The 831,360-nt window shown below is 44.9% G+C and overlaps 2 protein-coding genes and 1 pseudogene across 7 annotated transcripts; 2 read left to right on the forward strand and 1 right to left on the reverse strand.

Moving 5' to 3' along the window:
- The first annotated feature begins 83,731 nt into the window (after positions 1–83,731).
- On the forward strand, positions 83,732–108,453 carry CBR4 (carbonyl reductase 4). Of its 2 annotated transcripts, none has more exons than XM_073644136.1 (6): positions 83,732–83,886; positions 94,002–94,143; positions 95,494–95,653; positions 98,161–98,297; positions 99,837–99,971; positions 107,786–108,453. In XM_073644136.1, the coding sequence occupies exons 2-6, from the start codon at positions 94,002–94,004 to the stop codon at positions 107,962–107,964; spliced, it is 753 nt and encodes a 250-aa protein (XP_073500237.1). In that variant the 5' UTR covers positions 83,732–83,886; the 3' UTR covers positions 107,965–108,453. The 2 variants fall into 2 exon arrangements, with proteins under 2 accessions (XP_073500237.1, XP_073500246.1); XM_073644145.1 differs by having other exon boundaries at positions 95,536–95,653.
- Positions 108,454–120,090: 11,637 nt separating this feature from the next.
- On the reverse strand, positions 120,091–662,928 carry PALLD (palladin, cytoskeletal associated protein). Of its 5 annotated transcripts, XM_073644159.1 has the most exons (21): positions 662,792–662,928; positions 661,219–662,209; positions 416,607–416,785; positions 395,630–395,696; positions 389,510–389,615; positions 389,323–389,400; positions 383,647–383,788; positions 372,556–372,579; positions 333,390–333,509; positions 331,019–331,358; positions 175,248–175,934; positions 171,216–171,351; positions 170,353–170,454; positions 165,905–166,126; positions 158,482–158,631; positions 154,088–154,185; positions 153,108–153,240; positions 144,761–144,968; positions 136,597–136,762; positions 123,914–124,047; positions 120,091–123,297 (listed from the first exon to the last, which is right to left on the reverse strand). In XM_073644159.1, the coding sequence occupies exons 2-21, from the start codon at positions 662,193–662,195 to the stop codon at positions 123,134–123,136; spliced, it is 4,233 nt and encodes a 1,410-aa protein (XP_073500260.1). In that variant the 5' UTR covers positions 662,196–662,209; positions 662,792–662,928; the 3' UTR covers positions 120,091–123,133. The 5 variants fall into 5 exon arrangements, with proteins under 5 accessions (XP_073500260.1, XP_073500269.1, XP_073500277.1 ...); XM_073644168.1 differs by lacking the exons at positions 661,219–662,209; positions 662,792–662,928 and adding an exon at positions 520,998–521,121; XM_073644176.1 differs by lacking the exons at positions 331,019–331,358; positions 333,390–333,509; positions 372,556–372,579; ... (5 more) ...; positions 661,219–662,209; positions 662,792–662,928 and adding exons at positions 241,521–241,620; positions 246,469–246,597.
- Positions 662,929–669,148: 6,220 nt separating this feature from the next.
- On the forward strand, positions 669,149–701,303 carry LOC141163855 (elongin-A-like; annotated as a pseudogene).
- The last annotated feature ends 130,057 nt before the right edge of the window (positions 701,304–831,360 follow it).

An 831,360-nucleotide genomic window follows, 5' to 3' on the forward strand; every position in this document is an offset into this window, starting at 1 on the left:
TAGGTGCGTTTTCCAATGACACAAACGCTCAAAAAGTGATCACCTATCCTGTAGAGCCCATGGATAGGTGATAACTTGTTTTAACCAAAGAAGCCCTTTAATGCAAACATGTACATCCCAGTTATAGTGTCGCACAGTAGATGTGCAGAAGCCGCCAGTCAATGCTCCACTATAACAGGGATAGCGGATAACAGATATTTGCATATTGCTGTAGGTGGGCCCCTAGAGTTAATTCCCCCTGTGGGCCCCAGACACCCCAGTCCGACCCTGAAGGAAGGGATTACTTGATTATGATAAATAGTATACTAGCTGTGTGAGATACCCCCTTCTTTTTGCCAATAGGGCTCTGTGGGATAAACCAATAGAGTACAGTACCTCTAGTGTGTTTTTTTCACAATAATATGTATGTTGGTCCGCTTTTTAAAGAGATTTTTATGATTAAAGGTTTTTCATTCTGAGGTTACATGTTAGCCATGTAGAAATAAAAAAAAATCTCCATCTTCTCCATTCTGACAGTCTAATTTTTTGACAAACCCATTGACATATTGTTTTGGTATTTTTGTTTCCTGTCCTAAAATGTATATGTTTTTCTGATATTTTGTATCCATAAATGAAACCTCTTTTGCTTGCATGTAAACAGGAGAAACCGAGGTTTAATAAAATCCTTTCTAACTGATATGGACAGTAAATCTTTATTTTATTCAGTTTCCATCTTTACTCTGGTATTGTACTTAGCTTTTCCTTGGTCAATAAAGCTGTGAAATTCTTGTGTCCTTTTACCTCCAGCTGTGCGCGAGTTCATTCCAGTGGGGGCAACTGACAAACTCCGAGACATACAACCCTAACAAACACTTCAGATGGAGAATAGGAGAAGCTCGGAGAGTAACGCTTTGTGCACATTTGTTTTTCCTTGAAGAGAAGAAATTAAGTAGAAAAGACAGGCTGCCAAACATCTGTGGTCACTATAAGAAAGGCAGCTCAAAAAAAGAGAACAGTCAAATTATGCAGCCGTGTAATATGACAGAGGTTGATGCTGCCATCCTCAGCAATGTGACTGTGAGGGTGGCATTTAAGTGGGTAACAACATATAACTGGGTAAGGGCATTATGTTTTATAAGAGCCCAGCATGTAAGCCAAAAACTGCAGCTGGGATATAATACTAAGGATTCAAACCCCTAATGCTCAGCCTTACTTAAGAGCGTCCTCCATTTCCAAGTCAAGGGAAGAGATACTGGTCCAGTCCATGCATCGAGACAAGTAGTTCAATGATTAGTGAATTGAATGTAGAATGTAAGCCCGCAAGGGCAGGGTCCTCTTCCCTCTGCACCAGTCTATCATTGTTAGTTCATTTACTGTAAGTGATATCTGTATTTTGTATGCAACCCCTTCTTATGTACAGCACCATGGAATCAATGGCGCTATATAAATAAATAATAATAATATTAAAATTGGGTTGCAGGGACTGTGTGCCTTTACGACTGTCTATAACCATCCGGCAGTCCTCATTTTACTTTGTACTGACGCTCTAAAATGTCAATACAGTGTATGCAGCTTGCAGGAGATTATAGTGTTGGGGAGGCAGAGAGCCGGCTATCAGACACAGCCAGACTCCGTACAGAGAAGATAAACATAGTCCATTATCATGTTTAGCTTTTCCATCTTTGTATACATAGCACTGAACCTGCATTGAGTGTTACAGAACAGGAAGCTCTGCTAGGTAGGCGGCGGGGAGCCGGCTCTCAACATGATCTCTGCAGTAATGCTCTATCGACAGAGCAGAGCGGAACAGAAGGAACTGCTCTGTTGACTTGACATCACAGAAAGATCATCGCACAGCAGAACAGGCAGGTAGTTTGTGACACCCCAGGGGTCTGGTTGCCACAGTGACAGAGATGTTATGTCTGAGAGCAGGTGGGAGGTCCTTTGGTCAGGGATCCTGTGAATGCCACACCTCCTGCCCAGTCTTGGGAGGGGAAGAACTTCCCCTATATAAACCCGGGGCTGAAGCAGGGTTAGGAGTCCAGGAGAGTAGAGACAAGAGACAGTCATAGGAAGAAACAGCTGGAGCTCAGTGGGAGCAATACTACTACGAGTCAGGGGCTGGCAGCTGCAGAGCTCGCCCTGACTGAGGAGCTTTCTTACCGGACCCGGCGTCCGAGGCTGTGGGGACTAACTCTTACCCAGCAGCAGAAGCCGACCGGCAGGGGATTTCAGGTCCTGAGGCCCAGAAACCCGAAGGCACGGTCACACGTGTGGGACCAGCACCGCCATCGTGGAGCGGAAGCCAATAGAAGGCCCCGAGTCACCGGCCATACGGGTGAGCACCACACGGTACACTCAGGGACGTGGGCTACTTATATCCGCTTCTAGCAAGGTAGCCAGAAGAGTACAGTCAGTTTGGGAGGCCTACAACTCCGCCTGGCCAGGGAAGATCCCATCTGCTCAAGGACTGACCAGGCCCCGTTCGCTAGCAAGTACTCCGGGAGGGTCTATCGTTGTTACCAGTAAAGACCCTGAATTACACCGCACCGTCTCTGAGTGGTTCCTGCTACCCCCATCTTCCACGTCGGCTGCCCTGAGGCCATACCCCTCCCGTTGGGGGTTATACTATCACGCTGCACAATTCTACACCGGCCTCAGCAGTCTGCCCTGCAGCGGCAGCTCCATAGCTGCAAATCAACGGGTGGCGTAGTCGACACTCAAATAACATCTATCAAGACTGCCACACACTGAGTCTGACCCCCTGGGCACGGACCGGGTCCCCGCCACTCGGAGACTACAACCCTCATCTGATCCGGTTCCGGGTAAGCCCCCGTGCGCGAGACGCTGCACGACACAGCAGGCCCAGGGGTGCGTCAACTTTGGCGTAGTCGGCAGGATTTCGTGCCCGCAACCACCGGGTACTGCGTGCCTGAAAAGCAAAGACTGTTCAAACTTACCAGTGGTGAGGTTTCCCGCCATCCGGCGCCATCTTCTGCCTTCTTCCCGCCATCCGCGAAGTTTTCCCGCCATCCGGCGCCATCTTTGGCCTTCTTCCCGCCATCCGTGGAGTTTTCCCGCCATTGGACGCCATCTTGAGGACGCCGCGCGGGAAGAAGAGGGGCGTGGACTTCGAAAGCGCGCGAGAACTGAAGCCCCGCCTCACGTCCGGACGTTGCGTAAGGTCCTGGAAGGAGTCCAGCAGACGCCGACGTCACCAGAGCGCGACGGAAGGTCCTCAACCCTGACGATCTACTGCGGAGCTGCGGCCTACGGAACAGGATCATCGCAAGGTAGGCCACGGTCCACTAGGGGGGAGGAAGATGTCGGATACGGAGGAGAGCTTCACTGCCTCAACCCCCGCCAGCGCCACCGCTGCTGCAGTTATGCCCTTCACCATGCCCTATATCCCGGGAGCAGCTTGGCTACCCCAGTACTCAGGGGAGTCACATACCCTGCATGACTTTAGAGAAAAGCTGGATAGCCTCTTCCAGGTGTACCCCCTCACAGAAGAGCAAAAAGTGAGCATCCTGGTGGCCCAACTAACTGGGGCAGCTAAAAGGGAAGTAAAATCCTGGCCACCTGGGAGGAAGACTGTCGCAGGGATACTAACCCGGCTGAAGGATACCTTTGATACCCGCACCTCAGCCGAGATTAAGCTTAGATTCTACGGGTGCAAGCAGCGAGCGCATGAGAGTATAAGGGACTATGCACTAAACCTACAAGAGGCCCTGAGGGCCATTAAGCAGACCGACCCTGATGGAGTGGGAAACGAGGACAGGCTGTTGACTGAACAATTTATAGAGGGACTGTATTGTAATGCCCACCGAACCCAGTTGCGGGCGATGGCCTTACAGGATCCCCATCTGGGCTTTGCACAGTTCAAGGACAGAGCCATCCGGGTGCTCCGAGAACCGGCACCGGATGGCGTTATGACCCACAGGCGCCCAGCTATTACTTACCACCAGGAGGCGGCGCCCTTGTCGGCAGGGCCTGTGGGAGCTGATGCGCAGGCTTTGGACAATGACCCGGCTCCAGACCTACACCATCAGGTCCAAGAGCTAGCTAAGAGCGTTGCTGCGCTAACCCGAACTGTGCAGTCTTTACAGGTTTCCACCCCAGGGAAGATCCAGCTGGCATCCGGACCGGAGGACATCCCGTGGCGTCGACCAAGGAGGACCCCACCGGCCAGAGGAAGACCCAGTGACCGATACAGCGAGGACGGACGACCCATCTGCCGCCGCTGCAATCAACCCGGACATATGGCAAGGTACTGTTCTTTAAACGGGCACAACCTGGGGTAGAGGGCCAACCCCCAGGAAAAAGATCACCAGGCCCATCGAACTGGCGCGACAGATATGTGGGAGGACGTCCAGTCTTGCCGGTGGTACTGGATGGCATTCCCATGAGTGCCCTACTGGACACCGGGTCGCAGGTCACCACCATCCCGTACGTGCTCTTTAAGCAGTACTGGAATGACTCGGATATTACCCGCTACCCTGACGACGACTTGAGTATCATCGCCAGCAATGGCCAGCCCGTGCCACAGATCCGATTTAAAGTGGTGACCATCAAAATCGGTAGAGTCGAACTGGCAGCACAGGGACTGATCATTGTAGATATTGACAAACATGAGAGTCACCCAAAAATAACTCTAGGAACTAATGTAATTGAAAATTGTCTTGCAGAGGTGATTTTCCTTTTACAGCAGGTTGCCAAGAACGCCAGCTCCGGCGAGCAGCGGGTGCTCCAGAAAGAGATCCGGGCACTGATGCGACGGCAACAGGTGGAACTCTCCGGCGGTGAGATTGGTAGCGTAAGAATGTGTGACCCTTTTCCTATTGCCATGCCCCCAAAAAGTGAAATGATGATTTGGTGCCGGGCAGCTATTGGTCTGAGAGGTAGGGATTACCAGGCAATGGTAGAACCAGTTTACTCAGACAGTAGGCCCACCATTTTGACAGCACGGGGGGTGGTTGATGTACGCCATGGGAGGGTGCCCGTTCGCATAATAAATATCGGGGAGAGGGAAGTGTACCTGCCCCGGTATGCCATGCTAGCCAAATTATATACCATTAACCAAAATTCTATACAATCTGTGGAACCCTTGCCTCCATCTCACCCGGAGGAAGGTAACGGCTCTAAGAAAAACATGGAGGACTGGTGTCAGCAACTACATCTGGGTACTGACTCCACTCCCTCACACCAGAAACAAGGAGTCTATCGGGTGGTTCAGGAGTACGAGAGAGTGTTCAGTAAACACCCGTTAGACTTCGGGCGAGTCAAGGGGGTAGAACACCACATCCCCACGGGAGACCATCCTCCTATAAAAGAGAGGTATCGACCCGTACCCCCTGCCCACTACCAACACGCCAAGGGGATGCTTAGAGACATGAAGGAGGCTGGGGTGATCAGGGATAGCTGTAGCCCCTGGGCAGCTCCACTAGTCTTAGTCAGAAAAAAAAGACAACACCATGAGGATGTGTGTAGATTACCAGAAAATCAACCGTATCACACACAAGGATGCGTACCCCTTACCAAGGATAGAGGAGTCATTGGCTGCTTTAAGATCTGCTAACTTCTTCTCTACCTTGGATCTCACTAGCGGGTACTGGCAGGTTCCTGTAGCAGAGGCGGACCGGGAGAAGACCGCATTCACCACCCCGATGGGACTTAGCGAGTTCACCTGCATGCCGTTCGGACTCTGCAACGCACCAGGAACCTTCCAACGACTAATGGAGTGTTGTCTGGGCCACAGAAACTTCGAGACGGTCTTGTTGTACCTGGACGATGTCATCGTATATTCCAAGACGTATGAGGACCACCTGAAACACCTGGCGGAAGTGTTCGAAGCTCTGGCGAGTTACGGCCTAAAGGTGAAACCCTCCAAGTGTCACCTCCTGAAACCAAAGGTGCAGTACCTGGGACACGTGGTGAGCGCTGACGGAGTGGCTCCCGACCCTGATAAGATCACCGCAATTAAGGAATGGCCAAGCCCCTCCAGCGTAAAAGAAGTGCGGCAGTTCCTCGGGTTGGTAGGCTACTACCGAAGGTTTATTCCCGGTTTCACCAAAAAGGCAGCACCTATGCAGGACCTCCTGATAGGCCAGTCCCGGAAGGCCAAGAACCAGAAGCCGCCCTTCAAATGGGAGGAGTTGGAAGAAGAGTCCTTCCGCCAGCTGAAGATGGCCCTCACGGGGGACGAAATCCTGGCGTACCCGGATTATAGCCAGCCCTTTATCCTCTACACCGACGCCAGTAACATCGGGCTAGGAGCCGTACTGTCCCAGATCCAGCAGGGGAAGGAACGAGTAATCGCCTACGCCAGCCGAAAACTGCGACCCACCGAAAGGAACCCCGAGAATTACAGCTCATTTAAGCTAGAGTTCCTGGCCGTAGTATGGGCAGTCACCGAGCGCTTTAAGCATTACCTCGCTTCTTCCCGGTTCACCGTGTACACGGATAACAACCCGTTGACACACCTGGACACGGCAAGACTCGGTGCCCTGGAGCAGAGGTGGATGGCCCGTCTGTCCAACTACGAGTTCACAATCAAATACCGGGCCGGACGCTCCAATACCAACGCGGATGCCCTGTCCAGGATGCCCAACCTGCCGGACGAAGGAGAAGATCCGGAGGGACTGGAAGAAGTTGAACTCCCTGCGTTCCACCGTCATGGGACTATCCAGTATTCCCACCGGGTAAGGAGTAAGCAGGCTGCTACGTTGAACCCCTTACCTCACTACAACTGGGCGGAAACGCAAGACAGCGACCCTGCCGTCCGACTGGTGAAGGAGATGCTGACTCGCCCGGAGGCTTGCCTTGAACCAGACGCTCCGGAGGAAGCCAAACAACTATGGGCAGAGAAGAGTCGACTGTTCCTTTACAAGGGGAAGTTGTGCCGCAGAATGGTTAACTCCCGGACGCATGAACTACTCTGGCAAGTAGTGGTGCCACGAAGAGACGCAGCCATGGTGATGGAGGCATACCACGACGGAGCTGGACACTTCGGGTGGAAGAAGCTGGAGTTCCTGTTGCGCGAGCGATTCCACTGGGTAGGCATGAGGGGAACCATTGAGAAGTGGTGCAGAGACTGTGGCCCGTGCAACCTGAGAAGGAAGGACCGTGCCAGCCAGAAGACTCCCCTGCAGTCCATCGTCACCCGGCAACCGTTGGAACTGGTAGCCTTGGATCATGTAAAACTGACCCCAAGCAGAAGTGGCTACGTCTACGCGTTAACCATCGTGGATCATTACTCCCGGTTCTTGGTTGTCGTCCCCGTCAAGGACTTAACGGCTCAAACAGCAGCTAGAGCCTTCCAGCAGCACTTTTGCCGTCCACACGGGTACCCGGACCAAGTGCTGACGGACCAGGGACCTGCCTTTGAAGCGGAGGTCTTCCAGGAATTCTGCAATCTGTATGGCTGCCGGAAGATAAGGACGACACCCTACCATCCGCAAACTAATGGACTTTGTGAGAAAATGAACCAGGTGGTAATGGATCTTTTAAAAACGTTGCCCCTGGAAGAACGCAGTCTGTGGCCTGAGAAGTTGCCCGATCTGGTGGACCTATACAACCACATCCCGGTAGGTTCCACCAACTGTACCCCGGCTTACCTAATGAGGGCAAGACCTGGTAAGTTACCTGTTGACCTGGAAATGGGAGTCCTGACACCCGAGGACACTTCACCAGAAACAGACTGGGACACAGAGAGGCAGCAGCAGTACCGGAGAGTACAGGAGAGCGTGGAGCGAAGTCTCTGTCAGGCTAGGGAAAGACAAGAGAAAACTTACAACCAGTATGCTCCCGCTGTTCCCCTGGTACCCGGAGAGCAGGTCTTGAAGAGGAAGAGACGGCTCCACAAGTTGGACGACCAGTGGGAAAAGGACCCGTACACCGTACTGCCCTCAAGCCACGAGAACCCGAAGGTTTGTACCATCAGTAAAGACGGAGGGGAAACCACAGCCATTGTATCCCGGGACCACCTGAAGAAGTGTCCCGAACAACTGAGGAACCCTGAAGAGGAACAAGAAGACCATCGACCCGTAGAGGAAAGGGAAGATATGGTTAGTACTGTGCTCGGGGACTTCCCTCGGTCTTGGACTCAAGTCAATGGTGCAGTTGTGGTACCCGTACTCACCTTCCTCCAACCAGCATCCCAAGCACCTACAGAGCAACAGGTAGAGCTGGAAGAACAGCCGGTCCAGGAGGCAGAAGACCCCACACCCGCAGACCAGGAGGATCAACCCTCTGCTTGCAGTGAGCCTGCCATATCCCTAGTGAGCCAAAGAGCCGGTAGACAGCTGCCCAGTTTACCCTTGACAGCTCCTACACCCTGTAGTTCAGGGCTAGGCAGTCAGCTCCGTAGGTCCACTAGGGCCACTAGAGGCCAGTTACCCGCACGGTGGAGGATTTGAAGTGTATAAATTGTTTTATTTATGTTTACCTGTGTATTGTTGCTTGTGTATAATTTTGTGTTTCTAGTTATTTGTAGGAGTCCTTGGTGGATTTACCGGGAATCCTTGTACATAGTTGGAGCGTAACCCAGGACGGACTAAAGACTGTTAAGGACTCGGGGTAGGACAAACCCCTACCTGGTTACGTCTCCCTGTTTTGGTGAAATGGACACCTTGCTTTTCTTCAAAGACTGCACCCGGTTACGGACATGCCGTAACCATCTTTATATGTTTTTCTTATTGTATTATTATTGTTTTTATCTTGTTATGTTTTTCTAAAATATGTTTAGTCCCGGAGTACTAAATTTCACTAGGGGGGAATGTGACACCCCAGGGGTCTGGTTGCCACAGTGACAGAGATGTTATGTCTGAGAGCAGGTGGGAGGTCCTTTGGTCAGGGATACTGTGCATGCCACACCTCCTGCCCAGTCTTGGGAGGGGAAGAACTTCCCCTATATAAACCCGGGGCTGAAGCAGGGTTAGGAGTCCAGGAGAGTAGAGACAAGAGACAGTCATAGGAAGAAACAGCTGGAGCTCAGTGGGAGCAATACTACTACGAGTCAGGGGCTGGCAGCTGCAGAGCTCGCCCTGACTGAGGAGCTTTCTTACCGGACCCGGCGTCCGAGGCTGTGGGGACTAACTCTTACCCAGCAGCAGAAGCCGACCGGCAGGGGATTTCAGGTCCTCAGGCCCAGAAACCCGAAGGCACGGTCACACGTGTGGGACCAGCACCGCCATCGTGGAGCGGAAGCCAATAGAAGGCCCCGAGTCACCACACGGTACACTCAGGGACGTGGGCTACTAATATCCGCTTCTAGCAAGGTAGCCAGAAGAGTACAGTCAGTTTGGGAGGCCTCCAACTCCGCCTGGCCAGGGGAGATCCCATCTGCTCAAGGACTGACCAGGCCCCGTTCGCTAGCAAGTACTCCGGGAGGGTCTATCGTTGTTACCAGTAAAGACCCTGAATTACACCGCACCGTCTCTGAGTGGTTCCTGCTACCCCCATCTTCCACGTCGGCTGCCCTGAGGCCATACCCCTCCCGTTGGGGGTTATACTATCACGCTGCACAATTCTACACCGGCCTCAGCAGTCTGCCCTGCAGCGGCAGCTCCATAGCTGCAAATCAACGGGTGGCGTAGTCGACACTCAAATAACATCTATCAAGACTGCCACACACTGAGTCTGACCCCCTGGGCACGGACCGGGTCCCCACCACTCGGAGACTACAACCCTCATCTGATCCGGTTCCGGGTAAGCCCCCGTGCGCGAGACGCTGCGCGACACAGCAGGCCCAGGGGCGCGTCAACTTAGCAACTTGCCAACCTCTGACAGCGGCATTTACATGACATGTGCGCTGCTGTTTGTGCTTACCGACTCCCATCAGCGCCCTGTGAGGCAACTGCCCTCATCACCACCATCATGGTATTCCTCTGAAGTGAAGTTATACTGTATGCCGAGCGTCAAAGGAGACCGAGATTTACACTTTATGCTGCAATACTGTAGTATTGCAGTATATAATATAAGCAACGGGACGATCAAAGGTTCAAGTTCCCTAAGGGGACTGAAAAATAAAAAAAAGTTTAATTATTAAAAATATAAAAAAATTATAAAAGTTCACCCCCTTTTTCTACACTGAAAATAAAGAAATTAAGAAAATAAACATATTTGCCGCATTCATAAAAGTCCAATCTATCAAAATATGAAATTAATTAACCCGATCAGTAAACGATATAAAAAAATCAAAACACCAGAAATATGTTTTATTTTTGCCTCTGATCCTCTCTAAAAAGTGCAATAAAAATAGATCACAATGTTATCAATAAAACTGTCAGCTTCTCACGCAAAAAACAAACCCCCCAACCAGCTCAATAGATGTGGAAAAAAAAAAGGTCTGGGTCTCAGTAAATTGCGGCACAACCCCCCCCCCCCTTCCCAATTTTCTACACTTAAAGGAGTTGTTTCACAAACAAAGTAAATTTTAATTAATAGACATTGTAGTAATAAGTTACACAATTGGATGCGTTAAAATAATGTTGCTGTCTCGAAATAATCTGATAAATGTGCCCCTGCTGGGTACTGTGTAATGACTGTGTCTGACCGTGCAGGAAGTGGTCTGATCATACCACAGCTCCTGGGCAGAGACAGACATTACAGCATGGAATATTCTTTCTGTGAGGTAAAACAAGTTTTTAAACAGGCAGGGAAATGTTTTACCTCACAGAAATAATCAGCTGTGATCCCGTGCTGTAATGTCTGTATACTCTTGAGTTCTCGTCTGCCCAGGAGATGTGGTTTGTGCAGACCAGGGTCGGCTCCAGGTTTTCGTGGGCCCCAGGCGAAACAGTCCCAGTGGGCTTCTTCAACATGATACGTGATGCACAGATATGGCAGAGAAATATAGGTATAGTACAAGGCCAAAGATATCACTTACTTCTTACATTACATGAGTGATATTTATTGTAAATTCTAGAATAGCTCAGAAACCGGCAAATCCTCACAGTGCACAGTGCAGACCGGACAGTATAGTCCTCCATACAGTATTATGGGCACCACATAGTTCTCCATACAGTATTATGGGCACCACACAGTCCTCCATACAGTATTATGGGCACCACATAGTCCTCCCTACAGTATTATGGGCACCACATAGTCCTCCATACAGTATTATGGGCACCACATAGTCCTCCATACAGTATTATGGGCACCACATAGTCCTCCATACAGTATTATGGGCACCACATAGTCCTCCATACAGTATTATGGACAACACATAGTCCTCCATACAGTATTATGGACACCACATAGTCCTCCATACAGTATTATGGGCACAACATAGTCCTCCATACAGTATTATGGGCAACCACATAGTCCTACATACAGTATTGTGAGCACCACATAGTCCTCCATACTGTATTATGGCCACCACATAGTCCTCCATATAGTATTATGGGCACCACATAGTCCTCCATACAGTATTATGGGTACCACATAGTCCTCCATACAGTATTATGGACACCACATAGTCCTCCATACAGTATTATGGGCACCACATAGTCCTCCATACAGTATTATGGACACCACATAGTCCTCCATACAGTATTATGAGCACCACATAATCCTCCATACAGTATTATGGACACCACATAGTCCTCCATACAGTATTATGGGCACCACATAGTCCTCTATACAGTATTATGGACACCACATAGTCCTCCATACAGTATTATGGGCACCACATAGTCCTCCATATAGTATTATGGGCACCACATAGTCCTCCATACAGTATTATGGACACCACATAGTCCTCCATACAGTATTATGGGCACCACATAGTCCTCTATATAGTATTATGGACATCACATAGTCCTCCATACAGTATTATGGGCACCACATAGTCCTCCATATAGTATTATGGGCACCACATAGTCCTCCATACAGTATTATGGACACCACATAGTCCTCCATACAGTATTATGGGCACCACATAGTCCTCCATACAGTATTATGCACACCACATAGTCCTCCATACAGTATTATGGGCACCACATAGTCCTCCATACAGTATTATGGGCACCACATAGTCCTCCATACAGTATTATGGGCACCACATAGTCCTCCATATAGTATTATGGGCACCACATAGTCCTCCATACAGTATTATGGGCACCACATAGTCCTCCATACAGTATTATGGGCACCACATAGTCCTCCATACAGTATTATGGGCACCACATAGTCCTCCAAACAGTATTATGGGCACCACATAGTCCTCCATACAGTATAATGGGGACCATATAATGCTCCATTCAGAATAATGGACCCATATAATGCTCCATACAGAATAATGGACCTCATATAATGCTCCATACAGTATATTGGACCCCATATAATGCTCCACACAGAATAATGGACCACATATATTGCTTCATACAGTATAATGGGCCCCATATAATGCGCCATACAGAATAATGGACCCCATATAATGCTCCATACAGAATATTGGACCCCATATAATGCTCCACACAGAATAATGGACCACATATATTGCTTCATACAGAATAATGGGCCCCATATAATGTTCCATGCAGAATAATGGGCCCCATATAATGCTCCATACAGAATAATGCACCCCATTTAATGCTTCATATACAATGGGCCCCATATAATGCTCCATATAGAATGGGCCCCATATAATGCTCCATACAGAATAATGTGTCCCATATATTGCTCCATACAGAATAATAGGCCCCATATAAGCTCCATACAGAATAATGGGCCCCATATATTGCTCCATACAGAATAATGGGCCCCATCTAAGCTCCATACAGAATAATGGGCCCCATATAATGCTCCATACAGAATAATAGGCCCCATATTTTGCTCCATACAGAATAATGGCCCCATATAATGCTCCATATAGAATGGGCCCCATATAATGCTCCATACAGAATAATGTGCCCCATATATTGCTCCGTACAGAATAACGGGCCCCATAAAAGCTCCATACAGAATAATGGGCTCCATATGAGCTCCATACAGAATAATGGGCCCCATATAATGCTCCATACAGTATAATAGGCCCCATATTTTGCTCCATACAGATTAATGGCCCCATATAATGCTTGATATAGAATGGGCCCCATATAATGCTCCTTAGAGAACAATGGGCCCCATATATAGCTCCATACATTAAAGAAAAAAAATAAAATACTCACCTCTCCTCCCTGGCCGCTGCTCCGGACTCCTCAGCGTCTTTTGACACTGTGACTGCTCAGCACAGAGGGCGCGCTGTAGTGACCTCATTGCGCTTTCTGCCCTGACACGTCACAGTGGCGGAAGACGCTGGAGCCGGAACTGCGGTGGAACAGGGAGAGGCAAGTCTAAAAAGTGTCGGGGCCATGACGACAGCGGGGGGCCCTGAGCAAAGCGGGCACTTGGCTCTCCCGACTTACAGGCCCCATAGCGTGCCGGGATCCACGACGACGAGTGGGCCCCCCGGCTTGCTCAGGGCCCCGGCACTTGTCCGGGTGCTGACTCCGGCCCTGGCGCAGACCATGTTCCTGCACATACAGGTGCTTCTCACAAAATTAGAATATCATCAAAATATTAATTTATTTCAGTTCTTCAAAACAAAAAGTGAAACTCATATATTATATTGAGTCATTACAAACAGAGTGCTCTATTTCAAGTGTTTATTTCTGTTAATGTCTTACAGCCAATGAAAACACAAAAGTCACTATCTCAGTAAATTAGAATAATTAACAAAAAACGCCTGCGAAAGCTTCCTAAACGTTTAATAAAGTCCCTTAGTCTGTTTCAGTAGGCTCCACAATCATGGGGAAGACTGCTGACTTGACAGATGTCCACGAGGCAGTCATTGACACATTCCACAAGGAGGGTAAGAAATAAAAGGTCATTGCTAAAGAAGCTGGCTGTTCACAAGTGCTGTATCCAAGCATATTAATGGAAAGTTGAGTGGAAGGAAAAAGTGTGGTAGAAAAAGGTGCACAAGCAACCAGGATAACCGCTGCCTTGAAAGGATTGTTAAGAAAAGGCCATTGAAAAATTTGGGGGAGATTCACAAGGAGTGGACTGCTGCTGGAGTCACTGCTTCAAGAGGCACCACACACAGATGTATCTGTGGCACCCCAGGGGTCTGGTTGCCACAGTGGTAGAAATACCATGTCTGAGAGCGAGCATGAGTTTTCCTGGTCAGGAGCATTATTGCATGCCACACCTCCTGCCCCAGTCCAGGGAGGGGAGGAACCTACCCTTTATAAACTGGATCTGGGGCGGGGTTAGAGAAGTCTAGTTCCAGAGAAGGGACAGAGGAGCAGCAAGGAGCTCTGTAGGAGCCAGGAGCTGAATAACAGGGACTGGAGCAGAGCTCATCCTGGCAGTAGACGCAGAGAACCGGACACCGGAGTCCGAGGCTGTGGGGATATCTACATCCAGCAGCAGAAACCACCTGGCAGGGGATTTCAGGTCCTCTGGCCATAGAAAGCCCGGAGGCTCAGTCACCCGCAAGGGACCGGCACCGCCATCGAGGAGCGGAAGGCACCAAAGGCCCCAAGTCACCAGCCATACGGGTGAGCACCACACGGTACACTCAGGGACGTGGGCTACTACACGACTACAGCAGGGTAGCCAAGAAGAGTGCAGTCAGACGGGAAGGCCTATACCTCCACCTTTCCAGGGGGACTCTTGTTCGCTCGCAGACTGACCAGGCCTCTAATGTTAGCCAGTACTCCCGGCAGGGCCTTCTTCATTACCAACAGTAAAGACCCTGAACTGCACTGCACGGACTCTGAGTCATTTCTGCTGCGCCCACGCAACAAAACCCTCACCATCTACAGACGCTGCCCTGAGGCTATACTCCTCCCGTGGGGAGTTATACTACCCTCTGCTGCGCACACAATATTTGCCTCAGCGGTCTGCCCCGCAGCGGCGGTTCTCAGTGACCGCAATCCACGGGTGGCGTAGTCGGACATTTAAATATTACAAATCCAAAGAAACAGATCCGCCACTGGTTTGACCACCCTGAGCCACCTGACCGGGTCGCCGCCACGGAGACTACAACCCCCAGTATTACACAGAGACCCGGCTCCGGGTATTCCCCTACACACACGGCCCAGGGGGGCGCGTCATATGCAAGACATGGGCTACAAGTGTCGCATTCCTTGTGTCAAGCCACTCATGACCAATAGACAACGCCAGAAGCGTCTTACCTAGGCCAAGGAGAAAAAGACATGGACTGTTGCTCAGTGGTCCAAGGTGTTGTTTTCAGATGAAATTAAATTTTGCATTTCATTTGGAAATCAAGGTCCCAGAGTCTGGAGGAAGAGTGGAGAGGCCACAATCCAAGCTGCTTGAGGTCTAGTGTGAAGTTTCCACAATCAGTGATGGTTTGGGGAGCCATGTCATCTGCTGGTGTAAGTCCCTGTGTTTTATCAAGACCAAAGTCAGCGCAGCCATCTATCAGGAAATTTTAGAGCACTTCATGCTTCCCTCGGCCGACAAGCTTTTTGGAGATGGAAATGTCATTCTCCAGCAGCACTTGGCCCCTGTCCACACTGCCAAAAGTACCAATACCTGGTTTAAAAACAACAGTATCACTGTGCTTGATTGGCCCGCAACCTCGCCTGACCTTAACCCCATAGAGAATCTATGGAGTATTGTCAAGAGGAAGATGAGACACCAGACCCAACAATGCAGATGAGCTGAAGGCTGCTATCAAAGCAACCTGGGCTTCCATAACACCTCAGCAGTGCCACAGGCTGATCGCCTCCATGCCACGCCGCATTGATGCAGTAATTGATGCAAAAGGAGCCCCGACCAAGTATTGAGTGCATTTACTGAACGTACATTTCAGTAGGCCAACATTTCAGATTTTAAAAACATTTTTCAAACTATTGTTATAAAGTATTCTAATTTACTGAGATTATGACTTGTGTTTTCATTGGCTGTAAGCCATAATCATCAACATTAACAGAAATAAACACTTGAAATAGATCACTCTATTTGTAATGACTCTATATAATATAGGAGATTCACTTTTTGTATTGAAGAACTGAAATAAATACAATTTTTGAGGATATTCTAATTTAGTGAGAAGCACTTGTATTTTTTTAACACATCCAATTGTGAAACATATTTTGATTCAAAGATTTATTGTTTAAAGTATCCATTGTACATGGGACAGCCAATTTAAATAAAATAATAAAATATACATATTTGTTTGATATCACCTTAATTGTGCTGAACTGGACAATCATGATTCACAATAACTTTTAACACAGAAGGTACGTCGTAAAAAAAAAGACCATGGCAAAATTGCATTTTTTTCCTAATTTCACCACATTTTGAATTTTTTTTCTTCAGTACATTGAATGGTAAAATGAATGGCTTCATTCAAAGCTACAACTAGTCTCGCAAAAAAAACCTCATACATCTATGTGAACCATAAAATAAAAAAGCTATGACTCTTGGAAAAAGGGAGGATAAAAAAGGGAAAAAATTGGATGTGCAGGTAATGGGTTAAAGAATTTATAGTGGAGGACAGAACAGGACAAGGGGGACAGATGGAGATGTAACATAATAATGTGAACAAACTGCCTATGTTGTTCTGGAGACACATAAATAAAGAAAACCCATATGGCCTTAGTAAATGGATGATTGATACTGGTATTAGGAAATCCAATTTTTAGGATAAAATGTATTGAAATAAAAAAACACCCAAAACAATGCATAAGTGTACCGGGTATAAGACATTACATGATGGAGTCTATTTCAAAATAAAACTCTTACAATCGATTCCTCTCTCTTGCCATTAATATTTCAGCACATTTTTCACTTGACATTTTAATTGCAGTTTAATTCCATAAACTATGTATCGCGATAATATAAACGCAGAGTTTCTTCCTCCCTACAAAGGCAATAAGGTAATGAAGTGAATTCTCTGAAGCACCCCATGCTGTCTGACTGTTCTTTAACAGGCGTTTTCTCTCATTTAATAGTAAATCTGGAGCCAAAATAATGACACCCATTACATGTTATGGGACAGCATATGGGTCAGGGCCAATTATTCTGCAATTTCTGCTTTCATTAAGAGCAAATGCACAGATGGGTTATTTCATTGTTTCATTTCATTCTATGTAACTTAGTTCATTCCCAGCACTAATAAATTTGCCATCCATCTGGCCTGTCCTGGGAGGGCCCCCGGCCAAATAGCCTCCTTTATTTCTCCGTCTATTTGGTGTATAACCATAAGCCTCATCTGGTCGAATTAACCTTTGTGTGATACTAAACATCATGCATTTCTCATTTCCCAAGAAATGAAGCATATATAAACAGTCGCTGTTGGCGTTAGGTCTTCAAGGTCCAAAAGTTAGTAATTGGCATTTTGTAAAGACTTAAGTCCAAAAAGTAGACCGCTGTGTGTATTAAAGGCCATCTCCATCTCCATACTGCTTTTATTGGGCTGTGGAGCTAGAGGAAGCCTCCAAGTGTTATCGTGAATGAAAATAAAGCTTTGCGCTAAGTGTCTGACATACACCAGGGAGATTTTGGTGCCGGTTGTGGTAGTCGCTAACATCTCTGGTGTTTTCTTTTATTGTTCTCGACTGTTTCTCATGAACTGAAGCTCAGTGCAGTTAATCAATTGCTTTCGGTATGGTTGAATGATCTTTTTCACAGATTCACTTCTGGCCCAATGGTTGTCCTCACTTGCTTAGGAAATAGGAGGTAGCAGCAGTGTCTACCCTTACATCACAAAACACCAGTATCATCATGGCCCAGGGCTCAAAATGGTGAGAATAAAACTTTATGGATTTGTTTTTTTTAGTAGTGATGTCACAGTTCAGAAAGTTAAAGCACAGTGATGGCATAGCAGATATAATAAATACAGAATTATACTTACAGCCCATAGTGATGTCATAGTACAGAGATAATGAACAAAGTGATCACAGACAGTACACAGATAATTATCCCTGTGAACACATAGGAAATAGTGAACACAGTGATGTCATGGTATGGGAATAATGTCCAGTCATGAAATAAAACATAAGGTCAAAGAAGAAGAGTAATAAACATAGTGATATCACAGCTAACGTCTATGATCCATAGTGATGTCATAGCACAGGGAAAATAGGTACAGCATTATAGCACAAGGATAAGTCGTATATTGATGTCACAATACAGAGGGAATGCACACAGTAATGTCATAGTACAGGGGCCATGCACATTAGTTGTCGGATGAATGATTGTTCGGCACATGGTTATATCTGCTGACTCCATACACAGAAGCACTAGCCTCGGATGGTATCCAGAGAGGATAAAATGATTGGCCGCTGAAATTCATGGGGCCAGATTCTTTTCTCTTCCAATATTGCAGTGGCATGTAAACGTTTGGGCACCCCTGGTCAAAATTACTGTTACTGTGAACAACTAAGCAAGTTGGAGATGAAATGATCTCTAAAAGGCCTAAAGTGAAAGATAACACATTTCATTTGTATTTTAGGCAAAAAAATATATATTTACATCATTTGCATTTTAACCCCTTAGTGACTGAGCCAATTTTGACCTTAATGACCAGGCCAATTTTTTGAAATTTGACCAGTGTCAATTTATGAGGTAATAACTCAGGAACGCTTCAATGGATCCCAGTGATTCTTAAATTGTTTGTTTGTGACATATTGTATTTCATAATAGTGGTAACATTTGTTTATTTGTAAAAATATCGGAAATTGGGAGAAAATTTTTAAAATTTTGCAATTTTCAAACTTTTAATTCTTATGCCTTTAAACAAAATAGTTAATAAATAACATTTCCCACATGTCTACTTTACATCTCCATCATTTTTAAAACATATGTTTTTTGTTAGGAAGTTATAAGGGTTAAAAGTTGACCAGCGATTTCTCATTTTTCCAACAAAATTTACAAAACCATTTTTTTAGGGACCACATCACATTTGAAGTGACTTTGAGGGGTCTTTATGACAGAAAATACCTAAAAGTGACACCATTTTAAAAACTGCACCTCTCAAAGTCCTCAAAACCGCATTCAAGAAGTTTATTAACCCTTCAGGTGCTTCACAGGAACTAAAGCAATGTGGAAGGGTAAAAATGAACAGTTTACTTTTTTTTCACAAAAAGTTTTGACCTTTGGATTTGGGAGCGCAGAATTTACTAGATTTTATTTCAGCGGGTGGGAGCCATGTTGCTTTTCCAGAGTCTTTGTTCTACCAGTTATGTGGTATTTCCAGTGACAGATGATGGACCTGAGGGGGGGCTTGTTTTGAGGGGGATAAATTAGGGTTTTTATTGGTAACATTTTGTGGTACATAATATTTTTCGATCGCTTCCAGAATAAGGCTGGGATCACATTCTTGCATTCTACACTGAGCACTTAGGTTGGGGTTTCCATGTAAATCCCACAAAAACGCAATACAGACAAAACCCCCAACGGGACCATCCACCATAATGAGGCAGATGGAGACACTTTGGAGTCCGTTTGACGTCTGCTTTGGTGGTCTCCATCTTTTTAGGCGTGCACAGATCTGTGGTGACACTTGTGCGCTAAAAAGACAACTAAAATGATGGGACACCGCCGGAATAGAGACCAGTCCAAAGTGACTCCATCTGTTCATAAGTGAGTGGTTCCGTCAGGAGTTTTGTCTGAATCGCGGTTTTGAGGAATTTACACAGAAACCCCAATGTAAGCGCTCAGTGGAGAGCACAGGGTAAATGTGAGCCAAGCCTTGCTTTGATTTTTGGGAGGTAATATGAACAAATAGACAGCAGTACAAGAATAGTTTTTATTTATATTTTTGCGTGGTTCACCGTGCGGTATAAGCGATAAGGCGGATTCTTCTTCAGGTCGGTGCGATTACAGTGATACCAGATTTATATTGCTTTTTTTTAGGTTTTGCTGCTATTACACAGTAAAAATGCTTTTTTATAAAAAGTAGTTTTTTTTCGTCGCCTTATTCTGAGAGCGATAACTTTAATTTTTTTTTGGCGAACAGGGCTGTATAAGGGCTTATTCTTTGCAGGATGAGTTGCAGATTTTTTTGGTACCTTTTTGAGGCACATAGTAATTTTTGATCGCTTTTTATTCAGATTTTTCAAACACACAATGAACAAAAAACAGCAGATATTGATTTTATATTTTGCACCATTCACCATGAGGTAAAAGTGATAAGAGAGATTTGTCTTTCGGGTTGTTACGATTGCACCGATACTGGATGTTTTAGTGTTTTTTATGCTTTGCTATTTTTATACACTAAAAACAATACTTTCCAAAAATGAATTTGTTTTTTGCATCACCATATTCTTAGATCTGGAACTTTTTTATTTTTTTGCCGAACGAACCATATTAAAGCTTGTTTTTTGCGGGACGGTTTGGCGTTTTCATCTGTACAATTTTTCTTTTACATATGACTTTCTTGATCGCTTTTTAATCACTTTTGTGAGTCAGTATGATGAAAAGCATAATTTTTGGCGTGTTTTTTATTATTTTTTTTTTACAGAATAAATAACATGGCAATTTTATAGAATGGGTTGGTATGGATGCGGCAATACCAATTATGTGTACGCTTTTTTATTTTATTTTTGTTTTATCACAAACGCTGCATCTCGTGTAGCACAACGAATTTTAGTGATTTCTGTACACATTTTTTTGTGTTTTTTTCCTTTTTTTACATATTTTATTTAACTTTTTTTTACTTTTTCACTAAGTCCCACTGTAGGACATGTATAATTTTTATTTTGATCACTGGTCTCATACACTGAAGTACTCGTGTATAGCTGGATCTCACAGGCTACTGTACCCTGAGGTCATCCCATGACTTCAGGGTACCATTGTAATCATCGAGACCCGCGATTCTCATTGCGGGGGGTCTGATGGTTAGAAAGGGGGTCTTGTGACTCCCTTGCAACAACTTAAATACCGCTGTCATTATTGGGTTATGGGGTTAATCAGCCCAGATTGGCATCAAAATTGGCTGGGGCCGATACAGCTGACTCCCGCGGGAATTTCAGTTGCGGGGCGGTGCTACGTTATTATTCCTCAGTGCCCTTTAAAAGTGATGCTGAGGAATAAGGACCATTAATGAACGCCGTTAAAAGGCGTATCATTTTTGCAAAAAGGAAAATGGGCCGAAGCAAAAGTTTGTGTGAAAATATCATATAATCCCTTAAAAATTACATTTTTAATATAGAAGTATTAAAAACACCAATAACCCGTGTATTACTTAAAAAATGTGTCTATAAGATACATGATGCAAAGCCAGACACCATCAGATACCTGTAATGCCCTATTTCGAACACCTATTACTGATGCTACCTGTAAAGATCTGAGGTTGTGGGTTGTAAGTAATCACCTAGGCAGGTTAACGATGCAACAATATTTTATTGATCACAGCCATGGTAATAAAGCAATTCCAGGTAAATGGCCAAAATACAGTTCTCTCAGTCCTCAATTTCCCAATATGGGTTCAGTAGTTCCACTGGCTTTGTATAAGGCCATACTCACTGTTTCCCAACTTTTGGTTGGCCCACAGATTTCGTATCTCCAGCCAGTATAGTCTGTAGCCCCAGTCCATGATCCTCTAGACAGCAGATAAAACGATGAAAGCACAGGTATCCAGTAGCAGCAGTGCTTTTAAGAAAGTTTAAATCCAAACAACATAATCCATAATGGTAATGTGGCGCCCCGAGGGTTCGGTTGCCACAGGGGTATTGCACCTTAACCAGAGGTGTGATATTCCACTCCCAGGTAAGGATGGAGTGTGGACCAGGGCTCAGTTAGCTGCATACATACACACACTCACCCCATTTCCGGGGGACAGCTCGACGGTGCTCCCATATAATTGCAGGCACAACTGACCATGTCCCTGGCTGAAGTGGGGAGGGGGGAGAGAACCCAGTGATGTAGGAGCAGTAGGGGACGGTTTCTGGAGCACAGGAAGGAGCTCATTGGGTGCAGGTCACCTGAGCTCAAACACAGAGAAGAAGATAAAAAGGTGGGGGCCATCTTAGGAGAGAGCTAAGTTCAGTTCAGTTCAGTTCAGTGGTCTGTGAGAAGAGAAGGCAGGGAGCAGAGCTGCTGCATGGGCTCTGCTCCCTAGCACAGAGGCCGGAGCCTGAGGGAAGAGAGAAGAAGGAGAAGGAAGGAAAGAGGACAGACAGAGGAGTAGAAAGGCTCCAGAAACAAGAAGGCAGAAGGGACCCTAAGAGAGCAGAACGGACAGCAACAGTTGCAAACCCGCGTTATATTGGGTGAAGGGTCAGGCCGCAGAAGGTTACCGGATTCACAAGTTGGTGGAGGTAAATCATCCCTTAGCCAAGAACAGGAGGTCGTGATCATTTATTGGTGCGACTCCTTGCTACACCCGCTAGGAAGGCACCACATAGGGTCAGGGAAACCGGCGCCAAGTTTTACCAGAGAAGGCCCGAGGCAGCTGGACAGAAGCGTGGTCACTGGTGGGGCACGAGAGGCCAGAGAAAGGATAGAAGGGGGTCCTGTGCCATACTCCTGAATTGCCTGGGGGTTGACCGAGCCCCTCACCTGGTGGACGCAGCATGGCTCAGGCAGTCCTTGCCGACGGAAGTGACTTGGATAACAACTGTGAGTAAAAGGCCTGAACTGCACCATTGGACTCTGTGTGATTTATGCTGCGCCTGCACCATCACCCCCAGCATCCACCTACATTGCCCTGAGGCTACACTCTTCCCGTGGGGAGTTATCCTATCCCTGTGCTGCACACCAACATCAGCCTCGGCGGTCTGCCTTGCAGCGGCGGTCATCCCTGACCGCGGTCCACGGGTGGCGTGGTCGGACATTCAAAACACTGATAAACAGACAGCCACAATTTGGTCTGACCACCCTGAGCCACGGGACCGGGTTGCCACTACTACCCCCATTAGCACCGTACACAAGAAGACCCGGTTCCGGGTACCCCACGGCCCAGGGGGCGAGTCAGTAACATGTTTATCCATCCATCCTTCCAAGTCCACAATCTCCATCCTCTTCCTTCAATCCTTCCACACAACTCTAACTAAAACATGTCTGTCCTTTCTTTCACTGGGATCAGTCCCCTTCCAGGTCAGAAGTGATCACCCTCCACCTTAAGCATTTACTGTTAGCTAAAAACAATGAAGAATATTCTAGTAGCCTTCATCTGAGACTGCATATAAGACCCCCTGTGGTGACAGCTCCACTGTGTCTACAATCTACACACACAAAATGAGATTATTGGCTGTTGGAACAATGGTTAGATACTCCTGAGATACAGATATCCTGAGATACAGATTAGTGGAATGCTGGACATTTTACAAGTGAATCTAGTGCACATACTGACAAGTTAGCAGAACTATATAAAACATAAGAAGTAAATCACTAATAAAACACAATAATAATATTGACAAAAAATGGTGGTCCGTTGCTGGAAAAGTATCATAGTCTTTAGTAAGTGGGCAGCTCCTCACACTACCTACCAGCAGAGGACGCACCCTAAGATACGAGATTTGGCACCCCCGCTCAATGGTGGCTCTCCCTTGCTCATCCTGTTATCACCCTTTCACTATATCAAGATAGGTATAGATCAATAGTGAAATAGGGAAGCAAAAGTTTGAGCACCCTGCATGGTTACTGCCTAGTAGCACCCCCTTTTGAAAGTATCACTGCTTGTAAACGCTTTTTGTAGCCAGACAAGAGTCTTTCAATTCTTGTTTGAGGGATTTTCATCCATTCTTCCTTGGAAAATTCTTCCAGTTCTGTGAGATTCCTGAGTCATCTTGCACGCACAGCTATTTTGAGGTCTAATCACAGATTTTCAATGATGTTCAGATGAGGGGACTATGAGGGCCATTGCAAAACCTTCAGCTTGCGCCTTGTGAGGTAGTCTATTGTGGATTTTGCCATGTTTTTAGGATCATTATCTAATTTTAGAAGCCTTCCTTTTTTCAACTTCAGCTTTCTAACAGATGGTGTTATGTTTGCATCAAGAATTTGTTGAAATTTAATTGAATCCATTTTTCCCTCTACCCATTAAATGTTCCCTGTGCCATTGGCTGCAACATAACCCCAAGCATGATTTATCCACCCCCATGCTTACTGGTTGGAGAGATGTTGTTTTCCTGAAATTCTATGCCAGTTTTTCTCCACACATATCTTTGATCATTGTGGCCAAAGAGTTCTATTTTAACCTGATCAGTCAACAGGACTTTTTTCTAAAATGCATCAGGCTTGTTTAGATGTTCTTTTGCATACTTCTGACGCTGAATTTTAAGGTGAGGACGCAGGAGAGGTTTTCTTCTGATGAGTCTTCCATGCAGGTTTTCTTGTGAAGGTCTTTTGCAGTGAAGTGGGTGTTCTGATTTGCCTCTCTAGCAATCCTACGAGCAGCTCTCACTGAAATTTTGCTTGGTCTTTCAGACTTTATCTTTACCTCCAATGTTCCACTTAACTGCCATTTTTTAATTACATTTCGAAAGGAGGAAAGGGCAACTTGAAAATGCTTTGCTATCTTCTTATAGCCTTCTCCTGCTTTGTGGGTCTCCAGCATTTTCATTTTCAGAGTACTAGGCAGCTGCTTAGAAGAACCCATGGCTACTGTTTTTTGGCACAAGGTTAGGAGGAGGCTGGGTTTTTATAAAGCTGGGAAATTTGCATCACCTGGCCTTTCCTAACAATGATAGTGAACAAGCCATAACCCTAACAGGTTAATTAAGGTCTGAAACCTTGGTCAAAGTTATCTGAGCACACAAATCTCCAAGGGTGCCCAAACTTTTGCATCAGCCCATTTTCCTTTTTGTAATCTTTAAAATGTAAAAGATGAAAATATATATATATATTTGCCTAAAATACAAAGAAAATGTGTCATTTTTAACTTTAGGCCTTTCAGAAATCATTTCATCTTCAAGTTGCTTAATGTTCACAATAACAGTAATTTTGACCTGGGGTGCCCAAACTTTTACGTGCCACTGTATCTGTTGCAATACTCTTTATGTCGTGGAGTGACCATTTGACTCCCTATAAGTCTAGGGTTTAGGTATAATTACAACATCTGCAATATCAATACTTAACCCTCTGGGTAAAATTTAAAGGGGTTATCCACTATTTGGACAACCTTTTTGTCAATGCTGTATTCCCCAGTGTAAATTTGAAAGATATTCACATACTGCACCTGCATCATTTTAGTGGTCAGTATTTAAGAAGGAGTTGTCAAATTAGTGGATAATGCCTTTAAGCATGATGTATAATCGGCAAGCAACATGGTGACTCAGTGTTTAGTAATGTTGCTTCAGAGAACTGGGATTCTGGCTTTAAATCAGATCAATGTCTTCAGCATGGAGATTGTGAGCTCCACCTCTGTGAGGACATTTAGGTTTCCTCCCACAGAAAAGAAAATCCAAGCTTATATACTAAAAAGGTTATCTCATGGTTATTCTTCAGGAGTGCACCACTCCTCCGCCACCCAGCCTCCTCTGCCTCCCAGCTTGTTTACTGGCAATGGAGGGGGGGAAGGTGATGAGCTCCTGAAGATTGACTGTTTGGCAAGCATCATGATTGATCTGCTGGCCCTAACAGTGCACCTTTCAAAGTTGCTAGGAAGATCAGCTTTGTTTCTGCAACATGGGAGAAGTGTAGGGGCGCTTAGGCTGGCTGGATCCAGAGTAGAGCATGCAAGATGTATAATACAAGCAAGTGCTCCTTGCAGTGCTGCTACCAGGAATTTCAGGGCCCCATATTGGCAAAATTTTTGGGCCCCCTTGAGACTCTGCCCAGGCTCCACCCCAACTCCGCCTCCATCCCTCACACCTTCTACAGTCCCACCGCCCACTCTTGGAAAAACTCCACTTCTGCACCACGTCCTCACCTATCACACATTATCAGTTTCCAGTGAACACAAGATCACACACATAGGCATCAGCTTTTGTTTTGGCCAAAAGATTTTTAAAGCCGCCACCACGATAAGGTAGACTCTTCTGGGCAGGCCCTACTCTAATCTATTAAAAATTTCTTAAAATATCCAATACTCTTTTTAGGTATATTTCTATTTATTTTTCTTTAAGGGAATGTGTCATATACATTTTTTAAAATGACCAATAATACCACATACAAGGATCAAATACCACCACACCATGACCAGACCACATATTACCACCACATTGTCACTGAATAATACCAAATACAAGGGACACGTACCGCCACACCATGACTGGATCACATATTACCACCAAATAGTGACCTAATACTACAATACCGACCATTAATAAAAAACCACAATGCTAACATTACCATAAGTGCCATTATACACGGGAGCTCTGTACATGGTATACAGTGTATAATGTATATGTACAGGTAATACAGTGATTACCAGTGACATTATACACAGGAGCTCTGTATATAGTGTACAGGTAATACAGTGATCACCAGAGTCGTTATGCACAGGAGCTCTGTATATAGTGTCAGTGTACAGGTAATACAGTGATCACCAGTGACATTATACACAGGAGATTTGTATATAGTGTACAGGTAATACAGTGATCACCAGTGACATTATACACAGGAGCCCTGTACATAGTATATAGTGTATAGTGTCAGTGTACAGATAACACACTGACTCACCGGTGACGTCTCTAGGTGAAGTCCTTCATCTTCGCTTTTCTCCTTCATCCAGCACAGACCGCCATCACTTCTTCCAGCCAGGACTCGTCTCTGCATAAAATAACACACAGTTATCTAGAGCACATTCCCCAACTTTTACATTACACAGCAGAATACAGACGTGCACCCACCATTAATATATAATTAGTCATTATGCAACCCACCATTCCAAATATAAATTGTAATCCACCACTGTGCCCCCATTAACTGTAAATAGCCACTTCCCCACCTAATAAATATATAAATTAATTAGAACCTGTAGTCTTTCCCCCAATTCCAGCATCCTCAAATCCTCAACGCCCCTACACTATACCTCTTGCTCCCCCAATTCATTATATTTACATGCACCCTCTGCCCCAATTCATTATGTCATGTCCGTGCTCTCCCCACCCCCTATTCATCATTTACTCTCCCCAACTCTCAATTCATCATGTGCTATCCCCACCCCCTTACTCCCAATTCATCATGTGCTCTCCCCACCCCCTACTCCCAATTCACCATTTGCTCTCCCCACCCCCAATTCACCATTTGCTCTTCCCACCCTCTACTCCCAATTTTCCATGTGCTCTCCCCACCCTCCACTCCCAATTCTCCATGTGCTCTCCCTACCCTCCACTCCCAATTCTCCATGTTCTCTCCCCACCCTCCAATCCCAAGTCTCCATGTGCTCTCCCCACCCTCCACTCCCAAATCTCCATGTGCTCACCCCCCACTCCCAATTCTCCATGTGCTCACTCCCCCACTCCCAATCCTCTATGCCTCTTCCCACCCTCTACTCCCAATCCTCCATGTGCTCACTCCCCCACTTCCAATTCTCCATGTGCTCATTCTCCGCCCACTCCCAATTCTCCATGTGCTCTCCCCACCCTCCACTCCCAAGTCTCCATGTGCTCTCCCCACCATCCACTCCCAAATCTCCATGTGCTCTCCCCCCCATTCCCAATTCTCCATGTGCTCACTACCCCACTCCCAATCCTCTATGCCTCTTCCCACCCTCCACTCCCAATCCTCCATGCGCTCAACCCCCCACTTCCAATTCTCCATGTGCTCATCCTCCCCCCACTCCCAATTCTCCATGTGCTCATCCTCCCCCCACTCCCAATTCTCCATGTGCTCATCCTCCCCCCACTCCCAATTCTCCATGTGCTCATCCTCCCCACACTCCCAATTCTCCATGTGCTCATCCCCTCACACTCCCAATTCTTCATGTGCTCATCCCCCCACTTCCAATTCTCCATGTGCTCATCCTCCCCCACTCCCAATTCTCCATGTGCTCATCCTCCCCCCACTCCCAATTCTCCATATGCTCATCCTCCCCCCACTCCCAATTCTCCATATGCTCATCCTCCCCCCACTCCCAATTCTCCATGTGCTCATCCTCCCCCACTCCCAATTCTCCATGTGCTCATCCTCCCCACACTCCCAATTCTCCATGTGCTCATCCTCCCCCCACTCCCAATTCTCCATGTGCTCATCCTCCCCACACTCCCAATTCTCCATGTGCTCATCCCCCCACACTCCCAATTCTTCATGTGCTCATCCTCCCCCCACTCCCAATTCTCCATATGCTCATCCTCCCCCCACTCCCAATTCTCCATATGCTCATCCTCCCCCCACTCCCAATTCTCCATGTGCTCATCCTCCCCCACTCCCAATTCTCCATGTGCTCATCCTCCCCCCACTCCCAATTCTCCATGTGCTCATCCTCCCCCCACTCCCAATTCTCCATGTGCTCATCCTCCCCACACTCCCAATTCTCCATGTGCTCATCCCCCCACACTCCCAATTCTCCATGTGCTCATCCTCCCCCACTCCCAATTCTCCATGTGCTCATCCTCCCCCCACTCCCAATTCTCCATGTGCTCATCCTCCCCCCACTCCCAATTCTCCATATGCTCATCCTCCCCCCACTCCCAATTCTCCATATGCTCATCCTCCCCCCACTCCCAATTCTCCATGTGCTCATCCTCCCCCACTCCCAATTCTCCATGTGCTCATCCTCCCCCCACTCCCAATTCTCCATGTGCTCATCCTCCCCCACTCCCAATTCTCCATGTGCTCATCCTCCCCCCACTCCCAATTCTCCATATGCTCATCCTCCCCCCACTCCCAATTCTCCATGTGCTCATCCTCCCCCACTCCCAATTCTCCATATGCTCATCCTCCCCCCACTCCCAATTCTCCATGTGCTCATCCTCCCCCACTCCCAATTCTCCATATGCTCATCCTCCCCACACTCCCAATTCTCCATGTGCTCATCCCCCCACACTCCCAATTCTCCATGTGCTCATCACCCCACTCCTCCATGTGCTCATCCCCCCCAAACTCCCAATTCTCCATGTGCTCATCCCCCCCACACTCCCAATTCTCCATGTGCTCATCACCCCACTCCTCCATGTGCTCACTCCCCCACTCCCAATCTTCTATGTCTCTTCCCACCCTTCACTCCCAATTCTCCATGTGTTCACCCCCTCTCCCAATCCTCCATGTGCTCACCCCCCCCACTTCCAATTCTCCATGTGCTCATCCTCCCCCCACTCCCAATTCTCCATGAGCTCATCCCCCCACTCCTAATTCTTCATGTGCTCATCCTCCCGCACCCATTTAATTAATTCTATTAAAAAAAATAAAGTTGTCATACTTACCTCACCTCTCATACAATCCCTGCAGCAGTCGGCAGCATCCTGGCGCTCCTAGGGTCCCTGCGCCGAGGAGAAGTACGCCGCCGGGTTCTCCTGACTTCTGGTCAGGTGACAGCGTGTACACGCTTTCACCTGACCAGAAGTCAGGAGAAGTATGAGGGAGCTTCACTATATAAATCACTTCTGCATGGATTTATATAGTGTGACCAAGTTGTCAAGCACTTTCCAAGTGATGCTAAAATCGCTTGTAAAGTGCTTGACAACCCGCATGCGGAAATGCATGTGAAAAACGCTTCACTTCTGCTTGTCCCTGGCAGGAAAAATGCATGTAAAATCCGCATGTACAATCCGCATGCGTTTTTCTGCCAGGGAGATGCAGAAACGCTCAGGAAAAATCTGGAGCGTTTCTGCATCGTGGGCACATAACCTTAGAGGCCACAAAAGATTTGAGATAGGGGTGTAGATTCACCTTCCAGCAGTACACCAACCATAAACATACTGCCAGAGCTGCAATGGAATGGTTTAGATCAATGCATATTCATGTGTGTGAATGGCCTAGTCAAAGTCCAGACCTAAATCCCATTCAGAATCTGTGGCAAGACTTGAAAATTGTAATAAATAAGTAATAACTTGCGCTAGATCCCGGCGATAAAGTAAGAGAGGATACTGATGGTATATATAGAGAAATAAAATTTCTTTATTATTTGAAGGCTAAAAAATAGAATAAAATGCATTCTTTAAAATACGTTATTGAAATACATTCTTTAAAATGCACGTAGGGGTTTGAAGGAAATACAATCCCTGGCCAGCATGGGCGTTATGGTACTGTAGGAGGAGTGGGTATATTCCTTTGGTAATTATACTTGGTTTCACCAGTGGATGATGGGTCCTACGTGGTATTTCTTCCCTGGTAGGAAGGAAGAGTGGATTAAAGTCAAGTTTTGGAGTGAGTGGCACTGGTACATGGAGGAACTGACATATATTACCTGGTGGTGAAGGGTGAAGAGCGAAGGAAGGTCCCGTGAAATAATGGACTATATTGGTACTCCATCTTCTAGATAACCATCACTCAAGACAATCAGGTTGGTATCAATTGGGTTTATGTGTGTTGTCTCTGTAGTTCAATAAATTACCTGTTAGGGTTATCCTGGAGCAGGTAGGTGGACCTCCTGGTTTTGATGGAGTGTGGTCGACCAGTTACTGGAAGGTCCTGGAGGGTCCTATTGGGGGTTGTGCCTTCTCCTAGGGGTACACTTGATCGTTGTTGTGGTCAATCTAGGTAAGCAAAAAGCCCCCAAATTTGTGGAGGTGGATAGAATGTATGGGTTTATAATATTTATTTAATATTATGTTTTGGTAAATTGTAAATTATTATTTATTTTCTTATTTATATTTTTCAAATATTTAGAAACCCATGTATCATTTGCTTTACATTTCACGAATACTTGCTACTTTATGTTGATATGTAGGAGAATGGAACATAGGAAGCAAAATGTTGCCAAGCCGTGCGGCCTCCAGACTTGAACAAAACCCTGCGTAACTATTCTCAAGGAGAAGAGTTACAGAAGGGACAGAATTAGGCAGTACCCTGGATCAGGTGACAGTGACAAAACCAGCCTTCGATATAAAAGATCAGCGCGCCAAAACGGGAGATTTGGCGCCAAGAGAGGTGGCAGATGCTCTCGCTGCAGCTCCAGCAGACGCGATAGTAGGCCGCAGCGGTGGGTATCAGTCAGAACCCAGACAATGACGGTCAAGCACCGAAGACCCGAACTACGCCGGTCAAGGTCCCTGACCAAGACAATGCCGGTCAACAGTCTATGACCAACACCCACTGATACGGACCGAGGAGACGCTTGTTGACGGTCAAGCACCAAAGAGGCCCTAAGAACACCCGACCAGAGACTCCAGCCTGGGCAAGTGATCGAAGGAGACATGTGAGATGGGTTGTCACTTCCAGCACGATATCGGGCGCAGGCAGTGGGAGGGCTGCGGACCGGACGAGGTCCGGCTGGTGCTAGAGCAGCCCAGAGAGCGTTGACAGACTTTGTAAGGAAGACGTGCGGCTAGCAAGAGAGAGCAGGGGCCCTAGTCAAAGCCCAGGAAGCTACAGCAATTTCTAAAGATTGTTCTCACCCCTCCCCCATTAGAACTTGTTTGGGCTATAGACTTGGAGCTGATTTAGGAGTTCTGCATCGTGTACTAACCCAAATACTTCTGTTATATAATTGCTTGTCAAATACTCTGTAAATATTGTTCTTTTGTGATTTGTCAATTTCAGTATGTCTGCTCCCATTTCATACTGTTAATCTAAAAAATAAATTGTTGTTTCCACTTGGTGCCTCCGCTGTTGCATCTAGTTACCTGATTTACAGGTATAGCACATAAAGTCCCAATAAAATAAATTTCATTTAAGTTTGTGGGTGTAACGTGAAAAAATGTAGAATTGTTCAAGGGGTATGAATACTTTTTCAAGGCACTTTAAGTGATGGCAACCTATGTATAGCACTGCGACATAGCTTGTCATTTCTGGTCCTTCCTAAATTACTGTTCTTTTGTACTATGTTTAATAATGCAAATTAAAAGGAATCCTTAAGATGGACCCGCACCTATAAGTTATTGATGGTCTAACTTCCCATAGACCTCAGCTGAGTGAAAGGGCTATGACGTGATACTGATGATTCCATCTAAAAATGTTCTATTAATTTTACACCTTTGCAAAATTCCTCTCAATATGTTGAATTTATTATGTATGTATATATATATATATATATATATATATATATATTCTCCATCTGTATTTAGCTATAGAAAATATATAGACAGTAAATAAAACTTCTTAACTTCTTTACATTTATTTCTTCCACACTTATAAATGAACTTCTTGGTTAATATGTCACATGATGGGCCTGTAACATGAGCAGGGCTGTAGGTGATGGCAGTGTATTAGCACAGAACATTTTAGCCGGTAGCGGAGCCCGGACACCTGGGGAGTGTCACTTTGATGTCTCTATAAGTAACAGCACTGAGCTGCATTGTTTCTGTACTGTATGCAGGCTCGTGGCGTCTGTGCCGTGCACCTGTTATACCCACGGTGGTTCTGCTCTTGGCTATAGAGTTTACAAGTCATTTTATTATGCACAAGTGACCCGATCTGAGCTTAGATATGAGGGAGTTATATATCCCAAAGTGTTCTGTATTCACCCTCCTCAGATTTACAGCATTAATACAAGGGAGGCTTATTCCTGCAGAGAGTCTGTATATTATGTGGTAGGTATAACAGGAGTGAAGAGACTTGGCTCGCTTTCCTTGTATGCAGAACGCTCTATAATCTGATCTAATATGTTATTTCAGTAGTACCTCGGGTATAAATACTGAAGAGGGTACAATTGTTAAAGGGGACCAGTTACTTGCTCAAAAATTGAAGTTAAATAGCTTGTAAACAATCCTTATCTCCCCTGATTCTGTCTCGCTTTTCCGTTTTGTGTTGGGTCACTCTGTTGCAGAGATATTCACATTTGTTGTTTTTGGAGCGCACTATGTGAACTGCAGGTCAACTGGGCGATTCTTCAGAGTCTTCTCTAGGGGCGTGTGCTTTCTCCCCTCCCTCCCAGATGCAGCCAATCACAGCTGTGAAGCTGTTCTTACAGTCTAAAATGCTGCCGAGCTGTGATTGACATTATCTGGGAGGGAGGGGTGACAACGCAAGCAGAGAAGATGCTGAAGAAATGCCTAGTTAGTCTATAAGTAGAGATTTCACATAGTGCGCACCAAAAGCAACAAATGTGAATATCTCTGCAATGGAGTGACACAGCGCAAAACAGAAAAGTGTAGCAGGATCAGAGAAGCGCAGGGATTTTTAAAAGGTATTTATCTAATTTTTTTTAGCTAATTTTAGTTGTATTATGACATGACTGCAACCTTTCTATAACAAACTACTAAGTGAATTGGTCAGTTCGATATTCCAGAATGGTGAAAAACCTTTACTGTATTGTTGTTTCCATAAAGGAAGCTACGATGGCGGATATATTGTGTGGCGAACCTCACTGACTCATAATGCGGTACATCCACGTACCATGGAGGATTCTGTATGGGGTTTGCCATTGGAGAGCCTTGAACACAAATGTCTATAAACTGTCAGGACTGAAGAAAAATAAATTGACAAGGCATCACCCTGAGAAAAGCAAAAGTTTGGCCTAGTTCATTTTATCATTGGACTAGTTCTTCAATGAGCAGAGTAAATGATGTTGTATGCTGTGTGATTAGGAGTCTCTGCTCCGGTGTTTGTTACAATTGCTTTCTCCACACAGTTCTGCTTTATTATCATCTGAATACTGACAAGCTGGAGTGTACTTGGGCTCGATTTCAACCAAGACAACACCTGCACAGAGACTATCAGTTATGAGAAAAACATAAAAGTGACTTTTCTTAATTTAATCAAGAGAATACAGCAGCACACTGTATACGCAAAGATGTATGCAAACATCCTACATATGAAATGTAGACTGGATTACTGCTACATAGAATATACTCATGAAATAAAGGTATTTAGCACACTAATTAGCCAATTCATGAGAGCCCACCAGCCATGATAATGTATACCTTTCTTTGATGAGACCCTAAATCTAATATTCATGAAACATGTCTCTTGTGGCCTAAAAGCTTACATATTTAAGGGATAAGTAAGATTCAGAAAAATCTCACAGAAAAAGAAATGGCCTTACTAACACCGGATCAGATTACCAATGCACTAATAGGAGGCAGCAGACCCCCATGATAAAGGCGGGGGCAGAACAGGTGCAAAATACTGATGAAGCAGCCAGTCACAAACCTACCAATTCATGGAGAAGGTGGTTGGCTAGTATAAAAAATGTACACAAATAATGCTTGTATAAGGCGTCAGTCACACAGATGTAGCGTCTGGCTTACAGCCTATTGATGATGCCCATACTATTAGATCAGGCGGGCTGCCCAGCACTATATAATTGCACCCCACAAGTACAGACAACCCAATTCACCCAACCATAGGTAAGATCCAGCACAAGTTAAAAACAACTTTAGGCTGATGGGAATAGTGATCAATCATATAGGGAGGTAGTAACCACCTCCACTAGTAAAATACAATGAAATAAAGCTGAACAACACCTCGGAACAGAATAAAGCAAGTGTGAACAGGTGCAAGTATGACTGCATAATATACAAACCAAAGCATACAGTAGGGCAATGTAAGCACCAAGTTGTATGAAATTAAGACAACATTGCTGCTATTTCAGAGCAATGTCATGTCAGATGATTTCCCTCAGTATTAGGGCTTGTTCACATGACTGTAATTTTGGTTGGAGTGCTGTCCATGAAAAAAAAAAACCAGGTTGAGCTCAGACCAAGGTTATTCAATGGGGCAGAGCAGATGAGCAAATTTTTTCACTGTCCAAATCTGCATTTGAAAAAAAATCACAGCATCCACTAACTTGTTCTATAAATCGGATGAGACTCGCCCAGTCAGGTCTATGCGTGCACAAAAATGATTGGATGCCGTACGAAACCAAAGTACAGCATCCGTACTGGATACATGGCAATTCTGTAACACAGTAAACTGTAAATGGTCCTGTAAATGATTAATAGCTGCTGCTGTAAAAAAAAAAAATAGATTGCACACAGAAGACAAGTGAGAAAAACATCATCTGAGTTTCCTGGATGAAACTCAAACTAGTTTTTATACGGTCATGTGAATCTGGTCTTACAGCAATGCAGCTTTTACTTTCATTTTAGCAGAGTAAATGCTAAATCTGGAGAGATTTTCTTCTCTGTGTGATACCAAATATAACAGGGGAACCTTGAGTACTGCAGAAATTCTTTTGTAACCTTGGCCAGATCTGTGCCTTGCCACAATTCTGTCTCTGAGCTCCTTGGGCAGTTCCTTTGAGCTCATGATTCTCTTTTGGTCTGACATGCACTGTGAGCTGTGAGGTCTTATATAGACAGGTGTGTGCCTTTCCAAATCAAGTCCTATCAGTTTAATTAAACACAGCTGGACTCCAGTGAAGGAGTAGAACCATCTCAAGGAGGATCACAAGGAAATGGACAGCATGTGACTTAAATATGAGTGTCTGAGCAAAGGGTCTGAATACTTATGACCATGTGATATTTCAGCTTTTCTTTTTTAATAAATTTGCAAAAATTTCTACATTTCATTTTTTTTTCAATCAAGATAGGGTGCACAGTGTACTTTAATGAGAAAAAAATGAACTTTTTAGAATTTACCAAATGGCTGCAATGAAACAAAGAGTGAAAAATTTAAAGGGGTCTCAATACTTTCCTTACCCACTGTAGCATTTGAACGGTAAAGTAGTGCTCAGATCTGGCAGGAGTTGTCCTGCTTCACCATTTTGTCAGCTCAGCAGCAATACAATACAATGGGAGAATTGATTTACCTATTTGTCTTGTATATTTACCAAAAGAGAATCACAAATATGGTGATTAAAATCAACAGTGCATTCCAATGGGCAACTAATCAGGGAAAATTTACCTCACCTCTTCATAGATGTCAAAACTTACTTAATTACAGAAAATCGGTATTTATTAGAGATAGAGATACATGTGCACTGTCACCTTTTCCACCATGGGTGATTGTACGTAGCGTTGGAACTTGGTCTCCTGATGAATTCTGCTCATCTCTGGGGGAAACGCGTCGAGACTTTTTGAGACCTATGGACTGACTCTTTGCATTCTCAAAGCTTGGGGAATCATGCTTAGAGATAAGTCTATTTTCTTATTTACCTTGTTGTGCTATGACATTTTCTATCATCTATTAGCACAGTTATAGGGACATTTTAAAGACAGCCTTCGTAGAGTGGGGGCACCATTATTGTTACCTATTAGGGTGCCAACCTCCACGGTTAGGTAGGGGTCAGTTCTATTAGGGTCTTGTTAGGTTTATTTTAGCAACACCCAGGACCATATTCTGTTACACTGCACTGCCTTATTTGGATGTTTTTTGTTTTCCCCTATTCAAGCTCATTTTTATAATCATATGGTAACAGCACCTTAGTGGTCATACTTTAGTGTTACTTCCTACTTGGGAGGATTATCCAAGTTCAATTCCTACAATTATATATATACAGTATATATATATATATATATATATATATATATATATATTGTGATTTTTTTCTTTATTTGATTTATTTTTAATAAATGAAATACAATTTGGAAATTTAATATAAGGAGGTTGGTTTGCTCAAGATACAATTTGATGATATGTCTTCCATTCAGTCCGCCAGTCTGTCTATGGGCCTCACCCGCCTGCTTACCTGGAAGCACCTGCCTGTTACCTGTCAGCCTACCTGGAGGCTCCTGCCCGTCACTTGCCGTGACCACCTGACAGCCTACCTGGAGGACCCTGCCTGTCACTTGTCGTGACCACCTGTCTGCCTACCTGGAGGCTCCTGCCCGTCACTTGCCGTGACCACCTGACAGCCTACCTGGAGGCCCCTGCCTGTCACTTGCCGTGACCACCTGTCTGCCTACCTGGAGGCTCCTGCCCTTCACTTGCCTTGACCACGTGACAGCCTACCTAGAGGCTCCCGCCTATCACCTGCTGTCTCTGCCAGTTCATCTACCCGGACCTCTCGTCAGCCTGACTGCTGTGCCCATCTGCAGTATCGGTCAGTCTCAGCCATCTGACCCGTGGGAGTCACCTGCTCCCTTACAAGGTCGTCCCCAGAGTAGCACCTGGTCCCTCAGCTCGGTCCCTCCCAGGTCACGGAGTTGTTAGCCGCCGTACGACCTGGGTCAGTCCGAGTTCATACTTAGTTACACCCCTCTGGGTCCCTCCTTGCACCGCAGCACAGAGGTTCCACCATCCGGATCCGTAACAGTTTGCTCGGGCCATGGAACCCGGTGGCCCCCAAGCTCCCTCGCTCTTTGACCTGTACCAGGAGGTTTCTCGTCAGAGATCCCAACAGGAAACCATCCTGAACTTCCTGCGGAGTGTCAACTCCCGCCTGGACACACTGCCTGTTCCAACTGTATCCGCTTCGAGTCGTGCGACTCCCGCTCCGGCAGCGCCGCTGCCCACCAATACCACGACATCCAAGCCAGGTCCCCGGCTTTCTGCACCTCCTCGTTTTGGAGGCGACCCCGCTCTAGCTCGGGGTTTCATAAACCAGTACACCCTGCACTTTGAACTTTTGGCACATCAGTTTCCCTCCGACCGGGCCAAGGTGGCGTTCATCATGTCTCACCTCACTGGGGAAGCACTGGCATGGCTTAATCCCCTGTGGGAGAGAGGGGATCCCCTGGTGTCCGATCTATCATCTTTCCTCGCTGCTTTCCGGAAAGTCATCGATGAACCAGGACGAAAATCCTCTTCAGCCTCCTCTCTGCTACGTCTCCGCCAAGGGAGTCTCACCGTGGGCCAATATGCCATACGGTTCCATACCCTCGCTTCTGAGCTTGCCTGGGACAACGAGGCTCTGGTGTCCGTCTTCTGGGAGGGTCTTTCCGGTCGGACTAAGGACGAGTTAACCGGTCGGGACATTCCTACCACCCTGGATGACTTGGTGTCACTAGCTACCCAGATTGACATCCGTTTCCAAGAATGTACCAAAGACACTACCCGGGAGAGAAGATTTCCTCGCCTTGCTCCTACTTTCCAGAGACCTGTCTCTCAATTATCAACTCCCCGGGCACACTCGCCCGAACCTATGCAGGTCGACCAGACCAAGATGGTCAAATCTCGCCAAGAGTCACGCCGAGCCGAGGGGAGCTGTATCTATTGTGGCAGTAAGGAGCACTTCATCCGTTCCTGCCCGGTGAAGCCGGGAAACGCCAGTGTCTAGGACCGCTCGGAGAGGTCGTCCTAGACAAAAGTAAATCCTCTCCTTCCCTGACTTTGTCTGTCTCCATCTCCTAGGGAGAGAACCGCTACTTTGAAATTGCACACCTGGATTCTGGAGCTGCTGGGAATCTCATATCCCAGTCCCTGGTAGAGAAATATCACATTCCCACCAAACCTCTGGCTGAACCATTGGCAGTCGCCTCCGTGGATGGAAGACTCCTTCCAGTGACCATCCTGCTCGTCACAGAACCTATAACCCTGCAGGTGGGAATGCTGCACTCTGAGAGGATCTCCTTCCAGGTGCTTTCCGGTCTCTCTCACTCCCTATTGCTAGGTCTACCCTGGCTTCAGAGACATGAACCCGTGCTGAACTGGCAATCCGGTGAAGTTCTCCGTTGGGGGCAGAATTGCCATAAGACTTGCCTGGTCCCGGTCCGCCCGGTTCGTCCGCCTCTCACCCCGGCTAATCTACCCGGTTTGCCGGCACCTTACTGGCCCTATGCAGATGTCTTCGACAAAAAGGAAGCAGAGACACTGCCACCTCATAGGCCATATGATTGCCCGATCGATCTGGTACCCGGTGCCACTCCACCCTGTGGGCGTATTTACCCGTTGTCATCGGCCGAAACCTGGGCCATGTCGGAATATATTAAGGAAAACCTGGCTAGGGGATTCATCCAGAAATCTACCTCCCCGGCTGGAGCCGGATACTTCTTCGTCAAGAAGAAAGATGGTTCCCTACGCCCCTGTATAGACTATCGAGGACTCAACCAAATCACGGTCAAAAACAAATACCCCCTGCCACTCATCTCCGAGTTATTTGACCGCCTTAAGGGCGCTAGGATCTTTTCAAAGCTGGATTTACGTGGGGCGCATAACCTGGTCCGGATCCGTCAAGGAGACGAGTGGAAGACGGCATTCAATACCCGGGACGGTCACTATGAATACCGTGTAATGCCCTTCGGTCTCTGCAACGCTCCCGACGTCTTCCAAGAATTAGTCAATGACATCTCCCGTGATCTTCTATATTCCTGCGTGGGGGGTGTACCTGGATGACATCTTGGTCTTCTCTCCGGACCTTCCCACACACCGGAGGGATGTTCGTCAGGTCCTGCTTAGGCTCAGGCAGAATCACCTCTATGCCAAATTTGAGAAGTGCCTCTTTGAACAGACCTCCCTTCCGTTCTTGGGTTATATTATCTTCCAGACAGGTCTACGAATGGACCCCGAGAAGCTCTCTGCCGTCTTAAAATGGCCCCGTCCGGAGGGGTTGAAGGCGATTCAGCGATTCTTGGGCTTCGCCAACTACTACCGTCTCTTCATCCCGCACTTCTCTTCTCGGACTGCTCCCATCTCTGCGCTCACTCATAAGGGAGCAAATCCCAAGGTATGGCCGCCCGAAGCCGAGGAGGCCTTCCTTTCCTTAAAGTAAGCCTTCTCCTCTGCCCCAGTGCTGCACCGTCCGGACTACAACAAACAGTTCTTCCTGGAGGTTGATGCTTCCTCCTCCGGAGCCGGAACGGTGCTCACCCAAAAATCGTCATCTGGGAGAATGGTAACCTGCGGCTTCTTCTCCAAACTCTTCTCCTCGTCGGAGCGCAACTACTCCATAGGAGACCGAGAACTGCTAGCCATCAAATTGGCGCTGGGGGAGTGGCGTTACCTGCTTGAAGGGGCTCTATACCCAGTGATCATCTATACTGATCACAAAAACCTTGCATATCTCCAGAATGCCCAAAGACTCAATCCGCGTCAGGCCCGGTGGTCTTTGTTCTTCGCTCGCTTCGACTTTATCCTACATTTCCGCCCGGCGGACAAGAATGTTAAAGCGGACGCCTTGTCCCGATCCTTCCTGTCCTAGGATCTAGAGGAGGAGCCTACGCACATCATTGACCCCTCCAAAGTGATGAGTATGGCCCCCTTAGATCTGACTCGTCTCCCACCCGGTAAGACGTTTGTAGCAGTTCCTGAGCGGGAGAAGATTCTTCACTGGGGTCATTCATCTAAACTAGCCGGCCATGCCGGTCAGAAGAAAACTTTCCTGCTCATTTCTCGGCATTACTGGTGGCCCACCCTGCGCAAGGATGTGGTAGACTTCGTCTCGGCCTGTTCATCTTGTGCCCATAACAAAGTTCCCAGACATCTTCCAGCCGGTCACCTCCTGCCTCTTCCCGTACCTGCTGCCCCTTTGCAACACATTGCTATGGACTTTATTACAGAGCTCTCTGTTTCTACCGGCTGTACAGTCATTTGGGTGGTCGCCGACCGCTTTTCTAAAATGGCCCACTTCATCCCTCTGCCTGGTCTCCCGTCTACATCGGAGCTGGCTAAGGACTTCATCCTTCACATCTTCCGTCTCCATGGCCTACCCCTCCACATTGTGTCGGATCGAGGAGTTCAATTCACCTCACGCTTCTGGAGAGCTACGTGTAAGCTGCTGGATGTCACCCTGGATTTCTCCTCCGATTACCATCCACAGTCCAATGGCCAAGTGGAGCGTATCAACCAGATCCTTGCCAGCTACCTCCGGCACTTTGTTAATGCTCACTATACCGATTGGGTGGACCTCCTACCATGGACTGAATTCTCCTACAACAACCATGAGAGCGAATCAACTTCCAAGTTCCTGTTTGTAGTCTATGGTCAACATCCCCGGATTCCGTTTCCCGTCTCCGCTTCTGTGGACAACCCTGCCGCGGAGTCTCTGGTCAGCAAATTTTCCACCATTTGGGAGAATACTAGGTCCGCACTTCTTCAGTCCTCCGAGCGGATGAAGAGATATGCTGACAAGAGACGTCTGGATCCGCCTCAATTCCATCCGGGAGACAAGGTTTGGCTCTCCTCCAAACATGTTCGGCACAAAATACCCTCCTACAAGTTGGGTTCTCGGTTCATCAGTCCATTTGAAGTCCTCAAACAAATCAACCCAGTGGCCTACAAGCTAAAACTCCCGGCCACCTTACGGATTCCCAACTCCTTCCACGTATCTCTCCTCAAACCAGTTGTGTTTAATTCTTTTTCCAAAAATCCAGGTACTCCCCCTGCTCCGGTTTCCGCTGAGGACGTTTCTGAGGTAGAGAACATTCTGGCCACCAAGAGGGAAAGAGGAAAAATTTTTATTCTGGTGGATTGGAAGGGGTTTGGCCCAGAGGAGAGAACTTGGGAACTCAGGGAGAACATTCATGCCCCGCTTCTTCTTGAAAAATTTCTTTCTGGCCTAAAAAAGAGGGGGCGTAAAGGGGGGGGGGGTACTGTAGCATCAGCGTCTCTGCCCTCTGCCAGGCAGAGACGCCGTCCCTCTCGCCGCCGCGCTCCCTGCCCGGCGTCCTCCAGCGCTCCTCTTCCTGCTTCTGCTGCCGGCGCGCGCAGCTTCCCGGGCACTGTGCTTAGGGCGCATGCGCACTCCCTCCCTCTTAAAGGGGCCGCGCGTGCCGCCCTAAGGAGTCCCCGGCCAATTGCCGGAGGTCCTCCCATATATTAGGCACCTCCTCCAATATGGAGGTGCCTGAGCAATAGTTGTAGCACAGTGTTCTAACCTCTGCTTCAGCCCTCAGGTCCCGCTGCTAGCCTGACTACTAGTCCTGCCCGCCAGCCTGACTATCAGTCCTGTCCGCCAGCCTTACTACTCTCCTGCCCGACAGTCTGTCTTCCATTCAGTCCGCCAGTCTGTCTATGGGCCTCACCCGCCTGCTTACCTGGAAGCACCTGCCTGTTACCTGTCAGCCTACCTGGAGGCTCCTGCCCGTCACTTGCCGTGACCACCTGACAGCCTACCTGGAGGCTCCTGCCCATCACTTGCCGTGACCACCTGACAGCCTACTTGGAGGCCCCTGCCTGTCACTTGCCGTGACCACCTATTTGCCTACCTGAAGGCTCCTGCCTGTCACTTGCCGTGACCACCTCAATTGCAAAAAGAACTTTGGCACTCCATACATGAATATACAAGAAATATTGTATCTAGACCAATGTCACTTTGAAAATTGAAGTTTTTTTGCGCATAATTTGGCCAATTTATGTATGCCCATCAACCACGATAAGGTCACCTTCGTATGATGGGAAACTACGCTACGCTACCACTAGATATGCCGCTCTTGGGCTGTAAGCCTGTATGGACAATATGTCTTTGCTTGGGCTTTTAACCTACATGTGTCCCTCCCATTCAGTCACAGGTGGTTTTAACTAGCCCTACCAGCCCATACATTGTAGGTTAAAAGCCCAAGCAGAGACATATATTTCTTGTATATTCATGTATGGAGTGCCGAAGTTCTTTTTGCAATTGAGATGACTTTTTTCTTCAGAGCACCCGAATAGACCAGTGAGCGACCCCTCTCTTTTTTTCTTGCCGTGACCACCTGTCTGCCTACCTGGAGGCTCCTACCCGTCACTTGCCGTGACCACCTGACAGCCTACCTAGAGGCTTCCGCCTGTCGCCTGCTGTCTCTGCCAGTTTATCTACCCGGACCTCTCTTCAGCCTGCCTGCTGTGCCCATCTGCAGTATCGGTCAGTCTCAGCCATCTGACCCGTGGGAGTCAACTGCTCGCTTACAAGGTCGTCCCCAGAGTAGCACCTAGTCCCTCTGCTCGGTCCCTCCCAGGTCACGGAGTCGTTAGCCGCCGTACGACCTGGGTCGGTCCGAGTTGATACTTAGTTACGCCCCTCGGGGTCCCTCCTTACACCGCAGCACAGAGGTTCCACCATCCGGATCCGTAACTGTTAGAACCCTCCTGTTTGTTTTTGTTTCTATCTTGTGTTTTGCGGTCACGTGACCATCTGCCTATATATTCCAGCTCCGCCCTTCTGGCTTTGCTGGACTTCAGTATTGTTTTGACTGTGTCTCTAACCAGGTGCTTTTGTGCCTATCTCTCTCTAGTTTGCTTGGTCCTCTGGACCTCTAGTACTTTTTGTCAGTTTATCTTTTGCTCTGCAACAACTTCTGTTAGGAGGTGTCCCATTTTTGTCCCAGTCCTTAGTTCCTTTAGGGACCCCTCCCTTTCTCTATAGGTCTCCGTTCAGACTAGCCGAGGACGAAGGCGGGTCTGTTCACAAGGAACAGGTAGCCCGCTACAACGTAGGGGCTCAGCTTAGTCTTACTGTAGGGACAGCTCTCCCCATCTTTCCTTAGGCTATGTTGCAGATCATAACAGTAAGTCCAGCCCAAACAAAAACTTTAAGGAAAGAAATCTGGGGATCAGTATGGTTTCTGTTCAAGATTTGGCTCAACGCCTGCAGGGATTGTCTCTGGAGATGTCCGAGCTCCGGCAACACGTGAGTAGCTGCTCTGAAGCGCATTTTGTGGAACCCAAGGTAGGACTGCCTGATAATTTTTATGGTAAACAACTAGATTTTTTTCCTTTAAAAATGTTTGTTTATTATATTTTCGTTTGAGACCAAGGTCCTCTGGGAATGAATCACAGCTCATTGGGTTTATCATGTCACTTTTGCGCAAGGAACCACAGGGGTGGGCCTTTTCTCTCCAACCTAATGATCCGTGTTTTAGGTCAGTGGAGGATTTTTTTTCTGCTATGGGTCTATTGTATGATGATCCTGATCGAGTCTCATCTGCTGAGAAAGAACTGAGGCGTTTGAATCAGGGGTCAGGTGATGTTGAAAATTATTGTACACACTTCAGAAGGTGGTCCTCAGAAATGAAATGGAATGATTCAGCGTTAAAATGTTTTTTTCTTGCTGGCCTAAGTGAAAGGGTTAAGGATCTGCTTCTTGCATTCCCTGCACCTGAGACCTTGCAGGAAGCCATGCAATTAGCTATATGTGTGGACAGGAGACTGCGTGCCAGGGTTAATGATGAAAAAATTCCTGCAATGGCAGCTCCTAGTCCCCAGAGGGTCCGCTCGGACGGCGGAGAACCAATGGAGGTTGAGGCGATGTCACTCCGCTCTCAGGAAAGAGACCGCAGGTTTTCCAAGGGATTGTGTTTTTATTGTGGTAAAACTGACCATTTGATTAAGAACTGTGAGTTTCGTTTAAGTAAAGAAAAAAAAAAGGTCAGTTACGCCCGTATTGCTTGTTTGAGCTCTAAGGGAGTATTTATTTCAGGGAGTACCTCATTGCAGGAAGATTTGATTGAATTTCGGGTATTTGTGGATTGTGGTTCAACACTTAATGTGATTGATAAGGGATTTTTGGAAAAACTTAAATTGGAATCCAAACCCTTGTCATCACCTATTTCTGTGATTGCAATTGATAACACTCCTTTGAAATGTATTACTCACAAGGTTGCGGCATTTCTCCTCACTATCAATGGTATTCACCAAGAAATTTTGGACTTGGTGGTATTAAATAATTTACCCTCTCCAGTCGTTTTAGGTTTGCCTTGGTTAAAACTGCACAATCCTTTACTGGACTGGTCTGCTAATGAGATTAAATCTTGGAGTCCTAAGTGCTATGATAAATGTTGTAATGGTCGCATTACGGCTGTGGAAAAAGGGGAATTACCTGTAACTATTCAGGATTTTTGGAAGGTTTTTTCAGAGGAGGAGTCGCAAGTTTTACCTCCTCACAGGGACTATGATTGCACCATTGAGTTTGTTCCTGGAGCTACTCTTCCCAAGAGTCGCTTATTTAATCTGACTATCCCTGAGAGAAAGGCCTTGGAGGAATACATACAGACGAGCTTGGCTGCTGGTCACATTAGACCTTCTAAGTCGCCTGTGGCCGTTGGATTTTTCTTTGTTAAAAAAAAGGACAGGGGTTTACGTCCATGTCTGGACTTTTGCAAAATTAATAAGATTACCGTACGCAATTCCTACCCATTGCCGTTAATTCCTGACTTGTTTAACCAGTTAGTGGGGGCCAAGTGGTTCTCTAAAATTGATCTCCGGGGGGCATACAATTTGTTACGAATGAAGGAGGGTGATGAATGGAAAACTGCTTTTAACACTCCGGTAGGTCATTTTGAGAATCTGGTGATGCCTTTTGGTCTTACCAATGCACCCGCGTTTTTTCAGAACCTTATTAATGACATCCTGAGACCTTTGATTGGTAAGAATGTGGTTGTGTATTTCGATGACATTCTGATTTATTCACCAGATCTGGAGTCCCATTGGCAGAGTGTACGTGACGTGTTGCAGTTATTGAGTGATAATTCACTTTTTGCTAAGCTGGAGAAATGTGAGTTCACTGTGCAGAGAATTTGTTTTTTGGGCTACATTATCTCCAGCGAGGGCTTTGAGATGGACCCGGTGAAGGTTCAGGCTGTGCAGAAATGGCCTAGGCCTATTGGTTTGAAATCAATACAGAGATTTTTGGGTTTCGCCAATTATTACAGGAAATTCATTAAGAATTTTTCTATAATTGTTAAGCCGCTGACCGATCTCACCAGGAAAGGTGCGAATACGGTCCAGTGGACTACTGAGGCCATTGAAGCTTTTGTGTATCTCAAGGAGAGGTTCAGTTCTGCCCCTATCCTTATGCAGCCTGATGAGACCAAGCCTTTTTTGGTCAAGGTCGATGCTTCTTCGGTGGGGGTCGGTGCAGTTTTGTCTCAGGAGAACAAGGATGGAGTACATCACATCCCTGTGCTTTTTTTTAGAAAAAATTTTCAGAAACCGAACTTAATTATGATGTTGGTAATCAGGAATTGCTGGCTATTAAACTCGAGTTTGAACACTGGCATCATTTTTTGGAAGGCGCTAGATTTCCTATTTAGGTTTTCACAGATCATAAGAATTTGATCTATCTGGATGCTGCCAAACGCTTGAATGCCCGTCAAGCTAGGTGGGCACTTTTTTTTTCTCGGTTTAATTTTTCTGTTACTTATATCCCTGGTACTAAGAATGTTAAAACCGATGCTTTATCTCGCAGATTTTCTCCCATGGTTGGTACCGAGGAGGAGGAGAGCATTTTACAGGAAGGAGTTGTGATAGCAGCATTGGACTCCGTTTTGGAAGATGGGATTCTGAAAGCCCAAGAGGATGCCCCATCTAACACTCCCCATGGGAGGTTGTTTGTGCCTAGACCCTTTAGGAGAGATTTGTTTGTGGAGTATCATGAGTCTCGGTTGGCTGGTCATCCAGGAATTTCTGAGACTAAGAGACTTATCAGTCGCAGTTTTTGGTGGCCTGGGTGGCAGAAGGAAGTCATTAAGTGGGTGCGTCAATGTACGGTGTGTGCTAGGTCAAAGGCTTCACATACCCCTGCTGCGGGGTTGCTTTGCCCTCTGGAGGTTCCTAGTGCGCCTTGGACGCATCTGGCAATGGATTTTATTACTGACCTTCCTGTGTCCGAGGGTTTCACTGTGATCTGGGTGGTCGTGGACCGTTTTAGCAAGATGTGTCATTTGGTTCCATTCATTAAGCTACCCTGCGCTAAGACACTCGCTAAGGCGTTTGTTAAGGAAATTGTCAGGCTCCATGGCGTTCCCACCGACATTGTTTCTGATAGGGGACCTCAGTTTGTGGCTCGCTTTTGGCGTGCTTTTTGTGACAGGTTGGGAGTCCATTTGTAATTTTCATCTGGGTATCATCCTGAGTCTAATGGACAGACAGAAAGAAAGAACCAGGATGTTGAACAGTTTTTGCGTTGTTTCGTGGCAGACAATCAAGAGGGGTGGTCTGAGTTTCTGCCACTCGCAGAATTTGCTCTTAACAACCATACATCCTCCTCTGCTGGGTGTTCTCCTTTTTTTTGTTGTACTGGGAGACATCCGTCTTTTGGTTCGTTCTCCAAATTGGGGTCGGCGGTGCCGGAGGAGGAGAATTTTTCCGGTGATTTGGAGAGAGTTTGGACTAATGTACGTTGTAATCTTCAAGAGGATAACAAAAAGTCCAAGATGTATTTTAACAGGAAACGTAAAGAGGTTTTGTTTACTGTGGGTGACATGGTTTGGTTGTCCTCAAAGAATCTGCGGTTGAGGATTCCCTCTAAAAAATTGGGTCCGAAGTTTGTGGGGCCATTTAAGGTGCTTCAGGTGGTGAACCAGTCTGCTGTTAGGTTGGAGGTCCCCACCTCCTGGAAGATTAATCCTGTGTTTTATGTGTCCTTGTTGAAAAAGGCTGATGTATCGGATAGGGATGCCACTGTCACAGTTCCTCCGGTGGTGGAAGACGGCGAATATGAAATTTCTCGTGTCCTAAATTCCAGAGGGCATAGAGGGAGATTGCAGTATCTAGTCGCTTGGAAAGGTTTCGGTCCCGAGGATAACTCCTGGGTAAGGGCGGATGATGTCTCTGTCCCTAGACTTGTCAGAGCTTTCCACAGGAGATTTCCGGATAGGCCTGGGCCTGGAGGATCCGGAGGATCCTCATAAAAGAGGGGGTACTGTTAGAACCCTCCTGTTTGTTTTTGTTTCTATCTTGTGTTTTGCGGTCACGTGACCATCTGCCTATATATTCCAGCTCCGCCCTTCTGACTTTGCTGGACTTCAGTGTTGTTTTGACTGTCTCTCTAACCAGGTGCTTTTGTGCCTAGCTCTCTCTAGTTTTCTTGGTCCTCTGGACCTCTAGTACTTTTTGTCAGTTTATCTTTTGCTCTGCAACAACTTCTGTTAGGAGGTGTCCCATTTTTGTCCCAGTCCTTAGTTCCTTTAGGGACCCCTCCCTTTCTCTATAGGTCTCCGTTCAGACTAGCCAAGGACGAAGGCGGGTCTGTTCACAAGGAACAGGTAGCCCGCTACAACGTAGGGGCTCAGCTTAGTCTTACTGTAGGGACAGCTCTCCCCATCTTTCCTTAGCCTATGTTGCAGATCATAACAGTAACAATTATAATAAGATGCATTCTGCAATTAAGATAAATGAAAAGGATACAGCTGCTTCTAATGAGTTAATCTGCAAGAGGAGGACATAGCCACATGTAAAGGGTCTTTCCGCAAAAGAAGGAATTAGCTGCCTGTAAAAGGATAACCTGAAGATCTCACTGCATTCTGTATACAGACAGCCGCAACAAACTGAGGACAAGCCTCTGATAGGATTTAGATCAGCTGCAGTTTCTAACCTCCTCCTGCTGTTCCATAATAAACAGGAATACATCTTAGATCTCTTCTTACAATATTACATCCAGTATGAAGTAAGGTAACAGCACAGATCTCCTCTCTTTCCATGTTGCATACTCACAGTCTCTCATACAGTGGCTTCGCTCAGTTCCGTGGCAGATTTCAGCAATGTCTCTCTTATCAAGCTTTGTGGTTTTGTTTGCTTGCAATGGTTGTTTTAGCACCAGGAGCATATCATTGCTGGGACACAGCAGCATGTGCATGCTAGTCTGACATGCCCCCTCCTGTGATAGGCATCTCACTGTCTATGGACATTGTATATACATAGCCTAGTGTGGACGGGGTTAGCTGATGTGTGGGCGGGGTTAGCTTTCTCAGCTCTGCTTCATGCTAAATCTAAAAGCTCTGATTGTGTCAGAACTGCTGCACCCAGTAATCTAAGTGATACATCGTAGGATTCAGCTTCTCTTTGCCTACATCAGGCAGGTCTCAGAGGAAGCAAAAACCTGCTGCCAGATTCCCTTTAAGTGTCCACTAAGTATCTTTTATGTACATGTATAATATGGAATGGAAATTTCATTCAGTGATATAGCATACAGGATGTGAATTGTGGCTTAATCTGTCAGGGGTTCATACCCCTCTCCTGATTGAAATAAACATTTACACTTGGTCGACATGACTGAGTGTTTATCAGGAAGGGGAAGGAGATACTCACTGTGTCTGTATCTAGTATGACTGTCTGATAGCATACCGATCACTCGGGGTGGACATAGACAGAAGAGAGCCCCTGTATAAGAACAATATATAGACCCTTTGCAGTCCAATAGCTCATCATAATGCACAATTCTACCTGCTTTCCAAGGTGGTAGAGACCCCCTTACAACTTGAGGCCTTGTGCGGCTGCACAGGTTGCACCAATCGGGTTTCCACCCCTGCCACTCACCACAATACTCAGTCATTGTCTGATGCCAGGAATGTGTGCATTGCAGATCTTGGCAGTCTTTATGGTGCCTCCTGGAGAGAATTGAAGATGGCAGTGCTTATATAAAAACATGTATGCAAATACACTAAACATGGTTTTAAATGTGGCTTTAAAGTGTCACGTTTGTAATTCAAATGTGACATATTTTATAAATTAACGTGATCTGTTCCGTATGCTAGAGATGAACGAGTAACGGCCGGTACATCTACTAATACAATCGTTTACAATCTTGATATGATGGGAAGCCATTGCACATAAAATGAGAAAAAATGCATTTGCATAGAATAAATTGTGCCTGAAATGGTGGAAATCTAATCACATAGCCAAAAACTACAGTTCTAGAGTAAGAAAATCTTAGTCATCGGCTATTCAGGTGCAATTATTTAAGATACTCTACCCTAATTTTCAGAAAAAAACTAAATAGTGTAAATGGCTGCCGTATTTCTTATTGCAATAAAAGCTTATATAGCTCCACTTTTATAGCCTCTAAATAAAAACCTCAGAAAGAATACACATTAAGTATTTAACGAAGAAAACTAAAACATCCTACAGACTCGACAGAGTTTATAAAATACTAATGCGGCTGAGAAAACACTTCTGCATACAGTGGGGTGAAAAAGTGTTTGCCCCCTTCCTGATTTCTTATTCTTTTGCATGTTTGTCACACTTAAATGTTTCAGATCACAAAGCAAATTAAAATATTAGACAAAGATAACACAAGTAAACACAAAATGCAGTCTTTAAATGAAGGTCTTTATTATTAAAGGGGATATCCGAGGCTTTAAAAAAAAATGGATTTCTTTTTCCTTTAATAAAGACCTTCATTTAGTGTTTACTTGTGTTATCTTTGTCTAATATGTAAATTTATTTTGTGATCTGAAACATTTAAGTGTGACAAAAATGCAAAAGAATAAGAAATCAGGAAGGCGGCAAACAACTTTTTCACACCACTGTAGATCCATCTAAGCAGGCAGGTAAGGTGCAGGTATTACGCCATGTCAGGGACAACACCGGCAGGACCATACAATATCCCACCGATGCCACCAATTTGTCAGGGACAACACTGGCAGGACCATACAATATCCCGCCACTGCCACCAACTGTCAGGGACGACACCGGCAGGACCATACAATATCCCACCGCTGCCATTACTTTGTTAGGTACATCAGCGATTCGACACACAGACGATCCCGATTACTCACTATGTAGCTATCGGCAAGCGAGCAGTGAGTGTATGGCATTCACACCTCCGAATTCCAGCGCATGGAATATGTGTGTATGCCCCTGTACGATCACTGCCAGCTTCATGATAGCCCAATTACGATTATTCGCTGCCACCACCGATCAGTTTTAAAATATAATACAGGCCTGATTGGACGCCTGATTTGTGGTAGCGTATATGGCTTCGGGGGAGGAAGGATTACAAAACAGAAGAAACCGAACTATTAAATTTTATATTTAATCCAAAAGGGAGGCAGTGTTTATGAAAAACATACAAAGATTTTACAAAGGGGGACAATACAATACAGAATATACTGTTACACAAAATAAAAAGGGATTAACAAAAGAAACTTACTAGACAGATAGCACAGACGATTCAGTTTAGCTGGAGGGGAGGCGCTCCAATGGACCGTTATTGAACGGGACACATGCTTATAGAATATATACGTCCCGGCATGAGTATAGATCAATCTTGAGCTGGATCTTTTATGCCGAAGGGGGAACCTGCCCTCACGTGGGCTCGGCTGCACCATTCATGTTTATATTAAAATCTCTAACTTCTGCGATAACTTCTCGCTGGTTGATCGCAGAAATTAGCAAGTGACGCCATATTTTTTATTGCAAATTTACCTTTCTTTAGAGACTAGACATGACATAACTGCCATTGGTTATCTCTGCCCTCTGGTGTTACAGCTCACCTGTAGGGCTCTCAGGTAAGGAGAAATATGCATATTGTTCCTTAGCTAGAACCTCTGCTAAAAATGTGGGTCCCAACTGGTGAGCAAAAGGAGTTTGCAAATGAAGATGACCCTGCTATTGTAAGAAGTGTGATAGAATTTCTTTGATGCTTAATGAGCGGTTTCTTCTTTATCCAGGTGTCTACTCATCACAGGCCTGTTCTACTAAGGGGTACATTCGTATGGTAATGAGTTTGCCACCTCTGGCCTGTACACTGCTAATTTGCATAGAAGCAGCTGGTTAGAGTGTTAGAGGGGGGAAGAGGGGCTTGGAGGGAGAGAGAAATTCTTAATATTTTCTATGACACGTCACATGAAGCACTTGGCAACATATCTAATAAAGTATTGTTGTTGGCACATGTAATTTACCCCCACAGATAAACTACATACATGCACAGGTTTGGAGTATGTTTTGAGAAGAATTACTTGACAATCAGATAATTACTTGACACAGGGTTGTTGCGAGGGTCTGAAAAGATCAGGGGTACAAGTCCCAATATTCTCCCCCACTACTTAAAATATTATTTCATACATACATAGTTATCATTTACCCACTATACCAGGATTAAATATTAGCTACATACTTTTCTAAACAAAACAAACGATACAAAGACCATTATTACCAATAACATCAGTATAGAAGGCCAGTATAAAACCACGTCACCAGTATCGGTCTCATTACCACTACAGGGAATAAATAATATTACCAAACTTCTATAGCACAAAACACATAGTGCAAAGACAAATACTAGCAAAATATCACAATATACCGAAAAATATAACCAATGTTACAGAATTACTGCATTCTACCACAAAACTGATTCTAATGGTAGATAGTGGTTCCGCTGACCATATAAGATATTATATAGTTATATATCGCTATACAGTGATATGCAATGAATCACGTGTCGCTCTTAAGGTTGCAGTCATTCATTTTTCTCATCTTCTCCATCTGGCCCAGACCACCATGATGACTTTTTTCAGCCACAACATTTCCAGCATCATTTCACTTATCCACAACATACACAAACTCCCAATCCTGCTGCTACCCCTTATTCTGTGCCTGCTGCTTCCCCATTTGACCATGACTGCACTTGTTGTGTTATGCAGTGATCCCAATACTTCGAAAATTGTGTAATTATTATAATTACCCCCCCCAAAAGAGAGCTACACAGACAGTGTGTCTGAAAACTGTGCAATATAGATAGTGCCCACCGAACGAATATTGCCAAACAGATAGTAATAATCAACCTCAAATGATGTCCCAACTATTGCACCCTAAAGAGTAAAAGTCTGGGGCATGTTCTTTGGTGTAGTGATGCCACTGACTTTACAGACGGACTGTCAGAAAGGAGAAGGTGGAGAAACTTTTTTTTTTATTTCTCCAGGTATGAGAAAATCTGATGACACTTGGACCACTCTTTGATCAAAATAATCGGTCGGTTTTTCTCGTATGAAAGAAAAACGGACGTCTGAATGAGGCCTGAGTCAGAGCAGATAGTATAATGATAAAGTTATTAATAAAGGACCCTCAATGTAAATTGACAGATAATCATAGTTTTGTTTCATAGTACCAATAGGTTTGTGATTTGCTTTTCACTACAGTGAAAGTAGTAGTCATAAAATGTTAAAGGAATATTTCCATCTTAAACATGTATAGCATATCCACAGGATATTCCATTAATATACAGTATATGTGGTTCACCAATTGGATCTGCATCTATCTGAAGAACAGAGCCCTGATATATGACATATGCTGCTGCCAGGGGAGAGGTGGTCAGAATTCTAATTAATTTGTATTGCCCCCTCTTCACTAATAGCAGCACTGGGCAAGGATCGTTTTTGGGGTAGATGCAGATTCCATTGGTGGGACATGCATCCAACATGCTGGAAATATCCCTTTCACACTTGGATGTATGTTTGTATGGATATTTATATATACTCCCTAATATTGAAATTGCAGCACCAAAATGGAAAAGTCATGGAATTATGGAAATCACAGGATGGACAGACATATTAAGGTTATACAAAATATACAAAAAGGGTCACAAAATTATCAAAACATCTTGATTTATTCAGTATAGACAATGAGTGCCACACACAGAAATCCCTGCTCTTACATGTCTTGGCATGCTATCAATGAGGTTGTTGATGGTTGTCTGAGGAATGTTCTGCCATGCTGAATGCACTCAGGGACACAAATCATCAAGATCTGTTGCTGTCATTTACTGGGAATGAAGAGTAGAGGGTCTGGCTACCGAACAATACAATGTACCACCTCACACTATAATCCTAGAAATAGAACCAGTGTGACGTTCCATAGTCAAGGCCTCTTAATGGCCCCCATTACTAACCCCATAGTGAAGGTAAAATGTAAAATAAATACACCCACACCGTGAATAAAATATTTTATTTGAAATAAACACAGACACTTAATATTCTAAATTAAACCATACTTACCATCACGCCCATTCCACCTGAAGCCAATGTCACCAGCAAGAAAAGTAAAATAATAAATCAACCTCATCTTTACGTTTCCGACGTGAGGAACATCCATGTGTCCCGCGACGGCTCCAGCTCTGCTACATCTAGATGGCAGGCTGGATCGTAGCTGGACGTGACCACCCAGCCTGCCATCCTGCAGAGACACTGAGGAGCACAAGCATGCGTGACTAAGTGACTTGCTGTGACGGCATCAAGATGAGCTGAGTTCATGTCACATGAACTCAGTTCACCTCATTGACGTCAGCGATAGCGTGGGAAAATACTCACTGCGCATGCGCTGACGTCATTTGCCGGCACGGCGAGCCACTGAGGAGCGCAAGCATGCTTGCGCTCCTCAGTGTCTCTGCAGGATGGCAGGCTGGATCGTAGCTGGACACAATCATCCAGCCTGCCTAGATGTAGCAGACCTGGAACCGTCGCGGGACACATGGATGTTCCTCACGTCGGAAAGGTAAGGATGAGGTTGCTTTTTACTTTTCTTGCAGGTGACATTGGCTTCAGCTGGAATGGGCGTGATGGTAAGTATGGTTTAATTTAGAACATTAAAGGGTGTCTGTGTTTATTTCAAATAAAATATTTTATTCATTGTGTGGGTGTCTTTATTTTACATATCACTTCCACTATGGGGTTAGTAATGGGGGCGTCTTATAAATGCCTCTCCATTACTAACCTGGGCTTGATGTCAGCTGGCATTATAAGCTGACATCAACCCCAGTCCTATAACCTCACTTGCCACCATCACAGGGCAATGGGTAGAGCGAGGCTAAGTGCCAGAATTGGCGCATCCTATGGATGCAACATTTCTGGGGTGACTGAGGGCTCCTGTTTCTAGCCTTGGAGGGGGCCAATATTCATGGCACCTTCTTAGGCTATTAATATCAGCCCCCAGCTGTCTGCATAACCTTTGCTAGCTGTTAAAATAAGGGGACCCCACATCTTTTTTTGGGGGGGGGTCCCCCATTTTAATAGCCAGTAAAGGCTAAGTATTCAGCTGAGGGCTGATATTAGTAGCCTGGGAAGCTCCGTCGGTATTACCCCCTTCCGAGGCTTCAAACATCTGCCCCAGCCGTCTGCTTAACCTCTGCTAGACTATAAAATTACAGGGGACCCCATGCCAATTTTTTTTTAAATAAAATTTTTATTTTAACAATAAATGACAAGTACAGTAACCAGCAATGTGACTGTACTAATTATGTATGTGACTGACATCTTTCTATCTATCTATTCTATGTGTGTTGTTCTATTCTTTCTATTCTAAATTGTCGAGTACTGCTGTGATTTTACAGTCACTGGCTGATGAATTGCCGGCTTTTAAAGAGACGGTGCGTGAAAATCGGACGGCACTCACATGGTCTGAGTGCTGTGCGATTTTTTTCACACACCCATTGACTTGTATTGGCGAGTCTCATCCGAGATACGTGCCAAATCGATGCATTCTGCGATTTTTTTTCTCAGTCCGATTTCAGCTGAGAAAAAAAAAATTGCAGATGAGATTTCACTCATTGATTAACATTGGTCCGAGTGCAATCCGATTTTTTAATCGGATTGCACTCGTCCATTTTTCTCGCAAGTGAGTATGAGCCCTTAGGTATACTAACAGCTCGGCGATATATTGATTTACTCCTGAAACCAGTGGTGCGGCCATTTCTCCAAAGTGTTCCAAGAGCTGTTTTTCAACATGACAATGCTAAGCCACTTGTTGCTCGTTCTACTGTGAGCATTATGAACGGCCTTAACGTGCTGCCATAGCCTGCAGCGTCTCCAGACTTGTCTCCCATCTAGCACAACCGCGACATTATTGGTTGGCAATTATAAATGGAGCTGTCAGTAGTGGATCTTGCCCAAGTGCATTTAGTGTGGCAGAACATTCCTCAGACAACCATTAATAACATGACAAGATGTGCAAGTGATTTTTTTTTATGCACATGGTGCTCATACTCAATACTGAATAAATTGAGATTTTTTGAAAATATTGTTTCCATTTTTTCATCATTTCTATATTATTATCAGGTCTATCCATCCTGTGATTTGCATAACTCTACAACTTTTCCTTCTTGGTGTTGAAATTTCAATGTTGAAAGAGTGTATATTTGGGGAAATATTCTTTATCGTTTTGGATTACACTCCGTAAACTTTGAACTGCTTCAACCAGTTAGGCAGCATCGGAAAATTGTAAAGGTTTTCTTCAGACATATAAAAATGAACAGATCTACGGTTTTAAGTACTTGATTTGAAACATTTTGTGCAAAATTGTGTTTATGAGGTAACTAAAGCTAGTTCAACCAAGGAAAACGGAATATTATAGCACAGATGTGATTAATTCTGCACCATTAATCACATCTGCCCTCAGGGACGGAAATTAACTGCACACAGAATGGGAAACATAATTACATAATTAAAGAAATTGTCAGATATATCATCTTGTTCCCTTAATTAGGATACAAAGGAAAGCAACAGAACAAATGGTAAACCGGACCGGGAACCATCTCCCATGTCTTGTCTCTTTTGTTCAGTTTTTCCATAAATGAACCATGTAACGTAAGGCAATTATCCATAGATATGAAAGAACTCACAAACAGCACATTGTTGGCAGCGGTCCCTGCTTCTCATTGAAACATTATTTTATAACTTTTATAAAAGCGTATATTACATGACTGTAAGTGATACATGTAAGTAAACAAGCTGGACTTACTTGCCTTTTATTCCAACGCTTTCTTTTAATTATTGAAAAAACGTGAATTTTAGATCATGCCAGCAAGTTTTACATGAGGTTTTTATTACATAAAACTTTGTGTTCTTCAAAACAGTAGGTAATTCCACTCTATAACAGTCTCTACAGCTGCCTATAAGCACAGTATAGTACAAGGATCAGCAGCCTCCAGCATTACAGCTGCAGTGAAACTACACTCAACATGCCCTGGCAGCCGCAGGAGAGCGTCAGGTTGGTATAAATTGTCAAAAAATGAACCAGCGTATAAGTTATATGCACTGTTGCTTTTACTTATTTACTTACAGCAGGGTATATGTTGATTTTGTTTCTGTCTTAGGTTTTGGCCAATGTGAACATGCTCCTATTTTGCATGCATACCAACTTATACTCTAGTTATTTTTTTTCCGGTTAAATTTGAGGTTTCTGCAGGTGAGGTTGTGGCCTACCTTTCTTTGAGCTGGACATAATGTTTATAATATATATGAGAGAAAGCAGTATGTAATGACAGGGATCACCAAATAAAAATAAATGATTTATTAACAAAACAAGCCAAGCAAGACATTTTAAAAGCAATTTGAAAAGCATAAATAGTTATCAAGGTGTACAAGACCACAACATTATAAAGTTTTTGGTCAAATCCTTAAGTCTGTTAGATGTCAAAAGTTAGATCATCAAGCCAATAACAATTCGCCCACAGGATTTGCATATATATATAATAGCACAAATAGAAATATATTTAGTAGGCAAAAATTCAGTATAATCATGCAATATCAATAAGCTTCATATGCAGGAGCAAGGACATATAATATGGAAAAAATTCAAATACGTTACACAAGTATATGCCAGGTGCAAACATGCAAAAAATAAAGTGCATGTGAAATATTTATACATAAATATAGACAACATTAAGCATACTAAATAACAACCTGCAAGAAAAGTCCCATATAGAAATGACATATACTGCTGGCACAAATAACATAAATATAGATGGAACAGGAGAAAAGATATTAAGACTGTTGGTGACCTGTAAGGATAAACAGACAAGGATAAAGTGACCCCGACCCATTATGTTTATATAGCTTCCCATTTGCAAGGTATCCATATTCGGGACCCGGTCATCAGGGCTGTGCAGTTGGTAAGCCAAACCTCCGACTCCTCAATTTCATTCCACGATTCCACAGCACTGGAGGAGGAGCCTCACTACTGAGCGTGTAAAGTGCAGCACAGATTCATCTCACTACTGAGCGTGTAAAGTGCAGCACAGATTCAGCTCAACTAAAGCCTAAATGCTTAGATCAGGAATAGAACAGACATTTATAGGACATTTCATAACTTTCCCAAATTCTTATGAAAAAAATATTCAGCATTGTACTACTAAACCCAATTTATTATATATTTTAAGAGTTGGAGTCTGTCTATTTTATACCGACTCCAACTCCACCAACATGGACACTGACTTAAACTCAAAGGCAGCACTGCCGGTCATGCTTGGCTTTTATTCACATTGATGTCACTTTGACACATGGTAAGGTTTTAATACTAGAGGTAAGGTCTATCCATATTTGGGTGCACCTTGACGCTGGTGAGATGGCTTTTACAAATTTTTTTTTGTTATCAAAAACGGTGTTTACTAAGTACCCTATGTTATTTATATGCACTATTGCTTTTACTTACAGTATGGTATATGTTCATTTTGTTTCTGTCTTCGGTTTTGCTCTTATGTAACATAACTCAAGATACTTATTTTTATCTATTTTGAAATTGCACAAAATGCAACATTAACCTGGTAGGATAAAAGTAAAAGGCAGGTATTAATAACCTTGCCCGAATGCAACCCAATATGCATAGTAATCATATACCAAAGTTATAAACAACGTAAGGTACCACATAAAACAAGATGTGAATTTCTGAAAGTTTGTAAATAAACTGTTAATGCCCACAACAGGAATGCATATTACAATAAGAGGGAAAGGAAAACCAGCTATGTCAGCAGATTGATAGACACCAATCTAGTGGTGCATGTGTTTCAACAGTATAAAGGAAAGGGGCAATGATAGAATATAACTATTTATCCAGATTGTACATGCAATACTGATTTTTCATGGACAAAACCCAATAGAACCAAAAAAATTGTAGACATACCAAAAGCACAAAACATAGATAATATAATGAAAGGGTGAGTGAATGTCATCTAAGACGTAAATGAAGTAATTACTAAAATGTGAGTATAAAATAAAATAACATAGAATATGTGTATAATGAAACTAATACAACCCCTGGCAAAAATTATGGAATCACCGGGCTCGGAGGATGTTCATTCAGTTGTTTAACGTTGTTGAAAAAAAGCAGATCACAGACATGGCACAAAACTAAAGTCATTTCAAATGGCAACTTTAGGGCTTTAAGAAACACTAAAAGAAATGAAGATTAAAAATGTGGTACTCAGTAAGGGTAATTTTTTTCAGACCAAGCAGAGGGAAAAAATTATGGAATCACTCAATTCTGAGGAAAAAATTATGGAATCATGAAAAACAATCACACAAAAGAACACTCCAATACATCACTAGTATTTTGTTGCACCACCTCTGGCTTTAATAACAGCTTGCAGTCTCTGAGGCATGGACTTAATGAGTGACAAACAGTACTCTTCATCAATCTGGCTCCAACTTTCTCTGATTGCTGTTGCCAGATCAGCTTTTCAGGTTGGAGCCTTGTCATGGACCATTTTCTTCAACTTCCACCAAAGATTTTCAATTGGATTGAGATCCGGACTATTTGAAGGCCATGACATTGACCTTATGTGTCTTCTTTCAAGGAATGTTTTCACAGTTTTTTGCTCTATGGCAGGATGCATTATCATCTTGAAAAATGATGTCATCATCATCAAACATCCTTTCAACTGATGGGATAAGAAAACTGTCCAAAATATCAATGTAAACTTGGGCATTTATTGAAGATGGAATGACAGCCATCTCCCAGTGCCCTTTACCTGACATGCAGCCCCATATCATCAATGAATGTGGAAATTTGCATGTTCTCTTCATGTAGTCATCTTTATAAATCTCATTGGAACGGCACCAAACAAAAGTTCCAGCATCATCATCTTGCAGATTCGCGATTCAACACTGAATATGACTTTCATCCAGTCATCCACAGTCCACGATTGCTTTCCTTAGCCCATTGTAACCTTGTTTTTTTCTGTTTAGGTGTTAATGATGGCTTATGTTTAGCTTTCCTGTATGTAAATCCCATTTCCTTTAGGCTATTTCTTACAGTTTGGTCACAGACATTGACTCCAGTTTCCTCCCTTTCGTTCCTCATTTGTTTTGTTGTACATTTCCTGTTTTGGAGATATATTGCTTTAAGTTTCCTGTCTTGACGCTTTGATGTCTTCCTTGGTCTACTAGTATGTTTGCCTTTAACAACCTTCCCATGTTGTTTGTATTTGGTCCAGATTTTAGACACAGCTGACTGTGAACAACTAACATCTTTTGCAACATTGCGTGATGATTTACCTTCTTTTAAGAGTTTGATAATCCTCTCCTTTGTTTCAATTGACATCTTTGTGTTGGAGCCATGATTCATGTCAGTCCACTTGGTGCAACAGCTCTCCAAGGTGTGATCACTCCTGTTTAGATGCAGACTAACGAGCAGATCTAATTTGATGCAGGTGTTAGTTTTGGAAATGAAAATTTACAGGGTGATTGCATAATTTTTTCCTCAGAATTGAGTGATTCCATAATTTTTTCCCTCTGCTTGGTCAGAAAAAAATTACCCTTACTGAGTACCACATTTTTAATATTCATTTCTTTTAGTGTTTCTTAAAGACCTAAAGTTGCCATTTGAAATGACTTTAGTTTTGTGCCATGTCTGTGATCTGCTTTTTTTCAACAACATTAAACCACTGAATGAACATCCTCCGAGCCTGGTGATTCCATAATTTTTGCCAGGGGTTGTAGTGTAGGACTAAGAAGGTGAACAAATCGCCTATATAAATATGTGAAGAAAACATAATAAAGTTTAAAAAAATAAAAAAACACAATTCTAAAGATCATCTTGATTCCTTAATAAATCCTATCTGAAGTCATATGTAAAAAGGTCCAAAAGTGATATTATGCAAGAATAATGAGATATCCATTTTCCAATTACTTACTTACTGTCTTTAAATCCAAAAACAATCATATGTGAAGAATCTCAGAAAGATGTCCAACATGAATGAATCCCAAGATAATATGAGATAAATAACATCCAATTAGTCCCCAGGCATGTAATGAAAGAGTAAGCAGCGACCAACAGTGATCACATCCAGGGGAACGATGAAAGAGACATCGGAATGCTCAGTTACAATATATAGAGAGAGTAAAATCAATAACAGGAATCCTGAAAATATAAAGATCATATTAAGACAGATATCCAACCATGAGAAAATAATCCCTAGAAATGAAAAGAAATCACACTAAGAAAAAAAGTAACTGGAAGAGAGTATGTCCAAAGAGCAACCCATGAACATCTCAATAAGAGAAAAAAGGAGAATAGAGAAGCACACTAACATAAATTGGTAGGAAGAGAGTGTGTCTGAAAGGACCAAACTCAGGAAGACCCCAATAGAGAAAGAAGAAGTGTCGTGATGAGACTTAGCCCAAAAATCCTGTGAAAAGCAAATCCTCATTCAAACCCCGTGGAGAAATAGTATCCAGATTAAAGTTCCATTTGGATTCAAGACAAAGGAGCTTTTTTCGAAAATTTCCACCCCCTAATATTAGGAAAAAGCTTCTCAAGACCCACTACTTGAATATCAGTGGGCTTACCCTGATGGTGTTATAAGAAAGTGAGAAGCAAGTGAGGTAAGTAGCTTACCTTTACGTTGGTCAATTGCAGCTAGATTGTTCGTAGAGATGCTTTTGAATGCGCTTTCTTAGTTCCTGTGTAGTTTGGCCTATGTTGATTTTTCTACAGGGACAAACAATCGCATAAATCACATACTCTGGTCTGCAATTCATATACGAAGACAACCTGAAAGATTTAGAATTAAGCAGATGAATAAGAGTATGCTCAATCTGATGCATATAGTGGTAGCTGCTGCAATTACCACAGGTGAAAGATCTCCGAAGAGTGATTCCCCGATGCAGTCTGATTGTTTTTAAAATGGTTACTGGTTAAGCGATCATGTAGGTTTGGTGCTCCTGGCCATCAAGAGTGGACGATCCCCAATCAGGGAAGCAACTTTGGTGTCAATCTGCAAGATTTTCCAATGATTAATAAGGATTTTAAATATGACCAAACATTGCTTGTTATAGCCAGTGATAAATCTTGGCTGTTGATCAAATAGCCCTTACACAGCCTGGAGGTGTGTTTGGGGTCATTGTCTTGTTGAAAAATAAAGGATGGTCCAACTAAACGCAAACCAGATGGAATAGCATGCCGCTGCAAGATGCTGTGGTAGCCATGCTGGTTCAGTATGCCTTCAATTTTGAATAAATCCCCAACAGTGTCACCAGCAAAGCACCCCCACACCATCACACCTCCTCCTCCATGCTTCACGGTGGGAACCAGGCATGTAGAGTTCATCCGTTCACCTTTTCTGCGTCGCACAAAGACACGGTGGTTGGAACCAAAGATTTCACATTTGGACTCATCAGACTAAAGCACAGATTTCCACTGGTCTAATGTCCATTCCTTCTGTTCTTTAGCCCAAACAAGTCTCTTCTGCTTGTTGCTTGTCCTTAGCAGTGGTTTCCTAGCAGCTATTTTACCATGAAGGTCTGCTGCACAAAGTCTCATCTTAACAGTTGTTGAAGAGATGTGTCTGCTGCTTGAACTCTGTGTGGCACTGACCTGGTCTCTAATCTGAGCTGCTGTTAACCTGCGATTTCTGAGGCTGGTGACTCGGATAAACTTATCCTCAGAAGCAGAGGTGACTCTTGGTCTTACTTTCCTGGGGCGGTCCTCATGTGAGCCAGTTTCTTTGCAGTGCTTGATGGATTTTGCAACTGCACTTGGGGACACTTTCAAAGTTTTCCCAATTTTTCACATTGACTGACCTTCATTTCTTAAAGTAATGATGGCCACTCATTTTTCTTTACTTAGCTGCTTTTTTCTTGCCATAATACAAATTCTAACAGTCTATTCAGTAGGACTATCAGCTGTGTATCCACCTGACTTCTGCACAACACAACTGATGGTCCCAACCCCATTTATATGGCAAGAAATCCCACTTATTAAACCTGACAGGGCACACCTGTGAAGTGAAAACCATTTCCGGTGACTACCTCTTGAAGCTCATCAAGAGAATGCCAAGAGTGTGCAAAGCAGTCATCAAAGCAAAAGGTGGCTACTTTGAAGAACCTAGAATATAAGACATATTTTCAGTTGTTTCACACTTTTTTGTTAAGTATATAATTCCACGTGTCAACTCATAGTTTTGATGCCTTCAGTGTGAATGTACAATTTTCATAGTCATGAAAATACAGAAAAATCTTTAAATGAGAAGGTGTGTACAAACTTTTGGTCTGTACTGTAGACGTTGAGAGAATTACAATTCAAGGAGGAAAGAAATATCAGACAGTCCTCTGGAGTACCACGCCAGAGAAAGAATACATCATCTATAAAGCGTAACCATCCTAGGACATGATTTTTGAAAGAATCTGAAGGATAGACAATGGTGGAGTTCCACCATCCCAAAAAAAGTTTTGCAAACGAAGGCTTGCAACCAGAAACCTGCTGAAAGAAAGCTCTGTCAAAAACAAAATAATTGTGTTGTAACACAAAATCAAGCAAGTCGATCAAAAATGAATCAAGCATTCTATCCGAATGTGGTTGAAGATCCAAAAAATGAGTAACAGCCCGCATTCCATCAAATGTGCAATGTTACAATGATTTTACATCACATGTAACCAAAAGGCAAGTTAAAGACCAATTGATGTAAAAAGAAATCTAAATAGGAACTTGGCTTTTCACAAAGAGTCCCATTGCTGGAAATGCTGGTTTATATGCACCATAAGCGGGTTGACCACTACTTGCACAACCCCTTCTCAATCCATATGTTTCTCCTTTATAAAATACACTTATACTCACCTCCGATGTTGGCACTGTTCCAGCAGTGTAAGCACTGTCTCTCCCGGCGATCGTGTTACGGTGTTATGTCACGTGGTCTCTGCTGCCAATCAGAGACCCCTTCACTCTCCCAGCATCACATACATCTGAAGGAAGAGAGAAGGCAGCAGCGCTTACTTCCTACGGACGTAAGCAACTTGTCCGAAGGCAGGAAGAGTGAAGCAGCCATTGATTGGCCATAGGGTTCGCTTGGAACAGTGTTGGCACTGGAGGGGAGTATAAGTGTTGTTATTTAAAAAAAAAAGGAAACATACGGATTGAGAAGGGGTTGTCCAAGTAGTGGACAACCCCTTTAAAGCAATTGAATATTTTGAGAGACTTTATGTTTTAGGTTATATGCTCCATATTTTTCCTGAGCATTTCTGCATCTCCCTGGCAGAAAAAAACGCATGCGGATTTTACATGCGATTACCAGTCATTTAGGACAACATTGGATCATTCAGAGATCCTCACTGAACTTCTGGAGTGAGTTTGCTGCACTGAAAGTAAAGGGGCCGAATAATATTGCATGCGCCACTCTTCAGTTTTTAATTTTTTAAAAAAAGTTTAAAATACCCAATAAATTTCGTTCCATTTCACGATTGAGTCCCACTTGTTGTTGATTCTTCCCCCAAAAATTAGAATTTTATATCTTTATGTTTGAAGCCAGAAATGTGGCAAAAGGTAGAAAAGTTCAAGGGGGCCAAATACTTTCACAAGGCACTGAATATTGCTTATGTGCACTTGCGACATTGCAAAATAATGCAGGAGAATAAGGTCATAATGTGACTCACATGATGTTTGACTGAGACAAGCAGGTCACTAAAAAGTCGGAACCACTTTTTTTGCAATTTTCAACCTTTTGTGTTGCAATGAGATTACCCAATTCCTGCACCCCACCGACATGGCATTGAAGCCATTAGCGTATTCAAGACATCTTGAGGGATCTTGCTCCATTCCATTCGCTATCTGCAAACAATTCATCTTTATTGCTATGGGTACTGGCCCCAACTCGTCGCCCTAATTCATCCCAAAGGTGCTCTATAGGGTTTAAATCAGGTGATTGGCTTGGCCTCTGCAACAGGCAAACATTTTTCTTTGCTATCCAATTTTTTACTAAATTGGATGTGTGCTTATGATCATTGTCTTGCTAGAATTTCCATTCCCTGTCTACTTTGGTTTTACCATGTGGCTGCATTACATTAGACCAATCTGTCTCTTTCTATTGGCTGTGTTCTTTGGCAAACTCAAGTCGGACCTTCCGGTTCTTTGCAGAGATGAAAGGCTTCTTGACTGGAACTCATGCATTCAACCCTGCTGTTTTTAGCTGCCACACCACAGTTTGGCGACTCACTTTGACCCCATATTTTTTGTTAATTTCGTGTGAAATCTGTACAGCACTTTTATGGACATCAGATACTGACTTTTTCTTAATATTGTGATCATCTTTGGAGGAAGTTTTCCGTGGTCGTCCACTTCTAGGTTTGTCAGCTGTTCCATAACCTTCTTTTTCTTTCTTTAATATACGTGACCCCTGACTCTGAGAACAGTTGAATTCCATAGTTTCCTCTTTTTGGCTTTTGCCTGACTTCACTCTCGGAATAATAAGCTTCCTGACATCTGGTGATAAATTTGGCTTTGTCTTTACCATGTGTTAATCTAAAAACACACACATAAAAAAAAAAAAATTTAGGCAAAATTTGACTACCCATGGTAAAATATTCAAAACATTTGTCCCAGCAAATGTTGAAAACAAATACATAAAGGGATAAAACAATGCCAAACACAATTTTCGTCCTTATAGCTAACAACCATTGGCTTCCGGTTTACTAAAATCACCAGGAAAATGGCATCATAACAACCAAACAGAAGTAATAACATTTTAAAAAAAATGTAAAACTTTTGGTCGTCACTGTAGGTGATAACTTAATAGATGGGTGTGGTTCCAATCACTGGGACCCACAGAAGAGGACACTTTTATCCTTTGTTACAATGGAGCAGTAGTGTGCTTGCCCGACCGCCTCTACATTCATTCCAAGCGCGTTATTTTCTAAGGCTATGTTCCCACAATGAGCTTTCGGTGCATTTTTGATGTTGCGGAATTTCTGCACCCATTATTTAAATTAGGTTACTTGTGTTTTTTCATTACGTTTCTGTGTGCGTTTAATATGCAGTTTTTATCACATTTTTGATGCTGCATTTTTTCTCTCGTTAGTGTGTCATGCTGTAAATAAAGCTGCTTTGTTTTTTATACTTCCTGTTTTTTTGCTTTGACAAAACATTATTGGCATACTTAGGTGTGGATTACATGCGTATTTTAATGCATTTCCTCTGTGGAAACACACTAAAAACACACTTGCAAGGATTTTCCGCACCTAATGCAAGTCTATGGGGAAAATCCGCTCAGAAAACTCAGCGTACCTGCAAGAGAAATGGACATGTTGCGGATTTGAAAAATGTACTGCAGGTCAATTTACGCAGCTTTAAAATGAAGCACAGTGAGCATGAGATTCCTATAAATCCCATCTAATTTGTTGGAACTGTAAGACGATGCGTTTTTGAGGCAGCAAAAACACGCAGCGTCAAGACACACCAAAAGCTCATAGACGGATTGTAGCCTTATAGAAATAAAGGAAGCGATGGAGGGACCTGCACATTGCTGCCCCAAAAGCAATGGACAAAAGCACCTTGTTCTGACAACTGGTGCTGATCCCTGAGCGTAGATCCCCACTGATCTGTAAGCTATCATCCATCTAGTGGATGGGTGATAACTTATCTTCACTGGACAACACCTTTAAATCATGAAAATAAGTAGCCATAGAATATTCCATCACTATACGGACTGAGTATTTTTTCCCACTTGTATAAAGCTGCAGAATAGCAGACACAATTCACAACATACAGGACTTTTCAGTTCTGTAAAGTTTTTAATTTGGTCACAATTGCATTCTTCTGTGCCATAGTTAATATACCATTGTCAACGTTATTATGCTCAAAGCATTAGCTGAAATCATCTCACAGAGCCAGTCAGCTGAGTGCTGACATGTAAAGATGGCCTATCTTCTGTTGGATCACTCAACAGAGTCCTACACTGCATCTGGAAGTGATATTAGGAGCTGTGCATATCAGGAGCTTCATGAAATGGCTTTCCATGGTCAAACAACTGCATACAAGCCTGAGATCACCAGGCACAAAGCCAATCAACAGCTGGAGTGATGAGGGCACACCGCTACGGGACTCGGGGAAAACATGTTGTCAGGAGTGAAAAATCACATGTCCATATCTGGCAATCTGATAGATGAATCTTAGCTTGGCGGATGCCTACTGGAAATTTAGTATCGGAGGCATAATGGTGTAGAACTGTTCCACAGGGATTAGGCTAAACCTCTTATCTTCACTAGAAATTCTACAGCATACAAAGAAATTGTAGATATTTGTAAGTTTCCAACTCTGTGGCAACAACTTGGGTGCCCCAGCAAAAAGGCACATAAAAATATGGAGCGCTCAGGTTCGTGTGGAGGAACTTTAGTGACTGCACAAATACCCGAGCACAATCTAACAATTTTGGGATGAATTAGAACACTGTGAGACAGATCTTCCTTTCCAACATCAGTGTCAGATCTTACAAATGCTCCTTTGGCTGGATTTGCCACATTCCCGCAGACTTCTTATTTTTTACATTAGATGTACAGTGAGTGTCGGAAAGTATTCAGACCCCTTTAAATTTTTCACTCTTTGTTTCATTGCAGCCATTTGGTAAATTCTAAAAAGTTAATTTTTCTTTCTCATTAAATTACACTCTGCGCCCCATCTTGACTGAAAAAAAACAGAAATGTAGAAAGTTTTGCAAATTTATTAAAAAAGAAAAACTGAAATATCACATGGTCATAAGTATTCAGACCCTTTGCTCAGTATTGAGTAGAAGCACCCTTTTGAGCTAGTACAGCCATGAATCTTCTTGGGAACGATGCAACAAGTTTTTCACACCTGGATTTGAGGATCCTCTGCCATTCTCTCCAGTTCCGTCAGGTTGGATGGTGAACATTGGTGGACAGCCATTTTCACGTCTCTCCAGAGATGCTCAATTGGGTTTAGGTCAGGACTCTGGCTGGGCCAGTCAAGAATGGTCACAGAGTTGTTCTGAAGCCACTCCTTTGTTATTTTAGCGGTGTGCTTAGGGTCATTGCAGGGGCGGACCTACCGCACATGCAGCCCGTTCATTGAACGGGGGCCTCGAGGAAGAGGGGGCCCCTCCAGCCTCCAGCAGGGCCGCCATCAGGGCATGACTGTCCTGACTCCAGTATGGGGCCCGGCCGGTCTGGGCCCCCTCGGAGCCCCGTTGGGGCCCCCCTCTTGTGTGTGTCCTCATGGGGCCCCGCAGGGCCGGCGTCAGCTCCCGGCACACCCGGGCAAATGCCGGGGCCCTGAGCAGGCGGGGGGGCCCTCACCGTTGGGCACCCCGCGCGCTATGGGACCCATGAGCAGAGGAGAGCGGTGTCAGCGCCCGCTCCCCCCCGCTTGCTCAGGGCCCTGGCACCCGGCACAATACTTACCCCTCCCCGTGCCTCCGCAGCAGCTCCTGACGTCTCAGGTCAGAGGGCGCGGTGACGTCTTTACACCGCGCTCTCTCCTGAGCAGTCACAGTGCAGAGCGGGATGAGGCCGGCGACGCTGGAGTCCAGAGCAGCGGCAGCAGGTGAGACGTGAGGTGAGTATTTGATTTTCTTTTATTGTATGGAGGCCTGTGGCAGTATAAGGGAGGGGGGTGAGGTGGGGGTGTGTGACATCTTGTATGGGGCATTATAAGAGAGGGGGGTGTGTGTGACATCCTGCATGGGGCATTATAAGGGAGGGGGTGTGTGTGACATCCTGCATGGGGCATTATAAGGAAGGGGGTGTGTGTGTCATCCTGCATGGGGCATTATAAGGGGGGTGACATCCTATATGGGGGGGGAACAGCCTGCATGGGGCATTATGTGGGGGGAACAGCCTGCGTGGGGCATTATGTGGGGGGAACAGCCTGTGTGGGGCATTATGTGTGGGGAACAGCCTGCATGGAGCGTTATATGGGGGCCAGTATTCTGTATGGAGCGTTATATGGGGGTCAGTATCCTGCATGGAGCGTTATATGGGGGCCAGTATTCTGTATGGAGCGTTATAAGGGGGCCAGTATTCCGTATGGAGCGTTATATGGGGGCCAGTATTCTGTATGGAGCATTATATGGGGGCCAGTATCCTGTATGGAGCGTTATATGGGGGCCAGTATTCTGTATAGAGCGTTATATGGGGGCCAGTATTCTGTATTGAGCATTATATGGGGGCCAGTATCCTGTATGGAGCGTTATATGGGGACCAGTATCCTGTATGGAGCATTTTATGGGGGCCAATATTCTGTATGGAGCATTTTATGGGGGCCAGTCTCCTGTATGGAGCATTTTATGGGGGCCAGTATACTGTGTGGAGCGATTCGCTGGTTTCTGAGCTATTGTGGAATTTACAATAGATAACACTCATGTAATGTAAGAAGTGAAATCTTTGCATTGTACTATATATATATTTCTCTTCGGTATCTGTGCATCATGAATCGTGGTATGTGTTAAACGGGCCCACTGAGACTCTTTCGCCCGGGGCCCACAAAAACCTGGAACCGGCCCTGGGCCCGCGGCCCCATGCTGAGCGCTAAGTGCCGGGACATCTCAGCGCTGCTTTCCTCTGTGTAGTAGTGCAGCGCTGCTGCGGCAGCGCCTTCATGATTCCCCTGACTTCCGGTCATGTGACGGCGCCGTCACATGGCTGGAAGTCAGGAGAACCTGGTGGCAGCGACGTGGACGAGCGCCAGGATTCTGCAGGGATCGCATGGGGGTAAGTATAACAAGTTTTATTTTTTAAAAATACAATTAATTAACTAGGAGTGGGGGGAATCAGAGATGCACGGGGGGATGAGAGATGCACGGGGGGGATGAGAGATGCATGGGGGGGTGAGATGCACGGGGGGGTGAGATGCACGGGGGGGATGAGAGCTGCACATGGGGGGGATGAGAGATGCACGGGGGGATGAGAGATGCACGGGGGGGATGAGATGCACATGGGGGGATGAGAGATGCACGGGGGGGATGAGAGCCGCACATGGGGGGGATGAGAGATGCACATGGGGTGGTGAGAGATGCACATGGGGGGGTTATGTTTACATAACTTTGTTGCCCTATGAGGGGCAGGGGGGGCCCAAAAAATTCTTGCACAGGGGCCCACTACAGTCTGTGTCCGCCCCTGGATCATTGACTTGCTGGAAGGTGAAACTTTGGCCAAGTCTGAGGTCCAGAGCACTCTGGAAGAGGTTTTCATCCAGGATATCTCTGTTCTTGGCCGCATTCATGTTTCCTTCCATTGCAACAAGTCGTCCTGTCCCATCAGCTGAAAAACACCCCCAATAGCATGATGCTGAAACCACGTTTCACTATTGGGATTGTATTGGGCAGGTGATGAGCAGTGCCTGGTTTTCTCCACATACAGTGGTGGCCAAAAGTATTGGCACCCCTGCAATTCTGTCAGATAATACTCAGTTTCTTCCTGAAAATGATTGCAATCACAAATTCTTTGGTCTTATTATCTTCATTTAATTTGCTTGCAAGGAAAAAACACAAAAGAGAATGAAGCAAAAATCAAATCATTGATCATTTCACACAAAACTCCAAAAATGGGCCAGACAAAAGTATTGGCACCCTCAGCCTAATACTTGGTTGCACAACCTTTAGCCAAAATAACTGCGAACAACCGCTTCCAGTAACCATCAATGAGTTTCTTACAATGCTCTGCTGGAATTGTAGACCATTCTTCTTTGGCAAACTGCTCCAGGTCCCTGATATTTGAAGGGTGCCTTCTCCAAACTGCCATTTTGAGATCTCACCACAGGTGTTCTATGGGATTCAGGTCTGGACTCATTGCTGGCCACCTTAGAAGTCTCCAGTGCTTTCTCTCAAACCATTTTATAGTGCTTTTGGAAGTGTGCTATGGGTCATTGTCCTGCTGGAAGACCCATGACCTCGGAGGGAGACCCAGCTTTCTCACACTGGGCCCTACATTATGCTGCAAAATTTGTTGATAGTCTTCAGACTTCATAATGCCATAATGCTTCAAGCAGTCCAGTGCCAGAGGCAGCAAAGCAACCCCAAAACATCAGGGAACCTCCGCCATGTTTGACTGTAGGGACCGTGTTCTTTTCTTTGAATGCCTCTTTTTTTTTCCTGTACACTCTATGTTGATGCTTTTTCCCAAAAAGCTCTACTTTTGTCTCATCTGACCAGAGAACATTCTTCCAAAACGTTTTAGGCTTTCTCAGGTAAGTTTTGGCAAACTCCAGCCTGGCTTTTTTATGTCTCGGGGTAAGAAGTGGGGTCTTCCTGGGTATCCTACCATACAGTCCCTTTTCATTCAGAAGCCGACGGATAGTACGGGTTGACACTGTTGTACCCTCGGACTGCAGGGCAGCTTGAACTTGTTTGGATGTTAGTCGAGGTTCTTTATCCACCATCCGCACAATCTTGCGTTGAAATCTCTCGTCAATTTTTCTTTCCCATCCACATCTAGGGAGGTTAGCCACAGTGCCATGGGCTTTAAACTTCTTGATGACACTGCGCACGGAAGACACAGGAACATTCAGGTCTTTGGAGATGGACTTGTGTAACATACCTGGCGGCGCCCTTGCATGGTGGTCCATCTCCCACTGTGCAAGAGCGCGCACTTGATCTCCAGTCCAGAATGTCTCTCTGGCTTCCCTCCATGCTGTCTGTTTGTGTCTGTTTCTGCTGCTTAAGGGCGGCGCCCGATCACTTCCTGCTTTTTGTACCTGCTGTGGGTCACACCCCTTGTGCGTCCTCAGCCTATTGCTGTCTGTCACCTGGTATATAACCCAGCTGCTCCAATCAATCCCTGCCTGAGCATTGTGTTTCATTCAGTGTGTGCTTGCACTCTGAAGGTGCCAGGTCCCGTTCTGTGTTTCTCTTGTCTGCCTATCCTGGAGGCTGTATTTCCAGGCCTGTCTGAACACGCTCCTAGCCTGTTCCTCCCGCCTTCTAGGGGCCGATTACCTAGACCCGCTCCTGTATCTTGTCTGTCCTGTCTGAACACGCTCCTAGCCTGTTCCTCCCGCCTTCTAGGGGCCGATTACCTAGACCCGCTCCTGTATCTTGTCTGCCCTGTCTGAACACGCTCCTAGCCTGTTCCTCCCGCCTTCTAGGGGCCGATTACCTAGACCCGCTCCTGTATCTTGTCTGTCCTGTCTGAACACGTTCCTAGCCTGTTCCTCCCGCCTTCTAGGGGCCGATTACCTAGACCCGCTCCTGTATCTTGTCTGTCCTGTCTGAACACGCTCCTTGCCTGTTCGTCCCGCCTCTCTGGGGGCCGTATTCCCAGACCCGCTCCTGTATCCCGCTGCAGTGTCGGTCTCTTCCGTACACTCAGTTCCAGTCTGAACTCTCTCCTATCCTTTACCTGTTTTGCCTCTATGTCCGTTCCTTTCCTTTTTCTGCAGAGTCTGAACTCGTAAGTAACTCCTGCTTGTTGTCTCTGTACTCCCGTTTGTGAGTTTGTGGTCCACTCGCTACTTCACTGCAAGTACCCTGTGGGTATCTGGTTCTGCCTTTCCCTTCCTGTCTGTTCCGTGTGAACAGAGCCCTGTCTCGTCCTGCTCTGCTCTTGCTCACCGCTCCAGGCGGTCTCGTCCTGCTCTGCTCTTGCTCACCGCTCCTGGCGGTCTCGTCCTGCTCTGCTCTTGCTCACCGCTCCAGGCGGTCTCGTCCTGCTCTGCTCTTGCTCACCGCTGCAGGCGGTCTCGTCCTGCTCTGCTCTTGCTCACCGCTCCAGGCGGTCTCGTCCTGCTCTGCTCTTGCTCACCGCTCCAGGCGGTCTCGTCCTGCTCTGCTCTTGCTCACCGTTCCAGGCGGTCTCGTCCTGCTCTGCTCTTGCTCACCGCTCCAGGCGGTCTCGTCCTGCTCTGCTCTTGCTCACCGCTCCAGGCGGTCTCGTTCTGCTCTGCTCTTGCTCACCGCTCCTGGCGGTCTCGTCCTGCTCTGCTCTTGCTCACCGCTCCAGGCGGTCTCGTCCTGCTCTGCTCTTGCTCACCGCTCCAGGCGGTCTCGTCCTGCTCTGCTCTTGCTCACCGCTCCAGGCGGTCTCGTCCTGCTCTGTTCTTGCTCACCGTTCCAGGCGGTCTCGTCCTGCTCTGCTCTTGCTCACCGCTCCAGGCGGTCTCGTCCTGCTCTGCTCTTGCTCACCGCTCCAGGCGGTCTCGTCCTGCTCTGCTCTTGCTCACCGCTCCAGGCGGTCTCGTCCTGCTCTGCTCTTGCTCACCGCTCCAGGCGGTCTCGTCCTGCTCACCGCTCCTGGCGGTCTCGTCCTGCTCTGCTCTTGCTCACCGCTCCAGGCGGTCTCGTCCTGCTCTGCTCTTGCTCACCGCTCCAGGCGGTCTCGTCCTGCTCTGCTCTTGCTCACCACTCCAGGCGGTCTCGTCCTGCTCTGCTCTTGCTCACCGCTCCAGGCGGTCTCGTCCTGCTCTGCTCTTGCTCACCGCTCCAGGCGGTCTCGTCCTGCTCTGCCCTTGCTCACCGCTCCAGGCGGTCTCGTCCTGCTCTGCCCTTGCTCACCGCTCCAGGCGGCCTCGTCCTGCTCTGCTCTTGCTCACCGCTCCAAGCGGTCTCGTCCTGCCCTGCTCTCGCTCACCTCTCTGGGCGGCCTCACTCTGCTGTGTTTGTCCGCCACATCTGTGGTTCTGTTCCTGGGTCCCAGTGTGTACTGGGTCCTATCCCGCCTGTGTTCCTACCTGCTAGTGCCTTCCTGTCTGCACTCTAGCCGTGCTTGCCTGTACCCCCCTGCCTGCATACCCACCTGCCTGCATACCAGTCGTGCCTGCCTATTCCCACCAGTCTGTGTGCCAGCCTAGCCAGTCTGTTCCTGTATTCCCCTGTGTGGGTCAACAGCCGTGTCCGGGGTCTGTCCTGGAGTAGCACCGGTCCCTCTGCTCGGTTCCTCCTTGGTGCACTGGCGTCGTATGCCGTCGTGCGACCCTGGTCGGATCGGGTGAATACCTAGTTACGCCCCTCCAGGCATTCACTCTCCGGCACGGTCCAGTGGAATCACACGCACACGCCGCTCAGCCCGGGCGTGTGCATTACAACTTGCAGCCTTGAGATTGCTCATGCTTCCTCACAATTTGGTTTCTCAAGTCCTCAGACAGTTCTTTGGTCTTCTTTCTTTTCTCCATGCTCAATGTGGTACACACAAGGACACAGGACAGAGGTTGAGTCAACTTTAATCCATGTTAACTGGCTGCAAGTGTAATTTAGTTATTGCCAACACCTGTTAGGTGCCACAGATAAGTTACAGGTGCTGTTAATTACACGAATTAGAGAAGCATCACATGATTTTTCAAACAGTGCCAATAGTTTTGTCCACCCCCTTTTTTAGGTTTGGTGTGGAATTGTATCCAATTTGGCTTTAGGACAATTCTTTTTGTGTTTTTTCATTGAAGACAAATTAAATGAAGATAATAATACCAAAGAATTTGTGATTGCAATCATTTTCAGGAAGAAACTGAGTATTATCTGACAGAATTGCAGGGGTGCCAATACTTTTGGCCACCACTGTATACCACTTACAATTATCACCAAAAAGTTCTATCTTCGTCTCATCAGACCAGAGAATCTTATTTCTCATAGTCTGGGAGTACTTCGTATGCTTTTGAGCAAACTCTATGCGGGCTTTCATATGTCTTGCTGTTACGCTCGCGCCCGGACTGACTGGCGCCCCTCCAGGAGTGCCTGGAGGGGAATAACTAAGTATCAACCCGGTCCGACCAAGGTCGCAAGGCGGCTCAGTCGACTCCGTGAACCAGGGAGGAACCGAGCAGAGGGACCAAGTGCTACTCCAGGTCAGACCCCGGTCACAGCTGTTGACCCACACCGGGGAATGCAGGAACAGGCAGGTTAAGCTGGCATATAGACAGGTGGGTACTGGCAAGCACGGCTGGTATGCAGACAGGTGGGCACTGGCAGGCACGGCTGACATGCAGAGAGGCGGGTACTGGCAGGTAGGAACGTAGGCAGGATAGGGACCAGTACAGACTGGGATACAGGAACGGAGCCGCAGGTGCGGTAGACAAGCAGAGCAAAGCAACACCCGCTGATGCGGTGAACAAGCAGAGCAAAGCAAAACCGCAGATGCGGTGAACAAGCAAAGCAGAGCAAAACCGCAGGTGCAGTGAACAAGCAGAGCAACGCAAAACCCGCAGATGCGGTAGACAGGACAGGGCTCTGTTCACATGGAACAGACTGGAAAACACAAGAAGATAGCTGGAACACAAGAGATAGATACGGAGGCAGGGAAACAGAAAAAGCAGAACCAGATACACACATGGTACTTACAATGAAGTAGCGAGTGGACACAAAACTCACAAACAGAAGTACAGAGACAACGAGTTGGAGTTAGGTGCAGGTTCAGACACTGCAGGAAAAGGGAAGGTACGGACATAGAGACAAACAGGTAACGGGCTAGGACACTGTTCAGACAGAAACTGAACCGGGAACAAGATGCAGGAACGAACCTGGGAACTGAGCCCCCAGGGTGGCGGGAACAGACTAGAAGTCAGAGGTACAGGTAGCTGCCCTGGGTACTCAGCCCCCAGGGTGGCGGAAACAGACTAGAGTCAGGACAGGACCTGGCAACTCACAGTTGCACAGAACACACTGTAAGGAAGTGTTGCTCAGACCCCTCCTACTGGGTGGAGGGGGTTTAAGTATCCAGTGACTCACAGCAATAGGCTGGGGACGCATTAGGGCTGTGCACACAGTAGCTATAAGAAACAGGCAGAAACCGAGCCGACGCCCTAAGCAATCAGACAAGAGACATGGACACAGCAGGTACTGGAGCAAAGAGTGCAGCATGGACTGACAGGTAAGATTGCGGTCTTGCATGGTGGGAGGTGGTGCACCATGCAAGCACACCGCCAGGGATGTTACACTTGCACTGAGGAGAGGCTGCCGTCGGGCCACTCTGCCAAAAAGGCCCGACTGGTGGAGAGCTGCAGTGATAATTGACTTTGTGGAACTTTCTCCCATCTCCCTACTGCATCTCTGGAGCTCAGCCACAGTGATCTTGGGGTTCTTCTTTTCTTCTCTCACCAAGGCGCTTCTCCCACGATTGCTCAGTTTGGCTGGACGGCAAGGTCTAGGAAGACTTCTGGTGGTCCCAAACTTCTTACATTTAAGGATTATGGAGGCCACTGTGCTCTTAGGAATCTTGAGTAATGCAGAAATTCTTTTGTGACCTTGGCTAGATCTGTGCCTTGCCACAATTCTGTCTCTGAGCCCCTTGGGCAGTTCCTTTGAGCTCATGATTCTCATTTGGCCTACATGCACTGTGAGCTGTGAGGTCTTATATAGACAGGTGTGTGCCTTTCCAAATCAAGTCCTATCAGTTTAATTCAACACAGCTGGACTCCAAAGTAGGAGTAGAACCATCTCAAGGAGGATCACAAGGAAATGGACAGCATGTGACTTAAATATGAGTGTCTGAGCAAAGGGTCTGAATACTTATGAGCATGTGATATTTCAGTTTTTCTTTTTTAATAAATTTGCAAAAATTTCTATATTTTTTTCAGTCAAGATGAGTTGCAGAGTGTACATTACTGGGAAAAAAATTAACTTTTTAGAATTTACCAAATGGCTGCAATGAAACAAAGACTGAAAAGTTTAAAGGGGTCTGAATACTTTCTGTACTCACTGTACGTGACCCAACTGCTCCTACGTACACATGGTATGTTTTTCAACTAACAAATACTACCCCCCACTCTTATTTATGACCTTGTTTACTTGGCCCTTGAATACCCTGCACCCACTGTATATCGATCTAAACCACCAATTTCGATGAGATCTCAGGACGCGCTCGATGACAGATGCCTGGAGGACACAATTGGGCAGTTGGATTTCAACTTGAGTAGACAGATTTCCAATTCCACCATACATTAGTCATAATGGCCATCTTCTTTAAGAATATCACCCCCTGGAAGATCACTCTGAGTGGCCTTCTCATAACAGTTTTCATTCTACTCCAAAATTGTGTTTAAAGACTTCACAGAAGTGCGAATATTTGCAAAAAAAAAACATGTGCTAAAGGAAACCCAACTCCATAATAAACACTTAAATGCTTTTGTAATGGTGTGTACAACAATCTCATACAAGTGTGATAGTCAGATAACTACAGTACTGACCAAAAGTTTGGACACACCTTCTCATTTAAAGATTTTTCTGTATTTTCATTACTATGAAAATTGTACATTCACACTGAAGGCATCAAATCTATGAATTAACACATGTGGAATTATATACTTAACAAAAAAGTGTGAAACAACTGAAAATATGTCTTATATTCTAGGTTCTTCAAAGTAGCCACCTTTTGCTTTGATGACTGCTTTGCACACTCTTGATGAGCTTCAAGAGGTAGTCACCAGAAATGGTTTTCACTTCACAGGTGTGCCCTGTCAGGTTTAATAAGTGGGATTTCTTGCCTTATAAATGGGGTTGGGACCATCAGTTGTGTTGTGCAGAAGTCTGGTGGATACACAGCTGATAGTCCTACTGAATAGACTGTTAGAATTTGTATTATGGCAAGAAAAAAGCAGCTAAGTAAAGAAAAACTAGTGGCCATCATTACTTTAAGAAATGAAGGTCAGTCAGTGCGAAAAATTGGGAAAACTTTGAATGTGTCCCCAAGTGCAGTTGCAAAAACCATCAAGCGCTACAAAGAAACTGGCTCACATGAGGACCGCCCCAGGAAAGGAAGACCTAGAGTCACCTCTGCTTCTGAGAATAAGTTTATCCGAGTCACCAGCCTCAGAAATCGCAGGTTAACAGCAGCTCAGATTAGACGCCAGGTCAATGCCACACAGAGTTCTAGCAGCAGACACATCTCTTCAACAACTGTTAAGAGGAGACTTTGTGCAGCAGACCTTCATGGTAAAATAGCTGCTAGGAAACCACTGCTAAGGACAGGCAACAAGCAGGAGAGACTTGTTTGGGCTAAAGAACACAAGGAATGGACATTAGACCAGTGGAAATCTGTGCTTTGGTCTGATGAGTCCAAATGTGAGATTTTTGGTTCCAACCACCATGTCTTTGTGCGACGCAGAAAAGGTGAACGAATGGACTCTACATGCCTGGTTCCCACTGTGAAGCATGGAGGAGGAGGTGTGATGGTGTGGGGGTGCTTTGCTGGTGACACTGTTGGGGATTTATTCAAAATTGAAGGCATACTGAACCAGCATGGCTACCACAGCATCTTGCAGCGGCATGCTATTCCATCCGGTTTGCGTTTAGTTGGACCATCATTTATTTTTCAACAGGACAAAGACCCCAAACACACCTCCAGGCTGTGTAAGGGCTATTTGACCAAGGAGGAGAGTGATGGGGTGCTATGCCAGATGACCTGGCCTCCACAGTCACCAGACCTGAACCCAATCGAGATGGTTTGGGGTGAGCTGGACCGCAGAGTGAAGGCAAAAGGGCCAACAATCCTTCAAGATTGTTGGAAGACCATTTCCAGTGACTACCTCTTGAAGCTCATTAAGAGAACGCCAAGAGTGTGCAAAGCAGTCATCAAAGCAAAAGGAGGTTACTTTGAAGAACCTAGAATAGAAGACATATTTTCAGTTGTTTCACACTTTTTTGTTAAGTATATAAATCCACATGTGTTAATTCATAGTTTTGATGCCTTCAGTGTGAATGTACAATTTTCAAAGTCATGAAAATACAGAAAAATCTTTAAATGAGAAGGTGTGTCCAAACTTTTGGACTGTACTGTACATCATTTTGGCCATTTAGTGTACACATCATACTGCAACTAAGACTATTCAGTTGGACTAATGAAACAGCTGTCATGACCTTATACAAATCTAAAATTCTTAGTCTCACAGAATAATTTCTAAATATTTTTGCTTTAAACCAGTCAAGATTTTCACAATAGCTAATAGTGACATCTAGTGGTGGTTTACGTGACATGCAGGACAGACACAGCGAAATGCATTACACACCAACGTGCTGAACTAACGTTCATAGAGCCCACAGTAATGAACTGTGATAATCCTAATCTGTACAGTATGGTACACTATAGTATGTAGTATAAACTGCATGAATAGTAAGCAGATCTGTGTAAAACAGCAAAGCGTAGGAACGGATTCTCATAGGCATTTCATCCTGATGAAGAGCATCATGTGCATTAGAAGTGGCGGTTGTAGCTTTCTCCTTCTGTTAAAAATAAGTCTGTGAAAGAAACAGATACTTTCTCATGGACTATATGCTGCTGATGTCTTTTATTACAAAAGCAATGTCTCGACTATAAGGTCTGGAAAGGGGAGAGTGGGGTGATCGGGATTTGATTTTGGTTTAAAGGGAACCTGTCACCAGAAAAAACACTATTAACCTGCAGATTTGAGTTTGATCCAAGTTATCTTAGTGTGTTCCGATTCTCTCTTATGATGAACTGTAGCACACTGCCAGGAGAAGATGGAGAACAAAATGTCTTCATCTCCCCTATTGTCTGAGCTGGCAGAAATTGGACTGCACTCGGATGTCATCAGAGTGCTGTCATATGTTCTTGATGCACCCATAAAACTGTATGGGTGCGCATGCTCCGATATGCAGAACCACTCACAGCGTGCTGCCTTTTTTTTTCTCATGCAGAATAGGTATGGAAAAAAAGCCGCTGATCAGCACAGCCACATAGAGTAACATTGATCCAAGTGCTATTCGATGAATCATTGAATAACACTTGTCCCATGAATATGCTCGCGTGAGCGAGCCCTAATTGTGTGCTCTTTCCCAGTAAGCAGAGCCCACTCTAACCAGTGGTGCAGGTAGTCGGGGTGCAGGGCAGACACTCAACTGTTTAATGACCACGGTCATTTTATAACGACTCTTTCTAGTTTTATAACAAATCTTTCTAGGGGCTGGGGCTCCGGCATTTCCACAAGCTGATGCTAAAAGGGTTGCCAGATTTCGAGCAATAACTGCATCACATTACACCAGGCCTACTAATCAAGAGTAGTGATGAGCGAGTATGTTTTGTTAACCCTTTCGCCGAGTATGCTCGGGCCAAGCACCAAGTAGTTACAGCTGCTAGGTGTTATGTTTGAATCACTCCCGCGTGCATGATTTGCGACTGTTTGACAGCTTTAATACATGTGAGGAATGTCTATTTCTTACACATTCCTCCCATGTATTAAAGCTGTCAAACCATCGCAAATCATGCACGCGGGAGTGATTCAAACATAACACCGAGCAGCTGTAACTTCTCGGTGCTCGGCCCGAGCATACTCGGCGAAAGGATTAGCAAAACATACTCGCTCATCACTAATCAAGAGGCTATGAGGAGATTTGCATCCCACTGATGGCAGTAGACCAGGCAAGCCATTAAGATGCCCATGAGTTGGGGGGGGGGGGGTTCGCAGGCGGGGCTGCCCCTTCTCTGCCCACCATCTGGAATACAAAGTGTATGTGCATCTTCAGGAAGATTTTACAGTTGAATACAATGGTGGACGCCATTGTGACCTACATGTAGCATCGTTCAACCTGTGCATCTGAGTCTCAGCGGCAAAAGCCACAGATCTGTTATTCCTTTAAGTAACTGCTGCGGTGTGCGGTTTGTAGCTTCAGCAGAGCCTGTTGCTGCTTCACTGAGGCAGTGCTGTACAGCTTCCAGCTGATGTGGACGACGTGCTCTGCGATAACAAATCGGAGATGGAGGATGAGGAGGAGCAGGAGGGGGTGAAGGAACTGGTGTAGGAAACCCTGACAGAAGTAGGTCCAGAAATCCTCTGCATCGGGAGCACATGTGCTGTGACTCGGCCCCAACCTCCACAATGTTCACCCAATGTGCCATCAGGGAAATGCAAAGTCCCTGGCCACAAGCGTTTGCCCACGTGTTGGTCGTTAAGTGGACAATCCCAGTAACCGCGTTAGTAAGGGCATGGGTGATGTTCCTGGACACGTGCTGGTACAAGGTGGGGACGCCACACTGGAAGAAATAGTGGCGGCTGGGGATCGAGCACTGAGGACCGGCTACTGCAGTGTCACCAAGTCTAAACTGCAACATTTCCACGGCAAGCAGCCTGGAAGTGTGCGCATTTAGCGTTTGGGCCTGTGGGTGGCTGGGAACTCTCTCTTTCGATCCAAGGCCTGGGGTAGGGACAGCCGAATGCTGTGCTGGGAGGAGTTTTTGTCAGTGCCTGATGATGGTGCCTCAGAATGTGCAAGGACAGGTGCAGGGCGGGAGGCATCTGCGCCAGTGTCATGGACAGCGGATTGGGAAGCACCTAGCACAGGGGAAGAGGATCCAGGTGTTCGACGACATGTGCCTAATCATGCTGGTGGTGGTTAGACTCTTAGTGGTCAGGCACCTGCTGATCTTGGCATGGCACAGGTTGCAAATGTTCATTTTTTTTAATCTCAATAACTCTTTGACGGAGAAATTCACGAGTGTCGGTGATCTGGAACAGTTGCCCGCCTTCTCTCTATGGTCACACCACTGCCTCTTCTGGTGCTGCTGATCCTTCCTCTGTATGCCAACTTCCCAGGTTGGTCACTGTCTGAGCAAATGCTGCAGACCCCCAATCTGAGCCATGAGGGAAACCCAGAGACTGCGGCCTGTCTGAGCAAACTGTTCATTCCACCCAACTCCACGCAGGGAATTCGGCTGGGTGCGGTCCTGCCCCTGCGGAAACAACGTCCCCACTGCTTTATGTAATAGCAATGGCCACTATGGTGAAACGTTAACCCTATCACATCTGCCCCTCCCGCCCACAGACCTATTTAGTTTTACATTCCATGTATGTTCCTGTAGGTCCAAAGCCAGTCTATGTACAGCAGACCCTACACAGGGAACAGTCAAGAATCCAGTATCTCAGGACAAACCCCACAGCTCGCACCTCCACCCTCAAAGAGGCTCTGCTCCCCACCACACAGGGGTGCTTCTCCTCCTCCTTTGCCCCAATACACAGCGGTGCTTTATCTCCTCCCTTACCCCATACACAGCGGCGCTTCTCCTTCTCCTTTGCCCCATACACAGCGGTGCTAATTTTCCTGCTTTGCCCCATACACAACGGCGCTAATCCTCCTCCTTTGCCCCATACACAGCGGCGCTTCTTCTACTCCCTTGCCCCATACACAGCGGCGCTTCTCCTCCTCCTTTGCCCCATACACGGCAGCGCTTCTTCTCCTTTGACCCATACACAGCGGCGCTTCTTCTCCTCCTTTGCCCCATACACAGCGGCGCTTCTTCTCCTCCTTTGCCCCATACACAGCGGCGCTTCTTCTCCTCCTTTGCCCCATACACAGCGGCGCTTCTTCGCCTCTTTTGTCCCATACACAGCGGCGCTTCTTCTCCTCTTTTGCGCCATACACAGCGGCGCTCCTTCTCCTCCTTTGCCTCATACACAGCGGCGCTCCTTCTCCTCCTTTGCCTCATACACAGCGGCGCTTCTTCTCCTCCTTTGCCTCATACACAGCGGCGCTTCTTCTCCTCCTTTGCCTCATACACAGCGGCGCTTCTTCTCCTCTTTTGCCCCATACACAGCAGCGCTTCTCCTTTTTTGCCCCATACACAGCGGCGCTTCTTCTCCTCTTTTGCCTCATACACAGCGGCGCTTCCTCTCCTCCTTTGCCTCATACACAGCGGCGCTTCTCCTCTTTTGCCCCATACACAGCGGCGCTTCTTCTCCTCCTTTGCCTCATACACAGCGGCGCTTCTTCTCCTCCTTTGCCTCATACACAGCGGCGCTTCTTCTCTTTTGCCTCATACACAGCGGCGCTTCTTCTCCTCCTTTGCCTCATACACAGCGGCGCTTCTCCTCCTTTGCCTCATACACAGCGGTGCTTCTCCTCCTCCTTTGCCCCATACACAGCGGCGCTTCTTCTCCTCTTTTGCCCCATACACAGCGGCGCTTCTCCTCTTTTTCCCCATACACAGCGGCGCTTCTTCTTCTCTTTTGCCTCATACACAGCGGCGCTTCCTCTCCTCCTTTGCCCCATACACAGCGGCGCTTCTCCTCTTTTGCCCCATACACAGCGGCGCTTCTCCTCCTCCTTTGCCCCATACACAGCGGCGCTTCTTCTCCTCCTTTGCCTCATACACAGCGGTGCTTCTCCTCCTCCTTTGCCCCATACACAGCGGCGCTTCTTCTCCTCCTTTGCCTCATACACAGCGGCGCTTCTTCTCCTCTTTTGCCCCATACACAGCGGCGCTTCTTCTCCTCTTTTGCCCCATACACAGCGGCGCTTCTCCTCTTTTGCCCCATACACAGCGGCGCTTCTTCTCCTCTTTTGCCTCATACACAGCGGCGCTTCTTCTCCACCTTTGCCTCATACACAGCGGTGCTTCTCCTCCACCTTTGCCTCATACACAGCGGTGCTTCTCCTCCTCCTTTGTCCCATACACAGCGGTGCTTCTCCTCCTCCTTTGTCCCATACACAGCGGTGCTTCTCCTCCTCCTTTGTCCCATACACAGCGGCGCTTCTCCTCCTCCTTTGCCCCATACACAGCGGCGCTTCTTCTCCTCCTTTGCCTCATACACAGCGGCGCTTCTTCTCCTCCTTTGCCTCATACACAGCGGTGCTTCTCCTCCTCCTTTGCCCCATACACAGCGGCGCTTCTCCTCCTTTGCCTCATACACAGCGGCGCTTCTTCTCCTCTTTTGCCCCATACACAGCGGCGCTTCTCCTCTTTTGCCCCATACACAGCGGCGCTTCTTCTCCTCTTTTGCCTCATACACAGCGGCGCTTCTTCTCCACCTTTGCCTCATACACAGCGGTGCTTCTCCTCCTCCTTTGTCCCATACACAGCGGTGCTTCTCCTCCTCCTTTGTCCCATACACAGCGGTGCTTCTCCTCCTCCTTTGTCCCATACACAGCGGCGCTTCTCCTCCTCCTTTGTCCCATACACAGCGGCGCTTCTCCTCCTCCTTTGCCCCATACACAGCGGTGCTTCTCCTCCTCCTTTGTCCCATACACAGCGGTGCTTCTCCTCCTCCTTTGTCCCATACACAGCGGTGCTTCTCCTCCTCCTTTGTCCCATACACAGCGGTGCTTCTCCTCCTCCTTTGTCCCATACACAGCGGTGCTTCTCCTCCTCCTTTGTCCCATACACAGCGGTGCTTCTCCTCCTCCTTTGTCCCATACACAGCGGTGCTTCTCCTCCTCCTTTGTCCCATACACAGCGGTGCTTCTCCTCCTCCTTTGTCCCATACACAGCGGCGCTTCTCCTCCTCCTTTGTCCCATACACAGCGGCGCTTCTCCTCCTCCTTTGTCCCATACACAGCGGCGGTTCTTCTCCTCTTTTACCCCTCTCAGTGGCGCTTCTCCACAACCCCTCCCTCACCAGCGCTGCTCCTCTGCCCTCCTCCCACAGCGGCGCTGAGAGAACTGTGCGCAATCAGACTCTATAGAGGCGAGCGGGAGGTCAGGTGACGAGCCTAGATCACATGACTCTAAGATCCTCACCCCCATGTAGGCGGAGCTCCACGCTGGACCCTCCCACACTGTGCAGTGAGTGCCCGCGGGGAGAACGGTACGTGCCGCAGTGTCTGTATGACGAGCCAGGGCAAGAGCCGGAAATAACCGCAGCCTCCTGCTTTCAGTGTGCATATGGCTCCTCCACTACCGTGTTGCACCATGACTCCCAGCAGGCCTGGATGTCATTTCTACCTGTACAGGAAGTGACACTAGCCACATTGTGTGTCACTACTGCACCGACTATGGATCAGACTGCCTAGAAGTGTACACTGTGGCGTCATACCAACCTTATACAGGTGGTCGTAAGAGCGGACCGTTCACCGTGAAAGTGCCAGAGATTCTGGGGGCTCAGCAGTGATTGGAGCTGGCTCTGATCTCTGCAGGTAGAGGCGGTGCTGTCTGTACACACAGCTGGTGCCTGTTCTGGTAGCTGTCACCTCTGGCACTGGCCCCGTACGCCGTGCCCCCCATATACCTTAGCCCCGTACACCTTGCCCCGTATACCCTAGCCCCACCCCATACACCTTGCCCCGTACACCCTAGCCCCATATACCTTGCCTCCATACACCTTACCTCCGTACACCCTGCCTCCGTACACCCTAGCCCCATACACCTTGCCTCCATACACCTTACCTCCGTACACACTAGCCCCATACACCTTACCTCCATACACCTTACCTCCGTACACACTAGCCCCATACACCTTACCTCCGTACACCCTGCCTCGGTACAGCCTAGCCCAATGCACCTTGCCTCCGTACACCCTGCCCCCGTACACCCTAGCCCCATACACCTTACCTCCATAAACCCTGCCCCCTTACACCCTAGCCCCATACACCTTGCCTCCATACACCTTACCTCCGTACACCCTAGCCCCATACACCTTACCTCCGTACACCCTGCCTCCGTACAGCCTAGCCCAATGCACCTTGCCTCCATACACCCTGCCCCCGTACACCCTAGCCCCATACACCTTGCCTCCATACACTCTACTCCTGTATATCCTAGCCATGTATACCCTGCCCCCCATACACCCTGCTTATGAACTACTATTATAAGCTGGGGAGGAAAGCTCTTAAGGGGAACCTGTCAGCAGACTGTAGTACCCCCCCCCCCCCCACTGATCTAATCTGTTTTGGGTCACTTTAATTCAGATTAATAATGTACGGTTATTTTTTCTATTGTTTTTTCCAGTCCTGAGTAGTTACTTTTCAATTTTTTGTGTAAAAGAACTGCAATTATAGGGGGCTTGGTCTGCACCCACAGCACTCTAGCCTCTCTCCCTGTTCCCCGCTGTTCTCCAGTCACTGAATGACAGGTCACTCTTGTCTGAGGACCATGCCTCACCAGCCGGAGGTCTCGCTCAGGCGCTGTCATTCCCTGGGGCAGCACAGTCATGTACTGATGTGATGACATTTTGTCATCGGACTATTGATCTCCGCAGGCACCGCCCCAAGGAAGGATGGCGCCTGTGTGAGCTCTCCAGCAGGTGAGGCAGGGCCCTCAGACAAGGGTGACTGCACATCGTCCAGACAGCTATCGGTGCGGGGCCAAACTCTTTGCACTTGTGGCTCATTTGCATAAAGATTGGAAAAGCGATTACTCGGGAATGGAATAAAGGACTGAAAAACCAAAAGTACGGAATTAATCAGCATGACAGCTACCTTACAGCACAGATTGGATTAGTTGGGGGTACCAAAACATGCTGAGAGCTTCCCATTAAATGGGACAGAGCTGCAATACCCATCCATTGTGGCTACTACTAAATGTACGGAGCAGTAGGCAATGACGGGGGCACGGCGATGTAACGGGCACAGCACTTTCAAGCAGCTGTTTGTTTTTTTTTATGTAAAAAAAAGGCACAATTTATTTTAAAATCCCTTAATGACCAGAAACTTTTGTTCCTAAAATACTCTTTAGCAATTTTGTGTACATAATGGTTTGACAGCCCTGAAGCCAAATTCACATACAGTCATGGCCAAAAGTATTGGCACCCTTGAAATTGTTCCAGAAAATGAAGTATTTCTTTCAGAAAATTATTGCAATTACACATGATTTGTTATACACATGTTAATACCCTTTGTTTGTATTGGGACAACACAAAAAAACACAGGGGAAAAAAGACAAATTTGACATAATTTCACACAAAACCTCCAAAATGGGTAGGATGAAATTGTTGCCACTTTTCAGGAATTGGGGGTAAACAACTTTATTTCAAGCATGTGATGCTCGTTCAAACTCACCAGTGGCAATTAACAGGTGTGGGCAATATGAAAATCACACCTGAAACCAGATAAAAAGGGGAGAAGTTGACTCAATCTTTGCATTGTGTATCTGTGTGTGCCACACTAAGCATGGAGAACAGAAAGAGGAAAAGAGAACTGTCTGAGGACTTAAGAACCAAAATTGTTGAACAATATTAACAATCTCAAGGTTACAAGTCCATCTATAGAGATCTTGATGTTCCATTGTCCACGGTGCACAACATGATCGAGAGGTTTACAACTCATGGTACTGTAGCTAATCTCCTTGGATGTGGATGTCAAAGAAAAATTGATGAAAGGTTGCAACGTAGGATAGTCCAGATGTTGGATAAGCAGCCACAATCAAGGTCCAAAGGCTGTCCTGCAGGCTCAGGGTGCAGCAATATCAGCGCAAACTATTCGTCGACATTTAAATGAAATGAAACGCTATGGCAGGAGACACAGGAGGACCCCACTGCTGACACAGACAGATGAGACCAAGATAGAGCTTTTTGGTAAAGCACATCATTCTACTGTTTACCAAAAACGAAATGAGGCCTAAAAAGAAAAGAACACGGTGGAATATGGTGGAGGTTTGAAGATGTTTTGGGGTTGTTTTGCTGCTTCTGGCCCTGGGTGCCTTGACTGTGTGCAAGGCATCATGAAATCTGAAGATTACGAATGGATTTTGTGTCGCAATGTTTGCCCAGTGTCAGAAAGCTGGGTTTGCCTCCTAGGTCATGAGTTTTCCAGCAGGACAATGACCCCAAACATACTTCAAGAAGCCCCCAGAAATGGATGGAAACAAAGCGCTGGAGAGTACTGAGTGGCCAGAAATGAGTCCGGATCTAAATCCCATTGAACATCTGTGGAGAGATCGTAAAGTGATTGATTACAGTTATTTACTCCAAAGGATGTGCAACCAAATATTAAGCTGAGGGTGCCATCAATTTTGTCTGGCCCATTTTTGGGGTTTTGTGTGAAATTGTGTCCAATTTACCTTTTTTTTTTTTTTCTCCTGAATTTTTTGTGTTGTCCCAATACACACAAAGGAACTAAATGTGTATAATATACCATGTGTAATTGCAATAATGTTCTGGGAGAAATACCGTACTTCATTTTCTGGATCAATTTAAAGGGTGCCAACACTTTTGGCCATGACTGTATCCATGAAACAGACTGTGCTGGGATTGCAATATCAGGTGGGAGCGGTGGGTCTCCAGGACCTGACTGGCTTCTGGCCATATACAACCCCTGGCAAAAATTATGGAATTGCCGGGCTTGGAGGATGTTCATTCAGTTGTTTAATGTTGTTGAAAAAAAAACAGATCACAGACATGGCACAAAACTAAAGTAATTTCAAATAGCAACTTTAGGGCTTTAAGAAACACTAAAAGAAATCAAGATTAAAAATGTGGTACTCCGTAAGGGTAATTTTTTTTCAGACCAAGCAGAGGGAAAAAATTATGGAATCACTCAATTCTGAGGAAAAAATTATGGAATCATAAAAAACAAACACACAAAAGAACACTCTAATACATCACTAGTATTTTGTTGCACCACCTCTGGCTTTAATAACAGCTTGCAGTCTCTGAGGCATGGACTTAATGAGTGACAAACAGTACTCTTCATCAATCTGGCTCCAACTTTCTCTGATTGCTGTTTCCAGATCAGCTTTGCAGGTTGGAGCCTTGTCATGGACCATTTTCTTCAACTTCCACCAAAAATTTTCAATTGGATTGAGATTCGGACTATTTGCAGGCCATGACATTGACCTTATGTGTCTTCTTTCAAGGAATGTTTTCACAGTTTTTGCTCTGTGGCAGGATGCATTATCATCTTGAAAAATGATGTCATCATCCCCAAACTTCCTTTCAATTGATGGGATAAGAAAACTGTCCAAAATATCAATGTAAACTTGGGCATTTATTGAAGACTAGATGGTGGCCCGATTCTAACGCATCGGGTATTCTAGAATATGTATGCGGCCGACTGGGAGCAATCAGCAGAGCGTTGTTTAAATGTGGCGCCAAAATCGGTGATTGGTCGCGGCCGGGACCAATCAGCAGAGTGGTGTTTAAATGTTTAAATTTGGCGCCAATATCACTGATTGGTCGTGGCCTGCGGCCGTGACCAATCAGCGAGCTGTGTTAGTGAGGACCGGTGAGCGTGTTTAAATTTGGCGCCAAAATGGCTGATTGGTCGGGCCGGCGGCCGCGACCAATCAGCGAACCATATTAGTGAGGACCGGGGAGCGGCGCTGCCTGTGCGGGTACTTCCGCTGCGAGCAGCCGGGAGATGACCGGCTGCTTGCAGCAGAAGTATCCCGACCAGCGGCGCCGCTCCCCGGTCCTCCCTTCACACTTGCCGTTGGGAGATTAGCGGCCCTAGCCGCTGATCTCCCGACGGTAGCCGCATGGAGGTCAGCGGCGCCGCCGGTCGGGGTACTTCTGCTGCGAGCAGCCGGGAGATGACCGGCTAGCGCCGGTCATCTCCCGGCTGCATCGCCGTTGACCTCTGTGCAGAGCAGTGTTTAAATTTGGCGCCAATCAGCAGAGCGGTGTTTAAATTTGGCGCCAATATCGCTGATTGGTCGCGGCCGGCGGCCGCGACCAATCAGCGAACCGTATTAGTGAGGACCGGGGAGCCGCGCTGCCTGTGCTGGTACTTCCGCTGCGAGCAGCCGGGAGATGACCGGCTGCTTGCAGCAGAAGTATCCCGACCAGCGGCGCCGCTCCCCGGTCCTCCCTTCACACGTGCCGTTGGGAGATTAGCGGCCCTAGCCGCTGATCTCCCGACGGTAGCCGCATGGAGGTCAGCGGCGCCGCCGGTCGGGGTACTTCTGCTGCGAGCAGCCGGGAGATGATCGTGCGGCAGATGAGCCGCTAACGGCCGCCATCTTTTTCTGAAATCCCGCGTCGCTGATTGGCCGCGGCCGGACCAATCAGCGACGGGGGATTTCCTGGACAGAAGGACAGACAGATGGGATAAGACGATTATATATATTAGATGTAATGACAGCCATCTCCCCAGTGCCTTTACCTGACATGCAGCCCCATATCATCAATGACTGTGGAAATTTGCATGTTCTCTTCATGCAGTCATCTTTATAAATCTCATTGGAACGGCACCAAACAAAAGTTCCAGCATCATCACCTTGCCCAATGCAAATTCGCGATTCATCACTGAATATGACTTTCATCCAGTCTTCCACAGTCCGCGATTGCTTTTCCTTTGCCCATTGTAACCTTGTTTTTTTCTGTTTAGGTGTTAATGATGGCTTATGTTTAGCTTTTCTGTATGTAAATCCCATTTCCTTTAGGCAGTTTCTTACAGTTCGGTCACAGTCATTGACTCCAGTTTCCTCCCATTCATTCCTCATTTGTTTTGTTGTGCATTTCCTGTTTTGGAGACATATTGCTTTAAGTTTCCGGTCTTGACTCTTTGATGTCTTCCTTGGTCTACCAGTATGTTTGCCTTTAACAACCTTCCCCATGTTGTTTGTATTTGGTCCAGATTTTAGACACAGCTGACTGTGAACAACCAACATCTTTTGCAACATTGCGTGATGATTTACCTTCTTTTAAGAGTTTGATAATCCTCTCCTTTGTTTCAATTGACATCGCTTGTGTTGGAGCCATGATTCATGTCAGTCCACTTGGTGCAACAGTTCTCCAAGGTGTGATCACTCCTTTTTAGATGCAGACTAACGGGCAGATCTAATTTGATGCAGATGTTAGTTTTGGAAATGAAAATTTACAGGGTGATTCCATAATTTTTTCCTCAGAATTGAGTGATTCCATAATTTTTTCCCTCTGCTTGGTCTGAAAAAAATTACCCTTACTGAGTACCACATTTTTAATCTTGATTTCTTTTAGTTCTTCTTGAAGCCCTAAAGTTGCCATTTGAAATGACTTTAGTTTTGTGCCATGTCTGTGATCTGTTTTTTTCTCAACAACATTAAACAACTGAATGAACATCCTCCGAGCCCGGTGATTCCATAATTTCTGGCAGGGGTTGTATAAGGCAGTTAGCTCAGGTCAGGCATCCCAGAGGTCAGGCTGTATTTTCATTCCCTTTTTATTTATTTTTTTTGTTTTAATAGGGATTATGTGTACAAAAAGCAAAACAAACAACAAAAAAAACTTTTTTAAACGGAACTTGTCGCCTTCAAAAATTATATTTATCTGCAGGTATAGTGATAATCTGCAGGTAAGTGGTGCAAAACCTACAAAAGACAAAAAATATATCTCATACCCTAGCATCATTATATATAAATGTAAAGCAAAGTTGCATATTAAATATAGGGTACTTAGTGAACTATTTTTGATCAAAAAAAGTATACAAGCCGTCCCACCAGCGACAAGGTGACCCTAAATTGGGACGGTACCTACACTGTCTATATTAAAAACCTTACTGTATATCAAAGTTGAAGTAATGCATATAAAAGGGTAGACAAATAGGACCGGGTCCCAACTTCAGACCAACTAGGCCCGTGGTAAGCTACATATATACTAATCAGCTCAACAAAGGGGATGCCACACCCTTAATTTGCACAGAATGCAAACAAGACAAAAAACCAAGCAATGTGAACTGAGGTCTAAGATGGTACACATGCAAGAAATAGGAGCATGTTCACACTAGCAAAAAGAAGCAAAACCTACAAAAGACAAAAAATATATCTCATACCCTAGCATCATTATATATAAATGTAAAGCAAAGTTGCATATTAAATATAGGGTACTTAGTGAACTATTTTTGATAAAAATAAAGTATACAAGCCGTCCCACCAGCGACAAGGTGACCCTAAATTGGGACGGTCCTACACTGTCTATATTAAAAACCTTACTGTATATCAAAGTTGAAGTAATGCATATAAAAGGGTAGACAAATAGGACCGGGTCCCAACTTCAGACCACCTAAGCCCGTGGTAAGCTACATATATACTAATCAGCTCAACAAAGGGGATGCCACACCCTTAATTTGCACAGAATGCAAACAAGACAATATATATCATATTTGGCTGGTTTGCGGAGTTTACCACACACACACACACACACACACACACACACACACACACACACGTCAGTCCAGATGCGGGGGGAGTAATAACAGCTCCATCACTGTGTAGTGAGCTGCTCCCTGCATGATGACTGGAAGCGAGCGGCTGCAGGGAGAATATAACTTCAAATTTAATTTTCTCCCTGTAGACGCCCTTTTCTGACAAAAATGTCTGAAAAAGTCCTCAGAAAACGCCTGACAAGCTCTTTCTTTTCGTTTATATTGTAGAAAAACATTGCTGTTCACATCCAAGCATATTCTACATGCGAACAGTAAAAAGAAGCGAGTACCATTCTTTAGGCGTGCCCCGCTATGAAGTCGCTCCATACTTTACAGTAGAAGTCAGTGGGAAGCCTACACAAACGGCGGGTGTTTCCGTGTTTTATAAGCTGTTTTTGGGACGTCTTTGCCTATTGGAACATTCCCTAAGGCTGTTATTTCAGGCCCGGAGACCATGGAGGGGCTTGGCATTGCGGATGTAATATTGGGATTCTTGTTGGTACTTCTTAAAGGGATCCTCACACTTGATTCAAGGCCCCGAAACAACCATCATGCACTTATGAGGTTTAGCTTTCATGAACATGCCTTGCCAAAATGAGCCATTTTGGAATTGGGTAGTCCTTGAACCAATAAACTACCTGAGACCAGGATTTTAATAAAGAAATGTCAGTGTGTGTGACCTGCACAGATGAGGCCGAGGACTTTGCAGCACGCTTTACTGCTCTGGACTAAGTCCCTGGGCTCATCTCCACTAATTATTAGTTCTTTTTCTAGATAAAGCCAAAACTGACATTTTAACAAAGCTACACCCCAGCTGTGATTTGCCATGCTGGTTGTTTAGTGGCCCCAATTCTAAGGACATGTTCCCTTTAAATCTTCCATACACATCGAGTTTGTACTCACATCAGTTCAGCAGTTTGAGTATACAGTGCCTACAAGTAGTATTCAACCCCCTGCAGATTTAGCTGGTTTGATAAGATGCAAATAAGTTAGAGCCTTCAAACTGCAAACGAGAGTAGGTTTTATGAACAGAAGCATAAATCTTACAAACCAAAAAGTTATGTTGCTCAGTTGAATTTTATTAAATTTTAAACATAAAAGTGTGGGTCAATTATTATACAACCCCTATGTTTAATATTTTGTGGAATAACCCTTGTTTGCAATTACAGCTAATAATCGTCTTTTATAAGACCTGATCAGGCCGGCACAGGTCTGTGGAGTTATCTTGGCCCACTCCTCCATGCAGATCTTCTCCAAGTTATCTAGGTTCTTTGGGTGTCTCATGTGGACTTTATTCTTGAGCTCCTTCCACAAGTTTTCAATTGGGTTAAGGTCAGGAGACTGACTAGGCCACTCCAGCACCTTGACTTTTTCCCTCTTGAACCAGGCCTTGGTTTTCTTGGCTGTGTGCTTTGGGTCGTTGTCTTGTTGGAAGATGAAATTACGACCCATCTTAAGATCCTTGATGGAGGAGTGGAGGTTCTTGGCCAAAATCTCCAGGTAGGCCGTGCTATCCATCTTCCCATGGATGCGGACCAGATGGCCAGGCCCCTTGGCTGAGAAACAGCCCCACAGCATGATGCTGCCACCACCATGCTTGACTGTAGGGATGGTATTCTTGGGGTCGTATGCAGTGCCATCCAGTCTCCAAACGTCACGTGTGTGGTTGGCACCAAAGATCTCGATCTTGGTCTCATCAGACCATAGAACCTTGAACCAGTCTGTCTCAGAGTCCTCCAAGTGATCATGAGCAAACTGTAGACGAGCCTTGACATGACGCTTTGAAAGTAAAGGTACCATACAGGCTCGTCTGGAACGGAGACCATTGCGGTGGAGTACGTTACTTATGGTATTGACTGAAACCAATGTCCCCACTGCCATGAGATCTTCCCGGAGCTCCTTCCTTGTTGTCCTTGGGTTAGCCTTGACTCTTCGGACAAGCCTGGCCTCGGCACGGGAGGACACTTTCAAAGGCTATCCAGGCCGTGGAAGGCTAACAGTAGTTCCATAAGCCTTCCACTTACGGATGATGCTCCCAACAGTGGAGACAGGTAGGCCCAACTCCTTGGAAAGGGTTTTGTACCCCTTGCCAGCCTTGTGACCCTCCATGATCTTGTCTCTGATGGCCTTGGAATGCTCCTTTGTCTTTCCCATGTTGACCATGTCTGAGTGCTGTTCACAAGTTTGGGGAGGGTCTTAAATAGTCAGAAAAGGCTGGCAAAAGAGATCTTTAATCCACACATGTGAAGCTCATTATTCTTGGTGCCTGAACTACTTCTTAATACTTTAGGGGGACCAAACAGAATTCTTGTGGTTTGAGGGGTTGAATAATAAATGACACTCTGAATTAACTTTTAACGTTTTAAAAAAAAAAAAAAAAAATTTGCTGCAGTGCATTTCCCACTTCCAGGCTGATCTACAGTACAAATGTCACAATGCCAAGTTAATTCCGCATGTGTCAACCAGCTAAATCTGCAGGGGGTTGAATACTACTTGTAGGCACTGTATATCTAATATCTATTCCTGACTGCTTCTGTTTTTGCTGATGAATGAGGTTTGGCTTATAGGAGACAGAATGGACAAAATTGAATTCCCTATGGCTGTGCTCCCTGGCGCCATCGACAGACTGGTGGCATCTGTATTGTGGGAATGGAGGGAGGCAAAGGCTTCTTTTATCGTTTTTATGTTATTTTATGTAAATTGGTGCATGGCCTGGAGTAGATGAAATATTAATAAATGTTTGAGGATGGCAGGAACATCTGTGACACATTACCCGGTGCACAACGATCTGCACAGACCTTTGGTGCCATGCGCTCAGCGGTGTACGAGCTGGCATTGCATTCATTTACCTTCTTTGTATTTGTAGATGAGTAAAATCTGTGCCGTATTCGGGGGATCCAGAGGGATTGGAAAAGCTGTGGCCAAGTTGTTAGTTCAGAGAGATTATAGGGTCGTTGTAATATCGAGGAATCTGGATGTAGCCAAAGCCACCACCGAGGAGATTGGAGGTTAGTATCTGGAGGTAATGTTCATCCAGAGCAGGGCCAGTGTTATGGCCTGGAAAAGAAGACTATATTCATTTGTCCATTTATTTTTAAGCTAAACAAATGGAAATAAATTATATTGATCATCAGAGTGAGGGTGATCACACACAGCACCTTAGGGAGAATTCTGATTTTAATTATATTATAAGATATGGCTTTACATGCGTAAAGAATAGGATATATAAGGCTTAAAGGGAACCCACCTTGGAAAATACTGCTTACTTGCAGATATAGGGTTTTTCTGCAGATAAATAGTGTTAAAATGCTGCTTGGCCAAATTACTGAAAGTGAAGCTGCTGGGAGAAAATGAATTAATTTCCTCCCTGGATCTGCTGATTGGCAGCTTTCTGTACATAGATGCACTGCAGGGCCAGCTGTCAGTCACAGTGCGGGGGCATGCTTAGAGCTGCTGCTCACTGTGTAGTTTGCAGTGCTGTGAGAGATGACTGTAACCGCTCTCTGCATCTCCCCCGTGACTGAAAGCCGGCAGCTCCAGGGAGGAAATAAGTGCACTTTGTCTCAGTAGCCACACTTTCAGTTAGGTGGCTCAAGGGAGAAGGCGGCTGTGTATGCTGTGAAACGTGCGTCGGGGTCAACCACCCTGCCCCTTGTGTTGCTTTTTTCGCCCATAGCCTTTACTACCGGTAAGACCATCACAGGATTAACTAGCCTACTCATATGAAAACTGTATATGGACGTTTCAGATACATTTACATTGGCATTTGTTAACGTTGGTGATTGTTTATATGCCCTACCTGTGCTGCACTTTATAGTTCTATTTGCAGCCCATTATGACATTTTTTACTAGGGATCCGTTTTTGAGTCGTGGACTAATTTGCTGCACACTTGTTGCCATCAGCTGCAATTGTTTGTTGTCTATATGAAATTTTTGCATTTATAAATAAATTATGTACGTTGTAGCCATTATAACTCCATTGTCTCATTCTATATACTGTAATGCTATTTACCTGCAGATTAACTCTATAATTGCAGGTAAATAGTGTTTTTTCTGAGATGACGGCTTCCCTTTAATGCCGTGATGCATCTGCTGTCCGTCATATCACTTGATACAGCCCCTATATCATAATAAATAGCCCTTACAGAAGCTGATGGTGCTGGTTTCTGGGTTGATCACTGCACAAAATATAGAATTGGAAATCTTTCAGACAACATAGGTATTTCTGTAGTGACTAGCCTGCTAATAATGCAGTTCTCTATATAGATTGTGTAGGGCCAAGCCCATGGCCGGGGGCGGTATAATGGCAGTGCAGGCTGTATTTAACTTTATGTGAATTGTACGTGGTGTCTACACAGTCATCTGGTGCGTGGAACAGGCGTGTACCTTTTGCCACACAGGTCACCTGGCTCTAGGCTGTGATGTCGCCAAGGAACAAGACGTTCAGCGCACATTTCAAGAGATTGTAAAGAATGTTGGCAATGTTAACTATCTGGTCAACGCAGCCGGAATCAATAGGTAAGCAATCTTTTAAATATGCAGTATATGACTCCCAAACAATGGCTCAGAAAGATTAAATGGGCTGTCCGGGCACTTTGATGACATATCCTTAGGTCATCAGTATCAGAGCTGATGTGGTCCAACAACCAGGACCCCCCAACAATCAGCTGTCGTTGGCTCCGGCTGCATATGCTGTCCAGCTCTGTTCATTGTTCACATCCGGTCCCAATGTCTGCTGATCGGTGGGGTGCCAGGGGTCGTTCCCCAACCTATCTGACATTAATGAACTATGCTAAGCATAGGTTATCAATAGTTTATATACAGACAGCTACTTTAAGTAGTACTATTAAAGGCCATGTTCCCACATAGTGTAAGTGATATGGGTTTCTTTGTGCAGAAAATCTGCAGCATTTAACAGTTCAGTCAAAGTGATGTGATTTCATGAGAGCCCATGTTCACTGTAGGGGTAACGACACTGCCTTTTTACTGCATTTTTTCTTTATACTTCTATGGGGAGCTTGAAAAAGGCATGAACAAAACAAAGTTGCATCATCAAGTGCAGAATCCCACCGTTTCTGCTTTACAGAAACACATTATTAAAAAAAGCTTCAAATCTGCACCAAAAATGCATAAAAGGAAAGACACATAAAGATAACAAAGCAAGAATGCAATGATCACAGCAGATTACTATTGTGTATTGGTGCAGTGGGAAATAAGGTAGTGTTTGTGCAGGTGGGAACATGCTGATAGTAATCATCACACTAAAATGGGTGGGGGGAGTACTTAGGTGGGGTATTAGCATCATTAATGATATAGTAATATGAAGACGTTAACATTAATTTGTTTTTATTCTCTATCTTGCCATAATCTGGAAGCGTTCCTGTTATACACAGCTGTATGCACCTTATATTATTGGACAATAAAAAATGTTTGATTAAATAAAGTTACAAATACTAAAAATGCCTTTTTTTCTCAGAGGTTCCATGTTTCCTCCTGAGATCACCAGCCATGTACACATGGCAGCAGTTATGGAGACTTTGGATTTCAGTCACATTTTTTAAGTTCTGCTAGCTGAATGAAACCTAGATTATAAGTGGAAGGAACATTAATTTAAAGGGCCAGTGATAACGCAATGACTGGCACTACATGAGAACTGAAGAGTTATCATAGGGACACGGGCTTCGATTTCCTTCCTACAGATCTCCTGTCATTTTAGCCTTTGAGGGTTTGAAATCTAGTTGCTTTCTTGTCCACTACATAGACAGATTGTGAAGTGTCTTTGTGGCCATAGCACAGGACAGGAGCGGTGCATATAACATCCGATGCAGGACCTCATGTGCACGGTACCTCCTCTTGCTCATAATTATGTTATATTAATGGATTCTAATGCTGGTATATTGTAGCCAGGCCACATACACATTGCATTACATATTATCCTTCATAGGGGATGATAGAAGTCCCATGCTACTTGCTTGTCAGTTACCTGCAATTTATATTTCCTTCCTTACAGGCAACCTGTCAGCTGATTCACGCTGCTCAAACCGCAGGCAGCATGAATCTCAGCCTGGCCGCATGATTGCAGCCACGTATATTATTCTCTGACACACTGCAGTAGCCAGAGATGAGGCTAGTCCGGCTGTGCCTCCGGCCGGCTCTTCACTGCGCTGCTTGAGTTGATTGACAGGTCTCTCCTGTGTGTGTAGATAGGTAGAGACCTGTCCATTACCTGTAGCGGCACTGCTGGCCGGGGGCAGAGCCGGACTAGTCTGGTCTACCCCTAGGTTGCACTGCCGGATCCTTGCAGTATATTCTCTGAAATGCTGGAGCATGAATCAGGTGACAGGTTACCTTTAATTTGGGATTTTAAAGTTAAGAAAAATTTTAACTGTCAATTATTTAGATAACTAACATCACTATCATTGGTGACAAATCCAGTCCTGCGAGCAAAGCCCATATTTTGTCTTCTATTCATCTAACATAAATCTTCAGTTGTGACTGTAAAATTTGTTGCAGTTCTACTACTCCACCACTTAGGGGAGCCAGAGCCCAATACATTGATATTGGGGCTACATGTCTGCAATACGTGCCACTATGAAGACCTAAAGTCGCTCTTTACATGGCTGGGATGCCTTCATATAACAAGGCTTATATTTTTACATATTTAAGTTACAGTACATTTTGATTCTCCAGAATAAATATTTTTTATTTGGGATTGTATGACTTGGGTTGTCCAGTACTGTAACAAGGACTTTTGGGTTGGATTCACGACTTTCGTGCCTTTTCTTGATCAAAAGCTAGTTGAGGAAGAAAAGGTACAATAGAGTTATAATAATTATTAATTTCTGGAAAATGGCTCCAGAAACTGTGCATGTAATCTTGTATTGCCATTTACACATCTGATGACCCAATGCTAATCTGGTGTTTATTTTTTTTTGCTTTTGCATTTTGGCCATACATATTGTAGACTATTGAGGAATCCTGGATGAACACTTATTCTGCTCTATCCTGTGTCCTTTCCATTGCAGAGATGCGTTATTATTAAGGACTAAGACAGAAGACATACTATCTCAAATATCCATTAACCTGATAGGATCGATGTACACATGTAAGGCGGCCCTGAGGGGTATGGTGCAGCAGCACGGTGGAGCCATTGTCAACATCGGTAATGATTGTAACAGGCAGTGGATACAAGTATATCCCCGCTCACTGCCATGTATAAAGGCTGATAATCCAGCAATTTGGTTTATTTTGTGAATTCGTTATATAAGTAAATATTTTTAGCTAATGTGTATACCCAGGGCTGTGGAGTCAGTAAGCCAAACCACCGACTCCTCAATTTCCCTGACTCCACAGCACTGGTAGGAGAAGCCTCACTACTGAGCGTGTACATAAAGTGCAGCACAGATTCAGCTCAACTAAAAGCCGAGATCCTTAGATCAGGAACAGAACAGACATTTCTAGGACATTTCATAACTTTCCCAAACTTTTATGAAAACATCCTGCATTGTACTACTGAACCCAAATTATTATATATTTTAGGAGTATTTTATACCAACTCGATGACTCCGACTCCACCCTCACAGCACTGGTAGGAGAAGCCTCACTACTGAGCGTGTACATAAAGTGCAGCACAGATTCATCTCACTGCCTCACTACTGAGCGTGTACATAAAGTGCAGCACAGATTCATCTCACTGCCTCACTACTGAGCGTGTACATAAAGTGCAGCACAGATTCATCTCACTGCCTCACTACTGAGCTTGTACATAAAGTGCAGCACAGATTCATCTCACTGCCTCACTACTGAGCATGTACATAAAGTGCACCACAGATTCATCTCACTGCCTCACTACTGAGCTTGTACATAAAGTGCAGCACAGATTTATCTCACTGCCTCACTACTGAGCTTGTACATAAAGTGCAGCACAGATTTATCTCACTGCCTCACTACTGAGCATGTACATAAAGTGCAGCACAGATTTATCTCACTGCCTCACTACTGAGCATGTACATAAAGTGCAGCACAGATTTATCTCACTGCCTCACTACTGAGCGTGTACATAAAGTGCAGCACAGATTCATCTCACTGCCTCACTACTGAGCGTGTACATAAAGTGCAGCACAGATTCATCTCAACTAAAAGCCGAGATCTTTAGATCAGGAACAAAACAGACATTTATAGGACATTTCATCACTTGGCCAAATTCTTAGGAGAAAATGTACAGCACATCCTGCATTGCACTACTGTACCCAATTTATTATATATTTTAGGAGTTAGAGTTGGTTTATTTTATACAGACACCGACTCAGACTCCACGACTCCGACTTCACAGCCTTGCATATACCCTAACTATAAGCACTCCTCATTTCCTCCATTCTTCAGCCAATATTAGATTGGTCAACCACAATCACCTAGAAATAAAAAATCTGTTCGGCCTCACTGATACTCATTTTGTTATGTGATACAATCAGCAAATAAGATCTGTTTCTATTGAAAACTGTGTTTTTCCCTATGAGTCAGGCAGATCCCTAAAGCTTAGTAATATTACTGTGTATGTTTGACATTCAGGAAAATGGGACGTCTGGTGGTACCTTCACTGACAGACGCCCCCATGATCCCTTCACATGGTTCTATGGACATATTCTTCTGTCACTGTGTCTGGGCTGAGGGTAAATGTCACCCTTCTTCTCTATGACTGCAGGAAGTATTGTGGGCCACAAAGGGAATGCTGGGCAGAGTGTTTACAGCGCCAGTAAGGAGGGCTTGGTGGGGTTTTCCAAGTCACTCGCTAAAGAAGTTGGAAGGAAAAACGTTTGCGTTAACATGGTCGCCCCCGGTAAGATTTTGTGAGAACCTTTCTATAATGATTGCTGTGTTTTGTCTAGCAACCTGGCTTCACCCATGTGTTCAAAGGGGCATATTTGGGTCGTAATATTGTTGGAGCTCAGAGCCGCTGAGCTCATTGATACGGTATCAGCCGCAAAGACTCAGCCCAATTGAATAACATTGGTGTCAGCTTCATAAGACAGGTGCACTTACAATAAAAATGCATGTCAGAATGGCTTTATAAGCCTTTACAAGCATTTAGAAACATCCTGTCTACATGTACTGCGCTGTATGGAGCGTGCTTAGATGCTGAGCCTGCTTCATACAGCACAGGTGTCTGCTGTATTCCACAGCCGGCACCGAAGTGTAACTGATGTGATGGGCACTATCTCACGTCTGCTGCATTTAACAGGCTTCAACCTATGGGTTGTCTATTCTGATCGCCATCAGTCTCTCGTGGGATACGACTGCACGGTATCAATGCACCATGCCAGCCAAAACCCTGCTGAAGACCCTCGGTGTTTGGCATGTTAAACTTTCTATAAAGCATGGCCTGTGGAGCACGTAGATAATTGCCTTAAGATGAATAGTGAAATGAAATGAGAGAATTGTTTTTTTGGTCTTTGCACTCTCCCCAAAAAAATGCACTAAAAAGCGTCATATCTGCTCCAAAATGGTATAATACAAAAGTCAGCTCAACACTAAAAACAAGCCCTCGCAGCTCAATAGATGGAAGAATAAAAACAATTACAGATAATGGAAATTTTTTTTTTATAGTTTTAATTTATTTTACACATTAGAACTTAGAAAAACCCAAACCTTAAGGCGCACCTGTCAGCAGGATTGTTCTCAGTAAACTACATACACTGTCAGGTGGGCAACATTACACTGATTAATATGATACCTTTGTTGATGAAATCGGTCCTGTGGTTCTTGTGCAATCTTTACTTTCAGTTTGGAGATAATGATACGCTCGTGCTTCGGGGCAGCCTGTGGGGGGCGCTCTCTCTGGTGCTCTGCTTACATATTCACCTGTATGCTCTTATGACAGCTCACTGTGCCTTCACTGACCTGCTCCTATTTTACATAATGCATCTAGTAGTGCGGAGCTAGGTAAAATAGGAGGCAGGTCAGTGAAGGCACAGTGACCTGCCATAAGAGCATACAGGTGAAGAAGTAAGCAGCGCACCAGATAGAAGCATGAGCATATCATTATCTCCAAACTTAAAGTAAAGATTACACAAGAACCAAAGGACCGATGTAATCAACCAAGGTATCATTTTAATCAGTGTAATGTCGCCCACCTGACAGTGTATGTAGGTTACTGAGCACCATTCTGCTGACAGGTGCACTTAAAGTTTGGTATCACCATGGTTGTACTGACCTGATTGTCATTTTTACTGCACAATGAAAGTTGCAAAAACAAAACCCCCAAAACAATGGCGGCATTGTGTTCTTTTCACTGTTTCACTGAACTTGAAATTTTGTTCTCTATTTCTCAATGTATTATATGGTAAAATGAGTGGTGTCATTCAAAACAACAACTCAAACCACAAAAAAAAGAAACCCTCAAAATAAAGTTATGGCTTTTAGAAGAAGGGGAGGAAAAAAATGAATTCCTAAAAGTGTAAAAATAAAAAAAAAATTGTCTGATCCTTAAGGGTCTAAATCATTTCCTAAAAAATCGCAGAAAAAATAGAATAAACAATATATACATATTTTTGGATACCATTATATCAACAGAAAAATTATCCCTTTAAAAATTATAACTTTTTTTAGATAGACTCATTAAAAACACCCAAATAACACAACAAAACTATACATATAGGGGCTACTAGAGTGTCCCTACAAAAAAAACAATAGGGTATGAAGGGGAAAGAACGCCTACATTATCCCTGTAAGACCCTAATACATAGTTTCCCTACTTGAACCGCGGTGGTTGGCACGCTAAAACTGGATATTTGGGCCCTAGCTCAACATAAGCTAAGCTCTATTATTCCGTTATAAGACACCTAAATGCTAGAAAAGGCAAAATAGCAATGAATAAATTCTTAGCCTATTGATAATGTTATGGGAATAACAAACAGCACAGCGTATGATATATAATCATAGATAGAATATATGTCCATAATGGAGCATATTGTTACAATACCATGTTACTGCCTCCACAGGTTTCCACCGTGAGGTGCCAACCTCTGCAGCTCAGGTGGAGGCAACTAAGTATTAGGGTCTTACGGGGATACTGTAGGTGCCCTTTCCCCTTCCTACCCTACAGTTATTTGAGGGGATCCTCTTGTTCCCCCTCTTCATATGTACAGTGGGTACGGAAAGTATTCAGACCCCTTTAAATTTTTCACTCTTTGTTTCTTTGCAGCCATTTGGTAAATTCTAAAAAGTTCATTTTTTTCTCATTAAAGTACACTCTGCGCCCCATCTTGACTGAAAAAAAAAACAGAAATGTAGAAATTGTTGCAAATTTATTAAAAAAGAAAAACTGAAATATCACATGGTCATAAGTATTCAGACCCTTTGCTCAGTATTGAGTCGAAGCACCCTTTTGAGCTAGTACAGCCATGAGTCTTCTTGGGAATGATGCAACAAGTTTTTCACACCTGGATTAGGGGATCCTCTGCCATTCTTCCTTGCAGATCCTCTCCAGTTCCATCAGGTTGGATGGCGAACGTTGGTGGACAGCCATTTTCAGATCTCTTCAGAGATGCTCAATTGGGTTTAGGTCAGGGTTCTGGCTGGGCCAGTCAAGAATGGTCACAGAGTTTTTTGAAGCCACTCCTTTGTTATTTTAGCTGTGTGCTTAAGGTCATTGTCTTGTTGGAAGGTGAACCTTCGGCCAAGTCTGAGGTCCAGAGCACTCTGGAAGAGGTTTTCATCCAGGATATCTCTGTACTTGGCCGCATTCATGTTTCCTTCCATTGCAACCAATCGTCCTGTCCCTGCAGCTGAAAAACACCCCCATAGCATGATGCTGCCACCACCATGTTTCACTGTTGGGATTGTATTGGGCAGGTGATGAACAGTGCCTTGTTTTCTCTACACATACCACTTAGAATTATCACCAAAAAGTTCTATCTTCGTCTCATCAGACCAGAGAATCTTCATTCTCATAGTCTGGGAGTCCTTCATATGTTTTTGAGCAAACTCTATGCAGGCTTTCATATGTCTTGCACTGAGGAGAGGCTTTCTTCGGATCACTCTGCCGTAAAGGCCCGACTGGTGGAGGGCTGCAGTGATAGTTGACTTTGTGGAACTTTCTCCCATCTCCCTACTGCATCTCTGGAGCTCAGCCACAGTGGTCTTGGGGTTCTTCTTTACTTCTCTCACCAAGCTCTTCTCCCACGATTGCTCAGTTTGGCTGGATGGCCAGGTCTAGGAAGACTTCTAGTGGTCCCAAACTTCTTCCATTTAAGGATTATGGAGGCCACTGTGCTCTTAGGAACCTTGAGTAATGCAGAAATTCTTTTGTAACCTTGGCCAGATCTGTGCCTTGCCACAATTCTGTCTCTGAGCTCCTTGGGCAGTTCCTTTGAGCTCATGATTCTCATTTGGTCTGACATGCACTGTGAGCTGTGAGGTCTTATATAGACAGGTGTGTGCCTTTCCAAATCAAGTCCTATCAGTTTAATTAAACACAGCTGGACTCCAGTGAAGGAGTAGAACCATCTCAAGGAGGGTCACAAGGAAATGGACAGCATGTGACTCAGTGTCTGAGCAAAGGGTCTGAATACTTATGACCATGTGATATTTCAGTTTTTCTTTAATAAATTTGCAAACATTTCTACATTTCTGTTTTTTTCAGCCAAGATGGGGCGCAGAGTGTACTTTAATGAGAAAAAAAATTAACTATTTAGAATTTACCAAATGGCTGCAATGAAACAGAGTGAAAAATTTAAAGGGGTCTGAGTACTTTCCACACCCACTGTATAGTTTTGTGTTATTTGGATGTTTTAATGAGTCTATGATTTAGTAATTTTTGTTTTGCGCTAAACTTTTTCCTGGCTAATAATAAAATGAGCATATTTGAGTCTTCCTAGAGCTAATTTTAATATCAGGCTGGAAAATTTTTAATTGATGTTCAGTGTAAGCACACTAGCATCACCAGGTCTGAAAGATCTACAGTATATAACATTTGTATTGTAAAATCTGCTGATTGTTTGTGCTGATGTATAAATATACATAGACAATCAGAAATGCAGTTTGGGGCTAGTATTAGTATGAAATCCCATGGGTAGTGAGTGGTTTCTCTTTTTAGTACTATGCTGGTAACATGCGTGTCTTTGTCATCTAAAACTGCACGTACTCACTAGGTAGATGCTGGTAGGACCTACTGATAATGTAAAGTATGGTCTCCTTCTGTCCTCTGTCAGTAGATGACATGGAAAATGAGGATTGGTCATGTTATGTTGCACGTCTGTTCCTTGGTGATAATCGACTGCCAGAATTGTCTTGTTCCCCTTTCTCTTAGAAGATAAGTATTTAAAGAGTAACTAAACTTTCATTTTTAAATTGATGAGTCTTTGCAATGTGATAAATCTCGGTAATATACCGTATTTTTCGGACCATAAGACGCACTTTTTTCCCCCAAAATTTGGAAGGAAAATGGGGGGTGCGTCTTATGGTCCGAATCTTACTTTACCGGTGGTGGTGGAGCGGGGATCGCAGGGTCCTCCAGCGGCGGCAGAGGTGAGATGCGGCTGGAGCCGGGGCCTGTACCTGTGCTGGTGTCGGGTGGTGAAGCAGAGGAGCCGGGGCCTGTGCCGGGCTGTGAGTGGCGTCCGGCGGTGAGGCAGAGGAGCTGGGGCCTCTGCCGAGCTGTGAGCGGTGTCCGACGTTGCGGGCAGAGCAGTGTGTGCGGCTTCTGGTGGCCGCGACCATCTTCCCGAGGCCGTGATCCACGGGAAGATGGCCGCCGGAGCTGGCGCATGCGCCGACCCGGTGCTCCGGCGGCCATTTTCCTGTAGATAACAGCCTCAGGAAGATGGCCGCACTGCCGGACACCGCTCACAGCCCGGCAGAGGCCCCGTCTCCTCTGCTTCCCCGCCGGACGCCACTCACAGGTCCAGGCCCCAGGCCCGTCCACAGGCCCCAGGTAAGTCCACAGGCCCTAGGCCAGTCCACAGGCCCCAACCAGACACCAGAATCTCACCTCTTCCGCCGGGTTCCTGAGGTAGGGAGCGGAGGGACCTGCGATCCTGCTACACCATCACCGCAACTCACAGCTGCTGGAGCACCGGCTTCATGTATCCAGGGTCCGCAGCATTCCTCCACTTCCGCCGGGCCGGTTTCCTGAAGGACCCTGCATCCTGCTCCACTACCCCCCAGGTAAGATACCTAATCAGACTATAAGATGGACCCCATCTTATAAAAAATTTTTTTTTTCTATTTTCCACCCCAAAATTTGCGTCTTATGGTCCGGTGCTTCTTATAGTCCAAAAAATACGGTAGTTCATTACCTTATTTTTCTATTGTCTCTGAAACATCATGCTGAAAGAGCTGTTTTTACTGTTCTTTGTTACGGGTCCGGGTGGTGGAACCTCTGTGCCGAGGTGCAAGGTGGGAACCAGAGGGGCATGACTAAGTATCCACCCGAACCGACCCTGGTCGTACGGCAGCTAACGACACAGTGACCAGGGAGGATCCGGGCTGAGGGACCAGGTGCTACTCTGGGGACGACCTTGTAAGAGAGCAGGTGGCTCCCACGGGTCAGAGGGCTGGGACTGAACGGTATGGCGGATGGACACGGCAAGCAGGCGGAAGTCTCTGGTAGCTGACAGGTGGTCACAGTTCGAGAAAGCAGGGCAAGTAGCAGTCCTTAGGTTTACCAGGAAGGTGGTCACAGCAAGTGACGGCAGGGTCTCCAGGTAAGCAGGCGGGAAACAGGCGGGTGCTCCCAGGTGAGCGGGCAGACAGATGAGGCAGGTAACTGGTGGGCGCTCCCAGGTGAGCGGTCTGATGGACAAAGCAGATAACAGGCGGGTGCTCCCAGGTGAGCGGTCTGACGGACACAGCAGATAACAGGCGGGTGCTCCCAGATGAGCGGACTGACAGCCAAGGCAGGTAACAGGCAGGTAACAGGTGAGCGCTCCACGTGAGCAGGCTGGCAGGCTAGGCAGGTAACGGGCAGATAACAGGCTGGCAGGCAGGACGAAGAGTCAGACTAGCAGCGGGACCTGAGGGCTGAAGCAAAGATCAGACACAGTGCAAACAACTTTGCTCGGGCACCTCCATTTTGGAGGAGGTGCCTTATATATGGGAGGTCCTCCGGCATTTGGCCGGGGACTCCTTAGGACGGCGCGCGCGCGCGCCCTATGCACACTGCCGGGGAAGGAGCGCGCGCCGGCAGCAGCGGGGAGAGAAGCGCTGGAGGACGCTGCGCCAGGAACGGGGAGGTGAGAGGGACGGCGTCTCTGCCTAGCAAGGGGCAGAGACGCCGATGCTACATTCTTGTTCATGTTCTTTTAGAAGCTGCTTTGAACTGCTGCTCTAGCACCAATTCCTACTCAAATACTATTTACAAACAGCGTATAAGTTGTAGCATTCTGGCAGCATAGAACAATAGGTTAAAAATGCAAAAATTTGTCCCAATCCATTAAAAACATAGTGTGCACCTATATCATAGCATCTCTTACACGCATCAAGCCTTGTTGGGTCTTTTAATCATACCTATTTTCACTTGTTTTTCTGTGGTGCTGGAATACTCCAAATTATATAATATAATTATCTCACCTGGAACCGGCAATGACTCCCATGTTTCCGTGCACCTGACCAACTAGCAGCCCTCCTGAAGCAACTACATGACAACAGCAGCGATAAATTGATAAAATAATTTTTTTTTCTCGTTTTGTTGTTTACTATTACATATACTGTCCCTGTGTGAGCTTCTTGGCTGCCCCATGCTGAAACGGTGAGCCTATTTGTGACTAGTATTTGAGTAGGAATGCTGGCTAGAGCGGCAGCTCAAAGCAGCTTCTAAATGAGCACGAACTAGACAGTTAATACAGTACTATCAGCATTATGTTTGAGAGAGAAGGAAGCAAAATAATGTAATAGAATATATTACAAAGGTTCATAACGTTACAAATGACAAAGTTGCACTCTGTAATGCTATAGCATACTAACATGAAATATATGAAATTGGAATTGCATTACTGCTCTAGAAAATAGGAAAAAAATGAAGATACTTAGCGCATAAATTGGCCAATTCATGTCTGCCCAGCAGCCAACGACAAGACAATCCTCTGCTGGGAACCTACCTAATGTGTTTCCTCTACTGGGCTGACAGCCTACAATAAGGTTATTTTCTAGAGCAGTAATGCAATTCCAATTTCATATATTTCATGTTTGCATGCTCTAGCGTTATGGATTGCTACTTTATTTGTTAGTTCTATATGGAGGTGGCTACTCTTAGTATGCACCTGTTCACATCTGGTCTCTGCTTGGAAGTGACGGTCAGTCTTTGATATTCAGAACTTTACAAAGACTGATAATATAATAAAATAATATAAATAATTAAAAAAAAAAAGTTTAGTTATTCTTTCAGCATGAAGTTATACATAGGTTTGTAGTTAGGACCACTGCAGTCCATATAAACATACAATGATCTGCAGGCAGGTGACTCCTGCTTTCTGGTGATTTTCACTGGAACTGTAATGCGCCAGGAGATGGGTACATGGGCTGTGTGGCAGTTTCACAGAGTGATGCTTTTGTTTTTTGGCAGCATTGCAGATGGCAGGGTAACACTACCACTACATTACTGTGCCTCCTGTCATTGTGGAGTGGTCATTTACTTGTGCCTTCAATTCCCTCTAGGATTTATCCACACGGACATGACCTCAGGTGTAGAAGAGACCTCTGTGGATCAGAATATTCCGCTGGGCAGATTTGGAGAGGCGGAGGACGTCGCACAGGCTGTCACTTTCTTGCTCCGTTCTCCATACATTACTGGTCACGTCTTAGTGGTGGATGGAGGGTTACAACTACAGATTTAAGCTGTCTGATTGTTTCTTCCAGAAGTGATTTAGAAGATACTCAAGAAATTTACTTTATATCAGACTTCAGTGTATGCCCAGCGGCACATTATTAGATAAGACTTCTGTACAGATCATCCCATCGGTGTAGGACTAAACCTAAGACGCTTCTTGAGCTATGCTACTGAACTGGACTTTGCCCTACGTAGCAGCGACTTGTACAGATTTTCGGCCTTGCCGTGTCTATTAGTAAGCCTATCATGCACTATATGTGTTACATATTGGCACCTTCCTGATAGTGAGTTAGCCACAATACTACAACGCTGTGATCTTGTATCCGTCCAGCTGACACAGTCTGTGGAATCTCAACCAGCAGTTTGTGAGTACTACGTACACCCATCCTATTATGACATTACAGCAATTATCTGATGAAGGCCTGTGTAGGACCGAAACGTCATTAGCTGCTTCTCCGCACTGACCTAATTGTAAATAAATTCACATTTATTGCCACGCATCCTTCTGAGTGCAATAATTTACTATTAGGTCACGGCCCCACTATCAGTATTTGGTCAGTATTTTTCTCTGGAGTGGGTGATAAATGCAGAATTGGTGACTTGTTTCTATTATACCTTTTCTCTGATTGTTCCTCACCTGGTTTTGGCTCCCACTCCTGAGAAAAAATACTGACCGAATACTGATAGAGGGGTCGTGACCTTACTATTATTCACGGATTGGAACCCTACTCGGGCACCTCACCTCCCCCTGCAGGAGAGCTTTATAATGAAATTCCTATGTTACCGGTTTGGTCAATTTCACTTTACCGTTATTGGAGGAAAAGCCTAAAATGATGACGGCGGCCTTGTGGACTGTAAGACGTCGCCATGTGATGCAGTGCATCCTCCCATATTCTTGTATGGATTGCTGTGCAGTAAATATGTTATAGTGATGATGACATGGTCCCATGTGTATATAATCCATTGGTAATTAATTCCAGATTATTAATCTGTAGCCAGGGGAGATTGTATCTCACTTGTTACAATTAAAGCTGCCTTCATTTGCTTAGCATCATGTATGAGACCCTAGTGCCTGTGTATAGTGACATATGTAATGATTGTTGGAGAGAAGAATACGTGATGATCCTGGGAATGGTGGCATAAGATCAGTTCATCTATCATTTTTTCTTTAGCGCAGCTGCCGCTTTGTTACATATGCAGAACGCGGTCCTCTGTTCTTCAGGGCACGGAGTACAAAGTTACATAAATGAATGAATACTGACGATTGTATCACCTGGGAGAAGGACCAGTCCAGGATTTGGAGATGTGAGGCTGCACGAGGTCCTGTACCTATAACTGTGCAGCCTTATGGCTTTGTACATACAAGGAATGTAGGACAAGATGTGTTTGGAACAACCATGTCAGCTATTAAACTAGTAGGAGAGATGATGAGTGGGATTCACATTTTAGCTTCTGTTTCTACAGTTGTTGCAAGAAGTATTGGAAGGAAGTTCTTTGTTTTATGTTTATTTCTAGTTTCTTGTACCATTTTGGCCCCTCTGATGCTACAAAAGGTGGAAGATGCCTGCACCCTCGGGGTAAGTTCACACGTTTAGGAGTTGACTGAGCGATCTGATGTGTACGTATTTGCAGGAGGATCCACAGGAGAAATCAAAGGCTGTTGCTCGGATTTCCATAAAATATAATGTGTCAATGTAAAAAAAAACCTGAAAGCACAAACCTGACGGCAAACGCTAACATCTGAAAAAGGCCTGTGTACATATCTTGAAGTTTAATACTTTCAAAGACACAAAGAACAAACTTCTGCTCAATTCCATTGGTTAGATCTAACTTGCCATCATGCACATTATTTTGCCATTTACTTGTATCAAGAATATTGCAGCTGCATAAAAATCACAAAGTAGTCACTTAGAGAAAAACTGCAGCGTCTAGTCTTTAACCTATTCTTGTGACTTCAGGCTTAAAAGGACCTTTTCCTGCTAAAATGTCACAAAACATCATGGTGTTGAAGGTAGACATAAGACCAGCAACCTATAACCTAACCTTTTTATCCAAAGGAATGAAAACACCCCATGAGGCAGAGGCTAATTGCCACACATTAGGGGAAAAATTCCTTCCCGACTTTACATACAGCAATCGGACTAGTTCCCTGGATCAACGTCCCATCACAGAATCTAGTGCCCATAACCTGTACATTTTTCATGAAATGAAGAGAGGCATCCAGGCCCTTCTTGAACTTTTTTTTTTTTTTTAAAGGGAACCTGTCACGTCCTAGTTGCTATGTACACTGCCCCCATTGCTTTGTTAGTGATGCAGTGTGCATCACTAACCTCCGGCAAGGTTGCGTCGATCGGAGGTGATTTTTTTGTGCTCCTCACTTTAGCCACTGCGATCTAGACGCTTCACTGCTGAGGAGACTAGATCAGAGTTGCTGGAGTGAGGGTCTCAAAAAATTGCCTCCAATGTAATCAGTTCAGCACTGACACCACTAGATTCCAGGATCCTCATACTCACTGCCAGGGCCGGCTCTGGGTTTTTCTGGACCCCGGGCGAAAGAGTCTCAGTGGGCCCCTTTAACACATACCACGATTCATGATGCACAGATACAGCAGAGAAATATAAATATACATAGTACAATGCAAAGATTTCACTTCTTACATTACATGAGATATCTATTGTAAATTCCACAATAGCTCAGAAACCGGTGAATCGCTCCGCACAGTATACTGGCCCCCATAAAATGCTCCATACGGAATACTGGCCCCCATATAACGCTCCGTACAGAATACTGGCCCCCATATAACGCTCCGTACAGAATACTGGCCCCCCCATATAACGCTCCGTACAGGATACTGGCCCCCATATAACGCTCCGTACAGAATACTGGCCCTCCCATATAACGCTCCGTACAGGATACTGGCCCCCATATAACGCTCCGTACAGGATACTGGCCCCCATATAACGCTCCGTACAGGATACTGGCCCCCCATATAACGCAACGTACAGAATACTGGCCCCCATATAACGCTCCGTACAGGATACTGGTCCCCTTATAAAGCTCCATACAGGATACTGGCCCCCATAAAATGCTATATACAGGAGCTGCGCGATGGGGACGAGATTCGCCCCCAGTTACGCTAACTTGTTTATGGGGGTGTTTGAGTCTGTCTTCATCGCGCAGTCCCCCTCTGCAGCTGGACATGTTCTCCTCTACAAGCGTTTCATTGATGATCTCTTCTTTTTGTGGTCAGGGACTAAAGAGGAGGCATCTATGTTTGTGGAAGAATTAAATTTGAATACATGGGGTCTTACCTTTACAGCAACTGTGTCAGAAACAGCCCTCCATTATGTGGACCTTTTGGTGCGGGTTGACCCGTCGGGGAGGTTGTCCACGTCTACCCATTTTAAACAGGTTGATGTTAACAGCTACCTTTGCTTTGACAGTGGACACCTCCCTAGATGGGTCAGAAACGTACCATATGGCCAATACTGGAGGATCAGAAAAAACTGCACTAATAATACTGATTTTGCCCTGGAGGCCAAAATCCTCAACAAACGGTTCAGGCAAAAAGGATATCCACGGAAATTACTGAGTGATGCCTTTCAGAAATGTAGAGCATTATCTCAAGAGTCCTGTATCAAAAAACTCCAGCTCCGTTCCCAAGACAGTATTGTTAAGAGCATGACTTCGGCCAGTGATAAAAACCCTGATGACGCTACTGAGTTGAGTAACTGGAGCCTGGTGACTACTTATAACCAGTCTCACAGGAACATCCAGAAGTTACTAGACAAATTCTGGTTTATCCTTAAGAGCGATCCGGTCCTCTCTAGGCACCTTCCTGATAAACCAAGGGTGGTGTTCAGAAGGGGTAAGAACCTCCGCAATATGGTGGCTCCTAGCAATACGCTATGTGAATCCTCTCCAACCCAATCTACCAGCATGGGCAATTCGATCAGTGGTTGTTTCTCTTGTGGGTCCCCAAAATGCATGTGTTGCCAGAGCATCTTTAGTGGTTCAAAGACTTTCTCCTCGAATACCACTGGCAAAACATATACCATTAGACAATTTTTAATCTGTCACTCCATGTTCGTGGTATATCTTCTTGAATGTACGTGCGGCCTACAATACGTAGGCCGTACAATACAGGCCATGCATGCACGGATGAATAAGCATAGGTCTAATATTCGTAGTGGTTTCCTTCTACATAGCGTTTCTAAACATTTTTCTGTGGCGCATAATAAGGATCCTACTGACTTAAGGCTTAAAATTATTGATCAGATTGCTGAAACCACGACTGACCGCTTGGGTCGTTTAATTAATCGTGAGAGTTATTGGATTTTTAGATTGGGCACTCTGTCCCCTGAGGGCCTTAATTTAACAATTGAGAATGCGATTCATTAACCCTATTTCTCTCTTGGTTCTTATTCATGCATTACTAGTTTTTATTTTTTTTTAATTAATTTTATATTTTATTCATAATCCCTGCTTTTAGTACATCATGACATTATTGGGTATACTGTGGCATCTTTTATCCTCCCTTTTAACCTGCTGATCTAATGTAGTATTTATATTCATATTTATATGATATTCATTTCTTTTACTTACCTTTTTTTTATTTTTTTTTTAAACTTCCTGTTTTGTATTTCCTGTGTTGTCATAATTGTTAGTGTCCGTTGATTGGTGCACCTACCCTATATAATGGTTGCTCTTTCATTTGCTCTCTAATCTACCTGAGGAAGATAGCGTCTGCTATCGAAACGCGTCGTGGCGTTAGAGAGCGTACTAAACAATAAAAGGTTTGTGTGTTATAACCTAATCCACTGTCTAGTTGTTCTAGCGCTTCACTAACACCGCAGAATTCCTTCTTTCTTGATTCCATACGGAATACTGGCCCCGATATAATGCTCCATACGAAATACTGGCCCCCATATAACGCTCCGTACAGAATACTGGCCCCCCCATATAACGCTCCGTACAGGATACTGGCCCCCCATATAACGCTCCGTACAGGATACTGGCCCCCCATATAACGCTCCGTACAGGATACTGGCCCCCATATAACCCTCCGTACAGGATACTTGCCCCCATATAACGCAACGTACAGAATACTGGCCCCCATATAACGCTCCGTACAGGATACTGGTCCCCTTATAAAGCTCCATACAGGATACTGGCCCCCATAAAATGCTATATACAGGATACTGGCCCCCATATAATGCTCCATGTAGGCTGTTCCCCCCACATAATGCCCTATTCAGGCTGTCCCCCCCCCCCCCCTTATAATGTCCTATTCAGGCTGCCCCCCCCTTATAATGTCCTATTCAGGCTGTTCCCCCCCTTATAATGCCGCATGCAGGATGTCACCCCCCCTCTTTATAATGCCCCATGCAGGATGTCACCCCCCCCCCTATAATGCCCCATAGTAACATAGTTTGTAAAGCCGAATAAAGACTTGCGTCCATCAAGTTCGACCTGTTAGTTCTGTAATTGCTAAAGTTGATCCAGAGGAGGGCAAAAACCCCAAATGATTTAGCCAATCTTCACCTGAGGAAAAATTCCCTCCCGACTCTGAAACCAGCAGTCAGAATAAATCCCTGTATCAACCTACTATTTTATTTTATTTTTAAGTATATGCTGAAATCTGCCTGGTATCTAGAAATGCATCCAGTCCCCGCTTGAACTGGTGTAGTGAATCCGACATTACCGTCTCCTCACTCAGTGAATTCCATATTCTCACTGCTCTTACCGTAAAGAACCCCTTCCTATGCTGGTGCTGAAACCTTTTCTCTTCTAGTCTTAGTGAATGCCCTCTTGTTACCGTAATATCCCTCCTTTTGAACAAATCCCGGGCAAGATCTCTATACTGTCCCCTAACATATTTGTACACATTTATTATGTCCCCCCTCAACCTTCTCTTTTCCAGGCTGAATAGTTCTAGTTTTGCCAACCTCTCTGGGTATTGCAGTCCCTCCATTCCCTTTATTAATTTTGTTGCCCTCCTTTGTACCTTTTCAAGCTCATTTATATCCTTTCTATATATTGGGGCCCATAACTGAGCACAGTATTCCAATTGTGGTCTGACCAGTGCTTTGTACAGTGGAAGAACAATGTTCTCATCCTTTGCAGCTATACCTCTTCTGATACATCCCATTACCCTGTTTGCCCTTACAGCAGCGGCCTGACTTTGGGCACTCCAATTTAGTTTGCTATCAATCAAGATGCCCAAGTCCTTCTCCATCTCTGAATTCCCCAATGATTTCCCATTCAGTGAGTACTGGTGACTTCCATTTTTCCTTCCCATATGTATGACCTTACATTTCTCCTCGTTAAACCTCATTTGCCATTTAATGCTCCACCTACCCAGCTTATCCAAATCCCTCTGTAGGTCTGCACTGTCCTCTTTTGTATTAATTGTTTTACATAACTTTGTGTCATCTGCAAATATTGATATTTTACTATTTATCCCGTTGACTATGTCGTTAATAAAGATATTAAATAACATTGGGCCTAGTACAGACCCCTGTGGTACCCCACTAGTGACGCTTACCCAATCTGAGTATATTCCATTTATAACCACCCTCTGCCTTCTATCCCTTAGCCAGTTAGCTACCCACTTGCAGACATTTTCCCCCAGCCCCATCATTCTCATTTTGTATACCAACCTATTATGTGGCACGCTATCGAACGCTTTTGAGAAGTCGAGATACACGACATCCACTGGTTCCCCCTGATCTACTCGAGAGCTAACCTCCTCGTAGAAGTCAATCAGGTTTGTTTGGCAGGAGCGATTCCTCATGAATCCATGTTGGTTCGGGATTAAAAGATTATTAGCATCAAGATGCTCCGTAATTGCCTCTTTAATGAAGCTTTCAAAAATTTTGCCCACAACGGACGTCAGACTCACCGGCCGATAGTTTCCGGCGTCACTTTTCGCTCCCTTTTTGAATATTGGCACTACATTCGCCTGTCGCCAATCAAGTGGCACAGACCCAGTCTCAACAGAGTCCTTAAATATAAGATATAACGGTCTGTCTATCACATTACTTAGTTCCCTTAGTACCCGTGGGTGTATGCCATCAGGTCCTGGTGATTTGTTTATTTTAATGTTACTGAGGCGTTTCTGTACCCCAGCTTGGGTTAGATTAGTCATACTTAGTGGAGGATTAAGTTTGTCACTTCTCATTTCTCCTGTTAGTTCGATTTCCTTTGTGAAAGTTGTCGAAAAAAAATTATTTAATAGATTAGCTTTATCCTCATCTTTCTCTATGATTTTGCCTTCCTCACTTTTTATCGGTCCAATATTATCCGATTTAATCCTTTTACTATTTATATACGTAAAGAACAGTTTGGGATTTGATCTACTTTCCCTAGCAATACGTCTCTCTGTTTCCTCCTACGCTATTTTTATTTGTTTTTTACAGGTTCTCGTTTTTTCCTTGTAACACATTAGTGCCTCCTTACTGTTTTCCTGTTTTAATCTCTTGAATGCCTCTTTTTTGCTATTTAACGCCCCTTTTACGTTTTTGTTCAACCATATTGGTTTCCTCTTATTTCTGGCCCTTTTATTCCCATACGGTATATACCTCTCGCACTGAGTATTCAGAATTCTTTTGAAGGTTTCCCATTTACTATTCGTATTCCTTTGATTAAGAACTTTGTCCCAGTCAATAAGTTGAAGGCTTTCTTTCAGCTGATCAAACTTCGCCCTCCTAAAGTTTAATGTTTTTGTTGTTCCCTTATTGATAACCCTACTGAAGGGCATTTTGAAGTCGATAGCGACCATAATATTATTACCTAGGTGCCCCCCTATCTGTACCTCAGTTATTCTATCAGGCCTATTAGTCAATATTAAGTCCAACACGGCCTTCCCTCTCGTTGGTTCCTGCACTAGTTGGGAGAGATAATTATCCTTAATATTTGTCAAGAACCTTTTTCCTTTCTGAGATCTACAGGTTTCTGTTTCCCAGTCAATATCCGGGTAGTTGAAATCCCCCATTACAATCACTTCATTATGTTTTGCTACTTTGTCTATTTGTCCTAATAGCAGATTCTCATTCTCCTCTGTTATATTTGGTGGCTTATAGCAGACCCCCAGTAATATTTTATTATTATTTTTAGTTCCCTCTATCTCTACCCACATGGACTCGACCCCCTCTTCTCCCTCTCCTATATCTTCCCTTAGTCTGGGTTTTAGACATGACTTTACATATAAGCAGACTCCTCCGCCTTTCCCCTGTTTCCGGTCCCTTCTAAATAAACTATAATCTAATAAATTTACCGCCCAGTCGTAGCTATCGTCTAGCCAAGTCTCTGTTATACCTACGATGTCATACCTCTCCTCCGATATAAGCGCCTGCAGCTCATCCGCCTTATTGGTCAGGCTTCTTGCGTTGGTCAGCATGCAAGATAAAACTTTGGGGTTATTTAGCATCCTATTCTTCTCTAACGATCTAACTGTACTATCCCCACCCCCCTCTCCACCCTCATTATATTCACTTCTCCCCTTCCCCCTTGCTTGTCTCACATCCCACCTATTTCCTTGGTTCCCCCCCCCCGTCTCTAGTTTAAAAACTCCTCCAACCTATTAGCCATCTTCTTCCCCAGCACCGCTGCACCCTCCCCATTGAGGTGCAGCCCGTCCCTACGGTAGAGCCTGTAGCCGACCGCGAAGTCGGCCCAGTTCTCCATGAACCCAAACCCTTCTGCCTTGCACCAACTCTTTAGCCACTTATTCACCTCCCTAACTTCCCGTTGGCGCTCCTGTGTGGCTCGCGGGATTGGTAGTATTTCTGAGAAAACTACCTTGGAGGTCCTTGCCCTAAGCTTCCTACCTAGGTCCCTGAAATCATTTTTAAGGATGCAGGATGTCACACCCCCTCTTTATAATGCCCCATGCAGGATGTCACCCCTCCCCCCCATATAATGCCCCATGCCTCCATACATTAAAAAAATAAATCAAATACTCACCTCACTCCTCCTCACCTGCTGCCGCTGCTCAGGTCCGTACTCCAGCGTCGCCGACGTCTTCCCGCTCTGCACTGGCTGTGATGGCTCAGGGGAGGGCGCGGTGGAAAGACGTCACCGCACCCTCTGACCTGAGAAGTCACAGGGAGCGCACAGCAGCGATCTGCGGAGGGCACGGGGAGAGATAAGTATCCGGCTGCCGGGGTCCTGAGAAAGCGGGGGAGAAGAGTGGGCACTGGCACTGCTTTCCTCCGCCCATAGCCCGGCGGGGTGCCCGACCGCGAGTGGGCCCCCCCGCCTGGTCAGGGCCCCGGCACTTGCCCGGGTGCTGACGCCGGCCCTGCTCACTGCTGTCTAGTTGCCTCTACTAGCTTTTTAATGTTTTTCTTATGCTTTTTTTTATGCAATTGCTCATGTTTTACACGTCAAAAATGATTTTGTTACACTGTTATATATTTTATGGATTTGGGCAAAATTCTTTTTTCTCCTGATTAATGAAACTTACATTTTTATCGTCGCTTTATGTAATATAAAAAATTACCCTTATCGCTGATTGTTCAGTTTTGCCACAATGTGACTCTTCCCATTTGTCCACAGTCCTGTCTGCAGCACTGACATTGTGAAGAGTGGGCGGAGCTCCGCGGGAGAGGTGTAAAAGAGCGCCCCCGACAGTCACCATAATGTGCAACACAGAAGTGACAAATTATTACAGGAATGTCTAAGGTCACTGGAGAACACTGCTGGTAATATAAACACATATACGGGCATGTCCAGGGTCACTGGAGAACACTACTGTTATCATTTACGCCACTTTTGTGCTGTACATTCTGATGATTCTGTCGGCAGCGCTCCGTCACTGGCCGAGACTTGTGGACATACAGGAAAATTTGAATTCTATCAAAACTGAACAATCATAGCTATGTGTAATTTTTCATATTACAAAAAACGATAATAAAAAAAGTCTATCAATTTAAAAAAAAATTCACGAAGTGGGCGAGCTTTCTCCCTCTCACCCTTCATTAAAGGGGATATCCGGGACTTTATGAAAAACAAAAAATGTGCCTAATCACTAACAGGCAAGTAATTGCTACTTGCCTGCCTGTTGTGCCCGGCGGCATTCTTCCCCGGCACAGACCGGTCCTGTCGGGGATTCAGCTGCCTCTGCTGACGGGGCAGAGGGTGATGTCCGACTCATTCTGATAGACAGCCTTCTCCCCCAGTTAGACAGTGGGAATCCAGCTGTCAATCAGAATGACGTTGTTAGTCTCGCCCTCTCAACACATTGGAGCGGAAAAGAAGCCTCCGCTCTGTCGACGTGACGTCAGCAGAGGAGCTGAACGACAGGAACGGATATCCCCTTTAATGAAGGGTGAACGGGAGAAAGCTCGGCCACTTTGTGAATTTTTTTTAATTAATAAAGTGAGTTTTTATTATCGTTTTCTGTAATATGAACAATTACACATTGCTCTGATTGTTCAGTTTTGATAGAATTAAAATTTTCCTGTATGTCCACAAGTCTCAGCCAGTGACGGAGCGCAGCCGACAGAATCATCAGAATGTACAGCACAAAAGTGGCGTAAATGATAACAGCAGTGTTCTCCAGTGACCTTAGACATTCCTGTAATAATTTGTCACTTCTGTGTTGCACATTATGGTGACTGTCGGGGGCGCTCTTTTACGCCTCTCCCGCGGAGCTCCGCCCACTCTTCACAATGTCAGTGCAGCAGACAGGACTGTGGACAAATGGGAAGAGTCACATTCTGGCAAAACTGAACAATCAGCAATAAGGGGAATTTTTTATAATTACATAAAGCGACAATAAAAATGCAAGTTTCATCAGGAAAAAAAAAGCATTTTGCCCAAATCCATAAAATATATAACAGTGTAAAAAAATCATTTTTGACTTGTGATGTTTGCTCCATTAAAAACATGAGCAATTGCATAAAAATGCATAAGAAAAACAATAAAAAGCCAGAAGAGGAGACTAGACAGCAGTGAGTATGAGGAATCTGGAATCAACTCCGATCTAGTGGTGTCAGTGCTGAACTGTCTACAGCGGAGGGGATTACTGAGACCCTCACTCCAGCAACTCCGATCTAGTGTCCTCAGCAGTGAAGCGTCCAGATCGGAAGCTAAAGTGAGGAGCACAAAAAATCTCCTCCGATCTAGATGCAACCTTACCGGCAGCAATATTCAAATACATGGGCAGTGCCAGCAGTAACTGAATGAGAGAATCACACCCCTATGACTGAATACGAGCCGGTAGGACAAAGTGTATATAAGGTTATAAAATCATTAAACTACCACCGATTTTAATGAAAACGCTTGCTAGTGATGCACATTGCATCACTAACAAAGCAATGGGGGCAGTGTACATAGCAACTAGGACATGACAGGTTCCCTTTAAGTGAATCAACCATTACACCATCATGTGGCAGAGTTCTATAGTCTTAATGCTCTTACAGTAAAGAAACTGTATCTATGATTAAACCTTCTTTCTTCTAGATGTAGACGATGTCACCTTTCGTTCCGTTGCAGGCCTAGATGTAAAATGATCATTAGAAAGATCTCAGTACCGTCTCTTCATATATATTACATTGTAATAATTCCAAGCATACATAAAATCAATCCACAGGGGGACTGGAATACATCTGTGCAAATTTGTGAAAAACCGAAAACCCATCCACATTGATGAACATTAAATTAAAAAACAAACACACAGGTGAAGGCATGTAAAAACACAAAAATAGAGAAAAAAACCACAAGGCACAGATGAGCCCTGTGTATTGCCTTTTTATCTCCAGAGCTTGTCTGGTTGGATTTATGTGCCTATTAGCAAGAAGGGTAACTGAAGCCTTATGAGGGAATTGTTTTGGTGTTTGTGATGAGAACTAGCAAAGTTAAAAAGTCAGTTTGGAGACCACGTCTTCCATCCAGGAGGAATGCGTTTACACTTGGATTTCCTGTGTAATCTTAATATATGGACAGCAGTCTGCGACCAAGTCTCCGGCTGCAAAAATAGCTACTGATGTTGGCACCTAAAATACCAGATTCGGAGAAGGTCTGTGCACAGGATAATAATAGTAAGAAGAGCTGCTGACGGCTGTCATCTGCACCTGACATTCTCAATCACATAGAAATCAGTGCAAAAATAACCTCCGCAGGATGTTCTGAAGAAACAATCTTTATTGAAATCCTTGCATAGCAATTATCATAAAAACCTTACCCCACAAAAGTACACTTGATCTGGTTATTAAACAGACGTTGCTAAACTTCAAATTGTCTAGGCTCATAACATGGCCCATACACACCGATGGAGGCGTTCTCTATAAATACAGGTACATGGTGGCGGCATAACAACACAAGCGATTCCTAAATAACGAGTCACATTAACAGAGGAGTCTGGCAGGTGATACAAAAAAATTAGTCTTTTTATGAAAGCAATGTAACCCGTGCCATTGGCATGTGCTGACGTAACGGGTGGGTGGCGTGCATGAGGGCGGTTTATTTTGTCCTGATCTTCCTCACCTTAGTGATAACAGTATTGGCATCCATTGGTTCTGCAAGTGAACACCTTGGAAGACATGGGCATATGTATGGTGTATATGAAATACAGCCTATTAAAACAGCACCAAAACCGTACAGTGCTGTCATATTACACGAGAGAAAGGAAGAAAACAAAAAATCCCCTAAAGATCTGTATAAAAAAGCCACTAACGCACCTACAGTAATACATAGTGTGAGTTATATATGTGTGTGTAAAAAAGATACATGTGGAGTATAGCTGAGATACATAGATATATGTGCTTCTTACGCGGTACAGTGTTGTTTTCTTGCTTTCTCCCTTAGCTAAGTACTCTTGTACCATTAATATTAACAGGTTAACAGGCAGTTTGTTTTCTGTTGAAATGAAGGTGATATGGCAACATATATTGCTAAAGGAACAACATTTACCCCCCCAATACTTGTCAGTGCTGTTATCAGGGATCTGATGGATTTCGACATTTTCACTTATCAGCGGTTCACACTGTGATGCTAATTACATGTCATAAAATGCTTACTCCTGTCATTTCTTCATAGTCACATAGCCCTTCGTGTCCCTGGATTGCTCAGTCCTTTCATTACCATGGATGCAGTCCCTGAAATACTGCTGAAGGCACGCTGGCATGAAATCTCCCATTAGTCAGATTATACGTAAATATGCCTGGATATCAGCAGGACAAATACGAGGAGCATGGCCTTAACTTGGCACAATATGCCACAAACAGAGAATAAAGGGCAGGCATTCATCAAGTGGTACGTCATATAAATGGGCAGTGCTGTATGAATACTGAGAGGTAGCTAGCCAGCAGATGGCTGTAATCTGCTCGCTCTCTGTAAACTTGCAGGGTGACTTCTCCCCGCTCACTCGTGCTGCCATATTAAGCCTTTGGTGTTCACTACAACAAGAAAGCCCTATAAATCTGCTCCAGCTTTCATTTAGAGGTCTCGTGGTGAAATGGCCCCTTTCCGGCCTGTGCTGAGTTTAGATAGCTGTACAATTTAAATTTTACTGTTGGCATGGCTGAAATGTCTTTACACAATGTCTGGTCTGAAGTGTTGCCCTCCATCTACACAGGCTCTAGTCTGAAGTGTAACCCTCCATCTACACAGGCTCTAGTCTGAAGTGTAACCCTCCATCTACACAGGCTCTAGTCTGAAGTGTAACCCTCCATCTACACAGGCTCTAGTCTGAAGTGTAACCCTCCATCTACACAGGTTCTAGTCTGAAATGTAGCCCTCCATCTACACAGGCTCTAGTCTGAAGTGTAACCCTCCATCTACACAGTCTCTAGTCTGAAGTGTAACCCTCCATCTACACAGGCTCTAGTTTGAAGTGTAACCCTCCATCTACACAGGCTCTAGTCTGAAGTGTAACCCTCCATCTACACAGGCTCTAGTCTGAAATGTAGCCCTCCATCTACACAGGCTCTAGTCTGAAGTGTAACCCTCCATCTACACAGTCTCTAGTCTGAAGTGTAACCCTCCATCTACACAGGCTCTAGTTTGAAGTGTAACCCTCCATCTACACAGTCTCTAGTCTGAAGTGTAACCCTCCATCTACACAGTCTCTAGTCTGAAATGTAGCCCTCCATCTACACAGGCTCTAGTCTGAAATGTAGCCCTCCATCTCCACACAGACTCAGTACATCCCTCTCATTTTCCATACGATGGCAGTATATCCAGTTTGGGTTTCATGCTTCTGATATCAGCAGCCGATTTACTCTGAGGGACACACCAGACTTGTGCTCATTAACCAGCATTCCCTGAATGATAAAACTCCCCAACTTGTCATTTTCACCTTCATTAATCATCAACTACATGCCTTTCAAATGTTCTGCTTGCTTACACTGAGTGTACAAGTCACTGACCACTCTGCTGACCTTGTAATCTGAAGGTCACCTCTCTCCGGGACAACCCTACCACTCATGAACATCATTCTTCTAGAGGGCATTGTCTTACAGATAATTTACTGCAGGTTTTGTATGTGAAAATGTAGCGGGTCACCCTGAAAGTATCTGAACGCTATGATAATAATGAGTATTAAGAAGTAAATTACAATAGGGGCTTATAATTGGTGGATTGCACTGAGGGTGTGCAAGCAGAGAAGCACAGAAAGGGTGTGATACGTTTGATGTTCTGCTCCAAGTCCATAGCCAGCTACGTCCGCAGTCATCCCCGCTTGTCTCGCTGACGTGATTACCTCCCGATGTCCAATGTTAATAATCATAAGAGCTACAATGGTACACATAGAAGCATTTTGACACTCTTGAAGCAATATAGCATTACCTTGACAGCCTATTTTTTTGCAATTGACAAACATACTGTGGGTGTCTGTGGCACTCCAACATAAAACATGGCACACTATCGTCCTACACCAGTCTTCTCAGACATAAGGCACAAGCAAGCAGAATAACAAGAGATCCTTTCAAAGAGCAGAAGAGTGAGTGATGCTTATGTGCATAAATACACAAGGTTTATCATCCCTGCTATCCTATGCTCAAGACTGCTTACATATACGGCTAATATGCAGTTTAACATGTCTTTATCAGGTTAGCTGAAGGCAGGCGTGTCTGACTTGTTACATGATGCGAGACTGCTGCCACATGACAGCCGTAGCTCCCAATGGCTTCCTCTTATGGCTGCTACAGAAAGTTCCCACATGTCCCATCTACAGGTCTTCGCTCTCCACCAGTGCCGGCTGCAGGTGCACTGTGTTTGCTTCTGGCATAAAAGCAGCTTTGATGTCCAGCCCTTGGTCAGAAAGAGCTGCATATCGACTAGCAGATGGACGTACTTTCCTTGTTTTGGGAGTGTGTGATTGTTGCCACTGAGCTGTGGAGACACATGGAGCAGGTGAGTTAAGTGACACAGAGGTGTACAGTACTGATGATGATAGTGCAGGTCACTTGCCTAATGTACGTAGGTGTATGTTTACAAAGTGCAATTTCTTCTGCATTTTTCCATGGTTTGTTGATGGGATTCGTTACAATCTCATCATTACTGCAGTGCTGTAATACGCTGCTGATTTTCTGCTCACAAATGCAGGCGTAAAATCCTCAGCATATCCAACACATGCAAACCTACCTTTATGGGCAGCCCAACTAAAATTACATTCTTCAGTCTCAAATGATATTCCCATGACACCAGTGTTACGCACAGAGTGTTTTGTCGTAACTGGGCACAATGAAGGGCCTGTGGCATGGCTCCATAAATGTAAGCCCTTATAGGCAGGGGGCATTTGTTTTAGGAGAGCAAGTGAATGGTTTTTGATTTGTTGCAACCATTTTTAGCACTTTTCTAGGATGTATATCAGTCCCTCTATCTGCATTCATAATTCTAGCGACGCTGCACTGTTCAGATTACTATTTGTAGAGAAAACAATTAAAGGGCATTACATTCTGGAAAATGGCAGATGTCATTAGCTCAGGGGATATGACATGATACTTACTGTGTATATCAAGCCTTGCAGTACAAGATACAATGCCAGCCTCGTTCTTTGCTGATACAGTGTACCATCCAGCATCCTCTTTGGTGGTTCCTTGAATCAGTAGGCAGAGGTAACCATAGTTATCTTGATGCATGCTGGGAAAAGAAAAACTACAATTATTTTCTGATGTCACTAATGAGGTGATGATGATTTAGCCTGCATTTAGGAACCCATGTACATGACAGTAATGGCTTACTTATTTCCAGTCTCACATATCATTAAGGGTAAACTGCAGATGTGTCAGGTATAATCACACACAGCTCTGCAGTGAGAGGAATCTGCAGATGTGTCAGGTATAATCACACACAGCTCTGCAGTGAGAGGAATCTGCAGATGTGTCAGGTATAATCACACACAGCTCTGCAGTGAGAGGAATCTGCAGATGTGTCAGGTATAATCACACACAGCTCTGCAGTGAGAGGAACCTGCAGATGTGTCAGGTATAATCACACACAGCTCTGCAGTGAGAGGAATCTGCAGATGTGTCAGGTATAATCACACACAGCTCTGCAGTGAGAGGAACCTGCAGATGTGTCAGGTATAATCACACACAGCTCTGCAGTGAGAGGAGCCTGCAGATGTGTCAGGTATAATCACACACAGCTCTGCAGTGAGAGGAATCTGCAGATGTGTCAGGTATAATCACACACAGCTCTGCAGTGAGAGGAACCTGCAGATGTGTCAGGTATAATCACACACAGCTCTGCAGTGAGAGGAACCTGCAGATGTGTCAGGTATAATCACACACAGCTCTGCAGTGAGAGGAATCTGCAGATGTGTCAGGTATAATCACACACAGCTCTGCAGTGAGAGGAACCTGCAGATGTGTCAGGTATAATCACACACAGATCTGCAGTGAGAGGAACCTGCAGATGTGTCAGGTATAATCACACACAGCTCTGCAGTGAGAGGAACCTGCAGATGTGTCAGGTATAATCACACACAGCTCTGCAGTGAGAGGAGCCTGCAGATGTGTCAGGTATAATCACACACAGCTCTGCAGTGAGAGGAACCTGCAGATGTGTCAGGTATAATCACACAGCTCTGCAGTGAGAGGAACCTGCAGATGTGTCAGGTATAATCACACACAGCTCTGCAGTGAGAGGAACCTGCAGATGTGTTAGGTATAATCACACACAGATCTGCAGTGAGAGGAATCTGCAGATGTGTCAGGTATAATCACACACAGCTCTGCAGTGAGAGGAACCTGAAGATGTGTCAGGTATAATCACACACAGCTCTGCAGTGAGAGGACCTGCAGATGTGTCAAGTGTAATCACACACAGCTCTGCAGTGAGAGGAACCTGCAGATGTGTCAAGTGTAATCACACACAACTCTGCAGTGAGAGGAACCTGCAGATGTGTCAGGTATAATCACACACAGCTCTGCAGTGAGAGGAACCAGCAGATGTGTCAGGTATAATCACACACAGCTCTGCAGTGAGAGGAACCTGCAGATGTGTCAGGTGTAATCACACACAGCTCTGCAGTGAGAGGAACCTGTAGATGTGTCAGGTATAATCACACACAGCTCTGCAGTGAGAGGAGCCTGCAGATGTGACAGGTATAATCACACACAGCTCTGCAGTGAGAGGAATCTGCAGATGTGTCAGGTATAATCACACACAGCTCTGCAGTGAGAGGAACCTGCAGATGTGTCAGGTGTAATCACACACAGCTCTGCAGTGAGAGGAACCTGTAGATGTGTCAGGTATAATCACACACAGCTCTGCAGTGAGAGGAGCCTGCAGATGTGACAGGTATAATCACACACAGCTCTGCAGTGAGAGGAATCTGCAGATGTGTCAGGTATAATCACACACAGCTCTGCAGTGAGAGGAACCTGCAGATGTGTCAGGTGTAATCACACACAGCTCTGCAGTGAGAGGAACCTGCAGATGTGTCAGGTGTAATCACACACAGCTCTGCAGAGAGGAACCTGCAGATGTGTCAGGTGTAATCACACACAGCTCTGCAGTGAGAGGAGCCTGCAGATGTGTCAGGTATAATCACACACAGCTCTGCAGTGAGAGGAGCCTGCAGATGTGTCAGGTATAATCACACACAGCTCTGCAGTGAGAGGAACCTGCAGATGTGTCAGGTGTAATCACACACAGCTCTGCAGTGAGAGGAACCTGCAGATGTGTCAGGTGTAATCACACACAGCTCTGCAGAGAGGAACCTGCAGATGTGTCAGGTGTAATCACACACAGCTCTGCAGTGAGAGGAGCCTGCAGATGTGTCAGGTATAATCACACACAGCTCTGCAGTGAGAGGAGCCTGCAGATGTGTCAGGTATAATCACACACAGCTCTGCAGTGAGAGGAGGCTGCAGATGTGTCAGGTATAATCACACACAGATCTGCAGTGAGATGAGGAGAGCAGGCATTACATGTCTCACACTGGTAATGGCCCCTTTTATTAAAAATAATCCCTGGAGGCAGATCGTCATGCAGATCACTGTCCGGCCCATAGTCCTGAGCAGCTCATTTACATAAGATTTCCCTGGAATAATACATCAGATCACAGATATTACATTATCATTATATTTAGCTTCCTATTACTACATGCCGTATAGACGGCTTAGAGCTGATTCTACTGATAGATTTCCTTTAAAAGTCAGACTATACACAGTTAATGATGATTCTCCTGGACTTGCTATAGACTGATCACTAGGATAATTTCATAGCTCTCTGATGTCACCTTGAGGTAGGAGCTTTACAACAAAGCATATTTTACTAATATGAAAATACATTGCATAAGTGATAGATATTGCTCTCTGACAACTGATCACCAGGCACTTCATTGAAAATTCTGTATGAGTTGCAGAATTGCTTACATTACATCACTGTGAATTCACATACTATCAGATTCTTATCTTATTAACAGAGCATGCTTTACTAATATGAATTCCATTACTTTACCATGTAACCTTTATAGTAGATTCACACATAATGACTGAAACTGAACAATCTATTCCATACATCCAAGTATGATTGTCTCTGTAGCATGTACATGGATTTCTACACAATAAGTTATAGGTGACAGACTGTCCCAAAAATTTCTGCAACAAATTTGCGACTTGAGAATGTAACCATAAATATTGCCTTTGAGCTCTGGTTACCCACTGGACCCTTAAAGGGGTTGTTTGGGACTTTTACATTGATGGCCTATCCTCAGGATAGGTCATCAATATCTGATCTGTGGGGGTGCAATACACAGCACCTCCACTGATCAACTGTTCCCTAGCCGGCGGCAGAAGTGCTCAGTTGTAGAGCTGCACAGCTCCATCAACTGCATAGTGGCCACATCCAGGTACTGTAAATTGCCCCCTGTTGATTCAAATAGGGGGCAGGTGTGCAGCACCCGGATGCAGCCACTATGCAGTGCAGTTGACGGAGCAGTGCTGTGCAACAGAAAGTGTAATAGAACACTTTCAGTTAGCACTTGGAACAACTGATCGACATGTGTGCTGGTCACTATTGACAGACTGCAGCAGTGAACGGTTACCTAAGCAAACAAGCAAGAAAATTAAAGGGGTTATCCACTACTAGGACAACCGCTTCTTAAACTAAATGTTCGGCCCCTATAAAATAAACAAACCTATACTCTCCTCCCGTGCCGATGCTGTTCAAGCGGTTTCGACACTCGCGGTCCTGGGGCTGTGATGCAGTTTAATGACACGTAATGCCTGGCGGCCAATCAGCTCTGGCGTCGCTGTCCCAGCCTCCTGTTGAAATGAACATGAAGAGGAAGTGCGGGATCAGCTGCCGCCTGGACTTCTGCTTCATGTTCAGTTCGTTTGAAGGCGGGGTCAGTGCGCTAGCGCTGACTGGGCGCCGGGCACCACGTGTCATTCCATCGCATCACAGCCCCAGGACCGCGAGTGTTGACACCGCTGGAACAGCATCGGCACGGGAGGCGAGTATAGGTTTGTTTATTTTATAGGGGCCGAACATTTAGTTTATGAAGGGATTGTCCTAGTAGTGGACAAGCCTTTAAAAATGCATTCTTGAAAACAGAGAGGATATTTAATAACAAGTGCATTGCAAAGTTGCTTGTTTTACAAGCACTTTGTAATTTTACCTATTTAAAATGTTGAGAGAACCTCTTTAATTAATGTCCCCCATAGATTTCCTGCTCTGCCTCCCTCGACCTGTACATAATGCTGAGAGCTGTCTGATCTATTGTATTTTAGCTGATTTCTCTTACATTTGGGATAAGGGAATGATCTGAGACTTAGAAGACAGCTCTCCCCATTACCAGTGCAGAGTGCATGCAGGAAGTCATAGTGCTGCTTCAGCCAATGTCAGCAGAGTAGGAAGTGTTGTCAGAAGAAGGCCTTTCCCCTGGTGGAGATTGCCAAGGCGACTTGCAGGCCATGCAATGACTCTCTAGGATTTTAACAGTCATTTTACATTTTCATTTCATAAATCAATAGTGCACGTGAAAATAAGCAACTTTGTATTATATCTTATCAGAGAAATCTGCTGCTTTCTCTGCCAGAATTGATCAATCATTATCAAAATTCTCAATTCTGAGGTAAAATCTGTTTTCAATGAGGACTTTCCCATTACTGAGATAGGAGATGGCAGCTGCTACTGATGAGATTCTATATAGACGAGGGAGGGAGGAGCCAGGGGTAGAGCTCCACCCTCCTCCTCTCCCTAGTATCTACAGTACATAGGAGATGGCGGCTGCTACTGATAAGATGCTATGTACTGTGGATAGGAGGGTGGAGCTCTGCCTCTGGCTCCTCCCTCGTGTATATAGGAGATGAGAGCTGCTACTGATAAGATGCTATGTACTGTAGATAGGAGGGAGAGGAGGAGGGTGGAGCTCTGCCTCTGGCTCCTCCCGCGTGTATATAGGAGATGAGAGCTGCTACTGATAAGATGCTATGTACTGTAGATAGGAGGGAGAGGAGGAGGGTGGAGCACTGCCTCTGGCTCCTCCCTCGTGTATATAGGAGATGAGAGCTGCTACTGATAAGATGCTATGTACTGTAGATAGGAGGGAGAGGAGGAGGGTGGAGCTCTGCCTCTGGCTCCTCCCTCGTGTATATAGGAGATGAGAGCTGCTACTGATAAGATGCTATGTACTGTAGATAGGAGGGAGAGGAGGAGGGTGGAGCTCTGCCTCTGGCTCCTCCCTCGTGTATATAGGAGATGAGAGCTGCTACTGATAAGATGCTATGTACTGTAGATACTAGGGAGAGGAGGAGGGTGGAGCTCTGCCTCTGGCTCCTCCCTCGTGTATATAGGAGATGAGAGCTGCTACTGATAAGATGCTATGTACTGTAGATAGGAGGGAGAGGAGGAGGGTGGAGCTCTGCCTCTGGCTCCTCCCTCGTGTATATAGGAGATGAGAGCTGCTACTGATAAGATGCTATGTACTGTAGATAGGAGGGAGAGGAGGAGGGTGGAGCTCTGGCTCTGGCTCCTCCCTCGTGTATATAGAGGATGAGAGCTGCTACTGATAAGATGTTATGTACTGTAGATAGGAGGGAGAGGAGGAGGGTGGAGCTCTGCCTCTGGCTCCTCCCTCGTGTATATAGAGGATGAGAGCTGCTACTGATAAGATGTTATGTACTGTGGATAGGAGGGAGAGGAGGAGGGAGGAGCTCTGCCTCTGGCTCCTCCCTCGTGTATATAGGAGATGAGAGCTGCTACTGATAAGATGCTATGTACTGTAGATAGGAGGGAGAGGAGGAGGGTGGAGCTCTGCCTCTGGCTCCTCCCTCGTGTATATAGGAGATGAGAGCTGCTACTGATAAGATGCTATGTACTGTAGATAGGAGGGAGAGGAGGAGGGTGGAGCTCTGCCTCTGGCTCCTCCCTCCCTCGTGTATATAGAGGATGAGAGCTGCTACTGATAAGATGCTATGTACTGTAGATAGGAGGGAGAGGAGGAGGGTGGAGCTCTGCCTCTGGCTCCTCCCTCGTGTATATAGGAGATGAGAGCTGCTACTGATAAGATGCTATGTACTGTAGATAGGAGGGAGAGGAGGAGGGTGGAGCTCTGCCTCTGGCTCCTCCCTCCCTCGTGTATATAGAGGATGAGAGCTGCTACTGATAAGATGCTATGTACTGTAGATAGGAGGGAGAGGAGGAGGGTGGAGCTCTGCCTCTGGCTCCTCCCTCGTGTATATAGAGGATGAGAGCTGCTACTGATAAGATGCTATGTACTGTAGATAGGAGAGAGAGGAGGAGGGTGGAGCTCTGCCTCTGGCTCCTCCCTCGTGTATATAGGAGATGAGAGCTGCTACTGATAAGATGCTATGTACTGTAGATAGGAGGGAGAGGAGGAGGGTGGAGCTCTGCCTCTGGCTCCTCCCTCGTGTATATAGGAGATGAGAGCTGCTACTGATAAGATGCTATGTACTGTAGATAGGAGGGAGAGGAGGAGGGTGGAGCTCTGCCTCTGGCTCCTCCCTCCCTCGTGTATATAGAGGATGAGAGCTGCTACTGATAAGATGCTATGTACTGTAGATAGGAGGGAGAGGAGGAGGGTGGAGCTCTGCTTCTGGCTCCTCCCTCCCTCGTGTATATAGAGGATGAGAGCTGCTACTGATAAGATGCTATGTACTGTAGATAGGAGGGAGAGGAGGAGGGTGGAGCTCTGCCTCTGGCTCCTCCCTCGTGTATATAGGAGATGAGAGCTGCTACTGATAAGATGTTATGTACTGTAGATAGGAGGGAGAGGAGGAGGGTGGAGCTCTGCTTCTGGCTCCTCCCTCCCTCGTGTATATAGAGGATGAGAGCTGCTACTGATAAGATGCTATGTACTGTAGATAGGAGGGAGAGGAGGAGGGTGGAGCTCTGCCTCTGGCTCCTCCCTCGTGTATATAGGAGATGAGAGCTGCTACTGATAAGATGCTATGTACTGTAGATAGGAGGGAGAGGAGGAGGGTGGAGCTCTGCCTCTGGCTCCTCCCTCGTGTATATAGAGGATGAGAGCTGCTACTGATAAGATGCTATGTACTGTAGATAGGAGAGAGAGGAGGAGGGTGGAGCTCTGCCTCTGGCTCCTCCCTCGTGTATATAGGAGATGAGAGCTGCTACTGATAAGATGTTATGTACTGTAGATAGGAGGGAGAGGAGGAGGGTGGAGCTCTGCTTCTGGCTCCTCCCTCCCTCGTGTATATAGAGGATGAGAGCTGCTACTGATAAGATGTTATGTACTGTAGATAGGAGGGAGAGGAGGAGGGTGGAGCTCTGCTTCTGGCTCCTCCCTCCCTCGTGTATATAGAGGATGAGAGCTGCTACTGATAAGATGCTATGTACTGTAGATAGGAGGGAGAGGAGGAGGGAGGAGCTCTACCCCTGGCTCCTCCCTCGTGTATATAGGAGATGAGAGCTGCTACTGATAAGATGCTATGTACTGTGGATAGGAGGGAGAGGAGGAGGGTGGAGCTCTGCCTCTGGCTCCTCCCTCGTGTATATAGAGGATGAGAGCTGCTACTGATAAGATGTTATGTACTGTGGATAGGAGGGAGAGGAGGAGGGAGGAGCTCTGCCTCTGGCTCCTCCCTCGTGTATATAGGAGATGAGAGCTGCTACTGATAAGATGCTATGTACTGTAGATAGGAGGGAGAGGAGGAGGGTGGAGCTCTGCCTCTGGCTCCTCCCTCGTGTATATAGGAGATGAGAGCTGCTACTGATAAGATGCTATGTACTGTAGATAGGAGGGAGAGGAGGAGGGTGGAGCTGTGCCTCTGGCTCCTCCCTCGTGTATATAGGAGATGAGAGCTGCTACTGATAAGATGCTATGTACTGTAGATACTAGGGAGAGGAGGAGGGTGGAGCTCTGGCTCCTCCCTCGTGTATATAGAGGATGAGAGCTGCTACTGATAAGATGTTATGTACTGTAGATAGGAGGGAGAGGAGGAGGGTGGAGCTCTGCCTCTGGCTCCTCCCTCGTGTATATAGGAGATGAGAGCTGCTACTGATAAGATGCTATGTACTGTAGATAGGAGGAGGGTGGAGGAGGGTGGAGCTCTGCCTCTGGCTCCTCCCTCGTGTATATAGAGGATGAGAGCTGCTACTGATAAGATGTTATGTACTGTGGATAGGAGGGAGAGGAGGAGGGAGGAGCTCTGCCTCTGGCTCCTCCCTCGTGTATATAGGAGATGAGAGCTGCTACTGATAAGATGCTATGTACTGTAGATAGGAGGGAGAGGAGGAGGGTGGAGCTCTGCCTCTGGCTCCTCCCTCGTGTATATAGGAGATGAGAGCTGCTACTGATAAGATGCTATGTACTGTAGATAGGAGGGAGAGGAGGAGGGTGGAGCTCTGCCTCTGGCTCCTCCCTCGTGTATATAGGAGATGAGAGCTGCTACTGATAAGATGCTATGTACTGTAGATAGGAGAGAGAGGAGGAGGGTGGAGCTCTGCCTCTGGCTCCTCCCTCGTGTATATAGGAGATGAGAGCTGCTACTGATAAGATGCTATGTACTGTAGATAGGAGAGAGAGGAGGAGGGTGGAGCTCTGCCTCTGGCTCCTCCCTCGTGTATATAGGAGATGAGAGCTGCTACTGATAAGATGTTATGTACTGTAGATAGGAGGGAGAGGAGGAGGGTGGAGCTCTGGCTCCTCCCTCCCTCGTGTATATAGGAGATGAGAGCTGCTACTGATAAGATGCTATGTACTGTAGATAGGAGGGAGAGGAGGAGGGTGGAGCTCTGCCTCTGGCTCCTCCCTCGTGTATATAGGAGATGAGAGCTGCTACTGATAAGATGTTATGTACTGTAGATAGGAGGGAGAGGAGGAGGGTGGAGCTCTGGCTCCTCCCTCCCTCGTGTATATAGGAGATGAGAGCTGCTACTGATAAGATGCTATGTACTGTGGATAGGAGGGAGAGGAGGAGGGTGGAGCTCTGCCTCTGGCTCCTCCCTCGTGTATATAGAGGATGAGAGCTGCTACTGATAAGATGTTATGTACTGTGGATAGGAGGGAGAGGAGGGAGGAGCTCTACCTCTGGCTCCTCCCTCGTGTATATAGAGGATGAGAGCTGCTACTGATAAGATGTTATGTACTGTAGATAGGAGGGAGAGGAGGAGGGTGGAGCTCTGCCTCTGGCTCCTCCCTCGTGTATATAGGAGATGAGAGCTGCTACTGATAAGATGCTATGTACTGTAGATAGGAGGGAGAGGAGGAGGGTGGAGCTCTGCCTCTGGCTCCTCCCTCCCTCGTGTATATAGGAGATGAGAGCTGCTACTGATAAGATGCTATGTACTGTAGATAGGAGGGAGAGGAGGAGGGTGGAGCTCTGCCTCTGGCTCCTCCCTCCCTCGTGTATATAGGAGATGAGAGCTGCTACTGATAAGATGCTATGTACTGTAGATAGGAGGGAGAGGAGGAGGGTGGAGCTCTGCCTCTGGCTCCTCCCTCGTGTATATAGGAGATGAGAGCTGCTACTGATAAGATGCTATGTACTGTAGATAGGAGGGAGAGGAGGAGGGTGGAGCTGTGCCTCTGGCTCCTCCCTCGTGTATATAGGAGATGAGAGCTGCTACTGATAAGATGCTATGTACTGTAGATACTAGGGAGAGGAGGAGGGTGGAGCTCTGGCTCTGGCTCCTCCCTCGTGTATATAGAGGATGAGAGCTGCTACTGATAAGATGTTATGTACTGTAGATAGGAGGGAGAGGAGGAGGGTGGAGCTCTGCCTCTGGCTCCTCCCTCCCTCGTGTATATAGGAGATGAGAGCTGCTACTGATAAGATGCTATGTACTGTAGATACTAGGGAGAGGAGGAGGGTGGAGCTCTGCCTCTGGCTCCTCCCTCCCTCGTGTATATAGAGGATGAGAGCTGCTACTGATAAGATGCTATGTACTGTAGATAGGAGGGAGAGGAGGAGGGTGGAGCTCTGCCTCTGGCTCCTCCCTCGTGTATATAGAGGATGAGAGCTGCTACTGATAAGATGTTATGTACTGTGGATAGGAGGGAGAGGAGGAGGGAGGAGCTCTGCCTCTGGCTCCTCCCTCGTGTATATAGGAGATGAGAGCTGCTACTGATAAGATGCTATGTACTGTGGATAGGAGGGAGAGGAGGAGGGTGGAGCTCTGCCTCTGGCTCCTCCCTCGTGTATATAGGAGATGAGAGCTGCTACTGATAAGATGCTATGTACTGTAGTTACTAGGGAGAGGAGGAGGGTGGAGCTCTGCCTCTGGCTCCTCCCTCGTGTATATAGGAGATGAGAGCTGCTACTGATAAGATGCTATGTACTGTAGATAGGAGGGAGAGGAGGAGGGTGGAGCTCTGCCTCTGGCTCCTCCCTCGTGTATATAGGAGATGAGAGCTGCTACTGATAAGATGCTATGTACTGTAGATAGGAGGGAGAGGAGGAGGGTGGAGCTCTGCCTCTGGCTCCTCCCTCGTGTATATAGGAGATGAGAGCTGCTACTGATAAGATGCTATGTACTGTAGATAGGAGGGAGAGGAGGAGGGTGGAGCTCTGCCCCTGGCTCCTCCCTCCCTCGTGTATATAGGAGATGAGAGCTGCTACTGATAAGATGCTATGTACTGTGGATAGGAGGGAGAGGAGGAGGGTGGAGCTCTGGCTCCTCCCTCCCTCGTGTATATAGGAGATGAGAGCTGCTACTGATAAGATGCTATGTACTGTAGATAGGAGGGAGAGGAGGAGGGTGGAGCTCTGCCTCTGGCTCCTCCCTCCCTCGTGTATATAGGAGATGAGAGCTGCTACTGATAAGATGCTATGTACTGTAGATAGGAGGAGGGTGGAGCTCTGCCTCTGGCTCCTCCCTCGTGTATATAGGAGATGAGAGCTGCTACTGATAAGATGCTATGTACTGTAGATAGGAGGGAGAGGAGGAGGGTGGAGCTCTGCCTCTGGCTCCTCCCTCCCTCGTGTATATAGGAGATGAGAGCTGCTACTGATAAGATGCTGTGTACTGTAGATAGGAGGGTGGAGCTCTGCCTCTGGCTCCTCCCTCGTGTATATAGGAGATGAGAGCTGCTACTGATAAGATGCTATGTACTGTAGATAGGAGGGAGAGGAGGAGGGTGGAGCTCTGCCTCTGGCTCCTCCCTCCCTTGTGTATATAGGAGATGAGAGCTGCTACTGATAAGATGCTATGTACTGTAGATAGGAGGGAGAGGAGGAGGGTGGAGCTCTGCCTCTGGCTCCTCCCTCCCTCGTGTATATAGGAGATGAGAGCTGCTACTGATAAGATGCTATGTACTGTAGATAGGAGGAGGGTGGAGCTCTGCCTCTGGCTCCTCCCTCCCTCGTGTATATAGGAGATGAGAGCTGCTACTGATAAGATGTTATGTACTGTGGATAGGAGGGAGAGGAGGAGGGTGGAGCTCTGCCTCTGGCTCCTCCCTCGTGTATATAGAGGATGAGAGCTGCTACTGATAAGATGCTATGTACTGTAGATAGGAGGGAGAGGAGGAGGGAGGAGCTCTGCCTCTGGCTCCTCCCTCGTGTATATAGGAGATGAGAGCTGCTACTGATAAGATGCTATGTACTGTAGATAGGAGGGAGAGGAGGAGGGTGGAGCTCTGCCTCTGGCTCCTCCCTCGTGTATATAGGAGATGAGAGCTGCTACTGATAAGATGCTATGTACTGTAGATAGGAGGGAGAGGAGGAGGGTGGAGCTCTACCTCTGGCTCCTCCCTCCCTCGTGTATATAGGAGATGAGAGCTGCTACTGATAAGATGTTATGTACTGTAGATAGGAGGGAGAGGAGGAGGGTGGAGCTCTGCCTCTGGCTCCTCCCTCCTGTATATAGGAGATGAGAGCTGCTACTGATAAGATGCTATGTACTGTAGATACTAGGGAGAGGAGGAGGGTGGAGCTCTGCCTCTGGCTCCTCCCTCGTGTATATAGGAGATGAGAGCTGCTACTGATAAGATGCTATGTACTGTGGATAGGAGGGAGAGGAGGAGGGTGGAGCTCTACCCCTGGCTCCTCCCTCCCTCGTGTATATAGGAGATGAGAGCTGCTACTGATAAGATGTTATGTACTGTAGATACTAGGGAGAGGAGGAGGGTGGAGCTCTACCCCTGGCTCCTCCCTCCCTCGTCTATATAGAATCTCATCAGTAGCAGCTGCCATCTCCTATCTCAGTAATGGGAAAGTTTTCACTGAATACAGATTTTACCTCAGAATTGAGAATTTTGATAATGACTGATTAATTTGGTCAGAGAAAGCAGCAGATTTCTCTGATAAGATATAATACAAAGTTGCTTATTTTCATGTGACTATTGATTTATGAAATAAAAATTAAAAAATGATAGATACTCTTTAAATTGCTTCTTCAGAAAGGAAGCGGACCGCAACTCTGATGCCGCCTTTTGGAGGTAGCAATCCTAAAAGTCAAAATCGACCCTTTAATGAGCCTTGACACAAACACTGCCATATAATATATTACTAATTAGAGTTAAAAAATGTTGCTAACATGATAAAAAAAAAAAAAAATCGTAGTGGGTAGTCCCAGTCACACTTAACACTGCCTGACGTTGCTTGATCTTGGAGCACCAGACCCATGTCCTGATTTTGTTTGTATTTCAGGCTTTCCAAGACCATAACATGGATCTTGACCAGTCTGCAGTTCAGGAGTAGGAAAGCCCTGTAACATTTTATTTTTAGAGCAATTTATTAAAGCTATAACAACCTGACTCGGTCTGTGTTGTACGTCAGGGAATCATTTTCTTTCTTCCAGAATATTTGTGGTGGGGGCATTCCAGACACTCGGCACTCTAGTCTCACTGGGTATCCTTCAGCCACACCTGTGTTTTGGAGCTTTTCTATGAACACTGGTGGTTTGTGGGCATCACGCGCTGTTGGAGGTAAAAGATACACAGTTATTATAAATCCAAATATCAACCTCTATGAAAGGTGCGTCACATCCAGGTTCATTTGATAAAATAAAGAAGATCCAAGTTGCAAATTTTCAGGTGCAAAAAAATGTTCTCTTGTTATTGAATAGGTCCTACTCAAAAAGACTGTTTTTGTACACGTATCTTAAAGGGGTTGTCCGGTCCAAATCGAGTGTGACTACAGACTTATGAATTCCCCCAATGCATGCACTGTGTGCTGAGGGGTTCGCAAGTTTCTGAGTCGGGAACGCAGGGTATGCATGAGTTATACACACTCCGGACAGAGCCCATCCGGTGGGCGCAGCCTTGCTCCATACACATGTATGGAGCAAGGCCGCACCCACTGGACGTGCTCTGGCCTGGAGTATGTACAATGCATACGTACCCATCGGTCCCGGCTCAGAAACTGGCGAATCACCGCAAGGCACAATGCCTGCGCTGGAGGGATTCTTAAGTCTGCAGTCACCCACAGTGACTGAAGACTCATCGATTTGGACTGGACAACCCCTTTAATGAAGGCAGTGCTGGAGTAAGATGCATCTAATTCCCTGTAAATGAACTAGGTGCACCAATCAGGGACTGGAGTACATCTCTCACAGAATTTATGCCAGTAAAGTGGCGTAAATTTTGTTGAATTTCCTGGAATCCTGTCCAAGGTCCGTCCACTTTGGAAACTTCAAGATTCACAAAATTTTTACAACATTTCAAGATGTTTTACTCCTAAAAACTTGCAAAACACCTTGTTGCTAACAGTTTGTTGGGATTAAAACAAAAAAGGGTAAAGTCAAACTCAATATTAACCCCTTTCCGACGCGAGACTGATCTATACATCCCTGTGGCCTGGTCATTAACGTGCAAACAGCCTTCGGAGGTAAAGGGGTTACATGTAGTTCAAGCAAAGGAAATAGGTTTTTGACTACTATGAGAGACAATTACCTTTCACAACTGGTTCAGGACCCAACAAGAAGGGGGGCACTGCTAGACCTAATATTAACCAATAGGCCAGACCGCATATCAAATATACGAGTTGGGGGTCACTTGGGTAATAGTGATCACAAAATAATACGTTTTCATGTAACCTTTAATAAGATGTGTAGTAGAGGGGTTACAAGGACACTAAACTTCAGGAAGGCAAATTTCCAACGGTTAAGAGATGATCTTAGTGCAATAAACTGGGACGATATCCTGAGACATAAAGCTACACAAAGCAAATGGGAGACATTTATTAACATCCTGAATAGGACCTGTGCACAATATATACCCTTTGGGAATAAACATGCTAGAAATAGGAGGAAACCACTATGGCTAAATAGAGCTGTAAGGGGCGCAATAAGTGACAAAAAGAAAGCATTTAGAGAACTAAAGCTAGTAGGTAGTGATGAGGCATTAAATATATATAGAAAATTAAATAAATTATGTAAAAAACAAATCAAGGCAGCAAAGATTGAGGCAGAGAGAATCATTGCCAGAGAAAGTAAAAATAACGCCCAAAATATTCTTTAACTACACAAATAGTAAAAAACTAAAAAATTATAGTGTTGGCCCCCTTAAAAATAGTCTGGGTGGATGAGGATGAGGAAAAAGCCAATATGCTAAATGATTTTTTTTCAACCGTATTTACACAAGAAAATCGCATGACAGAAAACATGATTAGTGATAACAAAAATTCTCCAGTAAATGTCAGTTGCTTAACCCAGCAGGAAGTACGGCGGCGTCTAAAAATCACTAAAGCTGACAAATCCCCTGGCCCGGATGGGATACACCCGCGAGTACTGCAGGAATTAAGTAAAGTCATAGATAGACCATTATTTTTAATCTTTAAAGATTCCATAATAACAGGGTCTGTACCACAGGACTGGCGTATAGCAAATGTGGTGCCAATATTCAAAAAGGGGACAAAAACTGAACTTGGAAATTATAGGCCAGTAAGCTTACCCTCTACTGTGGGTAAAATCCTGGAGGGTTTCCTAAGAGATGCTATACTAGAGTATCTGAAGAAGAATAACCTCATGACCCAATATCAACATGGGTTTACGAGGGACCGCTCCTATCAAACTAATCTGATCAGTTTTTATGAGGAGGCAAGTTCTGGACTGGACCAAGGAAATGCAGTGGATGTTGTGTATATGGACTTTTCAATACGGTTCCACACAAAAGGTTGATACATAAAATGAGAACAATGGTGATAGGGGAAAATATATGTATGTGGGTTAAGAATTGGCTCAGTGATAGGAAACAAAGGGTGGTTATTAATGGAAAACACTCAGACTGGGTCTCCGTTAACAGTGGGGTACCACAGGGGTCAGTATTGGGCCCCCTTCTTTTTAACATATTTATTAATGACCTTGTAGGGGGCATACAGAGTAATATTTCAATATTTGCAGATGACACTAAACTCTGCAGGGTAATCAATACAGAGGAGGACAATTTTATATTACAGGAGGATCTATGTAAACTAGAAGCTTGGGCTGATAAATGGCAAATGAGCTTTAATGGGGATAAATGTAAGGTAATGTACTTGGGCAGAGGAAATAAAATGTATAATTATATGCTTAATTGTAAAACACTGGCAAAACTAACTGAAAAAGACCTGGGTGTATTGGGGGACGACAAGCTCACGTTTAGTGGCCAGTGTCAGGCTGCTGCTGAAAAGGCAAATAAAATAATGGGATGCATTAAAAGAGGCATAGATGCTCATGAGAAGAACATAGTTTTACCTCTATACAAGTCACTAGTGCGACCACACTTAGAATATTGTGTACAGTTCTGGTCTCAGGTGTATAAGAAAGACATAGCTGAACTAGAGAGGGTGCAGAGAAGAGCGACCAAGGTTATTAGAGGACTGGGGGGTCTGCAATGCCAAGACAGGTTATTACACTTGGGGTTATTTACTGTGGAAAAACGAAGGCTTAGGGGTGATCTTATTACTATGTACAAGTATATGAGGGGACAGTACAAAGACCTTTCTACTGATCTTTTTACTCTGAGGCCTGAGACGGGGACAAGGGGGCATCTTCTACGTCTGGAGGAAAGAAGGTTTAATCATAATCACAGACGGGGATTCTTTACTGTAAGAGCAGTGAGACTATGGAACTCTCTGCTGCATGATGTTGTAATGAGTGATTCACTGTTAAAATTTAAGAAGGGCATGGATGCCTTTCTTGAAAAGTATAATATTACAGGTTATATATACTAGATTCCTTGATAGGGCGTTGATCCAGGGAACTAGTCTGATTGTCGTATGGAGTCGGGAAGGAATTTTTTTCCCCAATGTGGAGCTTAGTGTTTGCCACATGGTTTTTTTTTTGCCTTCCTCTGGATCAACATGTTAGGCTATGGGTTGAACTAGATGGACTTAGTCTTCCTTCAACCTTAAAAACTATAGTATAAACACATTAATATTAAAATGTGTTGCTCATCAATAATCAGTTCCATCTGTTTCATTAATGCATTAGCTGAATAGAAGATACACAGCTCATCAGTTCATAAAAAGTTCACTTGCGCTATTTACACACCCAGAATGGTTCCAGCACGGCTGCCTGTCACTGCTCTTCAGATGTACATTAACAATGATATGTGGTTAGGATGATCATACACCCCAAACACATGGACACTTCTTATAGGGTTTTTTCCACAAAGTTAATTTTAAAGTTGATTTTAATCAATAGATCTTGGAATAATAATAATTTCCACAATTGGATGTGTTTAAATAAAATGTTCCTGTGCTGAGATAATCTTATACATGTGCCCCTGATGTGTACTGTCTTGATGAGATGTTGTGTTGGAATGGAGGCTCCTGATTCATTAAGTGGCACACGCCTCTTAAGGCTGTGTGCCCATGATGCGTTTTTTAAGCGTTTCCGCAGCGGCAAAAACGCTGCAGAAACGCTTAAAAAACGCATGGTAGAAGGCCAGCCATGTTCCCCAATGATAATCCGCATGTGCTGTGCACATGCTGCGGAAATTTCCGCTGCAGATTATCATTGCGGAAAAAAACACAGCACTACCAATTATTTTGCGGAAGTGCTGCGTTTTCGCCGCCATTGACTGGCATTAGAACGCGCCAATTCCGCAAGACTGCATCTGTACTCGCATAATTGGCGCGTTCTAATGTGCGGATGGTACCCGGGTGTGGAGGACAGGAGACTCTCCTCCACACCCAGGTACCATTAAAAGCTGTAAAAAAAGAATAAAATAAAAAATAAAGATTATATTCACCTTCCGACGGCCCCCGGACTTCTTCTCTGTGCTTGCAGACAGATCGCGCAGGACTGAAGGACCTGCGGTGACGTCAAGGTCATGTGACGGCAGGTCCTTCAGTACAGGGCACCGCGATCTGCCGGCAGCCAGCACAGGAGCGCAGCAAGACAGCGGGGGTCATCGGAGGGTAAGTATAGGTTTATTTTTTTATTCTTAACCATTCTCTCGGGTCACACTATATAAATCCATGCCGGTTGCATGGATTTATATAGTGTGACCTAGTTGTCAAGCACTTTTCCAAGTGATGCTAAAATCTCTTGGAAAGCGCTTGACACCCGCATGCGGAAATGCATGTGAAGAACGCTTCATTTCCGCATGTCCCTGGCAGGAAAAACGCATGTACAATCCGCATGTACAATCCACATGTGTTTTTTTCTGCCAGGGAGATGCAGAAACGCTCAGGAAAAAATCCTGAGCATTTCTGCATCGTGGGCACATAGCCTAAAGGGGTTGTCTGGTCTAAAACGACATGTCTGCAGTCACTCTATGTGACTGCAGACTTGTGAATCCTCACAGTGCATGCAATGTGCGCTGTGAGGATTCTCCGGTGTCCGTGCTGGGATGGAAAGAATGCGATCTGGATATTCCTGGTCAGAAGCCGAGTAGACCGATTCTGGAGCACCCAATGCAAGTGTATTGCGTGATGCCAGAAACAGTCTAGTCGGATTCTGGACGGGAATATGCATATCACATACTTGCGGCCACGTGACTGCAGTTCTCAGCGCAGAGACGGGAGAATTCTCACAGCGCATAGTGTGTGCGACGTGAGGATTCACAAGTCTGCAGCCACATAGAGTAACTGCAGACTTGTCGTTTTAGACCGGACAACCCCTTTAATGAATCAGGCAATGCTGTGTGCGCCTCCCCATAGATCTTACTGTAGCCTCATGATTTTGCTGCCGTCACGCTCCCGTCCCTCCTGAGCTCCGCACACTTTATTGAAGCTGGGGAGAGAACAAACACATCAAAAGTCACATCATTTTGCACAATTTTGCTTTTGCACAAAAAAATGTGACTTTTTGACAGATTTTTAGCGAACAAAGCTTTAAAAACGCTTTGATGAATCGCACCCAAGTCCCTATTATTTGAATTGCTCATTTACTAAGAGGAATAAATTCACAGCACCACAAATGAAGCAACAGAATGCAGACTTCTGTATATATGGAGCTTGTATTCTGTCTGCAGAGCATCTGATAGTGATTGTCATTTATGCCCATGGGCGTATGAAAAATTGTCCATTTCTCATTCAGAAAAAAAAGGCCAATTGAGAAAGATTGTCATCTGTATTCTATCTGTATGCCATCCGTGTGTCCGTTTTTTTACATCTGTGTGGCATCTGTATTTATACATTAACAATTTTAAAGAATTACAAGAACAAATACAAATACACTTTCCTATGTTCTGAATTGCATGCTAAGTGGAGGCCATTGATATAATGTGAACACAGCCATAGGTAGGTAGGTTAATAGTCTGCAAAATTGTCCGGCAACAAACTAGTTAATTCCCTGTGCAGATTCAACACACTGAAAATGCTAAACCTTACAAAGAAATATTCTAAACAACTGGACGCTGTGCCAAGGACTACTACAAACACATGACAACGAGACGGAGTGCAATACTTTCCAGATTGTATATAGAGTTTACTTAGCCAAAAAAGGTCCTGAGGTGCAGCGCTGCACGAGGAGCGCTCTACGGAGACCCGTCATCCTACATCCGGCTGCATTTTTCATGTAACTTTCAACCTTAAACCAAATGCACTAAAATAGCTGTGAATTTAACAGATGATGCCAAAAGTACTAACGGGAGTCCCCGATCTCTACCTCGGCCTCGAAGATAGAAAACAGCTCTGCTCCATGCCACGCTCACTATGGTAATAGTGTGAACACGGACACTGACTCACATGGAGACCTCCCTCGATACTATGACTCTGGATTTATTGCTGGCATGGCCCTGGGTAATGAGGCCACTTCTACTCCTGAAGCAAATAACCTTTTGTTTTTTTACCCATGACGTAAGTAAGAGAGGTACAGTACACTATTCATTGGTGCAACAAAATTTGACAGAAATCTGGACAATATCTTTGGTGAAAACCATAAAATCTGAAGTGCATGTTGTTTTATATCTGGTGCCAGCTTTAGAAAAGTCGATAATCTGGTGCCAAACGTAACACCAAAGCTTTTGCAGAGTTACTCACTGTTAGGGCTCATGCACATGACATTTCTCAGATGAGTGCTGTGAAGACCTGGGGTCTTCCGTGGGCGTAATACTACTCCGACAACACAAGGTTGGGTAAAACAGTGTGGCAATACTTTATTGAACCACAAAACAGGCAATAAACATGTAAAACAGTCCCAGCAAAGACCCAAGATGGTACAAACATTACACAGTCTCACCCTTCTGCTCTGCCCGCCTGAGATAGAACAACTGCGACTTTGGGATTTCTAGGGCCAACTACCTCAAACAGTGGCCCCCCGCTTCTGGCGGGCCCCCCACAGAGAGGAAGTAGCGGCAAGTTTAGGAAGCTAGCAGTCCATTGAGGTACAAGGCCAGGAGACCCGAGAGTCCCACCCTGGCCTCTCCGAGAGTTTCCATGGATCCAGATGACCGGTGGGTCCCAATCTGGCTTCTCCGAAGGTCTCCATGGGTTCCAGGCAACCGGTGGGTCCCTCCTGGCAACCCCAAACAACATATCCATGGGGTCAGGTGACTTCTTCATCCCAACCTGGTCTCCCCAAAATTATCCATGGTCTCTCTGATGGTCAATGGAGCAGATCCGTATCTTTCCAGTCAGGGCCGTACCCTTAGGCTAGAATCATGTAAAATTCAAATTTGTGTCTCTTTGGACACCATGCTATCCATCTACTTTCCTTAAGGATGTATCTCATTCTCCTTGTAAAGTTTTTCTGATCCTCCTTGATTCTTTCTGCAGCACTACAGACATCCCTATTTATATTTACATCTGTGTAAGGTCATCAGTCACAGGTTGGGGTTAGGGAGGGCATTACTCACATGGCTCAGCTCTCATTGTTTGAGCTAATCTATTTACACAGTTGGTATCACAGGGGCTATTGTAAATAAACTTTCAGCTGACTTAGTATAATATGTAATTAGCATAGTAACAAACAACATTGTTCATCTAACCAAGAGGAGACAGCAATCAGGGTTATACAAATGCTGGTCCATCCTTTAGAAATACACAAACATATACAAGTCAATTTAAACACAATAGTGTATTTCTCTTGACTTAACTAATCTATTCGTCTGGCTTATTAAGATTTTAAGCTGTATCGTCACATGTGCTATCCATGGTTTTCACAGATCGAACTCGTCCCTATGTTCTCTGGCGCTGTGCACATGTTATATTCTTCTCTCGGATCGAGTGATCCACAGGAAAATTTGGAGACATATTTGATTTTGATCCAAGTGTTCCCTTTCGGCAATGGAAGTCTACAGATCCTTGAAAAAAAAAGTGGACCGCACTTGGATAACAAAACTGAAAAGTTGGAGAATTTTTTTATTTTTCCCTCCAAGTCTTAGAAAAATTGATGCCACTCTGATTAGAATAATGGGACCGTTTTTCTCGAATGTGGAAGAAACAGTTGTGTGACCCTACCCTTACTAGCAAATATCATCAAGGACAACTCCATGTACTACAGAATTACTGACAAGGGCTAAAGCTTTAAGCGTTACTGTACTTACCAGCAACTATGAGCTCCAAGCTGAAGGAATTCTGGCCAGCACGATTAGAGGCCACACAAGTATATATTCCTGCATCCCTGGTGGTCACCGGCTCAATGATCAGGGAGTGCACTCCATTCTCACGCACCAACATTTTGTGAGAGTTGTCTGGGCGGACAGGCCTTCCATTCAATTGCCAACTCAGGTCAGGAGTAGGTAGTCCACTCACCTGGTTTATACAGAACACATATAACGTTACAAATCATTCAATGGTTTATAGAATAAGTTATCAGAATAATAGTATAGCTATAATATGTAATGTATTGTCACATCAAAGCAATGTATGTACTTAAAATGGGAAAGCTCTTCACAGGATGATAGGAGAGCACTGGGTCATGGAAAAATGGTAGTGACTTTTTTTGAAGAACGTGGCTTATTGAAATGTTAATTTGGACCCCCAGGACATGCATCTGTTTCAACCATATATACCCATCGCTTCACAGCCAAAACAAAGATTGCACGTAGATTGAAGTCATATGACTTTACCATTCTCTTTTATTAGAGTATGACACAAGGAAAAGTAAGTCATGTCCATTAATTTGGGTCTGTCACTGTCTACCTGCCATCCCAGCCAGAAAACTGCAAAATGTTCTGCTGCTCCTCTAGATTCCTCCTTGCATTGATTGGCATTATTTATTTTTATTAAAGGGAACCTGTCATTTGATTTATGCACCACAGGCAACAAGAATCAGAATCTGGGTGCAGCATTGTAGATTTTTCTGTGAACATATAGTTATAAGATCAAGCTTGGGACCACCATGAGATAAGACTATTCCGGGTTCTTCCAACACTACTCATACTGAGAGAGCTATCAATCACATGGAGCGGTGCTGGAAAAAGCTGGCAGGGGGCAGCATTGGACCAGTCTCGTCTCTGAATATGTGGCCGGTGGCCATAGGGAAACAATATTTTGTATGAAATGCTGGAGAATTTCAGAGAAAAATATATGTAACAGCAATGGTGCAGCCAGGCTCCAATTCATGCTGCTTGTGGTTTGGGCAGCATGAATCAACTGACAGGCTCTGTTTAACCGTGGGTCTTCCGTCCCTTACCCAAAAACAGGGTAATAGCCAAAAATCACTGTCTGACCATGTGAAAAGGCTGAAAACTGAGAAAACTTGTCTGGAGCTGCCTTTTTCAGTTCAGTTTCTGCTGCTCATGAGTGTCTGTACTTTTCCCCCAGAGGTGTCAGACAGTGCCTTAAGGCCCCCCATACACCGATGAGTTTGATCAACAGTCTAATGTGGATTTGGGCCCAAGACTCTCCTCTTACATATGATTTCAGGGGAGAGAACGATCTGGTATGTCTGATTTTGGACCGCCAATCCTTTGTTTTTAAGAGATAAGCTGCTGACAGATGTCTGGCAGTGGCTCTCTCATGGAGAATATAGGAGTGCTCAGCTGTGTATGGCAAAGTTGGGCAAGATAGCTGCTAGCCATCTAACGTGTCTGGGGGGCTTTATTCTTCTTTCATTGCTGAGAGCTAATGGACTCTTGCTTGAACTAAGCATGCATGTGTATGGAGAGGTTGGGAGGAATAGCCAATTAAGTGTGCATGGTCACTTTTAGGCCAGCAGTGGTGCGCACCTTCTGTCCTTATCTAATAGTATTTGCTGCCTCAACCTCACAGGCTGGTTATCCAGGTTACATTCCTGCTACATTGTGTATGAAGCCTCATGTACTAGCACTACAAATATACCGCAATATAGTTTATTTTTATAGTTACCCTCAAGCTCTTAGTACAGACAGGCATCATAAACATCCCATACAGCACGAGATGTCAGTGAAGCATGAGGTCAAAATCTGATTGTTGCCATGTGTTAAAGAATTAGCCACAGATCTGTCATTCATCAAGTTGTCAGATTACCAGATGTCCATCAAGTGCCCCAGCATATGCCTGCCCCGTATGCCTGCCCCACACTGGATCCGAGTCGCCTACGGAGGGATTACTATTGGACCTGCTACTCCTTAAATCTCAATACAGGACTGGGCTTTCTGTATTTAAGGAGTATGCGACATAGTTAAGGCATAAAAGATGCAGCAATTTTATTTTTTTAGGTCTTCATTTCAAAAGCCATAACTTTTTAGTTTTCCATCGATATATGTGTGAGGGTTCCCATTTTTGGCAAGCTGAGTTATTTGTTAATGGCACCATATTGAGGTACATATAATAAATAACACTTCTTTTTGGGAGGTACATTTTATATACATTGCAATTCTGCCAGTGTTTTTAAAATGTTTGTTATGACATTGACCGTGCAGTATAAATGACATGTTATCTTTATTCTGCTGGCTGTTATGACTACAACGATACAACATTTATACAGTTGTGCTATGTTTTTTACTATTAATAATAAAATACTTTTCTAAAAATACTTTATAATTTGTTGTTGAAGATTTATGATGGCTTGCTCATTGTGTAAGGACTGGTAGTTTTCACTGGTAGCATTTTGGGGTACAGATAAGAATTAAAAATGCTGAAAAAGTTATCTGAGAGCCGAGATTAACAAAAAACAGCAACTCTGCCATTGTATGATGCCTGTCCATGTAACACTGCTAGACTGCTCATGAAGCCCTGCCAGTGGATCACGTACTGGGGCAGTTGATAGGTCTTATAGTAAACCACCTGCATGAAGCAATCATTTCATAGGGTACTGATAAAACAGGAGGAGGGCAATGATCGTGCAGAGGGAGGCAGCTTCCTCTATAAAACCACTAAGGTTTTGCAGATGTTATTGACCTTGGCATTAAAGGGAATCTGTCAGCAGTGTTTTGCTATGTAATCTGACAGCAGCACGATGTAGGTACAGGGAGCCTGATTCCAGCGATGTATCACTTAGTTTCCTGGGTGCACAGTTTTCTTTGCTGCAGATCTAGCAGAGCTCAGCATGCTGAAGCCTGTATAACTTCACCGATTAGCAGCTTTCTATCAATATACTGTACAATGTAGACAGAAAGCTGCCAAGCAGTGATGGAGCGGGGTTACAGAAGGCAGGTGATTGGAGGCACAAGGCAGCAAGTCCTGTAGTATCAATCTTCTACTGATAAAATACAGAATGTATTGAAACAGCAACACACAGCTCAGTCAGTGACACATGGCTGGAATCAGGGTCTCTGCTCCTACTTCATGGTGCTCTGATGGATTACAATAAAAAAAACCTGGTGACAGACTCCATTTAAAGGTGTAACACAGTCAGACTTGGTCATCTCCAATTAGGAAAGCGGGGTGGCGGCTGTATAACACAGCTTGCTCCAGCAAGTGATGGCATTGCTCCTGTGCCTGCACCACCACTGCACTGAGTGGTTTGTAGGCATGACAAGTGGGAGGTGTTAAAAAGCGGGAAGGGGCGAGCCCTAACTGGTTTACGCAAAAATAGATAAAAATTTATTTATTTATTTTACTCTCTTATACAGCGCCATTAAAACCACAGCGCTTTAAAGACATTATTGGCTAATGCACACAATGTCCTGATCTGCTGAAGACTATCTGTTTTCATATAGACGCTTTGAAAAAATATAATGTATGTAATAAAGGATTTTTATAACAATGTAGTCAATTCTACCAGATGTTTGTTGTGTAATTTGTTTTTGGTCATTTGAGATTTTTTTTAATGCAAAATGTGAAGTGAACTCCCACAAATGACCAATAAGAAGACTTGGGCATGTCCCCTCTTGTTACTTAATGAATTTGAAAACCATAAAGAAGAATGAGAACTGTGTCAGAGACACTTAGATGATTACCTATGTCACGGTGACATCTTCCCAGCTCCCCCAGGCTTCTATGGGATTAGTATTCTCTCTGGGTTGGAGCGGCACTAACATTTTACAGCTCTTCTGTACTTTCTCTGCAGGCGGCAGGGGACTGTAACTGCTTCTATACAGCCTACTGAGGATGAAATGCAGCCCAGAAATAACTGTACAGATTTAAGCGGCTTTAAGTGACAAAGGACAATACCGGCTAATTTGTCCTCAGCACGGTCTAGATCTATTACTTGATCGGTGGCTATAAGTAGTATAAACTTTTCTCAAGTTTCCTTTCCCATGGGAAGGTTTTGAGAGGCAGGAAGAGATGTGGAACAATTCTCTCTTTGAAGCATTACTTCACTACACATGTGCCAATAATCTCTAAATTGCATTCCCCCAATGCTTAACTTTCTAAAGTCCTGCTACATGGTATGAACTGCTTTGAACCATCTGATGACATGTGCAATCGGTACTGGTTTAGTTTGCCGGCAAGTAATAGTCACCGATTGTGCACACTGCAGTTGGGAAACACATGAATGCACATTGCTTCAGCTCAACTAGAACGGAGAGTCTGTATATACAGTAATAAGCTGAAGGGTGTACAGGTATAATAATGGCTGACCCTGGAATACATGTCCAAGTCAAGACCACCAGAGAAATATATGCTTAGATGTTAAAAGGGTTGGTAAAAGTCTGCCAACAGCCATGAAGTATTATAGGGCAGTTATTTAAATAAATGGCTGTCCTCGCGTTACATAGTCCACCAGAATAAGAGCAATCCTACAGAGCCATTCTCCGGGCTCATGGTGGAGGTCCCGCGTGTATGACACCCCTTTAGGAGGTTTGTATGACCAAACAGAGCGAGTAAACAGGTTGTCTTCATGAGACAGCCCCTATGGGACTCCTATAATGCCATAGGTGTGCATTAATACTTGAGGGTTCTGGAGATGTTACAGTGGTCATATACAGTGCCGTTCAAAAGTTTGGACACACCTGTTCAGATAATGTTTCTTCTTCTACTTATTGGAATGTACATCATGAAGGAACACATACGCAAACAGGGAGTAAAGAAACATGTATAAAACAAATCAGAATATGTGATACACCTTAGATTCCTCAAAGTACCCCCCTTTACACTATGATGACTGCTTTACAAACCTTTGGTATTTTTCAAGCAGTTTCATAAGGTAGCCACCTGAAATGGCGTCTAGTAAACAGGCATGTCTCATCAAAAGTTCATTTGTGGAATCGCCAGAAAGCATTTGTGACCATCAGGTGTCTATTGCAGAGGCAAAGTTGATACACAGCTCCATACAGTGCTGAGCCATATTCCACAAATGTTCTAAGCCAGAATATAGCAAGAAGCACTCAACTAAGTAAAGAGACATATCAGTGCATCATTAGAGATGATGGTCAGCCAGTTCAGAAAATTGCTATAACCTTGAAGGTATCCTCAGGTGCAGCCATGAAAATCATCAATTGCTATGATGAAACTGAGTCTTAGGCCAAGGCCCCACTATCAGTATTTGGTCAGTATTCGGTCAGTATTTTTTCTCAGGAGTGGGAGCCAAAACCAGGTGAGGAACAATCAGAGAAAAGGTATAATAGAAGCAAGTCACCAATTCTGCATTTATCACCCACTCCTGGTTTTGGCTCCCACTCCTGAGAAAAAATACTGACCAAATACTGATAGTGGGGCTGTGGCCTTAGAACCACCCCAGGAAAGGCAGACCAGGAATTACCTCTGCTTCAGGGAGTAGGTTCATCAGAGTAGGCAGCTTCAAAAACCGAAAACTGACAATACCTCAGATAAGAGCCCTCATAAACAATGCATAGACATCAAGTAGCCGACACATCTGAACATCAACTGAGAGAGGAGACGGCAAGAAGCAGGCCTTAATGTTTGAATTGATGCAAAGAAGCCCATACTGAGAACCACAAACATGAAGAAAAGACTTATTTGAAGAGACTTGCTTTATTCCAAATTTAAGACACTTTTACTCAGCATGGCTACCACAGCATTCTGCAAGAACATGCCGCCCATCTGGTTTGCATTTTTTGGGACCATCATTTGTGTTGCAAAAGGACTATAACCAAAACACACCTCTATTCTATATAACACCTATGTGACCAAAAAAGAAGGGGGTGGAGAACTGTGTCAAATAATATGACCTCCACAATCACCCGACATCATCCCAATTGAGATGGTTTGGGATGGGTTGGACCAAAAAGTGAAGGCAAAGGAGCCAACAAGTGCTCAGCACCTATGGGAACTCATTCAAAACTAATGGAAAGCCATTCCAGGTAACTACCTAATGGAGCTGCTTGAGAGAATACCAAATGGGTGTAAAACTCTCAGAGTAAATTGTGAGTACTTTGAAAAATCTAAAGTTTAAAACATATTCTGGTTTATGTTACTTGTTTCTTTACTCTTTCTTTCCGTATGTGCTCCTTCCTGGTTTTGCTGCCTTCAGTCTGAATCAACAATGTGTACATTCCATTGCATGAACAGATGTGTCCAAACTATTGATCAGTATTGTAACTTGTGCTGCTTATGTGATTAATATAAAAACAATATTAGTAAAAACTGCAGTAAGTAAATAGTAGTAGTACATATAAATAAAATGGGGTACTTAGTTAACACTATTAAGCCTAAAAGCCATCCCACTGCAACAAGGTGTACCCATTAATATGGTTTCTAATTCATGGTGGGATGGCTTTTATGTTTTTTTGATCAAGATAGTCACAACTAAGTACCCAATGTTATTTACATGTACTATTACTATTTACTTTCTGCAAGGTATTTGCTCATTGTTTTTTTTTCTAGGTTCTGTCTGTTAGGCTGCGTGCCCACGATGCGTTTTTCATGCGGAATTTCCGCAGCGGAAACGCATCAAAAACGCTTGGTAATCCGCACCCCATGGTCCCCAATGGCATTCCGCAATGTCAATGCACATGCTGCGGATTTTTCCGCAGCGTTTCTGCAGCGCTCATAAATCCGCAGCATGTTCATTAATTTTGCGGAAGCGCCGCCATTGACTTGCATTGAGACGCATAGAATCTGTGTCTGTACATTTGTACACGCGGATAATATGCGTTTCAATGTGCGGATGGTACCCAGTTCTGGAGGAGAGGAGACTCTCATCCAGACCTGGGTACCATTCTACCTGTGAAAAAAAGAATAAAATAACAAATAAAGTTTAGATTCACCTTTCCGACGGCTTCTCTCTGCATGCCGGCATCGCTGAAGGACCTTCGGTGACGTCACAGTCATGTGACCGCAGGCCCTTCACCGCTGTGTCTCGCGATATGCCGGCAGCCGGGAACCAGACAGGAACGAGCGCTGCAGCCACACCGGGGCCTCGGGGGTGAGTATAGCTTTATTTTAAGCATTGTTTTACGGTGACACTATATAAATCCATGCCGGTTGCATGGATTTATATAGTGTGACCTAGTTGTCAAGCACTTTCCAAGTGATGCTATCGCCTGGAAAGCGCTTGTCAATCTGCATGCGGAAACGCATGTGAATCCGCATGTGGATCCACATGTATTCTGCAGGAAAAACGCATGTACAATCTGCATGCGTTTTTTCTGCCAGGGAGATGCAGAAATGCTGCAGAAATTTTCTGCTTCATTTCTGCATCGTGGGCACATAGTCTTAATAGCCACAGTGTGAATATGCACCTACACATTGCACTCAATAATAGGTGTGCAGGCTCATTTTTTTCTATTTGGTTCATGTAATTAATATGACAGATAATTTCATCTAAGACAAAATATCAATGTTAAATTGTGTTACATGCTACAGGTGTCATGTAAGAACACAGAATCTGCTAAAAGTATTATAATTTGTGTTGAGCAAAATGATTTACAGGACCCTGGTTCAGCGGCCACATCAGTAATCCACTGTAAATCTTGCATTGCAGCCCCCTTTTCTAATTTGTAGGCCCTGCAGCATCATTACATTGCAACGCACGGGGACAAACTGGTCACAAGTGTCCTGGAGTGCAGCACATAGTAGGAGGTTCGTAGTGCTCTGGTCCGGTGGCCACAGACTAAATGGCTGCTGGACAAGGGTTTTGTAAAACCTTTTGCTCATCCTTCATTTAAACGTCTGCATATTGGATACAATTTCTATTAATGTCTACTATGATATATTTTCCTATGCCTTTTAACAAATGATTTACATTTCTAAGGAGAACAGCATTGGCTTTCAGACTCTGGGTAATGCTCAGCAGTACTAGGCAGGGCTGTGGAGTCAGTAAGCCAAACCTCCGACTCCCTCATACACGGCTCAGGTTTAAGTGATAAATTTACTGTAGCACAGATTCATCTCAGCTAAAAGTCTAGACCCTTAGATCAGGAATAGGACAGACATTTATAGGACATTTCATAACTTTCCCAAATTCTTATGAAAAAATATTCCTCACAAACTGCATTGAACTACTGTACCCAATTTATTATATATTTTAGGAGTTGGAGTTGGTCCATTTTATACCAACTGCACCAAAATGGGCTCCAACTCCACAGCCCTGGTGCTAGGGTAGTGCGAGTGACTCATTACCTTACAATCCATCCTACAAAGCTTTCCTTCTTGGACAATGAGATCTCCAGGAGCCTGCAAGAAATGAGGACGGAAAAATCTCTCTTGGATTGGTTCGTTTTCATCACCGCTATCTCTTGACCGAGACCGGGGTCTAAAATAAAAAATAAATTAAAAAAAGTTAAATTGTTTCCTTCCACAGAAATGTGCATTTACAATCCAAGTAACTAGACAATGATGCAATCAGCCAGAAATGCCGGGTGGCCAAAAGTCTCTGAGTATGCATAAAAATATTCCAGGATATTGTTTCAAAGTCTTGTGGTAAGACACCATATAAATAATTGGTGATCTATACCACGTGCAGCGTCTACACATCATGCGTGAGTAATGTCTAATGCTGTATAACATAGCGGAAAAATCTGATCGTAAATACTAAGAGAAAGTTCTAATATTCCATGCAAATAAAGTTGTCCAATCAGTCATTCATTTTACATCTTCTAACATATTCTGGCAAGTTAAAATAAAGGTTTTGGAATTGCAGGGCAGCAAGGGAAAACCGAGTCCGGGTTCCTAGAGCTAATGTCTGATAATGGGAACTGCTCACAGTTCTAAGCCCTCTCCTACATTTGCAGAAGATAGTAGACTGGCGAATGATCGTTTGGCCAACCACCATCTCTCCACACTCCGGCATACACATGAATGCTAGACGAGCGTTCCAGCCTTCTCTATGAGGGCTGGGTCCAGGAGAACAGAAGGTTCAGCCACTGAAATTCAGCAAGCCAGATCCTTCTCATCTGTTGGGGAGAGTCATGAGCCCCCATAAGCATTAGATTGTCGGCCAATATTGGCAGGATCGGCTAACTTTAGTCTAATGTGTATGGGGGGGCTTAAGGCTTTATAATTGGCATGGATGTGCAATTTAGACAGTAAAAAAAAATAGTATATTTATATGTATTGTGTATCCTTATTATTTGCAGCAACAGGTTTCATATAAAATATACCTTCTAACGTGGGGCTGAGATGTGGGTGTGCGGGGGGTACTCCTTCCTCTCTGGTTCACAGCCTGCACCATCAGCCTCCCAGTGCAGCTTACTCTGCCCTGTAAATAGGAGAAACTAATTTATAATCTGCTGGAAAAAAAATATTCTATGGACAAAAAAAAGATAAAGTAAAACTTGAATGCAGTCCTAGATAAGACAATGTCTCTTCAACAACTAGAGAAATGTGGACAAAGGATAAAAGGGAACCTGTCATGTTGAAAATGGTATCTGATCTGCAGGTAGGATGTTATGGAGCCGGAGGAGCTGATCAGGTTGATTTACATTTTTGCGTAAAAAGTTTCAGTAAAACTTGAATTTTATTCATTTGAGTCGCATGTGCATGAGTCCAGTGGGTGGTTTGATCAGTGACTGACAGGTATGACTGTGCATGGAGAGATAGCTGTCAGTCACTAGTAAGACCGCCACTAGCTTCACTGAATCTTTTCCCACAACCCTATACATCATCCTGCTCGGCTTCTCCTTCACCATATCCTGCTGTCCACAGATCGGACTGCTTATACAACGTAACAGGTTCTCTTTAAGAATTGAACACCATCGTTGACTTTTCTTACAAGCTGGAGAATCTCCTTGTCAGACTGCCCTGTACACCCATTGTCTCCTGGCTGCATGGCCTGATGAATAAACGGGGGTACCACATGGGGCGGCGTATTACACAAAGGGTGCCTCTTTCGCTCCATATATGTAGAATAAGACATGTTGTCCCGTCATAGTATAATCACATCTGGGATACACTGCAGCATTCAGACCTGATAAAAAATCAGTCACATAATAGGCTTACTATGTACCAGGAGAGTTAAAGCCCCTCTACGTGTGCAGGCACTCTGCCCACAATGCGCCCTGATCAGTATGGATGTCGCTCCTTGCTCATTACACTTCCATTTACATGCAGCGGACATCTGCATGTACAATCATTACGGGGCAAATGATCATTACTATGCTCGTCTGCCTCCATAGAGATTGCATGTTCTTGATGAACTGATCAGCAATAATCCATATAAAATGGCAGATTTATGATGCCAAACATACTGCCATAGACTGACAATGACATGATACGTCGGTATGTTATTTTTACAAGAAAAAATATGTAATCCAAAACGCACAGAGGCTGCATGGCACCAGCTACCATGACCTACTATGGCTGGTTTCTGTTTTTCTTCCTTTTAAATATAATTAAATCTATGACAGGGCAGATGTTAACACAACGGAAAGCATAAATCTTAGTGCAGCTTTAAAGCATTCTCTATTCCAGTCCAATTTTATTCATTTTGTACAAGTACTCATTCTTCTGGTCTTTCATTTCTAGAAGCATTGCTCTAGTAAGGAATATGGACTGCCTATATACAGTAACATGCTGCAGGTGTGGTCATCTATAGGTAAGAAAGGTAAGGAGCAAGGATCTTATACACCCATTATTGTATACACAAGTCAGATTATATAATACAGATATCGCTGCACATTCTGCACTGTAAGAACCGCATGATTTTTAGATCTCGGAGGCAGAGACGGTCCCTAGTGCCGGAGAAACCAAAATAGGTCAACTTGAGTTGACCCCTCTTAAATCCTTGAAATAAAAGTGGAAAAAAAAGCAGCAGACCTCCGGACCGCCAGGACTGTAACCTAGCAGCATCGGAAACACAACACAGATCTCATGTTTGGATTCTCTTCTGCGGCAATGACCAGAGTTTATTTCCTCAGCATATAATCCTTTTTGTGTCTCGTACGGACTAAGCAGGCACAGATTTCACTTCAGCTGATCTGTAAGAATATGTTCCCATCTCTCTTCTCTGCAGTCTTATGTCACAGAGGAATCATTTCTTTTAGATTTTTGTTAAGGAAGTCTGTGACTAAAGCCCCCGTCTCACATAGCGAGATCGCTAGCGAGATCGTTGCTGTGTCGCGGTTTTGGTGACGTAACAGCGACCTCACCAGCGATGTCGCTATCTGTGACACTTTGCAACGATCAGGCCCCTGCTGTGAGGTCGCTGATCGCTGCAAAGTGTCCTGGACCATTTTTTGGTCGTTGCCCTCCCGCTGGTCAGCACACATCGCTGTGTGTGACCAGCGGGAGCAGCGATCAGGCTGGTAACTATGGTAAACATCGGGTTACTAGGGGCACACCACACCTAGTAACCCGTTGTTTATTATGGTTACGAGCCTGCTAAAGTGAGCGGTAACCTCCCGCTCACCATAGCAGAGTGGTAACCATGATAAACAACGGGTTACTAGGAGCGCATGTGCCCCTAGTAACCCGATGTTTACCATAGTTACCAGCCTGCTCCTGCTTCAGCAGGCTGGTAACCAGGAGCAGGACATCGTGGAAAGATTCTTTCCACGATGTCGTTGCTCCCCTGATCGTTGGTGAGCCTGCCTGTTTGACAGCTCACCAGCGACCACATAGCGATGCAGCAACGATCCCTGACACGTCGTATCGTTGTCGGGATCGTTGCAGCGTCGCTAAGTGTGACGGGGCCTTAAGAGCTTAAGTAAATGTGAGTCCAAGATTTGGGATTCACATTCAAGTGTTCCAGAAGACGAAGAAGAAAGAATGTAAGAGCAGAATCAGACTGCACATTCACAGCATCCAGGCCCTATAGATACCAATATACGTACGATACTGATTCAGGGCCAGCATGGGGGATTACTCCTTCCACTACGTTGTAACAATAGCATAAAGCTAATTACTGTATCATTTCTGCTATTATGTGCTTCTTATTTTTCTGTTAAGGCGCTCATACACATTATACTAACGATGCCTGAACCCACCAATTTTTGGCAGGACTGACCAAACATCTAATGTGTATGGGAGTGTCATGGCTGTCACCTGATGGTTAATATGTTGGATAGCAACACACACATTCCTTTGTTTTCGCTGGAAATAAGTTTCCAACTCTTTCTGCTAATAACACATGCACACTCAGGTGAACTGAGCATGCACATGTCTGGGACATGGAAGGAAGTATGTGTTGCAGATTTCAGCAGACTCATTCAGCACTCAGATTATAGGAGAATTAACGGTTTCACTTGGGCAACTATTATATTCATGATCACAACATGAAGGATCACAGCAAGAGAACGGTCACAATACAGCGCCATCTGCTGTCTGCTCAATACAGTATCTCCAGCATAAGCCTGAAGTATTTTTGTGTATGGGGCTAAGAACTAACAGGCAGGTAGTTACCAACTACCCGCCTGTTCTGCATGGGGGGGCGATCTCTGACAGCTCAACTGGCAATTCGCCAGCTTCATTTCACCTCTCAAGAGCAGCACCGTCAGTCTGCTCTGTCGATGGGGCGTCACTGCAGGCATCCTGCTGATTGACAGTTGGGTCCCCGAAGTTTTCCAGCGAGAATACGGCTGCCAATCAGCATGACATTGTCAGAGACAAGAGAGCAGAGCGGAAGAGAAGCAGCTGTTCTGCCAACACGACGTCAGCAGAAGCTCCTGAATCGCCAGCAGGAGGGTCTGTGTCCGCTCTGAGACAGCTGCAGGCAGATAGCTAGCAATTACCTGCCTGAAAGTTCTTGGCCCCATAAGCAACAATAATAAATGTCCCAGATAATGACCTATATTATTGACTCCACAGAGTATTTACCGGAAAGTCCTGGACAACCTCTTTAACAAGGGACTGATCAAGATGTATTTATTAAAGGTAAAACTACTACTTTATCATTGCAAATTATACTTAAACAGGACCTGTCACCAGATCAATGTGGCCACTTTGTGCTCTAATTTGATTCCTGCTTCTCCCCTCAGTAGTCGTTTTTTACTTCTTTAAATCAAAGGATATTGGCTTTTTTTTAGAGCTTATTTTTATAGTCTTTACTAAGTGGGTGTAGCTCACACAGTAATTATGCAGAGCGGCCTAAAGACAAGTCCCCAGAAAATTCTGTGAGCGGCCCCCCTTTGGTAAAGACCATAAAACTTAGCACTAAATAATAACTTCCATATCTTTGGAACTGTATGGCAGATTTGAAAGAATAAAAAAGTGGAATATTCAGGGGAGCAGCGGGAATAACATAGGAGCAAAAGCTGGCTAGTTTTGACCTGGTAACGGAATCTCTTTAGACGTCCACATAAGTATCATTTGAGAATAAAAAAAAGCATAACTAATTAATTCATGCTAAAGTTTATCCCTAATGAGAGAATGCAAATCATCAACCCCATTAGTATACTGGGTATCGGGCAATCACCTGCTAGAATGACGTTACACACAATGTATGAAACAAACATCAGCAACCACACCCCTAGGTGGAAGCTATGACTTGCTGCGGTTACATTGGCAATTGATGAAGATGAGTTCATGTCTGAATGTGAGATGTGACTGGTAACCATACCTGTGGGTTGGCAGCCATGATGGTATAGTTTCCGTCATCATCCAGGGAGGAGGCGGACGTATGAAGGGAGCAGGTCCCATCAGGTTCTCTCTGGATCCTGTAGTGTTCACTTCTTTTTGAGATTTGTTTACCATCTTTGAACCAATAGATCTGTGGATGCAGAGAATAGAAGTGTGAGCTTGTCACTGGAGGGCAAAAGGCGGGTATCAGTGCCAGCATACACAGACATGGCAGCTGGAGGTGTGGCAGCTGCTCATTTACTCCTTTATTGTCAGACATATCAAACAAATGAGCGAAGGGATCCAAAAGCTATTTTAAACATAAAGAATAATGGATTTAAGCACTGCCAAGAATGATAATCTCTAAAGGTTACAAGACCTCCTCAATTAGTGGGCACATGATGCATTCCACCCAATGCCAGAGAGTGCTCACCATCTAGATTATTGGGTCTCCTGACATTATTTAATGGGGGCAGAACCTGGTCTACAAGGCGTTACGATATGGAGGTGACAGATGCCAGTCCAGTCTGTAGATATCGACAAAGATATTCTCCAGGTTATATAAAAAAGCCTTGAAGCATAGGTGTGACAGCAGCATTGATAAGGAGTACCAGAAGTTTCCATCCTGCTGGTCATGTCCTACTACTGTTGCTTTATAAAGACGATGAATCATGTAATTGGACGCAGATGAAAGCACAATAAATCCGGCATCGTCCGTACTTAGCTGTACCTTCCAGGCCCCTGGCTGGATGAGAACAGCGCTCACGCATTGTGCTTGGTGTACAGGACGTTCCAAGCTTTACAACATCAGGACACCAGTAATAGCTTGTAGCAAACATAAAGGTCTCTTCCTTTGTTGTTAGAGAGAATCTGTCACCAGGTTTTTGCTACCTAATTGGAGAGCAGTATAATGTGGAGACAGATACCATGTGGCACTTACTGGGCTACTTGCTGAACTTGTGGTAAAATCACTGTTTTATCAGCAGGAAATTATCACTAAAGGACTAGTAAACCCGCAGTGAGGTGATCCTCCATATTCATGAGCGCTATATAATCCCACCTCATCACTGATTGTCAGCTTTGTGCCTATGCACAGCGTACACAGAAAGCGACCAATCAGTGGTAGGGGAAGGAATATAAAGAGCTCAGCATTCAGCGAGCTGGAAGATCTGCAGAAGAGAAAACAGTGATTTTGTCAAAACTGCAGCAAGCAGCCCAGTAAATGATACATGGCTGGAATCAGGGTCTCTGCCTCTTCATCATGCTGCTCTCAGATGAGGTAGCAAAACCCTGCTGAGAGATTCCCTTTAAGAGTCGCTTTCAGAATTGTTATAAAAATGCTGTAGTTATGCGGGAACTGAACTGCATTAAAATAAATTATAGTTCTTATATTGATCATGTGGTCGTTTCATATATACTGGCTTCATGTGTACTCTGCTGAAGGTTACTTTCTGAAGATCAATTATTCTCCCTGTGCTCACATACCATCAAGGGAAAACCATGAAAATGTACAACAGTCTCACAGTCTTACTTGTGAGATAAAGTCTTTTGATCTCACACTTCAATTCCTCTTCTTCCTCCTGCCGGTATAACGAGTGGCCAGTCTGATGTCTGGTTTTGTCCTGGTAGAAACAGATTTCCTGCTATCGAAGTATCTGCATTTCTAAACTTCTGACAGACTGTAACCAAGACCTTTACAGATCTACAGACCTAGCAACAATTGGATTATTATTTATAATCGATGCCCTATTAGCATATATGGGTGTTGTAACAGAGGGTTTCCTGTACAGGACCCAGTTTATTAGCCATAACAAATATCAGCTCTGTAGAAATGAGCAAAAAGATTTGTGCCGTCCTGGCCGACTGTCCAGTCCAGTCATTTAAAGCAGCCCAACTTGGCAATCTTCACTTCTGGATCCGGCATCCTGTGCAGCTCTGATGGTTACTAGGCTGACAAGGAAGAGAGGACGGGACGTCGGGGAAATGTAAACTCTACCGCTCTGGAAATGTCTGTCTGGCATTGGTTTCCCCTAAAAAAAAAGTGGATTCTAGAAGTAGCTGCAAAATGATGCATAAACTGCGAGGAGACAACCCTTAATCAATTCTGCACAAACTAAATGATCTTTCTCTTCTGGACAAACAGCGCCAGTATTGGCTATGGCCGAACCCGGTATTGCACCTCAATCACTAATCACTTTATTGGGGAATGCCAATGGACAAGATTGGAGCTAGTGTAATCAGCTTAAAAGAGGTTTTATCTACATACTGCCGCCACAATTGCAAGGATTTTGCAACAATTTCAGAAAACTGCACCAAAACGAATCTGTAAAATAAATCCTTATGGCCACGTCGTGTGAACACAGTCTAAGGAGGGGAATCACATGGGCTGTAGCCGGCAATGGCACAGAATTACGGCTGTTTTTACAAGGTATTTACATAGTTTCTCAGATTTAATATGAGATGATGTAAAAGTGGGGATGTATGTAATCACATTAATTATATACCGGCCTTTTTATATGCTTAAAAAACGCTTTCATTAGGCTTCTTTAAGCCACATCAGACATGTCCGAACCCTGCGTGGATGCTAATCGTTTACTGCTGGAATGTGCGGCGTATTGTCTAATAAACAGGTTGCTACGATACTGTTGCTGTGTCTGTAAAGTGTACTAATGCTGCAATCCGCCAACCCTAATAATTTTCCCAAGGATAAGAAATATCCCTTTATGACTTTCATTGATCTCAAGTTTCTGAAGTGTAATGTGGAGAGAGGAGAAGAAAGATCCCATTCACTGCAAGTAAAAAAGTCTGTGAGGACTCAATAATGGGCGTCTTTTTCTCGCACACAGCCGACTGCACTGCTATTCTAGGATGGAACATTAAACATTTATTAAGGAGTATGGCCAATATGTCTTCCAAATACAACATGGACTGCAAATTACCAAAACTAATCCTACAGAAAAATATAATTAAAATGTACAAATTTTTCCTGGTAGAAAACAAATTGAATCCTTCATTTCTATAAAGTTGGGCTTATTGTTAAGTTTTGTCTGTTAGCCAAATAATGCAATACTTCGTATTAGTTCCTGGGTGTATGCGACAGGTTCGCTTTTGTTGTGGTACATACTTCCAGGCATTGAGGTATTCATCTGTGGTACGTGAGTGTACACTGCATTTATTGTCTGGGGAAAATCCTGGACATGTTAGATATGCATTCCTCTCTGTAATTAATCTATTAATATTTCCAGGTAAGCTGACAATGCGCTCTGATGTCCTCTCACTAAATAAAAGCTCCAAATAAAAAAAACTGACTGCACAAATAAAATATCAGTACAGAATAAAATAGTCACATAGACATAACTCCAAGTAAAATGGCCTATGGCAGATCTCGGCAAACTGCAGCCAGCAGGCAACATCCGGCCCTCCAACTATTCCAGTCCGACTCTCGGACAGTCCGACAGTCGTCCTCATTATAAGACAAGCAGCACTTACCTACAGATGACACCATTGTAGCCAATCACAAAGCTTGATGACTACTGAGCCCAGCGATTGGTTGCAGCGGTCACGTGCTGTTGTTGGGACATTTTCGCTATAGTCCTATCAACAAAAACCTCTGTGGAACAGCTTACAGGCGGTGTTTCGGTAGGCAAGTGCTGCTTGGTGTGTTATATTAAAGTAGATCCAGCCTGGAGGACAATTTTCTATAAAACTGGACAAGCCACTTAAATACAGTGTTATAAATCATGTTCTGGCCACTGAGGATGTACCACTCGCTGTCCAAGCCTGTATGCACTGTCATTTCCAGAAGGTCATATTGCGTAGTGCATCTGGTACACAGATAACACTACAATAAAAAAAGCACACACTGTAAAATAACTTCCTACACCTTCCCTAAACCTCCTCGGGTTTAACACCCTTTAAATCAAAACCATATCTATAGATAGATATATAATGTATACGAGAGGCTGCTTGATAGAACACAGATGTAGCAGACTAGGTCTTCTATGCGGTTAGCACACTCGCTGTGATGAGGAGGCTTATCTGGGGAAGACATGGCCCTTAAGAAAGACAAAGCAATTTAAGAGAACACAAAGGCCTGCAAGCCAAGAGATAAACAGTAATAAGCAGATGAAACTAATTATAATGATCAGTATATACTGTGGGGTGAGGCAATTGTCAGTAACCACAGAAAACTCTAAGTAATGTGCAATGTTAAAGGAAACTTGTCACCTACAGAAATGGTATCTCCCTGCAGATATAGGGTTAATCTGCTGGTAAATAGTGTATAGCCGGCATACAAGAGAACTGGCTAAAGGGAGAAAATGAAGATGTTTTGCCGCAGCAGCCACTCGCTTCTAGTAATCTTAATGGTGCAGGTAGCGCAAGGTCACAGTCACCGCTAACTAAGAGGCTGTCAGTCAAGTGCCAGGGAGTGATCACAGCGCTCTGCTATACAAACACTCGCTGCAAACGGACGCTGCAGAGAAGGCTGTCAATCTAAGTGCTGGGGAGTGATAACAGCGCGCTCGCTGTACAAACACTCGCTGCACACGGACGCTGCAGAGAAGGCTGTCAATCTAAGTGCTGGGGAGTGATAACAGCGCGCTCGCTGTACAAACACTCGCTGCACACGGACGCTGCAGAGAAGGCTGTCAATCTAAGTGCTGGGGAGTGATCACAACGCTCTGCTATACAAACACTCGCAGCAAACGGACGCTGCAGAGAAGGCTGTCAATCTAAGTGCTGGGGAGTGATAACAGCGCGCTCGCTGTACAAACACTCGCTGCACACGGACGCTGCAGAGAAGGCTGTCAATCTAAGTGCTGGGGAGTGATCACAACGCTCTGCTATACAAACACTCGCAGCAAACGGACGCTGCAGAGAAGGCTGTCAATCTAAGTGCTGGGGAGTGATAACAGCGCGCTCGCTGTACAAACACTCGCTGCACACGGACGCTGCAGAGAAGGCTGTCAATCTAAGTGCTGGGGAGTGATCACAACGCTCTGCTATACAAACACTCGCAGCAAACGGACGCTGCAGAGAAGGCTGTCAATCTAAGTGCTGGGGAGTGATAACAGCGCGCTCGCTGTACAAACACTCGCTGCACACGGACGCTGCAGAGAAGGCTGTCAATCTAAGTGCTGGGGAGTGATCACAACGCTCTGCTATACAAACACTCGCTGCAAACGGACGCTGCAGAGAAGGCTGTCAATATAAGTGCTGGGGAGTGATAACAGCGCGCTCGCTATACAAACACTTGCTGCACACGGACACTGCAGAGAAGGCTGTCAATCTAAGTGCTGGGGAGTGATAACAGCGCGCTCGCTGTACAAACACTCGCACACGGACACTGCAGAGAAGGCTGTCAATCTAAGTGCTGGGGAGTGATAACAGCGCTGTGCTATACAAACACTCGCTGCACACGGACGCTGCAGAGAAGGCTGTCAATCTAAGTGCTGGGGAGTGATAACAGCGCGCTCGCTGTACAAACACTCGCTGCACACGGACGCTGCAGAGAAGGCTGTCAATCTAAGTGCTGGGGAGTGATAACAGCGCGCTCGCTGTACAAACACTCGCTGCACATGGACGCTGCAGAGAAGGCTGTCAATCTAAGTGCTGGGGAGTGATCACAACGCTCTGCTATACAAACACTCGCTGCAAACGGACGCTGCAGAGAAGGCTGTCAATATAAGTGCTGGGGAGTGATAACAGCGCGCTCGCTATACAAACACTTGCTGCACACGGACACTGCAGAGAAGGCTGTCAATCTAAGTGCTGGGGAGTGATAACAGCGCGCTCGCTGTACAAACACTCGCACACGGACACTGCAGAGAAGGCTGTCAATCTAAGTGCTGGGGAGTGATAACAGCGCTGTGCTATACAAACACTCGCTGCACACGGACGCTGCAGAGAAGGCTGTCAATCTAAGTGCTGGGGAGTGATAACAGCGCGCTCGCTGTACAAACACTCGCTGCACACGGACGCTGCAGAGAAGGCTGTCAATCTAAGTGCTGGGGAGTGATAACAGCGCGCTCGCTGTACAAACACTCGCTGCACACGGACGCTGCAGAGAAGGCTGTCAATCTAAGTGCTGGGGAGTGATAACAGCGCGCTCGCTGTACAATGAGTGGTGACTGTTACACCAACCGTCACTGCCCCGATGACTGAAAGCAAGAAGCTGCAAAGGAGAATATGACTTCATTTTCGCCCTGAAGCTACTGCTCCAGTTAGCTGACTACACAGGATTTAAATGATATTTACCTGACGATAAAGTCTATGGGTCTATAGGGTTAAACGAGTACATACTCTATCCATGAAAACCATGACTAGAATGTGTACATGATTCTCAGATGTCTGAATAAGGCCTTAGCCACCAATCGTGGTTACTGCTATAGTTCTCCAAAGGGTTTGTTCAGTTGCTGTGGGTATCATCTCTTTTTACCTATATTACCTATCCATGTCTAAAGCCAAATTCCAAATTCTGCTGGTTTCCGGTTACTACAGAGTAGGACCCTGATGAAGTTCAGATGACAGGTAAACATTTCTCTTGGTAATAAATGTATTATTATTACCAGATAAGCTTCAAATGCACACAAAAAAATACCAGAGCAGAAAGAACTCGTCATATACACAATACTCCCAGCGAATGTATCTCACAACGAATATAAACCAATAAAAAGTGCATAAAGAGATTCTTCGCCTTTATAAAAAATGTCCCAGACTTGATCTACTTTACAATCAGAGAAGGACTTCTCTACTGATGCAACAGGCACTCCAGCACCACCTCTCCACTGCTCCTCCAAGGTCTTTTATGACAGAGTGCCATACATGCTGCCAGTTCACGCACCAGGACATACCATGATGCTACAGGAACCACACAGTTTCCGCAGATTGGTGTAATAGTACGTCACTGTGATAGTACAATTATGTCCCACCTGATCAGGAATAGCTACCACCCCATCTAATGGCTCTGATCCTATAACCCCTTAGATGCTGCGGTCAACATTACAGCCTCTAAGTGGTTTAATTTCTCACCACAGTCAAACAGCCCCAATCAACATGATCATGGGTTGCTGTCACTCCATCAGCTGACCCCCCCTATCAATATGATCTCAGGGTGCTGGTTGGTTTCGATGGCAGCTGGGGGGTTTAACAACACCCAATCAGCATTACACTGACAGACATATTACATTGAAATGCAGAAGTTGTTTCTTTCCTTACCCTTTCCCCTGAGAAAAATGTTTTTTATTTAAATTTCAATACATTTTATGTATCCTGTGTCTTTGTCTAAGGGCAACCAGCACAACTTTTATGGGATATTTAGATATGAGTGGAGGTAACTACATGAAACGTAACATCGGTAAAAGAGAATAATGAAGTAAGCAGTGTCCCACCACCTTTTACAGAGATTCGAGTGAATTCCTTACCTTTGGCTTTGGATTGCCGGTGACCATGCAGGTGAAGGTAGCGGACATCCCTTCAAATATCTTGTAATGCTTCAATTTAGCCTCAAACTGAGGAGGAGCGCTGTCCTCAGCAAAGTCTTCTCCATGTTCCACGTCATCATCCGATTCCTCAACAGCGGACCTCTCGAGACGATATTCGATCTCGCTGATAAGTCTCTGCTCGAAGCTGGACACTTTGTATTCCTGCCAGATTGGAAGAAAAGGTTTACTTAATAAGCCTGCAAGTATTAGATGTTGCTTCTGCTTCATATTCCTGGTAACGGCCTAAAGTAAAAGAACGTTTAGACTAAAAATGGAGCTTCAATCACACTGGACTCAGCTTCACCACAAAGTAGCCCCTCATTGGGAAAATAGACCACCGGGGCTTTTTATTACATCCAGCACTGCAATCCACACGAGAAATATCCTGCCGGCGTCTAATAAAAAGAGTGGTAGATTTTAGTCTGACCAAAGGAAACAACAAAGATACATTTCTGACACTCACATTTGGTCGTCACACCTTAAGGATGATGTGTTATCTCGGGGGAGATGGATGAAGGGAAATCTTAGTCTGTGAGTACAGTCTGTGTATTTATTGGCCTGTAAATGTCACTGGGAAAAACAATGTGGTAGTGTTATGTCAGCCCGGGAGACCGAGGCCATCCCATAAGGTTTCATAGGATAACTGGATCTGATGGCTGCTCTCCAGGCCCCTACATTACGGGTAGTTTTACATTTAGGCTCTTTTTTGGTGTCAGTTCTCCTTGCAGCAGAGTAAAGTAATGTACAGCAGACCAACGCGGAGAGTCGTAATGACTGAGGGTAGGAGGTGGCGCGGGGGCATAAATAATATTGCTCTACCTTCCTGAAGCAGAACATGTAGCATTTCATTTTTTTTGGTACTGAATTAGAAATGGATGATGATTCATTCCATCCGTAATAATTATGTCATGCTGATAAATATACACTAATTAGATAGGGGGATACTCTGAAAAAATATTCTGCAAGGATATGTGGATGCTAGAAAAAAGTATCTCTTAGTCGGTATGCCTCAAACATTAGCACAATGACAAGACATACAGATGTGTCCATTAGTGATGAGCGAGTGTGCTTGTTTAACCCTTTAACTGAGCATGTTCGAGTGCTTACCGAGTATCTTCAGCGTGCTCGTATATTATGTTTGAGTTCTTACGTCTGAATGCTTTACGGCTGTTAGACAACCTCAACACATGCAGAGATTGCTTGTTTGTTAGGGAATCCTCACATGTCTGGAGGCTGTCTAACAGCCATAAATCATGCAGACGCAGGGACTCGAACATAATATACAAGCACACCGAAGCTACTCGGTAAGCACCCGAGCATGCTCAGTTAAAGGGTTAAAAGAGCACGTTCGCTCATCACTAGTGTCCATCCTTACCGTTTACTGAATTCTATGTAGGACTCCAGTTTTACAATGCAATACAATATCATGCCATGCTACAAACACCCCGACGGGCTGCAGAGTACATCACAACCATGGGGTTGGCCACATATGGACACGAAGAGCATGGAGCATAGGCACCTCGTGACAGAGTTTTTTAAGGCTGCTCATCTTGTGCCACTCATCTTGGGTGCGTTGAGCCAAGAGAAAAGGTAAGAAAAGGCAAAACTGTAAATATTTGTCTTTACCGTCAAACTAAGGGAGTCCCTGCCCATCACCCTGTTGTAGGGCTAACTGCGATATTAATTCACAGACAGCATATGGCAGAATTTCCATGCTTAGAGCTGGGCTACCCAATAGAGGCCACGTCGGTACCACGGCTAAAAGACGGAAGCCCTGCAAACCCCCTGCTACCTGTTGAAATCCCCGCACTTCTTATGACTTGTAGGTCATCGTTGTGGCGTGATGCACTTATGATGTCGTGCTGGGCCTGCTAATCAGGAGAGGCCCTCGTAGGACGGCACGTAAAAGGCATTTCGCAGTGCTCCCATCGGCAGCCAAGGAATACAGACGTGGTTGCTGGTCCTACAAATCCATTCGCTCATTTCTTCTACCCAGAGCACAAATGTCACTAGCTTCCCATATTTTACCAGACAAGAATAGCACTGTCCGTCTACATTTTGCTTATGCACATAATGGAGGTATAAGACTATGTACATAACCGTACAATGTTTTTAAAAAGACAAACTTATAAAAATAACAGTATAATAAGGAGGTAACATGGAATGTCTACTTTTCGGTGAGGAATGCCAGGTATTTACTGTGTTTATTGTTGCCAGTAGTATTTATATCATGCGGCATTCCCCTAGACTTTCTATTACTGCGGAATTTTTCTTTGGGGAAATGATCACACTCCACATGGCTACCTGGGGATGACTCCGCGCAGACACACAAAACCAGTTCATGTATGGACACCATTAAAGGTTGAGTCAATACAGGTGGATTTTAGCTGGTGCCGCACTCAAAGGCGTTTAGTGAAACTAAACAAAACAGTGGCGTCATGCAAATAAAACGTTTTATAGCATGCGTGACGGGCACATCGTGAACACTGATGCCTTCTTCACACACAGGTTTTAATTCAGTTTCCAGTGATGTAATTAACCATTTTCTTACCAAAATACAGGTTACACAAAATAATACAGTCATTGGCAATCTCACGACATCATATGTTAAAACAGCCAAAATCAACACAATGTAGAGTGTTTAGTGAGAGTAAGAATCCGTGTAAGTGCAGAGATGAAAGACAGGGGGATAGTAACCTTCTGCAAGTCAAGAGGGCTCTCTACAGAAGCATCAAGAGAGGAAACAGAAGAAACTTCCTGCAAAGGTAGAAAACAAGGTGAAAGCTGATAGAATGGAACTGGTTACTGCATCGCCACATGCCCTTCTCCTATTGTGGTGTGGGACTTTTCTTAGAAACCAATAAACCTAAAAGTTTTAGATGTAGACTACCAATCTGGCATGAGTTCTGAGTTCTATGCCTTTTCCCTGAACCCTATCATCTGTCAGGGTCAACTAGCACATACACATTGGATTGTTAAGCGATCCTCTATAAAAAGAAGCAGGATCTGTATTCTTCTTGCCATATAATCAATAGTGGTGCAGAAGATTACACTTGAAGAGGTTGTCCAGTACTTTTATATTGATGGCTTATCCTTAGATACATCATCAATATCAGATGGGTAGGGGTGTGACACCTCACAACCCTGCCTATCAGCTCTTCCTGGTGCCAACGGCAGCCGGATGTGATCAGTTACGTATCGGACGAGCACAACCCCGTTACCTGTACAATGGACACAGCGAGTTATTGCAGATCCAGCTCTATTCATTCATACATGAGCAAGCTGTGCAGCTCTGCAACTGATCACATCTGGCCACTGTCGGCACCGAAACAGCGGATAGGCAGGGGTGACTGGTTGTCAGTCCCCCACCAATCTGATATTGATGACCTATCCGAAGCATAAGCCATGAATGCAAAAGCACTGGAATACTCCTTTAAAGCTGAGGATATACTCGCTCATATTATATATCTATTTCAGCAAGCATTCAAGCTGTGTTAAATGCAGGCTATGTTAAAATAAAAGTAAATTAAAAGGGGTTGTTAAGGTCTAATTTTTTTTTCTAAAATCAGACCAATGTACATGACATTATAAGTGACGTCACAAACATGGGCAGGCTGATATGCAGTTGCGCATGGTGTATGCATAGTACATACAGTGTGCATGCACTCTCAGCCTGTCCGTGCATGTGGCAATACTTAAGATGAGAAGTAATTTCTGGCGTAAAGCCCCAGCAGGGAAAATAATTTTCATGATGGCACATAAAGGTACCAAGAAGAGCAGATCCATGAGAAAATATAGATATATATTAGAAAAATACATCACATTGAGATAAAAAGTTAAAAACAATACAAAAAAACCCTTAGTCCTGAACAACCTCTTTAATGCCGGTGTATGTCCTCTTTAGAGATACAAAATGCACACTATATAAAACCTAAAGGCAATGCGACTCCTACATAATTATGGGGTTTTCTTCTGTAATAAGGCCGAGCACATGCACAAAGGTAATGTCTAAGGCTATAAAATGCATATTATGGATGAGCCGCTGACATGTAGCCCTTCTGTACTCAATAATGGAAAATGACGGAGCCATAACTTACTTCCGAAAATTCTAAATACATCTTTACCTCTATTACTTCATTAACTAAGCAGTGACGTTGCTAAGTGGCTGCTTACTCATAGACTGTTATTTCCGTGACATTTATTGATTTCAAATGTCCTTGAAATATCAGTTTCCTGTTAATTATTCTTCCGCGCACACGGTCACTTTCCACTTGGGACACAGGGAAGGCTGCCTTCATATATGCCCAGTAGCCCTTCAGCTAAAATGTGTGTCCTTCCTACAGGGGCAGTCACTGATCAGATTAGGAGAAAGAGATATTAATGTGTACCTGTGAATTGAAGTCATCTTCTGGCTCCTGGAGGTTAAAAACTGTTGCTGCATTGTCAGCGCCAAGCAGTCGTCGGGCCATTTTCTCCTCATATGTCAATTTCTTAGGAGAGATACCAAGAAAGTAGATTAACAAATCCTATTCACATAAGTGCGAATGGGAAACAGCAAAATCAACTGTTGTGGCCCATAGAGGGTCCCACGTAGGGGACTTCCAGCTGTAATGTTTACTTTACCTAACAGGGCATTCGACAGATGTGCTGTTGTCTTTAGGAGTCACTCGTGATGGTCATTATCTAACCAAAATGGGCAGCACTAAATTATATGCTGCAAGATCACTGCCAACTCTCAATCTCAGTGGTTTGAAGGCACTAAGATGTCATTCTACTTAAAGGGGTTCTCTAACATATGATATGGATGACTGACCCTTGGGATAGGTCATCACTATCATATCAATGAGGGTCCAGCACCCAGCACATACACCGATTAGCTGTTAATAGCTGTGGCAGACGTTGTATAAAAACACTGAACAGACTCAGCAGCTCTATTCAATGTGTAGCATTCATTGTGGGGTACAGCAGATCAGCTCCTACTCTCTGGAATAGGAGATGTTCTGCAGTGCTCGGCAGCAGACGTTACACATTGAATGGAGATTGAACAGAGCTACACTGCCTATGTTTTTATCCGGCCGCCACCAAAACTGCTAGCAGCTGATCGGTGATGGTTTCAAATTCCCCCCAATCTAATACTGATGACCTATCATAAGGGTAGGTCATCAATATCAAATGCAAGAAGAACCCCTTTAAGTGTCCTAAAACTGCAATGGAAAGGCAGGAGGTAGGAGGACATCCTACATAACAGTACCGGTTGCCCGTTGTTTAGGAGTTCCTCTTTGAAGCGGAGTTTTCTCTCCAGATCTTGAATGACTGCATCTTTTGTTCCCTGAATCTCCTCGTCAGATGCTATACGGGCAGTCCGGCCAGCCTTCTTTGGAAAGCCACTAACAGAGGAAACAGAGAATATGGCAGTAGTCACTTACACTATTCATCCAGCAGAGTCACATACATAACATTATTACTGGTTTTGTGCAGGGATGTGTGTGTAGATTGGGGGTGGGAGACAAATGACATGTTGACAGCGTCTTTGGCCTGATGCTAATTTCATAAAAATAGACAAAAGTCTGGGAAAAATTGGTCGCAGTTAGCTAAATATGAGGTATAATACATTGAGCTACAGAGCTCTCTGGACAGGTCTGTTTTAGTAGATACATAATATAGCAATCCCGAATCTGTGTTTTTCATTGTTATTACTCCTGAAAATGTATGACTAAATTGATAGCTGGGTGCTGCCATTACCCTTTTCAAAGTGGTGTGTCCCTATACAGTCTGACACTTGTCAGCGTCAGACTGTGTAGGAAACAACCACAACTTCCAACTCCCAGTACAAATTTAAGGTGAGTCTGACACCCCCCAAACCCAAATAAGCTAAGTACACAGTTTTATAGGGGATTTAGTCTCTATATAAAGCATATCCTTGCCTATAGCGCCCAAAAAACACGGTTTAATCAAAATGCAAACTAGGGTACTTGATGCACTCATGGAATGGCTCAATGCTCGGTGCACCATTCTGCCCCCAAAATTAGCACCCTATATCATTCTTGATTGACAGCACTTGCTTGCTTGCCTAGAGTGAGCATAGTCTGAACAGACTCCTCCTATGTGTGCGCACACTGACAGTTCAGGAGCCAGTGCAGGCGCACCAAGTGTCAGTGCACATAAGTGGCTGCTCGCTACGCCAATACACTTGGGAGAGGAGCGAGCATCCGTAGCAGTAGTAGTCTAAATGCGCACATGGTGGTTCCTGAACTGTCGAGTGTGCTCGCGCAAGTAGGAGGATGCTGTTCAGGCATCGCTTGCTGTCAATCAAGATATACTGAGCTTGGGCCACTGCAAGTGTGCACCCAGCACCAAAATTTGCATACTGATTAACCAGCACTTTGTGCAGCCTAAAAGGCAAAAATGAATAATAACACTAAAGCTATGATTTTTATGGGGGATACATCCCCTATAAGACTGAGTACTAAGCTTAAATTGTGTTTTGGAGGGGTGACAGACCCTTTAAAGATGGAATTAAACTATTTAAAATGACACATTTCTAGTTCCTGAACCCTGAACTGGTCACACAGCAATGCATCCATACAAATACTAGAATTGCAACCTTCACAATAGTAAATTCTAAAAATAAACATTTGCAATATTTTTCCACTACTAATATTCATGGCTCTGACTGGAGAGGATACAAATCCAGCTTCCCTAAGGGAAATAATGGAAAATTGAATCATGTCCAATCTTGAATAGATCGTGCCTGTGAGATATTAGATACTGATAAAAGATTATGGGTAGGCGCCAAGCGCAGCGTATAAAATGATTACCGTATATCCACTATTTACATTAGAGGCTGGATTGCAGCACCTTGGTTAGGACATCACATGTGATGCTGACTATCAGGGCAGCGGGAATTACTGGAACCAAATCCAGATTGCTCTCAATACCCACTGGAAATTCCTTGCTGGTTACACACTAATAGTGATGTTTCCACTTTTAATTTAATCTTTTTTTTTAAAACTATCCAACTTTTTCATAACTTTTATGGATCTGGATCAGTAAATACATGCTCAGTCAGTCAATACGATTATAATGTAGAATGATTATGCTTTAATGGGGTCCCCATCTTAGCAAGTTATTAACTATCCTCCATTTACTGTCTACAGCAGAGGTGGGCAATTAGTTCTTCCAAGGGGCCACGTGAGAGACCGTTACTGTTGTGAGGGGGGAACCGACTGGCCAAGCTTAATTCTGCTCATTATTACGTTTTATCACTTAATATTGAGCAGAATTAAGTATGCTGACTCACTGCTATTGCGAATACGTTTGAATACACCTTATTGTAACATGTATTCGCATCAGCAGCAACTAATCAAACCATACAAAATGTACTTATTTTTGAAAACTCTACAAAAGCTGTAAATCATAGCACTCCTGTTATTCAGCACGAAGTATAAGTCTGGATGTACCTTGATCAACAGCTCCACCTACACAGTATGATGCCCCCACACAGTATGTTGACCCCACATCCTCCCTAACACAGTGATTCCTCCACAAACAATATGATGCCCACCACACACAGCTCCCTACAAACCGTATGATGGATCCCACACCCACACAGTTGATGACTCCACAGTCCCCCACACCCACACAGTATGATGACCCCACAGTCCCCCAACACAGTGCAATTCCCCCACAAACAATATGATGCCCCCCACACACAGCTCCCTACAAATAGTAGGATTGACCCCACACACACAGCCACCCCAAACACATGGTATGATGGTCCAACAGCTCCTTTCACACAGAATGATGGTACCGAAGCCTTCCCCCCAAATACTGACAAAATAAAAATCTTCACCTAGCCCCATTCCCATGATGCTCTGCTCTGTATACTGTGTTAACTGAGGATCTGCCCAGCAGGTGTGAACTAGTGACATTATCATGGCTGCTGTGCTGAGACTCAGATGTGCAGGTTGAAGGGAGGAAGAAAGAACTGATGGCTTCCTATTCCACTTTTGTATTTAACAGTGTCCGTATCCCAGAGGTGCCAGGCGGGAGCGGCGGCTCAGTGGTACAGTGCGCCACTGTATCCGTCCCTTTGGTTGTCCCAGTTCGTGGGCAAGATAGGAACAACCAAAAAGCTGGATTTGGCTCACCGGCTGCACTGGTCTGGAATATTGTATTAATGGAGATAAAAAATAAAAAAAATGTGCAACAGCACTCCCCTAAGTTTTTAACGGCAGAAAAAAATAGTCTCCATTAAGTCTCCTTTGTTTTAAACTAGGGGATTGCTGGGTTTAAGAAAATGACTTTTAATCTACCTGGTTAACGGTGCAGCAAGCTGCCTCCTAGATAAAATTGTCTTGCATTGAAGCCTTTCACCAAAATTATCATCCTACATACAATGTGTCGCATGCACTTGGCTTTTTGCATTGTAGCATTCTTGGCAAAATTATATAAACCACATAGTAACTTCAGTACCAACAGTATATTAAGCCGTTCTTTCATGTGATGTGACTATTGCCTACCTTTTACACAAATGTCACTCTAGCTTTGTAGAGCAACATGTATACCTTTGGACATTTTTTTACTTAAATCCCTGTATTTTTTGGCTAAACATCACGTTTAGACGTTCTACAGCCTTTGTGCATCACGGTACATAGCAGACTGAGAAAGGATTTAACAGTGAAATCTGAAGCAGAGTTTCTAATTTATCTTCTCTTGAACCATCTTCTAAGCTTATTTATGACTAACAAAAAGTTAAAAGTTTATTTATAAATCAGTTCAGGGGATAATCCAGAAGAAAAGACATAAGAGTAACAATCCCTACTGTCAAGACAAACTTTAATGATGAATTTCATGGTTTCTCAATCTGATATGTACTGTGATCCTTAGAGGCTGTAGAAGTCAAATGTTCCAAAGTTTTTGATGAAACTTTATTACAAAAGAAATGAGAAGTATAAAAACATATGCATTTAAGGAAAATGTCCATGCAGTTTGTAAATCATTTAACAAATCATTCAGCAAAATAGTGTGATAGTGATAGTCATGGTCACCTAGAAAAATAGGCGTCTTTGTTAATAAAACCCCAGACAACAGGAATTTTATGAAGATAAAGCACATTCATGGTACAATTATTTTGACAACTAAGATAGTTTTCATCATGTAATTTAAGTAAATGTGTATGTTATAATAATGATTTCTGCTATAATAAATTCAATAGTTTTAAAATGTTATTATAATTATTTATACACATGACAAGGAGAGTTATGGTACAGTATAAACTTACGGTGGCATTACGCCTTTTGGAAGACCAAGCTCATTGAATGAGACAGGTGATGGCTGGGATGGCAGCATGGAACTAAGGAAGGCTGCAGGGTTGTAGCCAGAGTTAGATCCTCTTGTAGTTGGAGAAAGAGATGGACTGTAGGATGGTGATTGGGCAGAAACTGGAAGTGGAGGAGGTGGTGGAGGAAGAGGAAATTGATCTTGACTACTATAGTTTGCAGTAGGACTCATCACAGGAGGTGGAGGAGGTGGTGGCGATGATGATGTTGGAGACCAAAATGCTTCCGGTTCTGGATAAAATGGTTGAGAGAATGGTGGCACTGGAGCTCTACCAAACTGTTTTTGAGGTGCTGATGTTGGAGAAGGCAGGCTGGAGGTAGAGGATCCAGAAGATGGTGTCACAAAGCCTGGGGTGGAACTCATGTTCTGAGCAGCAATAAACTGTTTAGGACGAGCGTAGTTAAAAGAGCTTGCTGGTTGCATCGCCGGAGAACTGTGAGAGTTCAGAACGCTCATTTGTGCCGGTGAAGGGATAAACTGACTGGCCTCGAGCTCCTGGATGGAGGGTGGAGGAGGGAAAGAAGGTGAAGGTGGCGTACTCTGCTGAAGACTTGCTTGTTGTTTCACGGCAGCAGATTCTTTTTCTTTAAGTATTTGATTCTGTAGTTGCAGTAATGTCTGAGAATCCCTGGGTAAATGAGAAGAAAAAAATATGAGCAGGGCAATAGTATGTATGGCATTCGAGCAGTGGAGAACTGAAGTCACAGAAGGAATGCTGCACTATTCATATTCAACTTAACCTTGATCGTAAATTTCTCCTACATGAAACGAAAAGGTAGTTAGAAATTCCTGCTTGATTCAGGGCTGAAGCCAGTGATAGTAAGACAGATAAGATATAGATGTGGTGAACATGTGTCATCTCTCCTGAATCAAGAATGGACAAATCCCAGAAGCCAAGTAGTGAGCGCAGGAACCTCGACATTCAGTGCCAGGTCTGAAAATGAGAACATTATTTCATTTTCTCCTTTGACTGCACTGTCCACGTCATATTGTTGTACTTTATAACATCACTGATTATTAGTTTCATTATGGACTATTATGGAACCTGCAGCAATATGGGAAGTACATGTGGGTACAATAAAGCTAAAAAATAAAAATAGGAGGTTCACAGAGAACATTTTATGTCGAAGTATATAGCCCAGAAATGTAAACCCACTAAACAGTAATTATGGGGATTAATAGTTTTTCCAATGATACTATAAAATGGCCATGCTATTATTACAAATTATAGGCCAAATAATATGAGAAGTCCAGAGTATTATTTATGGTTATAAACATTAATATATAATTATCTGAAGCCATTCACCATACTTTACTAATGAAAGAAGGAGCTCACTGATACATTTTGACTTAAGAGCATGGAAAAAAGCTTTGGAGAAACTACATGATTATTTCATAATCACCAGATAACCAATACGTGTTATTAAACAAAAAGTGGAGATGGGCAATTGGGGAATTTTAAACCCCGTAAAGTTGACCTTAAAAACGCTTACAGATGTTTGGTTATAGCAAGGAAAGCTTTGAGAATTTTTTATTTTAGGAAATATATATTGTAGTCAGCATCGGACTGCTGTGCATTGGGCCCACCAGAGAAAATCATTCCTGGGACCCACTATGTAGCTACATAGAAATAGTACAAGCCCACCAATTGTGTGGTAAAACATGGTAATACTGTGCTCTAACATAAAAACACAATGGTTCACATTTATCAAAAAAGGAGTAATTTGAGCCAAATCTTGTGTATTCACTTCAACTCCATTATTCCATATTTATCATATTTCGTCTCGAATGATAATGGTGCAAATTATTTAAGCATGGTAGCAAACGTCTCGATGTTAAAAAAAAAAAAAAAAAGAGCTGACATCCAGTGTGTCAAATGTTGCATAGTTAAATAATTTTTTTTACAAATTGAAACTTTTTATGCATGTAGAAAAGGTTCTAATATAAATGCATTTGTTCCGTGCCTTTTTTAAGACAGCCAGTGCCGATAAGGGCGCTCCTCTCTCCCCATGCACATACATAAAATCAATTCAAAATATTAATCCCTTGACACAGATGAAAGAACAATGCCAGTACGTCCACAGCAGGGTCCGCATGTGTGGAGTTGGCTCAGGAGTGGAGCCCGCTTCACACGCAGCATATAACCAGTGTGTTATACAGCGTGCATGTGCCTGTATGGTTACCATGCAGCTGTGCGCCCCCATCTTGATACTCTTGTGACATCCAGCATAGGCTGGATTCATACGAGATCATTATTCCACTCTATACTGCAATACTGTTATATTAAAACATACAAAATAAGCAGGGGGTAATGATCGTGGTCATAGAGGGTGCAACCAGACCCATGCTGGAGCCTGACCCACCAAAACCAATTTCACCTGGATGTGCGTCCTCTGATGTACATTCTGTTGAAATGTATTGTGATGCAGAGACCCGCCGGCTCCCTGCACTGCAATGCGCGCTGCCGGACAATCAGAGGCTTGCAGCAGATGTCGGCTCGCCAATGATGGGTTGCACATGGCAGTGGCGTCGTGCGCTGCCCTTGGCTGCCCACAGAAGTCAGCTCCCGGCTGGGGGAACATTATACCAGGGTGGAGGACATTATACCAGGATGGCGGAAGACTGATCCGATCAGCTGGCATCTCATCACCGCTGAGCCTGTAGCTGTAGTCTGTAGACAGCTGACAGTGCCAGCACCCACTGGAGGATCCTCTGGTGGGCCAATCCGACTATATATTATATATATATATATATATATATATATACACATACAGTACAGACTTTTTTGTATTTTCATGACTATGAAAATTGTACATTCACAGTGAAGGCATCAAAACTATGAATTAACACATGTGAAATTATATACTTAACAAAAAAGTGTGAAACCACTGAAAATATGTCTTATATTCTAGGTTCTTCAAAGTAGCCACCTTTTGCTTTGATATATATATATATTAGTGTCCCTATATTTATATTTCTTTTCAGTGGTAGAAGAATAAGTAGTTTTGGATGATTACTAAAGTTCCTTCATGTCTGCGCCGTTGCATCCAAATAACCTGTTCACAAAATCAAAGTATATCATTGGGTGGGAAGGGGTTAAACAGGCAGTTTTGATGACATCACAAAGCACATAGACATCATAGAGATCATGTGACATCACAATTGGTATAGAATGTACAGAGTGTAACACCTGAGCCATCTTGTTTCATTAGAGCCCGACAGCTTGAAGGGAACAAGTCCAGGTAGGGAACTCTTCACTTAGGACCTCACTCCTACATTGTATAGATGGGGGGCTAGTAGTGGGATTCAGAACCGCATCATTCACCTGAAAATGTCAGCAGAAAGCGCTGGATCCTGTGTCCTGTGCTGTGATTGTTCTAATGATTCTGTGATTTAAAAAAATGTTATTGACCAGATTCTAAGGAAAATCTGCACATTTGGATGCTTTAGTAAGGCAGTGTGAGCCCGGCCTACAGGGGTTACCAATGTGGAGAACCCCTTCCCTAAATGAGGACTTGCTGGTCGATCAACTGATCATCTGTCAGAGGTCTTGAAGACCCCCCTCAGCAATCGGCTGGTTTTTCCCTCTATCACACCCATGTGCTCTAATAAAAGCATATACAAAGGGGTGGGCCAGTTGAGACCACTCTATTTGGCTCCATATTTGGGTAGCTTTGCCATTAATGTCAGAACGTAGCGTTTTCATAACATGAATGTAATTGCAGACTGCTACCAGTCTCCATTGTCAGGAGTGACCGGGAACTGACGGTTTATGGTGATCAGGAATCGCAGTATGGAGTCCTGTGTTTTCCTTTTGTTCATAGAGTAATAGGTGATGAGGATTAGGATAAAAGGGTGGAAATATTTAGGCTATAAAGTGCGTCATGACTCCATTAAAAATGAAGCTGGTGGTTATTTGCAGCCTGTGATTTTGTTGTTTTAATTCAACTCTATCTTGATGTTGGAAACACGATACATAACACAGCAGTGGCAGTTATTATGACATCACCGGACACATGACATCATAGATATCACATGACATCACAATTGGTACAGAATGCATACAGTTCTAATCCTGAACCATCTTGTGTCCCAGAGGCAGCAGCTTGAGGAAGACAAGTCCAGGTAGGCAGCTCTTCACTGAACACTAAGGCCCCATTCACACCATGTGTAGCTGTGGGATGTTTGTGGTGAGGTTTAGAACTGCACCATTTACCCCTAAAAAATCTAAGGAAACATCTGAGCGACGTGTTCTCTCTCGTGTATCAGGATGATTCCTTATATAGGACCTATCATTGAATCCTCTTTTTTGTAATGATAGGTGTTATGTCTCATCTAGTTGAGATGAGCAGCTGTAATGAAGCACGGACAGATGACGGTGGCGCAGCAGGACGGCCGAGCAGGAACAATGGAGAACGCAGTAGCTTGATGGCAGCAGGAGGACCAGACCTGGGACCACAGGATATCATCAGCAGAATTGAGGCACCGGCAACTGGAGTAATAGAGTTACAGACTCTGATCAGACTTTGATCAGAGCGGCATCAGTTTTTCTCAGAAGTGGAGAGGAGAAAAAGGAGGTTTCTCACGTTCTCCCTTCTGTCAGTTGTTGAAAATCGGACCACACTCAGATGTCATCAAAGTGCGGTCCAATTTTTTCACAGACCCACAGACTTGCATTGCCATTACCATTACCATATTTTGCAGACTATAAGAAGCACCCCAAATTTTGGGGTGGAATATAATTTTTTTTAAATAAAATGGTGGTGCCTCTTATAGTCTCTTTAACAGTAGGTTACAGGGGGGCGGCGGTGGTGGAGCGGGTTTCACAGGAGGCAGGGTCGCTGCTTCAGGGGGCTGGCGGTGGCAGGATGCTGCGGGCCCTGGGCTCTCAAAAGGTGTCGGCACCGGTGAACAGAGTCCCCTTTCCTACTGATTGCCCTGCAGTGGGCTTTGGGAAAATGGCCGCTGGAAGCAGCACATGCGCAGATTGAGATCTCGGGAGATGCAAGCACCGCCTCCAGCGCCCATTTTCCCAAAGCCCATTGCAGGGCAATCAATAAGAAAAGGGACTCTGCTCACCGGCGCCGACATTTTATAAGAGCCCAGGGCCCGCCAACACCGGCCTACTGTGACCCTGCTCCACCGCACACACACCCAGTAAGCTACATCCGGATATTGTATATTAGATTGCAAGCTCCTAGGACAGGGTGTGCATTATCCTGCATGCCCTCAGGAGCAGCCTGTATATTGTATATTAGATTGTAAGCTCCTAGGACAGGGTGTGCATTATTCTGCATGCCCTCAGGAGCAGCCTATATATTATATATTAGATTGTAAGCTCCTAGGTCAGGGTGTACATTATTCTGTTGCCCTCAGGAGCAGCCTGTATATTGTATGTTAGATTGTAAACTCCTAGGTCAGGGTGTACATTATTCTACATGCCCTCAGGAGCAGCCTGTATATTATATATTAGATTGTAAGCTCCTAGGACAGGGTGTACATTATTCTACATGCTCTCAGGAACAGTCTGTATATTATATGTTAGATTGTAAGCTCCTAGGACAGAGTGTACATTATTCTCCATGCCCTCAGGAGCAGTCTGTATATTATATATTAGATTGTAAGCTCCTAGGACAGGGTGTACATTATTCTACATGCTCTCAGGAACAGTCTGTATATTACATGTTAGATTGCAATCTCCTAGAAGCAGGGTGTGCATTATTCTGCATGCCCTCAGGAGCAGTCTGAATATTACAGATTAGATTGTAAACTCCTAGGTCAGGGTGTACATTATTCTACATGCTCTCAGGAACAGTCTGTATATTATATGTTAGATTGTAAGCTCCTAGGACAGGGTGTACATTATTCTCCATGCCCTCAGGAGCAGCCTGTATATTATATATTAGATTGTAAGCTCCTAGGACAGGGTGTGCATTATTCTGCATGCTCTCAGGAGCAGCTTGTATATTGTATATTAGATTGTAAGCTCCAAGGACAGGGTGTGCATTATTCTGCATACTCTCAGGAGCAGTCTGTATATTGTATATTAGATTGTAGGCTCCTAGGACAGGGTGTGCATTATTCAGCATGCCCTCAGGAGCAGCCTGTATATTGTATATTAGATTGTAAGCTCCTAGGACAGGGTGTGCATTATTCTGCATGCCCTCAGGAGCAGTCTGTATATTGTATATTAGAGTGTAAGCTCCTAGGACAGGGTGTGCATTATTCTGCATGCTCTCAGGAGCAGCCTGTATATTGTATATTAGCTTGTAAGCTCCTAGGACAGGGTGTGCATTATTCTGCATGCCCTCAGGAGCAGTCTGTGTATTCTATATTAGATTGTAAGCTCCTAGGACAGAGTGTGCATTATTCTGCATGCCCTCAGGAGCAGTCTGTATATTGTATATTAGAGTGTAAGCTCCTAGGACAGGGTGTGCATTATTCTGCATGCTCTCAGGAGCAGCCTGTATGTTGTATATTAGATTGTAAGCTCCAAGGACAGGGTGCGCATTATTCTGCATGCTCTCAGGAGCAGTCTGTATACTGTATATTAGATTGTAAGCTCCTAGGACAGGGTGTGCATTATTCTGCATGCCCTCAGGAGCAGCCTGTATATTAGATTGAAAGCTCCTAGGACAGGGTGTGCATTATTCTGCATGCTCTCAGGAGCAGTCTGTATACTGTATATTAGATTGTAAGCTCCTAGGACAGGGTGTGCATTATTCTGCATGCCCTCAGGAGCAGTCTGTGTATTCTATATTAGATTGTAAGCTCCTAGGACAGGGTGTGCATTATTCAGCATGCCCTCAGGAGCAGCCTGTATATTGTATATTAGATTGTAAGCTCCTAGGACAGGGTGTGCATTATCCTGCATGCTCTCTGGAGCAGTCTGTATATTGTATATTAGATTGTAAGCTCCTAGGACAGGGTGTGCATTATTCTGCATGCCCTCAGGAGCAGCCTATATATTATATATTAGATTGTAAGCTCCTAGGTCAGGGTGTACATTATTCTGTTGCCCTCAGGAGCAGCCTGTATATTGTATGTTAGATTGTAAGCTCCTAGGACAGGGTGTACATTATTCTCCATGCCCTCAGGAGCAGTCTGTATATTATATATTAGATTGTAAGCTCCTAGGACAGGGTGTACATTATTCTACATGCTCTCAGGAACAGTCTGTATATTATATGTTAGATTGTAAGCTCCTAGGACAGAGTGTACATTATTCTCCATGCCCTCAGGAGCAGTCTGTATATTATATATTAGATTGTAAGCTCCTAGGACAGGGTGTACATTATTCTACATGCTCTCAGGAACAGTCTGTATATTACATGTTAGATTGCAATCTCCTAGAAGCAGGGTGTGCATTATTCTGCATGCCCTCAGGAGCAGTCTGAATATTACAGATTAGATTGTAAACTCCTAGGTCAGGGTGTACATTATTCTACATGCTCTCAGGAACAGTCTGTATATTATATGTTAGATTGTAAGCTCCTAGGACAGGGTGTACATTATTCTCCATGCCCTCAGGAGCAGCCTGTATATTATATATTAGATTGTAAGCTCCTAGGACAGGGTGTGCATTATTCTGCATGCTCTCAGGAGCAGCTTGTATATTGTATATTAGATTGTAAGCTCCAAGGACAGGGTGTGCATTATTCTGCATACTCTCAGGAGCAGTCTGTATATTGTATATTAGATTGTAGGCTCCTAGGACAGGGTGTGCATTATTCAGCATGCCCTCAGGAGCAGCCTGTATATTGTATATTAGATTGTAAGCTCCTAGGACAGGGTGTGCATTATTCTGCATGCCCTCAGGAGCAGCCTGTATATTATATATTAGATTGTAAGCTCCTAGGACAGGGTGTGCATTATTCTGCATGCTCTCAGGAGCAGCCTGTATATTGTATATTAGATTGTAAGCTCCAAGGACAGGGTGCGCATTATTCTGCATGCTCTCAGGAGCAGCTTGTATATTGTATATTAGATTGTAAGCTCCAAGGACAGAGTGTGCATTATTCTGCATGCCCTCAGGAGCAGTCTGTATATTGTATATTAGAGTGTAAGCTCCTAGGACAGGGTGTGCATTATTCTGCATGCTCTCAGGAGCAGCCTGTATATTGTATATTAGATTGTAAGCTCCAAGGACAGGGTGCGCATTATTCTGCATGCTCTCAGGAGCAGTCTGTATACTGTATATTAGATTGTAAGCTCCTAGGACAGGGTGTGCATTATTCTGCATGCCCTCAGGAGCAGCCTGTATATTAGATTGAAAGCTCCTAGGACAGGGTGTGCATTATTCTGCATGCTCTCAGGAGCAGTCTGTATACTGTATATTAGATTGTAAGCTCCTAGGACAGGGTGTGCATTATTCTGCATGCCCTCAGGAGCAGTCTGTGTATTCTATATTAGATTGTAAGCTCCTAGGACAGGGTGTGCATTATTCAGCATGCCCTCAGGAGCAGCCTGTATATTGTATATTAGATTGTAAGCTCCTAGGACAGGGTGTGCATTATCCTGCATGCTCTCTGGAGCAGTCTGTATATTGTATATTAGATTGTAAGCTCCTAGGACAGGGTGTGCATTATTCTGCATGCCCTCAGGAGCAGCCTATATATTATATATTAGATTGTAAGCTCCTAGGTCAGGGTGTACATTATTCTGTTGCCCTCAGGAGCAGCCTGTATATTGTATGTTAGATTGTAAGCTCCTAGGACAGGGTGTACATTATTCTCCATGCCCTCAGGAGCAGTCTGTATATTATATATTAGATTGTAAGCTCCTAGGACAGGGTGTACATTATTCTACATGCTCTCAGGAGCAGTCTGTATATTATATATTAGATTGTAAGCTCCTAGGACAGGGTGTGCATTATTCTGCATGCTCTCAGGAGCAGCTTGTATATTGTATATTAGATTGTAAGCTCCAAGGACAGGGTGCGCATTATTCTGCATGCTCTCAGGAGCAGTCTGTATATTGTATATTAGATTGTAGGCTCCTAGGACAGGGTGTGCATTATTCAGCATGCCCTCAGGAGCAGCCTGTATATTGTATATTAGATTGTAAGCTCCTAGGACAGGGTGTGCATTATCCTGCATGCTCTCAGGAGCAGTCTGTATATTGTATATTAGATTGTAAGCTCCTAGGAAAGGGTGTGCATTATTCTGCATGCCCTCAGGAGCAGTCTGTGTATTCTATATTAGATTGTAAGCTCCTAGGACAGGGTGTGCATTATTCTACATGCCCTCAGGAGCAGTCTGTATACTGTATATTAGATTGTAAGCTCCAAGGACAGGGTGTGCATTATTCTGCATGCTCTCAGCAGCAGTCTGTATATTGTATATTAGATTGTAAGCTCCTAGGACAGGGTGTGCATTATTCAGCATGCCCTCAGGAGCAGTCTGTATATTGTATATTAGATTGTAGGCTCCTAGGACAGGGTGTGCATTATTCAGCATGCCCTCAGGAGCAGCCTGTATATTGTATATTAGATTGTAAGCTCCTAGGACAGGGTGTGCATTATCCTGCATGCTCTCAGGAGCAGTCTGTATATTGTATATTAGATTGTAAGCTCCTAGGACAGGGTGTGCATTATTCTGCATGCCCTCAGGAGCAGCCTATATATTATATATTAGATTGTAAGCTCCTAGGTCAGGGTGTACATTATTCTGTTGCCCTCAGGAGCAGCCTGTATATTGTATGTTAGATTGTAAACTCCTAGGTCAGGGTGTACATTATTCTACATGCTCTCAGGAACAGTCTGTATATTATATGTTAGATTGTAAGCTCCTAGGACAGGGTGTACATTATTCTCCATGCCCTCAGGAGCAGTCTGTATATTATATATTAGATTGTAAGCTCCTAGGACAGGGTGTACATTATTCTACATGCTCTCAGGAACAGTCTGTATATTAGATGTTAGATTGCAATCTCCTAGAAGCAGGGTGTGCATTATTCTGCATGCCCTCAGGAGCAGCCTGTATATTATATATTAGATTGTAATCTCCTAGGACAGGGTGTGCATTATTCTGCATGCTCTCAGGAGCAGCTTGTATATTGTATATTAGATTGTAAGCTCCAAGGACAGGGTGTGCATTATTCTGCATGCTCTCAGGAGCAGTCTGTATATTGTATATTAGATTGTAGGCTCCTAGGACAGGGTGTGCATTATTCAGCATGCCCTCAGGAGCAGCCTGTATATTGTATATTAGATTGTAAGCTCCTAGGACAGGGTGTGCATTATCCTGCATGCTCTCAGGAGCAGTCTGTATATTGTATATTAGATTGTAAGCTCCTAGGAAAGGGTGTGCATTATTCTGCATGCCCTCAGGAGCAGCCTGTATATTATATATTAGATTGTAAGCTCCTAGGACAGGGTGTGCATTATTCTGCATGCTCTCAGGAGCAGCCTGTATATTGTATATTAGATTGTAAGCTCCAAGGACAGGGTGCGCATTATTCTGCATGCTCTCAGGAGCAGCTTGTATATTGTATATTAGATTGTAAGCTCCAAGGACAGGGTGTGCATTATTCTGCATGCTCTCAGGAGCAGTCTGTATATTGTATATTAGATTGTAAGCTCCTAGGACAGGGTGTGCATTATTCTGCATGCCCTCAGGAGCAGTCTGTATATTAGATTGAAAGCTCCTAGGACAGGGTGTGCATTATTCTGCATGCTCTCAGGAGCAGTCTGTATACTGTATATTAGATTGTAAGCTCCTAGGACAGGGTGTGCATTATTCTGCATGCCCTCAGGAGCAGCCTATATATTATATATTAGATTGTAAGCTCCTAGGTCAGGGTGTACATTATTCTGTTGCCCTCAGGAGCAGCCTGTATATTGTATGTTAGATTGTAAACTCCTAGGTCAGGGTGTACATTATTCTACATGCCCTCAGGAGCAGCCTGTATATTATATATTAGATTGTAAGCTCCTAGGACAGGGTGTACATTATTCTACATGCTCTCAGGAACAGTCTGTATATTATATGTTAGATTGTAAGCTCCTAGGACAGAGTGTACATTATTCTCCATGCCCTCAGGAGCAGTCTGTATATTATATATTAGATTGTAAGCTCCTAGGACAGGGTGTACATTATTCTACATGCTCTCAGGAACAGTCTGTATATTACATGTTAGATTGCAATCTCCTAGAAGCAGGGTGTGCATTATTCTGCATGCCCTCAGGAGCAGTCTGAATATTACAGATTAGATTGTAAACTCCTAGGTCAGGGTGTACATTATTCTACATGCTCTCAGGAACAGTCTGTATATTATATGTTAGATTGTAAGCTCCTAGGACAGGGTGTACATTATTCTCCATGCCCTCAGGAGCAGCCTGTATATTATATATTAGATTGTAAGCTCCTAGGACAGGGTGTGCATTATTCTGCATGCTCTCAGGAGCAGCTTGTATATTGTATATTAGATTGTAAGCTCCGAGGACAGGGTGTGCATTATTCTGCATACTCTCAGGAGCAGTCTGTATATTGTATATTAGATTGTAGGCTCCTAGGACAGGGTGTGCATTATTCAGCATGCCCTCAGGAGCAGCCTGTATATTGTATATTAGATTGTAAGCTCCTAGGACAGGGTGTGCATTATTCTGCATGCCCTCAGGAGCAGCCTGTATATTATATATTAGATTGTAAGCTCCTAGGACAGGGTGTGCATTATTCTGCATGCTCTCAGGAGCAGCCTGTATATTGTATATTAGATTGTAAGCTCCAAGGACAGGGTGCGCATTATTCTGCATGCTCTCAGGAGCAGCTTGTATATTGTATATTAGATTGTAAGCTCCAAGGACAGAGTGTGCATTATTCTGCATGCCCTCAGGAGCAGTCTGTATATTGTATATTAGAGTGTAAGCTCCTAGGACAGGGTGTGCATTATTCTGCATGCTCTCAGGAGCAGCCTGTATATTGTATATTAGATTGTAAGCTCCTAGGACAGGGTGTGCATTATTCTGCATGCCCTCAGGAGCAGTCTGTGTATTCTATATTAGATTGTAAGCTCCTAGGACAGAGTGTGCATTATTCTGCATGCCCTCAGGAGCAGTCTGTATATTGTATATTAGAGTGTAAGCTCCTAGGACAGGGTGTGCATTATTCTGCATGCTCTCAGGAGCAGCCTGTATGTTGTATATTAGATTGTAAGCTCCAAGGACAGGGTGCGCATTATTCTGCATGCTCTCAGGAGCAGTCTGTATACTGTATATTAGATTGTAAGCTCCTAGGACAGGGTGTGCATTATTCTGCATGCCCTCAGGAGCAGCCTGTATATTAGATTGAAAGCTCCTAGGACAGGGTGTGCATTATTCTGCATGCTCTCAGGAGCAGTCTGTATACTGTATATTAGATTGTAAGCTCCTAGGACAGGGTGTGCATTATTCTGCATGCCCTCAGGAGCAGTCTGTGTATTCTATATTAGATTGTAAGCTCCTAGGACAGGGTGTGCATTATTCAGCATGCCCTCAGGAGCAGCCTGTATATTGTATATTAGATTGTAAGCTCCTAGGACAGGGTGTGCATTATCCTGCATGCTCTCTGGAGCAGTCTGTATATTGTATATTAGATTGTAAGCTCCTAGGACAGGGTGTGCATTATTCTGCATGCCCTCAGGAGCAGCCTATATATTATATATTAGATTGTAAGCTCCTAGGTCAGGGTGTACATTATTCTGTTGCCCTCAGGAGCAGCCTGTATATTGTATGTTAGATTGTAAGCTCCTAGGACAGGGTGTACATTATTCTCCATGCCCTCAGGAGCAGTCTGTATATTATATATTAGATTGTAAGCTCCTAGGACAGGGTGTACATTATTCTACATGCTCTCAGGAACAGTCTGTATATTATATGTTAGATTGTAAGCTCCTAGGACAGAGTGTACATTATTCTCCATGCCCTCAGGAGCAGTCTGTATATTATATATTAGATTGTAAGCTCCTAGGACAGGGTGTACATTATTCTACATGCTCTCAGGAACAGTCTGTATATTACATGTTAGATTGCAATCTCCTAGAAGCAGGGTGTGCATTATTCTGCATGCCCTCAGGAGCAGTCTGAATATTACAGATTAGATTGTAAACTCCTAGGTCAGGGTGTACATTATTCTACATGCTCTCAGGAACAGTCTGTATATTATATGTTAGATTGTAAGCTCCTAGGACAGGGTGTACATTATTCTCCATGCCCTCAGGAGCAGCCTGTATATTATATATTAGATTGTAAGCTCCTAGGACAGGGTGTGCATTATTCTGCATGCTCTCAGGAGCAGCTTGTATATTGTATATTAGATTGTAAGCTCCAAGGACAGGGTGTGCATTATTCTGCATACTCTCAGGAGCAGTCTGTATATTGTATATTAGATTGTAGGCTCCTAGGACAGGGTGTGCATTATTCAGCATGCCCTCAGGAGCAGCCTGTATATTGTATATTAGATTGTAAGCTCCTAGGACAGGGTGTGCATTATTCTGCATGCCCTCAGGAGCAGCCTGTATATTATATATTAGATTGTAAGCTCCTAGGACAGGGTGTGCATTATTCTGCATGCTCTCAGGAGCAGCCTGTATATTGTATATTAGATTGTAAGCTCCAAGGACAGGGTGCGCATTATTCTGCATGCTCTCAGGAGCAGCTTGTATATTGTATATTAGATTGTAAGCTCCAAGGACAGAGTGTGCATTATTCTGCATGCCCTCAGGAGCAGTCTGTATATTGTATATTAGAGTGTAAGCTCCTAGGACAGGGTGTGCATTATTCTGCATGCTCTCAGGAGCAGCCTGTATATTGTATATTAGATTGTAAGCTCCAAGGACAGGGTGCGCATTATTCTGCATGCTCTCAGGAGCAGTCTGTATACTGTATATTAGATTGTAAGCTCCTAGGACAGGGTGTGCATTATTCTGCATGCCCTCAGGAGCAGCCTGTATATTAGATTGAAAGCTCCTAGGACAGGGTGTGCATTATTCTGCATGCTCTCAGGAGCAGTCTGTATACTGTATATTAGATTGTAAGCTCCTAGGACAGGGTGTGCATTATTCTGCATGCCCTCAGGAGCAGTCTGTGTATTCTATATTAGATTGTAAGCTCCTAGGACAGGGTGTGCATTATTCAGCATGCCCTCAGGAGCAGCCTGTATATTGTATATTAGATTGTAAGCTCCTAGGACAGGGTGTGCATTATCCTGCATGCTCTCTGGAGCAGTCTGTATATTGTATATTAGATTGTAAGCTCCTAGGACAGGGTGTGCATTATTCTGCATGCCCTCAGGAGCAGCCTATATATTATATATTAGATTGTAAGCTCCTAGGTCAGGGTGTACATTATTCTGTTGCCCTCAGGAGCAGCCTGTATATTGTATGTTAGATTGTAAGCTCCTAGGACAGGGTGTACATTATTCTCCATGCCCTCAGGAGCAGTCTGTATATTATATATTAGATTGTAAGCTCCTAGGACAGGGTGTACATTATTCTACATGCTCTCAGGAACAGTCTGTATATTATATGTTAGATTGCAATCTCCTAGAAGCAGGGTGTGCATTATTCTGCATGCCCTCAGGAGCAGTCTGAATATTACAGATTAGATTGTAAACTCCTAGAAGCAGGGTGTACATTATTCGGCATGCCCTCAGGAGCAGCCTGTATATTATATATTAGATTGTAAGCTCCTAGGACAGGGTGTGCATTATTCTGCATGCTCTCAGGAGCAGCTTGTATATTGTATATTAGATTGTAAGCTCCAAGGACAGGGTGCGCATTATTCTGCATGCTCTCAGGAGCAGTCTGTATATTGTATATTAGATTGTAGGCTCCTAGGACAGGGTGTGCATTATTCAGCATGCCCTCAGGAGCAGCCTGTATATTGTATATTAGATTGTAAGCTCCTAGGACAGGGTGTGCATTATCCTGCATGCTCTCAGGAGCAGTCTGTATATTGTATATTAGATTGTAAGCTCCTAGGAAAGGGTGTGCATTATTCTGCATGCCCTCAGGAGCAGTCTGTGTATTCTATATTAGATTGTAAGCTCCTAGGACAGGGTGTGCATTATTCTACATGCCCTCAGGAGCAGTCTGTATACTGTATATTAGATTGTAAGCTCCAAGGACAGGGTGTGCATTATTCTGCATGCTCTCAGGAGCAGTCTGTATATTGTATATTAGATTGTAAGCTCCTAGGACAGGGTGTGCATTATTCAGCATGCCCTCAGGAGCAGTCTGTATATTGTATATTAGATTGTAGGCTCCTAGGACAGGGTGTGCATTATTCAGCATGCCCTCAGGAGCAGCCTGTATATTGTATATTAGATTGTAAGCTCCTAGGACAGGGTGTGCATTATCCTGCATGCTCTCAGGAGCAGTCTGTATATTGTATATTAGATTGTAAGCTCCTAGGACAGGGTGTGCATTATTCTGCATGCCCTCAGGAGCAGCCTATATATTATATATTAGATTGTAAGCTCCTAGGTCAGGGTGTACATTATTCTGTTGCCCTCAGGAGCAGCCTGTATATTGTATGTTAGATTGTAAACTCCTAGGTCAGGGTGTACATTATTCTACATGCTCTCAGGAACAGTCTGTATATTATATGTTAGATTGTAAGCTCCTAGGACAGGGTGTACATTATTCTCCATGCCCTCAGGAGCAGTCTGTATATTATATATTAGATTGTAAGCTCCTAGGACAGGGTGTACATTATTCTACATGCTCTCAGGAACAGTCTGTATATTAGATGTTAGATTGCAATCTCCTAGAAGCAGGGTGTGCATTATTCTGCATGCCCTCAGGAGCAGCCTGTATATTATATATTAGATTGTAATCTCCTAGGACAGGGTGTGCATTATTCTGCATGCTCTCAGGAGCAGCTTGTATATTGTATATTAGATTGTAAGCTCCAAGGACAGGGTGTGCATTATTCTGCATGCTCTCAGGAGCAGTCTGTATATTGTATATTAGATTGTAGGCTCCTAGGACAGGGTGTGCATTATTCAGCATGCCCTCAGGAGCAGCCTGTATATTGTATATTAGATTGTAAGCTCCTAGGACAGGGTGTGCATTATCCTGCATGCTCTCAGGAGCAGTCTGTATATTGTATATTAGATTGTAAGCTCCTAGGAAAGGGTGTGCATTATTCTGCATGCCCTCAGGAGCAGCCTGTATATTATATATTAGATTGTAAGCTCCTAGGACAGGGTGTGCATTATTCTGCATGCTCTCAGGAGCAGCCTGTATATTGTATATTAGATTGTAAGCTCCAAGGACAGGGTGCGCATTATTCTGCATGCTCTCAGGAGCAGCTTGTATATTGTATATTAGATTGTAAGCTCCAAGGACAGGGTGTGCATTATTCTGCATGCTCTCAGGAGCAGTCTGTATATTAGATTGAAAGCTCCTAGGACAGGGTGTGCATTATTCTGCATGCTCTCAGGAGCAGTCTGTATACTGTATATTAGATTGTAAGCTCCTAGGACAGGGTGTGCATTATTCTGCATGCCCTCAGGAGCAGCCTATATATTATATATTAGATTGTAAGCTCCTAGGTCAGGGTGTACATTATTCTGTTGCCCTCAGGAGCAGCCTGTATATTGTATGTTAGATTGTAAACTCCTAGGTCAGGGTGTACATTATTCTACATGCCCTCAGGAGCAGCCTGTATATTATATATTAGATTGTAAGCTCCTAGGACAGGGTGTACATTATTCTACATGCTCTCAGGAACAGTCTGTATATTATATGTTAGATTGTAAGCTCCTAGGACAGAGTGTACATTATTCTCCATGCCCTCAGGAGCAGTCTGTATATTATATATTAGATTGTAAGCTCCTAGGACAGGGTGTACATTATTCTACATGCTCTCAGGAACAGTCTGTATATTACATGTTAGATTGCAATCTCCTAGAAGCAGGGTGTGCATTATTCTGCATGCCCTCAGGAGCAGTCTGAATATTACAGATTAGATTGTAAACTCCTAGGTCAGGGTGTACATTATTCTACATGCTCTCAGGAACAGTCTGTATATTATATGTTAGATTGTAAGCTCCTAGGACAGGGTGTACATTATTCTCCATGCCCTCAGGAGCAGCCTGTATATTATATATTAGATTGTAAGCTCCTAGGACAGGGTGTGCATTATTCTGCATGCTCTCAGGAGCAGCTTGTATATTGTATATTAGATTGTAAGCTCCGAGGACAGGGTGTGCATTATTCTGCATACTCTCAGGAGCAGTCTGTATATTGTATATTAGATTGTAGGCTCCTAGGACAGGGTGTGCATTATTCAGCATGCCCTCAGGAGCAGCCTGTATATTGTATATTAGATTGTAAGCTCCTAGGACAGGGTGTGCATTATTCTGCATGCCCTCAGGAGCAGCCTGTATATTATATATTAGATTGTAAGCTCCTAGGACAGGGTGTGCATTATTCTGCATGCTCTCAGGAGCAGCCTGTATATTGTATATTAGATTGTAAGCTCCAAGGACAGGGTGCGCATTATTCTGCATGCTCTCAGGAGCAGCTTGTATATTGTATATTAGATTGTAAGCTCCAAGGACAGAGTGTGCATTATTCTGCATGCCCTCAGGAGCAGTCTGTATATTGTATATTAGAGTGTAAGCTCCTAGGACAGGGTGTGCATTATTCTGCATGCTCTCAGGAGCAGCCTGTATATTGTATATTAGATTGTAAGCTCCAAGGACAGGGTGCGCATTATTCTGCATGCTCTCAGGAGCAGTCTGTATACTGTATATTAGATTGTAAGCTCCTAGGACAGGGTGTGCATTATTCTGCATGCCCTCAGGAGCAGCCTGTATATTAGATTGAAAGCTCCTAGGACAGGGTGTGCATTATTCTGCATGCTCTCAGGAGCAGTCTGTATACTGTATATTAGATTGTAAGCTCCTAGGACAGGGTGTGCATTATTCTGCATGCCCTCAGGAGCAGTCTGTGTATTCTATATTAGATTGTAAGCTCCTAGGACAGGGTGTGCATTATTCAGCATGCCCTCAGGAGCAGCCTGTATATTGTATATTAGATTGTAAGCTCCTAGGACAGGGTGTGCATTATCCTGCATGCTCTCTGGAGCAGTCTGTATATTGTATATTAGATTGTAAGCTCCTAGGACAGGGTGTGCATTATTCTGCATGCCCTCAGGAGCAGCCTATATATTATATATTAGATTGTAAGCTCCTAGGTCAGGGTGTACATTATTCTGTTGCCCTCAGGAGCAGCCTGTATATTGTATGTTAGATTGTAAGCTCCTAGGACAGGGTGTACATTATTCTCCATGCCCTCAGGAGCAGTCTGTATATTATATATTAGATTGTAAGCTCCTAGGACAGGGTGTACATTATTCTACATGCTCTCAGGAACAGTCTGTATATTATATGTTAGATTGTAAGCTCCTAGGACAGAGTGTACATTATTCTCCATGCCCTCAGGAGCAGTCTGTATATTATATATTAGATTGTAAGCTCCTAGGACAGGGTGTACATTATTCTACATGCTCTCAGGAACAGTCTGTATATTACATGTTAGATTGCAATCTCCTAGAAGCAGGGTGTGCATTATTCTGCATGCCCTCAGGAGCAGTCTGAATATTACAGATTAGATTGTAAACTCCTAGGTCAGGGTGTACATTATTCTACATGCTCTCAGGAACAGTCTGTATATTATATGTTAGATTGTAAGCTCCTAGGACAGGGTGTACATTATTCTCCATGCCCTCAGGAGCAGCCTGTATATTATATATTAGATTGTAAGCTCCTAGGACAGGGTGTGCATTATTCTGCATGCTCTCAGGAGCAGCTTGTATATTGTATATTAGATTGTAAGCTCCAAGGACAGGGTGTGCATTATTCTGCATACTCTCAGGAGCAGTCTGTATATTGTATATTAGATTGTAGGCTCCTAGGACAGGGTGTGCATTATTCAGCATGCCCTCAGGAGCAGCCTGTATATTGTATATTAGATTGTAAGCTCCTAGGACAGGGTGTGCATTATTCTGCATGCCCTCAGGAGCAGCCTGTATATTATATATTAGATTGTAAGCTCCTAGGACAGGGTGTGCATTATTCTGCATGCTCTCAGGAGCAGCCTGTATATTGTATATTAGATTGTAAGCTCCAAGGACAGGGTGCGCATTATTCTGCATGCTCTCAGGAGCAGCTTGTATATTGTATATTAGATTGTAAGCTCCAAGGACAGAGTGTGCATTATTCTGCATGCCCTCAGGAGCAGTCTGTATATTGTATATTAGAGTGTAAGCTCCTAGGACAGGGTGTGCATTATTCTGCATGCTCTCAGGAGCAGCCTGTATATTGTATATTAGATTGTAAGCTCCAAGGACAGGGTGCGCATTATTCTGCATGCTCTCAGGAGCAGTCTGTATACTGTATATTAGATTGTAAGCTCCTAGGACAGGGTGTGCATTATTCTGCATGCCCTCAGGAGCAGTCTGTGTATTCTATATTAGATTGTAAGCTCCTAGGACAGAGTGTGCATTATTCTGCATGCCCTCAGGAGCAGTCTGTATATTGTATATTAGAGTGTAAGCTCCTAGGACAGGGTGTGCATTATTCTGCATGCTCTCAGGAGCAGCCTGTATATTGTATATTAGATTGTAAGCTCCAAGGACAGGGTGCGCATTATTCTGCATGCTCTCAGGAGCAGTCTGTATACTGTATATTAGATTGTAAGCTCCTAGGACAGGGTGTGCATTATTCTGCATGCCCTCAGGAGCAGCCTGTATATTAGATTGAAAGCTCCTAGGACAGGGTGTGCATTATTCTGCATGCTCTCAGGAGCAGTCTGTATACTGTATATTAGATTGTAAGCTCCTAGGACAGGGTGTGCATTATTCTGCATGCCCTCAGGAGCAGTCTGTGTATTCTATATTAGATTGTAAGCTCCTAGGACAGGGTGTGCATTATTCAGCATGCCCTCAGGAGCAGCCTGTATATTGTATATTAGATTGTAAGCTCCTAGGACAGGGTGTGCATTATCCTGCATGCTCTCTGGAGCAGTCTGTATATTGTATATTAGATTGTAAGCTCCTAGGACAGGGTGTGCATTATTCTGCATGCCCTCAGGAGCAGCCTATATATTATATATTAGATTGTAAGCTCCTAGGTCAGGGTGTACATTATTCTGTTGCCCTCAGGAGCAGCCTGTATATTGTATGTTAGATTGTAAGCTCCTAGGACAGGGTGTACATTATTCTCCATGCCCTCAGGAGCAGTCTGTATATTATATATTAGATTGTAAGCTCCTAGGACAGGGTGTACATTATTCTACATGCTCTCAGGAACAGTCTGTATATTATATGTTAGATTGTAAGCTCCTAGGACAGAGTGTACATTATTCTCCATGCCCTCAGGAGCAGTCTGTATATTATATATTAGATTGTAAGCTCCTAGGACAGGGTGTACATTATTCTACATGCTCTCAGGAACAGTCTGTATATTACATGTTAGATTGCAATCTCCTAGAAGCAGGGTGTGCATTATTCTGCATGCCCTCAGGAGCAGTCTCAATATTACAGATTAGATTGTAAACTCCTAGGTCAGGGTGTACATTATTCTACATGCTCTCAGGAACAGTCTGTATATTATATGTTAGATTGTAAGCTCCTAGGACAGGGTGTACATTATTCTCCATGCCCTCAGGAGCAGCCTGTATATTATATATTAGATTGTAAGCTCCTAGGACAGGGTGTGCATTATTCTGCATGCTCTCAGGAGCAGCTTGTATATTGTATATTAGATTGTAAGCTCCAAGGACAGGGTGTGCATTATTCTGCATACTCTCAGGAGCAGTCTGTATATTGTATATTAGATTGTAGGCTCCTAGGACAGGGTGTGCATTATTCAGCATGCCCTCAGGAGCAGCCTGTATATTGTATATTAGATTGTAAGCTCCTAGGACAGGGTGTGCATTATTCTGCATGCCCTCAGGAGCAGCCTGTATATTATATATTAGATTGTAAGCTCCTAGGACAGGGTGTGCATTATTCTGCATGCTCTCAGGAGCAGCCTGTATATTGTATATTAGATTGTAAGCTCCAAGGACAGGGTGCGCATTATTCTGCATGCTCTCAGGAGCAGCTTGTATATTGTATATTAGATTGTAAGCTCCAAGGACAGAGTGTGCATTATTCTGCATGCCCTCAGGAGCAGTCTGTATATTGTATATTAGAGTGTAAGCTCCTAGGACAGGGTGTGCATTATTCTGCATGCTCTCAGGAGCAGCCTGTATATTGTATATTAGATTGTAAGCTCCAAGGACAGGGTGCGCATTATTCTGCATGCTCTCAGGAGCAGTCTGTATACTGTATATTAGATTGTAAGCTCCTAGGACAGGGTGTGCATTATTCTGCATGCCCTCAGGAGCAGCCTGTATATTAGATTGAAAGCTCCTAGGACAGGGTGTGCATTATTCTGCATGCTCTCAGGAGCAGTCTGTATACTGTATATTAGATTGTAAGCTCCTAGGACAGGGTGTGCATTATTCTGCATGCCCTCAGGAGCAGTCTGTGTATTCTATATTAGATTGTAAGCTCCTAGGACAGGGTGTGCATTATTCAGCATGCCCTCAGGAGCAGCCTGTATATTGTATATTAGATTGTAAGCTCCTAGGACAGGGTGTGCATTATCCTGCATGCTCTCTGGAGCAGTCTGTATATTGTATATTAGATTGTAAGCTCCTAGGACAGGGTGTGCATTATTCTGCATGCCCTCAGGAGCAGCCTATATATTATATATTAGATTGTAAGCTCCTAGGTCAGGGTGTACATTATTCTGTTGCCCTCAGGAGCAGCCTGTATATTGTATGTTAGATTGTAAGCTCCTAGGACAGGGTGTACATTATTCTCCATGCCCTCAGGAGCAGTCTGTATATTATATATTAGATTGTAAGCTCCTAGGACAGGGTGTACATTATTCTACATGCTCTCAGGAACAGTCTGTATATTATATGTTAGATTGCAATCTCCTAGAAGCAGGGTGTGCATTATTCTGCATGCCCTCAGGAGCAGTCTGAATATTACAGATTAGATTGTAAACTCCTAGAAGCAGGGTGTACATTATTCGGCATGCCCTCAGGAGCAGCCTGTATATTATATATTAGATTGTAAGCTCCTAGGACAGGGTGTGCATTATTCTGCATGCTCTCAGGAGCAGCTTGTATATTGTATATTAGATTGTAAGCTCCAAGGACAGGGTGCGCATTATTCTGCATGCTCTCAGGAGCAGTCTGTATATTGTATATTAGATTGTAGGCTCCTAGGACAGGGTGTGCATTATTCAGCATGCCCTCAGGAGCAGCCTGTATATTGTATATTAGATTGTAAGCTCCTAGGACAGGGTGTGCATTATCCTGCATGCTCTCAGGAGCAGTCTGTATATTGTATATTAGATTGTAAGCTCCTAGGAAAGGGTGTGCATTATTCTGCATGCCCTCAGGAGCAGTCTGTGTATTCTATATTAGATTGTAAGCTCCTAGGACAGGGTGTGCATTATTCTACATGCCCTCAGGAGCAGTCTGTATACTGTATATTAGATTGTAAGCTCCAAGGACAGGGTGTGCATTATTCTGCATGCTCTCAGGAGCAGTCTGTATATTGTATATTAGATTGTAAGCTCCTAGGACAGGGTGTGCATTATTCAGCATGCCCTCAGGAGCAGTCTGTATATTGTATATTAGATTGTAGGCTCCTAGGACAGGGTGTGCATTATTCAGCATGCCCTCAGGAGCAGCCTGTATATTGTATATTAGTATGTAAGCTCCTAGGACAGGGTGTGCATTATCCTGCATGCTCTCAGGAGCAGTCTGTATATTGTATATTAGATTGTAAGCTCCTAGGACAGGGTGTGCATTATTCTGCATGCCCTCAGGAGCAGCCTATATATTATATATTAGATTGTAAGCTCCTAGGTCAGGGTGTACATTATTCTGTTGCCCTCAGGAGCAGCCTGTATATTGTATGTTAGATTGTAAACTCCTAGGTCAGGGTGTACATTATTCTACATGCTCTCAGGAACAGTCTGTATATTATATGTTAGATTGTAAGCTCCTAGGACAGGGTGTACATTATTCTCCATGCCCTCAGGAGCAGTCTGTATATTATATATTAGATTGTAAGCTCCTAGGACAGGGTGTACATTATTCTACATGCTCTCAGGAACAGTCTGTATATTAGATGTTAGATTGCAATCTCCTAGAAGCAGGGTGTGCATTATTCTGCATGCCCTCAGGAGCAGCCTGTATATTATATATTAGATTGTAATCTCCTAGGACAGGGTGTGCATTATTCTGCATGCTCTCAGGAGCAGCTTGTATATTGTATATTAGATTGTAAGCTCCAAGGACAGGGTGTGCATTATTCTGCATGCTCTCAGGAGCAGTCTGTATATTGTATATTAGATTGTAGGCTCCTAGGACAGGGTGTGCATTATTCAGCATGCCCTCAGGAGCAGCCTGTATATTGTATATTAGATTGTAAGCTCCTAGGACAGGGTGTGCATTATCCTGCATGCTCTCAGGAGCAGTCTGTATATTGTATATTAGATTGTAAGCTCCTAGGAAAGGGTGTGCATTATTCTGCATGCCCTCAGGAGCAGCCTGTATATTATATATTAGATTGTAAGCTCCTAGGACAGGGTGTGCATTATTCTGCATGCTCTCAGGAGCAGCCTGTATATTGTATATTAGATTGTAAGCTCCAAGGACAGGGTGCGCATTATTCTGCATGCTCTCAGGAGCAGCTTGTATATTGTATATTAGATTGTAAGCTCCAAGGACAGGGTGTGCATTATTCTGCATGCTCTCAGGAGCAGTCTGTATATTGTATATTAGATTGTAAGCTCCTAGGACAGGGTGTGCATTATTCTGCATGCCCTCAGGAGCAGTCTGTATATTAGATTGAAAGCTCCTAGGACAGGGTGTGCATTATTCTGCATGCTCTCAGGAGCAGTCTGTATACTGTATATTAGATTGTAAGCTCCTAGGACAGGGTGTGCATTATTCTGCATGCCCTCAAGAGCAGTCTGTGTATTCTATATTAGATTGTAAGCTCCTAGGACAGGGTGTGCATTATTCTGCATGCCCTCAGGAGCAGTCTGTATACTGTATATTAGATTGTAAGCTCCAAGGACAGGGTGTGCATTATTCTGCATGCTCTCAGGAGCAGTCTGTATATTGTATATTAGATTGTAAGCTCCTAGGACAGGGTGTGCATTATTCAGCATGCCCTCAGGAGCAGTCTGTATATTGTATATTAGATTGTAAGCTCCTAGGACAGAGTGTGCATTATTCTGCATGCTCTCAGGAGCAGCCTGTATATTGTATATTAGATTGTAAGCTCCAAGGACAGGGTGCGCATTATTCTGCATGCTCTCAGGAGCAGCTTGTATATTGTATATTAGATTGTAAGCTCCAAGGACAGGGTGTGCATTATTCTGCATGCCCTCAGGAGCAGTCTGTATACTGTATATTAGATTGTAAGCTCCAAGGACAGGGTGTGCATTATTCTGCATGCTCTCAGGAGCAGTCTGTATATTGTATATTAGATTGTAAGCTCCTAGGACAGGGTGTGCATTATTCTGCATGCCCTCAGGAGCAGACTGTATATTAGATTGAAAGCTCCTAGGACAGGGTGTGCATTATTCTGCATGCTCTCAGGAGCAGTCTGTATACTGTATAATTAGATTGTAAGCTCCTAGGACAGGGTGTGCATTATTCTGCATGCCCTCAGGAGCAGTCTGTATACTGTATATTAGATTGTAAGCTCCAAGGACAGGGTGTGCATTATTCTGCATGCCCGCAGGAGCAGCCTGTATATTATATATTAGATTGTAAGCTCCTAGGACAGGGTGTGCATTATTCTGCATGCCCGCAGGAGCAGCCTGTATATTATATATTAGATTGTAAGCTCCTAGGACAGGGTGTGCATTATTCTGTATGCTCTCAGGAGCAGTCTGTATATTGTATATTAGATTGTAAGCTCCTAGGACAGGGTGTGCATTATTCAGCATGCCCTCAGGAGCAGCCTGTATATTGTATATTAGATTGTAAGCTCCTAGGACAGGGTGTGCATTATCCTGCATGCTCTCAGGAGCAGTCTGTATATTGTATATTAGATTGTAAGCTCCTAGGAAAGGGTGTGCATTATTCTGCATACCCTCAGGAGCAGTCTGTATATTAGATTGTAAGCTCCTAGGAGCAGGGTGTGCATTATTTTGCATGCTCTCAGGAGCAGTCTGTATATTGTATATTAGATTGTAAGCTCCTAGGACAGGGTGTGCATTATTCTGCATGCCCGCAGGAGCAGCCTGTATATTATATATTAGATTGTAAGCTCCTAGGACAGGGTGTGCATTATTCTGCATGCCCGCAGGAGCAGCCTGTATATTATATATTAGATTGTAAGCTCCTAGGACAGGGTGTGCATTATTCTGTATGCTCTCAGGAGCAGTCTGTATATTGTATATTAGATTGTAAGCTCCTAGGACAGGGTGTGCATTATTCAGCATGCCCTCAGGAGCAGCCTGTATATTGTATATTAGATTGTAAGCTCCTAGGACAGGGTGTGCATTATCCTGCATGCTCTCAGGAGCAGTCTGTATATTGTATATTAGATTGTAAGCTCCTAGGAAAGGGTGTGCATTATTCTGCATACCCTCAGGAGCAGTCTGTATATTATATATTAGATTGTAAGCTCCTAGGACAGAGTGTGCATTATTCTGCATGCTCTCAGGAGCAGCCTGTATATTGTATATTAAATTGTAAGCTCCAAGGACAGGGTGCGCATTATTCTGCATGCTCTCAGGAGCAGCTTGTATATTGTATATTAGATTGTAAGCTCCAAGGACAGGGTGTGCATTATTCTGCATGCCCTCAGGAGCAGTCTGTATACTGTATATTAGATTGTAAGCTCCAAGGACAGGGTGTGCATTATTCTGCATGCTCTCAGGAGCAGTCTGTATATTGTATATTAGATTGTAAGCTCCTAGGACAGGGTGTGCATTATTCTGCATGCCCTCAGGAGCAGTCTGTATATTAGATTGAAAGCTCCTAGGACAGGGTGTGCATTATTCTGCATGCTCTCAGGAGCAGTCTGTATACTGTATATTAGATTGTAAGCTCCAAGGACAGGGTGTGCATTATTCTGCATGCTCTCAGGAGCAGTCTGTATATTGTATATTAGATTGTAAGCTCCTAGGACAGGCTGTGCATTATTCTGCATGCCCTCAGGAGCAGTCTGTGTATTATATATTAGATTGTAAGCTCCTAGGACAGGGGGTGCATTATTCTGCATGCCCTCAGGAGCAGTCTGTATATTGTATATTAGATTGTAAGCTCCTAGGACAGGGTGTGCATTATTCTGCATGCCCTCAGGAGCAGTCTGCATATTGTATATTAGATTGTAAGCTCCAAGGACAGGGTGTACATTATTCTGCATGCCCTCAGGAGCAGCCTGCATATTATATATTAGATTATAAGCTCCTAGGACGGGGTGTGCATTATTCTGCATGCTCTCAGGAGCAGTCTGTATATTGTATATTAGATTGTAAGCTCCAAGGACAGGGTGTACATTATTCTGCATGCCCTCAGGAGCAGCCTGCATATTATATATTAGATTGTAAGCTCCTAGGACGGGGTGTGCATTATTCTGCATGCTCTCAGGAGCAGCCTGTATATTGTATATTAGATTGTAAGCTCCAAGGACAGGGTGCGCATTATTCTGCATGCTCTCAGGAGCAGTCTGTATATTAGATTGAAAGCTCCTAGGACAGGGTGTGCATTATTCTGCATGCTCTCAGGAGCAGTCTGTATACTGTATATTAAATTGTAAGCTCCAAGGACAGGGTGTGCATTATTCTGCATGCTCTCAGGAGCAGTCTGTATATTGTATATTAGATTGTAAGCTCCTAGGACAGGGTGTGCATTATTCTGCATGCTCTCAGGAGCAGTCTGTGTATTATATATTAGATTGTGCATTATTCTGTATGCCCTCAGGAGCAGTCTGTATTTTGTATATTAGATTGTAGGCTCCTAGGACAGGGTGTACATTATTCTACATGCCCTCAGGAGCAGTCTGTATACTGTATATTAGATTGTAAGCTCCAATGACAGGGTGTGCATTATTCTGCATGCTCTCAGGAGCAGTCTGTATATTGTATATTAGATTGTAAGCTCCTAGGACAGGGTGTGCATTATTCTGCATGCCCTCAGGAGCAGTCTGTATATTAGATTTTAAGCTCCTAGGACAGGGTGTGAATTATTCTGCATGCCCGCAGGAGCAGCCTGTATATTATATATTAGATTGTAAGCTCCTAGGACAGGGTGTGCATTATTCTGCATGCCCGCAGGAGCAGCCTGTATATTATATATTAGATTGTAAGCTCCTAGGACAGGGTGTGCATTATTCGGCATGCCCTCAGGAGCAGTTTGTATATTATATATTAGATTGTAAGCTCCTAGGACAGGGTGTGCATTATTCTGTATGCTCTCAGGAGCAGTCTGTATATTGTATATTAGATTGTAAGCTCCTAGGACAGGGTGTGCATTATTCTGCATGCCCGCAGGAGCAGCCTGTATATTATATATTAGATTGTAAGCTCCTAGGACAGGGTGTGCATTATTCTGTATGCCCTCAGGAGCAGTCTGTATATTGTATATTAGATTGTAGGCTCCTAGGATAGGGTGTGCATTATTCTGTATGCTCTCAGGAGCAGTCTGTATATTGTATATTAGCTTGTAAGCTCCTAGGACAGGGTGTGCATTATTCAGCATGCCCTCAGGAGCAGCCTGTATATTGTATATTAGATTGTAAGCTCCTAGGACAGGGTGTGCATTATCCTGCATGCTCTCAGGAGCAGTCTGTATATTGTATATTAGATTGTAAGCTCCTAGGAAAGGGTGTGCATTATTCTGCATGCCCTCAGGAGCAGCCTGTATACTGTATATTAGATTGTAAGCTCCTAGGACAGGGTGTGCATTATTCTGCATGCTCTCAGGAGCAGTCTGTATATTGTATATTAGATTGTAAGCTCCTAGGACAGGGTGTGCATTATTCTGCATGCCCTCAGGAGCAGTCTGTTTATTAGATTGAAAGCTCCTAGGACAGGGTGTGCATTATTCTGCATGCCCTCAGGAGCAGTCTGTGTATTATATATTAGATTGTAAGCTCCTAGGACAGGGTGTGCATTATTCTGCATGCCCTCAGGAGCAGTCTGTATATTGTATATTAGATTGTAAGCTCCTAGGACAGGGTGTGCATTATTCTACATGCCCTGAGGAGCAGTCTGCATATTGTATATTAGATTGTAAGCTCCAAGGACAGGGTGTGCATTATTCTGCATGCTCTCAGGAGCAGTCTGTATATTGTATATTAGATTGTAAGCTCCTAGGACAGGGTGTGCATTATTCTGCATGCCCTCAGGAGCAGCCTGTATATTGTATATTAGATTGTAAGCTCCTAGGAGCAGGGTGTGCATTATTCTGCATGCCCTCAGGAGCAGTCTGCATATTGTATATTAGATTGTAAGCTCCAAGGACAGGGTGTGCATTATTCTGCATGCTCTCAGGAGCAGTCTGTATATTGTATATTAGATTGTAAGCTCCTAGGACAGGGTGTGCATTATTCTGCATGCCCTCAGGAGCAGCCTGTATATTGTATATTAGATTGTAAGCTCCTAGGAGCAGGGTGTGCATTATTTTGCATGCTCTCAGGAGCAGTCTGTATATTGTATATTAGATTGTAAGCTCCTAGGACAGGGTGTGCATTATTCTGCATGCCCGCAGGAGCAGCCTGTCTATTATATATTAGATTGTAAGCTCCTAGGACAGGGTGTGCATTATTCTGTATGCCCTCAGGAGCAGTTTGTATATTGTATATTAGATTGTAAGCTCCTAGGACAGGGTGTGCATTATTCTGCATGCCCTCAGGAGCAGCCTGTATGTTGTATATTAGATTGTAAGCTCCTAGGACAGGGTGTGCATTATTCTGCATGCCCTCAGGAGCAGTCTGTATATTATATATTAGATTGTAAACTCCTAGGAGAGGGTGTACATTATTCTGCATGCCCTCAGGAGCAGTCTGTATATTATATATTAGATTGTAAGCTCCTAGGATAGGGTGTGCATTATTCTGCATGCCCTCAGGAGCAGCCTGTATATTATATATTAGTTTGTAACCTCCTAGGACAGGGTGTGCATTATTCTGCATGCCCTCAGGAGCAGTCTGTATATTGTATATTAGATTGTAACCTCCTAGGACAGGGTGTGCATTATTCTGCATGCCCTCAGGAGCAGCCTGTATATTATATATTAGATTGTAAGCTCCTAGGACAGGGTGTGCATTATTCTGCATGCCCTCAGGAGCAGCCTGTATATTATATATTAGATTGTAAGGTCCTAGGACAGGGTGTGCATTATTCTGCATGCCCGCAGGAGCAGCCTGTATATTATATATTAGATTGTAAGCTCCTAGGACAGGGTGTGCATTATTCTGCATGCCCTCAGGAGCAGTCTGTATATTGTATATTAGATTGTAGGCTCCTAGGATAGGGTGTGCATTATTCTGTATGCTCTCAGGAGCAGTCTGTATATTGTATATTAGATTGTAAGCTCCTAGGACAGGGTGTGCATTATTCAGCATGCCCTCAGGAGCAGCCTGTATATTGTATATTAGATTGTAAGCTCCTAGGACAGGGTGTGCATTATCCTGCATGCTCTCAGGAGCAGTCTGTATATTGTATATTAGATTATAAGCTCCTAGGAAAGGGTGTGCATTATTCTGCATGCCCTCAGGAGCAGCCTGTATACTGTATATTAGATTGTAAGCTCCTAGGACAGGGTGTGCATTATTCTGCATGCTCTCAGGAGCAGTCTGTATATTGTATATTAGATTGTAAGCTCCTAGGACAGGGTGTGCATTATTCTGCATGCCCTCAGGAGCAGTCTGTATATTAGATTGAAAGCTCCTAGGACAGGGTGTGCATTATTCTGCATGCTCTCAGGAGCAGTCTGTATACTGTATATTAGATTGTAAGCTCCAAGGACAGGGTGTGCATTATTCTGCATGCTCTCAGGAGCAGTCTGTATATTGTATATTAGATTGTAAGCTCCTAGGACAGGGTGTGCATTATTCTGCATGCCCTCAGGAGCAGTCTGTGTATTATATATTAGATTGTAAGCTCCTAGGACAGGGTGTGCATTATTCTGCATGCCCTCAGGAGCAGTCTGTATATTGTATATTAGATTGTAAGCTCCAAGGACAGGGTGTGCATTATTCTGCATGCTCTCAGGAGCAGTCTGTATATTGTATATTAGATTGTAAGCTCCTAGGACAGGGTGTGCATTATTCTGCATGCCCTCAGGAGCAGCCTGTATATTGTATATTAGATTGTAAGCTCCTAGGAGCAGGGTGTGCATTATTTTGCATGCTCTCAGGAGCAGTCTGTATATTGTATATTAGATTGTAAGCTCCTAGGACAGGGTGTGCATTATTCTGCATGCCCGCAGGAGCAGCCTGTATATTATATATTAGATTGTAAGCTCCTAGGACAGGGTGTGCATTATTCTGTATGCCCTCAGGAGCAGTTTGTATATTGTATATTAGATTGTAAGCTCCTAGGACAGGGTGTGCATTATTCTGCATGCCCTCAGGAGCAGCCTGTATATTGTATATTAGATTGTAAGCTCCTAGGACAGGGTGTGCATTATTCTGCATGCCCTCAGGAGCAGTCTGTATATTATATATTAGATTGTAAACTCCTAGGAGAGGGTGTACATTATTCTGCATGCCCTCAGGAGCAGTCTGTATATTATATATTAGATTGTAAGCTCCTAGGATAGGGTGTGCATTATTCTGCATGCCCTCAGGAGCAGTCTGTATATTATATATTAGATTGTAAGCTCCTAGGACAGGGTGTGCATTATTCTGCATGCCCTCAGGAGCAGTCTGTATATTGTATATTAGATTGTAACCTCCTAGGACAGGGTGTGCATTATTCTGCATGCTCTCAGGAGCAGTCTGTATATTATATATTATATTGCAAGCTCCTAGGACAGGGTGTATATTATTCTGTATGCCCTCAGGAGCAGCCTGTATATTATATATTAGATTGTAACCTCCTAGGACAGGGTGTGCATTATTCTGCATGCCCTCAGGAGCAGTCTGTATATTATATATTAGATTGTAAGCTCCTAGGACAGGGTGTGCATTATTCTGCATGCCCTCAGGAGCAGTCTGTATATTGTATATTAGATTGTAAGCTCCTAGTACAGGGTGTGCATTATTCTGCATGTCCTCAGGAGCAGTCTGTACATTGCATATTAGATTGTAAGCTCCTAGGACAGGGTGTGCATTATTCTGCATGCCCTCAGGAGCAGTCTGTATATTATATATTAGATTGTAAACTCCTAGGAGAGGGTGTACATTATTCTGCAAGCCCTCAGGAGCAGCCTGTATATTATATATTAGATTTTAAGCTCCTAGGACAGGGTGTGCATTATTCTGCAAGCCCTCAGGAGCAGTCTGTATATTATATATTATATTGTAAGCTCCTAGGACAGGGTGAGCATTATTCTGCATGCCCTCAGGAGCAGCCTGCATATTAGATTGTAAGCTCCTAGGACAGGGTGTGCATTATTCTGCATGCCCTCAGGAGCAGCCTGTATATTAGATTGTAAGCTCCTCTTTTGCAGGGTGTATTTCTCTTTTCCTTCCCAGGGTCGGCTCTCCTGAGCTTATAATACATGCAGATTTACAGCAATATGCAGCAGGACAGACGTGATCCAGGGAAATATCCGATCGCCACCACTGGGGTCAGGAAGGAATTTTTTCCCCCCCTGAGGCAGAACTCTGGGGGGTTTCTTCGCCTTCCTCTGGATCTTTGGGTCCAGTGTCTCTCAGCCGGTCCTCAATGACCATGGCCAGTTCTGTGGTCTCTATGGGGCCCGACCTGAGAGTCATTGTGATCATGGTTTAATTTCTTAAAGGGCCAGTAATATTTTTATTACAATGTTGCTTATTGCTATTCCAATAAAGCATAAAAAGAAAAGAAACAGAAGTGTCATGTGAGGTTTTTTTTTTTTTGTTGTTTTTTTTTACACAGTTACAATGATGGGAGTGATCATTACTAGCCTCAATATTCCACAGGTAGAACCAGGAATTATGGGGGGGGCATTTACAGACGGCAGAACACATATATCTCTACCCATTGTGGTATCATAATGTCAGCTCCTGTCCCAAGTTACATTACAAGTGTTATGGGGGTCGATCTCTGTGATGGGGGCAGGGCACTAAAATAGTGTATGTCCTACATAACAAACTACCTGATAGAAGACAGAAGACCGGGATACAGAGCCGCCGAATAAAAGACACAACCAGTGTCGGACTGGGGTGCGAAGGGCCCACCAGTAACCAACTCCAGGGCCCCACTTTCAGCTCCATGCAAATGTGACATTATCATCAATCACAAATGTATATAACAATGAACTGGGTAGATTGTTACATGAATAAGATGCCGCCTTTGTCTGTACATAGTGATTCAAGTATATTGTGGCAAGTACTGCTCATATAAGAGGGTGGTGGCCCACCGGAGGATTCTCCTGTTCTCCTGTGGACCAGTCCAAGCCTGATTGTAGATGAACATGGTTGGTCATCATTTCAGGCCGTTCTCATGTTTAATAGTTATCTGCTTGCTTTCAGGTGGTCAGTGGTAATGATGTTAATGGTCTGCTCTGAAAGTAATGTCAGGGCCAGTGCCATCTAGTTCTGCATCTAATTGCTAAGCATGTACACATGAGCAATCTGAAATAATGAACGAGAAATAATTATCTGCTGTCTATTATTCAGTCTTTCATCCTATATACAGAAAGCCACACTATGAATGGAATTAAGATCTCTCTAAAGATCCGGTATTAGTCACATCATCTGATTAAATATTGTGCAAGCAGAAAGAAGTCCACTTTCCATTAACATTCCTCACAGTGGTCGTGAGGTCTGATAACAAACACATGCGTTTCTTACAGTATAAACCAGCTCCAGACTGGGTGATAACATTGGCATGTTCAGATCTAGAGGTATCAATCAGAACCTCGGCTCCTTCCAAGAAAACTCCTCTAGATGTGAGGGAATTAATAAATAATACATGAGGAGCCAGGGAGAAGCAGCATGCATTCAGCAAAGCCCAAGGAGAAACATTCACACAAGTCCTGAGGTCTGATAATAAACATGTGAGTTTCTTACAATATAAACCAGCTCCAGACTGGGTGATAATATTGCTTAGTACGTATCTGTAGGTGTTAACCCCTTAGTGACGGAGCCAATTATGTCCTTAATGACCAAGCCGAATTTTAAAATTCTGACCACTGTCACTTTATGAGGTAATAACCCTGGAACTCTTAAACGGACCCCACTGATTCTGAGACGGTTTTTTCGTGACATATTGTACTTCATGATAGTTGTAAAATTTCTTCGATATGACTTGCGTTTATTTGTGAAAAAAAAATACGGAAATTTGGCAAAAATTTTGAAAACTTAGCAATTTTCAAACTTTTAATTTTTATCCCCTTAAATCAGAGAGATATGTCACACAAAATAGTTAATAAATAACATTTCCCACATGTCTAATTTACATCAGACAATTTTTGCAACAATTTTTTTTGGGTTAGAAAGTTATGTTAAAAATTGACCAGTGATTTCTCATTTTTTCAACAAAATTTTACAAAACCATTTTTTTTTTTTTAAGAGACCATCACATTTGAAGTGATTTTTAGGGGTCTATATGACAGAAAATACCCAAAAGTGACACCATTCTAAAAACTGCACCCCTCAAGGTGCTCAAAACCACATTCAAGAAGTTTATTAACCCTTCACGTGCTTCAAGGAACTGAAGCAACGTGGAAGGAAAAAATGAACATTTAACTTTTTTCACACAAATTTTACTTCAGACCCCAAATTTTTATTTTCGTGAGGATAACAAGAGAAAATGGAACACCCCATACCCCATATGTTTGGATAAATAGCAGGGCTTGGAAGGGAAGGTGCACCATTTGACTTTTTGAATGCAAAATTGGCTGGAATCTAGAGTGGACGCTATTTCGCAATTTGGAGAGCCCCTAATGCGCCTAAACAGTGGAAACCCCCCATAAGTGACACCATTTTGGAAACTATCCTCCTCAAGGATTTTAACAAGGGGTATAGTGAGTATTTTCAGCCCAGAGGTACAACACAGAATTTGATAACATTAGGTCGTCATACTTAATATCTTGTCATTAGTGTTGAGCGCAAGTGCTCGCTACTTGAGTTTGGATTGGTTGCTTGGGTATGCACCGAATATCGCTGGTGCTTGAGTGAGATGCTTGAGTCCCCAACCCCACATGTTTTGCGGCTATTAGACTCCCAAAAAAAAAACATGCAGGGATTGCCCGTGTATGGCAGCCAATTCCTGCGTGTTATTTTTTGCAGTATAACAGCCGCAAAACATGTGGGGTGGGTTCTCGAGCATGTCACTTGAGCACCCGCGATACTCTGTGCATAACTGAGCACCCGATGCAAGCTTAAGTAGAGAGCCCTAGTCGTCATATCGTCATCATTTTTTTTTTCTTTACTTTTGAAAAAATCCCAACTCTCACACAACCCTAACTCCAACCCTCACAGAACCTTAACCCTAACACAACCCTAACCCTCACACAACCCTAACCCATATGCAAACCCAAACCCATATGCAAACCCAAACCCATACGCAAACCCAAACCCTAACACAACCCTAACCCTACCCCTAATCCTAACCCTACCCCTAATCCTAACCCTACCCCTAATCCTAACCCTACCCCTAATCCTAACCCTACCCCTAATCCTAACCCTAACCCATTCCTAACCCTAACCCATTCCTAACCCTAACCCATACCCGATCCTAACCCTAACCCAATCCTAACCCTAACCCAATCCTAACCATAAACCAATCCTAACCATAACCCAATCCTAACCATAACCCAATCCTAACCATAACCCAATCCTAACCATAACCCAATCCTAACCATAACCCAATCCTAACCATAACCCAATCCTAACCCTACTCCTAATACAACCCTAACTCCAATCCCTAACTGCTAAGAATGGAGAAAAAAAAACTAACTAAGGAGGTGACAAAGGTGTATTCATTATTTTTTCTTTTGATCACTGTGATAAACCCTATCACAGTGATCAAAAGGAACCAATACAGAAAATTCCTTATTGTTGCCGGGTACCGGCTGGCAGATCTCGGGGGGCGCACTGTGCATGCGCCTTTTTTTTTTTTACAGGAAGGTGACGGAGGGCCGGGGAAACAGATCAGGCGATCCGGGGGATGGCAGAGGGACATGTATATCGTGTTAGAGGAGAGAGAGAAATCATTGTAACTGCGGGCATAGACCCCGGACAATTTCTGACTCTGGGGGGTGCTACACTGTTACCCTTAAATGCCGCCGTGAAAATGCGTTACAGCGGTCGCTAAGGGGTTAATCATATTCCTGCTCCCCCAAAGAAAACATCTCTATTTGAAGGAAGGATTCTTAATAAATAATATGAGGAACCATGGTGAAACAGCATGCATTCAGTATAGCCCAAGGAGAAACATCTACTTGACGAGCCACACATAAAGATGAGTGAATCGTTCGGATGCTAGTAGAACTCATGCTAAATCTTAGAAAATGTGCTGGACTACAACAATTTAGGATTCAAGCAATTTGCTATTTGAGTCATACAAATTTCCAAAAGAAATGTCCACCACCATTTTACACAAAGCAGGGGATTGCATTACTATGGCTTCCATAATATCTTGCAGTTATCACATCACGGTGTATAGCACAATCAATCAGGAAGGACTATCATAGACTGTAGAAAAGCAGAAGCTGGGAATGGAGCGGCCATTTATAGTGAAACTGAATAGTGAGAGGACGTCACAGCTCACAGCATAACAGTATAGATATGGAGAGAAAGCCTTAAAACACTGAATAAACAGTATAGAGTGTGACAGGAAAGCAATGATAAATAGCTACCATCTCTGGGTTTTTTCCCCGATATCACATTATTTGTTGAGGTTACCCCAATGGAGCGCTGCTTCAACTTTCTTTGCTTATTAAAAAAAAACTTCTGAATTTCTTTCAATGAGGGTTTACACTCTTAGCCAAAGTAAAATTGTCGGTACAATAAGATAAAATGGCAAAGAAAAAAAAGGCTAAGATTTTTTTATTTTTAAAGTTTCCATATGTTATGTATGAGGTGAACTTTATGCATGGGCGAAGAAAAATCTGGCATGCCTGATCCTTTTCTTCTCAAAGCAGATCAGAGGTGTCTGGCAGTGGCTTATTCACATACCACATTCACACTAGGCTGAGCCCAGCATGTATGGGTATGGGAGGGTGGAAAGGAATAGTTGTTGGCCAAAAACTCGATAACTTTATAGGGTTTATGGCTGCCTTTACTCTAGCTCCTGAAATCTACCACAAATGCCCACCTTGTTCTATACATGTCAATTTTTGGATAAAAAACAGCTCTGAAATATTCGGACCTGATGAGAAGACACAATTTTTCTTGTCCCAAACTAGTAGCCTATCGGGGAAAATAATATTGGGGCCCGCCACCCATCCCTTCAATAGTTATATAAAGCCAGACAAGGCACACAGATCATTTGCACACAGATGATTGTTGTGTCATGAGGTGACATCTAAATATGAGGTACCTGGGCAATACTGGGAATTCATTTACCATATACTGTACACAATTAATCCTGCAAACACCTCTGGAAGGTGGACACTGAGTGACTGCATCTGTCCTCACTAATCCTGTAAGTATACTTACCAGTAATTCATAGTAATCCTATCATCGTAGTGTATGAGTTATGCAATCGGCCTGAAGAATTTTTGACAAGAGGTCTTCTGTGCTGGATACTGAGGCATTTGAGCAATACCATAATTTAAACCATACCCTCCGCAGCAGATAAATGGGTGATATGCGTTCTGCTACACAGCCTACAAATCAGCATTGATTCCTGCCATGGCCGGTGATGTACAGTGTACCAAGTACCTATGAGCTTTGTACATACATCATACTTGTTGATAGTTTTCCCCAGTCGGCCTCTCACTTTTTAAAGTTGAACTCCAGCGTTTGCTTGCCTTAGCAATATTGGATATGGTACTTACAGAGAAGGGTCTAACTGCAAGTAATGGAGACATACACTCATCTCCCCGAACAGAGGCACAGCCTAAAAAGGCAGTCTGGTGTGTCTTTGCTTTGGGAGTCCAAGGCTTTATCAGCAGATGAACAAGCCACTGAACTAATGTCAGTTTTCCTCTTTATCTGTCCACAGGAAATTAGGGTAATGTCTGTTTAAAAGGAATCAGCTGTTCACTTGTGGGATGACAGATATGATTCAGGGCTACTCTGCAGCTGATAGGGACAGTTCAGCAGCCTCTATGTGGAGGGCATATGTCATCTATAATCTGAATTACTGGATTATTGGCAGCACTTTGACAATTAGAAGCTGGAATGACACATGATGACACAGTTTACAAGCTGATGACATCGTTTCCTTTATGTCTCTGCAGTGTATTGTAACAAATGCTTTATCAGCACAGAAAGAGACTCACTCTGAAGCACAAATGTAGAATTACACTTAAAAGCAGCTGTTGGCTGAAGGATCATTTGGCCATGAGCTATGGTCTCTGGCCACCCCATAGACATGCACATTGTGATCAGCTAATCCTACATCGTATTTCACAAAAAGGAAAAGGATCAGAGGCCGTCAAATATCTCTGGTGATGCTTATGTTCATTGGCAACGAAGGTTTGCAATTACTAAAATCCAACTTGACACTTTTTTCACTGGATAAGAGATGTTGTGAGAAAGATAGTCCCTATACATATAGGACTGTCAGCAGCTATCATTGAAATCAGCAAAATTTTTAAACTTGGCACCCTACCATGAATCTTATGATGATGTAAGCAATTCTGTAATTCATAAAGGAAGAATAATGCAATCTATTTTAACAGAAAATGTTAAATGTTATTCTCAGCACTGATCTTCTGTAGCGCACAGCTCCGAGGTCTCGCTGCTTCCGGCTAGCTGTGGATGGTGCCCTCCTGACTGACATTTCAGACCAGTGGCATCACTGCATCATTTATCCGCCCTGTATACTATCCGAAACTGTAAGCAGAGACAGATTTGCCTCTACATTATCGGAGGAGAGCAGAGGCATCGAAGCTGGAGAGATCCAGAGATCCGGACAGCTCAGAACAGTGCTTACAAGCTCTATCGGAAAGAGCTCTAATGTAAACAGCTTGCGCCGTACCTAGGACACCGACCAGCTCTGACAGACTGAAGCAATGGCCGGTGACATTGGCAATGAATAGTTAGCAATTAAGTTTCTTGTTTTATAATAACCCAAGAAATTAGGAATAAATGTGAGGGTTTTGATTGGGACATCACTGGGAGTAGTCACATTACGCATTTCACTAACTATAAATCCAACTTTTCTTGTTTCTGAATAGTTACAGGAAAACTAGGTGATTTTGGCTTCCTGACTAACATCTCAATAGCCCAATAAGCCTATGCATTTGCAATCCTAGTTCTGAAACCATCATCTAGAAATATTCTAAAATGTCTATTATAATTAGACTTTAAGAGCTATAGAAAACCTATAAAATGCCTTATAAAACAGTATATGGCATACTTCGGGTTAGTATAAATTATGGGGACTAAGTTACAAATTTCATATGGACACACAAGAATGAGGCATCAGAGGTAGAAGCACAGGACACAAGGGACCTGCCGGGATTGGGAGAAACCACTACAATGAATTCCAGTGCTCAGAAATGTTCATGTTATTTGTATCAGCAGTTTTGTGCTATAACTTTCCAGATGTAGAGGGGCTTGTGGCTGATTTATAACTGTGAGGTCCCCCCTTACTTTTCGTTCTTCCAGTTTTCACTAACAAGGCTCATGGGTATACAGCCGGCTGTTGGACTGCATACTTTTGTGGTTTTGTACATGAGGAAAATGCTTCTGTATATGAGATATTTTTATGCTTCAGCATTAACCAGAATAGCGAAAAATAAAAATGAAATAAATACTACAGGGGCCACATAGAAAATCATATAGTACCGTTCTGGGAACAATGATGTGGCTAATCAGGGAACTGTGTGCTAAGGCGAAACATTTTAAAGTAAGGCCCATAATGAAACATATGCTCGCCATTTTACAATCGGTATAGATTAGTGTTGTTTTACTTATTTCCTACTGGTTCGGAGTGAACCCGTATTATAGTCCGGAGCTGTAGTCACAATTCTGTTGGTTGCTACTGGAATCATTCATGTTGGTGCCTTTATAATGTGTAAATTATGTAAAATCATAGCTTAGAATAGTATGAAGTGTTTATGGGAAAGCAATAAATGTTTATTTCCATTAATAGAAATGATCAACTATCCAAAAGATAGAGGATAACTTTTGGTTGGTGGGTGTCCGACTACTTCGACTATGACCAATCCTTATAAATGCCCAGTTGGCCACTGCTATTCCTGTAAATGGGACTGCTGGAGAGAGTACACCGCTCTCCTTTTTCCATCAGTCCCATAGAGAATGAATAGAGCGGGGGATGCATGCACCTCTACATTACAATGGGGCATTTTGGAGGCAGTGATAACTTTTAAAGATGGAAATTTCCCTTCAATCCCATATTATAACCTAGAGCAGTGTTCCCCAACTCCAGTCCTCATGAGCCACCAACAGATCAGATTTTAAGGATTTCCTTAGTATTGCCTGTGCAGGTGATGGAATTATCACCTGGGCAATACTAAGGAAATCCTGAAAACATGACCTGTTGGTGGGTCCTGAGGACTGGGGTTGAGGAACACTGACCTTAGAACATGCAGGTGTTCCTAGCCGATGACCTTGTGCTTCATGGCGGCTATAGTATGCTGAATACACCATGTATGTCTCACCTAAGGAGGCCTTGCTGGTGAGCGTTGTGGGGTAAACTCACCAGCGAGTGTCTTTATATCATGATTTATAATCACACAGATTTATAATTTAAAAGAGGAGTGAAAGCATTGTAACAAGTTACTGCATAGTTCCCTGATGGACATAAATAACGCTGTGCTTTTCCCAGTCTCATTGGCTACAGGGACAACTCTACTGTGTTTTCTGGGAATAAATATTATTCTTCAGATTAAAACATCTGTTTTCAGTTTGTACAAACAGCTATTTCGGAAAGATTGAAGAAACGTACAAATAGCTAGAAAGCAACTACGTGATGATTTCTCCAGTGCGGCGCTGATGGCCAGCGACTCGGCTCCATTCTGACCAAACAAAGACTAAACACCCCCAAACACAACAAACTAAAGCTGGGGAGGCCGATACCGGCAGGACTGGTCAAGCATCCGGTGTGTGGGGGTCTCACGGCTCTCCCTGACAGATGAGGATTGGGCAGTTTGATTGTCAACACCAGATCATTTTATTCTCCCTGTTGATAAGTCGCGAACAGGGGTCTCTGCCAGTGAATTTCTCCTCTTCCACAATTGAAAACACACGGGATATCGGCTGAGTGTTCACGTGTATGGGAGAATCAAGGAAGGTACCCGTTTGACCGAGAGCTATCTCACGTGTATAGGCAAGAGATAAAGATCTGAAAGGGATATGTGACCATTTACATGCAGCTCATCTGTATAGAGCAGCGCCTTACACAACTATGCCATGAATCTCATAGAAACCACTATAAAGTTGGATCAGCTCTTAATCGGCTCTGTAATTTAGGACCCTTGCATATAAACAAGGAAAGTCACTTTCTAACATCCAAATACTGACTGGCACATCCAAAACAAGAAATAGGTGTGTACAGGTGCTTACTAGGAGCAGCTACCTCCATACAACTGAATCATGGTCTATTTTTCCTGGTGAGGAGTGGGTTTATAACGATAACACTATTATTGAGCTTCACAATTGGATTTACTCCAGTAAGATAACTGGCGTCCTATAAAATTGGTCCCATGTGTGTTTGAGATAGAGAATTTATACCATGAGCCCCATTATGGTCAATGACTGTTGTAGGGATTGATGGTCTCAACACCATGACATACATTCGCACTTTATAATCAGTACAGTTACCCCAATAGAGCTATACACCAGCCTTGGGGGGCTGTATACATACTGATCTTGCCATGTCACCTATTTATAAAGAATATAATTCATATCTATTGATTAAAAAAAGTTAAATTATGAGAATCTCTCTCATATTTATAGCATTAGTTCTGCATCTTATACAAGACTTGTCTGTCAACATGCAGGAAGTCTAAACTGTACAAAAAAGTCACCACAACGTGCCATATGGAGCTAAGAAGAGCAGAAATAGAGCAGAGCTTGACAATGACATTTAGTCTTCCTAACAACACATACAGACACAAAACACAGTACCCAAGTGATTACATCCTAGCAGAGCGAGCCACCCATAAATCTTCACATGCCGAACATCTGTCACACTGCGGCCGCACAATTACAGCTCACAGAGGCAAATGTCACTGGTCTGAAACATAATCAGAAAGTTTCATGGGAACCTGAAGACTCCGAGATTAAAGGCTACGCTCACATTCTTAGGTAGAATACCTGAATGTCAATGTTCCTCACAGCACGCCCAACCGAAAAGTATTATCCTCCGCAATGTAATTAAAAAGTCTGAAGAAACCAAATATGTGAATGCGCAAAGCTTCAAGTGGGAGGACGATTCTGCTCCTTTCAACAGACTACTGCAGAGGTAATCATGGAAGAATGCTAGAGAGGTTATAATTATATCACAGGTTAATACATGATCTAACTATGCACCAGGGTACATTAACCCGTAACAGCCATGTGCCTAATACTAGAGATAACGCCACATGTCCCACTCTGTCTTTCCACTTTTCATATATACAATCATTTATCATTGACTATTTTAGCACAGGAATGTTTATTTTGCTGACCCATGATAGATTCACATTATCAAATATAATTGTACATTTTTGTATAAATTTGTGTGGGAATTTTAAAATTTTTTCATTGAAAATTGCCTCTTCTGAGTAAGAGGACTTGAACTCTAGCGCCACCTATTGGAAGTAGCAATCCTAAAAGTCAATATCAACTATTTAACGAGCCTTGCCACATGACTTAGGATAAAAGTCAAACCAAACTCTCAATGTTTCTGGGTGTTGCCCCTCCTAAGTGCAAAGCATGACATCTGATTTGGCTGAATGAGATAAAGATAAAAAGCATCACATTCAGATTATGAACCATCCGTATCAAAGAAGACAGCATCCCATCAGAACTTCACTGGTTCAGACAGTTTCACATAGTGCAATATTATAAGTCTACTGGTCAGCAGTGTGCAGTGGGAGATTGCTTGCCTGAGGGCTGCGAAGTGACCTACACGGTTTAGACCTGTTGCATAGTGAACTGAATGGAAATGATAAAAGGGTCTGATTAAGGAAGGGCTATTAAGAATAGGGTCAGGTGTAAATGTGACTCCATCCAGGTTAACTGCCTCAAGTTGAGTCCAGTGAGTTACACCAAGTTATTATTGTACAGTGCTAAGTGTCGGAAAGCTATGAAGACAACAATGTACTGTGGCCTATATGAAGTCAACATTGCCTGACATTACCTAGAGGTATCAACCACTGAGGACTCTCAATTTTTAATATTTTTCTGTGCACTAGCTAACACGGTACACAGATGAATGTTACCTTAAGTCAAGAAAAATACAACTGTTGATAGTATTATATATTCTATTATATTTGAGTATTCTGCATCAACTGGAGTAAAAAGCAACGGATGAGCACAATACTGTGTATTGCAACCATCAAGTTCTGTGCCCAAAAGCGTGAACTGAGAGTACTAAGGCTGTTCTGTTAACACTGAAAGAAGAGAAGAAAAATTAAGTCTTCTGTTTAACTAATGCTCTGTTTACATGGACAGAACCAGGGCACTAAATGACCATTGACAGGTAAACAATGGGTCGTTAAATAGACTGTTTACACAGGCAGATCTGTAATAGATAGCTCAGTGCACATAGGCGCCATGGATCTCAGCAGTTAAGAGTCCTGCTTATACAGTACGATGCACCGCCAGAAAGATGATCTTTTGCGCTGCATGAGAATGCTCGTTCACGATAATTTTTCTGTGTAAATGGAGTTTAATTTTGTTCTGGGAATATGTATTTATATTGAAACCCTCAACAACAACCTTGTAAGCAGTGCTGTGATCACAAATGACACAGGAGTCATGAATGGCTACTGATCGCTAGATAGAATGTGTACAATCGAGAAAGTTATCCACCCTACCATGGTTGCATTAATGTGTGAGAAACCATAGATACCTACACTAATCAGCCACAACATATAAACCACTGCTAAAGTAAAGTGAACAAAATATCTCACAATAATAGCATTTATTAAGGACAGCAGGTGAATAGTCAGTTTTTGAAGTTAACGTTTTTGAAGCAGAAAAATTGGGGAAGTGTAAGGCTATGTGCCCACGATGCAGAAATGCTGCATATTTTTCCGCTTCTCCCTGGCAGGAAAAACGCATGCGGATTTTACATGCGTTTTTCCTGCCAGGTAGAAGCGTTTGTCAAGCGTTTTTTGCATGCATTTCTGCATGCGGGTTATCAAGCGCTTTTCCAAGCGATTTTAGCATCAGTCGGAAAGTGCTTGACAACTTGGTCACACTATATAAATCCATGCAACCGGCATGGATTTATATAGTGTGACCAAGTAATAGTTAAAAAATAAGAATAAGAATGGTAAAAAATAAAGATTATACTTACCTTTCGATAGCCCCCTGTGTTTTCTCTGCTGCGTCCGGTGTCTTGTATCGGTCGCGGTGGTGTGAAAGGACCTGCCATGACGACATTTAGTCATGTGACAGGTCACGCGACCGCCGATGTCAGCGGTCGCGTGACTTGTCACATGACAATGACGTCATGGCAGGTCCTTTCACACCACCGCGACCCATACCACAGACTAGACGCATCGCTGATGAGACTGGGGGCCATCAGAAGGTAAATATAATCTTTATTTTTTATTTTTAATTATTTTTTTAACAGGTTCTATGGTACCTGTGTCTTGAGGAGAGTCACCTCTTCTCCAAACCCGGGTACCATCTGCACATTGAACCGTATGATATCCGCAGGGGCACATGTGCTCACACGGATAATATGCGGCTCAATGCAAGTCAATGTCGGCAATTACGCTGCGTGTCCGCAAAATTAATGGACATGCTGAGTATTTTTCCACAATGACAATCCGCAGCGGAAATTTCCGCAGCATGTGCACAGCACAAGCGGATTATCATTGGGGACCATGGGGCACGTATTACCAAGCGTTTTTTTAAGCGTTTTCGCTGCGGAAATTCAGAGGCAAAAACGTTTGAAAAACGCATAGTGGACACACAGTCTAAGTATCTGAGGGACTTTGACAAGCGTCAGATTGTGATGGTTAGATGACTGTGACAAAGGATCTCCAAAACGTCAGTTCTTGTGTGGTGTTCCCAAAATGAGGGCATGACAATGAGATCAGGGTGTTTACTTGGCCTTCAAATATTCAATTCAGTTGATTATCTGTGGATTTTGGTAGGAAAAAGATCTAATCCATGGAGGCCCCACCTCAAAATTTACAGAACTTAAAGTATTTGCCATGTTCGAATTGGTGCCAGAAGATACCACGGGTCACTTTCGCAGTTCTTGTGAAGTCCATGCCTCCATAGATATAGAAGATTGGATGCAAGAGGGGTGATTAAAAACCATAATATTGCCTGATATTGTGTATTGTAATGACTGATTTGAGTTAATGGCTAGTGTCTAGAATATTAAGAAAAGGTTTTTAAAAAAACAAAAACTTTTAATCTGCTATAAATCACACAAATTGGTCAAGTTGGTCGATTGGTTAAATTGGTCAAGATAGTCAATTGGACAAACTGAAACATACATTATTGGGTGTAAATGCTCTATTGCTTGAAGGGCACACCACCGATGAAACATAATCATTATTTCCATTCCATATAAACCTGAGCTCGCCTTCCTATATATATCCAGCACTGAACCGTTGCGAGGCATTTTCCACTGGTATGTGGCTATATAAACACTAGGAGCGCTGAGGTTCTGGCAGGAGTCCACCGCTGTTACATCACTCTCCCTTATTAGGGAAACTTGCTGAAATCTGACAACTTGTTCTAAACAATCACGGTTAAGGATTACAATATTAACAAAGGAAACCGGTAACAATCACTTAAGCACCTCTAACCAGGCTAATGACAATGATCGTGGACATGTCTGTAAAACGTATTAACCCCTTATACTGCATAGATTTGAAATTGTCCATTCAGCCCTGAAATGAAGAACCACAAAAATGCAGTGACATTCTCTTAGCTATATCGCCTGTGAGACAGTTCAACAATAGTGTGCTTATGAAGGAATATAATTGCTCTTTTGGTGCCAATTTAATTCATTCAGTACAGTTCACGCTGATTGTTTCCAACAAAAGTAAATGTCAGGAATGATGTGTCAAATGTAAGCCTGGAATACATTGTATTTCAGATTACAGACAGATGGTGCACCGGGGAACCAGAAACCGGTACCCTATAGTACAGAGCATCCCTTTATAATACAGCACCCCCAAAGTCTCTATACAAGGCATAACATTAGGGAGCTAGTAGGCGAGTGTGTTTTTTTTATGTTAGGACCACCATGTGCCCATTTTTACACAAAATAAAAAGTAATGGATAACTTAAGATATATCACAATAAGACTTTGTGGACCCAAAAAGGCGACTGTTCTACATTAAGGATGTTCCGAAAAAGCAGATTCCTTCCCGAGCACTTCCAGAAACATAGAATATTTTTGATGCCACTTACTAAACTCATGTAAGACAATTTCTTGACCCAGGTAAGCTGTATAAAATGTCAAGTTCAAGTATCTTATTCCTGGTCAATTTTATAATATCGTCCGCTTACTATACTTATTTATTCTCAATCCAGGAACATTTATAAAACGTCAGATTCAAGTACATAATACTTGGCCATTTTCATATTACCCGCTTCCAATGCTTATTCTGTATAGGTTTAAACCTGGTCAGGGGTGTATGTATCTGTAGATTCTCCTGTGCTTGCATTTCTTTGCTACCACCATCCAAAATAATCAACTATGTCAATTGGCTTTTTCTACAATTGCCTCTACTGTATATCTGAGATGATATTGTCTGGTGTGTCCTCTCTACTCGATTTTTAAGGACATTTATGACAAAGTACATTTCTTTTTTAACATTATAACAAGTGACACAGTTTAGAGATTTGCATCAGAAGTCAAAGATCTATCAGATATTTCACATGACAAGAGTCAAGACCGGGGTCAGATCTCCGGAAACACAAGCAAACAATTAGAAGGAGAATTCCAGGAATGATGACCTTACAATCAAACCAGCAAAATATGTCACATCTGTTCAAGGGTCTTGGGGCCAATGACATTTTCTGAACATATGCCACATGTTATATGTACCCAGTGACACACCGTATACATTCTGTTCTCTCTCTTCCAGGTATCAACTTATCTCAGTAAATATATATTGTAGCTTTTCTAATTATTTTAGGAGTTCCTCAAATGTTTTTTTGCAAGCTTTAAAATGATCAACCAGTTTTCTGCACGTCAGTAATTTTCTGAGTTTGGTACATGTAGTTGCAGCTGTACTATTATTATTATTATTATTTATTGTTATAGCGCCATTTATTCCATAGCGCTTTACATGTGAAGGAGCATCACACAGGAAAATATTTACTATCATCCATTTCCAAAACCAATTGGAGCTAAAATCATCTAAATATTTGTCTATAGGACACCATTATCATGGCGATTAAATGGTGAATTAAAGCTCACAAAGTGAGCCCCTTCATACATACATGCATGCATAAGTTATATCCTGCTTAGGGCACACGGTCATCATAAATGCTGCTCTTTTATTGTGGCTCCCAGTATAGCAGGTGTAATTACATTGTCTGACACGGCTTCCCACTGGGGCAGGCTATCTAGAAAACATAGATCTGGAGGATTTCAAAATATCTCACATTAATATTTATTAAAAGTTACAAAATAATAATCATACCCCAAAAAACAATTCAAAAGGAAGGGATGGGGGAAAGGAGTTTATGATACCCGGCACAATAGCCACAATCAAATATCCATTAGTATGATATAGGGCAGCAAGGGCAGGACGTGATGGGGGGAGGGAAGAAATCAAACCCTATACAAATACCCTACCTAACTGCAGAGGTTGTCACCCTAAATCAAATGCAATATTGGGGGCCCCGCTCAAAGTCGTTTTACCCTAGGAGACCCTAAAAAGGCCCTATACCACCATACCGTATCTCCCCCAACAGGGGAGGACAGCGTTTATATCCATGTGGGAATAACAAATAATTCACACATAAAAACACACCATAACTGCCTACCGTTTGTAGTGATTATATTCAATAGATGCCAATAAAGTGCTATAGTGCTAAGAAACAATGTAGAAACCCTATAAATGTAGTGGGGGGGATGTAAATCAATCCAAATCCCACAACTCTACACAAAAGTTCATAAAGTGAATAAGGTGCAAGGAAGGAACCCGACGTAGCTACCATATCACCGTGACCTCGACGCGTTTCTCCATCAGAATACTGGTTCATCAGCTGGTATGTAACTAGTGTTCCATTCTGGAAGGTGTGTTAGGGTAATGTCCCAAGGATATCAGCATGTCTTCCCACTGGGACACCAGCTGGTCATGAGAGGTTGCCTTTATAACACCACCCCTTTAAGTGCAAGCCGACTTTGTGCTTTAATAAATTAATCTATTTCATTTGTAATGGTGGGATGAAGAAGTGACTCTAGATCTTACGGGATAGTTACACAATTACAGAAGACAGAAGCAAGCTCATTTTCTCCTGGGATTTGTCCAGCCCCATATATAATAATAATGTAATGTCTGAAAGATAAAAGTTTCTGTTTTTTTAATCATTTATGTATTTAATGATACATTGTCCACGCATATCTATATTTATATATATTGGACCACACACATCGTGTTGAGCTTTCCTGCATAACAATATCATCATGTCATTATAAGCGGAGGAAATGCAACTGTTGATAATAGCTACAATGGAAACTATTCAGTATGTCACCTCTTCCATGCTGTCAGTTGTTACATGAAATGCTGAATGAGCGATTTAATGTGCACTTACATTTCAGTACCGAGCCTAAAAAATATGTTCTACTTTTCAGATCATTGACCATAAGTATTTTATTATTGTCAGATGATGGAGCACGACAGGCCTAACCTAAGTAATAAATGGGGAAATACATGGATGTTCACACAAAGGTTGTCAGCTCTAACAATTTGTGTAATCAGATCAGACATAGTGGTATCATGCTATTTATTACATGTTATGGGGGCAATTTATTTAGACTGCCATTTCATACTTTTTAAGCGGCATAATGCTGGAGTTGGTCACACCAAATTTATTAAGCAGGCATATATTTTCTAAGAGGGTTTTCCAACAGTGTAATAAAAAATTTCGCTCATCATGTAATTCAAACGACAGCCAATACAAGTCATGTCTCAGGACAGGATGCAATCTGAAGAAACAACTCCTGAGACGTGTCTCAAGTGACAGAGGAGCTGTATTGTAAGATTACATGCTGGAGCTGCCAGAGAAGGGCTGTGAAAGGAGAAAAAATAAATATTCTCTTAGACTAACTAAACACAAAGATTTTTTTTCTCCAGCCACAGTCCTCCTTGTGCAGTTAGCAGAGTAGATTTTTTTCTTCTCCTGTCACACGCACATCTCCGCAGATCCAGTATTGTCTGCTTATGATACAGCTCCTCTAACAGTTGAGACACAGGTTTTTTGGAGTTATGTTTCTTTAGACAGCTGCTGATCCTGACACGTGACTATGTCAGGCTGCCATTAGAATTACATGATGGAGGCCATTTTATTACATTTTTGGAGAACACCTTTAACGTCTTGAGAATTTAGCAGACAGTAAATCATTAGTGGTTTGAGAAGAGTGATTGGACCAGAAGTAAGATTGTAGCCCGACAAATGAGAGATGAGAAGACAGTGTAATGTGCGCGTAGTCTATGTATTTACAGGCAAAAGGGAGTAACAAAATGTGAGAAGGCCAGAAAGCTTCTTTAATCAAGGGTGTGATATTTGCATACTTAAAAGAAAAAAGGGAAGATGTCCGTAGTTCGTGATAGGCTGAAGAGGTGGGCTCTGGTTGAAAAACACGGTAGAAAGGTATGGGATAAGTGGGATTGGGTACGGTCAAGTGGACAAAAAGATTAGGTGGGATTTGAAAACTAGGGCAGACCTTTCATTGGTAATGTATTACAAGCAAGTTATGAGGGGTAAGTGCTGGGCAGTTGTGTAAAGGTGTTTTGGCATCTGTGTGTTGAGGGGTTTGTATATATTTTAAGGCTCTTGTTTAAACCTTTTATTTTTCTGGTCAGTGAGAAGGACAAGACCATAGGACTGGTTCCTCCTTCCTTCTTTGCTTTGTGGTGTCTATGAAAAAGAAAATCCAACATATTCACATTGCTATGGGAGTTCCAACTCAAAGTTATCTGTACTCCTTTTCATCTTTGGAGGTCCCATTATAGAAACTGCCTTTATATTATGTTATTATTAGTGATGAGAGAGCATGCTCGCCACTGCTCGGTACTCGCCCGAGCATCTCAGTACTCGAGATGCTCGGAGCTCGCCGAGTACTTTCAAGATGCTCGGGTGGGAGCTCGGGTCCCCGTCCTGCATGTTTGGCGCTATTTAAAGCACCAATCATGCAGGGATTGTCTGCCACTCACTGTAATGTCACAGCCATGGTGGTTGTGGCATTACAGTGATAGCCCAAATCGATGGGAACAGTGCTCACAGTGAAACATGAAAAGCCGGCAATTCAGCAGCAGCATACACCGGTACCCGACAATTTATAACAGAAAGAATAGAGCTTCACACATAGATTAGATAGATATTATATATGTGACTGACATGTTTCTAAGTACAGTGATAGTGTTGATTACTGTACTTGTCATTTAGTGTTAAAATAAAGGATTTATTAAAAAAAAAATTGGCGTGGGGTTCCCCGTAATTTTAGTCTCTAGTGGAGGTTAAGCAGACGGCTGCGGCAGATGTTTGAAGCCTGGGAAGAGGGTAATACCCACGGAGCTTCACAGGCTACTAATATCAGCTGAACACCTAGCCTTTACTAGATATTAAAATGGGGTTCCCCCCCAAAAAAATGCCGTGGGGGTCCCCCCTATTTTAATAGCTAGCAAAGGATAGGCAGATAGCTGTGGGCTGATATTAATAGCCCAGGAAGGGTACCATGAATATTGGCCCCCTCCCAGGCTAGAAACACCAGCCGTCAGCCGCCCCAGAAATGGCGCATCCATAGGATGCGCCAATTCTGGCACTTAGCCTCCCTCTTCCCACTGCCCTTTAGCGGTGGCAGTGGGGTAATAGGGCTGGGATTGATGTCAGCTTATAATGCCAGCTGACATCAAGCCCAGGTTAGTAATGGAGAGGCGTCTATAAGACACCCCCATTACTAACCCCATAGTCAAAGTTTAAAAAAAAAAACACAAACACCCAGAATAAAGTCATTTAATTGAAATAAACACACAATTTTTTAATGTTCTAAATTAAACCATACTTACCATCACGCCCATTCCAGCTGAAGCCAATGTCTTCTGCAATAAAAGTAAAATAATTAAGCAACCTCATCCTTACCTTTCCATCGTTCCCAGGACGGCTCCAGCTCTGCTACATTCACATGACAGGCTGGATCGCAGCCGAAAGCTGCCATCCAGCTTGCCATGCCGCAGACACTTAGAAGCGCAGGCATGCTTGAGCTCCTCAGTGTCTGGCTGTGACGGCATCCAGATGAGCCGAGTTCATGTCCAATGAACTCAGCTCACCTCAAGCACGTCACTGACAGCGTGGGAGAATTCTCCTGCGCTCAGCGCTTGAGCAGAATTCTCCCACGCTGGGATGGCATTGAGATGACCGGCTGGATCACAGCTGAGCGCTGCCATCCAGCATGCCATCCTTCATAGGCACTGCAGAGCGCAGGCATGCTTGTGCTCTGCAGTGTCTCTGAAGAATGACAAGCTGGATGGCAGCGCTCAGCTGCGATCCAGCCTGTCATCAGAATGCCATCCCAGCGTGGGAGAATTCTCCTACTCAAGCGCTGAGCACAGGAGAATTCTCCCACGCTATCAGTGACGTGCATGAGATGAGCTGAGTTCATTGGACATGAACTTGGCTCATCTGGATGCCGTCACAGCCAGACACTGAGGAGCTCAAGCATGCCTGCGCTTCTCAGTGTCTGCGGCATGGCAAGCTGGATGGCAGCTTTCGGCTGCGATCCAGCTTGTCATGTGAATGTAGCAGAGCTGGAGCCGTCCTGGGAACGATGGAAAGGTAAGGATGAGGTTGCTTTATTATTTTACTTTTATTGCAGAAGACATTGGCTTCAGCTGGAATGGGCGTGATGGTAAGTATGGTTTAATTTAGAACATTAAAAAATTGTGTGTTTATTTCAATTAAATGACTTTATTCTAGGTGTTTGTGGTTTTTTTTTTTAACTTTGACTATGGGGTTAGTAATGGGGGTGTCTTATAGACGCCTCTCCATTACTAACCTGGGCTTGATGTCAGCTGGCATTATAAGCTGACAGCAACCCCAGCCCTATTACCCCACTGCCACCGCTAAAGGGCAGTGGGAAGAGCGAGGCTAAGTGCCAGAATTGGCGCATCCTATGGATGCGCCATTTCTGGGGCGGCTGACGGCTGGTGTTTCTAGCCTGGGAGGGGGCCAATATTCATAGCACCCTTCCTGGGCTATTAATATCAGCCCCCAGCTGTCTGCCTAGCCTTTGCTAGCTAATAAAATAGGGGGGACCCCACATCATTTTTTTGGGGGGTCCCCCATTTTAATAGCTAGTAAAGGCTAGGTATTCAGCTGGGGGCTGATATTAGTAGCCTGGGAAGCTCCGTGGGTATTACCCCCTTCCCAGGCTTCAAACATCTGCCCCAGCCGTCTGCTTAACCTCCGCTAGAGACTAAAATTACGGGGAACCCCACGCCAATTTTTTTTTTTAATAAATCCTTTATTTTAACACTAAATGACAAGTACAGTAATCAACACTATCACTGTACTTATTATATATGTGACTGACATGTTTCTATCTATCTAATCTATGTGTGATGCTCTATTCTTTCTGTTCTAAATTGTCGGGTACCGATGTATGCCGCTGATGAATTGTCGGCTTTTTTAAAGAGACGGGTGCATGAAAATCGGAGGGCACTAGTGTGTTCCAATTGCCCTGCTATGTATGCACCCTCCTATATACCCTGCCTGCCTGTCTGCCTATATATTCTGCCTGCCTGACGTTTAATTGAGCACTGTTCCCATCGATTTGGGCAATTTTTGAACTTCTGCAGACCGCCGGGGGGCACTGCCAGAAAAATGCTCGAGTTTCCCATAGACTTACATTGGGCTCATTGCTCGGGTCGAGCACCAGAGTATTCCAATGTGCTCGACCCGAGCTTCGAGCACCCGAGCATTTTAGTGCTCGCTCATCACTAGTTATTATGTTCCCGGATTTAATTTATTTTTTTAAAATTTTGTATACTGAGTGTTTCTTTTGTTATCATGTACTTATAAACATTTTATACATAAGCATTGGACAAAGCAGAGTTAGTAGAATGGGGAGCAGAAGAAAATGACAAGTTCTCTGACATTTCTACTCTATTCTTCGTGAAATAACAAACTGGAGTATTTTTTATTTAGAACCACTCTGTTGTTCCTTCTTGAATTGTATGACTTAAAGGGAACCTGTTGCATCCAGTCACGCTATTTACATGCTGGTATAGGAGGTAATTTGCAGGTAAATAGCCTGTATATCCTATTTAGCCAACTTACTGGAGCAGCGGCTACAGGAAAAAAATGAAGTTGTATTCTCCCTCTAGCCGCTCGCTTCCAGTCATTAGGGCGGTGCAAGCAGCTGCTCTAGTCATCGCTTACTATACAGTGAGCTGCGGCTGTTCTCACTCCTCGCCACTTTGATTGACAGCCTGCTCTGCACAGTATAGTGACCGGTGACTAACCACTCTCTGCACCGCCCCCAAGACTGGAAAACAACGTCATGGAAATTATACATTTAAACGCTATTTACCTGCAGATTAACCCTATATTTGCAGATAAATAACATTTCTGGACGTGACAGGTTCCCTAAAATAAACAACAGGCTTTTACCATACTGTCCAATCAGGCCTAGACTATGTAGTGACATACCCCTTTGACAAGAGGAAAGGTAAAACTTGGTTGTCAACATATTCATAAAAAATCAGGAGGAATAACGAATGAATGGCACTGAGCAGAAAATGACAAAAACTCTAGAATTATTTTTACACGGGGAAAGCACGCATTTACTAAAACGGACATATCCACAGAAAGGACAGGTCCTCTTGAAAGAAACAGATTTTAGATGCTCCAGATGTTTAGTGGGAATCACTGTCCTATATACCACAGAGAAATCCATCTATCTGTAAAGTTTATTGGGTGCATATTTTATCTCATGCAAAAGGTAACAGGGATGATGACCTACAAGCTGTCAGCTACACTAATCCAATTCAGCGGAGGGAAAGTGACAGGTCTTTTCAGGATCTGCTACATTTCATATTTCACCCAGCACGTCTCTCAGATAAGCAGTTTATAAAGCATCCATAATTAGACATTTCTGGGGTAAAATGCCGATAGCCCAAGATAAGCCTGACATCAACGGATGGGAATTTCAAAGTTTAGAGTTAGCAGCTCTTCCCCAAAATCAGAATGCAGAAGCCTAGTGATCTCCTAATGCACACGTTTTCTCCACACGCCTCTCCGAGTGAAGATGATTGCCTCTTTTCACTCTTCAAGTCTTTTCTAAGATCATCTGTGGACCAAAGGCCAAGTAAAACCACACAGCTAAAGAGCAGGAAGTATTAAGATGCAGCTTTAATGACAGATAATGATGGGTCATTACTTAAATATCTTCTTTGCAAAACTTGTGTTTATTTTTACTTTCCTTTATTCCCTTTTAAGGGATGAACTCTACAAGTAACATGTGTTGCAAGAAAAGCCAGAGACGTGTGCCAGAATCATGTTACATCTCATGAAATGTTCTTTGTCAACTGCAAGTTTCATTCTCTATTAAATATTAGAAACTTTAGTAGCTCTTCAATGCAAAGTAACGTCCAATTCCTGAGATATGACTTATTCATCGGAAGCATGGTCTTCTAAAATGATTTAGAAATACTGAGTGAGCTCATTCCTGTTGATCATTTGTTCCATTCTCATCTTGCGGGGAAGATGCATTTAAAAAATATCAACCCTAAAGTACTAAGTAATCAGCCCTCATGGGCTCCATGAACGTGGCAAAGCCGGTACGGTGGCCCATGGAGTCCCTACATCTGTGTCTTATGGTTCCATAAGGTGTCCGAAGTGCACAATTACTGCTCTGTACTACGGCGATTGGATGTAACATGCCTTAGTGGGTGATCAATGCTTCAGCCGACAGCCATCTCCGCTGTTTCTACCATAGACCAGAGTGCTCGTTCGATAGGGCGATCCTGTGTTCTCTATGAGAAAGCTTAAGACAGACATCTATGCCGGTGGCTTATATCTGGTAGGACAAAGCGAATCAGTGAGTGCGACCAACATTAGTCTAATATGTATGGAGGCCATGGAAAGAAGAAATGTGCCCACACTGACAACTTCTGTGTCTCTATACTGACTTCTTTATCCACCAGACCAATAGTAGCCAAAAGGGTACCGGGTGCCCACATATCCAAAAGACATATGGTAATGACGGCGGTTTGACACTGGCAGGCCCTTCAACAGTTCCTACGTTCAACCCGTTAAAGCACCTGCCAGAGCGAAACGGCCCTCGTCCTCCGTGGTGCGATCTCCCTCCTTGCTGCTGATTGTAAATGTTGTAAATAAAGACTTGGAATTTTTAAAAGACCGGTGAGTGCCACTTTTCCTCTTCTCATTGCCATAATATGTATGGAGGCTTTAGGGCCAATTTACACTGGTCAATAATTGGGAACAAGCATTCCTAAGAACGTTTGTTTCCCAATATTCAACCTGTCTAAACAGCAATTCCTTGACTAACAAACACCATATAATCTGATGGGCAGCCACTTAGTAGCCTGTTAAGACATGCTGACAACACTTCCATGTGCACAGAACAATTATTAATACGATTGTGCTGTACACATAGAATATCATGTGCTGCCGAGAAGAATGTGCTGCTGAAAAGGATGATTTTACGCATTCTTAATCATTTCACTTGATGAACAAGTGTTTTGCTCATTTGTCGAGCGATTGCTGGCTTGTTCAGACAGGTTGACATTCGTGTTTTGTTTCTGATTATTGTCCAGTGGAAATGTCTTGTTATCCCCTCTATGTCACCCATTTTAGGAGACATGGGCTGGTTACCCTTTTTCTTTCTTGCTAACATATAACTAATGTCCAACATTCATTAAAAAGAGCAAATCTCCACCTTTCCATTCTGCCCACACTAAGTACAGAGACTGCCATCTGTATATGATACACGCCTTTGTATTTGGTGAATTATATAAATAAAAAAAGATTATTATAATGCACACAGTCAAAATAGAACTAAATAGAATATATTACTGGTAATTTATTTTGTTCTTGATACACTAATATGTTCCAATATGTGATAATAATACAAGCACGTCAGACAAGTTAAAGGCTTACCTGTGTTATTTTCCTGAAATTAATCTATAAAAAAATCTGACATCAACAATCTTAAAATTAGCAATTATAGTTCATCTGAGTAAGAGTTCCCTCATTCAAAAATACAAAGGGTGTGGGGATGAAGAAATACTCACTCGCTCAAGGTGTTAGATGACACAATTGGCCCCGATGATCATTTTAATTATATCGTTACCTCACCCTTGTTTTTCTAATTTGTTCCAAGCAAAGAAAGTGGATAGTTAATAATTTTAGATAGTTGTTATCTGTCAACCAGCAATTCTCACAAGTCACAACCCTTCCAGTAACACACAAACTCTGATTATATTTATTTAGTAACAACTTTGGAAAGTATACTTAAATGTGTGAAATAAAAACTTTATTAGAATTGATTGACTTTGCATTGATAAGAAGATCAACTTTTAGTCTTTAAGAAAATTAGGTTGCAATTGCCAACTGGGTGGTCCCAAGCCAAGCTAGTGTCTGTGGTCACTAAACCCTCCCCAACACCTCCCCATTGTACCAACTGGTGGTGCCATCACTGCACGATGTCAATGTGCCTGGCATTGAAACTAAACACCATTGAGAAGGTGAAGACAGATGGGTCGCTAAGCTTTCCTAGGCAGGGAATCAATTATGAGCCATAAAACAACTACATGAAGGCTAAACACAGGAAATCATGAAAGTTTTGAGCCTCTTTAGCCTATCGATGATGGCAATGAATGGCAATAACAGAAAAAAAGACATGTTATGCAGGGGAAGGAATGGCAATGGAGGCTTCAGTGCAGGTCAGAGGGAAGTTGCTGTGATGTGTGCTTCTCCCAAGAGCAGCATGAGAGTTCACTGACTAATTGCCGGAGAGGGGTCTCTCGGTGACATTGAAGGAAAATAGAGAGCAGAGTGCATGTAGGTGGGGTGTATGTGATCCAGCTAATTACACAGTGGTCCTGCTAGTCCTCATTGGGTGATACGTTGAGAAGGTCCGGTTGAGCACCTTCTGTGCCAGGAGGAGCAAATCCTCTCCCAGGATACATGCTCTGCAGGCGGCTCTACACTTGCCTGTTTTCACTGAGGTCACGTTAGCTTCCCAAGCTTTCCATTCAATACAGGCCTGTAACTCATGGCCTTCCATTGTTATAAAATATGTATTCTTTTGCTAGATACAGTGGGATGGAATAACGTTGTCTCCTGTGCTATTAATTGTTTTAGCCTCAGCCTGGTGAATGAAGCCTATGGACATGTTTCGCTGGTACATCAGGAGCATCCCAGCATACACAGATAAAAACATGATGTGAACAGTCCTTATTTGTTTGATCTAAGTGGCTGGAACTTTCCATATCCATCTAGTCTCTTGGGAGAAAAGACTTCACTATACAGTGACATTGATATGGACAATAGGGAGCATTACTGGTTATAATAATAATAATCTTTATTTTTACATAGCGCTATCATATTCTGCAGCGCTTTACATAAATTATCATTGCTGTCCCCAATGGGGCTCACAAACTAGATTCCCTATCAGTATGTCTTTGGAGTGTGGGAGGAAACCGGAGAACCTGGAGGAAACCCACAAACTCCTTGCAGATGTTGTCCTTGGTGGGATATGAACCCAGGACCCCAGCGCTGCAAGGCTGCAGTGCTAACCACTGAGCCACCGTGCTGCCCAACGGTATGGTGTCTCCCCACACGTTTTATAACCACAACCATCTAGTAATATCGGCAGTATGACGCCTTGTAGTCTAGTGAACAAGTAGTAGGCATTCTTCACAGAATAACAGGCCGCGTTGTCTTATGTCAACGTAACAAATGGTCACCAATCTATTATTACAAGGTAATAATGGCACAAAATATCCTAACTGAGAAGCCTGAGAGCGACCAGGAGGTTGTGCACCGAGCAAACAAGGCCATCTGAGGTAACAGCCAGGATGCACTGTTGTGGCAGGATTAAGGGATCATTCCTTTTCAATAAGTGTTTCTTTCTCTTTAAAACGGCTTAAGTAACAACCACAGGTATGTGGCAGCATATAATGACAAAGTATTGGTTTATACTTACATATGCCTGTAATTAAAGGGCATATAATGTTCTTACCCTGAACACAAAGGAAGGCTGAGTGACGACCACGGTCTGATTCATGCCTCTGTATTTATATGGATGATGTGGTAAGCCCCAGCAAATCTTTTTACATTCTTAATCTAAAATAACTCTCCATGCCATGATTTTTCAGGTGAAGTAACCAAGTTAGTCAAAGTGGATGCAAATCGGCACATGTTCATCCCATGGACCCAGCACTGCACAGAAGGGCGACTATGAAACTCGCGCACATGGCTATATAACCTCTGAAGCACTCACAGACTTTTATGGGGCTCAACTGTCCCTTCACATGGCCCGATTTTATATGGAGATATGCGTAGAACACATTGTGTCATGGTTCATTAGGCACCATATCACAATAATAATCACTCTTAGGGCTCGGCGTACATGACCGATGATATCGGACAAGTGCAATCAGTGGACTTTACGGATAGCACTCATACCCATATTATTCTACGGGGCTCTGCAAAAAATAATGTCCGATTTTGATCCGAGTGCCTCATCAAAATCAGCAGTGCAAATCTATGGGTCCATGAAAAACATCGGGCTCTATTTTCATGGAGAATGGTGTAGAAACTTTTTTCTCTCCACCTCTAAGAAAAATGAATGCCACTCTGATCAAACTGATCAGAATAATTGGACATATTTTCTTGGATGGAGAGAAAACAGTTGTGTGCATGGACCCTTAGTCTGATAGGTACGGGTCTGAGATGTAGGACCTGCATCGATCTCAAGAAAGGGGCTCTATCTCACACCACTGTGAATGTAGATTATTCTCTATTCATTTTTATTGGAGCTTTGAAAACACCTCTCAATTCACAGCAGAAGAAGACAGGACTCCATTCTCCACATATAAAATTGACCCTTCCTATTAAAATTGTAAAAAATGCTACACAAGCAGCTATTAGTTCTAATTCTAAAAAAGCGAGGACAATATAGCTGTCACAGAGATCATCATCCAGCTTTATCACGGCCATAGATAATATTAGATTCTTACTGATTCACAACACTATGTACAGCAGTACCGGATAAGAGCGCTATAAGCCTGGGACTTGGAAAGACGGTATTGACACCAGGGACTGTCAAGTGTCTCTTGCTGTAACAATGATTGAGCCCGAATAAAAACAAGAAATCCAGTTCATCAAGCAGACTAGCTTAAAAGGGCACAATGCTGAACAAATCTCTAATGTGAGAGCCATAAAAGGTAGCTGTGCGCGCTGCAGAAATGTCACCGGTGTCCATGGAGCAATATCCCAGTTATAAACTGTCAAAATAAGAGAAGGTTAAAGGGCCAGGAAAGCGGAATTAGTAATATGTTTATATGAAAACTCCCCAACACACACGTCTGCTCCAGCAATATCTATAGAAACTCTACATGGTGGTTTCCAAACCATAGGTAATGAGATATTCTGCTGTGCAGCATCCACAAGCCAAGATGCACCTCATGCAGGATTTTCTTCATTAGACCCACGGCCTCTATCCTCACAGACTCTAGTTATAAAGGGAACTCGTACGCTACACTCAGCCACCATGTACATCATGGCTGTGCTGCCTTTTTCATATTTTTTTTACTTACTTTTTGAGATCAAACATGCAGGGTTCACATAATTTTGTAAAGGGGTTTTCCAGTTTTATGATGCTGATTCTTAAGGCCTCCAAACACAAACTTATGTCGGCCGAACCCGCAGATAACAATGGGTTTGGGAAGATGTCGATCAGTCATGTTTTCCCAGAGATAAGCCGTCAGATGACATGTAAGCGAGCAGCAGTCTCATACAGAACACAGGAGCGATCGGCGAAGATGCCTCTAGGATGAACAATTGGCCAAAGCATCATTGGGCCGACAGCCCATTCGGCCTTATGGGGGACTTTAGGCTAGGTCATCCATATCAGATCTATGTGGATCCAATACTTACAGATCACCTGAATGGGAGTTGAGCTGCAATTTTCGACAACAGCAGCTATACATTAAATAGACTTGTGCGAGCTCATATTGCTGTTTTCATTTGGTCACCTTCAGAGCTGAAATCGGGTGTTCGATGCTGGGTGTTGGACACCACCTATTTTATACTGGTAACTTATCCTAAGAAGATAAATTAAGGGCAGAGTGGGCTGCCCTCCCATAGAGTATTGTGTAGGTTGTGGTGAGTACTAGTTCCTATGGAGCTGACCATTTCGCCCTAATCAGAATGTAACGGGTAAGGGAAGGAACAAAAACATCATTAGTTTCTTATGTTCATTACTCACACCGCAATAGGTACAGGAGTGTATAGCTACGTTTCCTGTAGGACACTCTTCATCATATGCATTAAATTTGGCCAGTGGCCATACATTAGGATCCAGGTTCGGGATGGGCTTCCCCAGAAGGCAAAACCAGGAAACACTCTGGTATATCCCACATGTGGGTGTGAATCATGGACATGATAGACTAATATTAAATCGTGCTTGAAGCATTCTTCTGTGCCAGTTGGTGTGCAGTTCTTCACTTTACCCACTTTATCCTAAGATATCACCACATCAGTGTTTACATTTTTGCCATTTTGTAGAGTTTCTTGATTCGGTGGCATGCAGCATGTTCTGAGTATGGCTTTTTTTCTCACCGACTTCTCTATAGGACTTCCAAAACTAATAAATGTTTAAAATGTTACATACTCAAAATGCCACCAAAAATGCTTGAAAAGTCATAAAAACACAAAGAAGTCATGGTGATTTAAACAAAGCTTTAAAAATGCTGCAATACAAGTGTGTCAGAGGCCCTACATCAATGAGAGCAGATTATGTAGGAAAAGCTGTTTGCTGTGACAGAAGCCTGCACTCACACATCTGTATGGAATGTCCTGAGTATCGGACAGCACATGGACACATTAAGCAGAATGGATCTCTTCAGACATCTAGTAAAATCAGGGATCCGAAAATGAGATCCGGAAAACTCAAAGCATATCAGATATTGAGGATCAGAATAGGGCATATTCAATGGGCAGTAAATCGGCCTGCACACCAACATGTGAATGCAGCCTAAGGTACAATAATTGAAATGCTGTGTGTCCTGCCTAAATCTATGGTAAGATCAAACGCTTTCTGAGTTTATCCACATATCTTTGGCTGTTTACGATCATTTTCTCTTACTATCGATCCATGCCAGGCTGTTAGATCACTCCCAAGTTGCCCTATGATTTTCTTCAGACTTGCCCTTACCTTTACACCTTTATAACATTTTATCACTTCTAAAAACCCACTTTCCCAACTGTATTACTGATCTCCCCCCCATCCTAACTATTCACTACACAGTTACATTACTTCTTCCCTACCTTTTAGAACTACTCCATCATCATGAAAACTATACATTTTGTAAAGTCCACCCCTCCACCCCCCATGTCCTGCTTTTTTTAATGTCGTGTCCCCTAATATGAAGCAGAGAGCATCGCAAAATAAACTACATAGTAACAATAGTAACAATAAGAAGCTCCAGCTAAGCCTCCGTTTACAGATGTCGTTCAACGATAAAGTTTTAAGTTCAACCCATGAGTTTACATGTAACAATAATCTTATATTTCTCCATAGGACCTTTCGGATCAGTTCTTTCCTGTTCTTGTCTCCTCTACTATCGATAGTTATATGAGGGGATATAAAGCGCAAAATCCAAATAAGCTATTCCTGCTCATGTCTATCGTAGACAATGATTTGGAGACTAAATATAATGATTTTACATGATGATTGCCACAAGTAAAAGGCATTTAAGACGAGGAGAACGAGTCAAGTCCAGTCATTGTCTTGGAATGTCACAAATATCTGAGCAGTGACCCAGGACAATAGGACACGGCCACTTTCCTGCGTCTTCAAGTACGCTGTAAACATCTCGACTATGTTGTGTCTACGGAATAAAGTGATGAATATCATTAGCTGTACCATTAAAAGAGTGATGACGCTTCTCATTATGCTGACTGGTGATTAAGTCCCAAGGGACTTACCGCATTTCTGTCAGAAGGAAATTCCTAGATTTTTATTTACTTTTGTATTCTCGAAAACTGAAAATATTCCTTAAGTAATTGCTGCAACCTTCAACAATTTTGTATAGTATAGATTCCAATCATGAAAGATCAGACTTTGCTGGACATACACGAGTCATGAAAAGCTGATCATGACGTGAAGGAACAGCTAGCTCAAAGCAAAGCAACCCAAGAAAGAGAAATGCTATCCATGTAAGTGGTAAATTTTCACTCATATTATTTACAAAAATTAATAGATAAGTATTGGGAAATACATGTTCGAGATAATAAGACACATACAGGTTTAGCTGAAGAAATATAGGAAAAAAGCTTGTGTTTTGCACTATATTCAAAGATCTCAATTTTTTTCTCTAAAGGGTCCCATACAGATTAGATTATAGTCGTCAGAACTCTGTCAATTTCTGTAGTGTCGGCCGACCATCTAATGTGTATGGAGGTCTCCCGACTCTCCTAGACAGTTAGTGTCGGGGGAGAGAACGGTCAGACAGTTAAAATTCAACTACCCCAACCTTTTGTTAACATATTGCATGAGACCCTGGCAGCGGCTTACTCTGTTCTTATAGAGCAGGGTTCCCCAACTCCAGTCCTCAAGGCCCACCAACAGGTCATGTTTTCAGGATTTCCTTAGTATTGCACAGGTGATAATTCCATCATCAGCACAGGCAATAGTTACATCACCTGTGCAATACTAAGGAAATCCTGAAAACATGACCTGTTGGTGGGCCTTGAGGACTGGAGTTGGGGAACCCTGTTATAGAGAACGCATGAACACTTAACCGAGTGTTCACATATCTGGGAGAGATTGGCCAACAATTATCTAAAACAAAATGAGCAAATTTAGTGTACTCGCACTGTCCTCATACCTGGCTTTCACTAGATGTTGAAGTGTATGAGCATAGCCCTAATCTGATGGAAACTTTAATTAGAGGGTACCTGGCATTTGTGCAACGGGACACACTGGACTATTAGGCTGCGAGCCCACGAACAGTAATAGCAGCGTTTTGGATGCCTCTCACCTGCGCTGCATTTAAAACACTGCCTTGTACAGTACAAGCACAGTGGATGTGATTTATAGAAATCCCATGCCCACTGTGCTTCTACTTGATGCCGCGTAAACTCACCGGCGGCGCGGCCTTACGAGGCGCAGCATGTCAATTTCTGTTGAAGACTGAGAAAAACCTCGGCCAGGAAAACAAAAAACGTTTAGGCCTACAAGGCATTCTTCAGTGTAATCCGACCGCTTATGAAGATCAGTGAAACCGGGGGATGGGCTGGACTCTATGTTTCAAAGGTGAAAGGTCAGTAAGACCTGTGTCACCTGCCAATACCGTGTGGGGCTCGAACGCAGTGTCCACTGCTGGTTCCAGTGTCTGCCCTCAGGGACATAGAGGGACATAGAGTCCAGCCCATCCCCCGGTTTCACTGATCTTCATAAGCGGTCGGATTACACTGATGAAAGCCATGTAGGCCGAAACGTTTGTTTTTTTTCACTAGTTCATATAGGCAGCAAGAATCTCTCTTATTATTAACAACATATCTTTATTTATTGTGTCATTCTACTACGCACTTCGAGCTGGGAACCAAGTCAGCCACGATAATGTCAGACATTGGTGTGTTTGTTTCTGAAGAAGAGTTTGTTCAAAGCTTAAAGAATATTAAATAAGATACCTTCTTAATAAGAGAAATTCTTAATTTACTACATAAGTGAAAGTCACAAAGACCTTATGCCTAGACAATATGGAGCCAAGGTGACTTATTGTATTGCCACAAAGTATTATAGGAATATTCTCCCCTAGATGCAAAGTGTCTAATGGAGCAATGCAAGTTTCACTCCATTTAAAAATAATAGAAAAAACATCTATATTGCTCTTATAGTGGATCCCATATTGACCCAGGACAGTGAAGCCCAATAGGTGTGGCATTATAGATTCATTCAACTCAGACCTGGCAGCTTGTGAGCATGAGCCTTAGGGCTCATACCCATATGTGTGAAAAAAAACGTTCCGATATCTGGACCGAAAAATCGGGCAAGTGTCATGCGATTTTCATGAGAGGACAATGTGATTTTTCACACCTAGCATCCGTATGCAATGCGTTTTTTTCTCTTCAACTATTATTCTACAATCATTTACAGGACCATTTACAGTGCTCTATGATACAGAATTGTAAAGCATCCGTAAAAATCGGATGACATACGGATGGTCCATATGCCATCCGTTTTTTTTCTCGCACCCATTGATTTGCATTGGCGAGTCTCATCCTCATTTCTCAGTCAGATTTCAGCTGAGAAAAAAAATCACAGATGAGCTGTAACTCATAGAATAACATTGGTCAGCGTGCAATCTGATTTTTTATTGGATTGCACGCATCCGTTTTTCTCTCAAATGAGTATGTACCCTTAGGCTATGTGCCCACAATGCAGAAATGCTCCGGATTTTTCCTGTGCGTTTCTGCATCTCCCTGGCAGAAAAAAAAGCATGTGGATTGTACATGCGGATTGTACATGCGTTTTCCTGCCAGGGACAAGCGTATGTCCCGCGTTTTTCACATGCGATTTCGCATGCGGGTTGTCAAGCACTTTTCCAAGCGATTTTGAGCATCACTTGGAAAAGTGCTTGACAACTTGGTCACACTATATAAATCCATGCAACCGACATGGATTTATATAGTGTGACCAAGTTACAGTTAAAAAGAATGGCAAAAAATAAAAAATAAACATTATACTCAACTTCTGATGGCCCCCGGTCTCCTTATCCGATGCGTCCGGTGTGTTGGGCGGCTCGCGGTGATCTAAAAGGACCTTCCATGACGTCATTTAGTCATGTGACAGGTCACGCGACCGCTAATGTCGGCGGTCGCGTGACCTGTCACATGACTAAATGACGTCATGGAATGTCCTTTTAGACCATCGCGAGCTGCCGGGAAGCCAGGACACATCGTACAGGAGACCGGGGGCCATCAAAAGGTGAATATAATGTTTATTTTTTGTTTTAAAATCTTTTTTTTTTTTTAACAGGTACTATAGTACCCGAGTCTGGAGGAGAGTCTCCTCTTCTCCAGACCCGGGTACCATCCGCACATTGAATCGCTTAATATCCGCATGTGCACATTGTAGTCATGCGGATATTAAGCGATTCAATGCAAGTAAATGGCGGCAAAAACGCTGCACTTACGCAAAATAATTGGTAGTGCTGCGGATTTTTCCGCAATGCTAATCCGCAGCGGAAATTTCCGCAGCATGTGCACAGCACATGCGGATTATCATTGGGGAACATTGCAGACCTACTAACAAGCGTTTTTTAAGCGTTTCTGCAGTGGAATTGCCAGTGCGGAAACGCTTAAAAAACGCATCGTGGGCATGCAGCATTAGTCTATGTTCACACATGTTGGGTTTTTCAGCGTCACAAATCTGCAGCAAAACCTAATCTCTGGCAGGAAATAAGTTGCGTTAAAAATGCAGGTTTTTCTGTGTTTTTTTCAGCTTTTTTTCCACTGTCCTTCTGTCTCTATTTACGCATGTGCATAAAGTTCTTTGAAAAAAAAAGAACCCCATTCTATTTTGCCATCAAAAACGCTGATGCAAATTTTGGTGCGTTTCTTCAGCATTATTTTCACAACCCATTACTTCCTATGGGTAAAAAAACGCTGAAAGAAGTGACATGCTCTATTTTCCAAAAATCCAACCAAGCCACAAACTACGCAACAAAAAACCCCATGATGTGTGGACAGAGAATTCTGGTTTCCCATAGACACTGCTGATACTGCAAAAAGCAGCTGAAAATTTGCATAAAAATCTGCAGCAAAAAACGCTGAAAAACCCAACATGTGTGAACATAGCCTTAAAAGTGAGAAACTACAGTGCATGATATCAGCAGGTTAGCATTGATCTGCTTTACAGGGGAAAAAAAGTCAAGTTTATTTGTAACAGGAGTCTGGTATGGTGGTGACACACAGCATGATGGCCTAGGAACCAAGCAATGACCTGGCTAATCAGGAGGAGGCTAATCTGTAGAATGTGATAGTCTGGACAGAGTGTGAGAGTCATCACACTGCATACACAATCATTATGTCATCAGTTTTGTGTCTGCATTGCTTGCACACTATGTGAGTCACAGGCGGTGACTACCTCCATAATACAACATCTGAAGAAGTGGAACAATGTAGATCCACAACACAACACTGAATAGTCTGAGACCCGTTGGACTAATCTGCACAAATGTTTTGAGAGCGTCTATAGTAAGAAACAGTTGGGTTAGGCATTACCAGAACAATGTCACCGTAGTGACAAGCTTATTTATGTCCAAGGCTTTAAAAAACAGGGAAACGCCAACTGCAGCCATCGGAGTCTCCAGGATGCCTGCTCCTGTTTATCGGGCTTGCTCACCGCATTCATTGACCACTATTAGGAAGGGATTACAGAGGATCTGTCACCAGAGTTTACAATACAAACTATATGCATTTTTAAATAGTTGTTTTATACCTGATGGGGCTGGTGTATATGCTTTAAAAATTCATGTCTGAATGGTTGTATAATACTTTGTGAAAGTTTTCCCGACTAATATTAAAATGAGTGCTTTATGAGAAAATGCTCATTTTCATTTGAACAACCATTCTGACATGGATTTTCAAACTTGGTACACCAACCTCATCAGGTCTAAGAAATATATTGCATAATGTAGGGAGATACCATTGTAAAACAGATCTGCTTTTAAAGAAGTATATAGTACAAAGTGGTTAAGGTCCATGTAAGTGAATAACATTGATTATCTCATTACAATGGTAACTGGGGTGGGATAGAATAGGCAGCAATGAATAGGGAATTCTACAATTTGGAAACAGGAAAAATGGGTTAAAGGAAGTATCTAAGCAGTTTTCACAACGGACAGGGTCATGGGTACCCAGGCTAAGTAATGCACTTGTGCAACAATACCACTCATTAAATTAAAGGACTGAAGGTAGCGTCTGCTAATGCCAAATACCACGACACCAAAAACGTCTGGTAGAGTCCAAGACTTGGTGAGTCGGAGACGTTTGACAGAACAATTGGGGCCTATACAATATCAGGCAGTTGGTTTTAGGGTTTATGCAGATGACCGTATTTTTGAGCCGAGTGTGATTTGACAAAACATCAGATCGCCCTCGGACCAATGTTATTCTATGGGATCATGCACATGTCCAAATTTTTTCCTTGACAGTCTGTCTGACATCCAAAAGCAGTCCAATTTCCACAGACAGACTGACAATGGAGAAGATGGAGAGTTTTTTTCCTCCATCTTCTCCACATCAAAGGTCATGGATAATGAGAGTAGACATGGTTCTAACCTTAAGGCTAGAGATTGGAAAAACAATCTGTAAGACTCCGGTCCATCGGCCAGGTCAGTAATTTGTGATCACTGGACGGTAGGCCTAAAAGTCTCCTTACCTCATGGAGTTCTCTACTCACCAACGCATGAGCGGCTCTGACTTAGCAAGTACTACAACTACAACCTACAGCTTACATCCATTCCACTAAGCTTCAGTTTAGCAATAAGCTGCACAGATATGACACACTACTGTCCACATAACTAGAAACAAATACAATCAGAAAGCCTTCACTGACAGCACATTTCCTGCAACCCCCACCCCCAATTAAATACGGTACCCCTTAAAGTCATGGTTCAGGTATAAGCCCCTAGTTTAGCATGCTGTCTAAGCATATGCTGGTCTCCTTCCAAAATCCAACCCTTCAAGTCTTCTCTCCAAGTTTCTGTAAACACATCATTAGAAGGCCGTCTCCTTCATTTTCCTTCCCAGCGTTCCTTAAGAATACATTCCTTCTGCCAGGAAACTTTCAGTATTTTTGTCTGCAAAACCCAATTTTAAACAAATGTTCCTAGCCACAGCGTGAACCTGAGCTGCCCCAGGCCATCTCCAGTCTGGGAGCCTCTAAGCAGCTATGACCCAGCTCAGGGGGCAGAGCCGGGCACCTGATATTGTGCCAGCTTATCGCCATAACAGGCTCCTTACTGCATGCCTGTGAGTATCCTGCCGGCTACATCCTACAATCACAAGCCTGTAGCATGGTCACTACATTGTCCAGTAGGTACAATGGATCTATCTACAGGATTGCCGTATACAACCCATAGTGACAAGCTGTAAGCAATATACCTATGTAGAAGACATAATACCTCATACTTACTAGGCAGACATCATATCCTACATGATCCCGACAATATGGACTACTTGTGCTTCTATTGACCCACATGGGTTTCTCTGAATGTCAGATGCTGTACAGAATTCATTAGCTATCAGAACTACGGAGTTAGTTAGTTAATGCCTGATATATTCAGATATACATTGACCTATAACAATCAGGTCTGCAAACACCATGTCCAGTCCTCTCTCACACCTGTAGCTGATGGGATCTGCGCTGGGAACTCCACTGTCATCTATGGTGCAGGAGCTGTCAGGAAAGCACTCTATCTGCAGCGCCTCTTCGGGGATAAAGTATTGCAGGCCGTAAAGTCATGCATTGTCTTAAAGGAGTTGCTCAATTCCTTGGGGACATTTTTTTTTTTTACTTAAAGAAGTTGTCCACTACTTTTTCATTGATGCCCTATCCGTAGGGCATCAATGTTTGATCGGCTGGGGTCCCACACCCGGCACCCCCGCCAATCAGCTACTATCGGTGCCGCCGGTACTTGCTTGCAGTGCTTGGCCGTCTAGCTGTAGTGGCCGCTGCAGGGTACTACACAACCGCTTCCAATTGAATTGAATTGAATAGGAGGCGGATGTGCAATACCCCTCGGAGGCCACTACAGCTAGACGGCAAGCAAGCACTTCCAACCGGCGGCCGCCGCCGCAGGCACCGATAACGGCTGATCGGCGGGGGTGCCGGATAGGGCATCAATGAAAAAGTTGTGGACAATTTCTTTAAGTGCATGTGAACATTTTTGCATTTGGGTGTCTGCAAAATTTTGCAGAGTTTTGCTTTTTCTTTCTCTTTGTTTCCTTGCATTTAACTTCGATGTGGTAATAAATCAGCTGAGAGGAGGTCGGAAAGACAGATAAAAGAGTTACCAATTCTCCTGTCAGACCGCTACTACCAGCTCACTGATGGATTCTCAGATAAATCATTCAGCAGCCAGCAAAACAGAGAATGTAGACGGCAAATCGGTTTCACTGAAAGGTTTGCAGGAATTGTAGCAAAGATTTTAGTAATAATATATGTAATTAAGTAATAAAAAAAAAGTTCCAAAATGTGTTGTTGTTGTGTGTGTGTAGAGTCCTGGCTGTGGTGCCGAGTGTGGGGACAGTGGCCAGTCCTGGCTGTGGTGCCGAGTGTGAGGACAGTGGCCAGTCCTGGCTGTGGTGCCGAGTGTGAGGACAGTGGCCAGTCCTGGCTGTGGTGCCGAGTGTGAGGACAGTGGCCAGTCCTGGCTGTGGTGCCGAGTATGGGGACAGTGGCCAGTCCTGGCTGTGGTGCCGAGTGTGAGGACAGTGGCCAGTCCTGGCTGTGGTGCCGAGTGTGAGGACAGTGGCCAGTCCTGGCTGTGGTGCCGAGTGTGAGGACAGTGGCCAGTCCTGGCTGTGGTGCCGAGTGTGAGGACAGTGGCCAGTCCTGGCTGTGGTGCCGAGTGTGAGGACAGTGGCCAGTCCTGGCTGTGGTGCCGAGTGTGAGGACAGTGGCCAGTCCTGGCTGTGGTGCCGAGTGTGAGGACAGTGGCCAGTCCTGGCTGTGGTGCCGAGTGTGAGGACAGTGGCCAGTCCTGGCTGTGGTGCCGAGTGTGGGGACAGTGGCCAGTCCTGGCTGTGGTGCCGAGTGTGAGAACAGTGGCCAGTCCTGGCTGTGGTGCCGAGTGTGAGGACAGTGGCCAGTCCTGGCTGTGGTGCCGAGTGTGAGGACAGTGGCCAGTCCTGGCTGTGGTGCCGAGTGTGAGGACAGTGGCCAGTCCTGGCTGTGGTGCCGAGTGTGAGGACAGTGGCCAGTCCTGGCTGTGGTGCCGAGTGTGAGGACAGTGGCCAGTCCTGGCTGTGGTGCCGAGTATGGGGACAGTGGCCAGTCCTGGCTGTGGTGCCGAGTGTGAGGACAGTGGCCAGTCCTGGCTGTGGTGCCGAGTGTGAGGACAGTGGCCAGTCCTGGCTGTGGTGCCGAGTGTGAGGACAGTGGCCAGTCCTGGCTGTGGTGCCGAGTGTGAGGACAGTGGCCAGTCCTGGCTGTGGTGCCGAGTGTGAGGACAGTGGCCAGTCCTGGCTGTGGTGCCGAGTGTGAGGACAGTGGCCAGTCCTGGCTGTGGTGCCGAGTGTGAGGACAGTGGCCAGTCCTGGCTGTGGTGCCGAGTGTGAGGACAGTGGCCAGTCCTGGCTGTGGTGCCGAGTGTGAGGACAGTGGCCAGTCCTGGCTGTGGTGCCGAGTGTGAGGACAGTGGCCAGTCCTGGCTGTGGTGCCGAGTGTGGGGACAGTGGCCAGTCCTGGCTGTGGTGCCGAGTGTGAGGACAGTGGCCAGTCCTGGCTGTGGTGCCGAGTGTGAGGACAGTGGCCAGTCCTGGCTGTGGTGCCGAGTGTGAGGACAGTGGCCAGTCCTGGCTGTGGTGCCGAGTGTGAGGACAGTGGCCAGTCCTGGCTGTGGTGCCGAGTGTGAGGACAGTGGCCAGTCCTGGCTGTGGTGCCGAGTGTGAGGACAGTGGCCAGTCCTGGCTGTGGTGCCGAGTGTGAGGACAGTGGCCAGTCCTGGCTGTGGTGCCGAGTGTGAGGACAGTGGCCAGTCCTGGCTGTGGTGCCGAGTGTGAGGACAGTGGCCAGTCCTGGCTGTGGTGCCGAGTGTGAGGACAGTGGCCAGTCCTGGCTGTGGTGCCGAGTGTGAGGACAGTGGCCAGTCCTGGCTGTGGTGCCGAGTGTGAGGACAGTGGCCAGTCCTGGCTGTGGTGCCGAGTGTGAGGACAGTGGCCAGTCCTGGCTGTGGTGCCGAGTGTGAGGACAGTGGCCAGTCCTGGCTGTGGTGCAGAGTGTGAGGACAGTGGCCAGTCCTGGCTGTGGTGCCGAGTGTGAGGACAGTGGCCAGTCCTGGCTGTGGTGCCGAGTGTGAGGACAGTGGCCAGTCCTGGCTGTGGTGCCGAGTGTGAGGACAGTGGCCAGTCCTGGCTGTGGTGCCGAGTGTGAGGACAGTGGCCAGTCCTGGCTGTGGTGCCGAGTGTGAGGACAGTGGCCAGTCCTGGCTGCAGTTCCTCTTACCTCCCTGGTGTGCGGCTCCGGCAGCAGGTAAGGACAGTCCAGCTCAGAGGAGCAAGAGAAGCAGCTTCATGACTCGGAGGTTCTCCAGAAAGAAGCCGAGTCCAGCTGCACTTTCAGAATAAGAGTCCTCCCCCTGCCTGTGTGTAACAGAAGGCGTAACTGCTCTACATGCCGGCCCGGCTGCTGCTGCTCCCAGCACATTTCCCGGGCACCAGCACAGCTGTCTGGAGTGCGGCTCAGCACTGCTTATACATAGTGTGTGGCAGCCTGCTCTAATACCCTACACTGTCTCCTCAGCCTGCTCTAATACCCCCACACTGTCTTCTCAGCCTGCTATAATACCCCTGCAGCGTCTCCTCAGCCTGCTCTAATACCCCTGCAGCGTCTCCTCAGCCTGCTCTAATACCCCTGCAGCGTCTCCTCAGCCTGCTCTAATACCCCTGCAGCGTCTCCTCAGCCTGCTATAATACCCTGCAGCGTCTCCTCAGCCTGCTCTAATACCCCTGCAGCGTCTCCTCAGCCTGCTATAATACCCCTGCAGCGTCCCCTCAGCCTGCTCTAATACCCCTGCAGCGTCTCCTCAGCCTGCTCTAATACCCCTGCAGCGTCTCCTCAGCCTGCTCTAATACCCCTGCAGCGTCTCCTCAGCCTGCTATAATACCCTGCAGCGTCTCCTCAGCCTGCTATCATACCCCTGCAGCGTCTCCTCAGCCTGCTCTAATACCCCTGCAGCGTCTCCTCAGCCTGCTCTAATACCCCTGCAGCGTCTCCTCAGCCTGCTCTAATACCCCTGCAGCGTCTCCTCAGCCTGCTCTAATACCCTACACTGTCTCCTCAGCCTGCTCTAATACCCCCACACTGTCTCCTCAGCCTGCTCTAATACTCTACACTGTCTTCTCAGCCTGCTATAATACCCCTGCAGCGTCTCCTCAGCCTGATATAATACCCTGCAGCGTCTCCTCAGCCTGCTATCATACCCCTGCAGCGTCTCCTCAGCCTGCTCTAATACCCCTGCAGCGTCTCCTCAGCCTGCTCTAATACCCCTGCAGCGTCTCCTCAGCCTGCTCTAATACCCCTGCAGCGTCTCCTCAGCCTGCTCTAATACCCCTGCAGCGTCCCCTCAGCCTGCTCTAATACCCCTGCAGCGTCTTCTCAGCCTGCTATAATACCCCTGCAGCGTCTCCTCAGCCTGCTCTAATACCCCTGCAGCGTCTCCTCAGCCTGCTCTAATACCCCTGCAGCGTCTCCTCAGCCTGCTCTAATACCCCTGCAGCGTCTCCTCAGCCTGCTATAATACCCTGCAGCGTCTCCTCAGCCTGCTCTAATACCCCTGCAGCGTCTCCTCAGCCTGCTATAATACCCCTGCAGCGTCCCCTCAGCCTGCTCTAATACCCCTGCAGCGTCTCCTCAGCCTGCTCTAATACCCCTGCAGCGTCTCCTCAGCCTGCTCTAATACCCCTGCAGCGTCTCCTCAGCCTGCTATAATACCCTGCAGCGTCTCCTCAGCCTGCTATCATACCCCTGCAGCGTCTCCTCAGCCTGCTCTAATACCCCTGCAGCGTCTCCTCAGCCTGCTCTAATACCCCTGCAGCGTCTCCTCAGCCTGCTCTAATACCCTACACTGTCTCCTCAGCCTGCTCTAATACCCCCACACTGTCTCCTCAGCCTGCTCTAATACTCTACACTGTCTTCTCAGCCTGCTATAATACCCCTGCAGCGTCTCCTCAGCCTGATATAATACCCTGCAGCGTCTCCTCAGCCTGCTATCATACCCCTGCAGCGTCTCCTCAGCCTGCTCTAATACCCCTGCAGCGTCTCCTCAGCCTGCTCTAATACCCCTGCAGCGTCTCCTCAGCCTGCTCTAATACCCCTGCAGCGTCTCCTCAGCCTGCTCTAATACCCCTGCAGCGTCTCCTCAGCCTGCTCTAATACCCTACACTGTCTCCTCAGCCTGCTCTAATACCCCCACACTGTCTTCTCAGCCTGCTCTAATACCCCTGCAGCGTCTCCTCAGCCTGCTCTAATACCCCTGCAGCGTCTCCTCAGCCTGCTCTAATACCCCTGCAGCGTCTCCTCAGCCTGCTCTAATACCCCTGCAGCGTCTCCTCAGCCTGCTCTAATACCCCTGCAGCGTCTCCTCAGCCTGCTCTAATACCCCTGCAGCGTCTCCTCAGCCTGCTCTAATACCCCTGCAGCGTCTCCTCAGCCTGCTCTAATACCCCTGCAGCGTCTCCTCAGCCTGCTCTAATACCCCTGCAGCGTCCCCTCAGCCTGCTCTAATACCCCCGCAGTGTCTCCTCAGCCTGCTATAATACCCCCGCAGCGTCCCCTCAGCCTGCTCTAATACACCTGCAGCGTCTCCTCAGCCTGCTCTAATACCCCTGCAGCGTCTCCTCAGCCTGCTCTAATACCCCCGCAGCGTCCCCTCAGCCTGCTCTAATACCCCCGCACTGTCTCCTCAGCCTGCTCTAATACCCCCGCACTGTCTCCTCAGCCTGCTATAATACCCCCACACTGTCTCCTCAGCCTGCTCTAATACCCTCACACTGTCTCCTCAGCCTGCTCTAATACCCCCACAGTCTCCTCAGCCTGCTCTAATTCCCCCACACTGTCTCCTCAGCCTGCTCTAATAACCCCACACTGTCTCCTCAGCCTGCTCTAATACCCCCACACTGTCTCCTCAGCCTGCTCCAATACCCCCGCACTGTCTCCTCAGCCTGCTCTAATACCCCTGCAGTGTCCCCTCAGCCTGCTCTAATACCCCTGCAGCGTCTCCTCAGCCTGCTCTAATACCCCTGCACTGTCTCCTCAGCCTGCTATAATACCCTGCAGCGTCTCCTCAGCCTGCTCTAATACCCTGCAGCGTCTCCTCAGCCTGCTCTAATACCCGTGCACTGTCTCATCAACTTGCTCTAATACCCCTGCAGTGTTTCCTCAGCCTGCTCTAATACCCCTGGCACTGTCGCATCAGCCTGCTCCAATACTCCTGCAGCGTCTCCTTAGCCTCCTCTAATACCCCTGGCACTGTCGCCTCAGCCTTCTCTAATACCCCTGCAGCGTCTCCTCAGCCTGCTCTAATACCCCTGCAGCGTCTCCTCAGCCTGCTCTAATACCCCTGCAGCGTCTCCTCAGCCTGCTCTAATACCCCTGCAGCGTCTCCTCAGCCTGCTCTAATACCCCTGTACTTTTTGATGCTTCCCCCTTCTGTCATGTTGTACATATATTTGTGTTTTTCCAGCTGTTTATTAATTCCTGGTTATGGGAGAGCTGGGGGACATTAGCCATCATTACTTCTGAAATGGTTTTTAACAACTTCATCCATGTTCACATAGCCATCAGCTATTTTTCCCGTAAAAAGTGATGGACACTATGTCAGGATCTAGTGGATCCCATTATAAGCCAGTGAGGTCCATCAGTCATTACTGGTCGTACTAAGCGATGTGACTTACATTATAACTGGAGACCAGAACACAGGAAAGTAAACTCTGCCAGTTATGTAGCAAGTAGTGTTGAGCGATACCTTCCGATATCAGGAAATATCGTATCGGATTGGATCGGGCCGATACCCAAAAAGTATCGGATATCGCCGATTCCGATACCGGAAACCAATGCAAGTCAATGGGACACAAATATCGGAATGAAAATAAACCCTTTCTTTCCTTGTAGGTTAATTCTACATGAAGGAAAACAACTAAGAATAATGTAGAATGACATGAAAAGCCGGCAATTCAGCAGCGGCATACACCGGTACCCGACAATTTACAACAGAAAGAATAGAGCTTCACACATAGATTAGATAGATAGAAACATGTCAGTCACATATATATGAAGTACAGTGACAGTGTTGCTTACTGTACTTGTCATTTAGTGTAAAGGATTTATTAAAAAAAATATTAGTGTTTTCATGCACCGTCTCTTTAAAAAAGCCGGCCGGCAATTCAGCAGCGGTACCCGACAATTTATAACAGACAGAATAGAGCTTCACACATATATTAGATAGATATATATGTGGCTGACATGTTTCTAAGAAGTACAGTGACAGTGTTGCTTACTGTACTTGTCATTTAGTGTAAAGGATTTATCTAAAAAAATAATAGTGTTTTCATGCACCGTCTCTTTAAGAAAGCCGGCCGGCAATTCAGCATCTGTACCCGACAATTTAGAATAGAAAGAATAGAGAATCACACATAGATTAGATAGATAGAAACATGTCAGTCACATAAATATGAAGTACAGGGACAGTGTTGCTTACTGTACTTATCATTTAGTGTAAAGGATTTATTAAAAAAAATATTAGTGTTTTCATGCACCGTCTCTTTAAAAAAGCCGGCCGGCAATTCAGCAGCGGTACCCGACAATTTATAACAGACAGAATAGAGCTTCACACATAGATTAGATAGATAGAAACATGTCAGTCACATATATATGAAGTACAGTGACAGTGTTGCTTACTATACTTGTCATTTAGTGTAAAGGATTTATTTAAAAAAATAATAGTGTTTTCATGCACCGTCTCTTTAAGAAAGCCGGCCGGCAATTCAGCATCTGTACCCGACAATTTAGAATAGAAAGAATAGAGAATCACACATAGATTAGATAGATAGAAACATGTCAGTCACATATATATGAAGTACAGTGACAGTGTTGATTACTGTACTTGTCATTTAGTGTTAAAATAAAGGATTTATTTAAAAAAAAATTGGCGTGGGGTTCCCCTTAATTTTAGGCTCTAGCGGAGGTTAAGCAGACAGCTGGGGCAAATGTTTGAAGCCTGGGAAGGGGGTAATACCCACGGAGCTTCCCAGGCTACTAATATCAGCCCCCAGCTGAATACCTAGCCTTTACTAGCTATTAAAATGGGGGAACCCCCCCCAAAAAAATAACGTGGGGTCCCCCCTAATTTAATAGCTAGCACAGGCTAGGCAGACAGCTGGGGGCTGATATTAATAGCCCAGGAAGGGTGCCATGAATATTGGCCCCCTCCCAGGCTAGAAACACCAGCCGTCAGCCGCCCCAGAAATGGCGCATCCATAGGATGCGCCAATTCTGGCACTTAGCCTCGCTCTTCCACGCTGCCCTGGTGCGGTGGCAGGGGGTAATAGGGTTGGGGTTGATGTCAGCTTATAATGCCAGCTGACATCAAGCCCAGGTTAGTAATGGAGAGGCGTCTATAAGACACCCCCATTACTAACCCCATAGTCAAAGTTAAAAGAAAACACAAACACCCAGAATAAAGTCCTTTAATTGAAATAAAGACACAATTCTTTATAGTTCTAAATTAAACCATACTTACCACCACGCCCATTCCAGCTGAAGCCAACGATCTCCTGCAATAAAAGTAAAATAATAAAGCAACCTCATCCTTACCTTTCCATGGTTCCCACGACAGCTTCAGCTCTGCTACATCGAGATGACAGGCTGAACCGCAGCAGAACGCTGCCATCCAGCCTGTCATCCCGCAGACACTGAGAAGCGCAGGCATGCTTGCGCTCCTCAGTGTCTCTCTGTGACGTCATCCAGATGAGCCGAGTTCATGTCCAATGAACTCAGCTCACCTCATGCACGTCACTGACAGCGTGGGAAAATTCTCCTGCACTCAGCGCTTCAGCGTGAGAATTCTCCCACGCTGTCAGTGATATACATGAGGTGAGGTCATGTCCAATGAACTCAGCTCACCTCATGCACGTCACTGACAGCGTGGGAAAATTCTCACGCTGAAGTGCTGAGTGCAGGAGAATTTTCCCACGCTGTCAGTGACGTACATGAGGTGAGCTGAGTTCATTGGACATGACCTCGGCTCATCTGGATGCCGTCACAGCCAGACACTGAGGAGTGGAAGTATGCCTGCGCTTCTCAGTGTCTCCGGGATGACAGGATGGATGGCAGCGTTCTGCTGCGGTCCAGCCTGTCATCTCGATGTAGCAGAGCTGAAGCTGTCCTGGGAACCATGGAAAGGTAAGGATGAGGTTGCTTTATTATTTTACTTTTATTGCAGGAGATCGTTGGCTTCAGCTGGAATGGGTGTGACTGTAAGTATGGTTTAATTTAGAACAATAAAGAATTGTGTCTTTATTTCAATTAAAGGACTTTTTTCTGGGTGTTTGTGTTTTTTTTAAATACTTTACTAGAAATTCATGGTGGTCATGTCTAATATTGGCGTGACCCCATGAATTTCGGGCTTAGGGACAGCTGATAATGCCAAGCTGGCGTTAACCCCTTTATTACCCAGTGAGCCACCGCACCAGGGCCCTGGATGAGTTGGGTACAGCGCCAGAAGATGGCGCTTCTATGAACGCGCCATTTTCCGGGGCGGCTGCGGACTGCAATTTGCAGCGGGTGGGGCCCAGAAAGCTTGGGCCTCCCTGCGCTGCGGATTCCAGCCCCCAGCTGACTTGTTGTACCTGGCTGGACACAAAAATAGGGCGAAGCCCTACGTATTTTTTTTTTAAATTATTTCATGAAATTCATGGAATAATTAAGAAAAAAAGGGCTTCCCTATATTGTTGTGTCCGGCTAGGTACAAATAGGCAGCTGGTGGTTGGGGGCAGCCCGTTCCTGCCTGCTGTACCTGACTGGACACAAATATAGGGCGAAGCCCCACATAATTTTTTTTTAATTATTTCATGAATTTCCTGAAATAATTAAAAAAAAATTGACGTGGGGCTTTGCACTATATTTGGGTCCAGCCAGGTACAGCAGGCAGGAACGGGCTGCCCCCAACCACCAGCTGCCTATTTGTACCTGGTTGGACACAACAATATAGGGAAGCCCTTTTTTTCTTAATTATTCCATGAATTTCATGAAATAATTAAAAAAAAAAAAACGTGGAGCTTCTCCCTATTTTTGTGTCCAGCCAGGTACAACTAGGCAGCTGGGGGATGGAATCTGCAGCGCAGGGAGGCCCAAGCTTTCTGCCCCCCGCTGAAAATTGCAGTCCGCAGCCGCCCCGGAAAATGGCGCGTTCATAGAAGCTGGATGCTGTACCTGGCTGGCATACAAAAATATGGCGAAGCCCACGTCAAAAGTTTTGGGAAAAATTAATTAAAAAATAAATAATAATTTAGGGACTGCATCTTTATTAACTCCTCAAATGTCATTTAGTGTTAAAATAATGGATTTATTTAAAAAAAAATGGCGTGGGATCCCCCATAATTTTAGTCTCTAGCGGAGTTTAAGCAGACGGCTGGGGCAGATGTTTGAAGCCTGGGAAGGGGGTAAAACCCACGGAGCTTCCCAGGCTACTAATATCAGCCCCCAGCTGAATACTTAGCCTTTACTAGCTATTAAAATGGGGGACCCCCCCCAAAAAAATGACGTGGGGTCCCCCCTATTTTAATAGCTAGCAAAGGCTAGGCAGACAGCTGGGGGCTGATATTAATAGCCCAGGAAGGGTGCCATGAATATTGGCCCCCTCCCAGGCTAGAAACACCAGTCGTCAGCCGCCCCAGAAATGGCGCATCCATAGGATGCGCCAACTCTGGCACTTAGCCTCGCTTTTCCACGCTGCCCTGGTGCGGTGGCAGGGGGTAATAGTGGTGGGGTTCATGTCAGCGCCAGCTGCCATGAAGCTCAGGTTAGTAATGATGGGCGTCTATAAGACACCCCCATTACTAACCTACAAAGTGTTAAAAAGAAAAAACACACTACACCCAGAAAAAAATAATTTATTTGAAATAAAACACACAATTTTATTTAATTCTTAGTTTACTAAAAATAATAGTTACCTGTCCACGTTCCTGCGCTGATCTCCCATGCACAGCTGTCACATCTGGAGATGGTGACAGCTGTGCATGGCTGCTGTAAGCTCACGCTGCCGGGAACACGTCCGCTCCCGGCAGCGGGAGCCACTGACTGAGGTCACCGGAGTGCATTCAGGCAGCGCAGCTCCGGAGACCTCCTTTACGGCACTGCTGTACCGTGGGAATTTCTCACGATACAGCAGGGCCGTAAAGGAGCTAACCGGAGCAGCGCTGCCTGAACTCCGGTGAACCCTTACGGCCCCGTCATTCTAGCGGCGGCAGCGGTTCAGAGCGGTCACATTCCATGTGGCTGCTCTGAACTGGAGATCTTCGTGGGACACTCGTGGACTACTACGGAGGGGTAAAGATAAGGTTGTGGTTTATTATTTTATATTTTATTACAGGAGATCGATGGCTTCGGGGAATTAGGTGTCTTGGTGAGTATAGGTGTAGTTTTTTATTTTTTACTTTATTTTAGGTGGCGATCGGCGGGGACAGGTAATGTATGAACTAATTTCTTTTAGGTAACCACTGGCCACCAATGACATGTATTTAAAATTTATTGGGGACACAGTAGGGCAATTTAAATAGCAGGATCAGTCTGATGGGAACTACTGCTCCCATCGAGCTGATCCTGCTGGCAGGAGTGGACGGGGGACAGACATAGGCCGATGGGAGTAGTAGTGTCACATCGGCCTATGTCTGCCTGCACGCACACACCCGCACACACACCGCACACACCCGCACACATCGCACAGACACCGCGCACACCCGCACAAACATCGCGCACACCCGCACAAACATCGCGCACACACCCCGCACACACACTAATCATGACGGTCTGATCGTCTGGGAGGTGAGGCTGACCTGTGCGGCCGTGGGAAAGTTCATGTGAGTTCATGCAGTCAAGCATGAACCCTCTGAGGGCACCGCGGCTAATTCAAATGAACAGCTGATCGGCATCAGCTGATACCTCAGCTGTTCATTTGAAATAACCGGCGGGAAAGCGCAGCACAGAACGGGAAAGCCGGCGGTGAAGTCTTTTCACTGCCGGCTTCCCCGCCCGGGTCCTTCACTCCCCGCTCCTTGGAGCTGCGCTCCCCGCCCGGTCCTAACTTACGATCGGGATGGGAGGTGGCGAGGGGAGCGGAGGATCGGGGTCGGAGGCTGCGGGGAAGCAGTATGGGGCTGTGTGATTGTTTAAAAGCCGGCGGCTTTTTACCGCGCGCCGGCTTTTAAACAATCAGGAGAATTCTCCCCCGCTGGGATGGCATTCTGATGACAGGCTGGATCGCGCTGCCATCCAACTGGTCATCCTTCACAGACACTGCAGAGCGCAGGCATTATGGGAACTTCCGATTCCGGTATCCGATATTGTAAAAGTATCGGAATTAAGTATCGGAATTCCGATACCGCGAATATCGGCCGATACCCGATATTGCAGTATCGGAATGCTCAACACTAGTAGCAAGGCCACACAGCTCCAGCTACACAGCTACAGAACCAGTCACATTCACTTCTCAGCAGTCTGGGAGAGCAGTAACTATGTATAACATATATAGGTTATTTGGCAGAAGCGATACATGATTTTTAAAATTGCTTAAAAGTAATTGTTCTTGGCAGCACATGAATCTGTGGTGAGAACAATGACAGTCTATGCGTACAGCACAGTGTATTACTGATCGTTCAGTGCACATGGGCAGTGCGGTTGCCCTCTTTAGGGCTCACGCAGATGAGTGTATATATCAGACATGTGCTATCTGATTTTTAAATCGGACAACACACTGACACATGTTATTCAATAGGGCTGTTAAAATGAATGATTTTTTTCTTGGTAGGAGTGTCCGTGAGAAAATAAAAACAATCGCATCACAAACTACTTTCATCTAAGTCTCAGATGAAGCTCACACATTCAAGTCTATGAGTTCGAGAAAAAAAAAATTGGACCCCACACGGACCATCCGAGTGGCATCTAATATTTCCGGATAGATTTCTATTATAAACCTAGGAAACTGTATGTGATCATGTACGTATTTTAATGTAGGTGTGTGAAAACGGAGCACACACAGAAGTAAAATAAACGGACACACGGATGGCACATGTATGAAAATTAGAAAAAAATTGTCTGAGATTTCTGGATGAAACTCGGAAGATTTTTCACCCGCTGGTCGCACCCTTAAACAGACTATTTAAAGACCGCCAAACAGCTTCTAGGTCGCGGATCAGCGGTCGTTTAGCAGCTGCCATTGACCAGTAAATGCACCCCAAGACCTTTCTGGCAGTATGCAGCCACAGATGGGGATATCACTCCCCTATATTTACAGGTGAATTTGGGGAATTTAGGAGAAGATACAGCATTAATAAATTATCAGCAGTCTGGTGGGAGTTTGAAGTATCCTGTATACAACAATTTACTAGATTGTTACTAACAGGACGCCATTAATCATTCACAGCAGGGAAGCCGGGGGAATTTCCAGGCATCGGTCCTGCAGAATACTGACAGTGATACAGCTCTGCCTGTTACTACCCGACGCCCCACAGCTAAAGGAAGGGCCACTAATGATACCATGATATTAGAGAGCTGCTAAGCATGTAATAGGACGCAGTGACGCACTACATATAAGTGGCAGCCGTGGTCATTCATACAGTGAGCAGGAGCGAAGAAATAGATTTGGGTTTTAAGAAGCCTGAAGAGCTGGAATTGGTTTGATATGTGATGCTCTTCCAGAAATACTGTAGAGAATGGTACGAGAACCAGACAGGACTATCCACAAACTACATCTACCATCCAAATCCAAAGGTCTGCCCTCCAAACCCTACTCCAATTTGGGGCAGTTCTGTGGGCGATCTTATTGCCTGCAACTGATTTTTGTTGATGAGGCTTTCTAACGTGTGGTCGGCCTTATGTCCTGTGACAGGACAGGCGCACCATAAAGGAGACCTGCATTCAGGTTAATGATGTCTTGTCTGAGAACAGCATAAAGTAGAGACAGAGGCCCCCAGACCAGCTTTGTCTTATTAATGCATGTCCTGAAATAGTTCTTATAACATCAAGTATTCATGAGCACTCCCCTTATAGGGAGAAACGTCAGTAGGGGGAACCACAGCTCATACATGTCAAGGGGTCTGGAGCGCCGCTTGTACATAATGGGGAGGACTCCAGCGCTCAGCAAATTCCGCAGAATATAAACTCAGATTTTATGGAAACTACTTTAAAGCATGGCGACAGATTCCCTTGAAGGCTGATATTTGAGGGCTCTTCCTCACCCCATACTTCCCGATGTTGGGGGACCGGTCTACATCAGCGCTCTCGATACAGCTGAATTTCCTGTACAGGTTACATAGGAGTGAGACTGAGAATGGCTCAGGATCTGTCTTTATGAAAACTCCCATAATGTTGGTCAGTAAGTAATTGCCCGGCTCCTATGACACAAAGGTTCATGTGAAACTATAGTAAAAGACAATTTATTATTATTAGAAGAGAATCTGTCATCATTTCCCTATAGTAGTAAAATCACCCTCCTACTGATAGATAAAAATAGAAATGTACTCCATGTCCCATTACAACATTTACATGGCTTCAATAACCAGTGAGTTCTGCAGAAACGCATGGCAGTGTGGTAGGGGGTGCTCAATGACATGAGTGGGTGTCACCGTCATACATTTATGTATTACTTGTATCAGTCATAGTGCACGTTACACAATAAGACAACACATACAAACTTATGATGAGCTGTCAGTGTTTGATCTCGTGAGCTCACTGAAGGGCTCACAGCACTGCTGTGAGTCTAGAGGGTAAGCTTTAGTGCCAGGCACAGCCAATCACGTGGTTGCACTATGGTACCTACTGTATGTATAGAATACAAGAGACCTGGCGCTTGAACCCATAACCCCCGATAATGCTGCAGCACATGTCAAGGGGGCTTTAATGAAAATTTTATTTGCAGAATGTCTCACCAATAGTGTTGAGCATTCCGATACTGAAATATCGGGTATCGGCCTATATTCGCGGTATCGGAATTCCGATACTTAATTCCGATACTTTTACAATATCGAATACCGGAATCGGAAGTTCCCATAATGCCTGCGCTCGGCAGTGTCTCTGAAGGATGACAAGCTGGATGGCAGCGCTCAGCTGCGATCCAGCCTGTCATCAGAATGCCATCCCAGAATTCTCCTGATTGTTTAAAAGCCGGCGGGCGGTAAAAAGCCGCCGGCTTTTAAACAATCACACAGCCCCATACTGCTTCCTCGCAGCCTCCCACCCCGATCCTCCGCTCCCCTCGCCACCTCCCATCCCGATGGTAAGTTAGGACTGGGGAACGGGGAGCGCAGCACCAAGGAGCGGGGAGCGAAGGACCAGGACGGGGAAGCCGGCAGTGAAAAGACTTTACCGCCGGCTTTCCCGTTCTGTGCCGCGCTTTCCCGCCGGTTATTTCAAATGAACAGCTGAGGTATCAGGTGATGCCGATCAGCTGTTCATTTGAAGTAGCCGCGGTGCCCTCAGAGGGTTCATGTGAGTTCATGCTTCACTGCATGAACTCACATGAACTTTCCCACGGCCGCACAGGTCAGCCTCACCTCCCAGACGATCAGACCCATCAGGATTGGTGTGTGCGCAGTGTGTGCGGTGTCTGTGCGATGTCTGCGGGTGTGTGCGTGCAGGCAGACATAGGCCGATGTGACACTACTACTCCCATCGGCCTATGTCTGTCCCCCGTCCACTCGTGCCAGCAGGATCAGCTTGATGGGAGCAGTAGTTCCCATCAGCCTGATCCTGCTATTTAAACTGCCCCATGTGTTATTTTTGCCCCTATACGTGTTTTTTTAGGCCCCCATATATATTTGTTTTTGGTCCCCAATAAATTTTAAATACATTTCATTGGTGGCCAGTGGTTACCTAAAATAAATTAGTTCATACATTACCTGTCCCCGCCGATCGCCACCTAAAATAAAGTAAAAAATAAAAAACTACACCTATACTCACCTAGACACCTAATTCCCCGAAGCCATCGATCTCCTGTAATAAAATATAAAATAATAAACCACAACCTTATCTTTACCCCTCCGTAATAGTCCACGAGTGTCCCACGAAGATCTCCAGTTTAGAGCAGCCACATAGGATGTGACCGCTCTGAACCGCTGCCGCCGCTAGAATGACAGCATAAGCGGGTTCGCCGAAGTTCAGGCAGCGCTGCTCCGGTTAGCTCCTTTACGGCCCTGCTGTACCGTGAGAAATTCCCACGGTACAGCAGTGCCGTAAAGTAGGTCTCCGGACCTGCGCTGACTGAATGCACTCCGGTGACCTCAGTCAGTGGCTCCCGCTGCCGGGAGCGGACGTGTTCCCGGCAGCGTGAGCTTACAGCAGCCATGCACAGCTGTCACCATCTCCAGATGTGACAGCTGCGCATGGGAGATCAGCGCAGGAACGTGGACAGGTAACTATTTTTTTTTAGTAAACTAAGAATTAAATAAAATGGTGTGTTTTATTTCAAATAAATTATTTTTTTCTGGGTGTAGTGTGTGTTTTTTCTTTTTAACACTTTGTAGGTTAGTAATGGGGGTGTCTTATAGACACCCATCATTACTAACCTGGGCTTCATGGCAGCTGGCGCTGACATGAACCCCACCACTATTACCCTCTGCCACTGCACCAGGGCAGCGTGGAAGAGCGAGGCTAAGTGCCAGAATTGGCACATCCTATGGATGCGCCATTTCTGGGGCGGCTGACGGCTGGTGTTTCTAGCCTGGGAGGGGGCCAATATTCATGGCACCCTTCCTGGGCTATTAATATCAGCCCCCAGCTGTCTGCCTAGCCTTTGCTAGCTATTAAAAAAGGAGGGACCCCACGTCATTTTTTGGGGGGAGTCCCCCATTTTAATAGCTAGTAAAGGCTAGGTATTCAGCTGGGGGCTGATATTAGTAGCCTGGGAAGCTCCGTGGGTATTACCCTCTTCCCAGGCTTCAAACATCTGCCCCAGCTGTCTGCTTAACCTCCGCTAGAGACTAAAATTACGGGGAACCCCATGGCAATTTTTTTTTTAATAAATCCTTTATTTTAACACTAAATGACAAGTACAGTAACCAACACTATCACTGTACTTATTATATATGTGACTGACATGTTTCTATCTATCTAATCTATGTGTGATGCTCTATCTTTCTGTTATAAATTGTCGGGTACCGCGGCTGAATTGCCGGCCGGCTTTTTTAAAGAGACGGTGCATGAAAACACTAATATTTTTTTAAATAAATCATTTACACTAAATGACAAGTACAGTAATCAACACTATCACTGTACTTATTATATATGTGACTGACATGTTTCTATCTATCTAATCTATGTGTGAAGCTCTATTCTTTCTGTTCTAAATTGTCGGGTACCGTTATATGCCGCTGCTGAATTGCCGGCTTTTCATGTTTCACTGTGAGCACTGTTCCCATCGATTTGGGCAATCACTGTAATGCCACAACCACCTCCCCCAATACATTCTACATTATTGTTAGTTGTTTTCCTTCATGTAGAATTAACCTACAAGGAAAGAAAGGGTTTATTTTCATTCCGATATTTGTGTCCCATTGACTTGCATTGGTTTCCGGTATCGGAATCGGTGATATCCGATACCTTTTGGGTATCGGGCCGATCCAATCCGATCCGATATTTCCTGATATCGGAAGGTATCGCTCAACACTACTCACCAATATAAGGCCGAGATTGGTTCCACATGTCGCATCGATCAATCTATCCATATTAAACAACAAACACCAGAAACGCTGCCCATTATAGTTACGCCCTCACTCCTAAGTCTTTAGATACCTTCAAAACTGGGCCGAACAGCCTAAAAGAGTGTGCACTTGTTTATAATGCTACAAATCAACCTGGACGTTGTGGTCACTAATTGAGGACTCATGGCCATGTAATTCATGACTGCATTGAGCAAGAAGTGCTTTTTGTAGCAGAGTTACAAGCAATGGTCTTCCCTGTAATAGGGCATATGGACAGGGGTTGTATTAATCAGATAACCACGGCCATATTTAATTAGTCTGTGGAGACAACTGATGGTAGGCTAGGATTGGTCATAATTTTGGGTTACAAGTTAGAGTTGTGTGGTAGTTGCTTTTCCTTCTCCTCGTACTGAATGACATGCACTGCTAGCTCTGCCAAATGTGCACAGTCATAAGAACATGGCTGTCAGCCGAATGATCACTCCGCTGACCACAATCCTATTTGTATGGCCAGCTGTGTATAATAATACTGTGAGATAAAACACAATGCAGATAATAGTTAAATACTCACAACACAAGAGTCTGTAATACATGATTTGATATGTTTTGGAAAGAAATATTTTTTCCATTAATCATACTGAACCCCTACAAGACCCTTTAATAATTGAAGGTAACAGGACACTTTATACGGGAGCAATTGTTGTATTGAGAACATTCTGTTCCCTTCTTCTTTTAGAAATGCACACAAATTAGAAATGGAAAACTCCAGGGTCTCGAGTGTCATGTATTTAGTTACAGATCAGTATATTTTGCTGCTATCAAGAATTGTAATATTTTCCATTTGCAATATTTACTGGTTGAAAAGGTAAGGCTTTGTTCACATCATCTTGTTTTTTCCGTCATTCAAGAGAATGCCAACCTCCGGTGATGACGTCTTGTCCCATGTGACTGGTGCAGCAATCACAGAGACTGGCAGAGCACCAAGCAAGGAAGCCATGCGGAGGTGAGTATAGTCCGTTTCATATTTTAGCTACAGAAACAAAGCTTCAGACAACCTGGCGACAAATCCACAAGATTGGCTGTGGTTTACCTCTACTAATAACTGCTGCTTTCTGATAGGACATTGATATTTTCAGCTTCGTTTTGTTGGTCATTTTTTGCAAAAATGAAAACAAAGTACAGACATATTGTTTGCCTCCTTGGAATTAGCTTTTTCGTAAGAAGAGCAAAATTTCCATACTTTAGCTGCTCTTTTTCTTATTTGCTTGTATATGGCCAGTTTTACAATTTGGGTGAAAATTCACTGATTTGCATTAGGGAAATACCAGTCCATGCCTTTCAAACTCTTGAAATAGACATTTAGGCACAGCAGTGTCCTCCTTTTCTGTGTGTATCGTCTTTCATTTATCGTTCTTAAATTAGTACAACAATTCTTAAAGGGCATCTGTCCGTAGGATCCATCCCCCTAAGCCACGAATATGGGCATGTAGGTCATATAAAAGTTGAATGAAATGATACCTTGATATCTGCGATCTGATGTCTTATTCCAGAGAAAACCATATTTTTCTTATATGCAAATGAGCTGTTCAGGGCTATGGGCCAGACACTGATCTGCATGAGAATCTGCCTCCAGAGATTATTTTAAATGAAATGGGGCATTACCATTGTGAGACATGTAATGACTGATAGTCTGCTCTCATAATCACAGCCAGCTCCGCGGTGAGATCATAAATCATACAAAACAGCAGAAGTTAACTTTTTCTGATTACAAACAGATTTGCACTGCAGGTGTCCTCTCACAGTGCTTCAGCTTCCATCTCACAGGCAGTCAAGTGTGAGGGAGGGGCAGTACAGCAGAGATGACAGCACTGCAGATGTGTTTGCAATGGGACAAGGTTTGACTCTACAGTACTGTGTTGGTTATAATCAAACACAGCTCTGCAGCAGAGCGGACAGCACTGAAAGGACTAACTGCAAATGTGTTTGTAATGAGACAAAAGTTCACTTTTGCTGCATTGTGTTGGTTCCGATCTCATGCAGATCATTGTCTGGCTCATAGATCTTAACAGCTTATTTGCAAATAAGAAAAATGTGGATTTATTTGGAATAAGACATTGGATTTCAGATATCAAGGTGTCATTTTATTCAGTTCCTATGACCTGCATGACCATAAAGACGATTCAGGAGGGTTGATCCTACTGACAGATTTTCTTTAAGACCTAAACAGGAGTGTCTTCCGATGAGAAGGGTGGAAGAAAATCGACATGCAAGTTCACTGCAGTTAGCTAAAGTAGTAGAAAGGCAAAGTCATGCAAGTAAATTTTCACATTCACATAAAATAGACTTTTTTTCATAAGTTTGCTGGTCCATTTTTTATCTGTTCTTGGTCTGTTTATTTGTACCATCTGTATGTCGTCCATCTTTCTTGTTGGAGGTTTCCCAAGCTTCTTCTAGTAACTAGTCTTTGAAAACCAGACCACGAGGATGCCAACCATGTACTGTTTTTCACTGACCTATTTCACATAAACGGGTGAGATGTGTCTGCAAAATGGACCAGACTAGAACGGTCTAATTTTTTATGCAGACCACAAAGCGGACACGTGATTAGACCTACAGAATATAATGTCTCTGCATGCTGTCAGTAAAAAATTAAAAGCCCACGAACAAAACACTGATGAGACAAATTTCACTATTCTAGGATCAATGAGGTCTGCAACATGTGAATGGGTGAATGACAAAGCGATACTTAACTCCAGAAGAGATTGCATACAAATCCTAGATGTACTACAAAGTTAGGAGGGAGGTTTGAGAAGATTCACACATTCAATAACCTGATATGTCATGCTTTGTGCAGAGTTCATCATCTGCTTTTAGTCCATTACTCAGCAATGACCTAACATGCGAGGGGTCTCTCTGTGGTGTAGTCACAGATGATCCGGAGCCAAAGAGTGAGCTTTTTTTAGCTCCATACAGTCATACACAGGAAAGGGTAGGAGATCTTATTTCCATGACATCAAGTGGTCACTGAAGGGCAAATTAAAAATGGTAACTATTCAGTTATTTGGGCCGATAGTGGCAGTTTTCAGGGAATTTTTATAATTAGAATATTAAAATCACCCCTGTAGGTTTGCACCCTAGTTCTGTATCTCCGTCAGCGTACATTCTAAGCCAAATGTTTCCTTATCTTACCAGGAAAACATTTAGGGGAGGGAGGATTCATCATGTACTTTATGCCAGATTTCTGAAATATAGATGACATCGGACGGAGCTGATTAGGCATGACACATGGTGCCCAACAGAATCACTAGAATGTGAGCTGGAAAGTGGTGCAGGAAATGGCGCACAGGAGAGCAGAATTCAGATTCTAGTAGACGGCAGCCCCAAAAGATGCAACAAGTTCACTATGGGTCGGCCAGTCCACCTCATTCCAGCGAACTGTCTGAAACGTCAGTCTTTAATGAATTTCCCTTCTAAATTGTAAGCTAATTTTATCACTGACAAGCTGCAAAAGATTTTTTGTATTATAAGATGTAGAAAATCTTTATATTATGGCGTGATATAATAAAAGAACAACCTCTTATTTTAGCTAAGCCCCCCCTCCAAAAAAAAACCAACAAATACTTTTTGCATTGGTCATTGCTGGCTTACCTCTAATGTTTACAAGAACGATGCTTGATTGACAGCTCTGTGCTCAAGTGCTATTAAGTCATGAATGTAGCACTTGATAAGTATATGTGCCTCTTGAACGCAGAAGTGTAACTTGAAATTCCAGGTCCTAATGCAAAATCTGTAAAAGGGCCCCCATCTCCCAAGTGTAATTTATACTACTGGTTTCTTGGCAGAAGGGTCTTTGGTCTCCCACAGGCACTAGGTGTGATGGCCACCTCTGCATATTTATGCTTAGGACCCATTTCCATTGAAATGTTCCATATTGTATAGCAAGTCCTGTTAAAGCCTTTGCCAGCTATGTATTATATGCTTTTTTCCGAGACCTCAAAGTATGAGCCATGCTTTGCCACTCTCGGCTCTGGATATTACTGTAACTTACAGTCCTAAGTGGGGACCCCCTGTGTGACATACTGTACGTAAGCCCTAATGGGACATAAGGAGGTGATGACAGTCTTGAATCGACAACCCTTTATTATTTGCTCTCTAAGTACGCACTATATCTTCAATAAATTGCTTTAAACTGTAAGCTTTTCTTAACGGGGATACCCAAGATTAACTGTACTGGTACCACCCTTGTGCCTGTAAACTATGCTGATGTTAAACAAGATTTCTTTATCTTGCTGCCAGATATTCCTCCTTCTTTCAACATTGCCAACACCCATTGTTATTTACCCTGCACTTCTGTATGTGTGCACTGTGTGTGTGCACTGTGTGTGTACTGTGTGTGCACTGTGTGTGTGCTGTGTGTACTGTGTGTCCGCGCTGAATGCTGCCCAGTAGTGACTCGCTTTCAGTCTTGTATCTAGTAGATCAGTAGGTCAGTTCCCATTCCGAATGCTACACAAGTCTACAGATTATGAGAATGTAATATTACATCACTATTGGAAGTCCTAATGTTTGTGTTTCAAAAGGAGGTTGTATAAGAAAAGTCATAGCCACCAAGTGTCTGGTTTTAGTCGTTATCAAACAACAGTGTTTTCCCCATAGAGCTTTTTCGTAAGTAGTGTTTTTGATGTGTTTTTTTGTGTGTGCAGAGAAACACGCAGTGTCTTACAGTAATGTCTCATTCACACAGTGCGTTTTTTCCTTGCGTTTACATGTGTTGTGTGTTTTTTTTTTTTTTAAATACAGTATGTCAATTCATGTCAGCATTTTTACTGCAGTTTTTTCCCACTGAGATCAAAATGGCTTAGCACAATAAAAACAAGTAGAAAAAGGTCATCAAAAGCGCACATAACTTCCACTGCGGTTTTCTGGCCGTAGCCTGGATTTTTCATGTTGAAAACGAAGCTTCAAAAAAAGCTATAAGTGACCGTACCCCATAGGTGTGTGCTGTGTGGGAAGATGCTAAAAATTGTGCAAACAACAACATAAGCTAACTTCACTATAATAACTAAAGAAAAAATGATATTGCCACTTGGCAATAGAAATGCTAGAGAAAGAAATGTAAAATGTTTCCTAATTGACCTCTACAAAAATTATTGTAATGTATGAAGTAATGATGCGATCAAATACACAGAGGGACAAAATTAATAACTTGGACAAAGTGGCGGGCCAACTTTGATATTTATTAATTATTAACATTAATCTCGATGGAAAATAAGGGGTGGGGAGGGGGAAAAATGGTTTAGGGAAATACTGCAGGAGAGGTTAGGGTTGTGGGGATGTATACAAAGGGTGTGGTGACTCTCAAATTGAAGGAAATATAGGGAAGTCGTATGTATTCAGCACTGAAACAATAATATTCAAAGAGACAAGATGGCAGGGAGTGACCAAGAAGGGTAAAATCTCAATTCATAGGGAAAGGATAACAATGTACAAAAAAAAACAAAAAACAAAATAGAGAATACATGACCAAACAGAGCAATAAAATAAATCATGTCGTTAGTGTATGGCTCAATAGCATACCTGTGCCCAGCTTATGGAGGAGATAGAGGGTAGTAGGTGCTATGAGCACGGACATATACGGGAGAGAACGTTTTTTCTACGCTTCAAAGATCCCACACTACGGTGCAGTACCCCGTGCCCCTCTCTTGCCAGAATAGGCTATCTCTACACCTCCAGAGCCAGTGTCACTCGTTGTCAGTAGCCCACTCCACACTAGATGCCTACGGGAATTGCAGCTCCATTTAATGCCATTGCAGGTACTCACAGTCAATGAGGAATGCCCTCTATATAAGTCACATGGGCCAGTGTGTGTCTCTGTGACTTCTTTGCTGTCTCTGTACTCCGGCTGTATAGATGTTAGTAGTTTTCTTTAGCACTGCTTTGAATGCTGATCTGGACTGTCAGTCGCTGCACACTCTCCACTTGTGGCCTGTAGCTACGCAACACTTCTTATTACTTCAGTAGCTCAATCATAAACTAACAGGAACTAGCTTCCTGTACAAAAAGCCCATATAACTCCCCCCTACCTGGGCTGGCATTAAATATTAACCTTATCCTAGGCCATTGAGCTGCTTGTAGACTAAAGACTGTAAAATCACACAACTATGTCACATAAAACTAGTTATGGACAATCCGGCTCTTTTCGGCAATCCAGCTCACTTGGCTCCGCTGACAAAAAAGAGCAGGCTCTTTTGGATCCTAAATGAATCCCTATTAAATGTGTTCGCCCTGGATGAGCATATATTTAAGAAAACATTAACACGTCCGAAACCCCGCCCACTTGCAGACAGCCAATTAAATTGATGAGTGCGTGGGGTTTGGTTGGGGTGGCCAGGTTTTGTCCACCAAACACTTGAATTTTACACCCAGTGAGAGCCATTAAGAGAATTCAATGGCTCTCACTGGGGTTTCAGCTCCCGTCGCTCACAGCAGGGAGCCGGCTCTTTGCCCCTATCGTCGACTTAGCCGGCGCAACTGCACTGGGGCCCGGCGGTGCAGTGGGGCCCTAGCCAGGTGGTTAATTTGGAGGGCAATCTGGCCTGCTTCTTGGAGCCCCAGGCCAGATTGCCCTCATCATATGCGGCGGGCAGGGAGTGATGCCTCCAGCTCCGCTGCGGACAGGAGGAAAATGACAGCAGAGCTGGAGGGATCAGTCCTCACCTCTGCTTCCTGCCCAGCACTTCCTCTCTGACACAGGCCCGCGCTGCTTGATGACGTCATCATGAAGCGCGCGCCTGGGTCAGAGCGAAAGTTTCTGGCAACGAGGAGGATGCTGCTGCAAGGGAGGGCTGAGAGGTAAGTTGTGTTTTTTTATTTTTTTTTTTATACTGAAACGCTAGGGAGGTGGAGGAGAGAAATTATGGGGCTGGGGAGAGCAATGGTGGCGATGGGGAGAGCAATGGTGGGGATGGGGAGAGCAATGATGGAGATGGGGAGAGCAATGACGGGGGTGGTGGGAGAACAATGACGGGGGTGCTTGGAAAAGAGCAATGATGGGGAAGGGAGAGCAATGATGAGGATGGTGGGGATGGGGAGAGCAATGAGAGGGGTTGCTGGGAGAGAGCATTGATGGGGGTTTCACTTTGCTTGTACTGTAAAGCCTTGTATATTTTCCGTGTGCACATAACCTTACAGTTAATTGGGGAGAGTCACAGAGACTGAATAATTTATATTATTGGCTGGTGGAGATTATAGTTGATGGGGGGCACAGTGCTGCTTATCACTTTATATTTTGATTACTAAGTGGCTAATAGTATATTAATGGGGGGTACATATGTATTCAGGGATGCAGTGCGAGGGAGACACATGTATGTATACAATATATGTGACCTTGTTATTTTCTAGGCTGGAGATCATCGTGACAAGACGAGTCGTGGCTGGGAGATATCGACATGAAGGTCTGACCAGAAGGAGGAGAAGCAGCAGAAACCGACTCTGATCAGATGAGACGTCAGCCAGGATGTAAATATTATTCTGTATCTGCACTGTGTGACTTGGAGTGATAATGTTATCTGTAAAATCCCTTAGGCTGCATTCTCACATTTGTGTGAAATGTCCGTGTGCTGCCAGATTTTTTTAATGGGATGGCCACGGACTCGTGTGAAAGGATCTATAAAACTCTACATCCATGAAAATCACGGATCTGAGAATGAGATCTGTGAGGGTCAGAGAATGTCATGTTCTGATCCGATTTTGAGGATCAGAATAGGACATGCTCAATGCGTCTGTAAAAGCGGGCAGCACACAGACACTGCACACAGATGCAGGAATGTAGCCTTATTATGTATAGAACAGTCACTGTGTATATAGTGTACTCACTTATGTATAGCACCATCCTTAGTTATATAGTTTCATCTTTTATTATGTATAACACCCTCCTTTGTTAAGTACCATCCTCTAGCTTTTTATGGTGCCGTCTCTTATTACATAGCTTCCTCTGTTGTTATGTACAGTGCTGTCCCTTACATAGCGCATTCTTGTTATTTCTGTCAGTCACATCACGATCTTTTATTACATGGTAGTCTCTTGTTAGATATAAAAGGACTACTGATGGAGCAGCCAGTGACCAGAAGACCATGCATTATATACAGTACAGACCAAAAGTTTGGACACACCTTCTCATTTAAACATTTTTCTGTATTTTCATGACTGTGAAAATTGTACATTCACACTGAAGGCATCAAAACTATGAATTAACACATGTGGAATTATATACTTAACAAAAAAGTGTGAAACAACTGAAAATATGTCTTATATTCTAGATTCTTCAAAGTAGCCACCTTTTCCTTTGATGACTGCTTTGCACACTCTTGGCATTCTTTGATGAGCTTCAAGAGGTAGTCACCGGAAATGGTCTTCCAACAATCTTGAAGGAGTTCCCAGAGATGCTTAGCACTTGTTGGCCCTTTTGCCTTCACTCTGCGGTCCAGCTCACCCCAAATAATCTCGATTGGGTTCAGGTCTGGTGACTGTGGAGGCCAGGTCATCTGGCGTAGCACCCCATCACTCTCATTCTTGGTCAAATAGCCCTTACACAGCCTGGAGGTGTGTTTGGGGGTCATTGTCCTGTTGAAAAATAAATGATGGTCCAACTAAACGTAAACCGGATGGAATAGCATGCCGCTGCAAGATGCTGTGGTAGCCATGCTGGTTCAGTATGCCTTCAATTTTGAATAAATCCCCAACAGTGTCACCAGCAAAGCACCCCCACACCATCACACCTCCTCCTCCATGCTTCACGGTGGGAACCAGGCATGTAGAGTCCATCCGTTCACCTTTTCTGCGTCGCACAAAGACACGGTGGTTGGAACCAAAGATCTCAAATTTGGACTCATCAGACCAAAGCACAGATTTCCACTGGTCTAATGTCCATTCCTTGTGTTCTTTAGCCCAAACAAGTCTCTTCTGCTTTTTGCCTGTCCTTAGCAGTGGTTTCCTAGCAGCTATTTTACCATGAAGGCCTGCTGCACAAAGTCTTCTCTTAACAGTTGTTGTAGAGACGTGTCTGCTGCTAGAACTCTGTGTGGCATTGACCTGGTCTCTAATCTGAGCTGCTGTTAACCTGCGATTTCTGAGGCTGGTGACTCGGATAAACTTATCCTCAGAAACAGAGGTGACTCTTGGTCTTCCTTTCCTGGGGCGGTCCTCATGTGAGCCAGTTTCTTTGTAGCACTTGATGGTTTTTGCAACTGCACTTGGGGACACTTTCAAAGTTTGCCCAATTTTTCGGACTGTCTGACCTTCATTTCTTAAAGTAATGTTGGCCACTCGTTTTTCTTTACTTAGCTGCTTTTTTCTTGCCATAATACAAATTCTAACAGTCTATTCAGTAGGACTATCAGCTGTGTATCCACCAGACTTCTGCACAACACAACTGATGGTCCCAACCCCATTTATAAGGCAAGAAATCCCACCTTCTTAAACCTGACAGGGCACACCTGTGAAGTGAAAGCCATTTCCGGTGACTACCTCTTGAGGCTCATCAAGAGAATGCCAAGAGTGTGCAAAAGCAGTCATCAAAGCAAAAGGTGGCTACTTTGAAGAACCTAGAATATAAGACATATTTTCAGTTGTTTCACACTTTTTTGTTAAGTATATAATTCCACATGTGTTAATTTATAGTTTTGATTCCTTCAGTGTGAATGTACAATTTTCATAGTCATTAAAATAAAGAAAAATCTTTAAATGAGAAGGTGTGTCCAAACTTTTGGTCTGTACTGTATCTAACAAGACAGGATGGTATGTAATAAAGACAGGGCGCTATATTATCTGATATGTAAATGTGGCGCCCCTGAGGGTTCGACCGCCACAGGGATGCTGCACTTCTTTAATGGAGTGTGGTGTTCCTCCTCTGAGGTAAGAACGGTGCAATGGTCAGGACCCCACCTCCACATCCAACACCACACTTCTCCCACCAGAGGGGGCTAGTAGGCACTAATGTGCTGCCCCTACTGGAAATTGGGAGACTGGGGAACCAAGAGATAGGGGGAACCAATTAGTGGGTGAGGGTGGAGGACTCACATTTAGTGACACTCAATATTTTATATTTAATAAACAGCCATCTTGGCTCATGGTTCTTTGATTGTGATCTCCCTCCCTGAACGTGGCTTCTGGGAGAACCTGCAGCGGATGGGGACACGGCCCTCGTACCCTGGCCTTGGGTCGAGGGGCAGGTTGTAGATAACGTATGTCTCAACCCGGTCAAGGACCATGACCAAGAAGGCCCGGAGCTTGAGAGTGTAGCTCCACCGCATAAGGACCCCAGGGGGATGCAGACGGAGCGGTATACGCCACCTGTCCTCGCTATTCTGGCCCAGCCAGGGGGATTCCGGCTGCAAGAGGGTACCGGCCCCCGACACCTGACCTTGCAACTCTACGTCCTGGTCAGGGAAGCCCGGTAGGCCCAGAGGATCCCACCGGGTAACGGAAGGAGCGGAGCTGCCACCTGTACCCTTTTTCTGAGCGAAGTCCAGCGGGAGACCCGGCCTATCTACACACACACAGACAGGAAAGGACTCGGTCTGAAGTCTAGGAACACTCTGGTGCGGGGTCCTGATTAAACACTTGCATTACTCGGAGGCTGTCGGACCCCCGTCCCTGGTGACCGCAGAACTCCGCGAGGAGCAGGGAGAAGCCTTGCAGCTGTATTCTCCACCGTGAGTAAAAAAACCCTGGAAGTCGACCTATGGCCTCCGGACTCTTTATTGTGCACTACACCGCACCACTTAGCACCGAACCTCCTACACTACAACCCCCGTCATCCCTGTCGCTGCCCCGAGGCCTTGCTCCGCCTGTGGGGAGTAGTAACGACTTTGGCTGCCACAACACCCCACCTCGGAGGACTGCAGCAGCGCTGGTGGCCTTCACCAGGTACCACAGGTGGCATAGTCGATAGCAAACCACTCAACCCTGATAGCCCACTACATCCCTTTTTTTAATGTGACGGCCCTGGGAACGGAGCGGGTCAAGGCCGCGGCTGCACTCCATAAGAAACATGGGACCCGGCTCCGAGTAATCCCCCATCTTCCCAGGGTTAGGGCTGTGAGCGTCACATAAGTACATATGCTGTACATAACGAGAGAGCACTGTGTAATAAGGGACAGCAATATACATAATAAACGAGGCTATGTAAGAGGTATATATGTGTGTGTGGCTATATATGCATCTGTAGCTTTGTTGCCATAAAAAGTGGGGGGCCCAGACACATTTCTTGCTCAGGGGCCCCAAGCAGTCAGTGTCCGCCCCTGTTCAGTTCGTTTGCTTACTATATAAAACACAGCAAATCCATACATTAGAGAAGTCTTCAGAGAAGATGTTCGGATGACTTCACCTTTACAGGCTCATGCAGTCTACATCAGAAAAGCCGCTGAGCCCAGTGATTAGTTGCAGTGGTTACAAGTGACGTAGATGTGACGTCCCAGCAGCAGCGGAGAGGCATAACTGGACCCAGGGAGGGTAAGCAAACTCTAAAGTTTGTTATTTTATACATCTCTCAGCCCATGGAGTTAAATTTAAAAACAGGACAAAAGATAAAAGTTAAAACAGGAAAACCCCTTTAATATTAGCCCTTCATGTAAATGGTTAGTTTGTGTGTGCTTGGAAAATAATAAGAAGTGTCTGTGAATGTTAGCCATGTTGTATGCTACCAGTAATACACAGAAAAGAAGTCTGTGTTGGTATATTGCATGTGGATCTCACCATCTCTCATCATATATAGAAAGTAATATTAGGGGCAGACAGACGCACAGTATGGGCCCATAGGGGTCAATGTAGCCTGTAATACAGCCGTATGAATGACACTGAATATAAAGATTAGTGCATCTTACATGTATGCAGGGATGGGAGACCTGTAGAGTGAACAAGGTGGTCATCTCCTGCAGGTCAGAGGGCACTGATGGGACTATTAACCTCCTCCCCGGCATTATCGCCGCTGCAGCCTTACTCGCCATATTACAGAATAGTCAACTTTACAAGACAAGGCATCAGACTTAAGGGCTTAAGGTAAAAGAACAAACATGTTTTGTACAGACGGAGAGGATAAAACCAGCAGAGATCAGAAGACGGGTGTTTTTCTTTTTCTGTTTACTCTCAAGGCTGGAAAGAAATCCCTGAGTTACACAAGCATTGCCTGCTCTAGCTTTCTTAAAATCCCCCAAAATAACTTGTATTCTGAAAATCCTGCACTCACAATTCCTTATTTGGTTGCTGTTCTGTGTGTGCCTGGAAGGTTTGGATAGGCCGATCCTCCCCTTTCAGCTGCTATCCCACATCTCTCCATAGACACACACACAAGCAGCGGTCACCCTGACTCCATAGCCAATCACACCAGAACTTATGTCCATGTAAGGAGCACCTTTCCTTTCATAAATCCCTCAGCCTACAGGGATCTCTGCGTGTTTGGAAAGTATCCCTGCCTGTGCAAAGCTGAAGCAAGCAGCCTTCCCAGTCTGGGGAAATTCACATTTCCGCACGCCTTCTAGGTTTGCTTTTTTCAAGCTGGAGCACTTTTCTAGACAGTGCAGCGCACAGTACAATCGGTCACGTCACTATTGCTTCTTTTCCACTGCATACAACGTCTGCCTACTGCATGGCTTTAGCTTTCTGGCTTTATTATATTCTTTGAGCATCTATAAATAACAAGGTCCCATCATTGGGTGGAGGTCCACGGCTTTCAGAATAACTCACGAGCTCCATGCAATGTAAGTGACGCGCCCCTGGGCCTGTGTCGCGCTGCGTTGCGCACGCGGGAGCTTACCCGGAGCCGGATCTCTTGAGGGTTGTAGTCTCGTGGCGGCGACCCGGTCCGTGCCCAGGGAGTCAAACTGAGCGGCGATGTACTAGCAGTAGATGGTTGGTGACTACGCCACCCGTTGAATGCAGCTATGGAGCTGCCGCTGCAGGGCAGACCGCTGAGGCCGGTGGAAGGATGGTGCAGCGTGGATGGTATAACCCCCAACGGGAGGGGTATGGCCTCAGGGCAGCCGACGTGGATGATGGGGGTAGCAGGAACCACTCAGAGACGGTGCGGTGTAGTTCAGGGTCTTTACTGGTGACAAAGATAGACCCTCCCGGAGTACTTGCTAGTGATAGGGGCCTGGTCAGTCCTTGAGCAGATGGGATCTCCCCTGGCCAGGCGGAGTTGTAGGCCTTCCCAACTAACTGTACTCTTCTGGCTACCTTGCTAGAGGCGGGAATAAGTAGCCCACGTCCCTGAGTGTACCGTGTGGTGCTCACCCGTATGGCCGGTGACTCGGGGCCTTCTAATGGCTTCCGCTCCACGATGGCGGTGCTGGTCCCACGCGTGTGACCGTGCCTTCGGGCTTCTGGGCCAGAGGACCTGAAATCCTCTGCCGGACGGTTTCTGCTGCTGGGTAGGAGTTAGTCCCCACAGCCTCGGACTCCGGGTCCGGTAAGAAATCTTCTCAGTCAGGGCGAGCTCTGCAGCTGCCAGCCCCTGACTCGTTGTAACACTGCTCCCCACAGAGCTCCTGATGTTTCTTGCTATGCTGCTTCTCTTCTCTACTCTTGTTCTGTCTTCTTTCTCCCTAACCCTGCCTCAGCCCCGGGTTTATATAGGGGAAGTCCTTCCCCTCCCAAGACTGGGCAGGAGGTGTGGCATGCACAGGATCCCTGACCAAAGGACCTCCCACCTGCTCTCAGACGTAATATCTCTATCACTGTGGCAACCAGACCCCTGGGGTGTCACATTCCCCCCTAGTGAAATTTAGTACTCCGGGACTAAACATATTATTTTTTTTTAGAAAAACATAACAAGGTATAACAATAACAATACATTAAGAAAAACACATAAGATGGTTACGGCGTGTCCGCAACCGGGTGCAGTTTTGAAAAGCAAGGTGTCCATTTCACCAAAACAGGGTAGGGGCCTGTCCTGCCCCGAGTCCTTAACAGTCTTTAGACCATCCTGGGTTACGCTCCAACTATGTACAAGGATTCCCGGTAAATCCACCAAGGACTCCTAAAAAGAACTAGAAACACAAAATTATACACAAGCAACTATAAACAAGTAAACATATAAGATAGCTTAAACATTTAGATCCTCCAACGTGCGGGTAGCTGGCCTCTAGTGGCCCTAGTGGACCTACGGAGCTGACTGTCTGGCCCTGAACTACAGGGTGTAGGAGCTGTCAAGGGTAAACTGGGCAGCTGTCTATGGGCCCTCTGGCTCACTAGGGGTATGGCAGGCTCACTATAAGCAGAGGGTTGATTTTCCGGGTCTGCTTGTGTAGAGTCTTCTGCCTCCTGGACCGGCTGTTCTTCCAGCTCTACCGGTTGCTCCGTAGGTTCTTGGGATGATGGTTGGAGGAAGGTGAGTACGGGTACCACAACTGCACCATTGACTTGAGTCCAAGACCGAGGGAAGTCCCCGAGCACGGTACTAACCATATCTTCCCTTTCCTCTACGGGTCGATGGTCTTCTTGTTCCTCTTCAGGGTTCCTCAGTTGTTCGGGACACTTCTTCAGGTGGTCCCGGGATACAATGGCTGTGGTTTCCCCTCCGTCTTTACTGATGGTACAGACCTTTGGGTTTTCGTGGCTTGAGGGCAGTACGGTGTACGGGTCCTTCTCCCACTGGTCCCAACTTGTGGAGCCGTCTCTTCCTCTTCAAGACCTGCTCTCCGGGTACCAGGGGAACAGCGGGAGCATACTGGTTGTAAGTTTTCTCTGGTCTTTCCCTAGCCTGACAGAGACTTCGCTCCACGCTCTCCTGTACTCTCCGGTACTGCTGCTGCCTCTCTGTGTCCCAGTCTGTTTCTGGTGAAGTGTCCTCGGGTGTCAGGACTCCCATTTCCAGGTCAACAGGTAACTTACCAGGTCTTGCCCTCATTAGATAAGCCGGGGTACAGTTGGTGGAACCTACCGGGATGTGGTTGTATAGGTCCACCAGATCGGGCAACTTCTCAGGCCACAGACTGCGTTCTTCCAGGGGCAACGTTTTTAGAAGATCCATTACCACCTGGTTCATTTTCTCACAAAGTCCATTAGTTTGCGGATGGTAGGGTGTCGTCCTTATCTTCCGGCAGCCATACAGATTGCAGAATTCCTGGAAGACCTCCGCTTCAAAGGCAGGTCCCTGGTCCGTCAGCACTTGGTCCGGGTACCCGTGTGGACGGCAAAAGTGCTGCTGGAAGGCTCTAGCTGCTGTTTGAGCCGTTAAGTCCTTGACGGGGACGACAACCAGAAACCGGGAGTAATGATCCACGATGGTTAACGCGTAGACGTAGCCACTTCTGCTTGGGGTCAGTTTTACATGATCCAAGGCTACCAGTTCCAACGGTTGCCGGGTGACGATGGACTGCAGGGGAGTCTTCTGGCTGGCACGGTCCTTCCTTCTCAGGTTGCACGGGCCACAGTCTCTGCACCACTTCTCGATGGTTCCCCTCATGCTTACCCAGTGGAACCGCTCGCGCAGCAGGAACTCCAGCTTCTTCCACCCGAAGTGTCCAGCTCCGTCGTGGTATGCCTCCATCACCATGGCTGCGTCTCTTCGTGGCACCACTACTTGCCAGAGTAATTCATGCGTCCGGGAGTTAACCATTCTGCGGCACAACTTCCCTTTGTAAAGGAACAGTCGACTCTTCTCTGCCCATAGTTGTTTGGCTTCCTCCGGAGCGTCTGGTTCAAGGCGGGCCTCCGGCCGAGTCAGCATCTCCTTCACCAGTCGGACGGCAGGGTCGCTGTCTTGCGTTTCCGCCCAGTTGTAGTGAGGTAAGGGGTTCAACGTAGCAGCCTGCTTACTCCTTACCCGGTGGGAATACTGGATAGTCCCATGACGGTGGAACGCAGGGAGTTCAATTTCTTCCAGTCCCTCCGGATCTTCTCCTTCGTCCGGCAGGTTGGGCATCCTGGACAGGGCGTCCGCGTTAGTATTGGAGCGCCCTGCCCGGTATTTGATTATGAACTCGTAGTTGGACAGACGGGCCATCCACCTCTGCTCCAGGGCACCGAGTCTTGCCGTGTCCAGGTGTGTCAACGGGTTGTTATCCGTGTACACGGTGAACCGGGAAGAAGCAAGGTAATGCTTAAAGCGCTCAGTGACTGCCCATACCACGGCCAGGAACTCTAGCTTAAATGAGCTATAATTCTCGGGGTTCCTTTCGGTGGGTCGCAGTTTTCGGCTGGCGTAGGCGATTACTCGTTCTTTCCCCTGCTGGATCTGGGACAGTACGGCTCCTAGCCCGATGTTACTGGCGTCGGTGTAGAGGATGAAGGGCTGGCTATAATCCGGGTACGCCAAGATTTCATCCCCCGTGAGGGCCATCTTCAGCTGGCGGAAGGACTCTTCTTCTAGCTCTTCCCATTTGAAGGGCGGCTTCTGGTTCTTGGCCTTCCGGGACTGGCCTATCAGGAGGTCCTGCATAGGCGCTGCCTTTTTGGTGAAACCGGGAATAAACCTTCGGTAGTAGCCTACCCACCCGAGGAACTGCCGCACTTCTTTTACGCTGGAGGGGCTTGGCCATCCCTTAATTGCGGTGATCTTATCGGGGTCGGGAGCCACTCCGTCAGCGCTCCCCACGTGTCCCAGGTACTGCACCTTTGGTTTCAGGAGGTGACACTTGGAGGGTTTCACCTTTAGGCCGTAACTCGCCAGAGCTTCGAACACCTCCGCCAGGTGTTTCAGGTGGTCCTCATAAGTTTTGGAGTATACGATGACATCGTCCAGGTACAACAGGACCGTCTCGAAGTTTCTGTGGCCCAGACAGCACTCCATTAATCGTTGGAAGGTTCCTGGGGCGTTGCAGAGTCCGAACGGCATGCAGGTGAACTCGCTAAGTCCCATCGGGGTGGTGAATGCGGTCTTCTCCCGGTCCGCCTCTGCTACAGGAACCTGCCAGTACCCGCTAGTGAGATCCAAGGTAGAGAAGAAGTTAGCAGACCTTAAAGCAGCCAATGACTCCTCTATCCTTGGTAAGGGGTACGCATCCTTGTGTGTGATACGGTTGATTTTCCGGTAATCTACACACATCCTCATGGTGTTGTCTTTCTTTTTGACTAAAACTAGCGGGGCTGCCCAGGGGCTACAGCTATCCCGGATTACCCCAGCCTCCTTCATGTCTCTAAGCATCCCCTTGGCGTGTTGGTAATGTGCAGGGGGTACGGGTCGATACCTCTCTTTTATGGGAGGATGATCTCCCGTGGGGATGCGGTGTTCTACCCCCTTGACTCGCCCGAAGTCTAACGGGTGTTTACTAAACACTCTCTCATACTCTTGAACCACCCGGTAGACTCCCTGTTTCTGGTGGGAGGGAGTGGAGTCAGTTCCCAAGTGTAGTTGCTGACACCAATCCTCCATTACTTTCTTAGAGCCGTTACCTTCCTCCGGGTGAGATGGAGGCAAGGGTTCCACAGACTGTATAGAGTTTTGGTTGATGGTATATAATTTGGCTAGCGTGGCATACCGGGGCAGGTACACTTCCCTCTCCCCGATATTGATTATGCGAACGGGCACCCTCCCATGGCGTACATTGACCACCCCCCGTGCTGTCAAAATGGTGGGCCTACTGTCTGAGTAAACTGGTTCTACCATTGCCTGGTAATCTCTACCTCTCAGACCAATAGCTGCCCGGCACCAAATCATCATTTCACTTTTTGGGGGCATGGCAATAGGGAAAGGGTCACACATTCTTACGCTACCAATCTCACCGCCGGAGAGTTCCACCTGTTGCCGTCGCATCAGTGCCCGGATCTCTTTCTGGAGCACTCGCTGCTCGCCGGAGCTGGCGTTCTTGGCAACCTGCTGTAAAAGGAAAATCACCTCTGCAAGACAATTTTCAATTACATTAGTTCCTAGAGTTATTTTTGGGTGGCTCTCATGTTTGTCAATGTCTACAATGATCAGTCCCTGTGCTGCCAGTTCGACTCTACCGATTTTGATGGTCACCTCTTTAAATCCGATCTGTGGCACGGGCTGGCCATTGCTGGCGATGATACTCAAGTCGTCGTCAGGGTAGCGGGTAATATCCGAGTCATTCCAGTACTGCTTAAAGAGCACGTACGGGATGGTGGTGACCTGTGACCCGGTGTCCAGTAGGGCACTCATGGGAATGCCATCCAGTACCACAGGCAAGACTGGACGTCCTCCCACATATCTGTCGCGCCAGTTCGATGGGCCTGGTGATCTTTTTCCTGGGGGTTGGCCCTCTACCCCAGGTTGTGCCCGTTTAAAGAACAGTACCTTTCCATATGTCCGGGTTGATTGCAGCGGCGGCAGATGGGTCGTCCGTCCTCGCTGTATCGGTCACTGGGTCTTCCTCTGGCCGGTGGGGTCCTCCTTGGTCGACGCCACGGGATGTCCTCCGGTCCGGATGCCAGCTGGATCTTCCCTGGGGTGGAAACCTGTAAAGACTGCACAGTTCGGGTTAGCGCAGCAACGCTCTTAGCTAGCTCTTGGACCTGATGGCGTAGGTCTGGAGCCGGGTCATTGTCCAAAGCCTGCGCATCAGCTCCCACAGGCCCTGCCGACAAGGGCGCCGCCTCCTGGTGGTAAGTGATAGCTGGGCGCCTGTGGGTCACAACGCCACCCGGTGCCGGTTCTCGGAGCACCCGGATGGCTCTGTCCTTGAACTGTGCAAAGTCCAGATGGGGATCCTGTAAGGCCATTGCCCGCAACTGGGTTCGGTGGGCATTGCAATATAAACCCTCTATAAATTGTTCAGTCAACAGCCTGTCCTCGTTTCCCACCCCATCAGGGTCGGTCTGCTTTATGGCCCTCAGGGCCTCTTGTAGGTTTAGTGCATAGTCCCTTATACTCTCATGCGCTCGCTGCTTGCACCCGTAGAATCTAAGCTTAATCTCGGCTGAGGTGCGGGTATCAAAGGTGTCCTTCAGCCGGGTTAGTATCCCTGCGACAGTCTTCCTCCCAGGTGGCCAGGATTTTACTTCCCTTTTGGCTGCCCCAGTTAGTTGGGCCACCAGGATGCTCACTTTTTGCTCTTCTGTGAGGGGGTACACCTGGAAGAGGCTATCCAGCTTTTCTCTAAAGTCATGCAGGGTATGTGACTCCCCTGAGTACTGGGGTAGCCAAGCTGCTCCCGGGATATAGGGCATGGTGAAGGGCATAACTGCAGCAGCGGTGGCGCTGGCGGGGGTTGAGGCAGTGAAGCTCTCCTCCGTATCCGACATCTTCCTCCCCCCTAGTGGACCGTGGCCTACCTTGCGATGATCCTGTTCCGTAGGCCGCGGCTCCGCAGTGGATCGTCAGGGTTGAGGACCTTCCGTCGCGCTCCGGTGACGTCGGCGTCTGCTGGGCTCCTTCCAGGACCTTACGCAACGTCCGGACGTGAGGCGGGGCTTCAGTTCTCGCGCGCTTTCGGAGTCCACGCCCCTCTTCTTCCCGCGCGGCGTCCTCAAGATGGCGTCCAATGGCGGGAAAACTCCACGGATGGCGGGAAGAAGGTCAAAGATGGCGCCGGATGGCGGGAAAACTTTGCGGATGGCGGGAAGCCTCCACGGATAGCGGGAATCTTCACCACTGGTAAGTTTGAACAGTCTTTGCTTTTCAGGCACGCAGTACCCGGTGGTTGCGGGCACGAAATCCTGCCGACTACGCCAAAGTTGACGCGCCCCTGGGCCTGTGTCGCGCTGCGTTGCGCACGCGGGAGCTTACCCGGAGCCGGATCTCTTGAGGGTTGTAGTCTCGTGGCGGCGACCCGGTCCGTGCCCAGGGAGTCAAACTGAGCGGCGATGTACTAGCAGTAGATGGTTGGTGACTACGCCACCCGTTGAATGCAGCTATGGAGCTGCCGCTGCAGGGCAGACCGCTGAGGCCGGTGGAAGGATGGTGCAGCGTGGATGGTATAACCCCCAACGGGAGGGGTATGGCCTCAGGGCAGCCGACGTGGATGATGGGGGTAGCAGGAACCACTCAGAGACGGTGCGGTGTAGTTCAGGGTCTTTACTGGTGACAAAGATAGACCCTCCCGGAGTACTTGCTAGTGATAGGGGCCTGGTCAGTCCTTGAGCAGATGGGATCTCCCCTGGCCAGGCGGAGTTGTAGGCCTTCCCAACTAACTGTACTCTTCTGGCTACCTTGCTAGAGGCGGGAATAAGTAGCCCACGTCCCTGAGTGTACCGTGTGGTGCTCACCCGTATGGCCGGTGACTCGGGGCCTTCTAATGGCTTCCGCTCCACGATGGCGGTGCTGGTCCCACGCGTGTGACCGTGCCTTCGGGCTTCTGGGCCAGAGGACCTGAAATCCTCTGCCGGACGGTTTCTGCTGCTGGGTAGGAGTTAGTCCCCACAGCCTCGGACTCCGGGTCCGGTAAGAAATCTTCTCAGTCAGGGCGAGCTCTGCAGCTGCCAGCCCCTGACTCGTTGTAACACTGCTCCCCACAGAGCTCCTGATGTTTCTTGCTATGCTGCTTCTCTTCTCTACTCTTGTTCTGTCTTCTTTCTCCCTAACCCTGCCTCAGCCCCGGGTTTATATAGGGGAAGTCCTTCCCCTCCCAAGACTGGGCAGGAGGTGTGGCATGCACAGGATCCCTGACCAAGGGACCTCCCACCTGCTCTCAGACGTAATATCTCTATCACTGTGGCAACCAGACCCCTGGGGTGTCACATTAGCAGCAATTGGGTGCCATACTAATCTAAAAAATAAAGAATAGAAAGCATAGCTGCAGATTGAGACAAAGGTGGGATACCTTAATGACTGTGCCTTAGGGCTCGTGCACATGGCCATATTTTCGGTCCGAGTGAAATCCCATAAAACATCAGATCACGCTTGGACCAATGTTATTCTATTGGGCCATGCACATGTCAGATTTTTTCCTTCGATACAGCTGGCCCGAGGAAAAAAAAAAAAAAAAAAGCGAACGCTGCATGCCCGAGTTTTATCCAATATTCGGATCGCACTCGCCCATCCAAGTCAGAGTCCACAGAAACCATCGGACTGCACTTGGATGACATCTTCTGAGTGCAGTCCGATTTTCACGGACTGGCAGAATGGAGAGAGAATCGGATCACTCTGATCAAATTCTTATAAAAGAATGTGATTTGCATAAATCGACCGGATTCTCTCAGATAAGAGAATACACAGTCTTCTGTGCATGCACTTAAGATGGGGTCAAACCACCTTATTTTTTCTCATCCGAGAGAATCGGGACCATTATGCTAATTACACTCTGATCAGAGTTTCATCAGAGTTTGATCACAGTGTGATCCGATTTTCTTCTCGTTTGTGGAGAAGATGGAACAAAAATGTCTCCATTCTGTCAGTCCGTAATGTCATCCGAGTGAGGTCTGATGCTTTCCACAAACTTATTGACTTGCATGGCCAAGTACCATCCGAATATCGGATGCAAATCGTGCATGATGCGATTTTGTCCTCAGACAGACTTTGTCGGAGGAAAAAAATCAGACATGAGCACAGTATCATAGAATAACACTGGTCCAAGTGTGGTCCACTGTTTTATCAGATCACACTCCAGCCGAAAATAAAGTCGTCTGCACAAGCCCTTACAGTATGTTGTACATGCCAGCTTCACCGCTGACGTCACTGATTAGCTGCAGCGTTCATGTGCACATGGTCAACCAAACATTAATGCAGGACAAGTCAATAAGACAAGGGGACCAACGACACTCTAGAGTGACAAGGGATTTTCCAGTTATTTTTTACAAATCCGTAGACAATAGGGCTCGGGCACTGCTCTCTGCTCACACTGCATGGATATTTGTGTATAACTACTTCAGATATCTGTATAAGATGGCCCGGATGGTGCTCACCACAGAAAAAGTCCATTTAACTATAGGGAAACAGATGGGGCATTTGCAACCAAGCAGAAAATATAATCCTTTAAGTTTCGCATTGTAACCAAGTTTCATCTGAGCCATCACAAGAGAATCATATTCACTATGTTATTTTTTATTTCACAAAATTCCCAGCCATAAATTATGAAAAAAATCCTAGACAGTCCTCTCGATACAGTTTGTGTTTTCATGATTGAAATTGAAAATATTTCTCATAAGTAGATTCAATACAGAGAAGTGCTAAACTTTGCCCCCAGGCACCAGAATCCGAGATAGGCCCATGTTCACAGTACAGATTAGCTAAAATATACAGAAATGCAAAATCAGAATGGTGACAAAAAGAGCGATAAATGGGTTTGTGACTTCTAGCTTCCATACCAATGCCAAGAACAAGTTGCTCCAAGTGCAGATAGGTAGTTGTTATACGTTGCCAGGTGAATGAGCAGTACCTCATTTTCTCTCAGGGTAGGGTGTCTTGGTGGTGCCATTGCATGTGGCCATAGACCTTACTGTTACCACAGACTCGTGCTCATTGACCACTACAAGTTGGTTTTGTTTTGGCCGCAAGTGGCAGCTGCTCTGTGGGTTCCTACTCCTGATCATTTGTATGTGATTATTGTGCGAGCATAGCCACCTGTCTGCCCTTGGGGACTTCATAGACTGGTCATTATAGTGAAATAATTTCTCTCCCTCACTCCTTTAAGTGCGCTTCACCTTGACTTACAGTCATATAATCACACCATCTTACTGTGGAGCATTTTCTGATTTTTATGTAGCGTTTGGAGCAAAATCTCCTCGAAAAATCCTCATCAAAAACTATGTGAATTACCCTAAACAGGGTTCATTTTGCAATATTTGGATTAATTGGCATTTACTTCCCATATGTTAAAGTAAAAGTTTCTCCAGGAATTGTGTAGACAGAATGGTCACCAATGTACGAGGGGCGTTCATTAAAAATTTGCCCTGACTCACTTCTATTTATCACAGGACGCTGAAACTTCACAAGTGTAATGATATAAGTCTCTATAGGTTACGTGCCGATTTGCAACTCGGAACTGATAACAGTCTTAATTTTACAGGTGCTGAAGTGGTGTGATGTTTGATAATGGACCCAGTGGAATACTGAGCAGTCATCAAATTCCTTTACTTGAAAGGCCGCACACCAAAGGAGACATTCGATGAGATGAAAGAGGTTTATGGTGATGATTCCCCATCATATGATGTAGTCAAGAACTGGCATCGTCAATTGAAATGTGGTCGGACTTCCGTGCAAACAGCTCCAATTCCAGGGCGACCCCACTCTGCTATTGATGAACACACCAGCCAGCAAGTGGAGGTCACCATTTTGGAAAATCGCCGCGTAACCATTTGCCACCTAGCCCAAAATGTCAAGATGTTGGGTCCATGGGAAAAATCATTCAAGACTATCTTCACATGCATAAGGTATCCGCTCGCTGGATTCCCCGGCTGCTCACACCTTTCCAGAAGCAGGAACAAGTTGAATGCTCTCAGACTCTATTGACGATGTGCCATGTAAACCAGGAGGACTTTTTCAACAGACTGATCACACAGGATCAAAGCTGGGTCCATCACTATGATCCTGAGACTAACTTCCAGTCGATCCAATGGAAGCATCATGACTCACCGCTTCCAAAGAAGGCACATGCCCAACCCTTGGCAGGCAAGGTCATGCTCACAGTATTTTGGGACCAGCACTGGAGGGAGGCCATCAAAACCAAGAGATGTGGCATGTTCACCAAAGGTATCCGCCTTCTGCAAGACAATGCACCATTTCACAACTCACATGTTGCCCAAATAGAAGAATGCTCCTGTGGCTTTGAAATTCTATCGCATCTCCCTTATTCACCCGACCTCGCACTTCCACCTCTTTCCAAAAATGAAGTTATTTTTGAAGGGCAAGCATTTTCCAGATGATGAGACTCTGATTTCCAAAGTCACAACGTGGCTTTTGGAGCAACCTGTCGACTTCTACAAGCGAGGTGTTTACAGTTGCTTAAAGAGATGGGAGAAGTGTGTGTCCCTAGGTGGCGCCTATGTGGAAAAGGACTAATAACTGTGCAAGTTTCATTGCTCTCAGTCCACAGGAAGTGGGTCAGGGGAAATCTTTAATGAACTTCCCTCATAATCCTACATTGTACACACCTACCAAGTTGCCAGGTTAAAGGTTAGGTTCCAATGATCCAAAGCTTACAAAAGCACAGAAGTATGTTTCACATGCCTGAAAAGGGAGGAAGAACGTCACATGTATCTGTGATCACAAACCTCAAATTTCATTACACCTATTTCTGTAAATTAAGCCTCAGTATCTCCCCCACTTGTTGAATGCCGAGCACTTTTCTTTGTGGTTTCTACGTAAATCTATTCAGTACATGACCAACAATAGGAATCTGGGGCTTTCAGTATACAAGAGGGTGTCACGTGATATGTAATCTGGTAATGATAGATTTCCTCCGTCCTCAGAATGTGGGTATCTATCATTGTGATCTGACAGACGTGAAAAAGGCTTGTTGTCAGCTCTATGGGCACACCGCTCTGTATGAATTCCATTTCTGCTCTTACACCTCATTCTGAGGGAACGGCAAAAAATAGTAGTTACCTAACAGAAGAAGACATTTTCTCTGTATTTAGCTACTGGAGTTTTCATGCAATAACTTTCTTGACTGCAAAGATTATCAAAAGGTTTGTGCTCGGCCTGGAGACCTCTCAGGAGAATGCAGTCCAATGGTAAGTGGTATTGTAGTTTGTACGGTATTACTCATTAGAGTACGGTATTACGGTATTACTCATTGTCTGGAATTAGAAAATTATTGATTGTATATTCACTGATATACTTTTTAATCCTCATCAATGTGGTTGCAGAATAAAAATCTTTCCCATTGTGTATGATATGCAATAGCTTTGAACTTGTCTGATTTCATGTACCCAATATCATCCCCGATTCTGTCACTTGTACCTCTGACTGTTAGAACCCTCCTGTTTGTTTTTTCTATCTTGTGTTTTGCGGTCACGTGACCATCTGCCTTTATATTCCAGCTCCGCCCTTCTGGCTGTGCTGGACTTCAGTGTTTGACTGTTTCTCTAGCCTTGTGCTTGGGTGCCTTTCTCTGTTAGTTCGCTTGGTCCTTCTGGGACCTCTAGTACCTTTTTGTCAGTTTGTCTTTTTGTGTTCTGCAACAACTTCTCTGTTTAGGAGGTGTCCCATTTTTGTCCCAGTCCTTAGTTCTTTTAGGGACCCCTCCCTTAATGCTATAGGTCTTCGTTCAGACTAGCTGAGGACTAAGGCGGGTCTGTTCGCTAGGAACAGGCAGCCCGCTACATCGTAGGGATTCAGCTTAGTCTTACTGTAGGGACAGCTTTCCCCTATCTTTCCTTAGTACATGTTGCCGATCATAACACTGACTATGCATCGGCCATGACAAAGTATGGGGGTACTTAGCTCTAAAATGAGCAGACAGCCCCATTCAAGCATGTTACCGACAGAGGGACATCTGACCACATTTAATACAATAAAGTATATTAGTACTTAAAAACATATTCCATTTTATACACTATGGAAAATATTTTTTCTGACAGACTACCAGAATTCGGGGATGTGTCACTTGTCAAAGTGCGTGCTGTAGTTTACTAACTGTGAAGGATTAATCACAAAGACATTAACTAAGCACCTCGCTGTCTATGGACTTTGTATACAGAGTCTGGTGTGGGCGGAGTTAGCTTTCTCAGCTCTGCTTCATTCTAAATCTAAAAGCTCTGATTGTGTGAGAACGGCTGCACCCAGTAATCTAAGTGATACATCGTTGGATTCAGCTTCTCTTTACCTACATTATGTTGCTCTCAGATGAGGTAGCAAAAACCTGCTGATAGATTCCCTTTAATTACAAATATTATTTCAGAGAAAAAGAACATATAGTGAATATTGTAAATTAGCCTATGTACTAAAATAATTATAAAAACAGCCATAGATAACCTACTAGTAGTAATGTATGGGCAACTTGGTGCACACTAAAATATGATAAAAATTGCAATGCTTGAAAAAGTTGTTACTTAAAAAAAAAAACCTTTCCTGGATGGCATGTCTTCATTTTGTATACTTGCTGATGCTCAAAATGAAGAGAAATGAATTTCAATTGCAAACTCAATGCAGCATTAGGCTGAATGGGTGGCCTAACCTCAGATATTTCGACTTGACCCTGTAACCCCCTTTAAATCACTGTTTAGATCTGGTAAACAATTTTCTTTTTAAGTCAGGCTTCAAAAGTTATAAGATTCCATGGAGGTAATAAGTTCTTATTGGCTAAACATTGAAACCACAGACAATGAGAAATATGTCATGTGTTATAGTGAGAATGGAGCACCAAAAACTCCAAAGCAAGAGCACATTGTGTGTGGGATATTTCATCTTTTAACCCGTGAAAGATGATTTCACAGGGGCAGTATGCAGGTTTTGAGTGAAATTCCAGTAATTGTTACAGATGTCCCAGAGACTCTTGCACGCTAGATAAGAAGATAGGAACAAATACAAAGAATGATGACACCTGGTTATAAACTTTGGCTTTCACACAGTTGGGAGTCATACACATGAGTAATTTAGTAAAGAGTCACTACAAACATTACTCACTTCACAGTGATGATCTATAGATGATACTACATTGTAAGTACATAGAATCATAGAATGGTAGAGTTGGAAGGGACCTCCTGGGTCATCTGGTCCAACCCCCTGCTCAAAGCAGGATTCACTAAATCATCTCAGACAGATGTCTGTCCAGCCTCTGTTTGAAGACGTCCATTGAAGGGGAACTCACCACCTCTCGTGGTAGCCTGTTCCACTCATTAATCACCCTAACTGTCAAAAAGTTTTTTCTAATATCTAATCTGTGTCTCCTCCCATTTAGTTTCATCCCATTGTAAGTTAGATCTATAAGAAAAAATTACATTTAGTTCATAGCCAAATTTACTTCTACTAGCCAAACTGAAGATTTGCATGGGTAGACGACATGTTTCTTAAAGGGAATCTGTCAGTAGGATCAACCTTCCAAAGCTGTCTATATGGGCAGATATCAAGGTTAAATTAAATGAAACCTTGATATCTGCAATCTGATGTTTATTGTAAAGAAATCCACGTTTTTCTTACATGCAAATTATCATTTAAAGGGGTTGTCTGGGTTTAAAGTGACTGTAGACTTGAACCCTATGTGACTGCAGACTTGAGACTCCTCACAGAATGCAAACTGCGCACTGTGAGGATTCTCCAGTGTGGGCGCTGAGAGGTTGACCCCAAGTATGCGATTTGCATACTTGTGGTCAAATGACTGGTCACTCCCTGCACCACAGCACAGGAGAACCCTCACAGTGCGCGAGCTGTGAGGATTCACACAGCTGTGAGGATTCTACACAGAGCTTAGAAGGATGCAGCTAGTCCGTTTTTAATCACGTGATGTCACAGACCTAATGAAAAAGGAAAGTATTAGCTGGGTAGAAAGGCAAAATGAGCAATTGTAAGTACACAGTGCTATATAATATGGTGACTGCATTATAGTAAGAGGATAAAAACTGATGGGAGTGCTTCTTTAGGCCACGTTCACACATTTAGTATTTGGTTACGATTTCACATCAGTATTTTTAAGTCAACACAAGGAGTGAATGATAAATACAGAAGTGGTGACGTGTTTCTATTATACATTTCCTCTGATTGTTCCACTCCTGGTTTTGGCTTACAAATACTGATGCAAAATACTGACCAAATACTGAAGGTGTGAACGAGGCCTTAAATTGCGTTTTGGGGATGGCTGACTCCCATTAATGTCTTGGTTTTTTAAGGTGTTTAAAGGGTTTGTATGGTTTTAATAAGCCATTATGGTTAGGAAGGGGTCAACTAACAAAAAATTTACAAGGTTTCCCATTGCCCGGATTAATTGTGATTTGTTCAGAAACCTCAGCAGCAAATGTTCAGATATGGAACTACAAATATAGAAAAATACTTGTACATGTTCATAAATCCTTTCAATACAGCTTGGGAACAGCTAGGAACAAGCATGACATATAGCACAAACTGTGGTTAAAGACTTTTCAACTGCAATTTATACATGTAAGATAAATCAGGACCCACATTCTGTATGAGATTGTAGCACTGAGATTGCATCTACATCTACAGATAAACCACTAGGAGAGAGAACATTTCCATATGCCAAGTAGTATTACATTTCTCCTTGAATCTCCATCTGGAAAAGTATTAGGCTGACCCAGACCACAGACATGTTTCCATATGTATCATGACAGAATCTTCACCATTGTTGCATCTGTTGCGGCGAGTTACATAAAACAATGTCTTGTGGGCAGAGAATTTATCTATTTAATAGTCCAAGTGTACAAGTCATAAGCGGGAGCTACTATTCTAAGTAAGAGAATACTAAAGTTGTGTTGGTGTGGCTTCAATGAGATCATCCTTGTTCAGTATTAATGGATTTTTCAAACCACAGAATTAAAAGAAATGATTTCACCCTGCTTAATTGATACATTTTAGCATTCATCACAGGCTACCTTCATATCCTAGTGCTGTTTTTTTTCACTCGGACAGCACACCGACCTACAGAGTTTCATTAAGGCACACACACATCAATTTTAAACGGCTCTGTGTCTCCGGTCTGTGAAACTCAGAACACGTCCTGTTGTCATCCGATTTGGGGATCAGACTTCTTGGATTAAACCAGGAAGACACACTTTGTACTTTAGAGTGTCTTCCAAGTTTCATCCATTTTAACTAATACACAGTTACGTTTTTAAAGAGGTTATCCACTACTTGGACAAATCTCAATCTGTATGTTTCCCCCTTATGGAAATAACACCTATTCTCACATCTAGTGTCGGCGGTGTTCAAAGGGGTTCTGGCACTTGCTCTCCCATGGATCGAGTGACATCATGTCTCGCAATCCCTGCAGCCAATTAGCACCTGCTTCATTCTCCCTGAATTTGAAAGTGTTATAAACATCTGGATGGAGTGAAAGAGCAACAGCTCTCACTTCCTCTAGATCACGTGTCAAAATCTGGCCCACAGGGTGATTATATTTGGCCTACGACACCAGAACCACAACCCCTATGTGGGGCCATTATTCTGTATGGAGGATTTTGTGGGGCCCATTATACTATATGGAGGACTATGTGGGGCCCTTTATACTGTATGGAAAGCTATGTGGGGCCATTATACTGTTTGGAGGACTATGTGGGGCCCATTATTTTGTATGGAGGACTGTGTGGGACCCATTATCCTGTATACTGGTTGGCCCGCGGCTTTGTCCAAGTTTTTCATTTTGGCCCTCTGTGTTTTGCACCCTGCTGTAGATGTATGTGATTTGTCAGAAGGATGGGAGAGTGAAGCCATCAGTGATTGGATGCATAATGTCATTCAATCTCCAGGAGAGCCAGTGCCAACATCGCTGGAAAGGGGGAAGAATAAGTGTTATTATTTCACTGACGGCAAACATACAGATTGGGAAGGGGCTGTCAGAGTAGTGGACAATCACTTTAAGAGTCAATGGAAAAAAAAAAGTTCAGACAGTCTACCTACTTCAGTAAAAAAAAAAATGGATGAGAAAAAAAACTGATGCATCAGTGAATGTATCTGCAAAAATCAGATGCTATATTGTTGAACTTGTGGGACAAGGCCATTAATGTTTGATAAGGGGTCTGACCTCCAAGACACCCGATATTTTCTATAGTACCAAGGCACAGCCAGCCGTAGGTAGTTTCGATTTAACTCTGGAAGCTAATCCAGACATGGTCTGAACATATCACTGCCACTAACCAGGGAAAGATGCAAGAGAGAGTATACAGACATGACAGAAGCTGCTTTCTGTGAGGTAAAACAGTTGCAGTGAAATATTTTACCCCACAGAAAGAATCATCCGCAATCCCCTGCTGTCCTGTCTGTATACTCTTTTGCTTCCTCCCCTGCCCAGGAGCTGTGGTATGATCAGATCTTGTTCCTGTACAGTCAGACACAGCCATTACACAGTACACAGCAGGGGCACATTTATAAGATTATCTCAGCACAGGAACTTTTTGTTTTCAACACAACCAATTATGGAACGGATTATTATACCAAGATCTATTGATTAAAATGTACTTTGTTTGTGGGAAAACTCCGTTAACAGAATAAATGAGGCCTGGTGATTCCATAGATTTTTATTATAGAGGATTGCTTATAATTTTGCTCGTCAATACACTTAAACTGTCTCCAAACCTGTTTTCTTAAAATATGAATGTAATATTAATGGGATCAGACAAACCTTAATAACACAATATGCTATTAAAGCCTTGCTAATAATAACACGGCCATTCTTTTTAGGTCATCCAGGAGTGTGCTCTATGAAGGTCTTGGTGCATGACACAATTACTTATTACAGTGGACGGGAAATCATAATGGAAATTTACAGGGTGCCCTCATCGCTATTTTCCATTAAAACAAATGTTTTTTCCTTTGGCTCACTTTACCAGGAGAACAATAATCCCCTGGATCTGAGCCACAGAAGAGAGAATATATCCTCCAAAGGGATCATAAACATCAGGTTTATAAATGTACAGCCTAACAATAGATAGGCACAATGCCAGCTACATGATAATTCAGAGTTTATGACATGTGTCCAGAACAGAAAGTAGGTTTCTGGATTCGTTACTATCAAAATATATTCTTTTACAGACATCAAAAGTTCCCTCAATTAAAGGGTTTTTATTTGCTTTATGGAATAACTATGTGGTTACAGTACTACTTTTTCAAGTGGGAAATGTAGACTAGCGGTTAACACAACGCCTATGAATTGAGAAAGAATTAAGAATTTAGCCCAATGTGACTTAGAAAAAATGATCTACAGAGGAAATTGTAATGAGAGACCAACCCTAATGGGTCATGTGAAGTTATTAAACATAGTTCCCCTCTCTAGGGGACACCAGCAGTCTCTTTGAATCTGTGGGTGGTCATTGATTATAATGCCAATCTATTAATATGATTGTAGACAGGTACTGTACATTAAAAACACGAAAAAAGAAGAATTCTGAGAAAAGGTCAAAAAATATACGGATGAAGGGACACATTGTTGAATTAAAAATAACCTTTATTGCTAAATATCGGGCATGTGGTGTCACAGAAGGCGCTCACAAAAAAATATATGAAAGTATATAGCATAATAATATAATAAAAAACAGCATAAATCCACCAAGAATAATATGACGAAGTGCAACCTGCTAGCAGCAAGGAGACCTTCGTTTGGTCCGAAATGCGCATTGGGGTTTCGGTGCCACGCTTAACAACCCACATCTATACTAGTATGTCATTTTAGAATGATACTACGAACTAGCACTTATGACTGACATCTATAATCTGACTAGCGACATTTTATTTTTAATAACCAGCCAAGGGTAAGCAGACAGCTGTGAGCTGGTCTTATTATGCTGGAAAGAAGCCAATATCCATGGACCTTCCCTGCTTATTAATATCAGCCCCCAGATGTCTGCTTTACCATTGTTGCTTATTAAAAATGGGGGTACCCCAAAAAAATGGGTTGGGGTCCCCCCTATTTTTAAAAACCATCTAAGGCAAAGCATACAGCTGGGGGCTGATTTGAATAGGCTGGGAAGGTCCATGGATAGTGTCTCCTTCTCAGCCTAATAGGACCAGCCTTCAGAAGCTCCTGAAATGGCGCATCCATTAGATGCGCCAATTCTGGTGCTTAGCCTCAGCTTTCCATGATTATTACCCTAATAAAAAGACACACACACAGGAAAGAAAAAGTTTATTTGAATAAAGACTCCGCCACACATTGCCTTATTTACCCATTTATTATTAAAAAATAATCACAGCAGCTCCGACGTAATCCATTGTGGTTCCCACGATGTCCAACGATTCTCCTGCAACCTATGGAGCGTCATTCTGAGTATATGGGTTTGTCTTTGTTACTTCTATTATTATATGGACCCAGAAGATAAAACGCATGGTAACGTGTAATATCAGAAATGTTTCTAATTGCTGTAGTTAACCAGTTTCATCTCCTTCAATATAATCTAATTTCCAATACAGTGTACGTGCCTGCTTCATCCCTACAGGTGGGGCTATACATGTATGCAATTTAAGGATGAGGGCAGGGCACCACTCTCGATATTAAAAGGGTGGAACAATGAAAATAAGGATATAGGCAAGCAAATTGCTTAGATAACATATTATCCAATTTTTTAAAGAGTTTTAACATCAGGAAATGTGTAAAAAATAACGCCCCATGTCTGCATATTTCTGAATAATAAAATTTGTTCTCTGCTGATTGAGGAAATAAGCTGCAAATTGTTTTGACAACTAGACACAATACAAGCCAAATAATTATTTTACCACTTACTTCTAAAGGGAAAATTATAATCTGATTTGCACATTGACTGCGGGATCCTTGAAAGCTTAGGCATTCTGCCAGGTACCTCACCTTGGAACTATACATATCTACAGCTTTAGGTATTTTCATCTTGTAAGCCCATAAAGCTCAAGAAACTTGATTAGGTAATAAAAAAGCTTTAAAGTAATGCCCACGTACAATTTTTTCAAGGGTCCCCAACCAAAAAAAGTCTTCAGACAATGCACACACTAATGAACAAGTTCACACTTTGCATGAACACACTGGACTTTGGGGAGACATATCTGTTCTCTTCAGTGAAGCCTTTCAGAAACGTATTCCTTATGGCAGCCACATAGTAACCCTTATGTTAGTTAACAGAATAATTACTCAGTTCCTCAAGACCTGATCATCTAAGAATTGAAGTAGCAATATCCAATATTCCACCACCTCCTCTATCTTTACACTCATGGGTGTCCAGAAGACTTAGGCTATGTGCCCACGATGCAGAAATGCTCCGGATTTTTCCTGAGCGTTTCTGCATCTCCCTAGCAGAAAAAACGCATGCGGATTTTACATGTGTTTTTTCTGCCAGGGACAAGCGTTTGTCACATGTTTTGCACATGCGATTTCGCATGCGGGTTGACAAGCGCTTTCCAAGCGATTTTAGCATCACTTGGAAAGTGCTTGACAACTTGGTCACACTATATAAATCCATGCAACCGGCATGGATTTTATATAGTGTGACCAAGTTAGTTAAAAAAAAAAGAATAAAAATTGTAAAAAACAAACAAAAACAAAACATTATACTCACCTTCCGATGGCCCCCGGTCTCCTTATCCGATGTGTCCGGTCTCCCCATCCTATGCGTCCGGTCTCCCCGATGTCTCGCGGTGGTGTACAAGGACCTTCCATGAAGTCATTTAGTCATGTGACAGGTCACGCGACCGCCGATGTCAGCGGTCGAGTGACCCGTCACATGACTAAATGACGTCATGGAAGGTCCTTTTAGACCATCGTAAGCCGCCGGGGAGCCAGGACGCATCACTAAGAAGACCGGGGGTCATCAGAAAGTGAGTATAATGTATATTTTTTATTTTAAATTCTTTTTTTTTTTTTTTACTATGGTACCCGGTCTGGATGAGAGTCTCCTCTTCTCCAGACCCGGGTACCATCCACACATTGAATCCCTTAATATCCGCATGTGCACATGTAGTCATGTGGATATTAAGCAATTCAATGCAAGTCAATGGCGGCGAAAATGGCACGATTACGCAAAATAATTGGTAGTGCTGCGGATTTTTCCGCAATGATAATCCGCAGCGGAAATTTCCGCAGCATGTGCATAGCACATGCGGATTATCATTGGGGAAAATTGCAGACCTTCTACCAAGCGTTTTTTAAGTGTTTCTGCAGCGGAATTGCCGCTGCGGAAACGCTTAAAAAACGCATAGTGGGCACACAGCCTTAGGTTTGAGCTGTCTGGAGCAGTTGTCACCCTGCCTTAGCCAACTCTGTGCCCTTAAAGTGGACTGGTTATTAATGTTATTTACTCTTAGCTCTGCAGGGTCAATGAATATATATATTTATTTACCGAGCCTCGTCAATTTTAATCAAGAGAAGAATTTCACCAGTGACCACGGTTTCTGCATGTCAAAACCATGCATAAAGATAAGGAAATCCAATGTTAGGACCTCACTCGGCTTCATTGTAAAATAACCAGATAAGGATTATGTAAAAGATTTCTTTTAGAGCGGTAGTTGAGATTACACTGTGTTCCAAATTATTATGCAAATAATATTTTCTCAGATTTTCCCAAATTACCTATATGAATTGCAGTCATTGTAATTTTCCAGTCAAATAACTATTAGAATACAATTGAAAGGTTTTTGTACAAACTGCCTATGATAACAGTATATTTTTAAAAACATAAAAAACTCAAACTGCACTCAAAATGCATGTTCCAAATTATTATGCACAGCAGAGTTTTCAACCTTTTCATTTTAATAAAGAACAAAAAAATGGTCATTTTTGAAATTATAAGCATTAGCAGGTTATTACAAACTGAAATCAAACAGTTTTCAACTCAAAACTTTATTCTAGGTGATGTTACATTTGCACATAGGACCCCTTGTTCGAAAGGAGCTTCTGAACTCTCTCATTCATTGAATTTGTCAGGTTTTGGATGGTTTTTGCTTCAATTGTTTTGCATGAGGACAGAATACCCTCCCAGAGATGTTGCTTAGATGTGAACTGCCTCCCGCCATTATAGACACTCCTTTTGATGATGCTCCAGAGGTTCTCAATGGGGTTGAGGTCAGGGGAGCATGGGTGCCACACCATAAGTTTGTCCCCCTTTATGTCCATCTATACTGACCTCCATCAGGTTGCAAACTGAATATAATTTTTTGTCTGCATCTAGCTCTGAAAAAATATTTGGCCTTCTAGCAGTGTGTGGGACTTGTTCTATTAGTCCATCTATACTGACCTCCATCAGGTTGCAAATTAAAAATAATTTTTTGTCTGCATCTAGCTCTGAAAAAATATTTGGCCTTCTAGCAGTGTGTGGGACTTGTTCTATTAGTCCATCTATACTGACCTCCATCAGGTTGCAAACTGAATATAATTTTTTTCTGCATCTACCTCTGAAAAAATATTTGGGCTTCTAGCTGTGTGTGGGACTTGTAATATTAGTCCATCTATACTGACCTCCATCAGGTTGCAAACTGAATATAATTTTTATCTGCATCTAGCTCTTAAAAAATATTTGGCCTTCTAGCAGTGTGTGGGACTTTCTCTATTAGTCCATCTATACTGACCTCCATCAGGTTGCAAATTAAAAATAATTTTTATCTGCATCTAGCTCTGAAAAAATATTTGGCCTTCTAGCTGTGTGTGGGACTTGTTCTATTAGTCCATCTATACTGACCTCCATCAGGTTGCAAATTAAAAATAATTTTTTGTCTGCATCTAGCTCTGAAAAAATATTTGGCCTTCTAGCAGTGTGTGGGACTTTCTCTATTAGTCCATCTATACTGGCCTCCATCAGGTTGCAAACTGAATATTTTTTTTTTCTGCATCTACCTCTGAAAAAATATTTGGGCTTCTAGCTGTGTGTAGGACTTGTTCTATTAGTCCATCTATACTGACCTCCATCAGGTTGCAAATTGAATATAATTTTTTTCTGCAGCTAACCCAGCCAATAGTTTTGGCCTAATACCACAGTTTGGCCACTCAGCTTTGCTCGGTTCCCATCCATTGTTTTTTTGTGCAAACAACTCCAGAGTTGTGAATTAGTTAACCACCAAAATGAGTGGAAAAAGGCCTGCTGCTGGTGGAAAAGGGAATAGGCGTGTTGGGAGGGGGAAAAAAGGTTGTGTCCGTGGGGTAGGTGTTAAAGCAACAGTAACATCTGCAGAAGAAAGATCATCTTCCAGCCAAACTAAAATGTCTACTTCTTTTAGCGGACAATGTGATAAGATCCCTTTCTTACGGACACACAACAATCGCTACAAATTCCAGATGAGGCACAAAAACAGCAGGTGCTTCAACGGATATCAAGTGCTCCTTTAAGTGGGCTCTCCTCCACATCAACTTCAACATCACAAATACTCCAGTCCTCAAAGGTGTCACCCCAATCGCACTTGCTTCCTCACAGCTCCCAAATCTCCAGCTGCCCGTCTGAGTATGAGGTAGAACAGATGGTTGAGTCTGCAGAGCTGTTTACTCATACTATAGCCTGGGAATCAGAGGTCGACTCCAGCGCTTCTGTGAATCCAGACGAGGAAATGATCTGCACTGATGCCCAGAATCTTTATGAGTCGGATCCAGGACCAGACGCAGAAGGTTCTGACCATAATGTAGACCCTCATTCCCAAACTGTAACTCCTGTTGGTGGAGACAATGAGGAAGACGATGATAAGACTCAAATACCTGATTGGAGCGACAACTTTAGTTTTTTGTCAGGGCAGGAACAGGTTGGCTCTGAGGACGACGGGTGTGATAACGCACAGGGTGATGATGATGAGGTTGGAGATCCCACTTACTGTCAACCCACAGTCAGCCAAGAGATGAGGTCAGCAGAGGAGGTGGAGGAAGATGCTAGTGACGACGAGGTCAGGTTGCGCCTTCCTGGACAGAGACGTAGTACTGGAAGCACGTCAACAACTGCATCCTCAAACACAACTCTGCCGCTCACAACAAGTCGTGGTGGCTCTTCAGGTCGCATGGGTGCTAAGCCTTGCATAGCCTGGGCATTTTTTCAGATCGATAAAGATGACCCAACTCGTGTTATCTGTAACATTTGTCAGCAAAAGCTAAGTAGAGGCCAAAAAATACATAGTTTGAGTACTTCATGCATGAACCGGCACATGGACATGAAGCATAAGTTGCAGTGGGAAGCTCAGTGTGCTACAATGCGGCCTAGCCGGCCGGGCCAACCACCGTCTGCCATATCTTGTGCATCCGCGGCCTCTTCATCCTCTGTGACTGGGGGGACAGCAGTCACACCTGTTTTGGGGCGCAGACCTGCCACCTCTTTACCCGCAACAGCCAGCGTGATTGGCAGGTCATCATTTTCTTTGGAGGTGGTAACACCAGCTGGTGTTGAGCGCTGTCCGACATCGATAGCACCACCTTTGGATCAAGGCAACCTAACATGTCCGCCTGCATCTTCCTCACAGACCGGCAGTTTGCCGGGGACACCCTTATCAACCCCGTCTAAGCACAATAGCCAGCCCTCGGTCCCTCAGATGTGGACAAGTAAAAGACCATTTCCTCCTAGCCATGAGAAAGCTAAGAGGTTGAATTTCACCATCTGCAAGCTCTTGGCTACAGAAATGCTGCCTTTCCGCCTGGTGGACACAGAGGATTTTCGAGACCTTATGTCCATCGCAGTGCCCCAGTACCAGATGCCCAGTCGGCACTCCTTCTCAAAGAAAGGTGTGCTTGCGCTCCACCAGCATGTCGCACACAACATCACTGCTTCTTTGAGAAACTCTGTGTGTGACAGGGTGCATTTCACCACAGACACTTGGACGAGTAGGCATGGACAGGGGCGTTACATGTCGCTGACTGGGCACTGGGTAACTATGGTGACAGCAGGACAAGGGGCTGCTGTCCAAGTCTTGCCGTCCCCACGAGTTGTGCGTCAATCCTCTATGTCAAAGTTCCTCCACTGCTTCTGCCTCCTCAACCTCCTCTCGGTCTTCCACCTGCACCCAAAGCCTGTCTGGTCATGCCACAAGCTTTCTAACTGCGCAGAAGGGATCCTGCACACCTCCTTACTATGCTGGCAGTAGGGCTCAACGTCATCAGGCGGTTTTTACTTTGAAATGTCTGGGAAATGTGAGTCACACAGCTGAGGAGTTGTGGTCAGCTCTGGAGAACCAATTTCATGAATGGTTGTCTCCACTGGACCTGAAACCAGGGAAGGCCGTGTGCGACAATGCTGCAAACCTGGGTGCGGCCCTTCGCCGGGGCAATGTCACACACGTGCCTTGTCTGGCTCACGTGTTGAACCTGGTTGTCCAGCAATTTTTAGCCCACTATCCCAGACTAGATGGCCTTCTGCAGAGGGCACGGTCGCTGTGTGCTCACTTCTGCCGTTCGCATCCCGCAGCTCAGCGACTTACATCTCTACAGAAGTCGTTGGGCCTGCCACTTCACCGGCTAAAATGCGATGTGCCTACCCGGTGGAATTCAACTCTGCACATGTTGCAGCGACTGTGGCAGCACCGACAAGCCCTGGTGCAATACGTTCTGACGTATAGCCTGGGCCAACGAGATCCAGAGGTGGGGCAAATCACGCTGGAGGAGTGGTCTCAGATCAGGGACCTATGCACCCTTCTGCACAGTTTTGAAATGGCGACGAAGATGTTTAGTGCTGACGATGCCATTATCAGCATGACTATTCCGGTGATTTACATGCTGGAGCACATGTTAAACAGAATTCGGAGTCAGGTGGTGGCACAAGAGGAGGTGGAGGAAGTAGAGGAGGAGGAGTTGTATGCGGAAGGGCTAACATCTGCAAGGTCCAGACGGTCGGCAGCACCAAGGCGGCAGGCATGTGAGGGTGGGGGAGATGGTTTTACCAGGGCGCATGGTAGCAGCCAAACTAGTGAGGAAGGTGCAGGAGCCCAGGAAGAAGTGGAGGACGAACTGATGGAAGACTCATCAGATGAGGGAGACCTTGATCACATTTCTGTTGTGCGAGGTTGGGGGGAGAGGACAGAGGAAGGAAGCATGATTGTTACCTCGCCACCAACACAACAGGGACTTTGTGCTCCTGGATGCGCAACACACATGAGTGCCTTCTTGCTGCACTACCTGCAACATGACCCTCGAATTGTGAGAATTAGAAATAATCCTGACTACTGGGTTGCCACACTGTTAGATCCCCGGTACAAAAGTAAATTTGCAGAAATTATTCCTGCCATAGAAAGGGATGCACGCATGCAGGAGTATCAGCAGAGACTGTTGCAGAATCTTACATGTGCTTTTCCACAAAACAGCAGTGGTGCACGTAGCGAATCTCACAGTTCCAACTTGCCAACCGTGGGACCGTCAAGTGTTCAGCACTCAAACCGTAACAGAACCACAGTATCTGCTGGTAACATCAATTTTGCGGAATCATTTCACCACTTTTTTAGCCCATCCTTTGCAAGGCCACAGGAGACAAGAAGTCTGACACATAGTCAACGCCTAGAGACGATGGTACAGGAGTATCTCCAAGTAAACACTGAAGCCATGACTGTGTCACTGGACCCTTGCTCTTTTTGGGCTTCCAATCTGGATAAATGGCCGGAGCTAGCCACTTACGCCTTGGAGATCTTGTCATGCCCTGCAGCCAGCATTCTGTCTGAACGTGTGTTCAGCGCTGCTGGTGGTGTGCTGACAGATAAGCGCACGCGGCTCTCCACTGATAATGTAGACAGACTCACGTTCATAAAGATGAACAAATCATGGATCCGAAACGACTTTTCTACCCCTGTGTCATCCTGGGGAGAGTAAAAGCTTGATGATTGGTTAAAATCACCCTACCAACCGTTTTAAGCTTTCAAATTACTAATCATGTTTATCTGTATCTTGGCTGGAAAATAATTTGGGCTTTGTAGCAGTGTGCAGCACTGATTCTATTAGGCCATCTATAATAAGCTCCACCAGATTTAAAATTACTAATCATGTTTATCTGTATCTTGACTGGAAAATAATTTGGGCTTTGTAGCAGTGTGCAGCACTGATCCTATTAGGCCATCTATACTAAAGCTCCACCAGATTTAAAATTAATAATAATTTTTTAGCAGCATCTAGCCCGGAAAATAAGTGCCTTCTTGCTGCACTACGTGCAACATGACCCTCATATTGTCAGAATTCGAAGTAATCATGACTACTGGGTTTCCACACTCTTAGATCCCCCAAACTTTTCAATCAACCTTTTCATTTTAATAAAGACCAAAAAAATGGTCATTTTTCAAATTATAAGCATTAGCAGGTTATTAGAAACTGAAATCAAACAGTTTTCAACTCAAAACTTTATTCTAGGTGATGTTACATTTTCACATAGGACCCCTTGTTCGAAAGGAGCTTCTGAACTCTCTCGTCCATTGAATTTGTCAGGTTTTGGATGGTTTCTGCTTCAATTGTTTTGCATGAGGACAGAATACCCTCCCAGAGATGTTGCTTAGATGTGAACTGCCTCCCGCCGTCATAGACACTCCTTTTGATGATGCTCCAGAGGTTCTGAATGGGGTAGAGGTCAGGGGAGCATGGGGGTCACACCATAAGTTTGTCCCCTTTTATGCCCATATCAGCCAGAGATGCAGATGTTTTATGTGCAGCATGAGATGGTGCATTATCATGCAAAAAAATGATCTTGCTGTGAAATACACGGTTCTTCTTCTTGAACCATGGCAGGAAGTGCTGTTTGAGAAAATCCACATACATTATGGAGTTCATCTTTAGCGCCTTCAGGGATCCTAAAGGGGCCGACAATCTCTCTCCCCATGATTCCAGCCCAAAACATTACTCCACCTCCTCCTTGTTGGCGCTGTAGCCGTGTTTGCGTGGGGTGTCCATCAACAAGCCATCCTCCACTCCATCCATCTGGACCATCGAGCGCTGCACGGCACTCATCCGTGAACAAAACAGTTTTGAAATCAGTCTTCATGTAATGTTTGGCCCACTGGAGCCGTTTCTGCTTGTGTGAAGTGGATAGAGGAGGTCGACAGGATGGCGTATGCACAGCTGCAAACCTCTGAAGGACCCTGCATCTTGATGTTCGGGGGACGTTGGAGGCACCAGTAGCTTCAAAAACTTGTCTGCTGCTATGACAAGGCTTTTTTGCCGCTGGTCTTTTAACCTGACGTAATTGCCTGTAGGAAAGAGTCCTCAATTTGCCCTTATCAGCACGCACACGTGTGTACTGTGAATCAGCTACATACTTCTTGATTGCCAAGACACTTCATCCTGATCATCGCACAATGTTGATTGTAGTCATGCCTTGACCTAAACACTCCACAATTCGTTGCTTCTCAGCAGCCGACACATCCTTTTTCTTTCCCATTTTGGCAGAAAATGTAGGCTGCTTAATAATGTGAGACAGCCTTCTTAAGTAGTCTTGCCTTTCATTGGACACACCTGCCAAACTAATTAGCACAGGTGTCTGCAATTGCTTACAGTGATATAAAGAGCCCTGACACACATCACCATCAATGAGTTTAACTGACAAACAAATTCTTCCCTTATCACTCCTAAACACTTTTTGCATAATAATTTGGAACACAGTGTACATGTGCTTTTCCACAAAACACCAGTGGTTCACGTAGTGAATCTTACAGTTCTAACTTGCCAACCGTGGTCTGTATGGAGTTGTTCAATAAAGGGCCCAAAATTAAGATAACATAGATGGGAGAGGTCTCTATGAATAGGAATTCCTAAGTATTTGATACCCTGTGAGGGCCAGGCAAAGGGAAAGTTGGACTGGATGGAATCCTATATGGATTTGGGGAGGGAGACATCGAGGGCCTCAGACTTCGCTGCATTGATTTTAAAATTTGACCATGTAACAAAGTGATCTATTTCAGCCATAACAGCATGGATGGATATATGTGATTGAGTGATATATACTAGGACATCATCAGCAAATAGAGAGCACTTGTACTCGGTGCCTCCCACCTCAATCCACCTAATATTGGGGTTATGGCGAATTGATGAGAGCAGGTGCTCCGTCACTAGGATGTATAAGAGAGGGGACAGAGGACATCCCTGCCTTGTCCCATTGGTGATTGTGAAAGGTGATGAAAATGTTCTGATACCCCCCCTGGGCCTTGGGACACCCGGAGCCGGACCCTTTTTGGTGGATGCTGGTGGTTGTAGTCTTCGTGGCGGCGACCCGGTTCCGTGGCTCAGGGTGGTCAAACCAGTGGCGGAACTATTTATGTGGTTTTGATGTTTAAATGTCCGACTACGCCACCCGTGGATTGCGGTCAGAGTGAACCGCCGCTGCAGGGCAGACCGCTGAGGCTGGTGTTGTGGGTGCAGCAGAGCGTAGCATAACTCCCCACAGGAGGAGTATAGCCTCAGGGCAGTGTATGCGGAGGATGGGGGTGATGGTGCAGGGCAGCAGCAGTAACGACATGGAGTCAGTGATGCAGTCCAGGGCCTTTACTCACAGTTCTTATTATCCAGACCACGTCTGCAGGTAACGGCTGCCCACGTCGTACTGTGCTCACCAGGTGAGGGGCTCAGACAACTCCCAGATAACTTTGGAGCGCTTCACAGGACCCCCTTTGTGTGTCCTTTGTCTGGCCTTTCTTACCAACCCTTCTGTCCGGCTGCCTCGGGCCTCCTCTTGGTAAACTTGGCGCCAGTTTCCCTGACCCTATGTGGTGCCTTCCTAGCGGGTGTAGCGAGGGGCTGCGCCACATAAAATGTCACAGCCTCCGGTTTCTAGCTGAGGGTCGTTTCCTGCCTCCACTAGTTTCGGGGACCGGTCTCCCCCTTTGGCCTGACCCCTCCACGCAGGTGGATTCGGGCGTGCGGTGGCGACTCGCCCGTCCGCACCCCTGGGATCCCTTCGTTCCTCGTTCCTAGAGCCTTCTCCGCTCCTCTTCCTTCCTTCTCCCTCTTCCAGGCCTGGGCCTCTGTTACTAGGCCCGCCTCCGGAGCAGAGCTCATGCAGAGCCCCTGCTCCCTGCCACTTCTGCTCAGACTTCTCTGCACTGAACTAAGATGGTGCCCACCTTTTATACTCCCTTCTCAATGCACCCAGGAACTGCTTCCTCCCTGCTCCTGCACTACAGGGTTCCCCTTCCTCAGTGTTCCCTCCCCCCACTCCAGCCAGGGACAGGGACTGTCGTGCCCATCTCAGAGGCATATTGGTCGCCCTGCCCCACGGCAATGTGGTGTAATGCATGCAGGTGTCGGGTCCTGATCCACACTCCATCCTTATCTGAGAGTGAGATATCACACCTCTGGGTGAGGTGCAATACCTCTGTAGCAACCGAGCCCTCCGGGTGCTACAGTTCCATTTATCTTGAGCCTAGGTGACGTATTGTGATACAGGGCCGTGATTTTGGCTAAAAAAGGGTCCCCTAGACCCCTACCCCAAGCTTTTTAAGAGAATCATATATGGCGTGCCAGGAGACTCTATGGAATGCTTTCTCAGCATCCAACGAGAGTATCTAATTACAAATTTATAACTGCATCTAGCCCAGGAAATACTTTGTGCCTAGTAGCAGTGTCTGCTAGTCAGCGGATTATCCCGGCTGTTAAGCAAGCTACACCACCTGTAGTTTGGACACTTAATTTTTTCAAAGGAAATGCTTCGGGACCACGGGATACTCAGTGAAGAGCATCAGGAGGCACCATAAGGCATAGGGGCTGGGACTGGCAGTAGGATGCCTTGCGGTGGACAGCCGAGCTCGATCCTTATAAAAGCTTTTTAACTGCGTCAGCTTTAGTGGACGCTACTGGAGCTGGAATTACGCGGCTGCTGGCATGAGACTTGCCCTCCAATAGATCCTTGTAAATGGATTTAAAGTGTATTCATTCAAATTAGAGAGACAATTTAAATGAAAAAGCTTAGAGCTGCCTCCACCACAGGGGGGCTCGCTCGACCCACCAGCGGACAGGCACCAGTATTGGGAGAGGGGGGCTGGCCGTCAGGGTTCACTGCGGCTCTGGCACAAACCCGGCGACACGGAGGTGGCACGGGCAGGAGCGGACTGAACGTGTCGGCTTCTCACTTTTTGGATTTTAGAAGGGCATGACATGCCTATATCTGTGTCTCCCCCTCCTTTTACTCCTCCACCTCTTTTCTTTTCGCATGACTATATGTACTTGTCACTTTTCCATGTGTTAGTTGTGTCTTCTGAGCAGTTTGTCAGCTTTTGGACACCTTTGAAGGTGTTTTCTATGTGTTTATGTGTTTTTGTTTGCCTGCCATTGGTTTTAACGGTGTTCGTAGGTGTTCGACGAACAGTTCGACGAACAGTTCGGCGAACACACGGGTGTTCGACGAACCGAACTCGAACACTACGGGGGTGGCTCAACACTAACTTGGAGTACATAGATCAATGTCAGAATGGTTGTATAATATTGATATTATTGAATTTAAAAGTAGCATTTTATGAGTCTACCTAGATAGTGAGAGATCTCATTAGTCCAAGTGTATTCAGTCTCTGTCCACACAGCCTGACTGACAGCTGCGGCTTGTACAGAGCAGTGTTACATCTCAGCAGGGACACTGAGGAGCAGTCAATCAGGCTAGATGGATGGAGATTGGGATTATACTATAAAAGAAAAAAAAAAATAAATAGGATTCTAAAGATACTCAGCCATGGGTTTGCAAAATAAATACATCAGCCTCATCAGATTATAATAATGTATACAGTTTGTATTTGGGTATCTGGTGAACAGATCCGCTCTAAGCAAATTGGGCTGAGCCTTAAAACCAAGTGCATCCCATCGACAAATTTGTCACCGTTTTTGGAAAAAAAGGCTATCTTTTATGTAGAAAGACAACTGAACAAGGAGAGCCTCCCACAATGGCATCGCCTATACTCTTTCAAAACACCATGCGACAAGTGCAATCTCTGAACTGGGATGATTCATCACTCCAGTTAATGGGCCTGTCCTTACGCGGAATTCCTGCAGTGAACCTTCTCCTAATTACTGTTTCTAGAGGAAATCACTTCCATCGGTTACATTAAATATCTTCTGGAGCCAAATGACAGGTGAGGAGGTTAATTCTACAACATTCATAGTCCAAGAATGATCTCTATGTGGGCTAGACAACATCAGAAGTATAGTGAGGGAACACCCTGGAATTTTGGAGGGGCAGTATGCTATCAAAAACAGTTTTAATCAGGAAAATCAAACAATAGATCATAGAGAATCTGAAAGCCAAGAAGAGCTTCCGAGAGGAGAGAATTTAGAGCAGTCCTTTCCCTGTCCTCGTCTGCAGAACATGTGCTATAAGCAAAGGATTACCAAGGCAACTAAACACAGCACTTGCCAATTTGTTCCCGTACAAGCCTATAAAAGGGGTGTATTGAAGCATATTACATACATTAAAGACCTGTAAGTACTGAGACAAGTGCTGTGCCTGTCCCTGATGACAAACTGTATGTTTTTAAGTGTCTGCTGTCTTATATGACACTTCAGTGAGTATTTAGATGAGGATTTACTGACATACAGAGATATAGGCCACATGTCAGTCGAAAGATCACTAAGGCTGGAACTTTTTGAACATCACAGCTAAAGGTCAGTGATTAGTTTTCAGCATGCAAATGTCATAAGTAATGTTTTTTTCTATTAGCTAGGGCTTTGTATCTTTGAGGTTTAGACTAGTTACTCATATTAGCCATTAGGTTTTTCATAAGTAAGTGAGAAAGAAAAAACATAGCAGCCAAGTCAGTTACACTGTGTGCAGAATTATTAGGCAAGTCAGTATTTGGACCATATCATAATTTTTAATGCAGATTTTCCAACTCCAAGCTGTATAACTTTGAATGCTTATTGGATGTGTGTGACTCCTGAAGCCCTACCCTGGGAGATGGGGGACTCGGAGCCGGGTCCTGATGTTGTAGATGGGGTGCAGCCGTGGCCCGGACCCACTCCGTGCCCAGGGCCATCGCACTAAAAATGATGGTATGGGCTTATCCGGGTTGAGTGGCTGATCTTGACTACGCCACCTGTGGCACCTGGTGAAGGCCACCAGCGCTGCTGTAGTCCGCTGATGCATGGTGTTATCGCAGCCATGGTTAGTACTACTTCCCACAGGCGGAGCAAGGCCTCAGGGCAGAGGGACAGGATGGAGGGGGTTGTAGTCCAGGAGGTCTGGTGCTGCATAGTGCGGTGTAGTGCAGAATAAAGAGTCCGGAGGCCATAGGGGTTAACTTCCAGGGCTTTTACTCACGATGGAGATAGCAGTAGGAAGGCGTCTCCCTGCTCCTCACGGAGTTCTGCGGCTGCGGTCACCAGAGACGGGGGGGGGGGGGGGCTCCGACAACCAGTGTTCAATCAGGACCCCGCACCAGAGTGTTCCTAGACTTCAGACCAGATCCTTTCCTGTCTGTGTGTGTAAATAGGCCGGGTCTCCCTCTGAACTTCTCTCAGAAACAGGGTACGGGTGGCAGCTCCGCTCCTTCTGTTACCCGGTGGGATCCTCAGGGCCTACCGGGCTTCCCTGACCAGGACGTAGAGTAGCAAGGTCGGGTGTCAGGGGCCGGTACCCCTCTTGCAGCCGGAATCCCTCTGAATAGATCAGGTTGGCGAGGACAGGTGGCGTATACCGCTCCGTCTGCATCCTCCCTGGGATCCATTTGCGTTGGAGCTACACTCCTAAGCTCCGGGCCTTCTTGGTCATGGTCCTTGACCGGGCTGAGACATTCATTATCTGCAACCTGCCCCTCGACCCAAGGCCAGGGCACGAGGGCCGTGCCTCCATCCTCTGCAGGTCCACACAGGATCCACGCTCAGGGAGGGAGATCACGATCAAAGAACCATCAAAAGACCAAGAACCAAGATGGCTGAGTATTAAATATGAAATTTAAAGTGTCACTAAAATGTGAGTCCTCCACCCTCACCCACTAATTGGTTCCCCTATCTCTTGGTTCCCCAGTCTCCCGACTTCCAGTAGGGGCAGCACCTAGTGCCTTCTCGCCCCCTCTGGTGGGAGAAGTGTGGTGTTGGATGTGGAAGTGGGGTCCTGACCATCACACTGTTCTTACCTCAGAGGAGGAACACTATACTCCATTAGAGAAGTGCAGCATCCCTGTGGCAGTCGAACCCCCAGGGGCGCCACAGATGAAGCAGATCATGTGATGTATATTTGTGTAATGATGAAGGGTGAGGCCTAAGGATATTAACACCCTTTATCGTGATGTGCAGAATTATTGGGCAGCTTGTTCTCCTCAGGCAAAATGGACCAAAAAAAAGATTAAACTGACTGTGAAATGTAAAAAATTATTACAAGTCTCAGATGGATGTAGCACTCTTGAAATTGGGACGTTATCACAGAACCATCAAAAGTTTTGTGACAAATAGTCAACAGGGTCACAAAAAAAAACTCACAATAATTGCCAAAGATTTGAGAAGAATCAAACCTACAGCGACAAGGAAGCCATTATTCTCCAGGGCTGTCATATTCCAAGAACAGCAGCCTCGCTGGAGGCCCAGAAGTACAAGGTATTCAGTGCTCAGAGACACGGCTAAGGTAAGGAGGCTGGAATCCGACCACCACGGAACACAGAAGAAGTGGAAACGTCAAGACTAGGACAAGAAATATTGGAAGACAGAATTTTAAAAGGTTTTATGGACTGGTGAGATGAGAGCGACTCTTGACAAACCGGATGGATGGGTCCATGGCTGGATCAGTAACGGGCACAGAACTCCACTTTGGCTCAGATGCCAAGGTGGAGGTGGGATACTGCTTTGGGCTGGTATTGTTAAAAATGAGCTAGTTTGACCTTTTCGGGTTGAAAATGGACTCAAAATCAACTTCCAACCCTACTGCCAGTTTTCAGAAGACACTTTTGGCAAGAAGATACATGAAAGTGTCTGCATCTTTCAAGTAAACCACGATTTTATGCTGGACAATGCTCCATTACATGCAAAGTCTCCATTGCTCGGCTGCCAGTAGAGGCCTTAGAGATGAAAGAATAATGACATGGCCCCTTCCTCACCGGCCTTTTTCAACAAAGGCATCCAGGCACTCAGCATCTTCAGAGCCGCGCTTCTGTAGCACCATCACATGGGAGATGAAGCATTACACGGTTTACCTTTGGAAGAACGAGTGCAAGGCTGAGTATTTTATCGGAGAGCACTTGGACCAATGTTATACTATGGAGCAGTGTAGATCTGTGATTGTTTTCTCATGCTGATTCGCAGCATGCTGACAGTGCATCAGATCACACGTGCCCCCTGACAAAGGACTGTCGTCCGAAACGCACGTCGGGTTGTGCATCGCGCAATTGCGGACCACCCAGGTAACCCATATGCTTCATGTAGTGATTTCTGTCTATATGGATCACTATATACTCAGATGTTATATTTCATTAGACTCTCTTTGTATAGTTTTCTAGGTCTAATGGAGTCCATGGCGACACAATTTACATAGCACACATGGGTGTCCCCTTACACTTCCTGTATGTCCATGCTTTCTGACTATTTTATAACATGTATGCTATACGTATATAGTGTGGGACTTATATATGTTTTATATGTTTGGCATGCAGTTTCATTTATTGCATATGGTCCTGTTTGGTCTCATGGTTTGTTGATTTATCCATCGCATATTGTGCGAGCACTTCTCTGTTTGTAGCACCACTTTAACCCAACATGTAATAAAGTTATTTGATCTAAATATATGCGGTATTTGACACATGGACCCTAGGTTCGGTTTTTTCTCTCTTGTACCCATACAAGTCTATTCAGTAATAACAAAACATTTCCATCAAACAGTAAATGATACAATTCTGGCGCTCACGTCTTCACAATGAGAGAATCATATACTGTAGTAATGCATAAAAACAGCAAGACGATTTCCCCTATGAATATTCCATTATGGTTGTGGAGAGCTAGATAAAAAAGCATCATCACTGCACCCCTGTACCACTGCCTGACCGTAAATGAGGAAACGCACAATGAGAAATGTCACAATGCAATAAATAGACCTGCTGATCTCAATTCTATGTCTGTCCTGCCACCTTCAGGCAGCAGCACGGAGAGAATACAGTGATAAATCACTCGCTGCATGAAGAACAGATATATGGTGTATCCTTCTACAAAGCCAAGCTGGCACAGTGCTGGCATTACATACTACTGTAGTTGCTGTAAGTGATGTAGTATTTTACCAACCACTCGGGAAGCTGTTAACATTTCCCCGCAGCATCACAGGGCTATTATCTGATTACATTTATTATATTAAAACTAATGTAATTACCAATATAAATTTTTTAAATTGACTCATACACTGTGCCAATATTGTGTTGCCTTCATAGGTATCCTAAATTATAAGCCTATAATACTCTGTCTTTTTAGATTTTTCTGCTATACTTTCCTTGCTATCAAAAATTCCAGTACCCTGATGCCGACCTGCTTGATCCTAGTGTGAAGTCGCTGTGAGATGGGTTACAGATCTCAGGGTTACTTCCTATGAAGACTACTGTATTTACTGTGTTATTTTAATTAGACCCTGGCACTATTTCCTACAAGGCCTCATATGGACATGGGGCCACGTGAAAACAATCAGAGAAAAGGTATAATAGAAACAGGTGCACCAATTCTGTATTTATCACCCACTCCTGGTTTTGGCTCCCACTCCTGAGAAAAAATACTGACCAAATACTGATAGTGGGGCCGTGGCCTAAGAGCAAGAACAGTATTTGGTCCCTTTGCATTCCAATAGCTTATCATACTGCACCTCCGTTATGTGTCTGTGACAGCAGCGGATTGCTGCTTTGGAGGTAGCAGTTGGCCCCCGATGCGGCTGCACAGGTTGTACTGATGATATGTCAGCAGGGCCGGCCCGAGAGATTACGGCGCCCTAGGCGAAACTATTTTGTTGCGCCCCTACTATTCTTGGCAGTAGATGAAAACTTGGGATATAAATTTAGGAGCAAAATAAACCACAACAACAATGATTAATTAACTCTCTCCTAACTCTTTAATCTTCTGAGAAGCTGTATAGGACAAATATATACAAAGTAATCAATAACACAAAACAAAAACGACCATAGGTAATTAAAATTTTTGTTTCCTTGCCTTTTTTTTTGAAAAGGATGACACTAAGTCACCGAGATTAATTTGTTTAGCAACTTCAGATTCTATCGAAATTGTTGCCAACCCAACCAACCTCTCTTGCGTCATATTTGCCCTTAAATATGTTTTAATTAGCTTTAGTTTTGAGAAGCTTCTCTCTCCTGAGGCCACGGACACAGGCAGAGTCAAAAGAATTCTTAGAGCCACCACCAGGTTGGGGACACTTTCTTTCAAGTCAGATTTAAGCAAAAGTTCAAGAACGTCTTTTGGTGATGAATCTTCTGGAACACGTCTTGACATTGCCTGCAGTTCACCACATAGCTCTATGGCATCAATGTCTTTTACTTCGTTGTGTGTAAGAGACTTTTCCAGAGCTTTACACTTATCCAGAACAAATTTGCTTGGTTTTCCCTCAAGTGAACGGATGTGGTACAAAAATCCAAATTTCAATTCCATTTCTTTCAGCTGAGTGAACCGCTCATCAACTGAATTTATAGGAGTATCTAAGATCGCAAAGTAAAAGTTAATTTTGAAACTCTGTTTCCCATCTCTTATGGGCTCATCTTTCCCTTCATAAGAGAACTGTCTGTTTTTTTTCTTTAAACGTTTTGGTGCAGAACTTGACTCAAAATTAGCTGGTATGCCAAGCTCTTCTGCGATTTCCCTCGCTTCAACTAACAGCTTCTCAAACTCTTCATCGCTTCTTAATGATTGCAGATATTTCTTTGTTTTGTCAAGGTGTTGAGAAGCAGCAGCTAAATCGAATTCTTGTGACTGAAGTAACTTACTTGTCAAATTTATTTCGTACAAAATGTTGAACCATACTAGAACAGATGTAACAAAAGAAAAGGTTCCAACTTGTTTAGCAAGACCTTGAGCTTCTAGCCGGGAGACATTTCCAGAGCTTCCTGTGAGACTAATATTTTCTGCTATGTCCATTAGAGCATCATGGACTTCGCTCAATTGGTAACGGAGGGGAGCCAGAGCATCAATTCTACTTTCCCACCTTGTTTCGCTTAGAGGTTTTAGAGTCAGAGATGGCAAATGACGCACGAGTACTTCCCAACGCTGAGTTGACGAAGAGAAAAATACGTAGAGATTTTGAACTAACAGGAAAAAAGTTGTCGCTCCAAAACAACATTTAGCGGCATCGTTGACGACTAAGTTTAGAGAATGGGAGCTGCAAGGCAAAAAGAATGCATGTGGGTTTGTGTCCAAAATTCGTCTTTGTAGTCCAATGTTTTTTCCCTTCATGTTGCTCCCATTGTCGTAGCCTTGCCCTCGTAAGTTGTCCACAGAGAGCGACAGTTCTTCAAATTTGTTCAAGACAGCGGCTGTCAAACCACCTCCAGTTGTATCAGAAACAGGAATGAATCCCAAGAAGTGCTCTTTAATTTCAAACTTTTTGTCTTCTGATGTGGAAACAAACCGAACAATGATAGTCATTTGTTCAACATGAGACGCGTCAGAAGTACAATCCAGCACTACAGAAAAGTATTTTGCAGTTTTGACATCGTCAAGAATCTTTTCCTGAATACCATTACTTAGCAGTTGAATCATCTCATTCTGTATTGTTTTTCCCAAATAATGTGCATGAATCTCTTTGTCCCGGATTTTCCAAATGTGCTCACACATGACGGGATCGAACATAGCCAAATACTCCACAAATTTCAAAAAGTTCCCATTATTAGATGCAAACAATGCATCATTTGATCCACGGAACGCTAAGTTTTGCGTACCTAGTACCCTCACTAGAGCTATCAACCTTTCTAAAATTTGATGCCAGTATTTTTCTTGCTCTTCAATTTTGCGTAAGTGTTCTTCGTCAATGGTCTTGTTCATCTTAAGTCTATTTTCGAGTTCCTTCCATTTTTGAAAGCTAATCATGTGATCTTTGCTTTTTTCGTGGCTGGCTAAAATAGCAGATATGTTTTTCCAGTCATTTACACCATCAGTACCTAAGGCTGAGCGTTTGATGATTCCTAGTTGAAGTGATGAGTCTGGAAACAACGTGCAGCAAAAACACGTTAGAATACGTTAGCCAATTGCGTTCAAGACTTTCACCATTGTCAAGACGACGTTTATAGTGAACACAAGAAAATTTTCTACGATTAGTGTCCAAAGGAAAATCGAAATCTTTAACTTGTGTGGGGCAGAGTTTTACTACATCTAGGCGTAAGTCATCATTGATTACAGTCCACGTAGCGGGATCGTCCGAATAGTCTTTGTGTAGTATTTCTATAGATGTACCAGCCTCCATGTCAGTACTGGTACTTTGATCAGATCTACCACCAGATATTGATGGTTGTAGGTCACTATTTTCAGCATGAGAAACAAATTCTATTTCCACATTCGATATTTCCGAGGCAACAGAAGCCTGTTGTTCCAACGTTTGGAATTCCGCGTCTTCATTTCTATTGCTTAGATATTTTAAAAATGACCCTTTGATTTTTGAAAGTGATTTCTCCTCCTCAGCTTTTCTTTTACGGTTCTGAAACCCCTAAAGTTTTTTCTTCTTATCAGCCATGACTCGTTACAACACACAGCATTTACCTAAAAGTTAACGCGCCAATTAAAATTGTTAACTGAACATTATATAATACGATTTTACTTTTAAGACAAAAAACACAAATTTCTTTAACAATTTCCAATGTTTCCAATATTTTTGAAAATCAAAACAATATACCTACCTCGCAGCGCCTAACACTTTAGAACCTAGGCCAAAAATTTACTAAAAACCTCCTATTTTCTATTTGCATTCATGAAACCTCATGGAACAATGAATCTAATGAATATACAAAATAACAGCAATGGCTCACATGATAAAGCATGCAAACAGTAGAGACATACCTCGAAAATATTATAATCGCGCGCGCCGATATGCAAAAAACGTAGATACTATCTCCCTTGCCTTAGCTGGCCTGACTGGCAGTCCAGGCAGTCTACGCCAATGCGTCAAAACAGACTCCTTCCACTAGCCGCATCGACTGCTGATGACATCTATCAATATAATCGCCAACTAGTACCTAAAGTCCATATTACGTATAAATAGGCCATATGGTACACCTACCTTTTAAGTATACGTATTTTTTTCTCTCGGGCGCCCCCTTAGTGTAGTGTGTGCATTTTTGGTTGTTTGCTTTGCTTTGCCAACATTTGAAAACTTAGGAGCAAAATAAACGCGCGGGATCAAACACCTGTCAGCAGACGATGCAAACGACTCACGTCCGTAGTTTAGCGCCTCCTTTCCGTGCGTAAATTGAAGCTCAACGGTTTTTCTTTTAAATTTATGGTAAAAAAAATTTATGTACACTTTTCTTTCCATCCCTAAAACTTTTTGCCTTTTGAAAAGATTTTTTATAATTTTTTCTATTTTTCTCTGGCGCCCCCTTAGGGTCGGCGCCCTAGGCGGCCGCCTAGTTCGCCTATACGTTCGGGCCGGCCCTGTATGTCAGCTCCTAGCGCCACAATATAAATGAGATCCCAACACAGCAAAGTATCCTAGAGCCTAAAGGCTACCACATACCAGTGGTGGTATATTTACCTTATTGTGGTTGTTCAGTGCCATCCACCAATGCAATTAGTGTCTTGGAGAGGAAGGGGGGTGGCAGAGATTTGGGCAGTGCTTATATAGAACAACAAAATGCTAGATGCCTTTTTAAATTTGCCTCAGTGCAGGTTATAGTGTAAACTTGGTTTCTAATCTGATTTTGTATATCATGTTCTTGTGACCTGTATCTGTCCCTGACAGCCACCCTGATTACTGCTTTTATGTCAAATCTTTGCTGGACCCTGGATTGCCCGACTACCCTTCTGTACCATACCAACTCCATCTCCATACATCTCCATGTAGAAACTTGATGGACTTTATTAGCACATATTCCTTGAGTACTTAAAGGGAATCTATCACCATGATTTCAAGCTCCAAACTATTTATATGTGAATTTAGTTGTTTCAAAGACAAGTCTAGAAATACCTTTACATGGTCAGTACATTCCTCCTTTACTGAGAGATCAGCATTTGAATTGATATGCAAATGAGGCGGAAGATCTATTGCAGATCTGAAACCTCTGTCACTCCAGCTCTATTCCCCACCCGCTGCCATCTCCTCCTGCTTGACTGATGGCTCCTTTGCTTTAAGTTACTGCATAGAGGCCGTCAGTCAAGAAAGAGGAGGTGGCACTGGGCAGTGAACAGAGCTGGAGTGACAGAGGCTTCAGATCTACCAAAGCCATTTGTACATCAATTTGAATGATGATTTCTCAGTGACAGAGGAACGGACTGGCCAAGTAAATGTATTGCTGGACTCTTCTTTGAAAGCGATACGTGCATAAATAGTCTGGGGTGTGAAATTCTGCTGACAGATTCTCTTTAATTAGCCTTATTTCCATTGTAAACCTTAGCAATTATAGTTTCCTATTTTTTGGGTCTGCTAAGAGCAAGTTTGAGGTACCAAAAAGTCTTGGGGCTAGCTGACTACCCTGACTATAGCAAGTAGGTAGTGATGAGGCATTAAATAAATACAGAAAATTAAATAAATTATGTAAAAACCAAATCAAGGCAGCAAAGATTGAGACAGAGAGAATCATTGCCAGAGAAATTAAAAATAATCCCAAAATATTCTTTAACTACATAAATAGTAAAAAACTAAAAAATTATAGTGTTGGCCCCTTTAAAAATAGTCTGGGTGAAATGGTGGATGAGGATGAGGAAAAAGCCAATATGCTAAATGATTTTTTTTCAACCGTATTTACACAAGAAAATCGCATGACAGAAAACATGATTAGTGATAACAAAAATTCTCCAGTAAATGTCAGTTGCTTAACCCAGCAGGAAGTACGGCGGCGTCTAAAAATCACTAAAGTTGACAAATCCCCGGGCCCGGATGGGATACACCCGCGAGTACTGCAGGAATTAAGTAAAGTCATAGATAGACCATTATTTTTAATCTTTAAAGATTCCATAATAACAGGGTCTGTACCACAGGACTGGCGTATAGCAAATGTGGTGCCAATATTCAAAAAGGGGACAAAAACTGAACTTGGAAATTATAGGCCAGTAAGCTTACCCTCTACTGTGGGTAAAATCCTGGAGGGTTTCCTAAGAGATGCTATACTAGAGTATCTGAAGAAGAATAACCTCATGACCCAATATCAACATGGGTTTACGAGGGACCGTTCCTATCAAACTAATCTGATCAGCTTTTATGAGGAGGCAAGTTCTGGACTGGACCAAGGAAATGCAGTGGATGTTGTGTATATGGACTTTTCAAAAGCTTTTGATACGGTTCCACACAAAAGGTTGATACATAAAATGAGAACAATGGGGATAGGGGAAAATATATGTAAGTGGGTTAAGAACTGGCTCAGTGATAGGAAACAAAGGGTGGTTATTAATGGAACACACTCAGATTGGGTCACAGTTAACAGTGGGGTACCACAGGGGTCGGTATTGGGCCCGCTTCTTTTTAACATATTTATTAATGACCTTGTAGGGGGCATACAGAGTAGTATTTCAATATTTGCAGATGACACTAAACTCTGTAGGGTAATCAATACAGAGGAGGACAATTTTATATTACAGGAGGATCTATGTAAACTAGAAGCTTGGGCTGATAAATGGCATATGAGCTTTAATGGGGATAAATGTAAGGTAATGCACTTGGGCAGAGGAAATAAAATGTATAATTATATGCTTAATTGTAAAACACTGGGCAAAACTGTAACTGAAAAAGACCTGGGTGTATTGGTGGACGACAAGCTCACGTTTGGTGGCCAGTGTCAAGCTGCTGCTGCAAAGGCAAATAAAATAATGGGATGCATTAAAAGAGGAATAGATGCTCATGAGGATAATATAATTTTACCTCTATACAAGTCACTAGTGCGACCACACTTAGAATATTGTGTACAGTTCTGGTCTCCGGTGTATAAGAAAGACATAGCTGAACTAGAGCGGGTGTAGAGAAGAGCGACCAAGGTTATTAGAGGACTGGGGGGTCTGCAATGCCAAGACAGGTTATTACACTTGGGGTTATTTACTGTGGAAAAACGAAGGCTTAGGGGTGATCTTATTACTATGTACAAGTATATGAGGGGACAGTACAAAGACCTTTCTACTGATCTTTTTACTCTGAGGCCTGAGACGGGGACAAGGGGGCATCTTCTACGTCTGGAGGAAAGAAGGTTTAATCATAATCACAGACGCGGATTCTTTACTGTAAGAGCAGTGAGACTATGGAACTCTCTGCTGCATGATGTTGTAATGAGTGATTCACTACTAACATTTAAGAAGGGCATGGATGCCTTTCTTGAAAAGTATAATATTACAGGTTATATATACTAGATTCCTTGATAGGGCGTTGATCCAGGGAACTAGTCTGATTGTCGTATGGAGTCGGGAAGGAATTTTTTTCCCCAATGTGGAGCTTGGTGTTTGCCACATGGGTTTTTTTTTGCCTTCCTCTGGATCAACATGTTAAGCTATGGGTTGAACTAGAAGGACTTAGTTTTTAAGGTTTAAGGAAGACTATGTTACTATGTTACTATAAATGACCTTAGTGCTATATCTGCAGTGTGACACCCAGTGGGTTTTTATGCATATTATTGAATGGGTAAAAAATGCAGCAAAGACGCTTAAAGAATCAACATACTCCAGTTTAAAAAAAAAACGCATCATAGCTAAAAAAATGATTTTAGTGATCTCATTTATTTTGCTGCTACTATAAAACATTGCATTATTTCTACACAAAAAAGCCACAGAAAAAAGGCAGCAAAAATGCTAAGTATGAACAAGCCCTTATACGATGATATAAAAAAAAAGCCAAGTCCAGAGAAGACTCTAGTAGGATGGCCAACAAATATCTTCTTAAATATGTGAAGTACTATATGTCCTCGTAGTTGATCTGAAAATTTGGTCAATTAGATTTTTTTATGATTTTTTAGTGTTTTCATCCAACTCTGGTCTTGGATAAGAGTAAAATGTCAAACTCTTACCATCTGGAGTTTAATTTGTGTTACTTTCATTTGTGTATCGTCTGCTGAAGTATAAAACTAAACTGACGTGAAATCAGGCAGAGACTATACATAATCAAACCCACGTTGCTGCTATTGGCATGTGCATCACAAAGGATATTTGCTTCAAGATATTATTTTACTCTGAGAAGATTTGAATGATTCTGAAGGATTGATGCTAATTAAACAACAAAGCAAGATGGAAAACACATGCTGTGCAAAATGGTAACCAGATTGGAGTGGCAGGTACTGTAGAGCGGTGTCTCCCATTATTTGCTGAAATACTGTAAATCTTAGATACATCGACCCAGATACAGCCTGTGAAATAAGTATTGAGCACATCACCAATTTTCTAAGTAAATATATTTCTGAAAGGTGCTATTGACATGAAATTCTCACCAGATGTCAGTAACAACCCATCCAGTCCACACAGGCAAAGAAATCAAACCTTAGATATCTATAAAGTTATGCATAATATTGAGAAATGACACCTAAAAAAGTATTGAACACAAAAAAAGAGAGGTCAAAAAGCCATGGAAAGTCATAACACCAGCTGAAATCTTTCAGTAATTAGAAAGCAATTCTGCCACTTAGTGAAAATATCAGCAGGTTCAACTGATGGCCAATAAAAGGTGTCTCATTACTAAGGTGCCACACAAGAAACATCTCATGATGGGTAAACATTGAGCTGTCTCAAGACCTTCACAACCTTATTGTTGCAAAACATACTGATGGCATTGGTTACAGAAGAATTTCTAAACTACTGAAGGTCCCAGTGAGCACTGTTGGGGCCATAATCCGGAAGTGGAAAGAATATAATTTCACCATAATCCAGCCACGACCAGGTGCTCCCCGCAAGATTTCAAACAGAGGAGTGAAAAAAAATTATCCGAAGAGTTGTCCAAGAGCCAAGGACCACCTGTGGAGAGCTACAGAAAGATCTACAGCAAGAAAATGATCCCAAACACACAGCCAAGGAAACCCTCAATTGGTTTCAGAGAAAGAAAATAAAGCTCCTAGAATGGCCAAGCCAATCACCTGACCTGAATCCAATAGAAAATTTATGGATGGAGCTAAAAGGTCAGAGTTCAGAGAAGGAGCCCAAGGAAACTTCAGGGTTTGAAGAGAGTTTGTGTGGAAGAATGGGCAAAAATCACACATGAGCAATGCATGTGACTAGTTTCTCCATACAGGAGGCAACTTGAAGCTGTCATCACCAACAAAGGCAAAATACAAAATATGAAGTATTAAATAAATTTCAGTAAGCGTGTTCAATACTTTTTCCTTGTGTCATATCTCATTATTACACATAACTTATGGACATCCATGGTTTGATTTCTTTGCCCATTTAAATTGGGGACCTATTCAATACTTATTTTCCTGTATATTCTACTGCAGCATTAAAGGACACGTGATGCTCTACGTGAATGTACAAGAGAATTGCACTTACAGAAGTTTTTAAACCTGCCCATATTCTTCAACATATCTAATGGCATAATTGAGCACTTTCTGCCTTGGGTTGAAGACACCAGGGAATTAAGGTTTCTAACACTTCAGAAAATTGCTGTAAATGGTCTATATGGCAGGTGTCTGCTGCAATGCTGTACTCGACATGACTACTACAGGCAACCAATATGCTCTTACAAGGGTTATTATCTAGCTTTGCTAGATTTGTGAGCATCAGATTGATCATCAGAAGATGGGGTAGAGTCAGACGGCTGCATAAATCAGACCAAGATTGGAACGCATTTCTGCATTGTGGGCACATCGTCTTACATTAATTGTATGGCTTAATATTGAGCACACGTAGCCATCTACACACAGCAGGAGGCCGCACGTAGCCATCTATACACAGCGGGAGGCCGCACGTAGCCATCTATACACAGCGGGAGGCCGCACTGCACCATCTATACACAGCGGGAGGCCGCACTGCGCCATCTATACACAGCGGGAGGCCGCACAACGCCATCTATACACAGCGGGAGGCCGCACAACGCCATCTATACACAGCGGGAGGCCGCACTGCGCCATCTATACACAGCGGGAGGCCGCACTGCGCCATCTATACACAGCGGGAGGCCGCACTGCGCCATCTATACACAGCGGGAGGCCGCACGTAGCCATCTATACACAGCGGGAGGCCGCACGTAGCCATCTATACACAGCGGGAGGCCGCACGTAGCCATCTATACACAGCAGGAGGCCGCACTGTGCCATCTATACACAGCAGGAGGCCGCACGTCGCCATCTATACACAGTGGGAGGCCGCAAGCAGTCACGCACACACACAAACATATACTGACATATACATACACGCATAAACACATTTGAAACACAAAAATACATATAAACAGACATCACACAATGATATCTGCCTGCACACACACACATTCACTCAATCACACACACACACACTCACCATCCCCCGGCTCGGCTCTAGTCGTCCAGCTCCTCTCCGGTGCAGCAGTGCAGCGCGCACTGCGTGACGTCACACTAGCAGACATGGCCATGTCTCCTAGCAGTGACGCGGCCGGGCCAGCACACAGGGAAGTTAACAGGTGCAGTGCTGGCCCGGCCGAAGAAGCAGCGGCCGTGCGCCGCTGCTGGGGGGAGCGGTCCAGGGGTCCCCCGCCTCTTACTGCCGGTATGTGCCGCACATATTATAATGAGGGCAATCTGGCCATGGACCCCCCCGAAGCCCCGGGCCCCCTGGTGGTAGCCCAGATTGCCCTCATTATAATCCGCCTATGATCCTGATCGTGGTCCGATGTAAATGGCCTTCTGACTACGCCCACAGATAGATAGATTGTACTGCTTCTTTTGATTTGATGTATATTATTGTATACTTGTCCAGACATTAGAGTCTGAACTTGCACTTTATTGGATGAAAAAGCAGGATAGGAAATTTCTGCGCTTTCCGGAATATGGCACAAATGTTGGTAATAGAATTGTAGGTTTATTGTCAACGCGTCTCAGAGTCCACTGACTCCTTCCTCAGGACAACCATACATTTGTTGTCCTGAGGAAGGAGTCAGAGGACTGAAACGCGTTGACAATAAACCTACAATTAACATTTGTGCCGTATTCCGGAGAGCGCAGAAATACTTCCTATCCTGCTAATTAAATCTACTGTTTTCTTGGAAGCTGCTGCATCTGGTATTCAGGCCCTGTAAGTGTCGTGTCTCACACAACCACGCAAGGTGAATGGTCCTGCTTATAAATACAAACCCCTTTCAACTTGGATAAGACCCTATTGCGCTCTTGCATTTCTTTACACTTTATTGGATTGGAACTACTGTACATTTGATATGATCGATAGCCATAAAATATATATATATATAAAATGCTAAATAGAGAGCACACAGTCTCTTGGACATATACCCAAACTGTCCAGCAAAATTTAGTAAGAAGGAGATCACACTCAACATTACGCTTTTATTACAGAACCTTTCTTGGCTTGAGAAAGGTTCTGTAATGGAAGCAAAATGTTGCCACATGGGCTAATAAAAAGTCCATATTTTTGCAGTTTGTTGAAGTGCTATCTCCTTTATCTCATGATAGACAGACGAAGAGGGAGCACTAAAATCATCTGTTTATCCATATGTGTGAAAAACATCTTATTCTATTTCATAGAATATTTGTAGGGTGTAGCCACTTTGTTAAAGCACCACTCCATCGTTTTTGTTTTCACCACTAGAGTGCCGTTTTGAATGTAAGCACCCTTCCCCCAGTCATATACTCACCCCCCGCTTCTTCACCATTTTTGACTGCTGCTCCGGTCCCGCGGCGCCATCTTGTAACAGTAGCTTCTGACTAGCCGTAACTTAGAAGCTACGTCAAAAGCTCTCAATGCAAGTATATGAGAGCCAGAACGAAGCCAGAACGAGACTCTCATAGACTTGTATTAAAAAGTGACCTCAGGGCAGCTCCATGAAACACTGGAGTAGCCGGCAGGTCTCTTTTCGCCAGAGACCGAAGGGAGAGTCTTCGAAAACAAATAAAAATGCCGGAAGGGGAGTATCAGACAGGGGGCAGGGGACTTACATTTAAAGCACCACTCCAGAGGTGCAATAAAAAAAAAAACACTGGAATGGTGCTTTAACTTAAAAATTGGAGAAAACTGTACTCCTAGTGATCAATCGATTGATAATTTCTATATAAATTTATAATCAAAAATGACCAAATAGAATAAATAAACTACATTTGCTTGTGTTTGTTTAGCTCATTGTGCAAATTGAAATTCATTACAGATTATCAACACATGAATGAGATTACAGTAAGCAAGCCACTAAATTAAGATTGGTTTCAGATGGGGGTTTAGCATAAAATGGAAGCAGATCTCATTTATTCACCATCTATCTGTACCACTTTTGATTGCCTGCTGTGATTTGGCAGAGCTTTATGACATGTACAGGATTTTGTTACAAGCTTTTACCCATACGGTTTTGCAGAATTATCATCAGTTTTAGCTGCATACAAAGCGTGATGAAGGTAGGTATCCCTCTCCATTCCCCCAAAACTTATCATTGCTACAATAGAGCTGAGCAATCCATGACACTTGTATCTAAAAATACAGTTGTGCTCAAAAGTTTACATACCCCGGCAGAATTTTTCCTGTCTTGGCCTTGTTTCAGAGAATATGAATGATAACAAAAACATTTTTTCTCCACTCATGGTTATTGGTTGAATGAAGCCATTTATTGTCAAACTACTGTGTTTTCTATTTTTAAATCTTATTGACAACCAAAAACATCCAAATGACCCTGATCAAAAGTTCACATACCCCAGTTTTTAATACCGTGTATTTCCCCCTCTAACATCAATGACAGCTTGAAGTCTTTTGTGGTAGTTGTGGATGAGGTTCTTTATTTTCTCAGATGGTAAAGCTGCCCATTCTTCTTGACAAAAAGCCTCCAGTTCCTGTAAATTCCTGGGTTGTCTAGCATGAACTGCGCGCCTGAGATCTCCTCAGAGTGGCTCAATGATATTGAGGTCAGGAGACTGAGATGGTGTAACATACCTGGCGGCGTTCTTGCATAGGGCACCATCTCCCACTATGCAAGATCGCAAACTTGATCATCAGTCCAGTCTGCTAGCCTGGCTTCTTTCCATGCTGTCTGCTTGCCTCTGTTCTGTCTCCTTAGGGCGGCGGCCCGGTCACTTCCTGTTTCTTGTAGCTGCTGTGGGCACACCCCTAATGCGTCCTCAGCCTATTGCTGTCAGTCACTAGATATTTAAACCAGCTTCACCTGGAAGCTGATGCCTGAGCAACGCTTTCATTCAGTGTGCCCCTTGACTCTGAATGTGCCAGGTCCTGTTCTGTTCTTGTCTGTTTCTGCCACTCTGGGGACTGTATTCCCAGACTGGCTCCTGTATCTCTTTCAGTAGCAGTTCCTGTCTGAACTGTATCCTAGCCTGTTCGTTCCGCCTTCTAGGGGCCGCATACCTAGATCTGTTATCTGTGTTTTCTTGCCTGTCTGTCCACCTTCCTGGAGGCTGTATTTCCAGGCCAGTCTGAACACGCTCCTAGCGTGTTCGTCCCGCCTTCTAGGGGCCGCATACCTAGACCTGTTTGTGTTTTCTTGCCTGTCTGTCCGCCTTCCTGGAGGCTGTAATTCCAGGCCAGTCTGAACACGCTCCTAGCCTATTCGTTCCGCCTTTTCTGGGGGCCGCATACCCAGACTCGCTCCTGTATCTTGCTGCAGTGTCAGTTTCTGTCTGAACACTCTCCTAGCCTGTTTCCTGTTTTTCTCTATGTCCGTACCTTCCCTTTTTCTGCAGAGTCTGAACCTGCACCTAACTCCTACTCGTTGTCGCTGTACTTCCGTTTGTGAGTTTAGAGTCCACTCGCTACTTCATTGCAAGTATCTTGTGTGTATCTGGTTCTGCCTTTCCCTTCCAGTCTGTTCCGTGTGAACAGAGCCCTGTCCCCTCTGCTCTGCCTTTGCTCACCGCTCCGGCGGTTCTTGCATGCTCTGCCTTGCTCATTGCTCCGGCGGTTCTTGCCTGCTCTGCCTTGCTCACCGCTCCAGCGGTTCTTGCCTGCTCTGCCTTGCTCACCGCTCCGGCGGTTCTTGCCTGCTCTGCCTTTGCTCACCACTCCAGGCAGTCTCGCCCTGTTCTGCTCTTGCTCACCGCTCCGGCGGCCTCGCCCTGCTCTTGTTCACCGCTCCGGCGGTCTCGCTCTGCTCTGCTTGTCTACCGCATCTGCGGTTCTGTTCATGAGTCCCAGTCTGTACTGGACCTTATCCAGTCTGTGCTCCAACCTGCTAGTGCCTCCCTGTCGGCACTCCAGCCGTGCCTGCCAGTACTCCCTGCTTGCATACCAGTCGTGCTTACCAGTGCCCGCCTGTCTGCATACCTGCCGTGCCTGCCTATACCCACCAGTCAGTGTGCCAGCCTAACCTGCCTTGCTCACCGCTCTGGCGGTTCTTGCCCGCTCTGCCTTGCTCACCGCTCCGGCGGTTTCTGCCCGCTCTGCCTTGCTCACCGCTCCGGCGGTTTTTCTCTGCCCTGCCTTGCTCACCGCTCCGGCGGTTTCTCTCTGCTGTGCCTTGCTCACCACTCCGGCGGTTTCTCTCTGCTCTGCCTTGCTCACCGCTCCGGCGGTTCCTGCCTGCTCTGCCTTGCTCACCGCTTCGCCGGTTCTTGCCTGCTCTGCCTTGCTCACCACTCCAGGCGGTCTCGTTCTGCCCTGCCTTTGCTCACCGCTCCAGGCAGTCTCGCTCTGCCCTGCCTTTGCTCACCGCTAAAGGCGGTCTCGTTCTGCTCTACCTTTGCTCACCGCTCCAGGCGGTCTCGCTCTGCTCTGCCTTTGCTCACCGCTCTGGCGGTTCTGGCCTGCTCTGCCTTGCTCACCGCTCCGGCGGTTCTTGCCGCTCTGCCTTGCTCACCGCTCCGGCGGTTTCTGCCCGCTCTGCCTTGCTCACCGCTCCGGCGGTTTCTCTCTGCCCTGCCTTGCTCACCGCTCCGGCGGTTTCTCTCTGCTCTGCCTTGCTCACCGCTCCGGCGGTTTCTGCCTGCTCTGCCTTGCTCACCGCTCCGGCGGTTCTTGCCTGCTCTGCCTTGCTCACCGCTTCAGGCGGTCTCGTTCTGCCCTGCGTTTGCTCACCGCTCCAGGCGGTCTCGTTCTGCTCTGCCTTTGCTCACCGCTCCAAGCGGTCTCACTCTGCTCTGCCTTTGCTCACCGCTCCAAGCGGTCTCGTTCTGCTCTGCCTTTGCTCACCGCTCCAAGCGGTCTCACTCTGCTCTGCCTTTGCTCACCGCTCCAAGCGGTCTCGCTCTGCTCTGCCTTTGCTTACCGCTCCAGGCGGTCTCGCTCTGCTCTGCCTTTGCTTACCGCTCCAGGCGGTCTTGCTCTGCTCTGCCTTTGCTCGCCGCTCCAGGCGGTCTCGCTCTGCTCTGCCTTTGCTCGCCGCTCCAGGCGGTCTCGCTCTGCTCTGCCTTTGCTCGCCGCTCCAGGCGGTCTCGCTCTGCTCTGCCTTTGCTCGCCGCTCCAGGCGGTCCCGCTCTGCCCTGCCTTTGCTCACCACTCCAGGCAGTCTCGCCCTGTTCTGCTCTTGCTCACCGCTCCGGCGGCCTCGCCCTGCTCTGCTCTTGTTCACCGCTCTGGCGGTCTCGCTCTGCTCTGCTTGTCTACCGGTTCTGTTCATGAGTCCCAGTCTGTACTGGACCTTATCCAGTCTGTGCTCCAACCTGCTAGTGCCTCCCTGTCGGCACTCCAGCCGTGCCTGCCAGTACTCCCTGCCTGCATACCAGTCGTGCTTACCAGTGCCCGCCTGTCTGCATACCTGCCGTGCCTGCCTATACCCACCAGTCAGTGTGCCAGCCTAACCTGCCTGTTCCTGTATTCTCCGGTGTGGGTCAACAGCCGTGTCCGGGGTCTGACCTGGAGTAGCACCTGGTCCCTCTGCTCGGTTCCTCCCTGGTGCACTGGCGTCGTTAGCCGTCGTGCAACCTTGGTCGGATCGGGTAGATACTTAGTTACGCCCCTCCAGGCACTCTCCGGTTCATGGTCCAGTGGGATCACTAAACATGCACACGCCAGTCAGTCCGAGCGTGTGCATAACAGATGGCCACTCCAGAACCTTCACTTTGTTCTGCTGCAGCCAATGACAGGTCGACTTGGCCTTGTGTCTTGGATCGTTGTCATGTTGGAACGTCCAAGTACGTCCCATGCGCAGCTTCCGGGCTGATGAGTGCAAATTTGCTTCCAGTATTTGCTGATAACGTGCTGCATTCATCTTTCCTTCAACTTTTACCAAGTTTCCTGTGCCTTTGTACCTCACACATCCCCAAAACATCAGTGATCCACCTCCGTTCTTTACTGTAGGAATGGTGTTCCTTTCATCATAGGCCTTGTTGACCTCTCTCCAAATGTAACGTTTATGTTTGTGGCCAGATAGTTCAATTTTGGTCTCATAACTCCAAATTACCTTGTTCCAGAAGTTTTGAGGCTGGTCTCTGTGCTGTTTGGCGCATTGTAGGCAAGATACTTTGTGGCATATGTGCAGTAATGGCTTTCTTCTGGCGACTCGACCATGCAGCCCATTTTTCTTCAAGTGCATCTTGAAACAGCCACACCACTAGTTTTCAGAGAGTCCTGAATTTCAGCTGATGTTATTTGTGGGTTTTTCTGTGCATCCTGAACAATTTTCCTGGCAGTTGTGGCCGAAATGTTTGTTTGTCTACCTGACCGTGGTTTGGTTTTTACAGAGCCCCTGATTTTCCATTTGTTAATCACAGTTTGAACGCTGCTAACTGGCATTATCAATTCCTTGGATTTTTTTTGTATCCCTTTCCTGTGTTATACAGTTCAACTACCTTTTCCCATAGATCCATTGATAATTCTTTTGCTTTCCCCATGACTCACAATCCAGAAACGTCAGTGGCTGGATGAAAGATGCAAGAGTCTGTCTGGATCCCAGAAACTCACTCAGCTTTTATGCACACACACTGATTACAAGCAAACAGGTCGCAGGTGAGGATGTTACCTTTAGTAGCTATTCAAACCCATTTGTGTCAAATTTTGTGCATGTTATCAGGCCAAAATCACCAGGGTATGTGAACTTTTTTTGATCAGGGTCATTTGGATGTTTTTGGTTGTCATTAACATTTAAAAAGAGAAAACACAGTAGTTTGAGACAATAAATGGCTCCACCCAGTCAACAACCATGAGTGGAGAAAAAGTTTTTTTGTTATCATTCATATTCTCTGAAACAAGGCCAGGGTATGTAAACTTTTGAGCACAACTCTACATTCACAGGATGACTGCTGGACACGGCACGCCATACCACACCTCGACTGCTACAGAACCTTTTTCACCTATCACGGGCCTTTTTTCCTATGATGGATGTGTGGAAAAAAAAACTAAAATAGGTGTTTAATACATAAGCAATATCTTGAACATTAAACTTTTATGACATATCTTACGGATGTCAAATATAATTTGTTGAAATATCCTTTAAAGGATCTACATAAGTTTTGGGATATTTCATATAGTACATTGTCCCAACTGCTGCAGAACATCTACAAACCCTTGCACGGTTTTAGATCTGTGGGCTGCTTCATGCCAGTTGGAGACTGACATGAATGTTCTTTTTGCGCCTCAAAAAAAAGGTTGTTTTGTGAATTGTGAAAAAAAGTTGTTTTTGTGAATCAGTCACAATTCACAAAACAATGCTTCTGTTGTGCGTATTGAAGATATAAAGAAAGAGGCTGAAATAGCAAATGCCCTGATCATATACAGGCAGTTATACATCTCTAGCCTCCTGCAAATAAGTGATCTCTACATTGTGTAAACCTGTCAAGTATCGGGTGCCATGCCTGGTGCCGCTGAGTTTGTGATTTGCATGGTGTAGGACTAATGGTCCCATATAGTCAGTAGAAATATTTAGCTGCCTGTTTTCAACCTTATCAATTTATAAACTAAATATTTATAGTCAATTGATTGATGTAAGTGAGGACATAACACATTCTTCTCATTTTACAACTTGATTCCAATCTGCAATATACACAAGTTCATTAGTACTATCACAAGTCTTCTCGGATTCAAATTACTTCAATCTGCAGAGTTTCTTCCAGAAACAAAAAATTAATTCATGGAAACACAAATGATAACTGTTACAAGCTGCAAATTGCAGGGAGCGTAATGTTATTTTCTGTTTATTTGGTAGTTATGTCAATCACATAAACTAGAGGAAATCATGTAGGCACGTACACTGTGGCCATAGCAGGACCCTTCCAATCATCGTGAATTAGGCGGCCTAACACGAATACACACAAACTATAGTCATGCGACAACTAAAATTAGATGAGACAACTGGTGCACAAGACAATTAACTATATACTATCCAAAAGATTGTAAAGGAAAAACAATTGTCTTAGAAATTGTGCATTGTTTCCCCATTAATTTTTATTGGAGTATAAAAAATCTCAAGCTCCAGCAGAACAAGAGTTTTTCCCAACTCACTTGTTATTAAAGGGGTTTCCCCCTTTCAGAAAACTTTCCTTTGTAGTCTGCAGTAGCTATAAAAACCCTGGAGGGTCCAGGTCACCACCACTGCCTGGTTGTTATTGTTTGTCTGCAGCGGTGCCATCATGTCAACATGGCTCTGTGTAGATGGTACAAGACACTGAGCTCATTGATTGTCTACAGAACCAACGTCATGTCAACAGAGCTGCAGCCAAACAGCAGATAACATTCCGCGATGGAGAACTAGTGCCGTGTGTTTGTTTTTAGCGCTACCGCAAGCTATGAAGGAAAGTTTTCTGAAAGGGAACCCCTTTAAGAGTAACAGAGGAGCAGCTGTTGCATCAGTTGCATTAGAGAAGCAACGTCTGAGCATCTTGATGCTTCATTAAAGCTACCTTTCTTCTCTGACTAAACATCAGATGTGAGAAAATGGCTGGCTTACCTATTCAAATTAGAAGTAAGTCAGAAACCCCCTCTACACACAGGCTGAAGATCATGAAGGCAGCATACTCCAGACATGAAGAATATTGGTAAACTGCATAGCGTACAATTTTAAGCTTACTTATGTACAATTTTTATTACTGGCCAACACTTTTAGGTCAGGATCATGCTTATATAGTACTCTGTGCCAAGCACTACATAGGGTATGTCGGAATCCCTGAAAAACTGTATAAGGACCAGAACCCAGACATGAGCCCTGATGGAGTGAGAATTTGACTCCAGGAATTATTTTAAATGAAAGAGGGTGTTACCAGTGTGAGACTCAGACTCAGAGAGCAGACTGTCGGTCGTTACATGTCTCACACTGGTATCGCCCCATTCATTTACAATAATCTCTGGAGGCAGAGTCTCATGCAGATCAGTGTCCGGCCCATAGTCCTGAACAGCTCATTTATATATAAGAAAAACATGGATTTCTCTGGAATAAGACTTCGGATCACAGATATCGAGGTGTCATTTTATTTAGCTTCCTATTACCACCATGCCCATATAGACGGCTAGGAGGGATGACCTTACTGACACATTCCCTTTAATATTCCCACAAAGATCTTTGCCCTCAATCCTATTATAGTAAGTGAATAAGTAGACGCGGCGGATCCATAAGCAGTCATCAGGTCAGGTAATACTTCGGCGGTATGGAAAGCATGGACAATAGTTCCTTAAGAGTAAGCACATTCTTCTTTAAAAACATCAGAATTTGTATTCTTGTATAATTAGCCAAGTCTGGGATGATGTATCCTAAGCCTTCAAGTTTGTCCGTTTTATTGGCAGCTATTTTGGCTTGAGGTTTAGCAGTGTGGTTAGAAATAAGACCTGGACTGATCCTTCTATGGTCTCCTCATGTACAATGTGATTTATATCACAGCCTGAGTAATGTCTGTGTTTCAAGAAGAACAACGCAACCACAAAGATTGTTCCACATAATACAAATATTCACCCCGAGAAGTGTAATAAACGTATAAAAACAATGTATAAAAAGCAAGTGAAATATAATATAGATGGACGCTGAAGAACCCAAAACGGTGTACACTGCAGGAGGAGCTAACCTTAGAAGTTTTGTACAGGTACAAGGTAGCAACTTCAGGGCAGTCAACAGTCTGTACATTCCTGGACAATGAAAAATAGGGCCCTTTTTCCACTGTGAGTAAATTCAAAATTGATGCTTCTCTGATTTTTTTTAGAAAACTGAAGAAGCTTGTGCAGTTTATTGTGATTAAAATTATTTTATAGTAAATGCTATTTATATCCGAGCTGTAGAAGTGTATTGGTCCACAAAAGGGACCAGCATAACGCTGGATAAGTGAGTATTTAGTAATATTGGACATTTTAATATCCAAAAAATGTTGTAGACCACAAATGTTCTGGTAGGTTTTTCCAGGAACATCACTTGATTTATACTTATCCCCAGTCCTGATTAAAAGAATTCTGCATTTACCCCATATGCACCATTAGATCCAACATTCGACTCTTCCAATTTACTTTTTACGATTACTCTACAACTTTATACACAATTGTTTAAAGGGACCCTGTTACTCTAGTGTAAATGAGAAGGGTGAAGCCCTCCATACACAAGAGATAGCTGTTGGCCAAATGCTTGTTCCACCAACATCTATCTTACTCGAGTCCTCCATACACCAGAATGTGTAGCACAGCCAGACCACCCATGTTCTGTTTGAGAGAACCACTACCAGACTCCACTTATCACTTGGAGAACAAAAGGATCGGCCATTGGAAATCCAAAGTGTTAGATCCTTCTTTTCCCCTACATCATTTGTCAGGATATTATCATAAATATTAGACTGTCAGCCAATCTTGCTGATATCAGAGGGTCTGGATGATGTTCAGCTGATGTGTAAGGGGGCATTATAATGCAGTGGGAAGATGAAGTTATATACATGCTATGTGCTGCCTGGCTCTGGTCATCTGGCCAGAGTTTCAGAAATGAACAGTGACAGCTGAAATCACACTCACTGTTCCTTGATTGACAGCCCGCTCTGTGTGTGAATGAACTAAGCGGGACATCAAACCATCAAACAAAGAACAGTATGTGTGATTACAGCAGAAGGGCACTGACTACAGCCATGACAGTTCAGTGCTGAACTCCACCCAGATGGCTTTGGAGCTACTCAAACCTCTCTCATTTACACAATTATTAACTTGAAAGGGTATTTTTACACCTTATACTATCATGGCATTTGTTAAATAGAGCAAATTCCCATGATAGATTCCTTTTAATATCTAGGATTTTATGACAATACAATACAAGTAGGCACAATAACATACAATTATAAAATAAAGTTGCTCACAGTCATAAAGCCATTAATATGGATTTACCAACATTTTGCAAATTTTTGTCATTAATTTTCAATTTATGAACTCTAATTTGATGAGAACTATAATTCATTTGTTGTTTTGGTTGTTTTTATTGCTAATTTTTTCTCAAGGTTCATAAACTTGGAAACTATCATGTCTAATCAAAATCTGCTAAAGTACTAGTATTCCATTTTTACCTGGTTACACAGTAAGAGGTTATAGGTATCTCTCACAGTCACCAACTCTAATCTAATGCATCATGGTTCATCAATAAACTAAGGCATTTAATGATGGAAAATACATGGTAGTACTCACAGTTTAGGCTTGGAAGGCACAGGTGGTGGTTCTTTGGTCGGGGAAGCCAGTGTAGTAGGAGATATGGCTGTATAGTACTTGCTCTCTTGATTCCCGTTTACACCATTATTACTGTGAACACCGTTACTTTTCCGCTCCAGGGTATTAAGTTGCAGATGACTTCTTTCCACATTAGGCTTGGAGTCTGGATGACTGGGCTGAATACACTCCAATGTTTTCTTTGATGACATTTCAAGGCCACTACTTTTAGCTGCTGTTGGAGAAGAGAATGGATGTTTCTGGAAATCATAACCACTAATCTCTCCACTTGACACATCACTTCTGGTCCGCTCATTATTTGCTATGAACAAGAGAAAAGAGTTTGTAAAAGTAAAAAAAATGATTCACCTTGAAATAACATGGAAGTACTCCAGAACGTCTGCTAGTGTTCCAGTAATAAAATAATATCAAATGTATATTCAGAAAAAGGAAATCTCTGGTGTAATCTGTCCATTTATCATTGGAAAGGCTGGTAAATCTGCAGGCTGGTTATTTTCATTCTTTAAGATACAATCATATTGTTCCAGATGCAAAGCTGTGGTACTACATTGTTCATGGTAATAGATTTACTATGTATGTCATTTGGAACTAGCAAGATTACCAACCTTAAGGTTTCCCGTGGTAGCCAGACTCATCATAGCTGGTATATATTGTGCATGCCGATTGGTATAAAAAAATAATCAGCTCATCATGCAAAAAAAATAATAATCTGTCACACTGCACAATCAATTGAAAAATGAAAATGGTACGGGTCTTGGAAGATGGTGACAATGCAAAATTTTATTTTACAAATAACTGATTTTTTTTTAACACTTAATTAAAAAAAGAAAAAAAAACAATGCAAATTTGGTATTGATGTAATCATACTGACCAGGAGAATCATTATTGGGAGTAATCTTTTACTGGAGAATGTACATCTTAAAGGAGTTGTGCAGTACTTTATATTACCCCTCCAATGTATCCCCCGGGGTCCCCTAAGGATTTTTGTAATTAGCTTACGTTGCTGATAATGCCTGTGAGTGGCGCTATCACTGGCCGCTAACAGGCATCACGCATCACGTGACCCCCGGCTGCAGCCGGGGCTGACATCCGCTGATGTCACGACAAGTGCTGGCAACAGCCGGGGGTCTTTGTTTTCCGCGTTCCAGGTGGATGCCAGGCTGTGGGCGGGGTTACCCCCCGCGTCACATCTGGCTTCCACCGCGCGCTCTCCCTGTCCTCATTCATTGGGAAAGCGAGCGGTGGATGCTGGGTGTGACGCGGGGGGTAACCCCGCCCACAACCAAGCAGCTACCGCGGGGACCCCAGTGCTGAGTCACGCTCATAGGCATTATCAGCAATGTAAGGTAATTACAAAAAGTCTTAGGGGCCCCGGGGGGGATACATTGGGGGGGGGGGGGTAATATAAAGTACTGGACAACTTCTTTAAATACAAACCCCCCCCAAAACCTATAGCGGTATTGCATTTTTATTCACTGCACAATTTTTTCCCATCTTTCAGTAAATTAGATGGTAAAATGAATGGTGTCATTCAAAACTATAACTCATCCTGAAAAATTAAGCCCTTATATGGCTATATATACTGAAAACTAAAAAAACTTATGACTTTTGGAAGAAGGGGGGATAAACCAAAAGAGTAAAAACCCTGGCTACGGAGACAAGGGATTAATGGTTAATATTGACTTCTAGGATTTCTGCTTCCAATATTAGTGGCACTCCAGTCCTGTTCTCTTTCTCTTGGTGAGGCCATGTGTATGCATGTATATTGTGTGAATCAGGGCTACTCCATTGTCCTCCGGGGACACGGCTGATGTTAGGGACTATATTCTGTGTACAGCACTGCATAATAAATGACATTTACATAAAATGAGTAATAAGATAACATTTTTCCCAGTTCCAATCTTCACAAAATAATTTAGAATGACTTGTAGATAATAAATTATGCATCTTAGGGAATAGCTCAGCCTAGGGAAGATGGCTTGGACGGGCAGAAGATGGATCACCATGGCTGCTAAAGAATGTGATACTGATAGTAAAACAAACCCAGAAAGTATGTGACTCCCCCAGACTTTACATTACCAAATCTGTCAAGTATTTTCCTTGGCTTTAGATACCTTCCTAATTATTTTGCCACTGGTCAGAAAAAAAAATTAGTTCTCTTTTTTATCTTAAAAAGAAACACATTAGGAAAAAAATCAAGTTTTAGAGAATTCACACGGTATGACACAATGCAATATATAGTAAAATCAGAATAATGTCGCCAAAGTCTTCAGTGTGGCCATAATTCTGCGTTCCTGTCTGTGGATCAGTATAGACTGTTATAACAACATACCAGCGAGCACTGTCAGCTGTGCGCTGCAGGTCACAGAGCCATAGTCATTGCTTGCTGTGCACGTGAACACACCAGCGTCTTCTGGGAACGTCTCTGCAATCACCAGTGTACAGATCTCCTCTGGAAAATACAAAAAGCACATGTTACTTCAAATCTCTTGCACCAGTTACTACCTTGGGATTGCTGTGAGGACTTCGATCACTTTACACAAAGCTTGCACTCTAATACATGTCAGTCAGACTAGATTGGAAATTCATTGTACCATTTACATATGACACAATCACTTATACATTTCAGGGTTAGCCAGCTGCAATTCCCATTAATAACACCCCCTTTTTTACGATTTTGCACTTTATTTCTTCTTTGAATTACTTTTCTGGCAAACAGATTCCAAACAGTCCTATAAATAATTTGACTTCCATTATATACTCATTTCCCCCATTATATACAGCAAACAGGCTCGACCTGCTTTTTCCACTGTTCATTATTCAGAATGAGTCAGCCTTGTAACCACCGACTTTATTGATAGATTGCCATTTTATGCCCAGCAGTACTCACTCAGCGGACCTTAATAATGTCTATACCCCATAATAACAATACAGGTACAAGACATTTGCAGTTCTTGAAGTCTATGTGTAGTATGTACTGTAATCTATTTGTTTCCAGCCCATATGTTTCTACCCAAGAAAGAATAGTCTCTACACAACTACAGTCAAGTCAGACAATATCTCCCTTTCACATAGCAGATTTCCATGTTATTAAACTGTGGCAGAAGTGTTAAGGTCAAGATGTGGCATCACTTACTGCTGGCTGATCCATGCCCGCAATGAGCCAGTCTCTGATCCAAGCCCGCAATGAGCCAGTCTCTGATTCAAGCCCGCAATGAGCCAGTCTCTGATCCATGCCCGCAATGAGCCAGTCTCTGATCCATGCCCGCAATGAGCCAGTCTCTGATCCAAGCCAGCCTCTGATCCACGCCCTCAATGAGCCAGCCTCTGATCCACGCCCGCAATGAGCCAGTCTCTGATCCACGCCCGCAATGAGCCAGTCTCTGATCCACGCCCGCAATGAGCCAGTCTCTGATCCACGCCCGCAATGAGCCAGTCTCTGATCCACGCCCGCAATGAGCCAGTCTCTGATCCACGCCCGCAATGAGCCAGTCTCTGATCCACGCCCGCAATGAGCCAGTCTCTGATCCACGCCCGCAATGAGCCAGTCTCTGATCCACGCCCGCAATGAGCCAGTCTCTGATCCACGCCCGCAATGAGCCAGTCTCTGATCCACGCCCGCAATGAGCCAGTCTCTGATCCACGCCCGCAATGAGCCAGTCTCTGATCCACGCCCGCAATGAGCCAGTCTCTGATCCACGCCCGCAATGAGCCAGTCTCTGATCCAAGCCCGCAATGAGCCAGTCTCTGATCCAAGCCAGCCTCTGATCCACGCCCTCAATGAGCCAGTCTCTGATCCAAGCCCGCAATGAGCCAGTCTCTGATCCGAGCCAGTCTCCGATCCACGCCCGCAATGAGCCAGTCTCCGATCCACGCCCGCAATGAGTCAGTCTCCGATCCACGCCCGCAATGAGCCAGTCTCCGATCCACGCCCGCAATGAGCCAGTCTCCGATCCACGCCCGCAATGAGCCAGTCTCCGATCCACGCCCGCAATGAGCCAGTCTCCGATCCACGCCCGCAATGAGCCAGTCTCCGATCCACGCCCGCAATGAGCCAGTCTCCGATCCACGCCCGCAATGAGCCAGTCTCCGATCCACGCCCGCAATGAGCCAGTCTCCGATCCACGCCCGCAATGAGCCAGTCTCCGATCCACGCCCGCAATGAGCCAGTCTCCGATCCACGCCCGCAATGAGCCAGTCTCCGATCCACGCCCGCAATGAGCCAGTCTCCGATCCACGCCCGCAATGAGCCAGTCTCCGATCCACGCCCGCAATGAGCCAGTCTCCGATCCACGCCCGCAATGAGCCAGTCTCCGATCCACGCCCGCAATGAGCCAGTCTCCGATCCACGCCCGCAATGAGCCAGTCTCCGATCCACGCCCGCAATGAGCCAGTCTCCGATCCACGCCCGCAATGAGCCAGTCTCCGATCCACGCCCGCAATGAGCCAGTCTCCGATCCACGCCCGCAATGAGCCAGTCTCCGATCCACGCCCGCAATGAGCCAGTCTCCGATCCACGCCCGCAATGAGCCAGTCTCCGATCCACGCCCGCAATGAGCCAGTCTCCGATCCACGCCCGCAATGAGCCAGTCTCCGATCCACGCCCGCAATGAGCCAGTCTCCGATCCACGCCCGCAATGAGCCAGTCTCCGATCCACGCCCGCAATGAGCCAGTCTCCGATCCACGCCCGCAATGAGCCAGTCTCCGATCCACGCCCGCAATGAGCCAGTCTCCGATCCACGCCCGCAATGAGCCAGTCTCCGATCCACGCCCGCAATGAGCCAGTCTCCGATCCACGCCCGCAATGAGCCAGTCTCTGATCCAAGCCCGCAATGAGCCAGACTCTGATCCAAGCCCGCAATGAGCCAGTCTCTGATCCAAGCCCGCAATGAGCCAGACTCTGATCCAAGCCCGCAATGAGCCAGTCTCTGATCCAAGCCCGCAATGAGCCAGTCTCTGATCCATGCCCGCAATGAGCCAGTCTCTGATCCATGCCCGCAATGAGCCAGTCTCTGATCCATGCCCGCAATGAGCCAGTCTCTGATCCATGCCCGCAATGAGCCAGTCTCTGATCCAAGCCCGCAATGAGCCAGTCTCTGATCCAAGCCCGCAATGAGCCAGTCTCTGATCCAAGCCAGCCTCTGATCCATGCCCGCAATGAGTCAATGAGTCTGTGATCCAAACAATATGATGGTCTATGCAGAGCACAATCCAAGATAAGAAGAAGAGCAGCGGTGCCTAGTCAGGATCTCACTACAATATATATTACAATACCTAAACAAGGAGTACAAGTTTTTGCAATATTGAGAGCATTCTGTATATAGATGGCATCATGGTTTCACAGGGGTTAGCAATACTGGCCATACCGATTTCTTCTGTTCATGGTATCATCTCATATCCTGATCTGATAATGATTTTAAAAGGAGACTATTATTGGATTTCATAATTATTTACATTGTGGGACTCGAAAAAGTCCCCAATTATGGCTTTAGAAAATATAGCATATATCTACAGTTGTTCAAGGCTGAATTCAAACATCCATTTATCACGGTCCGGCTAGGTCCGGCTATGAGTCTCCTGACTCCAAATGACAGCTTCATAGGAATATATGAGACTGTCAAGTTTGGGGCCAGTCTGTGCGTTACGATCCATACTGAGACCTTGGTACATGGATGTCTGAATTCGATCTAAGGGTGCAGAAGTCAAGAAGGGCTGCTACATAAACCTCCCTTTGACCTCATGCTGACCATAAAGGCCCCGTCACACTAAGTGACGCTACTGCGATCCTGACAACGATACGACCTGTCAGGGATCGTTGCTACCCAGCGGGACCTCAACAATCAAAGAAATGTCCAGACCATTCCGACACGACCAGCGATCTCACAGCAGGGGCCTGGTCGCTGGTAAGTGTCAAACGTAGCAAGATAGCTGCTGAGGTCGCTGTTGTGTCACAAAACTTGTGACTCAGCAGCGATCTCGCTAGCGATCTCGCTTATTGTGACGGGGACTTAAGGCCTAGTACTACAGAGTATTTTATGTAGCATATTACTACAGAGCTGATATGGTATCTCTAATCCTAGCCTAAAGCCCCCGTCTCACATAGCGAGATCGCTGCTGTGTCACGGTTTTGTGTGACACTTTGCAGCGATCAGGCCCCTGCTGTGAGGTCGCTGATCGCTGCAAAGTGTTCTGGACCATTTTTTGGTCGTTGCCCTCCCGCTGGTCAGCACACATCGCTGTGTGTGACCAGCGGGAGCAGCGATAAGGCTGGTAACCATGATAAACATCGGGTTACTAGGGGCACACGCGCACCTAGTAACCCGTTGTTTATCATGGTTACAAGGCTGCTAAAGTGAGCGGTAACCTCCCGCTCACTGTAGCAGAGTGGTAACCATGATAAACAACGGGTTACTAGGTGCGCGTGTGCCCCTAGTAACCCGATGTTTACCATGGTTACCAGCCTGCTCCTGCTTCAGCAGGCTGGTAACAAGGAGCAGGACATCGTGGAAAGATTCTTTCCATGATGTCGCTGCTCCCCTGATCGTTGGTGAGCCTGCCTGTTTGACAGCTCACCAGCGACCACATAGTGACGCAGCAACGATCCCTGACAGGTCGTATCGTTGTCGGGATCGTTGCAGGGTCGCTAAGTGTGACGGGGCCTTAAGTGTCTATAGCTACACCCTGCCTGCACCTCAAATAACGATCGATTGTTCAGCCAATTGTTTCACCAGCAGCTATCTCTGACTTGTCTTTCATGCACAAGAGCGCTCGCTTCGGCTTATTTAGACAAGCTGATAATTGGCGACGAGCAGTCTAGTGAACACTAGTTTCCGGCTCATCGAAGTCAACCTTTAATGATCTATAGATTGATCAAAGATCCCCAACTGTTGTAAAATTGTACAATGATCAAAACATCAGCAATCTTCTTTTTTTTTATTGCATCGTTTATACTGATCTAAAAATTATCATTTTTGGCAGCACATTCCCTTATGTAAACGACATGTCTATCACGATACAATTTTTGTACCATATAATCCGACATACTATGTTTTACCAAATACTATATAAAGCTCTGTCTTCCAAGTTTGATGTGTCTACATTAATTGGTTATTCCTAAGATAGTAAGTTGTCTCCTATCCATTGCATAGAGGAGAACTTACTGAACAATATATGTCTGACAGCTGGGATCGGGCCTCTGGAATTGGGCGCTGCAGAGCCTTGTCTTGAATTCAACGGCGATGTGCATGCTCGACCTCCACTCCACTAATTGCCAGTGGGACTGCTGGAGAAAGTCAAGTACAACACTCAGCTATTTCCAACAGTCCCATAGAGAATACATGGAGTGGGGCATGCACATCACCATTACATTCTAGACAAGGCTCTATAGAGTTTTAGATGCTCATTCTCACAATTACCAGGGGGTCCCAGTAGCCCTGACCCCCATTGTTCAGCAACTTATCCCCTATGTTATGGATAGAAGATAACTTGGCAATAATCCCTTAATAAAAAAAAAAAAGCTCTTGTAATCCAAAATTTTGCACAGTAGCTGGCCATACATTACACATGTTAGTAATTGTGGGTAAGAAGCATTGATCAATAAGCAGAAGATAAGAGTCCCCATGAAAGAGGCTTCTCTTAACAGTGCAATTATCTACTTTAGATTAGATCAGTTGTCTGACAAGCCAAGTCCTGGGGCCATACAAGGTTGTCATTAAATATAGCACAGCCTTTAATTTAGAATCTGAACTTTTGTGTTACTAGGGGAAAGTAATTGCAATTGTCTAAAAGTAGTAGATATGGTTTAATCATTATAATAAAGTTCTTCCCAGATTATCTAATAAAACCACTTTTCTTTGTGCATGTCACTAAGAAGACAATACTCTGCAGAAATCGGATAGGTCCTGCTTCTAGACAGCTGAGTAATGGCTAAAAGCAGCCACAGCTGGCCAATGATTCATGTATTTTTCCCCTACAAACTCTGCTCTGAATACTTCAATCAGCATTGTGTCAAAAGAAGCATAAAGGAGAACAGATCAGGTAATATGACAACGCGGGATGTTAGCCTTAAACAACTGGACTGTTTATTAAGTCACAGAACAGTCAGCGATACGGTGCGATTTCCGTCTAGACAGAACGAGTGGAGAATACATTAGCCAGAGGAGAAAATGCTGCTGTTACATGGGATCCCCGGGCCCTATGTATGTGCGGGCGTGTAGGGACGCTTCCAAGGAAAGCGTAGTAAACTATGAGTTACCGTCTGTGAGAAAGTCACTCCCCAAGGCAACAATAACACGACTTTATGAATGAGCTACAAACGTTTGCCGTATGACACATACGTGTTCTTGAGTAGTGCGAAAAAAATGTATGATCTTGTGTATAAATCATTCTTATCCAAGTACATCCATTGTCAGGAATCTATACGAGTTTTATCCTGAAATATTAATATCAGTTTATGCATCGTCTGTTATACTATTTAATAATATTGTTGTTTTTTTTATATTATTTAACTTGTTTTTATGCTATACTTTTCCATACTTTATACTTCTATATCTCCGAATAATAATTATTTGTGGATTTGGTAGATTATAGAAAGAAAAATTATCTTTTTGACAAAAATAAAACTGGAAAACACAAAAGGACAAAGATTTGATTGTGCTTGTTAATTTGTGACAAGTTTGCTATGAATGATCGCTAATTCACTAGTACTATTAGAAGTGGACAATCCTGTAAAATAAATCAAAAGATGAATGAATGTGGCCTCTATAATGATAAATTACCAGCTTTTTTGATAAAATCACTATTAGTTCTAGTGCAGGTGACCGTATAAATCGGACAAGTGCAATCCGATTAATTAAAAAGGGGGATTGCACTCGGATCAATGTTATTCAATGAGTCAGTGCAGATGAAAGTATTTTTACTGAGACCTAATCGCTGCGAAACAAAAATACCAGCATGCTAAATTTTACTCTGTAAATTGGCTGAAACTCATCCATTCAAGTCTATGAGTATGAAAAAAAGTACTAAGTCTATAAAAGTACTATAAAGTCTATAAAAGTATAAGTATAGTATAAAGTATAGAATAAGTAGTATAAGTGTACTTATATAGTGGACCCAGGGAACTATAGGCCGGTGAGTCTGACTTCTATACCAGGAAAGATCTTTAAACAAATTATTAAACAACATGTATGTAAGTACATGGATAAGAATGAAGTGATTAACCAGAGTCAGCATGGGTTTGTAACTAACAAGTCATGTCAGACTAACTTAATTTCCTTCTATGACAGAATCACTGACTGGGTGGATCAGGGAAATGCTGTAGTTATAGTATATCTGGACTTCAGCAAAGCATTTGACAAAGTATCTCACACCATCCTTATTGAAAAAATGACCAAGTATGCAATGGACCAGGCAACTGTTAGGTGGATTCATAACTGGCTTAGTGATCGGACTCAAAGGGTGGTTGTAAATGGCTTCACATCCAGCTGGATGAATGTCTCAAGTGGGGTACCACAGGGCTCTGTCCTGGGACCTGTATTGTTCAACATCTTCATCAATGATTTAGATGAAGGAATTGAGGGTAAACTGATTAAATTTGCTGATGACACAAAGCTAGGAGGGATAGCTAATACTAGAGAAGAGAGAGAGTGGATTCAAAAAGACCTAAATAAACTGGAGCAGTGGGCAGCAACCAACAGAATGTTTTTTAACAGGGAAAAATGCAAAGTACTACATCTGGGCAATAAAAATGAAAAAAGCATATACAGAATGGGAGGAATAGAGCTAAGCAACAGTACATGTGAAAAAGACTTAGGTATACTAATAGATCATAGACTGAACATGAGTCAACAGTGTGATGCAGCAGCAAAAAAGGCAAATACAATTCTGGGATGTATTAACAGAAGCATACAGTCTAGATCACGTGAAGTCATTATCGGTCTTTACTCCTCTTTGGTCAGACCTCATCTGGAATACTGTGTACAGTTTTGGGCACCACATTTTAAAAAAGACATAGACAAACTGGAACAAGTTCAGAGAAGAGCGACCAGAATGGTGACTGGTCTGCAAACCATGTCCTATGAGGAACGGTTGCAGGATTTGGGAATGTTTAGCTTGAAAAAAGAAGACTGAGAGGAGACTTAATAGCTGTCTACAAATATCTCAAGGGCTGTCACATTGTAGAAGGATCATCTTTATTCTCATTTTCACAAGGAAAGACTAGAAGCAATGGGATGAAACTAAATGGGAGGAGACACAGATTAGATATTAGAAAAAACTTTTTGACAGTTAGGGTGATTAATGAGTGGAACAGGCTGCCACGAGAGGTGGTGAGTTCCCCTTCAATGGACGTCTTCAAACAGAGGCTGGACAGACATCTGTCTGAGATGATTTAGTGAATCCTGCTTTGAGCAGGGGGTTGGACCAGATGACCCAGGAGGTCCCTTCCAAATCTACCATTCTATGATTCTATGATATAGTATAAATATAATATATATAGTAGTAGTATAATATATATAGTATTAGTAGTAGTATAATATATATAGTACAAGTATAGTATAAAGTACTATAAAGTCTATAAAAGTACTAAGTCTAGAAAAGTAAGTATAAGTCTGAGTATGAAAAAAAAACAAAAACAAAAAAAAACGGATGCCACAGTAAAGCATCTGATTTTTACGGATACATTGCAACTCTGTATCAGGAAGTTGTAAATGGTGTTGTAAAATTTTAATAAATGCACACAGACGACAAGTGAGAAAAAAAACAAAAAACTGTCCCACTTTTCGGGATGAAAAGCAGACAGAATTTTTATACGGTCGTGTGACCCCAGCCTTATTGTCCAATTTATCTGCCCTTGTAGTCGCTGATAAGATATTTTACAAAGTTACTTATTTTCAGGTGTACTATTGATTTATGAAATAAAAATTAAAACGACGGTTACTCTTTAAAATTTTTTTTTTTATTTCTATGTAAAAATGACTTGCCGTTCATATTTTCAGGCTTTTGAACTTCTTTTAAAACGCTTCAATTTTAAATGTTAAAAGTTTAAAATAGGTAACACTTTTCAGTTTTTTTCCGCTAGGAAGATGGTCAATACCTTGCAATAAAAATCAATGTGAAGGGGGAAAAAATAACAAAAAAAACCTGGGTTTGAAGAATACACCACAGACAAAACAACAAAAAAATGCTGACAGAAAAAAACCCATCAAAAACACCTCCACTCGGGAAAGAACCAAAAAATGCTAATAAGGATGCTTCAGGTTTCTAAAACACTAGATAAATGGAACGATTCTAGAGACATCTTCTCCTTTAAAAATGTCCCTTTTTGATCACCAAAAAAAAAGTTGCAATATGAGCATACCCTTTCAGAAAAAAATTCACATTTAGCTTTGACACAAAGGGGTTCTTCAAGAAGTTCAATATGTGTCATCACATATTTCAGGCTGTATCCTGTACTTGGCATGCATTAGAATGAGTTGCAACTAGTGTTGAGCATTCCGATACTGTAATATCGGGTATCGGCCGATATTCGCGGTATCGGAATTCCGATACTTAATTCCGATACTTTTACAATATCGGATACCGGAATCGGAAGTTCCCATAATGCCTGCGCTCTGTAGTGTCTGTGAAGAATGACAAGTTGGATGGCAGCGCGATCCAGCCTGTCATCAGAATGCCATCCCAGCGGGGGAGAATTCTCCTGATTGTTTAAAAGCCGGCGGGCGGTATAAAGCCGCCGGCTTTTAAACAATCACACAGCCCCATACTGCTTCCCCGCAGCCTCCCACCCCGATCCTCCGCTCCCCTCGCCACCTCCCATCCCGATCGTAAGTTAGGACCGGACGGGGAGCGCAGCTCCAAGGAGCGGGGAGTGAAGGACCCGGGCGGGGAAGCCGGCAGTGAAAAGACTTCACCGCCGGCTTTCCCGTTCTGTGCTGCGCTTTCCCACCGGTTATTTCAAATGAACAGCTGAGGTATCAGGTGATGCCGATCAGCTGTTCATTTGAAGTCGCCGCGTTGCCCTCAGAGGGTTCATGTGAGTTCATGCTTGACTGCATGAACTCACATGAACTTTCCCACGGCCGCACAGGTCAGCCTCACCTCCCAGACCCGTCATGATTAGTGTGTGTGCGGGGTGTGTGTGCGGGGTGTGTGCGCGATGTTTGTGCGGGTGTGCGCGGTGTCTGTGCGATGTGTGCGGGGTGTGTGTGCGGGGTGTGTGTGCGGGGTGTGTGTGCGGGGTGTGTGTGCGATGTGTGCGGGTGTGTGCGGTGTGTGTGCTTGCAGGCAGACATAGGCCGATGTGACACTACTACTCCCATCGGCCTATGTCTGTCCCCCGTCCACTCCTGCCAGCAGGATCAGCTCGATGGGAGCAGTAGTTCCCATCAGACTGATCCTGCTATTTAAATTGCCCTACTGTGTCCCCAATAAATGTTAAATACATGTCATTGGTGGCCAGTGGTTACCTAAAAGAAATTAGTTCATACATTACCTGTCCCCGCCGATCGCCACCTAAAATAAAGTAAAAAATAAAAAACTACACCTATACTCACCAAGACACCTAATTCCCCGAAGCCATCGATCTCCTGTAATAAAATATAAAATAATAAACCACAACCTTATCCTTACCCCTCCGTAGTAGTCCACGAGTGTCCCACGAAGATCTCCAGTTCAGAGCAGCCACATAGAATGTGACCGCTCTGAACCGCTGCCGCCGCTAGAATGACAGCATAAGCGGGTTCACCGGAGTTCAGGCAGCGCTGCTCCGGTTAGCTGCTTTACGGCCCTGCTGTATAGTGAGAAATTCCCACGGTACAGCAGTGCCGTAAAGGAGGTCTCCGGAGCTGCGCTGACTGAATGCACTCCGGTGACCTCAGTCAGTGGCTCCCGCTGCCGGGAGCGGACGTGTTCCCGGCAGCGTGAGCTTACAGCAGCCATGCACAGCTGTCACCATCTCCAGATGTGACAGCTGTGCATGGGAGATCAGCGCAGGAACGTGGACAGGTAACTATTATTTTTAGTAAACTAAGAATTAAATAAAATTGTGTGTTTTATTTCAAATAAATTATTTTTTTCTGGGTGTAGTGTGTGTTTTTTCTTTTTAACACTTTGTAGGTTAGTAATGGGGGTGTCTTATAGACGCCCATCATTACTAACCTGGGCTTCATGGCAGCTGGCGCTGACATGAACCCCACCACTATTACCCCCTGCCACCGCACCAGGGCAGCGTGGAAGAGCGAGGCTAAGTGCCAGAGTTGGCGCATCCTATGGATGCGCCATTTCTGGGGCGGCTGACGACTGGTGTTTCTAGCCTGGGAGGGGGCCAATATTCATGGCACCCTTCCTGGGCTATTAATATCAGCCCCCAGCTGTCTGCCTAGCCTTTGCTAGCTATTAAAATAGGGGGGACCCCACGTCATTTTTTTGGGGGGGGTCCCCCATTTTAATAGCTAGTAAAGGCTAGGTATTCAGCTGGGGGCTGATATTAGTAGCCTGGGAAGCTCCGTGGGTTTTACCCCCTTCCCAGGCTTCAAACATCTGCCCCAGCCGTCTGCTTAACCTCCGCTAGAGACTAAAATTATGGGGGATCCCACGCCATTTTTTTTTTAAATAAATCCATTATTTTAACACTAAATGACATTTGAGGAGTTAATAAAGATGCAGTCGCTAAATTATTATTTATTTTTTAATTAATTTTTCCCAAAACTTTTGACGTGGGCTTCGCCATATTTTTGTATGCCAGCCAGGTACAGCATCCAGCTTCTATGAACGCGCCATTTTCCGGGGCGGCTGCGGACTGCAATTTTCAGCGGGGGGCAGAAAGCTTGGGCCTACCTGCGCTGCAGATTCCATCCCCCAGCTGCCTAGTTGTACCTGGCTGGACACAAAAATAGGGAGAAGCTCCACGTTTTTTTTTTTTTTAATTATTTCATGAAATTCATGGAATAATTAAGAAAAAAAGGGCTTCCCTATAATGTTGTGTCCAACCAGGTACAAATAGGCAGCTGGTGGTTGGGGGCAGCCCGTTCCTGCCTGCTGTACCTGGCTGGACCCAAATATAGTGCAAAGCCCCACGTCAATTTTTTTTAAATCATTTCAGGAAATTCATGAAATAATTAAAAAAAAATATGTGGGACTTCGCCCTATATTTGTGTCCAGTCAGGTACAGCAGGCAGGAACGGGCTGCCCCCAACCACCAGCTGCCTATTTGTACCTAGCCGGACACAACAATATAGGGAAGCCCTTTTTTTCTTAATTATTCCATGAATTTCATGAAATAATTAAAAAAAAAAATACGTGGGGCTTCGCCCTATTTTTGTGTCCAGCCAGGTACAACAAGGCAGCTGGGGGCTGGAATCCGCAGCGCAGGGAGGCCCAAGCTTTCTGGGCCCCACCCGCTGCACATTGCAGTCCGCAGCCGCCCCGGAAAATGGCGCGTTCATAGAAGCGCCAAATTCTGGCGCTGTACCCAACTCATTCAGGGCCCTGGTGCGGTGGCTCACTGGGTAATAAAGGGGTTAAGGCCAGCTTGGCATTATCAGCTGGCCCTAAGCCCGAAATTCATGGGGTCACGCCAATATTAGACATGACCACCATGAATTTCTAGTAAAGTATTTAAAAAAAACACAAACACCCAGAAAAAAGTCCTTTAATTGAAATAAAGACACAATTCTTTATTGTTCTAAATTAAACCATACTTACAGTCACGCCCATTCCAGCTGAAGCCAACGATCTCCTGCAATAAAAGTAAAATAATAAAGCAACCTCATCCTTACCTTTCCATGGTTCCCAGGACAGCTTCAGCTCTGCTACATCGAGATGACAGGCTGGACCGCAGCAGAACGCTGCCATCCAGCCTGTCATCCCGCAGACACTGAGAAGCGCAGGCATGCTTGCGCTCCTCAGTGTCTCGCTGTGACGGCATCCAGATGAGCGGAGGTCATGTCCAATGAACTCAGCTCACCTCATGCACGTCACTGACAGCGTGGGAAAATTCTCCTGCACTCAGCGCTTCAGCGTGAGAATTTTCCCACGCTGTCAGTGACGTGCATGAGGTGCGCCGAGTTCATTGGACATGACCTCACCTCATGCACGTCACTGACAGCGTGGGAAAATTCTCACGCTGAAGCGCTGAGTGCAGGAGAATTCTCCCACGCTGTCAGTGACGTACATGAGGTGAGCCGAGTTCATTGTCGGCTCATCTGGATGCCGTCACAGCCAGACACTGAGGAGTGGAAGTATGCCTGCGCTTCTCAGTGTCTGCGGGATGACAGGCTGGATGGCAGCGTTCTGCTGCGGTCCAGCCTGTCATCTCGATGTAGCAGAGCTGGAGCCGTCGTGGGAGCCATGGAAAGGTAAGGATGAGGTTGGTTTATTATTTTTCTTTTATTGCAGGAGATCGTTGGCTTCAGCTGGAATGGGCGTGATGGTAAGTATGGTTTAATTTAGAACAATAAAGAATTGTGTGTTTATTTCAATTAAAGGACTTTTTTCTGGGTGTTTGTGTTTTTTTTAAATACTTTACTAGAAATTCATGGTGGTCATGTCTAATATTGGCGTGACCCCATGAATTTCGGGCTTAGGGCCAGCTGATAATGCCAAGCTGGCCTTAACCCCTTTATTACCCAGTGAGCCACCGCACCAGGGCCCTGGATGAGTTGGGTACAGCGCCAGAAGATGGCGCTTCTATGAACGCGCCATTTTCCGGGGCGGCTGCGGACTGCAATTTGCAGCGGGTGGGGCCCAGAAAGCTTGGGCCTCCCTGCGCTGCAGATTCCAGCCCCCAGCTGCCTAGTTGTACCTGGCTGGACACAAAAATAGGGCGAAGCTCCACGTTTTTTTTTTTAAATTCATGAAATTCATGGAATAATTAAGAAAAAAAGGGCTTCCCTAAATTGTTGTGTCCAACCAGGTACAAATAGGCAGCTGGTGGTTGGGGGCAGCCCGTTCCTGCCTGCTGTACCTGACTGGACACAAATATAGGGCGAAGCCCCACATCAATTTTTTTTAATTATTTCATGAATTTCCTGAAATGATTTAAAAAAAATTGACATGGGGCTTCGCACTATATTTGTGTCCAGCCAGGTACAGCAGGCAGGAACGGGCTGCCCCCAACCACCAGCTGCCTATTTGTACCTGGTTGGACACAACAATATAGGGAAGCCCTTTTTTTCTTAATTATTCCATGAATTTCATGATATAATTTAAAAAAAAAAATGCGTGGGGCTTCGCCCTATTTTTGTGTCCAGCCAGATACAACTATGCAGCTGGGGGCTGGAATCCGCAGCGCAGGGAGGCCCAAGCTTTCTGGGCCACCCTCGCTGCAAATTGCAGTCCGCAGCCGCCCCAGAAAATGGCGCGTTCATAGAAGCGCCATCTTCTGGCGCTGTACCCAACTCATCCAGGGCCCTGGTGCGGTGGCTCACTGGGTAATAAAGGGGTTAAGGCCAGCTTGGCATTATCAGCTGGCCCTAAGCCCGAAATTCATGGGGTCACGCCAATATTAGACATGACCACCATGAATTTCTAGTAAAGTATTTAAAAAAACACAACACCCAGAAAAAAGTCCTTTAATTGAAATAAACACACAATTCTTTATTGTTCTAAATTAAACCATACTTACCATCACGCCCATTCCAGCTGAAGCCAACGATCTCCTGCAATAAAAGTAAAATAATAAAGCAACATCATCCTTACCTTTCCATGGCTCCCACGACAGCTTCAGCTCTGCTACATCGAGATGACAGGCTGGACCGCAGCAGAACGCTGCCATCCATCCTGTCATCCCGCAGACACTGAGAAGCGCAGGCATACTTCCACTCCTCAGTGTCTGGCTGTGACGGCATCCAGATGAGCCGAGGTCATGTCCAATGAACTCAGCTCACCTCATGTACGTCACTGACAGCGTGGGAAAATTCTCCTGCACTCAGCACTTCAGCGTGAGAATTTTCCCACGCTGTCAGTGACGTGCATGAGGTGAGCTGAGTTCATTGGACATGAACTCGGCTCATCTGGATGACGTCACAGAGAGACACTGAGGAGCGCAAGCATGCCTGCGCTTCTCAGTGTCTGCGGGATGACAGGCTGGATGGCAGCGTTCTGCTGCGGTCCAGCCTGTCATCTCGATGTAGCAGAGCTGAAGCTGTCGTGGGAACCATGGAAAGGTAAGGATGAGGTTGCTTTATTATTTTACTTATATTGCAGGAGATCGTTGGCTTCAGCTGGAATGGGCGTGATGGTAAGTATGGTTTAATTTAGAACAATAAAGGATTGTGTCTTTATTTCAATTAAAGGACTTTATTCTGGGTGTTTTTTTTTTTCTTTAACTTTGACTATGGGGTTAGTAATGGGGGTGTCTTATAGACGCCTCTCCATTACTAACCTGGGCTTGATGTCAGCTGGCATTATAAGCTGACATCAACCCCAACCCTATTACCCCCTGCCACCGCACCAGGGCAGCGTGGAAGAGCGAGGCTAAGTGCCAGAATTGGCGCATCCTATGGATGCGCCATTTCTGGGGCGGCTGACGGCTGGTGTTTCTAGCCTGGGAGGGGGCCAATATTCATGGCACCCTTCCTGGGCTATTAATATCAGCCCCCAGCTGTCTGCCTAGCCTGTGCTAGCTATTAAATTAGAGGGGACCCCACGTTATTTTTTTTGGGGGGTTCCCCCATTTTAATAGCTAGTAAAGGCTAGGTATTCAGCTGGGGGCTGATATTAGTAGCCTGGGAAGCTCCGTGGGTATTACCCCCTTCCCAGGCTTCAAACATTTGCCCCAGCTGTCTGCTTAACCTCCGCTAGAGCCTAAAATTAAGGGGAACCCCACGCCAATTTTTTTTTAAATAAATCCTTTATTTTAACACTAAATGACAAGTACAGTAATCAACACTATCACTGTACTTCATATATATGTGACTGACATGTTTCTATCTATCTAATCTATGTGTGATTCTCTATTCTTTCTATTCTAAATTGTCGGGTACAGATGCTGAATTGCCGGCCGGCTTTCTTAAAGAGACGGTGCATGAAAACACTATCATTTTTTTAAATAAATCCTTTACACTAAATGACAAGTACAGTAAGCAACACTGTCACTGTACTTCATATATATGTGACTGACATGTTTCTATCTATCTAATCTATGTGTGATGCTCTATTCTTTCTGTTGTAAATTGTCGGGTACCGGTGAATGCCGCTGCTGAATTGCCGGCTTTTCATGTCATTCTACATTATTCTTAGTTGTTTTACTTCATGTAGAATTAACCTACAAGGAAAGAAAGGGTTTATTTTCATTCCGATATTTGTGTCCCATTGACTTGCATTGGTTTCCGGTATCGGAATCGGCGATATCCGATACTTTTTGGGTATCGGCCCGATCCAATCCGATACGATATTTCCTGATATCGGAAGGTATCGCTCAACACTAGTTGCAACTCAAAAAAACACTGCTCAAGACAGATGTCTCTAAGCGACATTGGAGGAAGTTCTTTTCATGCTGAGGAGTAGCATTGTGTTCCAATATAAGGGATCTGCTCACTCAGCCTAACAGGTTTGTAACTGGACATGGAGCGGGACTCCACTCTTCATCCCTGCTCCTTGCCCAGTTGTAAACCTGTCGGGCTGAATGAGAAGATCAGTCATGGTCATTTATGATGCTGCTCTTCAGCCTGAAGGGGACTTGCTCTTACATCGCTCAGGGACATCTGGATTGAGCAGTGTCACTTCAGGCTGCAATAAGTCATAATGCGTGCCTAGGATGGGTTGCATCCTGAAATATGTGGTGGGGACCATTTTGGACATCTTCATGGCTTTACATCAGCTATGTTATAGTTACACAGTTTATGATTTCACTGATGAAAAAAGTTGAGGTGTGGCACCCCAGGAGTCCGGTTGCCACAGTGGCATTGCCTCCCTCACAAGGGGTGATGTCATGCCTGGAAGTAAGGAGGGGTCCCCTAATCAGGTTTTGCTAGCATGCAACACTTTCCTGGCTCCAGACCAGCAAGGGGAGCTCCTCCCCTTAGCAACTGGGATCTGGAGGCGGGGTTAGCAAGAGTTAGTGAGAGGAGTTGAATTCAGGAGAGCGAAGAGGAAAGACCAGGGGAGTGGAGCTGCACGGCAGTTCACCCCAGAGAGGAGCGCAGAAGAACCGGACACCGGAGTCCGAGGTTGTGGGGCACTGAAGGCCCAGCAGCAGAAACCGGAGGGCAGGAGACTGCAGGTCTCCTGGCCCCATCAGACGCCCGGAGGCTCAGCACCACCACGTGGGAGCGACACTCCAGGAAGGCACAAGCTGCCTGCCATACGGGTGAGCACAAAGACGTTTTACTCAGGGATGAGGGCCGCAGCATAGCTATACGCAGCAGGGCCAAAGAGGTAGCGCAGAAGGGAAGGCTTACAACTCCACCTGGCTAGGTGGATCCCCCAACTTGCTTCCAGGCCACCCGGACCTCTACTACCAGCTAGTACCCGTGCCCCGGTCTGCCTAACCACCGTAAGTAAAAATAAGAGGAAACCACCATTAAGTTGTGGACTGATTATTAACTGCGCCATCCTCTGCACTACACCATAACAGCAACGTCTATACTGCCCTGGAGCTAAGCTCTACCTGTGGAGAGCTAAACCAACTCGGCTGCATTACCAACAGCTCCAGAGGACCTGCTCCGCAGCGGCGGCTCCCTTTAGCCGCATACCACAGGTGGCGTCACGAACTGTATATAAGAACTTTAATTCCCCTGTAAATATCCCCTTTTTACTGACCGCCCTGGGTCACGGACCAGGTCACCGCCACTGTGACATCTCCCCTAGCAACGAACGGCCCGGCACCGAGTACCCCACGGCCCAGGGGGCGCGTCAGAGGTATCACATGTGACAGTGAAATGACAGGCTAAAGAAAAGCTTGTAAAAAAGCTTTTAGTGAGGAAAGTAAATAAATAATAGTCTTGGTCAGTGACTATGCTATTATTGAAAAGAGGACATAATAGAAATTGGTAATAGCCTTTAACTTATCAGTCCACAAATCGCTCTGATTAATATCGACACAATGGCTCATTTACTAATAGGTTGCTTAGGATCAATAGCAAAGAGACATTGCTGTCAACACCTAAAGGTTCTCATAATGGCATGTGAATCATCAATACATCATCCAATTGCATTACCGGGATTCAGTGAAGCAGCATATAATATGGGTGCTTGGCCTGAGAGGTCAAAATGCCAGGTTATTTCAGTCTGACCACCCACATGAAAATCCTAGAAAAACAGCCATACTGTTGATTGAAATGATGGGTTGGGAATCAGCCCATGTGTAGCCTACTCATTCTATGTTGGGCAGAATAAACTGAGGATTTCTAAGGACAGTCAAAATATCTCTGCACAATGTTAGCCAGTAGATAGAAAAAAATTACAATTAAGAGTCCTCAGGGGTTGATGCCTTGTAAAGACTAACTAAAAAGGTGACAGCAAATAGCAAACTTTTGAGAGGTCCCTTAATCAAGTTTGGTTTAAAGGGAGCTTGGATCAGTCTGGCTCCATAATTTTAGGAAACTATGTTTTAGGACTCGTTCAGACTAGTGTATTATACAGACATGTGCGCAGTGGACTGCACAGAGAGCACAGCCACCCATTATAATTACTGTGTCAGTGCACAACCCATTTTCCAAAAGGACCTATAATCTGTTTGGAAAAAAATCTCAGCATGCACTACTTTGGTCTGATTTAAAGACCAGACTAGCGCATGTAAATAGCAAGAAGCTCCTGTGCAGGCGAGCACATGGAGCCGAACAGGGAGGAAAATGTGGACGTGACCGGCCCGGGTTAAGTACATTTAAATGTCAGCTGGGGACAATGACGCTCATGTGACTAATCCAAGAGGCGGTTCCCCAAGGCTTTTCCCTTTCTTTCAAGGGGAGTTGAGTGACAAAAGTCTCTTGGACCAGTCACACGAGCGCAATGGTCCCTGGCTGGCTTGTGTGACAATTTCTTTGAAATGCAGCAGCAATTCAGAGTAAAAACGACCTGCCTAAAATTATGACGCTAGACTTTAATTCATGCTGCTTGGCTGAAGTGACTGAACTGGACCGCCTGTGGTTCACTCATCATGAATAATCTGTCAGGTCCACTTTGACAGAAAATCTGAAGAGTCACCCAATTACAGTTATATGAAAAAGTTTGGGCACCCCTATTAATCTTAAGCTTAATGTTTTATAAAAATTGGTGCTTTTGCAACAGCTATTTCAGTGTGATATATGTAATAACTGTTGGACACAGTAATGTTTCTGCCTTGAAATGAGGTTTATTGTACTAACAGAAAATGTGCAATCTGCATTCAAACAAAATTTGACAGGTGCATAAGTATGAGCACCCTTATCATTTTCTTGTTTTAAATAATCCTACCTACTTTTTACTGACTTACTAAAGCACTTTTTTTGGTTTTGTAACCTCATTGAGCTTTGAACTTCATAGCCATTACTGTGTCCAACAGTTATTACATATATCAAACTGAAATAGCTGTTGCAAAAACACCAATTTTAAGAAAACATTAAGCTTAAGATTAATAGGGGTGCCCAAACTTTTTCATATAACTGTATATACATGTCTTTTTGTATATAAAGCGGTCTCACTTTGGATATTACACTAAGTAGTCTCAAAAGCTTGCTACTTGTCATCACATTTTTAGTTAGTTAATAATCAACAGGTGAGGACTACAAATTTTATTTATGCATTTTTTTAAATAAAAGTAATACATTTCAAACATAGTTTTATGTTTCAGTTTGAATTTGTCAATCTGCTGAATTCCATCATGGTCTGGATTTAGATCTTATTTGGTAACGTGAAAACACCATTAATGTGGGATCCTTCTATAATAGTACCAAATTATAAATAAAAAATATTTAGATACATTATATATGTGTAACGCATGTATGTGATTATATATTTATTTATATATATATATATATATATATATATATATATACACACACAGTACAGACCAAAAGTTTGGACACACCTTCTCATTTAAAGATTTTTCTGTATTTTCATGACTTTGAAAATTGTACATTCACACTGAAGGCACCAAAACTATGAATTAACACATGTGGAATTATATACTTAACAAGAAAGTGTGAAACAACTGAAAATATGTCTTATATTCTAGGTTCTTCAAAGTAGCCACCTTTTGCTTTGATGACTGCTTTGCACACTCTTGGCATTCTCTTGATGAGCTTCAAGAGGTAGTCACCGGAAATGGTTTTCACTTCACAGGTGTGCCCTGTCAGGTTTAATAAGTGGGATTTCTTGCCTTATAAATGGGGTTTGGACCATCAGTTGTGTTTGTGCAGAAGTCTGGTGGATACACAGCTGATAGTCCTACTGAATAGACTGATAGAATTTGTATTATGGCAAGAAAAAAGCAGCTAAGTAAAGAAAAACGAGTGGCCATCATTACTTTAAGAAATGAAGGTCAGTCAGTGCGAAAAAATGGGAAAACTTTGAAAGTGTCCCCAAGTGCAGTTGCAAAAACCATCAAGCGCTACAAAGAAACTGGGTCACATGAGGACCGCACCAGGAAAGGAAGACCAAGAGTCACCTCTGCTTCTGAGGATAAGTTTATCTGAGTCACCAGCCTCAGAAATCGCAGGTTAACAGCAGCTCAGATTAGAGACCAGGTCAATGCCACACAGAGTTCTAGCAGCAGACACATCTCTACAACAACTGTTAAGAGGAGACTTTGTGCAGCAGGCCTTCATGGTAAAATAGCTGTTTGGAAACCACTGCTAAGGACAGGCAACAAGCAGAAGAGACTTGTTTGGGCTAAAGAACACAAGGAATGGACATTAGACCAGTGGAAATCTGTGCTTTGGTCTGATGAGTCCAAATTTGAGATATTTGGTTCCAACCACCGTGTCTTTGTGCAACGCAGAAAAGGTGAACGGATGGACTCTACATGCCTGGTTCCCACCGTGAAGCATGGAGGAGGAGGTGTGATGGTGTGGGGGTGCTTTGCTGGTGACACTGTTGGGGATTTATTCAAAATTGAAGACATACTGAACCAGCATGGCTACCACAGCATCTTGCAGCGGCATGCCATTCCATCCGGTTTGTGTTTAGTTGGACCATCATTTATTTTTCAACAGGACAATGACCCCAAACACACCTCCAGGCTGTGTAAGGGCTATTTGACCAAGAAGGAGAGTGATGGGGTGCTACGCCAGATGACCTGGCCTCCACAGTCACCAGACCTGAACCCAATCGAGATGGTTTGGGGTGAGCTGGACCGCAGAGTGAAGGCAAAAGGACCAACAAGTGCTAAGCATCTCTGGGAACTCCTTCAAGATTGTTGGAAGACCATTTCCAGTGACTACCTCTTGAAGCTCATCAAGAGAATGCCAAGAGTGTGCAAAGCAGTCATCAAAGCAAAAGGTGGCTACTTTGAAGAACCTAGAATATAAGACATATTTTCAGTTGTTTCACACTTTTTTTGTTAAGTATATAATTCCACATGTGTTAATTCATAGTTTCGATGCCTTCAGTGTGAATGTACAATTTTCAGTCATGAAAATACAGAAAAGTCTTTAAATTAGAAGGCGTGTCCAAACTTTTGGTCTGTACTGTATATATATATATATATATATATATATATAGATAGATAGATAGATAGATAGATAGATAGAGACACAGTGGGGAAAATAAGTATTTGATATACTGCTGATTTCGCAAGTTTTCCCACCTAGAAAGAATGGAGAGGTCTGTAATTTTTATCGTAGGTACACTTCACCCAGAAAATCACATTGTATGATTTTTACATAATTAATTTGCATTTTATTGTATGAAATAAGTATTTGATACAATAGGAATACAGAAACCTTTGTTTGCAATTACAGAGGTCAGACGTTTCCTGTAGTTCACTGCAGCGGGGATTTTGGCCACTGCTCCATACAGATCTTTCTGGTTTTGGGGCTGTCGCTGGACAACATTGAGTTTCAGCTCCCTCCAAAGATTTTCTATTGGGTTCAGGTCTGGAGACTGGTTAGGCCACGCCAGGACCTTGAAATGCTTCTTTTGGCGCCACTCCTTAGTTGTCCTTGGCTGTGTGTTTTGGGTCATTATCATATTGGAAGGCCCAGCCACAACCCATCTTCAATGATCTTACTGAGAGAAGGAAGTTGTTGGCCAAAATCTTGCGATACATGACCCCATCCTCCCTTCAATACGGTGCAGTCATCCTGACCCCTTTGCAGAAAAGCACCCCTAAAGTATAATGTTTCCCTCACCAAGTTTCATGGATGGAACAGAGTTCTTGGGGTTGTACTCATCCTTCTTCCTCCAAACACGGCGAGTGGCGTTGATACCAAAAAGTTATATTTTGGTCTCATCTGACCACATGACCTTCTCCCATGTCTCCTCTGGATCATCCAGATGTTCATTGGCAAACTTCAAACGGGCCTGGACATATGCTGGCATGAGCAGGGGGACCTTGCGTGCCCTGCAGGATTTCAATCCATGACGGTGTAATGTGTTACTAACGGTAATGTTTGAGACTGTGGTCCTAGCTCTCTTCAGCTCATTGACCAGGTCCTCCCGTGTAGTTCTGGGTTGATTCCTGACCTTTCTCAGAATCATCCTTACCCTACGAGGTAAGATATTGCATGGAGCCCCAGACCGAGGAAGATTGACAATCATCTTGTATTTCTTTCATTGTCTAATAATTGTGCAAAGAGTTGTTGCCTTCTCACCAAACTTCTTGTCTATTGTCCTGTAGCCCATCCCAGCCTTGTGCAGGTCTACAATTTTTTTCCCTGGTGTCCTTAGACAGCTGTTTGGTCTTGGCCATGGTGGAGAGGTTGGAGTGTGATTGAGTGTGCGGACAGGTGTCTTTTATACAGGTAATGAGTAGAGATGAGCGGTATTCGACTCAAACTGTTCGCCAATCTCAAATTCGAGCTGTTTTGGGCGGTGTTCGAGCTGTTCGGCGAACACGAACAATTTGAAAAAAATTTGGCTGATCAAGGTTATGTTTGATAACTGTTCGTGCACCAAAATCATAACTGGATTTTTTTCTCAGTAATGCTGAAAATTAATGTTAATACGCAGTTTGAGTGTACAGCGGGGCGGGGGGAGGGGTAGGGGATGGATCTCTGCAGGAATAATGAAGATCTCCATTTTTTTTTCTCTTTCCCGCATTTACAGTGGGGAGGTGCAATCTGTCAGCCTATCAGCAGCGCACACACGGAGCGAACTGCTTTTTTTCACACAAGCAAGGGCATGTGTCATTGGCAGTGTGTCACATGTCCTTGCCCTATAAGACCCAGCCATTTTCCCCGTCGCCACCATTTTCTCACTGCTGCAGCTGCGTGTTAGACGGCACCGCTATTGCTGTGTGCGCTATACTTTCAGTGTTAATTTCAAGCCAATTTTCGCACAAATCTACAGATAGCTTGGGAGTAGGGAATAGTTGTGATTGCAGTCCTTTTGAGGACTAGGTTACATCAGTTCCTATCACTTTTTGCCAGGCAGGTCTGTGCCAGTGCTGTGCAAGTTTTGTTCACAGCATTTGGCTAAGGCTATGTGCCCACGTTGCGGACCTGAAGCATATTTTTTTCGCTTCTCCCTGGCGGGAAAATCGCATGCGGATATTACATGCGGTTTTCCCGCCAGGTAGAAGCGTTTGTGAGGCGTCTTTGCATGCATTTCCGCATGCGGGTTATCAAGCACTTCTCCAAGCATCACTTGGAAAAGTGCTTGACAACTTGTTCAGAATGGTAAAAATTAAAAAAATAAACTTTATACTCACCTTCCGATGCATTCTCTGCCCCGTCCGGAGTCTTGAGCGGCTCACGCTGTTGTGTGCAGGACCTGCGGTGACGTCATTGAGTCATGTGGTGGGTCACATGACTCAATGACGTGGCAGGTCCTTCAGACAACAGCGCGACGGAGGGAAAACATCAGAAGATAAGTATAAACCTTATTTTATTCTTTTTTTCCTTTTTCTTTGGTACCCAGGTCTGGATGAGAGTCTCCTCTCCTCCAGACCTGGGTACCATCCGCACATTGATTCCGCTGCGCTTCCGCAAAATTAATGAACATGCTGCGGATTTTTGACCGCAGCATATATGCTGCGGAAAAATCCGCAGCATGGGCATTGACATTGCGGAATGCCATTGGGGACCATGGGGTGCGGATATACATGCGTTTTTCAAGCGTTTACGCTGCGGAAATTCCGCAGCATATACGCTTGAAAAACGCTACGTGGGCACACAGCCTAAATCTAGCAAAGCAAATCCTTTTTGGCCTCTTTCAGTGTGTGTTAGTCAGTGGAGTAGCCTATCTGTTTTGCAAGCTACACCACCTGTGTATAGAATACAATTTTTTTTTACTGCACCTAGTTAAGTAAAACCTTTTGGGCATAGCATCATTCTATTAGTCCATCTATACTAACCTCCACCAGGTTGCAAATTCAAAATAATTTTTATCTGCATCTAGCTCTGAAAAAATATTTGGGCTTGGGCTTGTAGCAGTGTGTGGGACTTGTTCTATTAGTCCATCTATACTAACCTCCACCAGGTTGCAAATTCAAAATCATTTTTATCTGCATCTAACCCAGCCAATACTTTTGGGCTAATACCACAGTTTGGCCACTCAGCTCTGCTCGGTTCCCATCCATTGTTTTTTGTGCTCCACTGCTTCTGCCTCCTCAACCTCTTCTTGGTCCTCCAGCTGCACCCAAAGCCTGTCTGGTCATGCCACAAGCTTTCTAACTGCGCAGAAGGGATCCTGCACACCTCCTTACTATGCTGGCAGCAGGGCTCAACGTCATCAGGCGGTTTTTACTTTGAAATGTCTGGGAAATGTGAGTCACACAGCTGAGGAGTTGTGGTCAGCTCTGGAGAACCAGTTTCATGAATGGTTGTCTCCACTGGACCTGAAACCAGGGAAGGCCGTGTGCGACAATGCTGCAAATCTGGGTGCGGCCCTTCGCCGGGGCAATGTCACACACGTGCCTTGTATGGCCCACGTGTTGAACCTGGTTGTCCAGCAATTTTTAGCCCACTATCCCGGACTAGATGGCCTTCTGCAGAGGGCACGGTCGCTGTGTGCTAACTTCCGCCGTTCGCATCACGCAGCTCAGCGACTTGCATCTCTACAGAAGTCGTTGGGCCTGCCACTTCACTGGCTAAAATGCGATGTGCCTACCAGGTGGAATTCAACTCTGCACATGTTGCAGCGACTGTGGCAGCACCTACTAGCCCTGGTGCAATACGTTCTGACGTATAGCCTGGGCCAACGAGATCCAGAGGTGGGGCAAATCACGCTGGAGGAGTGGTCTCAGATCAGGGACCTATGCACCCTTCTGTACAGTTTTGAAATGGCGACGAAGATGTTTAGTGCTGACGATGCCATTATCAGCATGACTATTCCGGTGATTTACATGCTGGAGCACATGTTAATCAGAATTCAGAGTCAGGTGGTGGCACAAGAGGAGGTGGAGGAAGTAGAGGAGGAGGAGTTGTATGCGGAAGGGCTAACATCTGCAAGGTCCAGACGGTTGGCAGCACCAAGGCGGCAGGCATGTGAGGGTGGGGGAGATGGTTTTACCAGGGCGCATGGTAGCAGCCAAACTAGTGAGGAAGGTGCAGGAGCCCAGGAAGAAGTGGAGGACGAACTGATGGAAGACTCATCAGATGAGGGAGACCTTGATCACATTTCTGTTGTGCGAGGTTGGGGGGAGAGGGCAGAGGAAGGAAGCATGATTGCTACCTTGCCACCAACACAACAGGGACTTGGTGCTCCTGGATGCGCAAGACACATGAGTGCCTTCTTGCTGCACTACCTGCAACATGACCCTCGAATTGTGAGAATTAGAAATAATCCTGACTACTGGGTTTCCACACTGTTAGATCCCCGGTACAAAAGTAAATTTGCAGAAATTATTCCTGCCATAGAAAGAGATGCACGCATGCAGGAGTATCAGCAGAGACTGTTGCAGAACCTTACATGTGCTTTTCCCCAAAACACTAGTGGTGCACGTATTGAATCTCACAGTTCCAACTTGCCAACCGTGGTACCGTCGAGTGTTCAGCACTCAAAACGTAACAGAAGCACAGTATCTGCTGGTGACATCAATTTTGCTGAATCATTTCACCACTTTTTTAGCCCATCCTTTGCAAGGCCACAGGAGACAAGAAGTCTGACACATAGGCAACGCCTAGAGACGATGGTACAGGAGTATCTCCAAGTAAACATTGAAGCCATGACTGTGTCACTGGACCCTTGCTCTTTTTGGGCTTCCAATCTGGATAAATGGCCGGAGCTAGCCACTTACGCCTTGGAGATCTTGTCATGCCCCGCAGCTAGCGTTCTGTCTGAACGTGTGTTCAGCGCTGCTGGTGGTGTGCTGACAGATAAGCGCACGCTGCTCTCCACTGATAATGTAGACAGACTCATGTTCATAAAGATGAACAAATCATGGATCCGAAACGACTTTTCTACCCCTGTAACATCCTGGGGAGAGTAAAAGCTTGATGATTTGTTGAAATCACCTCACCAACCGTTTTAAGGTTTCAAATTACTAATCATGTTTATCTGTATCTTGGCTGGAAAATAATTTGGGCCTTGAAGCAGTGTGCAGTACTGATTCTATTAGGCCATCTATACTAAACACCAGATTTAAAATTACTAATCATGTTTATCTGTATCTTAGCTGGAAAATAATTTGGGCCTTGTAGCAGTTTGCAGTACTGATTCTATTAGGCCATCTATACTAAACTCCACCAGCTTTCAAATTAATAATAATTTTTAGCTGCATCTAGCCCGGAAAATAATTTTGGGGCTCCTAGATGCGCAAGACACATGAGTGCCTTCTTGCTGCACTACCTGCAACATGACCTTCAGATTGTCAGAATTCGAAATAATCCTGACTACTGGGTTGCCACACTCTTAGATCCCCCACACTCTTCGATCAACCTTTTCATTTTAATAAAGAACAAAAAAATGGTCATTTTTGAAATTATAAGCATTAGCAGGTTATTACAAACTGAAATCAAACAGTTTTCAACTCAAAACTTTATTCTAGGTGATGTTACATTTGCACATAGGACCCCTTGTTCGAAAGGAGCTTCTGAACTCTCTCGTCCATTGAATTTGTCAGGTTTTGGATGGTTTCTGCTTTAATTGTTTTTCATGAGGACAGAATACCCTCCCAGAGCTGTTGTTTAGATGTGAACTGCCTCCCGCCATCATAGACACTCCTTTTGATGATGCTCCAGAGGTTCTCAATGGAGTTGAGGTCAGGGGAGCATGGGGGTCACACCATAAGTTTGTCCCCTTTTATGCCCATAGCAGCCAGAGATGCAGATGTGTTATGTGCAGCATGAGATGGTGCATTATCATGCATGAAAATGATCTTGCTGCGGAATACACGGTTCTTCTTCTTGAACCATGGCAGGAAGTGCTGTTTGAGAAACTCCACATACATTATGGAGTTCATCTTTACCCCTTCAGGGATCCTAAAGGGGCCGACAATCTCTCTCCCCATGATTCCAGCCCAAAACATTACTCCACCCCCTCCTTGTTGGCGCCGTAGCCGTGTTTGCATGGGGTGTCCATCAACCAGCCATCCTCCACTCCATCCATCTGGACCATCGAGCGTTGCACGGCACTCATCGGTGAACAAAACAGTTTTGAAATCAGTCTTCATGTATTGTTTGGCCAACTGGAGCCGTTTCTGCTTGTGTGAAGTGGATAGAGGAGGTCGACAGGATGGCTTACGCACAGCTGCAAACCTCTGAAGGACCCTGCATCTTGTTGTTCGGGGGACGTTGGAGGCACCAGCAGCTTCAAAAACTTGTCTGCTGCTATGACCAGGCTTTTTTGCCCCTGCTCTTTTAACCTGACGTAATTGCCTGTAGGAAAGAGTCCTCAATTTTCCCTTATCAGCACGCACACGTGTGTACTGTGAATCAGCTACATACTTCTTGATTTTGCGATGATCAGGATAAAGTGTCTTGGCAATGTTGATTGTAGTCATGCCTTGACCTAAACACTCCACAATTTGTTGCTTCTCAGCAGCCGACACATCCTTTTTCTTTCCCATTTTGGCAGAAAATGTAGGCTGCTTAATAATGTGGGACAGCCTTCTTAAGTAGTCTTGCCTTTCACTGGACACACCTGCCAAACTAATTAGCACAGGTGTCTGCAATTGCTTACAGTGATATAAAGAGCCGTGACACACATCACCATCAATGAGTTTAACTGACAAACAAACAAATTCTTACCTTATCACTCCTAAACACTTTTTGCATAATAATTTGGAACACGGTGTACATGTGCTTTTCCACAAAACACCAGTGGTTCACGTAGTGAATCTTACAGTTCTAACTTGCCAACCGTGGTCTGTATGGAGTTGTTCAATAAAGGGCCCAAAATTAAGATAACATAGACGGGAGAGGTCTCTATGAATACGAATTCCTAAGTATTTGATACCCTGTGAGGGCCAGGCAAAGGGAAAGTTGGACAGGATGGAATCCTGTATGGATTTGGGGAGGGAGACATCGAGGGCCTCAGACTTCGCTGCATTGATTTTAAAATTTGACCATGTAACAAAGTGATCTATTTCAGCCATAACAGCAGGGATGGATATATGTGATTGAGTGATATATACTAGGACATCATCAGCAAATGCAGAGCACTTGTACTCGGTGCCTCCCACTTCAGTCCACCTAATATTGGGGTTATGGCGAATTGATGAGAGCAGGTGCTCCATCACTAGGATGTATAAGAGAGGGGACAGAGGACATCCCTGCCTTGTCCCATTGGTGATTATGAAAGGTGATGAAAATGTTCCATTTATCTTCAGCCTAGGTGACGTATTACGATACAGGGCCGTGATTTAGCCTATAAAAGGGTCCCCTAGACCCCTACCCCAAGCTTTTTAAGAGAATAATATATGGCGTGCCAGGAGACTCTATGGAATGCTTTCTCAGCATCCAACGAGAGTATCTAATTACAAATTTTTAACTGCATCTAGCCCAGGAAATACTTTGTGCCTAGTAGCAGTGTCTGCTAGTCAGCGGATTATCCCAGCTGTTAAGCAAGCTACACCACCTGTAGTTTGGACACTTAATTTTTTCAAAGGAAATGCTTCGGGCCCCCGGGACACTCAGTGAAGAGCATCGGGTCGGACGCCTTGCGGTGGACCGCCAAGCTCGATCATTATAAAAGCTTTTTAACTGCAGCAGCTTTAGTGGACGCTACTGGAGCTTGAATTACCGTGGCTGCTGGCATGAGACTTGCCCTACAATAGATCCTTGTAAAAGGATTTAAAGTGTACTCATTCAAATTAGAGAGACAATTTAAATTAAAAAGATTAGACCTGCCTCCACCGCAGGGGGGCTCGCTCGACCCACCAGCGGACAGGCACCAGTATTGGGAGAGGGGGGCTGGCCGTCAGCGTCCACTGCAGCTCTGGCACAAACCCGGCGACACGGAGGTCGCACGGGCAGGAACGGACTGGCAGTGTTGGCTTCGCACTTTTTTGGTTTTAGAAGGGCATGACATGCCTATATCTGTGTCTCCCCCTCCTTTTACTCCTCCACCTCTTTTCTTTTCGCATGACTATATGTACTTGTCACTTTTCCATGTGTTAGTTGTGTCTTCTGAGCAGTTTGTCAGCTTTTGGACACCTTTGAAGGTGTTTTCTATGTGTTTCTATGTGTTTTTGTTTGCCTGCCATTGGTTTTAACGGTGTTCGAAGCTGTTCGACGAACAGTTCGACGAACATACGGGTGTTCGACGAACCGAACCGAACTCGAACACTACGGGGGTGGCTCAACACTAGTAATGAGTTCAAACAGGTACAATTAATACAGGTAATGAGTGCAGAATAGGAGGGCTTCTTAAAGAAAAACTAATAGGTCTGTGAGAGGCAGAATTCTTACTGGTTGGCAGGTGATCAAATACTTATTTCATGCAATAAAATGCAATTGTATGATTTTTACATAATTAAATGTGATTTTCTGGATTTTATTTTTAGATTCCGTCCCTCACAGTTTAAGTGTAGCTACAATGAAAATTACAGACCTCTCCATTCTTTGTAGGTGGGGAAACTTGCAAAATCAGCAGACTATCAAATACTTATTCTCCTCACTGTGTGTGTGTACAGTAATATATATTTTATATATATACACATACATACATACATACATACACACACACACACGTGCTAGCTGCATCAATGTGAATATTTTGAAGGATTTACTTAGAATTTAAGAGCCTATGTTCAATTCTTGATCTCATTATTTTATTACTATTGTTTGTCATAGCAAGAATGGCATAACTAGTGACTCGTTTAGGTGAGCCAATCATCAGACGAGCTTCCTTAGTAGAGATGAGCGGTGTTCGACTAGAACTGTTTGCCAATCTCAAATTCGAGCTGTTTTGGGCTGTGTTCGAGTTGTTCGACGAACCCGAACGATTTGCAAAAAATTCGGCTGTTCGAGGTTATGTTCGATAACTGTTCGTGCACCAAAAGTGTGTCCTGCATGTCTGGTGCTATTTAGAGCACCAATCATGCAGGGATTGTCTGCCACTCACTGTAATGCCACAGCCATGGTGGTTGTGGCATTACAGTGATTGCCCAAATCGATGGGAACTGTGCTCACAGTGAAACACGAAAAGCCGGCAATTCAGCAGCGGCATACACCGGTACCCGACAATTTAGAACCGAAAGAATAGAGCTTCACACATAGATTAGATAGATATAAACATGTCAGCCACATATATACGAAGTACAGTGAAAGTGCTGCTTACTGTACTTGTCATTTAGCGTAAAGGATTTATCAAAAAAAATAATAGTGTTTTCATGCACCGTCTCTTTAAAAAAGCCGGCCGGCAATTCAGCATCTGTACCCAACAATTTAGAATAGAAGGAATAGAGAATCACACATAGATTAGATAGATAGAAACATGTCAGTCACATATATATGAAGTACAGTGACAGTGTTGCTTACTGTACTTGTCATTTAGTGTAAAGGATTTATTAAAAAAAATAATAGTGTTTTCATGCACCGTCTCTTTAAAAAAGCCGGCCGGCAATTCAGCATCTGTACCCGACAATTTATAACAGACAGAATAGAGCTTCACACATAGATTAGATAGATAGAAACATGTCAGTCACATATATATGAAGTACAGTGATAGTGTTGGTTACTGTACTTGTCATTTAGTATTAAAATAAAGGATTTATTATTAAAAAAATTGGCGTGGGGTTCCCCTTAATTTTAGGCTCTAGCGGAGGTTAAGCAGACAGCTGGGGCAGATGTTTGAAGCCTGGGAAGGGGGTAATACCCACGGAGCTTCCCAGGCTACTAATATCAGCCCCCAGCTGAATACATAGCCTTTACTAGCTATTAAAATGGGGGACCCCCCCAAAAAAATGACGTGGGGTCCCCCCTAATTTAATAGCTAGCAAAGGCTAGGCAGACAGCTGGGGGCTGATATTAATAGCCCAGGAAGGGAGCCATGAATATTGGCCCCCTCCCAGGCTAGAAACACCAGCCGTCAGCCGCCCCAGAAATGGCGCATTCATAGGATGCGCCAATTCTGGCACTTAGCCTCGCTCTTCCACGCTGCCCTGGTGCGGTGGCAGGGGGTAATAGGGCTGGGGTTGATGTCAGCTTATAATGCCAGCTGACATCAAGCCCAGGTTAGTAATGGAGAGGCGTCTATAAGACACCCCCATTACTAACCCCATAGTCAAAGTTAAAAAAAACACAAACACCCAGAATAAAGTCCTTTAATTGAAATAAAGACACAATTCTTTATTGTTCTAAATTAAACCATACTTACCGTCACGCCCATTCCAGCTGAAGCCAACGATCTCCTGTAATAAAAATAAAATAATAAAGCAACCTCATCCTTACCTTTCCATGGTTCCCACGACAGCTTCAGCTCTGCTACATCGAGATGACAGGCTGGACCGCAGCAGAACGCCGCCATCCAGCCTGTCATCCCGGCCGGCTTTTTTAAAGAAAGCGTCTTCTGAGCAGTTTGTCAGCTTTTGGACACCTTTGAAGGTGTTTTCTATGTGTTTCTATGTGTTTTTGTTTGCCTGCCATTGGTTTTAACGGTGTTCGACGGTGCTCTAAGGTGTTCGACGAACAGTTCCTCGAACATCCCGGTGTTCGACGAACCGAACCGAACCCGAACACTACGGGGGTGGCTCAACACTATTCCTTAGGAACACTTGCTCACCATATCACAACATTTTTGTGTTGGGTGCGATGTTTTTTGTAGAAGCATATTAATCAAAATTCTTGCCAGCACATAGTCTGTATAAACAGGAGATGTGCTGCTGATAACATGACAGTGTATGTGGACAGAACAAATGTATTAGTGATCATTTTGTCTCCATCATTGTTTTGTTAGCCTGTCTAAACAGGTCACTCAACGACTGCAGATAGCCTTGTGTATAATCGATAGGCGGTCATTTAAAGAAGTTGTCTGGTCTTCTGATGAAAATCTGCAGTCACTATTACATGTTGTCAGGATTCTCCAGTGTTGACGGCAAGAACGGGCAGTCATGTGACCACAAGAATGCCATTTGCATTCATGTGACTGCCCGCTCTCGCCGGTGATACCAGAGAATCCTGAGAGCATGCACTCAGTAAGGATTCAGAAGTCTGCAATCACATGGAATGACTGCAGACTTTCATAAGAAGACCGGTGTAAATACTTGTATATCCAAAAATGACAAAAGTATTGGAGTGATATATATTTTCTAGTTAGCCAATAAAGGTATCACTCCGAGAATACTTTTTTCATTTTTGGGCATAAAAGTATTTACATACATTTTTCTGGCTAACATGGTACTGAAGCGCCCCGAGGGTTAGGTCGCTACAGAGGTATTGCATCTCACCCAGAGGTGTGATATCTCACTTCCAGGTAAGGATGGAGTGTGGCTCAGGACCCTAACACCCACATGCACTACACCACATTTCCGGGGGGCAGGGCGACAATGCTCCCAAGAGTGAGCACAACTGCCCCTGTCCCTGGCTGGAGTGGGGGGAGGGAACACCTAGAAAGGGGGAACCCGGTAGTGTGTGGGTGGGGAGTGTAGATCCAGGGTGCACTGGAAGGAGGAGTATATAAGGTGGGCACCATCTTGGAGTCAGGGAGAGAAGAGGGAGAAGAGAGAGAAGAAGACTGGGAGCAGGGGCTCTGTACGGGCTCTAGGGAGGCCAAGTCTCAAGGCCTGAGCCTAGAGAAGAGCTGCTGAGTTCAGTCAGAGAGGAGAGGAACGGAGAAGGCTCCAGGAGTGGAGTGAAGGGACCCCAGGGGTGCGGACCGGCCAGTCGCCACCGTACGCCCGCCGCTACCAGAGTAGGGGGGTCAGGCCAAGAAAAGGAACCGGATCCCTCATCTAGTGGAGGAGAGCAACTACCCTCAGCTAGTAACCGAAGGCCGTGGCATTGCACGTGTTATGGCCCCTCACTACACCCGTTAGGAAGGCACCATATAGGGCCCAGGAACATACGTTTGCCCGCCAAGGCCCGAGGCAGCTGGACAGAAACGTGGTCAATTGTGGGGTACGACGGGCCAGAGAAAGGACACACGAAGGGGGTCCTGAAAAGCATTCCAAAAGGTACCTGGGAGTTGGCCGAGCCCCTTACCTGGTGAGCACAGTACGACATGGGCAGCCATTACCTGCTGAAGTGGCTTGGAGTGTAAAACTGTGAGTAAAGACCCTGGACTGCATTACTGGACTCTGAGTCATTACTGTTGCTCCCACGCACCATCACCCCCACCATCTGCACTCACTGCCCTGAGACTATACTCCTCCCATGGGGAGTTATACTACCCTCTGCTGCGCACACAACATCAGCCTCAGTGGTCTGCCCCGCAGCGGCGGTTCTCAGTGACCGCAATCCACGGGTGGCGTAGTCGGACATTTCAACATTAAAAACCAAATAAACAGATCCGCCACTGGTTTGACCACCCTGAGCCACGGGACCGGGTCGCCGCCACAGAGACTACAACCCCTAGCATTACACAGAGACCCGGCTCCGGGTATTCCCCCACTCACGGCCCAGGGGGCGCGTCAACTTTGGCGTAGTCGGCAGGATTCGAAACCAACCCGTTATCATCGGGTATTGTGTGCCTAGAGACTGTTTCACTGTATTGAATGTGGCGCCCGCCCCAGAAGAACGGGCGCCATTATGTGTGCACCAAAAGACAACAAGAATCCACCTCCCATCGTGGGCCAGGTCCCAGAATGGCGCCAAAGACGGAGCCCACTCCCAACGGCCATGAGTGCGGCTGTAGAGATGTCCATCAACGTGGGGGGGCTGCCCCTGAGAGTGATTGCCAGCAGGTTGCCCTGGGACCACCCCAAACAGGGGCGGAAGGGAAAGAAAACCGAAGGGCAGGGTGTGGTTTGGATCAGTCTTGGCAGACCACACCCAGAGATGGCGAGGAGCGCCAGCCCCAGTACCCTTACCAGTGGCCTGCTGCAGGTCGAAGCGGCTCCGTGCAGCCTCGCGGAGCTGATGGCCCAGCTCCCCGGAGAGGACCCTGAATTCCTCCGGGCTGGGCTGGAGGATTTGGACCGGAGGATGGTTCAGGCGTAGCGGGAGGCCATTGCGGGGTGGAAAGAGGAAATGGACCGGCGGGTCGCGACCCGGCAGCAAGTGGCGCTGCCAGCACCCGACAGCGAGCCTGCCCCTGAGGATAGAGAGAGACCACCGGGGGCTGAGAGCAGCGCTGCAATGGGAGCATGTAAGGGGGACGCCCCTGCTACAAGCCCTGACGCCACTAGCCTGCCCCTGGACCCCGTCGCGGAGCCGATCGCCCCGGGAATCACTGCACCTCCTCCGCTCCCGCCGCCTACACCTAGGCCCCAAGCCCCGCCCCTTGATCCCGGGTGCGGCCGGAAGCAGCCCGCTCCAAGCCAGGTCGCAAGGCCTGAAGCCCCCCAGGCGCCTTCCACTAACTAGTGCCCCCAGTCCCAACATTACCACCCCTGGGCACGGACTTGTACAGCCAAATTACCGGTCATGATGGAGAGCCGGTCCCCCTACTGCGCGGATGGGTTAGCCCTTGCCACCGGAGGGACCTGTCCACGGAGGCCAGAGCCCCGCTTCCTCTGCTCCGCAGCCAATCACCATCCTCCAGCTCCCGGATGAAGAGGTCCAAATTGAGTGGGAACAGACCGGGGAGGACCTGATGGGGTTCTCGCAAGAGACGCTGGCGGACGCAGCCCGCAGGCGAGAATTCTGCCGCCGGGAGATGGCGCAGCTTGAAAAGGAGAGGCAGGCGCAGCGCCAAAAACAGGAGCAGCTACAGGCCCGGAGCGCGGAGGAAAAGACCCGGGCCCGCCGAGACCCCCAGGCTGTACGCGGTCCCAAAGTCACCGGGATTGTGATCAGGTTCCACCAGGAGAAGGGGTGGGGGTTCATTCGGGACCAGACGACGAACACAGACATCTTTGTCAAGCGGAGGGATGTGGAGAGTCGCCTGCCCGAGGGTCACCCGAAACGGGATCTGTTCCCGGGGGGATCAGGTGTCATACACCCGACATCGAGGCCTGCGGGGGTGGTACGCCCTCAATGTTCAGCGGGTAGAAGAACAGCGCTACCCTGAATCCTGCTGCACGGAGGACCCGGACGGGTCTGAAGAATTTAATGAGCAGGAACGTCCACAAGGGGGACACCGCTACTAGAGAGCAGCAGCACGAACTGTACGTATATAGTTACCCGTCAGGGTAGAAGAAAAAGAGTTTCAAGTTATGCCCGTTTGGGGATTATAAAAAGTTCACCCGGTTCGGGATTGTTGTGCGTTTATTTGTTAAAAGTTACCCGAAAAGGGTCCGTGAACTATCCGGCTGAGGACTGGGAGCAGCCAACCCTTTCTATCCGGCTGAGGACTGGGAGCAGCCAACCCTTGTAAATAGTTGCATTTCTTAACGTGCCCCCTATTGGTTTTATAAACTCCTACCTCAATAGATACCGAAAGGTGTTTGAAAGTTTGCACTTAGTAAAATTGCACCTTGCTGGGTGACATGTACACCTGGTCGTGGCAAGGACTGTGGCCTGTTAAAGAGACTTCGCCGTTGAAATGTTGCCGATAATGTTTCATATTTTCTACTTAAAAATGTTTTATATGTGTATATTGAAAGTTATATCAAGGAAGGAGTAACCGTAAATGAAAGGAATGTTGTATATGTTGATAAAAAGAGAAAAGTTTTATGACAAGTAACGTTAAAAAAAACAAAAAAAACCCAAAACTTTAAATTCTGCATGTCTTGAAATCAATTGTCTTTTGCTCTGTTCCAGCCCGCGGACGTGCTGTGATTTACCAGGGGGGAATGTAGCGCCCCGAGGGTTCGGTCGCTACAGAGGTATTGCATCTCACCCAGAGGTGTGATATCTCACTTCCAGGTAAGGATGGAGTGTGGCTCAGGACCCTAACACCCACATGCACTACACCACATTTCCGGGGGGCAGGGCGACAATGCTCCCAAGAGTGAGCACAACTGCCCCTGTCCCTGGCTGGAGTGGGGGGAGGGAACACCTAGAAAGGGGGAACCCGGTAGTGTGTGGGTGGGGAGAGTAGATCCAGGGTGCACTGGAAGGAGGAGTATATAAGGTGGGCACCATCTTGGAGTCAGGGAGAGAAGAGGGAGAAGAGAGAGACAAAGACTGGGAGCAGGGGCTCTGTACAGGCTCTAGGGAGGCCAAGTCTCAAGGCCTGAGCCTAGAGAAGAGAAGAGCTGCTGAGTTCAGTCAGAGAGGAGAGGAACGGAGAAGGCTCCAGGAGTGGAGTGAAGGGACCCCAGGGGTGCGGACCGGCCAGTCGCCACCGTACGCCCGCCGCTACCAGAGTAGGGGGGTCAGGCCAAGAAAGGGAACCGGATCCCTCATCTAGTGGAGGAGAGCAACTACCCTCAGCTAGTAACCGGAGGCCATGGCATTGCACGTGTTACGGCCCCTCACTACACCCGTTAGGAAGGCACCATATAGGGCCCAGGGAAAGGACACACGAAGGGGGTCATGAAAAGCATTCCAAAGTGCCTGGGAGTTGGCCGAGCCCCTCACCTGGTGAGCACAGTATGACGTGGGCAGCCATTAGCTGCAGAAGTGGCTTGGAGTGTAAAACTGTGAGTAAAGACCCTGGACTGCATCACTGGACTCACTCATTACTGTTGCTCCCGCGCACCATCACCCCCACCATCTGCACTCACTGCCCTGAGGCTATACTCCTCCCGTGGGGAATTATACTACCCTCTGCTGCGCACACAACATCAGCCTCAGCGGTCTGCCCCGCAGCGGCGGTTCTCAGTGACCGCAATCCATGGGTGGCGTAGTCGAACATTTCAACATTAAAAACCAAATAAACAGATCTGCCACTGGTTTGACCACCCTGAGCCACGGGACCGGGTCGCCGCCACGGAGACTACAACCCCTAGCATTACACAGAGACCCGGCTCCGGGTATACCCCCACACACGGCCCAGGGGGCGCGTCAGTGCCACAATATAACTTTGTATTGTACATCATTAGAAGATCAGATAACTCCATTAAGACCTTGATCAGCCAGTCTAAATAAGACATTTGATCAGACTTCTAACGTCTAGGTTACATTCCCCTTATCCTACAAGCATGCAGACAATGAAATGTTCTAGTAAAGTAGGATACAGTTATGTATAAAATAATATAAATCTATTAATGTATAAGGTGGAAATCCATCTGTAAGGAGTTTGTACGTTCTCGGTTTTAGGAGTTTAGTCTAGGTCAGGTATGTCAAACTTAAACACAGAGGGCCAAAATGAAAAACTTGGACAAAGTAATGGGCCAACCAGTATACAGTATATTGGGCATCACATAGTCCTCCATACAGAGTAATGGGCCCCACATAATCCTCCATACAGAATAATAGGCCCCACATAGTCCTCCATACAGAATAATAGGCCCCACATAGTCCTCCATACAGAATAATAGGCCCCACATAGTCCTCCATACAGAATAATAGGCCCCACATAGTCCTCCATACAGAATAATAGGCCCCACATAGTCCTCCATACAGAATAATAGGCCCCACATAGTCCTCCATACAGAATAATAGGCCCCACATAGTCCTCCATACAGAATAATAGGCCCCACATAGTCCTCCATACAGAATAATAGGCCCCACATAGTCCTCCATACAGAATAATAGGCCCCACATAGTCCTCCTACAGTATAATGAGCCCCACATATTCCTCTATACAGAATAATGGGCCCCACATAGTCCTCCATACAGAATAATAGGCCCCACATAGTCCTCCTACAGTATAATGAGCCCCACATATTCCTCTATACAGAATAATGGGCCCCACATAGTCCTCCATACAGAATAATGGGCCCCACATAGTCCTCCATACAGAATAATGGGCCCCACATAGTCCTCCATACAGAATAATGGCCCCACATAGTCCTCCATACAGAATAATGGGCACCACATAGTCCTCCATACAGAATAATAGGCCCCACATAGTCCTCCATACAGAATAATAGGCCCCACATAGTCCTCCATACAGAATAATAGGCCCCACATAGTCCTCCATACAGAATAATAGGCCCCACATAGTCCTCCATACAGAATAATAGGCCCCACAGTCCTCCATACAGAATAATAGGCCCCACATAGTCCTCCATACAGAATAATAGGCCCCACATAGTCCTCCATACAGAATAATAGGCCCCACATAGTCCTCCATACAGAATAATAGGCCCCACATAGTCCTCCATACAGAATAATAGGCCCCACATAGTCCTCCATACAGAATAATAGGCCCCACATAGTCCTCCTACAGTATAATGAGCCCCACATATTCCTCTATACAGAATAATGGGCCCCACATAGTCCTCCATACAGAATAATGGGCCCCACATAGTCCTCCATACAGAATAATGGCCCCACATAGTCCTCCATACAGAATAATAGGCCCCACATAGTCCTCCATACAGAATAATAGGCCCCACATAGTCCTCCTACAGTATAATGAGCCCCACATAGTCCTCTATACAGAATAATGGGCCCCACACAGTCCTCCATACAGAATAATAGGCCCCACATAGTCCTCCATACAGAATAATGGCCCCACATAGTCCTCCATACAGTATAATGGGCACCACATAGTCCTCCATACAGAATAATGGGCACCACATAGGGGTGGTGGTTCTGGTGTCGGGGGCCAAATATAACCACCCTGCGGGCCAGATTTGGCCCACGGGCCGGAGTTTGACACGTGTGGTGTAGGTGCTCCAGTTGATTTGTTTCCTATGAAATTAGCCCCTGTGTGTATCTGAGAAATTGAATTTACATTTTGAGCCCCATTAATAATGGGGAATGATTTGGGCCATGAGTCATGACATTCTGTATACGGCAAAGACGATTAAGTTGGAGCTATGTAAGCAAATGGATTAGTAAATTATACAAAATATTGTAATATGGTCCTAATATTCACTTACCTGGTTCAGATGCGCAGCGTGGTTCTGTGGGATGGAAATAAAAAATAAATGATGATATAGAAGTTACAGAAGTACCCATTATTCTAAACAGTAATTAAATTATGTGACTTTGCTACGATATAGAAATTTATAGTAAATACAAAAAGGAGAAGAAAAACAAACACACAAAATTTGGAAATTTGGAGCCTAGGGTCAATGATGATTTATTGTTTATAAATAAAGTGTTTCTAGGAAAATCAAAAACCTTCATCAGATATACAAAAGACAATCATGTGTTTTTCTGGAAAAAAAAAGTGATATTACGTATAGACAATAAATCATCAATGACCCTAAGCGAAGGAGCCTGGGATTTTTTTTTTCTTTTTGGCTTTGTTATAGATGATACAACGCCTCTGATCTTTAGGTGGTCCCAACAAGACACCTGCTGCGGGTCATTTCCAAGTTCTACCGAGCCACTAGAGTTGTGACTTTCACAACAACACAAGGCGAGAACCTACTTTTGCTTGGTCCAATAGTATCACTAGTCGTACATTACTACTCTATATGTGCTCTGCTTTTTCTTTCAACTGTTCTGGTGCTGATACAGAAGTAAATGTCATGGTGAAAATTCCTATTGCAAAAACTGCCACATAGGAAATTTCCCTTTCTAGACATCAATACAGATGTAGCATTTTAAACTTAACACACAACACATTAATGATAACATGTTACAGTTTTCTGTATAAACATATCTTTCTGTAAGTGGACACAACACGGAACAAGTTAAAGAAGCACTCCTCCCATCAAAGTTTTTATCCTCTTAATATATGGCATTCATCATATTATATAGCACTGTGCACTTACAATTGCTCATTTTACCTCTCTACCCAGCTAATTCTTCTTTTATATATTAGGTCTATAACATCACGTGATTACTAACTGACTAGCTGAATACTTCTAAGCTCTATGTAGAAACAGGAGGTCAATTTTCCCTGTACGAGTCATAATCACTGCAAAAGTATATGGCAGGGTGGAGGAGGGAGCAACTGGGTCGGGAGCTGAAGAAGACTTTGCAGTGATGTAAAATTGTAGTTCTAATGATGACTCATGTAGGGAAAAATAGACTTCCCGTTTCTACATAGAGCTTTGAAGGATTCAGCTATTCTGGGTAGAAGAGCAAAATGAGCAATTGTAAGTACACCGTGCTATATAATAATATAATATGATGATTGCAATATGTTAAGAGATACAAACTTTGATGGGAGAGCTTTTTTAATGAACAAGCTAGATGTCAAGGTACACTTTTCTGTATGAGGATAACTTGTAACATAGTGGTACATGCGCCATAGTAAGAAACGGTACATCTGTGCCATTTCTAATACTCCCTACTAATAGTAATTGTGGAGAAGCTTTGCAGTTAGCAGGTGGAGGGCATATGTAGAAGGGGACACATCCAGTAGCATATCTAATATACACAGAGAATATACTCCTAAAGCGTGCCTATAAAAACAAACGGTTAACTACTTTCCTGTCTGCTTGCAAGAGACCTGTAATACAATGTGTAACCTCCCAACCTCTCCAGGAGCAAAAAGATTAGAGAGGAGAACAATGAGGACTTGATGAGTTTGTTCTTCCAGAGTACTTATACAGGATAATAATGTGTGAATGGAAATGATATATGAAGTCCCTGGGGACAACGAGAGCTGAGCACTTTCCTGTTTCAGAAGCAACCGTACAATTCGAAAAAATTACAAACTTAGAGAAACTCCGTAGTCTACAAGCAAATAATCATCTAGAAATAAAAAGTGAAAGAAAACAAAAATACAAAGTTACCTAAAGGGTTAGTCCAGTCTCTGCCTTTCAAGGCCAAAATTGGAATAACTACTTCCAGGTCCAGGTCGCCAGAGGTCAGTTTATGACAACAGCTGAGCGCAGCAGAGCTGGGCTGTTTGCATAATTCCCGCAGAAATTGTTGGAAGTTACGAAAAAAGCACAGCAAACTGAGGTACTCTGTCGGCATAACTCCCAAGTTGCAGAAATAGCATAGCTCCCATTCATTTCTATGGTTGTCAGAGTGTAGTGCAACAGCACTTGGTCGTTTTTGTAACCCTGCCTATGGTGGTCGGCACCTGAAACAGTTATTCCCATCTCGGACATGAAAGACATATGGAAATAACCATGTACTGGTTTCATTAAATTAATGTTTTGTCAAAAGTAGATCCCGTGTGATACGGATTGGGCAGGACTCAGCTACTGGGACCACTATCCATCCAATTATTAGCACATATTTGGGTACTAGCTCCCCATTCATTGGGGAATACACAGTAGCAGTCATTCGCCATCAAAATCATGGGAATTTTGGGGCTGTTGAGTGCTCTTTGTTGTTAAATGGTCTCTGTACTTTTAGACCACTAAATTGTATTATAAAATAATGAACTAAATGGGCAATCCGCACAGTACTTTAACAAGTATGTTGTTTTACCCTGACAAATCAAAGTGCCGGTAACTACATGTACTTAGTATATGCCAAAAAGACTCACAAGAACAGAGAGCGGCCTGATTCTCATCTCCTGCTCTATCAGTCAGGCTACATACAGGCAGAACAGATAGACATGCTTTCAGTTCAGGACAGGCAAGTGACTGGTCAATGACAGGCACAATGCATGTTAGGAATGGAGGGGAAGGAAGTTCCAGTACATATGATGCTGTCGAAGTCTTAATGAATAGCAACTGTGGCACCCCAGGGGTCTGGTTTTCCACAGTAATGTAATGTTATGTCTGAGAGCAGGTGGGAGGTCCTTTGGTCAGGGATCCTGTGCATGCCACACCTCCTGCCCAGTCTTGGGAGGGGAAGAACTTCCCCTGTATAAACCCGGGGCTGAGGCAGGGAGAGTGAGACAAGGAGAGTGGAGACAAGAAGCAGCATAGGAAACAGCAGAGTTCCAAGGAGTCAGGGGCTGGCAGCTGCAGCGCTCGCCCTGACTAAGAAGATTCTTTACCGGACCCGGAGTCCGAGGCTGTGGGGACTAACTTCTACCCAGCAGCAGAATCCGTCAGGCAGGGGATTTCAGGTCCTCTGGCCCAGAAGCCCGAAGGCACGGTCACACGCGTGGGACCAGCACCGCCATCGTGGAGCGGAAGCCATTAGAAGGCCCCGAGTCACCGGCCATACGGGTGAGCACCACACGGTACACTCAGGGACGTGGGCTACTTACATCAGCTTCTAGCAAGGTAGCCAGAAGAGTACAGTCAGTTTGTGAGGCCTACAACTACGCCTGGCCAGGGGAGATCCCATCTGCTCAAAGACTGACCAGGCCCCGTTTGCTAGCAAGTACTCCGGGAGGGTCTATCGTTGTTACCAGTAAAGACCCTGAACTACACCGTACCGTCTCTGAGTGGTTCCTGCTACCCCCATCATCCACGTCGGCTGCCCTGAGGCCATACCCCTCCCGTTGGGGGTTATACTATCACGCTGCACAATCCTACCACCGGCCTCAGCGGTCTGCCCTGCAGCAGCAGCTCCCTGGCTGCACTCAACGGGTGGCGTAGTCATCAACTATTTACTACTAATAGACTGCCGTCTAGTTTGACTCCCTGGGCACGGACCGGGTCACCGCCACGAGACTACAACCCTCTACTGATCCGGCTCCGGGTAGGCTCCCGCATGCGCAACGCAGCGCGACACAGGCCCAGGGGCGCGTCAACTTTGGCGTAGTCGGCAGGATCTCGTGCCCGCAACCACCGGGTACTGCGTGCCTGAAAAGCAAAGACTGTTCAAACTTACCAGTGGTGAAGATTCCCGCTATCCGTGGAGGTTTCCCGCCATCCGGCGCCATCTTCTACCTTCTTCCCGCCATCGGTGAAGTTTCCCGCCATCCGGCGCCATCTTCGGCCTTCTTCCCGCCATCCGTGGAGTTTTCCCGCCGTTGGACGCCATCTTGGGGACGCCGCGCGGGAAGAAGAGGGGCGTGGACTCTGAAAGCGCGCGAGAACTGAAGCCCCGCCTCACGTCCGGACGTTGCGTAAGGTCCTGGAAGGAGCCCAGCAGACGCCGACGTCACAGGAGCGCGACGGAAGGTCCTCAACCCTGACGATCCACTGCGGAGCCGCGGCCTACGGAAGAGGATCATCGCAAGGTAGGCCACGGTCCACTAGGGGGGAGGAAGATGTCGGATACGGAGGAGAGCTTCACTGCCCCAACCCCCGCCAGCGCTACCGCTGCTGCAGTTATGCCCTTCACCATGCCCTATATCCCGGGAGCAGCCTGGCTACCCCAGTACTCAGGGGAGTCACATACCCTGCATGACTTTAGAGAAAAGCTGGATAGCCTCTTCCAGGTGTACCCCCTCACAGAAGAGCAAAAAGTGAGCATCCTGGTGGCCCAACTAACCGGGGCAGCCAAAAGGGAAGTAAAATCCTGGCCACCTGGGAGGAAGACTGTCGCAGGGATACTAACCCGGCTGAAGGACACCTTTGATACCCGCACCTCAGCCGAGATTAAGCTTAGATTCTACGGGTGCAAGCAGCGAGCGCATGAGAGTATAAGGGACTATGCACTAAACCTACAAGAGGCCCTGAGGGCCATAAAGCAGACCGACCCTGATGGGGTGGGAAACGAGGACAGGCTGTTGACTGAACAATTTATAGAGGGTTTATATTGCAATGCCCACCGAACCCAGTTGCGGGCAATGGCCTTACAGGATCCCCATCTGGACTTTGCACAGTTCAAGGACAGAGCCATCCGGGTGCTCCGAGAACCGGCACCAGGTGGCGTTGTGACCCACAGACGCCCCACTACCACTTACTACCAGGAGGCGGCGCCCTTGTCAGCAGGGCCTGTGGGAGCTGATGCGCAGGCTTTGGACAATGACCCGGCTCCAGACCTACACCATCAGGTCCGAGAGCTAGCTAAGAGCGTTGCTGCGCTAACCCGAACTGTGCAGTCTTTACAGGTTTCCACCCCAGGGAAGATCCAGCTGGCATCCGGACCGGAGGACATCCCGTGGCGTCGACCAAGGAGGACCCCACCGGCCAGAGGAAGACCCAGTGACCGATACAGCGAGGACGGACGACCCATCTGCCGCCGCTGCAATCAACCCGGACATATGGAAAGGTACTGTTCTTTAAACGGGCACAACCTGGGGTAGAGGGCCAACCCCCAGGAAAAAGATCACCAGGCCCATCGAACTGGCGCGACAGATATGTGGGAGGACGTCCAGTCTTGCCTGTGGTACTGGATGGCATTCCCATGAGTGCCCTACTGGATACCGGGTCACAGGTCACCACCATCCCGTACGTGCTCTTCAAGCAGTACTGGAATGACTCGGATATTACCCACTACCCTGACGACGACTTGAGTATCATCGCCAGCAATGGCCAGCCCGTGCCACAGATCGGATTTAAGGAGGTGGCCCTCAAAATCGGTAGAGTCGAACTGGCCGCACAGGGACTGATCATTGTAGATATTGATAAACATGAGAGTCACCCAAAAATAACTCTAGGAACTAACGTAATTGAAAATTGTCTTGCAGAGGTGATTTTCCTTTTACAGCAGGTTGCCAAGAACGCCAGCTCCGGCGAGCAGCGGGTGCTCCAGAAAGAGATCCGGGCACTGATGCAACGGCAACAAGTGGAACTCTCCGGCGGTGAGATTGGTAGCGTAAGAATGTGTGACCCTTTTCCTATTGCCATGCCCCCAAAAAGTGAAATGATGATTTGGTGCCGGGCAGCTATTGGTCTGAGAGGAAGAGATTACCAGGCAATGGTAGAACCAGTTTACTCAGACAGTAGGCCCACCATTTTGACAGCACGGGGGGTGGTCAATGTACGCCATGGGAGGGTGCCCATTCGCATAATAAATATCGGGGAGAGGGAAGTGTACCTGCCCCGGTATGCCACGCTAGCCAAATTATATACCACTAATCAAAATTCTATACAATCTGTGGAACCCTTGCCTCCATCTCACCCGGAGGAAGGTAACGGCTCTAAGAAAGACATGGAGGACTGGTGTCAGCAACTACATTTGGGTACTGATTCCACTCCCTCACATCAGAAACAAGGAGTCTATCGGGTGGTTCAAGAGTATGAGAGAGTGTTTAGTAAACACCCGTTAGACTTCGGGCGAGTCAAGGGGGTAGAACACCGCATCCCCACGGGAGATCATCCTCCCATAAAAGAGAGGTATCGACCCGTACCCCCTGCACATTACCAACACGCCAAGGGGATGCTTAGAGACATGAAGGAGGCTGGGGTAATCCGGGATAGCTGTAGCCCCTGGGCAGCCCCACTAGTTTTAGTCAAAAAGAAAGACAACACCATGAGGATGTGTGTAGATTACCGGAAAATCAACCGTATCACACACAAGGATGCGTACCCCTTACCAAGGATAGAGGAGTCATTGGCTGCTTTAAGATCTGCTAACTTCTTCTCTACCTTGGATCTCACTAGCGGGTACTGGCAGGTTCCTGTAGCAGAGGCGGACCGGGAGAAGACCGCATTCACCACCCCGATGGGACTTAGCGAGTTCACCTGCATGCCGTTCGGACTCTGCAACGCCCCAGGAACCTTCCAACGATTAATGGAGTGCTGTCTGGGCCACAGAAACTTCGAGACGGTCCTGTTGTACCTGGACGATGTCATCGTATACTCCAAAACTTATGAGGACCACCTGAAACACCTGGCGGAGGTGTTCGAAGCTCTGGCGAGTTACGGCCTAAAGGTGAAACCCTCCAAGTGTCACCTCCTGAAACCAAAGGTGCAATACCTGGGACACGTGGTGAGCGCTGACGGAGTGGCTCCCGACCCCGATAAGATCACCGCAATTAAGGGATGGCCAAGCCCCTCCAGCGTAAAAGAAGTGCGGCAGTTCCTAGGGTTGGTAGGCTACTACCGAAGGTTTATTCCCGGTTTCACCAAAAAGGCAGCGCCTATGCAGGACCTCCTGATAGGCCAGTCCCGGAAGGCCAAGAACCAGAAGCCGCCCTTCAAATGGGAAGAGCTAGAAGAAGAGTCCTTCCGCCAGCTGAAGATGGCCCTCACGGGGGATGAAATCTTGGCGTACCCAGACTATAGCCAGCCCTTCATCCTCTACACCGACGCCAGTAACATCGGGCTAGGAGCCGTACTATCCCAGATTCAGCAGGGGAGAGAACGAGTGATCTCCTATGCCAGCCGAAAACTGCGACCCACCGAAAGGAACCCCGAGAATTACAGCTCATTTAAGCTAGAGTTCCTGGCCGTGGTATGGGCAGTCACCGAGCGCTTTAGACATTACCTCGCTTCTTCCCGGTTCACCGTATACACGGATAACAACCCGTTGATACACCTGGACACGGCAAGACTCGGTGCCCTGGAGCAGAGGTGGATGGCCCGTCTGTCCAACTACGAGTTCACAATCAAATACCGGGCAGGACGCTCCAATACTAACGCGGATGCCCTGTCCAGGATGCCCAACCTGCCGGACGAAGGAGAAGATCCGGAGGGACTGGAAGAAGTTGAACTCCCTGCGTTCCACCGTCATGGGACTATCCAGTATTCCCACCGGGTAAGGGGTAAACAGGCTGCTACGTTGAACCCCTTACCCCACTACAACTGGGCGGAAACGCAAGACAGCGACCCTGCCGTCCGACTGGTGAAGGAGATGCTGACTCGGCCGGAGGCTCGACTTGAACCAGACGCTCCGGAGGAAGCCAAACAACTATGGGCGGAGAAGAGTCGACTATTCCTTTACAAGGGGAAGTTGTGCCGCAGAATGGTCAACTCCCGGACGCATGAACTACTCTGGCAAGTAGTGGTGCCACGAAGAGACGCAGCCATGGTGATGGAGGCATACCACGACGGAGCTGGACACTTCGGGTGGAAAAAGCTGGAGTTCCTGCTGCGCGAGCGGTTCCACTGGGTAGGCATGAGGGGAACCATCGAGAAGTGGTGCAGAGACTGTGGCCCGTGCAATCTGAGAAGGAAGGGCCGGGCCAGCCAGAAGACTCCCCTGCAGTCCATCGTCACCCGGCAACCGTTGGAACTGGTAGCCTTGGATCATGTAAAACTGACCCCAAGCAGAAGTGGCTACGTCTACGCGTTAACCATCGTGGATCATTACTCCCGGTTCTTGGTTGTCGTCCCCGTCAAGGACTTAACGGCTCAAACAGCAGCTAGAGCCTTCCAGCAGCACTTCTGCCGTCCACACGGGTACCCGGACCAAGTGCTGACGGACCAGGGACCTGCCTTTGAAGCGGAGGTCTTCCAGGAATTCTGCAATCTGTATGGCTGCCGGAAGATAAGGACGACACCATACCATCCGCAAACTAATGGACTTTGTGAAAAAATGAACCAGGTGGTAATGGATCTGCTAAAAACATTGCCCCTGGAAGAACGCAGTCTGTGGCCTGAGAAGTTGCCCGATCTGGTGGACCTATACAACCACATCCCGGTAGGTTCCACCAACTGTACCCCGGCTTACCTAATGAGGGCGAGACCTGGTAAGTTACCTGTTGACCTGGAAATGGGAGTCCTGACACCTGAGGACACTTCACCAGAAACAGACTGGGACACAGAGAGGCAGCAGCAGTACCGGAGAGTACAAGAGAGCGTGGAGCGAAGTCTCTGTCAGGCTAGGGAAAGACAAGAGAAGACTTACAACCAGTATGCTCCCGCTGTTCCCCTGGTACCCGGAGAGCAGGTCTTGAAGAGGAAAAGACGGCTCCACAAGTTGGATGACCAGTGGGAGGAGGACCCGTACACCGTACTGCCCTCAAGCCACGAGAACCCGAAGGTCTGTACCATCAGTAAAGACGGAGGGGAAACCACAGCCATTGTATCCCGGGACCACCTGAAGAAGTGTCCCGAACAACTGAGGAACCCTGAAGAGGAACAAGAAGACCATCGACCCGTGGAAGAAAGGGAAGATATGGTTAGTACCGTGCTCGGGGACTTCCCTCAGTCTTGGACTCAAGTCAATGGTGCAGTTGTGGTACCCGTACTCACCTTCCTCCAACCATCATCCCAAGAACCTACGGAGCAACGGGTAGAGCTGGAAGAACAGCCGGTCCAGGAGGCAGAAGACTCCACACAAGCAGAACAGGAGAATCAACCCTCTGCTTATAGTGAGCCTGCCGTACCCCTAGTGAGACAAAGAGCCGGTAGACAGCTGCCCAGTTTACCCTTGACAGCTCCTACACCCTGTAGTTCAGGGCCAGACAGTCAGCTCCGTAGGTCCACTCGGGCCACTAGAGGCCAGTTACCCGCACGCTGGAGAATTTAAAGTGTATAAATTGTTTTATTTATGTTTTTCTGTGTATTGTTGCTTGTGAATAATTTTGTGTTTCCAGTTGTTTTTAGGAAACCTTGGTGGATTTACCGGGAATCCTTGTATATAGTTGGAGCGTAACCCAGGATGGACTAGAGACTGTTAAGGACTCGGGGTAGGACAGACCCCTACCTGGTTACGTCTCCCTGTGTTGGTGAAATGGACACCTTGCTTCTTTCAGAGACTGCACCCGGTTGCGGACACGCCGTAACCATCTTTATATGTTTTCTTATTGTATTATTAATGTTTTTTTTTTTGCCTTGTTATGTTTTTCTAAATGTGTTTAGTCCCGGAGTACTAAATTTCACTAGGGGGGAATGTGGCACCCCAGGGGTCTGGTTTTCCACAGTAATGTAATGTTATGTCTGAGAGCAGGTGGGAGGTCCTTTGGTCAGGGATCCTGTGCATGCCACACCTCCTGCCCAGTCTTGGGAGGGGAAGAACTTCCCCTGTATAAACCCGGGGCTGAGGCAGGGAGAGTGAGACAAGGAGAGTGGAGACAAGAAGCAGCATAGGAAACAGCAGAGTTCCAAGGAGTCAGGGGCTGGCAGCTGCAGCGCTCGCCCTGACTAAGAAGATTCTTTACCGGACCCGGAGTCCGAGGCTGTGGGGACTAACTTCTACCCAGCAGCAGAATCCGTCAGGCAGGGGATTTCAGGTCCTCTGGCCCAGAAGCCCGAAGGCACGGTCACACGCGTGGGACCAGCACCGCCATCGTGGAGCGGAAGCCATTAGAAGGCCCCGAGTCACCGGCCATACGGGTGAGCACCACACGGTACACTCAGGGACGTGGGCTACTTACATCAGCTTCTAGCAAGGTAGCCAGAAGAGTACAGTCAGTTTGTGAGGCCTACAACTACGCCTGGCCAGGGGAGATCCCATCTGCTCAAAGACTGACCAGGCCCCGTTTGCTAGCAAGTACTCCGGGAGGGTCTATCGTTGTTACCAGTAAAGACCCTGAACTACACCGTACCGTCTCTGAGTGGTTCCTGCTACCCCCATCATCCACGTCGGCTGCCCTGAGGCCATACCCCTCCCGTTGGGGGTTATACTATCACGCTGCACAATCCTACCACCGGCCTCAGCGGTCTGCCCTGCAGCAGCAGCTCCCTGGCTGCACTCAACGGGTGGCGTAGTCATCAACTATTTACTACTAATAGACTGCCGTCTAGTTTGACTCCCTGGGCACGGACCGGGTCACCGCCACGAGACTACAACCCTCTACTGATCCGGCTCCGGGTAGGCTCCCGCATGCGCAACGCAGCGCGACACAGGCCCAGGGGCGCGTCACAACTACCCACTGAAAAAGAGGTATATAGCAAGTTACAGGCCATGAGAATCAGGACAGTCCCAGGAAATATTAGACTGATATTTTTATTTGTAGAGGATGGGTGCAGCAAGACTGTGCATTTATTCTGATTTTGTGTGAACGGGACAGGTATTGTACACATACAGTATTCCTGTAGGAATGCACATAATTAGTGTTAACTTTTCACTGCGTTATTTTATTAAATATACAAGTTATGATACGATACTCCTGTTGATTTTTTTTTCAATATTTCGCAATATTGGCTAGTTTGAAATGTCTTTTCATAGCGACATTACTAGGACAGCAACTTAAATTTTTGTGGAAACATGCCAAATGCATAAAGTATATAATTGTGTACTGCCAATCAGTTCCATAGACTGCAGAATCCCACACAACCAAGGGTAATCAGGCATGTGCTCCATATTCTGCTAATATGTATCTTTATGTACAGTTGCGCTGTTTTATTACTATAGTTATTTAGAGAATGCCTTAGCCTTACTTTTCTGAAGTATCCTGAAGTCAGGAGAGTCCTGGATTTCTGCCCCTTGTCTAAACCATTTGACATTAACAGGCGGCGTGCCCTTTACCCTGCTCTCCAGGACCACAACTTGACCTTCAGATGATGTCAGACTCTGGAGCTCCTGAGAAAAAGAGTAGATGTCAAACAAGGCAATCTGGTGTCATTACTTTCCTGAACAGCTTCAGGGTCTGCTCCGTCCATGGAGTCAGAGGTCAAACTTCTCACAATAGTGCAGTATTATGTATATGGTTCTCTGTAGTCTTCTGTATGGATCAGGAGAGGAAGAAAAACCACATGAAGGTTTTGAACTCAAGCGTGTAAATAAATCAAGGACTATGTAACACTATATCGTTAAACAAATAGTGAGAAAGGTATCAAAGTTATATGATCTACATACTATTATACACGTCAAGCATACCATAGCCAGACAATTAATGAGGCAACTCGCTTCCCACTGGAAGGATAAAATAGAACTTTTCCATAAAATCAAAAGCACATGTTCTCATGTACAGTACATTAGCTTAAAGTCATATTACACTTAAAGGGAATGGGTCAGCAGTATTTCTTGACCCCCCCTAGCTCTTTCAAGCACAAGTCCGGGAATAACCTTACATGGTCAGTCCATTTTTTTATTACTGAGAAATCAGTATTGGAATTGATATGCAAATGGGGCTTAAGGAATATGGTAGATGTGAAGCCTCTGTCACTCCAGCTCTATTCTCCACCCAGCGCGGTTCATCCTGCTTGACTGACATCTCTTTTGCTTTAAGTCGCACAGCATACAGGCTGTCAGTCAAGCAGGAAAAGGCAGAGCTGGGCGGGGAATAGAGCTGGAGTGACAGAGGCTTCAGATCTGCAGTAGCCCTTTAGCTGCATTTGCATATCAATTCAAAGGCTGATTTCTCAGTAATGGAGGAACAGACTGGCCATGTAAAGGTATTGCTAGAAATCTTTGAAAGAGCTACATACGCATTTCAGAAGTTTGGTGGGTGAAATTGTGCTGGCAGATTCCCTTTAACCTTATCTACTAGTAAGGACTAGGACAGAAGCTGCATGAGTTCACTTGTGGCAGCCAATGAAGGAGTTACACATGTGATGATTCAACATTTACAAGAATTCCTCGCCAAATAAATCACCTTTATGGCAATTATAAAAGTAGTGATTGTAATGATCCAGCAAAAAGTTTTATGGTCTAATAAGACCTGAATACCAAGCAGCATGTCTAGCACAAATGAGGCACTGGACGGCATCCAGCTAACACTATGCATGTCGTCAAAGCAAGTGGTGTTAGCATTATGTTTTAGAAAAATGCTTCTCAGAAACAGGAACTGGCCATCTTATTAGGCCTGATGATGCACGTTACAGACAAGAATTGGACGAAAACCTGACAAACGCTGCCAAAATCCTCAATCAGGACAGGAAATTTCCTTTCATCAAGCAAATGAGTCAAAGCATGCTGCGAGAGTAATGCTGATGTACAGCAAAACAAAGACAATACTTGTCCTTGAGAGTCCTGACCTTAATTTGCTCAAAAACTGGTGTCAAGATTATTTCAATTACTATAAACCATTTTACTATTTGGATTCTATGCCATATAAAGTTCTATAATTGGTGGGAAAGAAGGGACGGGCTTGGGGCTATACAATCAACTCAAATTACATTTTTACTAAAGTTTACTGCTTTCCCTGTTGGTCTGCAGGGTAACCAGCGATTCCTCTATACAGTTTTGTCCTTCTATCCTTACAAGAATAATACAATAAGAGCAATCTATATACATGTATTTTATGGAAAGTTTTCTACTGTATGGAAAGTTACATAGCAAAATGTGACTATGCTTCTCTCAACTAACACCAGCTGCAGCTCCAAGTAAATCAGCACATCAAAAGTTACTCATTATTTTTGTCCTGTATTTCTTTTGCATTGTCCCACTTCACTTTCCTCTATTAGGATCTATAGCATTGCTTCGAAAACTATGAGGCAAGCTTTTCTGGCATGGTTTGGGGCTAGAGTCTGATAGGGGAGACTATATGCTGATCTTTCCAGATGCAGAAGGTTTTCTCCTATTGTGGCAAAGGTTGCTGCATTTAATTTTTGCACAAAAATGTGTGACTTTTTGTAATTTTAGATTGCTCTTGTGACTTTTGAAATTTTGGTTAAAAAGTAGGCAAATAGCTGGGCAAATAGGTGCAAGCCAGAATTATGAATTGCAACTTTTTAGAAAGTTTCAAAAAAACATTGTTAGGCTATGTTTCCACATATTGTGTTTTTTTTCAGTCAGAAATCTGCAGCGAAACTGATCTCTGGCAGGAAATCAGCTGCGTCAAAAACACAGGTTTTGCTGTGTTTTTTGCTGCGTTTTTGATGCATTTTTTCACTGTCCTTCTGTCCCAATTTATGCATGTACATAATGTTTTGTGAAAAAAAGAGATCCCCATTCTATTTTGCCTTCAAAAACGCTGAAGCATTTTTAGTGCTTTTTTCAGCGTTTTTTTCACCACCCATTACTTCCTATGGGTGAAAAAACGCTGACAGAAGTGACATGCTCTATTTTCCAGAAACCAAACCAAGGCACAAAATACAAAAAAAACAAAAAAAAACAACATGTGTGAACAGAGAATTCTGGTTTCTCATAGACTGCAAAAAGCAGCTGAAAATTTGCATAAAAAAATCTGCAGCAAAACACAACGTGTCTGCACATAGCCTAACTCTCAATCCAGTGGGGGGAGGGTGGGGGTGAAGTAAAAACTGGAGAAACAGCTCTAGACAGAAGAGTCATCTCTTAAGCCCCCGTCTCACATAGCGAGATCGCTGCTGTGTCACGGTTTTGGTGACGCAACAGTGACCTCACCAGCGATGTCGCTATGTGTGACACTTTGCAACGATCAGGCCCCTGCTGTGAGGCCGCTGATCGCTGCAAAGTGTCCTGGACCATTTTTTGGTCGTTGCTCTCCCGCTGGTCAGCACACATCGCTGTGTGTGACCAGCGGGAGCAGCGATCAGGCTGGTAACTATGGTAAACATCGGGTTACTAGGGGCACACGCGCACCTAGTAACCCATTGTTTATCATGGTTACGAGCCTGCTAAAGTGAGCGGTAACCTCCCGCTCACTGTAGCAGAGTGGTAACCATGATAAACAACGGGTTACTAGGTGCGCGTGTGCCCCTAGTAACCCGATGTTTACCATAGTTACCAGCCTGCTCCTGCTTCAGCAGGCTGGTAACCAGGAGCAGGACATCGTGGAAAGATTCTTTCCACGATGTCGCTGCTCCCCTGATCGTTGGTGAGCCTGCCTGTTTGACAGCTCACCAGCGACCACATAGCGACGCAGCAACGATCCCTGACAGGTCATATCGTTGTCAGGATCGTTGCAGCGTCGCTAAGTGTGACGGGGCCTTTAGGCTATGTGCCCACGATGCAGAAATGCTCAGGATTTTTTCCTGAGCGTTTCTGCATCTCCCTAGCAGAAAAAACGCATGCGGATTGTACATGCGTTTTCCTGCCAGGGACATGCGGAAATGGAGCATTATTCACTGACATTTCTGCATGTGGATTGACAAGCGCTTTCCAAGCGATTTTAGCATCACTTGGAAAGTGCTTGTGACAACTAGGTCACACTATATAAATCCATGCAAACGGCATGGATTTATATAGTGTGACCCGAGAGAGTGGTAAAAATAAATGTATACTTACCCTCCGATGGCCCCCAGTGTCCTGCTTTACACTCCGTTCTCCCTTGCCGACAGTGGTGGACTGAAAGACCTGCCGACGTCAGCGTCGCGTGACCCGTCACATGACTCTGACGTCAGCGCAGGTCCTTCAATCCACTGCAAAGTGCCGGGAAGCAAGTAGGAGCGCAGCGCGGGCCGCCAGAAGGTAAGTATACATTTATTTTTTATTTTATTCTTTTTTTACAGATTTTTTAATGGTACCTGGGTGTGGATGAGACTCTCCTCTCCTCTACACCCGGGTACTATCCGCACATTAGAACGCTTGGATTACACATCTACATATACAGTGATGCGTAATCCATGCGGTCTAATGCAAGTCAATGGCGGCAAAAACGCAGCGCTTCCGCAAAATAATTGGTAGTGCTGCGTTTTTTTCCCCAATGATAATCCGCAGCGGAAATTTCCGCAGCATGAGCACAGCACATGCGGGTTATCATTGGGGAACATGGCCGGCCTTCTACCATGCGTTTTTAATGCGTTTCTGCAGCTGCAAAAGCGCTGCAGAAAAGCATTAAAAACGCATTGTGGGCACACAGCCTAAGGCTATATTCACACGTTGCATTTTTTCTGCAGCCAAAATCTGCTCTCTTGGCAGTAAAGAAGCTGCTTACAAAAAGTAGGTTTTGCTGCATATTTGCTGCTTTTCAAGTACATTTGTCTCGTGCATGCTGATAAAGTTTAGTGCCCCCCCAAAAAACACATGATGCAACTTCCTGAGTTTCCCACACTAAACGCAGCAAAAACTGATTCCTGCATTTTTTGCTACTTTTTTTGCACTTACTCATCGCTTTCTTTGGTTAAAAAAACGCTGAAAGAAATGACATCCTGCAGTTTTCAAAAATGCAGCAGTTTTCCAATTCAGTCAGGAAAAAAACAACAATGTGTGCATGAGATTTCTGAAATCTCACAGCCTTTGCTGGTACTGTAAAATGCAGCTTAAAATTTGTATAAAAAAAATCATCAAAAAAAAAAATCAGCAAAAAAAAACTAACAAAAATGCAACGTGTGAACATAGCCTAAAGATGTGCCAAATTTATGAAACATTTGGTGACACTGATCAATTTGACAAAAATAACAGCGATGTTACCACAAGCAATACGGACTATATTCCCCCTATGATAAATCCCACCTTATAGTTTATCTATATGAAATAACTGCATGGTTTAACTCATACATTGTCTGAGCTCCAGTTATTCTACATCAATTAAGTCAAGAAATCAGGTATGTTCTTGTAGAAAGTGAACAGGATTTAACTACGTAATTAAAAATGGAAAATGAAAAAACAAAAACACTTGTGTCACTGTGGTTGAAAAATTTAACCATACCCAATGATGTATGCGGGGCCCTGTCTTTGGCCCTGCCTCATTATTTGGCGTTACTTACACATTACACCGAGATTAGACTGAGACCATTAGGCTATGTGCCCACGTTGCGGAAATGAAGCGGAAAATTTCTGCTTCATTTCCGCATGTCCTCTCCCGGATAAACGCATGCGGAATTCCGCTCGCGTTTATCGTGCGTTTTCGACATGCGGAATTGCCTTGCGTTTTTTATTGCATTGCAAAGGCAATTCCGCTTGCGGAAACGCAAAATTAATTGACATGCTGCGGATTTTTGCGCGCATCAAAAACGCTGCGGAAAAATCCGCAGCATGGGCATAGGACTTGCGGATTCCCCTTGGGGACCATGGGGGGCGGATTACCTAGCGTTTCACAAGCGTTTATGCTGCGGAAATTCCGCAGCATATACGCTGGTAAAACGCTACGTGGGCACATACCCTTAGGGAATGTTGCAGAAGCCAGTGGATCCTAGGAGCCAATTGTGCCATTGCTATTGCCATATGTGTGTATCATCTGACAAAAAGCAAAGCAACATAGGCCAAGCAAATAAATATACAAAGAGCAATAGTAAATCACAAATCCATACCTTCGTAAAGGAAGGAGGAGAGAATGTCTGGTAACCGGGCCCGTCCTGTCGATACAGATAAGAAGTAGGGCTCTGGACCTGGGAGTGGATGGGAAACGATTAGTAGCTCTGTATAGATTGTATAGTCCATAACAATGCATTATAAACTAAAGCAATCATTATGTATCATTATGTGTAAGTTACTTACCTGCTGAACAGGAATAGATATCGGTTGCATAATTGCTGTGGTTATCCCACATTTTGGTGACGATGGTCCTATGGTCAGTGAAACAGAGGTGGTCTTCTTTTGAGCCCTGGAAGAGTGAAGCAGACTTATGTTTGCACAACTGGAATTATAATATATTGGTATCATGTAGGCAGTAGCTATAAGTGCTGCAATCACAAGAACATTAGAGATTAAAGCAGCCTATTAAATGGAATTTAACAGTAGGATCAACCCTCCAGAGCTTATTTTAAATGAAATGTGGCATTACCAGTGTGATGTGTAATGACCGCTCTCCTGATCTCACGGCAGAGCTGTGTGTGATTATACCTGACACATCTGCAGGCTCCTCTCACTGCAGAGCTGTGTGTGATTATACCTGACACATCTGCAGGTTCCTCTCACTGCAGAGCTGTGTGTGATTATACCTGACACATCTGCAGGTTCCTCTCACTGCAGAGCTGTGTGTGATTATACCTGACACATCTGCAGGCTCCTCTCACTGCAGAGCTGTGTGTGATTATACCTGACACATCTGCAGGCTCCTCTCACTGCACAGCTGTGTGTGATTATACCTGACACATCTGCAGATTCCTCTCACTGCAGAACTGTGTGTGATTATACCTGACACATCTGCAGGTTCCTCTCACTGCAGAGCTGTGTGTGATTATACCTGACACATCTGCAGGTTCCTCTCACTGCAGAGCTGTGTGTGATTATACCTGACACATCTGCAGGTTCCTCTCACTGCAGAGCTGTGTGTGATTATACCTGACACATCTGCAGGCTCCTCTCACTGCAGAGCTGTGTGTGATTATACCTGACACATCTGCAGGCTCCTCTCACTGCAGAGCTGTGTGTGATTATACCTGACACATCTGCAGGCTCCTTTCATTGCAGAGCTGTGTGTTATTATACCTGACACATCTGCAGGCTCCTCTCACTGCACAGCGGTGTGTGATTATACCTGACACATCTGCAGATTCCTCTCACTGCAGAACTGTGTGTGATTATACCTGACACATCTGCAGGCTCCTCTCACTGCAGAGCTGTGTGTGATTATATCTGACACATCTGCAGGTTCCTCTCACTGCAGAGCTGTGTGTGATTATACCTGACACATCTGCAGGTTCCTCTCACTGCAGAGCTGTGTGTGATTATACCTGACACATCTGCAGGCTCCTCTCACTGCAGAGCTGTGTGTGATTATACCTGACACATCTGCAGGCTCCTCTCATTGCAGAGCTGTGTGTTATTATACCTGACACATCTGCAGGCTCCTCTCACTGCAGAGCTGTGTGTGATTATACCTGACACATCTGCAGGCTCCTCTCACTGCAGAGCTGTGTGTGATTATACCGGACACATCTGCAGGTTCCTCTCACTGCAGAGCTGTGTGTGATTATACCTGACACATCTGCTGGTTCCTCTCACTGCAGAGCTGTGTGTGATTATACCGGACACATCTGCAGGCTCCTCTCACTGCAGAGCTGTGGGTGATTATACCTGACACATCTGCAGGTTCCTTTCAGCTTCCATCTCACAGGCAGACAGGGCTATAACACAGCAGAGCTGTGAGAACTGCAGCAAATGTGTTTCTAAGGAGACAAAGTTCAATTCTACTGTTCTGTGCTAGTTACATGTCCCTAATTGTCAGTGGCATAACTAGAGTTCAATGGCCCCCAGTGTAAAATTTGAACCTTGGTCCCCAATAATGTATGGGCTCTAGTAGAGTTCTAAATTCAATAAGGACATATGTGTTGCCTCCCCTCCCCCATTATGTAGTAACGTCCCCCATCCTGGACCCATTCCTGAAATATATGTCCCTTATCCTGGGCCCCATCCTGGTATATATGTCCCCCATCATGGTGCATATGTCACTCATCCTGGTATATACGTCTCCCATTCTGGGTCCATCCTGGTACATATGTCCCGCTGTTCTTTAACGCATAAAATAAATTAAATTATTCTACTCACCTTCCTCCATTTCCATATAGCACGGTGTCCTCTTCTGCAGCCAGCAGCTGACTTTAGCATGCAAACAACTGGCAGCACATGACGTCACTGCAATGCGCCGCTCATGTTGCCGCACGCCGATGTCATCTGCCGGCCTCTGATTGGCCAGCAGCTTGTATTGTTGTGCAGGGACCCAGTTGAATATGTGTCCTTATGCAGATCAGTACATAGTCAGCACTCCGTAGTCCTCGTTAGTAATAGTGGTGCACGTGGAGAGATTACAAGTAAAATGAAAAAATCCCGGCACTCACGTGTATTCGATCAGTTCATTTATTCCACATGTAGGAAAACTACAACAAGACTGTTGTAGTTTTCCTACATGTGGAATAAATGAACTGATCGAATACACGTGAGTGCCGGGATTTTTTCATTTTACTTATGCAGATCAGTGACCGGCCCATAGTTCTTAACAGCTCATTTATATATTCAGAAAATTTAGATTACACTGGAATAAAACATCGGATCACAGGTATCAAGGTGTCATTTTATTCAGCTTCCTATGACCTACATGCCCATATAGATGGCTTAGGAGAGTTGTTCCTACAGACAGATTCCCTTTAAAGAAGCACTCCCTCAAAAACTTTTTATTGGAGGGAGGTTCAGTCAATAAAAAGTTTGGAGGGGGTACTTCTTTAATGATGTATTGCGTCGAAGATGAATGGGTGGAGTGCTGCAACACGATAGTCACAGAAATGTATGATTATGAGGGAAACCTGAATCTTGGACAACCGAGTCATTGAGCCAACGGCAATGTGCCGTGTCAGCTTGGAAATCCCTATAAAAGTAAGCTCAGGGCCGTATAGGGGACCTTGCTCTAAGAGGCCAAAATATCTGCTGGACAATTTTGAAAAAAATATTCCCGTTGTTCATATGCAAATGAGGTCGTCCAAAGCGCCGTGGGCAGATCTGCGTGTCCAGAGCAGCCTTCTTCCCCTGCTGCATTACTTGACAGTGCTGAGATAGCAAGTGAAACTGCGAAGTGGGCAGAGCTTCTACCAGAAGGGGCGTAGCTGAGCACAAACGGAAAAATTTATCAGCATTTTCACCACACGTCCTTGCCCGGAGACATTTCTCAAGTAGGCGCACAGCATCTGAAAGATGTGCCATAGTCATTAAGAGCTGCATGCCTATTAATGAGGTTAGCAAATCTTACCCTAGCGCTCCCTTCTTCAAGAATGGAATACAAAGCATCAGTCTTGATGAATCTGGCCAAAATGTCAGCAGAAATACAGGTGCATGTCACAAAATTAGAATATCATCAAAAAGTAAAATTTATTTCAGTTCTTCAATACAAAAAGTGAAACTCAATTATATATATCACTCTGTTTGTAATGACTATCTCAAGTGTTTATTTCTGGTAATGTTGATGATTATGGCTTACAGCCAATGAAAACACAAAAGTCATTATCTCTGTAAATTAGAATAATAAACAAAAAACACCTGCAAAGGCTTCCTAAGTAGTTAAAAAGGTCCCTTAGTCTGTTTCAGTAGGCTCCAGTGAAGACTGCTGACTTGACAGATGTCCAGAAGGCAGTCATTGACACACTCCACAAGGAGGGTAAGCCACAAAAGGTCATTGCTAAAGAAGCTGATTGTTCAGAGTGCTGTATCCAAGCATATTAATGGAAAGTTGAATGAAAGGAAAAAGTGTGGCAGCAAAAGGTGCACAAGCAACCGGGATAACCACAGCCTTGAAAGGATTGTTAAGAAAACGTCATTCAAAAATTTGGGGGAGATTCACAAGGAGTGGACTGCTGCTGGAGTCATTGCTTCAAGAGCCACCACACACAGACGTATCCAGGACATGGGCTACAAGTGTCGCATTCCTTGTGTCAAGCCACTCATGACCAATAGACAACGCCAAAAGCGTCTTACCTGGACCAAGGAGAAAAAGTCCTGGACTGTTGCTCAGTGGTCCAAGGTGTTGTTTTCAGATGAAAGTAAATTTTGCATTTCATTTGGAAATCAAGGTCCCAGAGTCTGAAGGAAGAGTGGAGAGGCCACAATCCAAGCTGCTTGAGGTCTAGTGTGAAGTTTCCACAATCAGTGATGGTTTGGGGAGCCATGTCATCTGCTGGTGTAGGTCCACTGTGTTTTATCAAGACAAAAGTCAGCGCAGCCGTCTACCAGGAAATTTTAGAGCACTTCATGCTTCCCTCTGCCGACAAGCTTTTTGGAGATGGAAATTTCATTCTCCAGCAGGACTTGGCACCTGTCCACACTGCCAAAAGTACCAATACCTGGTTTAAAAACAACAGTATCACTGTGCTTGATTGGCCAGCAAACTCGCCTGACCTTAACCCCATAGAGAATCTATGGAGTATTGTCAAGAGGAAGATGAGACACCAGACCCAACAATGCAGATGAGCTGAAGGCTGCTATCAAAGCAATCTGGGCTTCCATAACACCTCAGCAGTGCCACAGGCTGATTGCCTCCATGCCACGCCGCATTGATGCAAAAGGAGTCCCGACCAAGTATTGAGGGCATTTACTGAACATACATTTCAGTAGGCCAACATTTCAGATTTTAAAAGCATTTTTTTCAAGCTGTTATAAAGTATTCTAATTTACTGAGATAATGACTTTTGAGTATTCATTGGATGTAAGCCATAATCATCAACATTAACAGAAATAAACACTTGAAACAGATCACTCTGTTTGTAATGACTCTATATAATATATGAGTTTCACTTTTTGTATTGAAGAACTGAAATAAATACAATTTTTGAGGATATTCTAACTTAGTGAGAAGCACTTGTATGTAATTTCCGACAACACAAACGCATTTATCATACACTATATAATTTTATGATTTAATAGTGAACCCTGTCCTGAAGGAGCTTCACAACCTAATGTGACTTCACATTACAACACAAGTAATAAAATGTGTGAAATGTGTGCAGCACTCATGTATTTTATCACCTCCTCATTCATTGAGGGCCGCACATGGACATTCCTGATAAAGGATTCTCTATCCACATTCTCACACTGAGAAGAGACCTCCGTCAATGACAGGCTGGTGATTAATCTCCTGACAGGAACACGGCCGCTCCTGCTCGACATCCACTATTGAAGTTTCCGAATATGTCTGACTGTAGACACCTGAATCATCACTGCTCTGCGTCTGATATTTACTTGGTCATAGGACTCTCCATTGAGAGACAGACCGCCCCGGGCTGGAAGAAAGATGGTCACACCTGAGTCTGAAAGCCGGTCTATTCACAATATGCTATGCTCGTGGCAGGATGTTTAACTATTTTAATGCCAGAGACCTACTGTAGGTGACAAATCTTTAGGATGGGCCATACAAAATGAACTATAGTTCATTAGTTTGATAAACTTTGTCCTTAAAGGGGTATCTTCAAGTCTGGAGGTTATCCCCTACCCTTAGGATAGAGGATAACTTCCACATTGCAGGGGATCCAACTGTTAGAACCCCCACCAGTCCCAAGAACCGGGTGTAGATTATGTGCAGTGCTGAAGATAGCCGAGCGCTGCTCTCCGCTGGTCTTCAGCACTCCAATAAGAATGAATGGAGCTGCACTGCACATGATTGACCTCAGCTCCATTCACACAAGGCTCTTCAGATTGGTAGGGCTTCAGCAGTCAGACCCCCAACTATTGGAAAGTTGTCCTCTATTCCATTGATAAGAGAGAAGTTCCAGACTTGAGAATACCCTTTAATGGCAAAATATGTATACCAGTGCCATCAACTCCAAATTTTGAAAAAAATGGATGTGTCAGCTTGATATGCTGCCCTAAGTAAAAGCAGCATATAACAGCTACAACATATTTCATGCTGTTTGGATACTAGGACAAGACACAGTTTGGTGTATGTATTAGGGGTGCACTTTTCCCCACCCCTACGTTCCTCACGGCAGTGATGTACGATCATCTGTGTGCACATAGTAACCTGCCAATCACTATGCATGGGGTTGGGAGGAGTTCCCATCATAAATACATCGGACTGCTGCTGAAAGAATACACTGGGCATGACGCAGTAACTTTTTGTATGAAGTGCTAGAGGCAAAAACTGCAAAAATTCTAAAATAGATTTTTTTTGCTGTTGGAGACAAATAGTGTACTCACTGCGGCATTGCTGCTTGCTTTGAATTGAAAGAAAAGCTTTCACTTTCCGAGTCTGAAGAACTGGCCCCTGAAACAAAAGTAGAAAACCTTATCAGTAATTGGAATGCTGAACACACAAAATGTAAGTGTATTCGAATCAGAAGTTTGAAATATAAGCAATGTCTATATAAGTAATAATTTTTCGGACTGACTGACCTTCATTTCTTAAAGTAATGATGGCCACTCGTTTTTCTTTACTTAGCTGCTTTTTTCTTGCCATAATACAAATTCTAACAGTCTATTCAATAGGACTATCAGCTGTGTATCCACCTGATTTCTGCACAAACACAACTAATGGTCCAAACCCCATTTATAAGGCAAGAAATCCCACTTATTAAACCTGACAGGGCACACCTGTGAAGTGAAAACCATTTCCGGTGACTACCTCTTGAAGCTCATCAAGAGAATGCCAAGAGTGTGCAAAGCAGTCATCAAAGCAAAAGGTGGCTACTTTGAAGAACCTAGAATATAAGACATTTTCAGTTGTTTCACACTTTTTTGTTAAGTATATAATTCCACATGTGTTAATTCATAGTTTTGATGCCTTCAGTGTGAATGTACAATTTTCAAAGTCATGAAAATACAGAAAAATCTTTAAATGAGAAGGTGTGTCCAAACTTTTGGTCTGTACTGTATATATATATATATATATATATATATATATATATATATATTTTTTTTTTTTTTTCGGCTCTTTAATTCCCTACAGATCGGTAGGTCTCAGGCATGAGTTCAGTGCGCTTCCGAGTGGTCTTTTGAACGATCGAAAAGGGTCTCTGAATTCTCAATGATCTGTGAGGAATTAGAACTTAAAAAAAAAAAATCTAAAAACATTTTCAAAAGTTTACTTACTCATTGTATGGATACATTAAAGCGGCCCTCCATCCCCCAACCTACTAAGGCCTTATTCACACGTCCGTGTTGAATGTACTGTTCTATCATTTTTTTCACGGATAGAACACATACCCATTATAGTCTATGGTGCTAGTCACATATCCATGTTTTTCACAAATGGTGTTGATGCAAAACTCAGACACTTCCTTTTTGGAAGTGCATTGAGGTGAAGGGTACATTGCTGGAAAAGGAAGAAAAAAAAAAAAAAACTCTTTAAATCTCTTAGTTTGCGAGTGTGAACGAGCTGCGTGTGTCCGGAGCGTAAGTGCGAACGAAAGTAAGTGTGTGACTTGTTTTTCAGTGACTTTGGATTCAGGGAGTTTGGAAGGGAGGACTTAGGACTGAATTGCTGACTGTATTTCATTCTTTCTTTACTTTTTACTTAATTAATCCACCTGACCTACTTATCTGATTCCCCCGTCCATACTTGATACTTAACTGATCCCCCGCCGATATCTAATTGATACACTTGCACATCCCTAATTGATCCCCGTCCATACACCTACATATAAATAATTGTGTTTTGTACTTGTATATATATACTGACTGTATCCCCATATTTAGAATGACGTCCATTTTGGCCGCAGCCGTGCAGTGTACATCTTGCGCAATGTATGCATTCCGTGAGCAACCGCTCGAGGATCCATACTGCTGCGAGAGATGTGAGCATATCGTGCACTTGGAAGCCCAAATTCTGGATCTAAGTGCTCAGATAGCGGTACTGAGGAGCATCGACAACATGGAACGGAGTTTGCTGCTCACCGAGCAGACACTCAATGGGTCAATACTGGGGGTGGAGCATAGAGGGGAAGTGCAGGCTGAACAGGCAGGGAGCTGGATAACAGTTAGGAGGGATAGAGGGAAGAAGTATAGGAAGGCTGGTTCAGAACCGGCATTATTGGAGCACGACAGATCCTCTGACCGCCGGGGGAGTGTATGCTCCAGTAATGAGGGGGAGGGGGGAAGTGTAGGGCAGGCAAGACAGGTTCTGGTAGTGGGTGACTCTATTATTAGGGGGACAGACAGGGCAATCTGTCACAAAGACCGGGATCGCCGAACGGTGTGCTGCCTCCCTGGCGCTCGAGTCCGGCACATCGCGGATCGGGTTGACAGGTTACTGGGTGGGGCTGGCGAAGACCCAGCGGTCATGGTCCACATCGGCACCAATGACAAAGTGAGTGGTAGATGGAGGGTCCTTAAAAATGATTTCAGGGACCTAGGTAGGAAGCTTAGGGCAAGGACCTCTAAGGTCGTTTTCTCAGAAATACTACCAATCCCGCGAGCCACACAGGAGCGCCAACGGGAAGTTAGGGAGGTGAATAAGTGGCTAAAGAGTTGGTGCAAGGCAGAAGGGTTTGGGTTCATGGAGAACTGGGCCGACTTCGCGGTCGGCTACAGGCTCTACCGTAGGGACGGGCTGCAGCTCAATGGGGAGGGTGCAGCGGTGCTGGGGAAGAAGATGGCTAATAGGTTGGAGGAGTTTTTAAACTAGAGATGGGGGGGGAAACCAAGGAAATAGGTGGGATGTGAGGCAAGCAAGGGGGAAGGGGAGAAGTGAATATAATGAGGGTGGAGAGGGGGGTGGGGATAGTACAGTTAGATCGTTAGAGAAGAATAGGATGCTAAATAACCCCAAAGTTTTATCTTGCATGCTGACCAACGCAAGAAGCCTGACCAATAAGGCGGATGAGCTGCAGGCGCTTATATCGGAGGAGAGGTATGACATCGTAGGTATAACAGAGACTTGGCTAGACGATAGCTACGACTGGGCGGTAAATTTATTAGATTATAGTTTATTTAGAAGGGACCGGAAACAGGGGAAAGGCGGAGGAGTCTGCTTATATGTAAAGTCATGTCTAAAACCCAGACTAAGGGAAGATATAGGAGAGGGAGAAGAGGGGGTCGAGTCCATGTGGGTAGAGATAGAGGGAACTAAAAATAATAATAAAATATTACTGGGGGTCTGCTATAAGCCACCAAATATAACAGAGGAGAATGAGAATCTGCTATTAGGACAAATAGACAAAGTAGCAAAACATAATGAAGTGATTGTAATGGGGGATTTCAACTACCCGGATATTGACTGGGAAACAGAAACCTGTAGATCTCAGAAAGGAAAAAGGTTCTTGACAAATATTAAGGATAATTATCTCTCCCAACTAGTGCAGGAACCAACGAGAGGGAAGGCCGTGTTGGACTTAATATTGACTAATAGGCCTGATAGAATAACTGAGGTACAGATAGGGGGGCACCTAGGTAATAGCGACCTTAATATTATCGACTTCAAAATGCCCTTCAGTAGGGTTATCAATAAGGGAACAACAAAAACAAACTTTAGGAGGGTGAAGTTTGATCAGCTGAAAGAAAGCCTTCAACTTATTGACTGGGACAAAGTTCTTAATCAAAGGAATACGAATAGTAAATGGGAAACCTTCAAAAGAATTCTGAATACTCAGTGCGAGAGGTATATAACGTATGGGAATAAAAGGGCCAGAAATAAGAGGAAACCAATATGGTTGAACAAGAACGTAAAAGGGGCGTTAAATAGCAAAAAAGAGGCATTCAAGAGATTAAAACAGGAAAACAGTAAGGAGGCACTAATGTGTTACAAGGAAAAAACGAGAACCTGTAAAAAACAAATAAAAATAGCGAAGGAGGAAACAGAGAGACGTATTGCTAGGGAAAGTAGATCAAATCCCAAACTGTTCTTTACGTACATAAATAGTAAAAGGATTAAATCGGATAATATTGGACCGATAAAAAGTGAGGAAGGCAAAATCATAGAGAAAGATGAGGATAAAGCTAATCTATTAAATAATTTTTTTTCGACAACTTTCACAAAGGAAATCGAACTAACAGGAGAAATGAGAAGTGACAAACTTAATCCTCCACTAAGTATGACAAATCTAACCCAAGCTGGGGTACAGAAACGCCTCAGTAACATTAAAATAAACAAATCACCAGGACCTGATGGCATACACCCACGGGTACTAAGGGAACTAAGTAATGTGATAGACAGACCGTTATATCTTATATTTAAGGACTCTGTTGAGACTGGGTCTGTGCCACTTGATTGGCGACAGGCGAATGTAGTGCCAATATTCAAAAAGGGAGCGAAAAGTGACGCCGGAAACTATCGGCCGGTGAGTCTGACGTCCGTTGTGGGCAAAATTTTTGAAAGCTTCATTAAAGAGGCAATTACGGAGCATCTTGATGCTAATAATCTTTTAATCCCGAACCAACATGGATTCATGAGGAATCGCTCCTGCCAAACAAACCTGATTGACTTCTACGAGGAGGTTAGCTCTCGAGTAGATCAGGGGGAACCAGTGGATGTCGTGTATCTCGACTTCTCAAAAGCGTTCGATAGCGTGCCACATAATAGGTTGGTATACAAAATGAGAATGATGGGGCTGGGGGAAAATGTCTGCAAGTGGGTAGCTAACTGGCTAAAGGATAGAAGGCAGAGGGTGGTTATAAATGGAATATACTCAGATTGGGTAAGCGTCACTAGTGGGGTACCACAGGGGTCTGTACTAGGCCCAATGTTATTTAATATCTTTATTAACGACATAGTCAACGGGATAAATAGTAAAATATCAAAATTTGCAGATGACACAAAGTTATGCAAAACAATTAATACAAAAGAGGACAGTGCAGACCTACAGAGGGATTTGGATAAGCTGGGTAGGTGGAGCATTAAATGGCAAATGAGGTTTAACGAGGAGAAATGTAAGGTCATACATATGGGAAGGAAAAATGGAAGTCACCAGTACTCACTGAATGGGAAATCATTGGGGAATTCAGAGATGGAGAAGGACTTGGGCATCTTGATTGATAGCAAACTAAATTGGAGTGCCCAAAGTCAGGCCGCTGCAGTAAGGGCAAACAGGGTAATGGGATGTATCAGAAGAGGTATAGCTGCAAAGGATGAGAACATTGTTCTTCCACTGTACAAAGCACTGGTCAGACCACACTTGGAATACTGTGCTCAGTTATGGGCCCCAATATATAGAAAGGATATAAATGAGCTTGAAAAGGTACAAAGGAGGGCAACAAAATTAATAAAGGGAATAGAGGGACTGCAATACCCAGAGAGGTTGGCAAAACTAGAACTATTCAGCCTGGAAAAGAGAAGGTTGAGGGGGGACATAATAAATGTGTACAAATATGTTAGGGGACAGTATAGAGATCTTGCCCGGGATTTGTTCAAAAGGAGGGATATTACGGTAACAAGAGGGCATTCACTAAGACTAGAAGAGAAAAGGTTTCAGCACCAGCATAGGTAGGGGTTCTTTACGTTAAGAGCAGTGAGAATATGGAATTCACTGAGTGAGGAGACGGTAATGTCGGATTCACTACACCAGTTCAAGCGGGGACTGGATGCATTTCTAGATACCAGGCAGATTTCAGCATATACTTAAAAATAAAATAAAATAGTAGGTTGATGCAGGGATTTATTCTGACTGCTGGTTTCAGAGTCGGGAGGGAATTTTTCCTCAGGTGAAGATTGGCCAAATCATTTGGGGTTTTTGCCCTCCTCTGGATCAACTTTAGCAATTACAGAACTAACAGGTCGAACTTGATGGACGCAAGTCTTTATTCGGCTTTACAAACTATGTTACTATGTCCATTTTTTTCTGGTATCAGTAATAAAAAGTTCCAATACGAGTCTATGAAAAACACGTACAGCACACGGATGGCATCAGTGTACAATCTGAGTGCTGTTTGTATTTAACATTGGAAAGGATAGGAGAAGCTTTGTAATTTACCACAAAGTATGTGTGGCATGTTCCTGAACTTCTTAATAGTGGTTAAAGGAGTTTCCCAAGATACTAAGATATCCTCATTGTGGAGTGTCCAACCTCTGGACCACCTAGAGATCCTGAAGATAGGGTCCTGCAAAGCCCTGTCTCAATGAAGCAGAGGTTAAGTGACGCGCCCCTGGGCCTACTTGGTGTAGCGTTGCGCACGCGGGGACTACCCGGAGCCGGGCCTGTTGGGGGTAGTAGTCTTGTGGCGGTGACCCGGTCTGTGCCCAGGGAGTCAAACTGTGTGGCTGAGTAGTAGCAGTAGATGTTGGACGACTACGCCACCCGTTGAATGCAGCTATGGAGCTGCCGCTGCAGGGCAGACCGCTGAGGCCGGTGGTACGATGGTGCAGCGTAGATGGTATAACCCCCAAGGGGAGGGGTATGGCCTCAGGGCAGCCGACGTGGATGATGGGGGTAGCAGGAATCACTCAGAGACGATGCGGTGTAGTTCAGGGTCTTTACTGGTGACAAAGATAGACCCTCCCGGAGTACTGGCTAGCGATCGGGGCCTGGTCAGTCTTTGAGCAGATGGGATTTCCCCTGGCCAGGCGGAGTTGTAGGCCTCCCCAACTAATTGTACTCTTCTGGCTACCTTGCTAGAGGCGGGTAAAAGTAGCCCACGTCCCTGAGTGTACCGTGTGGTGCTCACCCGTATGGCCGGTGACTCGGGGCCTTCTAGTGGCTTCCGCTCCACGATGGCGGTGCTGGTCCCACGCGTGTGACCGTGCCTTCGGGTTTCTTGGCCAGAGGACCTGAAATCCCCTGCCGGTCGGTTTCTGCTGCTGGGTAAGGATTAGTCCCCACAGCCTCGGACTCTGGGTCCGGTGATAATTCTTCAATCAGGGCGAGCTCTACAGCTGCCAGCCCCTGATTCTTTGTAGCACTGCTCCCACTGAGCTCCTGATCTTTCTTTCCTAAAGCTGCTCCTCTTCTTAACTCACTAACCCTGCCTCAGCCCCAGTTTTATATAGGGGAAGTTCTTCCCCTCCCAGGACTGGGCAGGAGGTGTGGCATGCATAGGATTCCTGACCAAGAGACCTCCCACCTGCTCTCAGACGTAATATCTCTAGTACTGTGGCAACCAGACCCCTGGGGTGTCACATTCCCCCCTAGTGAAATTTAGTACTCCGGGACTAAACATATTTTTGTAACATACAAATTACAAACAGAAACAAAGTAATAAGGAAAAACATTAGGACGGTCACGGCGTGTCCGCAACCGGGTGCAGTTTTTCAAGAAAACAAGGGTGTCCATTTCACCAAAACAGGGAGACGTAACCAGGTAGGGGTCTGTCCTGCCCCGAGTCCTTATCAGTCTTTTAGTCCATCCTGGGTTACGCTACAACTATATGCAAAAAGGATTCCCGGTAAATCCACCAAAGACTCCTACAAATAACTAGAAACACAAAATTATACACGAGCAACAATAAACAGGTAAACATTAATTAAATAGCTTGAACATTTAGATCCTCCACCGTACGGGCAACTGGCCTCTAGTGACCCTAGTGGACCTACGGAGCTGGCTGACTGGTCCTGAGCTACAGGGTATAGGAGCTGTCAAGGGTAAACTGGGCAGCCGTCTACGGACTCTTTGGCTCACTAGGGGTATGGCAGGCTCACTATAAGCAGAGGGTTGATTCTCCTGGTCTGCTTGTGTGGGGTCTTCTGCCTCCTGGACCGGCTGTTCTTCCAGCTCTACCTGTGTCTCCGGAGGCACTTGGGATGCTGGTTGGAGGAACGTGAGGACGGGTACCACAACAGCACCATTGACTTGAGTCCAAGACCGGGGGAAGTCTCCGAGCACAGTACTAACCATATCTTCCCTTTCCTCTACGGGTCGAGGGTCTTCTTGTTCCTCTTCAGGGTTCCGTAACTGTTCAGGACACTTCTTCAGGTGATCCCGGGATACAATGGCTGTGGTTTCCCCTCCGTCTTTACTGATTGTACAGATCTTTGGGTTGTCGTGGCTTGAGGGCAGTACGGTGTACGGGTCCTTCTCCCACTGGTCGTCCAACTTGTGGAGCCGTCTTTTCCTCTTCAAGACCTGCTCTCCGGGCACCAGGGGAACAGCGGGAGCATACTGGTTGTAAGTTTTCTCTTGTCTTTCCCTAGCTTGACAGAGACTTCGCTCCACGCTCTCCTGTACTTTCCGGTACTGCTGCTGCCTCTCTGTGTCCCAGTCTGCTTCTGGTGAAGTGTCCTCGGGTGTCAGGACTCCCATCTCCAGATCAACAGGAAGCTTACCAGGTCTTGCCCTCATTAGGTAAGCCGGGGTACAGTTGGTGGAACCTACAGGGATGTGGTTGTATAGGTCCACCAGGTCGGGCAGCTTTTCAGGCCACAGACTACGTTCTTCCAGGGGCAATGTTTTCAGAAGATCTATCACCACCTGGTTCATTTTCTCACAAAGTCCATTAGTTTGCGGGTGATAGGGTGTTGTTCTAATCTTCCGGCAGCCATACAGGGTGCAGAACTCCTGGAAGACTTCCGCTTCAAAGGCAGGCCCCTGGTCCGTCAGCACCTGCTCCGGGTATCCGTGCGGACGGCAGAAGTGCTGCTGGAAGGCTCTAGCTGCTGTTCGAGCTGTTAAGTCCTTGACGGGGACGACAACCAAGAACCGGGAGTAGTGATCCACGATGGTTAATGCGTAGACGTAGCCACTTCTGCTTGGGGTCAGTTTTACATGATCCAAGGCTACCAGTTCCAATGGCTGTCTGGTGATGATGGACTGCAGGGGAGTCTTCTGGCTGGCACGGTCCCTCCTTCTTAGGTTGCATGGGCCACAGTCTCTGCACCACCTCTCGATGGTTCCTCTCATGCCTACCCAATGGAACCGCCCGCGCAGCAGGAACTCCAGCTTCTTCCATCCGAAGTGCCCAGCTCCGTCGTGGTATGCCTCCTTCACCATAGCTGCGTCTCTTCTTGGCACCACTACTTGCCAGATTAGCTCATGCGTCCGGGAGTTAACCATTCTGCGGCACAACTTCCCCTTGTAAAGGAACAGTCGACTCTTCTCAGCCCACAGTTGCTTGGCTTCCTCCGGAGCGTCTGGGTCAAGGCGTGCATCTGGCCGAGTCAGCATCTCCTTTACCAGTCGGACGGCAGGGTCACTGTCTTGCATCTCCGCCCAGTTGTAATGAGGTAATGGGTTGAACGTAGCGGATTGCTTACTCCTTACACGGTGGGAATACTGGATAGTCCCATGACGGAGGAACGCGGGGAGTTCAACTTCTTCCAGTTCCTCTGAATCTTCCCCTACGTCCGGTAGGTTCGGCATCCTGGACAGGGCGTCCGCGTTGGTATTGGAGCGTCCTGCCCGGTATTTGATTGTAAACTCATAGTTGGACAAGCGGGCCATCCATCTCTGCTCTAGGGCACAGAGTCTTGCAGTGTCCAGGTGTGTCAACGGGTTGTTATCCGTGTACACGGTGAACCGGGAAGCAGCGAGGTAGTGCTTAAAGCGTTCGGTGACTGCCCACACCACTGCCAGGAACTCTAGCTTAAATGAGCTGTAATTCTCAGGGTTTCTTTCGGTGGGTCGCAGTTTTCGGCTGGCGTAAGCAATTACCCGTTCCTTCCCCTGCTGGATCTGGGACAGTACGGCTCCTAGCCCGATGTTACTGGCGTCGGTGTAGAGGATAAAGGGCTGGCTATAATCAGGGTACGCCAGGATTTCATCCCCCGTGAGGGCCATCTTCAGCTGGTGGAAGGACTCTTCTTCCAGCTTCTCCCATCTGAAGGGTGGCTTCTGGTTCTTGGCCTTCCTGGACTGGCCTATCAGGAGGTCCTGCATAGGAGCTGCCTTTTTGGTGAAACCGGGAATGAACCTTCGGTAGTAGCCTACCAACCCGAGGAACTGCCTCACTTCCTTTACGCTGGAGGGGCTTGGCCATTCCTTAATTGTGGTGATCTTATCAGGGTCGGGAGCCACTCCGTCAGCACTCACCACGTGTCCCAGGTACTGCACCTTTGGCTTCAGGAGGTGACACTTGGAGGGTTTCACCTTTAGGCCGTAACTTGCCAGAGCTTCGAACACTTCCGCCAGGTGTTTCAGGTGGTCCTCGTAGGTCTTGGAATAGACGATGACATCGTCCAGGTATAACAGGACCGTCTCAAAGTTTCGGTGTCCCAGACAGCATTCCATCAATCGCTTGAAGGTTCCTGGTGCGTTGCAGAGTCCGAACGGCATGCAGGTAAACTCGCTAAGTCCCATCGGGGTGGTGAATGCGGTCTTCTCCCGGTCCGCCTCTGCTACAGGAACCTGCCAGTACCCGCTAGTGAGATCCAAGGTGGAGAAGAAGTTAGCAGATTTTAAAGCAGCCAAAGACTCCTCTATTCTTGGTAAGGGGTACGCATCTTTGTGTGTGATACGGTTAATTTTCCGGTAATCTACACACATTCTCATGGTGTTGTCTTTCTTTTTGACCAAGACTAGTGGAGCTGCCCAGGGGCTACAGCTATCCCTGATTACCCCAGCCTCCTTCATGTCTCTAAGCATCCCCTTGGCGTGTTGGTAGTGTGCAGGGGGTACGGGTCGATACCTCTCTTTTATGGGAGGATGGTCTCCCGTGGGGATGTGGTGTTCTACCCCCTTGACTCGCCCGAAGTCTAACGGGTGTTTACTAAACACTCTCTCGTACTCTCGAACCACCCGGTAGACTCCCTGTTTCTGGTGGGAGGGAGTGGAGTCAGTACCCAAATGTAGTTGCTGACACCAATCCTCCATTATTTTCGTAGAGCCGTTACCTTCCTCCGGGTGAGATGGAGGCAAGGGTTCCACAGACTGTATAGAATTTTGGTTGATAGTATATAATTTGGCTAGCGTAGCATACCGGGGCAGGTATACTTCCCTTTTCCCGATATTTATTATACGAACGGGCACCCTCCCATGGCGTACATCAACTACCCCCCGGGCTGTCAAAATGGTGGGCCTACTGTCTGAGTAGACTGGCTCTACCATGGCCTGGTAATCTCTACCTCTCAGACCAATAGCTGCCCGGCACCAAATCATCATTTCACTTTTCGGGGGTATGGCAATAGGGAAAGGGTCACACATTCTTATGCTACCAATCTCACCGCCGGAGAGTTCCACTTGTTGCCGTCGCATCAGTGCCCGGATCTCTTTCTGGAGCACTCGCTGCTGGCCGGAGCTGGCGTTCTTGGCAACCTGCTGTAAAATGAAAATCACCTCTGCAAGACAATTTTCAATCACATTAGTTCCTAGAGTTATCTTTGGGTGACTCTCGCGCTTGTCAATGTCTACAATGATCAATCCCTGTGCTGCCAGTTCGACTCTACCGATTTTAATGGTCATTTCTTTAAATCCGATCTGCGGTACGGGTTGACCATTGCTGGCAATGATACTCAAGTCGTCGTCAGGGTAGCGGGTTATATCCGAGTCATTCCAGTACTGCTTGAAGAGCACGTACGGGATGGTGGTGACCTGTGACCCGGTGTCCAGTAGGGCACTCATGGGAATGCCATCCAGTACCACAGGCAAGACTGGACGTCCTCCCACATATTTGTCGCGCCAGTTCGATGGGCCTGGTGATCTTTTTCCTGGGGGTTGGCCCTCTACCCCAGGTTGTGCCAGTTTAAAGGACAGTACCTTGCCATATGTCCGGGTTGATTGCAGCGGCGGCAGATAGGTTGTCCGTCCTCGTTGTATCGGTCGCTGGGTCTTCCTCTGGCCAGTGGGGTCCTCCTTGGTCGACGCCACGGGATGTCCTCCAGTCCGGATGCCAGCTGGATCTTCCCTAGAGTGGAAACCTGTAAAGACTGCACAGTTCGGGTTAGCGCAGCAACGCTTTTAGCTAGCTCTTGGACCTGATGGTGCAGGTCCGGAGCCGGGTCATTGTTCAAAGCTTGCGCATCAGCCCCCACAGGCCCTGCCGACAAGGGCGCCGCCTCCTGGTGGTAAGTGATAGCTGGGCGCCTGTGGGTCACAACGCCACCCGGTGCCGGTTCTCGGAGCACCCGGATGGCTCTGTCCTTGAACTGTGCAAAGTCCAGATGAGGATCCTGTAAGGCTATGGCCCGCAACTGGGTTCGGTGGACATTGCAATATAGTCCCTCTATAAATTGCTCGGTCAACAGCCTGTCCTCGTTTCCCACGCTGTCAGGGTCGGTCTGCTTAATGGCTCTCAAGGCCTCTTGTAGGTTTAGTGCATAGTCCCTTATACTCTCATGTGCTCGCTGCTTGCACCCATAGAATCTAAGCTTAATCTAGGCTGAGGTGCGGGTATCAAAGGTGTCCCTCAGCCGGGTTAGTATCCCTGCGACAGTCCTCCTCCCAGGTGGCCAGGACTTTACCTCCCTTTGGGCTGCCCCGGTTAGTTGGGCCACCAGGATGCTCACTTTTTGCTCTTCTGTGAGGGGGTACACCTGGAAGAGGCTATCCAGCTTTTCTTTAAAGTCATTCAGGGTATGTGACTCCCCTGAGTACTGGGGTAGCCAGGCTGCTCCCGGGATATAGGGCATGGTGAAAGGCATGACTGCAGCAGCGGTGGCGCTGGCGTGGGTTGAGGCAGTGAAGCTCTCCTCCGTATCCGACATCTTTCTCCCCCCCTAGTGGACCGTGGCCTACCTTGCGATGATCCTCTTCCGTAGGCCGCGGCTCCGCAGTGGATCGTCAGGGTTGAGGACCTTCCGTCGCGCTCCTGTGACGTCCAGGACCTTACGCAACGTCCTGACGTGAGGCGGGGCTTCAGTTCTCGCGCGCTTTCAGAGTCCACGCCCCTCTTCTTCCCGCGCGGCGTCTTCAAGATGGCGTCCAACGGCGTGAAAACTCCACGGATGGCGGGAAGAAGGCAGAAGATGGCGCCGGATGGCGGGAAAACTTCGCGGATGGCGGGAAGAAGGTAGAAGATGGCGCCGGATGGCGGGAATCTTCACCACTGGTAAGTTTGAACAGTTTTTTTTTTTTTCAGGCACGCAGTACCCGGTGGTTGCGGGCACGAGATCCTGCCGACTACGCCAAAAGTTGACGTGCCCCTGGGCCTACTTGGTGTAGCGTTGCGCACGCGGGGACTACCCGGAGCCGGGCCTGTTGGGGGTAGTAGTCTTGTGGCGGTGACCCGGTCCGTGCCCAGGGAGTCAAACTGTGTGGCTGAGTAGTAGCAGTAGATGTTGGACGACTACGCCACCCGTTGAATGCAGCTATGGAGCTGCCGCTGCAGGGCAGACCGCTGAGGCCGGTGGTACGATGATGCAGCGTAGATGGTATAACCCCCAACGGGAGGGGTATGGCCTCAGGGCAGCCGACGTGGATGATGGGGGTAGCAGGAATCACTCAGAGACAATGCGGTGTAGTTCAGGGTCTTTACTGGTGACAAAGATAGACCCTCCCGGAGTACTGGCTAGCGATCGGGGCCTGGTCAGTCTTTGAGCAGATGGGATTTCCCCTGGCCAGGCGGAGTTGTAGGCCTCCCCAACTAATTGTACTCTTCTGGCTACCTTGCTAGAGGCGGGTAAAAGTAGCCCACGTCCCTGAGTGTACCGTGTGGTGCTCACCCGTATGGCCTGTGACTCGGGGCCTTCTAGTGGCTTCCGCTCCATGATGGCGGTGCTGGTCCCACGCGTGTGACCGTGCCTTCGGGTTTCTTGGCCAGAGGACCTGAAATCCCCTGCCGGTCGGTTTCTGCTGCTGGGTAAGGATTAGTTCCCACAGCCTCGGACTCCGGGTCCGGTGATAATTCTTCAATCAGGGCGAGCTCTACAGCTGCCAGCCCCTGATTCTTTGTAGCACTGCTCCCACTGAGCTCCTGATCTTTCTTTCCTAAAGCTGCTCCTCTTCTTAACTCACTAACCCTGCCTCAGCCCCAGTTTTATATAGGGGAAGTTCTTCCCCTCCCAGGACTGGGCAGGAGGTGTGGCATGCATAGGATTCCTGACCAAGAGACCTCCCACCTGCTCTCAGACGTAATATCTCTATTACTGTGGCAACCAGACCCCTGGGGTGTCACATAAGCAGGTGTGCAAGTCACTGCATACACTGTCTATAGGGCAGCTGGATATAGTGTTTGTCCTTTACCAGCAGTCCTATATCCAAGGAATGGAGAGGGGAACAATGCTCGACCTTTGATTTAGTCAGGGCTCTGCAGAACCCCATCTTTCTCTAACTCTGCCCCTTTTGGCGGAGCAGATAGAAATCGGCATTAAAGGGCCAAAATTCAAACTTTTTACGCAACCCCAAGTTGTGCAAAAAATGTGACTTTGCCAAGCAATTTAAGCCAGAATTTTGGCAAAACTGTTTTGATGAATTGGGGGTACAGACCCTGTTTCCAATGATGTGCCACTTATTGGGCTGCTCGCTGTAGTTTTGATAAAAAAAAAATAAATCACTGTTTTATCAGCAGAAGATTATCACGGGAGGACTAATAAACCTGCTGCCACTTAGTCCTCCATATTTATGAGCTTTGTAGAACTCCACACCTACCACTGATTGTTAGCTTTCTGTCTATGCAGTGTACAGAAAGCCGCTGATCGGTGGTGTGGGTGGGGTTATACAGAGCTCAGCAGTCAGAGAACTGCTAGATCTGCAGCAGATGAAAAAATATTTTCTTAAGTCTGCAGCAAGCACAGCCAAGTAAGTGATACACGGCTTGAACCAGGGTCTTCTACATCATGCTGGTCTCAGAAGGGGTAGCAAAAACCTGCTAACAGATTCCCTTTAATAGATAACATGGAGAGAGCTTGCGTTATTTGCTACCACAGAGAACAGGCTCTGCCCAGTGTGTAATGGCACAAAGATATCATACATGTCTATAGTTATGATAAAGTGGAAGGAAATCAGACCACGTAGGTTATTTTTTTTTTTCAACAGAAGAACATACTTTAAATTCAGAAGTCTTGTGGCCTCCTGGTACAAGAGAGCATTGCATTGTGGGAGCTCAGATGACATTTCTAAAATCAACTGAGGTGTTAGAACACATAATTGACAGCGGAGTAGACAGGAGAGGAGACAGACAGAAGATCAAGAGCAATTTATGGGCCCTTTGTAGTCCAGTAGCTCAGAATAATGCACAATTCCACCTGCTTTGGAGGTATAAGTGCGCCCTTCACCGCTTGTCTATTTCCAATGGCAACCAACATTAGAAAAATCTATGTAGATGAACGGACAACATAAAATTGTCGAAAAAGCTTTCAAGTAGTTAGAAAAGGATCAATTTGAAGATTACAGTTCTTGTAGTGTGAACTATGGTAAGACAGCATAACATTGCATTACGTCGCCAAATCAGTGACTTGTCAAACCTCTAATGATAATCCTTTTTAATAACTCCGTCACTGACATCCACGAGAAACATATTGTTAACAAGCAGAGTTCCAGGAATTTGTAGGTATTTTACCTAGGTTGGTAATTACTAAAGTTATTAAAAAAAAAACACAGGTTCGTTTAGTTCCCCTCTTGTTTAGTTTATTACTAATGTTGGTATTATCGCAGAAAACAATGGAGAGTTGCAGATTTTTTCATAAATCAATTCAGATATTGCTACTGCAACAGTAACAACCAATGTGCCAAAGGATGTAGTTCTCAATTTTGCATGAAAAATAATAATATATTATGAGAGCTGAGAATAATACGTTTTAGTAAAAACTTGTATTACATGTGAAAAAAAATATTCTTAGTCATCCTTTCTATCAAGTCTGCATTGTTCTGTTCCTCCTGAGTGTTATTTCCCCTTATTAAAGATTATTTTTGCCATACAATCTGGCACTGATGGCATAGGTTCAGATTGTGCTGGGACACCCCTCAAATTGGTAACGCCTCGTTGTCAATTTATTCATAAATGTCTTGGAGTAATAACAGAGGAACGGCTCCAGAGCGGTTATTTCATTTAGTGAACAATTATATAATGGACATGTCCGAGGGTTGATAGGTCCTCTTTAAATGGGTATGGGCTGCAATACCAGAGACAAGCTCTAAACCAGGGGTCTCAAACTCAGCTGGGCATATGGGCCGCACACGGAAAAACATTTAATTTGGGGGGCCGCATTATTTGCATGACAAAGTGACATTTTTAGTGATACCATTTTATTTTCTATACGCCTTTTTAACTGGTCATCTTGCAGACATGGTCTCCCCTCCAGGTCCCCCCATCTTGCAGACATGGTCTCCCCTCCAGGTCCCCCCATCTTGCAGACATGGTCTCCCCTCCAGGTCCCCCCATCTTGCAGACATGGTCTCCCCTCCAGGTCCCCCCATCTTGCAGACATGGTCTCCCCTCCAGGTCCCCCCATCTTGCAGACATGGTCTCCCCTCCAGGTCCCCCCATCTTGCAGACATGGTCTCCCCTCCAGGTCCCCCCATCTTGCAGACATGGTCTCCCCTCCAGGTCCCCCCATCTTGCAGACATGGTCTCCCCTCCAGGTCCCCCCATCTTGCAGACATGGTCTCCCCTCCAGGTCCCCCCATCTTGCAGACATGGTCTCCCCTCCAGGTCCCCCCATCTTGCAGACATGGTCTCCCCTCCAGGTCCCCCCATCTTGCAGACATGGTCTCCCCTCCAGGTCCCCCCATCTTGCAGACATGGTCTCCCCTCCAGGTCCCCCCATCTTGCAGACATGGTCTCCCCTCCAGGTCCCCCCATCTTGCAGACATGGTCTCCCCTCCAGGTCCCCCCATCTTGCAGACATGGTCTCCCCTCCAGGTCCCCCCATCTTGCAGACATGGTCTCCTGTTCCAGGTCCCCCCATCTTGCAGACATGGTCTCCTGTTCCAGGTCCCCCCATCTTGCAGACATGGTCTCCTGTTCCAGGTCCCCCCATCTTGCAGACATGGTCTCCCCTCCAGGTCCCCCCATCTTGCAGACATGGTCTCCCCTCCAGGTCCCCCCATCTTGCAGACATGGTCTCCCCTCCAGGTCCCCCCATCTTGCAGACATGGTCTCCCCTCCAGGTCCCCCCATCTTGCAGACATGGTCTCCCCTCCAGGTCCCCCCATCTTGCAGACATGGTCTCCCCTCCAGGTCCCCCCATCTTGCAGACATGGTCTCCCCTCCAGGTCCCCCCATCTTGCAGACATGGTCTCCCCTCCAGGTCCCCCCATCTTGCAGACATGGTCTCCCCTCCAGGTCCCCCCATCTTGCAGACATGGTCTCCCCTCCAGGTCCCCCCATCTTGCAGACATGGTCTCCTGTTCCAGGTCCCCCCATCTTGCAGACATGGTCTCCTGTTCCAGGTCCCCCCATCTTGCAGACATGGTCACCCCTCCAGGTCCCCCCATCTTGCAGACATGGTCTCCTGTCCAGGTCCCCCCATCTTGCAGACATGGTCTCCTGTCCAGGTCCCCCCATCTTGCAGACATGGTCTCCTGTCCAGGTCCCCCCATCTTGCAGACATGGTCTCCTGTCCAGGTCCCCCCATCTTGTAGACATGGTCTCCCCTCCAGGTCCCCCCATCTTGCAGACATGGTCTCCTGTCCAGGTCCCCCCATCTTGCAGACATGGTCTCCCCTCCAGGTTCCCCCATCTTGCAGACATGGTCTCCCCTCCAGGTCCCCCATATTGCAGACATGGTCTCCCATCCAGGTCCCCCATATTGCAGACATGGTCTCCCATCCAGGTCCCCCATATTGCAGACATGGTCTCCCATCCAGGTCCCCCATATTGCAGACATGGTCCCCCATCCAGGTCCCCCATATTGCAGACATGGTCCCCCATATTGCAGAAATGGTCCCCCATATTGCAGACATGGTCTCCCATCCAGGTCCCCCATATTGCAGATGTGGTACCCCAGGGGTCTGGTTACCACAGTAATAGAAATATTACGTCTGAATGCAAGTGGGAGGTTTCCTGGTCAGGAGCCCTTAAGCATGCAACACCTCCTGCCCAGTCCTGGGAGGGGAGGAATCTGCCCTTATAAACTGGGTCTGGGGCGGGGTTAGGTTAGACAGTGAGAGCCTGGAATTAGTTCCAGACACAGGGAAAGTAACAGCTAGGAGCTCTGTAGGAGCAGGAGCTGAAGACCAGGGGCTGGAGCTAAGCAGAGCTCGCCCTGGCAGAAGAATCTAAGAACCGGACACCGGAGTCCGAGGCTGCAAGGATCTTTAAGTCCAGCAGCAGAAACCAGCCGGCAGGGGATTCCAGGTCCTCTGGCCATAGAAGCCCGGAGGCTCAGTCACGAGCAAGGGACCAGCACCGCCATCGAGGAGCGGAGGCTATCAGAAGGCCCCAAGTCACCAGCCATACGGGTGAGCACTACACGGTACACTCAGGGACGTGGGCTACTTCCACTCGCTTACAGCAAGGTAGCCAGGAAGAGTGCAGATAGACGGGGAGGCCTACAACTCCACCTGGCCAGGGGAACTCCTATTTGCTCACAGACTGACCAGGCCTCTTATGCTAGCCAGTACTCCCGGGAGGGTCTGCCTTATTATCATCAGTAAAGACCCTGAACTGCATTGCAAAGACTCTGAGTCGTTCCTGCTGCGCTCGTGCACCATCACTCCCATCATCCACACTCACTGCCCTGAGGCTATACTCCTCCCGTGGGGAGTCATCCCATTCTCTGCTGTGCATACAACATCAGCCTCAGCGGTCTGCCTCGCAGCGGCGGTACCCCCTGACCGCAATCCACGGGTGGCGTAGTCGGACAATTAACCTAAAACCTATAAAAGACTGCCACTGGTTTGACCACCCTGAGCCACGGGACCGGGTCGCCACTACTACTCCCAGCGTTGCCCTGAAGTCCGGTCCCAGGTGCCCCACAGCCCAGGGGGCGCGTCACAGACATGGTCCCCCATCCTGGTCCTTATCTTGCAGACATGTCCCCCATCCAGGTCCACCCCTATACTGCGCACAGGGTCCCCGTCCCCCCCCCATACTGCGCACAGGATCCCTGCCCCCCCATACTGCACACAGGGTCCCCCCCCATACAGCGCACAGGGTCCCCCCCATACAGCGCACAGGGTCCCCCCCCCATACTGCGCACAGGGTCCCCGTCCCCCCCATACTGCGCTCAGGGTCCCCGCCCCCCCCCATACTGCGCTCAGTGTCCCCGTCCCCCCCAATACTGCGCACAGGGTCCCTGTCCCCCCCAATACTGCGCACAGGGTCCCCCCCCAATACTGCGCACAGGGTCCCCGTCCCCCCCAATACTGCGCACAGGGTCCCCGTCCCCCCCAATACTGCGCACAGGGTACCCGTCCCCCCCAATACTGCGCACAGGCTCCCCGTCCCCCCCATACTGCGCTCAGGCTCCCCGTCCCCCTCATACTGTGCTCAGGGTCCCCGTCCCCCCATACAGCCCTCAGGGTCCCCGTCCCCCCATACAGCGCTCAGGGTCCCCGTCCCCCCATACAGCGCTCAGGGTCCCCTGTGCTGTATTTCACATGACAGAGAAAAAAAAAAAAAAAGATTCTCACCTGTCCTCCGTTCCCTCGGCGTCCTTTCTGCACATGTGGCCCGCAGGCACAGACCCCATAACGATCACGGCTCTCTCTAGCAGCCGCTGACATCAGCGCTGTAGTGCAGTGTATTGCCGCGCAGAGACCGGCTCTCTGCACAGCAATACCAGTGTCAGCCGCCGGCCTATCAGAGGCCAGCAGCTGACTTCTGAGCATGGCAGTGACGTCATACGCCGCTGCGCTGGGACGCAGATGTCAGCTGCTGGCCTCTGATAGGCCGGCGGCTGACACTGGTATTGCTGTGCAGAGAGCCGGTCTCTGCGCGGCAATACACTGCACTACAGCGCTGATGTCGGCGGCTGCTGGAGAGAGCCGCGGTCGTTACGGGGTCTATGTGCCTGCGGGCCGCATGAAGCAGCCGGAGGGGCCGCATGCGGGCCGCGTGTTTGAGACCCCTGCTCTAAACAATTGTGATACAACAAAACCTTTTTCTAATTTCAATCAACCTTTAAATATGGAACTAAAGCTGCTTTAACACATCCTTTTCCATTTTTACATCTGAAGTAAATTGTTGGAAAATTTTTATCCATTGATGCTGAACAATAGGTCATCTAAAAACATACGTATTAAAAACAGATCAAAAACTGATTGAGAACAAGTTTCTTCATTTTTCCATCTATGCCCATAGACTTGAATCACTAGGTTTTGGAGATGCGGATAGGACATACACTGAATTAAATGGAAAAAACACATGGATCCATCGAACAAACAAAAAAACCCTGAGTTTTTAAACCATACTGCACACGGATCAGAAAAAAGTGGTGTAAAGGGAACCGGTCATGTAAAATAACGCTATTAACCAGCAGATATGGGGTTAATCTGCAGTTTAATAGCGTTCTGACACTGTGTGGCGCTGGCACCAAGAGCCCTGCTGCCGGGAAGATGCAGCGTTTGGCTTCAAGTCATAAAGATGGCGTCTATGTATAGAGAGCGGTGGCTGTAACCATGCCCCCTGGCACTGAGTGACTGACAGCCGGCTAAGAATTAGATTCAGCTGTCAGTCAGTGCCGGGGGCAAATTTACAGCCACTGTTCTCTATACAGAGTGGTGACTGAAACCGTGCTGGCGCCAACCCGTGACTAGAAACCAAACACTTCTGGGGGAAATAAAGTTAACTTCCCCCTGGCAGAGGGGCTCTCAGTGCCAGCCCCACACAGTGTCAGAATGCTATTAACCTGCAGATTAACAGTGTTATTTTACATGACAGTTCTCCTTTAAGACAGACATTTACATTTTTGGAATACAAGTACAAAAAAATTACTTCTTGATAGTAAGTTTCATGCAGGCTAAATGGGTATTGTTTGCAAGTGTTAAAGTTAAGTAATAAAATGTGTTCAGTCCTAATTGATAACCAAGTTCTGGTCATTTTCTCAGCGATTGGTGGCTCAGTGGTTAGCACTGAAGCCTTGCAGCGCTGGGGTCCTGGATTCAAATCCCACCAGTGATAACATCTGCAAGGAGTTGGTGCGTTCTCCCCATGTTTGCGTCGGTTTCCTCTGGGTATTTTGGCTTCCTTCCGCACGCCAAACATATACTGATAGGGAACGTATATTGTGAGCCACAATGGGATAAGGTCTGTAGAATATGATAATGCTACATATGATGACGATGCTACATAAGCAAGCATAATAATGCCTTTCTAATAAATTACTTCTGTTGTGTTCTGACTCAAGACTGCAAACTTACATTGGGGTAGATGTAAATGACTATAATCTATTATATAATAATTAGAGAATAAGAGGTGAGAGAGGAAAATAAATAATATTAGCAATTTGCAGAGTTGAATTGAAATAAAAAAAGGGAATTTTGACAAAATTTCACTTTACCTTCAACAAAAACTTCTGCAGAAGACGTATCAGATCCAAGGGAATTCGATGCCACACAAGAATAGCGCCCCGTGTCCTCCTCAAAGGCTTCAGCAATGACCAGCACGTGGAGGCCGTCACCCTCAGAGGAGATGATAATGTCCGGCGAGTTATGCAGCTCTCTTCCTTCACAGAACCACCTGGAGACACAAAAACATCCCAGATATTTAAACTGGTCGGGATGGGAGGAGGGAGAGGGATGGGTAGAGGCGAACAGTAGTGAGAGTCATATCAGAAATAGGCAGTCTATGACAGATCGGCCATGAGTCACTGAAGAGATTGATCAATAAGTATGGGAATGAAGAAGAAGAACAGCTCGCTGCATAATACTTGGAAGCCAGTGAGAAACCTTTATATACAAGATAATGTGTTTGTAAATCTGTGAATGAGCAAAGGCAGATTAATGAGCTGTAGGGTATAGTATCTTCTGGGATGATTTACATGTCTAGACTCCAGATACAAAGGCGCGTTTTCTGCATGACCTTCTAGATGATAGGCAGCCTTGGCCGAAAAACTAAAAACACATGCTGGGACTTGTAGTTATGACACAGCTGGAGACTCTCAATAGCCATGACTGCTCTCTGATAATAAAATGCAATGTCCTAATCTTCAATTGCCTCCACAGGAATGGATGATCTCCCCAATATCACTGTAATGTCAACGTAATGAGGGAATTGTTCATATTGTGTCCATCCTCAATGGTCAGAAAATATCATTACAGAAACAGACTACAAACGGCTGGAAGCCTGATCCCAATATTATATTTTATATTATCAGTCATTAATAATCTCGAAAAAATCAGGCACAGAGGACATTGTGGTGAACCGAAAATAGATATAATGCAGCCATCTTCTGCTCCATTGAAATGCATGTTGAATACACACTGTCCAAGCGTAGCACTCCTTGATCCTGGCCAGCAGCTCCTTAAGACACAAGTGCAAGAGCTGCTACTTATTTCCATTCTGCAGTTATAAAAAATCATCTAGTTTATAGAAATGGAAAAAAATGCTGAATCTACTTCTATACAAAGATTCTTTAACCCCTTCCACCCCGGGCGATTTTTCCGTTTTCATTATTTCCTCCCCTTCTTCCAAGAGCCATAAACTTTTATTTTCCAGCCATATGGCCAAATGAGGGCTTGTTTTTTGCTGGACAAGTTGTACTTTTGAATGACACCCTCCATTCTGCCACATAGTGTATTGAAAAAGGGGAAAAAAATTCCACGTGCGGTAAAATTGCAAATAAAAAGTGCAATTCCACAATAGTTTTTTTGGGGGGGGTTTTATTTACCATGTTCTCTGTATGCTAAAACTGAGGGCTTATTTTGCGTGCCCTGAGGTGACATTTTTACCTATACCATTTTGGGCTAGATACACTGTTTTGACTGCCTTTTATTGCAATGTTGCAATTCTGGTGTTACGATTTTTTTTCCTATTACATTGTTTGCAGATCAGATTAATTTATTTTATATATATATAGATCGGCCATTTAGCACTGCTATGTATAGCAAATATCACAATCTCCTATGAACACCGTCTACAGGAGGATCGTGGTCTTCAGCAGACCATCAACTCTCATGGCAACCCATCGGCGCCCTGCGATCAATGACGTGCTTCCTGTCTGTGTTTAATGCCATTGTCAGTGATTGACAGCACCATTTATCTGGTTAACAGATGCAGGTGGATCTCAGACCCACCCAACGCTGGTAGAGACACTTGATGGCTGATTAAATCGGCCATCAAGTGAGGGGAAAGATGTGGGCTTGGCGTCTGAGCCTGCATCAAAGGAAGGGACATGGCTGATGACGCAAATATACATCATCGGTTGAAAGGGTTAAAGTAGGAAGGGTAATAGTAGATTGGTAAAGTCCCTAAAAACTATGGCAATGTAGTAATATTAGAGAACACTGTAATAGGTTAGGGCTTGTACACGCGACCGTATTTTCCATGGAAAAAAAAAAAATTCCACTTTTCTGGATGGAACTGAACAATTTTATATGGCGTAACGTGTTGTGTGAACCTGCCATTATAGAAGTGGTTAATTGTCGGCCAAACTATTCCTAGACCCTATGTGTATGATTAGCTTTAAAGGGAACCTGTCAGCGTTTTGTGTCTTCAAGTATGGACGTAGTGGTATGACTGTATAGGCGTTTGTTTCAAAATAAAAATAATACCTTTTTTTGTAGACTTCCAACAGATATCCAGAAAAGAATCCATATGCAAATCAGGCTGAAAGTGCACAAGGAAGGGGGGCAAGAAAGGGAGGTGGAGTGCTTCCCTTGTTTACATGCTTGAAAGAAGCAGTCCAAATAATGTACATTGCCACAGCCCCATTGCACTTACAGCCTAATTTGCATATGGCTTCTAGGCTAGATTTCTGAAAACTGGCTTGCTATGAAAAAGTCAGGTGACAGGTTCCTTTGTAATGACCTCTACAAAGCCCAATATACATTCCCTTTGTCTCTGATTCAGTTAGTTGTGGTGGTTTTATTTTATTAACCAAAGTTGGACCTAAAACATTTGTTTGCAATGCCCTGATGCGGAGATCGCAATCACACACTTGAGTTACTACATATTCTATTGCTAAACAATGCAATGATTTCTTAGCTGGGGCCAGTAATGAAGAGCAGTGATTTCACTAGTGGCATATTACTAATAAGAAACCCAGTGCTCTGGATAAAAACACAACAATAAGGCCAGGGACCCAAGTATGTTCATCTGAGAGAATCGGGCCGATTATGGTGGGATCAGATTCTCTCAGATGAGAAGATGGAAAAAAAGTTTTTTCCCATCTTCATTCTATATGTGAAAATCGGAACTGCACTATGCAGATCCATGCAGCAAATTTTTCCTCAGACCGCCTTGGTCCGTGGAGAAATTTGACGTGTGAATGCCCCCATAGCATGTTTTGTCAGATCGCACTCGGACCCAAAATACGGTCATCTGCACCTGCCCGAATGGTAGGCGCACACAACTGTTTTCTCTCCGTCCGAGGAGAATGGTCCAATTATTCTGATCGGATTGGCATCACTTTTTCTCAGAGCTGGAGAGAAGTAGAGGGAAAAAAGAAATCATTTATCCACTTCCAACACTCGGATCATAATCAGACAATTCTCCATTTTTTTCCCTTAGACTACGATCGGAGAAGTGCACAGTCCTATAGAATATCATGGGTATGAGTGCTGTCTGTGAAAACCATGGATAGTACTTGCACAAGATGATTGGTGGTGTGCACGGGCCCTGACACTAATATATGTGACTCTTGGACGGTACTGGTTCTACTTATGGAGACCTAGCTTACACTGTACATTGGGAGCTGTAACATTCCTCTAAGCCCCGTTCATCAGATGGAGGACAAAAGTGTAAATATGGTAAGGCTTGTTTAATAGCGGTCCAATAGTCTGCACAACCTCTTCTTACTATTCCTCTGTCCTATATAATATTTCAGGCTTATAAATCTATCATGCTCTTCAGTCTATTCCTCCATCAGGTTACTGTATGTACTTTACACCATTTGTATATGCTTTAGAAAAGCTGACAGATGTCACAAAATCTCACAGATAAAAAGAAACACTTTTGGATATATTATATTTTCAATGAAAAAAAGTTTCCGTATGAAAGGTTAATTGCTGAAATAATTAGAACTACAGTATACTCATCAACATCGACATTACAACACCAAGAAGGAAAAGTTATGGAAATCACAGGAGGGATAGACATGTTAGTGATATATAAATGATGAAAACATGGAATACAAAAGTTTTAAAACATCTCAATTTATGCAGTATTGAGAATGAGCACCATGTGCAGAAATACATGCAAGTCCAAGTCTTGTTGTGCCATCAATGTGGTCATTAATGGTTGTGTGAGGAACGTTCTGCCACGCCGCTGGCAAATATTTTGTTATTGCTATCAAATTATGTCCCAGACATGCTCGATGGGAGACAAGTCCGGAGCCCCTGCAGGCCATGGCAGCACGTTTGGCCGTGTCGGCAGCTCACAGTAGCACAAGCAACATGCGGCCTGGCATTGTTGTGTTAAATAATAGCTCCTGGGATACTTTGTAAAAATATCTGTACCACTGCACATCATTGCATCCAAGACAAAAACAAGACTCATCGCTGAAGAGACTAGTCCTCCATCCCATCTTTCCTTGCCCTCTTGCTCTGTACCGTGATAGCCTTTGAGACTTTTTTTTTTTTTTTTTACAGTCCAGATCTGTGCTCTGAGCTACAACTTCCCCCTGTCACGGCTCATAGTGCAAGCGGTGGCCGGCAGCCTGATATTGTACTGCTGTCAGGCTACTGAGCTGTGCATATGATGGAGACTCTCCAGTGGAGAAAACAGCTTGGTAGACTGGGATTGATAGTACTATACCATGCTGCTGACCTGAGTTCAGAGCACAGCAGAGAAGTCATCACGCTGCAGTGTTCTGAGCACTGCTACATCAGTGTAAACCTCATTCAGACATCCCTGCATCACAGACAAGGAGAATTACACTGACATAGCAGAGCAGCGCATCTAATCCCAGAACGTGATACAGCCCGTAGAGCAGCGCATCTAATCCCAGAACGTGATACAGCCCGTAGAGCAGCGCATCTAATCCCAGAACGTGATACAGCCCGTAGAGCAGCGCATCTAATCCCAGAAGGAGATACAGCCCGTAGAGCAGCGCATCTAATCCCAGAAGGAGATACAGCCCGTAGAGCAGCGCATCTAATCCCAGAAGGAGATACAGCCCGTAGAGCAGCGCATCTAATCCCAGAAGGAGATACAGCCCGTAGAGCAGCGCATCTAATCCCAGAAGGAGATACAGCCCGTAGAGCAGCGCATCTAATCCCAGAAGGAGATACAGCCCGTAGAGCAGCGCATCTAATCCCAGAAGGAGATACAGCCCGTAGAGCAGCGCATCTAATCCCAGAAGGAGATACAGCCCGTAGAGCAGCGCATCTAATCCCAGAAGGAGATACAGCCCGTAGAGCAGCGCATCTAATCCCAGAAGGAGATACAGCCCGTAGAGCAGCGCATCTAATCCCAGAACGAGATACAGCCCGTAGAGCAGCGCATCTAATCCCAGAACGAGATACAGCCCATAGAGCAGCGCATCTAATCCCAGAACGAGATACAGCCCGTAGAGCAGCGCATCTAATCCCAGAACGAGATACAGCCCATAGAGCAGCGCATCTAATCCCAGAACGAGATACAGCCCATAGAGCAGCGCATCTAATCCCAGAACGAGATACAGCCCGTAGAGCAGCGCATCTAATCCCAGAACGTGATACAGCCCGTAGAACAGCGCATCTAATTCCAGAACGAGATACAGCCCGTAGAGCAGCGCATCTAATCCCAGAACGAGATACAGCCCATAGAGCAGCGCATCTAATCCCAGAACGAGATACAGCCCGTAGAGCAGCGCATCTAATCCCAGAACGAGATACAGCCAGTAGAGCAGCGCATCTAATCCCAGAACGAGATACAGCCCGTAGAGCAGCGCATCTAATCCCAGAACGTGATACAGCCCACAGAGCCGCTTATCTAACCCCAGCGTGTGACACGTCAAGCAGCATCAACTAACAGATTTGGCGCTGCCAACCGTCCTTCATGACAATTTCCACATCTCAATATCCCATTACAGTCACCAACAAATGGTCTCTGCAGTGTGATCCTAAACTTCATTTATCCTTTTGCAAACACCCAGAAGGTCAGAGGAGGAGTGACATCACACAGGTGAGCAGATCCCACCCACATTTGCTGCAGTCATAAAGCAAGCCAGCAGTACACTAGTTTTTCATGGCAAATTACAGCAGCCGCTCCCATACATTTTAAAAGTGTAAAATGTGAAAACTTTTTATATGGGAACCAGTCATATTAAAATAAAAAAATAGTGAAATCACTATTAACCTGTCACGGGTGTGTTGCCACGAAGATCGTCACGAGTACACAGCCTGACTTCTCGCAGCTGACTTGTTGGTGCTTTGTGTTTCTCGGCAGTGAGGGAGTTAATTCTCTCTCTCTCTCTCTCTGGGCTAGATGAGGTCCAGCCTCGCCCAGCTGCAATCAATACTTCTGTAGTGAGACTCCTTCATATACCTGCTGGTCTGTCTGGGAGGTGTCGGTGAAAGCATTTCATTCAGACTGACAGAGCGGATCGTGGTGTTTGGAGTTGCTGAGATAAGTGTATTTGGAAGTGTTTTTTCCCTTTCCTCGCTTTATCATTTATCTCCTTTCCCGTTGGTTTTCCCTCTGTTGTAGTTGAGAAGTTGTTTGTATGCAAGGTGGTTTTGGTTTTTCCCTTGTACTGTCTCGTTCGTCTAAATACTGTGTTTGGGCATATTATTTCTTGTTCCCTTTGGTTGTGATCGGGGTCCTTCTCAGGACTAGATTACTGAGGTGCAGGGATCTTCAGGAGGTAGGGGTTACGCTGGCGGCCTGGACCTCTGTACCTTTAACAGTACCTCCAGGTTGAGGGATTAGTCAGGGCCCCAGCTTAGGGTCAGCTTAGGCCCCCTACCTCCAGTATACAGAGACAGCGTGACATTTTCACCGACCCACTTAGTTTTTCTCCAGCTACTATGGATCCAGTAGCCGGTCTAGCTCGGCAATTGCAGAGTTTGTCCATGGAGCTGGCGGACGTTAGGTCCAAGGTTTGGCATCCTCAGGAGCAAGCCGGACCAGAACCTAAAGTAGCTCTCCCTGATAGGTTCACTGGGGGGCGGGACAAGTTTTTTGTTTTCCGGGAGGCATGTAAATTGTACTTTCGGCTGCGGCCTCGGTCATCGGGGAGTGAAGAACAAAGGGTGGGAATTGTCATCTCGCTCCTACAAGGGGACCCACAATCTTGGGCGTTCTCTCTTCCCCCGGGTTCCCCGGCTCTCCAGTCAGTGGATAGGTTTTTCGCTGCCCTGGGACTCGTATATGATGACCCAGATCGGATCTCCCTTGCTGAGTCTAAGTTACGTAGGATCCAGCAGGGAGATCGTCCGGCGGAGGAATTCTGTTCGGAGTTCCGTAGGTGGGCCACGGACACCCAATGGAATGACCCGGCTCTTAGGAGCCAGTTTTGTCATGGTTTATCCGACAAATTACAGGATGTGTTGGCACAGTATGACTCTCCCGTGTCTCTGGAAGCCGCTATGGCCCTCGCTATTCGCGTGGACAGACGGCTTCGGGAGAGGTGCGGGATAACTCTACCCCCTGTGATGACTCCACCTCCTACAAGGTCCCCTCATATGGTGGTTCCCCTGGTCAGTCCAGAGGAGCCTATGCAATTAGGAGGGACATCATTTCGGGGGAGGGGACCGGTGGTGCGCCATAAGGCAGGAAGGTGTTTCTTCTGCGGGAGAAAGGGACATTTTATTGGGGGGTGTCCATCCCGTCCCTTGCAGAGTGAAGAGTCGTCGGAAAACTGTTGATCCCAGGTTGTGTGGTGGACGGCAATCTGGGAGTAGGTATTTCGTCCCTAGGTTCGTCTCAGTTTCTCGTACCGGCGGAGGTGGTGGTGGGTACGAGAACTGAGAGGATATCTGTTCTTCTGGATAGTGGGGCCGGGGCTAATCTGGTTGATGCTCGGTTTGCCCGGGTTCAAGGTATGCGGTTGAGTGAGTTGGCTAAACCCATCCCCATATTCTCGATCGATGCCAGGCCTCTCGGGCAGGGAAGTTTTTTGCAAGTTGTGCATGACGTAAAACTTCAAGTGGGGGCAATACATAAAGAACTGTTGTCTTGCTACGTGTTGGAGGGTCTTCCCACTCCTATTGTGTTGGGCCTTCCTTGGTTAGCTAAGCATAACCCGGTTATTAATTGGCAAACCAGGGAGATAAGCCAATGGAGTAAATTCTGTAATAAAAACTGCATGAACACGGTCATTGGTGCGGTTACTCCTTGGGTCTTACCTCCATTTCTGGCGGACTTTGAGGATGTATTCTCGGAGAAAGGGTGTCAGGAACTACCTCCTCATCGCGTGTATGACTGTTCTGTAAAACTGCTCCCTGAGGCCAAGTTACCTAAAGCTAGGTTGTATAACCTTTCTGGTCCTGAGAGGCAGGCCATGAAGGATTATATCTCAGAAAGTCTGGCTAAGGGGCATATTAGACCTTCATCTTCACCGGTGGCTGCGGGGTTCTTCTTTGTTAAGAAGAAAGATGGAGGCCTACGCCCTTGCCTGGATTTCCGTGAACTTAATCGGATTACGGTCCGAGATCCGTATCCGCTCCCACTTATTCCCGATCTCTTTAATCAGATCGTGGGCGCCAAATGGTTTTCTAAGTTGGATCTCAGGGGGGCGTACAATCTGATTAGGATGAAGGAGGGGGATGAGTGGAAGACGGCGTTTAACACTCCGGAGGGGCATTATGAGAACCTTGTCATGCCATTCGGTCTGACTAATGCCCCGGCGGTGTTCCAACACTTTGTTAATGACATTTTTCGCCGCTTGGTGGGACAGTTTGTTGTCATATATCTGGATGATATCCTAATTTACTCGCCGGATCTGGTGTCTCATCAGGAGCACGTTAGGCAGGTGTTACAGATCTTGCGGGATAATAAACTGTATGCCAAGTGGGAAAAGTGTGTGTTCGCCGTACAGGAACTCCAGTTTTTAGGCTTCCTGGTTTCAGCGTCCGGTTTTCGTATGGACCCTGGGAAAGTGCGGGCAGTTCTTGAGTGGGATCGGCCAGAGAATCTTAAGGCACTACAACGTTTCCTGGGGTTTGCTAATTATTACCGGAAGTTCATTCGTAATTTCTCGTCCATGGTTAAGCCTCTCACTGACATGACTAAAAAGGGGACGGATTTTTCTAGGTGGTCTGACAAGGCTTGTCAAGCATTCTCCTCTTTGAAAAAATGTTTTGCCTCGGCGCCCATACTCATTCAACCTGATGCGTCTCAGCCATTCATTGTAGAGGTAGACGCTTCCGAGGTAGGGGTGGGAGCAGTATTGTCACAGGGTTCGTCCCCTGGTAAGTGGCATCCGTGCGCCTTTTTCTCTAAAAAATTGTCGTCCGCTGAGAGGAATTACGATGTCGGCAATAGGGAACTCTTGGCCATTAAGTTAGCTTTTGAGGAGTGGCGCCATTTTCTGGAGGGGGCTGTTCATCCGGTCACCGTCATCACCGATCACAAGAACCTGCTATATCTGGAGTCCGCGAAACGTCTGAATCCCAGACAAGCTAGGTGGTCATTGTTTTTTACCAGGTTTAATTTTGTCGTTACATATCGTCCTGGGTCAAAAAATGTAAAGGCGGATGCCTTATCTCGTAGTTTCCCGGGGGCCGGGAATACGGACGACCCGATTCCTATCCTTCAGGAGGGGGTGGTGGTTTCGGCAGTATGCTCTGAGCTGGAGGAGGAGGTATTGGAGGCTCAGGGGGACGCCCCTGTTGGACCTCCAGGGAGATTGTTTGTTCCAGATCAGTTGCGACAAAAGGTGATCGAGGCACACCATAACTCAGTTTTTGCAGGACACCCGGGGAGTAAAGCTACTGTGGATCTCCTCTCGCGTCGGTTTTGGTGGCCTAATTTACATAAGGAGGTGGTAACTTTTGTCGCGTCCTGTGGGGTTTGTGCGCGCTCTAAGACCTCACATACCCGTCCGTCTGGGGCCCTCTTACCTTTGAAGATCCCGGAGCGTCCTTGGACTCATCTGTCTATGGACTTTATTACGGACCTCCCTCCGTCTTCGGGTAAAACGGTCATTCTCGTTGTAGTGGACAGGTTCAGCAAGATGGCACATTTTATCGCTCTTCCGGCTCTCCCTAATGCTAAAACTCTTGCGCAGGTGTTCATTGGGGAGATTGTGAGGCTTCACGGGGTACCCTCCGAGGTGGTGTCTGATCGGGGGTCTCAGTTTGTGTCTAAGTTCTGGAAGGCGTTTTGTGCACGGCGGGGGATGCAGTTGTCATTCTCATCGGCTTTTCATCCTCAGACCAATGGTCAGACGGAACGTATGAACCAGAGCTTGGAGACATATCTCCGGTGTTTTGTGTCAGAGAACCAGGAGGACTGGGCTTCTTTCTTACCTCTGGCAGAGTTTGCTCTTAATAATAGGCGGAGCGAGTCCACTGGTAAGTCCCCGTTTTTTGGGGCATATGGTTTTCACCCCCAGTTTTGTACTTTCAGTGGGGGGGGCTCTTCGGGGGTTCCTGAGGAGGAACGATTTTCCTCATCACTCGCTTCAGTATGGAGAGGGGTGCTGAAGAATCTGAATACTATGGGGAACCGATACAAACGTATGGCTGATAGGAGGAGAGTGTCTGGTCCGGACCTAAGTGTGAACGATCGGGTATGGTTGTCTACCAGGAATATAAAACTTAAGGTTCCCTCCTGGAAACTGGGTCCCAGGTTCATCGGGCCGTACAGAATCAGTTCTATTATTAATCCGGTGGCATTCCGTCTTGACCTCCCCCCTACGTTTAAAATTCACAACGTGTTTCACAGATCATTGCTTAAGAGGTATGTGGCGCCGGTGGTACCGTCACTTTTACCTCCCCCTCCAGTGGTTGTCAATGGTAACTTGGAGTTCCAGGTATCGAGGGTCATTGATTCACGCTTTAATCGCCGGTCCCTTCAGTACCTGGTTCATTGGAAGGGGTATGGTCCTGAGGAGAGGATGTGGGTTCCTGCGTCGGATATTAACGCAGACCGATTAGTTCGGGCCTTCCACACGACTCACCCGGATAAACCTGGCCCTGAGGGTCCGGAGGCCCCTCGTAGAAGGGGGGGTACTGTCACGGGTGTGTTGCCACGAAGATCGTCACGAGTACACAGCCTGACTTCTCGCAGCTGACTTGTTGGTGCTTTGTGTTTCTCGGCAGTGAGGGAGTTAATTCTCTCTCTCTCTCTCTCTGGGCTAGATGAGGTCCAGCCTCGCCCAGCTGCAATCAATACTTCTGTAGTGAGACTCCTTCATATACCTGCTGGTCTGTCTGGGAGGTGTCGGTGAAAGCATTTCATTCAGACTGACAGAGCGGATCGTGGTGTTTGGAGTTGCTGAGATAAGTGTATTTGGAAGTGTTTTTTCCCTTTCCTCGCTTTATCATTTATCTCCTTTCCCGTTGGTTTTCCCTCTGTTGTAGTTGAGAAGTTGTTTGTATGCAAGGTGGTTTTGGTTTTTCCCTTGTACTGTCTCGTTCGTCTAAATACTGTGTTTGGGCATATTATTTCTTGTTCCCTTTGGTTGTGATCGGGGTCCTTCTCAGGACTAGATTACTGAGGTGCAGGGATCTTCAGGAGGTAGGGGTTACGCTGGCGGCCTGGACCTCTGTACCTTTAACAGTACCTCCAGGTTGAGGGATTAGTCAGGGCCCCAGCTTAGGGTCAGCTTAGGCCCCCTACCTCCAGTATACAGAGACAGCGTGACATAACCCGCATATATGGGGCATTTATATCCTGCAAATATAGAAAAAATATGAAGTGTTAAGTATTAATGTCCTATTTTTTTGTTGTATAAAATATAAAAACCATTTTCCTTAAAAGGAACCTAACATGTTTATCTGCTGGAATCTCCTTTTCTCCACCCATAATGGATGTTCAATGGTCCATTGTAAGGTCCTTCTAAGGAATAAATCATGTGCCAGTCCTTTGTATTGACCCCCATATGTATTTATGGCCAAAATGCGCAAACTTGCAACCCACGTCAAGGGTCCTTCATTGTCTTACAAGTTCCTACAGGAAGATCAAAATTCACTGAAAAGGACACAAAATTCAAAAACCATCACAGAAAAAAGGCCGCCTTACTTACCCACACCAGGTTACAATACAAATGCACTGCAGCCCCTATAATGAAGGCGGGGACAGCACAAGTGCAGAATACTGATGAAACAACTGCTCACACACCTACCAGTCATGGAGGGAGTGACTGACATGGGTTGCGAGTTTGTGTATTTTAGCCAAAATATCAACCAATTCCTCCTATATTTTATACATTTTTCTAATTATTGCACATTTTTCTGCAGGGTTCAACCAGGCCCTTTAGTGTTGGCTGGTAAGTTGGGGTGTCTGTCTTGTGGGGTGCACTTAGTAGTGCTGGTCAGCCCATCTGATCTAATAGTATGGGAGTCATTAATGGGCTGTAAGCTAGACACTGTGCAACACATGTACCTGTGCGACTGGTGCCCTATAAAAGCCTTATCTCTAATCATTTATAATACTAGGTAACTACTCCCTCCATGAATTGGTAGATGTGTGATTGGTTGCTCCTCAGTGTTTTGCACCTGTGCTGCCCCCGCCTGTTATCACTGGGTCTGCTGCACCCTGTAGTGCTTCGGTATTATGACCTGGTGTTCGTAAGTAAGGCGGCCTTTTATCTGTGATGTGTTGTGAATTCCATGGCCTTTTTTGGTGAATTGCATTTGCACCAGCGACACCTGCTGCCTCCTCGATCTGCAGAACCTTACAGCTTGTCCTTCTGGGTGTTGCAATTTCAATGCTCAGTGTATATTAGGCTGTGGATATTCGCTTAGACAACAAAAATATACACCAATATTCTATTAATAGGTGAGCAGATACATGTGGTTTCAGCATTCATAAGGTAACATATATTGTTTAATATTTTTTCTGCTTGGCATGGCGGTACATTCATTATTTTATCTTTGTCATTTTCCTTTTGAAGAGTTTGCTAATAAGATCACAGCGAATACAGATAGATCATTCTCAGTAATCAATCACTGGTTTGAGACACCTCCAAGAATCACAGACTCCATGCCAGAACATCACAGACTGGTTGAGCGAGAACAGAGAGGATCAGACACTTGTAGTGTGAACAGAGCGCTCTCTGGTATCATCTCCTTCATATGCAATTGAGTGGCAGGGGCTGATTAATTTTTCACTTTATTTTAGAATTCACAAACCGTATTTTGTGTCGTACAATTGTGATACGTTATTTATGGCATAGTATATGACGCGCCCCCTGGGCCAGTGCTGTTAGGGATACCCGGAGCCGGATCAGATGGGGGTTGTAGTCTCCGAGTGGCTGTGACCCGGTCCGTGCCCAGGGTGTCAAGCTCAGTGTGTGGCAGTCCTTATGATGTTACTAGATGTTCTTTTGTGTCGACTACGCCACCCGTTGAATTGCGGTCAATACGGCCGCCGCTGCAGCAGGGTCCGCTGAGGCTGGTGATGTATGTGCAGCTCAGGTAGTATAACCCCCAACGGGAGGGGTATAGCCTCAGGGGGTCAGTTGCAGAGGATGGGGGTTGTGGTGGTGCAGCGGGGATGGAAATGAGACTCAGAGTCGGGCTGTGCAGTTCAGGGTTTGTTTACTTACTGCAGTTGTTCTGGTCACTCCGGCCTTGAGTGACCACCCGAGCCGTGCTGCGTCCACCAGGTCCTGGACTCGGCCAACCCCCAGGTGATTCTGAAGCGTGGTCCTGAGCTCCCTTTCTGTCTTGTCCTCTTCTCTGGCCTTCCCCACCAGGGATCCACCTATGTCCGGCTCCCTCGGGCCTCTTGGTGGTAAACCCTTGTCTCTGGGTTCCCTGACCCTATTCCTGGTCTGCCTTCCGGGTGGATTTAGTGGGTGATCGTGGCAGATCGATCCTGCCCACGACCTCCGGTTCCTGGCTAAGGTGTGCTGTAGCCTCTGCCAGCTTGGGATCCGGTACCCTGTTGCCAACTCTTCACCCTCTGGTCTAATTTGGGCTCTTGGAGTTCCTTCTGTCTCCCCCTCTGGGTCTTTCTTTCTCCTCTCTCTCTCTCTTGGCCTTGGAGCTGCTCTTCTCCTCTGCTCTGACAGACTGACCTCACTCTGCAAAAGACTGACCCTGATCTCAGATGGTGCCCACCTTATATACTCCCTCTATGTGTGAGCTCAGGTGACCAGCACCCAATGAGCTCCTAACTTTACCCAGGCTGCTCCCCCTATCTGCCCCTACACTACTGGGATGTTCCACCCCCCTCCCACTCCAGCCAGGAACAGACACTGTCGTACCTGCACATTTCTCTAGTGGGAGTACCATCGGTCTGTTCCCCGGAAATGGGATGTGTGTAGTGCATGCAGCTAACTGAGCTCAGTTCCACACTCCATCCTTACCCGGGAGTGGAATATCACACCTCTGGGTTGAGGTGCAATACCCCTGTAGCAGCCGAATCCTCAGGGTGCTACATTCCCCCCTGGTAAATCACAGCACGTCCTCGGGCTGTAAGATATAAACATCCACAAACATACATTTTTTTTCATAAAACATAAACATATAAAACATATAAAACATCATCAGCAGCAATAAACTTTTCATATAAACATTCTTGTTTCTGGTTCCTCTGGTCACGGTGCAACTTGTGACCGGGTAAAGTGCGACAGTCTCTTGTAGTAAAAACAACAGTTTCCTATAAAACCAGTAGGGGGCGCTTTAGGAAGCGCAACTATATACAAGGGGATATATGGCCGCTCTCAGTCCTCGGCCAGGTATTAGGGAGGATTGACCGCTCTCAGTCCTCGGTCAGTGGGAATAGGGACACACGGGGTTAACAGTTCACTCTTGGCTGGTCCCAACGGGGACTATATTTTAACTAGAACAGTTCTTATACCCTGACGGGTAACTTTGTACAGTCTCTCTCTACCGTACTTCAACGACGGCGTCCTCCTGCTCCTTCTTTAGATTCTTCAGACCCGTCCGGGTCCTCTTGCTCCTCCTCACACCGCAGCTCCTCCTCCGTCAGGCGATGCACATGGAGGGCGTAGGGTCCTTTGGCACACTTGTGCCGGGTGAAGGTGACCTCGTCCCCTACGTACAGGTCACGACCTCTGTGTCCCTCCGGCAGATGGCTTTCTACGTCTCTGCGAGTTACAAAGACGTCGCCGGGGGTATGATGGTCTCTGATAAAGCCCCATCCGTGCTGCATATTGAACTTTATCACAGTCCCGGTGGAAGGGGGACCATGTGCTGCACGGGGATTCCTCCTGGTCCGGCTCTTCTGCTCCGCGCTCCTTATCTGCGCTTGCTGTTCCCGGACCCGCCTCTCTCTCCGCTCCCTCTCGAAGACCTCGAGCTGCTGCCGGCAGCACTCTGCACGCTCTGCTGCGGCCGCCCGAGTCTCCTGAGTGAACCCCATGAGGTCTTCTCCGGTGGGGTCCCACTCGAACTGTGCCTCCTCCAGCGGGGGCGAGGTCTTCTTTACGGGCTTCGGAGCCGGAATCAGGGGCTCGCACATGGGCCTTGCTCTCTGGAGTTCCAGCTGAATGTACTCCTGGGGCCAGATGAAGGGCTGCCCATCCGGGCACGTATGCTGGGCGAATAGATCTTCACCCAGGTGCGGCACTCTAGATGTTGAGGGCGCGTTGATGGTAGTGGCGCCCGGGTCGACCAGGCCTTGCGACCAGGCTTGGGGCACCCTAAAGGCAAAGGGCACCGTAAGAACGGCGGCGCCCGTGGTTACTCGGCCCTGCGGCCAGGCCGGTGGCTCCGCGGAGGTAGGGGGCGCTGTTGGTATTGCGGCGCCCGGAGGTACTAGGCCTTGCGACCAGGCCGGTGGTATTTCCTGCTTTGCCACGCTCGAGGTCGAGGCGTGTGACGTCACAGGGGTCGCGGCCGCGGTTTCCGGTTGAGGCCTAGTCGGCGGCGGTGACGATGCAGCGACGGGCACGGCAGGGGGAATTTCGGGCTCTGCGACGGGGAGCTGGGGCAGGCACGCGGTTTCCCGGCTCGGGGTAGAGACGCTCCCTTCTCGGCGCCGTCTCCTGCCTTCGTTCCTCCTGCGCCATCCTCAGAGGCGGTCTGTCTCCTCGTCTCGGGTGGCGTGCTCCGCTGACGGGTGCCGGTCTGCTGGGCCATCTCTCGGCTCCACTCCGCCAACGTCTCCCGCTGCACCCGGGCCATCCTCCGTGCGAGGCCCTCCAGCGCGGTCTGTGCACACTCCCGGTCTCGGGGGAGCTGTGCTAGGATCTCCAGCAGGCCTTCTGGAGTGGCGACCTGCGACAGGCTCCTGACCACTGGGTCGGTGCTGCCTGACTCTCCCTCCATCTCCGGGTAGGCTCTCTCTGGACTCTCTTTCAGACGTCTTGTCTCCGGGTGCGCTCTCTCCAGACTCCTCCAGGCTGCACCCATCTTCGTTCTCTTGTTCTGTCTCCGCCCACATCGAGGGTGGTCCCGGGGCAACTTCAGTTCCAGGGGCAGTTCTCTCACGCTGATGGACACTTCCAGCATCACAGTCTCTGTTGGTGGGCGCGGTTTCCGCTTTTGGCGCCATTCTTCGACCTGGCCCACGATGGGAGGTGGCCTTTTGCCACCCTCTGGCACGCCCATAATGGCGTCCGCTCTTCCAAGGCGGGAAATCTTCGGAAATGGCGGGAATCGTCTCCCAGTGGCGGGAAACTCCATGGATGGCGGGAAAAAGCTGCAAATGGCGGACAACCGGCGGGAAACGACCTGTGATGGGGCCCGATGGCGGGGACCCTCCGGAACCGGCAGGAGACTTCTTTTTAAGGTAACGATGAACTTTTCTTCAGGCACGCAGTACCCGGTTGTTGCGGGCACGTTATCCTGCCGACTACGCCAAAGTTGACGCGCCCCCTGGGCCAGTGCTGTTAGGGATACCCGGAGCCGGATCAGATGGGGGTTGTAGTCTCCGAGTGGCTGTGACCCGGTCCGTGCCCAGGGTGTCAAGCTCAGTGTGTGGCAGTCCTTATGATGTTACTAGATGTTCTTTTGTGTCGACTACGCCACCCGTTGAATTGCGGTCAATACGGCCGCCGCTGCAGCAGGGTCCGCTGAGGCTGGTGATGTATGTGCAGCTCAGGTAGTATAACCCCCAACGGGAGGGGTATAGCCTCAGGGGGTCAGTTGCAGAGGATGGGGGTTGTGGTGGTGCAGCGGGGATGGAAATGAGACTCAGAGTCGGGCTGTGCAGTTCAGGGTTTGTTTACTTACTGCAGTTGTTCTGGTCACTCCGGCCTTGAGTGACCACCCGAGCCGTGCTGCGTCCACCAGGTCCTGGACTCGGCCAACCCCCAGGTGATTCTGGAGTGTGGTCCTGAGCTCCCTTTCTGTCTTGTCCTCTTCTCTGGCCTTCCCCACCAGGGATCCACCTATGTCCGGCTCCCTCGGGCCTCTTGGTGGTAAACCCTTGTCTCTGGGTTCCCTGACCCTATTCCTGGTCTGCCTTCCGGGTGGATTTAGTGGGTGATCGTGGCAGATCGATCCTGCCCACGACCTCCGGTTCCTGGCTAAGGTGTGCTGTAGCCTCTGCCAGCTTGGGATCCGGTACCCTGTTGCCAACTCTTCACCCTCTGGTCTAATTTGGGCTCTTGGAGTTCCTTCTGTCTCCCCCTCTGGGTCTTTCTTTCTCCTCTCTCTCTCTCTTGGCCTTGGAGCTGCTCTGACAGACTGACCTCACTCTGCAAAAGACTGACCCTGATCTCAGATGGTGCCCACCTTATATACTCCCTCTATGTGTGAGCTCAGGTGACCAGCACCCAATGAGCTCCTAACTTTACCCAGGCTGCTCCCCCTATCTGCCCCTACACTACTGGGATGTTCCACCCCCCTCCCACTCCAGCCAGGAACAGACACTGTCGTACCTGCACATTTCTCTAGTGGGAGTACCATCGGTCTGTTCCCCGGAAATGGGATGTGTGTAGTGCATGCAGCTAACTGAGCTCAGTTCCACACTCCATCCTTACCCGGGAGTGGAATATCACACCTCTGGGTTGAGGTGCAATACCCCTGTAGCAGCCGAATCCTCAGGGTGCTACATATACGCTTGTCCAAATAAGAATTACGATAATGTCAGGATAAAGCTTTAGGGGGTGCAGAGGGTATTGAGGGGTCTTGCGGGCCACATGTATTCTCTCTATTCTGTGTTCGTAATCTTTCTGTTTGATCGTGAGTTTATAACCTCTGCACTACAGCATCACTAAAGGGGTGTCCAACTAAATACATGTATCACCTATTCACAGCTAGGTAATAAATATATAATCACTGGGGTCTGACCACAAGGACCACCACCGAACTTGAGATCAGGGTTCCTGTCAAAGAGTGATACTGCGAATGTGTGTTTAATTGTCACAGCACAGGGATAAGAAACCCAGAGTGACACCACTGTGGGCCTGTGACACCACTGTGGGCCTGTGACACATAACAGAATAATTGGCTAAACCCAGTGGAATTGCCAGGATCAGCCAACCACCTATATGTATGCCAGGTTACCCCTTATCCCTCCCCTCAATAGGTAAGGTTGAAGGAGAGGACGACTCGGCGAGGTGAATTTCAGCACCCAGTCCTTCAGTTCTCTCAGGAAATAAGCCATCTCCACAGGTGTCTTGTGCTCACCTATTTTCATACAGGACACATGCAGTAGTGGTAGAGAGGCTAGTTGTTTTTTAAAGGGTGAGTCCACCTTTAGGTCATGTTCACATGTTCAGTATTTTACCTCAGTATTTGTAAGCCAAAACCAGGAGTGGAACAATCAGAGGAAAAGTATAATAGAAACACGTCACCACTTCTGTATTTATCACCCATTCCTGGTTTTGACTTACAAATACCAATGTAAATACTGACGTGTGAATGAGGCCTTAAGCCCCCGTCTCACATAGCGAGATCGCTAGCGAGATCGCTGCTGTGTCACGGTTTTGGTGACGCAACAGCGACCTCACCAGCGATGTCGCTGTGTGTGACACTTTGCAGCGATCAGGCCCCTGCTGTGAGGTCGCTGATCGCTGCAAAGTGTCCTGGACCATTTTTTGGTCGTTGCTCTCCCGTTGGTCAGCACACATCGCTGTGTGTGACCAGCGGGAGCAGCGATCAGGCTGGTAACTATGGTAAACATCTGGTTACTAGGGGCACACGCGCACCTAGTAACCCGTTGTTTATCATGGTTACAAGCCTGCTAAAGTGAGCGGTAACCTCCCGCTCACTGTAGCAGAGTGGTAACCATGATAAACAACGGGTTACTAGGTGCGCGTGTGCCCCTAGTAACCCGATGTTTACCATAGTTACCAGCCTGCTCCTGCTTCAGCAGGCTGGTAACCAGGAGCAGGACATCGTGGAAAGATTCTTTCCACGATGTCGCTGCTCCCCTGATCGTTGGTGAGCCTGCCTGTTTGACAGCTCACCAGCGACCACATAGTGACGCAGCAACGATCCCTGACACGTCGTATCATTGTCGGGATCATTGCAGCGTCTCTAAGTGTGACGGGGCCTTTAGTCGCAGGTTGTGACATTACTGTTTACTGTGCTTGTTCTGTGGCATCACTGTGTGCATTGTCCATGTTATGACATTACTGTATGCAATAACCCTTTCCTATGACTTGGCAGTTTTTATTTTCCTTGTGCTGTGACATCACTATGTTTATAATCAATGTTCACCATTGTAGGCATTGTTCCCATACTGTGACATTACACCATGCAATTACACTTTATCAGGACTTCATAATGTTAATCAATATATTGTGACCTCTCTATATTGTTTTTATGCTTTTACTTCACTTTCTCCGCACTCCAATATGGCATCATGTGTATTTCAGCTTTTCTTCTTCTGCCTAGTGAGATCTCCTAGCATTGCTCCAACCGCAGCGTTACTTACATTAATTATACTATTTATCTTCTATTCTCTCCCTTTAGTCAGATGAAGGTCCAGATTGTGGACTGAAACGTTGTGCATATGTCTTATTTTGGATTGCATTAAGAACAATAGCTTGAATAGACTGAAGTGACGAGTTCTTTACCCTCAATCTACAGAGTGGAACCACTCAGGCACCCATGGAAAAGCAGGAGTGTCCTATAACCAGCACAATTTATTCCACTTTTGTCATTATTTGTGTATTGTGAAATCGCTGATTACTATATGTATATTGTGATTTTTATGAGATTATTCCTGTGCTGTGACATCACTCTGTCTGTGGGGGCTCAATGGTTCCTCTGCCACATAAATAGATACAAGTACTATAAACTGCATAAGAAGGTGGAGAGCCAGGATCCCTACCACCAGGATTCATTACTAAATCATTAATAGCATCCTATTAAGAAAGCCTCACATTGCAGTAGTCTATGTAGGAAGATAACATGAAACCCACCATAAGACTTTACACAAGCGAGGCATCTTGGGTTTGATTGCAAAGCACAACTTCCTAAATCCTTTAATCCCCACAAATCATGAACACCATCATATAGTGCAGAAATGCTATACGCACCTACAACTTAAATCTGTTATACCTACGTCTCACAGTGTGTTGCAATTTGAGAGATGACATGAGCCAGATTGATACTGTATTGCACTCGCGCGGAGGATTGTCTACAACTTCAGCAAACTATCAGATGTACAAAGTATTAGGTCTGCACGTAAAATGTTTGTATTCACTGACAGCCAGGGAAACTGAAGATAAAGTTACTATTACGCATATACAGTAGATATTTGATCAATTTCTGTCTGGACCAATCAATTTCAATAGGCACATGTAATGCAAGAAACCGATCTAAAGCCCCCCATACACCTTAAATTGATGTTGACTAAATGATTCGGATGATTGTCCTTCCGGCAGCTATTTCAGCCATTTCTTACATACACAGGAGCGTTTTTGTGTTCTTAGTCTTTGGCAATGGCTTATCTCAGGGAGAACAAAAGGATTGTAAGTTCAAAAATAGGATACACCGGATCCTTAAGTCTCCTGACAATCATCTGTATGGGGCCCCCATGAATATCAGACCCTAGGTCAAATCCTACAATATCAGTGGGTTCAGCCGATGTTAGTCCAATAAGTATGTGCTCACCGTGTGTATATGAAAAAAAAAAAAAGAATCTGCCAAATCACAATGGTTATTATAGCATCTGAAGAATATCTGAAAGACAAATCTAAGGAAGTGTTTACACTTGTTGACTTTTGGCGTTAAATGACTGCTGATCCTCTACCTGGATGCTGATCGATGGTCGTTTATTGGCTTCTTTAGACCGGCCGACCGCACTTCCCATATGCACAGAGCGATCATTAATAGATTGTTTTGTGGCCTAAAATAATATTGTTCTCGGCAGCACATGGCCAGTTTAAACAGGATGATGTGCTTCTGAGTATGATGGTTTTTAAGCAAGCGTATTGCTTATTCTTCAAGTAACTGCTAGCCTGTTTGCACTGCCCGACTTATCAGGAAATTCCTAGGAATGCTCGTTCACAATCGGCCAGTATATAGGAACCCTAATGTAGGGAACAAAGTGTTTTAGTTTTACGATATTGATAATAAGAATGGATTTTATCCTAACAAAATATCTGTTAAGGAAATTGGAATGATTTGGCGGTTTACTATCTGTAAGATGGATCTGATTGTTCAGAAATCTGTGTCATCAGAAAATGACTTATTGATTAAATCAGGTTTTTGTGTTTACGTGTATTTGTTAAAATATCTTTGGCTTTTTTTTATGTCATGATCTGTATTAAAGGGAACCTGTCACCTATGGCCACCACCTTTCAGCCCCATGTGACAGCATTCTATAATACTGTACATATGACTCCAATTCGCCCTGCAAGGCAAAAAAATACCTTTTTATTATGCTCCCCTACGGGGGCAATCTGATGGGCGTTGCTGGTCTTGGTCAGGTGCCTCCTCTCTTCTTGCGATGATATTCTTCTTCTGTGCTTTGTGTGGATGACGCGTCCTATGTCATCCACAAAGTGTCCCCCTTCGAGCTTCAACGCAGGCGTACTTCTCTCTACCCAGCAAAATACTGTTCTGCTCATGCGCCAATAAAGTTCAAAAGAGCACCAGCGCATGCGCATTACAGTAATTTACTCTGCCCTCAGCAGGTCAGGGAGAAGTGCACCTGCGCAGAAGAGTGAAGGGAAACACTGTTTGAATGACGTAGGATGCATTATCCACATGGAGCACAGAAGGATGATGGCATCGCAAGAGGAAAGGAGGCGCCGGACCAAGACCAGCGAGACCGGACTGCCCCGTAGGTGAGTGTAATAAAAAGTTATTGTGTTTTTTTTCCTTGCAGGGCAAATTGGAGTCATATGTACAGTATTATAGAATGCTGTCATATGAGGCTGAAAGGTGGTGGCCATAGGTTATATTGGAAAAAAATAGTGACAGGTTCCCTTTAAAACTAAAATGAGTAATTTTGAAATTTTTCACTGGCCACTCCGGATTTTTTAGACTTATGGGATCCGACTAATAAAAGCATTGACACCAGAATTCTAGCGTAAAAGCTTTGTAAACTCACAAAATGTAGGCGCAACTTGGAAAATTTGACTTTTGGCATTTTCACGCCATTTTATCCCAGCTCTGCCAAAATGGAAGGAGGACAGGGGTGCAGCGAGATTCCACAGCTCGTTTAATTCATGACAAGCTGTGGTGTTCTCTACACCAGAAATCTCACTCCGGTACCTGACTGTAGTAAGATTTTTGGCATGGCGCATGGAGACGCACGCCACTCGTCAGGCGTTCCAGATTAATCAAGAAGTGCAGGTTGAATCAGGAGCGTGTGACTACAGCATGGCCCTTCATCAAGACTGAGGTGAACAACATAGGTCTTGATGAATTGTGTCCATCCTTCTTGCCGTATCAAAGTTTTCAGAAGGCTCATTATCATCAGAGACAGGATTACAATGACTAGTAACACCTCTATACACAGCTGTAAACCCAGGAATTATCAATCACAATTGGCAATGTCACATCAGACCTTAACCCCTCACTTCACAATGACCTTTCTACATGCTCATTAAATGATCGAATGCAAAAGATAAGGTTTGTCTTTTCACTGCAGCTAATGTACTTGTACATTTCCCAAAAACAACAGGAAGTTAGTTTAAAATATCTCCAGTGGCCAGTGTAAAAAATTGCTTTATTTCTAATTTTTATTTTTACTACAGATTGATATGGAAAGAAAAACCATTGCCAATATTTATTTTAAAAATACATTTAACAAAAAAACCTGATCTAAACAATAGGTAATAATTTTCTGATGACGCACTCCTCTTCAGATTTCTAGGAATGTTGTTGCTCAAAGTTCAGAACTGCAGAAACACAGAAAGATAATGTTTGGCGTATGTAGCTGAAGTGTCAGCTGCTGAGCGCTGCTTGGGCCTTTGCTGGGATTTCCTGCATTGAGGGGGTGTTAGAGAGCTGCTGCATCCACAGTCTGGGTAGATAATGGCTCACGTATCTATTACATGCACCGTACATTATAAAAATACTAGAGAAATTACAAGTAAACATAATTTTTAGTGATTAGATATGGACTGATGGCTGTTAATCAGTGAATACTAATAAATAAAATAAATTACATTTGGAGAATTGCTGGTGAGGAAAGTCAGCTTGGCACAAACTTGTGTGCCCTATGTTGTTTTATAAGGGCAAATGGTGCGACTAACACTAAATTCTAAGCTACACTCCTGGTGACTAAAGAATAATGTAATTTATAATTAACCACTAAATTGTTCAGTAAATTAAATATAAGCTATTTTAGGATAATCGAAAAAGAAGTGCTAGTTGTGGGCTTCTGCGAAATGTCCAGGGGATCTGAACTTAGCAGCAAGACTGTAGATACGACCAAGAAAAATAGACGGTGAAGCCGGGGCTTGTAGTGAAACACTTTTCAGCTACTGGAAGTTCACGTTGTGTCCCAGGTGAGGCCTTGGAAGCTCACAGACTCCGGATATATAACTTACTGTTTTTGGACAATGTGATATTACTGGATAATACAGATATGGATTTCATAGGGGCTTAATGATAAACTATAAAGACCACAGTATGTTCAGAGCACCGAAGCTTTCAAATATACTTGGACAATACCCAACTATACTACTGTGTATACCAGAAGGGCTTCATTTGGCTAACATACTGCATACACTAATATATATATATATATATATACACACCAGAAAGCAGCATATAAAGTGGATTTTATTCACACAGATACATGGGATGTTTCATGCTTGAGAAAGGCTTCAAATTAGAAGTGGAAACATCTCTTGTATCTGTGTGAATAAAGTTGACTTTTCCCATTGATTTCCATTGGAGTGCTGCTTCCTATCTATATTTTCTACATTTGGAGTCTCATGCAGGCTGGTCTCATGCAGAAGTATTGCCCCCACAACATTAGGACTGTGCTACTTTTCCTTATTTAGTGTGTGTGTATATGTTTCATGATTGATCTGTATAACTGTATTTACACATTTCGCAGGTTAGGACTTTATGAAAAGGGTTGACCACTTTGGATAATCCCTACTTGTTAGAAGGGTCCTTTGACAATAAGCTGATTTGTTTTCGGATCGAAAGTCGTTTAGTGCTGTTGTTCTGTCCGTGTAAACGGATAATTACTGATGTAAGTGTTCAGTCTCCCAGCATCACCACCAGAAAGAATTCTGCCATTGAATGTGTGGTTGTGTAATGAAGGACTAGGCAAGATAGGTCACCTGTGCAAGATGTACGTTGTAACTGTTCGCGTCAACACGTTGTAACTGTTCTGGTCAAAAAAAATGAGGATCCAGAACAGAGTATCAAATAGTATACCTATTATTTCTTAATCGAGAGATTAAAAATTAATCTAGTCTCTATGGTTATTTTTAAAATGTGGTCTGCAAGAAAACCTCAGATGCGTCCTAGAATGTGAAATTCTTGGTCTGTAGGCGCAAGAATATACAGTAAATCCCATTCAACTTTATTTCCCCAATGAAACAAACAAGACATATTTATAGGTAGTTCAGAGGTACCAGTCACGCCACGCACTGTAATCCTGTGGTCACAAAGGTTTTTTTGCATTTTTATGAAGTGTATCTTTTCCAAAGCTCTTGCAAAACTATTCCTATCCATTTCTATGGAACATTTTCTGCTGTTCATATGGGGAATTTTTTAAGTGTTATTATTTTTCCAAGAGCGGTTTTGGAAAAAACAAACACCATGTTGGAAAAAAAAGTTCAAGTCACTTCTCTGAAGCAGATCTTGATGGAATCTGCTCCGGACTAAGACTAGGAACTGTCAAATCCAAAGGCAGCATAAAATAATAATAATAAAAAAAGCAAATAGAGTCTTTTTACTGAGTTTTCAGAGTAGAAACTGAGCAGAACCTCTCTTTTTTGTTTTTTTTTTAAGGGTTTTTGAGGCAGATTTGGAGTTTCTGCTTCAAAGCCTCCTAAAAATACTCTGTGCGCACATACACTTAGGGTGTTTTCAACACTGAGTATTTTGAGTTTTTGGCACAAACTCTCCAAAGACTTCCTCAAAATCTCCAAAAACTTTAATTCTCTGCTCCAAAAACTCAGCAAAAAGACTAAGCATGAACACACGTTAAGAAAAAATTTTCTTTAAAAACGTTACAAAACTTTTTTAGGGAAAGAAAAACTTTCTTGAAAACTTCCAAAATAACAGCATTTTGTGAGATTTCCTGTTTTGAAAAACATTGTCTTTGCCTCAAAAGACTCTGTGTGAACTTAGCCGAAGCGTTTCAGGTGAGTTTTTTTTTTTTTTTCCTAAAGCTTTCTTTGCAACCTTTAAGAACACTCCTTTTTGGGGGAGTTTTTGAAGAAGTTTTTCCTAAAGCGGTTGTGCTCACACTGTGTCTTTTTGCTACGTTTTTGGAGTGGAAACTCTCCAAAATCCTACTCAAACACTTACCATAAAGACTCAGTGTGCTCAGACATGACCTTCCAGAGTCTTTTTTTTTTTTTTTTCCTAAAGCATTTTTTCAGCCTTTGATTTAACAAAACTTAGATTGCAGTAAATTCCATCAGGATTTGCTTCTGGATCAAAAAAAAAAAGACAAACTTCTCATATGAACAGCAAACTGGATTGCCATAGAAATGAATGGAGAGAGTTTTAGAAGCATTTTTGTAGTGTTTTTGGGGAAGATTTTGCATAAAAAAAATTCAAATAGTACATAGCCTTACAGATCTTACATTGGAGTCTTAAGTGTCCCCTCTGCTAACATCTGCGAGTTCAGTTCTCTTCTAGGTGTGTCACAACACGATATGGACAGTCATAATAATTCTTTGGCAACAATAAGGTGTGAAGTCAATAGGTCCTCGTGAAACTGTATATTTTAGGGCAGCTGACACGGAAACTGTTGAAGGATTTATACTGCACACTGTAATGATTATCACTGATGGGATTTACAATTTGACATACCAGTGTAAGACAGGTAGTGGCCTGCTGAATACTCCTTTTTACTTCATTAGAAATAACATGTAAAAAGTTAACAGCCACTGTGCGTATCTTCTGTAAAGCTCATTAAATGTAATGTTTGTCTCGTATTTCCACAGCAGAAAAAAACCCTTTTTTTTATGTAAAAGGATACTACACAGGATAAAAGAATATTTTGTAGTGACGGCGTACAAGCCTAAGCTTGCTTGTTATACCGGGCAAATTTTATGTCTGCCATGATGACTTTTTAAAATAACTTGGAATTTGTCTACAGAACATATGGAATGATCCTCCACCGTATCACATAACAAATTCTTCAATTTGAAACCTACAGAGCTGAGGAGGAAGGCAAGCCAGACGGTACACCCCAGAACGGACTGTAGTGGTGGGGGAAGCAATCTGACCTGCTTGTTTCTCTTCATATTTAAAGCACACCTGCTACTTACAGACATTTTTTTTAACTTTATAGGTTACTGGGTAGTAGGTGTCAGACTGGGCTGCCAAGGGCCCACCAATATCCAACTTCAGGACCCCACTTTTCAGCTTCATGCAAATGTGACATTATCCTTAATCAATCACAAATGTATATAACAATGGACTGGGTAGATTGTTACATGAATAAGATGCTGCCTTTGTCTGTACATAGTGATTCAATGTATTGTGCCAAGTACTGCTCATATAAGAGGGTGGTGGCCCACCGGAGGATTCTCCTGTTCTCCGGTGGGCCAGTCCAAGCCTGGTAGTATCCAACACCAATGAATACAAAAGCTTCCTCTATTAATACATTCTATTTTCCAAAACTGGTGCAAAAGAAAGATGGAGGGGTTTCCCATAGCAAATCCGATTAATTTTTTCATTTTCAATATAGTTGAGACTGCAAGTTACCAGTCACATGTAGGACAAAAGGACGTATTTTTGGTATGTTTGCCCAATAATGTCTTAGGGTAGATTGCCATTCAAATATGTCCTTGCGTATCTTTCCACTCAGGGTATGGGCACATGATGTCTTTTTCAGATGGATTCCTGTTGAAATACACCTGAAAAGGCACTCAAAAGACCGACCATATGTATTTCTATGTAAAAACAACTTGCTGTTCACATGTTCAGGCTTTTCAGCGTTTTTTGTTTTTTTTTAACCGCTTCAGGTTTAAAAAAAAACACCAAGCAGCTAAAAGTTGTGACGTGACAATTCTTCAGGCGTCTTCGCTCTATACTTTACAATAGAAGTCAATGGCAAGGCTCAATACACGTCGGGGCGGGGGGTTTTTGAAAATTTTTCTGGAATGTTTGCTTCAGAACCTGCTAGCCGTTTCTTCATTGTTGAATGTGAGGAAAAAAAAGACTAGAAAATAGCAGTATAAAAGACGACCAAAGGAAAAGATAGAAAAACGTTCGAAAAAAAAAATGTTGTCTGTCAAAAATGACAAGCTCTTTTTTTTTTTTTTTTTTGGACTGTAGCATGAGCCCATCAACTAATCCTCACAATGTTCTTTGAAGAATGTTAAGACCCGGACCTTCAGGAGGGGAATGTATGGCATTATTATGTATTGTTTTCCTCTCCTGAAAGGGTTAATGTGGCTGGAATGGTTTCCCGCCATGCTGGGGATTGGTTCAGGTAGCCAGCCTGTCAGTGAGGTGTCGCAGGGGGAAGACTACTTCTTCCCTATGCGACAGCTGCTGATAGGGTCCTAATATTTATTAAACATTGGTGGTGCAGGGTATTAAAGATGGCAGCGCCTGAGGAGAGTGTCAGTCCTCAGACGCTGCTCATCTAGTGCTGCTGCCGCCGCCGTGCCTGTGTCACCATGGACGCCCTGATGGAGGAGCTGCGCCGCAAGATGGGGGAGGAAGGTGCCCTGTCGTGGATCCGTCGATGCCTGGACCAGGATGAGGGAGATGTGCTCGGACCGAGTGCCGCCGCAGACTGAACGGAGAACAGGAAGCACTGGAGGAGCGCATCACCGATGCTGAGCCGGAAGCCCTGATGACGTCATCCGGCGGCGCAGTCCTGCGCGCCGGAGCCAGGAGGAGGAGAGTGGTAAACTCTCCATCCCCAGTGAGGATGCACGGGACACCAGGGAGGAGGCGAGGACGCAGGGGTGCCGCTGATGTCACCCCCCACACACAAGGACCAAGCTGTCCTCAGTTGACCACCAGCTGGAGGAAGCCGTTGCTGGTCCTGAGGCTGACGGTCCGCAAGCTGGAGAGCCCGCAGAGAACGAGGTTTTCAGGCGTGAGGACAGTCAGGACGGGTCGCCTGAGGGCGGTGAGTATAGCCATCATGATACACACTACACTCTGGAACAGTTGTCACATGTATTGTCCTCATTGAGGGACTTATTACAGCCCCCTGCTGTGCCTTCTAGGCTAGTCTGTCCTCCAGGGCCCCGGGTGTAGCTGAGGTATGGAAGCACTTAGACCAGGGCCTGAGGGGGCGAGAGGGGGAAGCAGGAATCCATGTTAACTCCTGTAGCTTCAGGGGTAAAAGGGGGAGGGGAGGATTGTTATAAGGAAGCGTTAGTATGCACTGTCTCCCCTCTGGGTTATCACTTACCCATAACAGTAAAAAAAAAAAATTGGTGTAATGAATATTTGGATATCTTGTCTTTGCTGCCAGCTTCTAAGGACTTTTTGTCCCGGCTGGAGAAAGACGATGATAGACGCAGACCGATTCCACGGTCTTTTAATAATTGGCTGCAAGCCTTTTGTATTTATGCCAGTGTTATGGGTGAGAGGTTTCCCAGCAAGTGTTCAGGGCTTTTCCAACATGTGGAAATAGTATTGTAAGCATACAAACATTTTGGTAATCTGAGCTGGTATTTCTATGATGAGAATTTTAGACAGAAACTATCGGTATACCCATCCCTTAGATGGGGGGGGTTAAGGATGTGGGTTTGTGGCTGAACCTTATGTTGCCCTCCAAACCTGCTAATGTTCAGCGCCAAATACCAGCTCAAACTACAATGAGGAAAGGTACTTGCTTCGCTTTCAATGAAACACAGTGTAAATGGCCCAACACCTGCAAATGCAAACACGAGTGCTCCTTTTGTGGAGAGAGCCAGCGCTTACTAACTAATGGTTTTACGGAGGGTTTCTATATTCCCCAATTCCTGGGGGAAGGCTGCATATGGGTGAATAATTTAAAATCTGTGGATCTACACCCAGAAGTGGTAGAAAAGAAATTAAGTAAAGAAATAGTGGAAGGGAGAATAGCGGGCCCCTTTAGGGTGCGTCCGTTTCAGAATTTTCGTTTATCACCTCTGGGTGTAGTCCCTAAGAAGGAGCCAAATTAGTTTAGGCTTATTCACCACTTATCATATCCTTACGGGTCTTCTTTAAATGACAGCATTGACAATAGCGTTATTTCTGTTAGCTACACATCATTTGATACGGCAGTGGAAATAGTTAAAAGTTTTGGGCCTGGGGCTTTAATAGCCAAGGCCGACATAGAATCTGCCTTTAGGCTGCTGCCTATACACCCTAGTGGGTTTAATTCTCCTGGTTTTCAGTTTAATGGTTCTTTCTATGTAGATAAATGCCTGCCTATGGGTTCAGTATCATGTTTTTTATTTTGAGGCGTTTGCTTCATTTATGGAGTGGGTGACAGCAGTCAAGTCCATGAAGGGCGGTATAGCGCACTACTTGGACGATTTTCTTTTTGTAGGCCCAGCTGATTCTGATGTTTGTAGTGAGCTGTTAGCTATCTTTCAATCAATTTGTATCCCGCTAGCTAGAGGGAAAACTATTCATCCGGTTAGTTGTATTGAATATTTAGGTATTGTAGTAGATACAGTTAGGGGTGAGTGTCGATTACCTTTAGTTAAAATTGACCATTGCTTTCTTCTTACTGAACAATGTTAGCAATGCATTCCTACATTTGTCAAAGAGGTTGAGTCTGTGTTGGGTTTGTTAGCCTTTGCGTCTAGTTATGCCTATGGGTAGAGTTTTCAGTAGACGATTGTCCGCGCACATTGCAGGAGTTGGGAACCCGCAGTTTCATGTGCGCATAACCAAGGAGGTCAAGGAAGATTTAGAAGTCTGGTTAGATTTTTTGCAGTATTTTAATGGCCTATCAATTTGGCGGTCTGCCTTTGTTGCTGAGGTTGAATTGGAGTGGTATATGGATGTAAATTCTTCCTTAGGTTTTGGTGTCTATCTGGGTGGTAAGTGGTGTGCAGAGAAATGGCACCCTGCCTGGTTAAAAAATTGGCGTTTTAAATAATATAATTTTGTTAGAAGTTTTTCCCATTTTGGTGTCAATAGCGATTTGGGGAGAGCAGTTGTCTAATAGGAATATTCTCATTCATTCCAGTAGGAAAGGAGTAGTTCTTGCTGTGAATTGCTTGTCAAGTAAATGTAAATTAGTAGCTAGACTGCTCAGGCATTTAGTTCTGTTGGGTCTCAAAAGGAACATTTGGCTGAAGGCGGTAGAAGTTGATAATAAATTCTCATTTACAGTTCTCAGATTTCTTCAGGCTCGCACCCCTCGCTCAACGGATAGGAGAGGATTCTCCAGGATATTTGTGGGGAATAATCTGGGCCTAATAATGGAATTGTTGCAAAGGTCACTAGCGGGTTCAACCTGGAACGGTTACCTGGCGGCTTGGGAGCTGTGGTCAGAATTCTGTGCGGGTGACAGGTTGAGAGCTGACAGGTGTTCGGAGCAGGCTGCTTTAACTTTTGTGTTGACATGTATTGATAAAGGGTTTGCATATTCAACAATAGCAAAAAATTTATCCGGTATTTCTTTCTTTCTTAAAATTCTGGGTCAGCATCCAATTAATGATTATTTTTAATTAAGCAGGTATGGAAGGTGCCCGATTTCCCCAACTATGCTAAGAAATCTGTGTGAAGTGGCATTTACTTGTTGTTATAATGAATTTAAGGCTATTTTATTTTCCACAGCAGCAGTTTTAATGTTTTTTAGGGCTCTTCGTATAGGTGAGCTGTTATCCAGAAGTAAGACGGGCACGGAAGGATTGTCATGGCAGCACGTGAAGTTGGAAAGAAAATCATTAATGCTTTTTATAGCTAGGTCAAAGACAGATCAGTCCGGTAAAGGTTGTGGTATTCATTTAAAATGTTTTTCTGATGCAGCTATCAGTCCAGTCTGCAGGGTGAAGAGCTACTTGGATATGTGACACCTCAAAGCCTCCTGTAAGCCCCTTACCCTGGGAGAGGGGGGACTCGGAGTCGGGTCCTGTGATGGAGAGATGGGGTGCAGCCGTGGCCCGGACTCGCTCAGTGTCCAGGGCTGTCACATTAAAAAGGATGGTATGGGCTTATCCGGGTTGAGTGGCTGATTACGACTACGCCACCTGTGGCACCTGGTGAAATTCACCAGCGCCGCTGCAGTCCGCTGAGGCATGGTGTTATGGCAGCCGTAGTTGTTACTACTCCCCACAGGCAGAGCAAGGCCTCAGGGCAGAGGGACAGGATGATGGGGGTAGTAGTAGAGGAGACCTGGTGCTGCGTAGTGCAGAATAAAGAGTCCGGAGGCCATAGGGGTGAACTTCCAAGGCTTTACTCACGAAAGAGATGGCAGTAGGAAGGCGGCTCCCTGCTCCTCGCGGGATTCTGCGGTCACCAGAGACGAAGGAGGTCCAACAACCTCTGAGTAAGTCCAGTGTTAAATCAGGACCCTGCACCAGAGTGTTCCTAGACTTCAGACCGGGTCCTTTCCTGTCTGTGTGTGTGTGTGTGGATAGGCTGGGTCTCCCTCTGAACTTCACTCAGGAAAAGGGTACGGGTGGCAGCGCCATTCCTTCCGTTACCCGGTGGGATCCTCGGGGCCTACCGGGCTTTCCCGAACAGGACGTAGAGTAGCAAGGTCAGGTGTCGGGGGGCTGGTACCCCTCTTGCAGCCGGACTCCCTCTGAATATATCAGGTGGCGAGGACAGGTGGCGTACACCGCTCCGTCTGTATCCTCCCTGGGATCCATTTGCTGTGGAGCTACACTCCTGAGCTTCGGGCCTTCTTGGTCACGGTCCTTGACCGGGTTGAGACGTTCGTTGTCTGCAACCTGCCCCTCGACCCAAGGCTAAGGTACGAGGGCCGTGTCTCCGTCCTCTGCAGGCCCACACAGGATCCACGCTCAGGGAGGGAGATCACAATACCAAAGACGACCAAAAAACCAAGATGGCTGTGTATTAAATATGAAATTTAAAGTGTCACTAAAATGTGAGTCCTCCACCCTCACCCACTAGATGGTTCCCCTATCTCTTGGTTCCCCAGTCTCCAGGTAACCAGGAGGGCAGCACCTAGTGCATTCTAGCCCCCTCTGGTGGAAGAAGTGTGGTGTTGGATGTGAAGGAAGGGTCCTGACCATCGCACTGTTCTTACCTCAGAGGAGGAACACTACACTCCATTAGAGAAGTGCAGCATCCCTGTGGCGGTCGAACCCTCAGGGGCGCCACTGATATTCGCCCGGCAAATGGAGAGAAGTTCCTGCTTCTTCGGTCTGGTGAGCCTCTGACGCAATTCCAGTTTAGGAGTATTCTTAAAAAGTGTTTGTCGGTGATGCAGTTGGGAGATAGATATTTTTCTACTCATTCCTTTAGGATTGGTGCTGCGACAGAGGCCGCCAGATTGGGATTGAGTGAGGAAGTCATTAAGAGATTGGGAAGGTGGGATTCGAAATGTTATAAATTGTACATTAGGAGATAATTAACACTATTGTTTTTTCTGTTGTAGTTTTTCTAGGTGTCACAGTCTGGATTTTATCCATTCATTTATCCGATGGGCTGAATGGAGGGCACAACAGCGCTGCTACGGGCCAAATTTATCATTGTCTTCGGATAAAGTGAGAATTTTTTGGTTTGGAATTAGTGGACAAAGATGGGACGGTCTTTTGGATCAAGTGACCCTAATGGGTATTCGAGCTCCGGCCCCTGACATCATTATCGTACACCTAGGAGGAAACAACATTGGAAAGTTGGGCACTATTGACCTGTTATTCCAGATGAAGAAGAGTTTGTTAGAGTTAAAAAAGTCATTTTATAATGTTAAGATTATATTTTCTGGGGTTATTTCTAGGCTTTTGTGGGTTAGGTCAGCGGAACTGAAGTTTTGTGAGAAAATACATAAAAGGTTAAACAGGTCTTTGAGTAAATTCATGCCACTAATTGGTGGGTTTTCATTTAGACACGTGGATTTGGAAGGAGGATTGCCAGGCCTTTTTCAGATTGATTGTGTTCACCTATTTGATGTAGGTCTTGATATATTCAACCTAAATTTACAAGCAATGGTTGTTAGCCCTTGGTGGGGCAGGGCCATGCGTGTCTTTTTAGTCACGATGGCCGTTTGGGGTTAGTCGTTCAGGAGACTGAATGGACACCAGGTTGGTAAGGTAAATGGGTTTGAGCTTATGGCTAAGCTGTGGTGTTATAAGAGTTTTATTAAAGTTATGGTTTTTTAAGTATAAGAAATTTTAATAAAGGCCGTGGCCATAAATTTTTCCAACCAAATCTGTGTATGTCATGTTTACTGAGTCTGGTAAATAATAGGTTTTTTGAAAGTAGGTTAATATGCAGTATAATGCCATGTCTCATCTGTTTATTAGTGTGCCTTCTGATTATTGATAGAACGCTCTACTTGGTGGCCTCCCCAATTAAGATGTGAGTGCTGCTAGGTTATAGGCCTCCATACACATTAAACCTAAAGCTGACAGAACGTTCTGATATCTGCATGATCAGCCGACATCCTCCATCTTTGAGGTCAATGCTCTGTCTTCATCATCCCAGATATTGGGAGCGCTGTGGAAAGTCTGTTGACTGCTGTCTGCCAGATAGACACAGCACAGTCATCATTGGTGACGGTCTATCCCACACCAATGGAAACGGACATTTTGGGAATGGAAACGGGGAAAAGATCTCAGCGATGGAGGTAACAGTAGCAGAAAGCAGGAAACTTGGTATACTGATATTTAATATGGGGGTGTAGGGATATAAGCTCCACCTTGCAAAGCAAGAATGCTTAAAAGCATCACTCCAGTGTTTTTTATTTTGTTTTTTTATTTCAGTGCTGCAGTGGTGCTACTCTGTTTAGTGGACAGTGTGACCGTGCGCATACACGTAGCATGCACACCAACTTATATTCCAGTTCATCTCTAGGTTTTTGTTTCAGGTTTTTGCACTCAGTGCATGCAAGGGCATGGACAGCTGGACATTACGTTTATATAGCTCCCCATGGCTGGGTGTCCATTTGTCGGGGTCTCGGTCCTGCTCAGCCTTTGTTCACGTTTACGTAATTTGACATACAGTATCGTAAGTTTTTAATATTAGAGGTTAGGAATAGGGTCACCTTGACGCGGTGGGGATGTCTTTTACGTTCTTTTGATCAAAATTATGTTAACTATTACCTTATGTTATTTTCACGCACTATTGCTATTTATTTAGTACAGGGTATTTGTTCATTTTGTTTTTATCTTTTTAGGTTTAGCGGTGCTACTAATGTAAGACCCTGCACATAATATTATACTCACCACTCGCCGTCTTCAGCTCTTCCCGGATTGTTCTGGTCCCGCACAGCCATCTTGTGACTGCAGCTTCTGACTGACCAGAAGTCAGAAGTAACGGTCATAAGTTCTCATTGCAAGTCTACGAGAACCAGAATGAAGCTCTCATAGACTTGCATTGAAAAGTGACCTCCGGCTTGCTCTATGAAACACACTAGTGATCTGGAAGGTCACAACTTGCTGGAGACTGACCAAAGTAGAGCGAATAAAAGATGAAGATGGCGGCTGGTAAGTATGAGAGTAGGGAAAGGGAACTTACATTAGTAGCACCACTCCACACAACTCAGTGTAAGTCTATGAGAGCCAGAATGAAACCCTCAAAGACTTTCATTGAGAGCTAGTGACTGTTACTTCTGACTTATGGTCAGTCACAAGATGGCAGCACATGTTACCGGAGCGGTGCCGGAAAGAGCTGAAGACGGCGAGGGGTGAGTATGATATTAGGTGCAGGGTCTTGAACTTACATCAGTGGCACAACTCCAGCGCTGAAATAAAACAAAATGCTGGAGTGGTGCTTTAAAAAAATAGAAGTGCTGATAGTTCTTAGTACTCTATAGAAAGATAAATATGTATAAAATATTGAATTATTTAATAGTAGTAGTGTAGTATTGAGTATTTGTTTGAAATTTTCCTTCACATAACCAGTTCTGAGCACGTATTTCTCGCTAGATATGTCCTTAGGATCATATTCTCTGTAATGCTATTACAACTTTTGACTATAGTACTTCTAATGAGTGCTAAGTAGCAATTTCCAATCGTTTTCTCTTCATTTACTACATGGTTGTCATTAGTGAACTAATAGCTTTTATACTCTCAGCAATCCACAGCCATAGTCCAAACATAAAAGAGATCCCGACTGTATTTTGTTTGACCTGCTCTGATTGCATAAGAAGTTGTCAATCACTGGCAAGTCTTTGAAGCACAAAAGATCAAAGGAGACTCTTATTAAAATCATGATTCACTGGGATGGGATTGTCCTCCGCAAGCTGTAATAGACATAAGCCGGGAATGATTCATTATTTATGCTGAGTTGCGACTGGCTCTCGCTCCATCAAACTTAGCACTCGTAGGTAATATACACTGCTCAAAAAAATAAAGGGAACACGTAAACAACACAATGTAACTCCAAGTCAATAACACTTCTGCGAAATCTACCTGTCCAGTTATGAAGCAACACTGATTGTGAATCAATTTCTCCTGCTGTTGTGCAAATGGAACAGACAACTGGTTGAAATGATAGGCAATTATCAAGTGGTTCTGCAGGTGGTGACCACAGACCATTTCTCTGTTCTCATCCTTTTTGGCTGTTGTTTTGGCCACTTTTTCATTTTTCCATTGCTCTCACCCCTAGAGGTTCAGTAGCATGAGGTGGTGTCTACAGTATAACCCACAGAAGTTGCTCAGGTAGTGCATTTCATCCAGGATGGCACATCAGTGCGAGCTGTGGCATGAAGGGTAGCTGTGTCTGTCAGCGTAGTGTCCAGAGCATGGAGCAGATACCAGGAGATGTGGAGGGAGCCATAGGAGGGCAACAACCCAGCAGCAGGTCAGTTACCTCCTCCTTTGTGCAAGGAGGAACAGGAGGAGCACTGCCAGAGCTCTGCAAAATGACCTCCAGCAGACCACAAATGTGCATGTGTCTGCACAAACGGTTAGAAAGCGACGCCATGAGGGTGGTATGAGTGCCCGACGTCCACAGATGGGGGTTGTGCTCACAGCCCAACACCGTGCAGGATGCTTGGCATTTGCCACAGAACACCAGGATTGGCAAAGTCGCCACTGGCGCCCTGTGCTCTTCACAGATGAAAGCAGGCTCACACTGAGCACATGTGACAGACGTGACAGAGTCTGGAGACGCCGTGGAGAGCAATCTGCTGCCTGCAACATCCTACATGAGCAGTTTGGCAGTGGGTCAGTAATGGTGTGGGGTGGCATTTCTTTGGAGGGCCGCACAGCTCTCCATGTGCTCGCCAGAGGTAGCCTGACTGCCATTAGGTACCGAGATGAAATCCTCAGACCCCTTGTGAGACCATATGCTGGTGCGGTTGCCCCTGGGTTCCTCCTAATGCAGGACAATGCCAGACCTCATGTGGCTGGAGTGTGTCAGCAGTTCCTGCAAGATGAAGGCAGTGAAGCTATGAACTGGCCCACCCATTCCCCAGACCTGAATCCGATTGAGCACATCTGGGACATCATGTCTCGCTCCATCCACCAACGTCACGTTGCACCACAGACTGTCCAGGAGTTGGCGGATGCTTTATTCCAGGTCTGGGAGGCGATCCCACAGGAGACCATCCGCAACCTCATCAGGAGCATGCCCAGGCGTTGTAGGGAGGTCATACAGGCACGTGGAAGCCACACACAATACTGAGCCTCATTTTGACTTGTTTTAAGGACATTACATCAAAGTTGGATCCGCCTGTAGTGTGTTTTTCCACTTTAATTTTGGAGGTGACTCCAAATCCAGGCCTCCATTGGTTAATAAATTTGATTTCCATTGATGATTTTTGTGTAATTTTGTTGTCAGCACATTCAACTTTGTACAGAACAAAGTATTCAATGAGAATATTTCATTCATGCAGACAGGGCTGACTCCAGGTTTTTCTGGGCCCCGGGCGAAAGAGTCTCAGTGGGCCCTTTTAACACATACACGATTCATGATGCACAGATACGGCGGAGAAATATATATATATATATATATAGTACACAGGGCCCAGCCTGCCACCTCATCCTTCATATATGCAGACATGCGCACGCACACACGGTACGCAGACACGCGCGCGCGCACAAACGGTACGCAGACGCGCGCGCACACACGGTACGCAGACGCGCGCGCACACACGGTACGCAGACACGCGCGCGCACACGGTACGCAGACGCGCGCGCACACACGGTACGCAGACGCGCACACACGGTACGCAGACATGCACACACGGTACGCAGACATGCACACATACAGACAAACACATATTTTTACACAAATTCTTAAAGACATATATAAAACAGACAAATATATATACACAGTCATACACACTGACATTCACATACATGCACTCACACAGACCCATTACAAGTATTTTTAATATGGGGATTGGGGAAGCCTCACTCACCTGTCCCCTGTCCAGTGTCCTGTCCAGCAGCTCCTCAGGTATGGGGCAGTGCAGGGCCCACGGCGTGTCACAGACTTCATGGCCCTGGACCATCAGAGGGGCCCACTTGCGGTCGGGTCCGGGCCGCTCCCCCCCCCATCTGTGCAGGACCTCCGCTCCGACGGTGTTTGATGGCACTCCCCCAGACATGGCTGCGCGGCTGTGTCTGCTAGTAATGACGCGGCAGGGGCGACACACAAGCAAAATTAAAGGTGCAGTGCCGTCGACCCTGCCGTGTCATTACTAGCAGACACAGCCTGACAGCGCGCGGCCATTTCTGGGACTGGGGGAGTGCCGGCAATCAAGCAGCGCCTGCGTCACTGAACAGGTGCCGAAGATGCGGCCAGGGCCCCGACAGTGAGTGGGCGGGCGGGCGGGTGTGTGAGCCCGGGCCCGACAGTGAGTGGGCGGGCGGGCGGGTGTGTGAGCCCGGCCCCGACAGTGAGTGGGCGGGCGGGCGGGTGTGTGAGCCCGGCCACGACAGTGAGTGGACGGGCGGGCGGGTATGTGAGCCCGGCCCCGACAGTGAGTGGGCGGGCGGACGGGTGTGTGAGCCCGACCCCGACAGTGAGTGGGCGGGCGGGCGGGTGTGTGAGCCCGGCCCCGACAGTGAGTGGACGGGCGGGCGGGTGTGCGAGCCCGGCCCCGACAGTGAGTGAGTGAGTGGGCGGGCGGGTGTGTGGGCCGGGCCCCGACAGTGAGTGGGCGGCTGGGCCCCTCTGATTTTCCAGGGCCCCGGCACTTGCCCGGGTACGCCGGGTGCTGACGCCGGCCCTGCATGCAGATCTAGGATGTGTTATTTGAGTGTTCCCTTTATTTTTTTGAGCAGTGTATAAGGATAGTGCATAATGTAGCCTTCACACATTATAGAAACATGGGAGTAGATCAGCAAGTTATACATATTTCCATATGTAATAAAATATAAGCCTTTGAGTTGCTAAATACTAGAGATGAGTAAAAAAAATTGAAATGATCCTGGTCCGGTGTCCAGCTCATTCCACTGAGGTGTGAATAGGTTACTTGGATGCAACAGCGCAGACAATGAGGAGCCAGTGGTACTTAACCAACACTATTTATTTAAAGGGGTTTTCCCATGAACTAAAGTTGATTTTTATCTATAGATCTTGGAATAATAATAATTTCCACAATTGGATGTATTTAATTTTTTTTTCCTGCGCTAAGATAATCTTATAAATGTGCCCCTGCTGTGTGATGGCTGTGTCTGACCGTGCAGGAACATGGTCTGATCATACCACAACTCCTGGGCAGAGGGGGAAGCAAGAGAGTATACAGACAGGACAGCAGGGGATCACAGCTGCTTCTTTCTTTGATGTAAAACATTTTTTTAAAAGCACCCAGTGAAATGCTTTATCTCACAAAAAGAATCAGCTGTGATCTTGTTCTGTAATGTCTGTATACTCTTATCCTTCCTCCCCTGCCCAGGAGCTGTGGTATGATCAGACCATGTTCCTGTACGGTCAGACACAGCCATTACACAGTACACAGCAGGGGCACATTTATAAGATTATCTCAACACAGGAACATTTTATTCAAACACATCCAATTGTGGAAATTATTATTATTATTCCAAGATCTATTGATTAAAATCAATTTATGTTCTTGGGAAAACCCTAACACAGAAATATATGTACATACAAGTAAGCACTAAATTATGGGTAACAGTAGCAAGGTCAATACAGTATGTTGTGACACTATCAGAACACAGCGATGCGACTAAATACAATATCTACATGACGTTTTACTATATACACTGTTCTTAATGTTCTTATTATCTAGCAGTTAAGCTGAGACATAAAGGCATTAATAGTTGTTTAACGGGCGTCACTCTCAGTACTAGGCCTGTCCCTGCTTTAGTCTCTGTAAGCTCCTCTGATCGTTACACTGTCCCTAGCGGGGGTCACCGGTATTTTCCGCTTGGCCCGCAAGTCCCAGATTTACAAGTCACTGGATATACAGTATGCTTGTTGCACTGGCCATCTCCGTTTCCTGAAGTACAGCCAATACCCTGTACCATACGTCTACGTTGGAAGTAGTGCCCCCCAGGAACGGTCCCGTGCTACAGCCGGATCGTCTCCCAAGCGTGGTTCGGATCTAGTCATGGTCTTTTACTGGTGCTGCTTACGGTCTTTTACTGGCGCTGCTTACAGTCTTTTACTGGCGCGGCTTATGGTTCTTCCTCACAGCTCAGGCCTTCTCCAGCATCTGACCGCTCTTGTACCCTCCTGTGCCAATGGTGGCTGTAAGCCCACTTAGCAGCCATGCGACCTGTCTGGTACAGGTTCTGGCGCCAACTTCTCCCTTCTCAGCTCAGCCAGGCCTTTTATAATTAGCCACTGCGACACAGGTGTCACCTGACCCAGCTTCAATCTCTTCCCCGGGAACATGTGTGACACCCCAGGGGTCTGGTTGCCACAGTGATAGAGATATTACGTCTGAGAGCAGGTGGGAGGTCCTTTGGTCAGGGATCCTGTGCATGCCACACCTCCTGCCCAGTCTTGGGAGGGGAAGGACTTCCCCTATATAAACCCGGGGCTGAAGCAGGGTTAGGAGTCAAGGAGAGTAGAGACAAGAAACAGTCATAGGAAGAAACAGCTGGAGCTCAGTGGGAGCAATACTACTACGAGTCAGGGGCTGGCAGCTGCAGAGCTCGCCCTGACTGAGAAGCTTTCTTACCGGACCCGGCGTCCGAGGCTGTGGGGACTAACTCTTACCCAGCAGCAGAAGCCGACCGGCAGGGGATTTCAGGTCCTCAGGCCCAGAAACCCGAAGGCACGGTCACACGTGTGGGACCAGCACCGCCATCGTGGAGCGGAAGCCAATAGAAGGCCCCGAGTCACCGGCCATACGGGTGAGCACCACACAGTACACTCAGGGACATGGGCTACTTATACCCGCTTCTAGCAAGATAGCCAGAAGAGTACAGTCAGTTTGGGAGGCCTACAACTCCGCCTGGCCAGGGGAGATCCCATCTGCTCAAGGACTGACCAGGCCCCAATCGCTAGCCAGTACTCCGGGAGGGTCTATCTTTGTCACCAGTAAAGACCCTGAATTACACCGCACCGTCTCAGAGTGGTTCCTGCTACCCCCATCTTCCACGTCGGCTGCCCTGAGGCCATACCCCTCCCGTTGGGGGTTATACTATCACGCTGCACAATTCTACACCGACCTCAGCAGTCTGCCCTGCAGCGGCAGCTCCATAGCTGCAAATCAACGGGTGGCGTAGTCGACACTCAAATAACATCTATCAAGACTGCCACACACTGAGTCTGACTCCCTGGGCACGGACCGGGTCCCCGCCACTCGGAGACTACAACCCTCATCTGATCCGGTTCCGGGTAAGCCCCCGTGCGCGAGACGCTGCGCGACACAGCAGGCCCAGGGGCGCGTCAACTTTGGCGTAGTCGGCAGGATTTCGTGCCCGCAACCACCGGGTACTGCGTGCCTGAAAAGCAAAGACTGTTCAAACTTACCAGTGGTGAGGTTTCCCGCCATCCGGCGCCATCTTCTGCCTTCTTCCCGCCATCCGCGAAGTTTTCCCGCCATCCGGCGCCATCTTCGGCCTTCTTCCCGCCATCCGTGGAGTTTTCCCGCCGTTGGACGCCATCTTGAGGACGCCGCGCGGGAAGAAGAGGGGCGTGGACTTCGAAAGCGCGCGAGAACTGAAGCCCCGCCTCACGTCCGGACGTTGCGTAAGGTCCTGGAAGGAGCCCAGCAGACGCCGACGTCACCGGAGCGCGACGGAAGGTCCTCAACCCTGACGATCTACTGCGGAGCCGCGGCCTACGGAACAGGATCATCGCAAGGTAGGCCACGGTCCACTAGGGGGGAGGAAGATGTCGGATACGGAGGAGAGCTTCACTGCCTCAACCCCCGCCAGCGCCACCGCTGCTGCAGTTATGCCCTTCACCATGCCCTATATCCCGGGAGCCGCTTGGCTACCCCAGTACTCAGGGGAGTCACATACCCTGCATGACTTTAGAGAAAAGCTGGATAGCCTTTTCCAGGTGTACCCCCTCACAGAAGAGCAAAAAGTGAGCATCCTGGTGGCCCAACTAACCGGGGCAGCCAAAAGGGAAGTAAAATCCTGGCCACCTGGGAGGAAGACTGTCGCAGGGATACTAACCCGGCTGAAGGATACCTTTGATACCCGCACCTCAGCCGAGATTAAGCTTAGATTCTACGGGTGCAAGCAGCGAGCGCATGAGAGTATAAGGGACTATGCACTAAACCTACAAGAGGCCCTGAGGGCCATTAAGCAGACCGACCCTGATGGAGTGGGAAACGAGGACAGACTGTTGACCGAACAATTTATAGAGGGACTGTATTGTAATGCCCACCGAACTCAGTTGCGGGCGATGGCCTTACAGGATCCCCATCTGGGCTTTGCACAGTTCAAGGACAGAGCCATCCGGGTGCTCCGAGAACCGGCACCGGGTGGTGTTATGACCCACAGGCGCCCAGCTATTACTTACCACCAGGAGGCGGCGCCCTTGTCGGCAGGGCCTGTGGGAGCTGATGCGCAGGGTTTGGACAATGACCCGGCTCCAGACCTACACCATCAGGTCCAAGAGCTAGCTAAGAGCGTTGCTGCGCTAACCCGAACTGTTCAGTCTTTACAGGTTTCCACCCCAGGGGAGATCCAGCTGGCATCCGGACCGGAGGACATCCCGTGGCGTCGACCAAGGAGGACCCCACCGGCCAGAGGAAGACCCAGTGACCGATACAGCGAGGACGGACGACCCATCTGCCGCCGCTGCAATCAACCCGGACATATGGCAAGGTACTGTTCTTTAAACGGGCACAACCTGGGGTAGAGGGCCAACCCCCAGGAAAAAGATCACCAGGCCCATCGAACTGGCGCGGCAGATATGTGGGAGGACGTCCAGTCTTGCCTGTGGTACTGGATGGCATTCCCATGATTGCCCTACTGGACACCGGGTCACAGGTCACCACCATCCCGTACGTGCTCTTTAAGCAGTACTGGAATGACTGGGATATTACCCGCTACCCTGACGACGACTTGAGTATCATCGCCAGCAATGGCCAGCCCGTGCCACAGATCGGATTTAAAGAGGTGACCATCAAAATCGGTAGAGTCGAACTGGCAGCACAGGGACTGATCATTGTAGATATTGACAAACATGAGAGTCACCCAAAAATAACTCTAGGAGCTAATGTAATTGAAAATTGTCTTGCAGAGGTGATTTTCCTTTTACAGCAGGTTGCCAAGAACGCCAGCTCCGGCAAGCAGCGGGTGCTCCAGAAAGAGATCCGGGCACTGATGCGACGGCAACAGGTGGAACTCTCCGGCGGTGAGATTGGTAGCGTAAGAATGTGTGACCCTTTTCCTATTGCCATGCCCCCAAAAAGTGAAATGATGATTTGGTGCCGGGCAGCTATTGGTCTGAGAGGTAGGGATTACCAGGCAATGGTAGAACCAGTTTACTCGGACAGTAGGCCCACCATTTTGACAGCACGGGGGGTGGTTGATGTACGCCATGGGAGGGTGCCCGTTCGCATAATAAATATCGGGGAGAGGGAAGTGTATCTGCCCCGGTATGCCACGCTAGCTAAATTATATACCATTAACCAAAATTCTATACAATCTGTGGAACCCTTGCCTCCATCTCACCCGGAGGAAGGTAACGGCTCTAAGAAAAACATGGAGGACTGGTGTCAGCAACTACATCTGGGTACTGACTCCACTCCCGCACACCAGAAACAAGGAGTCTATCGGGTGGTTCAAGAGTACGAGAGAGTGTTCAGTAAACACCCGTTAGACTTCGGGCGAGTCAAGGGGGTAGAACACCACATCCCCACGGGAGACCATCCTCCTATAAAAGAGAGGTATCGACCCGTACCCCCTGCCCACTACCAACACGCCAAGGGGATGCTTAGAGACATGAAGGAGGCTGGGGTGATCAGGGATAGCTGTAGCCCCTGGGCAGCTCCACTGGTCTTAGTCAGAAAAAAAGACAACACCATGAGGATGTGTGTAGATTACCGGAAAATCAACCGTATCACACACAAGGATGCGTACCCCTTACCAAGGATAGAGGAGTCATTGGCTGCTTTAAGATCTGCTAACTTCTTCTCTACCTTGGATCTCACTAGCGGGTACTGGCAGGTTCCTGTAGCAGAGGCGGACCGGGAGAAGACCGCATTCACCACCCCGATGGGACTTAGCGAGTTCACCTGCATGCCGTTCGGACTCTGCAACGCACCAGGAACCTTCCAACGACTAATGGAGTGTTGTCTGGGCCACAGAAACTTCGAGACGGTCTTGTTGTACCTGGACGATGTCATCGTATATTCCAAGACGTATGAGGACCACCTGAAACACCTGGCGGAAGTGTTCGAAGCTCTGGCGAGTTACGGCCTAAAGGTGAAACCCTCCAAGTGTCACCTCCTGAAACCAAAGGTGCAGTACCTGGGACACGTGGTGAGCGCTGACGGAGTGGCTCCCGACCCTGATAAGATCACCGCAATTAAGGAATGGCCAAGCCCCTCCAGCATAAAAGAAGTGCGGCAGTTCCTCGGGTTGGTAGGCTACTACCGAAGGTTTATTCCCGGTTTCACCAAAAAGGCAGCACCTATGCAGGACCTCCTGATAGGCCAGTCCCGGAAGGCCAAGAACCAGAAGCCGCCCTTCAAATGGGAGGAGCTGGAAGAAGAGTCCTTCCGCCAGCTGAAGATGGCCCTCACGGGGGACGAAATCCTGGCGTACCCGGATTATAGCCAGCCCTTTATCCTCTACACCGACGCCAGTAACATCGGGCTAGGAGCCGTACTGTCCCAGATCCAGCAGGGGAAGGAACGAGTAATCGCCTACGCCAGCCGAAAACTGCGACCCACCGAAAGGAACCCCGAGAATTACAGCTCATTTAAGCTAGAGTTCCTGGCCGTAGTATGGGCAGTCACCGAGCGCTTTAAGCATTACCTCGCTTCTTCCCGGTTCACCGTGTACACGGATAACAACCCGTTGACACACCTGGACACGGCAAGACTCGGTGCCCTGGAGCAGAGGTGGATGGCCCGTCTGTCCAACTACGAGTTCACAATCAAATACCGGGCCGGACGCTCCAATACCAATGCGGATGCCCTGTCCAGGATGCCCAACCTGCCGGACGAAGGAGAAGATCCGGAGGGACTGGAAGAAGTTGAACTCCCTGCGTTCCACCGTCATGGGACTATCCAGTATTCCCACCGGGTAAGGAGTAAGCAGGCTGCTACGTTGAACCCCTTACCTCACTACAACTGGGCGGAAACGCAAGACAGCGACCCTGCCGTCCGACTGGTGAAGGAGATGCTGACTCGCTCGGAGGCTTGCCTTGAACCAGACGCTCCGGAGGAAGCCAAACAACTATGGGCAGAGAAGAGTCGACTGTTCCTTTACAAGGGGAAGTTGTGCCGCAGAATGGTTAACTCCCGGACGCATGAACTACTCTGGCAAGTAGTGGTGCCACGAAGAGACGCAGCCATGGTGATGGAGGCATACCACGACGGAGCTGGACACTTCGGGTGGAAGAAGCTGGAGTTCCTGCTGCGCGAGCGATTCCACTGGGTAGGCATGAGGGGAACCATTGAGAAGTGGTGCAGAGACTGTGGCCCGTGCAACCTGAGAAGGAAGGACCGTGCCAGCCGGAAGACTCCCCTGCAGTCCATTGTCACCCGGCAACCATTGGAACTGGTAGCCTTGGATCATGTAAAACTGACCCCAAGCAGAAGTGGCTACGTCTACGCGTTAACCATCGTGGATCATTACTCCCGGTTCTTGGTTGTCGTCCCCGTCAAGGACTTAACGGCTCAAACAGCAGCTAGAGCCTTCCAGCAGCACTTTTGCCGTCCACACGGGTACCCGGACCAAGTGCTGACGGACCAGGGACCTGCCTTTGAAGCGGAGGTCTTCCAGGAATTCTGCAATCTGTATGGCTGCCGGAAGATAAGGACGACACCCTACCATCCGCAAACTAATGGACTTTGTGAGAAAATGAACCAGGTGGTAATGGATCTTTTAAAAACGTTGCCCCTGGAAGAACGCAGTCTGTGGCCTGAGAAGTTGCCCGATCTGGTGGACCTATACAACCACATCCCGGTAGGTTCCACCAACTGTACCCCGGCTTACCTAATGAGGGCAAGACCTGGTAAGTTACCTGTTGACCTGGAAATGGGAGTCCTGACACCCGAGGACACTTCACCAGAAACAGACTGGGACACGGAGAGGCAGCAGCAGTATCGGAGAGTACAGGAGAGCGTGGAGCGAAGTCTCTGTCAGGCTAGGGAAAGACAAGAGAAAACTTACAACCAGTATGCTCCCGCTGTTCCCCTGGTACCCGGAGAGCAGGTCTTGAAGAGGAAGAGACGGCTCCACAAGTTGGACGACCAGTGGGAAAAGGACCCGTACACCGTACTGCCCTCAAGCCACGAGAACCCGAAGGTTTGTACCATCAGTAAAGACGGAGGGGAAACCACAGCTATTGTATCCCGGGACCACCTGAAGAAGTGTCCCGAACAACTGAGGAACCCTGAAGAGGAACAAGAAGACCATCGACCCGTAGAGGAAAGGGAAGATATGGTTAGTACTGTGCTCGGGGACTTCCCTCGGTCTTGGACTCAAGTCAATGGTGCAGTTGTGGTACCCGTACTCACCTTCCTCCAACCAGCATCCCAAGCACCTACGGAGCAACAGGTAGAGCTGGAAGAACAGCCGGTCCAGGAGGCAGAAGACCCCACACCCGCAGACCAGGAGGATCAACCCTCTGCTTGCAGTGAGCCTGCCATATCCCTAGTGAGCCAAAGAGCCGGTAGACAGCTGCCCAGTTTACCCTTGACAGCTCCTACACCCTGTAGTTCAGGGCTAGGCAGTCAGCTCCGTAGGTCCACTAGGGCCACTAGAGGCCAGTTACCCGCACGCTGGAGGATTTGAAGTGTATAAATTGTTTTATTTATGTTTACCTGTGTATTGTTGCTTGTGTATAATTTTGTGTTTCTAGTTATTTGTAGGAGTCCTTGGTGGATTTACCGGGAATCCTTGTACATAGTTGGAGCGTAACCCAGGACGGACTAAAGACTGTTAAGGACTCGGGGTAGGACAAACCCCTACCTGGTTACGTCTCCCTGTTTTGGTGAAATGGACACCTTGCTTTTCTTCAAAGACTGCACCCGGTTGCGGACACGCCGTAACCATCTTATGTGTTTTTCTTATTGTATTGTTATTGTTATACCTTGTTATGTTTTTCTAAAAATATGTTTAGTCCCGGAGTACTAAATTTCACTAGGGGGGAATGTGACACCCCAGGGGTCTGGTTGCCACAGTGATAGAGATATTACGTCTGAGAGCAGGTGGGAGGTCCTTTGGTCAGGGATCCTGTGCATGCCACACCTCCTGCCCAGTCTTGGGAGGGGAAGGACTTCCCCTATATAAACCCGGGGCTGAAGCAGGGTTAGGAGTCAAGGAGAGTAGAGACAAGAAACAGTCATAGGAAGAAACAGCTGGAGCTCAGTGGGAGCAATACTACTACGAGTCAGGGGCTGGCAGCTGCAGAGCTCGCCCTGACTGAGAAGCTTTCTTACCGGACCCGGCGTCCGAGGCTGTGGGGACTAACTCTTACCCAGCAGCAGAAGCCGACCGGCAGGGGATTTCAGGTCCTCAGGCCCAGAAACCCGAAGGCACGGTCACACGTGTGGGACCAGCACCGCCATCGTGGAGCGGAAGCCAATAGAAGGCCCCGAGTCACCGGCCATACGGGTGAGCACCACACAGTACACTCAGGGACATGGGCTACTTATACCCGCTTCTAGCAAGATAGCCAGAAGAGTACAGTCAGTTTGGGAGGCCTACAACTCCGCCTGGCCAGGGGAGATCCCATCTGCTCAAGGACTGACCAGGCCCCAATCGCTAGCCAGTACTCCGGGAGGGTCTATCTTTGTCACCAGTAAAGACCCTGAATTACACCGCACCGTCTCAGAGTGGTTCCTGCTACCCCCATCTTCCACGTCGGCTGCCCTGAGGCCATACCCCTCCCGTTGGGGGTTATACTATCACGCTGCACAATTCTACACCGACCTCAGCAGTCTGCCCTGCAGCGGCAGCTCCATAGCTGCAAATCAACGGGTGGCGTAGTCGACACTCAAATAACATCTATCAAGACTGCCACACACTGAGTCTGACTCCCTGGGCACGGACCGGGTCCCCGCCACTCGGAGACTACAACCCTCATCTGATCCGGTTCCGGGTAAGCCCCCGTGCGCGAGACGCTGCGCGACACAGCAGGCCCAGGGGCGCGTCAACTTTGGCGTAGTCGGCAGGATTTCGTGCCCGCAACCACCGGGTACTGCGTGCCTGAAAAGCAAAGACTGTTCAAACTTACCAGTGGTGAGGTTTCCCGCCATCCGGCGCCATCTTCTGCCTTCTTCCCGCCATCCGCGAAGTTTTCCCGCCATCCGGCGCCATCTTCGGCCTTCTTCCCGCCATCCGTGGAGTTTTCCCGCCGTTGGACGCCATCTTGAGGACGCCGCGCGGGAAGAAGAGGGGCGTGGACTTCGAAAGCGCGCGAGAACTGAAGCCCCGCCTCACGTCCGGACGTTGCGTAAGGTCCTGGAAGGAGCCCAGCAGACGCCGACGTCACCGGAGCGCGACGGAAGGTCCTCAACCCTGACGATCTACTGCGGAGCCGCGGCCTACGGAACAGGATCATCGCAAGGTAGGCCACGGTCCACTAGGGGGGAGGAAGATGTCGGATACGGAGGAGAGCTTCACTGCCTCAACCCCCGCCAGCGCCACCGCTGCTGCAGTTATGCCCTTCACCATGCCCTATATCCCGGGAGCCGCTTGGCTACCCCAGTACTCAGGGGAGTCACATACCCTGCATGACTTTAGAGAAAAGCTGGATAGCCTTTTCCAGGTGTACCCCCTCACAGAAGAGCAAAAAGTGAGCATCCTGGTGGCCCAACTAACCGGGGCAGCCAAAAGGGAAGTAAAATCCTGGCCACCTGGGAGGAAGACTGTCGCAGGGATACTAACCCGGCTGAAGGATACCTTTGATACCCGCACCTCAGCCGAGATTAAGCTTAGATTCTACGGGTGCAAGCAGCGAGCGCATGAGAGTATAAGGGACTATGCACTAAACCTACAAGAGGCCCTGAGGGCCATTAAGCAGACCGACCCTGATGGAGTGGGAAACGAGGACAGACTGTTGACCGAACAATTTATAGAGGGACTGTATTGTAATGCCCACCGAACTCAGTTGCGGGCGATGGCCTTACAGGATCCCCATCTGGGCTTTGCACAGTTCAAGGACAGAGCCATCCGGGTGCTCCGAGAACCGGCACCGGGTGGTGTTATGACCCACAGGCGCCCAGCTATTACTTACCACCAGGAGGCGGCGCCCTTGTCGGCAGGGCCTGTGGGAGCTGATGCGCAGGGTTTGGACAATGACCCGGCTCCAGACCTACACCATCAGGTCCAAGAGCTAGCTAAGAGCGTTGCTGCGCTAACCCGAACTGTTCAGTCTTTACAGGTTTCCACCCCAGGGGAGATCCAGCTGGCATCCGGACCGGAGGACATCCCGTGGCGTCGACCAAGGAGGACCCCACCGGCCAGAGGAAGACCCAGTGACCGATACAGCGAGGACGGACGACCCATCTGCCGCCGCTGCAATCAACCCGGACATATGGCAAGGTACTGTTCTTTAAACGGGCACAACCTGGGGTAGAGGGCCAACCCCCAGGAAAAAGATCACCAGGCCCATCGAACTGGCGCGGCAGATATGTGGGAGGACGTCCAGTCTTGCCTGTGGTACTGGATGGCATTCCCATGATTGCCCTACTGGACACCGGGTCACAGGTCACCACCATCCCGTACGTGCTCTTTAAGCAGTACTGGAATGACTGGGATATTACCCGCTACCCTGACGACGACTTGAGTATCATCGCCAGCAATGGCCAGCCCGTGCCACAGATCGGATTTAAAGAGGTGACCATCAAAATCGGTAGAGTCGAACTGGCAGCACAGGGACTGATCATTGTAGATATTGACAAACATGAGAGTCACCCAAAAATAACTCTAGGAGCTAATGTAATTGAAAATTGTCTTGCAGAGGTGATTTTCCTTTTACAGCAGGTTGCCAAGAACGCCAGCTCCGGCGAGCAGCGGGTGCTCCAGAAAGAGATCCGGGCACTGATGCGACGGTAACAGGTGGAACTCTCCGGCGGTGAGATTGGTAGCGTAAGAATGTGTGACCCTTTTCCTATTGCCATGCCCCCAAAAAGTGAAATGATGATTTGGTGCCGGGCAGCTATTGGTCTGAGAGGTAGGGATTACCAGGCAATGGTAGAACCAGTTTACTCGGACAGTAGGCCCACCATTTTGACAGCACGGGGGGTGGTTGATGTACGCCATGGGAGGGTGCCCGTTCGCATAATAAATATCGGGGAGAGGGAAGTGTATCTGCCCCGGTATGCCACGCTAGCTAAATTATATACCATTAACCAAAATTCTATACAATCTGTGGAACCCTTGCCTCCATCTCACCCGGAGGAAGGTAACGGCTCTAAGAAAAACATGGAGGACTGGTGTCAGCAACTACATCTGGGTACTGACTCCACTCCCGCACACCAGAAACAAGGAGTCTATCGGGTGGTTCAAGAGTACGAGAGAGTGTTCAGTAAACACCCGTTAGACTTCGGGCGAGTCAAGGGGGTAGAACACCACATCCCCACGGGAGACCATCCTCCTATAAAAGAGAGGTATCGACCCGTACCCCCTGCCCACTACCAACACGCCAAGGGGATGCTTAGAGACATGAAGGAGGCTGGGGTGATCAGGGATAGCTGTAGCCCCTGGGCAGCTCCACTGGTCTTAGTCAGAAAAAAAGACAACACCATGAGGATGTGTGTAGATTACCGGAAAATCAACCGTATCACACACAAGGATGCGTACCCCTTACCAAGGATAGAGGAGTCATTGGCTGCTTTAAGATCTGCTAACTTCTTCTCTACCTTGGATCTCACTAGCGGGTACTGGCAGGTTCCTGTAGCAGAGGCGGACCGGGAGAAGACCGCATTCACCACCCCGATGGGACTTAGCGAGTTCACCTGCATGCCGTTCGGACTCTGCAACGCACCAGGAACCTTCCAACGACTAATGGAGTGTTGTCTGGGCCACAGAAACTTCGAGACGGTCTTGTTGTACCTGGACGATGTCATCGTATATTCCAAGACGTATGAGGACCACCTGAAACACCTGGCGGAAGTGTTCGAAGCTCTGGCGAGTTACGGCCTAAAGGTGAAACCCTCCAAGTGTCACCTCCTGAAACCAAAGGTGCAGTACCTGGGACACGTGGTGAGCGCTGACGGAGTGGCTCCCGACCCTGATAAGATCACCGCAATTAAGGAATGGCCAAGCCCCTCCAGCATAAAAGAAGTGCGGCAGTTCCTCGGGTTGGTAGGCTACTACCGAAGGTTTATTCCCGGTTTCACCAAAAAGGCAGCACCTATGCAGGACCTCCTGATAGGCCAGTCCCGGAAGGCCAAGAACCAGAAGCCGCCCTTCAAATGGGAGGAGCTGGAAGAAGAGTCCTTCCGCCAGCTGAAGATGGCCCTCACGGGGGACGAAATCCTGGCGTACCCGGATTATAGCCAGCCCTTTATCCTCTACACCGACGCCAGTAACATCGGGCTAGGAGCCGTACTGTCCCAGATCCAGCAGGGGAAGGAACGAGTAATCGCCTACGCCAGCCGAAAACTGCGACCCACCGAAAGGAACCCCGAGAATTACAGCTCATTTAAGCTAGAGTTCCTGGCCGTAGTATGGGCAGTCACCGAGCGCTTTAAGCATTACCTCGCTTCTTCCCGGTTCACCGTGTACACGGATAACAACCCGTTGACACACCTGGACACGGCAAGACTCGGTGCCCTGGAGCAGAGGTGGATGGCCCGTCTGTCCAACTACGAGTTCACAATCAAATACCGGGCCGGACGCTCCAATACCAATGCGGATGCCCTGTCCAGGATGCCCAACCTGCCGGACGAAGGAGAAGATCCGGAGGGACTGGAAGAAGTTGAACTCCCTGCGTTCCACCGTCATGGGACTATCCAGTATTCCCACCGGGTAAGGAGTAAGCAGGCTGCTACGTTGAACCCCTTACCTCACTACAACTGGGCGGAAACGCAAGACAGCGACCCTGCCGTCCGACTGGTGAAGGAGATGCTGACTCGCCCGGAGGCTTGCCTTGAACCAGACGCTCCGGAGGAAGCCAAACAACTATGGGCAGAGAAGAGTCGACTGTTCCTTTACAAGGGGAAGTTGTGCCGCAGAATGGTTAACTCCCGGACGCATGAACTACTCTGGCAAGTAGTGGTGCCACGAAGAGACGCAGCCATGGTGATGGAGGCATACCACGACGGAGCTGGACACTTCGGGTGGAAGAAGCTGGAGTTCCTGCTGCGCGAGCGATTCCACTGGGTAGGCATGAGGGGAACCATTGAGAAGTGGTGCAGAGACTGTGGCCCGTGCAACCTGAGAAGGAAGGACCGTGCCAGCCGGAAGACTCCCCTGCAGTCCATTGTCACCCGGCAACCATTGGAACTGGTAGCCTTGGATCATGTAAAACTGACCCCAAGCAGAAGTGGCTACGTCTACGCGTTAACCATCGTGGATCATTACTCCCGGTTCTTGGTTGTCGTCCCCGTCAAGGACTTAACGGCTCAAACAGCAGCTAGAGCCTTCCAGCAGCACTTTTGCCGTCCACACGGGTACCCGGACCAAGTGCTGACGGACCAGGGACCTGCCTTTGAAGCGGAGGTCTTCCAGGAATTCTGCAATCTGTATGGCTGCCGGAAGATAAGGACGACACCCTACCATCCGCAAACTAATGGACTTTGTGAGAAAATGAACCAGGTGGTAATGGATCTTTTAAAAACGTTGCCCCTGGAAGAACGCAGTCTGTGGCCTGAGAAGTTGCCCGATCTGGTGGACCTATACAACCACATCCCGGTAGGTTCCACCAACTGTACCCCGGCTTACCTAATGAGGGCAAGACCTGGTAAGTTACCTGTTGACCTGGAAATGGGAGTCCTGACACCCGAGGACACTTCACCAGAAACAGACTGGGACACGGAGAGGCAGCAGCAGTATCGGAGAGTACAGGAGAGCGTGGAGCGAAGTCTCTGTCAGGCTAGGGAAAGACAAGAGAAAACTTACAACCAGTATGCTCCCGCTGTTCCCCTGGTACCCGGAGAGCAGGTCTTGAAGAGGAAGAGACGGCTCCACAAGTTGGACGACCAGTGGGAAAAGGACCCGTACACCGTACTGCCCTCAAGCCACGAGAACCCGAAGGTTTGTACCATCAGTAAAGACGGAGGGGAAACCACAGCTATTGTATCCCGGGACCACCTGAAGAAGTGTCCCGAACAACTGAGGAACCCTGAAGAGGAACAAGAAGACCATCGACCCGTAGAGGAAAGGGAAGATATGGTTAGTACTGTGCTCGGGGACTTCCCTCGGTCTTGGACTCAAGTCAATGGTGCAGTTGTGGTACCCGTACTCACCTTCCTCCAACCAGCATCCCAAGCACCTACGGAGCAACAGGTAGAGCTGGAAGAACAGCCGGTCCAGGAGGCAGAAGACCCCACACCCGCAGACCAGGAGGATCAACCCTCTGCTTGCAGTGAGCCTGCCATATCCCTAGTGAGCCAAAGAGCCGGTAGACAGCTGCCCAGTTTACCCTTGACAGCTCCTACACCCTGTAGTTCAGGGCTAGGCAGTCAGCTCCGTAGGTCCACTAGGGCCACTAGAGGCCAGTTACCCGCACGCTGGAGGATTTGAAGTGTATAAATTGTTTTATTTATGTTTACCTGTGTATTGTTGCTTGTGTATAATTTTGTGTTTCTAGTTATTTGTAGGAGTCCTTGGTGGATTTACCGGGAATCCTTGTACATAGTTGGAGCGTAACCCAGGACGGACTAAAGACTGTTAAGGACTCGGGGTAGGACAAACCCCTACCTGGTTACGTCTCCCTGTTTTGGTGAAATGGACACCTTGCTTTTCTTCAAAGACTGCACCCGGTTGCGGACACGCCGTAACCATCTTATGTGTTTTTCTTATTGTATTGTTATTGTTATACCTTGTTATGTTTTTCTAAAAATATGTTTAGTCCCGGAGTACTAAATTTCACTAGGGGGGAATGTGACACCCCAGGGGTCTGGTTGCCACAGTGATAGAGATATTACGTCTGAGAGCAGGTGGGAGGTCCTTTGGTCAGGGATCCTGTGCATGCCACACCTCCTGCCCAGTCTTGGGAGGGGAAGGACTTCCCCTATATAAACCCGGGGCTGAAGCAGGGTTAGGAGTCAAGGAGAGTAGAGACAAGAAACAGTCATAGGAAGAAACAGCTGGAGCTCAGTGGGAGCAATACTACTACGAGTCAGGGGCTGGCAGCTGCAGAGCTCGCCCTGACTGAGAAGCTTTCTTACCGGACCCGGCGTCCGAGGCTGTGGGGACTAACTCTTACCCAGCAGCAGAAGCCGACCGGCAGGGGATTTCAGGTCCTCAGGCCCAGAAACCCGAAGGCACGGTCACACGTGTGGGACCAGCACCGCCATCGTGGAGCGGAAGCCAATAGAAGGCCCCGAGTCACCGGCCATACGGGTGAGCACCACAAAGTACACTCAGGGACATGGGCTACTTATACCCGCTTCTAGCAAGATAGCCAGAAGAGTACAGTCAGTTTGGGAGGCCTACAACTCCGCCTGGCCAGGGGAGATCCCATCTGCTCAAGGACTGACCAGGCCCCAATCGCTAGCCAGTACTCCGGGAGGGTCTATCTTTGTCACCAGTAAAGACCCTGAATTACACCGCACCGTCTCCGAGTGGTTCCTGCTACCCCCATCTTCCACGTCGGCTGCCCTGAGGCCATACCCCTCCCGTTGGGGGTTATACTATCACGCTGCACAATTCTACACCGACCTCAGCGGTCTGCCCTGCAGCGGCAGCTCCATAGCTGCAAATCAACGGGTGGCGTAGTCGACACTCAAATAACATCTATCAAGACTGCCACACACTGAGTCTGACTCCCTGGGCACGGACCGGGTCCCCGCCACTCGGAGACTACAACCCTCATCTGATCCGGTTCCGGGTAAGCCCCCGTGCGCGAGACGCTGCGCGACACAGCAGGCCCAGGGGCGCGTCACATGCACTTCCACTCCTGGGGTTCATACTACTATAATTCCTGTTTCACTTTCACTTTGGCCTTTGACCAGCAGATGGCGGTGTTCGCTTGCAGTTCCTCAGTTAGGCATCAACTGTACCCTTCTTCTCTCTTGTCCAACTCCTTACAGAGGCAGCCGGGCCAGGACAGTGTTCACTTCTGCCCCAGAAATTATCTGTTCAGCATCCTGGACACCACTGCACCCTACTATGCCACCGCAATGTCAAGATGTCAGATGAGCCTAGTCTGGCTGCCATGGAGAACCGAACTGTACACCGGGCCAAGGTAATTGGAATCTTTTTGCTCATCTACACTATATACTTGAGGGTTACGTGTCTGGTACAGCTGACTGAAAACCTCTACAGGAGCTGTTAGGCTACATTAAGATCTTTTTTGCAGAAACTTCTAAAAATCCAGAGAAGCCATAGGGAAATCTACAATGGAAAATCTGCAACAAAATGCATTTAAAAAAAAAAAAAAAATCTTAAAGGGGTTTTCCCACGAATGAAAGTTCATTTTAATCAATAGATCTTTGAATAATAATAAGTTCCACAATTGGATGTGTTCAAATAAAATGCTCCTGTTCTGAGATAATTTTATAAATGTGCCCCTGCTGTGTAACTAACCACTGTAACTAAAGACAACAAGGTAAACAAACGAAGGGGATACACTTAGCTTGAGAAGACACCAGAGAGAGAACGCCAACTGTCCTCCAAGGGAAGTCCAAGAAGAAACTAGCCGACTACTAGTTCTCTAGGCATGGACAGAGGAACATAGAACCGGCGACTCTCTGGAGACACAGAGTTTTTAACTACCAAGCAAAGGTGTGTCAACTAGCAGCCGGAGGTGGAGGTCACTGCTGTGTCCTAAAGGGAGCAGGATATCACTACACTACAGAGATAAGGATCAAGAAGATGTCTGCAATGCCAAGCGCAGTGACCTTCTACAGCCGAATCCAGAACGACTGTCTGTCACACTTGATACACCTGTGACATTAACATAGCAAAGTATAGGAGAAGCCTTGTAATTTTTAATTTCTTTATCTATACCGGAAAAACACTGATGGTAAAAACGGACACATGAACCGTACACTGATGGTAAAAACGGACACACGGACCATTCACTAATGACACACTGATGGTGAAAACGGACACACGGACCGTACACTGATGACACACTGATGGTGAAAACGGACACACGGACCGTACACTGATGACACACTGATGGTGAAAACGGACACACGGACCGTACACTGATGACACACTGATGGTGAAAACGGACACACGGACCGTACACTGATGACACACTGATGGGAAAACATTGACACCGTTACCAGTTTTTCACGTATGTGTTTTATACGAACGTGTGAAGGAGGCCTAAGGTAAAGAACTCATTTTAGATTTGTGAGTGAGTGCACCATCCAGTATGCGTTCCCCACTGTTTTTACTGTTTTCGTTTAGCCTGAGTGCAAGGTAAAGGACAAGGGACAATTATGTTTTTGGGACTTAATGTTCACTGTAAAGAAAAGGCAAGTTCCAGTTTCATGAAGAGAAGCACATGTAGTGTGTGAAGTCTCTCTCAGACCCTGTTTATTGTGAAATGAATGTATAATGCTCAAAAAGTAATTTGGGAGCTTAAAGTAAATTCTCCTTTAAATAAATAATTGCTCAATATACATTTTGTCATCTGAAGCAAATCTATTCAAATAACACACAGCAGCATGAGTTTAGCCGACAATGACAACATGTTAGTTTACTGTCTGCCAACACTCTCACTATCTTAAGTCTATGCTCATTTTATTGCTAAGCTTGGGATTAAGGTGATTTATAGGCATTTTTACACGTTGAAGCCAAAATTGTTGTCATATAATTTGCATAAATGTTTTCGTAGAGAAGCCCTTTAATGTCAAATATTTGGGTCCATTGAGAACCATTATGCCAATTATTGCAAGTTTTCATTGATATCTCAGTGTCCCACGACAACTGTGTGTTTTTTGTTTTTTTTGGTTGTTCCATAATTAGAGTTGAGCGGATTGATCTGTAGAGAATTGAGTTTGTTGAATTTCCTGAAATTCTTTTGAGATTTGATTCACTGTTTGCAAAAAAAAACTTGCTCAGCACCATCTTGCATACTGCTGAAACATCAGCGAGCGAGCTAATATCTTTTTGTGTGACTGCACCGGCCTCCCCATAATGCTCAGCAGCTATGACGTCTTACAGATACTTCGTACAGTGGTGGTCAGTACCTGGACCATCATAGATCAGCTGGACCCATTGGAGCAGTTTGTATGGCAGAGTCATTTTCCAGGTCCAGAGTCCCTGGGTAAGTCTACCTCTGTAGTGTTTAAGCTCATATAGACAGCAGGGTCCTTTCACCCCCCCCCCCCCCCATAGAGTGTAAGCTCTTATGATCATCGAGGTCCTCTCTCTCTCCTCAATGTGTATTACAAGCTTTCCAGTATTCAGATTTGCATGAATTTATTCACTATAAATCAAAACATTTGGGAAAATTCAATGAAGCTGGTGAATTTAAATTTAAAAAGATCTGTTCATCTTTAGTCATAGCCTGTCAAAAGCAAATTAACTGGTAAAGACCCCAGAGAGTGAACAGGATGAACATGATTCTTGTCTGTCATTAGAGCTGATTAGGACTATCCGCTAGTGTGCCCACATGGCTATTTCCATTGTCAGTAGTCATTAACTATGGGATCACTGGAAACAGCCAAATGAGCATGTTTGTTTGTTTGTTTGTTTGTTTGTTTGTTTGTTGACAACCTGATTGGGGATCAAATCTAATCCTTTACTCTAACAATTATTTTTCATCATGTTCTTGAGCCGCAAAGCTCATAACCCCATAACAATCTTCATCAATTCTCTATTACCTTTGGTCTCAATGAAATATGTTATTTCTACGGTGGGAAGGGGATAAACAGGTGGCAGAAAGTTCTGATGTTGCTTTTTGGGGTAAAGCACAGGATTATACAGGTAAATATTCATACTGTCCCATTCTTGGTTTCCTGGAATGCAGATGTGGTGCAGTGACAAATATCCATTGGCAGCAGCACAGGTGATGTTGTAGTTGGAAACTGTACAGAATCCTTTTCTGGCTCCTCTCACCTGTCCTGTAGTTCACCAGCAGTGTTCATAGTACCACTGCCTCTGAGCTGCTCCAGCTGGGTGCAGGATCTGTGGCCATAGGACCAATATGTCACCACAGGTCCTTCAAATTGTCTAGTCATAGAGACTGAACTCATCATGCAGGGATGGCATTATCGATACAGTCCACCGGCAAGCAGGGCTGTGGAGTTGGTAAACCAAACCTCCGACTCCAACTCCGAATCCGACTGCCTCATACACGGCTCATGTTTAAGTGATAAATTTACTGTAGCACAGATTCATCTCAGCTAAAAGTCTAGACGCTTAGATCAGGAATAGGACAGACATTTATAGGACATTTCATAACTTTCCCAAATTCTCATGAATAAAATATTCCCCACAAACTGCATCAGTCCATTTTATACCAACTCCAAGTCCAACTCCATCAAAATGGACACCGACTCTGACTCCACAACTCCAACTCCACATCCCTGCCGGCAAGGCAGATTACCAATCCGGTCCTGACCACTACAACCTAATATGAAGTTGAGTACATGTGTGTTGTCATTTGTGAATTTCTGATCAGTCATACGAGCAGAAAATGAAAATGACCAAGTTCCTGATCCATCATATGAAACCACCAATGGAGCCTCACGGACATCACCGACCTATTATGCAGTCTATAGGGGTTGGTCATGGTGGCCATAATTTTAAGGCTATGTTCGCACACGTTGTGTTTTTGTCTGCTGCAAATCTGCTGCTAACTTTTCTCTGGAAGGAAAACAGCGGCGTTAGTGCGTTTTTTTGGTGCATTTTTGGTGCATTTTTTTGACCACCCATTACTTTATATGGGTGAAAAACCGCTGCAAATACGCAGCAAATACGCAGGTGCATTTTCTGCTGCAAAAACGCTGAAAGAAGTGACATGCTCTATTTTCCAAAAACACAACCAAGTCACAAAATACGCAACAACAAAAAAAAAAACATGTGTGAACAGAGAATTCTGGTTTCTCATAGACTTTGCTGATACTGCAAAACGCAGCTGAAAATTTGCATAAAAATCTGCAGCAAAATACACTGCAAAACCCAATGTCTGTGAACATAGCCTTATGGTAAGAAGGCTAAGCTTTCATTCAAATATGACATAATCTGCAAAAGAGGCTTCCGTTTGATCCCAGCACAGGTGATACTGCTGTAAAGAGCTTAGGTAAAGGAGTCAAAAAGGAGACAACCCCTTCTTCATATCTTTGGACCACTGTGTATGTGAACAGCAGATAACAAAATCTTTAGAGCTCGTTCAGACAAACGTATTATACGGGCTTGTGCTGTCCGAGTAGCAATTAGACAGCACATTAATCAATGAGATTCAATGGGGTTGATCAGATGACAGTTTTTTCAGAAATACCAAGTTTGCGTGTTTTTTCCAGTATTTCAGAATAGGTTCACCTATACAAGTCTATTGGTGCACAAAAACGAATCAGTCACATGCAGATCTTCCATACAACATCCACATGTTACGGATACATTGCAATTCTTAATCTAGGAAACTATATTTGATCATGTACATATTAAAATGTTGATGTATAAATACAGATGGCACAAGGACATATGGGTGAAGTTTTCTGGATGAAAATCAGACCATTTTTCACACTTCGCTGACCATTAAAATTATATATTATCCCAAATGGCCATTAAAAGTGGTCCAAGATAGAGGATAAGAGAAGGGACATAAGAGGCCCTATCCAGGTGTTTGTATAGGGCTCACACAACACCAATGGCAGCTCTGATTCCTGCATACATACAATGTATGTAATATATAAAATGTAATATGTAAAGTATATGTTGGATGAAATTGCAATTTCTGCTCTCATTTTCTCTATACAGCGTGCTACAGATGTTATATTTTGAAATGGTGAAAAGTCAAGCCACTTTTAGGTAGAAATCATCAAGCTAAAATCATTATGTTGTTATCACTCACCCCTGCAGATTATAGATATGTTGCTGTCATCAGTGACTTACTGAGATTAAGAAAACACACTTTTCTGTACTGTTGATTTTGAAGCTGTGCCAAAGTTCTATTTTGTCTGACAATATAGCCCTATAATATCAGGGAGTGCCTCTCTAATTGTATATCCTGGCTTCCCAGGCAGAGGTTGTACAGACTGTCAGGATTAGCATTTATCCATGTTATCATGGAGGGTGGGAAACAGATCTAATCACGCTCAATTAAACGAAGTCACGATAAGACAGGTTCACTCACAGCCACCGAGCTGTTTTTGTGTCAGTTTTATATACACAACATTCGAGATTTTTTTTTTCTCCTGATATCATTTCTGCTTATTTAGCTATCTGCGAAACAAAGTTCTCAGAAACTATAATACAGTGATGAAATGAAACGTAAATCCTAAAGACCGACTAGCAATGGAAGCCAATTTGTTTGAAACAAAGCTGCAAAAATAAAGCTGGGTGCAAATGTATTAAATAAGTTACTTGGTGCAACAGTGTTTTAGCAAAATTTGCATTATACAGTTGTGCTCAAAAGTTTACATACCCTGGCAGTTTGATATTTATACACAATAGGACACAGAAATAATGCAATAGATGAGACAGGTGATGAAAAGCAGAGGTATTACTATGGGAGAGATAAACAGTTCTGGCTGTAAATATTTTAGTAGTTCTTAGATAAGGAGTGTGAAGGTTATTGAAGGTATTGTGTATAAAAATTTGACTCTTCAGATTTTGGGTTATACTAGCCTGATGAAGAGGCCTGAGTAGTCTAAAGCTAAATATTTTACATACCCCAGCAGAATTTTTCCTTTCTTGGCCTTGTTTCAGAGAATATGAATGATAACAAAAAACCTTTTTCTCCACTCATGGTTATTGGTTGGGTGAAGCCATTTATTGTCAAACTACAGTCTTTTCTCTTTTTAAATCTTAATGACAACCAAAAACATCCAAATGACCCTGATCAAAAGTTCACATACCCCATTTCTTAATACCGTGTATTGCCCCCTCTAACCTCAATGACAGCTTGAAGTCTTTTGTGGTAGTTGTGGATGAGGTTCTTTATTTTCTCAGATGGTAAAGCTGCCCATTCTTCTTGGCAAAAAGCCTCCAGTTCCTGTAAATTCCTGGGCTGTCTAGCATGAACTGCGCGCTTGAGATCTCCTCAGAGTGGCTCAATGATATTGAGGTCAGGAGACTGAGATGGCCACTCCAGAACCTTCACTTTGTTCTGCTGTAGCCAATGACAGGTCGAGTTGGGCTTGTGTTTTGGATCGTTGTCATGTTGGAACGTCCAAGTACATCCCATGCACAGCTTCCGGGCTGATGAGTGCAAATTTGCCTTCAGTATTTGCTGATAACGTGCTGTATTTATCTTTCCTTCAACTTTTCCCAAGTTTCCTGTGCCTTTGTAGCTCACACATCCCCAAAATATCAGCGATCCACCTCCGTGCTTTACTGTAGGAATGGTTTTCCTTTCATCATAGGCCTTGTTGACTTCTCTCCAAATGTAACGTTTATGGTTGTGGCCAAAAAGTTCAATTTTAGTCTCATCACTCCAAATTACATTGTTCCAGAAGTTTTGAGGCTTGTCTCTGCTGTTTGGCGTATTGTAGGCGAGATACTTTGTGGCATTTGCGCATTAATGGCTTTCTTCTGGCGACTCGACCATGCAGCCCATTTTTCTTCAAGCGCCTCCTTATTGTGCATCTTGAAACAGCCACACCGCTAGTTTTCAGAGAGTCCTGAATTTCAGCTGATGTTATTTGTGGGTTTTTCTTTGCATCCCGAACAATTTTCCTGGCAGTTGTGGCCAAAATTTTTGTTGGTCTACCTGACTGTGGTTTGGTTTTTACAGAACCCCTGATTTTCCTTTTGTTAATTACAGTATGAATGCTGCTGACTGGCATTATCAATTACTTTGATATTTTTTTGTATCCCTTTCCTGTGTTATACAATTCAATGATCTTTTCCCATAGATCCGTTGACAATTCTTTTGCTTCCCCCATTGCTCAGAATCCAGAAACGTCAGTGGCTGGATGAATGATACAAGAGTCTGTTTGGATTCCAGAAACTCACTCAGGTTTTAGGCACACACATTGATTACAAGCAAACAGGTCACAGGTGAGGATGTTACCTTTAGTAGCCATTCAAACCCATTTGTGTCAAATTCTGTGCATGTTATCAGGCCAAAATCACCAGGGTATGTCAACTTTTGATCAGGGTCATTTGGATGTTTTTGGTTGTCATTAACATTTAAAAAGAGAAAACACAGTAGTTTGACAATAAATGGCTTTACCCAGCCAATAACCATAAGTGAGAAAAGTTTTTTTTGTTATCATATTCTCTGAAACAAGGCCAAGAAAGGAAAAATTCTGCCTGGGTATGTAAAGTTTTGAGCACAACTGTGTGTGGACATTGGATGAGACCACATGGCCATCTGGTTGCAAGTGGCCAATACTCTGCCCACAGTCTGTGGCCAATGGCCCTTGCACATGGGCAGTGTTTTGGCTCGGCTATGTGCGTCAAGTCGCCCAATTTGGTCTCACTGTTAGCCATATATTATGCACCAATAATAATAAAAATTAACTGACACATTCTGTCTTTGGTGAATAAAATAAGAATTGCTGCTCATAAAATTCTATGGAGAGTGGGGAAGAGATAGGAGAAAAGAGACCGAGGCAGATATAGACCTCCTCATGCAAATTTTCCATAAACACTTTAAGGCTCTATGCACACTTTGCGTTTTTGTTCCCTTTTTTTCTGTGGCATTTTGTCATAACCTGAAGGATTTCCTACTACCGGCAATGTGGAAGATTCCTGAAGTCTCATTGCGTTACTTATTTTTCTTTGCAGATTTGCAGTTGATTTAAATCTGTAACATGTCAATTCTTTCTGCGTTTTTGCTACAGATTTCACCCATACTAATGAATAAGAAAAAAATTTCACGGGAGGTGAGTATAGGTGTTTTTATTTTAACCGGGGCAAACATTCAGCTTGAGAAGGGGTTGTCCTAGTAGTGGACACCCCTTTTAAAGGCTACACAGAACAGTATTGACATCCACTTGCAGGCTTGGGATTCAAGGTTGTGTACCTCTGTCCTATGGCACCAGTAACCAAGTAATCCTCTTCTATTTGTATTTCTATGCTACATTGAGTAAGTCATCTAGGAATTCATTAGCCAGCCCAGAGTTCTCAGTGAGATGTGCAGATAAATACTTTGGCTCCTGACATGACTGTTTAGTTTATTTATTGGGGTATCTTTTAAAAAATGTAATTTTATGCAGTCTGTGTAGTCAAAGGTTCAAACTAAAGTTGACTGAATCTTCTGAAATTCGAATTTGCCAGCTTCGACAATTTTTTTTTTCTCAAAAATTTGATTTGTGACAAATCAATTCACGTGAATCTCAAGTGCTGCTAAGCCTATAATTGCCCAGAAAAGATTTGTAATGCTAAGCTATCCTTTGATTATACAGTGGGTACGGAAAGTATTCAGACCCCTTTAAATTTTTCACTCTTTGTTTCATTGCAGCCATTTGGTAAATTCTAAAAAGTTCATTTTTTTTACACTCTGCGCCCCATCTTGACTGAAAACCCCCCAGAAATGTTTACATTTTTGCAAATTTATTAAAAAAAGAAAAACTGAAATATCACATGGTTATAAGTATTCAGACCCTTTGCTCAGTATTGAGTAGAAGTAAATGAGTAAATAAAAAAATGATAGTTTTTTTTTCACCAGCCATTCAAAAAATATCCCTTTATTTAGACAGCAGGAACAGGTTAGCTGTTTTGAAAGTAAAGAAATAATAGCTTATCAACTAGGAGTGAACAATGTAACCATGTTTAATCATTGATTTCCTATTCTCAAAATGAAAAAACAATTTCAACGGGAGTGGGAATAGACCCGCTGTGCAAAAATCATCCCTTTTTTTAGGAAGCAGGAACAGGTTAACTGTTTTCAAAGTGAAGAAGCAATGGTCTGTTGTCAAGCCACAATAAAAATTATCCCTATTTTGAGAGCTTTCTCATGTTTGTGTACCATAAAGAAAGCACACTTCCCAGCAGCAGTGCAGCTATACAATACACTGACCAAGGAGATGTGTGTTGGGATCAAGCAGCAGTGTCAGAAAACGCTATGTATAAAAATCTGGTAGGTCAGGCAGAGGGATGTCTGGCAGAGTAGGGCCGGCACAAACAGTGTGAAGTTACAAGATGTATGGCTGGCATTATTGTACAGTGGGAGATGCTGCACATTGTAAAAATATGATGGGTCAAGCAAAGATATATTTGGCAGTGTAGGGACAGCAATGACAGCCCCGGCAGCAACATTCCCTTAAACACAGTGTGCAGCCAAAAGATGTGTGGCTGGCTTGGTTGTGCAGTGGCAAGCGACAGAAGAAGCACAGTATAAAAATATGACTGGTCAAAAAGGGAAATGTTTGGCAGTGTAGGGCCAGCAATTGGAGACCCAGCAACATCAGTACAGTATAGCACTATAAAACACAGTGTGCAGTCAGGAGATGTGTGGCTGGCATGGCTATGCAGTGGCAGAAACCAATATAGATATATGACCTTGCAGGCAAGAATAATTTATGGCAATGTAGGGCTATCAACTCCAGCCCCAGCATCAGCAGTACCGTAGAGCACTATAAAGCAGTAGTAGTACATTATAGATGACATAATAGGCAAGTAGTAGATGATTGGCTGAGCATGGACCATCAACATTAGTGGTAACAGAACAGTGTAGAAGACAGACAGTAGACAGGCTGAAAGGCAGATGATATGGCCGATCTAATCACTGGCATCAGCTATAGATGAATGAAATTCGACACTAATCCATGCCTAATTCATTTTGACATATTTAAGGTTTCCATGCTTGTGAATACACTCTCTGACAGTACACTGGAGGATGGACATGACAGTACACCATAGCAAACTGGGCAAGCTCTTGACACTGGCCCATTCTGATGATCAAGAAGTTCATGAGATTGGGGCTCAAGAAATCAATGACACAGTCTGGGTACAACTGAACCGGGCTATTCAGCCGATGTGTCTCTGTTTGCTAAAGAACGTCAAGTTGGCACAGCAGCAGATAAATCGTCTGGTTCATTATGTGAAAAATAATGTAGTTGCTGCTGTCTTGGCTACTTCTTGCAGCCTTAACGTTGGCATAGGTTGGGGAGGGATGGCTCTGCGAGAAGTACAGACTGGTCAACTGGTTACCTTAGCGAAAGCTTTACCAAGCAGGTAACACAATGTATCCTGGTAAGAAGCCAATTTGAAACTACCTTTCTGAATTTGGAAAAAATTCCCCCAATTTTGCTTTTTAACCGAGAGTCTAAAAGCATGGCTAACCTGTAGTCATCCCTTTGCATGATGATAATAATAATTCGACAGTCATCCCACAAGCATTCCAGCATTTAGTATCTCCTCTTTTTCTATCACAAGTACTGTACTTCTGAAAATGTTGCCTTTTTGTTTCTATGCATAAGTAAAAGCAATCAAAATCAATTACCCCAGGAGCGTTTCCCAGCTGGAACAATGACAAAAACCTGCAAGGGATTGCAGAGCTGAATGAAATGTATTTCCTGAAAATATTTACATTATGAGAACAATAATTTGTTATTTTTGGACTGTAAAACAGTGTAAAATTTCTTTCCATACAATGATTTAGCAATGAGAAAAAAGAAGTATCTGGTTTATTATTTTACAAAGAAAGTTCAAAATCTTTACATTATTGGATGAAAATTGACAGCAGCAATGGTACCCGCCAATGTAACAATGCTACCGCTCACCTGATTATTCTCCATGGCTTAAAACCTGATTACTTGAAATTACTGATTACAGTTTGTGATCAGTCTAAGTTAATGACCATTGAGAATCCTATTTAATAATTTACAGGATATGTCAGTGTTAAAGTCTCAGAAAACCCTTTTGATCTGGATGGTAAATATATCACTAGTCCCAATGATCTCAAATATGAGAGATTGGTACTTTTTTAAATGAATTATATCAAGATCTATTCCAAACCCAACACAATTTGACATATACTGTTACATCCTTAGCTACCATTCAAGCCTCAATACCCATTGTGTTCACAGCTTCAGACATCCCTCCCGAGGCCTCAGTCCCTTTTATTTCACAGGCTGCCTCCTGATTTTCCTTTCCCACTAATAATCCCATTTATGCTCAGTAACCTTGTATGCCCTTTACTCCTTCCCACCCCTCCTCCACTAACTCACTTAGTTGGAAGCTAAGAAAGATGTTGAGGACTTAAAGATTATTATTTACAATGTAGGAGACAGGTTCACTTGTATTGAAGGGCTTGATTTAACACTTGGGTGCTAGTTTCTTCTTTCTGCAGCAAGTGTTACTTTATGGTTTTATCACTGACATGTCATTTCATCACAGCCAGCAGTAGAGGGAACCGGAGATTTCAGCTTCAAATGTGTCAGCAGGATGTAAATAATTTATCGGTAGAGGGGTCCATCATGGGACCATTGGGCAGACATTTGATATTTTTACAATGAAAGTGAATGGGTAGAGGTATACTTTGTCTATATTATTGCTAAAGCCTGCATAGCAGCCTACACATATAATTTGGCATCTTTCTTTGTTTCCACCACCACGCCCAACACCTTCTAAATTAGTGGTCTTCAATCAGTGGCTCCCCAGTTTTAAAACACAACTCCTTGTCTGTGCCTGGAAAGTAATGGGGGAAGTTATAGTTTTGTTACAGTTAGAGACCCCCAGTTGGGAGACTTCTACTCAAAACCCAAGGACACTATGAACCCAGAAATGTAACTACAGTATGCAACCTGCCTGGTGATGACTTTTGCAGAACGGAAAATAGCCCAGCTCTTCTGTAGTGACTCTTAGAGGGGTTTTATGTCTGAAGTGACTTTATTTGACTGCAGTCTACTGGATCTTGATACTATGTGATGCGTACGCTGTCACTGTAAGTGAAGTCACGTGATCGCATGTATGTGATTTTCATGAATGCAGACATGTCCGACTAGAGTCTCTGTTGCATCTCTCTATGTTGTATTGAGAAAAGTGGATGAGAGTCGACTCTAGCAGGCAAACTGCATACATGCGATCTCATGGCCACTCACTCACACTGTGAATACAGGGGAATCGTGACTGTGTGCACATTGCACACTGTCAAGATTCATCAGTCTGAAGTCACATAGAGTAGCTACAGGCTTTTATTTTCAGAAAATAGGGGAAAAAATATGTATATATTACTCTATACTGTGGAAAATCATTATGTATGCGTCATGAAATTAACATAATTGATTGGTCAATCCACTTACTATTGTGTGTATGTATGTGTGTGTGTGTATATGTGCATATATATATATATATATATATATGCACTGCTCAAAAAAATAAAGGGAACACTTAAACAACAGAATATAACTCCAAGTAAATCAAACTTCTGTGAAATCAAACTGTCCACTTAGGAAGCAACACTGATTAACAATCAATTTCACATGCTGTTGTGCACATGGAATAGACAATAGATGGAAATTATTGCCAATTATCAAGACACCCTCAATAAAGGAGTGGTTCTGCAGGTGGGAACCACAGACCACATCTCAGTACCAATGCCTTCTGGCTGATGTTTTGGTCACTTTTGAATGTTGGTTGTGCTTTCACACTCGTGGTAGCATGAGACGGACTCTACAACCCACAGAAGTTGCTCAGGTAGTGCAGCTCATCCAGGATGGCACATCAATGCGAGCTGTGGCAAGAAGGTTTGTTGTGTCTGTCAGCGTAGTGTCCAGAGGCTGGAGGCACTACCAGGAGACATGCCAGTACACCAGGAGACGTGGAGGGGGCCGTAAGAGGGCGACAACCCAGCAGCAGGACCTCTACCTCCGCCTTTGTGCAAGGAAGAACAGGACGAGCACTGCCAGAGTCCTGCAAAATTACCTCCAGCAGGTCACAAATGTGCATGTGTCTGCACAAATGGTTAGAAATTGACTCCATGAGGGTGGTATGAGGGCCGACATCCACAGATGGGGGTTGTGCTCACAGCCCAACACCATGCAGGACGCTTGGCATTTGCCACAGAACACCCTGGGTTCCTCCTAATGCAGGACAATGCCAGACCTCACGTGGCTGGAGTGTGTCAGCAGTTCCTGCAAGATGAAGGCATTGAAGCTATGGACTGGCCCGCCCGTTCCCCAGACCTGAATCCGATTGAGCACATCTGGGACATCATGTCTCGCTCCATCCACCAACGTCACGTTGCACCACAGACTGTCCAGGAGTTGGCGGATGCTTTAGTCCAGGTCTGGGAGGAGATCCCACAGGAGACCATCCGCAACCTCATCAGGAGCATGCCCAGGCATTGTAGGGAGGTCATACAGGCACGTGGAGGCCACACACAATACTGAGCCTCATTTTGTCTTGTTTTAAGGACATTACATGAAAGTTGGATCAGCCTGTAGTGTGCTTTTCCACTTTAATTTTGGGGGTGACTCCAAATCCAGGCCTCCATTGGTTAATAAATTTGATTTCCGTTGATGATTTTTGTGTGATTTTGTTGTCAGCACATTCAACTTTGTACAGAACAAAGTATTCAATGAGAATATTTCATTCATTCAGATCTAGGATGTGTTATTTGAGTGTTCCCTTTATTTTTTTGAGCATATACAGTACAGACCAAAAGTTTGGACACACCTTCTCATTTAAAGATTTTTCTGTATTTTCATGACTTTGAAAATTGTACATTCACACTGAAGGCATCAAAACTATGAATTAACACATGTTGGAATTATATACTTAACAAAAAAGTGTGAAATAACTGAAAATATGTCTTATATTCTAGGTTCTTCAAAGTAGCCACCTTTTGCTTTGGTGACTGCTTTGCACACTCTTGGCATTCTCTTCATGAACTTCAAGAGGTAGTCACTGGAAATGGTCTTCCAACAATCTTGAAGGAATTCCCAGAGATGCTTAGCACTTGTTGGCCCTTTTGGCTTGACTCTGCGGTCCAGCTCACCCCAAACCATCTCGATTGGGTTCAGGTCTGGTGATTGTGGAGGCCAGGTCAACTGGCGTAGCACCCCATTACTCTTCTTCTTGGTCATATAGCCCTTACACAGCGTGGAGGTGTGTTTGGGGTCATTGTCCTGTTGAAAAATAAATGATGGTCCAACTAAACGCAAACCGGATGGAATAGCATGCCGCTGCAAGATGCTGTGGTAGCCATGCTGGTTCAGTATGCCTTCAATTTTGAATAAATCCCCAACAGTGTCACCAGCAAAGCACCCCCACACCATCACACCTCCTCCTCCATGCTTCACGGTGGGAACCAGGCATGTAGAGTCCATCCGTTCACCTTTTCTGCGTCGCACAAAGACACGGTGGTTGGAACCAAAGATCTCAAATTTGGACTCATCAGACCAAAGCACAGATTTCCACTGGTCTAATGTCCATTCCTTGTGTTCTTTAGCCCAAACAAGTCTCTTCTGCTAGTTGCCTGTCCTTAGCAGTGGTTTCCTAGCAGCTATTTTGCCATGAAAGCCTGCCGCACAAAGTCTCCTCTTAACAGTTGTTGTAGAGACGTGTCTGCTGCTAGAACTCTGTGTGGCATTGACCTGGTCTCTAATCTGAGCTGCTGTTAACCTGCGATTTCTGAGGCTGGTGACTCGGATAAACTTATCCTCAGAAGGAGAGGTGACTCTTGTTCTTCATTTCCTGGGGCGGTCCTCATGTGAGCCAGTTTCTTTGTAGCGCTTGATGGTTTTTGCAACTGCACTTGGGGACACTTTCAAAGTTTGCCAAATTTTTGGACTGACTGACCTTCATTTCTTAAAGTAATGATGGCCACTCGTTTTTCTTTACTTAGCTGCTTTTTTCTTGCCATAATACAAATTCTAACAGTCTATTCAGTAGGACTATCAGCTGTGTATCCACCTGACTTCTGCACAACTCAACTGATGGTCCCAACCCCATTTATAAGGCAAGAAATCCCACTTATTAAACCTGACAGGGCACACCTGTGAAGTGAAAACCATTTCCGGTGACTACCTCTTGAAGCTCATCAAGAGAATGCCAAGAGTGTTCAAAGCAGTCATCAAAGCAAAAGGTGGCTACTTTGAAGAACCTAGAATATAAGACATATTTTCAGTTGTTTCACACTTTTTTGTTAAGTATATAATTCCACATGTGTTAATTCATAGTTTCAAAGTCATGAAAATACAGAAAAATATTTAAATGAGAAGGTGTGTCCAAACTTTTGGTCTGTACTGTGTGTGTGTGTGTATATATATATATATATATATATATATATATATATATATATATATAATGCCTGATTGCTATTGTATTGATAGGCTATGATTAAGAGATTAAGAACAAGTATTGTTTGAAACTCGTCATCCACATGTTTTTATCCGCTCCTTTTTCTGATTTTTTTTCTGTATGTTTTTAAAGAATATGCAATAAGTATGACTTTCTAATTCCTTCTTGGGTATTGCTGGATCTCTACTTCAAATTGGTATTTTCTTTTCAGCCCTTTAATGGAGAGAGAGAAAAGAGCAGAAGCCCTACAAGCCCCATTAGTTAGCTCTGCATAATGAGAAGCATTCATCCTAGGGAGACATCACAAAAATACATGCTAGAAAGACTCCTAACCTAAAACCTGGTCTAAACTGCTACTTATAAGGGAGCCTGAGAGCTGACTCATGTTGGCTGAACCACGGGCAGCATGATGCAGAGTCTGGCTCCTGTACTCCAAACATCTATGTTATACTGTGAAACGCTGTGTAGTTGAGAGCGTGGCCAGGGATAAGGTGAATAGTCCGAGAATCAGGTCCCGTCTGGCTTCTCCCCACCCGCCCACTAGACTGACAAGTCTCTCCATATACACACACACTATTGGTGCTGAAAAGTCGCAAAAATGAGTTAGACAAAATGTCAGGGACTGGAGTACATTACTGGCGATGAATTAGATGGGTGAGTCTAGCCATGCCCTGTCTGTTTTGACGACGCTGATCAGGACTGGTATGAAAAAGGCAAATGTTGCAAAATTTTTTAACACAGCTTCTGAGTTATTCAAAAATGAAGCAATAAATGAAGGTTACTCCAGTGGCATATACACCTGCATAAATCAGGACCTAAACAGTGACTTCAATAAAGCCCAAATGTTGAATCGGACTCTATATGCATTTTACCTACTATATTTGATGCATAACCTAATCATACCCTCTGACTCTGGGGGGATCATTATTAAACATAGGTGTTAATCTTGAGCCCACTGAACATTAGTTAGCCATTTTAGTATGGTTGTTGGGATTATTGCAGACCCTGTGAAACATATAAAGTATGTGGTATTTGACCGGTAGTAACACTTTCACTGCCACTCTATTACTGAACTGTTATCCTATACCAATTCTGCTACTGTCGATAAAATAAAAAAGAGGTAAAACAGAATTATTAGCTAAAAAATAGCAATATTGCCAAAATTATTATTACTGACTTGTTATAAACGTATGAATTGGATGGTTCCAGCAAATCTAGCTTGATGGCTGACTATGAGACCCAAGTGGTTCTCACTGTGATTTATATTTCTTCATGTAAGGGAATTCTACAAGCGGCTAATCTCTAATAAGGACTGAACAAGGAAAAGCTGCCAGGATGAGAACAAGTGCTTAATATATGTGACTCGCCCCCTGGGCCGTGGGGCACTCAGAGCCGGGCAATCGGGAAACAATGGGGGTAGTAGTGGTAACCCGGTTCCGTGGCTCAGGGTGGTCAGACCATTGGTAGTCTGCCATGCACTGTTGGTTATGTCCGACTACGCCACCCGTGGATTGCGGTCAGTGCGAACCGCTGCTGCGAGGCAGACCGCTGGGGCTGATGGTGTATGCAGCTGGGATAGTGTGATTCCCCACGGGAAGAGTGCGGCCCCAGGGCAGTATAATGGAAGACGGGGGTGATGGTGTAGGGTGTCCCAGTACCGTTAGTGCTGGAGGAGCAAGGAGCACACAGACAACAGGTTGCAGTCCAGGGTCTTTACTAGAACAGGTGAACTGACCCACAAACAGTCCCGGCTAGGAGGGGACCTGGATGTCTGAGAGCAATAGGGAAATTGGCCCTGGTCAGGGTGAGGGTGTAGGCCTACCGTGCTCTCTGCGCTCCTTCTGGCTATCTCCTCCTGGTAGGGTAACAGCCCACGGTCCCGAGCTCACCGTGTCCTCTCGCAAGTATGGTTTGCAACGTGGGTTCCTTTCTACTCCCGGCCTGGTACGGCTCTCCTGGTCCCTTCTGCTGTGGGAGCCTCCGGGCTTCTTAGGCCAAGGAACGTACAGTCCCCTGCGGACTGGTTATCTGCTGTAGGACGTGGAATCCTCACAGCCTCAGACACTAAAGTCTGGTAAATTTGGTTCTTTATCTGCCAGGACAGGCGTACTTCACCTCTTGACCCTGGCTTGTGTCTCTCCTACTGCCACACGTCCTCTTAGGGTGTAATACAACTGTTCCTCACTGCTCTGGGACACCTCTCAATCCAGAGACAGGTTGTCCAGTTCTCCCTAACCCTGCCCCCAGTTCCAGCTTTTATAGGGGCAGCCTGCTCCCCCTACTGGCCTGAGACAGGAGGCATTGCATGCTAATGTTCCCCTGACCAGAGAACCTCCCCCTTGCTCTCAGACACAGCTTTATTATATTTGTGGCATCCAGGCCAGGGTGACACATATGTCAGTGCAGATCACCAACACAGTGATGACTTTGGCAGATCAATGTCTATAAAGTAGCTCATATTATTAAATCAAGGAGGTAGACCATGTTCATAGCTCCTGCAATCTAAGGCCTCCAGCTTCGCCACGCCTGCTTTCCAAGCCACCCAGAGGTATCATAACGACAGCTATAAACTGCAATGTTTGCTTTCCTAATAAAACTGTATCTGTTATGTTAGGTATACGGAGCATAACACCGGGCCACAAGGAAAAACAAACATGCAAAACACTGTACGGCCTGCCCCACTTCTTCAAAAGCCAGATCAATAAAAACAAAGCCGAATGTCACGAGGTGTGAGCCTTCACCATGAGCTCCCAGTTATGTAGATCTCAGAAGGACAATATACTTTAATAAGATTGTATTTTCGAAGCCTAGGAACCAATGAAAACACAGAACAAGGCCTCATTAAGGTGTCAGTGTTTTTCATTATTATAGGCACCGATATCATCATTGTTTTGGAGCTACGTGTCATCAGTGTTTTTCACGTATGGATAAATAAATATATTACAAAGTTTCTCCTTTACTTAGCAATACACTGATGCCGTCAGTGTGTTGTCTGTGATTTTCACAGACCCATAGACTTGTATTGGCACTTTTCATCCATGCTGCCTGAAATAAATGGACATATCTCTGATTTTTGCATAGAGTCCTGATCAACAAAGATGTGAATATCAGCATAGATTATAATAGGTGCGTGTTCTATCCATGAGAAATAGGGATAAAACACCTACGTAAAAATTAGACATCTGAATGAGGCCTGAATCAGCATGTATTAAAATGTAAAAGTTCAAGTGGAATTTTACAGCAAAGTGGGTCAATTTCTCATGAGCTTAGCAGTCAGCTCAATAATGAGCAGGACCTAAGGAGTCCTCGGTTTTCATAACTGGCAGCTTTACCCACCTTTATGATTGGCAGTTTTCTCCCTATCCACAGTAATTAAAAAGAACCTGACAGCTGATACATGCGGCCCGATAGAGGGGCAGCATGTATCAGACCCTGACTGTATTACTGTCACGGGTGTGTCAGATGTAAGAGACAGTCTGGATCTAGCTGCAGTAGGTCACTGCGTTTGGCATTGCATATGCCTTCTTAATCCTTCCTACTTTTAGACCCAGCGGCAACCTCCCTCCTGCTCTGATTTACACACCCTGGTCAGGGTGTTTATAAACTCTCAGTCTGCTTTAGGGAGTCGCTGATGATATTCTCATTTTCTCTTGTGAAGGCTTGGAGACGTAGCAGTCAGCTAGCTTCCTCTCTGGTGTCCTTGGAGGATGTTTGGTGTTATCTCTCTGGTGTCTTCTCAAGCTAAGTTTTCCTCCTTTGTTTGTCTCCCTTGTTGTCTTTAGTTTATAGTGGGGACTGACCAGTGCTCACCCCACCTCCCTATCTAGGGCCTAGCTCTAGGAATATACAGGGATTAGGTTTCATGTTCAGCGATAGGTGCAGACTGTATATAGGAACGGTAGGACGGGTAGGGTGATATTAGATCTGCTTAGGGGTCTCCACTCCCCCTTACCCTAGCGTTTGGGCTTCCTTCCCCTCATCCCTTTGTGTTGCACGTAGTCTTTTCCACACTGTGCGTGACAATTACTCAGCCAGGTATGTTTGAGTCCCTATGCACGGGTATAGGCAGAGACCTGTTAATCCAGAGCAACGGCTGGGAGGAGGGGAGACTAGTCGGACAGGCGGGTCTTCAGCAGCTGCTCCCCGCTTTCTGCCTAGGATTGACAGATCTCTTCCTATAAACGTACCTAGGGAGTCAAACATACCTGGCTGAGGTCATACAGTCAGTGCCTGATACATGCTGCCCCTCTATGGGCAGCAAGTATTCCCTTTCCGGTTCACTTTAATAGGGAAAAAACTATCATCAAGCAAGAGGAAGGCAGAGGGAGCTACAGCTCATGAATAAAGTAGACTCCTGATCTCACAGCTCTCATCTTGTGCTGCTCCTAATAAATTGTAATTTTTATGAAAGCTACACAATATAAACAAGTAAGTGACACTGGTGGAAAAAGGTGAAAGAATAAACAGGTTCACACCCAATAACTAAGTGAGATAATAATACATTATATATAGGTGGAAAAGACAAAATATACAAAAAGCATTCAAGTTGTCAAACTATATAAAAGTCATCAAATTATATCAACAGCTACAATAAGATAACACAAAATACATTAATGATTTACACATAAGGGCAGCACGGTGGCTCAGTGATTAGCACTGCAGCCTTGCAGTGCTGGGGTCCCTGGGGGAATACATTGGGGGATCATATAAAGTAGTGGACAACCCCCTTTAAACTCAGCTAAAGTTGGCTATAAACGGTAGAGACACAGCTTTGGCATGTTGAATTTTAAAGTTCTCTGACAGTGGTTCCTATGTCAGTAAACATGAATGCTTGGCCCAAACAAGAATGTTTTAACGAGTCAGTAATGATATCTGTGGGCCCAATATGCAACGAATGAGTGAGAATTGCTCCAACGGCTGATAAGAAGTACTAGGGTATGGATGTTTTTTTTTCCCCATTTTAATGATTATAAACTAATATTTTACTTGATACCATGCTGCTTCGTCTGTAACCCGAATATTTAGGGTTACCATTGGGATTTTTGATTTTCCTTTCTTTCCTTCTGTGGAATTACTGGATTATTTGTCTAGAATTTTGCTGTTTTCTGATTATGATATAGACGTAATCTAGCAGTTTTTACATTCTCCTGCGTCTTTTGCACTATTTTTTGCTCATCTCCACTACCATATTGGCTCTAATAAATTAAAGAAAACTCTTTCTCTCTGCGAAATTAAGCACCACCTTTTGTTCAAGATATCTTTTTGTTTCTACAAAGAATACTCAGGCATTTTGTAATGTAGCCACAATGACATATGACCAACGCACAAAGCATGCGGGCTCAGCCAATGAATGGAAAAAGCCAATGACTCCCTTTTGGATTGTCAAGCCTGTTGAGTTATTTGACTCCAGTTATCTGCAATTATGATCCCACAGTGCTCTCCGTGGACTTTCCCACTCCAAACTGTTGAAACGTTGTGTTTACATAGAACCTGACCTGACTTTTAATGATGGGTTCCTAGCCCCTGGCATGTTGTAGGCAGACCAAGATAATCTGTTTTGACATTTTTTTTTACTAAAAGCCGAATAAACTAGAGTTGTACTAGTATGCCATAGGCTATATAATACTGTTCTCCATAATATTAAGTCTGTTATACTTGTCATCGTAGTTGTTACACTACTTAAGTAGATCAATAGGTCACATATTTATTGGTTTTTAGTTGTAGTGAAGGATTTTTTTTTCACTTTATGCACTTTAAGTGGATTCCTTTATTTTACATCAGATGTTGGTGGTAAAACAAAAAAAGAACCTAATAAAGGGCTTTGATAAAGCCGGTTTATAATAAAAGTTCAAGATCCCCTCTTGATTTTAATTTGAACTCACACATGTCTTTATGGTAAAATATTACAATGATCATCAAATCATTCAGGTTGTAGAGGATTTTTTATCAGTGTACTCGAAGAGCCAGCCACATTATATTTATTTGTGATTTGACATTGTCTTTTTATAGCACCAAATGGGTTTACATATTTATCACACTTTTTTTAGGGGTGTTTTGTTTTTGTTTTTGCTTTTTTTTGGTGGGGAGGGAAGGTGTTAATAAGAAAAACAATTAATCCACTATTGTGTTTTACCAACATATATGCATGTTATACCTTTTCAGGATGTTCTGATTGTGTCAATATGAAATATGTTTAGTATATTATTTAAAGAGGGTTTATACTTTTAGAAAAGTGGTCCCCAAACATTTACTATGATGTAAACTAATAAAGTCAGATAGTACTCACCCTATTGTGGTCGAGTGACGGGTAGTGCTCTGGTCTCTGAGCTTTGGTTGCAGCAGGTGATGTCACTTTGACAATTCACAATACCTCTGCAGGCAGTCACTGAGCTCAGTATCTCTTAGTTCAAGGTCTACAACAGATGTGCTGTGAGTTTAGTGATTGGCTGCAGCGGTGATGTAAACTGTCTACGTGATGTCACCGCTTCAGCCAAAACACAGAGACCAAAGCAGCAGAGGAGAGCCACCACTGGACCTGAGGAGGTTGAGTATTGTCTGGTTTTGTTATTTTACATCACATCAAATGTTTGGGAACCCCTTGCTAAAAGTAGAAAACTCCTTTAATATGCTACTACTTCTGCACCAGAAAAATGTTCAATAGGGAAAAATAAATACATTTCAGAAACTGATGGTGGGGGTATTGTTTCTGACTCCCTTACCTGCCTACACAAATAGCTTCATCTCCTGACCTTACTTCCAGATCTTCTGTGGCTTATGCCGGGCATGCTCGGTACGATCTGTCACAGGCATCATCCAACAACACATTCCCTCTAACTTCATACAATCAGAAAACATTACAATAAACCTATGTCATACTTAACTTAGAGTACAACAGAATACAGGTTTCACAGCTATGAGAGCAAACTACAGTTATACACTCAGGCATGTTTATTTGGATGAAGTGACCAAGATGACATGACGATGTGCAATGTGCCAACACTCGTCGGCTCTGGCCCACCTGGGAATTTACCGGCTCCCCAGTGGGCCAGACCGAGCCTTATTGTATGATAATGAGAGCAACCTACTGATTTACTCAATCTACCAATCAACCAGTGCACAGCAAATAGAATGCCAAGGGACCTGAGTTTTGGAAAACAAAAATAATATACAAGGTTTGATGTTTTTCCAAGATATTTCTCCTGTCAAACCAACTAAGGTCCACTTAAAAGTTCTGGAGAATGACAAAAATTGTTCAAGGGAATATGCATGTATCCGAAATCAGATTAACAATTAAAACTCAATAGCCAGTGTACATACATTTTTTTCAAGTGTTTAATTTTTTAGGACAATATCTACTGAAGATCATCTTTCCAAGCATATCAATGGAAAGTGCTGGGTCTACGTGAATACAGCTTTAATCTAAACAAAAAAAAATGGACATAGGGTGAAGGTGGCACTTTTGTAAATTAGAGATTGGATGACATGGATGCTAAAATAGATTCATTAACTGGACCATGACTTGTCTGTAGTAGGAATAACATCTACCATGATTAACAGCGCTAGAAATAAAAAGTTCTAAAAAGAGACCACACACATGATCTCAACATCGAGAAAAACAAAAATTTACTCTCTGAAAAAAGAAAATTATTATTGTCATTCCTGGAATCCCAAAGTCCTGTTCTCCAAATCAAAGCTCGGCACCACAAACCACATTTCATGCAGTGCTGCATATAGGTTTTCCTTTTATTATTATTAAAACATACACACATACCACATGCGGCTGGCTGGACACTGTGATTGCTTTTACAGAAGCTTTTTTTGTACAGTATTTGTAAGTTTGCATTTTTGAGTTTTTAATATTCATCAAAACCTCAAAAGAACTGTTTTCAATCAGACTTAGAAGAAAAAGAATAATCTCTCGGGGTAAGTGTCATATTATTTTGTTGGATAGAACTTTTCAGTGATGTCTACATACACTAATTTTTCCATAACTATTCCTAGTTTATATTTTTGAAAACTACAAGAGAGCGATCAAGAATTTAATGCCACAAAATGCCGTAAACCTTTCAGAAAGTATGGTCCATGTTTACTAAAATTTCACACACATTATATGAACCCTGTGTTCTAAAACAGAGGGCAAAGTTGTCTCATCAAAGAAACCACTTTTCAGACAGCAGCTGCTCCCCAGAAAAACAGTTGCCATTCACCGGAAACCAACAGTCAGCCATAGTTTGCTTAAAGAGGTGGTCCACTACAATCTTTATTGTGCACATCGATTTTAAACCATTGAAATAATTTTTCAAATACATTCTTTTTTCATATTTGCCTGTGAGCAGCACTATCTCTGGTCACTCAGTGCCGACCCAGTGACCACCGACTGCAGCTGCCATTGATATCTGGAGATTCTACGTCAACTTCCAGACTCTAGAAGTTGAGGTTGCATCACCGAGGTGTGACCCAGTCTCACGCAGACTGCTGCCACTCCCCCTGATTGACTGGACTGTGGGCGGTGTTTCACGTGATGGACACTGAGCGAGCATAGATGGAGCCGCTCACAGGCAAATATGAAATAATGTATTTGTAAAAATACTTATTTCCATGGTTTAAATCATCGATGTGGACCACCTCTTTACATCTGCCAGAGCAAGAGCCACTCGTACAGAGCAAATTTCTATACTTGTTTATGGAGGGGTTCTGCCTGGAGACTTCCCTATACAATTTATATGATGTACCAGGGTATATGGACAGGGCATGTAACCTTTAAATTGTAGAATAAAGATATTTCAACTTAAGTCCTGAATTTAGATATTTTGGGTTTCATGCGTCAAATAGTATACAGGTTGTGATCTAATATGCACTTTCTAGTGGAACATCGTTAATTTCTGAAAGAAAATGTATATGATCAAAAAGATGAAAATTCAAGGAACAAAATAGAACAAAGATTTGGAACAGAAGTAGAGACTGTGCCATGAAAGGAGGTAAACTTTTATATACATAGGCAGGGGCGGACATACCGCCGATGCAGCTGCCGCAGCTACCCGGAGGTGGAGGGTTCCCCTTGCAGGGCGGCTAATACTGAGGGCAATATGGCCTGCTTCTTGGTGCCCGAGACTCTGGGGGGCCCATGACCAGATTACTCTCATCATGTGCGGCGAGCAGGGAGCGATCCCTGCGGCTCCACTGCAGATAGGAGAAAATGGCAGGGGAGCGGAGCTGCAGGGATCCGTCCTCTGCTTTCTGCCCGGCGCTTTCTCCCTGACACAGGTGCGTGCGGCTTGATGACATCAGCATGCAGCGCGTACCTGTGTCAGAGAGAAAGTTACCGGCAACGACAATGCTGCGGGGGAATGGGCAGAGTGGTGAGTGTGTTTTTTTTTTTAATACTGGGGAGAAGTCCAGGTCAATGAGGGGTGGTGGGGGAGAATAATGATGGGGATGGGAGAGATGACAATACTAGGGATGAGAGAGAACAATGATGGAGGTGGGGGAGAAAAATGATGGGGATGAGGGAAACAATGATGGGGATGGGGGAGATGACAATGATGGGGATGAGGGAGAACAAGAGTTTCCTCTTTTATTATGTAGAACACCGTCCCTTATTATTTATTATTATAGTGCCATTTATTCCATGGCGTTTTACATGTGAAAAAGGGGGTATACATAGCAAAAACAATTACAATAATCTTGAACAAAAACGCGACAGTGAATGGTACAGGAAGAGAGAGGACCCTGCCAGTGAGGGCTCACAATCTACAATGGATGGGTGAGGATACAGTAGGTGAGGATAGAGCTGGTCGTGCAGATGTATGGTGGAGCGATGGATACTGCAGGTTGTTCACTTCTTGGAAGAAGTAGGTATTCAGCTTTCTTTTGAAGGTTTCCACGGTAGGCAAGAGTCTGATATGTAGGGGTAGAGAGTTCCAGAGCAGGGGGGATGCATGGGAGAAATCTTGTATGTGATTGTGGGAAGAGGAGATAAGAGGGGAGTAGAGAAGGAGATCTTGTGAGGATCGGAGGTTACGTGCAGTTAAGTACCGGGAGACTAGATCACAGATGTATGGAGGAGAAAGGTTGTGGATGGCTTTGTATGCCATGGTTAAGGTTTTGAACTGGAGTCTCTGGGCAATGGGGAGCCAGTGAAGGACATAAAGGAGAGGCCGGGGAATAGTTGGGGAACAGGTGGATTTGTCGGGCAGCAGAGTTTAGGATAGATTGGAGGGGTACGAGAATGGTTGGAAGGGAGGCCACAGAGCAGGAGGTTGCAGTACTCGAGGCGGGAGATGATGAGGGCATGCACTAGTGTCCCTTATTACGTACCATCCTCTCTAGTTATATATGGTGCAGTCCCTTATTATATAGCTTCCTCTGCTGTTATGTACAGTGCTGTCCCTTACATAGCATATTCTTCACAGCGCCCTCTTTTATTACATAGTCGTCTCTTGTTAAATATAAAATGACTGTTGATGAGGCAGCATCTGACCAGAAGAAAAGTCCATCAGCTCGTCCATCACAAAATAAGCTTTCCCATGCTCCATCAGCCGTTATTGCATTATATATCTAAGAAGAGAGGACGGTATGTAATAAAGAACAAGGCGATATAGAATATCCGATATGTAAGGAACCGTGCTGTACATAACAAGAGAGAGCACCATGCAATAAGGGACGGTAATATACAGTACAGACCAAAAGTTTGGACACACCTTCTCATTTAAACATTTTTCTGTATTTTCATGACTATGAAAATTGTACATTCACACTGAAGGCATCAAAACTATGAATTAACACATGTGGAATTATATACTTAACAAAAAAGTGTGAAACAACTGAAAATATGTCATATTCTAGGTTCTTCAAAGTAGCCACCTATTGCTTTGATGACTGCTTTGCACACTCTTGGCATTCTCTTGATGAGCTTCAAGAGGTAGTCACCAGAAATGGTTTTCACTTCACAGATGTGCCTTGTCAGGTTTAATAAGTGGGATTTCTTGCCTTATAAATGTGGTTGGGACCATCAGTTGTGTTGTGCAGCAGTCAGGTGGATACACAGCTGATTGTCCTACTGAATAGACTGTTAGCTGCTTTTTTCTTGCATAATACAAATTCTAAGTAAAGAAAAATGAGTGGCCATCATTACTTTAAGAAATGAAGGTCAGTCAGTCTGAAAAATTGGGAAAACTTTGAAAGTGTCCCAAAGTGCAGTTGCAAAAACCATCAAGCGCTACAAAGAAACTGGCTCACATGAGGACCGCCCCAGGAAAGGAAGACCAAGAGTCACCTCTGCTTCTGAGGATAAGTTTATCCGAGTCACCTGACTCAGAAATCGCAGGTTAAAAGCAGCTCAGATTAGAGACCAGGTCAATGCCACACAGAGTTCTAGCAGTAGACACATCTCTACAACAACTGTTAAGAGGAGACTTTGTGCAGCAGGCCTTCATGGTAAAATAGCTGCTAGGAAACCACTGCTAAGGACAGGCAACAAGCAGAAGAGACTTGTTTGGGCTAAAGAACACAAGGAATGGACATTAGACCAGTGGAAATCTGTGCTTTGGTCTGATGAGTCCAAATTTGAGATCTTTGGTTCCAACCACCGTGTCTTTGTGCGATGCAGAAAAGGTGAACGGATGGACTCTACATGCCTGATTCCCATCGTGAAGCATGGAGGAGGTGTGATGGTGTGCGGGTGCTTTGCTGGTGACACTGTTGGGGATTTATTCAAAATTGAAGCCATATTGAACCAGCATGGCTACCAATGACCCCAAACACACCTCCAGGCTGTGTACGGGCTATTTGACCAAGAAGGAGAGTGATGAGGTGCTACGCCAGATGACCTGGCCTCCACAGTCACCAGACCTGAACCCAATCGAGATGGTTTGGGGTGAGCTGGACCCCAGAGTGAAGGCAAAAGGGCCAACAAGTGCTAAGCATCTCTGGGAACTCCTTCAAGATTGTTGGAAGACCATTTCCGGTGACTACCTCTTGAAGCTCATCAAGAGAATGCCAAGAGTGTGCAAAGCAGTCATCAAAGCAAAAGGTGGCTACTTTGAAGAACCTAGAATATAAGACATATTTTCAGTTGTTTCACACTTTTTTGTTAAGTATATAATTCCACATGTGTTAATTCATAGTTTTGATGACTTCAGTGTGAATGTACAATTTTCATAGTCATGAAAATACAGAAAAATCTTTAAATGAGGTGTGTCCAAACTTTTGGTCTGTACTATATATATATATATATATATATATATATATATATATATATATATATATATATATATATATATATATATATGTGGCCAGAAAATAATAACATTTATGTTGATTTATATATAAAATTATATTTACTAACACAAGCATAACATTGACAATTAAATTTTATTCTGAACAATAATACAAAAGCCCTTAAATTCTATCAACGCAGGCGTTCAGGCTATGTGCCCACGTTGCATTTATGAAGCAGAAAATTTCTGCTGCATAAATGCAAGTCCTCTCCCGGAAAAACGCATGCGGAATTCCGCACGCATTTATCGCGCATTTTTCGCGCGTTTATCACGCGTTTTCCACATGCGGAATTGCCTTGCGTTTTTTATGCATTGGACAAAGGCAATTCCGCTTGCGGAAACGCAAAATTAAATGACATGCTGCGGATTTTTGAACGCGGCATAAACGCTGCGGAAAAATCCGCAGCATGTGCATAGAACTTGCGGAATCCCATTGGGGACCATGGGGTGCGGATATACATGCGTTTTTCAAGCGTTTACGCTGCGGAAATTCCGCAGCATATACGCTTGAAAAATGCTACGTGGGCACACAGCCTTAAACTGTTTTCCATTACAATTTGCACAGCTTTGAAGTCTGCCTCTTACGCTTCGACTAACTTTTTTGCACAAGTCTCTTTGGGTATTAATTTCTTGAAATGCATCTCTTATGTAATTTTTCAAATCAATGACACTTTTTGGTTTTCGACTATAAACTTTGTCCTTGAGTACTCCCCAAAAGAAAAAATCCATTGGGGTCAAGTCTGGTGAACGTGCCGGCCAATCAAGTGGGCCTCTTTGGCCAATCCATTTATTAGGAAATGTTTCATCAAGATAATCGTGGACTACTCTTGAATAATCTTGTTGGAAATAAAGGTCATTTGAATTAGACTGCTGCTGTAACTGGGGAACAACTTGATTCATTAGAATTTCGAGATACTTATCGCCTGTGACTGTTCCATCAAAAAATATTGGTCCTAAAACACCAAAACTTGAAATACCACCCCAAACATTGACACCAGGCTCATTTAGTTGTTGCTCTAATGTTAAGTGCATGTTCTCATTATACCAGTAAATATAATTAATGTCTGTTAATATGGCCGAATAATTTGAAAGAAGCTTCATCACTCCACATAATGTTATCTAAAATTACTGAATTTTCTTCAATTTCGTTAAGCATAATCTCACTAAATTGCAGCCGCCTGTCTGGATCATCCTCCAATAAACCATGAATTAGACGTGGATAAGCTTTCCACCCAATAGATTTCAGGATTCGCATAATAGAAGCTTGTGAAATTCCCAATTCCAAAGAGGCTCTTCTGGTGGACTTTTTTGGACTCTGAACAAATGTTTCAGCAACAAGTTGTTTATTATCTTCTGTACAGACTGTTTTGGGTCGACCAGTTTTTGGAGCACTAAGGATTGAGCCAGTGGCATTGAATTTGTCACGAATGCGGTAAATGGTTTGTCTCTTTGGGGCTTGCTCTAACGGTTTCAGCATTTTGAGATTTCCAATACTTTGTTAAAATCCATTTTCTTTGATCTGTATTTAAATTATTTGCCATTATGTGTTATCTGAATTATCTGAAAAGAAAACAGATTTGGGGGAGATCTATCTGTGAAAACTAAATCTGTGAAACTGGCTCAGTTGCCCTTAGCAACCAATCAGATTCCGCCATTCATTTTCCAAAGAGTCTGTGAGGAATGAAAAGTGGAATCTGATTGGTTGCTAAGGGCAACTGAGCCAGTTTCACTTTACACCATGTTTGATAAATCTCCCCCTTCATAACCTTATTACACTTTTTGTCCACCTACTTTTGGACAACCCTGTGTGTATGTGTATGTATGTGTGTATATATATATATATATATATATATATATATAATATATGGACCCGACCCAGACACAATGCTTGCACAGGGGGCCCAAGCTGTCAGCGTCCACCCCTGTACATAGGCAACATGTTTTTGGTGAATTATTTGGTATCGCAAGTATTATACAAACAATACTATTGATACATGGCCAAAATAACGTGCTCATACATCTTTCGATCGGTGTGTAAGGGTGTGACAAAGACTGCGGTATACTAGCCCCTGAAGACAACAATTGTTGTGTGAATATTGAATTGGATTTTAGTGCGCTTTATTGTATGATGTGAAATGTGTAAAATGTAATGTGACATCTATAGAGTGTTATAGGTTCTGATGCTGCTGTGTGGGTACTGTATTGGTAATGCCTAAGGTAACCTTGTACACTCAGCTCAGGGGTAGGGAAAGTATAGAACATAGTTTAGTGCTTAGTTAGTGATAGGCAGTGGTGGGCCTTATTAATGTACAGTATAGGAACAGGATAGGATACAGTTAAATGTTTGGGCCCAGCCCAGCATAGGAGGTGGAGAGGACAAACACAAAGGGGAATCATTTCCTGGTTTAGTCAGTCTGAGTTGGAGATAATGTGAGGTTTGTGTGAAGTTCAGGTTCAAATTGCAGTGATCTGGAAGCACGTGGAGTACAGATCGTTCGGGCTGCATGAGTTCGCACCAAATTTCCTGCAGACATTCCTGTAACATCCGGGGCCTATTGCCCAAACTAAGCACTGGAAAGTGTGTCTTAATTCCTTCTATACAGAGGAAGCCAGAAGGAGAAAGGCGTGATGGAAATGTAACTGATCTCGGGAGTGCTGTAGTGCCGGACAGGAGATCCCTGGGGCTGACAGGAGGATCAAACATAGGGATAATCTAACCTGAACGTGAGCAGAGGCTCGAAATGTACTGTGTTGATGAAATTGGAACTGGTGCTGTGCCCGATACTGCGTGTTAAAGACTGATGTACTTGAACTGTCCAGTAAAGTTGAACTTGTTATAACAAACCGGGTGTCCCCTGATGTTTGCACGGCTGACTCTGGACCTAGGGATGTGAATGCAGCAGAGGCCTCCAGTCTGCAAGTGAGTACAATGCAATGTACACCGCATGACACTAATGGACTGGGACACTGTTTGTTTGTGGGTTGCCAGGGTGTGGAGAAGCAGCAGTTTGCCCATGGCTACCACCCTGGACACCTTACAGGTGCACACACATACACATTTTTAATAGGTAGATAGGATTAAGAATTTATTTGCACACGTCAACCTGAGACACCAATTGGGGCAGTTCTTTGTTTGCCGAACAGCAGTCGTATTCTAGTTGGTTTATACTGGCCAACCCGGCTTCCAATGCACACTCAATGATCAATAATATATTGTTCAGTACACATAGGCTGTCAGACTGATGATTTTTTGTGCAGCACAAAAGATCATTTTACCCAACAAACGAGTGTTTTGCTGTTTAATCTGCTGGAAACCTGTTTAGACTGCAAAATGATCGTGAATCGAGCATTCCTACGAACACTCATTTACAATAATCTTGCAGTGTAAATGATCTTTAAGGCATTGTCAGACATCCCTTGATAATGACTTTTCTCCTGAAGATGCTTCTCTTCATTATATCATATGTTCAGGACAGTCTGCAGGCCTCTATATACATTAGATTTAGCATCTACAGACTTATCTCCCATAGAGCACACCTGGAATGTTATTGGTAGGGAGCTACCAACCATGGATCTTGATGAATTGCGAGCCCAAGTGCATTCAATGTGGCAGAACATTCCTCAGACAACCATTAATGACTTCAATGGTAGCAGGACAAGGCTGTAAGTGTGGGGATTTTTTACGTCTGGTGCTCATCCTTGATCCTGTAATTTCCAGAATTCCACAACATTTCCTTTTGGTGTTGCAATTTCAATGTTGTAGAGTATATATTCTTCTATAGTGGCACTTTGCCCAAATAAAAGGGACTTCAGAATGTTTCAGGGGACTCTCTTTGAACTCCAGGATGCCTAATGGGTTGATCTGTTTTGGATACGCTTACTGAATATAAAAGAAATCATTAGAAAGAATATTCTAAAACTAGCTTTTAACACTACACGTATGTGAAAGAATATTTTCACAAAAATAGAATAAAAACAGGACTTGCTCAAGTGATAACAATATAAGAGTCAAATGAAGAGAAAAACTAGTGTTTTGTCCAAATATTGCCAGTGATAAACATCCTGGAAACATATAATGAACAGCTTTAAGTAGTAATTGTGGCTATATCAAACAAAGAGAGGAAATATTCTACTCTTCTAGGAAATGCATATAGTGAAAGTAAATTGTTCAAGGGTTATTCCCACAACGGCAATATTTTTTTTTTACTAAGCATAGTAAATTTATGACTACTCTTAATATACAGTACAAGCCCAACACAAATTTTCTTTCTTGCACCTTTTGTGTCTTTTTTTTAATCTCCTTCTGCTCTTCTTTGCATCCAGTTTCACAAAGTTGATGCTTATCTGCTAATGCTACATTTCTGGGCAGCACACTGCTTCTCCTTAGTGCTACAGGCTTTTCCCTCTCCTCTCCTCTCCTCTCCTGTGTGCTGCCTGATAGAGATAGATAGATAGATTTCAACATCGGCAATTTTTATTTATATGGCAGAGCCGAGCATAGAATAGATGAATTGAGATACAACATTGCTATCGGGCAAATAAAGATGCCAAGACAGGATTTTTTTTTCAGCATATGTTTTTACATTAAATAGAAAGGGTCATTAGGTGCAAATACAGCTGGTACTAGTGGGAGCAGAATAACTTAGCAGTGTTAGAATCCAGTTGTCAGATTTTATTAGGCAGGGTCATCAGGTACATCTTTAGACTGGAGGACGAATCTGTGGCAGCGACGGCTAAGGAGAGGCCTGAGGGGATGTCATCATTAATGGGAGCGACAGCTAAAAATCAGTGCAGATTTAAATATTGGTTGTATTGGCACATATGATTAATTCTGTATGTACAGAAAACTGTGACTACATTATGATTTGGGGAAAAACCCTTTAACTATTCCATCTTTCACTCTGTAAACATACCCCAATAATGCAAGAGGGAATGTTCAAAGCCTAAAATAGGATCATGGTTTTAATAGTAGTGCTAATATCAGTATTCTTATTCACACCCTTTTTTCCCACCTCTTTTTGGTGTACATTAAAGGGGTTGTCTGAACTTAAATGGAACCTGTCATGTCCTTTGTAGTATCTAAACTGCCCCTATTGCTTTGTTAGTGATGCACATTGCATCACTAACATGCTTTTTTTCATTAAAATCAGCGGTCTAATCATGTGAAAAAAAGCACTTTATATAGTTATATCATACCTGCTCGTTTAGTCATAGGGGTGTGATTCATTGCAGGCTTGTCATCGCCCACTCAATTTGAATTATGTCCCCAGGTTTGCGCTGACGTCACTAGAATCAGTGTTTTAAATCCTGCGCATGTGCAGTGTGTTATGGCCAGCCGTGCTTGCGCAGTGTATACACACGTGGTCAAAATTGTTGGTACCCCTCGTTTAAAGAAAGAAAAACCCACAATGGTCACAGAAATATCTTGAATCTGACAAAAGTAATAATAAGTTAAAAATCTATGAAAATGAACAAATGAAAGTCAGACATTGCTTTTCAACCCTGCTTCCACAGAATTTTCTTAAAAATTAAACTGATGAAATAGGCGTGGACAGAAATGATGGTACGCTTAACTTAATATTTTGTTGAACAACCTTTTGAGGCAATCACTGCAATCAAACGATTCCTGTAACTGTCAATGAGACTTCTGCACCTCTCGACAGGTATTTTGGCCCACTCCTCATGAGCAAACTGCTCCAGTTGTCTCGTGTTTGAAGGTTGCCTTTTCCAGACGGTATGTTCCAGCTCTTTCCAAAGATGCTTAATAGGATTTCCGATTCTAGTGAATCCTGGGAACAGAATTCAAATGGCGTGGGCGGCGACAAGCCCGACTGAATGCAAAGAACCACACCCCTATGACTAAATGAACAGGTATGATATACAGTAGTGTTCAAAATAATAGCAGTGTGTTCAAAAACATGAGTAAGGCTATGTGCCCACGTAGCGTTTTACAAGCGTATTTGATGCGGAATTTCCGCAGCGGAAACGCTTGTAAAACGCTTGTTAATCCGCACCCCATGGTCCCCAATGTGAATCCGCAAGTTCAAAGCCCATGCTGCGGATTTTTCCGCAGCGTTTTTGATGCGCACAAAAATAAGCAGCATGTCAATTAATTTTGCTTTTCCGCAAGTGGAATTGCCTTTGCAATGCAATAAAAAACGCAAGGCAATTCCGCATGTCGAAAACGCGCTAAAAACGCTTGCGAAATTCCGCATGCGTTTTTCTGGGAAAGGACATGCGGAAATGAAGCGCAAATTTTCCGCTTCATTTCCGCAACGTGGGCACATAGCCTTAAGCACAAAATCTTTATACTAGTTTTTATTTCCATGCATTGGGAACATTGCACGCTGTTTTCTAATTCAAAATATGAGGAGGAATGTATATAATTTTTAACTACTTCACAGAAGATAAAAAAAAATTAACATTGGGCTGTTCTAAAAAATAGCAGTGTCTGTATTTGTTTTTACAAACTCACAATATGTACTCTTTTTTTTTTTTCTTTGAGGATTTACCATTCCTATGAATCACTAACCTAATATTTAGTTGTACAGTCATGGCCAAAAGTTTTGAGAATGACACCAAAATTATATTTTCACATGATCTGCTGGCCTCTGGTTTTTATTAGTGTTTGTCTGATGTTTATATCACATACAGAAATATAATTGCAATCATATTATGAGTACCAATAGGTTATATTGACAGTTAGAATGAGTTAATGCAGCAAGTCAATATTTGCAGTGTTGCCCCTTCTTCTTCAAGACCTCTGTAATTCTCCCTGGCATGCTCTCAATCAACTTTTGGACCAAATCCTGAGTGATAGCAGTCCATTCTTGCATAATCAATGCTTGCATTTTGCCAGAATTTGTTGGTTTTTGTTTGTCCACCCGTCTCTTGATGATTGACCAAAAGTTCTCAATGGGATTAAGATCTGGGGAGTTTCCAGGCCATGGACCCAAAATCTCTATGTTTTGTTACATTAGCCATTTAGTTATCACCTTTGCTTTATGGCAAGGTTCTCCATCATGCTGGAAAAGGCATTGTTGGGCACCAAACTGCTCTTGGACGGTTGGGAGAAGTTGCTCTTGGAGGACATTCTGGTACCATTCTTTATTCATGGCTGTGTTTTTAGGCAAGACTGTGAGTGAGCCGATTCCCTTGGCTGAGAAGCAACCCCACACATGAATGGTTTCAGGATGCTTTACAGTTGGCATGAGACAAGACTGGTGGTAGCGCTCACCTCTTCTTCTCCGAATAAGCTGTTTTCCAGATGTCCCAAACAATCGAAAAGGGGATTCATCAGAGAAAATGACTTTGCCCCAGTCCTCAGCAGTCCACTCCCTGTACCTTTTGCAGAATATCAGTCGGTCCCTGATGTTTTTTCTGGAGAGAAGTGGCTTCTTTGCTGCCCTCCTTGAAACCAGCCCTTGCTCAAAGAGTCTCCACCTCACAGTGCGTGCAGAAGAACTCACACCAGCCTGCTGCCATTCCTGAGCAAGCTCGGCACTGCTGGTAGTCCGATCCTGCAGCTGAAACAGTTTTAAGATACGGTCCTGGCGCTTGCTGGTCTTTCTTGGGCGCCCTGGAGCCTTTTTGACAACAATGGAAGCTCTCTCCTTGAAGTTCTTGATGATGCGATAGATTGTTGACTGAGGTGCAATCTTTGTAGCTGCGATACTCTTCCCTGTTAGGCCATTTTTGTGCAGTGCAATGATGGCTGCACGTGTTTCTTTAGAGATAACCATGGTTAACTGAAGAGAAACAATGATACCAAGAACCAGCCTCCTTTTAAAGTGTCCAGTGATGTCATTCTTACTTAATCATGGCTGATTGATCGCCAGCCCTGTCCTCATCAACACCCACACCTGTGTTAATGGATCAATCACTAAAACGATGTTAGCTGTTCCTTTTAAGGCAGGACTGCAATGATGTTGAAATGTGTTTTGGGAGTTAAAGTTAATTTTCTGGGCAAATATTGACTTTGCAAGTACAGTAATTGCTGTTAAGCTGATCACTCTTTGACATTCAGGAGTATATGCAAATTGCCATTACAAAAAATGAAGCAGTAAACTTTGGAAAAATTACTATTTGTCTCATTCTCAATACTTTTGGCCATGACTGTATACCCACAGTTTTTTTAGAACTGCTTCACATCTATGTTGCATAGAGTCAACGAACTTCTAGCACCTGTCAACTGTTATTCCTGTCCTGGATGCTTTGACTACATCCCACATTTTTGTGGTATTTCTTGGCTTTGCCTCAGAAACAGCATTTTTGATGTGACCCCACAAGTGTTCTATCAGATTAAGGTCCGGGGATTGGGTTGGCCACTCCATAACCTCAATTTTGTTGAACTAGAACCAATGTTTTGCTCAATTACTGGTGTGTTTAGGGTTGTTATCTTGTTGAAACACCAATTTCAAGGGCATATCCTGTTCAGCGTAAGGCAACATGACCTCTTCAAGTATTTTAATGTATGCAAACTGGTCCATGATCCCTGGTATGCGGTAAATAGGTACGGCACCATAGAAAGAGAAACATGCCCATATGATGCTTGCACCACCATGCTTTACTGTCTTCAGAGTATACTACGGCTTCAATGCAGAGTTTGGGGGTTGTCTGATGAGCTGTCTGCGACCCTTGGACCCAAAAAGAACAATTTTACTTCCATCAGTCCACAAAATGATTCTTCATTTCTCTTTAGGCCAGATGATGTGTTCTTTGGCAAATTGTATCCGCTTCAGTACATGTCTTTTTTTAACAGTGGGACTTTACGGGGACTTCTTGCTAAGAGATTAGCTTTACACAGATATCTTCTAACTGTCACAGTACTCACTGGTAACTTGAGACTGTCTTTGATCATCCCAGAGCTGATCATTGGCTGAGCCTTTGCTATTCTGGCTATTCTTCGATCCATTCCAATGGTAGTCTTCCGTTTTCTTCCACATCTCTCTGTTTTTTGTTTTTCCATTTTAAATAATTGGAGTTCATTTTAGCTGAGCAGCCAATCATTGTGTGCACTTCTTTATACGTGTTACCCTCTCCAATGAACATTTTAATCAAAGTACACTATTCTTCTGAGCAATGTCTCGAACGACCCATATTTCTCAGGCTTTCAAGGAGAAATGCATGTACAACATGTGCTGGCTTCACCCTTAAATAAGGGTCACCTGATTCACACCTGTTTCTTCACAGAATGATTGACCTCACTAATTGAACTCCATACTGTTATTATTTTGAGCACACCCCCTTTCAATTACTTACAGTGGGTACAGAAAGTATTCAGACCCCTTTAAATTTTTCACTCTTTGTTTCATTGCAGCCATTTGGTAAATTCTAAAAAGTTCATATTTTTTCTCATTAAAGTACACTCTGCTCCCCATCTTGACTGAAAAAAAAACAGAAATGTAGAAATGTTTGCAAATTTATTAAAAAAAGAAAAACTGAAATATCACATGGTCATAAGTATTCAGACCCTTTGCTCAGTATTGAGTAGAAGCACCCTATTGAGCTAGTACAGCCATGAGTCTTCTTGGGAATGATGCAACAAGTTTCTCACACCTGGATTTGGCGATCCTCTGCCAATTCTTCTTTGCAGATCCTCTCCAGTTCCGTCAGGTTGGATGGTAAACATTGGTGGACAGCCATTTTCAGGTCTCTCCAGAGATGCTCAATTGGGTTTAGGTCAGGGATCTGGCTGGGCCAGTCAAGAATGGTCACAGAGTTGTTCTAAAGCCACTCCTTTGTTATTTTAGCTGTCTGCTTAGGGTCATTGTCTTGTTGGAAGGTGAACCTTCGGCCAAGTCTGAGGTCCAGAGCACTCTGGAAGAGGTTTTCATCCAGGATATCTCTGTACTTTGCCACATTCATGTTTCCTTCAATTGCAACCAATCGCCCTGTCCCTGCAGCTAAAAAACACCCCCATAGCATGATGCTGCCACCACCATGTTTCACTGTTGGGATTGTATTGGGCAGGTGATGAGCAGTGCCTGGTTTACTCCACACATACCGCTTAGAATTATCACCAGAAAGTTCTATCTTCGTCTCATCAGACCAGAGAATTTTATTTCTCATAGTCTGGGAGTCCTTCATGTGTTTTTGAGCAAACTCTATGCAGGCTTTCATATGTGTTGCACTGAGGAGAGGCTTCCGTCAGGCCACTCTGCCATAAAGGCCCGACTGGTGGAGGGTGAAAGTTGACTTTGTGGAACTTTCCCCATCTTCCTACTGCATCTCTGGAGCACAGCCACAGTGATCTTGGGGTTCTTCTTCACCTCTCTCACCAAGGCTCTTCTTCCACGATTGCTCAGTTTGGCTGGACGGCCAGGTCTAGGAAGACTTCTGGTGGTCCCAAACTTTTTCCATTTAAGGATTATGGAGGCCAATGTGCTCTTAGGAACCTTGAGTAATGTAGAAATTCTTTTGAAACCTTGGCCAGATCTGTGCCTTGTCACAATTCTGTCTCTGAGCTCCTTGGGCAGTTCCTTTGAGCTCATGATTCTCATTTGGTCTGACATGCACTGTGAGCTGTGAGGTCTTATATAGACAGGTGTGTGCCTTTCCAAATCAAATCCTATCAGTTTAATTAAACACAGCTGGACTCCAAAGAAGGAGTAGAACCATTTCAAGGAGGATCACAAGGAAATGGACAGCATGTGACTTAAATATGAGTGTCTGAGCAAAGGGTCTGAATACTTATGACCATGTGTGATTTCAGTTTTTCTTTTTTAATAAATTTGCAAAAATTTCTACATTTCTGTTTTTTTTTCAGTCAAGATGGGGCGCAGAGTGTACTTTAATGAGAGAAAAATGAACTTTTTAGAATTTTCCAAATGGCTGCAATGAAACAAATTGTGAAAAATTTAAAGGAGTCTGAATACTTTTCCTACCCACTGTATTCAAATATACAGACTCAAAAACATGCAGATCATGAATGCTGAGTCTATTGGTTTTCTTAGAATCTACTGCACCAACTGGTAAACTGTTTGATATAAGGTAATGTAATTTATACCAAAAACAGTGATTTATCTGCTTAGTCATATTGAACTGCTATTATTTTGAACACTACTGTAATTATATAAAGTGTACACATGATTAGACCGCCGAATTTAATGAAAAAAGCGTGTTAGTGATGCACATTGCATCACTAACGACACAATGGGTGCAGTTTAGATACTACAAATGACATGACAGGTTCCCTTTAAGATATAAGTCTGTAGTTACCCTATGTGACTGTAGACTTGTGGATCCTCTCACATCATGTGCACTGTGAGGATTCGCTGAAGCCGGCACCAGAATTAGCCGGTCATGTGACTACAAGTATGCAATATGCATACTACCGGTCACATTCCGACTAGATGGGCGCAGCATCGCTCACTGCAAGTGTGATGAGGGAAATCGTAAACGGTCTAGTCGGAATGTGGCCAGGCGTATGCAAATTGCGCAATGTGAGGATTCACAAGTCTGCAGTCAGAGTGACCGCAGACTTGTAGCTTAAGACCGAGCAAACCCTCTAATTCCCCGATTACCATTAGACTGCTGTTATATGGGACTAAGGTGCAATACCAGACGTAGCCGATTAGCGACGGTGGTGTTATTTAGGTTTCTTTTTTCAATCTGAAAAATCCTCTTTAATGGTAGTATTTTGGGAAAAATGCTGCAGCCTGATGTCAATTTTGTCAAGTTTGGAGTCAATAGTAACATATGAAATACACTACAAACAGTATCAGTGCAAGCTGAATGTGCTAACAATATTACTTGACAGCTGACTTGCTTTCCTCAAGGGGCGTGTGACTTTGCTAAAAGGCATTTGGCCTAATCTGCTACTTGATTGCCAAAAATTAAACAAACTTTTGGAAAAAAAATTGTTGAAGTCAACTAAAATTTGTTAAAGAAAATCAAATAAAGTGGCTGCATTATAAAACTGTCTTGTTTAACTTTACACTAAAAAATAGATAATATTGATAAACGTACCACGTTTTTTTTGTATCCTTTTTTTAATATCCTTTCATGGTGTTTTTTTCTTTTGTTCCTTGCTATTTTTCCCCAAATATAGCCTGAGGTGGCATTTTTAAACCTATTGTAGATGAAAAAAAAAATCCTAAAATATTTCAAATTTGTTTTAAAATTTGCGACTTTTCCCTTTGTTTCTGGTTCAGCTAACGGACACCACTGAAATATAAAAGAGCTGAAAATAAATGCTAAAAATAATAGTGGGATTTTGCAAATATGAAAAAGACTTACCTGAGCACAAGATATCAATGTATTGTGAAGGGACTAAAAACGTATTTGAAACTTATGAACAATGCATAGCAATTATTATTATGATGCTCTCCCTTTTAAGAATGCTTAAAGTCAAGCTGATGATCTGGAGTTTGGCAGCATTATTGGTGCAGGAACCGCAGCTGCCCCTTGGCCAGATATACAGGCAGTGAAACCTGACAGGCCGGCCACATGAGAATAGAAGGGGCTCTGTAGGAGGGGCGCTTATTCCATCTAGAGATCCTGATCCTGACCTAATATTAACACTCTAAAATAAGGAAGGAACAAAGTATACCGCAGCCTGGAATAAACCTACAAGAATAAGACGTATTCTACACGGCACGACATTTCACATTTTACCCTTTCCTTTAGTTCCGGGATGTTAATCTTCAAACTATTTTAGTTAACAACACAAAATGCATTGTAATGGTTCCTAATAGGAGTTCACATAGTAAGTGTTTTCTTTACCATACAAAAGTGGGGAGGGTCGGCCATTCATCGCAGCATTCCACCAGCGAGCACGCAGGTTAAGGTGGATCTTATACCATTCTACCGCACAACCATCATAAAACACATCATTTAAAGGAGCTTTAAAGGATTGCCTGTTTCGGGACAGTATTCTTTGAAGAGGAGAAAAAAGAAATACCATAGCGAGAGAGGATGCAATGTAAAAATATGAGGTGCTCAGTTTATTTTAACCCCTAAGAACAGTCTCCTAAAAAGCATTGTTCTAGTTTGTGGTGTTAGGGCGACGCTTACATATGACAGTTATAGTATTCTTTGGCAGGATGACCAATGTTAGTGAATGGAGCGAATGTTTATTCTGTAAAATATGTTTTGGCTCAGATTGTTTTTGCCTATTGACGTCAATGTGGAAGAGAATCTAAACGCAGAGCCATATTCACATGTAATATTCAATAGGAAAAAGTTTGACAAGGTTAAATCAGGGGGAAATCCTGGTACAGTAATCATCATTACAGATAAGTCTTCCCCAATAGAAAAAAGAGAGGGGTCGCTCACTGGTCTATTCGGGTGCTCTGAAGAAAAAAGTAATCTCAATTGCAAAAAGAACTTCGGCACTCCATACATGAAAATATAAGAAATATTGTATCTGGACTAATGTCACTTTGAAAAATGAAGGTTTTTTTGCGCATAATTTGGCCAATTTATGTGTGCCCATCAACCACGACAAGGTCACCTTCGTATGATGGGAAACTACGCTACACTACCACTGGATATGCCACTCTTGGGCTGTAAGCCTGTATGGACAATATGTCTCTGCTTGGGCTTTTAACCTACAATGTATGGGCTGGTAGAGCTAGTTAAAACCACCTGTGACTGAATGGGAGGGACACATGGTCAGAAAAAAGGCTGTCAAACTTCTAGTAGTGTGAACACGTACCTGCTGCAATGCTCCAGGAGCGGGATCCCAAAAATGATTAATAGAAAAAAGAGAGGGGTCGCTCACTGGTCTATTCGGGTGCTCTGAAGAAAAAAGTAATCTCAATTGCAAAAAGAACTTCGGCACTCCATACATGAAAATATAAGAAATATTGTATCTGGACTAATGTCACTTTGAAAAATGAAGGTTTTTTTGCGCATAATTTGGCCAATTTATGTGTGCCCATCAACCACGACAAGGTCACCTTCGTATGATGGGAAACTACGCTACACTACCACTGGATATGCCACTCTTGGGCTGTAACTAGCTCTACCAGCCCATACATTGTAGGTTAAAAGCCCAAGCAGAGACATATTGTCCATACAGGCTTACAGCCCAAGAGTGGCATATCCAGTGGTAGTGTAGCGTAGTTTCCCATCATACGAAGGTGACCTTGTCGTGGTTGATGGGCACACATAAATTGGCCAAATTATGCGCAAAAAAACCTTCATTTTTCAAAGTGACATTAGTCCAGATACAATATTTCTTATATTTTCATGTATGGAGTGCCGAAGTTCTTTTTGCAATTGAGATTACTTTTTTCTTCAGAGCACCCGAATAGACCAGTGAGCGACCCCTCTCTTTTTTCTATTAATCATTTTTGGGATCCCGCTCCTGGAGCATTGCAGCAGGTACGTGTTCACACTACTAGAAGTTTGACAGCCTTTTTTCTGACCATGTGTCCCTCCCATTCAGTCACAGGTGGTTTTAACTAGCTCTACCAGCCCATACATTGTAGGTTAAAAGCCCAAGCAGAGACATATTGTCCATACAGGCTTACAGCCCAAGAGTGGCATATCCAGTGGTAGTGTAGCGTAGTTTCCCATCATACGAAGGTGACCTTGTCGTGGTTGATGGGCACACATAAATTGGCCAAATTATGCGCAAAAAAACCTTCATTTTTCAAAGTGACATTAGTCCAGATACAATATTTCTTATATTTTCATGTATGGAGTGCCGAAGTTCTTTTTGCAATTGAGATTACTTTTTTCTTCAGAGCACCCGAATAGACCAGTGAGCGACCCCTCTCTTTTTTCTATTAATCATTTTTGGGATCCCGCTCCTGGAGCATTGCAGCAGGTACGTGTTCACACTACTAGAAGTTTGACAGCCTTTTTTCTGACCATGTGTCCCTCCCATTCAGTCACAGGTGGTTTTAACTAGCTCTACCAGCCCATACATTGTAGGTTAAAAGCCCAAGCAGAGACATATTGTCCATACAGGCTTACAGCCCAAGAGTGGCATATCCAGTGGTAGTGTAGCGTAGTTTCCCATCATACGAAGGTGACCTTGTCGTGGTTGATGGGCACACATAAATTGGCCAAATTATGCGCAAAAAAACCTTCATTTTTCAAAGTGACATTAGTCCAGATACAATATTTCTTATATTTTCATGTATGGAGTGCCGAAGTTCTTTTTGCAATTGAGATTACTTTTTTCTTCAGAGCACCCGAATAGACCAGTGAGCGACCCCTCTCTTTTTTCTATTAATCATTTTTGGGATCCCGCTCCTGGAGCATTGCAGCAGGTACGTGTTCACACTACTAGAAGTTTGACAGCCTTTTTTCTGACCATGTGTCCCTCCCATTCAGTCACAGGTGGTTTTAACTAGCTCTACCAGCCCATACATTGTAGGTTAAAAGCCCAAGCAGAGACATATTGTCCATACAGGCTTACAGCCCAAGAGTGGCATATCCAGTGGTAGTGTAGCGTAGTTTCCCATCATACGAAGGTGACCTTGTCGTGGTTGATGGGCACACATAAATTGGCCAAATTATGCGCAAAAAAACCTTCATTTTTCAAAGTGACATTAGTCCAGATACAATATTTCTTATATTTTCATGTATGGAGTGCCGAAGTTCTTTTTGCAATTGAGATTACTTTTTTCTTCAGAGCACCCGAATAGACCAGTGAGCGACCCCTCTCTTTTTTCTATTAATCATTTTTGGGATCCCGCTCCTGGAGCATTGCAGCAGGTACGTGTTCACACTACTAGAAGTTTGACAGCCTTTTTTCTGACCATGTGTCCCTCCCATTCAGTCACAGGTGGTTTTAACTAGCTCTACCAGCCCATACATTGTAGGTTAAAAGCCCAAGCAGAGACATATTGTCCATACAGGCTTACAGCCCAAGAGTGGCATATCCAGTGGTAGTGTAGCGTAGTTTCCCATCATACGAAGGTGACCTTGTCGTGGTTGATGGGCACACATAAAATGGCCAAATTATGCGCAAAAAAACCTTCATTTTTCAAAGTGACATTAGTCCAGATACAATATTTCTTATATTTTCATGTATGGAGTGCCGAAGTTCTTTTTGCAATTGAGATTACTTTTTTCTTCAGAGCACCCGAATAGACCAGTGAGCGACCCCTCTCTTTTTTCTATTAATCATTTTTGGGATCCCGCTCCTGGAGCATTGCAGCAGGTACGTGTTCACACTACTAGAAGTTTGACAGCCTTTTTTCTGACCATGTGTCCCTCCCATTCAGTCACAGGTGGTTTTAACTAGCTCTACCAGCCCATACATTGTAGGTTAAAAGCCCAAGCAGAGACATATTGTCCATACAGGCTTACAGCCCAAGAGTGGCATATCCAGTGGTAGTGTAGCGTAGTTTCCCATCATACGAAGGTGACCTTGTCGTGGTTGATGGGCACACATAAATTGGCCAAATTATGCGCAAAAAAACCTTCATTTTTCAAAGTGACATTAGTCCAGATACAATATTTCTTATATTTTCATGTATGGAGTGCCGAAGTTCTTTTTGCAATTGAGATTACTTTTTTCTTCAGAGCACCCGAATAGACCAGTGAGCGACCCCTCTCTTTTTTCTATTAATCATTTTTGGGATCCCGCTCCTGGAGCATTGCAGCAGGTACGTGTTCACACTACTAGAAGTTTGACAGCCTTTTTTCTGACCATGTGTCCCTCCCATTCAGTCACAGGTGGTTTTAACTAGCTCTACCAGCCCATACATTGTAGGTTAAAAGCCCAAGCAGAGACATATTGTCCATACAGGCTTACAGCCCAAGAGTGGCATATCCAGTGGTAGTGTAGCGTAGTTTCCCATCATACGAAGGTGACCTTGTCGTGGTTGATGGGCACACATAAATTGGCCAAATTATGCGCAAAAAAACCTTCATTTTTCAAAGTGACATTAGTCCAGATACAATATTTCTTATATTTTCATGTATGGAGTGCCGAAGTTCTTTTTGCAATTGAGATTACTTTTTTCTTCAGAGCACCCGAATAGACCAGTGAGCGACCCCTCTCTTTTTTCTATTAATCATTTTTGGGATCCCGCTCCTGGAGCATTGCAGCAGGTACGTGTTCACACTACTAGAAGTTTGACAGCCTTTTTTCTGACCATGTGTCCCTCCCATTCAGTCACAGGTGGTTTTAACTAGCTCTACCAGCCCATACATTGTAGGTTAAAAGCCCAAGCAGAGACATATTGTCCATACAGGCTTACAGCCCAAGAGTGGCATATCCAGTGGTAGTGTAGCGTAGTTTCCCATCATACGAAGGTGACCTTGTCGTGGTTGATGGGCACACATAAATTGGCCAAATTATGCGCAAAAAAACCTTCATTTTTCAAAGTGACATTAGTCCAGATACAATATTTCTTATATTTTCATGTATGGAGTGCCGAAGTTCTTTTTGCAATTGAGATTACTTTTTTCTTCAGAGCACCCGAATAGACCAGTGAGCGACCCCTCTCTTTTTTCTATTAATCATTTTTGGGATCCCGCTCCTGGAGCATTGCAGCAGGTACGTGTTCACACTACTAGAAGTTTGACAGCCTTTTTTCTGACCATGTGTCCCTCCCATTCAGTCACAGGTGGTTTTAACTAGCTCTACCAGCCCATACATTGTAGGTTAAAAGCCCAAGCAGAGACATATTGTCCATACAGGCTTACAGCCCAAGAGTGGCATATCCAGTGGTAGTGTAGCGTAGTTTCCCATCATACGAAGGTGACCTTGTCGTGGTTGATGGGCACACATAAATTGGCCAAATTATGCGCAAAAAAACCTTCATTTTTCAAAGTGACATTAGTCCAGATACAATATTTCTTATATTTTCATGTATGGAGTGCCGAAGTTCTTTTTGCAATTGAGATTACTTTTTTCTTCAGAGCACCCGAATAGACCAGTGAGCGACCCCTCTCTTTTTTCTATTAATCATTTTTGGGATCCCGCTCCTGGAGCATTGCAGCAGGTACGTGTTCACACTATTAGAAGTTTGACAGCCTTTTTTCTGACCATGTGTCCCTCCCATTCAGTCACAGGTGGTTTTAACTAGCTCTACCAGCCCATACATTGTAGGTTAAAAGCCCAAGCAGAGACATATTGTCCATACAGGCTTACAGCCCAAGAGTGGCATATCCAGTGGTAGTGTAGCGTAGTTTCCCATCATACGAAGGTGACCTTGTCGTGGTTGATGGGCACACATAAATTGGCCAAATTATGCGCAAAAAAACCTTCATTTTTCAAAGTGACATTAGTCCAGATACAATATTTCTTATATTTTCATGTATGGAGTGCCGAAGTTCTTTTTGCAATTAAGTCTTCCCCAATGTCATAAAATCCCATTGGGCAATTGATTTTTTTACAATAATAGCACTTACTGACCCTACAGCCTCTACAATCTAATAACTGCATTGGTGGGGTGTGATTCATATTGCTGAAGCTGAGGGCTCCTTGGAGAGGATCATAGCCATTCTTAGTGTAAAACGACTGTATTTTCGGTCTGAGTGCGATCAGACAAAACATCGGATCGCACTCGGGCGAATGTTATGGGGCCGTGCACTGTTGCATATGTCAGATTTTTTTTCCTGGGACATAGACTGTCCAAGGAAAAAATTTCTATATGGCCCAGTTTGATCCGATATTTGAATCACACCCAGCTATGCAAGTCTATGGGTGCCTGGTAAACATCGGACGGCACTTAGATGTCATCGGAGTACAGTCCAATTTCCATGCATTCACAGAATGGAGAACATGAAGAATTTTTTTCCTCCATCTTCTCCTCATCCAAAAAAATAGGATCACACTATGCTGACACTCTGATCAGACTGTGATCAGAGTATAATTTGCATAATTGACCTTATTCTTTTGGATGAGATAATCTATGGCGTTCTGACCCAACCCCTTAAAATCACAGATGTCATGATGCAGAAAGATCTATACGCAGAAGAGAGTTAACTCCACACGTAACAATTCAATTTCAATGGCTTGAGCCGTGATATCTTTTTAGTGTGTTAGTTTAACAATGGCTATGTCTGTAAATATGTAATTTTTACGAGGTATAAATGTCACTATTCTCCTGAATCTGATGCTGTTTTTCTTTTGTCCCTGTGCCTCTCCATTCCTGAGATATGGCCTCCTCTTCCAAGTGGGCGCGATCCTCAGCTTTTCATTGTGGACGTCTTCTTCAAAAGGGTCATGCCCAGTTGGCTAAAAAGACTACATTCTTATACAGGGAACAGGAGGACATACCTCAAGAATGGAAAGGCGTGGGAAGAAAAAAACGCCAGAATAAATCCTTTAGCTGCCATAGATGTTTGATTATCACTGACTAATGCAGTAAAGAATGACCCTGTGTCTAGTCTAGCTGGACACCTCTAAAGCAAGTGACAAACAAATACCAACAGTCTTTCTGGAGATCAAAGCTATTTGGACGTACAGTCTGGTTATCCTTAATGACAAATGCTGTGTATGTGCCTTATAAATACAACGCCAGTAACAGATGCAGACTTGTACCAAATAAACCAGTCCAGACCAGCCCGTAAACTCTCATGTGGTACATACACCTGTTTAGCAGCAGACTGACATGTAGCGCTGCCTGTTGCGCTCTGATTAGTCCGGGACAAGGCTCGCACTGTAACTTTTCCTGACAGGTGGAAGCCTTCTCTATATGCCCAGCTGATAGTGTTAGCGGTGCCATCAAAGGGGCTGCCACGTTCAGCTGCCAGTCAGGCTTTGCACCACTTTCTGCCCTATACGTACCATATACAAGCCTACAAGTTAGTCATTACACAGCCATTTACAGGTAAGTAGGGGGATCTATATATAAAAAACAGGCCACTCGTTACGTAAAAAATAATGGTCCCTCTTGACTGTCCTGATACTGGCTGAGACATGTCATTATTTGATTTTATTAAAGATTTCAGACTATTTGGACAATGGCATCTAAAGTTTAGTTCACACCTGCGTTAGGAATTCTGTTTTTTTGTTCCATTATAGGTACAGAGCAGGCTGCGCTTTTTCTTCTGAATGAACCCATGATGGAGCTTCCTGGAGAAGATGTCAACCTGGTCTACGATTGCCTACTCATTGCAGACACAGGGTGCTGACTCGTGACGATGGGCACAAACAACAGAGATGCTCACCGTCTAGAAATTCTTTTTTCCACTGTCCGGAAAAAAACATTGGATACATTAATGGTTTATTGAAGATGGAGAGTTATTTCTTAAATTATTATGTCTGTAATTGACAGCCTCTTCCAGTTCGGCCAAAAAATTGTTGGCTGTCCATGATTTTTTGATAAGCTGTTCAAATAGTTGGCACCCCCGAAAGCAGTAAGGGGCACACACTGAAATGAATGGTATGATGGTAGTAGTCCTCTTTAGCTGAGAGAATACTAGCTGGGCTCTCAGCCTCAGTTATAAAGATGCATCCTCATTGAGGGCTACTTTTCTATACTGGGGGTATTAAGACATACGTATAACAAAGGGTTGTTGAATGTAGACGAGCCATATCAACATATAGATTACTGTATATATAACTAGATCTATAATGAAAGTTACACAATTTTCAGGTTTAAAAGTTCCACAGTGAAACACTCAATTCTGGTAGAAAATATGACTATAGGAATATTGGAATCATACAGGGGCCAAACAATTTGCAGAAAATGACAAGTCCAAAAAACATCACAAAAATAGGTCATAAAAATAGGTCATACATACCAATATGAATAGTGAAGAATATTGGTAAGTTTGGCAAAAATGGGTCAAGAAAACAATTAAAAAAAATGCTTAGGATAATATAAAAATGACCACATTAAGGGCTCGGGCACATGAAAGTAACAATCGTACAAATGCTATCTGTTGTATTGATGGATAGCACTCATCCTCATGTTATTCTATGGGGCTGTGCACATGTCCGTCTCACTCTGAAGAAAAAATCACAGCATGCACGAGTTGCATCCGATTATCGGATCACACTCTGCTATTCATGTCTATGGATCCGTGGAAAAAAATCAGACCGCACTCAGATGACATCCAAGTGCGGTCCGATTTTCACGGACTGACAGAATGGAGAACATAGAGAATTTTTTTTTCCCTTCACATCAAAGAAAATCGGATCACACACTGAATAAACTCTGATCAGATTGTGATTAACATAATTGGACCGATTCTCCAGGATGAGAGAAAAAAGGTTGTGTGACCCCAGCCTAAATCCGAATGATATAAACTGTTAACTATGTGACCTCAGGATCATGAATAACAGGTCGCCAATAAATCAATGCTTTTCCAATCTGTATGATGGCATCAAGACAATGTTGATTGTTACAAGGTGTATATCCAGATTTTGCCTTCTTCCCTGTCACTGAATGTCCCTGATTCCGTGACAAAAATGAGTGTTAAGTGCTGGGCAGTACATGAAATCCTGGTGTTAATGATTGACAGCCACGTCCCCTGTTGTGCGTCTACTCCGTGTGACAGCACAAACGTCACCTACACTGAGAAAACAAAACTACAGCCAGAAATAGACAAGGGACATCACATAGACTCAGTGATTGCTTCATGTCACCCAAAAATACTAAGAACTGACGGGATAAGCAAGAAGATCACAACACATAGGTATCAAGTCCCATTCATTACACAACCTCTCAGAGCAGATTTAGTAGGTCACCCCATGGGGCTGCACTCCACTCCACCACATATAGGCATTTACAACACAACCTAAGGATGGAGAACACGTTAACTTGACATTTAACACATTACATACCATAATGCAGCAAACCTGAACTTGACTTTTAACATAAGCTGGGTTTGTCATTTCGCAGAACTTCTTGGGTTACTTATGATTTTTTTCATGGGCGTTCAGGTAAACCTACTGCGTTCATAGTGCACAAAAGAAGGTCATCTCTGCTACAGCTGAATGCACTAATCTAGCATAGGGTGTCACTCACCAGAGCTGGAGCAGGGGACAGAGTGAAGGAGCTGGCCGCCTCTCAATGTGTGGAGACAAGGAGAAATCCCAGCAGTCACATTCCAGGCAGTCACATGTACGCAGACCTTCTCCCAACTCCTCCAGATCCCACGCAACAAAGACTCCTGCCTGGGAAGGAGGAGGAAGTCGTGTGCTAGTCCTCTCCTGGCTACATGTGAGGCAGGCAGTGCTGGAACCAGGGTGTGTATTTTGGGGAGGAATGCTAACAACCAAAAATAACACTGACTGTCATCTTCTCTCAGTTCCTCCTCCCTGGTGTCTGCTGTGTGAATTTACCATTGTCTAGGGATTTCCATGGGCTCCTGCCGAGAAGGGCATGGAATGATGCAGTGCCAGGCTGGAGAGGTAAAGCCAATCTTTTTTATCTGGACTTCTTCCATTACTAGTCTCAGGAGCTTGGTGATCTGAAGTCCACTTCCATAAAGCTATTGCCAGCAAATGCAATAATTAGGGTAGTATTGTTCGTTAGGAGTAGGACATATAATTATGGTAACATAATGCATTTCCAGGTACGCGTTAATGAGAAACTTTGTCAGCAATAAATATTTGTATGATCATTATGTCCATTTATGTCAGGCGGACATAATTGTTCAGATCATGCCAATAATTGCTTTACTACATACAAGCCCTGTACATCAGCAGTAAAAAATAAATAAAGGATGCTATATATTGTTGTGTTATCTCATCAAAATTCAACTAATTGTATATCAGTACATCAGGTGTGGCTAGGGGTTAAACTCAGGGGCGAAACATGTGAGTGAGTCCCTAACCAGGTAACCATGTTTACAACTACAGTGGTGCCCCCTAATCATAAGTATAAGTAACCTCAGACCGGGCTGTTACTGAAAAGAAATCTCTATACAAAGACCAACGCCATACAGTGACATATAATGGTAGATACAAATCTTACAGAACATGTAAGTGATAACAATACAGTTATAGATGGAGACTTACAGCTGATGTTCTTTCTGATGGAGTCCTTCACATTTCCTATCTTTTCCATCTGGCCCAGACCGACGTGACAACTTCTTCCAACCAAGACTAGTGTGTACAACAAAGATGCATTTGACTTTACCCTAGAAAACACATTTTGCCACCTACAAAGTAACAATGTACCATATGGACCTTTGATAGTCACAATACTCTGTGTGCCCCTATAATAATAATGCATCTTAAGTGCCCACTTAACATTTACTAATGTGCCCTGAGTAGTGATGAGCGAATATGTTGGAAATCCGATCTCAAATGTTAAATTTGACACAAATATGGCACATTCGGATTCGTGATCAGAAACGCAAGCATTTTTTCTTAAAATCTGCAAAAACGGTAACATTCGGTGAAAAAGTGCAGGAAAATTATTGCAGTGTAAGTAAACTGTTTTTAACACTTTTCCTAGCATACTGCTTGTGTATGATGAGCGGGGGGACGTGTTTGATGAGGAGAGGTGCTGTGGGGAGAGCAGACAGAAGCTGAGACCAGCGTTGTGCTTCTAATTTTTTTTTCTCTTTGTGTGCAAATCGCGGCTAGCCAATCAGAGTGCAGGAAGCATCCACACTGTCCAGACACGAGGACGTGTGCCATTGGCTGCTGAAATCACATGTCCTCTCTATATAAAGAGCAGACATGTTCTCTGAGTGCCATCTTATTGTAACTGGTCACAAAAACTGTTGCTGAACCCTTTTAGCTAGATAGATGGGCAATTGCTTCTAAGTAAGACAGTTTAGATAACTAGTGTCCTGTGTGTCTGTGAAATCGACCTTAGAGCAGATTTTTTTTTTACTTGTGCTATTACTGAGGTCTAGACAAAAACAGTGGGGTCCATGGTATAGGACGGTGTTGTGCATTGCTTCTATTGTGCTCCATGCACGAATATCCCTTAACCCCTTTACCCCCGAGCGTGGTTTGCACGTTAATGACCAGGCCAATTTTTACAATTCTGACCACTGTCACTTTATGAGGTAATTACTCTGGAACGCTTCAACGGATCCCCCTGATTCTGAGATTGTTTTTTCGTGACATATTGTACTTCATGATAGTGGTAAAATTTCTTCGATATCACTTGCGTTTATTTGTGAAAAAAATGGAAATTTGGCGAAAATTTTGAAAATTTTGCAATTTTCAAAATTTGAATTTTTATGCCCTTAAATCAGAGAGATATGTCACACAAAAGAGTTAATAAATAACATTTCCCACATGTCTACTTTACATCAGCACAATTTTGGAACCAAAATTTTTTTGTGTTAGGGAGCTATAAGGGTTAAAAGTTGACCAGCGATTTCTCATTTTTCCAACAAAATTTACAAAACCATTTTTTTAGGGACCACATCACATTTGAAGTCACTTTGAGAGGTCTTTATGACAGAAAATACCCCAAAGTGACACCATTCTAAAAACTGCATCCCTCAAGGTGCTCAAAACCACATTCAAGAATTTTATTAACCCTTCAGGTGCTTCACAGGAATTTTTGGAATGTGGAAGAAAAAAATGAACATTTAACTTTTTTCACAAAAATGTTACTTTAGACCCCATTTTTTTTATTTTGGCAGGTGTAACAAGAAAAAATGGACCCCAAAATTTGTTGTGCAATTTCCCCTGGGCACGCAGATACCCCATATGTGGGGAAAAACCACAGTTTGGGCGCACGGCAGGGCTCGGAAGGGAAGGAGCGCCATTTGACTTTTTGATTGTAAAATTTGCTTGAATAATTAGCGGACGCCATGTTGCGTTTGGAGAGCTCCTGATGTGCCTAAACAGTGGAAACCCCCCACAAGTGACCCCATTTTGGAAACTAGACCCCTCAAGGCACCTATCTAGATGCATAGTGAGAACTTGGAACCCCTAGGTGCTTCACAAATTGATTCGTAAAATTTAAAAAGTATTTTTTTTTCCACTTTTTCATTTTTACGAATCAATTTGTGAAGTACCTGAGGGTTCCAAGTGCTCACTATGCATCTAGATAGGTGCCTTGGGGGGTCTAGTTTCCAAAATGGGGTCACTAGTGGGGGAGCTCCAATGTTTAGGCGCACAGGGGCTCTCCAAACGCAACATGGTGTCCGCTAACAAATTGAATGGAAAATCGGCTCAAATTATTAGCGGACACCGTGTTGCGTTTGGAGAGCCCCTGTGTGCCTAAACATTGGAGCTCCCCCACAAGTGACCCCATTTTGGAAACTAGACCCCCCAAGGCACCTATCTAGATGCATAGTGAGCACTTGGAACCCCGAGGTGCTTCACAAATTGATTCGTAAAAATGAAAAAGTGATCTTTTTTTCCACTTTTTCATTTTTACGAATCAATTTGTGAAGCACCTGGGGGTTCCAAGTGCATTATATTTTTATTTTTAGTGGATTATTTTTTTAATTTTTTTTAAAATATTTTTACAATTTTTTTTTTTTTTTTCACTTTCTGGGAGTTTTTTTTAAACTTTTTTACTTTGTCCCACTATGGGACTTTCACTTTTTTTATTCTGATCGCCTGCATGGCACAGGAATGCAGCACCATCCCTGTGCCATGCAGGCCGTCAGCGTTGGACAGGGAGAAGATTGTTTGGAGATGCACTGCGCATGTCCAAACAATCTTACTGCTGTCTGGTGACCCGGATATTGTCATGACAACATCGGGTCGTCATGGCAACACCCGGGAAGCCGCGGCAGACAGCGCTGGAGGCCGGAAGAGGAGGTGAGTATACCGATCACCTCCCCTTGCCACCGCAATGCTGCGATCGACTTCGATCGCAGCATTGCGGGGGTTAATGTGCCGAGAGCGGTGCAGGACCGCTCCCTGCACATAGTACCGGGTGTCAGCTGTGACAATCAGCTGACACCCAGCGGCGATCGCGCCCGCACAGCCTGTGTGCGCTCGATTGCGATGACGTACTAATACGGGTCAGGCTCTTAAAGACCAGGGCACTGACGCGTATTAGTACGTCATGGGCTTTAAAGGGGTTAAATCTATTTTTTCACTTGCTAATGTGATACAGCAAGCAAGCCCTACTAGGCCACCTTTTCGTTTTGTGGGGTTGAAATTCAGCTGTATGCAGAGCTCCTGAATGCAGAGTACAAAAATAATTTTTTTTCATTTGCAAATGTGATAGCGCAAGCTAAAGTAGCCCACCTTGTCATTTTTAGGGGTGAAATTCAGCTGTATGCACAGTAAAAAAATATATATATTTTCTGTTGCTAGCCAGAGTACAAAAATATTTTTTTCTCTGACTAACATGATACAGTCTGCTATAAGCCACCTAGTCCTTTTGTGGGATTGAAATTCATCTGTTTTCAGAGTAAAAAAAAAAAATTTCTGTTGTTAGCCAGAGTACAAAAAATATTTTTTTCTGTGACAAACGTGATACAGTCTGCTGTAAGCCACCTAGTCCTTTTGTGGCAGTGAAATTAAGCTGTGTGTAGATTGCGTAAACAAACTATTTTTTTTCTTTTGCTAACAAGAGCAACAAACATGATACAGTACGTCATATGTCACCTTGTCATTTTGTGGCGGTGAAATTAAGCTGTATGCAGAGCTTATGTAGAGTAAAAAAAATCTATTTTTTTCTGTGACTAACTTGATACAGTAGGCTAGATCTGAGTTTGAAATATCTTGGAGCATATATTCTATGGCCTCATCCACAGTAAAAAAATACTTTCTTCTGTTACTAACGTTATACAGCAGGGGATATCTCAGTTTGAAATAGTTTGGAGCATATCTGCTATGTTATACAGGCCTCATCCACACTAAAAAAATTATTTCTTCTGTTACTAACGCATTACAACAGGCCAGATGTCAGTTTCAAATTTTTGGGTGCTGGTATTGTTCTCCACACAATGGTGCATATGAATAAATCGAAATTGGTTTTCTTACTACTGTCGTATATAAAGCAGGCTACATCTCATCTTTTAATTCTTTGATGCAGATATTGTTCTCACAGGGGTACATATGATAAAATAGAAATTGGTTTTCTTTCTACCGTGGTATATAAATCAGGTTATATTTCATCTTTTAATTCTTTGGTGCTGATATTGTTCTCCATACAGGGGTACACATTAGTGATGAGCGAGCACTAAATGTGCTTAACTTAGTGCTTCAGTGGTTTCTCAAAATCTACCCAGATCTGCCAGAGCTGCTTGTGAAAGTACAACGCGTGTGTCCCCATTTAAGAAAGTCAGCAACAGCTTCCACCACCCTGTCAGTGCTTCAGCAGCATTTGCAGCTTCCACCTCACCGACTGCTGTGCGATGTCACCACACTTTGGAAATCAACATTGCAGATGTTGGGAAGGATTTGTGAGCAGCAGAGGGCAGTTGTTGAGTACCAGCTTCAACACGCCCATTGAAATTCAGGTCAGCCTCCACACATAACAGCTAATGAGTGGGCATGGATGTCTGATATCTGTGTTGTCCACCAAAACTTTGAGGACTCCACTAAGATGGTGAGCGGCAATGACACCATAATTAGCGTCACCATCCCGCTTCTCTGTCTACTGAAATGCTCGCTGCTCACAATTAAAGAGGAGACATTGCAGGCGGAGCAAGGAACTATACAGGGTGATGCTACACAGACCAGCAGGGTCGGCATCAGCACCCGGGCAAGGGCCGTGGCCCTGAGCAGGCGGGGGGGCCCACTCGCCGTCGGGCTCCCCGCCGCGCTATGGGACTTGTGAGTGGAGGAGAGCAGTGCCAGCACCTGCTCTCCACCCGCTTGCTCAGGGCCCCGGTACCCAGTGCAATATTTACCTCACCCCGTGCCTCCGCAGCAGGTCCTGTCTCTTCCGCGGCTGCTGCACAGTGACGTCCCAGGTCAGAGGGCGCGGTGACGTCTGCCCACCATGCTCTCTCTTGAGCCGTCACAGCACAGAGTGGGAAGACGCCGGTGCGTGTGAGGAATCCGGAGTAGCGGCAACAGGTGAGAAGTGAGGTGAGTATTTGATTTTTTTTTTATTGTATGGACTCATGGGGCATTATATGGTTTTCATGACATCCTGCATGGGGCATTATAAGCGAGGGGGTGTGTGACATCCTGCATGGGGCATTATAAACGAGGGGGAGGTGTGTGACATCCTGCATGGGGCATTATAAGGGAGGGGGGGTGACATCCTCCATGGGGCATTATAAGGGAGGGGTGTGTGTGACATCCTGCATGGGGCATTATAAGGGAGAGGGCGTGTGACATCCTGCATGAGGCATTATAAGTGAGGGGGCGTGTGACATCCTGCATGGGGCATTATAAGGGGGGGTGACATCCTACATGGGGCATTATATGGGGGGGAACAGCCTGCATGGAGCATTATGTGGGGGGAACAGCCTGCATGAGGCATTATGTGGGGGGAACAGCCTGCATGAGGCATTATGTGGGAGGAACAGCCTGCATGAGGCATTATGTGGGGGCACAGCCTGCATGGAGCGTTATATGGGGGCCAGTATTCTGTATTGAGCGTTATATGGGGGCCAGTATCCTGTATGGAGCATTATATGGGGGCCAGTATACTGTGTGGAGCGATTCGCCGGTCTCTGAGCTATTGTAGAATTTACAATAGATATCGCTCATGTAATGTAAGAAGTGAAATCTTTGGCATTGTACTATATATATATTTCTCTGCGGTATCTGTGCATCATGAATCGTGGTATGTGTTAAAGGGGCCCACTGAGACTCTTTCGCCCAGGGCCCACAAAAACCTGGAGCCGGCCCTGCAGACCAGCCTCATCTCAATGAGGATTGGGTGATAATGAGTAGTAGGAGGAGAACATGGACAGTCATCCTCTTGGTGAGGACAGGGAAGTCTTGGCTGCCTTGGAAGTCTTGATACCCCTCTTTCAGTCTGTGGGAAAGCTGTATGAGTTTCTCTTAATGATGACTTTCAGTCGCCTAAACCGTGGCTTTGCTTATGCACATTAATTCTCAAAACTCATTGCAGATCAGGCCATTGCCAAACTCTGTAATCATGAAATTCAAGGCGCAAAGAAAGATGTTTGTGTGTGATCTGATGTTGTACAGCACCACCGAAAAGTGTGATCTGATGTTGTACAGGCGGTGTGCAACAAGTTGCATTAGAGGACTTTCCTGGGAGAAATGACAGCCGGAGTAGATACGGTCTCCCTCTATGCCAGTCCTTTCACTGAGCTAAAGGATATGGCTGTGGTGAAATACAACTATTACCGAGAAGCAGTGTCAGACTGAAGAACATTGGGCCAACCAGAGGATTTGATTATGAGGGTCCACCTTTCTCCCCCGCTCAAGAGTCCCATAGCAGCTGCAAGGTTTGCACTATCAACTCTCTGGTCTCTATGAAATATCTCTGGTCTAACATGCTGGAGAAACTTGCACCTACTGCCACTCAGTATCTTCAGCTCTTTTGTGAGAAACTAATGTTTGGGCAGCCACTCAGTCTACCAAATAAAATTCCTGAGAAGGAAATTTGGATGGCTTTACTTCTGGTACTGGGTGCACTGCTAATACCATGGCGTGCCATAATTCACTGGAAATATTCCATGCAGGTTGGAGACAAGCTCATTCCCACTGAAAGTACCAGCAGCAAGCTAAGCAGATGGTGGCCTCTATCATCAATACGACCTGCAAGGTTTGCATTATGAACTCTCCTGAAGGAGAAGCCAGGGCCCACCAGAGGATTTTCCGGTTCTCTGGTGGGCCTGTCCAACCCTGCAGAGAAGCAGCCCTGGCTGAGAAAAGTCTGTGTGAAGGTTCCCAGACACTCTATGGCTGCTTTTATACTGTGGACTGGCTCCAGCAATCTATAAGATTGCAATCTATAAGATCCCTTCACTGGCTCCCAATTGCCCAGGGAATCCAGTTCAAACTAACACTTACCTACAAAGCCATCCATAACCTTTCTCCTCCGTACATCTCTGAACTAATCTCCTGATATATTCCCTTACGTAATCTCCGGTCCTCCCAAGACCTCCTTCTCGCCTCCACACTTATTCGTTCCTCATCCAATCGCCTCCAAGACTTCTCTCCATCCTCTGGAATTCTGTGCCTCAACACATCTGATTAGCTACCTCATTCGGATCCTTCAGACGGAACTTGAAAACCCATCTCTTCAAGACAGCCTACAGCCTTCCATTGCTTCGCTGCCACCTCAACACCACCGAAGCTACTGCAACCCCACAACCTACTGTCTCATTCCCCACCATCCTGTAGAAGATAAGCCCGCAAGGGCAAGATCTATAAGACTTAGGTTAAGTGCCCACGTAGTGTTTTTGCAGCGTTTTTACGGCTGCGAAAACTCTTGTAAAACAGTCTGCCATGCAAAGCAATGTGAATTCGGATGTGCTGTGCACATGATGCGCTAATTTGCGCGCCAAATTCGCATTGCGTTGCAAAACGCAGCATGACCATTTCTACCGTGATTACGCTGCAAATTTGCGGCCATTGAGGAACATTGAAACGCAGCAAACCCGCAGGTATATGTGGATTTGCTGCGTTTCAATTAAATTCAATGGCCGCGAATTTGCAGCGTAATCGCGGTGCGTGTGGTACCTGGGATGAAGAGGAGACTACAACTCCTCTTCATCCCGGCTACCACGCGGTGATAAAAAGAAATAAAAAAGTACAAAACCTGTATATTCACCTCTCTGGCGGCCCCCGGTCTGCTCCCGCCCACGTCCTCTCTCCTTGGCATCCCGCGGTGTACTGTCAGGACCTGCGGTGACATAATTTAGTCACTTGATGGTCACGCGACGTGACGTCGGCGGTCAGGTGATGGTCGCGTGACCATCAACTGACTAAATGACGTCACCGCAGGTCCTGACAGTACATCGCGGGACGCCAAGGACAGAGGACGCGGTCCGGGAGCAGACTGGAGGAGACCGGAGAGGTGAGTATACAGGTTTTTTTTTATTTTTAATTCTTTTTTTTACTATAGATGCTGCATTTAAAGCATCAGTTGTTCACACATTATAAATCCATGCCAGTTGCATGGATTTATATTGTGTGACCAACTTGTCAAGCACTTTTCCAAGTGATGCTCAAAATCACTTGGAAAACTGCTTGAAAAAACGCGTGCGAAAATGCATGTAAAAGCACTAAAAAAACGCTTCTCTGTGGCAGAAAAAACGCATGTAAATCTGCATGCGTTTTTTTCTGCCACAGAGAGGCAAAAACGCTCTGCATCTAATCTGCTACGTGGGCACATAGCCTAAAGATGCAATCTGGCACCTTGGCAAAGCCCAATTCTGTTTTCCCTCTGATATCTAACAATAACAAACAGGTCATGCTGGAAAAAACTGAACCTACGGCCAATCAGTGTCTTCAGCTCCTTTGTGAGAAACTAATGTTTTGGCAGCCAGTCTACCAAATAAAATTCCTGAGATATGGAAATTGTGGATGGCTTTGCTTTTGGTACTGGGTGCTAATACCAAACCGTGGCGTGCCTTTCACTGGATATTCCTGACTGGTTGGAGACAAGCTTATTCCCACAGAAAAATACCAGCAAGCTAAGGAGATGGTGGCCTCTATCATCATGAAGGAGTTTGGTCGTTGTCTTGGGGACCGACCACCGCCGCTGTGTACCTTGTGAACATTGTGTTGAAGCTTGCAAGGATTAAGAGGGTACATTGGCGAGTCTGTTTTTTCTACTAAAGATCCTGCTGTTTTTATAGTTTTAAGTGAGCTCACAGAGACCGTGGTTTCTGCAGCAGCGCATCCAGGCCGGGATAGTAGCGGAGAAATTGCTGTACCATGAGGTTGAGGATTCGAGCCTTGCAAGGCACATGTGTGAAGTTTCCCTGGCGTAGGGCCACCACCAGGTTTGCACTGTTGTCGCACACGACCTTCCCTTGCTCCAGGTTCAGTGGAGACAGTCATTGCTCAAACTCGGCCTGGAGATCAGTCCACAACTCTTCAGCTGTATGACTGCGATCTCCAAGGCATATTCATTTTAACACTGCTTGATTACAGTGAGCCCTGGCTGCCCAGTACGGAGGTGGAGGGGATTCTATCTGCACTGTTGGAATGTGTGTCTCATTAAGGTGGAGGTTGAGGCTCAGGTGGAGGCCCTAGAGGAGGTGGAGGAGGCAGAAGCACTGGAGGAAGTGTTAGATATAGAGATTTGTCCTGCAAGCCTTGGGGATTCCAACACTTGCTGTCTAGTGACACCTTGGTGTTTAGTGGTTTAGTTCTCCATCCCCTGGTGTATAGTAGTTTAGTTCTCCAACTCTAGCTGTTTACTAGTTTAGTTTTCCAACCCCTGTTGTCTTTTAGTTTAGTTCTCCAACCCTTGTTTTCTATTAGTTTAGTTCTCCATGTTCTGGTGTGTATTTGTTTCATTCTCCAACCTTAGCTGTTTAGTAGTTTAGTTCTCCAACCCCTGTTCCTGTTGTCTATTAGTTTGGTTCTCCATCTTCTGGTGTCTAGTGGTTTAGTTCTCCATCCCCTAGTGTATAGTAGTTTAGTTCTCCAACCCTATCTGTTTAGTAGTTTAGTTTTCCAACCTCTGTTGTATATTAGTTTAGTTCTCCATGTTCTGGTGTGTATTTGTTTCGTTCTTCAACCCATCCATGCCCACCCCCAGGGGTTAACGTCTGGTGAAGAGGGTTTGGATTCTGCTTGGAACCCTATTTTATCTGGGCCCGGATCAACTGGAAACAATTTTGGGCATCGCTACACATGCTTTCCCCTTCTTGAGTCTGTGAAGCTTTGTATCAGACCTCTGATGCCCCAGAATAGAATGTGTGAACAGCTTTGCAGACTCGCCCATCTGTGGTTCCCCACAATCAGTTGGGCGGTTGCAGAGTTGTGATGCGGGGGAAAATAAGGGTAATTGGGGTGCCACCTCTGAGGACTGTACTGTGTGTGATGTTAAGGTGCAGGAAGAGGAGCAGAGATGACTTGATGAAGTGCTTGTCATCTACTGGAGCACATGTTCTTTCTGGACCTCATCTACAAAGTGTACTGCTGTCTCAGCATCACCGACTTGGCCCTATCTTGGATCTCTTCATACCTAACTGACCAGACATTCAGTGTCTCACACTCACACACCACCTCCTCATCTCTCCTCCTATGTGTCGGTGTCCCCCAAGATTCAGTTCTAGGACTCCTGCTCTTCTCCATCTACACCTTCAGCCTGGGACAGCTCGTAGAGTCTCACGGCTTTCAATATCACCTCTATTCTGATGACACACAGATTGACCTCTCTGGACCTGATATCACCTCTTTATTAACCAGAATCCCACAATATGTGTCTGCTATTTCATCTTTCTTCTCTGCTAGATTTGTAAAACTTAACATGGATAAAACCAAATTCATCGTCTTTCCACCATCTAATTCACCTCCCCCAACTGACCATCAAACTCAATGGCTGCCCACTCTGATCTGTCCTTCAAATGTCTGATCCAAGCCCTTTCCACTTGCTGCCGACTCCAACTCCAACATATCTCCGCACATTCCTCAACCATGAAGCTACAAAAACACCAGTGCACGCCCTCATCCTCTCCCTCCTCGACTACTGCAAGCTCCTGCTCTGTGGCCTTCATTCTACCACTCTCGCACCCCTCCAATCTATCCAAACTCTGATGGCCGACTAATCCACCTGTCACCCCGCTTTTCCCCAGCTTCTCCCCTCTCTCTTTCAATCCCTGCGCTGGCTCTCCATTGCCCAGATACTCCAGTTGAAAAGCCTAACTTTGGCATACCAAGCCATCGAAAACCTGTCTCCTCCATACATGTGTGACCTAGTCTCCCTGTGCTTACCTGCACGCAACCTCCCATCCTTCCAAGATCTCCTTCTCTACTCTCCTTCTTATCTCTTCTTGCCACAATCGCATACAAGATTTGTCCCTTGCACCTCCCCTACTGTGTAACTCTGTACTCCAACACATCAGACTCTCGCCTACCGTGGAAATCTTGAAAAGGGCGATGAAGACCCACTTCTTCTGACAAGCGTACAATCTGCGTTAACCCTCGCTCCAGCATACCGCTGCACAACCAGCTGTACCCTGACCTACTGTATCCTCACCCATCCCTTGTAGATTGTTTGTGCGCCCTCGCGGGCAGGGTCCTCTCTCCTCTTGTAAAAGTCGGTGACCCCTTTTCATATGTAAAGCACCATGGAATAAATGTCGCTATAATAATAATAATAATTATAGTACTTGTACCCTGGGTCAATTGATGGCACTTTCCTGGTGTCTGCCCCTAATTTGATGTGTTTTGGCAGCTTTTGGACCCGTTTTAAGGTGTTGTGTATGAATTTGTTTTTGCCCCCCATTGAATCCAATAGGTTAGGCGAATATTCGACGAATTAATCGGCGAATATTGCAAATTCGATGATCTGAACCAAACATTGAAACATTCGCTCATCTCTACCCCTGAGTTCTCCCATGTACAGATCCCTTATACACAGTATGATAGGCCGTCAGCTCCCCTATACACAGTATGATCGTACCACATCTTTCCTTTACACAGTATGATGTCTCCACAACTCCCCTATACACAATATGATGTCTCCATAGCCTTCCTATACATAGTTTGATTGGCCCACAGATTCCCTATACAAAGAGTAATGGGCCATAGTTCTGCTATACACAGTATGATGCCTCCACAGTAGTCCTCACACTCTATGATGACCACCACACTGTATATTGTCTCCCACAGGAGCCCCCACACTATACAATGGTCCCCACATAGCACCCACACAGTATAGTGGCCCCCACACAGTATAATAGCCACGACAATGTCTAATGGCCCCCACAGTAGTTCCAACACTTTATGAGAGCCCACACACTGTATGAGGGCCCCCAGAATAGTCTCGATACTATATGATGGCCCCCATACTAGCCACTAAACTGTATAATGGCCCCCACGTTAGCTCCCACACTGTATAATGGTCCCCACAAAAGTCCCTGCACTGCATGAGGGTACCCCACAGTAGCCTCCACACTGTATGATTGCTGCTACAATAGTGCCAATACTGTATGAAGACCCCCACTGTAGCTCTCACACAATATGAGGGCCATTCACAGTAGCCTTCACACTGTATAAGGGCCACTTACAATTACTCCCACACTGTATGAGGGCCCCCACAGTAGCTTTCACACAGTATGATGGCTCCGACATTGTGTGAGGGGCCCCCCACAGTTGCACCCTCACTGTATGAGGGTGCCCCCACACTTTATGAGGTCCTCCATAATAGCCCCCACACTGTATGAGGGCCCCCCCATAGTAGCCCCCACACTGTATCAGGACCAGTCGCAGTAACTCCAAAATTGTATGAAGGTCCCCCATACTTTATGACTTTATGATGCCCCCACAGTCACACCATAGGTACTAATTAAAATAAAAATCAAACACATGTAGGGAGCTGGTGGGTGATGATGACGTTGAGTCAAGAAGGAGTTGTTTAGTTGTCTGATAATTGCTATGTGTGTTTATAGTTATTTATTTGATAAACTAGATGGTTGCCCGATTCTAACGCATCGGGTATTCTAGAATATTCCCCATGCAGGATGTGACTCCCCCCCCCCCCCCCCCCCATATAATGCGCCATGCAGGATGTCACATCCCCCGTCCGTTATAATGCCCCATGCTGAATGTGACATCCCCCCCTCCCTTATAATACCCCATGCAGGATGTCACATCCCCCCCATAGTGCCCCATGCAGGATGTGACATCCCCCCCTCCCTTATAATGCCCCATGCAGGATGTCACATCCCCCCTATATAATACCCCATGCAGGATGTCACATCCCCCCCATAGTGCCCCATGGAGGATGTCACATCCCCCTTCCCTTATATTGGCCCCTCCACGATGTCACACTTCCCCACCCCACCATTTGATGCCCTATGGCCCCATACAATAAAAAAAAAAAAAATCCAATACTCACCTCACTTGTCAGCTGCTCCTCTGGACTCCAGCGTAGCCCGCATGTTCCCGCTGTGCGCTGTGACCGGTCAGGAGAGAGCGCGGTGTAAAGACGTCACTGCGCCCTCTGACCTGACACGTCACACAGCAGCAGCAGAAGACACAGGAGCTGCTGCGCAGGCACGGGGAGGGGTAAGTATGGCGCCGGGTGCCGGGGTCCTGAGCGAGCGGGGGGGGGGGGAGAGGGGAGGGGAGAGGAGGAGAGGGGAGGGGTAAGTATGGCGCCGGGTGCCGGGGTCCTGAGCGAGCAGGGGGAGGGACATGAGGAGAGGGGAGGAGAGGAGGGGAGGAGAGAGTAGAGGAGGGGAGGAGAGGGGAGGGGCGTCACTTTTACCGTCCGGAGATAAGCGGCCGTAGCCGCTGATCTCCCGACAGTAGCCACATGGGGGTCAGCGGCGCCTCCGGTCAGGGGACGTATGCTGCGAGCAGCCGGCTTCATCTCCCGGCTGCATCGCCGCTCACCTCCGTGCGGCAGATCGGCCGCTAACGGCCGCCATCTTTTTATGAAATGCCGCGTCGCTGATTGGCCGCGGCCGGACCAATCAGCTACGCAGGATTTCCTGGACAGACAGACAGACAGACAGACAGAAAGACAGACAGACGGGATAAGACAATTATATAGATAGATTGTCTTGCTGTGTGAATTCCCTATGGCCGATTATTGTATGCCGGTTATCCTACAGGCTCTGCCTAAGGCTGTCCCTGGGATGCGGGAGGTCTGCTCAGAATGGGGAACTATACAATAGCTAGGGATTCACTACACTACACTGCTTAGACACTAGAGAGTTAAGACAGGGGTTTACATCATCAACTGGGAGGGGTTTAGAGTTGTTTTATAGAAAACTAATTCCGGGTTGCAGACAGTGAGGAGTAGAGTGGGGGAGAGTGAGTAGTGAGGAGCAGTAGGCAGAGTGAGACTGCCGTTAGAGGAGGCCTGTGTCAGGCCACCTCAGTCCTGGGTTCACGACCCGATTGCACAGGATCGGTGTAGGTTCTGTTCCATGTACAGAGAGAGACGGAGGAAGACTGAGCAGACAGGAAAGCAGACTCCATCAGCAGTGAAGGAGTGTTTTACTAGTGCAAGTTATCAGAACAGAATGAGGACACATTTGAGGCCGAATCTGGACGCCGGCACAGTCCTAGGCTCACGGCCTGTCAGAGGTGCTCAAGGCAAGGCCTCTATATCCCTAGAGGGGAAATTCTTAGCTGGTCACAGAAGAAGTGGATGATGTTCAGTCTCAGGAAGGGACATGAGCAAACACTGGAAAGGCACATTACCATGGGTACTTCACTAACCAAAGAACTTGTCTTGATCTGTGTATGGAAGAATTGCACAGTAAAAGTGAGTCTGTTAACCTGGACCTACGATCTTCTGTCTTGCTTGAAGTCGGTGTCGGTTCCATGGATGGTGTAACAGGGAATACAGCAAATCCTTCATTGCAGCACACACTCCGGTCTCAGTCCTTATTAGTAGAGGGGGCATTGGCGAAGAGAATATAGTTTTGGCACACACCAAAAAATGGCCCTGGGTGCTCCCCTCTACACACATATAGTTTATGTCATCGTGGCAGCACACGCACATAACTTCAGAGTCCTGGCGCTGTGACATCTTTATGCCACACTGTCTCTGTCTTGTCCAATGCATCACATTGGCGCTCTGTAGACTGCAGGCTTAAAGCAACCTGTGGTCTACAGAATGGAGAGTGGTAGTGCAGGGAGATCATATCTTCTTGCTCTACTGCAGAGCTTAACTATATATACAGTATATAAATACTTAGTCGGGAGGCACAATTTGGAGTATATAAAGCAGAACCCAGCAATTAAACAGATCTGGTTTGTCAATTTGCACACAATAATATAGGATCATGGTTGCCAATGTGGATGTTGCACAGATCTATAAAGGCTTAGGGGAATGATATTAGAAGTGTGTGCCAAGTTACCATTGTAACACATTGCTCATGAGAACAGAGGGAGTCAGCTGACAAAGAGGAAGGAAACAGCCTGGTGCTGGAGTCAGGACCAGGAAACCCCCCAAAAGTGATACCATTTTAAAAACCGCACCCCTCAAGGTATTCAAAATTGCTTTCAGGTAGTTAATTAACCCTTCAGGTGCTTTTCAGAAATTAATGCAAAGTAGCATGACAGGAATGAAAATGTTTATTTTTACCACTTAAATTTTGATAATTTCTGAACAGGTCCCTATAGCCGGCAGACTCTAAGGCCGTTATTTGGCCGTTAACTGCCATGGCAAACATCAGGACCACACGATCAAGATCTCAAGGTGCCAATGGGGTGAAAGAGGAAGCCCCCAGACTCTGTTAACTATCTAGACACCGTAGTCACCATTGACAGCAGCATTTAAGGGGTTAAATGGCCATAGTCTGTGCCAACACTGATTGTGGCTGGTGCAGCAATTTGTCAGCTATAGTGTATGGCTGACAGCTACAGGATAGTCACTCATCGGGGGATGATAGTCTCTTATATCACAAGTCAGTAAAAAGACGTATTGATGGTCACTAAGGGGTTAAACTAGAATAATAACCTCAGACTTAAAAAGTCTAACCCTAGGCTATGACTACTAAGCCCTTCTGAAGGGCTCTGTGGGTATAGCTTGCCAACTGCAGTTACTGATCAGAACCCCAGTTCCAAATAGTATTGTAGACCTGTAGCATTGCATATGCAATATACAGACCCATTTTCTGAAGACATTTGCCCTGTAGAAAAGTGTACCAAAGCAAGAAGAATGGATTTACAACTTAGTGTCTGAGCAATTAATGAGACCATTGCACCAATTGTGTCCTTCCAGGAACAGAGTTGCATCCTAGGGGAGTAAGTAAATTTACTTTAAACAGACAGACCAGAAATTTCCCCTCATACACACTTGCACCAATAACCACAGCATCCAAAGCAGCAGCAACAGAGCTATCTAATCTTTCAGCACAAGCCTTATGGGAAAACAAATCACATAAGACACCTCATTTCCTGCAGTATATGCTGAAGAAGTCTTGAGTCCCTATTATAGCAAAGCAAAAGGCCAACTCCTTCTTAGGCAGCTGTAAATGGATCTTACACAGAGTGCAACCCATAGTGTTGTGCCTATCCTGCTGTTTTTTTGTTGTGGACAACTATACACAATTTTACATATGTAGTGGCTTCCTTGCATGGTTTCAGTCTGCAGTCTTCATTACTTCATTTATTTTTATACCCCCAGATATGAAGCCTGATTTAGGTTTTAGACTTTTCTCTTGTGGGAGTGTCCCTCTATGTAATACATGCTGGATATGAGATCTTTGTATATCCACAGTGCTATTATTTTCACTTGGTTTTATGCATTGGTACAGCTCCAATACACTCGTTTCTATCTGCTTCCCCCCTTGTTTATAGCCTGTTTTCTATGCCCTCGGATATACAGTTGGTACCGAAAGTATTCAGACCCCTTTAAATTTTTCACTCTTTGTTTCATTGCAGCCATTTGGTAAATTCTAAAAAGTTCATTTTTTTCTCATTAACCCCTTAAGGACCAGAGCGTTTTCCGTTTTTGCTTTTTCGTTTTTTGCTCCCCTTGTTTCCAGAGCCATAGCGTTTTTATTTTTTGGTCAATATGGCCATGTGAGGGCTTATTTTTTGCGGGACGAGTTTTACTTTTCAACGCCATTACTAGTTTTACCATATCGTGTACGGGAAAACGAAAAAAAAATTCCAAGTGCGGTAAAATTGCAAAAAAAGTGCAATACCACAGTTGTTTTTTATTTATTTTTTTTACCACGTTCACTGAATGCTAAAACTGACCTGCCATTCTTATTCTCCAGGTCATTACGAGTTCGTAGACACCAAACATGTATAGGTTCTTTTATATTTAAGTGGTGAAAAAAATTCCAAAATTTGGTACAAAAAAAAAATAAAAAATAGCGCCATTTTCTGAGACCTGTAGCGTCTCCATTTTTCACGATCTTGGGCTGGGTGAGGGCTTATTTTTTGCGCGCCGGGCTGACGTTTTTATTGATAACATTTTTGGGTAGATCCGATCTTTTGATCGCCCGTTATTGCATTTTATTGCAATTTTGCGGCGACCAAAAAACGTAATTCTGGCGTTTACAATTTTTTTCTCGTTACGCCGTTTACCGATCGGATTAATTCTTTTTTTATATTGATAGATCGGGCGATTCTGAACGCGGCGATACCAAATATGTCTATGTAGGTTTTTTTTTATATATACATTTTATTTTGAAAGGGGGGTGATTTAAACTTTTATATTTTTTACATTTTTTTAATATTTTTAAAAACGTTTTTTTTTTTCACTTGTTGCTTGCTTCAATAGTCTCCATAGGAGACTAGAAGCAGCAACTATCCGATCGGCTCTGCTACATACAGGGGACGAGCAGATCCCCTGCATGCAGCAGAAATGGTCCTGTGCTATGAGCACCAACCACTAGGTGGCGCTCATAGCGACCAGATCATGACAACCACAGGCGTCTGCTGCAGACCCTGGGTTGTCATGCCCACCCATCGGTGACCCGCGATCACGTGACGGGGTCGCCGATGGGCGGGGCTTATGACGCGCTACCCGGAAGCGCGCGTTAAATGCCGCTGTCGGAGATTGACAGCGGCATTTAACATGTTAACAGCCGCAGGTGGATCGCGATTCCACCCACGGCTGTTGCGGGCACATGTCAGCTGTAAGAATCAGCTGACATGTGCTCGGTTCAGTGAGGGCTGCTGCGCAAATGTGCGTACTAATACCGCATGGGTTGCAAAGGGATTAAAGTACACTCTGCACCCCATCTTGATTGAAAAAAAAAACGAAATGTAAAAATTTTTGCAAACTTATTTAAAAAGAAAAACTGAAATATCACATGGTCATAAGTATTCAGACCCTTTGCTCAGACACTCATATTTAAGTCACATGCTGTCCATTTCCTTGTGATCCTCCTTGAGATGGTTCTACTCCTTCATTGGAGTCCAGCTGTGTTTAATTAAACTCATATGACTTGATTTGGAAAGGCACACACCTTTCTATATAAGACCTCTCTGCTCACAGTGCATGTCAGACCAAATGAGAATCATGAGCTCAAAGGAACCGCCCAAGGAGCTCAGAGACAGAATTGTGGCAAGGCACAGATCTGGCCAAGGTTCTAAAAGACTTTCTGCATTACTCAAGGTTCCTAAGAGCACAGTGGCCTCCATAATCCTTAAATGGAAGAAGTTTGGGACCACCAGAAGTCTTCCTAGACCTGGCCATCCAGCCAAACAGAGCAATCGTGGGAGAAGAGCCTTGGTGAGAGAGGTAAAGAAGAACCCCAAGATCACTGTGGCTGAGCTCCAAAGATGCAGTAGGGAGATGGGAGAAAGTTCCACAAAGTCAACTATCACTGCAGCCCTCCATCAGTCGGGCCCTTATGGCAGAGTGGCCCGATGGAAGCCTCTCCTCAGTGCAAGACATGAAGGACTCCCAGACAATAAGAAATAAGATTCTCTGGTCTGATGGGACAAAGATAGAATTATCACCAAAAAGTTCTAAGTGGTATGTGTGGAGAAAACCAGGCACTGCTCATCACCTGCCCAATACAATCCCAACAGTGAAACATGGTGGTGGCAGCATCATGCTATGGGGGTGTTTTTCAGCTGCAGGGACAGGACGACTGGTTGCAATTGAAGGAAACATGAATGCGGCCAAGTACAGAGATATCCTGGATGAAAACCTCTTCCGGAGTGCTCTGGACCTCAGACTTGGCCGAAGGTTCACCTTCCAATAAGACAATGACCCTAAGCACACAGCTACACAGCTAAAATAACAAAGAGTGGCTTCAGAACAACTCTGTGACCATTCTTGACTGGCTGTGGACCGGGGCAGTGGCGGAGAGCCAGTGCTGGACCTGGGATGGTAAGCAGTACTGTTTTTTTTATTACTATCACAGCGAATGGCATATAGTTTTCTAAAAGATGACAACACCTTTCAGTATAACTTATAAGTGCATTTACTTGTAGTCACTTGCATGTATCTTTTGGGTCGTAGCTGATGGCTACAGACTAAACCAAATTTACCCCAAACATCAATAAAACATTGTTCTGCAAGTTACCACTTCATTTATAGGAATTTTAGTTTTAAATAAGTAAGAAGGTTTGGATAAAGGAAGAAAAGGTTTAAAGTATTCTTAGAAACATGTTCGAAGACCAGTAATGTGGCAGATCTACTACAAATTTGCTTGAACTGTACGTTCCCACAATTTAGCAATTATGTTTGCACACATCATGTCAGATTAGGAGTGAAAGTATAATGTTCATCATTTAAGTATTCATAAGGAGGTTGAGATGAAACATTTATTATAGGCCCAAAGCAATTTCACAACAGGTTTTAAGTATGGGTTTCATTGTCTTATTGTCACTCACTGTAGTCATTTGTGTAATTACATTTTCTAATTGTTCTCAACCATTGAAACTTACATCATGTGTAGCGCCCCGAGGGTTCGGCCGCTACAGGGGTATTGCACCTCAGACCAGAGGTGTGATATTCCACTCCCGGGTAAGGATGGAGTATGGACCAGGGCTCAGTTAGCTGCATACAGCACACACACCCCATTTCCGAGGGACAGCTCAACGGTGCTCCCACTAGACAGAAGTGCAGGCACGACCGACTATGTCCCTGCCTGGAGTGGGGAGGGGGGTGAAACACCCAGTGCTGTAGGGGCAGATAGGGGTTGGTTCCTGAGCGTAGATAGGAGCTCATTGGTTGCTGGTCACCTGGGCTCATGGTCAGAGGGAGGTATAAAAGGTGGGCACCATCTTAGAACAGTGTTCAGTCTGTGAGGAGAGGAGAGCTGACAGGGAGCAGCAGCTCAGGCTGAGTGCTGCTCCAGAGGCAGGCCTAGAGAAGAGGCCGGAGCCTGAGAGGAGAAGGAGAAGGAGAAGTGGGCCTGGAGAAGAGGCCAAGGGAAGGAGGAGAAGACAGAACAGGAAAGAAGAAGACAGAGAAACAGAAGGGCTCAGGAACAAGAAGGTGGAAGGGACCCTAAGAACCCACGAGAATCCAGGGTGAAGGGTCAGGCAGATTAAGGGTACCGGATCCCAAGTTGGTGGAGGAGAAACTACCCTCAGCCAAAGACCGGTCGTCGTGATCATTTATTGGTGCGACACCTCATCAAACCTGCTAGGAAGGCACCATATAGGACAGCGGAGGACGGGGCCCACGTTTACCCGCACAAGTCCGCGGCAGCTGGACAAAAGTGGGTCACTGGTGAGGCAGGCCAGAGAAAGGATTAAAGGGGGTCCTGTGCCATGCTCCTGAACTGCCTGGGAGTTGACCGAGCCCCTCACCTGGTGGACGCAGCACGGCTCGGGCAGTCATTCCCTGCAGAAGTGACTTGGATATTAACCGTGAGTAAAGACCCTGGACTGCAGTACGTTGTCTGTGTGCTTTTTCGCTCCTCCGGCACTACCGGTACTGGGACTCTCACCACCATCACTCCCACCATCCACTACACTGCCCTGGGGCCGCACTCTTCCCGTGGGGAGTCACATCATCCCAGCTGCATACATCATCAGCCCCAGCGGTCTGCCCTGCAGCGGCGGTTCCTAACAACCGCAATCCACGGGTGGCGTAGTCGGACATAATCAATAGCACATAACGGACTACCACTGGCCTGACCACCCTGAGCCACGGAACCGGGTCGCCACTATTACCCCCATCGTCTCCCTATTGCCCGGATCCGAGTGCCCCACGGCCCAGGGGGCGAGTCACATGCCTATATGTAAAGGGAAATAGTCCTCAAATCACCAGGGTAGTTGCCAATTCAGTATCTCGTTGTGTAGGAGCCACACCTCACAGATAATGCAGCCTATATGCCATAGGGTTGGTGCAGCACAGCAGAAACTCCATTGCTGAAGGTACACTGGATGATTCTGCTCCTTATCTGAGAATAAAATGGAATGGAACATTTTGCTCCATGGACAATCTTCAATGCTTCTATATTCATACTTTGTAGACAAATAAAGGTAACATTTTACAGGAATGGAACATCTCTCCATGTTTATCATAAATGATCCAACACAGACTCACCAGGAAACCTCTAGGATTGGATTAATCCCAGTGGACCATGAAGAATCAGCAGGCTTCCACTAGTCAATCGGGGAAAAGCAGGAGACTTGAAAACAAGAATCAGAATGGACCCTGTGTCTCAAAGGACTACCAAGAAGGGATTTTATGGGATACTGACTTGCTGGGAATTCCAAGGCAATCAAAGATTCTCTCGGCATTTCTTTATTGATCACTAATGTTTCAGTGTACCCCAAGAGAGGGAGTTTTACTTAGGTTCCCACCAACGATTTGGGAACAAAATTGGATCAAACCAGAACTGGGGTCCTCTTCTTATTGAAGCTGCATGGGCAGCATCTATAATATATACATTGATGTTAACTTATGTATGTGCTTGGGGTGTTATCTTAGGTATCATTATCTCTACACTGCTACATACAGTGTTGGCCAAAAGTATTGGCACCCCTGCAATTCTGTCAGATAATACTCAGTTTCTTCCTGAAAATGATTGCAATCACAAATTCTTTGGTATTATTATCTTCATTTAATTTGTTTGCAAGGAAAAAACACAAAAGAGAATGAAGCAAAAATCAAATCATTGATCATTTCACACAAAACTCCAAAAATGGGCCAGACAAAAGTATTGGCACCCTCAGCCTAATACTTGGTTGCACAACCTTTAGCCAAGATAACTGCGAACAACCGCTTCCGGTGACCATCAATGAGTTTTTTACAATGCTCTGCTGGAATTGTAGACCATTCTTCTTTGGCAAACTGCTCCAGGTCCCTGATATTTGAAGGGTGCCTTCTCCAAACTGACATTTTGAGATCTCTCCACAGGTGTTCTATGTGATTTGGGTCTGGAATCATTGCTGGCCACCTTAGAAGTCTCCAGTGCTTTCTCTCAAACCATTTTATAGTGCTTTTGGAAGTGTGTTTTGGGTCATTGTCCTGCTGGAAGACCCATGACCTCTGAGGGAGACCCAGCTTTCTCACACTGGGCCCTACATTATGCTGTGAAATTTGTTGGTAGTCTTCAGACTTCATAATGCCATGCACACGGTCAAGCAGTCCAGTGCCAGAGGCAGCAAAGCAACCCCAAAACATCAGGGAACCTCCGCCATGTTTGACTGTAGGGACCGTGTTCTTTTCTTTGAATGCCTCTTTTATTTTTCCTGTACACTCTATGTTGATGCTTTTTCCCAAAAAGCTCTACTTTTGTCTCATCTGACCAGAGAACATTCTTCCAAAACGTTTTAGGCTTTCTCAGGTAAGTTTTGGCAAACTCCAGCCTGGCTTTTTTATGTCTCGGGGTAAGAAGTGGGGTCTTCCTGTGTATCCTACCATACAGTCCCTTTTCATTCAGACGCCGACGGATAGTACGGGTCGACACTGTTGTACCCTCGGACTGCAGGGCAGCTTGAACTTGTTTGGATGTTAGTCGAGGTTCTTTATCCACCATCCGCACAATCTTGCATTGAAATCTCTTGTCAATTTTTCTTTTCCGTCCACATCTAGGGAGGTTAGCCACAGTGCCATGGGCTTTAAACTTCTTGATGACACTGCGCACGGAAGACACAGGAACATTCAGGTCTTTGGAGATGGACTTGTAGCCTTGAGATTGCTCATGCTTCCTCACAATTTGGTTTCTCAAGTCCTCAGACAGTTCTTTGGTCTTCTTTCTTTTCTCCATGCTCAATGTGGTACACACAAGGATACAGGACAGAGGTTGAGTCAACTTTAATCCATGTTAACTGGCTGCAAGTGTGATTTAGTTATTGCCAACACCTGTTAGGTGCCACAGGTAAGTTACACGTGCTGTTAATTACACGAATTAGAGAAGCATCACATGATTTTTCAAACAGTGCCAATACTTTTGTCCACCCCCTTTTTTAGGTTTGGTGTGGAATTATATCCAATTTGGCTTTAGGACAATTCTTTTTGTGTTTTTTCATTGAAGACAAATTAAATGAAGATAATAATACCAAAGAATTTGTGATTGCAATCATTTTCAGGAAGAAACTGAGTATTATCTGACAGAATTGCAGGGGTGCCAATACTTTTGGCGACCACTGTAGCTATGGCAATCAGGAGACATTTTTAAGAAGCAATTTTTCTAATTATGATGTATTAATAATGCATTGAAGTTACAAAAGCAATGTCATATATTTATAATACTCAAGTCAGATGGAATTATATAATTTATCTGCTGTTACTTCACTCCACACCCTGTGACAGGAAGGAATATATTTCTGCATAGCAAACTCTATTTATATGTCATCCAGGGTCAGCTGAAATTAACCATTTTTGGTAGGCACTTTGGTAGTAGCCAATAATGGTTGTCATTCTGCATCTAAATGAGAGACCTAGATAATGTAGAAATTACCAAAAAATATTACACACAAAAGAGGAGGACAACTCAGAGGCCAATAACCAAAGCCTTCACTCAACTAAAGTGCAAAAACTAAAAATTTACTAGGGCTAATCTAAGACTTTTCCATGCAGAATCTGCTAGAAAAATGGACATACTAAGTCTGCACATTACTTTTTCTGCAACATGGGACAAAAATGTGCCTGGATTTTTCCCAAGCATGTAGGCTGGGTTACAATAACTCTATTCACATGCATTGGAGGTGGAATATTACATGATTTGATGAGGATTTTGGAGCAGAATCTGCACCAAAATCCTCATCAATTCTGGAACTTGTTAAAAGGCCCTATGAGTACAATATAAATGAGAGGATGAGATATGGAGGTTTAATGCAGTTACACTTGAAGTTTTAGGTTTTCAGTAAAATAAGCCATTACTGAATTATCATGTATAAAGTGATGCTGGACTTTAAAAGGCTTTTTTATGTATTCAAAATTAGATTTGGGTAATATTGAGAAAAAGGAGAATAATGTCTTGAATGGCCATTTTTGGATGTGCCCTTAAGTGAACAGAACTCTAATCTAGGTGAAAAAAATTCAAGTCTATATGGGGTAGAGCAAGAATGCAGTAATAGGATATGATCCATATGTTACCGTTGGGACGTCTTTTTCTGCTGTACTATATTCTAATTTCCTGCAACAAGGGCAAAGATCGGTTAGAGCGGCTTCAAAGTCAGAAAACATTTTTTAAATTAATTCTTGGCTGGGACTGCAAGATATCAGCTGTGTACCTTTTATAGGAGTACTTTTAATGTAAATATTCTGAGCTATTACTTTTAATGTTCTATCAGGGTTCAGTAAATGGCGGTCATAAATAGGAAACCATCTGATAAGCAATTTTTGATTAGCATTAAATTCTCCATATTCAGAACAGATTCTAATTTCAATAATTGTAAACAGAAACAAAATTGCATTGAGCTAAAGTAGTTTTTCCGAGATACATTGTACACAGTGACCATCAGACTTTGCCAGAGGAACGTTTTATCGGACATGTTATCTATTATCATGACATTTTTACCTCCAAATGTATTACTGTGTTGCACAATCCTTGGAATACATATCGTAACTAAAGATTTATTGGAATCAGGATCACAATCTGCTTCTCACAGGATTCTTACTTTACTGTAATTACAAATGTGTTACTACAGATTGTCAGAATGCAGATGATGGATGGCCTAGCTGCCATATGTTTAATGTCACAAACATTGTAACATATTCCTTACAATCTTGTTTGGTCAGTGATGACAACAATAGCAAATGACTGCCAAGATGCGAAGAAGTATGATATCCCCTAGGTTCCAGATGATGAACTTTCACCTAAGATACCGCTCTACTGGTGGCAATGCCAGAAAGCCAATATTCAAGTAGGACTAAAACCTGAACTCTCTAAAATCCTGGTGAAACCATATTATTTCTTTAGGAAAGATCTGAAATAATGAAAGCATCAGAGTGCTAGTTTGTAGAGGAACAGTTCTTTGGCATTCAATATAATTTCCATGTTCACAATGCTAGATGATTTTGATGACTGTTTCTCAGCATTACTCAGCCAATGAACTCAAACTAATGAAAGTATCAGAAGAGTAGGATAATATATAATACCTCCTGAAAAAAGCACAGTGTGAACACCACTATAAACACAGCATTTACCCATTGGGTACACATAATACAGATTAAGAACCTAGTATCTAGAAATTGGTCTGAATCAAACTTTGGTCAAATTTGAGGACACATTCTCAGTAAGCATATATTCACATGTCCACTAGTCATCTGTTAGAACAGATCCAGCAGCAATACATTGACGAAAAAGTTGTGCAGACACAACATTTCTGTCCAGCTAAAAAAAAATTATTTTAACTGGATCTGTTTTTTTTAACATTGATGCCTATGGAAATGAATCCGTTAATTAGCCATCCGTTTTTCTCCCATTTGAAGCTGATCTGTTTTTTGCTTACTAGATCAGTTTCAAACAGACGACTACCGGACATGTGAACTGTCAAGTAATAATCCATTAGAAACTGATGCAGTAAGCAAAAAACTGATTTGTTTCAAATGGTAGACAATCAGATGGCTATTTGACGGATCCATTTTCCATAGACTTCAATGTTAAAAAAACGGATCCATTTGCAATCAGTTTTTTTAGCTAGACAAAAAAAGTTGTGTTTGTACAACTTATTTGTCCTGATAAGATAACTGATTGCTGCTGGATCCGCTTCAAACGGATGATATCTGGACATGTGAACTAAGACTATGTTCACATGTCCAGAAATTATATGTTAGAACAGATCCAGCAGCAATCTGTTGGCAAAAAAAGTGGTGCGGGCACAACTTTTTAGTCAGTTTTTGAGAAACTGATCTCTACTGGATCTGTTTTTTTTTTTAACATTGAAGTCTATGGAAAACGGATCCGTTAATTAGCCATCCGTTTTTCTTTTTTCTGTGAAGGGTCCATTTTTTGCTTGCTGGATTCATTACAAATGGCTAATTAATGAATCTGTTTTCCATAGACTTCAAGGTTAAAAAACGGATCCAGCAGAGATCAGTTTTTTAAAAACAGACTAAAGAGTTGTGTCTGCACCACTTATTTTGCTAACTGATTGCTGCTGGATACGTTCTGACCGATCACTACTGGACATGTGAACACAGCTTTCGCCTAGATGAACTAGTTGCCTGTAAAATGGAGCAGAGATCTTGCTTCTGATAACCCCAAAATGTGATAAACTTTACATACAGTGTAATTTGATGAATTGCTTAACAGTTCTCAAGCGCTGTTTCTTTGATGATGCGGTTATACTCCTGTTGAATTGGAGAAGGTCGCTCAATGATTGCTTTACCTTCTGGGTCTGCAGATCAAAACGTGTTAAGGATCTGACATTTGATGCCGAATCACTGTGAACTTGCTGCATGGGCTTTTTTTTAAGGCTGTTGGTTAATAGATTTTTATGAAAAGAAGACATCTGTGTTTTCATACTGAAAGAATCTGGGGTGCAGAATGTCACTAACAATCTACTTTTTCAGAACTACTGCCTGGAGTTCCTCCCACAAGACTTGAGGTTGGTGAGTGTGTTCACCCTGTTTGTCGCTTACAAACACATTGTCTGATAAGCTTTCTATGTAGAGCTGTAAACTGTATATGGGATTTAAGTAGTGGAAAAGATTAGAGAGATTCTGGTAGTGAAAAGCAGTAAATTGTACCCCATCCTCCTGCTAGCAACTATCAGTATTTTAGTTCTTATTATTTTGTTGTGTTCTAGAGTTATTTGTCAGTAATACTTGGGCACGTTGGTTTCAACAAAAATGGCTTCCATTACAGATCAACATGTGGTGGAATATGCACTGCAGGACTTGTGTGTGGCCTCCACGTGCCTGTATGACCTCCCTCCAACGCCTGGGCATGCTTCTGATGAGGTTGCGGATGGTCTCCTGTGGGATCTCCTCCCAGACCTGGACTAAAGCATCCGCCAACTCCTGGACAGTCTGTGGCGCAACGTGACGTTGCTGGATGGAGAGAGACATGATGTCCCAGATGTGCTCAATCAGATTCAGGTCTGGGGAACGGGCGGGCCAGTCCATAGCTTCAATGCCTTCATCTTGCCGGAACTGCTGACACACTCCAGACACATGAGGTCTGGCATTGTCCTGCATTAGGAGGAACCCAGGGCCAACCGCACCAGCATATGGTCTCACAAGGGGTCTGAGGATCTCATCTCGGTACCTAATGGCAGTCAGGCTACCTCTGGCGAGCACATGGAGGGCTTTGCAGCCCTCCAAAAAAATGCCAACCAACACCATTACTGACCTACTGCCAAATTGGTCATGCTGAAGGATGTTGCAGACAGCAGATCGCTCTACACGGCGTCTCCAGACTCTGTCACATGAACTCAGTGTGAACCTGCTTTCATCTGTGAAGAGCACAGGGCGCCAGTGGCAACTTTGCCAATCCTGGTGTTCTGCGGCAAATGCCAAGCGTCCTGCACGGTGTTGGGCTGTGAACACAACCCCCATCTATGGATGTCGGGCCCTCATACCACCCTCATGGAGTCGGTTTCTAACCATTTGTGCAGACACATGCACATTTGTGGCCTGCTGGAGGTCATTTTGCAGGGCTCTGGCAGTGCTCCTCCTGTTCCTCCTTGCACAAAGGCGGAGGTAGCGGTCCTGCTGCTGGGTTGTTGCCCTCCTACGGCCCCTTCCACGTCTCCTGGTGTACTGGCCGGTCTCCTGGTAGCGCCTCCAGCCTCTGGACACTACGCTGACAGACACAGCAAACTTTCTTGCCACAGCTAGCATTGATGTGCCATCCTGGATGAGCTGCACTATCTGAGCAACTTCTATGGGTTGTAAAGTCCGTCTCATGCTATCACGAGTGTAAAAGCACAACCAACATTCAAAAGTGACCAAAACATCAGCCAGAAAGCATTGGTACTGAGATGTGGTCTGTGGTCCCCACCTGCAGAACCACTCCTTTATTGAGGGTGTCTTGATAATTGCCAATAATTTCCATCTATTGTCTATTCCATTTGCAGAACAGCATGTGAAATTGATTGTCAATCAGTGTTGCTTCCTAAGTGGACAGTTTGATTTCACAGAAGTTTGATTTACTTGGAGTTATATTCTGTTGTTTAAGTTTTCCCTTTATTTTTTTGAGCAGTGAATTTTTATATGGGCCCAGAGTGAGTAAAAATGAATAAAGCTATACTCATCCTCTCAGATTCTCTACAGTTCCCGATCTGGGGCTCACCGGGTCCCATGTGTTCAATACTACCTGGTTCCATCTCGACACATTGAAAATGACTAGAAATAGCCACTCAGCTAATCACTAGCCAATGCAGGCCAACGCTGTGGACAGTTATTGCCTGAGCTGCTATTTGCAACCATATCTGGTGTATCGAGACCCGCCACTCTGAACCCTTTCTGAAGTGGTTATTTTAAGGGTTTTTAATTGCGCTGAAGAGTTCTCAATGATGCAATGATTTGCAGAGATGAACAGGTGGGAGGTTAGCCTGCAGCCATTTCATTCAGAGAATTGGTGGGGTCCCAGAGGTCAGATCCCTTGAATATAATATTATGAAATATCATTATATGATGGGAATAAGTAGCAATTTTCCCTTGAATTAAATAATAACAATTACGTGGTTTTGACTTTTCTTATATCAGTTAAAAAATCTTGGGGATCCAATATGGCCGCCAGCATAACTGTCTGAAATGTGCCTAGTGACGCAGGAGTGCTGACTATATTGTTATACAATTACCTATAGGCAGGTTTACCTTTTATCAATTTGGAAAAGCTGAATGGTAATCATACTTGCCCAAATGTTTGTAGGCACAGTTCCTGAGCAATGTGGAAATGCCGCTAAAACTGCCCTCTGCACCTGTAGAAATTCTTCCAGATTTTGCAGGATAGGACTAATATTTGTTATCTGTGCAATTGTCATCATAATGGTTGTATCATAAATTTTCCAGAATATTTATCACAATGAGAGAAGAGATTGTTTTAAGGTGTACCTGTTATTTAAAGGGAATCTGTCACCACTTTGGAGTTATCAGACCTCTACTATGGCCATACAGGGTATGTAAAAGTAAATGTATACGGTTTTAGGAAGTTTCGCCCCCAGCAATTTGCCCCCAGCAGTTCGCCCCCAGGAACATTTTGCCCCCGCACATTTTGCCCCAATCATTTCGCCCCCAGGAAGATTCGCCCCCGCACAGTTCGCCCCCGCACAATTCGCCCCCGCACGTTTCGGACCGGGGGCGAACTGGGGGCGATATGTGCGGGGGTGAGATGTGCGGGGGCAAAACATCCGCGGGGCCAAATGCTGGGGACGAAATGTGCGGGGGCGAATTGCTGGGGGCAAACTGCTGGGGGCGAAACATCCAATTCCCAATCTATACATACCTGTATGGCCCATAGTAGAGGTTTGATTGCAGAGAAAAGCGCTTTAATCAATTCTGTTTTGCACAGGCTTGGCGTCTGGGGGACGCCATGAAATCCCCGCCTATGTGCTTATTATTCCCCAAAATCCCCGCCTATATGCTTAATTATCATATCCACCCCCCCCCCCCCCCTGCACGTAACAGGGCTCTGTGACATGCACTGTGCTCCCTGACTTCCCAGGCACATAGAGCTCACATAGAGCGCGCTTTGCTTCATCCCGGCCCCGTCTGCCTGTGCTCTGTGCAGCATGTTTCTATTGCGCAGGCGACGGGGAGTCACTGTCACTTCCTGAATGCCACAATTTCTGACCATTTTAGGACTTGTGTACTACATTTTCATAAGTTTTCCCCTTTAAAGGTTAAATATCTAATTTTCAGTTCTCTCTGACTTAGTGGGTGGGGAAATGTTGCTATGATGTCTTCCATACACTGCACACAAAGAGAGCTGGATTTCTACTCTTCTTTCTATGTAGCATACAGATGGAAGCAGCAGCATGGAAGACATTATACAACAGTACTGAACAGTGTAGCTGTGAATCCAGCACTGAAGTGAAATACATTTTCCTAAAGCTTCAGCTCAATCTGCTTATATCTGTCTGTTCTCTCACTGAGTGCTCCAGTGCTTCTCATTTCTCCCCCCACCTCTGTAACCTCTCCATAGAGTTTCATAGAGACTGCAACCTGACACCTCACTGTGCTGGCAGTCTATCCTGCTTTAACAGATTTCAGCTGCTTTTTTCAGAATTGATATTGAATTCAGCAAGCAGATGCGAAGGGGGGGAAGATTTTTATAAATGGACAAAAGAAGCAATTAACTATTTCAGGTTCCTTATATTCGCTTATAATATTGATTTATGTAAAGCTTTTCTTTTATGATAGTTGATATTTTTCAATTTTAGTAAAAGTCTTACTTTTTAAATGCAAATATACCCCCTTTTAACAGATAATCAAGATTTTTTTTTACTCTTTTCTAATCAGATTTCAGGAGACTCAATTAATCTTTTTCTTATCAGCAGCTCAAGTATTAAAACACCTTTTAAATTTGCAAGTGACTACCGAACTTTGCCCCTTTTATGGTTCAGTCCCTTCTCTTAACTTGCCAAGAGCCATTAAATACGTGTTCAATGAGGCTTAACAAAATCACACTTATCCTGTAGTTGAGGGAGAAGCGCAATAAATCATTTAAGGTGAGCAATTACCGATATTGGAAGCCTGGATCTCTTTAGTATTCTGCAAACAACCTTTACAAAGGCATTATGTGCTGCACATTACAAAAACATTATTCAAACAACCAACAGATATTTCCTCATAAATTACTCCAAACCAAAATTTGCCTTTTCTGTCATATGGTGACTTGTTTTTGTTTAAACTATTGTACTTGTTGTCTGCTACATATACCCCCTTTTTCACATGTAAAGCGCCATGGAATAAATGGCACTATGATAATAAATAATAATAATAATTTTAGAAGACACTACCCACAAAACACATGCAAGAGAATTGGGCCGATTATGTTGATGACACTCAGCATTTGAGCTGAGTTTGAGTCGAGTGTTGTCTTAGTCTGATCCAATTCTCTTGCATGACAGAATCTTATCACAGCTGTGGAGAAGATGGAGAACTTCATTTCTCCATCTTCTCCATTGTCTCTGTCCGCGGATGTTGGACTTGCACTCGGATGACATCTGAGTGAAGTCCAATGTTTTACACGCACCCATAGACTTGTATGGGTGCACGTATCGCATGCTGCGATTGTTTTCTCTTGCTGAACTGGTCTGTAGAAAAAAATTGCAGATCTGCAATGCCTCATAGTATAAAACATTGGATAGCACTCGGCCATGTTATAAGCCCATGTAAGCGAGCCCTTACAAACAGCCCCAAGGAAGTATGGAGACGTAATAAAGCCATGTGCATAAAGCCATACACTGTTCTTATGTTATACCACACTGTATATGAAAGACTGAAATGTAATTATAGGAAGTTATTGCCACTGGTACTACCACTTGTTAAAGGATGCCTATTAGCTACATTTAACCCCTTTATGACGTAGTACATAATAGTATGCACCGCGTCATAACCCCCGGTTAAAACCGGGCACTTGGCAGCTTATCCTTACAGCTGACATGTGCCCACAACAGCCGCAGGTGGAATCGCGATCCACATGCGGCTTCTGCTATATAATATGACAGCTGCATAATGTAGAGAAAGAGACCTGATTCCAGTGATGTATCAATAAGGTTACTGGGTACAGCAGATGTGATATAATTAGTTTTCTCCGCTGCAGATCTAGCAGAGCTCAGAATGCTGAGCTGCGTATAACCCCACCCAGACAACTGATTGGCAGCTTTCTGTGAAGATTGTACATTAACAAAAAGCTGCTAATCAGTGGTGAGGGTGGGGTTAGACTAAGAGGCATTAGGCAGCTTGTCCTGTAAAACACTGATTGTATTGAAACAGCAAAATACAGCGCAGTAAGTGATACATCACTGGAATCAGGGTCTCTGACCCTACATCATGGTGCTCTCAGATTACGTACATAGCAAAAACCTTCAGACAGATTCCCTTTAACCACTCCAAACTGCAGCCAACTTTCATAAATACACAATCTTTAATTAAACATTTCCTGTCTTTTATGCTATAATTATCTGTTCTCATGTGCAGTTCTCTCTGTTTTGTATTGCCTCTCCCTCAGGATTGAAATTTGCATCACAATATATGTTTTCTTAAGTAAGTTATCCAGTCACCACTTGTAGATAACCTACAGTATGTTTGGGATACGTCATCAATATAAGACCAGTGAGGGTCTAACATCCAGCACCCCCACTCCTCCCTTTGTCCTGATCTTTTGCTATTAGCTTGATGTAAACACACTGAAAAGAGCTGCATTATCCATTTGCAACTCTACTCTCTGTGTAGTGGCTGCTGCTGTGTGCTGCAGAACAGCTCCTATTCTTTTGGCTAAATGAATCCCTAGTCTCTTGAAAAGGAGCTGTTCTGCAGTATATGGCAACAGCCACTATACATTAAATGGTACTGGGGGTGTTGAGTGTAAGACCCTCACCAATATTGATGACATATCATATGGATAGATCACCAGTATGTGGTGACTAAACAACCACTTTAACCTCCTTTAAACTCCCATGTCTTTTCAATGAAGGCACTAAAGCAGTATCTGCCACAGCTGCATAATTGAGTCCTTTATTCCTCTCTGTCATCTCTGTAGTACGGCACATGCACCAGGCTAAAGGTGTGAATTATGCTCATTCTGCCGCCATTGCAGCAGAAGAATTTTGTCAGACTATTAGAAAAGGGGTTGGGGTTGTTTATAAATTACTAAAGTTTATAGGTTCATTTGTTTAACTATTTGCAACCCATCCATAGATTTTAAACTTCTGGGAAGGTATGCGTTCTACTCTGCAGTGACATTCTAAAATGTCACTGCATAGTAGAGTAGCTGCAAGCAATCGTCAAACACAGCGGAGCACCTCATAGAGAAGGCAGAGGCAGTATATTACCATCTCTGCCTTTTCTATCACTATACAGTATACACAGTGCTGTGTATACAGAATAGGAAACACCAGTTTTTTAGATTCACATGGGGCTGTATTGCGGTCATTGCTACTATGATGATGTGCCTGTGAGGTGGTGTGGCCTGCAGCCACGGGGGCTTTGAATTGTAGCATGAGTGCTGTGGGGCACCGAATCGCTCTCCCTACTGATGCGTTGTCGCTTCGGTGGTGGTCGGCACATGACGCCGCACCTTTTAGGCTAGGTTCCCACTGAGAAGTTCATCCTGAAGTGGCAGTGGCTTCATACAATCTGATCAAAATGTTAAACTAAGAACCTCATGTTCAGTTTTGTAAATTTTTGCTTAATGCCGTTAGCTCAATGTATGATTTTTGGATGTGTGGTCCATATATTTTTTCTACAGTTCTGACAAATTTTAAAAGGTATTTCAATGTTAATTTTTGGTCATAAAACAAATTAAGAAAATGTGAAAAACAGACACGCATTTCCTTTATTTTCAGAATGATATCAGCAAAAAAAATGAAAAAAAGAGAGTACGAAAATAACATAAGTTAATCCCCATATGTCTAAAAAGAAAGCGTTTAAAACTATGTACGTATGTTGAGTATTTGGTTGCAGAAATTTCTGCGAGGTTTCTGCATCTCTTGGCAGCAAAAATGCTGTGGAAAAAAGCACTTTTTGCATGCGTTTTTGTACAGCAATGAATGCTTTTTGGAACTAATTAAAGATATTTGAAAAAAGAAACGTGGGACATTGCTGTAACCCTTGGGTTAGTATATTGGTTAATTTAATTGATTAAAGAAAGTGTCTGTTGTATTACAAATAAAGTGTTTTATTCTCGATGTGTGTGTGTTTATTTAACTCTTTAATTGCATGTTTAGTAATGAGGGTGTCTGGTTGATACCTCTTCATCACTAAACCAAGGGCTTGGTGTGGGTAATAGGGTTGGGGTTCATGTCAGCCTTGAATTGGCAGCTAACATGAAACCCAGGTTAGTAATGGAGGGTGCAACTGATATTTCTCCAGATTCCTAAAACTTTACTTTGCAGAAATTACTGAAAACTACAAAACCAAACCAAAATATGAGCAGTTATTTTATAAATTTATCACAAAATAATCATACTTTGAAAATTTGAAATTTTTGAGATTGTGAGAACAATTGTGGTCTATGTGGTAATATTAGTTATATTCTGCTTATGATTCCTTGATTGATTACAATCATTTCATGGCTTTACTATATTTAACTTAAATAAATATAAGGTTCTATTGTGAATGAAATTTGGTCCAAAGGAACCATGAAGAGTTCGGAGGTCAAGATTGTGATACAAGACTTTTGGCCAGTTCCCTAGGTTTGTGTTGCTTTTAAACAGCTGGAATCCTTCATTGGTCCACCTTTAGTTTCAGTATTAACTCAAATTTCTCATTATACCAATTCAAGACACTTTCATTGCATGATAGCAAAACCTATGACATGTTAGAGCCTGCGTAAGGACCACTGAGGGCAGGGGACATATAGCATAAACATCTCTGGACAGAGTCTCACAAAATCATGTTTTTTTGAAAGCTGGTCATCTCACCTATTGATTTCAGAATATGTTGGGCCAAGAGCAAAGATAATTAAGGAAGGATACATCTGTACTGCCCTTACTGTCTGATATAAGTACATACAATATACAGAATACACATGTGCTCATTCCAACAATAAACTAAAGCACGTCATATTCTTTGTATGGTTTCTAACCTTAAACTCCCATTGTGTGAAAGTGCTGGTTCTAATTTTGCTGCAATACCTTAAACAGAAAAACATAAATTATTAAACACATTGGGAAGAAATGCTCTTGGAACACTGGTCACATAGTTTTCCTATTTTCAAAGAAAATTTAGAGAAAAATTCCAGTCATCACATACTTTTACATTGATGTACCCCGTCAGAAACCAATAGGACACCAGTGATGAAAGGACTTACAAAACTGTAGGGTCAAGATGTACAAATTCCCTATTTTTTTCTTTTTAGGCTCTTTATATTACACATTAATTTTTGTCCCCTTGGAAAGACCTAATTGTCACAGGACTTTATGCCATTGCCAAGTTAGCTCTTTTGTAGAAACATGTAATCCACATACTTTGTGCCCCTGCAATTTAAGCCAAAATCTCTAACATGACGCCATTTGCCCTGGATAACACGGATTTTGCAAGAATCTAGGGCTGAATGCGACTATTACTTCTGCATTATCTATGCTTAGTAGTGTGTAGAGAACAATGTGGCATATGACTGTCAATGGGGCAGATTTACTAAACATCTCTAATTTTTAGACAGTCTTAAAATGCACCACAGTGTTTGCTAATTTTGGTGCATCTTTAGACGGTCTAGGCTGTTTTACACTCCCTATTAGTTGGATTACCTTGTGTCACAATTTTAGCTAACAGTGTTGTATTTTAAGCCCTTTCAAAAGCCTTTTCTGTTAAATCACGTGCCCTTTTCGAGCGAGGTGCATTAACTGTTTAATTTTGGAAGATTTAGCTTAGTACACCTCCCTCATTCTTTGTCGTGCAAATAACAGTATACAATATCATGTCATCAGCAGCACATCTGCAGTTGTGCTGCTGAGAACAATGATTTTTGTTCCAGCATAAACAATCCAATCACTCGATGAATAGGCAGCATTTTGCTCATTTAGTATAATGCACCCTATAGTCCTCCGCATAGTATAATGCACCCCATAGTCCTCCATATACTATAATATACTCACCATAGTCCTCCATACACTATAATGCACCCCCAGAGTCTTCCATGTGACGCGCCCCCTGGGCCAGTGTTGTTTGGGGGATACCCGGATCCGGATCAGATGGGGGTTGTAGTCTCCGAGTGGCGGTGACCCGGTCCGTGCCCAGGGTGTCAAGCTCAGTGTGTGGCAGTCCTACAGATGTTACTGGATGTTCTTTAGTGTCGACTACGCCACCCGTTGATTTGCGGTCACTACGGCCACCGCTGCAGCAGGGTCCGCTGAGGCTGGTGGTGTGTGTGCAGCTCAGGTAGTATAACCCCCAACGGGAGGGGTATAGCCTCAGGGGGTCAGTTGCAGAGGATGGTGGTTGTGGAGGTGCAGTGAGGATGGTAATGAAACTCAGAGTCGGGCTGTGGAGTTCAGGGTTTTTACTTACTGCTTTTGTGTTGGTCACTCCGGCCTTGAGTGACCACCCGAGCCGTGCTGCGTCCACCAGGTCCTGGACTCGGCCAACCCCCAGGTGATTCTGGAGCGTGTTCCTGAGCTCCCTTTCTGACTTGTCCTTCTCTCTGGCCTTCCCCACCAGGGATCCACCTAAGTCCGGCTCCCTCGGGCCTCTTGTTGGTAAAACCCTTGTCTCTGGGTTCCCTGACCCTATTCTTGGTTTGCCTTCCGGGTGGATTTAGTGGGTGGTCATGGCAGATCCTGCCCACGACCTCCGGTCTCTGGCTAAGGATTAGTGCCCTCCACCAGCTTGGGATCCGGTACCCTTGTGCCAACTCTTCACCCTCTGGTCTAATTTTGGGTTCTTGGAGTTCCCTCTTCTCCCCCTCTGGGTCCTTCTTTTCTCCTCTCTCTCACTCTCTTGGCCTTGGAGCTGGCTGAGCTGCTCTGCTTGTCGGACCAAACCTCTACAAAAGACCCTGTTCTAAGATGGTTCCCACCTTATATACTCCCTCTATGTGTGAGCTCAGGTGACCAGCACCCAATGAGCTCCTAGCTTTACCCAGACTGCTCCCCCTATCTGCCCCTACACTACTGGGATGTTCCACCCCCCTCCCACTCCAGCCAGGGACAGACGCTGTCGTACCTGCACATTTCTCTAGTGGGAGTACCATTGGTCTGTCCCCCGGAAATGGGATGTATGTAGTGCATGCAGCCTACTGAGCTCAGTTCCACACTCCATCCTTACCCGGGAGTGGAATACCACACCTCTGGCTTGAGGTGTAATACCCCTGTAGCAGCCGAATCCTCAGGGTGCTACATTCCCCCCTGGTAAATCACAGCACGTCCTCGGGCTGTAAGATATAAAAAACATCCAAAACATACAATTTTTTTTTCATAAACATAAACATATAAAACATCACATATATTATCAGCAATAACTTTTCATATAAAACTTTTCATAAATAACCTACTTGTAAACACTCTTGCTCCTCCGGCCACGGTGCAACTTGTGACCGGGAAAAGTGCGACAGTCTCTTCAAGAAAAACAACAGTTTCCTATAAAACCGGTAGGGGGCGCCTTAGGAAGCGCAACTATATACAGGGGGAATATGGCCGCTCTCAGTCCTCGGCCAGGTAATGGGAATAGGGACACACGGGTTAACAGTTCACTCTTGTCCCAACGGGGACTTATTTAAAGCAGCAACAGTTCACTGTACCCCGATGGGTAACTATTTACAGTCTCTTTACCGTACTTTAACGACGGCGTCCTCCTGCTCCTTCTTTGGATTTAGACCCGTCCGGGTCCTCCTGCTCCTCCTCACACCGCAGCTCCTCCTCCGTCAGGCGATGTACATGGAGGGCGTAGGGTCCATTGGCACACTTGTGCCGGGTGAAGGTGACCTCGTCCCCTACATACAGGTCACGACCTCTGTGTCCCTCCGGCAGATGGCTTTCTACGTCTCTGCGTGTGACAAAGACGTCGCCGGGGGTATGATGGTCTTTTATGAAGCCCCACCCATGCTGCAGGTTGAATTTAATCACAGTCCCGGTGGTACGGGGACCATGAGCTGCACGGGGGTTCCTCCTGGTCCGGCTCTTCTGCTCCGCGCTCCTTATCTGTGCTTGCTATTCCCGGACCCGCCTCTCTCTCCGCTCCTTCTCGAAGACCTCGAGCTGCTGGCGGCAGCACTCTGCACGCTCCGCTGCAGCCGCCCGAGTCTCCTGAGTGAACCCCATGAGGTCTCCTCCGGTGGGGTCCCACTCAAATTGTGCCTCCTCTAGCGGGGGCTGGGTCCTCCTGACGGGCTTCGGAGCCGGAATCAGGGGCTCACACAGGGGCCTCGCCCTTTGGAGTTCCAGTTGGTAGTACTCCTGGGGCCATATGAAGGGCTGCCCATCCGGGCACGTATGCTGGGCGAACAGGTCCTCACCCAGGTGCGGTACTTTAGGTGTTATGGGCGCTGTGGTGGTAGCGGCGCCCGGGTTGACCAGGCCTTGCGACCAGGCTTGGGGCACGCTAAAGGAAAAGGGCACCGTAAGAACGGCGGTGCCCGTGGTTACTCGGCCCTGCGACCAGGCTGGTGGCTCCGCGGAGGTAGGGGGCGCTGTTGGAATGGCGGCGCCCGGGTGTACTAGGCCTTGCGACCAGGCCGATGGTATTTCCTGCTTTGCCGCGCTCAGGGTCGAAGCGCGTGACGTCACAGGGGTCGCGGCCGCGGTTTCCGGTTGAGGCCTAGTCTGCGGTGGTGACGATGCAGCGACGGGCACGGCAGGGGGAATTTCGGGCTCTGCGACGGGGAGCTGGGGCAGGCACGCGGTTTCCCGGCTCGGGGTAAAGACGTCCCCTTTACCTGCCTCCATTCGTTCAGCTCCCTTCTCGGCGCCGTCTCCGGCCTTGAGTCCTCCTGCACCATCCTCAGAGGCGGTCTGTCTCCTCGTCTCGGGTGGCGTGCTCCGCTGACGGGTTTCGGTCCGCTGGGCCATCTCTCGGCTCCACTCCGCCAACGTCTCTCGCTGCACCCGGGCCATCCTCCGTGCGAGGCCCTCCAGCGCGGTCTGTGCACACTCCCGGTCTCGGGGGAGCTGTGCTAGGATCTCCACTAAGCCTAGTGGGGTTGTTGCTTGCAGCAGGCTCCTGACCACTGGGTCGGTGCTGCCTGTCTCTCCCTCCATCTCCGGGTAGGCTTTCTCTGGACTCCTCTCCAGACTTCTTGTCTCCGGGTGCGCTCTCTCCAGACTGCTCCAGGCGACACCCATCTTTGCTCTCTTGTTCTGTCTCCGCCCACATCGAGGGTGGTCCCGGGGCAACTTTGTGATTGTCAGTTCCAGGGGCAGTTCTCTCACGCTGATGGACACTTCCAGCATCACAGTCTCTGTTGGTGGGGGCGGTTTCCGCTTTTGGCGCCATTCTTCGACCTGGCCCACGATGGGAGGTGGCCTCTTGCCACCCTCTGGCACGCCCATAATGGCGTCCGCTCTTCCAAGGCGGGAAATCTTTGGAAATGGCGGGAATCGTCTCCCAGTGGCGGGAAACTCCATGGATGGCGGGAAAAAGCTGCAAATGGCGGACAACCGGCGGGAAACGACCTGTGATGGGGTCCGTTGGCGGGGACCCTCCGGAACCGGCGGGAGACTTCTTTCTAAGGTAACGGTGAACTTTTCTTTAGGCACGCAGTACCCGGTTGTTGCGGGCACGTTATCCTGCCGACTACGCCAAAGTTGACGCGCCCCCTGGGCCAGTGTTGTTTGGGGGATACCCGGATCCGGATCAGATGGGGGTTGTAGTCTCCGAGTGGCGGTGACCCGGTCCGTGCCCAGGGTGTCAAGCTCAGTGTGTGGCAGTCCTACAGATGTTACTGGATGTTCTTTAGTGTCGACTACGCCACCCGTTGATTTGCGGTCACTACGGCCGCCGCTGCAGCAGGGTCCGCTGAGGCTGGTGGTGTGTGTGCAGCTCAGGTAGTATAACCCCCAACGGGAGGGGTATAGCCTCAGGGGGTCAGTTGCAGAGGATGGTGGTTGTGGAGGTGCAGTGAGGATGGTAATGAAACTCAGAGTCGGGCTGTGCAGTTCAGGGTTTTTACTTACTGCTTTTGTGTTGGTCACTCCGGCCTTGAGTGACCACCCGAGCCGTGCTGCGTCCACCAGGTCCTGGACTCGGCCAACCCCCAGGTGATTCTGGAGCGTGTTCCTGAGCTCCCTTTCTGACTTGTCCTTCTCTCTGGCCTTCCCCACCAGGGATCCACCTAAGTCCGGCTCCCTCGGGCCTCTTGTTGGTAAAACCCTTGTCTCTGGGTTCCCTGACCCTATTCTTGGTTTGCCTTCCGGGTGGATTTAGTGGGTGGTCGTGGCAGATCCTGCCCACGACCTCCGGTCTCTGGCTAAGGATTAGTGCCCTCCACCAGCTTGGGATCCGGTACCCTTGTGCCAACTCTTCACCCTCTGGTCTAATTTTGGGTTCTTGGAGTTCCCTCTTCTCCCCCTCTGGGTCCTTCTTTTCTCCTCTCTCTCACTCTCTTGGCCTTGGAGCTGGCTGAGCTGCTCTGCTTGTCGGACCAAACCTCTACAAAAGACCCTGTTCTAAGATGGTTCCCACCTTATATACTCCCTCTATGTGTGAGCTCAGGTGACCAGCACCCAATGAGCTCCTAGCTTTACCCAGACTGCTCCCCCTATCTGCCCCTACACTACTGGGATGTTCCACCCCCCTCCCACTCCAGCCAGGGACAGACGCTGTCGTACCTGCACATTTCTCTAGTGGGAGTACCATTGGTCTGTCCCCCGGAAATGGGATGTATGTAGTGCATGCAGCCTACTGAGCTCAGTTCCACACTCCATCCTTACCCGGGAGTGGAATACCACACCTCTGGCTTGAGGTGTAATACCCCTGTAGCAGCCGAATCCTCAGGGTGCTACACATGTATTATAATGCACCCCATAGTCCTCCACATAGTATAATGCACCCCATAGTCCTCCATAAAGTATAATGCACACCTCATAGCCTCCATATAGTATAATGCACCCTATAGTCCTCCATATAGTATAATGTGCCCCATAGTCCTCCATATAGTATAATATACTCCCCATAGTCCTGTATATAGTATAATGCACTCCCCATATTCCTCCATATAGTATAATGCGCTTCCCATAGTCCTCCATATAGTATAATATACTCCTCATAGTCCTCCATATTGTATAATACAGTCCCCATAGTCATCCACATAGTATAATGCACCCCCATAGTTCTCCATATAGTATAATGCACCCCATAGTCCTCCACATAGTATAATGCACACCTCATAGTCCTCCATATAGTATAATGTGCTCAATAGTCCTCCATATAGTAGAATGTGCCCCATAGTCCTCCATACAGTATAATACACTCCCCAAAGTCCTCAATATAGTAAAATGCACTCCCCATAGTCCTCCATATAATATAATACACTTCCCATAGTCCTCCATAAATTATAATGCACTCCCCATAGTCCTCCTTATAGTATAATGCACCCCATAGTCCTCCATATAGTATAATGCACCCCATAGTCCTCAATATAGTATAATGTGCCCCATAGACCTCCATATAGTGTAATGCACTTCCCATAGTCCTACATATAGTATAATGCACCTCATAGTCCTTCATATTGTATAATGCATTCCCCCATAGTCCTCCATATAGTACAATGCATTCCCCATAGTATACTGCATTCCCCATAATCCTCCATACAGTATAATACACCCCTTAGTCCTCAATAGAGTATAATGCAGCCCCAATATAGTACACATTGTATAATGCACCCCATAGTCCTTGACAGAGTATAATGCAGCCCACATATAGTACACATAGTATAATGCACACTCCATAGTCTTCGATAGCGTATAATGCACTCCCCATATAGTATATATAGTATATTGCACTTCTCATAGTCCTTGATAGAGTATAATGCCCTTATATAGTATAATGCAGCCCCCATATTGTATAATGCAGCCCCCATATAGTATAACACAGCCCCCATAGTCCTCCAGTATTATGGCCACCACGTACTCACTGTTTTAAAAATAAAAATTCAATACTCACTGTCATAAAAATATTAAGAAAATATTAAGGATTGTCTCTTCCCCTGAATATCCTCACTCCCCCTCCTATATACTGTTTGTCAGAAGCAAAACTGACAATCTACAGAGCTGTCTGTATGCAAATTAGCACACACTGGAGAAGTGGCTAGTAGGCAAATGCTAACACAAAGGGAACTGCTAACTTAATTAACATGCCAGTGTATTTTCCAGTGGCACAGACCTGGGATAAATTTACACCTAGGTGAGAAGCATGTACTCCCGGGCTTCAAAAGAATTCTCTCTCACCCCCCGGGGCCTCCCCCTTTTGTTGAACTGCAATCTTCAGTCTGGCCGGCACCAACGCGAAATATGGAATATTTCTATGTTCTATACCTCCGATAATAATGGAACCCATATTTTTAGTGGCAGGGTCAGCTAAGGAATAATATGTATAATTTTCCATATCTGTATGCCCCTCTGGAGAGCGGTAATGCAAAAGTACAAAATAATAGACCACAGCAATGTCATATGTGGTCTCTAAAGAAAGGCAAATTCATAATGGAAAATATGGTATCACTTCTGTGATCAACCAGCGAGAAGTTATTGCAGAAGTCAGATATTTTTAATAAAATATGAAGGCTGGAGCCCAGTCGACGTGATGTCATCACAGGGGAGTTTGTGGGCAGGTCCCCCCTTCTGCATAAAAGACCCGACCAAAGACGGGTCAGCTCTCATGTTGGAAGTATATATTGACGTGTAACACGGGTCATGTTCGCTGAACAGTCATAGGAGCGCTTACTATAAAGTCGTCTCTGCGATCTTTATAGTAAGTTCTTCTTTAATCCTATTTTATTTGTGTAACTGTATATTCTGTACTGTAAATGTCTCCTTTTGTAAAACCTTTTGTATATTTTTCATAAACACTGCCTCCCTTTTGGATTAAATATAAAATTTAATAGTCCTGCTTCTTTTGCTCTGTAATTGTTCCTCCCCCAAAGCCATATACGCTACCAGAAAGCAGGCATCCGACCATGCCTGTATTATATTTCAAATTTGGTCGGTGGTGGCAGCGAATAATAGTAAGTGAGCTATCGTGAGGCTGGCAGTGACCGTACTGGGCCGAATAAACATATTCCATGCATTGGAATCCGGAGGTGTATACGCCATATGCTCACTGTGTGCTTGCCGATACCTACGTAGCGAGTAATTGGGATCATGGGCGCGCAAATCCCTGCTCGATCCTGACAGAGTGTCTGCAGCGGTGGGGTATTGTGTGATCTCCACGGTGTCATCCCTGTGAAACCCTGGCACTCGCCTCTCCCCGTTCCACCACTGCACTGATCTCTGCATCGCATCTCAGTAGCTCAACTGCCTGGCACAGCGTGCCGCAATGAAGCGACGTCATCGCGCCTGCTGGCTGAGACGTTCGACGCAGAGGAGGAGTGCTGGGAGACGGAGTGTCACCTGATGCTCCATCCTCCATCATTGCTTTAAACTGTTTCGGCATCCATGATACAAAGGTTTTTGTTTCTCCTCAGAGCAATCAATCTTTTTCAACTGGTTAACACTGTACCAAAACCTTTATCTTCTGTTACAGTTGTAACCAGGGACCAGTATATAGTTATTTTATAGCTGATTTTATTAATGAATTCCAGAAATAATATACAGTACCATTTCAGACACAGGTATTAGGACCTCTCTCAAGAATACAAATGCCCCTTTAGCAATCTATGCATAGTGATCAAAAGTGATCGACGTCAATAATACAATAAATTAGTTACTATAAATATACATCAGCTTGTGCAACAAAACTACATATAAAGTGTCATAGTGCCAGTGCAATCATGGTATACATAAATGCCACATATGCAACATGATTATGTAAGCATAACTCTCTGATATATATATATATATATATACATACATATACAGTACGGACCAAAAGTTTGGACACACCTTCTCATTTAAAGATTTTTCTGTATTTTCATGACTCTGAAAATTGTACATTCACACTGAAGGCATCAAAACTATGAATTAACACATGTGGAATTATATACTTAACAAAAAAGTGTGAAATAACTGAAAATATGTCTTATATTCTAGGTTCTTCAAAGTAGCCACCTTTTGCTTTGATGACTGCTTTGCACACTCTTGGAATTCTCTTGATGAGCTTCAAGAGGTAGTCACCAGAAATGGTCTTCCAACAATCTTGAAGGAGTTCCCAGAGATGCTTAGCACTTGTTGGCCCATTTGCCTTCACTCTGCGGTCCAGCTCACCCCAAACCATCTCGATTGGGTTCAGGTCTGGTTACTGTGGAGGCCAGGTCATCTGGCATAGCACCGCATCACTCTCCTTCTTGGTCAAATAGCCCTTACACAGCCTGGAGGTGTGTTTGGGGTCATTGTCCTGTTGAAAAATAAATGATGGTCCAACTAAATGCAAACCGGATGGAATAGCATGCCGCTGCAAGATGCTGTGGTAGCCATGCTGGTTCAGTATGCCTTCAATTTTGAATAAATCCCAACAGTGTCACTAGCAAAGCACCCCCACACCATCACACCTCCTTCTCCATTCTTCACGGTGGGAACCAAGCATGTAGAGTCCATCAGTTCACCTCTTCTGCGTCGCACAAAGACACGGTGGTTGGAACCAAAGATCTTAAATTTGGACTCATCAGACCAAAGCACAGATTTCCACTGGTCTAATGTCCATTCCTTCTGTTGTTTAGCCCAAACAAGTCTCTTCTGCTTGTTGCCTGTCCTTAGCAGTGGTTTCCTAGCAGCTATTTTACCGTGAAGGCCTGCTGCACAAAGTCTCCTCTTAACAGTTGTTGTAGAGATGTGTCTGCTGCTAGAACTCTGTGTGGCATTGACCTGGTCTCTAATCTGAGCTGCTGTTAACCTGCGATTTCTGAGGCTGGTGACTCGGATAAACTTATCCTCAGAAGCAGAGGTGACTCTTGGTCTTCCTTTCCTGGGGCTGTCCTCATGTGAGCCAGTTTTGTTGTAGCGCTTGATGGTTTTTGCAACTGCACTTGGGGACACTTTCAAAGTTTTCCCAATTTTTCTCACTGACTGACCTTCATTTCTTAAAGTAATGATGGCCACTCATTTTTCTTTACTTAGCAGCTCTTTTCTTGCCAAAATACAAATTCTAACAGTCTATTCAGTAGGACTATCAGCTGTGTATCCACCAGACTTCTGCACAACACAACTGATGGTCCCAACCCCATTTATAAGGCAAGAAATCCCACTTATTAAACCTGACAGGGCACACCTGTGAAGTGAAAACCATTTCCAGTGACTACCTCTTGAAGCTCATCAAGAGAATGCCAAGAGTGTGCAAAGCAGTCATCAAAGCAAAAGGTGGCTACTTTGAAGAACCTAGAATATAAGACATATTTTCAGCTGTTTCACACTTTTTTGTTAAGTATATAATTCCACATGTGTTAATTCATAGTTTTGATGCCTTCAGTGTGAATGTACAATTTTCATAGTCATGAAAATACTAAAAATCTTTAAATTAGAAGGTGTGTCCAAACTTTTGGTCTGTACTGTATATACAAATAGACAGACTAGAGCAGCAACAGAATACTGATAATGACCAAACCATCCAAACATAAAAGACAACTGGAGGCAGCACATCAAAAATAGTGAAAAATTGTGTTTTTAATTATTCATAATCAATGACTTTCTTTCAGGCTACTAAATAGTCTAAATTTGCAGATATCAAGGTATCATTTTATTCAGTTTCTTATGACATATATACCCTATATGCTCATAGACGGCTTAGGAGGGTTGATCCTACTGGCACATTCCCTTTAAGAGTAAATTGATCTCCAGAAGGAAGACAATGGCCTAGGTATTTCCAAAACTGCTAAACATTGCTGCTTGAGTGTCTTTAGTTTGGCTGATTAACCTATGTAATGTCTCAAGGCTCTATAAAAGGACAGACATACCCTGTTTACCTATCTCTACGTGGCACTAGAGTGACTAGAGAGAGGTTTGTCCTCTTTTTTGAGGAAAGCTATTTTGCATACTATTCCCACCGAGCATTTCTTTAAAGGCGCCATACTAACTACATCTTCAGAAGTAGAGTCAGTAAATTCTAAAAGCCATTTAATATGGAGAACATTTTTATTCTGTCTTCATACTGTTCAGTAGTCACCAAGAGTACACGTAAAGAGCTCTTGTTCTTGAGTATTTTAAACAGCAGTCGTCCAGTGAAATTAATTGCATCATTAACATAAAAAGGATTTATGGCCTTCATACATAAATCCTCAGAGAGCATTCATCAAGGCTACATTAATCAGATAAGACATCCCTCATGTTTTTCTTTGCAACTTTTACAAATCAGCTGGTCTTTAAGATCAATAAACAGGTCCTGTGGGAGTCCTCAGCCGGATACATCTGTTATGTGGCAAGACAACCAAGTAATAAACTGAAAAGGTAAAACTGCTATCACTCACACTTGGGTTGTAGTCTTATAAAAACTGGTGCTTGTATGGATCATGGTAGACCATAGTTTAGCTTGTCAGATGGTATTTACTATGGGGCAATATACAGTAGAGAATATATAGGAAATATATACTATTTCTTATATAGAGAAGATTTGTCTTCTCCCAAGAATACTTCACGGGGATTCACTCGCAACTTTATCTGACAAAATTGCTGTAACTTCTAAAAGAGATGATCTATTATACTGAAATTCGGACTGTACATACTTTGGTTCATGAGAATCTGGTGTTTTAAAGCAGGTGTTCAAAATGTCCATCGTTCGCATCCAAGCATGCGTGCACACATCATTCCATACTGTTGAATGTATTCCGCAGGACGTCTGGGGTCATAGCCTGAATTTTTCACCGTATGTTCTCTCGGAGTGCCTGTATTGTTCCTGCCTTGTTGATGTATACCCGAACTTTCAAATGGCCCCAAAGGAAAATATCCGGCGGTGTTAAAGCAGGCGATCTTACTGGCCACAGTGCCTTGGAGATTACATTGTTAACAAATGAAGAAGGAATTTGGCAGGAGTAAAATGGAAGCACCACACATAATCTACAGAATCGAAAAAAGGCGTGCAGCAAGTGTATCTCATAGTGGAGATTGTCGGCGGGGCGACAAGTCAGCGAGACCACTCGGCGCCAGGATGTTTTTCGTCGCTGATGCTGAGATTCATTGCATTCTCACTTCTCATGAACCAAAGTATATACACAGCAAATTTCAGTACGGTCAACCGTTTCATTTAGAAGTTACAGAAATTTTTCCAGATAAAGTAGCAAGTGAATCATCCTGTACTATTACTATTATCATTTATGAAATTGCTAAAGGATTTTCTCAAGTTGCATCTGCAGGCGAGCTCTGCTCCAGAGTCCCCAGCTTCCAGCTGTGCCAGGGGAGTGCACTCCTGAAGATTGGAAACTCAGGCCCGTGGCATGGTCGTACGGCTGGTCCAAAATGTACTCTCTTCCAAGCTGCTGGTAGAGGTAGCTTTGCCTCTGCAGAATGGGAGAAGAACAGGACGACTGAAGCTGACTGGATCTACTGTGTTTCACCGAAAATAAGATTATTTTATATAGGATTCTTGGGGGTATGCTTGAAATATAAGCCCCACTCCAGGGAGTTGGGGGGAAGCAAGCTAGTCAATTGCCCAGGACCCCCACTCTCAGCCCATCATTTCTATTCTGAAGTTAAAACTGCTCAAGGACCTTTGGTGACATCACGGTCATGTGACCATGATGTCACCAAAAGTCCTTTAACTGCAGGACTCTAGAGGGTCTAAAGAGGAGACAGGCTGATATTCTGGACCGGTGTTAGAGGGGAAGGGGTCAAAGTTTTAAAGTTGGATAGCCCAAAGGTTTAAAGTGCTTATGTTATCTATATCTAAGATTCTGATTTGGCTTTTATCCTAAGTCATATTGCAAGGCTCGTTAAAGGGTCGATAGTGATAGGATCGCTGCTTCCAGCAGATAGCACTATAGAGTTCAAGTCCTCTCCCTATCTGAAGAGGCAATTTGAATATTCTATCTAACGCAGCTTCATTGCACACTGAAAGCTAATAATGTACTGTATGTAGCCCCTTCTCATGTACAGCACCATGGAATCAATGATGCTATATAAATAATTAATAATAATAATAATAATAATACTCCTACATTTGTTGGGACAACTTCTTTAGGTTGTCACCTTAAGTTGGACAAGTTAAACGAGTTCCATGAACCAAATAATTAGTTTCTTTATTTAATTAAAGTGCAGATCACATGAAAATAATATAGGAAATGGACTGAGAATATGGCAATGATAGCATGGTGGCTACAAAAAGTACTGGATGTTTATAAGAGACCTCAATCATATTATTTATCATTTTAAGAGGTTTAGCTAGAGGTGTAACTATGGGATCGGCCCAGGGTGTGGTGGGGGACAGAAACACATCTGAGTGGGCACCTAACTAGGTAACCATGTTTACATCTATGGTGTGACACCCTAATTGTAGATATGATCATGCTGTAAAAATAAATCGCTGTACAATATTACCACCACACTCTGACCACATAGTGGTAGATACCAGTTCTGTAGAACATATTTAGAGATTACAGTACAATTGTAGATAGTGACGTTCTTTTTGATGTAGTCGTTCATTTTTCACATCTTTTCCATCTGGCCTAGACTGCCATGTCAACTTTTTCCAGCCATGACTCATCTGCAGAGTTTGCAACAAAGACACATTACTTCTCACATTTTCAGCTCTGTCTCCATCTATTCCCAACCAGCATAAACTTCTTATCCTACTGATACTCCACCTCTGAGCCGCTGCTGCCGTATATTTCACCGTTACTGGACCTACTGTGTGGCAAAAAAACAGTGCTTCTCCTAGTGCACCACATAATAACTTGGTATTGTGACACTGTGCTCTTTACATAGTAAAATGTCCTATTTGTGCCCTCTAGATGGCATAATTGTCCCCTAGAAAATATTAATGCTCTCTGCAAATGCCCTACAGTGCCCACATTTTACTAGAAAGAAATAATGGCCTATGTGCCCCTTTCATTATCACAATACCGTGAGTGCCTCTATAACAATGCTTCTTAAGCACTCATGTAATATTTCATAATGTCCCCTGATTACCCCATGTAGAGTAAAAATGTCCCCAGATTACCTCATGTACAGCTCGCCTATACATAGTCTAATGCCTTCACAACTCCCTTATACACAGTATAGTGCCCCCACAGCTCCCCTATATACAGTATTATGCACCTAAAGCTCATTTATACAGAGAATGGTGTCCCCAACAGCTAGCCTATACACAGTATGATGGACCCAAAGCTTCCATATACACAGTATGATGGGCCCATAGCTCACCTATCCACAGTATGATTGCTCCCAAAGCCCTTCTCACATTATCATTATGATGTCCCCACTGCTACTCTTTATACAGTAGTATGACACCCACTGCTCCCTTATACACAGTATGGTGTCCCCATAGCTCTTCTATACACAGTATAATAGCCCTCAAAACCCCTCATAAACAGTATAACGCCCCCACACTGTATGATGGCTCAACAGTAGTCCTTACACAGTATAGTTTCCCCAAAGCCACCTATACACAGTACAACACTAGAAAGACCCCCTATACAAAGTATAATGCCCCCAAAGCCTTCCTATAAATAGTATAATACTACAAAGCAGCCCTATGCACAGTATAATGCCCCAAAGCATCCTTATGCACAGTATAATACCCCAAAGCAATCCTATGCACTGTATGATGGCCATCACATTAATTGTTACACACTATAATGCCCCCAAAGCCCCTTAACATGCAGTATAATGCCACTCACACTGTATGATGCCCCCACAACTTCTTATGCACAGTATAATGCCCCCCACACTCTATGATAGCTAGCCACACTAGTCCTATACTCCTATACACAGATTCTACGTAGAGGGTAGGAGGAGGGAAGAGATAGGGGCAAAGCTCCTCCCTCCCCATAAAATATTATCAGTAGCAACTGCCATACACAGTATTATGCATCCATAGCTCCCTATACACAGTATAAGTCCCCCTATATAGAGTATTATGTCTCCATAACCCCTATACGCAGTATAAAACCCTATACCGAGTATGATGGCCCATAACCCTCTATAAACAGTATAATTTCTGCCTATACAGAGTATGAAGCCCCTTAGATACAATATAATGGCCTTTATACACAGTATGATGCTCCAATAGTCCATATACACAGAATACTCCCTATATACAGATTTTATGTAGCGCGTAGGAGGAGGAGGGAGGAGATAGAGGCAAAGCTCCTCCTTTCCCCTTCCGCCACATAAAATTTTAGCAGTAGGAAATGGCATCTCCTATTTCATTAATGGAAACGTTCGTATTCACTGAAGGTAGATTTTACTCGTGAATTGAGAATTCAAAAGATCAGTCCTCCCAGAGAAAGAAGCAGATTTCTCTGATAAGATATTTTACAAAATGTCTTATTTCCACGTGTACTTTTGATTTATCTAATAAAAATTAAAATGACGGTTAAGCTTTAAATGCCAAGACTGAGCTGTCGTGTAATCGATGCTGGGATTGGATATATAATACTTTTCAGGAAAGAATTAAGAAGAAGAATTTATTATTTGTGATGGACATATACAGAATGAAAACTACTTGTAATAATGGAGAGTTTGGAGTTTTGCAATTTTAAATATCATTGAGTTAACAAATTTGCCTTTTTTGCATTAATCCCATATTATCTCAATAATATACTATCATATATGCATCTTAATAATCCTTATAAGCTATTTCCTGTAGAGAACACATTGTCAGTTGTCAATCAATGCCAAATTCACCTCTATCCACAGTTTAATTGTGTCATATTGGATATATGTAAACTTCTATTTATGAAAGTCTAATATCTTAATGTTTATACGTGCAGAAATTCTTCTCTCTGCATAGAATAATAATAGTAATACCTTCATAAACTCCAAATGGTCCTGTGTAGGGCTGAACCCCCTTACTTGATAGTAATGTAAAGTTTATGTACGATGCATAAGAAATGACTCAGCTAAACAGACAGTTTACAATTCAATTATATGTGCTTGAAGCAGTTTGTGTGGCTATTGTACAGTTTTTCTAATATAGAATACAATTAAGACATAGTAATAACAGCTCCTACGTATTCCCTTCTAAACTAACCATAATTTCAAGCCACATAGAACAGTTAAAGATGAATGAATCTTTTCAAATTCAAATTTAACCATATTCACCAATTTTTTTCCAAAAAATTAGATTCTCAGCAAACTGATTTGCTACAAATTGGAAGTACTGCAAAGCCTTCAATTTCCCTGCTAAGATGCGTATAGCACTCTGATGTGTCCTAGGAATGTATCAAACCCATTTTAAGCTCTTTTTAATGCACACAAAGCCTTAACAAAATCAAAGTGACCTCAGCATACATGGATATGGATAAATGGATGGTAATCACTAGCAACCTACAGCCTGTTTACTAGCACTCTGTATAATTGCACTTTTTAAAATTGAAAAATGGTCCAAAAATTATCCCTTTTGGGAGAAGATGCCTGCCATGCCAGTATATATACACACGTGGTGTATACAGAAGAAGCCATAGCTTTTTGGCAAGTGGTGGTTCAAAATGTATCCCTTTTGGGGAGTGTCAACAGGTTCGTTATTAGAAAAAAGATAATTTTTTAACAAACCTTCCAAAAATTATGCCTTTTTTTTTTGATCAGCAACAGGTTTGTTGTTTTCAGAATGAAGAAGCAATAGCTTCCAAAATGTATGCCTTTTTTGTGAGCGGTAACAGGTTTGCTGTTTGGAAAGTGTGAAGTAAGTACAAAAGTTTTGAACAATTGTAAATGTGTAAATTTTAAATTTGCAAAAAATATAAAAAATTCAGAAATGTGACCAGGTTCTATATATTAGAAATACGGCTTATGTTACTCTTTCTAATTATTCTTACTGGGTGTTGTAACCTCATATGCCTTCTTTTTATTTATGGACTATGTTTAAATAAAGACCAGTTCATGACACACAGAGAGTTGACCCACACAGCAGCCATGAAAGCTTCATTCATTGCTTATTTTTGAGCTTTTCCATCATAAGAGACGTCTCATAGTAAGATACAAAAGTATCACATTTACTGGGAGCATTAGTACATTTTTAAAAAAACAAAAAAACAAGAAAGACCACCAAGAACTACATGCCTGATTGTTGTAAAAACACAATTTTTTTGCCAGAGATATATTGAAATGCATAAAATATAACACTAATGCATTCATGTCCTATATATAATGCAGATAGACAGAGGAACATTTAAAGGTAAAAGCCCCACGGGGTCAATAGAAACTATAGCAGCGCCTAAGTTCATGGAATGGTCATCACTATCATTCTGCCATTTTTCATCACCACTTCCCATTTTTAAAGCGTTTTACTACATTGCTGATAATAAAATGTCTGGCCCACATGGGATGATATATAATTAGCTTTAGAAGGCTGAGCATATTGACCTAGACTTCATGGGGAAAGAACATTTTCATCAAACTGAGTAATGAGAGACATCTCAGCAGACAGGGCAATGACTCTGACTGCCCATTGGTGACTTCCAACATTCCTCTGTGTGTTTATATGCATTCCAGATTTAGAACTTTTTAGTGTTCGGGCCGTGACCTTCACCAGTGTTCACGGCTGATAAAGTGTTAACCTTTGCACAAGTAAGAAACCTCTACAGTGCATCATACAAAAGTGACTGTATAATTCATTTCTGCAAGATGAATGTAAAGTGCTTGAGAAAAATGAAATCATTTGATGGGTCATCTGATCTGTATAAATACAGAGAAAAAATAAATCATTGACATATTATTAGAAAGAAATCTGATATAACGTGTAAATTCGGCACCACAACACTTCCCACATTGCTAAAGTCAACACTTGTTAACGTTTAGTTGCACTGAATAGAAACACATTGCCCCGGCTGTGCAAAGTTTACATATTTAGTGCAGGAGCTGTCTGAACTAAAGTACCTTATGAACCTGATTAAGTACAGATTCTTAAATGTATCCGCTGTGCATGTATATATAACATTTTCTAGGTGAGCCTTTACACAATATGACCATTAAAGGGGTTCTCCCATCTGGGACGTTCGTGAAATATCGATAGGTTCTGCCATAAATGTCCTTATCCTCTAGTACGGCCGACATATATCTGGCACTGTTGGAAAGAGGTGGTTGAGCATACACAGCTCTCTCAATGAATTTCTATGGGCGTTCCGACAAATGATGAATGCAGAGAGCCGCCCCCGCATGGCTACCTTTCTTCTATCTCTGACAATATGCACTGAAGTCCTATTCTACAGATAGATTCAGGTTCAAGCTGTGGCATAGTCTAGCAACATGCCATCAACGTCCCAGATAGGAGCCCCCCTTTAATAGCATAATTTGAATTGCTTTAAAATGGTGAAGTTTCTAAATTATAAATATCCTTCACTCATTATATGCAGACGATCATAATCCATCAACTCAGTTCATATCTGCTAAATAGATATTTAGACAAGTCATCATTATTTTTGCTTTAATTATTGTATTATCTTTAGCTATGTTACTTATGACTGTTGAATATGAACCTCTGAATTGTAAAGCGCTGCGGAATATGTTGGCACTATATAAATAAAGATTATTATTATTATTATACATGAGACCTTATTCAAGAGAGATATCCAGACAAACTGCTGCTAAAATTCTGTACGATTTGATGTGCGTTTTTGAACTTAAATTTTCAACTTTCATGAAAAATATCCTTTGTGTGTTTGTGATAAAAAAAAATCATAGCACAGATTCTACAGAAGGGCTCATGAACAAGAATAAAGATCTATAATACAAACTAAAGCCCCCAACACGAGTCCCCCAGATGCTGGCAGAGGCTTATCTCCTGGAGAACAAAAGGTTTGGCTATCAAAAATGCAGAATCTGTCCAGGCAGAATTGGGAGGACCCCATACACATGTCACTGTCGGCCAATCCCGCAAATATTTGCGAGGTGAGCCAAAGTTAATTTAATGTGTATAGGACCTTTAATATAATTGGTGCACCATCATATGTCGATGTGCACTTTGTGAATGAAAAGCATATCTTATTTTAAATACCTTAGAAATAGACAGATTGGGGAAAAACAATAGACATAAGAGTAGGGGGATTTCTTATATAGTATTAAAATATTTTCAACCCCCAAGTTATATGGAGTCTTAAAGTAAACTATCGTAAGTGATGCTGAGAAAAAAAAACAAGGAAGGCATGCTTACCCCTAGAATTTTCCACTCCAGTGTTGACCATCTCCGGACCAAAGCAGATAATGTTACGACCACCACTAACTGGCTGCAATGTAGGGTAGTTGGTGGTTGGGTTTGATTTTTATTTGCGGTTATACAGAATTTTACTTTGTCAGATTCCTTATGAATTTGTAAAAAAATAAATTGGTATGCTTAATCACTGTAAAGCTATTATCCAATGGAATCATTAAAGGGGTATTCTCATGTTATTAAATGGCTTTAGTTAGTTAGGGATCATGAAAATAATCAAGTTTGCAACTTGTATCTGCTCGCCTCCCTTCCTTTCAGCTCCTGACAAGCTGCTGCTACAAGTCTTGCAAAATCACCAGCCCCCAGCATTGGCAGCTTCCAGAGCAGTTTTTCTAATCCTGGCTCTCACGTTCCTGAGATGTGTGCTTGTTCAAAGGCCCTGTTATTTCTATATATAAATATAGCAATAGCAGTGTAGACTCGAGAACAAACCACTGATAGATGAATGCATTATAGTAAAACGATAAAGCTCAACTCAACTATTATGAATGCTACAGCTGGGTTATTGATGAGAAATTCACTCAGGGCGGATTTTCTTCTCTTCCTGGCACCAGAAAATAAATGGCAGAACTGTGAGTTGCTCAAGAGCCAACTTAAGAATACCCTTTAAATAAATTTGTAAAATGCCAACATGTGCTGTAAAAGCAAATGGTACAATGAATGATTAGAGCTACAGATCCGGAGCCTGACGGACTAATTCTGCTCCCCTATATCCATAAAAATATGACTGAAAGAACACCACAGCAACCAAATACTCATACATAGTACATTAGTAAAAAGGATTGCTATTATATGCATGTCACTGCTCAAAAGAGAAGACTGAGAATACACCAGTCGTCATACACAATGTATCACCCCTTGAGAAAGGCAAAAGCGCCGAAACTCGCTTTGGGGAACGGCCTCAGCGCAGTGGTCTGGTGTATATAATGCTCTGGGAGGTATGTAATGGGTCCATTTGATAACTGTTGATATATGAGGTATATTTAGATTTAATTTATAGTACCCATTCCCATAATCTATTCAGAGCAAAATACCTACATTGCTATGTGACACCATTCTGGATGGCCGTTGTTGTTGTTTTTATATTTATGTATCCTATTTTTGTATCTTTCCCTGTTTCCATGATGCATGTGTAATAAAGCATTTTTAAATTTATAACATCACCTCTTTTGTCGTCCATTTTGGCTTCGGCCATCCCTCCCCCATATGCATGTGATATTAAAATAGCTGGTTTCCTCCCACACTTCAAAGACATACTGATAGGGAATGTAGATTGTGAGCCCCAATGGGGACAGCGCTGATGTATTTAAAGCGCTGCGGAATATGTTGGCGCTATATAAAAATAAAGATTATTATAGCTTTTTTTCAATATTATGCAATTTACCCTGTTATTTATGTATCTATTTGACAATCTATTTGGAAACACCATGAAGCAAATATTATCTTTTAGAGTCACCTTATGTGTTCTGACCTCTGCATAAATAACATTTAGGAAAGGAGAACACATATGGCTATCTCTCTTGAAATGGATAACTCTATTTGGGTAAAAGCTGTCATTCTTCACTTCTTAAAGGAAAATAAACTAAGTCATGTTCATAAGGGGGTGTATTCAACTTTTTGTGGAATGCAAATTGGTAGACTACGAAACTTTCCAAATGAACAGTGCGAAATCAAAGCTGAGAAACCGTCTTTTAAAGGCTGTGGATGGATCAGACTTATATGTTGTTTTCTCTGCAGGGAGTAAAGAAGTTACAGGAAACTTGAGTAGGACAACAATTAAGTGTGCAAGAGTACGGTGCTAGTAGTGATAATGTTATAGTTCCCAGAAAATGGTGAAGCAGTTTAAGTATGATAGGTTATTAATACATATAATATAGTACTTTATTACAAAAGTATGTTTAATGGCAGAAATCGGAATGAAGTGTTATTTTTTTATTACATACTCTTTCCAATTTCTGCTGGTATAGTGGGGTGGAGGATAGGAAGTGTAAGGATATACTACGGATACCTCGATTAAGAAGTCTTCTTGCCTGTGCAACAGTAGATACTCTATATATAACACAGCCCATGTACACATAGCACAGCATTTCCTACATGAGATGTCAAACGCTCGCTCTTAAAGAGCTCTTGTAAGCTGCTGAAGAGTAAATTGACACCAGCAGAAGCAAACACACCATGGAACTGAATACTCACCTTCCAGCACAGCCTCCACTTAGCAATCATTGAAAAAGAAAGGCCCAGTCTAAAGTCTTTCATACAGAACCTTATTATTGAATCCTCTATTAGATCCTTCTTTTAGGAATGATACAAGCAGCCTGCCTGCTAAAAAAAAAGAACAATGAGGGGCTTTAAAAGGAACACATTGTTGCTCTGGTTTCATTCATCTACATTCTGGCTTCTTTAAGGACTCTTAAAGTGTTCGTTTTCATGGTCGTGACATGTGAGAGGATGGGGTTCATGGAATTTTTAAAGTATCTCTGAGAGGGACAGCTGCAATACTATGAGGGATTTCCACATAGCAATGTGCTGATTCTAGTACCAAGTAGAAACCTACATAAATATATCGTACGATCATCTCATTTTTGGCGTCTGCTTTACTGAATTGTTTTACTGCTTAGTGCTCTGGTCCCTTTCACCCAGACAATCCAGTATCTGAGCTTTTTTTCCCAGTGTTATTCCCAGTGCTCAGCTCAATATTTGACAGCAATACAATAGCACATATTGAAAATGATGGAGGACAGGCAGTCCCTATAACGTTCGATGAATTTGCTAATAATTAGGAAAAAAGTGACAGAATTCATCACTGAAGGGGTTACAGTTATCTCTGTCATAATGTGACTAGTAAACCAACCCCTATGTTTCATGAACAAGGCAGTAAGACAATGCTGTATATTTCCCCTAGACTTGAGCAAAAAAATTCTCAGGACCCTAGTTCGGTGGCCATGTGTAATCCGTGGTCAGTGGACCAGATCTTGCAAATTTTCTCCTACCTGCTTGCATCATCAGTGCCTCTCATAATAGTCCTGGCACTAACAACATGTATTTGTCTTTCTGCTACAATGATGTCACGCTGGGCCTACTAATCGCTGGACTACCGACAAGGTCACAGGCCAAGAGTGCAGCAAATCTTTTTTCTCAACTCTATTTACTACATACTACTCAACAGAATTAAGTAAAATCGTTGGATAATAGATTTTCAGATCAAACAAATACTTAAAAAATATTGATCCACATGATATATTAGAGACATTCTGAACAGTTTCGTAGGAAATGTGCAGAATGATTTGAAAAACTTAGGCTATGTGCCCACGATGCAGAAATGCTGCATATTTTTTCTGCTTCTCCCTGGCAGGAAAAACGCATGTAAAATCCGCATGCGTTTTTCCTGCCAGGGAGAAGCAGAAAAAATAGAAGCGTTTGTTAAGCGTTTTTGCATGCATTTCTGCATGCGGGTTATCAAGCGCTTTCCAAGCAATTTTAGCATCACTTGGAAAACTGCTTGACAACTTGGTCACACTATATAAATCCATGCAACCGGCATGGATTTATAGTAGTGTGACCAAGTTAGTTGAAAAAAAAAAAGAATAAAAATGGTAAAAAATAAAAAAAAAAGATTATACTTACCTTCCGATGTCCTCCCGGTGTTTTCTCCGCTGCGTCCGGTGTCTTGGGCGGTTCGCGGTGGTGTGAAGGACCTGCGGTGACATCATTGAGTCATGTGACAGGTCACATGACTCAATGACGTCATGGCAGGTCTTTCACAACACCTCGACCCATACAGCAGACCAGACGGAGGGGAGAAAACACCGGGAGGACATCGGAAGGTAAGTATAATCTTTTTTTTTATTTTAAATTCTTTTTTTAACAGGTTCTATGGTACCCAGGTCTGGATGAGAGTCTCCTCTTTTCCAGACCCGGGTACCATCCGCACATTGAACCGTGTGATATCCGCTTATCCACATGTAGTGATACCGATGTCACGCGGTCCAATGCAAGTCAATGGTGGCGATTAAGCTGCGTGTCTGCAAAATTAATGGACATGCTGCGGATTTTTCCGCAATGATAATCCGAAGCGGAAATTTCCGCAGCATGTGCAAAGCACATGCGGATTATCATTGGGGACCATGGGGCACGTATTACCAAGCGTTTTTTAAGCGCTTTTGCTGCAGAAATTCAGCGGCAAAAACGCTTGAAAAATGCATAGTGGGCACGCAGCCTAAAAGGAAACCCTCATCCACCCGGCAAAATTGATACAATGGACCTCATTTATCTAATGGATTTCACCTAAAAGCAGACCTGCCATTGGCCTGATAGCTAAGGGCTGAAGGCCAGTTTTGAAAAATCTCAGAGCCTGATTGGACAGAATATAATGAACACTAAAAAGAGAATCACTATGTCAGACATGCTGAAGCTCTGCACTTGGCATTACATCATATAGTTCGTGTAGGAGCTTTTTGATTGTTGATTGTGTTTTTTGTTAGGCACATCTAGTAGATGTGACTGGATTGTAGCAGCATATAAACCTAAATTGAGAAAGCCTGTACAAGGGTCTAGTGATGCGAAACGGCCGTTGCCTGAAGAGCATCTCGCTAACTCCTAATGTCTTTTTTATTGCTTTTATGGGTTAAATATAGTTGGATGGTAGCAGCACATCACCTAAAGTTGGCTCCCTGACATCAGTGGATGACTCCTGACCACCAAGTGGGTATTTGCTCATTCTGCACTTTTCACAACATTCATACATGTCTTTGGTCACTTGTTAGATAATGCACTGGGCACAGTCTACAGACAAACTGCGACATAAGGATCTGGGTGATTAACTTCAACTGTGCTTTCCTCTCTCTTTCTGACTGAAAAATATTACAATTTGAGAGTCCTCAGTGGTTGATACCTTTTAGTGGCTAACTGAAAAGATGGTAACAAATTGCAAGCTTTTGAGACTACTAACATGGTGCAAAGATATATCCTTTTCCTGTATCTTTCTGACTGCTAACTCAATAGCCCTCTCCATGGGTGTACCAGCAGTCTTTTTCTTGTAACTACTGTACATCACTAACTCAGATCTGTTTAACAATAGGAGACCTCACCTCTTTTGACCTCAAGCATATGCCCAACCAACAACTGGCCACCAATGCAATACTTTTATCCCCAATCAGACTAGATTGAGTACGGTGCCACCACACTGCTGCAGTCTCTTGACCAACAAGGCTCTCTACTTCTCTGCACTATAAGACCCAACTCCCTCCAGACATGATGCAATGGGAATACCTTACTAGTCACGACTACGTTCACAATGGAGGCCAAAATAACAACAAAATGTCGCGCCCTCCCCTGAGCCGTCACAGGCAGCACAGAGCGGGAAGACGCCGGCGACGCTGGAGTCCGGACCCGAGCAGCGGCAGCAGGTGAGAAGTGAGGTGAGTATTTTTTTTTTTTTTTAATGTATGGAGGCATGGGGCATAATATTAGGGGTGACATCCTGCATGGGGCATAATATGGGGGGGTGACATCCTGCATGGGGCATTATATGGGGGAGTGACATGCTGCATGGAGCATTATAAAGAGAGGGGGGTGATATCCTGCATGGGGCATTATATGGGGGGGTGACATCCTGAATGGGGCATTATAACGACAGGGGAGTGATATCCTGCATGGGGCATAATATGGGGGGATTACATCCTGAATGGGGCATTATATGGGGGGGTGACATGCTGCATGGGGCATTATATGGGGGAGTGACATGCTGCATGGGGCATTATAAAGAGAGGGGGGTGATATCCTGCATGGGGCATTATATGGGGGGGTGACATCCTGAATGGGGCATTATAACGACAGGGGAGTGATATCCTGCATGGGGCATTATATGGGGGGGTGACATCCTGAATGGGGCATTATATGGGGGGGGGGTGATATCCTGCATGGGGCATTATATGGGGGGGTGACATCCTGAATGGGGCATTATAACGACAGGGGAGTGATATCCTGCATGGGGCATTATATGGGGGGGGTGACATCCTGAATGGGGCATTATATGGGGGGGTGACATGCTGCATGGGGCATTATAAAGAGAGGGGGGTGATATCCTGCATGGGGCATTATATGTGGGGGTGACATGCTGCATGGGGCATTATATGGGGGAGTGACATGCTGCATGGGGCATTATAAAGAGAGGGGGGTGATATCCTGCATGGGGCATTATATGGGGGGGTGACATCCTGAATGGGGCATTATAAAGACAGGGGAGTGATATCCTGCATGGGGCATTATATGGGGGGGTGACATCCAGCATGGGGCATTATATGGGGGGGTGACATCCTGAATGGGGCATTATAAAGACAGGGGAGTGATATCCTGCATGGGGCATTATATGGGGGTGTGACATCCTGCATGGGGCATTATATGGGGGGTGACATCCTGCATGGGGCATTATATGGGGGGGGGGTGACATCCTGCATGGGGCATTATAAAGACAGGGGAGTGATATCTTGAATGGGGCATTATATGGTGGGAGAAAGGGACATCCTGCATGGGGCATTATATGGGGGGTGACATCCTGCATGGGGCATTATAAGGGGGGGAACAGCCTGTATGGGGCATTATAAGGGGGGAACAGCCTGCATAGGGCATTATAAGGGGGAAACAGCCTGCCTATTGAGGACCTATGCAGCCTATTGGGGACATTTACCTGCCCATTGAGGACCTATGCTGCCTATTTGGGACATTTACCTCCCCATTGAGGACCTATGCTGCCTATTGGGGACATTTACCTGCCTATTGGGGACATTTACCTGCCTATTGGGGACCTATGCTGCCTGTTGGGGACATTTACCTGCCCATTGAGGACCTATGCTGCCTATTGGGGACATTTACCTGCCTATTGGGGACCTATGCTGCCTATTGGGGACATTTACCTGCCTATTGAGGACCTATGCTACCTATTGGGGACATTTGCCTGCCTATTGGGGACATTTAGCTGCCTATTGGGGACCTATGCTGCCTATTGAAATACCGGTTGATTTAACTTTACTTGTTCTTCATTTTAAATATTGTATTTGTTCCTGTATTGTTTTTTTTACTTTAAAATAAGATATGTGCAGTGTGCATAGGAATTTGTTCATAGTTTTTTTTTAAAACTATATTCCGGCCCTCCAATGGTCTGAGGGACAGTGAACTGGCCCCCTGTTTAAAAAGTTTGAGGACCCCTGCTATAAATGTTCATGCCAACAAAGTGAAATGCAATATAGATTCATGAAGAGAACTAAAATTCATGCAGACTGTTCTCTACTTTATATCCAATTACTCATTAGATAATACTATTAGTACAGTAAACATTTGGTTGTAAACATATTATGCATTACTAGAAATAAAACTGAAAATTCGCTCTGGTGTGTATTTGGGTGTACCGTATCTGAGTAATGGTAAGCTCACATGGTTAGGATCTGCACATTGCAAATAATCTGTAGAATTCCACAGTAGAGACACATTTGGAGAAACTGTGGTCTGGAAGAAGCAAAAAGTAAAGATACCTTAGGGAACAGCTATCTGTCAAGTCACACATATGTGTAAACTCAGCAGATCAGAAAAAACTCTCCAAAGCCCAAACACTGCTAAACAATTGTCCAGTGTATTGTACAGGACACAAGAGTATTCTAATGCTATGAGATTAACCTAAGTCAATAAACCGGCCAAAAATGTGCTTGGTTGTCACGCTTGCTTTGCTATCCCAAACAACAAGTAACCAATCAGGGAAATATTAGTTGCCTAAGCTTGAAGTCACAGTTAAATCAACATGGCTCCTACTATTTTGAAAGTAACTTTAAGCAGATCCCCTGCATGAGTCATCCATGTATTTTCTGCATTCCCTACCTTAGATGTCTGGTTTTACATTGGCTGTTGAACAATGCAGGCTATACAATAAACTATTTTTGACATGCAAACATTAAAAGTAAGTGACATTCAAATGTTTGCAACTGTAATAATAGGTCTAAATGTAAAAAATATATTTATAACATAAGGAGATATATATAAACTTGGTCTGCCCTTGGTCATGTCCTTCGAAATGACATCTTCATAGACATGATTTCCATAAGACGTGTCTACTGTGTTTAAAGGTTTATTATTTATTCGTGTTGCTTTTATATAAAATGAAGCTGAGAGCAGTAAAAGCAGAATTTTGGCTTACTGGAGGCAGTGCACTCCTATATTATTGACAGTCCAGACCAGCGGCATCGTTCCTCCGTAGGCCCAAACTCTTTGCTCTGGATGATGCTATAAGAGATAGCTTTGCCTATGTTGCATTAGATGAGCACTTTTACAGTGTTTGAAGACGAAGAGGATTTTTAATAGCAAGGAGATTGCAAAGTATTAAAGTACCACTCTAGCGTTTTCTTTATTCCACCCCTGGAGCAGTGCTTTAAGTGTAAGTCCCCTGCCCCTTGTCTCATACTCACCTTCTGCCGCCTTCCTCTGTTTCCCCGCCACTCTGGTCCATCTCCTGTGAAAAGTGATCTGTCGGCGTGCTTCAGTGTCTGATGGAGCGCGTCGGAGGTCACTTTTCAATATAAGTCTATGAGAGCCTCGTTCTGGCTCTCATAGAATTGTATTGAGCGCTTGTGACGTAGCTTCTGACTTCCAGCTGCCAGGACCGGAGCGGTGATGAAAACCGGGGAAGACGCCGGAGGGTGAGTAAATGACCGGGGGCTGGTGGCTTACACTTAAAGCACCACTCCAGTGCTGAAAAAACAACAACGTTGGAGTGGTGCTTTAAAGTTTTAGAGTCCTCAGTGATTGATACCTTTAGATGCTAACTGAAAAGATGGCAGCAAAATGGTTATTGCTGGCTAACACAGTACAAACATATATTTTTTCTGTATTAAGTAGATTGCAAAGATACTGATTTTAAAAAGCAGTTTGTAATGTTACCCATTAACGAACATGAAACAACTCCTTTACTATGACTAAAGTGGTGGTTTCAACATACTTCAAGCCCCAGACTGTTTCACCTTATTGTTCAGGCCAATTTTTTCATTTGACCAGTGTCACTTTATGAGGTTGTAACTCTGGGATGCTTTAACATAGCCCAGTGATTTTGGAATTGTTTTTTCATGACACATTGTACTTCATGTTAATGGTAAAGTTTGGTCGATATGATTTGTGTTTATTTGTGAAAATATCAAAAATTTGACATTTTTTTATATTTTGCAATTTTTAAACTTTGAATTTTTATGCTCTTAAACCAGAGAGTTATATTTCACAAAATAGTTAATAAATAACATTCACAAAATTTCTATTTCACGTCAGCATCATTTTTTTTAAAAACATTTTTTTGTTAGGAAGTTAGAAGGGTTAAAAATGTATTAGCAATTTCTATTTTTTCCAACAAAATTTACAAAACCAATTTTTTTAGGGACCACATCACATTTGAAGTGACTTTGAGGGGCTTATGTGACAAAAAATACCAAAAAGTGACAACGTTTTTAAAACTACACCCCTCAAAGTGCTCAAAACCACATTCAAGAAGTTTATTAACCCTTGAGGGGCTTCACTGAAATTAAAGTAATGTGGAAGAAAAAAATAAAAACTTTACCTTTTCCTCACAAAAATGTTGCTTTAGCCCCAAATTTTGCATTTTCAAAAGGGTAGCAGGAGAAAATAGACCATATAATTTGTTGTGCAATTTCTCTTGAGTACACCAATACCCCATATGTGGTGCAAAACTACTGTTTGGGTGCACGGCAGGGCTCAGAAGGGAAGTAGCACCATTCAACTTTTGGAGGGTAAAATATGCTGGAATAGATAACGTCATGTAAGGTTTGCACAGTCACTGATGTGAATAATCAGTAGAAACTTCCCACGATTGACCCCATTTTGAAAACTAGACCCCTTAAGGAACTTATCTAGAGGTATAGTGAGCACCTTGAACCCACAGGGGCTTCACAGAATTTTATTAAATTGAGCCGCGAAAATGAAAAATTATACTTTTCCCCCAAAAATGTTGCTCTAGCCAAAATTTTTCATTTACACAAGGCTAACAGGAGAAAATGTTATACAATTTCTTCTGATTACACTGACACCCCATATGCGCTGGGAAACTACTGTTTGGGCTCATGGCAGGGCTTGGAAGGGAAGGTGCGCCAATTTAATTCTGGAGTGCAATTTTGGCTGGAATAAATTGCAGATGCCATGCCACATTTGAAGAGTGTCTGACATGCTAAAGCAGCAGAAATCCCCACAAGTGACATTTTGGAAACTACACTTCTTGAAGAATTAATCTAGGGGTGTAGTGAGCATTTTTTAATCCTCATGCGATTCACAGAATTGTATAACATTAGGCTGAGTAAATGGAAAATTACCATTTTTTCCACTAACATGTTGCTTTGGCCCCACGTTTTCAATTTTCAAAAGGGATAATAGGAGAAAATGGACGATACAATTTCTTCCGCAATTTCTCCTGAGTATGACAATACCTCAAAAGTGGTCAAAAACTACTTTTGAGGCTCAGTGCAAAGCTCAGCAGGGAAGAAGCACTATATTAGAGTTCAGATTTTGCTGGAATAGTTTGAGGGTGACATGTTACATTGGCAAAGACACTGAAGTGCCAGAACAGCAGAACCCCTCCATAAGTGACCCAATTTTACAAACTACATCTCTCAATCAATTCATCTAGCAGTGCAGTGATCATATTAACACCACGGTTGTGTCACAGAATTTTATACCATTGGGCAGTGAAGAAAAAATAATTACATTTTTACCACAAAAATTTAGTTTTAGCCCCATATTTTGTGTTTTCATATGGGGAAATGGGGAAAAATGGCACCAAAAATTGTCACACAATTTCTGCTGAACATGGCAATACCCCATGTGTGGCTATACAGTACTGCTTAGCCACACGGCAAGACTCGGGAGGGCCAGAGCACTATTTAACTCTCAGAGAACAAATTATCATAGAATAGGTTTGCGTACTCCATATGCAGCGCCTTTAAGTGCCAGAAGAGCAGAATCCACCCATAAGTGACCCCATTTTAGAAATTGCACCCCACTGGGAATTTATCTACAGGTGTAGTGACGACTTTGACTCCAATGGTGTTTTCCAGAAACGAGCAGCAGTAGTTGTTGCTGAGTGAAAACCGCAAATCTGCCATTGTAGTGCCCAGTATGTTGTGCCCAGCTTGTGCTTCTGGAGACACTCACCCCGTAAATTAAGTGGGCTCTCATCACTATTGAAATGCCAAACATGTAGATCTTAAATGTGGTTTAGGCACACTAGGGCTCAGAAGTGAATTTTGGGCAGAAGGGCATTTGGACTTGGGTGCACAGAATTTCCTCGATTTCTTTTGGGGGGCGAGGAGCCATAGCGCTTCTTTAGAGCCTATGTGCTACCAGGAACGTGGGAGCTCCCTATATTTTCATTGACAAATGATGGATCTGAGTAGGGACTTCCTTTTTTTTATTGAGTTGAAGCTTTAATTGGGGACATTTTACATAACATTTTGGATCACATTTATCCTGTGCTCTACGCTGAGCACTTACATCGGGATTTTCATCTAATTCGCCAAATGACGTGATTCAGATGAAATGCCCGAGGAATCCATTCACTATAATGAGGCAACAGAGTTACTCAGAGGTGCACAAAACTGTGGCTGACCGCACTTTTATGCACGCATAAAAAGACAGACACCCCTGACTCCCTGGAATGTCTCAGGGGCACCAGGGCTGCAAAATGGAGCCTCATGGGCCCCTTTTGGCCTTCGTGGCACGTGTTTGAGACCCATGGTCAACTGGTCTAAACAGTAATGGCCCATTTAGACAGACAAGGCAGGCTCTTAAACCGCAACCAACTGGTTATATACACAGCTCAACGATTGGGTACAGAACAATTGTATTGGCGATCGTTCTATCCCTATACAGTCTCATGTTATCGGCAGCACATCCCATGTCTACACACCATGCGATGTGCTGCTGATAACAATGATTTTATTTACACATAAAAATCTTTCACCTGATGAAGGAATGTTTTGCTTATTTGTATGGTGATTCTTCCTGCGATCGGTCGTTTGCCGAGTATGGCTATGTGCCCATGATGCAGAAATGCTCTGGATTTTTCCTGAGCGTTTCTGCATCTCCCTGGCAGAAAAAACGCATGCGGATTTTACATGCATTTTTCCTGCCAGGGACAAGCGGAAGTGAAGCGTTTTTCACATGCATTTCCGCATGCCGGTTGTCAAGGGCTTTCCAAGCGATTTTAGCATCACTTGGAAAGTGCTTGACAACTTGGTCACACCGGCATGGATTTATATAGTGTGACCGAAAGAATGGTAAAAAATAAATATTCTGCTTACCCTTCGATAACCCCCGGTGTCTTTATCCGATCCGTCCTGGCTTACCGGCAGCTCGCGGTAGACTAATAGGACCTGCCATGACGTCATTTAGTCATGTGACGGGTCACTATGATACTATGGTACCCGGGTCGGGAGGAGAGTCTCCTCTTCTCCAAACCCGGGTACCATCCGCACATTGAGCCACATGATATTTCCGCATCTGCAGATGCAGTGATGCGGATGTCATGCGGTCCAATGCAAGTCAATGGCGGCGAAAACGCCGCGATTCCACAAAATAATTGGTAGTGCTGCGGATTTTTCCGCAATGATAATCCACAGCGGAAATGTCCGCAGCATGTGCACAGCACATGTGGATTATCATTGGGGACCATGGCAGACCTTCTACCAAGCGTTTTTTAAGCGTTTCTGCTGCGGAGTTGCCGCTGCGGAAACGCTTAAAAAACGCATAGTGGGCACACAGCCTATTGGCTGTTTAAATGGGCCATGAGATTTGAATTCTGAAACCTGTAGAGTTCTGATTACAGCTCAGTACTCTAAAACAGGCTGTGCTTCAAGATTATTACAAGATGAGTAACAGATTGTGCCTCAGGATCATTACAGATTGAGGAAAATAATAAATTCTAGCTATTTGTAAATTGAAGGAGGATATGAAGAAACAAATAGAAAGTTACAGTTTACTAATCTTACATAATGTTTCCTAAATGTAAAACCTTACAATAACTTAAGAAGAGAGCAGCGAGAATGCTACAATGCAAATATTTACTGGCATCTTTCAAGACCAGTTGGCAGCACTACTGTTAAGCACTTTATTGGCACTGTTCCTGAATATTTCGGAAAAAAGTCAACTCCAACAAAGGTGAAGTTTTGAGTATATAAGGCGCAGAACCTAATAAGCATGCAGTGAGATTGTTTTGCGTGTTATTGCCAAATATTCTATGTTGTTCTTTAACAAAGCCCAAAAGATTCAATGCGATGTTTCTGGAGCCAGAACCCCATGAAAAAAGAGCAGACTTACTGTTAACAATCATCTAATGAAATGAGATCAAGTGTATTATTTATATTAAAAACATAATATTCTCATACTTTCCAGACAAAGATTCCTTCCTCTGATATGTTGGTAGTCTATACAAAGACTGAAGTAAGTAAGAGAACATGAGAAAGTGCAGAATGCTTCGGGTTGTTGTCCTGCTGGAACACTATGTCGTCCTTTTAATACCCATAGTAACTCGTCTTGTAGGATACTCATACATAGCTCAGCATTGAGACCACCATTGATCCTGGTCAAGTATCCAACACCTTTCGCTGTGAAACAACCCCATATCATCAGGCTTCCTCCACTGAACTTGAGAGTTCCTTCAATTTTTCTATCCGTTAGCCCCTATTTCCCTTGTTTTTTTCCAGACCCATTTGCACCCATCAGAGCCTAGTCTATTGACTTTCATCTCATCGCTCCAAATCACCCGCTTCTAATCTTCTACTGTACACTTTTTCTACTTTTTTGCAAACTCGAGCCGACGCTTCTTATGACGACATTGAAGTCGAGGCTTCTTCACCTTTTTTCGGGCCACCATTCCAGACTTGTGCAACGTGCGTCACACGGTGCTTGTATGGAAGTGTTTGCTCTCACTGTTATGAAGCATACGAGCCACCTCCACTGCCGTGTTTGTTGCGCCAGAACTGATAGACCTTGTGATGAGCTGACTTGTTTACTCCGATATTTTACCTGGACGTCCACCTCATAAATATATATACCATACATGTTTGATATCCCCATTATCATACTGACCTATCATGGCTTTTTAATTGATGGACGGACTTCATTTCATATTCTTCTACCTGTCCTGGCACTCACATGATGCAGTTTGGCAATTTTCTTGCCTGAGAGACCGCTATCGATTAGCTGGATCAGGGGTGGGCAATTAATTTTCCCGAGGGGCCACATGAGACACCGTGACTGTTGTGGAGAGCCAAACCAATAGGCTGAAATTAATCCTGCTCAATATTAATATTAACATAATAATTCTGTATATTAATATTAATTGTATCACTTAATATCGACCAGAATTCAGTATGCTGACAAAGCCTTATATGTATGAGGCTACACCCAGCCAGCTATATACAGTATGAGCCCCCACAGAGCCTCTCTATATACAATATGAGCTCCCACATGGCCTCCTATATACAGTATGAGCCCTCACATAGCCTCACTATATACAGCGTGAGCCCCACATAGCCTCTTATATACAGCATGTGGCCCATATAGCCTCTGATATTTGGCATGTGCCCCACAGAGCCTCTTATATACAGCATGTGCCCCACATAGCCTCACTATATACAGTATGAGACCCCCATTAGGCCTCTTATATACAGTGTGAGCCCTACAAAGCATCCATATATACAGTGTGAGCCCCACATAGTCTCCATATATACAGTGTGAGCCCCACATAGAGTCCATATATACAGTGTGAGCCCCACATAGCCTTCATATATCGTCTGAACCTCACATAGCCTCCATATATACATTGTGAGCCTCAGATAGCCTCCATATATGCAGTGTGAGCCTCACATAGCCTCCATATATGCAGTGTGAGCCTCACATAGCCTCCATATATAAACTGTGAGCCCCACATAGCTTCCTATATGCATACAAATATCCCAAACACAACAAAAAAAACAACAACTCATACTCACCTCGCTCCCGTTTCCCTGGCACTCTGCTCAAGTCTATTGTCCACTTAGTCTCAGCAGCAGCGCGATGAAATTACATCATCGCGTCTGCTGGCTCACACGCTGATTGATGGAAGATGGAGCCGGCGGTCTCCACCAATGTAATCACCTGACAGTGGACAGTGGCGGCGGATGGACGGCAGGCAGGGGAGTTCATGGTGCGGTCCGTGGGCTACTGTTTCAGCCCTACGGCTGTCTCTGTCCACGGGCCGGACTGGAACAGCTAGAGTGCCAGATGTGGCCCGCGGGCCAAGTTTGCCCAATTCTGAGCTGGATGATGCTGTTTCTCTTTTCTTCGGAAATCTTTTTCATGGCTGCTCCTCGAATCGAACCAGTGACCTTTCTCCTGGGAATCAACCTAATAACACACTGAGCTATTAGGGAATGTGAGAACAAGTTGTAATTTGTAGTATACGGGAATAAAAAGATTTTTCCACTACCAGGAGCAAAACAGTAACAATGCAATGACATGACAAGAATGTGCATAACTAATCATATGTAAAATAGTTGCAAGTCAAATTTATGTATGAGATAGCCAAGATGATTGTCTATAAAATGATGGTAGTCTCACATTCAAAGCAGTAGTGGATGGTGAGATATGGAGCCTGAAAGTCAAAAGTTCAAAACATTGTTACCCTTTTGCTTGTCAGTGTATTTCATCCTCAGAGAGGTATAACTAATATCTGTTCCCTGCCTGTAGTAAAAAAAACTTACCAGCTGCCATCTTCTGCTCTTCCCGGTGCCAGTCTGCCACCTTGTGACCAAAGCTGCTGACATCTAATGATCATTAGCTCTCAATGTTCTGGCTCTCATAGACTTACATTAAGAAGAGTCTAGCAGAACAGTACTGGAGGGGGGCAGAGAACAGCAGAAGATGGTGACCGGTAAGTATCCTACTACAGGCAGGGAATACCACTCAGGGGTTTGAAATAAAAAACAACATGGAGTGGTGCTTTAACCCCTTAAGCCCCGCGGGTGGTTTGCACGTTAATGACCGGGCCAACTTTTACAATTCTGACCACTGTCACTTTATGAGGTAATTACTCTGGAACGCTTCAACGGATCCCCCTGATTCTGAGATTGTTTTTTCGTGACATATTCTACTTCATGATTGTGGAAAAATTTCTTCAATATCACTTGCGTTTATTTGTGAAAAAAACGGAAATTTGGCAAAAATTTTGAAAATTTTGCAATTTTCAAAATTTGAATTTTTAAGCCCTGAAATCAGAGCGATATGTCACACAAAAGAGTTAATAAATAACATTTCCCACATGTCTACTTTACATCAACACAATTTTGGAACCAAAATTTTTTTTTGTTAGGGAGCTATAAGGGTTAAAAGTTAACCAGCGATTTCTCATTTTTCCAACAAGATTTACAAAACCATTTTTTTAGGGACCACATCACATTTGAAGTCACTTGGAGAGGTCTTTTTGACAGAAAAATACCCAAAAGTGACACCATTATAAAAACTGCACCCCTCAAGGTGCTCAAAACCACATTCAAGAACTTTATTAACCCTTCAGGTGCTTCACAGGAATTTTTTGAATGTGGAAGAAAAAAATGAACATTTAAACTTTTTTCACAAAAATGTTACTTTAGACCCAATTTTTTTTATTTTCACAGGGGTAACAAGAAAAAATGGACCCCAAAATTTGTTGTGCAATTTCCCCTGGGCACGCAGATACCCAATATTTGGGGAAAAAACACTGTTTGGGCGCACGGCAGGGCTCGGAAGGGAAGGAGCGCCATTTGACTTTTTGATTGTAAAATTTGCTTGAATAATTAGCGGACGCCATGTTGTGTTTGGAGAGCCCCTGTGTGCCCAAACTTTGGAGCTCCCCCACAAGTGACCCCATTTTGGAAACTAGACCCCCCAAGGCACCTTTATAGATGCATAGTGAGCACTTGGAACCCCCAGGTGCTTCACAAATTGATTCGTAAAAATGAAAAAGTGAAAAAAAAAACACTTTTTCATTTTTACGAATCAATTTGTGAAGCACCTAGGGGTTCCAAGTGCTCACTATGCATCTAGATAGGTGCCTTGGGGGGTCTAGTTTCCAAAATGGGGTCACTTGTGGGGGAGCTCCAATGTTTGGGCACACAGGGACTCTCTAAATACAACATGGTATCCGCTAACAAATTGAATGGAAAATCGGCTCAAATTGTTAGCGGACACCACATTGCGTTTGGAGAGCCCCTCTGTGCCCAAACTTTGGAGCTCCCCCACAAGTGACCCCATTTTGGAAACTAGACCCCCCAAGGCACCTTTCTAGATGCATAGTGAGCACTTGGAACCCCCAGGTGCTTCACAAATTGATTCGTAAAAATGAAAGAGTGAAAAAAAAAACACTTTTTCATTTTTACGAATCAATTTGTGAAGCACCTAGGGGTTCCAAGTGCTCACTATGCATCTAGATAGGTGCCTTGGGGGGTCTAGTTTCCAAAATGGGGTCACTTGTGGGGGAGCTCCAATGTTTGGGCACACAGGGACTCTCTAAATACAACATGGTATCCGCTAACAAATTGAATGGAAAATCGGCTCAAATTGTTAGTGGACACCACATTGCGTTTGGAGAGCCCCTCTGTGCCCAAACTTTGGAGCTCCCCCACAAGTGACCCCATTTTGGAAACTAGACCCCCCAAGGCACCTTTCTAGATGCATAGTGAGCACTTGGAACCCCCAGGTGCTTCACAAATTGATTCGTAAAAATGAAAAAGTGAAAAAAAAAACACTTTTTCATTTTTACGAATCAATTTGTGAAGCACCTAGGGGTTCCAAGTGCTCACTATGCATCTAGATAGGTGCCTTGGGGGGTCTAGTTTCCAAAATGGGGTCACTTGTGGGGGAGCTCCAATGTTTGGGCACACAGGGACTCTCTAAATACAACATGGTATCCGCTAACAAATTGAATGGAAAATCGGCTCAAATTGTTAGCGGACACCACATTGCGTTTGGAGAGCCCCTCTGTGCCCAAACTTTGGAGCTCCCCCACAAGTGACCCCATTTTGGAAACTAGACCCCCCAAGGCACCTTTCTAGATGCATAGTGAGCACTTGGAACCCCCAGGTGCTTCACAAATTGATTCGTAAAAATGAAAAAGTGAAAAAAAAACCACTTTTTCATTTTTATGAATCAATTTGTGAAACACCTAGGGGTTCCAAGTGCTCACTATGCATCTATATAGGTGCCTTGGGGGGTCTAGTTTCCAAAATGGGGTCACTTGTGGGGGAGCTCCAATGTTTGGGCACACAGGGGCTCTCCAAACGCAACATGGCGTCGGCTAACAATTTGAGCCGATTTTCCATTCAATTTGTTAGCGGACACCATGTCGGGTTTGGAGAGCCCGTGATGTGCCTAAACAGTGGAGCTCCCCCACAAGTGTCCCCATTTTGGAAACTATACCCCTCAAGGATTTTATTAAGGTGTATAGTGAACATTTTGAACCCAGAGGTACGGCACAGAATTTGTTTACATTAGGTCATCATATTGAATAAGTTGTCATTATTCTTGAGCGCAAGTGCTCGCTACTTGAGTTTGCATCGGGTACTCAGGTATGCACCATGTACAGCGTGTGCTTGAGTGACATGCTCGAGTCCCTGCTCCGCATGTTTCACGGTTATTAGACACCCAAAAAAAAACATGCGGGGATCGCTCGTGCATGGCAGGCAATCCCCGTAAAGTTTTTTGGCCGCGAAGCATATGGGGCAGAGACTCGAGCATGTCACTCAAATACCCACGATACTCAATGCATACCAGAGCACCCGATGCAAACTCAAGTAGCGAGCACTTGCTCTCAACACTAGTCGCCATATCGTCATCTTTTTTTCTTACTTTTGAAAAAAATCCCAACCCCAGCCCTAAGCCTAGCACAACCCTAGTCCTAGCACAACCCTAGCCCTAGCACAACCCTAGCCCCAGCACAACCCTAGCCCCAGCACAACCCTAGCCCCAGCACAACCCTAGCCCCAGCACAACCCTAGCCCCAGCACAACCCTAGCCCCAAACCCAGCCCTAACCCTAGCCCAATCCTAACCCAAGAGTTTATTTTTGACGCCGTTCCTTGTGCGGTATAAGTGATTAGATGACTTTATTCTTCGGGTCGGTGTGATTACAGCAATGCCAGAATCATATGGGGTTTTTATGACTGACAGCTGTCACACACTAAAAGACGCATTTTTTGTAAAATCTAGTTTTTGCATCGCCATATTTTGAGAGCTATAATTTTTCCAGATTTTGGCAGACAGTCATGTGATGGCTCGTTTTTTGCGGGATGACTTGACGTTGTTATTGGTGCCATTTTCAGGCACGTGACATTTTTTGATCGCTTTCTATTCCGATTTTTGGGAGGCAGAATAAACAAAAACCAACAATTCAGGAATTGTTATTTTTTTTTTTTTTATTATTCTGTTCCGCGTGTGGTAAAATTGATGAGGTAGCTTTATTCTTCGGGTCAGTACGTTTACAGCGGTACCACATTTGTATCATTTTTCTATGTTATGGCGCTTATACACAATAAAAGCTATTTTATAGAAAAAAATATTTTTTAGCATCGCTTTATTCTGAGAGCTATAACTTTTTTATTTTTTGGCTGATGGAGCTGTATGGCAGCTTGTTTTTTGCGGGACGAGATGACGTTTTCAGCAGTATCATTTTTATTTATATGCATCTTTTTGATCGCGTGTTATTCCACTTTTTGTTTGGTGGCATGGTGATAAAGCATTGTTTTTTGCTTCGTTTTTTTTTTTTTTTTTTTACCGTGTTCACTGAAGGGGTTAACTAGTGGGACAGTTTTATAGGTAAGGTTGTTCCGGACGCGGCGATACCAAATATGTGTACTTTTATTGTTTTTTTTTTTTATAATAATATTTATTGATGGGTACATTATATTTTTATTTTTGGTGTATTATTTTTTTATTTTTTTATAATATTTTTGCACTTTTTTTTTTTTTTTTCCCACTTTCACACAGTTTATACACTTTATTACTTTGTCCCACTCTGGGACTTTCACTTTTTTTTTTCTGATCGCCTGCATGGCACAGGAATGAAGCACCATCCCTATGCCATGAAGGCTGTCAGAAGTGCAGTGTGAAGATTGCTTGGAGATGCACTGCGCATGCCCAAGCAATCTTCCTGCTCTATGGTGACCCGGATGTTGTCATGACGACATTGGGTCGTCATGGCAACACCCGGGAAGCCTTTGCAGACTGCGCTGGAAGCCGGAAGAGGAGGTGAGTATCGCCGATCACCTCCCCTTGCCCCCGCAATGCCGCGATCGACTTCGATCGCAGCATCGCGGGGGTTAATGTGCTGGGAGCGGTGCAGGACCGCTCCCTGCACATAGTACCGGGTGTCAGCTGTGACAATCAGCTGACACCCGGCGGCGATCGCGCCCGCACAGCCTGTGTGCGCGCGCGATCGCGATGACGTACTAATACGGGTCTGGCTCTTAAGTCCCAGGGCACAGACGCGTATTAGTACGTCAGATGTTATTAAGGGGTTAAAGGCTAGAAAATAAATAGGTGCTGGTTGTATGTGTTACCACTAGAAATCTAATTTTGTGTGCGCTTATACTAATCTTTGCCAACATAAATGTAGGGCCGGATGGAAATCCTAGATCAAGGCTCAGACTTCTTCAGATACTGAGGGAAGAGCAAATCACTGTAATGCGCATGCGCTGGGAGAGAGCAAAGAGCACCGATGACCCAAAAGTAAACCTGGCGCATGCGCATTGCAGTGCTTTGTTCCGCCCTCAGCAGGGCAAAGTGAAGTAAGCCTGCGCATGAGTGCATTTGGGGGGCAGTGTACGGAAGACGTAGGACACGTCATTTACATGAACCAAGCAGGAGGATGGCGATTGGGACGAGAGAGGAGGCACCGAAGGAAGACAAGTGGCACCGATAGGACCAAACCGTATGGTGGCATTATAAAAGCAATTTTTTGTGCTATTAAGATGGGATTGGGGACTTAAAGGGCATTAAAGGGGGGTGACCGTACTGTACATTAGGAAAACCTGGTGACGGGCTCGCTTTCATTTTTCCTTTACGCCTACAGTACGTCTTCAGGGCATATATAATTATTTTATTTTCATCTTTATATAACGTCTCTTCTTTGTAATCAGGCTAATTTTTATTTCATTCACTCTTTTTTAGTTCTAGCATAAATAATATTTTACATATTTGTAACCATTCACATCTTCTATTTGTATATCACAGGTATAAATCAGTAACTCGGTTTGCAATAAACTTTATGGATAAATGAAGATATTTTTAAAGGGGTTAATTCTGAATTGGTAATTCCAGCCAAACTTCCAAACAAACTCGAGACAGGTCATAAACGTGTAAGTGCTTCGTTAGACAATGTTTTATGAATCCTTGCTAATTATAGCATGTATTTAGTCTATAGCACAGCTATGTCTTTTTTATTGGCTGCAGTTACATTCTATAATGGCTGACCTCTTATAAACACTCAGACTCCGAGGGGTATACATTATGTGTTCACTTAAATTATTCTAATTGTGATTTTTTGCAAAGTTTCTAGAACAGTTTGAAGCATAATTAAAATATAAATAAACTTATGTGAAGGAAAAGTGTGTAGGAGCGCAGACACTTTGGAGCCTGGAGACCATCGTTGATAAGAATAAACATAATGGCAAGAACATTAAAAGTGACTTTGAGGCTTATTTTCTATTTCCTTTACTGACAGGGTTAAGAAGTGGTCCAAAATAACTGATATACTCCCATGAAGAAAAGTAAAACAGAAAAATCTGTAATTATAGTGAATCCAAATTTCATTACTGAGATCCCAGTATAACAACCTTGACAGCCCTTGACTCCTTGGCCACATACCATAGGCAGTTGAAATGCAATGATAGTTTATGAAAGACATACTCATAATACATGTATTTCATTTGTACTTAAAATAATCACAAACAAATGTTAAGATATAGAAATAGCTTATTCTCCTTCTGGAGGCCTTTTTTTTACTGCTTTAAGTGGAAAGCATGTGTGGGGTGATATGCCTTTCCTAAGTATTTCTAATAAATCTCCTTTAAGTTTGTTATTCTAATTGCCGGGAAGTCATGACAACATGCCCTGATTACTGATGTCCACTTTTATTGGCACTTAGGACCATGCCACAGTAACAAGGGGAATTATAACTAGTGGCTAAGTCTAAGGTCCTGTTTACACAGGATGATGTGCTGCTGAGAATTATGTTTCCATATCATCATTTCCATTGACGAATTAGATTTTTGCTAATTGTAGGTTGATTGACAGCCTGTTTACACGGCACAATTGTAGGGAAAGGAACATTAGGGCTCGCTCACACGAGCGATTAAATCAGATGAGTGCAATCGGATAAAAAATTGGATTGCTATTGGCCCAGTGTTATACTATAGGGCAGTGCACATCTGAGATTATTTTCTCATGCCGATTCGGCATGCGAAAATAATCGCAGCATGCTGCGAATGGCTGTGAGAATCTGATCGCACGCACCCATACAAGTCTATGGATGCATGTGAAACGTCGCACTGCACTCGAATGTCACCCAAGTGCAGTGCGATTCCCGCGCATGCCAGCAATGGAGAAATTACTTTCTCCGCCTCCTCCGCACCTGTACTATGATTCTCTCATGTGAGAGGGTCGGAGCACAGTGCACTGACACTCAGCTCACGCTCGCAGCAGACCTCTAGCCCACCAATATACATATGCACACTAGTGGGCTGCCCCGCAGAGGCTAAGCCTGAGTGAGACTGTGCAGTGGAGTCTGATAGCTGCTATGAGATGAGCCAGTGAACCGGTGACAGAGCATTGGGAAACCAGTAAGTCTGAACAGCAAGGCTGAGTGCTGTCGCCATGAGCAGGTGTGACGCCCAGCTGTGCTTGGTATCACAGATCCTAGAAGGGTGTATCGATGGATTCCTCCACAAGAGGCCCCCATAACCATTCACACATCTCCACCTTCCACCTCAGACCACCAGAGGGAGCCCGATAGGGAGATATAAAAGGGAAGGTGGAGCCAGGCAGCAGTTAGTCTAAGTGAGAGTCTAAGTTGGAGTATAGTCTGGGTTTAGCAGTGAGTCCAGTGCAGTCCGAGAAGAGTTACCTCAGAGGACAAAAGCCTGTTCCAGCTCCTGCAATTGTTATCCTGCAGTGGAGCTTCCAGATCAAGACTCCGTGTAGCTCAGAGAGGTGAGCTTCAGGTGTGCCGGCGCCATAAGATCGGTGAAGTGCGGCAAGCTGTCGTTAGTGTGAGTAGCCTATTGAGGGCCCGAGTAGGCCGAAGGTGAGTAGAGAGAGTTAGTTCATAGGGGGCAGAGGAGCTTAACTAGCTCACCCCGAAGAAGCAGTTACCGGACACCGGGTCCGAAGCTTACCGGGATCTCCATGACCCAGTAAGATAAACTGGAATCCCTGGAGAACTACAAGTCCCAGGATCGCTAAAGTGCTGATACGTACCAGAGCCAGGAGACACATAGGCCCCGTAGGTTGGGAGCGTGTACTCCAAGAGAAGGCCCTACCACAAGGTCAGCCAGAGCAGGACAGAGACAAAGTTAGGCCTAGCTCCAGGCAGGTCAGAAACTTACTACGCCGAGGCAAGAAACAGGAGGCTCAAAACCCGCTCATTGGGGAGGATCCGGACATACACCCTTCACCCTACAGTGCTTCGGGAAGTGCCTGAATTTCCATCAGTAAAAGGTACTGAAGTGACTATTGTGTCCGTCCCTATTCTTGCTCTGACCCGGCTGAGTCTCTCCGTCCTGCATACCCCGTCCGTACCCTGCCCTAAGGCCTAGCTCCACCTGTGGGGAGCCATACCATCTAGCTGCCTTATCACCGGCCTCAGTGGACTGCGCAGCGCTGGTGAATATCATCAGAAACCATAGGTGGTGTCACAAACTTTTATAAACTTGATATCTATCAACCCCTTTTTAAAGAGAGACCCCAGAGTACGGGCCCGGGAGCCGACCATCGCGTCCTCCTTAAGGCTAAAGGCCCGGATAACCGAGTCATCCCCCATCCCCTGGGTTAGTCACAGGTAGGGCGACTGTGAGCCTTTTGAAGTCAATGTTGGATAAGTGTTGAATGTGAGTGTGCCAACCATGAATTAAAGTGAACAACAGAAAGAGTGAGAAACAGGCAGCCCTAAGGCCTAGTAAGGGGCTCAATGACCTAAGTTTAGCTGATTAAGGGGATTATTGGGTAAAGGAATAGGAAAATAACAAGTGCATTACTGGAAGACAGGTTAAGTAATACAGATTTATCCCTCCTCCATTGAAACAAGTGAGGATGAAAGTGTTGTAATCTATACTGCAAGTTACAGTTACCCTATACAAAATTTAAGTGCTGCATGCTCGTGGGTAGTCTTAAATCAGTAAAAACTGCTTCTCAAAGTATGGCGCCGGCTGGAGATTTTGTTTTTGTGTTGTCTACATTAGATATCTATTAATGCAGTTACCTAGGTAGGTATTGAGATATCTCCAAGTGGTGTACCTATCAAGATGTTTGTGGAGAGAGAGGACTTAAGAGTGTGAAGTCTCTAAGATAACAGAGTCTTTTGAATATAGTGGTTGGCCAACATCTTTTTCCTTAGTCTCCTCCTGATTGTGATTAATATCCTCCATCTTGAGTTGTAGGATGCATCATAATAGCAAGTATTTGACCATGCAACTTCCAAAACAGACAAGCAGAGACAAAAGTCCTGGTGAAGTTTTTGGCGCCTTTATCTCTGGATTCTAGTGACTTCTTGGAGTCTGAGAGCCCGAACTCTCATCAACTGGACTTTGTGACATACCATAGCAATATACCGTAATGTCTAAAAGCTAATTTGTCCACATTATTTCACACCACAAACTATTTACCGTATTTTTCGGACTATAAGACGCACCGGACCATAAGATGCACCTAGGTTTTAGAGGAGGAAAATAAAAAAATAAAAATTTAAGCAAAAAATGTGGTCATGATGCACTTTTAAGGGGGAGGGGGTCTTCTGCTGACACTGGTATAGGGGTAATGTCCCCCAATTCTGACAATATCCCCCATCCTGGTATATATGCCGCCCCCTTCCTTTTATATGTGGTCCCCATCCCCATCCTGGTATGCCTGGCATCCCTCCATCCTGGTATGCATGGTACCCCTCATCCTTATCCTGGTATGCATGGCACCCCTCATACCTATCCTGATATGCATGGCACACCTCATCCCTGTCCAAGTATGCATGGTACCCCTCATCCCTGTCCTGGTATGAATGGCACCCCTAATCCCTATCCTGGTATGCATGGCACCCATCATCCCTGTCCTGGAATGCATGGCACCCCTCATCCCTGTCCTGGTATGCATGGCACCCCTCATCCCTGTCCTGGTATTCATGGCACCCCTCATCCCTATCCTGGGATGCATGGCACCCCTAATCCCTGTCCTAGTATGCATGGCACCCCTAATCCCTGTCCTAGTATGCATGGTCCCCCTAATCCCCATCAGGCTGCACATTAAAAAAATAAACACTCCTACTCACCTTTCTTCTCTCCTCCAGTGCTGCGTCCGGTCTGCCTGCACTGATCTCTACATGTGAGCCGCGCATGACGCACATGGAGAGATCAGCTGCCAGAAGTCACTGCTCCCTACGCCGGGTCTGTGTGCGTGGGGAGCAGTGACTTCACTCTCCTTCATAGCCGGCACACAGCGGAGCCGCTGTCACATATATACTTTATACTTATGGAGATCGATAGCGTGGGTCGGAGTGAAGACAAACACGATATATCGTAGTAACAGGATATATTGAAGCAGGCAAGCATATATTATAGCAGGCGGGTATAGGCAATAAGCGATAAGTAAACAGTCTCTGGAAACGGTTGTGATGTCAGTACAAACCGATAGATGTCCCAGGTCCAGAAACGCACAGTCCACAGGGTCCCGAGCCCGGACCAGGCTCCTTGCAGAGAGCAGGCTGAACTGCAGGTGGATGCAGAGCGGGTCTTTGCACACAGGTGAGAGTCCGGGTAAACGGCAGGCAGGTAACAGGTGGGGAATCCCAGTGTAGAGAAGCAACAGGCAAGATGCAAGTCCTTCAAGCTTGGCAGCAGGTAAGATACAAGATACACAAGCAAAGTATAGTTGGCCAGAGTCTCTTTATATATATAGCAAACAGGAAACAGGAGATATCAGACAGGAAATAAGATGGCCCCCGAGGCTGTCAACTCCATTTTGGATAAGGGCAGAAACTGGACAGAACAGATACATGATTCAGCTCTTTACATTACCCCCCCCTTAAAGGGTGTCCTCCGGACAACCTTGGAGCCGGTGTGTTGGGGTATCTGCTGTGGAACCGTTCAATCAAACGAGTAGCGTGGATGTTCTCCCGAGGTTCCCAAGAATTCTCCTCCGATGGATAGCCTTGCCATTTCACCAGGTACTGGAGCCGTCCTCTATGAATCCGAGAATCGATGATCCCCTCCACGATGAATTCCTCTTGCCCGTCAATAAGAACTGAATCGGGTGGAACACGTATGCGTCCGGGAAAAAGATTTGGTACTACCGGTTTGAGCAGAGAGACATGAAAAACAGGGTGTACTTTCAAGGATTTTGGCAACTTGAGTTGGCAGGCTACAGGACTTACTAATTTGCCGATTTTGTATAGCCCAACATACTTCTGCCCCAATTTAGACGTTGGAGTTCTTAGTTTTAAGTTCTTTGTTGAAAGCCAAACCATGTCTCCTACCTTGTATGTTGGTGCTGGCTTGCGGAACCTATCTGCCGCCTTCTTATATCTTTCTTGAGCTGTGCCCAGCGTTTCTTTTAAGACCTCTAGATTCTGTTGAAGAAGAGTAATCTGATCGGCTACTGCGGGTACGGATGTATCTCTGTGAATTATTATACATGAATTCGACCAACGGAAGTAAGTTTACTCAATCACCCTGCAAATGACACACGTAGCAACGCAGATACTGCTCCAAAGTCTGGTTTGTCCGTTCCGTTTGGCCGTTAGACTGCGGATGAAAAGCAGATGACAGATTTACCTTAATGTCCAGAGCAGCACAAAAGCTTCGCCAAAATCTTGAAGTAAATTGGACCCCTCGATCTGATATCACTTCATCAGGAACCCCATGTAGGCGAAAAACCTCTTGTACAATAAGATCCGCTGTCTGTTTCGCTGTTGGTAAGCCGGTACAGGGAATGAAATGAGCAGCCTTGGTTAAGCGGTCAACTACTACTAGGATAGTGTTCTTTCCTTTTGACATAGGCAACTCTACAATAAAATCCATTGAAATAGACCCCCAGGGACGGGATGGAATAGGAAGGGGTTGCAACAGTCCAGTAGGTGAGGAGCGAGGAACCTTTGATCTTGCACATACCTCACAAGATGAGACGTAATGCTGATCGTCTTTCCGATAAGTTGGCCACCAGAAGAAGCGAGACAAGAATTCCTGAGTCTTCTGAACTCCTCTATGACCCGCGATCTTAGAATCTTGCATTAATTTTAGCACCCTTAATGTAACCGTTTCCGGAATATACAGACGTTGTCCCTGGAACCAAAGTCTATTTTTCAAGGTTAGATTTACCTGGCTGGACGGTTGAATCAGGAACGGGTCTGCAGCGTACGCTTCCCTGATAGCTGTTAATAGATCTTGATTGTGTAACAGACCTATAAAGTTGTTTTCCGAGAGTATGGTTCTTGGAGGTGCAGCTGGGTTTATATCAACTGAATGAATTCTGGATAGTGCATCTGCTTTCCCATTACGAGAACCCGGCCTATAGGAGATAACAAAATCAAACTGATTAAGAAAAAGATTCCACCGAGCCTGTCTGGGTTTTAGACACCTTGTCGACCTCATGAATTCAAGATTACGATGGTCTGTAAGTACGACAATTTGTTGGGATACCCCCTGTAGCAAATGTCTCCATTCTTTGAATGCCTTTATAATGGCCAACAATTCTTTGTTTCCAACGTCGTAGTTCCTTTCTGCAGGTGATAACTTCTGTGAAAGAAAAGCACAGGGATGCAAAAGATCTTTCTCACCTGTTCTCTGCGAAAGTATAGCCCCTAACGCACAGTCCGAGGCATCCACTTCCACTATGAAGGCCCGATCCGGGTCCGGATGCATGAGAATGGGAGCTGACATGAATTTAGACTTCAACCTGTCAAATGCTGTCTGCGCTTGTGGCGACCAGACCAAGGGTGTCTTTTTCCGTGTCAGTTGGGTAATGGGTGAGACAATCTCCGAGAAATTTTTAATGAACCGTCTGTAGAAATTGGCGAATCCAATAAATCGTTGCACCTCCTTTAGTGTGTTGGGAATTGGCCACTCCTGAATGGCTTGAGTCTTGCTTGTATCCATGCTGAGACCCTGGGGAGAAATAACATACCCCAAAAATTGAATTTCCGACTTGTGAAACTCGCATTTCTCCAACTTGATGTACAACTGATTTTGCCGTAGACGATCCAACACCATTCTCACATGCTGGTGATGATCCTCGAAGTTGCTGGAAAAAATTAAAATGTCATCCAAATAAACCACAACAAAAATATCTAGTATGTCTCTAAATATATCATTTGCCAAGTGTTGAAAGGTAGCCGGTGCGTTACGAAGTCCGAAAGGCATAACAAGGTACTCAAAATGTCCGTAACGTGACCGGAAAGCTGTTTTCCATTCGTGACCAGGGCGAATCCGTACTAAATTGTAAGCTCCACGAGGGTCTAATTTTGTGAAGATTTTGGCATGTCGTATCCTCTCAAGTAATTCAGGAATTAGTGGAAGTGGATAAGAATTTCTGACCGTAATTTTGTTCAGCTCACGATAATCAATACATGGTCGAAGTGAACCATCCTTCTTTTTCACGAAGAAGATTGGGGCACCGGCTGGAGAGGAAGATGGTCGTATTAACCCCTTAGTTAAATTCTCATCAATATACTCTTTGAGAGCTTTTAGTTCAGGTCCGGCCAGAGGATAAATGCTACCGAACGGAATCGCGGCGCCAGGTAAGAGTTCTATGGGGCAATCATACTGCCGGTATGGTGGCAGCTTGTCCGCGTTCTTTTTATCACATACATCTGCAAAATCTTGATATTCCATTGGTAGTTTTAGATCACTTACACATGCTGATCCGATTAAAGCTTATTCCCTGGAAGACATCTGCCGTTCTGGAAACTGCAATTCCTTTGTTGCCAAGTTGATAGTAGGGTTTTGTAATTGCAGTCACGGTAAGCCTAAGATTGCAGGAAAGTGGGGAGAAGAGATCAGCAAAAACGACAGTCTTTCTGCATGGTTCGCCCCCATACGAACCTTCAATGCTGCTGTTTCAAGGTCAACAGGCCCGAATGCTAACGGGGACCCATCCACGGTCTCCATTAATACCGATGCAATTCTCCTCTGTGGACGTATACCATGTTTTTTAGCGAATGCGATGTCTATGGAATTACCACTGGCTCCAGAGTCAACCATAGCAGAGCTAGTAACCCAGCCGGACTGAATCTTTATCTTGAGAGGAATGTAGCAGTGTGAATTTTTCTTTGAGCTCTCCGAGGCCGAAGTAGTGGAGCCTACTGAAAGAACGGCTGCATTCACGGGTGAAGATGTTTCAGAAGCACAGTCGGAGAAATCGTAATCCTGGTCGGTTTCTTTATCCCGAGGAGGACTTTGATGAGAAATTACTGAGGCTTCATCTGAGACGTCGTATTCGATCACTGCAGCCGTAGTCCTGCGAATTTTACTGGGACAATTTGAAATATAGTGACCCGATTTTCCGCAATAGAAGCATAAATTTGCTCTGAAACGATGTTCCTTGCGTGCATCAGGATGAGTTCTTTGAATTGCATCCACCTGCATAGGTTCCGACTCCACCTGAAGAGAGGATTTACTTGGAGTTTCTCTGGAGGGAGGAGAAAAAGATAGCAAGTTGTTACGATTAGTATCTGCCCATCTCTCTTGCCGACGTTCTGTGAGGCGAACATCTATCCGAACACAATGGTTGATAAAGTCTCCCAGGGCAACAGGTGACTCCCCTCGCGCCAGCTCATCCTTAATTGCAGCGGATAAACCCCTCCTAAACACTGCATGTCTTGCCGAATCGCACCACGTAGTGTCCAGCACCCACCTCCGAAACTCCATTGCATATACTACGACAGAGCGCTTTCCCTGTTGGTGTGTCAATAGTGCGGCTTCTGCTGTGGCACTCCGATTGGGGTCACCAAACATTTGACCCATTGCAGCAATAAAGTCTTTCAGCGAATTTAAACACAAATCATCAGTTTCAATCAGAGGATTTGCCCAGGCAAGAGCTTTGTTAGTTAACAGCTTTATCATGGTTAATACTTTCGCTCGTTCAGTTGGGAAGTGAGCTGCCTGTGTAGAAAAATACAGTTGGCACTGATTTAAAAACCCACGGAATTTTTCTCTTTCTCCACCAAACCTGAATGGCGGGAGTTTAGGAAAAGCCAGAGCCGGAGTTGCCACTGATACTGGAACCGGAGCTGCAGCTGCAGTCTCTTGAGTTGACAGGCGATTTGCTAATGCGTGAATGGATGAGTCGGCCACATTAGCATTATGATGAATTTGAGTCTCTAATGCCGCTAGTTTTGTTTTAGTAGCCTGCAGGTCCCCATGAAGTCCTGTGATATATGTGCATACTTTCTTTACACGCACCTCCACAGTATCAGGCCCAGCGAACTCCATTCTTTTGAGGCTTGTGTATTCTGTCACATATATACTTTATACTTATGGAGATCGATAGCGTGGGTCGGAGTGAAGACAAACACGATATATCGTAGTAACAGGATATATTGAAGCAGGCAAGCATATATTATAGCAGGCGGGTATAGGCAATAAGCGATAAGTAAACAGTCTCTGGAAACGGTTGTGATGTCAGTACAAACCGATAGATGTCCCAGGTCCAGAAACGCACAGTCCACAGGGTCCAGAGCCCGGACCAGGCTCCTTGCAGAGAGCAGGCTGAACTGCAGGTGGATGCAGAGCGGGTCTTTGCACACAGGTGAGAGTCCGGGTAAACGGCAGGCAGGTAACAGGTGGGGAATCCCAGTGTAGAGAAGCAACAGGCAAGATGCAAGTCCTTCAAGCTTGGCAGCAGGTAAGATACAAGATACACAAGCAAAGTATAGTTGGCCAGAGTCTCTTTATATATATAGCAAACAGGAAACAGGAGATATCAGACAGGAAACAAGATGGCCCCCGAGGCTGTCAACTCCATTTTGGATAAGGGCAGAAACCGGACAGAACAGATACATGATTCAGCTCTTTACAGCCGCGCTGCGGCTGCTGCTGCTGCTGGCTATCTCCTGTGCCCGCTTATTAAAGGTCATGAATATTCACCCCCTCCCCACGCCCATGGGCGTGGAGAGAGGTTGAATATTCATGCCCTTTAACAGCGGGCACAGGAGATAGCCGGCAGCAGCAGGAGCTGCAGCGAGGCTACACTGTATACCGCTATTAAGGAGCATGAATATTCAGTGCTCCCCACGCCCCATGGGCGTGGGGAGCACTGAATATTCATTTTCTTTAGCAGTGGGGACAGTGTAGGCTGCAGTAGGCGGCTGCTGCCTCCTGTGCCCCGCTTCTCCACCAATACCGCTCCCCCCACACCACACATAAATATACACCCCCCCAACATTCGGACTATAAGACGCACCCCCCATTTTCCTCCAAAATTTTGGAGGAAAAAAGTGCGTCTTATAGTCCGAAAAATACGGTACATGTTCATGCAACTCTTTCAAAGACGAGTCCAGCAATACCTTTTCATGGCCAGTCCTGTCCTTCATTACTGAGAAATTAGTGTTTGAATTTATATGCAGATGAGGCTGAAGAGTTGCTGTAAATCTGAAGCCTCTTTCACTCCATCTCTATTCCACATACAGCGCTGCCTCCACCTACTTGACTGATGATTCCTTTGCCTGAAGTCACACAGCATAAAAGCTGGCAGTTACGGAGGAAGAGGCGGCACTGTGCAGGGAATAAAGCTGGAGTGACAGAGGCTTCAATCTAAAAATAGTTCTTCAGCTCCATTTGCGTATTAATTCAAATTTTTCATTAAAGGAGGAACAAACTAGCTAAGTAAAGGTATTGCTGGATTTCTATTTGAAAGAGTTACATGCGCATATAAATAGTTTGGAATTTAAAATCTTGATGACACATTCCTTTCAAGGAGGAAAACCGTTTTAAGAAAAAACTTTTGGTTAGAGTCATTGGGCAATAGGTGTAACAACAAGTGCCGTAAGATACTTTTTACTATTATTAAAAGTATTGTACTGAACTACTAAGACCTAAGCACAACTAAATTAGATTAATGAGCTAATTTGTTACTTTCAGATTATTAAAATGTAATTTTTTTATCGAAACATATCAGTCCATTCCAGGGCCGATAACAATGTATATAATGTAAAAAATATAATTCATTAAACTCCACATATTTAGATACTCAGAGATAAAGGGTATCACTGTGTGACATGCAGAAGTAGTGTTGTTGCTCCAAAAGCTTCCAGCAACTATTACAAATAACACAAGCACAAGAAACAGGAAGTGTTGTGCTTCAGAAGTATCCAGCAACTAGAGGGGTTAACACAGTCACAGGAGACAGGGAGTGTTTTAGCAGAGCCCCAGGGGGATTGTGGGGAACTTGTTATTGTAGTCTAGCTGAAGCTGAAAATAAAGGTAATGTGTTATCTGTATCTGACAGAAGGCAACTGAACAGGATTCAGATCAGGAGAGAAACTAAACACAGGTCAGATAAACTCCCTGAACTAACTGTGCAGAGTATTATTGGACAGGAAGATAAGGACTGGAAGGAGTTGTTTCATAGGGATCATCTCCCTCATCAACCCCCCCCTCCATCTCCATGCAGGATAAAGAATGCTGTGTACTATTGTGTCCTTATGAAGGAAAAGCCTGTGGTTGTGTATGCATAGAAGTGTGCTGCTAAGAGATCTAATCTATGCTGAATTATGCTACTGAAGAGACTGTAATACTATGCCTTGTGAAGAAACTACTGTATTGTTACTGGAGCCAGTTTCTCAAGAAACTCAGACTGTACTGTAATGAAGATTGTTGCTGTAATATCCCTGAATTGCACTGGATGTGCTTCAGATTAAATTCCACTGTTAAACTGTTGAAAAAGACTCTTGTCAGATGTGTCTGGTCAGCAATTGAATCTATCGTGTGCCTGAGAGAAGCTGCAGCCTATGGTCGCCCTGAGTAACGGTTCCCCCCAGGATTCCAAAGAATTCATGAAACCCGTCTCTCCCTATCTGAACCTAGCGGCGTGCGTGTAACAACTGCCTTCATCTTCAGAAACATTGATGTAAAACATTTTTGTATCAACATTACAGTCCAATAGCAAAAAGAAGGCGTTGGTGACGTCTTTCCACCACGCCCTCTCCTGAGCCGGCCCAGAGCAGAGCGGGAAGACGCCGGTGACGCCGAGGAGTCCAGAGCTGAGCAGCGGCAGTAGGTGAGAAGTGAGGTGAGTATTTGATTTTTTTTTAGTGTATGGAGGCATGGGGCATTATAATGGGGGGGTGACAGGGTGACATCCTGCATAGGACATTATAAGGGAGGAGGGAGGGGGTGACATCCTGCACGGGGCATTATAAAGGGTGGGGAAGTGACATCCTGCATTACATGGGGGGGTGACATCCTGCATGGGGCACTTTAAGGGCTGTAGGTGACATCCTGCATGGGGCATTATATGGGGGGGAAGTGACATCCTGCATGGGCCATTATAAGGGGGGTAGGTGACATCCTGCATGGGACATTATATGGGGGGTGACATCCTGCATGGGGCACTATAAGGGGGTAGGTGACATCCTGGATGGGGCATTATATGGGGGGTGGAGTGACATCCTGCATGTGGCATTATATGGGGGGAAGTGACATCCTGCATGGGGCATTAAAAGGGGGGGGAATAACATCCTGCATGGGACATTATAAGGGGGGTAGGAGACATCCCACATGGGGCATTATAATGGAGGAGGTGACATCCTTCATGGGGCATTATAAGGGGGGGTGACATCCTGCATGGGGCATTATATGGGGGGAACAGCCTGCATGGGGCATTATGTGGGGGGAGCAGCCTGCATGGGGCATTATGTGGGGGGGGAACAGCCTGCATGAGGCATTATGTGGGGGAACAGCCTGCATTATGTGGGGCCCAGTATCCTGTATGGAGCGTTATATGGGAGCCAGTTTCCTGTATGGAGCGTTATATGGGGGCCAGTATCTTGTATGGAGCGTTATATGGGGGCCAGTATCCTGTATGGAATGTTATAAGGGGTCCAGTATCCTGTATGGAACATTTTATGGGAGCCAGTATTCTGTATTGAGCGATTCGCCGGTTTCTGAGCTATTATGGAATTTACAATAGATATCACTCATGTAATGTAAGAAGTGAAATCTTTGCATTGTACTATATATATATTTCTCTGCGGTATCTTTGCATCATGAATCGTGGTATGTGTTAAAGGGGCCCACTGAGACTCTTCGCCCAGGGCCCACAAAAAACTGGAGCCGGCCCTGCATCAGAGGTTATGGTGAAGACTCTGCTGATAGAGCTCTCATAATCGAACCGAAACGGTTTCATGCTGCTGATTTCTGCCATTTGGTGTTTTATATTTTCTTAAAAAGAAGATGGATTTTATTATCCAATGAGCGCCTACGTTCTTCGCTGTTGCTAACACAATTTTTGTGGTATAGTAATTTTTTCCTGTGTAAATTTCACGCGCAATGACAAGTCCAAACTACTCCATTTACATGGCCAGTAGAGTTACACCACTACAAGTGTTTTCTGAATTACAGGTGCATCTCACTAAATTAGAATATCATCAAAAAGTTAATTTATTTAATTTCTTCAATACAAAAAGTGAAACTCATATAGAGTCATTACAAACAGAGTGATCGATTTCAAGTGTTTATTTCTGTTAATGTTGATGATTATGGCTTACAGCCAATGAAAACACAAAAGTCATTATCTCAGTAAATTAGAATACTTTATAACAGCTTGAAAAATGTTTTTTATTTTTTTATTTTCTCAGGGTTATTGCTACTGTGGCAACATTTTCTAAACTGCATTTAGTTACATTTCATAGTTCTTAAAGAGGATCAGTCAAAAATGTGCTAAAAATATGTGTTGATATTTTCATACAATCACCAATGCAGAAAGTACAAATTCAAAACAGTTTAAAGGGATTGTCCAGGTCTAGGATGAAAGTCTGCAGTCACTGTATGTGACTGCAGACTTCTGTATCCTCACAGCGCGAGCATCACGTGCTGTCAGGATTCACTGGTGCTGGCGGCGAGAGCAAGTGGTTATGTGGCCTCTCAGGTTCCATGATTTGGGAATCATACAGTATTGTCATTCTATTGTGCTGTTTCATTGTTATGCAATAAGGTTTGCCCTTTTTAGAAGTTTGTCCTTCCTCTCTCCCTGTCTCTCCCTCTAGCTCTGATGTCAGTAACGCTTCCCTTCTTCCTCATTTTTCTTCCTCATTTACTGTTTGTCAGCAATCTTAGAAGCCCATGTGTTTGCAGCTCTGGTTCAGAAAAGTCTTTAGCTACTGCATGTGTGCATAACTACAAGAATTCAGCTGGAACATAAATTTTCTGGAATTTTCATATATGCCTCCTGCAGTCGAGTCAAGCTATCTGATGATATATCTATGTGTGAGTACTGGTTCATTCTGAGACAGCCTAGAAACGGTGCCTCAAGCACCCTATAAATGCAGCCTTGTTATGGAGTCAGAATATGGCTGCAACTTACGTACACTTGGTCATGTTCCGATTAGAATGTAGTTGGAATGTGGCTAGTAGTGTGCAAATCGCATACTTCCGGACACATGACGGCCCGCTCTCGCCACCAACACTAGAGAAACCTGACAGTGTGCGATGTGTGTGCTGTTAGGACTCAGGATCCTGAAGTCTGCAGTCACATTCATTCAGATGAAGCTTGGACGTTCAAAGAAAATGTGAGAACTGTTTCTCATTAGTGGGCGCTGAATGGCTACAGGGCTCATGTGACATGGCAATGTCATGCAAGCCCTGGGAGACCCAGCGCTGGCTTCACTGGAACGGTGCTGGTACGTGAGATGAGTATCGGGTATTTTTAATTTACAAGGGTACTCTAATATTTAAGAAGGGGTTGTCCAGGTAGAAGAAAAAATGAAAAAATTATAACCATGCACAATGAGTAACCATGTTGTGAGGCAACACTAGGGTTGTATGGTAGTTTTAGATAGAATAAATGGGAGAATGAGAGCTCACCATGCCGTCGGCAATTCAATCATGCACCGGGAACCAATAGTGGACAGGTGCCAATCCTGCTGGAGTAGCACGGCCAGGATAAAGTACATTGGGGTGAAAAAGGGATATGGCACATCTATCAGCAAAATATATAAGAAAAAATCTTTATTTGAAATCCATTAAAAACCAGAGGATCCGCTAACATATTAAAAACCTGATGCATTTCTGGTGTAGAGAACGCCTCTAGTCATACTACTTTATAATAGTTTTAGATAGTTGTAAGTGACTAGAGGGAAAGTAAGATTTGGGTTTAACAATAGGAGGTATGCCTCCGGCATCGGCTTTTCTTCCAGTGGAAGAGAGCATTATGGATGTAATATTCTTCATTCTTCTTTTCCCTGATATCACGGGTCTGTAAGGCTGCCGTGGGACACATCAGACTGAGTTAAAGGTTTAATCACAGATTCCACAAAAATGCTGAAAAAATAGTGCAGCAAAAGGAGTCAATGGGGTAGTGTCGGTCATGTTCAGAAGTAACAAATCTGGCCCTGCCATTATTTTCATTGTTCTGCTCCTATAACAGAGCAGAACAACAGAAATGAGCAACGCAGATCTGAACACAGCATTAAATAATTGTCTAATCCATCTTATTTCTATGTTTGTCCATTTTAAGGGAAAAGTGAGTTCTAGAAAGAATGGACTGCAGTTATCTACCTTAGTGGAGGTTAAAGCATACAGATCTCATGAATACGATCTAACATATATCTAACAAATGTAAAACAAAAATCACTTTTCGGTGAATTTCCTGTTTAAAACTCTCAATGATAAACGTCCTTATAATTGTAACACCTGCACATGGAACTGTCAGAGCAGCTACCGGTATACTGGAACTTATAGCCACTAAGAAGAGCTTTGCAGCTGCTGTTAAACAGGGACCTACAGACATTAACTTTTTTTCCCCTGAGCTGCAGTGGACTACAATTCCCAGGGACCCTTGTTTCAATCAGATGACACAGCCTGGAAGGATAGAAGGAGAGAGAGTGGACTGGAGGAGGAGGGACTTGGGGGAGGGAGCTGGGTAGGAAGTGAAAGTGAAAGTTCAGAGGAGAAGGAGCGTGGCAGCTTGCTGCGAAAGACGGAGTGGTGTGGATCTGCATTCCTCTACGCTGCAGAGTGTGGCGGCCCCCTCTGAGATACCCACGCTGCTGGAGAGAGCGCGGTCTTGTCACCCTCTGAAGCCAGTTACATCAAGGACTCTGAGAGTTCTGCCGGCACTCCCACTGTATAAAGGCCTGAATCCTGCCGCCCCAGCTGGTGTCCAGAGACCCATCCGACTGTTTGTGACACACAGTGAGTGCCCTTCTGAGACTTGTGGTTCTACCAGCGCTATTTACAGTGAGTACACTACAACCCAGACTATTGACATTAATATTCATCTAAGTGCACCAACGGTTCTAATTTGCGCGCCAACATCCGCGGCAACTGGGCCCCAACGTTTGGACTGAGTTAATACAAAAAGGGAAAACCTGCTACGTTATATTTGCAGGGTCGGAGTAGAAGTAGATTGTGATGTGTATATGACTTTTATAGAGCACCGTTACGTGTATTGTATGTTATTCCTTTACACCCACCTCAATTCTGCTGCATAGTAATAAACCTGTTAAACGGTTTTACTCCTGTTCTTTGTGTGTGTACTGAGCTGTGGCAGGGGCTTCCCGAATCAGCCCCTGGCAGAAGATAACCGTCCTTCTGCAGTCCCAGAGAGAGAGCTCCAATCAAGATTCGGGTGGAGGCACTGCGCCCTAGAGAGGTGAGACCCCCCATAACACCCAGTGTACCATGGTAGCCCTAAACGGGTGTTACAGTGGAGGCACTGCTGAGATCCAGAACTAAAACAGGAGTATTTACTATGGAGACTTTAACAGAGCAAGAAGTGTATTTGTGGTGTGAAGAGATGGATGTTACAGCTAAACAAAGCTTTGCAGTGAGTGGTGAGCTCTGTGATGCGTCTGATGAAGAGATACTGAAAATTGTTAACCGACTCACTGAACTTGCCCACCCTAAAGTGGTCGACCGCAGGAAGGAAAAGGGGGGACAGTTACCCACAGCCCTGATCTCAACCGGGCAGATCTTGAGGAAAGAATACTTCCCACCCATGATAGCCGTGTCCCCAGAGTATGGTCGACAATGGAAGATCACTTGGCCTACTGAGTCCGAAGTTGAGACCCGGCAACAGGAATCAACCACTCAGCCTAGAAAGACTAGTATATGTCCGCCCTCTATTCCACTTAGAGCCAGTCCTGAAGAGACAGCGGCCCCTGCTGATGTGCTTATGACTGCTATGGAAAAGTTAGTCAGTCAGTTTGCAAAGATGCAGCCAGAAGGGAACTACCGTCGTCTAAGAACTTTCTCAGGTGCCCTCCCCACCCCTGCTGGAGAAGAAGGATATGACACTTGGAGGGATGTCACTTTACTGTGCTTAGAAGAATGGCAGTGCACTGATGCCGTAAAGAAGCAGAGAATAGTAGAAAGTTTGAAGGGTACTGCTATGGAAGTGGTGCAGGCTGCTTGGCGGAGCAAGCCACTAGCAACTTATCAAGATTATATGAGTGCTTTAGAAGATGCTTTTGGATCCCCTGAAGATGCTACTGATCTACTCTATAAACTCCGTACCACCTACCAACTGCCAGATGAGAAGATGTCCGACTATCTATACTGACTAGATAAGCTGGTTCATAGAATAGTATCTAAAGGTGGAGTCAGCCCTAAAGAAGTTGATCAGTGTCGTCTGGAACAAGTACTCAGAGGAGCTCTCACGCATGATCCAATTGCCCAGCGGATGAGGTCTTGTGATAAAGAGAAGATTCCTGGTTCTTTTCATGCGTTGCTTAAGGAAGTTCGCAAGGAGAAGGTTATTTTGGCCGCAAGAGAGAAGACATCCCCTCGGGTGACTACTGTTGCCCTGAAGCCAGCAGCCGACTGCCGAGAAATGGAACTGTTGAAAGTCATCGAGAAACAGGGGGAGCAGATTACACAATTGTTAAGTGCCCAGGCCAAGACAATACAGCGGCTACAAAGTGCTGCAAAGGTAGCCGAGAAGCAAACCCTGGCTTCAGGAAGCGAGAATGATGACCTCTGTAGAGTAGAGAGTAAGAAACCAGAAGGGTGCTTTGTCTGTGGGAGTCCAGGCCATATAGCTCGTCAGTGTCTGAAGAGGTGGAGCTCAAAGAACTCTTCACATTTTCTCCATCACACTCAGAGGCAGTCGGGAAACGGGAAAAGGGGGCCAGTAGAACCCCATACTGAGCCCCCATCAGCAACTAAGACCTACTCTACCGCCCCATACAATAGTGCCTCATCGAAAACACTGCCTGAAGGTTTAGTGGGACCAGCCCCACATGTCCCCGCATATATCAATGGTCAACCTTGTACAGTATTGCTGGATAGCGGGTCTCAAGTGTCCATCATCTTCGAAGGATGGTATAAGAGATATTTATCCAATGTGCCTCTGAAACCGTTGTCTGGACTATAGAGGGTACATGTCCGTGACACTACGATTCCCAAACACTGTTGTTGGAGTGGATAAAGAGATACCCATCATAGCGCTAATCTGCCCGGAGGCAGAGGCAGATGAGAGACCAACACCTGTCATAGTGGGAACAAATGCCAACATCTTCCATACGTTAGTTCAGTGGTGTCGGGAAGTTGGGGGAGAAAATTACTCGCAGACCCTATCCATCCACCCAGTCTGTCTGGAAGCCTATGTGAGAACGGAGGAGGAGAAGAGTGAACTACAGCCTGAAAGCTTTGACCCTTGTTTTGAAGGAAGTGAGCTGAAAGGAGAAGAGAGGAGGCTGGTCATCAACGGCATGATGATGCGGGGGGGTGGCTTTCTCTTTAGGCGAATGGGACATGGGCCTCGCCCAAGGAGTAGAGCATCGCATTCGGTTGAAGGATCAAAAGCCTTTCCGAGAGAGATCCCGAAGATTGGCCCCAGCGGATATCGAAGATGTCAAGCAGCATCTACGTGGTATGTTAGACACAGGAGTCATCATAGAGTCTAGTAGCCCCTATGCTTCCCCCATCGTGATAGCTCAAAAAAAAAAATGGAGCTATTCGGATGTGTGTGGATTATCGTACCTTGAACAAACGTACGGTCCCTGACCAGTACACTGTGCTCCGAATCGATTAAGCTTTGGATTGCCTGCAAGGGAGCCAATGGTTTTCTGTGTTAAATCTCCAGAGTGGCTACTATCAGATACCCATGTCAAAAGAAGATCAAGTGAAGACCGCTTTTATCTGCCCCATTGGGTTCTTCGAGTTTCAGAGACTGCCTCAAGGACTGACAGGTGCTCCGGCCACTTTTCAGAGATGCATGGACAAAGTAGTGGGGGACATGCACTTACGTGAGGTCTTGGTTTATCTAGATGATCTTATTGTTTTTGGGAAGACTCTGGAAGAACACAACCAGCGGTTGTTCAAGGTGCTGGATCGGTTGAAGGAGGCTGGGTTGAAGTTGTCCCTTGACAAGTGCCGGATTTGCCAGATGACTGTGAAATATGTGGGGCACATAGTCAGCAGAGAAGGAATTTCCACCGACCCTGCCAAAGTGGAGGCTGTTGTAAACTGGCCTAAGCCCACCAAACTGAGGGAGCTTAGGTCCTTTTTAGGATTTTGTAGATATTACCGAAGATTTGTACCCCAGTACTCTCGGATTGCAAAGCCATTAACTGCCCTTACCCAGGAGTATCCCCCTTCTGGGAGGACAGCCCACTCCTCAAGGTCAGGAAAGAGGGTCTACTTCCGAGTTAATGAACTTTTTGGGAAAAGATGGACACCTGTATGCGATGAGGCATTCGAGAAACTGAAGTCATGTTTGACCCAAACTCCAGTGTTGGCCTATGCAGACCCCAGTAAACCATATGTGTTACATGTAGATGCTTCTCTCGATGGACTAGGAGGGATTCTCTACCAGGACCATGATGGCTGTCTGCGTCCCGTTTACTGCATTAGTCGAGGATTGACTCCCAGTGAACGCAACTACCTAGCTCACAAACTGGAGTTTCTGGCTCTGAAATGGGCTGTAGTGGACACGCTGCATGACTACCTCTATGGGGTATACTTCGTGGTTCATACCGACAACAATCCATTAACCTACGTGAGAACCACAGCAAAACTGGATGCCACGGGGTACCGGTGGCTTGCCGCACTCTCTTTGTACGATTTCAGCTTAAAATATCGACCAGGGTTCAGTAACATTGATGCAGACACACTCTCTCGCCTGCCTAGGGAACCCTTAAATGAGGAAGAAGAAGGAGGATGGATAGAGGTCCCTGCCCCTGAGGTGAAGACTCTGTGCCATAGACATCAAACTAATGCCCTCCCTATGCAGTGCTGTGCTAAATTCTTAGGAGCATCAAGTGAAGCGCTCCCGTTGTTGTACTGCCAAGTGACAAATGTAACCCCAGACTCTCTCCCTCAACTGACTCGTAATCAAGTCAGAAAGGCGCAGCAGGAGGATCGGTCGGTGGGGGTAGTCCGATGGTGGGTTAAGAGGGGCTGGAGGCCCGAAAAGAATGCATTAAGAACAGAGGAGTCTGTCCTGCTGACTCGGCAGCTAGAGCTGCTAGTAGTAAGAAATGGACTACTATACCGGAAGGCAAAGCGCCAGAAGGGAGGAGTCCGTAGACAGCTGGTGTTACCCACCCGATTTCGGAGGATGGTTATGAAGTCCCTGCATAATGATCATGGACATCTTGGCATCGAGAAGACCACGGGTCTTGTGGCCAACCGATTTTACTGGCCTCGGATGGAAGCGGATATTGAAGAATACTGCAAATCATGCTCCCGGTGTGTGTTGAGAAAAACCTTGCCTTTGAGAACAGCCCCCCTTGTGAACATTACCAGCGATGGCCCACTTGAGCTAGTGTGCATTGATTTCCTCTCCATCGAGCCTGATGAAAGCAATGTCAGTAATGCGTTAGTGGTCACTGACCATTTCACCCAATATGCCCAAGCCTACCCCACTAAAGATCAAAGGGCAATTACTGTGGCAAAAACACTATGGGAGAAGTTCTTCGTACATTACGGGCTGCCAGCCCGCATCCATACCGATCAAGGAAGAGATTTCGAAAGTAGACTAATCAAGGAGCTATGCGCCATTTGTGGGATCAAGAAATCCAGAACCACACCTTATCACCCCCAAGGGGACCCTCAACCTGAGAGGTTCAACCGTACCCTTCTGAACATGTTAGGCACTTTGGATCCCAGGAAGAAGGGACACTGGAGCAGGCATGTGAGTCAGTTGGTTCATGTCTACAACTGCACCACAAATGAGTCAACTGGATACTCGCCTTATTTCCTCATGTTTGGAAGAAAAGCCCGGCTACCAGTGGATATTAGTTTTGGGACATCCTTTGACAGTTCTAATGGGAAGACCTACTTAAAATATGTGTCCCAGCTACAAGAAGATTTGAAAAAAGCTTACAGATTGGCAGAGCAGGCCTCTGGTTGGTCAGGGAGGCACAATAAGACTCGCTATGACTGTAGAGTTCGAGAACAAGTTTTACTGCCTGGAGATAGAGTCCTGATTCAACTTCTGGGCCTTCCTGGAAAGCACAAGCTTGCTGATCGGTGGTGTCCTGACCCTTATGTGGTGATGGAGAAGCTGCCCTGTGTCCCGGCCTACAGAGTGAAGCCCGAGAAAGGGGGCGGAGCTGTCAAAACCTATCATCAACACCATCTGTTGCCTGTGGGAAAAAAAATCCCTTTACCACCATTGCCAACCCAAGGAGGTCATACCACCCTTCCCTGCAATAGGAGAAGTCGTAGGTGTGAACAACCACCCCAGCCTGGGGTTGCCTCAGGAGGAAGTGACAGCGAGTCTGGGGATGAATGGGGACCCGACGGCCAATGGAGCTACAGATGGACCGAGGACCCATGCCCCATAGGCGCGGACCCTGTAAACCAGACTCCTGAAGTGGAAACACGAAGAAAGGACATTTGTCAGGAGGCGAGTGCGCTCTGCCCACAATTGGGGGAGAGTTCAGAAGAGGGACATTTATTGAATGAAGAGATCCATCTGGAGGAGCCCATTTTTGAGAGACAAGAGTCGGGGGCTGAGGAGGGGGCCCCCTCGGTACACACTCGTCCCAAACGGGACACTAGGCCACCCATGATGCTGACCTATGATAGAATGGGACATACCACTGAGGTCCCCAGGCTGATACACCCTAATTCAAATTCTGTTTGGCCTTATTTCCCAGTATCTCCCATGTGTCCAGGTGGTGGTTTGTGTGCATGTAAATTTGGTGTTAGTCAGGATGCCTTAACCCCTATTCATGTTTCAGGTGGTGAGTCCTCATGTCCTGATGGGACACTTTCAATGACTCACCAGGGGGAGAATGTAACACCTGCACATGGAACTGTCAGAGCAGCTACCGGTATACTGGAACTTACAGCCACTAAAAAGAGCTTTGCAGCTGCTGTTAAACAGGGACCTACAGACATTAACTGTTTTTCCCCTGAGCTGCAGTGGACTACAATTCCCAGGGACCCTTGTTTCAGTCAGATGACACAGCCTGGATGGATAGAAGAAGAGAGAGTGGATTGGAGGAGGAGGGACTTGGGGGAGGGAGCTGGGCAGGAAGTGAAAGTGAAAGTTCAGAGGAGAAGGAGCGTGGCAGCTTGCTGTGAAAGACGGAGCGGTGTGGATCTGCATTCCTCTACGCTGCAGAGTGTGGCGGCCCCCCTCTGAGATACCCACGCTGCTGGAGAGAGCGCGGTCTTGTCACCCTCTGAAACAAGTTACATCAAGGACTCGGAGAGTTCTGCCGGCACTCCCACTGTATAAAGGCCTGAATCCTGCCGCCCCAGCTGGTGTCCAGAGACCCATCCGACACACAGTGAGTGCCCTTCTGAGACTTGTGGTTCTACCAGCGCTATTTACAGTGAGTACACTACAACCCAGACTATTGACATTAATATTCATCTAAGTGCACCAACGGTTCTAATTTGCACGCCAACATCCGCGGCAACTGGGCCCCAACATTTGGACTGAGTTAATACAAAAAGGGAAAACCTGCTACGTTATATTTGCAGGGTCGGAGTAGAAGTAGATTGTGATGTGTATATGACTTTTATAGAGCACCGTTACTTGTATTGTATGTTATTCCTTTAAACCCACCTCAATTCTGCTGCATAGTAATAAATCTGTTAAACGGTTTTACTCCTGTTCTCTGTGTGTGTACTGAGCTGTGGCAGGGGCTTCCCGAATCAGCCCCTGGCAGAAGATAACCGTTCTTCTGCAGTCCCAGAGAGAGAGCTCCAATCAAGATTCGGGGTGGAGGCACTGCGCCCTAGAGAGGTGAGACCCCCCATAACACCCAGTGTACCGTGGTAGCCCTAAAGGGGTGTTACATAATTATAGAACAAGAATTAATAGGAAATCCCCTTAAAATCCCTCCAGTAAAATTTGATGTTGCTGTTTGGCTAGAAAGTATTTTGAAGTCCATAAGATAAAGCTTATGAGAAGTCTTGGTAGAGCTTTTCTGCGGTGCTCTTGAGCTTTGGATTGTACTGTTTGACGTATAATAACATATAATATGATTCAGAACATCAGTTATTGAGAGATACGCTCAGCACATGTGGTATTAATGAAGTTCTGGTTTTCATCAATAGAAGTTCAGTTTCATGGTTTCTGAAAAGACTGGTACCAGGTTTACATTTCCTAGTTTATGTCCCTTTAATAAACATCTGCTTTTTTATCTACTGATAAACCATATTTCATGGTTAGATATTTCCTGTATACAATCAAGTTTGTGTTTGTACTGTGGAAAACATTTCATGACTGTGATCGGGAATATTTACAAATATTTAGTAATGTAGAATGGCAAAAAAGGCTGAAGAAACAAGAAACATAACGTTAAAATTCCATGCATATGTTAAAAGAAAAGACAATTTAAAGGGGTTGTCTCTTTATTGACAACCTCTTTTGGTTTCAAGATGATTTTTAAGTTTTACCAGCCAGCCATTTTCCTGCATGTTGGCTTTCTAGTAAAATGAGTGTCCATGTAATACACGGACGGATCAAGGATGTCAGAACTGTTCCAGAAAGTCTTTCCAAACTGGCTCATAAGGGGAACCCCTGAGTGAGATCAATAATGGGGTATTTCTAGTTATGGGTTCCATCCATGTCCATGGTATGTGACAATCCAGAAGACCACCCATTGTAGAGGTGTTGAAGTATATACATGCTGTATAGTTTTTATTGGCACTGCCAATGTGCTATAATGTCATCATTAGTAAGGAGACTCAAGACAGTATGTGCAAAGAAATATGGATAGGCATGGAGTACAATTTCATGTAAAGCCAGTTGCAGGACTACAACCCTGACTACCATCACACAATTGACAACAAATAAGTAGAAAACCAAGAAATGTAAAGTTTTTGACCAAAAATTTGAACCCAACATACTGCCATGAGGTGAGCTGAGCATCTTGCCTGGGGCAGCGGTCTGAGATGACTCTCAGGGCGCAGCATTCTCCAAACTGGTTGTTATACTGACAGCCTGTCCACAGAACTAGAAGAACACCAGTTCCTGCTTTCTGCATTTAATTGTATTTGATGCAATGAAATGTATTCAATTATATTCCCTTCTTACAGAGGTGAATAGAATTGAAGATATGAGCGCCAATGTGACCACACTGCTTACGTCGCTGCAGCGCAATCAGGTCACCCAGTCACATTACTTATGTCACTACTTCGCTGCAGAGGTGGTGAAGATGTGGGGAAAGTAAGCGCCCCATAGTAGACCCAAAAATAAAAGGGGCTTTTATAGTAGACTTGGAGATAAAGTTAGCAGGGTGGGGGGTTGTGAGGGCACAGTATGGTGGAAGCAGAATGAAGATAGATAGGAAGGGAGAGAGGTGGCATTGTGCGGGACGATGCAGTGGGGGCACAGCATACAGATCAACAGCGGGGATTGGGTGGGCAGAAAGTGTGTCTATAATTCAAAAAGGTGGACAGTGTGGTGGTTATAATTCATAAGAGGGACAGTATGCTGGTTATAGTTTATAAGAGTGAATAGTGTGGTGTTTATACTTCATAAGAGGGACAGCATGGTGGTTATAGCTCATAAGAGTGGAGAGTGTGGCAGTTATAGCTCTGAGGGCAGACAGTGTGGTGGTTATAATTCATAAAGAGGACCGCATGATGGTCATAGTTCATAAAGAGAGACAGGGTGGCAGTTATAGCTCATAAGGGTGGACAGTGTGGCAGGTATAGTTCATAATTGGGAACAGAGTGGCGATTGTAGTTCATAAGGGGGAATGGTACGGCAATTGTAGTTCATAAGTGGGGACAGTGTGGCAGTTATAGTTCTAAGGGCAGACAGTGTGGTGGTTATTCATAAAGAGGACAGCATGATGGTCATAGTTCATAAAGAGACAGGGTGGCAGTTATAGCTCATAAGGGTGGACAGTGTGGCAGGTATAGTTCATAATAGGGAACAGGGTGGCGATTGTAGTTCATAAGGGGGAATGGTGCCGCAATTGTAGTTCATAAGTGGGGACAGTGTGGGAGTTATAATTCTTAATCAACCGAGATGTCCATGCTGTTACGAGTCCCAAAAAATGGTGATACGAACTCCAATGTTTTTTCACAAACATAAAATCTATGACAGTATTGCTGTAATCATTGTGAAATGAAAATTGTCCCTTATAATGAATACTGTTAAAGCAAAACCCAAAAACAATTTAGGAATTGCGTTGATTCACTGGAGGTTTATCTTGCACTGAGGGGTTAATTCTCTGTTGAAATTGCTTTCTATTTTCTGCCAATATGGCGGCTATCAGGCGATGTATCACTTAATATAGCCCAGGGTGAATGCATGAGAGAATCCATGAAGGATTTCATTGTTAGGGTTCCTGAACAACAAATAAACCGTATGGCGGATGTGTCAATAGTCTTGATGACAAGAGGTGTGTTCACACCCACACATAGATAAGGTATTTCATTTAGGGATTTGCCCTATAAAAGCTTCTTCAACAGCTTTCTCCCCTTATCATTTGTGTGTAATTGTTTCTGTCATAACATGATTTTTCTTTGAATGGAAGGCTGGTTTTTGAAGCGAGATAATAAGGTTTGTGAGAACAGCGTGGCAATGACGTCCTACACTTTTGTGCTTGTGTGCTGCGTGTTGACATGCTATGACTTGGACTTTCATGAGGCTTTGGGTTTAGAAATCCAACCTGAACAAGAGGGAAAGTTGTCTTTTAGTTTACCTTCCTTCTCACATAATGGCGGATAGATGCTTGGTGCTGGTAATGTAAGGTGAAACTTGCATTATGAAAACACATTGCTGTTAACCCATTCATTACTGGCGTTGCAGAAGCTGTTGAAGGATTTTTTTTCCCTCAAAATCAAGTTATCCCTAATCAATGGTGAATGAATAGAGTGAAGGCTGTGAATGTGTACCTCCTCCCCATTCAAGAGGGGGCTGCAGAGCTTTGTCCTTTGGGTACGAAAGCCCCAATTTTGGGATTGCTGGTGGTACCAGTGGTCAGATCTCCAATGATCAGTAAGCTATCCCCTATCCAATGCATAACCCTTTCAGCATGGTGGCTCAGAACTGGGGTCTCAAGTTCAACGCCCACCAAGTGCAACATCTGCAAGGAGTTTGTATGTTCTCCCCGTGCTTGTGTAGGTTCCTACAGGTTCTCCAGTTTCCCTTGAGATTCCAAAGACATACTGATAAGGAATTTAGATTGTGAGCCCCAATGGGGACAGTACCCATAATGTCTGTACAGTGCCGTATATTTCTATGTACTTGTACTTTACAGGTAAAGAAAAAGTTAGATATTTTTCTAACTATAAAATTATTAAAAAATAATGAAAAATTACAATAATGTCATTGCTAATGTGCTTTTTTTAAAAAATAATAAATATTACAAATCAGCAAATAACAGACATATTTGGTGTCCCTGTAATCATAATGACCCGCACAACACAGCAATCACATTATTTATGATGACACAAAAATATAGCGTGATTGATTTTTTTTCTCCATTAAATCCATAAAAATGTAATAAAAATGTAACGCTGAAGCCGTGTTCACACACAGCGTAAATGCTGTTTTTTTTTTTCTACTGATTTTTTTCTGCACATTTTCTGCAGGTGACACAATAACAATCTTCTCTGATTTTTGCTTTTTTTCTGTGTTTTTTTTATGCCTTTTCCTTGTTATTAGATGCTTATTTGGTGCAGATGTGAAGCTGTTTTTTTAATGTGGTTTTTATAGTACAGAAAAGCTTTGACTTTGCAATGGCATTTTTTTTACATGTGTTTTTTTTCAGGCTGCACATAGAAGCCTATAGAGAAAAAAACACCAAAACCGCACAGTTCAGCAGCGTCTTTAGACGCACCGAGGGAGGAGTTTTCATGAAATCACATCCACGTTACTTGGACATTTAGACCATGTTCACATGTAGCGTAAATGCTGCATTTTTTCTGCTGCATTTTTTGCACAGAAATTCTGCTGGTTTTAACTGTCCAAGCAAAGTGGATGTGATTTCATTAAAATTGCGCCCGCTGTGCGTCCAAAGACACGTTTTTTGACCTTTTTTTATCTCTAGAGACCCCTATGTGGAGCCTAAAAAACATATGTAAAAATCAGAGTTGCATTTTTAAGTGCAGAATGAAAGCTTTACTGTGCAAAAACCACATTACAATTGCGGCGTCACATCTGCACCAAAAACGCATGATTTGTTCCTCTTTCTATTCTGTGAAAGTTGACAATCAGATACCACCAGAGCCTAGGCCTGATAGGCTGTCAGTCAAACTGTGAATTACCTATGTTCCCATAAGGGACCAATACATATTGAAAAAAAAGGTAGAAAAACAATGTTTTCAAGTGTTTAAAAAAATGTAAAAACACTTCCCAAAATCCTAGTTTTTCCAATTAAAAAATGCTTTAATATGGGAAAAAAGAAATGTTCCATATTTGATATTGCAGTGTCAGTAATCATGAATGCCACAAAAAAAGGTCAAAATTGTCAGAATTCTGCCTCACAAGGAACTAAAGTAAAAAGTGATCAGAAAGTTGTACATATCTCAAAATGGTACCAATAACGACACCAGCTTATGAATATGTACATATGTTATTTCTCATTAAAAAGTGATTTTCTTGTGGAAAAGTGGTAAAATGTAAACTCATGATAGTATTTTGGAGATTCAGACTTGTTAGGAGCATATAAAGGGTTCAATAAAGACATGCAGGCAGTTGTGGAGCCTAGGAAAGCTAATAAGTTCCCCTTTAAACAAAAATTGGTTATGGGCAAGCTATGTTGTGTATGGTATTAGCATGTGCAGAATGCATTATATTGCAATGTTACAGGTGCCTAAATATTATTCATATTCTTAGTGCACCACCTGGAGTCTAAAGTTCTCAACTGCAGGTACATTATTTGTGATATTGTACCTGGAAACTATTACAAGTTAGAAATGTACTGTTCAGGCTCTGTCCAGTTTTTTTTTAAGGAAGAATAAATTGTCAAGTAAGATTCTGATTAGCCTCTAAGGCAGCGGTGTGAAACTCCTTTTCACTGAGGGCGGGGAGTGGAAACACTTCTATTTTTGGAAATATTCTTACTTTGCAGCATTTTTGCCACACCTGTCTAAAATTTATGCATAATACTATATATTGCATATATATATATATATACACTGCTCAAAAAAATAAATGGAACACCCAAATAACACATCCTAGATCTGAATGAATGAAATATTCTCATTGAATACTTTGTTCTGTACAAAGTTGAATGTGCTGACAACAAAATCACACAAAAATCATCAATGGAAATCAAATTTATTAACCAATGGAGGCCTGGATTTGGAGTCACCCCCAAAATTAAAGTGGAAAAACACACTACAGGCTGATCCTACTTTGATGTAATGTCCTTAAAACAAGTCAAAATGAGGCTCAGTATTGTGTGTGGCCTCCACGTGCCTGTATGACCTCCCTACAACGCCTGGGCCTGCTCCTGATGAGGTTGCGGATGGTCTCCTGTGGGATCTCCTCCCAGACCTGGACTAAAGCATCCGCCTACTCCTGGACAGTCTGTGGTGCAACGTGACGTTGGTGGATGGAGCGAGACATGGTGTCCCAGATGTGCTCAATCGGATTCAGGTCTGGAGAATAGGCGGGCCAGTCCATAGCTTCAATGCCTTCATCGTGCAGGAACAGCTGACACACTCCAGTCACATGAAGTATGGCATTGTCCTGCATTAGGAGGAACCCAGGGCCAACCGCACCAGCATATGGTCTCACAAGGGGTCTGAGGATCTCATCTCGGTACCTAATGGCAGTCAGGCTACCTCTGTGGAGCACATGGAGGGCTGTGCGGCCCTCCAAAGAAATGCCACCCCACACTATTACTGACCCACTGTCAAATCGGTCATGCTGAAGGATGTTGCAGGCAGCAGATCGCTCTCCACGGCGTCTCCAGGCTCTGTCACGTCTGTCACATGTGCTCAGTGTGAACCTGCTTTCATCTGTGAAGAGCACAGGGCGCCAGTGGCGACTTTGCCAATCCTGGTGTTCTGCTGCAAATGCCAAGCGTCCTGCACGGTGTTGGGCTGTGAGCACCACCCCCATCTGTGGACGTCGGGCCCTCATACCACCCTCATGGAGTTTCTAACCGTTTGTGCAGACACATGCACATTTGTGGCCTGCTGGAGGTCATTTTGCAGGGCTCTGGCAGTGCTCCTCCTGTTCCTCCTTGCACAAAGGCAGAGGTAGCAGTCCTGCTGCTGGGTTGTTGCCCTCCTACGGCCCCTTCCCCGTCTCCTGGTGTACTGGCCTGTCTCCTGGTAGCGCCTCCAGCCTCTGGACACTACGCTGACAGACACAGCAAACCTTCTTGCCGCAGCTCGCATTGATGTGCCATCCTGGATGAGCTGCTCTACCTGAGCAACTTCTGTGGGTTGTAGAGTCCGTCTCATGCTACCACGAGTGTGAAAGCACAACGAACATTCAAAAGTGACCAAAACATCAGCCGGAAAGCATTGGTACTGAGATGTGGTCTGTGGTCCCCACCTGCAGAACCACTCCTTTATTGAGGGTGTCTTGATAATTACCAATAATTTCCATCTATTGTCTATTCCATTTGCACAACAGCATGTGAAATTGATTGTCAATCAGTGTTGCTTCCTAAGTGGACAGTTTGATTTCACAGAAGTTTGATTTACTTGGAGTTATATTCTGTTGTTTAAGTGTTCCCTTTATTTTTTTGAGCAGTGTATATATATATAGTATGTGTGTATCTGTGAGTAAATACTATATGTGTGTGTATATATTGTATGAGTGTATCTGTGTGTGTGTATATATTATGTGAATCTGTGTGTATATACTGTATATGTCTGTATAAGTAGCTGCGTTTCAGGGCATATACTGAATGTGTGTGTACTTCTGTAGCTTTGTATATACATTGTATGTGTATGTGTGTATATCTACTGTATGTGTATATATGTGTATCTGTGTTTGTACATGCAGCATGTGTGTAGTTCTGTAGCTGTGTATGAGGGTATATACTGTATGGTTGTATTTAAATACTGTATGTTTCTGTGAATAAAGATTTATGCGTTAATATTCCATACATATAGACAGATATCTATTTGTATGTCTACATTATTTGTATATACAGAGAGAGAGAGAGAGAGAGAGAGAGAGAGAGAGAGATGTGTGGATCCTGTGTTTAAAGTTTATGTATTCCATATACAGTAGCTTGTATATGAGGTGTAAATGTATGTATGAGGTATATAATTTTTTGTTTATGATCTTTGGGTATAAAAATATTTGAATATACCGTATTCTATTTATTGTACATGGGGTACCAGTACTTCATATGTTGGGTGCTCTTCTGTAAAGTAGGGTTCGTATCAGTACATCATATGTTGGATGCTCTTCTGTAAAGTAGGGTTCGTACCAGTACATCATATGTTGGGTGCTCTTCTGTAAAGTAGGGGTCGTACCAGTACGTCATATGTTGGGTGCTCTTCTGTAAAGTAGGGGTCGTACCAGTACATCATATGTTGGATGCTCTTCTGTAAAGTAGGGGTTGTACCAGTACGTCATATGTTGGATGCTCTTCTGTAAAGTAGGGTTCGTACCAGTACATCATATGTTGGGTGCTCTTCTGTAAAGTAGGGGTCGTACTGGTACATCATATGTTGGGTGCTCTTCTGTAAAGTAGAGGTCGTACCAGTACTTCATATGTTGGGTCTCCTTCTGTAAAGTAGGGGTTGTACCAGTAAGTCACATGTTGGGTGCTCTTCTGTAAAGTAGGGTTCGTACCAGTACATCATATGTTGGGTGCTCTTCTGTAAAGTAGGGGTCGTACCAGTACGTCATATGTTGGGTGCTCTTCTGTAAAGTAGGGGTCGTACCAGTACATCATATGTTGGATGCTCTTCTGTAAAGTAGGGGTTGTACCAGTACGTCATATGTTGGATGCTCTTCTGTAAAGTAGGGTTCGTACCAGTACATCATATGTTGGGTGCTCTTCTGTAAAGTAGGGGTCGTACTGGTACATCATATGTTGGGTGCTCTTCTGTAAAGCAGAGGTCGTACCAGTACTTCATATGTTGGGTCTCCTTCTGTAAAGTAGGGGTTGTACCAGTAAGTCACATGTTGGGTGTTCTTCTGAAAAGTAGGGGTCGTACTGGTACGTCATATTTTCAATGCTCTTCTGTAAAGCAGGGGTCATACCAGTACATCATATGTTGGGTGCTCTTCTGTAAAGCAGGGGTCATAGCCGTACTTCATATGTTGAGTCTCCTTCTGTAAAGCAGGGGTCGTACCAATACTTCATATGTTGAGTCTCTTTCTGTAAAGCAGGGGTCGTACAGGAAAATCAGTCATACCCATTGACGCCTCGGCACTGCCCCAGTCCTTGTTGACAGGCTGCAGCAGTGATATCTAAACAACTGTACATCACTGATGCCGCCAATCGCTGGGCTCAGCTCTCTTATGCTGTCTATCTTGGTATCATTGCTGAAGTCAGTGATTGGCTGCAGTGCTATCGAGGTGGTGATGGTGGGGCACTACAGGGTGATGTTTTTCAGATGTTGGTGAAAATTATTCAATTACTGTATGGTAGTATTTTTTATTTAGTCAGTGTTATTCAATCACTGTATGAAGACAACCATAGTGTGTTACATCAATGTATGGTGGTATTATTATTCTACTATATGGCAGTGTTATTTGTTGTCAGATGCTATGTCACTTCTCTCATCAAGTAGTAGAATAGCGAGATTTCTGCCCATATGTGATTATGTTGTAAGATGAGTGGTGCTGATGAAAGAATGTAACACACTACCTGAGCTTCAGATGTTTTAAGTCCCTAGTGACACCGCTGGTGAATGCACACTGCCTGAGTTGCACACCGTGATTATAAAACACACAGGCTCCCTGCCTTTGCCGAGCTGTTGGCTCAGTCTTTTAAAAATAAAGAAATAAAAAAAAAACATATTTGGCATCACAGTATCTGTAAAATTCCGGTGTATCAAATTAAAAATTTACACTTACAGTCAAAGCAAAATGTGGCAAGAAAAAAAATAAAAACGCCAGAATTGTGTTTTTTCGATATTCACTCCTCCCTAATAAAATGCAACAAAAAGCGATCAAAACATGTACTCCAAATTAGTTTGACTAAAACCATCAGCTCCCCACAAAAAAAAAGTAAACTCTCACACAGAACAACATGTGGAAAAATATAAATGTTACGGGTCTCGGAATATTGTGACGCAATCCAAATTTTTTTTTTTTACTATTGTCTAAATTGTTTTTACTATAAAATAATAGTAAAAAATCTATACAAATTTAGTTTAATTGAAATCATAATAACCTGCAGAATCATGTTTCTGGGTCATTTTTTCCACAGAATGAACACCATATAAACAAAACCCAAAAATTATGGTGGAATTATATTTTTTTCACCATTTCATCTCACTTGAATTGTTTTCCTGTTTTCCAGTGCATTGTATGGTAGAATGAATGAAGTCAATGAAAACTACAACTCTTCCTGCAAAAAAACAAGCTCTCATACCGCTATTTTAAAGGAAAAATAAAAAAGTTATCTCTTGGAAGAGGGGGAGGAAAAAACAAATATGCAAAAACAAAAAACCGCTCACACCTTGTAAAAATCCCTGAGCTCCACTGTTTCTGCTGATCTTTTACATTTTGAACAGCGTCGCTTTATTGCAGAGATATTCATATTTGTTGCTTTTGCAGTGTAGTATGTGAAATTTCTTCTTGCAGTCCAATTAAGTGTTTCTCCTGAGTCTTCTCTAGAGGTGTGCAGTTCAGGTCCGGACTGGTAATCTGGCAAACTTGGCAAATTCCCAGGGGTCAAGGCAGTGTATGGACTGACCATTGTGGGACAAGTTGGGGGACAATAAAAATACACCCATAAGCCAACCACACTGATTACATAGCTTTCCATTAAATGTTTGCTTGTCTGATAGCTATTTCTCTCGATTCTCAATTTTCTCTATGAGAGAGCTGCTGTCAGAATAATCTGTAAAGGTTTTTCTGATTAAAGTGGTTGTCCACTACTATGACAACCCCTTCTTGAACCAAATGTTTGGCCCCGATAAAATAAAAAAACCTATATTCACCTCTGGTGCTGGCTCTGTTTCAGCAGTGTGGGCACTCGCAGTCCCGGAGCTCTGGTCCGGTGGAATGACACCTGGTGCCCGCATGCAAAATCATCTCTAGCGTCACTGTCCCCACCTTTGTACGTTTTGAACATGGTGAGGAAGTCCGGGTTGCAGCTGATCTCTGACTTCCTCTTCATGTTCAATCCGTACGAAGGCGGGGACAGTGACGCCAGTGCTGATTGGGCGCCATGCTCACGTATCATTAGAACTGCATGTGAGCATCGGGATCTAGACACCGTGGCCAGTGCCGACACTGCTGGCCAGCACCGGAGGGGAGTATAAATTTTTATTTTATTGAGGGGCAAACATTTAGTTCAAGAAGGGGTTGTCCTAGTGGTGGAGAACCCCTTTAAGTTGAAGTACAATAGGACAGATCCTCATACACATTAATCCTCATTCATACATCCATGCAACAAGTCTATGCATTGACTCGCCATGCGTCTCCTGACCTGAACTAGTAAGCCTCCTATATTCCTATGACGTTGTCAAGTTCAGGTCAGGAGACCCACTACCAGTCCATGCATCACGTGCCATACACGGACAGTTTTGCATAGAAATCTCAATGAGGCTTTAGATGGTCTGCTGATCGCACTGATATCTGCAGGTTTCGCTGACTTTTATCTGTGTATCAGGGCCTTTGGAATATACTTGCTGCTACGCAGAATCATTGTGAATAAGGTAAAGGGAGCCTCACATTTCACCATTTGCCTCATTCTCATGTACGTGAAAAACGGTACCAGTGTCATCAGTGTTTTGTAACAGTGTGTGATTGGTGTGTCCGTTTTTACCCTCGGTGTCATCAGTGTTTTTCACAGATGGATAAAGAAAGAAAGAAATAAGTTACAAAGCTTCTTTTATATTCTGCAATGTCATACACAGACAGCATATGGATGCCATCCGTGTGCTATACATGTTTTTCACGGACCCATAGACTTATATTGACCCTTGTCATCGGTTCTGCTGGAAAAATCGGACGTGTGAATAACACCATAGATTATAATGGGCACGTGTTGTATCCATGAAAAAAACAGATATCACACCTACGTACAACACGAACGTCTGCATTTCAGTGTGGATTTCACCCTACAAAGAGTGAAATTCAGACTGACATCTGCAGCATAAATTGATAGACTGTGAATTTCAAACTCACAACTCTGGATATTTTTTTGCAGAAAGTGCATGATATATCGTAAAATCTCATGTACAATGCTGGCAATGTAAATGCAAAAAAATTTATGCAAGTGAATGCACAGAGGAAAATCTGCTGCATTTTCGCTATGTGGGAATTATTCTTGTAAGAATGCATTGGGACACAGTCCTGTAACATGGGGAATGGTAACACCCATTTTCTAACCTATTCGTACATTTCCAGGACAAATAATAGACAAATGGAATATGGAAGAAAATATACTCCAGAATTGTTTGTAGTGTACCTATTATAACAGATAGGAATGCCTTTTGCCTGTGGCTGTATCTCTATATTGCATTCTCTGTGATGTCTGCAGTTTGATAATATTCTGCCTATGTAGAGCTTCTAATCTAGTATCTAATCACTGTATGGTCACAATAATTAGTTTAATATTGACACTTGTATAGTGGTAGTGTGCACTTGTTGTCATTGATGTAATCAATCCCCACCGTCTTCAACAAAAGTCACAGTATGCCTCCCCCTGAGTAGGTGATCTGGCATTTCTATGTAGTTTCATTTACATTCATGTGCTGAAGGTGAGATTAACGTTTGTAGGGATACTTTCCAAGTGTCTCCATTGCGGACTTCTCGTAGCTGATCTGCCACACCAAAATCCACAGTGGCATTTACCTCTGGAAGTATCATTGTAATGAAGGAGTTGAGGAGCCGCATCATTCACCCTTTGCATTGCATTTAAAGCATGTGCAAAAGATTTCTCATGCATGAGATTTTTCATGTACAGTACTTTAATTGCACTGTTAAACAATGCAGATTTTACACAAAGCTGTGGTTTGTAAACAGCTTACAGCACAGCAAAGGGATCTTATTGTTAAAAGTTACATTGTTCTACAGCCAAATTGGTTCAGAGACGAAAACAGTTGAACTTAACTAATATTGTGGTGCTGAAAACAAATATGATGCTTAAATTTGCTGATTGGCTCTAATTTTTAAGATCCAGAGGAGGTTGTAATTACTTATGACACCTTTAATGCAGGCTTATGGAAAATTGAGCCTTCAGTATTCTATCATCTTAGGGTGACCAATCAAAAAACACCAACTCAGCTCCAACGACGTAATCCTAATTACAGTTGTAGCACCTACTTTTATAAATGCTCTCTGTGTAAGGCATACAGTTTTAGGATTTCTTAGCTTAATTTTTTTTTAGCATATTGACATGTTTCTATATGTTTTTTCAGGTATGCCTCATTCTTGCATTAACAAAGCGTATCAATTTAGCTTTTTTATCAGTGAGGAGGAGGGTCTCCCAAAAATTTCCAAGGCATTAGATATACCATAGAACACTGTCATCACAAAGTAGCTTAAATTTGGTACAACAGTGACATTACCTAGAACTGGACGTTTCTCAAAACTTGATGAAAAGACAAGAAGAACTACAGCAACATTAATGTAGCTGCAGGAATTTCTGGCAAGAACTTATTGTGTACTGCATAAGACAACAATCTCCTGTATTCTTCATATGTCTGGCATATGGTGTAAGGTGGCAAAAAATAAGAATTTTCTTACAAAGAAAAACATCCAATCCTGGCTATGTTTTGCCAAAACTTACATAAACTCTGCTGAAACCAGGTGGAAAAACATGTTACGGTCTGATGACACTGAGGTTGAACTTTTTGTCCATGATTTCAAAAGGTTTGTTTGGCACCTAGTCAACACTATGCATTACCAAAAAAAACCATACCCACAGAGAAGCATGGTGGATGCAGCATTGTGCTTTGTAAGTATTTTTCAGCTGCAATAGTAAACAGGTTTTTTTTAAATCCTTCAGTTGTGCATCAAAACCTTCAGGCCTCTACTAAAAAGCTGAAGATGAAGAGAACAACGACCCTAAGCATAACTCCAAATCAGTACAAAAGAGCACTTCATCAAAGTATTAGTTTGAGGGTGTGTATATCTATGTAAACACATTATATTAGTTCTTTATTTATATTTTTCCAAGTAAAAAAAAATTAATTTGATTTTTAATTGAATTATACAAATTATAGGTGACATTAAAGGTTGGAAAAGTTCTGAAATTATTCTTCTTGGTATGATATTTTACATGACAAAACCTGGCATTTTAACAGGGGTGTGTAGACTTTTCATATCCACTGTAGCTTAAGTGAGCCAAGAGGGGTGTGATTAAGTTAAGAAAAATTCACTGCAGCTCGATGTGGGTGCGTGAGGATTGCTCTGGTCATGTTTGTATGGTATGACAGGGCTGATTAGTCCACATTTTTGCAGTGGTGCACTTTCACCCCTCCCTACCATATGATGCCAATCATAGATCAGTAGCTGTTTTAGCAGTTACAGATACTGCCGAGCTGTGAATGGCAGTGTTTGGGAGTGAAGGGTGAAAGCGCTCACCTCTAGAGAAGACTTTGAAGAAACACACAGTTGATCTACAATCAAAGATTTATTTATAATTTATTAATATAGTGCCATTTATTCCATGGCACTACATGTGAAAAGGGGTATACATAGGAAGCAACAAGTACAATACTTTTGAACAAAAATGAGTACAGGGGTAGAGAGGACCCTGCCTGCGAGGGCTTGCAATCTACAAATTCACATACAGCTCTTCAAAACCTATGAATGTGAGTATGTCTGCAGTGGAGTGACGTAGCACAAAACAGAAAAGAGGGGCAGAATAATAGGAGCTCAGGGATTTTTACAAGGTATTTAACTTTTTTTTAATAAGCGACAGATCTTCTTTAAAGAAAATTTGTCAGCAGGATTTAGCAATATAAAGTAAAGGCATAGCCAAAATGGTGGTGTTATACTAGTGAGGAGGTGGACCAGCTGCTGTGTTCCCTCTGAAGATGTCAATGCTACTGTGGTATATAATATGTAATGTAGGATGTGATAATGTAATGTTAATGTAGGAAAGTAATGCAAGTTGTGTGTTAGAATGTAGGTGAAAGGTTAAGTCTACCCAGCAACAAACTGCTGGAGTGTAGCATCGGCGTCTCTGCCCCCTGCCAGGCAGAGACGCCGTCCCTCTCACCGCCGCGCTCCCCGCCCGGTGTCCTCCAGCGCTCCTCTTCCTGCTTCTGCCGGCGAGCGCAGCTTCCCGGGTACTGTGCTTAGGGCGCGCGCGCGCGCTCCCTCCCTCTTAAAGGGGCCGCGCGCGCCGCCCTAAGGAGTCCCCGGCCAATTGCCGGAGGTCCTCCCATATATAAAGCACCTCCTCCAATATGGAGGTGCCCGAGCAATAGTTGATGCACAGTGTACTTACTTCTGCTTCAGCCCTCAGGTCCCGCTGCTAGCCTGACTACTAGTCCTGCCCGCCAGACTGACTATCAGTCCAGTCCGCCAGCCTGACTACTCTCCAGCCCAACAGTCTGTCTTCCATTCAGTCCGCCTGTCTGTCTATGGGCTTTGCCCGCCTGCTTACCTGGAAGCACCTGCCTGTCACTTGCCGTGACCACCTGTCAGCCTACCTGGAGGCTCCTGCCCGTCACTTGCCGTGATCACCTGACAGCCTACCTAGAGTCTCCTGCCTGTCACTTGCCGTGACCACCAGCCAGCCTACCTAGAGGCTCCTGCCTGTCACTTGCCGTGACCACCTGTCAGCCTACCTGGAGGCTCCTGCCTGTCACTTGCCGTAACCACCTGACAGCCTACCTAGAGGCTCCTTCTCGTCACTTGCCGTGACCACCTGACAGCCTACCTAGAGGCTCCTGCCTGTCACTTGCCATGACCACCTGTCAGCCTACCTGGAGGCTCCTTCCCATCACTTGCCGTGACCACCTGTCAGCCTACCTGGAGGCCTCTTCCCGTTACTTGCCGTGACCACCTGACAGCCTACCTAGAGGCTCCTGCCTATTGCCTGCTGTGCCCATCTGCTGTATCGGTCAGTCCCAGCCATCTGACCCGTGGGAGTCACCGGCTCTCTTACAAGGTCGTCCCCAGAGTAGCACCTGGTCCCTCTGCTCGGTCCCTCCCTGGTCACGGAGTCGATAGCCGCCGTACGACCTAGGTCGGTCCGAGTTGATACTTAGTTACGCCCCTAACCGCAGCACAGAGGTTCCACCACCCGGATCTGTAATATGGAGCAGACAGAGTTAATGTTGGGACTTGCCCATGGGGAAGGAGAAAGCCTGCGGGGAAACATGACTGTGTTCCTGTTAGGGGAGTGTGTGCAGAGATCTAGATAGGAACAGAACTAGTGTGGTGTGACATGGGAAGCACAAGGAAGCAAGAACCATTAAAGAACTTTAGAGTACTGGGCGAAACCTATTAGTGGGAGAATTAAAGGAAGAATTCAGTCCAGTGTTGACCAGACGTGGAGGGCCCTCTGTGAAAGAAGGGAGCTGCCCAGCTGAGGGAAACGGCTCTACGAGCGGCCCGTGTAAGGAATAACAGACTGCCATTTGGGTGCAGGGTTCACAGTGTAAAATATTGACCTGGGTGTCCCAGCACTGGGATGATGTGGGTTTATTTGATTTGCTCTGCTTGCTTACAGTCCACATGTAAAATGCGGTCTCCCAAAATCGATAAGAATGTACCTCTGTATGAGACAGGAGAAACCATATAGTGTGCTGCCTTTAGCCCTGTGTACTTAAGTGTATGGGCAAATAAAGAGTGCCTTGTTTTTATGAACTTGTCTGGTTTCCTTGTCCTGAGGCCCAATGGACCTGGTATGGAGTGGAACGGGCCCGACCTGAAGTTGAAGGTACTCATAGTAACACTGCCAGCCTACACATATCCAGAACTCTCAATTTACTGTAGCGTGCCGGGGTGCTGAAAACAGAACACTTTGGGCCACATTACATACTAATTAAATTGATATCATTGGTGAATCAATCCGATCTGTGGTTCTTGTTTAATCAGGATTTGAAGTTTTTGTCTCATGATATTTCAGTGCAGAAGGGCTGACTGGGGTAGGCTCTTCTCCTTCTGCTCTGACCCTTCCACCTGCCTCCTGTGTTTCTATGACAGCTCATTGATTCTCCAATGACCTATCTCCTTTTTGAAATTCCTTGCCGCTGCCGTCATTGATGTAGGCAGCGCATGCTCAGGTTGATTCCACGGCCAGTCTTCTGGTATTCAATAAAATGGCGCCAGAAGCCACATATGCGCAGATCGAGATACCAGCTCAATGATGTCTTCTCTCCTCCCATCAGCCTAAGGCATTTTTTATTAGAACTGGATCCTACCTGCCCTTAAAATTGTAGGCTTTCAGCAGGCATATTAGGGTCCCAACAAAAGGGTACGCATTGTTGCTGGCTGTTGGGCTTTCACGAATTGGCTGATTTGTGCACTAAGTACAGTACCTTCATTTTTTATGTATTTTCTATAGCTGTAATGCAGTTCCAATTTAATATATTTAATGTTTGCATATTATAGAATATGAGTGTAGCTGTTTTTTCTTAACTGATTCTTCAGTGACGTTCCTCCTTTTTTCAATTTTGTGCTGAAGTCGTCACTGGTGTGGTTGGGGCATGTGCAGTTAGTTTGATTCCTCAGCTGGTTTTCAGGTATTCAATAAAATGGAGCCAGAGGCCACATATGCACAGATTGAGATCTCAGATCAATAATGTCTTCATTTATATTGCTAAATTATGCTGACAGGTTCTCTTTAAAGTGTTAATGGGAGGAATGGCAAATGTTTGATGAATACTGTCTGGAAATCATATGCTATTATAATACTGGTATACAGTAATTTTGGTGGTAACGATGTCTGAACGGTTTTATATTAAGTTTATGGTGCTCAAGCAGCGTTCGGGGATGTCAGTGAGGTGACCGGATTTCATCGGCTGTGAACTCCAGTCACCTTACTGACATCAGCACTTGGCACTGAAGCTGCATTCTCACGCTCAGCTCAGTGTCTCCTGGATGCCTGGCTGAGTGGTCGCATCATGCCACCACTCAGCAATGCCTCCAGATTTAGCTGAGTTAGGCCCGTTGCAGGACATATGGATTATTGATGGACAGGTGAGGAATTCTGTGTTTTTTTTCTTTTTCTTTTTACATTAATAAAAGGGTAAATGAAGGTGGGGAGTGTTTATTTCAAATAAAGGACTTTTTCAGTGTGTTTTGTTCAATTAAAGGACTTCTTCTGCATGTGTCTTTATTTAACTTTCACTATGGGGTTAGTAATGGGGGTGTCTTATAGATGCCTCTTCATTACTAACCCCTGGGTTTGATGTCAGCTGACATTACAAAGCTGACATCAAACCGAATACTATTACCCCACGTGCCACCGCACCAGGGCAAGCAGGAAGAGCTGAGGTTATTCACCAGAATTAGCGCATCTAATGGATGCGCCATTTCTGAGGTGGCTGAGGGCTTATGTTCTTAGTCTGGGAGGGGGTCAATATCCATGGTCCCTTCCTAGGCTATTAATATCAGCCCGCAGCTGTCTGTCTAGCCTTTTCTGGTTATTAAAAATAGTGAGACCCCCATGCCATTTTTTGCAGTGTCACCCCTTATTAATAACCAGTAAAGGCTAAGTAGACAAATGTGAGCTGATATGAATAGCCTAGAATGCTCCATGTTTATTACCCCCTTCCCAGACTATAATCATCAGCCCCCAGCTGTCTGCTTTCCCTCAGCTGGTTAAGAAAATTAATGGGGACCCCACTCCATTTTTTATTTTTTTATTTTTATATACTTATTCTATTCTCACGGTTCGCGCTGTGAATTTACTGTACTTGGCTGATGAAATGTCGGGTTTCCTACGAGATGGGTAAAAATCGCATGGCACATGCATGTGCCGTGCAATTTTTTTCTCACACCCATTGACTTGCATTGCCGAGTCTCATCCGATATACGCGTCCACTCGCAGCATGCTGCGATTTTTTTCTCAGTCTGATCCAAGCTGAGAAAAAAACCCGCAGATGAACACTGAATCATTGACTAACACTAGTCAGAGTGCAATCCGATATAAAATTGTTTGTTTTAAACGCAGATGAGTATGAGTCCTAACCTGGAGAATCCTGTTGCCAGGAAATTTTTTTTAAAGAATGAACTCTTTAAAAACAAAACTCAAAAAACAATGGCAATATTGTTTTTTTCTCACAATTTCACTGCACTGGGATTTTTTCCCCATTTTTTTGTACATGGTATGGTAAAATGAATGATGTCATTCAAAACTACAACACAAAGTCCTCATACGCTATATCAATGTTAAAATTGTAAAAAAAAGTTATGGCTCTTGGAACAAGAGGTTGGGGAGTGGGCAGAAAATAAGAAAATTTCCCTGATCGTTAAAGGGTTAATAAAAAGTGTCCCATTGGTCAGATCGAAAATTACAAAGGATGCAGAACATTTCAGCGCCACCTCTGTTGCTCTTTGACAGTCTCTGTTGACAGGGCTGCAGCGGTGATGTCCCATTTACAGCAGTGACCTCTGTAGTCAATAACATTGGCTCGAGGATTACATCACAAGACCAGTGATTGGCTGCAGTGGTCTCGTGCTGTACATAGTACGTCGCTACTGCAATTTTGTCGGCAGAGACTGATGCAGGAGCTTCAGAGAGGTGGTGCTGGAGCAGCAGGGGATTCAGTCGATAAGTACTGCTCGTTTTCTTTTTTTAAAGCAGATCCAGCCTGCTTGACATTTTACTCTGAAACCAGACAACCCCTTTATATTCATCGATAGTCTCTGTATTCTAGGAATGCATATTTATTAATGTCCCTGCAGGACTTTGTGATATTTCTGTGGCAGCTGTTCTCTTACATGCTTTCTGTGAATAAAACTAGCGGCAGCATGTATTCCTGGATCACAGTGGTAAAACTTGACAGCCTTCAGCCATTATCTAGTCATATAGCAGGTGGCAGCAAAGTGCACAGAATTAGATTATTTTTTGGGGGAAGGAGTAACATGTGAACAGAGCCTCCTCTAAAAAGACAAATTTGCTGTACATCACTGTAGAAGACTGTTACATTCCAGCCCTTTTATCGTTTCCATTTTTAGCTTTATTAAACCATTGTTTTCTTGATTTTCTGTTTTACTTCAAAGTAGCCAATTGTTCTGCAGTTATTCACTACTCGCTAAATTCTAAAAGGCCCCTAAACAAATTTTACTAACTTCTGCCAAACCCACCAATATTGATGGGTTCAGCCAACAGTCTAATTAAGGGGCACCCTACTCTCTACCAACAGATTATGTCGGGAGGGAATTAAGGATCTGGCATGTCTGAGATTGTTTAGGATCACCCAGGGGCGTACATAGAAATCATGGGGCCCCATAGCAGAAGTTCTAATTGGGCCCCCCCCTCAAAAAAAATTGTTGGGGTCACAGAAGAGCATATCTCACAACATTCCAACCTTTACATAGTAATTTTCCTCCTGCTGAAGTCCTAGATTCCACTTTTATTGCCCCCATAAAGTATTATCCAAACAAAAGTGTCCCCCAAACCCAGTATGATACCCCCATGGTGAACTCCGCCACAAGCACAGTATAATGACCCTACTGTACCCCACCTCAACTCCCAAGGCCAAGTATGGTGAACCCAACACAGTATGATCCCCCAACTGTGATCCCCACACAGCCCTCCATGCAGTATAATGGGTCTACATACAGTATACAGTATGTATGGCTCCCACACCTCACCATATAGTATAATGGCCCGCACTAGCCCTCCAAACAGTATAATGGCCCTCACACCTCACCATACAGTATAATGGCCCGCACTAGCCCTCCAAACCCTCCAAAACAGTATAATGGCCCCCACACAGCCCACCAAACTGTATAATCGCCCCCACACAGTATGAAGGACCCCACACAAACCTTTATAGTGTATAATTGCTTGCATACAGTACAACTGACCCCCACATATTATAATGGCCCCACACAGCATTCCATATAGTATAATGCACCCCCCATAATCCTCCATATAGTATAATGCACACCCCATGGTCCTCCATAGAATATAATGCACTACCAATGGTCCTCCATAAAATATAATGCACTCCCCATGGTCCTCTACACAATATAATGCGTGCACCATGATCCTCCATATAGTATAATGCACCCCCATGGTCCTCCACACAGTATAATGTGCCCACCATGGTCCTCCATACAGTATAATGTGCCCACTATGGTCCTCCATACAGTATAATGCACCCCGTGGTCCTCCATACAGTATAATGCACCCACATGGTCCTCCATGCAGTATAATGCACCCCCGTGGTCCTCCATGCAGTATAATGCACTCCACATGGTCCTCCATGCAGTATAATGCACCCCCATGGTCCTTCATGCAGTATAATGCATCCCCATGGTCTTCCATTTCATTATATTGCACCCCTCATACTGTATTATGGCCACCGGTCACTGATTTAAAAAAAATAAATACAATACTCACCTCTCCTGGTTTCAGCCAATGCTTCAATCCCCTCAGCGTGCAGTGTGAAGCGCCAGACATCTCAGAGCAGCAAGTGTCCTGTAATGAAATCGTTGAGTAAGAATGTTGGAAATGGAAACGTCTTTTGATGCTCCCTCCTCCATCATCATTGCCCGCACTGGGCCCCCACTCCGGCCGTCAGTGTGAGCAATGATGATGGAGGAGGGAGCATCAGAAGACGTTTCCATTCCCATCATTCCATGCGGGCGAGCGGCCGTGCAGTGCAGGTGATAACGGGCGGAAGTGGGGCCCAGTGCGGTGCGGCTCACGGGTCCCATAGCAGTGGCGTGCACGCACACACACACATATATATATATATATATATATATACGGTGGGTACGGAAAGTATTCAGACCCCTTTAAATTTTTCACTCTTTGTTTCATTGCAGCCATTTGGTAAATTCTAAAAAGTTCATTTTTTTCTCATTAAAGTACACTCTGCGCCCGTCTTGACTGAAAAAAACAGAAATGTAGAAATTTTTGCAAATTTATTAAAAAAAAAAAACTGAAATATCACATGGTCATAAGTATTCAGACCCTTTGCTCAGACACTCATATTTAAGTCACATGCTATCCATTTCCTTGTGATCCTCCTTGAGATGGTTCTACTCCTTCATTGGAGTCCAGCTGTGTTTAATTAAACTGATAGGACTTGATTCGGAAAGGCACACACCTGTCTATATAAGACCTCACAGCTCACAGTGCATGTCAGACCAAATGAGAATCATGAACTCAAAGGAACTGCCCAAGGAGTTCATAGACAGAATTGTGGCAAGGCACAGATCTGGCCAAGGTTACAAAAGAATTTCTGCATTACTCAAGGTTCCTAAGAGCACAGTGGCCTCCATAATCCTTACATGGAAGAAGTTTCGGACCACCAGAAGTCTTCCTAGACCTGGCAGTCCAGCCAAACTGAGCAATTGTGGGAGAAGAGCCTTCGTGAGAGAGGTAAAGAAGAATCCCAAGATCACTGTGGCTGAGCTCCAGAGATGCAGTAGGGAGATGGGAGAAAGTTCCACAAAGTCAACTATCACTGTAGCCCTCCACCAGTAGGGCCTTTATGGCAGAGTGGCCCGACGGAAGTGCAAGCCATATGAAAACCCGCTTAGAGTTTGCTCAAAAACACATGAAGCACTCCCAGACTATGAGAAATAAGATTCTCTGGCCTGATGAGATGAATATAGAACTTTTTGGTGATAATTCTAAGTGATATGTGTGGAGAAAACCAGGCACTACTCATCACCAGCCCAATACAATCCCAACAGTAAAACATGGTGGTGGCAGCATCATGCTATGGGGGTGTTTTTCAGCTGCAGGGACAGGACGACTGGTTGCAATTGAAGGAAACATGAATGCAGCCAAGTACAGAGCTATCCTGGATGAAAACCTCTTCCAGAGTGCTCTGTACCTCAGACTTCGCCGAAAGTTTACCTTCCAACAAGACAATGACCCTAAGCACACAGCTAAAATAACAAAGGCGTGGCTTCAGAACAACTCTGTGACCATTCTTGACAGGCCCAGTCAGAGGCCTGACCTAAACCCAATTGAGCATCTCTGGAGAGACCTGAAAATGGCTTTCCACCAAGGTTCACCATCCAACCTGACGGAACTGGAGAGGATCTGCAAGGAAGAATGGCAGAGGATCGCCAAATCCAGGTGTGAAAAACTAGTTGCATCATTCCCAAGAAGACTCATGGCTGTACTAGCTCAAAAGGGTGCTTCTACTCAATACTGAGCAAAGGGTCTGAATACTTTTGACCATGTAATATTTCAGTTTTTATTTTTTAATAAATTTGCAAAAAATTCTACATTTCTTTTTTTTTTCAGCCAAGATTGGGTGCAGAGTGTACTTTAATGAGCAAAAAAAATGAACTTTTCAGAATTTTCCAAATGGCTGCAATGAAACAGAGTGAAAAATTTAAAGGAGTCTGAATACTTTCCTTACCCAGTGTATACACACACATATATGCACACACACACATATATACACACATACATATATACACACACATATATATATATACACACATACACATACATATATACACACACATATTTGCACACACACATATATATACAGTGGTGGCCAAAAGTATTGGCACCCCTGCAATTCTGTCAGATAATACTCAGTTTCTTCCTGAAAATGATTGCAATCACAAATTCTTTGGTATTATTATCTTCATTTAATGTGTCTTCAATGAAAAACACAAAAAGAATTGTCCTAAAGCCAAATTGGATATAATTCCACACCAAACCTAAAAATGGGGGTGGCCAAAAGTATTGGCACTGTATGAAAAATCATGTGATGCTTCTCTAATTCGTGTAATTAACAGCACCTGTAACTTACCTGTGGCACCTAACAGGTGTTGGCAATAACTAAATCACACTTGCAGCCAGTTAACATGGATTAAAGTTGACTCAACTTCTGTTCTGTGTCCTTGTGTGTACCACATTGAGCATGGAGAAAAAAAAGACCAAAGAACTGTCTGAGGACTTGAGAAACCAAATTGTGAGGAAGTGTAGCACCCCGAGGGCTCGGTTGCTACAGAGATATTGCACCTCAACCAGAGGTGTGATATCTCACTCTCAGGTAAGGATGGAGAGTGGATCAGGACCCCGACACCTGCATGCATTACACCACATTTCCGGGGGGCAGGGCGACCGATATGCCCCTAAGTCCCTGTCCCTGGCTGGAGTGGGAGGAGGGAACACCGAGGAAGGGGGGACCCTGTAGTGCAGGAGCAGGGAGGAAGCAGTTCTTGGGTGCACAGTTAGGAAGTATAAAAGGGAGGAGCCATCTTGGGTTCAGAGCTCAGTCTGAGGAGAAGTGACAGGGAGCAGAGGCTCTGCATGAGCTCTGCTCCAGAGGCGGGCCTAGTAACTGAGGCCCAAGCCTGGAGAGGAAGAGAAAGGAAGAGGAATGGAGAAGGCTCCAGTAACAAGGAACGAAGGGACCCCAGGGGTGTGGACCGGCCAGTCGCCTCCACACGCCCGAATCTACCTGCGTGGAGGGGTCAGGCCAAAGGGGGAGACCGGTCCCCAAAACTAGTGGAGGCGGGGAACTACCCTCACCTAGAAACCGGAGGCTGTGACATTTTATGTGGCGCAGCCCCTTGCCATACCCGTTAGGAAGGCACCACATAGGGTCAGGGAAACGGAGGCCAACGTTTACCCGCCAAGGCCCGAGGCAGCCGGACAGAAGCGTGGTCACTGGTGGGGTATGACAGGCCAGGGAAAGGACACACAAAGGGGGTCCTGTGAAACTCTCCAAAATTATCTGGGAGTTGGCCGAGCCCCTCACCTGGTGAGCACGGTGCGACGCGGGACGTTATGACCAGCTGAAGTAACTTGGATAAAGAACTGTGAGTAAAGATCCTGAACTGCATTACAGAGACTCTGAGTCATTACTCCCGCGCACCATCACCCCCAACATCCACACTTGCTGCCCTGAGGCTATACTCCCCCCCCCGTGGGGAGTTATACTACACTCTGCTGCACCCACAACACCAGCCTCAGCGGTCTGCCCTGCAGCGGCGGTTCACTCTGACCGAAATCCACGGGTGGCGTAGTCGGACATTCAGAACGTATAGACTATCCCCTCTGGTTTCACCGCCCTGGGCACGGACCGGGTCGCCGCCACGGAGACTACAACCCCCAGCATTTCACAGAGGCCCGGCTCTGGGTATTCCCCTACACACACGGCCCAGGGGGAGCGTCAGAAGCATGCGCAATCTCAAGGCTACAAGTCCATCTCCAAAGACCTGAATGTTCCTGCGCAGTGTCATCAAGAAGTTTAAAGCCCATGGCACTGTGGCTAACCTCCCTAGATGTGGACGGAAAAGAAAAATTGACGAGAGATTTCAAAGCAAGATTGTGCGGATGGTGGATAAAGAACCTCGACTAACATCCAAACAAGTTCAAGCTGCCCTGCAGTCCGAGGGTACAACAGTGTCAACCCGTACTATCCGTCGGCGTCTGAATGAAAAGGGACTGTATGGTAGGATACCCAGGAAGACCCCACTTCTTACCCTGAGACATAAAAAAGCCAGGCTGGAGTTTGCCAAAACTTACCTGAGAAAGCCTAAAACGTTTTGGAAGAATATTCTGTGGTCAGATGAGACAAAAGTAGAGCTTTTTGGGAAAAAGCATCAACATAGAGTGTACAGGAAAAAAAAGAGGCATTCAAAGAAAAGAACACGGTCCCTACAGTCAAACATGGTGGAGGTTCCCTGATGTTTTGGGGTTGCTTTGCTGCCTCTGGCACTGGACTGCTTGACCGTGTGCATGGCATTATGAAGTCTGAAGACTACCAACAAATTTTGCAGCATAATGTAGGGCCCAGTGTGAGAAAGCTGGGTCTCCCTCAGAGGTCATGGGTCTTCCAGCAGAACAATGACCCAAAACACACTTCCAAAAGCACTATAAAATGGTTTGAGAGAAAGCAGTGGAGACTTCTAAGGTGGCCAGCAATGAGTCCAGACCTGAATCCCATAGAACACCTGTGGAGAGATCTCAAAATGGCAGTTTGGAGAAGGCACCCTTCAAATATCAGGGACCTGGAGCAGTTTGCCAAAGAAGAATGGTCTACAATTCCAGCAGAGCATTGTAAGAAACTCATTGATGGTTACCGGAAGCGGTTGTTCGCAGTTATTTTGGCTAAAGGTTGTGCAACCAAGTATTAGGCTGAGGGTGCCAATACTTTTGTCTGGCCCATTTTTGGAGTTTTTTGTGAAATGATCAATGATTTGATTTTTGCTTCATTCTCTTTTGTGTTTTTTCCTTGCAAGCAAATTAAATAAAGATAATAATACCAAAGAATTTGTGATTGCAATCATTTTCAGGAAGAAACTGAATATTATCTGACAGAATTGCAGGGGTGCCAATACTTTTGGCCACCACTGTATGTATATATATATATATATATATATATATATATATATATATATATATATACAGTACAGACCAAAAGTTTGGACACACCTTCTCATTTAAAGATTTTTCTGTATTCTCAGGACTATGAAATTGTACATTCACACTGAAGGCATCAAAACTATGAATTAACACTTGTGGAATTGTATACTTAACAAAAAAGTGTGAAACAACTGAAAATATGTCTTATATGCTAGGTTCTTCAAAGTAGCCACCTTTTGCTTTGATGACTGCTTTGCATACTCTTGGCATTCTCTTGATGAGCTTCAAGAGGTAGTTACTGCAAATGGTCTTCCAACAATCTTTAAGAAGTTCCCAGAGATGCTTAGCACTTGTTGGCCCTTTTTCCTTCACTCTGCGGTCCAGCTCACCCCAAACCATCTCGATTAGGTTCAGGTCTGGTGACTGTGGAGGCCAGGTCATCTGGCGTAGCACCCCATCACTCTCCTTCTTGGTCAAATAGCCCTTACCCAGCCTGGAGGTGTGTTTGGGGTCATTGTCCTGTTGAAAAATAAATGATGGTCCAACTAAACGCAAACCGGATGGAATAGCATGCCGCTGCAAGATGCTGTGGTAGCCATGCTGGTTCAGTATGCCTTCAATTTTGAATAAATCCCCAACAGTGTCACCAGCAAAGCACCCCCACACCATCACACCTCCTCCTCCATGCTTCACGGTGGGAACCAGGCATGTAGAGTCCATCCGTTCACCTTTTCTGCGTCACACAAAGACACAGTGGTTGGAACCAAAGATCTCAAATTTTGACTCATCAGACCAAAGCACAGATTTCCACTGGTCTAATGTCCATTCCTTGTGTTCGTTAGCCGAAACAAGTCTCTACTGCTTTTTGTCTGTCCTTAGCAGTGGTTTCCTAGCAGCTATTTTACCATGAAGGCCAGATGCACAAAGTCTCCTCTTAACAGTTGTTGAAGAGATGTGTCTGCTGCTAGAACTCTGTGTGGCATTGACCTGGTCTCTAATCTGAGCTGCTGTTAACCTGCGATTTCTGAGGCTGGTGACTCAGATAAACTTATCCTCAGAAGCAGAGGTGACTCTTGGTCTTCCTTTCCTGGGGCGGTCCTCATGTGAGCCAGTTTCTTTGTAGCGCTTGATGGTTTTTGCAACTGCACTTGGGGACACTTTCAAAGCTTTCCCAATTTTTCGGACTGACTGACCTTCATTTCTTAAAGTAATGATGGCCACTCGTTTTTCTTTACTTAGCTGCTTTTCTCTTGCTATAATACAAATTCTAACAGTCTATTCAGTAGGACTATCAGCTGTGTATCCACCAGACTTCTGCACAGCACAACTGATGGTCCCAACCCCATTTATAAGGCAATAAATCCCACTTATTAAACCTGACAGGGCGCACCTATGAAGTGAAAACAATTTCCGGTAACTACCTCTTGAAGCTCATCAAGAGAATGCCAAGAGTGTGCAAAGCAATCATCAAAGCATAAGGTGGCTACTTCGAAGAACCTAGAATATCAGACATATTTTCAGTTGTTTCACACTTTTTTGTTAAGTATATAATTCCACATGTGTTAATTCATAGTTTTGATGCCTTCAGTGTGAATGTACAATTTTCAAAGTCATGAAAATACAGAAAAATCTTTAAATGAGAAGGTGTGTCCAAACTTTTGGTCTGTACTGTACATATACATTTATATATATATATATATATATATATATATATATATATATATATATATACACACATACATTACACATGAACTTACCCTCTGTGAAGATGATTCCACATGATGCATTTCTCTGGTGCAGCCTTCCATCTCCCAGGGCCCGACTGCAGAGTGTTCTTGCAAATTGCAAGGCTGAAGGCAGGAGGGGGGGAGTAGAGCAGTAAGATACCTACAGAGCAGGGGAGGCAGGGAGAGCAGAGGCCATGCTGTGAGCAGCCGCTCTGCTGGAACTACAGGCCAGAGCTGGTGGACGGAGCCTCATCTCTTGCACTTACAAAGACTCTGGTGCATCGTCTGCGCGGCCGGACAGGACACAATGCAGCCAGAGGTGAAGAGGTGGGTCCTGTCTCCGGCCCACCAAACCTCTGGAGGTTCTGAACCAGCCTGTTTGTTTTCAATCGTATCTGCATCCTTAGGATTGTGATGCGGGATGGAGGGGTCGGATGTTGTTTCACATCGGGCCCCATAGCAGCTGCGTGGGCTGCCTCTATGTAATGTATGCTCCTGGGCTAAACTGGTGAGGTAGAGCCTCAGGTCCAGGTGGGCACACGGACCCTGGGCGTTGGTATGGCAAGCCGGAAGGCTTGTGGGAAAGTGAGGACATGTCACACTCAGGAATCTTGGAAGCAGCAGGATGGATAAAGTGGAACCTAGCAGTAATAGTTGCAAGGTAAAGCACAGTGTGCACAGAAGGTGGAGTGCACCAAACAAAAGTCTTGAGTCTCAATCCTTAGACATCTGTATGTCCTTATAGGCCTTAATTAGGATTAGGGAGATGTCGTCACTGAGCCAGGAAAGGGCAACCTGCAAAACTTAGTGTGGATCACAACACAGGGCAGCTGTCCGAAGTAAAGGGAGCAGAGCCTAGGATACCCGGAACAGGTGTGTAACAGATATCTATTTCAGCGACTCTCTCATAAAAAATACAGGAACACTTGGTAGAGCGAGGGCTTTTGTGTGTGGGAGACATGGGCGCAATAACTGCTGGCCGAATGATTGTCCAAATTATTTTTCAGCCGACATTTGTTTAAAGTGTATAAGGAGTGTAGGGATGGTACTCACTCAGTTGCGGTTTGAGGCAAACAAAAGGCAGGTTCCTTTAAAAATTCATAGTGGTTTATTGGCTTCATAAACCATTCAAAAGGAAAATGCAAACACAACAGCCTTTAGTGCAGGCAAAAGCAAAGATAACAGTCCTTATAGCAAAGCCTCTGGATGGCCAGCGCTGTGGTCACACAGTCTGGTGTAGCGTCCAGTGTCCTGGCTTGGTCTGGAGGCAAAACATACACAAGAGGCCTTCTCCCTCCACACACACAGCCCATGTGCCAAACAACAGCCTCTATTATATAGGCTGGAAACCACATCCAGAGGTGAGGTATGTGGGTTGCTGGACCCTCCCATCTCTTCTAGCAACCCGTACCCCGGCTCCCAGGTGCAACATTTAGACCTCTTAGTGCATGCGTGCACTATAGAAATACTCCAGGTTACATCACGGAAACCAGCCATCTCTGCGATACATACATCCCATCGACTACACGACCATTAGCCACCTTACAGGAGCTTAAGCCTGTTGGAAAGAAATAAGTCAATGGACTCAGCCTCATTGACAATATGAATGGTAATGCCCTGTTGTCAATGTACTCATGCATTTTCTGGAAGGATTAAAGAGGAATAGCACATTCATAGAGTTCTAAGAAGAAATGTATCTAAATTGTTATTAACAAGGAATTCTGGTATTTACAAACACTTACATATGAGGAGATCCAACAGGATTTCCACTCAAGGTATAAAATCATCCATATACTAGACATCAGAAACCAGTTTTACTTACAGAAATATTGTAATTTGTCTATATGTAATTAATAAACAAACGGTGGCCCAGCTTATGAAGCTGACCGGTATCTGGTCAAAAGTGCCAGACCCTGAGCCGATTGTTGCCTACTCATATGATAAATGTTTAAGAAAAGGAGAAAAGATGAGTATTGCGGCATAAAACGCATGATTTTATTAAGTGAAAGTTACATGATTACATATACAAAACGTTTAATTCACATCACAAGGGGAATAAGGTGCATGGTGCCAAGTATCGGGATCACATGAATGATGAGGCAAACGGACTAAATGGGTGCAGATAGCTACACATATATGCTGGAGGCAAGCATGGGGACATACATCAGAAAGATAGTGACAGGAACCACTACTGAATACTATACTGCTTGGTGCAATTAGTAAAGAGTTAGGTCAGAGTATATGAGCGGTCCCACTCGCAACCCAGCCCACTCCACATAAATCAGAGCAGCATCAAGTTAAAACTCACAAAAATCCAATGTCCGCAAAGCCCTCAATACAATGGGACCCCCCAACACAGGTGATGATGAAGAGGCGCATGTGTTAGAGCGCCTAAAGGACTTGCTATAAATCCGCCCCTGACCCATCATGTTATCACAAGGGGCAGGGAAGCCCATTGGAGTCAGGTGGCGCGTCCCCGCCGCACGCACCCAGGCCGTCATGTCCCAGACGCGCGTCTGGGAGCGCGCCAATTGGCACACCCCCGGAGGCGGGCCAGGGACATTGAGACGGCCGGGTACGGGCACGGGAGCGCAGGGAACCTCGGCGCAAGCGCAGAACTCCAAAGTAAGTATCCGGGATACCAATTGTCCCATTCATGGTGTATAGAGGAGAGGAGAATGAGATGCAGGGGTGAAAAAGAAAAGAGGAGAGGAGGGGAAGGGGAGGGAAAAAAAGGGGCAGCGAAGCAAGACATGCCAGTTCTATTGCAGTAGGGGTGCTCAGGAAGCACGACTTATCTATGCATATATACATATATCTGTGAGGTAAGCATCAAAGAGGGCACAGGCGTGTCACCCCCATAAACAATGAAAGAAGAGCAAATAAACCCCAACCACAGAAAATCTCAGAATATACCCCCCTGCAGAGGGGCACACAAGAGGTAACCATGTGAGGTAAACACATGTAATAAAAATATACACAAAATACAATAATTTCTCATGCGTATCAGATTAATCACAGAAAGAGATTGAAGCATCTCCTGAACCTCCTCGGGATTGAATGCAGCATATCCCAGATTCCATATATGGGCCAAGGTAAGGCACTCAAAGCTTGTTGGTGTGAAGACACTATATATATAAGGATCAAAAGAGATAAACATAAGAGAATAATAAAAAAGAACACAATAAAAACAACAAACTAAAACATCATCATAACCAGATGGAACTCCGGAGAGGGGAGCAGTGGGTGAGCATTACAAGCAAAAAGACTATGATTATAGGAACGAGGAAAACCCCAGACCTTCGTTTAGGCCACGCGGAGCCAAGGTATCCAAGATGGTAATCCATCTGGCTTCTTTTTGCGCCAGACATTGTTTAGTGTTACCACCTCGGGAACCCAATTGCCCAATTGTACCACGTCTATGCCATGTACTCGTAAAGTACATGGATCGTAGTTGTGGACTGCTTTAAAGTGGCGTGGTAATGTTTTGAGCTCCCTTGGGTCCGTCACTGATTTGGCTGCGCCAATGTCCCGCACATGCTCATAATACCAATAAGTACTGCAAATACGGACATAGGTTTTCAACACGGTCCGTGTGTCCATGTTAAAAATCCGCAGACATGTCAGTTTTGTTTGCTCAGCACAGACAAAATGTGTGCAGCACACTTGCACACTGATGACACACGGATGACATCCGTGTGTCATCAGCGTGACAAGTACCATCGCCTGGGAAAAAGCAGTGCAATTCAAGCGGATTCCAGGCGCTGGCTGTTGAAGGCATCTCTCATCATTGTTGCCTACTCGCGCTGAGATCAGCGCAAGCAGGAGACAATGATGTGAGTTGTATTCAGCACCCGCTGTGTACATGCTGTGCAAAATGAAGAATTGAATAAAATATATGGTGTGGGCTCATGCCGATTATTCATAACCAGCAGAGGGAAAGCCGCCAGCTGGGGGCTGATTTTACTAGCCAGTGAAAGGGGCCATTAGCCAAAAATGTTCCCTGGCTATTAATAACAGCACACAGCTGTTTGATTAGCGTTTACTGGCTAGATTACAAGGGGACCCGAGAAAAAAATTGATGTAGTGTCCCCCTATAAATTGTAACCAGAAAGGCTAAAAAACAGACAGCTATGGGCTGATATTAATAGCCAGGGAAGGGGCCATGGATACTGGCCTCCTCCGTGGCTAATAACATCAGCTCTCAGTGGCCCCAGAAATGGCGCATCAATAAGATGAGCTAAATCTGGCACTTAGACTTGGCTTTTCCCACTTGCCCTGGTGCGGTGGAAAGTGGGATAATAGGGTTGGGGTTCATGTCAGCCTTGTATTGGCAGCTCACAAGAAGCCCAGGGGTTAGTAATGGAGAGGAGTATATCAGACACCCCCATTACTAACCCCTTAGTAAGTTTGGAAATAAACACACAGCCTGAATATAATCCTTTATTTGAAATAAAAGTCAACACCCTGTGTGGCGCCCTGCTGCGCATTGGTGCCACAGATCCCAGAGGGGTGCATGGAAGGATTCCTCCACAAGAGGCCCTCATAGCATTCACACACCTCCACCTTCCACCTCAGACCACCAGAGGGAGCCCGTTAGGGAAGGTGGAGCTAGGCAGTGTAGTCTGAACCATGGAGTCGCAGTCTAAAGTCTCCAGTCTGCTGCAGCCAGAGAGGTTGTCAGGTCAGTTCAGACTCAGAGAGCCCGAGTTAGTGAGCCTAGGGCGTGCCGACGCCAAAAGAGCGGTGAAGAGTAGTGAGGCCTACTGCCCATGTGAAGCCTAGCGAGGGCCCCGAGCTTGGCCGAAGGCAAGTGGAGTAAGCAAGCTACATAGGGAGCAGAGGAGCTTAGCCAGCTCACCCCAAGACCATTTACAGGACACCGGGTCCGCACCTGCAGGGATCTCTACGCCCAGCAGAAACAAACGGAACCCCTGGCGAACTATATGTCCCAGGAACACCAAAAGCTGACTGTTATACCAGGGTCAGGAGTCACGGAGGCCCAAGAGACCGGGGAGTGTGAACTCCAACAGAAGGCCCTACCACCAGGTCATCAGGTGCAAGACAGAGACCAAGTTAGGCCTAGCTCCAGGCAGGTCAGAAACTTATCAAGGAAAGGCAAAGAACAGGAGGCCCCACACCCGCTCACTGGGGAGAGTCCTGATATGCACCCTTCACCCAACAGTGCCCTGGATCATGCCTGAAACACCACCAGTAAAGGTACTGAAGTGAACTCCGGTGTGCGTGCCTATTCTTCTATCCTTCCACTGACTCTGCTGGGTCCCCTCTGTCGTGCATCCCCTCTCCTAAGCTGCCCTGAAGTCCCGCTCCACCTGTGGGGAGCCGCACAAACTAAGCTGCCTGAACACGGGCCTCAGAGGACTGTCGCAGCGCTGGTGATCCTCACCAGACACCACAGGCGGCGTCACGAACATTTCCTATCCCATATAACTTTCCCCCTTCTTTAAAAGAGTGACCCCAGGGTACGGTCCCGGGAGCCGATCACCGACACATCCCCCAAGGTCAGGCAACAACAAGGCCCGGGCGCCGAGTCGTCCCCATCCCCTGGGCGCGTCACCTGTTTTACACATTCATTGAAAAATTAAGTAAGCAAATTTATACTCACCTTAACGCCTAATCCAATGAAGTCATTGCCTCCAATTAAAAAAAAACAAAAATAAAAAACAACCATATCCCTCACCTGTCCAAAGTGGAAAAAATCCATACTGTCCCACACCGTAATCTATCTGTGTGACATGTGCTCTTTAGCATCAACGGTGGCATGATGCGACCTTTCATGCTGAAAAGTAGTGGACAATGAGCTGCAGCGAGCGGGCCCATTATCAGCGGTGACCTCAGTGAGATCTCAGCTACCACCGTGGGATCAGGGGATAGGGAGAGAGGCAGGAGAGTTGTGGGTGCAGTGCCCACCACACTGCACTGGCCAATCATTAGCATACATTTTAAACTATGAATTTCTCTAAAACAACAACATTGATTCCTTCAAGAATAGTAAGGATTGAATCAGTATTAAAGCACCTTTACATACAAACCAGTAGTTTGGGATACCCAAAAACATACCTTTTGGAATTATGGTTAAAAATTTCAACCTTGGTCTCATCAAACCAGAACACGCTTTCCCACATGCCTTTGGCAGATTTGATGTAGGTTTTGGCAAAACATAGCCAGGCTTGGATGTTTTTCTTGGTAAGAAAAGCTTTTGTTTTGCTGCCTTTCCCAACAGACCAGACATATAAAGAATATGGGAGATAGTTCCACATGCAGTACACAACCAGTATTTGCCCCAAATTCCTCCTGTAATTTAAGTTTGCTCTAAGCCTCCTTGCAGCCTCCCAGACTGATTTTCTTTTTTTCCTTGCAATGATTTTTGAGGGGCATCCACTTCTAGGTAATGTCACTGTTGTGCCAAATTTAAGCCACATCTTGATGACCATCTTCATAGTGTTCGATGGTATATCTAATTCTTAGGGAAATTTGTACCCTTCTCCTGACTCATGACTTTCAGCAATGAGATACCTTTGCTGTGTTGAAAGCTGTTTACGCAAATGTCATGAAAATACTACTAGATCAGCAAAGCTTTATTTGGGGCTAATCAGAATCATTGTAAAATGATGGCAACTGTGTACTGACTGCTATGTAACATGACTTTAAATGTGATCGGCTAATTATTAACAAAACCACATCCCCAATTATAGGAGGGTGCTCACAGATTATTGGTGATTATTGTACAGATTATTGGTGACATGAAAGATGGAAAATTTCAGAAACAATTCTTCTTGGTTTGATTTTTTTGCATGAAAAAATCCTGACATTTTAAATGGGGTGTGTAGACTTTCTACACCCACTGTAAATATATATATATATATATATATATATAGATATATATATATAGATATATATATATATATGTTTACAAGTTATAATATACATATATTACGTTAGCTCATGTGAGTGCACAGGATGCTCGCTTGATCCGGTCACACTTCCCTATCTAATAATGTCTAATCCACAACAGGTGCATTTCAGCTTTTGCTTACTTGCATATTTGCTTTATATAATTAATCCGAACTGTGATTAACAATTCATAGAAATTGAGACTTGATTTACAGAACTATCCTGGAAAGCATTAATTGAAAACTGCACAAATTAAAATGTAACCGATGTACATATTATAATCTTGCCTAAAGAAACGGATCAATTTAAAGCATTAATTTTAGGGATAAATGAACCTGTGGAAGTTTGGGTTTTGTCGGGTTTGGTCGAACATTAGTTCAAAGTTCAGATTGAGTACCAGAACTTGACCCCGGACCCGAACCCCATATAAGTCAATGGGGACCTGAACTTTGGTGCTGTAATGTGGCTGTAAAATGGTGGTAGTAAGGGCTAGGGGGCTGCAAAAGGAAGCAAAATGGGGTTAGATAAGGACAATTGCCTTGGAAACAAATGTGGACAGGAAAATGACTTAAAATAACATATAAGAAAAAAATAAATAATCTTAAACCAGGAGGCGTAGGTCCAAGTGGAGGAGTGGAGCTCTGAATTGCGTGTGTATTTTATGGTACTTGTTAATAAATAAATAAATGAAAAAACGGTGTGGGGTCACCCCTATTTTTAATAACCAGCCAAGGGAAAGCAGACAGGTGTGAGCTGTTTTTTTTATGCTGGGAAGGGGCCAATATGCATGGACCTTCCCAGCCTATTAATATCAGCTCTCAGCTGTCTGCTTTGCCTTTCCTGATTATTTAAAATGGGGGGACCCTAATAAAAATGACACGGAGTCCCCCCTATTTTTAACCAGCTAAGGCAAGGCAGACAGTTGGGGCTGATACTAATAGTCTGGGAAGGGCCATTAATGTTGGCCCCTTCACAGTCTAATAGTACCAGCTCAGAGCTGCCCCATGAATGGCGCATCCATTAGATGCGTAAATTCTGACGCTTAGCCTCGGCTATGCCCGATTGCCCTGGTGCTGCGACTATCGGGGTAATTGGATTGTGGGGTTGATATCAGTAGCTGGCTGACATCAATTTACATTCTTTCAATTATACCAATAGAACTGCTAAAATATAACATCTGTATTAGCACTTCCACCGGCGACATATTGTATACATTTACAGCTGACTATATTGTAAGTGTATGGTCAAAGAAGGCTACGTGGCACTCCTATTATTTTGGGTGCCCAGATAGGATTCCACTCCACATGCAGATAACAATAAGAACCTGGCACTCCAAGGTATGGTGAAAAGATTTCAAGAATTCTTGAAATCTTTTCACTATATCTTGGAGTGCCAGGTTCTTATTGTTATCTATATTGTAAGTGTAATATCTGGACTCACTGCAAGTCTACTGCATCCATTTTTTTCTAACACAGGGTCCTATGATTATCTAAGCTCTGTCTAACAGATTATTGGGGTTGAACCTGGAGCGGACATATCATTGCTGCAATCTGTGCAACCTTCCAAAGAAGGTGAAATTGTGCATTAAGATGAGCTATTGGACTGCAAAGGGCCCCATGTATTAATCATGCACAGGGGCCTTTTTCTGTCTGTGTCTGCCAGTGGGTTGAACTATTACATGCTTAATGAATATTGTTATAGACTTGTCAATATGACAACTGTGGAAGCCCATATTTGCATCTATACTGAATATATATTATATCATTCTAAACTGAAATGTATGCGTGACATGAAAGTACTGAAAATATTAGAACTTGGAAAACAGTGATATAATTACATGGAAATACTTATTCATAAACATATACTGTACAATCAGTGGTTGACAAAGACAGAAAAGCAGGATGGATAAAGCACATATTCATATAAATGGTGCATGACCCCGGGGCCCTAATGTAAATTGTGCATGTCCCTAGGACCCTTCATATAAATGGTGTATGACCCTAGGACCCCTCATGAAAATGCTGCATGTCCCTAAGACTCCTCATGTAAATGGTGTATGTTCCTAAAACGTCTTATGTTAATGGTGCATGGCCTTAGTGCCCATCATGTAAGTGATGCATGTCCCTAGGATTGTTTATGTAAATGGTGCATGTCCCTGTGACCCCTCATGTAAATGGTGCATGTTCCTAGGACCCCTCATGTAAATGGTGCATGTCCCTGTGACCCCTCATGTAAATGGTGCATGTCCCTGTGACCCCTCATGTAAATGTTGATTGTTCCTAGGACCCCTCATGTCAATCTAAAGAGATGAAGTGGAATATAAGCTGGAATGCACACTGGCCACTAAACAGGCAAAACCTAAGAGAAAAACAAAATAAGCAAATACCCTGCAGTAAATAAATAAATAAGAAATAGCAATAGTGAATGAAAATAACATAGGGTACTTAGTTGACCTAATTTTGATAAAAAAAACTTACAAGTCATCCCACCACGTCAACTAGAGGTTAGGAACATCCCAAATAGGGTCACCTTGATGCATTGGGATGGCTTTTACATTTTTTTCATCAACATTATGTTAATTAAGTACCCTATTTTATTTTCATGCACTATTGCTATTTATTTACTGCAGGTTATTTGCTTATTTTGTTTTTAATGTTAGGTTTTGTCTGTTTAGCTGCCAGTGTGAAAATGCAGCCCTTCCCCGTGTACCGAGAGCACATCCACTGAGGCTTGACTGAGATCTCTGAGCCGTCCTTACATTCTCCTCTTGGAACTTTGAATCTTGCGGCTGCTTGTAAACAGCATCTTTGGAATTGTGCAATGTGACCTCAAGTCTCAGTCATGTAAGCAGAGATTCACTGCGCATGCCCGAAGTTGCGATATTCACAATCAGCTGTGGGATTGAAGGTTCTGGGAGGAGAAAGTGAGGGCAGGGATTTCACTCACTCCTTAAGGCGCATGTGATGGGCAGATGGGGCAGGACTGCTCCGCTCATAGTGCACACCTTTCTGATTAGTCTGGCCATTTAATTATGTGGCAAGAGAAGTTTGATATGACCATTGTTAAAAATGCCTATTTTACTATTATCTTGCTGTGTAAACAGGCTGGGAATGATCTTTTGTGCTGTACAAAAAGTCATTTTCGGCAGTGCATTGTCCTGTGTACACAGAACTGTTGCAGATCGCATGTTGCACATCCTTTACGTTGCTCTGTTTGTGTAAACAGCATTTACATGTCTGCTGATCGGTAACAGCTTACCAATCAGTGGTCGTATTGTGGTATTGTGCCACCAGTCGATCCATTTATATGGACCTTAAGCTACCTCTGACTGATGAAGGACATGCATAAGTCTTCACAAAACAAGTGCAGTCACTACTTTGAAGTGTAAGCAAGAGGCATGTGACCTGTTCTTAATTCATCTGATCTTTACACGTATTACATGTTTTCATATGTAGATAAACTTTTTTTGTTTGTTTTTTTATTCTTTTTTAAATTTTAATCAATAGAAAGACTAATGTAAATTAATTTCATTATTATGATCAATGTCTGCACTATATTTTTTAAAAAGTAAATTTCTGCCTTATTACAAAATACCTAACCTTGATCCTCTCAGTAATATGTAACTTAGGTCACCATAAAGTATGCATCAATAGCATGTGTGGTATACTGTAGATGAAGATGGGTTGTTCCATAAACAACCTTGATCATTTTACAGTTGTTATGTGTCCGGTTGCTGAGACCCCACAGATCACTGTAATGAGGGGCCCAAAGTCCCCTGTGTGAATGGACTGGTAGAATGTGCCTCCAACACTCCTATGGACCGTAAATAGAGCTTATAGTAACTACTCCATTCTTATTGAGGACTTTGAGGATCCCCATTTTCCCGCTCAATGGGGTCCCAGTAGTAGGAACCGCAGTGATTACATTCTTATCATCTATCATGTGAATACAGTATATGTGTTTGTCATTAGACATCCCCTTTATAGAGGTATTTCATCTACAGATATTTGCCATGTGGCCAGTGTGAGTAGCAGGTATCAAGCACCTGTCCTATTCTATTGAACCTATATGCATATGTGATGTCACTGACCGCACTTACCTCCTGATGCAGAAGTGAGCACATCCCTATATGTATGTTATATGTCCATTTTATAGTATAATTACTGAAAGTGTTCTGAGACCGACAAAAGATCTAAACATGGTCTGACCTGTAGCACAAGATGAACTTTATATCATACTAGGCTGGCTTTTTTTTCCATGTACATATCAAAAGTAAAAAACAAAGTTGCAGTTTTTCTTTAAAAAGTTTTAGGAACAGTTTGAAGAACTGCTTTTTACTGAAATGTGTTTTGTACATGTGTTGACTGGAAAACTGCATGGACGGATATGTTGCATCCAAGTTTTCTCTTCAGTTTTTACTTTGTGGTTTTGTTGAGGATGTTATGCTGTACCAGAATGTTAGGTCTGAACACAGCCTTATTTTATAATCTTACTTAGAACTGATCTGAACCTATATTTTGTCTGTCTTATGATAACAGTACCAGTTTATTGCTGATTTACAGTGTTGTTTTTCTCTCTGTAATACATCTAAGATTATGAGTTTAATGAGAATATATAACATCTTTTTTTTTTACTAAAAATGGCTTGATTTTTACATTATCAGAAACATGGTGCAAAAAATAATGATAATGTGAATACAATCTAGGGCCGCTTTCACACAGCACCATTTTGCTTAGTATTTTAAATCAGCATTTGCAAGCCAAGAGGCTAATTCAGATTGCCGAATTACTGTCTTAAGTCCCTACTGACCATTTTTAGTTCTGGTCAGACTTATGACCTTAATTCAGGTTTTAAGACCTGAACTATCAGCATCATAGTCATCACTATTAATAGTTCAGGTCCGTAGATTCGCAATAAGACCGGGTCTTCCAGCTGTAATATAAATGATAAAATATGCCTGCATGTACAGCTGTCTGAATGAGGCCAAGGATAATAGAAAGATTTGCACCTCCTCCTTGTTTTGAACCCATTCCTGGCTTACATTACAGTAATGCAAAACAGTAATTAAAATACCCAACTATGAGTAAAGTCTTAAATGGGTATGATCAAGTTTGGAATCCTGATCACTAGGGTCCAACCGCTGGGGACCCCACCGATCCCAAGAACTGGGGCTCTGAAGAGTGGCAGTGCACATGATGATCGACTACCGTTTTATTCACATGATACTTTGAAGAGCTTTTGGGTTCGGTGGGGTCCTAGCAATCGGACCCACAATGATCTAAGGAAAAGGGGATAATTTCTAAACTTGAGAATACCTACTTAAGGTCCTTTGACATGAGCCAATAATCATCAAGTGTGTATTTGCAGGAATGCTTGTTTCAGTCATTGCAAATATGCTGAAGGTCACCCAACGAACGAGCAAAACGTTCATTATGCGTAATGTCTGATAACATGTACTGTATATGGGGACAGAGTGATCTCATCAGCAATGATTCTCTCCCTATCATTGCTCCTCGGCATGAGTCAATAATACAAGGAAAGGAGTACAGAACAGTAACGTTTGGACCTAGAATGATGGGCCTTTTAAGCTAAATATAATCATTACCCGGAATCTACATGTTTTCCTAAGAATTTTGACTCAGGTATGCAGCAAATCTACAAATACACACTATATGCCGAGAATCCACAGAAAAAGCCCATGAACTTACATTGTACAGCATTAGTAGTTAGACTTTTGGAAGGAATTACAACAAAATTTCACAATAAATATGAAGTTTGTAAACATACCTTAAAGACGCAAAGCAGCTCATCAATTTAGTACATCAACTTTAATAAGAAGCGATGCTTACTACTATTTGCACTAGGTACATTAAAACTAAATGGCATGTTTTGTCAGACATTTGTATTCATGCATCCTATGAAAACATGTTTTTAGTGAGCACTCGGATTAGAACATATCTTCTATATGTAATGCTGAATTCCAAGGACAAGAGACGTATTGATTGTGGCTTACCTGACTTGTGGGCTAGGGTTTCCAATCACCTTGCATTCTAGCCTGACTCTGCTCCCCTCTGCTATTTCTTGACTTTTCAGTTTCTGGACAAATCGAGCAACTGAAGAAGGAGAGTAAGATTTACCAGCCGGACCATGCCTGCTCTCTTCTTTAATCTGCTTAGGTTCCTCCTCTACTTTCTCTGTTTTATCCTGAGTATATCTTGCAGTGGTCACATCTATTAATTTTTCTTCTTGTTTTTTTATTTCACTTTCATTCACTGTGGGGTTAATGATAATTGTGTTATCCTTTTTTGGAGAGAGGTAGCCACTATCCGGGGAAGAAGAATCTCCGTTTGGTCGTTTATCTCTTGCTTTATTTGTCTCTCTAAATATCGCAGAGAGCTCTTCAATAAAATTAGCAGCTTTTTGACACATGTCACTTTGAGGATTAACATCCTTGTTAAGTGTTTTTGCTCTTGCTTTTGGAATTGGGAGTGTGTTAAAGCCTCCTTTACTGTGGTGTTTTGAAGCTTTTTGGATTTGCAAAGCTCGAATTATGCTTGGACTAGTGGTTAGAAATGGTGATATCATTCCACGGACATTTGAGTGCTCTGGTTTGCTGGCTCTTTCCGATTTATTGAGTGCATTGTCCCTTCTTCTGATGCCTTCTGAATTACTTAATTTTAGTTCCTTAAAAGATCTATCAGGTTGCTTAACGTGAGGAGACAAAACATATCCTTGGGGTGAATCCATAGCATGAGGGCTTGAAAAGGCTTCACGTGCAATGTCAAGACTCTTGTTCATTTCCTCTTGACTTAGGAAGGCAGAGAGCTCTGGGAAGTTTCCATCAATAGTTTCTCCTTGCAAGTCTGATAACGAATCATAGAAAGAGTCATGGGAAGATGCTTCGGACATGCTTTCAGACAAGCATTCTGTTTTAGGATAGACATCTGTAATTAAAACCGGCAAAGCTTGATCCAGGACCCTTTTTGCCATCCTGAAGAATGATTCTAGCATAAACAAGAAAACAAAATGGTGTTAGAGTACACGTCCAACATAACTGCATGACGACTCTTCCAGTGATTACTCTTCCCTTCACCAGAACGACAATTATACAAATGTGAAATACTCAAATGAAGAATTATAAAATGCAGTTATCTGTCCAGCTTCATGTTCGTGATGACCATTCTTGAAGCAATTGGCGTAAACATATGAAATATTTATGAATGGAACCTCATTGCTTGCAAATTAGAAGGTGTTATCACAGCCATTGCAGGCACTACCTGACAATTTAGTGCTTACAAGATCTAACCTACAGCTAGAATAAATGTACTTAGAAGCAGAACATTTTATAACTAATGTGGTAATAAGGAAGATGTATAACAATGTCATTATTGATAGGAAAAAAGTAAAAAATATTATTTCTGTAAATTATTGCAGTAATACATTTGGAAAGATAAAATCAGATGTCCACTTTATATCAGTCATGTTATTGCACCATATCACATGATATATTCAACATGTATTACCTTGCAGTAATTTTCTAGTCTTTGGACATAACTGATGGACGTAAGATAGTAAGTAAGACTTACCGTAAAGTCCTGGAAGAGGTCTCTAGAGGAGCTTAGTAACGGAAAAGAGATGTTTGGCTATACATTAAGTATTGCTTTGTCCCCACAGCACTCATGAGGTGAATGTGGCCTGAACCTTGCATCTGTTCCCACAGGACCATGTCATTCTTTCTCTAGTCAACTATATTTGGTAACTGATCTCATGTTTCAGTGAACTGCTATCTGAAATTCCAAGAGAGAGGCTGTTGGGCCCTGCTGAAATACCTTCACTCCTCACTGACACTTGCCTCTCAGATATCAGAGGACTGCGGGTTTCGTGGTATTATCTAGACAAAGATTTTCAACCTTACCAGACACATTAAGCTCTTTATGAGTCTTTTCACAAAATTCTAATCACCATCACATAATCTGTGGTATAAATTCTACAAGTATCTGTACAGCGCTGTGGAATATGTTGGCACTACACTCCTCAACACTGAGATTGCAACACCAAGAAGGAAAAGTTGTGGAATTATGGAAATCAAAGGATGGATAGACATGGTAATGATATGCAAATAATGCCAAAATGGAAACAAAATTTATAAAACATCTCAATTTATTCAGTATGAGCAAGACACGCAGAAATACATGAACTTATACTCATGGTCATTACTATCAGTAAGGTTATCATTGGTTGTCTGAGGCATATTCTTCCACGCTGAATGCACTTGGGCATGCGAATCATCAAGATTCACTACTGGCAGCTCCCTTAATAATTGCCGGCCAACGACGTCCCGGATGTGCTTGTTACGAGACAAATCCAAAGACGCCTGAGGCCATGGTAGCATGTTTAGACCACTCAGGCTGTTCACAGTAGCATTAGCAACATGTGTCATGGAGTTTTTGTATTGTAAAACAGCTATTGTGACACTTTGGAGAAATGGCTGCACCACTGGCACATCTGGGACATCATTGATTGTCAATTACAAAAGGAGCTGCCAGAAGTGGATGTTGATGATTTGTGTGACCAAGTGCATTCAGCATGATAGATTATTTTTAGAGAACCATTAATAACCTCTTTCATAACATGCCAAGGTGTGTAAGTGTGTGTACTTCTCCGCATAGTGATCATAATTGATACTGAATAAATAGAGATGTTTTGAACATGCAATGTTTTGCATATCATAACATGTATATTGAGATTTCTATAATTCCTTGACATTTCCTACTTGGTGTTACAGTGTTAATGTTGAGGAGTGTATGTAAGCAATGGGAAATAAGCAAAAGTCTATGTAAATGTATTTGGAGCCTTTTCATCTTGAAACCTTGTGTTTTTCATTAGTGAGTACTTTGTTGTTCAGCATGTGTATGCAGTAGGAAATAGTTACAGCTTCCATCTTGATGCTGTCTAGATTAGTGTACTACTCTGCTGTTATGCCAGTTTATATACAAACAGTTATGGCCTAATTGAAACACATATTTTTCTTTTCTAAACAATGAAACATGTAGACAATACCTGGTGATCATGCATTTGTTCCAGCGGGTTTGTGCAGATGTGACATAATCAGCGCATCTCACCCCCCAATGCAGAAGAGAATGACTCCATAAAGACAAAAAAAAAAATATAAACACTCCTCTCTAAGTTGTCCTGATTAGTCATGAGCGAGTGTGCTCGTTTAACCCTTTCGCTGAGCACGCTTGGGTGCTTCCCAAGTATTTTCGGCGTGCTCAAATATTAAGTTCGAGTCCCTGTGTCTGCATGATTTATGACTGTTAGTCAGCCTCAACACATGTGAGGATTCCCTAATAATGATGAGTGAGCGTGCTCGTGTAACCCTTTCGCCGAGCACGCTTGGCTTTCCGAGTATCTTCGGCGTGCTCGTATATTAAGTTCGAGTCCCTGCGTCTGCATGATTTATGACTGTTAGTCAGCCTCAACACATGTGAGGATTCCCTAATAATGATGAGTGAGCGTGCTCGTGTAACCCTTTCGCCGAGCATGCTCGGTTGCTTCCCAAGTATTTTCGGCGTGCTCAAATATTAAGTTCGAGTCCCTGTGTCTGCATGATTTATGACTGTTAGTCAGCCTCAACACATGAGAGGATTCCCTAACAAACAAGCAATCCCTGCATGTGTTGTGGCTGACTAATAGTCATAAACCATGCAGAAGCCGGGACTTTAACTTAATATACGAGCACGCCGAAGATACTCGGAAAGAACTCGAGTGTGCTTGGCGAAAGGGTTAAACTAGCACGCTCGCTCATCACTCTTCCCTAACAAACAGGCAATTCCTGCATGTGTTGAGGCTGACTAACAGTCATAAATCATGCAGACGCAGGGACTCAAACTTAATATACGAGCACGCTGAAGATGCTTGGAAAGCACCTGAGCTTGCTCGGCGAAAGGGTTAAACGAGCACACTCGCTAATCACTAGTCCTGATATGTGAACTGTTTTTAGAGTGCTTAAAGAAATTGTCCAGGAATAGCACACTGGACAGCACACTGACCGATAGAGTTATATTGAACCATATACACACCAGTTTTAAAAACGAGTCTGAGTCTCCGGACCAGGAGACCCAGGGCATGTCCTATTCTCATCAGATTTGCAGATCAGACTTGGCCAATAAAGTCAATTGAGATCTGTGAGACAGGGATGAAATTAGGAAGACATACTTTGCACTTCAGAGTTCCATCCTAGTTTCATCTGTTTTGAACTGATAAATTAAGAGTCAACAGATATAAAAGGTTAGACAGTCTACTTGCCTTGCAAAAAAGGCATGAGAACAAAACTGATGCAACTAGGATGCACCTAGAATGACACCTGAGAAAAAAAAATTGTGGTTTTATCTCGGATGGCAACACTGATGGGAATGTGATAATGTAGCCTTACTCTTCACAGAAACCTAACGTTAAAAGTTAATAGGACAGGTACTTTTTTACATGTACAGTAGGATGCTCCACTGCTGTGACATGGAGATAACCTATGTGTAGCAAGACATCTCTAGCTTGCAGCAGCTGTACAGCATTCAGAAAGATATGATGGACTGCAGTGTGAATAACATCCAGACTGACTGACCTTCATTTCTTAAAGTAATGATGGCCACTCGTTTTTCTTTACTTAGCTGCTTTTTTCTAGCCATAATACAAATTCTAACAGTGTATTCAGTAGGACTATCAGCTGTGTATCCACCTGACGTTTGCACAACACAACTGATGGTCCCAACCCCATTTATAAGGCAAGAAATCCCACTTATTAAACCTGACAGGGCACACCTGTGAAGTGAAAACCATTTCTGGTGACTACCTCTTGAAGCTCATCAAGAGAATGCCAACAGTGTGCAAAGCAGTCATCAAAGCAAAAGGTGGCTACTTTGAAGAACCTAGAATATAAGACATATTTTCAGTTGTTTCACACTTTTTTGCTAAGTATATAATTCCACATGTGTTAATTCATAGTTTTGATGCCTTCAGTGTGAATGTACAATTTTCATAGTCATGAAAATACAGAAAAATCTTTAAATGAGAAGGTGTGTCCAAACTTTTGGTCTGTACTGTAGATCAGAAAGACATTATGGGCTGACGCATGAGCAACCATCGTCTTACCTCAGGACCCCTGATATCTTCAGCTTTATTATAGGTAGGAGTGTGAGCAGCCTCCTCTTACCTCAGCACTCTGGGTATCTTCAGTATTAGATCAGACATTTTGGAACAGTCATAGCAGCCTATTCTTACCTCAATATCTCAGGTATCTCCATTATTATATCAGATACACAGGCTGAACAGCAATGTGAGGAGACTCTTCTTACCTCAGCATTCCTGGTATCTACAGTATTAAATCAGTTAGGCATTGTTCCTTATTCAAAACTTTCTTCCAAATCAGGTCCCTCATATCATCTGTTCAAACACCCCCATCTACTTAGTAGACTACTGTGTCTATACTTGTTCAAATACTGGTTGGTGACTGGTTCATTTAGCATTAAGTAATTACCCTTTTTATTACATTGATGGTTGACCGTACAATACAAGCACTTGTTACCATCCACCTTTCATGTCTCCCCTCTTTCCTCATAGATTGTAAGTTTGCAAGCAGGGCCCTCTCTCCTCCTGGTATCTGTTGATTTATGTGATTATTGTATTCTATAAAGTCTTTTATTGTCTGTACAAGTCCCCTCTAAAATGTAAAGTGCTGTGGAATATGTTGGCGCTATAGAAATAACAATTATTGTTACTATTATTGTGGACAGCCGTGTGAGCAGCCTCTTTTTACCTCAGCTCCTTTGTTATCTCCAGTATTATATCAGAAAGACATTATGGACAGCAGTGTGATCAACCTCTTCTTCCTCAGCACCCATGGTATCTTCAATATTATATTTGATAGACAAAATGGACAGCAATGTGAGCTACCCCTTCTTATCTCAGCACCCCTGGTATTTCCAATATTAGATCAGACACACAGGCTGAACAGCAGTGTGAGCAGCCTCTTCTTACCTCAGCACCCCTGGTATCTCCAGTATTAGGTCAGAAAGACAGGGTGGACAGCAGTGTGAGCAGCCTCTTCTTACCTCAGCACCCCTGGTATTTCCAGTATTAGATCAGACACACAGGCTGAACAGCAGTGTGAGCAGCCTCTTCTTACCTCAGCACCCCTGATATCTCCAGTATTAGGTCAGAAAGACAGGGTGGACAGCAGTGTGAGCAGCCTCTTCTTACTTCAGCACCCCTGGTATTTCCAGTATTAGATCAGACACACAGGCTGAACAGCAGTGTGAGCAGCCTCTTCTTACCTCAGCACCCCTGGTATCTCCAGTATTACAGATATAGCCAAATTTAACTTTATCAATTAAGCATCCTTTTGATAACTTGTCACAGTAGGTTATCTAACTTAAGAGTATTAGGATATATTAACATTGTGCAAGAGCCCATTTAATATTAAAAATATATACAGTATATTTAATGTTGAAATAGTCCAGAACTTTACAACAGATGCCCTCTTTTAGTATAGGCCATAAACATTAGATAAGTGGGGGTCTGTCACCCAGCACAACTATTTGCAAGTCCAACAGAGCTGGAAGTAGGTGATGCATCAAAGCTCTGCACATTGTGTCGTGACTGTTTTTGGTTACTGGAGCTCTTTGGGTACAGTCCCGCTCACAGAACAAAGTACACAAATTACTAGGTAAGCATAACAATGAAGAAAAAGGAAAAGCTGCCCTCACCGTACCATTAAAAGAAATATTCCTTTATTTCATATCAATATAAAAATGATGGCATGCAGGGAGTGCGGGGAGGAGGAGGACGGATGACAGCTATTTCACGCTGAATCAAGCACTTCCACGGGTCCAGGTGAAAGCACTTGATTCAGCGCAAAACAGCTGTCGTCCGTCCTCCTCCTCCTCGCACTCCCTGCACACCATCATTTTTACATTGATATGAAATAAAGGATTATTTCTTTTAATGGTACGATGAGGGCAGCTTTTCCTTTTTCTTCATTGTTATGCTATTTTCTATTTTTTAAAGCATTGCACCACCACAACCATATTGGCAGAATTGTGTCTAAATTACAGGTTGCGTGTTCCTTCTGCTATATAGGTGGTGCAGGTATTCTTTCACTTGAATTACTAGGTAAGCACATACATAATACTAGGTAAGCATATACATAAATATACAAAATGATAATGATGATCAAGGAGCTTTTAAACTAGGATCTGGGGCAAGGGAAGATAGTCATGCAAATAAGAGGATAAGAGCAGACAGAGAGCGTGAGACAGTAGGAGTCAATGAGGTGTAGGGAATGCTATTCACTAGGGTGCGTCGGGAGGCAAAACAGAAAGCGCTTCCATTTAAACGTCCATGGTAGTTTATTGCTGTTTCATAAACCATCCATAAGCAAAGTAAAAATAAACAGCCTTCAGTGCAGGCAAAATCAACCAACCAGTTCTTTGGACAAAGTCCCTTCTTATACAGTCCTGGTAACACAGGCTGGATAGCATCCAGTACACTGGCTCAGTCTGGATATCATACAGGAGGCCTTCTCCCTCCACACACACAGACTATGTGTCAAACAACGGACTCCATTTTAACCTCTTAACCACACCCAGAGATGAGGTATATGTGCAGCCAGACCCGCCCATCTCTCAGGCTGCCCGTAAAACCTGGCCCAGATGCACCAAACAATCCTCTTAGTGTTATGTGCACTAGAGCAATACTCCAGGAATACATCACAAATGACAACCATCTCTGTGATACATACCTCCCATTAACTATATGTCCGGTAGCTGCATTACAGAGGTTTTAGGGGGGCTGGGACATGCAAGGAAAGTAAGGAGGTGAATTGGAGTAACAAATGTACTAATAGCATTAAATGTCTGCTGGCGAATGCAAGTAGTCTTTCAAACAGAATGAATGAATTGAAGACTCTTATGTCAGCGACAGATTACGATGTGGTGGGTATTATGGAAACCTGGCTGGAAAAAAGCCAGGACTAGGTGACAAACGTAGAGGGTTACACTACATTCCGAAAGGACAGGAAAGACAAAAAAGGTGGAGGGGTGTGTATTTCTGTTAAAATCCTATTTATGACCTCTGCTCAATGATGACATTGGAGGGAGCTGCGACAATGTAAAGTCAGTGTGAGTAAATGTACATGGGGATGGCAATAATGGAAAGTTGCTAACTGAAATTTGCTATAAGCCTCCTAATATAGCTGAGCAGGTAGAGGACGAAATGCTGCAACAAATTAAAAAGGCAGCAAATAATATTAAGGTCCTTATTATGGGGCATTTTAACTATCCAGATATTCAATGGGATATAGAATCTTCTGGTTGTGCTAAAAGCTGCAAGTTCTTATCTACAGTTCAAAACAATTACTTCTCTCAGCTGGTAGATGAACCAACCAAAGAAGTTAATTTTCTGTATCTGGTCATGTCGAATAGACCAGATACCATTTCACATCTACAGGTCTGGGATCATTTGGGCTGTAGCGACCATAATATGGTAAGTTTCAATGTAATATTCAATAAAACATTTTAAAAGGGAAATGCAAAAACCTGGAACTTCAGGAAAGCTGATTTCAACAAATTAGGGGAAGAACTTAATTTTGTAGAATTGGACCATGTCATAGTAACTGAAGATACTAAACATAAATGGGGCATGTTTATAGATATACAGGTGCATCTCACTAAATTAGAATATCATCAAAAAGTTAATTTATTTCAGTTCTTCAATACAAAAAGTGAAACTCATATATTATATAGAGTCATTACAAACAGAGTGACCTATTTCAAGTGTTTATTTCTGTTAATGTTGATGATTATGGCTTACAGCCAATGAAAACACAAAAGTCATTATCTCAGTAAACTAGAATAATTAACATAAAACACCTGCAAAGGCTTCCTAAGCGTTTAAAAATGTCCCTTAGTTTGTTTCAGTAGGCTCCACAGTCATGGGGAAGACTGGTGACTTGACAGATGTCCAGAAGGCAGTCATTGACACTAAGTGAATGCAAAGTAAATTTTGCATTTCATTTGGGAATCAAGGTCCCAGAGTCTGGAGGAAGAGTGGAGAGGCACACAATCCAAGCTGCTTGAGGTCTAGTGTGAAGTTTCCACAATCAGTGATGGTTTGGGGAGCCATGTCATCTGCTGGTGTAGGTCCACGGTGTTTTATCAAGACCAAAGTCAGCACAGCCATCTACCAGGAAATTTTAGAGCACTTCATGTTTCCCTCTGCCGACAAGAATTTTGGAGATGAAAATTTCATTCTCCAGCAGGACTTGGCACCTGTCCACATTGCCGAAAGTACCAATATCTGGCTTAAAAACAACAGTATCTCTGTGCTTGATTGGCCAGCAAACTCACCTGACCTTAACTCTATAGAGAATCTATGGGGTATTTTCAAGAGGAAGATGAGGGGCACCAGACCCAACAATGCAGACAAGCTGAAGGCTGCTATCAAAGCAACCTGGGCTTCCATAACACCTCAGCAGTGCCACAGGCTGATCGCCTCCATGCCACGCCGCATTCATGAAGTAATTGGTGCAAAAGGAGCCCCGACCAAGTATTGAGGGCATTTACTGAACATACATTTCAGTAGGCCAACATTTCAGATTTTAAAAACATTTTTCAAGCTGTTGTTATAAAGTATTCTAATTTACTGAGATAATGACTTTTGTGTTTTCATTGGCTGTAAGCCATAATCATCAACATTAACAGAAATAAACACTTGAAATAGATCACTCTGTTTGTAATGACTCTATGTAACATATGAGTTTCACTGTTTGTATTGAAGAACTGAAATAAATTAACTTTTTGATGATAATCTAATTTTGCATTGCGGCTTTAAAAGTTTCCTCACCTGACGTGCTTAACATGTCACTCTCCGCAAGTTGAAATATTACCTCTAGATACCGGTCTGACGCCTCTCATCCAGCCAAATCAGAACTCACACTTTGCACTGACAAGGGGCAGTACCCCAAAACACAGTGTCTGCAAATTGAGTTTCTAGTTCTGGCTTATATTTTAAGTCATGTGAAAAGGCTCGTTAAAGGGTCACTCTTGACTTTTAGGATTGCTACTTCCTGTATGTGGCACTAGAGTTCTAGTCCTCTTCCTCTGAAGAGACAATTTGCAACCTTTTCAGACCAACTTTTTAAATGAAGTCTGTCAGGTTGCTCATGCTGCATGAACCACAGGTGGCTTGAAATGGCGACAGGCTCCCTCCTTAACAGTTTTATTTTATTCTAAAACACCATAAGCCATTTACTTTCCGGAGGTCGAAGTCCGGTTTTGAAAATTTTTATTACAGACCACCCTGAGTGTTACACCGTGGAACTCTTCATGTAGGTATTTTAAGTTATTGGAGAAAAATAATTTAATATTCACAAACAATATATTTTAGAAAATATGACGCTACAGCTGTAAGGCCAAGATAAACCTTGTCAAGATGAAATTGTTTTCTAAAAAAGCCTGGCAAACAAAATTATTCTGACCCTCTCAACACAAGAAAGGAAATATATGAAACTTTTGTCTTGTACAGAATAGACATGAGAGAACCGATACAGTAAATGTGTATCCTCAAACTTTTGTGTTGGCTTTGTAAAAATGGCAAGTGACAGCACATAGTGTATCACAGCTGCACAACACTCATCGAAGTCTTTAAATAGATCTGGATACAGTACAGAAATAACTTTACATCCTACTGAATGTTCCTTGTGCAGCAATGAGATTAGAAAACCTTGTCCCCAAGTCTTGCCCTCAACCACCCATTAAGGTTCAGTAAAAGGGTCAGCCAACACAGTGCTGGATGTCAGCGTTTACAGTGCAATCCAGAATAATGAATAATGTCTGTTCTTTATGTGTACAGGTATCTATTGTGAATATTACTGGTGGCGGTGTATCAAATTTGTGTGAAAGTCTGTGATATAATTGTAAAGCACGGACCAGAATGAAAAAGTTTTTTTAATCTTGCAACTAATTTTCTTTTCTGAACGCAGAAAGCAGCTATTTTCCTTTACAAAAGTAGGTTCTAGAATTGTGACTTCAATTTTATTTTAACGTTAACACTTAGGCCACGTTCACATGTTCAGTATTTGGTCAGTATTTTACATCAGTAGTTGCAAGCCAAAATCAGGAGTGGCTAAAAAATGCAGAATTGGTGCACATGTACGTGCATGATTCGTGCAAAACCAAACCAAAAAATCTGAACTATAAGATGGTATACTTGCAAAGTGGAAGAGCACGTTCACACTGTGGCCATTTCATTGGCAAAACCCAAGAAAAAACAAAAATGAGCGTATACCCTACAGCATGTAAATCAGTATGGTATACGCTCATTTTTGGTAATAGCACACATAAATAACATTGGGTTCTTAGCTAATGCTATTTTGATAAAAAATCATAAAAGCCATCCCACCATGTCAAGGTGTACCCATTGTGACAGTCCTAACCTATCTCTAGTATTAAAACCGTACCATGTGTCAAACGACGTCAATGTGAATAAGGACAGAGCAGGACAGGGCCAGACTGAGACACCCATCCATGGGAAACTATACAGATAGAATACTTCATTCTGATGAGATTTGCTGATATGACTTGACGGTTATTTGTATGTTGCTCCATGATATACTGTTTATTACATGATACTGATGCACTATCTCTTGTATGGTGCAGCTGCTATGATATTATGGTTAATAATATGGATTATTGCGTGACACCCAGAGCGTGGATAACCCAGTACACCGGGCATGGGTCGGATCCTTCTTGTTGTCACATGGAGGGGGTGGCCATGCCCAGTTTTTGGCGCAGTGACATAGGCACATGGCTTTAAATGTGCAGGGGTTAACGTAGGTAGTACTTTCCCTTCGCATCTATATTGTTTGGCGGCGTTCCCTGTGGTGTTCATGTGGTGGAGGGAGACAGGAGAGTCAGCAGGCAGTGTTAAAAGTAAACCAGTTGAAACTTTACTTAGACAGAAGTCAAAAAGATGCATAGCCATAGATGGTATTACATGTTTCAGATGACCAAAGTTCCAAAAGACAGGCACATGGCAGCAGATACAGGAAACGGCACATATGAGGCGTGATAAACAGCAAGTGCAGTCAGAGCATATCCTGATATCCAGGCTGACACAATAGAGTTTTCTCCATCCCACTGAGGTGGCGTTTCCCAGATGACATCAACATCCTTGCTCCCTCTAACCTTCATTGTTTTGTAAGAAGCCTGTATTCCCAACCACGTTATGGGGGCCTACCCTCCAGGTCAGTACTCCTGCATCTATAATGTGACACGGGATGGAAGCTGTGGGCGAGGTACTCATCTCCTGCACACCGGCACATTACATGAAAGTGGCTGGGTGTGTGGACGTGTGTCGTAGGGGCAGTACGCCCGTGCAGGCTGCATGTAACCAATGACGCTAGTTTGCCAGGACCAGATGCTAGCCAGTTCATTAAAATTAAACTTCTTTTTACTTAAGAATAACTTGATATGACCTATATACAGCAGATAGTAGGCATTTATCTTCAAAGACGTTTCTTTAACCACAAGCGACATGAACATACACATCTCCTTCTTCCCTCAAAACACTCTATCTTCTTTGCTTACTTCATCTACTCTTAGCACAGCCCAGCACACTATCTTGGGAGTTTCCATTTTCCTCTCTGGGAACCGCACAGGTCAAGGTGTTACGCTACGGCCCCTCACAGCTACTCTGAGTTTCCAGCCCACAAGAGTACATTCCATCCTGTAGCAACGCATCCTGTGATTTCTCCTTAGGGGAGGTTGTGTCCCAATATGGCGACATTTGACTTTCTTTACTGTAGACGCTTAGCAGCTACTATTATATATGTATTCTCTTCCTTTTGCTTCCCATTACTTTTGCCTTCTGTTACCTCTCTGACGAAGACTCCATACCGTCCTGCTTGGCTTCCTGCCCCAAGCCCTGATATTCTTTCTCTCACTCTCTCTGTGCCGATTCCGGACTGTTGCTCGCTTCTCTTCTCTGCTATCTCTTCCCTTACAGGCTCTTACTATCTGCTCCGGAAGTTCCTCTCTTGCCACAGGGACACCCACTGCATGCAGCACTACTCACACTAGACCTGAGGTCATTACTCTGCTCACTCTGAACTCTTTCTCACTAACTACCAGGAAGTCCTTTCTGATCCCGCTGCATAGCCTCTCCCTCATAGCTAAAATCTATCTTACCCTACTCACTGTCTTCTGGGGCTGAGCAGTCTATAACAACGTTATTACCATCTTGTGACCATTATACTTAACATCACATAACATTTCGTATCACACAGTGCACACTACACATTACACTGTACAACATTACATGAAAGCTTCTCAAGGGGCGTGGGGAATGTGCCCATCCCCCTACACATCCACGGCGTGTGGTTTTCATTAGGTTAAGTGTGCTCTGGAGGACCGGGGAATTCCTTCAACCCCTCAGGTGCTAGTCCTTATGCTATCCTACTCGTTTTCTTCAGGTTAGTCCATGACCATACGGCCCACTGGAATGGGGAAAACAATTCCCTTAAACGTTTTCTGGCTGTGCTCTGATTTGGCTCGAACTGATCTCAAACTGTATTCTAAGATTGCAGCACTTTTGGTACATCAAGCTCACCCACCAAACTAGTTTCCTAGCTTCCAGCTAGTAAGGATTTTTAACACTTTGTGTGTGTGCTGCATTTCACATAAAAACAGTATCAATCTTCAAGAATTTAAACGTGTTTTATGTTATAAGAACATTATTGTAATCGCCAGCTCTGGAGTATTACAATGGTAATTAATTTTTTTGAGAAAGTTAATGGGAGAATAGGCAGCTAGACAGGGAATGGTTGCAGTGAGTCAGCACCTGCAGCTGTGAGGAACTTTGGGAGTGGTGTGAAGAATTGTAATTAGTTGGTCCAGTGTGTCCAGTCTACAAGAAAGAGTGAATGGAATCAGTGGTAGCATGAATCTAAGTGACTGAGAAGTGGCAGTTTGGATCTCAGGAATGGCCAGAACACCCTTGATGCCCTGGAAAATAGAGCAGAGACAAAGGAAAACTCATCTTCAAAGTGTATGCAGCTGGGAGTCCATGAGGGTATAGTTGTGGGTTTGTGGGTACCCTGAGACAGCAAAGGAGAAGCTGGGGCCAGGGTAGCGTGCAAGCTAGACCTGGAAGTGTTAGTGAAAACAGACTGGACTTTCCAGGCTAGGGCATGGGTGCTGCACAAAAGAACGCTGTGGGCGGAAGAAAGGATGTCTGGCAGTATGGAGGGCTCAGATCTGCTATAGCATATAATTTAAATGTTGCTTATAAGTGATATGCCACCACATGTAACCGTAAAGCTTGTGCCTCTGTTCTGAAGATGTAACCACTAAGATTTGTACCTGCTACAAACTGTATTTATGTTTCTGTAAGGTGCGCAGGGCAGTAGTCATGGGCAAGGGGCTACTGTGTTCCCACACCCTGGCACCCCACAAGTAAATAGTGTCCCATTTCCCTGTGCTCTGGGTGAACATTATAACACTCATCGTTTGGCCTGAGGCCTTGGCTGACTCCACACCTCCGGATCCTGGAACAGCCGCACATTGAACAGCAGACACTTGATCGTTTTCAAACAAATGAACATTACTGAACAGTCAAAACTCCATCTTTGTTTTAGCACAGTATAATGTTACATTCACGTATTATTTCAGCCGGAGTTATCTCTTTCTGGTCTGGCACTGCTGCCTCCGCAGCTTTCATAGTTTCCGATCCACCTTCCTGATATGGTTTTTCGGCAGGCTTTCCCTTCTGGAAAGTGATTAAGGCACGCTCCCCTGTACCTAATTCAGGCCGTAGGCCCCAGACGTCCCGGGAAGGTCCGTTAAAGTTAGTGGTGGCTGTCCGCATGCTGCCCAAAGGTTTGTACTTCCTATTGTTTCTCAGCCCCCAGGCCTTGGACTTCACTAATCACTCTATCTAATGTTCTCATCTACTCTAAAGCATAAAGTCCTCCACTATATAACTACCCCAGCGTCTCCCATACTGGGGATGTTTCCTTACACTTTAACTGTTCCTATGCTATACCTAACTATTTCCTGACTCTATTGTGCCCTCCACTGCACTTTTCAATTCCTATCTATAGCTACCGTTTTATCCTATTCCTATACCTATGTCATAATTTCTTAACCCTATACTTTCCCAATACTTAACACATTAACACATTACATCTTTATCAAAATACATTTGACTCATCCATAACAGTAGTATTTAAAAATTCTTTAGCATTATTCATATTACAATCATTCATATTAGTGCTCGTGATATTCTATGCACTTGAAATACATTCATTATACAAAAAAAGCGCACTCGTTTTTAGTAGACAGGGAAGAAGAGCATGTATGTCTGGGACACACTCTTTTCTTCAAGTTCCCAGTAAAATCAAGTTGTTTTTTTTATAAAGCTGACTCCTTCCTTGTCAGATTCATGGACTCTGCACTCTTGTGTCATTCAGAAAGATGTGGCCATAGAGAGACATATTTGTAGAGGTTTACAACATATACCATGAGGAACCCGTTTCAGTGTTATCTTGAGTCGCAGTAAAACAACTTGACCTTTGAAATCCTTACACGGTATCCTCTATTGCTGCTGGTTGTCATATCGCAAAGTCCTTTAAATGGGCGATTTGGGCTTTTAGGTTTGCTACATCCAATAGGTGGCATTAGAGTTCCAGTCCTCTTCTTCTCTGAAGAGGCTATTTGCATATTTAAGTTCCCAGGGAGCATTGCATTGCTTATAAGTCTCTGTATGCTGACTTGGCGTTCTCTACAAGGAGAAACTTTACCCCTAAGATCCCTCATCAGAGGCCTCTCATCCAGCCAAATCAATTCTCCTACTTTGAACAGATGGGGGAAAAACACATTTCAGCCAATGGAGGTCCTGGCTTACCTTATTATCCTAAGTTATGCAGCAAGTAAGTTACTACTTCCCATAGATGGCACTAGAGTTCTAGACCTCTTTCTGAAAAAGCTGTTTGCACGAGAAAAATTGTCATAGAAGTTGTAAGAGTATACCATGTACAATATGTATGTGGCCTATTTCATTACTGTCTATGGGTGTTTCAGTTAGATTATTTGGCTGATTCGACAGGATAACTAGTGATTGCACCATGGATGAATATGCTATTTATGTCTTTAGTGGCTTTTCCAAATAAGCAACAGAGATTCACCAATACAGTGTTACAATTAAATATATAATATGTAGTGATATTTGCATGTATAAGATAGCTGCCATCCCTGTTTGTCATTGTGATGGTCTCTTTCCACAAGTGACTATATACTGTATGTTTCACCAATATATCAGGGCACTGTACGCCCCCTAGAGGCAGCTTAGAACAATAGCAAGTGCAGAAGAAAACAAGAACTACAATTACATTGCAAGCAATGACCAGTTTTGTTGAGACTGAGCTGTGTGATAAACTGAAGTTTGTTGTGAAATGTCGATGATAATAAAGAGATTAGTGCCACCCATGCAGAGCCATCAATGGATAGAGGATAAATGCTTATGGCTGAAATACCCCTTTAAGTTGTATATTAATACAGCGTTGTTGAAAGCTTCCGGTACCATGCTTCATAGCTCCCCATAATGTGGCTTATACGGAGATTGCAATGTAAATATCTGCTGCCTCTTTGATGGCAAATAAGTCACTAACACGTAAGTGTAAGTAGTGAAGAGTTATGACTTGCACTCTGGTTATATTTAGGTGGCATTACTAAACAGTACCGTACTTTATTTAGCACTCTAACAATTTGAACGTCCGTTGCTTTAAAGGTTTCAAAATACATGTAAAATGATATCAATAAGTCACAGTGGATTTCCAGGACCATGTAAAAGCATGAATTATAAATGAGTTTATACATGTCACAGAGCTCGTTTATGACTTAATAGTCTTAATTTATACTAAGGTCCGGAGACATGCAGAGTGAGAGCTGCAGACCTGAAATTTTTCTGAACAATTTATCCAACATTTTAAAAAAAATAATTAGAAAACCAAAAATTGATCAGAAGGTCAAATATCTGTATCTCTCAATAGTAATAAATACACCTCAAGCTTAAAAAAAATTAACCTATTCAGGGCTGGCATCAACATATATCAAGTTCAGGCAAATGCTGTGGCCCCTTGCAGGTTTCTGCCCTGAAGTTAAATCCTGTGCTGTTTCCCTTATACAGAACAGTAGGAGAAAGTTCATAGAACACTGACGTGCTATCTTACAGTACTTACCATGTTACTCTACAGCAGTGGTCTCCAATCTTTCTAACCTTAGAAACCATATTCAGCTCTTAGAGATGGTCGTGAGCTACACCCAGAGCCCTCGAGTAATGAAACCCAAGCCCTCTAACTGGTGGTATCATACTATCTCCAGCTTAAAATATTACCCTATTACCCCCATGGCTAGTATTGGTGCATTCAGGTCTGCTCTTCTGTGAGTGGCTACTCACAAATCTGGAGACCTATAGTGTAATGATTCTACCCCTCAGTGCTGAGCTGTTGTGCAGTGATTGACAGCTCAGTTGTCCAGTCTGGTGCAGGGGCGTGCTTTGCTGTTGTGCAGTGATTGACAGATCAGTTGTCCAGTATGGTGCAGGGGCATGCTGAGCTGTCTGCGCAATGATTGACAGCTCAGTTAGCCAGTCTGGTGCAGGGGCGTGCTGAGCTGTCTGTGCCGTGATTGACAGCTCAGTTGGCCAGTCTAGTGCAGGGGCGTGCTGAGATCTGAGTCTGGGTGATGGCCGTGGAGGTCACCCATTCTCTCAGGTACCTTTTTCTTAAAGATGAATACAGTGTTATCTTTCAAGGACCAGGTGTTATCAGCATTGGCGTTCATTGACTGAGGGTCTGCTGCTAACTTTATTTATTCGGGACTGGTACTATAGTTAGGATTATGCACAGTTGGCTTAGAAAGACCCATTGAAATCTTCACCATTGACAAGACACCGTTAGGCTGTGTGCCCACAATGCGTTTTTTAAGCGTTTCTACAGCTGCAAAAACGCTGCAGAAACGCTTAAAAAACGCATGGTAGAAGGCCTGCCATGTCCCCCAATGATAATCCGCATGTGCTGTGCACATGCTGCGGAAATTTCCGCTGCGGATTATCATTGTGGAAAAAAATGCAGCACTACCAAATATTTTGCAGAAGTGCTGCGTTTTCGCCGCCATTGACTTGCATTAGATCGCATGGATTACGCATCACTGTATATGTAGATGCACATTCCATGCGTTCTAATGTGCGGATGGTACCCAGGTCTAGAGGAGAGGAGACTCTCATCCGGACCTGGGTACCATAGAAAACTGTAAAAAAAAGAATAAAATGAAATATAAATATATACTTACCTTCTGGCGGCCCGCGGTACGCTCCTCCTTGCTTGCCGGCAGTTCGCAATGGACTGAAGGACTTGCGCTGACGTCATAGTCATGTGACGGGTCACGCGACGTTGACGTCGGCAGGTCCTTCAGTTACCGCTGCCGGCAAGGGAGAACGGAGTGAAGCAAGTCTCCGGGGGCCGTCGGAAGGTAAGTATATATTTATTTTTTTATTTTTTACCATTCTCTCGGGTAACAGTATATAAATCCATGCCGGTTGCATGGATTTATATAGTGTGACCAAGTTGACAAGCACTTTCCAAGTGATGCTAAAATCGCTTGGAAAGCGCTTGATAACCCGCATGCGGAAATACAAGTGAAGAACGCTTCACTTCCGCATGTCCCTGGCAGGAAAACGCATGTACAATCCGCATGTACAATCCGCATGCGTTTTTTTCTGCCAGGGAGATGCAGAAACGCTCAGGAAAAAATCCTGAGCATTTCTGCATCGTGGGCACATAGCCTTAGCCTGGAATCTAGTCAAGAGAGTAACGGTGGATTTCACGCTCCAAACGGGAGCACTCCACTCGGAATCCATCTCTTGTTTTGGATAATTTACCTGCTGGGTTGATACTGGGCCTTCCGTGGCTGCATATTCATAATCCTGTTATTGATTGGTGTCAGAAGGAAATTGTTAGAGTCAATTGTTACAAGAAATGTCTAAAGTCTCTACAAATATGCTTTGCTAGTCTAAAGGGTCTGCTGGGGTACCTAAAGGACTTCAGAGATGTGTTCTCGGAAAAAGAGGCGGAGATACTACCTCTTCATCGTCCTTATGATTGTGCTATTAATCTTGTCCCTAATACCAAATTACCTAACGCTCACCTTTACAATTTGTCTGGACCTGAACGGACCACCATGAAAGAATATGTTAACAAAAGTTTACGGAATGGTCATATCCAATCTTCCTCCTCCCTTGTAGATGCTAGATTTTTCTTTGTAAAAAAGAAAGATGGCGGCCTCCGTCACTGCTTCTATTTCCAAGAACTAAACAAAATCATGGTTAAAAATACTTACCCACTTCCACTTATCCCGACCTATATAATCAGCTTCTCAGCTAAGTGGTTTTCTAAACTTGATCTTAGAGGGGCTTTCTATTGGTTACCATCTGGAAGGGTGATGAGTGGAAAACGGCATTCTTAACGTCTGAGGGTCTTTTTGAAAATCTCGTCATGCCATTTGGGTTATCCAATGCAGTTGCTGTTTTTCAAAATTTTATGAATGATATTTTCTCTGATTGGAAGATTTGTTGTGATTTACCTGAATGATATTCTAATTTTCTTACCGGATTTGGAATCTCACCAGGAACATGTCTGTGTGGTATTACAAAGTTTAAGGGAGAACTCTTTGTTTGCGAAACTAGACAGCTGGAGCTCGGCTATCACTTAAACTGAGCTCCCAGTGGCAAACCATATGGGCACAGCTATGTGCCCGCATGATCGCCATGACGTAACTGTACATCAATTTGTGGGAACCCCTTACCGATTATGACGTACAGTTACGTCATATGTGTTGAAGGAGTTAATAAAGTAATTAAACTAGAATTGGGCAAAAATATTCATCAGACCCTGGTCCGGCATCCACAACTTTACTGGGTGACAGCTAAAGCGGTCATGCACATTCAAATGCCAGCATGCTGGGTTCTTCTGTAGTTACAAGACCCATGTGATGTCGTGACATGCATCGTCCTGCAAAGTTATGACATCATGGGGGCCTTATAAATGTCAAATGCACCAAGGATGTCAGCATTTGATTGTCAGCAAAGGAAGTTAGTGGGACCTTGGTCCGGCTGCCATATAGTACACATGTGGATGCCAGATCAGGGTCATGATAATCTCTTTGCTCAACTCTACATTGTATTTATTTGGAAATTTCTATCAAATGTGCTGTATAATATAGATGAGCGGATCAATCCCTGGAGAATTGAGTTTGAGTCAACATTTCCTGAAGTTCATAGTTTCTTGAAGCATCAAAGATAGGGCTGACATCATTTTGCGTTGCTGTGCGGGCTGCTCAATCATCCCCTGCAGCTGTGACATGTTACAGATTATCATACCTTGTACACCGCTTTTAATTACCTGTACTTTGGACCATCAAAGATCAGTGGTTCCCAGTGGAGCACAGTTTGTATATCTCCAGAGTCACTGTACAGTGTAAGCTCTTATGGTCAGCAGGGTCCTCTATCTCTCCTGTAGAGTGTAAGCTCTTATAGTCAGCGGAGTCCTCTCCCTCTCGCCTGTAAATTGTAAGTTCTTATGGTCAGCGGGGTCCTCTCTCTATCTCTCTCACCTGTAAAATGTAAGCCCTTATGACCAGAAGAGTCCTCCCTTTCACTCTTGCCTGTTAAGCTCTTATGAACAGGGGGTGTAGTGTGTAAGATCTTATAGTGAGCATGGTTCTCGCTATCCTCCCCCCTACACAGTGGTGTAACGCCAATGGCGGCAGGCTACGCCACTTCTATGGGACCCATATGGGGCCCTCACCGCACTGGGCCCTGCCCGTCAGCACCCGCACTGCCCGGTTGCCCGTGAGCCTGCACAGAATGATGGGGGTAGAAGCGTCTGCTGATGCTCCCTCCTCCATCATCATTGCTCGCGCTTATGGCCAGAGCGGGGCCCAGTGCGAGCAATGATGATGGAGGAGGGAGCATCAGCAGATGCTTCCACCCCCATCATTCTTCCTCGGCGTCTGACATCTAAGAGCAGCGATGACATCATTACAGAGCGCCAGTTGCTCTGAGTTGTCTGGCACTTCACACCGCACGCTGAGGAGACTGGAACATCGGGTGGAACCAGGAGAGGTGAGTACTGTACTTATTATATTTAATTAGTGACCGGAGGCCATAATACAGTATGGCGGGGTGCATTATATTGTTCAGATGACCATGGGGGGAGTGCATTATATTGTCTGAAGGACCATGGCGAGTGCATTATATTGTATGGAGGACCATGGGGGTGCATTCTACTGTATGGAGGATCATGCGGGTGCATTATACTGTATGGAGGATCATGGGGGTGCATAATACTGTATGGAGGACCATGGGGGTGCATTATATTCTATGGAGGACCATGGAGGGTGCATTATATTCTATGGATGACCATGGGGAGTGCACTATATTTTATGGAGGACCATGGGGAGAGCATTATATTCTATTCAGAACCATGGGGAGTGCATTATACTATAAGGAAGATTATGGGGGGCCATTATAATATGTGGGAGTCCATTGTACTGTATGCAAGCAATTATACAGTGTGAAGGTTTGTGTGGGGTCCTTCATACTGTGTGGGGGCTATTATACTTTTTGGAGGGCTAGTGCAGACCGTTATACTGTTATACTGTATGTAGGCCCATTATACTGCATGGAGGGCTGTGTGGGGGTCACAGTTGGGGCATTATACTGTGTTGGGGTCACCATACTTTGCCTTGATAGTTGAGGTGGGGAACAGTAGGGTCATTATACTGTGAATGTGGAGGAATTCACCATGGGGGTATCATACTGTGTTTGGGGGGCACTTTTGTTTGTATAATACTTTATAGGGACAATGAAAGAGGAATCTAGGACTTCAGCAGGAGGAAAATTACTGTGTAAAGGCTGGAAAGTTGTGAGATCTGCTCTTCTGTGACCCCGACAATTATTTAACTTTTTGGGGGGGCACAATTAGAACTTCTGCTATGGGGTCCCATGATTTCTATGTATGCCCCTGCCTCTACACCTATTTTCTGAGTAATTAAAATCTTTCTCGTATAGAGATTTGCATGCATTTATTAGCTGCAAATCAAATTTTTAGGTAAAATTCAGCAAAGTTGGAAAATTTGAATTTCAAAAGTTTCTCTCATCTCTACTGTGTAAATTTTTTTTATTAAAATTAGCATGCTAGGAGTCTAGTAAGTGAATGGAAGAGGTCATACAGAATTGTATTTATAGACTAAACTATCTTCTACCCGTCTGACATAGAGCTGCAGCTTGTACTGAGCAGTGTGAGAGTTCAACAGCAACAGGGAGGAGGGACAGAGAAGGAGCTTTCAATCAGGCTAGGGGAACAGAGATTGAATGTACAGTACTTGTACTTGGACACAAGTGCATTTTCACTCTCTTGCCTGTCATAAACTTTCAAAAAGGATTATACAGTCATTCACACGTCATTTGTAAGAGGTTTGTGTAATAATAGGTGCAAATCTGGATACAGATCCTCTTTAAACAATGTATTTATTTTGTATCAGCACAATAGATGTGTGTATGAATTGATGAATCTCTATGGGTCAATGTGCTGACTGAGAAAAAAATTATTTGAAGCAGAAATTCTGGCAGTAGAAGCATATATAGATTGCTCGTTTGTGCCATCTAGTGGTCAGTCTTTACTATACCGTCTTGGGCCAGGAGCACTAAAGCAATAGCGCACCTCATGGCAAAACTGCACACAATTTGTTATGAATCTCTGTAATTCTGTGTTGCGGTTATTAGCCATGCGGAATACTAGTACTTGTGTGAAACCAACCTTAGTATAAATTGTTCAGAAATTTTGAAGGTAAGATAGGTGAATCAACAATGCTGACAAATAATATCCTGTTATGTCAATAGTTACACATAAACAGAATAATGGGTTCAAAGGGGCATCAAGGTAATATGAGGGTGAGAAGCAGGCGGTGAGCATGGAGAGCGAGAAGTCAGGAAAATCAAAAGTAACAAAAGGAGGAAAAACTGTGATTTCCTTTTCTCAGGTTTTTTAATGCTTTTTTTATAGTACAGAAAAGCTTTGATTTTACACTTAAAAATGCAACTGTGTTTTTTTACATGCTTTTTTTTCAGGCTCTACCTAGAAGCTTATAGAGAAAAAAAGAACCAAAATCACACAGTGCAACAGCATCTCTAGACGTTCAGTTGGCAGGAGTTTTCATAAAATCGCATGCAATTTGCTTGGACATTTACGCGTAGCGTAAATGCTGCGTTTTTCTACTGCATTCTTTTTGCACAGACATTTTTCTGCGTTTAACTGTACAGGCAAAGTGGATGTGATTCCATGAAAATTCACCCATTGTGCATCTGAAGCTTTGTTCCCATGATGAGCTTTTGTTGAGTTTTTTTATGTTGCAGATTTTCTACAGCATTTCTGCACGTATTATGTAAATTTTGGTACTTGCATTTTTTCATTGCATTTTTGAGTGTTTTTTTTTTAAGTGCTTTTTCATCGCAGTTTTGATACTGCAGGTTTTGTCTTTTTTTACGTCACATTTTTTTAAAAAAGCTGCTTTGCTGCAGATGTTTCCTGGTATTTGGCTTTTACAAAACTTCATGTGCCGACTACATGTGTACTTAGTGTGGCGGAAAAGCACAAAAACGCACATGTATTTTTTACCTGTGAATTTTCTGCACCTAACGGGGAAATCTGCACATAAAACGTACTGTACCCAGAAAAGAAATTGACATGTTGCAAATCATAAATACGCTCCGCAGGTCAGTTTACCCTGAGTACAAAAATGCACAGCGGGCATGAGATTTCTATAAATCTCATCTATTTTGTTAGAACTGTAAGACGCTGAGTTTTTGATGAAGCAAAAATACGCAGCATCAAAAAACTCACAAAAAACTCATTGAGGGCACACAGCCTAAAGACGCTGTTGAACTGTGCAGTTTTGGCTCTTTTTTTTTCTCTATAGGCTTCTATATGGAGCATGAAAAAAAATGCTTGTAAAAAAACACTGTAGACAATCAAAGCTTTTTTGTGCTATAATAACACATTAAAAAAGTGCTTCAAATCTGTTATTGCATAGTTTGATATCTGCAGAAAATATGCAGGAAAAAAAAATCAGCATTTACGCTACGTGTGACACAGACACAAAAAAGCAAGACCTCATATAGAAGAGCTTATGTAAAAGTAATAAGCTACGGCTGCTACAACTATGAATGAATGAATGAATAAAAAAGTAAATTCCTACATAGGCGGATTATAACTAGGGCAATCTGGGCTACCATCTACGGTTGAAACCAGAAGTTTACTTACACTATATAAAAAGACACATATGCATATTTTTCTCAATATCTGACATGAAATCAGAATAAACCTTTCCTTTAGGTCAATTAGTATTATAATCATTTTTAATATTTGCCAAATGCCAGAATAACGAGAGAGAATGTTTTAACGCATTTTTATTACTTACTGCAAAGTCAAAAGTTTGCATACATTTCATTACTATTTGGTACCATTGCCCTTAAACTGAATGACTTAGGTCAAACATTTGGGATATCCTTCCACAAGCTTCTCACAATAGTTGGTCGGAATTTGGGCCCATTCCTCCTGACTAGTGATGAGTGAGTACCGTAATATTCGTAATCGCTATACTCGTAACGAGTACTTTGTAATAATCGCGTATTCGTTCCGAATAGCGAGTACAATGTAAGTCAATGGTAAATGCGAGTAATTTTCTGCTGGACCCTACAAAGTGGTCTGGGGGCCTGAGGAAAAGGCTGAAATGGATGGGAAAGTGATGAAACAGAATGGGAAGAGCCGGGAGAATGTGCCTGCATGCATTTCTGACTCACATATGGTTTCTGGGAATAAGTTTGTCGCAGTATTACGCCACTTTTACAGACACACAAGAACAACTACCAAGCCTAACCTAAATTGCATGTAACAGGCCAAAAATGCAATATCAAATATATCACTTGTGCAAGTCAAAGGACAAATGATATATGGTGCCCCCCTCCAGGATGGGTTGGAAAAGCTTCTCCAAATGTCTCAGAGATTTTGATTGTCAATATTCCCCAGATTATATAGGAAGAGAAGACTTCTTGATACTGTACTACGTGGTCCAGTGCAGAATGTGCAGCATCGTATTTCAAAAAATTACTCCTGGGGGCTGTGTCATAGGTGCAGGGAGATTCCATGACAAGGGCCTCCCTTGTCAAACATTATGTACGATGGAGTACTGTAGTAGTTGTGGCCCTCAATTCAAGTTTTCAGAGGGCCATCAGTCGGTCATCAACAGTCAGTGTAAATTTCTATTGAATATGTAACCCCTATCTCAGTCACAATGTGGCACAACCTGTGACAAGGGCCTCCAATGGCAAATATTAGTTTGGTAGAACCACTGTACATTTCAGATTTGTACACTGCACAATGTGCATAGGGCTTCTAAAAATTAGCCCTCTGGGCTGAGTCATGGTTGAAGCAAGAAGCCATCATCACAAGGGCCTCCAATCACAAATAGTAGTTAGAAATCAAAACCTGACAAACATAAAATAGGCTTGGATCCTGTTGAGAAGGGAAAGGTATCTGAAAAAAATTTGGTAACCAAGGAAAAATCAGAAAAAATCAAGAGCAAAACTCATTAAAATGACTCAGGAACACAAGATAAGAAATCTATTAAGATCTCTCTGCCGCCTCCAGAAACTGAACATGATGAAGATGAATTTGAGCAACCAACAATGTCTTTTGAGTCCTATCTCAGCTGTAACCAGCCCCAGAACCATAAGAAAAAGAAGAAACCTACTGTAAAGCCAACATCTACATCGACTTCTACACCTGAAAAGAGCAACAGCATGAGAGTAAAGTAGATCGTAAAGAGAAAAGCAAAGCGAAACAGCAAATGCCTGAAAAAAGGAAAAGAAAGAGTCCAAGATAGACCAAGTCCCTGTTCTACCTGATATACCATTGCCAACTATCCAGCCAAATTATCGACCTCTTTCATCTATTGACACTGTTCCCTCCATGCCTTATAAGAGGAAAGCTCCACTGTACTCTCAAGAGGAGGATGAAGGTAACGGATTTACTGGATGCAGATTAAACTCCAAGATGCAGGTGTATTCTGGATCTAAATCCGCTTACTTGCCAAAGATGATGTCCCTCTACAAGCAGTGCATCCGAGTCATGGCTAACAACATAGACTCGATCTATGAGGTAGGAGGTGTACCCTATTCAATGCTTGAGCCAGTTTTGGAGAAATGCACACCAGAGCAGTTGTACTGGTTAGAAGATTGTAATCATTTACTGATTGAAGACCCAGATCAACTCTGGAGAAATTACTGTCAAAGAGATTTCAGAAATGAGATTCCAGATGAGTATGAGAGCTGGAGAGAGCTGAATCTCCGTCTCCACGAAGCTCAAGAGCACAGGCTGGTCATGCTAACTCAGAATATCCGCTCTTCACATGCAAACAAGCCTAAAGTCCGACAAGCCAAGATGCCATTTGTGAATACAGAAGTGAAACCCCCATGTATATAGAAGGCAAGAAAAGTTTGGAACAGGAGCAGCAGTTGTCAGTGAAAAAGAAAGGATTAAACTCTTCATGCCAGTCACTAGCAGTTATAGCGGTGTGCCATCTGAGGAACTCCACTCATTTGACAAACCAAGTACTAGTGTGGTGCCCTGCTGCGCATTGGTGCCACGGATCCTAGAGTGGTGCATGGACGGATTCCTCCACAAGAGGCCCCCACAGCATACACACACCTCCACCTTCCACCTCAGACCACCAGAGGGAGCCCAGTTAGGGATATTAATAGGGAAGGTGGAGCTAGGCAGTTCAGTCTGAGTCGAGTCTGAAGTCCAGTCTGTGAGAAGTGCAGTCTGAAGAACAGTTTCCTCAGGGGACAGAGCTGGTTCCAGTCTGTGAGAATCCAGTCTGTAGAAGGAAGCCTGTTGAGAGGAGCTCCTACAGAAGCCACCCTGCAGTGGAGCACAGTCCAGACTCAGGGAGCTCAGGTTAGTGAGCCCAAGGTGTGCCGACGCCATAAGAGCGGTGAAGAGTAGCGAGGCCTACTGTTGTGTGTAGCCTAGTGAGGGCCCGAGCGTGGCCGAAGGCAAGTGGAGTAAGCGAGCTACATAGGGGGCAGAGGAGCTTAACCAGCTCACCCCATAACCATATACTGGACACCGCGTCCGTGTCTGCAAGGATCTCTAGGACCAGCAGAAACAACCGGAACCCCTGGCGAACTACATGTCCCAGTAACACCAAAAGCTGACTGTTATACCAGGGTCAGGAGTCACTGAGGCTCAAAATTCCAGGGAGTGTGAACTCCAACAGAAGGCCCTACCACCAGGTCAGCCGGTGCTTGCAGAGACCAAGTTAGGCCTAGCTCCAGGCAGGTAATAAACTTACTAGGAAAAGGCAAGAAACAGGAGGCCCCACACCCGCTCACTGGGGAGAGTCCTGATATGCACCCCTCACCCTACAGTGCTCTGGATTGTGCATGAAACACCACCAGTAAAGGTACTGAAGTGAACTGTCGTGTGTGCGCCTATTCTTCCTCCGACCCGGCTGGGTCCCCTCTGTCCTGCATCCCCTCTTCTACGCTGCCCTGAGGCCCTGCTCCAACTGTGGGGAGCCGCACCATCTAGCTGCCTGAACACTGGCCTCAGAGGACTTCTGCAGCGCTGGTGGTCCTCACCAGAGACCACAGGTGGCATCATGAACATTCCCCTTTCCCAAATAAACTTTCCCCCTTCCTTTTTAAGAGTGGTCCAAGGGTACGGGCCCAGGAGCCGGCCACCGCGGCATCCCCCAAAACCGACAACAAGGCCCAGGCGCCAAGTCGTCCCCATCCCATGGGCGCGTCATCTCTTCCTGGCGTCACGAACAGGATTCCGTGCCTGCTGCAACAACGGAGTGTTGTGCCCGTTGCCACCGGGTACTGTGCGCCTTTAATCAAAAACTGTGTATTTAACTGTGGCGAAGATCGCCGCCATTGTTGTGCTGCCGAGAGGGAAGAATGGCGTAACCGCGGGAAAACTGAGAGGCGTACCTGCTGAAGCGCGCGAAGCCCCGGACACGCCCCACGCCTCGACGTCAAACCAGAAAGCGCCAGGTCCTGGAAGGAGCCCCGTTGAGCGCTCTGACGCAGGACGCAAACGACGCAAGGTCCTGAAGAAGACCGTCACCTGTGGAGCTGCGGCCTACCTTTAGAAAAGAAAAGAAGGTAGGGCACGGTTCGCTAGGGGGGCGCCAGAATGTCTGAAGAACAGCACATCGCCGGAGTATCGGCTGATCTACCCGCGCTCGACGCCCAGCAGGCCGGAGCAGCCGCTCCACCAGCAGGGCCTGTAACCCCTGTCATACCCATGGCCCTGCCGTATATCCCTGGAGCGAAGTGGCTCCCCCAGTACAGCGGCAAACCAGATACCCTGTCTGGATTTAAAAGGAAAATATGCGGTATACTGGACATGTACGCTATGACAGGCAAGCAAAGAGCCGCTGTTGTATTAGGACAATTGACTGGTGCTGCGGAGCGAGAAGTAGAAACCTGGTCGGCCGCAGACCAGGAGTCAGTGTCCGCAATCTTTAAAAAGTTACAGACTGTCTTTGAGAATTGTACTGAGACAGACCTCCGGATGAGGTTCTACAACTGCTCTCAGCAACCGGAGGACAGTGTTCGGGACTATGCCTGGCGTCTACAAGGGGCCCTGCGAGCTCTGAAACAGGTTAGTCCAACCAGCATCGATAATGAAAATAAAATGCTGAAGGAACAGTTTATCCGGGGACTGAGGTCCCAAGAGGAGAGCAGGACTGTGCATTGGTGGTCCCTGGATCATCCAGACCGCCACCTTTGACACCCTTAAGGACATGGCTATAAAAGGACTGCAGCCCCTGGAAACAACTGCTATCCAATGTTACCAGGGTGGGGCCATCCCAGTGCCTGCAGCGTCCACCTTTTCCCCGGTAGCTGCTGAAGCCAAGGTGCAAGCAACGTCCCCTAGTGAGCTGGACAGCCTGCGCTCGGAAGTGCCATTCCTGTCCATTGTGCTGGACGGCATCGCGACACTCGCTCTACTGGACACAGGATCTCTGGTAACCATCATGCCTGGTCCATAGACGAACTTCACCCACCAGATCCAAGTCTTTCCGTCTATGCCTCAAATGGCCTTCCCCTTAACCTAGTCGGGGTTAAGGATGTGGCAGTAAAGGTGGGAAGAGTGGAACTGAAGGACCAGGGACTAATTGTAGTAGAGACTAATCCTGATGATACAGACTTGTATATGGTACTTGGCACAAATATTGTTAGTAACTGTTTGGGAGAAGTGTTGTTCTTGCTCCAACAGATAGCTGACACTGCCAGACCAGGGCAGAGAAGGGCACTGCAGAAAGAGATCCGAGCCCTTATGTACCAGCAACATGTAAAGCTAACAGGTGGTGAAATTGGTAATGTACGGATGACAGACCCGGTACCCATTGTGATTCCCCCGATGAGTGAAATGCTGATTTGGTGCAGAGCAGCAATAGGTCTCAAAGGACGGAGCTACCAGGCGGTAGTGGAGCTCCTTAGCTCGGAACATAGGCCTACACTCTTGACTGCCAGAGGGGTAGTGGATGTACGCAATGGGAGGGTGCCCATACGCCTCCTAAACTATGGGGAGGACGAGGTTAGATTACCACGCTACGCCACTGTTGTCAAATTGTACACAGTAAATAACAACTCCATACACACGGTGGAGTCCTTAACCTCACCAGACGAAGTGGAGGATAATGACCCGGCAACCCAGGTGGAGGATTGGTGTCAACAGCTCCATGTTGGGACAGACACCACTCCTGCCCATCAGAAGCAGGGTGTACACCGGGTGGTTCAAGAATACGAGCAAGTATTCAGTAAGCACCCACTTGACTTTCGGAGGATTAAGGGGGTTCAACACCATATCCCCACAGGTGACCATCCACCCATCAAAAAACGTTACAGGCCTATACCACCAGCACACTACCAGAAGGCGAAGGAGATGTTGCACGACATGAAGAAGGCAGAGGTAGTAAGGGATAGTTGTAGTCCCTGGGCAGCTCCCCTAGTTCTAGTCAGGAAAAAGGACGGAAGCATGAGAATGTGTGTAGATTACAGACAAGTAAATCGCATTACACATAAAGATGCATACCCTTTACCACGTATAGAGGAATCCCTGGCTGCCTTAAAGTCTGCAAATTACTTCTCCACCCTTGACCTCACTAGTGGGTACTGGCAAGTAGCTGTTGCTAAGGAGGATCGGGAGAAGACGGCCTTCACCACCCCAATGGGACTCTGCGAGTTCTATAGTATGCTGTTTGGACTCTGCAACGCCCCCGGAACGTTGCAAAGATTGATGGAGTGCTGCCTGGGACACCGCAACTTCGAGACTGTACTACTATACCTGGATGTTGTGATAGTGTACTCCAAAACATATGAGGACCACTTGAAGCACCTGGCGGAGGTATTTGAGTCACTGTCCCGGTATTGGATGAAGCTGAAGCCCTCAAAGTACCACCTGCTCAAGAGAAAGGTACAGTACCTGGGGCACATCGTTAGTCCAGAGGGAGTAGCACCAGACCCGGAGAAGGTCACTGCCATCCAGAAATGGCCGGAGCCGAAGAGCCTCAAGGAGGTACGTCAGTTCCTGGGACTAGTCGGGTATTACCGGAGGTTTGTGAAGGACTATGCCAAGAAAGCGGTGCCTCTGCAAGATCTCCTGGTAGGACAGTCCCCCAGAGGCAGAACCCCCCCCCCCGTTCCAGTGGAGTAAGGAACAAGCTGAATCCTTTAATGTGATGAAGGAGATACCGACCGGCGCAGAGATCCTAGCCTACCCTGACTACAGCCAACCGTTCCTGCTGTACACTGATGCCAGCAACGAAGGATTAGGAGCTGTACTGAGTCAGAAGCAGAATGGCAAAGAGAAGGTGATTGCTTATGCAAGTAGGAAGCTCCGCCCGACCGAGAGGAACCCGGAGAACTATAGCAGCTTCAAGTTAGAGTTCCTGGCCCTGGTCTGGGCCATCACCGAGCGGTTCAAGCACTACCTAGCCTCCAGTAAATTCACTGCCTTCACTGATAACAACCCCTTGACTCATCTAGAAACAGCCAAGCTAGGAGCCATGGAACAACGATGGATGGCTCGGCAGTCAAACTACCAATTCACTATCAAGTACCGGGCGGGCCGCAAGAATGCCAACGCCGATGCCCTGTCCAGGATGCCTCACCAGTCGGACACTGAAGAAGAAGTGGATGACCTGGAAGAGATTGAACTACCTGCCTTTCATCGGAATGTAATGGTCCACGAGCAATGAGCCTCCAGGAGACCTCGCGGAAAGACGTTACATCCCCTGCCTCACCATAGCTGGAAGGAGACCCAGGACAGCGACCCGGTTGTCAGCCGTATTAAAGAACTAATAACCCAGGAAGGTTCCTCCCTGGAGAAGGAAGCGTCTCTCCAAGCCAAGCAGCTGTGGAATGAGAAGAGCCGGCTGTTCATCTATAGAGAGAAGCTGTGCCGGAGGTACGTCAACCCCAAAACCCATGAGATGGTATGGCAGATAGTGGTACCTGTTATGTTCTGCTACCAAAGCTAAGGAAAGAGAGGAGATCTGTCCCTACTATAAGACTCAGCTGAATCCCTACGATGTAACAGGGAACCTGATCCTGCGATCAGACCTGCTAAAGTCCTAATCTAGTCTGTACGAAGACCTATAGATGTGGGGAGGGAATCCCTACAAGTACTAAGGACTGGGAGGAATATGGGACACCTCCTAACAGAAATAGTAGCAGACAGACGAACAAACAAAATAGATAGAACATAGAGGTCCGTAGACCAAGCAAACTAACAGAGTTAGATACAGCGCACAGGCTAGCTAGAAAGTAGATATACAATGAAGTCCAGCAAAGCCAGAAGGGCGGAGCAGGATTAAATAGGCCAACAAAGTCATGTGACCAGCAAAGGAAAAAAAACCTAACAGCAAGGTTCTAACAGTACCCCCCCTTCTAAGAGGATCCTCCGGATCCCCTAGGACCAGGCTTATCAGGAAATCTCCTGTGAAACGCTCTGATAAGTCTGGACGCGGAAACATCATCTGACCTCACCCAAGAGTTATCCTCGGGTCCGAAACCTTTCCAGGCCACAAGATACTGCAAACTACCTCTATACCGTCTAGAGTCAAGGATGCGAGAAATTTCATATTCCCCGTCCTCCACCACCGGAGGAACAAAGGCAGAGGCGTCACCATCCGACACAACAGCTTTTTTTAACAGAGAGACATGAAAGACCGGATTAATTCTCCAGGAGGTAGGAACCTCCAACCTAACAGCAGATTGGTTGACAACCTGAAGCACCTTAAAGGGCCCTACAAACTTGGGACCCAATTTCTTAGAAGGAATCCTCAACCGCAGATTCCTAGAGGACAACCAAACCATGTCACCAACAGCGAACAAAACCTCCTGTCGTTTCCTATCAAAGTAGTCTTTAGATTTTCTGTTGGCCTCCTGAAGATTACCACGCACATCCGTCCAAACTCTTTCCAAATCACCGGAAAAATTCTCCTCCTCAGGCACGGCAGATCCCAACTTGGAGAACGACCCAAACGACGGATGTCTCCCAGAACAACAAAAAAAAGGCGAACAACCAGCAGAAGAAGATGTATGATTGTTCAGAGCAAATTCGGCAAGTGGCAGAAACTCAGACCACCCCTCTTGATTGTCTGCCACAAAACAACGCAAGAACTGCTCAACATCCTGGTTTTTCCTTTCTGTCTGGCCATTAGATTCAGGATGATATCCGGACGAAAACGACAAATGAATTCCCAACCTGTCACAAAAGGCACGCCAAAAACGAGCCACGAACTGAGGACCCCTATCAGAAACAATGTCAGTAGGAACGCCATGAAGTCTGACAATTTCCTTGACAAAGGCCTTAGCGAGAGTTTTAGCGCAGGGCAGTTTGACGAAGGGAACCAAGTGACACATCTTGCTAAAACGGTCCACGACCACCCAGATGACAGTAAAACCCTCAGAGGGGGGAAGGTCAGTTATAAAGTCCATAGCCAAATGTGTCCAAGGAGCACTGGGGACCTCCAAAGGACAAAGCAACCCCGCAGCAGGAGTATGTGAGGACTTAGATCTAGCACATATAGTACATTGGCGCACCCACTTAATGACTTCCTTCTGCCATCCAGGCCACCAAAAACTGCGACCCACCAGTCTCTTGGTCTCAGAGATTCCGGGATGACCTGCCAACCGAGATTCGTGACACTCAACAAACAAATCTCTCCTAAAGGTCCCAGGCACAAACAACCTCCCATGAGGAGTGTTAGATGGGGCATTCTCCTGAGCTTTAAGAATCTCATCTTCCAAAACGGAGTCTAAAGCAGCTATCACAACACCTTCTTGTAAAATGTTTTCCTCTTTCTCAGCACCGACTATGGGAGAAAAACTGCGAGACAAGGCATCCGCCTTAACATTCTTAGTACCAGGGATGTAAGTAACGGAGAAATTAAACCGCGAGAAAAACAGTGCCCACCTAGCCTGACGGGCATTCAGGCGCTTGGCAGCATCAAGATATATCAGATTTTTATGATCCGTAAGAACCTGAACGGGAAATTCCGCACCTTCCAAGAAGTGGTGCCAGTGTTCAAATGCGAGTTTAATAGCCAATAATTCCCGATTACCAATATCGTAATTCAGTTCAGTCTCCGAAAATTTTTTTGAAAAAAAGGCACAGGGATGTAATCCATCCCCGTTATCCTGAGACAATACTGCGCCAACCCCCACAGAGGAAGCATCAACCTCAACCAAAAACGGCCTAGTAACATCAGGCTGCATAAGGATGGGAGCAGAGGTGAACCTCTCCTTGAGATACACAAAAGCTTCGATGGCCTCAGAAGACCACTGAACCGCATCAGCACCTTTCCTGGTGAGATCAGTCAGAGGTTTGACAATACTAGAAAAATTTTTTATGAATTTTCTGTAGTAATTGGCGAAACCCAAAAACCTCTGTATCGATTTCAAACCAATAGGCCTAGGCCATTCCTGCACAGCCTGAACCTTAACCGGATCCATCTCAAAACCTTTGCTGGAGATAATGTAGCCCAAAAAACTAATTCTCTGTACAGCGAACTCACATTTCTCCAGCTTAGCAAAAAGCGAATTGTCCATTAATAACTGTAATACCTCACGCACGCTCCGCCAATGAGACTCCAGATCTGGCGAATAAATCAAAATGTCATCCAAATACACAACCACATTTTTACCGATCAAAGGTCTAAGGATGTCATTAATCAGATTCTGAAAAAATGCAGGAGCATTAGTAAGACCAAAAGGCATAACCAGATTCTCAAAATGACCCACAGGAGTGTTAAAAGCAGTCTTCCATTCATCACCCTCCTTCATGCGCAACAGATTGTATGCCCCCTTAAGGTCAATTTTAGAGAACCACTTGGCCCCCAATAACTGGTTAAACAGATCAGGAATCAATGGCAGTGGGTAAGGATTGCGTACCGTAATTTTGTTAATCTCACGAAAATCCAGACAAGGACGTAAACCGCCGTCCTTTTTTTTTACAAAAAAAAATCCAACCGCCACAGGAGACTTAGAGGGCCTAATGTGACCGGCGGCCAAACTTGTCTGTATGTATTCCTCCAAAGCCTTCCTCTCAGGAATAGTAAGGTTAAATAAACGACTTTTAGGAAGAGTCGCTCCAGGGACAAATTCAATAGAACAATCATAGTCTCTATGGGGAGGCAAAACCTGCGATTCCTTCTCAGAAAAAACTCTCCAAAAATCCTGAATAGGAACAGGCAATTCTCCCCTATCCAAAGCTGCAATACGCCCATTACAACACTTGTCATAACATTTGTGGCTCCAGGATTTAATTTCACTGGTAGACCAATCCAGTACAGGATTGTGAAATTTTAACCAGGGCAAACCCAATATTACTGGAGAAGGCAAGTTATTCAACACTACCAAATCCAATTTCTCATGGTGAACACCATTAATAGTGAGAGGAAATTCACTGACCTTGAGAGTAATATTCTTCAAAGGGGAGCCATCCACAGAAACCACAGCAATGGGGGATGATAAAGGTTCAGGTTTTAAATTGAGTTTTTCCACGAATCCCCCATCAATTACATTCAGTGTAGACCCGCAATCAACAAACACCCGAAATTCCATTAATTTTTCCTGAGCAATCGTGGAAGCAGCTAAAAATATACCCTTGGAATTTAAACAGGCAATACGGGCGTGACTGACCATTTTTTTTTCTTTCTTCATCCGAAGCTCACAGCCTTTAATCAAATGACCAGATTTTCCGCAATAGAAGCACAAGCCTTGCGAAAAACGACGGTCTTTTTCTTGAGAGCGAGGTGCCACCGATCCAATCTCCATCGGTTCACCACTGTTAGTACACACATTATCATAACCAGAAACTGACATAGCAGAGGATTTGCTCTCATTAACCCTAGCACGCAGTCTTCTATCCACCCGTATAGCTAATTGCATAGCCTGTTGCAAATCCTCAGGTGTAGGATAAGCAATTAGCAGGTCTTTAACCCTTTCACTGAGCCCAGCAAGAAATAGACTTTTCAGAGCAGAATCGTTCCACCCTGTTTGAGTGGACCAACGACGAAAATGTGTACAATATTTTTCCACATTACCCGATCCTTGTTTTAGACGTCTCAACTCAGTCTCAGCTGATGCGACACGGTCAGGATCATCATATAATAGTCCCAAAGCAGAAAAAAAACTATCCACTGATCTGAAGCATGAATCACTAGGTTGCAAAGAAAAGGCCCACTCCTGAGGCTCTTTGCGCAAAAGTGACATTATGAACCCTACGCGCTGGGATTCATCCCCAGAGGACTTAGGTCTCAAACGAAAATACAATAAGCAAGCATTTTTAAATGAAAAAAATTCTCGGTGTTCACCAAAAAATAAATCCGGCAAACATACCTTAGGCTCCAAGAAATGTGCTCCAGGACAGTTACTCACGTGCTGACGGAGCTCGGCCACCTCCAGAGAGAGTCCCTGCAGGCGATGAGCCAAATCCTGAACCGACACCATGATGGAACAGAAAAATCTTTCCTTAGAGAATTTGCAGGCTGGACTTACTGTTATGTTCTGCTACCAAAGCTAAGGAAAGAGAGGAGATCTGTCCCTACTATAAGACTCAGCTGAATCCCTACGATGTAACAGGGAACCTGATCCTGCGATCAGACCTGCTAAAGTCCTAATCTAGTCTGTACGAAGACCTATAGATGTGGGGAGGGAATCCCTACAAGTACTAAGGACTGGGAGGAATATGGGACACCTCCTAACAGAAATAGTAGCAGACAGACGAACAAACAAAATAGATAGAACATAGAGGTCCGTAGACCAAGCAAACTAACAGAGTTAGATACAGCGCACAGGCTAGCTAGAAAGTAGATATACAATGAAGTCCAGCAAAGCCAGAAGGGCGGAGCAGGATTAAATAGGCCAACAAAGTCATGTGACCAGCAAAGGAAAAAAAACCTAACAGCAAGGTTCTAACAGTACCCAAGACAGACATCCAGATGGTGTTGGAAGCCTACCACGATCAGGCGGGACACTTTGGCTGGAAAAAGCTAGAGACCCTGCTGAAGTGTTGATTCTACTGGGTGGGAATGCGCAGCTCCATTGAGAGGTGGTGCCTGAACTGTGGACCCTGGAGCCTCAGAAGAAAAGACTACAGCAGCCAGAAGGCGCCCCTGCAACCCATCAAGACAACTCAACCTTTGGAGATCGTGGCTCTGGATCATGTCAAGCTGTCACCTAGCAGGTCAGGATACTCCTATGCCCTGACCATGGTGGATCACTACTCCCGTTTCCTGGTGGTTGCCCCAGTCAAAGATCTGACGGCAGAGACAGCAGCAAAGACGTTCCAAGCGTACTTCTGCAGACCCCATGGATACTCGGAGCAGGTGCTGACAGACCAGGGCTCAGCCTTTGAGGCCGAATTTTTCAAGGAGTTGTGCCATTTGTACGGGTGTAAAAAGATCAGGACTACACCGTACCACCCCCAAACCAATGGTCTCTGTGAAAAGATGAATAACATCATCATCGACTTGCTGAAGACCATACCACTAGAGGAGAGAAATCAGTGGCCAGATCTACTACCTGACCTTGCAGATCTGTACAACCACATACCTGTGAGTTCCACCAATTGTACTCCGACATATCTCATGCGTGCAAGACCTGGGAAGTTGCCCATGGACCTGGAGCTTGGTGTAGTAGAATCAGAAGCAGATATGTCCACTGAGGACTGGGACACGACCAGACAAGAGCAGTACAGAAGAGTACAGGCCTGTGTCGAAGACAGTCTCACTCGAGTGAGGGACAAGCAGGAAGCCCGCTACAAAAAAAGTGCGCCCGCAGAACCCTTCACACCAGGAGAAGTGGTGTTAAAGAGGAAAAGGAGAAACCACAAACTTGATGACCAGTGGGAGAGAGAACCCTACACTGTGTTAAACTCAAGGTTTGATAATAGGAAGACCTGCCTAATTAGTAGAGACGGAGGAAGAACGACTGCAACAGTATCCAGGGACCATCTGAAGTTGTGTCCAGACCTGCTAAAGCCCCAAGAAGAAGTGCCTAAAGAAACAGTAATACACACTGACTTAGGAGTTTTCCCGTCAGATTGGCCCCAACTAGGAGGAGCAGTAATCATTCCTGTAATCACCTTCTACCCACAGCAAGAAGAACCTGTAGGTGCCCCAGAAGAGCCAGCTCAAGAAGAGTCCCCGGAAGAAGGATCCCCGGCTGCAGCAGAGCAAGAAGGCCCAGCTAATGGTATACTTGCCAGTCCCGCACAGAGGCCAAGGCAGCCTTCTAGCCCCTCCACAGCTAGTACTGACAGAAAGGGAGGTAGAGCAAATATTAGTGCTTCATGTTTCTCGGTACCACGCAGGTCCACACGTAGTACCAAAGGTCAGACCCCTGTCAGATACAGAGAGTAAGAAGGAAACTCTGACAGTGTAGATAATTGGTCCTGGGGTATTATATCATATTGTGTATTTTCATGTATGTATATCCTAACTTGTGTTTTGCCTTATAATGGACAACCTAAGTGAAATGGACACTTTCCCTTTTTGCCTCTAACTACCCGTAAGGGTACCTAAAGAACTCTGTGGCTGAGGACTGTGTGCAGCCCAAAAATGGCTTCTTGTAAATAATTGCACTCCCTGGAGTGCCTCTTTAGGTGACCTCAGAAGAAAAACCTGTCTGGTGTGGCACTAACGGAGGTCCAACTCAGGATCTCCATGCCCTGCAGCCACCCCAGGGCCTACGAGGAGGGTTTGGGACAGGTCCCTCAAGCTACCAAGTACTCTACCCTGTGAGATGGACATCCTGTCGGGGAACCTCACCGGAAGAGACTTGCGTTCTGGGGTTGCTTATTAAATTGTATATATCTATTTATTATTTATAATGTTTTATATGCAACGTTCAAGCCAAATTGCCTCCCATAAAGGGAAGATTGTTATTATTGTTGTTGTTATAAAAAGTACTTCAGTCCGGGAGTACTGAGCTTTGCTAGGGGGGAATGTGGCGCCCTGCTGCGCATTGGTGCCACAGATCCTAGAGGGGTGCATGGACGGATTCCTCCACAAGAGGCCCCCACCGCATACACACACCTCCACCTTCCACCTCAGACCACCAGAGGGAGCCCGGTTAGGGATATAAATAGGGAAGATGGAGCTAGACAGTTCAGTCTGAGTCGAGTCTGAAGTCCAGTCTGTGAGAAGTGCAGTCTGAAGAACAGTTTCCTCAGGGGACAGAGCTAGTTCCAGTCTGTGAGAATCCAGTCTGTAGAAGGAAGCCTGTTGAGAGGAGCTCCTACAGAAGCCATCCTGCAGTGGAGCACAGTCCAGACTCAGGGAGCTCAGGTTAGTGAGCCCAAGGCGTGCCGACGCCATAAGAGCGGTGAAGAGTAGCGAGGCCTACTGTTGTGTGTAGCCTAGTGAGGGCCCGAGCGTAGCCGAAGGCAAGTGGAGTAAGCGAGCTACATAGGGGGCAGAGGAGCTTAACCAGCTCACCCCATAACCATATACCGGACACCGCGTCCGTGTCTGCAAGGATCTCTAGGACCAGCAGAAACAACCAGAACCCCTGGTGAACTACATGTCCCAGGAACACCAAAAGCTGACTGTTATACCAGGGTCAGGAGTCACTGAGGCCCAAAATTCCAGGGAGTGTGAACTCCAACAGAAGGCCCTACCTCCAGGTCAGCCGCTGCTTGCAGAGACCAAGTTAGGCCTAGCTCCAGGCAGGTAATAAACTTACTAGGAAAAGGCAAGAAACAGGAGGCCCCACACCCGCTCACTGGGGAGAGTCCTGACGTGCCCCCCTCACCCTACAGTGCTCCGGATTGTGCCTAAAACACCACCAGTAAAGGTACTGAAGTGAACTGTCGTGTGTGCGCCTATTCTTCCTCCGACCCGGCTGGGTCCCCTCTGTCCTGCATCCCCTCTTATACGCTGCCCTGAGCCCCTGCTCCAACTGTGGGGAGCCGCACCATCTAGCTGCCTGAACACCGGCCTCAGAGGACTGCTGCAGCGCTGGTGGTCCTCACCAGAGACCACAGGTGGCGTCACGAACATTCCCCTTTCCCAAATAAACTTTCCCCCTTCCTTTTTAAGAGTGACCCCAGGGTACGGGCCCGGGAGTCGGCCACCCCGGCATCCCCCAAAACCGAAAACAAGGCCCGGGAGCCGAGTCGTCCCCATCCCCTGGACGCGTCACTAGCAGTACAGTGTCCACACCAAGCAGTGTTGTCCAGCCCGGACATGATCCGCGTAAACCAGAAATGAAAAAGGTCGCTTCCATGATGGCCAAAACAATAAAAGCTTTCAAGAACTGGTTTTCTCGGCGATAAAATAAGGACGAGAATGGACTTTTTTGTGATGAGGGGATTATTGCACTGGAAATCATTGATAAAATGGCAGAATGGGCCCATTAATTCCTGAAACAGTGTTGCCCTTCACTTTACCGTTTCCTTTTGCCCAACGTCCTAATATACTCATGTTTTAACTATATGTTTCTTTCATCTCTCAATCCTCTGGCTCTGCAGGATTCCCGTTAATTTGTTGATTTATGTCCCTGGGGCCTTAGAATCACTGTGTCTTTTTATGTCACAGATATGGATCCTGACTGTTGGGGAATAATCAGTGTACCACACTAAGATGCTCTTATAACCTAGCGGAATCCTCATTTGAAATCAGTTTTTTACTGATTGAAGACAAATTACAGATAGAAAACTATTTTTGTGCAATTTCCTATGACAGAATTAGGTACAATGTTTTTTTTGGCAAAATTGAAAGAAACCAAGAAAGGAATTTTGCGATTCTCTGGATGCCTCAACTACTAATATTTACTTAGCAGTTCTGATTTGATGTTTTCCTGTTGCAGTGTCATGTAATATTTGTTGTGAATTATTTTGCAGAATTGTTCTGTGATATAAAAATTGGTGTCTCTGACCTTCGTAGACACCTTTCTTCATATCCGGGATCTCTACATTTAAGCTCAATATTCCAATGTGTTTGAATCTGTAATCTGGACTCTCAAAATTCTTTTAGGGACAGTTTATGTAATTTATTTTTGTTGAATTTTCCATCACTGTAGAAGCAAATTTTTCATCTGCATAGTATTTTCCACAGTAGACTGTGTGGTCGTGGAAGATTTGTTGCTGCTTGACAAATGCGTGGAGGCCTTGTCTGCTATCCAAGACAGAATCTGCTCTCGCTCTTCTGGCTTCCACACACGTTTACGTTCCAGACCGGGAATTTTTTCCAGGAACATAGTGGATGCATCAAACTTCTTCTGACCTGACACAGACTGAGTGCCTTCTTGGGCACCACGGACAACACCACGTCAACGTCCACGTTCCTTAACAACAGGCTTTTTTTGGCATTTTGGGTTCTGTTAACAGATTTTCAGATGTTGATGGCACAAGCCAAGCTAGCTGTCACAGCCAAAATAGTGGTTAGAATGGCCTGGTGCGTGCGTGCTTTGTAGCAGGCAGTAGGAAATGTTTGGACTACTACTTTGTACAGAGCAATCAAAGATTTTTTACGTAGACTAATACAGAGAGAAGGCAGGCTGACACCCCAAAATAGTGGTTAAAATGGCCTGGTGCTTGTTTGTAGTAGGCAGTAGGAAATGTTTGGACTACTACTTTGTGCAGGGCAATCAAAGATTTTTTATGTACACTAACATGGACAGAAGGCAGGCTCTGATCCCTAAAACAGCAGGGAAAATAGACCAGTGCTAAAAAAAAAAAAAAGGCAGCACACAATGCTAATTTTGTGTGTGCAAGAAAAATATTGCTTTGCCTCTGACAAGAGCTGTTTTAAGATGGACACTGGAAGAATACTTTATCCTCTCACTACCTAATACACAATCTCTCCCCTGTACTATGACTTTGTTGTGAGTTTTCAGCTCTGAAAAGAGCTATTTTTTGGTGGTATTATGGAGCTAGTGAGCGGCTCCTTTAAACACAGAACTAGTACACACTGCAGGTAGCCCTTAAAAGGGCTTTTGTTTGATCAAGAGGCCTAAACACTCTCCCTAGCAGCTCAGCGATCTCTCCCTATGCTTATGACGCGCCCCCTGGGCTGTGGGGTACCCGGAGCCGGGCCTGTAAATGCTGGGAGTTGTAGTCACCGTGGCGGTGACCCGGTCCGTGACCCAGGGCGGTCAAACCAGGGTAGTTTATTTATAGTATTTATAATGTCCGACTACGCCACCTGTGGAATGCGGTTATTGGGAACCGCCGCTGCGGAGCCGTCCACTGAAGCTGATGGTATGTGCAGCAAGGTGATGTAACTCCCCACAGGAAGAGCGGAGCTTCAGGGCAGCGTGTATGGATGATGGTGGTGATAGTGCCTGGATCAGTAATAATAACACGGAGTCTTTGCAGTGCAGTCCTAGGGTCTTTACTTGTGGTAATTACATAGGCCCCAACGGGAGTACTTGCTAGGGATGAGGGCCTGGTCAGTCTGGGAGCAATCCTAGAATTCCCCTGGCCAGGTGGAGTTGTAGGCCTGCCGTTCTGACTGTACTCTTTTGGCTATCCCGCTTATAGTCGTGTTGTAGCCCACGTCCCTGAGTGTAGCGTGCTGCTCACCCGTATGGCTGGCGACTCGGACCTTGTGTATTCCTCGCTCCTCTGTGGCGGTACGGGTCCTTCCGTGTGGCTGAGCCTCCGGGCTTCTGTGGGCCAGGAGACCTGCAATCTCCTGCCCTGCGGTATCTGCTGCTGGGCTTGAAGGGTCCGACAGCCTTGGACTCCGGTGTCCAGTCCTCTGTATACACTGGCCAGGATGAGCTATGCCCAGCTCCAGTCCCTGGCTTCTTGCTCCTGTCTCCTGCTTGACTCCTCACACTCACTGAACTCTGACTAGACTTAGACTAACCCTCGCCTCCAGACCCAGTTATATAGGGCAGGATCCTCCCCTTTCTGGCCTGGGGCAGGAGGTGTTGCATGTAGTGTGTTCCCTGACCAGGAAACTCCTGTTTTGCTCCCAGACATGGTATTACTACCATTGTGGCAACCAGACCCTCTGGGGTGCCACACTTATAGAACGCAGGCTCCAGACACAATGTGCACATAATGGCGGCGGCAGGGCTTAAATAGACCTTATGACACTTGGTGGCCAGCTAATCACAGTAATGCCACAATCAAGATGTCTGCGGCATTACTGTGATTGGTTAAGAAGCCCAGCATGTTTAGTGGCTGCAAAGGAGGCGCCAAAACTGCAGGGCGGGACATCCGAATATAGCGAGGCGAGTACACAAATACTCGCCGAATAACGATTAACACGAATACCGTACTATTCGTGCGAATAGCGAATAGTAACGAATACACTCATTCATCACTACTGCTGACAAAACTGGTGTAACTGATCCAAGTTTGTAGGTTGCCTTGCTCACCCTGCCTTTCCAGCTTTGCCCATAAATTTTCAATGGGATTGAGATCAGAGCTTTGTGATGGCCACTCCAGTTCATTGACTTTGTTATCCTTAAGCCACTTTGTTACCATTTTGGCAGTATGCTTCGGGTCATTGTCCATTTGGAAGACCCATTTCCGCCAAAGCTTTAACTTCCTGGCTGATGTCTTGAGATGTTGCTTCAGTATTGCCACATAATCTTTTTTTCTCATGATGCCATCTATTTTGTGAAGTGCATCAGACCCTCCTGAAGCAAAACAACCCCACAACATGATGCTGCCACCACCGTGTTTCACAGTTGGGATGGTGTTCTTAGGCTTCCAAGCTTCCCCCTTTTTCCTCCAGACGTAACGATGCTCATTATGCCCAAAAAGTTCAATTTTAGTTTCATCAGACCACAGGACATGTCTCAAATATTAAGGTTTTTGTTCCTGTGTGCATTTGTAAACATTAATATGGCTTTTTTATGTTTCTTTTGGAGTAATGGCTTCTTCCTGGCAGAGTGTCCTATCAGCCCATGTTGATACAGTACTCGTTTCACTGTAGAAATTGACACAATCTTACCAGCTTCTGCCATAATCTTCACAAGGTCTTTTGGTTTTGTCCTTGGTTTGATATGCACATGTCGATCCAAAGCACGTTCATCTCTGGGACACAGGACCCATCTCCTTCCTGAGCGGTATGATGGCTGGACATTCCCATCTTGATTGTACTTGAGTATAATTGTTTGTACAGATGACTGAGCACCTTCAGGTATCTTGAAATTGTACCCAAGGATGAGCCAGACTTCTGAAAGTCCAAATTCTCTTCCTGTAAAGAGAGGAGAGAACAAGGCGCAATGGGTGACTCAGTATTGCAATTGTTAGAGGGGTGTGGGGATGGCTACTAACCTTGTGAAGTTGTGCACCTCTGCACAACCCCAGTGTAAAGCTCCACAAGCTCCGCTCTGTTGGTGGCTGTCATCTATTTCCAGCGGCGTTCACAGATCCTGATCTCTCGGTGGTGGATCACGTGGTCAGGTTAGTAGCATGTAACGCCGAGATAGACGCCCAGCTTCACAATCACCCCCGGCAGCGTTCCGGAGGGGTTAGGGCAGCGCAGCTTGGAAAACCAGGGTAGTAATTCTAATTAAATTGCTCCCACAGGTGAAAGAACAATAGATTAAAGGCAGCTCTACCGCACCCCAAACAGGGGGAAAAGGACAATCAGTGAATATGAATAGCGGTACCAGAGCGCCAATAACAGGGCAAAAATATTAAAAGGACTGATTTATTAATGCACACCTGGTACCGCTATTGATATTCAAATTCTCTTCCTGACATCTTGGCTGATTTCTTTAGACTTTCCCATGATGCTACACAAAGAAGCAGTGTGTTTCAGGTGTGCATTAAAATACATCCACAGGTTTATCTCTAATTAACTCAGATGTTGCCAAATAAACTATCAGAAGCTTCCAAACACATGACATCATCATATGGGCAGTCCAGAATTGTTTAAGGCATAGTAATCTTAGTGTACGTAAACTTTGGACTTTGCAGTAAGTAATAAAATGCCTTAAAACATTCTCTCTTGCTCATTATTCTGGCATTTGGCAAATATTAAAAATTATGGTAATCCTAATTGACCTAAAAGGGGGAAAGGTTTTCCATGTCAGATATTGAGAAAAACATGCATATGTGTCTTTTTATATAGTGTATGTAAACTTCTGGTTTCAACTGTAGGACCCAAGGCTCTGGAGGGGTGGCCCATGGCCAGATTTCCCTCATTATATTGTTATGTGCGCCAGTGTCGATCGGTGGTGCACATCTCTGGGCAGGGAGCTTCCCTGAAGCTCTTTTGCGGCTGCAAATAAAGAGTCGCAGCGGAATTCCAGGGGAGCTCCTGACTCCTGTTCTGTTACGTGCCTGTGCGATGACATCATGTGCCATGTCACATGATACATACATGTACATACAGTGGGTACGGAAAGTATTCAGACCCCTTTAAATTTTTCAGTCTTTGTTTCAATGCCGCCATTTGGTAAATTCTAAAAAGTTATTTTTTTTCTCATTAAAGTAGACTCTGCACCCCATCTTGACTGAAAAAGACAAGAAATGTAGAAATTTTTGCAAATTTATTAAAAAAGAAAAACTGAAATATCACATGGTCATATGTATTCAGACCCTCATATTTGCTCAGACACTCATATTTAAGTCACATGCTGTCCATCTCCTTGTGATCCTCCTTGAGATGGTTCTACTCCTTCATTGAAGTCCAGCTATGTTTAACTAAAACTGATAGGACTTGATTTGGAAAGGCACACACCTGTCTATATAAGACCTCACAGCTCACAGTGCATGTCAGACCAAATGAGAATCATGAGCTCAAAGGAATTGCCCAAGGAGCTCAGAGCCAGAATTGTGGCAAGGCACAGATCTGGCCAAGGTTACAAAAGAATTTCTGCATCACACAAGGTTCCGAAGAGCACAGTGGCCTCCATAATCTTTAAATGGAAGAAGTTTGGGACCATCAGAAGTTTTCCTAGACCTGGCCGTCCAGCCAAACTGAGCAATCGTGGGAGAAGAGCCTTGGTGATAGAGGTGAAGAAGAACCCCAAAATCACTGTGGCTGAGCTCCAGTGATGCCTTAGGGAGATGGGAGAAAGTTCCACAAAATCAACTATCACTGCAAACCTCCACCAGTCGGGCCTTTATGGCACAGTGGCCCGACGGAAGCCTCTCCTCAGTGCAAGACATATGAAAGCGCGCATAGAGTTTGCTCAAAAACACATGAAGGACTCCCAGACTATGAGAAATAAGATTCTCTGGTCTGATGAGACGAAGATAGAACTTTTTTGTGATAATTCTAAGTGGTATGTGTGGAGAAAACCAGGCACTGCTCATCACCTGCCGATTACCATCCCAACCGTGAAATATGGTGGTGGCAGCATCATGTAATGGGGGTGTTTTTCAGCTGCAGGGACAGGATGACTGGTTGCAATTGAAGGAAACATGAATGCGGCCAAGTACAGCGATATCCTTAATGAAAACCTCTTCCAGAGTGCTCTGGACCTCAGACTTGGCTGAAGGTTCACCTTCCAACAAGACAATGACCTTAAGCACACTGCTAAAATAACAAAGGAGTGGCTTCAGAACAACTCTGTGACCATTCTTGACTGGCCCAGCCAGAGCCCTGACCTAAACCCAATTGGGCATCTCTAGAGAGACCTGAAAATGGCTGTCCACCAACGGTCACCATCCAACCAGATAGAACTGGAGAGGATCTGCAAGGAAGAATGGCAGAGGATCCCCAAATTCAGGTGTGAAAAACTTGTTGCATCATTCCCAAGAAAACTCATGGCTGTACTAGCTCAAAAGGGTGCTTCTACTCAATACTGAGCAAAGGGTCTGAATACTTATGACCATGTGATGTTTCAGTTTTTCTTTTTTAATAAATTTGCAAAAAATTCTACATTTCTGTTTTTTTTTCAGTCAAGATGGGGTGCAGAGTGTACTTTAATGAGAAAAAAATGAACTTTTTAGAATTTACCAAATGGCTGCAATGAAACAGAGAATGAAAAATTTAAAGGGGTCTGAATACATTCCGTACCCACTGTATACATAGATGGTTGTGGGGGCCTACACACTCTAACCTGCCAGAGGCCCTGACTATTCTTAATCAGCCCCTGAATCCATGGGTCCCAACCATCCCAGATACAGCAGGACAGTGGTTGATTTGGCTCTAAGCTCTGCTGTCTCGGCAGTCTGCTGAATCTCCCTCACTATCACAAGGCCCCTTGTGACATCTTCTCCTGCCAGGGAAGAAGTAAATCATAAATGGGTGTGGCTTAGTTGTGTGGTTAGGTTGTTCCCCAAAATTTGCAGTGGCGCAGTGCGCATGATGCATAATTTGTCCCTCTTTATGTTCTGTAAAAGTTCGGAGGTACAGGTGCATCTCACTAAATTAGAATATCATCAAAAAGTTAATTTATTTCAGTTCTTCAATACAAAAAGTGAAACTCATATTATATAGTCATTACAAACAGAGTGATCTATTTCAAGTGTTTATTTCTGTTAATGTTGATGGTTATGGCTTACAGCCAATGAAAACACAAAAGTCATTATCTCAGTAAATTAGAATACTTTATAACAACTGCTTGAAAAATTATTTTAAAATCTGAAATGTTGGCCTACTGAAATGTATGTTCAGTAAATGCACTCAATACTTGGTCGGGGCTCCTTTTGCATCAATTACTGCATCAATGCGGCGTGGCATGGAGGCGATCAGCCTGTGGCACTGCTGAGGTGTTATGGAAGCCCGGTTTGCTTTGATAGCCGCCTTCAGCTCATCTGCATTGCTGGGTCTGGTGTCTCTCATCTTCCTCTTGACAATACCCCATATATTCTCTATGGGGTTAAGGTCAGGCGAGTTTGCTGGCCAATCAAGCACAGAGATACTGTTGTTTTTAAACCAGGTATTGGTACTTTTGACAGTGTGGACAGGTGCCAAGTCCTGCCGGAGAATTACATTTCCATCTCCAAAAAGCATGTTGACTGAGGGAAGCATGAAGTGCTCTAAAATTTCCTGTTAGATGGCTGCGCTGACTTTGGTCTGATAAAACACAATGGACCTACACCAGCAGATGACATGGCTCCCCAAACCATCACTGATTGTGGAAACTTCACACTAGACCTCAAGCAGCTTGGATTGTGCGCCTCTCCACTCTTCCTCCAGACACTGGGACCTTGATTTCCAAATGAAAATTGGAACTCTGGGACCTTGTGGAGTGTGTCAATGACTGCCTTCTGGACATCTGTCAAGTCAGCAGTCTTCCCCATGATTGTGGAGCCTACTGAAATAGACTAAGTGGCCTTTTTAAATGCTTTGGAAGCCTTTGCAGGTGTTTTTTGTTAATTATTCTAAGTTACTGAGATAATGACTTTTGTGTTTTCATTGGCTGTAAGCCATAATCATCAACATTAACAGAAATAAACACTTGAAATAGATCATTCTATTTGTAATGACTCTATATAATATATGAGTTTCACTTTTTGTACACCATTCTAAAAACTCAAAACTACATTCAAGAAGTTTATTAACCCTTCAGGTGCTTCACAGGAATTAATGGAATGTGGAAGGAAAAAATTAAATTTAACTTTTTTCACAAAAATTTTACTTTAGACCCACTTTTTTACTTTCACAAGGGTAACAGGAGAAAATAGACCACAAAATTTGTTGTGCAATTTTTACTGAGCAAACCGATACCCGGGAAAAAACAATTTGGGCACACGACAGTGCTCAGAAGGTAACCTTTTAATATGTTTTCTTTTTAATTGATTGGTAATAAAAATTTAATATTTTAAAATGGCAGCTATACTTCTTTATTGATATAGGATTTTTTTGCATAACTGAAGTACCGCATTTAATAGGCCTTTTCTTTTTCATTGGATTATATTGCCTCCTGGAGTGCAGATTTCCGTGTTAGAAGAGCAGAATATCCCTCTCAAGTGACCCCATTTTGGAAATTTACCTTTTTGTGAATTTATCTACTGGTATTGTAACAATTTTGACTCCATGGGTGTTTTCCAGAAACAAGCAGCAGTGGATATTGCTGAGTGAAAATTGCAAACTGCCGTTGTAGTGACCAGTACATTCTAGTGACCAGTATATGTTGTAGTAACCAGTATGTTATGCCCAGCTTATGCTTCTGGAGACACGCACCTGTAAATTAGGAGGGCTCTCATCGCTGCAGAAATGCCAAACATGTGGACGCTAAATGTGGTTTAGGCATATTGTTGAGCTCAGAAGGGAGGGGCGGCATTTGGATTTGGGAGCACAGAATTCGCTGGATTTTTTTTGGAGGGCGAGGAGCCAGTTCACTTTTCCAGAGCCTTTGTGCTGTCCCCTATGTTTCCATTAACAGATGATGTACCTGAGTGAGGACTTGCTTTTTTGTGAATGGAGTTGAAGCTTTTACATAACATTTTGGATCACATTTATCCGGCGCTCTATGCTGAGCACCTACTGTACATCAGAATTTCCATCTAAGTCTCTGAGTGACGTGATTCAGCTGAAACCCCCGAGGGATCCATTCACTATAATGAGGCAGCAGAGTTACTCTGGACTCTGTCTGGCCTCTGTTAAGCTTTGTCCTTTTCAGAAGTGCACAAAACTGTGGCCGACGGCACTTCTATGCATGCCTAAAAAGACGGACCCTGCTGGATCACAGGTCAGGTCAGACACGTCCACAGTGCCTCCATCTGCCTCATTACAGGGAATCTTACGCTGGAGGTTCCATCTGAATCACGTATTTCAGAGATTTACATGGAAATCCCAGTGTAAGCGCTCAGCGCAGGATAACTATGAACAGAACCTTACTGCAATCTTTGGGAGGTATAAAATAAACAAATTAACTGCAGGTCAAGAATTGGTTTTATATATTTTTTTGCACCGTTCCTCGTACGTCATAACTGACTTGGCGACTTTATTCTTCAGGTCTATGCGATTACAGCAATACCAGATTTATATTGTTTTTTATATATTTGGCTGCTGTCACACACTAAAAGATGCTTTATTTCACACAAGTTTTGGCATCGCCATATTTTGAGAGCTAGCATTTTTCTATATTTCTGCCGACAGAGTTATGTGAGGGCTTCTTTTTTGTAAGACGAGTTGATGCTTTTATTGAAACATTTTTGGGCATGACATTTTGCGGAATGCAGGATAAATGTGAGCCGAGCCTTCCTGCGATCTTTGGGAGGCAGAATGAACAAATCAACAGCAGGTGAAGAATTGGTTTTATTTATTTTTTACGCCGTTCCTCGTGCGGTATAAGTGATTAGACAACTTTTCGGGTCGGTGCAATTACAGCGATACCTGGTTTATATCGTGTTTTTATGTTTGGCTGCTGTCACACACTAAAAGACGCTTTTTATGGTATAAATGGTATAGCTAAAAACGTCATCTTGTAACACAAAAAATAAGCTGCAATACCGCTCCATCAGTGGAAAAATAAAAAAGCATTAGCTCTCAGAATATAGCGATGCAAAAACAATTCTTTTTTTAGCTGTCTTGTCAATATGATCACTGCACCCTTGAATAAACTCATTGAGAGTTTGATGTAGTTTGTAAAATTCGGTCACTTACAGAGGGGCTTTGCTGTTCTGGCACCTCAGGGGCTCGGCTAATGTGACATGGCACCCTCAAACCATTCCAGCAAAATCTGAACTTCAATATGGTGCTTCTTCCCTTCCGAGCTTTGTATTGTGCCTCAAAAGTAGTTTTTGACCACATTTGGGGTATTGGCGTACTCAGAAGAAATTGAATAACAAATTGTATGGTCCATTTTTTCATATTACCCCTTTTGAAAATTGAAAACTTGGGGCCAAAGCAACATTATAGTGGAAAAAATGGTAATTTCCCATTGACTCAGCCCAATGTTATACAATTCTGTGAATCGCCTGAGGGTTACAAATGCTCACTACACCCCTAGATGAATTCCTCAAGAAATGTAGTTTCCAAAGTGGGGTCACTTCTGGGGATTTCTGCTGTTTTGGCATGTCAGGGGCTCTTCAAATGCGACATGGCTTCTGCTATCTATTCCAGCCATTTTTGAGTCCCAAAGTCAAATAGAGCTCCTTCCCTTCCAAGCCCTGCCATGTGCACAAACAGTAGTATTCCACCACATATAGGGAAATTGCACAACAAATATGGTCCATTTTGTCCTGTTACCCTCATGGAAATGAAAAATTGGGGCCTGAAGAAACATTTTTCAGGAAAAAATGTATTTTTTCATTTTAACGGCTCAACACTATAAAATTCGGTGAAGCACGGTGGGTTCAATGTGCTCACCACACCTCTATATAAGTTCCTTGAGGGGTGTAATTTCCAAAATGGCATCACTTGTTGGGAGTTTTAACTGTTTAGGCACATCAGGGGCTCTGCAAACGTGACATGGTGTCCGCTAGCTATTCCAGACAATTTTGCACTCAAAAGACAAATGGTGCTTCTTGCCTTCCAAGCCCTGCTGTGCACCCAAACAGTAGTTTTCCACCACATATGGGGTATCAGTGTACTCAGGAGAAACTGCCCAACTAATTGTATGGTCCATTTTATCCTGTTACCCTTATGAAAATGAAAAATTTGCAGCTAAAGCAACATTTTTGTGGGAAAAATGACATTTTTTATTTCCACGGCTCAATGTTATAAAATTCTGTGAAGTATCTGCTGGCTCAAGGTGCTCACCACACCGCTAGATAAATTCCTTGAGGGGTGTGGTTTTCAAAATTGGGTCACTTGTGGAGGGGTTTCCACTGTTTTGGTACATCGGGGGCTACGCAAACGCAACTTGGGGTCTGCTATTTATTCCAGCCAATTTTGCACTCCAAAAGTTGAATGTTGCTCCTTCCCTTTCGAGTCCCACCATGCACCCAAAAAGTAGTTTTTCACCACATATGGGGTGTCGGTGTATTCAGGAGAAACTGCACAACAAACTGAATGGTATATTTTTTCCTGTTACCTTTTTAAAAATGCAAAATTTGGGGCTAAAATATTATCTTTGTGGAAAAAAGTAAAATTTTCATTTTTTCCTTCCACATTGCTTTAATTCCAGTGAAGCCCCTAATGAGTCAGTAAACTTCTTGAATGTGGTTTTCAGCCAGCATTACTTAAACAGTGGAAAACCCTCCACAAGTGACCCCATTTTGAAATCTACACCCCTCAAGGAATTTATCTAGATATGTTGAAGAGTTCCAGCAGGGTCGGCTCCTGGTTTTCGTGGGCCCTGGGCGAAAGAGTCTCAATGGGCCCACACAGTATGCAGACATGCACATGCACACATACACAGTACGCAGACATGCACAAGCACACACACAATACACATACATGCACATGCACATGCACACACACAGTATGCAGACAAGCACACGCACACATACAATATGTAGACATGCACACACACAGCACACAGACATGCACACACACGGTACACAGACATGCACACAGACACACGGTACGCAGACATACACACACACACACACATATAGTACGCAGACATGCACACACACAGTACGCAGACATGCACAGTACGCAGACATGCACACACATGCAGACATGCGCACACATGCAGGCATGCACACACATACACACACATGCACATGGTACACAGATATGCACGCATATAATACGCAGAAACGAACATACACAAACATGTACACATACATATTTGAACACAAATTTTTAAAAACACATATAACACAGACATAAATATATATACACAGTCACACATACTGACAAACACAGATATTCACATCATACATGCACACAAACACACACACACAGACACATTAGAAATCTTTTTAAAATGGGGATTGGGGAAGCTGGGAACAAGCCTCATTCACCTGCCCCTGTCCTGTGTCCCGTCCAGCTCCTCAGGCAAGTGGCTGTCCAGGGCCGATGGCGTGTGTTTGATGGCAATCACAGACAGGACCCTAGACCATCAGGGGAGGCCCAATCGCCATCGGGGCCCGGGCTGCTCCCCCAGCATCTGTGCAGGACCTCTGGCGCTGTTTGATGGGCTTCACTTTAACAGACATGACCGCACGCAGTGTGCTGTGCGGCTGTGTCTGCTAGTAATGACGCAGCAGGCGGTCCTGCACAGATGCTGGGGGAGTGGCCCGGGCCCTGACGGTGAGTGGGCCCCCCTGATGGTCCAGGTCCCTGGCACTTGCCCGGGTGCTGACGCCAGCCCTGCATTCCAGAATTAAAACCTCATAAAGTGATACTGGTCAGAATTGAAAAAAGTGAAGGGGTTAGTATTGTGATGTATTGGGGGAGGATGGCATGTCAGAGGAGTCTGAACATATTAGATTTTATACCAACCAAGGTATTGCTGTAATTAGTGTGGAGAAGAGGGATTTACCTGCATCACATGTGGATTCTACTGATACAATTCTAGTGGATCTCTAATTATTTCACTACTGCCTTTTTGTAAGATGAAAGTAATTTCTTTTGATTTTGGAATATTTGTTGTTTATAAGACTTACTAGAATGTTTTATTACATTAAGTTTGTATTATCCAGTGATGGAACTTTTGGCCTCCGCCTACTTATTGCTTTAAAATCAAATAAAACTGTGACAGCTCTAGTTGATGAGATGTGATATACTCTATGTATATGTGACGCGCCCCCTGGGCCGCGTGTGTGTGGGGATACCCGGAACCGGACCCGTTGCGGATGCTGGGGGTTGTAGTCCTCGTGTGGCGGGGACCCGGTCCCGTGGCTCAGGGTGGTCAACCCAAATGGCAGTCTATTTATAGGGTTTTGTGATATTAAATGTCCGACTACGCCACCCGTGGATTGCGGTCAGAGTGAACCGCCGCTGCAGGGCAGACCGCTGAGGCTGGTGTTGTGGGTGCAGCAGAGGATAGTATAACTCCCCACGGGAGGAGTATAGCCTCAGGGCAGCAAGTGTGGATGTTGGGGGTGATGGTGCGCGGGAGCAGCAGTAACGACACAGAGTCCTGTAATGCAGTCCAGGGTATTTACTCACAGTTCTTTATCCACGTTACTACAGCTGGTCATAACGTCCCACGTCGCACTGTGCTCACCAAGTGAGGGGCTCGGCCTACTCCCAGATAACTTTGGAGCGTTTCACAGGACCCCCTTTGTGTGTCCTTTCTCTGGCCTGTCATACCCCGCCAGTGACCTCGCTTCTGTCCGGCTTCCTCGGGCCTTCTCTGGTGAACCTTGGCGCCAGTTTCTCTGACCCTATATGGTGGCTTCCTAGCGGGTGTAGCGAGGGGCTGCGCAACGTAAAATGTCACAGCCTCCGGTTTCTAGCTGAGGGTAGTTCCCCGCCTCCACTAGTTTTGGGGACCAGTCTCTCCCTTTGGCCTGACCCCCCTACGCAGGTAGATTCGGGTGTGTAGTGGCGACTCGCCGGTCCACACCCCTGGGGTCCCTTCATTCCTTGTTCCTGGAGCCTCCTCTGCTCCTCTTCCTTCCTTCTCCTTCCTCCAGGCTCCGGCCTCCCTCTCAGGCCTGCCTGCGGAGCAGAGCCCATGTAGAGCCTCTGCTCCCCCCTATGCACTACAGGGTTCCGCACATCTGGTTGAGATGCAATACCTCTGTAGCGACCGAACCCTCGCGGCACTACATTTGCATACAACTGATCGAACACTAGGACTAGGATTAAACATTCTTATTTTTGATTATAAAAACAAATTCATACATGTAGATTTCTTTTATTTATGAAGAACTTACATCAAACACAGAATAAGAATTAAACATGCATAAAAAGTTGTCATTGATACACTGTTCATTTACTGAGATATCTTGCAAAAGTGGCACTTTAAAGATCTCTTGTAGTGAGTTGCACAAGGGAGTCACTTTGAATAGACTAGTAGTAATCCGCCATCACATGGGTATTCCAGTGTCCTTGGTATCTTTCTCTTTTAGTTCTTAAATCTTGGTTGAATAGTTCACCCTGCTTGTCACCAAAGATTTCTGTTAAATGATCCGAGTGGCTGTGGAGATAATGTACCTTGATACTTATTGTACAGCCAAGGTGACGGAAAGAAGATAGCATTCTTTCTACTAGTCAGTGTAATTATTTGCTTTATCGTTCCCAAGAAAATTCTGAAAATTCTGTACAACTATGGTGAAAGAAGACCATGCATCTGTCTCAGCATCGTTCAATGAATCACTGAAGATTTTCAAAGATTTTTCTTGAGTCCTCTCATTTGAGGACCATGAAAAATACCCGACTTTAGCTTCTCTGTGGTTAGCGCTGGAAATTTTCTGCAAATGTAGTCGAAGCATCTTCCTTCTTTGTTTAGAGCCTTTACAAACTGCTTCTTTAAACCTAATTTGATGTGCAGTGGTAAAATTATCTTATTCCTGTCAACCAATGGTTTGGCAATTAGGCTATGTGCCCACGATGCAGAAATGAAGCAGAAAATTTCTGCAGCATTTCTGCATCTCCCTGGCAGAAAAAACGCATGCAGATTGTGCATGCGTTTTTCCTGCAGAATACATGTGGATCCACATGCGGATTCACATGCGTTTCCGCATGCAGATTGACAAGCGCTTTCCAGGCGATAGCATCACTTGGAAAGTGCTTGACAACTAGGTCACACTGTATAAATCCATGCAAACAGCATGGATTTATACAGTGTGAACCGTAAAAATTAAAACAAATAAAGCTTTACTCACCCCCGAGGCCCCGGTGTGTGCTGCAGCGCTCGTTCCTGTCTGGTTCCCGGCTGCCGGCATATCGCGAGACAGAGCGGTGAAGGGCCTGCGGTCACATGACTGTGACGTCACCGCAGGTCCTCAAGCGATGCCGGCATTCAGAGAAAAGCCTTCGGAAAGGTGAGTATAAACTTTATTTGTTATTTTATTCTTTTTTTACAGGTACAATGGTACCCAGGTCTGAATGAGAGTCTTCTCTCCTCCAGAACTGGGTACCATCCGCACATAGAAACGCATAGAAGCCGCTTGTACAAATGTACAGTCGCGGTTTCTATGCGTCTCAATGCAAGTCAATGGCGGGAGTTCCGCTGCGCTTCCGCAAAATTAAATGACATGCTGCGGATTTTTGTACGCAGCATAAACGCTGCGGAAAAATCCGCAGCATGTGCATAGAACATGCGGAATCCCCTTGGGGACCATGGGGTGCGGATTACCTAGCGCTTCACAAGCATTTATGCTGCGGAAATTCCGCAGCATAAACGCTTGAAAAACGCTACGTGGGCACCCAGTCTTACCTTCTGTTCTCTCAGAGGCCACTATTTTCTCACCCAGTGTTCATTCTTTGATCTACTATTCCAGAGACAGATACAACGGGGATCCACTCTGCTGTCCCAGCAGAATAGTCACCATCTTTAGGCCACTGGTAATCGTGGTATGATATTTTTTGTAACACCAGAGCAATTGTGTTTTGCTCTTCAGTCATCCTAGTTGAGTGACCTATTGGGATCGATCCATATTTGTTTCCATTGTGTGAAAGAACACATTTTAGGCTACGCTTAGAACTGTCTATGAACAGCCGCCATTCGCTTGGTCAATATTGTGACAGGCCCATTTTAATCAAAAAGCCTTGAACAGTATTGCAATAAACAAAATCAGCTTCCTCCAATAAAAATGAAAGTGAATCCTTTTCTCTGTTGGGATAGTAAGTAGTAATGAGCAAGCATGCTCGCTACTGCTCGGTGCTTGCCCGAGCATCTCACTGATCGAGATGCTCGGCGCTCGCTGAGTATTTCCGGGGTTGCTCGGCGGGAGCTCGGGTCTCCTCCCTACATGTTTGGCGCTCTTTACAGAGCCTGTGAACATGCAGGGATTGCCTGCCACTCACTGTAATGCCGTAGCCATGTTAGTTGTGGCATTACAGTGATTGGCTGGCCGCACAGCATCATCAGGTCTATATCAGACCTGGCGCCGCCATGCTAGTCACAATCACTTTGGAATCATACAGTGTAGAGAAGTGCTGCTGAGGTAGGGAGAGATTTGCTTGTTTCTAGTTAGTGTAGGTGTACCAAACTATATTAGAGACACATATCCATCTCAGCAAACAGTCCTTCTGAGGACTAATCCATCTGCAGAGATATCAGGCAGGCAGTGAATATAGGCAGGCAGGCAGTGTATATAGCAGACTGCAGTGCACATAGCACAAGAGGCTCCATTCCAGTTTTGTCTGCTGCTGCTGTTGGATATTTCTAGAAATAGGCCCAGGTCTCAGGGGCCAGGAATAATTTTTTTTGGATCTTAATCCTCATTATTTGCTTACAAAGCAATCCAGAGAACACCGTTGTTCTGCGCCATTTGCTTGTTGGCACTCCAGAATACCGCCAGGTCCTTTCCATATTACAGCGCTAAAAATCCAGCTATTTAAAACTGTGAATTGTCTGTCACACGGATCACATATAATTGCGATGAAAATACTGCCATTTCTGGCCTCCATTAAAAATTTGTTTCAGTGTGTCAGTGAAGCAACTGACACCAGTTTGCTGTTCAAAATGGTTACCTACAGGCCAGCTATTTAAAACTGTGTTTTCTTTGTCACACGGATCACATATATGTTTTCAGAAAATACTGCCATTTCTGGCCTCCATTAATTTTTTTTTTCAGTGTGTCAGTGAAGCAATTGACACCAGTTTGCTGTTCAAAATAGTTACCTACAGGCCAGGTATTTAAAACTGTGGTTTGTCCGTCACACGGCTCACATATACGTTTTCAGAAAATACTGCCATTTCTGACCTCCATTAAAAATTTGTTTCAGTGTGTCAGTGAGGCAATTGACACCAGTTTGCTGCTCAAAATAGTTACCTACAGGCCAGATATTTAAAACCGTGTTTTCTCCGTCACACGGATCACATATACGTTTTCAGAAAATACTGCCATTTCTGGCCTCCATTAAAATTTTTTTCAGTGTGTCAGTGAAGCAATTGACACCAGGTTGCTGCTCAAAATAGTTACCTACAGGCCAGTATTTAAAACTGTGTTTTCTCCGTCACACGGATCGCATATACGTTTTCAGAAAATACTGCCATTTCTGGCCTCCATTAAATTTTTTTTCAGTGTGTCAGTGAAGCAATTGACACCAGTTTGCTGTTCAAAATAGTTACCTACAGGCCATGTATTTAAAACTGTGGTTTTTCCATCACACGGATCACATATAAGTTTGATTCAAATTCAGTCATGTGTAGTGAGCGTGGAAGATATTGTCCTCCATTTAAAATGGGCAAGGCACGTGGCAAGGGACGGGGAACTGGACATGATGGTAATGGTGCATGCAGAGGCCGTGGCCATGAGCAAGCTGAAATTCTGCCACAACAAACACCCACATCTTCTCGCTTGAGCTTCCTATCCCAATTAATAGGGGACCGCAGAACACCACTATTGAACACAGAGCAGTGTAAAAAGGTTATTGGTTGGATAGCAGATAATGCTTCCAGTCACTTAGCCACCACCACCACCACTTTGTCTTCCACACGGTCAAGTCTCAGTAGCTGTGAGTCTGGACCGCATATTCCTCACCCTGAACCTCCTTCCTCCCACCATGCCGAGTGCCCGAAGACAACTAATCCCACACTTGGAGACTCCGAAGAGCTGTTCACTTTTCCATTTATAGATTCGGGCCTCTCTCCCGGTCCACTTGAAGCGGGGCAAGAGGAGATGGCATGTAGTGATACCCAAATATTTGAGCAGCCACAGTCACACGAAGGCGACAGTGGGAAAGTGTCACAAGAGGTGAACGATGATGCGACACAATTGCAAGAAAGTCAGGAGGAGGACCAGAGGGCGGAAGTGAAAGATGAGGTGGTGGATGATATAGTAAGTGACCCAACCTGGCAGGAGGACATGCAAAGCGAGGAGAGCAGCACACAGGGGGAGGGTGGCAGAGCACCCCAACAGGCAGGAAGAAGCAGTGTGGTGGCTGCAGAAAGAAGGCAGGCCACCGTTCCCCGTAAAACCAACACGAAGGAAGTTGCTAGTACAACTGTTAGGTCTTCCTGAGTCTGGTTGTTTTTAAAAACTCTGCCGATAACCCCAAAAAAACACCAGCCAGGCCAGCATCAGCAGGGGTGGCAAAACGACCAGCCTGACCACCACCATCATGATCAGGCACATGGCAGCAGAGCACCCGACTTTGTGAGCCGAACCCCAGAGTCCAGGAACAGTGTCTGCGGGTGGCACCACTGCTTGTTCCGCTGTTGTGCATGCAAGCCAATCCCCTGTCCATGGTGCATGTGAAGATGCCTACTGCCCTGCACCTGTCATTACACTCTCTCAAGTAGAAACATCAGGAAGCACGTCCACGTCCTTGTCCCAGCGCAGCGTTCAGTTGTCCATACCCCAGTCCTTTGAACGCAAGTGCAAATACCCAGCCAACACCCCACAGGCCACACTACTAAATTCCCACATTTCGCTACAGCTTGAGCTAGAAATGTTGCCTTTTAGGCTTGTGGAGACGAAAGCTTTCCGCAACCTGATGGCGGCGGCCGTTCCTCGGTACTCGGGTCCTAGCCGCCACTATTTCTCTCGGTGTGCCGTCCCCGCATTACACAAGCACATGTCCCAAAACATTAGCCGTGCCCTCAACAACGCTGTTACCAGGAAAGTCCACCTAACCACGGACACGTGGACAAGTGCTTGTGGGCAGGGACGGTACATCTCACTGATGGCACACTGGGTTAACATAGTGGAAGCCGGGACCCAGTCGGACCTTGGGATGGAACACATCCTCCCGACGCCAAAGATCGCAGGCCCTAGGTCAATCAGGGTTGCCCCCACAGTCTACAGCTCCTGCACCTCATCCTCTCCAGCCTCCTCCTCCTCTTCAGCCTCCATCTCCAAAATGACCACATCAGTCACAAGCTGGAAGCACTGCAGCACTGCCTCGGCTAAGTGGCAACAGGCTGTGTTGAAGATAATATGCTTAGATGACAAACAGCACAATGCTGAAGAGTTGTGGACAGCTCTGAAAAAGCAGGCCGATCTGTGGCTCACACCGCTGAACCTACAGCCAGGCATGGTTGTGTGTGACAATGGCCGGAACCTGGTGGTGGCTCTGAGGCGAGGCGAGCTCACACACGTACCATGCCTGGCCCATGTGCTTAACCTCGTGGTTCAGCGATTTCTCAAATCCTACCCGGAGCTGCCAGATCTGCTTGTCAAAGTACGCCGCCTGTTTGCCCATTTTAGAAAGTCAGCTTCAGCTTACGCCGCCCTTGCCGTGCTTCAGCAGCATTTGCAACTTCCATCTCACAGACTGGTGTGTGATGTCCCCACGCATTGGAACTCTACCCTGCAGATGAAACGCTCTCTGCTCATGATCAAAGAGGATGCATTGCAGGTGGTGCATGAAGAGATGGAGCAAGGAACCATACAGGGTGATTACACACAGCCCAGCCTCATCTCATCCCAACGTGGATTGGGTGACAATGAGGAAGGGGAGGAGGAGGAGGAGGAAGAACAGGAGCTAGTTTCATGCGCTATAGAGGGTACTACCTGCACAACTGCCATAGCGTCTGTTCAGCGTGGATGGCCTGAGGACAGAGAGGAGGAGGAGGAGAGCATGGTCAGTCGTCCTCTTGGTGAGGACACGGAAGTCTTGCCTGTTAGCAGTCTGGCATGCATGGCTGAGTTTATGTTACACTGCCTTTCCCATGACCCTCGCGTTCTCAAAATTTTGGGTGACAGTCATTACCGGTTGGTGACACTCCTAGACCCACGCTACAAGGAGAACTTTATATCTCTTATTCCTTATGCGGACAGGTCTAAAAAAATGGGGCAGTACCAGAATGCCCTTGTTGCGGAACTATTAAAAAAATTCCCATCTGAAAACACTGGCGGCAGAGGTCATAGTTCGTTGGACAACCAAGGACTACAGGTGAGAGAGACACAACTCCAATCCAGCAGAGGCAGGGGAACAAAGTTCTGGGAGAGTTTTCTCAGCCCCTCCCAAGCCCTGAGGTGTGGGGTACTCTCACAAGGAGTGCAAAGTTTGGGAAGATGCTGAGGGAGCACCTTGCAGACCGTACCAACATCCTCCGTGATTCCTCTGTGCCTTATAATTATTGGGTATCCAAGGTGGATATGTGGAATGAACTGGCTCTCTACTCCTTCTGGCCTGCCCTGCCGCCAGTGTTTTATCAGAGCGGGTTTTTAGTGCCGCTGGTGGAATTATAACTGATAAGCGCATCTGCCTGTCAACTGAAAATGCTGACAGGCTGACTCTTATAAAAATGAACAAGGGCTGTATTGGGCCAGACTTCTCAACACCACCGAATGATAGCAGCGTAACAAACTCAAATCCAGTGTCATTTTTTTGGGAGGTGTATTCCCATGCACCTTTTGGCTATTAGCTCTTGTCCTCCTCCTTCTCCTTATCTTCATCCTGGACCACCATATTAGCAGGGTGACCGTGGTAAGTGATACAACACCCACATAATTTTTTTAAAGGGTGTTTATGACGCCTGTAAAAAAAATTTTTTATACAGTATGTTCATGTATACCCCCCCAGGGGTAAATGTTTGTCAGCCCATACACTTAGTGCATGGGCATTACAAGTATAGGAGACCCGCTCCTTTTGTAATGGGAACATTTTTTTATGAGGCCCACTGAGTCACTCTAAGTCTCTTCCAAGGGGCATTGGAGTGCCTCCCAATTTTTGGCAGCCCTTGCATTCACTGCATAGGCCAACACTATCGGAGACCCTCTCCTTTCTAATGGGAATTTGTCGCTACTGTGGCCCTGCTCTATGTGTCTTTAAATTCTTAGTGGGATTGTTCCTAAATTTGGTCAGCTGTTGGACTCACTGCATACTCTATAACTGTATAGCAGACTCTCTCCTTTCTAATGGGAACATGTCGTACTCGTTACTGTGGCCCTGCTCTATGTGTCTTTAAATTGTTAGTGGAGTTTTTCCTAAATTTGGTCAGCCGTTGGACTCACTGCATACCCTATAACGGTATAGCAGACTCTCTCCTTTCTAATGGGAATTTGTAGTTACTGCGGCTCTGCTCTATGTGTCTTTAAATTCTTAGTGGGGTTTTTCCTAAATTTGGTCAGCCGTTGGACTCACTGCATACCCTATAACTGTATAGCAGACTCTCTCCTTTATAATGGGAATTTGTCGTTACCGTGGCCCTGCTCTATGTGTCTTTAAATTCTTAGTGGGGTTTTTCCTAAATTTGGTCAGCCGTTGGACTCACTGCATACCCTATAACTGTATAGCACACCCGCTCCTTTCTAATGGGAACATATCATACTCGTTAATGTGGCCCTGCTCTATGTGTCTTTAAATTGTTAGTGGTGTTTTTCCCAAATTTTGGCAGCCCTTGCAGTCACAGCATGGGCATTACAACTATAGGAGACCCGCTCCTTTATAATGGGAACATTTTTTTTACTGAGACCCTCCTCTATGTCTCTTCAAAGGGGTATTGGGTTGCATCCGAATTTTTGGCAGCCCTTGCAGTCACTGCATATGCAATAACAGTATACTCATTAATAATGGGAACAACAAAGCACAGCCGGCTGATGGCTGTCTAACAATAGCGAGGGACGACTGCTGGCCTTCTAAGAATAGTAAGGGCCGCCTGATGGCCCTATAAAAATAGGCTTTGTGACTTTCAGAGTCCCTCCATCATAAATGAAACAGGATGTGTCTGATGATGTGTCACACACCACTTTGCCAGATAAGGTTGTAAAATGTTAAAATGACATTTCCAGGTGAATGCATTTGTCTTAAAAAAATAACGTAAAAAAAAAAAGCAGTAGGATCTTTCTTTAGTATAAAAAACAGAGTCGCCAATGTAATCTCAATGTAATCACATTGTTCAGCTCCTGCACCTCCTCCTCCATCTCCGAAATGACCACATCAGTCACAAGCTGAATGCACTGCTGCACTGCCTTGGCCAAGCGGCATCAGGTTGTGCTGAAGATAACATGCTTAATACTTAGGTGACAAACCGCCCAGCGCTGCAGAGTTGTTGAAAGCTGTAAGACAGCAGCCTGATCTGTGGCTCTCACCGCTGAACATACAGCCAGGCATGGTCGTGTGTGACAATGAGCGGAACCTGGTGACGGAGAAATGACAGCCGGAGTAGATATTGTTTCCCTTTATGCCAGTCCTTTAAATGAGCTAAAGAATATGGCTGTGGTGAAATACAACTCCCACTGAGAAGCTGTTTTAGATTAAAAAACATTGGGCCCACCAGAGGATTTGATTCTGAGGGCTCATCTTTCTCCCCCGCTCAAGAGCCCCATAGCAGCTGCAAAGTTAGCGCTATCATGAACTCTCCTAATGTAGAAGCCAGGGCACACCAGAGGATTCTTTGGTGGGACCGTCCAACTCTGCCGAGAAGCAGTCCTGGCTAAGAAAAGTGTGTGGGAAGGTTCCCAGACACTCTATGGCTGCTTTTTTACTGAGGTGGAAACCCACGTAAACACGGGGAGAACATACAAAATCCTTGCAGATGTTGTCCTTGCTGGGATTTGAACCCAGGATCCCAGCGCTGCAAGGCTTCAGTGCTAACCACTGATACAATGTGCTGCCGCTCACCCTCTGATATCTAACAGGCTGGAGAAACTTGCACCTACTGCCACTGTATCTTCAGCTCCTTTGTTAGAAACTAATGTATTTGGGCAGCCACTCATTCTACCAAATAAAATTCCTGAGAAGGAAATTGGGGATGGCTTCGCTACTGGTACTGGGGGCAGTGCTAATACCATGGTGTGAGGACCTGGCCACTTACTAAATACTTTTCCAGCACTGAGCACCCATTTTTGTCAATCTTATTTTTTTTTTAGAAATTTGCTTGCTGTGTTTTGTTAGTGATTTGTTTGCTCATCAGTACCTCAGGTATCTATTCCATTCAGTGACCGTATCTCCTAGACCTTGGGCCATTGTTCTCTCCGTCACCACAGGTAGTCTTACATGCAAACCCACGGAATGGGTTCCACCTGAGAAAATATCTCCACTAAGGCACACATAGCTGTGGGAGGGAGGGGTGAGCTCTTCTGTAATTGAGGGGGCTGATCCCTGTGCAGGAGAAGGAGAAGATTCATTGCTAGTCGGACTGAGAGCTGGGTGGTGTCACAAACTGCGGTCATGATATCCATCATCCGAAGGAGAATATGCTGTGACTGCCAAAATACCGGCGGGCAAAAGCTGTGGGCCAACCAAAAGTTGGGGGACAGTGGGTATCACCTGGTATGGGGCAGTGGTACCAGGGGCGGACCTACCGCCCGTGCAGCCGGTTCATTGAACGGGGGCCCCCGAGGGAGAGGGGGCCCCTCCAGCACGGCCACCATCAGGGCATGACAGCCCTACTCCAGCATGGGGCCCGGCCAGTCGGGGCCCCCTCGTAGCCCCGTTGGGGCCCCCCTCTTGTGCGTCTCCTCATGAGGCCCCCTCGCAGGACCCCCCGCCGTCACATGACCCCCCGCCGTCACATGACCGGAGATGTCCCTGCGCTCAGCATGGGACCCCGGCCCCATGCTAAGCGCAGGGACATCTCCGGTCATGTGACAGCGCCGGCAAAATACTTACCTCTCCCCGTGCCTCCGCAGCGTCTTCCGCGTCCTCTGACTGTGACGTCTCAGGTCAGAGGGCGCGGTGATATGTTTACACCGCACGCGATCTCTCCTGAGCTGTCACAGCAGAGAGCGGGAAGTCGCGGGCGATGCTAGAGTCCGGATCAGCATCAGGTGAGAAGTGAGGTGAGTATTTGATTTTTTTTTTATGTATGGGGGCATTATATGGTGGGGGGAGAGTGGGTGTGACATCCTGCATGGGGCATTATATGGGGGGGGTGGGGGTGGTGTGACATCCTGCATGGGGCATTATAAGAGGGGGAGGGGGGAATTGACATCCTGCATGGGGCATTATAAGGGAGGGGGGGCGTGACATCCTGCATGGGGCATTATAAGGGAGGGGGTGTGACATCCTGTATGGGGCATTATAAGAGGGGGAGGGGGGAATTGACATCCTGCATGGGGCATTATATAGGAGTGGGGGGAGTGTGACATCCTGCATGGGGCATTATAAGAGGGGAAGGGGGGAAGTGACATCCTGCATGGGGCATTATAAGAGGGGAAGGGGGGAAGTGACATCCTGCATGGGGCATTATAAGGGAGGGGGGGCGTGACATCCTGCATGGGGCATTATAAGGGAGGGGGTGTGACATTCTGCATGGGGCATTATAAGAGGGGGAGGGGGGAATTGACATCCTGCATGGGGCATTATAAGGAGGGTGGTTGTGTGACATACTGCATGGGGCATTATAAGTAGGGGGGGTGACCTCCTGCATGGGGCATTATAAGGGAGGGGGTGGTCTGACATACTGCATGGGGCATTGAAAAGGGGGGAAGTAACATCCTGCAAGGGGCATTATATGCGGGGGAGAGGTGACATCCTGCATGGGGCATTTTATGGGGGGTAGAGGTGACATCCTGCATAGGGCATTAAAAGGGGGGTGTCATCCTGCATGGGGCATTATAAGGGGGGAACAGCCTGCATGGAGCGTTATATGAGGGCCAATATTCTGTATGGAGCGTTATATGGGGGTCAGTATTCTGTATGGAGCGTTATATGGGGGTCAGTATTCTGTATGGAGCGTTATATGGGGGTCAGCGCAGGGACATCTCCGGTCATGTGACGGCGCCGGTACAATACTTACCTCTCCCCGTGCCTCCGCAGCGTCTTCCGCGTCCTCTGACTGTGACGTCTCAGGTCAGAGGGCGCGGTGATATGTTTACACCACGCGCGATCTCTCCTGAGCTGTCACAGCAGAGAGCGGGAAGTCGCGGGCGATGCTAGAGTCCGGATCAGCATCAGGTGAGAAGTGAGGTGAGTATTTGATGTTTTTTTTTTATGTATGGGGGCATTATATGGTGGGGGGAGAGTGGGTGTGACATCCTGCATGGGGCATTATATGGGGGGGGGGGGTGGTGTGACATCCTGCATGGGGCATTATAAGAGGGGGAGGGGGGAATTGACATCCTGCATGGGGCATTATAAGGGAGGGGGGGCGTGACATCCTATATGGGGCATTATAAGGGAGGGAGTGTGACATCCTGCATGGGGCATTATAAGGGAGGGGGTGTGACATCCTGTATGGGGCATTATAAGAGGGGGAGGGGGGAATTGACATCCTGCATGGGGCATTATATGGGAGTGGGGGGGAGTGTGACATCCTGCATGGGGCATTATAAGAGGGGAAGGGGGGAAGTGACATCCTGCATGGGGCATTATAAGAGGGGAAGGGGGGAAGTGACATCCTGCATGGGGCATTATAAGGGAGGGGGGGCGTGACATCCTGCATGGGGCATTATAAGGGAGGGGGTGTGACATCCTGTATGGGGCATTATAAGAGGGGGAGGGGGGAATTGACATCCTGCATGGGGCATTATAAGGAGGGTGGTTGTGTGACATACTGCATGGGGCATTATAAGTAGGGGGGGTGACCTCCTGCATGGGGCATTATAAGGGAGGGGGTGGTCTGACATACTGCATGGGGCATTGAAAAGGGGGGGAAGTAACATCCTGCAAGGGGTATTATATGCGGGGGAGAGGTGACATCCTGCATGGGGCATTTTATGGGGGGTAGAGGTGACATCCTGCATAGGGCATTAAAAGGGGGGTGTCATCCTGCATGGGGCATTATAAGGGGGGAACAGCCTGCATGGAGCGTTATATTAGGGCCAATATTCTGTATGGAGTGTTATATGGGGGTCAGTATTCTGTATGGAGCGTTATATGGGGGTCAGTATTCTGTATGGAGCGTTATATGGGGGTCAGTATTCTGTATGGAGCGTTATATGGGGGACAGTATTCTGTATGGAGCGTTATATGGGGGCCAGTATTCTGTATGCAGTGTTATATGGGGACCAGTATCCTGTATGGAGCCTTATATGGGGACCAGTATCCTGTATGGAGCGTTATATGGGGACCAGTATCCTGTATGGAGCATTATATGGGGACCAGTATCCTGTATGGAGCATTATAAGGGGGTCAGTATCCTGTATGGAGCATTATATGGTGCCCATAATACTATATGGAGGACTATACTGTCCTGTGCGCTGTGAGGATTCGCCGGTTTCTGAGCTATTGTAGAATTTACAATAGATATCACTCATGTAATGTAGTAAGTGAAATCCTTGGCCTTGTACTATATATATATATTTCTTTGCGGTATCTGTGCATCATGAATCATGGTATGTGTTAAAGGGACCCACTGAAACTCTGTCGCCCAGGGCCCACAAAAACCTGGAGCTGGCCCTGGGGGTAAGTATAACAAGTTTTATTTTTTTTAAGTACAATTAATTAACTAGGAGTGAGGGGAATCAGAGATGCACGGGGGGATGAGAGATGCACGGGGGGGGGCCTTCATGCCCCCTATGAAGGGCAGGGGGGGGCCCAAAAAAATTCTTGCACAGGGGCCCACTACAGACTGTGTCCGCCCCTGAGTGGTACTACTGATCCCAGGTTGGAAACTCGAGAACTAAGAGAATTGCCTGTTGGACATTTACCTGGAATTGCTGTTTACCGTGGTCGGAAGGAATAAAACTAATTGCATCGATAACCTGCCTAGGTCATTATTAAAATCCACAACCGCACATCTTTACACATGGCGTCGTACCATAGTTTGCTGGAAATATTCCAGGCTGGTAGGAGGCAAGCAGATTCCCACAGAAAAGTACCAGCAGTAATGTTCAGGGACCCGCACTTGTTGAAGGCGGAGACAACACCGGGAGAAATAGTGGCGGCTGGGGACCGAGTATGGACATGAGGCATGAGGTTGTGAAAAGCTTCCGCCTCCACGAGCCTAAAAGGCCACATTTCAAGTGAAAACAGCTTTAGAGGACTTCCTGGGAGAAATGACAGCTAGTAGATATTTAGTTTCCCAAGTCCTTTCACCAAGCTTAAGAATATGGCTGTGGTGAAATACAACTCAGCAAAAAAAGCTGTGGACAGGCTCCGTACCGTCCCTGGCCACATTCACTTGACCACGTGTTTGTGGTTAGGCGGTCGGTCCCAGTAAGTTCACTGGGGAGGGCACGAGTAATGTTGTGGGACCTGTGCTTGTGGAAGGCGGAGACGACACCGGGAGAAATAATGGCGGCTGGGGACCGAGTATGGGCACCTTGCCGCCGCCGCCATGAGGTTGTGAAAAGCTTCCGCCTCCACGAGCCTAAAAGGCCACATTTCAAGTGCAAGCAGCTGCCCAGAAATCTGGCAGTTTAGTATTGCGGCCTGTGGGTGGGTAGGTGGCTGACAGCATACTTGCGCTTGCATTCCAAGTAACAGAAAACTAATCAGATGGTGGCCTCTGTCATCATTATGGCCTCACCTCGGCACTATGAACTCTCCTGAAGGAGAAGCCAGGGCCCACCAGAGGAGTCTCCGGTTTTCTGGTGGGCCCGTCCAACCCTGCCGAGAAGCAGCCCTGGCTAAGAAAAGTGTGGGGGAAGGTTCCCGGACACTCTATGGCTGCTTTTTTAATGTGGATCGGACGTGCTTATGCATGTTATTTCTCAAACTGCATTGCAGATCAGGCCATTGCCCAACTCTGTAGTCATGAAATTAAATGCGCAAAGAAAGATGTTTATGTGTCAAAGCACCACTGACAAGTGCGAGCTGATGTTGGACGGGCAGCCATTGCTTCTGCAACAAGCTGCATTAGAGGACTTACTGGGAGAAATGACACCCAGAGTAGATAGGGTTTCCCTCTATACCAACCAGTCCTTTCACCGAGCTAAAGAATATGGCTGTGGTGAAATACAACTCAGCAAAAAAAGCTGTGGACTGGCTCCGTACCGTCCCTGGCCACATTCACTTGACCACGTGTTTGTGGGTAGGCGGTTCTTCCCAGTAAGTTCACTGGGGAGGGCAAGAGTAATGTTGTGGGACCCGTGCTTGTGGAAGGCGGAGACGACACCAGAACAAATAGTGGCGGCTGGGGACCGAGTATGGACACCCGGTCGCCGCCACCATAAGATTGTGGACAGCTTCTGCCTCCACGAGCCTAAAAGGCCACATTTCAAGTTCAATATGTAAAGAGAGGAGAGAACAAGGCGCAATAGGTGACTCAGTATTGCAATTGTTAGAGGGGTGTGGTGATGGCTACTAACCTTGTGAAGTTGTGCACCTCTGCACAACCCCAGTGTAAAGCTCACCAAGCTCCGCTCTGTTGGTGGCTGTCATCTATTTCCAGCGGCGTTCACAGATCCTGATCTCTCGGTGGTGGATCACGTGGTCAGGTTAATAGCATGTAACGCCGAGATAGACGCCCAACTTCACCAACACCCCCGGCAGCGTTCCGGAGGGGTTAGGGCAGCACAGCTTGGAAAACCAGGGTAGTAATTCTAATTAAATTGCTCCCACAGGTGAAAGAACAATAGATTAAAGGCAGCTCTACTGCACCCCAACAGGGGGAAAAGGACAATCAGTGAATATGAATAGCGGTACCAGAGCGCCAATAACAGGGCAAAAATATTAAAAGGACTGATTTATTAATACACACAACGCATTTCTGTGGACACAGCCACCTTCATCAGGTGTGACAAGCAGCAAACAATTGATCCTTATATACATTTGACTAGGTATACAATTACTTAAAAGGGGCGGGGCCAGATATAGAGTAATACCTCTATATTAACCCCTTGAGTTCATATATGCTCAATAGAGTAAAAAGGATTGTTATAAATTAATGCCTAATGAAGCATATAGGGTTCTTATAAAAAGGACTAGATGGTGGCCCGATTCTAACGCATCGGGTATTCTAGAATATGTATGCGGCCGACCGGCCGCAATTAGCAGAGCGGTGTTTAAATTTGACGCCAAAATCGCTGATTGGTCGCGTTCGGCAACCGCGACCAATCAGCAAAGCGGTGTTTAAATTTGGCGGCAATAACGGAGATTGGTCGCAGGCGGCGGCCGCGACCCATCAGCGAACCGTGTTAGTGAGAACTGGAGAGCGTGTTTAAATTTGGTCGCGACTAATCAGCGATTTTGGCGCCAAATTTAAACAACGCTCCGCATCGCTCTGCTGATTGGTCGCGGTCGGCGGCCGCGACCAATCAGCAGTATTGTCGCAAAAAATTTAAAAACCTCTCTGCTGATTCGTCGCGACTAATCAGCGATTTTGGTGCCAATCAGCAGAGCGGTTTTTAAATTTGGCGCCAATACTGCTGATTGGTCGCGACCACCGACCGCGACAAATCAGCAGAGCGTTGTTTAAATTTGGCGCCAAAATCGCTGATTGGTCGCGGCTGGCGGCTGCAACCAATCAGCAAAGCGGTGTTTAAATTTTGCGCCAAAATCGCTGATTGGTCGCGGGCGGCGGCCGCGACCAATCAGCGAACCGTGTTAGTGAGGACTGGAGAGCGTGTTTAAATTTGGCACCAAAATCGCTGATTAGTCGCGACCGCGACCAATCAGCAAAGAGGTGTTTAAATTTGGCGACAATACTGCTGATTGGTCGCGGCCGGCGACCGCGACCAATCAGCAGAGCGGGGTTTAAATTTGGCGCCAAAATCGCTGATTGGTTGCCGGCCGCGACCAACCAGCAGAGCGGTGTTTAAATTTGGCGCCAAAATCGCTGATTCATCGCGGCTGACGGCCGCGACCAATCAGCAGAGCGTTGTTTAAATTTGGCGCCAAAATCGCTGATTGGTCGCGGCCGGCGGCCTCAACCAATCAGCTGAGTGGTGTTTAAATTTGCCGCCAATCTCGCTGATTGTTCGCGGCTGGCGGCCGCGACCAATCAGCAGAGCGGGGTTTAAATTTGGCACCAATAATGCTGATGGGTCACGGCCGGTGACCGCGACCAATCAGCAGAGCGGGGTTTAAATTTGGCCCCAATACTGCTGATTGGTCGCGGCCAGCGACAGCGACCAATCAGCAGAGCGTTGTTTAAATTTGGCACAAAAAACGAAGATTGGTCGCGGCCGGTGGTTGCGACCAATCAGCAGAGTGAAGTTTAAATTTGGCGCCAATACTGCTGACTGGTCACGGCCGACAACCACGACCAATCAGCAGAGCGTTGCTTAAATTTGGCAGCAATCTCGCTACTTCCGCGCGAGAACCCGGGACATGAGCGGGCGCTCGTAGCAGAAGTATCCCGACCCGCAGCACTGCTACCGGCCGGGAGATGAGCGCCTCGCGCCGCTCATCTCCCGGCTGCATCTCCGTCCCGCAGATGGGTCCGGCGGTCGGGTTCCTTCTGCTGTTGCGCGGCGCTCATCTCCCGGCTGCATCGCCGCTGAGCTCCGTCCCGCAGATGAGCCGCTAACGGCCGCCATCTTTTTTCAGAAATCCCGCGGCGCTGATTGGCCGCTGGCGGACCAATGAGCGACGCGGGATTTCCTGGACAGACAGACAGACAGACAGACGGGATAAGACAATTATATATATAGATTCGCTGTATAAAAACTTGTGAATCCTATAATCATAATACTTCATAGGATATATTGTCATCTACCACCCTATATTTTATATTATAAAAAAAAAAATAATAATTTTTACATACAACATAAAACAATGTATAAATATAAAGTTATAAAATTACAATCAGTTTCTATCATTATAATTAGGGAAAAGTAGACGAAGAAAGGAAAGAAAAAAAAAAAAATTCCCCCCCCAAAAAAAAAAATTTCCCCCCCAAAAAAAAAAAATTTCCCCAAAAAAATTCCCCCTAAAAAAAATTCCCCAAAAAAAATTCCAAAATGTTTCTTTTTTTTTCTTTTTTCTCTTTTCTCTCTCTCCTCCCTCCTCCCCTCCCTCTCTCCTTTCCCCTCTTCCCTCCTTCTCTCTCTCCTCCCCCCTCCTCCTCCATATAAAAGATATATATAATAAATTTGCTAAAATATAAAAACAATTATTTAAAACCTTCAGGAGACAAGGTTCCCATTTTGAAAATTCAATAATTTTCACGTGTAATGAGACGATTTAGTCTATCAGGGTGTGTATCAACTATATGATCAATGATAGTTAGTTTTAGGTTATTAGGATTTTTTTGATGTTCTTTTAAGAAATGATTAGAAACACTATGTAGGGGAAAGCCGTTTCTAATATTTTGGCGATGTTTATTTATCTGGAGTGCATTTCCTGGATAGTGCGGCCAATGTATTGCAGGCCGCAGGTGCACTGGAGCAGATAGATCACATATGAGGACTGACATGTAAGTCTAAAGCGAATGGGATATATCTCTCCAGTGACCGCAGAGACGAATGTTTTAGATCCGTTATCAATGGATTAACAGCATAAGCATTTAGGGACGTTGCATTTATAACATCCATTATTGCTAATAGGAGCTGAATTTAAATGGTTCGGTCTTCTACCAATTGTTGTATTGCTAGGGGCTATATAGTTTCCTAGATTTTTACTCTTCCGATATATAACATGAGGAAATTCCGGTAAATGACCAGTTAATATTGGATCATTACTTAAAATGAACCAGTATTTTTTTAATAAACTGGATAACACTTGCGTAGGTTTACCATAAGTAGTAATCAGATTTAAACTGAAATCGTCGTATGGCTCTTGGCTGGTATTCTTGGATTTGTTGATACACAAGTTCTGTGATAGGGATCTAGTTTTGGAGAAAGCATCCTTTAATAATTTCTGGGGGTATCCCTTAGCTCTAAAACGTTTTTGTAAAACCTTAGATTCCAGAAAAAAATCCGAATCATGTGTACAATTTTTTCTGACACGCCAATATTGACCGTATGGAATATTTCTAATCCAGCTGGGTAGATGGCCACTGTCAAATTCAAGATAGCTATTTACATCCACTTCCTTAAAGTGGGTAGATGTGGATATTTTACCCAAATTGTCTATATTTATCTGAAGATCAAGATATTGAATATTACTCTCAGATATGGTAGAGGTAAAGGAAAGACCCCAGTCGTTAGAGTTTAATTCATCAATAAATTTGGCAGCCACCACAGTATTTCCCCTCCATATGATAAACAGATCATCTATAAAGCGGCGGTACATAACGATGGATTTATCGGCGCCGAGGGATTGCGCGATGTGGATAGACTCGAATGCCCCCATATATAGATTTGTATAACTGGGGGCAAACCTCGTCCCCATCGCGCAGCCCCTCAGCTGCCGATACATCACCCCCTCAAAAGAAAATACATTGTTCTCAAGAATGAAAGTTATACCCCTCAATAAAAAGTTTTTTTGAGGATCTTGTAAGTTAGGGTCCTCATCTAGAAATTTTTTAATTGCCTGTAAACCCAATACATGTGTGATATTGGAATAAAGAGAGCTTATATCGAGTGTAATAAGAAGACAGCCTGGAAGAGGGGGTAATTCTCTCAATAGTCTAATTAAATGTGTGGAATCCTTTAAATGAGAATCTAGGGATAAAACGTACTTCTGTAAAAAAAGATCAATATAGTGGGATAAGTTGGATGTGATAGAATTAATACCAGAAATAATAGGACGTCCAGGGGGATTAAATTTATCTTTATGAATTTTGCGTAAAAAATAAAAATAAGGGACTTTGAATTTTTTAATGTCTAAAAAGGATTTTTCTTTTTTATTGAGGAAGCCAGCTGTAGAGGCCCCTGCTACAAGTCCTTTGTACTCCAAAAAAATGGTTACAGATGGGTCTGCTTCTAATTTCATGTAGTAGTTTGAGTCGTCTTAGATTCTGAGGCCCTCCTTGATGTACCAGCCCCTGTTCATTATCACAGTCCCCCCTCCCTTATCTGCTCTCTTTATAATTATTTCTTTATTATTCTGAAGGGTTTTTAATGCACATTTCTCCTGGTAGCTCAAGTTATTAACTTTTTTTGAAATTGGGGGGAATGTCCTAAGGTCCCTCGAAATTAATTGTTGGAAAGTTTCAAGGTGTGAACCTTTGTGATGTAATGGATAAAAATTATTTTTCCCCTTCACATTTACATGAGTGAAAGGGTCCAGTAATGGGGGGCCTGATGGTATATTAGATTCTTGAATGGAGGGGGATACTGTTGAGCATGAACTAATAGGATGTGATTTTCTCTTATCTTCCAATAGAAAATGTCTTTTTAGTGTCAATTTCCTTATAAATTCATTTAAATCACAGAACAAAGTGAAATTATTAAATGGGACAGCTGGACAGAAAGATAATCCTCGACCTAACAAGGATCGTTCAGCTTCAGATAGCACATAGCTAGAAATATTAAAAATACCCCCACAACCGATAGGGGTTTCTATCTGCAGGGAATTTGTATTCTGGTTCATTGGCAAGATTTCATTTTCTTTATATTTGGATTGTGTCTCAATTTCGGCATTTGGACTATTTTTGTTGTTGAGGCCTCGGGTTTTTCCACTCCCTCTACATCCCCTAAATTTCTTTTTCGTTTTGGACAACGTCCGGGGACCACGTGAAAAAAATGTGTAATTTTCGTTTTATTAGTTTGGGATGCAACTGCATTCTGTGTTTGAGGATTTATCAAGATACTATTCTCATTCAAAATCGGAGATAATTCCAAGGCTGTCATTCTGTTTATAGGGGGTTTTATGTGGTTTATACCACTTGTTTTATCAGAAGGTCTCCCTTGATTTAAAATATTCAGTGCATCCGCTATCGGGATCTGTCCAGATGACTCCCCAGCAATAGGAGTCTGTATTGCACTAGAAAGCTCTGAGATATTAGATCCACTATGGGATATCTCCTGTGTATTAATATGTAATGTGAAGTTCAGTTCATCAATATCTGTTACTTGTGTGGAAATAGTAGGCGGATTAGCAATAAATTCTACATCTGCTGCTTGTGTGGATAAAATAGGTGGATCAGTAATCAATATGGAGGGAGGAGTAATTTCCATACACATTCCCTCTATTATAAGGTCATTATTTTTTTCCAAATTAGAATTAAATGCAGTATTTTTCTTGTAATTATTGTTAATTGATAACTTCTTTTTATGAGTCTCATATATTGCTTGTTGTTTTTTATTCATAAAAAACTGTTTTTGAAAACTATTCACTTGTTTTGTATGGTTATCAGTATCATTGCTTAGAATAGGGGATGATGGATTATCCCTAGTTGTTCTCTGCATAGAGATGATGGGAACAGGTGAAATTTGAAGTGGTGATTGTATTTTTTCTTTTTTAGAGTCTTTTATATCTCTTTCATATTTTTTTGCTTTTTTATTTATTAAATCATTTTCAAACTTAGCCAGTCTTAGTTTTACCTCATTATCTGTGGCAAAATATTCCACAGATGAAGAAAAGAACTCCAAATCCGCTTTAATTTTAGCTATTGTTTCTAAAGCATGCATAGCCAGAGTATTCCTTATATCAATCAACAATCTGATCAGTGTTGTTGAGCAATCAGAAATACACCTGTCCCATCTTTCAGTAAAAACAATATCCTGAGGAAAGGATGAATTGAGATTCATTCTCAATCCCTTGGGTATTATGTTATCCTTAATGTAATGTTCCAAAAACATCGTGTCTATGTGATTAGTTATTTCTATTTTGCTATTATTTTCTAAGTTCAAAAACAGTCCACGTAACCTTTTTTGATCTATATCATTCAGCATAGTTGGATTATTATATATGCATCTGTCGCCATCTTTAGAGTCTTTACTAAGGGCTGTATTGATCAGAGATAAATCTAAATTTCTCTCTATTGGTCACATAAAAGTCCATAATGATCCAGCAATTTAGATTTTAAAGTCTTAAACACAGTTCTTATCTGTTGACGATTCTGCAAGGTTTTTCCGTCTCTCGATGTGTAGAATAATCTGGGTCGCCCAATTTGCAGCTCCTGGTCTTGAGGCTAAGCCCCCAGCAATAGCAGACTCAATATGTAAAGAGAGGAGAGAACAAGGCGCAATGGGTGACTCAGTATTGCAATTGTTAGAGGGGTGTGGGGATGGCTACTAACCTTGTGAAGTTGTGCACCTCTGCACAACCCCAGTGTAAAGCTCCACAAGCTCCGCTCTGTTGGTGGCTGTCATCTATTTCCAGCGGCGTTCACAGATCCTGGTCTCTCGGAGGTGGATCACGTGGTCAGGTTAGTAGCATGTAACGCCAAGATAGACGCCCAGCTTCACCAACACCCCCGGCAGCGTTCCGGAGGGGTTAGGGCAGCGCAGCTTGGAAAACCAGGGTAGTAATTCTAATTAAATTGCTCCCACAGGTGAAAGAACAATAGATTAAAGGCAGCTCTACCGCACCCCAACAGGGGGAAAAGGACAATCAGTGAATATGAATAGCGGTACCAGAGCGCCAATAACAGGGCAAAAATATTAAAAGGACTGATTTATTAATACACACAACGCGTTTCGGTGGACACAGCCACCTTCATCAGGTGTGACAAGCAGTAAACAATTGATCCTTATATACATTTGACTAGGTATACAATTACTTAAAAGGGACGGGACCCTATATGCTTCATTAGGCATTAATTTATAACAATCCTTTTTACTCTGTTGAGCATATATGAACTCAAGGGGTTAATATAGAGGTATTACTCTGTATCTGGCCCGCCCCTTTTAAGTAATTGTATACCTAGTCAAATGTATATAAGGATCAATTGTTTGATGCTTGTCACACCTGATGAAGGTGGCTGTGTCCACCGAAATGCGTTGTGTGTATTAATAAATCAGTCCTTTTAATATTTTTGCCCTGTTATTGGCGCTCTGGTACCGCTATTCATATTCACTGATTGACATTTCAAGTTCAAGCAGCTGTCAAAAATTTGGCAGTATAGTATTGCAGCCTGTGGGTGGGTGGGTGGGTGGCTGGCTGCATATTTGCGCTTGCATTCAAAAGAATGGGGTAGGGACAACTGAACGCTGCACTGGGACAAGGACGTGGCGGTGATTGTTGCAAGTCTGCAACGACAGGTGCATGGCGGGAGGCATCTTCGCATGCGTCAAGGATCACTTATGATGGGCACACTTTTAGGAAGTGACCTGGGAGTCAGAGATGCTTTCACTGGTCTTCCCCATGCTGTTCCCATGTCTTTTCAGCACTGTATGCATGTGTCTGATGATGTGTCACACACCACATGGCCAGATAAGGTTGTAAAATGTTAAAATAACATTTCCCAGTGAATGCATTTGTCTTGATTGAAAGCAATGCAAAAGTGCAAAAACGTATCAAAAACGCTACGTGTGAACATAACCCAAGGTGTGGAGGAGTATTTTTGGTTTTGGTTATTTATTTTTGCCTTATACACAAGTCATTACCCTGGAAAGGATGTTCCTTAACATATTTCCCAGGAAAATCCATTTTGGTTTCGTTTTTGTATGTTTTATTGTGAGTCCGTAAAAGTGGAGTAATACCTCTGACAACGTTGTTGACAGCAGTGACCTGGGAGTCAGAAATGCTTCCAGGTGTCTTCCCCATGCTGTTCCCATGTCATTTGAGCACTGTTCCCATCGATTTGAGCAATTTTTAGGCCCTCTGCAGACCGCCTGGGGGAGCCGCCTGAAAAAATGCTTGAGTTTCCCATAGACTTACATTGGGCTCGTTGCTAGGGTCGAGCACCCAGGTATTCCAATTTGCTCGACCCGAGCAACGAGTACGCGAGCATTTTAGTGCTCGCTAATCACTAATAGTAAGTGATGTTGGTTTCTGTTTGTAATAAATTCAGGTTGTTTTACTGAGTCTAGGTCAGGATACATCCATTTACTTTGATTACGTCCATTAATGCCCTTAATGTTAACCATAGAGAAGTAACAATCATTACTTTGATTCCTCTGTTCTCTCTAGACATAGGTATGCCAATTTTCAGACATTTCCTAGTGCCATTTGTCCACTGCCGAAGGTGCTCAATACAAGTTTTACAGACAATGTGTGGAGCCCGTGTCTTATCTTGGACCACTAGTTTTATTTTTACATAAATTACGTATGCTCTTTTCACAAAATCAGAAATGGATTTTCTTTGTTCCCACAATGTATACTCTTCACAAACGTAACAAAACCAATTGGGATGATTCAAACATTGTCTTCATGAGGAGTAGAGATGAGCGAACTTGTTCAGATAAGATTCTCAATCTCAAAGTCGGCACACACATTTCACATTAGGATTTGTGTTCACACCCCCGAGCATTTTCCTCAAAATCGGTAAAAATCGGCCAAAGTTCGGTAAATTATAGCGTTTCCACTAATGCTTTTGTCAGGACTTTGGCTAGGATAGTGGTGCTGTATGATGAGTGGGGGGACGTGTTTGATGAGGGGAGGAGGTGGGGAGAGGTCAGAGGAGTGGCGGACTGTTATTCCTAATTTTTCTTTTTTCTTAACTTAATGTGTGGAGATTCCGGCAGCCAATCAGGGTGCCGAAACCATCCACAACATCCAGACACAATGGCTTGTGTCATGGGCTGCCAAAGTCACATGTCCCTCTCCAAATAAAGATCAGACATCTAGTTTTGGCACCATTTTATCAGTGTAACAGCGCAGAGAGGCTGCTCTTGCTGCTGCTACAGGATAGCAGATCAATCCTTTTTGCTAATTGTGTGGTCCAGAGATACCAGACCACATTTCAGCATATAACGCTTTTGTTCTGCTAATATTGTGCTCCAGCCAAGAGTCCACATTTCAGAATCTAAATTCTTTGTGCTAATAGTGTGCTTCAGAAACAAGGCCACATTTCAGCAGATAATTATTTTGTGTTTATATTTTTAATCCAGACAGGAGTCCACATTTCAGAATCTAATTTTTTTGTGCTAATGGCATGCTCCAGAAACCAGGCCACATTTCAGCATATAAATATTTTGTGCTGCTAATGTTGTGCTCAAGCCAGGAGTGCACATTTCAGAATCTAAATTCTTTGTGCTAATAGCGTGCTCCAGCCACACTATCTCTCAAAAATAAATACTGATTGTTAATTTAGTGACAGGTGACTGATAGATCTGGGCCTAGGACCGATTAAAAGAGGGGAAGGGTACATCCAACATGAGTGGGAAATAGTGAGGTCGTGGTGGAAGGGGGAATAGGCTTGTTGTTCAAGGTGTACGTGGGGTAGGTGGTAATGTTACTGAAAGCTCTACTGAACAATCTGAGCTATCCAAAGAGAGATGACATCTTCTGTTACTGGACAGGCTACTTCACTCCCTTTCACTCCCTGGCAGCCGCACAGCGGTACGCTTTGTAGATGATGGACAGAAAGGGCATGTGCTCCAGTGGATGGCAAGCACTGCATCAAGTGGCCTCCCCTCCTCTTCCTCCACCTTAACATCACACACAGTATGGTCCTCAGAGGTTTCACCCCAATTACCCATGTTTCCCCCTGCGTCACAACTCTCCAACTGCCCAACTGACTGTGGGGAACCACAGATGGGTGAGTCTGCAGAGCAGAAACCATTCGCACCAATGCCCAAAATTTTTTTCAGTTGGACCTGGGGCTAGACGAAGTAGGGTCCAAGCAGAATTCAGACCCTTGTCACCAGACGTTAACCCCCGGGGGTGAAGGTGATCCTATTGAGACTCAGGTACCTGAGGCACATGGGGACTGTACTATGCTGTCAGGGCAGGAAGAGGAGGATGACTCTCAGAACGAGGAGTGGGAGAACAGAGAGGATGACGATGAGGTTGTAGATCCCACTTGATGTGAACCCATAGGCATGCAGCTGAGTAGCTCAGGAGAGGAGGTGGAGGAGGAGGAAGACGAGGAGGGTATGTTGCAGCCTCCCACACAGATACGGAGTGATGCCACCACGATAAGCACTGCATACTCAGCCACAACTGTGGCTCTGGCCAGCAATGGTTGCGGGTCTGCAGTTCGCAAGAACGGCAAGGGTTGCCTAGCTTGGGCCTTATTTTAGACCGCAAAGGATGACCCATCTCATGTTATCTGCCAACTTTATAAAAAACGACTCAGTAGAGGCAAAATGTGCAATAATGTGACTACTACATGCATGAACCAGCACATGCGCCATCAACATGCGTTAGTCTGAGAATCTCACTGTACTAAAATGCGGCTTAACGGGCCTCGCCCACCACTGGCCACCCCATTAACTGCATCTGCTGCTTCTTCTTCCTCCTTCACCTTGGCAAGTGTTCTCACACAGGTCTCTGGCTGCAGAACCTCCACTTGTTTACCCGCTACAGTTGGGGTGATTGAGAGCCCATCAGCTGTTACAGAAGTGAACATGCCTGCTGTTTTTGATTCTCCGAGCACATCACATGTTTCTCATTCCACCAGAACATCTTTGCCTGCACCTCACTCACAGGCCAGCAGTTTGTCATGTTCACCTTACTCCTTCCTCTCTCAGCACAGCAGCCAGCCCTCGGTCCCGCAGTTGTGGTCACGTAAAAGATTAATTCCTTCTACACATGCCAAAACTAAGAGCATGAATTCCACCATGTCCAATCTGTTAGCCATGGAAATGCTGCCTTTCCGCCTAGTGGATACAGATGGTTTTCAAAAGCTGATGGCCATCGCAGTCCCCCAGTACTTGTTGCCTAGTTGCCATTACTAAGAAAGCTGTGCCTGCGCTACACCAGCATATCACAGACAACATCACCTGTTGCTTGAAAAAATCTATGTTTGACAGGGTGCATTTCACCACAGACACCTGGATGAGCAAGCATGGCCTGGGGCGTTACATCTCTCTGACTGGACACTGGGTGACTCTGTTAGCTGTGAGGGCCAGTAGGGAAGGGGCTGCTCCACAAGTCTTGGAATCCCCAAGGCTTGTGGGACAAACCTCTGTATCGAACACTTCCTCCACTGTTCTGGCTCCTCCACCTCCTCTAGGGCTTCCACCTGCACCCTCAACCTTTGCCTTAATGAGACACGTGTTCCAACAGTGCATAGAAATTCCCCCCAACCTTTGTACTGCGCAAGCCAGGGCTCACCGCAATCAAGCAGTGTTTAAATTAATACGCCTTGAAGTTCGTAGTCATACAGCTCAAGAGTTGTGGACAGTTATCCAGACCGAGTTTGACCAATGGCTGTCTCCACTGAACCTTGAGCCAGGGAAGGCCGTGTGCAATAATGGTGCGAACCTGGTGGCAACCATTCGCTGGGGCAACCTCACACACGTGCCTTGCAGGGCTCACGTTTTCAACCTGGTGGTACAGCAATTTGTCCGCCACTATCCCAGCCTGGATGCACTGCTGCAGAAAGCACAGTCGCTGTGTGCTCACTTCTGCCGTTTGCACCCCGCGGGTCATCGACTTGCATCGCTTCAGAGGTCTTTCAGCCTACCGGTTAACCGATATGCGATGTGTGGACACGGTGGAATTCCACTCTGCGCATGTTACAGCGACTATGGCAGCAGCGACGAGCCCTGTAATATCGAAACACGCTTATAGACAATGTTAAGAGTGGTTTTCCCCAAGACGGCAGTGAGGCACACAGTGTGCATCATATTTGTAGACTTCAACCCTGGGAGCGTCGAGTCATCAACGCAAAAACATTAGCAGTAGCAGCAGTGAAAGTGGGAGAAGCAATTTCTGTGAGTCCTTTCACACATTTTTTAGACCAGCCTGTGCATGAGCAGAACAAAGTTCAAGTCTGACATGTAGTGAACGACTGGAGAGGATGGTGCAGGAGTATCTTGAGCTCAATATCAATGCCATCAGGGAGGGCTTGGACCCTTTTGCATTCTGTGTTTCTGTGCTTGCTGTTGCTACTGCTGCTGATAATACTAACAATTTTTGAAATGTGTAGACTCCAAGTTGGGTCTCCATCTAGTGGGATGCCTGTAGTGGAAAGGGTGTCAGAGCCCCATTATAATATTTCTACTCTAAGGAAATTGATGCCACTTTATTGGTGTCTGCCCCTAATTTCTTGAAATGTGGACACTCCAACTTGGGTCTCCATCTGGTGGGTTGCCTGTAGTGGAAGGGGTGTCAGAGCCCCATTATAATATTTCTACTCTAGGGAAATTAATGCCATTTAGTGGTGTCTGTCCATCATTTTGTGAAATGTGGACACTCCAAGTTGGGTCTCCATCTGGTGGGTTGCCAGTAGTGTCACATGTCACGCTAGGTATGGGGAGAACCCAGCGTATAATGACAGGAAAAGGGAAGGGACCCCTACTACTAGGGAAAGCGAGAATGGAGACCCCCAAAACAGACCTGACTCCCCTATATACCCTAAATAGGTTCTGAGCAGGAAACCTGGTTCTAGCTGACCCTAAGGCTAGGCCCTAGGTAGGGAGCGGGAGGGGTGAGCACTAAGTCAGCCCCACTACAAGCTAAAGTATACACAGGGGAAACAAACAGGGGAATACACTTAGCTCCAAGATGACACCGGAGAAAGCACGGCAACAATCCACGAAGGAACTCCAAGGTAATTCTAGTCGTCTACTAGAATTCCAGGCCTGAATAGGTATACACGCTATCACCAGCAACTCTCTGAGGATCTGAGTATATTTAGGGACACAGTAAGGAAGTGCTGATTAGCAGCAGAAAGAGGAGGAAACCTCAGGGTCCTAAAGGGAAAGACTAACCAACCAGAAAAACCGAACAAAGAAGATAAAGAGTAGGCAAAATTACTTAAAAAACCTTTAATGAATCATGGTTAGGCCAATAGGTGGCACTGCACAGAGAGACGCTCACACAACATAGTATATATTAGGAAAGGTAAATTGTCCCTTTGTATGAACATGACAAGTATATCAATCAAAAAATACAGCCAAAAAATTCAAGCAATATGATACATGATTATCTGAAGAATATATGTAATTTGATCTTATCTTTCATAGCACATCTGCAAAAGTACAAACAGGTAATTAGTTATAACCATAATATCAATGAGCTGAGAAGGTGCCTTAGTGCAATAGATATAGAATTAATGAGGTACCATGTACATTTGTGAATACCGGACTAGAAGGTCCAAGTAAAAGTAAGTCAGTATGTCTATATATAATATAATAGGCTACCTTCCATTGGTATATTCATACCTGTAACGGGTCTGGGAGGCGGAACCTCTGAGCAACTATACAAGGGGGTGGTCCTTGTAAGGAAGCGGGTGGCTCCCGGGGAAGATGGGCAGGTAGTCACGGCAAGTGACAGGGACAGTCTCTGGGTAGAAGGACAGGTACTCACGGCAAGTGACAGGGACAGTCTCTGGGTAGAAGGACAGGTACTCACGGCAAGTGACAGGGACAGTCTATGGGTAGAAGGACAGCAGGCAGGTGGCTGGTGAGCGCTCCCAGGTGAGCGGGCGAGAGTCTTTGGACAGGCAGGTGGTCACGACAAGTGACGGCAGAGCCTCCAGGTAGGCTAGCAGACAGGTAGCAGGTGAGCGCTCCCAGGTGAGCAGGCAAGAGTCTCTGGACGGGCAGGTGGTCACGGCAAGTGACTGCAGAGCCTCCAGGTAGGCTAGCAGACAGGTAGCAGGTGAGCGCTCCCAGGTGAGCAGGCAAGAGTCTCTGGACGGGCAGGTGGTCACGGCAAGTGACAGCGGAGCCTCCGGGTAGGCTAGCAGGCAGGTAGCAGATGAGCGCTCCCAGGTGAGCGGGCAGGCTGGTCCATAGACAGACTGACAGGAGTCGGAAGGCAGACCGTTGGACCGCAGGCTTGCAAGCAGGTAAACGGATATCAGGCAGGTATCAAGCAGGAATCTGGCAGGTGACTGGCAGGTAACTGTTAACGGGACCTGAGGGCTGAAGCAGAGTGAAGGCTTTGCAACAACATTGCTCGGGCACCTCCATTTTGGAGGAGGTGCCTTATATATGGGAGGTCCTCCGGTAATTGGCCGGGGACTCCTTAGGACGGCGCGCGCGGTCCTTTTAAGAGAGGGGGAGCGCGCGCGCGCGCCCTAAGCACACTGCCGGGGAAGGAGCGCGTGCGGGAAGCAGCGGGGAGAGAAGCGCTGGAGGACGCTGCGCCAGGAGCGGGGAGGTGACAGGGACGGCGTCTCTGCCTAGTACGGGGCAGAGACGCCGATGCTACAGTACCCCCCCCTTTAGGCCCCCTCTTTTTTTGGCCAGAAAGAAATTTTTCAAGGAGAAGCGGGGCGTTGATGTTCTCCCTGGGTTCCCAAGTTCTCTCCTCAGGACCAAACCCCCTCCAATCTACCAGAAAAAAGGTCTTTCCTCTTACCCTCTTGGAGGCCAGAATACTCTCTACCTCAAAGACGTCATCAGCGGAAACCGGAGGAGGAGGGGCACCTGGATTATTGGAAAAAGAGTTAAAGACAACGGGTTTGAGGAGAGATACGTGGAAGGAGTTGGGAATCCGTAGGGTGGCCGGGAGTTTTAATTTGTAGGCCACAGGGTTAATTTGCCTGAGGACTTCGAAGGGACCGATGAATCGAGGACCCAACTTGAAGGAGGGTACTTTGAGCCGCACATGTTTGGACGAGAGCCAAACCTTGTCTCCCGGACGGAATTGAGGCTGATCCAGACGTCTCTTATCAGCATATCTCTTCATCCGCTCAGAGGACAGAAGAAGAGCGGACCTGGTACTCTCCCAAATAGTAGAAAATTCACTGACAAGAGACTCCGCAGCAGGGTTGTCCACAGAAACAGAGACAGGAAGCGGAATCCGGGGGTGCTGGCCATAGACAATAGAGAACGGGGACTTGGAAGAGGATTCGCTCTCGTGGTTATTATAAGAGAACTCGGCCCAAGGAAGGAGGTCCACCCAATCAGAATGGTGGGCATTAGCAAAGTGCCGGAGATAGCTGGTAAGGATCTGATTGATCCGCTCCACTTGACCATTGGACTGAGGGTGGTAAGAGGAGGAGAAGTCCAGGGTGACGTCCAGCAGTTTACATGTGGCTCTCCAGAAGCGTGAGGTAAACTGAACCCCTCGATCCGACACGATGTGGAGGGGTAGTCCATGGAGACGGAAGATATGGCGAATAAAGTCCTTAGCCAGCTCAGGTGCAGACGGAAGACCAGGCAGGGGAATGAAGTGGGCCATTTTAGAGAAGCGGTCCGCGACCACCCAAATGACAGTACACCCGGCAGAGACAGGAAGATCGGTAATGAAGTCCATAGCGATGTGTTGCCACGGGGCAACAGGTATGGGAAGCGGCAGGAGATGACCAGCTGGTAAGTGTCTGGGAATTTTGTTGCGGCCACAAGATGAACAGTCAGAGACGAAGTCTACCACATCCTTACGCAGGGTAGACCACCAGTAATGCCGGGAAATGAGTAGGAAGGTCTTCTTTTGGCCGGCATGGCCAGCTAGTTTAGAAGAATGACCCCAGCGAAGAACCCTCTCACGGTCTGGAGGCGCCACGAACGTCTTGCCGGGTGGAAGACGAGTCAAATCCAAGGGGGCCACATTCATCACCTTGGAGGGGTCGATAATGTGCATAGGCTCCTCCTCTTGGTCGGAGGACAGGAAGGATCGGGACAAGGCATCAGCTTTGACATTTTTGTCCGCCGGGCGGAAATGAAGGATGAAATCGAAGCGAGCAAAGAACAAAGACCACCGGGCCTGATGTGGATTAAGTCTCTGGGCATTTTGGAGATATTCCAGGTTCTTGTGATCCGTATAGATGATCACCGGGTATAGAGCCCCTTCAAGCAGGTAACGCCACTCCTCCAGCGCCAATTTAACGGCAAGCAGTTCACGGTCTCCTATGGAGTAATTGCGCTCAAAGGAGGAGAAGATTTTAGAGAAAAAGCTGCAGGTTACCATTCTCCCGGAGGAAGACTTCTGGGTGAGCACCGCTCCGGCTCCAGAGGAGGAGGCATCAACCTTCAGGTAGAACTGTTTGTTGCAGTCCGGACGGTGCAGCACAGGGGCAGAGGAGAAGGCTTGTTTCAGGGAAAGGAAGGCCTCCTCAGCTTCGGATGACCATACCTTGGGATTTGCTCCCTTACGGGTGAGCGCAGATATGGGCGCAGTCCGTGACGAGAAGTGAGGAATGAAGAGACGATAGTAATTAGCGAAGCCCAGGAATCGCTGTATCGCCTTCAAGCCCTCCGGACGGGGCCACTTTAGGACAGCAGAGAGCTTCTCGGGATCCATTCGCAAGCCTGTCTGGGAGATAACATAGCCCAGGAAAGGAAGAGAGGTCTGCTCAAAAAGGCACTTCTCGTATTTAGCATAGAGGTGGTTCTGCCTGAGCCTAAGCAGGACCTGACGAACATCCCTCCGGTGTGTGGGAAGATCCGGAGAGAAGACCAAGATGTCGTCCAGGTATACCACCACGCAGGAGTAAAGAAGGTCACGGAAGATGTCATTGACCAGTTCTTGGAAGACGGCGGGAGCATTGCAGAGACCGAAGGGCATCACACGGTACTCATAGTGTCCGTCCCGGGTATTAAATGCCATTTTCCACTCGTCTCCCTGATGGATACGGACCAGGTTATACGCTCCACGTAGATCCAGCTTGGAGAAGATCCTGGCGCCTTTAAGACGATCAAATAACTCAGAGATGAGCAGAAGGGGGTATTTATTTTTAACCGTGATCTGATTGAGTCCTCTATAGTCAATACAGGGGCGTAGCGAGCCGTCTTTCTTTTTGACAAAGAAGAATCCGGCTCCAGCGGGGGAGGTAGATTTCCGGATAAATCCCCTAGCCAGATTCTCTTCAATGTACTCAAACATGGCCCGGGTCTCGGCTGCAGACAACGGGTAGATACGCCCACGGGGAGGAGTGGTGCCAGGTACCAGGTCGATCGGGCAGTCATATGGCCTATGGGGTGGCAACGTCTCTGCTTCCTTCTTACCGAAGACGTCCGCATAGGGCCAGTAAGGAGCCGGGAGACCTGGTAAATTAGCTGGAGTTGGCGGAGGGCGAGCTGGGCGGACCGGAACCAGGCAGGTCCTATGGCAGTCTGGACCCCATCGGAGTACTTCACCGGATCGCCAGTTCAATACGGGTTCGTGTGTCTGGAGCCAAGGTAGACCTAGCAACAGGGAGTGAGAAAGTCCGGACAACACATGGAATGAGATTTCCTCAGAGTGCAGCATTCCCACCTGCAGGGTTATGGGTTCAGTGACGAGCAGGATGGTCTCCGAGAGAAGTCTTCCATCCACGGAGGCGACAGATAATGGTTCAGCCAGGGACTTGGTGGGAATACGGTATCTCTCTACCAGAGACTGGGAGATGAGGTTTCCAGCAGCTCCAGAGTCTCTTTGGCACGTTCTTGGAACCGGATGCCAATCCGGGTGGCTAGTGACACCAGGTCATCCAGAGTGGTAGGAATGTCCCGACCAGCTAACTCGTCCTTAATCCGACCAGAAAGACCCTCCCAGAAGACGGACACCAGAGCCTCATTTTCCCAGGCAAGCTCAGAAGCGAGGGTGCGGAACCGTATGGCATATTGGCCCACGGTGAGACTCCCTTGGCGGAGACGTAGCAGAGAGGATGCAGAAGAGGTTTTCCGTCCAGGTTCATCGAAGACTTTCCGGAAAGCAGCGAGGAAAGATGGCAGGTCAGACACCAGGGGATCCCCTCTCTCCGACAGGGGATTTAGCCATGCCAGTGCCTCCCCAGTGAGATGGGACATGATGAAGGCCACCTTGGCCCGGTCGGAGATGAACTGGTATGCCAATAGCTCAAAGTGCAGGGTGCACTGGTTTATGAAACCCCGAGCTAAAGTAAGTTGGCCGGCAAAGCGTGGAGGTGCCAGAAGCCGAGGTCCATAGTCGGGTACCATGAAGGGACTGGATTGCGGTACCGCAGGAATGGGCACGGCTGGACCAGAGGTAGACATAGACAAGTCACACAATGCGCCTAGTCGAGAGTTAACGGACCGTAGATAGGACAGTACCACCTCCTGCTGAGTTTTCTGACGTAAGACTTCCTGGTGCAGATCGGAGATCTGGAGGCCACCGGGTTCCATGGCCCGAGCAAACTGTAACGGGTCTGGGAGGCGGAACCTCTGAGCAAATATACAAGGGGGCGGTCCTAGTAAGGAAGCGGGTGGCTCCCGGGGAAGACGGGCAGGTAGTCACGGCAAGTGACAGGGACAGTCTCTGGGTAGAAGGACGGGTACTCATGGCAAGTGACAGGGACAGTCTCTGGGTAGAAGGACAGGTACTCACGGCAAGTGACAGGGACAGTCTCTGGGTAGAAGGACAGCAGGCAGGTGGCTGGTGAGCACTCCCAGGTGAGCGGGCGAGAGTCTTTGGACAGGCAGGTGGTCACGGCAAGTGATGGCAGAGCCTCCAGGTAGGCTAGCAGACAGGTAGCAGGTGAGCGCTCCCAGGTGAGCAGGCAAGAGTCTCTGGACGGGCAGGTGGTCACGGCAAGTGACGGCAGAGCCTCCAGGTAGGCTAGCAGACAGGTAGCAGGTGAGCGCTCCCAGGTGAGCGGGCAGGCTGGTCCATAGACAGACTGACAGGAGTCGGAAGGCAGACCGTCGGACCGCAGGCTTGCAAGCAGGTAAACAGATATCAGGCAGGTATCAAGCAGGAATCTGGCAGGTGACTGGCAGGTAACTGGTAACGGGACCTGAGGGCTGAAGCAGAGTGAAGGCTTTGCAACAACATTGCTCGGGCACCTCCATTTTGGAGGAGGTGCCTTATATATGGGAGGTCCTCCGGTAATTGGCCGGGGACTCCTTAGGACGGCGCGCACGGTCCCTTTAAGAGAGGGGGAGCGCGCGCGCCCTAAGCACACTGCCGGGGAAGGAGCGCGTGCGGGAAGCAGCGGGGAGAGAAGCGCTGGAGGACGCCGCGCCAGGAGCGGGGAGGTGAGAGGGACGGCGTCTCTGCCTAGTACGGGGCAGAGACGCCGATGCTACAATACCTGATGTGGTTTACATATATCTCAACAAAACATACAGGCAACATGATACATGATTATCTAGAGAGTATATATAGTTGATCTTATATCTCATAGCACAAAAGTGCCTTAGTGCAATCAATAAATAAAGGATCAGTAAAGTGCCTTGCAGATTTATAAATACTAGGCTGAAAAGGTCTTAGCAAAAGTAAGCCAACATGTTAGTTTGCATATAATGTGCTGCTTTCCGCTGGCATGTTCATACCTATGTAATCCAGCAAGGCTGTGTGGCGCCTACCCCGACGTGCGTTTCGGCGTTACACCTTCGTCAGGGGGTGGCGCTTGAAAGAAGGAAAGGGGTTTAAAAATACCTCCGCAGCCAATGAGTATGTCCTGGGATTTAAATGACGCGCGCGCCGTCCAGCAGCCGCCGGAACACTTCCGGCAGCCACGTCACGTGCGCGCCGCATCAGGTCATGTGACCCGATGACACGCGCCACGTATTGACATAGATGCCGGAGCTTCCGGATCCAAGACAGCGCACTAATCCCAGCAGAGTAAGGGCGGAAGTAGACAAGTATCCATACTTGAAAGAGGCACCCAAATAGGTGATATTGTATGTCAGCAGTACTAGTCATAGGTTGATCTTTAAGGGGAACATTACACAGGGCAGTCATACCATATATATCAAGATATTAATTAGTACACACAATATACAAGGTATAATCTAGCACATTGTAGCTTAATCGGGAGTTTTTACATATACATAGAATAAAATATCAAATTCCATAAATGAAATCCGAGCAGGGATAAAATTACTCCTTAAGAGCTTAATTACAAAATATTATCCCTCACATTGAATCAGGATATGAACTGCATACGCCAGACTTGAATTAGATGTATGCCCTCATGGAAACTCTGGGGGAGTACACATCAGTGGATAATCTACAATTTAACCAAAATCCAACATTATTGGGTATATATAACCCTCTACAGTTGTCAAAGAGTGTGACCCCAATTGTTTATCTATATTTTTCTTATCTCCATGTTTCCACATAAGGCCCACATTTTGAAATAACTATACAATATTTATCCGTTTACATAATGGTTACAACAATAATGCATGTAGATACAATGCTCTCATCACATATAATGTAAGTGTCCATTTGAAGGAAAGTTGTATAGATGCAGCTCCAATGTGCTATGATCAAGCCAGCCGGAGTACAACATATGGATACGACTCCAACAAATCTGGATAAACGATCTTAAATATGGGATGATTAGAAGTGTCCATATTGTCCGCCCGGTCCAATTGTAGTAAAGACCACACAAAAAAAACCCATCTCAAATTCGAACTGCGGATAAAGCGAGTGATATTAAAACCAGAATACATAAAACAATTATTACTATCCCAAGCTAAAACTGGAAAAAAGGTTTTCTTCACAGGAATAGAACGAAACTGAGGTTCTCGTTAAGACCCCGGGGACATACAGTATCAAGTTTCCAAATCCACTTTGCCTCCAGTCTAGCTAAGCGACTGCTAATATTGCCACCGCGTTCATGCGGTAATATCATATCAATACCTCGTACTTGCAGTTGTGTGGCATCACAATCATGAAACTTCTTAAAATGTCTTGGTATTGTTTTGAGCAATGATGCATCTATAACCTCCCTAGCAGCAATAATACCATTCACGTGCTCCCTTATCCGAACCTTGGGTTGGCGCGTGGTAAGTCCAATGTAAACCAAGGGACAGGGGCAAGTGGCATGATATATCACTGCATTGGAGGTACATGTAATGGATTGTGTAATTTTAAAATTTCTGGACCCATCAGCATTGGAGAAGGTATCAGTACGTACTACATTTGGGAAGGCAACGCATCTCCCACAGGGCTTACATCCCCACGGAGGTCTCAAATTATCTAAAAAGGTTATCTGATTATTCACATAATCGCTCTTGACAAGGCTATCACCCAAGTTACGTGATCTCCGAAATGTAATATTTGGTGACTCCCCTATATATTTGGAGACAATTGGGTTTGCCATTAATAAGGGCCAAAACTTATTTAGACTATCCCATACTGCGGCCGTTTGCCCATGATAGTATGTAATAAATCTTACTTGTTTCAATGATGAAGGTGTTGTCATCTCATACAGGAGTTTCTCTCGGGGGGTATGCCTGGCCCGATTATATGCTCTCTTAATCGCACGGTTACTATATCCTCTCTCAACAAATCTTTGTTTCAAATCAAGGGCTTGTTGTTCGAAAGCCTCAATGGTAGAACATATCCTGCGAATACGAAGAAATTGGCCTGTTGGAATTGATCTAATCATGGCCGGCGGATGTGAAGATGATGCCTGAAGAAGCGCATTCACAGCTGTGGTTTTGCGAAAAAGATTTGTTTGTAGGCAATTGTTAATGTCTCTTGTCACCAGCACATCCAAAAATTCTATAGATGTCCTATCATTGTGATAAGTTAAATGTATATTCAATGAGTTCTGGTTCAACAGTGCCATAAATGATTGAAGGGATTCAATGGAATCCTGCCAGATCAAAAATACATCATCAATGTACCGCACCCAGAACGGGATGCGGTCCATTGATGTGTACCGATCTGACAAGAAGAGGTCCCTCTCCCACAGCCCCAGGAATAAATTGGCATAAGCTGGTGCAAACGAGGCTCCCATGGCCGTACCCTGGAGCTGCAGGTAGAATGACCCCTTAAAAAGAAAAAAATTGTGAGACAAGGCAAATTGTAAAAGTTGAACCAGAAACTCATTGAAATCAGGAGGATTAGATGATGTGTCAATAAAAAATGTAACCGCCCCCACACCATCCGTATGACGGATATTGGTGTACAGGGACTCCACATCACACGTTACTAGTATAGCATTTTCGTCAATGTGGAGTCCATTTATTCTTTTAAGGAAGTCTCCAGTATCTCTAATATAGGACGGCAACAATCCCACAAGGGGCTGTAATTGGGCATCAATATATTTGTTCACCTTTTCCAGCTAGTTGCCCCTACCTGAAATTATTGGTCTCCTTGATGGTACGCTGTTCTTGTGTATTTTGGGTAACAGATATAAGGTAGAAATTGTTGGCTGCTCCACTATTGGTGCCGAATATACCTCCTTGGTTATAATTTCATCATCCTTTGCTTGTAGTAATAATTTTGAAAATTCACTCTGAAATTTAGAGAGGGGATTATAAGTTAATCTCAAGTAACATGTTTTGTTCCTCAATTGTTTGAAAACCTCTGCCTCATACATAATTTTAGGCCAGCAGACTTAATTTAAGGAGACTTCCTTAAAAGAATAGATGGACTCCACGTTGACAAAAATGCTATACTAGTAACGTGTGATGTGGAGTCCCTGTACACCAATATCCGTCATACGGATGGTGTGGGGGCGGTTAAATTTTTTCTTGACACATCATCTAATCCTCCCGTTTTCAATGAGTTTCTGGTTCAACTTTTACAATTTGCCTTGTCTCACAATTTTTTTCTTTTTAAGGGGTCATTCTACCTGCAGCTCCAGGGTACGGCCATGGGGGCCTCGTTTGCACCGGCTTATGCCAATTTATTCCTGGGGCTGTGGGAGAGGGACCTCTTCTTGTCAGATCGGTACACATCAATGGACCGCATCCCGTTCTGGGTGCGGTACATTGATGATGTATTTTTGATCTGGCAGGATTCCATTGAATTTTTGGATGTGCTGGTGACAAGAGACATTAACAATTGCCTGCAAACAAATCTTTTTTGCAAAACCACAGCTGTGAATGTGCTTCTTCAGGCATCATCTTCACATCCGCTGGCCATGATTAAATCAATTCCAACAGGCCAATTTCTTCGTATTCGTAGGATATGTTCTACCATTGAGGATTTCGAACAACAAGCCCTTGATTTGAAACAAAGATTTGTTGAGAGAGGATATAGTAACCGTGCGATTAAGAGAGCATATAATCGGGCCAGGCATACCCCCCGAGAGAAACTCCTGTATGAGAAGACAACACCTTCATCATTGAAACAAGTAAGATTTATTACATCTTATCATGGGCAAACGGCCGCAGTATGGGATAGTCTAAATAAGTTTTGGCCCTTATTAATGGCAGACCCCATTGTCTCCAAATATATAGGGGAGTCACCAAATATTACATTTCGGAGATCACGTAACTTGGGTGATAGCCTTGTCAAGAGCTACTATGTGAATAATCAGATAACCTTTTTAGATAATTTGAGACCTCTGTGGGGATGTAAGCCCTGTGGGAGATGCGTTCCCTGCCCAAATGTAGTACGTACTGATACCTTCTCCAATGCTGATGGGTCCAGAAATTTTAAAATTACACAGTCCATTACATGTACCTCCAAAGCAGTGATATATCATGCCACGTGCCCCTGTCCCTTGGTTTACATTGGACTTGCCACGCGCCAACTCAAGGTTCGGATTAGGGAGCACGTGAATGGTATTATTGCTGCTAGGGAGGTTGTAGATGCATCATTGCTCAAAACAATACCAAGACATTTTAAGAAGTTTCATGATTGTGATGCCACATAACTGCAAGTACGAAGTATTGATATGATATTACCACATGAACGCGGTGGCAATATCAGCAATCGCTTAGCTAGACTGGAGGCAAAGTGGATTTGGAAACTTGATACTGTATGTCCCCGGGGTCTTAACGAGAACCTCAGTTTCATTCCATTCCTGTGAAGAAAACCTTTTTTCCAGTTTTAGCTTGGGATAGTAATCATTGTTTTATGTATTCTAGTTTTAATATCACTCGCTTTATCCGCAGTTCGAATTTGAGATGTTTATTTTTTGTGTGGTCTTTACTACAATTGGACCGGGCGGACAATATGGACACTTCTAATCATCCCATATCTAAGATCGTTTATCCAGATTTGTTGGAGTCGTATCCATATGTTGTACTCCGGCTGGCTTGATCATAGCACATTGGAGCTGCATCTATACAACTTTCCTTCAAATGGACACTTACATTATATGTGATGAGAGCATTGTATCTATATGCATTATTGTTGTAACCATTATGTAAACGGCTAAATATTGTATAGTTATTTCAAAATGTGGGCCTTATGTGGAAACATGGAGATAAGAAAAATATAGATAAAAAATTGTGGTCACACTCTTAGACAACTGTAGAGGGTTATATATACCCAATAATGTTGGATTTTGGTTAAATTGTAGATTATCCACTGATGTGTACTCCCCCAGAGTTTCCATGAGGGCATACACCTAATTCAAGTCTGGCGTATGCAGTTCATATCCTGATTCAATGTGAGGGATAATATTTTGTAATTAAGCTCTTAAGGAGTAATTTTATCCCTGCTTGGATTTCATTTATGGAATTTGATATTTTATTCTATGTATATGTAAAAACTCCCGATTAAGCTACAATGTGCTAGATTATACCATGCATATTGTGTGTACTAATTAATATCTTGATATATATGGTATGACTGCCCTGTGTAATGTTCCCCTTAAAGATCAACCTATGACTTGTACTGCTGACATACAATATCACCTATTTGGGTGCCTCTTTCAAGTACGGATACTTGTCTACTTCCGCCCTTACTCTGCTGGGATTAGTACGTGTGCGCTGTCTTGGATCCGGAAGCTCCGGCATCTGTGTCAATACGTGGCGCGTGTCATCGTGTCACATGACCTGATGCGGTACGCACGTGCCGTGGCTGCCGGAAGTGTTCTGGCGGCTCCCGGACGGCGCGCGCGTCATTTAAATCCCAGGACATACTCATTGGCTGCAGAGGTATTTTTAAACCCTTTTCCTTCTTTCAAGCGCCACCCCCTGATGAAGGTGTAACGCCGAAACGCGCGTCGGGGTAGGCGCCACACAGCTTTGTTGGATTACATAGGTATGAACATGCCAGCGGAAGGTAGCCTATTATATTATATATAAATAGACATACTGACTTACTTTTACTTGGACCTTCTAGTCTGGTATTCACAAATGTACATGGTACCTCATTAATTCAATATCTGTTGCACTAAGGCACCTTCTCAGCTCATTGATATTATGGTTATAATTAATTACCTGTTTGTACGTTTGCAGATGTGCTATGAAAGATAAGATCAAATTACATATATTCTTCAGATAATCATGTATCATATTGTTTGAATTTTTTGGCTGTATTTTTTGATTGATATACTTGTCATGTTCATACAAAGGGACAATTTACCTTTCCTAATATATACTATGTTGTGTGAGCGTCTCTCTGTGCAGTGCCACCTATTGGCCTAACCATGATTCATTAAAGGTTTTTTAAGTAATTTTGCCTACTCCTGATCTTCTTTGTTCGGTTTTTCTGGTTGGTTAGTCTAATTTTCCCGAATTGATCTAGTCCGCTGCATACTTACACCTATGGGTATTAGTGATGCATATATCAAAACTGATAAATTCAGATTTTGTATCAAGTATAATGTCCTAAAGGGAAAGGTATTATCCCCAAGCAAAGTGAGAATTACCGCTGGGTCCCAAAGAGAGAGGAATCATAAAAGGATCAGGGAGATGTTTGTAAGGCCAAACACAGCGACCTTCTACAGCTGGACACCGTATGACTGTCAGTCAACCCTGACATTCCTGTGACAGAGTGTGAGAGCCCCATTATACTATTTCTACTCTGATGCCACTTTAGTGATGTCTGCCCTTAATTTTTTGAAATGTGGATACTCCAAGTTGGGTCTCCTTCATGTGTGTTGCCTGTAGGGCTCCCAGACTGGCAGGCCTGTACTTACTTTCAGTCAACTACCCGTGTTACTATCCTTAAATCCTTAAATTTTTCTACCAATAGTAGTTTATAAAACTTATGTTTGTGCCACCTGAGTGTGGCTGAGCAGAAAAGCTGCTTGAACTGTTGCATGTAGTATCAAGGCTCCCAGCACAGCAGGCCTACACCGGTCCCTCACCCACCTCATCTTAAATTGAACTTAAATTCAAAGCTGTAAATGCTGGCCCAGACCCTGACACCTCAAGCATGGCCTGTGCCTGACTGCTGCTGTGCCATTCTAAAATTTCTACTGTGGGTCAATTGATTCCACTTTTCCTGGTGTCTGTCCCTAATGTGAGCTGTTATGGCAGCTTTTGCCCCCCCCCACCACCTTCCGAATGTATTGTTAATGCGTTTGGTTTTGCCTCCCATTGAAATCAATGGGGTTTGGATATGTTCAATGAACTGTTCGGTGAACTGTTCAGCAAACATCGGGACGTTCGCCTATCCTAACCGAACCTTGAAAGATTCGCTCATCTCTACTGAGTAGGCCATGTTATCACCTGCAAGGGTGAAAAATATAAAGATTAGACGAAATCAAAAATAAATTTAAGAATGGTCTTTTGCTGAATCAGTAAACACCAGCACGTCTAGTTAATACCAACCTTTCACTCTGAAAGCCAGGAGCACACTGACTCAGCTAGAAGTGAAAAGAAGTCACTGAGGTTGCCAAATGCTGTACTGCATTGCCACACATTTCTGTGGATGGTCAGTTATGTATTTGACTAATATCGTAATACTTATTTTAAATGCACATTGCATTTAATAAGTATTCAAGTATTTGTCACATACCTTACAGACCATCTTTGATTCTATAATTAATACCCCTGTCGAGGAAAAAATACCAAATTCATGTGAGGGCAACTGTACATTATCTCAAAAAGTAGAGCTGCTACAAAAAAATTGAATAACATATTATGATTCTGAGGACTGAATATACCTAAAATCAAGCCTAATATCTGATGCACTAAAATGTTTTTCATTTGTTCCCCAGATAATTATCCACACACAACATCCACTCACACACTCCTCCCTTTCATGAACCTCTACTGTCTGTCCATTATCCATTAGTTTTAAAAAGGATACTTCTGTCGTAAAGGAGTATTTTTTAACTTAATATTTAAGGAAAACATATTTTTTGGGGCTTTTTTTCTTCAAATGTTGCCAGTCCTGGGTATTTATTAGTTAGAATAATGTTTTTATGAAAGGGTACCTGCAGATAGTGTTTATTCAATTATGATACAATCTATAAATAGTATAAAATAGTGGTATAAAAACAATTTAAGATCATCGTATGAAAGGAGTTGGAGGTTCCTGCTGGTGAGTATAAGCATCGAGAGATTCAGTAGTTAGGTTAGGGCATTGGGCCTTCCCTGAAGAAGGAAAGAGAAGATATTAATGAATAAATAAAAGCTGCCACATGGTGCTGGCTGTTAGGGGCTGTTGGTTTGTTTGTTACCTTGTGTTGGACCAAGGAGAGAGTGGTCACAAGGATAGAGGCCTGTGGTGAGGTTGATTGATGAGTAGAATGCTGGCTGTAAGGAAGGAGTCAGATTCAGTTACTTGTACAAGGTGGAGGTGGTTTCAGTATAGGTATTATAGTTACCTGGACCAGTAGAGGTGGTTAGTTCTGTGTCCTCCTGGGAGTGTTATAGGAAGTTTATGTGGCGTCCGAGTGGGCACCTTAGAAAGAGATCATATAAAATAATAAGCAGTAGCGATAAGAGTGTGCTGGTTCGGGTGGACTCCTTGTGTTTCTAATTTTACCCTCTGAACAATTTGTGGTTATTGTTCCATTTTGCAGCAGACCTACCATACTTATCTAACAGCGCCACTGTCCTATCTATCTATCTATCTATATATACACTGTATATATATATGCAGTATATATATGCCTGCAGAGAGTGTGGCTACTGGGGAAAAAAAATATTTATTTAATCCCAGGAGCCACATGCTTTTAGTCATGGGGAATGCACGGAACGGCTACAGTAACTGCCTACAGATCTGCTCACTTTTCTGTGAGCGGTGGCTGTAAGCACACCCCGTCACATAGACAGGCTCTGCAGCGCATTTGTGCAGAGCAAATTGTCAAACTGCCGGAACATGCTTAAAGCTGCAGCTCTCAGTGCTGTGAGCAGTGACTAGCTGCTCCTTGCATTTGTGTCACCCTACCTGGATGCCACAAGTGTAATAAAGCTGTGTCTGAGAGCAAGGGGGAGGTTCTCTGGTCAGGGGAACATTAGCATGCAATGCCTCCTGTCTCAGGCCAGTAGGGGGAGCAGGCTGCCCCTATAAAAGCTGGTACTGGGGACAGGGTTAGGGAGAACTGGATTGCCTGTCTCAGCTTTGAGACGTGTCCCAGAGTGGAGCAGGGACAGAAAGTTGATTGCACCTAAGAGGAAGTGTGGCAGTAGGAGAGAGCCACAAGCCAGAGACAAGAGGCGAAGAGAGCCTGTCTTGGCAGAGAAAGACTTAGCTTTACCAGACTTTGGTGTCTGAGGCTGGAAGGATTCCACATCCCTCAGCAGAGAACCAGTCCGCAAGGGACTGTACATTCCTTGGCCTGGGAAGCCTGGAGGCCCTGCCACAACCGAAGGGACCAATAAAGCAGTACAAGGCTGGGAGCAGAAAGGAACCCACGTCGCAGGCCATACAGGCGAGAATACACGGAAAGCTCGGAAACGTGGGCTGTTACCCTATCAGGAGGAGATAGCCAGAAGGAGCGCAGAAAGCACGGTAGGCCTACACCCTCACCCTGACCAGGGCCAATTTCCCCGTTGCTCTCAGACATCCAGGTCCCCTCCTAGCTGGGAATGTTTATGGGTCAGTTTACCTGTTTCAGTAAAGACCCTGGACTGCAACCTGTTGTCTGTGTGCTCCTTGCTCCTCCAGCACTATCAGCACTGGGACTCTCACTACCATCACTCCCACCATCCACTACACTGCCCTGGGGCCGCACTCTTCCCGTGGGGAGTCACATTACCCTAGCTGCATACCTCATCAGCCCCAGCGGTCTGCATGCAGCGGCGGTTCCTAATAACCGCAGTCCACGGGTGGCGTAGTCGGACATTATCAATAACACATAACGGACTACCACTGGCCTGACCACCCTGAGCCACGGAACCGGGTTGCCACTACTACTCCCATCGTTTCCCTAATTGCCCGGATCCGAGTGCCCCACGGCCCAGGGGGCGAGTCAGCTTTGGAGTAGTCGGCAGGATTTCGTGCCCGCAACCACCGGGTACTGCGTGCCTGAAAAAGACTTTTGTAACTTACCTGTGGCGAAGTTTCCCGCCGTCCGGAGTCTTTTCCCGCCATCCGGAGCCGATTCCCGCCATCAGACGCCATCTTGGACCGTTTCCCGCCGTCTTCTGCCGTCTTCCCGCCATCGGACGCCATCTTCAGGACGCCGCGCGGGAAGAAGAGGGGCGTGGACGTCAAAACCGCGCGAGATCCGAAGCTCCGCCCCACGCACCGATGCTGCGCAAGGTCCTGGAAGGGAGAGAGAGCGACGCTGACGTCATCGGAGTGCGACGCCAGGTCCTCGTCCAGAGCAGCAGCGGAGCCGCGGTCTACAGAAGAGGATCGTCGGAAGGTAGGCCACACTTCACTAGGGGGGGAGGAAGATGTCGGACACAGAGGCGCCCACTACCACCAACGCAGCTGCAGCAGCGGTGATGCCCTTTTCCTTGCCCTACATCCCTGGAGCGGCCTGGCTGCCCAAATACTCAGGGGAGCCCCATGCCCTAACTGACTTCAAGGAAAGACTGTATAGTTTGTTCCAAGTTTACCCCCTGACAGAGGAACAGAAGGTCAGCATATTGACAGGGCAGTTAACTGGCGCAGCCCAAAGGGAGGTAAAATCATGGCCCATTGAGGAGAAAGGGACTGTGAAGGGTATTCTGGCCCGGCTGCGGGGTACCTTTGATACACGTACCTCCGCTGAAATTAAAATGAGGTTCTATGGATGTAAGCAGCGGGCACAGGACAGCATCAGAGACTATGCCTTAAATTTACAGGAAGCCTTGAGGGCTATTCAACAAACTGACCCTGGCAGTGTGCAGGAAACCGATAAGCTGCTAACAGAGCAATTCATAGAGGGTCTGCTGTCCAGCGCCCACAGGGCCCAGCTGCGCCTCATGTTCTTCCAGAACTCCGACCTGACCTTTGCCCAATTTAAGGACAGGGCCATAAGGGTGCTCCGTGAATCTGCAACCAGTGGCGCTATAAACCCCCGGCGCCCTGCTATCACCTACCACCAGGAGGCGGCGCCCTCCTCTATGGACTCCGTGGAGGCTGATGCACAGGCCCTGAACCAAGCCCCGTCGAAAGGCCTGCACCACCAAGTCCAGGAGCTGACCAGGAGCGTCGCGGCGTTGACCAGGACCGTCCAGGCGTTGCAAGTGGACCCGTCAAGACCCATCAAGCTGGCTTCAAGTCCGGAGGATGTCCCGTGGCGTCGACAGAGGAGGATCCCGTCGTTCCGAGGGAGGCCCACAGACCGCTACGCAGAGGATGGACAGCCCATTTGCCGTCGATGCAACCAGCCCGGACACATTTCCAGGTACTGTAATTTAAACGGGTCCAACCTGGGGCAGAGGGCCGACCCCCAGGCATAAGATCACCAGGCCCTTATAATTGGCGTGATAAGTACGTTGGGGGGCGCCCGGTTTTACCCGTGGTGCTGGACGGTATCCCCATGAGCGCCTTGCTGGATACTGGGTCGCAAGTAACCACAATCCCTTATGTACTTTTTAAGCAGTATTGGACTGATGCTGATATCACACGGTATCCAGACAGTAACTTGAGCATCATCGCCAGTAATGGCTTACCCGTGCCGCAGATGGGGTTCAAGGAGATGACCATTAAAATTGGTAAAGTTGAACTGCCGGCACAGGGAGTGATTATTGTGGACATTGACCGTCATGAAAGTCACCCTAAAATAATTGTGGGTACTAACATAATTGAAAATTGTCTTTCAGAAGTAATTGTAATTCTACAACAGGTGGCGGTGAATGCTAGTTCCAGCCAACAGAGAGTCCTCAACAAGGAGATAAAAGCCCTGATGAGACGGCAGCAGGTAGAACTGTCTGGTGGTGAGATCGGTAGCGTAAGACTCAGTGATCCATTCCCCATTTCCATGCCTCCCAAAAGTGAAATGATGATCTGGTGTCGGACTGCAATCGGGTTGAGAGGTAGAGACTACCAAGCCATGGTAGAACCCGTGTACTCAGACAGCAGGCCCACCATTTTGACAGCCCGGGGGGTGGTTGATGTCCGTCATGGGAGGGTGCCCGTCCGCATCCTCAACATTGGGGAGAGGGAAGTACACTTACCCAGGTACGCTACACTCGCCAAACTGTTTGTCGTCGAACACCAAGCTATCAGGGCCGTGGAACCCTTGCCTCCATCTCCACAGACGGAGGGTAATGGCTCCCAGAAACAAAAGGAGGACTGGTGCCAGAAACTCCACGTGGGTGCTGACTCCACTCCCCTGCACCAAAAACAAGGAGTCTACCGGGTGGTACAGGAGTACGAGAGAGTCTTTAGTAAGCACCCGCTAGACTTCGGCAGAATAAAAGGGATAGAACACCACATCCCCACAGGGAGCCACCCACCAATAAAAGAGAGGCACAGACCTGTACCCCCTGCACATTATCAGAACGCGAAGGATATGCTGCGGGAAATGAAAGAAGCTGGGGTCATTAGAGATAGCTGTAGCCCCTGGGCAGCCCCCTTGGTTCTGGTGAAAAAGAAAGACGGCACCATGAGAATGTGCGTGGACTATAGACAAATCAACCGTATCACTCACAAAGACGCATATCCGCTGCCTAGAATAGAAGAGTCTTTAGCCGCACTAAAATCTGCTAACTTCTTTTCTACTTTGGACCTTACTAGCGGGTACTGGCAGGTTCCTGTGGCAGAGGCTGACAAGAAGAAGACCGACTTCACCACCCCGATGGGACTGAGCGAATTCAACTGTATGCCTTTCGGGCTCTGCAACGCACCAGGGACCTTCCAGCGGCTGATGGAATGCTGTCTAGGGCACCGAAACTTCGAGACGGTCCTCCTTTACCTGGACGACGTGATTGTCTATTCGAAGACCTACGAGGACCATCTCAAGCACCTGGCTGAGGTGTTCGAAGCCCTGGCAGGCTATGGTCTGAAGGTGAAACCATCGAAGTGTCACCTGCTGAAACCGAAGGTCCAGTACCTAGGGCACGTGGTAAGCGCGGAAGGAGTGGCCCCCGACCCTGACAAGGTCACGGCAATCAAGAGCTGGCCAAGCCCCTCGAACATCAAAGAGGTGAGACAGTTTCTCGGGTTGGTAGGCTACTACCGAAGGTTCATCCCCGGGTTCACTAAGATGGCAGCTCCTATGCAGGACCTCCTGATCGGACAGTCCAAGTCCAGAAGTCAAAAGCCACCCTTCAAGTGGGATAAACCGGAAGAGGAGTCCTTCCGCCAGCTAAAGTTGGCCCTCACAGGGGATGAGATCCTGGCCTACCCTGATTATGGCCAGCCTTTCATTCTCCACACTGACGCCAGTAATGTGGGACTGGGAGCCGTACTGTCCCAAAACCAACAGGGCAGAGAACGGGTGATCGCATACGCCAGCCGGAAGCTGAGGCCCACCGAGAGGAACCCGGAGAATTACAGCTCCTTCAAGCTAGAATTCTTGGCGGTGGTGTGGGCCGTGACGGAACGCTTCAAGCATTACCTGGCCTCCGCGAAGTTCACCGTGTACACGGACAACAACCCGTTGACACACCTGGACAATGCAAGACTGGGTGCCCTGGAACAGCGGTGGATGGCCCGTCTCTCCAACTATGACTTCGTGATCAAGTACCGGGCAGGCAAAACCAACGCCAACGCGGACGCCCTATCAAGAATGCCTCACTTACCTGAAGGTGACGAAGACCCAGAAGAGCTGGAAGAGGTAGAACTCCCCGCGTTTCACCGGTATGGAGCCGCTCAACACTCTCACCGCGTGAAGGAGGAGGATCTAACAACTGTGATGATGAATCCCCTACCTCACCACAGCTGGGCCGAAACCCAAGATAGTGACCCTGCTGTCTGCCTGGTGAAAGATCTGCTGACCCGGGAAGACGCCCGCCTAGATCCAGATGCCCCAGAGGAAGCCAAGCAGCTATGGAAGGAGAAGAGCAAGCTGTTCCTCTACGAAGGCAAGTTGTGCAGAAGGATTGTCAACCACCGGACGCATGAGCTGACCTGGCAAGTCGTGGTCCCAAGGCGAGATGCAGCTATGGTCCTGGGAGCTTACCATGACAGAGCGGGACACTTCGGTTGGAAGAAACTGGAGTTCCTGCTAAGAGGAAGGTTCTTTTGGGTTGGCATGAGAGGAGCTGTAGAAAAATGGTGCAGAGACTGTGGCCCTTGTCACCTGAGGAGGAAGGACCGCACCAGCCAGAAGACACCCTTGAGGCCCATCGTCACCACGCAGCCTCTTGAGCTGGTAGCTCTGGACCACGTCAAATTGGCTCCCAGCCGGTCAGGATACATCTATGCCCTGACAATCGTGGACCACTATTCCCGTTTTCTAGTGGTGGTCCCGGTAAAGGACTTGACAGCCCAAACAGCGGCCAGAGCCTTCCAGCAATACTTCTGCCATCCACACGGGTATCCGGAACAGGTCCTGACAGACCAGGGTCCAGCGTTCGAGGCTGAAATCTTCCAGGAGTTCTGCAACCTCTATGGCTGTAAGAAGATACGGACAACGCCTTACCACCCCCAAACCAACGGGATGTGTGAGAAGATGAACAATATAGTCATTGATCTCCTGAAGACGTTGCCCCTGGAGGAACGCAGCCTGTGGCCAGAAAAACTGCCGGACCTGGTAGACATGTACAACAATATCCCGGTGAACGCTACAAACTGCACCCCGGCTTACCTGATGCGAGCCAGACCGGGTAAGCTGCCCGTAGACCTGGAGATGGGAGTCCTAATACCTGAGGACACCTCCCCGGATGTGGACTGGGATACGGAAAGGCAACTGCAGTACAAGAAGGTACAGGAGAGTGTGGAGAAGAGCCTGGCCCAGGTTAGAGAGAAGCAAGAAAGACTCTTCAATCAACACGCCCCTGCTGGTCCCCTAGAACCTGGTGAGCAAGTCCTAAAGCGAAAAAGAAGGCTACATAAGTTGGACGACCAGTGGGAAAGGGAACCCTACACCGTACTGCAGTCTGACCACGACAACCCAAAGGTGTGCGTAATCACCAAGGACGGAGGAGAAACCACTAGTGTCGTCTCCAGAGACCACCTCAAAAGGTGCCCCGAGCAACTCCGTAGTGCAGAAGAGGATCAGCACCGTTCTCGGAGAGTTCCCTCAGTCCTGGACTCGCATAAATGATGCTATAGTGGTACCCGTCCTGCATTTCCTGCAACCGGCACAGCAACAACCAACACCAGAGCCGGAAGGTGAAGAGGAGCAAGCGGTTCCAGAGGCAGAAGAGCCTGTTCCAGCAGCCCAGGAGAGTCAACCCTCTGCTGACAGTGAGCCTGCCATGCCTGCGGTAAGCCAAAGAACCCACAGACAGCTGCCTGCCCTACCTGTACACCCAGCTGGTAGCTGTACCCCTAACGCTAGTGGGGAAAGCCAAGTTGGTCCACCACCAGACAGTGGGCTACGTAGGTCAACCAGGAGCACAAAGGGACAGATACCCACTCGCTGGAGAATATAGAGTGTGCTAAATTGTAAATAACCCTGTTGCCAAATGTTGAAATGTTTGCCAAAGTTACATGCATGTTTGGTAATACTCTGTTTCAGTTTCTTGCAGCTACCGTAAGGACTCAAAGGTTATGGACTTTGTATAACCGGGACCTTGTATGGACTGCATTCTGAGCCTAACCAAGGAATGAACTAAGACTGTGAAGGACTTGGGGTAGGACAGACCCCCACCTGGTTAAGGCTCCCGTTGTTTTGGTGATATGGACACCCGGTCACAGACCACACTGTGACCTAAAGAACTCAATTTGTGCGCCGTCTGTCTATTAATGTTTTATTGTTATGCATATTGTCTTTGTTTATTGTTTAGTCCCGGAGTACTAAATTTCACTAGGGGGGGAATGTGTCACCCTACCTGGATGCCACAAGTGTAATAAAGCTGTGTCTGAGAGCAAGGGGGAGGTTCTCTGGTCAGGGGAACATTAGCATGCAATGCCTCCTGTCTCAGGCCAGTAGGGGGAGCAGGCTGCCCCTATAAAAGCTGGTACTGGGGACAGGGTTAGGGAGAACTGGATTGCCTGTCTCAGCTTTGAGACGTGTCCCAGAGTGGAGCAGGGACAGAAAGTTGATTGCACCTAAGAGGAAGTGTGGCAGTAGGAGAGAGCCACAAGCCAGAGACAAGAGGCGAAGAGAGCCTGTCTTGGCAGAGAAAGACTTAGCTTTACCAGACTTTGGTGTCTGAGGCTGGAAGGATTCCACATCCCTCAGCAGAGAACCAGTCCGCAAGGGACTGTACATTCCTTGGCCTGGGAAGCCTGGAGGCCCTGCCACAACCGAAGGGACCAGTAAAGCCGTACAAGGCTGGGAGCAGAAAGGAACCCACGTCGCAGGCCATACAGGCGAGAATACACGGAAAGCTCGGAAACGTGGGCTGTTACCCTATCAGGAGGAGATAGCCAGAAGGAGCGCAGAAAGCACGGTAGGCCTACACCCTCACCCTGACCAGGGCCAATTTCCCCGTTGCTCTCAGACATCCAGGTCCCCTCCTAGCTGGGACTGTTTATGGGTCAGTTTACCTGTTTCAGTAAAGACCCTGGACTGCAACCTGTTGTCTGTGTGCTCCTTGCTCCTCCAGCACTATCAGCACTGGGACTCTCACTACCATCACTCCCACCATCCACTACACTGCCCTGGGGCCGCACTCTTCCCGTGGGGAGTCACACTACCCTAGCTGCATACACCATCAGCCCCAGCGGTCTGCATGCAGCGGCGGTTCCTAATGACCGCAAATCCACGGGTGGCGTAGTCGGACATTATCAATAACACATAATGGACTACCACTGGCCTGACCACCCTGAGCCACGGAACCGGGTTGCCACTACTACTCCCATCGTTTCCCTAATTGCCCGGATCCGAGTGCCCCACGGCCCAGGGGGCGAGTCACATTCCCCATGACTTAAAGCTATTGGCTGCAGGCAGAAAAAAAGTTATTTTTATCCCAGTAGCTGCACTTTCAGTATGGTGGCCAGACAGCATTGTAACACTATTTACCTGCAGATTAACTCTATATCTGTAGGTAAGCGGCATTTTACAAGGTAACAGGTTCACTTTAAAGGAACTCTGTCAGCAGAGAATGACTGTTCAAAACAAGTACAGGCGCTGGGTGCACCGTCATGTGGCCAAATATTTAAGTGCACCTTCCCACCTGCTTATTTTCCCTCTATCTCCACCCCCTCTTCTTTGATTGACTGCTCTGGTTTTATAGATGTAACAGGGGTCAGGGTGGCAGTCGGTGGCGAGTGGCATGTCAGTTTCAGTGATTAAATCCTCACTCTGGCCCGCTACAGAAAAAGTGGACTCGAAGAATCCCTGGGTGTGTGTGTGTTGTGGTGTCTCCGTGGAGGATACCTCCATACTCACTTCTGTCTCACCGTCCCAGGTGTTAAGTCTTTTAACCTTCAGAAGGAGAAAACCAGACCAGCTTAAACACGTAAAAACTTCTTTACTTGCAGCTACAGTCACATACAGGGAGTAACAAGTGATACAGTCTCTTTGTGATCTCTTCACATACAGCGACACTTTACCAGTGAAGAAAGTCATGGACACCGATTTGCACATGAAGACCAGCGCCGAGTGCGCCAGCTCTCTGGGCAACTCCATTCTCTGTCCCACTGCCTGACTGGCTTGGATCCACCTCCCTGATGAGGCTGTCCTGTCTTGGCACGTAAGGTGAAGTTCCCACATTGACCTCTCCATGTACATATGTTCCTGTTGTCCCCGCACCAACCTATATTGAACCTATAGTAACCCATCAGACAAGAGATCATATGAATGCTCATATATAAACATACAACACTGCATTATGTGCATTAATAGGGAAGAGGCGCATGACCGTTCGGGTCACCCACTTACATAGAGTTAGAGAAGGGTGGAGATCGATGAAAAACATGCAGGAGGGAAGATGCACTTAAAGGGATTCTGTCAGCACAGAATTATTGTTCAAACTAAGTCCCGCAGCTCAGTGTCAGTGCTCCACGGCGGTGCCAAACATTTAAATACACCTTCCCACCTGTTTGTTTTCCCTCAATCTCCAACCTCCTCTTCCATGATTGACAGCACTGGCTTAATAGTGTCAAAGAAGGGAAGGGAGGAAATAGAGGGAAAACAAGCAGGTGGGGAGGTGTATTTAAATGATGGTCCACTCCATGAAGCATCGAACAACTGTGCTTGGTTTGAACAGTCATTCTGTGCTGACAGAGTCCCTTTACACAGTGATTGCCAAAAGATAAAAGTTGTAATGAATGGAACAGCAGGTTAAAGGGACTCTGTTAGTACAGAATGACTATTCAAGCTAAGTCCCGCCGCTCGGTGCTTTATGGCAGGGCCAATCATTTAAATACACCTTCCCACCTGCCTTTTTCCCCTCTATCTCCACCCTCTTATTTGATTGACAGCTCTTGCTTCATAGAGCCAGAGAAGGGAGGAGATAATTGAAAAACAAGCACATGGAAGGTATATATAAATGATTGGCCCGGCCTCGAAGCACTGAGCGCCTGTACTTGGTTTCAACAGTCATTCTGTGCTGACATAGTCTCATTAATCTCAGTTGCTGATGCTGTAATCACTGAAAAGACGGCAGGTCTATTTTTCTCTTGATAAATTTGGTGTAGTTAGAGAAAGATATGTGAAAAATATGAAGAATAAAAAGTGTAAAATTAGCAAAGTCTAAGGGTGTTCACAAACTTTAGATGTCAGGCAAAAAGGTTTGTTTGGCTGACAGTTATGTACTTTGATGAGCAAAAGGGTAACAATGTTTTGAACTTTTGACTTTCAGGCTCCATATCTCCCCATCCATTATTGCTTCTAAAGTGAGACTACCATCATTTTATAAAGAACCATCTTGGCTATCTCATACATAAATTTGACTTGCATCTATTTAGAAATAGTTATGCAGATTCTTGTCCTGTCACCGCATTGTTACTGTTTTGCTCCTAAAAATCAAAATTTAAATTTTTATTATTTTGTCAGTATATAAATTGACCTTTAGCTTCAATATTGCCTGAATCCTTCTGGGCATTCTCTGTATCAGATTCAAACATGCCTCGACTGACATCTGATCCCAGGTCTCTTCTACCCATTCTTAAAGTTGGTGTATATTAGTCGACTCACTTGGGCATGTATACCACTTCTATGGATATTTGTGTTAATCTGTACCCACACAAACTGATTTCATCAGATACACACGTGGTCAAAATTGTTGGTAGCCCTCGTTTAATGAAAGAAAAACCCACAATGGTCACAGAAATAACTTGAATCTGACAAAAGTAATAATAAATTTAAAATCTTTGAAAATGAACAAATGAAAGTCAGACATTGCTTTTCAACCCTGCTTCCAAAGAATTTAAGAAAAATTAAACTCATGAAATAGGCCTGGACAAAAATGACGGTACCCCTGAAAATAATGTGACAAAAAGGACATGTTAAATCAAGTTGTGTCCACTAATTAGCATCACAGGTGTCTAGAATCTTGTAATCAGTCAGTGGGCCTGTATATAGGGCTACAGATACTCACTGTGCTGTTTGGTGACATGGTGTGTACCACACTCAACATGGACAAGAGGAAGCAAAGGAAAGAGTTGTCTCAGGAGATTAGAAAGAAAATTATAGACAAGCATGTTAAAGGTAAAGGTTATAAGACCATCTCCAAGAAGCTTGATGTTCCTGTGACTACAGTTACACGTATTATTCAGAAATTTAAGATCCATGGGACTGTAGCCAACCTCCCTGGACGTGGCCGCAGGAGGAAAATTGATGACAAATCAAAGAGACGGATAATACGAATGGTAAAAAAAGAGCCCAGAATAACTTCTAAAGAGATTAAAGGTGAACTTCAAGCTCAAGGAACATCAGTGTCAGATCGCACCAGCCGTCATTGTTTGATCCAAAGTGGACTTCATGGGAGACATCATATAAAAGCCAGACTGGAATTTGCCAAACTACATGTTGACAAGCCAGAAAGCTTCTGGGAGAATTTCCTATGGATAGATGAGACAAAAATAGAAGTTTTTGGCAAGGCACATCAGCTCTATGTTCACAGACGGAAAAATGAAGCATATCAAGAAAAGAACACTGTCCCTACTGTGAAACATGGAGGAGGCTCTGTTATGTTCTGGGATTGCTTTTCTGCATCTGTCACAGGGTGTCTTGAATCTGTGCAGGGTACAATGAAATCTCAAGACTATCAAGGGATTCTAGAGAGGAATGTGCTGCCCAGTGTCAGAAAACTTGGTCTCAGTCGTAGGTCATGGGTCTTGCAACAGAAAAATGACCCAAAACACACAGCTAAAAACACCCAAGAATGGCTAAGAGGAAAACATTGAACTATTCTGAAGTGGCCTTCTATGAGCCCTGACCTAAATCCTATTGAGCATCTTTGAAAAGATGCATTACAGTGATTGCCCAAATGGATGGGAACAGTGTCAGTGAAACATGAAAAGCCGGCAATTCAGCAGCCACATACAATTATAACATCGGTACCCGACAATTTAGAACAGAAAGAGTAGAGCATCACACATAGATTAGATAGATAGAAACATGTCAGTCACATATATAATAAGTACAGTGACAGTGTTGGTTACTGTACTTGTCATTTAGTGTTAAAATAAAGGATTTATTAAAAAAAAATTGGCGTGGGGTCCCCCATAATTCTAGTCTCTAGCGGAGGTTAAGCAGATGGCTGGGGCAGATGTTTGAAGCCTGGGAAGGGGGTAATACCCACGGAGCTTCCCAGGCTACTAATGTCAGCCCCCAGCTGAATACCTAGCCTTTACTGGCTATTAAAATGGGGGACCCCCCTAAAAAATGACGTGGGGTCCCCCTATTTTAATAGCTAGCAAAGGCTAGGCAGACAGCTGGGGGCTGATATTAATAGCCCAGGAAGGGTGCCATGAATATTGGCCCCCTTCCAGGCTAGAAAAACCAGCCCTCAGCCGCCCCAGAAATGGCGCATCCATAGGATGTGTCTATTCTGGCACTTAGCCTCGCTCTTCCCACTGCCCTGTAGCGGTGGCAGTGGGGTAATTGGGCTGAGGTTGATGTCAGCATATAATGCCAGCTGACATCAAGCCCAGGTTAGTAATGGGGAAGCGTCTATAAGACGCTCCCATTACTAACCCCATAGTGAAAGTGCAATAAAACACCAACACCCAGAATAAAATATTTTATTTGAAATAAAGACAGTATTCCTTTAATATTCTAAATTAAACTCTACTGACCGTCATGCCCAATCCACCTGAAGCCAACGATCTCCTGCAATAAAAGTAAAATAATAAACCAACCTCATCCTTACCTTTCCATGGTTCCCACGACGGCTCCAGCTCTGCTACATCGAGATGGCAGGCTGGATCGCAGCAGAACGCTGCCATCCAGATTGCCATGCCGCAGAGACACTGAGAAACGCAAGCACGCTGAGCTCCTCAGTCTCTCGCTGTGACCAGCATCTAGATGAACTCGGCTCACCTCATGCACCTCACTGACAGCGTGGGAGAATTCTCCTGCTCAAGCGGTGACGTCATTTGCCATCTCGATGTAGCAGAGCTGGAGCCGTCATGGGCACCATGGAAAGGTAAGGATGAGGTTGGTTTTTCATTTTACTTTTATTGCAGAAGACATTAGCTTCAGCTGGATTGGGCGTGACGGCAAGTAGAGTTTAATTTAGAATACTAAAGGAATACTGTCTTTATTTCAAATAAAAGATTTTATTCTGGGTGTTGGTGTTTTCTTTCAGTTTCATTATGGGGTTAGTAATGGGGGCGTGTTATAGACGCCTCCCCATTACTAACCTTAGCTTGATGTCAGCTGGCATTATAAGCTGACATCAACCCAAGCCCTATTACCCCATTGCCACCGCTACAGGGCAGTGGGAAGAGCGAGGCTAAGTGCCAGAATTGGCACATTCTATGGATGCGCCATTTGTGGGGTGGCTGAGGGCTGGTTTTTCTAGCCTGGGAGAGGGCCAATATTCATGGCACCCTTCCTGGGCTATTAATATCAGCCCCCAGCTGTCTGCCTAGCCTTTGCTAGCTATTAAAATAGGGGGACCTGACGTCATTTTTTTTGTTGGGTCCCCCATTTTTATAGCCAGTAAAGGCTAGGTATTCAGCTGGGGGCTGATATTAGTAGCCTGGGAAGCTTCGTGGGTATTACCCCCTCCCCAGGCTTCAAACATCTGCCGCAGCCATCTGCTTAACCTCCGCTAGAGACTAGAATTACGGGGGACCCCACGGCAATTTTTTTTTAATAAATCCTTTATTTTAACACTAAATGACAAGTACAGTAACCAACACTGTCACTGTACTTATTATATATGTGACTGACATGTTTCTATCTATCTAATCTATGTGTGATGCTCTATTATTTCTGTTCTAAATTGTTGGGTACCGATGTTATAACTGAATGCCGTTGCTGAATTGCCGACTTTTTTAAAGAGACGGGTGAATGAAAATCAGAGGGCACTAGTGTGTTCCGAGTGCCCTGCTATGTTTTTCATGCACCCTCCTATATACCCTGCCTGCCTGTCTGCCTATATATTCTGCCTACCTGTCTGACATGTCTCATTGAGCACTGTTCCCATCGATTTGGGCAATTTTTGACCTTCTGCAGACCGCCAGGGGGGGGGGGGGACCGCCAGAAAAATGCTCGAGTTTCCCATAGACTTACATTGGGCTCGTTGCTCGGGTCGAGCACCCGAGTATCACGATGTGCTCGGCCTGAGCTTCGAGCACCCGAGCATTTTAGTGCTCGCTCGCTCATCACTACTCATGAGGAGTGGGCCAAAATACCTGTCGAGATGTGCAGAAGTCTCATTGACAGTTACAGGAATCGTTGATTGCAGTGATTGCCTCAAAAGGTTGTTCAACAAAATATTAAGTTAAGAGTACCATCATTTCTGTCCAGGCCTATTTCATTTTTTTTTTAAATTCAGTGGAAGCAGGGTTGAAAAGCAATGACTGACTTTCATTTGTTCAAGTTATCTCTGTGACCATTGTGGGTTTTTCTTTCATTAAACGAGGGGTACCAACAATTTTGACCACGTGTGTATCTTAACTCGACTGCAGGGGACAAGTATGCAGATTCCAAAAGAAGGTTTATTTTCAAGCTGAATTCTTGGGTTGCTGCAGCATCTGCAGTAGCAGTAGACAGTTCTGAGCCAGATGAATATGGCTGACAAACACTGGCACAGGAGGAAGAAGAGAGGGGTTACCTACATCAGAGCTGGGTTACAGGAAGATTTACAGGACAAACGTTTAAAGGGGCAAACCTGATTGCATAGTAGTAGAAAAATAACAATACAATGAGGATCAACTTTGACTCAAATTTCCTGAAATTCACAGGTCTCTACAAATTTGAACATGATTTAATTGTCCATTTTATTTACCGTACAATGTACACCCAGTGAACATACTTCATGGTGTTACATTCATGAACCTAAGTGTAGCCACTTTGCAATCTAGCATTTTAGGGTTCGTAACTTACGTTGCATTTTTATTAAAAGGGGATAATTTAAGAAAGAAAAAAGGTTAAGAAACTTAAGAACAATCTTTTTTACTAGAGCAACCTGTTTTACTAGAATAAAAACAAGGCACTCTGCAGTAAGTAAATAAATAGTAACACATGTAAAAAAAAACAAAGGGAACTTAGTAGTGATGAGCGATCACTAAAATGCTCGGGTACTCGTTGCTCGGGTCGAGCAAATTGGAATGCTCGAGTGCTCAACCCAAGCAACGAGCCCAATGTAAGTCTATGGAAAAACTCAAGCATTTTTCAGGCGGCTCCCCCCGGCGGTCTGCAGAGGGCCTAAGAATTGCCCAAATTGATGGGAACAGTGCTCAAATGACATGGGAACAGCATGGGGAAGACACCTGGAAGCATTTCTGACTACCAGGTCACTGCTGTCAACAACGTTGTCAGAGGTATTACGCCACTTTTACGGACTCTCAATAAAACATACAAAAACGAAACCAAAATGGATTTTCCTGGGAAATATGTTAAGGAACATCCTTTCCAGGGTAATGACTTGTATATAAGGCAAAAAAATTACCAAAAAATACTCCTCCACACCTTGGGCTATGTTCACACGTAGCGTTTTTGATGCATTTTTGCATTGCTTTCAACCAAGACAAATGCATTCACTGGGAAATGTAATTTTAACATTTTACAACATTATCTGGCCATGTGGTGTGTGACACATCATAAGACACATGCATACAGTGCTGAAAAGACACGGGAACAGCATGGGGAAGACCCCTGGAAGCATCTCTGACTCCCAGGTCAGTGCCTAACAGTTTGGCGCATGCGAAGATGCCTTCCGCCATGCACCTGTTGTTGCAGACATGCAACAATCACCGTCCACGTCCTTGTCCCAGTGCATCGTTCAGTTGTCCCTACCCCATTCCTTGGAATGCAAGCGCAAGTATGCAGCCAGCCACCCACCCACCCACAGGCTGCAATACTATACTGCTACATTTTTGACAGCTGCTTGCACTTGAAATGTGGCCTTTTAGGCTCATGGAGGCGGAAGCTTTTCACAACCTCATGCTGGCGGTGGCCGGGTGTCCATACTCGGTCCCCAGCCGCCACTATTTCTCCCGTTATCGTCTCCGCCTTCCACAAGCACGGGTCCCACAACATTACCCGTTCCCTCCCCAGTGCACTTACTGGGAAGGACCACCTAACCACAAACACATGATGAAGTGACTGTGGCCAGGGACGGTACAGAGCCAGTCCACAGCTTTTTTTGCTGAGAGTTGTATTTCACCACAGCCATATTCTTTAGTTCGGTGAAAGGACTGGCATAGAGGGAAACCGTTTCTACTCTGGGTGTCATTTCTCCCAAGAAGTCCTCTAATGCAGCTTGTTGCAGAAGCAATGGCAGCTCATCCAACATCAGCTCACATTAGTCGGTAGTGCTTTGACACACAAACATCTGTCTTTGCGCATTTAATTTCATGACTACAGAGTTGGGCAGAAGCACGTCCGATCCACATTAAAAAAGCAACCATAGAGTGTCTGGAAACCTTCCCCCACACTTTTCTTAGCCAGGGCTGCTTCTCGGCAGGGTTGGACAGGCCCACCAGAGAACCGGAGACTCCTCCAGTGGGCCCTGGCTTCTCCTTCAGGAGAGTTCATAGTGCCGAGGTGAGGCCATGATGATGATAGAGGCCACCATCTGCTTAGTTTTCTGTTACTTGGAATGCAAGCGCAAGTATGCATTCAGCCACCTACCCACCGACAGGCCGCAATACTAAACTGCCAGATTTCTGGGCAGCTACTTGCACTTGAAATGTGGCCTTTTAGGCTCGTGGAGGCGGAAGCTTTTCACAACCTCATGCTTCATGCCTCGTGTCCATACTCGGTCCCCAGCCGCCACTATTTCTCCCGATGTTGTCTCCGCCTTCTACAAGCGCGGGTCCCTGAACATTACTGCTGGTACTTTTCTGTGGGAACTGCTTGCCTCCTACCAGCCTGGAATATTTCCAGTAAACTATGGTACGACGCTGTAACATCCCTGGTGGCGTGCTTGCATAGTGCACCACCTCCCACTATGCAAGACTGCAATCTTACCTGTCAGTCCAGCCTGCAAATCTTGCTCCAGTTCATGCTGTGTGCATGTCTCTTGACTGACTGCTTAGGGCGGCGGCCCGGTTACTTCCTAATTCTTATAGCTGCTATGGGCGCACCCCTAATGCGTCTCCAGCCTATTGCTGTGAGTCACTGGATACTTAAACCCCCTCCACCCAGAAGGAGGTGACTGAGCAACACTAACTTTCAGTGTGCTCCTTGCCTCTGAGTTGCCAGGTCTTGTCTCGTTTCTTGTCTGTTTCTGCCACCCTGGGGGCTGCATACCGAGGCCTGTTATCTTGTCTGTTTCCGCCACTCTGGGGGCTGTATACCCAGGCTCGTTCTTGTATCTCATTGCAGTAGCAGTTCCTGTCTGAACTGTATCCTAGCTTGTTACCTGTTTGTCTCTATGTCCGTACCTTCCCTTTTCCTGCAGTATCTGAACCTGCACCTAACTCCAACTCGTTGTCTCTGTACTTCTGTTTGTGAGTTTTGTGTCCATTCGATACTTCATAGTAAGTACCTTGTGTGTATCTGGTTCTGCTTGTCCCTTTTCCCTTCCTCCGTATCTTCCTCCTGTGTTCTAGCCATCTTCCTGTATTTTCCAGTCAGTTCCATGTGAACAGAGCCCTGTCCTCTCTGCCTGCACCTTCAGCCCTGTTCGGCTCTGACTTGCCCACTGCTCCGGCGGCTTCCCTCTGCTCTGCCTTACCCACCGCTCCGGTGGCTTCTCTCTGCTCTGACTTGCCCACCGCTCCGGCGGCTTCTCTCTGCTCTGCCTTGCCCACCGCTCCGACGGTTCCGCTCTGCTCCGCCTTGTCCACCGCACCTGCGGTTTTGCTCTGCTCTGCCTTGTCCACCGCACCTGTGGTTTCGCTCTGCTCTGCCTTGCCCACCGCTCCGGCGGTTCCACTCTGCTCTGCCTTATCCACCGCACCTGCGGTTTCGCTCTGCTCTGCCTTGTCCACCGCACCTGCGGTTTCGCTCTGCTCTGCCTCGTCCACCGCACCTGCGGTTTCGCTCTGCTCTGCCTCGTCCACCGCTCCGGCGGTTCCGCTCTGCTCTGCCTCGCCCACCGCACCTGCGGTTTTCACTCCGCTCTGCTTGCTCACTGCACCAGCAGTTCCTCTCTGCTCTGCCTTGTCCTCCGCTCCAGCTGTTTCGCTTTACTCTGCTTGTCTACCGCATCTGCGGCTCTGTACCTGTCTCCCAGTACTGGACCCTATCCAGCCTGCGCTCTAACCTGCTAGTACCTCCCTGTCTGCACTCCAGCCGAGCTTGCCAGTGCCCACCTGTCTGCATACCAGCCGTGCTTGCCAGTGCCCACCTGTCTGCATACCAGCCGTACTTGCCAGTGCCCACCTGTCTGTATACCAGCCGTACTTGCCAGTGCCCACCTGTCTGTATACCAGCCGTACTTGCCAGTGCCCACCTCCCTGTATGCCAGTCTAACCTGCCTGTTCCTGCATTCCCCGGTGTGGGTCAACAACTGTGACCGGGGTCTGACCTGGAGTAGCACCTGGTCCCTCGGCTCGGTTCCTCCTTGGTTCACGGAGTCGACTAAGCTGCCGTGCGACCTTGGTCGGATCGGGTTGATACTTAGTTACGCCCCTCCAGGCACTCCTCGGTTCATGGTACAGTGGGATCACTAATCACGCTCACGCCAGTCAGTCCGGGCGCGAGCGTAATAGACACCATGGTATTAGCACTGCCCCCAGTACCAGTAGTGAAGCCATCCCCAATTTCCTTTTCAGGAATTTTATTTTGTAGACTGAGTGGCTGCCCAAATACATTAGTTTCTCACAAAGGAGCTGAAGATAGAGTGGCAGTAGTTGCAAGTTTCTAGGACCTGTTAGATATTAGAGGGTGAACGCCAGCACATTGGATCAGTGGATAGCCATCAGCCGGCTATGTTTTGTTATTCCCATTATTAACGAGTGGGTCTCCTATAATGTTATTGCATATGCAGTGACTGCAAGGGCTGCCAAAAATTCAGACACAATCCAATACCCCTTTGAAGATACATAGAGTGGGGTCTCAGTAAAAAAAATGTTCCCATTATAAAGGAGCGGGTCTCCTATAGTGGTAATGCCCATGCTGTGACTGCAAGGGCTGCCAAAATTTGGGAAAAACCCCAGAATTTAAAGACACATAGAGCAGGGCCACAGTAACGAGTATGACATGTTCCCATTAGAAAGGAGAGAGTCTGTTATACAGTTATAGGGTATGCAGTGAGTCCAACGGCTGACCAAATTTAGGAAAAACCCCACTAACAATTTAAAGACATATAGAGGTGGAGCACAGTAACGAGTACGACATTTTCCATTAGAAAGGAGATGGTCTGCTATACAGTTATAGGGTATGCAGTGATTCCAACGGCTATCAAAATTTAGGAAAACCCACACTAAGGCTGAGTTCACACGATGCGTATTTAATGCGTTTCCGCGGCGTTTTTGCAGTTGCGTAAACACCGCGGAAACGCATTAAAAACGCATGGTAGAAGGGCAACAATGTTCCCCAATTTAAATCCGCATGTGCTGTGCCCATGATGCGGATTTTTCCGCAGCGTAAACGCTGCGCTCAAAAATCCGTAGCATGTCAATTAATTTTGCGTAAACGCGGCATTTTCGCCGCCATTGACTTGCATTAGAACGCGCCAATTCCGCAAGACTGCATTTGTACTTGCGTAATTGGCGCGTTCTAATGTGCGGATGGTACCCGGGTGTGGAGGAGAGGAGAGTCTCCTCCGCACCCAGGTAACATTAAAAAAGCTGTAAAACAAGAATAAAATAAAAAATAAATGTATACTTACCATCTGTCGGCCCGCGCACCGCTCCTGCTTGGTTCCCGGCACTTGCAGTGAGTTGTAGGACCTGCGCTGACGTCAGAGTCATGTGACGGGTCACGTGACGCTGACGTCGGCAGGTCTTTCAATTCAAAGTTGCCGGCGAGGGAGAACGGATTGAGCAAGACAGCGCGGGCCATCGGAGGTAAGTATATACACTCTCTCGGGTCACACTATATAAATCCATGCTGTTTGCATGGATTTATATAGTGTGACCTAGTTGTCAAGCACTTTCCAGGTGATGCTAAAAATCGCCTGGAAAGCGCTTGTCAATCCACATGCGGAAACGCATGTGGAAATGCATGTGAATCTGCATGTATTCTGCAGGAAAAACGCATGCACAATCTGCATGCGTTTTTTCTGCCAGGGAGATGCAGAAATGATGCAGAAATTTTCTGCTTCATTTCTGCATCGTGTGCACATACCCTAACAATTTAAAGACACATAGAGGTGGGCCACAGTAACGAGTACGACATGTTCCCATTAGAAAGAAGAAAGGCTGCTATGCAGTGAGTCCAACGGCTGACCAAATTTAGGAAAAACCCCACTAAGAATTTAAAGACACATAGAGCTGGGCCACAGTAACGAGTACGACATGTTCCCACTAATAAGGAGAGGGTCTGCTATACAGTTATAGGTTATGCAGTGAGTCCAACGGCTGACCAAATTTAGGAAAAACCCCACTAAGAATTTAAAGACACATAGAGCAGGGCCACAGTAACGAGTACGACATGTTCCCATTAGAAAGGAGAGGGTCAGCTATGCAGTTATAGGGTATGCAGTGAGTCCAATGACTGACCAAATTTAGGAAAACCCCACTAACAATTTAAAGATACATAAAACAGGGCCACAGTAATGAGTACGACATGTTCCCATTAGAAAGGAGAGAGTCTGCTATACAGTTATAGGGTATGTAGTGAGTCCAAAGACTGACCAAATTTAGGAAAAACCCCACTAACAATTTAAAGACACAGAGCAGGGCCACAGTAATAAGTACGACATGTTCCCATTAGAAAGGAGAGAGTCTGCTATACAGTTATAGGGTATGTAGTGAGTCCAAAGGCTGACCAAATTTAGGAAAAACCCCACTAACAATTTAAAGACACAGAGCAGGGCCACAGTAACGACAAATTCCCATTAGAAAGGAGAGGGTCTCCCATAGTGTTGGCCTATGCAGTGAATGCAAGGGCTGCCAAAAGTTGGGAGGCACTCCAATGCCTCTTGGAAGAGACTATGAGGGCCTCATAAAAAAATGTTCCCATTAGATAGGAGCGGGTCTACTATACTTGTAATGCCCATGCACTAAGTGTATGGGCTGACAAACATTTACCCCTGGGGGGTATACATGAACATACTGTATAATTTTTTTTTTTTACGGCATCATAAACACCCTTTAAAAAAATTATGTGGGTGTTGCATCATGGACCACAGTCACCCTGGTGATATGGTGGTGGAGGATGAGGCTGAGGAGAAGGAGGAGGACAAGAGCAAATAGCCAAAATCAAGAAGCATATACCCATGTGTGGGAGTGAAATGGTGCATGGGAATACACCTCCCAAAAAAAGACAATGGATTTGAGTTTATGTTACGCTGCTATCAATCGGTGGTGTTGAGAAGTCTGGCCCAATCCAGCCCTTGTTCATTTTTATAAGAGTCAGCCTGTCAGCATTTTCAGTTGACAGGCGGATGCGCCTATCGGTTATATTTCCACCAGCGCCACTAAAAGCCCGCTCTGATAAAACGCTAGCAGCAGGACAGGCCAGGACCTCCAAGGTGTAGAGAGCCAGTTCATTCCACGTATCCACCTTGGATACCCGATAATTATAAGGCACAGAGGAATTACGGAGGATGTTGGTACGGTCGGCAAGGTATTCCCTCAGCATCTTCCCAAACTTTGCACTCCTTGTGAGAGTACCCCTCGCCTCTGGGCTTGTGACGCTAATTATGGCGTCAGCCGCTCACCATCTTGGTGGAGACCTCAAAGTTTTGGAGGATGGTACATACAGTGGTGGCCAAAAGTATTGGCACCCCTGCAATTCTGTCAGGTAATACTCAGTTTCTTCCTGAAAATGATTACAATCACAAATTCTTTGGTATTATTATCTTCATTTAATTTGTCTTCAATGAAAAAACACAAAAAGAATTGTCCTAAAGCCAAATTGGATATAATTCCACACCAAACCTAAAAAAGGGGGTGGAAAAAAGTATTGGCACTGTTTTAAAAATCATGTGATGCTTCTCTAATTCGTGTAATTAACAGCACCTGTAACTTACCTGTGGCACCTAACAGGTGTTGGCAATAACTAAATCACACTTGCAGCCAGTTAACATGGATTAAAGTTGACTCAACCTCTGTCCTGTGTCCTTGTGTGTACCACATTGAGCATGGAGAAAAGAAAGAAGACCAAAGAACTGTCTGAGGACTTGAGAAACCAAATTGTGAGGAAGCATGAGCAATCTCAAAGCTACAAGTCCATCTCCAAAGACCTGAATGTTCCGTGCGCAGTGTCATCAAGAAGTTTAAAGCCCATGGCACTGTTGCTAACCTCCCTAGATGTGGACGGAAAAGAAAAATTGACGAGAGATTTCAACGCAAGATTGTGCGGATGGTGGATAAAGAACCTCGACTAACATCCAAACAAGTTCAAGCTGCCCTGCAGTCCGAGGGTACAACAGTGTCAACCCGTACTATCCGTCGGCGTCTGAATGAAAAGGGACTGTATGGTAGGATACCCAGGAAGACCCCACTTCTTACCCCGAGACATAAAAAAGCCAGGCTGGAGTTTGCCAAAACTTACCTGAGAAAGCCTAAAATGTTTTGGAAGAATGTTCTCTGATCAGATGAGACAAAAGTAGAGCTTTTTGGGAAAAAGCATCAACATAGAGTGTACAGGAAAAAAAAAGAGGCATTTAAAGAAAAGAACAAGGTCCCTGCAGTCAAACATGGCGGAGGTTCCCTGATGTTTTGGGGTTCCTTTGCTGCCTCTGGCACTGGATTGCTTGACCGTATGCATGGCATTATGAAGTCTGAAGACTACCAACAAATTTTGCAGCATAATGTAGGGCCCAGTGTGAGAAAGCTGGGTCTCCCTCAGAGGTCATGGGTCTTCCAGCAGGACAATGACCCAAAACACACTTCCAAAAGCACTATAAAATGGTTTGAGAGAAAGCACTGGAGACTTCTAAGGTGGCCAGCAATGAGTCCAGACCTGAATCCCATAGAACACCTGTGGAGAGATCTCAAAATGGCAGTTTGGAGAAGGCACCCTTCAAATATCAGGGACCTGGAGCAGTTTGCCAAAGAAGAATTGTCTACAATTCCAGCAGAGCATTGTAAGAAACTCATTGATGGTTACCGGAAGCGGTTGTTCGCAGTTATTTTGGCTAAAGGTTGTGCAACCAAGTATTAGGCTGAGGGTGACAATACTTTTGTCTGGCCCATTTTTGGAGTTTTGTGTGAAAAGATCAATGATTTGATTTTTGCTTCATTCTCTTTTGTGTTTTTTCCTTGCAAGCAAATTAAATGAAGATAATAATACCAAAGAATTTGTGATTGCAATCATTTTCAGGAAGAAACTGAGCATTATCTGACAGAATTGCAGGGGTGCCAATACTTTTGGCCACCACTGTATGTATGACATCCATTTCCACTCCTGAGGTCTTATGTGTGGAGTCTGAACTGAATACCGACGGCCTTATTGATGCTGGTACTGAACTGCCGCCCTCTTCTGCTCACAAATCCTTCCCAACATCTGCAGTATGAAAGGAGGAGAGCTAAGCTCAAAAAATAGGCGATCACAAATAAATATAAAAAATGAAAATTTTATTGAACATAACAATTGGGGTGAATAGACATATACAAAGTCACACCATGGACAAAAATGATGCGCACAGAAAAGGCAGAAATATCATATAACTATGTTTGCCACAGATTGTTTGGCAATCAAATTATCAAAATTCCATAGTAAAAATTGGTATTGTTAACATGTGTATATTGACATGCATGTTGACCTGCACATAAATGCTAAAAATATCCTATTGCAATATTTAGTAGAAGAGTAATAATTATCATATATTCCACATTGCAAAAGTTCGCCCGTGGGCAGGTGAATATCATCATACACAGTAGGAATTACCTCAGAGTAGACTGCCACGTGCGCACCAACCCCGACGCGTGCTTCGGCGACCAGCCTTTGTCAAGGGGTATATAAAAAGTGACTAGTGCAGTGTTTAAAAAGGGAACGCCAACCAATCATCTGTAGCTAATTACATTACACCTGGTTCATTCACCTGCATATAATAACGGCACTTGAATTTAGACATGGCGCCAAGGAATTCCCATGGATGCATTGCGTGAACCAGAAATGATGCAATCAATCGCCATGGTCACAAATGTGTATATCAGGAAAGTACCGCCCATGCACCCAGAGATGCAGTGCGCCCACCGGAAATGACGACTACATGGATGCATTGCGTGAACCGGAAATGATGTAATCAATCGCCATGGACACCAATGTGTTTGTCAAAGGAGTACCGCCCATATACCCAAGGATGCAGTGCACCCACCGGAAATGACGCATCCGTTCCCAAGGTAACCGGGACGCACAACTGCGGCGACATCACAAGGATATCACAGGCAGAAGCGAGTGCAGGGACCATGGGACACATGCGTGCAGGTGGGGGAAACACTGCGTTAAGGCCACCAGGCATGCAATATATAGAATAAAATGTAATAGATATGCAAACCAAGTGTATATAGAGAAACAGCAATGGCTGTATGTGTATTCATAGATGTCTCTCACAATGGGATATCAATTGTAACGAGTTATATTTTTTATATTTTATAGTTATATCAAAATGTCACCCATATGCGAACAGCTCAAGATGAACACATAGAACATATACATAAGCATATATAAGACACATATAAGACATATCATACAGTAATCTTGCATACATATAATCATATCTGCATATGGTCTCTAACATGTCAGAGTAGCTGTCTATATATTCATACAAAGACTCTCACAATGGGGTGTAAATTGTAAAGAATATAAATAAATGTCACCCATATGCAATCGACCCTACATGAACACACAGAGCATATACATGAGCATATATGAGACCCATACGAGACATATACCAAAATACACAAACATCAGATATACATGTCCTGAAAACTATATAATTATATCCACATATGGTCTCTCACATGACAGATTGTATACTGTTCTAACACAAGATATATCAATTAACGTATTCATAATAAGCAGAATAATAATACGCAGAGTGGACCCTGCAGCCAATTGCCGTTTTGAATAGAACTCGCTTGCACATGATGAAGAGGGTCATTAGATGGGTTATTCTTGTATGGGAGCAGGCTTCATATATGTATAAAGCAATAACCAAGAGGAAGACAAAAAGGCGGCAAACACTGCTGAAGCACGGCAAGTGCGACGGAAGCTGTAGCTGACTTTCTAAAATGGGCACACAGGCGGCATACTTTGATAAGCAGCTCTGGCAGCTCTTGGTAGGATTTGAGAAATCGCTGAACCACGAGGTTAAGCACATGGGCCAGGCATGGTACGTGTGTGAGCTCGCCTCAGAGCCGCCAACAGGTTCCGGCCATTGTCACAGACGACCATGCCTGGCTGTAGGTTCAGTGGTGTGAGCCACAGATCTGTCTTTTTTTTCAGAGCTGTCCACAACTCTTCAGCATTGTGCGGTTTGTCACCTAAGCATATTAGCTTCAACACAGCATGTTGCCGCTTGGCTGAAGCAGTGCTGCAGTGCTTCCAGCTTGTGACTGATGTGGTCATTTCTGAGATGGAAGCTGAAGAGGAGGAGGAGGCTGGGGAGGATGAGGTGTAGTAGCTGTAGACTGTGGGGGCAACCCTGATTGACCTAGGGCCTGTGATCCTTGGTGTGGGGAGGACGTGTTCCATCCAAGGTCCGACTGGGTCCTGGCTTCCACTATGTTAACCCAGTGTGCCGTCAGCGAGATATACCGTCCCTGCCCACAAGCACTTGTCCACGTGTCAATGGTTAGGTGGACTTTCCGGGTGACTGCGTTGTTGAGGGCACGGCTAATCTTTTGGGACACGTTCTTGTGTAATGCGGGGACGGCACACCGGGAGACTTAGTCGTGGCTGGGGACCGCCATCAGGTTGCGGAATGCTTCTGTCTCCACGAGCCTAAAAAGCAACATTTCTAGCGCAAGCAGTCACGAAATGTGGGAATTTAGTAGTGTGGCCTGTGAGGCATTGGCTGCGTATATGCGCTTGCGTTCCAAGGACTGGGGTATGGAGAACTGAATGCTGCGCTGAGACAAGGACGTGGCCGTGCTTCCTGATGCTGCTACTTGAGAGTGTGCAGTGACAGGTGCAGGGCAGGAGGCATCTTCGCATGCACCATGGACTTGCATGTACAACAGCGGAAGAAGCAGTGGTGCCACCCGCAGACACTGTTCCTGGACCCTGGGGTGCGGCCCACAAAGTCGGATGCTTTGCTGCCATGTGCCTGATCATGCTGGTGGTGGTAAGGCTGGTCGTTTTGCCACCCCTGCTGATGCTGGCCTGGCAGGTGGTGCAAATGGCCTTTTTGGGGTTATCGGCAGAGTCTTTAAAAAACAACCAGACTCGGGAAGACCTAACAGTTGTACTGTCAACTTCCTTCGTGATGGTGTTACGGGGAACGGTTGCCTGCCTTCTTTCTGCGGCCACCACACTGCTTCTTCCTGCCTGTTGGGGTGCTCTGCCTCCCTCCCCTTGTGTGCTGCTCTCCTCGCTCTGCATGTCCTCCTGCCAGGTTGCGTCAGTTACTATATCATCCACCACCTCGTCTTCCACTTCCGCACTCTGGTCCTCCTCCTGACTTTCTGGCAATTGTGTCTAAACATCGTCCACCTCTTGTGACACTTTCCCACCGTGGCCTTCGTGTGATCGTGGCTGCTAAAATATTTTGGCATCGCTAAATGCGATCTCCTCTTGCCCCGCTTCAAGTGGACCGGGCAAGAGGCCCGAATCTATAAATGGAAAAGTGAACAGTTCTTCGGAGTGTGGGATCAGTTGTCTCTGGACACTTGGCATGGTGGGAGGAAGGAGGTTCAGGGTGAGGAATATGCGGTCCAGACTCCCAGCTACTGAGATGTGACAGTGTGGAAGACAAGGTGGTGATGGTGGTGGCTAAGTGACTGGAAGCATTATCTGCTATCCAACCAATAACCTTTTAACACTGCTCTATGTTCAATAGTGGTGTTCTGTGGTCCCCTATTAATTGGGACAGGAAGGTCAAGCGAGAAGATGTGGGTGTTTGTTGTGGCACAATTTCAGCTTGCCCACGGCCTTGGCCTCTGCATGCACCATCACCATCACGTCCAGTTCTCCGTCCCTTGCCACGTGCCTTGCCCATTTTAAATGGAGCACAATATCTTCCATGCTCACTACAAATGAATGAATTTGGAGCGAACTTATGTGATCCGTGTGACGGACAAACTGACATGTAGGTAACTATTTTGAACAGCAAACTGATGTCAATTGCTTCACTGACACACTGAAACAAATTTTTAATGGAGGTCAGAAATGGCAGTATTTTCTGAAAACATATATGTGATCCGTGTGATGGACAAACCACAGTTTTAAATAGCTGGCCTGTAGGTAACTATTTTGAGCAGCAAACTGGTGTCAATTGGTTCACTAACACACTGAAACAAATTTTTAATGGAGGTCATAAATGGCAGTATTTTCTGAAAACGTATATGTGATCCATGGGACGGAGAAAACACAGTTTTAAATACCTGGCCTGAAGGGTAACTATTTTGAACAGCAAACTGGTGTCAATTGCTTCACTGACACACTGAAACAAATTTTTAATGGAGGTCAGAAATGACAGTATTTTCTGAAAAAGTATATGCGATCCATGTGACGGACAAACCACAGTTTTAAATAGCTGGCCTGTAGGTAACTATTTTGAACAGCAAATTGGTGTCAATTGCTTCACTGACACAGTGAAACAAATTTTTAATGAAGGTCAGAAATGGCAATATTTTCTGAAAATGTATATGTGATCCGTGTGACGGAGACAACACAGTTTTAAATAGCTGGCCTGTAGGTAACTATTTTGAACAGCAAACTGGTATCAACTGCCTCAATGACACACTGAAACAAATTTTTAATAGAGGTCAGAAATGGCTGTATTTTCTGAAAACGTATATGTGATCCGTGTGACGGTGAAAACATAGTTTTAAATAGCTGGCCTGTAGGTAACAATTTTGAACAGCAAACTGGTGTCAACTGCTTCACTAACACACTGAAACAAATTTTTAATGGAGGCCAGAAATGGCTGTATTTTCTGAAAACGTATATGTGATCCGTGTGACGGACAAACCACAGTTTTAAATAGCTGGTCTGTAGGAAACTATTTTGAACAGCAAACCGGTGTCAATTGCTTCACTGACACGCTGAAAATTTTTTTTTAATGGAGGCCAGAAATGGCAGTATTTTCTGAAAACTTATATGTGATCCGTATGATGGACAAATCACAGTTTTAAATAGCTGGCCTGTAGGTAACTATTTTGAACAGCAAACTGGTGTCAATTGCTTCACTGACACGCTGAAAAATTTTTTTTAATGGAGGCCAGAAATGGCAGTATTTTCTGAAAACGTGTATGTGATCCGTGTGACAGAGAAAACACAGTTTTAAATAGCTGGCCTGTAGGTAACTATTTTGAACAGCAAACTGGTGTCAATTGCTTCACTGACACAGTGAAACAAATTTTTAATGGAGGCCAGAAATGGCAGTATTTTCTGAAAGCGTAAATGTGATCCGTGTGATGGCAAAAACACAGTTTTAAATAGCTGGCCTGTAGGCTACTATTTTGAACAGCAAACTGGTGTCAATTGCTTCATTAACACACTGAAGCAAATTTTTAATGGATGCCAGAAATGGCAGTATTTTCAGCGCAATTATATGTGATCCATGTTACGGACAAATCACAGTTTTAAATAGCTGGATTTTTAGCGCTGTAATATGGAAAGGACCTGGCTATATTCTGCAGTGCTAACAAGCAAATGGCGCAGAACAACGGTGTTCTCTGGATTGCTTTTTAAGCAAATATTGATTAAGATCCCCAAAAAAATATATTCCTGGTCCCTGGGCCTATTTCTAGAAATATCTAACAGAAGCAGCAAACAAAACTGGAATGGAGCCTCTTGTGCTATGTGCACTGCAGTCTGCTATATACCCTGCCTGCCTGCCTATATACACTGCCTGCCTTATATCTTTGCAGATGGATTAGTCCTCAGAAGGATTGTTTGTTGAGATGGATATGTGTCTCTAATATAGTTTGGTACACCTACACTAACTAGAAACAAGCAAATCTCTCCCTAGCTCAGCAGCAACTCTTCCTACATTGTCTGATTCCGGAGTGACTGTGACGAGCATGGCGGCGCCAGGCCTGATATAGACCTGATGAGGCTGTGCAGCCAGCCAATCACTGTAATGCCACAACCAACATGGCTACGGCATTACAGTGAGTGGCAGGCAATCCCGGCATGTTTATTGGCTCTGTAAAGAGCGCCAAGCATGCAGGGACTAGACCCGAGCTCCCGCCGAGCAACCCCGGAAATACTCGGCGAGCGCCGAGCATCTTGAGCAGTGAGATGCTGGGGCGAGCACCGAGCACCTTGAGCAGTGAGATGCTGGGGTGAGCGCCGAGCATCTTGAGCAGTGAGATGCTGGGGCGAGCACCGAGCAGTAGCGAGCATGCTCGCTCATCATTAGTACTTAGCTAACTTTTTTTTTATCAAAAAAGTATAAAAGTCATCCCATCTCGACAAGGTGTGCCGAATCAGGATGGTCCCTGACTCTAATGACTCAACTCGCTATGTGCCAACCAGGCACCAACTAACTCGCCACAACAATATTGCTGATTTGATGTTTCAGCAAATTACTTTCCATATGTGTACCTGCGTAGTGACCTAACTTTTAGGGTAAACCAACTTATGTTAAGGGGTAAGAATTTAAAACAAAAAACATTTAACCATCCTACCCACCCAAAGAAAAAATGATAAACAGTTACATGTGTTTTACATTTTGCATACCTATTGTAATATTCCAGTTTGGCAACGGTACACAACACAACTATACTGGGTTCTGTTGCAGCATTTTTAGGCATTAGTACCTCTTGCTATTTGTTTTTACGTGGTCTTTTTTGGATAGGGGGAATTAATGTTCTTTAACCCACAATTTACAAACAAATTATTACAGTAAATTGAGACATTAAACGTTGCAGATCTGTTTTGCTATGTTTGGGGCCCTTCACACCTGAGACAGCTAGAGCAGTTTGCTCACGAGGAGTGGATCAAAATAACTGTGGAATATATATAATGGAATATATGCGTCAGTAACAGTCACAGCAGGATGATGTAGCTTCTGACTATGACACCATCAAATCGAGTCCGTGTTTTGCTCAGTCCAACTCCTCCACCATTACACTAAATGTTGTACAAAGCAGAATTTCATTTAAATTAATTAATTAATGACACTTGAATTTCTCCTAACCCATAGTTTTCTAACCACCAGCAACCCATGAGTGAAGGGAATACTTTACCAAACAACTTCCAATTGATTTAATGGAAGAGATGAACAACATTTGCACTTGGATGACATAGAGCTTGAGGAGATGGAGACATTTCAAACGCATAGCTGAGTTGCTGCACTCATCACATGCACTCACACTCAATGGAAGATGAGTAGCCATCATTTTTACTGTACTAAAAGTCTGCACTAGCCAGGTTTAAGCATGAAAAATATTTAGATTTGAGAGTTCTCAGTGGTTGATACCTTTTATTGGCTAAGTGAAAAGATGGTAACAAAATGTAAGCTTTCGAGTCTACTCGGGTCTCTTCATCAGGCATAGTATAACACAAAATCTGAAGAGTCACATATTAATACACAACAAGACACAGAAATAATGCAATAGATGAGGCAAGTGACGTGAAGCAGAACTATTAGCATGGGAGAGGGATAAACATTTGTGGCCAGAAATATTGGGACAGTTCATAGCTAAGGAGTGTGGAAGTTTTATTGTCCTGTGATTAAGGTCTGCTCCATGATTATAATGCCCCCAAAAGGCCTGAGGAGCACATTCCTTAGCAGAAATGTAGAAAGACTTAAATCCATGTGACACATTCATTCCTGCACTGTGTGTGTCAAAAATTGTCATTAGTTTGTATTCCCAGACTCTTCTATCTCTCTGAGATTTGAAGTTACCCTTTAATACCAGCAATTTCTTGTCCATGATGCTGTGATCAGGGATACAAAAATGTTTGGCCACTGGTACATCTATTCTTTTATTGTGTGGCGATGAGAATTCATCCTTGTTCTAATTTTTTTGCAATGTCTTCCCCACATACAGACCCCCAGTTGGACATTTGGTACATATAATTAAGTACACCACATTAGATGTGATGCAGCTGAAAGTACCTGGGATCTTGTAGTCCTGATGTGAGTTGGGGATCTTTATCTTGTCCGTGGTCATTATAAACAGGGAGCTTCTGACAATTATGCTTCTTAGATTTGGGGGCTGCCTGAAACACAGAAGTGGGGGTCTGGAAATATGGATTGTAATGGGGCATCTTTTTGTAGTAAAGGTTGAAGTTTGCATGCAGCTCCCTTTAGCGCCTCCAGATATGGATTGTAGGTGACTATTAGAGGCACCTGGTTGCTTTCTTTTTTAGTTTTGTAATGCAAGAAGTGATATTTTTTCAACAACAAAATTTACCATGTTACGAGCGTCATTTTTTCGATACAACTCTCCTTCTTTTTAACTTTAGATGAAATTCAGCTTGATTGTGACTACATTTGGGGTGAATTTTCCCGATAGCAGCCTGATCAAGATTGTGAGAAAGGTCAAAATTGTTGAAAATTATCAAACTAAAACTCTTTAAATTCCAAAAGTGACATTTTCTTTAACATTCAAATCAATTTTTTTTTTACCCAAAATGGTTAAGAAAGTTTTGGGGTAGGGAATTGATGTATTAGCATAAAAATCTGTGTTCCCTCATCAGTGAAGCTTTTGCACAGAGAATGGTTGCTGGCCACATGTCTGACCAAGAGACCCTTCTCCACTCCCTTCAGAGTCAACACTTCGCCACTTCTGCAGCTTCTGCGCAGAGCAGGTCAGAAAGGGAAAAATTGTCAGGAAGGGCAATAGTATTTAAAATAATCAAACAAAAATAATTTCACTTCCATAACCATGGCAACTTGTTTTCTTGAAAACTCGTTGTTCGGGTTGAGCAAATTGGAATACTCGTGTGCTCGACCCGAGCAACGAGCCCAATGTAAGTCTATGGGAAACTCGAGCATTTTTCAGGCGGCTCCCCCCGGCGGTCTGCAGAGGGCCTAAAAATTTCCCAAATCTATGGGAACAGTGCTCAAATGACATGGGAACAGCATGGGGAAGACCCCTGGAAGCATTTCTGACTCCCAGGTCACTGCTGTCAACAACGTTGTCAGAGGTATTACGCCACTTTTACGGACTCACAATAAAACATACCAAAAAGAAACCAAAATGGATTTTCCTGAGAAATATATTAAGGAACATCCTTTCCAGGGTAATGACTTGTATATAAGGCAAAAGAGATTACCAAAACCAAAAATACTCCTCCACACTTTGGGCTATGTTCACACGTAGCGTTTTTGATGCGTTTTTGCACTTTTGCATTGCTTTCAACCAAGACAAATGCATTCACTGGGAAATGTCATTTTAACATTTTACAACCTTATCTGGCCATGTGGTGTGTGACACATCATCAGATACATGCATACAGTGCTGAAAAGACATGGGAACAGCATGGGAAGACCTCTGGAAGCATCTGACTCCCAGGTCACTTCCTAAAAGTGTGCCCATCATAAGTGATCCTTGGCGCATGCGAAGATGCCTTCCGCCATGCACCTGTCGTTGCAGACTTGCAACAATCACCGTCCACGTCCTTGTCCCAGTGCAGCGTTCAGTTGTCCCTATCCCATTCCTTGGAACTCAAGCGCAAATATGCAGCCAGCCAGCCACCCACCCACATGCTGCAATACTATACTGCCAAATTTTTGACAGCTGCTTGCACTTGAATTGTGGCCTTTTAGGCTCGTGGAGGCGGAAGCTGTCCACAATCTTATGGCGGCAGCGACCGGGTATCCATACTCGGTCCTCAGCCGCCACTATTTGTCCTGGTGTCGTCTCCACCTTCCACAAGCACGGGTCCCACAACATTACCCGTTCCCTCCCCAGTGCACTTACTGGGAAGGACCGCCTAAACATAAACACGTGGACAGGTGAATGTGGCCAGGGACGGTAAGGAGCCAGTCCACAGCTTTTTTTGCTAAGTTGTATTTCACCACAGCCATATTCTTTAGCTCGGTGAAAGGACTGGCATAGAGCGAAACCGTATCTACTCTGGGTGTCATTTCTCCCAGGAAGTCCTCTAATGCAGCTTGTTGCAGAAGCAATGGCAGCCCGTCCAACATTAACTCGCACTTGTCGGTGGTGCTTTGACACACAAACATCTTTCTTTGCGCATTTAATTTCATGACTACAGAGTTGGGCAATGGCCTGATCTGCAATGTGGTTTGAGAAATAACATGCATAAGAATGTCCGATCGACATTAAAAAAGCAGCCATAGAGTGTCCGGGAACCTTCCCCCACATTTTTCTTAGCCAGGGCTGCTTCTCAGCGGAGTTGGACGGACCCATCAGAAAACCGGAGTCTTCTCCGGTGGGCCCTGACTTCTTCTTCAGGAGAGTTCATAGTGCCGAGGTGAGGCCATGATGATGATAGAGGCCACCATCTGCTTTGTTTTCTGTTACTTGGAATGCAAGCGCAAGTATACAGCCAGCCAACCATCTACCCACCCACAGGCCGCAATACTAAACTGCCAGATTTCTGGGCAGCTGGTTGTACTTGAAATGTGGCCATTTAAGCTTGTGGAAGCGTAAGCTTTTCACAACCTCATGCCTCATGCCTCGTGCCCATACTCGGTCCCCAGCCGTCACTCTTTCTCCCGGTGTTGTCTCCGCCTTCTAGAAGCTCGGGTCCCTGAACATTACTGCTGGTACTTTTCTGTGGGAATTTGCTTGCCTCCTACCTGCCTGGAATATTTCCAGTAAACTATGGTACGATGCCATGGTATTAGCACTGCCCTCAGTACCAGTAGTGAAGCCATCCCCAATTTCTGTTTCAGGAATTTTATTTTGTAGACTGAGTGGCTGCCCAAATACATTCGTTACTCACAAAGGAGCTGAAGATAGAGTTTCAGTAGGTGCAAGTTTCTCCAGCCTCTTAGATATTAGAGGGTGAACGACAGCACATTGGATCAGTGGTTAGCACTGAAGCCTTGCAGCGCTGGGATCCTGGGTTCAAATCCCAGCAAGGACAATATCTGCAAGGACTTTGTATGTTCTCCCCCTGTTTGCATGGGTTTCCACCTCAGTAAAAAAGCAGCCATAGAGTGTCCGGGAACTTTCCCACACACTTTTCTTAGCCAGGACTGCTTCTCAGCAGGGTTGGACAGTCCCACCAGAGAATCCTGTGGTGTGCCCTTGCTTCTATATCAGGAGAGTTCATAATAGCGCTAATTTTGCAGCGGCTATGGGGCTATTGAGCGGGGGAGAAAGGTTAGCCCTCAGAATCAAATCCTCTGGTGGGCACAATGTTTTTCAATCTGAAACAGCTTCTCAGTGGGAGTTGTATTTCACCACAGCCATATTCTTTAGCTCGGTGAAAGGACTGGCATAGAGGGAAACCGTATCTACTCCGGCTGTCATTTCTCTGTCACCAGGTTCCGCCCATTGTCACACACGACCATGCCTGGCTGTATGTTCAGTGGTGAGAACCACAGATCAGGCTGATGTGTTACATCTTTCAACAACTCTGCAGCGCTGGGCGGTTTGTCACCTAAGCATTAAGCATGTTATCTTCAGCACAGCCTGTTGAGGTATGGCCAAGGCAGTGCTGCAGTGCTTTCAGCTGGTGACTGATGTGGTCATTTCGGAGATGGAGGAGGAGGTGCAGGAGCTGAACAATGTGATTACATTGAGGTTACATTGGCGACTCTGTTTTTTATACTAAATAAAGATCCTACTGTATTTTGTTTTTTTTAACGCTATTTTTTAAGATAAATGCATTCACCGGGAAATGTCATTTTAACATTTTTCAACCTTATCTTAACCTTAGCAATGTGGTGTGTAACACATCATCAGACACATCCTGTTTCATTTATGGTGGAGGGACTCTGAAAGTCACAAAGCCTATTTTTATAGGACCATCAGGCGGCCCTTACTATTCTTAAAAGGCCAGCAGTCAGCCCTCGCTATTGTTAGAGAGCCATCAGCCGGCTATTCTTTGTTGTTCCCATTATTAACGAGTGGGTCTCCTATACTGTTATTGCGTATGCAGTGACTGCAAGGGCTGCCAAAAATTCAGACGCAACCCAATACCCCTTTGAAGAGACATAGAGGAGGGTCTCAGTAAAAAAAATGTTCCCATTATAAAGGAGCGGGTGTCCTATAGTGGTAATGCCCATGCTGTGACTGCAAGGGCTGCCAAAATTTGGGAAAAAACCCAGTAACAATTTAAAGACACATAGAGCAGGGCCACAGCAACGAGTACGACATGTTCCTATTAGAAAGGAGAGGGTCTGCTATACAGTTATAGGGCATGCAGTGAGTCAAACGGCTGACTAAATTTAGGAAAAACTCCACTAAGAATTTAAAGACACATAGAGCAGGGCCACAGTAACAACAAATTCCCATTAGAAAGGAGAGAGTCTGCTGTACAGTTATAGGGTATGCAGTGAGTCTAACGGCTGACCAAATTTAGGAAAAACCCCACTAAGAATTTAAAGGCACATAGAGCAGGGCCACAGTAATGACAAATTCCCATTAGAAAGGAGAGAGTCTGTTATACAGTTATAGGGTATGCAGTGAGTCCAACAGCTGATCAAATTTGGGAAAAACCCCACTAAAAATTTAAAGACACATAGAGCAGGGCCACAGTAACAATTACGACATGTTCCCATTAGAAAGGAGAGGGTCTGCTATACAGTGGTAGAGTATGCAGTGAATCCAATGGCTGACCAAATTTAGGAAAAACCCCACTAACAATTTAAAGACACATAGAGCAGGGCCACAGTAACGACAAATTCCCATTAGAAAGGAGAGGGTCTCCCAAAGTGTTGGCCTATGGAGTGAATGCAAGAGCTGCCAAAAATTAGGAGGCACTCCAATGCCCCTTGGAAGAGACTTAGAGGGCCTCATAAAAAAATGTTCTCATTAGAAAGGATCGGGTCTCCTATACTTGTAATGCCCATGCACTAAGTGTATGGGCTGACAAACATTTACCCCTGGGAGGTATACATGAACATACTGTATAAATTTTTTTTTTAGGGGCATCATAAACACCCTTTAAAAAAATTATGTGGGTGTTGCATCACGGACCACGGTCACCCTGGTGGTATGGTGGTGGAGGATGAGGATGAGGAGAAGGAGGAGGACAAGAGAAAATAGCCAAAATCAGGAAGCGTATACCCATGTGTGGGTTTGAAGAGGTGCATGGGAATACACCTCCCAAAAAAAGACACTGGATTTGAGTTTATGTTACGCTGCTATCATTCGGTGGTGTTGAGAAGTCTGGCCCAATCCAGCCCTTGTTCATTTTTATAAGAGTCAGCCTGTCAGCATTTTCAGTTGACAGGCGGATGCAGTTATAATTCCACCAGCGGCACTAAAAACCTGCTGTGATAAAACGCTAGCGGCAGGGCAGGCCAGGACCTCCAAGGCGTAGAGAGCCAGTTCATTCCACGTATCCAGCTTGGATACCCAATAATTATAAGGCACAGAGGAAACGGAGGACGTTGGTATGGTTGGCAAGGTACTCTCTCAGCATCTTCCCAAACTTTGCACTCCTTGTGAGAGTACCCCGCACCTCAGGGCCTGTGCGATGGGAGGGTCTGAGAAAACTGTCCCAGAACTTTGACAGTGTTCCCCTGCCTCTGCCGGATTGCATTTGTGTCTCTCTTGCCTCTACTCCTTGGTTGTCCAACGAACTGTGACCTCTTCCGCCAGCGTTTTTCAGACGGGAATTTTTTTAATAGTTCCGCAACAATGGCCTTCTGGTACTGCCCCATTTTTGCAGACCTGTCAGCCTCAGGAATAAGAGATATAAAGTTCTCCTTGTAGAGTGGGTCTTGAAGTGTCACCAACCAGTAATGACTGTCACCCAAAATTTTGAGAACACGAGGGTCATGGGAAAGGCAGCGTAACATAAACTCAGCCATGCGTGCCAGACTGCTAACAGGCAAGACTTCCGTGTCCTCACCAAGAGGACGACTGACCATGCTCTCCTCCTCCTCCTCTCTGTCCTCTGGCTATCAACGCTGAACAGACGGTCTGACAGTTGTGCAGGTAGTACCGTGTATAGCGCATGAAACTACCTCCTTTTCTTCCTCCTCCTCCTCTTCCTCATTGTCACCCAATCCACGTTGGGATGAGATGAGGCTGGGCTGTATGTAATCACCCTGTATGGTTCCTTGCTCCATCTCATCGTGCTCTGCCTGCAATGCATCCTCTTTGATTGTGAGCAGAGAGCGTTTCAGAAGACAGAGAAGCGGGATGCTGACGCTAATTATAGCTTCATCGCCGCTCACCATCTTGGTGGAGTACTCAAAGTTTTGGAGGATGGTAGATATGTCTGACATCCATGTCCACTCCTGAGGTCTTATGTGTGAGTCTGAACTGAATACCGACTGCCTTGTTGATGCTGGACTCAACAACTGCCATCTTCTGCTCACAAATCCTTCCCAACATCTGCAGTGTAGAGTTCCAACGCGTGGAGACATACCAGTCTGTGAGCTGGAAGCTGCTAACGCTGCTGAAACACGGCAAGGGCGGCGGAAGCTGTAGGTGATTTTCTAAAATGGGCAAACAGGTGGCGTACTTTGACAAGCAGATCCGGCTGCTCCGGGTAGGATTTGAGAAACCGCTGTACCATGAGGTTACGCACATGGGCCAGGCATGGCACGTGTGTGAGCGCGCCTCGCCTCAGAACCGCCACCAGGTTCCGGCCATTGTCACACATGACCATGCCTGGCTGTAGGTTCAGCGGTGTGAGCCACAGATCTGCCTGCTCTTTCAGAGCTGTCCACAACTCTTCAGCATTGTGCGATTTGTCACTTAAGCATATTAGCTTCAGCACAGCCTGTTGCCACTTGGCCGAGGCAGTGCTGCAGTGCTTCCAGCCTGTGACTGATGTGGTCATTTCGGAGATGGAGGCTGAAGAGGAGGAGGAGGCTGAGGAGGATGAGGTGCAGGAGCTGTAGACTGTGGGGGCAACCCTGATTGACCTAGGGCCTGCAATCCTTGACGTCGGGAGGACGCGTTCCGTCCCAAGGTCTGACTGGGTCCCGGCTTCCAGTATGTTAACCCAGTGTGCCATCAGCGAGATGTACCATCCCTGCCCACAAGCACTTGTCCACGTGTCTGTGGCTATGTGGACTCTCCCAGTAACTTCGTTGTTGAGGTCACGGCTAATGTTTTGGGACACGTGCTTGTGTAATGCAGGGACGGCACACCGGGAGAAATAGTGGCGGCTGGGGACTGAGAACCGAGGGATAGCCGCCGCCATGAGGTTGCGGAATGCTTCTGTTGCTCCCCGAGGGTTCGGTCGCTACAGAGGTATTGCACCTCAACCAGAGGTGTGATATCCCACTCCCGGGTAAGGATGGTGTGTGGACCGGGACTCAGTTAGCTGCATGCATCACACACACCCTATTTCCGGGGGACAGCTCAACGGTGCTCCCATTAGTACAGTAATGCAGGCACGACAGAACATGTCCCTGGCTGGAGTGGGGAGGGGGGAGGAAAACCCAGTGATGTAGGAGCAGGAGGGGACATTTTCTGGAGCATAGGGAGGAGCTCATTGGTTGCAGGTCACCTGAGCTCAGACACAGTGAAGCAGATAAAAAGGTGGGGGCCATCTTAGGAGAGAGCTAAGTTCAGTTCAGTTCAGTTCAGTGTTCTGTGAGAAGAGAAGGCAGGGAGCAGAGCTGCTGCATGGGCTCTGCTCCCTGGGCAGGCCTAGCACAAAGGCCGGAGCCTGAAGGGAGAAGAGGAGAAGGAGAAGGAAGAAAGGTGGAGAGAAAGAGGAGTAGAAAGGCTCCAGAGACACGAAGGCAGAAGGAACCCTAAGGACCCAGGAGATTGCGGGTGACGGGTTGGCAGAACAGGGTACCGGATCCCAAGTTGGTGGAGGTGACTAATACTTAACCAAGAACCGGCGGTCGTGACTATTTACTGGTGCGACCCCTCACTACACCTACTAGAAAGGCACACCACATAGGGTCAGGGAAGTGGGCACCCAGCCCTCCTAGGAGAAGATCCGAGGCAACTGGACAGAAGTAGTGTCACTGGTGGGGCACGGCTGACGAAAGGACAGAAGGGAGTCCTGGGTCACACTCTGGAACCACCTGGGGGTTGGTCGAGCCCCCTGCCTGGTGGACGCAGCACGGCTCGGGCGGTCCTACCTGTGCACAAGTGACCTGGATGAGAACTGTGAGTAAAGAACTTGAACTGCAATACCTTGTCTTTGTGCTTTCTCACCGCATACAGCACTACTAGTGCTGGGACGCCCGCACCATCACCCCCACCATCTACTACACTGCCCTGGGGCTGCACTCCTCCCGTGGGGAGTTACATGACCTCAGCTGCATACACCATCGGCCCCAGCGGTCTGCCTTGCAGCGGCGGTTCGCACTGACCGCAATCCACGGGTGGCGTAGTCGGACATTTATCATAAAAACCACATAAATAGACTGCCACTGGTTTGACCACCCTGAGCCACGGGACCTGGTCGCCACCATGGTGACTACAACCCCCAGCATCCCACAGAAAGGCCCGGTTCCGGTTCCCCGCGCGGCCCAGGGGGCGCGTCACTTCCTTCTCCACGCGCCTAAAAGGGAACATTTTGAGCGCAAGCAGTCGTGAAATGTGGGAAATTAGTAGTGTGGCCTGTGGTGCGTTGGCTGCGTATTTGCGCTTGCGTTCCAAGGACTGGGGTATGGACAACTGAATGCTGTGCTGGGACAACGACGTGGACGTGCTTCCTGATGCTGCTACTTGAGAGTGTGCAATGACAGGTGCAGGGCAGGAGGCATCTTCGCATGCACCATGGACAGGGGATTGGCTTGCATGCACAACAGCGGAAGAAGCAATGGTGCCACCCGCAGACACTGTTCCTCGACCCTGGGGTTCGGCCCACAAAGTCGGGTGCTTTGCTGCCATGTGCCTGATCATGCTGGTGGTGGTAAGGCTGGTCGTTTTGCCACCCCTGCTGATGCTGCCCTGGCAGGTGGTGCAAATGGCCTTTTTGGGGTTATCGGCAGAGTCTTTAAAAAACAACCAGACTCGGGAAGACCTAACAGTTGTACTGGCAACTTCCTTCATGTTGGTGTTACGGGGAATGGTTGCCTGCCTTCTTTTTGCGGCCACCACACTGCTTCTTCCTGCCTGTTGGGGTGCTCTGCTTCCCTCCCCCTGTGTGCTTCTGCCCTCGCTCTGCATGTCCTCCTGCCAGGTTGGGTCAGTTACTATATCATCCACCACCTCGTCTTCCACTTCCGCACTCTGGTCCTCCTCCTGACTTTCTGGCAATTGTGTCTCATCATCGTTCAGCTCTTGTGACACTTTCCCACCGTCGCCTTTGTGTGACCGTGGCTGCTCAAATATTTGGGCATCGCTACATGCGATCTCCTCTTGCCCCGCTTCAAGTGGACCGGGCAAGAGTCCCGAATCTATAAATGGAAAAGTGAATAGCTCTTCGGAGTGTCCAAGTGTGGGATCAGTTGTCTCCGGCCACTTGGCCTGGAGGAAGGAGGTTCAGGATGAGGAATATGCGGTCCAGACTCACAGCTACTGAGACTTGACCGTGTTGAAAAGAAGGTGGTGGTGGTGGCTAAGTGACTGGAAGCATTATCTGCTATCCAACCAATAACCTTTTGACACTGCTCTGTGTTCAATAGTGGTGTTCTGCGGTCCCCTATTAATTGGTACAGGAAGGTCGAGCGAGAAGCTGTGGGTGTTTGTTGTGGCACAATTTCAGCTTGCCCACGGCCTCGGCCTCTGCACCATCATCACCATCACGTCCAGTTCCCCGTCCATTGCCACGTGCCTTGCCCATTTTAAATGGAGGACAATTTCTTCCACGCTCACTACAAATGACTGAATTTGAAGCGAACTTATATGTGATCTGTGTGACCGTAAACCACAGTTTTACATACCTGGCCTGTAGGTAACTATTTTGAACAGCAAACTGGTGTCAATTGCTTCACTGACACACTGAAATTTTTTTTAATAGAGGTCAGAAATAGCAGTATTTTCTGAAAACGTATATGTAATCCATGTGACGGAGAAAACACAGTTTTAAATACCTGGCCTGTAGGTAACTATTTTGAACAGCAATCTGGTGTCAATTGCTTCACTGACACACTGAAATTTTTTTTAATGGAGGTCAGAAATGGCAGTATTTTCTGAAAACATTTATGTGATCCATGTGACGGAGAAAACACAGTTTTGAATACCAGGCCTGTAGGTAACTATTTTGAACAGCAAACCAGAGTCAAAACCTTTGCTGACACACTGAAAAAAAAATTTAATGGAGGCCAGAAATTACAGTATTTTCTGAAAACTTATATGTGATCCGTGTGACGGAGAAAACACAGTTTTAAATGCCTGGCCTGTAGGTAACTATTTTGAACAGCAAACTGGTGTCAATTGCTTCACTGACACACTGAAATTTTTTTTAAATGAGGTCAGAAATGGCAGTATTTTCTGAAAACGTATATGTGATCTGTGTGATGGAGAAAACACAGTTCTAAATACCTGGCCTTAAGGTAACTATTTTGAACAGCAATCTGGTGTTAATTGCTTCACTGACACACTGAAAGAAATTTTTAATGGAGGCCAGAAATGGCAGTATTTTCTGACAACGTATATGTGATTTGTGTGACGGAGAAAACAGAGTTTTAAATACCTGGCTTGTAGGTAAGTAGTTTGAACAGCAAACTGGTGGGAATTGCTTCACTGACACACTAAAGTACATTTTTAATGGAGGCCAGAAATGGCAATATTTTCTGAAAATGTATATGTGATCTGTGTGGTGGAGAAAACACAGTTTTAAATACCTGGCCTGTAGGTAACTATTTTGAAGAGCAATCTGGTGTCAGTTGCTTTACTGACACACTGAAATTTTTTTTAATGGAGGTCAGAAATGGTAGTATTTTCTGAAAACGTATATGTGATCCGTGTGACGGAGAAAACACAGTTTTAAATACCTGGCCTGTAGGTAACTATTTTGAACAGCAAACCGGTGTCAAAAACTTTGCTGACACACTGAAATTTTTTTATAATGGAGGCCAGAAATGGCATTATTTTCTGACAAAGTATATGTGATCCGTGTGACAGAGAAAACACAGTTTTAAATACCTGTCCTGTAGGTAACAATTTTGAACAGCAAACTGGTGTCAATTGCTTCACTGACACATTGAAAAATTTTTTAATGGAGGCCAGAAATGGCAGTATTTTCAGCGCAATTCTATGTGAACCATGTGACGGACAAACCATAGTTTTAAATAGAAGCAGCAGAAAAAACTGGAATGGAGCCTCTTGTGCTATGTGCACTGCAGTCTGCTATATACACTGCCTGCCTGCCTATATACACTGCTTGCCTGATATCTCTGCAGATGGATTAGTCCTCAGAAGGACTGTTTGTTGAGATGGATATGTGTCTCTAATATTGTTTTGCACACCTACACTAACTAGAAACAAGCAAATCTCTCCCTAGCTCAGCAGCAGCTCTCCCTACACTGTCTGATTCCGGAGTGACTGTGACGAGAATGGCGGCGCCAGGTCTGATATAGACCTGATGACGCTGTGCGGCCAGCCAATCGCTGTAATGCCACAACCAACATGGCTACGGCATTACAGTGAGTGGCAGGCAATCCCTGCATGTTCATTGGTGCTCTAAAGAGCGCCAAACATGCAGGGAGGAGGCCCGAGCTTCCGCCGAGCAACCCCGGAAATACTCGAGGAGCACCGAGCATCTCAAGCAGTGAGATGCTCCGGCGAGCATCGAGCAGTAGCGAAAATACTCGCTCATCACTACCAGAATCATATCAGTTCCCTAACCGGTAAAGTTTTGCACAGCAGATGGTTGCCAGCCATATGTCTGACCAGGAGTACCCTATCCACGAGTCAACACTTTTCCTTGTGTGTGGTCATGCATACGGCAGGTCAGAAAGTGAAAAATTGTTTAAAATGATCAAATCAAATTCTTTGACCTCAATAACTACAATTTTATTGACGAAATTATAAAATTTTTCCAAAATTGACAAGAAATGTTTGGGGTGGGTGAGTTTGCATATTACCAGGAAATTCTGTGTTTATTAACTGTGCAAGGCAGGTCAGAAAGGAAAAAATAATCAGAAAGAGTAAATTGTTTAAAGTGATCAACCCCAAAATCTTTGAGTTCCATAAGTGCACTTTCCCTTCACAAAATTAACAAATTTAAAATATCGAAAGCAGCAGCACCAGTTACAGTATACTGTATTTGACACGATGGACCAGATGGTTTATCTGCCAAAGAACTGAAGCACATCAGGAAACACAGTTGCAGTGCCTGAACAGTCAGTTTTAGTTGTATCTGCACTGTGTCCTTCCTCCAGCAGATAACCTGAGCTCTGATCCAATGGACTTCTGGCTCAGCAGATTGGATCAGTGGAAAGATATGACATAGTTGCTATTAGCATAATGTCATGTCCAGCCTCCAGTGTACTGTAAGAAAGGGGATTCAGCGATTCCACTGGCATCTAAGCAGATCAGGTCATCCTCCGCCAGTTGGAAAACCTAACACTGGGAAAGAATGAATCAGTCCATGGATCAGTGCCAACTTTCATTGACGCAAGGCTGATGTCAAAGATTACATTGGCCATACTATTTGCCTGCTTGTCTGCTGCTGCTAGGGCTGTCATTGGCTGGTGCTAGACTGGCGCTAGATATTACAGACTATACTGATGCCACCAGGGCAGCTAGTGCTGACCCTTCCCCTTGACTCATCTCCTTACCTCCCCCATCATAATTCTCTACCATGTGGTTTCTGCAGGGGCCACTGCTGCTGTACATCCATGCCAGACACACATCTCCTGACTACCCATTGTGTTTTATAGTGCTTGACCATACTGCTGCTGCAAGGGCTGCCGTTGTTGGCCCTACATTGCCACACATCTCCTTACCTGGCCTGTCCTAATTCTCTAATGTGTGGCTTCTGTCACTGCATCTGCAAAGCTACGGCAGCTACATATCTTCTGGCTGTCCACTGTGTTTTATAGTGCTAGACTGTACTGATGCTCACATACATGAAACAGCTTCCAAAATAAGGCTAACTTTTGAAAGGCTTGGTAAAATCCATTGCTTCTTCATGTTGAAAAATGCTATACTGTTTAAGCTCCCTAACAAAATGTATAATTTTTTGACGGGTTGATTAAAAAGCATTTTTTTAATCATTTTGTGAATAGCAAAGCCGTTATAGAACCAAAATATTAAAAATTTTTTTTACTCATAGTTGAGAAGCTATTAATTCTTCACTTTGAAAACGGTACACCTGTTTTGCCCGCATAAATAAAGGGATATTTTTTGGATGGATTGTAAAAAAAACTATAACCTCTTCATTTAGTAAAGAACAAAGTTCTTGATACTGGCCAAACAGGGATAATTTTTGCACTCCCTGTGTGAAAAGTTTGAACCACCTATGTATAAACATCAGCAAGATAGACATCCTCCCCCAAAAGGGATAATTTTTAGACTATTTATACAATATACAGTGGTCTGCATAAGTATTCACCCCCTTGGCATTTTTCATGTTTTTCTACCTCACAACTTGGAATTTCACTGTTTTTTTGAGGGTTTGCATCAGTTCATGTAAAGAACATGCCTACAACTATGAACATTTGGTTTTCTTTTTATTGTGAAGCAATATGTCCATAAATATTCATCCTCTTAACCCCTTAATAACATCTGACGTACTAATACGCGTCTGTGCCCTGGGACTTAAGAGCCAGACCCGTATTAGTACATCATGGCATCGCGCGCGCACACAGGCTGTGCGGGCACGATCGCCGCCGGGTGTCAGCTGATTGTCACAGCTGACACCCGATACTATGTGCAGGGAGCGGTCCTGCACCGCTCCCAGCACATTAACCCCCGCGATGCTGCGATCGAAGTCGATCAAAGTCGATCTCAGCATTGCGGGGGCAAGGGGAGGTGATCGCAGATACTCACCTCCTCTTCCGGCTTCCAGCGCTGTCTGCAAAGGCTTCCCGGGTGTTGCCATGACGACCCGATGTCGTCATGACAACATCCGGGTCACCAGACTGCAGGAAGATTGTTTGGACATGCGCAGTGCATCTCCAAACAATCTTCTCCCTGTCCGGCGCTGACAGCCTGCATGGCACAGCGATGGTGCTGCATTCCAGTGCCATGCAGGCGATCAGAGAAAAAAAAGTGAAAGTCCCAGAGTGGGACAAAGTAATAAACTATATAAGCTTCCAGAAAGTGAAAAAAAAATAAAAAAAAAATTGCAAAAATATAAAAAAAAAATAAAAAAAATAATCCACCAAAAATAAAAATATAATGTACCCATCAATAAATATTATTATAAAAAAAAAACAATAAAAGTACACATATTTTGTATCGCCGCGTCCGGAACAACCTCACCTATAAAAATGTCCCACTAGTTAACCCCTTCAGTGAACACGGTAAAAAAAAAAAAACGAAGCAAAAAACAATGCTTTATCACCATAGCGCCAAACAAAAAATGGAATAACGCGCGATCAAAAAGACAAATATAAATAAAAATGGTACAGCTGAAAACGTCATCTCGTCCCACAAAAAACAAGCCACCATACAGCTCCATCATCCGAAAAATAAAAAAGATATAGCTCTCAGAATAAAGCGATGCTAAAAAATATTTTTTTCTATAAAATTGCTTTTATTATGTAAAAGTGCAAAACATAGAAAAACAATATAAATGTGGTACCGCTGTAAACGTACTGACCCGAAGAATAAAGCTACCTTATCAATTTTACCACATGCGGAACAGAATAAAAAAAAACAAAAAAAACAATTCCTGAATTGTTGGTTTTTGTTTATTCTGCCTCCCAAAAATCGGAATAGAAAGCGATCAAAAAATTTCACGTGCCTGAAAATGGCACCAATAACAACGTCAAGTCATCCCGCAAAAAACGAGCCGTCACATGACAGTCTGCCAAAATCTGGAAAAATTATAGCTCTCAAAATATGGCGATGCAAAAACTAGATTTTACAAAAAATACGTCTTTTAGTGTGTGACAGCTGTCAGTCATAAAAACCCCATATGATTCTGGTATTGCTGTAATCACACCGACCCCAAGAATAAAGTCGTCTAATCACTTATACTGCACAAGGAACGGCGTCAAAAATAAACTCTTGGGTTAGGATTGGGCTAGGGTTAGGGCTGGGTTTGGGGCTAGGGTTGTGCTAGGGTTAGGGTTGTGCTACGGTTAGGGTTGTGCTAGGGTTAGGGCTGGGGTTAGGGCTGGGGTTGTGATGGGGTTGTGATTTTTTTCAAAAGTAAGAAAAAAAGATGACGATATGGCGACTAGTGTTGAGCGCAAGTGCTCGCTACTTGAGTTTGCATCGGGTGCTCTGGTATGCATTGAGTATCGTGGGTATTTGAGTGACATGCTCGAGTCTCTGCCCCATATGCTTCGTGGCCAAAAAAACTTTACGGGGATTGCCTGCCATGCACGAGCGATCCCCGCATGTTTTTTTTTGGGTGTCTAATAACATGCGGAGCAGGGACTCGAGCATGTCACACGCTGTACATGGTGCATACCTGAGTACCCGATGCAAACTCAAGTAGCGAGCACTTGCGCTCAAGACTAATGACAACTTATTCAATATGATGACCTAATGTAAACAAATTCTGTGTCGTACCTCTGGGTTCAAAATGTTCACTATACACCTTAATAAAATCCTTGGGGGGTATAGTTTCCAAAATGGGATCACTTGTGGGGGAGCTCCACTGTTTAGGCACATCACGGGCTCTCCAAACGCAACATGGTGTCCGCTAACAAATTGAATGGAAAATCGTCTCAAATTGTTAGCGGATTGATTCATAAAAATGAAAAAGTTTTTTTTTTTTCACTTTTTAATTTTTATGAATCAATTTGTGAAGCACCTGGGGGTTCCAAGTGCTCACTATGCATCTAGATAGGTGCCTTGGGGGGTCTAGTTTCCAAAATGGGGTAACTTGTGGGGGAGCTCCAATGTTTGGGCACACAGGGGCTCTCCAAACCCAACATGGTGTCCGCTAATTATTCAAGCAAATTTTACAATCACAAAAGTCAAATGGCGCTCCTTCCCTTCCGAGCCCTGCCATTCGCCCAAACAGTGTTTTTTCCCCAAATATTGGGTATCTGCGTGCCCAGGGGAAATTGCACAACAAATTTTGGGGTCCATTTTTTCTTGTTACCCCTGTGAAAATAAAAAAAATTGGGTCTAAAGTAACATTTTTGTGAAAAAAGTTAAATGTTCATTTTTTTCTTCCACATTCAAAAAATTCCTGTGAAGCACCTGAAGGGTTAATAAAGTTCTTGAATGTGGTTGAGCACCTTGAGGGGTGCAGTTTTTAGAATGGTGTCACTTTTGGGTATTTTCTGTCATAAAGACCTCTCAAAGTGACTTCAAATGTGATGTGGTCCCTAAAAAATGGTTTTGTAAATTTTGTTGGAAAAATGAGAAATCACTTGTCAACTTTTAACCCTTATAGCTCCCTAACAAAAAAAATTTTGGTTCCAAAATTGTGCTGATGTAAAGTAGACATGTGGGAAATGTTATTTATTAACTCTTTTGTGCGACATATCTCTCTGATTTGAGGGTATAAAAATTCAAATTTTGAAAATTGCAAAATTTTCAAAATTTTCGCCAAATTTCCGTTTTTTTCACAAATAAACGCAAGTGATATCGAAGAAATTTTACCACAATCATGAAGTACAATATGTCACGAAAAAACAATCTCAGAATTAGGGGGATCCGTTGAAGCGTTCCAGAGTAATTACCTCATAAAGTGACAGTGGTCAAAATTGTAAAAATTGGCCTGGTCATTAACGTGCAAACCACCCTCGGGGCTTAAGGGGTTAAAGTCAGTACTTTGTAGATCCTCCTTTTGTGGCAATTACAGCTGCAAGTCGCTTTGGATAAGTCTCTATGAGATTTCCACATCTTTCCACTGGGATTTTTACCCATTCCTCAAGGCAAAACTGCTCTACTTCCTTCAAATTAGATGATTTCTTCTGGTGAACAGCAATCTTCAAGTCAGACTCTGAAGACCGATTTTCAATTGGATTAAGGTCTGGGCTTTGACTAGGCCACTCCAAAACATTTACACGTTTCCCCTTAAACCACTCAAGTGTTGCTTTAGCAGTATGCTTTGGGTCATTGTCTTGTTGGAAGGTGAACCTCTGTATCAGTCTCAAATCACTAACAGACTGAAACAGGTTTTTCTCAAGAATATCCCTGTATTTCACACCATCCATATTCCCCTCGACTTAGACCATTTCCCCTGTCCCTGCTGCTGAAAAACATCCTCACAGCATGATGCTGCCACCACGTTTGGCACCAGACATAGCATTTACGTTGGTGGCCAAAAAGTTCAGTTTTGGTCTCATCTGACCATAGCACCTTCCTCCATATATTTGTGGAGTCTCCCACATGTTTTTTGGCAAACTCAAAACGAGCCTTACAATTTTTATGTGTAAATAAAAGCTTTTTTCTGCCCACTCTTCCATAAAGGCCACCTCTATGCAGTGTACGGCTTATAGTGGTCGTATGGACAGATACTCTAGTCTCTGCTTGGGAATTCTGCAGCTCCTTCAGGGTTACTTTGGTCCCTGTGCTGCCTCTCTGATTAATGCCCTCCTTGCCTGGGCTGAGAGTTTTGGCGGGCGGCCTTCTCTTGGCAGGTTTGTTGTGGTACCATGTTCTTTCCATTTGATGAAAATGGATTTGATGGTGCTCCGTGGGATCATCAGAGATTGGGGTATTTTTTTTATTTCACAATATTTTTAGTGAATTTTATCAAAATTTAAACACGAACTCGAACATGGTTCGTATGGGGAAAGGGAAAGGAGAGGGGAAGGGAATGTGATTGGGGAAGGAGGGTAGTCAGGTGTATTAACACAGTTTATTCAAGATAAAACAAGTCAAAACAAAACCAGTAAAAAGAGAATACAATTAACAATGACACATTGGAAAAGCATGTTAAACCTGTATGAAAGAGATTTGGGAATGACAATGATCTGTTTTCTGTAAATTCCCCTTAATCAGGGAGTTTTTTGGACCATAACGACCATTTTTTTAAGTTTCTTGTTGAGCCGTTTATGCTGGATGCATACCTAAACTTGTACGATTTATGGAGTGAGATTCTGCCTAAAAGTTCAAAGAAACGGGGAGGATCTGGTTGCTTCCAATTGTATGCAATTGAATTTTTTATTACCAGACATATGTGAATAATGAGGTATTTAGTATGTGAGGTTAATGATTCCAACTCTAAGGATAAAAGAGCTTTCTGGGGTGTGAGGACGATTTCTTGACTAGTTAGATTATTAATTAGTTTAGACGTCTGAGCCCAGATTTTTTAAATTTTAGGGCAGTTCCAGAAAATATGTATCAGATCTCCGTGTTGCCCACAGTTCCTCCAACAAAGAGGAGAATTGTTGGGGTCTATATGCGAGAGCCTTAAGGGGGTATAGTACCAACGTGATAGAGGTTTATAGAATCCCTCATGTAACGCCATGCAAATGTTAGAGGAGTATGATGAGCAGAGGGCGTTTTCCCACATTTCTAATGTAAAGGATGTATTTAGGTCTGCTTCCCATTTTTTCATAAATGTGGTTTTATTTAAAAGTACATCTTTGTTAAAGCAAGTATAGATATACTTCAGACTCCAGAAGATAATATGTTTTGTATTACAGAGTAGGTTTATAGAGGCTTCAGACAGTGATTTTCTGTTGGAAAGAAATAACATAATCAGGTCCTTAGTCATTGAGTAGTAAAGAATTCATCAAATGTCAATTTAAATTTGGATTTTAGTTCTGCGAAGGAAATAAAGTTGCTACCGTTAAAAATGTCCTTAATTTTGGTTATGCCTATGGAGGGCCAGTGAGAAGGAAATGGATGATTGTAGATTGCTGCAATATATGAAAGAGGAAAATTCAATGAGTTATTTGAATTGTTTTTGTTTCTATTGAGAGTAGCGAACTTTTCCCATGCAAATAAAGCAGCTTGGAAGATAGGGTGGGATGGAGTATAGTGGGATTTCTTGAAAAATTTGCTAAGGAGTAAATTTTGAGGGGGAAGGTTACCGTTGAGTAATGTCTCCAGTTCTATCTGGGGTATTTTTTTTAGAACCCAACCCTGACTTGAACTTCTCAACAACTTTGTCCCTGACTTGTTTGGAGATCTCCTCGGTCAATAATAATCACAAAACTTTATTAAATCCAAAGCATAATTACATAGGCAATTTCTACACATACAATAGGATAATACATGATTAGCAGTTTAAATCAGGTCTGTACTGTATATATATATATATATATATATATATATATATATATATATATATATACAGTACAGACCAAAAGTTTGGACACACCTTCTCATTTAAAGATTTTTCTGTATTTTCATAACTATGAAAATTGTACATTCACACTGAAGGCAACAAAACTATGAATTAACACATGTGGAATTATATATTTAACAAAAAAGTGTGAAACAATTGAAAATATGTCTTATATTCTAGGTTCTTCAAAGTAGCCACCTTTTGCTTTGATGACTGCTTTGCACACTTTTGGCATTCTCTTGATGAGCTTCAAAAGGTAGTCACCGGAAATGGTCTTCCAACATGGTCTGTACTGTATATATATATATGGACTAGTGCGTCCTTATTAAATGTACCAATGACTACCCATCACATAGGTCACAGCAATGTTACAGCAGATTCTTACCCATGGTTATCCAGTGTGGGATACCACCGCAGCATGATGGTCCCCTAATACAAAGGGTGGTGCCTATTCTTCAATCCTACCTCGCAGTGGACGTGAGCAGTGCAATGCATTGATGTTATCATACAGACCGACGTCCCCTGCGTGGTGCCACAGTGTCGCAATTGTTGTGGCTTACTGCTGGAATGGTCCTGACTGTCATTAAATGTTCAAATAACCTTGAGCGCCAGCAAGGGAGGAATTTTGAATTACACAGTTCTCATTAAAATAAATGGTTTTCTGCAAAATCTAGTACAGCTTTATTACCAGCTACAAGCAGGGCAATGCACATAATTTATAATAGGTTAAATATTTAATTATATAACATCAGGAAAGTGTGAAACACCGTACATTTGTGGTGTATCCATTTAAGAGAAAAGGATGCAATGAGATTGATGGTTACATATTCTGTGAAGAGGCAATGTGCTTGGCGATTACAACAATCGTACATGACTGGTGATATCATCAATAGAGATGAGCGAACCTGTTTGGAAAATGTTCGCCAATTTCAAATTCGGCACAAACGTTGCACATTCGGATTCATGCTCGGATAGATAGATAGATAGATAGATGGATGGATGGATAGATAGATAGATAATAGATAGATATATGAATAGATAGATATGTGATAGATATAAGATATACGGATTGTAAGGTGGCTAATGGTTGTGTAGTCGATGGGAGGTATGTATCGCAGAGATGGCTGGTTTCTGTGATGTAACCCGGTGTATTTTCTCTAGTGCACGCCTGCACTAAGAGGTCTAAATGTTGCACCTGGGAGCCGGGGTACGGGTTGCTAGGAGAGATGGGAGGGTCCAGCAACCACACATACCTCACCTCTGGATGTGGTTTCCAGCCTATATAATAGAGGCTGTTGTTTGGCACATGGGCTGTGTGTGTGGAGGGAGAAGGCCTCCTGTGTATGTTTTGCCTCCAGACCAAGCCAGGACACTGGACGCTACACCAGACTGTGTGACCACAGCGCTGGCCATCCAGAGGCTTTGCTATAAGGACTGTTATCTTTGCTTTTGCCTGCACTAAAGGCTGTTGTGTTTGCATTTTCCTTTTGAATGGTTTAAGAAGCCAATAAACCACCATGGACATTTAAAGCAACATGCCTACTATTTGCCTCAAATCGCACCTGAGTGAGTACCATCCCTACAGGATAGATAGATAGATAGATAGATAGATAGATAGATAGATAGATGGATAGATAGATATGTCATAGATAGATATATGGATAGATAGATATGTGATAGATAGTGTAGGGATTTGTACTCACTGAGCCGCATTGGAGGTAGGCACGGGTTCACACAGTGATGCAGTCCACGGGTTCAAACAAACTGGTGGTTTATTTAGTGTCCATACACCAGTGAGGAAACAAAAGTAACTGCCTTTTCGTGGCACAAAAAGGAATAACAGAACAAAGCTCAAAATAACAAGTCCATGCAGCACGGCTTCAGCCGTTTAAACAAGGTGCTTTTCTCTGCCTCCTGCAGAGTCTAAGCAGTACATGCAAGGTCTGCTCACCTTGCCCAACAAACACAGACAGACAGAGACAGGCACAGCTGTCTTAACCCCTTCAGGACCCAGCCTATTTTGACCCTAAAGACCTTGGCATTTTTGTCAATTCTGACCAGTGTCCCTTTACGAAGTAAAAACTCTGGAACACTTCAACGGATCCTAGCGATTCTGAGAATGTTTTTTCGTGACATATTGGGCTTCATGTTAGTATTAAATTTAGGTCGATAATATTTGCGTTTATTTGTGAAAAAATAAAAAATATGGGAAAAAAATTGAAAATTTTGCAATTTTCAAATTTTGAATTTTTATTCTACTAAACCAGAGAGTGATGTGACACAAAATAGTTAATAAATAACATTTCCCACATGTCTACTTTACATCAGCACAATTTTGAAAAAAAAATAAAATTTTGGTAGGAAGTTTGAAGGGTTCAAAGTTCATCAGCAATTTATCTTTTTTCCAGCAAAATTTACAAAACCATTTTTTTAGTGACCACATCACATTTGAAGTCCCTTTGAGGGGTCTTTATGACAGAAAACACCCAAAAGTGACACCATTCCAAAAACTGCACCCCTCAAGCTACTCAAAACTACATTCAAGAAGATTATTAACCCTTCACGTGCATCACAGGAACTAAAGCCACATGGAAGAAAAAAATGAACATTTTTATTTTTCTAACAAAAATTTTCTTTTAGCCTAAATTTTTTAATTTTCACATGGGTAACAGGATAAAATGCATCCTAAAATTTGTTGGTCAATTTCTCCTTAGTACACTGATACCTCATATGTGGTCATAAACCACTGTTTCGGCACACGGCAGGGCTCAGAAGGGAAGGAGCGCCATTTTACTTTATGAATGGAAAATTAGCTCCAAAAGTCAAATTGCGCTCCTTCTCTTCTGAGCCCTGCCATGCGCCCAAACAGTGGTTTATGACCACATATGAGGTATCAGTGTACTCAGGAGAAATTGACCAATACATTTTAGGATGCATTTTATCCTGTTACCCATGTGAAAATTAAAAAATTTAGGCTAAAAGAAAATTTTTGTGAAAAAAAAAGTACTTTTTTGTTTTCACAGATCATTTTGTGAAGCACCTGGGGGTTCCAAGTGCTCACTATGCATCTAGATAGGTGACTTGGGGGGTCTAGTTTCCAAAATGGGGTCACTTGTGGGGGAGCTCCACTGTTTAGGCACATTAGGGGCTCTCCAAACGCAACATGGTGTCCGCTAACAATTTGAGCCGATTTTCCATTCAATTTGTTAGCGGACACCATGTCGCGTTTGGAGAGCCGCTGTGTGGCCAAACATTGGAGCTTCCCCACAAGTGACCCCATTTTGGAAACTAGACCCCCCAAGGCACCTATCTAGATGCATAGTGAGCACTTGGAACCCCCAGGTCCTTCACAAATTAATCCGTAAAAATAAAAAAGTGTTTTTTTTCCCACTTTTTCATTTTTATGAATCAATTTGTGAAGCACCTGGGGGTTCCAAGTGCTCACTGTGCATCTAGATAGGTGCCTTGGGGGGTCTAGTTTCCAAAATGGGGTCACTTGTGGAGGAGCTCCAATGTTTGGCCACACAGCGGCTCTCCAAACGCAACATGGTGTCCGCTAACAAATTGTCGGCTCAAATTGTTAGAAGACACCATGTTGCGTTTGGAGAGCCGCTGTGTGGCCAAACATTGGAGCTCCCCCACAAGTGACCCCATTTTGGAAACTAGACCCCCCAAGGCACCTATCTAGATGCATAGTGAGCACTTGGAACCCCCAGGTCCTTCACAAATTAATCCGTAAAAATAAAAAAGTGTTTTTTTTTCCACTTTTTCATTTTTATGAATCAATTTGTGAAGCACCTGGGGGTTCCAAGTGCTCACTGTGCATCTAGCTAGGTGCCTTGGGGGGTCTAGTTTCCAAAATGCGGTCACTTGTGGGGGAGCTCCAATGTTTGGCCACACAGCGGCTCTCCAAACGCAACATGGTGTCCGCTAACAAATTGTCGGCTCAAATTGTTAGAAGACACCATGTTGCGTTTGGAGAGCCGCTGTGTGCCCAAACATTGGAGCTCCCCCACAAGTGACCCCATTTTGGAAACTAGACCCCCCAAGGCACCTATCTAGATGCATAATGAGCACTTGGAACCCCCAGGTCCTTCACAAATTAATCCGTAAAAATAAAAAAGTGTTTTTTTTTCCACTTTTTCATTTTTATGAATCAATTTGTGAAGCACCTGGGGGTTCCAAGTGCTCACTATGCATCTAGATAGGTGCCTTGGGGGGTCTAGTTTCCAAAATGGGGTCACTTGTGGGGGAGCTCCAATGTTTGGGCACACAGCGGCTCTCCAAAAGCAACATGGTGTCTGCTAACAAATTGTCGGCTCAAATTGTTAGAAGACACCATGTTGCGTTTGGAGAGCCGCTGTGTGCCCAAATATTGGAGCTCCCCCACAAGTGACCCCATTTTGGAAACTAGACCCCCCAAGGCACCTATCTAGATGCATAGTGAGCACTTGGAACCCCCAGGTCCTTCACAAATTAATCCGTTAAATAAAAAAGTGTTTTTTTTTCCACTTTTTCATTTTTATGAATCAATTTGTGAAGCACCTGGGGGTTTCAAGTGCTCACTATGCATCTAGATAGGTGCCTTGGGGGGTCTAGTTTCCAAAATGGGGTCACTTGTTGGGGAGTTCCAATGTTTGGGCACACAGGGACTCTCCAAACGCAACATGGTTCCAATTTGTTAGTGGACACCATTGTGTAGTGTATGTCAGGTTGGTGTGCGGTGTGGCATATTGTAGTGTATACACCACACACACACACACACACTGCAACACACACACCAACCTGACATAGCCTCCTAAGCTGAGTACGCCCTAGACTGGGATGAGTGGGACGGGCGGGACATTTTGTGTGCCGTGTGCGTGTGTAAAAAAAAAAAAAAAATCGAAACTTTATTATAGTGTGAGTGTACGTGTGTGTGTGTGTGTGTGCTTGGTGGAACCTTCTGCAGTCACGTGTGGGGGCTGTCAGGCGTAGGGGGCTGTCAGGCGTAGGGGGCTGTCAGGCGTAGGGGGGGGCTGAAGAGATGGAGGAGCCAGCAGCTGCAGCAAGGGGGGTGATCACTGGGGCAGGAGCCGGCAGCAGCAAGGGGGGTGATCACTGGGGCAGGAGCCGGCAGCAGCAAGGGGGGTGATCACTGGGGCAGAAGCCGGCAGCAGCAAGGGGGGTAGGAGGCCGGCAGCATCAGGGGGGTGATTACTGGGGCAGAAAGCGGAGCAGGAGCCAGCAGCAGGGGGGTGATCACTGGGATGGGGGGGTGCACACTGGGGATGGGGAGTGAACACTGGAGACAGGTGGGGGTGAACACTGGGGACAGGGGGGGGTGAACACTGGGGACAGGGGGGGTGAACACTGGGGACAGGGGGGGTGAACACTGGGGACAGGGGGGGTGAACACTGGGGGGGTGAACACTGGGGACAGGGGGGGTGAGCACTGGGGGGAGGGGTGATTATTGGGAGATGGGGGGTGATATCACTGGGACTGGGGGATGGTGGGCTTGATCACAGGAGCAGGGCATTTACACTGAGCCTGCTGCTGCTGTGATCACAGTCCACTGGCTGTCAGAAGGAGAGCAGCAGCCGGTGGATGAAGACGTGGGAGAGGGAGCAGAGGCGGAGGTCGGGGTGCAGGTATGAAAGTGGAGGGGGGGTGGAGGGGGGGGCAGGGTGGAGTGGAGGGGGGGTCGGGGGGGAGCGGGGGCAATACTACCTGATGCAGATCAGCAGCGGCAGAAGCGATCCACGAGCTCAGCAGCAGAGGGTCCACGGGGGGGCAGCTGCAGAGGGTCCACGGGGGGGGCAGCTGCAGAGGGTCCACGGGGGGGCAGCAGCAGAGGGTCCACAGGGGGCAGCAGCAGAGGGTCCACAACGGCCGGCATCATTAAAAACTCCCTCCACATCTGATTGGGGCTAGTATCCATGTGACGCTAGCCCCCCAATCAGATCTGGGGGGAGGGGGGGGACAGAGGTGACACTCCCCCCAGCCAATAGCTGATGCTGTAAGCATCAGGCCATGCCCAGATTTAAATATTACACCAATTTTCATTGGTGAAATATTTAATTCATACCGATTGGCAGTTTCATTAAAAGTGAAAATGAAACAGCCAATCGGAGGGGTCCCAGGCACGGGGGGGTTAATCCACCCCCCGGGGGGTCGACTTCAGGATGTCCAGTTGCAGTAGCAACTGTGAAACCTGAGCGACCCCGCTCGCAGGCGCTGCAGGGGCTCTTTCCCTCCATGTCACAGACGCTGTGACATGGGTCGGGAAGGAACTGTTTTCCATGTCACAAACGGTGTGACACGGGTCGGGAAGGGGTTAAATCAGCCTTCCAAGACCTCGACTGGAGGTAAGTGAGCAACTGTTCCCCCCCCAGCTCTTTCAGATGCTCGTAAAACCCGGCCCTGTAATCCGGGCTCATTAAATTCCTCTCAGCACTATGTGTGCTGGAGCCTGCTTCTCCGGGTCCTACATCACCAAAGCTTGGCACTTCGGGGACACATACCTCCCGTCCACGACCTGTCCGGCAGCCACCTTACAATAGATATATGGATAGATATACTGTATATATGGATATATAGATAGATATGTGATAGATATGTGAAAGATAGATAAATAGATATATGGATAGATTGATAGATGTGATCAATAGATAGGTAGATAGATAGATAGATGGATAAATAGATGGATAGATAGATATGTGATAGATAGAAATATGTGAGTGAGATATATAATCAGAGCTTTGTATTTGTAGTTTACTGTACATGTAATTTATTAATAAATAGTTACATTTCAGAAAAAATGGCGTGGGATCCCCTTAAATTTTACTAACCAGAAGAGGGAAAGCGGACAGCTGGAGCTGATGTTTATAGCATGGGAAGGGGGCAATACCCATGGAGCTTTACAGGCTATTAATAACAGCCTACAGCTGTATACTTAGCCTTTACTGGTTATTAAAATGGGGGACCCCCCAAAAAAATGACGTGGGGCTCCCCCTATAATTAATAACCAGCAAAGGCAAGGCAGACAGGTATGGGCTGATATTAATAGCCTAGGAAGGAGCCATAAATATTGTCTCTCTCCGAGGCTGAAAACATCAGCTCTCAGCTGCCCCAGAAATGGCGCATGCATAAGATGGGCCAATTCTGGCGCTTAGCCTCCGCTCTTCCCACTGCACTGTGGCAGATGTGACAGACAGTCGCCCTGCAGTTGGTTTGAGGAGATCTCTTCGTTTGGCATTACAGACACCTTCTTAGAATCTGTCTCACTTTAAGACCCAGCGGCTACCTCCCTCTTGCTCTAATTAACACCCTGGCCTGGGTGTTTAAATACTCTCAGTTTGCTATAGGGAGGTGCCGGTGATATTCACATGTTTCCCTGTGAAGGCTTGGAGCTATTGCAATCTGCTTACATCCTCTCTGGCATTTGGAGGATCTTTGGTGTAATCTCGCTGAAGTCGGCTCCAGCTAAGTTATCTAAGTTATTTCCCCCCATTTTTGTCTCCCCTTGCTGTCTTTAGTTGTTAGTGGGGACTAACTAGTTCTCATCCCCCACTTCCCTAGCCAGGGCCTAGCTCTAGAGAAATGAAAAAACAAAGTAGCACTCTGTAACGCTGAGTATGTGAATATGAAGTATGAAATATGAATAGCATTACTGCTGTAGAATATGGAAATAAATGCAAAATATTTGAAAATGTTTTTTGCATGTAAATATGAAGTATGAAATATGAATAGCATTACTGCTGTAGAATATAGAAATAAATGAGAAATCTTAGCGCATAAATTGGCCAATTCATGTGTACCTGACAGCCGCGATAAGGAGTTTCTCGATGTCAGGACCTACCAATGTGAATACCTCTCTAAGGGACATCCGTCTGCTTATGTGTGGGAAAGTAAGATCCTGATGCAATTAAAACCACCTGCGGCAAGGGGGTGGAGTGCTCAGTCAAAGCTTAAATCTAGTAACAAAGAAAATGACGGCACTTCCACTATAAGAAATAGGTGTGAACAGGTGCTTACTAAGAGGAGCTACCTCCATATACAATGAAAAAACAAAGTAGCACTCTGTAACGCTGAGTATGTGAATATGAAGTATGAAATATGAATGGGCTCCCTTCCCGTCATCCCTTCGTGTTGCACTTAGTCTTTCCCACACCTTGCATGACATTATCACCAGTCGTGCACATTTAGAGGAAAAAAAGCAAAACCTGACACTTGGGTTTAATTGTGTGTTTTTGTTGGGGGCGTTTTTTTTTCCCTTTCTCCTTAGTATGGGTTCAGTTGCAGAGCTCGCAGAGCGGCTGCGCAGTCTGCCTCATGAGGTGAATGACCTCCGCTGTGATGTTCAGCAACAGAATCAGCAGCTACAGGTTGGTAATTAGCATACATTGAGCAGCCTTATATAAATGCAAAAAAGCAAACATAGCTGTTGAACCACCAAGGTCAAGGTCAGCATAAGCTCCACTCCAGAAACATAATCAAACCAAGGAGAAATTACGGAGTAAGTTAATAAAAGGTAATCTTTATTACATACATAAATATAAAAGATACATAATCAAGTCACAGCAAAAAATGGATAGGGATACACAGGGTCAGGGGATAGCAGCAATGAATAGCTCATGAGCCCCCCACAACCATAACATAGGTTGTGAATTGTGGGTTGGGGGCACCTCAGGTAAGGTAAATAGCATGCATAAACAATGGCCAGGGATCAGTCATACTCAGTGTAACCTGGACTAAGAACCGTCCACATACTTATAGTATACCCATGGTCTAAATTTCATAAAGAGAGCCTTACCAGATGATAGAATACGAGACTAAAACATGCTGAGTGCAATGGCCCATGAAAAAGAACGCCTCAAGTCTCGTGTTCTATCCTCTGCTAAGGCTCTCTTTATGGAGAAAAAAGATGGCGGTCTACGTCCCTGTTTAGATTTCTGGGAATTAAATCAAATTACCATCCGAGATCCATACCCTCTTCCTCTGATTCCAGATTTGTTCAGACAGGTTGTAGAAGCTAAGATATTCTCCAAGTTGGATTTAAGGGGAGCCTACAATCTGGTTAGAATCAGAGAAGGGGACGAATGGATAACAGCGTTCAATACCCCTGAAGGGCATTTCGAGAGTCTGGTTATGCCTTTCAGTTTGACCAATGCACCTGCGGTGTTCCAGCATTTCATAAATGATATTTTCCATCATTTGGTGGGGAGGTTTGTGGTGGTCTATCTGGGCGATATTTTGGTTTACTCACCTGATTTTGAAACACATCGGGGGCATGTTAAGCAGGTGCTCCAGATATTAAGGGATAACAAACTATATGTCAAACTAGAAAAATGTGTTTTCGACGTTCAGGAGGTGCAGTTTTTGGGGTACTTGTTGTCATCTGTGGGTTTTCGGATGGTTCTGGAGAAGATCCGTGAAGTCCTTTATTGGGACCGTCCCAAGAACCTGAAGTCCCTACAACGTTTTCTAGTTTACTAATTTTTTCAGGAAATTCATCCAAAATTACTCAGTAATCGTGAAACCCCTTACTGACATGACTAGGAAGGGGTCTGATTTTTCCAAATGGTTGGCTGCCTCCCTCCAGGCTTTTTCTTCCTTAAAGAATTATTTTGCCACTGCATCTATACTCAGTCAACCCAATGTTTCCCAACTCTTTATTGTGGAAGTTGATGCGTCGGATGTGGGGGTTAGGGCTGTGTCTGTCCCTGGTAAATGGTGTCCATGCACTTTTTTTTCTAAAAAATTGTCGTCAGCTGAGAGAAATTATGACGTGGGTAGTAGGGAACTTTTGGTGATAAAATTGTCATTCAAAGAATGGCGACATTGGTTGGAGGGGGCTGTCCATCCTATTACTGTTATTACTGACCATAAGAACCTGTCATATCTCCAGTCAGCTAAACGTCTCAACCCTAGGCAAGTCAGATGGTCCCTGTTTTTTACTAAGTTCAATTTTTTTGTCACTTTTCGTCCAGGGGTCAAAAATGTCAAGGCTGATGCTTTGTCCCAGAGCTTCCCTGGTGTCTGTGACCATGAGAACCCTGCCCCGATATTACAGAAGGGGGTAGTCATTTCGGCATTATATCCTGAACTGTAGGGTAAGGTGTTGGAGGCTCATGGGGACGCCCGTGCCTACTGCCCTTCAGGAAGGTTATTTGTACCATCTAATCTGTGCTGCAAAGTAATTAATGAACATAATAACTCGGTGTTTGCTGATCATCCAGGTGGTAAGGCAACCGCGGACCTCCTCTCTCGTCATTTTTGGTAGCCAGGGTTGCATCGGGATGTGATTGAACACATATCTGCTTGCAGTATTTGTTCGCATTCTAAGGTTTCGCATACCCGTCCATCTGGTACTCTTCTTCCGCTACCTATCCCTAGTAGGCCATGGACACACTTGTCCGTGGATTTTATTACTGACCTACCAGTTTCTGCAGGCAAAACGGTGGTTTTGGTGGTTGTACATAGGTTCAGTAAAATGGTTCACTTCGTCGCATTACCTGTCCTTCCAAATGCCAAAACACTTGCTCAGGTGTTTATAAATGAAATTGTGAAGATTCACGGGGTTCCCTCCGATGTGGTATCAGATCGGGGGACCCAGTTTGTTTCCAAGTTCTGGAAAGAATTCTGTTCTCGACTGGGGGTGCAGCTGTCCTTTTCCTCTGCCTGCCACCCTCAATTGAATGGACAGACCGAGCGCATCAATCAGAATTTGGAGACCTACCTTAGGTGTTTCGTCTCCGAAAATCAGGAGAATTGGGCATCCTACTTACTGCTGGCAGAATTTGCCATTAATAATCATTGTCAAGAATCCACTGGCAGGTCACCGTTCTTTGGTGCATACGGTTACCATCCACAGTTTGGTACCTTTAGTTGGGGAGGAGCTTCAAGAGTTCCGGAGGAGGAACGTTTAGCTTTGTTGCTCTCCTCGGTGTGGTGGGGTGTTCTGAGTAATTTAATTTGATTTTCTACCAGGAATATCAAGTTAAAAGTCCTTTCTTGGAAGCTGGGACCTAGGTTTATTGGTCCCTATGAAATAACCGCCGTCATTAACCCAGCAGCGTTTCATCTTGAGCTTCCGCAGGCCTGTAAGGTCCACAATGTTTTCCACAGATCCTTACTCAAGAAATATGTGGAACCTCTTGAGCCCTACCCCCTACCGCCGACCCCAATGATGGTTGATGGTAATCTGGAGTTTCAGATTTCGAGGATTGTAGATTCTAGTCTCCAACGTCGTTCCCTACAATACTTGGTGCACTGGAAGGGTTATGGTCCAGAAGAGAGGATGTGGGTTTCAGCATCAGAGGTGAATGCTCCCAGGTTGGTTCGTTCATTTCTCACCTCTTATCCTGAGAAACCTGGCCCTGAGTGTCCAGAGGCCACTCATAGAGGAGGGGATACTGTCACGGGTGTGTCAGATGTCACAGTCGCCCTGCAGTTGGTTGCAGGAGATCTCTTTGTTTGCCTTTACAGACACCTTATTAGAATCTGTTTCACTCTAGGACCCAGAGGCTACCTCCCTCCTGCTCTAATTAACACCCTGGCCTGAGTGTTTAAATACTTTCAGTTTGCTATAGGGAGGCACCGGTGACATTCACTTGTTTCCCTGTGAAGGCTTGGAGCTGTTGCAGTCTGCTTAAGTCCTCTCTGGTGTTTGGAGGATCTTTGGTGTAATCTCTCTGAAGTCGGCTCATGTTAAGTTATTTTCCCCTCGTGTTTGTCTCCCCTTGCTGTCTTTAGCTGTTAGTGGGGACTGACTAGTGCTCATCCACCTTCCCTAGCCAGGGCCAAGCTCTGGGGAGATACAGGATTTTAGGTTCCTGTGCAGCGATTGGTGAGGAACCAATATAGGGACGATAGGGGAGACAGGGTGATAGCAGATCAGCCCAGTCTCCACTCCCCTTTTCCATAGTGTCTGGGCTTCCTTTCTCTCATCCCTTCGTGTTGCACTTAGTCTTTCTCACACCTTGCGTAACACTAGCCTTTGCTGGTTAGATTTTATAGGGGGACCCCACGTCAATTTTTTTCTGGGGTCCCTCTGTAATCTAGCCATTAAAGGCTAAGCAAACAACTGTGAGCTGTTATTAATAGCCAGGGAACATTTTAGGCTAATGGCCCCTTTCCTTGGATAGTAAAATCAGCCCACAGTGATCGGCTTTCCCCCTTCTGGTTATGAATAATCGGTGAGAGACCATTTTTAATTTTTTTTTTATAATTCTTGATTTTACACATAATGTACACTGTGGGTGATGAGGAGAACTCCCATCATTGTCCCCTGCTTGCTATGATCTCAGGGAGACCAGGTGACAATGATGTGAGCTGCACTCAGTACCCGGCACTCCGGCTTTCAACAGTTCCTGCACTAGAGCTACCATGAGACCTGGTGGCTTGAACTCAGGTAACCTTAGCAGAGTTCAGAGCCACCGGGTCTCCCGGCAGCTGCGAGGCCCAGAAAACTAATGGGAAACTTTGAGAGATGTTTAACGTTCAATGGACTTTCCAGCTGCAGGAACACCTGGAGGCTGTGAACTAAGACTACCTTGGGTGTGTATTATACTGTAAAAATAGAGTGGGGTCCCCTGTAATTTTCATAACCAACTGAGGGAAAGCCTACCACTGTGAGTTGATATTACTAGCCAGGGAAAGGGTCCATTAGCCCAAAATGTTCCCTGGCTATTAATAACAGCTCACCGCTGTTTGCTTAGCCTTTACTGGCTAGATAAGAGCGGGACCCCAGAAAAAAATTGACATGAGGTCCCCCTATAAAATATAACCAGCAAAGGCTAGGCAGACAGCTGTGGGCTGATATTAATATCCAGTGATGGGGAAATAGATCCTTGCCCCCTCCAAGGCTAAAAACATCAGCTCTCAGCCGCCCCAGAAATGGCACAGCCATAAGATGTGCCAATTCTCGCGCTTAGCCTCCGCTCTTTCCACTTGCCCTGGTTCAGTGGCAAGTGGGGTAATAGGTTTGGGGTTCATGTCAGCCTTGTATTGGCAGCTGACATGAAGCCCAGGTTAGTAATGGAGAGGCATCTATAAGACTCCCCCATTACTAACTCCATAGTAAGGTTTAGAAATAAACACACGGCCTGAAAATAATCCTTTATTTGAAATAAAAGTCTACACGGTTTTAATCATTTATTTAAAAATAAAAAACACTGTATACTCACCTAACGCCTAATCCGCTGAAGCCATTGCTACCTGTAAAAAATAAAAAAAACATATCCTTCACCGGTCTGCCGTGATGACATAATCCCAAGTGTTCCACGGCGATCATTAGTAGGACAGTCACGTCAGCAATCACTGATGTGACCGCTCTATTCAGCAGCCGGCGAATAGACTATGACTATGAAAATTGTACATTCACACTGAAGGCATCAAAACTATTAATTAACACATGTGGAATTATATACTTAACAAAAAAGTGTGAAACAGCTGAAAATATGTCTTATATTCTAGGTTCTTTAAAGTAGCCACCTTTTGCTTTGATGACTGCTTTGCACACTCTTGGCATTCTCTTGATGAGCTTCAAGAGGTAGTCACCGGAAATGGTCTTCCAACAATCTTGAAGGAGTTCCCAGAGATGCTTAGCACTTGTTGGCCCTTTTGCCTTCACTCTGCGGTCCAGCTCACCCCAAACCATCTCGATTGGGTTCAGGTCTGGTGACTGTGGAGGCCAGGTCATCTGGCGTAGCACCCCATCACTCTCCTTCTTGGTCAAATAGCCCTTACACAGCCTGGAGGTGTGTTTGGGGTCATTGTCCTGTTGAAAAATAAATGATGGTCCAACTAAACGCAAACGGGATGGAATAACATGCCGCTGCAAGATGCTGTGTGTAATGCACACGCCCGGGCTGAGCGGCGTGTGCGTGTGATTCCACTGGACCGTGCCGGAGAGTGAATGCCTGGAGGGGCGTAACTAGGTATTCACCCGATCCGACCAGGGTCGCACGACGGCATACGACGCCAGTGCACCAAGGAGGAACTGAGCAGAGGGACCAGGTGCTACTCCAGGACAGACCCCGGACACGGCTGTTGACCCACACAGGGGAATACAGGAACAGACTGGTTAGGCTGGCACACAGACTGGTGGGTATAGGCAGGCACGACTGGTATGCAGGCAGGCAGGTATGCAGGCAGGGGGGTACAGGCAAGCATGGCTAGAGTGCAGACAGGGAGGCACTAGCAGGTAGGAACACAGGCAGGATAGGACCCAGTACACACTGGGACTCAGGAACAGAACCACAGATGTGGCGGACAAACACAGCAGAGTGAGGCCGCCCAGAGAGGTGAGCGAGAGCAGGGCAAGACGAGGCCGCCTAGAGCGGTGAGTGAGAGTAGAGCAGGACGAGGCCGCCTGGAGCGGTGAGCAAGAGTAGAGCAGGACAGGGCCGCCTGGAGCGGTGAGCAAGAGTAGAGCAGGACAAGGCCGCCTGGAGCAGTGAGCAAGAGTAGAGCATGATGAGGCCGTCTGGAGCGGTGAGCAAGAGTAGAGCAGGACGAGGCCACCTGGAGCAGTGAGCAAGAGTAGAGCAGGACGAGGTCGCCTGGAGCGGTGAGCAAGAGTAGAGCAGGACGAGGCCGTCTGGAGCGGTGAGCAAGAGTAGAGCAGGACGAGGCCGCCTGGAGCGGTGAGCAAGAGTAGAGCAGGACGAGGCCGCCTGGAGCGGTGAGCAAGAGTAGAGCAGGACGAGGCCGCCTGGAGCGGTGAGCAAGAGTAGAGCAGGACGAGGCCGCCTGGAGCGGTGAGCAAAGGCAGAGCAGGCTAGAACCGCCGGAGCGGTGAGCAAGGCAGAGCAGGCTAGAACCGCCGGAGCGGTGAGCAAAGGCAGAGCAGGCTAGAACCGCTGGAGCGGTGAGCAAAGGCAGAGCACGCTAGAACCGCCGGAGCGGTGAGCAAAGGCAGAGCAGGCTAGAACCGCCGGAGCGGTGAGCAAAGGCAGAGCAGGCTAGAACCGCCGGAGCGGTGAGCAAAGGCAGAGCAGGCTAGAACCGCCGGAGCGGTGAGCAAAGGCAGAGCAGGCTAGAACCGCCGGAGCGGTGAGCAAAGGCAGAGCAGGCTAGAACCGCCGGAGCGGTGAGCAAAGGCAGAGCAGGCTAGAACTGCCGGAGCGGTGAGCAAGGCAGAGCAGGCTAGAACCGCCGGAGCGGTGAGCAAGGCAGAGCAGGCTAGAACCACCGGAGCGGTGAGCAAGGCAGAGCAGGCTAGAACCGCCGGAGCGGTGAGCAAAGGCAGAGCAGGCTAGAACCGCCGGAGCGGTGAGCAAAGGCAGAGCAGGCTAGAACCGCCGGAGCGGTGAGCAAAGGCAGAGCAGGCTAGAACCGCCGGAGCGGTGAGCAAGGCAGAGCAGGCTAGAACCGCCGGAGCGGTGAGCAAGGCAGAGCAGGGGGGACAGGGCTCTGTTCACACGGAACAGACAGGAAGGGAAAGGCCGAACCAGATACCCACAGGGTACTTGCAGAGAAGTAGCGAGTGGACCACAAACTCACAAACGGGAGTACAGTGACAACGAGCAGGAGATAGGTACAAGTTCAGACTCTGCAGAAAAAGAAAAGGTACGGACATAGAGAAACACGGGAAACAGGCTAGAAGAGTATACAGACAAGAACAGACACAGTAGCAAGATACAGGAGCGGGTCTAGGTATGCAGCCCCTAGAAGGCGGGAGGAACAGGCCAGGAGCGTGTTCAGACAGGACAGACAAGATACAGGAGCAGGTCTAGGTATGCGGCCCCTAGAAGGCGGAACGAACAGGCAAGGAGCGTGTTCAGACAGGACTGGAAATACAGCCTACAAGAAAGGCAAGCAAGCAAACACAGAAATGGACCTGGCACATTCAGAGTGAAAGAGCACACTGAATGAAACACAATGCTCAGGCATGGGTTAATTGGAGCAGCTGGTTTAAATACCAGGTGACAGACAGCAATAGGCTGAGGACGCACAAGGGGTGTGCCTGCAGCAGGTACAAAAAGCAGGAAGTGATCGTGCGCCGCCCTTAAGCAGCAGCACACAGAAGCAAACAGACAGCATGGAGGGAAGCCAGAGAGACATTCTGGATTGGAGATCAAATGCGCGCTCTTGCACAGTGGGAGATGGACCACTATGCAAGGACGCCGCCAGGTATGGTACACTGTGATAGCCATGCTGGTTCAGTATGCCTTTAATTTTGAATAAATCCCCAACTGTGTCACCAGCAAAGCACCCCCACACCATCACACCTCCTCCTCCATCCTTCACGGTGGGAACCAGGCATGTAGAGTCCATTCGTTCACCTTTTCTGCGTCGCACAAAGACACGGTGGTTGGAACCAAAGATCTCAATTTTGGACTCATCAGACCAAAGCACAGATTTCCACTGGTCTAATGTCTATTCCTTGTGTTCTTTAGCCCAAACAAGTCTCTTCTGCTTGTTGCCTGTCCTTAGCAGTGGTTTCCTAGAAACTATTTTACCATGAAGGCCTGCTGCACAAAGTCTCCTCTTAACAGTTGTTGTAGAGATGTGTCTGCTGCTAGAACTCTGTGTGGCATTGACCTGGTCTCTAATCTGAGCTGCAGTTAACCTGCGATTTCTGAGGCTGGTGACTCGGATAAACTTATCCTCAGAAGCAGAGGTGACTCTTGGTCTTCCTTTCCTGGTGAGGTCCTCATGTGAGCCAGTTTCTTTGTAGCGCTTGATGGTTTTTGCAACTGTACTTAAGGACACTTTCAAAGTTTGCCCAATTTTTCGGACTGACTGACCTTCATTTCTTAAAGTAATGATGGCCACTCGTTTTTCTTTACTTAGCTGCTTTTTTCTTGCCATAATACAAATTCTAACAGTCTATTCAGTGGGACTATCAGCTGTGCATCCACCAGACTTCTGCACAACACAACTGATGGTCCTAACCCCATTTATAAGGCAAGAAATCCCACTTATTAAACCTGACAGGGCACACCTGTAAAGTGAAAACCATTTCCGGTGACTACCTCTTGAAGCTCATCAAGAGTGTGCAAAGCAGTCATCAAAGCAAAAGGGGGCTACTTTGAAGAACCTAGAATATAAGACATATTTTCAGTTGTTTCACACTTTTTTGTTAAGTATATACAGTGCCTACAAGTAGTATTCAACCCCCTGCAGATTTAGCTGGTTTGATAAGATGCAAATAAGTTAGAGCCTTCAAACTGCAAACGAGAGTAGGTTTTATGAACAGAAGCATAAATCTTACAAACCAAAAAGTTATGTTGCTCAGTTGAATTTTATTAAATTTTAAACATAAAAGTGTGGGTCAATTATTATACAACCCCTATGTTTAATATTTTGTGGAATAACCCTTGTTTGCAATTACAGCTAATAATCGTCTTTTATAAGACCTGATCAGGCCGGCACAGGTCTGTGGAGTTATCTTGGCCCACTCCTCCATGCAGATCTTCTCCAAGTTATCTAGGTTCTTTGGGTGTCTCATGTGAACTTTATTCTTGAGCTCCTTCCACAAGTTTTCAATTGGGTTAAGGTCAGGAGACTGACTAGGCCACTCCAACACCTTGACTTTTTCCCTCTTGAACCAGGCTTTGGTTTTCTTGGCTGTGTGCTTTGGGTCGTTGTCTTGTTGGAAGATGAAATTACGACCCATCTTAAGATCCTTGATGGAGGAGCGGAGGTTCTTGGCCAAAATCTCCAGGTAGGCCGTGCTATCCATCTTCCCATGGATGCGGACCAGATGGCCAGGCCCCTTGGCTGAGAAACAGCCCCACAGCATGATGCTGCCACCACCATGCTTGACTGTAGGGATGGTATTCTTGGGGTCGTATGCAGTGCCATTCAGTCTCCAAACGTCACGTGTGTGGTTGGCACCAAAGATCTCGATCTTGGTCTCATCAGACCATAGAACCTTGAACCAGTCTGTCTCAGAGTCCTCCAAGTGATCATGAGCAAACTGTAGACGAGCCTTGACATGACGCTTTGAAAGTAAAGGTACCATACAGGCTCGTCTGGAACGGAGACCATTGCGGTGGAGTATGTTACTTATGGTATTGACTGAAACCAATGTCCCCAATGCCATGAGATCTTCCCGGAGCTCCTTCCTTGTTGTCCTTGGGTTAGCCTTGACTCTTCGGACAAGCCTGGCCTCGGCACGGGAGGACACTTTCAAAGGCTGTCCAGGCCGTGGAAGGCTAACAGTAGTTCCATAAGCCTTCCACTTACGGATGATGCTCCCAACAGTGGAGACAGGTAGGCCCAACTCCTTGGAAAGGGTTTTGTACCCCTTGCCAGCCTTGTGACCCTACACGATCTTGTCTCTGATGGCCTTGGAATGCTCCTTTGTCTTTCCCATGTTGACCATGTCTGAGTGCTGTTCACAAGTTTGGGGAGGGTCTTAAATAGTCAGAAAAGGCTGGCAAAAGAGATCTTTAATCCACACATGTGAAGCTCATTATTCTTGGTGCCTGAACTACTTCTTAATACTTTAGGGGGACCAAACAGAATTCTTGTGGTTTGAGGGGTTGAATAATAAATGACACTCTGAATTAACTTTTAACGTTTTAAAAAACAAACAAACAAAAAAACAAAACCAAAATTTGCTGCAGTGCATTTCCCACTTCCAGGCTGATCTACAGTACAAATGTCACAATGCCAAGTTAATTCCGCATGTGTCAACCAGCTAAATCTGCAGGGGGTTGAATACTACTTGTAGGCACTGTAATTCCACATGTGTTAATTCATAGTTTTGATGCCTTCAGTGTGAATGTACAATTTTCAAAGTCATGAAAATACAGAAAAATCATTAAATGAGAAGGTGTGTCCAAACTTTTGGTCTGTACTGTACCCTATGGGAATAAACATGCTAGAAATAGGAGGAAACCACTATGGCTAAATAGAGCTGTAAGGGGCTCAATAAGTGACAAAAAGAAAGCATTTAGAGAAATAAAGCAAGTAGGTAGTGATGAGGCATTAAATAAATACAGAAAATTAAATCAATTCTGTAAAAACCAAATCAAGGCAGCAAAGATTGAGGCAGAGAGAATCATTGCCATAGAAAGTAAAAATAATCCTAAAATATTTTTTACATAAATAGTAAAAAACTAAAAAATTATAGTGTTGGCCCCCTTAAAAATAGTCTGGGTTGAATGGTGGATGAGGAAAAAGCCAATATGCTAAATGATTTTTTTTCAACAGTATTTACACAAGAAAATCGCATGACAGAAAACATGATCAGTGATGACAAAAATTCTCCATTAAATGTCACTTGCTTAACCCAGCAGGAAGTACAGCAGCGTCTAAAAATCACTAAAGTTGCCAAATCCCCGGGGCCCGGATGGGATACACCCGCGAGTACTGCAGGAATTAAGTAACGTCATAGATAGACCATTATTTTTAATCCTTAAAGATTCCATAATAACAGGGTCTGTACCACACGACTGGCGTATAGCAAATGTGATGCCAATATTCAAAAAGGGGACAAAAACCGAACTTGGAAATTATAGGCCAGTAAGCTTAACCTCTACTGTGGGTAAAATCCTGGAGGGTTTCCTAAGAGATGCTATATTAGAGTATCTGAAGAAGAATAACCTCATGACTCAATATCAACATGGCTTTACGAGGGACCGTTCCTGTCAAACTAATCTGATCACTTTTTTTATGAGGAGGCAAGTTCTGGACTGGACCAAGGAAATGCAGTGGATGTTGTGTATATGGACTTTTCAAAAGCTTTTAATACGGTTCCACACAAAAGGTTGATACATAAAATGAGAACAATGGGGATAGGGGAAAATATATGTATGTGGGTTAAGAACTGTCTCAGTGATAGGAAACAAAGGGTGGTTATTAATGGAACACACTCAGACTGGGTCACATCTAACAGTGGGGTACCACAGGGGTCAGTATTGGGCCCGCTTCTTTTTAACATATTTATTAATGACCTTGTAGGGGGCATACATAGTAATATTTCAATATTTGCAGATGACACTAAACTCTGCAGGGTAATCAATACAGAGGAGGACAATTTTATATTACAGGAGGATCTATGTAAACTAGAAGCTTGGGCTGATAAATGGCATATGAGCTTTAATGGGGATAAATGTAAGGTAATGCACTTGGGCAGAGGAAATAAAATGTATAATTATATGCTTACTTGTAAAACACTGGGCAAAACTGTAACTGAAAAAGACCTGGGTGTATTGGTGGACGACAAGCTCACGTTTGGTGGCCAGTGTCAGGCAGCTGCTGCAAAGGCAAATAAAATAATGGGATGCATTAAAAGAGGCATAGATGCCCATGAGAAGAACATAATTTTACCTCTATACAAGTCACTAGTGCGACCACACTTAGAATACTGTGTACAGTTCTGGTCTCATGTGTATAAGAAAGACATAGCTGAACTAGAGCGGGTGCAGAGAAGAGCGACCAAGGTTATTAGAGGACTGGGGGGTCTGCAATACCAAGACAGGTTATTACACTTGGGGTTATTTACTTTGGAAAAACGAAGGCTTAGGGGTGATCTTATTACTATGTACAAGTATATAAGGGGACAGTACAAAGACCTTTCAACTGATCTTTTTACTCTGAGGCCTGAGACGGGGACAAGGGGGCATCTTCTACGTCTGGAGGAAAGAAGGTTTAATCATAATCACAGATGCGGATTCTTTACTGTAAGAGCAGTGAGACTATGGAACTCTCTGCTGCATGATGTTGTAATGAGTGATTCACTACTAACATTTAAGAAGGGCATGGATGCCTTTCTTGAGAAGTATAATATTACAGGTTATATATACTAGATTCCTTGATAGGGAGTTGATCCAGGGAACTAGTCTGATTGTCTTATGGAGTCAGGAAGGAATTTTTTTCCCAAATGTGGAGCTTAGTGTTTGTCACATGTTTTTTTTTTGCCTTCCTCTGGATCAACATGTTAGGCTATGGGTTGAACTAAATAGACTTAGTCTTCCTTCAGCCTTAAAAACTATGTTAAAACTATGTTACTATGTAGTAGGACACTCAATATTATTTGGACTATGGCGAACAGGTGAGGATTATGGTGGTTTATTATTTTTTCTTTATTACAGGAGATATGGGCATCGGGGATTAGGCGTTAAGGTGAGTATATGGTGTTTTTTTACAGGGGACAAGGACATCGGCGATTAGGTGTAGGTGAGTATAATTTTTTTTTTTTTATTGAAATAATTATTTATTAATTTTTAACTTTTGTTTTACTTTCACTACACAAGCGCCGGCTGATGAGACTACTCTTCTCATCAGCGGCGCTTGCGATCACTGTTAACAGTGAGAGTGGGCATCAGATGATAGGAGAAGTTGTCCCATCAGCCGGCGCCTTGTGACCCGCAGTAAGCATTTTACCGCGGGTCACTGTGACAGCTGCGGGATCACACTGACATCTGACAGCGTGATCCCGCAGCGCTCAGACCGGCAGTAACTATGTTACCGCAGATCAAAGCCCCTGTTTCCCGCGCTGTCACGCAGATGACAGTGTGGGAAACTGCGGATCTTAGAGTTCCGATTCAGGCGCCCGAACACAAGCTTTTTTTGGTGATTGGGTTCAGTCAACGAGCCCAAGCATCAAAATGTTCGCTCATCTCTAATCATCAAAGACTGTAGGCACATGCAACACTTTAAAAAATGTGCTAGCTTTATCCTCATTATCACCTAGCTTGTTCGAACCTAGACTATAATGCAGCACACTCTCACACACTCTCTCTCAGACTGGTTCAGCCCCTCATTTAGTCACCTTTCTTATCAGCATTACACTCCTGTAGCATGTCTGGCAATCTTGTGCAGTGTTGGACTAGGGTGGCAAGGGCCCACCAGTAACATTGACTCTGGGGGCCCATTGTTCAGCTACCTGCAAATATTAAATTATCCTCTTTCACTAATTTACCAATGCTTCTATATATCAATAAACTAGGTAGTTTGTTGGATGAATGAGGAGATGCTGCTTTTGTCTCTACTGTTATGATCTGCTACAAGCACTAAGGAAAGACAGGAGATCAGTCCCTACAATAGAACTAAGCTAGATCCCTACGATGTAACGGGGAACCTGATCCTGCGATCAGACCCGCTAAAGTCCTCAGCTAGTCTGAACGAAGACCTATAGATGTGAGGGAGGGATCCCTACAAGAACTCGGGACTGGGAGAAAGATGGACACCTCCTAGCAGAAATTGTAGCATTTAAAAGACAAACAAACAACATAGAACATAGAGGTCAAAAGACCTAGCTAAACTGACTGAGTAAGGTAACAAAGCACCTTGCTAGCTTAAGAGTAGAAATTACAATGAAGTCCAGCAAGGCCAGAAGGGCGGAGCAGGATAAAATAGGCAAAAAAGGTCATGTGACCAGCATAATAGAAAAAACTTAACAGGAGAGTTCTAACATCTACATTGTGAATGAAATATGTTGGGCCACCTATTGCTCAAGTTGGGGGCATAAGTGTCTTATACCTGCACAGGGGCCCACTGGGGGATTCACCTGTTTCTCTGTGAGCAAGTCTGAGCCTGATCTTGTGCACTCCTTAGCTACCATGAAACACTATATTAATTGTAACTCAGAAAATTTTGTTTTTGTGATTTATTTTGTTTTATGTAACAAGGTTTCACTTCAAGAAAACTAAAAATACCAGTCTTACAAGTTCAAACTGCACAGTCTCTCATGAGTTCAGACACTTCATTACTTACCATCATTGTTCAAGGTTTTTGAGATGGAAATACAACCTTTGGATGTGAAATCCTGACCATCTTAACATATGCAAGGAAGTCA

Source organism: Phyllobates terribilis, unplaced genomic scaffold, assembly GCF_046119375.1.
Source record: "Phyllobates terribilis strain yellow unplaced genomic scaffold, ASM4611937v1 Scaffold_1__5_contigs__length_1240528914, whole genome shotgun sequence".
Classification (NCBI taxonomy): domain Eukaryota; kingdom Metazoa; phylum Chordata; class Amphibia; order Anura; family Dendrobatidae; genus Phyllobates; species Phyllobates terribilis.

Bases quoted from the DNA above. Each gene is read 5' to 3' on its own strand.
- CBR4 (XM_073644136.1), top strand. From the start codon at position 94,002: ATGAGTAAAATCTGTGCCGTATTCGGGGGATCCAGAGGGATTGGAAAA. The intron at 98,298-99,836 runs GTAATGATTGTA...CTATGACTGCAG, and splicing joins TGGAGCCATTGTCAACATCG to GAAGTATTGTGGGCCACAAA. The intron at 99,972-107,785 runs GTAAGATTTTGT...AATTCCCTCTAG, and splicing joins CGTTAACATGGTCGCCCCCG to GATTTATCCACACGGACATG.
- PALLD (XM_073644159.1), bottom strand. From the start codon at position 662,195: ATGGCAAAAAGGGTCCTGGATCAAGCTTTGCCGGTTTTAATTACAGAT. The intron at 395,697-416,606 runs GTAAAGTGAAAT...CTTTTGTTTCAG, and splicing joins TGCAGAAGTTTTTGTTGAAG to GGGCCAGTTCTTCAGACTCG. The intron at 372,580-383,646 runs GTAAGGCTAAGG...TCCATCCCACAG, and splicing joins CTTCAGGATACTTCAGAAAA to AACCACGCTGCGCATCTGAA.